General features: G+C 37.3%; 3 protein-coding genes and 1 pseudogene across 19 annotated transcripts; 3 read left to right on the forward strand and 1 right to left on the reverse strand.

Moving 5' to 3' along the window:
- The first annotated feature begins 30476 nt into the window (after positions 1 to 30476).
- FER (FER tyrosine kinase) lies at positions 30477 to 506775 on the forward strand. Of its 15 annotated transcripts, XM_022591568.3 has the most exons (20): positions 31224 to 31613; positions 46706 to 46851; positions 74005 to 74272; positions 109109 to 109282; positions 127727 to 127826; positions 159145 to 159328; positions 161591 to 161728; positions 162342 to 162461; positions 184830 to 184952; positions 196996 to 197185; positions 246384 to 246476; positions 264310 to 264513; positions 273764 to 273886; positions 341870 to 341926; positions 349475 to 349590; positions 352269 to 352363; positions 392948 to 393071; positions 471285 to 471439; positions 493327 to 493449; positions 494633 to 506767. In XM_022591568.3, the coding sequence occupies exons 3-20, from the start codon at positions 74066 to 74068 to the stop codon at positions 494773 to 494775; spliced, it is 2469 nt and encodes an 822-aa protein (XP_022447276.1). In that variant the 5' UTR covers positions 31224 to 31613; positions 46706 to 46851; positions 74005 to 74065; the 3' UTR covers positions 494776 to 506767. The 15 variants fall into 15 exon arrangements, with proteins under 15 accessions (XP_089765290.1, XP_089765285.1, XP_089765286.1 ...); XM_089909159.1 differs by lacking the exons at positions 31224 to 31613; positions 494633 to 506767 and adding an exon at positions 30478 to 30622 and having other exon boundaries at positions 493327 to 494608; XM_089909160.1 differs by lacking the exons at positions 31224 to 31613; positions 494633 to 506767 and adding an exon at positions 30925 to 31191 and having other exon boundaries at positions 493327 to 494608.
- A 116905-nt stretch (positions 506776 to 623680) lies between these two features.
- On the reverse strand, positions 623681 to 700057 carry PJA2 (praja ring finger ubiquitin ligase 2). 2 transcript variants are annotated; one of them, XM_089909171.1, is made up of 11 exons: positions 699932 to 700056; positions 678356 to 678411; positions 673581 to 673698; positions 672057 to 672257; positions 669539 to 670589; positions 657740 to 657925; positions 645843 to 646028; positions 640509 to 640620; positions 629898 to 630012; positions 629403 to 629524; positions 623681 to 626845 (listed from the first exon to the last, which is right to left on the reverse strand). In XM_089909171.1, the coding sequence occupies exons 3-11, from the start codon at positions 673609 to 673611 to the stop codon at positions 626720 to 626722; spliced, it is 2130 nt and encodes a 709-aa protein (XP_089765297.1). In that variant the 5' UTR covers positions 673612 to 673698; positions 678356 to 678411; positions 699932 to 700056; the 3' UTR covers positions 623681 to 626719. The 2 variants fall into 2 exon arrangements, with proteins under 2 accessions (XP_089765297.1, XP_022447243.2); XM_022591535.3 differs by lacking the exon at positions 678356 to 678411 and having other exon boundaries at positions 699932 to 700057.
- LOC149749605 (uncharacterized) lies at positions 699497 to 701464 on the forward strand (annotated as a pseudogene).
- A 281683-nt stretch (positions 701465 to 983147) lies between these two features.
- MAN2A1 (mannosidase alpha class 2A member 1) lies at positions 983148 to 1144609 on the forward strand. 2 transcript variants are annotated; one of them, XM_022591499.3, is made up of 22 exons: positions 983149 to 983826; positions 1012822 to 1013079; positions 1015375 to 1015519; positions 1030828 to 1030999; positions 1046757 to 1046884; positions 1054341 to 1054514; positions 1057231 to 1057417; positions 1061524 to 1061701; positions 1067148 to 1067350; positions 1070152 to 1070334; positions 1074861 to 1074975; positions 1075722 to 1075789; positions 1097558 to 1097723; positions 1099056 to 1099274; positions 1100001 to 1100123; positions 1103037 to 1103151; positions 1117125 to 1117258; positions 1120813 to 1120954; positions 1123353 to 1123486; positions 1130430 to 1130624; positions 1140125 to 1140235; positions 1141851 to 1144609. In XM_022591499.3, exons 1-22 carry the CDS (start codon positions 983692 to 983694, stop codon positions 1142001 to 1142003), a joined length of 3438 nt encoding a protein of 1145 aa, XP_022447207.2. In that variant the 5' UTR covers positions 983149 to 983691; the 3' UTR covers positions 1142004 to 1144609. The 2 variants fall into 2 exon arrangements, with proteins under 2 accessions (XP_089765296.1, XP_022447207.2); XM_089909170.1 differs by lacking the exon at positions 1140125 to 1140235 and having other exon boundaries at positions 983148 to 983826.
- Positions 1144610 to 1153433: the final 8824 nt, after the last annotated feature.

The raw sequence follows: 1153433 nt of genomic DNA on the forward strand, positions 1-1153433 counted from the left end.
GTCATGGGCTTCTCACGGAACTGCTGGGACAGAGCTCCAAATGCAGGAGATCACTACCCCAGAGTTGTGAGTTCTTTGATGGCAGAAACGTTGTCATATATGTTTGTTCCTTATACAACACCGTGTGGCTGGACCAGAGTTCATGCTCAATAAATGTTTGTTGGATCAATAGCTTATCTAGAGAAGCATTGTTTTCCATTGTGGTGCAGCATCATTGTTTAGGAAGTTCTTCACATACAAATCCTACGAAAGTAGTAATCCTAAAGTATTTGCATTTCTGTTCTATTCCCTTCGTGTTCTCCATGTGTGATATTGATTCATTAGATAGAAAAGGGAAGCATGTTAAACTTATAATTAACCTTTTCTCTTGACATGTAATTAGCTAGGATTTATGAGATGCTAAAGATTTCAGTGTCTGAGAAAGGGAGCATAAATAGGGCTAATTTTGTATTACTAAGCTTGGAGTAATACAGTCATTTATTTTCATTGAGACATTATGTATCTGATATATTTTTATTTTAAAGTGGCTAATCTTCTAAAACCTTAGTTATATTATTCTAGTCCAATCCTGGAATAGAGATCTGATTTTAACTTTTTTCCACCACAATTGGGGATCATATCAGTTCAAGTCCACATGAAATTTTACAGAGTGTGAATTCACTTTCATCTTCATTTTGTTAAGATAATTTTATTATTATGCTACTATCATAATTCAAAATTATACTGTCGATAGAGTAACATTTTAGATGAACCAAATGAATCTTATAGGAAAAATATATTAAAATTTATATTAAACTAGAACTTAAAACTCTTTGTACTGTTTTACAATATGTTGCAAGCAAACTTTTATCAAATAATGGTTATTTTACATTAGATGGAATTAATTTTTAAGGTTTCTTCTCCTTTATTTAGGAAGAAATATTTCCCCCCTAAATTTAGTAGGCTACCTTCAAGAGAAAAAAAATGCCTATAGTAAGGAAATAGAATACAAAGTATCTAATTTTTCACTTATTTGGAAAAAAATCTAATTGGCTTGCCCAATGAAATATGAGAGATTTTTAAACTTTGGAGCCTTTCTCCTAAACTTGAAAGTGTCTCACAGTTTCTGTGTTGTCAAGAACATAGACATCCAACCTCACCTGAACTGTCTTTTACCTTACAATTCTTGTGCTTCTAAATCTTGTGAAAACCTCTCTAACATCAGTTAGATCAGACATTTTCTTCAGGTCCTATACTTTATCATGCCAATTGATTAAGGAGGCTAAAATTAGTAGCTGGAACTGTTGTTCAAAGCATCACTTTTCCTCATCCGTACTGTAGTAAAGCACTCTTTTTATACTTTTTAAATTCACTTTCTAAAGTTTAAACCAGAAATAGTAGATATTTGCTCCATACTTAGCAATATTCCTTGGCTTCCTATTTATTTCAATTTTCAAATAGGAGCTCTACCTATAATTAGTATCATTATTAATACTATTGTTAGTCTTTCATAAGTACAACTTATGTTCTGCTGATCCCCTTCCCTTCTTGCTAGTTAGATGTATGTGATTATCACTAATAGGCTTATATTATAGTCTTCACAACCCTTCTTTCCCACATTTACTTTTCCTAATCATTTGAATAGCATTTATTTTGTTCTATGATTTAATAATTGTTATTAAACTTATTGTGACTTTTATGGTAAAGAGTCTTTTAAGAAACACATTTTAATAGCATAAAATATGTGAGTCAAAGGAAGTAAAAATGCAATAAAAACAAGAAAGACATATGAGAAGAAAGAAGCAAAGTTAAGTTAGCTGAACAGTGGTCTTTTGTTTAGGAAGTTCCATACCTTCTTATGAGACCTGCCGTAAATCAAAGATAGGCTGGTCTAGGTTGTTCTTGATTTTTGCTTATGATGGGGAGGAAAAATGGCTTTTAGTTACCTATTCCATTACCTATTCATCAAGAATCTGGGCATTAGTTTTCATTTTATATTTTGACTACTATCCTCAGAGAAATTCTTTGTTTCCGGTGATTGCAGTGATTTCTCTCTTTTGAGAGCTGCTTATCCAAGGTTAAAGTTGACTATTCCCTCAACCTTCTTACAAGTGTTTTATTAAATCGTACTGTCTGTGCTTAAATATTAGATAGCAGAGCTATTAGGAAGGAAAGCCAGGAGGATAGCAGACATAAATATCTTTTTCTATGCTGCTGGGACAAGGCGACCTGGAAGCCAGTTGCTGTGTTACTGTTAATGAGGATAAACAAGCCCTATAGGAAGACTCAGATTGTAGAGGCCAAATCATAATGTTCAGTTCAAAGGGTACCAGGCTCTGTGGTCGGAATGCAGAGATGAATGAGATGCTCTGCCCCATGAAGATTCTTTTTTCCTGTGAGGATAGGAAAGCCCTATAGAATTGAGGCATCACTATTGGAATAACGTAGAGGAACCCCTCAGTGAGCCAGTGAGCATATCTCAGAATGAGAAAAATCAGACTTCGTGTGACACAGAATTTTTAGAAAAAAAATAGGATTTTTAGCAATTAATACTACTCATCTCCAACTTTTTACTACTAGACTTATCAAATAGCTGGTGTGCCACTACCATCTTTATTTCCTTGCCACTTCATTCCTTAACCTCTTGAGATCATCCAGCCTGATCACTCCTCTGAAACTACATTCTGATCACTTAACTGAAACTACATTCTAAAAGGACATAATTTCTTGATTGTTAATTTAATGGTAAAATGTAGATGGAACAGCAAGGTAGTTAGTAGAATGAGCTTTGAAATCAGCAGACTTGGGTTAAGGTTCTGATTCCACCACTTACTAACTAGCTCTGTGACTTTGAGAAAGCATTTTTTAAAGTCTCATCTGAGAAATCAGGATAATAAAATCAATCTAATAAGATTATCATAAGGATTGAGAAAATATATAAAGCACCTATCACAGGCCAAGGCACAGAGTTGATACTCAATACTTTCATGATTATTTTTAAAAGGCTTTTCACAGTCTTTATTTTTCCTGACATTTCTATAACATGTAAAAAACGTCACCATCTCATACTTACTAAAAATGTTTCTTTCTTCTTCTAGGTCACAAACCTTAAACAATCCTTAATGTTCAATCCTTGTACTGCTATTCTTTATTCCATAAGAAGCTGTTATCACATTTTACCTAAAGGCATGAAGGGAGTGACTTAAAAAGGCAGTGCATCACTTTGAAAGAAGAAATAACCCTCAGTGGAGGGACATAGCCAACCCAAGACAACCTTGTTGGAGCTAGAGTAGTCAGTATTACCCTGATCTCACTCTCTTCCTTCTCTCTGATCTGCTGCTGGGGCCCCTTATTGGCTAAGAGAGCCAGAAAGCATAGGAAGCCATGGATGGAGTCTGTAGTCTGTACTTCAACATAGGTTCCACATGAATACTGACAAATTTTCAAATCAGTTTGTGCAAATTAATTATTCTACTGATACTGTCTTTGATATGTTCTATAGGAAATGCAGCTCTGATCTTTGAATGTTCTTGTGTACAGAACAGATGCAATTAGAAAAAAATTACAGCTAGAATGAATGAATGATTCCATCAAAGAATCTGTTATTTTAAAATATTTTACTCTCCTATTTCTCAGGGTTCTATACAAGCAGGCCTGATTTTGCCCCCAAGGGACGTTTGACAGTGTCTGGAGACATCTTTATTTGTCGTACTTGTGGATGAGGGTGGGTGCTACTAGCAATTAGTGGGTTTCATGTGTAGAGAAGCCAGGGATGCTTCTAAACAGCCTATAGTGCACAGGCCAGTCACCCACAATAAAGAATTATCTGGCCCCAAACCAAAATATTAACAGTGCCAGGATTGAGAAACACTCCTCTAGAAGAAACTAAAGATACCAACAATATATTTAAAAAGATAAAATAGATCTTTTTAAAGATATATATTTACATATATTTACACTGAATACACATGTATGACATGTGCTTATAAAGTAATGAGACGGGCTTCCCTGGTGGCGCAGTGGTTAAGAATCCTGCCAATGCAGGGGACACAGGTTTCAGCCCTGGTCCGGGAAGATCCCACATGCCGCGGAGCAACTAAGCCCGTAAGCCTAGAGCCCTTGCTCCACAACAAGAGAAGCCTCCTCAATGAGAAGCCTGCGCACCACAACGAAGAGTAGCCCCGCTCCCCTCAACTAGAGAAAGACTGTGAGCAGCAACAAAGACCCAACGCAGCCAAAAATAATAAATAAATAATTTTAAAAAATAAAATAAATAAATAAAGTAATGAGACCACTTTGATAGCATATGAAATTAATTGTTAACATTTCAGTAATGGTCTACTGTTTATGAAATTCTTTCTAAACACTCTCCCTGGCAATATTATCTATTCCCACAGCCTCAACTTTCATCTCTATAATTATGACTGTCAAATATTTATCTCTAGCCCAGGCTTCAGTATGTTACTACATACTGATTTTCTGTCCTCAGTATTTCCTGTCACTCGCCCTGCCCTCATACCACTGCATTAGTTTGGCCTCATCCTTGTTTGCCTGGATTACTATGTGACCTCATTGTCCAAGATCACACCGTCTTGTGGCTATAAATAAGGACACACCTTTTTCTTAGTGCACAAACTATAATAGTCTCAGTTCTGATTCACTCCCAGAAATCAGCTCTCATCAAATTACCTGCTGGCTGCTTCTGAGAGCTCCCAGGGTTCTGCCGTTTAGTCTTCTGAGCAGGTCCACAGGGATCCCTGCTAAGGTCTGAATGCTGCCATGTCTCCCTGTAAGATCACACTGAGGACTCAGCTGGGCATGGCTTTCTGCAGACTCTTACCAGCACCCCGGTCTCAAGGAGGAGGTATACTGCTCACCCCTTTGCAACTCTTTCTGAAGTACAGGAGGAGCACTTCCTGCATCCCCCACAGTGTAACCGAGTCCAGACTGTAACTTTTGACAAAATTTTACTGCATGTTTAGGAATTTTAAAAAAGGGGTGTAGAATGAGGTAGTTACAAGCTGCCCAGGCCCAGACCCATGCAAAGTTTCCATGCAGGGATCTCATTCCCAGCCAGTCCTCACCTGGTAGGGTACCTTCCACTCTAGAAATGCCCCAGGAATCTTTATGCTTGAAGTCCATTCCAAACTGATTCTGGGACCAGAAACAGGATAGTTTTCCTTCATTCAGTCTGAGATCTAAAGTATGACTGGAAGAAGAATTTAAATTTCTTGTAGATAGAACCTCACTGCACCCCTTACATGGAGGGATATGACCCAGTCCCCCAAAATAATCATATCAGAATACAGTGGCCAATTTCAGTTCATTTACCAGAGGCTGGATAATTCAATCTTAAAATAATCTCTCATGGGCCATCAACAACCTAGTGGAAGCTGGGCTGCACCAACTTTGTGCTAGCTTATTTTCAGTCTCTCCTCATGAAGCCTTTAAAATCTTCATGTCATCTCACAAAGAATCACCTTGTTATGACAGAGATGAGTTTCCAACTAATCTTCTTCCTCCAGTCTGGTCTCATCGAGTTCACTCCTTCCCTGCTGCCTATGTCCCATCAGAAATGCAAATCTGATCACTTCTTTACTTAAGACTGCATAGTGATTCCTCTTGCCTATTTCTCCAACCCTGTCACTTCTCTTTTCCCTACCCACACCCTGTGTTCAAGTCCAGATGCTCAGGTTTCCTACAAATCCCTAACCATGGATTCTCTCTCATGTGTCTGCCTTTGCTGTTGTCTAGGCCAGGAATGCTTTTCACCTAGTCATCAGGGGGCCATATCTTATTCATCTTCCAAGATGCAACTCAGTTGCCACTCTCTAGGAATCCTCTGTTTGCCCCATCCCCAAGCCTGGAGCACATTGTACTTATCTCTGACATACCTCTCATCACACAGTAGTGAGATGGTTTGTGTCTTCTAGAAGACCGTGGGAGCTCCCTAAAGGCAGAGGAAATGGTGTTGCCCTCTGTATTTTCATGCACCTGGCACAAGCATGCAATATAGTAAATCCTCAGTTAAGTTTAGTTGATGTTGACTCAGTATTTTCATTTGATCCTCTTAACAACACTGGGAAGCTAGTATTATTTCCAGCAGTGCTGGTGGAAAGCAGTGAATGCATTTAATTTAAGACTAAGATGAAAACAACCATGAAAATTACGGTTACAGAATAGAATGTAAAGTTTATGAATCATGACAATGTAGAAATAATATAATTAACAAAGAGGAAAGGAGAATGGAGTGAAAAAGTGGGATGTGTGTAAGTTGTTGATTTTCTCTGTTATAGACGAGGTTATAAAGGTAGGTTTTAAAGCTGACAGACCAAGTAATAAATGTACAACCACATTTCGCTATATAAAAGCAAACAGAAAATATAGAAAAATAATGCAGTTAATTAAAATCAGGGTTTAGAGGGTAGGGAGTGGAAAAGGGTGATACTACTCACAGTGGGGATATATAGATTTAGATATATTTTAAAAAGAAATAGAGAATAAAGTATGTTATATAAAGTTATGGTAACTTTTAGCCTAAAAACAACCTAGAGTACAATTTATTTTTTTACATATTCAGGAGAAACACATGTACAAAATATAAAATATAAATATAAGAATATATGGAGCATATATAGTAAAAAATAAAAACTAGAAAACATAAGAAGGGGTATCTATCATACCAGTAAATTTACCTATGAAAACAAAATGGCTCTCAGAAGGATAAGAAAACAAAATCTAATTAAATGCTATACACAAGATATATTCCTAATACAAAATATCGAAAAACGTTGAGTATTAAAAAGTATAGAAGCAAGTCACAGAGTGAAACAAACATAAATAACTAATACTGAGAAAATACTTGCTATAAAATATTAAGGAAAAGACTGAAGGAAAACAATAGAAAAATGGGCAAAAAACTTGAACAGACACTGTCAAAGAGCACATCTTTTCATTAACACATGGAAAGGTGCTCTACCTCATTGTTGATCAGGAAATTAAAGCCTCTACAGGTAGCTGTAAGAGTGGGTTTGCCATTCCCACACGGGTTTCTCTCTTTGTCTCTGCCTCTACAATAGGCAGTGTTTCAGATGGTGGCTTGAGTTCTGGAGTAAGGATGCCACAGAGGAGCATCCCCAGCCCACCACAAGGACATGACGTGTGAGCAAAAACCGTGTGGCTGACAGGATCTTGGTGCTCCAGCCTGGTGTCAGGCCTGAGCCGCTGAGGTGGGAGAGCCGAGTTTAGGCCGTTGGACCACCAGAGACCGCCCAGCCACACGTGATATCAATTTGCGAGAGCTCTCCCAGAGATCCCCGTCTCAATGCTAAGACCCAGCTCCACCCAACGGCCAGCAAGTTCTGGTGCTGGATGTCCCATGCCAAACAACTAGCAAGACAGGAACGCAACCCCACCCAACCTCCACAAATCACATCTTGGGTCACAAAGAAGTAAAACTGTCACTGTTTGCAGATGACATGACACTATACATAGAGAATCCTAAAGATGCTACCAGAAAACTACTAGAACTAATCAATGAATTTGGTAGAGCAGCAGGATACAAAATTAATGCACAGAAATCTCTTGCATTCCTATACACTGATGATGAAAAATCTGAAAGAGAAATTAAGGAAACACTCCCATTTACCATTGCAATAAAAAGAATAAAATACCTAGGAATAAACCTACCTAAGGAGACAAAAGACTTGTATGCAGAAAACTATAAGACACTGATGAAAGAAATTAAAGATGATACAAACAGATGGAGAGATATACCATGCTCTTGGATTGGAAGAATAAACATTTTGAAAATGACTATACTACCCAAAGCAATCTATAGATTCAATTCAATACCTATCACACTACCAATGGCATTTTTCACAGAACTAGAACAAAAATTTTACAATTTGTATGGAAACAGAAAAGACCCTGAAGAGCAAAAGCGATCTTGAGAAAGAAAAATGGAGCTGGAGGAATCAGGCTCCCTGACTTCAGACTATACTACCAAGCTAAAGTAATCAAGACAGTATGGTACTGGCACAAAAAAAGAAATATAGATCAATGGAACAGGATAGAAAGCCCAGAGATAAACCCACGCACATATGGTCACCTTATCTTTGATAAAGGAGGCAAAAATATACAATGGAGAAAAGACAGCCTCTTCAATAAGTGGTGCTGGGAAAAACTGGACAGGTACATGTAAAAATATGAAATTAGAACACTCCCTAACACTATACACAAAAATAAGCTCAAAATGGATTAAAGACCTAAATGTAAGGCCAGACACTATCAAACTCTTAGAGGGAAACATAGGCAGAACACTCTATGCCATAAATCACAGCAAGATCCTTTTTGACCCACCTCCTAGAGAAATGGAAATAAAAACAAAAATAAACAAATGGGACCTAATGAAACTTAAAAGCCTTTGCACAGCGAAGGAAACCGTAATCAAGACAAAAAAACAACCTTCAGAATTGGAGAAAGTATTTGCAAATGAAGCAACAGACAAAGCATTAATCTCTGAAATATACAAGCAGCTTATGCAGCTAAATATCAAATAAACAAACAACCCAATCCAAAAAATGGGCAGAAGACCTAAATAGACATTTCTCCAAAGAAGATATACAGATTGCCAACAAACACATGAAAGGATGCTCAACATCACTAATCATTAGAGAAATGCAAATCAAAACTGCAATGAGGTATCACCTCACACCCGCAGGAATGACCATCATCAAAAAATCTACAAACAATAAATGCTGGAGAGGGTGTGGAGAAAAGGGAACCCTCTTGCACTGTTGGTAGGAATGTAAATTGATACAGCCACCATGGAGAACAGTATGGAGGTTCCTTAAAGAACTAAAAATAGCACTACCATATGACCCAGCAATCCCACTACTGGGCATATACCCTGAGAAAACCATAATTCAAAAAGAGTCATGTACCACAATGTTCGTTGCAGCACTATTTACAATAGCCAGGACATGGAAGCAACCTAAGTGTCCATCAACAGATGAATGGATAAAGAAGATGTGGCACATTTATACAATGGAACATTACTCAGCCATAAAAAGAAAAGAAATTGAGTTATTTGTAGTGAGGTGAATGCACCTAGAGTCTGTCAAGTAAGTCAGAAAAACAAATACCATATGCTAACACATATGTATGGAATCTAAAAAAAAAAACCAAATGGTTCTGACCAGCCTAGGGGCAGGACAGGAATAAAGACGCAGACATAGAGAATGGACTTGAGGACATGGGGAGGGGGAAGGGTAAGCTAGGACGAAGTGAGAGAGTAGCATCGACATATATACACTACCAAATGTAAAATAGATAGCTAGTAGGAAGCAGCTGCATCTCACAGGGAGATCAGCTCGGTGCTTTGTGACCACTTAGAGGGGTGGGATAGGGAAGGTGGGAGGGAGACGCAAGAGGGAGGGGATATAGGGATATATGTATACACATAGCTGGTTCACTTTGTTATACAGCAGAAACTAATACAACATTGTAAAGCAATTTTATTCCAAGAAAGATGTTAAAAAAAAAAAAGAAAGCCTGTACAAACCCACCAGAATGGCTAAATATTAAAAAGACTAAGAAACCAAGTATTTGTGAGGATAGAGAAATGGGAATTCTCATACAGTTCTGGTGGGTGTATAAATTGATGGAACCACTTTGGAAGACAACTTGTTATGCCATTATGTTGAAGAATGTGTTCTCTATGATGCAGCCACTCAATTTCTAGGTATATACCCAACATAAATGTGGGCATACGTGTACCAGCGGACATGTATAAGAATGCTCACCGGCCAAAAACAAGAAACAATTAAATGTCAAGAGTAATGATAAATTCATACAATGTAAAACAACACAACAATGTAAATAAATGGATTATAGTGTAAGCAATGACACAGATGAATCTTACAAACATAATGTTGAGTTCAAGAGAAAAGACTACACACTGTATGATTACTGAATGATTCCATTTATATAAACTTCAAAAACACACAAAACTAAATTCTAATGAAAACAGATGGCACACTTATATAGTAAAAGAATTAAAAGAATAAGGAATAACTACATAATATTGCCATAAGTATCAGGAAAGGACTACATTTAAGGAGAGAGAAAAAGCCGTGGTTGGGAATGGGCATGGAAGTAGGGGTGCTTCTTGAGCTTTACCAGTGAGCTACTTCTTGAACCTGAATTGGTGATTACACGATGTTCTAATTGTAGTAATTCATTAAACTGCATGTTTATGTTTTATGCAATGTTCTATATATGTGTTTCATTTGACAATAAGAAACTTTTTAAAAAGTAAAATATAACAGATTCTAAAAACTTCCCCTGAATTTTTTAAATAGATTTTGAGAGATGTTTATAAATTTCTAGTGTAAGAATGTTTTTCTTTTAAAAAACTTTTGAAAACTAAAAATACGGAAGAGTTTACAATTATTAAAAAAATCTATCAAATACATTATATCTGTGCATGGAAACTTTATCAAGATCACTCATCTAGCAGATTCACTCCTCCCAAAGGCTATATGTTCTAACGCTTTTCTCACGATGCTACTCTATCTTTGCTTTGAGATAACTTGGGCTGTATTCATTCAAAGTCAACTTTTAAATTTTAAATAATAACAAACCCATGAGTCATAAAGAAGGCATATTCTAAGAGGAGAGAAAATTCCTGAATATGGTGGCATTACTTCAGAGCTAATAAAAATTTAAAACATCTAATTTTTAAAAATTTCTAGTATTCATTTGATATTAACTATTCCTAAAATAAAATATGAAAAGCAAAAAGAAAAGCATTTACTATTGATTTGCTAATAGCCATTTGGTAGACAGGTGTCAAGAAAAGAAAAATGCTTAATGTTATATAATTATGTAAATTAATTGATTTTGTCCCCCAAGGGATATTTGGCAATGTCTGGAGACATTTTTGCTTGCTGCAACAAAACGGGAAGTGGTACTAACGGCACCTAGTGGGTAGAGGTGATGCTGTTAAACATCCGACAATGAACAGGAAAGCCCTGCCCCCCTCCCCAACATAGAATTATCTGGCCCCAAGTGTCAATAAATCGAAGGTTGAAAAAAGCCTTGGAATAAGTGAATCAAGACAAAAAAGTTATCACATATTGTTAAGCAAAAAGGAAGATTACAAAAGATTAAAGTTAAGGGGACTTCCCTGGTGGCACAGTGGATAAGGCTCCACACTCCCAATGCAGGGGGCCTGGGTTCGATCCCTGGTCAGAGAACTAGATCCCACATGCACGTCACAACTAAGAGTTTGCATGCTGCAACTAAGGAGCCCGCCTGCCACAACTAAGTCCCTGTGCAACCAAATAAATATTTTAAAAAAAGATTAAAGTGTGATTCCATTTTTGTTGAAAAAAAGTGATTGTCTCTGTGTATGTAATGTATGTGTAGTATATTTACATATAAATGCACAAAAATGTCAACAGGGTTTGGCCCTCAATGATGAAATCATGGATGAATTTTATTTCCTTTTGCTTTGTCTTACTTGGCTTACCTGGAATTTCTAATTTTTTCTATTGATCATTATATTACTTGAACAACAAGAAAAATACGAAGTTTGGTTTCTACCAAAGTAAGAACACGGCTTTGGCATCAGAAAAGAACTGAGTTTGAACACTGGTCATCTTTCACTAAGAGTATGGCCACTTTTATCCTTCTGAGACTGTTTTCTTATTGGGAAAATGAGGAATTAATACCTCACATACTTGCTCCTTTTCTTTTGTTCAGTTTAAATACAACTACACATACTCACACATCCATGCATACTTACCCCAACTCAACAGAAAAATGTTGAGAAAGAATTCATTTTACTTCTATCTTTAATGTTTGAAGGAGAGTATATTTATGTAAAGGGTAAGAAGATAGATGATGTGTGATGATTCTGAAGGGAATTTCTAGGCATTTTCAGACTTTAGAAGTTAACCTCCCATTTATACCTATTTCACTTAAAACTTTAACAATGAATTCCTTTTTTTTTCCATTCAAAATACATTCACTGAGTACCTATAATATACCAGGCATTGTGCTAAGCACAGGGAAAACAAATGGAAAGAAAGAAGGAAAAAAAAGACTCAGTCTCTATCAGTAAATACAGTCATAGACATATTCACTGGATATTATGGAAACAAACAGGAGGAACAGTTAGGTATACTAGCTTATACTAGCTAGTATTACCAGTATCCTATAGTACTATGCTTATGCTACTTATGATTAGATCTCTTTTTTAGTTCATAAATAAAACTGATAATATCCTAATCATAAACAAAAAAGACAAAAAAAGAGAAGGCAATGGATACGAACATATGGAAGGTGCCTAAAGTAGAATTACAGTGCTGTGAGCAGCAATAAGCAAAGGAAATGGAAAAATAAGATATGTACACAATATCCAGTCAGGCAGGAAAGTCGATGGTGGGGTGAGCTAAGTCAGTCTCCATCCAGTTACTATCGGATGGTTCTGAAATGCCTGGCTGGCATCTGGAGTGGAGGGATAGGAGATGAAAGCCTCCTGAGTGGGAAGAAAAGGAATCCATGCATAGTAAACAATTTATATGTTGGATTGGGATAGAATTTTATAAATAAAAAGTATGCCTATATTCAATAACTGCAACTATTTAAAATAATAGTATTAGTCTATTGTGTTAGCAAACAGTGGTTAAAGGATAAACATTTTCTGGAGTTAAGGAAATATTTGGGATATCAAGAATCGGTGCGCTAAATAAGAACACAGCTGCTTCATAATGCGCAATGCTTTGAACAGCTTTTAGATTAGAGAATTGAGATAAAGAATACAGGCTCCAAAAGAAGTCAACATCAACTGAAGAAAACAGTGAAGGGTGCAGCAGAGCAAAAGTTGGAATTGAATATGGTTGGTTTGATAGAAAACTTTGCAAGCAAGTTGTTTAAATTTGATTTCGAAGGCAATGAGAAACCATAGATGATATGATACTGTTTTCTTCAGCTTTTCAAAAATACCTGTTTTGATCAAACAGGACATAGGAAGAAACTGCATGTTGCTTACTATAAGTAAAAAAGATTAGGACCAAAATTAGCTGCCGGCTTCATTGCCTTACTATGGGGAGGGCAGGGACATAAGGAAGGGGAGAAAACATATGAGTAAAGCTCTCTATCGGTGCTTTGCAATACTTCCAGCGCGAGTCCTCACACGTACTCTTCCCTAGGCTTGCAATACTAGTAGAATCTGGTTGATTCCTCCACATCTTTTAGGTCTCTTCCCCATCTCCACCTCCTCCCCATAGGAATCTCCCTGTTATAAATTCTCAAACTTATAATTGTGTTTTTTGGTTAATTATTTAGAGTCTGTCTCCTCTTCCATACTCCAACCAACCTCTCATCTTCAAATACGCTTCAGAAGGGCGCGGACCCTGACAGTTTTCCTCACCAAAGTGTGAGTGTTCTTCTCCAGCGCCTTGCACTATTGATTGATGCATAGCATGCTACAAGCATGTCTTGAATGAATGAGAATGAGCTTCCGTGTTTGGTGGTTAACAATACCAGGCCCACAGGAAGCGCTCAAGAAATAAACAGCACTTACTGGTATCCACATTTATTATCTCATTTATTTCTCACAAAACCCGGTAAGTATCAAACCTGGTACTAGGATCTAGAAAACTAAGGAAAGTTAAACAGCCCGCCCGGCGTCAAGAGACACCAGAATTACAGCGCCGGGCCTGGGACCAGCACCGAGCACCTCCCTGGCCGGGTTCTTCTCGGTTACCCCAAGGGGCGGGCCACAGTCTCGCCCTCCGCGGGTCGGTTTTCAGCCGCCGGCCTACCGCTGACGAAGCTCGTTTCCGTGGTTGGAAGAAGGCTCCGGGCAGGAGGCAGCGCCGAGGGCGGGGCGAAGACGACCTAGGGTCAACACAGGCGGGCGCCGGAACCGCCCGAGCCTGTGGCTGCCCAGCAGGCGGAATCCCGCTCCTTGAAACGAGCCGCTCCCCCTAAGGGTCGCACCCCGGTGTAGGGACTCGGGGTCCTCTCCCCAAAGCACGAGACGGCCCGTCTCTTCGAGGCCTGAAGCTGGCAGTTAAGCCGAAGCAGCGAAACTAATCCGGCGACCCCAGCCGCGCGCCGGCTCTCCGCGGCCGCTTTAGGAAGCCGGAGGAGGGGGCGGGACGGAGTGGGGGCCCTCCTCTCTGTGGTTGGGTCTGGGCCGCCCTCCGCCGGAAGCCGGCTACCTTCGGGCGCGTCCTGGCCTGGGTCTTGGGTGAGGCGTAGGTCCGGCGTTAATCCTGCGAGCGAGCTGGAGTTGGAGCTGGGAGAGGCTTACGCTCTGGCCTGTGTTCCCCTTCCACGCGCAGGCTGTCTCTAGAAAATCTCTGACTTCTAAAAATCTCGGAGAACAACCGTCGTCAATTTTTGCTCGCAATTCCACCTTCCTTTGCTGCGTGGAAAAAAAGGAAAAAAAATGCTAGTATTTCTTAGTCTTTATTATCTTCAAATGATTTCCTGTGTATTTCTTAGTTTTGTTTCTAATTCTTGCTAAAGAAGCTTCACGTGGTGGAAGCACATGAAAGGAGCCTATCACTGTGATTTCCTAAGCATTGGGCAGAGTATGGGATTAGGACGTATTTTTCCCCCCATACAGAGCTAACAGCCTTTTTTTTTTTTCCTTTTTAAGGATCAAACATTTGCTCTACTACACTGTAGCCAACTCAGCTAATTAATTCATAAATTTATAAGTACCAAGGGAGAGGGGAAAAATTATACCATTAGAACCACAAATATGAAAGATGAGAAGTTTATAGAGCCCCAAGTACTGAAAGTGAGTGCTACAGATCCCATTTGAAACTTGAGTAACTGTATGAGATAAATGGAAATAGCAAGGGAAAATGAAGTAATTGGTATATATATTTATAAATGTACAATTATCAACTAAAAAAAACCCCTTTTATGACTAGGTTTATTGAAGTGACATGCACTAATCCTTTTTTAAATTTTTTAAATTTTATTTATTATATTAATTAATTTTTGGCTGTGTTGGGTCTTCGTTGTTGCGCGTGGGCTTTCTCTAGTTGTGGCGAGCAGGGGCTACTCTTCGTTGTGGTGCATGGGCTTCTCATTGCGGTGGCTTCTCTCGTGAAGCACGGGCTCTAGGTGCGCGGGCTTCAGTAGTTGTGACACGCGGACTCAGTAGTTGTGGCTCGTGGGCTCTAGAGCACCAGGCTCAGTAGTTGTGGTGTGTGGGCTTAGTTGCTCTGCAGCATGTGGGATCTTCTAGGACCAGGGATTGAACCCATGTCCCCTGCATTGGCAGATGGATTTTTTTTTTTTTACTTATTTCTGAGACATACATTTTAAAGTAATAACTAGAATTATGACAACATTATAACAGAACATATAAGATTTTTAGAAATTTCATGTAATGGCTGAAATATTTATATTAATATATTTCAATACAAATAACCCAAAGAAAGTTTAGTATTAGTTGTTTTGTTTGTTTGTTTTATACTGCAGGTTCTTATTAGTCATCAATTTTATACACATCAGTGCATACATGTCAATCCCAATTGCCCAGTTCAGCTCACCACCATCCCCACCCCACCGCGGTTTTCGCCCCTTGGTATCCGTAGGTTTGTTCTCTACATCTGTGTCTCAACTTCTGCTGTGCAAACCGGTTCATCTGTACCATTTTTCTAGATTCCACATACATGCGTTAATATACGATATTTGTTTTTCTCTTTCTGACTTACTTCACTCTGTATGACAGTCTCTAGATCCCTCCACATCTAAACACATGACTCAATTTCATTCCTTTTTATGGCTGAGTAATCTTCCATTGTACATATGTACCACATATTCTTTATCCATTCGTCTGTTGATGGGCATTTAGGTTGCTTCCATGACCTGGCTATTGTAAATAGTGCTGCAATGAATATTGGGTGCATGTGTCTTTTTGAATTATGGTTTTCTCTGGATGGCCAGTAGTGGGGTTGCTGGATCATATGGTAATTCTATTTTTAGTTTTTCAAGGAATCTCCATACTGTTCTCCATAGTGGCTGTATCAATTTACATTCCCACCAACAGTGCAAGAGGGTTCCCTTTTCTCCACGCCCTTTCCAGCATTTATTGTTTGTAGATTTTCTGATGATGCCCATTCTAACTGGTGTGAGGTGATACCTCATTGTAGTTTTGCTTTTCATTTCTCTAATAATTAGTGATGTTGAGCAGCTTTTCATGTGCTTCTTGGCCATCTGTATGTCTTCTTTGGAGAAATGTCTGTTTAGGTCTTCTGCCCATTTTTGGATTGGGTTGTTTGTTTTCTTAATATTGAGCTGTAAGAGCTGTTTATATATTTTGGAGATTAATCCTTTGTCCATTGATTCATTTGCAAATATTTTCTCTCATTCTGAGGGTTGTCTTTCTGTCTTGTTTATGGTTTCCTTTGCTGTGTAAAAGCTTTGAAGTTTCATTAGGTCCCATTTGTTTATTTTTGTTTTTATTTCCATTACTCTAGGAGGTGGATCAAAAAAGATCTTGCTGTGATTTATGTCAAAGAGTGTTCTTCCTATGTTTTCCTCTAAGAGTTTTATAGTGTCCAGTCTTACATATAGGTCTCTAATCCATTTTGAGTTTATTTTTGTGTATGGTGTTAGGGAGTGTTCTAATTTCATTCTTTTACATGTAGCTATCCAGTTTTCCCAGCACCACTTATTGAAGAGGCTGTCTTTCTCCATTGTATATCCTTGCCTCCTTTGTCATAGATTGGTTGACCATAGGTGCGTGGGTTTATCGCTGGGCTTTCTATCCTGTTCCACTGATCTGTGTTTCTGTTTTTGTGCCAGTACCATATTGTCTTGATTACTGTAGCTTTGTAGTATAGTCTGAAGTCAGGCAGTCTGATTCCTCCAGCTCTGTTTTTTTCCCTCAAGACTGCTTTGGCTATTTGGGGTCTTTTGTGTCTCCATACAAATTTTAAGATGATTTGTTCTAGTTCTGTAAAAAATGCCATTGGTAATTTGATAGGGATTGCATTGAATCTGTAGATTGCTTTGCGTAGTATAGTCATTTTCACAATATTGATTCTTCCAATCCAAGGACATGGTATATCTTTCCGTCTGTTGGTATCATCTTTAATTTCTTTCATCAGGGTCTTATAGTTTTGTGCATACAGGTCTTTTGTCTCACTAGGTAGGTTTATTCCTATGTATTTTATTCTTTTTGTTGCAGTGGTAAATGGGAGTGTTTCCATAATTTCTCTTTCAGATTTTTCATCACTAGCATATAGGAATGCAAGAGATTTCTGTGCATTAATTTTGTATCCTGCAACTGTACCAAATTCATTGATTAGCTCTAGTAGTTTTCTGGTAGCATCTTTAGGATTCTCTATGTATAGTATCATGTCATCTGCAAACAGTGAGAGTTTTACTTCTTCTTTTCCAAGTTGTATTCCTTTTATTTATTTTTCTTCTCTGATTGCCATGGCTAGGACTTCCAAAACTATGTTGAATAATAGTGGCGAGAGTTGACATCATTGTCTTGTTCCTGATCTTAGAGGAAATGCTTTCAGTTTTTCACCATTGAGAATGATGTTTGCTGTGGGTTTGTCATATATGGCCTTTATTATGTTGAGGTAGGTTCCCTGTATGCCCACTTTCTGGAGAGTTTTTATCATAAATGGGTGTTGAATTTTGTCAAAACCTTTTTCTGCATCTGTTGAGATGATCATATGGTTTTACTTCTTCAGTTTGTTAATATGGTATATTACATTGATTGATTTGTGTATATCAAAGAATTCTTGCATCCCTGTGAAAAATCCCACTTGATCGTGGTGTATGATCCTTTTGATGCGTTGTTGGATTCTGTTTGCTAGTATTTTGTTGAGGATTTTTGCATCTATATTCATCAATGATATTGGTCTGTAATTATCTTTTTTTGTAGTATCTTTGTCTGGTTTTGGTATCAGGGTGATGGTGGCCTCATAGAATGAGTTTGGGAGTGTTCCTTCCTCTGCAGTGTTTTGGAAGAGTTTGAGAAGGATGGGTGTTAGCTCTTCCTTAAATGTTTGATAGAATTCACCTGTGAAGCCATCTGGTCCTGGACTTTTGTTTGTTGGAAGATTTTAAATCACAGTTTCAATTTCATTACTTGTGATTGGTCTGTTCATATTTTCTATTTCTTCCTGGTTCAGTCTTAGAAGGTTATACCTTTCTAAGAATGTGTTCATTTCTTCTGGGTTGTCCATTATATTGGCATAGAGTTGCTTGTAGTAGTCTCTTAGGATGCCTTGTATTTTTGCGGTGTCTGTTGTAACTTCTCCTTTTTCATTTCTAATTTTATTGATTTGAGTCCTCTCCCTCTTTTTCTTGATGAGTCTGGCTAATGGTTTATCAATTTTGTTTATCTTCTCAAAGAACCAGCTTTTAGTTTTATTGATCTTTGCTATTGTTTTCTTTGTTTCTATTTCATTTATTTCTGCTCTGATCTTTATGATTTCTTTCCTTCTGCTAACTTTGGGTTTTGTTTATTATTCTTTCTCTAGTTCCTTTAGGTGTAATGTTAGATTGTTTATTTGAGATTTTTCTTGTTTTTTGAGGTAGGCTTCTATAGCTGTGAACTCCCTCTTAGAACTGCTTTTGCTGCATCCCATAGGTTTTGGATCATCGTGTTTTCCTTGTCATTTGTCTCTAGGTATTTTTTGATTTCCTCTTTGATTTCTTCAGTGATCTCTTGGTTATTTAGTAATGTATTGTTTAGCCTCCATATGTTTGTGTTTTTTACGTTTTTTTCCCTGTAATTCATTTCTAATCTCATAGCATTGTGGTCAGAAAAGATGCTTGAAGTGATTTCAATTTTCTGAGGCTTGATTTGTGACCCAAGATGTGGTCTGTCCTGGAGAATGTTCTGTGCACACTTGAGAAGAAAGTGTAATCTGCTGTTTCTGGATGGAATGTCCTATAAGGATCAATTAAATCTATCTGGTCTATTGTGTCATTTAAAGCTTCTGTTTCCTTATCTATTTTCATTTTGGATGATCTGTCTATTGGTGTAAGTGAGGTGTTAAATTCCCGCACTATTATTGTGTTACTGTCGATTTCCTCTTTTATAGCTGTTAGCAGTTGCCTTATGTATTGAGGTGCTCCTGTGTTGGGTGCATATATATTTATAATTGTTATATCTTCTTCTTGGATTGATCCCTTGATCATTATGTAGTGTCCTTCCTTGTCTCTTGTAACATTCTTTGTTTTAAAGTCTATTTTATCTGATATGAGTATAGCTACTCCAGCTTTCTTTTGATTTCTATTTGCATGGAATATCTTTTTCCATCCCCTCACTGTCAGTGGCAGACAGATTCTTAACCACTGCAGCAGGGAAGTCCGACATGCACTAATTCTTAAATATTCTGCAATTAGAAGAGTTTCTATGTTATGAAGGCAATTTACAAGATTATAGAAAGATTGTGAAGTCTGACTCCTTTTATATGCTTGTTCTTCATTGGAGAGGCTTTTATCAGTAACCCAGATCTTTAAAAAGGAAGCCTAATTCCACTTATTTTCATATGAGTACTCTAATAAATACCAATACCAAAATCAAATGTTTCTTTGTGTTTAGATACAGGTAGAAACATTCTTGCATGGATCAACAAAGAGATATGGATAATTTAAACAGGAGAAAAAATAATAAAGTTGATGCCTTTGACTAGTTAAGAACCCTAAGGAATTCAGTTTCAGTTGGAAAACCTTAGAGCTATTTCAGAATACTTATTAACGAGCTTATTATATTATCCATTTTAAGACTCTGTCTTGGCAATCTTTTATTCATAGTGGCTCCCTCTGACAACTTCCTCGTTTTGTTGCTGTGTGCATAATGATGTTCTTTAGTATATCCAAGAGAGTTTTTGATGTTGGAATATGCAATTACTCAAATTTCACCCTAGCAGCTTGAAAGAGTGATAATGAGGTGCTCTGTTTTTTTACTCTGTTTATATGCCCCTTCCAGGTGTATAATTTCATTTAAAAGTTGATGTTGTTCTTCTAGATTTTCTATTCAATAACGAAATGCAAAGCAGTGCTTATTCCCCTAAGAACAACTTTAAGTTTTCTGAGAACTGTGATAAGGACTTTGCAGCGAGCTCTGAAGGTATCATTTTGGGAATTTAACACAATATGCTTCAAAGCCAAATAAAAAGGAAGGTTCTGAATTAAAAAGTGTGGATGAGAATCTATAATCTGGCACTAAATCAGTTGAGATGTAGTGGCAAAAAAATTGCAAGAAGAAAGTGAAGATTCTGGTTGCTTGTAGCTTTTATGAGTAGAGCTCAACTCCAGCTTAAAATTGTAGGAAGAATTACTTAGACCACAAAGACAGAAGGAAAAATGGTGTTTGAAGATGAGAAGCTCAAGCAAGTAAAATACTAAAAATAATAGTAACAGTAACTAACACTTATAGAGCATGGTGCCAGGCACCATGATAAGCATTTTATGTGCATGGTGCCATTTAATCCTCACAACAACCCTGTGAAGTTGGCACTGTTGTTATCCTCATTTGACAAATGAGAGAATTAAGATTTAGTTAAGGAATTTCCCCAAGGCCACAAGCTGGGAAATTGTGGAGCAGGTTCTCAAACTTAGGTCTGTCATACTTTTAGAGCTATTAAGAGATTTTTATATCAGCTATGCTATTTTTTACTTTGAAAGATCTGATCTCCCCTCCATTTTGTCATTTTGCTTGGATGTTGATCATCTTTCTTTCCTCTCAGAATCACTCCTCTACTTCTGAATCAATGGACTTAATTGGCAAAGCAGCCTAGATAACAGTTAAGCGGCTCTTGCATTAGATCATGTGAATTCAAATCACAATACCTGTACCAACAAGCTGTGAGACTATAAATCATGTATAAGTCATGTATTTAACTTCTCTTTGCTTTTTTTTTTTAACATTTGTAAATTGGGGTAATATTAGTGCCTACCCTACAGGGTTTTTATGACTTAACTGAGACAATATGTGTAAAAGCACTTGGTACATATCTGAGCATATAATAAGTACTTAGTTTATATTATTTTTACTGGGACCCAATAGTGCATATGAAAACATTCTCTAACAAGAGCCTATGAAGAATCATAGGAGAATGAAGTAAAACATTTACTTCCAGGCCCCTTTGGATCTTATGAGCAGTTCACTCAGGGCTGGGGAAGAGGAGATGAAATAAAAAATTATCAGTGACTAAATACAATCTATAACTGCTGTAGAAAAAGCAATTTCTGTGTATTTTATACCATTGGTGATGGACTAAGTACTAAAGGGTTCTTACTAAATTTAGACATTGATTAACATCATTAAATAGGCAGCAAAAGCTCAGGCTCACTCTGCATGGAAAGGATTTATAAAGAGTGTTTTTTTTATATCAATCAAACAGTGCTTATTAAAGCAGGAAAAAAGTGCTGTTAAAGGTGCTAAAATAGAAGGCTTTTTTTCCCTTTCTTCTGCAGCCTCTCTTTCTTTCTCTCTCTCTTGAGGTGTGCTTTTTATTTGCTACTAAATAAAAGAATCTTTAATTTTAAATTATTAGCATGAATTTACTGTTCTTCTTTCTATGGCGTATTAACAATTTTAAACGCGAATATAAGAGCATTTAACTTATATGTAGGATCACCAAAACTCAGAATTCATATTACGTAGTTCATATATGAGTACAGTATATATATCATTCTTACCAGAACAGTGTGAACTACAAAAAACTAAGTTTTTAAAATTTCACTTTTTGATGTGTGCACATCTATCAACCCTCTCTAGCTTTAGCTTGCTAATGAGTAAGAAAGGACAAAAAGGGAAAGTAACTATATGATGCCCTGTGTCCCCCTTTCCTCCTATATCATCATTTTAGTATGAATAGTTGGCTAATACAGGAAGTAACACAAATAAGAAAGAATATGGTAGGATTCCTTGCGTGTTCATATTTCTTAGAATGCCATTGCCTTCTTTCTGCACTTGAAGCAAGTTCTGGTTTGAATGGAAAGCATACCCTCTCAGGCTTGTCAGTGTTCCTTTTAACTCAGTCATAGATGTAACACACTGACCTTGTGCTCACTTTGAACTCTCTGAACTCTCATGCACTGTGGGTCTACCTGAAGGCTGTACTCGTGAGGTATTGGGAATACTACTGAGAACAGAGTGGCAAGGAGCAGTGCAAATGCGTATCTTGCATATCTTCTCTGTTTACATGTATGTTCCATCGTTCCTTCAGACTTCAGTTACAAAACACAACTTCAAAGATAAAATTACTAAGAATTTCAAGATGGCTACAGGAGAGCATTAAGTGAAGGACAAGGCCTTCTGAGTAAGGGGAAATGTTCAATTATATTGTACCTGTGTTCACTTGCTGAGTGGGCCCACCTTTCCTTAATGTGTATGTATTGGGAAGGTCTGTATATAGTAAGTCTATTATCTTAAAATATTTGGAGGAAATATCCATGTTACATATTTTCCTGGACTCTTGGAATACTGCTGCCCAGGATGTTAATTTATTAAGGGCTCCTCATTTGGTCCTTAGCACTAATTCTAGGCCTAGCAAAAGGGGCTGCATTTAAATTTAGCAAATCGTGGCTTTTTGAAAAATGCAGTTGGGCTAAATGGCCTCCAGAATAGACAAAAGCTTCTGATTTTCAGAGAAAATGATAATACAGTAATGTTTGGCAAAAACTGAAACTGAAGAGAATTGCTATTTCAACAAAACCGATAAAATATATAACTTAGAATTTTTGCATTTTTTTAACTTTCTATAACTGTATACTTAGACAAATACATATTCACAGATCCATACAAGACATTATATATAGTTACAAAATATACTTTACCAGACCTGCCCTAGTTAGATATAACCTCCCTAAGGCTAAGATATAATGTAAGCAATTTGGATTCTGTAAGATAATGCCATCCATCCATAGTACTTATTATTTCAGTCAATAAAGTTTCATTTCATTCCATGGGAACATACTGCAATATATCAAGTGTCTGGCAAATACATTCAGGTTTTTCGTTAAAAAGAGGACCAGAATATAAGGGTATCTTTATTAGTGTATACATTGTATTTTACAGGAAAGTAATAATGGCTGAGAAATGTTCATTCATTCATCCACTAATGGTCCAGACATATGGATTCTAGCTCATCTGGTCTTTGAAGTTTTCACAGAGCTGAGATTTGAGTTGAGCCTGAAAGAAGGGAAAGCATTTCTTTAAAATCAGAGAGTTGTATGCAGCATATATGCCCTTCATCAGATGTGTGATTTGAAAATAGTTTCTGTGGCTTGTCTTTTCATTCTCTTGCCCATATCTTTTATAGATCAATTTTCTTTTCTAATTTTAATCAAGCCCAATTTACCAATTTTTTTCTTCCCTATGTAGTGCTTTCAGTGTTGTATCTAAGCACTCTTTCCTTAACTGAAGTTCACAAAGATTTTCTCCTGTTTTTTCTTCTGAAAGGTTTGTTGTTTTATTTTATATTTAGGTCTATGATCCATTTTGTGTTAGTTTTTGTATAAGGTGAGAGATATGGGTAAAAAACAAGCCACCAGAAAACTTTTGCATGTCAATGGCCAATTGTTCCAGCAACTTGTTGAAAAGGCTGTCCTTTTCTCCACTGAATTGTCTTTGCACCTTTGCCAATAATCAACTGATCATGTTTACATGGGTATATTCTGGATTCTTTATCTATTCCATTGATCTGTATATCTATGTTTTCACTGATACCTCACTTTCTTGTTTATAGTAAGTCTTAAAATCAGGATAATAGTCCTTCAACTTTGTTCTTTCTTTCAAAACAACAATCCAATTTTTAAAAAAAATTTATATTTTCTTTCTTTATTTGGTTGCACTGGGTCTTAGTTGTGGCAGGTGGGCTCCTTAGTTCAGCTCACTGGCTCCTTAGTTGTGGCACACGGGCTCCTTAGTTGTGGTATGCGAATTCTCAGTTGTGGCATGCATATGGGATCTAGTTCCCTGACCAGGGATTGAACCCAGGCCCATTGCATTGGGATTGTGGAGTCCTTAACCACTGTGCCACACAGGAAGTCCCAACAACTACTGAAGCCCATGTGCCTAGAGCCCGTGCTCCACAAGAGAAGCCACCACAATGAGAAGCCCGCGCACCACAATGAAGAGTAGCCCCTGCTCGCTGCAACTAGAGAAAGCCTGCGTGCAGCAACAAAGACCCAATGCAGCCCAAAAATAAATAAATTAAATTAAATTAAAATTTTTTTAATTAAAAATAATTAGTGCATGTCACTTCAATAAACCTAGCCATAAAAGGGGTTTTTTTAGTTGATAATTGTACATTTATAAATACATATACCAATTACCTCATTTTCCCTTGCTATTTCCATTTATCTCATACAGAGTTACTCAAGTTTCAAATGGGATCTGTAGCGCTCACTTTCAGTGCTTGGGGCTCTATAAACTTCTCATCTTTAATATTTGTGGTTCTAATGATATAATATTTTCCCTCTCCCTTGGTACTTATAAATTTATGAATTAATTAGCTGAGTTGGCTACAGTGTAGTAGAGCAAATGTTTGATCCTTAAAAAAGGAAAAAAAAAAGGCTGTTAGCTCTGTATGGGAGGAAAAAATATGTCCTAATCCCATACTCTGCCCAATGCTTAGGAAATCACAGTGATAGGCTCCTTTCATGTGCTTCCACCACGTGAGGCTTCTTTAGCAAGAATTAGAAACAAAACTAAGAAATACACAAGAAATCATTTGCAAATAATAAAGACAAACTAAGAAATACTAGGATTTTTTTTTAAATGGGCAAAAGCTTTGAACAGATACTTCACCAAAGAAGATATGTGGATGTCAAATAAGAACATGAAAAGATGCTCAACATTATTAGTCCATAGGGAAAAGTAAATTAAAACCATGATAATATACCACTACACACCTTTCAGAATGAGAAAACAAACAAACCCACCAATCCGCCTCCCCCTCCTCAAAAAAACACTTGACAATACCAAGCTTTGGTGAAAATGAGGAAAAATTGGAACTGTCATGCATTACTGGTGGAAATGTAAGATGGTGCAGCCACTTTGGGAAAAGTTTGACAGTTTCCTACGAATATGTACTTACCACAGGACCTAGCAATCTCACTCTTAGGTATTTGCCCAAGTGAAATAAAAATGATCACACATATATGTGTTAATATATGATATTTGGTTTTCTCTTTCTGACTTAACGTCACTATGTATGACACACTCTAGGTTCATCCATGTCTACAAATGACCCAATTTTGTTCCTTTTTATGGCCAAGTAATATTCCATTGTATATATGTACCACATCTTCTTTATCCATTCATCTGTTGATGGGCATTTAGTTTGCTTCCGTGTCCTGGCTATTGTAAATTGTGCATGGAATCTAGAAAAATGGTACAGATGAACCTATCTGCAGGGTAGAAATAGAGATGCAGACATAGAGAACGAATGTGAGGACATGGGTTGGGGAAGGGGGGTGGGATGAATTGGGAGATTGGGATTGACATATATACACTACTATGTGTAAAACAGGTAGCTGGTGGGAACCTGCTGTATAGCACAGGGAGCTGAGCTCGGTGCTCTGTGATGACCTAGATGGGTGGGATGGGGGGGTGGGGGTGGGAGAGAGGTCCAAAAGGGAGGGGATTATAGGTATACATATAGCTGATTCACTTCGTTGTACAGCAGAGACTAAGACAACATTGTAAAGCAACTCTACCCCAATTAAAAAAAAATGATCACACAGTAAAACCTGTATGTGAATGTTTATAGTAACTTTATTCATAATAGCCCAAAACTGGAAAAAACCCAAATGTCCCTGAACTGAGAAATGGATGAACAATGAAATACTACACTACAATAAAATGAGAGAAACTGCTAAGACATGCTATAACATAGATGAATCTCAAATGCATTATTCTTAGTGAAGAAGTCAGACTCAAAAGGCTATATACACTATGACTGCAATTATATGACATTTTGGAAAAGGCAAAACTATAGAGATGAAGAACAGATCAGGGGTTGTGTGAGGATAGGGTTGACTACAAAGGGGTAACATAAAGAGGCTGTGTTCTGTGTGTGTGTGTGTGTGTGTGTGTGTGTGAGGAGAGGTTTGGAACTGTTCTGCATCTTATATGGGTGGTGGTTTGATGGCTATGAAATTCTCAGAACTCATAGAACTCTACACCAAAAACAGTGAATATTACTGTATATAAATTTAAACTACATGTGGAGGTGTAAAGTATTCTACTGCTGAAGGGAAATGGGGAAAGGTAACAATGAGGTGGGAGGGAGGGCTGGATAGTTAAATTGCTTGTAGATTTGTAAAGGCTGAAGTCAAGGTTAGGAAACTAGATTTACCTCTAAGTTAAAGAATTTGAATGTGGAAACATCAAAATGAAAATGATGGTTAGGTGGCTTAAATCTGTTGACAATGTGTACCATAGAACCTTACGGAAGCAGTCAAGGAAACCAGTTAAGAATTGATAAGGGCTCCCCAAGGGTAAAAAACTTATGTTTGAATAGGAATTTATATATTGAAAATTCATTCGTTTACTCTATCTCAATTTATTGTCATAAGAACCAGTGAAGTTAGAATTATTATTTGCAATTAATATAAAAATGGAGGCTTAGGGCTTCCCTGGTGGCGCAGTGGTTGAGAGTCCGCCTGCTGATGCAGGGGACACGGGTTCGTGCCCCGGTCCGGGAGGATCCCACGTGTGGTGGAGCGGCTGGGCCCGTGAGCCATGGCCGCTGAGCCTGCGCGTCCGGAGCCTGTGCGCCGCAACGGGAGAGGCCGCGGCAGTGAGAGGCCCACGTACCGCAAAAAAAAAAAACAAAACACAAAAAACCACAAAAAAGCCAGCTATTTTACCAGCAAAATAAGTTTATTTGGGAATAGCCGAGAATTTCAATTTGGGACAAGCAAACTGTGGTAAACCATAGGTAAATCTGGAGAACCAAGGAGAGAGACTTGATTTTTTAGAGAAGGGACGAAATTGGGGAGGCTGTGGTTGTTCTTCACAGGCTGCAGGTAGTGGGCAGCTTGTTGTTGGGTCAGAAGGCTACAAACTGTGGTGAGTGATACCTGCGCGAGAGCTCCCCCTTCAGGGCTTCCCAACTCCACTTTAAATGAGGTTTCACACACATGAAAGGGCGCTCAACATCACTGATTATTACAGAAATGCAAATCAAAACTGCAATGAGATATCACCTCACACCTGGCAGAATGGCCATCATCAAAAAATCTACAAACAATAAATGCTGGAGACGGTGTGGAGAAAAGGGAACCCTCTTGCACTCTTGGTGGGAATGTAAATTGATACAGCCACTATGGAGAACAGTATGGAAGTTCCTTAAAAAACTAAAAATAGAACTACCATATGACCCAGCAATCCCATTACTGGGCATATACCCTGAGAAAACCATAATTCAAAAAGAGTCATGTACCACAATGTTCACTGCAGCTCTATTTACAATAGCCAGGACATGGAAGCAACCTAAGTGTCCATCGACAGATGAATGGATAAAGAAGATGTGGCACATATATACAATGGAATATTACTCAGCCATAAAAAGAAATGAAATTGAATTATTTGTAGTGAGGTGGATGGACCTAGGGACTGTCATACAGAGTGAAGTAAGTCAGAAAGAGAAAAACAAATACCGTATGCTAACACATATATATGGAATTTAAAAAAAAAGGTTCTGAAGAACCTAGTGGTAAGACAGGAATAAAAACACAGACGTAGAGAATGGACTTGAAGACACAGGGAGGGGGAAGGGTAAGCTGGGACGAAGTGAGAGAGTGGCATGGACATATATATACACTACCAAATGTAAAATAGATAGCTAGTGGGAAGCAGCCACATAGCACAGGGAGATCAGCTTGGTGCTTTGTGACCACCTAGAGGGGTGGGATAGGGAGGGTGGGAGGGAGATGCAAGAGGGAGGGGATATAGGGATATATGTATGTATAGCTGATTCACTTTGTTATACAGCAGAAACTAACACAACATTGTAAAGCAATTATACTCCAATAAAGATGTTAAAAAAATTGCATTTCTTAGCATGGTGCTTGGCATATGGCAGGCAGTTTTTAAGTTGGGAGTGAATAGGTGAGAACTGAGAATGGTTGAAGAACTAGAAAGATTCTTACTCTTTTCAGAGATCTGAGTTCCTTAAAACTCACACACACACAAACACATACACACACACACACACACAATGTTGTATAGCAAACAATTCTATATTTCAAAACCAGACTTTTATTTAGAGCTACTTTCTGCACATATGTAATAACAAATTCATAAACCACATCTTTCCAGATTTAGATTTTCTTTGTATAAAGATAGAGAAATCCTAAGGTTCTTGGAAAAGATATGCCTTGGTGAAGCAATCCCCAAAGTTGTATTTTGGCTTTGTCTAACCATATAATGCATAAACATTCATCGATTTCTTTCATATTGATTTGACATACCACAGTATTTAATATTTATAGAAAATTAATTTCTTTTATATTTTAAGAGGTTTACTCACATTTGTTTAGTTTGTGCAGTTAACAGTCATTACAAAATACATACCAAACATTAACTTTATTATTTCTGACTCAAAATGTATTTTTAGTTCGGCAACACATTATCATCTAATGTGAGGTCATTTTCGAGAACAAATTAAAAACTAGAAACTAATTACTTTCTTTAACTTCATAGTCTTGATATTTTAGGCATAGGTATTTTTTGTGGAATATAAATAAAAACAAAATGTTCTCCCAACCCAGAAATTCTCTCCACAAACACAGTGGAGAAATAATACTTTTCTTATTGAATAAGCATTACACCAGAATGTGATGCACATTGCAGGCAATCTGCAAAGAGACTGCAAAGACAGAAAGCAATCTCACCCTTTTATACAGCCTAGCAGATACAACCCATTTCGTATGTTTTCAAGATAAACAATAACTAGTCATCAAGTAATAGGCCTTGATAACATTGCACACATAATTCATCTTGACTTTATTTCCTAATTGGGGTGACCATCAGAGTTAGCGAATAAGCATTATCCACAGGAAAAACAAATGTCTCATCTTTATGACAGAAGGTAGTTTTGCAACTTGGAAAAATTTGCCCACAAAGTTAGGTTCTTACTACCCCATAGAAACTGGGAGAGAGGGGTGCTATCTCTCTCTCTCTTATTTGAGGTATAACTGACATATAATATTACAATAGTTTGAGGTATACAACATAATTCCATATTTGTATATATCTCTAACTGATCACCACAGTAATTCTAGTTAACATCCATTACCATATATAGTTACATAATTTTTTTCTTGTGATGAGAACTTTTTAAGATCTACTTTCCTAGCAACTTTCAAATATGCAATACAGTATTATTAACCACAGTCATCATGCTATTACATTCCTATTTTTTATTTTATAACTGGAAGTTTGTATTTCTTGACCATTTTCACACATTTCACCCACCTCCCACCCCCTGCTTCTGGCAACCATCCATTTGTTCTATGTATCTATGAGGGTTTTTTGTTTTGTTTTTTTTAATTCCACATATAAGGGAGATCATATGGCATTTGCATTTCTCTGTGACTTATTTCACTTAGCATAATGCCTTCAAGGTCCATCCATGCTGTTGAAATGGCAAGCTTTCATTCTTTTTTTAAGGCTGAATAATATTCCATGCTGTATATATATGTATACCACAACATCTTTATCCATTCAAGGGCGCTAGCTCTCTTGACATTTGCATTTCAAAGAGATAGTTCCCAGGTCCTTGAGAAACACATTTCTGGGATATAACGCTAACAAAACACAAAATGACAGAGACCTATCCAGTCTTCAAAATAATTTATATACATTTCAAAGAGATGAAAAATTATACAACAATTACCAGTTTTCTAAGGCAAGTGCTCTAAGAAAGGGAAATCCCTTCTTCCATATCCAATAGGGAGAATTAAGCTTTTTTAAAAAAAATTTTTGTCTTCACATTTGTCTAATTGGTTATGTGTAACCTTTGTAATTTTACTTAACCTTTCTCAACAGTAGAATAATTTAAGAATAAAATAAAAGTTCTTTTAGGCTTAAAAAATACAAATAAACAATTAAAACCCCCATAACACAATGGAAAAAAATAAAATTCTTGTCTTTACAGCACGTTTTGGTTTCTTTAAAAGAGTAGACATGAAAAGTCCCGTTTAAAATTTGTCTATGTGTAGGGGCGTTCACTACAGTAAAATAAATTGCTCTGTTTAGAAATTATTAATTATGAACTAATTATTCACTCTTCTTTGGCTCCCATTGTAATACACAAGTTTTGGAGGAGGCGGGTCGAGATAGGGTTGACCTTAGAATTTGCTCCAGGCAAAGAATGTGGTTCAACCAATGCAATGTACGATACAATGCCTTAAAAGAGTCGGCTACAGAAACATACCCTGCAATAGTGACTAATAACACCTATCATACTGTTACAGATCACCTACGTCTCTTTGTTTAGCTCAAATTACTCATTTTCCACTAAATTCTTTTGGTGAAGGGCGCTTCAAAAACAACCGTCACTGGACGAGCAAACCAACTTCGGTTCTTCACGCATGCTAGACTCTGGAAGAGGTAAGAACTTACTACAGGAGACTACTCACAGGACCTGCTGTACACTTTTTAATAGCATCCATCACAATTCCAGCATTGTCTAACCTTTTTTTTAAAGAAGGTCTCAGGCACTGGGAATTACAGGAATGTGAAAGACACTGTTCCCGCCTTTCAGGCACTTCAAGCCGAAAACTAGTTTAAAAGAATCAACGTTACAATAGATGCAAGTAAGATATACAGTAAAAGTGACTGATTCGAAGGGGTGAAGGATGCGTATTTAGGGGTGGAGGGTCCGCGACCCCAAAGCCGCTTCCGTTCCCGGAGATTTCAGCTCCCGGGATCACCCAGCACCCCGCGGGCACAATTAACATTTTAATCACGTCTCCGTCCCCACCCTCCGAATTCCTTTCCGGCTGCCGACCCGCCGGGTAGTCCCTTCCAGGCGGCCCCAGCTTATCACCCCCGGCCCGGCCACTTCCCGGCCGCGGCCAGGCGAGCCTCCCAAAGTTTCCTGTGACGCCGCCGCCCGCCTCCGGCCGCATCCCGCCCACACTCCCACCCCGGCAGCCCTGGACACCGGCTAGAGAGGAGTGAGTTACAGGGACGAGGAGAGCTGAGCCACCAGGAGGGCCGCGCGACCCCACCCAAGCTGGGGAGCGAGCCCGGAGGGCGACTGCCGACGCTCCACGCCTCCCCTCGCCACGCCCGCAGCCCCCGGTCCGCGCGCGCCCACCGGGCCTGGTGCCCGAGTCCCACCCCTCCGGGGTCCAGGCCAATCGGCCGCGCCCCGCCTCCTGGGAGGTGGTGGAAGAGGGGGTTGGGGGTCGGGAGGCAGTGCCCGCCTTCGGCGGATGCCCATTGGCTGAGACCTCGAGGGTGCCCGGAGACCGGAGTGCAGCTGGATTGGCCGCGGAGGCTGGTGACAGCAGCGCTCATTGGTTGTGGCGGGCCCCGTGACGCGGGGTGGCGACTGGCTCCCGTGTCTGAGGGGCTCCTGCTTGTCAGGTTCTAGGTAGGTGAGTTTCGCGCCGCCTGCGGCAGGCGCTGTTACCCGGGGCAACGCCGGGGGAGGGGGAAGAGTTGGGAAGGCCAGCCGAGAACTGGGGCAACACTCCCTGCCCGCAGTGGGGCGCCTGGGGCTCTGCTCTGGCTGCGGCGGCTGCGCCGGCTGCGCCGAGGGCTCTTTCTCCGCCCTCAGCCATCCCCCCCCTCCTGCCCCCGGCTGCGGGGTCTCCCGTCCATCCTGCGCCCGCGGCGGCGCATTCCTGTTTGCGGCTTGGGCCGGGCTGCCCACCCGGCCGGGCGAGGCCCGCCCTTGCCACCCACCCGGGACTGGAGGCTGAGGGGGCGGGTGCCGGCGCGAGAGGGCTGAGGCGGGCGCGACGGCTCCGCCCAGTCGCCGGGTCCGGGGTTTGCGGGGTGTGGGGCGGTGCTGGGAGTACCGTGGGCACCGCCCATCACGCCCGCACCCCCTTTTCTCGGCGCGATCCCCTCGGCGCGGGTCTCGGGCTGGGCGGCCACCCCCAGTCCCTAGGTGTTACCCCCCCAGCCCCTTCCTACCGCTGGGGCCTTGCGGTCTCCATGGACCGGCACAGTCCGCCCCCAGCTCTTCTCTCGTGTCAGCTTCCCCACCGCCTGCTTTTATCCCCCACCTTCCGTCCCTACTCCTGTCTTGGCCAGGAGTGACCCTCAAGAGATAGTGTGAAGCTAGCGCAGGCGGGGCAATTTCTGTTCTGTTCTCTTTGCCATTTACGGTTGAGGAGGTGTTTGGAGTCACCTTCGGGTCAGCTTTCTGGTTAGTCTCCTTTAGGATCAACTTTCTGAAACACGCTAATTGAGTTGGTTTTGGTAGGGTGGTACGTCTTGCACAAATTAACTGTGAAGCTGTCCCGTGTGTGTGTGTGTGTGTGTGTGTACATTTGGGATTTTGATATATAGTGCTGTGCAGTGCAATGTCTAATAATTTATTAAGGCTGGCACTTTCATTTTCGATTGCCTTATGGTTAAAAAACCTTAGTCTTTTTAATTCATAAGAAGCTGCATATATTCGTAGTAGTCTCACTGTAAATTTGACATAAATTACTCTGGGTGTAGTGCCATTTTTTTCTTTCTCCAGATGTTTTAAAATACTAAAAAAATTTCTTAAATGGAATAACAGCGATATAAAAGTGTAACAGAAAAATCAATAAGAATAGACCAAATCTATTTAGTGATTAAAGACTAGAAAGTACTTTTCCACCTATGGAATGGGGACAGGATTTTTAAAAACTATTGCAAAGTATAATTATTTCACTGTGCAGTGTTGTCCTGGTGTATCTACCTATATGGGCTTTAGGAAGACATACTTGTGAAGAGCCACACATTTGTCAGTGAATGCAAAGGAGGGCTCAGTGTATGTTTTGTGATCTGGGGAATCTTTTCTGCTAGTTCTCTTGAGCCAAGTGAACTGTTTTCAAAGGTACTGGAAGTATATTAAGGGAGTACATAGGCATACTTGGAAACCTTTCTCCAGTTTCTTCCATGAAAGACCTTTGGCGAAGATCTGTTTCTCTTCCATACTGATGGTTGGCAGCATTAAATATATACCATGTAAAATTATTTAGGGTCCGGTTAATGCAGCTTCTGCACTATTTCAGAGTTTGATGTCAGTAGTTGAAGGAATAATTCAGGCTTTTGGTAGACCCTTCCTTTTCATTTCATCTTCAACTGTTATGTAGCTATAACTCTGGTCTGTGAACATTTCACATTTGCCTTTTTTTTCCTCCAGTATTTCACTATGAAAAATTTCAAACAATGTAGGCAGGTTAAGTTGTGCTGTAAATACTCACCATCTACACAGAAATAACATTTTCAGGACAGCTGTTACATGGCATATACTAAGGAACAGAGGAACTGAAATTATCAAGTTTGAAAACCAGCATAAATATGTATCAAACCAAAATATTGTAAAGTGCTTATTTCCGTTCGTAGATGGTAATAGTGTTTATAAAAACTGTAGTAATTGAATTCCATGAGACTATTATAAAGCAGTCCTGTGAGTAGGAAGTCATTATCTTTGTAAATCAAGGCTTGGTGAGTTAACTGTGTTTTGGTAATCAGAATAAAAAGAAAATCTAATGAACTTGTTATACAAATAAAAGTCTTGTTTTAAAATTGGACTCTTGTGTTAATAGATTATAGTTTTCTACTTGATTTTTAAATGAGCGTCTTCTTTGGAAGACAGGTTGAAGGGACTATCAATTATGCACTGTTTTGGTAACATACTTAATAAATTGGGTCAATCTTATGTATGTTGTTTTGGAATAAGAATGTGTTTTTGTAATGGAAAAAGAAAGCTTACAAATGTGAACTTCTTTTAGTATAACTTTTCCATGGAAAATGAAGTAATTTAGAGAGATTTAAGTTAATTTTGATAGGACTCAGAACTATCTTGCATGTTGTTTCATGGTGTTGCTAAAGGAGTATTTTAATACAGAACTTCAATTTGTGATAAAAAGAATAAGAAACTGGTATAAATTAATTCACATATGTGTATATTATATTTATAATTTTCCCATACTAAGGAAATTCCTGCACTCTTCTTTAAGTATGTGAATCCTGCTTTTCAGTTTTAGTATGCCCTAAATCTGTTTTTCATACTTTGCTCAGTTAATAACTAATTTCTGAAATAGTGAAATTGAGCTATGTCTCAGAATTTATAGATCTTTTGGATTGCCTCATTATTATTTTTCCATATCTCATTTGATTTTGGCATGCTTATGTGTGGTTTATTTTTCATGCCATGCCATTGAGAGATAGAAGGGAACAAGGAGGTCATAGTTTTGGAAATTTGGAAGGAATAAGATGTTCAGATACTTTTTAATCAAAGCTCCAACTCCCCCCCACCCCCGCCCCGCCTTCCTCCCTTTTTCCTTTTTTCTTGCTCTCCTGTTTTTATTATAAAAGTTAAATGCTTTAAAATCAATTCAGAAAACTATACAGAAAAAAAGTCATCAGTAATTCCACGATAGTTAATGTTTTGAAATAACCGAAACTTTTGTTTCTTCTGTAACACTCTACCAATCATTGCAATTTTATGGTCTTCATTGCAGTGTGTCAGCACTTACATCTAAACTTGGAGGAGTTCCTGAACTTGAGACTCAGTTAGCCTAAATTAGAAGAAGTCTCCAAAATCTGGAGGAAAAATGGAAAATAATCAATAGAGGACAGATTAGAGTCAGAACAAAAGAATCAGACCCAAGCAATTACCCACTTTTTCTTTTTTATTAAGTATAAATATAGCCCTAGTTGACCATATGAAACTGCTGTATGACTGACAAAATATGGAGCCTCTCAGGTTTTTTCTTTGGAATTCAAAGTGTCCAGGTAAGATGTTTACTTAGTGCCTTTCTACAGAAGTTTTCGGATTTTTCTACTTGGGGGCGATATTTCATATTCAGCTTTTAAAAAATTTAATGTCATGCATGATTTGGAATTATTTCCTAAATATTCATTTATACTTATCAAACTATGACTAATTTTTAGCCTATACATTATCACCGTTCACTATAAGCTTAATATTGTCTCCTCCTTTAGAAGGTTTTAATTAGAAGACTGAAAAGTTCAATGTGTGTGTTTCTTGTGAGATAGCAGGGTATAGTGAAAAGAAGAGTCATTTATTTTGGAGCCAGATAGTCTGGGTTTCAGTCAGAAATTAGGATTTTCTTTTGTGGGATCTTGGGCAAGTTTCTTAATCTCTTTAAACCATAGTTTCCTCATCTGTAAAGTGGGGATGATATAATTGCCTCACAAGGTCATTATGAAGAAGAAATGAGACAATTGAGGTAAAATGACTGAATTTAGGGAGTGTTCAGCATTCACATTCAGTTACTTTCATGGTAGTTTTCACTTCATCTCTTCTAGTATTACTGTGTTTATTCTACAATCCTAAAAGTCCCTAAGTTTTAGACTTCGGAAATTAAAATAATGTACATTACGCTTACTTAAACTGAATGATATTTACATTTGTACAAACCAAATAATTAGAAATATCTCAGCTTAGCAGGGTTTTTTTTTTTTTTTAGCTCTTGGGTTACTGTATCTCAGCAATAATCAGAAATTTACCTTAACTGATTTTTACCTCAAAATATGTCCAGTTTGTCTGAATTCCTGAATTATTTTTCTTTCACATTAGATTATCATCTGTTGTTGGATGGTTTCCCTGAATTCTTTTCCTTTGAACCACAAATATTTGCTTAAAAGTGGTACAGAAAAGCTAAATGTTACCTTCTTAAATCTCTAATGCTCCCTGCCGCCTTAAATTACATTTACTTAATCTGTTTAAAAGTTAAACTTTATTTTCAAATGTAATAATACATAAGACTCTTAATTGAAAGTTTTCTGTCTCCTACAGAAATCTCCTATATGATTGTTTTTTAGGGAGCAACATTTTACAGATATCCCTATTTCAAAATGTGTGTTCAGTAAGTATGGGGTTCTGATTCTTAAAGAACACACACTTATAGTTTAAATGCACAGACTAGCCTATAGTTATTGGGTGTTGTGAAGCAAGCACTGAACTGGAAAAAGTTAGGATTGGAACTAAGTACTCCTTATTGTCTCATCCAGCAGTAAAACAAAGATTTTGTGATCTAAGTCAATGATTCTCAATATTTTTTCCACCCAAGTACAAGATATGTACATGTGTGACATATTCTAATATGTAGTTTTCTAGTATGCCCTCTGTAATTCCATCTTACCCTCTCCCACTCTAGGAAGCATATCAGAATGCAAGTGATTGAGAATGACAGTTATAGGGATAAACTTGAATCTACTCTGATTTATTGAGAAAAGTGAGTCATTAAAAAAAAGGTAAATAACTATTATTAGTAACAAATACTTGAGACACACCTTATAGTACTATATAACCCAAGTTATTTCTGCATTTTCCTGAATCAAATGCTTCTTCACATTTTCTTATCAGTGTTGTAATGCTTACGTAAGAAGAGATTACTAATTTTATGTAATTGATAGTGAAGAGCCTTATATTTTAAAGTCAGAGTAAATAAAATAACATTATCATAGAAAAATTGAAATTAGTTTTCCAGTATAAGTTATTTTACTTGCAGAAAATGTATGTCCATAGTGGGACAAATGGTTTTAGGAAAAGGGGAAACTCTAAATAGTAGAATATTTATATTCTAGGTGTTTAGTATATAAAAATGCTCTTTACAGTGGCTCAGTCAGAAAAATTTCTTTAAAATTACATTTCTGTGAATGAAATTGCTCTTGAATAGTTCATCCTACATAGAAGTAGTATGTATAATATACAGTTTGAAGTGAAGACTTAGGAAAACTATGTTCATTAGACCCTTAGCATTAGCAAGTGGTATTTCTTGAAATCTTTGTGGACCTAGGATATAACTACCTTCATAAAATACAGATTTAATTGAAAAATTTAGTTGATCTCTTCAGACCCTTAATGATTCTATAAACAGGACTCTGTCATCAAAGTTGTTAAGCAATTTTTTTGCTTCTAAAATGAAGGCTGGATGATTTTCATTACATCATTAGTATACATGCAGAGTTTCTTATTGTTGGCTTTTTTGCCCTGGGGTTTGTAGAACAAGAGTGTTTTTGGCTTAATCGCAAAGCCTGCTGCACTGTCACAAAGTTGAAAAGTTAGTTGTTGGTCACTGTAATGCTTGCTGCTTGCTGCTGTTTCTTGGTCATGGTTAGACAGGAGTTGGACACTTCAGGAGTTTGTGTCCTTTCTACTCTATGTATGTCTTCAGCTTGGAAAGATTTCCCAAGCTTCTCCTGTCAGTTGTTGGAACTTTTTGTTAATTTCACGTTATACCAAGAATAATGCATTTGACTCTTCTACCAATATTCAGTTTTGGTAGCAAATGGTTCAGTAGCCACCCTAGCAGCCACATGACTTCTTACTTCGTGAGAATGCTTATACAGTGCTCTAACTTTCTCTTGAATTATATTTCCTTCAGAATCACATGCTTTCTATATACATTCATATACAAGTTAGCCATCATTTCAACTTTCAGTAAGGTTTTAAAATTTTGCTTTGGTAGGAGCAAAGGAAACATTTTAAGCATAACCTTTTTGTTTGTTTTAGTATACAGTCTGTGGTGTATGGTGGACTTTCTAATGACACTGATCCAGTCACTGTCACATTTCTTATCCATTCTGAATTTACTGCAAATTTGTATATTTTGGTTAAGTACCATCACTTTGTCAGGCCTTTTTACTTTCTATGTATTAAATAAATTGGCAACAGTAGATTAATTAAAGGGAACTGAACAGTGCAGTTGTATCAGATAAGTTTTAATGACAAATAACTTGATGATCATTATCCTGATTATTTATAAACAATTATGTTGGACAAAGGATAAGAATTTTCATCTAGATTTATATATAATAGAACTTTTTGCAAAGCAGGAGGCTGATCTCTTTCTCTTACCAATAGTTATGTGTGTGTATATATATATTGTATTATGATTATTCATGCATAGCCCTTTTTTATCCCCTCCCTCCTCAACATTTCTAAGGAAGAAACAGTTTCTGTCAGTAAAAGTTTTTGAGTAAATTACATGAATTCAGATATTGTTATGGGGGAGGGGCATTGACATTTCTTTAGTGCCTGCTAAAAATGTTAGGCATTTTTGTACATTTGTTTTTATTTTCATCACAGCCCTATAGATTGGGTAGCTTGTATTTTCTTTTTGTGATCTGGAACCAATCTTAGGTCATATCCAAGGAGATTTAGCTATAAAGTGATACCCAGGATTTAAATTTAGGTCTTTGATATGCTAAATCTCAAATAAATGAAATGATAAAAGTCTAAACATAGTGAACTATTAGCAGTCCTGGACTTAATAGCAGTTTCAATTACTTGGGAGTGACTCTAAAAGTCCATTTTGAAGTATTTGAAGTTTTGCTGAAATAATTTCCTCTTATTGGAAGTGAGACCCTAAGATATGCATGACCTCACCTAACTGCCCAGTGTCTACATCTTACCTTGACTTTGTTCTCAGTGTGAAGTTATCCTGTATAATAACTTTTGTCAAGTGATAAAATGTTGCTTCTTTGTAAAAATTTTCCTGAAAAAGAAAGCCAGCTGCTAGAAGTGAAGAAAAAGTAGAGGCCTAAGAAAGTGGTAGATCTTAGCCAGAAAATAGGCATTTTTCAATATGTTTAAAAATGGAATGTTGAATCCGGTGAGTCTGGATGTGAATCAATCTACCACACCTTCTAGGGAAACAAAACTTGCCTTGTGGAGCATTGTTATTGAATGTTTCAGCTCTGTCAAAAATTCTCATGGTTTTTAAATTTCTTGAAAATGTCAGGGGTCTTATATTCATAAATTCTATCCCATTTCCCTTCTCTCTCACACTCAACAATAATATTGAAAGAGATTTGACTATTTGTAAATAGCTGCTACTTTCTAGAAGTTAATGTCATTCTGACAAATATCCTAAAATACTAAAATAAACAATAGTATTCTCACTTAAAAGATAATATGGGTGTCCTTTTCTGAGTTTCACAATTAATTATAACAATAGTAGCTAGTCAGTGGTGATGGCCTCTTTCTAAGGTTATGATGTTCTATTAATATTTTGAAGCCAATTTACCCCATCACTGAAACTGGCAGTCTAAAATTGAAGTGACTTAGCTTAGAGACACTTGCTATTACATGTCCTTAAGGTAGCTTACATTGTAAAAATAACGCAGAAATGTTCTATGCTATACAAGAGGCAAGTTGTGGCAGGAATGGGACAGAGAGGAAGAAGGTGTGAGATTCTTCTTTTTTTGGTTATTCAACAAATGTTAGTAGAATACTCACTTCATGTAAGGTCTTACTTTATGGCTACAGATAATTTTAAAGCGTAGAGAAGTTTCAGACTGTTTTCTTGAGAGAGAGAGTAGATGTAGTGGGAAGAGCATGACTATTAGAGCTAGACCCATTTAGGGTTGCATCTGTGCTACCTGTAATTAGTTGTATGAATTTAGGCAAATAATTTAATGCTTATATCTTCAGTTTTTTTTTTTTTTTTGGTTTGAAAACTAACCCCAGTTTTGTCTAACTGGTAATGATACTAGATTTTGTAATACCTTTCAGTTGCATGAGACTAAACCCCTACTCACAGTATCTTAGGGCACTGGGACAAACAGGAATGTATTCTCTTTAGGTATGGATGGATTCAAGGGCTCAATGGCCTCAGCAAACTCAGTGGCTTTCTCCTGTGTTAGATATGCTCTCAGGTAGGATTTCTCCATGAGGAGCTCCCTGATGGTTTACATTCTTTCAGTTTAGCAAGCCCAACGTAAAAAACACTTTTCCTACTCATAGTTTTAGCAAAAGCCCTGGGATTACATCTCATTGAATGAGTTAGGTCATGTTTCCATCTTTGATCCTGTGGTCAGGGGAATAGTATATGATGATAGGCCAGGTCTGGATCAGGTGTTAACTATTGGAACTGGGAATAGGAAGTGTGGTCAGCCACGTGGTCTGAACCTTGTGGACTGAGAGTCAGGGTTGGTGGTTCACTGAAAGAAAGAAGGTACTGTTACCATGGGAAGTGGGAGTTGATGCTGGACAAGCATAACCAAAAGACATTCACTGTAATCCTCCTAGTGTGCATCCATGTCCTCCCTCATATATAAACCCTTGAAAAAATGCCCTCATCTAATATAATGCAGTGTTTCACTTAAAACTTCCAGTGCATTTACCACTTGACCCCCAACAGAGGAAGACAACTCAAAGACTTGTTTAATTACTGCATCAAACTTTAAGTCTAGAATCGCTGGGTAATTTCTCTCAGTTCTGTTTGAAAAGACAGTCTCAGGGTTAAGAAACTTATGGTTAAATCATAAATATAACTAATTGTAATAAAGCCAGTATTTGGTGATAGAAGGAAAATAACATAAGGACAATAAAAACTCTTAATTAGAAAAGAAAAAAAGGGGAAGTAACCCACAGAGATTTTCCGATCCATGATCTGTACATATTTCATTGGTCAGAGGTGGCAAGGACTCTGCCTGGGCAGTGGACTAAGATTTTTTTTTCTTTTTTTTTGTTTTGCGGTATGCGGGCCTCTCATTGTTGTGGCCTCTCCTGTTGCGGAACACAGGCTCCGGATGTGCAGGCTCAGCGGCCATGGCTCACGGGCCCAGCCGCTCTGCGGCATGTGGGATCTTCCCAGACCGGGGCACAAACCCGTGTCCCCTGCATCGGCAGGCGGACTCTCAACCACTGCGCCACCAGGGAAGCCCAGTGGAATAAGATTTTTGATTAGCCAACATGGCTGTCTCTTGTTCTACCACCCAGGAAGATCTTTGTTATTTCTCCTCATGGTCACAGCCAACATGGGTATTGAGAAGAATTCCCTTACTGGGGCCTGCACAGTTTTAGCAGCCCTTTTGCTATTGATGAGATCTTGAAGTCCAGGAGAACATCTTGAGGGCTGAGCAGTAACAAATCTTTGTTGGGAGTTTCTTAGTCAATACAACTTTCTTATAAACTTAGTAGGTTTTTGATTTATTTGTATTTGACCAACAGCCTCCCCAGTACCCAAAGCCCAAAGCCTAGTCCTTGAATCAAACTATTGCCCTGGTATATCTCTAAACAACTTTGCCACCCTAACTCAGTGAGTAGTTCTCCAACAGGGGACATTATTTTATTTTATTTTATTTTTACCTCGGGATATTTGGCAATGTGTGGAGACGTTATTATTATCACAATAGGGGGTGGTGGGGTGAGTAGGCAGGTGTCACTGGCATGTAGAGGTAGTGCCCAGGGATACGGTTAAACATCCTGCAATGCACAGGACAGCCTCCCACAACAAAGAATTTTCCAGTTCAATATGTCAATAGTACTGAGGTTTGGAATCAAGCAAATCCTAGGCTTCTCAATCTTCATCTTGGCCTCTGTCTCTAGGCCATTCAGAGCAACTTGTTGAAGTAACGGTGCACAACTGGTTTGTTCCTGCTCCCAGGCTGTAAATATATTTTTGGCTAGGATGGTTGGGGAGGAGCCCAGAGCACCAGGCTTTCCCCACCTTTTATTTTGTGTGGTTAAAGACCCAAATTTTAGTTTAGGGATATTTGATTTTCAACCATGTAAATTGCAAGATAATCAGCCATCTTGAATTTGTAATGAAAGACTGAAAAGATTTTCCTTTTATTAAGACTTCACTCAAAGTTTGCTTTTCTTTTGAGGGGCCTTACTGAAGACTGCTGCATAGTAGGCAATATACCAACATCCTGACATTTTTACTAAGTGCCCTTCAGTTCCATCCTTACTAGGCAAGTAGTCTGATTTTTTTTTTTTGAGGTGGGAATTTACCAGATGTTTTGCTTATTATGGATTGGTCACTTCTCACCCTGTAATACAGGGATACCAGATTCCCTTCATTTTCTTTTATTAACTCAATCAGTTCTACATTTTAGGGCTGTCATTTGTAATTATTGATTTCCAGCATAAATTTTTATATTTGTCAGTCTTCTTTTGTATGCCAGTGATAGAAATTCAGTTAAAAAATCAATCCTTCCCATCTCTGTAAGTGGCAACTCCATTTGTGTTTATGCTGAGACCCCAAACCTCAAAGTTATCCTTGACTCTTTTTCTTTCACCTCCCCAATACAATCTTTCAGTATATTCTGTTGGCTTCAAAATATATCTGACATCTGACCAGTTCTTAGCACCTCTACTTGGGTCACTCTGGTTCAACACCATCTTCTCTCTCCTTCTACATGACTCCTAGCAAGTCTCCCCACTACTACTGGTACTCTCAGAATATTTGCCTCAGAATACTTAATAACATTCTTTTGAAATGTAAGAGATTACATCACTTTTTCTCAGAATCTTTCACCAGCTTCCCATGTAACTCAGAGTACAAGCTCAAGTCCTTAAAATGAGCTAGTTTTGTGGTCCTGCTCTCCCTCCCTCCTGAGGATCTTTCTCTGAACTCAGATTTTACTGTTGTCTCCACCGCTCACCCCATGTTGGCCTCCTTGGTCTTCCTTAAGTAGGTATTTTGACTTACTGTTCTCCCAGCCTGGAATGCTCTTCTCCGGATATCCATATGACTCACTTCCCCATCTGCTCTAGGTCCTTGCTCAAATAGGACTTCCTCTGTAAGTTCTTTGATTACCGAACAGAAATCTGAAATCTCCTACCTCCCCCATACTTGTTACCTTTTCCCACCTTTTCCTTCATTATAGCCCTTATCCTTTTCCTGCTTTTTCTTTCTTTATAGCCCTTATCACCACTTAGCACTTTGTATTTTACTTACTTATTTTGTATTTTTTTCCCCTCTCTCTAGAATATAATCTCCATGAGGGCAGGAATTTTTGTCTGTGGTGTGTGTGTGTGTGTGTGTGTGTGTGTGTGTGTGTAGGAAAATTCATGACACATATTTTAGTAGCCTTCCAGCAAATATTTGTTGAATGAATTAATAAATAAGCCAAAATAGTTTATTGCATCATGTAATTGATAATTCTAAAGCACTGATGAGAACACCCTGCAGGGGGAGAGAGATTACTCATTTAGCAAATCTTCTGTAGGGGAGAGGGGGAAAGTGTCATTAGATTTATTAACCTAGACTGTAAGTCAATATAAGTATAAAAAATATGAAGTAACGGGACCCCTTGCTGGCACAGTGGTTAAGAATCCACCTGCCAATGCAGGGGACAGAGGTTCAAGCCCTGGTCCGGGAAGATCCCACATGCCATGGAGCAACTAAGGCCGTGCGCCACAACTACTGAGCCTGCACTCTAGAGCCTGTGCTCCGCAACAAGAGAAGCCACCACAATGAGAAGCCCATGCACCACAATGAAGAGTAGCCCCTGCTCGCCACAACTAGAGAAAGCCCACGTGCAGCAATGAAGACCCAACGCAGCCAAAAATAAATAAATAAATTTATATATATATCAAAAAAAGGCCAAATCTATTCTAAGATAAATAAGGCTTTAAAAAAATATGAAGTAACGTAAGAAATATAAGTTAAAAAATATAAGTAAATGTCTTACAGGGAAGGGAACCAAAGGGCTTTATTTCTCATTGGAGGTCTCTACCTTTAGGGAGATATTGTTTCTAGTTTCTAAGTTTGTCTGTTATGCAAATACCCTTGTAGTACCTTTTGCTTAGAAGGCTCTGACTGTGCAGGAACTTGAGAAATCCAGAGAGAATTCTTTCCCATTAATAATTCTGCATTCCAGCAGCTACATCTGAACTCACCTGAACTCAGACGTGATTAAATCTAGAGATAAAATGTTTTCAAAATTTTCTTCGTTTCTCTTGTCATCCCTTGGTACTTCTTTGGGTTGGCTCACTGTCAAATAGGTACTTACTGTGTTCTTTCAGTTTAGCAACCTCAGCTGAAAGTTTTCTTTCTGATTAGGTCCTGCAAAATTTTGGGATTGAGTCTTATTGGTCCAATTGGGTCACATGCTCATTCCTGAACCACTGCTTGGGGCAGGGAATATGCTGATTGTCCAGACCTGGGCGCCTATCCCACCTGCACCTATTCCAGGAACTTCCTGTTTATTCCAGTAACTTGAGAGTGGAAAGGATCAGTGCCACGCAAACTACAGTGATTGACAATAGAGAAGGGTGGTTCAACAGAAGAAAATTTAAATGCTGCTACCAAAAGGAAGGGAGTTGAAAACAACACAGGTCCACCACTTACACTCACATGCAACTCACACTCATTTTTTTTTTGAACGCTTAGACTCTTATTGTATGTAGGCATTCCTGCCTGATCTATTTATCACCTAACATCACATCATGAAAAAGAAATTTTCTTTGAAAACATAATTTTAAATGGATATAAAATTAAATTTAAATTCATTGCTTGATTTTAGATATTTGGTTTATCAGAATTAGATTTTGGTTTATCAGAATTGGGATGTTACTTATTGGAGAAGTAGGAGAAGTAGAGATCAGAAGGAGAAGTAGGGTCAGGACTGGGGTGAGGCAAAAGAGATGCCTGGGACACAAAGTGTACATTGATACTCACTTTTAGGGTCATGCAACTGCAGGGTGACACTTGCATGACCCTGAGAGTGAATGTCTCTGTAAATTTTGCACCCTGGGCACCTCTCTTGTCTCACCCTAGTCCTAGTCATAATGAGAAGCACATTCAGGGAATAGGAACTATGTTTGGCTGTGAGTGTGAGTTAGAGATGGTAGCCCGTATAATTGAGCAAGTTGGTGGGAATGATTAAGGTGCACTAGATAGTAGCTACTATACATTTTCACTTGTCTATAGAAACCTTTGCTGAGCTCTGCTAAGGATGATAATACCTTTGAAGTAATACAAGGAATATAAATTTTATTCACGGGTTTATAGTAATTTGAATAAGGAAATGTTCCATTTAGAGATACTACCGAGAAAGCTGTTATTTATTTTTAACTCAAACTATTTCAAGTGGAATATTATTTTTTTCATTGAAAAATAAAAATTGTAGGAAAGACTTGAGTTAGAGAGTGTTACATAAGTAATACCTATGTACTTTGACTAGCTTCCTTAAGCAAGACGTTTGCCACTGCTCAGTGTTGGATATGAAATCCCAGTAGAATAGTTGTCTTTCTTGTTCTTAAGTCTTTGAAAATAACTTTCTGTATCATAGTGAGAGACTAGAATATGGAATTCTAGACATCTCTCAAGTTCCTTTGCTGATAGAGAAGAGAAGCTGAAAAAATTTTAAACAGATTGTCCAGTAATTTTGAGGTCTGTGTTTGAAGTGGAATTAGATAACATATGTAATGTGTGTATACTTAGGTACACATTCACTACATTTTGTTTCTTGGAAATCTGTAGTACTGTTTAATATTGGAGGTTTGATTTAAGATACTCTATTGAAAGCAGTATAGAAGTCATGATTAAAACTTCCATATTTAAATATCATTTTAAGGCTTTGACAACTTTTGTCAAAGCCTTACTTTACACCAAAGTGTACAAATCAGCGAAAGCCATAATTCCCCTTGGAATTTCATCCATTCAGTAGCCACTTGTTTGGTGGCTATAACGTTCAGGTATTGTGTAGGATGCTGGCTATATTAAGATAATAATCCCTGTCCTTAATCACGTCACAGTTTAGTGGAAGAAGAGGAATGTAATAACACTTTCATTGTATGTTGATTAGATTTCCACCCATTCTAGCATTGAGAACCTTGTCAAATCTAGAAGAGTAAAATGCTTGTTAGGGGGCAAAGAAGGAATGCTTTTGGAAATGCGTAAAAAGCTTAGAAGAGTAGGAGACGTGGAAGATATTCCTGATGTACTGTGTTTGGTTAGTTTCCTGACCAGAAAGAAAGGAATAATGTTCTTGGTAACATCTATGAAGTGTCCTCTGATTCATGCGAAAGTCAAGGAAGCAAGGGAAATGACAGGAAACAGAATAGGCAAACAGAAAAGAGGAGCTTGAAAGAAGAGAGTTGATTACAAACCAAGAAGTCAGGGTTAGAAATATAAGGGCATGAGGCAAAAAATGAGAAACTGTGACAGGGCTGTAAACTGCACATTCAACATCAGTGGTAAAGATGAGAGCCAGTGACCAAGGAACATCTTAGAAATTCTCCTAGTTTCAAGGATTGAATGAGAGCAGCCAACATCAGAGCCATGCTTTGGCATACCGAATCATGTTAGACAAAGAAAGTGGGTGTTTGCCAGGAGAATCCTTCCCAAACCTTCCCAGCCTTTGACAAAGTTTTTCTTACATAGTTAATTATTTCTTTAGGCTGTAATATCTTAACATATTATATATAAAATATTTAAAATCTTGCTTCTTCTAATGTGTTTCAAATTTGAAATTAGTTTTATGCTGTGAAAATGGAGAAAAACATGAATTACCTCTTCAAAACTGAGGAAATAGGTTAGGGAGAAGATAAAATGCATTACTTATTGGGAAAGTTGTGGAAAGAAAGGGGAGAGAGTAAGCAGGGGATGGACAAGCTAGGTAAGCATAGCATCCTGATTTTTAATGTCGTGAGCGTAATGAACTGCCAAAGTTGATTTCCAGTAGGAGCCTACCATACTCCATGTGTCCATTTTTACCTTTTTCTCTGTAGTGAACAGTTCTGACTCCTTGAATTTATTCTTGCAGCTCATGTTTTCTGCCTAGACATATGACCATTCCCGTGAGACTTCACTGCACGTTTTCTCAAGTGTCTTCCTCATCCCTTATGTGTAATCCTTCAACATGGACCTGCTACTTTAGCTAAGATATGACCAGCAACGAATAGTAGTAAGGTAGGATTACTTTACTCTTCTTAGTAAATTACTAAATAAATTTATATATATATACACACACACATATATTAATACATATATATATATATATTTTTTTTCCTCTGAAACTGTGAAAACAGTTTTGACTTGTTTTAATTTTATAGTGTTCTTTATGTTATTCTCCTACCTAGGCAGGCTACAATCATTTTATATTTGTGTTATTTATTTTTTTGCTTGGCATTTATCCTACTGTATTCTATTCCATTTGTGATTTAGTTATTATTTTTTTCAACTAACACTTACAGTCAGCAGAAGCCAACTCTGTATCTCTTTCCCGACCTGTGTGCCCACCAGTCCCATATTTTCAACTGCCTTGTACCAAACTCAGTGTATTTTATTTTTCTTCTTAAACACTTACTTCTTCTTCTGGTTTTTGTATTTCCATTAATAGCATTATTAGTCCATTATCTAATATAGTTCTATATTCACTTACTATTTTATTCATTTATTTGATGCACATTAATAGTCTTGTATTAAGGGTCAGAGAATTTCCTGGGGATTCTGGTGATATAATGATGGATAAGTTGGATATCCTATCTTTATAGCTTATATTCCAGAGGATGGGAGAGGTTAAGAACTACACTGACAAAATAATTATGAATTGCAGTAAATTTTTTGAAGGAGAGTAAATGACTTGGAGATAGGTGGCCGGAGCTACTTCAGATAGGGTGGTCACAAAAAACTCCTCTAAGGAGTTGGTATTTAAGGTGAAACCTATATATTAGAAGGAGCTATTTCAAGGAGGGTGTGTGTGTGTGGGGGGGGCATGGTGGTGGTGATATTTTTGGTGGGGAAAGCATTCTCATTTGAAGGAATGGAAGAGTGAAATAAGTCAAACAGAGAAAGGCAAATACTGTGTGTTCTCACTTTTATGTGGAATCTTAAAAAGCCAAACTCATAGAAATAGAGAGTGGAATTGTGGTTGCCAGAGAAATGGGGAGATGCTGGTCAAAGAGTGCAAACTCCTAGCTATAAGATGAATAACTTCTGGGGATCTAATGTAGAACATGGTGAATCTAATTAGAAATCCTGTATTATATACTTGAAAGTTTTTAAGAGAGTAGATCTTAAATGCCAACACCACTCACACACACACACACACACACACACACACAGACTCAGTTGTAATTATGTGAAGGTATGGAGATGTTAACCAACTTTATTGTGATAATCATTTTACAATGTATACGTGCATCTAATTATCACATTGTACACCTTAAACTTACATATCTTATATGTCAATAATATCTCAATAAAGCTGGGTGGAAAACAAGAAAAAAAAGGAATAGTGGGCACAAAGACTTTGGAGGAGGAAAGAGCTTGGTGAATTTGAGGAATTTAAAAAAACGCATTGTGGCTGACGTAGTAGGAGAGACGGAGATGGGTAGGAAGAAGTTATAGAAATATTCAGGGCTTTGAAGGGTTTGGCATGTAGTTTGTTTTGTTCTTAAATGATACCATCGTTTTAGCTACTATGTGAGGAATGGACTAAGTGGGCTGGGACTTAAAGCTGGCAATTTTAGGAGCTAAGGTGAGAGATAGTGGTGCCCTGATTAAGATGCTAGCAACAAGAACGAGATGGATGGATTTGAGATGACTTTCTTTTTTTTTAGTCAAAATCTATGGATATTTTTGGTGTGGAAAGAGTGTTACTCAAGGATGACTCCATGATTTTTGGGTTTTGAGCAACTGGGTGGGTGCTAGCATCAGGTACAGAATCTTTTTAGATAATTATCTTTCCCATTATCTCAAGGATTAGTTGTTTTACCAAAAGGGAAATTAATTATAATGCTACAAATAACATTAGTGCTGGAAATAAAAGCATCTGACAAATTTGTAATATGTACTAGTTAATACATTGTTTTGCTTTACTTTAGGTGCAAACACATAGTTTTTAATTCAATAGAAATTGAATAGATATTAAAGTAGACCTTTGCACTTCTGTGTTACTTATTTTTTCTAAGTTAATTAGTAGTCATATCTTTCTTTTGTATTTTTTTGCTGAAGAATTTTTACAGTGTTTTCAAAAGAGAGGAGTTAATATTTATTGTTTGTGACAAGCATTTGGCTAGCTGTTTTAAATACTTTATTTTTTTTTATAGTCCTGTGAGTTTTCCGTCTTCGCATATGGTTATCTTTTGAGTTTTAGAGCTGAGAAGAAGTAGTTGAATAATGGAGTTTTGCAGCTGGAAGGTTACCTTAGAGATCATTCACTTCCTCTTCTTCTAGCTGAGACCTAGAGAGCTTCCATGACCTGCCCAAGATCACACAGTTGATTTTCAAGTTTGCTGAGGCTAGTGCTGCTTTTACCCCTTATGCTTCTGTCAAGCTGGCATCTTCTCAAGCCATCTTCCCACCCCTTCAATATTTCATTTTGAAAATGTTCAGTGCTACAGAAAAAATGGAAAATGCGGGACAATGAACACCCATATCACCTTTCATCTGTATTCACTCACTGTTAATTTTTGCTACATTTTCTCTCTCTTTATCTATATATATATTTTAAAAACTGATGGAAACTATATTAAAAATATATATTATATTTATATTATACATAAATATAGAATATAAATTTTTAAGCGTGCATTTCCTAAGAATATGGATAATTTTCTGCATGATTATAATATCAATATTTATATAAGAAAATTAACATTAATTTAAGAATATGTTTAATATAATGGTCCATATTCAGATCTCCCCAGTTGTCCCTAAACATTTTTTTTTGAGTTTTTTGGATTTAGGATTCAATCAGGTTTCATGCACTGTATTTGATTCTTATCTCTTTATTCTCTTTTAATCTTGAACAGTCCCCACCTCTTTTTGTTTTTCATTATCTATCTGTATTTTCTCTTAAAATATATAGTTTGTGTATACTTAATGTCTTTCTTGAGAATTGCCTGGTTTCTGAGAACACTATTCATCCAAAACTTATTTGCAGTTTGCTTTTTCCTTCCAATTCTCTGAGGTTGCTGGAGATAAAATTGTTTATTCCAAGCTTTTTTTTGAAAAATATCAATCCAACTTTAAATATACTTTGGCTGAGGTTTCTACATTTGGTTGCATTAAGTTAAAGATAAAAAAAAAACTGGGAAATTTATGTTGTATTCAACCCACTGGCACCAGTTGGCAATTGAAATTCATTTAAAACAACTGAAGTCTGCAGGAGTTATTCCCCCACCTACAGTGGCCCACTCCCACCTCCTCGCCAGTTGATTATACCTAGGAATATATATGTAGTCACTGTGGACGTTACAAAGCTGTAGCAGTCTAAGTCTTCATCTTTGAAAAATGCACAATTTCAAGTGGGAAGTAGATTGAAATGCAAATGATATATAAGTAAGTTAGTAGAGACAATTGGAGCTAGGCACAATAAGAAAAGATCTAAGTACCTGCTCTCTGTGGTACTTGTGTAGGGCTGGCCTTCAGTGAGTGTTTCTTTCTTCCTTTCTTGCTGGCTTTTGAGTTTCACAGATTTGTTTGGTTTTCTTTAAGAATTACATGGCATTTAGGAACAAGTGGAGCTTTGTGGGGAGGAAGTGGGAGGTAAGTTTTAAGCAGTATTTTCCAAGTGGGGAGAGTCATATTTTGGTTGAGAGGAAAGGAAGAAAGTGCCAGTGAGGAAGGAACTACTCTGGATGTTTTAGGGATGTCTATGAAGACTTTTCCTTCAGCCAGGATTAGATTATACTTCTGTTTTTTTACTATACTTGGTACAGGGATTCCTTAGAGCAGTTATTGTTAGGTATTAGAACTCTTCCTTTCCTCTAATAAGCTTCCTGAGGCTGTGACCAGTACTTTTTTATCTCTGTACTCAAGACTTCACTTAGTGTCTGGCGTATTGTAGACATTTTAAAAGTACTTATTGGATGACTAATGAATAAATAAATGAATGGGGCTTCCCTGGTGGCACAGTGGTTGAGAGTCCGCCTGCCGATGCAGGGGACACGGGTTCGTGCCCTGTTCTGGGAAGATCCTACATGCCACGGAGCGGCTGGGCCCGTGAGCCATGGCCGCTGAGCCTGCGCGTCTGGAGCCTGTGCTCCACAACGGGAGAGGCCACAACAGTGAGACGCCCGCGTACCGCAAAAAAAAAAAAAAATAAATAAAAATAAATAAATAAATAAAATAAATAAATGAATGAAAGGCGTTTACTAAGACAGAGCAAAAAGACAAAGATTCCTTTCCTGGGCAACTACAGAAATGGTTCAACCTGTGGTTAGATCAATTTATTGTTGAGGTGCTGAATTAGAGCTAGAATTGGTTCAGGTAAAACCTGAAAAAAATGAGGGAATAGAGAAGGATGAGACTTTTGGTTCAGGAGCCTGGGATATGGGACAGGGATAAAATTGTTCCCTGGAAACCAGAAGCATTCTGTGAGAGGGGTCAAGATTCTGTTACGTGAATACAATTGGGAGATTTTTCTGTCTCGTGATATAAATACCTTTGTCATTTTCTGAATAAAAATAAATTAACTATATTTGAGGGAGGAATAAATTTTTTTTTGGCCACGCTGTGCGGCATGAGAGATCTTAGTTCCCCAACCAGGGATTGAACCTTTGCCCCCTGCATTGCAAGCATGGGGTCTTAACCACTGGACTGCCAGGGTAGTCCCATGAAGGAGAAATAATTTTTAATGTGAAGCATTCATCTCTGAAATTTGATTTTTATCTTCTCAGTCCTCAGTCTTAAAAAAAACTTGTTGGGGAGTCTTTTCTTTAAATTTTGTTAACATCATAAAATGAATATATCCTCTTATAAAAATACAAACTAGAGATACATAAAATAAAAAGTGACATTCTTCCCAGTATTCTAACTCTCATTCTTCAGAGGTAGCTAATGTTAAAGGTTTGATGTGTATCAGTTTGAACTTTTAAAACATATAGTCATCCTTTGGTGTCTGCAAGGGATATCAATGATGCAGGACCCCCTGCTGATACCAGAATCTGAGGATGCTCAAGTCTCTTATATAGATGGCATGGTGTTTGTATGTAGCCTACACACATCCTCCCATGTACAGGCTACCTCAGAGATATTGTGGGTTTGGTTCTAGGCTACTGCAATAAGGCGAATATTGCAGTAAAGCAAGTCACACTGATTTTTTGGTTTCCCATATAAATTTTTGGTTTCCCAGTGCATATAAAAGTTATGTTTAACTGTACTGTGGTTTACTAAGTGTGCAATAAATAGCATTATGTTTTAAAAAACAATGTACATACCTTGATTAAAAAATGCTTTATTGCTGAAAAATGCTAACCATCATCTGAGCTTTCAGTGAATCATAGTAGTAACATCAAAGATCACTGATCACAGATCACCATAACCGATATAATAGTAATGAAAAGTTTGAATTACTGAGAGAATTACCAAAATGTAACACAGAGACATGAAGTGAGCAACTGCTGTTGCAAAAATGGCGCCGATAGACTTGCTCGATGTAGGGTTGTTACAGACCATCAATTTGTAAAAAACACATTATCTGCGAAGTGAAAGAAAGTGGAGTGCAATAAAACGAGGTACGCCTGTACTTTAAATCATCTCTAGATTACTTATAATACCTAAAACAATATAAATATTATAGAAATAGTTGCTGGCATGTGGCAAATTCAAGTGTTGCTTTTTGGAACTTTGAGGAATTTTTTTTTCTTGAATATTTTCATCCATGGTTGATTGAATCCATGGTTGTGGAACCTGTGTATATGAAGGGCCAACTGTATTAAAAATCGTGTGTTTATATTTGTATAATTTAAAAAAGAGGATCATTTGATATACATATTCTGAAATTTGCTTTTCCTACTTGTCCTTTCATTTCTACTTATACTTCATGTACTTCCAAAATTTGTTTGATGTGACTTTATATTTGGAACGTAAGAGGACAGAATCACGAGCAGAGAGTAACAGGCAAAACCCAGAGTTAATCGAATATCTGAGGAAGATAAATTTAAAAAGCTCATGCTAAGGAAAATACCTGCTAGTTTTTATTTGTGTAATTGCTATCTTTGACTTGTTTAATCTCTATGAAATTGTAAAAGTAATCATTTTTCATATGATGCACTTCAGAATAAACACATAAGAGATAATTAGAGTCAAACTTTGAGGCTCATGGAGTACATCTATGGGAATATACGTATATGCCTGACATCGTATGAGAAACATGAGGATGCAGTCATGAATAGGATACTGTCATTCCTGAATGTTATGATAACAAAGGGCAGAGGCAAGAGAAGGCTGCCTAGTGGAGGTGATCTTAGCACAGTCTTGAAATACTAGTAAGAGGTAGTGAAGCTTTAAAAAAAAGTGGCTAGGGGGAAGAAAGAAGGATTGATTAAGAGTTGGAGGTTTTTAGGACAAGTACAATAGAAAGAAAGTTAAGGGAGGTCAGTTGATTCACAGTGTGTAGGGAAAGAAGTAGGAGGGCTCTATGTCCTAGTTTGTCTAGGACAGACCAGGTTTACACCTGTAGTCCTGGCATAATGAAGAATAGCACCTCATTTTACTCTGAAAAGTACCCTAGTTCTGGATGATAAGTGACATCCTTACCCTAGAAGGGAGAGAATATAGGGGGAGCTGATAAATTTTAGAGGAAATAGTGGGTGACTGGAGATCATTTTGAGGTCAAAGAGTAGGTATAGTAGCAGTTTAGACTCCAGAGGGGAGTAGGAAGGTAGTAGGTTATGGTCTAGAACTAGAAGAGTAAAATTTACCATTGCAGAGATGAAACAGTTTTGGATTCAGATTATGGCCAGTAGCAGTGGGTAGTTGAAATGGACTTGATTGAATGGATCTTTGGAGAAGAGAAAGATTACAGAGGTTAAAATCTCCATGGATGAAGGTAAGACTTGGGTTGGAGAATAAGATTGGGAGCAAGTGGAGACTGAGAGGCAGATATGGAAATAATAACAGCAAGGTGGAATAGAATCTGGTAGATCTGAATGGTGTAAATTTCAAAGGAGAAGAGATTTTTGAATAAGATTGGAAGAGCAGTGATTTGGAAATGGCACTAGGGAATCAGGATAATGTTACCCACCCCTCATCCCCCCCTGCTGCCCCCCCCACCCCCCAGCCCCATAGAGGTGGGTGGTGGAATGTAGGGAAGGTGTAGTCTCCACGTAAGAGCCTGTGTTTTGGGGGAACCAGGTTTCTGATGGGAATTAAAGGGTAGAGATTTAGGGAAGTTTATTTACAAACTGAATGGAATTCTAGAAGAACAATTTAGGAAGAAAACAGATTTGTTGGAGCATGACTGTAGAGAAGGATGGGACAGGAGTGGGAGTTAGGCCTTGCCTTTTGGGAAAAGATGGAATTATACAAAAAAGTCAAGAATGAAATTGACTTTCCTCCATGTTTTAAAGAGTGGCACAAAGTTGGCCTGATATGGGCTCTCTGACAGGCTTTCTCACTGCAGAGTAGGGACTGGCTTTGGCCTAGTTCATATAATTTATATCTGATGAAACCTTGTTTGTTGCCATTCTGTTAGTATATGTGTGCCTTTAATGAGCCTATTTGAAAGTACACATGGATTTTGAAATTATTTTTACTTCTCCCTACATTGTTACTCTCCTTGAAGGAAAAAAATTTGGCCTTAATTTGAAAACTGAACTCTTTTATAATAATTGATCATATAGGAAGAGTTAAAAGGCCAAGAGGTGTCCGGATAACAGTTATAGTTTGAGAATTTAGGGCATACAAGTTAGTATGCATTGTGCACTTAATCCTTTTAACTTTGTTCCCCTGTTTTCCTTCAAATTAGCCATGGTTCGCAAACATGTTCCCCATTTTTCCGCCTGTGTATCCTTGCTTATGTTCAAACTTGTATTTAGAAAGGAGCCCTCCTCCATCACTTGCTCTTCTATGTTCTCTCTTGTGTGGGTTCTCTCTCCCTCTCATGCTTTATTAGCAATGACTGCTTTTTAATGTCTCTCCAAAGCCAGACACACTAAATACTTTATCTCATCTAATCTTTACAATAACCCTGCAAACTTGGTATTACTATCCCCATTTTAAAGATAAGAAAACCGATCTTTTAGGAGGTTAATTAAAATGTGCAGTTACACAGTTATGAAATGGTAGAGTTAGGATTTCAACCCAGGACTGTTTCCAAAGCCACCTCTACACACACCTTTGCAGAGAGACATGCATGTACATGAGCTCCTTTCATGACTATCCCTCAAGGCTTGCCAGAGATTTTTTTTTTGATTAAAAATAGTTTTTCTAGCTTTAATGAGATAATTGACATATAACATTGTATAAGTTTAAGGTGTAGAGCATGATACACATATAATTGTGAAATGATCTTCTCTTCTTAATAAAGGTTTTTTTGAGTACTCTGCTCAGCTGTACTCTTTCCTTTCTCTGTGTCTTTATAGCACTTTGTACCTCAGGCTTTTATATTCTGTGAAGGCTTCCCTGATTGTCTCTAGAAATGTGGTACATACTTCCCCTGTATCCCCACTGAGCTCATAACCAATTTGTATTTGTGAACCTGTTTAATTATATAGCATTTGTTTGTTTCCACATTTGTTAACCCTAGTAGGTGGTGAGCTTCTTGAGACTAGGAGCTGTAATTTTATGCATCTTGATATTCCCAGCACTGAGAAATATGCCTGGCAAATAGGTGCTCACTTCTGTCGCTGAATGAATTTTGAATGAATTGTGTCATTGTTACCTGTGAACTTGTCTGTTTATTCTTAATACACAGTAAGTTGTTTGAAGGCAGTAATCCAGGATTTTATTTATATTTGTATCCCTAACAGCATCTCTCCCATGGTTACTGAATAAATACCTGTTGATTTATATAATAGCTTAAAACAAATAAACAAAAATTCTGTTAATAATCCTGCTCTGCCCAAATAATTTTAAATATCAGTTCTTCAAATACATTTTTAAAATTTAAAAAAACCAGTTAATTTAAAAGCAAGCATGTTGTTCATTTGTTTATAACCTCACACAGCTTTTATTCAGTGTTCTCTCTCAATGAAACATCATTATCTATTAATGCTGTTCCCATAGGCTGTCTGGCCAATCTAGTGCTGTTTCAGTTGAATTTAACTTTTATTTTAAATTAAGCTAAAGCAACACTTTGAAATAAGGAAAGTGTTGGAGGAGTTTTAGATACCATATCTGTAAGGTGGTCAAGGTCAGCGTATATTAACTGATAATGAATGATGTTGTCTTTGTGATTAAACTTTGGTGACTGTTCATTCCAGCCTGTTTAACTGCTTCTGAAAAAGCACCTCATTTTGTATTCATGTGAGGTCAATTTTTTGTTTTGTAACTGTGGTTATTACTTGCACACTTGGTGGCTTTTTGTGACTTTGTTTCTGTCTTGCTGCAAGCAGCTTAAGACTTTGTTCACATAGTCACTGTTTCTGACTTCTGTCAGTATTGAAAAATATAAAAGGTAAGAAATACTGTTAAGTAATTAGTTTTGTATTTGGGCAAATGATTTTATAGTCTTTATCAATGAACAAACATATTCTGATAAACTAACTTGAACCATAAACTGATTTGGAGGGGTTTTATTAGTCAAGGAATATAAATTCAAATTCTATAATTAAAAAAATTTTTTTTTAATTTAATTAATTTTTTTATACAGCAGGTTCTTATTAGTCATCAATTTTATACACATCAGTGTATTCATGTCAATCCCAATCTCCCAATTCATCACACCACCATCCCCACCCCCCTGCGGCTTCCCCTACTTGGTGTCCATACGTTTGTTCTCTACATCTGTGTCTCAACTTCTGCCCTGTAAACCACTTCATCTGTACCATTTTTCTAGGTTCCACATACATGCGTTAATATATATTTGTTTTTCTCTTTCTGACTTACTTCACTCTGTATGACAGTCTCAAGATCCCTCCACGTCTCAACAAATGACCCAAAGGGTTTGTTCCTTTTTATGGCTGAGTAATATTCCATTGTATATATGTACCACATCCTCTTTATCCATTCGTCTGTTGATGGGCATTTAGGTTGCTTCCGTGACCTGGCTATTGTAAATAGTGCTGCAATGAACATTGGGGTGCATGTGTCTTTTTGAATTATTGTTTTCTCAGGGTATATGCCCAGTAGTGGGATTGCTGGATCATATGGTAATTCTATTTTTAGTTTTTTAAGGAACCTCCATACTGTTCTCCATAGTGGCTGTATCAATTTACATTCCCACCAGCAGTGCAAGAGGGTTCCCTTTTCTCCACACCCTCTCTAGTATTTGTTGTTTGTAGATTTTCTGATGATGCCCATTCTAACTGGTGTGAGGTGATACCTCATTGTAGTTTTGCTTTTCATTTCTCTAATAATTAGTGATGTTGAGCAGCTTTTCATGTGCTTCTTGGCCATCTGTATGTCTTCTTTGGAGAAATGTCTATTTAGGTCTACTGCCCATTTTTGGATTGGGTTGTTTGTTTTCTTAATATTGAGCTGCAAGAGCTGTTTATATATTTTGGAGATTAATCCTTTGTCCATTGATTCATTTGCAAATATTTTCTCTCATTCTGAGGGTTGTCTTTCTGTCTTGTTTATGGTTTCCTTTGCTGTGCAAAAGCTTTGAAGTTTCATTAGGTCCCATTTGTTTATTTTTGTTTTTATTTCCATTAATCTAAGAGGTTGATCAAAAAAGATCTTGCTGTGATTTATGTCAAAGAGTGTTCTTCTTATGTTTTCCTCTAAGAGTTTTATAGTGTCTGGCCTTACATATAGGTCTCTAATCCATTTTGAGTTTATTTTTGTGTATGGTGTTAGGGAGTGTTGTAACTTCATTCTTTTACATGTAGCTGTCCAGTTTTCCCAGCACCACTTACTGAAGAGACTGTCTTTCTCCATTGTATATCGTTGCCTCCTTTGTCATAGATTAGTTGACCATGGGTGCGTGGGTTTATTGCTGGGCTTTCTATCCTGTTCCACTGATCTGTGTTTCTGTTTTTGTGCCAGTAACATATTGTCTTGATTACTGTAGCTTTGTAGTATAGTCTGAAGACAGGGAGTCTGATTCCTCCAGCTCTGTGTTTTTCCCTCAAGACTGCTTTGGCTATTCGGGGTCTTTTGTGTTTCCATACAAATTTTAAGATTTTTTGTTCTAGTTCCATAAAAAATGCCATCGGTAATTTGATAGGGATTGCATTGAATCTGTAGATTGCTTTGGTTAGTATAGTCATTTTCACAATATTGATTCTTCCAATCCAAGAACATGGTATATTTCTCCGTCTCTTGGTATCATCTTTAATTTCTTTCATCAGTGTCTTATAGTTTTCTGCATACAGGTCTTTTGTCTCCCTAGGTAGGTTTATTCTTTTTGTTGCAGTGGTAAATGGGAGTGTTTCTTAATTTCTCCTTCAGATATCTCCTTCAGATTTTTCATCATTAGTGTATAGGAATGCAATTTCTGTGCATTAATTTTCCATCCTGTACTGAATTCATTGAGTAGCTCTAGTAGTTTTCTGGTGGCATCTTTAGGATTCTCTGTGTATTGCATCACGTCATCTACCAACAGTGACAGTTTTACTTCTTCTTTTCCAAGTTGTATTCCTTTTATTTCTTTTTCTTCTCTGATTGCCGTGGCTAGGACTTCCAAAACTATGTTGAATAATAGTGGTGAGTGTGGACATCCTTGTCTTGTTCCTGATCTTAGAGGAAATGCTTTCAGTTTTTCACCGTTGAGAATGATGTTAGCTGTGGGTTTGTCATATATGGCCTTTATTATGTTGAGGTAGGTTCCCTCTGTGCCCACTTTCTGGAGAGTTTTTATCATAAATGGGTGTTGAATTTTGTCAAAACCTTTTTCTGCATCTATTGAGATGATCATATGGTTTTACTTCTTCAATTTGTTAATATGCTGTATCACATTGATTGATTTGCATGTATTGAAGAATCCTTGCATCCCTGTGATAAATCCCACTTGATCATGGAGTATGATCCTATTAATGTGCTGTTGGATTCTGTTTGCTAGTATTTTGTTGAGGATTTTTGCATCTATATTCATCAGTGATATTGGTCTGTAATTTTCTTTTTTTGTAGTATCTTTGTCTGGTTTTGGTATCAGGGTGATGGTGGCCTCATAGAATGAGTTTGGGAGTGTTCCTTCCTCTGCAATGTTTTGGAAGAGTTTGAGAAGGATGGGTGTTAGCTCTTCTTTAAATGTTTGATAGAATTCACTTGTGAAGCCGTCTGGTCCTGGACTTTTGTTTGTTGGAAGATTTTTAATCACAGTTTCAATTTCATTACTTGTGATTGGTCTGTTCATATTTTCCATTTCTTCCTGGTTCACTCTTGGAAGGTTATACGTTTCTACGAATTTGTCCATTTCTTCCAGGTTGTCCATTTTATTGGCATAGAGTTGCTTGTAGTAGTCTCTTAGGATGCTTTGTATTTCTGCGGTGTCTATTGTAACTTCTTCTTTTTCATTTCTAATTTTTTTGATTTGAGTCCTCTACCTCTTTTTCTTGATGAGTCTGGCTAATGGTTTATCAATTTTGTTTATCTTCTCAAAGAACCAGCTTTTAGTTTTATTGATCTTTGCTATTGTTTTCTTTGTTTCTATTTCATTTATTTCTGCTCTGATCTTTATGATTTCTTTCCTTCTGTTAACTTTGGGTTTTGTTTGTTCTTCTTTCTCTAGTTCCTTTAGGTGTAAGGTTAGATTGATTATTTGAGATTTTTCTTGTTTCTTGAGGTAGGCTTGTATAGCTGTAACCTTCCCTCTTAGAACTGCTTTTGCTGCATCCCATAGGTTTGGGATTGTCGTGTTTTCCTTGTCATTTGTCTCTAGGTAGTTTTTGATTTCCTCTTTGATATCTTCAGTGATCTCTTGGTTATTTAGTAACGTATTGTTTAGCCTCCATGTGTTTGTGTTTTTTATGTTTTTTTCCCTGTAATTCATTTCTAATCTCATAGCGTTGTGGTCAGAAAAGATGCTTGATATAATTTCAGTTTTCTTAAATTTACTGAGGTTCGATTTCTGACTCAACATGTGATCTATCCTGGAGAATGTCCCATGCACACTTGAGAAGAAAGTGTAATCTGCTGTTTTTGGATGGAATGTCCTATAAATATCAGTTAAATCTATCTGGTCTATTGTGTCATTTAAAGCTTCTGTTTCCTTATTTATTTTCATTTTGGATGATCTGTCTATTGGTGTAAGTGAGGTGTTAAAGTCCCCCACTATTATTTTGTTACTGTCGATTTCCTCTTTTATAGCTGTTAGCAATTGCCTTATGTATTGAGGTGCTCCTATGTTGGGTGCATATGTATTTATAATTGTTATATCTTCTTCTTGGATTGATCCCTTGATCATTATGTAGTGTCCTTCCTTGTCTCTTGTAACATTTTTTATTTTAAAGTCTATTTTATCTGATATGAGTATTGCTAGTCCAGCTTTCTTTTGATTTCCATTTGCACAGAAAATCTTTTTCCATCCCCTTACTTTCAGTCTGTATGTGTCTCTAGGTCTTAAGTGGGTCTCCTGTAGACAGCACATATATGAGTCTTGTTTTTGTATCCGTTCAGCAAGCCTGTGTCTTTCTGTTGGCTGGAGCATTTAATCCCTTCACATTTAAGGTAATTATTGATATGTATGTTCCTATGACCATTTTCTTAATTGTTTTGGGTTTGTTTTTGTGGGTTTTCTTCTCTTCTGTTTCCCACTTAGAGAAGTTCCTTTAGCATTTGCTGTAGAGCTGGTTTGGTGCTGCTGAATTCTCTTAGGTTTTGCTTGTCTGTAAAACTTTTGATTTCTCCATCGAATCTGAATGAGATCCTTGCCGGGTAGAGTAATCTTGATTGTAGATTCTTCCCTTTCATCACTTTAAGTATATCATGCCACTCCCTTCTGGCTTGTAGAGTTTCTGCTGAGAAATCAGCTGTTAACCTTATGGGAGTTCCCTTGTATGTTTTTTGTCATTTTTCCTTTGCTGCTTTCAATAATTTTTCTTTGTCTTTAATTTTTGCCAGTTTGATTACTATGTGTTTCGGCGTGTTTCTCCTTGGGTTTATCCTGTATGGGACTCACTGTACTCCCTGCACTTGGGTGGCTATTTCTGTTCCCATGTTAGGGAAGTTTTTGACCATAATCTCTTCAAATATTTTCTATGGTCTTTCCTCTCTCTTTTCTCCTTCTGGGACTCCTATAATGCGAATGTTGTTGCATTTAATGTTGTCCTAGAGGTCTCTTAGGCTGTCTTCATTTCTTTTAATTTTTTTTCTTTATTCTGTTCTGCAGCAGTGAATTCCACCATTCTGTCTTCCAGGTCACTTATCTGTTCTTCTGCCTCAGTTATTCTGCTATTGATTCCTGCTAGTGTAGTTTTCATTTCAGTTATTGTATGGTTCATCTCTGTTTGTTTGTTCTTTAATTCTTCTAGGTCTTTGTTAAACATTTTTTGCGTCTTCTCGAGCTTTGCCTCCATTCTCTTTCCGAGGTCCTGGATCATCTTCACTATTATTATTCTGAATTCTTTTTCTGGAAGGTTGCTTATCTCCACTTCATTTAGTTGTTTTTTTGGGGTTTTATCTTGTTGCTTTATCTGGTACATAGGCTTCTGCCTTTTCATCTTGTCTATCTTTATGTGAATGTGGTTTCTGTTCCACAGGCTGCAGGATTGTAGTTCTTCTTTCTTCTGCTGTCTGCCTTCTGGTGGATGAGGCTATCTAAGAGGTTTGTGCAAGCTTCCTGATGGGAGGGACTTGTGGTGGGTAGAGCTCAGTCTTGCTCTGGTGGGCAGAGCTCAGTAAAACTTTAATCTGCTTGTTTGCTGAGGGAACAGGGTTCCCTCCCTGTTGATTGTTTAGCCTGAGGCAACCCAACACTGGAGCCTGCCTGGTCTCTTTGGTGGGGCTAATGGCAGACTCTGGGAGGGCTCATGCCAAGGAGTACTTCTTATAACCTCTGCTCCCAGTGTCCTTGGCCCCACGGTGAGCCACAGCCACCCCCGCCTCTGCAGGAGACCCTCCAACACTAGCAGGTAGGTCTGGTTCAGTCTCCCCTGGGGTCACTGCTCCTTCCCCTGGGTCCCAATGTGCCACTGCTTTGTGTGTGCTCTCCAAGAGTGGAGTCTCTGTTTCCCCCAGTCCTGTCAAAGTCCTGCAATCAAATCCCACTAGCCTTCAAAGTGTGATTCTCTAGGAATTACTCCTCCTGTTGCCAGACCCCCAGGTTGGGAAGCCTGATGTGGGGCTCAGAACCTTCTGTCCAGTGGGTGAACTTCTGTGGTATAAGGGTTCTCCAGCCTGTGAGTCACCCACCCAGCAGCCCTCCTGCCATCTCAATGTGCCTTCTCTTTTGTCTTTGGATGTGGAGTATCTTTTTTGGTAAGTTCCAGTGTCTTCCTCTCTATGATTGTCCAGCAGCTAGTTGTGATTCCGGTGTTCTCACACAAGGGAGTTAGAGCACGTCCTTCTACTCTGCCATCTTCCTATTAAATTTCTTGTCAGCTTATGAAAATTTGTCTTGGAGGAAGAATGAAAGATTTCCTGTTTCTATGGCACAGCTTTTATTCACTTATTTTTTGATTTTTCTATGTAAGCATACCTTCGTGGTATATTTGAATTTATTTTCAATGTTAAAAAATGAAATGATTAAAGAAATATTTGTGACAACAATATATCATCTGTGTTAACATAAATCTTCCTTACTTGGAAGTATTCAGTACAGATTAAAGTTTCTTTATGCTATATAAAAGCAGTACTTTCTCTGTATATTTGGAGAATGTAAAAAAGTTTCCAGGATGTAAAAAAGTTGTGGAGCCAAAAGTTGAAAAACAAGAGGCATTTTAGAAGAAATACTTGCCTATATCCTTATATTTATAAGAAGTACCATGAGAATTCTATTGTCCTGTCAAGGAAACTAGTTATCTGTTTTATATTTTGCTATTAAATAGTGTCCATTTTTGTTTAAGAAGTATGTATTTATAGATCTATTTTATACAGGATGAAATTCTAATTTTTGAAAATATGGCAGTTTTTAATGGTTCTTTTAAAGTTTTTAATCACTATTTGTGGTGAATTGAAAACTCAACGTAACTCACTTGATCCTAAATACCAAGCTGAATGCCATTAAATAAGAAAGATTTAAATAAATTTAAATAGTCAGTAATTTTTTTAGGACTTTTACTAGTTTTGCCTTTTAAAAAGATGCTATTTATTAGTTTTGCCTTTTAAAAAGATGTGTATTTTAAAAGATGCTATTTTAAAACAGACATCTTTGCTAATGACATGCCTGTAGTTTTGTATAATGCTCTATTTCTGCCTGATTTGTACTCAGTATCCAGTAAATTAATAGAAATTCTTATTTTAAAATCTCATTTACAAATCTTTTAAAAAATGGGTTTGCTCTTGCAATTATTTATAATAAATTGAATACCTACTGTATATGGATAGTAATTTTAGCCCCAGGGTTATAAAAGTGAAAACCCTGTAATATTCTTATTTTCATGTATATCATAGTTTGATGGGAGAAATATACCTGAAAAATAATTAAAATATACTATGAGAAGTGTTATGTTAATCACAGGTACATACATGATCCCTGAGATCTGAGAAAAGGGAACATCTAAGTTGGACTGGGTAATTATGATTGTGGGGATGGTCAGAGAATGTTTCACAGAGAAAACAACTTTGCAGTTTAGTTGTTGAAAATTCTGCAGGCAGGCAAGGGTAAAAACATTTAGACTGGAGGAATAACATCTGCAAAGCTACAGAGGTATGATCATGAGACATTTAAGGGACCATAGGTAGAAAACTGTGGTACTATTGTTTGAGGGTGGAAGGCTGTCTGGGGCCAGCTTGGATTACCAGGCAAAGGAGTTTGAATTTTAACCTATAGGTTAGGGTTGTAAATTTGATACCTCGTGTTACAAGTAATAATAGAATTAATACCTAGAATCACTGAGTATCCTAAAGAATGAAGAGGGCTAAGTAGGGATTGTAGGGCATGAGGGGATGCATGTATAATGCTCTGTAGCCTCAACCAGTTAATTCATTTAACAGATTTTTATTGTCTACTATATATGCAAGGTGCTGTTTTAAGCACTGGAGATGATAGTGGGGGAAGAGATCAGAGTAATTCCTTGCCCAATTGGAACTTATATTACAACTCAGTCTGTATTGTACCCCTGCCTGCTTGCTCTCTCTCTCTCTTTGTAATTTTTGGCTATGATATTTTTGGTATCATTGTATAATTTCCTTGTAATTTTTTTTTTCATCTTCCTTATGGTTGACATAGGCAGCTTTTGCTCTATTACTTGTGGAAGAATGTAGCTAAATTTGTGACACCCTCTCCACGTTATTGTTCTTCCCCCGACCTGTAGTTTGAGGTCTGGGCATTACTCTTTTTTTAAATTGAAATTTCTTTTGCAATAATTGTAGATTAATACGCAATTGTATGAAATAATAATTCCTTGTACATTTGGTCTAGTTTCCCCTCATGGTAACATTTTGCAAAACTATGACAACCAGGATATTAACATTGACATAATCCACTAATCTTATTCATATTTCTCCAGTTTTAATTGTACTCCTTTGTTGTGTGTATGTTAAGTTCTGTAACATTTTATTACTTGTCTAGATTCATGTATCCACCACTACCATCAAGGTACTGAACAGTTCCAACACTACTAGAATCCCTTGTATCCTCCTTCTATAACCATACTTACCTCCCTTTTCCACTCTGCAGGCCCTAAACCCTGGCTACCCCTAATCTGTCCTTTTCCCAAAAATTTTTCACTTCAAGAATGTTATATAAATGGAATCATACAGTATATAACTTTGTGGGGTTGGCTTTTTTCGTTCAGCAGGATTCCTGAAGATTCGTGCAAGTTGTTGTCTATGTCGATAGACTGTTCCTTTTTAATGTGGGTAGTATTCCATGGTATGCATTCACCTATTGAAGGATCCCTGTGCTGATTCCAGCTTTTGGCTATTACAAATAAAGCTGCTATGAACATTTGTGTACAGGTTTTTGTGTGAACATATGTTTTCATTTCTATGGCATAAATGTCCAAGAGTGCAATTGTTGGGTCGTATGGTAGTTGAATGTTTAGTTTTATAAGAAACCAGAGTGGCTGTACCATTTTTTGTCTACTAACCAGCAACAAATGAATGATCCACTTTTTCCATATCCTTACAAGTGTTTGGTCTTGTCATTATATTTTATTTTAGCCATTCTGATAGGTATGTAGTGGTATCTCCATGTGCTTTTAATTGCATTTCCCTGATGGCTAATTTATGTCGAACATCTTTTTGTGTGCTCATTCACCATTTTTATATCCTTTTCTGTGAAATGTCTGTTCATGTCTTCTGCTCATTTTCTAGTTGGATTGTTGTTGTTTTTAAATGTTGAATTTTAAGAGGTCTTATGAATTCTAGGTACTAGTTCTCTGTCAGATATGTGGTTTGCAAATATTTTCTCCCAGTCTATAGCCTGTCTTTTTCTCATCTTCACATGGGCTTTCACAGGGCAACCTTTTTACTTTTGAGGAGCCCAATTTATCAATTTTTCCCTGTATGGATTGTGTTTTTTTTAAAAATTTAATTAATTAATTAATTAATTATTTTTTTTTGCGGTACGCGGGCCTCTCACTGTTGTGGCCTCTCCCTTTGTGGAGCACAGGCTCCGGACGTGCAGGCTCAGCGGCCATGGCTCACGGGCCCAGCTGCTCCGCGGCATGTGGGATCTTCCCGGACCGGGGCACGAACCCGTGTCCCCTGCATCGGCAGGTGGACTCTTAACCACTGTGCCACCAGGGAAGCCCTGGATTGTGTTTTTTTGTTTCAAGTCTAAGGACTTTGCCTAGCTTTAGATCCTGAAGATTTCCTTCTGTTTCTTTTTTCATAGAAGTTTTGCAGTTTTACGTTTATGTTTAAGTTTTTGAATTAATTTTTGTGTAAGGTGTTAGGTCAGAGTTCATTCTTTTTTTTCTTTTTTTGGCCTATAGATATCCAATTGCTCCAGTACCATTTATTGAAAAGGCTAGTTTTCCTTCATTGAATTGCTTCTGGACCTTTGTCAAAAAATAGTTGAGCATATTTATGTGGGTCTATTTCTGGGTTCTTTATTCTGTTCCATTCATCTACTGTCTATCCTCTACTAATACCACACTGTCTTGATTTCTCTTTCACCAAGTTGGACATATTTCTTTGAATACTCTTTCAGCCCTACTTTCTTCTCTCCTTCTGAAACTCAGACGATACAAATGTTGGGTCTTCTGTTATTGTCCTGCAGGTCCCTGAGGCTTTGCTTATTCTTCTTCTTATTTTCTGTATATTTTCTCTCTGTTGTTTGGATTGGTTGAATTCTATTCCTCTTTCTTACATTCACTGATTGTATCCTTTGTTGTCTACTGTTGAGCTCATCTAGTGAGTTTTTTATTCCTGTTACTATTATTTTTTAGTTCTATAATTTCCATGTTTTTTAATAACTTCTATTTTTTGCTTAGATTTTCTAATTTTACAGTTATTTTAAGGGAATTTGTAATTGTTGGTTTACATTTGTTTTAAGAGAATTTGTAATCGATTGTTGAAGCATTTCTATGATGGCTGATTTAAAATCATTTTCTGATAATTCCAACATCTGATTCATCTTGTTGTTGGCATAAGTTGATTGTCTTTTCTTTTTTAACTTGTGATTATTTTTCTTGGTTCTTGATATGACAGGTGATTTTCAATTGAAGCCTAGATATTTTATCTATTATGTTAGGAGACTCTATTTCAATAGCCTATTTCAATCTTTTATTTTTACAGGCAGTCAGTCACTCTGGTTAGATTTAACATGCAGTTCTTGGCCTATTTTTGTGGGCTGTGGTTCCAGTGACAGTTTAATTTTGAGTCTTTGTGCTGTTATTTTGGTTTGCTTTATCTGGTATCACTAGGGCTCCCACTGGTTCTTGATGGTGGTGGTGCTGCTTGAGGGAGTAGAAGACATTTTTCTTAGGCTGAGCAGTACTAGATGTCTATTGGTTAGAGAAGGGGTGAGATAGGATTTCTTTACCGTGCCCCCTAGCTGCCCTACAGTCTCTGGTCAGGAAAGGAGAATCTTCGACTCGCAGAGAACAAGGAGCTTCCTGGACTGAACCACTTGCTAGAGCTGGCTCCCTTTTGCCAGTTCTGTGTACCTGCTCTGGTGTTTCTGGGTGGGAAAGGTGATCCTTGGACCTGTGGGGACACGGAGGCTTTCCGACTGGGCTGCTTGCTATTGCTGGATCTCTCTTGCTGGCTCGTCCTGCCTAGTTCCGTTTCTCTTGGCAGAAAATGGGATTCTCAGGCCTATCAGGGAAGGAGAATGCTTCCCCTGGTTGGTTGTTTTTGGTGAGGCTTATAATCTGTCTCCCTTGCTGGTGGTGTCTGGCTTGCCTGATGTAGTCAGAGGGACGCTTGTCGGATCCTGGGAGGAGTTAGCCTACACGGACTGCCTTTTGTTCCCAGACTGGAAGTTGGGAAAAGTCAGGGATGGATGACCATTTTCTGTTTGGTGAGGGGGGTACAAGACACCCTGCTTCTGTGCTGTTCTTCCAGTCCTAGGGCCAAAGGAGTTTCCCTTTTCTACCTCTCAGAGTTATTCTTTGGTCGTCCCTTTTGCTATTTTCAGTGTTAATAGTTGTGTTTTGTGGGGCTGAGCTGGGAAAAATGGTCTATGCCATCTTGTTTGGATCAGAAGCTAGGTTTTACTTTTTTTTCTTTTTTGCGGTACGCGGGCCTCTCACTGTCGCGACCTCTCCCATTGCGGAGCACAGGCTCCGGACGCGCAGTCTCAGCAGCCATGGCTTACGGGCCCAGCCGCCCCGTGGCATGTGGGATCTTCCCAGACCAGGGCACGAACCCGTGTCCCCTGCATCGGCAGGCGGACTCTCAACCACTGCGCCACCAGGGAAGACCGGTTTTACTTTTTTTAAAAATTTATTTTTAATTTTTGGCTGCATTGGGTCTTCATTGCTGCACACAGGCTTTCTCTGGTTGCATCGAGCGGGGGCTACTCTTCGTTGTGGTGCGCAGGATTCTCATTGCGGTGGCTTCTCTTGTTGCAGAGCACGGGCTCTAGGTGCACGGACTCAGTAGTTGTGGCATGCAGGCTCAATAGTTGTGGTTCGTGGACTCTAAAGCGCAGGCTCAGTAGTTGTGGTGCATGGCCTTAGTTGCTCCACGGCATGTGAGATCTTCCTGGACCAGGGCTCGAACCCCTGTCCCCTGCATTGGCAGGTGGATTCTTAACCACTGCGCCACCAGGGAATTCCTAGGTTTTACTTTTAATTTTGGTTTATTTGTCATATGAGCATGGCGATAGAGGGGTGGGGAGGTATTGGCTGGGACTGAGTTTGGCCTTGTTGGGGGCCCTGAGATTTACTCTCTCTTATGAGATTCCATTAAACATCCTGTACTTCTGGATTTAATTTCATCCACCAGTTCTTCATAGAGCTCTGGAAAACGGCAAGCCAAGGCTGCCCTCCCAGCATTTTTCTGAGGTCCTGTCTTGGTACAGAGAAGCTTCTTTCTTTAGTTCTTTTCTTTTTTTTTTTTTTTTAACATCTTTATTGGAGTATAATTGCTTTACATTGTTGTGTTAGTTTCTGCTGTATAACAAAGTGAATCAGCTATACGAATACATATATCCCCATATCCCCTCCCTGTTGTGTCTCCCTCCCGCCTTCCCTATCCCACACCTCTAGGTGGTCACAAAGCACCGAGCTGATCTCCCTGTGCTCTGTGGCTGCTTCCCACTAGCTATCTGCTTTACATTTGGTAGTGTATATATGTCAATGCCAGTCTCTCACTTCTTCCCAGCTTATCGTTCCCTATGGTTCTTCAGAACCATTTTTTTTTTAGATTCTATATATATATGTTAGCATACGGTATTTGTTTTTCTCTTTCTGACTTACTTCACTCTGTATGACAGACTCTAGGTCCATCCACCTCACTACAAATAACTCAATTTCGTTTCTTTTTATGGCTGAGTAATATTCCTTTAGTTATTTTCTTGATTTTTCCCTAGGTTGGTCTGTTCAGTGTATGCTGCTTCTTTTCATCTTGGAGTATCCAGTGTGAATTCTCACGATTTTGTTAATTTTTCTTCCTCAGGATATCTTCTGAAAGTTGAGGGGTAGTGTTGGGCACATTTCCATGCTGCCTAGAGCACCAGAATTTTCCCTTTTTTTCTTTTGAAACTATGCTGTGAAACTTGTGGCATAAAGTTTTACTCCTTTATTTGCTGATGATATGTTTAAATTTTTGTTTTTTCTTAACAGTTTTTGTTCTTTTTATTAGTTATTGGTGGTAGGAACTTCTGAAGTACTACTTTTACTATACTGGCTTTACCTGAAAATTCCAATAATGACTTTTTGCAGTTTTCACATCTCTCTCTGACATTCGACATTGCTAATAACTTCTTTTATATCCCATCATCTGTAACTCTGTCAAACCTCTTTTTTGCTTACTTAATCTCTACCCTTTGGCTTTTCTTCTTCTAGTTCCTCCATTGATACATTCTCATGGGCTTTGTCCTTGTAATTCTCTGCTTTTCTGTCAACATTCAATCTATTGGTTTTATCACCTTTAAGCAGCTGACTCTCAAATTTGTATCCTTAGCCTTGTATTTTACCTAAGCATTTATTTCCTGCTGAAATGAATGTATTTTCTTTAAAGTAGCTCCGTATTCTCATTCTTCCATTTCTATTGATCTTGTCATCATTTATTATTAAAGCCTTGAAGTTATCATTGTATCATCTGTCTCTCTTTTCTTTAAATCCATTTACCAGGTCAAGCCTCTTTGGTCTTAACTCTCACTGACATTGTCAATTATAGATCCTCATTTCTCAAGCTGTATAGCTGTAGTGACTTATTAATTTGCCTTCTTATGTCTCATTTTATGTTTTTGCTGTCTTCAAGCTATTTTATACCTAGCTTCCAGATTAAACTCTATCTCTGTGTCTCTTTTTAAATTAACTATAACATACATATAGAAAAGTGCACAAATCACAGACGCTCAGCTTTATGAAATTTCACCAACTGAACACACTTGTGTAACTAGCACCAGCAAACTAACCATTTAAAACATCACATTCATGATCTTGTTATTTTGCCTTAAACACCACTTAAGGAGTTTGAGCCTTATTAGTTCCCTTAACGTTAGAATAGCAAGAGGTAAATTGGCATGCCATCTGCCACTGCTTGCCACATATAGCTTGATTTTGGAGACATTTCTTTGTTTACTTCACCCCCTAGTCACTTATATTCCCCATATTGCTTCCTGAAATGCATTTCCTTTTTAACCTTTTTATCTAAATCATGGTTTTTCCAACCTTAACTCATGTCTTGCCATTTCTAGGAAACTTTTCTGGATTACTTCAGGTTTCATTAATTTTTTCTTTTTCTCTTCAAAAATTCTTTAATTAATTTTTGAATAAGTAATAGCAATATGTTCACTTAAAACAAAATTCAAATGTACAAAAGAGTATATAATGAAGAGTCTCCTTCCCATTACTGTGTCCCAGCCACTGTGTGTTCTTCTAGAAATATTTTATGCACTTAACAAGTAAATTTAATTTTTATTATTCTTCCTCCTTTTTACACAATGTAAGCATACCAAGTTCTGTATCTTACTTTTTTCTATTAATAATTGTTAATGATATTTCCCAATCAATACACAAGTTTTCTCATTTTTATATTAGGGCTGAATGATACTCCACTGAATGAATATGCCATGATCACATCTACCACATATGGTTGTGAATGTTGGACACTGAACAGATTCACACAGACTATGATTTGAATGGTACTCCCTAGGATTTCTCAGTTATCAATACAATCAACTGCAGCAGCTTTGATTGTAATTTACCTAGTCAGTTCCTTTTAATTAATATTTCCAGTTTTTAAAAAAATTCCAAACACTACTGAATTGAATAGTCTTATGTATATCATTTGACATCTGTGGAAAAATTATCTGTAGGATACCATTCCCTTTAATTCCTTAAAGTTATTTATAATCTCTACGAATTTAATAATTAGACATAATCAGTTAATTATGGAGCTGTTTTTAAAAATTTTTATTATTTGTGATTCCTCAAGGAGTGGTACCATGTATTAAATTATTTTATATTCACTCTGACCTAGAATACTGGTGTACATAAATAAGCCCTTAGGGTGGGCTGGAGTGTTTCTCAGATAGCTGCCAGATTGTTTCCCTTTTTATTCACCTAAGCTCTTCATAATCCTTTTGAAATTCCTAATAATGAGAGAAAAAAACTATTGTCAAAGCTTTGACCACAGCTAGATGCATTTAGAAGCAGAAGTGATGTTTATTCCAAGCTACAGAATAAAATGAACCACAATCTCAGATATAGTTTAAAAAAAAAAAGCGAAATGTTTCACCTTTCTTTGGAAAAAAATTTCTTATTCTTCCATTGAAAACATGGTATGAGATAGAGTATATCGTCACTGAGACTTAGTTGAGCTATAAGTAAAATAACAGAAAAATGTTCTTTTTTGTGACCCATAAAGATACAGTATATCAAAGTAAATTTTTTAAGGCTACTACCTACAAAGTGAATAAACTGGAATTATCCTACTTGATATTAAAGTGAATAAGTCAATTACTTTTATTGACTTATTTATGTTAAGGTCCATTTAGTGTCCTGCTTGCAACTTTGGAAACCTTGATGGAGTACATTTTTCCACAACCTTTTTTCCGCTCTACTTGTTCGATCATAAAACCAGACAGTTTTCAGTTGGGAAAATATTGGAATTTGTTTTCTATTTGGAAAACCTACACATTTTTACCATCTCTTTAGATGGTATCACTGAGCTTAGAGAGAGAAACCTTTTCTTACTTTTCTGTATAGGTTAGAGGATTTCAGCTGAATTAAATTGACTTCTGATATGATGAGCCAGACTTAAAAATAAAAGATGTGTTTCTTTATTTCTTCTAACTGACCCTAAAAGATTCACTGCTTGAAATCCTAGGAGACTGGAGGGGAAAATAAATTCTATAATAGTTCTTGGGATTTATAGCAAACAAGCAGGAATAACTTTGGGGTGTCTGATAACTGACCTTTAGATGATTGTAAGTTATACTGCAGAGATTTTTTTTTAACAACTTTGAGCTATAACTCACATGCTGAAGAATTCACCCATTTAAACTGTACAACTTAATGGTTTTTATTCTGTTCACAGAGTTGTGCAACCATTACCACAATCAATTTTAGAGCCCTCTACTCACTCCAAAAGGAAATCCAGTACCCGTTAGCAGTCACTCCTCATTTCTTCACAAATTTGCCAGCTCTAGTCAATACTAATTTGATTTATGCCTCTAAAAATAGATTTTGGACATTTCATATAAGAAGACAGCACAGCATGTCAGTCTTTTGTGTTTGGCTTCTTTCACTTAGCATGTTTACAAGGTTTATCCATGCTGTAGCTTGTTTCAACATTTCATTCATTACCGTTGCCAATTTCATTGTGTGGATACATCGTTTTATTTATCCATTCATCAGTTGATGAACATTTGGGTTGTTCCCCTTTGTGACTATTATGAATAATTCTGCTCGAATATTCATGCACAAGTTTTTGTGTGGGCATATGTTTTTATTTCTCTTGGGTACATACCTAAGAGTGGAATTTCTGGGTCATATATAATAACTCTGTGTTTAAGTTTTGAGGAACTATCCATTTTACATTTACACCACCAGTATCTGATGCTTCTAATTTCTTCACAGTCTCCAACACTTGATATTATCTGTCTTTTTGATTATGGACATCTTAGTGGTGTGAAATGGTAGCTCATTGTGGTTTTGATTGATATTTTCCAAATGGCTAATGATATTGAACATCTTTTCATGTGCTTAGTGGACGTCTGTAAATCTTATTTGGAGAAATGTCTACTCAGATCTTTTGCCCATTTTTAATTGGTTTGTCTTGTTATTATTGAGTTGTAAGAATTCTTTATATAATCCAGAGAAAAGTCCCTGATCAGATATATGATTTGTAAATATTTTCCCCATTCTGTGGTCTTATCAGTTACTTGATGGTGGCCTTCAAAGTACAGAAGTTTTTAATTTTGATGAAAACAAATTTACATATTTTTATTTTGTTGCTTGCACTTTTGGTGTCATATTTAGAAACCATTGCCTGGACCAAGGTCATGAAGATTTACTACTATATTTTCTTCTGAGAGTTTTATAGTTTTAGCTCTGATACTTAGATCTGTGATTCCTTTAGATTTAATTTTTTGTGTATGGTCTAAGGAGACATCCTGCTTAACTCTTTTGCATGTGGAATCCAATTCTCCCAGCATCTTTAGTAGAAAAGACTTTTTTTTCCTCCATTGAATAGACTTGGCAGTGAAGTCTGAGTCCTCCAGCTTTGTTCTTTTTCTTCAGGGTGTTTTGGTTTGTTTGTTTATTTATTTGGTTATTCTGGCTTCCTTGCATTTCTTTGTCAGTTTTAAGATTAGCTTGTCAATTTCTGCAAAAAAGAAAGCTAGCTTAGATTTTCATATGGATTGAGTTAAGTTTGTAGAACAAGTTGGGCAGTTGCTTTCTTAATATTAAGTCTTTTGGATCCATTAACATGAGTCTTTCCATTTATTTAGGTCATCTTTAATTTTTTTCAAAAATATTTTATAATTTTAAGAGTAAAGTTCTGTATTTATTTTGTAAAATTTATTCCTAAATATTTTATTCTTTTTGATGCTGTTGTAAATGGAATTGTTTTGGAATTGTTTTTTAATTTTGTTTTCAGATTGATCATTGCTAATATATAGAAATACAGTTGATATTTGTATATTTATCTTGTACCCTGTAATCTTACTGAACTCATTTATTAGTTCTAATACTTTAAAAATTGTATTTCTTAGGATTTTCTATATACGTCATGTCATCTGCAAATAAATATAGTTTTACTTCTTCCATTCCAAATTCATTGGAAATTATTTCACTTATTTCATTGTACTGACTGGAACCTCCATTACAGTGTTGAATAGAAGTGGTGAGATTGGACATTCTCATCTTGTTCCTGATTTTTTGGGGAAAGCATTCAGTTATAGTGATTTTTTTTTTTTTTTACTCTAAAAAGAATGGGCCATAACTTTGCTTTGAAGACTAATTTCCTTTTAAGATTCTTTTCTTCTGTTTACATACACAGATATGTGCTGATTAGACGGCTCAATTGTGCAGCGTGGAGGATAAGACAGTGCCTTACAAAAATGGGGTTTGGGAGTGACCTGAAGAATTCACATGAAGCTGTGTTAAAATTGCAAGACTGGGAATTACGGTTACTGGAAACAGTGAAGAAATTTATGGCCCTGAGAATAAAAAGTGATAAAGAATATGCATCTACTTTACAGAACCTTTGTAATCAAGTTGATAAGGAAAGTACTATCCAAATGAATTATGTCAGCAATGTATCCAAGGTAAGAAGAATGATTTCATCATTTATTGTCTGTAGCATCATAGTTGTCCTTAAGGCAAATAGATCATACTATTGAATAAGCGTACCTAAGTCAGCATTCTAAAATCTTCCAAAATCTTGCTGATTATCAGAATCTCATGGGGAAAGTTTCAAAAATTGTAAAATTTGGGCCCAGCTCCTGATATTCTGAGTCAGTAGGTCTGAAATTTTTGAACTTGGAAATCTTTTTTTCCAATAGATGTCCAGATTATTCTAATGATTAGTTAGGTTTGAGAACCCTTCTTACAAATTTCGTTTTCTTTATTACCCTACCTCCTTGGGTTCCTTGAGCCCTGCTGTTTTCTTCTTTTGACACAAACTTTCATTATAACCCACCTTCCCTGCATTCTTCTGTGAATCATTTGTATAGTGAATCACATGGAGTATTTTAACATGTAGGTGTTCTCTGCTGTCATTTCATTACTAAAATACTAATATATTGATGATTTAATCACGCATAAAAATCCTTTGGATAAACAATATGGTTTTTTAGCTCCAAGATTATAAAGTATAAAATTTAAAAATAAGGACTATAAAAATAAAGGCCAAAATTGCACTGCTAATTGTCCTTTGAAGGCATAAAATATGAAATATTACACACCTTAATAGTTTTGGATTTTCGCTCTGTTTGTTTTCATTGTGTTACTTCACACTTCACTATATTTATTCAAAGTTAAAATTTTTTTTTACCTTACTTGGAAAGTTAAAAAAATTAGTGTGTTTCTTGCACTCATGGGTCTTAGGATTTGAGTAAATTGTAGAAGAAACTCTGTTTCTTATGGGGAATGTGTGTATGTGGTATGTGTGATCAGGTAAAGATCTGTGATGTTGCTGAGAACTCCTAATGTTCATATCTTTAACACCCTTTCCTGGGCCAATGAGATTCCCCAAAGAACCATTCTCTAGTCTCTAGTCTGAAGGTAGGGTTGCCAGATGTAGCAAATTAAAATATAGAACACCAGTTAAATTTGCGTACAATATTTGAGAAATGCATACACTAAAAATTATTTATTTTTTATCTGAAATTCAAATTTAACTGGTGTCCTGTATTTTGTTTGACTACTCTGTTATGTTATAGGAATAGATAGGGAAAGTAGATTGAGTGTTTGAAGAGTCATATTTTAGTTAATCCTCCTGTTTTTGGTAAGCTGCCTGGTGTCTCTGAGTCCAAAAGCTCTCTGGTTAATTTTTTCCTCTTGTTTTCTTCTGCACTGGGGGAAGAATAGTTGCATGTCTGTGGGCTGAGCAATAGGAACTAGAATTCTGGCTATTCCTTATATAGACTGAATCAATCCTTCTGTTTCGGTGCCCTCTCCTTTTTCTTCATTTAGATTTCTCTAGTTCCTGAGCTTTATTGGAGTTATCTGACCCTATAAACTGGTCTTTTCTTCTTTTTCTCCCCCCAGTTTCATTGAGATATAATTGACATACATCACTGTATAGGTTTAAGGTGTATAGCATGATTTTTTTAAAAAAGGGCTTCCTCATTCTTTTATTTTTAATAAATTTATTTATTTATTTATTTCTGGCTGCAGTGGGTCTTCATTGCTGCACGCGGGCTTTCTTTAGTTGTGGCAAGCGGGCGCTACTCTTCATTATGGTGCGTGGGCTTCTCATTGTCGTGGCTTCTCTTGTTGCGGAGCACGGGCTCTAGGTGGGCGGGCTTCAGTAGTTGTGGCACGTGGGTTCAGTAGTTGTGGCACATGGGTTCAGTAGTTGTGGCTCACAGGCTCTAGAGCACAGCCTCAGTAGTTGTGGCACATGGGCTTAGTTGCTTCCCAGCATGTGGGATCTTCCCGGATCAGGGATCGAACCCATATCCCCTGCATTGGCAGGCAGATTCTTAACCGGTGCACCACCAGGGAAGTCCAGCATGATGGCTTGATTTATGTTATGTTGTGAAATGATTACCACAGTAGATTTAGCTGATATCCAAATAATAAAAAGAAAAGAAATAAATTTCTCTTTTTGATAAAAACTCTTAGAAAGCACTCACTTAACAACTCTCTTTATCATACACCATTGTTAACTATAGTCATCATGCTATACATTATATCCCTAGTACTTATTTATCTTATAACTGGAAGTTTGTACCTTTTGATCATTTTCCTCCAATTCCCCCTCCCACCATGTGGCCTTTTCTTCTTGACCTCCCCTCCGTACACTTAAGTTTCAACTTTTCCTGATATGCTAATGAGTTACCACTTAAATTTTCTAACATTTTGTTGGCAAGTCTTATCTGTGATTGTTGCCTTTTCTATCTTCTTTGTTATTGCGAATTTATATTTTAAGTAACTATATTATATTTTGGTAGGGTTTTGGAAAGGAGTGAAAAATAGCCATGTGTTTTATTTACTATGTTTAACTGAAATTATACTGTTTAGAAAAGTATGGGACTTCCCTTGGAGGTCCAGTGGTTAAGACTTCCCTTCCAGTGCATGTGGTGTGGGTTTGGTCCCTCGTTGGGGAGCTAAGATCCCACATGCCTTGCAGCCAAAAAGCCAAAACATAAAACAGAAGCAATATTGTAACAAATTCAATAAAGACTTTAAAAATGCTCCACATTAAAAAAACCTTAAAAAAAAAAGTAAGGTAGTGAAAGGAACAAGAAATAGTATTAACAGGTAAGAAGATTAAGGATTTATGAGGTCAGGACAGAGAAGGAGTCATCAATGTGTATACTGAAGTGTCAGGTATTTTGGTGAAGGATAGATGGAGACAAATGCTAAGATAAAGAGGGCAGGAGAATTTGGGGGGATGGGAAAAGGGGATAGGAAAAGGTGATAGATTGAGAGGAAGTGGTTTAATTGGTAGTATTGCCTTTCAGAGAGGAAGTGTTGAGAGATTAACAGTTGAACAATGGTTGGAAACCCAAAGAAAAACAAGGAGTATGTCAGCTTTTCCTCTTAACTCTGAAAATGCATCACATTATTCTGATTATTGTTGCTTTATAGTAATCTCAAAGTTAGATAGTGTAATTTCTCTTTGTGCTTTTTTTTTCTTTCCAAAATTGTTTTGGCTACTTTAGTTCCTGTGCATTTCCATATCAATTTTAGAATTGGCTCATCAATTTCTATAAAAAAGGCTACTGATTTTTTATTGAAATGCATTGAGTATATAGGTAAATTTGGGGAAAATGTATATCTTAACAGTATTGGAGTTCTAATCCATAAACATGGTGTATATCTTCTTTAATTTTCCTAATTAACCTTGTATCAATAGTTTTAAGTGTATAGGTCTTTTGGGTTTATGTGTATTTCATATTTTTTATGTTCTTATAAATAGTATTTTTCCTAATTTTCAGTTTTCCACTGTTCATTGTTATTATGTATGTTAATCTCATAACCTAAACTTTGCAAAACATACTTATTTGCAGTTGTCTTGTAGAGTCCATTGAATCTTCTACACAGATGATTATATTATCTGCAAACAAAGAGAATTTTAGTTCTTCATTTCCAATTTGGATGTCTTTTGTTTATTTTTGTGGCCTTCTTGCAATAGCTAAAACCTCTGGTGCAGAGTTTAATAGAAGTATTGATAGCAGACATCTATGTCTTGTTCTCGGTCATAGGGGAAAAGCGTTTAGTCTTTCACTATTAAGTATGATGTTAATTTTGAGTTTTTTTAGATATCTTCTATAAGCTTATAGAAATTCCCTTCTGTTCCTGCCTAGCTGAGAGCTTTTTCATTAATTGTTGGATTTTGTCAAGTGGTTTATCTTCTGCTTAGGTGATTGTATTGTTTTTTCTTTTCAGTTTGATAATATGTTGAAATGTATTGATTGATTTTCAGATGTTTCAAACATTTGAAGATTGTTAAAAAAAAAAAAGGGCTTCCCTGGTGGCGCAGTGGTTGAGAGTCCGCCTGCCGATGCAGGGGACACGGGTTCGTGCCCCGGTCCGGGAGGATCCCACATGCCACAGAGCGGCTGGGCCCATGAGCCATGGCCGCTGAGCCTGCGCGTCTGGAGCCTATGCTCCACAACGGGAGAGGCCACAACAGTGAGAGGCCCGCATACCGCAAAAAAACCCCAAAAAACAAAAACAAAAAAAACCCCTTCCCACTTCATCTTTTTGTATTATCCTTGTTTTTATGTCATTGGATTCAATTTGCTAAGAAATTTTTTTGGAGAATTTTTGTATCAGTGTTGCTGAGGGATATAGATCTACAGTTCCTGTTCCTGTAATACTGTCTGGTTTTGGTAGCAGAGTAATAAGGCTGGCTTCACAAGACAAGTGGGAAGTATTTTCTTCAATTTTCTGGAGAAGTTTATGTAGAATTGGTTTTATTTCTTACTTAGGTGTGTGATAGAATTCACTAGTGAAGTCATCTTGGCCTAGAGTTTTCTTTGGGAGAAGGTTTTTGGTTATAAATTTAATTTTTAAAGTAAAGGCCTATTCATATGATCCTTTTCTTCTTCAGTGAACTATAAGGAATTTGTTTATTTTTGCCTAAGTTGTCAATTTTTTTTAGTGTTGTTTATTATTTTGCCTTATTGTCTTTTTAATATTTGGAGAATCTGTAGTAGTCTTATCTCTCTCATTCCTGATATTGATAATTTGTGTCTTCTTTTTTTTTTCTTGATTGGACTGGCTAGAGGTTTCTCAATTTTACTGATGTTATATGAGAACCAACTTTTGATTTCATTCATTTATATTGATATTCTGTTTTCTATTGCATTGATTTCTGCTCTGAAATCTATTAATTTTTTCCCCCATTTAATTTGTGTTTCATTTGCTCTTTTTCTCCCCTGGATTAATAAAGTAGAAGTTGAGATCACTGATTTAAGACTATTTTTCTTCTGTAATACATACATCCTTATAGTGTTCTTAATTTTTTCTGAGTACTGTTTTAGCTGCAACCCAGAAAATTCTCATATGGTTATTTTCATTTTTTTCAGTTCAGAGTACATTTTAATTTCACTTTTGATTCCTTCTTTGACCCATGTATTCTTTCAATGTCTCTTATATAATTTCCAAGTAGTTGGGTTTTTTTCTAGAGATATTTTTGTTACTGATTTCAAATTGAGTTCCATTGTTTTCAAAGACCCTATTTTATATGACTTGAATCCTTTTAAATTTATGGATACTTGTTTCATGGCCCAGAGTATGGTCTGTCTTGGTAACTCTTTCATGTGCACTTTATACTCTGCTGTTGTTGTTTGCAGTGTTCTTATAAATGACAATTAGGTCAAGATGGTTGATAGTAGTGTTCAAGTCTTTTATTTCTTTACTCATTTTTTTTTTATTTTAAAGAATATGGTTACACATTTTAAAAAAAATTATTTGGCTGCGTCGGATCTTAGGTGTGGCACATGGGATCTTTGTTGTGGCACGTGGGGTCTTTCATTGCGGTGTGCAGGCTCTTCATTGCGGTGCGTGGACTTCTCTCTAGTTGTGGTGCATGGGCTCCAGAGTGCATGGGCTCAGTAGTTGTGGTGCGCAGTCTCAGTAGTTGTGGTGTGCAGGCTCTAGAGCATGTGGGCTCAGTAGTTGCAGTACATGGGCTTAGTTGCCCTGCAGCATGTGGGATCTTAGTTCCCCGACCAGGGATCGAACCACGTCACTTGCATTGGAAGGTGGATTCTTAACCTCTGGGCCACCAGGGAAGTCCCTCTTTACTCATTTTTGTCCACCTGTTCTATCTGCTATTGAGAATGGTGTTGAAATCTCTGATTATAATTGTGAATAAGTCTGTTTCTCCCTGCAGTTTGATCAGTTTTTTTTTTCTTTTTTTTTTTGCCGTACATGGGCCTCTCACTGTTGTGGCCTCTCCTGTTGCGGAGCACAGGCTCCGGATGCGCAGGCTCAGCGGCCACGGCTCATGGGCCCAGCCGTTCCGCGGCATGTGGTATCCTCCCGGACTGGGGCACGAACCCGTGTCCCCTGCATTGGCAGGCGTACTCTCAACCACTGCGCCACCAGGGAAGCCCCCATATTGTTTTACATAGTAGCTGCCCTAAATTACATTCTCACCCTCAGTGTGTGAGGGTTCTGTTTTCTCTATAAATTCTCCAATACTTGTTATTTCTTGTCTTTTTGACAATAGCCATTCTGACAGATATGTGGTAATATCTCATTGTGGTTTTGATTTGCATTTCCCTAATAGCTGGTGATCTTGAGCATCTTTTTACCTACCTGCTGGCCACCCATATGTCTTCTTTGGAAAAATGTCTATTCATATCCTCTACCTGTTTTTAAATTGGATTTTGTTGTTGTTGTTTAGCTGTATGAGTTCTTTATGTGTTTTGGATATTAGCCCGTTATTGGATCTATGATTTGCAAATATCTTATCCTATTCTGGAGGTTGACTTTTTGTTTTTTTGATGGTTTCCTTTGCTGTACTGAAGCTTTTTAGTTTGATGTAGTCCCAATTGTTTATTTTTGCTTTTGTTGCCATTGCGTTTGAATCAGATCCAAAAAATATCTCTAAGAGTGATGTCAGGGAGCTTACTGCCTATGTTTTCTTCTAGGAGTTTTATGGTTTCTGATCTTACATTCAAGTCTTTAATCAATTTTGAGTTGATTTTTGTGTGTGGTGTAAGATAGTCATCCAGTTTTATTCTCTTGCATGTGGATGTTGGGTTTTCCCAACACCATTTATTGAAGAGACTGCCTTTTCCCATTGTATATTTTTGCCTCCTTTGTTGTAAATTAATTGACCATATATGTGTGGGTTTCTTTCTGGGCTCTCTATTCTGTTGATCTATGTGTCTTATGCCAATGCCATACTATTTTGATTACAATTGCTTTATAGTATAGTTTGAAATCAGGGAGCATGATACCTACAGCTTTGTTCATTCCTTCCTTCTTTCTGTCCTTCCTTCCCTCCCTTCCTTCCATCCGTCCCTCCCTCCCTCCTTTTCTTGGGGACTTTGGTCCCATACAAATTTTAGAATTATTTATTCTAGGTCTGTGCAGAATGCCATTGGAATTTTGATAGGAATTTCTTGATATTATTTCAGTCTTCTTAAATTTATTGCGACTTGTTTTGTGGTCTAACATGTGGCCTATCCTTGAGAATGCTCCATGTGCCCTTGAGAAGAATGTGTATTCTGCTGCTTTTGGGTGGAATGTTCTATATATTTCTGTTAAGTCCATCAGGTCTGATGTTTCATTTACGGCTGATGTTTCCTTATTGATTTTCTATGTAGATGATCTATCCATTGATGTAAATGTGGTTAAAATCTCCAACAATTATTGTATTGCTGTCAGATTTTCCCTTTAGGTCTGTTAATAGTTGTCTTATATATTTAGATTTTCCTTTGTTAGGTGTGTAAATATTTACAAATGTCATATCCTCTTGTTGAATTGACCACTTTATATTATGTAATGCCTTTCTTTGTCTTTTATTATGTTCTTTGTTTTAAAGTCTGTTTTGTCTAATGTGAGTATAGGTATACCAGCTTTCTTTTCATTTCCATTTGCATGGAATATCTTTTTCCATCCCTTTGCTTTCAGTCTGTGTGTTCTTAAACCCGAAGTAAGTCTCTTCTTGGTAACATATAAATTATTCTTTTATTTTTTTAAATTTATTTTTTTTATCTGTTCACCTACTCTGTGTGTTTTGATTGGATAATTTAGTCCATTTGCATTGAAAGTAAATATTGATAGGTATGTACTTGTTGCCATTTTGTTGATTGTTTTCTGGATGTTTTTGCAGCTTCTCTCTATTCCTTTTTTCATCTCTTGCTTTCTTCCCTTGTGGTTTGATGAATTTCTTTAGTGTTATGTTTAGATTCCATTCTCATTATCTTTTGTGTGTCTGCTGTACATTTTGCTTTGTGGTTACCATGAGGTTCACACATAACGATCTATATATATAGCAGTCTATTTTAAGTTGGTAGCAACTTGCATTTGAACACATTCTAAAAACTTTACATTTTTATTCTGCTCAGTCATGTTTTATGTTTTTGATGTCATATTGTACGTCTTTTTATTTTGTGTATTCTTTAACTAATTATTGTAGTTTCAATTAATTTTACTACTTTATCTTTTAACCTTCTAATTGCTTCCTATGTGATTAACCCACTACCCTTACCATATATTTGCTTTTAGCAGTGAGATTTTTACTCTCATATATTTTTCTGTTGTAAGTTAGCACCCTTTTGTTTCAGCTTAAAGAAGACCCATTTACTTTTCTCATGAAGTTGGTTAAGTGGTGATGAACTCCTTTACCTTTTGCTTATTTAGAAAACACTTTAATCTCTCCTTCAGTTCTGAATAATAGCCTTGTCAGGTAGAGTGTTCTTGGTTGTAGGTTTTTCCCTTTTATCACTTTAAATATCTCCCTTCTGGCTTACAGAGTTTCTGCTGAAAAATCAGCAGATAGTCTTATGGAGATTCCTGTTTATGTGACAAGTTGCTTTTAACATTCTGTCTTTAACTTCTTACGTTTTAATTATAATTTATCTTGCTGTTCATCGTACATGGCATTTTCTGTGCTTCCTGGACCTGAATGTTTCCTTACCCAGGTTAGGGGAATTTATGGCCATTATTTTTTCAAATAAGTTTTCTGCCCCTTTCTCTCTTCTCCTTCTGGGGCCCCCTATAATGTGAATGTTATTCTGCTTGGTGTAGTCTTGTATGTCTTTTAAGTTACCTTTACTTTTTAAAATTCTTGTTTTCTTTTTGTTGATTGTTTGGGTGAGTTCCTCTGCCCTATCTACCAGGTTGCTGTTTAGTTGTTCTACTTTAGCTAGTCAGCTGTTGAACCCCTTTAGTATATTTTTCAGTTCAGTTATTGTGTTCTTCAGTTCTGTGACATCTGTTTAGTTTTTGAAAATATTTTCTGTCTATTTGATATAGTACAGTGAGAGTGTTCATCCATTCTTTTGAGTTCAGTGAGCATCTCTTGTAACTCTATATCAGGTATATTACTTATCTCTGTTTTATTAAGGTCTTTTTCTGAGGTTTCTTCTTATTCTTTTGTTTGGAACATATTCCTCTGTTTTTATCTTTTGCTTGACTCTGTGTAATTGTTTCTGTGTATTAGGCAAAATAGCTACCTCTCCCAGTCTTGAAGAACTAGGCCTTATGTAAGAGATGGCTCTTATTCAACCTTGCTCTAGCTCTTGGTTGTCTCTGGAACCTATGTGATTGTCTAACTAGTCTGATTTATTCTTGATAGGTCTTGCTTATTGAGGGTGTGCCAAGACCTGTCAGTGTTCTAAAGGGAGTGATCCTAGTCAGCCTAGATTCAGGCTGATTAGAAGCCTGTTTCTTAGACAATAGCTTTTGAAGTATGCAGATAGATATATAAAGTCCTATGCGACGACAATTGTATACCCTGCCAACCTCCAAACTGAGGTCCAGATATGTTCCCTAGGCAGCAGTTGGAACAATTGGGGTTTCAGATGAGTGTTTAAGCTTCTTTCTGGGAGGTACCAGCATGCTGTGGTGAGGCCAAGACAGGGTGCACAGGTGGTGTCTCCTTGCCTGCATTCCCAAAGAGCACCTATGTAGCCTTTAGATGTATTGCAAACCTGAAGCCTGCCCCTCAGGTTGAAGCTCCGGGACAATTAAGGGGCCTTTTTCATGTGCGGATCAGGATGTTTCAGTCTGCTGTTTATGTAGTGTCGTGGGTGTGGTATTCTGCCCAGAACTATCTTTCTGATTCTTACGGTCCCATGGGGCCAGGAGCACAAGCCCTTCTGGCCACCAGAGCCTGGCAATCAAGAGGAGTCCCCTGTGTAGACTGTGCTTTAGTGAGGCTGTGCGATTATTGCGGGCAGGGTGTGTGCCCTCAGCTTTAGAAAGGCCAGGAAAGAGTGCTGGGGGAGAGGCACGCCTGCAGTTTTCACAATATTGGAGGAAAGTGTTGGGAATGGGGCATGCCTTCTGCTTTAGGGAGGCCTTGGATGAGCATTTTGGGTGTGATAGACACTTGACTTTAGAGAGGTTGTGTGCCTGCCCACTTGCAATAGCAGGGTGGAGGGAGAGTGCAAAAATGGTACTCTTCAGTGGCACCACCCATGACGAAAATCCCAGTTAATCCCTGTCCCTCCAGCAGATGCTTTAAGGTTAACAACCAAATCTCCTTTATACATAATCCAGTCACTTTTCAAACTTGCCTTTTTGCTTGTTCCTGGAACCAGTGAATCCACACGAGTCCCTCAACAGGAGTATCTAAGATTCGCGCAGCCCCCTGGGCCCCCTGGATGTAAGCCCCATTGGTTTCTAAAGCCAGATGTTTTGGGGCCTTGTCTCTCTGGTGCAGGTCCCAAGGGTTGGGGTGCCCAGTGTGGGGCACAAACCCTTTGATCCTTAAAAAGAGGCTCTGGACTAGTGAGCTGCCTCCCTGCTGTGTGTCACTGCACTGGGGGATAGGGTTTTAGAGTCACTGCATCTCTGCCTCTACTACCCATCTTGCTGTGGTCCCTTTATCCCTTATTGTGGAGGGTGCCGTTCAGCTAGTTTACAGTTCTTTTTACCTGGAATTATTACTTATGTAGTTGTAGATTTGGTGTGTCATGGGAGGAGGTGAGTTCAGGGTCTTCCTATGCTGCTTTGTTGGACCCTGCCCCTCCTTGCTCTTTAATAAGCCTATCAGTGAGTTAACTCTATCCCTGACCTCTCCTATTCCAACAGTATCACTTCCTTCTCCTTTCTTCTTCCTCTGGCAATGTCACTTCCTGTCTCACCAGTATTTCAAGTTAAACATGCCAGTGTATGCCAATCCTTTTATCTTTTCATACCTGCCAAAACTCAGATCTTCCTTTTGCCCCACACCTGTACTTAGGAGGGAGGAATTGGAGAGAAGGAAACAGAAACCAAGTAGCTGAGCCATTTCCATGTTGAAAATGAGCAAGTCATAAGTGAATCATTGTAATAGTTCAATTTGAATCTTTTAAAATATTTTCCATTTCTCTACTTAGTACATTTATTCTTTCTTTTAGTTTCATGAACATATGCAATACTGTCATAGTGACTCTTTTATTCTCCCTGTCTTCTATCCTTGGTGTTACTTCTGGGCCAGCTTTGACTGCCTGAGTTTTCTGCTCATTTTGGGTTGTGTTCTCCTGCAACTGCATGCTCTTGATACCAGGCATTATGAATTTTACATTATTAGGTACTGAATATTTTTACCTTTCTTTAACTATTCTTGAGCTTTGGGATATGATTAAGTTACTTGGACACAGCTTGATCTTTTTGTCTCTTGTTTTATACATTTGTTAGGTGGACCAGCAGTATGTATAGTCTAGGGTAAATTTATCTCCTCTACTGAGACAAGATCATTCTCATTATCCAAAGGATGCTCCCCATATTATGAGGTTTTAAACTCTGGCTGTTGGGACCTGGTACAATTCCGTGATACTATGTGAGTTCTAGACAGTGTTTCCTGTAATCCTTATTGGTGGGTTATTTCCACGGCATAGAGTAGTTTCCTCATGCCCTGAGCTAATCAGTACTTAGCTAAAAAAATCTTAGCTAAGTAAGATTTTGGGTGAGTCTTTGCAGGTCTCTTGAGTTTTCTCTTTGTGCAGCTCTCTCCTCTCTAGTACTCTGTCCTTGTCTCTTCACCAGTACTCTGACTATGTTGGTGTCTGTGTGCTCTGTACAGTCTCTTTAACTTGCAGAGGTGACTGAGTTCTGCTTGGCTCTTCTTCCCTGGACCATATCCTGGACATTTTCTCCATTAAGTAAGCTGGGATAATCTTAGCGTTCAGTTCATTTATTTATAGTCTCAGGGTTCACTGTCCTTCCTTGCCTGATGTCCAGTGGCTTGAATGCTATCTTATATTTTTGTCCAGTTTTTAGTTATTTTATGCAGGAGAATAAATTTATGCCTGTTTCTCTATCTTGATGGAAGCAGAAATCTTGCAACTAGTGATTTTTATGTCTTTACTTAAAAAAAATTAAAACGTGCAGCAGAGTTTCAAGAATAGAACAGAACTCTATGTACTTATTAATTGTTAACATTTTGCCATATTTGCTCTGTGGTTTCCTTTCCCTCTCAATATAATTTGTGTTTTATATATATAATTTTTGGGGAGAATGATTTGTAAGTTAGTTGAAGACATCGTGTCTCTTTATTCTTAAACATTTAAGCATGTATTTTCTAAGAAGATATCCACAATGTAATGATCAAATTTGGGAAATTTACCATTGTTACCATGCTATTATTAAAAATATATTACATATCCAGCTTTTGTCAACTGTTCCAATAATGTCCCTTTTGGAAAAATTTTTTTTTCATCCTCATTCAGGATCTAATAGAGGATCACTTATTTCATTTAGTTGTTAGGTTTCTTCAGTTTCTTTAATCTGGAACATGTATGTGAGAAGTCACACTTTGTGCTTTGGTAGTTTTTCTTTTTTACTTAAAGTTATTTTTGAAGTGTGTACATTCTGCCTTTAATCCTGAGGGCATGATTTAGTGCTTTTTTTTTTTTTTTTTTTTTTTTTTTTTTGCGGTACGCTGGCCTCTCACTGTTGTGGCCTCTCCCGTTGCGGAGCACAGGCTCCGGACGCGCAGGCTCAGCAGCCATGGCTCACGGGCCCAGCTGCTCCGCGGCATGTGGGATCTTCCCAGACCGGGGCACGAACCCGTGTCCCCTGCATCGGCAGGCGGACTCTCAACCACTGGGCCACCAGGGAAGCCCCAGGCTCATCTTTTGAATGTTCCTTTTCCAGTCCTTCAAGAAACCCTTTCCCCGAGGGATCTTGGTTCCTTTTGGTAGTGAGAATATTTAGATATTCAACCAAGTTACTCTGTTGGGATATTATGTCTCACAGTATTTTGCAGTCACAAGTATTGCTGCAGTGAATAACTTTGTTACAGATGTGTTTTTGTATCTTTATGAATATCTTTAAGGTACATTCCTGGAGATGGGGTTTCTAGGTCAAAGTGTAAATGTCTATGTAGTGTTGCTATATATTGTCAATATAAATATAAATTTCCTTTATAGCTTTTGTATCATTTTGTATATCTACTGGGAATATATGAAACTACCAGTTTCTACTTAATCTGGGCAAGAGAGTATGTTGTCAAACTTATGAATTTTTATTAATATGATAGGTAGAAATGATACCTAGTGTAGCTTTAATTTATATTTCTCTAATTGTGAGTGAAATTAAACATCTTTTCATATTTTAACAGCTTTTTTAGTTTGAGGACTTGTTTTATTCTATGCTAAAGGTGAATTTTACTTTGTGTTTCTTTATTCATCTAAAATTACACCTGTCAGAAATAAAAGGCATCCAAATGGGAAAGGAAGAAGTCAAATTGTCTCTCTTTGTGGAGGACATGATATCATACAGTAAGTCCCCTACATACGAACCTTCAAGTTGTGAACTTTTAAAGATGTGAATGTGTGTTCACATGTCCAATCATGTTAAGTTAGTTCACGTGTCTGATGTACATTGTCACATGTGTGCATCTCTGCAAGTGGTTGTGCATTTGTGTACTTTACTGTACAGTACTGAATAGAGTAGTAAAGTAGTACAGTATCTTTATTTCAAGCCCAGGATGTCTGGAAGCCAGCGTAAAAGCAGCAGTGATGTAGCTGGTACTGCTAAGAAGTGCCAAGTGATAACGATGGAAACAAAAGTGGAAATAATTGAGAGAGTGGAGCAACAAGAGGAAGAAGAAGTAACTGAAGAATCGAAGAGATTCACAATGCAGGAAATGGCAAAGGGATTTTCTTTTTTTGAGGAGGCACTGTTTTTGAGGCACAGGACCTGAACATAGAATGGTACACAAAGGTTGCAGTAGTTGTTCAGAATGCAATCCAGGGCTACCGTGTCATCTATGACGAGAAAAAAAGAGCTACTGCCCAGACATCACTGGATCATTTTTTCAAGAGGGTAGATAGAATTGAATCCAGAAAGGAACCAGAACCTGTGCCATTAACGTCAGGCATGAGTGAAGTTGCAGCTTGCCCTCTGTCTCCTATTGCTGACCATCCTTCAGCTCTAGCATCTCCCGCCTCCTCTCCCTCCTCCAGTCAGTAACTCTTCTTACCTGTTCACACGATCCCAGCCCCTGTATGCCAGCTGTTGTACTGTACTACTGTACTTTTCAAAGTACTATACTGTAAGATTAAAAATGTTTTCTTTATTTTGTGTGTTTGTTTGTTTTTTATGTATTATTTGTGTGAAAAGTATTATAAGCCCATTACAGTACAGTACTGTATAGCTGATTTTGTTAGTTGGGTACTTAGCCTTACTTTGTTGGACTTATGAACAAATTGGACTTACAAATGCACTCTTGGAATGGAACTTGTTCATATGTAGGGGACTTACTGTATATAGAAAATAATAAAACTACTACCAAGAAACTAATAGATGAATTTGGTAAAGCTGCAGGATTAAAAAAAATCAATGTACAAAAATCAGTTTTGTTTCTCTACACTAATGAACTATGTGAAAAAGAAAGACAATAATTCCATGTACAATAGCGTAAAAAAATTAAAATCCTTAGGAAAAAATTTAACCAAAAAGGGAAAGACCTGTACACTGAAAATTATAAGAAATTGATGAAAGAAACTGAAGAAGACACAAATAAATGGAAAGACATTCTGTGCTGATGGAATGGAAGAATTAGTATTGCTAACATGTCCATACTACCCAAAGCCATCTATAGATACAGTGCAGTCCCTCTCAAAATTTCAATGGCATTTTTCACAGAAATAGAAAAACAATCCTAAAATTCATATGGAACCACTAAGACCCCAAATAGCCAAAATAATTCTGAGAAGGTAGAACAAAGCTAGATACAATTGCTGATTTAAAACTTTATTATAAAGCTATAGTAATCAAAACAGTATGGTACTAGCATAAAAGCAGACACATGGACCTATGGAACAGAACTGAGATCCCAGATATAAACCCTTGAATATATGGTCACCTAAGATTTAACAAGGGAGCCAAAAATAGTCTTTTTAATAACTGATGTTGGGAAAACTGAATATTTCCATGCAAAAGGATGAAATTGGACCCCTGTCTTACACCACTCTCAAAAATTAACTGGAAATGGATTAAAAACTTAAATGTAAGCCTGAAACTGCAAAGCTACTAGACGAAAACATAGGGAAAAAAACTTCCTTGACATTGTTCTTGGCAACAATTTTTTGGATATGACACCAAAAGCTCAAGCAACAAAAGCAAAAATAAATAAGCAGCAAAAGCATTAATAAAAAGCTTCTGTACAGCAAGAAACTATCAGCACAATGAATAGGCAACCTACAGAATGGGAGAAAATATTTGCAAAAATCTATTTCATAAGGAATTAATATCTAAAATGTAAGGAACTCATTTTACTCAAGAGCAAAAAAACAAGTAATCCAATTAAAAAATTATCATGTCAGCATGAGGTACTTCCTTTGTCTCTCCATTTTAATCTACAACCAGTAAAATCCATAACTCAACAAATGTGCCTCTGTCCAAAACACTAGGATGCTGGAGAATTCCACATATCTGTACATCTAAAGCATGGGTGTCTTAGAACATATAGAGGAGGCATAGAGGGAACACTGAAGGCAGTACTGTAATCTCAGACCCCTGGCGACAGAGTCTGAGCCTGCAGCCCAAGAGAACCTGGTAGCATTAGGGTATGCAGCACACACAACACCAGCTTCCTGGCTGCAGAGGCACAGCTCCTAGGAACTGGACAGCAGTGGCGGTGGAGCCTGCAACCACATCTGTCCAGCTTCAGAAGTGCCCACCACTCCAGTCCCTCCCCCCTTACCCACAATAGCAGAGCCTGTGCACCCTAAAACTCTGGTCACAGGAAAGACAGCTGTAACCATGGCTTCCCTCCAACCCTCCCACCCCCCAAATCCATGGCAGCAGAGCCTGCTACCCAGGAGACTGAACGTAGGAGAGGCACCTGACATCGTGCCCCAGGGGGTGACACTGCTGACATCAGCAGCAGTAAGGCATCAATAACCCCAGAGGCACAAACAGTGACATCTAGGGCACTGGGTGACACCTCTCACCTGGGTGGTGGAAAGTGGAAAGTGCCAACTCTCAAGTATAACTGGAGGCAGCTCAGGTGAGACAAGCCAAAAACTTGTGCTATAGTGCCACCTACTGGAAAACAAAAGGCCTCTAATTACTAACCTGTTGAATCCCTAGAATCAAGGTTTTTTTTTTTTTTTTTTTTTCTATAAAAGCTTTACCTAAAGGAAGAAAGGTATTTGCTGCTTCAGATACGCTGGCAGAGGAACAACTCATCAAGCACTGTGAAGAACCATGGTAACACTGCATCACAAAAAGAAAATGACAATTCTTCAGAAACTGAACTTAGTCATAGAGTATTGCAATGTAACTGATAGAGAATTCAAAATATCTGTCATGAAGAAACTCAGTGAGCTACAAGAAAACTCAGAAAGGCAGTTTTATGAGGGATAAAATTAATGAACAGAAGGAATACTTTACCAGAGAGATTGAAACTCTAAAAAAGAACCAAACAAATTCTGGAGTTAAAGAAGTCAATAAATGAGGTGAAGAATTCACTAGAAAGCATTGGAAGTTGAGCAGACCATATGGAAGAGAATTAGCAAGCTCAAAGATAGAAATCTAGAAATGGTATGGTTAGAAGAGGAGAGAGCATTAAGATATTTAAGAAAAAAGGGGGGGCTGCTTTTGAGGTGCAGTGGTTAAGAATCCACCTGCCAATGCAGGGGACACAGGTTCGAGCCCTGGTCCGGGAAGATCCCACATGCCGTGGAGCAGCTAAGCCCATGCACCACATCTACTGAGCCTGTGCTCTGGAGCCTGCACGCCACAACTACTGAAGCCTGCACACCTAGAGCCCGTACTCCACAACAAGAGAAGCCACCACAATGAGAAGCCTGCACACTGCAACAAAGAGTAGCCCCCGCTCACTGCAGAAAGCCCGCACACAGAGATGAAGACCCAATGCAGTGAAAAATAAATAAATAACTTTATATATTAAAAAATAAAAGAAATTCTATGAGAACTCTTCAACTCTATTAGGAAGGGCAACATTAGAATAGTGGGTATCCCAGAAGGAGAAGAGAGGCAAAAGGGAGCAGAGAGTTTAATTAAAGAAATAATAGCTGAGAACTTCCCAAACCTGGAGAAGGAACTGGTTATCTAGTACGTGAAGCTAAGAGAACTCCTTATAACCTCAATATAAAAAACCTTCTCCAAGACACATTATGTTAAAATTCTCCAAAGTAAATGCAAAAAAAAAAAAAAAATGTTAAAGGCATCCAGGGAAAAATGGATGGTAACCTACAAAAGAGCCCACATTCTGCCATCAGCACATTTCTCAGCAGAAACTCTATGGGCCTGGAGAGAGTGGAATGACATACTCAAAATATTGAAATATAAAAGGTGTCAGCCAAGAATACTCTGTTCAGCAAAGTTATCCTTCAGATATGAAGGAGAAATAAAGGCTTTCCTAGCAGGGAGTTCATCACCACTAGACATGCTTTATAAGAGATGTTGACCTTTCTGCTCTTCTCCTAAAGAAAAAAAAAAAAAAAGCAGAAGTGCACAAAACTATGACTAAGGTAATAAATAGACAGAATCAGGAACAACCCCATATCAGAATAGGTTGTTAAACACTTGATTATTGGATAAAGGTTAGAGGGAAAAAACAGTAAAAAAAAAAAAAATTGGGCTTCCCTGGTGGGGCAGTGGTTGAGAGTCCGCCTGCCGATGCAGGGAACACGGGTTTGTGCCCCAGTCTGGGAGGATCCCACATGCTGCGGAGCGGCTGGGCCTGTGAGCCATGGCCGCTGAGCCTGTGCGTCCAGAGCCTGTGCTCCTCAATGGGAGAGGCCACAACAGTGAGAGGCCCGCATACCGCAAAAAAAAAAAAAAAAAAAATTATGGCTACTTCAGTTTGATAATGAACTCACAACATAAAAGGGATGATTTGAGACAACAAAAATATAAAAGTAGAAGAGGAAAAGGATGGAACCCCTGTAAGCAGATGAAGATAAGATGCTATCCAGCAGAAAAAAGGACAATTTTGTCTATGAGATATTTTATACAAGCCTCATGGTAACCACAAAACAAATTTAGAGCAGAGACATGAAACATTAAAAAAAAGGAAACTGAGAAAAATCTCATGGCAAACCATCAAACTAAAATGGCTGATAGAAACACAAGGAAAAAGAAACAATGGAGATATAGAGCAACCAGAAAACAAAAGATAAAATGGCAGTACTGAGTACTGATTTATTAATAATCACCCTCAATTAAATAGATTGAATAAAAAGTCACATTATGGCTGGTTGGATTACAAAATAACCCAACAATATGGTGCCTCCAGGAGACTCATCTCAACTCTAAAGACAAACATAGGCTCAAAGCGAAGGGATGGAAGAAGCTACTTCAAGCAAATGGCAGCCAAAAGACAGTGAGTGTCACCATACTCATATCAGACAAAATACAGTAACAAGAGACAAAGATGGACATTGTATAATAATAAAGGGGGCAACTCATCAAGAAGACATAACAGTTATTAATATATATGCACCTGACATAGGAGCACCAAAATATATAAAGCAATTATTAACAGACTTAAAGGGAGAAATTGACAGTGATACATGATAGTGGGGGCCTTTAACACCCCAATTACATCAATGAATAGATCATCCAGACAAAAAGTCCACAAGGAAACAGCAGCCTTAAATGAAACTTTAGATCAGATGGAGTTGTTAGATTTATATAAAACATTCCATCCCGAAGCAGCAAAATACATATTCTTCTTGAGTGCACATGGAACACTCTCAAGGATAGACCATATGTTGGGCACAAACAGTCTCGATAAATTTAAGGAGATTGAAATCATATCAAGCATCTTTCTAATAACAGTGGTATGAAAGAAACTAGAGATCAATTACAAGAAGAAAGATGGAAAAATGATAAATATGTGGAGATTAAACAGCGTGTTCCTGAGTAACTATTGGATCAATGAAGAAATCAAAGGAGAAATAAAAAAATACCTGGTGACAAATAAAATTCAAATAAGACATACCAAAAATCTATGGGGTTTGCCAAAAGCAGTACTAAGTGGAAGTTTATAGCAATACAGGCCTGCTTCAAGGAACAAGAAAAATCTCAAACAATCTAACCTTACATGTAAAGGAACTAGAAAAAGAAGAAAAAACACAGTCCAAAGTCAGTAGAAGGAAGGAAATAAAGATCAGAGCAGAAGTAAATGAAGTACAGACTAAAAAGAAAATAGAAAAGATCAATTAAACTAAGATCTTGTTCTTTGAAAAAGTAAACAATATTGACAACCCTTTAGCTAGACTCACTAGGAAAAAAGAGAGAAGGCTCTGGTAAATAAAATCAGAAACGAAAGAGGAGAAATAGCAGTGGATACCATAGAAATACAAAGGATTATGAGAGAATATTATGAACTGCCATACACCAACAAGTTGGACAACCTAGAAGAAATGGATAAAAATTTCAATCATACCATACCATCTTCCAAGACTGAATCACAAAGAAATAGAGAATCTGAATAGACTGATCAATAGGAGATTGAAACAGTAATCAAAAATATCCCCGGCTTCCCTGGTGGCGCAGTGGTTGAGAATCCGCCTGCCAATGCAGGGGACACGGGTTCGTGCCCCGGTCCGCGAAGATCCCACATGCCGCGGAGTGGCTGCGCCCATGAGCCATGACCGCTGAGCCTGCGCGTCCAGAGCCTGTGCTCCGCAACGGGAGGGGCCACAACAGTGAGAGGCCCGCATGCTGCAAAAAAAAAAAAAAAAAATCCCCCCAAACAAAGTCCAGAACCAGACGGCTTCACTGAAGATTCAAAGAAAATTTAATAACTGTCCTTCTCAAATTCTTCTAAAAAATTGAAGAGGAGGGAATGCCTCAACTCATTTTATGAGGCCAACATTACTCAGATACCAAAACCAGACAAGGACAACACAGAAAAAGAAAATTACAGGGCATTATCTCTGATGAACATACTTGCACAATTCCTAAACAAAATATTAGTAAACCAAATAAACAATACAGCTGATCCTTGAACAATGCACGTTTTGAACTTCACAGGTCCACTTATACATGGGTTTTTTTTCTGTAGTAAATACAGCACTATATGGTATGTGTTTGGTTGAATCCACTGGTGTGGAACCATGGATATGGAGGGCCAACTGTGGTACTTGAGTATCAAGCAGGTTTTGGGGTCTGGCAAATCCTGGAACCAATCCCCCTTGGATACTGAGGGACAGATGTACATTAAAAGGATCATACACCATAATCAAGTATGATTTATTCCAGGGATTCAAGTATGATTTATTCCAGGGATGCAAGTATGGTTTGACATCCACAAATCAATCAGTGTGATTCACCACATTAATAAAATGAAGGATAAAAATCATATGATCATCTCAATTGATGCAGAAAAAGCATTTGACAAGACTGAGAACCCATTTATGATAAAAACTCTCAATAAAATGTGTATAGAAGGAACATACCTCAATATAATAAAGGACATATATGACAAATTCACAGCTAACATCATATTCAAAGGTGAAAAATTGAAAGCAGTCCCTCTAAGATCAGAAACAAGATGATGATGCCCACTCTCACACTTTTATTCAACAAAGTATTGGAAGTCCAACCCACAGCAATCAGGCAAGAAAAAGAAATGAAAAGCATCCAGATTGGAAAGGACGAAGTAAATCCATCACTATTTGCAAATTTTGTGATGTTATATATAGAAAACCCTAAAGACTCCATCAAAAAACTATTAGAAATAGTCAACGAGTACAATAAAGTTGCTGGGTACAAAATTAATATAGAACAAAATTCTTTTGTGTTCCTATATACTAAAAACAAACTAGCAGAATGAGAAATTGAGAAAAGAATACCATTTACAAGTGAAACAAAAAGAATAAAATACCGAGGAATAAATTTATCCAACGACGTGAAAGACATGTACACTGAAAATTATAAGACGTTGTTGAAAAAAATTAAAGATGACACAAAGAAATGGCAGGATATTCTATGCTCATGGACTGGAAAAATTAAGATTGTTAAAATGTTCCTATTACATTAAACAATGTGTGGCTTCAATGTAATACCTATCAAATACCCAAGGACATTTTTCACAGAAATAGAACAAAAAAATCCTAAAATTTATATGGAACCAAAAAGACCCTGAATAGCTAAAGCAATCCTGAGAAGAGAGAACAAAACTGGAGGCATCACACTCCCTGACTTCAACTTATATCACAAAGCTATTGTAATTAAAACAGCATTGTATTGGCAGAACATTGGACACATAGATCAGTGGAACAGAATTGTGAGCCCAGAAATAAACCCACATATATATGTATAATTAATTTATGACAAAGGAGCAAAGAACATACAATGGAGAAAGAATAGTCTCCTCAATAAATTGTGTTGGGAAAATGGATAGCCATATACAAAAGAATGAAACTAGACCACTATCCTACACCACATACAAAAATCAACTCCAAATGTATTAAAGACTTGAATATAAGACCTGAAACCATAAAATTCCTAGAAGAAAACATAGTATACTTTTTGACATTGGTCTTAGCAATATCCTTCTGGATGTGTCTCCTCAGGGAAGGGAAATAAAAGCAAAAAAAAATAAAAAAACAAAAAACACAAATGAGACTACACCAAATTAAAAAGCTTCTGCCCTGCAAAGGAAACCATCAACAAAATGAAAAGACAACCTACCAACTGGGAGAAGATATTTGCAAATCATATACCCGTTAAGAGGCTAATATTCAAAATATATAAAGAACTCATACAACTCAACAACAACAAAAAACGACCTAATTAAAAAATGGGCAGAGGATCATAATAGACATTTTTCCAAAGAATACACATAAATGGTCAATGGGTACATGAAAAGATGCTCAATATCACTAATCATCAAGGAAATGCAAATCAAAACCACAATTAGATATCACCTCATGCCTGTTTGAATGGTTATTATCAAAAAAGGCAAGAAACAAGTGTTAGAGAGGATGTGGAGAAGAGGGAATCTTCGTATACTGTTGATGGTAATGTGAATTGGTGCAGCTACTATGGAAAACAGTATGGAGATTCTTCAAAAAAATTAAGAATAGAACTACCATATGACTCAGCTGTTCCACTTCTGGGTATTTATCACAAGAATATGAAAACACTAATTTTAAAAGATATATGCACCCTTCTGTTTATCACAGCATTATTTACAATAGGCAAGATATGGAAACAACCTAAGTGCCCACCAACAGATGAATGGATAAAGAAGATGTGACATATATCTATATCTATATATCTATATATATAAAATCATACTGTAGTGTATACAGAAATAGAAATATAGTACACGTGAAACTTATATAATGTTATAAACCAGCAAAAAAAAAAAAAAAGGAACTTACAACTCAAGAGCAAAAAACCAAACAATCCATTTATAAAATGGGCAGAGGATCTGAATAAACATTTCTCCAAAGAAGACATACAAATGGTCATAACTTGGTACAGTTACTTTGGAAAACAGTGTGGAGGTTCCTCAAAAAATTAAAATAGAATGACCGTATGATCCAGCAATTCCATTTCTGAGTGTGCATCTGAAAGAAATTAAATTATCATCTTGAAGAGATATGTATGCCCCCATGTTCATTGCAGCATTATTTATAATAGCCAAGATATGGAAATAACCTAAGTGTCCATCAATGGATGAATGGGTAAAGAAAATATGGTATATATGTGCAATGAAATATTATTCAGTCATAAAAAAGGAAATCCTGCCTTTTGTGACAACATGGATAGACCTTGAGGTCATTATGCTAAGTGAAATAAATCAGACATAAAATAATCACATTTAGGAATTCAGAAAATCTTTTGAAGTAATGCATTTTATGTAAAAAACAGTATGTTATGATATAATATTAGTGTTATTTACTATAACACTTAACATTCTGAAAAATGTTCTAAAACTTAAAGTCCCAAACCAGTCATTTGTTTTCCTGGAGCATAAAGAAATGTGTACTGTCAGTGTTAAAGTGGTACTATTTCTAATTATCCAGTGTGGTATTGGTTAGGTAAGAAGATGATTTATTTCTTAATTGTTCTGTTTAGGAAGATTTGAAGTGTGGTTCATTATTCTAGTTAGAAACTCAAATACAGTGAGAGGCCTCTTTCTTTTTCATCTTCATTTCTTCTAACAGACTGTGTCATATCAAGAATGACTCATTGGGCTTCCCTGGTGGCGCAGTGGTTGCGAGTCCGCCTGCCGATGCAGGGGACACGGGTTCGTGCCCTGGTCCGGGAAGATCCCACATGCCGCGGAGCGGCTGGGCCCGTGAGTCATGGCCGCTGAGCCTGCGCGTCCGGGCCTGTGCTCCGCGACGGGAGAGGCCACAGCAGTGGGAGGCCCGCGTACCGCATAAAAAAAAAAAAAAAAAAAAAAGAATGACTCATTAATCTTGGCCTAGAAGGATTTCTTCACTTTAGCTGTTTGTTATTCATGCTACAAAGTAGGTGGCCTACGGGGAGTAGATGACTTTTCCCTATGGCTCTTAAGCTTGTAATTTAATGATAAAGTACTAAATACAGATTAATGTAATATGTAACCAGTTTATAAGGTACTCTCGTCAGTTTAGCTTAGATGTTGTTCTCAAAGTAGTCCTTCATTGCAAGGGTCTTTAGGTTCCCATACTTCTGTATCCTCCAGACTTCTTAGGTTGTTTCCAGTCTAGCACAGCAAGAGGTAGATTTGGGTTGAAGCTGAGCTCTTCCATTCGTTAGCTGTATGATCTTCAGATTACTTAATCTCTCCGACACCATTTATAAGATGAAGATATGTGTCTCAGACTGTTGATGTAAGGGGTGAATAAGAAAAAGCCTATGAGTGTATCAGAGGTAGGAGTAAAGGGCTGTCTTGACAAGCAAGGTTAGCTTTAATAGGGGTGGAATTGGGGAGAAGTAATGGAGAACATCAAACTCACCTCTTGGTTCTGTATTACACAGGATATGAGAAAAGAAAACAGCATTTCTTTGGTAGAGCTTCAAAAGGGAGTATCCTAAGTCTACAGTCTGGTTCATACCTTCTGGAAACAAATGCAGAGCTTTAACTTTTTTTTCCCCCCCAGAAGTCTATTTGAGGGGCTTTCAAAAAAGATAAGATTGAGCAGTAGCTGGAAGAACTGGTTGGATTGGGGAAGGGAAAGGCTTTGCTTTTGTAAAAAATGTTGAGTTGAAAGATCCAGTCAAGGAAATTTTGGGGATACAGGAAATAGGGAATAACAGAACCACTTCTCTAGGACATGGATGGGGAATGGGAGTGGGATGCAGCAGGGTGGAGAACAGGAATATTACCCAGAAACTAGAGGGAAGTAGGCAAACATCTCCTTACTGTAATTTATTGTTTTCTTTAAAATTTTCAAATAGGCCATCCCTGTATTAACAAAGATCCACTAGAGCTGGATCAACAAAGCAGTCTTCTGTGGACATGAGCAACAGAGGTCAATGAGTTTATGAGGATGATGAAGGAAGTAGCTAAGTAGAGAACAACCACAGGGTGTTGGAGCTGGAAGAGACTGTGGAGGTCTTTAATTCAACCTGTAACTTTTGGTAGGACAGACTGCTGAGCTTATGTGATTTACTTCTGAAGGACAAAGATGACTCTGGCCGGTTATCTTTGTTCCTCAGAAGAACAAGAAGAGTGGCCTTTAAGTCCAAGAAGAACACAAGCAATTGAGGGGCACTAGTCTAGAAAATTTGAAGAAGAAGTATTAGGAAAGAAAAGGTAATATAGTTTCCTTCATGGTCTGAATCTGTGCTTAGACATTTTTTTTTTAAACATCTTTATTGGAGTATAATTGCTTTACAATGGTGTGTTAGCTTCTGCTTTATACGAAAGTGAATCAGCTGTACATATACATATATCCCTGTATCTCCTCCCTCTTGCATCTCCCTCCCTTTTTTTTTTTTTTTGGCTATGCTGTGTGGCATGCGGGATCTTAGTTCCCCAACCAGGGGTCGAACCTGTGACCCCCGCACTGGGAGTGCAGAGTCTTAACCATTAGACTGTCAGGGAAGCCCCTGTTTAGACATTTAGACTTACACTTTTTTGGTAGCAGTAGCAATATTCTGGTAGTCATAATGGCTTTCTTCTTACTGCTGAGATTGGGCAATGACTGAGATGATGTGGCTCAGCATATTTGGTACCACTCTTTAGAACCCAGATATTGACTTTGATTATGTTGATTATTTTGATTCTATTTTATTTAAAAATATTTAGTAATTTTTTTTTGTCTACATAGTATTTTTATTCAGGATTTGTTTTGATTGTGATGTTAGTGTTTGATAATCTGAGAATTTATAGTACTTGAATAACGGGGTCTAAAAAGTTTCAACCCTTTCTTTCTTTTTTAATAAATTTATTTTTAATTTATTTATTTTTGGCTGCATTGGGTCTTCATTGCTGTGCACAGGCTTTCTCTAGTTGTGGCAAGCAGGGGCTTCTCTTTGTTGCGGTGTGCGGGCTTCTCATTGCGGTGGCTTCTCTTGTTGCAGAGCACGGGTTCTAGGCATGGGGGCTTCAGTAGTTGTGGCACGCAGGCTCAGTTCTAGAGCACAGGCTCAGTAGTTGTGGCACACAGGCTTAGTTGCTCTGCAGCATGTGGGATCTTCCCAGACCATGGATTGAACCCATATCCCCTGCATGGGCAGGCAGATTCTTAACCACTGTGCCACGAGGAAAGTCCCTCAACCGTTTCATTGTTAGAAAGGCTTAATTAGAGAAGCCGAAATCCCCTGAAATTAAAGGACATATTTAACTCAGATGATCCATTTCTTGCTCACTCACTAAGTAAACTCAGTCCTTTGGTTCTTTGCAAATCTCCACCAGATGAGATCATACCTGTAGAGATTTCTGGATACTGGGACATAAACCATGCAGAGGAGACTAGTCAATTCCTGCTATATTTACAGGGGAGGAAATTTTAAATGCTGTAAGAAAAAAATAAGTTATCCAGAAACTCATCAAAATGCGTTATAGAATTGATGGGTTTCATATATGTAATCAGTTTGTGAAAACTATTATATTATCATTATAAAACATTTGAATGTCGCAAGGCTGTTTGACTCAGATACGGTACTGATAGTGTGGGGTTTTTTTTTTGTTTTTTTTGTTTTGTTTTCATGCTTCTTGTGCTGGGATTTATTGAGCTTCTTGAATCTGTGGATTTTTCATTTTCATCAAGTTTTGAATATTTTCAGCCATTATTTCTTCAAATACTTTCCCTATTCCTCTCTGTCTCCTATGATGTTTCTAATTATACACATATTAGATCTCTAAAAGTCCTAAAGTTCAGTGATACTTTGTTTATTAAAAAAAATTTTTTTTTCTCTCTGCTTCATTTTTGATAGTTTGTGTTGCTATGTGTTGTTGAGTTTTGTTTGGGGACACAGTTACGTTACTTGGAAAGAGTTTGATCTTTTGGATTCTGATTTTAAGATTTGTTAGGCAGGACCAGAACAGTGTTAACTCCAGGGCTAATTACTCCCCACTAGGAAGGTAAAACTTTTTTGAGTATTCTACCCCATGCCCCATAAATTTTGAGTTTTTCCATGTGGCTGGTGGGAACGGGCAGTATTCCCAACCATGGGTGAGCACCAGGTCCTGTTCCCTTTAGTCTTTTCAGCCAGTTCTTTGCCCAGCTCCTGTAGTTTTCTCCCGGGCATGCACTGATGAGTGTTGTGCTGAATCCTGGATGGAGCGGGGCTCGCTGCAGATCTCTGGGCTTCTCTCTGTGTACCTCTGTCCTCTCCAGTAGTCTGTCCCATGAACTCTAGTTGCCTTGCTCTTTCCTGACTCTCAGCTTTGTCTCCTCACCCCAGGGATTCTGCTGGTGTCTCCTTCAGTTTCTCCTTCCTGTGCTGCAGTCTCTCAAGTCAGTAAGTCAGGGCAATTGTAGGGCTCACCTTGTTTGTTTCCTTTTCTTGGTGATCACTGTTCTTCTTTAGCTGATAAACAGTGTCTTGAAAACTGTTCCATATCTTTTGTCCATTTTTTGCTTGTTTCAGGTAGAAGGGTAAATTTGGTCCCTGTTACTCCATCTTGGTTGATCTTATTTTTAAAGATTTTCCCAGTAGCATTTTATTTTTCTTCTGGGAAGACGTAATTAGCACTTACGAAATCAGACTACATATTTAGAATTTAAGATAATTCAGATCAGGTGAGGGTTTGCATTATTATTTTAATAAAAAAATGTAAACAAGTATAAGCTATGTAAGGCCCAGAGAGTTTTCTTCTTGACCTTTTAATTTAACCCCTGTAATGGCCAAGTCCCCTGCCTAAAATTTCTGATTGGGCATTGTAATTGGTATATATCAAACTTTTTACTATGACTTCTAAGTCTGTTTATCTCTGATTTTCTCCCAGCACTTCCCTTAAGAAAATAACTCCAGGAAGACAACTGGGGCAGTTTTAGGCCTTTCACTTCTCTTTGGGATTCCAGCCCAGTGCTGCCTGCTGTCCAATATATGAAAAGAGTGTCATACATGATGCCCCATTTTCTAGTTGTTTTCAATGGGAAGATGAGTTTGATTCCAGTTAGTAAAGTATGTCATGGTCAGAAGAGGTCCTTTACTTTGCTGGTTATTTTATCTCCTCTTTCTAACATTGTTCCTGGTACAAAGGAATCAATCAGTCAATCAAGAAAACCAGTGTTTTCTTGTTTCCTTCATCTCATTTCTGAGTACCTGATAATATGCATGATTAATTTGTTAATTACAATTACTAATATATGGAAATATAAGCAGTGTGATAGGATCTTTACATTTCATACCTGTTGCTATTGTATATACCTGAATGGAATAAATTATTTTCTGTGGAAAATTCTAACATTTAATTTTTAAAAATTAATTTAGACTTTATTTCCCCAAAGTAAGTTAAACTAGTGAGTTTTTACCACTTTATGGAGGAGCTGCTAATATTTCCTACTACCTTTGAGTAGATATTGTTTTATATTTTTTCACACTATCATGTAATGATTAAAAAATAGTTCATCTTGTTCTGTATTATTTTATTTTAGATATAGTTTTGGCTTGTAGTGTGATGATTGTTCCCTGTTCCATATGAGAGCTGCAATTTAATTACATGGAAGCATCTGTCCTAAATTTGGAGTGATACAGTAAAGGCTGGTGTTTCGTATTTTAGTAAGCCCTATGTTTGGAAGTGCTATCGTGGTGTTAGGTCACAGTGTGTATGTATTTTGAGCAGCTTGTGGATGGAATTTGAGTTGGTACAGAAATAATTTTATTTTGGATTAGTTCTAATATTTACACTTTTACAAGGCATTTCAAGTTTGAGGAGAAAAAAATAATTTGTTATCTTTTCCACATTTCATGTATAGTCATCCTAATTTTCTTCTCTGTATTTTTTTTTCTGCATATGCCCACACAAGACATTTATTTATCTTATAGAAATAACTTTGTACTCTATAAAGTGTTCTGAAGTTTGGCTTTTTTACTTAGTTATGTATTTTGGGCTTTCTCTGTATCATTTCACTTGCAGTTACTTTACTTTTTTTAATAGCTGCATATCATTTTATAATTCATTTCTTCAGTTTTTTAAATTGAACTCTTTTTGCTCTTAAGATTGTGATAAATATCCTTGTAAATAAAATCTGAATTCTTGTGAAAATATTTTTTGTGAGATAAATTCTAAGAAGTAGAATTTCTGGGTATAAAGTTTGCCCACGTAGAATTTTAGTAGCTATTACCAAATTTGTTTTTCAATAATTTACATTTCCACTAACAGTGCATTAGAGAGCCTGTTCCCATATACACTTACCTACAGTGTGTGGTTGTTTTATTTAATTTTGTCAATCTGATACATGAAAAATAATTTCAAATGGCTTCATTTGTATTTTTTTATTATTAGAAAGGGTAAGACTTTTCCTTTCAAATCATTATCTTCAGAGGCATCTCAGAAATAATGTTAAATAACATTGCTGATATTAAACAGCTTGGTTTGTGTTTGACTTATATGGGAATACTTCTATATTTAACTATTAAATATTCATTTTTGAAATGTTCCCAAACTGATTATGAGATGTTTTTCTTTTAATGGGCAATTTTGCGCAATTAATATTTTACTTAAGACTTTTGCATTGGTATTTATAAATGAATTTAATTTTGTAGTATCTTCATCATTTTTTGTTATCTGTGTTATGGTGATTTTAGGAACTTTGTTTTCAGTCTCCATTCTTAGAAACAATTTAGGTAATACCAAAGGCATCTGATTCATAAGGTTTGAAATTATTCATTAGGAAAAAATGTTTGAGCTTTGTACTTTATTAGAGGTATTTTATTGATAATTGATTTATGATAACCATGTATTCCATGGTTATTCGTCTCTTTGAATTTCCTATCTGTAAAACTTAGGATTCAGTCAGGAAAACAGAACCTACACTAGGTATTTCAATAAATAGGATTTAATTGGGGTAAATGTGTTCAAAAGTTTTAGAAGAGCTGAGAGCAAACAGAGAAAGATAAGGCACCTCAGAGATTAGTAACTATGTGGAGCCTCTACCATCTGGAAGCCACAAAAGGAGGAGGAGGGCTTATTACAAGCAGAGAGACAGAGGAAAGAAAGAATCTGAGAGGTTGAGAGAAATATATCCTGGCTTCTCCCTTCTTCCTGCCCTTCAGCCTTGTGCCAGTACCTCCCATTTCCCAATAAAGCCAAAAGCCAGTTAGCAAGGGAGAGCCTGGGAAATACAGTTTGCAGAGATCAGGTCCCAGCAGGTAAAGGGCTGGGAATGTACCTGTGAGCAAAAAATGGAATGATCTGTATGCAGTCTCTTGGAATGTCAATTTTGCTAATTTGCATTTCTCTTTAAAAGAAAAAAAAAGCTACTTCATTTATTTTCAGATGCTTCTCTCAGTTTTTGCAATTTTGTCTTAACTTATGGTTAGTTCTCACTAAGTGTCAATTTTATATACTTTATTTCCTTCGTTATTGTTAAGCTCTCCTTTTTAATGCTGTCAACATTTTTTCTATTTTTATTTTTGTCTAATTAATAAATATTTTTCATTTTTTCTTTTCAATTCCTTCTTTGTACTTTCCTTAGTTTTATATTGTTCTCCCTTTTCTAACTTCTAAAATTGTATTTTAATAAATTTATTTTAAAATTTTCTTACTTAGAAATAGTGTAAAGTTTGTGAATCTTTGAGCATATTGAACTGTGTATCATGGAGCTTGATGGTCAGTGTTTTATTTACTGTTATTTCTAGGTCTTCTTTTAGTTTAAAAACTTAACCGTTTTGGCCTATGCATTTTTTAGGAATGATTTGATTTTTTTCCTTTAAAAAATTCTGATAAGGATTTTTTCCTTTATTTGAAAGAGGCTAGATAGTGTGGTTAGTATGCACTATTTCTATTTTTGAGGAAATTTATGAAATTTCTTATAGCCCAATATTATCTAATTTTTAAAAATATTCTTTTAAAATAGGTATTTTTAGACCTGTAGTGTATAGAGTTTTATATATGATGATAGTAGGTCAAACATATTCATTATTAAATTACTTATTCAGGTACTCTGTATTACTATTTTTTTTTAGTCTAGTCTCTCACAGGTAGAGATGAGTATATTTAATTCTCCTACTACTTTTGATTTCTCATTGCATTTTCCACCATTTTTGCTTTCTGTTTGGATGTACTGTTTTCTGGAATGAAAAGAATCACAACAGTTATATATTCATTCTGAGTGATATTCTTTGGCAACATACTGTGCCCTTCTTTGTTTTATATTTTGTGTCTAGAATTCAGTTTTATATCATTTGAATATAATGACTACTGGATCTTACTGTTCATATTTTTCTGGGGGAGGGGTTTCCCTATCTTTTCTGTTGTTGTTACATGTTATTTTATTTTACTGATGTTTCTCATTTTGTGTATAGTGAAGTTTTTTCCCTTCTGATTTGATAATGTTTTCCTTTTCATAGATGTTTAACACATAAAGTTTACGTATAATATTTAACAGATGTGTTTAGTATAATTTTTATTTTGCAGCTTATTTTTAATTTTAATCATTTTAAGTTTCTTTTGTTTTCTTTCTTTTTCTAGTGGACAATGTTAACTTTCTTTAAAAATTATTTTTGTAATTCAGAAGGTCTATATAGTCTGCTTTTTTCTAAACATTCACTTGTTTAACTTTTGAAACTTAAAAATTATAAGCTTAAATCTATATCTCTTTATTTACAAATTTTATAACTAAAGCTGTCTATTGACTCTTATGTATGAAAGGTGAGGAAATGAGCATACTTATACTTCTTATCCATCGCTCACTCCTGATTTTGTTAGTATCTTTTGGGATTTTTGTCTAGTTTATTATAGTTAAATTATTCCTACTTTCACATTTTGTAGCTCTTCTCTCAGAAATTAAGATACTTTTTTTCTATTTTGTAAACTTAACCACAATGGTTTTATTTTCAAATTGTATTAATATTCTTTGCCTGTGATTAGATTTTTCTAAAATTAACTTCAGATATTTTCACTTTTTATTATTTCTTAACCTGTCTGTAGCTTTCAGCATCAGTGACTCTGACTACTGGTAAAATTCCATTATGAGGAACATTATTAATCCCTTAAGCAGGATTCTGTGTAATAAAGCAATTTGAATGTCTGCAGATGGTCTGCAGATGAGATGGTCTGCAGATAAGGAATTATCTTCCACAGATTATCCTAATCAACAAATAATTTATCTATGCTTTGGCCACTGCTATGCCTGAACTAAAGAGCCATATCTGCAAAGTGCTATATCAGTTTAATTATAAATGTTGAAATGCATTTTTTCTGTTTGTTTGTTTCTTTATTAAGCATCTGTTAACATTTTACTCATCTCTCTTTTTAAGAAATATTCCAGCCATGCGTCTAATTCGAGTTATACACCACCCAAACATTTTCTTGCACACTCACTCATTCCTTTTAGGCCAGTGCTTCTTATTGCATTGTGTGCTGCTCTAATCCCTCTGTTGTTTTATCAGTTGAAGATAGACTTGTTAATTTTCCTTCCTCATCATAATTGGCATTGTTCTACACTATCTAATTCCAGTTTGAAACAATTAAAAAAATCTTTTAATGGCATATTTTCACTTAATGGTTTTATTCTACATTTGTTCCTCTTTCCCTCCCTCTCTCCCTTCCTTCTTTCAAAGAATATTTAGTAGCTATTATTTTAGGCATCACAGTGAATACCTAAAATAGTGAACACAGAGACACAGTACTACCCTCATGGAGCTTCCATTGTAGTTGGGGAGACATTAAAAAAAATAGTATACATACAAGTAAATAGTTGTTTTAAGTGCTAAGATAAAGAATAGCAAGCATTAGACCTACATGAGATTTAGCTGATTCCTAAAGGAAGAGGTGGATCTTGCTATGTGAAAGAGAGGATGAGCTCCCAGGAAGAGAGAATGTTTAGGAAATTAAAGGAAGACCAGTGCTACTAGAAGTTATTTAGCTGGGTAGATAATGGCAAAACAGAAGTTGAAAGGATAGACAGAGGACACATAATCTGAGACACTATAGGTCTTAGAAGGAAGTTTGGATTTTTCTTTAAATGAAAAGGAAAGCCAGTGTAGGATTTTATGCAGGAGATGACAATTTCTTTTGCTACTTTAAGGAGAATGGTTTGGAAAGGAGCATGAGTAGAAAAGAGGACACCAATTAGGAGGTGCTGCAACAGTCTAAGCCAGAGATAATCATATCTTCCAAAAGGGGTGGCAGTGAATATGAAGAGAAGTGGGTAGATTTGTGGTAGACTTTGGAGGGAGAATCAGAAGGAGTTTCTGATGGATTGTTCATGTGCAAGGGTGATTTGAGCTTCAGAAGAACAGAGACTTCTAGGAAGAGAGGGCATATTTATTAGCAGTATTAGGTTGTTTTTAGTAGGATCAAGCCAGGTTTTTGTTACAGATAGAAGACAAATGGAAAGTTCTGATAAGAAGTATAAGAGTTTTCTAATCATAGAGCAAGAGTTCTTGAGAGTACAGGATTCTATAGATAGTGTCCTGGGTCAGGATAGGAGATGTTGAGGGCAATATGGGGTTGACAGTTGGGGTGATAATATATACCTTGGGAGGTTTTGACTTTGCACAGTGACTGCAGTGAACAGGGCTATTAGACAGGATGAGATGTGCCCTCCTGGGAGGTGAAGGGCAATCTGACCTAGCTGTGTGATCTTTAATGTTAGCTTCTAAGAAGTCTTCTCCCTAGGCTGCAAGGACTCCTACATAGAATCACAAAAATTTATTGCTACAAAGCACTTAGAGAGTGTTTGGTTTTTGAAGATAGAGAATATTTGTTTTTTGAGAAAGAAACAGATTCCTCTCACTTTATTTTTGGTAGCCTTAATATTCTGCACATGCTATAGAGTGTTTTTCTAACATGGTATTTTTTAGAGTGAAAATATCAAATGAAAAAGGCAAAGCTACAAGAATTACTAGGGCAATTTAAATTATGTTTTTAATCCACATTTATATAGTTTTTCTTGTTTTCATCTTTGTTAAATTTAATATTTTAATGGAGGAGATACATTAGTTTTAAATGGCTTTGTGGTATTGAGCATCTTAGTACTGAGGTTTTTGAATTTGAAAGTAAATATGATGAGTTCATAGGCCATCTATCTTATTTAATGTTCATAATAGCATCTCACAACTAAAAATGACCCTTTTCCCTAAAGAAATGTCCTCAAAGATTACTTTTTTTAAAAAACATATTGCAGTGTATCAAAAAGCAAGATTACTAAGTTAGACCCTGGTGAGTTCTGACTGACTAAGAATTTGCTTCCTTTAGGCTATACTTTTGATTTAGATACCAATTAAATTTTGATTTAGGATTATTTTGGACTACTAACAGAAGCATAAATTCTATTCATTCACAGATCAAAGGTAATAGTGTAGAAAATTACTCTTGTGAAATATCTGACACTATGCCTTGTCTATTTTTTGCATCTTTACCATGGATCCTCTCTGACCATGGAAAGTCTCCAACACCTGTTTCTGAATAGAATTTTGAAGACCTGTAGTGAAGAGTATTCCTTTTATTTTTTTTCAGTATTAATAAGGTAGAAAGTCTAAAAACAGATGACTTGTTCTTCCAGCAGTATCCATATGCCCACTTGTCCCAAACCCACCATTATGTGTGTCTGCTATTGAGGCAATGTGTTGGGCTAGAAAAACCTTTGAGAACTAATTGTATTTATTAAGAAAAGAGATAAGATAGAAATGTAGAGAATACAAGTATTTAAGACATAGACAGCAAAAGAAGAGCAGGTATAAAGTTTGAGAAGGAATTTTTAGGAAGGGAGGAAGGCAAGCCAGCATGTTGGAAGATGAGAAGCCATAGAAACCAAAAAAGAGGGTTTCAGGAAGAAGTGAGTCAGTAGGATCAGATGCCTCAGAGAAACAGGTTAAGAATGAAGATGGGTAAATTTCTGTTGCATTTGATCATTAGGAAGTGTTAACCTTACTAAGGCAATAGAATGGTTTGGGCAGAAGCAATATATCAGCGTGTTGAAAAACAAACAAGAAGTGGTAAAATGAAGACTGCAAGTGTGGCTTCTCAGAGTCCCTTAATCCTGTCCTAGAATTCTGCAGTCTCTGATTACTGAATTTTGAAGCATTTGTTCTTGAATTTAAAGATATTAAATATGAACCACTCATATAGCTCCTTGCATAATTTGCCAGAAACCTGCCATTTTTATATTAATGTAATAATTTGTGTAAAACTAAATATTTAAAGTTCCTGAAGACAGCTAAGTGGAAACCTCTAATACAAGTGCTAATTTTATTTCTTATTTTTTAAAAAGTCTTGGCTACTTATGATTCAGCAGACGGAACAACTTAGTAGGATAATGAAGACACATGCAGAGGACCTAAATTCTGGGCCCTTACACAGGCTCACCATGATGATCAAAGACAAGCAGCAGGTGAAGAAGAGTTATATAGGTGTTCATCAGCAGATAGAGGCAGAGATGATCAAGGTTTGTCTTTCCGTTCTGGAATTCTTACTTTAATTTGATTTTTAAATTCACTGAAATACTTTATCTTGTTTGACTTTAAAAATTGTTTAGTCACCATTTCCTGGCAAGAAATAGATTTCAGTGTCTCTAATAAGTGGTATCTTATTTTTACTGAATATATAACATTATTGATTATAAGATATACTGTTACTTTATATACTCTCATGAAAGAAAAAAATGCTGCCAATTAAACGATGACACAATGCTTTCTTATCACTTAGAATTTTTATTTTTTACTCACTGAAATAGCTCTTTTAGGCTTTTAGAAAATTAATTTGCATCGTTTAATTCTATGCATATAATAAAAAATAGGCAAAATAAATTAGTTGGAATATTTCTAAATTTTTTTCACAGAGTCTGTCTCTTCTGGATAACTTTTTACAATGGGTTTTGTTATGAAAATTTGCAAATGTACAGAAGAGACAATAGTTAAATGAACTCCCATTGACCTATCCATCCACATAGTCAATATTTTCTTTCTTTTTTTTTCATCTATACTCTCACCTACTTTTCTTCTACACTGGAAAATTTTAAAGAAAATTCCAGTTATTATTTTATCCATAAATATTTTAGTATATATTGCTAAAATAAGTACTCTTTTTTAAAAAACTATGTTATCATTAACCACCTAAAATAACAATAATTCCTTAATATTATTAATTATCCTGACTATGCTCAAATGATTGTTAAATGTTTTTTTACAGTTGTTTCATTTGAATCATGATCCAAACCTGGCTCATATGTTGCATTTGAATAATCTCTTAATCTCTAGGTTCCCCTCACCACCCCACTTTTAAAATGCCATTTATTTGTGGGAGAAACTGGGTAGTTTATTCTATAGCATTTAATTCCTTCATTTTGGATTTTGCTGTTAGCAGCTTGTGATGCAGTTTCACATATTCCTTCATCCTCCAATTTTCTTGCAAACTGGAAGTTAGATCTAGAGGCTTGATAAGATTTTGGCTGTTTATTTTGGGCAAGAATACATCATAGGTGCTGGTATAGACTTCCTGTTGTTTCATATCAAGAGGTATATAATGTCTGCTTGTTTATCTTCTTCTGATGTTAAACTTGACTAATAGGTTCCAGTGTTGCCAGCCTGCTCAATCTATTAAAAAAGTTTCTTTTCAGCCTTTCAGCTAATAGTTTTAGCAACACTTCATATTCACCGCTTAGATCCATTAGCTCAGTGGAGGTTGTAAAATGGCAATAGTTTACTTCTGTCATTTCTGATGCAATTGTTAGCTGGAGTTTTTCAATAAAAATTTTTCCTGTATCAACTATTTGGTTGCCATGAGGTGTAAGGTAGGATAAATTCTTGCTTTTTGATATTAATTTGCCTGTTTGGGACTTCCCTGGTGGTGCAGTGGTTTAGAAGCTGCCTGCCAATGCAGGGGCACAGGTTCGATCCCTGGTCCGGCAAGATCCCACATGCCACGGAGCAGCTAAGCCCATGTGCCACAACTACTGAGCCTGTGCTCTAGAGCCCGTGAGCCACAACTACCGAGCCTGTGTGCTGCTACTGAAGCCTGCGTGCCTAGAGCCCGTGCTCTGCAACTAGAGAAGCCACCACAGTGGGAAGCCAGTGCACTGCAACAAAGAGTAGTCCCCTCTGGACACAACTAGAGAAAGCCTGCATGCAGCAATGAAGACCCAACATAGCCCTCCCACCCCCTAAAAAATTGCCAGTTTGCTGAATAGTGAATTGGTTGTTTAGCAAGTTCAAAAGTTAAGACTTCTAGTTTCCAGACCAGCATGTAAGAAGTTTGGAAGTTGTCCCTCCATCCTAACAACAAGTAAAAAGCTGAACAAACTGAAAAATCAACAACTCTTCTTAGATCTGTTAGAGAAAGTAGGTCACAGAGCAGATGACTGCCCCCCCACCTCCCCCACCAATTGGAGAGACTGACAGGCAAATACAGAGAATCACAACTTATCAGAACAGCAGCGGTCTTGGGAACCATTGTTGGTTGTAGAAAAACCTGAAATGTAACTGACAAATTCTGGAAGTTCAGTGTGGACATTTCTGAGGGTTACAAACTCCAGGAGGACTCACTCATTGAGGGGCCTTCACACTTGTGAATTTTACCTCCCAAATCCCTATGAGGTTCTCACAGAGAATATAGGAAACAAAAAAAATCTCATGATCCTGGTAGTGGCAGAGGAAAAGGAATAATTTTGACATATGCTAGAGCATTCTGTTTTTAACAAGGTCTGTCGTCAGGACAAACTGTTTAGCCAGAACCTAACTGACCTGGGGGAAGGGAAGTACCCAACTCCAGCTCACTCTAGCCATCCTGTCCCATGTAAGGTGGGGTGGGGACTGAGAAGTACATGTGAAGTTCATGGTCCAGAGGTACAGGCTGAGTGAAAGACCAAGACCTAATCAGAGGGCTATAAAATGCTTCTCCTTCCTTGCCAACTTAGCACCACATTAGTACAGTCCTGTTTACCTCAGTTCCTTTTACCCAGTACATTATACCTGACAATCAAGAAGAAAGAGACAAGGCATACCAAGAGGCAGGAAACACAATTGGAAGAGACAGAGCAAGCATCAGAACCAGACATGGCAGGGATCTTGGAATTATCAGACTGGGAATTTAAAGCAACTATTAATAATGTGCTAAGAGCTCTAATGAGTAAAGTAGACAGCATACAAGAACAGACGGGCAATGTAAGCAGAAAGATAGAAATCCTAAGCAAGGACCAAGAAGAGATTCTAGAGTTCAGTAACATTATGACAGAAATGAAGAATGACTTTGATGGGCTTATTAGGAGACTCAACACAACTGAAGAAAGAATCTCTGAACTTGAGTTTATATCAATAGAAATCTTTAAAAGTGAAAAGCAAAGAGAACAAAGACTGAAAAAAAAAGTAAACAGCATATTCAAGAATTTTGGGACCACTACAAAAGGTGTAACATACATATAATGGGAATACCAGAAGGAGAAGAAAGGGACTGAGGAATAGAAGAAATTTTTGAAACAATAATGACTGAGAATTTCCCGAAATTAATATCAGACACCAAATGACAGATCCAGGAAGCTCAGAGAACACCAAGCAGAATGAATGATGAAAAAACCCCTCATAAACCTAGAATTCTGAACCCTGTGAAAATATCCCTCAAAAGTGAAGGAGAAATAAAGTCTTTGTCAGACAAACAAAAATTGATGGAATTTGTTGCCAATAGACTGAGAAGGAAAGTATGATATAGGTCAGAAACTTGGATCTACATAGATAAAGAGCATTGGGGAAAGAATGAGTGAAGATAAAATGAAAACTTTTATTTTTCTCATTCTTAATTGATTTAATGGATAATGGTTTATTGAAAACGATAATAGCAACAATGTATTTGATTATGTACATTCATGTATATATCCTGTGTGTGTGTACATATTTTTATGTATGCTTATATATAAGTGAAATGAAAGACAGCCATAATACTTGGGATGGGAACGAGGAATTAGGATTATTTTGTTATTGTAAGGTATTTACACTATGCATGAAGTGGTATAGTGTTATTTGAAAGTAGGAGTGGATTAGTTATAAATGTATGTTGCAAACTCTAGGGCAGCCACTAAAAAAAGCAGAAAAAAGTATACGTAGTATGCTAAGAAATGATAGAGAATAGAATCACATAAAGTACTCAGTTAAAACCACAAAGACAGAAAAATAGTGGAAGACAAAAATTGGAACAACTAATAAGGGTAACAAATAGGAAACAGTAACAAATATGGTAGATACTAATCCAAGTATATCAATAATTACTTTGAAGGTCAGTGGTCTTAATGAACCAATTAAAAGACAGATATTGTCAGACTGGATAAAAAAACAAGACACAACTGTATGTTGTCTACAAGAAAACCACTTTATATATAAAGACACATATAGATTAATAGTAAATGGATGGAGAAAGATATACCATACTAACCCTAATCAAAAGAAAGTGGGAGTAGCTATATTAATTGCAGACAGGACAGACTTCAAAGTAAAGAAATTTATCAGGGATAAAGAGGGGAATTACATAATGTTGAAGGGGTCAGTTCTCCAGGAAGACACTGTAATCCTTAACATGTATGTGCCTAACAACATAGCATCAAAATACTGATAGAACTACAAAAAGTGTTAGAATTGTAAGGAGAAATGGATGAACCTCTATTATAGTTGGAGAATTCAGCACCCTCCCCACCCCCCATCAGAAATGGACAGATGCAGCAGGCAGAAAATCAGTAAGAACAGAGTTGAACTTAATAATATCATCAATCAACTAGATATAAGGAACATCTATAGACTACTTCATCCAACAGCAGGAGAATACACATTCTTCTCAAGCTCACATTGGATGATTCAACAAGATAGACCACATTCTAGGTCATAAATCATACCTTAACAAATTTTAAAAAATGGAGTTGATACAGTGTCTTCTCTGAGACCACAGTGGGATTAAACTAGAAATCAGTAACAGAAAGATAGCTGGAAAATCCCCAAATACTTGAAGATTAAACAGCACATTTCTAAATAACATGTGGATCAAGGAAGAAATCTCAAGAAAAATTTAAAGATATTTTGAACGAAACGAACCTGAAAACAAAACTTATCAAAATTTGTGGGATACAACAAAAGCAGTGCTTAGAAGGAAATTTATAGCATTGAATGCATTTGTTGGAAAAGAAGAAAGATCTAAAATCTATCATCTGAGCTTCCACCTTAGGACAGTAGAAAAAGAAGAGCAAATTGAATCCAAAGTACACAGAAGAAAAGAAATAATGAAAATTAGAGCAGAACTCAATGAAAATGAAAACATGAAACTAATAAAGTCAACAAAACCAAAATCTGGTTCTTTGAGAAGAATAAAATCAGTAAGCCTCTAGCCAGGCTAACAAAAACCCAGTGTGGGTACAAATTACTAATATCAGAAGTGAAAGGTACATATCCCATGGATATTAAAAGGATAATGAAGGACTACTTTTTAAAAACTCTATGTCCTAATTCAAAAAGAGTCATTTAGGGCTTCCCTGGTGGCACAGTGGTTGAGAGTCTGCCTGCCGATGCAGGGGACACGGGTTCGTGCCCCGGTCCGGGGGATCCCACATGCCGCGGAGTGGCTGGGCCCAGGAGCCATGGCCGCTGAGCCTGCGCGTCTGGAGCCTGTGCTCTGCAATGGGAGAGGCCACAGCAGTGAGAGGCCCACGTACCGCAAAAAAAAAAAAAAAAAAAAAATCATTTACCACAATGTTCATTGCACCTCTATTTACAATAGCCAGGACATGGAAGCAACCTAAGTGTCCATTGACAGATGAATGGATAAAGAAGATGTGGCACATATATACAATGGAATATTACTCAGCCATAAAAAGGAATGAAATTGAGTTATTTGTAGTGAGGTGGATGGGCCTAGAGTCTGTCATACAGAGTGAAATAAGTCAGAAAGAGAAAAACAAATACCGTATGCTAACACATATATATGGAATCTAAAAAAAAAAAAAAAAAAAAAAGAGGTCATGAAGAACCTAGGGGCAAGATGGGAATAAAGATGCAGACCTACTAGAAAATGGACCTGAGGATATGGGGAGGGGGAAGGGTAAATTGTTACAAAGTGAGAGAGTGGTAGTGTATATATGGATATATATACACTACCAAATGTAAAATAGATAGCTAGTGGGAAGCAGTCACATAGCACAGGGAGATCAGCTCAGTGCTTTGTGACCAGCTAGAAGGGTGGGATAGGGAGGGTGGGAGGGAGGGAGACGCAAGAGGGAAGAGATATGGGGGTATATGTATATGTATAATTGATTCACTTCATTAAAAAGCAGAAACTAACACACCATTGTAAAGCAATTATATTCCAATAAAAACGTTAAAAAACAAAAAACAAAAAAAACCCCTCTATGTCCATAAGTTTGATAACCTGGGAGAAATAGTCCAACGCCTTGAAGGACACAGTCTGCTAAAACTCACATAAGAAGAAATAGACAATCAGTAGGCACATATCTATTAAAGTAATTGAATCAATAATTAATAACCTTCCAAAACAGAAAGCACCAGGCTCAGATGGCTCCAGACTCAGATGGCTTCATTGGTGAATTCTATTAAACATTTAAGGAAGAAGTTATACCAATTCTCTACAAACTATTTCAGAAAAAGAAACAGAGAGGAGCTTCCTCACTCCATTCTATGAGGCCAGCATTACCTAACACCGAAAGCACACAAAGACATTAGAAGAAAAGGAAACAACAGACCAATATCTATCATGAACATAGATGCAAAAATCCTTAATAAACTATGAAGAAATAAAATCCAACAGTGTAGAAAAAGAATTTATACACTTTTACCAAGTGGAATTTTTTTCAGGTGTGAAAGGCTGGTTCGATATTTGAAAATCAAATAATGGAATCCATTATATCAGGAAATTAAAAAAGAAAAATTACATGAGCATATGAATAGATGCAGAAAAAGCATTTGACAAAATCCAACACCAGTTCGGTTGGTTCTCAGTAAAGGAGGAGTAAAGGGGAACTTCCTCAACTTGATGAAAGATATCTACAAAAAACGTATAGCTAACATCATCCTTAGTTGTGAGAAACTCATAACTTTCCCACTAAGATCAGGAGCAAGGCAAGGATGTCTGCCTTTACCAATGCTTATCAACATAATACTGGCAATCTTAGCTAATGAAACAAGGTAAGAAAAAGAAATGAAGTATGTACAGATTGGGAATGAAGAAATGAAGCTGTCTCTGTTTACAGATGACATTGTTGTTGATCCAAGAGAATCAACCAAAAATTCTTGGAACTAATAAACAGTTATAGCAAGTTTGCAGGATACAGTGTTAGCATACAGAAGTCAATCACTTCCCTATATATTAACAAGGAACAGGTGGACTTTGAAATTAAAAACACAATACCATTTACATTAGAACCTGAAAAAATGAAATACTTAGGTTAGCAACTATCAAAATATGTACAAGAGCTATAGGAGGATAATAACAGAACTCTGATGAGAGAAATCAAAGAAGAAATAATTGTAGAGATATCCCATGTTTGTGGATGAGAAACCTCAGTGTTGTCAAGATACAAATTATTCCTAATTTGAACTATAGATTCAACACAGTCCCAATCAAAATCTCAGCAAATGCCAAATTGATTCTAAAATTTATATGGAGAAACAAAAGACCCAGAATAGCCAACAGAATATTGAAGGACAAGAACGACATTGGAGAACTGACCTACCTGACTTCAAGACTTACCATAAAGACACTGTAATTGGGGAGAGCTTCAAGATGGCAGAAGAGTAAGATGTGGAGATCACCTTCCTCCCCACAAGTACATCAGAAATACATCTACATGTGGAAGAACTCATACAGAGCACCTACTGAACGCTGGCAGAAGACCTCAGACCTCCCAAAAGGCAAGAAACTCTCCACGTACCTGGGTAGGGAAAAAAAAAAAAGAAAAAGCAGAGACAAAAGAATAGGGATGGGACCTGCACCAGTGGGAGGGAGCTGTGAAGGAGGAAAGGTTTCCACACACTAGAAAGCCCCTAGTCTCGTGGGCGGAGACTGCGGATGGCAGAGGGGGGAAGCTTCGGAGCCATAGAGGAGAGCGCAGCAACAGGGGTGCAGAGGGCAAAGCGGAGAGATTCCTGCAGAGAGGATCGGTGCCAACCAGCACTCACCAGCCCGAGAGGCTTGTCTGTTCACCAGCTGGGATGGGTGGGGGCGGGGAGCTGAGGCTCTGGCTTCCGAGGTCAGATCCCAGGGAGAGGACTGGGGTAGGCTGTGTGAACACAGCCTGAAGGGGGCTAGTGCACCACAGCTAGCCGGGAGGGAGTCTGGGAAAAAGTCTGGAGCTGCCGAAGAGGCAAGAGACTTTTTGTTGCCTCTTTGTTTCCTGGTGTGCGAGGAGGGGGGATTAAGAGTGTCACTTAAAGGAGCTCCAGAGATGGGCGCGAACTGCGGCTATCAGCGCGGACCACAGAGACAGGCATGAGACGTTAAGGCTGCTGCTGCAGCCACCGAGACACCTATGTGCAAGCACAGGTCACTATCCACACCTCCCCTTCTGGGAGCTTGTGCAGCCTGCCACTGCCAGGGTTCCATGATCCAGGGACAACTTCCCTGGGAGAACACACGGCGCGCCTCAGGCTGGTGCAACTTCACGGTGGCCTCTGCCGCCACAGACTCGCCCTGCATTCCGTACCCCTCCCTCACCCCCGGCCAGAGCCCCTGAGGCAGCTGCTCCTTTAACCCTGTCCTGTCTGAGCGAAGAACAGATGCCCTCAGGCGACCCATGCACAGAGGCGGGGCCAAATCCAAAGCTGAACACCAGGAGCTGTACCAACAAAGAAGAGAAAGGGAAATCTCTTGAGCAGGCTCAGGAGCTTCGGATTAAATCTCCGCAATCAACTTGATGTACCCTGCATCTGTGGAATACCTGAATAGACAACAAATCATCCCAAAATTGAGGAGGTGGACTTTGGGAGCAATGATATATATATATTTTTCCCTTTTTCTTTTTTTGTGAGTGTATATGTGTATAGTTCTCTGTGTGATTTTGTCTGTACAGCTTTGCTTTTACCATTTGACCTAGGGTTCAGTCTGTGCTTTTTTTTTTTAAGTATAGGTTTTAGCGCTTGTTATCATTGGTGGATTTGTTTTTTGGTTTGGTTGCTCTCTTCTTTTTTTTTAATAATTTTTATTTTAATAACTATTTTATTTTATTTTATTTTTTCTTTCTTTTTTTTTCTCCCTTTTATTCTGAGCTGTGTGGATTATGACAGATTCTTGGTGCTCCAGCCAGGCGTCAGGTCTGTGCCTCTGAGGTGGGGGACCAAGTTCATGACGTTGGTCCACAAGAGACCTCCCAGCTCCATGTAATATCAAATGGCAAAAATCTCCCAGAGATCTCCATGTCAACGCCAAGACCCAGCTCCACTCAACGACCAGCAAACTACAGTGCTGGACACCCTATGCCAAACAGCTAGCAAGACAGGAACACAACGCCACCCATTAGCAGAGAGGCTGCCTAAAATCATAATAAGTCCACAGACACCCCAAAACACACCACCAGACATGGACCTGCCCACCAGAAAGACAAGATCCAGCCTCATCCACCAGAACACAGGCACTAGTCCCCTCCACCAAAAAGTGTACACAACCTACGGAACCAACCTTAGCCACTGGGGGCAGACACCAAAAACAACAGGAACTATGAACCTACACCTGTGAAAAGGAGACCCCAAACAGTAAGTTAAGCAAAATGACAAGACAGAGAAACACACAGCAGATAAAGGAGCAAGGTAAAAACCTGCCTATTGAAGAGGAAATAGGCAGTGTACCTGAAAAAGAATTCAGAACAATGATAGTAAGGATGATCCAAAATCTTGGAAATAGAATGGAGAAAATACAAGAAACGTTTAACAAGGACCTAGAAAAACTAAAGAGGAAACAAACAGTGATGAATAACAGAATAAATGAAACAAAAAATTCTCTAGAAGGGATCAATAGCTGAATAACTGAGGCAGAAGAACGGATAAGTGACCTGGAAGATAAAATAGTGGAAATAACTACTGCAGAGCAGAAAAAGAAAAAAGAATGGGAACGGATGGGCCTGTGAGCCATGGCCACTGAGCCTGGGCATCCGGAGCCTGTGCTCCGCAACGGGAGAGGCCACAACAGTGAGAGGCCCGTGTAATGCAAAAAAAAAAAAAGAATGAAAAGAATTGAGGACAGTCTCAGAGACCTCTGGGACAACATTAAACACACCAACATTGGAACTATAGGGGTCCCAGAGGAAGGAGAGAAAAAGAAAGGGACTGAAAAATTATTTGAAGAAATTATAGTTGAAAACTTCCCTAATATGGGAAAGCAAATAGTCAATCAACTCCAGGAAGCACAGAGAGTCCCATACAGGATAAATCCAAGGAGAAACATGACAAGACACATATTAATCAAACTATCAAAAATTAAACACAAAGAAAAAACATTAAAAGCAGCAAGGGAAAAACAACAAACAAGGGAATCCCCATAAGGTTAACAGCTGATCTTTCAGCAGAAACTCCACAAGCCAGAAGGGAGTGGCAGGACATATTTAAAGTGATGAAGGGGAAAAACCTACAACCAAGATTACTCTAGCCAGCAAGGTTCTCATTCAGATTCGATGGAGAAATTAAAACTTCTACAGACAAGCAAAAGCTAAGAGAATTCAGCACCACCAAACCAGCTTTACAACAAATGCTAAAGGAGCTTCTCTAGGCAGGAAACACAAGAGAAGGAAAACTCCTACAATAACAAACCCAAAACAATTAAGAAAATGGTAATAGGAACATACATATTAATAACTACCTTAAATATAAATGGATTAAATGCTCCAAGTAAAAGACATAGACTGGCTGAATGTATATGAAAACAAAACCCGTATATATGCTCTGTACAAGAGTCCCACTTCAGGCCTAGGGACACATACAGACTGCAAGTAAGGGGATGGGAAAATATATTCCATGCAAATGGAAATCAGAAGAAAGCTGGAGTAGCAGTTCTCATATGAGACAAAATAGACTTTAATAAAAAAACTATTACAAGAGACAAAGAATGACACTACATAATGATGAAGGGACCAATCCAAGCAGAAGATATAACAAGTGTAAATATTTATGCACCCAACATAGGAGCACCTCAATACATAAGGCAAATACTAACAGCCATAAAAGGGGAAATTGACAGTAACACAATCATAGTGCGGGATGTTAACACCCCACTTTCACCAATGGACAGATCATCCAAAATGAAAATAAATAAGGAAACACAAGCTAAATGATACGTTAACAAGATAGACTTAATTGATATGTATAGGACTTTCCATCCCAAAACAACAGAATACACATTCTTCACAAGTGCTCATGGAACATTCTCCAGGATAGATCTTATCTTGGGTCACAAATCAAACGTTGGTAAATTTAAGAAAATTTAAATCTTTTCAAGTATCTTTTCTGACCACAACACTATTAGAGTAGATATCAATTACAGGAAAACATCAGTAAAAAATACAAACACAAGGAGGCTAAACAATACACTACTTAATAACCAAGTGATCACCGAAGAAATCAAAGAGAAAATTAAAAAATGCCTAGAAACAAATGACAATGAAAACACGATGACCCAGAACCTATGCGATGCAGCAAAAGCAGTTCTAAGAGCTAAGTTTATAGTAATACAATCCTACCTTAAGAAACAAGAAACATCTCAAATAAACAACCTAACCTTATGCCTAAAGCATTTAGAGAAAAAAGAACAAAAAACCCCCAAAGTTAGCAGAAGGAACAAAACCATAAAGGTCAGATCAGAAAAAAATGAAAAAGAAATGAAGGAAACGATAGCAAAGATCAATAAAAGTAAAAGCTGGTTCTTTGGGAAGATAAACAAAATTGATAAACCGTTAGCCAGACTCATCAGGAAAAAAGGGAGAAGACTCAATTCAATAGAATTAGTAATGAAAAAAGAGAAGTAACAACTGACGCGGCAGAAATAAAAGGATCATGAGAGATTACTACAAGCAACTCTATGCCAATAAAGTGGACAACCTGGAAGAAATGAACAAATTCTTAGAAATGCACAACCTGCCAAGACTGAATCAGGAAGAAATAGAAAATATGAACAGACCAATCACAAGCACTGAAATTGAAACTGTGATTAAAAATCTTCCAACAAAGAAAAGCCCAGGACCAGATGGCTTCACAGGCGAATTCTATCAAACATTTAGAGAAGAGCTAACACCTACCTTTCTCAAACTCTTCCAAAATATAGCAAAGGGAGGAACACTCCAAAGTCATTCTATGAGGGCACCATCACCCTGATACCAAAACCAGACAAAGATGTCACAAAGAAAGAAAACTAGAGGCCAATATCACTGATGAACATAGATGCAAAAATCCTCAACATAATACTAGCAAGCAGAATCCAGCAACACATTAAAAGGGTCATACACCATGATCAAGTCATATTTATCCCAGGACTGCAAGGATTCTTCAATATATGCAAATCAGTCAATGTGATACACCATATTAACAAGTTGAAGGAGTAAAACCGTATGATCATCTCAATAGATGCAGAGAAAGCTTTCGACAAAATTCAACACCCATTTATGATAAAAACCCTGCAGAAAGTAGGCATAGAGGGAACTTTCCTCAACATAATAAAGGCCATATATGACATAGCCACAGCCCACATCGTCCTCAATGTTGAAAATCTGAAATCATTTCCACTAAGATCAGGAATGAGACAGTGGTGCCCACTCCCACCACTATTATTCAACATAGTTTTTGAAGTTTTAGCCACAACAATCAGAGAAGAAAAAGAAATAAAAGGAATCCAAATTGGAAAGGAAGAAGTGAAGCTGTCACTGTTTGCAGATGACGCGATACTATACATAGAGAATCCTAATGATGCTACCAGAAAACTACTAGAGCTAATCAATGAATTTGGTAAAGTATCAGGATACAAAATTAATGCACAGAAATCTCTGGCGTTCCTATACACTAATGATGAAAAATCTGAAAGTAAAATTAAGAAAACACTCCCATTTACCATTGCAACAAAAAAATAGAATATCCAGGAATAAACCTACCTAAGGGGACAAAAGACCTGTATGCAGAAAATTATAAGACACTGATGAAAGGAGTTAAAAGATGATACACATAGATGGAGAGATATACCATGTTCTTGGATTGGAAGAATCAACATTATGAAAATGACTATAGTACCCAAAGCAATCTACAGATTCAATTCAATCCCTATCAAACTACCACTGGCATTTTTCACAGAAGTAGAACAAAAAATTTCACAATTTGTATGGAAACACAAAAGACCCCGTGTAGCCAAAGCAATCTTGAGAAAGAAAAACGGAGCTGGAGGAATCAGGCTCCCTGACTTCAGACTATACTACCAAGCTAAAGTAATCAAGACAGTATGGCACTGGCACAAAAAGAGAAATATAGATCAATGGAACACGATAGAAAGCTCAGAGATAAACCGTCACACATATGGTCACCTTATCTTTGATACAGGAGGTAAGAATATACAGTGGAGAAATGACAGCCTGTTCAATAAGTGGTGCTGGGAAAACTGTACAGCTACTTGTAAAAGAATTATATTAGAGCACTCCCTAACGCCATACACAAAAATAAACTCAAAATGGATTAAAGACGTAAATGTAAGGCCAGACGCTATCAAACTCTTAGAGGAAAACATAGGTAGAATACTCTATGCCATAAATCACAGCAAGATCCTTTTTGACCCACCTCCTAGAGAAATGGAGATAAAAGCATAAATAAACTAATGGGAACCAATGATTCTTAAAACAATGACACTTAAAACACATAAACAAGATGAAAAGACAACCCGCAGAATGGCAGAAAATATTTGCAAATGAAGCAACTGACAAAGCATTAATCTCCAAAATTTACAAGTAGTTCATGCAGCTGAATATCAAAAAAACAAACAACCCAATCCAAAAATGGGCAGAAGACCTAAATAGACATTCTCCAAAGAAGATATGCAGATTGCTAACAAACACATGAAAGAATGCTCAACATCATTAATCATTAGAGAAATGCAAATCAAAAGTACAATGAGATATCATACACTGGTCAGAATGGCCATCATCAAAAAATCTAGAAACAATAAATGCTGGAGAGGTGTGGAGAAATGGAACCCTCTTGCACTGTTGATGGGAATGTAAATTGATACAGCCACTATGGAAAACAGTATGGTGGTTCTTTAAAAAACTGAAAATAGAACTGCACAACCCAGCATTCCCACTACTGGGCATATACCCTGAGAAAACCATAATTCATGGAGTAATGTACCACAATGTTCATTGCAGCTCTACTTACAGTAGCCAGGACATGGAAGCAACCTAAGTGTCCATCAACAGATGAATGGATAAAGAAGATGTGGCACATATAGAATGGAATATTTCTCAGCCATAAAAAGAAAAGAAATTGAGTTATTTGTAGTGAGGTGGATGGACCTAGAGTCTGTCATACAGAGTGGACCTAGAGTCTGTCATACAGAGTGAAGTAAGTCAGAAAGAGAAAAACAAATACCATATGCTAACACATATATATGGAATGTAAAAAAAAAAGATCATGAAGATCCTAGGGACAAGACGGGAATAAAGTCACAGACCTACTAGAGAATGGATTTGAGGTTATGGGGAGGGGGAAGGGTAAGCTGGGACAAAGTTAAAGAGTGGCATGGACATATATACAGTACCAAATGTAAAATAGATAGCTAGTGGGAAGTAGCCGCATAGCACAGGGAGATCAGCTAGGTGCTTTGTGACCACCTAGAGGGGTGGGATAGGGAGGGTGGGAGGGAATGAGTTGTAAGAGGGAAGAGTTATGGGGATATAAGTATATGTATAACTGATTCACTTTGTTGTAAAGCAGAAACTAACACACTCTTGTAAAGCTATTATACTTTAAATAGATGTTAAAAAATTATTCTGATAGTTTTCTCTGGATAATGAGTAATTTGCCTTGTGACTTGGTATATATCTATATAGGTGTGTGTGTGTGTATATATATATATATGTGTGTGTGTGTGTGTGTGTGTAAATATCTTAATATACAAAAGATAAAGGAGTATTTTAAATTAAAAAAATACAGTAATCAAGATAGTTTGGTATTTGTGAAAGACAATAGGAAAACAAATAGATCAGTGGAACAGAATAGAGGGAGAGAGTCAGAAGTAGATCCACATAATTGTAGTTAACTGATCTTTGACAAAGGGGCAAAGTCAATACAGGGGAGAAAAGTTAATATTTTTAACAAATGGTGCTGGAACAAGGGACCGCCGTGTAAAAAAAATGAATCTAGACACATACTTTACACCATTCACACAAATTAACTCAAAATGGATCACAGACCTAAATGTACAATGTAATAGTATAAAACACCTAGAAGATAAATAGGAGAAAACCTAGATGACCTCGGGTATGAAGATGACTTTTTAGATACAACGCCAAAGGCGTGATCCATGAAGAAATAATTGATAAGTTGGAACTCCTCAAAATTTTAAAACTTCTCTGTTTTCCTTTCTTTCTTCCCTCCTCCCTACCTGTACTGCATGGCTTGTGGAATCTTAGTTCCCTGACCAGGGATTGAACTTGGGCCCTTGTCAGTGAGAACTCAGATTTCTAACCACTTGACCGTCAGGGAATTCCCTCCTTTCTTTCTTTTTTAAAACATTATAACTCCACAGAAATGTGTGTGATACGTGTTGCAAATGGCAAAGGAACACATGAGTTTTCATTCAGAGAAATTCTACTTAACACTGGACGTGAGTCATGGTATGAAAGTGTGCCTCCAATCTCAAATAGTATGGCATCTTTAGTACAGAATTTAAGGGAAAGTACGAGCATTGGAAGTGAAACCCAAAAGGGTCTCAGGCACACTCTGGGTGGTCTATAAGCAATTATGGAACTATAATGACTTCATAAGTTTAAAAGATATAATGAACTCAAAGCAGCCTGATAGGCAAGATAAAATGAACCAGATTGGCAAAATTCTCAGAAAGATTTCAACAACAGACATCAATGTGATACAACAGTTGAAAAGTATGCAAAATGGAAAATAGTTCGAGCCCCTGAGACCAGAGCAGTAACTGTGATGGGCAGTCACGTAGATGGAAGTGTCCATATTTCTTGCCTGCTCCAAGCTATATATATATATATTTTATATATATGGTATATATTATATGTATTGTATTCAGGTTCTCCTCAAAAAAATAAAAAATAAAACTTCTGCTCTGCAAATACAGTATCAAAGGAATGAGAAGATAAGCCACAGACTGGAAGAAAACATTTGCAAAGGCACATTTGACAAAAGACTGTTATCTAAAATACACAAAGAACTCTTTCTTGGTGGCATAGTGGTTAAGAATCTGCCTGCCAATGCAGGGGACATGGGTTCGATCCCTGGTCCAGGAAGATCCCACATGCTGTGGAGCAACTAAGCCTGTGAGCCACAACTACTGAGCCTGCGCTCTAGAGCCTGCGAGCCACAACTACTGAGCCCATGTGCTGCAGGTACTGAGCCCATGCGCTGCAACTACTGAAGCCCGTTTGCCGCAGCTGCCTAGCCCATGTGCTGCAACTACTGATGCCTGAATGTCTAGAGCCCATGCTCCAGAACAAGAGAAGCTACCACAATGAGAAGCCCGTGAACTGCAACAAAGAGTAGCCCTGCTCGCTGCAATTAGAGGAAGCCTGCACCCAGCAACAAGGACCCAACACAGCCAAAAATAAATAAAATTAATTAAAAAAAATACACAAAGAACTCTTAAAAGTCTACTAAGAAAACCAGCAACCTGATTAAAAAACAAACACCTCACCAAAGAAGATATACAGATGCCAAATAAGCACATAAAAAGTTGCTCAACATCATATGTCATCAAGGAAGTGCAAATTAAAGGAACAATGACATACCACTACACATCTATTAGAACGCCCCAAATCTAGAACGTTGACAACCACCAAGTACTGGTGAGGTTGTGGAGCAACAGGAACTCTCATTCATTGCTGGTGGGAATGCAAAATAATCCAGCCACTTTGGAAGACAGTTCGGCTGTTTCTTACAAAATTAAAAATACTCTTACCATAGGACCCAGCAATTGAGTTCCTTAGTATTTGTGCAGAGGAGTTGAAAACATATGTCTACACTAAAGCCCACACATAGCTGTTTATAACAGCTTTATTCATAATTGTCAAAACTTGGAAGCAAGCAAGAAGTCCTTTAGTAAGTGAGTGGATAAACTGTAGTGCATCCAGACAATGGAATATTATTCAGAGCTCAAAGAAAATGAGCTACCAAGCCACAGAAAGATATGGAGGAACCTTAAATGCATATTACTAAGTGAAAGAAGCCAATATGAAAAATATGTATGATTCTAACTATATGATATTCTGGAAAAGTCAAAACTATGAAGACAGTAAAAAGATCATTGATTCCCAGGAGTTAGTGAATAGGTGGAGCACAGAGGGTTTTATGACAGTGAAACAACTGTGTGTGGTACTATAATGGTGGATACATGTCATTATATGTTTGTTCAAAACCATAAAATGTACACCAAGAGTGGAACTTAATGTAAACTATGGACTTATGTGATAATGATGTGTCCTTGTAGGTTTATCAATTGTAAAAATTTACAAACCTACTCTAGTGGAGTATGTTGATAATCAGGGAGGCTGTGCATGAATCAGGGTAAAAGACAAGTGGGGAATCTCCATACTTTGTGTTAATTTGGCTGTGATACTAAAAGTGCTCTAAAAGGTAAAGTCCATTAAAAACAAAATGTTAACCAGTGAGGTTCTTTTTAAAAGGGAATGTTTTGAACTCATGTATATCTATATCATAGTTGTAGATATTTTTGTTTATTTACACAGTGCAATCCTCCATGCTGTCAAGAACATTTGTGATGCAGAATTTGTTTAAAGTGGGCTCTGGGATTTTCTTCCAAGTTTCTTATGCCCCTTTAGCAAGTTTCTAATGCTGCTGATTTCATACTCTTCCAGAAGGCTTATTAGAAGTTTTTTAGATACAATCTAAGACTCTCAATTTTTTCTCAAATGCTTGTTATGGTTTTTTGACGACAGAATCAAAGACTTGGATTTGTCTAGCTTTTGGGTAGAAATAATAACGAAGTTCATGTTTGCATGCAGTGACCACTGTCATGATTGCTGCCTGGCCAGCAATGATTGTTAGATGTATCTTTTCAGAGATGTTACAGTGTGAAAAAAAAAAAAATCATGTTAGAACTGGTAAATTATGACAGCTCAGAGTTATTCTGTATAATTAAAATAAGTATTTTAAATTATTTTTTTCATTAGAGAAAATATTTTTGTACACAGCAATTAATTATTGGCCTTTACATTTTATTTATTTATTTATTTATTTTTGCGGTACACGGGCCTCTCACTGTTGTGGCCTCTCCCCCTGTGGAGCACAGGCTCTGGACGTGCAGGCTCAGCGGCCATGGCTCACGGGCCCAGCCACTCCGCGGCATGTGGGATCCTCCTGGACTGGGGCACGAACCTGTGTCCCCTGCATCGGCAGGCAGACTCTCAACCACTGCGCCACCAGGGAAGCCCCTGGCCTTTACATTTTAGATGATGACAGCACTATTTCATGATCTGTTCTTCTTTTTAAGAAATGTTTTTTTTTATATGCTGTTGAATTTATCACCGATTTCTTAGCTAATTTTAGTTTATTGGTTATAATTGTATATTAAAGAGCATCTCTGCCCCATAAGCAGTAAAATATGCATCTGTTAATACTTTGGAATTTAGGTTCTCGACTGAAATAAATTTAAGCATTAAAAATTTTTTTTTCATTTCTTTTTTTGACAGGTCACAAAGACAGAATTAGAGAAATTAAAAACAAGCTATAGACAATTAATAAAAGAAATGAATTCTGCCAAAGAGAAATATAAAGAAGCTGTAGCTAAAGGTATGATGCAATTATGAAAAATGTTTATTTCAGTGATTTTTATTCTTATCATTTGAAAGTTATCTTTATAAGTGGTGGAATGATTACACTTAGACCAATTCACATTTTAAAAATATTAAAGTAAGCCAAAATAGACTAATTACCAAACTGTGTAATAAGTATTTCTTTTGTTTTTTGAAAATAATGGAAACTATTTTTGAGTAGTTAATGCTATTAATAGAATTATGCAGTACTTGTAATAGAATGCAAGGAATGTTTAAATTTTTCTCATAGGCTTCAGATTTACTCATTTAATTACTGAGTGCTAAATAAGAAAAATAAAGTTGTATTTGTTTAGAAGCTTTTATTGATCCTCCTTTTACCTGTATTTAAATGCTATTAAAATCACAGGTCATTTTATAGCTCAGTTTTGCTTTCATAGCTTAATTTTATATCTATGTTGTACTAAAATTTTCATAATAAGCTTTGGAAGTAAATGGAAAGGGAAACATTATGTTTTAATCAAAGATTTGTGGTTATAGTTTTTAAATGTGACTAGTCTTCATATTTATATATTTTTTAATTATAAAATTTTTGTTGTTTTCTGGTTAAATAGAAGCATTATTAGCAACTCTTTTTAAAATATTTTTTTAATTATTACATTTACCTTTCTCATTTATTAATGTATTTTCTCTTTTTCTTTTACTTGTATGTTATTTTGTCATTTGGTTGAGGTAAATGAAGTAAACAGCTCCTATATTTGGATATACCTTACACAATGAAAATACTGTTTTTGTTATTCCCAGTAGACTAGAAGAGAGACTGATTTAGATGCAGTTCCCCCCCCCACTTCTGCCTCCCTTTCCTTCTTCCTCTTGCTCATCCCTACTTCCTTCCTCTCCTTCCTTCTCTGTCCCTCCCCTCCCTTCTCCCAGTATTCCCTTCAGCATTTACTTTGTGTCTCCCTTTTTCCCTGTCTCCATCCCTCCCACATTTATTTCACGTTTCTGCTTCTTGCAGTGTTTCTAGATGAATTAGTATTCACAGTTTACTTATTTTTACTTATTTTTCTTGTACCTCAACCAGCATTTTGAGATTATGATCTCTTTTTAATGCAAACATATCTTTTAAAATGCTTTCGTAATTCAGTTATGTAAGTTATTTAAGTGAAGAAAAGAAAAAATGCAATAGTGGAAAGATGAGTCAGACTTTGGAGTCAGATAGCCTTAGAGGTAAATTGCAATGTTGTATGATTATTTCATAATTTTCAAACTTTGTATACCTAATTATTATTCCGTTTTTATTTTAAAGAGTGTTTTATATAATCAAGAAGTATTTACTGAGCATTTGCTACCCTTAAGTTATTGAGATTCAAACATTCAAGGAGCTTACCCACTTCTAGTTGATATTCTAACTTGGGAACTGCAAGTCTTCACTGTTTTTCAAAATTTAGTCTTTATACAAGGGATCCCCTGCTAAACCATCAAGAGTGATTTAGAAATAGTTTTGTACATTGAGCATTACTACTCAATCTGTCAAAGGGTTAGTTTTATAAAGTTCATTACATAATGCTTGGCTAGCATTCTCAAATTAGTTTCCTGTATTATAAACATCCACATATTAAATTCACCCAGAACAAGTGGTGACTTAATCCAACTATATTGTAATCCATCTATGTGAAGTATTTCACACTAGGTCTATATCTGTTGGAGAATGATTAGTTAGGAAAAGAAGTACATAATTACTCCCAAGTGTTTGATACCTACTTTTAATGACATAGTTTTTGTTTAAAAAATGAAATCTAATTCTGATATCATAATAAAGTTTTAAATAGTTCTTGTACCTAAAGTTTATATTATCAAAGATTATTCACAGGTAATAATTGTTCTTTATTACTTATCTTTATTATTTACTATAGAGATAAAATACCATTCAGTGTTGTATCAGTAGTAAGAAGGCAACTAGAAAATCTGAAGACCGTAGTTTTAATTGATCTTAAGAAATGTATTATTTGACTGAGCCTCCTGAAGTTAAAATATGTGAGCTTATTTACATTTTCTTTCTAAAGGAATTAGTGATGTACTTTTTCATTTTCTGGAATTTGATTACTCCCATTAAATCAATGTAAAATGTATAGAGTATATACTTTTAAAGCAAGTTCTTATATAACTATGTAAATGCATGAGACTTATGTGAATTTCCCTTTTATAATCACAACTATCTTTATACTCATGATTACCTGAAAAAGTATAAAATTATATTTTTGAAAATTTTGTATCTGTTTTCAAACTCCTTCTTCTACCTTTAACATGGAAATAGGTTTTTTTTGTGAAGTTATTTACTATTTATAAGGATGATGTGTTGGCAAATTCTTCCAACATTTACAGGCTTTATGTCAGAACCTTAGTTTATCTGGAGAGGCCACACCAGGCCATTTCTGGAATGGGCTCTAGGAATTGCTGGAGCAGTGATGGTGGATACCCAAGCTGTGGCTCTGGCATTCAGAGTCATTGCTTTAGACATTAGGGGGTCTTTGAAAAGCTATTTAAAAACTCAAACTGATATATAGTGTCCAGCTTGAGAAGACAAGGCTTCGGGGGAGATAGGACCCAGAAATAGCTCCTATAGTAAGTAAGGGTTAAATTCTGGATTTGATCAAGAATTGGTTTGGGAAGGTAGCAGGAATGTGACAGAAGAGTAAGATGCGGAGATCACCTTCCTCCCCACAGATACATCAGAAATACATCTACATATGGTACTGCTCCTATAGAACACCCACTGAATGCTGGCAGAAGACCTCAGACCTCCCAAAAGGCAAGAAACTCCCCACGTACCTGGGTAGGGTAAAAGAGAAAAGAAAAAACAGAGACAAAAGAATAGGGACAGAACCTGCACCAGTGGGAGGGAGCTGTGAAGGAGGAAAGGTTTCCACACACTAGGAAGCCCCTTCACAGGCGGAGACTGTGGGTGGCAGAGAGGGAAAGCTTCGGAGCCACGGAGGAGAGCCCAGCAACAGGGGTGCGGAAGGCAAAGCAGAGAGATTCCCGCACAGAGGATCGGGGCCGACCAGCATTCACCAGCCCGAGAGGCTTGTCTGCTCACCCGCCGGGGCGGGTGGGGGCTGGGAGCTGAGACTCGGGCTTTAGTCAGAGAGCAGGGAGAGGACTGACGGCGTGAACACAACCTGAAGGGATTAGTGCACCACGGCTAGCTGGGAGGGAGTCTGGGAAAAAGTCTGGACCTGCCGAAGAGGAAAGAGACATTTTCTTCCCTCTTTGTTTCCTGGTGAGCAAGGAGAGGGGATTAAGAGCGCTGCTTAAAGGAGCTCCAGAGATGGGCGCGAGCCACGGCTATCAGCGCAGACCCCAGAGATGGGCATGAGATGCTAAGGCTGCTGCTGAAGCCTGTGAGCAAGCACAGTTCACTATCCACAACTCTCCTGGGAGCCTGTGTAGACCGCCACTGCAAGGGTCCCATGATCCAGGGACAACTTCCCTGGGAGAACGCACAGCGCGCCTCAGGCTGGGGCAAAGTCATGCCGGCCACTGCCGCCACAGGCTCGCCCTGTTCCCCTCCCTCCCCCCGGCCAGAGTGAGCCAGAGCCCCCGAATCAGCTGCTCCTTTAACCCCATCCTGCCTGAGCGAAGAACAGAAGCCCTCAGGTGACCTACACGCAGAGGCGGGGCCAAATCCAATGCTGAAATCCGGGAGCTGTGCGTACAAGTAAAGAAAGGGAAATCTCTCTCAGCAGCCTCAGGAGCAGCGGATTAAATCTCCACAATCAACTTGATGTACCCTGCATCTGTGGAAAATATGAATAGACAACTAATCATCCCAAATTGACGAGGTGGTCTTTGAGAACAAGATATATTATTTTTCCCCCTTTTCCTCTTTTTGTGAGTGTGTATGTGTATGCTTCTGTGTGAGATTTTGTCTGTATAGATTTCCTTTCATCATTTGTCCTAGGGTTCTGTCAGTCCGTTTTTTTTTTTACTTAAAAAAATTTTTTTTCTTAATAATTTTTTGTTTTAATAACTTTTTTTAATCTTTATTTTATTTTATCCTCTTTCTTTCCTCCTTTCTTTCTTTCTTTTGTTTTCTTTTCTTCTCTTTCTTCTTTTTCTCCCTTTTATTCTGAGCTGTGTGGCTGAAAGGCTCTTGGTGCTCCAGCCAGGAGTCAGCACTGTGCCTCTGAGCTGGGAGAGCCAACTTCAGGACACTGGTCCACAAGAGACCTCCCAGCTCCATGTAATATCAAATGGCGAAAATCTCCCAGAGATCTCCATCTCAATGCCAAGACCCAGCTTCACTCAACGACCAGCAAGCTACAGTGCTGGACACCCTATGTGAAACAACTAGCAAGACAGGAACATAACCCTATCCATTAGCAGAAAGGCTGCCTAAAATCATAATAAGACTGCAGACACCCCAAAACACACCACCAGACGTGGATCTGCCCACCAGAAAGACAAGACCCAGCCTCATCCACCAGAACACAGGCACTAGTCCCCTCCACCAGGAAGCCTACACAACCCACTGAAACATCGTTAGCCACTAGGGACAGACAACAAAAACAACGGGAACTATGAATCTGCAGCCTGCAAAAAGGAGACCCCAAACACAGTAAGATAAGCAAGATGAGAAGACAGAAAAACACGCAGCAGATGAAAGAGCAAGGTAAAAACCCACCGGACCTAACAAATGAAGAGGAAATAGGCAGTCTACCTGAAAAAGAATTCAGAATAATGATAGTAAAGATGATCCAAAATCTTGGAAATAGAATAGAGAAAATGCAAGAAACATTTAACAAGGACCTAGAAGAACTAAAGAGGAAACAAGCAACGATGAACAACACAATAAATGAATTTAAAAATACTCTAGATGGGATCAATAGCAGAATAACTGAGGCAGAAGAATGGATAAGTGACCTGGAAGATAAAATATTGGAAATAACTACTGCAGAGCAGAATGAAGAAAAAAGAATGAAGAGAACTGAGGACAGTCTCAGAGACCTCTGGGACAACATTAAATGCACCAACATTCGAATTATAGGGGTCCCAGAAGAAGAAGAGAAAAAGAAAGGGACTGAGAAAATATTTGAAGAGGTTATAGTTGAAAGCTTCCATAATATGGGAAAGGAAACAGTTCATCAAGTCCAGAAAGCACAGAGAGTCCCATACAGGATAAATCCAAGGAGAAACATGCCAAGACACATATTAATCAAACTATCAAAAATTAAATACAAAGAAAACATATTAAAAGCAGCAAGGGAAAAACAACAAATAACACATGAGGGAGTACCCATAAGGTTAACAGCGGATCTTTCAGCAGTAACTCTGCAAGCCAGAAGGGAGTGGCAGGACACATTTAAAGAGATGAAGGAGAAAAACCTACAACCAAGATTACTTTACCCAGCAAGGATCTCATTCAGATTTGATGGAGAAATTAAAACCTTTACAGATAAGCAAAAGCTGAGAGAGTTCAGCACCACCAAACCAGCTTTACAGCAAAGGCTGAAGGACCTTCTCTAGGCAAAAACACAAGAGAAGGAAAACAAGCACAAAACAATTAAGAAAATGGGAATAGGAACATACATATAGATAATTTCCTTTTATGTAAATTGATTAAGGGCTCCCACCGAAAGACACAGACTGGCTACAAAAACAAGAATGGATACAGAATGGATACAAAAACAAGACCCATATATATGACATCTACAAGAGACCCACTTCAGACCTAGAGAAACATACAGACTGAAAGTGAGGGGATGGAAAAAGATATTCCATGCAAATGGAAATCAAAAGAAAGCTGGAGTAGCAATTCTCATATCAGATGAAATAGACTTTAAAATAAAGACTATTACAAGAGACAAGGACACTACATAATGATCAAGGGATCGATCAAAGAAAAAGATATGACAATTGTAAATAATTATGCACGCAACATAGGAGCACTTCAATACATAAGGCAAATGCTAACAGCCATAAAAGGGGAAATCGACAGTAACACATTCATAGTAGGGGACTTTAACACCCCACTTTCACCAATGGACAGATCATCCAAAATGAAGATAAATAAGGAAACACAAGCTTTAAACGATACATTAAACAGGATGGACTTAAATGATATTTATAGGACATTCCATCCAAAAACAACAGAATACACACTTTTCTCGAGTGCTCATGGAACATTCTCCAGGATAGATCATCTCTTGCGTCAAAAATCAAGCCTTGGTAAATTTCAGAAAATTGAAATTGTATCAAGTATCTTTTCTGACCACAATGCTGTGAGACTAGATATTAATTACAGGAAATGATCTGTAAAAAATACAAACAAATGGAGGCTAAACAATACACTACTTAATAACCAAGAGATCACTGAAGAAATCAAAGAGGAAATTAAAAAATACCTAGAAAAAACAGACAATGGAGACACGATGATGCAAAACCTATGGGATGCAGCAAAAGCAGTTCTAAGATGGAAGTTTATAGCAATACAGTCCTACCTTAAGAAACAGGAAACATCTCGAATAAACAACCTAACCTTGCACCTAAAGCAGTTAGAGAAAGAAGAACAAAAAACCCCAAAAGTTATCAGAAGGAATGAAATCATAAAGATCAGATGAGAAATAAATGAAAAAGAAATGAAGGAAACAATAGCAAAGATCAATAAAACTAAAAGCTGGTTCTTTGAGAAGATAAACAAAATTGATAAACCATTAGCCAGACTCATCAAGAAAAAAAGGGAGAAGACTCAAATCAATAGAGTTAGAAATGAAAAAGGAGAAGTAACAACTGACACTGCAGAAATACAAAAGATCATGAGAGATTACTACAAGCAGCTCTGTGCCAATAAAGTGGACAACCTGGAAGAAATGGACAAATTCTTAGAAATGCACAACCTGCCAAGACTGAATCAGGGAGAAATAGAAAATATGAACAGACCAATCACAAGCACTGAAATTGAAACTGTGATTAAAAATCTTCCAACAAACAAAAGCCCAGGACCAGATGGCTTCACAGGCGAATTCTATCAAACATTTAGAGAAGAGCTAACACCTATCCTTCTCAAACTCTTCCAAAATATAGCAGAGGGAGGAACACTCCCAAACTCATTCTGCGAGGCCACCTTCACCCTGATACCAAACCCAGACAAAGATGTCACAAAGAAAGAAAACTAGAGGCCAATATCACTGATGAACATAGATGCAAAAATCCTCAGCAAAATACTAGCAAAGAGAATCCAACAGCACATTAAAAGGATCATACACCATCAAGTGGGGTTTATTTCAGTAATGCAAGGATTCTTCAGTATACGCAAATCAATCCACGTGATACACCATGTTGACAAATTGAAGGAGAAAAAACATATGATCATCTCAATAGATGCAGAGAAAGCTTTCGACAAAATTCAACACCCATTTGTGATAAAAAGCCCTGCAGAAAGTAGGCATAGAGGAAACTTTCCTCAACATAATAAAGGCCATTTATGACAAACCCACAGCCTACCTCGTCCTCAATGGTGAAAAACTGAAAGCATTTCCACTAAGATCAGGAACAAGACAAGATTGCCCACTCTGACCACTCTTATTCAACATAGTTTTGGAATTTTAGCCACAGCAATCAGAGAAGAAAAGGAAATAAAAGGAATCTAAATCAGAAAAGAAGAAGTAAAGCTGTCACTGTTTGCAGATGACTTGATACTATACATAGAGAATCCTAACGATGCTACCAGAAAACTACTAGAGCTAATCAATGAATTTGGTAAAGTAACAGGATACAAAATTAATGCACAGAAATCTCTGGCATTCCTATACACTAATGATGAAAAATCTGAAAGTGAAATCAAGAAAACACTCCCATTTACCATTGCAACAAAAAGAATAAAGTATCTAGGAATAAACATACTTAAGGAGACAAAAGACTGGTATGCAGAAAATTATAAGACACTGACGAAAGGAGTTAAAGATGGTACACATAGATGGAGAGATATACCATGTTCTTGGATTGGAAGAATCAACATTGTGAAAATGAATCTACTACCCAAAGCAATCTACAGATTCAATGCAATCCCTATCAAAGTACCACTGGCATTTTTCACAGAACTAGAACAAAAAAATTCACAATTTGTATGGAAACACAAAAGACCCCCGAATAGCCAAAGAAATCTTGAGAACAAAAAATGGAGCTCAAGGAATTAGGCTCCCTGACTTCAGACTATATTGCAAAGGGACAGTAATCAAGACAGTATAGTACTGGCACAGAAACAGAAATATAGATCAATGGAACAGGATAGAAAGACCAGAGATAAACCCATGCACATATCGTCACCTTATCTTTGATAAAGGAGGCAAGAATATACAGTGGAGAAAGGACAGCCTCTTCAATAAGTGGTGCTGGGAAAACTGGACACGTACATATAAAAGTATGAGATTAGAACATTCCCTAACACCATACACAAAAATAATTCCAAAATGGATTAAAGACCTAAATGTAGGGCCAGAAACTATGAAACTCTTAGAGGAAAACATAGGCAAAACACTCTATGCCATAAATCATAGCAAGCTCCTTTTTGACCCACCTCCTAGAGAAATGGAAATAAAAACAAAAATAAACAAATGGGACCTAATGAAACTTAAAAGCTTTTGCACAGCAAAGGAAACCATAAACAAGACCAAAAGACAACCTCCAGAATGGGAGAAAATAGTTGCAAATGAAGCAACTGACAAAGGGTTAATCTCCAAAATTTGCAAGCAGCTCATGCAGCTCAATAACAAAAAAACAAACAACCCAATCCAAAAATGGGCAGAAGACCTAAATAGACATTTCTCCAAAGAAGATACACAGATTGCCAGCAAACACATGAAAGAATGCTCAACATCATTAATCATTAGAGAAATGCAAATGAAAACTACAATGAGATATCATCTCACATGCGTCAGAATGGCCATTATCAAAATATCTTCAAACAATAAATGCTGGAGAGGGTGTGGAGAAAAGGGAACCCTCTTGCACTGTTGGTGGGAATGTAAATTGATACAGCCACTATGTAGAACAGTATGGAGGTTCCTTAAAAAACTAAAAATAGAACTACCATATGACCCAGCAATCCCACTACTGGGCATATAACATGAGAAAACCATAATTCAAAAAAGTCATGTACCAAAATGTTCATTGCATCTCTATTTACAATAGCCAGGACATGGAAGCAACATAAATGTTCATCATTGGATGAATGGATAAAGAAGATGTGGCATGTATATACAATGGAATATTACTCAGCCATGAAGAGAAATGAAATTGAGTTATTTGTAGTGAGTTGCATGGACCTAGAGTCTGTCATACAGAGTGAAGTAAGTCAGAAAGAGAAAAACATATACAGTATGCTAGCACATATATATGGAATCTAAGGAATAAAAAAAAAAAAGGTCATAAAGAACCTAGGGGTAAGATGGGAATGGAGAGGCAGACCTACTAAAGAATGGACTTGAGGATGTGGGGAGGGGGAAGGGTAGGCTCTGACAAAGTGAGAGAGTGGCATGGACATATATACACTACGAAACGTAGAATAGATAGCTAGTGGGAAGCAGCCTCATAGCACAGGGAGATCAGCTCGGTGCTTTGTGACCACCTAGAGGGGTGGGATAGGGAGGTTGGGAGCGAGGGAGACGAAAGAGGGAAGAGATGGGAACATGTGTATATGTATAACTGATTCACTTTGTTATAAAGCAGAAACTAACACACCATTGTAAAGCAATTATACTCCAATAAAGATGTTAAAGAAAAAAAAAGGGTAATAATATATGAAAAAAAAAAAGAATTGGTTTGGCATCAAGGGTTCAGTTACTGCAAATGGAGGTTCAGCAGCAGTAGCAGATCAGCTGGAGGCCTGGGTTAATACTGAAATTCCAAATTCCTGATTCCTGCTGTATGTGTTACACAAAATACATTAAATTTTCAATGTTAGAATTTATATCCAAAGGAACACTGATTTATGTTGTCTAATGTAAAATATAACATTCATTTGTAATATGAATATAGCACCATTTTAGTTAAATTTTTTGGTATTGAATAATATACGCTAAATATCGAAGTCATTTTGCTCTATGCTGTGTCAAGGGAACAAATGTTTGTCTTAAATTGACTTGGACTAATTTGGATATTAGTCTATTGATTATTATTTATAACATGTATGCTGAGAACAACCAAAATAATTTTAGCCTATTTAGCTGAAGTTAATAGAGTGTTTCATTAAAGCATGGAATAATAAGTTCTTGGATGCAAAATACACAGGTTTTACTTTCCTATAGCATATTAAGTTCTGAATACTTTTAGTTGGTTAAGCACATTGTTAAGTTTGCCATAAAACAATTTTGTGAATCCATAAAGCTTGTATCCAAACTAAGGTTCTGACATAATGGCTGTAAATGGAAACATTTGCCATCACCTCATCATCAGAAAGAGTAGATGACTTCTCAAAAGAACTCCTATAAGATCATATTGTCTATGAACAAAGATAGTTTTCCTTTTCCTTTTCAATCTGGATGTCTTTTTTTTTTCCTTTTTCTTGCCTCTTTGCCCTAGCTAGACCCTTCAGTATAGTGTTGAACAGACGTAGAAAGACCAAACATGTTTGCCTTGTCCCTGATCTTAGGGGAAAGACTTTCATCATAAATATGACGTTAACTGTAGTTTTTCAAACGTTTTTCCTTTTATCGGGTTGAAGAAGTTGCTTTTTATTCCTGCTTAAGAATGGATGTTAGATTTTGTCAAATGCTTTTGCCATATCTGTGGAGATGGATATTTTTTTTCTTCTTTTACCTTGATATGGTGAATTATTTTGATGATTTTCACATTTTAAAAATATTATACCATCTTCACATTCCTGGAATAAACTCCTCTTGGTTATGATGTATTATTATTTTTTATGTTGTTTGATATGGTGGGCTAAGTTTTTATGGATTTTCAAATATGTCTGTTTCTTTTAATATCGTTGTCTCATTTTTGTATAAGGATAATACTGTCCTCTCTGATTGCCCCCTCTTAGTAATGTTTGTGTTCAATTTATAATATTTCTTAAATATTGGCAGAATTCACTTGTGAAGCCATCTGCGTCTGCTTGCTTTATTTTTTTCTCTTTCGCTAAGATTTTTAAACTATAAATTCAATTTCTTTAATTGATATAGGCTATTCAGTTTATCTTTTTCTTTGAGTTTTAGTAGGTTGTATCTTTCAAGGAATTGTCCATTTCATTTGTTTAATTTATTGGTACTAAGGTGTTCAGAATACTTCCTTATCCACCTTTTTATATTTGTAGAATCTGTGGTGATATTTTCTTTCTCATTTTTGTTATTGGTACTTTGTGTCTTCTCTTTTATCCCTAATCATTTTGGCTAGAGGTTTATCAATTTTATTAATCTTCTCAAAGATTGGCTTTAGGCTTTATTTTCTTTCTATTTTTCTGCTTTCTATTTAATTGATTTATGCTCTAATCTTTGTTTTTTTGTTTCTTCTGCTTGCTTTAGGCTTAGTTTGCACCAGTTTTTCTATTTTTTCTTTTTTTTAATCTGGAAGCTAACTAAGATCATTGATTTGAGAACTATCTTCTTTTCTTATGTAGGCATTAGTGCTATGAATTTCCCTAAGGACTGTTTTAGCAACATTCCATACATTTGTATGTATTGTGTCTTCATTTTTCTTCAGTTCAAAATACTTAAAGTATTTCCTTTTGGCTTTTTTTTTTTCTTTGATACATAGGTTATTTAGAAATGTATTTGGTTTCCTAAAGATTTGACATTAAAAAAGTCTTTCATTTATAATTTAATTTCATTTAGTCTGAGAATATTATTTTTGTGACTTTATTCCTTTTACATTTATGAATGCATGTTATATGGCCCATAGTATGGTTTACCTTGGTAAATGCTTCATGTGCACTTGATAAGAATATGTATTCTGCTGTTGTTGGTTGTAGTGGTCTATATTGCTATCTTGGGCCCATTGGTTAATAGTGTTATTAAAAGTTTTTAGGTTGTTACTGACTTTCTGTCTACTTGTTCCATCAATTGTTGAGAGGGGGCAATTGAAATCTCCCACTGTAGTTGTAGATTTGTCTATTTCTTCTCATAGTTTTGTCAGTTTTTTGCTTAATGTATTTTGAAACTCTAGTTATTGAGTGTAAAAGTAGTCATGATTGTTGTATCCTCTTGATGCCCTGACCCTTTTGTCGTATGAAATGACCTTTATTATCCCTGGTAGTATTCTTTGCTGTGTTATCTGTTCTATCTGATATTAATATTAGATACTTCGATTAGTGTTTACATGATATATCTTTTTATCATCCTTTTACTTCAACATTTTTTAGTCTTTATGTAGTTGAAGTGCATTTCTTATAAGCAGCATATAATTAGGTCTTGCTTTTTTATCTTGATAATCTTTACATTTTAACTGGGATAGTTAGACTATAATGTGATTGACTTTGACAATGTTAGGTTTAAATCTGTCATCTTGCAGTTTTTTTTTCTCTTTGTTTCATCAGTCCTTTATTCTCCTTTTCCTTTTTTCTGCCTCCTTTTGGAATAATTGAAAAAAATTTATTAAGATTCCCATTTATCCCCTTTATTAGCTGTAACTTTTTCTTTTGTTTATTGTTTCTTCTTTTGTTTATTCTCCTTTATTAGTCTTATTAGCTGTAACTTTTTCTTTTGTTATTTTATCTTTGATTTACCGTAGTATACCTTCAAGTGATGTTATATCACCTTGTGTATAATAAGGAAACCTTACACTGGTATAGTCTTCCTATATTTGTGCTATTGTTGTGATATATTTTACTTTTGCATATGTTTTTAACTTTGTACTATATTGTTAATATTGTTGTTTAGTCAAGTATCTTTAAAATTATAATAAAACATCTTATATGTTTATCCATGTAGTTATCTTTCCTAGCATTCTTTATTCCATCTGGTATCATTTTACTTTTGCCTGAATGACTTACTTTAACATTTCTTGTAATGTAAGTCTACATGTAGTAAGTTCTTTCAGCTTTTGTACATCTGAAAAAGTTTTAATTTCACCTTTGATTTTGAAATATATTTTTGTAGGATGTAGAATTTTCTTTTAGCAGGTATTTTTTTCCCTGTTGGGTCTTTAAAGATGTTGCCCTTTGGCCATGTCAAGGAGAAATCTGTTCTAATACTTTTCTTTGTTGCTCTGCATGTTTTATATCCCTTTGGCAGCTTTTAGGATTTCCTTTTAATTGTTGATTTTGAGCAATTTGATTATGATGTGCGTTCCTGTAAGTTTTTTTTCTCCTTGTGTTTGTGGTTTTTGAGCTTCTTATATCTGAGAGTTTATAATTTTCATCAAATTTGGAAAACTTTCAGCCGTTATTTCTTCATGTATATTTTCTGCCTACGTCTCTCTTTCTGCTGTCCTTTGGAGACTCCAGTTACATGTATATTAGGCTGTTTGTATTTGCCTCACAGCCAGCTGATGGTCTGTTTATTTTTTCCCCTTGTCTTTTTAGCTTTCTGTTTCATTTTGGTTAGTTTCTATGATTGTGTCTACACTTTTACTAATCTTGTTTTCTGCAGTGTCTAATCTGCCTTTAATCTCATGTAGTATATTTTTCATCTTAGACATTATAGATTTTGCCTGGATAATTATGATGTGGGTCTTTTCTTAAATCTTCCATGTGTCTACTTAACACATTAACCTAAGTTTTACAGTCTTAGTGGACTTCATCGTCTTTCTTCATTTGTTCTGAAAGTTGTTATGAGTTTATTCACTCCCAGATTTCTTTTTGGTTCTCTGTAATCTCCACTTTTTTTTTTCCCCCAATTCATTCCCCCCCCCGACATCCCCCCCCTTGGTGTCTCTCTACATCGGTGTCTCTATTTCTACCTTGCAAACCGGTTCACCTGTACGATTTTTCTAGATTCCACATATTTGCATTAATATACGATATTTGTTTTTTTCATTCTGACATACTTCACTCTGTATGACAGTCTCTAGGTCCATCCACGTCTCTACAAATAACGCAATTTTGTTCCTTTTTATGGCTGAGGAATATTCCATTGTATATATGTACCATGTCTTCTTTATCCATTCATCTGTCGATGAACATTTAGGTTGCTTCCGTGACCTGGCTATTGTAGATAGTGCTGCAATGAACATTGAGGTGCATGTGTCTTTTTGAATTATGGTTTTCTCTGGGCATATGCCCACTAGTGGGATTGCTGGCTCATATGATAATTCTATTTTTTGTTTTTAAAGGAACCTCCATACTGTTCTCCATAGTGGCTGTACCAATTTACATTCCCACCAACAGTGCAAGAGGGTTCTCTTTTCTCCACACCCTCTCTAACATTTGTTGTTTGTGGATTTTCTAATGATATGCCCATTCTAACTGGTGTGAGATGATACCTCATTGTAGTTTTGATTTGTATTTCTCTAATAGTGATGTTGAGCAGCTTCTCATGTGCCTCTTGGCTATCTGTATGTCTTCTTTGGAGAAATGTCTGTTTAGGTCTTCTGCTCATTTTTTGATTGGGTTGTTTGTTTTTTTAATATTGAGCTGCATGAGCTGCTTGTATATTTTGGAGATTACTCCTTTGTCCGTTGATTTGTTTGCAAATATTTTCTCCTATTCTGAAGGTTGTCTTTTCGTCTTGTTTATAGTTTGCTCTGCAAAAGCTTTGAAGTTTCATTAGGTTCCTATTTGTTTATTTTTGTTTTTATTTCCATTACTGTAGGAGGTGGATCAAAAAAGATCTTGCTGTGATTTATGTCAAAGAGTGTTCTTCCTATGTTTTCCTCTAAGAGTTTTATAGTGTCCAGTCTTACATTTAGGTCTCGAATCCATTTTGAGTTTATTTTTGTGTATGGTGTTAGTGAGTGTTCTAATTTCATTCTTTTACATGTAGCTGTCCAGTTTTCCCAGCACCACTTATTGAACAGGCTGTCTTTTCTCCATTGTATATCCTTGCCTCCTTTGTCATAAATTAGTGGACCATAGGTGCGTGGGTTTATCTCTGGGCTTTATATCCTGGTCCATTAATCTGTATTTCTGTTTTTGTGCCAGTACCATATTGTCTTGATTACCATAGCTTTGTAGTATAGTCTGAAGTCAGGGAGTCTGATTTCTCCAGCTCCATTTTTTTTCCCTCAAGATTGCTTTGGCTACTCGAGGTCTTTTATGTCTCCATACTGATTTTAAGATTTTTTGTTCTAGTTCTGTAAATTTGCCACTGGTAATTTGATAGGGATTGAATTGAATCTGTAGATTGCTTTGGGAAGTATAGTTATTTTCACAATGTTGATTCTTCCAATCCAAAAACATGGTATATCTCTCCATCTGTTTGTGTCACCTTTGACTTCTTTCATCAGTGTCTTCTAGTTTTGTGACTACAGGTCTTTTACCTCCTTAGGTAGGTTTACTCCTAGGTATTTTATTCTTTTTGTTACAATGGTGAATGGGATTGTTTCCTTAATTTCTCTTTCAGATTTTTCATCAGCAGTGTATAGGAATGCAAGAGATTTCTGTGCATTAATTTGGTATCTGGCTACTTTACCAAATTCATTGATTAGCTCTAGTAGTTTTCTGGTAGCATCGTTAGGATTTTCTATGTATAGCATCATGTCATCTGCAAGCAGTGACAATTTTACTTCTTCTTTTCCAATTTATATTCCTTTTATTTCTTTTTCTACTCTGATTGCTGTGGCTAAAATTTCCAAAACTATGTTGAATAATAGTGGTGAGAGTGGGAAACCTTGTCTTTTTCCTGTCCTTAGTGGAAATGGTTTCAGTTTTTCACCATTGAGAATGATGTTGGCTGTGGGTTTGTCTTATATGGCCTTTATTATGTTGAGGTAGGTTCCCTCTATGCCCACTTTCTGGAAAGTTTTTATCATAAATGGGTGTTGAATTTTGTCAAAAGCTTTTTCTGCATCTATTGAGATGATCATATGCTTTTTTTTCTTCAATTTTTTAATATGGTGTATCACATTGATTGATCTGCGTATACTGAAAATCCTTGCATCCCTGGGATAAATCTCCTTTGATCATGGTGTATGATCCTTTTAATGTGTTGCTGGATTCTGCTTGCTGGCATTTTGTTGAGGATTTTTGCATCTATATTCTTCTGTGCTATTGGTCTGTAATTTTCTTTTTTTGCATATCTTTGTCTGGTTTTGGAATCAGGGTGATGGTGGCCTCATAGAATGAGTTTGGGAGTGTTCCTTCCTCTGCAAAGTTCTGGAAGAATTTGAGAAGAATGGGTGTTAGCTCTTCTTTAAATGTTTGGTAGAATTCACCTCTGAAGCCATCTGGTCTTGGACTTTTGTTTGTTGGAAGATTTTTAATCACAGTTTCAATTTCAGTGCTTGTGATTGGTCTGTTCATATTTTCTATTTCTCCCTGATTCAGTCTTGGCAGGTTGTGCATTTCTAAGAATTTGTCCATTTCTTCCAGGTTGTCCATTTTATTGGCTTAGAGTTGCTGGTAGTAGTCTTTTACGATGCTTTGTATTTCTTCAGTGTCCATTGTAACTTTTCCTTTTTCATTTGTAATTTTATTGATTTGAGTCCTCTCCCTCTTGATGAGTGTGGCTAAAGGTTTATCAACTGTGTTTATCTTCTCAAAGAGCCAGCTTTTAGTATTATTGATCTTTGCTATTGTTTTCTTTGTTTCTATTTCATTTATTTCTGCTCTGATCTTTATGATTTCTTTCCTTCTACAACGTTTGGGTTTTGTTTGTTCTTCTTTCTCTAGTTCCTTTAAGTGTAAGGTTAGATTGTTTATTTAAGATTTTTCTTGTTTCTTGAGGTCGGATTGTATTGCTATGAACTTCCCTCTTAGAACTGCTTTTGCTGCATCCCATAGGTTTTGGATCGTCGTGTTTTCATTGTCATTTGACTCTAGGTATTTTTTGAGTTCCTCTTTGATTTTTCAGTGATCTCTTGCTTATTTAGTATCATATTGTTTAGCCTATATGTGTTTGTGTTTTTTACATTTTTTTCCCTGTAATTGATTTTTAATCTCATAGCATTATGGTCAGAAAAGATGCTTGATATGATTTCATTTTTTTTGAGTTTATCCAGGCTTGATTTGTGACCCAAGGTGTGATTTGTCATTTAGAATGTTCTGTGTGCACTTGAGAAGAAAGTGTAATCTGCAGTTTTCAGATGGAATGTCCTATAAATATCCTATATAAATCTATGTGGTCTATTGCGTCATTTAAATCTTGTGTTTCCTTATTAATTTTCTGTCTGGATGATCTGTCCATTGGTGTAAGTGCAGTGTTTAAGTCCCGTATTATTATTGTGTTACTGTTGATTTCCTCTTTTATAGCTGTTAGCAGTTGCCTTATGTATTGTGGTGCTCCTATGTTAGGTGCATAAATATTTACAATTCTTATATGTTCTTCTTGGATTTATCCCTTGATCATTGTGTAGTGTCCTTCCTTGTCTCTTTTAACATTGTTTATTTTAAAGTCTATTTTATCTAATATATTTATTGCTACTCCAGCTTTCTTTTGATTTCTATTTGCATGGAGTATCTTTTTCCATCCCCTCACTTTCAGTCTATATGTGTCCCGAGGTCTCAAGTGCTGCATTTAATGTTGTCCAACAGGTGTCTTAGGCTGTCTTCATTTCTTTTCATTCTTTTTTCTTTATTCTGTTTGATGGCAGTGATTTCCACCATTTTGTCTTCCACGTCACTTATCCTTTCTTCTGCCTCAGTTTTTCTGCTATTGATTCCTTCTGTGTATTTTTCATTTCAGTTATTGTATTGTTCCTCTATGTTTGTTTATTCTTTAATTCTTCTATGTCTTTATTAAACATTTCTTGCATCATCTCGCTCTTTTCCTCCATTCTTTTTCCGAGATCCTGGATCATTTTCACTATCATTATTCTGAATTATTTTTCTGGAAGGTTGCCTATGTCCATTCATTTAGTTGTTTTTCTGGTGTTTTATCTTGTTCCTTAATCTGGTACATAGTCCTCTGTTTTTTTAGTTTAATCTGTCTTTCTGTGAATGTGGTTTTCATTCCACAGGCTGCAGGATTGTAGTTCTTTTTGCTTCTGCTCTCTGGTCAATCCCCACTTGTTTATGTTGTAGAAAATATACATCAGGTTTACCTATATACTTATATGCACATCCTTCTTCATATTACTGTGTAGTACCTTTTTCTAAAGTTAAAAAGTATTTTTTAAGAGTAAGTGTATCCTAATTTTATAAAAAATAAGGAATAGCATATTGAATCAGGTGGTATTGAATTAAGTGAATTTAAATATGATTTTGGTTTGAAGTTTTTTAGTTTCCTTGAAGATATATTGAAATATTAGAAAAGATGGTCAAAACAATTGCTTCACAGCTATGTATTCTGATGGCTAGAATTACACTATGGTTTTTTTTTTTGTTTGTTTGTTTGTTTGTTTTTTTTGCCGTACGCGGGCCTCTCACTGTTGTGGCCTCTCCCGTTGTGGAGCACAGGCTCCGGACGCATAGGCTCAGTGGCCATGGCTCACGGGCCTAGCCGCTCCGCAGCATGTGGGATCTTCCCAGACTGGGGCACGAACCCGTGTCCCCTGCATCGGCAGGTGGGCTCTCAACCACTGTGCCACCAGGGAACCATAAAACTATGGTTTTACATTTACCAAGCCTCAAAATACCCACAAAGACATTTGTGTGGCTTCTCTTACATGGGTAGAAGTTTGAATGCTTCTGCTTTATTGCACATCATATTCAGGAAAGAAACAAGATAGGATGAGCTCTTCCCCATTGTACATGCCCGTACCAGTCAGGCTAGAGAAGTTTGAAAGGAGCTCTCTTCACCCCTTTTATAACAGGAGCAGGGAAACAAACTCCTTTTCAAATTCTTTTTTCTCTATGAGAAACAAAGAAGAATGCTAAAGGATTGGTAATATCCCTGATTATTTACACGCCCTCACTTCCCCTAAGCAGACATAGTAAGAGGGTACCTACTGCTAGAACTGTGGGGAATTAGTTGGAAGACTCATTCAAAAGTAAATTTTTCTCTAATTGGGAAGTAGATTTTCTTAAATTGCGTCTTCACGTATTATGAATAGTTCTGTGATATTTTATAGCCAATTAAAATTGATTGGATCCATTGAGTTTTCTCTTTAGAGTACTTTAATATGAAAACCAGTTTGAAATGAGTCCAGACTTGAGACAGATGGTTAAATTTATGTTTAAAGAAATCTAAATTTAAAAAATGAATAAAACTTGGAAAAGGCTCTTTTAGTTGATTTCCTTATTTTGAGTCCACTAAGAATGGCAACTGGCTTTCTTATTTGATAATCACCAAATCTTGGAGATTTTAAAAAATCAGAATCATGTATGGATGATGCATGGAGGTCCTCTAGAAAAGTACTCCGAAATTCAAATTCACCTCTCAGTTCAGCATATGAAAGAAATGCATTTTGGATACATGACCTACTAAAGACCAAAGTAGCGTTCAGGCTATGTTTATTGGATATCAGTTTTGTTGAAATGACCTGAAAGTGGGAGGATTTGTCTTTTTTGGACCTACTTATTAATACATGATCTTTCAGCAGCTAATTTATGGCATGAATGCTTTTCACTGCATGGAGCTTAACATGATAGGACCTTTACAAGGTCATAAAGAGTAATGGCGCTCTTAGTTATTAGTCTAATTTACATTGGGTTAAAGCTGCAGAAATTAGAGTGACAGCTGTAATATTTGCATCAGATGCTGAGATGTTATGTGGGATGGAATATGCTACATGATTAATTTATATTCTGCAGATAACGTCCTAAAAATAACATGAAAGTTCAATAATATGGTTTGTCCCTATTTTGCTTAGTTTTATTAAGTAAACAAAGCTAAGTTTCATATACAACGAGATTAAGAGAAGTTATGTCCTTTTGCTGATTTTCCTCTATATTTTATAGGTGAGCTCCTTAACAATATTAGTTTTGGACTTGATTACTAGAAAGATGATATAAACAGATGCAGAAGGTAAAATTGTAATCTTTCTATAACTTCTAATTTTAAAAAAATTATTTAAGTTTAAATTTATTTTTTTAAAGTAAGAACTATATTAATTTGTGCATTTTCTTGTTATGTGCCAGGCACTGTTATTTGCATAACTGATCTTGTAGATAACAGAACACATGGAAATCCCTGCCTCCTTGAGCTTACATTTTAGAGCAGAAGATAGCTAATTAGTAAAATAAATAAATGAAACATATAGTATGTTAGGTGGTAAAAGGTAAAGTGGAGAAAACATGGTAGGTAGATAGGATGTTGAGCGGATGATCAGGTTAGTTGTCATGGAGAAAGACATTTAAATGAAGAGTGAAACAAGTGAGGGAGTGAAGCATGTGAGTACCTGGGGCAAAGAGTACTCCAGGTAGAGGGAAAAGCCAAAGCAAAGTCATTGAGGTGGGATCATGTGTGGCATATTTGAGGAGTGGTATAGACACCTGTGTGGCTGGAACTGAGGGATTGATAAAGGAAAGTTGTGGAGGTATGAGATGAGGTCAGAGAGGAAGAATGATGGTGGGTGGTATGGGAGGCACAGCTTACCCCGGATCTTGCTGGTTCTTTTAAAACCCTTGGACTTTTACTCTGAGTAAGGTGGAAAACCATTGGAGGGTTTGAGCAAAGGAATGACATGAACTTACATTTTAACAGGATAATTCTGGTAGCTTTGTTGAGAATCATATGAGTGGTTGGGGAAGGATGTAAGTAAAATTACTTCTAGGCTATTGGAGTAATACAGGCAAGGATTCATGCTGGCTTGGACCTGAGTGGTAGCAGCAGAGGTGGTGAGAAGCGGGCAAATTCTGGATACATGTACAATTGATTCTTGTTATTTATGGTAGTTATATTCTAAAAAGTCACTGTGAATACTAAATTAGCATTAGCTGATTACTGAATCATTGCCCCTGGTGAGTATAACATAAGGGATTAGATCCCTTTAAGCAGGGTCACAACATTTTCGACAGTTGATCAATACATCAGTTTGTTTTTTGTGTGTTTCTGTTTAAAGACACCTTCTTTAATATATATTGTTGACTCATTAACACTGAACTCACAGCTAGCAGTACTATAACTCACGACTAAACAAAGCTATCTAACACATATTTGCTCTATCAGGGACATCACAGCCTCCTTGAGCATAAGAATACTAGGCAGCACTTCAGCACTCTGCTTGGGGGTCATTTTAAAAGCAAAGTTACCATCGAAAAGCACAAAAATGCAAAAAGTGTGGAACTAAATAGACTACAAAAACGAGTTTACAGTAGAAGAGCTGAAACAAAAAGGCCGAGCATAGCTTTTCAACCTCAGTTGAGAATGTGTGTATCAGGTGACTCCTTTGCTGCTCTGCATGTGTGCATGTCCATGATTGACCTGAAAAGCAATGTGTGTATCAATTTTGGGATTAAAAAGAAATTTTAGGCAGTACGTCTGAATTCATGGAAATATGGAATCCATGGATACTGAGGATTTATTATATACTGAAAGTAGAGCTTAAGGATTTGCTGATGAATTAGATGTAGAGTGTGAGAGAAAGAAGTCAAGAATGATTCCAATATTTTTGGCCTGAGCAATGGGAAGGATGGCATTGTTGTTACTGAGATGGAGAAAAATAGAGGAGGAGCAGATTTGGAGGTGAAGATCAGGCGTTTGGTTTTGAGATTCTTATTAGACATCTAAGTGGAGATGTCAGATTTGCACTTGGATATCTAATTTTGGAGTTCCAGCGAGACTTGTGGGGTTGAACTATCAATCAGATTGTTAGTTGATATTTAAAGCCATGAGATTTGATGATATTACAAAGGGTGTTAATTAAGATAGAAAAGAGTCCTAAGTCTGAGCCTAACATTAAGAAGTCACAGAAATGCGGAGGACATTGTAAAGAAGACTAAGATAAAAGGAAAACCAAAAGAATATTATTATTCTGGAAGCCAGATGGGGTGAAGGGATTTCAAGGAAGAACAAGTGATCACGTGATTTGCAGTTGCATGCTGCTAAGACAAAAGATGAGGACTAAAGTTTGGATTTAGCAAAACGTGCGTTATTGGTGACTTTGACAAGAACAGTTTCAGTGGAACAATAGAAGGAAACACCTAAATGGGATGGGTTTAAGAAAGAATGAGAAGAAAAAAACTGGAGATAACTAGTATACACAAATCTTAGAAATTTTGCAGTAAAGGGAAAGAGAGAGATAGGGAGTTAAGTAAAAGAAATAGAGTCAAGGCGGAATTTTTTTTAAAGATTAGGAGCATTATAGCTTGTTTGCTGACAAAAATGTTCCCATGAAGAAGGAAAAGTTGATGAGGCAGCAGAATGAAGGAAGAATTGCTGGAGCAATGTCCTTGTTGTATAGGACTAGAGAATGGATTTAGTACACAAGGGAATGGATTGGTCTTAGCTAAGAGCAAGGGCAGTTTATTCATTGAAATAGTGCAAGAGAGGCTACAGCCTTATTCAGATAAGAGGTTAGATAGACTGGTGAGAGCTTGTGGAATTTCCCTTGAGATTCCATTTTTCCCCCCTTAGTGGGGTTCATGGGCTCCCTCTTCATACTTATATGGTTCCAAATTCAAAACCACATGGTACATATCAGTAAGTAGACAGTGAAAACTTTTTCTCCCACATATTACCCAGTTTTTTTGTTTTTTCCACAAGGAAACCAATATGAAGTTTCTTCTAGATATATTCTACTCATAACCTGTGGCTTTTAAACCATTTCATTAAGAATATTCATCAACTTATTAGATAACCTTGTATATTATAGCACACTATTAGGAGTTTTAGATCGTGACTAGTTGGTTATCCATACTAAATATATGGTGATCTCTACACTCCCTCTTCTACAATTATATCCTAACATTATGATGCCTGTTTTGTGAACCTCCATCTTAATTTTCTTGTCAAGCATTTTTAAGGAAGAGACTATGAATATGTGTCTCTCACAGAACTTAGGATGTCATGGAATCTGGATAAAGATTTAAAGGATGAATTCCCTTAATTTGCTGTAAATGTTCTCCCACACACTTGACTAGTCTTATAAAGCAGAATGATAGTTTTTTTTTTTTTTTAAATTCTGGCTGTTTTTATCTATTAATATTACCTATAGTGTAAGCATACCTGCTTTGAAACATACATATTAAAACTAAATTTTTTTCTATCACTAAGACTTTTAATCTCTAGGCTAAATAACTGAATTTTTTAATTTAGTGAATATTCAGGTACTTCTGAGCTTTAATCAATTTTTACAGCTTTCCATTTTTAACTTTTTATTTTGACATTATTTCAGACCAACGGAAATTTTGAAAGAATAATGCAAAGAATTCCCATATATATTTCACCCATATTCTCTAAATATTAATATTTTAGCACATTTACTTTATCCTTTTCTTTGCCTGTACATGAGAGAGAAACAAAAACTGGTTCTTCTGTCCTTTTGACATGTTCCTGTTATTTATTGAGCACTTATTTTCTGGCTCATCTTATACTCTTTCTGCTCTAGGTCTTGCTTCATTTCCCTAAGGAGCTATAGTTCCATTTAGTAGAAAATAGTATTTAGAAACCAATATTTGGGCACTGGGTGTGCTCATTGCTACTGGGATGTCTTTGTTTTAGGTCCTTTCAATGGATATAGATAAGAAATAAACAAATGTACACACACACACACACACACACACACACAAATACATCTGTGCCTATTTCTATACCTATTGCTCTATCTATAGTAAAACTGAAGTATTCACATTGATATTTCCAATTCCAGTTGAACACCAAATAGTTCATTCTGTCTTTTCCTATTTATGTATTTGTAATTTCCTTCTCTGACAGTGAGACACCTGGTTACTATTATTCACAATCTACTTACTTGTTCAATCCTAAAATAACAGAAGATAATTTTAGAATTGCTAATTTATGCCTCTGAAAAAAGAAACCTACTGACTACAGTTCAGTATTTGTTTAGACCTCTTTTTGTCTTTAGTCTTCCTCTGTAGTCAAATACTGTTTCCAAAGTTACTTGAATTAATGCTTTCCTTCCCCACTCCTTTCAGTGTGGTTACATTACTCACTGGGAAATACAGTTTGGTTCATTTGTTTCTATTGTGTCCCATTTTAGGTTGTTTTTCTGCTCTTACCCTTGTTGATTTTGTTTATTTATTTTGTTAATGGTTAGACATTAATGGTTTCAAAAGTCAGAACTGTACAAAAGTAGATATTTAGAGAACTATATCTTCTTTAACTATATCTCTTTATTTCTTAACAAAAACTACAATATTATGATATGTTTTTTATTTTGACTTTCTACCTGACATTGTATCCTGAAAGATCTCAGTATTTCAGTTTGTAGATTTCTTTGTTCTTTTTAATTGCTGCATAGCACTTCATTCTAAGTTATTCAAGCACTTTCCTATGTATGGACATATAGTTTATTTGTAGTTTTTTCAGTTATTTACACTACTACCATGAATAAGCTTGTGTGTAAGGTTTTTTTTTTATTGTTGAAAGAATATCTTAAGCATAAATTTCTAGAAGTGTGAATGCAGAGTCAAAATATAAATGTGTGTGTAGTTTTGTTAGATATTGCCAAATTTCCTTCTATAAAAATTATACCAATTTACATTCCCACTAGATATATATGAGTATCAATTTCCCCACATCCTTGCCAAAACAGTGTTTGCCAATTTGGTACATAATTTTGATTTGCATTTCTTTTATTATGAGTGAGGGATTGAGGTTGACCACCTCTTTATATGTTTAAAGGCCATTTTAAAGTATTTATTTTTTAGCGAGTTCTTTTGCCCATTTAAAAAAATTGAAGTTTGGTCTTTTTTTTCCTTAAAATTTTAAGGATTTAAAAGGTATATTACAGTGAATAGCCCTTTATCTGTTATACATGGTACATACATTTTCTGTGAATTTGTTGGTCGTTGTTTGACTTTATGGTCTTTTGTCCACAAATGACGATACTTTAGCTACTCATACTGCTGTGAGAAATAAACGTCCTTTGTCTCTGTCCCAAGAGTCTTGTCTCTTTTGGCCACATCCATGAAATTGAGGCAGCCTAACTTTTTAACTTGCCAAGTAGGGTAGAATCTCATTCTTTTCATGTTCTTGACAAAGATTTGTGTCCTTTTATTTTTCTTTATTTTCTTTTTCTGCAGGATTTTTTCTTTTTCCCTTTACCAAAGTTCCTTCGTTTTAACCATTTCTGCCTGAAGTATTACCTTTCTAAGACTGCCTCCTTTATCTTCCATATGCACTTTTAAGTCCCTTCCTTGTAGTTAGTTCGGTGACCTACCATTACATGTTTTCAATACTTTCACATGTAGGGTGGATCTTCTTATTCTTATGGTGGTTTTAGATGAGTCTTAGGCATACTGCTGTCTCTTCTCTTCTCTCTTTAGTGCATTTTTCTTTTCTTTTTTTTTTCAGAACAGTCTTTGGTGTCCATGAATGCTTGCAGTGGGAGGGTGAGAGATCATTTGCAAAGATTTGATGTTTATTTTTCTCCTCATTGAAAATTTTAAATTTGGACATTCTCTGCCTATTATACTGAGGGTGCAGGTTTTGTTTTTCTTTTTGTTCTTTATTATATTTTTAGGTGATATGTGGGAGATTCAGAATTATGCTGCTGCCCAGCTACTCAGAATCCCCCCATGCACAGCTTTGCAGTTAGAGAATATAGCTTTGGGACTTCCCTGGCGGTCTAGTGGTTAAGACTCCCGGCTTCCACTGCAAGGAGCATGGGTTTGATCCCTGGTCGGGGAGCTAAGATCCCTCAAGCCGTGTGGCCAAATAAATAAATAAATAATTAAGGGAAAAAAGAGAGAGAATATAGCTTTGACCATGGTATATCATTCAATTTATAGGCTATTAAAAAGACTGTGGGTCAACTGAATCTAGCAGTCACTGTATGCAAGGAAATGATATTTCCTTGCCTGTTATTTCCAAACCAGAGAGCTTGCTTTTTAAAGGTATTTTATATTGAATTTTAAAATATCACTGTTTTAGTTCCTTGAACAGTTTAAAATTCATAATGCATTTCAATAAATATTTCTTGATTGATACATCAAATTTTTTTATACTAGGAAATTTATTAAAGCTAGCACACTATGGATGCACATCTTGTATTTTTTTAATGCTTCATAGGAGCGTATAATCAAAAAGGTTTTTTCAGCTCTCCAAATTCTGTGTCTTCTTTAGCCTTTGTTGCTAACTGTGCATTGTGACAATTTTCTGCCATTTGATTTCCATCACAACCCAATGGATGGAGAAGGGCACACGATTTAACTCCCAGGATTAAAAATTAGAAGCTAAAATTTAGATTAAATGATCTGCTTGGGTTGCACAGCTAAACAAAGGAGGAGCTGAGATGAAAATTGACTCAGAACATCACTGAGTAAAATAGGTAGCTCATTCATTGTTCCCACATACCATACTTGAACTTTAGCTTCCAAGTGAAAAAACATATGCGGACATTTAGGCCAAATAACTTGTGAGTTAAGATGAATTCTCATTCATTTTCTTTTTACTCAGAGTAATAAGTAAACGTTATATAGTTGAGGAGGAACGTTTTGAAAGAAAGGAAAAATGTTAAGGTGGGAGAATATTTATCCAAATCAAAGCAGAGACTACTTGCAGTTTACTTTTGGAAAATAATCACTTCTCATTTATTATCCAGAGACTTTTCACCATAATATTTAACAAATGGTAAATGCTTCAGAAGTTTATAATAAAAAATACTTGACTTTCTAGACTAGCTTAATGGCTAGTCTAGCCTGTCTCTTATAAATGTCAAACATACATAATTGAGTTTTGCTGGCTTCATAATATTGTTTGTGGCATGACGCTGTATACACACTCTGTTACTACAAACATTAAACGAGTTTGTCAACAAGTGGTGGAAAAGAATTGTAATTCAGTCTCTTTGTGAATTTCATTATGTGGAGGAGGAAAAATTGAATGTTTTTCTCCCTGTTAATTGACACATAGAATAACTCCATTTCCTGCTTCAGTGCTTCTCATCATTTGGAAAAAAAAAAAAAAAGCATACAGCAACAGAGGTATGATTCTGTGTCTGTCATTAGAATTTATTCACTCTGTGTACTTCACATTAATTTTAAGCTCAAGTGTAGTTATTTAAAAGTTAAGAAAGTATAATATTGATCTGAGATATATTCTGAACCAAAAAGCTGTGTGGCAGGAATGGTGGTGGGTAGTATTTTGCAATATATTCTATGTGGATGGAATTTAAAAAAATTTAGGGCTTTCCTGGTGGCACAGTGGTTGAGAGTCCACCTGCCGATGCAGGGGACGCGGGTTCGTGCCCCGGTCCGGGAGGATCCCACATGCCGCGGAGCGGCTGGGCCCGTGAGCCATGGCCGCTGGGCCTGCGTGTCCGGAGCCTGTGCTCCGCAACGGGAGAGACCACGGCAGTGAGAGGCCCGCGTACCGCAAAAAAAAAAAAGAAAAAAAAAATTTTAGTTGTAACTTTGGTTTTCACACAGTATTACTATTTCTTGAATTTACTTACATAGTCTCTTTGGAACCCTAAATGTTTATTTTAAAACAAATCAAGAAAAAGTACAATAGAATCCCGTTTCAAATCATGGCAAATGAGCATGTTTTTGAAACTTTTTGTTCATGTCTACAAGGGAGGAAGTATGGGGTGCATGCCCAAGTACATCTTACAACCAAGTGCACGAGTGTCTATGAGCGTAGAGGACAACAAACAAACCAACAAAAGAGCCCTACTACGACATACCCCATTTTCAGTTTTAGACCCAAAGCTGTTTTTAAAGAATCTTTTAGCATTATGTATTATTATTTTAATGTAATGGATTCTGCCTCAGATGTTTTCAAAAGCATTTGTTTTCTAAATTTGCTAATGACCACTGGTAAGCTATTGATAATTAGATTTTGGCTATGATAGCCTTCTTCAGATTGTTGGTCATACACTGTATCTGATAAAGAGAAAAATTATTTGGGAAGTTCTTAACTTTTCTAATGTAATTTTGGATTATAAAATCTTAGTGAGCTGAGTGTTGTATATTTCATGCATCATTTCTACACCAGCTAGAAAGACAGATGGGTAGTGTGCAGCTTAAAAATCTGTGCAAATTGGAGGACAGATGGGTGGTTTAAATGGTTTAAATGTCTCCATGAAAATGTTTGTGTGGAGAGCTTGACTCTTGAAGTTACACTAAAAAATCTAAGTAATTAATTGGGAATAATAGAGTTCATATAAAAAGCAATATTTTTAAAGAAGTGACATAAAATATGGACTTCATTGAATTTACTAGTTATAATTTTTTAACTTATAATAAAAATCAACAAATTAGAATACAGTACTCAAATATTGTTGCCTTATTTTCTTATTATGAACACGTGGACCCCAGAAGACTTCTTTATTACTTAGATTTATCTGCATAATTGTACATGAACTTTTGAAATGTCTGTTGTCAGAATTTCTTGAATTCCAAGCAACAGCAACTTAAACTAGTTTAAAAATGATGAATCAAAAACAAAACAAAGCAAAACAAAACCAACTCAAGGAAAAAGGCCTTAGAAAGGGCTGTTCTGGCAACTTCTGCAGCAAATGTTCATGGACTTTCACTCCAGCAGGTGTTCAGGCATTAATGTGACATAGCTCCCAGCCGAAAGATTGGTACCTATTTCGTTGGGAATACAATTTGGATCTTGGGTGGTATCTTCACATGGGAGTCTCCCCCTGACTCATGTGGGTAAGCAGAAAAGGGGGTTGTCATTTTAGAGGAAGGCTGCAGGGCTGGCCGTAGATGTATCAATTGTACTGGCTCTTTTAGAAATGTGTTTCTGCAAGAAGGATGCTTAAGTAGCAATGTTTATGGGTAAATAAATATAGTATTCTATGAAAAAATTATTAAAGTAACTGTGAACATGTAGGCAGATGTGTTCCTGAGAATGTTAAAAAATCATTTGTGATTAGCATTATTGAAGTGGTTTATTAATTCCTAAGTTAATGCCATACAGAGTAAGTTACAACTACCCTAGGGATTTATATTAGATGAGGCAAAAAATTTATTGGTATCTGAATGAGCATTTTTAAAAATTCATAATTCAAATGATATAATTTTTAAAAAATCACAGAGCATCCTTCATAATAAGGGGAAGAATTTTTTAATGAATTTCTTATTTCAGTTATGTATTTAAAAATTTATATGATTATTTACTAGTTCATGGTGTAAAATATATTATCCTGTGGGTTGCAGTCAAAAAGTGAGAAAACCCACTTGTTTGATGGCTAATGTTATCTTTTTCTGACCCCTTCATATCAGAACTGAATTAATATGTTTGCTCCCATCCTCCCACTGTAGTGAATCTCTTTCACTCTGTATTAGAATCTCTTTCCAGTCAGCTGTGAAAGGGTTAGGAAATATACTCTAGTGATTAAGTTATTTTCTCATCAACAGGTTCTTTATATTATAAAGTGAAATAGGTTATCCAGGGCAACATTTTGTGAATAACTTGGACAATTATGAATATCCCTCTGAATAGGAACCAGCTAATGGTCTTTGGCTAGAGAATTATGCTCTGTAAAATATTATATATAGCTCCCCGGAAGAAGTCAGTGGTGGTTCTAGTATCCAGAAACACTAGAATTTGTTAGTAATAGAGACATACCAGTCTGCTGGAAAGTTCTGTTTCCTTTTTCACCAGCTGGATGTAGTTCCTTGCCTCAGAATTAGAGAAGTGATGAGAAAGGCAAGAAAATTGTTCTAATTCTATTGCTATACCTGAGCATGTTCTGAGGTTTCCTTAGTCTGCAAAATCCCTGGCCTTTTCTCTGCTTTTGGCCCTCGGCTGAGGACATTCTCCAATAGGGAGTACTTTTCTGACTCCTGTCTATAGGGAATACCCAGATGGATGCTGAGCCTGAACAGAGTGGAAGCAGAGGAGAGCCTCTGGTATCTAAAATTCTCAACATAAGATCTATTTTGGGGGAAGATTCATTTGGAGGAGTCTCTTTGGATAGAGGGCAAAAATTAATATATACTTTGAAAAGTTTATTCACTAAATCTAAATAATTGACAAGAAATATTTGTTCAGTTTGCATCAAACATTGAAGATCTGCTTAAAAATTTCATTTATTTGTATAGTCATTCATTTATATTGCCAGTCTGTAAATATTTTCTGAATGATTTTAGTAAAGGAACCACAAAAAGTTTTTTTTTAAAATTAATTTATTTTATTTATTTTTGCTGGGTTGGGTCTTCGTTGCTGTGCGTGGGCTTTGTTGCAGCGAGTGGGGGCTACTCTTTGTTGCGGTGCATGGGCTTCTCATTGCGGTGGCTTCTCTGTTGCGGCAAGCGGGGGCTTCAGGAGTTGCTGTGCGCGGGCTTAGTTGCTCTGCGGCATGTGGGATCTTCCAGGACCAGGGCTCGAACCCGTGTCCCCTGCATTGGCAGGCGGATTCTTAACCACTGCACCACCAGGGAAGTCCACAAAAAGTTTTAGTTCATAAAATTATCATCTCCTAGACGACTTCTGTATCAAGTTTAAATTTCTCTGCTTGATTTCTAAGTCATTCACAACCAAAAACTGTCCTACCTGTACAGACATATTTCCTTCATTTCCTCAAAACTTGCTGTCTTTGAGCTTACTGCTTTGCTTGCCTATGGAACATTGCTTATTCTCTTCATGTTTTCACTCAGTATTCCAAATCACTAGACCATGGGTTGTATGTCAAAGACTTTGTTTTGCCAAATACTCAATTCTCAATGTCTAGCACAGTTCCTGGGGGTGAACAGTTAATAATATTTACTGAATGAAAGGAAGGAAGAAATGGAGAAAGAGAGGGTGAGAGGGAAGAACTGTTGTCTATCCTGTCTTTCTTTCCAGACTTGCCTCATCTTTTAAGGTCTGTTTTCTCCACAGTCTCCTCTGACTTCCCTGGTCTTTATTCATATCTCAAACCTAGACCTCAGAATTTAACATTATTTACAAACTTTCTTGTTTTCTTGGTTATACAATTTCATGTGCACTGTTGTTCCAGTTTGGTGTGAGCTCCTTGAAGATGAGAAGGATCATATATCTGTACAGTTTTTCAAAAAACTGTACATTAACCTTTATTCACCAAACATTTACTGCAGTGCATGCTTCCTTCAGAGCATCCTTTGTACAAAGTACTGGCAAATAAACACAGTATGTGTTCAGTAACCTTTTGATTATTCATAAAATATATGAGATAACATGAAATAGTGGTAACTCAGTTTGCACATAGTGAAGATGGAACTTTTAAAGTTATCTCTTTGCTAACTTTATTGGATTTTTTTTCAGGGAAAGAAACTGAAAAGGCTAAGGAACGTTACGACAAAGCCACAATGAAACTTCATATGTTGCATAATCAGTATGTATTGGCATTGAAAGGGGCGCAGCTTCATCAGAATCAGTATTATGACACTACACTTCCTCTGCTTCTGGATTCCTTACAAAAGATGCAAGAAGAAATGATAAAAGCACTGTAAGATACATTTCCTATTTGATATAAAATCCCTTCATAAAATGATTTTAACATTTTTTTTTCTGCTAGTTCACCTTTCATATAAAAATTATCTTTGTTTTGTAAGCTGCATCATTGAACTAGCTCAATGGGTATTTCACACCTCTTCTACCTTGGTTTTCATTTCTGTTATCCTTTCAGTTTACACTCACTCAACTCTGCAACTTTCTAGCTAGCCCCAAGAATGTCTCTTATTTTTGTATGTTTTTGTTTTGCTCCAGTTAGCTAGAAATTTAGCTGAAAAAAAAATCTTTAGTTTGACAAGTGTTAGTTTTTGTTTGTTTGTTTGTTTTTGGCCGTGCCACACAGCTTGTGTGATCTTAGTTACCCAACCAGGGATTGAACCTGGGCCCTCGGCAGTGAAAGCACAGATTCCTAACTACTGGACTGCCAGGGAATTCCCTTGACAAGTGTTAAGAAGCGGATATCTACCTCCAGAGGATTGGGTTTAAATCTTGAGCAACTGATAAGCCCAAAGGAAATAACTTTTTGGTTTATTTGCCAGCTTTTTGTTGTATGAGATTAAAATGAACAAATGTTTATTGAAGTTCTGCTGTATACAAAGCACCCTGGTGCTTGCAGATGTAGAGATGAGTAGGTCACAGTTTTTGCCTTCAAGGAGCAAACAACGTTGGTCAGTAATTCAAATGCATACATGTTTACCATACAGATCAATTCAATATGCCACCCTATGGTAGACTTCATCTCCTTTATATGCTGGTTTACGTGATCCCCCATTTCCCAAAAAAAGATAAAGTGTTTTTAGTCAACTTGAATATGTCAACTTTTAAGGGTATTGATGAAATAGTGAAATATCTACTTAAAATATTTAATTCATAAATTTAGTAATGTCTACTTTAAATTACATATTGTTGATCTATAAACGTTGCCTTTCCTACTTTCATTTTATGAATCAATATTTTCTCAAACTCTCCATATGAATCTTCAATAATAGTGTCTTCATCATCACAAGAACATCCTTTTTTGAGACATATAATAGTTTCACACAGTGTATTATCTTTACTTTGTAATACATTTTTTTAGATCTAGCATTTAAAAAAATACAAGCATGATAATATCACTGAAATTGAATCCTATGTCACAAGTACTCATTCATATAACATTAGGAGACTTCTTCCTTTATTTCCCCATTTGTCTTAAAGATGTGTTAATGATCTCCACATCATAACCACTTAACTGTTTTGCTTTTTAAGAATTATCTAGATAGTCTTATTTATATTAATATCATTCAGTACTTTCAATTGTGAGGTCATAACCCCAGGGATATTTACTAAATCTGTATTAAATTTCTCTGCCTCCCTCTTTTCTTTAAACTGTGTCTATCAGGTCATTTCTGTAATCATTCCAAGCTAGCATTGCCTGAAGCAGTTTGAATTTAATTTTTTTTTAACCCAAACAGTATTTTGCTGTTCAGAATGAAGTAATTGAGAGAATGCTTCATAATAAGAGAAATTTTGTAGGATTACTTTTTATGAGTGATGATTTTGGAAAAGAAAAACAAACAAGGCCTTATATTTATTTGGGTATATGCAGGATAAGCTTGTTTGTCCACACTTTTTAAGGCTACTAATGAGCAATGGTATATTTTTACAGCATAGGATTCTTAAGTTGGAGATTGGGTCTTTGTAACAGAATAGTTTTTCCTTTTGCATTTATTAGATAAGCCTAATAACTTTTATCATTATTTTTGCTACTAGCTGGAGGTCAGGAGAAGATTGAGATGTCATTGAAGGTATAAACCAATTAAACTCTGTAAATATAATATGAAAAAGAGCAGAGGCCCAGGAGCAAGAGAAGAACCAGGAGCTAGGGCATGTGAGGAAGTGGCAGGCACTGAATGAATTAAATAGACAGGAGTTCATCCACAGTTCCATGTTACGGAATCAGCATTTCAGTGGTGATGTTTAGAAACGGAAAGTGGTTGCCACTGGCTTACACTTTGGATATGTTAGATAGATATTGGAAGATGTAATGCCTTACTCTAGATCATTTACAATTATTATATTATATCAAATGTAAGTTGCTAATCTGTACACGTGTATAATCCCTTCACTTCACTATCCAGGTATATGAAATAAGGTGGTGTGTTAAATCACCATCTGTAAAAATTGGCATTATATTTCATATTGTTTTAAATCCTTTTTGGGCCTATGTTTCCCTGATAAAACTTTAAAATGTTGTTAAATTTTCTTTTCTTTTCAGGAAAGGTATATTTGATGAATACAGCCAGATAACCAGTCTTGTTACAGAGGAAATAGTGAATGTCCATAAAGAGATTCAAATGTCAGTTGAACAGATAGACCCTGGCACAGAATACAATAATTTCATAGATGTTCACAGGTATGTATGATATTTTCATTCTTCTTTCAGTATTTATGACAGTATTACTTTTTTTTTTTAACCATATAATATTTAACTGAATTAAAATAAGAAATATTGAAGAGCTTATTAGGAAATAGTCTATTTCATATTAATTTGTTTTTAATTATTTTCAAAATCCTTTCTCGATGATAACTAATTTATATAATGATCTTGAGAAGTTTTTCAGTTGTTACTACATCACTGCTTAAACCCATATTTAATCCATGAAATTGTATTTTCTTTTTAACAATTATATAATAATAATAAACATGGTTTTCTGTTTGTGTTAAACTTTATAGTAATAATACATCAATTATTTTTTCATGCATGCATCATCTTATTTTATACTCATTACCATTGAGGAAGAAATAAAGCAGGTTAATATCTGTATTCTACAAATGAGGAAGCTAAGCTGAAATTACTTGACTAGATCTTTGAGGCCTAAGGTTTAGTTTGATTTATTCTATTTGTTTTTACTCTACTTTGTTAACATAATTTTAAATAAGAACAAATATTCTGCCTTTGTTATGTACTAAGACATATTATGATAGTACATTCATATTGATAAAAATTATTTGGCATACTTTACTAGAACGACGGCTGCTAAGGAGCAAGAAATTGAGTTTGATACTTCCTTACTAGAAGACAATGAAAATCTACAGGCAAATGAGATTATGTGGAATAATTTAACAGCAGAAAGTTTGCAAGTAATGTAAGTATTTAGAAAATCTGAAGCTTAAATATTAGTGTTACTACTTATAGTTAAACTTTATCAGATTTAAAATTCTAATTTTTATTTTCTTGGAAGTAATGAAAAGTAAATTAAACATGAACTGATCTTTGGTCAGAGTGAAATGTTTTGAGAAATATGTTAACTTTACCCATTATCATCATTAATTTCAGTAATTCTGAAAATCAAAATTCTGTGTGATGTTACATTCATTTGCCCAGTTATTGCTGATATCTTATATTGGAATAATACTTTATTGTTTCCAAAATTTATAGAAATTTTTTTTATCCCATTTCATTCTCTAAGTAGCAGAACCATTTTGGAAATGAGGACAATGAGTGTTAGAGATAAGAAGAGACTTACAGATGTCAGAAGCATTTAGTATAAAAATTTGACTTTTGAGTTCTTTTCTCTTTATAAGCAGAAGTATCTTCTGTTATAGGCTATTATATCAATTCCTTTTTCACTTTTTGATATTATTGCATAAAATTTTAAAAGACTTTTAAGAAATCTTAATGTGTTTTTTGTCCTTTTCAAACATTTAAGGCTATTAACAGTACATTTTAAAATTTAGGAAGCATAATTAAGGCATTCTACTTTTAAAGTATATTTAAAGATATTTAACCTCTCTGCTGATTTTGTTCAGGAGCAACACAAAGAAACTTATATTTATTAATAAGTGTTGTATGTACCTATACCTGTGTGAGAACTACAGCCAGAAATGATTACATACTTATTTTCTTTTCAGTATTGGATATGTTATATCATCTGACTTATTGAAATTTTACCTCAAAAGACACAGCCGAAAGTTCCTATCTATGTAATTAAGCAATCTCCCTTCTGTTGTTCAGTGACGTTGCAGTGTTACAGATAATTAAGTGGTAGGATCCTGGGACTAGCTCTTGGTAAGGGGTTTAATGTATTTAAAGTCGGCCAGATGGAATGAAGAAACTAACAAATGCTTGTTGAATTACCTTGTCCAAGATGAAGGCTTAATAGTTACCGGGGAGTGACCCTTGATGAGAGGAATGGAGGCATGGGAGTACCCTGTATTAGAGGGTCTTTTTGAGCAGCCATAATGCGATTCTTGAAGCTATTTCTCAAGTTTTAAGACCCTTCTCAGGAATCTCTCTTTGACTTTAGGTATACTCTTACAATGTCAGCTATCTCTAAACCAGTGGTTCTCACCCTGGGCAATTTTTGTTCCCAGGGAACATTTGACAATGTCTGAGACATTTTTATTTACCAGTTGGGAAGGTAGAGGCCATGGATGCTGCTAAGCAGCCTACAGTTCACAGGACAGCCTCCAACAACAAAGAATTATCTGCCAAAGATGTCAGTAGGGCCAAGGTTGAGAAACTCTGCTCTTAACAATAGTGTTGAATGCATGTCATAAAATAGATGGTAGAGTTTCTCAATTCTTGGGTAGTGACAAATTCCATTCCTTAATTCCTGTGCTGCTTGGTGAAGGAACATGACATAAATTACTCTTGTTTTTTTAAGTCATAATATTGACCCCAAATAATTCATTCATTTATTCATCAAAATATATTTACTGTGTGTTTAAGGTTGTAAAGTTTAATACATTCAAGGAGTTTATGCTACAATTGATCAATTTAATTTAATACACCAAGAAGGAATGAGCATATAGATATTGGAGTGTTATGAGGTAAAATTAAAAATAGCTACCTGTTATAAGCTTATGTAAAATAAGAGATTTTGTGACCAAAGAAGAATTTGTTTTATTGCTTTTTAGGGTATAATTAGAGCAAAACTAATTATACTCATAAATCATTATTTCTTAATTGTGGTGATGAAGCAATGAACAAAAATACAATAAATTAAAGGTAATAAATCTTTGATAATGTGATAGATTTAATTGCTTACCTCTTACTGAGGCAAAACTTTAGCTGTATTTTGTGGAACAGTGTCTAAATTCAGGATATGAGTTTAAGATTAGACTTTCCTCAAGAATTTTATTCCAAGAATGAGTTATTCAGTGTGCCTGTTGGCACTTCTAAAATATTCTAAATTAATTCCATTAAAACATATATGTATGTATATGTGTATATATGTGTGTATATATATATTTTAATGTAAGAGGAAAATCTTTCTTTTTACCATAATGTTAGTGTATTAAATGTAAACTTATATCTTTTCTTTCCTGAGGTATTGATTTGATAATTTTGTTGCTTATGTTGGAATATTCGGTGCAATAGAAATGAATGAAACAAATGAACACATAGTTTCCAGAAAAATAAACACAAATGACCAGTAATCCTGTGACAATGAAAGAAATATACATTTTAAAAAAAAGAAGCTATTTCAACTACCAGCTTGGCAAGGATTACGTAATTTGATAGTACCCAGCGTTGTGTAGGATATGGGAAAATAAGCCTTCTTATAAAGTCTTGGCAGAAATGTAAATTAGTATAACCTTTTGGGAGAATAATTTGGCAATATACATCAAAATTCAACTTGCAAACCTTTTAACTTAGAAATTCCACTCCTAGGACTTTAGCATACAAGTACTCAAAGGTACATGTACAAGCTTAACATATTGAGTTGGTTGGGTCTGAATCCTAACAGTATGGCTTATTACCTTTGTGAAACTGGACAGATTATTTAATCCTTTTATGCCTCATTTTCCTCAAAATGTAAAATGGTAATAATAATGTCACCCAATTCATAGTGTTGTTATGAAGATTACATGTATGAGTAAATGTGGAATACTTAGAAGAGTCCCTGGCACATAGTAAGTTCTGTGTATTAGTTTTTTTTTTTAATGGAAGTATAGTTGATTTACAATATTATATAAGTTACAGGTGTACAATATAGTGATTCACAATTTTTAAAGGTTATACTCCATTTAGTTATTATCAAATATTGGCTATATTTCCTATGTTGTACAATATATTCTTGTAGCTTATTTTATATATAATAGTTTGTATGTTTTAATTCCTTACCCCTATACTGTCCCTCCCTACTTCGGGCTCCCCACTTGTAACCACTAGTTAGTTCTCTATATCTGTAAGTCTATTTCATTTTTTGTTATATTCACTAGTTTGTTATATTTTTGGATTCCGCATATGAGTGATATCATACAGTATTTGTCTTTCTCTGTCTGACTTATTTCACTTAGCAAATACCCTCCAAGTCCATCCATGTTGCTGCAAATGGCAACATTTCATTCTTTTTTATGGCTGAGTAGTATTCCATTGTATATATATATATACACTGCATCTTTTTTTATCTATTCATCTTTGATGGACACTTCAGTTGCTTCCATGTCTTGACAATTGTCAGTAACGTGGCTGTGAACATTGGGGTACATGTATCTTTTCAAATTAGCATTTTCATTTTTCCAGATATATACCCAGGAGTGGAATTGCAGGGTCATATGGTAGCTCTACTGTTAGTTTTTTGAGAAACCTCCATACTGTTTTCCATAGTGGTTGTACCAATTGACATTCCTACGAGCAGTGTACGAGGGTTCCCTTTTTCCACATCCTTGCCAACATTTGTTATTTGTGTTCTTTTTTTGATAGCCATTCTGACAGGTGTGAGGTGGTATCTTATTGTGGTTTTGATTTGCATTTCCCTGATGATTAACTACGTTGAGCATCTTTTCATGTGTCTGTTGGCTATTTGCATGTCATCTTTGGGAAAATGTCTATTCAGGTCTTCTGCCCATATTTTAATCAGGTTGTTTGGTTTTTTTTTTTGATGTTGAGTTGTATGAGCTGTTTATAACTGTTGGATTTTAACCCCTTATTGGTCATATCATTTGCAAATATTTTCTCCCATTCAGTAGGTTGTCTTTTTGTTTTGTCGATGCTTTCCTTTGTGATGCAAAAATCTTTAAGTTTAATTAGGTCCCATTTGTTTATTTTTGCTTTTATTTCCTTTGCCTTAGGAGACAGATCCAAAAAAGAATTTCTGTGATTTATGTGAAAGAGTGTTCTGCCTGTATTTTCCTCTAGGAGTTTTATGGTTTCCTATCTTACATTTAGGTCTTCAATTCATTTTGAGTTTATTTTTGTACATGGTATTAGAGAATGTTCTAATTTCATTCTTTTATATGTAGCTGTTCTGTTTTCCCAGCATCACTTATTGAAGAGACTGTCTTTTCTCCATTGTATATTCTTGCCTCCTTTGTTGTAGGTTAATTAACTGTAAGTATGTGGGTTTTTTTCTGGGCTCTCTATTCTGTTCCATTGATGTATGTGTCTGTTTTTGTGCCAATACCATACTGTTTTGACTACTGTAGCTTTGTAGTATAATCTGAAATCAGGGAGCATGATTCCTCCAGCTCTGTTCTATTTGTTTTGGCTATTTGGGGTCTTCTGTGTTTCTATGTATTGGTTTTTGTTCTTTTTTTGTTTTGTTTTGTTTTTTTGCGGTACGTGGGCCTCTCACTGTTGTGGCCTCTCCCGTTGCGGAGCACAGGCTCCGGACTTGCCGGCTCAGTGGCCGTGGCTCACGGGCCCAGCTGCTCCGTGGCATGTGGGATCTTCCCGGACCGGGGCATGAACCCGTGTCCCCTGCATCGGCAGGCGGACTCTCAACCACTGCGCCACCAGGGAAGCCCTGTTCTTGTTTTTTAAATTACTGCTTGGGGTGGTTTTGTACGTTAAGGACTCTGAGCACAATGCTTAGGTTTTTCAGGGGCCTTTGGCTGTGTTTGAGATCTGAAAGATTTTTGTTAGTTCCAAAATATGAAAAGAAAACTGTTACAAGGTATAATACTATGTCATCTTCATTAATTATTAAATTTGGTATATACAAAAACATTTCAAACAATTTGTAGGTTAAACTTTCTCACTTATTAATATCTGTGTATGTACGCACACACACACACACACACACACACACACGCATATAGTTTGGATAGAGGCCAAGGATTATACAGATCTCAAAACAGTGACAAAACACTGGAAACACAATAAATATTCATCAATAAGGGATTGGTAAATGAATTATGTTAGGTCTGTACTAACCCCACAATTTTCCCATATTATTCAGGTTTTAAATAGAATAAGATAGGTTTTAATATATGCTTGTATGGAAAGATCACCAGAGTATATGATAAGAAGCAAAAACAGGTTATAGAATAACATTTATGGAATGAATCTATTAATAAAAAAGTACATTTATGTTTGTATATACATAGAACATATTTAGGAATGGAGGTGAACTGAAGGGGTATGTAGGGAAGCATGTTGGGGCCAATATTTATAATAATGTTAAATAAATGTGGTTTTATTTCTCATCTGTTTGCAGTTTTATTTGAAAACTTATGTTAGCATGACTCTCTCCAGAATATTAGCTATTTATTTTCCTTCCCATTATGTTAGTTCCTTATCCTTTCACTAAGCATTTTTTCCTTAGTCACATTTCTTTATGTAGTTTTAGAATAGAACTCTCTCAAAGCTCTTTTTGAAAATGTTAATATTTTATGGCCTGTGCTTCCTTTTGTTCTGTATTTTTTCTTAGCCCATCTAAAAGCTCTAATGCATTAATAAAGAATGGTATTAAGGAAAACTTCAGAAACATTTTTCTTTTTGTTTTGCATTCCTTTATGTTTGTTTGAGTGATCAGTGACCCTATCCTTTGTGAAAGGTTACATTTGTTTGGAAATGAGAATCATTAATTTTTGACTTCTGGAGAATTTTTCCATAAATAGAAGTCATGCTGGCAATCTGTCAGACTGCTGATTAGTAGTGACTATGAAACAAAGAAAAAAATTGGATTACATTTCTCTTGGACTCTTCAGAATTCTTGGCTAGATGTCAGATGTTGTGGGTGATTTATTAACATCTTTGTTGAATGAATGAGTGAATGAAGATGGTTTTATGGAGAGATTTCAGGGAGTTTCTGAATAGTGAATCTTGTCTCTGGCTTCATATTAGGATCACTTAGGGAGCTTTAAAAAATGCTGATGCCTGGGACCTGACCCAAACCAATGAAATCAGATTTTCTGAGAGTTAGATCTAGGCACTGGAATTTTTTGTAAACTCTCCAGGTGATTTTAATGTGCAGACAGGATTTAAAAATCTGCTGTATCCTGTTAAAACTTTTTGTAGAAATGTGTGTTTTACTTTCTGGGGGGAGGGTGTGTGCAAATTTTTAGAGGGCTTCTTAACCCAAAATGGCTAAGGACTACTGCTCTAGTTGAATATCTTTCATATTTAAACAATGTCTTTTTTGTTAAACTTTTCTAACTTATATTCCTCAAGTTGTATAGCATTACTGGGGAAAAATTAGCATTTTTACAGTAGTCTAATGAGAATTTCTTTTTAACTCTGTTTTTCTTCTGATCTACCATACTTCTGGACTAGTCTTGACTTGTAAGGTATTTGAAGTTTAAAGAGATGCCTTTTCCCTGAGGTTATCTCTTTCACTTTGCTAGTCATAAAAAGATACCTGTGAATTTTTTCTTTTTTCTTTTTTTTTTAGATTCCTAAATATAGCATAAAAATAGTTTTCATTAGCAAACACTCATAAATTTAATAGTTTATACTCTTGGTTGCTCTTTATTGTATCATGTAGAGCTTTCACAAGTAAATGCATGAGATTCTGAGATTATTACACAATTAGTATTTATATCTAAAACAAGATTATGCAGTGTTGCTGCCTGCCCCCTTTTCAGATTTGATGGAAATCTAATGATATAATAATAAATGACAAAGTTACTGTATTTACCCATCTAAATATGTGCCACAAAGCATTTTTATCATATGCTCATTATTTATCTATCAGCTATAATTATAAAGGTAATACACCCCCCCCCCCCCGCACACACACACATATGGAGAGAGAGAGAGAGGAATTCAACTCAGCTATTTGTAGGTTGTTTGTTTATCTCCTATTTACTGGAAATGTTTTTGCATGGTAGATCACTATGTGGTAGAGGGCTATTTCTCAGCCTCTGATAATTTCTAGCACCTGAGATCATGCATATGCCACGACACATGCGTTCAGGTTGTATTACCTTCAGGCTTGAATCTGAGGTTGCTTCCTTTGTCTCTGTCATCTACGGCCTCTCTCCTTCCCCTCCAGCACCCCTTTGACATCTGCCTCATTTTTGGATCACCCTTCTTTGCCAAAGGCTGGAAGAGGTACTATATTTTATTGACTTTAATCATCCATTTATTAAGATTATATATGCAAATATTTCCTCTCATCTACTCACTACTTAATTGACTAATTGAAGACTCAGTAATTTTAGTTCATCCAAATAACTTGAAAAAAAGTCAGGTCTATAAAATTTGGAACATTAGAAGAATATATTTAAGTGTCTGTTGTGTGGGTTTTGGCATTTTGGATAGACGAGGCATCAATTTGTGATCTATTGCAAACTAAAAGCAGGGTAAATGGAGTTATGAATCCATAGTTTAAGTGAGGCAAATTAAAGGTAGCAAGTTGCTCCAAAATATGAACATTAACATGTCTGCCAAAAGAGGAATTTTGATTAATTTTAGTAAAATGGTAGAGAGTAAAGGTCTTGTTTAGTTCTTTTGTTGACTCAATTTTCTAGTTTCAAATGAGGTCTCTTTATCATAAGTTGTTATTATCTATCAGTAGGAAATATATTTGAATTCTAGAAGACTGTGTTTAGCTCTCTAGCCATATTCTAAAGTAAAGCCCAACCGCAGGCCTCATGTTTCCCAGTACATTTTAAAAAATTTAAAGTCAGAACATGTTTAACTTTTACAGTGGAATATAAATAAGATCTCTTAATTGAAGAATGGTAATTCTCTATGTGAAAAAGTGATTATCTTGGATTTTTTGAGATATGAGTTAGCAAACTATAGCCTGTAGGTCAAATCCAGCTAACCACTTGTTTTGAGCAGTCTATGAGCCAAGACTGCTCATTACACTTTTAAATGGTTAAACAAATCAAAAGAAGAACTATATTTTGTGATATAAAATATAGTGTTTATATGTTTATATGAAATTTAAACATCAGAGTACATAAATAAAGTTATATTGGAACACAGCCATGCTAATTCATTTACCTGTTGCCTATGGGTGCTTTCCTGCTACAGTGGCAGAGTTGTGACCATATATGGCATTCTCATCACTTCACACTGCTGCTTGGCATACTATAAATCACAGTGACATGGTTATAATTCAACAGTGTTTTGAATGCCACACATATCATTGTACTACAGCATTTACTTACTTTTAATTATCAGTGCATGCATGTCATGTCAAAACAAGAAAAGAAGAGAAAATGGATTTTGGATGTCACACTTTAAGACACAGTGGAGTGTGGATTATTTTGTTATTGAATTAGATGGCAAAGCATTGTGTTTATCATGCACTGGCACTATGGCTGTGCTATAATAATAAATGTTGACATTATCAGACTAAACACTCATCTCAATATTACTGACTCACAGGAGAGCACTAGTCAGAAAAATTAAAAAAGTTAAACTGGAATACCTCATCACAGCAGACTTCCTTCAGAAAAATAAAATATGAAAATGTGGATGAAGCCAAAATAAGTTTATGGGTGGCTTATTTGTTTGCCAAGCAAAAAAAGCCATTTATCAGTGGTAAATTAATTAAATAGTGTTTTACTGCAGTAACTGAAGAAATATGTCGAGAGAAAATAAGTTTATGACCATTACTCTTTCAGCAAGAACATTTGCTTGAAGGGTTGAAAACATTGGGGGCTAAATCATTAGTAAATTAAAAAAACACGACAAATGATTTCAACTAAAGAATTACTTTTGATGAATAAATAGCCTGTGTGGATCAACTACAAACAAGAATATTTTCATTGAAGTTGAGAAAACACTAATTCAGTACAAACTGAAGTGGAATCTGTTAAGATGTAATTTTACAACTGATGTTGTTAAAAATATGTGTGTATCAGAAGACGGTTTAGTTGAACAAATTTACAAAGCTTGTGAAAATGTTAGGTGTTTAAATCCTGTGGTTATTCATTGTATTATTCAATAGTAGGCACTTTGTGAAAAATGTTGTAATCTAATCATATGGTTATTGAACCAATAATGTCAACAGTGAACTTCATTTGCTGTCCTGGACTTGACTATCATCAATTTCATGGATTTTTGTCAGAAATTGAAACTGAATATCCTGAATTGCCTTATCATATAGGACTTTGACGATTTAGAACTGGTAAAGTTTTATTGTGATTTTGTTTGAGCTCAGAGTCATGATGAAAATTTTTTTAAAAATCAGAATATCCCTTTCACCAATGGAGAGACTTTCACCAGTGGACAGATCATCCAAAATGAAAATAAATAAGGAAACACAAGCTTTAAATGATACATTAAACAAGATGGACTTAATTGATATTTATAGGACATTCCATCCAAAAACAACAGAATACACATTTTTCTCAAGTGCTCATGGAACATTCTCCAGGGTAGATCATATCTTGGGTCACAAATCAAGCCTTGGTAAATTTAAGAAAATTGAAATTGTATCAAGTATCTTTTCCAACCACAGCGCTATGAGACTAGATATCAATTACAGGAAAAGATCTGTAAAAAATACAAACACGTGGAGGCTAAACAGTACACTACTTAATAACGAAGTGATCATGGAAGAAATCAAAGAGGAAATTAAAAAATACCTAGAAAAAAATGACAATGGAGACACGACGACGCAAAACCTATGGGATGCAGCAAAAGCAGTTCTAAGAGGGAAGTTTATAGCAATACAATCCTACCTTAAGAAACAGGAAACTTCTCGAATAAACAACCTAACCTTGCACCTAAAGCAATTAGAGAAAGAAGAACAAAAAAACCCCAAAGTTAGCAGAAGGAAAGAAATCATAAAGATCAGATCAGAAATAAATGAAAAAGAAATGAAGGAAACAATAGCAAAGATCAATAAAACTAAAAGCTGGTTCTTTGAGAAGATAAACAAAATTGATAAACCATTAGCCAGACTCATCAAGAAAAAAAGACTCAAATCAATAGAGTTAGAAATGAAAAAGGAGAAATAACAACTGACACTGCAGAAATACAAAAGATCATGAGAGATTACTACAAGCAACTCTATGCCAATAAAATGGACAACCTGGAAGAAATGGACAAATTCTTAGAAATGTGCAACCTACCAAGACTGAATCAGGAAGAAATAGAAAATATGAACAGACCAATCACAAGCACTGAAATTGAAACAGTGATTAAAAGTCTTCCAACAAACAAAAGCCCAGGACCAGATGGCTTCACAGGCGAATTCTATCAAACATTTAGAGAACAGCTAACACCTATCCTCAAACTCTTCCAAAATATAGCAGAGGGAGGAATACTCCCAAACTCATTCTACAAGGCCACCATCACCTTGAGACCAAAACCAGACAAGGATGTAACAAAGAAAGAAAACTACGGGCCAATATCACTGATGAACATAGATGCAAAAATCCTCAACAAAATACTAGCAAACAGAATCCAACAGCACATTAAAAGGATCATACACCATGATCAAGTAGGGTTTACTCCAGGAATGTAAGGATTCTTTAATATACACAAATCAATCAACGTGATACACCATATTAACAAACTGAAGGAGAAAAACCATATGATCATCTCAATAGATGCAGAGGAAGCTATCGACAAAATTCAACGCCCATTTATGATAAAAACCCTGCAGAAAGTAGGCATAGAGGGAACTTTCCTTAACATAATAAAGGCCATATATGACAAACCCACAGCCAACATCGTTCTCAATGGTAAAAAACTGAAAGCATTTCCACTAAGATCAGGAACAAGACAAGGTTGCCCACTCTAACCACTCTTATTCAACGTAGTTTTGGAAGTTTTAGCCACAGCAATCAGCGAAGAAAAGGAAATAAAAGGAATCCAATTCGGAAAAGAAGAAGTAAAGCTGTCACTGTTTGCAGATGACATGATACTATACATAGAGTATCCTAAAGATGCTACCAGAAAACTACTAGAGCTAATCAATGAATTTGGTAAAGTATCAGGATACAAAATTAATGCACAGAAATCTCTGGCATTCCTATACACTAATGACGAAAAATCTGAAAGTGAAATCAAGAAAACACTCCCATTTACCATTGCAACAAAAAGAATAAAATATCTAGGAATAAACCTACCTAAGGAGACAAAAGACCTGTATGCAGAAAATTGTAAGACACTGATGAAAGAAATTAAAGATGATACAAACAGGTGGAGAGATATACCATGTTCTTGGATTGAGAGAATCAAAATTGTGAAAATGACTCTACTACTCAAAGCAATCTACAGATTCAATGCAAACCCTATCAAACTACCACTGGTGTTTTTCACAGAACTAGAACAAGAAATTTCACAATTTGTATGGAAACACAAAAGACCCCGAATAGCCAAAGCAATCTTGAGAACGTAAAACGGAGCTGGAGGAATCAGGCTCCCTGACTTCAGACTAAACTACAAAGCTACAGTAATCAAGACAGTATGGTACTGGCACAAAACAGAAATATAGATCAATGGAACAGGATAGAAAGCCCAGAGATAAACCCATGCACATATGGTCACCTTATCTTTGATAAAGGAGGCAGGAATGTACAGTGGAGAAAGGACAGCCTCTTCAATAAGTGATGGTGGGAAACCTGGACAGGTACATGTAAAAGTATGAGATTAGATCACTCCCTAACACCATACACAAAAATAAGCTCAAAATGGATTAAAGACCTAAATGTAATCAAATGTGTCCATTTGACGCTATCAAACTCTTAGAGGAAAACATAGGCAGAACACTCTACGACATAAACCATAGCAAGATCTTTTTTGACCCACTTCCTAGAGAAATGGAAATAAAAACAAAAATAAACAAATGGGACCTAATGAAACTTCAAAGCTTTTGCGCAGCAAAGGAAACCATAAACAAGACCAAAAGACAACCCTCAGTATGGGAGAAAATATTTGCAAATGAAGCAACTGACAAAGGATTAATTTCCAAAATTTACAAGCAGCTCATGCAGCTCAATTACAAAAAAGCAAACAACCCAATCCAAAAATGGGCAGAAGACCTAAATAGACATTTCTCCAAAGAAGATATACAGACTGCCAACAGACACATGAAAGAATGCTCAACATCATTAATCATTAGAGAAATGCAAATCAAAACTACAATGAGATATCATCTCATACCAGTCAGAATGGCCATCATCAAAAAATCTAGAAACCATAAATGCTGGAGAGGGTGTGGAGAAAAGGGAACAGTCTTGCACTGCTGGTGGGAATGTGAATCAGTACAGCCACTATGGAGAACAGTATGGAGGTTCCTTAAAAAACTACAAATAGAACTACCGTATGACCCAGCAATTCCACTACTGGGCATATACCCTGAGAAAAGCATAATTCAAAAAGAGTCATGTACCAAAATGTTCATTGCATCTCTATTTACAGTAGCCCAGAGATGGAAACAACCTATGTGCCCATCATCGGATGAATGGATAAAGAAGATGTGGCACATATGTACAATGGAATATTACTCAGACATAAAAAGAAACGAAATTGAGCTATTTGTAATGAGGTGGATAGACCTAGAGTCTGTCATGCAGAGTGAAGTAAGTCAGAAAGAGAAAGACCAATACCGTATGCTAACACATATATATGGAACTGAAGAAAAAAAAATGTCATGAAGAACCTAGGTGTAGGACAGGAATAAAGACACAGACCTACTAGAGAATGGACTTGAGGATATGGGGAGGGGTAAGGGCAAGCTGTGACAAAGTGAGAGAGTGGCATGGACTTATATACACTACCAAACGTAAAGTAGATAGCTAGTGTGAAGCAGCCGCATAGCACAGGGAGATCAGCTTGGTGCTTTGTGACCGCCTGGAGGGGTGAGATAGGGAGGGTGGGAGGGAGGGAGATGCCAGAGGGAAGAGAAATGGGAACATATGTATATGTATAACTGATTCACTTTGTTATGAAGCAGAAACTAACACATCATTGTAAAGCAATTATACTCCAATAAAGATGTAAAAAAAAAAGAAAAGAATTTCCCTCAACCATTGTTATTGAACACTAAATTCTAAAAGCTTTGGTAATTAGCTATGTAATGAATTAAACCTAAAATTACAATATCATTCTGTGCTTACATATAGAACTAATACTCCAATAATGTCAGGATGACAACTAATGTTGTTTGAATCCCAGGTAATGTCAGGCAGTTTTATATACTTCCTGTAGTGTCAAACATTAAAACATGAAGCCAGATCACCATTCCCACCAAATTTGTAGCTGATGTATTTTTTGAGCTCAAACTACATTTCCAGGAGTGAATTTTGGACTTCGGTACAAATATTTTGACATTTCAAAATCCATTTAACTGTGCAGTTGAGGAATTCCCATATAACTTTCAATTAGAAGTGATGAATCTGGAACGTAATGACATGCTGAAAAGCATGCAATATAATTTTATAAATGCTTGCTAAGCAATAAATATGCTCAATTAAAATATGCTCATGGATTGATACTAGTATTTGGCAGTACCTATCTTTTCAAAGTGAAATACATAAAATCTCATTACATATCTTCATTTACAAGTGAATATTATAGTGGATTTTGTTGATAAGCACTAACTTTGAGTCCCAGTGAAAGGAAGTAATAGCACCCTCGAAAGATTTCTGTCCTTATTAGTAGATTGGTGTTACAATAAATTGTACCCAGTTATTATTATATTTTGAATTTGTCGATAAAATATTTGTGAATATTTTTTTCTCTTTTGCTATATTAATACTTATATAATATCCTTGATTTTGCCTCATGGGGGCAAAGCCTAAAATATTTACTCTCCAGACTTTTATAGAAAATGTTTGCTGACTTTTGTTGTAAGGAATGACACCAATTTAACCCACTGGAATGTCTGAATCAACCTTATCAATTAATGGAATGACAAATAATGCAGTACTCTCACATGTTAAGCAGGACCTCGGTTTTTGTTATGTCTGTTTTTGGCTGTTTTCATTTATAATCTTAACTCGATTTTGGTCTTTGTTTAAACATATACTGCAGTTATATTGGATTGTGTTAGGGGAATACTTTTTGAGTGAGTGAGTTGGGAAGATTTGGAAATATGTAAAATGTTAGAAGGCAGATGATATGTTAGAAGGACAGTTTGGTCTTAACCAAATAAATCATGGAAGGCAGGTGGATTTTTTGTATTGAGGTGGATTAGGTTGTATATTAGGAGAAATTCACAACTTTTGCTTGGTTGGTTAGGAGCCATCCTCTTCGGTTTAATCTGTTTAATCTTGAGAAAAGCTAATAGATTTGTGACATGGGAGAGAAGGTCATCCATAAATTGCTATGCTGCTGCAATTGTATTTTAAGAAAGAGTTTCCAAGAAATGGTTTATTTCTTCAATTTATGTGGCAGTAATAGAGAAGAAGAGTTGTCAGAAAAGTTACTTCAGGCAACTGTAACCCTTATTCCACTTGGGTTTTTATTAACCCAAATGTCACAATTAATGTGACAGTATTAGGAATTTGCAATTTATAATTTTTTAGGAAGTTGGGTCTCTTTAAGAGTGCTGTATGATTTAAATAATAATAGCCAATGGTTTGAAGATATACAAAGTATTGTTATAAGTATTAGAAGCTTGTTATTATCCACAATAATTGCTTTAAGCTTTTGTATCTTTTAAATACAACCAAATCTTTAAAAATTTTCTAACTAATACATGTGGGTGATAAAACTGCAAAATCTTGCAAAAGGGTATAGAGTGAAAATCAAAGTTCTCCCTTTTTTTTTGACCCTATTTCAACCTACTAGTGTGAATTCATGAAAAAAGTTTATGTATCTTTCCAGAATGTATATATAAGCATATGAATGTATATAAATTGTATTCTTAAGTGGAGTCATTCTATACATACTCTTGCATCATCTACTTTTCTTAACATATATGAAATCTTCTTAATAGTGTACAGTGCTTTCCTGCTTTCGTGTATGTAACATAATTCATTTAATTTAGTTATTTATTGGTGGACATTTATGTTATTTCTACTGTAGATTTTTTTATTGCCAGCGGCAGATGCAGGTTCTGTCGAGCCTGAAGCTTACAAAATTTGGAGGGGAGGAACATCTAACAGAAAAACTATACAAATTTGCAAATATAAAATTAAGTATGGGGCCTTGGAATGTATCATGCAGGTGTGGTTTCTGAAGGTTATGTGTCATTAGCATCATAGTAAATTCACCTTTGGTTATTGCGAGTATAAGTTGTGGCACAGTAAACATCCTTGTATTTACAGCTTTGTACACTTGTTGAAGCATATATATTGGATAAATTTTGTGAGGTGGAATTACTAAGATGGAGAATATTAGTTGTTAAGATCATGGACTTAGAGTTTAAGCTGCCTGGGCTCTAGTACCAGGTCTTCCACATACCAGCTCTGTGAACTTGGACAAGATCCTTAATCTCTCTGTACTTCAGTTCCTCATATGATAATGAAAATAATACTAATAGTTTTGTTATAAGACTGATGTGAATTTAAGTGCTATTTCTAAAGTGCTTAAAACTGTGCTTGTCAGTCAGTACATGTTAAGTATTATGTCAGTTTTGTGAGTTTTTTTTAATGAGATAGTGTCATTTTATGACATTTAAATATTTGCGTCATGATTGTTTAAGTATACCATGATATCTAATTTAAAATTTTAAATAAGCCTTTTGAACTGTTACTGTTATATTTGTGTGCAGAACATATACAACAATGACATCGTAGTGAATAGTTCTTTGAAATTTGCAAACTATTTTTATGTTTATTAAGTCATCTATATATAACCTGTATATACTGGAATGTTTTACTCTTAATCCATTCCACTCCAGGTGGAGAAAAGGGACAATATTTTCCCCATATAATTCCATTCTTCTAAATCTTCTTTGTCTTTTGTACTTTGAATTTGCAACCATGGGTCTGTAGAAATTTAGAAATATTAAGAAATTTTGACTTCAAAGGCTTATCTTTGCTCAATTTTTTATTTAAGAAGACTTTGCATAAAGCTCTGCTATGCTTTGTTTGCGCTAAGGCTGTAAAAGATTAAAGCCTGAAGAAGAGGTACTATTTTTTTTGACATGATCAAGAGTGAGATAAAGTAGAGGAAACTAATATTATTATTCCTTTTTCTGTGATCTTCTTCTCCTTCCTTTTTTCTTGTCTTCTTTCTTTCTTCCTCCAGCCTTCATTGCTCAACGTAACAGGTAGTAAATTCTAGCTAACATAACAGACCTGCCAGAGAACAGAAGTATTACTAGCTCTTCTAGGCCTTTGTTTTAACTTCTAGTACCTTTCCAGCTCTTTAGAGAATCTAATAAGCTGGTGGTAGGTTTCTTTCTCTTTCTGGGTTAAAATTGTTTTAGCACAAATCAGAAATTTGAAAAGAAATCAGGAGTACCACCTCATTCTTCTCACAAATGAGCTGACATGTGTACGTCACAAGTTTAGCATAAACAAAACTTCGTATTTAATTCTTCATTGAAAGCTTATATGATATTTTTCAGAAGGCTGAATGATTGCTAAAGGAAGTAGAAAGTATTAGCAGATTTGGATTTTAATATACTTGGCTAGAATTGCCACATGCCAGTGGTCTCTGATAGAGGGAGTTAGGCAGTCTAAGGTGGTTTAAACAATGGATCAGGACTCTGGGCTTTCACCTCATTCCTCCCTTCTTACCCCATTTCAAAGTAAAAAGAGGGCAACACTACAATTAACTAGAGTAACTATGATGCTCACCACAATCAACTGTCTTCCCTTGAATTTTTCCAAGTGATAAATATGAAGAAATCAATAGTAAAACTCCCCATTTTTTGCTTCCTTTTAGATTTGTGGTGATATTATTACTGTCATGTCACATCAAATCAACATGTATGTGTATGTGTGTGTATATGTGTGTGTATAGAGACATACTGTTTTGTTTGCATCAAGAATAACAAAGACATGCAAGCTTATGTTAATTTCTCATGGAACCGAAATTCTTCAGATTTCCAAAAAGTTAGAGTTCTTGGAAATGACACTGTTAAAAGGGAAAAACAACTTTTAATTATGAATGGCTCCTCTACTTTCAATGTAGCATTCTTGCAATTTCTTTACTTTACTTGTCCTTAATTAGGAATAATGTATAAATAATATAACCTGTTCTTGAGTTTTATTTAAAATACACTCAATCCTACCTCTGCCTTGGGAGCAATGTTAACTTTTGCATCCAATGTTAACAAAATATTCTTTAAAAAAATAGAAGACAATTTTTTTTTTCTTTTTTTTTGGCTGTGCCATGTGGCCTGTGGGATTGTAGTTCCCCGACCAGGGATCGAACCTGGGCCCTCTGCAGTGAAAGCACGGGGTCCTAACCACTGGACCGCCAGGGAATTCCCTAGAAGACAATATTTAAAGTTACTTTTCGAAAAATATTTTTTACGAAACTAGTAAAATTGGTTAATAATATACAGTTACATTTATAGGGAATATACTATGCTTCCAAATCCATGTTAGGAACTTTAAAACTATTCATCATAGTTACAGGAACCCTTTAAATTAAGTATTAATTTCTGTTTTATTAGGGAAGAAAATGGAAGTTTAGAAAAGCCAAGTAAATATTGAACATGAAGGTGTCTGCTTCTAGACCTGTTGTCTGTTATACCAGAGTAAGGTGCTTTACAAAATGCAGTAGAGGTGTAGAGTTATAAACACAAATAATTCTCTTAATCTGATGTAGAAAGGTAAAGTGATTAGCTTGATGATAAAATGTTTGCATGAAAGGAGTCAGCCCTGTACTAATGACATCTATATACAGAGAACTAAAGCTTCCCTCACTGCACCACTGCAGTAGGGGTTCATATATCAGTTTAGCCCATATGGTGGGTGAAAATCATAAATTGTGCTGTTCCCACATTGAGGTAGCTCTTTGGTTTCACACTCTAGATAATTGAGAATGATTGGAATCAGGAGAGCCTTGGGAGTTATTAGGGAATTGCAGAGAAAAGCTTAATGTGTGAACTCATGAGAAAAACAAGACATAGAGAACTGAGTTGAGCACATACTTGCAGAGTGTGCAAGACACTGTGCTAAGTGTAAGGGATGTGCTGTGAAGAGTAAGCCATGGTGCCTGCATCTTACAGTTTGGTGGGACTATGTATTTATTTCAGGATGGAGCAGAGAATATGGTACAGTGAGAAGAATTGAGAAGAAACTAGGGAAAGAAACAGTAATAGTCAAAGAGAGGAAAGAAGAAGAAGAGAGGGTTGGAAGAAAAAAGGTCGATGTCTCTTCTACTAGAATGTAAGTTTCCTGAAGCCAAACTTGTTTATTGTTGTATCCCTAGTGTCTAGGAGCATGCCTGACACAAGGTATGCTCTTAGTAAACACCTGTTTAGATGAATGAAGGAAGAATTGAGAAGAGAGGTGAATGGAAAATTGAGCAGGAAGAAAAGAAGAGAATAGAGAAAGGTATAGGAGAGAGAAGTAAAAGAACAGAGGAGAGGAAAGTGATAAAGAGAGGGAAAGAGCTTTCTACCAAATTCAGCTTTGATGCAACATGGCCAAGGCAGTGGTGAGAAGCTTGTCTTTATTACCTCTAGACTGGGGTTGGGACGGGTACAGAGGTAGGGTCCTGTGTTCCAGACTTTCATGCTGATTAAATGAGATTATATATAGGGCAGAGTTTTATAAAGAGCAAAGCATTATGTGCGAGTGTTATTTACTTATGTATTTATAGTTGTTAATAAGTAGCTTGAAGCCAGAAGTTGAAATGTAGGTTTCTTGAGAATGACCTCTAATTTTAATACAGTAATGCTTTCTGTGTCTAGTAGTCAGGATATGAACTATTCTACAAAACTGAATTTTCCTGATAATCAAAGCTTATATTGTCATCAAATTCAACAAAATAATTTTACCAGATTTGATGTATGTCTCTTGTAAATATATATATATTCTTAAAAAAATACCTATCTAATTTAACCTTTCCCTTATGATTCTGGATCATTATTATAAGCATCATTGATTATGTTTTGCTATAATATATTACTGCCCTCAGAAACCTGTTGAGATTTATTATGTTGCTTAACTCTTAACATAGATGAAGTAATCTGGATTACTGTTTTTTGAGTTCTTCTGATTATGTCTCATGGGTTTTCTGTCTCTTCTGTCTCTATTACCTATTATTTAATAGTTTAAAAATCAAATTAATTTTTGTTATAAGAGATTTAACTAATATAGATAAATATAGAGTAAAATACAAGAGGCTTTTTTGTCCTTAAATCACTCTCTATTCCAATCCCAAACCCCTCAGAGTGACGATGAAAGTTTGGTTTGTAGTAACCTGTTTTTTCTCCACACATAAATACATACATAGTGTATTAATCTGCTATGGCTGCCATGATAAAATACCATGAATGGGTGGATTAATCAACAGCATTTACTTCTCATTGTTCTGGATGTTAGAAGTTCCAGATCAAGGTGCTGGCCAGTTTGGCTCCTGGTGAAATTATTTTCCTGGGTGTAGACTGCTGCCTTCTTGTGTACTCACATGACCTATTCTTTGTCTGGGATTGGAGAGAGAGACAGCATGAGCGAACCCTCTGGTGTCTCGTCTAAGGACACTAATCCCATCATGAAGGCTCCACCCTCACAAACTCATCTAACCCTAATTACCTCCCAAAGTCCCTCTCTCCAAATACCATCACTTTGAGGGTTAGGATTTCAACATATGAATTTTGAGGGAATACAATTCAGTCAGTAGCACATATACACATACATTTACTTCAGTATAAATGGAACCATGCTATATGTATTTTTCAGCATCATGCCTTTTAATTTAAGACTTTGCCTTGGAAGAATGTTTTATGTGTGCACCTCATTCTTTTTAGTGACTATATGCTCTGTATCTTAAATGGATTAAAATTTATTCAGCTATTCCCCTGTTGATGAACATTTAAATATTTTTTCGTTTTTTATTTTATAAACAGTGTTATAGCAAACATCTTCATATGGACTGATTGTGTGCACTTTGTATTCTGGTAAGACAGATTTTTAGATGGTCAAAGAATATTCTAATTTGAAGTTTGAGAGACAATTCCAAGTTGACCACTAAAAAATTTGTGCTAGTTTTGTCACATCAATAGGGTATGTGTCTTCCTTCCTTCCTCCCTCCCTCTCTCCCTCCTTCCCTATATTTTGAGTTGTTCTGATTATGTCTCATAGTTTTTCTACCTCTTCTATCTCTATTACATATTATTTAATAGTTTAAAAATCATATTCATTTTTGTTATGAGATTTAAATAATATAGATAAATATAGAGTAAAATATGAGAGGCTTTTTTGTCCTTAAATCACCCCCTATTCCAATCCTATACCCCTTCCATCCTTCCTATATCTTCCTTCCTTCCCTCCTTCCTTCCTTCCTTCCTTCCTTTTTCTTTCTTTCTACAATATTGAATATTATCACTTTTTCATGCTTGTCAATTTTAGTAGGTGAAAAATAACTTACTATTCATTTAATTTGCAGGGTTTTTTTTTTGTGGTTCAGGTTGTAAATATTTCCGTGTGCTTACTGGTCATTTGAATTTTTCTTGATGAACTTCCTGTTGTGTTTTTTGTCCATTTTCATAGTAGGTTGACTTTTTTCTAAGAGTTTTTCTACATGAGCTTTTGCTTGTAATTCCCAATGCAAATATTTCTTCGAAGTTTGACTTTTACTTTTGACTTTATTTATCATCTCTTTAACTTTAAATAAATTCAAATATTCATATACTTGGGTTATTTAATATTTTGTATATTTTGGGTTTCATGTCTTGCTTTAAAAAGCTGAAGATAAAAATTTTAATGTGATATGATAGCTGTGTACATATATTTTATGATTATAGAAATTTTATTTTTCCTTTTTGTAGTTGAACTATAGTTGATTTAAAATACTGTGTTAATTTCAGGTGTTCAGGAAAGTGATTCAGTTATATATATATATATATATATATTCTTTTTCAGATTCTTTTCCATTATAGGTTATTAAAGGATATTGAATATAGTTTCCTGTGCCATACAGTAAATCCTTGTTGCTTATCTATTTTATATATAGTGGTGTATATCTGTTAATCCCATACTTCTAATTTATTCCTTCCCTCCCTTTCACCTTTGATAACCATAAATTTGTTTTCCATGTCTGTGAGTCTGTTTCTGTTTTGTAAATAAGTTAATTTGTATTATTTTCTAGATTCCAGCTGTGTGTGTTTTCGTGGTAGAAATATTTCTATTCAGGACCAAATGCATTTTATGTGACCAAAAATTGTCTGGTCTATGGGTACATATTAATTTTACGTATTTAATTGTACTAAAATCTATATATTAATAAAAAATACCTCTATTGTAATATGTGACAACAGAAATAGTTTATATTAAATTACCATGTGACTGAGCCTTACTTTCTTTTCTTTAAAATAAGGATAACAGTATCTATCTCATACGTTGTTGTGAGAACTAAATGAGATAACATATGCAAATAATACTAGATGTTATTTACTCAGATGCCTCCTAAGTACCATTCATTGTTTATACATTAGTGTATTTCGTCTTCAAAACAATGCTCTGAAGCAGGTATTACAGTACCCAAAATACTAATGAGAAAATAGATCCAATGAGCTTAAGCAAGTTGCCCAGGATCTCAGATAAAAAGTGGCAAAGCCAGATTCTAAATACATGTTATTCTGAAAACAAAAATCGTGTTTTTTTCACTATATACTCTTGCTGGGAGTTGACAGGTATTTTTTACTTTAGTCCTTTTCTCTTTCTCTGTTTTCAGTTTCTCTTTCTCTTTTGCTGTTTGATGAATAAGACTCCCTAAAACAGACTGTCCAAGAGTACTCACTGTGATTATTGAAATGTTCTTTTCTCTGTCCAAAGAGGTAGCCATTAGCCACATGTGTCTGTTGAGTGCTTGAAGTGTGGCTGATGGAACTGAAGAACTGAAATTTTACTCTTAATTAATTAATTAATTAAATTTATATATGCATTAACTTTTTTTAAACATCTTTATTGGAGTATAATTGCTTTACAATGGTGTGTTAGTTTCTGCTGTATAACAAAGTGAGTCACCTATACCTATACATATATCCCCATATCTCCTCCCTCTTGCGTCTCCCTCCCATCCTCCCTATCCCACCCCTCTAGGTGGTCACAAAGCACCGAGCTGATCTCCCTGTGCTATGCGGCTGCTTCCCACTAGCTATTTTACATTTGGTAGTGTAAAATTACATGCGACTACTGTTTTGGACATTGCAACCTTAGATATATGAATCCCTTTTTTTTTGTATGTATAAAGTGAGTGTAATTAATGTATTGATTGATAATGAGGAAACTGTTCATTCTAGGTTGAAAACTTTAGCAGAGGAACTTATACAGACACAGCAGATGCTTTTAAATAAGGAGGAAGCTGTCCTGGAGTTAGAGAAGAGGATTGAGGAATCTTCTAAGACTTATGAAAAGAAGTCTGAGTGAGTAAAACAAAAATAATTTGAAGGAAGAAAGTTTAATTGATGTAATTTTACAGAAGTACTTCAGTTACATGGAATTATGGATGTGTAATTTCTAGAAGCTGAAATTTCATATTAAGTATAAAACTGTGTATGGTTGAATTACTTTCTTGGACTCTAGAAGAGTGATTTTGTGTTTTTATCAATATAGTATATTGATCATATGTCTCAATGTTTTAATGGTTTGACTTATTTTCTGAAAAACCCTGTTAAAACCTGTCTTTACTCCCCCTCATCAAAGTCTACCAGATTCACTGTGACTTCCTTGTTAAGAAAGTGACAGACCAGTATTATCTAGAAACTGGTTTAGATGTTAGAAGGAAGCAAATAAACTTACTAAAAAAGAGCAGTCTGTTTCACCTATAAAAATCCTTCTGATATTTGCTGTGCTGTTTTTGTCTTACTGTTGTTTTTCTTGCTGATTTCTGGGTCTGTAAATATTTTCATGGATCCTCTGACATAACTTGTTTTTCTATACTCTTGTTTTTACTGATTTCAATAATTATGTTTTCTACTGTATTAAGGTTTAAATTTTGATCTAAAATTTAAAATTTCTAATCTGACCTTGGTCATTGTTTGCATCTCTAACAGGGGTTACTGGTATGGTTTCTCTAATCCTAGACTAGAATATATAAATTTCTTGCTATCATACTTTCCCAATTGGTGTGATTTGTCAAGACTTTCAAGGATTGTGATGTGTAGCATTTGTCTGGTCTATACTTGCTCTTACTTTCTACACAACTTTTCAAATATTTTCTACTTCTCTCAAATTTCTGATCCTGTTATATACCCCATCATAGTCAGCAGATGGACCTCTCCTACATTATAGAAAAAATTAGAATCATTAGGTGGCAAGTACCTTATTTTCTAGATATTTTAGATATCGAAATGCACCACGTTTGTACCCATTCTCTTTCCTTACTTCCATAGAGGATCTGTTCCTTTTCCTGTCTATTTCTTGTGCCTATTTTTATATCTCATCATCTCTTACTTTCCCAGAAATTTTACATTGTCTTATATATTATGTTCACCTTTTCTTCTCAACTGTGTCCTGTGCTCACTTTTTAAATATTCTTAGGTTTTGACTCCTGAAAATAATCTCTACCTTTCTTACCACCCTAGATAACCTGTCATTAATCTTCATCTTTTTCCTCAATTACTGTCTTTGCTTTCTGTTTTCTTAGTCAAACTTGTTCTAAGAGTGCTAATGAACACTCATTTCCTCAAGTCTCACTTAGTAATTAACCCACAGATATCTGGCTTCTGCCCTGTCACTGTTGAAATAGGTAGATATCTATAAGATCATCAATGACCTTTATATTGCTAAATTTAGCAATGATCTTACTTGACCTCCTCACAGTATCTTTGTTGACTTCATTTCCCTTGGCCTTTGGGACCAAGGTGACAGATCTTGCTTCTCTCTTTCTGGCCACTCCTTTGTAAATTCATCCTCCCCACTCAGCCAGAATATTTTGGAGTTACCCAAGGCATGGCCCTAGGCTATGTCATTCTCCTCTCTGTACTCTGTCTCTAGGTGATCCCCTGAAGATGACTCATGTATATTACTCTCGCTCAGATTTCCTCTCTGAACTCTATGGCCGTGTAATCAGTTGCCTACTTGACATGCCTCCTTGGATGCCTTAGAAGTACACTAAATCTCTCATATCTAAGGCTGAATTAAAAATCCCCTCAAGGGCTTCCCTGGTGGCCCAGTGGTTGAGAGTCCGCCTGCCGATGCAGGGGACACGGGTTCGTTCCCTGGTCCGGGAAGATCCCACATGCCGCGGAGCGGTTAGGCCCATGAGCCATGGCTGCTGAGCCTGGGCGTCTGGAGCCTGTGCTCCGCAACGGGAGAGGCCACAACAGTGAGAGGCCCGCGTACCGCCAAAAAAAAAAAAAAAAAAAAAAATCCCCTTAATATAACCCAACCCAACGCAACCTAGTTCACTCTTAGTATTTTTTAAAATTTCAGTGAATGGCAACACCATCTATCCTATTTTACAACTCAGGATATTAGGAGCCTACTTCTCCCACTTATACTATGGCTTTTATTACAACTTGGTGTTAAATGTCATATTGAAATTGATGAGCCTTTTAAAGGCGAGAACAGGGAAATTTGAGTTACTCTGCATATTCCTTTAATAAATCTGGAAATTTTCAGTATTGCATCAACAGAAGATTCTACTGGGATTATAAAAATAAAATTTATCAACCATTGCACGTATAAAGTTAAAAAAATTATCTTTTGTTTTTCTCTATTTGCTAGTAAATCTCTTCAGATGACCAAGCAGTTGTACGTTTTACAGTTTTGTACATGTGCGCATTGTAAATGACTCCTGTTTTATAATTTAGCAGATATAAAGAAATACAGTTGGTTAGCTGACCCTCTCACCAGCATGTCTGAGTTGCTGGGGGAGGCAATCTTTAAGTGTTGTCTTATCCTGGAAGTTGTAGATTCTTTGATTTTTTTGGTATGTTCTCTTGACTCACATCTTCGATTCTCTCTTCATCTACATAATCAGTGTGATCCACATTCCCCCACCTACTTGTATTTATCAGAAGATGAGAATGGGCATAGAGGAGAGGAAGCTTAAAGGGTGGTGGACATATGGAAAATAATATCTCTTGAGTTTGTACGCTGTTCCACATACTATGCTAGATGTTTTATATATGTTAATTCACTGAACGTTATCTTCACTATGCTCCCTGTGTAATTACCTGGATTTTACCTTTAAGACTTAGAGAATTTAGATAACTTACTTAGAATCACATACCCAGTAAGTGATAGAAAATGCATGAGTTCCTGACTCCAAGGTTTCTGTCTGTTTGATCACAGTAATTGCTTGATCTTACGATTTTAACAGTGGTCTTAGGAGAATAAATTAGACGGGATAAGTATGTCAAGCAGTTCAGGGAATGAGTCCTGTTTAACCCAAGTTCTGTCACCCCTTTGTTATTAATGTAGTTTTTATTGTTAGCTTCAGGGTATAATCTTGAAAATGTTAAGCATATTTATATAACTAAGTAGTCATTTTGAAATCTCATTAATTTAGACATTGGTGGGGTTGAAGTTTGTCTTTGAATCATATGTTAAAATATTTTGCTAAACAAATAGTCTGAAAGGGATTCTAGGGTAAATGTTTGCATTTCATTTTCTTAATATTTCTTAAACATTTCCATTTTTTGTGTGTATATGTAAATATATATGTCTACATATATTTATTTAAATATATGATTAAAAGCAATTTTTATCTAGTTTCAAAAATAGATTTATTTTTACTCTGCAGACATTTATAGCTTCATATACCGTGTTAGTTAAAAGTAATAAAACAGGGACTTGCCTGGTGGCGCAGTGGTTAAGAATCCCCCTGCCAATGCATGGGACACGGGTTCTATTCCTAGTCTGGGAAGATCCCACATGATGCGGAGCAACTAAACCCATGCACCACAACTACTGAGCCTGTGCTCTAGAGCCCACGAGTCACAACTACTGAGCCCACGTGCCACAACTACTGAAGCCCGCGCACCTAGAGCCCGTGCTCTTCAACAAGAGAAGCCACTGCAATGAGAAGCCTGTGCACTGCAGTGAAGGGTAGCCCCCACTTGCCGCAACTAGAGAAAGTCCGCGTGCAGCAACGAAGACCCAACGCTGCCAAGAATAAATAAATAAATAAAAAATGAAAGTAACAAAACAATAAAACAAAACTACATTTTTTCCAAATACTAAAAATATCCTATATTAGATAATTTACATTCTTAAATTATTTCTAAATTAATGGAATTATGTGAATGTTTACTTAATAGAAATAGCATTTGTGTTCCTATGAAAATATAACATATGAGGGACTAATGTTAAAACCTTTAAATTTGGGTTTAACATAAATTTCTCCAAAACATCTTATAATAACAGTGAAAAAATAAACGATATGAGAAATCATTTGATAGCTTTGAGTCCTATAATTGAATAATATAAAGTGAAAAATGAACTTAAAGAATGGTTTTTATGTGACATTAAATTCACACTAAGAAACACAGAGTTTTAGCTTATATGAATGATGCAGGTCTCAGTTGAAGTACAGCTATTGCAAAATTTTATTTAAAAAATAGGGTGGGGCTTCCCTGGTGGCGCAGTGGTTGAGAGTCCGCCTGCCGATGCAGGGGACGCGGGTTCGTGCCCCGGTCCGGGAAGATCCCACATGCCGCGGAGCGGCTGGGCCCGTGAGCCATGGCCGCTGAGCCTGCGCGTCTGGAGCCTGTGCTCCGCAACGGGAGAGGCCACAGCAGTGAGAGGCCTGCGTACCGCAAAAAAAAAAAGGGTGGGTGAAAGGAATAAAATCAACCATTTGAAATGGTATAATTTTAATAGAACACAAAGCGTCACTCTAGTATACATATCTTTGCTCAGTACTTCCAACACATTTTTATTCAAATTGAAATAATACCCATCTTCTCCTGATCTATGATCCTTGACTACTGTAATAGAAAATAGTTTATGGGAAAATATACCAAGCAAATGTCATTTATGACTCATTGGCATAAAGAGCTGGTAATGTTACTATTGGTTTTAATGCTTAGTTTGATTTACAAAAAGTGAATGATTATTCAGTTTTGTATTATGCTGTACCATTATCACCCAGTACTTAAAAATACTTTGTACATTATAAAATCATAACTCTTAGAGCCATGCAAAATCTTAAGAGATCACTTGATTCAGCCTCCTTGTCTTTCAAATTATGTGACATCTGAGGGCCAGAAATTTTAAGAGACTTGCAAAGATTCACATCTGGCTTGTAGTGAAGGTAATACTTGAACCATCTGGAGTATTGTTCTGGTTTGCAAACTCAGGTACCTTTTATTTTTGTCTCAGAATTTTTAGATTATATCCACTAGGTGCTATGAATACAGTGAAAGGTTAAGACACATATGGTCACATGTCTCATGAAGCTTACACTTTTGTAGAGTAGACCAGTACAAAACAGAACATTAACAATTGTGATAATTGCTGTGAAACAAGGAGTTCAGATAGAAGAATAACAGAGGAGTACCCACTTAAGATAGGTGGTCAGGGGTCTTGTAGGAAATGGCAGTTTTGCTGAGACCTGAAGGACAGAAAGTGCCCTCCAAGTGAAGAATGCATGGAAAGAGTAGTCAGAAATAGGGAGTAAATAGCACCTGCATAAGTCCTGATCCCTTCAATGTTTTAAATTTATTTATAGCTTCTTGTGCATCTTGTATTATACAATCATGCATTTATTATAATTTTCTTCTTCTTGAAATATTTATAGCTTTTTTGCTCAATGGTGTTATAAGCATATAAAATAATTATAGTGTGTTACATAGTGATTATATAACAGTATTGTTTAAAAAGTAATTATTGAACAAAAGCAAGATGTTAATACATTTAGTAGGTCCTTGTTGATTATCTATTTTATATATAGTAGTGTGTATACGTTAATCTCAAACTCCTAATTTATCCCTCCCCCCCACCTTTCTCCTTTGGTAATCATAAGTTTGTTTTCTAAGTCTGTGAGTCTATTTCTGTTTTGTAAATAAGTTCATTTGTATCACTTTTTTAGATTCCAGATATAAGTGATATTATATGATATTTGTCTTTGACTTACTTCACTTAGTATGATAATCTCTAGGTCCATCCAAATTGCTGCAAATGGCATTATTTCATTCTTTTTTATGGCTGAGTGATATTCCCTTTTATGTATTTCCTAATTCTTGGTGTTAGGATAGTGTCTCAGAATGTCTAAGTGATTGCTGATATGACATAATAGATATTTAGAACTCCTGAAGAAGAATTTAAAAAGGCCTATTTCTAAAACAGATTATTTAGAAACCCAAGGTATATGAGATGATAGAAACCTCACGTTACCACAGGAAGCAGCAGTGAAACTTTTTGTTTTGGCCGTGCTGTGTGGCCTGTGGGATCTCAATTCCCTGACCAGTGATTGAACCTGGGCCCCGGCATGGGTGAAAGCACTAAACCCTAACCACTAGACCGCCAGGGAACAACCACTGATACATATTTTTAAATTAAATTTTAATGGAGATAATTACAGATTGGCATGTAGTTGTAAGAATTAATACAGAGAGATCCCATAAACCTTTTCAGTTCCCCTTAATGGTAGCATCTTGCAAAACTATAATATAATATCATAATCCGATATTAACATTGATACAGGCATGGTTTGGAACATTTTCATCACTGCAAGGATCCCCCATTTTGTACTTTTATAGCTACGCTGCCTTCTATCTCCCACCCCCTCCTTAACACCAGTTAAGGGCAACCAGTAATCTATTTTCCATTTCTATAATTTTGTCTTCCCAAGAATGTTATATAAAATGGAATCATAATGTATGTAACCTTTTGAGATTGTCTTTTTACATTTATTATAATTCTATGGAGATTCATCCAGGTACTTTCATTCCTTTTTACTCTTATGTAGTATTCCATAGCATGTGTATTAGTTTCCTAGGACTGCCATTTTGAAGTACCACAAACTGGGCAGCTTAAAAAAAGATATAAATTTATTCTATGACAGTTCTGGAGGCCAAAAGTCTGAAGTAAGGTCTTGGCAGGCTGGTTTCGTCTGGGCTCTAAGGGAGATTCGGTTCCATGCCTTTGTCCTAGCTTCTGCTGATGGCCGGCAGTTCTAGACATTCCTTGGTTTATAGAAGCATCACTCCAATCTCCGCCTCCATCTTCATATAGTGTTCTGCCTGTGTGGTCTCTTTTCTGTATCCAGATTTTCTTCTTCTTACAAGGACATCAGTCATGGATTAAGGGTCCAACCACTCCAGTATGACCTCATCTTAACTAATTTCATCTGCAACAACCCTGTTTCCAAAACGGCCACATTCTGAGGTTCCTGGGGTTAGGATTTGAACATATCTTTTTAGAGGACACAATTCAACTCATGACTGTATAGATATACCATAATTTGATCATTCAGCCTGTGAAGAATATCTGGTTTGTTTCTGTCTCCATATAGCTTTCTTTTTACTGTTTCCATATAGTTTTGCCTTGTACAGAATGTCATATAATTAGAATCATACATTATGTAGCCTTTTCAGATTGGCTTCTATCACTTAGTAATGTACATTTAAGGTTCCTCCATGTCTTTTTGTGGGCTGGTAGCTTGTTTCTTTTGAGCAGTGAAAAGTATTCCATTGTCCAGATATACCACAGTTTATCCATTCATCTGCTGAAGGACGTATTGGTTGCTTCCCAGTTGTGGCAGTTTTGAATAAAGCTGTTGTAAACATTCATGTGTGGGCTTTTATGTGGACATAAGTTTTTGACTCCTTTGGCTAAATACCAAGGAGTATGATTGCTGGATCATATGGTAAGAGTATGTTTAGTTTTGTAATAAACTACCAAACTGTCTTCCAAAGTGACTATACCATTTTGCATTTCCACCAGTAATGAATGAGAGTTCTTGTTGCTTCACATCCTCACCAGCATTTGGTGTTGTCAATGTCCTGGAGTTTGCCCATTCTCATAAATGTATGATGCTATCTCATTGTTCTTTTAATTTGCATTTTTCTGATGGCATATGATGTGGAGCATTTTTTCATATGCTTATTTGCCATCTGTATATCTTCTTCAGTAAGGTATCTGTTAAGGTCTTTGGCCCATTTTTTAATCAGTTTGTTTGTTTTCTTGTTGTTGACATTTAAGAGATCTTTGTATATTTTGGATAACAGTCCTGTATCAGATGTGTCTTTTGTAAATCTTTTCTCCTAGTCTATGGATCTCCTTCTTTTTTTTTTAAAGCAATTTTTAAAAATTGAAGTATAGTTGATTTACAATGTTGTGTTAATTTCTGCTGTACTGCAAAGTGATTCAGTTATACATATATATTCATTCTTTTCAAAAAATATTCTTTTCCATTATGGCTTGTCACAGGGTATTGAATATAGTTCTCTGTGCTATACAGTAGGACCTTGTTGTTTACCCATTCTATATATAAAAGCTTACATCTGCTAACCCCAAACTCCCCCTCCATCCCTCCCCAAAGCCCCTCCCCCTGGACAACCACCAGTCTGTTTTCTATTTCTGTGATTCTGTTTCTGTTTCATAGATAGGTTCATTTGTGTCATATTTTAGATTCCACATATAAGTGATATCATATGGTATTTCTCTTTCTGACTTCACTTAGTATGATAATCTCTAGTTGCATCCATGTTGCTGCAAATGGCATTATTCCATTCTTTTTTTATGGCCGAGTAGTATTCCATTATTTTTATGTACCACTTCTTATTTATCCATTCATCTTTCGATGGACCTTTATGTTGTTTCCATGACTTGGCTATTGTGAACAGTGCTGTTATGAACATAGGGGTGCATGTATCTTTTTGAATTACAGTTTTGTCTGGATATATGCCCAGGAGTGGGATTGCTGGATCATATGGTTTTGAATTTGAATTGGGTTGTTTGTTTTTTTTGTTGTTGAGTTGTATGAGCTGCTTATATATTTTGGAAATTCAGCCCTTGTAGGTTGCATTGTTTGCAAATATTTTCTCCCATTCTGTAGGTTGTCTTTTTGTTTTGTTTATGGTTTCCTTTGCTGTGCAAAAGCTTGTAAGTTTGATTAAGTCTCCTTTGTTTATTTTTGTTTTTATTTCTGTTGCCTTGGGAGACTAACATAAGAAAACATTGGTACGATTTATGTCAGAGAATGTTTTGCCTATGATCTCTTCTAGGTGTTTTATGGTGTCTTGTCTTACATTTAAGTCTTTAAGCCATTTTGAGTCTATTTTTGTGTATGGTGAGAGGGTGTGTTCTAACGTTGATTTACGTGCAGCTGTCCAACTTTCCATGACCGCTTCCTGAAGAGACTGTCTTTCCCAATTGTCTTTTATGTATTAGTAACTTACTTTCAGTAGTGCATGGCACAGTTCATTAAGATATTAATACACTTTATTATGTTGAGGTAAGTTCCCTCTACGCCTACTTTCTGGAGGGTTTTTAACACAGCCAACATCGTTCTCAATGGTGAAAAACTGAAACCATTTCCTCTAAGATCAGGAACAAGACAAGGTTGTCCACTCTCACCACTGTTATTCAACATAGTTTTGGAAGTTTTAGCCACAGCGATCAGAGAAGAAAAATAAATAGCAGGAATACAAATTGGAAAAGAAGAAGTAAAGCTTTCATTGTTTGCAGATGACATGATACTATACATAGAGAATCCTAAAGATGGTACCAGAAAACTACTACAGCTAATAAATTAATTTGGTAATGTAGCAGGATACCAAATTAATGCAAAGAAATCTCTTGCCTTCCTATACACTAATGATGAAAAATCTGAAAGAGAAATTAAGGAAACACTCCCATTTACCATTGCAACAAAAAGAATAAAATACCTAGGAATAAACGTACCTAAGGAGACAAAAGACCTGTATGCAGAAAACTATAAGACACTGATGAAGGAAATTAAAGATGGTACAAACAAATGGAGAGATATACCATGTTCTTGGATGCAAGAATCAATATTGTGAAAATGACTATACTACCCAAAGCAATCTACAGATTCAATTCAATCCCTATCAAAGCACCAATGGCATTTTTCACAGAACTAGAACAAAAAATTGCCCAATTTGTATGGAAACACAAGAGACCCTGAATAGCCAAAGCAATCTTGAGAGAGAAAAATGGAGCTGGAGGAAGCAGGCTCCCTGACTTCAGACTATACTACAAAGCTACAGTAATCAAGACAGTATGGTACTGACACAAAAACAGAAAGATCAATGGAACAGGATAGAAAGCCCAGAGGTAAACCCACGCACATATGGTCACCTTATCTTTGATAAAGGAGGCAAGAATATACAATGGAGAAAAGACAGCCTCTTCAATAAGTTGTGCTACATGTAAAAGAATGAAATTAGAACACTCCCTAACACCATACACAAAAATAAACTCAAAATGGATTAAGCACCTAAACGCAAGGCCAGACATTATCAAACTCTTAGAGGAAAACATAGGCAGAACACTCTATGCCATAAATCACAGCAAGATCCTTTTTGACCCACCTCCTAGAGTAATGGAAATAAAAACAAAAATAAACAAATGGGGCCTAATGAAACTTAAAAACTTTTGCACAGCAAAGAAAACCATAAACAAGACGAAAAGACAACCCTCAGAATGGGAGAAAATATTTGCAAATGAAGCAACTGACAAATGATTCATCTCCAAAATTTACAAGCAGCTCATGCACCTCAATATCAAAAAAGCAAACAACCCAATCCAAATATGGGCAGAAGACCTAAATAGACATTTCTCCAAAGAAGAGATACAGACTGCCAACAACACATGAAAGGATGCTCAACATCACTAATCATCAGAGAAATGCAAATCAAAACTACAATGAGTTATCACCTCACACCAGCCAGAAAGGCCATCATCAAAAAATCTACAAACAATAAGTGCTGGAGAGGGTGTGGAGAAAAGGGAACACTCTTGCACTGTTGGTGGGAATGTAAATTGATACAGCCACTATGGAGAACAGCATGGAGGTTCCTTAAAAAACTAAAAATAGAACTACTATATGACACAGCAATCCACTACTGGGCATATACCCTGAGAAAACCATAATTCAAAAAGAGTCATGTACCACAATATTCATTGCAGGTCTATTTACAGTAGCCAGGACATGGAAGCAACCTAAGTGTCCATCAACAGATGAATGGATAAAGAAGATGTGGCACATATATACAATGTAATACTACTCAGCCATAAAAAGAAAAGAAATTGAGTTATTTGTAGTGAGGTGGATGGACCTAGAGTCTGTCATACAGAGTGAAGTAAGTCAGAAAGAGAAAAACAAATACCATATGCTAACACATATATCTGGAATCTTAAAAAGAAAAAATGGTTCTGAAGAACCTAGGGGAGGACAGGAATAAAGACATAGATGTAGAGAATGGACTTGAGGACACTCGGGGGTGGGGAGTGTAAGCTGGGACGAAGTGAGAGAGTGGCATGGACATATATACACTACCAAATATAAAACAGATAGCTAGTGGGAAGCAGCTGCATAGCACAGGGAGATCAGCTCGGTACTTTGTGAGCACCTAGAGGGAATGGGATAGGGAGGGTGGGAGGGAGACGCAAGAGAGAGGGATATGGGGATATATGTATATGTATAGCTGATTCACTTTGTTATAAAGCAGAAACTAACACACCATTGTAAAGCAATTGTACTGCAATAAAGATGTTAAAAGAAAAAGGTATTAATACACGAAGTATGATAGCATTCCCAGAGATATTCCTCACCGGCACTGCCTGTTTTCTTGTGGCTTTAATATGGGTGAATTAATTTGAAATTCCTATTAAGGACAGCCTCCAAGGGCTAAAAGATCACTATAAGGTAACATGTGGCCTGTGTAGTTCTCTAAAGGAGGAATGGGGAAGTCTACTGTCTTTATAATGATGTTATGGGGAAGATTTGGGGACTTACACTCATTCCCTTTGTCCTTATCAGAACATCTTTCCCCAGCTCTAAAAACACACCCCTCACAATATGCACACAGCTTGGTTCCAGGCTGTCACCTTGAGTTGGTTTATTTTACTCTAGGCACAGATCTGACTTATCTATGTTCCATTTAAGATTTGAAATAAAGTAAGATTCTCCTTCAGTCATATCAGTTCAGTTTAGGCTCTACACTTCTGGACCTAAATGTCTGTACTTTGTGAGGTAGATGGTTTAACTGTAAAATAAAATGAATGCTATATATTGTAATACATTTGAAAGCATCTTGAATTTGGTTTTTGCTTCTAAACATTTCCTTCCATTTTGTTAATGCTAACATTTAATAACTACTGTGATGACTCAAAATCTGTTTAGTTTCATAATTCTTATGATTCTGAATGACTCTTATAAAGAGGAAAATGAAAGAAAATAGGAGCAAAATATACATATATATAGTTTCCTTTAAAGTCTTTATTTCTTTAAGAAGTTGAAATAATTTATATTAATCTGTTCTCTTTTAGTATTGTACTTCTGCTAAGCCAAAAACAGACACTTGAAGAGCTAAAACAGTCAGTCCAGCAGCTGAGATGCACCGAGGCAAAGTTTACAGCACAGAAAGAATTGCTAGAGCAAAAAGTACAAGAAAATGATGGGAAAGAGCCACCTCCAGTAGTAAATTATGAAGAAGATGCGCGATCAGTTACATCTATGGTAAGCCAAAGAGTAATCAAATGAGAAAGTTGAAAGAGTAGTATATAGGTAATAAGTGAATACAAAAAGTAATTCTGGTTGCTATATCAAATTATTACTCTTGTTAATATGCGGGTCCTATTAAACTTGTTTGTAAATGCAAAATAGACTTGTCAGTCACCTCAGGTCACCTGGAGAGCACTTTCAGGAACCACCTGTAGAGTCAAAGGAAAAAGCTCTTCTCTTGCCTTCAAAACTGAAAACAAAGACTGCAGTTGTGTTTATTCCTGGGAGACAGCAGGAAGGTAGGGTGTTATTCTTAAGATAGAAATAAGAAATAAGGAGAAAGATACTTATTAATTTTTTTCTTATGTAAGAACAGTAGAATTTATCTGAGATTGATGATGTGTTTATTGTTTTCACAATACAAAACACTGATTTTTTTTTTTTTTTTTGGTACGCGGGCCTCTCACTGCTGTGGCCTCTCCCGTTGCGGAGCACAGGCTCCGGACGCGCAGGCTCAGCGGCCATGGCTCACGGGCCCAGCCGCTCCGCGGCATGTGGGATCTTCCCAGACCGGGGCACGAACCCGTGTCCCCTGCATCGGCAGGCGGACTCTCAACCACTGCGCCACCAGGGAAGCCCAACACTGATTTTTTTTTAAAGATGATTTTTTTCTTATAAATAGCCTTAAACTACAATAAACACATTTAAATCTAGCAACTAGAAATTCAACTTTATTTTATACAGATTTATTAACTGTTTAAGAATGCCTAGTTTAATTACTTTCTCTCTCTCTTCCCCTTCCTTTCTTCCTTCCTTTATCTTATGTTGGTGGTTTCTATCAGGGGGCAGTTTTGCCCCCCAGGGGTCATTTGGCCATGTCTCCAGACATGTTTGGTTTTCACAGCTGGTGGATGCTATTGCTATCTCGTGGGTAGAGGCCAGTGATGCTACTAAATACCATACAGTGCACGTTACAGCCCATCCCTTCTTACTCACAACAAAAACTTACTCAAACCAAAATATTAATAGTGCCAAGGTTGAAAAAGCCTGAGCTGTATCCTTGGATTTTTCTGTGGGTAACTGTATGCAGTCCGTAAATAGAACTATTATATTATAGTTAATTATGCTATAGGTGATATTTTAGTAATTTTTAGTTTATGTGATTCTAAATAGTACAATTAGATTGTTAAATGGATTCAAATGTCTCCATAGGAAAAAAAGACTGCATTTGAAATGTCCAATTCTAGATAAATCTGGATATGAATAGGAAGTGTTTAAATTATTGTGGTTATTACTATTTTTTATTAATTGAGCCATAGTGATCTATACATTACATTGTGAATTATGGATTATAATTCGTTGCTGTCCTTTACTGTCCTACCAGACAATAAAGATCTTACCATGTAGACCAGGGACCCTACTGGAGTAATTTTCTTGCTTCTTGAGTTTTGATAACTAACATGCATTTTTTTCAGAGGAACTTCTGAAGGTTTATTCTTTTGCTTGGCTTTGAAACCTTAGTTAGTAAATCTTTTGCTCTCTAAGTGTGGTTTATAGTATTTCCTTGTCCCCATGTGGGTGTGGAATTGGTTACTTCATAGCCTTTTTTAGTGGCAGATAGGTTAAAACGGGCTACCTAATTTATTTTAAGTAATTATGTATGCAGATGACTCATGTTGGCATTATTATTATAGAATAAAAGATAGTTTTTCAAGTCACTAAATGATAGCATATCCCCATTTGATAACAGCAGCTAAAAACTAGACTTTGGAATTTAAAATATAACAGTTCATTAATTCTTATTTCATTAAGAACTTGTAATCATTTGGAGTTTTATCTTTCATAATCATTGAAGAAAAACTTTTTCAATAAATGAATAAATAATGTTTTAGAGAGAATGTATAATACAGTTTAAGAGGCTAAACTGCTTTCTGGTACTTTCAAACTTTCTCTTATACCCATTTATTAAATGATAATACCTTATAAATTTTTAGAAAGTGATGTCACATATTGCATTTATCCAGTTTATTTTAAATAGTTGAAATGCTATTTGTTTCTCTACATCTTATCTATTCACTGAAGCAATGACTTTAGTAAGTCTTTAAGGAATTTACAGAGGAATGCTATATGTAGTTTAAAGTAATAAAGTAACATTTTATAAATCAAACAGGACATTCCTCAGATTGATGGCATTTAATGAGTTTTTCAGTATGTTTTATAAAACAAGTAGAAATATTTGCAATTCATAGTTCTTAAAACTAAATAATACTCCCACGTATATCAGTGAAATTTTTGCATAATTCTATCTTTCAGTAATAATTAGAATATAACTTTTCATTTTATTCAAAAACAGTCAAAATATTAAAAGTATAAATGATTTTTTCACCAAATGACTGTTTAAGCATTGTTTTATGAATAACATTACCCAAAAAGCTTGAAATTAATGTAAGCAGTTCCATTGCTTTTTCCTCTTTATAAATTCTATCCTTATAAATGGTGTTTCAACAAGGGAAATTTAGTTGAATATTGGAAGAATTGGAAGAACTAAAAATTAAAGCATAATATCATGGAAAATAGTAAAAACTTGGCCTAAATATTATTTAAGAGTAAGTATTAACTATTTTACATGATCCTAATTAATGGCAGTGTTAACCAAAACTCAGACTCTTTGGTGGTGAATGCTTCTGTGGAAGAGTGCCCTTAAGGAACTGTACTGCTGAGATGGGCCATGGATTGTATGTTCTTATAAAAATTCCAAGGTCATTCAGATGTCAGGGTTAGAATTGTAGTCAGGCTCTTAGATGTACTGATGTTTATTTTGACTTTATAATTCGATGAGAATTAAGGCCCATCTATTAATTTACAGAAATCTAATAATCTGTGGAGACAGGTAATGTAAACATCTTTGTCAGGAAAAGTCATCCTTCTAGTGTTGTCTTTTTTCACCTAAGTCTAATTTTGGCCAAAATACCAAGGATAAAATGATATTGATAAATATTAAGTATTGCACAGTAATTCTCTATTATCTGTGGATAAGTATGTTTCATTTATCCATTCAAGCAATATTTATTGAGCACCTACTATGTGCTGAGGATATTTCTAGATGCTTGTAATATATCAGTGAATAAAACTAATGAAGAATCTCTCTTAGAGTTTACATTCTGTGGTGAATGGCAGTTAATAAATAAGTAAATTATGTATTATATTGGAAGGTGCTATATGTCAAGGCGTAAAAACAAAGCAGGATAGGGGATTGGGGGTCTAGAGGGTCACAGGTTGGGATACAATTTTAAATGCAATAAAGATAAGCATCATCGAGAAAGTGACATTTTTTATATAAATAATGTTCTTTTTAATGAAAAAAATGAAATAATAGGTTAATAGTCATCACAAAATCTCTGCATGGTAGGAGTTTTTTTCTTTATCATTTTTCCTAATTTCCAAGATTTTGAAAAACAGCATATGTGGCTTTAATAACTACAAAATAATAAATGTTATTAAATAAATATAATATATTCCTACTGCATAAAATAAGAATAGTAAATAAAATAAAATATCTCATAGTTCTACTTACCATTCAAAGGCATCCATTGATCAATTTTTACACGAGAAAGTGACGTTTGAACAAAATCTTGAACTGGGGAGCTAGTAAACCACTTAATTTCTGGGGAAAGAGCATTCTAGTCAGAGGGTGTATTTATTGCAAAGACTATAAGGCAGGTGCAGGTCTGGACTGTCTAAGGTACAGTAACGAGCTCTGAGTAGAGGGGAAGGTGAGAGTATAGGGAATGAGATTAGAGAAGTAATGGAGAACAGATCTCAGGACCTGTGGAACATAATTAAGGGTTATGGCTTTTCTCTGAATGAAATGGGGAGCCATTGGGTTGGGAGGTTATACCAGAAGATTGACATGCTCTGACTTTTGAATTAAATGGATCACTGTGTTGATAATATGCTTAAGGTTAATAAGAATGGAAGATTGAGGTTGTTACAATAACCCAGGTGATAGAAGATGACAGTTTGAGCAAGGATGGTATCACAGGAACTAACAGGAAGTGTTTAGCTTATGGATATGTTTTGAAGGTTGAGCCCATGAGATTTCCTGTGGATTAAATGTGGGGTATGAGAGAGAGGAGTCAAGGACAACTTTAAGGTTTTGCGCAGGAGCACTAGAGGAATAGAATTTGTTTCAAGTGCATGGAAAGAGTACACATAGAGCAGCTTTGATGAGGAAGAGCAAGATTTCAGCTTGTTTTTCCAAAAAAGAAAGAAAGAGAGGGAGGGAGGAAAGGAAGGAAGGAAGGAAGGAAGGGAGAAAGGAAAGAAAGGAAGGAATGAAAGAAAGAAAAAGAAAGAAAAGAGAGAAAAAGAAAGAAAGAAAGAGAGAAAAGAAAAGCAAGGAAGGAAGGAAGAAAGAAAGAGAAGGAAGGAAAGAAAGAAAGAAAGAAGGAAAGAAATAAAAGAAAGGAAGAAAGAAAGAGAAGGAAGGAAAGAAAGGAAGGAAGGAAGAAAGAAAGAAGGAAAGAAATAAAAGAAAAGAAAGGAAGGAAGAAAGAAAGAGAAGGAAGGAAAGAAAGGAAGGAAAGAAAGAAAGAAAGAAAGAAAGAAAGAAGGAAAGAAAGAAAGAAAGAAAGAAAGAAAAGGGAAAGAAAGAAAGAAAGAAACCCCATCAGTGTAGAAATTTGGTAGTTCCAGAGGATGATTTGGACTGGAGATATAAATTTGAGAGTTGTAGACATCAAATGGTATTTAAAATTATTTGCCTATAGAATGTCACCAAGTGAGAGAGGATAGAGAAGAACAGAGAAACAAGGACTGAACTCTGGGTCACTGCAAGTTAGGTCTAGACAAGGAGGAATCAGGAAGAGATTAAGAAGGAATGACCAGTGAGGTAGTAGAAAATCAAGAGAATTTGGTGTCCTCGAAAAATGTTCCAAGGAGAAATGAGTTCTAGAATTTCGGACATACCCGGTTAAGGCAAAAGAAACAGTTGTATTGACTGCAGGAATTTTCTAAACTTTTTAATCAAATTCCCAAGAGGAGAACTATAGCACGGAATGCAGCATCTCTGGAAATACTGTTCCAATCCCTTTTCAAAGAGTGTCCTGAAGGGACCATTGCGCAATGGAAACTGTACTTTGGGAAATGATGAATTAGAAGACAGATCCTTTCTTATCCATTTGAGTTATTGGCACTTAAATGTGCTGTTAATGCTGAAGACATTTGAGTTGTTTAAATGGACTATAGACCCAAGGATTATTTTATTTTATTCTTCACTTCTAGCTCTGCAGGCAGAAGAATCTGCCTTCTGGGGCAAATTAGAAGGCTAAACTCTTTGCTGGCTGCCCTATCTGGATAATGATGGAAATACCAAGATTTTCTAGTCCCTGACTAAACATTGTCTGACTTTACTCTCTCTCTCTCTCTCTCTCTCTCTTAATTTATTCAAAAATATCACGTTTGTTTTTAGCTATCCAGTTGTAAGAACATAAGTTTTCAACCAGTGTCTGTTGAATTGAGGAATTGAACTTCCTTTTTACTCCAGAGTAATCTAGTTATTTTCCTTTTAACAGCATGTGCTTTAAGCCAAATATAAGAATTTTTGTTGAAAGAATCTCTGTTATATGTCAAATCTGGCACCATGGAATGAGTTCCTACTTTTTAAATGTTTAGTTATCCTATAAGATAATTGCCTTTACTTTGATGTTTCTGAAATTGCACATTTTTAAGCCCTTTTACTAGACTACTACATAACTTATATTTATCTTCTCTGCATATTTTATTGACTTCAGCTTAATTGAACAGCACTATCAATAAAATCCTGTTTTGTTACATTTCAACCAACAAAATATCTGGTTTGTTGACTAAATATTGTCTGTATTATGATTCAATAGTAATTCATTTTACCATAATGTTCAATATATTTTCAATTTTATAGTTAGTCACTAAATTGGAATGATATCAATTGAGATGTATTGACAGCATCATTGAAGCTTTATCTGTTTTCATCATCAGGTATATTTTCTTTCTTTAAATACATAAGGTAAATGTTAATTCCAAGCCATACTATCAAATACACTGAGAAAAGTACCAGACTAAGAATCAGGAGACCTGAATTGAGCTTTTTCTCTGCTGTATAACTATTGTCAGGTTACTTAACCTTTCTGAGTTTTCTTTTCCATAAAGGGAGGAAATGAATGTATACCCACCTTGCCTGACAGGATTTCTGTGACACTGAAATGAGATTATGTTAAGTATTTTATATATTAAGAAATACTGTTACAAAAAGATTCTATTTTACTTTTTTCTATATATTAAGAAATACTGTTACAAAAAGATTCTATTTTACTTTTTTCTAATAGTGTACCTTAGTTCACATGTAAATTAATTTGTAGATACTTACTGAGTTCTTAAGTATGAATTGTAGATTTTTCTGTAGGATTATCTTTTGTAATATTTCTTATTTATGAAGGCAAAACCTTAATTAATTTCTCTGAATATGTAGTACATATACGTGCACAGGTGTCTAAGTGTCTTCTCCTTAGTCCCTAGTTCCCTACCTCAGAGGTAACCTTCCAGAAGCATTGTATACAAATATAAATATAAATTTATATTATATGCTTCCTGCTCTTTTGACACAAATGGTAAAACATACAATACTGTTCTGTACCTTACTTTTTACTTAATATATTTTAAGTATCACTTTGTAACAGTGAGTATACAGTTACTTCTTTTTTTTTCATTTATTTGTTCAACAAACAAATATTTATTGAATGTCAGGTGTGATTTTAAGTTCCGGGGATACAGTAGTGAACAAAATAAACATTTTTTTTTTGTCCTCATGGACCTTTCACTCTAATTGGAGGAGACAGGCAATAAACAATCATACACACACACACACACACCTGCATACATATATATGTCAGGTGGTGGTAAGTTCTTTGGAGAAAAATAAAACAAGCAGGGAGAAAAAGGGTGCTGGGAGGGGTTTTCATATATATGGTGGTCAAATAAGGCTTACTGATAAAGTGATTTATACAGAGATCTGAAAGAACTAAGGGAGCAAATGATGAGATTGCCTGGGGTGAGAATATTCCAAGCAGTGGGAAAAGCAGTTGAGAGGCACTGATGCAGGAGTCTGGTTCTTGTGTTGGAACAACAAGGAAGCCAGTGTGGCTGGAACAGAGTGAGCCAGAGTAGTAGGAGATGGGGTCAGAGAAGTAGTGGGCATTTAGATCGCATAGTCACACAGACCATTGTAAGGACTTTGATGCTACCTCTTAGAGAAATAAGACTCTGAGCAAAGAAGTGACATATTTACATGGTTTACAATTGTTTGTTATTATAAAGACAGCTGGTGAAATCCTATAATTTTACTATGTGTGTAAATAGAGGTTATATGTAAGATACATTTTGGAAGGTTTTATGCAGTTTATATAGGTTTAGATGTTACTCTCAAAGTAGTTTAAAGGTTTCTTAACCTGAGAACAATGTCAGTTATGGATGTTAATTACTACATTAATATCGACATTAATATTTCAAGTTTTATAGATTAATAAATTCTTGCTTCCAGCTTTCCTGTGGCAAGAATTTTATCATGCTGAACTTTCAGTGGCTTTCTAGACCATTAAATTAATAAATTCTCCTGTAGATGTGATACTTAAAGTGTATTTAGAGGTATATGCTTTATGTTTATTTGATGCATAAATTTCTAATTTATAAAACAAAGTTAGGAGGTGATAATGATTACATTATAAAAAACTTGTTGATTTTTCTAAATAATTCAGGTCAAGATTCCTTAACATTGCTAATCATCAAGGAAATGCCAATCAAAACCACAATGAAATATCACCTTACACTGGTCAGAATGGCCATTATCAAAAAGACAACAAATAACAAGTGTTGGCGAGGATGTGGACAAAAGGGAACCCTCTTGCACTGTTGGTGGGAATGTAAATTGGTGCAGCCACTATGGAGAACAGTATGGAGGTTCCTCAAAGAATTGAAAATAGAACTACCGTACAATCCAGCAATTCCACTTCTGTTTATTTATCCAAAGGAAATGAAAACACTAACTCGAAAAGATATCTGCACCCCCATACTCCTAGCAGCATTATTTACAATAGCCAAGATATGGAAACAATCTAAGTGTCCCTCAATAGATGAATGGATAAAGATGTGAGATATATATATATATATATATATATCTCATATATATGTGTACACACACACACACACACACACACACACACACATGAAATCTTGCCATTTGTGGCAACATGAATGGGCCCTGAGGGCATTTTGCTAAGTGAAATAAGTCAGACAGAGAAAGACAATTCCTGTATGACCTCACTTATATGTAGAATCTTAAACAAAACAAAACAAAAAACAACTCATAGTTACAGAGAACAGACTGTGTTTCATTGCCGGAAGTAGGGATGGGGAGTGGGTGAAGGTGGTCAAAAGGTACAAACTTCCAGTTATAAAATAAAATGAGGGAGATGTAGTATACAGCATGGTGACAATAGTTAATAATACTCTATTATATATTTGAAAGTTGCTAAGAGAGTAGATCTTAAAAGTTCTCATCAGAAGAAAAGAATTTTTATAACTATGTGTGGTGATGAATGTTAACTAGACATGTTGTGGAAATCATTTCTCAGTATATACAAATATCAAATCATGATATTATGCATCTGAAACTAATATAATGTTATATGTCAATTATATTCAGTTAAAAAAGATTCCTTTAAATGTTCATTTTTCTTTGGTTCATACAAATGAAGTCATTTCACATCACAGACTGGTTAATGGATGATGCCAGAGACATTTTTGCATCAGGCCACTGTATCTTAAGTATCAGGGGGAAAGAAAACAAAATTTCAAGCTGTTTTTAACTTCTATTTTAACTATCTCTGTTCATATTTATATGCATATTCAGTGAGTAAATAAGCCAAATCAAGTATATGGTAAATGAAATGTAACTTTTTCATTTTTATACACAAACACACGCACACATATATACATGTAATATACTATAAACCAAATGAAAAAGCTACCTTTCATTTTCATGTATATGTATATATATGTATACATATATATATTCCTAATTTGTCTTTTTAATTATGGATTTCTTAATATCTTAGCACTAATTAACTAGCCAGGGGTTAGCTAGCTCTAAAAGGATATAATAAATGAACAAAGTAAAGTTAGGCAAGAATTAAATATTGCTATGATTAATGCAAATTAAAAGATTAATTAATTATTCAGTCATTTGGGATTAAACAAGTGTTTAATCATTACTTATTACATGAATATTTTGTACCGGGGTTTTGTGGGAAGGGTGGGTCAAAGATAAAATAGATTTAGAACCTACCATAGGTTTGGTGGTGGTAGATGGAGCAAAAGTAATTGATTTAACAATTAATTTGAAACTTGGCTGCATTTTGACTTGTATATATCCATATATTAAAACATTAGAAAAAAATTTAGGTGCCTAGCAGTACGTAGACATACACTCGGCTGATGTTTACAGAGGGACCGAATAGGTACAGAATTTCAAAATATCTATTTATAGGTTATAATTGATGCCATTCAGTTTTTTTTAAAAATGGCTTAAATGTTGATGTTAGCTTCTATCAGATATTTCTCATTTTATAAATAATTGTGGCAGTGGTAGTCTAACAGAGTGACAAAGTCTCCAGTAGTTACAGAGATAATGACTAATGAGTTATTGCAATAGAATTGTCACTCTAGAGAGCTCCAGCTGCAGAGCCAGACTGCTTGGATTTGTATCCATGCTCTACCACTTAGGAGGTGTTAGGCAAGTTTCAGGACTTTTCCTGCCCTCATTTCCCAATGTGTAAATCAGGAATTACAGTTTTACTTACTCTTGGATTTGTTGTAAGGAATAGTTAAGTTTACACATTTAAAGCGCGTAGAACAGTGCCTGCAACTTAGTAAACTACCATTGTCTTTTATGTAGATGATAATTATCACAGAAATGATGATTTAATGTAAATGCTTATTTTCTGCTAGTCTTTATTCCTTAGTCTTGATATTATTTTTCATTAAGCATGAGTATTTTCTTTTAAAAATGTATCCTGTTAATTTTTAGATGATAGATAAGCGTGTTTGGGATCTACTCTGTATTTGAAGTACAGACTTTCTTGGGTATCCAAGGGGGATCGGTTCCAGGAGCCCCTGCAGTAAAATGGTATGGTATTTGCATATTACCTACACACATGATGATACTTTAAATCATCTGTAGATTACTTGTAATACCTAATACAATGTAAATGGTACGTAAAATAGTTGTAAATACAATGTAAATACTATGTAAATAGTTGCCTGCACAGGGCAAATTCAAGTTTTACTTTTTGGAGATTTCTGGAATTTTTTTTTCCAAATATTTCAGATCCATGGTTGGTTGGATCTGTGGATGTAGAACCTGCAGATGTGGAGGGCCTACTGTATTGTGTTCTTTAGCCATAATAGATTAAAAAGTATTTTTTAAACAAAGTATCATGTGGTTAATTTTACTTATATATTGCTGGCATCAATAGGATTGACCAGCTAATTTTTTAAAGAAAATTTTTAGTGTTATTAGTTTACTGTAAGCTCATTTTTTTCTTCTACTGCACTATTAAAGTTTGTGTTTAAAATTTTGCACAAAGCAATTTTTATAAAAATATAACTCATAATCACATTTTTTAATGACAGTTTTCTTTTAGAGTAAAAAAAAAATCCTAAATGGCATTATATTTTATAATTATTCATTACTAAAATAACATTTTTCTTTTAAGTTTGCAATTATGGAAAATTCAATTAACAGCTTTTAATACTTATATTGCCTTTTAAAAATAACTCTCTTTGTTGTCAATTTATGCCATACTATTATTTATTCATTCTGTCAGTTGAAACCAGTTTTTCTTTATACCTCATTGATTTCCATCTCTCAGTATTATTTAAAGGCTCTCTTTTTACCAGCAGGGCAGGGTGGAGAAAATGTGGAAACTTGAGTCAAATTATCATGCGTTTCATTACCTTTAAGTAAATTTTTACCCCCCTAAACCTCAGTTTCTTCATCTGTAAAATGTGTTTAGTAATATGCACCTCAGAGGATTGTTATTAGGACTAAATGAGTGGTGCAAATGCAAAGGCACATTATAGAGCCCAGACATAGGAAGGTGCTTAGTACGCATTTGGTTTTTGTCCCCTTTCTTTTCCCTCTCCTCTGCATTTCTCTTTTTCCTCCTTTCTTCTGTCTCTTGCACCTTTGTCCCCATTTCTCCTCTTCCTTCCTCTGCCTTCTTATTAAACACAATTAACCAACTTCTATGAATATCTGTTGTGTGCCATGGATGGAGACATCCTGGAGTAAAAGAGAGAGTCTCTGTACTCAAAAATCTACATTCAGCAGGCAGAAAGTTGCAATAAATAATTGATTAACAAGAAAACATCAGAGTTAAGTGCTGTGATGAAATTGATCATTAATATTCCTCAGGCTTTAGCCTTCAGCCCTTGGCTTGCAATCCTTTTCTTTTCTTTGTATTCATGTTATCTGTGGGCTTTTTTTCCTTCTGTCATGACTTAAACATCAATTGATGATCCCCAAATCTACATGTCCAAGGAAATTAGGAATACTGGAATACCACTCAAGATAAATACAAAAAATGAGAGCAGAGAAGTTAAGTGACTTATGCAAATTCACACAAAAAACGTTAAATGTAATACAAATTTTAATTTAACAACAATTTCATTATTATTCACACACCAATTAGATTTTCTTTTTGTGGGTTTTTTTTTTTTTTTGGATTAACTGTTAACTGATAGACATAGTATTAACTGACATTCATTCTATGTTAATTCAAAATGTAAAAAATCTTTGGACTTTTTTATTGTAGTTTAGTGCAGATACATTATTTGAAAAGACAGGGGAGAGATCTAATCATCTGAAGAAGAAAAAAAGATTTTTACATACATGTCTAATTTGTCATAATAATTGTGAATAATAAAATTGCTAAAAATTTCTATTGATAATGAATACAGTTCTTCCTTTTCTCCCATAATATAGTTTTGTTTTTGCGTACCCATTAAAAATAAATCAATAAAAAGCAACTACTTGGCATATAAACCATGGCATAAGATGTTCAGGACATTCTTTTAAAAATTTAAAAATTATCTAATTTTCTTCAACCTGAGAAAAGTGTTTCAGCCTCTACAATTTATTTGCTAATTCATCTATTACATTGAATAGTATTTGTCTTAAAATTTATGTGTGAGTATGTTATCTTTTGACTTGAATTGAAAGTAGACAGTTGGCCTTTCATGTAGTGAAGGATTCATATATTTTTATCTCTAAAGTCTTCTGTCATAAATTTTGAAAGTTATTTTTATCACATATCAATTTCTTTAATTTAATTGAAAGGTTTAATAAAGAGAATATGTGAATATTATGATTTATTGCTTCATTTGGTACCTAATGAAAGAATTTTGAATCCTAATAAATTTTCTCTTTTATTATAATGTTCTGAAGAAAATTATTTCTCAGTATTAATATTTAAAAGATTAAGACTCAACTGTTAATTTTTAAAATCATTGGTTTAGTTTGCAAATCCCAGACAAATGATAAGATCTCAGACTAAGGAAAGCTTTTCTCTGTCAGAATGTATCTAGAGATCTTTTAGAGTAGAGGCTAATTCTTCCAGATAAGTTCTCAAAATTGCTTAAAAATCATTTACTCCTTGGAAGGAGAAATAACTCAATCAGAAAGAAATCATTTATACTTCTACTGTATATTTAACTATGTGGTAGATGTTACAAGGGCCTACAAGAGAATATAAACAAACTCAGATCCTTTTATCTGCCTTCATTTTGAAATTTGAATGAATGCTATCATACTGATCATGTTAGAAACATAACATTTGAACAACTAGAAGTTTACATTATTAAAACAGCATAGTTAGGAAGCAAGAATATACAGATAGATTAATAGAATACTCGTCCAAAGAAGCCTATATGTTCTTAATATGAGTATAAGGCTATTTTAAGGAAAACAAAAGATTAAAAGATTATTCAGTTTATATCATTTTAGACCTTAAGCTAATGCCACATAAAAAATAAATTTCAGGTGTATTACTCAAATATAAAAAAATAAAGCCACAAAATGACTAAAGAAAATATAAGTGAACATTTTCCTGTGTCAGAAAACAAAGAATTAAATTGCAGAATAAAAATTGGGAATAATATGTGATGCAAATATGGCAAGGATTAATGTTTTAAAATATGTAAGTAAATCATCCAAATTGGTTTATAAAGAAGGAATGCATCAATTAAAAATGGACAAAGAACATAAGAAATTTATAATAAAGGAAATATAAGCTTTAATAAAGATATGAAAGAATTTTCAACCTCACTAGTAATGAAAATATTCATTAAGAAAAGCAATTAGAAAATGAGATTTTTAACTTGTCTGTTACCATCCACAGTGGCCTCCTTTCCACCTGTTCACTATGCTCCAGCCAGAGTAACCTTTTAAAATTTCAAATCAGGACAAGTCTGGTTATATTGACTCCCACAAGAATGGCTGCTTATAACTTTTAGGCTAAACAGTACTTTTTCTGAATGGCCTGCATAAAAGGCTTTCCTTATATTGTCTGGCCCCTACCCTGGACTCTGACCAATCAGAATGTATGCTTGTCATAACTACCAGGTATGTCCCTATGGAAGAAACAGCAAAAAAAAGAAGTATATAAGGGGTGAAGGACTGGGATAAAAATCTTGGAGTAGTCCAGGGACTGACTATTCATCTAGTTTAAGAACAAGTATAGTTGGAGTAAGGTAGTTAAGAGGCTTATATGAAGCTATTAAGTGTGATCTGAAATTTCACATGTGAAGGAATTTTGACTGGTAGGTTCCAAGTTATGAATAGTAGAATGCAATGCTGAAGTTAAGCATAAATGAGCATTGTTGGAGATGTAGAGATCCAAAGGAACTTTGAGGCCTTGGGTATAAGAGTCATGTACTGGAAAGAAAATAATTATAAGCCACTTGCAAAGATCTCAGTAAATAAAGGAGAGTGTCTGAGAGGCCAGTAGAAGATAGCATTGCGAATGAAAATGCCCTGGCTTCATTTATGCTATTATTATAAGTACCTCATCTCTTATAATTCTATATAAAGCTTCTGGTGCTTAAGACAGTACCTGGCAAAGAGTAGGTGCTCAATAAATTTTTCTTCAACGTGCTTGAAGAGATGAAATCATCAGTGTTTAGATTCTGGTCAAATGTTTGACTCCTTTTCTACATATTCCTTGGCATATAAGCACCAAACAAAACAAAACACCTACTCAGTTAATGCAGAGGGGTAAATTATTCTAGAATATGTTCTAGAAAGTAATAAATTCCTTATAGCACTGATGGAAAGGAAAGGATACAGAGAAATAGCTTTAGCTAGCATATTCATCACTTATAGGTAGGCAAAATCAGAAACTCAGTATGCTGTGTCATTTAAGTGGGGTCAGGATGCACTGTGTTCTCAAAAATATCTTAACCACCACAACCGCTTTAGGAAAATTATTTGGCAATATCTACTAAAGGATATGGGCACACCCTGTGACCCAGAAATGAATACATATGTTCCCCAAAAGACATGTATAAGAATATACACAGGAGCACTATTTATAATAAACTGAAACTGGAAACTGCCAAATGTCAATCAACAACGGAATAGATAAACGGTGGAATATGTACCCAGTGAAATTGTCTGCAGTTATGAGAATGAACAAATTACAGCTATATACAGCAGTATGGGTGAAACTTACAAACATCATGTTGAGTGAAATATACCAGACGTTACATAATCTGATTCCACTTATATAGAGTTCAAAAAGAGGCAAAAGTAATCTATGATATATTGGAAGTTAGGATAGGGGTTCCCCTTGGTGAGATGAGGGAAGGACTGAAAGGGGCACACAGGGGACTTCTGGAGTGCGGAAATGACTTGTATTTTGATCCATCTTCTAGTCACCAGGATCTTTTCAGTCTGAAAATTCATAAACTGTACACTTTTGATTTGTACACTTTGCTGAATATATCTTGTACTTCAATTAAGAATTTCAGAAAAAAAATTTGCTCTAATTAAGCATGGGACCAAAATGAAGGCATGTTCCACTGGTGTTAGTTTGTGTCTGTGTGTTGGGCTGTTCATGGCTGTCCTTTCAGAATTACTTGGGACGAGGAGGGGCTTTTTAAACTACACAGGCCATACTTCTGTCTCTCTGTCAACCCTCTTCCTTCACCTTCTTCCTTCCCATATTATGTTTCCTCCATGGACTACATTTGTCCCTACCTTTCTCTTTTACTAACAAGCCATAGTTAACTATAATGCATGCTGTGAAAGTGTTGCATCCTTCAGGTCTCTTGGGGTTGAAAAAATTTTGAGAACTATTAGGCAAAGGAGTTTGTCTTAAAGAACTCTTTTAAATTCTGAATGCCTCTTGTGAAAGTAGCTTATTAAGCATTGTAAGATAATAATATGTACCTCAAATCAGGAGCTTGGGGAGCTAAAGAGAGTGTCAGTTACCCCAAAACTGGGTAGTGCAAGCATGTTGATTCTGACTTTTCACTGGTTATTTAACTCACCAAGAGAAAGTGTCTTTGTACTTTCTAGCATTTGATGACAGCATACAATTTAGAGGTCTCACTTTAATTTAGTGGTCACTTATTATAATTTGAAAATTGTGCTGGGGAATTAGATCATAATTATTTCTATTTTGAAAGATAGACCATGCTTTTACAATGATGGAATAATTTGTGCAGATACTAAAGATATTTGGTATGTGAGCAGTAAAACAAACATGGACTGGCCATACCATGAAAAAACACTGATCTGTTGTTTTCCATGGGAATTTGAAAGCCTGATTTGATTTTCATCTGCCATTCTTATAGGCTTCTTGGATGATTTTTAGGGATGCTGCCTCTTTCCTGTCTCCCAAAGTCAGAAAGTCAGAGACAACTTGACGTCTTGCTCTGTGGATGTACAATGTGATTTGGGATTAGGATGTTAAAAACCAAAGAACGCAGGAAACCTTCCTGTGTCCTTCTGTTTTTCCATAGAGTTCTTCAGCTGATTGACAGGAAGTGAAAAAGAGCTGATGCTTTAAGCTTCAGCTGTATCACTTCTAAGAAAGGCAGCCTAGTAGAATGACCATGTCTAGGGGTCTGAAGATTGCAGAGAGCATGATGTCACCAATATGAGATAATCAGGTTTGTTTTAAATTGTTCGGCGAAAAGACTGTTAGCTCTGGGAATTTGTAATCTTCACATTGCAAGGCTTTTTGTATAGATTTCCTATTTGCTAGTTTATATACTTGTGTCATTCACTCATCCATTCATTTCCTGCTTCAGTCCTCAGAGTATTTGAGGTAGCTGATGATGACAAAATACAGCAAAATACAAATAAAAAAATAAAATCAGCACCAGGAAAAATGGAGGTTGTAACAGATATCAAGACTGGAGGAAAAGCTATGTAGGTCATAGCTTGGATAGTTACTACAGTAGAGCTATTATTTTGTGTCTAAGCTTCCCGAAGGCCAAAATGAAAGGGACGATAAAGTCATGTATTAGTTACTGTTAAATAAAAGAAGGCATGTCCCATTGCAGGGGAAGCAAAGCTTTTCATTGTATTTAGCTCTAATAGAATTTCTTACTGGAGGCTTTGACATTGACTTTTGCAGTGACAGTGCCCTTGACAACATCACTACAGCTCATGCTGGAAGAAGATTCATAAGGCCATCTCTTTCAGAATCTAGAATCCCTCGGTGGAAGTGGAGGCCATAACACCAAAATCAGTCCATGGAGGTCTAAGAATACAGCTGTATGTAAACGGAGTTCATCCAAGAATATAATCTAGATTTAGAATAATTAATGAACTTGGATGTGATTCTAATGATTCTGTCTTAGTACTATTTTTCTCAGCTGCAGTCAGGTTATACAGTGGGTCATTATTTTCCCTGGGAAAAGTTTTCAACTGCAGGTATTTTATACTTGTTTGCAGGTGGATCTGTAAGATTAGAAGGATTTACTAGTAAATTAGCTGATTTTTAAAAATTGTTGAAGACCTATATTTTAAATTATTGGAAATATTTTATATATGTAAAATAATTTTGTTATGTTGTGAAAACGTAGCTCCCATAACATTATTCAAAGCTTGCCCCTTGTTAGGATTAAAAAACATTATTGATGATTAAAGGGAAATTGTCAGTGTTAAACTTCAACTTTTGCTTGCAATTTTCATGATAAATTGTGATAATTGTGATGTCTCACTATTTTCTAGTTGATTATTCTTAATTTAACTTTGTAGATTTGTTTGTTGGCTTTATGTATAATTACTCTATCGATTTTAAAGATAAGTAGTTAAAGAGTGCTGAAAATCTCACTATTATATGAAATGTTCCATTTTGGAGGATTTTTCTAAACAAACTTTTTAATATCTATTACACTTCAAAATTTAAAATTTCCTAAAGGATTATTCTTTGAGAGACAGTGGATTTGATTCATTAACATCTGGCCATATAAAGCCTCATATGTTAGGTTGCTCCAATATGTCATTTAAGGAAAATTACTAAAAGAAAGGAACTGACTGTATGCTGGACATAAACTATTGTTACTGGCAAACAACCCTGCAAGGAAGGAGTGATTCCTACCTTTCAGATGAGAACCCTGAAACTTGAAGAGAGTAAGGATTTTGATCAGAATAAGAGCGGCAGATTCAAACTCAGAATTTTCTGCCGCAATAGGTTAAATTCTATCCAAGCAGTGTTGCCTGTTTACTAAGCCAACAGACTTATAGTCAGAGAGAACTTAGTTCAGACCCTCTCTGTGTTATTAAAGATATGACTATAGGAAAGGTCAACACAACCTCTCTGAGGTAAATATCCTTATTGGTAAAATGTAGCAAATCATAGAAACCTCATAGAATTGTTTTGAAAATTAATGAGATAATGTTTGTAAAAATGTTTTAGCACAGTGCCTGGCATATAGCTAAACTCAATAAAAGGTAGCTATAAAGAAAGAAAAAGTTACCATGATTTCTCCTAAATGTGATTTTTCAGTGTATTTATGTTGGAGGCTATATTCCACTTAAACATATTTTAATTCTTTTCATAATGTAATACCTAAAGATAACAAATTCCTAAAGATAAGAAACTACCAGCAGGTGGAGCTCAGTGTCAGAGAATCCAAGTTTCTGAAATTGAGCTATTTTTCATCTTATGTTTTAAAAATAAAATTAAATAAATGCATATACAGTTTTGAAATTTATATGTGAAGGCTTTCTATCTTTAACATGCTTACCAAAAGTCATCACTCTGCCACATGGTTCTTGAATATGTAAAAATAATGCTTTGGTTATTCGGATCAACTAAAATTCTTTGTTGTTTCTGGTATTATATATAATGTATTACAGTCATTTGCATGACGAAGACATACTTAAAGTGAACTTCATTTAAAAAGAGTGACTTAGAATTTGATTATTTCATTCAGGAATTGGACTGATGATCTCATATTTAACTTGTCAAAACCCTCAAATCTGCCACTCTCACAGTATTCCACTTCTTAGTAAATTAAAGGTATCACCTTTAATCAGCTGTTAAAGCCAAAAATCGTGGGAATCACCCTTGTGTTCACTCTTTCACAAATCTCACATCCACTCTATCCATAAGTTCTCGTGGTGCTATCTCTAAAATATATCCCAAATCTGACCTCTTGTCAGCATCTTCACTGTGATCATCATAATAAAACAGTAAGTTGTGGCCTGACTGCTTCTTCCAGACTACCTGTCTGCTCCCTTGCCCTTCCTACATTTTATTTTCTACGTAGTAACTGAGTGATCTCAGTGTGATCTTGTGTGATCTCCTGCTTATGACCCTCCAGTGGGATCCTTGTGTAATCAAAATAAAATTTCTTATCAGAGCTTGAACTACATGATCATATCCCTGCCTAGCTCTCCCCCAGCATGGCCTCCCACTCCTTCTCATCCTCCGCACTCTGGCCTTTCTGATCTTACTGTCCTTTGAGCAGGCCAAACTGCTTCTCGTCTCAGGGCCTTTCTGTTTCCTCTCTCTTTAATGCTCTTTTCCCCAGTTTTTCATATGCCTGACTGCCTTCTTTTCATCATTTCAACTCAAATGTCATTCCTTTGAGACATCTCTCTGACTACTCTAGCTGTAATAGGCTCTTTGATTAACCCTCTACTCCCTGCCATCATTATCCTATTGCCCTTTTCCACTTCTTACATAGCCCTTACTTCTAGTTCTTTGCTGCTACTACTGCAATTTTGTTGGCTAACATTTACTATGTGGTAGGTTTCTTTTAAGCGTTTCTATGCATTAAATATTTTAATATGTGTATTTATATGTTATTAACTCATTTAATTATGGCATTTGATTATGTACATATGTATGATTTTAGCATCTATTTTCTTCCCCTATAATCCCTGCTAGCCCCCCAACCTGTAGCTCCACGAAGACAGGGACTTTCATTTTGTTTACTTTGATTTCCTTGGCCTTGAGCAGTACTTGGCAAATAGATGAGGCTTAGTAAGTATTTTCTGAATATTGCACAAGTTCTTAGAATTCATAATAACAAATAGAGTCATCACATATTTAAGTAAAAAAACCTTCTTAGGGGAAAGGGAATATTTTCTAAGGAAAAAAATCATGCCTGATTATTCTTAGAGTTCTTTTATATGAAGGTAGTAGGGTACAGAAAAATCATCTACTTAGGTTTTAGGAAAGACTTGGCAATGTTCTTTACGAAAGATTGCTAAATATAAGTCACCATTGGGTGGGAAGTATACTTTTAGCATGGCCCAAGAAAAGATTTAAAATCAGAAATCAGAGGGTAGGAATAAACAGATATTTATTTAACTGGAAAACTGTAAAGATAAAGATACTTTAGCAATTAATAATCCCATCTGTTATGGGTTGAATTGTTTCCTCAAAAAGATATGTTGAAATCCTAATATCCAGTACCTGTGAGTATGACTTTACTTAATTGGAAATAGGGTCTGTAGATGTGATCAAGTTCAGATGAGGTTATTAGGGCAGGTTCTGATTTAATATGACTGGTGTCCTTATTAGAAGAAAAGATAGACTGACCTGCAGGGAATACAGCCATGTGAAGGCCGAGGCAGAGATTGGAGTTACCAGCTTACCCTTGCAGCTGTAAACAAAGAATTACCTGGGGCTACCAGAAGCCATAAGAGGCAAGGAAGGAAAGTTCCTTAGAGTTTTGGAGGAAGCATGACCCTGTCAAAACCTTGATTTCAGACTTATAGCCTCTAGAACTGTAAGAAAACAGATTTCTTTTCCTTTAAGCCATGCAGTTTGTGGTATTTTTGTTAACAGAAGACCTACACTAATACAACATCCGTTGTACTTATTATCTATATAAGTGACCTGAAAGACTGCCTAGTGAGGTATCTAGATGACATCAAATTTTTCTAGTTGTGAAGAGAAAACCAGTGGGTACAGATGATCACAGGAGAAATACCTGAATTAGCTTTTTTTCTGGGCTGGACCAAGAAGCAAGAAATCTAGCTTCTCTAGATTTTATATTCCTTGACTGTGAACATTAATTTTGATTTATCTCCAAGATTGTTTCAAGATTTAAAGTTTTGTGATTTTATGAGCCTGTGAATTCATATGCCAGGCATCTAGTAAATGCTCAATGAATATTGAAACTATAAATAAATAAAACCACACAGGAAATAAAGAAAGGTAGGAAAATATAAGTAACTCTGTGTAGGTGTAAAACTACAAATTGTATGTTTAAAATGGTTTAGAGAAAAATTGAAACAAAGGAAAGAATATTGAGAATCAAAACTCATTGTTTCTTGAGTGTGTCAACCTATAGCAAAAAGACAAAATTAATAAATTGCTAATGCATCCTTTGAGACTCCATTTTGGCAACAGAATACTTTTGGTGAGATGGAGCAGGGATTTAGCCCAAGAAGCATAATATAGGTTAATTGCATAGATTTTTGGAGCAGAGTTGCTTAGTTTTGAATCCTGGGTTAACCGCTTATTGGCTGTGTGACCCTGGGCAAGTTAGTTAACTTTTCTGTGCCTCAGTTTTCTCTTCTGTAAACTAGGGCTTGTGATAGAACCTTTCTCATAAGGGTTATTGTGAGGGATTAAATGAGATAATCCACCTAAAACGTTTTAAACAATGCCTGGCTTATAAGGAGCTCCCCACCCCATGTTGTCTATTATTATTTATTAGTTGTAACATTTTATTAAATTATTCTCAAAATATAAAATGGGGCTTTTCCCTGATGGACATGATATAAAGATGAATGATTATTATAACAACAAAATCAAAATGTATATATTTAAGCTAGAGAAATAGAGGAAATTATGCAAAGATGTAAGTCTTAATTTTTTTTTTTTTGAAGTGCATGGAATTGGAAAGGCAAGCAAAGGGTTTAAAAGAAGAGATTTTATGTCATAATTGTGACCCAGGAAAGTTTTACTAAGACTTTTGTATAGTATGTCTCTCTTGCTCTTCTTCTATTTTTTCTTATTTGTAAAGTTTCTTGAACTTTGGTCCATTTTAAATAATGTGCTGCACAGTACCTGAATATGATATCTGGCATCTAGTATGGTTGCATAGTACCTTCTTTAAAAAAAAAAATGAATGAATAGAACAAGGATTTATGTAGCAATGAACAAACTATTATAGAACAGATTAACAAGATAGTAGCCCTATTTTCAAATTAAACGTTTATGCTTTGAGTATCCCGAACCCTCTACTGCTTCTCCAGCCCTTTCACCTCATTGCATGTTGTTAAGCTCAACACATTCCTGTCAGGAAATCTTTAATTTTTATTTAGACCTTAAAGATCATTTGTGTGTAATTTAGATTCTTTCTCTGTGAATCAGAAGAACTATAAAGAATTGGAGAACTATACCTCAATAAAATTAATTAAAAAGCACTGGATTAAGAAAGGCTTTTTTAGCAAAGCTTTTTGCAAGATTTTTTTTTAAACATCTTTATTGGAGTATAATTGCTTTACATTGTTGGTGTTAGTTGCTGCTGTATATCAAAGTGAATCAGCTATACGTATACATATATCCTCATATCCCCTTCCTCTTGCGTCTTCCTCCCACCCTCCCTATCCCACCCCTGTAGGTGGACACAAAACACTGAGCTGATCTCCCTGTGCTATGCAGCTGCTTCCCACTAGCTATGTGTTTTACATTTGGTAGTGTGTATATGTCAATGCTATTCTCTCACTTCGTCCCAGCTTACCCTTGCAAGGTTTTGTTTCAAGAAGTGCTTGAAAGTTTGGTCTGTTCTCAGAGATCTCAAGATCCAGTGTTCTGAAGCAGATGACTTCTACAGGTTGAATAGGAAGGTATTTTATTCAAAATATCAGTTACAAAATAGATTTATTTCTTAAGTAATGGATCTTCACTTAATGCATGAAGATTTCCTCTTTATTGCTCAATAAACGAATAACATTTGTTGGATATGTCAATTCCTTTCATCCAGAGTTGACTGGTATACTTCCATGCCAACAGGGGGAGTTAGCGTCAAATAGGAGATCCAGATCTGTGCCTTTTCTATTTTGCTTTTGGCTCAGACAGGAAGGTCTGTGGACAAATTGGCTTCTGTGGGCCCACTATCATCAGCTCTTGGTTGAGATTTGAGATGCAGAAGAAAAATAGATGTTCCCATTGTGAGGGTAGGCCGGATCCTAGTTCTGACTCCCAGTCCTGTAAAACCTGTACTTTAAAGTACAGCTCTGAGGCTTCCTATCCTTCCACATCCGAAGTCAAAAGAGAACAGGTAAGGGGGAAGGCTGTCTCAGGCCTACTTCAGCCAGGGCCCAGAACTGACCTCAGAGTCCAACAGATCATCTGTTTTATACTGCTTCTTTATAAATGGGAAGAATATTTTCTCTTGACTTCTGAATATGATAGTAGACAAAATTCTTTTGAAGGAATTCTGTCACTCAGATGTCAAGCCAAGCCCATTAAAAAATGACAGGGGCTTGTTTTCCATTTTCATTTTATTTTATTTGTTTCCTTTATTCACCTCTCAGATTTGAGAAAAATATGTGCTTTCTACTATTCCAAAACATGGGAAGGGAAAAGAGTGCAGTTTTGTTGGATATCTGAGGAGAATCATTGCTCAATTTAAAATCTGTGATGCTATTAAGATTTCTTTTTTCCTGATTTCAGTTTCTTTCCTGGCTGGTGAGCCCAATTTTACCTTCTTATTTTCAATTTCTGTCAGCAAAGGAAAATAATATTTTTCTTGATTGGTATTAAAAAATTGGTGATAATACCTGATAAAGCTTTTTACAATGATATATAACTGTATAGTTAGTACTAATTTTATAATCAATTCTTACAGTTTAATTTAGAAACCTGGAACACACTAATTTTTGTAGTATTTTAGTGCATAGCATATCATTTCTATAAATAAAAGGAATGGAGTCCTATCTTAAATCTGTTGTTAGTAAAGGATTATGTTTACATGTTATTTTGTAGTTTAAATTTAATTGCCTATATCCAGCAAGTCCCTTAATTAATGACCCTATATTTTAGGCTGTCATTCTTCTAGATTCACTATATTAGGAAAAACAAGTTCTGGCCTTCAAATAAGAATGGTAAATGTCAAAAAAGAACATTTGATGATTATGTAGCCTTATATATTTTTTCTTTTATATTTGAAGAGAGTTTAATAGACATGTAATTCCTGTTTTAATGTTACTAAATTCAATATTTAAGTTATGGTGTTCTAAATATTAGTGTCTTATAGTCATTGGGTAAGCACTATTCATAAGTATAAGAATCATTCCTTATATTTGTACGTTTTGTGTTGTCTTGATTTAAGGAGTCATAAAAATGTTACAGGATGTAGAATCCATTGGTGTCATCTTGTCTAATCTATCATTTTATACATAACAATGTACCTGAAGCCCTAGATAATTAGTGGCTCATGTAGCTAGCTAGTGACTTGTACAACTCTAATTTTCTGTAGCTTTAAAATAAAGTCCTGCTTCCTTTTCACTCTTCATTTCCTGATATATTTTATGATCTTTATTTGACATTTCTCTGTATTTGTATTTTTTGTATATCTCTTGTTGTTTTTGCAAAAGAACTTTATGCTTTTTATTTACTGTTCTTGAAATTGTTTTTAATCCTCTTAATTTTTATCTTTTGTGTCAGCTATGCTGCATGTTTTCAAAATAAACTGGAAAAGGTTAAAATTTTGTTATTTAACTATTATATAAATTTCTACATTGTCATGCATTATTCCTACACTATCCTAAAGTAAACAGAGTAAGAGTTTTTGTGTTGATGGCTATCAGGCACCATCCTCAAGTAGACATTAAGTATAGGTATGCACACTGTCTTCAAGTAGATACTTGTTGAACTCTCATACCTGTGAACTTCCACCCATAACTGTAATAATTTATCTTTGGTTATTAGCTAATGCTGGCCTAAATACAATGAGATCTTTTAGACTTATGATAAATCTATAAATATACTTTTAAGCATTTAAACATTTATCATCAGTCTGCTTAGTCAGATGTTACTATACCCACTCAGACACACACATATTCAGATCCACCTCTACTAGCTTATGTGATGATTCTGTACCTGAATTGATTAAAGGAGGGTCCTGTATTCTTATGGAGTCACTATTTATCCTCCTTTCATAGGGTGTTCTGACTTCTTTGGTTCTTGCTCTCTGATATTATTTTATGATGTTTCCAGTGAATCCTTATCACCGTAAGATACATACTGACTCATAAGTGTTCATTTTAGGCAGGAGCCATCCCCTTTTACCAGAAAGTCAGATTCTGGTAAAAGGTCCAGGCCTAGTTTGTCGTCTTCTGCTAAACTTTTGCCCCCCATGTTGCTGTCGCTAGCCATCTGCTCCCTCTGTCAATTAGTGTCATATTAATTCTGTGTTGTATATGGCAGATTCATTCTTTACTGTAGTTTCACTTCCCTTAAGCATCCTCATGCAACTCTCATCTTTTCAAAAATTTTTTACTGTGCCCCCTGGAATCTTATTCTGGTAAGCAAACTTCCTTTTCAAGAGAGGATTCATCCTCTCATATCCAGTATAACTCAGTGTTGAGAAGTGTTCCTTAATACTGCCTTTTGTATTCCTTCACTTGATGTGAAAGCCTCTGTGTTTTCAAGGCTTGTGGGGTTTGGTTGTACTACATTTACTCCTTCTCACTGGTGAATTCTTTCATGTTTTTGGTCATTCCTCTTCATTTATCAAAGAATATGTTCTCTGGTTCATTGTCTGTTTTTCTACCCATAGGTATTTGGGATGACTTTAGCATTCATGTGGAAGATCCATCCAAAATCTTAGTTTCTATGTTCATCAATCAAAAAATAGTATTGACCGAGGGATGGTAGCTAGTAAGCAAGTTTAGGTTAAGAGAATTTCTCTTAAAGGTGGAAGAGAGCTCCTTGGCCCTTGTTCCTCTTGAGTTTCTGGCATCAGCTCTGGACTGCTTACTTTCCTGTTTTATAAGAAACACAAAACCTTATTTGGTTAGGTTAGTTTTAGACATATTTTTGCCACATATAGTTTAGTGCAATTCTGACTGAAGGAATAAGTAAAATTTTAGTGAAAATAGAAAAATGTGACTTGGAATAGTACTGCTATTTTCACTGTTATTATTTATTTGTTTGTATGTTTTAGAAGGTGCTTGCCTCCACAGGAGCTTGTGTAGCACTAAGATTATTAAGGTAGAATAATTTTAATGCGTCAATAGATGTTATTGATTCTAATATTAACAAATCTGGCTATCACATTTTGCTTTTATAAATATCTATATTTTGAAGGCATGGTATTCTCCCTCCCCCCCAGCTCTCTAGTTTCTGGTTGAATTATTTGGAAGACTTAATTGCCTCTGCAGATTGACAGAGTGTCACAAGATGTTTTAAAGTTATATATGTATTTCAGTGTTTGGTGATATGATAACAGTATTTATGAAAGTAGTTAATTTGGTGAGTTCTTGAGATTTATTGTAGGACAATCTTTTTCATGAGGACAAAAACAAAGATTTCAGGATTTTAAGGGCAAATTTTACATATGTTAAGAGAAAACAAGGTAATTGTACATACTTCAGATTGTCCTTGCTAATTTTATAATTTTAGGTTATTGCTTTATATGCTCAATTTCTAAAAAATGATTTATTCTAGCTATCAATGATGTAATTTTTGTATGGCATCTGCCTTGAAAGTATACATCTATTAAAACTGTTTTTGCTTTTTTCTTAAGAGGATGAGAGAGAGTGGAAGTGGTAGAAAGTATGGTCAAAATTATAAAATAAACCAAAAGGATGAATGATAGGTGAATACTTTAGGCTCTGTATCTAGTCATTTAGCCAAATAATCCCTGGGGTCTTTATAGTTTACTTTTTGTTATGCTTTTCTATGTATTTAAAAAATATTATATAAACTTTATTCTGATTAAGAAACATACTTAGAGACATCTGAAAACATTGGCTATATGTTGAAAATTCATCCCAAAATATAGACTCTAGTAGCCCTGAGGAAACTGGTGAAAGGGGAATGGCATGAAATATTTTTTAGCTTTTTTACTCAATCACAGCAGGTAAAGTATTTCTAAATTTCTAATATTATAGAGGTGTATATCCTGCAATAATCAGTAAAAATTGCTGTTTCTTGTTTTGTTTGGTGGTAGCAAGAAAGCATTGGCCACCTTAAAGCTTCTCTTTGCCCCCTCACAAAATAATCTTGAATTAACAAAACACACAAAAGTAGATTGCAGAATGTATTATTGCTAATTCACTTTAAGTGATTATGGAACCAAGGGCAAATACTTCATTAGATAAAGCTAAATCTTGTAAGTGAATTCCTATCATAACTATATGTTTCCAGGTATAATCGAGACACCATTCGAGTTACTGTTTACTAGAATTCCATAAATCCTCGGTTACATGGTTTAGCTATTGCATTATTTCACCCAGTGAAAGGTTAGCTTTTCCTTTGTGTTTAAGTTAACATGTATTTAAGATACATGAGCATCTTATGGAATTGAGCTTGAGAAATGAAGACTCTTATGGCTTGCTGATGATGGGCTCTCTGTGGATGAAGGGAACAGAGGCATGGACATATATACACTACCAAACGTAAGGTAGATAGCTAGTGGGAAGCAGCCGCATAGCACAGGGAGATCAGCTCGGTGCTTTGTGACCGCCTGGAGGGGTGGGATAGGGAGGGTGGATGGGAACATATGTATATGTATAACTGATTCACTTTGTTATAAAGCAGAAAGTAACACACCATTGTAAAGCAATTATACTCCAATAAAGATGTAAAAAACAAAAAAAAGAAGAAGACCTGTTGATGAAAAAATTGTTCCAGAATATGGCCTTGTTTCAAAGGTTAAGAATACTTTAAGCCCAGTAGTAAACCATGTATTTTTTTTTAAGAATGGTTATAAAAAGTGGTAGGCAAAATACTGCTTATTTTAAAATTATAGTTCTCTACTTAATCACAAATCTATGCCATTATTCATCTTTGCAATAAGCACAGAATACTTATTGCAAACATTAAATTTTTGAACTCCACAGTTAGCTGATAGTTCATGTAAACTTTACCATCTAACTTAGATTTTGGTCAAGTGTTAGTTTATATTTTATAAATTATTAAGGAAAAAAAAAGCAAGTATGATTTGGGGGAGGTGGTGTTAAGTGAGGAGGAACGAGTGACTAACTGGCTCTATGAGCGAGTGAGAGGGAGAGACATAGGTGGAGTGGAGGGTGGCTACCATAGGTGACTGAGGTCATACTGGCTCCGCTCACCAAGTGCCCAGAGCAGTAGGAGCAGGCCGATGGGAGCGAGTGATTTCAGTTTGGGATGTTTAAAATTTGAGGTGTCCTGAACTTTCTTGTAGAGATGATTAGCAGGCAGTTTGGGATGTCCTTCTGAAGCTGGAGATTAAGACTTGGGAGTGTCCAGTGTAATTAAAGAAGGAGTGAGAGAAAAAGAAGAAAGTAGGGTAATTTGAAAGATACAAGAACAAAAGAGTGAACAGTGCAGTGGAGAGATAGATAAGGCTGAAAAGCTTTCTGTGATTTTGGCAACTTAAGAGGTCCTTAGTGAGCTCAAAGAGAATTGTTTCTGTGGACGGGGGAGGAAGGAGGTTAGGTTGCAATAGACCTAGGAGTGAAGGGGGTGAAGAAGTGAGGTTTCAGTTGAGGAAACAGTTTCAGAATATTTAAGAATAAGATGTATTTGAGATTAAGTCCAGAATGAGGGACTTTAGACATGTTACCTCACCTCTCTGAGTCTGAGTTTCCTAAAAAACTGCTGGTGATTTGAGTCTGAAACACAGGAGACGAGGCTCTCTTGGTTATCGTAGAATCAGTGAGCACCCCACAGGAGCAGGAGTTTTTTTCTGTTTGCTTTTTCACTGATAGCTCCCTAGAGCCTGCATTACCGTCTGGAATACTGTAGTTGTTCAACAAACATTTGTTAAAAAATGAGAGTGATCACACAGGAAGATGGTACAGTATGAGGAAAAGGCTAAGACCAGAAGCTTGGGGAACTGGGTGGGTAGAGCAAGTAAGGCTCACAATGGAGACTAAGGAGGGACAAGAGAGAGGAAAGAGGAGAGTCACACAAAGAAGCATTTCAGGAAAGGAGCCATCAGTAAGACACAAATGCTGAGAAAGCTTGGATTAGTTTTCTGTGCTGTGTTACCAATCACCACAAACTTACTGGCTTCAAACAGGACCTGTTTATTAGTTCACAGTTCTGTGGGTCCAGTTCTGTGTTGTCCAGGCCTGGCCCAACTCTTTGCTCAGGGTCTCATGATGTCAAAGTCAGTGTGTTGGCTGGCTGCATTCTCATCTGAAGCATGGGGGTCCTCTTCAAGCCCATGTGGTTGGGGCAAAATTCAGTTCCTTGCATTTGAGGACTGAGGTCCTGGTTTGCTTGCTGGCTGACAACTGGACGCTACTTTTAGCTTGCAGAGGCCACCAGAATACCTTGCCATGTAGTCCCCTCCGGCAATGGAGAATCTTCCTCACACTGAATCTCTCTTAAGCTTTAAGTCTCTGCCTTCAGGAAGAGGCCAGTCTCTTTTAAGGGCTCACCTGATTGGGTCAGGCATACTCAGAATATTCTCCCTTTCTTACAGTCAGCTGTGCCATGTAACATAACCTAATCATGGGCGTGAAATCCACCATATCACTGTCCTAGTGATAATGCAGGATGTGCATGCGAAGGGGTGGGAACTTTAGAGACCATATGAGAAATCTGCCTTCCACAGAGCTCAAGCAAAATGAAAACTGAATAGAGACTAGGAGATTTGGCAATACCTTCTTCCAGGATGGTAGTAAAAACCTGGAAATACTACCCAAATTTAAGGCGTGCAGGTAGAGTTTTACACTTAGAAACAAATAGAAAAACACCCAGTTTCTCCATAGGTCATTCTTTCTGTGACCTCTACTCTGAAACTAGAAGTAGGAGAAAAAATGATCTATTTGGATTTCACAGATGAATGTAACTAAGTTCACATAATAAAGATCAGAAAGAATCTTAGAATTTTCTACTCTTATTTAGAAGCAGTTCTAATGAACTTATTTTCATGATTTCTCAGTGTACTGTAGATTAGAAAGAGCAAATGGTAAATAGCGAGTGCAGGCATGGGGTGGTGGAGGAGAGGGGGAGGAGTGGAATCAAGAATTGTCAGTAGCAGTAAGTGATAACCCTTTTTTTTTTTTTTTTTTTTTTGCGGTACGTGGGCCTCTCACTGTTGTGGCCTCTCCCGTTGCGAGCACAGGCTCCGGACGCGCAGGCTCAGCGGCCATGGCTCACGGGCCCAGCCGCTCTGCTGCATGTGGGATCTTCCCAGACCGGGGCACGAACCCGTGTCCCCTGCATCGGCAGGCGGACTCTCAACCACTGCGCCACCAGGGAAGCCCGATAACCCATATTTTAACACCAAGGGAGGAATCTGGAAAAAAAAAAAAAAGGCACAAAATACAGATAGAAGAAATTCCAAAATGGAGTCTTATAGTTTTGACTCAGCAAGATAAGGCCAGATTATGTTCATTTTGAACTATGTAACAAAACAGAAATACAAATTTGATTTGTGAAGATAATCTTTTTTAAAGATATGGTCAAATAAGGCATCTCATTAGTGCCATTTAGTTTTAAAGGAAGTTATTCTTTTAAAAAGTATTAATTTCTATGCATTAAGATATGATAATTAGCTATTTGATTTTATTTTGTACCTTTAAAGCCTTAAGACAATTTGTTGGTAATTTTTTGAATCTGTATATAATTCTTAGAGGGCTGAAGCTGATTTAAAACAATTCTAGATATTAATCCTTTGGTTCTATAAATTATATTGTTGCCACCCAATCAGTATAGGGAAGAGAACAAATGATGTGATTTAGATTACGTTACAGGTTTGAGTGTAAGAATTAGTATTCTGAGTAAGAACTTCTTATTGTCCTTGCAAAAGTTATTTACCCACTCCAAACTTTGGCTTTCTAATCTATGAAGTGAGGCTAACAGGACCTGCTATATAGTGTTATAGATGATTAAATGTACAGAAGACTTCATGGACAGGGTCCGTGGTGCTTGGCACATAGTTAGTGCTCAATAAATGTTAGCTACCTTCAGTGTTAGGGCCATTTTCTAAGCATGTCAATATTTTTTTCACAGAGACTTCAAGCAGTGTATTATGACTGTCTTCTTTGACATAGCCCCTAAAACTTTAGCAATAGTGATGTTTTATTCATGTATTTGAAAATACTTAAAATCATTTGGGTTCTCACTACTTTGAGATTTAATGAATTTTTAGGCACTGAATGAAGCATTTCTGACATGTGGATCCAAACTTTCCTGTATCTGTATTCAAAGGCCTCTCCCCTATCTTAGTGTTTTATCTTTAGTGAAAAAAAAAAAAAAGATAATTGTATCTGTCTGATACAGATACAATTTCAATCATATCTAACATTTCACCATTTCGGGTCCCAAATGGCGGTGTGTGTGTGTGTATGTGTGTGTGTGCACATGTGTGTGTGTGTGAGAGTATATCTTCATATTAGCAGCATTCCTCAGTCTTATAATTATTTTTGATTAAGATTTACTGGTCTTTTTCTGTTTTTATTACATTCTTTGAGATATGGTATTCAAAATAGTGCATCTTTTTGGGTGTAAATGAACAACAGTTTTATACTAAATGTTATAAATTTGAATGTAGTAATTGTTTCAGTGTAACGTTTCTACTTTAATGTCATTAGAGCCTTTCCTCCCCACCCCACCCTAAATTTTTGAATGAGTGACCAATGCCCAGCATTTGGTTGACTTTGTGGATGTAATCTAGGCCATGTGTTACAGTGGAAAAAGGAGTTAGCTTTGTCATCATATGTGTGTCATGAGTCAAGTCATCTTACCTACTCTGATTTCCATTTTCTCAACTGTTATGAGTGAAAAGGTTGAAGTAGAAAATTCTCTAGCTTGAAAGATTCCTTCTAACGCTGATTCTATATAAAACATGAAAAAAGTGTGATAGAATAAGGACTATGGCCCAGTAATTTTTATACTTGTTTTCAATGTTAATCTTTTTACTACATGTCCTATCTGTGTAAACTTATACTAATCAACTTATTTTTTTTTCTTAGTAGTTGGTTGCCTTTGAAATTCCTTCTTTCTTTGCTGGCACCTTATTATCGGAAACAATATTGGACCCCAAAATGTGAAAACCGCATATGGTAATTAGTATGAAAATAGATGCTAGCAAAGCAAATAAAAAAGTTAGCCACTGTTCCAGCTACTGTACTGTAAATGAATGAAGAGCCAGAGGGAGACAGTCCTGTGACCTTGCTACTGCTGAGCTGTGCATATTGCTGTATAGTTTCTGGAGTTATCAAGGTTCCTTTTGAGAAAAACTGTCTTTGGGACTGCAGCTGTACTTCTGATAGTGGATTTGGGGGCAAGGTGTTGCTGGTCAGCAACCTTGTCTCTGGTCAGAGATTAGGTTCTAAAACCTGGAGTGGGAAATGAACAATAAAAAATGCATATATGCACATTTTAATCTCACTGTATAGAATTTATGAGAATAATGCAATTTTTAACCAGTTTTCCTGATGAATAGAATTCATATAAGGGTGATTTTTTTTTTTTTGATGTTTAGAGTAGCTGATGATCACTTTACAAGGTAAATATTCAGTGATTCTTTGTCAGCTGTATATTAGTTTCCCAGGACTGCTCTCACAAATTACCACAAACTTGCTGGCTTAAAAGCAACATAGATTTATTCTCTCACAGTTCTAGAGGCCAGAAGTTAGAAATCAGGGTGTCTGCAGAGTTGGTTCCTTCTGGAGATTCTGAGAGAGAACAGTTCCATGTCTCCCTCGTAGCTTCTGGTGGTTGGCTACTGGCAAACCCTGGCATTTCTTGACCTGTGGACACATCACACCAATCTCTGTTTCCCTTCTTCACATTGCCTTCTCTTCTGTGTTTTTTCCTCTTCTGTTTAAGTCTTCTTATAAGGAAGCTTGTCTTTGGATTTAGGACCCACCTGGACAATCCAGGAAGATTTCATTTTGAGATCCTTAATTTACTTGTATCTGCAGAAATGCTTTTTCCAAGAAAGGTCACATTTACAGGTGCTGGGTGGACATATCTTTTGGGGGAGGGTGTCACATCCAACCCATTACAGCTGTGTATTATTCTCTTTAATTATCAAGAAAGTTTTCAAAAGTTGAAGCTTTGGTTGTGGGTGAGACCCTTAACTTTGAGAGAAGCCTAGTTCTTTTGGCCTTTCATTCAAATATTTTTTGAGTACCTATTCTGTGACTCCCCAAAATATTACATAAACTAGCCCAAGGTTATGTGGGTCAAGCAGCAAAATTTAAATCCAGCTTTGATACCAAATTTTTGCTTTTAATCACTGTGCTATTTTGTCTGCCTGGAGTAGTTTTTGCCAGCCCCTGACCTCATACTTCCCAAATACTCTTTTCCAAACCCCTCAGAAAGGAATGTTGTTTAAATTTTGGTCAATAAATGTCTACAAAATTGCTACAAAGATACAATAAACACAGGACTTTCTGGTCTCATAATACAGATGGAGACACTTGATTCTAGCCCTGGTTTTGACTTTAACTCAGACTTGAACCAAAAACATCTTTGAACTTCTGGTGAAACAAGATTAGTTTTATGGTATCTCCCAGTTCTGAAATGTTATAACTATAACTATTTTTTAAAAGATTTTTCTCTAATTTTGCCTGTGGACATTTGGAAGTAGAATGCCTTTGCATATTATAATGTGTACTTTTATGAGATAGAACTTTTCCTGTGTTTTGATTATGGCAGCAGCAGCATATTTAGAGAGGGTTAACTAGTTATTGGGTGCTAGGAGCTTTGCTTAGTCCTTTTCATGCCACATTCAATCCTCACAGCAACCCTATTAGGCAGAACTATTATTATTCTGAATAGGCAGTACTATTATTATTCTCAATTTATAGAGAAAGAAATTGATGTACAGACAGTTAGGCAACTTGATATAGATTGCAAGTAGGAGAGCTAGAATTCGAATGCCCCCAGTCTGACTGTAGAATCTGTCCTCTTGACAACTGCTTATATAGCCTTTGTTGTATAGTTTCTGTAATTTAAGTGACATAATAGGGGTTGGAAAATTATGGCCCATGGGCCAAATCTGGCCTGCTGTCTATATTTGGGTGGCTTATGAGCTAAGAATTATTTTTACATTTTTAAATGGTTGAAAAAAATCGAAAGAAGGACTACTTTGTGATATGTAAAATTTATATGAAATTCAGATTTCAGTGTCCATAATAAAGTTTTATTGGAACACAGGCTTCAGCCTAGTTGGGTAGGGGTGACAGACACCATGTGACCCAGGAGCCTAAAATATTTCCTGTCCAGCCCTTTAGAGAAAAAAATGTGCCAGCCAATATAATATTGCTGGTAATTTGTTATTTTAATCTTTTTATTGCTTTTATGGCAAAAACATTAAGCATGTCTTTTTAGGTAATATAGTTTCTTTTTCAAAAAGGCAGATTTTAAATATAGTTTTTAGATTTTTAAAAATTTATTTTTAATATTACATGCCAAAATAAACATTTGTCAGTAGTCAGGGAATGGTAATGAATGTTTAGGAAATTGTATAATTGAGAATTGTATATGAAAATACATTTGTAGGCCTATTAGTAATAGTTTGTAAATTTTCATGGACTATCATAGCAACTTCATAATGCAATGTCTAAAAGTATATTGAATACTTTCTCTATGTTTGAGGTAATTCTATGTAGTAGAATATCCCTTTTTTATCTTGATGACTTGTATTTAATTATTTATATTTGTGAAGATTGACATTCTTCGTTGGTATACTTATTTACCCTTAGTATGAAGAAAGTGATAATATTATTTAAGTCTCAAGTGAAAATGTATTATTATTTGGTAAATGTAATAACTGTACTTGAACAGTCCAGTTAGCTAATCACGAATAGCCATCCCACACAGATTTCTCATTTAAATCTGTACCAAATGTCTTATTTAAGAGAACTACATGTTGCATTTCTGGTGAAATTACATTCTTATATTTATCTGTCAGATGAATTTTAATAAACTGGTACATGCCTACTGAAGGGAGAAGTATGAAATTGTATCAGTAATAGGTCTCATCCAGACTAGTCACATGAGATTTAATCCATGTACTTGTACATTTTTTTCTGTCCTGGTTTATATAAGTATCGTTAATGTAAAAGCAAAACTGGTTAAGAAAACATTGTCTTTATACTCTTATGCATTCTGGTTAGTATTAGGCCAAATGATTAGCGTTGTATCTGTGCAACCTACTTTGTTTCATTTCTTTATCTCTCTTCAACATGCATTTCAAAATAATGAGTTCTTTTTAATTTTTTACACTAATATTATCTAAGTAACGACGCTTTTTGTTAAGGTTATAAGAATTTAAGGATAAACTCTATAACCAAAGTTATTTCTAGCAGATTTGAATCTTTAAAAATACAGTTTTACTTAAACTTAGTTTTTCAAGAATCTTTACCAGTCAGATGATTCAGTGTGCTTGAGTACTTTGCTGGTTGAATTGATTTGCTAAGTATCCATTGGCTGGTGTAGTTTCTGTTATACATTTTACTCGTTCACTCTTGTGTAAAAGCTTTAAAATAATGAGAAGTATGTATAACATGCAAGCCAGTATCTAATTTATGTATCTTGATTTTTCTTTAAAATCTTTTCCAGTATTATGGTATTTTTGTAATTCAAATAAATGGACTTCTGAAGAATAATTTTTACAAGTAAACATGAGTAAATGGTAGAGCAAATATCTATATACATTAAATTGTAGAGACCCAGTTAAAATACCTTGTTCTGATACAGAGATTATTACTTTATGTAGTATCTTTGGAACTTTCTATCTCAGCAGACATTTAGAAAACTTTATTGCAATGAAAGATTTTAGAGCCAATTTCTCATGTTAACCTTTGCAAAATAATAATTATAATTTATCTTTATAATAACATAGTTATTAGCTTATATCAGTGCATTAGGTACTGTAATATAAGTTTAATTGAAGCCCAAGGTGGAATAACTTATTTTAAGCCAGAAAAGTAAATACGAATTTTCTTAAGTCAGAAAAAGAACTTTGGTATACTGAATTTCATATTAGGAATTTGGACAAATTAGGGATAAGAAAAAAACTTAAAACATGTACTTGAATTAAAACTTCCCATCCAAAGAGAGATGGGAAGTTGAAGATGACCAAGGAAAAGAATTTAAAAGAGTTATAGATAAGTAGGGCTAGGTTTAGTGTAGCGTCAGCCCTTGATTATCCACTTTCTAAGTTTTTTATGGAATCATTTCTCTTTGTCACATAGCTAAACATCATGGTGCTAAATGGAGATAACCCTATAAGACTCCATAGAAATACATCAGTGAACTTGAGAATATGTGTATGTTTATTTCTGGACCACCTTTAAATGCTGATAAAGACATTACCCATGCCTCTATCTTGTTTCAGTCATTTACTAACTGTGCTTCAGTGTCCTCATCTTTAAAAAAGAGAAAATAATAGTACTTGTCTGATGAAGTTGTTTGTGAGGATTATGTGAGTTAATATATGTAGGGCCCTTTAAAAAAGTTTGTTATATATTCGCTTTGATTATATTTACCTTAATCACCACCATCATTGTTATTATTCCATTAATGAGTATATTTAAACTTATCTTGATTTGTTTGTAATTCTTGTTTCAAAGACTTTGAATTTAAAAAATATATCCATATAAAACAGTTAAACATTTATCCTGCCTTTCCTATATGAACTGTATTACCAGATAATTGCTGATTAACCAAATAATTGATGAGGGAAAGCATCTTTTTATAGAAATATTCCAACTAATAAATGAGAAACAAATGATAGAATTTGAAAAAATACCACCATTTTACAATACCCCATGATTTAGTGGATGTAGACATTGATCATCAGTAGCAGCTAACATCACAAAAAGAGAGAACCAGACGTTGTCTAGCCTCTGATCCTAGCTGCCAGTTTGTAGAAAAGAGGACAGAGGTCATGTTGGACTGCCCCATGAGTATGAAATCATCAAATTCACGCTGTGGAAAACTCTGAGTCAAATGGCAGGGTCTTTTTTTTTTTTTTTTTTAACGTCTTTATTGGAGTATAATTGCTTTACATTGTTGTGTTAGTTGCTGCTGTATAACAAAGTGAATCATCTATATGTATACACATATCCTCATATCCCCTCCCTCTTGCATCTCTCTCCCACCATCCCTATCCCACCCCTCTAGGTGGTCACAAAGCACTGAGCTGATCTCCCTGTGTTATGTGGCTGCTTCCCATTAGCTATCTATTTGGTAGTGTATATATGTCCATGCCACTATCTCACTTCGTCTCAGCTTACCCTTCCCCCTCCCCGTGTCCTCAAGTCCATTCTCTACGTCTGCATCTTTATTCCTGTCCTGCCCCTAGGTCCTTCAGAACCAATTTTTTTTAGATTCCATATATATATATATATATATATATATATATATATATATATAATGTTAGCATACGATATTTGTTTTTCTCTTTCTGACTTACTTCACTCTGTATGACAGACCCTAGGTCCATCCAAAATGGCTGGGTCTTTAAACAGCTGAATTGTAAGGAAAATATAGGGATGGGGAGAGAACTTATTGATTAAAAGATGCTTAAAGATACATTAAATAAAATTTTAAAAATGTTCAAATCTAAAAGTATAGTGTCTAGGGATGCACACTAAAAACTAAAAATAATCAAGTGAGTGATTTACTGTGGAAGGCAAGATAGTGGTAACCTTGGAGGGAGGGATATAGGTGGTTGTGACTGGGACCTGTCTGTCACCTGGAGGCCTTCTGCAGTATTTGGCAAAGTTCTGTTTCTTGAACTGGGTGGTGATTACGAGGACATTTACCTTGATTTATATATTTCTTGTGTTTGATTTTCTGAATCAGTTTTTGTAATGATAAAAAAGGTAAGATACTTTAACTATTCTAATTAAAATATTTGGCAACAGTCTCTCCTCTGTCCACCAAATCTAACTTATGGAGTAAAATTGATTTCGAAAATGTATTCATTGATTCACCAAACTTTATGTATATGTGTTAGTATGTGTTTTGCATATCTATACTCCACTGTGTGTGTACTTTATGACAGGCATTATTCTGATGATCTATTGCTATGTAACAGATCACTGCAAAACTTAAAGGCTTAAAACAACCAATTATTCATTTGCTCATGAATCTCTGTTTGGGAAGAGTTCGGTGTGGAAGGCTTATCTCTGTTCCACGTATCATAAACTGTAACAGTTGGACTAGAGGCATTAGGATCCACTTCCTAAGTGGTTCACCCACATGACTTGCAGTTTGGGTGCTGCTGGCTGCAAGTTCAACTGAGCTCTTGTTTATCTTCTTGTAGATCTGTCTCTGGGTTGCTTGATGTTTGTTACAGCTTGAGGTGCCTAGGTTCAAGAGTATATGTTCTAAGAAAACCAGAAGGAAGCTGATTGTATGACCTAGCCTCAGAAGTCATGTAGTGTCCCTTTCACCATTGTCACATACTCGCCCAAAATCAAGTGGAGAGAACATATGCCCCACTTCTCAGTGAAAGAAGAGTCAGAGTCTTTATGGTAAGAAGGGCATGTGTGATGGAGATATTGTTGAGGCCATTTTGGACAGTGCGGTATGCCACACGCACTGTCTCAGCTTTGTATACAAAGCTGAATGAGATAAAGTCCTTGTCCGCAAGGAGCTCACAGTTCCTTGAAGTTAACAGATAACAGTGAAGTTAACAGATAATTATAACAAGAATGTGATGAGAGTAAAGCTTGGGTACTGTCAGAGAACATAAAAAGAATACTCTTGATGTAGAGTGCCAGATCTCGGGATAAAAGTCTGCTTTGGGCCTGAAGAAGGAATAAGAGGTGGACAGGGCAAAAAAAAAGAAAAATATTGGAATAGTATTTCAGGAAAAGGAAGAAGTATCATGTATCACTTAAGTAAAAGAAAATATGGTGCATTCTAAATCTTCAGTATTTATATATGACCATATTATAGGTATGAAAAGTTAAGTGGAGAGAGATGGGATTGAATAAGTATGTAGGAGCTATATTATAGAAAAAACTTTTTGTGTGAATTGGGATTTTATTGTGAACTTAGTGGGGGAGCCATTCAAGATAGTAAGCAGCAGAGTGAAATGGTCTGATTTACCTTTTTACAAAGGCCACTCTGGGGGCTTTATAGAGAACAGGAGCAAAGAACAATCGAGGGCAGTAATGCTGGTGCCTGAACTGAAGTCACATCAGGGAGTCCTGAAAGAAAGGGGCTGATTTTAGAGATATTTTACAAACTTTTGAATTTGGTGACTGATTGGATATGGATATGAGGGAGAAGGAATACCAAGATTGACCTCCAGATTTCTGCCTTCAGAATTCTGTAGTTGTTGGCGCTAGCCACGAAAGAAAGGTTCATAGGAATAGAAGCAGATTGAACTGGGGGAAGGATGATGAGTTCTAGTTGGAGGTCTGGCCTAGAGATGTAGCTTTTGGGCATCAGCAGCATGCAGATGATAATTGAAGTGATAGAGATAAATGTGTTTGATTTGGGGGGGGGGCAAGAGAGGAGCGCCAAGGATGGTAATGTTGGGGCAGGCAAAGAAAAAGGATGTTGTAAGGGAGAATGAAGTGGAACAACCAGACAGATAGGAGGAAAACCAAGAGGCAGTGATGTTACTGAAGCCTAGGGAAAAGAGGGGAGTCGTCAACAGGGAAACGTTCTGTGGAAAGTCAAATGAAGTACCCAGTGGGTTTAGCAACATTGAGATCATGTGGGAGAGCAAATTAAAATTTCAGTGACACGAGAAGCAAGTGGATAACAAGGAATAAGCAGAGACGGTTATATAGTTAATTTTTTTTTTTTCTATCAGCACTTTCAGGTGGCTAAGTTTCAGAGGGAAGGAAAAGTTAGGATAGTGATCTGTGGAAAATAAAGTATATTTTAGTTGGACCTCTATCCCAATGTTGAGATTGATCATTGTGGGTGTCAGTGGTCTTTCATCCATTGATAGAGTACTTCCTAATTATCTGCTGTTCTTGTATAATCTTCCTCCATTAACTCATGTGCTTTATTTTATCACATGAAGCAGAAAGAGAGTAGGCTAAGGTACTTATGATAATGCTTTCATATTGTATCTGGTAGTTTTTTTGTTTGTTTGTTTGTTTGTTTTATTTTTTAATGAGAGGAAAATTCCAGACTCCTTTTTAAGATCAAAAAAAAATTTTTTTTTGGTGAGATAATCTTTTTTCTTTATCCTTTGATAAAAAGGATTATTGTTTAATTAAGATTCATCCTTTATTGAATTGCTGTTTCTCCTGGTATTATTTCAAATGAAAATATTATGTATCTGTCAGTCAGTTCCATAGATATTATACTACAATTTGAGTAGTACCGATAAAAGATTAGGTTTTTACTTGGAATAAAGTATAGCTATGCAAAGGTATTCTGAATTAGAAATATTACAGACTAATCGTATAATTTCAGTGACTTCTATGGCCAAGGAAATCATTGATATTTTTGTCTTACTTTTTCTAATTTTCAATATAATGCCTGTCTTCTTTCAGCTTCATATCCATTAGATATAAAGTTCTTTATGCTCTTTGAATTTTAAATGTGAATTGTGAGCTTATCATGACTTAAGCGGGGGTGGGGGTGAAATGCTTTCATTTTTTGTCTTCTGAGAATTTTGTCTTCTGAGAATCTCTGAATATGGCTAAATAGTCTTTTGAGGCTCTGGAAAAATTTTTGCTGTGTCTAAGGCCATGAAAGTATGATTAGAATCAAATGCCCTACACCTATATAGTAGTATTCTAATTCTCTTGGATATGTAAAAACGAAACAAAACAAAATAACTGCTGAGCTTGCTATGTACCTTTGAGCATAGCTATTTGTGTTAAATAGACCTAGATTGGCTATAAACCACTTCCTCTTTTCCTTACCCATCCTGAGAAGTTGTGAATCCATCTGATTGCTACCAGACATTACAAATATTTGTATCAGCTTTCCTTCTCCTTTATAAGAAAATTTTCTTCTGTATAAACTTTTCTGAATCTCAGATAAAACACATTGCAGCCACTTGTAAGGTAGGAAGTTAATGCTTGGCAAGGAGAAAATATTTCCAATGTGTATCTTGAAACAGAAGAGTTAGCTTGCCTAAGGAATGAAGACAGTGAAGAACAATCATGGTGCCTTTAAAAGCTGTGCTTTCAGGGCTTCCCTGGTGGCGCAGTGGTTGAGGGTCCGCCTGCCGATGCAGGGGACACGGGTTCGTGCCCCGGTTCAGGAAGATCCCACATGCCGCGGCACGGCTGGGCCCGTGAGCCATGGCCGCTGAGCCTGCATGTCCAGAGGCTGTGCTCTGCAACGGGAGAGGCCACAGCAATGAGAGGCCCGCATACTACAAAAAAAAAAAAAAAAAAAGCTGTGCTTTCTAAAATGTGTAGGTCAGGCAAACCTAGGGAAGTTTAGTCAAGACATTTGACATTCCCTTTGGCCATTATTTTAATAAAATATAGCCTCTCAATTTTTAGGGCTGCCACTCCAATTGAACAAATCACTTCTTAACTCTAGTTATATATTGAAATAGAAAGTATATAATCAAAGCCAAAAAGAATGTTGTGGGGTAAAAAATTCATCAGGAATAAAAATTTAAACACCATGTATAACCTTTCAGGTACTTTTATTAGAATCTTCATGAAATTTTGCTCTGAGTGAGATAACTACAGGAAACCTTCCTGGAAAGACCTTATTTTGAGGTTCAGTCATCTCTGTACTCAGAGAGCTATACAGAGTTTTTACTTCAAACTGATGGATGAAAATATGATTAGTGTTTCTGGGCTATACTTTCTTTGTTATTATATTTTCTATGTGCATTTACAATAGGTATAAATTAAGGTTTCCTCTGTAAGGACAGAGATAGACAACGCTAGTTATAAAATCTCTGGAGAACTCAGTAGGAACAAGGGGATTTAGGGAATTTTCAAATTCTCATTATCTCTAAACTTTTTCTCCCATGTAATAATTTTGCTTAATAAAAAATACAATTTTAAATATTTAGAATTATTGTACTATTATTGTACCGTTAATAATTTTGTGAAACCATTGATATGGTTACTTGATGAATACCCACTCTAAATTTTCAGCTGCAAAATTGTAGTTTGGATGATGACACCTAATCAGAGTTCTTCCTGATAGTAAGTATGATATTTGGAGTTACATATTGACTGTTCTAGGCCAGTATGCTCTTCATCACTTATTGATTCTGCTCTGCTTATTGCCTAATGATGAAATAGTGAATGAATTTATGAAAATACCAGTATATGCAATGGATGCTTTATTAATTTAAACAGATTAGTGCCTATTGTATAGGAATAGAGACTTGGTCCTGAGATTTCTAGCTTACATAGATAACTCTTCTAGGGATTTTTTTTTTTTTTTTGTAAAGAGCAAGCAGTAGCTGGAGCAGGATGTGTGGAAAAGGGAAAGGTTCATCCTTTCTTCTCTTCATTTCTCTCTCCCACCTCCTTTCTCTTACTTGTTTTCCTATGAGAGCAACTTAAATATAAAAGCTGATGGGACAGTACATCAAAGAGAAATCTATTAGGTTTTTTTTAAGGTGTAAAGTCCTTGGGAGGACAGGAAGGGATGAGGTACAAGTAGAGTGGTCACCCTTGGTGGGAGAGAGACAGCTTCATGTTTCCATAGGAAGAGAAGGAATGGATTTGTAGGTTTGAAAAGGGAAGTTGAAGGAGTTGCTGGCTTGTAGCTTCCTTCTAAAGAAGCTGTAGAGGGTAGAACAAGGTGGTTTTAGACACGAGAAAAGTAAGAAAGGTTTGAAATGGTTGACAACGGCAGTGGGAGAGTTAAGAAGTGAGTTGGCCAGAGAAATTTCATAGTATGTCAGATATTTAGGGCTCTTTTGAAGTAATAATCATGTGATTCTTCCCAGCAGTGGTGAGTTGCTGAATGCAGAAAGTTGATTCGATCCACCATTAGGGTTTGCTGCCTGGGGACAACAAAGAGACAGGAGAGCAAGGGAATTTAGAATATTGGCAAAAGTGTCAGTGAAATGATGTGTCATGGCATCTCAGTTAGAAAAAGAAGAGAAGAAATGAGAAGGTGATTGATTGGGAGAGATTAGGAGACTCAGAGCCTTAGGGTTTCAGTGATGTTGGAAAATGGTTACAGTGGAACTGGTGAAAGCAAACCAATGGGGTAGGTGCTTGTGGCCAGAAAGAGAGGAGCTGGAATTAGTTAATTTGGAGCTGTTACATGTGAAGATAATGTCCAAGAAAAAGCCATGACTGATGTAAAATGGAGGAGAATGTTTTCCCTCCTACTGCCTCATAATGAAAGCCTCATGACAGCATTTCTTGAAGTGAATTTTGGAGAATAATATTTCTTCCAAAAAAAGAGTGCATGTACTAATGCATTATTGAGGCTCTGAGACATGTTGCATTTAAGAAATCTGTTTAAATTTGTTTAACTGAGCAGTTCTAAAATCTGTGGAATTACTGAACCTTTTGTAATATAACATCTATTAATAACCATCTAAACTAGGGTTTTCACCAACATGTTGAGCAGTTATTTTGTGTGTCATGTGCTGAAACTGTTAAATAATGGGAATAAATAAGAGTAATCATCACAACATAGTAAGTGTTTATTTTGCAAATAATTTTTACATTTATGTTAATGTATTTCAATATTAAAATATTTATTCTCCTGTTGAAAGTAAATATGTGTCCAAAACATTAAAAATGTTAGTGCATTATTTTGTTAGTGACAATTGTGATATTTGTAATCGTTTATTAGAAATCTTCAGTTACTCATGGATATTCTAGGAAGGCCTGCTGTATTCATTCTATGTAGCAGTCAAGTAAGGCAGATTAGTTAAAGCAAAAAAGAGAGTTTATCCACTCACATAACTGGATATATCCGGAAATTCAAACCACGTCATCAAGAATTTGTCTGTCTTCATTTCTCACCTTTTATCTACTAACTTCATTCTCAGGCAGGTGGTACCAGCAATCCCATAGTGTGGAAGTTTCTCTTAGAAAGGGGTTGAGGGTGAGACAAATGCTTAGAACCTAACTGACTTCTTTCTAAAACAGGTTTCCCAGTTGGATTTTATTTGCTGATAATGGAAGCATAATATTATAAGCGCCACATTCCTTTCTTTAAAATTTATTCTTTTTTGTTATTTAAGTCATGATTTTCTTTTGGGTCCTGCAGTTGCTGATTCCATTCTAATAAAGTCTTGACTGAGGCCTTGAAACTTGAAATGTTCTCAGTTATTAGTTCCAGTAACAAAAGGAGCTCTGAACAGATAAGAGGATTATTGATACATGTGCAGTATGAAAATATCAAACAGTAAAACCATTCATGAAACTTCTTAGATAAAGTTGGAAACTTAAAATGGTTACAGAAATGAAATATGTACATAGTAGTCTTTATAGTGTCCTTGTGAGGTCCTCTGCGGAAAATATAAAACCAATAAACTTCATCTCCCCTACCCCCCAAGAGCAATCAACAAAAGAAAACAAACAAAAAACCAAAAAACAAGAAAACCAAAACAGAATAACAAGCAAAATTTTTGTGATGTCTGGAGTTTAACCCTTTAAATAATCTTCTGAGGAACATAGTCTTTAAAGGCCTGTTGTGATAATTGACTGCTTTAGAAAATGGTAGTTAAATTCAAGTCTGTAACTTTTGATAAATTAATGGCTTCTTTGTCATACTGAAGACCCTTAAATTGTGTCTTTTTATTTTCTTGGTTTTTGAATAAAGGTAAATAAAATTATGACGGGTAGGTTACTTGTCTTAATAAAATACATATGAATGCTGCATCCTGTTTGAATATAGAAAGTCATAAGAGATGTTCATTCTTACCTCATAACCGAAATAAGGAGGATAAAGTACAAAATAATAGTTAAAAAAATACTCATCAGGGATCTGAGGACAGAAAGAAACCTAAATGAAACAAAGTCCAGAAAGTGGCAAGCCTTTCATAGGAAACAAAAACAAAACCAAAAAACAAACAAACAAAAAACCTGTGACTACTTCCATCCTTGGTGGAACCGTGTGATAAGAGGAAACTTCCATCGAAGGGAATAAGAAGTCAACTCAACAAGCTTTTAACAAGCTTGTAAGAACAGTGTGTAGGCTGGTGTGACATATTAGAATCTGGAGGAGCCCTCCCCACAGAGTGAGGGAGCATCCACTCACCAGCATTTACTCAAGGGTCTTCACCAAGTGGAGCAGAGAATCAGAGAAGGAGACTTGAGAAAGATACTCCAAATGAAGTTCTCCCTGCACCAAAAAGGTGGTACACTGTTGTTGGGGGGTGGGGGGTGTTTGAGGCTTTTGGACAGGAGGACTGAGCACTCTGGATTTTCACCAACAGAAGAAAATACGAAATCCCTCCCAAGTTGATTCTCTTCAGGGAATTCTGGGTCTTCACAGAGTACAGGGCAATGGCTTTCCAAAGGCTAGGAAGGAGGGTAGAAAGTTATCTTAGGGTAGAAAGTTATCTTAGATATATAAAGTAGTGGGTGAGCCTGGAGAGTAAAGAGAACTCCCTAGTGCCCGCCTATCTCACACCCCTCCCAAAAAAGAGGGTGCTGGAATCTTGCCAGGGCTCAGATTCCATTCCTAGCTGAAGAAAAACTCTTGATCTAGCCCAAAATATTTGAAGCTGGTGGTAAACTAATTCAAACCAGAGCAGCAGCAGAGGCAAGGCCCAACTTATTAACTACAGCCCCAATTCTAGCAGCCTGACAGAAAAAAGGAGTATGTGTTCCTCTTTCTTGAGGTAAATATTATTGAATTCAGATTCTACTGTTTTTTTATACAAACCATCTGGCACACAATCAAAGATTATATGGTCCACTAAAAAGTAAGAAATGTGACCCACAGCTAAGAAAATAAGCAGACTCAGAGATGGCCCAGGTATTGGAATTATCAATGTCTTTAATGTAGCTTTTACAAAAATACTAAGGGATCTAATAGAAAAGATAGACAATGTATATGAAAAGATGGAGAAGTTCAGCAGCAATGTGAATGCTATAAAAAATAGAAATTCTAGAATGAAAAATATAGTATCAGTGCTGAGCAATTCATTAGACGGACTTGTCAGTAGACTGGACACAGCGAGGAAAATTATAGTGAGCTTTGAAGACAGGTTGACGAAAATATTCACAAAGAAGCAAAAAGAGAAAAATAGGTAATAGAGTGTTTGAGATCATGAGGTAATATCAAAAGGGCTAACATACATGTAATTAGAATCCAAGGAAGAAAGGAGAGAGGGAGGTGGGAGTAGAAATATATTTGAAGAGACAATGGTTAAGTGTTTTCCAACATTTTCAACCCACAGGTCCAGGAAATTTAACAGATCCCAAGCAGGATAATTAAAAGAAAAATAATTACATGTACTTATTTCCTAGTTGATTATAAAAGCAGTGAGAGAAAAAAGAAACATTATGTATAGGGGAGTAATGACATGAATTCTAGCTGACTTCATACCAGAAGCAATGGAGACCAGAAGACAAAGTGCTGGAAGAAAAAAAAAAGCCATCGACTTTTAATTCTATATCCTGTGAAAATATCCTTAAAAAAATAAAGGCAAGCAGCACTTTACAACCACTGGGATGATGATAATCAGAAAAACAGAAATAATAAGTGTTGGTGAGGATGTGGAGAAGTTAGAAGCCACATCCGTTGCTGGTGGGAACGTAAAGTGGTGCAGCCACTGTGAAAGAAGTTTGGCTGTTCCTCAAAAAGGTAAACGTAGAATTACCATGTGACCCAGCAATTCCACTCCTAAATAAATCCCTGAAAGAGTTGAAAACAGATACTCAAGTACATGTGTACGAATGTTCATAGCAGCACTATTCACAATAGCCAAAAGATGGAAGCAGCCCAAATGTCCTTGTCAATATTAATAAAACCCAAATAATAATAATAGCTAATATTATAAGCATTCACTATGGTAAAGGAGAGAGGGAGGAGAAAAGAAGGGAAAATGGGAGGCAGAGAGGGAAGAGCGAGGAGAGATAAGGAAGCTGCTGTGAGAAAGATATGTTCAGCTTACACAGGTAATGGCAAAGGGATTATTTTGATCTGTTCAAAATAATTTATTAAATAGAATAACGAGCTTGGGAATAATGAATAATAATGATGAATAATGAATAATTTGTTAAATAGAATAATGAGCTTCGTGAGGGTGTGGCTGAAATTGGTAAAGTGCCTTGATTACTAGACATAGGGACCTCTAATGAAATACTTTCATTCTCATCGTAATGTATTCTTTGTTTAATAATTTATTAGTTTAAGCAAAGAAGATAAATGTACTGCCCTATTATTATATCCCTTAATTGTTTTAAAAGCAGAATTTCAGTTAAGATGTCTTGATAATTTAACTCATAGTACTGTAAGTTTTAAAAAACTGAAATGCACAGTTGCTTACTGAGCAAAATCTATTAGTACTTAAATTGTTGAGTCAGTGAGGTGCTCAAAAGGAAACTGTTTGGTGTACATCTTGCACTACTGGATACTTTATTAAAAGAATTATAATACATTTTTGCTCATACATTTGAGAAAATCTCCATGGACCATGAATTATATTTCTATATTGAACAGGGAGGGAGCTGATTATAGCCTGAGGCTTGGGATTTATGTCCCTGGAGAAATCATTTAAGAAGATACAGAGTCAAGAAAGCAGGAAGAATGATAGAAAGCTTTACAACCTAGGTTTCGTTGAACTCCATTCTGTTTTACGATAAATTTCCTTAGCATCATTATTTTAAGACAAAATCTTAATCATTCAAATGTTCCTTTTGCACATTTAGTTTCCAATTTCATTATTTCAAAATATGAAAATGCTTGACTTAGCAAGGGGGCTTTCTTTTAATAAATGTTCTTAATATGCAAGCATCAAAGAAAAAAAGACAGCATGACAAACTAGGTTACTAGACAGTGAATACTTCTAAAATGATTTCTCTTCAGTCAGAACCCAATTGCTAAAATAAATCAATTAGAAACTGTTTTATACTTAAATTGTATACCGTGATGGGATGGGAATAGAAACTGTGTATCCTTCATTCTCTCCAGCAAATCAGTATCTGCAAAAGACTAAGTTATTTGTTTATTTATAAATGCATTTTATGAAGGATATATTGATATTTGAAGTATTTCATTTATATTATAGAGTTATCAACAGTTGAGAATTTTTTTCAGGAGACTTTCTTCTCTAGCATTATAATTTCCCTGTAGTTATTTCTCACAAAAATCCCTCCAAATTTCATGGCTGCTTTGCATAAGTAGTCCCAGAGATATTTGGCCCTCAGCCTGGAGTTTGAGCATGAATGTTATCTTTTTCTTGAATCTTATTGCCTACTGACTTGAATAAGTATCTGACTGTTCCTACAGGGCCAAATAATCACTTTCATTGTTCCTTCTAATAATGTTATTAGATTGGGTTTATTTACGGAAGTCTGTAAGAAATAATATATGGTTATTGCTTCAACAAGCTATTATTAACAAAAAAGTGTTCCATTGTTACCTTTCACTCTCCGTAGTTCATCCTTCCATTGGGGAACAAGTTCTGAGGGTACCCTCAGGCAGGATATAATTAATTGTCCTAAGGGGAGTAACTCTGGTTGCCAGCCTGATGCAGTGGAGCTCTTCTATGAAAGTTTCATCAATAATCAATGCAATGCAAATGATTGGGGAGTTGAACAATGGTCACGAATTTTTTGAGATGAAGATTTTTATCTAGTCCAGTGTCCTCCTGTTTACTGATATGGAAACTTAAGAGCCACAATAGTTAAGTGATTTGCCCAGACTTATACTCTTTTTCCCTTCTGACATCAATAACCTTATTGTTTCTACCTTAGTGCCTCCTTTAAGAGCCTTGCTTTGAGAACTGTTGTGTGCTTTTTGGTTAAAGTTGTTCATTTTTAATTACCGTGGCATCTAAATAGACTGTCATTTGGAAGAGCTGGGGTGTTTGGGATTTTTTTTTAAATCTATTTCTAGTGCTTGAGAAATCTTCTGAAATAAAAACATTTGGGAAGGCGAAAACTGTTAAAAAGGTATAGCCAAGATGTGGAGAATGGAAGAGTGGGGAGTAAGGCATATACAGCAGTTGTTTTGTAATTAAATTTATGAAGAATATGTCACAACTACAGTACTATCTGAAATTTTCTGTTAGACTGGTTCCTTTTAGCTGTGTCTTTTTTTTTCCTCTGAGTGCTAATATTTGGTTTTCTCTGTGTTTCCTTAGCATTTCCTGTTTTCTCTCATCTCATGAATTTCTATTTCTTTATTTTTCCCCAAATCATGACATTTATTGAGGGACCAGGAAAATAAAATGCCATAGAGTTCATATGCGTTCGGTTATTTTTCATTCTTAATGTTAGGAAGCTTACATTTTATTTACTTGGAAGACAGAGTGGATGGACATAAGCTGTGGATAAATACCGAAATACCTAGCATAACTGTGTATATACTAGATAGTTTACTACTGCTGAAGGCTTCTTTCTTAATCTCTCCAGGAAAGGAAGGAGAGGCTATCCAAATTTGAGTCTATTCGTCATTCAATTGCTGGAATCATTAGGTCTCCAAAGTCTGCGCTGGGCTCTTCAACAGTAAGTAGGATGAACTCTCTATGCTACTGAAAATAATCATTGTCTACCTTCTTTCTGATATACCAATGAATATAATATGTAAACTTGTATTTATGAATGGAAAGGTAAGTACACAATTTAACTTTTTGTGGGCATATGAGTCTGTGTATATACGTGTATATTAAAACCCCTAGTAACAGTGATGTAGGCAGGAAAGAAACTTGTATTGTAGATTTTCTGTACTACATATAAGTAGTTACAGGGAGTATTTTATGTACTTTGGGGATTTATTAGAAGAAAAATATAAACAAGTTTCTTTTACAGTGAAACATGTTTTTATAATAGGGATTATTGCATATGTATTTTTAAAATGTATCAGTTTATATGTGTGTTCATATCTTTAAGAACATTTTAATTAGATAATTGAAGTCCGTTTGAAATTTGGGCTAGGCACATCGCAGTAATGCATAGAATATTAATTATCCCTAGTAATAGCAGCTATAGGCAAGCAAGATAAAAAATATTCTTATCTCATTTATATATAAAATTATAAAGTATTTTTCTTACTTCATGACCTATAAAACTAAATTATCAAACTTTTTATTCTAGCCATGCCTCATTCACAGTAGAGCTTTATAATAGTATTTTATTGAATGATGGTTAAAACAATATTCAGTACAAATTAATTACATGCTTTTCCCCCCATCTTGTGAAGTTTCTACAGAATAATATCTTAATATCATTTCTTATTCTTTAAAAGTTCAGCTAAGACAATGTGACCTCCTCTTATTTAGAAAAAACAAGTGTTTCCTAACCTTAGATTAGTTAAATGTCCATTCACATTTTGGATTTATTTGTTCTAATTCCTTTTTAATATAAAACACATGTTACCATATTTATTCCACTCAGGCAACAATCTTTTATGTACAATTGTGGCAAAGCGTCAAGTATTTTAATTAACAAAAAAGCAGGAAATTATATTTTTGTGTAAAAGAGATAGATTTTAACCTTTGATGCTGCCATTGTCACTTCCAATATGCTGAAGTGTTCTATGGGAGTAGAACTAATGTAGACCATCTCATATGGCATTAAATAGCAAGTGAAAATAAAAATAATTATGGGCAAGAGCTACGTGATAGAGTAAGTCTCTTTCAAATCTTATCTCCTACTTTTGTTTTCTTAAATTTACAACTTTACAGATAAATACTAGTTCATAGGACTTGTTTTGTTATGATTTGACAGTCAAAATAAAGTATAGGAGACTTGATTAAGAGTTTATAAGAAGTTTCAGAGACTCTATGAAGAGAGTCTTTTGATAACTTTTATTAGAAGAAAAAAGAAAAACAGGTCTAAAAAAGGAAATATTTAAAAACAGTTTTTTAAAATACAAATGTAGTTCTTGAGAAGAAATGTTCAAATACCTCAGTGAACCGTTTATAAAATTATTTAACATTAAATTGAGTCAGTGAAACACAGGACATAATTAAGTTGTAATTAACTCACCTTTATTTCACTTAGGTCAGAGGTCTTTGTGCCAGCACCTAATAGCTGATTTGTGAAAGGTGTCCCCCACCATTTTTTCTTCCTGTGTGCTGTTAGAGATCAAGCTTGACTTGAGTAAAATGTCTGAAATACTTGAGAGCCAAGGCTCATTATAAACTCAAGGTTTCCTTTAGTTTTATTCTTAGATGGAAATGTAGGAGAGTGGAATTTAGAGCTTAAAAAGTTTAGCTAATGACAGAAAAATAAGAATTCTATGGGAATGGGGTACCATTTCCCATGTTTGTTTTTTTCCCTACATTACTTTGAAGTTCATTGTTATGGAAGTTCAGCTTTTGGCTCTAGACAGAGCCAGTTTTGATAAATCAGGGTTAATCTGAAGACGAGAGAGGTTTTTTCTTTCAAGACACACTAATTTACATCTAAAATAAAAAAAATCCTATTTGTTCATTAAGATGAAGTTGTATAGGGTTAGCACTCCTAAAAGTGTGTCAGGTATAGTATGTACAATCTTCATAATTAATTGGTATAAACCATAACTTTTTGAATATCTGAAAGTATTTGCATATTGTTTTCTCCACTTAAAAGTAAAATTATTATAAGTAATTTTACTTAATAAAATTCTTAAGTAATTTTACTGAAGAATAAAATTACTTTATTCTTCAGTAAAATTACTAAATTGACAGTGATTGATATAGGTTAAAATTTGGTGTTTACAAACTGCTTTTACCTGAAATGAAGTGCCTTTCCCACAAAACATGTGCCTCATTCAGATATACATTTTTAATAAATTTATGAACATCCTTGAAGCTATGAAATGCCCATTTCATTTAAGAATATGTTCCCTCTGTTAATTGAGAATTCTAGGGAACGGTCACTTCTCCCCCAGTTGATCACATTTTTATCTTCATGATTAAGGCAATCATTATCTCCATCAGTTAAGTGCCCTTTGATATTGCCTGATTTATTCAGAAATTTCATGAACTAAAAAGATTGAGATAGTCTGTAGTTTATGATGTGTGGTACACAATGAATAAAGGTACAGAACTATTTCTGTGAGGTGTTAGATATCCTATTTATTTGAAGAAGATTTTCCCCTCGACTACAGAGGTAACTGAGGTTTTAAGTCACTGCGAATGTGAAGGTTTCAGGTATTAAGTATGATAATCTAAGATGGATAAAATTTAGAGGCTCCTTAATTGTAATTTAAAATTTTTTTCTGACATAATTTAGTATTTTTTGGAGTATTCTAGTTTGGTAAAGGTAACATAGAGGAAGGAAAATTTTTAATTGCTACAAATGATTTTTTTCTTCGTAAAAAACATTTTTTGAAAACCCTGCAAAATGGCAGACTTACGCCTATTTAAAGTATTTTATTGTGATATACTTCACGCAACACAAAAATCAGCATTTCAAAGTGTACACACAGTGGTTTTAGTATATTCATTATGTTGTGCAACCATCACCACTATAGAATTCCTGAACCTTTCAATCTCCGCAATAAGCAACTGCATTTCTGTTAGCAATTAGTCTTAATTCCCCCCCTTTTCAATTTTCTGGTAATCACTCATCTATTTTTCATCCCTATGGATTTGCCTGTTCTGGACATTTCACATAAAAAGAGTCACACAATATGTGACCTTTTTTGTCTAGTTTCTTTCAACTTAGTGTAATGTTTTCAAGGTTCATCCATGTTGTAGCATGTATCAATACTTCATTCCTTTTTATGACTGAATAATCCCTTGTATGGATTTATCATATATAGTTTATCCATTCATCAGCTGATGGACATTTGGGTTGTTCCATCTTTGGCTATTATGAATAATGCTGCAATGAACATTCACATGCAAGTTTTTAAGTGAATATATGTTTTCAGTTCTTTCAGTTATATACCGAGGAATTGCTGGGTTGTGTGGTAATTCTATGTTTAGGTTTTTGAGGAACTGCCAAACTGTTTTCCACAGTGGTTGCAACATTTTGCATTCCCACCAGCAGTGTATATAATGCATGAGTTTTCCAATTTCTCTACAGTCTCAACGCTTGTTATTTTTTCATTTTTTAAAAATTATAGGCATCCTAGTAAATATGAAGTGGTATCTCATTGTAGTTTTATTTGCATTTTCCTGATGACTAATGATGTTGAGCATCTTTTAATGTGATTATTGGTCACTTGCATATGTTCTTCAGAGTTATTACTGTTCATATCCTTTGCACACGTTTTAATTGGTGGTATTTTTCATTGTTGAGTTATGAGTTCTTTATATATTCAGGATACAAGCCCCTTTTCAGATATATAATTTGAAAAAAATTTTTCTCATTTTGTGAATTGTCTTTTCACTTTCTTGGTAATGTTCTTTGACACACAAAAGTTTTAAATTTTGCCAAAGTCCAATTTATCTAATTTTCTTTCATTTCACATGCTTTTGGTGTTGTATCTAAAAAACCATTGACTAATGCAAGGTCATGCCAGTTTTCACCTGTGTTTCCTTCTAGAGTTTTATAGTTTTAGCTTTTACATGTAGGTCTTTGATCTATTACAAGTTAATAGCTGTGTATGGTGTGAGGTAGACATCCAAATTCATTTTTTTTCTGTGTGGAAGCATGTTTAATTTAAAATCTTAAAAAAGCAGCAACTATGAAATCACTGTTTACTCAAATAAACATACAAAAATTGGAACTAGAGAGCATAATTTTAGATAAAATAAAACAATTAATTGCATTATACATAGGGAAATGAATTAATCATGATAATATTCCCATTGAACTTATCATAGCTACTTATTTTACCATTTTTTTTACAGTGTGACTAAAATGTAGAGCTATCTGTGAAGACAGTCTAATGGAACACTTTGATCAACAGTGTTGCCAGAAGGAAGAATGTTAGATAATTAGCTTTAGATGAATCTGGCTTTAACTGAATACAGTATCTGATGTCAGCTCCAAGCATGTTTTCTTTTTTTTCCACTGTACTAAAAGAGTTAAATAACCTATCCATAGTACCTCCACATACTGAGGTCTACTCCACAGCCAGCATCTTTCCATGCTTCAGGAGGTTATAAATTTGCATTGAGGACTATTTCTCCTAGACTGCTTCTGAAGTCAAGGACAGAGGTGTTAGACAGGATTCATAGTATAATCTGAAAGCCTACTGGCAATCAAGAGGGTCCATTTCCATTGAAAATCTTTCAAACCACAATATATTTGATGAGATCTGTTCTAGTCATGTCAAGAATACTGCCCTTTCTCCAGAGCCATTGCTTTACTGCAGAATTTTTGTTATAAGTGGCTGAGCAAACAGTTTGTTCCATCTTACAGCCCCTTGTGAGTACTAGTTGTTCACTGATCTGTGGAGTACAGAACACCCTTATAATAGTAGCACTCTTTGAAAAATGTTCTTTAAAACCAGAATAAAGTACATTTTGCTCCAGATAATTGTTCTTTAGATGTCAGAAGAATTATTATTCTTTTGTCTCTTTAAAATTAATATTTTTCTGGATTCTGTTGACATATAGTTTATTTTAATTTTTGAATTACTTTGCATTTGAATTTAGAAAATAAAAATACTGAAAAATAAAGATGTGCATCCATTATATATAATAATATAGTAAATAAGATTTGTTTATTTGCTTCTATTTAGAAAATTAGCAAACTATCATTTAGCTGTGTTTAAGTTGTATATCAGTTATCATGTTGGTATTGTAACACTTGGCTTCCACCATTGGCATAGGGCAATATAGTTATTTTCATTCATAACATAATAAATTGCTTATTTTTTTTTAGTGTTTTCCTTTGTGTCTAGCAGAACAACCTTGTACTTCTTCTGACAAGGCGTGTTGTTAAGTTCAGCTTAAATATTATGTATTTTAAACCTTGGTTGTCTTCCTTTATTCTGAAGGTCTTAGTATTTATTTATTTATTTAGCCCAGACACTCAGATGTAGAAAAATGAGAAACAAGAGAAAATAAAAATTAAGTTTCTTACATCATATCACTGACATAAATACACTGAATTCTCCAATATAGTTAGCCATGTTTAGGAAAACTAAATATTATTCTCAGAGTTGTAAGTTTTGAATCACTAGTATTATCATACATAATTTTTCAAGAAGAGCTTATCAGGATTTATTTTCTTTAATTTCATTATATAGAGAGTAAATCTGTACTTTTATGTGTTTGCTCAAATGCTTAAAACAAATAACCCACATCATGTCAGAATGATGCTATATTCTATATACGCAATCCCAACTTGATGATAAATGTTTAAATTTACTGAGCTATGATTTCATACTGACTCATTAGAATGATCTGGTAATAGTTTTAGTTGAGATGTGTAGTATAACATTGGCACTGAATAGTTAATGGACTAAAATGTTATTGTTGATACTGTGGCACATTTTATATGTAATATTGCATGAAATTAAGGTAAGGATATTTGATACAGGAAAAATAAAGCTGTAGAAAAAATTGCAGTGATATGATGGGATGAGGGAGAATGAATCAAAGTCACAAGCACAATTGGAAAAAGTAAATGGATAAAAAAGATAAAGAAAAAAGAATGATTACTAATAAAGAGAAGATGAGTAAGGGAACTAAAGCAGGGGAAAAAAAGAGCAAAGTGAGGGGAAATCAGAAGGTAGTGGAGGAAGCAGAAGTGTGAGACCAAAAATGAATGACTTTTAAGAAAATATATTTTGCTAGAGATAGTGTCTCTTGTTAGAGATCCGAGATGGTGCGTAAAAAGGCAATCGGGAGTGGGGGGGGAGACCTTCAAGATGGCGAAAGAGTAAGACGCGGAGATCACCTTCCTCCCCACAAATACATCAGAAATACATCTACATGTGGAACAACTCCTACAGAATACCTACTGAATGCTAGCAGAAGACCTCAGACGTCCCAAAAGGGAAGAAAGACCCTAGGTACCTGGGTAGGGCAAAAGAAAAAAGAAGAAACAAAGACAAAAGAATATGGATGGGACCTGCACCAATGGGAGGGAGCTGTGAAGGAGGAAAAGTTTCCACACACTAAAAAGCCCCTTCATTGGCAGAGACTGTGGGGGGTGGAGAGGGGAAGCTTCGGAGCCACGGAGGAGAGCCAGCAACAGGGGTGCGGAGGGCAAAGGGGAGAGATTCCTGCACAGAGGATTGGTGCTGACCAGCACTCACCAGCCCAAGAGGCTTGTCTGCTCACCCGCCGGGGCCGGGGGTTGCTGGGAGCTGAAGCTCGGATCCCAGGGAGAGGACTGGGGTTGGCTGCGTGAACACAGCCTGAAGGGGGCTAGTTCACCACAACTAGCTGGGAGGGAGTCCGGGAAAAAGTCCGGAGCTGCCGAAGAGGCAAAAGACCATTGCTTCTGGGTGCTGCAGGAGAGGGGATTCAGAGCACAGCATAAACGAGCTCCAGAGACTGGCTCGAGCCGTGGCTATCAGTGTGGACCCCAGAGATGGGCATGAAATGCTAAGGCTGCTGCTGCAGCCACCAAGAAGCCTGTGTGCAAGCACAGGTCACTATCCACACCTCCCCTGTTGGGAGGTAGTGCAGCCCGCCACTGCCAGCGTCCCGGGATCCAGGGACAACTTCCCTGGGAGAACGCACGGCGCACCTCAGGCTGGTGCAACGTCACGCTGGCCTCTGCCGCCACAGGCTTGCCCCACACTCCATACCCCTCCCTCCTCCCGGCCTTACTGAGCCAGAGCCCCCGAATCAGCTGCTGCTTTAACCCCGTCCTGTCTGAGCGAAGAACAGATGCCCTTAGGCGACCTACACACAGAGGCGGGGCCAAATCCAAAGCTGAACCCCAGGAGCTGTGCGAACAAAGAAGAGAAAGGGAAATCTCTCCCAGCAGGTTCAGGAGCAGCAGAATAAATCTCCACAATCAACTTGATGAACCCTGCATCTGTGGAATACCTGAATGGACAAGAAATCAGCCCAAAATTGAGGCGGTGGACTTTGGGAGCAACAATATATATATATTTTTTTCCTTTTTCTCTTTTTGTGAGTGTGTATGTGTATGCTTCTGTGTGTGAGGTTTTCTGTATAGCTTTGTTTTTACCATTTGTTGTAGGGTTCTGTCTGTCAGTTTTTTGTTTTTCTTCTTTTTTGAATCACTTTTTAATTTTTTTATTTTTAATATTTGCTATTTTAATAACTATATTTTATTTTATTCTTTCTTCCTTTCTTTTTTTCTCTCTTTTCTTCTGAGCCGTGTGGCTGACAGGATCTTGGTGCTCTGGCCAGGTGTCAGGCCTGTGCCTCTGAGGTGGGAGAGCCAAGTTCAGGACATTGGTCCACCAGAGACCTCCCAGCTCCACGTAATATCAGATGGCAAAAGCTCTCCCAGAGATCTCCATCTCAACGCTAAGACCCAGCTCCATTCAACGACCAACAAGCTACAGTGCTGGACACGCTATGCCAAACAACTAGCAAGACAGGAGCACAACCCCACCCATTAGCAGAGAGGCTGCCTAAAATCATAGTAAGGTCACAGACACCCCAAAAATACACCACTGGATGTGGACCTGCCCACCAGAAAGACAAGATCCAGCCTCATCCACCAGAACACAGGCACTAGTCCCCTCCACCACGAAGCCTACACAACCCACTGAACCAAACTTAGCTGCTGGGGGCCAATAGCAAAAACAACAGGAAGTACGAACCTACAGCCTGCAAAAAGGAGATCCCAAACACAGTAAGTTAAGCAAAATGAGAAGACAGAGAAACACACGACAGATGAAGGAGCAAGGTAAAAACCCACCAGACGAAACAAATGAAGAGGAAATAGGCAGTCTACCTAAAAAGAATCCAGAGTAATGATAGTAAAGATGATCCAAAATCTTGGAAATAGAATGGAGAAAATACAAGAAATGTTCAACAAGGACCTATAAGAACTAAAGAGCAAACAATGATGAACAACACAAGAAATGAAATTAAAAATTCTCTAGAAGGGATCAATCAACGGTTAAGTGACCTGGGAGATAAAATAGTGGAAATAACTACTGCAGAGCAGAATAAAGAAAAAAGAATGAAAAGAATTGAGGACAGTCTCAGAGACCTCTGGGACAACATTAAACCCACCAACATTCGAATTATAGGGGTCCCAGAAAAAGAATAGGAAAAGAAAGGAATTGAGAAAATATTTGAAGAGATTATAGTTGAAAACTTCCCTAATATGGGAAAGGAAATAGTTAATCAAGTCCAGGAAGCACAGAGAGTCCCATACAGGATAAATACAAGGAGAAACACACAAAGACACATATTAATCAAACTTTCAGAAATTAAATACAAAGAAAAAATATTAAAAGCAGCAAGGGAAAAACAACAACAAACAAGGGAATCCCCATAAGGTTAACAGCTGATCTTTCAGCAGAAACTCTGCAAGCCAGAAGGGAGTGGCAGGACATATTTAAAGTGATGAAACGGAAGAACCTACAACCAAGATTGCTCTAGCCAGCAAGGATCTCAATCAGATTTGACGGGGAAATTAAAACCTTTATAGACAAGCAAAAGCTGAGAGAGTTCAGCAACACCAAACCAGCTTTACAACAAATGCTAAAGGAACTTCTCTAGGCAGGAAACACAAGAGAAGGAAAATACCTACAATAACAAACCCCAAACAATTAAGAAAATACTAATAGGAACATACATATCAATAATTACCTAAAATGTAAATGGATTAAGTGCTCCAACCAAAAGGCATAGACTGGCTGAATGGATACAAAAACAAGACCTGTATATATGCTGTCTACAGGAGACCCACTTTAGACCTAGTGACACGTACAGACTGAAAGTGAGGAGCTGGAAGAAGATATTCCATGCAAATGGGAATCAAAAGAAAGCTGGAGTAGTGATTCTCATATCAGACAAAATAGATTTTAAAATAAAGACTATTAGAAGAGACAAAGAAAGACACTACATAATAATCAAGGGATCAGTCCAAGAAGAAGATATAACAATTGTAAGTATTTATGCACCCAACATAGGAGCACCTCAATACATAAGGCAAATGCTAACAGCCATAAAAGGGGAAATCAGCAGTAACACAATCATAGTAGAGCACTTTAACACCCCACTTTCACCAATGGACAGATTATCTAAAATGAAAATGAATAAGGAAACACAAGCTTTAAATGACACATTAGACAAGATGGACTTAATTGACATTTATAGGACATTCCATCCAAAAACAACAGAATACACTTTCTTCTCAAGTGCTCATGGAACTTTCTCCAGGATAGATCATATCTTGGGTCACAAATCAAGCCTTGGTAAATTTGAGAAAATTGTAATCATATGAAGTATCTTTTCCGACCACAACGCTATCAGACTAGATATTGATTACAGGAAAAAAATCTGTAAAAAATACAAACACATGGAGGCTAAACAATATACTACTTAATAAGCAAGAGATCACTGAAGAAACCAAAGAGGAAATAAAAAAATACCTAGAAACAAATGACAGTGAAAACATGACGACCCAAAACCTATGGGATACAGCAAAAGCAGTTCTAAGAGGGAAGTTTATAGCAATACAGCCCTACCTCAAGAAACAAGAAACATCTCCAATAAACAACCTAACCTTACACTTAAAGCAATTAGAGAAAGAAGAACAAAAAAAACCCAAAGTTAGCCGAAGGAAAGAAATCATAAAGATCAGATCAGAAATAAATGAAAAGGAAATGAAGGAAACAATAGCAAAGATCAATAAAACTAAAAGCTGGTCGTTTGAGAAGATGAACAAAATTGATAATCCATTAGCCAGACTCATGAAGAAAAAAAAGGAGAAGACTCAAATCAGTAGAATTAGAAATGAAAAAGGAGAAGTAACAACTGACATTGCAGAAATACAAAGGAGCATGGGAGATTACTACAAGCAACTATGTGCCAATAAAGTGGACAACCTGGAAGAAATGGACACATTATTAGAAGAACACAGCCTTCCAAGACAGAACCAGGAAGAAAAAGAAAATATAAACAGACCAATCACAAGCACTGAAATTGAGACTGTGCTTAAAAATCTTCTAATAAACAAAAGCCCAGAACCAGATGGCTTCACAGGCAAATTCTATCAAACATTTAGAGAAGAGCTAACACCTATCCTTCTCAAACTCTTCCAAAATATAGCAGAGGGAGGAACACTCCCAAACTCATTCTATGAGGTCACCATCACCCTGATACTAAAACCAGACAAAGGTGTCACAAAGAAAGAAAACTACAGGCCAATATCACTGTTGAACATAGATGCAAAAATCCTCAACAAAATACTAGCAAACAGAATCCAACAGCACAGTAAAAGGATCATACACCATGATCAAGTGGGGTTTATCCCAGGAATGCAAGGATTCTTCAATATATGCAAATCAATCAGTGTGATACACCATATTAACAAATTGAAGGAGAAAAAACATATGATCATCTTAATAGATGCAGAGAAAGCCTTCGATAAAATTCAACAGCCATTTATGATAAAAACTCTCCAGAAAGTAGGCATAGAGGGAACTTACTTCAACATAATAAAGGCCATATATGACAAACACACAGCCATCATCATTCTCAATGGTGAAAAAGTTAAACCATTGCCACTAATATCAGGAGCAAGACAAGGTTGCCCACTCTCAGCCCCAGTATTCAACAGACTTTTGGACATTTTAGCAACAGCAATCAGAGAAGAAAGAGAAATAAAAGGTATCCACATCAGAAAAGAAGAAGTAAAGCTATCACTGTTTGCTGATGACATGATACTATACATAGAGAATCCTAAAGATGCAACCAGAAAACTACTAGAGCTAATCAATGAATTTGGTAAAGTTGCAGGATACAAAATTAATGCACAGAAATCTCTTGCATTCCTATACAATAATGATGAAAAATCTGAAAGAGAAATTAAGGAAACACTCCTATTCACCATTGCAACAAAAAGAATAAAAAACCTAGGAATAAACCTACCTAAGGAGACAAAAGACCTGTATGCAGAAAATTATAAGACACTGATGAAAGAAATTAAAGATGATAAAAACAGATGGAGAGATATACCATGCTCTTGGATTGGAAGAATAAACATTGTGAAAATGACTATACTACCCAAAGCAATCTATAGATTCAATGCAATCCATATCAAAGTACCAATGGCATTTTTCACAGAACTAGAACAAAAAATTGCCCAATTTGTATGGAAACACAAAAGACCCTGAATAGCCAAAGCAATCTTGAGAAAGAAAAATGGAGCTGGAGGAATCAGGCTCCCTGACTTCAGACTATATTACAAAGCTGCAGTTATCAAGACAGTATGGTACTGGCACAAAAACAGAAATATAGATCATTGGAATAGGATAGTAAGCCCAGAGATAAACCCATGCACATATGGTCACCTTATCTTTGATAAAGGAGGCAAGAATATACAGTGGAGAAAAGACAGCCTCTTCAATAAGTGGTGCTGGGAAAACTGGACAGCTACATGTAAAAGAATGAAATTAGAACACTCCCTAACACCATACACAAAAATAAACTCAAAATGGATTAAAGACTTAAATGTAAGGCCAGACACTATTAAACTCTTAGAGGAAAACATAGGCAGAACACTCTATGACATAAATCACAGCAAGATCCTTTTTGACCCACCTCCTAGAGAAATGGAAATAAAAACAAAAATAAACAAGTGAGACCTAATGAAACTTAAAAGGTTTTGCACAGCAAAGAAAACCATAAACAAGAGGAAAAAGACAACCCTTAGAATGGCAGAAAATATTTGCAAATGAAGCAACTGACAAAGGATTAATCTCCAAAATTTACAAGCAGCTCATGCAGCTCAATAACAAAAAAACAAACAACCCAATCCAAAAATTGGCAGAAGACCTAAATAGACATTTCTCCAAAGAAAATACACAGATTGCCAACAAACACATGAAAGAATTCTCAATATCTTTAATCCTTAGAGAAATGCAAATCAAAACTACAATGAGATATCACCTCACACCAGTCAGAATGGCCATCATCAAAAAATGTACAAACAATGAATGCTGGAAAGGGTGTGGAGAAAAGGGAACCCTCTTGCACTGTTGGTGGGAATGTAAATTGATACACCCACTATGCAGAACAGTATCGAGGTTCCTTAAAATAGTAAAAATAGAACTACCATCTGACCCAGTAATCCCATTACTGGGCATATACCCTGAGAAAACCATAATTCAAAAAGAGTCATGTACTGCAATGTTCATTGCAGCTCTATTTACAATAGCCAGGACATGGAAGCAACTTAAGTTTCCATCGACAGATGAATGGATAAAGAAGATGTGGCACGTATATACAATGGAATATTACTCAGCTATAAAAAGAAACGAAATTGAGTTATTTGTAGTGAGGTGGATGGACCTAGAGCCTGTCATACAGAGTGAAGTAAGTCAGAAAGAGAAAAACAAATACCGTATGCTAACACATATATATGGAATCTGAAAGAAAAAAATGTTTCTGAAGAACCTAGAGGGAGGAAAGGAATAAAGATGCAGACGTAAAGAATGGCCTTGTGGACTGGGTAGGGGGAACAGTAAGCTGGGACAAAGTGAGCGAGTGTCATGGGCTTATATATACTTTGAAATGTAAAATAGATAGCTAGTGGGAAGCAGCCACATAGTACAGGGAGATCAGCTCGGTGCTTTGTGACCACCTAGAGGGGTGGGAAAGGGAGGGTGGGAGGGAGATGCAAGAGGGAGGAGATATGGGGATATATGTATATGTATAGCTGATTCACTTTGTTATAAAGCAGAAACTAACACACCATTGTAAAGCAATTCTACTCCAATAAAGATGTTATTAAAAAAAAAATAGGCAATCAGGGAAATAGAAAGCAGTGGAAGTAAGGTAATATTCGAGTTTGGCCTAGGTGTTTATCTTTTTAAATAAAGTTTTGGGAAGAATTGTATAAGAATGTGAATTTTTTCAGCTTTTAATTCTACCTAATTATTATGATAGACCATAGTTATATTATTAGCTAAAGACTGAACAAACTCAAATTTTCAAAAAGTACAAAAAATTGTTAATTAAGAAATTTGCACATAAGAATTTTGTTGCTTCATAGTGGAAAGTGAACATTAGGTAAAGTATATTTATAATAAAAATAACTAAGCTATCAGTGTATGAAAACAGTGATCAGTTCTACTTTATTGCTAAAAAAAAAATAGAATTTGTCAATTTACAGATAGGTCTTAGTGCCTGTTAACGATGGAACCACTGTTTTACATCCTGTTTGTCTAGCCTGAAGGCAAACAATCATGAAGATCAAATATCCCACATAGTCTTTGTTTTTCATTATTTTAATAATTAACTCATTCAATGCATTCAAAACATAACTGTTTAGAAATTTGCAAAAAAGTGGCAGGAAGAGTATTATTATTCATGTTTTCATTTTATGTTATGCATTTGTTCAACTATCAAACTCTAATTGCTATAAAATACATTTTTCCTACCTATGGTTACATTGCCCTTTCAGTGAAAGTAGCTTTTAGTACCATCAGGCAGATTCCTTTTCAGTAGGCCGATATTTCTCACCCTTTGCAAGTGTTTGGTGCTTCTCATACTTTTGATTATATGACATTTGATTCTTAATCTCCCCATAAAATTTCCCAGTGATATATAGCTTTAAAATTAAAGGGGTCATTATGGAATTTTTGAGAAATGTTTAAAATCCTGTGAGTTACTTGTAGTCCCCATAGAATATTATTATACTAGATCTGAAATAATTCATTACTTAGATTATTAAACTAATAACTAAATTTATATAAGAATATTAAAGAATTAAATTCACTTTTAAGGTTATTAAAAATTCATAAAAACTTTTATGTTAGTGTTGAAGTTTTATTTTGCTTGTTGAAGCTCATTGAGAGGTTTACTTGTATATTTTCTATGCTGTTATATTTTAGTTTTTTTTTTTTTAATGGTTTCGTATTTGGGTGCTTAATTTGAATAAGATTCAGACTTTGATTTTTGTTTTTAAATACTTTTGTCTTTGCCTCTCAAAAAGGATCTCATCTTGTGCTCAAATGTTTGAGATAAAAGCATACAAATCTTCATTGAATTCTTGGGAATTAGCCTGAACTAGGGTAAGAACAAAAATAGCCTTTTATTCTTAAGTCAAGAAAAAAATATTTTCATTTTCTTGTGCTGACTCCTCACTGCATCTTCATTTAAACCAATGTTTTTATTTCACTAAGCTCAGTATGTTTTTGCTGGAATATTCTTTAAGAATAAGGCCCAGGGAAAATAACTAACTAAACAGTTAGCCTAGTCAATCAGAAAAGCTTGTCTTATTAAGTATAACTTGTTAACTGTATTGGATTACTATACATTTTAAAAAGGAGACTTCCCCTTCCCCATATCTTTGGCAAAAATTTTAGATAACTTAATGACAAGGAAAAATCTTTCCCCACTTAGGCTTAGAAAGCTGTGATATTTGAAGTAAAAAGCTTCATTTCATTTTTGATGTAATTATGAAGGCTTTTGGGATGCTGGGATTTTGTTGCTGGTACATCCAGCATTCTATCACTGTCAAGTTTGCAAAATTGTATTGGAATATAATTGAAATCATAGTAATTAAAACGTTCCTTCCAATGTTTCCAGGGAAGTTCCTGAAAGACCTGATAGAACCAGGCAGGGGATAAGTACAGCCTTTCCCTGTGTATGCCTGTCACACATGTACACACACACACACTCATAGTGAGTTCACCTTACATTTCGTAACAGTATTGTCTAGGAGCCAGGAACAGAAGATCTCTATAAGTTTCCCTTCCTACCCAAAAGAAACTAATAAACCCAGAGGACTGACATGTAATCCCTATGAAATAGCAATGTAAGTTCCTTCCTATTTACTCTTTTTTAAACAAAGAAACAAACATAAATTTTTTTTTCCCCAAAATGTATTCCTCACCTTCAAATCCTTAAATGAATTTCTCAGTGTTAGCTCACCTTTTGTATTTCAAATGCCCTTCTGACTTAATGAATTCTCCAGGCTCTTCATTCTCACAATTCTAAATAAATCAAAATTTGGGAGGATAGGTTGATTAGGACAAGAAATCAAGCATGTGATATCCTTGTTTGTGATGCTTTTCTATTATGTAGACCTTTTTTGAGAGATAATAGTAAAAAAGGTTTTTGCCAAGAGGTGACATTGAATTTCTTATTTTATTGATTTTTTTTTCCTCTGGGAAAAAGCAATAAAACACTTTGCCATTGGTGAGACTTGGAAATATTTGTATAACAGTAAAATTTTTAGTATTTTCTGTATTGAAATGCACTGTGACAAAATTTTCAGGAAATATTTAATCATTTTGACCACCTACTTTAAGAATTATAAACTATTAGTATCAGTATACACAAAAAGTTAATTTTGTATGGATTATGCATTTGTTTTTAAAAATAATACTTTTTTAATCTAATAGTTGTGGCTAGTACTTTATATAATTAATTTTTAATCCCATTTTTGGGAACACAATTTAAAATTTCTTTGAAATATAGTATTTATCATATCTACTACTAAAAGAAAAAGGCTTATTTAGCTTATAAACGATTTCCATGTACAGTCACATCATGTATGCAATTAAATAATGAAAGAATATCATAGTGGTAGAAGTAGAAACCAAACTGTGGACTCTTTGAAAAAGTCTGATTGGGATTTCTCAAGGTTTTTTTTTTTTTTTTTTGTGGTACGTGGGCCTCTCACTGTTGTGGCTTCTCCCATTGCGGAGCACGGGCTCCGGACGTGCAGGCTCAGCGGCCATGGCTCACGGGCCCAGCCGCTCTGCGGCATGTGGGATCTTCCCGGACCGGGGCACGAACCCGTGTCCCCTTCATCGGCAGGCGGACTCTCAACCACTGCGCCACCAAGGAAGCCCAAGTTTCTTTTTTTTGTTTTGTTTTGTTTTGTTTGTTTTGTTTTGTTTTTGTTTCTTGTGGTACGCGGGCCTCTTACTGTGGTGGCCTACTCCCGTTGCGGAGCACAGGCTCCGGATGCGCAGGCTCAGCGGCCATGGCTCACGGGCCCAGCCGCTCCGCGGCATGTGGGATCTTCCCGGACTGGGGCACGAACCCATGTCCCCAGCATCAGCAGGCGGACTCTCAACTGCTGCGCCACCAGGGAAGCCCCCAAGGTTCTTTTTTTAAATCAGTCGGATGGGTTTTGGATAATATAAAATGGAACTTTGACCAGTAAGTTTTAAGCCTCTTCGTGTGGTACAAAACAATGCAGGCTGTCTTTAAAACTAGTTCTCATTTACCAGAAAGGTACCATATTTTGTCCCTATGTAGAGTTCATAATATCAACCTGAAAAACCTGATTGATGTGTGAATATTTGTCTTTCATTTATTGTTAATTCTTATTTTTCCAATTTATGACTTTCTTATGAGGCATAGTGCATATTATGTTTTGAGAACGTTAAGGGTTAGTGCATATTATTATACCTTACCCATAAAGTACTCTTACTGCCTGGGGCAATTTAGTTTCTGTGGGTGATAAATATAAGCAAACAAAAAACTTTTTACTTTTTTGCAATCAGAAAATGTGTGATTTCATCTATTATTAATTAGAAACTTTTCAACGAAATATAACTAGCTCTTAGTTATCTCTATTTGTTATTAGCACTTGGCCTCCTAAAATAACAGATAATTTGCTTTCCTGCTGTGCTCATAACTTATATTCCTCCCTTGTTTTTGCCATATGTTTGTAATTGAACATTGGTGGTTTCAATGAAGCTATTTCACCTAAGGCTTTGTCTGCCATTGCTGTACAGGATCAGGACCAGCCATGTGGCAGAGGTAATGGTTAAGGAAGTCAGGGGAATAAGGATAAGAATGAGAAGGCACAGCAACAGAGCAGCGTCAAATGAAGACTTAGTGCTCCTGGGACCCATGACATGGACAGTCCACAACCCATGTGATTAAGAGTTAATTCCATAAAAAGATATAACTCAACTTTTAAAATGAAGTTATTTTATGATAAATTTCTCTGATCATACTCTCTTTTCATCATAATTCTCTGATTGAAAAATTTTAAATATATGGATTTATTTTATGACATGGTGAATAAGACTATAAGTGCCAACTCTAAATGTTGATGTTTTGTGTACCTATGTATGATAGATAGAAAAAACAAATAACCTTCAAGTATTTAAGGATATGTATTTGTACTAAGCTTCAGCACCAGTGCTCTAGGACATATTTTCTTTAAAAATTATGAAAATTTCAGATTCATCATATAACTTTTAATTGGTTAATTAAAGGGAAGAACATAGGTAAGAAGTATTTATAATTGCTGTTAGCTTTACCAGAAAAAAATTGCTATTTTCTCTAATTTAGTTTTTTTTCAATATTTGCTCAAGTTCTGTGATACGATCCCCATAATTGAGAAGCCTCTGGCAGAACAGGATTGGTACCATGGTGCAATTCCCAGAATAGAAGCGCAAGATCTGTTAAAACAACAAGGAGACTTCTTGGTCCGAGAGAGTCATGGGAAACCTGGTGAATATGTCCTTTCTGTATTTTCTGATGGACAAAGGAGACACTTTATCATACAATTTGTTGATGTACGTTTCCAATTTAGTTTATATGTATATTTTGATATAGTTAATTGAGGTATAATTGTAATAAATGATGAATAATTTGTGATAAATGCCTGTAACACTAACTTTAGCGTTTAATTTTTCTTTTTTCTGAATTCCGTAAGTAGAGTGCTTTAAAATTCACTAAAATTTTAACCTTTTTAAGGAAATACATATTTTAAAATTTAAAGTTAAGAATAGTTGTTACAATTTACATTAAATTTAAATACATAAATATTTAATGTTTTAAGTTAACTTTGAACATTAAAGATCCTTTATATTAAAAATAAAAAGAAATAATGTGATTATCATAATTTTTTTAGAGAAACTTAATTATGAATTTTATGCTCTTGAAACCAGCCCTTGAAATTGCTCAAAAATGTTACCATGAGAGATTTTTAAGAATATTTTATTAAATAGTAATAATGAAATACCTTAATGAATGGGACAGTGATAGTTGAATTGTTTTTATGATTCTTTGAGGATTAAGGGTTTTTTTCCACTTATGTATAAGCTATTATTTGTTGGCATTAATGAACAATAAATAGAAATCGAAGAAAAATTTTTAAAATGATCTGGGCATATTGCTTGTTCTAATACTGATTTATTTATTGAAGTTTAAGTATTGTAAACTTATTTGTTACATTCTTTATTAAGCACTCAACAGATGAAGAGTGATCTCAAAATTTTGTTTAACTTTACCCACTGAGAAATTTTTAATATTTTTGTCATAGGAAGGAATTGATGCCTCTATTTGTCATTTTTTACCCCATCATATCAAATGGCATGCATTTTCAAGCTGGCTGTCTGTAGGATTTCAGTTTATGTTCAGGCACTATAGTGATGCTAAGTACCGTACAAGAAGATTGAACCATTATCATTAGATGAACTTCAGAGGGTTTTAGGAACATATATGTTCAAGTTCATATATAGTTCACATATATATAAGTTCTAGTGATAATATATATTGCATATTATATTATCTATATACTATATAGATATAATTCTGAGGTGAAATTCACATACCATAAAAGTAACCATTTAAAAGTTGCATTTGGTATAGTCACATCTAGGGATTATATTTAAATGAAAATAGATGCTGTTCAAATGGGTTAAAATAAGTATATTAAAGTATATATTATAATTTTCATACTACTTGTTAATTTTGCATAGTATTCAGACTTCAACTTGATAATTATATTTGCCTACTCTTATACATCCAACCTGTTTCTAATAGTATCTCATCCCTTACTTTCTTTAAATTTGTATGTGCCTTTAAATTATGGAGGTAGATAACCTTCCTTATTACAACCAATGACCATGTTGACAATATTTATAAAATGGTATGAGAATTGTAGAAGGAAAGATGGTAGGTAAACTATAAACTACAACTTATATGAATGTTTCCTTCTATTTTCTAAGCTCTAAAGGTTACTCTTTGAAATATGCCGTACATTAAATGAGACTGAAATATTTCCCTTATTACCTCTTGTAGTTTAAAATGTAACTGTAGGAATTTAACTTAGTACTTTTAGAAACAAAATGGAAAGGGTCCACTTGCAAATTATCACTTGTCTTTAATATTGCCATTTTGTTTTAAGTAACTAAAGTGAACAGCATAATATATTCTAAAAATAAGATATTGTTACAAGTTCACATTTAAAGGCTTTATTCGGCTTCCTCTGTCATTGAAATTTTGCAAAGATCTCTTTTAAAGAAGAGAGTACTTGTATTTCTGTAAATGCCTCAGGTTTTCCACTGCCTAATTTTATTTAATTTGCCCTCATTATATAATGTTGAGTTCTTCAATCAGTTGAAAAATAAGAGTTTTAAGGTGAAATCGACTGTTTGGGGAAATTTTAATTCTTTTTCTTCTTGTGGAGGTGAATCTTACTTGGTCTAAAATTATCCCATTTCCTTCCTCATATACCTGTTGTCTGGAAGGGGTTTATAAATGGGGGAAGTCATTACCAGATATTTAATGATTGCCTATTATATTCCAATCAATGAATTTATAATCGATTAGTAGATTATAAAAGCTGTACATAAATGTGGGGTCAGGTGTCCTAAGTGAGGAAGACATAAAGAAATATAGGATTTTGTGGAAAAAAAGTCACATAGTAATCAATGAAAACTTGGGTTTCAGGCCCAGATATGTACTTTACAAGCTCTGGTTTAGGAAGTAATTGGGGGTAATAGCTGATACACTGATGGTGAGAGTCAAACAGTGAATATATTCTTTGTAATGTGTGAAGTGCTATGCAGATCATTAGGCATTTTTACCATTGTTTGAACACTTTATTTGGAAAAACATACAAATGTACTTTGTATGAAATATCAGTGTAATTGGAAAAGTTAACTTAAAAATTTTCTTTTTGGTTCCTATTGAGATTTATTTGTGAAATTTAAATAGTAATGAAAGTATTATTTTAGAATTTATATATTTAAGTTTGAGGTATTCATTGATCACAAATAACGTTATTTTTAGCAACATTATCTCTGTCAACTAGAGTCTAGTTTGGCAGTTGTTTTGAAGCTTTATTTTTGTATGCATATCACAGTTATTTTTTTTAACATGGTGTGAAACTCTGCATGCTGTGAACATTATGACTGATCAAGATGGATGCAGATACTTTAGATTTTTACATTTTTTACTACTCTAGCAGAGAATATCTGGTGTTTTAGCTAGTTCAAGCAAGGAGAACTGTACTTTTTATTGGACACTAATTACATTAATTTCATAAAGCCAGATATATTAAGCATAGCTAAGTATCTGAATCTCAGTGTAATTCTAGTGTTATTTACTGACTTATTCCATAGTTACTAACCTGTTTATGGTGCTTGATGTAAAGCCACAGTTAGAGTTTGTACCTAAAACTGTTTATCTTTTGTCATAAATATTGACAGATTTTCTTAGAGATTCAAATAGCATTGTTTCATTTGATAAGTTAATATATAATCAAATCCTTGCTTTTGTATAAGGTAAACAAAAAGAAGTGATAAAACAAAGTACTTCAGAAAAAAACTTTTTGTGCTATTATTAATAGGAAAATACCAATTCATATTTCTCTAATTTTATTTATCTGACACATATTTGCTAAAAACACATTTTGGCAGAGTATCATGTTATGCAGTGTAGGGAGGTGAAACTGAAAATGTATGGCCTACTGCTCGGTGAGCTTAAGACCTGCTAGGTGAGACATTAGTAGAATTCATGAACAGAGAAACATTAAAGATGCAAATTTAAGGATAATTGAGCCAGACATTTGAATTAACATCTGGTGATGAATTTAAAAATCACAACATAGTAAATATTTTAAAATAAAACCTGGGGGAACATCCTCTAGGTAATGGCATATCATCCTTTTTTATTTCTTCATTCATTTCAATCAAAAAATACTAATTGAGCAAGTATTCTATAGAGTCCAGGGATATGGGCCAATAAAACAAAAATAGCACAGAAGTGGAGGCTGTGAGTAGTTACTATGTGAAATTGGGTAGCTCAGTGTATTGTATCATCAGTTCATTCAACAGATATCTATTGGATGTGTATCATGTGCTGAGTTTCACTTTAAAGTGATGGATGTAGTCTCTGAATGTACCAGACAGGTTTACTTTGTTTTTTTTGCCACAATCTCTAGGCTCTTTGAACTACCTTTTAAATTCATACTGTGGATCTTAAGAAAGACTAAGTGAAAGTATATACAGACCCAAAACTTGTTTGCATGACAATTCCAAGTTTGTGTTCTTATCCTTGTACACTTAAGATTATTTTAACTGTTTTACTCCAGCCATTTAAAGATTCAAGAGAAGGCAATACGTTCCTTGAAGTCAAAATGAAATCAGCATAAGATATCATTTTCTGTGCCCCAGACACACAATTAGGGACCTAGGGGACTTCCTTCTTAACAATAAAGCAAAGCCATTCCAAATCCTTATTAATTAGTTTCCAGGAAATACTAATTGAGTGAGTACTTTTAAGACCCAGAGATATAATGGTGGAGCTTACAGTCTAGTGGGGAGGCTCACGGTCATTCGTAAATCACACGCAATATATGTAATTATAAACTTTATTAAGTGCTGTAAAGATACACAGTGCTATGAACGCTTTTAACTGGAAAACTTAAGGAAGTTACGTTTGAGACAACATCTGAAGAGTGAATGAAAGTTAACTAGGAAAAGCCTTACCAAAATGTTATTAATCTTATTCCTCAGATTCCCCAACAATCCTTCCTGTTTACTGGTTTAACTAGTAATATAACTAGTCAATGTGCTTTTTTTATTTGAGAAAGCTAAAATTTATGTTTTACATTTTTATTGTTGGGTATTACCCAAAAAAGGAGTGTTCTAGCCTTTTGTTTTTATTCAACTTATTCATCTTGGCCTATTTCAGAAATGATTTTCCCTCTTTCCTTTTTATTTTTTTCTTATGCGTGCTTATCCTTGATGGTTTCTCAGGAGATCTACTCAGATCTACTACTACTACTACTCAGATCTACTCAGATCTAATATTTCAAATTACACATTCATTGAATCCCCTTTTCATTTTTGTGTGGTTATTCTGTTCTGTCTGACTTCCTTGCATAATAATAGTCCTCTGCAAATATGTGTAGCAACAAAATCTGATTCTACTTTTTATTGTTTTTCATCTATATGCATGATTGATTCTTAAGTAGCACAGTGATAAATCACGAATGAATTCTAGATATAGTGAATGTTTTAAAAACAAAAATATTGCATACTCTTAGTAAAAATTCAGAAATATGTATCACGGAACATGTGCTTCACAGTTAATACCCCCTTACGGGCTCACTGTGTATTCTTTGAGATCTTAAAAATATATTTTAATTGTGTGCAACTATGTAATTCTTATTTTACAAAGATTGATTCATAACATATTTTTTATTTATATTTTTTAATAATATATTACATGGTTTTTTAAAATGTAATACAAATGACTATTAACAAAATGATCTTCGTAGGAATTTGTAGAAATTTATTTTTTACTACTATTTTTTATTGCTTCTTTTGGAATTCACATAAGAGATCATTAGTAGCTCCAAAGAGAAATCTCTTATTTGAAAGTTAATGTGGATTCTCTCTGTCACATTATTAGTAAAGCCATGTAGAAAAAATTTAAAAAGAATTCTCTGTATGTGAACCCAACCTCAGGTCATCTGAACTATAAGAAATTTACACAGATTTGTACAAAGTCAAATGTAATATTCAGAATTTTGAATGTATCAAGAAACAAGTCCTTAACATTTTTGGTGAATGTATTCTTTTTTTATTTTTAATTGTAGTACAGTTGACTTCTAATATTACCTTTGTTCCAGGTGTACATCATAGTAATTTGATATTTGTGTACACTACAAAATGATCACCATAAGTCATTACCATCTGTCACTATACAAAGTTATTACAATATTATTGACTATATTCCCTATCCTGTACAATACATCCTCATGACTTATTTGTTGTTTAGCTAGAAATATGTACCTCTTAATCTCCCTTACCTATTTCTTTCATCCCTCTACCCTCTTCCCCTCTGGCAACCACCAATTTCTTCCCTGTATCTATGAGTCTGTTTCTATTTTGTTATGCTTGTTTGTTTTGTCTTTTAGATTCCACATATAATATTTATCTTTCTCTGACTTATTTCACTTAGCATGATACCCTCTAAGTCCGTCCATGTTGTCACAAATGGCAAGGTTTCATTCTTTTTTATGGCTGAGTAATATTGCATTGTGTGTGTGTGTATCTTGTTTTTTATGCATTCTTCTTTATCCATTCATCTATTGATGGACACTTAGATCTCTTCCATACCTTGGTTATTGTAAATAATGCTGTAGTAAACGTAGGGGTGCATGTATCTTTTCTAATTACTGTTTTTATTTTCTTCAGAAAAATACCAAGAAGTTGAATTGCTTCATCATATGGTAGTTCTCTTTTTAGTTTTTTGAGGAAACTCCAAACTTTTTTCCATAGTGGCTGCACCAATTTACATTCCCACCAGCAGTGCATGAGGGTTCCGTGAATGTTTTATTCTTGACCTTAGTTGCTTAGGTGGACTTTATAAGCAAACAGCCATAGCATCATTTTTAGATTCATTACATTATCTTCGTCTTTAAGGAAGTGAATTAATTGGTTTTGCACTGTTTTAGGACTCAGAACTTCACTGATGTCAGAGGAATTGTTTTAAACAAATACTTGCTAGGAATCAGTTTCTCATTTTAGCCCATGAAGGAAGTACTGCTGCTTGTATTACTCACTGTATTAGTTCATCATGATTACTGCATCAATGGCAGAAAACTACCTTTAGATTAAAAACTAGATATGTTCTTAAGAAAGGGAAACTGAAAATTCCTATTATTTTATTCTCTATTTCTCTAGTTATAAGAGGTATATTAGAAATTTATATAAGGCTTTATGACATTAGTGGCTGACTTTAAAATTTCATTCTGTGTGAACTTCATCTCATTACTTACTTTTTATTAAACATTCTACAGGGGCATCTTGAGTTTGTGTGAGTGTGTGAACTTTCCAGTATTCACTTCTATGTTAAGTTGTCTTAGTTTAACTTTATAGTCATTTTATATGCATTTCATTTCATTTATTTCACACACTTTTATTTATCCAGGCAATATATGCCAGGCACTGTTCTTGACCAGAGGGATACTCAGATGAACAAAACAAAGATAAAAATTTATCATCTCATGAGCTTATATTCTAGAGGAGGAGATAGGCAATAAACAAGATACATAAGTAAAATATATGTGATGTTAGATAGTGATAAATTCTAAGGAGAAAAATTTAGTAAGGAAAAGGAGGTAAGAAGTTTAGTTGGGGTGAGAAAATGGATATTGGATGGCCTGAGTAGACCTCACTGAAAAGGTGACATTTGATGAAAGACTAGAAGGAAGTAAGGGAGCCATTACCCAAACGGCCATCCAAGGAACTATTTCAAGCAGCAAGTGTAAACTCCCTGAGGAGGGAATGTGTGTAGTGTGTTTATAAAACAAGAAGAAAATGAGTGTGGCTGGAGGGGACTGAGGGGGGATGGGGGATTTGGTAAGAGATGAGGTGACAGAGATGATAGAGGACAGATTAGAGGGCCCTAACGACCATGGTAAAGACTTAGGCTTTTATTCTGAGGGAGGTAAAAATTTTGTGCGAAATAATGGAATGGTCTGTTATAACAGGATTTCCTGGCTCTTTATTAAGAGACTGAAGAAAGACAGAGGGAGAAACTGTGTGTGTGTGTGTGTGTGTGTGTGTATGTGTGTGTGTGTATATATATATACACACACACACATACTTCATTGAGGAATAATAAGCAAATATAATTGTATATATGTAAAGTGTACAACATGATGATTTGGTACACATTGTAGAATGATTGCCAAGATCAAGGTAATTAACACAACCATCATCCCACGTAATTAACTCTTTTTTTGTGTGTGTGTGTGAATGCTTAATATCTACTCTCAGGAAATTTCAAGTATACAAGACCATATATTTGGTTCAGATATTACTGTTATTATTACATGTTACACATCTATAACATTTTACCTTTCTTCATGTCTTATTTTCATATAAGAATGCCTTCTAGGATATTTGGTTATTTACAGATAATCATTATTCCTTGAGAACATGTAATTTACACTTTTAAGTGTCCTTTGAAAATGTTTCTTATCATATATCCAGATTTGGAATTATTTTTGTAATCCAAGGTTTATTATTTGTATGATGACTTAATAATTGAGTGTGTACTGTATACTAAGCAGTGGTTTGCATGTTAATACTTGTTCAGGCCTCACATTCTGTGAGGACGTCCAAATATTATTTCTGTTTTGAAATAAACTGAGACATTGAGAGAAATTGCTCAGTGCATTGCACATCTAGTAATAGACTACTGTCCTTAGTGTGAAATATTCTTAAATATCTTTACTAATATATCATAGCAGGTCTGGCTGTTGTATGCAACAATTCTTTAGTCAGTTTATTAACAACTGCCTTGAATTGACCCTTAACACAAACTGCCTTGAGTTGAACTATATAGTTAAGTGTTAAAATAAGCTAATGCATGTTTGTTCCTCACTTGATGAAACGAAAATATTCATTTAAAAAGCTGTATATAAATTAGATTCTGATAAATTGAATCTAATTTTATATTATGGAAAAGGAACTTTGTATTTTTTTATCCTTTAACTGGGAAAATAATCTTCCAGTAATGTAAATAGTATCCAAATTTAGAGAGTTTTGAAATTTCTTATTTCCTAGCATAGAGTTTTCTTAAAATGGAGCATGTTTGTATCTGTATTTGTACACATCACCCGTATATATACAGGTGAATTCTTTGTGAACAATCAAATGGAAGCCTTTATTACATCACACTGTATTGTAACACTTTTTGCATTGAAAAATAGGCCCAATAAGATATTTTTTCTTTGCTAAACTTATTGCCATCAATTCATCCCTATGATTACTGACCTACATGCCTGTTTGAAATATGAAGACAGAGGAAAGGGGTCTTGACAGAGTTTGGCAAAATGTTACTAACTTGATGTTTTGAAATCAAAAAGTGCTACGATTTGACTATGCTGATATATGCAGTTTTGTGTCTGCTGCATTTTATTTCTTTATCAAATATAAGTGAATGTGAATGACTGTGTGATTTTGGTGAAAGAATAATACATGAATAACCCCAGTGTAGAAAAACCAATCAATACTGTATTGATAAAAGGGAAATAAATGATCATCAGAGGTATTCTTAAAATACTTATTATTATATTGGATATACTTCCTCAGCCTTTTGACATTATTTTTTATCTCGAAAATTTTATCAAATGGAACATATAAGCAAACATATATACACATATTTCTTGTTCCTTAACTTAAATGTATCCCATGCTTTATTTCCTTTGGTTATTATTTTAGCAAAATGCATTCCAGGTCAGTAAGTTTTTCTTTTTCATCTTTTTTAATAATCTGAATTATATTTAGTCATTATGAAAATTAATTTCTTGATGCAAAGGTAAATTTTTTTAGCATGTTGGAATTTTTTTTATTTTTACCATTGTAACCATTTTTAAGTGTATAATAGTTCAGTAGTGTTCAGTATCTTCACATTGTTGTGCAATAATAGTTTTTCTTAAATGGAACTTTATTGATGAATGTAATGTTGCTGAAGCAATGTCTTCATATTTATTCTACTTTATTGTCCTTTCTCCAGAACATGTATCGTTTTGAAGGCACTGGGTTTTCAAATATCCCTCAACTTATAGACCATCACTATACAACAAAACAGGTCATCACTAAGAAATCAGGTGTAGTTTTGCTGAATCCTATTCCTAAGGTAGGTGCATATATTCACCTTTTTTTTTTGAGACTGCTTTGTGAGTTATTCCCCACAATAAATAAAGTTCTTAGATTATTTATAGAAGTTTGGAAACAATTATAGTCAAAACATGGAATTTCCTTGGTTTTATTAAGATGGGAGATGGGTTACCTTTTTATTCAGTGTTTGCAAATGGCCTGTTTTTTTTCTTTTTCCTTCCCAGTTTTTCTTGAAAGACTGAAGGCCTTCCTTCACACTATAAGGTTCAGACTTTAAAGGCTCAGTTTATAAAAGATTCTGAGATGTAGAAGTCAAAGAAAATGTCCAGCAATCAAGAGTAAATTAGAATTTTAATTTTGGGTGTTAAGGTTACAATATATTATAAGACACTGGAATTTTTTAAAACTACACTACTCTTCACAAAGGCAGTAAACCATAACTTCACTATGTACAACCAGGTAGCTGGGCGAGAGATTGTTCTAGGTCATTTTTACCTCTAAGATATATCATAGAACAGATTGCTTTCATGAGCTTTAAGAGATTTGCGAGGTAGGGAATGGGTATGAGGCAGGTTTGTGTTTTTAAGGTAAAACCTGTGGGGCCTGGCCTGGGAGGAACAATGGAGCTGGCTTAACTTCTGAGCACTTTTAATGTTCCAGGAATTGGGTTGGGGTCAACAAAAGTCCCTTTCCTTTGGGGGCCGTCTCATGTGAAGAACAGTGTAGAAATAGGAAAGTCATAAAACCTGGTAGGTTAATATTTGCTGACTTGAGGTTTACATATCTAGGGATGACTTTTAATATGAAGCAAGTGTTATTCCCAAGAATGCTAGTATATAATCCAAATTCACCTAAAATTTAAAAAACTTTTAAAACTTAAAAAACAATTGTTATATTTCCCTTTGTTAGTCTGGAACATAGTGTCTATAGTTGTATTATATTACTCAGTCTTTATTGAGGGGCTGAGTTTTAACATTCTGCTCACAGAAGATTTTAACAGTCAGTTGCTAAATATTAATTCTGTGGCTAAGGAATTGTCCTTCTTGCATAATTTTCTGGAATTATGAGATGGGCTCATTCTTTGTTCATATTTTTCCAGTCACTTTTTTTTACGTTTAATTGCAAAAAAAACCCTATAAAAATTCTCCTTTAGTCTGGAACAGGTTGTCATATTTTAACTCTAGTAAAAAAAAAAAAAAGGTCTATTAATGTTTTCTCTTTCATCAATGAATAACTCCTGTTGTTTTACAGAATTCTAAGAGTTCTTTTTTTTAGTTAAGGTCATCTATTCTCATGGCTTCATTTACTATTAATACATCAGTGACTTGCAAATTTATATTTCCAGCTCAGATATATATCTTTCCCATATCTAAAAATTTTCTACTTTTCACCTAAAACTGAGTTTATCACTTTTAAGTACAAAATTTGTTCTTCCTTTTTAATAAGTGGTACCACCAAATACCTAGCTGCTCAAACCATAAATCTGGGGGTCCTTTGACATCTCTTCACCACTGCCCTTCCTCCAGCACTTTAAGTGACAGGAGTTTTGTATACTTAATTGTACATGTAAAAGTTTGAACTCAATTCCAGTATATCCCAATATGAAGTAAAGTTCACTGCAGTGAAGATACTTTTTACTGCGTTAGGTTAATGAGATACACCTGAGTTTTCAGAGATAGTGACGTCTCATTTCACAAGCCAACCTAATATTTACATTGTCTCCTTGCTTAGCCAGGTCTAAACTGAGAGATCAAAGCCATAAAAGAGGCACATAAAAATGCTCATCTGGGCTTGGGTAGGAGCATATAATTGCAAATAAAGCTATATCCCTCATAATATAAAATTGTCCATGAAATGAGCTTAGATAAATGGAGTAGATTCCCTGGACTGTTACATAGCCAATTATTCTCTTTCTCCCAAACCCCCAGCACTGGCTGTGGAGCTGAATATCCCATCATTTTATAGCACTATCTATGAAAATAACTAAACTGAAAGCTATAGAAGATTAAGGGGCTACATATGATTGTTTTATGAGGTAGAAATTCGAAGTTAATCTAGCTATTAACCTGATCTAAAGTACTGATATTTGAAATATGCAAGTAATTATCTGTGTGTGGTAAATATTGGTATGCATTTGATTTAAAGAATCATATCACTCTTTTAAAAGAAAATCACAAAGCAGAGGTTATGAAAGTAGATAATTTTCAATTATGAGTGGAGAACAAATTGATATGGATTTTTTTATGGTGGTATTATCTGTTATGTATCTTCCTTTGGGAAGTGTTTGTACTCTTATAACTGGAATCTCTTTCTTGATTTAATTTGTGTAAGAAGTTAATGTCTTTGACCATATAATGTGCTGTAAAACATCTAATTTCCATCTTGCCAGACTTCAATTTTAGCCTACATAAAGAATGCTATTTTGGTCTCAATATAATTTCTGTTTATAGTAACTGACTTCTCTCTTTCCATTTATTTCTCTCTTACCCATGAGAATGTATGTATAACATCATATGCCTAACTAGAGGACACAGTGGCCAAGGGAGTCTGTTTCTTATCTCCAGAGGTACAGGAAACTACACAATCTAAATTAGAGAAAGTATTTAACTTTCTCATGATAATAAAGCTAATGAGTGCCCTACCCACTCATGCCCACCCTCCACTGGCTGATTTCTCCTCACTACCTCCCAAAGCCTGTGTAAAGATATGGGAGTGAAGGTCATGTTGTACACGGGTTTTTGATCACTCATAATCATCATCTTTATAATTAGGAAACACTTCGGGATGCACAGGACCTGTTCTTTATTTAGTTTAGTCTCTGTTCAAATGTCATTTCATCAGAGAGGCCTTTTCTGACTACCATGTGTGAAATAACACCTTACCTCCTTATGTTCCCCTCTTCTTAATTTCTCTTTGTTATGGTTATGTTTACCTGACATTATATTGTATGATGTATTTTTAGTTGTCTGTCTCCCCCAAGAGAAATGTAAGTTCCATAACGGCCAGAATTACATTTAATAATCAGTGCAACTATATCTGCAGTACCTAGAACAGTGCTAGCCCCTAGTAGGTGTTCAGTAAATATTTTTTGAAGAATTTAATTTAGTGACCAATTCCTAGAAGCCATGTACTTCCAAGCTTTTTATATGCATTAACTGTATATATTCCTATGAAGTAAGTATTGTTATGAACCCCATTCAATTATAAATCAGGAACTGAAGCTTAAATGGTAAATGACTTGCACAAGATAACACAACTCTTAAGAGGCAGAGCTGGGATTCGAGCCCGTGTTCTTAACCATTATCTGTCTAGATTGTAGAGTCTAGATTTTAGAGACTTTAGAGAAAAAAATGTTTATTTTAAGGAACATGGATGCGGGTTTAAGGGAAATGAAGAGTCTTTGATTCCATAAAATGTCAAATTGAAAAAGTCTTTAACATAGCAAAATATAGGTCTCTGTAAAAGGTAAATTATTAAACAGTAATATCAGGTGACAGAGCTGGGATTTTAGGTAAAATATAGGACTTTGTAAGATACAGGTAAGGAAGACATCTAGTTCAACTTTAACATTTAAATGGTGCCTTGAAAGTTTGTCTTTGTTAAGTTTAACATTTCTTCAGATTTAGCTGTTTAAAACATTTTTTTCTTTCTGAATGGAAGTTAAAGTTCATGATTAAATTCAGGCAAGTTAGGAGTGAGTTGCTAAGTTGAACCTTAGACAAATGACTTGCCTGCCAGCTTAAATCAAGTAATTGTGGCTTTTTGATCAGAATTTGGTATAGCATGCCAGAATATTAGAAACAGATTTTTGCGAGGAGAGTAAATCTTTCTGTGACTGAAACTAACTTGTCATAAGGTTCCTGATAACAGCATTCTTGATCAAACACATGCAAACAAAGAACAGTTTATGAGAGGAGAGCTTGAAGTTTCAGATCACTTAAAGACTATTCATTTTACTTTATACTTGAGTAATACAGTTACTTCTTCCAGTACTTACCAGATGACTGGTTTTTTATAAAAGGATGTAACTCAGGAAAAGTCAAATTTTCTCTGTGGATTTTGGAAACTGTAAAATACCATATACTTTCCTGTTTAAAAACTTTTTTTACAGGACAAATATATCAGAACAGAAGGCAAATTTGGAAGACTTTAAATTGTGAAGGAAGAAAAAAATACATTTATTGAGTATATAGTCTGTTGATAACACTCCACTTCTATTATTATTTTTTTTTGTGGTACGCGGGCCTCTCACTGTTGTGGCCTTTCCCGTTGCAGAGCACAGGCTCCGGACGCTCAGCGGCCATAGCTCACGGGCCCAGCCGCTCCGCGGCATGTGGGATCTTCCCGGACCGGGGCATGAACCCGTGTCGCCTGCATCGGCAGGCAGACTCTTAACCACTGCACCACCAGGGAAGACCCCACTTCTATTATTTTAAAAATATTTTCAACAACTGTGAACTGAGTAGTATTATTATCCCCATTATTAGGTGAGGAAACTCGGAGGTTGTAATGAACCTAAACCACATTTCTCGTAAATTTCAGAGTCGTGACCTGAAAATGATTCTGTTCTGTTCATCATCTTTTTACTACAACCCCAGCTAGCATAAATTTTAATCTATAGTCTTAGTAACGTCAGTAGTTCAAGAACAATTGTTTTCTGTATTTCGGTATTCTAGCAGTATATAACAGTGAACTTGACAGTTATGATCCCATCCCGTATGAAACTTAGTCTAACAAGAACTATAATAGCATGTTGTGCTAAGGGAAATACAGAATATATTTGAATGTTTAGCCTTCATTTAGCATAGTTTGGGAAGTCAAATTAAACTTGGATTTTAGGCTTGTTCCATTTAATAAAATAAAAGAATCTTGTTATAGCACATAAAATATATAGACTGACTTTCAGTTTTTTATCTCAAACTTTACCAGCAGATAATTGTGAGGAGGAGCAATGTTGGTATCAAAAAATTAATGGACCTTGGAGACCACTAATGTTTCTTCTTATGTGATCTCTCAAAGGTATTTCATGCTTAAGTCTTCCTCAGACTTTCTCAAATATCATAATATTTTTAGTCTGAGGAGCCAAGTTTTTTGGGAGATATGAACATTCTTCTTATCCATCCTATAAATAGATGAAGGATGACGGGATTAGGCAGATGGTGCCCAAGTGGTTAAAAGAAAAGTCATTGGACTTTTTTTAATGCAGATTGAAAGATAGGATTTGGTATTTACAGCACAAACATTGCCTGAAGTGTATCATTTCGTCATTTTAAAGTATTTACAAAATCTTCTATATATGTATGGACGCTGGGAAACATAGAAATATACAAGAAAACATATAAGAGGATCTCTGGTATGAACAGGGTTGCATAACTTAACATTATTTCCTTGTTCCCTGTTGGAGACCATAGAACAATAACAAAAGAATAACAACAACAAAATTAAAAATCTATAAACTGCATTTTTCATGAAACTAGGGACTGTATATTATCCACAGACTTAAAAGTACATGTTTAGGTAGCCAAAAGCAACTTAGATTGGGCAGAAGTTGTGTAGCACAAAGTTAAGAAAAGACGTGATCAAAGAACCAAGTTGCTGTAGACCTTACCAAGCTCCAGCAAAAATACCTGTTGAAAGGGAGGAATTTACCCTAGATGTCTATATTCCTTGCTTGCATCAATGAATGCAGGACATGTGTGGGGAAAATAAAGTTTTATATATAGCTTAAGTGATGCGGATGAAACTGCCCTTGGAGGAAAATTCAGAGCCTTAAAAGCTTAACATGGACAAAACAAAAAGAATGAAATAAATGAGTTAAGCATCCAACTCAAAAAATTAGGAGAAAAATCCACAGTTAAATAAAAGGAAAGCAGAAGAAAGAAACTAACAAAGGTAAAAGCATAAAGGAATGAATTAGAAAATGGGAAAACAAAATATATATAATAATTCCTTTTTAAGAGATCAACAGAAAATTAAAATACTTGCTAATCTATTCATGAAAACCCATACCACAAGGGGCACATACCATAATCTCTTTAATATATAAAGAACCTCTAGAAATTAATAAAATAAAGACAATCAAATAGCAAAATTGGCAATGGGCATGAGTGGATAGTTCAAAAAATAAAAATACAAATGGCTTTTAAAATATGACAGATGATTACATTACTTAGTAGAATAAAGGAAAATTAAGACTATAATGAGATAATTTTTTACCTATCAGATTGGCATAAACTCAGTTTAATAATTCACTTTCTTGGCAAAGATGTGCAGATAAAGACCCTTAGATAATTTGGCAATGGGGGTATAAATTAGAAAAACCTCTGTAGAAGGCAATGTGACAGAATCTATAAAAATTATAAAAAGTATATACCTTTGACTTCTACAATAGCAATAACAATAACACTTCTACAATTTATCCTTTAGTTATATTTGTATATATATGAAATGATATCAGTATAAGGTTATTCACTGCAGCATTGTTTGAAATATCAGGAGATTGGAAATAATTAAATGTTCATTAACAGGAGTCTAGTTACATCAATTATGGTACCTCATCCAATGGAATACCATAAATGAGAAAGCATCTATGTACTGGTTGGAGAGAGTTCCAAGATATATTGCTAATAAAAGGAATTAAGCTAAAAAACAGAGTATATATTATGTTATATTTTATATGAGACATATGTGAGTATAAGATTATATGTCTGAATTTGCTTTTATATGATAAAGAAATTTTATATACTCAAACTAATAATGATGTTGATGTATAACAGGGGTTACATGTTTTGGGAGGAGGTTGAAATGGCAATAGAGGTATTAAGGGAAACTTTTTAGAGTCTAAATTTGGTATTTTTCACTTTTAAAAAACACTGTGAGTGTATTACCCCTTCAAAAGTTAAATTTAAAAAAAGTATTTTTTTTTGGCTTAAGTGTAGTTAAAATTTTTTTTCATTGAACGTATTATTTTTGTAATGTTAAAAATTTTCTAAAACCATATATTATGGTAATATTTAATAGAACACTGTAAAGCAGTGTTTCTAAAACTTTTTTTTCCACAGTGCATAGAAAGAAATTGCATTTTATATTGAGACTCAGGACACACAAAATTGGAAACGTCGGTATGTATGTGTGTTTATAACTGAGACAAATTTTACAAAACAACTTTTCATGTTTCTTAATGTGATGCACTCTATTAATAATTTCTTTAAAGTCTACATCCAAAGAGTTGATTTTATGAACCTCAGTTTGAAAAATACTTATATAAAGGATTTTTAAAGTAGTGATAAGTGAATTTAGAAAAGCATATGGCCTAGGAATGATTCATAGAGAAAGATAGACTTGAAGTAGGTCTTGAGAATAGGCAGAAAGACTAGGGAAATTATTTGGGCTTATAGTAAGGAAGTAATCTAAAACTTGGGAAATTCTGAGACTTGTTTTAAGGAAGCCAAGATCAGTTCCCTTGACAGAAGAAGACGATTTAAACGATGAGTAATCTGAAAAGTTTAGTTTAAAGCCGGATTTTTGAGAGCCTTGATTACCACGATTAGGATTTATCTATGGAAAATGCCATTTCATTGAAGGTTTACAAGCAAGGGTTGGATGTGAACTAAGCACATCTAAAGTGTAGTTGGTGATAGCTCATACCTCACTAAATTACTGAAGCCTATCCAGCTTTTTAATTGCTTGTAGAATTTAAGGTATTTATCGGCACATTTAAAAAACAGAAAGAAATCAATTTTGATTTTACTGTGTTTCACAAAGAACTTGTGTAGCCATATCCAAATTATATTTCAGTGAATAATATTAAAATATAAATAGAAACAAATTATCAATACCATGGAAAAATAATTGATAGTGAAAATTTAACAACAGTAAATAAAATACAAAATGCAGTTTCCTAAAGACCTATAATAATTTCCACATTGAGCTTGAAATATAGCTGTAAGCCATTGTAGAAAAAGTGAACTAGTTTCATGATTAGAGAGGAGGAAGGTTATTAATTTGTTTAAAGTGAAGTTTTACTACCAATAACTTCTAAAGGAAATTTCTCTCTTGGGATTTTAGATATAACAGTGTCCTTAACAATATTTCTGCAAAAGTTTAAGGACAGATTTCATAGGTTGTTGCTTTTAGTGTCCTTTAATTATAGCCAAGGGCATAATATTAAGTTGTATTTTATACAACTTAATGAAGAACATTCTGCATTGGAATTTTTTGTCTACTTTCAATTTTTGCTGAACAGAATAGTAAAATTCTAGGATCCAGATTTATGATCAAAATAGTAATAAAATTAGCATTAAATACAGTAAAAAGTTTAAACAGGAGATCAAAAGTTTAACAGAAAGATCACACCTATGACATTTACAAACCTCTCTCTTAATTATATACCTGAACAATTTAATATTTAGCTAAGTTTTTCACACAGAGTGAAAAAACCTTAACATGGAATGAGGTTTTGTTGAAGTGTTGTTTTCATTCATATTGCCCTTATGGGAAAAAAAAAGTCCACAATATGTTGCCAATAATTGAGTTTTTAAATTTTATAAATTACCTTTTCTGGATAATTTAATGGAGGTTTACCATCTCTTTTACTGTCTTACTTTCCAAATCTTGAACTTAGACATTGAGAACATATTTGATGTTCTAAAAACCCCAGAGTACAATGGATTTAAGTTAGTGAGATCTGGAAAACAACATAAGTCTCTACCAACTAAAAGACAAAGGCATTCTAACAGAGTGTTCTTAATGTTGATTCTTCTATAATTCAAGCCAGGAGAGAAGTGGTCAGTAGAATAGGAGGGACACATGAGAGGTGGTAAGGGGTGAGTGAGGTGAATTGATAAGAAGTAGAATATGGCAGAGAGAGAAGAGGGACCTGTTGCTTCCATGCTGGTTTAGTCTCATAAGTCACACAACCTCATATCCTTATTACTACTCTCCTATCTCTGCCTCTACAGCCTGTAGCCCACAAAAACTTCTGAGGTAGAAAACCTCTGATGATGATGTGTAATTTCCATTTTATTATGGTCAACTTTAATATAGATGTTCATGGAGTATTCCATAAAAAACATCCTCTTCCTCTGGGCTCACATCTAACTTTGCAGTAATTAGGGTACTTACTTTATTGTCTGCTGTTATTGTTCATTTTGTAGTTTGACATCCCCATTCGATAAGCCCCTTGAGAGCAAGAAGAATAGTTTTACTCATTCTTTATGTATCTCACAGTGTATAATGCGTAATTCACTAAATATCTGTCATTATTTTTGAGAAAATCTGGATATTTAATAAATGCTTGATATAATATTTGAACAAAATTTATAACATAAAGATCTTAATACTCTGTTTTTAGAATTATATAAAAATGTTAGCTTTTACTGTTTCCAAAGTGGAGCATGGTTTAGATTTATGAATGAGATCTCTTTGGAAATGACACACTCCATTTCAGTTCTTTTAGTATAATAGCTTTTTTCTCATATTTTCATTTCCTTCTTTTATTGATTTATATTAGAAGTTACATTTTCATGTAGTTATGTTGCTCTTGCAAACTTCATAAATACTTTTAAGTACAGATAGGAAATATTTCTGATGCTTTCGTATTCAGTTTATAAGTATTTTATACTACTATGAACTATGATTGGTTCCATAAAATTCATTTGACAACTTGTTGAGATTTCTCTCTGATATTAACTTTTAAATGGTGAAGCAATCTTATGTAATATTTAATAGTTCTTATATGCAAATTATTGTCCTGTTTTAACCCACTTCAAAAGTGAAAATGAAATACAAGAATTGGCAGTGCTTGTTTTCACTTTTTAAAAGAACCATTTATCTTTCTTTACCATATTAACTAAATTAGTGCTCACCTTCTACTATGTTGTCCTTGAGGGGGACAATTTAATTGTGCCACAAAAGATTTGTCCCACATCCTACTTTACAGAGACTAAATATGCATTCTAAGAATTCTAATGACACTGAAATAATAGGATTTAAATTAGAAAGACCAAGGACATTAAAAAGATATCTTCAAGTGATTTTTTAAAATGAAAAGCCTCATTCATATATAAGCCTTAGAGAAAATGAAATTTTAAGGTTTTATTTCTGTTATTTATATAACAACTGGCATGCATTAAAATTATACCAAAAATAAGGTCTAATAACAGAAATACCCATAATAGGAAATTATAATCTCGTGGACATCCTTGGATCTTGATTGATAACTATTTAATGAGAAATAGACTCAAGAGCAACAAAGATCTGTTATAATTTCTTCTGAACATGAAGACATTCATGTTCAAATCATGGCCCATACTGTTTTATGGTTTTATTATTAGAAATATTTTGTAATGGTGAACTCAAGAGGTATGATTTTATTTATACTTTCTAGTAGTGCTATGATCTCTTTTAAATAATAAATCTGTATCTTTTTTTGCCCTTGGAATCCAATCACTTCAGTTGGAGACCATGAGAATCATTTTTTACTGTCCATAACACTGAACGGTGAGAGAGTCAACAGAGTTTTTAAAGTCTTCTCTAGGAATAACTTATAAAACACTCCTTCACTCCTTGCAATCTTGAATGTAGGGTTTCTGGAAGGTCATCAGTGTTCATCTGAAGTAAATAGGTCAGAATTTTCTAGGAATTCACAGGTTTTAAGTGTGCCTCTGTCTCTTTAATTAGCATTCAGTAAATATGTATTGAGTGCCTATTTTATAATAGAAATTATATTAGGTACTGATTGAGGTGATAAATCCTATTCTAGAGGAAATATGGTCTTTTAGAGGACATAAGAAAGGCATCTTACCTTGATGGTTCAAGGAAGGCTTCCAAGAATTGTGAAGGATGACTGAGGGTTTATGGGTAAAGGGTCTGACAGAGCATAGTAGATGGACTTAGAGTCTGTCATACAGAGTGAAGTCAGAAAGAGAAAAACAAATACCGTATGCTGACACATATATATGGAATCTTAAAAAAAAAAGGTTCTGAAGAACCTAGGGGCAGGACAGGAATAAAGATTCAGATGTAGAGAATGGACTTGAGGACACGGGGAGGGGGAAGGGTAAGCTGGGATGAAGTGAGAGAGTGGCATTGACATATATACACTACCTAATGTAAAATAGATAGCTAATGGGAAGCAGCCGCATAGCACAGGAAGATCAGCTCAGTGCTTTGTGACCACCTAGAGGGGTGGGATAGGGAGGGTGGGAGGGAAACGCAAGAGGGAGGGGATATGAGGATATATGTATACATATGCTGATTCACTTTGATATACAGCAGCAGCTAACACAACAATGTAAAGCAATTATACTCCAATAAAGATGTTAAAAAAAAATCTATGATACTTTTTTTGCTTTTGTGAATCAATGCAGGGTTATTAGTCCATTCAGGATTTTCCCTAATTGGATCCTTGTTCATCTGCCCAATTTAGCCCTTCCTTGCCTCTTTTTTTTTCCCTTTCCTTTTTCTGTCCTTTGGAATGCATATATAAGAATATAGAACCTCGAGGACACGAGGGGAAGATGGCAGAAGAGTAAGATGCGGAGATCACCTTCCTCCCCACAGATACACCAGAAATACATCTATGCATGGAACAACTCCTACAGAACACCTACTGAACACTGGCAGAAGACCTCCGACCTCCCAAAAAGCAAGAAAGTCCCCATGTACCTGGGTAGGGCAAAAGAAAAAAGAATAAACAGAGACAAAAGAATAGGGATGGAACCTGCACCGGTGGGAGGGAGCTGTGAAGGAGGAAAGGTTTCCACACACTAGGAAGCCCCTTCGTGGGCAGAGACTGCAGGTGGCGGAGGGGGGAAGCTTCGGAACCGCAGAGGAGAGCACAGCAACAGGGGTGCGGAGGGCAAAGCGGAGAGATTCCTGCACAGAGGATCAGTGCTGACCGGCACTCACCAGCCCGAGAGCCTTGTCTGCTCACCCGCCGGGGAGGGTGGGGCTGGGAGCTGAGGCTCGGGCTTCGGTCGGAGCGCTGGGAGAGCACTGGGGTTGGGGGCGTGAACACAGCCTGCAGGGGGTTAGTGCGCCACGGCTAGCCAGGAGGGAGTCCGGGGAAAAGTCTGGAACTGCTGAAGAGGCAAGAGACTTTTTCTTCCCTCTTTGTTTCCTGGTGCGCGAGGAGAGGGGATTAAGAGCGCTGCTTAAAGGACCTCCAGAGACGGACGTGAGCTGCGGCTAAAAGCATGGACGCCAGAGACAGGCATGAGACGCTAAGGCTGCTGCTGCTGCCATCAAGAAGCCTGTGTTCAAGCACAGGTCACTATCCACACCCCCCTTCCGGGGAGCCTGTGCAGCTCGCCACTGCCAGGGTCCCGGGATCCAGGGACAACTTCCCCAGGAGAATGCATGGTGCGCCTCAGGCTGGTGCAACGTCAGGCTGGCCTCTGCCGCCGCAGGTTCGCCCCGCACTCCGTACCCCTCCCTCCCCCCGGCCTGAGTGAGCCAGGGTCCCCGAAGCAGCTGCTCCTTTAACCCCGTCCTGTCTGAGCGAAGAATAGACGCCCTCTGGCGACCTACATGCAGAGGTGGAGCCAAATCCAAAGCTGATCCCCGGGAGCTGTGCGAACACAAAACAGAAAGGGAAATCTCTCCCAGCAGCCTCAGAAGCATCGGATTAAAGCTCCACAATCAACTTGATGTACCCTGCATCTGTGGAATACATGAATAGACAACAAATCATCCCAAATTGAGGAGGTGGACTTTGAGAGCAAGATTTATTTTTTCCCCTTTTCCTCTTTTTGTGAGTGTGTATGTGTATGCTTCTGTGTGACATTTTGTCTGTATAGCTTTGCTTCCACCATTTGTCCTAGGGTTCTATACGTCCATTTTCTTTTTCTTTAAAAATTTTTTTTTCTTATTATTTTTTATTTTAATAACTTTATTTTATTTTGTCATAATTTATTTTATTTTATCTTCTTTCTTTCTTTCCTTCCTTCCCTCTGTCCTTCCTCCCTCCCTCCATCCCTCTCTCCCTCCTTTCTTTCTTTTCTTTCTTTCTTCCTTCCTTCCTCCCTCCCTCCCTCCCTCTCTCTCTCTCTCTCTTTCTTTCTTTCTTTCTTTCTTTCTACTTTTTCTCCCTTTTATTCTGAGCCATGTGGATGAAAGGCTCTTGGTGCTCCAGCCAGGAGTCAGTGCTGTGCCTCTCAGATAGGAGAGCCAACTTCAGGACACTGGTCCACAAGAGACCTCCCAGCTCCACGTAATATCAAACGGCAAAAATCTCCCAGAAATCTCCATCTCAACACCAGCACCCAGCTTCACTCAACGGCCAGCAAGCTACAGTGCTGGACCCCGTATGTCAAACAACTAGCAAGACAGGAACACAACCCCACCCATTAGCAGAGAGGCTGCCTAAAATCATAATAAGTCCACAGACACCCCAGAACACACCACCAGACGTGAACCTGCCCACCAGAAAGACAAGATCCAGCCTCATCCACCAGAACACAGGCACTAGTCCCCTCCACCAGGAAGCCTGCACAACCCACTGAACCAACTTTAGCCACTGGGGACAGACACCAAAAACAATGGGAACTACGAACCTGCAGCCTGCAAAAAGGAGACCCCAAACACAGTAAGATAAGCAAGATGAGAAGACAGAAAAACACACAGTAGATGAAAGAGCAAGGTAAAAACCCACCACACCTAACAAATGAAGAGGAAATAGGCAGTCTACCTGAAAAAGAATCCAGAATAATGATAGTAAAGATGATCCAAAATCTTGGAAATAGAATAGACAAAATGCAAGAAACATTTAACAAGGACCTAGAAGAACTAAAGATGAAACAAGCAACGATGAACAACACAATAAATGAAATTAAAAATACTCTAGATGGAATCAATAGCAGAATAACTGAGGCAGAAGAATGGATAAGTGACCTGGAAGATAAAATAGTGGAAATAACTACTGCAGAGCAGAATAAATAAAAAAGAATGAAAAGAACCGAGGACACTCTCAGAGACCTCTGGGACAACATTAAACGCACGAACATTCGAATTATAGGGGTTCCAGAAGAAGAAGAGTAAAAGAAAGGGACTGAGAAAATATTTAAAGAGATTATAGTTGAAAACGTCCCTAATATGGGAAAGGAAATAGTTAATCAAGTCCAGGAAGCACAGAGAGCCCCATACAGGATAAATCCAAGGAGAAATATGCCAAGACACATATTAATCAAACTGTCAAAAATTAAATACAAAGAAAACATATTAAAAGCAGCAAGGGAAAAACAACAAATAACACACAAGGGAATCCCCATAAAGTTAACAGCTGATCTTTCAGCAGAAACTCTGCAAGCCAGAAGAGACTGGTTGGACATATTTAAAGTGATGAAGGAGAAAAACCTGCAAACACGATTACTCTACCCAGCAAGGATCTCATTCAGATTTGATGGAGAAATTAAAACCTTTACAGACAAGCAAAACCTGAGAGACTTCAGCACCACCAAACCAGCTTTACAACAAATGCTAAAGGAACTTCTCTAGACAAGAAACACAAGAGAAGGAAAAGACCTACAATAACGAACCCAAACCAATTAAGAAAATGGGAATAGGAACATACATATCGATAATTACCTAAAATGTAAATGGACTAAATGCTCCCACCGAAAGACACAGATTGGCTGAATGGATACAAAAACAAGACCCATATATATGCTGTCTACAAGAGACCCACTTCAGACCTAGAGACACATACAGACTGAAAGTAAGGTGATGGAAAAAGATATTCCATGTAAATGGAAACCAAAAGAAAGCTGGAGTAGCAATTCTCATATCAGACAAAATAGATTTTAAAATAAAGACTATTAGAAGAGACAAAGAAGGACACTACATAATGATCAAGGGATCGATACAAGAAGAAGATATAACAATTGTAAATATTTATGCACGCAGCATAGGAGCACCTCAGTACATAAGGCAAATACTAACAGCCATAAAAGGGGAAATCAACAGTAACACATTCATAGTAGGGGACTTAAAACACCCCACTTTCACCGATGGACAGATCATCCAAAATGAAAAAAAATAAACACAAGCCTTAAATGATACATTAAGCAAGATGGACTTAATTGATATTTATAGGACATTCTATCCAAAAAAAACAGAATACACATTTTTCTCAAAAGCTCATGGAACATTCTCCAGTATAGCTCATATCTTGTGTCACAAATCAAGCCTTGGTAAATTTCAGAAAATTGAAATTGTATCAAGTATCTTTTCCAACCACAATGCTGTCAGACTAGATATCAATTACAGGAAAAGATCTGTAAAAAATACAAACACGTGGAGGTTAAGCAACACACTACTTAATAACGAAGTGATTACTGAGGAAATCAAAGAGGAAATAAAAAAATACCTAGAAACAAATGACAATGGAGACATGACGACCCCAAACCTATGGGATGCAGCAAAAGCAGTTCTAAGAGGGAAGTTTATAGCAATACAATCCTACCTTAAGAAACAGGAAACATCTCGAATAAACAACCTAACCTTGCACCTAAAGCAGTTAGAGAAAGAAGAACAAAAAAACCCCAAAGTTAGCAGAAGGAAAGAAATCATAAAAATCAGTTCAGAAATAAATGAAAAAGAAATGAAGGAAACAATAGCAAAGATCAATAAAACTAAAAGCTGGTTCTTTGAGAAGATAAACAAAATTGATAAACCATTAGCCAGACTCATCAAGAAAAAACGGGAGGAGACTCAAATCATTAGAATTAGAAATGAAAAAGGAGAAGTAACAACTGACACTGCAGAAATACAAAAGATCATGAGAGATTACTACAAGCAACTCTATGCCAATAAAATGGACAACCTGGAAGAAATGGACAAATTCTTAGAAATGCACAACCTGCCAAGACTGAATCAGGAAGAAATAGAAAATATGAACAGACCAATCACAAACACTGAAATTGAAACTGATTAAAAATCTTCCAACAAACAAAAGCCCAGGACCATATGGCTTCACAGGTGAATTCTATCAAACGTTTAGAGAAAAGCTAACACCTATCCTTCTCAAACTCTTCCAAAATTTAGCAGAGGGAGGAACACTCCCAAACTCATTGTATGAGGCCACCATCACCCTGATACCAAAACCAGACAAGGATATCACAAAGAAAGAAAACTACAGGCCAATATCACTGATGAACATAGATGAAAAAATTCTCAGCAAAATACTAGCAAACAGAATCCAACAGCACATTAAAAGGATCATACACCATGATCAAGTGGGGTGTATTCCAGGAATGCAAGGATTCTTCAATATACGGAAATCAATCCACGTGATACACCATCTTAACAAATTCAAGGAGGATAACCATATGATCATATCAATAGATGCAGAGAAAGGTTTCGACAAATTTCATCACCAATTTATGATAAAAACCCTGTAGAAAGTAAGCATAGAGGGAACTTTCCTCAACATAATGAAGTCCATATATGACAAACCCAGAACCAACATTATCCTCAATGGTAAAAAACTGAAAGCATTTCCACTAAGATCTGGAACAAGACAAGGTTGCCCACTCTCACAACTCTTATTCAACTTAGTTTTGGAAGTTTTAGCCACAGCAGTCAGAAAAGAAAAGGAAATAAAAGGAATCCACATCAAAAAAGAAGAAGTAAAGCTATCACTGTTTGCTGATGACATGATACTATACATAGAGAATCCTAAAGATGCTACCAGAAAACTACTACAGCTAATCAATTAATTTGGTAAAGTAGCAGGATACAAAATTAATGCATAGAAATCTCTGGCAATCCTATAGATTAATGATGAAAAATCTGAAAGTGAAATTAAGAAAACACTCCCATTTACCATTGCAACAAAAAGAATAAAATATCTAGGAATAAACCTACCTAAGGAGACAAAAGACCTGTGTGCAGAAAGTTATAAGACACTGATGAAAGAAATTAAAGATGATACAAACAGATGGAGAGATATACCATGTTCTTGGATTGGAAGAATCAACATTGTGAAAATGACCATACTACCCAAAGCAATCTACAGATTCAATGCAATCCATATCAAACTACCACTGGCATTTTTCACAGAAGTAGAACAAAAAAATCTCACAATTTGTATGGAAACACAAAAGACCCCGAATAGCCAAAGCAATCTTGAGAACAAAAACCACAGCTGGAGAAATCAGGCTCCCTGACTTCAGACTATACTACAAACCTACAGTAATCAAGGCAGTATGGTACTGGCACAAAAACAGAAAGATAGATCATTGGAACAGGATAGAAAGCCCAGAGATAAACCCACACACATATGGTCACCTTATCTTTGAAAAAGGAGGCAGGAATGTACAGTGGAGAAAGGACAGCCTCTTCAATAAGTGGTGCTGGGAAAACTGGACAGGTACATGTAAAAGTATGATATTAAATCACTCCCTAACACCATACATAAAAATAAGCTCAAAGTGGATTAAAGACCTAAATAGAAGGCTAGAAACTGTCAAACTCTTAGAGGAAAACATAGGCAGAACACTGTATGACATAAATCACAGCAAGATCCTTTTTGACCAACCTCCTAGAGAAATGGAAATAAAAACAAAAATAAACAAATGGGACCTAATGAAACTTCAAAGCTTTTGCACAGCAAAGGAAACCATAAACAAGACGAAAAGACAGCCCTCAGAATGGGAGAAAATATTTGCAAATGAAGCAACTGACAAAGGATTAATCTCCAAAATTTACAAGCAGCTCATGCAGCTCAATAACAAAAAAACAAACAACCCAATCCAAAAATGGGCAGAAGACATAAATAGACATTTCTCCAAAGAAGATATACAGACTGCCAATAAAAAGATGAAAGGATGCTCAGAATCATTAATCATGAGAGAAATGCAAATCAAAACTACAATGAGATATCATCTCACAGCAGTCAGAATGGCCATCATCAAAAATCCTTAAAACCATAAATGCTGGAGAGGGTGTGGAGAAAAGGGAACCCTCTTGCACTGCTGGTGGGAATGTGAATTGGTTCAGCCACTATGGAGAACAGTATGGAGGTTCCTTAAAAAACTACAAATAGAACTACCATATGACCCAGGAATCCCACTACTGGGCATATACCCTGAGAAAACCATAATTCAAAAAGAGTCATGTACCAAAATGTTCATTGCATCTCTATTTACAATAGCCTGGAGATGGAAACAACCTAAGTGTCCATCATCGGATGAATGGATAAAGGTGATGTGGCACATATATACAATGGAATATTAGCCATAAAAAGAAATGAAATTGGGCTATTTGTAATGACGTGGATGGACCTAGTGTCTGTCATACAGAGTGAAGTAAGTCAGAAAGAGAAAGGCAAATACCGTATGCTAACACATATATATGGAACGTAAGAAAAAAAATTGTCGTGAAGAACCCCGGGGTAAGACAGGAAGAAAGACACAGACCTACTAGAGAATGGACTTGAGGATATGCGGAGGGGGAAGGGTAAACTGTGAAAAAGTGAGAGAGAGGCATGGACATATATACACTACCAGACGTAAAATAAATAGTTAGTGGGAAGCAGCCGCATAGCACAGGGAGATCAGCTCGGTGCTTTGTGACCACCTAGAGGCGTGGGATAGGGAGGGTGGGAGGGAGGGAGAAACAAGAGGGAAGAGATATGGGAACATATGTATATGTATAACGGATTCACTTTGTTATAAAGCAGAAACTAACACACCATTGTAAAGCAATTATACTCCAATAAAGATGTTAAAAAAAAAAAGAATATAGAACCTCAAATTCAACATATACAAACATGAAGTCATGCTAATTCTTTCCTTCATTCCCCCCATGGCCCTGTTTCTCAATCTTGGTTTTGTTAACACCATCCATTTAGGCATGTAAGATATAAAAAAATAGTGGGAATATTCATATAATCCTCAGTCTTCACAGTTAATGAGTCATGAATTCCTGAAACTTTTGCCTCATAAATGGCTTTCCATTCTGTTACCTCTTGTATTGCTCCTTGCTGCTGCTACCTCAGCTGAGGCCAATATCGAAATGGGTCTGAAGACACTTGTAAAGAGTCCCTTGCTTCTCATGCTTGCTAATCATTTGCCCTATTGCCAGGCTTAGATGTCTGGGATGTCTACGTAGTGACTGATCAGGTCTGGGAGATGCTTCAAATACTCTTAAGGAATCTTTGTTTCCTGTTGCTCAGGTTGAAGCATTCTAGCATTCAAGGACTTTTTGCCATTTAGCTCCTTTCAGCCTTTCCAGTTGTTTTTCCCACTAGTCCTTCACGTGTCTGAAGTTGCAGCTTGCCAAAATCCCTTTTACTTCTCAGAATGGGATCTGCTCTTTCACAATTTTCGATCTCTGTAATGATGCTGTCTTTTCCTGGGATGTAATATTTTGTGTGTCATTTCCTGTCTAAAGTCTTTCTTAACCCCACCGGTTCAAATTAGATTCTCCTTTCCCTGTACTTCCATAGAATTCTGCACAAGCCATAATTATATCACTTATTTTGCAGTATTAAAATTATTTTAATTTTTGTTTACTTCAAGTTGTGGATCTGTGAAATCATGGACTGTATTAATTCACTTTTGTCTTCCCTGAGCCTGATTTAATGGTGGCACACAAAAGGTGCTAAATAGATATGAGTTGAAAGAATAATTTAAAAAACATAGGATAACATGAACTCATAGATGCAGTTGTGTACAAGCTGTCCAAATACTTCTGGGCATTAATGGAAATGTTATAATTAATAAAATGGGTGATAGTCTGGTCTTTGTTCAGTGCCTTTGGTAGCACCTAGATGACTTGACTATAATTCTAGTAGCCACCTTCAAGAAAGGAGCAATGAAACTAGAAAAGATCCAGACTGGGAGAATTGTAGGGATTACTAATTTGGAAATGTTATACCACTGCCAATAATTAAGCAAACAGTTATTGTTCAGTGATTCAATGATTTTTTTATGTGTATCATCCTTTCAGGGCATATTCTTAGATAATGGAGTAAATTTCCAAGCTGTTAAGAGTGTGCAAATTATTCCCAGCTACCACAGATCTTGTGAATCAAATTATTTTCTTAGATATTTTGGAGAAGCCCAAGTCACTGATTTGGTTGATGGCAAGTTGTATTCCCTTATTAACCCCTTAAAAATTCTAGTTTGGGGCTTCCCTGGTGACGCAGTGATTGAGAGACCGCCTGCCGATGCAGGGGACACGGGTTCGTGCCCCGGTCCGGGAAGATCCCACGTGCCGCGGAGCGGCTGGGCCCGTGAGCCATGGCCGCTGAGCCTGTGCGTCCGGAGCCTGTGCTCTGCAATGGGAGAGGCCACAACAGTGAGAGGCCCGCGTACCGGGGAAAAAAAATTCTAGTTTGGAGTTAGAGGTTTTCCCTAATTATTTCCTGTAGTTGAGTAGGCAAGAAAGGCTGTTCAAAGGCTGATTCAGGTTGACACCTCCTCCACCAAATGTATCTTCACTGGACTGTCTTTCATATAAGACTTTAGATAATACACATGATCTCTTTGAGACCCAGTTTATTTTTCTGTACCTACTTCACAGTGTTGTTGTAAAGGCACGGTGATGAAAGCACTTTGTTAACTCTCAAGTACTTTAAAAATGTCACATATTATCATATAGTATGCAATGAAATTATGGCTAACTAGGTTGGAAAGTCTAATATCCATAGAATTGGGAAAATGTATTATCCATTAAGCTTTGGAAGCTTTAAAAAAATCAAGATATCTGGGTACTGGTCATCTTTTTCATAATAGTGCGAACTTCCTTAATATCCCTTAGGTTCTTATTACAGAAATATAAGTTTGATCTAGATGTATTAAACAGATATGCTTTAACAATCTGGGACAAAAGGCAGGGGAGACACTATATCATAGTGTGTGTAATAGATTGAAATAATGAGTTATACTGAATTCATTCTGAAAATAGAAAAGAAACTAGGTATATTGTGATGGTGAGTTCTCTCACTTAATAACCTAAGACAATAGTGGAGAAATACCTGGAAGTCAAAGTTATTAAAATGGAAAAATGGAACAATAACTGGAAAATAAAGAATTTAGAAAGTCAGTGTTTGAAGGTTATAGGTTATATATTTCACGTTTATATCTTAAGATGTATTTCACATATATATATTAAGTCACATATTATATATTAAGTCAAATCCAAGAGTTCAATAAATGTTATACAGTATTACTTTGAGTGAAGAGAAAGATATGACTTTAAAAAATTATTTTAAGAAGTAATTCATATTGAAATATCCCTTTCCTATCTAAGTATATCATTAATTGTGGTATAAAGTAATCCCAATTCTGTTAACACTGGATATTACGCAATATTACTTCTCTCCATTACCGGTAAAAAAATAATTCATACTAGAGGCTAATTTTGCTATGTTGACTAAGTGGCCGTGAAAGATAGTATGTCCTGTTTTGATCAATTCTTTAATTGTTCCAATTCCTATGTCTAATAGAAACCATTCAAGACAAAATACCATTTAATACTACTTCTCTAATGCTGTTTCACCTGAAGTATATGAAAGTGTGAAACTTCATCCCAGATCCCCATGTCAAGAACTAATGTATTTGAAATTGGTTGATTATTTAGGCATTTTGGCAAGAACATAGGATATACTTAGAAGTCACAGTGAAAAAATTGTGCTTGAGGGTTTGGACCAATAAGGAAATGTGCATTTCCAAACACCCAAGTTGAACATATTTATTATTGTCACCAGATTCCCATAGTCCTCAAGTGGTCATTGAATATCCCCACTGGGTCGCTTACTGAATGGTACGAAGAAGCAAAAGAAACAAGTGAACGCTGGCCTCACATGTTTAGTTGCACAAACATGCGCCATAATAAAGTCTCTTGCTATTTGTCCAAATTTTAGTGAAAACTGAATGTATGTTTCTTAAAAGGGCAAAATAATGACTTATTGGGTGAGGTTTTTTAGAGAAGGTTTTCTAGAAGGGATTTGGGTCATCATTTGAAGTACATGGATAGTATAGCATATTATACTTCATGATTGTGTCAAAGGCACTAAAGAATAGCTGAAGTCATTTTTTTGTTCATAATTGAAGCTTAGTTTGTTTTAGTTTACTTCCATTGGTTAATAATTTTGGTACACATAAAAAAGTCAGAGCTATAATATTTATTGGCTTATTGATTTATATATATCATACTTCATTCCAGTAAAGGATTTGGAGACTCTTACAAAGATATCTTTAATAAAACAGACTAAAAATGAGGTGATGATGACACTGGAGTGAAGAGAAAACAGTACAATAACATGTTCAATCAGGGAATAATTGTTATATAGAAATGTTTATGAGACATTCTTCCAAGTAGATATAGGCCGGAAATTCAGTTGTGTGTTAATAAACAACAAAAGTAGAAAAAAAGGAAGTTGCTCAGGAGAACAGATATTCATAGTTCTGAAATCTGAGAGAGTCTTTATTGAGGAAACGAGCTTTTACTTAATAAACACTTTTGTATACTCTTAAGTCAGACGTTGGTGTACTTTCCTCATTTAAATATCAGAAAAGCCCTTTGAGGTGGTATTATTTTCCCACTTTTGTAGGTAAGGAAATTGAGGCACATAAGTTAAGTAACTTTCTCAAGAATACTTAGCTATTAAGTAGAAGTATAGCAGACCTTGGATTCCAACCCAAGCAATTTGCCTTCAGAGTATTTGCTCTTAAACACTATGCTATGTTGCCTTTCCAAGTGGTATAGAGAGGACAGTGACTGTAATTCCCTGTTTGTAGTCAGTACGCTGAGTTTTGTGTGATTGTTCTCGTTACAACCATCAATGATGCTAATGAAGGACCAGTGAAATTGAGTTAATTTAGGAAATATCAGTACTTTCCACTTTTAGTTGTAGATCTCCCTAAGTAAGGTTCACCTCCTAGACATTAGGTTTTGAAAGTACATTCCCTGGATCAGTAGCATCAACATTACCTGGGAACTTGTTAGAAATGCAGATTTTCTGGCCTTGCTCCAGACCTACAGAATCAGAAACTCTAGAGTGGGGCCTGGCTCTCTGTTTTAACAAGTCACTTAGGTGATTCTGATGCTCCCTAAAGTTTGAGCACCACTATTAAAGATGGAAAAAAAGAGCTATCTTGAACCTATAAATTCTCTTAATTACCTTATGTTTGTAATTTAGACAGGAAGAATATAGGAGGAATTTGAAATAAAAGTATGTGTATTCTACCTTTGGAAATCAGAGAAGAAATCACATTTATCAGGTAATAGGCTGGTAATTATTTGAGGTGTAAACAATGACCTCTTTAAACTTTAATCATCTTAAAGCATCCTAATGATCAAGAATCAGTGAAGCAGAAATGCCTATTTTATGGCTTCTTGGAGAAGTTGATGTTCCAAAATTGATTTTCACAGTCTAATCAGAATTCAGAAGAAAGATATCTAAAATGATATTCTGCATGAACACTGTATTTTTTTATCTTCTTTTTATAAGCTGTATATTCACTGTAATCATTCTGAAATGATTCTAAGACAGAAAATGATAAAGTTCATCTACTTAATTATAATTTTTAACCCTGTGTTTGGTTAGTCATATTTTAGAGTGGTCAAGAAAGCTAAACTGTAAAAATTGTTTTTTCAAGAAATGTCCTTGACTTGCAAGCAAGATCAGATACCCTACTACACATTTTAAATTTCCTTCTCAACATTTTCCTTTTTTTTTTGTAATTATACATTTACTAGTATGACCCTGTTTAAGCCTCATTTCCTTACCTATAAAATGTTGATAACCTTACCTTATTGGTTCTGTTATCTCAAATGAGATGACACATGCTTGGAAAATTTGTAGGTGTTTTGTAGTCATTTGATACTACTAATACAATAATATCACTACACAGTAAGGCCCGTGAAGGTACGTTGCATTGTATCCCGTAGCACTTACTAAGTAATCAGTATTCAGTGAATGAATTGGTGGATTGAATGATTCTAATCTTGATGAGATGCCATGGCAATGTGGAATTACGTATAGTACCAGTAACAATTCTAGAGATAATTGAGCATCACAGCATTTGTGGTGAAGGAGTCAGTAGCACAAAATTTTAAGACTGATAGCATCTCTGACCAAGATGTATACATAGACGATGACATAACACATTCGCCCCACCTTATCGCTTTTCTGCTTCCTCAAAACCCCTATTCTCTTACTCTACTCTCTGCTTCCTTAAAACATCTTGGTACTATCGGCCTAAACCAAGTTGAAGTCTAATTATGTTTTGAAATTGAGTTGATTTTTGGCAGAAATTTGGACAGCTGATTCATAGTGTTCTTCTAGGTATGAAATATGTGCAAAGTAGCAAATTAACTTTTGTCATCTTATGACAGTGAATTTTTTGACATGACAGTCATTCTTAGCAGTTTCATCAACACATCAAGCAGATGAGTGGTATTTCTAAGCGGTATGGAACTCCTAGGATAGAGCAGAGGGAACAGTAGAGTTACTCAACAGGAGTCTGTCAGTAAAATTTGATTTTAGGCACTTCGGAATTTTAATAGCAACAGCAAGGTCACAGAGGAGCAAGAGAATCAGCAGAATTAAAGGTCACAGAGGAGCAAGAGATAAATGGTGGTTTAAAAAGTTGCAAGTCCTTCTAGGTCAGTTAGACTGTGCTACCCAGCTCCTTCTTCCAAAAAAGGATAGAATTGTGAGACAACTCAAGAACCCTACTCAAGGCATGCTAACCTAGATATACTCACATGTTCTTTTCCCCTTTGCTCTATCACCTTTTTTCTCCCTTTTTCTGCCCCCTTGGTCTCTTTCATGCAATCAGCAAATATTTATTGAGCACCTGCTATGCACCTGGTGCTGGCAATGCAGTAGAAAACAAAAGAGACATAGTGCCTACTCTCTTGAAACACGTACTTGGGAATGTTACACGATCTTCCCACCTAATCCTACTGGTACTTTTCTGTCTTCTTTGCTTGCCCTACATTCTGAGCACTTTTGCGGAAGTGAAAAACTCCTAAAAGACTTCCTAGAGCCCTATATCTTATCTTTCTTAGCTCTTAAACTTCTCTTTGTGGAGAGTTAAAATTAATGAAGGCAAAGATCTGGAGGCATGTGGGAAACGGAATTGGGAATATGCTCACCAGATTTCCAGAAACAACTCAATTAGTCAAGTTAAAAATAACTTAGGAGATAGAAGTATAAAAATTGAATAAAGTGTCCCACCCAAACCAGGTAATTATATGCACAAGTGTAAGTATCTTTAGGGTCTAAAACTGGAAAATATAAAATTAAATGTCCATCAACAGAAGAATGGATAAAGAAGATGTGGTACATATACACAGTGGAATATTCGTCAGAAAAAAGAGTGAAATAATGCCATTTGCAGCAGCACGGATGGACCTAGAGATATCATACTGAGTGAAGTAAGTCAGAAAGAGAAAGACAAATATCATATGATATCACTTATATTGTATGTGTAATCTAAAAAAGAATGGTACAAATGAACTTATTTACAAAACAAAAATAGAGTCACAGATGTAGAAAACAAAATGATGGTTACCAAGGGGGAAGGAGGGTAGGGATAAATTGGGAGATTGGGTTGACATATACACACTACTATATATAAAATAGATAACTAATAAGGACCTATGTATAGCACAGGGAGCTCTACTCAGTACTCTGTGATGGCCTATATGGAAAAAGAATCTAAGAAAGAGTGGATATATGTGTATATATAACTGATTCACTTTGCTGTACACCCAAAACTAATACAACATTGTATGCTATACTCCAATAAAAAATATTAAAAAACTAGACTCCAGGGCTTCCCTGGTGGCGCAGTGGTTGAGAGTCCACCTGCCAATGCAGGGGACACGGGTTCGTGCCCCGGTCCGGGAAGATCCCACATGCCGCGGAGCGGCTGGGCCCGTGAGCTATGGCCGCTGAGCCTGCGCGTCCGGAGCCTGTGCTCTGCAACGGGAGAGACCACAACAGTGAGAGGCCCGCATATCGCAAAACAAAAAACAAAAAAAAAAACTAGACTCCAATAAAATTATTTTAACAATTCAAAAGAAAATATTTATTGAGGTATAGTTGATCTACAATATTATATAAATTACAGGTGTACAATATAGTGATTCACAATTTTTAAAGGTTATGCTCCATTTATAGTTATTATAAAATATTGGCTGTATTCACTGTGTTGTACAATATATCCTTGTAACTTATTTTATACCTAATAGTTTGTACCTCTTAATCCTCTACCTCTATATTGCCCCCCCCGCCCCGCTTGCCTCTCCCCACTGGTAACCATGCGTTTTTTCTCTACATCTGTGTGTTTGTTTCTTTTTTGTTATATTCAGTAGTTTGTTTTATCTTTTAGATTCCACATGTAAGTGATATCATACAGCATTTGTTTTTCTCTGTCTGACTTATTTCACTTAGCATAATACCCTCCAAGTCCATCCATCTTGTTGTAAATGGTGAAATTTCATTCTTTTTTTATGGCTGAGTAGTATTCCATTGTGTAGTATACACATCTTCTTTATCCACTTACCTGTTGATGAACACTTAGGTTGCTTCCGTATCTTGAGAATTGTAAATAATGCTGCTACGAACGTCAGGGTGCGTGTATCTTTTTGAATTACTGTTTTTATTTATTTCATATATATACCCAGGAGTGGAATTGGTGAGTCATATGGTAATTCTGTTATTCTGCTATAAAAATTTCATGTGGAATACACACGGGAATACATAACTATTAGTATGAAGGAGTTTAATATGATATAGGTAGACATTTAATACATTTCTGTTCATTTGAACAAGATCATTTGTACTCTATTCACCAATGTTTGATTTAGTTATTTGCAAATATACTGTCCTTTAATCAGTCTAAGGTTAAGGAGTATATCATAATAATTTTGTATCCCTATAGTGCCTTGTACTTGCTAGGGACTCAATACATGTTTCAAGAATTGATTAGGTGATTTGGGCCATGCCACAGATACAATCCACTTAATTTTTTTTCTATTGGAAACATACAAAATAAGCTGCTTCTTAACATTAACCTATGTCAGTAAAAGCCAAAAAATATTTTTTAAAAAATTAGCTTAGGGATGAAATAAAATATTGATGAATCTGAAACCAAGCTAATACTTTTAAGATTCTTTTAGTGGTCGGTCAACTCAAGCAATATTAGAAGAAAAAAGTATGATTTTGTTAACCTGTTGAAACCTGGTAATTATCATTTATATTCCACTTGTATAGATAAATATTGTAATCAAATTGTAGAAAGTATTGTTGATGAGTAATTTTATAAGATTCAAAGTGCCAGACTTAAATTTTGTAAAAAGTATTGTGAAATGACAACTTGATTTATACATAGCAGTATTTCAGCTTAGAAAATTGTGATGATACTTGCTATAATATTGGGGTATGCATGTGTATATGTATATGTACCTGCATCCTACATGCCCACTTATAATTCAAAGAAACAAACAAAAAGAGAAGGGGATTTGACAAAAAATTGCAGATGAAGAGAGAATGAAAGAAATGGATGAAAGGATAACGGATAGTAAGTTAATACCATAGAGTATTTTCAAAGTGTTAATATTTTTGGTGGTTGAAAGAGGTGAAGTGGATAATAGTGTCAAGAGACCTATGGAAAATACATCTTTATAAGGCTAGAAATAAGGGAGAAAATGATGAGAGTTATTATTCAGTGAAGTAGAGAGTTGAGTCATCTTCCTTAGCATCTGTAAAATAAAACTTAAATAAGGCAATACAGAAACCCTCTACCCAAGTATACTGCAGAGCTGTTCATTTTTAGATGGACATTCATGATTTGTCACACCGATAACTACTAAAATAATCTCAGTACTCTACTCTTAACATTAAAATATGTACATAACTTATGAGGCATGAAATAAGGCTTTTTTGAAAATGTATTCACACATTGTACCTGTGAGCTTGACATAAACATTTCATATTTATACATACATATATATGTGTACACACATGCATATATATATATATATACACACACACACAAAGATATATGTTATACAATGGTACTCTTATTTATAACGAGACAGAAGGAATGTTATTAGCAATACAGTATATTAGAGAAAATGTCAATATTGACACTCAATACTCAGGTTGCCCCATACACATACACATACACACACACACACACACACACACTCACTCACATATGTATGTGTGTGTTTCATGTGGATTCTAGCTTATCACTAAAGAAGTTGATTGGATTATTACATAGTTTAATTCTTTCAGTTATTAGCGAGGCAAATGAAAAAACTATAGGCATATTTTTTAATCATGAGTGATTACAATGAGCTATCATGTTTCCTACAAAAGCAAACTTAAAAAATTCAAATTAATGAAGAATTACTGATTTGGTCACCTATATGTAAGGCTTTAAAATTTAATGAAAAGATACAGATTTAATAGAAATCAAATGCTTTTCAAATAGATGGACCAACTTTGATATATTATTTTTAAGGGTTATATATGATTTTTAGGAGTGCCATTTATACCAAATCTTTACAAAATTTGTAATCTCAAACATGAACATTTTTTTGTACTTCCAGATCTCCTACTTTACTCATTTTTTATTCATTCATTCAATAAGTTTTATTAAGTTCTGATTTTTCTTTTTTTTTAGCACTTGCTATTTTACTGAGGAAAAACTCTCTCTAATCAATTTCAAGCCCTCAAGCTGTAGCTTAGCCACAGAAATATGTTAAATCATCTCAAATTTTTTTCTTCTTTTGGCTCTTCTAGTTCTTTTTTCTCTCCATATATATCTCAAATTCAAGATGAGGATGTTCTGATATATAAATAGTTGAGTGAAATATATTGCCTCCCCCCACTAATTCAGCCTTATCTGTCTTTATATCGAAAGCTTAATGTCCAACTTGAGACAGGTTTTGAAGGTGAATGAAAGGATAGGAACTTTGAGCTTGATATTTGACATTTAAATATCATTCTGTGCCCTGTACATTGTGGGGATGCTTGAAGAATGTTAAGCAATCGTTATAATAAATAAAATGAATAAGATGAATTGAGGTAAAGCTGTAACCAGAATCAATCTTACAGAACTGCACAGATTTTAAGAAGTAAAATCTAGTCTCTGTTAAAATAGAAAGTACCAAAGAGTTAGTGAAAGGTCACCTGGCCATAAAGGCAGGGTTTCTCTCTCAGTTTTTTGGTACCCTTTCCTAACACATTTCTTCTCTGAGTTCCCTTTGGGTCCAAGTCAGGGCCCAGGAGAAAAAAAATTAACCAGGAATCTCATCCTTGCTATGAGTTTTTATAAGTTATGCATCTCCTCCCAATCTGCCTGCCATTGTTAACTTTTTAGTGTCCTCAGATAATTGGTTTTTGTATTTTGTCCAGAGTTTTAGATGTAATCAGTACGAGGGGTAGATGGTAGTGAGACGACTTCATCTTGTTTGTTACTGGAAGTCTCCACTCAAATTGCCTTTTAAGTGATTTATATACATTTTATTTTGAAAAAGATTCTAGAGAATTCTTTGTAGGTTCTCTTTTTTTATTGGTTAGTTTGGTAATATAAATTATTTCAAAGATGAAAAACTACAGAGAATAAAATAGTACGTACCCATATACAAGCTCATTTAAATTTTTTTCTAATTTTTACCACACTTAAGTTTTTTAGAAACAAGAAATTGAAACAATGTGGATAAATGTGAAGCCCTCCTTGATTCTATTCCTTTTTTAGTCACATTGCTACCTACTTATTTGATTTATCTTTTCCTATATTTATATACTATAATTATACTCTGCTATTTGTACTAGCCAAGTACTGTATTTGTATGTTTTGCATTTGTTGCATGTTTTTCAATTTTTATAAAACTTTATCATTCTGCAACTTGCTTTTTGTACTCAACATTTTAAAAAATTATATTTGCCCATATTAGTAGCTAATCATTTAAAAAATTATGGATATAACACAATTCATATATTTTCCTGTTAATAAATATTTTAGTTTTTTAATTTGCCTTTAATTTTCACTAACACAAACAATGCATAAAGAATATCCTTGTGTAGATGTGAGGTATGTGTGTGAGTTTCTCTTATTATTTATACCTAGAAGTGGAGTAGCAAGATGAAAGGGTATGCACATCTTTAATTTTGTTAAATATTGCTGAAGTTGCTTCCCAATGTGTTTGTGCCAATTTATACTCCAATCAATAGGGTAAAAGAGTTTCTGTTTCCTTACATCATTACCGTACTTACTATTTTTGCCATTCTGTTAGATATAGTTTCAATTATATCCCTCTGATTGCTAGAGAGACTGAACGTCTTTTTCTATATATATTGGCTTTTCTGGTTTCCACTTCTGTGCATTGTATGTTTGCTGTTTCAAGCTGAGATCCTGGGTCTATTTTTAGTTCCTTTTACTAAGTAGGAGGAAAGCCCTTTACCATAACTGTCTAATTCCAGACACATAACACACAGAAACACAGCAGATGAAGCATCAAGTCTACTTGCTGCTTTGTATCTCTGTTCTTTGAAAGTATTTTTGTTTCTGAGTCCAGCACAGCCTTTTTGACTATTTTTATATTTTATTTGTCATTTGTATGTGTCTGAGGCAGGGGTGGTGTTTTGAAGTATGAGTTCACTGTTTCATCTTGACCCTTTTTTTTCATAAAGGTGATGAGTAAATTATGTATAAGTTGACATTTTATCTAAATTGGCTTGGGATAAAAACACAAACATAAGACCAATAAATTTAAAATGTAAAACTTCTGTATATCAAAAAGCATCATAACAGAATTAGAAAATTATTTGCAACAGATATGGCAGGAATTTATTTATTTAATGTATAGAGTACATTTATTCTGAGAAAAGCAAATTCACCCTCTAGTAGAAAAATTGGCAAAGAAAAAGAACAGTTAACAAAAGAAAAACAGAAAACATGAAAAACTGTTTAACCTATGCATTTAAAGAAATATAAATTAAGAAGCAATTACCTCTATCTTTGCATATCAAATTGACAAGTAATACATTGTCAGTGAACGAATGGGGAAATGAGCACTTATTCTCTGCTAGTGAAAATGTAAGTTGCGACAACTTTTCTGGATCAGACATTAGGTATCTAACACTGTGCTGTGCAATACTGCACAGCCAATAGCCACATTGGCTATTTAAGTTAAATATTTCTTCAGTCTCACCACATTTCAGGTGCTCAATAGACATACAGCTAATGGCTGCACATTGCACACAGCAGATATAGAACATTTCCATAATCGCAAGATGTTTAATTGGATATCACTCATCAATAGTTTACAAATATTCATATCCTTTCCCCCCAATAGCCTTACTTCTAGGAATGTAGTCTAAAGAATTATTAGACGTTTAGGGATCATCACCAAAGCATTGAAAGCAATAGTAAAATTTTGGAAATAATTTAGGTGTCCACAAAAAAAGAACAGATAAATGATTATAAATTCATATAATAGAATATTATGAAGCCTATTAAAATATGTTTTTGCATTAGTTAATGTCATGGTAATATGCTCATAATATGCTGTTAACTGAACAGACCATAAAATATTATTTATAGCATGATTATAAATTTACTTTAAAATATTTTAAACTTTATATTACAAAGCATGGCAAATTTTTGGTAATATTTTCTATCAGACACACAAACACACTCGTATATTACTTTCATAGTCACAAAAATTAAAAAATCAAAAGTACATTCGTTTGGGAGCTGTCTGGTTTTGAACCTTATGAAGCAGTTAGTAATTGTGGTCGTTTTAGGTGGTCAGTTTCATTTGAAATTTAGTGTTGGTTGGTATATTTATATATGTAAATATCACATTGTGTATGTGCAGGTGATATACTTCTCTGTGTGTATGTATGTGAAGGCCTGGTAGAAAACACAATTCAACCCAGATGGCTTAAATGAACAGATTTTTTAAAATGAAGGAACTACTAACAGAAACGTGGACAGGATTAAGGCAGCAAACTAGGGATGGTTAGTTTCCCAGAAACTGAAGACAGTATGAAGTCATTACTACCCTTAGGAATAAAGAGACAAGAGACAGAAATAGAATTACTAGAGCCAAGTGTGTCCTACAACGTTTCAGATAGGACTTCCCAGTAGAAGCTTTAAACATGAAGAGATGCAGCAACTGCCAAAAACACAGCACCAAGCAAGAGAGTAGTGGAAAGAAACAAGAAACACCCAGACCTCTTTTCTTTCACCCTTGGAATCTAACTGGTAGTTCATCAACTCTTCAGAGAATCTTCAAAGTGAAGTCTGAGGAGGGGTCAGCCTCCGAAGGCACAGAACCCCTATAGGTTGCCCTGTTCTGGTTGGAGTTGGATCAGGAGGCAGGTCGGCAAGTAGACAATAACCAGACACTGCGTGTGCGTGTGCGCATGTATTCATACATACTTGGATAACACTGTGTGTATGGTATGTTAATGGTTGTTATTATTCCATGTAGGGTGATACATATATGTATAAGTCTATATCATCTACGTGTGGGGGGATTCTGGCATTTGTATATACTTACACACACATACAAACATATACACAAGATATTTAAGTTCCAATAAGTATAGAACACTGCCAAACTGGCTGGAAAAGAATTCTGTTCTAGAGAGGAGACTTCCAAAAAATACCTAGAGAACCTTCAGGAAACACTTATTTTAGTTACATGTGCTCTTGCACACAGATGAAAGCTTACCAAACACACAGAGTTTAAATATACCTTCAGTTGAAGTTCCTTAAAAGCAAAGGCTTTGTCTTCTGCCCTTGTACTTTGTAAACTCATATATAGTGCTGCATGTCTAGGGAATGTCAAACATTATAAGAATGAGTGAATCAGTTATCCCATCTTAACTAAATATTGTTTTTGCTCAACCAGAGTTTAACTTAAGACAAATTCATACCTTCATGGAGACCACTTTTAGCACAAGTAACTGAATTGAAAGGCAACTGTATTTTAAATTCTTGTTTTCAACTAGTGTTGCTTAATTCAGATATACTCTAAGATCACCTCCTGGTTTTGTTAACAGTACTTTACAAAGCTACTTATGTGCTCTTCATAAGAACCTCATGAGGCAGACAGCAACAGTATTAATGTAATATCATAAATGATGAATCTTGGATAGGTTAAACAATTTTCCTTTTTTCTTTCTACTCGTCCATAGTGAGATAGTGAAATGAAGAAAGCTATGATGCATTTTCACTGAGTCATAAATAAGATTTTGCTTTTTATATTTACCATGTACCTATGATGAAAAACAGCTCTCTTAGATTTTTTGCTTCTTTGTTTGTTTTGTTGTTTTGTTTTGTTTGTAGAGCGCTAACAGAAATAGGGGTGTGGGGGAAGAGAATTGTTATTTACATATGATTTGTAAAGATGAGTAAAAAATTGTAATCTAAGTTTATTCTTGAGCAAGTCTACTTTTATCTTACTTTATAATACAAACATCTCCTAAAAATAGCCGAAATAAAGTGATTGTGATGCTTATATGGTGGAAAGATCTTATCTACCTCACCTCACTTAATTAAGATTATTAAAGCAATATATTGATTCTAAGAGCAAATTTGTAGAGGAAATGCTTTGATAAAATTTTTTTTTTCAATTCTTTGTTTTAAACGTTTACTTAACTTTGGTACTGAATAAAAGTAAATTACTATGAAACCTATGCTTTGTGTACTCTGATGTGCTAAGCAACTATCTTTATTATTGGAAACGATCTAGTTAATGGCTTTTTATAATAGGTTATTTGGAAAATTGAGAAATAATCTTTAACTTCATTTTATTTAGGATTTAAAAAGTGGTTTTTACTTACATGGTTTATTGATATTTGTTCAATGGAGTTTTGAAGCAATACTTCACATTCTAAAATGCTATTTTTAACATTATATTAGTATAGTAGTCCTGTTGTGTTTTGGTCCAAATTAGTAGAGACAGCAGTCTTTGCAGTGTCATTTCATTTTGAAAGACACTTTACATTGTTTCAGTCATACCTATGGAGGGATACTTTATATAAAGAGAAATGAAAATTAATCCATTTGAGCATATATTCTAATGATTTAGAGAAATGTGTGTATGCATTATATAACTTCCACCACAAACTACAGAACGATTCCAGCACCCTCCAAAATTCTCCTGTGTTCTTTTCTAGTCAACCTAGTCCTTTAAAACTTATCAAGAATGTCACATAAAAGAAATCATGCAGTATGTATCCTTTTGCGTTTGACCTATTTCATTGAGCAAAGTACAAATGAGATTCATCCATATCGTTTTGCACAGATCAGTAATTTTCTTTTGTTGCTCAGTAGCAGTCTGTTGTATGGCCATACCACAGTCTGTTTTTCCATTCTTCAGTTGAAAGGTATTTCCAGTTTTTGACAACTATTAATCTAACTGCTATAAACATTCATATACAGGTTTTTGTGTGAACATAAGTTTTCATTTCTCTTGAGTATATGCCTGTGAATGCTATTGGTGGTTTGTCTGGTAAATGCATGTTTATAAGAAACTGCCAAACTGTTTTCCAAAGTGGCTGTGTCATTTTGCATTCCCACCAATAATACGGGAGAATTTTATTCACTCTACATTCTTGCCGGTGCTTGGTTTTGTCACTTTTAAAAAATAATTAAGGGCTTCCCTGGTGGTGCAGTGGTTGAGAGTCCACCTGCCGATGCAGGGGACACGGGTTCGTGCCCCGGTCCGGGAAGATCCCACATGCCGCAGAGCGGCTGGGCCCGTGAGCCATAGCCGCTGAGCCTGCGCGTCCGGAGCCTGTGCTCCGCAACGGGAGAGGCCACAACAGTGAGAGACCCGCGTAACGCAAATAATAATAATAATAATTAAGTATTAGTTATTACTTTTAGCCAGTCTCATAGTTATGTTGTTATCTCATTGTGTTGTTAATTTGCATTTCCCTAATGATAATGATGTTGAGCATAATTTCAGGTGCTTATTTGTGATCCATATATCTTCTTTGGTGGTTACTTTACTTTTGACAACCACATAATATAGAAACCAGTGTATTAAAATGATAATCCTGTACTCATGGAGGAAATAAAGTGTGCCTCTCTTTAACATTACATTATTGAGTTTATTAATACATGGAATTGAGTAAAAATAGTCTTATTGTCCATTTAAATGACAAAATAGTAATTCTTCTCCCTAACTACAACTGTCATTACAGATGTTTATCACGTTGCTTGACATAATAGTTCTCATGTCTAATTGATTCTGCTCCCCATTTCCCACAGCTATTTCCAAAGTTTACTATTTTTCTCAAGCTCTTAAACTATTTTCTGTTCCTTCAATCTTAGCAAGTGATCTTGCTTTCTTCTTTTTTCTAAGAACCTGGATAAGAAACTCCTGTGCACTCTACCAACAATTATTTTCACCTGTCCTAACCTGTCTCTTGCTTATCCCAGCTCTTATAATTTACCTAACAAGCTTTTTTTTTTTTCATTTTTCTCTGGTTAATTCACTGTTATGGACTGCATGTTTGTGTCTCCCTCCCCCCTGCCCCAATTCATATGTTGAAGCCCTATCACCCAATGGGATGGTTTTAAGAGGTGGGGTCTGTGGGAGGTAATTAGGTTTTGATGAGGTCATGAGGGTGGAGCCTCCACCATGGGATTAGTATCCTTATAAAAGAGAAGGAGCCAGGGGCTCTCTTTCCCTGCCATGTGAGGATACGACAAGAAGGTGTTTGCAAACCAGGAAGAGTGTTCTCACCAGACACCAGACATTGTACCTGCTGGTGCCTCGATCTTCAACTTCTCAGCCTCCAAAACGGTGAGAAATAAATGTTTGTTGTTTAAGCCACCTGGTCTATGGTATATTGTTAGAGCAGCCCGAACTAAGATACTACTCAACCTTGTCCCATCTCTTCTCACCTCCCTTGGGCCTTTGATATATCAGTTTTCTCTATTTAAAAAATATTTTTCTTGTCCTCTTGCAGTCTTTTTCTCAGCCCCTCCATCCTTATCTTAAACAATCATGGCTAAAGCTTTCGTTCAACCAGTCTTCCTCTGCAGTCTTCTAAAGTAGCTCCTCTCTTTCCTTTCTTATAAAGTACCTTGTAAGAGTAATCCATCTTTCTGTGTCAGTTTTTCCTCATTTGAAACCCACCGAAAAAGGCTTCTACCCTGACCACCTTACTGAAATTGAACTCTCAAGTGTCTGAGATGACTTCTCTTTACTAGCTTCAGTGACCTCTTATTAGCCCTCAGCCTTTTTAAAACCTCTCCTACTTCTTGAAAACTCTGACTTTTTTTTTTTTTTTTTTTTTTGCGGTATGCGGGCCTCTCACTGCTGTGGCCTCTCCTGTTTTGGAGTACAGGCTCCGGACGCGCAGGCTCAGCGGCCATGGTTCACGGGCCCAGCTGCTCCGCGGCATGTGGGATCCTCCCAGACCGGGGCACGAATCCATGTGCCCTGCATCAGCAGGCGGACTCTCAACCACTGCGCCACCAGGGAAGCCCTTTTTTTTTGTTTGTTTTTCGGTACGCGGGCCTCTCACTGTTGTGGCCTCTCCCGTTGCGGAGCACAGGCTCCGGATGCGCAGGCTCAGCAGCCATGGCTCACGGGCCCAACGGCTTTGCGTCATGTGGGATCTTCCTAGACCGGGGCACGAACCCGTGTCCCCTGCATCGGCAGGCGGACTCAACCACTGCGCCGCCAGGGAAGCCCCTGACTACATTTTAATAGAACCTGTCTTCCGCCTTTGCATTTTGCTTCTTCCTGGATACAGTCCTCTGTTGGTTCTTGTTTCAGTTGATTATTCCCATATAAAACACCACGCAAAAACTTAGTGTCTTAAGACTATGTTTTATCATTCCTCATGATTCTAGACTGTTCTGCTGATTTAGCCTGGGCTCACTCACATGTTTGCTTTCAGCTGACAAGTTAAGGGGCAGGCTCACCTGACAACTTAAATGGCTGGTCTTTAGTGCCAGTCTTCTTCACATCATCATCATCTCAGCCTAGTGTTCTAAGATCGTAAAGATGAAAACTTCCAGGCTTCTTGAGGTCTAGACTTTGTAACTTGCACAGAACCACTTCTGCCATAGTCTGTTGGTCAAAGTAATTAGCAAGACAGGCCAAGATTCAAGGTGAGGAAGAAACTCTATGTCTGGATGGGAGAAAAAAAAGTCACATTTCAAAATGGCATATATATACTTGGATGTGGATATGAAACAGTCTACTACAATTCTTCACTTTTGAAACTTACTCTGTTTTCTCTTTTGATTCTCTTTTTCTATCCCTCTTGAAATGTTTTGTGCTCCCATTCTCTTACCAGTCTCATGAACTTTTGACCAATAATTATAATTGTCTCCAAGGATTAACACCTGTATTTGGGTGTCTTAAAATAGTACAAAAGGTAATTCATTATCTTCATTCCAGACCCCACACCTTCATGTCTTTTCCTGATTTTATGTCTTTATCCATGAGCAGACTAGGTTTTGGGGCTATCTTCCATTTTCTCCCAAATCTAGTGCTCGTGTAGCTCTGCTGACTATAAATCTTAAACATCTGATCACTCTTATTTTCTACCCCAAACTGTTATGAAGGATCACATTATTCTCTTTACTTGACTATTGTTTTTACCGTTTTTTTTTTTGTTTTGTTTTACCGTTTTTTTTGTTTTTATTGTTTTGGAGTTTTGAACATTTTGTTTTTGGCACAAATAAAATGAATTTATTTTGAAAAAATGAGAGACGGCTATGCAAAAAATACAAAAGAAATTAATTCTTTTTTATGCTCTTGACACTTGGTTCATAACGCTAACATAACACTTTCTCATTGTGAAGATGTCTGTGATGGTGAGCTTCTTGAATGTAGAGATCATATGTTAATATATGCCTGCCATGTTATAAGCTTGCTAAAAATGCTTAGCAAATTGGGTTAGTAAAGATAATGATTACACCAGCGTTAATGTTTGCATACAACAAGACAACTCAGCTGGGTTTGTGTTTAAATGTAGACAGGATGGTTGTGGAGAATAGGGGAATTGCTCATTTAGTTGGCTTTTCATAGCAGGGGTAGCAACATTGCCTTCTGTTAGCTGTCTAGTTAGATATGTGCCGATCAAAATTTTATTTACTTATTTTGTGACTAAATCTGAAACCACACTACCAATTTAGTCCTATTCAGGGGATACTTATAACCCCTCCCCCCTACTTTTTTTATTCATTTTTTTCAAAGTAAGAGCTTTTATTTTTAAAGCAATGACTTTTCTTCATGTGATATGATTTCCAGAAAGTCATCTCAAAGGTTGCCTTCTTTGAGACTTGTGTAGTGTTACTGTAATGGCATTACATCAGCATTGTACATAGAACTTGAAACCGGAGAGGCTTGTTCAAAGAGATACAAATTTTTCTTGATGGGACATTCAATGAACATAGAGCTATGGATGAAAATAAATGCTAACTACAATTTCCTTTAAATTATGAATTACTTATTTTCTTGCTTTTTCTTTTGCCAAAATGGAAAGGGAAAAAATAAAGGTAAATGCTGGAAAAGCCTAGGAGAACATGATGAATAATAAAGAAAAATTAAAACTACCCAAATCTGGTCTGGCAGACGTAAAATGACAAAAGCAAAGGACACTAGAAGTAAACACTATCTTCGCATGCTTAACTCACTGATTTCTTATATTGCTGAACATGGGGAGTGGGATTATCTATTCCCAGAAATCATGAAGTCATAAATGCATTTTCTGACTTTAGTATTATCTTTGTTTTTAAAGTAATCTTTTTAAGTGTTGATTTTTAAAGAACATTTTGTTCTAAATGTCTCTGTAGGTGTTAATGTGAAAGTATGATATTTATGTTTCCAGAAATACTGTCAGACTCAATCTAATTATAAGAAAAAGTTGTTCTTATGTTTGACAGTTATATGGATCATGACTCTTGTGTGTATGTATGATTTCATAAGCTCCTTGGTTCTAACACATAGCAATGCAGCATTTTTATCAAAGCAACATCTGCTAGCCCCTTTGCAGTGATCACAGTGGAATCATCATTTCCATTTATAAGTTTTTGCTATTCAAGCTTTTTAAAACTAGGCTGTATCAGTTTCCTTTGTAGTAAAACTTGAAATACCAGTTCTTGGTATCAAATAACTTTTTCTTTTAAAATTAACTTGTAGATAAATTAAAAGTGGTTTAGAACTTGATGGAGAGTCAAATGCTTGACTTTTTTTTAAAAAAAAACAATAGTTGGAGGGAGCATATAGTCACTCCTTTATTTATGCAACATTAATTGAATGCCCATTATGTGACAGTTTCTTAATAAACTCTGGAACTATAGTGATGACTAAGACATAGTCTCAAGGAGCCCCAGGTCTGCCAGAGGAGCCTGACAAGTAAACAGATAATTATAATACAAGGAGACATAATCTAAGCATGAACAGAGAGCTGTGGGACGCACTAGGGCAGGATCAGCACACCGTGTCTGGGGGAGTCAGGAGATACCATTATAACATGTTTTGTAAGATGAAATGGGATCATGAGCAAAACTATATTTTTAAGCAGAACTGTGGTATTCTTACTGTAAATTAAGCCACTTTTGTGCTGTGTCATGTTACATCTGTGATTTACCTTCAGTGGCTTTGGGTGCCCCTGAATGAAGTATTTGTATTTCCCTCACTCCTTTTGGAGGACTGGGCCACATTCAGCCAAAGGATCACAATAAGTGGACAAAGAGGAGAATAAAAACACCATGAGCTAAGGCAGCACTTTTCTAGGTGACCTTTTTTCCTCTATTCAAAGCCTGAATTGTCCACCTCTTCAACAGCCAGAGACTATAATTACATGTTTCTGTTTTCTCTCTCTGTATCTGCTTCGTGAGATCTTGGTGCACACCAGGTCACCCTATATAGGAGAGTGTACAATATATTGTTAATTTTGGACCAATTTTATCAGTCCATCTCAATCCTGTAGGTTGATACTAAGCTTGAAGATGATAAGGTCAGGTGACAGCCTGCTGGAGGAGCAGACCTTTAGTAGCTCAGGATCGTTTTTCTATAAAAATTCATTTTATATCGGCCAGTCTGATTTGGACTTGTGCTGAGAATGAATAACAGCAAAATGAGCAAGTTCTATACAAGGTGAAGTTGCAAGCAAAGTACAGAGCAAACTATTGTCACTTTAACCGAGGACCACTTTAATTCCTAAATACACCTGTGTACATTTCGGTGTCTCTGAATATATCAAACCAACTTTTGGTTTATTGATAAAAGTGTGATTATGAACATAAATGACAATTTTCGGTCATGTCTTTTAAGATGAAAAGCTATTGCAAAACAATAGCAAAATTTTGAAATGTATGTTAGTGTATTTTGTCAGTGTTTAGAACTTCATTATTTCTTATTTGAGAAATGTATATGTTTTCCTCAAGATTATTCTAGATTTTCCCCATGTGCTATGGACTGAATTGTCTCTTCCCCTTCACCTGCCCTCCCTCCCCCTCCATTTATATGTTGAAATCCTAACCCACAATTAGACTGTATTTGGAGGTAGGGCTTTTAGGAGGTAGTTAAGTTTAAATGAGGTCATATGGGTAGGATCCTAATCCAGTGGGACTGGGCGGTCTCACAAGAGGACAAATAGAGAGAGCTATCTCTCCACATGCATCTAGAAAAGATCATTAGAGGACACAGGGAGAGTTCTCTCCAGGAATAAAATTGGCATGTACCTTGATCTTGGACTTCCCAGCCTCCAGAACTGTGAGAAAATAAATTTCAGTTGTTCAAGTCACTCAGTCTGTGGTATTTTATTATGGCAGCCCGAGCAGACTAATATACCATATTATAAACATGGTATTTTCTCCCTGTATTTCTCAATTCTTTTGTGTAGTTATTTTAAGAATTTTTGTATTGCATGCCTTTTAGTGAAAAGGGGCTAGTTTTTTACGGTGACCTTAAATGTATGAGCTTGAGAAGATAGTAAGGCCTATAGGGGGCATGGAAAGAAAATTTTTCCTAAATTTGTGAATTTTCTAGACTAAACCATCAAATTTGTCAAAAAAGATGTTAGGCATTTTGCAAACCAAAATTGCTAGAGAAGACAAGATAGTTATTACAGAATTGAAGATACCATATTTTTGTGAAATTCTATATACAAAATTTCAAAGCCAATTGATCTTAGAATTGTTTTGGATTGTCTTGTTTTGAAGCAAAATATTGGATATGTCCTCTGTTCATGATTGCCGAGATAATAGACAAAGGACATAGTAAGATTTTCATGCTTTATAAATAAATATTTGTTACTCATTTTTGGATCCTTTGCCTGAAATAATATAATTCACATGAAAAGATAAAACTTATTTCCATATGATATAAATTTTAATTCTTTTGGTCCAAATAAAATTATATTCATTTAGCTTTTATTCTGTTGACTAATTTTGGAGGATATATATTATATTACTGGCCTTAACTTTATTATGGTTATCTTATTATTTTAAGATAAAATATGTCCTTTTTTGCAATAGATAGTTTTTTTAATTGAAATGCAATAGACATATAGCGCTGTAAGTTTAAGGGGTATAGTGTGTTGATTTGATACATTTGTAGATTGCAGTATGATTGCCACTGTAGCATTGGATGCCTATCACATCATATAATTACAACTTCCTTTTTGCCGTGGAAACAATTAAGATCTAGTCTCTTAGCAACTTTGGCATTTATATGATACAGTATTGTTGACTATAATCACTATGCTGTGCATTAGCTCCTGGACTTATTTATCTGCTACTTCCAATTTTGTACCCTTAAACAACATACTCTTTTTTTTTTTTTTTTTTTTCCTGATACGCGGGCCTCTCGCTGTTGCGGCCTCTCCCGTTGCGGAGCACAGGCTCCGGACGCGCAAGCTCAGCAGCCATGGCTCAGAGGCCCAGCCGCTCCGCGGCATGTGGGATCCTCCTGGACCGGGGCACGAACCCGCGTCCCCTACATCGGCAGGCGGACTCTCAACCACTGCGCCACCAGGGAAGCCCTAAACAACATACTCTTAATTCTCCCACCCACCAGCTTCTGGTGACCACCATTCTGCTATCTGTCTTTTTGAGTTTGGCTTTTTTAGATTCCACATATAAATGATAATAAACAGTATTTGTCATTCTCTGACTTGTCTCAGTGTAATGCACTCAGAGTCCATTTATCTTGCTGGCAAATGGGAAGATTGCCTTCTTGTGGCTGAATGAATAATATTCCATTTTATAAATACACACTCCAATTCTTTATCCATTCATCTGTCAATGGACACTTGAGTTGTTTTCATGAGTTGCCTATTGTAAATAATGCTGCTATCAACAAGGGTACATGTATCTTCTCGAGATAGTGATTTTATTTCCTTCAGGTATATATACCCAGAAGTAGGATTGCTGGATCATATGGTATTCTATTTTTAATTTAAGGGACCTACATACTGTTTGCCATAGTGGCTGAATCAATTTACATTTCTACCAACAATATACATGTGTTCCCTTATCTCCACATCCTCACCAACAGTTGTTATCTCTTGTCTTCTTTATGATAGCTATTCTAATGGGTGTGAAGTGATACCTCACTGTGGTTTTGGTTTGCCTTTCCCTGGTGACTAGAGATGTTGAGTACCAGTTTCATGTACCTGTTGGCTGTATGGTTGTCTTCTTTGGGAAAATGTCTACTTAGTTCCTCTGTCCATTTTTAAAAATTGGGATTGTTTGTTTTTTTTGTTATTGAGTTGTAGTAATTCTTTATATGCTTTGGATTTTAAACCCCTTATCTGACATAATGGCCTGCAAATATTTTTTCCCATTCCATAGGTTGCCTTTTATTTTTTATTTCTTTTGCTGTGAAGAAGATTTTCAGTTTGATGTAGTCCCACTTTTTTTTTTTGCTTTTGTTGCCTGTGCTTTTGGAGTCTTATCCAAAAAATCAGATTATCCACAGAAATTACTTGCACTGACTAGAAAGCATTAGTAAGAATCATTAAAGTTAATACTTTTGCTTTATCCTGCCCATTTAAAAACATACTTGTCTTCATATTGAACATATAAAGATTTAAGGTTGATAAACAATCTATTATGATGTTGATGTAGAGTTAAAATAATACCTTATCATTGGGATTATACATATAGAGAACTCTAGGTAACCAAGGTTTTTATACCCCCCTTTTCTCCATTACCTTTTGCCTTTTCACAATTTTCAATGTAGTTTGGCAGTGAAGAATACAGACTTAACTATCAAAACTGAATCCTGACGATGCAGATATGTAGGTTGGGTAAATTTATCAGTCTAAACTTTCATTTCCTCACCTATAAACTGGATTTATGATTGCCTGGTAGGTTTCTACAGATTTAAATGGATTCATACATATATAATCATACACATGTGAACATTATAGTGCCTGGCATAGAGTAATCTTTTAAAATGTCATAGCTATAAGAATTACTTCCCACAGCATGTTAAAGGATTCACTGTGCTCTCTAAGCAAAATATGAACTTTTAGAAGGGCTCAAGTGGTAGAGTTGCATTTCCCCCATGTTGTTTTCTGAGCATCTTTGCCTAGCCCTTGGTTGGATAAATAATAAGGAAAAATGCAAAACAAGAATATGAAAGTTTGATAGCTAGTTGAGTAATAGCACTATCAAACCATGTGACTTTGAGAAGCCACTTGTCTTAACACAAAAGGTTGAAATGTCAAAGCTGATTCAGGCAAATCACAGCTATCATCCAACACCAAAGTATTATAATAATTCAAAAGCAGAAATCAGGCACAAATGTAGTATTTTTTCCCTGAGGGGCTTGTGTCCATGATATAGAGCTTCAGAAAGTGTCCCTTTCTTCACAGGAGGATAAGTTTTGGTTTTGGATTAACAGATAAGTTCCAAACAATGTATGGTTTGGGGACTCTATTCTTTCAGTCCCTTAATTTTACAGAAAAAAAAATTCTTATGTAACTACTTCCTATTCTCTAGCTAGTCATGTCCTCATAAGTCCTAAAATTATAGGTTTATCTACAATAACCAATCTAGAACACCAGTTGTATCTGGCTTAACTTTATAGGTAAGCCCTCCCTGGTAACTTTCTCCTAGGTATATACCAAAATAGTAGTAGTAGTAGTGTCAAAGTATGAGCAGTAGACCAGCAGCATCAACTTCACCTGGGAACTTTGTAGAAATACAGATTCTTGGGTCATCTGCCGGACCTACTGAGAAAGTCTTGGGGTGAGACCTAGCAATCTTGCAAAGTCCTCCAGGTGATTCTGATGCAGACTGAGGTTTGAAAAACAATCTGTTCATAACTTTACAAGGAGGTCTGATGGAGGTGCTTCATTCCTTCTGGCATTCTTCCCTGTAGTGCCAGAGAAGAAGTGAGTCACAAAGCTGCTGATAACTCTTTCCTTCCCAAACTGAACCTTTGGTACATGTAAATCTAGCTACTTCTATAAAGTTCTAAGACTAATGTAAAGAAATCTGATAATGATTTACGCTTATTATCATGAAGATAATCTTGGAGAAGAAAAATTCTAACAATGCTGTGCTTCCCTAAAAATGCTTTAAAATTTATTTCTTTTGCGATTGACTTCAGGGTAACATTTTTTTTAAATAAATTTTATTTATTTGTTTGTTTATTTATTTATGGCTGTGTTGGGTCTTCGTTGCTGCTCATGGGCTGTCTCTAGTTGCGGCAAGCAGGGGCTACTCTTTGTTGCGGTGCGTGGTCTTCTCATTGCGGTGGCTTGTCTTGTTTTGGAGCACGGGCTCTAGGTGTACGGGCTTCAGTAGTTGTGGCATGAGGGCTCAGTAGTTGTGGCTCACGGGTTCTAGAGCGCAGGCTCAGTAGTTGTGGCACACGGGCTTAGTTGCTCTGCAGCATGTGGGATCTTCCCGGACTAGGGCTCAAACCCATGTCCACTGCATTGGCAGGCAGATTCTTAACCACTGCACCACCAGGGAAGCCCCCAGGGTAACTTTTGAACCATACAAAATGGGTCTTACTACTTGGCAGTCAAATTGGTTTTTTTTTAGCAAGTTTGGCCACCTATCACACCCACTAGATTTGACTCTTAATGATTGACCTTACAAAATTCTACTTTCATAGGTTGATCATCTGCTAACATTGGAAATGTTCTTAAGTTCTGAAGGCAGTTTCTAAAATGGATTCCCAAAGGTGTTTTGAGCAAGAGCAGTATTTGTGGAATAAGTTTACTTAGAAATTGTGCTTTAAAAATATTAATTTAAATATTAATATTTAAATATGTAATATTACTTTACAGTCATAAATAATATAGCATAAAAAATAATATAGCATATGTTTGGTCACATCTCTGGTCTCTACCACAATGTAGAAATACTCTGAATCAAATGGCATTTTTATTATCTTCAAAACATAAAGACCATCATGACATTAGTATACCTATAACCAGGATTTAAGGAATCATTCTACCTTTATTCTCCTTGGTTTTTTTCTTTTTTTTCACAAATTTATTCAGTTTATTCAAAGAGGTTTACATAATTCCAACCACATTTCTACCTATTTCATTCACTGTATTTCTTTTATAAGAAAGCATTTGATTTTCTGATTGTTAATATAGGCATTCTATAGTAAAAGTGATAATACAAAGAAGAAAATAATTATTATTCAAATCCTAGAGATAACTTCTATTGATAGTTCAGCTTCTTTCTTTGCAATCTTTTTGTTTTTTTATTCTTTTTAAACTTCAAGTTATTTTCAGTATTTTGCTTCACATATTAAGTAAAATGATTCTAGTGTAGCTACTTTAACACATCTGTTCTCACAAATGCCAAAATATTTCACACCCACCCCATGATTAGATTCAAAGAAACAATGACTTTCTGCTCTACTCAGGGCTATCTTACTACCACTATAATTAACAAGCTTAGATTTTTAGCTGGTATGCAGGAGCATTGTAAAATTTAAATTTTGGCTGACCATCAGCCTTTTTAAGTTTTCCTTGACCTGAATAAGAGTGATATCAGGGGCCATAATATTGGATTCTCTGCTGTGGAATCTTCTTGGATCTTTCTTTTCATCTTGAAATCAAGAAACTTACAGACCAGTAGTTTCTTTGAAGAGATACAATTTGATACAAAATGCATAGTATAGTGGTATGCTTAAATAATCATCAAGTAATTTAATGAAAATTTGACTCACAAACAGAAATTGCTTTTCATTTTTAGTGTTCTAACAATTTGCTAAGTTCTGTAGCTAGAATCATGTTTTGAATATTCTACATATGCTGAATATAAAATACATTAGAATATTTTCTTCTAAAAGTAAGCCTTTTCATTGACCAGTTTCTTCCTACCTTTTAGCCTTCAGTTTATAATGAAAGATTCTTAGTATTTATCTTAATATTCTATAAAATTACTAAGGCTTTAGGATAACATATCTGCCATCTTATAAAGTTGATAACTTTTACTACACTGTAAGTCTTATACAAATAAGATTAGTTGAAATGCAAATGCTTAAGTTTCCTTAGATTTGGTAGGTATTTATTTGCAAAACATGACCTTGTGAAACATTTTTTCTAAAAGTTGTTGTATTTTCATGTTATCACTGTAAGAACTATAATCCAACAAGTGTTTATTAAATACCAGCGATGTATGTGTCAGACATTACAAGACAGACAAAGCTCCTATAAGTATGCAGCTTACCTTTTAGAGGGAGGAGATAGAGAAAAGTAAACAAATAAGTTAAAAGATAATTATAGTTTAATGTTGCTAAAAAGGAAACAAGTGAACTGGTGAGGTCCTTAGACCCAGAAGGAGTTTACGCAGCTCCTGCTGTGGCTCCACTTTGGCACCCCACCAGTTGTACTCTGCCTGCAGTTGAGGAGTTTGTAGCCCCCGGAGTGTGTGCCCACATATGGTTGGTGGATTCCCCTTCAGGGTCTCGAGGATGTCAGATACCCTGCCCCAGCAACCCTGGACCCACCTCCATGGCCTATCCAGGTCCATGCTCTCAAGGGTAGACCATCTGAAGGGTAACCAACAGGTGGCTGTTCATGGCACACACACACGCAGCTTGGATGTGCAGGATGGGGTGTCCACAGGTGTGTATACATGCTAGGCTCCTTGAGGAGTGCGATGGAATCATGAGTGGGAAGAGAAGCAGAAAACTTAGAGAATGAGGCCTGGATCAAACTTATAGCATCAGATTATTTTCTTCTTAAAGTAAGTTTTTTTAATGGCCAGTTTCTTCTCACCATGTTCTAGTGCAGAACTCTTGAGAAGTATTTGACTTTCCAGATATTGGGGGAGGTACATTTGTCAAAGGCATGTCATAGAACATAATTTATGTAACAGTTTAACTGAATATATAACGTCTACATATTTAGATAAGTGATATTGGGCCCCACAAATGTTAATGACATAACACAGAAATATTATACTACCATTTGAAATCCATTTTAGATCAGATGGTCAGATAAAGTTTCTTTGAGGAGATACAATTTGACTGAAAGACCTGGAACATGAAATGGGTTATCTATGGAAGAAATTACAGAGATGAGTAAGTCCTAGGTAGAGTGACTTTGTAGTACACATGTACAGAGTTCAAAATCAACAAAAACCACAGACTTAGTCTATGTAAAGAATGTAAGGAGGTCCTCAAAGGAGGGAGTGGAATAAGGTAAGTGTAGAGAACTGTGGGAACGAGATCATGTCCTAGTATGCTATGGGAGAGAGTTTGCATTTTTTTCTAAGACCAATGGGACACTCTTGGAGTGTTTTAATAAAAGGGATGACAGTTCTTAATTACATTTTTTAAAAGATCATTTACAGCTCTCTCATGCATTTAGAATATTTATGAGGTAAGGATGGAAGCAAGAAATCAGGTTAAAAGACTGTTTCAGTGGTCTAGGGGAGAAATGATATTTACTTGGTCTTAAGTGGTGGGGTTAGAGATAACAGAAAGTAGATGTGTTAAGATCTTTTGGAAGTAGATGCAGCATTTCCTGATGGATTGTCTATGGGAGACGAGGCAGAGAAAAGACTCAAGAATGACCTTATGATTTTTGGTTTGAGAAACTGGATAGATAGTAGTTAACACTGAAATGGGGAACACCGTGAGAACACATTTTTTGGAGATAGGAATAGAGTTCCATTATGAACCTGGTTAGTTTGAGATACTGTTATACATTCTAATAGAGATGTCAAGTATATAATCGTATGTCCAAATCTAGAACTCAGGGGATCAATATGGACTCTGTTTCTTGAACATACCGTGCTCTTCCCATGTCTCAGAGTCTTTGTTCCAACTTTGCTTTCTGTCTGGAATATTGTTTCCTTGTCTCTGCCTGGTTTCAGACTCAGTTTAAATGCCAGTCTGTTTAAATGGCTACCTCCACTTTTATTCTTTACTCAGTATTGTTTGTGTTTTGTACCTTTTTTGTGTGTGTAATTTGCAAACATATTTTCACTTTTTCCTCTCCTCAAGCAGAGGGACTGGCTTCTGTCACCTTCTTTAGCCAGTGCCTAGCACAGTGACTGTCACTTAATAGACATTGAGTAAATCCTTGTTGAAGGAAGGAAGGAAGGTCTGAGCAGGATCATGGTTTGCTTAGAAGGAAAGACAAGGTGCTTGAGGTAGATGAGTGTGAAAGATGATGGACTGCTCTCTTCCCAAAGGTTTGAGGGATCTTGAGTAAGGAGAGTGGTTAGTGTTCAGTAAGCACTTACTGTGTGTGAAGCACTGTGCTGAGCTCTTTATAAAAATCTCTTTCAATGTTTAGAACTACTCGGTACGGTAGCTTCCGTTTTCATCTTCATCTTGAGATAAGGGGACAGAGGCTCAAAGAGGTGAGGTTGATGACATAGTACATAAATTATGGCACAGCCATAATTAAAGCCCAAGCACTTTTGACTCCACAGCCTCCTCTCTCAACCACCACATAGCACAGAGTGCTCATGCTGCAGTGCCATAGATCACTACGTTCCTTTAGCCTTCGGAGCTGTAGAGGAAGGTTCTGATAAATCCCATGGAATTGTCCTCAGTACCACTCAACCACCTTTTGCCAGTGTCTGCTTCCAGAGATAACTCCACTGACCCCCAAAAATGACCCTGCCATGTGTTCCTTGAGGAGAGGACAAGCGGCACTCCTTGCATTTCTCTTGCTCATGAGGCTGCCACCCACTACACAGAGTGGAGAGAAGTCCCCAGGAGCAAGGGTAGATGCTAAGACTAGAAGGAAAAAGCTAGAAATTTCATCTCTTTTGCTCTCTAGGGATAAAGGTACTGTAAGATCTGTTTCTTTCTCCTGTTCTCACTGGATAATAAACTCCTAAAAACAGAATCTATACTTTGCTCTCATTTTAATGAACCCTTGTGCCTTTCACATTGTGTTTGTTAAACTCAATCCCGTAAGCAAAAGGGATAATTATCTATGACATAGTATTAATGGATGAATAATGAGGTATATCTTGTAGGAATTTGATAGACTAAGTTGAACCTGCATATTGTTCTAGCTGGTTATTTTTAGTCATTCAGTTTCCAGAACCTGGAAAGAGTCTGTATCAGCATTTTGTTTTTTGGTTTTTTTACTTATTCCAGCTGCACGTGTCTCCCTTTGGAGGGTGACTTTGGCTCTGAGAGTTTTAGTCAAGAAAAATGAGATATTCTAAAGTTCAGATGAATGCAAGTGAGTTGAAAAATATTAATGTGTACAGAAAGTTATACAGCCTTTTTTCAATTAATAGTATACTAATAGAAACAGAAGTTTATAATGTAAGTAGGGAATTTGAGTAGGCATGAATTAAAAATAAGAATTAAAATTCTCTCTCAAAAGACAAAAGTATACCATACACATACAAAAACTATTTTATATAACTTGCAGATACAGTAATGAAATATTTTCTAAGGTCATAAATGGAAGTCTTTCCCAAATAACCATTTGGGGGCAAAGAACTTTTGAATTATTTAGTATTAATTTATAGAGCATTTAAACAAGTATTCAATTACTAAAAGCTACTCAAGTGGATTCCAGACAGGCAGACTACTTTGCATACTTGTCAATAAGGAGTTTTATTCTAAAGCAGCCCTGATAACTTTAATGACAAAGCTGATCAAATTCTGAATAACCTTTGGACTCTAAAAATAAGCTGTGGCTGAAATTTTGAGTGGAACAAATGTGCTAAGCAGGTAATGAAGCAGACTGACTGAAAACCTGTGTATAAAAGAAGAGATAGCAATCATTTCTCAGTATGAATAGTAGAAAAATTACAGATTCTGACAATCATTTTACGTTCTGTATTGTGACATTTTGTTAATTATTCCTTCTAAGGATTATACACTGGGCTTCTGGCTTCAAAATAAAAGCTCTGAAATGTCATGTTGTCAATATGTTCAGAAATTTATCTGCTTTAGGTGTTAAATTTTTGTAGTGAGATTTTTTTTAAGTCTGTGTTTTTGCCTTTTTAAAAAAATACATTATACTGGAGGATTACTCCCATCCATTTGACCATGGGATGGATAAAGCTTGTATTTTCACTCTTTTTGGTAAGTAAATTCTCAAGTTGAACCTATATTACATTGGCTCTTGCTTGGGAATAGATTGTATTATTGTATTAGTGAGTTGTCCTGTATTTGTTTAAGGCAGAAGTAATTACTAAAAAAATGTAAGGGCGCAGTGGTTGAGAGTCCGCCTGCCGATGCAGGGGACACGGGTTCGTGCCCCGGTCCGGGAAGGTCCCGCATGCCGCGGAGCGGCTGGGCCCGTGAGCCATGGCCGCTGAGCCTGCGCGTCCGGAGCCTGTGCTCCGCAACGGGAGAGGCCACAACAGTGAGAGGCCCGCATACCGCAAAAAAAAAAAAAAAAAAAAAAAGTAAAAGTGAAAATGTTGCATTAAAAGATATCTCTTCTTCACTCTTATGGAAGAACTCCTTTTACTGAATTTTGAATATGGGAAAGATATAGGGATAGATAAGATTGTCCTGTAGTATTGTTGGGAGTATTTTAGGTGGGCTTTTTTCCTGGAGAAGTGACTATTCTCTTAAATCATTCATTTAAATCATACTCCTAATCACTCTGAGTTATCTGCTTAATCTAATTTCAAATATGTCCCTATATCCCTGTAAAGCTCTTTAAAAGGATTACTGTAGGAAGAAATGTACAGCCATCCCAGAGCAATTTGGCAGGGATTAATTGGCATAATAAATAGTGACCATCTGCACCCTGTGGCAGTCCACCAAGAAGCACGATTAGTCCCCTGTAGCCCAGGCAGACTGTGGCTAGTTGTCTTCCATAGAACAAAGGAGAAGCTGCTTATTTGCTACTTTGTTCACTTCATTTAAAATAGCTACTTTCATGAAGCCAAAATTCTAAAATTCAGGTTTTAACATTTTAAAGCTGTCATTAGGTTTTATTTGTAGCTATTTTTATAGCTCATGCCTATTATTATACTTATTCATGTGCAAAAATGAAGGATTACAAAAGCCTAGTGTTTTCATGAAAATGGAAACTATTATTATGACTTAATTTTTTCTTGTTTTTTATGATATCTTTAAATTTTATAGAAAAATTGATAGAGTTACTGTGGGAAAACGGAATATTTGTCATATCTCACCTAGTAGGAATAAGTGGTCTAGAGACTGAAGTTCTTATTTTAGGTTATAGATTATAAAAAAATTTTACAAAATTGATTCATAATTCTGCCAGCTATACGGAGTCATTTTACTTAACTACAACTTTAAAGTTTTATTGTGACTTTATTTTTTGACCCCCAAATTGTGAATGTGCAAAATGTAAGGCTTTAAATTAGATTATAATCTAGTAAATTCAGTTCAGTGAAGAGCAATCAATAATTGAATTACATAGCAATCGTTTGCTGAAAGCGAAGTATATAAAACATAAGTCAGAAATCTTCTTTCAGGACTAGAACTTGAAATAGAATGTATAACCCATTGTGTTTCAGTTAATTGAAACTGATAATTGCATGATAGTTAGTCTCTGGACTTGAACGAGTCATATGCCTTGCTTTAAATATATTACTCTATTTGGGGAGGCAGCGTAAGTTGTTAGAAAGGACATAGCCAGCAAAGTCAGAAAGATGTAGGTTCAAACACTGTTTCTGCCATTTGCTGCCTGAGGAGCCTAATCTCTCAGAACCTGAAAGCCCTGAGTGTCTTGATAGTCCCACCCCACCTACTAGTTCACTCTTTCACTGGAAAGACTCACATAGACTTACTAAAGTTATACTCAAGGCTAAGATTTATTGCAGCAAAGGATACATGTGAGAACAGCAGGAACAGCAAAGGAGAGGTCAAGTACAGGCTTTCTTGCCCTGTTTATGCAGGAATTGCATGGGCATGTCTTTCCACCTACAAACTGCAGAGATATGCTCAGGAAACTCTGAGTCTTGGAGTCCAGAATTCTGAGAGGGAGCTTATCACATACCTGCTACCTGACCAGCCATGGTGAGGACCTCAAAACAGGTACCAGACGCATGACTCTTCAGGTTTATTTTAAACAAGCTAATAACATGTTCATCTTGACCTGCCACTTGAGGCATATGGACTAACATTACTCAGTAACATTTGAACATTCCAGAAGTTCTCAGTTTTGACTAAGGGTATGCTATCAAGGTAAGCAGGAACCAAGTGAAACTGATCTGTTGTGTTAACTCTTTCCTCACACGGAGTTAAATGAAAGTTAAAGGGGAATTGTCCCATGAGTTACTTTTCCTGTGTCTCTTCTATCCTAATTAACGTTCTGTTGGCTTCAGTATCTGCCCCATTGGAGTATCTGGGGTGCAGAAAATGATTCATTGAGGAGTAGAAAGAAAATATTACAACTCTGTTTATTTTTGATCACATCCTTTTAGTTTTCCTTCATCCAAGAATGTCTTTATTTTTCCATTATTCTTAAAAGATAGTCTTGTCACCTGTAGTGGCAATTGACAGTGCTTTTCTTTCAACAATTGAAAAATATTGTGCTACCTCCTTCTGAACCCCATAGTTTCAGAGGAGAAATCTGTCTTTTGAATTGTTTCCCTATAGATAATATGTCATTTCTCTCTGGCTGCTTTCCAGACATTTTCTTTGTCCTTAATTTTGAGAAGTATAATTATGACATGTCTAGTTTAACTGATTTCTTTGGGTTTATCCTATGTAAATTTCTCTCAGCTTCCTGAATTTTTAGGTTTGTGTCTTCCAAATCTGTGAAAAATTTGGAAAAGTTTCAGGCATTGTTTGTTTCAGTAGTCTTTCAGCATCTCCCTCTCCTCTCCCTCTCCTCTCCCTCTCTCCCTCCCTGGGTATAAGATTAAGTGAATACTAAATTGCTTGGTCCTTAAAGCTCTCCATGGTTTGGTCAGAAAGTTTATCTGTGGTTTTTCTACCCAACACTACCCCCTTTAAGAACTTTTTGCTTCTACCATGTTGGTGTATTCACTCTACCTAGAAGATCTGCACTTTTTTTCTATGCATTTGCTGAAGTTATTTTCTCCTTTTAGTATATCAGAATTATAACCATAATCAAGGCTTATGTTAACTGTTACCTCTTTTTTTTTTAACTTTTACCCCTTTATGAAGCTTTTTTTCTGAGTTATCTAATACAATATGGCTTCTTTTCTCTGACTTTTATCATCAGTTATATTAGTCATGTGACACTTTAAATAACATTTTGAATAGAGTATACTTTAAAAGTTTATCTCTAATTGATTCTTTGGAGATGAACTTTCCTAGAGAAGCAATGTTTGCAATGATGTTGGGATTCTTAAATTTGTTGATCATGTATTTAACGTATGGGTCATAACCACCATTTCATAAGGGTCTAATAGAATATACCCTTATGTTTTGAGTCTGTCTTGAAATTCCAGGACTATATATTCTCCCTAGCGTTTCATCTCTTCCCCTCCAGTGTAGTTGTAATATTGAGTTCCATAGGAGTGATGGCTCCTGTGGCCTATGGCAGAGACTGCTGCCTGGTATATGGGGAAAAAGTTTGGTGGGAATGAAATAGAAAAACAAACCCTCTAGTTTGAGGAGAGGCTGGGAAGAAGAAAGTTAGTGTTGGTGAAATGATGACAGTCATCCACCAAAGATAAAACAAACATTGCGATCCCTGACCAACCCCTATCCTTCACTCCTACACTGCAACACATACCTCCTGTGCCTTTTTTTTTTTTTCTCACCCTAAGCAGTTTCTACTTAACCTTTTCCTTTTCCTTTCAAGGACCCTAGGGAATAACATAGCTGTTTTCTTTTCACAAAGACTGTGTATGACTTCTGACCACCTAAAGCAAGAACGTTATAGTTTTCTTAGTTTAGTAACTTGTAGGAAATTAAGGAAAAGTTCCTCTGAGAAATTTGGGAAACCTTTCTACCTCTTCCGTGAAGCCTTTTTTATGCATCTTTATATTGACCACATGCATCTCAGTGTTCCAGCTCTAGACTATTCATACTTCTGACTCTTTACTCTCCATATGCTTATATTAAAGCCCTTGAGAATAGGAACTGTGTTTAACTCATCTTTGAATTCACGTATCTTTGAATTTCTAGCACAATTCAGTGTATACATGGTAGGATGGATTTGGAGCCAGGCTTTGTGCTGTATCTCAGCTTCCATTGTTTCCCCAGCATGCTATTTCACTGTTTTGGCTTTCTTTTAGTAAGTTGCATAGCTTGGTGTATACCAGACTGTTCTGTTATCTTCTTGTGTATTATATTGTGCCGGGCCTCTCACTGTTGTGGCCTCTCCCATTGCAGAGCACAGGCTCCGGACGCACAGGCTCAGCGGCCATGGCCCACGGGCCCAGCCGCTCCGCGGCATGTGGGATCTTCCCGGACCGGGGCACGAACCCGTGTCCCCTGCATTGCAATGCAGGTGGACTCTCAACCACTGCGGCACCAGGGAAGCCCTAAACTAGACCTCTTGACTGCTCTCTTCAGTCCTGCTTTCTTCCAAGAGAGTATAATTACATTTTATTGTTATTGCCTTGGTAGTAGCAGGTGTATTCTAGTTTTCATTCTTCTGTTCCCCATTTCTTATTTGCATCCCTTTCAGAAAAGGAAAGGAAAAAAAAAAAAAGAATCTCAAGTCAGTTAATTTTACTTACAATTCTGGTACTAGAATGGATGAAGTTAAAAGTTATAAGCTATCAAATCTATGGAATAAAGTTTCAAGTTTCTTTTATATCAATTTCTGTGAGTTAAATATGCTTTCTCTGATATTTATTGCGATATGTTTCTTTGTAAGAAGGGCTGACATGTAAAAATTCACTCTAACATAAGGAATTAATTAGGAAATTACCTGATAGCTTAGCTATGAATTTTAACCTTAACTGTTGGAGAAAAAATTTCCCTTTAATTCACTTTGTGGAGCATTTTAATCAATACTGCTTCTTTATGTTTCAGCATCTGCTTCTACTTTTGTCCATATTTACTAGTTTATTTCTGAAAGCCAAAGATTTTCTAAGAAACAAGGTTTGAGTTAGCAAATAGAATTGTCATGGTATTCTGCTTTAGAATATGGTGCTAAAATTGGATTAACTGTTAATGGAACTTCTAATCTCTGTTACTTTATTTAAATTTAATTCTTTTTACTTTGAAATATTTGTGTAAAACATGGACAATAAGCCTGGTTAGTTAAATTCATTTCTTAGAACTGGTTTTGAGTACAAATTATTCATATTTTCTTACAGAATTACCATTTTCCCTAAAAGTGTGTGATTTACAAGGATTGATCACATTCACAGATGAGAAATTTGGCCTCAAGATGTTATAAAATTACATCATTCCTAAGAAAATGGAATTAGAATATTTAATTTTGCAAATTTCAAAAAAATTTCTTTTTAGGGGGTCTTCCCTGGTGGCGCAGTGGTTGAGAGTCCTCCTGCCGATGCAGGGGACAAGTGTTCGTGCCCCGGTCCGGGAAGATCCCACATGCCGCGGAGCGGCTAGGCGCGTGAGCCATGGCCTTTGAGCCTGCGCGTCCGGAGCCTGTGCTCCGCAACAGGAGAGGCCACAACAGTAAGAGGCCCCCATACCGCAAAAAAAAAAAAAATTTCTTTTTAGGTAATTTTTAAGTGTCCTGAGTATTTAAACAATTCAGTGTTTAAAAAAGTATTATCCTTGGGAGAATTTTTTAGATATCAATAGTTTTTTAGCAATATTTGTCATTGTAATTATTATGTCTCTTTGATAAGACTTAAATCATCTATTTAGAAATACAGAGGTATCAGGTGCATTCCAACGGCTTTTGAAAAAACAAAAAAGAAAGTCATTTTATGCTAGTTGTACTGAGCTTAAAGAATATGGAGTCTATGGATATTACTGCCAGAGCCCATTGGAGTATTTGCTTCTTCCAAGTGATGAAGCACCTCCTCTCTTAGTGATGAGGGTGAATTCCAGATGCACATTATGTCATAAATCTCCTAACTAGAGATAGTGGAAGCGTAGGTATATACTCCAAAATATTACATAAAAGTTTCAGGATGATGTCAGTAAAAACAACACTCAAAATAAATATTAAGATAAAACCCCCAAATGTTAATAATCTGTCAACTATATTGAATATTTGTTTAGCTTACCTAAGTCATCTAGTTATTGCTTAGCTTGCCCGTTAACTTAGAATTGCCCATTTCTTTTTGTCTTTGTTAAAGTAGGTATAACTGATATTACGTTTGAAAGTTAAACAAATTTCTTGTTACATTCAGTGAGTAGACTCTGCAAACAAATATATATATGTGGAAGACTTGGAGTAAAGATAGAAAGAGGTCATGTCAGACAGATTTGTACTCTGTTAAAGAGTATTTGGTAAGGACAAGAGGGTCAGGAAGGTCTAGAGGAGAGGCATCCTTTGGGATTCTAAGTATTTGGGAAGATCAGGATACACATACGATGAAGTGTTACAGCAGATGCTGCCAGTGCAGTGCCCATATTGTTTGGACCTTTCACTGCAGGATTTTTTCATTTAGTTGCCTTCTGTCCAAGGGTATGAAAACTGGGGAGTTCATGAAATATTAAAATCCCAACAAGTAGTGCTGGGAAACCTGGACAGTTACATGTAAAACAATGAAATTAGAACATTCCCTCACATCACATACAAAAATAAAGACCTAAATGTAAGACATGACACCATAGAACTCCTAGAAGAGAACATAGGTTGAACAGTCTGACATAAATTGTAGCAATATTTTCTTAGATCGTTCTCTAAAGGCAAAAGAAATTAAAGCAAAACTAAACAAATGGGACCTAATCAAACTGAAAAGCTTTTGCTCAACAAAGGAAACCATCAGCAAATCCAAAAGACAACCCATGGAATGGGAGACAATATTTGAAAATGATGCAACCCACAAAGGATTAATATCCAAAATATACAGACAGCTCATACAACTCAGTATCAAAAAAACAACCCAATCAAAAAATGGGCAGAAAACCTAAACAGACATTTTTACTCCAAAGAAGACATACAGATGGCTGACAGGCACATGAAAAGATGCTCCACTTCTCTAATTATTAGTAAAATGCAAATCAAAACAACAGTGAGGTAGCACCTCACACCAGTCAGAATGGCTATTGTTAAAAAGCCATTTTAATGTTGGCTTTTTTTATGCTAGTTGTACTGAGCTTAAAGAATATGGAGTCTATGGATATTACTGCCATAGATAATAAATAAATGTTGGAGAGGATGTGGAAAAAAGGGAATCTTTGTACATTGTTGGTGCAGCCACTATGGAAAACAGCATGGAGGTTCCTTAAAAGAGCTACCATATGATCCAGCAATTCCACGCCTGGTCGTATATCCTGAAAAAATAATAAGTCTAATTCAAAAAGGTACATGTGCCCCAGTGTTGATAACAGCACTGTTTATAATAGCCAAGACATGGGAACAACCCAAGTGCCCATCAACAGATGACTGGCTTAAGAAGAAGTGGTATATACACAGAATGGAATATTTCTCAGCCATAAAAAGAATGAAATATTGCCATTTGCTACAGTGTTGGTGGTCGTAGAATATTATGCTTAGTGAAACAACTCAGAGAAAGGCATACTATAGATATTACTTATATGTGGAATCTAAAATAATACTCAAATGAATGTATACACAAAACAGAAACTGACTCGCAGACATAGAAAACAGACTCATGGTTACCAAAGGGGAAAGGAAGGGAGCGGGGGAGGGACAAATTAGGAGCACGGGATTAACAGATACAAACTACTATACATAAACTAGATAAGCATCAAGGATTTACTGTATAGCACAGGGAACTATACCCAGTACCTTGTAATAACCTATAAAGCAATATAATCCGCACTGTGCAGTACAGCTGAAACTAACACACTGTGGTCAACTATACTTCAATAAAAAAAAATCCAGTATTAGACTCGTTTACCTGTATAGTTTAGCAAAATGTTTGCCCTCCTGTGTCAGAGAGGAATTTTGATATAAATATTTGATGCTACAAAAATGCAAATAACTCTAATAAAGATAAGTAATCTATAGAAAAAATTACTTCTATACTTTTATTTCTTACATTCTAGTCTCTCATATCTACTTGTAATGCAGTAATTTACTGATTTTTTTAATGTACCACTAAAGCACTGACATATCATTAGAGTAATAATTATGCAGTTCCTGCTTACTATTAGTCTTAAAGCTCTTTATGTTAAACTACATTCAAGAAGATTACCCATGTTTTTTTAATTTTTCATCATTAAGAAGAAATACTTGTAAATTTTGAGAAACTCCTAGTTGTTTATTTACTGGGTTATTATGGTTGTATGGTTATGTGAACTTTATGTTTGACCTGAAATTTTGACAACAGTCTTAATTACTTAAGGTCTGTTATTTAAGTTGTAAAAAAATAAGGATATCAAGTATTAACCTTAGCTCTACAGTACCTGCATCTTCTACTTGTCATATCACTGACAAGATTCATCACAAAGTCATCTTTCAACAAAGTTGCCCATAAAAATACAGAAAACAAACATTTCAATTTTAAAAACCTCCCTTAGAAAACTGGGATGTATTGAAAAGTTCAGTAAAATCTCTTTTAAATCAGTTGGGAATGTTTATGTCCTGCCACATTTTTCTTCTTGAAAATACAGTTTCCCTACTAATAATTTTCAAATGAATTGTTACGTTTTAGAAATAGAAAAAAAAAACTTTTCCCTATATCATACTTGATGATTCAACGAATATACAGTGCTAAGATATTAGTAAAATAATCTTAGTAATGAAGGAAAAGTTTGAAGATTGTAATATTGTTTCCTTTATTTGTGAACATAAAAGCAAAAAGGTAATGTGAGATGTACATACATTTCAGAAAACTAAGTAGATCACAATATTTGTTCATTATAATTTAACTATCATGTGCTCTCAGATATAGTTAATGACCACTACATATATTTCAGAAATGTCTAGAAGTCACTTCACATGAAAAAATGATGGAAGGAAAGCTAGACATTTAACGTCGGAAAACCTTGCCTTCAGGAGGATGTGCTTTTCATCTTCAAACGTATAATTCCCTGTTAGGTAGTAGACAGAGGAGGTGCATCCTTTGTGTTGCTAGTACTAGAACCAACTGATTAAAAGTTAAATATAATAAAATCCTTGTAAGAATTAGAATAATTCAAAATTAAATTGGCTTCGTTAATGAAATAGGGTGTTCTTCATTACTGGGTGTTTTAGTGATTTCTTAATTGCTTAAAGTCATGATTCTCATCTGCTGTGAGTAGCAGTGTTTGATAAAGATTTGTTGAAGGAGTGGATAACTAAACTGATGAATGGATGGATGGCCTATCACTGTTGGGGCAGAAGGTTGGAGTAGATCCCCTCTGAAATCTAGATTGGCATCCTTGCCAATCTGTATTTCTTTGGTGTTTTTATTCCAGTAGAGTTGGAGAAGTATATTCAATAGCAGGAATGGGCTATCCTCAAGAGAGGAGCAGTATTCCTAGCATACTAGACAAGTATTCAAAGACTTAAAGAATATCCAAGATGGTGGTAAGGTTTTATAGGTACTAGTGGTAGAAACACAAGCCTGGGAATCAAGAAACCTTCATTGCTTTAACAAATTAAAACAAAAACTTTTGAATTTTTATTAATACCAGCTAATTAAATATTTCTCATTGTTTAGGTTACTTTACTTTTAGAATTGCTGGTTGTTCCTTGTCTTTATTAAAGTTGGTAAAACTGGCGTTACCTTTGAAGTTTAAACAAATTTCTCCCTATATTCAGTGGGTAGTTTGGACTCGGCAGCATTTGCTAACACAAGTATGGAGGCCAAAGATTTTCAGGAAGAGAATACAAATAAACTTGACACATCCTAAAACCTTGACTAAGAAATGTTGCCATGACAACCATGTTTTAAAATTGTACTTAAAGCTATCCATGGAAATAAATGATGATCTACACTCCCAATATAGGCTTCTAAATTGGGACTTGGATGACAACTTATAATGTAGTTAGAAAATAGGTTGAAGTTCTGGGAGGTGAGCAAACTGGAATCAATGTTATTGCCATAGAGATGGTCGGCAGGAGGTGTGTAACAATTATGCAAGGTGCACTTTAGGCAGAATTCCCATATCTCCTAGCTGAGTTGCCTCAAGCCCATATGTTCTTTGCTCAAGATGATTCAATTCTCAAAGCTGCTTCATTGACCTTCCTGGTCTATAACTCAAATGAAAAACCTTTTTGCAATCGATTATGTTAAATATAACAGTTAAAAGTCTCAATGAGACTTTATATATGTGAAGATTTTTACCTCCAGGGTAGTTCTACAATTTGGCATGAATTGGCTCTCTGGTAACGTAATGCTCATTTATCATATATTGTAGGTAAATATCTAAGATTTTAAATATTAATGGCACTTTTTCAGGTTATAGATAGTATGTTCTATATTTGACCCTTCTTTTTAATTACCTGACATAATATACTTATATGTATTATTTAGGCTCAGAAAATTATTATACTACTGAGTTTCATTTTAAATGTAATATTCTTTACCACACTGAAGAGGCCAGTGAAAGGCAAGGAAGAATGTGTTGGGATAGTGGGCCAAAAGACAAAACATCAAGGTTCTTATCTCAACTCTGCAACTTAATACCTGTGTGATCACAGTCAGGATTTTATCTTCTCAAGGCCTTGGTTTTCAATGTGAAGTGGAGATAATGCATTTCCTGCCAATCTAATGGGGGTTCTTCTGAGATTTAGCAAGCAGGTGTATGTGGGAACATGTTAAAAATGTGTCCCCAGCTTTTCTTTACAAAAGTTTGGATTTCAGACAAGTGATAATACTTACTTTCCTTTGCCTGTACTATGGTGGGCTGACTTTAAATCTGCTCTTAAGCAGTTTTAGAAAATATTCTGATCAGTTGATGAAACCAAGAAATTCCTGTTTTTTTTTGCCGCACTGCTCAGCTTGTGGGATCTTAGTCCATCAAGGGCTTGAACCCGGGCCCTTGGCAGTGAACACGCCAAGTCCTAACTACTGGACCACCAGGGAATTCCCCAGAAATTCATAGTTTTAAAAAATGTATTCAGGTCTTAGAGTTGTCTTCCATTCCTCCCTTTAAAAATGAGTTGTCCAGTTTAGCCCAAATAATTTGATGTTTCAAAATGTTATTTTTTTCATTTTCAGAGATAACTAATAAATGGGGGAAGTATATGTTTCTTTCACCATAGTAATGATGTGTTAATATTCATGAATTAAGGAGTAGAGTCCTAATGTCAAGAACATTTGAAGAGTCTAAATCAAGTTTTTTGTAGCTTCAACATCAGACAAATTTAATCATTAGTTTTGAACATAGGTTTGGGGATATTCCTATATGGTCACAAATCACTAGCAAGCAGATGAAACAGTAAAACTGTCAACTCTATTCATTATGGTTTTAATGCATATTTTTATGTCTGTTTTACTTCTGTTGACTTACACTTTAGTACAACTTTTATTTTCGTTCAGTTAATCTATGAAACCAGGGAAGATGCTACCATTCCTGTTTCTTGGAGGCAGTCTGCCTCGATTCTTTCTGTTCCTTCTCCAGATTCAAGAAGGTTGTACAAATCTCCTTGCTCCTCTATAGAAAAAAGAGTAAAGATAAAGCCAAGATTATGTGGTATAATCTCTGTAGGAGATAGCAGGTCTGGGACAGTTGTTGAGGAGTGAGCTGCAGCTCTTTCTGGCAACCCTTCTGAGTGTGACTTTGCTTTGGAGTAACGGGGAAAAGAAGAGAGGTCAATAAAGATGGTGGGGAAGACAAGGATCCAGGCTCCTTCGGCAACTCTCCATTCTCCAAACTCCATGTTACTTAATGTCCCTATTCCCTAACCTTACCTTTGAATTATCTTCTGATGTAGTCTCTGCTTGTTTGCTTTTTGTTCCCTTGACATAAATTTATGTAAGAGTTGGACCTCCTTTTGTTACCGTATCCATCATTGCCTGAGCCAGAGGCATAGTGTTTGGTGAAGCTTTAGTATCATCATGTAACTAAAGTTGCTTGTCTATCTCAATCACTCAGCAGCCTCAGTAGGAGTAGTTCGTTTATTGTCTAAGGGAGGAGTTGGGTAGTTCCCCTCTTCAGAGCATGTGTTAAGTGCTACTGCCTTTTTCCAATTTGACAGTTTGGAGTTTGCCCCTCTATCCACATTTCTACAAAATTGCAGTTATCAAATTGCCACTGAATCACCTTTGGGTATTTTGTCCCTCCCTCTTACAGGTGGAGTCATAAGTCTAAATTCTGAGGCTGTAGGCTCCTTCTCTGTGATCTCCATTTTAGCTAAAACAGATTAAGAGCCACCTTATTCTTAACTGACTCCTCTTCAATTTTAGGGTTTTTGGTTATGCAGTTAGTCCTCTTCCCAGCCTTGTCTTCTCCCGGACTAATCAGTGGAAAGGTTATTTTTGTGACTTCAAATCAGGAGTGACCCCTAGCCATTCTGGCAGTAGTAAGCATTCCACATCGCTTTTAATACCCCATTTCCCTTACACCTCTACCCTGACAATAGCACCCCTCATCTTTCCCCCAGGTAACACCATAGTCATTATTTAAATTGCAAGAGTTAGGGGTCCTTTCAATATCTCATCCTGTCACCAACTGTAAACAAGCATAAAAGATCTGAGAGACATCCCAGACACAGGCTCTTCAAGGCACTTTTTTTTTTAATTGAAATATAGTTGATTTACAGTGTTAGTTTCTTGTATACAGCAAAGTTATTCAGTATATATATGTGTGTGTGTGTATATATATATAAACTTTTACAGATTCTTGTCCATTATAGTTTGTTTTTTTTTTTTTTTTACAAGATACTGAATATGGTTCCCTCTGCTACACACTAGGAACTTTTTGTTTATTTTATTATTTTATTAATTTATTTATTTTTGGCTGCGTTGGGTCTTTCTTGCTGTGTGCAGGCTTTCTTTAGTTGTGGCTATCGGGGGCTACTATTCCTTGCGGTACACAGGCTTCTCGTTGCAGAGCACAGGCTCTAGGTGCCCGGGCTTCGGGAGTTGTGGCGCATGGGCTCTGGAGCGCAGGCTCAGTGGTTGTGGCACATGGGCTTAGTTGCTCCACAGCATGTGGGATCTTCCCAGAACAGGGCTCGAACCCATGTCCCCTGCATTGGCAAGTGGATTCTTAACCACTGACCCACCAGGGAAGCCTCATCTATTTTATATATAGTAATTTGTGTCTGCTAATTCCAAACTCCTAATTTATCCTTCCTCACCCCCTTTCCCCTTTGGTAACCATTAGTTTGTTCTCTGTCTGTGAGTCTCTTTCTGTTTTTGTAAAGTTCGTTTGTATCGTTTTTTTTAGATTCCATATATAAGTGATATCATATGATATTTGTCTTGCCCTGTCTGACTTACTTAGTATGATAATCTCTAGGTTTATCCATGTTGCTGCAAAAGGCATTATTCATTATTTCATTATTTCCTTTTATGGCTGAGTAATATTCCATCGTATATATATACCACATCTTTATCCATTCATCTGTCCATGGGCATTTAGTTTGGTTCCATGTCTTGGATATTGTAAATAGAAGGCACTTAATTCTTTTTTTTTTTTAACATCTTTATTGGAGTATAATTGCTTTACAATGGTATGTTAGTTTCTGCTTTATAACAAAGTGAATCAGTTATACATATACATATGTTCCCATATCTCTTCCCTCTTGCATCTCCCTCCCTCCCACCCTCCCTATCCCACCCCTCTAGGTGGTCAAAAACCACCTAGCTGATATCCCTGTGCTATGCGGCTACTTCCCACTAGCTATCTATTTTACGTTTGGTAGTGTATATATGTCCATGCCACTCTCTCATTTCATCCCAGCTTACCCTTCCCCCTCCCCATATCCTCAAGTCCATGCTCTAGTAGGCCTGTGTCTTTATTCCCGTCTTGCCCCTAGGTTCTTCATGACCTGTTTTTTCTTTTTTTCGTAGATTCCATATATATGTGTTAGCATACAGTATTTGTTTTTCTCTTTCTGACTTACTTCACTCTGTATGACAGACTCTAGGTCCATCCACCTCACTACAAATAACTCAATTTCGTTTCTTTTTATGGCTGAGTAATATTCCATTGTATACATGTGCCACATCATCTTTATCCATTCATCCGATGATGGACACTTAGGTTGTTTCCATCTCCAGGCTATTGTAAATAGAGCTGCAATGAACATTTTGGTACATGACTCTTTTTGAATTATGGTTTTCTCAGGGTATATGCCCAGTAGTGGGATTGCTGGGTTGTATGGTAGTTCTATTTTTAGTTTTTTAAGGAACCTCCATACTGTTCTCCATAGTGGCTGTATCAATTTACATTCCCACCAACATTGCAAGAGTGTTCCCTTTTCTCCACACCCTCTCCAGCATTTATTGTTTGTAGATTTTTTTGATGATGGCCATTCTGACTGGTTTGAGGTGATAACTCATTGTAGTTTTGATTTGCATTTCTCTAATGATCGATGATGTTGAGCATTCTTTCATGTGTTTGTTGGCAATCTGTATATCTTCTTTGGAGAAATGTCTATTTAGGTCTTCTGCCAATTTTTGGATTAGGTTGTTTGTTTTTTTGTTATTGAGCTGCATGAGCTGCTTGTAAATTTTGGAGATTAATCCTTTGTCAGTTCCTTCATTTGCAAATATTTTCTCCCATTCTGAGGGTTGTCTTTTTGTCTTGTTTATGGTTTCCTTTGCTGTGCAAAAGCTTTGAAGTTTCATTTGGTCCCATTTGTTTATTTTTGTTTTTATTTCCCTTTCTCTAGGAGGTGGGTCAAAAAGGAACTTGCTGTGATTTATGTCATAGAGTGTTCTGCCTATGTTTTCCTCTAAGAGTTTGATAGTGTCTGGCCTTACATTTAGGTCTTTACTCCATTTTGAGTTTATTTTTGTGTATGGTGTTAGGGAGTGTTCTAATTTCATACTTTTACATGTAGCTGTCCAGTTTTCCCAGCACCACTTATTGAAGAGGCTGTCTTTTCTCCACTATATATTCTTGCCTCCTTTATCAAAGATAAGGTGACCATATGTGTGTGGGTTTATCTGTGGTCTTTCTATCCTGTTCCAATGATCTATATTTCTGTTTTTGGCACTTCATTCTAATGGTATGAAGTGGCATCTTATTTTGGTTTGTATTTGTGTGTCACTGACTAGTGATGTTAAACATCTCTTAATGTACTTATTGTCTATTTGTCCATCCTCTTTTGTTAAGTACTCTACCCAATTTCCTAAAATTGGGTTGTTTGTTACCTTGTTTTTGAGGTATGCGTTCTCTATATGTTTTACATACAAATTATTTGTCAAATATACGTATTGCAAAAATGTTCTCCCAGATTGTAGTTGGACTTTCATTTTTTCAAAAGAGCCTTTGGAGGAACAAGTGTTTTTAATTTTGATGAATTCCAGTTGTTTCTTTTATGTGCTTTTTGTGTCCTGTCTAAGAAATCTTTCTTTACATACTTGGTAATGAAGATATTCTGCTAATTTTTTTTTCAGGACCTTTATAGTTCTGGCTTTTTATTTAGGTTGAAAGACTTGTCATGGAGAAAGAAAACTTCCTCTACCCTTCTAGGTTCTTCTGGCTGGTCTAATAATTAAATTGACATGAGACATATTAACAAGAGAACATCGGATCTAATTTTGTACATACAGGGACCCCACACGCATGAGAAGTTGAATTAGAAATGTAAAATGAGGTATATATGCCATCCTGAGCTAAGGGATGGGATGGGGCATGAGACTTCGGAGAGAAGGAGGGTAATTCACAAATAGGAAGAGCAGATGTTTAGTAATTGGATGTTTGCCCTGTCATACAGATAGGTCATAAGAACTTATTTCTGGTAATAGCTCTTATTATGGGTAAGGCCCCCAATTTAAATTCTTTAAGGGAGAAGTAAAGCTTTGCCTTGAGGCCACAGGGTCTTATTTGCCTTTAGCTCAAAATAATCCACATGCTAAAGTAGCACATCTTGGGGAGGCTATTCTGAACCCCTAAAGATTATACATGTAAACTGTTTTTAAAAATCATTGCTCTTCCCCTTGTTGAACAATCAGAGTGTGGTGGTTGAGTGTTTGTCACATGGTGTTTCAGAAGGTAAAGTACTTCAGCTGGCTGTCCAGGACATTTTTAAGCCATAGTTAGGGTGGATTCTTACTTCAAGGTGTTTGATTACTTGTTACAATTCATTCTATAGCTCATAATTATATTTCAGTCTGTGTAATGGGGAAATACTATACTTTAACATTAAATTTTTTAAAAATCAAGAATAAAATATATCATTCCAGGATTTTCTTTTCTTCTTTCTCTCTTTGCTCCATCCCCTAATTTTCCTTCTCTCCTTTCTCCCCCCACCCCACTTCATTCATTTTTCCTTCATTTTTTTTTAAATCTAATATGTCTTTCTAACATTACAGTACTGTGTGCTCTCATAGCTGAGACTTTTTATTTTTTTTTATTTTTTTTGCGGTACACGGGCCTCTCACGGTTGTGGCCTCTCCCGTTGTGGAGCACAGGCTCCAGACGCGCAGGCTCAGCAGCCATGGCTCACGGGCCCAGCCGTTCCGCGGCATGTGGGATCTTCCCGGACCGGGTCACGAACCCGTGTCCCCTGCATTGGCAGGCGGACTCTCAACCACTGTGCCACCAGGGAAACCCTGTGACTTTTTAGATGATAAAATATTTCCTAAGTACTGATTAGCTCTTGAGATCACATAATGGGATGTTCTTTTATAATGCCATGTTTGAATCACTGATCTTGTGTACCTTGTGATACTGTAATTGATGTTTGTTGTTTTATTATACTACAGGAAATTACTTGGGAAAGATGTGGGACTATATGCAGTGTAATAGACAGCTGTAATTCATGACCAGTTGTGGAAAAATTAGCTCTTAGTAATGTAGTTTGGGTATAAAATAATTCTCTATGATCAAGTGAAGATTGGAAATTTTACATTGCAAAATGAGATTCCCTCATGTACTTATGACACAACACTTTTGAAATGACAAATAATAGCATAGCCTAAGCTTTATGGTGGGAGGAGAGTGCATGCTGTGTTCTAGTTACAGGCATACTATCATTTTGAAGGCTGAGAATTCTGATAGAAGTTTGCTATAATGTAGAGCTTAAAGTTCTATTTTGTGGTAACATTTCTTAAATCTGTTTTATAACCTCTTGAGGTTACAACTTCTTAGTGTGCTGATTATTGAATGGTCTGAATGCAATATCTCTTAGGTCTATTTGCCACTGCCTCAAATGCATCTTACAGGAACTACATTCTTTTTTTTCTTTTTTTTTCGGTACGCGGGCCTCTCACTGTTGTGGCCTCTCCCGTTGCGGAGCACAGGCTCCGGACGTGCAGGCTCAGCGGCCATGGCTCACGGGCCTAGCCACTCTGCTGCATGTGGGATCTTCCCAGACCGGGGCACGAACCCGTGTCCCCTGCATCGGCAGGCGGACTCTCAACCGCTGCGCCACCAGGGAAGCCCAGGAACTGCATTCTTGCTTGGGCTAAAAAACTGTTCTTTTTCTTTGCCACAGGATAAGAAATGGGTTCTCAATCATGAAGATGTCACATTGGGAGAATTACTGGGCAAGGTATGTAATCCACTGAGCTGAAAAACCAGATCTTGATAGTGATTGTCAACTCTACAGATTCATTTTCTTCAAAGCCTTTCTTATATTCCAGCACACAGCAAGGCACATTCCCCCATGAACCTAGAAGAACACAGTGCCATATCTGTTACAAATACTGTGATGTTCACTGAAATAGAAGTGTGAAAATCTTTGAAAAGTTTAAGAATTATCTTGACTTTTAAGAATATTATTTTGTATATTTTCCTCTGAAAGAACTAAAAGCCACAAAAATTTTATTACAGTGTAGTAAAGCCAAAACTAGTGAGCTGAGATTTGAAAAGAAACTGTGATGTAATAAAAGTTTAAATACTTAATAGTCTTATTCTGTTTGTTTCTGGTTATACATGATAGTTCAGAGAAAATGCAGTACTGCTCTTTGGGATTTCAGAATTGTATATAGAATCACGGTATGTGACAACACGGGACATGTTATTTCAATCTGAAAATTATATGGACAAGGCACATGTTTCAATATATCCATTTTGTAGCTAGCTCTGTTAGTGGTCAGAGGAGGCAGCTATATATGATGAAAGTCTCTTTCTTCCAACGTGGTTGGGAGTTTCTTCCAACTCATTGGCCTTATGAAAGTATATTATAACTAATAATGATGGCAGACATTTAATAATCAAATGGACTATTTGAAAATTTGTTATTTGTTTATAACTGAGTTCCAATAGATAAATATTAACTTCTTTGTCGATGACTTAATTAGTGATGTTTGAATTGAGTTGAGGTTCATAATGCAATATAAAAAATAGTATAAAATCCAGATAGCTAGGGAAAACTATCACTCATACATTTCTGAGTGATCAGTACTAGAATTTAAGGCTCAGCGTTTCAAGTAAAGAAATAAATGATTATTCATTACTTTTTTGATTTAAATGTAAACTTGATGAATTGACAAATTTCCCCTATGTTTTAGTCCTGATATGTGTTGAGAAAGTAAATCCCTGTTGAAACAATCTACTTTGCAGGATTCTTGTTATTTTAAAATATCTTTTCCAAATAGAAGCATTAAATTGCTATTGGAAAGCAGTTTCTATTGACTGCTAATACTTATTTAGTAAGTAAATTCTAAAGAATTTCAAGCTACAACAGAAGCTGGTGTGTTTATTTCCTCTGTGATATGGCCATAATTCTTAAGGAAATATTTCTTCTTTTTCATTACTTTAGGTAACTCAGTAGCAGTTATTGGGCTAAAAATTATTACAAAGAAAGTAAATTAATTTCCATGAAAATACAATTAAATAATAAGCTATAAATTTATTTATTTATTTTGCGGTACACGGGCCTCTCACTGTCGTGGCCTCTCCCGTTGCGGAGCACAGGCTCCGGAAGCGCAGGCTCAGCGGCCATGGCTCACGGGCCCAGCCGTTCCGCGGCATGTGCGATCTTCCCGGACCAGGGCACGAACCCGTGTCCCCTGCATCGGCAGGTGGACTCTCAACCACTGCGCCATCAGGGAAGCCCTAAAATTAAACCAGTTACTGAAAATAGTGTGTTGAGAAGAGCAGATTTTTCAGTTCTAAGGAAAAAATACTTTCAGTTAAAGAGAAATGTTTCAATTATCTTTGTTTAATATGTGATACATGGTATTTCACATATTAGGAGGAATTTTAGCCGTTGGGTCCTCAGTAAGGTTATTTCAAAGAATAATTGTTTTCAATGACAAGGCAGTAGCATGATATCAGCTTTAATAAATTTTATCATTTTTAATAAAACACTTCAACTTTAGAGACACTATATAGCTTAATTTCAGCAAATATATTTGAGTTGAAAATGTCATTTAATATTTTCATTACCTATTCTGAATATTTATAGTATACTGCATGAAAATGCATGAGAAAAATAATTAGCCATGGTTCTTATACTTATGTACTTTGGAATTTAGTAGTAGTATAAGGTTGAGATGGGAGCTCTTTTTTTGAGCACTGTATTTCTATAGACTGTACTTGATATATAATTGGTATTCAAAAATATTCATTCCTGGGCTTCCCTGGTGGCGCAGTGGTTGAGAGTCCGCCTGCCGATGCAGGGGACACGGGTTCGTGCCCCAGTCCGGGAGGATCCCACATGCCGCGGAGCGGCTAGGCCCGTGAGCCATGGCCGCTGAGCCTGCGCGTCCGGAACCTGTGCTCCGCAACGGGAGAGACCCCAACAGTGAGACGCCCGCGTACCGCAAAAAAAAAAAAAAAAAAAAAAAAGAAAAAGAAAAATATTCATTCCTCAAATATTTACTGAATGCCTTCTCTGTGCCAGGTACTCTTCTAGGTTCCTGGGATACATCCGTGAACCAAGTAGACAAATATCCTTGCCCTTAATGAAGCTCATATTCTATCTAGCAGGGAAAGACAGAAAAACAATAAACTTAATAAATAAGTAAACTTCATAATGTTAAAGGGTGCTAAAATCCTGTGAAAATATAAGGAATTTAGGAGTGCTGTTGATTGGACTTGCAATTTTTAATGGGGGAATCCAGGTAAGCCTTATTAAGATTGTTTCTTTCCAATGAAAACCTGGGGAGGAGCGATTTAGCCATGTGGTTTTAGGCAGAGGGAGTACCAACGCAAATTACATTTGATGAGCAGGAGAGACAGTTTGCCTGTAACCCAGTAAGCAAGGAAGAATAGGATAGGGAAGCAAGTCAGTGAGGTGATGAGAGTATAGATCGTGTAGAGCCATGTAGATCACCGTAATTATCAATACTTTGGCTTTAAATGTGTGTGGAAAGGTAAGCTAGAGGATGATTTTGAGTAGAGGAGTGGCATGATCTTACTTTCTACAGAGTCCACTCTGGCTACTGTGTTGAGAATAGGCTGAGTTGGAAGGTTAGGAAGCTATTGTACTTACCTAACTAAAGTTGATGGTTGCTGGATCAGAGGGGATGGCAGTGGAAGTGGTGAGAAGTGGTGAGTTTGGATTTGTTTTTAAGGTTGAACCACCTAAATATCCTGATGCTGTATGCGGGGCATGGGACAAAGAGGGTAGTTGGCATAGGTGTAGCAGGTTTGGGGGGAACGAGATTAGGAGTTTGGGATGTAAATATTAAGGTTTGTCTCTTAGACTTCTAAGTGGAGATGTTGGGAAAATGGTTGGGTATTAAGTCTGGAGTTTGGAAAAGAGGTGTGGATCAAAAGTACAAATTTGGTAGTTGTCACTTATTTGCTGGTTTATTTAGATGAGTTCAGCAATGGGGTGTGTCTAGATAGAGAAGAGAAGAGAGAGACTGAACCCTGGTCACATCAAAATCAAGAGGCTGGAGAGATGAGAAGCAAGATGATTGAGATTGAGAAAGAGCAATCTCCTGGAAGGCAGGAAACCAGGAGATAGGATGCCTTAGAAGCCAAGAGAAGAAAGTATATGAAGGAGGAGACAGTGATCAGTGGTGGCAAGTGCTGCTGAGAGGTCAAATGAGATGATGACTGAGAACCATTGACTTTAACAGTGAAGAGATCCCTAGTGACTTGGCTGAGCGCTTTCTTTAGAATGCTTTACGTGAAAGCCAAACTGAAATATATTTAAGGGAGAATAGGAGGAGAGGAATTAGAGATAGCAAGGATGTAACTCTTTGTAGTTTTGCTACTTTGTGTAGCAAACTACATGTGATGGCAGTTTCAGAAGAAATGATTTGTGTGCTGGTTAATCTGAGAGAGGCAGCATGCTGGTTTGCAGTTAGCAATATGCAGTGAAAAATTCAAGATTTTGGAAGGAGATGAGAATTCCTGAAATAATATCATCAAGTAGGTAAGAGGGGATGGAATTTAATTTACAATGGAGCATTGACTTTAATAGCAGCACAGTAGTTCATTTTTTATAACAGCAAGGAAGATTGGTAGGAGGGTAAATGTGGGACTGAGAGTCTGGAAGTTCTCTTTATATTGCTTCAATTTTCTCAATAAATTAAGCAAGATTGTTAACTAAGAATGAGGGTGTGGGGAAGGTATGGGAGCTTTAAGAGGAGAGTCAAAGGGGGGGAATAGTTAATTAGAAGAATGAGAGTGTGAATGGTCTAGGGAATTGTAATATAATTATTGAGCAGTATTAAGGCCCTCCTAGAGGTTTGTGTTCATGAATTTAAAGTGAAACTGGTCAACATCATTGTGGATTTTCTCCAGCCACATTTAGCTGCATAGGAACAGAGTAGGCCGTGTTGCATTTAATCTGGGTTGTGGATTTGATAAGGGAGTTCTACAGATGAAAAGGAACAGAGAAGTTGAGAGTATATAGTAAACAGTTGTTATAATTATTGAGCATGGAATTTAAGCTGAATAGGGAAGAAAGCAAGGCTGTTAGGGGGGTATGGACAATAAAAAGTAATAGGGTCTAAAGATTTGGAGGTTCCTATAGGGTCAAAGGATTTTGAGTCCGAATACTAGAGGAAGTAAGCTAGAAAAATAGAAGCCAGCCAGAAGATGGGATGAATGACGTAGGTGTTACAGAGGAGTTGCATTATTGGTGATGGCAAAGTTTAAGGTATGATCATAGAAAATAGGTTGGAACATGGATCATTGGAAGAGAGATGGTCACATAACAGAGTTTTGAAGTGTTGGAAGGATCTTTAAGTGTCTATTGAAATTTCCAAGTTTTAAGACAAGAGTAACACCAGGTACAGTGATCCAGGAGCTCAAATTGTCAACAAATGAGGGAAAATATTTTCAAATGCAATAGCTGCTAGCAACAGTAAGGGGTAGTGGGTATATAATCAAATAACAAAGTTTCAAAGCTAGGGGTTTTTAGGAAAACAGAAGGGAAAGTGTTTTGAAAGCAGTGACAAGGAGCTCGATGAATCCTGTATTCCATCTCTCAGGCGGTGGGAGAAGCATGGTGTGTGTGTTGGGGGTGCGGGTGGGGTCATCACAGTTTTAGAAGGCACAGGAAGCTCACCCACCATTTGTGTGTTCTCAAGTGAGAGCCAGGTTTCTGTTAGAACAAGAAGATGAAGAGAAGGACCAAAGAATAGATCGAGATAAAATTTTGATGATGGACCACAAGTTCCAGAAGGCAACTGGAGGTTGGGGACAGAAGGGAAATAGTTGGAGATAACAGGTTGACGAGGAGTCTGCAGAACCTAATGAGAATTAGAGAGGGGGAAATGAGGACCACCAGGATCTTCTGTGAGGACCAACAGAAACATACACAAGAGTCATAATGAAATTTAGCCTCATGGACTTAAAGCCAGTAGCAGAGATGAAGCCGTGCCTGTTACATGGTAGGGAGCAATTGATGTTGTAGGCTTTTTCCTGACCTCTTTGGATGGAGAAGAGGTGGTCCGTGAAGCAGAGTCGTTTGTGCAGTGTTTGGAGATTCCTCCCTTGACCACTGTTAACAGAATTGAAGTCTTCTGAGTAATGATTGTTAAATGAATGTTTACAATTTTCAAATGCCTTGTATGTGCCAAGAACAGTTACATAGGACAGAAAGCATTAGAAAGGTACAAAGGGGCAATGGGACGATAAGTGTTCAGGAACAAGATGTCTAATTTTTGGAAGATCAAGAAAGTCTTCATGAAGGAGGTGGCATAGAAATGAATTTAAAGATTAGTTAGCATGTTCTCTGATTGGAGGTGAGGGGAAAATGTACAGAAGGCATGGCACACCTTTTGGGATCACTAAGTATTTGAATTTAGGACACATGTAGCACTCAGAGGCTAAGATGGCTAGACAGAGGCTGAGAAAGGAATGGTAATGGAAGGATAGATATTAAATAAGGCAGTGGTATAATCGAAGTTCTGTGTTGGAGAGATTAAGGGGCCGAAGAGGGTGAGGGACTAAGGATGAGATCAGTTCAGGTGAGAAAAATGAGATCTTGAATCAGAGTAGGCTGTCTGAGGTGCTAGGAGGAAGACAAAAGTGTTCCACAGGGAGAATCTGAATGCTTGTAGAGAGTAATGGCCCTAGGAAATGAAAAGGTAATTTAGTCAGGAAATGTCTTCTAGCGAATAAAATGTTAAGTTTCAGACAAGGTAAATTTTAAGTGCTTCAGAATCATTCAGATAAACAGAGGCCCAGCAGTAATTGTGTGTACTAATACCTTCTGTCAGCTCTAAATGATGTGATAATTGTGGGAAGGAAAAAAGCCTTGAATAACAGGAAAGGATATAAAGCTCAAATTGTTCTTTTTCTAGTTTGTGATGAATGTGCATTGTGTTGAAGTTATTGTATGTTTACTTTTCATGTAAAGGTGATCAATCATCATTTTGAATGAATATTTAAGAGTTGAATATTAGATTTAATAATACTATTATTTAAATATTCAAGTATACTTAAAATATTAAGTAAAATAAGTGTTAATTAAATTAAGCAAATAGTAATTCTTTAATAAATAAATTTATTAAAATACCTATTAGTAAATTTAAATGATTAGTAACATGTAAAATTTATACACCTTGGATCATAGGTTAAGAGTTACATTGAACTTAGAACTCAAACTCATTGATTATCAGACCTCTAGTTTAGTTACTTGTTACTCAACAATGACAGCATTAAAGCTAATTATAATACAGTGCTTGCACATTATAATTATAGCTATGTAAAAAATACATATGCATACATAGAAAGACTTGAAGAGAATACTCCAAAATAGCTGTTGTGTTAGCTTTATAGATCTTCTCTGTATTCTTTTGTTTCATAACTATAATAAAAGTGACTTCAAACTGGAAATAAGGCATTTTAAATCAAAATATGTTCTAGCCATAGAGTAAGGTTAGGAGTTCAGACATTTGATAGAAATGAGCAGTAGCAGAGATGGGTGACACTGGCATTTGGGCAAGCACCTCATTTTCCTTGGTATCTTTCAGGGACTGACAGCCTGCAGCAGTGGCTGTTGACAGTCCTTCATCTGCCTTGGTTCTGTTGCCTCTCATCTAGTGTCTTACTCTCTCACACTCTCGTCCAAGTGACATCTGGCTGTGTGGATCAGTACCACCAGTCACCTCACAGAATCTTGGCTTGCTTTATTTGTTTGTTTGTTTATTTGTTTATTTTAACATCTTTATTGGAGTATAATTGCTTTACAATGGTGTGTTAGTTTCTGCTGTATAACAAAGTGAGTCAGCTATACATATACATATATCCCCATATCCCCTCCCTCTTGCGTCTCCCTCCCACCCTCCCTATCCCCCGCCTCTAGGTGGTCACAAACTTGGCTTTATTTTTAAACGCCAGCCTGATAAAACTTAGAGCTAAGGGGGTGAAGGGAACTAGATGGAGTGAAACTTAGGTACTTCTGACAGCATTAGTTTTTCCTTTTATTCTATTTCAGTTTTTTCCCGTTTCCTTTTCAGTTCTCCACAAGCCTCAGTCCCTCAAATGGTTGCTATGTTGGGTAGTGTATTTAAAGTTAATTGGTAAGAGCAACATTCCCAGTCTTTATTTCCACTTAAAACTCTGAATAAAGCTAACAGAGTACTTTGATGAACTCAAAACTCATCATTACATGCTTTCCTTGTATTTTGCAAAGGTTTACGTGGCTGTCTTACACTCTAAACAATAAATATATTTCTATTTTCAGGGAAATTTTGGTGAAGTATTTAAGGGCATATTAAAGGATAAAACTGCTGTTGCTGTTAAAACGTGTAAAGAAGATCTTCCTCAGGAACTGAAAATAAAATTTTTACAAGAAGCCAAGTAAGTTCTCTAAAGTAATGTAAATATGTATTTATAATATAAGTAAGTGATTCATTAAAATGTAAATTTGAAGATATCTTAAATATGATTTGATGAATTAGAAGTAAGCACTTTCAGGGCCCTCAAAAGTAGGCACTTATTATACAATGTGAAAACAAAAAGTTTCTGTGTGTTTGAGTTAGACTGCAGGTCAGTTAGGAAATCAGAGTCAAAAGAACCAGATGCTTTTGAGAACAGTGAGTATTCTTTGAGTCCTTGAAAAATATTGCAGTATTTTTTGCTTTTATCACACGTGCATATACACATATGCATATATGCAGTGTTGTGATTGTCCTTATACTAAGAATATTACTGTATTCTATATATAAAATCCATAATTTAGACATATATTTAGGTATATAATTACATCTTTCCTACCCTCCTTAGATATTATTGCTTGATTCTTTATTCCCAGCTGTTAGCTTTATTTTCTGAGAATCTCAAATTTCTTCTTCAGCTCATTGCATTGTTTCTTTTCTAACTGATCATTTAGGATGATTTTCTTCTCTTTTTTCTGTTTTAGCTAGAATTTAATGTTCCAACCTGCCAGCCCTATGTTGCAAATAGTTTAAACTCTTCTGTTAGTGGTAAAATCTAATATATACAACAAAACACAAAACAAATGGAAAGGAGCTTTGGATAGAGTGAGAATGGACATATGAATGGGAGATGGGTGGATGGATGAGTAGGTGGATAATTGGGAGGGAGAGAAGGAGAAGGAGGATATATAGATCCATAGATTGGTGGTATAAAGGGAAGGAAGGAAAGGTGTGTGTGTGTGTGTGTGTGTGTGTGTGTGTGTTGTCTCCATCACTGCATTGTATATAAAATTGAAGTTTTTGCAAAGTGCCATGGGAGAACAGAGGACATGGCAACGAAAGAACTAAATCCCGTGGCATAGAGCATCTTGATGTCATTTCTCCATCATCTAAAAATGGATATTTATAGCAATGGATTAAACTAGTTGGGTGCATTTATTAAATATTATCTGTGGAATAAAGTTGCAAACCTTTTTCATGTATATTATTAGCAATTCAGAAAAAATATCCTATGATGAATTTAAAGGTGTGCTATCACAATTGAAACTTATAGCCTCATTATTTTAGTTATTCATAGGTATCTTAAGGTATCTTGCTTTCTAATTTGTGAATTTTTTACTGAAAGATAGAGTTTAATTTCTTCTTTTAAAGTGAGACTGAAATTTTATGTTAAAAATGACAATTACGGGGCTTCCCTGGTGGCGCAGTGGTTGAGAGTCCACCTGCCGATGCAGGGGACACGGGTTCGCACCCCGGTCTGGGAAGATCCCACATGCCGCGGAGCGGCTGGGCCCGTAAGCCATGGCCACTGAGCCTGCGCGTCCGGAGCCTGTGCTCCGCAACGGGAGAGGCCACAACAGTGAGAGGCCCACGTACCGCAAAAAAAAAAAAAAAAAAGACAATTACATCCATGCAAACTCCCAAGTATCCTTTAACAGATAATAAAGCTATATATTTAGCTATTTAATGTCATTTGGATTCATCCTGGCTGTTTTGTGGAATTTCTTTATTAAGCAGTTTTCAACCTAAGAAATGACATTTTGGATTACAGTCAATCATTCTAAAACTTCCTTTCTAATTCCTCATAGAAACTGCAAACTCAGTTATTGACAGAACATTTTCTTTATCTCTAGAATTCTTCCCAGTGTACTTTTTCATTTATTAAATTTATATATTTTCAATCGATAACATTTTTCTTAGAGCTATCTCTGCTTTAGTTGTACATGTACAGCACACATATAAACTGTTTTATCTTTCTCCAAATGAAGTTATTTTTTTCATTCTCCTAGAAAGGAAACTGTGTTTTTTCAAATATGAGTGAATTTATAACTATGTCAGTAGGATAACATGGAAGATCATTTGGTAACAGAAATCATCAGGGTAGACAGGCCTCTGAGGGAATCTAATCTATTTTTAACTCATGCTTGGGGTCCTATAGATGAGTCTATGCTTTTACAGCTCTCTGAAATTCTGCCTTTATCCAAACTAAAACTTCTTTGCCTCAGCTTAAGTCTTATATTACTCACTGTTTAACCTTCTGCCAGTTTTCTCAAAACTTTTTGAGTTTTTACTATTTTGAAGTTGATCATGATCATCAGGAGAGTATGTATTGTGAAATCTAAATATGAAGTGATTACTCTATAGCATTTACCAATATGAATCGTTCTATTTTTATTTGTTTTAAATGAAGTATATACATAAAATAAAACAAAACAAAAAGATGCTGCCCTAACAGCTTACAGGTTTTGGTCCACTAATACTTTCCAGCTTTTGTGAGGGTGGCTAAAACCAGATTCTTTGAAGGGAGTTCTGCATATTTTGGACTAAGTAAGTTATTCCTGTTTAGCATGCTTATTACCTATTCAGAGTAGATAATAATTTTTAAATGAATATTTAACTGAATAAAAACTGACTCATTTATATCTATATTTTGCCAAGATTTGTCAAGACATATACATCCCATTTATCATAATTTGGGTTCATACTAAAGTTTTAAAAATTGTGTTGATTAAAGTGCATTCTACTTGTGCACACTACTCATGATCATAAATTAATGCTTACAACTTAAATGGTAACTATTCTTATACTTCTCTTATCCAGAATTCTCAAGCAATATGATCATCCCAATATTGTCAAACTTATAGGAGTCTGCACACAAAGACAGCCTATCTACATAATTATGGAACTGGTTCCAGGTAATATGATTTTAGAGGTTTCCTCAATGACATTTTAATGTCATGTTTTATTGCTTTTATATGTTTAGTCTCCTTGATTTCTCCTTGTTAAGTTTCCAAGGATTTTGTTTAACATTTTCCTGATGATGAAGAGCTTGTACACATACTTGATATTTTTATAGTCTATAATACTTGCCAGTTTCTAGAAAGTGTCAGCCAACCTTTGTAAGAGAAGATATATTATTACATTGCAGTTACACATGGAAATTAGTTATATATAATCTTTCGGTGAGAAAGCCTATTTAGATAAATAGTCTACTTAGGTTTACTTTATAATAATGATAGTACTGTCTTATATTTCGTTCATTGTATATCATTTTACAAGTACATTACCGTACATCCTTTTGTTTAGTTGTATATAATAATATCATAATGTTTTGGGTCACAAACTATGAACTTGTTTGATATGTGGACAAAAAAAAGGTGATCTCTCTAGGAATTTGTCCTTTTATTTCTTTCTGGTGACTTTTAACACCTCCAGGTATTTTGGTTAACTACTTTTGCCAACAAACAAGGATAACATCAAACTGATACCATGTTATCTTTATTTTTATCGTACATCTTTCTGTTGTAGAAAATATAATCAGAGGTAAAATATGACCTTGATAAGATTTATAAATACAATATTTAATAACTGAAAAGGATTTGCTTTGTTACCTTAACTATTCATTTTACAAGAAGAAACTTAAAGGAATATAAAACATTTTTCTAACTTTAATATACATCACATAAACCTGATATTGTAGATTGCCCATTAAAAACTTTTCACATAATTCTTTCATTATTAAAGGATAAATTGGTCCAATTTTACCATGCTGGTTTGATTGTTATTGGAATATTTCTTTATTACCATATAACTGAAGGATTCCTAGATCATAATCATTTTCATCCTCAAATGGCAATATATATTTGCATGGTTTACACTATTTACAATTTATATCTTAAAGTAGCTTTCATACAATTTTCATACAAAATTTTTAAAACAATTGAATAGCCTATAATTTTAATTAAAATGGGATGTTTAAGTATTATAAATACATAAAACATTCACATAATGAATATGATGCCCCCAGTTAATAAGGGATGTCACTGAGAAACTTAGATTTGAGAGGTAGGGCAGACTTGATGAGGAAAAGTCATTTTGGTGTTACTATGACTGATTAAAGGAGCATGGTAACAAAGTCCTGATGGCAGGTCTAAATTGCATAAAGCAAAAGATAGCTTTGGAAGAGAGCCAGGAAGGTGTTTATCTGGACACTAAATAGTAACCTTTATTGATATATTTTTTTAATGATTAAGAATAATAAACTTCATTAGAAAATGTCCTACTCAACAATCTAATCTTACCCCAAAGCTAATTGCTATTTATTTTTTTGTGTTTTTTTCCCCTGACGAAAATATTTACTATAGATACCATGATTTTATGCAAATGTTTTAATTATTCAAAATCTTAACATTGCTGATCTTTTTTTCTATTATTAATATAACATAGTTTCATTGTTTCATATTCATCCATATAGTTCTACCTTTTCTTTATAATGGCTACAGAATATTCCATTATATGGCTTTCTATAATTTAAATCGATCTTCTAATTATGGATACTTTGGTTGTTTCCATTTTTATTATTTGGGTTTTTTTTCTTTTTTAAACAGTGCTTGAGTTGGATCTGAGTTTATGTGCATTTTGATTTATGGTTAATGTATTAGCTTTCTATTGCAGCACAATAAGTGATCATAACATGGCAGCTTTAAACAATATCCATTTATTACCTCACAGTTGTGTAGGTTAGAAGTCCAGGCAGGCTTTACTGGGGTTCTCTGCTTAGGGTCTCATAAAACCAAAAATTCTTGGCTGGAGGCACTGGGGAAGAATCCATTTCCAAACTCCTTCCGGTTCTTACAGTTGAGAAATGGCCTAAGGTTCCCTTTCTTTTCTTGCTGTGAGCCAAGGGCATCTCCCAGCTTCTTAAGGTTTCCTACATTCTTTGATCTTCAGACCCAGTGTGTCACATCTTTCAAGTGCTTTGAATTTCTCTAACTTCTCCTTCTGTTTTTCATTTTGTTCTGTTTTGTTTTTCAAAAAAGCTGGGAGAATACCCTCCACTTTTTTGAAAGGTCTTGTGATTAGATCAGGCTCACCTGGCTAATCTGCCTATTTTTAGGGCTACTGTGCAATATGATAAAACATAATTATGGGATTGATATCTAATCATGTTCACATGCTCCAGGGATTAGGGTGGGACATTACTGGGAGGTCATCTTCAAATTCTGCCTACCATAGTGGACTTTGCTAAATTTTCTTGGAGGTTTTAGTTGCAGTGTCTGATCTGAAACCACATTGAACTTTTCGTACTCTGTTACATTAATTCCATTTGTCAATCTTATAAGATGAATACATGATTTTTGTAGCATCATGCTTTGTCATTTCTCATTTGGAAAATATCAAGTGACCAGGTTATATAGATCTTCCAAACAGTGAAGTAATTCATTATACAGTATCAAAAGACCACATTCATTAATGTCATCACTAATCTCACTGGAAAAGTAATAGGAGGTATCAATTTCTTTATAGCAAATGTGTTTTCCAAAATTTTAACTTTCATTGCAAAGCTTGGATTTTTTTTCCCTGGTAACAAAAACTGTCAGTTTTTTGCCTTGAAGTGTTGGACTTACTTAATTCAATTTTGAGAGAATGTCTGTCAAAAATCTAATATTTAATAATCATAATTTGTCAATCTTTTTGAAAACAGATTTATTGATATGTAATTGACATATACTTTATGTATGTACACTTTATTGTATTGACATATGTATACACTTGTGAAACCATCACCACAATCAAAGTAATGAACACATCTATCACCCCCAGATTTTCCCCATGCCTCTTTGTAGTCCCTTCCTCCTCCCCCTCTCAACCCCTGTCCCAGTCAACCACTGATCTGCTTTCTGTCACTATTTTTAGTTCGTGTTTCTTAGAATTTTATATAAATGGAATCATATAGTCTGTACTACTCTTTTCTTTTTTGGGTCTAGTTTGTGTCATTCAGCATAATTTTGAGATCCATCCATGTTGTAATGTTTATCAGAAGTTCATTCTTTTTTATTGCTGAGTTGAATAGCATCATATGAATATATCACCATTGTTATCAACTGTTGATAGACTTTTGGGTTGTTTCCTATTTGGGGCTACTGCCAAGTAAGCTGTTGTGAACATCCACGTATAAGTCTTCGTATGGGCATGTGCTTTCATTTCTCTAAGGAAAATACCTGGGAGTGGAATAAATGAATTAGATAGAATGTACATGTTTAAATTTTTAAGGAATTGCCAAATAGATTTTAAAGTGATTATACTAGTTGACATTCCCAACTGTAGTTTCTCTACATCTTCATCAACACTTGGTGTGGTCAGTCTTTAGATATTAAAATTTTATGCAGTAGTGTCTTATTGTGGTTTTTGTTGTCTTTCCCAGCTGACTAATGATGTGAGCATCTTGTCATGTGCTGATTTGCCATTCATATATCTTCTTTGACGTGTCTATTTAAATAATGTGCCCAGCTTTTTAATTGGGTTGTTTTCTTGTAATAAAGTCTTGGTTCTTTATATATTCTGGATACAAGTCCTTTATCAGATGTATGATTTTCAAATATTCTCTCTCAGTTGACTTGTCTTTTCATTCTTTTAATAGTGTCTTTTGAAGAGCAGAAGTTTTTAATTTCAAACTTTAAATTATGTTTTTCTTTTATAGATCATGTTTTTCATGGTATAGCTAAGAAATCTTTGTTGAATCCCAGGTCACAAAGGTTTTCTCCTATGTTTACTTCTACAGTTTTTATAGTTTTAGAATTTAGAATTTATAGTTCATTCTATGGTCCATTTCATATGGTTGTGAGGAATGGTTTGAAGTTCATATTTTTGGCTTATAGATATTCAGTTGTTCCAGCACCAATGACTCTCCTTTCTCTCCTGATTTTTTTTACCTTCATTTTTTAAAATATATTTATGTGTAGTTTTATTATTGGAGTCTAATTTCTGTCGATCTTTTTGTTTGTCGTAATGCCAATACTACACTGCCTTGACCACTGAAGTTTTATAGTAAGTCTTGTATCAGATAATGTTAGTTGTCTAACTTTGTTCTTTTTTAGAAATGTTTTGGCTGTTAGAAGTCCTTTGCATTTCTCTAGCAATTTTATTATTAGTTTTTCAGTTTCCATATAAAGGTTTGCTAATATTTAGATTGGGATTACATTGACTCTATAGATCAGTTTGGGGTGAATAGACTTCTTAACAATATTGAGTCTTCTGACCCCTCTACATGACATATCTTTCTAGTAGGATAGGTCTTCTTTAATATCCCTCAGCAAGGTTCTGTAGAGTTTAGTGTACAGGACTTTCCATCTTTTGTCAAACTTATCTCTATTTGATCTTTTGTGATGCTGTTGTAAGTGATTTTTTAAAGAACTATGTTCACTATGGAAGTCACAGAAGATGTGAATAACACTGTCAGTCAACTTGACCTACTGACCTTTATAGGACACTCTACACAACATCACCAGGACATACATTCTTTTCAAGTACACGGAGAATATTTACCAAGATAGATCATATCCTGGGCCATAAAACAAATCTCAATAAATTTATAAGCATTTAAGTTCTATGAACACAACAGAAATAAAATAGAACTCAAGGATAGAACAATATCTGAAAAATCTCTAAATATTTGGAAAGTAAACAATGCATAGCTGAGTAACCAATGGGTCAGAGTGGAACTTAGAAAGTATTTTGAACTAAATGGAAAGAAAAAAAAAACACAACATCTCCGTATTTATATGATGCCTATTAAGCAGTACTTAGGGAAATAAATACAGCACTAAATACCTATATTAGAAAAGATGAAAGGACTCAAAGTTTTGACCTCAATTTCTACCTTAAAAAGAAGTGCAAATTAACCCAAAATATATAGAAGAAAGGAAAAAAAATACAGAAGAAATCAATGGAATCCTTTGAGATTAATAAAATTGATAAAACCTCTACATAGACTCTTCAGAAAAAAGAAGACACAAATTACCAATATCAAGAATGAGAGAGGTGACATCATTATAGAGTCTGCAGATATTAAAAAAGATATTCATAATATTTCCTTAGCTTTATATAAAGAAATTCAACAACTTAGATGAAATGGACAAATTTTCTGAAAGACAAAAACTACCAAAGCTCATTCAGCCTTCATAACCCCATATCTTTTATAGAATTGGTCATTAAGGAACCATCCTTCAAAGAAAACTCTAGACCTGTATGGCTTCACTGGTGAATTATACCAAAGTTTTAAGAAGAAATACACCAACTCTACACAAATTCTTAGAAAATTGTAAAGAAGAGACTACTTCTCAACTCATTGAGATCATCACGACCTGATTCTGAAACTAGACAAAAATATTACAGCAAAAGAAAACTACAGACTATATGTCATTATTACATATGTAAATTCTGAGCACAATTTTAATGAAGCAAATGCAACAGCAGATAAAAATACATCATGATCAAGTGGAATTTATCCTAGGACTACCAGCTGATTTAACTTTCAAATATCAATCAATGTAATTCATATTAATAAAATTTAAAACTACATAATCATTTCAATAAATGAAGAAAAATCATTTGGCAAAATCCAACACTAATTCCTGTTAAGAATTCTCTGAAATTGAGGAATAGAAGAGAATGTTCTCACCATGAGTGGCTCCTAAGAAAGACATGCTCCTAAGATGACATCATATTTAATGGCAAATGACTGAACACTTTGCTCATTTATATCAGAAATAAGACAAATATGCCTACATTTACCACTTAAACACTATACTAGATGTTCTAGCTTCTAGAACAATACAGCAAAAAATAAAGCAAGAAAAAGTAAATAAAAATCACCTTTTAATATGTTTAAGGTATTTTTCACCTTTGCCACAATATTTCTTTGCCAGTGTTTGAAACCAAAATTCTAGCTACTATACTAATATAAAAGACATTATAGCATTCTATGGTAAAACCACTATAGCACTTAAAAATAAATGATTGTTTTTTTGTTTTAAACATTTTTAAAGTAATTTAAGATAACAAATAGTCTTTAGTGATTTTTTCTCTTCAGACACAGCTTCAAAATCTCTAGTATTGAACCAGTTATAATCTAACATTCTAATGTTACGAAACCTGGGCCAAAATAGCAAGTTCAAAAACAATGAGCTCATAATTTTGACATTTTCAAGTTAAGACCTGGTAAGAAACTCTTCCTATTTTCTCAATTTATTGTTGTTTAAGCCTTATGAATCTTTTCCTTTCTCATCAGTGAACACGTTTACATACCAGAATATAAAGATAAATGAGGCAAACACCATAAGGTTCCTTGTAAAAAAAAAAAATATATATATATATATATATATTTCCACTATAAGATGAAAAGCTGATAAATACATGGTTATGAAAAGCATAGGAGAGATTTATCCCAGGTTTGCAAGCCAGTTTCAACATTTGAGAATTTGTTAATGTAATCCATCACATCAATAGGCTAAAAGAAAAATCAGGTGATCATATCAATAGATGCAGACAAAGCATTTAACAAAATCCAACACCCCTTCATGAAAAAAATTTTAAAAACTCAGAAAACTTGAGAAACTTACTCAGTTTGTTTTTTAAAAAATCTACAAAAACCCTACAGCTAACATTATACTTAATGGTGAGAGACTTGAAGCTTTCCCACTAAGATCACAAACCAAGGCACAGATGCCCCTCTGACCATTCCTTTTCAACATCTTACTCAAAGTCCTAGCTAACATAATAAGGCAAAAGGAACAAAAGTTGTACTGATTGGGAAGGAAGAAATAAAACTCTTTGTTTGTAGAAGACAGTTTGGCAGTTTCTTATAAAAGTAAGCATACTTTTACTATGCAATCCAACAATCACATTCTTTAGTATTTACCCAAAGGAGTTCAAAACTTATATCCACACAAAAACCTGCGCAAGGATGTTTATAGTAGCTTCATTCATAATGCCCAAACTTGGAACCAACCAAGATGCTCTGCACTAGGTGAGTGGATAAACAAACTATGGTACCTCCAAACAATGGAATATTATTCAGCACTTGAAAGAAATAAAATACTAAGCCATGAAAATTCATAGAGGGAACTTAAATATATATTGCTAAGTAAAGGAAGCCAATCTGAAAAGGCTATGTACTTTATGATTTCAACTCTGGCATTTTGGAAAAAGGAGAACCATGGAGACAGTTAAAAAAAAAAAATTTCAGTGGCTGCCAAGGGTTATGGAAGAGGGAGGTATGAATAGGTAGAGCACAGAGGATTTTTATAGGATATTTAAGCTACCATGTATGACATAATAGCAGATACATGTCATTTTACATTTTTTCAAACACATAGAACATATAACACCAAGAATGAAACTTGATGTAAACTATGGACTTTGGGTGATAATGATGTGTCAATATAGGTTCATTAGTTGTAATAAATATAACAAATTCTAACAAGGGATTTGATAATACATGAAGCTCTCTAGTAAGGAGCAGGGATTATATGGGAAATCTCTGTATCTTCCTCTCAATTTTTTTTGTGAATTGAAAACTGCTCTCAAAAGTCTTAAATTTTTTTTTTAACATAAATGAAACAGACTTGGTTGTCTTTGAGTAAGTTTAAGCTCTGTCTCCCTCACGCCATTTAGCTCCTCCTTCCCTCCCATTCGTTTATTTATTTATTTACTTGTTTATTTATTTTTGACTGCATTGGGTCTTCGTTGCTGCTCGCAGGCTTTCTCTAGTTGCGGCGAGTGGGGGCTACTCTTCATTGTGGTGCGCGGGCTTCTCATTACGGTGGCTTCTCTTGTTGCGGAGCACGGGCTCTAGGCGCACAGGCTTCAATAGTTGTGGCATGTGGGCTTAGTTGCCCCGCGGCATGTGGGATCTTCCCGGACCAGGACTCGAACCTGTATCCCCTGCATTGGCAGGAGGGTTCTTAAGCACTGCGCCACCAGGGAAGTCCCCTTCCCTCCCATTCTAACATTCAGTGTCATATGTGCACGGTTATTGGAAGCCTACAGAGGGTAGTGGTGAAGATCATGAGCTCTAATAAGTGTTGGTGAGGATGTGGAAAACTGGAACCTTCATACATTGCTCATGGATCGTAAAATGATACAGCCACTTTGGAAAAGTGTCACAGTTTCTCAAAAAGTTATACATAAATTTTCCATATAAAGTAACAGTTCTGATCCTAGGTATCCACCTAAGAAAATTGAAATGTGTGTCCACACAACAACTGCAATTGTTCATAGAAACATTATTTATAATAGCCAAAAAGTAGAAAGAATCCAAATGTCCATCAGCTGCTGAATGAATAAACAATATAGTATATCCATACAAAAGTAATATTACTGTTAAATGATGGAGTCATGAGCTAATAATATATGCTACAGTATAGATGAACCCAAGTCCGATACAAAATGAAATGCCCAGAAAAGGTTTCTGTAGATAAAGAAGGAAGATTCGTGATTTCCTGGGGCTAGGGGTTTAGATGGGGATTGACTCTATACAGGCGAGAGAGATCTTTATGGAGTGATGAAAATGTTCTAAACTGTATTGTGGTGACAGTCGTACATCTCTCTCTGTAGATTTGTCAAAACTCACTGAATTGTACATTAAGATGTACAACTCTTAAAAAAAAAAAAAAGACCAAGAGCCAGGCATTTTGGCCAGAAGCTTGTTAGTTCTATAATCTTGCTCAGTCTACTTAACCCTTCTGTTCCCTCCCTTAGTTTTCTTACCCGTGAAGTAAGAGTAATAGAGTTGCTGTAAGAGCTAACATACTGTGATTTTGTATGTGTATACCAAACACACATAGACACTTTACATGTGTATACGTATATATAATTTATATTTATATATATATTCTTAGAATGTTTAACCATAATGACCACTCTGTGCATTCTCATCGTGTCATAATTTTTATTGTTATTATTTTATAATTGACCAACAGAAGAAAGTGATGATTTAAAATGACTCCTAGGGCCTCCCTGGTGGCGCGGTGGTTGAGAGTCCGCCTGCCGATGCAGGGGACACGGGTTCGTGCCCTGGTCCGGGAAGACCCCACATGCCGCGGAGCGGCTGGGCCCGTGAGCCATGGCCGCTGAGCCTGCGCGTCTGGAGCCTGTGCTCCACAACGGGAGAGGCCACAGCAGTGAGAGGCCCGTGTACCGCCAAAAAAAAAAAAAAAAAATGACTCCTATAATCCAGGCAGAATTTTAACCCAACCTCTGAACTTGCCCCTGCCCCTGACTCTAATCCTAACCCTAGATTTCTTTAGCCAAGTGATGTGACAGCAAATTGGGAAGCATGAAGTTTGGTTTAGCTCTTCCCTTTCCACCACCATTTGTGACTGTTTAGTTTGTATGTTTTAATATTTACCCTTCTTGGGTCTTTCTTTCCTTGTATCTAAAGCTAAAGTGGCTGGATTAAAATGGCTTCTAAATTTTAGCTCTAACGTATAATTTTTTAGTTAGGAAAATTTTTCTTAAATTTGAAACCTCTCATCACAAACTATTAGATTACTTCAAAACAGCATCTTTCCTCATTTTACAAAAGGCATGATGGGGAAATAACCAGCTACTTTTCATTCTTAATAAAGTAGCATAATAATAATATTTTACATTTATATGATATTTTACAGTTCTCAAAGGACTTTAATTAACATTATGTCATTTGCTCTACCAGGTGGTATTGTTATCTCCATTTACAAATAAGCTAAATGAGGTTCAGAGAGCTTAGAGTGGCTTGTCAACATCAGTTAAATACCAAGTGGGAAAACTGTGCTCTTTCTATTTTCTATTATGGCATTCAAGTTATAATTGGGTCAAAATATATAATCCTTTTATGAATTGAAAATATAAATGAAAATTCAAGCAAAATGCCTATGCAAGTACCCTGTGGGCAGATACATGCATCCCCATTCCATAATTTCTCAACCTTGTGCACAGATAAGTAAACAGCTTATTATGGTAAACAGGAAGATTTTTGTTTGAGTTACTTTTTTCTCTACTGGGAATCAAGCTGTGGAGAGAAGATTTAGAGAACTGGTAGATTAAAAGCAAGAGTTAATAACTGCTTGGTGTCTTATATGCAAGCCATTTCAGAAATGTATTATGCAGAGATTTAAAATGCTCCTGTTCTTGTCAGATAACTGAGCCCTTTGGAAACATAAATCTGAAATACATTTTCACTAGAGTAATGTTTGAGGAGATTATAAGCATTTGAGGATTCAAGTTTAGAGTGACTACTCCAAGATGATCCTGTCTTCATTTGAATCATTTCTTGAATTACAAATACTTTATTTATTGCTTGCTTATAGGTTGCTGGATAAACAAAATCAAACAAAAGGCAATTGTAAATGGTGCTAGGAAATACTGAAAACAAAGACAAACTCTAATATGCTAAAAGATGACCCCATTTTATTTTGCAAACAAGTTGTTTTTTACTTAGAGATTGAAATGAAGGAAATGATGAGAGGACTTATTTTTCAAATGACAAGCCATGACTTAAAGGAGTATTTATAGTTCAGGCAGCTGTCATTTATTTTCACATATGTGGTTAAATTAGGGCTGACATAAAATACCCTGATGAATAAGAAACCAAGCACCTTAATCTCCAAGTACAACAATGTGAGGTACAGATCTTGGGTAGAGGTAATTAATTTTAGCAAGACAAACATCAGCCTCTAGTCTTGTACTAGATATTGCTAACTGCCCCTTCTCTTGGATCTGGATGTTATCTTTGAGTTCAGAACTTCTTGGAACTAATTGAATGTTATATTATGTGGTACATTCCTCAGCTCTCACAGGTGCATGCTCTTTGGCAATCCTCAAACTTATCTTAATTTTAAAATGACTTATGGCTTTTGGAGTTTTTAGAATTTTTGCCAGGTTTTAGACAACATCAAAATATCTCTATAACAAGTTTGAAAAAATATTGAGCTCGTGTAGTTTATATTGTCTAGAGATTTTAGCTTAGAAATTTGGACATTATTATTTATATAGTTCTCATAAATGCCTTTCAAAAGAAATCTTTCCATTGTCAGAATTTTTTCTTTTAATTATTCATTTCATTTGTAATTTCTAGGGTATGTTCACTAAGTTTAGCCAGAAGGTTAAATTGTTTTAAAAAATAAATGTTTTTCCTTCCCAATTCATAATGAACTTTTATATTTTTACGTGATTCTAACAGAATCAATTTGTTACATGACATCACAGCTATAGAAGGTTATTATGGAAGTCACTGGAAATGACAGTTTCTGTTCCTTTGATAACAAAGTCCCAGTATTTGGGCTCTGGATCCTTGCCTGGCATTTGTTTCTTTCACTCATTATAAATATAGAAAGGGTAAATTGTGCCAACAAAAGATTAAGGAACATGGCTCCTGGCACACAGTAAAAGGGCCCTTGAAGTCTGAACTGGCACCTGACCTTATACAGATTTAATCCATCTCCCATCATACAATCCATTACCAGATATGTAACAATGTCACGTCACAGCAGTAAATTTTGAGTTCAAGGTAAAGGACAAATCTCAAATTAATATTTTGTGCTAAAGATTATAAGATATGTCAACTCAGTGGCTGAGTTTTTTTATGCTGCTGATAATTACTAAAGAAGAACCTAATTTTATGGGCTTTATTACTTTGTTGTTTGGAGATGTCGATAGAATACTCTTTTTTTTTAAGATCTTTATTGGAGTATAATTGCTTTACAATGGTGTGTTAGGTTCTGCTTTACAACAAAGTGAATCAGTTATACATATACATATGTTCCCATATGTCTTCCCTAAGACAAAGTTTGAATGAGTCTAAATGAGTAATTATAAATTAGTGCATTGTAAATTTCTATTTGGAAGAATGGGTAACTTTTCTATGTTAACTGACATTATAACATCTAAACTTAGATATTGGTCTTTATAATTCAAGCATATTACATTAATGAAAAGCTAAATAAATGTGCTTAGTTGACTTTTTAATACTTGCAAAACAACATTTTAAAAAGATAGCATCTTTAAGTTGATATTTCTTTCTCAACCAAATGATACATTGGGTTACCCTAATGTTTCATTTGCTGCCTAATATCCCAAAGCAATTGCAGATGGGATAGTTTAAACTGGACGTTTCTCCAGACAATAAAAGCACTAATATCTTTTGAAATCAGTTACTTAATTTATGCACGACTTAAATTGATAACCTGGTGGTATTCCACACATGTGGTATTAGCATTTTTCTATTGTTGTTTTGGGTAGACCATACCCTTCCTTCCTAGAGGTTGAGCTAAACACTAAAAACATTAACCCAAAAGAAAACTATGAGAAATGAAATCTAAAATATAACAACTATTACTGTATCCCCTCTTTGACTTGAATGGTTATAAAGAAGTGCTTAGGGATTTGCTTTTCAATCAGTGAGCAAAGGTTGGTGTGTTATAACAGATACTAACTTTTCATGGTACATTTGAGCCATTGGTGCATTGTGTATATCTGAGCAATATTACCCATATGTTTTTCATGTTCTGAGCATCTGATGGCACTTATACCTTAAGTACCTCCTGCAAGGAGGCAGATAGCTTGGTAAGAAGGAGAAAGCATATTCTGAACCATATTTTCGCTCTTAGATCCTGTTTTGAAAATGTCTTTCTGATAATTTAAGTTTCTTAATGAATTAAAGGAAAATGTAAGCGTTATGAACATATATGCATACTTCCTCATGGATAAACTACTGATTAGTTTTACTTTTGCTATTGTTTTTAAGTTTTTGTTACTGTACATGGAAAAGTCTTAAAATTTGCAGAGAAACTTTAAAGTAATATAAATGATAAGAAAATTTGCTTCATTGTTAAAAGCCTACTTATATTTGATGCAAATGTTAGAAGTATGAACAGGGCTAGTAAAACTGTGATGAATTCAGCTGAAATAAAAATTTTTACATATACTGTATTTTTAAATAAATAAATAGGCTTTCCCCAGTAGTATACCCAATGTATATGACTCTGACAGTGCCTATTTAGTATGAGATTTTCATATTATCAGAATTGTAAGGAGAACAGTTATTAAAACAATGGGGAACACAAAATATTTCCAAGATTAAAAGACAACCGAAAATCGGTTGAATCAAAGTTCTTAAACAATGCTTATTTTATTTATGATGAAAGTTGAAAAGTGAATATGTTGGGAGGTTTTTTATTTACATTGCGGTACCATAAATATTCAAACTATTTTACGTAGAAGCCGAACAAACGCCTCTTGTCAGCATTAGCCAAAGATATTGGCTCTCTCTTCTTTTGTTTATCCCCTTCTAGTTTTAAGTTATTTATATCCCTATCTAGTTGTAAGTTACCCTGTCTATTCAGAAATGATAGGCAAACTCTGGACTAAATTTGTGGAAGAAACTAAAACCTTATCCATTAATATTTGAGAAGGTATGTCACTCTACTCAGATACACCAATATTCTTTAAGTAGAATTGTACTTAAAAACTATTTAAGGCTAGATATTCTGTTAGATTATTCAGTCATTTGGTCACCAAACAGTTACTGAATGCCTCCCGTATATGCCACATACTGGGGGATTCAACAGTGAAGAAAACAGACCAAAAGACCCCACAAAAAGCAAAACTTCCTACTCTCGTGAACCCTATGTTCTGGTGGGGAAAGAAATATGTTAAGTAAGTAAAACATATATAGGATGTTGAGTGGTGTGAAAAGATAAAGCATAGAGGGAAGAGGATAGCAACTATTGGTATGGGCAGAGGTTGGAGTCTTAGAGAGAGTGGCCAGGGAAGTCCTCAGTATGGGTAGAACGTTGAGTAAAATGCCCGGTGGAAGTGAGAGAACTCTGTGTAGACACTGGAGGATGGACATTCGAGGCTTCATGAAAGAGTGGTGTGGATGAAGGAAGAGTAAGGGGAGAGTAGTAGGAGATGAGGTTAGCGAGGGGATGGGGTTCAAGCCATGCAAAGCCTCGTAGATCATAGTAATGAGTTATTTCATTTTAAGGAGTCACCCTGCAGTGATTATCTTAAACTGGGCATGCTATGTTCTTGCTGTTCTTACCAGCTTTGAGGGTAACTAATGTAAAGAGAGCTTCATCTTTATGAGCAATTCCTTGGAAAATACTGAATATATTTTAGGCCCTTGAGGCCTAAGAGTCTGTGTTATGTTGTCTCCAATGGACAGGAATGTGTACATTTTTGCCTTTTTTCCCCCCATTTCCTTCATAAATTCGAGTACATTTTTAAGGATGAAATCAGTCTTCTACTTGCTAAATGCTCATTTTATGACCAGCCAGATTACTTACTTATGAAAATCTATTATGCATTTTTTCTTTTCTCATTTCTTCACAAGTCTTCTGGTCATATTTAATATCTCTCTTCTCATTTAGGTACTTCCTTTTTTCTTTTTCTAGATTTTCAGATGCTATATACATTAAACACCTTCACAGATTCATCTTGAGTGATTGCACTTTATGTTACGTGTTGCATACCCTCTTGTCATTGAAAATGTGAAAATAATATTAGAAACTCTCATTATAATAAGGTTTTGTGTATATAGAACTTTCCTGCTCTTCGTTTGCCTCCATCTGTCCTTCTCTGTAAAACTGAAGTCAGTTGTCATTGGTACCTATTTATGGACATGAATTTCAGTTCCAGTAAGAATATTATTCAATACCTGACACAGCTGTGCCTCAGATTGAGAGCTTAATAAATACACATAGAAAATGTAACCTTTGCTAGAAAAGAAAAATTTGCCTAAATTCTTCTGTGTCAAACTTGAGAAAACAATATCACACTTGACAATACCTGGATTCAAAATGAAAGGCTTTATATAACAAACTGCAGCAAATTTAAAAAGTGACTTTATATAGCATCTTTAATAATTTTTTGTATCTTAAAAGATTACATGTATTCCATATTTTCTGTTTTTTTAAGACATTATTTTGTTTTCTTTTGTTTTTTCCTTCTCTTACATGTTAGTCTTTTACCTGTTAGTCTGTGGATTAGTATTGAGAACATTTTTTCAAGATCTTTGATAAGACTTTCAAGTGAATTTATCTTCTAAGATATTATTTGCTACCAGCAAGTGATTGAATTTCTATATTTCCTATCTTGGCTACTAAAATTAAGAAAGAAACCCTTTCTATGTTTAACATCTGTCATTTGTTGAATAGGATAAAAGAATTAGATACCTATCTTTTTGCAGTTTTTTACATCTTTAAAAGTGCTTTTTAAGAATAAAGGATAGGTAATCATATATTAAAAAGTATAAGTATTGTATAATTGTTATTACTTTTAAGAGTCATAGTTACATTCTTCAATTCTCTTTAAAGTGGAATTTCTAAGCTAATGAGGCTGTAATTTGAAGGAGCTTTATTATTCTGTCAAAAATATTCTAAGCCAGTTGATTTTGATAAAAAATAAACACAAAAAATAACTATTTTTTAGACACATATATCACCCTGTGTTTAAGTGATTTTTTTTTTTAACATCTTTATTGGAAAAGTGATTTTGAAACTTAGAAATACACCCCTTTTTCTTTAAGGCTTTCCATTCTTTATAAACCTATTGTTGTGAGATTTGGATTAATTACTTTATTTGATAAATACTTAGCATTAACTGTGTTCCATACACCATATACATTGGTGAAAAATATAACTATGATCTCTTCCCTCATGAAATTCAATGTAGTGGGAGAGACATATATTTAAACAGTAATCGCAAATAAATTTATTATTGCAAATTATGCTATTAAGAGTTTTGCTCAGAGAGATAGTCACAGGTAGCACCTAATTTATTTTAGAGGTCTTAGTAAACATCTCTAGAAGGTGGCATTTGTGTTAAGACCTGAAAGATAAAAATAATCTACCCTTGCTAAGTGTTGGGGGAAGGGTAGGAATGGCCTTTGTGTTTGAGGAACAGGAAGAAGGGTAGAGTGACTGAGGCATGTGCGCCTGGGAGAAACACGTAAGGTTGGAAAGGTAGAAGGGATGGAATGATGAAGGGCCTTACAGTTCAGGGTGACCAATTTGTTATTTCCAATGCAATTTTAGGCAGTGACATTTTTTTAAATTAATTAATTTATTTCTGACTGTGTTGGGTCTTGGTTGCTGCACGTGGGCTTTCTCTAGCTGTGGCAAGTGGGGGCTACTCTTCTTTGCAGTGCACGGGCTTCTCATTGCGGTGGCTTCTCTTGTTGCGGAGCACCGGCTCTAGGCACGCGGGCTTCAGTAGTTGTGGCGCACGGGCTTAGTTGCTCTGCAGCATGTGGGATCTTCCCAGACCACGGATTGAACCTGTGTCCCTTGCATTGGCAGGCGGTTTCTTAACCACTGCCCCACCAGGGAAGCCCAGCAGTGACTTTTTTTTAAGTGTTACTTTCAAAGAGTACAATAGGAAACACAATGAAAAGCCATTTTTCTGTCCCTGACTCCCCATTCCCTTTGGAATTCTTTTTAGAGGCAGCTGCCCTTACTAGTTTTTTTTGAGGAGGGATTTTGTTTTGTTTTCGTGTGTTTAATTTTACTTTTATCCTTCCAGAGTTTTTCTATGCACATGGAAATATATATGCATATACATCTTTTTATTTTTAACACAAACAATAGCTTACCATACATACTGCTCTGATCTTTGTATTCTTTTTACTTGACAAAATATCCTAGTCTTTTTACATCAGTATATATAGATTTATTTTGTCCATAATTGCACGGTATTTGCTTACACAGTGCTTGATAATTGTTTTTCTAGTCATCTGCTACCATAAAGAGCATTTCAGTGGACTTTTTTGTACATCTGTTCTCACATGGAGATACATTTTAGGTTAAATTCTACTGTCATGAATATCTAAATAGATATGTTATAGGAAAGATTCGTAGATATTCTCCAAACTTTAGACCACAGGATCAACAGTTCAGGCAGCATTAAATCTGAGCTCAAGAGATTTCTCTAGAAAATACGTGACTCCCTGTGGAGCCTGTGCTTCCAGAAGCCTTCATAGTATTTTGTGTAAAAGGAGGTACATGTGAGAGATGAGTTAATAGATGGCAAGCAAACCCCATACCCTGGTTACGGCCGTAATAGAGATTTAAGTTTTTATGAATGAGAGTATCAGAAAATATTTTTCTTATCTCTGTATAATGTTCTTTTTGTCCGCATTTATTTCATCTGAGTGTGCTTGATTATGGAGTCAAGATTTCTTTTAAGAAACAGGGAAGTGGGAGGTTGGGGTTAGCAGATGTAGGCTTTTATATATGCAATAGATAAGTGCCTACTGTATGGCACAGAGAACTGTGTTCAGTATCCTGTGATAAACCATAGTGGAAAGAATTTTTTTAAAAAGAATGTATATATATGTATAACTGAATCACTTTGCTGTACAGCAGTAACTAACACAATGTTGTAAATCAACTATACTTCAATTTAAAAAGAAAAAGAAAAGAAACTGGGAAAAATACTCACCTCCAAAGTATTTGAGGATTCTCACTGATCACTTGTGATGTTCTGTCGTTATTCACTTTAACACTTACAATAAAAGAAATGCTCAGTGGGATTCAGAGTTCACAATGGCTCTCATTTGGTAGTTGCTATACTTTAGAGTGACTTGCCTGTGTAAACATGACCGTTTTGGCTTTGGAGCCAAATATGGGTTTAAGTTCCTACTCTACTGCTTCTAGCTGTGTGACTTGGGGCAAGTTACTGAATCTCTCTAAGGCTAACATCTTTCCTTATAAAATGAGGGATGAGAATAATAATGTTCCGAGAGTTAAATGAAGTAATATATATAAAGAATGTGGCACAGTTCTTAACACATTCTGAGTTTTTAATAAATATTAGCTGCTATTAAAGTTATCTGAGCTGAGGAGTATCATTAGTATAGATTGGATTTTCAGTTCAATGAACTATCAGACTCCTATCATGCCCAGATACTTCAGAGTAAACAATATCCAGCCTTTGAAAACTGTCAGTATTTTCAAAGCACAGGTAGTTACCCATTTTGACCTAGATTGTTTAGTCAAAATGTTAATTAAATAATTAAAAATTAATCCAAGGCATTCATTTCTTTCTCTTCCTACTAGAGCATTACCAAATAATTGAATTTTAATTTAGCAGAAAAGAAGGCTATTAATGTACAGGTCAGTAAGTTCTTCTTGATTTTTAAAATACAAAGCCTTTAGATTTTAGGAAAATATACAAAAAGAATTTCAGAAAGCAGCTTGCAGTAGACCAAACATTTTATCTAAAGTCAACCGTAAACAAAGAAGGAACTATGATTCTGAGATAAAATACAAAACATATTTGTAATAGGAAAGAGTTTGAAATGCAGCCCAAGCAAAATCACAGTTCACAGATTCAGAAATTCATAACAAGAGATGGGCAAATCAAGGTTAGAAGACTAGTGGATAGTAAGTGGTTTGGAAGACAAGTAATCTTTGGAGAGCTCAAAACCTGTCCGATGTGGATAGGAATGAACAGAATACCAATTTCTAAAATGTGTTGGATGTATAGAAAACCAGGGTATGTAAGACAAGTTTGGATGATAAAATAATTTGGCTGAACTGTCTTCATCCCCTGAGTGTACTGAAGATAGATTTATGAAGAGTTTAATTTTAATAGTTGAGGTGGGAAATGATTAAGTTATTAAGAGTAGTTTTGAGTCCAAGTTAGTATAGGTTCTGGCAGTATTCCAGGGAGAAATGACAAGGTTTTTGCCAAAAAAGAAAGATGATGTTGATGTCAATGATCTTTCAAAATGTTCTTGTATTTCCAAGGCAGTGTGGAGGTATGCTCAGTATCCATCTCATAAAGATGAGCCGTATGGGTTTTTCTATTTGAAAAATAGCTAAGTTGTTAAGGAAATAAAACATTTTTATTGTGATGAATTAAATATTTGACCTATTTTACTTCATTTTTTTAGGGAGCTAAAATTTTCATTATAGAATGGACATTGAAGTTGTTTTATATAACCCATAGGTGCGTATAAACTTAAACTATTGAATAATTCCTAGAACATGCTTCCAAAACTTTTTACAGTAGTTGATCATAAATAAACCTTGGGGTTTATGTGCTCTCCTGTTGAGTGTAAGTTGGGCTCACTGACAAACTGTTTTTCAGGTGTAGTATGTTACAGATTAAGTGAAGTGAAATGTGCGTAAATCTTAATTTACTGTGCTAAGTATTCCCTAATATTAACATAGAACTTCATTTAAAAAACACGTGATGATTCCCAAAGTATAAGCAAAGACAAAATTAATGAATTGATGACTTGCTCGTAGTATTCTATATGTATAAAATGATATATCTTATATATCAAATTGAATTTTTATCTGAACCAGGTATTGCTAATTTAATGAAAATCAGTTTTTAGGCATCCAAATTCTGCGTATATGATTAGTTTTCTGAAGTTGCCTGTGTCTCCTCTGTACGCTCCCCTTCCTAAATCATTGAGTCTGTCTCTCGGCTCTCATCACTCATCATCTCTCATTTCTCTTTCCTTGGTCTTGCTCCCCCAACCTCCCTTTTTATTGAGAAATAACTGACATACGATTGCTGTGTAAGTTTAAGGCCTACAGCATTATGGTTTGATTTACCTGTATTGTGAAATGATTACCACAATAGGTTCAGCTAACATTCATCCTCTCGTATAGATATAATAAAAAGAAAAGAAAGGAAAATCGTTTTCCTTGTGATGAGAACCTAGGGTTAACTCTCTTAACAACTTTGCTCTATATCATGCAGCAGGGTTAGCTATAGTCATCATGTTGTATGTTAACATCTTTGGTACTAATTTATCTTATAACTTGAAGTTTGTATCTTTTGACCTCCTTCAAATTCCCCTTCTCCATACCTGCCGCCTCTGTTAACCTCAAATCTGATCTCTTTTTCTATGAGCTCTTTGTTTTTTTCAGATTCCACATATAAGTGAGAACATACACTTTTTATCTTGCTTTGTCTGACTTATTTCAGTTAGCATAGTACTTTCACGGTCCATCCATGTCATTAGGTTGTTGCAAATGGTAGGATTTCCTTATTTTTAAATGGCTGAATAATATTCCATTATGTATATACACACACACACACACACACACACACACACACACATACACATACACATATACACCACAACTTTATGCTTTATTCATTCATCTATTCATGGACACTTAAGTTGTTTCCATGTCTTGGCTATTGTAGATAACGCAGCTATGAACATGGAGATGCAGATATCTTTTCAAGTTAGTGCTCTTGTTTCCTTTGTATATATTTTCAGAAGGGGAATTGCTGGATCATCAGGTAGTTCTATTTTTGATTTTTATAGGATTCTCCATGCTGTGTTCCATAGTGGTTATACCAGTTTACAATCCCTCTCACAGTGTATAGGGTTCCCTTCCCTTTTCTCCACATCCATGCCAGCATTTCTTATCTCTTGTCTTTCAGATGATAGCCATTCTAATAGGCATAAGTTAATATCTTATTGTGGTTGTGATTTACATTTCCCTAATGACTTGTGATGTTGAGGTACTCAACATCACATGTGTGTACATGAGGTACTCTTCATGTACCTATTGGCCTTTTGTGTATCCTCTTTGGAGAAATGTCTATTCAGGTGTTTTGAAAATTTCTTAATTGGATTATTTGGTTTTTGCTATTGAGTTGTATGAGTTCTTTTTTTAAAATTTATTTATTTTATTTTTGGCTGTGTTGGGTCTTCATTGCTGCACACAGGCTTTCTCTAGTTTTGGCGAGCGGGGCTACTCTTTGTTGTGGTGCACAGGCTTCTCTTGTTGCAGAGCACAGGCTCTAGGCATGCAGGCTTCAGGAGTTGTGGCACGTGGGCTCCATAGTTGTGGCTTATGGGCTCTAGAGCGCAGGCTCAGTAGTTGTGGTGCATGGGCTTAGTTGCTCTGTGGCACGTGGGATTCTTCCAGACCAGGGCTCGAACCCATGTCCTGCATTGGCAGGCGGATTCTTAACCACTGTGCCACCAGGGAAGCCCCGAGTCGTATGAGTTCTTTGTATCCTTATCAGATACATGGTTTGCGAGTATTTTTTCACATTCTGTAGGGCTTTTTTCTTTTTCACTTCGTTGATGGTTTCTTTTGCTCTGCAGAAGGTTTTTTGTGTAATGTAGTCCCACTTGTTTATTTTTTATCCTGCTCATTGTGCTTTAGGTATCATATCCAAAAAATCATTACCAAGACCCACAACAAGGAGCTTTTATTCCTATGTTTTCACCTGAGGAGTGTCATGTTTAGGTCTTAAATTTAAGTTTTTATCCATTTTGAGTTAATTTTTATGAGTGGTGTAAGATAGGGGTCTGTTTTTATTCTTTTACATGTGAATATACAGTTTCCAGCACAATTTATTGAAGAGACTGTCTTTTCCCCATTAAATATTCTTGGCTCCCTTGTCAAATATTAGTTGACTCTATATGCTTGGGTTAATTTCTGGGCTCTCTCTTCTGTTTCATTGATCTGTTTGTCTGTTTCTATGCCAATACCATGTTGTTCTGATGAGTATAGCTTGAAATCAGTAAGTGTGGTACCTCCTGCTTTGTTCTTCTTTCTCAGGATTGCTTTGGCTATTTGGGGTCTTTTGTTGTTACATATAAATTTTAGGAGTTTTTTTTTTTCCACTTCTATAAAAAATGCCATTGGAATCTTGATAGGCATTGCACTAAATCTACAGATGGCTTTGGGTAGTATGGATATTTGAACACTATTCTTCCAGTCCATGAACACAGGATATTTTTCCATTTATTTGTGTCTTCTTTGATTTCTTTCTTCAGCGTCTTGCAGTTTTCAGTGTAGGGATCTTTTACCTCCTTGGTTAAATTTATTCCTAAGTATTTCATTGTTTTTGATGCTGTGAGATCATTTTATTTGTTTTTCAGATAAGTCATTCATGTATAGAAACACTACTGATTTTTGTATGTTAATTTTGTATACTGCAGCTTTACTGAATTCATTGGTTAGAGCTAACAGTTTTTTGGTTGAGTCTAGGATTTTCTGTACATAAAATCATGTCATCTGGGCTTCCCTGGTGGTGCAGTGGTTAAGAATCCGCCTGCCAATGCAGGGGACACGGGTTCCAGCCCTAGTCCAGGAAGATCCCACATGCCGCAGAGCAACTAAGCCTGTGCACTACAACTACTGAGCCTGCACTCTAGAGTCCACGAGCCACAAATACTGAGCCCACGTGCCGCAACTACTGAGCCCACGTGCCGCAACTACTGAAGCCCACGTGCCTAGAGCCCGTACTCCACAACAAGAGAAGCCACCGCCATGAGAAGCCCATGCACTGCAACAAAGAGTAGCCCCTGCTAGCCACAACTAGAGAAAAGCCCGCATGCAGCAACAAAGACCCAACGCAGCCAAAAATAAAATAAATTTTTTAAAAAATCATGTCATCTGCAAATAAAGACAATTTTGCTTCTTCCTTTCCAATTCTTTTATTTCTTTTCTTTTTCTTGCCTGATTATTCTGGCAAGGACTTCTAGTAGTGTGTTGGATAGGAGTGGTGAGAATGAGTACCCATGTCTTGTTCTTGATCTTAGAGGAAAAGCTTTCAACCTTCCATCATTAAGTATAACATACATACTTATATGTGGGCTTATCATATGTGGCCTTTATTATGTTATGTTCCTTCTACACCTTATTATTAACAGTTTTTATTAAGAATGGATGTTGAATTTTGTCAAATAGCTTTTCTGTGTCTATTGAGATGATTATATGATTTTTTTCTTTCATTCTATTAATGTGATGTAGCACATTGATTTTGCATATGTTGAACCATTCTTTCATCCCAAGTATAAATTCTACTTGATCATAGTTAATGATCCTTCACCTCTCTTAAATGTGTCTGCCTTTTATTCACTGTCCTTAATGTCAGCTACCTTGTCTGACTTTTATACATTGTTTTAATATGAATTTAATACATTATTAAAAGCAAGAATGAAACCACATAGTGCCAGATTTTAACAATAGTTACTAAAGTTAAAAAAGTTGAGACATTTTGGGTCAAAAATGTTTCTGAATCAATCTGTGGTAGAGTCAGGTATCAGAGAGGGTTATTCCAAGAGAAATTGCATTTAAAGCACAGGATCAATTGTAATGAAGTTTGTTTAGGTTTTCACACCATTTTGATTTCCCCTTACTATGTAAATTAACTGCTAAATCCAGTCTAGTGTGGCCATTTAAACGGAAGTCCTTAAAAAAAAATCTTAAGGTAAGGTAAGATAATCTCTTACTGTATCAAGACTTATGGCATTCAGAATAATTTTTAAAAATTATATACATCTCTTATTAATGGAAATTACTTTAAAAAAGCAGGCTGTGGAATTTAATTTTTCAACAATATTCTCCCTATTTACCACTCACATAAAAAGATAATATCAATTTGTTATGGATCATTTACATTGCAAGGCCTTTTGGAAACTCTGTCCTTAAGCCTAATAGAAGCAGACCACTTACTCTGGGCCACCCATCAGGGCAATACTCCTGGTTTCCTGGGCTCATTTTCTGGACAGGTCAAGGGCCCATCTTTCCCCTTCCATCTAGTTTTACTACCTTGTCATTAACTTACTTATTTGACTTTCTTTTGTCCGTGGCCAATAACCAGTCTGCATATCATTTGGCTAACAACAGCCAAACAGAAATAAAGGAATAATGGCAAAAGAATGTATATCATACAACAAATATTATTATTATTATTTTTTTTATTTTTTATTTTTTTGCAGTACACGGGCCTCTCACTGTTGTGGCCTCTCCCGTTGCGGAGTACAGGCTCCAGATGTGCAGGCTCAGCAGCCATGGCTCACAGGCCCAGCCACTCCGCGGCATGTGGGATCTTCCCAGACCGGGTCACAAACCCACGTCCCCTGCCTGCATCGGCAGGCGGACTGTCAACCACTGAGCCACCAGGGAAGCCCCAACAAATATTATTATTGTTTTTCTTTAACTTTTTCAAATTTGATAAGAGGACTTTATTTTATAAAGGACTTTAAACATATTATTGGGTTAGTTTTTCATAATTATAAATAAATCTGATTTGTTTTACCCTATATAGTATTGAAGTATTACTATAGTTTTCATTTTAAAGAAGAGGAAATTGTGACTCATAGATTATTTAGTGTAAGCATGTAAATCAAGAGTTTCTGAAATAAACTAGCAATCATCAGTATTAGCAATCACCAGTATCCCCAGAGGGTTGTAAAAGTTCAAGGCTGGGGCCACGAATTAGCTGGGAGTGGTCCACCAGCTGTGAGAAGAACACCTAGAGTATAAGAATAATAAAGGAACAAAATTGAAGACATATACTACTAGTGACATCCCTCTTTACTTCATATTATACAGCAATTAGGGATTCAAAAATATGTCCATGGAATCTATAACGTGTTGCAGGAGTGGTGATCTTGAAAATAATGCTTATGGAGAAGCTGGTAGTATATTAGTTCATTACTAACCAGAACTTTTTTTCACTCCTTATTGTCAAGAAGGTGATTAAAATCCGTATGACTAACTTAATGGTGCATTATTTATATATAACCGTCTCTGGGTAATTTCTCTACATCTTTCTTAAAATGAGTAGTCACTGTCTGACTTCCAGTTTCTTCTTTTTTCTCAGTCAGCTTGGATAGTTCTGCAGAATCAAGCCAGGTCACACTAATGTCCTTTCCTCTTGGGTTTCCCTCAAGAAAGATGTATGTGTTTACTGACTTCTCTCCTTTCACATCATCCAAGTAATGAGATTAAGAAGGTGATGCACTGCTTTAGAGTAGACAACTGTTGTAAAAACTGGGTATATACTCAGTAAATATTTACTAAATCACTCTTACATGATGAACATAGTTACTAGGAATATAAAATACCATAAGTCTTTGCCCTATAGGAGTTGGTCTGTAGGAGTTTACATCTAGAAAATTTTGCCACCGGCATATTTAAATAGAACGTCCACGTTATGTCTCATATTCGAATACTGTCAAAATTGGTTCCTATGTAACATGAAAGTCCGTGAGAGACGATAACTATAAACCGCATTTTAAAATACAGTTACAAGGTGAATATTTTTGCCATAATTATTACCTGTTCTCTAGGATGAAAGGAAGAGAACAAAGTGAAACTGCATTCATTTTATTTCTTGTTCCCATATATTTACAGACTCTGTGATGTCTTAAATCTTTTCACAACCATACCCACCAAGCTGAATACCAGATTGAGTGAATGATGGGTGGCTTTTAAAGATAAATTTGTACAAAATGTCCTTTTCTGTTTTTTCCAGTAGTAGTGGAAGAAGACTAAATACATTTTGACCAGAATCTGTTTTATCTTACTTGAATAGCATAGACCTATTTAAAATCAATTGAAGAAGATGCTGTGGTTATGGAAGCATCCTAACCACTGCTGCTACACCAGGGGAGAAGGGAAGAGAGAAGAAATAGTCCATAACAGTGAAGGAAAACTTCTCTGGGGGTGATACATATATATAACACTTTCTTCTGTGTAGAAAAGTGGAGAGAGATTGGGAAATTGTTGAAGGCTTTTTTGACTTATGGTGACTCCAGATTAGCGCTCTAAAGTATGGAATGAAAAGTATTCTTTCATCATAAATCTTGAATGTCTTATGGTGTGGTATTACACCATATTTACTGAGTGAATGAATTGAAAAATGCAGTAATAGTAATTTCAGGTTTTTTTCTCATTTTTTCCTAGCATTAATAAGAGATGTCTTCATTTTGTACAGCTGTAAGTCTGTAAGATAAACAGCGTCCTGGTTATAGAAGGAAGACTTATCCATATAGATACTAGAACCCATAGGCAAAATTCTGGCTTGAGTGTACTGTAGCCAGGCAAGAAAACGATACCTGGAAAACGTTATAGCTACCCCAGAGAAATCTATTCAAGGCAGAAGGTGTCCTGTCAGATTAGATCCTGCAGATTTTTAGGGCACCCTTTCCCCTGTGTGCATTGCCCTGTAGTGTGCTGTCAGATACGACAGCTGAGCCACTGGCAACTCTATAGCTCCCTTTGTCCTCCTGACCCCACTGCTGGACTAAATGCTAACATGTGCTCTTGAAGCCCTTTCTGGCAATGTGGGTATTAACTAAAGAAGCTCATTTCCTTCTGTCAATCTATCCACATTGTTTGGATCATGTTCTTACTATGGTCTACATTTATGGTTATGAGTTTGGTAGTTTAATAAAACTGGTGTCTTTTTTGATAAATAACAATTATTTTTTGTTCCCAGGTATAATGATAAAGTATAACCAAAATGAAAAAGAAAATCCCAGTTATACTTGGCATTTTTCTCTCCGCTTGCTCATTGAGCTTGTATTCATGTCATAAAATGAAAATAATATCCAATAAGAAATAACCAACAATAACTTGAAGAGAATGTCCATGTAATCTAATAATCTAAATCTTTTGTTGGTCTCTCTGTGACATTTAACCTATCACTTTAATGAAAATAGTTTTAATTGCCTATTTGAACTTCATGTTGAACGAAGTGACTTACCTACTGGGCTGTGCCTTCTGGAAGTTTATGATAAAATACTTGGAGTACTCCATGTGAGTGGTTTCGAGAAGGTCACATAGATAATAACTTAACAAAAAAATCTATATAAACAGTTAGTGAAATATTTACTGTTTGTAAAAGCGAAGTTTTGGGGTTATGAAGGGATAGAGGCTGCATTACTCATTTCGAATTGGTGATATTGGTAAAAGTCATCTTTTGTTGAATGAGGAAGGAAGATGCTTAAGGATATTACGTCTGAATAATGGGAGTGAATTACCTGGCAAACTGTAAGGCAGGATGATTCCATTTTCTTCCTAGAGTTTGATATCTAAAAACAAAGTTCTCACTAATCCCAAAGTGAACGACTAAGAGTTCAGGTTAAAGCACTAACAGTAAAGGTTAAATGATAGAGGCAAGGAAGAGGATTATAAATTGGATATGCAGAATAAAGTATGTTAATAAAGAAATCATTATTCTCAGATTGCTTGAATGAGATTTCAGAGAAACGATGACCCTGATGATTGGGATGGGGAGAGTCAGGAATGGAGGAGAACGGCTGAGCAGCTCCAGCTTTATCAATAGGTCATACGCACAGATGACAGTGCCAGAGCCCTGGCATAGAGAGAGATGATATTGGGGGTAAGAGTGGAAGGCTTCTATAGTAAATAAAATATGACTGCGTGCACCCTGTCCAAAGTGGAGCATATTAAGACTAGGAACCCAGAGATGGTGACTGAATAATCCTCACTGTCTGTTACACTGAGCTCCTGGCTCTAGATTGGAACTTAGAGGTCAGTCTAGCCCAGTCCCTTTATGTAATGGGTGAAATCCAGAGAAATTGAATGATTTACCTAAATTCCTACAACTAATTACTAACAAAGTTGGAATGAGAAGACAGTCTGCAAGTTTATGTAGTAAAACCCTATTAAAGTTAATCTTAAAGATGTATAGAAACTTTTTTTTCCCTTTAGATAACTAAAATTTTACTGAATGAGTGGTTCTTATCTCTTTCCTGAAAGTACTTATCCTAGGAAAACCATTTACGTCAAATTACTTTAATAAAACTTTTTTTCCCACTTAGATTTGAGAACGTTCAGCGTCATTGGGAACCCATTTCATGATGATCTGAATTAGTAGGAATACCTGTTTATGGCCAGACATTCTTGTGCTTCTAGAGGATCATCATTGTTTCTAGCACAGATTCATATTCTACCAGAAAAACTCCAAAGAAGGCATTAATTTTTATTTTATATCCAAAATCAAGTTTAAAGAAAAAGATATTTTCGATATTAGAGTGAACCCAATTTAGTTTTTCCTCCTAAGCAGTTACCCAGGAGAAAACGTCAGTATTCATCATCAGTAGTGCCAGTTTAGCGCAAAAAATTCAGCAACGTGAAAGTAGAAACAAACACATACAGAAATGTGACTCTTTGTTCTGTGGATGTTCACTTCTCATGAGCTCTTTGTTTTAATTTATATCTTTCACTTTTAAGGTAAATACAGGTACTTCTCCTTTGTTTTCCCCCCCACTGAAATCCTGCTCCATCCTTCACAGCCTTACCTACTTGCTGAATCTTTCTCCAGCTCCATAAGTCAGATTTCACTGTGTGTTTCTGAACTATTACAACATATTACTTGTGTATATATTTAGCTACTATTTCACTGTGTCTTTTAATGTAGTTTATTTCTGAATTTTTTATCTTCCTTATTAGATCGAGAACCACTGGAAGAGAGAGTATCCATTAATCTTTAGTAGACCTTCAGCAATTTACATGGAATCCTATGGAATTGAATTTAGCACTTCCACTTCGGGTCTTAGTTGCAGCACATGGGATCATCCTGTGCAGCACATGGGATCTTCGTTGAGGCGTGCGGGATCTTTCGTTGTGGCACTCAGTCTCTTGCAGTGCTTGGGCTTCTCTCTAGTCGTGGCGTGCGGGCTCCAGAGTGTGTGGGCTCTGTAGTTTGTGGCACGTAGGCTCTCTTGTTGAGGCACGCAAGCTCAGTAGTTGTGGCATGCGGGCTTAGTTGCCCCACGGCATGTGGGATCTTAGTTCCCCGACCAGGGACTGAACCCATGTCCCCTGCATTGGAAAGTGGATTCTTTACCACTGGACCACCAAGGAAGTCCCTGTTCACTTTTTTTTTTTTTTTTCCTGTTCACTTTTCATAATGATGTATGTATGCCTTTCTCTCTCTGTCTCTCTCTTTCTTTCTGTTTATGGTTACTGCTTTCTAAGTTCTAAAAAATCTTCACCTTTACCAAGATCGCAAAGGTATTTCCTATGTTTCCTTCTCAGAGCTTTAAACTTTAGGTCTATAGATCACTTGAAATTAATTTTGTGTAGGTGTGAGGTAGAGATTGGGGTCTGTTTTTCCAAGACAGTTATTGAGTTCTTCCACTACCAGTTCTTTAAAATGGTATTTGAATTCTTTACCAGAATTTCCTTTTCCCATTGAATTGCTTTGGTGTCTTACGTATCAATGAATCAGCCATAAGTAGGTGGGTTTATTTCTCGACTCTGTTCTGTTCTGTTGATCTACTTGATTATCCTGAAGCCAAAACATACTCCCTTGACTGTAACTTTATAGTAATTCTTAAAATTGGGTGGTCTGTCTCTTCCCAATTGGCCCTTGTTTTCATCACTATTCTCTATTCTAGATCTTCTGCATTTCCATGTAAAAATTTATAAGCAGCTTGTGAAATCAAACCAAAAAGCCTGCTTGGAACTTGGTTGGGATTGCACTTGATCAGTTTGGGGAGAATTGACTCTTAACACTCAATATTAATCTTCCAATCCATGGACTGGGTATATTGTTCCATTTAATTTGCACTTCTTTAATTTCCCAACAGTGTTTTGTAGTTGTCAGTGTAAAAGTGTAACACATCCCTGTCTAAAAGTATTTCTACGTATTTTGGGGTTTGATGCTGTTATAAAGGATATTCTGATTTCAGACTGTCCCCTCTTTATTCAGCCAGTGCAGTTGGAGGTGAATTATAGACAGTTAAAATAGCCCCAGGTGGATGAAATGACCAAGAGCTCCTTCAGAAATGAATGATCTCTTACAGAGAGAAGCACTACAGAAAGATACCTGTACTGAGACATCTGGTTCATCTAAAGAACCAAGTGTTATTGACAGTGAGCCAGGAAGTCAGAAGAGTTTCTGCTGAATGCTACCTCAGATTTCTGATGAGCAATTTTAAAATGTGTATATTTTGTTCTCTGATGAGCGAGGATGGCAGTTAGTATTTAACATGAAAGTAGAGACAGAAACAATCAGACTTTGCATAAGTAGCAAACATTGGATGGGGAGGGTAGAAGGAAATTTGTGATCTCAGTGTAAGTGTGTTTTATGTGTAAATATGATACAAGGGTGATTCAACATATGAAAATCCATAAATGTAAGATACCACATTAACAGAATAAACAACAAAAGTCACAGGATCATCTCAACTGATGCAAGAAAAATATTTGACAAAATTCAACACCTTTTCATGATAAAAACACTCAGTAAACTAGGAATAAAAAAATTATTTCAACATGATAAAGATCATATGGAAAAAAGCTCAGGGCTAACATCATACTCTGTGGTGAAAAACTGAAAGCTTGTTCCTCTAAGATCAGGAACAAGTTAAAGGTGCCCACTCTTACCACTTCTATTTAACATAGTACTGGAAATCCTATAACAGCACTCAAAAATCAGTTGTGGGGGGCTTCCCTTGTGGCGCGGTGGTTGGGAGTCCGCCTGCCGATGCAGGGGACATGGGTTCATGCCCCGGTCCGGGAGGATCCCGCATGCCGCGGAGCGGCTGGGCCCGTGGGCCGTGGCCGCTGGGCCTGCGCGTCCGGAGCCTGTGCTCCGCGGTGGGAGAGGCCACAGCGGTGAGAGGCCCGTGTACCGCAAAAAAAAAAAAAAAAAAAAAAAAGTTGTGTTATTATACAATAATAATGAACAATCCTAAAAGGAAATTAAGAAAAAATCCGATTCACAATAGCATCAAAAAGAATAAATTGTGTAGGAATAAACTTAACTGAGGAAGTGAAAGACTTGAAAGACTTGTACACTGAAATGATAAAACAATGCTGAAAGAATTGACACGCAAAAAATGGAAAGACATCCTGTGTTTATGAATTGGAAGACTTAATATTGTTAAAATGTTCATACTACTCAATGCAATCTACAGATATGATGCACTCCCTACAAAGTCCCAATGGCATTTTTTGCAGAAATAGAAAAAAAATTCCTAAACTTCACATGGAACATCAAAGGACCAAGTATAGCCAAACCATACTATTGAGAAAGAAGTAAAAATTTAGAGGCTTCATACTTCATGATTTCAAAACCTATTACAAAGCTACAGTAATCAAAACAATATGATACCAGCACAAAGAAAGACAGATAGACCAGTGGAACCAAATATAGATCCCAGAAGTAAACCCTAACATATATAGTCAAATGATCTTTGACAAGGGTGCCAAGACTACAGAATGGGAAAGGATAGTCTCTTCAATAAACAGTATTAGAAAAACTGTATATCCACTTGTAATTGAGTGAAGATGGATGCTTATCTTACACATGTACAAAAGTTAACTGAAAATGGATTAAAGACCTAAATGTAAGATGTGAAACTATAAAACTCCTAGAAGAATAATAGGGGAAAATGTAATGGCATTGAAATGGGCAATGATTTCTTGGATATGACACCAAAAGCACAGGCAACTAAAGGAAAAATATACACACATAAAATGATACTACATCAAAGTTAAAATCTTCTGCACAGCAAAGGAAGCAGTCAACAGAGTGAAAAAGCAACCTACAGCACAGGGGAGAAAAAATTCGCAAATCATATCAGTTAAGGGGTTAATATCCAGAATATATAAAGAATGCCTGTAACTCAATAACAAAACCCCAAATATCTCAATTAAAAAATGGGCAAAGGACTTAAATATACATTTTTCTAAAGAGATAAACAAATAGCCAACAAGCATATGAAAAAATGCTCAGTATCACTAATCATCAGGAAAATGCAAATCAAAACCACAAAGAGATATTACCACACACCCACTGGGATGATCACTATCAAAAAACAAGACAAACAACCCAGAAAATAATGGGTGTTGGCAAGGATGTGGAGAATTTGAATGCCTTGTGCACTGTTGGTAAATTGGGACAGCCACTAGGGAAAAGAGCATGGAGATTCTTCAAAAAATTAAAAATAGAACTCCAATAATGATCCACCAATTCAACTTCTCTATATATATCCAAAAGAATGGAACAGGATCTTGAAGAGATATTTGCACACCTACATGCATTGCAGCATTATTCACAATAGTTCAGAGGTGGAAACAGCCTACATGTCCATCATTGGGTGACTGGATTAAGAAAATGTGCCATGTACATACAATGGAATATTCTTCAGCCTTAAAGAAAGAAGAAAATCCTGTCAAAATCTGCAGCATGGATGAACCTTGACGACATTATTTTAGGTGAAATAAGCCAATCACAAAAAGTCAAATACTGTATAATTCCACTTTATATGAGGTATCTAAAGTAATCAAACTCATAGAGAGAGAAAATAGGATGGTGGTTGCCACGGGCTGTATGGAGGGGGAAACAGAGTTGGTTATTAGGTATATAGAGTTTCAGTCATGCAAGATGAGAAGGTTCTAGAGCTCTGTTGTACAATATTGTGAATATAGTTAACAGTATTATACTATACGCTTAAAATTATGAGGATAAATTTGAGGTTTTCTTGCCACAACTTTCTAAAAAGTGAAAAAGGAGACTCTGGTTTTTTCTGATTTTTCCTTAATACTGACATTCCAAACTCTTTGCTGCAATGTGTTCTTTAAAAGTATATTTTAAAGTAATAATTTTTATTTTGATAGAAAGTTTCATAACTTGTGAATGTATTTCTGATCAAAACCTTTGCATAAATTCTGACCATATCCAACAAAAATGGGTAAATGTGAAGATATAAATATATGTTTCTAATTATTTTAGATAACAAGATTATGTAATAGGTCTTAATAAAGTAGTCACTGATATCATTGATTTGGGGAATATAATGTCTCTAAAATATCTAGCCTATGATAAATTCAATTTCTAAAAATATTGCTAGCTTTTATAAACATTTTCCCTTATTAAATGTAAACGTACTTTTGGATTTGTCTTTTTATCCCACATCTCTTTAAAAATCTAAGGAAGCTTGAATTGATACCTTTTTCTTTTTCTCTGCATTTTTTCTGTACTAGATAGAGACATCAAAATAAGCATTCCATTGAATTTTTTATTTAGAAAAAATGCCATTGTAGCATCTAAGTATTTAAAGGGTATTCCAGGAGCCAGCATCTTTATACACCTGATCTTCCTGTCCATTCTTTATATTTTATATCAAAGGCAGCTTTGAGGGGCATAAGAAGCCACAAATAGAAAAGTAAGTCGTTTGGCCTGAAAGCAGGGAGAGACGGACTGTGGAATTTCTTTGTCTTGGTGGCAGACAGTGCGTTGTGGCTGGAGAGGACGGCGGGTGATTTGTGATCTCGCTCTATTATGTTTTTGTGTGTAACTATGTGTGTCAGCCTTAGGACATAAAATTAATTGGTGAATCTACCTTTTCAGCTTCCTTTTTTAGCATTAAAAAGTAGCACTATTGAGCCCTCATGCAAAAAACACACAGTGAAAGTAAAATCTTGGTTCAAAGTAGCCAAAGCAATCATAAGAACCTTTGAATGAAAGGGCCTACAGCTATGTGGAATACTGAGTAATATCTTAAACCAAGAGTCAGCAAACTTTTTCTATAAAGGGCCAGATAGTAAAATGTTTAGGCATCAGTTTCTTGTCACAACTCTGGCATCATAGCTTGAAAGCATCTGTAGATAGTATGTAAATGAACAAGTGTGGTGGTTTTCCAATAAAACTTTATTTACAAAAACAGGCAGTGGGCTGACTTTGGCCTCTAGGCCATAGTTTGCAGACACTTGCCTTAGAATTTCAATTATATCACCAAAATCACCACCTTAAGAATAAAAGTCAGGTCGATTCAGTTCCCTCCTCCACAATATGAAAAAGCTGATTATCTCCAAAGTACTTTCTGGAAACTGACATTCTGATGGTTTGTGAAAGTTGACTCTGGCATCTGTCCTGGCAGACCACATGTCTAGTAAGATTATAGCTGGTGCCCCTTGAACTAGCAAGTTCAAAATACTGTGAAATGCACTCTTTTATTTCATAGAACTGTTATCATGACCGTTAGGGAGTTATGTTCTCGGAGATCATCTACAAAGGAGAAATGCAAAAGGTCCCGGTACTCTGCAGTGCTGGCAGAGCATGGCTATTAGGAAACCTCATCTGAAAAGACTAATGTATTAATCTAAACTGGGAAAACCACACACTCAGCTCTGCCTTTGGCCCAGCCGAACTACGTTACTTAGGTAGCAAGCTGTTCATAAGGTATGTCTTTAAAAAGAGCATGATGGTATCAGAAAAGCCAGTATATTCTTGGAGTCACTTTCAGTTTTTCAGTGTTTCATGTTTCTCATCTTTCCCCACAAACTGACCCATGTCTAGCTTTAGTACAGAGTCTTTTCAGATCTAATGCTTTTGTCTTTTTTGGGGGGAGGGGGGAGGTGGATAATTCTTAGTATAAGCCCTCATCACCTCAATTAACAACTCGCATGTTCTCCCGGCTAATCTCTCTTTCTGTGAAATCCATCTCTCCTAAGTATAACCTACATGTACCAGTCAGTATTCTCTGCTTCACTGTTTGATGGATCCTTTCTTCTTCAAGAACTTGTTTTGGCTTACCTCCTATTATATAAAACCTATTCTGTGTCTCATTGGGTAAAAGTTGAATCAGCATTCATTGTTTATGATTATCATATAGATTTTTTCCCCTTATTTTTGATGGGCTGGCTAACAGTCAAAACTCTATTGACTTAAAGTTTATTTCTGTTTTAAATAAGAACTCTGAACAATGACATAAATGGAGCCCTCATAATAGCTCTCTATAATTGTTGCTTTGATTACGATCCTATTAAATGTATAAGTGAATACAACTAAACCAAACTTCTCAGGAATAAATTGATAACCTAAAAAACAAGGGTAATGAATTATACATTTTATATATCACTAGGGACTAGTATCAGTTTAATAACCTTTGAAGTTGTTTGAAGATAAATTAAGATCTCTACATGATTCAATGACAAGAAGTCATTAGTGGTATGGCCCTGATGATCCCTTTTCTCAAATGACAAATTGATAAATTAGTATTCTTGTTTACATAATAATCTCTCCGAGTTTGTTTAATATGATCAGGTCCTCAGAGTTCCATTAATACTGAAAGAACGGGTAGGATCAGATTTTCACAGCACAGAGTAAGAAATCTTTGAGAAAGAGCTGCTGAGAATAAAATGGTCTTTTATCCTCTTACTAAAAGTTGGCTGCAAACAAAATAAAGCACTTCTATTTATTATTTCCTAATTGTTCCAGACATTTATATATATATATATATGTGTGTATATATATATACACATATATATATATAATCTTTTTAATTCTCAAGGTCTTCTAATATAGATACTATTTTATCCATAAGGAATCGTTGAGTGCCAATACGGGATATATATCAAAAAACTTAGAGGTTGTATTCGTTCACTTAATTGGAAAATCTAGAGGGAAATCACTCTTGAGGCAGTATGTGATCCAGTGGATCAAACATGTCACCAAAAAGTATTCTTTTTCCTTTACTCTTTCTGCTTTCCATAGTGATAGCTTCATTCCAAGGCTGCCAGTCTTTGTGGTGCTACATGCTGTCCTGTACACTTCCACTTGCAGAGAATGCTTCTTTCCTGGTACTTCTCTCTCAAAAAAAAAAAGTTTATTTCACGCTTTAAAGTATCTCCTTGTATCTCAGTGGCCTAAATTAAACTATGTGCCTATCCCCGAGTCAGTCACTGGGAAATGGACTCCATTGATTGGGTTAAGCGAATCTAGGATCACCTTTATTGTTGAGGTGAGGTAAATACTTTCTAAAATGGGAGAAGGGCAGTCTCCTAAAGGAAATTGAGGTGAATGAGGGAAAATTGATGTGCGACAAACAACCAGTCCCTGCTACAACTCTTCCTTATTTTATATGCAAAATAACTTCAACAAAAATAATGATAAGTTGTAGTGTTTATTGTGTGTACCATGTGCTAGGCATATGCTTAGTGCTTTAGATACATTTTAGTCTTCAAAACCATCTTGAGAAATAAAAGGAATTAATCCTTACGGGTTTTTTGTTTTGCGATACGCGGGCCTCTCACTGCTGTGGCCTCTCCTGCTGTGGAGCACAGGCTCCGGACGCGCAGGCTCAGCGGCCATGGCCCACGGGCCCGGCCGCCCCGCGGTATGTGGGATCCTCCCGGACCGGGGCACAAACCCACGTCCCCTGCATCGGCAGGCGGACTCCCAACCACTGCACCACCAGGGAAGCCCAATCCTTATGTTTTAAAGAAGTTTAGAGAGATTGAACAACTTACCCCAGGTCACATAGCTAATCATGTACCCGAAAGTGGGGTCCGGCTGCTCACCGCTCAAAAGCCAATAAAGAGGCCAGGTTAGGGGAAAGGAAAGTTTGCTTTATTTTGGATGCTGGCAACCAGGGTGGAGGCGGGGGTGGACACCTGTCCAAAGGCCGACTTCCTCCACCCGCCGCCCCGACAATCAGGGGGCAAGAGCTTTTATAGACAGAGGGAGGGGGCTACATGCAAAAACAATACAGTCAGCTCTGACAGCCATCCTGAAATTGGTCATCGGTAGTCTGACAGTGTCATCTTGATTGTCCTAGGTACAGTTAATCTTCAGTTGCAGGCTCGGTTTGTTTCCATTTCTTTGAGGCCAATTCTCAGAATTGCGGCAGCTTATGTCATGGCCACAGCCTAGCCATCATGTAGTTAACTTCTTCCACCTGGTGGCGGTTTCAGTATCTGTAAGACAGCTCACAGGATAAGGCTCAGAATATTATCTACAGCCCTTAAGGAGGAACTAAAGGTCCTCGACTATGCTTAATGACTAAACTATGATTATTTGGTCTCCTTTGACTGTTTTCCTCTGTTTCTGCATTTTCTCACTTCTCTGATTAAACGTATTCTTTAGCTAAAGTTTTTCCACAGACTAAAGGCAGGCTGAGGACATGGGGCGAGGCAAGGACCGTAGGGCCTGCTCCATTTCAATCAGACCTAGATCAGCACGACTTCAATATCCATGTTCCTTTCACCATGTAATGCTGTCTTGTTAGTAAACTAAAAGTTGGCTATAAAAACATGCTAAGAATTGTCTTAGAAATTCATCACTGGTGAAGAATTCTAGAAAATAATCCATCCTGTCTTGGTTTAATGTGCCATACAGTAATAAGCTTTGGTAAGATGGAGTTACAAAGGGGGAGTTATTGTTTTACCCAGTTATGAACACCACCATCTTATTGCAGTGGTCAGGTTGGGCTACTCCAGCCACACACATACACACATGCATATGCAAACATGTATACACATGTGCTGCACATATGATTATTGTATGTATCACACATTCTAAGAGAGGTTCTTTAAACTGCCACAATGAAAATGACAAAAGAATGAGTTCAAAGAAACAGACACTATCTCCTACAGTAACCTCACAGTGAATACTAAAGATCATATCACCTGATGTCAGTCTCCAGTTCTTCTTCACTAAATGATAATAATCAGGTACAGTCCCCACAGAAATGTTTCTGGCCCAGTCTGAATTATTTTCTTGGTATCCTAGCTTTAGTCTCATAGTCTGTCCTTTGGAGAGTTTAATTTTTGCTTCAGGGTCCTTAATGGCTACACTCACCCAATGCTAATTATTTAATTTTTTTCCTGAAGACCTTGCTTCTCAATAGTGTTCTGCAGGAAGCTGACTAGGGCTGTGGAATGGTGCAGCTCTGCTACTTTACTTAAGATCACTGTGTCTGTGGCATGAATAACTATAAATTGGAAATAAATTTAAAATTTACTTTAATGATTTAGTGATTTTAAGCAAAAAATTTCTCTAAGGTAGAAATAGTCTTGGATTAACTAAGAGACAATCAGATACCCTTTGTCTGTATCTTTGGCTGTGTCACAGTATTCTGATAGCTGTATCTAACTCTACCATCCTAGTACTTTTTTTTTTTTTTTTTTTTTTTTTTTGCGTTACGCAGGCCTCTCACTGTTGTGGCCTCTCCTGTTGTGGAGCACAGGCTCCGGACGCCCAGGCTCAGCGGCCATGGCTCACGGGCCCAGCCGCTCCGCGGCATGTGGGATCTTCCCGGATCGGGGCACGAACCCGCGTCCCCTGCATCAGCAGGCGGACTCTCAACCACTGCGCCACCAGGGAAGCCCTGCCTTCCTAGTACTTTATCTTTATTGACTTGGCATCACTTTTCAGCCAATTTTTAATTCTATTTAAGTGTTGTCTTTTCTTTGTTTATTAATCTAGTGTGCATTTGTTCGTTTACAGTCTTATCTATTAAGGATTGCTTCTTTGCAAATTATTTTTTTAAATGATGCAGTGTGTAAGGCAGTGGTGTTACAGAAGCATCTATCAAGATGGGCTCAGAGTCTTAAATGTACTAAGTTTTATTGTTGGAATCTAAAGAATTTTATGGCAGCTGTCAGGTGCCATTGATAAGCGATGTAATGTCATCCTTTTCGAAACATTATTTTAACATTGAACAAGTACTTGAAAAGCATAGTTCTAACCATTGGAGAGAAGCTAAGGAAGAAATGTTTAAAATTAATAAAAAATTTCATGGGTAGCTTGTCTTCATGCTTATTGAGGTATTATTACATGTTAGACATCCTGTGGTGGGCACTGAAATTAGCATGCTGAACAACAGAAGCGCAGTTGTCTTCACAGGGTTTACAGGCTGGGCCGGGGATCGGGGGTATGAAGAGGATTATGTGAAAGACTAGTTTAAAAAGAGCAGGAGGCAGAAGGAAAAGTGCTGAATGAGAGCTAGTTTTGGAAAGAAATAATATTAGGATTCCGCAGAACACTGGGGTTATGTCATATGATGCTTTAATCAAATTGCAGGAAAGATTTTTTCATTTGAAAGTTATTCTGTAGCTTAGAAAAAATGTTATGTGGTTTCAAGACCAGAAGAGTGCACTTTTTCTAAACTAGGCCAATGTATATCTAACAAAATAACTAATATATGTGAATATTGGTCCAGGAAGTAACTTGAACTAAATATTGATTTCAAGTCCATTTTAATAGATATTTTTTGAACATATTAAAGTTGAGAAATTAGTGGTAATTTTGCTGTTTACTGTTGCATTTAGGTGTTTTTGTTTTTGTTTCAGAAAAGTAAGTCAAGCTTGATAGAAGCTATTTCAGTAATGTTCATAGTAATAAATTTGATATTCTCTTTAAAAGAACAGGAAAAAAAGTAAATTATCTGACACCATTAAGATTATTTTTAAAGCATATAGCTTAGTGATTTTGCAAATAGTCCACCTAAATTTCTGTAATACTGATTTGTGAATAGGAGAAGAGATTAGAAAAAGAACTTTCTAAGGAGAGTTAGGCAGTTTTTTATTTTCTAGGTGTTCTCATTAGAGAAAAAGCCATTAAGTCTTCATCTCTAGAGTTGTTCTATTTAAGGAGGCCTAGATCCCTGGTGAAGAGGATGAAAAACATCAGGAAATGACAATTAAAATGTTAATCCCTCTTGCGAAATTCTGGCTTAATATCGGAGGGCCTAATAGAAAGAGAAAGTAGGGATGACTGTTTTTAGAGAACATTCATTCTAATATACTTTAACTTGGTTTTGTTTTGTTTTGTTTAATAATGCAATACATTACACTATACATTAACAAGGAAATTGTTTAATGCCATGCTGTTAGTGAATGCAGTCTAAGGCTACCCTATTTAACATGGTTGTCACTGGCCATATGTGGCTCCTGAGCTCTTGAATTTTTGAAATGTATCTAGTGCTTCTAAAAAACTGAATTTTGAATTTCATTTAATTTTAATTGATTTAAATTTTAAGATTTAATTTAATTTCCAGTAACATGATTCAATTATTAGAAAAGGTTAAGTATGTTTGGAACAACCTAGGTATGTGAATCTACTTTTTTAACTGTAAATTTGATGAAATCTAAATACAGATCGAATACTTCAGATGGAAATTTGCATCTAAATTGAGATGTCCCATACATGTAAAATACACAACATATTTTAAAGACTTAAGATGATAAAACGTAAAATATGTCCACAATAATTTTGTAATGATGCATGTTGATTTAATAATATTTTATATATATTGGGCTAAAGAAAAAACATACTATTTCATCCACTTTCACCTTTTTATTGTTGTTACTTTTTAAAATGTGGCTACCGGTATACTTAAAATTACTATGTGGCTTGCATTACATTTTTTTTGGACCATGCTGTTTTATGGAGTTTCTCTAAGTCATCACTGGAATTCATTTGATGCGCAAAAATGCAATCTGACTCAGCAACTAAATCGTATCAAAATCATAGTTTTCTTTTTTTTTCCTGTCTGACTCTGCTATTAGTGATGGTGTTGTTAATCATTTACTCTTTTAACTCATAATAATTGTAATCTTTTATTTGGTATTAGGGAAAATAAGATTTCTTAGAAAATTTTATCCAGGCAAATTTGTGAGAAATTGTGACAGAGGAAAGTCTGTCTTTGTATGACTTTGGATATTATTATGTGTTGGGTAATATACAGTGTGAAGCACTTAAAGTACTTAAACTGCATCTAAGAAAGTTCATGGTGTCTGCTTTCTAATAAGATGTGTTCTTTTCATATTTTCTTTTATCCTCACCTTAAATGAAATGGGCAAAAAGTATGGTTAAATGTGTAATGCTTTTTGTTCTGTCAGGTATCTCTAATAGGTGATAAATATGACTTTCATCGTGATCTTGTCTCATTGTTCATCTGTCAATTCTTCTAGGAGGTGATTTCCTCTCCTTTCTGAGAAAGAAGAAGGATGAAATAAAACTCAAACAATTAGTGAAATTTTCATTAGATGCTGCTTCTGGTATGGCCTATCTTGAGAGTAAAAACTGTATACACAGGTAAGGAGAATATTTTTAAAACATTTTCCAGTTTTATTAATAGGGTATTAGAAAACTGATATACTTGCTATCATAAAGCAGTGAATTTCTTTCACAAAACATGTATTTTCTTGTTGGTTTTCATATTTTGTGTGAAAGCATTCTTTGACAGTTGCTTACTTAGTTTACAGAAACACTTGTTTTCTGTCTTCCTGGGGTAAGTATACCTCATTAGACAATGACTTACTAATTAAAATTTGTTTTATTATAATCATGAATAGCATAGTGATAAGATATACCACAAGTTAGTCATATAAGCAGCTACAAACTTATAGCCAAATAAGATTGTTTCATGTGTTACTTATTCTCCTTTTTCAAAGAAATTACTTATAAAGTTACAGAAAATCCTACTAGTAAAACAATTCATGACAGTGAATTTGGCCAAGGGTAAAAGATTTGAGCACACTAGTTATTACAAAGGAGCTTTTAGCAAACTTTCTCTAATTATATCAAGACCATCAACTTGGTTTTAATGCTTTATAGATTGTGGTTTTAGCTGCTTGTAGCTGAAAGTAATCTTTTTTTGCTAAGTGTGAATACAAATTAAGATCTCTTGCAGAATTCATGTCAGATCCTAAATATGGCTAAGTGTATGTAAGCAAAATAAAGTGGGGGATTTGGTGTAGTTTTTATTTGCTTGAAACAGCACATGATACTGTTTAACGTGGGGAGGGTTCATTGTCAGATTGAAGCATTGTGAACTTTAAGCTGGTTGGTTATTGAGGTATATTTTTCTCTCATGTGCTTCATTATGCAGCCTTTGACTTCATATTCTTGTGAGGTTGTACAACATAGAATTGCAGCAGAACAAAGTTATATGCACCTTAAATATGCATTTATTTGATCTCAATGAATATTTTTTACTTAATTCCCCCCAAAAAATTTTGCTTAGTGTTCAGTTTTATTCTGAAACTAAAATTATGGCTTATGTTTCAAATATAGTTCAACAGTCACATGTGTTTTAAAATACATTTCAATAGGGATACTATTTTTCTGGAAATTAAAACAACTAAAACTAAGCTATCATATTCCTGTTTTACTTTCTATGAATATAGACTGTATTTACTTTCAATGATTGTAGATCAAATCACATTGTAATATATATTTGTGAAGACTAAAACAATTGATTTTTGACAAGAATTGCATTATCACTAATTTCATTACTTCATGTTAAAAGTAACAATTAAGGATTTTGCCCTTTATTTAGAGAAAACCTATAATTTTGATTGCTCAGGTGTTAAAGCTACTTTGGGTATCACATTCTCTACTGCAGTTTTTATCGTTTCTCAGATTTTTTTTTTAACTCTTAGACTATTTATAGCTTTAAGTCGAAATAAATACACATTCTTGAAACTGTTTTAATGTCAGTTACCAGTAGCAGTCTTTAATTTCTGGTGTGTTGTAGTTGAGGGAACTGTTGTTTCAATTTCTTGCTGCCTTTAGTGATTGCTTTTCTTGCAAATGGATGATTGTATTTTTTTAAGTGCCTCTATCATGAGAATTGAAACCATTCTAAATTGCCGATGGCAGTTAGCTTTTAAAAATTTATCCCACTTACAGAATCACAACATTATCTGCTGTAATTTTATTTTCCCATTTTGGTTTTTAAGAATTTTCATGCATTTCCAAATTTTTGAAAGTCAACCTGCGCTTGACCACATATCCTAGAAGATTGTACATAGTCCTGTACTATTTGCCTGGGGGTAAGGTTTCTGACTGAACATCTTGAACAATGTTGGTGAGAGCAGGTTTGACAAATAGGTTTCAGTGCCGACTTTCAGTTATGGGTAGTGGCTGTCTGTGTTGTGCATTGAGAAGGATTCCAGGATCAGTGACAAAGAGTCCAGTGATTGATTAGTCACATCTGTCAGGGTGCTGACAGGCATTAACACAAAAACTCCGAATTTGTCATCTGTCACATAGAATATTTTCTTTTTGTCTTTATTTTCATAAATACATTTTTGATACGATTTTCCTTACTAGCTATATTATAACAACAATATAATATTTTTCTATAATCACTTCCACTGATACCTTCTAAACTATTTGCTATTCTTATTTCTCTTGTTAATCATGATTACTGGATGAATTTTATGATACCTCTAGCCAGTGATCTTTTGTTCCTCTTCAAACTTAACATAAATGTTCTTTTGGATGAATTCAATTTTTTTCTCTTCCTTTTTGGTACCTCACCAATACAGGACTCTATTGAGAAAGTAAATCATTCTTTGTGTTGAATTTTTTATGGAAGTGACTTGTGCTACAGAACTGTGTTCCTCTGTGTCATTCTGTGGAACTATTTCTGTGGTAGCAGTAGTAATTGCAGTGGAGTTTTAATTGATTTATATTTAATAGATATACTCAAGACATGTTATATGTTTTTTTCTCCTAAGAAATATCATATATATATTTATGTAGCATAAATATAACATAAATATATAAATACTATATATGTATATAGTATACACTGCAGTGAAAAGTATTTTTTCTCATTGGAAGAATTTCTAGTAAGGTATTTCAAAATTTAATTAAAGTTTCTAAAATGTGATTAAAAGTTCCCTTTCATTTTTCAAGTAATGAAGAAAGGCCCCCAAGCTCCATTCTTGACATCCCAAAATATATGTATGTCTATGAATTCTAGTCTTTGTCCTACAAATCAAAGCAAAAAAATTTAAATATGCTTTAAATTTTATATGAACTTATACATTTTATCCTGTTCACTGATTAGAGGTCACTGGAATTCAGAACTTGAAAATATTTCTAATTGCATATTCCCAGAATATCATCTTAACTTTTGGGGGACGCATTCTCTTTCTTTAGCTTTGTTGTATTGTTTTGATTACTATGAGAAGAGCAGAGCAATGTTTCATTATAGATAAACAAGTATGACAGCTATAAAATGGAAACAAATAATTGCATAAAGAAATGGCATGCTTTTTTGGAAAGCGTTCTTGTTGTAATTTCCATTTCACTTCCAGGAGTGTTCTCTTGATACACTAAGTTTCTAATTGAAACTATTTCTGCTTATAGTTTGAGAGTGTTGGATATTTTGTGTTTCAGTTTAGTTGTAATCAACCCTGTTTTCTTTATAATCTATAAGCCAATGTGAAATTTTCTTTCCTACTTGTACTTACTACAAATATTTGAAGTACACTGATAAACTTTGCAGGGGTGTGTTTACTTACAGTGCCGTGTTATTAGATTGCTAGTTGTCACTCTGGAAAAAATATTAAACCTGATGATTCTTGATGTTAAGTGGATTGAGGTTTGACATTATATTAGATTTAAATGGTAAGGGTGTTTATGGTTTTATTGCTGATGAGTTCTACAAGATTTATTTTTATTTGGGTTTATTTTTAAAAATTGGTTTTGTGCCATGTATTTTATTTGTCCATGGAAAGTAAAGGAAGGATAAACTCTTGATTGCCATGTATTTGAGTTAAAGATCATAATCTATTGGGAGTCTTGGAAGCATTTCTGCGTTTCATGATATTGTATGTCATTGTCAGTGCCAGAAAAGGTATCTAGGGAGAGATACTATAGAATATGATTTCTTTTTCTATTTTAACTCTTGTACTGATTCCTCTTCATTTTTGATTACTCTACCACAGTGATGTTTCTTTGTTATGGAGTAAGATTAATAACTCTACAAATGAAAATATATAAGACTGCAAATATTTTATTGTTTGCTAAATGTTTTGCTTATCCATTGAGAACAATGGTATTGCTGGCACTTCAAAAACATGAACATTAGCTTATTCTGTGCCAGGATGAGAGCAATATGAGAATCATGATCCCTGCCTTCAGATGGATGTAACAGAAAATAATAATAATGCAAAGAGATAATAAGTTTAGTGACAATATATACAAGATACCATGGGAGTAATATCAAGAGGGTCTAATATGACCTGTCAGTCTGGGAGCTATGGTGGGGAGTAATCAGGGAAAGTTTTGCAGATGATACTGTTTGAGTGAGACTTGAGTGTATCATTGAATAGAAGGAGAAAGAATTTTATAGCTGAAGCAAAGTTGAAAGCAAAGTTATATTTTTCATGAGAAAGCATGACAATCATGGAACTACAAAGAGTATAATACTATCAAAATGGGAATACCAAGGAACGTTGGGCTGAGCCAGATAAACAGGGTCTTTCTTTCCAAGGGCTGTGTCTACCCTTTAATTTGGCTAAACTTGGGAATATCTAGCCATACATTCAGATAATTTTAAGACAGTTAAAAGTCTGTGGTTTTTAACTGGAAAAGGAAAGTAATTTGAACAAAATTTACAGAATCTTGAAAAATGTATAATCTTGTGAAAAGGTATAGGTATGGGACCAATTTTATTTTCAAGTTTCATTGGAAAAACAATTTAAGAAAGCTAAGATTGCCCAGAAAGGAACAATATTACATTTCACTTACATATGTTCCAGAAGAAGATTATTTCATCCAGTGATTTCTGATAAGGTTTAAGCATGTGTACTTTTTAAGATAAATGTAAGATGTAACTTCTGTCTTATTTTTGTTGTTTGTGATTTCATATTTCATGAAACTAAAGATTTGGTATGATATTGATCATTTACATTTTTCCCTTGAAAATGGAAACTCTCTTGAGAGTTTATTTTTTAAATGAAACTGACTAGCATCTGAGTTCTTCCTAAACTTTGAATGTAGTGGAAAAGTATTCTTGTGCTTAATGTATCTGCATATTTTCTTCAGTGTTTTTGAACGCTTCATCTTTTCTGTGTCTTATGATCCTCCATATATTTAAAAAAGGGATCTTAAGATCAGTTTGCAGATTAAGTAATCGAGGCCGAGAAAGATTAAACGAAGGTCACCTAGAGAATTAGTGGCAGGGCCACTGTTAGGTCTTAGATGTGCTGACTTCATTATGACACATTCCCATTCCAGTGTTTTGTTCTGTCTCAATCAAGTAAGTATTCATGAGCCTAACAGCTGACATTTATTGATTACTTACTGAGTACCAGGCATTATGCTAATTAAGTGCTTTTGATTCAATATATGAGAACTTAAGCTTCAGGAGGGCAATAATTTTTACCTATATTGTTTACTTTTGGATTCTAAAAGCCTAAAACAGTGCCTGGCACTTAAAGGTGAATGAGTGAATCCTCAAGGCAACAGTGGGTACTATTGTTGGGCCTGTTGTAACGTGAGGAGACTTATGGTTAGGGAGGTTGAGTATCTTGCCCAAGATCATATTAAAGGAAAGTGGCAGATCCGGATGTGGATCCTGGCACTCTGGTTTGAGAGCCCCACTCTGAATCACTACACTGGACTCAGCTGCTTTCCATAAGAAATGCATCTTCTGACCAATTAGAAGATTCAGGTCAGGAGGCCAGCTGGTGTTTGGTGTGATGGCTCAGCTTATAATCAACATCTGGACTCTTTATGGTCATGAGTAAAAACAGAAGAGGATGCTGAAGCCTGTGAAATGTAATTTTAGAAAGACATACCAAGGTGTTTTCTGTTGTTTTTTAATGAACAGTTGCTGAAATGCAGCAGTATTTTGTTATTGCTTCTCCATTTAATTAGAGCTTGAAATTTTTTTTCATTTTTTGTACACTATTGTTTAGATACCCCCTTCTACTTTATCTGTTAATTAAAAACACAGGATTAGCATAGAAATGTGATAATCTCAAGTTAGTTGACTAAGCATTTATGACTGGTTTTCTTGTTCTAACATTTGATTATAATTTTGAATATATTAAGCTCCACTTTTAGCTTCTAAACCAATTTTGCTACAGTACAAAGAGGACTGTAATTTTAAAAGTCTCAAAAATATATGGTCCTCCTCTAGTTTAACCTTTGTTTTTTTCTAGAGCAGTTTGGTATTCACAGGAACACCTTTCTAAAAATTATTTATCCTGCTACGTTATTCAGTGTCAGAATTTCCTATCGCTAGTTTCATTCATTTTAATTAAAGGATTTTTTCCTAAAGTCACATGTATGTTTCCAGGAATGAAAAAGGAAGCCTTCTCTTATACTGGAATCAGTTAACACGTTGGGTTGAGTTAATGTACCAGAGTATCTAACTGCCTTCTTAGAAAACAAAAATGATGGATTTGGGGTAAAGGGCCAGAGGACGGATGAGTTTTGATTTATGGTTACTGGTAGGAAAGATGCAGCATATGTAGGATACTGTTCAGGAATTCAGCTCAGTCCAGTAAATGGAATGAAAGTCCTTGAGGGTGAAAAGAGAGGGGAAGAAGGGAATAGGAGTACATGAGCACTGTTTCATGGCTTAGTGAGGGCTAGCCTTGTCTTATGTTACATAGAAATGATAGAGGAAAATTAGCCTATACCTCATTCTCTATTATTTCTGACTTTTATTCACTTAATTACATTAAGTACATTTCTGGTTCAGAATGTCAAAAGTGATCTTTTACATTAAACAAACACAAATGGTTGGTTTACCATTTTCTCTTAGGGCCTATTTGATTACAAATAACAGAAATTGCTTAAGCTAATTTAAGCAATAGGAAATTTATTAGAAGGAAATAGAGTTATCTCACAGAACTCAAAAGACAGGAAGTTCAGCCAGCTCTGGGAGTCATTATAATTAGGAACCGGGAAGCAGGAACCAAAGCAGCATCTCTTTCTGTTTACCCTCTGTGTTCACTTGGTCTTTCATTATTTCTTCTTGCTATGTTGCTACTTCGTTTCCCTCTTGCTCTGAAGACTACATTCCTCTGCCCCGATGTGCAAAGATCCCTCAAGTGACATTTGAGTCACAACCTTCCAAGCCCCTCATCTGCAGATAATTAATTACTCTTTGAGGTCTCATTTCAAATTCTTGGCAGAAAGAATTGATTGGCCCAGTTTATATTAGGTGTCTACCCCTGTTTTAATCAATAACATGGCTAGACAAGGGAAAAGTAAGCAGGATGACTGTTAATAGATTTACAGGAGCCGGTTACTGTGTGTGAGGGGATAATTCTCAGAGGATGGGACACATACTGAGCAGTCTCCCTAAAAGATGGCTCCCACGCATTCATTGAATGATTCCTATTGGGCAAGCACATTCATTATCTTATTTAGTCTTCATATTTCTTCTTCATATTATCTCTATTTCACACTAGAAAAAAATTGAGCCATCAAAATAAGTAACTTGTCCAATGTCATACAGCTGGTGAATGGATGACCCAAGTCTAGATCAAGTGAATGACAAAGGCTGTGAAACTAAGCAAAACACTTAAACTATGTGTTAGATACACTTTTCAGTTTCTTCCCTTTTGTGACTATAAGCAGCCATGTGGACATCTCTTGTATGAAGCAAATCTTAAAACCATTTAATAAATGCTGATTTAGAGAAAGCCTCGTTGTAGAGATAAGAGAGTGCTTTACAAGTCTTAACTCCATATTTTCCTGGGATGATTCATCCCCACCCAGTTCCTTGGTGAAGGGCTGGTGGGTTTACTCTTTCCTGCAGGTGGTCGTGCAGTCTCCTTGAATCCTAGCTCACACCACATCCATACGACAGACAGGAGATTAAGCCCAGAACCGTGGAGTTGGGTTCATGATTACCCCAGGCATTTGGGTAAACATGGGTTGAATTCAGGTTCTAAAGTAAAACCTAATTTATGCTAGAGTAGCTAGCTTTTCCTAATTAGTCTTGGTCAAATAGAAATTCTGGCTTCTGAGGAATCCATTAGAACACAGATGACATAGAAATAAGCTTAACCTTTTCGCTTGCTTTTTTTGTTTTTTATGTTTGTTTCCTACTCTCTGGCCTCTGAGGCAGGATCAGAGCAATCAACATATGGGACTAGAGAACTCAAGCCTGAGCCATTTACTGGGCATTGACTCACCTCACTAATATTGAGAATTACTGGGGGTTTTGTCCAATTATTATCTTTAAATATGTTTTTTATTTGATGAAATTCAAAAGCACGATGAGAAGGCCTTTTCATTCCCAGGTTTCCCTTTTCAGGTGTCTCTGTGCCAGTCAGACTGTCTGCCTGTGCGCTGCCAGCTCTAACAGCCTGGAAGCCTAGCGTTTGCAGAGCCGTATAACAGCTTCAGCATAGTAGTTAAGCCCACAGATTTGACACTGGAATGCTCTGTGTTTGAATCCTGGCCCTATAGCACATCAGCTGTGTGACTTTGGACCCCTTCCCCGCCCCTACCTCAGCATTCACTGTAACCTTTATCCTGCTTCATTTTTCATCAGTCCTTATCATGACCTGACATTTATTTTATTTATATCTACATATGCAACTATGTGTATATAAATATATGTATAACAGTGGTACATGTAGACATAGAAACCATAAAAAAGTACTGGTTTACTTTTTATTGTCTGCCTCAACTAGAATGTAAGCTCCATGAGGATACTGGCTTGATCTTGTTCATTCCTTGATACAGAGAACAGTTGCCAGTATCTAGTTTGGGTACTCAGTAAAAGTTTGTTGAATGGATGAATGAATGAAGTTACCTACTATACTTTCATCTCTTCCAATATAAATTGAAGATAATAATACTCTTTCTGACACACTGATTTGGGTTAGACACTGCAAGGCTACTTGAATAGGAAAGGGATATCTTCAAGCTCTCCAATAAGAAATATCCCTACAGCATTTCAAGAGGCTCACAATTTAGCAGGAAGAGACGACTCATGTCCATACCACTGTAAGATTAGATTCAGTTGTCTACTTAGCCAAGGATGCAGAAACTTTTCAGAAAAAGATGGCCATGTAAAGCAAAAGCAAATGCAGGATATCTCAGTTCACTTGACCATGGTCCCCAGAGTTTCTAATGATGACACTATCTACATAGGATAGGGCCTTGTTGAATCTGAGACACTCATTTTCTTACTAATGGCTGTAATGTGGAGCTTATGACACTATTCACAGAGTACTTATACATCTGTGTGATTTTGTTTAATGTGATATTTTAAACATTGGGCTCTATTGGTTCTTGTTGCTGCCAACAAGTCCACATCCTCACCCTGAAGAAAAAACAAAATTAAAGCCTAGGAATCTCCAGGTGGTTCATCTCTATCTCCAGCCCATTTCACCACAATTTGCTACGTTACTCTCATTACCCTTTTAGCTATGTGTTTCCAACCCTGAGTATGTTTGGGCCAGACACTCTTCTAGATACTATGACTACAGCAGTATAGGGGAGGATAATAATTTTCCCTCTGCCCTTCTAGGTTCTTGGCTGAGACTCCTGTAATGAAAGACAGATCAACAGGAGAAAAACAGAAGTTTAATAAGAAGTACACCTCCTGTATACATGGGAGATACCCAGGAAAACTGAGTAACTCCCTGAAATGGCCCAAGCCACCACCTTAAATACCACCTCCAGTTAAAGACAAAAGAAAGATGTTGGGGAAGAGGGGAGGCCAGTTATAGGAAGTTACCAGGAAAAGCACAGTAAACAAGGGTAAGGTTGTTATGCAGATTTAAGTTGGTGTTTTCTCCATTGATGAGTTTTTAGAGATTTAGTCATCCCTCTCTTCCTGGTAGAGAGGGAGACACCCTTACAAATGGAAATTTCCCTTAAAAAGGGTAACTACTCAGTTTTCAGAGCTTCTCCTGTGTCTGCTCAAATAATCAGCTCAAAATAATCCTTAAGCCTAAAAGGCGTATTTTGGGGCTGCAAATTCTGCTCCCCCTTCAGTGGGGAATAAACAAAACTCTGCCCTTACGGAGCTTACGAAAGAGAGGGGAAGCAGATAATAAATGCACTTAAAAAAGAATAAGCAAGTAAATATAAAATATTCCACATGGTGAGAAATGTTATAGAGAGTCACAAAATAGGAGTAAAGGGAATGGGAAGGTAGGGGCAGGCACTGTTTTATATAAGGTGTAAGAGAAGACCCAGAAGAGAGAAAGGAGTGAGCCCTGTGAATATCAGTGAGAAAAACTTTAGCAACTTTGTAGCAAGTACAAAAAGCCCTGAGATAGGCACCTGCCAGGTATGTCCAAGAAGCCCAACAAGGGAGACAGAAAATGAGGTTAAACGGTTATGCAGTGGCCAGATCAGGAAGATCTTGTAAGTCATGGAAAGGGCTTTGCTTTTAGTCTTCATGAGATGGGGGCCATTGAGGACTGACTTTATCTGTCCCAGGTTTTTTAAGGATTAGTTGGAATTCTTTTTTAAAAATAGACTCTAAGGGGCAAGTGCAGAAACAAGAAGACCAGTTAGAGAGCTATTGCAGTAATCAAAGTGAGAGACCATGGGAGCTGGACCAGGAGCGTAGTGGTGGAGAGCATGAGAAGTGGTTGGTTCTGGGTGAATGTTGAAGGTAGAGCCATCAGGATTTGCTGCGATATTAGACATATGTAAGTGAAAGAAAGAGTGAAAGATAACTTCATATTTGCACAGATATCAAACAATGATCTTCCAGTATTACTTTCCTCATAAAGTCAGGTGACTGTAAGACACTCTCCAATGTTCTGTTTTCTGTAATTCTAGTAATTCAAACATGACTGCTTCAAACTATAATGAGCCAAATAAAAGCAGAACACGTAGTTTTCTTTTTAATGGGAGCCTACAAAATGCTGAGAACTGTGCTAGTGACAGAGTCAAGAGTAGACAGAGCGCCACTCCTTCTGGCATTCTCACTTTCCCACATTAATCTTACATTTCTTGTAATGGAAGAAAATAAAAGAAAGTAACCTCAAGATCTCATCTGCAATTTTTTGCATTTAATTGGACATATGTTTTCCAAATAAGATACAGATCTTTAAGAATGGTACCTTGCAAATAGTATCCTAGCTCACAGACCCATTGATTTAAAGAAATAAGTAAAATTAAATGTATACATAATTTATAGAGGGTTATATTTTCCCCTGGGTCTCTGGTTTTATGACTTGTGTATGAAAATAATTATTATTTACCTAACCTAATAACTCGGTAATGTTGCTAGTTTATTTAAGTCTGATTAAGTCTGGTTCAAGTCTGATTCTTGGAGGTTTAATATCATCTCTAGAACTAAAGTGACACAAGAGAGAAGATGTCATTCACTTGCTATTTTGTTTACTAAACAAAGGCCATTTCCTTCTAATGTAAGGTTATGTACTGTAAAATTAAATGGCCTCTATTATAATGAATATCAAAGTTTTATAAAATAGCTTAGAGACTTACTGTTTGTGGTCTGGTACACTTATTTATACTTCTTATGAATAGACATTTTTATTATTATAGAAAAGAAACACGTCCCTATTTTGTGTTCTCAAATTGACCTTTTAATACTGAACATTTTTTATTGCACAGTCTGATTTGCTTTTTTGTGGGAAAGGAAATAGTGTAAATTTTCTGTGAACATTTTTCACTGGGTACTTTTCAAAAGGTAGGAGTGTGATAAATATCTGATATATGAATAAGTGGATAAATTAATGAATAAATGAAATAGGTCTTATCTGCTGTCCAAAGTACTAATCGAATGCCATTAGATGACTAAGAACTTTCTGGAAAAATAATCCTAAACTGTTTCACCCCTAAATGTTATTCTTCCATTTTTATTTTTCACTGATTCATTTCTTTATATTGCATAAATGTAGAAGTAATTATGTGTGATGCAAACTAGTATGTGTTACACAAACAGACCAAAATTCTTTTTCTGTTGTGAGTCAGAATGAAGGTTTTAGGATGCTCAGAGTATTTTTTTGATTGTGTGAATGTGATCACCCCAAAGTTTTCGTGAGACAATGTCAGTGCTCTTCTCCAGATATTGTCATCCTCCAAGAGTCACAGAAGGTGAATACTATCCTGTTTCAATCCCTTTTTCATCTAACAGTAGCTATTTTTTATATTGACCCTGTCCTATTGCAGACAATGATCAGGGCTTAAGAAAACAGCAGTAGTTTATAACATGCCAGAAAGTATTAATATTTAACATGTAGTTTGAAATAATTGGGCAGCAAACATCAGATGTATTATTATGTATTAGAGAGCTCAATAGGCACGTATTTCACTTAGCTTCTTTCTCCCTTACGTGCCCTCTGTCCATTCATTGTGTAAGTAATGAGAGAATATGAATGGTATGGCTAGAATAGTGCAGAGGTACTTAGTTCCTTGCCTTTTAAGACAGTATATAATGAGTAACTTTAATTCTCAGTGAATGGTATTTCTCCCTTCACTCTTAAAATTCCCATTATACTTTTTTAAAATTAGGCATCTATTTACTTACATAAATTAACGAAGAAAAAACTTAAAATAATTACGTCTGCTATTTGAGATACTTTAAAACTCAAGGTAGGACATAACCATATGGCATGATATACAAATAATCTATAAACCTCTTTGGAATCAAATGAAAACATAAATGGTGTGTAATTTAAGAATTCACTCTTTTTTATCACATTGTGCCATATAAATATTAAGACTATTTTTTTAAATATATATTAGTAAAGGAAAGAAAATTATAATTTTCATATCAAATTTATAGTTAAATGCATATCCTAGTAGAAACAATTATTGAGATTTCTATATTTTTGCTTTCTGATATCATATAAGCTTGCCTGGTAAAATTCCTCAATTTATTCATAATTTCTAAAGCCTCATAATTTCTAAATCAATGCAAAACCATGTATTGAATGCCTTCTTTGTAAAAGGCCCTGTTTAGTCATGCTCTCTACTCTCAAGGAAAATGAGAGAAGTGAAAGATATTTGATAATTTGTTAAAGAGTACATTGGGGGAAGGGAGTGGACAAGAAACAAGAATAGAATTTCCAAGGGCCTTTTATAGTAGGGATTTAAAAAATAGCATACAGCGGTCTAAATTGCAAGAGCCACCCAACAAATACTGGGGTAATTTATTGAATTTCTTTTACGTGACTGGCTGTATTAAAAATAAGCTTAATCCCCAAGGGATTTGTAAATTGATCTTATAGCATATTTAGCAGAACTTAAACATTTTACTTTTCCCTTCTAATTTTATTAAAGAATACTTTATCCACTTACTTTGTAAGCATCTGGGTATTGAAAAGCAGTCAAAGGGCAAGTGTTCCATAATGTTAGTTCAATTGAAGTCATCACATATTTACTTAAGTACTTTCTATGTGTCAAGCACATGGTTGGTGTTTGGAATAATAAATTGAGCAAATCAGATGGGGTCTCTGTCCTTGAGGAGCTTAAAGTCTAGCGAATGAGCCATACATTAACAGATATTCATACAAAGAATGCATTTTAAAGTGGGATATGGCCCCATCCTGAGGCTGTGGAAGGCATCTCTGAAGAAATGACATTTGAATGGAAAGTTAAGTAACTAAGGGAAGATGGAAGAGGAGAGAGGAAACAATCAACTGGGAGAGAGTGGCTTGGAGGTGGGAAGGAGAGCGGCCTTTCAAGGCAATGAAAGGTAATCAGACTATGACTAGGTTAAATAGCGACTTGAGATGTGACCAGAGAGGTAGCAGGGGCCAGACCCTGTGAGGTGTAGGCCAGGTGCAGGAGGGTGGTCCTGACCCTGAGAGCAATGGACACCATTGTAGGGATTTTGTTAGTTGTTTTTTAAATTTTTATTGGAGTATAGTCGATTTACAATTTTGTGTTAATTTCTGCTGTACAGCAGTGTGAATCAGTTATACATATATCCACTCTTCTTTAGATTCTTTTCCCCTATAGGTCATTACAGAGTATTGAGAAGAGTTCCCTGTGCTATACAGTAGGTCCTTATTAGTTATCTATTTGTAGGAGAGATCACATTCATGTTCCATGCAGATTACTCTGGCTGCAGTGTGGAGACCAGACTAGAGGGAAGAGTGGGTGCAGGGAAGGGAAGCTTTCAAGGAAGTCAGTATCAAGACATCTTCCATGTTTCTGGCATGTGCAGCTGGATGATAGGTCTCTAGACTCAGGAAATACTGGAAGACGAGCACGGTTTTTTGGTTTGTTCGGTTTTGGGGGTTTTCTTGTGGGGGGAGGAGATTGGGGGTGAAATGATGAGTTTATTTTGAGGCATGTTGAATCTGAAGTGCCTGTAAGATATTTGTGAAGACATTGAAAAGGCAGGTGAGTATTTAGAAGTAGAACTGAAGAGAAAGGTCTGACGTGGAGATAAACAATGTGGAAATGATGAAAGCAAAGTGAATGAATAAATGGATGAGTGAATCAGTGAAACTTTGAATTAATCGTGAATCAGTGAAAGAAATATTTGAGGGTAAGAAAAGAACATGGAAAAATATATGTGATTTTTAAAAACCATTCATTCATTCATTTAAAAACTATCAGTTCATTTTGCCCCTAGCTTTTTTAAATGAGGAGGCAATTTCAATATTACTTTTAACTTTTGATGGTAGTACCCAATGTTTGTCATTTCTAGTACTGTTAATCTAGTTTGACAGTAAAATGGCTCTAGAATAACGTTTGTTTATTTAACTTATTTGCTTACTTAAGGATTCACTGATAGCTAAGTGTTTCCTTTAAGATCTTAAATTATTTCATCCTTGATAACTTATAGTGCCACAAATAACAATGACAACTGGAAAATGAAGGAGAAAAATAATTTTCACTCTATTCAGAAATGTCCCTAATTCTGTACAAATAAACTATCAGTCAAATTTATAAAAACACCGTTCATAGAAAGAACGCTGTTTCCTTTGGAAGGTTTTCTTCTCTGGGAAGAAAACCAGGAGAGTAATGGGTTTTGCTTCTGGGGAGCCTTGCTATCTGGCCAATAGAACTCACTGTAACATGTGAAACAATGTAACAATGAAATACGTGGACACAGAGTACAGCTTTGTGTTATTCTCAAATGACTGGGATTTAACAGTGACAGAACCGAAAGTGCCTCTTGTTTTTTTCACATCTCAAGGCATGAATATCGGTTTACCTAAAATAAAGACATTTCCCTAGTTTTTCTATGATTTAAAAAAAAAAATTAAAAGAGAAAATTATCTTGAAAAAAGTGTATTATATCTTGATTTTCTCCCTTCCTCTGTTAAGAGAGTGTTAACAATACCTACTTTACAATCAGTGGCTATAAGGTTAAATTAAAATAAGAGATAAGAAAGCCTTTGAGAAAACTAAATGGCAATTCAAATGATACATAGTGTTAAATGACTGTCTAGTTACAGAGGAAGAGGGTGTTGTTCACCAAGGCATATTAGAACTAGATGAAAGAAAACAAAGATGGATGAAAAAATATATGGGTTAAATTTGTCAGTAAAAAAGGTTTGAATGAGGTAAAAGCAGCTGGCGATCATTCTTCTGTATTTACAGTATGGTCTCTATGTAGCTACAGTAAAGGACGAAGATGTCAACCATGGTGGTCTGAAGTAAAATTTACAATTGGCAGCCAGTGCTAGCCATCTCCGTGGGCCTTCCCTGGGCTACTGCTCCAAACCGGCTACTGAAAGAGGTCACTGCCCAGAGCTATTTGACTGTATATACCTTTTCTCTTATTTTCCTCTTTCCATTTTCAAGGCTTTATTTATTTAGAAGAAAAACACTACAACATTGAAAAAGTTTTACCTGATGTATTTATGTCTGTTCCTTTCTTTATAAAAGACAGGAATTAGCCTTTTCCCCATCATCTTTATTAACGTCCTATTTTTGAGCTGAATTGAAACCATTTTATGAAATATTTTAATATTGCTTAAAAAGGAACATTTAATGCAGAAGGGCCACTGCAGTTTTCAGCAGTGCATGTTCTTCCTATTCATCATGTGGCCGTTTGTCTGTACCCTGTTGGGAAGAGCAGACAGGCAGTTTTCTGATCTGACGTATCAGATATATTGCCTCTCCATAGCATGAAACATTCATATTTTCATAGATATCTGTTGCCATTTGATTCATCTTCCTTTCTTTCCTGAACCATTTGCCTGTCCAGCTGTCTTTCCCAATGCAAGAAAACATGGTCATGGTCTAGAATCCCCTAGGTTTTGAGAAGAGATAAGAATAGATTTCTGTCACTGCTGAATCTAAAACCAGCCTGGTGGCACTGGAATGCAACGCTCATCTTCCACAATCGCTGTTAACAGTTGCAGAGTTAATAATGTGAGGGGGCTTGTTACATCATTGCTGGACTGAAGAGTGGTTTACTCTTGCCTGCCTGAGCTTGATCTGCTCTAGCATCTTCTGCCTGTGCACCTATGACTTGGACATATCAGGAGTCCTCAATTAAACAGGAGGAAAGGATACAAAAAAGGTGTGAATTTTATATATCTTTTTCTCATTTTCTTTAAGAAACAAGGGAAACTGAATATTTCAGGAAGCTTTTTATATTACAGGATGAGAAGGTCAGAGAACCACCACTTTCAAATAGTATCTGTTGAAGGAAATCTCTTTTCACCTATTGGGCATCAGAAATTTACTTAAATTTTTTATTTGAAGCTCTTCTCTTTGAATTACTCAGTTCTTCTGAAGTTGTTTAAATATTGTTGCTTTAAACATACACAGGTGCACAGCAGAAGCTGTGAATCTCTTGAAGGGTGAAACTGTATTTCCTTCATGTTAAGGCCTTATTCCCATAGGTAGCACAGTGCCTGGCACGTAGGACAACTGAGTAATGTGTGTATTAAAGAATCAAATGTAGATTATTAGTTAGGGAATCTTAAAAATTTTGCAGCACAAAATATACCCAGTTTTTAAAAATACTATTTGATAATGGTACTTGGTATAAAAAAGTCAATTCCCCTTATTTTGCTCCAAAGGGCATAATATACTCAAAATGTTATCTAATGCTAAGTTATTTAATATGCAAGAGAAAAGCCATGGGAAATAAATAACAGGTGAAGCAAGACATCAACATAGAAAAATATATAATCAGAGGCATAAGAATGGCATTTCTAAGATAGTATTGCCCTTACACTTTCTCAGTGCATGTGGTAATGATGGTTCCTACTGAAGGAGATTCTTAGACATGGAAGTCTTTGTGCACACAGTCAGCCATTTATAGGCAGTGATGGGTGCTCATTTCCCTGCCCACTGTGTTAATGTTCATCCCTTGGAGGTACAAGGACTTGTCATATGATTGATTCCATAAGCCGTGTCTCTTGTAACTTACCATTAATGCAGATGGTGAGCATGGCACACCCAGGACTAAGTTCAATATCACTAATTTCTTTTAAGGTTCCTAATAGCTCAGTTATTAATTTTTTCCTTTGTCACTTTTGAACTGTACAACACTACATATGTTTGAATAGACAGAAGTAACCTTTATTAAAGTGATATTCTGTGAATGGTACTACCTCCCTCATTTTTCATATGCTAATATCAAGACCTCATTGCATATAAAGATATCTGTAATATTGCGCACAGGACTTTTTTTTTTTAAATCTTTATTGGAGTATAATTGCTTTACAATGGTGTGTTCGTTTCTGCTTTATAACAAAGTGAATCAGTTATACATATACATATGTTCCAATATCTCTTCCCTCTTGCGTCTCCCTCCCTCCCACCCTCCCTATCCCACCCCTCTAGGTGGTCACAAAGCACCGAGCTGATCTCCCTGTGCTGTGCGGCTGCTTCCCACTAGCTATCTACCTTACGTTTGGTAGTGTATATATGTCCATGCCACTCTCTCACTTTGTCCCAGCTTACCCTTCCCCCTCCCCATATCCTCAAATCCATGCTCTAGTAGGTCTGTGTCTTTACTCCCTTCTTGCCCCTAGGTTCTTCATGACCATATTTTAAAATTTTTTTTTAGATTCCATATATATGTGTTAGCATACAGTAATTGTTTTTCTCTTTCTGACTTAACTTCACTTTGTATGACAGTCTCTAGGTCCATCCATATCACTACAAATAACTCAATTTCGTTTCTTTTTATGGCTGAGTAATATTCCATTGTATATATGTGCCACATCTTCTTTATCCATTCATCTGTCAATGGACCCTTAGGTTGCTTCCATGACCTGGCTATTGTAAATAGTGCTGCAATGAACATTGCGGTACATGACTCTTTTTGAATTATGGTTTTCTCAGGGTATATGCCCAATAGTGGGATTGCTGGGTCATATGGTAGTTCTATTTTCAGTTTTTTAAAGAACCTCCATACTGTTATCCATAGTGGCTGTATCAATTTACATTCCCACCAGCAGTACAAGAGGGTTCCCTTTTCTACACACCCTCTCCAGCATTTATTGTTTGTAGATTTTTTGATCATGGCCATTCTGACCGGTGGCACACAGGATTTTAACTTGAAATTTTTGAGAATAATAAAAGGATTAGATGAACATATATGAATCCTTGCTCTAGAAATTTTTCTTTAGGGCCAGATAGTCAATATTTTAGGCTTTCCAGGTCACCTGCATCACAGCTATCACACTCTGCCATTGTAGGACAAAAGCAGCTATAGAAAATATGTAAACTAAATGGCATGACTGTGTTTCAGTAAAGCTTTGACCTGTGGGTCAATCATTTAAAAAGGGTTACATCCCTCTTCTAAGCCTTTCTATCTCTTTTTTCCTTTGAGACCAGGTTCAAATCCTCCTCCCCCCACCAGCTTCTTCACCTCTTCCTCCCTGTTGTCTGATCTGGGTGTTATTACCTTCCAAAATGAATGTCTTGTTTCTCCAACTACATTGTTAGCTATTTGATTGTTTCCTTCCTTCCTTCTTTACTCCTTCCCTCGTTCCTCCTTCTACCTCCTCGGTTCTTAGTAGATGAGCCAATAGATATTTGTTCCTAAAAATGAGTTAACTCTTAACTATCATTATGAAGATATTATGAAGTAATTATTTTATTTTAATGTCTCAGGCCCTAACATAGTAGCCATTCAATGCTTGTTGTTGCTAGAAGATCTTAATTTTTTTCCTAACAGTATTAATAAAACTTTAGAACAGTGGTCCCCAGCCTTTTTGGCACCAGGGACCATTTCGTGGAAGACAGTTTTTCCACGGATGGGGGGATGGTTCAGGCAGTAATGCGAGCGATGGGGAGCGATGGGGAGCGGCAGATGAAGCTTTGCTAGCTAGCCCATCACTCACCTCCAGCTGTGCAGCCCGGTTCCTAGCAGGCCGTGGACCAGAACCGGTCCATGGACCAGGGGTGGGGACCCCTGCTTTAGAACACGTAAGACTAGGAAGACCAATTAGGCAAAAATACGACAAAGGCCTGAACTGTAGTAGACATAGAAAAAAGATGAAAAATTAAAGACAATTTATGCTTATTGATAGGAGTCATTTATCTCAGACCCAAATTAAATACAGATGTTTTCCGAGTAATACTATCATACATATTAACCAGCCTTGGCAGTTGTAAGTGGAAAAAGGCTTACGCAGGCATAGCAAAGTAAGTGGCACGTTAACAAAGTATCTCTACGTCTAGGAGTTTTGTAAGATTCACTTATAATAATGGTTTTCTTATATTCAGGTTATTCACCCTAAGATTATGAAAACACTCCAGGTTATTTTTAGACATCTCTATAAGTACAGCTTATTAGTACTCTACCAGACAGATTTTATAGGAGTTTTTGCCACGAAAGACTCCTCTTCTTTTGGAAGGATTATTATTTTCAGCTCCCACTGACTTTTCATGGTTTGTGGTACTTTTATTCTTACAGTTTGTAGTTAGATGCTTTTTCTTTATAATTCAAAATTGTAAGACTCTACCATACAAAAATATGACTATAAGTTCTTCCCTTTTTTCCTACTCCTCCTCTTTCCTTTCTTAAGCCATGTTGGTTTACTCTGTGCAATTGTTAGTTCTGTTAGGGAATTCTAAAATAAGAAACTCCCTTCCAAGTGTTTTTTTCCCCTTGGAAAAGAACGTATAAGACATACATATGCAACCAGACTGTAACATGGAAAATGATGAGCTGCAAAAGAAGTCAGATAAAGTAGTTTGAATTGAGGAAACATGACTTCCATCAGCTCAGATGAGTGAGCAAGAGAGAATGTGTTAGAACCCTGTGTAAGTTACAGATCTCAGACTAATGGTACTGGTGTCCTGAAGAGGTCACCACACTTCCAAAAATACTTAAACTGCACTAGAGAGATGGAAACCTGTGAAATATGATTTTTACCAGTTTTCTTTGCTGATAGATATTGACAAACAATGTAATACTGCTGACTGTAGATATCAGTTATAATGGAATTATTTTAGCTTTAGCCTTGGTAAAAGCTTTGACTGCTTTGTAGATTTTCTCTTTTCCCTTTGCAAAGAGAATGTCAGATGATCCAAAACAAAATAACAGTGTCAACAAATTGCTTTATTTCTGCTTGCAAGTATAATTTGACAATGTGTTTGTTATGTAAAATGTTAAGAAATTAATCACTCTTCCAGTTTTATAGCATACCCGTTGAATTAAATCAATCTGCACCAAGTTATTTGTTTAAAATGTTGCAGTTTTGCCTTATTCTGAGAAACAAATGGATATTCACATTCTACTTGTGCTGATGTCCTTGATTGTAGGCTGCCACCGTATTTCAAGATAATTATTACTGATGCATCCTGTCTTCATACACATAAAACATTTGCATTGCATTTTGCCTTTGGGATGTCACTCTTTGTAAGTAGACAAACACATAGTTTGAGTGAAGACAAATGGCATTTTAAGCATAATGTTATTTTCCAGTTCTTCTTGTATGAATGAAAATTATTCAGCAGTTCAGAGGAAGGACTTAAGTGAAGTAAATAAAGAAAAAGTATATCCATATGTGATCAGGCTTTTTAAAAATGTCAGAACATAAGATGAATAGAATTTCAAGGTTTATGATAAAAGATTTAGCTACCTTCTGTCAATATACGTCAGAACTCTTGGATGAGAACCTGTTGTGAGACAATTTGTCCAGGCTTTTTGGTTTCCATTTTATCTACCATCTGGGATTTTACTTTTATTTTAAGGGACTTTGTTGACAATACTGATTCTTTCTCAGGTGTAGTATGTTAACTCCATTATGCTCATAATGTTACAAATACAGAAAAGTTTTCTTCCCTCCAGGGTAACATCCTAGAATAGTAAAGGTAATCCATTAAGCATTGAGCTTGTTTTTCTATACATGGATGAGATCACTGTATGAAATGCTATGGGTCAGAAGTATCATTGACTACAACATAATGATTCCCATGTGCTTTTAATGTATACAGTTCTACAAGGTCATGTCAAACAAGGAAATATCAAGCTCTTATAAATCATATGGGCATAGTTATATACTCAGGTAGGGATAAATGTACATTTATCATTTTGTGAATTTAAAATATCAGTGCTGGGAAACCATGTGTAAGATGAGGTCCCTGGGAGTAGGGTTTTCAGATGCCTACATTTTTGTAACAATTAGCTATATATTATACTGATATGCACCCTCAGTAGTGAAAATTGATGGTAGCTCTGCCTCCCAGTCACTTAGCAAAGGGACTTTGCATCAAATTGGAGTCACCAAATGTTTATTGACTAAGTGATAATGTGCTAATGTAAATAAAAGTTATTTATAAATGGTGAACTATACAAATAGGTAACATTATTATTTTTATTGTACAGAATCGGACCTAGAAGCTATTGTGTTGAAATAAAAAGAGAGAAAGTATTACGTACTACTTGTGGAGTATATATTCCCAAGTATACCTGACATAGTTCTTAAACCCATGAAAAACATCTTTCAAATATTTTCTCCTAATTTTCTTCACTTAATAACATTGTATTCACATTTACTTTTTAAATTAAAAGCTGTGTAACCATTTTGTGGTGTATGTAAAGACTGAAGTTTTAATACTTCGATCAATGACTGCTAGGCAAAAGAAGGTTAATTTACATTTTCACCATTGCTTCTTTTAGCTAAAGAACATTTTAATCTTTCAGTCATCTCAGAACATCTCAGTCAGTATCTCTATAAGCCCATAAGTTACTCTTGTGGGCTTATGTTAGCAGTGATATTGGCCAGAAACCTTTCAAAGGAACAGAAAACTAGGTGCTTGGCAGTTTCCTTTATCCTTGTTATAATAACCAACTTGAAAGCTTTGAGAAACAAAATGCAGGGGGAAATTATTAGCAGTATTCTTCCATTCAGTGGCTTGTACAAAAGACCAATAATTCATACGGAGTATGAACACCTTGAGCACTGGTGAAATGGAAGACATTTTTCATTAGATGCCTGTATAAATTCCTAAAAATCACTGTGTGGATTCCCTTCCCTTCCTCTGTGTTCAGAAAGGCATCAGTTTTCCTTAGAAACATAACACCTGTCATCTGTAGGATTTTGCTCTGTCCTTTCTTACAAACGTTTTTGTTGGTGGTTTTCTTTACCACCTTCATTGATGGACAGCAGCCTTCAACTGAGATCTCAAAACTGTGACTGAGCCAATTACTTAACCTCTTGTGGGAGAAAAGCATTTAATAGGGAGAAAATATAAGATTAGAATGTGAGTTGTCCTTTTAAGACAAGTTGACTACTACTCAGTAGGGAAAGTCTTAAATCAAATATTTTTTTTTCTTTCAGTAAACTTTACTGTTCTCAAGATCCTAATACCTCAGGAGATAAATATTTAGAATTATTGCCTGTACTTTCCTCATATATATGTTAGAACCCTCTATACAAAACAGTGGATTCAAATGATTTGTGAACCATTGTTTGGATAAATATATAACCATAAAGTAAGAAGCACTGTGAAAGTAGTGATTTAAACATCTTATAAATGCATACAAAAGATTTTATGTAAATAAGTTTACTAAGTTTTTCTTAGAGGTGAATTATATTCAAAGACTGTAAAAACATCTGCAGTTCAGCTTATTGTCTCCTCCTACTACAGTCAGATTTTTTAAATAACATAACAGCCCCCCCGCAACTCATATAACACAGTCTGTAAAAGTGGGATAATAGCAGTACTTATAGAATTTTGGTGAACTTTGTGTTTAGCACAGTGCGTAGAATATTCTAATCACTCCATCAGTGTGAGTTAGTATTAGTAGTAATAGTATTGTTTTCTAAATGTTAAAGTAGCAGACAGGAACTACTGGATTTTTTTTTTTAATCTCTTGATGTACTTCTTCTAAAATCTGATATTCCCAAGTGTTTTATATTATAAATCATCTCATGGAAGACTTTGTTACTTGAGAGGTAGCAGTTTTAGGGTAACAGCATCCACACATTGTCCTTAATATCCTTGTTCCTAAATTGGAAATTCTTCTTAGGCATCACCTCTAGGACTCCTTGTTCTTCTGACTTGTCAGAAAGGATGAAACAGTGAGGGCTCAGACCGCTACATCCAGGGATGGCTCATTCATTTCTTAGTGCTCAGAACCTCATATCTACAGCTGTTGTTTCTTTCCTGATGCAGCCAGTAATTGACTCAGTTCCAGAAACTATACTTTCAGTCTGAGAGACTACCTGACCTTTATTGAATTCTCTGTGGAAAACTACAGTTATGTGCTTGGAAATAATTGCTGATGTACCTTTAAAACACAGAAAAATACCTCTAAACATCCACCATGTGGTCTAGGATAGTTACTTAAGTCCAAAGGAGACTTCCTCTCCCCCTCCCTTGCACCCAGTTGTCTAGTCATCTGGGCCCCATTATATGTGCATTCTGAGGTAAAGGCCCTGCAGCTTCCCACGCTTGCTAGATCTTAAAGCAGTCCAGCTCTATTCTTCTTGGAAGGGCTAGAGCAATAGGAGCAGTACTCCCTTGTTTTTATCCTCTGTTTACTTATTCACCTTAGCCATTATATATGGAACTACTACACAGAAGGTGCTTGAAGAAAAGAGAGTTTGAGATCTTGGTTTCAGAGCTGTGCCCATCAAAACCCAAGCATAGACAGGAAAATTTTCTAAGTCAAAGTAATCGGATAATTTTCATTTTCAATAAAGGGATTGATTAATGAATCAGAATTCACTGCCTATGCCATTTCTCACAGCTATGAACTTACAGTGAATAAACCAAACCTCCTCCAACCTACTGTCTACTTTCTTTCATCTTGCAGACACTGGAGTCTTTATTTTGTGCAAAGCATTGTATTAGGTACTGGCTGTATCACTCCTTGTAATTATATAGCTTATAATCAGGTACAGAAGGCAGATAAAAAGGTAAACACATAATTAGGTATTCACTAGTTGTGATAAAAGCTGTGATGGAAGCAAACAGGATACAATGATGAGAATAAATTGTATGGAAGTGGGAAGGGAAAATCTGCTTACATGGGGAATCAGGAAAGACTTCTGAGAATTATTCATTTTGGTGAAAACTGAAGGAGTTAGCAATGTGAAGACTGGGGGGAACAGGATCCCAGGCTCTGTTTTGAAAGGTCGCTGTGGGGTCCACCAGCCAACAGAAAAGATTATAATAGACTCTTACCCTTTCACATACTTCCAACACATAGAAACCTATTAATAACCCCTGAATTCTTAACTGGAAAAATTCTGAGATTATTTTTTACAGTGTTTTAAATATTTATTGGCATTTATTATATGTACTTCCATCTAATCATGGTTTATCTTTCAATGTCGTCACTTTGGGGAAACAAGAAGGCTTTGTCACACATCTGTATTGAATGCCAGTACAAAATTCTAAATACAGATCATTTTAAGGTTATCTGCCTTTGGGGATTATCTCTGCTGCTATTTATTACAACACATAATGAAGACTTGTATATATATTGTGTGTTTGTGATACCTAAAATAATAATAAATTATTAATGTTAATCTATACAAAACATACTTCAACTCTTGTTACATTTTCATTTTTACAGATTACTGTTTTAAGAAAGGTATTCCTAATTAACTATATTAAGAATCATAAAAAGTAAAAATATCCTTCTTGTTTTTATGTTCAAACTTAATTTTTACATTTCACTTGGGACCCAGAATCAGCCAGTACTTTCAGAAGTAGGCCCCTGAAATCAATACATATGTTCTCTAAATAACAATTGTTATTTCATAATAGCATGGACCAAAGAACGTATATTTCCTCAGCCTCTCCTTCTCTACCCAATTATTGGTCACACACATCTTTGTCATACCTTTGTGAGATATACAAGTTTTTTTATGAGAGAAATACAGGTAACTATTTCTTAATTATGAAGTAGTATACTTTAAGTTCCTAGATCCTCAAGGTATATTTTTTACATGTAATCATGAACTTTGGCATATTGTGAATACCTGTGACCACTTTCAGTTGTCAGTTTCGTAGGCATAAAATAACAGTCTTCATCTTAATAAGGCATTCACAGTAAACACTTCCAGTATCAGTACGTGATTTTACACTGTTGTCTTTGGCCTCGTTAATAATTTGATGATATTTCTAAATTCATATTTTGGAGTTACTTAATAAAAAGCAGGAAAATTGCAGTTAGGCTAGTTTGTCATCATTTGGGTGTTTGCTGCTTTATGGTATGCACTTCATCATGTGTATAATCTGTAATGCAGCAATGTAGAGTGAGGATTATAAGTACTATGCTGCCCACGCTAACATTCAGCAATACCTATAGGTTAATCAAGCATAAAGTTCTAAAGTATGTGGATGGCAATGTATTAAAATAATGAATTCACATGTTATGCAAATAAAATGGATTGTAATTTTTATTTTAATATCTGGAGCATGCATTTAATATACTTCCTGTTAAAACTGAAATGTAGTTTTTCTTTCATTATAAAATGATTCTAAAGTATATATAGAAAGATAAATATGCCAAAATAATGAAGAAAACATTGTAAAAGCAAAAAGGATGAAGAAGTTTCCCATTTGTGTGTTAAAACACTTTATAAACCTATAGTAATTAAAACAGTAATGTGTGGGCATAAATGTATACAAAAATATTGGGAAAATAGAATATAATGTCAAGAAACAGACTAAAGTATAGATAAAGATTTGGAGTACATTAAAAGTGATATTGTAAGTTAGTAGGAAAACATTTATTTTAATAAATGGTGCTGGAACAATTAGCTAACTATTGGTGCTAGGGCTGGGATGAGGGCAGAGGAATAAACTTAAATACTCACACTTCATTTTATTACAAAATGCACTCCAGATGGAGAACCTTAATAGTCTGTTAAGGTTAAATAATTATTATTGGAAATATGGAAATTTTATAACTTAAAAATTAAATGATATTTAATATGTACCTTAATATTCTCATTAATTCTTCTAAAACCTTGCATATCTATGTATACTAACTTGTTTATTTTTTTCTTGTTCTGTTTAATGCTAAAAGTGATATATTAAAGTTCTCTATTATTTAGTAATTTTTTCAAGACCTCCTTGAATTTCAAGCCTCTTTGCTTTTTATTTATTGCCTGTTGTGTACTTCCACATAGCAATCAACCAACCACTGTTACATGGAAACCTGGAAGAAAAGGTTTGAAATAGGTGTGGTAAACTAAATCTGAATATTCCATAACATATAAAGAGCTCTTAGAAAGCAATAAAAGAGCAAATAGAAAAATGAACAGGCAGTTAATTTAGGACATGAACAGTTTTATTAATTTCTAATAAACATTTGAAAATGAAGAAATGTAAATTTAAAACAATGAAATATTTTCTGCTATCAGATTGGTAAAGATTTTTTAAATCTTTAATTCTTATAATTAATAAGTAACAAAGACACATTCTCATATGCTCTTGGAAGAGGTATATATTGGTACAAGTTTTTTGGATTCAAATTATTAAAATGTACTAAACATCTGTAAGAATGCATACCCTTTGACACAGCAATTCACCTCTTAAGAATTTACCTCAAGGGACTTCCCTAGTGGAGCAGTGGTTAAGAATCCTCCTGCCAATGCAGGGGCACGAGTTCGAGCCCTGGTCCAGGAAGATCCCACATGCCGCAGAGCAGCTAAGCCCTTGCACCACAACTACTGAGCCTGCGCTCTAGAGCCCACGAGCCACAACTACTGAGCCCACGTGCTGCAACTGTTGACGCCCACATGCCTAGAGCCCGTGCTCTTCAATGAGAGAAGCCACCACAATTAGAAGCCCGTGCACCACAATGAAGAGTAGCCCTTGCTCTTCACAACTAGAGAAAGCCCACATGCAGCAACGAAGACCCAATGCAGCCAAAAATAAATACATAAAATAAATAAATTTATTTAAAAAAAAAGAATTTACCTCAAATCAGTAATCAAAGGAGACATAAAAAAATGTTTTGAAAAATATACAGTTTTGGATTGTCTATCATATCATTGTATATAGTAGCAAATTTTGGGAAACATCCTAAATCTCAACATATATGAGATTCTAATTTTACTATTAATAGACGTAATCACAATACTAAATAAAGTATCTAATTTTATAGAAATAAATTTGTATTTCTATATGCATAAAGATTGATACTTTAGGACATATAGCAATGTATTAATAATTGTAGATAGGTTTTCTTTTTATACGTTTATACTTATCTCTGCTTTCAAAATGATTCAGAGTGGACATACTTTACAATTAAAAAAAAAATGAAGCCATCTCCATATTTTAAAAATGATGAAGAAGATGATTAAAGATTTTATACTGTAGTAAATATCACAGTTAAAATATATTTGTTTAATAAGAAATTTGACATTTAATATGAGATTTACATATTTGGTGAACTTTAATTGTTTTTTTTCACATTTTGATGCTTAAGAGAGATCTGTTTTCCCCTGAGGAGGCTTTTTATTTATATTCCTTCCTCTCTTTACTGTACTATCCTAGCACTTATCAAAGATGACAAACTATAGTCCTCTGTTAATTTATCTGTATCTTCTATTAAATATATCCAATGAATATGTAATATGAGCCAATATGCTATTTAAAATATTCTAGTAGCAACATTAAAAATGTAAAAAGAAAAAGGTAAAATTGATTTAATAGTATAGTTTATTAACTCAATATATTAAAATTTTCTTATTTTAACATGTAATTAATATAAAACATTATTGAGGTATTTTACATTCTTTTGTTTGTTTTACAAGTTTTCAAAATCCAGTGGGTATTTTATACTTAAAGCACATTTCCATTTGGATTAAGTGTGTTTCAGATGTCACATGTGGCTAGTGGCTACCATACTGACCACCACAGCATTAGAATGTTAATATCTTTGAGGACCAGGGTATCTCTTTTACTCTTATATCCCCAGTGCTTAATAAGTGTCTGGAACTTAGTAAGCACTTTTAATATTTGTATCTGCTGCAGAATTTTTTCTGCTACTCCTACCTCTGTAGTATCACTTGCTCTGTTGTACTTTTCATTTACATGCCCATATCCCGTAATAACTGTGTGTTCCTTAAAAGAGCAACCATGTTTTATTCAACTTTATATGCCTGACATAGTAGATGTTCCATACATGGTTATTGGAAGGAAGTTGGGGAAGAAGAGAGAATACTCATTTTTTATTACAGAGAACTTTTTTTTCTGGTACTTCAGTCTCTTGAAATATTATATGTTAAATCTCAAAATATCAAACAGAATTATATAGCGTTGAGCAATAGAAACTGAAAAACCTCAACTCTTCATTTACTGGGTCTTTAGATTAAGCCATCCAAAATGGTTGATCACTGATTTTCTTTTTGAAGATCACTGTGGTTTAGAGCTTCAGTAGCCTTACTTAATATAATTCTGTCCCGTGTTGAATAAAGTTTATAACTACAGAGTTCTTCCCTGTCAATCCTAATAATCCCTTGCTGTAACATAAGACTTTTTTCCTGTGATCCTCAGTGGAGGTGGACAACAGTTGGTCAGCATTAATCATAATGTGAGCTTTCACATTAGTAATGTTACTTATTATATTTTCCTTCAACGTTCTTTTTCTAAATTATTGAGCACCAATTTTTAAAAATTTACTTCAGAATTTTAAAAATATATTTTTCTAATAGAAAAGATGAGATCAGTAATGTGTTTATTTATTGGGTTTGTGAGATATCTTTCACCACATAAATGATGTTATAAATACCACTGGTGAGCACTTGTCGACTGTCAGTAATAACTGAACAGCTATCAAATGCCAATATGGTGTTAATTGCTAAGAGCAAGAAATAATCTAATTTTTTTTTCTGATGTGCTCTTCGCTTATAGTTTTATTTTAGGTAGGGGCCTAGGAATCACTGTTGAGCCATGTTATCATCTTGCATACTGCTTATCAGAGTAGCTGGAGTGTAAATTAAAATAGGTTTGCTGTCAGACCCAGTTCAAATCCAGGCTTTGCTACTTGTCTGGCATCTCTAAATCTTACCTGTATGTTATCTATCTCATAAATTAGTTGCAAGGTTTACACGAGAAAAATCTGTCTGAAGTACTTGACTATTTATTGCACATATATGCATTAATATATGATTTTTGTTTTTCTGACTTACTGCACTCTGTATGACAGTCTCTACATCCATCCACGTCTCTACAAATGACCCAATTTCATTCCTTTTTATGGCTGAGTAATATTCTATTGTATATATGTACCATGTCTTCTTTATCCATTCGTCTGCTGATGGCCATTTAGGTTGCTTCCATGACCTGGCTATTGTAAATAGTGCTGCAAGGAACATTGGGGTGCATGTATCTTTTTGAATTCTGGTTTTCTCTGGGTATATGCCCAGTAGTGGGATTGCTGGGTCATATGGTAATTCTATTTTTAGTTTTTTAAGGAATCTCCATACTGTTCTCTATAGCGGCTGTATCAATTTACATTCCCACCAACAGTGCAAGTGGGTTCCCTTTTCTCCACATCCTCTCCAGCATTTGTTGTTTGTAGATTTTCTGATGATGCCCATTCTAACAGGTGTGAGGTACCTCATTGTAGTTTTGATTTGCATTTCTCTAATAATTAATGATGTTGAGCAGCTTTTCATGTGCTTCTTGGCCATCTGTATGTCTTCTTTGGAGAAATGTCTATGTAGGTCTTCTGCCCATTTTTGGATTGGGTTGTTTGCTTTTTTACTATTGAGCTGCATGAGCTGTTTATATATTTTGGAGATTAATCCTTTGTCCGTTGATTTCTTTGCAAATATTTTCACCCATTCTGAGGGTTGTCTTTTTGTCTTGTTTAAGGTTTCCTTTGCAGTGCAAAAGCTTTCAAGTTTAATTAAGTCCCATTTGTTTATTTTTCTTTTTATTTCCATTTCTCTAGGAGGTGGGTCTAAAAAGATCTTGCTGTGATTTATGTCAAAAGAGAGTTCTTCCTAAGTTTTTCTCTAAGAGTTTTATAGTGTCTGGCCTTACATTTAGGTCTTTAATCCATTTTGAGTTTATTTTTGTGTATGGTGTTAGGGACTGTTCTAATTTCATTCTTTTACATGTAGCTGTCCAGTTTTCCCAGCACCACTTATTGAAGAGACTGTCTTTTCTCCATTGTATATCCTTGCCTCCTTTGTCATAGATTAGTTGACCATCAGTGTGTGGACTTATCTCTGGGCTTTCTATCCTGTTTCATTGATCTATATTTCTGTTTTTGTGTCAGTACCATATTGTCTTGATGACTGTAGCTTTGTAGTGTAGTCTGAAGTCAGGGAGTCTGATTCCTCCAGCTCCGTTTTTTTCCCTCAAGACTGCTTTGGCTATTCGGGATCTTTTGTGTCTCCATACAAATTATAAGGTTTTTTGTTCTAGTTCTGTAAAAAATGCCATTGGTAATTTGATAGGGATTGCATTGAATCTGTAGATTGCTTTGGGTAGTAGAGTCATTTTCACAATGTTGATTCTTCCAATCCAAGAACATGGTATATTTCTCCATCTGTTGGTATCATCTTTGATTTCTTTCATCAGTTTCTTATAGTTTTCTGAGTACAGGTCTTCCACCTCCTTAGGTAGGTTTATTCCTAGGTATTTTATTCTTTTTGTTCCAGTGGTGAATGGGAGTGTTTCCTTAATTTCTCTTTCTGATCTTTTGTTGTTAGTGTATAGGAATGCAAGAGATTTCTGTGCATTAATTTTGTATCCTGCAACCTTACCAAATTCATTGATTAGCTCTAGTAGTTTTCTGGTGGCATCTTTAGGATTCTCTATGTATAGTATCATGTCATCTGCAAGCAGTGACAGTTTTACTTCTTTTCCAGTTTGCATTCCTATTATTTCTTTTTCATCTCTGATTGCCATGGCTAGGACTTCCAAAACTATGTTGAATAATTGTGGCGAGAGTTGACATCCTTGTCTTGTTCCTGATCTTAGAGGAAATGCTTTCAGTTTTTCACCGTTGAGAATGATGTTTGCTGTGGGTTTGTTGTATATGGACTTTATTATGTTGAGGTACGTTCCCTCTATGCCTACTTTCTGGAGAGTTTTTGTCATAAATGGGTGTTGAATTTTGTCAGAAGCTTTTTCTGCATGGATTGAGATGATAATATGGATTTTATTCTTTAATTTGTTAATATGGTGTATCACACTGCTTGAATTGTGTATACTGAAGAATCCTTGCATCCTTGGGATAAATCCTACTTGATCATGGTGTATGATCCTTTTAATGTGTTGCTAGATTCTGTTTGCTAGTATTTTCTTTAGGATTTTTGCATCTATATTCATCAGTGATATTGGTCTGTAATTTTCTTTTTTTGTAGTATCTTTGTCTGGTTTTGGTATCAGGGTGATGGTCTCATAGAATGAGTTTGGGAGTGTTCCTTCCTCTGCAATTTTTTGGAAGAGTTTGAGAAGGATGGGTGTTAACTCTTCTCTAAATGTTTGATAGAATTCACCTGTGAAGCCATCTGCTCCTGGACTTTTCTTTGTTGGAAGTTTTTTCATCACAATTTCAATTTCATTACTTGTGGTTGGTCTGTTCATATTTTCCATTTCTTCCTGGTTCAGTCTTGAAAGGTTATACCTTTCTAAGAATTTGTCCATTTCTTCCAGGTTGTCCATTTTATTGGCATATAGTTGCTTGTAGCCGTCTCTTATATTGCTTTGTATTTCTGTGGTGTCTGTTATAACTTCTCCTTTTTCATTATTAATTTTATTGATTTCAGATCTCTACCTCTTTTTCTTGATGAGTGTGGCTAAAGGTTTATCAATTTTGTTTATCTTCTCAAAGAACCAGCTTTTAGTTTTATTGATCTTTGGTATTGTTTTCTTTGTTTCTTTTTTATTTATTTCTGCTCTGATCTTTATGATTTCTTTCCTTCTGCTAACTTTGGGTTTTGTTTGTTCTTCTTTCTCTAGTTCCTTTAGGTGTAAGGTTAGATTGTTTATTTGAGATTTTTCTTGTTTTTTGAGGTAGGCTTGTATAGCTATAAACTTCCCTCTTAGAACTGCTTTTGCTGCATCCCATAGGTTTTGGATCATCGTGTTTTCATTGTAATTTGTCTCTAGGTAGTTTTTGATTTCCTCTTTGATTTCTTCAGTGATCTCTTGGTTATTTGGTAACGTGTTTTTTAGCCTCAATGTTTTTATGTTTTTTTTATGTTTTTTTTCCCTGTAATTGATTTCTAATCTCATAGCATTGTGGTCAGAAAAGATGCTTGATAAGATTTCAGTTTTCCTAAATTTACTGTGGCTAGATTAGTGACCCAAGATGTGATCAATCCTGGAGAATGTTCCATGTGTACTTGAGAAGAAAGTGTAATCTGATGTTTTTGGGTGGAATGTCCTATAAATATCAGCTAACTCTATCTGGTCTATTGTGTCATTTAAAGCTTGTGTTTCCTTATTAATTTTCTGTCTGGATGATCTGTCCATTGGTGTGAGGTGTGAAAGCCCTCCACTATTATTGTGTTACTGTCGATCTCCTCTTTTATAGCTTTAGCGGTTGCCTTATGTATTGAGGTGCTCCTATGTTGGGTGCATATATACTAAAAATTGTTATATCTTCTTCTCAGATTGCTTCCTTGATCATTATGTTGTGTTCTTCCTTGTCTCTTGTAACATTTATTTTAAAGTCTGTTTTATCTGATATGAGTATTGCTACTCTGCCTTTCTTTTGATTTCCATTTGCATGGAGTATCTTTTTCCATCCCCTCACATTCAGTCTGTATGTGTCCCTAGGTCTGAAGTGGGTCTCTTGCAGACAGCATATATATGTGTCTTGTTTTTGTATACACTAAGTGAGCCTGTGTCTTTAGGTTGGAACACTTAATCCTTTCACGTTTAAGGTAATTATCGATATGTATGTTCCTATTACCATTTTCTTAATTGTTAGGAGTTTGTTTTTGTAGGTCCTTTTCTTCTCTTGTTTTTCCCACTTAAGGAAGTTCCTTTAGCATTTGTTGTGGAGCTGGTTTGGTGGTACTGAATTCTCTTAGCTTTTGCTTGTCTGTAAAGCTTTTGATTTCACCATCAAATCTGAATGAGATCCTTGCTGGGTAGAGTAATCTTGGTTGTAGGTTCTTCCCTTTCATCACTTTAAATATACCGTGCCACTCCATCCTGGCTTGTAGAGTTTCTTCTGAGAAATCAGCTGTTAACCTTATGGGAGTTCCCTTGTATGTTATTTGTTGTTTTTCCCTTGTTGCTTTCAATAATTTGTCTTTAATTTTTGTCAATTTGATTACTATGTATCTCGGCATGTTTCTTCTTGGGTTTATCCTTCCTGGGACTCTCTGCTCTTCCTGGACTTGGGTGACTATTTCCTTTCTCATGTTAGGGAAGTTTTCGACTATAATCTCTTCAAATATTTTCTTGGTCCTTTCTCTCTCTCTTCTCCTCTGGGACCCCTATAATGTGAATGTTGGTGCATTTAATGTTGTCGCAGAGGTCTCTTAGGCTGTCTTCATTTCTTTTCATTCTTTTTTCTTTATTCTGTTCCACAGCTGTGAATTCCACTGTTCTGTCTTCCAGGTCACTTATTCGTTCTTCTGCCTCAGTTATTCTGCTATTGATTACTTCTAGTATATTTTTCATTTCAGTTATTGTATTGTTCATCTCTGTTTGTTTGTTCTTTAATTCTTCTAGGTGTTTATTCTTTAATTCTTCTAGGTGTTTGTTAAACATTTCTTGCATCTTCTCGATCTTTGCCTCCATTCTTTTTCCGAGGTCCTGGATCATCTTCACTATCATTATTATGAATTCTTTTTCTGGAAGGTTGCCTATCTCCACTTCATTTAGTTGTTTTTCTGGGGTTTTATGTTGTTCCTTCATCTGGTACAAAGTCCTTTGCCTTTTCATTTTGTCTATCTTTCTGTGAATGTGGTTTTCCTTCCACAGGCTCCAGAATTGTAGTTCTTCTTGCTTCTGAAGTTGTATAGTTTTGCCATGTTTGTTCCTGACCAGCTTTCATGCCAGGCCTCTTTTTCTCTGTTCAAATGTCTCTAGAGCCTCTGCAAAGGCACCAACCTTGGTCTAGCTTTTAGGAATTTGGGAACGTATAAGAGGAGGATAAGGCTAGCTTCCAATTAGAAGGAATAGAGCCATAGGGGAACCCAAGACAGTATCCAAGGTAAAATCCAGCTCATTAATCACAAACTGACCTAACAAGCCTCCCATCTACAGGAGAAATGAAAGAGAATGAACCAGTGTCTGGTGGAAAGTAGCCACAAACAGAGACAGGAAAATCAGTGGTAGGGAGGTGGTAAGAGGCTGAGCTTGGTGAAAGGCCCATAAAAGATAAGTACTCTTCATAGTGCCCTTGTGGCTGCAGCCCTGTGAGGATATAAGCAAGTAAGGACACCAAAACTGGTTTTCAATTCCACTTCAGTCTTTAGGGCTTGAGGTTCCTATCAGGCTTGATTCTACTCTTTTCCTTATGGACTTGGCCCCCACCCAATTAACTTGGGAAGGATGTCCTGTCCTAGTTTCCTCCTGAAGATATAATAGGCCTACCATCTAGCCCTAGCCCCCAACTGATTCACTGATTGGCTCTTCCCAGTTCCCTCCAGTGTAACTCAAGCCTGGAGGATTTCTGTCACATTGGAACTGGAGGGACTTCTGCCTAGGAAGTGTAGGAGAGGATATTACGTGTAGGGCTGGAACAAAGAATATACAGGAAAAGGAGGGTGGGGAAAAGAGGAGGAACAGGTACTTTACCCCTTGGTTTAATAAAAGAGGAAAATACTTTATCTCCTTGAATTGCCCATGGGATACTTGCAGGTCTTCAGGGTGTTTTGTAATTCATATTATTCATTATTAATTATCTTGCATGATTTTTGTACTGGGCATTATCAAAGACAGTAAAAAGATGTTAGAAGAGAGATTCAGTGAGACCATAATGTTAACTAAAAGCCTTACACTTAGCTACTCTCCCCAGAACTTCCATTTTTCTTGTTTGAAGCTGTACTACTGCCTTAAAAATTCTTCATTTCTCCAGTTTCTCCCACTCTTTTAGGATGCAGTCAGCTGTCTGCATCCTAAAAGAGTGAGTTTCCATCTGATGTTTCACAGATTGGAGGCTGTGAAGTCACTTACCCTCTCTGAACAGTTAGACTATTCTAGTTGTCTAAGAAAGCAATGGAGGGCCTGTACTGTGGCACATGCAATGTGAATGACAAGGAAAGGTTAAATTCAAGAGTTTTTTCAGATGTAGAGTAATTATAAATTATTGATGTGATAGAGTGAAGAAAAGGGAAAGGTCAAAGAAGATTTTGAGAGTACATTTCTAATGAGGATAGGGGGCCCATGGCAATCCATGAACTAAGATAGGGAATAAGAGTCAGGAGCAGATTTGTGGGGGAGGAACTATTTGACATTTGTTTTGGACTTGTTAGTTCGAAATAATTGTAGGCCATCTAGGAAGAGGAATCTTTAAAGAGTCCAGCTGAAATAGTGGAGTGGGAGATATAAAACTGGGATCTGTCGATGGCTCTATGTGATCATTAAAGCCATGAGAGAGAACAAGATTGCCTAAGGAGAGAGAAGTGGGCCTGGGCTAGAGCAACATTTAAGGAGTAGGAAAAAGAAGAGCCATTGAAAGACTCAAAAGGAGCACAGAGGGGCTGGATGGGTCAGGGGAGGTATAGATGAGCCTCAGGTCTTTTCTTTATCTATCCAAATCTTCCCCTTGTCTCCCACAGACACCTTCCTGAATCTCTGCCCTGCTGCCAACCCTGCAGAAGATTCCCACTCCCACCCTGTACCCCAAAAGGACAGGGCCCATGTCTTTACTTCTCATTCTTCATAACTTAGGGACCTTAGTAAAGGATAGGAAAATTGTTTCTATTGAACCTTACCAAGGGAGCATTTTTAAGGAAATATAGTTTGACCGTTAACTTCAGATGTCAGAAGTAGTTTTTATTTCATTTTTTCCCCATTAAGTTTTAGAGATTTTCTGGTTAAATCAATATAAAAATTGTAGTAATTATATGCGCTGGTATGAAAGCAACCCCCCCCATTTTCTTCTGGATAGGATGTGTAGATATGGGAACACACATTTTGCTGACATGTTCTGAAGCTTAGTATTTTGATAAATTTACCTGGGAATAAGAATTGATTGAAAACTTCTCAGTTTTACAGTGACTGAGGTTAAGTATCAGTTAGAAAGATGGGCAGCCAATTAGCTGACAGGACCTGCACAGTGCTAGATGGATTGCAATAAGAAAATTGAATCAAAGAGAGAACACTGCTATCAATTACCAACTGACTGGAGAGTATGTTATTGAATCATATCAGAAATAAAGGCCAAAACTTTTTTCTCTGACTTCCTGAAAAAGCTCAAATTGCAAATACCTTTAGTGCCTAGTAAGCAAAACAGTGCTGCCTTATGTAATGTGAAATATTATCGTAGACAATGAAAGTGCTTAGGTTGTTTTTGCTGTTAGCAGATTAGGCCTGGTTTTATTCTGTGAACACAAAATCCATATTCACATTACATAAAAAGGTAATGCAGTATTTTAGTGGCTCTTAATAGTGATTCATATAAAGCCTTAAATAGAAAAAAAAATTGGTTAAAGTAGAAGAGAATTACACCTATAATAAATTAAAATCGCATTTCCCTTTTCATTATATTGGATAATTACACAGACACAAAAGAAGAAATAGTACAAAAGATATCCTTTCTGAAGAAATATTAAAGTCATCTTGAACTGGGCAACTTAACATATATTAATCATAAGGTCAGTTTACTTCATGTGCATATTGGCCAAATTTTTCATATAAATCCCATGGAAAAGAGTTTGGTTGTCATTTGTAAGATATGTATCATCAGTGGTGTTGTTACTAGGGGCACAGAAAAATAGAAAAATAGTGTTATGAAAGACCTAGGCAACTAGAAAATATATCTTTTTAAAATTGTCATCAGAAATCTATTGATCTCCCATCCAAGTACTAACCAGGCCCAACCCTGCTTAGCTTCTGAGATCAGACGAGATCAGGTGCATTCAGGGTGGTATGGCCGTAGACAGAAAGCTATTGATGATTTTTGAGAGAGCAGGGAAAGAAAATTACTAAATTCTAAACCTGTTGAAATGATTTTGGAGTTTGATGCTGCTCCTTATAAAAGTCTTGGACTTCAAATGCTTTTTCCTTTAACACCCCTGTTAGTGATAGAAAAAGATTAAAGCCTTCTAACTTATAACTGGAGACATTAAGAATACACAGAAAGTGCCTTTCATCATCTGAGTCATCTTATAACAGGGTGGAGTGTATTTAAATTGCAGTGAACTAGGGGGAAAGAGATTGTTATGTGATGGAGATAGACATTCTTATCATTTATGTGAGTGGAGAACTTGGAGAGTTGAGCATTCTCCTCATAACTCATTACTTCCCTTCAACTCACAAGCACTGCCAGAATCCACTGGACCCATGCTCTGTGAGAACTCCTCTTCCTCCACATTTCTTGCGTATGTTTAGAGAACTGGAAAAAATTGTAGGAACTAGTAGCTACCTACATGTGTGTCCCTATAAGGGTCTACGTTCAAGTATAAGACTGAATGGAGGCCTAACTAGGTCAGCATCTCCAGAGGGCACAGAGGTGGCCTCTCTTACCTTGTGTACCTAACATGATGAGCTCTACATGGCACTAGAGAGGACCTTTTTCATGAGTAAAAAAAAATTTCATATTTTGAAAATATAAATTAAACTTCCTTTCTCCATTTTCCCACAAGCCATGTTGATATCCTATTTCATCAAAAGTATCTGAAGTATTTATTAGGAATGTGAAAAACTCACAAAAGTTTCAGGTTATGAAATCATTAAAGATAGCAATTTTTTTCCTCTGCAGTGGACTTGATTGAACATTCACTAAACTGAAAAGCCATAAGAGGTACTGCAGATCAACTGTAAATATCACCTATACTCCAGCCATCACTAAGAACAGAAAAGTTTTGCCTTCTGTATCAGTTAGGACAAACTAGATTATGCTGCAGTAACAAACAACATGAGAATCTCAGGAACTTAAAACAGCTAAATGTATTTCTCACTGCAGTCCATCATGGGTCAGAAAAGGAGCTCTGCTCACAGACACAGGAAGAATCTATTGCTTCTACAATCACAGAGGCAGGGAACTTGCCAAGCCATGCACTGGCTCTTAAAGTTGCTTCCTAGGCATAACAATCATCACTTCTCAAAATTTACTGACTAAATCAAGTCACATAGCCATGCTTGGGTTCAGCTTGGTGAGGATGTATATGTTCAGCATGGTGAGGTGTAATCCTCCTACAGGGAGAAACACTATACATTTGTGCACAGTAATAGAGCTACCACAGTGGTAATTCTACCTGCTATGCCAGTGGAGTATAGGTTCTTGAACAGTTTCCTTGGTTTGTTGTGATTTTAAAAGCCACCAGCTTAGAAGTCTAGAGACACATCAGGTGGGAGAGGCCTTAGACTTCATGGCCTACTCTTTCCAGTATGGCTTCCAGAGCATGGATTCCAAGGTTCTTTCTTCCTAATTTGTTAGCACCAGTGAAATTTCCATGAAAATTATTACCTCCACCGTGATTTCACATAGTAGCTTTAGGCTGAGGGGAAAAAAAGCATTAAAAACCATCTCTGTTAGGAGACTGAAGATAGGAGGAGGGTACAAGAGACTGCTATAAAAATCTGTTTACCTTCTGTTATGGACTTAATGGGATTTTTCACTAGGAACTGCTTTTTTTTTTTTTTTAGGAGCTGCTTTTTACATGAGTTTTTGAAAAAATTAAATAAGTTGTCAGTGAACCATACTAAAGCATTTGGAAGCTCAGTTCCATTCTTCATTTGCTTGACTCTAATAATCTGACCCCAACTCCCTTCCCCATTGTTTTTATTATGTAAATTATATGCATGGCAAGCGTGGGTGCATTGTTTGATGGAGAGCCACTGAACAGGTGTGGGAATTAGACAAACAAAGAGGCTTCAGTCTGGGAAGTTTTCATAAAAGAGGTAGAACTTTAGGGACTACAAAATTGTTTGAAACTGTTAAATAACAAGAACTATACTTGAGGGAAATAAGAAGAATGACATGCCTTCATGGAGCATTTATTAAACAACTGCTATAGAACAGACTGTGCAAGATGTCAGGGATCCAAAGAAGAGGAAGAAATGATGTTCCCTTGAAAGACATACAAAAGCATACCTAGTGTACATAATCATTTGGGGGGAACTTTGGAGGGAGATTTATTCAAAGGCCTCAGAAGGCAAATTCAGCTAACAAAAGACATGAAGATGGGGGAATTCCCTGGTGGTCCAGTGGTCAAGACTTGGACTTTCACTGCTGTGGACCCAGGTTCGATCCCTGGTTGGGGAACTAAGATCCCACATGCTGTGCTGCATAGCGCCCCCCCCCCCAAAAAAGAAAGAAAGACATGAAGGTGGACTAGAGAATAGGAAGAAATTAAGCATCAGAACTCTCAGTGACAGTTCAATATATATCTTAGCTCTGAGCTCTTTTTACACTTCATTTCGGCCCTTCTGTGAAATCTACTGCTTTGTATGAAAATGTGAGAAGTGTAGAGTATTAGAATTGTAGATTGTATTCTAGTAGTCAATACTAATCGAGCTTAAAAGTTCTACCTCTTCAATGTTAGGGAGATTGATGGCCAGACAGTGACAAATAGGTCTTTTTTGTTATTGTTCTGTCACTAAAGATGGGATGTGATTACTTGATGACAAAAGCAACAACCTTGCATCACTTCTGGCCACTCTAATTTAGGCAAGAACCCAACTAGGTTGAGTGGTCTGTTCCTGTTTCATTAAGAAAGAGTTCAGGGTCCATGAAAAATGCTAGCAGCTTTGTCATCCCATTAAGTAACTCGGACAGTCCAAGTCAGTATTTGTAGCAATCTTGGATACATCAGGAAGAGTTATATCAGGGAACGAGATACTGTACTGCTCGAGCCAAATTCACTTGCAGAGCACAAAAAGAAGAGCTTGCTCTATGCAATAAACTGCTTGACTATAGACACATAAATTTAGTTGTCTTCTTGCCAACCTAAAAGATAGATTGTCTAATCAGTCTTGTGAGTATTGAGTTAAAGAAAGACCAGCAAAAACATTTGGGGAAAAACTAGGGTCCAGTGTGAATAAATCTTTCTTTAACTTATCTTTCATCTCAGAACTTTCTACCAGCCGAACTGCCACTCACACTTCAAAATTCAAAGGTCTCCTCCTCTTCTCAAATATTACCTCCTCGGAGGCCTTCCTGTCAACCTTGTTAAAATCATCTTCCCCCGCTCCCTTACACTCTGTATTTATACCTGCTCTTTTTTCCCTAATAACAGATAGAACTATCAGCAATTGTATTACTTATTTACTTGTTTATTGTCTGTGTGTCAAACTAATTTGTAAGCTCCATGAGGAAAGGAATTTATCCCATTTACTGTTGTATCTCAGTAAATATTTGTTAAATTAATGGTCAAAGCCATTACTCACCACAAATGCGTGATTTAGGAGAACACATTTTTCCTGGGGAAGGCAATTCATATAGCTGAAAGTAGAGAGCTCTCTAGGCTTCGAATCCCTTCTTCCCTGCTCTTTTTTTTCCCTAATACTTTTCCTTCTACCATTTTTTACTGATAGTTGTTTTTATATAAGTAAATAGTATTAAAACACTGATAATTTTAGAAGTCAAACATCAAAATAGTTCCTTGTGTCTCAGAGGCTGCGTGGGAGTCCTTCATAAAGTGCCTACTGGAAGGAGTAAATGTTCATTGTGGCCCTGATGGGGCCTCTGACCAGCCATGGGGCCCTGGCTTCCTCCGGAGACCCAAGCCTTCCATGGAAAATGAGGAACTTAGAGAGAATCCTTTCAGGGCCTTCTACTCTGTAGCGTGCTAATTGTGATTATCGACATCTAGGTGATCTTTCCTCACCCTCATTTATATCCTGAAAAGTGGGAACGCCTGAGAAAGGGAATTTGTTTGTATGTTTATTTGTCTTAGGGTTTTGTTTAGTTTGGTTTGGCTGAGCTAGCCAGAACCAGAAAGCTTTTCTTTTTTTGGCCGCAGGGCTTATGAGATCTTAATTCCCCAACCAGGGATCAAACCTGGGCCCCAGCGGTGAAAGTGCCAAGTCCTAACCACTGCACCTCCAGGGATTCCCCAGGAAAGCTTTTTAAGGACCTAGTCAATTTCCCTTCATTCCTGGAATCACTACAGGCCCAAGAGCTGCTACCAAATATCGTTTGGACGTCCTAAGGACACAGAGTGTTTCAAGAGCTTACTGCATTCGTAGAGCAAGAAAGGAGTGTAATGAATATGAAAACAAATGTGAATACCTTTTGTATTCATTCTAATTCCACATTAAGAAAATTGGAGAACATGAGAATAAATATGATACTGAATTTGTAACAATTTCTCTTTAATTCTTCCCTCTATGAGTAATCTTCAAGTTGTGAAGAGACAAGTGCTGCTGCTTTTATTCATCAAATCTCCTGTTTCTGTTTTTTTCAGGAAGCTCAAATAATCTGACTAGGATTATTTCCTTTATTTTACTTTCTTCATTGAAAACATAACAAAAATTTTATTGTTATGTTTCTTACAGACAAGAATACACGTTTGTGCTAACAATGTGTGGCAAACTTGGCTATAGAAAGCTTTGCCTAACAAAATTCTATTTTTCCCTTCATTGTAAACTTTCTAACAGCTCCAGTGTTGCACACGCATATAAAGTCACTGACTACCCAATGTGTCCCAAAGAACAAGGTGACCCTCACCAGAGCTTGTACAGCCAAAACAGGAAAGTGACTCTCTCCCTAAAGGAAATGCTCGCTTTGAAATCTACAAGCTAAAAAATAGCAAAAACATTTCCTTGTAGAGCTTTACTACAGCGACATAAAGAAGGAAACAGGATGTTTAAAGAAAATTTTTTCATATGACTTTATGAAGCTAAATCTACCTTCAAATTATGTGCTTTGGTGCTTTAGGTTTGCTTTACAAGTATTTTCTTGCCTGAGCTGTAAAGAATTCTCCCTCTCTCCTCCTTAAATCACTCATCTGTGCTTTGCAGTAGTTGGCATCAACCAGTACTTGTTATCTTTCCAGCAGACTCGGAGGGCATCCTGAGTGCTAGCAGCATCTAACATTCAAAAGCAAAATAATGTTTTTCAGGGGATCTTTATTCAAGTGTGGTTCAATGTTTTCTGAGATTATTCAGAGTTGAGATTTGTGGAAGAGAGAGAGGCTGTATACGTAAAGAATGTTGTTATTGGGACTTTATTATTGTCACTGATATTGCATTTGTCAGGAAATGTATGTTGGTGTGTTTCTGTTTGCTTTTGTTTAAGGCCTTGAGTAAATGGGCTGATACTGAAGCTATTTGGCTACCTACAATATAGACCTTACAGTTTATAAACTGTATATTATTATGTTTAAAAAAATAATAATCTCACAGAACTTTGTATATATAACAGAGAGAGAAACTGAGATGATTTACATCTTGATATTTAATTTTTAAGATATGTACAAATAACATACCAGGCAAGCAGTAAAGAACTATGTGATAGAAAGGTTCCTCTCAATAAAATTAAGAGAATTTTTTCAAATATATTTTTTCATCAAAATTATATGAATATAAACAACAAAAGAGGAAGACTGATAGATATTTGCAGCAAAAACGTCTTTAGTTTGCAGCACTTTTCTAGGGGTTTTAAAATATTTGGGGGCTGCAAAGTAGAGACTTAGGTCCAGCCTCTTCCCATCTCAGAAACAAAAGTAGGAAACTTCTGATCTAATCCAGCTGGCAGTAGAGAGATTAAATACATGTATTCCAAGGCTACTGATGGGAGTAATATTATTGACTACTAATCTTTTCATGCTTATAGCATATCTATTTATGTCTCTTCTTTCATTATCGTAATTGTTTTATCTGGCTTGTTTTTACCTTTCTACATGTAGTAACATTTCCTTATATGTCAGAATTTCTAAATTATAATTTTGTGACATTTATCCATGTATTCAGCATGTATGAAGTACCTATGATTTATGACATTATATACATCATATAATTACATATGCTTCAGAAAAGACACAAAGTCCTTCCTAATCCACATGTCATAGATGAAGTACTGACAGAATGAACTGCAGAGTTTAAAATATTGCTCCATATGGCAAGTACAGCACTGGCACAACTTTACTTACCATGCTGTATGCATCATTATCTTAGAACTGATGGGTTGGGAGGAAGTTCAAAGGAGATTTTATTAAAAAGCAGAATAGAGCCTTAGAAAATCTATCAAACTATTCAGTAATGTGATAACGGAACAATTAAGAAACAATAGATTTTTAATTTAAACACCAAGAATAAAATTGAGACAAAAATGTTGGAAAAATATATAATATATATGACAAATGACACTTTTAACCATAAAGACTCTTTATAAATTAATAAATAAAAAGTAAACAACCAAATGGAAAAATTGGTAAAGGCAATGAAAAGGCAATTGAAAATGGTGAAAAGGCTATTCACAGAAGAATAATGACACAAATGCCCCCCAAAAACATAGGAAAAAATTTTGAATTTAGCATATTTATATATTTAAAAATTTAACATATTTGAAAAAAATGTTAAAATCCCATAGTCATAAAAAATGCAAGTTAAAAATGAGTATCATTTTTCTCTTGAAGATTGGCAAGAATCGAAAAGAATGCTATGATGAATCAGTGTGAATGAGGATATGGGAAAACAGACACGCATATGCCCCTGGTGGGAGTGCAAATTGCACCACCTCTTTGGGTCGTAATTTTAGAATATGTCCCTAAAATTATTCAAGTTTGCGTTAGTTTATCCCAGATATTTCACTTCTAAGAATATATTCTGTGAAACTAACTACAGAGGAGCAAATAGATGTGTGTGACCACGTGTTCATTGCAGTCTTATTCATGATAGCCCAAAAAAGGGGGAATATCTGGAAAAATAATCTAAAATGCCCAACGATCAAGTGTTAGTTATATCAGTTATAATATGCCCATTAATGGAACACAAATGCTGACATTATAAATCCTGTGATGCAGGAATATTTGTTGGCAGGAGAAAACGTTCATACTATATTCCTAGCTAAAAAAAAAAAGGAGGACAAATTTCAGAATCTACATGAGACCACTTTTTTAAACAGTGTATATGCACACAAACATAAATATTCTCTATACAAAGAGAGTATATATGTATATATAAAGAGAGAGAAAGTAACACTGATAAAACACACCAAAATATTAACAGTGATAGCTTTAGTTAGATTTCAAGTAATTTTTTTCTTTTTTCTTCTTCTAATTTTCCATATTTTTTCCACTGAGAATTATTTTTGTAATTAGAAAAAAATTAATTTCTCCATCCATACTCAAATATATTTATTTTGGAATTACATATAATGTCAGTTTTTCTTCTTTAATTATGTATTTCTTTGGTAGATTTTTTTTTTTATGTTGTACATATTTATATGGTTAACTATAGTAGGGACACCTCTTAGCTGGGTGCACTCGGGTGCTGGAATCTATATATGATAGCTCCCTTACCGGGCATGCAATTATTTAGCAACTCCACCTATCCAGAGCACGTTAAGAATGGGAAATAATCCATGAAAGATCTCTAAAGCCTAAATAAATGCCGTAAAATCCCCTGCATTGAAACTCCCACACTTTAGATATGGGAATTTTCCTTTGGAGCGTCTTGATTTTTTTATTCTAAGCATAAGCCTCTTAAGTTTGGTTTTCAAATTCGCACAGATTTGAATCAGCAAATTAGAAAAGGCCATGGGGGGCTTCCCTGGTGGCGTAGTGGTTAAGAATCCGCCTGCCAATGCAGGGGACACGGGTTCAAGCCCTGGTCTGGGAAGATCCCACATGCCGCGGAGCGCCTAAACCCGTGTGCCACAACTACTGAGCCTGCGCTCTAGGGCTCGCGAGCCACAACTACTGAGCCCACATGCCCCAACCTGAAGCCCTCGCGCCTAGAGCCTGTGCTCTGCAACAAGAGAAGCCGCCGCAATGAGAAGCCTGCGCACCGCAACAAAGAGTAGCCCCTGTTCACCGCAACTAGAGAACAGCCCGCATACAGCAGCGAAGACCCAACAGAGCCAAAAATAAAATAAATAAATTTATTTAAAAAAAAGAAAAGAAAAGGCCATGGGAAGGGTGTAGACCAGGGAGAGAAGAAACAGACACTTTGAGAAACAGACAAGACAGTACAAGAATGAGGCAATATTCTTATAGCAGTAGATAGCATGTGAGAAGAAATCTACTTCCTTTTAAAGTCTCACTCAGGCATCACTCTCTTATACTAAAGTTTAGTCATCGTTATTCATAATGATTGCCAGTAAGTCATGGGGGACACAGAGACGTTCTTTTCAGTCTGTGTAGGAATGTAAGAGAGTGTGCTGCATTTTAGGAAATTTTTCATTAAAAATGGTTAAAGCTATTTAAAGGTTTTTCTCAAAGGGTTATTAACCCTTAGTTACTTGGGTATTTTCCTTATGTAAACTACTTATTTCCTTGACCAGGACAGTCAAAATGAGGCTTTGCTGTGTGTATATTATCACAAGGCAAGAGAATCTCCTGCAACATGATTTGATGGTTAGGATCATACATACCAAAGTAGCAGTGAGTGTGCAGGATAGTTGTGAGGATGCTGAGAATTAGAAACAGCATAAAATAAGAATCTTATAGAGACTTGCATTTTAACCTATCAGTAAATTATAATATTATTTAGGAGAGTAAAGTATTGCCAAACTATATCTGCTTTACCCCTTGTGATCAATTGCCACCTAACCAAGTTGGATCAGAATCTTAGTTCAGAATGGTTACTCAGTCACCTTCCTTTTTTCTTTTATATTAAAAAATAAAGAAATGCAAAACTAGGTTATAAAAATAGTGACATCTTTTTACTATCCAGTCTTATCAGACTGTCTCTGTGATCATATGTGCAACCTCATTTAGATAGAGATAATGAGAAAAGTCAAATTTGAGGCCTCCTAAATGTAGACGTTTCACAAGTAGCTCTTCCCCTTCACCACCACCCCAAAGAGCAAACAAGATATGAAGTAGTTCACTTGTAATGGGTATAAGGAGGAAGAAGAGAACGAGAAAATTCTTGGACATGAGACACCTCAAAACCTTTCTGAAGGTCTACAGTCTTATTCCTTAGACTGAGCATCTGAGAACAGAAGGTCCCTCAAGCTGAGGGACCTGATCAGCTGGTACCTCACTTCCTGTTACCAGAGCCTTCCTCTGAACCCCCCTTTCCCAGTACACCTCTCTTGTGCCCCACTGGCTTCAAATATACTTTCACTTCCCCTGGAGCGTTCTACACACATCTCACCTTGTTACTTCTTTCAGATTCCAGTTAGACCTCATTTCACTTAGCAAGCCCTGTTTCTCTACCAAATCTTGGTTACCCACCCTTCTTTTTACCCTATCACAGCACTCGCTACACTATATTATGATTGTTTATTTAGTTGTGATCTTTCTCCCCAGTAGGCTTTATGACAATGCTCTAGAATATAAAGTACTACCTGCAGTTATCTAGGAAGTAGAAAACCAGCAAACAAATTCATAGAATAACATGGAAGTCAGCTAGCTGGTTCTTAAGAGAGGAAATAGAACAGTAAAGTATCCCTTTTCAGGTCCTAGAATACAATATACCTTTGAAGTGATAGTTGGTGTTGTGTTAATCCCTATCATTAGTATTCTCCTGGCATATAAATTTACTGAGAAGCTACTGAAGTTTCATGTGTCTTTGCTCTTTTGTTATTATTAGAACAATCTGTAATGTATTTATGACATTTTAAACATTAGACTTTGAAGTACAGCCCATTGCAAATTTCTCATACTTAACTCTGAGTCATCCTAACAGAATATTATAACTAAAAGATTTTAAGATAATCAAAATGACATTTTATAAAATTGCTATTTGGAAATAAGTGATGGGCTCTATAAAATGAATTATAGACAAGTGTTTGGAAGAACATGTATCTTTGACTGGTTTGTTTTCCCTCTGAAAATGGAAAAATAATCTAAAATGGCCCTGCTGAACAGAAAATTGTTGTAATTCATTGAATGATGCTCTCCTATTGTGCTATACTTTTTTGATGGAGGTTTCAAAAAAAATTTTTTTAACATTTTCTATATTTGTTGTCTCTATTTTTGAGCGTTAGTGGTAATATTTTTTCCACAAACCACTTTGAGACACAAAAACTAGAATCATAAGTTTAAATTCAGTCGAATTGGTGGTAAGACTACTAACTTCAAAATTAAAATTAGGTTTTCTATTTTACATACAATATACTGAATTATCACTTCAAAGACCATAATTGAAAAACTTGCTTAATAAGAGAAAATGCAGATTGGTAAATTTACAAACTGGTACAAAAGCTATAGACACACATGTACCCAGGGTAAAAGATGAAAAAATATGCAAAGTTAGAAAACATGTCCAGGGTGTGTAATTTCCATTTTGCTTTTGCTAGTAGGACCTATTTTCCTTCATTGATATATTAGGGCATTTGCTGTAGCAGAAATTAAGGGAGAACTTGACCCCAGAAGAGATTTCTCCAGCAAAGACACTTTTAGAAATTGGTTGTTGTCATTACTCTGACAACTGTCATCTTCTGGAAGATAAGTTACAATAACTCTGGTCAAAGCATAATCTGACATCAGCTCAAAACATGTTTCATACTTCTGATGTTTTAGAGACAGTCCAATGGACATGTTTACAGCCATTCAAAAAGATTTTCTAAGTCTCATCCCAAATTAACTTATAAAATCAGAAAGCAAATGATCGCTTCATTTTAGCTCCTTAAAAACGTGTCTTCAGAGTTAAGGTCTACTGTGGTGCCTCCTGCTTTTAGGGAGGATCAATACAAAAATTGTCAGTTTATACAGCATTTCTGAAACTTTGGGGCAACCATAGTTGAAGATAGTCAAGATCATTTATTCTAGGAGAGAAACTATTTCTACATGGGTTTAGTTCCACGGAATATTTGCATGTACAGCTGATTTTGTACATCACATGAGGACCAAGGCTATGTAACCCCACATATTTGTCATTCTGCCTTAGCTGCCAAAAATTTAGAACCAGAATAAATGTCTGAATATGATAAATTTGCTGTATCATCAGCTCGTTCTTCCATTTAGATGGTCCCAAAATTTTTTTTAATCCCATATCTGTTGTTTTACCTACCAGAAAAAGTCATCAATATATAGTTTGTGCCCTACACTAGGGAGTGAATGGGAACTAAACGCAGCCTGCAATTCACTTGCCCACCCAGAGAGGGCACCCTTTTTCATTTTTCACAAAAGCATTGTAAGGGTAGTGGTGCTCCCACTACCATAAGCCCTTTAGAGTTAGGCAGGGATAAATCATTAATAAATATAAATATCAGTTTTTAGGACTCATGCAGCCCTCTGGCAAAAGGATTGAATTATGATTGCTGTCAGAAAAAGGTCAACATATGTCTGATTTATGTATATAAAATATATGAAACAAATATAATAATTCAGATACATATTGAATTACAAGTATTTGCAGAATAATTTCTCTGTGAAATTACTTGCATATGTATCACTGTCTTATACCTATGGCTACATTTTCTATTTAATTGTTCAGGAAAACAAAGCCTTTCCAGTAGACTTTTATAACTATGTCAAGGAAGGAAGTATGAAACTTGTAGCTTTATTTACTACCTGCCTTATTATCACCATTTTAATAAAATTTGCATTATAGTTTAAACCATTAAAATGTGCTGTTTTGGAGATTTCGTTTTATAGTATTGAGCTTAAAGATCATTTATGTTGTCTTAAAAAACAGATTAACAATGGATTAACAAAATACAGATTAAAAATATAGAGTAACAAAAATACAGCAAGAAGGTACCATAGTTTTATATGTGTATTTAGCTAAAATCAAGTGATGTAATCTTTGGAATTAGGAATGTTCACTAATTAGCCAGAGAGTCAAAATGAAGTTGAACATAAAGACTTTCTTAGCTCCTAATCAGCATAAAAGTCCATTTTACTCTCTTGGTCCTGTTTTCTAAGTGAACTTCTAACTCAGAATTTTAGGGTAAAACAATTAGTTCACACATTCACTTGAGTTTTTATTAAAAAGCAGCATTATAATACGATCAGTAAAATTACCTATCCATTGATTTAGTTCTGTTTTCTGAGTGTATGTATACATAGGGAGATATTCCAAGTGAAGGGATTTGAGGTGATATTTTTCCTTTGTAGTTTTCTATTATTGCGTGAATTCCTTATCAAAAACATGTATTATTTTATAAAAACAATGAAAAATTCTAAAAATTAAAAAAATTGACTTATGGTTGCATTTTCGGTAATAAAGCATGCTACCAAGTCAAGTATATATCATATCTGACTTTAAGGATCCAGAGTGGGGTAGTGGAAAAAACACTAGATTCACTTGTAATACTAAGTCAATTATTAACTCTCTGCATAACAAAATAGTCTCAAACATTTTTGTATTGCTTGCTTACTATGTGCCAGGACTGGCTTTATTTTTTATTTATTTATTTTTGGCCGTGCCACGCAACATGCGGGATCTTAGTTCCCCGACCGGGGGATCGAACCGGTGCCCCCTGCATTGGGAGGGCGCAGTCTTAATTAACCACCAGGGACCGCCAGGAAAGTCCCTAGGACCGGCTTTAAATTTTACTCACTCAATCCTCACTATGAGGTGGGTAATATTATTTTCCCAATTTCACAGATAAGGAAATGAGGCCCACGGATGTACATGTAAGTGGCAGAGTCTGAATTTGAAGCCAGATTCCAGAGCCCTTATTATTAATCATTAGCAATTATGCTATCTTTCACCTTAGGAAAGTCGCTTCAGTTATCAGAGCCTGTTTCCTCATCTCAAAAATTAAGATATTGGCCCCAAAATGTTATGTACGATTTGACTGAAAGCAGCAGAAAGCATCAAGTAGCAGGGGAACAGTGAATGACCCTGTTCTCAGTGATCTTACTTGCTGACTTCAACAGATGTTTTCTCTAGTCGTCGTCTTATATTTGTTTAAGTATCTCTAGGTTTACAGAAACTAGCAAGGATACTGACAGTTATGTTTGGGGAAAGTGCAAAAATCACATACTGTTGAAAGGTTAGGTAGGCCCAGGCTGCTTAAGAGTTTAGTTCTTAGGAGTCTCCCACTTGGAACCAGAAAACAGGTGTAACATATATTTGGTCATTATACTTCTTCTCAACAGGTGTCAGGGATATCTATAACATTTCTGAACCTTTACCAGAAGTGTGAAAACTGAAGTAACAGGCAAAAAATCTCCAAAGATGGTACCACATTTGTCTTGCTGCTGGAGGGTATCACCAGCCCTGGGAATATTACATGCAAGGTGATCTTTACAGTACATAAGATGAAGGCTTGATGAATCAATTTCTGTGTTCCATATTACTGGGGAAGATAGAATAAATAATTCAAAACTGGAAATAGGAAAGATCTTTTTTATCGCAAGTTAAAAACGAAGCAAAACCTATGCCTGTAAGATGAAAATGGTAAAATAGGTAAGTGTAAGAATATAGGGAGAAGAAACTCTGATCCAGTAGCACCTACTATTGATACTTAGATAAAGAAAGGAAAGAAAAATATAGTTTAAGACATCATTCTTAGATATGTTTACCTCAGACTTGAGAAAGTCGTTTTCACAATTTTTAGAGAAAGAAAAAGTACTATTCAACATCTGTATTACTTTCCTGTTGCTGCTGTAACAAACTACCACAAATTTAGTGGCTTAACGCAACACAAATTTACTTTCTTACAGCTCTGGAGTAAGAAGTCCAAAATGGGCCTCACTGGACTAAAATCAATGTGTTAGCAGGGCTGCATTCCTTCTGGAGTATGCCAGGGGAGAATCTGTTTCCTTGCCTTTGCCAGATTCTAGAGGCCACCTGCATTCCTTACCTCATGGCCCTTCTCTCTATCTTCAGAGTGCATCACTCCAACCTCTGCTTTTACTGTCACATTCCCTTTTTCTGAATGGCCCTACTACCTCCTTTTTATAAGGCTTGTGATTACAGTGGGCCTGTCCAGATAATCTGGAATAATGTCCCCATCTCAAATTTCAAATCCCTTTTGCCATATAAGGTAACATATTCATAGGTTGCAGGGATTAGGACATAGACATTTTCGGGAATGGGAGATGGCTAAATTATTCAACCTATTATAGCATCTTAAAATCCTAAGGGGAAAAAAACTGACTCAATTGGATCAGGAGCCCTTCAAAACTAAAATTTGAAATAATGGTGAAAAATGCTGTATTAGCTAGGAAAGATTAAACTATGCTGCAATAACATAGAAATACTACATCTCAAGGGCTTAATGTATAAAAGAGTATTTCTTGCTAATGGAAAATCTGTTACAAGTTCTGTAACTGTGCAGAACAGCTCCCTTCCAAGCAGTGACTTAGAGATCCAGGGAGGTTTTAGCTTATGCCTCTACCATCTCGGTGTGTGCTCTACTGTCACCATGGCAGGGGGAAAGCCAGATGGTTGTATAGGAGCTTTTCACTCCCTTAGCCCCAAAGTGACACATGTCACCCATTCCCTTGTCATATGGTACATATAACTGTAATGAGGCTAAGAAGGGCAGTCTTCCATGTGTTCAGGAATGAAAGAACCAGATATTGATGTGTCCTAAGTAACTGATACGATACTGCCTAGGACACTTTCTAGTGAGAAACTCTGTAAAAATAGCATCAGCAGGTTAAAAGTTAAAATGAGGTGAAGCTATTGAAAAATATGAAGAGTAGTCAAAATAAAAAACTAGGTGGACATTTTTTGGTGGAGAGTAATGTTCAGCCTAGGAAGAATAGAGCCAGTTCTCGGAAAAGATGTGATCATTGTAGCAAGTGAGGGGCAAGTTAGGAGAGAGCAGTGAAACATTAAACACAACACTCTCTCGAGTATGACTCGAGATTCGAGTGGATGTTGGTACCATTCTTTGTCAGGGGAAGACAGAAAAGACCCACTTGTATCATAATGCATTTTAGGTTTCTGTGGGGTAGTGAAATGGAGACGTAGGGAAGCTCTGGAACAAAGGAGGGATCCAGGGTAGACATAAAGGTTTAGGAGTCATGAGCACATAGATGATCATTAGAGTTAGAGCAGTATGTGAAACCATCCAGAGAGAGCCTCTAGACTGAGAAGAAAAGCACCCAGGACCGAACCTGGGGTAACATTGATGTTGAAGGGTTTCGTGGGCAGAAGAGATCAAGAGGGTATCATTGAAGGTGGCCTGGTGTCTCAGAAGCCAAAGGGAGAGTTTCAAAGAGGCAGTAATGTCAAGTGCGAGGCCAAGAACAGGAAGGCCTTCGAGTGTCCATAGCCAGTAGCCACAAGGAGGCAAGAGCATGGCCAACAAAGTGACAGGAAGTGGGGTGTGGGATGGAGGGCAAGGTTTTTACGTTCAGATGCTAATGAAAAGAATCAGAGAAGAGGAGGCAGAACAGGCTAATAGGAAGTAAACTGTGCTAAACTGCGACCACTTATTTCTCACATATCATTTAACCCAAAATATTGCAGTATTTTTTGAAAACCAGTAAGTTATGTGGAATTCATACTGGTCACATTGTTTGGAAGCTGGGTGTAGCCTCTTCCTGTCTCCACAAGCCAGTCAAGCCTGTGGACTTACTGTTTTTCAGTGAATCGAAATATATACACTATTAGATTGAATCAAGTCTTTATTATCTCCCAAGAGATACTGTTGTGTTTTTAAATCTGCTGGCAGTTCGGTGTTACACAGATTTTCTTTGTGACTATTTCTATGAAAACACTTTAAAATGAAATTTACTGCTGCGATCAGCAACAGGGGAATGCTGTAAACTTTCCACTGTTCTAAATTCTATTCCCCTTGATTTCTCATGCCTGAACTATAACTTTTTTTAACGCATTTATCTTCTTGTTGGACTTTTCTGTGGGCGTATACACTGCTAGTGATTTTATTTGATCACTGGCAACGAGTTCTGGTATTCTTGTTCTGATATTGAGCATTTCAAGCAATCCCTTAATGAGTCGGCCTCTGCACTCCAGTGCTGTTAACTTTGATAGATTTCCTGTTGTGAGAGTAAGCTCCAAAAATAATCGACTTATTTTCCTTAGTGCTTCTCCATTTTTGTGGAATTTCATTATTTCTAAAATTGTAGATTTTAGTGTGCCTACCCAGAACTTCCCTATTTAACTTCCCAATTTAAGTAACATTTGAATATCGGGGACTTGGCAAGTTGGGAATTTTCATGCATTTATTCAGCAAACATGTATCGAGAACTACTATGTGTACCAGGGCGTTGAGATGCCAGGCTCTCATCAGAGGCTCTGCACAGAGCTGACATTTAAGACAGAGTCAGACAAGTAAATCTGTGATTAGCATTCAGTGAGATACACAATGAACTGTGCTATGGTATACAATCAGGAAAGACTTCCCAAAGGTAACGGTGCTTAAGTTAGATTTTGAAGAATGAGTAGGATTTAGCTAGATGAAGAAGGGAGGGAACATCTGAGTTAGAAGAAAAAAATGTTTTTTAAAAAATAGTCTGTATTTTATATAAAGAATCTGGGAGTCTGTGAAATAAATGAATTGGAAAAAAATGATGGCAGGGAGAATGCTTCACTTAAGAATTAATCTCCTCCTAGAATTATGGCCTGTATTCTCTCCCTCAATCCACCATCTACTCTTGCTTCAATATTCTCGTAAAACTCAGCTCTGTCTATGATAATTCTCTTGAGAAATCTTTAGTGGTTCAACATTGCCTTCTGATAACATTCAGAGTCTAAAACCAGTCTTCATGGGCTTCAGGCCTCCTGATCGTCCTCAGAAACCCAAGTACTCACTGTTCCCTCTTTCCCATTTCTAAGTCTTTGTTTAGGTTGTATCTTCTGCTTAGAATAATCTTCCTTTCCTCTGTTTTCCTTCCCTTTCATATCTTACCTGGTTAAAAGCCTTTTCATCCTAAAAAGTTAAAATATCTCAAAACTGATATAGCCATACAATATAAAGTCATTAAAAATAATTTTGTGGGATTAATATTGTGAAAAGGTTATTTAATATATGAATAGGTAAAACAAACATGATATAATACAGTATGTTTAGTTTAATTGCATTTTTAAGAAATGCACATGCAGAACAAAGGACTTTAGGTACATTCAACATGGTATGAACAGTCATTATCTGTGGCTCGTTGGATAATGGCTGCTCTTTTTTCCCCCCTTTTCAGCCCACTGTATTTTCCATTTTTTCCTAACAGTAAACATGTGGTGCTTTTACAGTAGGAAACAAAATGATTGATGATATTTTCAACTTTTTAAATAGTTTTTTTAAACACTACTCTTCCTTCAAGGGGCTCAACTCATTATTTCCATCTTAGATTCTTCTGTCATCTACCAATTAGAAATAATCTTTACCTTCTTTCTACTACCATTTTTGGTCTTCTCATATAATAACATACCATATTTTACCTTATATTTTAATTATTTGCTACAGCTCCCACAGTAACTGGCTGGCAGTATAAACAGAGATCACTACTTGAATGAATGAATGAATGCTTATGGGAATTCAAAGAAGGATAGTTCATTTCTTTTTTTTTAACATCTTTATTGGCGTATAACTGCTTTACAATGGTGTGTTAGTTTCTGCTTTATAACAAAGTGAATCAGCTATACATATACATATATCCCCATATCTCCTCCCTCTTGCGTCTCCCTCCCACCCTTCCTATCCCATGCCTCTAGGTGGACACAAAGCACCGAGCTGATCTCCCTGTGCTATGCGGCTGCTTCCCACTAGCTATCTATTTTACGTTTGGTGGTGTATATATGTCCATGCCACTCTCTCACTATGTCCCAGCTTACCCTTCCCCCTCCCCGTGTCCTCAAGTCCATTCTCTACGTCTGTGTCTTTATTCCTGTCCTGCCCCTAGGTTCTTCAGATCATTTCTTTAAAGAACATAAAATCTTACTAGGGAGACATTACATGTAGTCAAGAAAAATATAAAGTAAAAGCTAAGTTATAAGACACTAGGGCAATAATTGTTAAGAAGCATATAATGTGGAATGTGGTGTATAGTCAGTGGTGGAGGGATTTTTATAAAGTGTCAGAAGAATCCTGTTCGCCAAAATGAGATTCAGGGATTATAGCTGAGATAGACAGGTGCCAAGCACTTTTGTTTGGAAACATACTTCAGTGACATTTGAAGGTCAAATTATGAATGCAGAGTCACGGACTAGAGCCTGTGAATAGTCCCAGCCCACCGTCCCCAAGCCTCTCCTAGTGGCTCTGAACAAAAATAGAATGTGACTGCAATAATCTACAAAGCAGATCATCCATGCTGATAACAGGCCATTAACTAGTTTTAATTTACCTGGCTATTGAAATTCTATTTTCCTAGCGATGGTTATTAAAGTGACAAAGAAAAGGACTGCATCTTTTTTTTTTTTCTTTGGTCCCAACTTGAATCTTGTAAGAGCATCTGCTGAGAGGAAAGAAAATGAACCCAAGACATCTTTCTGTCTCAAATAAATATTTTGTGATAAATTGGAATGCCATTCATGCTTACTATTTTCAGATACAATACTCTAAGAAATAAGGCATCTTATATAGATTTCTCCCTCTAAAATGTAAAGTTAGCCTGTGGAGCTATACAGGTATCTCTTAGGGATTCAGTCATAAACCAGACTCAGTGATACTGATTGTTTTGTCTTCAGACCACATGGGAAGAAACAGTGATGAATCAAATGACAGGGCTGAGAAGAGATTCATGAGGCATCCTGTCCACCAGGTAGCCCTGATGCTTCCTAAATGCAGAAGTGGTTCAGTCAGTTTTCTCCCATCTCCTTTCTTTATTGGTATCCTAATAACTTTTCTTGAAGGACTATTATAGACATAATTGCAAAGATTCTTTATAAATGTTTCATGAGAAGAAAAATCCTATTACGGAAGCTTCCAGTCATAACTTGGTATGCAAAATACTAGCCCATCATATAAAATTTCTTCCTTACTTCAGGTATTCATACCTAGAGCTGTTAAATTTTAGTTCCGTGTACTAAGTAAATTACTACATCAAAATCCTAGTTCCTTCTCTCTGTCTTGATATTTTGTTTTCATTTCTATTGCCTTTAATTTTATTTTGTCTCATTTTAAAATGAAGAGTAGACATAACTTGGCATCCTTGAGCGGCATCACATGTGCGTTTCTGAGTTTCTTTTTGTAAGCAGAATGTCAACTGTCTGGGTCATAGATAAAGGGAGAGAAACCTTTAGGACCAGACCAATTGTGTGACTCGATAAAAACATTCTGAGAATTTTTCTATCTAGATTCTGAATTTAAGCTAAAAATAGACCTCAGTACCTTAACTCTCTCTGATAGGCTGATGGATGCGGCATATGGGAATTTGGGGGAAAACCATACCTTGATGTATTATTTTGTTTTTTCCCCACTCTGAGCATGATTACCTTTTTCAAATTCTGTCTCTTCAGCGTACACTAAAGGCTTTGGGGAAACTGTCATACAGAAACACCAGTGCAGAAGTCATGAGCAAAGTAAATGCAAAAGAATAAAAATAGGACCAATTTCTTCATGTACAGTGTAACATTGATACGGTGAATGTATTCTACTTTCAGCTTCACTGTTTGCAAAATGTCCATTATTTGTTTAATTATCCTTTTCTAATACTTTCTCTAGGATGCTTTATAATTAGTATTTTAAAACTTCTAAATTTTGAGGCCGTAAAAATCTTGAAAGGCTTTATTAAATGTTTTCAGTGGTCTAAAAATAGTATGTACTTTTTCAGGAATGCCTTGCTCTCAAGTCCTTTTTGTACTGTTAGTATCTTTTTAAAAATATGAAATATAAAAAATAGATAAATGATGAGTTATGTAACACTTAATTGTATAACTCAGTCTCTAAGTTATGAGTTGTAGTGTTTAGTTTCTTTGGTAAGAGTTTGGCATTATAAGCCCTTAAAGGAAAATAAAGGGATTTCATTTGGGTATTAATGCAAACAACCCCTTTTTTAATGGGATAATCTCCTTAAAATAAAGTGATACGAAGATAGTTTATTGAATTTTCGTTTGACTATTTTACAAAAAAAGACCACAATAGAAAATATAAGCGCCATAAAGACAATTAGCTGTTCAGCATTAGACAAATACCCCTTCACTAACAAACACTGGTTACAAGGGTACCGTTCCTGTGAAAATGAGTGAACAAAACTCTCGCCAAGATAGTAAAGAAAGCAGAAAATTTATCCTCAGAAGCATCTTCACAGATTAAAGAGAGACAGTATTTTAATAATTTTATTTGCTTGGTTTAACTTAAGAATAAATTATTTGACTATGTGGTCCCTAAATTATTTTGAAGAAATCCCAAAGTGAGGGAGACGCAAGAGGGAGGAGATATGGGAACATATATATATGTATAACTGATTCACTTTCTTATAAAGCAGAAACTAACACACCACTGTAAAGCAATTATACTCCAGTAAAGATGTAAAACAAAAAAGAAATCCCAAAGTAACATGCTATCCCAAGTTCTTTATTAATAATAACACCATTAACTTTATAATGATGAAATATATTTGTAAGAATCTTCAGATGCCCTACATATTTTTAATTATCTTTATTGTGATATAGTTTAAATACAAGAAAATGCATTTATTTTAAGGGTGCAGTTTGATGAGTTTTACCCAATGTGTACGGTCCTTGTAAGCAGCACTGCACTTCCATCACCCCCAAAAGTTCCCTGTACCACTTAGTAGTCAGTCCCCTTCTCCTACCCCTGGCCCTGGGAACCACTAATCTGTTTCTATCCCTATAGTTTATAGTTTATAATTTCCTAAAATTTCAGGTAAGCGGAATTATTTAGCATATACTAGCCTTTTGTTCTAGCTTTTTTCACTAAAAACATAATGCTTTTGAAATCCATCCATGTTGTTGCATATAGTTTTTTCCTTTTAAATTCTGAGCAGGATTCCATTTTATACTACAGTTTGTTTTTCCAGTCACCAGTTTGATGAACATATGGATTATTTCCACTTGGGGCCTATTATAAACAAAGTTGTTGTGAATATTCATATGTGTCTGTGTGTGAATATATGTTTTTGTTTTTCTTGAGTAAATATCTAGAAGCTGAATGGCTGGGTTGCATGGAAAAAAATTATAAGAAACTGCCAAACTGTATTTCAAGTTCTGTTCTGTTTTGCATGCCCACCAACTATGTATGAGTTGCACTTTCTCCCTACAATAAGTAACACTTGTTACTGTTAATCTCTTTTTAGTTTTTCTAGTGGGAATGTAGTGCTATCTCATTATGGGTTTAATTTTTATTTTACTTTCCTAATGACTAATGATACTGAGTTTCTTTTCACGTGCTTCTTTGCCATTCATATGCCTTCTTCTGTGAAGTGTCTGTTCAAATCTCTTGCCCATTTTTGTTAATCAGGTTTTTGTCCTGTTTTTAAGTTGTAAACATTTGTTATATTTTTTGGAAACAGGTCCTTTATCAGACAGAAATTTTATAAATGTTTTCTCTCAAGGTGTGGCTTGTCCTTTCCTTGTTTTTCTTTTCAAGAGAAGTTGCTAATTTTAATGAACGTTAATCCATCACTTTCTCCTTTTATGCATCATGCTTTTGGTAACATATCTAAAAACTCCTTTGTAACCAAGGTGACAAAGATTTTCTCCTATGTTTTTCTTTCTAAAAGTTTTTTTTTAGCGTTTTAAAAAATTTATTTATTTGTTTGGCCACACGGCGCAGCATGTGGGATCTTGGTTCCCAGCCCGGGATTGAACTCACATCCCCTGCATTGGAAGCACAGAGTCTTAACTACTGGACTGCCAGGGAAGTCCCTCTGAAAGTTTTATAGTTTAGTTCTTGCTTTCAGATCTAAGACCTGCACCGTGCCTGCCTCTTGTTTGTGCTGATTTGGGACCATTTCTCACTCTTCCCATTTGGTTCTTTACTTCCTTATCTGCCTGTTTCTGGCTTTGCACACCTTCTGTTCAGAATATATCCTATTGCCTTTTCTAGGGACTCCCAGTTTCATTCCTATCTCATCTCTTCCTGGAGGTCAAAATACATTGGGAGTCCCCTTTTAATTGTCTACCTTTTCCTTTTCCTCTGACTTTTTAGTAACATTTCTAAGAATATTTCCTTAGATGTCCTATACTTACCTCTTTCATGCCGTCCTTTAGAAAAAAATGTCAAAATTTTTTTATTTGTTTGCCTGGTGAAATGTGAAGTTTCAGACATGCGTAGGGCTTGAAATAACTCTTTTAAGGTTTTAGACAACAAATATTTAAATTTGTCTAGAACTTAGTGCAAAGTTCAGAGAATTCCATGACGTTAATTTGATAGCACTGGAAGTTATTTAGTTGATCCTCACTGTAAGGACAAGATTGAGAGATTTTTTTTCCTGGGTTATGTCAAACATAGTTTTCATGTCTGGCTAATTGCCCTAGCAAACATGTAATCATTAGCAAGGCTCTCTTCAAGCCTGAAGCATTTCTGATCATCCTTCTCCTACCTCCTTCCCCTTCTGTGCCCATCATGCCCTCTGTAGACCTCTACTGTCTATCCTACAAGATCGCTTGTTACTACCACTGGATAAACTCCTTAAGGACAGAACCTGTTTTTTTTCCAACACTGCACAGTACTTGCTACATATTTGGTGCCCAGGAAATGTTTGCTGAATCAGTCATCTTACCCTTTCTTAAACATTCCCAGAAAAGAGATCCTGTCATCTCTCTATATGCTAACATCCTAAAAATTCCTCTGGACAGAAATTCTGCTATTTCATCTGCTAAATAATGTGGACCTACCTTCTCCAGTATTTTCTTATTTTTCTTAATTACATTGTCAACTAAAATGTTTATCCACTGACTGTCACTCTTTTGTACACTATTGGCCTTTTATTAAACCCAATAGATGCTTTTGAGTTTTTAGTAAATAATGATACTTTCTTTGAGTGTGGTCTTTATCTTTCTGCCACATATCCTTTGGAACAGGAAGACTTTTCTTTATCATGAGTCATCTTCCTGAACCATTCAGTATGAGTAGAATTCTTTGTTATTATTGTTGGAGAGAACTTTGGTAAGGCAAATTTTAGAGGAAAAAGAGTTTGGATATTGGTATAAAAATAAACATCTGCTCTTCCACTACTATCAGAGAAAAAGAACAAAAGTATTTTTAGTAGATAAAATTCAATTTTAAAGAAAATATTCAACATTCATTTTAAAACATGACTGCCACTTGGTATATTCTTTGATAATCTGACATAGATATAATCCAGAATATGAAAACAAAAAAAACCTTTATAGAATAGTTCGGGTGTCTGGTATGACTTTAGACAATAACTTCATTGTTTAGCACATGGCAATTTGATGAGATTTACATGTCTATTCTCCAGCTAATATAATGGATTATAGAAACATTCAGAAAATAAAATCAATGTCTGCATAATGGTTGTTTTGCCTATTACTGTATTAATAGAATCAGTCACCAAAAGAACTAAACTGCAGAAAATCTAAGCTAGTTATTAGCTTTAAAAATAATAATAATAATTGGTTCTGCGATTATAGCTGTAAAGACCTAGTAGAAGATTTGCCCATTCTTTCTCAAAGACAGATTTGCTCCCAATAAGGTGCTCCCAGAGGCCCCAATCAGCCTTGCTTCAAATAAGCCAAGCGGTGAAACAGGCACAACTTCTCCACAAAATGACATCATTCCTGTTTAATAGTCAGACCGCATACTGGTATAGTGTGGGATTCCATAATTACTCTGATTGTTTCCGCATGGATTGAATTTGAATGCCCTCTCTTCCATTAGTGATAGTATTATTAAAATACTCCAAGGTGGCCTCCATTTTCCTTTACCAGTGTTTAAGTTGCTGTTTGCTTGGAAAGCAGGTCCTCTGGTCCCTGTTTGATAATTGCTTCTGATCCTGTCTCATTCCATCTCTGCTGATACTGCTGACATTTCATCTATTCCATGTTTATACATTGACCCCTTCTAAACCAGTTCTGTGTCTATATTAAATTATGCTGCTTTTGTTTTTGCCCTTAACTCATGATATGTCTAGATTTCCTGTTGTTTTCACTGTTTGCTGCATGCCCCATTTAGTATCATTAACATGTATCATTTTGGTGAATTCTTCTTTAGAAATATAGTTCTTTTTATTCTTATTGATGCTCTTTTTTCCTCCATTCTGCTTTCTGATGGCAGTATTGCCACAACTGCTTTTGTTTGTTAGCATGCGCTTCTTACACCTGATCTTTTTTACATTCTAATCCTCTTCTCTTCTGGTGGGAGCAGGCTGATGCCCTTAGCACAGTTCGTCCCACTCCCTCCCACCTCCTCCCTTCCATTTAGCATGTTGAAGACATATAGGATTTTTTTTAACAGAATGGATCAACAATTATTTAGACATAATAGTGTCACTCATGTCTTTGCTCCTGCTGTTTGTTGCTCACTACTTCTTTCTCTTTTATGGATTCCCTTTTTATATTATATCGAATATGTCTTTGAGTAATTCTTTTAGATGTATCATATTTGTTAATGCATCATTTACCTAGTTTGTATCAAAGGAATGTAAGTTCCATAAAGGACATGAATTTTTGTGTGTCTTGTCACCATTTTGCCTAAAAGAGTGCCTGGCAAATAGTAAGTGCAAAATACATATTTTTGAGGGAATCAAATCAATTTATTTTATCACTTGGCCTTCTCTTTGTCAATTTTAAATCTTTTATGGAAATAATTATAAACTGCCTAACACATTTTCCTACTTTCTGATATCAGGTATTCCCCATAATTGTTCACCTTTATTGATGACTCAGGGGCAACATTATCCATATCATATCACTTACTCTGATTTGTTCTAATCTGATAACAAAATTCCCTCAAAGCATCTCAGAGAAGTTTACCTCTAAATTAACTGGCTTCCATGTGCCAGATAGCGTAAATTTATTTTTCTTCTCATTATATCACGTTAAAAGTGGTTGGTAGTACAGAAGCTTGGGACCAGGTGGAGCCCTCTGGGCACATCATTTTCTGGACACAAAGAAGCAATGTCTAGAAGAGATACTAGTCAAATAGCCTGGCAGTCATTAGTGCAAAAAGCTTGAAAGGGAAAATTCAGCCCATGAAAGCTATGTGGCCCATAAAAACTTAGATGAGAAAACAAGTTCAAAGCTGAGGATCAGAATCCAAGCGAAGAGAAATTATTGCATCAATAAGAAGGTGCCTGCAGCAATTCTCTATTAGGTATGGATAAGAAAGAAGCAGGTAGCAGATTCAGACCTTTCGTGAACAGTGATAATTTTTCTTTGGTCTCTTGCCCCCAACTCCGCCCTACCCATCCTCACTGTTGAACTATCGTTCTCAATGCTGTTGATAAGCTTGCTGTTCCAATTATCTATTGCTACATCAAATACTACCCCCAACATAGTGGCTTAAAACAACAACCATTTCTTATTTATTTTTGTTTCATCAGTTCAGGTCAACAGTTTGGCCTGGGCTCAGCTGAATGGTTTTCTGCTTTTATCCCCGGGGTCACATACATCTAGTAGCTTGACTAGGGCCGGAGGGTTTAATATAGCCTCACTCACATGGCTGGGCCTTCCTGCTTACTGTAGGGTGGTCCTCTATATATATATGGTTTCTCACCCATGCTTTTTTACATGGTGTCAGGACTGTTCCAGGAAGACAAAAGTGGATGCTGCAAGGCCTCCTGAGGTCTACACTCCAGCACTTCATAATATTACTTCTGCCACGTCTGCTCATTGAAGTCACAAGTTAGCCTAGATACAAGGGATGGAGAAGTACAAAATACTGTGGCCATAGTTTTCATACCACATCTGTCTCTGAGAGCCCACTCCTAATTTTCAAACTTGTAATTTCTAATATTGTAATGTATGTACTAGCATAGCTATTTCTTCTTGTAATATTTAATTCCCTGAGAGAAGGAATTAGGTTTATCTTTATCTGCAGCACATAGCAGAGAAGCCAGTACCTATTAAGGCCTTAATAAAGAGAAGTTGAACCAATGGTGGGCTGATTGGTTGAGATGTACATACAATGCATGTATGGATACTCTGTTTTATGTACTTTTTACAGCTAGATTCTAAGATTAATGGAATAGTACTTTTAAAAGTACAAAGTAAATTACAAGTGTGTCTTTTTGATGTAAGGTAGTAAGAGATTTTGCGTGTATCAAACAGTAACTATAGAATGCCGGGTTCTTAGAAACTAGAAACTCATCTGTGTAATAGAGACTTAGTAGTGTTTCCTTAATCAGTTCCTAGGTCAAAAAACCAGAAATGATTTCATCTCTTTTCTCTACCATCATTGTTATTAAAAATGTTGGGCCTCATAGTCTAAGATACATATTTGTCTTGTGGCATGCATTTAATGTCAGATTAATGGCCATTTGTGCCAAAATAACAAGATCTTAGTAAGGAAAGTCTGTTTGCAAATGTAGCCCCTAATTCCTTTGCTTTAAAAATACTTTGAATAATCTAACAGGCTCAACTATTACCTAATGTCAGCTAAGATTCAATTGATGGCACTAAAGGAACAATTCGGTATTTCATGGAATTTAAAAATCCTGTGTCCTAGTTGTTTCCACATAGGTGATTATTTTACATGTAATTTCACCAAGATCCAGGGATAGCCACTTTGATTTGCCCCCATTGCTGTACACTGTCCTGAATGTTGTTAAAGCAACTGTCACATTTTCCTCTGACAGTTTGGAGATGACGGTAATTTGCAAAAATATGTGGAATCCTTTAGGCATGATAGGCTTTACATTTATATAAATTATTATTTTGTCCACTTTGAGTCTTTCAGACACTTTTGTTTTATGTAACTGGCATCTGCAAGTTGGTAAGAGACCAAAAGGACACATGTGTATGCAAAGTTAATATTTGCTCAGACAGGTAATCCTTCATGAAAGCAAAATGCAGATTTTGTGTGGACTACATCAAAGAATCACAGAACGAATAATCATTAATGTCACAGGACATTTGGTGAACATTTTTAAAAACTTTTTTAGAAGTACAAGAGAAAAATAGTTACATATATGAAATCAAGTCTTAATGTAATACCACAAAAACAGTCTTATCAAACATAATATAGAATTAAAAATGAGCAAAGATAAAGCAAGCTCTCCTGACTACGGAAAGAAAATATAGAGAGACAGAAAAGAAATTGAATTTCAAATCTTTGTTTCAAGATAAAAATGAATTATTATAATAGACCTTATTCATAACTTTGGCTTAGACCTTATTCATAACTTTGGCTCTCCTATTTGGATTTCATATGCTGAAAGCAGTCATAGGACTGAAGGGAAATTTATAATAAAGTCACCTGGGATATCACGTCATAAACCTAGAAAACAACATTAGACATTGAAATGGGAATAATGAAAATTTCATTTTAAAAGAATGTATATGGGAGGCAAGGAAAGAACTGTTCAGATACATGGAAGAAAGTCATTACTTCTCTTGAATTCCTATAAACACTGAAAAATGTTTTCCATGAGCAGGATACTGTTGCCACAGTAAATATGATTAGATATTTCCCCTCTGTACATAGGGGCTCAAACTGTTCTAAAGACACTTTTTGTGTTAGCATGCCAGACACGGCCATCTTCCTACTTGGCTAAGAGTATGGCCTAAGAATCTACTAAGCATCACCAGACCAGAGGCAAACGTGCAGCTTGACCAAGTAGCTCTGTCTGGTTGGAAGAATTGAGGGGCAGGGCATTTGGAGGACATAATCCATTATTGACCCTCTCAGCAAAGTGCAAAGTCTGTGGCATCCCTTGCACAGAGATTATTATCCTGCAAAGGGTTAACCATCTGCGGATCATTCAGTATCTAAATCTAGGTGCGTTCCATCGTAATTAGAGTGTGTTTGTTCATTAGTAACTGAACATTTTGCAGACCTTAAAAATTTAAATGATCTTGAAGCTCATTGTGGCACCTTGTGCATCAAAAATTACACAGTTGCTCTCCTCTTTATGTGCCTTTTATGTCCTAATTTAGGCGCCAGTGTATGTGTATCATATAGTGAAAGTATAAACAACAAATGGTTTTGGAGGAATTGTTATGTGCCTTTATACAGAGTAGAAAAATAAAATAGAAAATAGAATAGAAAAAATAATGTTTACTTTAGTCCTCTCAATATAGTGTATATTCTAGAGCCTAAGCACTGATCAGGGGCTCTATTTCATCAAACTTAAATGGAAAAGAAGTCAAGTCTCAGGAACAAAATGGCAGAAATCTATCTACTCGGAGATTGCAGAGTACAGTTAAGTCCCCTACATACGAACAAATTCCGTTCCGAGAGCACATTCATAAGTCCAATTTGTTCTTAAATCCAACAGAGTTAGCCTAGGTACCCAACTAACACAATCGGCTATATAGTACTGTACTTTAATAGGTTTATAATACATTCGCATCTTTGAAAGCGGCGTGAAGGTTCGTATGTAGGGGATTTACTGTATAAGTTTTGTCAAGATAAAAATGAACAGTAGTTCAAAGGAACCAGAATACTCAGCATTGTAGAATACTGAAAGCACACAGGCTTTGGAACAAGACAGATTCCATACTCAGCCACTTATCAGCTATATTTTCTTGAGCAAGTTATTTAATCTCTGAGCCTCAGTTTCTTTGTCGGTATAATAGAGATACTTACACTTAAAATAGGGGTTAGGGATAATAGGTTAAGCTCCTGGTATCGTGCCTGACACATACTAGGTGCTAAATAAATTGTCACTCTTATTCTTACAGGGTTGAGAAATGTATTTCCTTGGTCGTAGCTTGTAACTTATAACTTACCCTCCCAGCTTTACTTCCATTCATCGGCTGTTGGCATTCACTCTTGCAATGGAAAGGTGGAAAACTCTTCACCAGTATCATCTAGCATCACTGTGTGGCTAGATTCATCCAGCCACTTACAGTAAGACAATACCTTTAACCTAGAGCTTACAGAATGTTAGTTGAAAGGACCATGTGCTGGCCACCAAGTGGTGGACCATGGACCACTGGTTCCTCCGACTTATTGCGAGTGTTCCAAGTGTACATCAAGCATTGTTTGAGACAGAATAATATATTTGTATATAACTATATGCAGTACTATTTTACTGTTGCGATTAATACAAATTTGTTTCAAAACATCTTTGAATCCATAGTAGCCTTTCCATTATATTGTATTTTCTCTGTCAGCCATTATAAAACATACACCGCTCACATCAGGGTAGATGTGGTACAAAGGAATCATAAAACTGTTGGATATTATGCGGGAACCCTTATGCTCAAAAAAAGTCAAGAACTGGTGCTCTCATTCCCAAGGTCCAGGAAAATGATGTGTGATGTACTTGTTTACACATCTTGTTAAGGAAAACACTGGTGAGAACTCAAGTCTCCAGCCCCTTGTCCAGAACTCCCAACAGTGGAGATGTTTTCATTATTGCTTTTGGAAAAATCTGAAATGTATCTAATGTTCAGATTAGTATGCATGAAGCTGAGTATTAATCGAAAATCAGTTATTTGAAAAAGGATCTAAAACTGTACCTGACACATATAAAACACTCAACAAATGGTTGCTATTATCTTGATGACGCTTTAGTAAGGAGTGATTTTGTCACTTTTTTCTACCTGTTGCTCAGAGTAACTTACCGCATCCAAGTGTAACATTGTAGGTTGTATCATTAGTCACCCAGGCAAGTGGCTTTTGTTCTCATTTCTCATACTCTCAGAATAGGAGTGGTTGGATTTTTTTTTTTTTTTTTTTTTTTTTTGCGGTACGCGGGCCTCTCACTGCTGTGGCCTCTCCCGTTGCGGAGCACAGGCTCTGGACACACAGGCTCAGCGGCCATGGCTCACAGGCCCAGCCGCTCCGCGGCATGTGGGATACTCCTGGACCGGGGCACCAACCCACGTCCCCTGCATCAGCAGGCGGACTCTCAACCACTGCGCCACCAGGGAAGCCCTAGGAGTGGTTGGATATTTTTTAAATCTCCCTTCCGGAAGTCTTTTAGGAGTAGAGGCTCTTGCCATTAGTACTGAGGCTAACTTTGGAGGCAAGTCCTTGCAACACATTTTATTGCAGCCTCAAGACAGCTGTTGGCCTTTAATGTGCATGTTTAAGACAGCTCTGTTTTGTTGTTGAACTACCCACTGGGATTTGATACATTTCTGTGAACGAAAGAGATTTAAACATTTACTTGCCATCAATGTTTTTTAATTTGTCCTCCTCCCCGCCCACCATGCCCCAGTTCCTGTTGGCCAGACTCTTTTTATTAATAGAATCAACATTAGATCAATATTTATTTAAAAACTGTAGTGGTCTCTAGGTATCTAATTTCACAACGTGGCCTTCAGGTGATAGCAGAAAATGGTAAATGAGAGATATTTATTTCTGACCATACAAATAGAGCTTTATAAAACTATAAACCATCCAGATTAATCACATTAGTTAAATACAAAGAAAGTTCCCCTTGGGTTTTTCAGGTAAATTGAAGACTGAAGCAAGTATTATCACTATGTGTTTGGTTCTGAATTTTTTTTCAATATCCATATTTAGTATGAGTCCCCTTTCTTTACCTAACTATCCAAGAATTGATTTATAAGCTAAATAAAAGAATATGTGGAGTCTGTACTTGTGCATGCCCAACCAGAATTCTCTTGTTGCCCAAGGGAAGGAGATGAAAGAGCCAAAAGAAGTAAGCACTTCTATATGTGCTGAACATGTCCATTGTAAGTAAAGGCACATGACTTCCAGGAGCTTCCATAAGTGGTTCTCATGCAGCCAGCTCTGTCAGGCAAGGACTTAATTGTTTCATGCCCCAGCTCTCAGGCAGCAGCCTCATTAGAGGAGATCACCAAAGGCCTCTGTTTCTCCACAGAATGCAGCCCAGTGGAGCATTACTCCAGTATAAGTAGATTCAGCGGTTGAGGCAGCTAAGCCTCCAGTGGTGATCTTCCTTTGCTGTTGAGAAAGAGAGTCACCTGGTTTAGAATAAATACACTAGAGCTAGCCCTAGACAGCTTTTTTAGAAGTTGTAGCTGCATTTTGCCCACACCCAAAGCCCCATCACACTCATATATTCACCCAGTGCCCGGATTGACTTTCCCCTAAGAGCCCGCTGTACACCCTGCCCAGGCCGGCTCTCCTCAGCCAGTTCTTGTTACTCGATTTTACCTTTTCTCTTGTTTCTTCTCACTGTCAGAACATGCCTGCCCTACCATCCCTAAGATTTTGTATGATGTCTATTCAATTATCTCTTGGAATAATTTATGGTAAAATGTGAGTAAAAGGTAACACATGCCTCCCTCCCCACAGGTAACATATTCGCATTTTTGCAGAGGCTTTAAGTAAATGAAGAGACTCAGATCTTGAGGATTCTAAGTGTCCTGGCAGGCAGCAGGACAGGGATTTCAGGAGTCCATTGGCTCTCACCCTATAAACCCACAGGGCACTGGACCAGCCCTGAGCAAAAAGGCCTAAATTACACTCTGACCTTCCCTGCACACATGGTCTGCTACTGCGTTCACAGAAGCAGCACTTTCCTTCCAACCTCCCAGAAGTCTGTGACACTCAACAGTTTTTCAAAGGAACAGGAAAAGCACAGTTTAATAATGGGGCTGATTTTCACACTGTTGCAGCTGGGGTTCCTTTGCGGCCTGTGCTTTTAGAAATAAGTGCCCCATTAACACTGGGCACAGAGCTCACCAAGCGAGAGGTATGAAGTGTGATGGAGGAAGTTGCGAAGGGAAGAGAGAGAGGTGGTGAGGAACAATGTGACCAGTGGAAAACTGGGAGTGAAGTCACAGGTGCAACTGAAAACAAGAAATGGAGAGAGATTTTCACATTTACATGTACTTTATTCAAAGGAAAGATAAGGTAGATTCTGAAGTGGAAATAAGCAACGTGTGATTGGCAGAAGGATCTGGCTGGTCATCTCTTTTTTGTCTAATCTCTGATCCCATCACTGTCAGCTAAATAGTGGCTTTAGTATCAGGTGGTATAAAACCGTCCCCTAGGTGCCAGCTCTGTTGCCAAAGATACGCCATCTTGCCCCACCTCCATTTGCTGGTGCGCTCTGTCAGACGGTTTATAGTTCTATTTCTGTTATCATGTGCAAAATTTTCCAACAAGAAACAGGCAATCCTGCTCTCTTTCCATCAAAACAATCATGTATATTGTTTTAAAGCAGTTAGTGACTCTTGGCATCTTCAGAAAATGGGTGTTTCATGTGCTTATTATATAGATTTTTTGGTGTTTTTTTTTTTTTCACTTTTGAGAGGGGAGAGAGTTTGAAGTGTCACTTCTTTTCTTAAAGGTAACCAATTTTAACTCTTTTGTTGTTTAAAATTCAGAAATTGTAGCCATTGGCTGTAGATTAAGTGGTATGTAATTGGATTACATTCCGAAAGAGAATTACAAAATGTGTTGAGGCGTGATAACAGGTGGCTAAAATGTCAGACTCTGAGGCTGGGCTGCTGGAGTCCAATTCCTGATTCTCCCCACCTCACCCCCTTGTGGGCTGTGTAACCTTAGGCAGTCACTTCACCCTCTGGGTGTGAGTTTCATCATCTATAAAAATGAAGATCATAAATACAGTTAATTAGAAGAATTAGGTGACGTTTATGAAAGGAGCTTACATGCCTGACAAGTAGTAAATACTATATAAATTGTTGTTAGGAGCACTAAATTGAACGGCTTTTATATTTATATAAATAGAAAAATAGTCAAATATTCCAATTAGAAGCAGGGAAAAGGCAGTGATTCTCCAACACATGGTTTCTGTGGGTAAAATTCAAGTTTTACTGCGGTAAATGTGAAGTTCTATATCTGTGGCTATTTTCCAATTACTGCGCTAAGCAGTTTACGTAATTTTCACAACAATCTTGGGTAGATACCATTATCATTCCTACTTTACAGATGAGAAAACTGAGGCTAAGCCTAAGTAAATTTCTAAAGGTCCAAGAGCTAGTAAATGATGTAATGTTTCAAAATTGCTGCTTTTAACTACTCCTCTAAATGCCCCCAAAATGTGCTTCCACTATCAATCAGTTATAGATGTTGTACAGTAATAAGATATGAGAATTCTGTTCTTTAGCAGAACATAATAAGGCAGATGAAGTCTGCTTCATTTCTCCCCCACCCCTGAGTTGTTGGCTTTATGCCGTGTGTTAGAATGAGGAAATCTCAGGGCCTTAAAGAGGTTTTCTCCTCCTAAGTGCTGATACTTACTTGTGGCTCGGTATTATCCAGACCCAGTGGGAAAAGAAGCAAATATTTCTCTAACTCCTTTCCTATGTGAGGGATAAATCTTGACTTGGGGGAATCTTAGCTGCAAGTAGTAAGTGACGTTTGGGATAAAGCAGCCAGCAAAGGAGAACATTGGCCCAACCTCCTGGTTGTTCCTGGTTTACCATAGTATTTGCCCTGAGAGGCAACATCACCACAGAGCAAGATGTGCACCGTTGTACTTTCCAGAGAACAAAGAAACTGTGCTCATCTCCATTGCCTGCTGGCGTTGGATTTCCTGTAACTGTCCTCTGTTCTCATTTTATCCTTAATTAGCCCGTCACATCTTATGTACAACTTGTAAGACATCCCCGGTATACACTCAGAAGTTGCAGTCTTCAAATAAGATTACTCAGCAGACATAGGTGGAACATTTCCATATCCTTTCGGCTGCCAGCAGCATTCACTGTGATATTCCTCTGCACATGGTGAGATACAGCTCTCTCCGATACCTCCTGTGAATGACCATACCAGCCTGTTACGAGACTTCTCGTCTCTGAATTTCTGTAGGATTTGCAGTTGGTAACACACTGGCTCATACTGACTTGTTCTCTGGCAGTTTCATGTGTGAAGAGGAAGGGGGCACGAGCGGTCTCCTAGAGTGTCTGTCCCGGGGCTGGGCAACCATGAGCTTACTAAAGAAAGGAATGCAGAGGAGAGAAGGGGCAGAGGTGTGTGTCTACCTCATCTCCCAAATTAGATTGTCAGCTTCTCAGCCCAGAGACCATATCTGTCGTTCCTATCTCCTTTAATTCTTTTCAGAATACTAGGCAAACTGTGAGTATGCAGGGCATGCTTACTGCCTGAAGGCCTAAGGTTTTAATTCATAGAGTATGCCCAAAAGATACCATTTCCATGCACTTGAACTTACTGCCACCCAAAGAAAGTAAAGTTTTCTGTAAATGTTACTGAAACGTTATTTACATTGAATTGAAGATACCGCTGCATTAGTTTTAGTTTGGTCCCTCATAAAACTGTTAAGCGTCATTTCAGAGGACAAACACTAAGCTGGCGCTGCAGTAAAGATACTTACAACAACAGAAGTATATGTAGTTGTAAAGCATAGGTGTTATTCTGAGGAAAGTACTAACACTGCAATCCTGCAAATGACTAAAATGCTGCACTGAATGAAAGCTCATTCCGACCAAGAGTAATGGCATTTGGCTCTGAGGAGGTGTCAGCCAGTTCACTGAATAAGACTGAGAGGTGTGCCTTGCAGTGCCGTTGTACTTCTGTCACAATCAGTTGACCATACGTATGTGATCTATTTCTGGACCCTCTATTCTGTTTCACTGATCTATAATATCTTATTTTCCTTTACTTAACTATATTAATAACAATAGCTTTATAGTGAGATTTAGCATCAGGTTAGGTAAGTCATTCAACTTTATACTTCTTTCTTAAAATTACTTTATTCTAGAACCTTTACATGTCCATGTCCAATTTATATTTTTTTTATTTTTATTGCAGCACAGTTGATTTACAATGTTGTATTAGTTTCAGGTGTACAGCAAAGTGAATCAGTTATACACATACATATATCCACACTTTTTTAGATTCTGTTCCCATATAGGTCATTACAAAGTATTGAGGAGGGTTCCCTGTGCTATACAGTAGGTCCTTATTAGTTATCTATTTTATATATAGTAGCGTGTATATTACAGTCCCAATCTCCCAGTCTCTCACAATATCCCTCCCCTGCCCCTTTCTCCCCTGGTAACCGTAAGTTTGTTTTCTACAACTATGACTCTATTTCTGTTTTGTAAATAAGTTCATTTGTACCATTTTTTTTTTTTTTAGATTCCACATGTAAGTGATATCATATGATATTTGTCTTTATCTGACTGACTTCAGTCAGAATGACAATCTCTGGGTCCATCCATGTTGCTGCAAATGGCATTATTTCATTTTTTGTTTATGCCTGAGTACTATTCCATTGTATATATGTACCACATCTTCTTTATCCATTCCTCTGTCAATGGACATTTAGGTTGCTTCCGTGTCTTGGCTATTGTAAATAGTGCTGCTATGAACATAGGGGTGCATGTATCTTTTTAAATTACAGTTTTCTCTGGATATATGCCCAGGAGTGGGATTGCTGGATCATATGGTAGCTCTATTTTTAGTTTTCTGAGGAACCTTCATACTGTTCTCCATAGTGGCTATACCAATTTACATTCCCATTACAGTGTAGGAGGGTTCCCTTTTCTCCACACCCTCTCCAGCATTTATTGCTTGTAGACTTTTTGATGATGGCCATTCTGACTGGTGTGAGGTGCTACCTCATTGTAGTTTTGATTTGCATTTCTCTAATGATTAGTGATGTTGAGCATCTTTCAGTGTGCATCCTGGCCATCTCTATGTCTTCCTTGGAGAAATGCCTATTTAGATCTTGCACCCTTTTTTTTAATTAATTTTTTTTTGGAGTATAGTTGATTTACAATGTTGTTTTAGTTTCTGCTGTATGGCAAAGTGAATCAGTTATACGTATACAAAAGGGAAAAAACCTACAACCAAGAATACTCTCCCCAGCAAGGGTCTCATTCAGATTCAATGGAGAAATCAAAAGCTTTACAGACAAGCAAAAGCTAAGGGAATTCAACACCCCCAAACCAGCTTTCTGCCCATTTTTTGACTGGGTTGTTTGGTTTTTTTTAGGGATCGACGTGCATGAGCTGTTTGTATATTTTGGAGATTAATCCCTTGTTGCTTCGTTTGCAAATATTTTCTCACATTCTGTGGGTTGTCTTTTCATTTTATTGTTTCCTTTGCTGTGCAAAAGCTTTTCAGTTTCATTAGGTCCCATTTGTTTATTTTTGTTTTTATTTTCATTACTTTAGGAGGTGGATCAGAAAAGATATTGCTGTGATTTATGTCAGAGAATGCTCTGCCTATGTTTTCCTCTAAGAGTTTTATAGTATCTGGTCTTATATTTAGGTCCTTAATCCATTTTGAGTTTATTTTTGTGTACGGTGTTAGAGAGTGTTCTAATTTCATTCTTTTACATGTAGCTGTCCAGTTTTCCCAGCACCACTTATTGAAGAGACCGTCTTTTCTCCATTGTATATTCTTGCCTTCTTTGTCATAGATTAGTTGACCATAGGTGCATGAGTTTATTTCTGGGCTTTCTATCCTGTTCCATTGATCTGTATTTCTGTTTTTGTGCTGGTACCAAACTGTAGCTTTGTGGTATAGTCTGAAGTCAGGGAGCCTGATTCCCTCAGCTCCGTTTTTCTTTCTCAGGATTGCTTTGGCTATTCGGGGTCTTTTGTGTTTCCATACGAACTGTAAACTTTTTTGTTCTAGTTCTGTGAAAAATGCCATTGGTAATTTGATAGGTATTGCATTGAATCTGTACATTACCTTGGGTGGTATATTCATTTTAACAATATTGATTCCTCCAATCCGCGAACATGGTATATCTCTCCATCTATTTGTGTCATCTTTGATTTCTTTCATCAGCATCTTATTGTTGTCTGAGTACAGGTGTTTTGCCTCCTTAGGTATGTTTATTGCCAGGTATTTTATTCTTTTTGATGCAACAGTAAATGGGATTGTTTCCTTAGTTTCTCTCTCTGATCTCTCATTGTTTGTTAGTGTATAGGAATGCAAGAGATTTCTGTGTATTAATTTTGTATCTGCAACTTTATCAAACTCATTGAAGAATTCTAGTAGTTTTCTGGTAGTGTCTTTAGGATTTTCTATGTATAGTATCATGTCACCTGCAAATAGTGACAGTTTTACTTCTTCTTTTCTGATTTGGATTCCTTTTATTTCTTTCTCTTCTCTGATTGCTGTGGCTAAAACTTCCAAAACTATGTTGAATAAAGGTGTCAAGAGTGGACATCCTTGTCTTGTTCTGATCTTAGAGGAAATGCTTTCAGTTTTTCACCATTGAGAATGATGTTAGCTCTGGGTTTGTCATATATGGCCTTTAAAATTAGCGTGTCTAATTTTACAAAGATGTCTGCTAGAATGACTGAGAGTGCATTAAATCTATAGATTAATTTGGCCATCTTAGCAATATTGACTTCCACTTCATGAGCATGGACTGTCTTTCCTTTTATTATTATTTTTTTCTCAGTCAGGTTGTATAGTTGTGAGTGTAAAAAACTTGATTGTCTTGTTTTATTGGCATTACTGTAAATGGAATTTATTTTATTTTCCAATTGTTTGCTGCTATCATGCCAGAATATTTTTTAATATTAACCTTTTACCTTGCAACTTTGCTAAATTTGTTTATTAGTTGTTACATAAATTCCTTGAGATTTTCTGTGTAAAAGTAAAAATCATATCATCTGCAAATACTGCAGGTCACAAACTGTATCTCACTGTTCCAGGTCCTCTTGTAGTAGTAGCAGCAGCAGCAGCAGTAATAGCTTGTTTAAGACTTATTTTGAATCATATATTGCATACTAGCACTTTACAACCATTAGCCTCTTTAACCCAGCTAGGTTGTGTTTTTTAGATGCCTAAAACGAAGATTAACCAAGGCCACTCAAATAAGTGGCAAAGCTATTGTTTGTTCTGGCCATCTCTGCCACAGGTAGGACTTGGTGTTCCTGAGCATATATAATATAGTTCCTTCCTACAGATTAAGACGGACCAGCATTTCACTATCAATCACTCACTTTGTCTAGCAACAAACCAGAGTCCCTCACTCTTCCAGTGGGTGGCTGGGGAGCAAGTCAAAGATTTAATTTTAACCTTGGGCTTCTTCTAAGGTTCTCCATTGTGAAACTTGGATCTGATGAATAAAGCCAATCTTAGCAAATTAGTAAGGTAGAAATTGTCACATTCCTTTCTGAATGTGTTTAGGTACTATCACCCAAGGTTCCTACTAAAACATAAAAGGCTAATTTAACTCCCTGAGGAAATATCATCATTACCAGTCAACTACTGATATAAGTCAGTTGCTCAAGGTACTTCCTATGTTACAAGACCAATCCTATAAATTAGACTTTATTTTTTTAGAAGCCTTGAGTCATGTTTGACATATAGGGGTGCATTTCAAAGGTAAATATGTAAAACCATCTCAGCTGAAAGAGAAACAAGTTGTTGACTCTTCCTCAGGGGAAAAGAATTAGAAAAGAAAGCATAGAATAGACGACCTGCCTTTAGCAGGGATCACTGCTAGGATAAGACAATATATATATATTGATTCAACAAACATTTATTGAGCACCTACTATTTGCCAAGTACTATTCTGGACATTGGGGATACAGCTCTAAAGAGCACAGATGGATACCATCACCTCTTTTCAAGGGCTTCACACCTGCCATTGTCCCCTTTCCCTTCCTGCATCAGTTTTACCCTCTATACAGTATTATTCCTGTCTGCGTAAATTCATGTAATAGCCCCCATATTAGGGGAAAAACTCCTTTGACCTGAAACCCCCTCTAGTTGCCTCCCCATTTCTCTGTACCCCTTTATAGAAAATTTACTCAGAAGAGTGTCTAAACTCACTAGCTCCACTTCGTTTTCTCATTCTCTTTGGACACACTCCAGTCATGCTATTGTACCCACCACTCCTCTGAGATTGCTCTTGTCAGTGTCTCATTAAATTCCATGTTTGCAAATATAATGGCCAGTTCATAGTTCTTCTCAGTAGTAGATGACAGTTAACTTCTATTCCCGCTTGAAAAGCTTTCGTCACTTGGCTTCCAGGACACCAGCCCCTCTGTTGGTTTCCCTCCTGCCTCACTTGCTGCTCCTTCTCAGCCTTCTTTCTTCAATCCTCGAAATTATGGAGCACTTTTACTAAAACAGAAGAGGAAATGCACATTAGGGAGCAACTGGCTGTCTCTGCCACACTCTGTGAATCTTGTTCTTCCCCCAGTTCCCCATTTCACTGTCAGCTCCAATCTTCCAGTTGCTTAGGCCAAAATATCTTGGGTCATCCATGACTCTTTTTCTCTCCTACTCCACATCCAGTCTACCAGCAAACCCTGCTGATTATATTGATACTTTCAAAATATATTCTGAATCTGATAGCTTCTGATCACCTCCACCACTTTCATCTTAGTGTAGGCTCTCGTCACCTCTTCTAGACTTCTGAAATAGTCTGCTTACTGGTCTCTCTGGTCTTGCCAGTCCATTCTCCACATAGTAACATATAATCCTTCAAAAGCTAAGTCACATTATGTCACTCCTGTGTGCAGAACTCTCTGGTTACCTCCTAGCTGAATAAAAAGCCAAGGAGCCTACTATTAAAAGGCCATATATTATTTGGTCCTGGCTAACTCTGATTAAATCTGCTATTCTCTCCCTCACTCATTCCCCTCCAGCTCTGCTGGCTTCCTTGATGTTCCTTGAATATACCAAGCATGAACCAATTTTAGGGCCTTTGTATCTACTATTCCTTCTACCTTGAATGCTCTTCACCTAGATATCCCCATGGCTTGTTCCTTAACTCCCTTCAGGTCTTTGATCAACTATCACATTATCAAAGAGACCTTTCCTAACAACCTGTCTAAAATAGGATTCCCGCTTGTAAATCTTTTTCCCTTTATATAACTCTTTTTCTTCTTAACACTCAACATCATTTGACCTATTATCTGATATTCTTTGTGTGTGTGTGCATGCTCATATACTTTATCTATATTTTCTATATATCATCATTTATATGTACATATATGAATTTGATTATTGAATGTCTTCCCTACTAGAATGACAGTACTTGGTCTGTTTTGTTCACTGCTGTCTTTCCTATTAGTTAAGGGTGGTCAAGATAGAGTTCTCTGAGGGGAGAAATGTAATGGTACTTCCCCTTTCTTTTAAAGAAACTTCCTAAAAATTCTAGACAACTCTTCTGCTTATATCTCATTGGCCAGTATTTAGATTATGGCCACAGCTAGCTGCAGGGGAGGTTCGGAAGTATAGCAGTTTGAGCTAAGAATGAATGAAGAGGAGCCAGCTATGCAAAAGCCTAGAAGGAGAGCATTCCAGGCAAAGGGAATAGCTAAGTGCAAAGCCCTACAGTAGAAATAAGCTTGCCATGTTTAGGAGATTTGTCCTATGTTTGGGTACAAAAAGAAGCTGAATATGGCTGGAATATAGCAAATTATGGAGAGACTGGAACGAGACAAGTTGAGAGAGAGAGAGAGGCAGGGCAGATCATCACGTAGGGTTTTGCACATCCCAGATGCAAAAAAAAAAAAAAAAGAGTTGCCAGACTCTCTGGCACCTCAGCCATTCTCCAACATTCTGGAAATTCTAGGGCTACACTGCCAAAGGCTACTTAGCAGCTACAAGCCACATGCAGCTATTTAAATTAAATTAACTAACTGAAAGTAAAGAAAATTTAAAATTTCAGTTTCCCATCACACCAGCCACATTGCACGTGTTCAATAGTCACACGTGGCCAATGGCTACCTACTGGGCAGCACAGGTCATGCCAGACAGCATATGCCATTGCCACAGAAAGTTCTGTTAGTGCTGCTCTAGGAAAGCCAGTCAAAGGAGAAATAATGCCAAGTCTGCTTAGTCTCTTCTCTGTGATTTTTCTCTCTTAACCCTAGAATCAGTGTTTTTCTATTTAAATAGAAATAATATATGTGGTGCCTAGAGATTAGCCTGTGGCCTTTTCCATATGCAAATGTTCTTGCGGATGATTTTTACCTATGACAGAAAAGATGAGAAAGACTGGTAAATTGCAAGCATTCTTAACCTCATTATGAATACATTGCAAATGTAAAATTGCAAAGCATGGAAGTCAGTCATAAGTGTGAAAGCGGCTTTCAATTTGTTTTAATAGGTGTTTTCTATGTCTTATTGTAACCTAGGGATCTTGCTGCAAGAAACTGTCTGGTAGGTGAAAATAATGTTCTGAAAATCAGTGACTTTGGAATGTCTCGTCAAGAGGATGGTGGAGTGTATTCATCTTCTGGCTTAAAGCAGATTCCCATTAAATGGACGGCACCAGAGGCTCTTAATTATGGTAAGAATAGACTTCTTTTCTTTTTGGTGGTAAAAATGGACTCCATTAGCACAAAACATTCGCAAGCAAAGTTACAGGGGTAGAGCAGAGCTCCAGTTAGAATCATCTGAGGAGCAACAAAAAAGGATGTGTAAGTGTGCAGACTTTGCGCCTGAACGTGAGCACAAACTTAATTCATTGATCTTATTAATCAGATTTTTGTATGGAAGATTGCTAGATTTAAAAGATGGATAATACTTACAAGCATTGTTAAGTATGACTGTACCTCTGAAAGTTTTTATTGTTATCCAAAAAAAGATTATTTCTATCTTAATAGTCAAATTATACCCAGAGTAAAAATGTTGCTGTGGCTCTGGACTATTTCTTTTGAATATCTTATAATTGGTCCAATAACCTCATCTAATGTTAGGTTCCTAAATATTAAGTCAGTCAATGCTGTAGTTTCTCACTCTGAAAACTGACATGGTTTCTTAGCATCTCATTCTCTGAAACTTGTATAAATCTTGTGGGAAGAGAGAGATGGGAGTTACATTTTAAAACAGCAGGGATTTTTTTCACTTGAATTTTTATGTATCATTGTGATTGGAAGTAAATACAGCTTGTATTATCTGTGGTTGGGATGAAATGGGCCATAGCAAGATGGGTAAGAGCTCAAGAATTTTTTTTTTTTAAATGTGCTTTTAAGTGAAATTAAAAATTACATTTTCATTAAGGGAAGCAGCATATGAGCCATGAGTTGGTGAATGGGTATAGTATGTTTTGAATAAAAATATCATAAAGTGGAGGGAAGCATCATGCAATGTCCCTGTGTCCTCAGTCCTGCTCCTAGAAGTAGAGATGCACAAGAGGCAGGCAAGGGCACGCAGCTTGTGAGACTCCGTGCCAGCTGGCACCATGCGTGTGTGGCCGCTGCCCCTCATCATGGTCCCTGCCTTGCTGCAGCTCGTAACAAAGCATTCATCAGAAAATATTTAGTAAGTGCCACCTCCACGTGGCCAGGGCACCAAGCCTCGCCTCAGCCTCCTACTTCTGCCTCCTTATGGCTGGACCTAGACCAGATGTGGGAGGGAAGAAGCTGAGGTTTGTGACATGAAAGCATATTAGAGAGATTGAAGACAAGATGGCAGAGTAGAATAGGACTTGAGCTCACCTCCTGTTATGAAAACACCAAAATCACAACTGCTGAACAACCATCAGCAGAAAAAGACTGGAACCTACCAAAAAAGATATTCTACATCCAAAGACAAAGAAGAAGCCACAATGAGACGAGGAACAAGATCCAGCTCCACCCACCAGTGGGAAGGCACCAGGAAGCCTGCACAAGCCCTTGGACCCGTCTCACCCACCAGGGGGTCAGACATCAGAAGCAAGAAGAACTACAATCCTGCAGCCTGCAGAACAGAGCCCACAAACACAGAAAGTTGGAAAAAATGAGAAATATGTTCCAGACGAAGGAACAAGATAAAACCCCAGAAGAACAACTAAGTGAGGAGGAGATAGGCAATCTGCCTGAAAAAGATGATCCAAGATCTCAGAAAAAGAATTGGAGGCACAGACCAAGAAGATACAAACAATGTTTAATGAAGAGCTAGAAGATTTAAAGGACAGAGATGAACAATATAATAACTAACTGAAGTGAACTATATACTAGAAGGAATCAGTAGCAGAATAAATGAGGCAGAAGAACGAATAAGTCAGCTGGAAGACAGATTGGTGGAAATCACTGCCACAAAACAGAATAAAGGAAAAAGAATGAAAAGAGATGAGGACAAACCAAGAGATCTCTAGGACGAGATTAAATGCACCAACATTCACATTATAGGGGTTGCAGAAGGAGAAAAGAGGAAGGGCCTGAGAAAATATTTGAAGAGATAATAGCCAGAGACTTCCCTAATGTGGGAAAGGAAACAATCACTCAAGTCCAGGAAGCACAAAAAATCCCATACAGGGTAAACCTGAGGAGGACCATGCCAAGGCACATATTAATCAAATTAACAAAAATTAAAGACAAAGAGAAAATGTTAACAATTTATTGGCGGGAGACATATTACTATGTCTCTTGTTACCCGAACATTATTGACCAGAGATGTATCAATACGTTTTTAGAGAGTGATACAATTAATATCCACTTGCAAAGTTGTTAGAGCTTAAATTGATCAACAGTTCATTAGACAACTTATGATGTCATTATCATTCACATTTTCCTCTGTTAGGTTTTTGTTCCAACCTTGTGTGTATTATAAACTCAAGTTTATTACCATAAAATTTTCAAAAATGACACATCACTAAATTTTGAGTGAAGAAGAATTTTTCGGTGAATTTTATGCAGATACTTTCTCTGAGCAACATATATACTAGTGTCTCAGAAGATGATAGTTCTTCAGAATATAGTTGTGATTCACACAATGTGAATATTAGACCAAGAAAAAGACAAAAAACCTTAGTGATTGATTCTGATACAGAAAGTGAAAATGAAACTCACAGTGCTGGAGAATGCTCCTTTGCTTCTACAGAAGAGTGGATTGAAGACAACATTTCATGAAAATTAAAAGACTTTACAGGTGTGTCAGGTGTAACTGCTGACTGTAATAACCCACAAAGTGTTAGTGAAATAACAATTAATTTTTGGTAATGACTTTTTCGAGTTGGTCACTTCTCAAACTTGTATCACCAGCAGAATGAAAAATCATATAAAAACTATGATGAGGATTTAAAATGGACTGATGTAACCAGTAGTGACATGAAGAAGTTTCCAGTAGTGACATGAAGAAGTTTCTTGGATTAATAATTTTGATGGGACAAGTAAGAAATTCACAATGGAAAGAATATTGGTCGACTGATCCCTTACTTGAAACACCTGTCTTTCCAAAGATTATGACAAGAAGAAGGTTCAAACAAATAATGATATTTCTTCACTTGAACCATAACTCAGAAACTGTACTTCCTGCAGACAGAACTTCAAAAGCTAAACCTCTTTTGTATTATTTTCTACCAAAATTTCAATTGATCTATATACCCAAACAAGAGCTGTCACTTGAGGAGGCAATGATAGAGTGGAGAGGACGACTCAGATTCAAAACCTGTATTCCCAGAAAACTTACAAAATATGGAATTTTGGTCAGGATGGTTACCGCAAATGAAACGATATATATGCTACCTTGAGATTTACATGGGTGAAGGAAAGAAACTGCAAGAAACAATATTATCGGTCCTACAACCTTACCTTGGTTCATGGCACCATATTTACAAAGACAATTATTACAACAGTGTGTCCACATCTGAAATATTGTTGAAAAATAAAACCAGAGCTTGTGGGACTATAAGAGAGAATCATGGTCTACCAAATCAATTAAAGAAGAAATCTAAAAATCTACAGAGGGGAGAAATGACATTCTTATGGAAGGGAGAAGTGATCTTCTTATATGGAAAGACAAGAGGCTAGTCTGCATGGTGACAACTCTTCATGACGCCTCCATAGCATCTACAGGAAAGGAAGACAGGAAGACTGGCCATCAGATAACTAAACCCACTTGTATATTAGAGTATAATAAATATATGAAAGGAGTTGATCGATCTGATCAATATCTGGCAAACTTCAATATCCTCTGGAAGACTCAAAACTGGTATAAGAAAGTGGGTTTCTATTTGAGTAGTTGTGGTTTATTCAGTGAGTTTAAAATTTATTGTAGCCTTAATGCACAGAATTAAATGACTTAACAAGCAATTTTCATTAGCAGTAGCTAGAGAATGGGTAACTGACAATTCTGGTGAATGCAGTGGTAGTCCTGCACCTGGTCCTTCTTGTGGCATTTCTAAAAGAGCCCCCAACAAAGATCCACCTTGTCAACTATCAGGTAAAATAAAAGAACATATTCTAGAGGAAACAATACCCACAGGACTAAAAGAACAAATGCCACCAGAAAGTGTAGAGTCTGCTCTAACAGGGGAAAGTGCAGTGAAACACAATATATTTGTAATAGATGTTCTGTTCCCCTGCGCAGAGGTACCTGCTATACTGCCTATCACACTCTAACGAACTATTAGAATACTTTAGTAAGACATGTACAAAGTTTCAAATAAATACATTAAGTTCAAAAAAAGTTGTTGATATTTACTCAAACGCGGGTGTTTCAACATTCACTTACATAACAAATCGCCTGGCCATAGACGTTATTTTCTGCAAAAATCCCCCAGTCAATAATGTGTTAAAAGCAATAAGAGAAAAGCAACAAATAACATACAAGGAAATCCCCATAAGGTTATCAGCTGGTTTTTCAGCAGAAACTCTGCAGGCCGGAGGGAGTGGCAGGATATATTTAAAGTGATGAAAGGGAAAAACCTACAACCAAGAATATTCTACCCAGCAAGCCTCTCATTCAGATTTGACAGAGAAATCGAAGCATTACAGACAAGCAAAAGCTAAGAAAATTCAACACCACCAAACCAGCTTTACAACAAATGTTAAAGGAACTTCTCTAGGTGGAAAAGAAAAGGCCACAACTAGAAACAAGAAGATTACAAATGGGAGAACTGACCAGTAAAGGCAAACATGCAGTAAAGGTAGAAAGTCATCCACATGCAAATAAGATATCAAAACCAGCAGTCATGAGAATAGGAGAGTACAAATTCAGGATATTGGAAATGCATTTGAAAATAAGAGACCAGCAACTTAAAACAATCTTGAACATATATAGACTGCTATATCAAAACCTCATGGGAACCACAAACTAAAAGTCTACAATACACACAGAGAAAAGGAAAAGCAATCTAAACACAACACTAAAGATAGTCATCAAATCACAAGAGAACAGAACAAAAGAGGAAGGTAAGAAGAAAAAGACCTAAAAAAACAAATCCCAAACAATTAACAACATGGCAATAAGAACATACATATCAATAATTACCTTAAATGTAAAGGATTAAATGCTTCAACCAAAAGACACAGACTGGTTGAATGGATACAAAACCAAGACCCATCTATATGCTGTCTACAAGAGACCCACTTCAGATCCAGGGACATGTACAGACTGAAAGTGAGGGAATGGAAGATGGTATTCCATGCATATGGAAATCAAAAGAAAGCTGGAATAGCAATACACATATCAGACAAAATAGACTTTAAAATAAAGACTGTTACAAGAGACAAAAAAGAACACTACATAATGATCAAGGGATCAATCCAAGAAGAAGATATAACAATTGTAAATATATATATTTACAATTGTAAATATATATATATTGAGCACCTCAATATATAAGGCAAATGCTAACAGTCATAAAAGAAGTCAACAGTATCACAGTAATAATGGGGGACTTTAACACCCCACTTTCATCAATGGACAAATCATCCAGACAGAAAATCAGTAAAGAAACACAGGCCTTAAATGACCTTAAATGACACATTAGACCAGATGGGCTTAATTGATATTTATAGAGCATTCCATCCAAAAGCAGCAGATTACACTTTCTGGAACATTCTCCACAACAGATCACATCTTGGGTCACAAATCAAGCCTCGGTAAATTTAAGAAAATTGAAATCAAGCATCTTTTCCAAATACAATGCTGTGAGACTAAAAATCAACTACAAGAAAAAAGCTGTAAAAAACACAAACATGTGGAGGCTAAACAATATGTTACTAAATAACCAGTGGATCACTGAAGAAGTCAAAGAGGAAATCAAAAAATACCTAGAGACAAATGGCAATGAAAACACTATGATCCAAAAACCTTTGGGACACAGCAAAAGCAGTTCTAAGAGGGAAGTTTATAGCAATACAATCTTAACACAGGAAACAAGAAAAATCTCAAACAACCTAAACTTACACCTAAAGCAACTAGAGAAAGAACAAATGAAACCCAAAGTTAGTAGAAGGAAAGAAATCATAAAAATCAGCAAAGAAATACATAAAATAGAGACAAAGAAAACAACAGCAAAGATCAATGAAACTAAAAACTGGTTCTTTGAAATGATATACAAAATTGATAAAGCCTTTAGCTAGACTCATCAAGAAAAAAAGGGAGAGAGCTCAAATCAATAAAATTAGAAATGATAAAGGAGAAGTTACAACAGACACCAAAGAAATACAAAGGATCATAAGAGACTACTACAAGCAACTATACACCAATAAAATGGACAACCTAGAAGAAATCGACAAATTCTTAGAAAGGCACAATCTTCCAAGACTGAACCAGGAATAAATAGAAAATATGAACAGACCAATCACAAGTACTGAACTTGAAACTGTGATTTAAAGACTCCCTACAAACAAAAGTCCAAGACCAGATGGCTTCATAGGCGAATTCTATCGAACATTTAGAGAAGAGTTAACACCTATCCTTCTGAAACTATTCCAAAAAAATTGTAGAGGAATGAACACTCCCAAGCTCATTCTATGAGGCCACCATCACCCTGTTACCAAAACCAGACAAAAATATCACAAAGAAAGAAAAGTACAGGCCAATATCACTAATGAACATAGACACAAAAATCCTCAACCAAATACTAGCAGCTACATCTAAAAGAATGAACAGCTACATCTAGAAGAATGACATTAGAACATTCTTTAACACCATACACAAAAATAAACTCAAAATGGATTAAAGACCTAAATGTAAGGCCGGATACTATAAAACTCTTAGAGGAAAACACAGGCAGAACAAACACTCTTTGACATAAATCGCAGAAAGGTCTTTTTGGATCCACTTCCTAGAGTAATGAAAATAAAAACAAAAATAAACAAATTGGACCTAATTAAACTTAAAAGCTTTTGCACAGCAAAGGAAACATAAACAAAATGAAAAGACAACCCACAGAATGGGAGAAAATATTCGTAAATGAAGCAACTGACAAGGAATTAATCTCCAAAATACACAAACAGCTCATGCGGCTTAATATCAAAAAAACAAACAACCCAATGAAAAACTGGGCATAAGAGCTAAATAGACATTTCTCCAAAGAAGACTTACAGATGACCGACAGGCACATGAAAAGATGCTCGACATGGCTAATTATTAGAGAAATGCAAATCAAAACTGCAATGAGGTATCACCTAACATGAGTCAGAATGGCTGTCATCAAAAAGTCTACAAACAATAAATGCTGGAGAGGGTGTGGAGAAAAGGGAACCTTCTTACACTGTTGGTGGGAATGTAAATTGGTACAGCCACTATGGAGAACAATATGTAGGTTCCTTAAAAAGCTAAAAACAACTACCATGTGCTCCAGCAATCCCACTCCTGGGCATATATCTGGAGAAAACCATAATTCCAAAAGATACATGCACCCCAATGTTCATTTCAGCACTATTTACAATAGCCAGGACATGGAAGCAGCCTAAATGTCCATTGACAGAGGAATGGATAAAGAAGACGTGGTGCATATACAATGGAATATTATATATAAATGGAATATTAGCCATAAAAAAGAGTGAAATAATGCCATTTGCAGCAATATGGTTGGACCTAGAGATCGTCATACTAAGTGCAGTAAGTCCAACAGAGTAAGATGAATATCATATGATATTACTTATATGTGGAATCTAAAAAAAATTATACAAATGAACTTATTTACAAAACAGAAACGGACTCACAGACTTTGTAAACAAACTTATGGTTACCAAAGGGGAAAGGTCAGAGGTGGGGGATAAATTAGGCGTTTGGGATTAACATATACACACTACTATCTATAAAACAGATAATCAACAAGGACCTACTGTATAGCTCAGGGAATTCTACTCAATGTTCTGTAATGACCTATATGGGAAAAAAATCTGAAAAGGAATGGATATATGTATGTATATATAACTGAATCACTTTGATGTATACTTGAAACTAACAGAACATTGTAAATCAAGTATACTCCAATATAAAATAAAAATTAAACTGAAAATATCATAAAATGATTCTTCATTGATTTAAAGTGAAAAATTACTTCACCATGAAAAATTAATAAGGTATTTACAAATGTCTTAATGGCTTAATTAAAGACCAGGTAACTTAGAAAGAGCTTGGAGGTGAAACTCATGTAACATAAAATTAGCCATTTTAAAGCAAACAATTCAATGGCATTTAGTACATTCACTGTGGTGTGCAACCACTGCCTCTGTCTAGTTCCAAAACACTGTCATCACTCCAAAATAAAATTTATACCCATATTAAGCAGTTACTCCTCATTCCTTCCTTCCCTCAGCCACTGGCAACCACATATCTGCTTTTTGTTGCTATGTATTTACCTATTCTGCATATTTCATATAAATGGGATCATACAATATGTGACCTTTGGAATGTGACTTCTTTCACTTAGTATAATGTTTTCAAGGTTCATCCATGTTGTAGCATGTGTCATTATTTTACTCCTTTTTATGGCTGAATAATCATTCTGCTGTATATATTTGCCACCATTTATTCATCTGTTCATTCATTGATGTATATTTGAGCAGTGTCTACCTTTTGGCTGGTGTGAATAATTCTGCTATAAACATCTGTATGCCAGGATTTATTTGAGGACCTATTTTCAATTATTCTGAGTACACACTAGGTAATATGGTAATTCTGTGCTTCACTTCTTGGGGAACCACCAAATGTTTTCCAGATAAAGCTTTGGAATGTTATTGTTTTGGAAGTGAATTAGGGTGGATCGAGACACCAGAATCTGCTTTGTATTTTGCATCTCAGCAATGCTATGGCATAGATAAGTGTAGGTAGTTGTCATTGTGAGAAATTGACTAAGCTGTTCTAGTTCCCAACAATGAAATTTTTTAACTTAATACTCCACAGATACTAATCCTCACCCTTAGTGTGTCTTGCCATGTGCTGGCAAGAGAAGCTTTTGGAAGCTTTGCAGATCACAAACTAATTCCACCATTCCTCAAAATCTAGAGAAAATGGCAGCCCTGCTATTTTCCACAGTGATTCTTCTCTGGGGTGGTTATTACTCTAAAGCTATATTCCTAAGGAGAACAATCACAGGGTAAAAGAAAGGACTGTATTCTTTTTATTTACACAGAGGTTTTCTTTAGATGACAAAACATTGTTAAGCACCTTCTTCTTGATTCTTACAGCATCCCTATAAAGGAGCTGGACTTGGGAGCCCTAAAACCTTATCAATAAAATCCAGCTTTCTAGAATGTGTTCTTAACCCTGTTTGCCAGATTCTCTATATTACACTGCCTTTAAAACTCCTCTTACTGCTAAGCAGTTATGCCAAGTAAAATCCTGCCTTTCAATCACAGTGTATTTTAGTTGAATTTCAAGCTGACTAAAGTATTTACAAATCAAAATTCTAATTCCAAATATCTTTAAGAGCCAGACCTAAATTTGGTATGTCATATAATAAAGACAGGCAAGAAGATCTTTGATTGGCAGTGAGGGACCTTTTTTAGCAGTCTTTAATGTTAATTTTATAAAATGCAGAACAACACACCCTCTCACCATACGCAAAAATAAACTCAAAATGGCTTAAAGACTTTAACATAATACATGACACCATAAAACTCCTAGAATAGATCCTAGGCAAAACATTCTCTTACATAAATCATACCAATGTTTTCTTAGGTCAGTCTCCCAAGGCAATAGAAATAAAAACAAAAGTAAACAAATGGGACCTAACCAAACTTATAAGATTTTGCACAGCAAAGGAAACCATAAACAAAATGAAAAGACAACTTACAGAATGGGAGAAAATATTTGCAAGTTACGTGACTAACAAGGGCTTAATTTCCAAAATATATAAATAGTTCATACAACTCAATAACAAAAAAACAAACAACCCAATCAAACAATGGGCAGAAGACCTAAATAGACATTTCTCAAAAGAAGACATACAGATGGTCAACAGGCACATGAAAATATGCTCAACATCGCTAATTATTAGAGAAATGCAAATCAAAACTACAATGAGGTACCACCTCACATTAGTCGGAATGGCCATCATTAAAAATTCTACAAAAAATAAATGCTAGAGAGGGTGTGGAGAAAAGGGACCCCTCCTACACTGTTGGTAGGAATGTAAGTTGGTGCAGCCACTGTGGAAAACAGTTCCTCAGAAAACCAAAAATAGAATTACGATACGATCCAGCAATCTCACTCCTAGGCGTATACCCACACAAAACTGTAATTCAAAAAGATATATGCACCCCTATGTTCACAGCAGCAGCATCTACAATAGCTAAGACATGGAAACAACCTAAATTTCCATCAACAGATGAATGGATAAAGAAGATGTGGAACACATATACAATGGAATAAAAAACAAAATAATGCCACGTTCAGCAACACGGATGCAACTAGAGATTATCATACTAAGTGAAGTCAGAAAGAGAAATACCATATGATATCACTTATATGTGGAATCCAAAATATGACACAAATGAACCTATCTATGAAACAGAATCATGGACACAGAACAGACTGGTGGTTGCCAAGGGGGAGGGGGGTTGGGGAAGGGATGGAATGGGAGGTTGGGATTAGCAGATGTAGCATTATGAATGGATAAATGACAATGGATAAGCACAGAGAACTATATTCAATATTCTATGATAAACCATAATGGAAAATAATATTTAAAAAAAGAATGTATGTGTATGTATAACTGAATCACCTTGCTGTACAGCAGAAATTAAAACAACCTTGTAATCAACTATACTTCAATTTAAAAATTTGATAAAAAATAAAATGCAGAACAATTTAGATGAGGGAAAGATTTTTAACAGGATGAGAAAGAAGTGGGGAGTATTTGTTACCCAATCCAATGAGGGAGTTCCTGAGTGTCTACAAGTGTCATGGCAACCCTGAGAAATTCAGTTCTCATAGACTAAGATTGCTGAAGATTGGCTCTGAATCCTAGCACTTTTTTAACAAGAGAAAATATAAATATTTTATGAAAGTCTTATTTTTTTGTTCCACTTCTTCCATGTTTCTTGCAGATATCAATTTATGATTGGTGGTAAAATTTTGCCTCATTTCCAGGGGTCTTTTTTTCCCCACGGATTCTTTTTTTCACTTTTGCCCTCAGAGTAGATGAAATGCTGCCCAAGTCTCCATGCAGTGTGGGGTTAGGGTAGATGGAAAACCCCTTCAGTCTAAGAAACCTCTCTGAAATTTTAGCTTAGGGACATAAAATTAAAGTTGTTTTCACCATTATTTTGTCATTAGTGTTGTCATTTAATTTTTGAAAAGATGATGCATAAACTTGTTTTCGTTTTGTTTTGTTTTAGTCAAGCAGTATGTAAAGGGCCTACAATGAAATGTAAGCCCCTCTCCCCACCCTTGTCTCTAGCCACATAATTCCCCTTCCTAAAGGCAAATACTCTTATCATATTGTTGTATTCTTCTCAGAGATTTCTCAGCCATCTAACTGTACATATCTCCCCCCCTTTTTAAGCACACAGTGGTAGCGTACTTCATAGCCTCCTCAGCATATACCACCTCTTCAGTACACCTGTTACCAAAGGTACTGTGATTGTAAGGGGCAAATAAGATACTGATTTCCAACTAAGGAATAAAACAATCTGTGTAACAATCATTAAAAGAAATTTTTTCATTTGTCACCTGCGAACTTGGGGCTGATACAACCCATAGAAATTTAATTACTGTGAAGTAACTAAGTACTCTGAAATGCAAGAGAGGTAGGATTTATAATGTAGAGTCCTGGATCAGCCATCAGGACCAGGTTTCCCAACCAGTCATGTCATTAGTTGCATGACCTTAGCAAGCGATCTATTTCTCTACACCTATGTTTTCTAATTTGCAAATGAGAATGATAGTGTCCTTCCCTGCAAAGGGTACTGTGAGCATCAAATTAGACATGGAAAACTAGCAATGTGCTATATGGCCGTAAGTAACTTTCAGCCCATTACAATTATCCAGCAAGGTTTCAGGTCAAGATGACGATATAGGTAGACCCTGAACTCACCTCCTCCCACAGACACATTGAATCTACAGCTACATATGGAACATTTGCCCCTGAAAAAAACCTAAAAACTAGCTGAGCAACTCATACACATTGGGCAAAGGAGGAAAAAAGCCACATGGAAGCAGGTAGGAGCAGCTGACTTAAAATGTTGCCCTAAATCCCACCCCTGGTTCGGTGACCCACAATCAGGAGGGAACTCAAAACCTATAGCTTCTCCCTGAGGAGCGAAGGAAGATCAGGCATCCTATCTTTTCAGACCTGCACCTGAGAGATGAGCCCCCAAAACATCTGGCTTTGAAAATGATCTGGGCTTGCATCCACAAGACCCTCAAGGCTTTAGAAAGCTGAGAACTGCTTCTTAAAGGGCTCACCCACCCCAGGGCCCAGCGCAGAATCAGCTAATGGAGAGACTCCTAGACTTTACATAAAAGAGCTTCACTTGCTAATCTTAATGCATTAGCCTGAGGGGCAGGCATCTAATTTAATGCATCTAGGGCCCTGACAGGGTATTTCTGGCTGGCAGGCACCATCTTCATGCTTTCCCACTGCTATGATCTAGAGTGCCAGTATCTCCCAGAGGGGAGCTTTTACACATGTCTGGTGCCCTGGTTTTTGTAGCTGCCACCCAGAGGACACCCTTTGATCACCAGGCTCTGGAGACCCGGGGTCGTGTATTCCTGGAACCCACAGGACTGTAACAATCTGAGAGTGAGTTTTTGGCAGACTGCCACCTCCCAAGGCACTGCACTGGCAGCAGACTGAAGCACACCCCCAGTCTTTCTGATAAAGACCATTTGCTTATCCAGGAGCTTTGGCCTGAGGGGCAGGCTTCTGGTCTGGCACACTTCTAGGGGCCTATAGAATTGCTCTCAGGGAATGAGGCTGGTGGATGCCGTCTTTGTGCTATCCCTCTGCCTCACTCTAGCTCACTGGTATCTCCAAGAAAGGAGCTTAAACACTTGTCCGGTGCCTCAGTTTTTTCAGCTGCTGCCAGGAGACACCTCTACATTGCCTGGCTCTGGTGACCAGCAGAGCTGACACTCCTGGGTCCCACAGAACTGAGAAAGCGTTCTTAGACAGCTACCACCCTCAGGGCACAGCAAGAGGCAACAGACTCAGGAGCACAGTCTTTCCATGAAAGGCCTATAATCTTGTGCTAGAGCTTCAGCCTGAGGGCAGGCTCCAGGTTTGTCACATGTCTAGAAGCCTATCAAGGTGCTCTCAGGGAATGCAGGCCAGAGAACACGATTTTGTGACTTGCTCTGCCTCGCTACAATTCGTCAGTATCTCCCAGAAAGGAACTTACACACTTGTCTGGAGCCCCTATTTTTGTGACTGTAATCCAGGGACCATTCCAGATCACCTGGCTCTGATGGCCAGCATGGCTTACACTTGCAGTCTGACAGGACTGTATATATTTGCATGCTTTAAAGTTGCTACCTGAGGGTCTGGCTTCCAATCAGCCTGAATTTATGTGCTAGATATTCCTCTTTGGGACACTGACAGGTCTTGGAACACCTTCAACTACTAGGAGCTATTAAAAAATAAAATAGGCTTCTTGGACAATCACAAAGGCTTGAGAGACAACGGAGAGTTAGATCAGAGCTGGACGGTAAGTTTTATCTCCTACAGGAGGCCACTCCTTCAGGACTGGGAGAGGTGGCTGTTTCATCTAATGCATGGAAAGAACACAGGAAATCAAGCAAAATGAGGAATGTGTTCCAAATGAAAGAACAAGATAACACCTCAGAAAAAAACCTTCACTAAACGGACATAGTTTATCCACCTGATAAAACGTTAAAGTTGGTAAAGAATGGATGAACATAGTGAGAATTTCAACAAAGACAGAAAATATAAGAAGGTACCAAAGAAAAGACATAGAATTGAAGAATACAATAACTGAATTGAAAAATATGCTAGAGAGGTTCAACATCATACTACATGAAGCAGAATAAAGGATCAGTGAGCTCAAAGGGCAACGGAACTCATCCAATCACAGCAATAAAAAGAAAAAAGAATGAAAAAAGCCAAGAGAGTTTAAGGGACTTATGAGACAACATCTAGCAGACTAATATTTGCATTATAGGAGTCCCAGATGGAGGAGAGAGAGAGAAAAAGGGGCAGAAAACTTATTTGAAGATATAATGGAGGACTTCCCTGGTGACACCGTGGTTGGGAATCCACCTGCCAATGCAGGGGACATGGGTTCGATCCCTCGTCTGGGAAGATCCCACATGCTGCAGAGCAGCTAAGCCCGTGCGCCACAACTACTGAGCCTGCGCTCTAGATGCTGCGAGCCACAACTACTGAGCCCATGCACCACAACTACTGAAGCCCGCACGCCTAGAGCCCATGCTCCACAACAAGAGAAGCCACCACAATGAGAAAGAAGCCCGTGCAGCGCAACAAAGAGTAGCCCCCACTCACCACAACTAGAGAAAGCCCTCACACAGCAGCAAAGACCCAACACAGCCAAAAATAAGTAAATAAAAAATAAATAAATTTAAAGAAAAAAATAGATATAATGGCTGAAGACTTCCTACGTGGGAAAGGAAAGAGACACCCAGATCAGGAAACCCACAGTGTTCCAAATAAGATGATGAACCCAAAGAGACCCACACCAAACACATTATATTTAAAGTGTCAAAAGTTAAAGAAAAAAATCTTAAAAGCAGCAAGAGAAAAACAACTTGTTATATACAAGTGATTCCCCATAAAACTACCAGAAAATATCTCGACAGAAACTTTGCATGCAAGAAAGGAATGGCATGATATATTCACTGTGCTGAAAGAAAAATACTTCCAACAAAGAATACTCTACTTGGCAAAGTTATCATTCAAATTGAAGGAGAGAGAAAGAGTTTTCCAGATAAGCAAAATCTAAAAGAGTTCATCACCACTAAACTGGCCTTACAAGGAATGGTAAAGGGACTTCTCTAAGCTGAAAAGAAAGCTTGCTAATTAGTAACAAGAAAATATATGAAAGTATATATATCTCACTGGCAAAGGTAAGTATGTAGTAAGGTAGTGGATCAATCACTTATAAAGGTAGTATGAAGGTTAAAGACAAAAAAAAATAAAAACTATAACTACAAAAATTAGTTAAGGGATATACAAGATAAATAGGTGTAAAATCTGACATCAGAAACATAAAACAAGGCAGGGGGGAGTGAAAATGTAGAGCTTTTGAATGTGTTCAATCTTCAGTTTTTTTAATCAACTTAAAAATGTAAGTTGTTATATGTAAGCCTCATGGTTACCACAAAGTCAAAATCTATAGTAGATACAGTAATGATAATGAGAAAAATCTAAGCATACCATTAAAGAAAGTCATCAAACCACAAAGGAAGAGAGCAAGTGAAGAAGTAAGGAACAGAGAGGAACTATAAAACAGCGAGAAAGGAATTAAAATGGCAATAAGTACATACATATCAATAACAACGTTAAATGTAAAGGGACTAAATTTGCCAGTCAAAAGACAGTTGCTGAATGGAATAAAAAATAAGACCCATCTATATGCTGCCTACAAGAGACTCATCGCAGACATAAGGACACACAAAGACTAAAAGTGAAGGGATGGAGAAAGATATTCCGTGCAAATGAAAACCAAAAGGAAGCTGGGGTGGCTATATTTATATCAAACAAAGTAGATTTTAAAACAAAGACTGTAATCAGAGAGAAAGGAGGGCATTACATAATGATAAAGAAGTCAGTCCAACAAGAGGATATAAAATGTGTAAATATTTATGCATCTAACGTAGGAATACTTAAATATATAAAACAAATATTAACAGACCTAAAAGGAGAAATAAACAGCAATACAATAATAGTAGGGGACTTCAATACCCTACTTGAGTCAATGTAAAGATCAGATGGAAAATCAGTAAGGAAATGTCAGCCTTAAATGACACTTTAGACCAGATGAACCTAACAGAGATATATATATATATATATATATATATATATATATATATCTATCTTGGGCTTCCCTGGTGGCGCAGTGGTTGAGAGTCCGCCTGCCGATGCAGGGGACGTGGGTTCGTGCCTCGGTCCGGGAAGATCCCACATGCCATGGAGCAGCTGGGCCTATGAGCTGTGGCCACTGAGCCTGCACGTCCGGAGCCTGTGCTCCGCAACGGGAGAGGCCACAGCAGTGAGAGGCCCGCGTACCACAAAAAAATAGATAGATAGATAGATAGATAGAGATATCTATAGATCAGTATACACATGCCATCCAAAAGAAGCAGAATACATATTCTTTCCTAGTGCACATTGAATATTCCCCAAGACAGATTATATGTTAGGCCACAAAACAAGTTTTAATAAATTTAACAAGACTGAAATCACATCAAGCATCTTTTCTGACCACAATGGTATGGAACTAGAAGTCAATTACAAGAGGAAAGCTAGGAAATTCACAAATATATGGAAATTAAACACGTTACTGAACAACCAATGGGCCACAGAATAAATCAAAAGAAAAATCAAAATTACCTTGAGATAAATTAAAATGGAAATAGAACATACCAAAATTTAGGTGATGCAGTAAAAGCAGTTCCGAGAGGTATGCTCATAGTAATAAATGCCTACCTCAAGAAACAAGAAAGATCTCAAACAACATAACATCACACCTCAAGGAACTAGAAGAAGAACAAATAATACCCAAAGTTATTAGAAGGAAGAAAATGACAAAGATCAGAGCAGAAATAAATGAAATAAAGACTAAAAAGACAATAGAAAAGATCAGTGAAACTAACAGCTATTTCTTTGAAATGAAAGAATTGACAAAACTTTAGCTACACTCAGCAAGAAAAAAAGTGACAGAAACCAAATCAAAACAGTTAAAAATGAAAAATGAGACATTACAACTGATACCACAGATATACAAAGGATGGTAAGAGGCTTCTATGAACAACTATATGCCAACAAACTGGACAACCTAGAAAAAATGAAAGAAATCTCTCAAAAACCTTCTGAAATTGAATCAGTAACAAAAAAAACTCTCAACAAAAAGAAGTCTAGGAATGACTGGCTTCACTGGTGAATTTTACCATACATTCAAAGAAGATTAATACCAGTCATTCTCAAACTCTTCCAAAACAGAAGAAGAGGGAATACTCCGAAACTCATTTTATGAGTCCATCATTACTCTGATATCAAAACCACACAAAGGGCTTCCCTGGTGGTGCAGTGGTTGGGAGTCTGCCTGCCGATGCAGGGGACATGGGTTCATGCCCCGGTCCAGGAGGATCCCACGTGCCACAGAGCGGCTGGGCCAGTGGGCTATGGCTGCTGAGCCTGTGTGTCTGGAGCCTGTGCTCCACAACAGGAGAGGCCACAGCAGTGAGAGGCCCGTGTACTGCAAAAAAAAAAAAAAAAAAAAAAAAAACACACTCACAGAAATCACAAGAAAAGAAAATTACTTGGAGGGGCTGAAGGGTGTAACCACGGCCAGGTCAAGTTCAAGATTTCAGGATGTGGACATGCAGCAGCTGGTGACACAGAACCTGGCTTGAGGTACTGACCAGTATTTCACCCCCAGATGCTTTGGCACCGACATCAATGTCACCTCAAGAAGTTCGGGCACATCAAGTAAACTATGAATCTAACCTTCCTGGGAGAGCCCCTCTGGATCTGCTCCAATCCTGACTGAGGAGTCTCCTCCCCTCTCTTCTGCCATTGTTCCTGATGAACACAGAAGCAAAAATTCTCAACACAGTGTTAGGAAACGGAATTCAGCAATACATAAAATAATAAAAGGATCATACATCATGATCAAGTGGGATTTATTCCAAGGATACAAGGATGGTTTAACATCTGCAAATCAATCAACATGATGCACCACATTAACAAAATAAAGGCTAAAATTCATATCATCATATCATCTCAATAGATACAGAAAAAGCATTGGACAAAACTCAACATCCCATTAAGATAAAAATTCTCAACAAAGTGGGTACAGAGGAAATGTACCTCAACATAATAACGGTCACATATGACAAGCCCACAGCTAACATCACAGTTCACAGTAAAAAGCTGAAAGTTTTTCCTCTAAGAACAGGAACAAGACAAGGATGCCCACTCTCACCACTTTTATTCAACATAGTATTGGAAGTCCTAACCACAGCAATTAGGCAAGAGAAAGAAATGAAAGGAATCCCATTTGGAAAGGAAGAAGTAAAACTGTCCTTATTTGCAGATGAAATGATATTATATAGAAAATCCTAAAGTCTCCACCAAGAAACTGTTAGAACTAATCAATGAATACAGTAAATTGCAGGATACAAAGTCAAAATACAAAAGTCTGTTGTGTTTCTATACACTAATAACAAATTATCAGAAAGAGAAATTAAGGAAACAGTTCCATTTATAATTGCATCAAAAACAATAAAATATCTAGGAATAAATTTCACCAAGGTGAAAAACCTGTACATTGAAAACTATCAGACACAACCAAAGAAACTGAAGAAGACACAAGTAAATGAAAAGATATTTCATGCTCATGGATTGGAAGAATCAATATTAATAAAATGTTCATACTACCCAAAGCAATCTACAGATTCAGTGCAATCCCTATCAAAATTCCAATGGCATTTTTCACATAACTGGATCAAATAATACCAAAATTTGTGTGGAACCACAAAAGACCCTGAACAGTCAAAGCAATCTTGAGGAAGAAGTACAGAGCTAGGGGCATCATGCTCCCTGATTTCAAACTATACTACAAAGCTATGGTATTTAAAGCAGCATGGTATTAGAATTAAACAGACACACAGATCAGTGGAACAGAATAGAAAGCCTAGAAATAATCCCATGCATAAATGGTCAATTAATTTATGACAGAGGATGCAAGAATATACAATGGGGAAAGGACATGCCTTCAATAAATGTTGGGAAAACTGGACAGCCACATGTCAAAGAATGAAACAGACCACTATCTTACACCATATGCAAAAATTAACTCAAAATGGTTGAAGACTTGACTATAAGACCTGAAGTCATAAAACTCCTAGAAGGAAACATAGGCAGTAAGCTCTAGTGCTGGAGATGAGGTTTTGGATTTGACATCAAAGCAAAGGCAACAAAAGCAAAAATAAACCAGTCGGGCTATTTCAAGCTAAAACGCTTCTGCACAGCAAAGGAAACCATTTACAAAATAAAAGGACACCTACCGAATGAGAGAATATATTTGCAAGTCATATATCTGATGGGGGTTAATATTTAAATATATAAAGAACTCATGCAACTCAAGACAAAAAACAATCTGATTAAAAAATGGGCAGAAGTTCAGAATAGACAGTTTTCCAAATAAGGGATATACGTGGCCAACAGTTTCATGAAAAGATACTCAACATCACTAATCATCAGGGAAATGCAAATCAAAACCACAGTGACTTATCACCTCATACCTGTTAGAACGGCTGTTATTAAAACAAGAAATAACAAGTGTTGGCCAGGTTGTGGAGAAAAGGATCCCTCCTCCACTGTCAGGAGGAATGTAAATTGGTGCAACCACTATGGAAAACAGTATGGAGGTTCCTCATAAAACTAAAAATAGAGCTACCATATGATCTAGCAGTTCCACTTCTGGGTATTTATCTGAAGAAAACAAAAATGCTAACTCAAGAAGATATATGCACCCCCGTGTTCATTTGCAGCATTATTTACAATAGCCAAGATATGGAAATAGCCTAAGTGTACATCAATGGACAAATGAATAAAGAAGATATGGTGTGTATATACAATAGAATATTATTCAACCTTAGCAAAGAGTGAAATCATGCCATTTGTGACAACATGGATGGACCTTGTGGGTATCATGCTAAGGGAAATAAGTCAGACAGAGAAAGACGAATACTGTATAATCTCATTTACATGTGAAATCTAAACAACAACAACAAAACCACTCTCATAGATACAGAGAACAGACTGGTGGTTGCCAGAGTCTAGCAGTGGGAGGCAGGGGGAGGGTGAAGGTGGTCAAGAGTACAAAATTCCAGTTATAAGACAAATGAGTCATGGGGGTCTAATGTAAAACATGGTGACTATAATTAATAGTACTATACGGCATATTTTCAAGTTGCTAAGAGAGTAGATCTTGAAGTTATCATCACAAGAAAAAAAAATTTTATGACTATGGATGGTGACTCTGCGTGGTGATGTTGACTAGACTTACCGTGGTGATTATTTTGCAATATATACAAATATTAAATCATGCTGTACACCTGAAACTAATATAATGTTATGTCAATTATATCTCAATAAGACAAATAAAGAATTATTAATTTTTTAAAATTATCCAGTAAAACCAGATTCAAAAGTCAAGGTTACAGGGCTTTCCTGGTTGCGCAGTGGTTAGGAATCCGCCTGCCAACCCAGGGGACACGGGGTCGAGCCCTGGTCTGGGAAGATCCCGCATGCCCCAGAGCAACTAAGCCCGTGAGCCACAACTACTGAGCCTGTGCTCTAGAGCCCGTGAGCCACAACTACTGAGCCCCTGTGCCACAACTACTGAAGCCTGCGCGCCTAGAGCCCGTGCTTGGCAACAAGAAGCCACCGCAATGAGAAGCCCGCGCACCGCGACAAAATGTAGCCCCCATTCGTCGCAACTAGAGAAAGCCTGAACACAGCAATGAAGACCCAACGCAGCCAAAAATAATAAAATAAAAGTCAAGGTTACAGAGTTAGGTTATAAGCTTTCACTTCTAGAGTGTGATCTTAGTTTATAATACAACTGGCCATTATTGATCTCTTCCTAGATACTATCTTACAAAAATAAGGTATTTGGTTCTCTATGCTTTGTACTTCCTTAAAGAGTTAATTAGTCTTAACTTGTAACCATTGAATGATTTTCATAAAAAGTTTTAAATTATTGGATGCCAAACATGAAAAGAGTTGATATGCAGACAGGGAAACTAATCTTCCTACCAACTAGCATAGTGAATGTCCATAATTACCGTCTACTAAGAAGGAAGCTAATTCACACAGCTGGAGGTGATTATCAGCAAGTACACTCCAAACTCTGACATCAGAGCAGTTATAACACAGGCATACTCTCATTCTCATTGTACTGTTTTCAAGAAAGAGAAAAGGCCATCCTACTCAAAGTAACAAGACATTTTGGGAGGATGGGCATTTATACATCCTGGAATGGCAGAAATATGTTGGAAAATCTTGAAAATTCATAGCCTTTTCTGCCTCCCCTCCTTGATTTCACATTCATTCCAGAAGATATTTGGTATTGGCTTTTATCTCTGTGTTTCTCTAGAAGATTACCAAGGGAAAAAAAACTAAACTAAACTAAGAGTTAGCTTATGTAATTCAGTAAAGCAGGTGCACCAAGATATTTTGACAAAACACAGCACCATGTAATTTAAAGAAGTTGTTTTTATCAGCCAGCTATGTTAATTTCTACTCTATTCAAAACACAGAAAAATGTATTTTCCATAAATGAAACTATCAGTGGAGAAAATGAGAACTTTAAGCTTGTAAGAATATCTGTAAACAGTGATGAGTAAAAAATTGAAGTTAAGAAACTTTCCTTATTGCTTTAAGTTTGTTTGTAATTTTAGTAGAAAGAAAATGATGCAGGCAGAAGACAAAATTGCAGAACTCCAACTTATTTAATCTCCTAGGCATCGATGTGTACAAATTTATATCTTTTTTATATAAACCATCTATCTCATTTAGAGGCCACAGAGAAAGTAAGCTTGCATACTGAGTGAATATTTGTTCTTGGTGGGGGAAATGTGATTTGGAAGGTGGCTTAGTTAAAGTAGCAGCCTGAAGACTATTCATTTAATTGGTAATATTACTACTCCTGGAAAGCAAAACTAGTCAAGAAAATAAGATCACTAGTTGTTGAATTCCTGGTAAGTTTAAATATGTTAATATGTGACTGACATAGACATACACAACCAGAAATGGTCACCCGCTTATCCAGTGAGCTGAATGTGGTTTTGTTCGCCCTTCAGGGAGATACAGCTCTGAGAGTGATGTGTGGAGCTTTGGCATCCTCCTCTGGGAGACCTTCAGCTTAGGGGTCTGCCCATACCCTGGAATGACAAATCAACAAGCTCGGGAACAAGTGGAAAGAGGTGAGCCAAAGACACAGGGTAGCAGTGTTCACAGCCAGCCCGGGCAGTGCTGGTGCCGTGTCTGCATTTCCTGGGAGGAGGAAGAGAGTACTCTCGGGCACGCGATAGAAGAGGTGCTGGTTAATCTACTTTTGAACTTTATGGATGGTGTGGCTCTTTACAACCAAACCAACAACAACAACAAAGACTTTAAAAGATAGATCCCAGCTCTTTGAAAATAGAAAGCTCTAGGCTTTTCTTCCACTCCCCCTGCCTGGCATGACACCTGCAAGGCTGTGCCATTCACTCTCTTCCAGGGAAATAGGAGATTGAGGAATACCACCTATTTTTTACTCTATGCCAAATAAACACTGTTAATATTACTGCAAATTGAAATGTAGTTAGACTTCAGGAAGAAGTTGAGAATTTTGGAACAGTTCTGAAGAAGCCCTATGGTGTTCTCAGATCAGGGACAGGAATAAGCAGGTGACGGTGACACCCTCACGTGCACTTGTGTAGTCCCCGGCTTTCAACAACAACAACAAAACACTTGCAACAAAACACCAGCGCCCTAGGGTCAGGCCTGTCAAGGGGGGCATGGTTGTAGAATCGGGTGTAGGAAGGTGACTTCCAGCTTCCTTCCTCCCTTTTCCTACCGCTCCTGAGGCAAATGCACACAGGCACACACACACCACCCAGCACACTGCCAGGACACTGCCAGGTGACTTTGAATTAAAGATAATATTCTTCTCAGACTGTAAAGGAATATGCCTCATATTCATTTTTATTTCACTTTTAAATTAATGTTTATAAATCCTCATCCTTTTCCTCATCTTCAAAACCCTGAGTTGTAGAGATGATTTTTTTAAACTCTGCCTACAGCATCTAAAAGCAAATTCTGAAAGCAAATACTTAGAGCAACTAAAACATGCATTTGTATGTGATGTATCTTACATCAGACTTTGTGACAAATGAACAAACAGAAAATGGGTTCTTTGAACTAGAAGGTAATGATGTTGCTCTATTAATATTAAAGTCTGCATTACTTATAGAGAAAAAATCAGTTTGCCCTGAAATGAATTTTTTGTTTCTATTAACCAACAACATAAGGTACTAAAAATTACAAACTGCATAATGCCCTATGTGAACATTTATATCTTATCCCCATTCTAAATTCTCTGTTCTTCTTCTCTTGGGTCTTCAGGATACCGAATGTCAGCCCCTCAGCATTGTCCAGAGGACATTTTTAAAATTATGATGAAGTGTTGGGATTATAAACCTGAAAACCGGCCCAAGTTCACTGAACTTCAGAAAGAGCTCACTGTCATCAAGAAGAAAATCACATAGTGACAGAATAGTGCAAACTCAGCCTCCAGGACTTGGTCCTCCAGCAGAGTAATATTGTTCTCGTTAACAATGAGTTTATACCACGTTATGTGCAACAGTCTTCTAAGGTTATTTTTTTTAATTAACTGTTTTTTAAATATGTGCCGTTAAAAAATGTCAAAGGCGAATGCATTCAAGAAACAGGCCAGTCCTACCAAGGGCTTTCTCAGCTCACCACAGCAACCCTGCCATTTCAGCCCTTTGTAAATAGAAAAGCACAGGCTCTAAATGTGAGGGGGAACCAGTCCATCTTTTTCACACCAGGACCATCGATGTTTCTCAGAGATTTTTTACTTCAGACCCAATTCACGGCTGCTGTCCCATGCCACAGACCCCACTCGATCGGTGCTATCAGCTGCATTGGTAATGCCATGTCTGCAGGACACACTCCAACCAAAGTCGGCTTTCTGCTCTGCCAAGGCAAGAGTGTATTTGTAAACATCATTTTTATATTGAGCATTATTTAGACCTAGGGGTTTTCTTTCCTTTCTCACCAGAAATAAGCACAGTGTAAGAATCCTCACATTCCTGTCTTATTAGTAAAGCTGTTGTTTCCCTCCCCTTTTGTCCAGGCATCAGAAAATGATGCCTGGAATGTCCTCAAAGAGCTCTTAATTGAGGCCACAGCTTTTAAAGAATGTTTCAGACAGCTGTGACGGCAAGAAGTAAGTTGGAACAGGAGGACGGTCTGGAGAAAGGGGCAGCTAAAGTCATCATCAAAGAGAAGGAAAGGAAAATAGAAAATCTGCCTTCTTACCAGAGTTATGCCTTTACACACACACACACACACACACTTTATTTTATGGTCTTATTCATGAAAAAGGTTCTAAGAAATGTTTTCAGGAGTTCACAGATAGAGCCTTCTTGTCAACAAAAAATTCTTTAGAGAAATTCCAAAGCACGAGGCTACAGAAATAACAGCATAATTTTAAGTACCTTCATTTGAGAGGAGACACCCCAGAATTTAATTCTGTTCATTTATGCCAGTCTCCAGAGCTGTCAGAATTTCATGATTCTAGTTCATAAACACATCCATGTGTGTACACACATGGGCATGCGCCCCCCCCACACAGACACACAGCCACACACACACACATAATACCGAGAAACCTGGCAGGTATGAATGGAGTAAATTGGTTAAGAAGTCAAATGAACATTATTAAGGAAAAAGCTAGAGAGATAGCCCTCCTTTGTCCACCTTCCCCCTTCATTTACTCTTATACTGCTACCTGAAAATTCTTATCATTAGCCGACCCATATATGAGCAGAGTTTGGAGATGCTTCATATGAATAAAATGTAACAGAGTTTAAACTAGGATTGTCTTTAGCTGAATCTTAGCTTCATCCAGGGAACTTACCCCATGGTCTGTATATAGTTGCCTCTCAGGATAAATATGTGTGTAAGAGATGGTCACGCTCAGGGGTAAATGTGGCCTGGGAGCTTTTAATAAGTGCTCAGGCCTGTGTCCAAATAGCACAGTAGTGATTATTTGGTCTACATTCATTGGAAGAGCTTATGGGATAGAAAATTCCTCCTGCCCCCTCCACCTATTTGCTGCCTAGGAATATCACTGCACACAACTCACACCCAGTACTACTTTCAAGAGTAAACAGGATAATACTGAGGAGAAAACTGGCTTGTGTCTACCACTTCAATCTCCTTGAAGTTTCATACACATTTAATGATTACCACATCCAGACGAAAATGAAAGCATAATAAACTTGCCAGCAAAAATATTGCAATATACAAAGTAACTCTTTTTTAATCAGCATTGTTTCCCTTCTGTCAAATATTATGAGTAAAAGGAAACCTTCTTTTGATGGCATATACTGTGGTAAATCAAAGCACAGACTCATGAATTAAGATTAAGAGCTCTGGTCTTCAGGCACTTGCCAGCCTTCAAAAGCAAGAATAAAATGGGGACATTTCCACCCTTTGCCAGTATTTCCAAGTGCATCTCTCTGTAATATTCTTTGTTTAAAGGAAACAGCCTCCCATCACTTAGCAGCCGCACTGCTAAGCTCTCAGCAAAGAGAATGATGGTTTGGGCTTTAATTTTGTGAACAAGACCTGAAGCTTAATCATTGCATTCTGGTGTAAAGAACGAACATGGCATTGATATTTCACTCATCCAGGCTGTTAGAATTTGCAGTTCACATCGTAACTGTGTGCTTAAATTAAAGAAGCTTTTCAAAACATCATGACATCTGCAGCATTTAAATTCTATTTTATTCTTTGTCCCAAAGCAGGCAGTGGTACAGTTCAGGATTAATAACTCATCGGGAGTCTTTCAGGATATCAGTTATATAGAATATTAAATTTAACATAGGCACATGCATTAAGAAAAACTTATGCAGACTATTTTTACTGTTAATTTTGTTGTGCTTGAAGCATAATTTATTCATCCCTTCTGTCACGGATAATTATTGGAATTATGTACTCTAGGAGGCTAATCCATACCCAAAAAGCATACACACAAATTCTCCTCTGGATTTGCAAGTTGATATAGGGAAAGAAGGATTCGGAAACACATAAAATCCTATGACTTGTTTAGTAAGAAAACAGTAACCAAAATTTTAGTAACCAAAATTGCCACTGGTCTGAATGTAATTCAGCCAGGTCACAAATCTTTGTGTTGTTAATAGATGTTTTCACGTGTTGCATCTGTTACTGCTATGTAGTTTCTGTCATAATTCCTTAAATTTATGAATATGGAGTCGGGGGGGGGGGGCGGGTAAGCCCAGGCAGCCTGACTCTCACCTGCATTTTTCTATCTTGAATCACCAAGGAGCCTTTATGAGAAGTATTTAAGTAGCTCATCATTTTTCAAGGAAAGAGATCTTTTATTGTCAAATTAACATTTATTACCGACATGTGAAACCTAAAATTATTTTGCACTCCATATAATGTAAGGTTACTTCCCAAAGCCAACATATTCTTTCTCTTCTAGGAAATAATAATAAAGGATGAATAGGTTTTGTTTAGACTTTCAAAACCAGAGGTTTCATTTTAGTCCATCCTGCCACTAGGTCCCCAGTGAAAGGTCTTATGTAATCATTTCTCTCTTATCTCCCAAATTTAATATAGTCAATAAAATTCTTCGTCCATAATTCACCATTTTATCACAAATACGATATTACTGAAACCTGTTACTAGCACACCAGTGTAGAACATGAGTCTGATTGCTTCAGCCAATTTTCAGCACACATTTCACAACTGTTTTTCATTTGAGGGTTGTTTTAAAAGAAAAGAAAATGTTTAGTCATTGAAATAGTCTTAATTTCCTTTAAACCATGGTATGGTTTTCTTGCCTGTGTTAATACTCATTGTTTCAGTTTTGCCATATAGTTTTATATAAAGTTTGGCTAATACCACTAAAATAACCGTGGCTTCACAATACTGGTATGACTTGTGTCAAGAAGAAAGTGTTTTAATTATAATATATGCCACACACTGAGGATCTTGTAGTGGGATAAACATAAAAATGAGAACGCAAAAATACATGTCTAGGTCGTATGTTACTGTCGTTCGGTTACCTCAGTCACACTACTTTCCAATTCACTCATCAGATGTTCTAAAAATGTACCTGAAAACCTTCCTTAGTATACCCTATGGACACTGTTCTGTGGCTGTGTGTCTTTTGACGTGAGATCAGTTGATAACTTTCTGAAAAGAGGGTTTGTTTGTTTGTTTGCCTCAACCCTCTTTTTACATATACGTACCCCCCCCCCCAGCACACCACTGGTATTTTAGTTGTTTCTTATCAACAGAATTGATTGGCCATAAACACTATTCTGAGTCCTGTAAAGACTGACTTTTGTATTTAGGAGGTCAGAGCCCTCACACAAAACAGAATAATGCAAAATACAAAGAACAAAAAGGGACAGACAATTGAAAAAGACATGGTTTATGTATTAATGTTAATTAAAACAAAGATTTTATATGAAAATGAGTTTATATTACAGTTCCATTACACTATTAAGTTAGCATGAAAGTTTACCATTAAAATAAAGTGTTACCTCTTTTATTACTAACTCTGATTTGCTTATACGTACCAGAAATTTTTTATTAAATATTTTAGTTTTATTTAGTTTCCTCTGTTTTGATCAGTTTCATATCAAGTCTGAATAATATACTATTTGGGAAGATCCAGAACTACATATTAATTTCTGCCAAAGAAAATATTCTAATTAAGTCAATATTTCATGTACCAAGATGACCTACTTGAAGGAGATACTGCTACAGTTGTAGAGTCCCATAAAATTCTCCTTTAAAAAATAATGCTATAATACAGGTGTAAAACTATATATCTTAGTCATAATTCAATTTAAGGAAATATTTGTAACCCCTTGAAGACCATCCTACTGCCTCATACTGATTCAAAGATTAAATTCTGAATTGTTAAGTGTAGACATTAAAGACTGCCTAATAAAGACTGAGATTCTTAGGTGGTAGAAAAATCCTACTGAACTGAATTCCTAGTCACTTTAAACTGGGGAGATATAATGAGCATAGGCTTCAGCACATCTGTTAATAAGGCACTGAGGCAAACGTCTACCAAGGCAAAAGAGGAGAGCACCAGTTATTCTAAGGCAGGATGATGCAGCCCCTGCAGAGAGTGTAGGATAATTAAAGTGGAACGAAGACTTGGACAACGTCACTAGGAGGCCTGAGGAGAACAGCGCCACCAGGCCAGATCCTTTTCTACAGAAAATGTAAAAGGTATTGGAGTCAAAAGAAGCAAAAGAGGTCACCTGCCAGTGTGTGGGCCTTCCTGGGAGCAAACCAAACATCTCTCCCTTGCATGTGTAGCAGTCTCTTATCCCCAGCTCAGAGGCGATGCTGTGCTGGGTGACACATGCTCATCGTCCTCCCAACTAATGGGTTTGGCCATATATGCTTAGACTTTTAACAGAGACTTCTCTAAGTCTCTTTGTATTTGAGTTAGTGATACTATTTCTTAAACTAAATCACTGAATATTCACACCTCATTAGAAATCTGGTTGCAATGGGGCTGGTCTCCTAAGTGAGAGCACGCTGAGATCAGCCATTTCACCTTTTGACTGATGTTGACTAACTGGCTCCTAGAGGTACCCCAGAGGGACCTTCCTCTGATGAGCTCAGCTCTGGGGAAACATGGAATCCAGCAGGGAAGGAGGGGAATACCAATTAAATAGCAATGCTCCTTGTCTTTATACTAATAACGTGTGAGGGAAAGGAAACATAGAAGCATCCTAAAGCCAGTCACAGTGCAGCATGGCTAAGGTCAGACATGGAAGGCAGAGAAAGAGACATCCAAAAAGGAAGACTGAAGGACAGGAAGAGCAAAAACAAAGTACCAATGCAAAGTGACTCAAGGGCTCACCTTCCAACAAATAAATGCGGTATCAATGAGGGAAAGCGAATCCTCAAAAGGGAATTTTGAGGTGCTTCCCGCCGCATGGTATTAAACATTACGTACCTCTCAAGTTTCTACAACACTTCTTAAAGGGCACTGAGTGGGGTATCGATTTTATTTTCTTTATGCTCCCTATAATCTCAAGAGGAAGCCACTGTTGAATGAGAATTACTCTTGCTTGGTTTTTCTCTAAGGCTGCAGGTATGACAGTGGTTCAGCCCACTTCCTAAGCAGTAAGGAACTGAGGGTGGCACACATATGTCTGGGGCAGCCAGCATTGGAGGAAAACTGCTGTGAAATTTCCTTCTTCTTATTTTATGAAAGAAAAGATACCTTGCGGGTGTCTCTGCCTGCAACATAAAGATAGATTGAGCTTCCCTCCTTGCCAGCAAACTTGCGAGGGCTCCCAAAGAAGAATATTTAGAATTCACTCTAAAAAGATTCAAATCTTGAATTTCTAAATTATCTTCCCAAACATTACCACTGAAGTCAGAAGAGGTGAGTGTTCTACAAAGTAATAAAATGTTCTAAGTGATGGTAATGACCCTGGTAGCAGGATCTTGTAATGTTTGCCCTCAGCTTTATTCATTCAGAAGCTTTTTCTCAATGTCTGCCATGTCAGGTTCAGGGAACCCCACTGGGTGCTAGTTTTTCTGGATTTTTTTTTTTTTTTTTCTGGTTGGTATTTCTTTTTCTCATGTTGTTTCTTAATCTTTACCAAAACAGAAAAGCCTTTTCTCATCAGGTTTTATCAGACAGTGTCTTAACTGGCCTAGACCAAACAGTTTCTCCTCACGTGCTCAGGAGGCCCTTGCCTTATAGAGAGCTCCCAGGCATCCATTTACCAGGCCAACTGCATACCCTCTGTGTGAGAGGCCCCATGGCTTAGAACACAAAGAGGCCTCGTTGTAGTCTTTGTGGTGGGGATAAGACGACTAGGTGGCAGATGTGTTTGATGAGTTATACTATCAATAGAGGTTCTTGGGAGATTTTGCCAGGATGGAGAGATCATTGTGAGCAGATGTGTCCAGGGAAGCAGCCTGTTGACTTGGCCGAGTAAGCTCACTAGGTGACCTGCCTCCAAAGAAATGTTAAAACACTAACAATGATTATTTTAAAACCCCGGACATTTTCAATTTTTCCATTCCACTTTTCTCTGCCAGTATTTTTTATTGTTTCCTTCACACTCCTCTTGTCAGTAAATGTCTAAAAGTATTTCAGTTGCACAATGTCAAAGAGTTTTTCCACAGCTTCAGAAAAGAGGGTAGCAAATACAAAGACTCAAGTTTAAAATAAGGCAATCTACCTAGAGACACAGACCCCAAAGCACTACTGTGCTGAAACACACACTCTACAGTTTCCCCCAGAGCGGTACCCTTCCTACAAAGCCAAACATCACTCTTTCTCCTGTCTGTTAAGAACATCTTTAGTATCAGAATAAGCACCTTCTAGATGCTATCCAAAGCAGATTCTAAAATGACATACGAAGAAGCCAGATTTCAACCATTAAAGCAACAACAGAAACACTACTTTCATCCCTTTGTACTCAGTTAAAACATCCATGCAAAAACTATCAATAGGGCTCCCCTGGTGGCGCAGTGGTTGAGAGTCCACCTGCCGATGCAGGGGACAGGGGTTCGTGCCCCGGTCCGGGAAGATCCCACATGCCGCGGAGCGGCTGGGCCCGTGAGCCATGGCCACTGAGCCTGTGCGTCCAGAGCCTGTGCTCCGCAATGGGAGAGACCACAACAGTGAGAGGCCAGCGTACCGCAAAAAAAAAACAAAAAAAAAAACCTATCAATAGAACCATCCAGGCAGTTCATCTAGTGAGGAGCTAGTACCTTATTTTGAAAGCATAGGATGGATGTCAATGGGAAATAGCAATGTTTTGAGCAACACAGGGTAAGTATAAGAAGGCCAATAAAAAAAAATCCCAATTCCCGCATTGAAGCAACAAAAATCTGAGAATGAAAAATGGAGTTGTATATGAGTCCAAACTTAATATTTTCTTCATGTAGCTCTTGTCAAATTGTACAACCTTGGGGGCCCTCTTTTGAGTTGCCTGAAAAATCCTTATGAAGCAAAAAACTAAATCCACCTCCCAACCCCCAATGGGAGCTTGAATTTCTAAGTGCCCTGGATTCAGAAACTTGGTGGCTGAGAGGGAATCTGTAATGTTATTACCAAGATCTCAGGCAAAAGGCCCATCTTGGCAGTCTTTGCAAGCTTGCTAATCCATGCTTTTGTTAATTTTTAAACATGGAAGATGGCAGAGTGGTGGGGGTGAGGAAAACACCCTATTATCTAGAAATTTTTTACAAATAATTTCACTCGGTAGAAATAAACTTGCCTCCTTGCTCTTAAGAAATGCCAGACTGTTGTAAGCAAATGCAGAGGGCATGGTGCCCAGAGCCATGCTTAATATGACCGTGAAGTTTTCTCCTAACCCAAAGCATAACGGTTCTTACATTTAGATGATAGGATGCTAGGGAGGCCCATCCCCTGCCGGTCTAATTGCTTTGCTTCAGCTGCAAGTGGAAGACCAATTCCAACAGAAATGAACTTATTTGCCATAATTCCTCCTCAGATGCTAGGCCTTTCACACTTGGAATGCACGGAAAATATACATGTTTTAATGGAATGCACTATTTTTGGCTTTAGTGTCAAAGAGATTGGTTCCACAAGGTTCACCTGATTCCCCATCACAAGTATATGTTATAATCCTATGATTCTAAATCCAATCGCAGCTATAGGTTCTGAGCATCAAGTCAAAATCAAAGATAAAGGGGAACTGGTAGAGAGGGGTTTTGTTTGTTTCAGACTCATGACCAAAGTGGCCAAAAATGTGAAACTCCCTTTCACTTGACGAACATTTCACCATATGAAATGCTAGTCACCCCACAGCATCCTGTGACATAATCAGACTCTCAACATGGACCAGTGGCCAGGAGCACACTTTTCATGGGCCACTTCTGTTTATCATTTTCCTTCATAACTCATTGAGATTTCTCACTAAGACAGCTTTATTAGACGTGTACAGGTTTTATGTTTAATTTATGTTAAATATATTAAATCACATGGCCTACTTAAGCAACATATGAGTATAGCAGGGGTTGGTGGCAGTATGAGTTCTGCTGACTTTATGTTATGGTTTCTTTGTGTTTCTCTTGGTATGGTCTGGTGAGTGCCCTAAAAGATTAGAACTCTCTGAAGTCGTAGCCATACAACCACATAGGGTTAGGAAAAGCCAGATAAATGCAGGAGAATAAAATCAAGTTGTCAAAGTCCCGGGAACAGCCCTGACTTCTTCAGGAACGCAAGCAAACGGAAAGCAAAGACAAAATGTACAAATGGCGCCCAAGCCATTTGACGGTGGGCAGCCCACTGGCCTAAGGCACTGCATGCTCCTGGCACACACCCACAGTGAGTGGTTGCAGAAATGTGACTTTCTGGGTTGCTTCCACTTCCCTTTGTTAGAAGATGAGTGTGGGATGATGGGGTGGGAATGGGGTGTGCCCTCAGCCCCCCATGGTACAGATGTTCCATCTGCAAGCCTGTTGAGCAAAGCACTCCTGTGGTTTACAGTTTCCTTTTAGTGCCAATATTGTCAGGTTAAAGCACCTTTAATCTTCTTTTGTTGTTATTTTAAAATAATATATTTGTTAAGTGGATTAAAGAAACACTGGAAATAGGGTGCTTCTTATAAAAAGCTAAAGTGTAAAACACAGAAGCAAGTCCTTTGGTGAGTTTATCTGGCTTTGTAAACAAGTCTGAAAATGAATGAGAGAGAAATATCTAAGCAGTTAGTTGTCTGTCTTTTACCATTTTTAACTCGGATCTGTATTTAACACTTATTTATTTGTTAGTTTTACATTCAGAAGAAATACACTTTGAACTTCAGCTAACATTTTAGGATGTTTTTAAATTGTTTTCTACTTTTTTAAAACATGATTTCATCATTTTTGTAAACTTAGATCATTTTTGAATAGCCCTTTTTTCTTTCCCAATAGACCAATTACCATGCATAGGTCTGTGGAACTTTTTTTTAACTGTATTCTTATAATAAATGTAAATATTTGTAGCAAACTGTGTCTTGTCTTGTTTAATCTTTCCATCGTGTTTATATTTCTTTCTTTTCCATATAAATATTCTCTAAGCAGAAGAAAAGGAAGGAGAGATTTCCATGGTAACTGGCCTCCTAGGGATGTAACAGTGTATAAAACATCATTAGCTTTCAGTTTCTCTGTAATTAAGCTTCTGAGTTCTGATGATAATGGGTGTGTGCTGCTTACAGTCCAATCACTGCTTCCTCTGTTTAGAAATCAAAACTGAAATATAGTTCAAAACGGAAATACAGTTCAAGTCCCATTTCTCTGTGCGGACTGGCTGTTTGCCAGGGGTTTTGTTGTTGTTGTTTCATAACAGGATTTGTTTAGACATAACAAAAGGATTTAGGGAAGAAAGGTGGCTGAGAGAGATGTTTAGAAAGAGAAGCTGAAAGCTGCTGGCTGCTGCGTGGCAGTTACAGGCATGCATCCTTGCCTGGCTGGTGTACAGGGCTGAGCTGGTCACAGAGCCAAGATGCTGCTGGACTACTGTTTACCCTTCAGTCAGCAAATCGATAACATTTCTAAAACGGCATGCTGTTATTTACACAGTTTCCCCTGCGTTAAACCAAGCCCTCTCCCCCTCCCCGATCTTGGATTGGAAGAGGTAACCACTCCCCTCTCAAAAACATGTTTCCTGTTTGTGGGGCAGCCGCCAAGCTTCTTAGGACAAGCAAAATGCATCCATACAACTCTTTCCAACCTTCCTACTCCTGCAGCACTCTGGCTGACCAGAGCTGGGTGTTCCTGGCCCTTCGTGAATCCTTTCACCATAACTCTTAATTGTCTGTCTGAGATTCCATCCTCATCTCTGGCAGTTTTGATTTCCGATACAGCATCCCAGACAACCTGTGCTTTTACTGACTTCAATTAATTAGGACCAGGTGCATCCAGCCAACCAAGGAAGGTTGGCTATTGGACTGAAGTTCCAGTCCCCAGGATGGATGAACAGCATCTCTGAAATTCCCTGGAGTTCTCGTGGCATTTAAAGTCCTGGACTTCACTGTACATCCCCCTCTGGCTAGTGATTTCTTTAGGCAGATGGCAGTGATGTTGCTTGCAAAAAACCATGGATGTAAGAACTAGTTTCCATTAATTAAAAGCATCAGTGGTTGTTCCTGCAGGTAAAAACAGTGTAAATGAAGTGTATTTTGAAACTCCCCAAATCTGCTACAATTGGACTGACCCAGCACACTTAGGCCAAACTCGTGACTACAACTGAATCAGGCTGTTGGTGCTACTTCCAAAGGCATCTGATATCGAAACAAGCATCAGACTGGGAGCTAGGAAACCTATCTTCTCATCCCTGGTTGGACTCTCACTAGTTTGTAAACTTGAACAAGCCACATCACTATCTAGGCCACAGTTTCCTCAACTGTAAAACGGGTTGGACTAAATCATTACCTAGTATTAAAACTTTTTTTTTTTAATTTTGCTTCTCTAAAAGCATACTGATTCCTTCTTCAGTATTTAATGTAGTCCAGGTGGTGCCCTCCCACTATGGAAGCCAAAGGACCGATCCGTAATCTTTATTTACCCAATTGGATACTTTCTCCCAAAACTGAGTCTTGAAGGACAGAAGAAAGAGTTGGAAGGCACTGTTCCTAGGAAAATACTGCTGTAAAGTTGCCCTAGTCCTCCAGAGCACCCTTGGTGTCTTCCCATTCCCAAGCCTCATTCTCTAGCCTCCTATTGACCTTGGAGCCTCCAGCTCATTCCCTTTTACTAAGCTATCCATAGAGCGGTTCTGTTGCCTGCAGCCAAGGATCCTGGCTGATACAGTGATCTCTAAGGCGAGGCCCCTTCCAGCCTTGGGATTCTGTGATCTCCCAAGTCTTCTCAGGGTCACTTTAGAATCTCTGAACACCAGCACTGTGCAGGATGGGTTCTGTTCTCTTGCTTTCACAGTGTAGCTGTCAGAATTCCAAAGTGATGAGAAAAAGGAAAATTCCTTAAAGGTTCAGTCATCTAATGTGCTGATTATCTAAACTAAGCCTTTTAAAGTCTCCCCGGCTCAGGACCTAGGTAATTCAAAATTATAAATGTTTCTTTTGCAGCCTCCCTGTGGTGACAGTTGGCACCATAGGATAGTTAAATGATAAGGTCAATGGACTAGAACATTGTGAGAGGCTAATTGATCTATCACAGCAATATAAATGCCAAGAATTAATAGAAAAATAAATGTCATAGGAAGTGGAGATATTGACAACCTTAGAAGCTAGTCTCTCCTGGCCTCTTCCCACCTTTCATTAGGGCTTGGTCTTGTTCCATATTCAGAGGATCTTTCCCTTTCATGCAAACACATCCAGCCCCCAAACGTTTCGTTCTAGCCCTGGGTAAAAGCCAATGAATAATTTAAGCCTGTTGGGTTTTTATCCCAATTTAATTTTCCAAGCAGCCTCTGGAAGCCTTCCCTCTGCCCCCCTGCCAAATGTCAAGGAATGAGTATGACACAGTAATACAGCACAGCAGGACTCGAAGGAACACACTGAGGATGTATGTGCGTTATGAAAGGGAGTGAGTGGGCAAAGTGGGAGGATTTACTCACTGATGTCCCTCACTGAAGGTCCTGTTGCAGCAGCCAAAATCCCAGAAACCAGGCTTTTTCTATTCCAGAACTGTACACTTCATTAGTCTTCCAGGGAATACCAATCAGAGATGGGAACATCTCATCTGCTATGGTTGAACCTTTAATCTCAATCAAATCAGGGGACAGGCAGCCATCTGCCCCAGCCAGTTTCACTCCTGAATTTCTTTTTATATCAAACTAAGTCCAGCCTCTCTTCTACGTCACTCTGATGCATATAGAAAGTTAGAAATGGGAGACCAGCAGATTCACAAGAGCATATCTCCTCTCTTTGCTTCATTGTTCTCTTTCTCAAACCCTTTCTTGTGGCTTGAAATCAGTCCTATATCAGGATACCCTCACAGTTTTTTTACCCCAAAGTAGATGTTCCATAAATAATCATTGGTGTATATTAAAGTATATTCCTCAAGTACAAATTTGGGAAGACCAGAAGTCATCTACAAGGTTAAACATATGGTAAAAGAGGAAAATTATAAATAAAAACAAAGTCCAATTATAAAGAGAAAAGAGAGGAAACCAGATATCTAAAATCTGTTAATTACAACGAGGCAATAAATTTTACTGAATTTCCTGACAACCAAAAAAAGAAAAGGATGAAAATTCATGCACTAAGCATTCAACTTAAAAGATTAGAAATAAAGTGATTCTAGAACTTTGTTTTCTAAGATTAAACGTAAGAGTCATGGCAGTGGTTTTCAACTGGAAGCAATATTGCCCCCCAGGGGATATTTAACAATGTCTGCAGATATTTTTGGTTCGTCACAACTGGTAAGTGCTACTGGCATCCAATAGGTAGAGGCCAGGGTGCTGCTAACCATCCTACAATGCCCAAAACAGACCTTCACACTAAAGAATTCTCTGGCCCCAAATGTTAATAGTGCCATGGGTGAGACACCCTGAGTTATGAGGCTTCTCTGCATTTCCATCCAGTGGAAATGGAAGGCTTTCTTTAACTGGATAAATTTTAAAGGAACAATGAAAGACAAAAATGAAAGCTGCTTTTTAATTTCTTTCCCTACGCTGATATGTTTGAAATACAGCTTACATAGAAAAACAAAGCCAAGACTTTGTTATTCAATGAGATTCACCAAGAAAAAAAGAATAAACTATCTTAGGAATGAAATAGTAGACATAAATAACTACAGAAACAGCAGGGATTGAAAAGATAATAAGTGAATACTGTGAACTCTCTGATAATAAATTTGAAAATAACCTAAATTAAACAAACTTGATGAATTCCTAGAAACAATATAACTTGCCAAAGCTTACTCAAGAAAAAATAGCATTCAAAATAGTTCTGTAACTATTAAAGAGCTGAAATCAGTAATTTAAAATCGTCTTGTAGCATTTAACCCAGATACCTGAAGGTTTATTTCATGCATAAACTTTTACATACATGTTCATAGCAGCTATTTTGGTTTGCTTTTTGGTTTTTTACTATTTTAAATGAAGCTGGAGGAATTTAATAATGATACCCTTTAATATGATTCAGTTCACTGCAGGGCTGTTAGAAAATCAGGGGTGAAGTTCTTAGGCTTAGGAGAGAGATGTTAGAAGTACGTTAGCAAGATATATTATTACATCTTTAAAACCATTTACTTTAAAACTTGTAAGGTCACAGAAGCATTTAAAATAACTTAGACGAGATCATGTGTGTTCAGGGTGGTACAGCTGTAGACTACAGCCAACATCATACTCAATGCTGAAAAGCTGAAAGCATTTCCTCTAAGATCAGGAACAAGACAAGGATGTCCACTCTTACCACTTTTATTCAACACTGTTTAGGAAGTCCTAGCTACAGCAATAAGAGAAGAAAAAAATAAATAAAAGGAATCCAAATTGGAAAAGAAGAAGTAAAACTGTCACTGTTTCCAGATGACACGATACTATACATAGAAAATCCTAAAGATGCTACCAGAAAACTACTAGAGCTCATCAATGAATCTGGTAAAGTTGCAGGACAAAATTAATACACAGAAGTCTGTTGCATTTCTATACACTAACAACAAAAGATCAGAAAGAGAAATTAAAGAAACAATCCCATTTACCGTTGTATCAAAAAGAATAAAATACCTAGGGATAAACCTACCTAAGGAGGCAAAAGACCTGTACTCAGAAAACTATAAGATGCTGATTAAAGAAATCAAAAATGACACAAACAGATGGAAAGACATACCATGTTCTTGAATTGGAAGAATCAACATTGTGCAAATGACTATAGGCAATCTACAGATGCAATGCAAGCCCTATCAAATTACCAATGGCATTTTTCACAGAACTAGACAAAAAATCTTTAAATTTGTATGGAGACACAAAAGACCCCAAATAGCTAAAGCAATCCTGAGAAAGAAAAATGGAGCTGGAGGAATCAGGCTCCCAAACTTCAGACTATACTACAAAGATTCACTTATCAAAACACTATGGTCCTACACAAAAGCAGACATTTAGATCAATGGAACAGGATAGAAAGCCCAGAAACAAACCCCTACACCTATGGTCAATTAATCTACAACAAAGGAGGCCTAGAATACACAATGTATAAAAGACAGTCTCTTCAGTAAGTGGTGCTGGGAAAACTGGACAGCTACATGTAAAAGAATGAAATTAGAACATTCTCTAACACCATACACAAAAATAAACTCAAAATGGATTAAGGACCTAAATGTAAGACCAGGTACTATAAAACTCTTAGGGGAAAACATAGGCAGAACACACTTCGACATAAATTGCAGCAGTATCTTTTGGATCCATCTCCTAGGGTAATGAAAATAAAAACAAAAATAAACAAATGGGACCTAATTAAGCTAAAAAGCTTTTGTACAGCAAAGGAAACTGTAAACAAAATGAAAAGACAACCCACAGTATGGGAAAAAATATTTGCAAATGATGTGACCGACAAGGGATTATTCTCCAAAATTTACAAACAGCTCATGAGGCTCAGTATCAAAAAAACAACCCAATCAAAAAAATAGGCAGAAGACCTAAATAAACATTTCTGCAAAGAAGACATACAGATGGCCAAGCAGTACATAAAAAGATTCTCAACATTGCTAATTATTTATTAGAGGAATGAAAATCATAACTACAGTGAGATATCACCTCACACCAGTCAAAATGGCTATCATCAAAAAATCCATAAACAATAAATGCTGGAGAGGGTGTGGAGAGAAGGGAACCCTCCTACACTGTTGGTGGGAATGTAAGTTGGTGCAGCCACTATGTAGAACAGTATGGAGGTTCCTTAAAAGACTAAAACTAGATGCTACCATATGATCCCACTCCTGGGCATATATCCAGAGAAAACCATAATTTGAAAAGATACATGCACCCCAATGTTCACTGCAACACCGTCTACAACAGCCAGGACATGGAAACAACCTAAATGTCCATTGATAGATGAATGGATAAATAGGATGTGGTACATATCTACAATGGAATATTACTCAGCGATAAAAAAAGAGTGAAATAATGGCATTTGCAGCAACATGGATGGACCTAGAGATTGTCATACTGACTGAAGTCAGTCAGACAAAGACAAACATCATATGATATCACTTATATGTGGAATCTAAAAAAAAAAGGTACAAATAAACTTATTTACAAAACAGAAATAGAGGGCTTCCCTGGTGGCGCAGTGGTTGAGAGTCCGCCTGCCGATGCAGGGGACACCGGTTCCTGCCCCAGTCTGGGAAGATCCCACATGCCGCGGAGCGGCTGGGCCCATGAGCCATGGCCGCTGATCCTGTGTGTCCGGAGCCTGTGCTCCACAACGGGAGAGGCCACAACAGTGAGAGGCCCGTGTACCACAAAAGAAACAAAAAAACAGAAAGAGTCATAGCTGTAGAAAACAAACTTATGGTTACCAGAGGGGAAAGGGGCGGGGGAGGGATATATTGGGAGTTCAGGATTGATATATACACACTACTATATTTAAAACAGATAACCAAAAAGGACCTACTGTATAGCACAGGGAACTCTGCTCAACATTCTGTAATAACCTAAATGGGAAAAGAATTTGAAAACGAATAGATATATGTATAACGGAATCGCTTTGCTGTACACCTGAAACACAATGTTGTAAATCAACTATACTCCAATTAAAAATTTTTAAAAAATAACTTTTAACCATGTGCAGTTAATTTGATAGCAGCTTTTGTCTAACAGCCCAAAACTGGAAAATACCCAAATGTTCTTCAATAGGAAACTGTGGTACACCCATACCATGAAATACTACTCAGCAATAAAAATGAGTGAACTATTTTTTCTTCTTGAAAACGTCTAATTACTTTTTTCTTTTTTTAGCCACGAGCAACAACTAAAACAATAGGCAAAGATTTTCTTTTTTTTTTTAACTTTTTATTTTATATGGCCAATTAACAATGTTGTGATAGTTTCAGGTGCACAGCAAAGGGGCTTAGCCATACATATACATGTATCCATTCTCCCCCAGATTCCCCTCCCATCCAGGCTGCTACATAACACTGATCAGAGTTCCCTGTGCTATACAGTAGGTCCTTGTTGGTTATCCATTTTAAATATGGCAGTGTGTACATGTTGATCCCAAACCCCCTGACTATCCCTTCCCCCCATCCTTCCCCCTGGTAACCATAAGTTCGTTCTCTAAGTCTGTGAGTCTGTTTCTGTTTTGTAAATAAGTTCATTTGTATCATTTCTTTTTAAATTCCACATATAAGGGATATCATACAATATTTCTCTTTCTCTGTCTGACTTACTTCACTCAGTATGACAATCTCTAGGTGTATCCATGTTGCTGCAAATGGCATTATTTCATCCTTTTTAATGGCTGAGTAACATTCCACTGTATATATGTACCACATCTTCTTTACCCATTCCTCTGTCGATGGACGTTTAGGTTGCTTCCGTGTCTTGGTTATTGTAAACAGTGCTACAATGAACATTGGGCTGCATGTATTTTCGGACCATGTTTTTCTCCAGATATATGCCCAGCAGTGGGATTGCAGGGTCATATGGTAACTCTGTTTTTAGTTTTTTAAGGAACTTCCATACTGTTCTCCATAGTGGCTGTAACAGTTTACTTTCCCACTGACACTGGAGGAGGGTTCCCTTCTTCTCCACAACCCTCTCCAGCATTTATTGTTTATGGATTTTTTGATGATAGCCATTTTGACTGGTGTGAGGTGATATCAAAAATGAGTGAACTGGACTTCCCTGGTGGCACAGTGGTTAAGAATCCGCCTGCCCTTCCCTGGTGGCGCAGTGGTTGAGAATCTGCCTGCCAATGCAGGGGACACGGGTTCGAGCCCTGGTCTGGGAAGATCCCACATGCTGCGGAGCAACTAGGCCCGTGAGCCACAATTACTGAGCCTGAGCATCTGGAGCCTGTGCTCTGCAACAAGAGAGGCCGCGACAGTGAGAGGCCCGCGCACCACGATGAAGAGTGGCCCCCACTAGCCACAACTAGAGAAAGCCCTCACACAGAAACGAAGACCCAACACAGCCAAAAATAAATAAATTAAAAAAAAAAATAGAATCCACCTGCCAATGCAGGGGACACAGCTTGGAGCCCTGGTCTGGGAAGATTCCACATGCCATGGAGTAACTAAGCCCATGTGCCACAACTACTGAGCCTGTGCTCTAGAGCCTGTGAGCCACAACTACTGAAACCTGCGTGCCTAGAGCCTGTGCTCCACAACAAAGATAAACCACCACAATGAGAAGCCCATGCACCACAATGAAGAGTAGCCCCTGCTCGCCACAACTAGAGAAAGCCTGTGCGCAGCTACGAAGATCCAACGCAGCCAAAAAATAAAATAAAACAAACAAACAAAAAATGAGTGAACTATTGATTCACACAACTTGAATGAACCTCAAGAAAATTATGCTGAGTGAAAAACTTCAATCTTAAAAGGATACACACTGCATGATTTCATTTGTGTAGCATTCATTAAATAACATCACAGAGAGAAAACAGATCAGTGATTGCCAGGAGCTCGGGATAGAGAAAGGGGATGGATGTGGCTATAAAGGAGAAACATAAGGGAGACTTGTGGTTACACAAGGCTACACACGTGATAAAACTGCATAGAGCTACACACACACAAACATGAACGTGTATATAGATAACTGGTGAAATCTGAGTAAACCCTATGGATTGTACCAATGTCAAAATTGTGGGAAAGGCTGGGGAAACATGCTCAGGATTTCCCTGTACAGTTCCTGGTAAACTCTTCTATATCTATAATTATTCAAAGTTAAAAGTTAAGAAAATAAATATAACAAAATAAAAATCTTTTCACAAAGACAATACCAGGCCTAGAGGTATAGGGTTTAGAGAGGACCCACCAAGCTTTCAAGGAACAGATAATTCCTTCTTACAAACTCCTCCAGAGAGAGGAAAATAAAGAAAGAAGACTCTCCAATACATTTAATGAACTAATATAACTTTGAAAACAAAGAGCAAAAAACTACAAGACAAGAAAATTTCAAGCCAATCTTCATCATGAATATGGACAAACCTCCTCCAAAGTAAAGGCAAACTTAATCCAGCAATGAATAAAATATTTAAAATATCAATTTTGAATTAGATTTATTCTAAGAATGAAATAATGGTTTGATTTTATAAGATTTTTTAATGCAAGTTACCATACAAAAAGAGAAAATAGGAAAATAAGAACACATAAAATTCTATGAGACAGTCAAAAATCCAGTAAACTGGGCTTCCCTGGTGGCACAGTGGTTGAGAGTCCTCCTGCCGATGCAGGGGACACGGGTTCGTGCCCTGGTCCGGGAAGATCCCACATGCCGCGGAGTGGCTGGGCCTGTGAGCCATGGCTGTTGAGCCTGCACGTCCGGATCCTGTACTCCGCAACAGGAGGGGCCACAGCAGTGAAAGGCCCGCGTATTGCAAAAAAAAAACCAATCCAGTAAACTGGGGAGAAAAATATAACTTCTTTAAAATCAGAATGGAATCTTCAAAAAACCCTACAGTAAACATTGGTGAAACATTGCAGCATTCCCTTTAAAAATCAGGAATAAAACAAGAGAACATCTATCACCATTTCTATTCAACCTTGTACTGGATGCCCTAACAGAAAGTTAAGAAAAAGAAATATACAGTCCTATTCATAGATGATATATGATTGTTTACATTCTAAACCCAAACACATTCTTTTAATGAATAAGAGAACTAGCTAAATTTCTATATATAAGATCAACATGAAAAAATATCAACTACATTTCTTCACCAGTCAAAGAATAAGAGTAAGAACAATATTTTTTAAATGCTATTACAACAGCAACAAAAACTATAAAACACCCAGGAGTAAACTAATGAGAGATGTGTAAGCCCTTTATGGAGAGTGTTTTCAAAGCATCCAAGAAGACAACTAAATAAATGGAAAGTTATGTCTTTTAATGGAAAGGGACACTCAGTATTGTAAACATATCAATACTTTCTAAATTATTTACTACAATCAAATCCAATTCTTATTTAATATTCAATAGAAATCCTTATACAAATTAACAAGATGAATCTAAATGTATGTGAAAAAAGGGTCAAGAACAGCAAAGATATTTTTAAAGAAAAATCAAGGATTACAAGGTATAGAGGTTTCTCCTATTATACAAGACTTATCTTAACGTTATAATATGGTGTTAGCACAGAGAAACAAACAGAAAAATAGACCAGAATAATGAGACTGAAAATAAACCCAAATACAAACAACTGATAACATTGCAAAGGTGGTACTGCAGATGAATGGGGGGAAAGATGGACTATTCATTATATGGTACAGGGAGATTAGGTTATACACATGGGGGGAAAATGATAATAAATCCCTACTTCACACTCTATGTACAAAAATTTTTAAAAATTTAAAAACTGACAAGTGGATTAAAAACTTAAATGTAAAAAGCAAAACATTAAAAATTTTAGAAGAAAACATTGGAGATATCTTTACAACTTTGGAGCCCGAAAATGCTCCTTAAACAAGACATAAAAGGAAAAAATTACTAAATGCAATTATATTAAAATTAAACACTTCAATTCAGCAAAGGACATCATAAAAGACAAATTATAAACTGTAAGACAATATTTATAATACATGTAACTTACAAAGAATAATCAACAATACATAAAACACTGCTACTACAGATCAAAAAGAAAGGACAACCCAAAAGAAAAATGGAACCCATTCTACAAAAGAAGAAAGATGAATGACCCATAAACACATGGAAAAAGAAAACCTCATTAGTAATCAGGGAAATGTAGACTGAAACTATGATTACATATAACTTTATACCTACAAGGCTGGTAAAATTTTAAAGGTGGATAATCCCAAGCACAGGTGAAGATGTAAAGAGTAATAGTATCTGTACATGGCATCTTACCCATTAACCTAGCAATTCCTTTCCTAGGTACATGTCTGAGAGAAATACTTGTGCTGGTGTACCAGGAGACAGTTTTTAAAACATAATAGCATCACTTGTAATAGAAAAAAACAAACAAACCCTGAAAAGTTCATCAATAGGAAAGTGGAAAATGAACTGTGCTATGTTCTTACCATGAAATACTATGCAGTAGCCAAAATTAATGAGCTGCGTTCACTAGCATCTACATGAATGAATCTCAAAAATAAAATTCAGGATGCTTCTACTTCTGCTTAGGATGTAGAAAGTCACAGAAAAATGTCACTCCCACCCTAAACAATGAGAAAGAAAACTGGATAATCTACAAAATCATAATTTTTTTTTAACCATCAGAGAGCTGATGTCACAAGATAACCAAGTAAAGTAAACTGCAAAGAGTGACAAGTCCTTTGAGGAGACACGGGGCACACAAATTGTTTCACCATTGACTGAGCACAGGAAAGAGTGACAGCCACCATAAAAGCAGTTAAATAGAAAACTACAGAAAATAACAAATTAAAGCCTAAGTGGGAGAGAGTGTAACAGAGAGACATCGGCACCTACTTGCCATCTCTCTTCCATGGGTATCCACCACATACTCATGAGGGTGGGAAACCTGAAAATGTCCTTCTTGGTGGCTGAGACATGAGGAAACTGCCAAGATTTGAGAGTGCAGCAAGAGTATTATGAGGAGTCCACCTGTAATCTTAGCCCAGCAGAGGTGCAGGGTCACCGTTGGTTGCTGCTAGAGGACAAACAAGAAACCAGCCCGTGCCCTTGATTCAAGCATTTCTGTTCTAAGAAACAAAAACCATTGCCTCTGAGGCAGAAAATCCTCTGAGCCCTAGAACCTACACACTGATTAAGAGGATGTAGAAGTGGTCTGCCATCAGGGTGGGAACAGGTATGCTGAGAAAACCCCGTCTCTAAACTCAAAGAAAAGAGAAAAATAAAATAATAAATTTTCTGGAACGCAGCTAAAGCAATGCTTAGAAGGAAATTTATACCATCCAAAGCTTTTACTAAAAAAGAAGAAAGTTTCAAATTAATGACCAAAAGAAGTTACAAAAAGAAGAGCAAATTAAACCCAAAATAAAAAGATGGAAGGAAATAATAAAAAGCAGAACTCAATGAAATAGATAACAGGAAAACAAAAGAGAAAAATTAGTGAGCGTAAATACTAATTTATTGAAAAAATCAATAAAAACAACAAAGTTCTACCAGGTTGATCAAGGGGAAAAAAAAGAAAGAAGTTACAGATGACTAATATCAAGAATGAAATAGGGTGACAATCCTACTGACTCTGCATACAGTAAAAGGAAAATAAAGAAATATCATTAATAACTTTATGCCAATAAGTTTGCCAACTTACTAAAATCAACAGATTCCTCAAAAGACACAATGTACAAAAACTCAGTCAAGAAGAAATAGATAACCTGAATAGCAAAACTGTTTTTGACCCTTGAACAACATGGAGGTTAGGGATGCTGACCCTCTGTGCAGTCGAAAATTTGCGTATAATGTGTAGTTGGCCCTCTGTATAGGAGGTTCCTCCATATCCGCAGTTCCCCTGTACCCATGGTTCTACATCTGTAGATTCAACCAACCAGGGTAGTACTACTGTATTTACTATTGAAAAAAATCCACCTATAAGTGAACCTGCTTTGTTCAAACCCATGTTGTTCAAGGGTCAATTAAATAAAGTGAATTTGTAGTTAAAAACCCAACCACAAAGAAAACTGCAGGACCATATGGTTCCATTGATGAATTCCACCAGTGATGGTTGAAATAACAATGATATTACACACTTCTAGAATGTAGAAAGGAGGAAATACTTCAAGACATCTTATGAGACCAGCATCACACTAATACCAAAACCACACAAGGACATCTTAAGAAAAGAAAACTCCAGACCAATATTACTCAAGAACATAGATACAAAAATCTGTAACAAAATATTAAGAAATCAAATCCATTAATATGTAAAAAGGAAAATAAAGCATGAACAAATGGGTTTTAATCCAAGACTGTAAGGGTTGGTTCAACAATCAAAATAATAGTAGTAATAACAAACCATGTCAACAGACTAATAAAGAAAATTTATATGATCATCTTATTGGGTGGAGAAGAACATTTGACAAAATTCAATAGCTTCTGATGATTGAAATTCTTAACACAACAGAAATAGAAAGGAATATCCTCAAATGATAAAGGTTATCTATGAAAGACCTATAGCTAGGAGTTTGGAATTAACATATAAGCACTATTATATATAAAATAAAAAAAAAGGACATACGGTATAGCACAGGGAATTATATTCAATATCTTGTAATAAACTATAATGGAAAAGAATCTGAAAAAGAATAGGTATATAGATAGATATGTATGGCTGAATCACAACATTGTAAATTAGCTACACTTCAATAAAAAAAGAAAGATGTATAGTTGTCATATTTAATGATTTTTAAAAGTAATGTTTTTTCCCCTAAAACTGGGAACAAGGCAAGGATATCCACTGTCACCGTGTTTATTCAGCCCTGCCCTGGAGGTTATAGCAAGTATAATATTGTAAGAAAAAGAAAAAAAAGGGAATAAAATCTGAGAAGAACAAAGTAAATTCATCTTTATTTGCAGCAACATGACCCTCCATGTAAAATACCCTAAGGAATTACCAAAAAAGCTGCTAGAACTCAATAAATGAGTTTATTTAGCAAGGTCACAGGATAAAATTGTCAACATACAAAATCAGTCTGATTCTATATACTAGCAACAAACAACTGAAAACTGAAATTCCAAAGAAACATTTACAATAGTATCCAAAAAATGTAATATTTAGGATAAATTTAATAAAAGGTATGTAAAATCTGTACAAGTGATTGCTAACAGAAATTAGTGGAGAGAGATGTCATGGTCACGGATTGAAAAACTCAGTATTAACTTTTCAATTCTCCCCAGATGATGCACAGATTTGACGTAATTCCAATCAAAATTCCAGCAGTCCACTTTTAAATACTGCTGAGTCAATTCTATAATTTATGTGTACAGGCCAAAATTTTTGAAAAAAACAGAGAAAGAAAACACCACCTAATTCGCTATAAAGCTACTGAAATCAAACAGCATAGTATTTGCATAAAAATAGACATAGAGAGCAATGAAACCAAATTGTGATTCCAAAATAGATCCATACATGGTATATAAGATCAATTGATTTTCACCAGAGTGCCAAAATATTAAATATCTCTATGCAAAAAAGAACCTTTGCCATTACCTCTCACCAAATAAAAATTAACTCTAAATGTATCATAAACTAAAACATAAAAAATAAAGCTACAAAATTTCTAAAAGAAAACACAGGAGAAAATCTTTATGACCTTAAGTTAGGCAAAGAATTTTAAAATAGAATACAAAAGGCACAAACCGTAAAAGAAAATGATAATAAATTGGACTTTCTCAAAATTTTTTAAAAATTGCTCTATAAAAGATACTCTTAATAAAATGAAAAGACAAGTGAAACCTAGGTGAAAATAAAATATTTGAACCACCATTTTACCAAAGAAAAATGAAAAATAACCAATAAACCATAAAAAGATGTTTAATGTTGTCATCAAGTAAATAAAAATTAAAACCTATACCACTGCACAGCCAGCAGAATAGCTAAGCCTATAAAGATTGACATTACCACCACTGGCAAGGTTGTTGAACAAGTGAAAAATCTCATATATTACTGGCAGGGATGCAAAATGGCATAGAAAACACTTTGGCCTTTTCTTTCTTTTTTTTCTCTTTTGGCTGTGCAGCTTCCAGGATCTTAGTTCCCTGACCAGGAATCGAACCGGGTCCCCTGCAGTGGAAGCACAGAGTCCTAACCACTGGACCACCTGGGAAGTCCTGGCCTTTTCTTATAAATTTAAACATATGCCTATCATATGACCCAAAAAATCCACTTCTAGGTATTTACCCAAAAGAAATGAAAGCAAAAGACCACACAAAAACCTGTTTTCAAAAGCCTTTATGCTAAGTGAAAAAAAAAAGCCTAATACAAAACACTTTATAGTGAAGGACTGATATCACCAAGATGTTGACAAAGGTTGTTCCTGACTTTTCTCTCCCTCACAAGAACAACTAACAACTGCTCATGGACAAGACACCATTGAGAGAATCCTAGAACACAGGAGTGAGGCTGAAGCACCCTCTGCACGACAGAGGGCAAGACAGACTGCATTTAGAAGAGTGGGGAGAGGCCTGCCTCAGGCCAGTGCAGCACCATGCTGAGAGGCCTCCCCTGAGCCCATGGGTTCCTCCAGGGGGGAAAGAGAGCTTATGGTGGATATCTAACTCCCCCAGCCTTGAGGGTCACTTCTTGGGAGCCCCATTCCCTCCAGTCTTGCCCCATGGGGATTGCAGGGGAAATCTGCAGGGCTTGACCACTAGGAAACTGATTTTGAAGGAGAAGGGGGTAGGGACTTGCAACAACTGGCACTCTGACCTTGGCAGATCAAGTAAGTTCCTACCTGCAGTGTCCAAGTAGTAGTCCCAACCAGCTGCTTTGCTTATCTGCAGAGCCAGGATGGTGGCAGAGTTTGACCAGAGAACTTGGTGAGGTACACATCTGCCTGATTCAGGTCTTCTTCCTGGCCCTGAAGCCTGTTCTTCCCCCACCAAGGCAGGAGGGCTAAGTGATAGCTCCCCGCCGCACCTGGCCAGAAAGCCAGGCTAGAACACCTGGAAGCTGCAGAGCCCGGCAACACTCAGGAACAAAATATGGCAGGTAGAGCTGATCTCCTGCAAAGCAAAACCAGTGGCTCTGTTTGGCCAAGAAACTTGGGGAGTGGGTCAGCTTGAGTTAAAACCACAGAAAGCCTTACTGGACTTACAGAATTCCCTTGCTTCACACTGGCATGTGAGCTAATTCATAGCCTGGCCCACTGTTGAGTGTAGCTTGTGGCCCCTCCTGACCAGAAAGCCTGATTGGGAATACCTGGAAAGCTTCTTGGAGCAGGCCTTCCTGATCTTCCCAAACAAGAGGCCTGATTCAGAGCCTGACCCACTGCTGAGTGTAGCTCCTGGCTCCTCCCAGCCAGAAAGCCTGATTGGGAATACCTGGAAGGCGCACAGCCTAGCAACACTCAAGCAGAGAGTATGGCAGGCAGAGCTGATCATCCACAGAGCAAAACTAGTGGCACTGTTCAGCCAGGGAACTTGGGCATGAGTCAGCTTGAGTCAAGACTACAAACAACCTTGCCAGCCCTGGAGCTGGTTCTCCCACTACACCTTTGCAGGAAAACTAATTCATAGTTCTGCCTATTGCTTCAACCCACTCAACCAGGGAACCTAACCACAGCATGCAGGAAGTTGCATGACCCATCCAACAGCCTGGTTTACAATAGAACTTGAACAAAGAGCATAGCCCGTGACTTTCCACTTCTGCAGAGCAAAACAAGTGGCTCCATCTGGGCAAAGAATTCAGCACACAGTCTTGACTGATTGGGTCCCCAAGCAATGAGCCATGCAAGCCCTGGGTCCTATGCTGCTGTCCTGGAAGGGCAGGGAAGGTTTCATAGCCTCACCTATTGCTCAGTATAGTACCCAGTCCCAGGCATCTGGTAAACTTGACCAGAGAACTTGGGTACTGTGGAGCTCATCCTACAGCCTTACTTGGACAGGGAACCAAGCCAGCAGTCCTATCCAACTGATCTCAGCCAGCAGCACCCCATCCCTACTTGACCTCAGAGCTCAGGCAATGGCTTCTCACAAAAACAGACCCAACCAGCAAGCCCCACTGCCCAAGGACATGACTAGCAGACAGGTCCAGAAACCCAGACTGAGATGACGGGTGAAGAACTATTTCTGCCAGCATGAACCTGTAAAGTCTGGAAGAAGAGACTGCTTACTCAAATGTGCAGATGCCAATATAAGGAATAAAGAATCACACACAAAAAAAGGTATACATGATACCACCAAATGAAACTAATAAAGCTCCAAAGACTGACCCTAAAGAAATGGATATCTCTGAAATGTTAGAAAAAGAATCCAGAATAATCCTCTTAAAGAAGTTTGTTGAACTACAAGAACACACATATAAGCAACTAAACAAAATTGGGAAAATAATAAATTAACAAAACAAGTTCGACAAAAAATATAAAAACCATAAAAAAAAAACACCCAGATGTCCTAGAACTCAAAAATACAATGACAGAACTAAAAAAACCAAGGAAAAAAGTGAGAGAACCCAAATCAACACTATTTTCGATGAAAAAGGAGACATTACAACTAATACCACAGATATATAAAGGATCATAAGATGGTACTATGAACACCTATATACCAAACAAACTGGACAATCTAGAAGAAATGGAAAAATTCTTAGAAACATACAACCTACCAAGATTGAATCAGGAAGAAAGAGAAAATTTGAACAGGCTAATTACTAGTAAGGAGATTGAATCAATAAGAAAAAAAAATTTCTCAATGGAGAAAAGCCTAGGAACAGAGGGCTTCACTGGTGAATTTTACTAAATATTTAAAGAAGAATTAATGCCAATCCTTCCCAAACTCTTCCAAAAAATCAAAGAGGAGGGAATACTCCCAAACTTATAAGGTCAGCATTACCCTGATACCAAAGCCAGAAAAGGACACCACCAGAAGAGAAAAGTACAGACCAATATTCTTGCTGAATAGAGATGCAACAATTTTCAGTAAAGTACTAGCAAAATGAATTCAGCAGCATATTAAAAGGAGAATTAAAAAAAAAAAAAAAAAAAAAAAAAAAAGGAGAATTTATCCCTAAGATGCCAGGATGGTTCAATATACACAAATCAATCAATGTGATACATCACATTGATAGAAAGAAAAAATATATAATCATCTCAATAGATGCTGAAAAAGCATTTGACCAAATTCAACATTTAATTATGATAAAGTCTTAAATTAGGCATAGAAGGAATGTACCTCAACATCATAAAGCCATGTATGACAAGCCCACAGCTAACATCATATTTAATGGTGAAAGGCTGAAAGCTTTTACTCTAAGATCAGGAACAAAACAAGGGTGCCCACTCTCACCAGTGCTATTAAACATAGTACTGGAAGTAACAGCCAGAACAACCAGAAAAGAAAATAAGTAAAAGGTATCAGAACTGGAAAGGAAGAAGCAAAATTGTCTCTATTTGCAGATGACACAATTCTACACGTAGAAAACCCCAAAGACTCCACCAAAAGCTGTTAGATCTAATCAACAAATTCAATAAAGTTGCAGGATACAAAATTCACATACAAAAAATTAGTAGCATTTCCAGAGATTGGTTCAAGATGGCGGAGTAGAAGGATGTGCTCTCACTCCCTCTTGCAAGAACACTAGAATCACAACTAACTGCTGAACAGTCACTGACAGGAAGATGCTGGAACTCACCAAAAAAAATGCCCCACATCCAAAGACAAAGAAGAAGGCACAATGAGGTGGTAGGAGGGGCACAATCACAATAAAATCAAATCCCATAACTGCTGGGTGGGTGACTCACAAACTGGAGAACACTTATACCACAGAAGTCCACCCACTGGAGTGAAGGTTCTGAGCTCCACGTCAGGCTTCCCAACCAGGGGTCTGGCAACGGTAGGAGGAATTCCTAGGGAATCACACTTTGAAGGCTAGCGGGATTTGACTGCAGGACTTCGACAGGACTGGGAGAAACAGAGACTCCACTCTTGGAGGGCACACACAAAGTAGTGTGTGCATCAGGACCCAGGGGAAGGACCAGTGACCCTATAAGAGACTGAACCAGACCCACCTGTTAGTGTTGGAGGGTCTCCTGCAGAGGCAGGGGGTGGCTGTGTCTCATCATGAGGACAAGGACACTGGCAGCAGAAGTCCTGGGAAGTACTCCTTGGCATGAGCCCTCCCAGAGTCTGCCATTAGGCTCACCAAAGAGCCTGGGTAGGCTCCAGTGTTAGATCACCTCAGGCCAAACAACCAACAGGGAGAGAACCCAGCCCCACCCATCAGCAGACAAGCGGATTAAAGTTCTACTGAGCTCTGCCCAACAGAGCAACAGCCAGCTCTACCCATCACCAGTCCCTCCCATCAGGAAACTTGCATAAGCCTCTTAGATAGCCTCATCCACCAGAGGGCAGACAGCAGAAGCAAGAAGAACTACAATCCTGCAGCCTGTGGAAAACAAACTACATTCACAGAAAAACAGACAAGATAAAGAGGCAGAGAGCTATGTATCAGATGAAGGAACAACATAAAACCCCCGAAAAAAAACTAAATGAAGTGGAGGTAGGCAACCTTCCAGAAAAAGAATTCATAATAATGAGAGTGAAGATGATCCAGGACCTCGGATAAAGAATGGAGGCAAAGATCAAGAAGATGTAAGAAATGTTTAACAAAGACCTAGAAGAATTAAAGAACAAACAAACAGAGTTTTACAATAACTGAAATGAAAACTACACTAGAAGGAATCAATAGCAGAATAACTGAGGCAGAAAAATGGATAAATGACCTGGAAGACAGAATGGGGGAATTCTCTGCTGTGGAACAGAATAAAGAAAAAAGAATGAAAAGAAATGAAGACAGCTTAAGAGACCTCTGGGACAACATTAAATGCAACAACATTCGCATTATAGGGGTCCCAGAAGGAGAAGAGAGAAAGGACCAGAGAAAATATTTGAAGAGATTATAGTTGAAAACTTCCCTAACATGGGAAAGGAAATAACCACCCAAGTCCAGGAAGTGCAGTGAGTCCCATACAGGGTAAACCCAAGGAGAAACACACCAACATAGTAATCAAATTGGCAAAAAAATAAAAACAAAGATAAATTATTGAAAGCTGCAAGGGAAAAATGACAAATAACATACAAGAGAACTCCCATAAGGTTAACAGCTGATTTCTCAGCAGAAACTCTACAAGCCAGAAGGGAGTGGCATGATATACTTAAAGAGATGAAAGGGAAGAACATACAACCAAGATTACTCTACCGGGAGAGGATCTCATTCAGATTTGATGGAGAAATCAAAAGCTTTACAGACAAGCAAAAGCTAATAGAATTCAGCACCACCAAACCAGCTCTGCAACAAATGCTAAAGGAACTTCTCTAAGTGGAAACACAAGAGAAGAAAAGGACCTACAAAAACAAACCCAAAACAATTAAGAAAATGGTAATAGGAACATATGTATCGATAATTACCTTAAACGTGAATGGATTAAATGCTCCAACCAAAAGACACAGGCTCGCTGAATGGATAGAAAAACAAGGCCCATATACATGCTGTCTACAAGAGACCCACTTCAGACCTAGGGACACATACAGACTGAAAGTGAGGGGATGGAAAAAGATATTCCATGCAAATGGAAATCAAAAGAAAGCTGGAGTAGCTATACTCATATCAGATAAAATACACTTTAAAATAAAGAATGTTACAAGAGACAAGGAAGGACACTACATAATGATCAAGCGATAAATCCAAGAAGAAGATATAACAATTATAAATACATATGTACTCAATATAGGAGCACCTCCATACATAAGGCAACTGCTAACAGCTATAAAAGAGGAAATCAACAACAGCACAATAATAGTGGGGGATTTCAATACCTCACTTACACCAATGGACAGGTCATCCAGACAGAATATTAACAAGGAAACACAAGCTTTGAATGACACAATAGACCAGACAGATTTAACTGATATTTATAGGACATTCCATCCAAAAATATCATTTTCCACTTTCTTCTCAAATGCACATGGAACATTCTCCAGGATTGATCATATCTTGGGTCACAGATGAAGCCTCAGTAAATTTAAGAAAACTGAAATCATATCCAGCATCTTTTCTGACCACAACGCTATGAGATTAGATACCAATTACAGGGGAATAAAATGTAAAAAACAAAAACACATGGAGGGTAACCAATACATTACTAAATAACCAAGAGGTCACTGAGGAAATCTAAAAATACCTAGAGACAAATGACAATGAAAACACGACAATCCAAAACCTATGGGATGCAGCAAAAGCAGTTCTAAGAGGGAAGTTTATAGCTATACAAGCCTACCTCAAGAAACAAGAAAAACCCCAAATAAACAATCTAGCCTTACACCAAAAGGAACCAGAGAAAGAAGAACAAACAAAACCCAAAGTTAGCAGAAGGAAAGAAATCATAAAGATCAGAGCAGAAATAAATGAAATAGAAACAAAGAAAACAATAGCAAAGATCAATAAAACTAAAAGCTGGTTCTTTGAGAAGATAAACAAAATTGAGAAACCATTAGCCAGACTCATCAAGAAAAACAGGGAGAGGACTCAAATCAATAAAATTAGAAATGAAAAAGGAGAAGTTACAACAGACACCGCAGAAATACAAAGCATCCTAAGAGATTACTACAAGGAACTCTATGCCAATAAAATGGATAACCTGGAAGAAATGGAAAAATTCTTAGAAAGGTATAACTTTCTAAGACTGAACCAGGAAGAAATGGAAAATATGAACAGACAAACCACAAGTAATGAAATTGAAACTGTGATTTAAAATCTTCCAACAAATAAGAGGACCAGATGGCTTCACAAGTGAATTCTATCAAACACTTAAAGAAGAGCTAACACCCATCCGTCTCAAACTCTTCCAAAAAACTGTAGAGGAAGGAAAACTTTCCAACTCATTCTATGAGGCCACCATCACCCTGATACCAAACCCAGAAAAAGACATTACAAAAAAAAAAAAGAAAATTACAGACCAATATCACTGATGAACATAGATGCAAAAATCCTCAACAAAATACTAGCAAACAGAATCCAACAACATATTAAAAGGATCATACACCATGATCCAGTAGGATTTATCCCAGGGATGCAAGGATTCTTCAATATAAGGAGATCAATCAATGGGATACACCATATTAACAAATTGAAGAATAAAAACCATATTATCATCTCAATAGATGTGGAAAAAAACTTTTGGCAACATTCAACACCCGTTTATGATAAAAACTCTCCACAAAGTGGGCATAGAGGGAACCTACCTCAACATACTAAAGGCCATATACGACAAACCAACAGCAAACATCAATCTCAATGGTGAAAAACTGAAAGCATTTCCTCTAAGATCAGGAGCAAGACAAGGATGTCCACTCTCATCTCTGTTAATCAACATAGTTGCTGAACTCCCAGCCACAGCAATCAGAGAAGAGAAAGAAATAAAAGGAATCCAAATTGGAAAAAAAGAAGTAAAACTGTTACTGTTTGCAGATGACATGAGACTATACATAGTAAATCCTAAAGACACCACCAGAATACTAGAGCCAATCAATGAATTTGGTAAAGTTGCAGGATACAAAATTAATGCACAGAAATCTCTTGCATTCCTATATACTAACAATGAAAGAACAGAAAGAGAAATTAAAGAAACAATCCCATGTACCATTGCAACAAAAAGAATAAAATACCTAGGAATAAACCTACCTAAGGAGGTAAAACACCTGTACTCAGAAAACTATAAGACACTGATGAAAGAAATCAGAGATGACACAAACAGATGGAGAGATATACCATGTTCTTGGATTGGAAGAATCAATAATGTGAAAATGAGTATACTACCAAAGCAATCTACAGATTCAATACAATCCCCATCAAGTTACCAATGGCACTTTTTACAGAACTAGAACAAAAAAATCTTAAAATTTGTATGGAGACACAAAAGACTCCGAATAGCCAAAGCAGTCTTGAGGGAAAAAAACGGAGCTGGAGGAATCAGACTCCCTGACTTCAAACTATACTACAAAGCTACAGTCATCAAGACAACATGGTACTGGCACAAAAACAGAAACATAGATCAGTGGAACATGATAGAAAGCCCAGAGATAAACCCACACACCTATGGTCAACTACTCTATGACAAAGGAGGCAAGGATATACAATGGAGAAAGACAGTCTCTTCAATAAGTGGTGCTGGGAAAACTGGACAGCTACATGTAAAAGAATGAAATTAGAACACTCCCTAACACCATACACAAAAATAAAACTCAAAATGGATTAGAGACCTAAATCTAAGACTAGACATTATAAAACCCTTAGAGGAAAACATAGGAAGAACACTCTGACACAAATCACAGCAAGATCTTTTTTGATCTACCTCCTAGAGTAATGGAAATAAAAACAAAGATAAACAATGGCAACCTAATGAAACATAAAAGCTTTTGCAAAGCAAAGGAAACTACAAACAAGACGAAAAGACAACCCTCAGAATGGGAGAAAATATTTGCAACTGAGTCAACGGACAAAGGATTAATCTCCAAAATATATAAACAGCTCATGCAGCTCAATATTAAAAAAACAAACAACCCAATTCAAAAATGTGCTGAAGACCTAAATAGACATTTCTCCTAAGAGGACGTACAGATGGCCAATAAGCACATGAAAAGCTTCTCAACGGAAATGCAAATCAAAACTACAATGAGGTATCACCTCACACCAGTTAGAATAGGCATCATCAGAAATTTTACAAACAACAAATTCTGGAGAGGATGTGGAGAAAATGGAACCCTCTTGCACTGCTGATGGGAATGTAAATTGATGCAGCCACTATGGAGAACAGTATGAAGGTTCCTTAAAAAACTAAAAATAGAATTACCATATGACCCAGCAATCCCACTGCTGGGCATATACCCAGAGAAAACCATAAATTAAAAAGACACACGCACCCCAATGTTCCTTGCAGAACTATTTACAATAGCCAGGTCATGGAGCAACCTAAATGCCCATCAACAGATGAATGGATAAACAAGATGTGGTACATATATACAGTGGAATATTACTCAGCCATAAAAAGGAACGAAATTGTGTCATTTGTAGAGACATGGATGAATCTAGAGACTGTCATACAGAGTGCAGTAAGTCAGAAAAAGAAAAACAAATATCATATATTAGCACATATATGTGGAACCTAGCAAAATGGTACAGATGAACTGGTTTGCAGGGCAGAAATTGAGACACAGATGTAGAGAACAAACGTATGGACGCCAAGGGGGGAAAGTGGCAGTGGGGTGGGGGGGCGATTGACATGTATACACTGACGTGTATAAAATGGATGACTAATAAGAACCTGTTGTATAAAAAATAAATAAAATTCTAAGAAAAATTAGTAGCATTTCTATACACCAACAATAAATTATCTGAAAATGATCCCTTTTACAATTGCATCAAAAACAATAAAATACTTAGGAATCAATTTAGCCAAGGAGGTAAAAGATCTCTACACTGAAAACTACAAGATATTGTAGATATTGATGCACGAAATTGAAGAAGACACAAATAAATGGAAAGTTATCCTACATTCACGTATCAGAAGAATATTATTAAATATTATTAAAATGTCCGTACTACCCAATGCCATTTACAGATTCAACGCGATCCCTATCAAAATTCCAACGGCATTTTTTACAGAAGTAGAAAAATCAATCCTAAAATGTATATGGGAACACAAAAGACCCTGAACAGCCAAAGAAAAACTGAAAAAGAACAACAAATCAGGAGGCATACTGATTCCAGATTTCAAGCTATATTATAAAGCTGTAGTAACCAAAATAGTAAGGTACTGGCATAAAAACACACACACAGACCCACAGAACAGAATTGAGGGCCCAGAAATAAACCAATGCATATATGGTCAACTAATATTTGACAGTGGGGCAAGAATACTCAAATAGAGAAAAGAACATCTCTTCAATAAGTGGTGCTGGGAAATTGAATATGTAAAAGAATGAAACTAGACCCCTATGTTACACCTCACAAAAATTAACTTGAAATGGATTAAAGAGGTAAATGTAAGAATGGAAACCATAAAACTCCTAGAAGGAAACACAGGAAAAAGCTTCTTGACATAGGTCTTGGGAATGATTTCTTGGACATGAGATACAACTCCTAAATCACAAGCAACAAAATAAGAAATGAACAAGTTGACTATGTCAAAGTATTTTAAAATCTTCTGTACAGCAAAAGAAATGATCAATACAATTAAAAGACAACCTACAGAATGCCAAAAAATAGTTGTAAACCATATATCTGATAAGGAGTTAATACCTAAAATATACAAAGAACACATACAACTCAATAGCAAAACCACAACCCAAATAATCCAGTTTCAAAATAGAGAAAGGACCAAACTCATAGAAAAAGATATCAGAATTGCGGTTATTAGAGGTGGGAATTGGGGGGAGGTGATATTAGATGAAGGTGGTCAAAAAGCACAAACTTCCAGTTATAAGATAAATAAGTACTAGGAATGTAATATACAACATCATGACTATAGTTAATACCACTGTACATTATATATGAAAACTGTTAAGTGAATAAATCCTAAGAGTTCTCATCACAAGGAAAAACAGAACAGTTTCTTCATTCTTTTTTGTATGTATGAGATGACGGGTGTTAACTAAACTTATTCACAATAAATGTGAATCAAATTATGCTGTTCACCTTAAACTCATACAGTGCTGTATGTCAATTATATCTCAATAAAACTAGAAAAAAAAGACTTTATATTGTAACATTCCATTTCTTTGATATTCTGGAAAAGGAAAAAAATCATAGTGACAGAAAACAGATCATTGGTTGCCAGAGGGAGGGACTGACTATTAGGGATATGAGGAAACTTTACAATGTGATGGAAATACTATTTATCTTGGTTGTGGGGGGTTATTATGCAGCTGTATACATTTATCAAAACATTTCAACTGTGCTCTTTAAAAGGTGAATTTTATTGTATGTAAATATACCTCAGTAAACCTAACTTAAAAAAATTTGAGTGTGAAAGCAAATCATAGAAGAAACTATATAGTATGAGTCCATTTACATAAAGATCAAAACTTTATATACAATTTATATTGTTTTGAGATAAATAAGTATTCAGTTAACATTATAACATAATAAACACAAAATTCCAAATAGTGCTTTTCTATGGGGGAAGAGAAGAGGTATAGGATCAGGAGAGATAGGTAAGGTCTTCAAAAGTCTTCTTCATCCTCTATGTCTCAGGGTGGATGATCTCTACATTATATCTATATTATTATTCTTTATTTCTTGTATACTATATATATATCTGTATATAACATAATAAAAATTTATTGGTTTAATATTTTTCCTATACAGAAACAATGCTTGTAGTACCTTGTTTCTCTAATAAATGTGTCATATGTGCAGACAGCAGAGTTTTCTGCTGAAATGGGACAGCGGACCCATGGAATCACATGCTCTAGTTCTAAAATGTCTTTCAGGCAATCTTCTCAAGACTTCCATCCATGATAAAGAGGACGATCTCTACCTGGCAGGCCTGGGGGACAGAGAGGACACTTGGAAAGGCTGTCCTCTAATTTGAAAATAATTCCATCTTCTTGTTTTCTCTCAATAATGGCCAGAACTTTGCTTAAACATCTAGGTTCGGGAAAGATGACGGAAGAGTAAGACGGGGAGATCACCTTCCTCCCCACAGATACACCAGAAATACATCTACATGTGGAACAACTCCTACAGAACACCTACTGAACGCTGGCAGAAGACCTCAGACCTCCCAAAAGGCAGGGAAGTCCCCACGTACCTGGGTAGGGAAAAAGAAAAAAGAATAAACAGAGCAAAAGATTAGGGACGGGACCTGCACCTCTGGGAGGGAGCTGTGAAGGAGGAAAGGTTTCCACACACTAGGAAGCCCCTGCACGGGCAGAGACTGCAGGTGGTGGAGGGGGAAGTTTCAGAGCCGCGGAGGAGAGCACAGCAACAGGGGTGCGAAGGGCAAAGCGGTGAGATTCCCGCAGAGGTTAGGTGCCGACCAGCACTCAGCAGCCCGAGAGGCTTTTCTGCTCACCCGCCGGGACGGGCGGGGCTGGGAGCTGAGGCTCGGGCTTCAGTCGGATCCCAGGGAGAGGACTGGGGTTGGTGGCGTGAACACAGCCTGCAGGGAGTTAGTGCGCCACGGCTAGCTGGGAGGGAGTCCAGGGAAAAGTCTGGACCTGCTGAAGAGGCAAGAGACTTTTCTTCCCTCTTTGTTTCCTGGTGCGCGAGGAGAGGGGATTAAGAGTGCTGCTTAAAGGAGCTCCAGAGGTGGGCGCGAGCCGCGGCTAACAGTGCGGACCCCAGAGATGGGCATAAGATGCTAAAGCTCTTGCTGCCGCCACCAAGAAGCCTGTGTGCAAGAACAGGTCACTCTCCACACCTCCCTTCCAGGGAGCCTGTGCAGCCCGCCACTGCCAGGGTCCCAGGATCCAGGGGCAATTTCCCCGGGAGAACGCACGGCGCGCCTCAGGCTGGTGCAACGTCACGCCAGCCTCTGCCGCTGCAGGCTCGTCTCGCACTCCGTACCCCTCCCTCCGCCCGGCCTGAGTGAGCCAGAGCCCCCGAAGCAGCTGCTCCTTTAACCCCGTCCTGTCTGAGCAAAGAACAGACTACCTCCAATGACCTACATGCAGAGGCGGGGCCAAATCCAAAGCTGAGCCCCGGGAGCTGTGAGAACAAAGAAGAGAAAGGGAAATCTCTCCCAGCAGCCTCAGAAGCATCGGATTAAAGCTCCACAATCAACTTGATGTACCCTGCATCTGTGGAATACATGAATAGACAATGATTCATTCCAAATTGAAGAGGTGGACGTTGAGAGCAAGATTTATTATTTTTTCCCCTTTTCCTCTTTTTGTGAGTGTGTATGTGTATGCTTCTGTGTGAGATTTTGTCTGTATAGCTTTGCTTCCACCATTTGTCCTAGGGTTCTATCCGTCTGTTTTTTTTTTCTTAATAATTATTTTTTATTTTAATAACTTTATTATGTTTTATCTTCTTTCTTTATGTCTTTCTTTCTTTCCTTCCCTCCATCCTTCCTTCCATCTTCCCTCCTTTCTTTCTCTCTCTCTTTTTTCTTTCTACTTCAACTAATTCTTTCTTTCTACTTTTTCTCCCTTTTATTCTGAGCCGTGTGGATGAAAGGCTCTTGGTGCTGCAGCCAGGAGTCAGTGCTGTGCCTCTGAGGTGGGAGAGCCAACTTCACGACACTGGTCCACAAGAGACCTCCCAGCTCGACATAATATCAAACAGCGAAAATCTCCCAGTGATCTCCATCTCAACACCAGCACCCAGCTTCACTCAACGACCATCAGGCTACAGTGCTGGACATTCTATGCCAAACAACTAGCAAGACAGGAACACAACCCCACCCATTAGCAGAGAGGCTGCCTAAAATCATAATAAGTCCACAGACACCCCAAAACACACCACCAGAAGTGGACCTGCCCACCAGAAAGACAAGATCCAGCCTCATCCACCAGAACACAGACACTAGTCCCCTCCACCAGGAAGCCTACGCAACCCACTGAACCAACCTTAGCCACTGGGGACAGACACCAAGAACAGCGGGAACTACAAACTTGCAGCCTGCAAAGAGGAGACCCCAAACACAGTAAGATAAGCAAAATGAGAAGACAGAAAAACACACAACAGATGAAGGAGCAAGATAAAAACCCACCAGACCTAACAAATGAGGAGGAAATAGGCAGTCTACCTGAAAAAGAATTCAGAGTAATGATAGTAAAGATGATCCAAAATCTTGGAAATAGAATAGACAAAATGCAAGAAACATTTAACAAGGACCAAGAAGAACTAAAGATGAAACAAACAACGATGAACAACACAATAAATGAAATTAAAAATACTCTAGAAGGGATCAATAATAGAATAACTGAGGCAGAAGAACGGATAAGTGACCTGGAAATAGTGGAAATAAAATAGTGGAAATAACTACTGCAGAGCAGAATAAATAAAAAAGAATGAAAAGAACTGAGGACTCTCTCAGAGAGCTCTGGGACGATATTAAATGCACCAACATTCGAATTATAGGGGTTCCAGAAGAAAAAGAGAAACAGAAACGGACTAAGAAAATATTTGAAGAGATTATAGTTGAAAACGTCCCTAATATGGGAAAGGAAATACTTAATCAAGTCCAGGAAGCACAGAGAGTCCCATACAGGATAAATCCAAGGAGAAATACGCCAAGACACATATTAATCAAACTGTCAAAAATTAAATACAAAGAAAACATATTAAAAGCAACAAGGGAAAAACAACAAATAACACACAAGGGAATCCCCATAAGGTTAACAGCTGATCTTTCAGCAGAAACTCTGCAAGCCAGAAGGGACTGGCAGGACATATTTAAAGTGATGAAGGAGAAAAACCTGCAACCAAGATTACTCTACCCATCAAGGATCTCATTCAGATTCAATGGAGAAATTAAAACCTTTACAGACAAGCAAAAGCTGAGAGAGTTCAGCACCACCAAGCTTTACAACAAATGCTAAAGGAACTTCTCTAGGCAAGAAACACAAGAGAAGGAAAAGACCTACAATAACGAACCCAAACCAATTAAGAAAATGGGAATAGGAACATACATATCGATAATTACCTTAAATGTAAATGGACTAAATGCTCCCACCAAAAGACACAGATTGGCTGAATGGATACAAAAACTAGACCCATATACATGCTGTCTACAAGAGACCCACTTCAGACCTACAGACACATACAGACTGAAAGTAAGGGGATGGAAAAAGATATTCCTTGCAAATGGATATCAAAAGAAAGCTGGAGTAGCAATTCTCATATCAGACAAAATAGGCTTTAAAATAAAGACTATTAGAAGAGACAAAGAAGGACGCTACATAATGATCAAGGGATCGATCCAAGAAGAAGACATAACAATTGTAAATATTTATGCACCCAACATAGGAGCACCTCAGTACATAAGGCAAATACTAACAGCCATAAAAAGGGAAATCAACAGTAACACATTCATAGTAGGGGACTTTAACACCCCACTTTCACCAATGGACAGAACATGCAAAATGAAAATAAATAAGGAAACACAAGCTTTAAATGATACATTAAACAAGATGGACTTAGTTAATATTTATAGGACATTCCATCCAAAAACAAGACAGAATACACATTTTTCTCAAGTGCTTATGGAACATTCTCCAGGATAGATCATACCTTGGGTCACGTAAATTTAAGAAAATTGAAATTGTATCAAGTATATTTTCCGACCACAACACTATGAGACTAGATATCAATTACAGGAAAAGATCTGTAAAAAATACAAACACCTGGAGGCTAAGCAATACACTACTTAATAATGAAGTGATCACTGAAGAAATCAAAGGGGAAATAAAAAAATACCTAGAAACAAATGACAATGGAGACATGACGACCCAAAACCTATGGGATGCAGCAAAAGCAGTTCTAAGAGGGAAGTTTATAGCAATACAATCCTACCTTAAGAAACACGAAACATCTCGAATAAACAACCTAACCTTGCGCCTAAAGCAATTAGAGAAAGAAGAACAACAAAACCCCAAAGTTAGCAGAAGGAAAGAAATCATAAAAATCAAATCAGAAATAAATGAAAAAGAAATGAAGGAAACGATAGCAAAGATCAATCAAACTAAAAGCTGGTTCTTTGAGAAGATAAACAAAAATGATAAACTATTAGCCAGACTCATCAAGAAAAAAAGGGAAAAGAGTCAAATCAATAGAATTAGAAATGAAAAAGGAGAAGTAACAACTGACACTGCAGAAATACAAAAGACCATGAGAGATTAAAACAAGCAACTCTATGCCAATAAAATGGACAACCTGGAAGAAATGGACAAATTCTTAGAAATGCACAACCTGCCAAGACTGAATCAGGAAGAAATAGAAACTATGAACAGACCAATCACAAGCACTGAAATTGAAACTGTGATTAAAAGTCTTCCAACAAACAAAAGCCCAGGACCATATGGCTTCACAGGCGAATTCTATCAAACATTTAGAGAAGAGCTAACACCTATCCTTCTCAAACTCTTCCAAAATATAGCAAAGGGAGGAACACTCCCAAACTCATTCTTTGAGGCCACCATCACCCTGATACCAAAACCAGACAAGGATGTCACAAAGAAAGAAAACTACGGGCCGATATCACTGATGAACATAGGTGCAAAAATCCTCAACAAAATACTAGCAAACAGAATCCAACAGCACATTAAAAGGATCATACACCATGATCAAGTGAGGTTCATTCCAGGAATGCAAGGATTCTTCAATATACGCAAATCAATCCACGTGATACACCATCTTAACAAATCGAAGGAGAAAAACCATATGATCATCTCAATAGATGCAGAGAAAGCTTTCGACAAAATTCATCACCCATTTATGATAAAAACCCTGCAGAAAGTAGGCATAGAGGGAGCTTTCCTCAACATAATAAAGGCCATATATGACAAACCCACAACCAACATCATCCTCTACGGTGAAAAACTGAAAGCATTTCCACTAAGATCAGGAACAAGACAAGATTGCCCACTCTCACAAATCTTATTCAACATAGTTTTGGAAGTTTGAGCCACAGCAATCAGAGAAGAAAAGGAAATAAAAGGAATCCAAATCAGAAAAGAAGTAAAGCTGTCACTGTTTGCAGATGACATGATACTATACATAGAGAAATGCTACCAGAAAACTACTAGAGCTAATCATTAAATTTGGTAAAGTAGCAGGATACAGAATTAGTGCACAGAAATCTCTGGCATTCCTATACACTAATGATGAAAAATATGAAAGTGAAATTAAGAAAACACTCCCATTTACCACTGCAACAAAAAGAATAAAATATCTAGGAATAAACCTACCTAAGGAGACAAAAGACCTGTATGCAGAAAATTATAAGATACTGATGAAAGTAATTAAAGATGATACAAATAGATGGAGAGATATACCATGCTCTTGGATGGGAAGAATCAACATTGTGAAAATGACTCTACTACCCAAAGCAATCTACAGATTCAATGCAATCCCTATCAAACTACCACTGGCATTTTTCACAGGACTAGAACAAAAAATTTCATAATTTGTATGGAAACACAAAAGACCCCGAATAGCCAAAGCAATCTTGAGAACGAAAAATGGAGCTGGAGGAATCAGGCTCCCTGACTTCAGACTATACTACAAAGCTACAGTAATCAAGACAGTATGGCACTGGCACAAAAACAGATATATAGATCAATGGAACAGGATAAAAAGCCCAGAGATAAACCCATGCACATATGGTCACCTTATCTTTGATAAAGGAGGCAGGAATGTACAGTGGAGAAAGGACAGCCTCTTCAATAAGTGGTGCTGGGAAAACTGGACAGGTACATGTAAAAATATGAGATTAGATCACTCCCTACCACCATACACAAAAATAAGCTCAAAATGGATTAAAGACCTAAATGTAAGGCCAGACACTATCAAACTCTTAGAGGAAAATATAGGCAGAACACTCTATGACATAAACCACAGCAAGATCCTTTTTGACCCACCTCCTAGAGAAATGGAAATAAAAACAAAAATAAACAAATGGGACCTAATGAAACTTCAAAGCTTTTGCACAGTGAAGAAAACCATAAACAAGATGAAAAGACAACCCTCAGAATGGGAGAAAATATTTGCAAATGAAGCAACTGACAAAGGATTAATCTCCAAAATTTATAAGCAGCTCTTGCAGCTCAATAACAAAAAAAACAAACAACCCAATGCAAAAATGGGCAGAAGACCTAAATAGACATTTCTCCAAAGAAGGTATACAGATTGCCAACAAACACATGAAAGAATGCTCAACATCATTAATCATTAGAGAAATGCAAATCAAAACTACAATGAGATATCATCTCACACCAGTCAGAATGGCCATCATCAAAAAATCTAGAAAAAATAAATGTTAGAGAGGGTGTGGAGAAAAGGGAATACTCTTGCACTGCTGGTGGGGATGTGAATTGGTTCAGCCACTATGGAGAACAGTATGGAGGTTCCTTAAAAAACTACAAATAGAACTACCATATGACCCAGCAATCCCACTACTGGGCATATACCCTGAGAAAACCATAATTCAAAAAGAGTCATGTACCAAAATGTTCATTGCATCTCTATTTACAGTAGCCCGGAGATGGAAACAACCTAAATGCCCATCATCGGATGAATGGATAAAGAAGATGTGGCACATATATACAATGGAATATTACTCAGCCATAAAAAGAAACGAAATTGAGCTATTTGTAATGAGGTGTATAGACCCAGAGTCTGTCATACAGAGTGAAGTAAGTCAGAAAGAGAAAGACAAATACCGTATGCCAACACATATATATATGGAATTTAAGAAAAAAAAATATCATGACGAACCCAGGGGTAAGACCGGAATAAAGACACAGACCTACTAGAGAACAGACTTGAGGATATGGGGAAGGGGAAGGGTGAGCTGTGACAAAGCGAGAGAGAGGCATGAACATATATATACTACCAAACGTAAGGTAGATAGCTAGTGGGAAGCAGCCACATAGCACAGGGAGATCAGCTCGGTGCTTTGTGACCACCTGGAGGGGTGTGATAGGGAGGGTGGGAGGGAGGGAGACGCAAGAGGGAAGAGATATGGGAACATATGTATATGTATAACTGATTCACTTTGTTATAAAGCAGAAACTAACACACCATTGTAAAGCAATTATACACCAATAAAGATGTTAAAAAAAATAAAAACATTTAGGTTCAAAGCATTGAGCATGATACTTTGTTGACTTTAATTCCAGCACTCAGGCTACAACATGCTTGGCTATCTTGGTGCAGGAAAATCGAGGGACCAAAGGAGCTGGTGAGAGAGTGCACAGAGCACTGGGGAGTACTAAGCAGATGTCCCAGCTTGGACAGCTTGCAGGGAAGTTTTGGCATGGAGCTTTCCTTCCCACTTCCAAATCCCCTGCCTAAAAGTCTGGACTGTGTCACCTGCTCAATCCTCCTGAATTTGTCAATCTTTCTACATTTATTCTTTTTTTTTTTTTGCGGTACGCGGGCCTCTCACTGTTGTGGCCTCTCCTGTTGCGGAGCACAGGCTCCGGACACGCAAACTCAGCGGCCATGGCTCACGGGCCCAGCCGCTCCGTGGCATGTGGGATCTTCCCGGACCGGAACACGAACCCGTGTCCCCTGCATCGGCAGGCGGACTCTCAACCACTGCACCACCAGGGAAGCCCTGCACATTAATTCTTAAACTGCCTGTTGGCTGAGCTGCCATACAGCCTCCTCTGTCCCTTGGAATAGATCAGATGCTTCACAAGTGTGGACTATGACAGCACAAACAGAAATGAAAGTCATGAAAATGGTCCAGTGACCTCAGGGCTGTCCAGGCAACAGAGTGGAAGCTGGGCAGTCACTGGTCCTCTCATAAGTACTTCTGTCATGAGTTTGTCTGACCCAGCTCTCTTCCCTCTATTGAAGCATTAGGCCACTGCTGTTAAAAATGTCTGTGCAGTACTCAAACTCACGCCTAATAAGAGAAATGAAAATGAAGGCTCCATTGAAATACCATTTCTTTCCTTTCAGATCAGCAAAATTCAACACTTCAAAACAATTTAAAAAAGAAACAAGCAGATTCTAAAATATATATGAAAGTTTAAATGGCCTAGAATATCCAAAGCAATCCTATAAAAGAACAAAAGTAGGAGGACTTATACTAAGATGGCTATACTGGCATAAGGACTGACAAAAAGATAAATGGAACATAATGGAACCCAGAAATTGACTTCAAATTATATACTCAATTGTTGACAAAGGCATCAAAGTAATACAACGGGAGAAAGAGAGTGTTCTCAACAAAGAGCCCTGAACTAGCAGGATATGGAAAAACAAAGAACTTCTACCCCTACCTCAAATGATATTCAAAAATTGAGATGATACATAGACCCAAAATAATAGCTAAAGCCATAAAATTTTTAGAGGAAAATATAAGAGTTTGTGACTCAGTGAGGAGGTAGTCAAAAGTTTCTAGGACAGAAAAAGCAAAAACCTTAAAAAATTTTGTTAACTTGACTTCAAAATTAAAAACTTACATTCATCAAAAAGAGATAATGGGGCTTCCCTAGTGGCGCAGTGGTTGACAGTCCGCCTGCCGATGCAGGGGACATGGGTTCATGTCCCGGTCCGGGAAGATCCCACATGCCACGGAGCGGCTGGGCCCGTGAGCCATGGCCGCTGAGTCTGCGTGTCCGGAGCCTGTGCTCCGCAACGGGAGAGGCCACAACAGTGAGAGGCCCGCGTACCGCAAAAAAAAAAAAAAAGAGATAATGAATAGGCAAACCTCAAACCAAGAGAAAATAATCACAAAACACTTATCTAACAGAACTTCTGCAACTCAATAATAAGAGACAACTCAATTTTTTTAATGGATAAAAGATCTTTTTAAAATAAAAATATTTTTTTAAATGGGCAAAAGAAACAGACCATTCACAAAAGCAGATGTGTGAACGGTGAATAGGTACTGAAAAGGCACCCAACATCATTAGTTATCAGGAAAATCAAAGTTAAAGTTGTAATTAAATACCAGAACACATCTACAAGAATGACTAAAATTATAGGCTGACGATACCAACTATTGACAAAGATGTGAAGCAACTGGAATTCTCATACACTGCTGGTAGCATGTAAAATGGTGCAACATACACCTACCCTACAACCTGCCAATTCTACTCCTAAGTATTCACGCAAGAGAAATGAAAACATATGTCATAGGTTAACAAAAAATAGAATATTTATAGAGTGTTAGTAACCAAACACTAGAAAGAGACTAGGTGTCCATCAATAGGAGAATGAATAAACTGTCGTCTTTGGGGTAAGATATCCCAATACAAAGGGATCCTATTCAGCAATAAAAAAGAATGAATTACTTATCAACACAACATGAATGAACCTTAAAACCATTATGCTACATGGAGAAAGCTTTATATAAAGGAGTATATACTATATGATTCCATTTATGTGAAGTTAAGAAAAACTTCTCTATGGTAGAAAAAAAAAATCAGAACAGTGGCTGCCTCTGGGGTGGGAATAGGGATTGACTAAAAGTCATGTAGGAACATGGTTGGGAAATCATAATGTTCTATATCGTGGTAGGGGGCTGGGTTTCACAGGGACATCCATTGCTCACAATCAGTAGGTGTACACTTAAGCTTTGTGCACTTCACTGTTTGTAAATTTTATATCAAAAGAGAAAAGTCAACAAATACTGAACTCTAATAATATTCATGCTGAACTATATAGGAGTGTGATGATGTCTGTGATTTATTTTGAAATACATTTTTTTTAAAGATGAACTGAAGGGTAGAGGAATGAAAAAATGAATAGGTATGTGATAAAACAAGTACAGAAAAGTGTTAATTATAGAATATAAATGATGGGCATATGGTTGATCTTACAACTGTTAAAAATCTTCCAACTTTGCTGTTTGTTTGAAATCTGTCATAATAAATGCTTTCTTAAAAGCAAGATGAAGAACTTTAGATATAGTATGTGGTCTTTTATTTCAGAAATAGGAAGAAATAAGAATACATATAGTCTCTCCTTGCTTATATTTGTCTAGAGTAACACTAGAAAGATAAATGAGGAGGTTGATGAGGGCATGTCAGTGCACACCTTTAATATTATTTCACTCTTTGAAACATGTAAATATATAACCTATTCAAGACAATGAAACTTTTAAAAAGAAGACAGTTTGTCCATAGAAGGAATAAAGGCTTCAGGGATCTAGCTGATAAGCTCCTCATTTCTCCTGCCCTCACATGTTTGAAATCCACTCCTAAGGTCTTTAGGAGAAAAGAAAAAAGGCAGGTGGTTGAATTCTTGGACGTTCACCTTGAAATTTGGAAAGAGTGAGATTTCTGTCTTAGCTACACCTTTATCCTCCCTTCTGCCCCACATATGCACTCACATCCACTCATCCACTCACACATACCCAAACACACACACTCACCCACACTCACTCACTCATCGAGGAGTGTGCATGAATAGTACCAAGGAGCCATCTCCAGTGTCCCTGTGGCCTCCTCCCCCTGACCATCCCCACACACCCCCGTTCCTTTCCCCCCCCTCCCACCCGCCAGCCTCCTCTCCTCGGGGCAAAGTTTTTCAGCCAGGCACACAGGCTGGCGATGGTGGGGAAGAAGGGGTGCTGCTGTGAAATGCTTGGCTCAGAAATGTGACTGAGCTGAAGTGATAACACGACCCTGGGGAAAGGAATCCCCAGCTCCTACCAGAGTTTTCCGAAGGCTCAGTAACCTAAAATTGATACACTGTTCAGTTGAACCCTGCCGCACATTTTCCCTCCCCTTCAAAAGTAAGCGCAGGGGACACGGGTTCGAGCCCTGGTCCGGGAAAATCCCACATGCCGCAGAGCAACTAAGCCCGTGCGCCACAACTATTCGCCTGCGCTCTAGAGCTCGCGAGCCACAACTACTGAAGCCCACACGCCTAGAGCCCGTGCTCCGCAACAAGAGAAGCCACCGCAATGAGAAGCCCGCGCACCACAATGAAGAGTAGACCCCGCTCGCCGCAACTAGAGAAAGGCCGCGTGCAGCAACGAAGATCCAAGGCAGCCAAAAATAAATAAATAAATTTATGAAAAAAAAAAAAAAAAGTAAGCGCCTTGTCCAGTTGGCCCCAAACTGCCAGAGGAAAGAGAACACCCACCAGCAGGACAAGGAACTCGAGGGCAACCACCTCCTGTGCAGGCGGCTCTATACGCAGGGCCCTGGTCTACCAGATGCCAGCAGCAAAGTGAACCAGAGGGGTAAGGAATTTATGAGAGGACAGAATATTTGGAGAGATGAGAGAGAGAAAGCATTTTTCTTAGGTAGGTAGAACGCTTGTTAAGACTGATTATTCTGGGGAAAGGCCAGGGAAGGGCAAATACGTCGACCCCAAAGCTAAAAATTAGGACTATGAACAGCCGCCAAGAAAACCCAGCTGATTACGCTGCCTCTAAAGGAGACACATCAGAGAAGAGATTAAATTCGAGCCGCGAATTTTAAATCGTGGATGGGCTGTCTGTCAGGATTGGCTGACACCGCTAATGAAATCCGAATCTCTGTGGAAAGCCGCGGGGGATAATACAGAAGTAGAAAGAACGTCAAGAGGAGGCTGGCTTGAGAAACGAGTGTCTTGGGAGAAGCGAGATGTTAATTAATCAGCGAGCCTGCGGGAACCACCCGTGATCTTCCGCTTCCCCTTCCTGGAGCTGAGCCCGGCTCTGGGAGAGCCTGAGCCCTGAGGGCTAAATCTGGGGGAAGAGAAATCACTGGAAGGAAAGAAAGGAATTAAAGAACGCAAACAAAAATAAAAGGGGCTGCTCTGGAGATCATTTTGCACACAAGGGGCGTGGCCTCAGACGCTGCGGACAAGCTGCCCAGTGCAGTGCCCAGGCTGCACCTGGGGGCGTGCACGCCCTGCAGGGCCTCCACCTTTGGGTCCTCTCTGGCTTTCAGCCCGGGCTTTGCCTGTTAGGGGGTACACAATCCTACACTAGATGGGGCTGGCAAGATCCTGGCTCTCCGGCACGCACAGCCAAGCCTCAGTGGGATTCCCCTCCCCCTGCATTCGGGAACTAGGAATGATCCCATTTGCTCCAGAACAGGAGACATGTCCATCCTTACTTCTGCCAAGAAGACACTGCTCAGTGGGGCTCAGCAATGTTATAGCCCCAGAGAGTGGTTATTTACCCAGTTCCCCATAGGCTGTCCTTGGAAGTGGCAACAGGGGCCTTCTTGACATAACCAGAACATCATGGAAAGGAACAGAAGAGACCGCAAGAACCCTACCCACTTTGCTCTGGTAAGTCTCCTCTTCCACCTCCCAAGCAGGCCAGCTCTGGGCAAAATTACTATGGGGAAGGGTGGGGCGACAGGGTGATCAGCGTTTCACTCTCCTGAACCCTTCCCCTGAGCTCTAGAAGCCTGGCACTCTGTTTCTTTCTTCATCTTGGCAATGGCTTCTGCTAGGGGAAGTTCTGCTATTAATTATTGTCACCTCAAAGTAAATGAGACAGTGGGGTCTATTAAAAATTACGTGAGCTTTGGCATCAAATGATCTAGGTTCAAATCCCGGTGCCACCACGCACTGTGAAGCACTAAACAGATAACAGTCTCTTTGAACCTTGGGTCCTCCACCTGCAAAATAAAGATAATAATACCCACACCCCGTTGGTGTGCACTTTAATTAAGAGCAGTATGTGTAAAGGGGCCTAAAGTAGCACTTACTACCCAGAAGGGCTCCATAAAGTATTCCCTTTACCTTTCCTCAACTTTCTCCAAAGATCTCCACTTCAAAATGCTTATAGAGATAACAGTAACTTGCAGGTAAAAAAAATCCATTGTATTCCAACTAGATTTAAAAATGTCTTGAGTTAGGATGAGTTTTGGTGGACTCTGTGTTCTCTAAGTATACTAGAGCCCATTTTCTTAAGCATCTCTATCTAACTGCTCTGACCTAACGACACCTCACAAAGGCACCTTAGGACATTCTCTGCCTCTCATTTCTTCATCTTAAATCTGCTCTGTGACCAGTACAGCCCCAGTATCTGTGAGGCCTTGGCCTTTTTGGAAGGCTGAGAATTGCCTTTCCACATATGTTATGGGCTGAATTCTGTCCCACCGAATTCATATGTTAAAGTCCCAACCCCCAGACCCTCCAAATATGACTGTATTTGGAGAAAGTGTCTTTAAAAGGGCAATTAAATTAAAATGAGAGTATTAGGGTGAACCCTACTCCAATAGGACTGATGTCCTTATAGGAAGAGGAAACTTGGACATAGATATGCTTGGAGGAAGAATGCTGTGTGAACATGAAGAGAGCTCAGAAGAAGCCAAGCCTGCCAACACTTTGATTTTGAACTTCTAGCTTCCAGAACTGTGAGAAAATAAATTTCTGTTGTTTAAGCCACTCAGTCCTGTGGAACTTTGTCATGGCAGCCCTAGCAGACTAATACAGTATCTATTCTCCCCTTCTTCATTTTAGAAATAGAGTTTCTCTAGTTTTAGCTAAACGTATGGCTGCCCAGCTAGTGACTACATTTCCCAGCCTTCCTCACAGCAAGGTTGAGCCTTATGATTAAGTCTGAGCCAGTGGGATGTGACTAGAAGTGATGTGGCAACTTCCAGGTCCCAACTTTAAAGGAAAAGCTGCTTGCACTCCACTTCCATTTGTCCACTTCCTGTTGGCAGGGAGATGGCTACAAGAGGAGCAGCTTCCATGGTCAAAGAGATGGAAAGCACAGCTGAGCTCTCCTCCAGTACTAGACCACCCCCGATCTATACCCAGAACTTGATAGAGAAATACATTGCTACCTTATCCAAGCCTCTGTTGGGTACTTTGGGCCTCCTGATCATGGCAGCTTAGCCTGCCTTTGGGCTAATATGGCTGTTCTCCCTCCAACACCCAGATGCTCTAGTTCCCAGGTTCCCTAGAAACACCCGGCTGTAGGAAGAACAGAGACCACTACTGTTGTTCAAAGTAGAGACTCTCAGAAATCAGGTGGATGGAGGCCCAGGATCCCGGGATCTTAGAGGGACCTTGGTAACCCTCTGGCTTCCCTTCCCACCTAAGGCAGGTATAGAAATCTCCTCATCTGTGTGGCCCACAAGTTCTTATCCAGCCTTTGTGGGAATGATTCCCTCGACACAGATCTCACCCCCTAGGAGGCCACCTTTAACACAGGTGTGGTCCAAGTGGGTGTGGGACCACACCTGTAGTCAGACAGTCCATCCTTCTGTGATCTGAAATCAGCCTCCTATAACTTTGCCCTCTGCTTCTAGTCCCAGCCTCTAGGGTGAAATGGAGTTAGCCCTGCAAGCATCTAGAAGACCGGATTGCTGAACAGAGGGCTTCCCAAATGTCTCAATTCTCAGGGTCCTGAGCGTCATAGTTAACTTTATTCACAACATCTAGGCCAAAAGAAATACTACGAAGTTCCATTTAATAAGGAGTTACTCCAAACTAACTTAATAAGTATATCTTAACAACTTAGTAGCTTGAAATAGTACACATAAACTGAAAGAAAAAAAAATTTGATTTTGTTCTTAAATAACCACAATTACTTACTAATGGGACATGTGCCCTATTGGGCACTGCACAGCTTCTCAGACCTTGGAATCAGATTGGACTTAACCACCCCTCATTCTCTGTTCCACACCAATTTTTATTCAGTACTTGCTTTTTCTTGTAGCAACCACTGGAAATCCAGCTTCACAAAGATATGACATCAAATAAACTGTAATATGACCTAAAGTTGAAAATGTAAGGTACATGGAGCTGGTAATTAACATAATAGTCAAAAGATGTTTCCCTCAAATTTTTAAAATATCCTGTGGGGTGCCTGTGAATTTCTATGGTACTTTGGGGTGCCTCAGTGCACAGTTTGGGAACCATGGACCTAGTCATAATTATTTAGTTATTGGAAGTCTACTTGGGTTCAAATCTTGTCAGTTTCCACACCTATAACATTTGTAAAATTATGGTGCCTACTTCATATGGGTCTTGTGAAAATTAAATGTGAGTATACATTTGAAAATGGCTAGCATAGGATCTGACAAAGAGAAGTCCTTTGTATTCAGTTTCTATTGCTACATAACAAATTATCGTAAACTTAGAGGCTTTAAACAATACGTATTTATCGTCTCACGGTTTCCATCAGGAGACATGGCTTAGCTGGGTCCTTTGCACCAGGGCCTTACCAGACTGCAGTCAGGCATTGGCCAGGGCACACTGTCGTTAGAGATTCAAATGAAAAAAGCATCACTTCCAAGCTCCTTCAGGTTGGTGGCAGAATTCATGTCCTCAAAACTGTAGGACTGAGGTCCCCATTTTATTACTGGCTGTTGGCCAGGGGCTGATTTCAGCTTTTTATGGCTATACTCAGTTTCCTGTCATGTGACCCCCTTCACAGGTAGTTTTATATGACAGCAGCTTGCTTCTTCAAGGCCAAAGGAAGAATTTCTCTTTCCAGTCTTCAACGACAAGAGTCTTATATAATGAAACATAATCATGGGAACAGCATTTGCCATGTAAATAATCTCATCAAGAGAGTGACCTGTCATCACTTTTGCGTCACATATTCTGTTCAACAGAAGAAACCCACAGGTTCCGCCCACACTCACGGAAAGTTACTCTAAGAGGGAATGACTCATTGGGGGCCACCTTAGGTTAGGTCTACCGCAGCCTTGAAAATACTGTCATGCCCCCTTCTTTTCTCCAGGCTAAATATGCACAAGTGCATAAATTCTACCCTGCGTGGCTCTACCCCCTGTGCTGACATCAAAAGACTTTTGCCTTGGGAGGAAACTGGCTGGGGGGGGGGGTGGTGTCCAGCACTGCTTTGTTGTGTAGGGGAACTGGGTCCCATGAAGAGTGGTAGATGACACAGTGGAGTCACTTTCCATTTCCATTTAATTTACTCACCCTTCCACTCATTTATTCAACCATTTTTGGGGAACAATTTCTATGATACAGGCCCCGGTCTGGCACTGAAGGCAAACAAGGATAAAGGAAAATCCTCATGGTCCCTGTACACAGGGTCCCATCCCCCCATATTGGACACAGACCCCACCGTTTGAATCCATTCAAATGGTACCTTTAGCACATTTCCTAGCCTTGTGACTCCTTTGAGGTCACGGAATTGATACTCCCTGGGAAGAGCTGTGGCCATTCGTTTAATACAGATGTGGTCAAGAGCCATTGGCCCTGGGGAGAAAGAGAGGGAGGTGGCAGAGGTGGGTGACACAGAGCAAAGAGAATATGACCAGGTCGGGGTACTTGAGTTTCAGGGCCCTCTCGATGTGTGTTCCTGGAGTTCCCCAGAGCTCAGTTTCTTCATCTGAACAGAGTAGGGGTGATCTGAACCAGTGTCTACTGAACGTTCCACCACTAAACACTCATCTTTATTATCCTCCCAACATGCACATTTTGAAAAATTGTGTCTCTCCAGATCAGTTGCACACATTAAAAAGTAGTCAAGAGGTTTTCCCATGAAATCAGCAGTGCTATACCTGAGTTGCTATCATTCCAGTCAAACACTGAGAAGCTAATGCTTTTGGCAGACACAGATAGCCAGGGGGCATGCAACTAAGTGCAAGACGTTAGAAACTGAAAAATGCTCGTGGCACCCAATATTACTGCTGTGGCCCTCTGTGCATACAGGGGCCCAGCCTATCTGATATTTCCTCAAAGTGGTATGTGAGCCACTAGGTAATCCTAGAGATGATTTAGGTGGCATATCATATTTATAGGTACATATTCATTTTAATATGCAATAATAAAAATTATAAGTAGCCCATCAAACCAATGAGATAACATCCATTTTAAATAAACTAAATGAAAAAAAATTATACAGAATAAAATAAGTACCAATCCAGGTGGTACATGACTCAGTAACACCATGTGCAAATGACCGGCACTTGAGAAACTGGCTTTCCTCACTCCCAAGGACCCTCACCCCACGTTGTGTGATGCTGTTTGAGTGCACTTCCTTTCTCAGGGCAGCTCCCACATACCACCCCAACTCCTCTTAGCCTCTACAAGAATGGGGCTCTTAGACACACTAGGAAAATGGTGCTCCAAATAGCCAAACTGGCTAGCCAGCTCTTTGGTTCCTGTGTTTTGAACTGCTGATCGGCTGTTTTACAAGAGCCCTAGCTTTTCCATCCCTATAATTTGCTGTCAAATATCAGACAGCAAAGCAAAACATGACAATGGTCAGGGATGTTTCTGTCTTGAGATTTAAAAGAATAATGGTATCGTTCTCACTAAAGATCAAATGCAAGGCTGTTTCACTCAGAAGCACATCAAGAATTGTGTTGCCTTGATGCTTCCCCTGACCCTCCTCTGTGTGATACATTAGGATGCCTGCTTTAGAAATATTTTTCTTTTTTCTTTTTATTCCCCAGCATTTTTCCTGGCAAGAAGTTGACAGTGAAGAGGTGAAAACTAAACCTAGAGCCTCGACACTGGAGATTACCAGGAGACTAAATGAGAGGTCTGTCTGTCTGTCTCGGGTACATCCACAGGTCCCCACCTCCTCGCCAGCTAAGTACTGTGGACAGAGAGCCATGGCACACTGTCTTGATTTATTTGTGCTTGTTATATTCCTCTGAAACACATCTTTTAAAGGGAGGAAATTGGTATTTTTGTATCTTTTATGGATGGGATACTTTCTCCCTATCTATAATAGTTTGGAAATGCTTTTAAGAAACCCAGATGATGAGGTTAGGAATAAATCTTTCTTCTGGCCTTGGAGTTCCCTGAGAGAGGAAGAATGAACAAGGGCCTCTGCAAGACCAGCAGAGCAACAACACCATCTCATGTGTCTAGAAGAATCATGCTGCTCCACTGTCATACCCACCCCTCCATGAGGCAGGAGTGGGGAAGAGGGGCTTAGCCTCAGTGTAGGGAGTAAGGGCAGGAGGGAGATTTGCCTTGTATTGAATACAAAGGCCAATGCACTGAGAACAGCTTATGGGATGGTTGCAATTGACATCTACCTATTTATTAGAGCAAAATATGCTCCTAGTTTGAGGAAAATAGAATGGGCAGCAGGAAAGCCATCTGGCTTAGTTCTCTGAAAAATTTTAAATGCTTTTGCCTCTTCCAGTGGTATATGTCATGCTGGATACTTCCCCCATCCTCTTCTCCCCTTCCATCTGCCCTTCTAAGATCTGCTGCCCCAATTCTGAGCTCCCTGCAGCAGCCCTGGATTCCATTATCTGTCTGTCTCCTAATGTGACTCAGCCCTTGGGCTCACCACTCTTTGGTCTCGGGGTGCTCAGAAGCCCAGGAAAGTAAGAGAGCATCACAGCTCACAGAGGGAATATTCTACAAGTGCTGGGAGGAGGGAGAAGAGAGGAGGTGGAGGAGAAAGTTGTTGTCACATGTTTTTTCTTGGGATCCTGTTAATTTACATCACTGTTGGAATTGAGGGAACATATTCACCTTATGAACATATTTAAAGCTCTTTTATGCTAGTTATAACAATAACAGCCACTCACATAAGAAAAGCTTGAGTTACGTTTCAAGGACCTATCCTATCTATTGCCTCATTCATCCCCAAAGCAGTGCTAGCTCAGGACACTCTCAAGGACCTGCTATATTTGAACATCTACTAGGAAGGGTGTTGACTGACAGAATTCACAAGAATCACCCAACCTTCTTGCCCACAAAGTGAAGCAATGCCTTCAGATCTCTGGCCTACAGATGCCAAAGGGGGGTTGGAAGGGTCAAAGGTTGGGGGCCATAAAAGTTTGAGATTATCTTGATAGTGAAAGGGGATTCTCTTAATAACTGGGACCACAGGACAATCCTAGGCAAGCTGGAAGGTGCAGTCACCAATTCTAAGGGACCCTGCTGGACACTGCCTCCCTATCTGCCACATAGAGCCCCTCCCCCTCTTGTTTTTTGCAAAATTAACTTCGTAATGTTGAACTCGTAAAAATTGAGATTTATTTAGGATGCATGCAATGCACTGGGGATGAAGAGAGGTAGATTTCCAGAAAATACATCTAAAAGGGAATATAGGGAAAAGAAAAAATTATTCCTCATTGGAATTGAACTATATGGAAAGATACTAGCAATGTAATTCAGAGCCAGAAATGTGACTCTGCTCAAATACAGAGATATTTCACTATAAACTGCTTTCCTTTCATTATCTCATCAGCCCAAGTTCAGCCATCTTGTGCTACTTTGTCCAGTTGATTATAAAGGCAGTGGGGTGCTTACAGGACTCAGTGAAGCTGGCTGCTGGGGATTGGGGGAGAGCAAAGCAGATGAAGAGATTGGCCTGGCACATGAAAAAGCAAGCTTCCCCCAGCTGTGGGGCCATGAGTAAGCGATGACATCCCTCCAAGTTTCAGTTACCTAATCTGTATGTGGCAGGGGCACAGCTCAAGCCTAAAACACATTCCCTGCAGGATTAAGGCATTGGCTCCAGTTGAAATCATGTCCCTGGAGGATTCAGGCCTATCTGGGGATAATTAGAGGACTGGTGGGCAATGCTCTAGGGCCTATGGTTAGATAAATGATTAAGGAGTCATGGTCAGTATGGGAGGATGGACAGATTTCAGGCCCAAAGTCTGTCAGTCATGATTCCCAACTGATATAGCCCATCCAGAGGGGCCAATTTACATGCTTTTGTCTCTTTTTAAGAATACCAACCCCAAGGCCAGCATGACCCTGATACCAAAACCAGACAAGGACACCACAAGAAAAGAAAATTACAGGCCAATATTGCTAATGAACATAGATGCAAAAATCCTCAGTAAAATATTAGCAAACCAAATTCAGCAGGATTGCTGAAAAGGGTACTTTTAAAAGGATTATACATCATGACCAAGTGGGATTTATTCCAGGGATATAAGGATAGTTCAGCATCCACAAATCGATCAATGTGATTCACCATGTTAACAAAATGAAAGATAAAAATCATATGATGATCTTAACAGATGCAGAAAAAGCATCTGACCAAATTCAACATCCATTTATGATGAAAACTCTCAACAAAGTGGGCATAGAGGAAACGTACCTCAACATAATAAAGGCCATATATGACAAACCCACAGCTAAATACACACTCAATGATCAGAAGCTGAGAGCTTTTCCTCTAAGATCAGGAACAAGACAAGGATGCCCACTCTTACCACTTTTATTCAACATAGTATTGGAAGCCCTGGCCAGAGCAATTAGGCAAGAAAAAGAAACAAAAGGCATTGAAATCAGAGAAGAAGTAAAACTGTCAGTACTTGCAGATGACATGACATTTTACATAGAAAACCCTAAAGACTCCACCAAAAAACTGTCAGAACTAATCAAAGAATTCAGGATACAAAATTAATATACAAAAATTGGTTGCATTTCTATACACTAATAACAAGCTATCCAAAAGGGAAGTGAAAAAAACAATCCTATTTACAATTGCATCAAAAAGAATAAAATACCTAGGAATAAATTCAACCAAGGAGATCCAAGACCTGTACACTAAAGACTATAACACATTGATGAAAAAAATTGAAGATGCAAATAAATGGAAAAATAACCACGCTTATGGATTTAAAGAATATTGTTAAAATGTCCATATACCCAAAGAAATCTAGAGATTCAGTGCAATCTTTATCAAAATTCTAATGGCATTTTTCATGGAAACACGACAAACAAGCCTAAAATGTGTATGGAATCACAAAAGATCCCAAGAATCCAAAGCAATCTTGAGAAAGAAGAAGAAAGCTAGAGGCATCATGCTCCCAGATTTCAAACTACACTACAAAGCTATAGTAATCAAAATGGTATGATATTGGCATAAAAACAGACACATAGATCAATGGGACAGAATAGACAGCCCAGAGATAAACCCACACATATATGGCCAATTAATTTATTACAAAGGGGACAAGAATATACAATGAGGAAAGAATAGTCTCTTCAATAAATGTTGTTGGGAAAACTGGACAGCCACATGCAAAAGAATGTAACTGGGCCACTATCTTACACCACACACAAAAATTAACTCAAAATGGATTAATGACTTATATGAAGACCTGATGACAAAAAACTAGAAAAAAACAGTCAGTAAGCACCTTAATATTGGTTATGGTGATGATTTTTTAGATTTGACAACAAAAGCAAAAATAAACAAGTGGGGTTTTATCAAACTAAAAAGCTTCTACAAAGCAAAGGAAACCATCAACAAAATGAAAAGGCAGCCTACTGAATGGGAGAAAATATTTCCAAATCATGTACCTGATAAGGGGTTAATATCCAAAATATATAGAGAACTCATGCAACTCAATAGTGAATAATAATAATTCAGTTAAAAATGGGCAGAAAATCTGAATAGACATTTTTCCAAAGATGACATAGACAGGGCCAATGGGTACATGAAAAGGGGCTCAACATTGCTAATCATCAGGGAAATGCAAATGAAAACCACAGTGAAATATCACCTCACACCTGTCAGAATGGCTACTATCAAAAAGATAAGAAATAATAAATGTTGGCAAGGATGTGGAGAAAAGGAAACTCTTGTTCACTGTTGGTGGGAATGTAAATTGCTGCAGCCACTATGGAAAGAAAGCATGGAGGTTCCTCAAAAAATTAAAAATAGGACTACCAGCAATTCCACTTCTGGGTATTTATCCAAAGAATACAAAAAAACATCAACTCAAAAAGATGTATGCACCCCCATGTTCATTGCAGCATTACTTACAATAGCCAAGACATGGAAGTAACCTGAGTATCCAAACGATAGATGAATGAATAAAGGAAATGTGGTATTTATATACAATGGCATATTAGCCATAAAAATGAAATCGTGTCATTTGTGACAACATGGATAGAACGTGAGGACATTATTCTAAGTGAAATAAGCGAGAGAAAGACAAATACTGTGTGATCTTGCTTATATGTGGGAAGGAAAGAAGGGAGGGAGGGAGGGAAGGAAAGAAGGGAGGAAGGAAGGGAGGACCAAAAAAATGAACTCATAGAAAACAGATTAGTGGTTGCCAAAGGCCGAGTTGGGGGCAGGGGGGGTGTCTTAGAAATAGGTGAATGGGGTCAAAAGGAACAAATTTCCAGTTAAGTCATGGGGATGTAATGTTCAGCAATGGGGACTATAGTTAGTAATACTGTATTGCATATTTGAAAGTTGCTGAGAGCAAATCTTAAAAGTTCTCATCTCAAGAAAAAAATTTCTGTAACTATGTGTGCTGTCAGATGTTAACTAGACTTGTCGTGGTGATCATTCTGAAATACATACAAATACCAAATCATTATGTTGTACACCTGAAACTAATATAATGTTATGTGTTAATTATAGCTCAATTAAAAAACAAAGACGAAAAAACCCTCTTACTCACAGCAATAGTAGTAGGCAGAGTAATATCTTGCACCTGTTCTCCAAACCCCGATTCCCACAGAGCGAAAAGATCAGGCCAAGTGTTGCCTGCACAGGCAGTGGGGTGCATGCAGGCCTGAGATTAGCAAGCCCCAATCTCATATAAGTGTTTCTGGAGAACCTGCCCATCCTCATTTCCAGAGAGAGAGATTACCCTTGAATGCAAACAAATCTGCTCTGAGGAGGGGAGGGGCATGTCTCCATCTTTATTAACCTGTAACGTAACAGACACTGCTATCTTTCCAAGGCTGCTTGTTTAAACAAACATTCTCGAAAACATAGTAACTGGCTCTTACGCCTCATCATCTAGAAACCCGAGAGATTCATGGAGAATCATCTCCCGATTTGTACACCAACACCGTAAACTTTGACTGGCAGAGGAGGTAGCCAAGGAAGTTATTATCTGATGGCCTCAATTTTTCTCTTTTCAGTCGAGTACCAAGTAAGATTATCTGTCAAGAAGAAAGGGTGGTGTGGTGGAGGAGCGGAGTTTTAAAAGGCAACTGAGAATGAAAAAGCACCAGAGCAAAGTGGAGAGATAACTGGCTCAGACCCAGCGAAGGCTTTTCCAACATCAAGAGCCCAGCTAAGGCTGGTGATCATGAATGTGGAGCACAGAGCTGTGCTCAGTGTGGGGCAGGAGCAGAGACCACAGCCTGGAAGATGGATAAAGGGGTGGGAGATGGCAGGGCAAGCACAGTGGAAGCCAAGAGAGTTTGGAGCAAAAGCTAGAGGGATTGAAGTGAAGGACTGTGAGATCTAGGCAGTATTTCCTAACTCTTTGCACCTGGTGGCACATGGGGGTGAATGGAGACTGCCTGCACTTGGACACAACTGAGCAGGGGCTCCAGCCTCAGGAGACCAAGGGGATTGGTATTGCTACATACCTGTTGCTCCAACAGGACACGCTGGAAGGAAGCTCAGAGCTAGAGAAGGAAATAAACTCAGGGGGAGTTACTATACGGGGAAGATATCCAAGGTTAACAGAAGGCTGAAGAGTCTGTATTAGGGGCGAGTGAGGGAGACAGCTGGAAGGACTCAAGGCTATAGTTAGAATCAGTACCTTAATAATATTGAGTCTTCTGGATCACACTTGGAATATTTCTCCATTCACGTAGGATCCACACCTTGATACACCACGAGTTCCTCTCATTCTGTCCGAAAAGGCGCCTGCCGACCCAGTGATGTCCCTCTCAGTCTGCTCTCCTACACACCCTGGCTGGTCCGCTCAGCCACCCAGGGCCACCAATGTTGCTCTGAGGGCAAGGGGCCCTGCGTTCCCAAATGCCTCTCGCTGGTGTGGGCTTCTGCCCTTGTGGGTCTTGGAAGGAGTGGAGACACAGCAGGGCTCGCCTCTGCTCCCACCAGCATCTACCCACTAATCACTCTCCTTTTGGGCTCCCAGTCTCCGCGCAGGCTCAGAGTTGGGAAGCATTGTCCTTGTCTTTCACACATTTAAAAGGTTTCTCGATTACCTGCAGGGCCCAGGTTTTTGAAATGTAGAAGTTTCTTTTCCTTCGTTTCTGCAGTAATTACCCTTCTCTGAGGAAAAGACTCCCAAGTGGTCCAGCTGCTGACTGAATGAGGATAAGGGGCAGGTGTAAAGGAAATACGAGGGCGGAGGGGCCAACGGGGGAGGGCTCCAGCAATATTTTGTCACTTTATCACCCCTACAATATCCAACCCACGTGGCACAATGCCTGGCATCTAGCAGCCATGGTAACTCTAGGGCCCTTCTCCCCAGCCGCCGCCAATATAAATTCCTTTCCAGATCTAACATTATCTGTTTCTCCACAACTGTGTGCCTCCCACCCCAGGTGCCTCTTTTCCTCCTTGCCTTGCCTGGGAGTTCCCTGGGGGCTCTGCACAGGCACTTACAAATACAGAGCAGCTAGAAAATGCTTCTCCCCGTCAGGCCCCAGTGCTGCAGTCAGTGTTTCTGGCTTGACCATCCATCTTGTATAATTACCACTAAATTCTGGGCTCAAGTTCTTATGTGGGTCCCCTAAATAAATCTGAACAAAGCCCCGAGGAAAAATAATGTCCTCAAGATGAATCAAACCTGACTGCTTTTTCTGAGTGTATCAGCTTGTTAATGTCATTTGGCTTCTTTCAAAATAAACGATTCAGTCACAATTCAGTTGGTAGCTGGAGGACAGAAAGCTGCTCAGTCCCTGAGTCTCACCCACAGGGAAGCCAAACGCTGCTCTGTCTAGAGAACCACTTCTCCAAGATGTCATTTGTGAATCCAATATTTCCTCTTTAAAATTCTCCATCAGTTCTGAAATGCTGAGACTTGAGTTTTGTATATAGCACAGGTTTGGAATTTGAGTCTAAATTATTTGAAGATTATTATTCAAGGATTGTTCTATATTCAATAAATTGTCCAACTTGGCCTTTAAGCCTAGAATGACTTCCTAGCTGATGAAATAACCAGGTGCCCAAGAAGCAGCATTTAGCCAAGGAGAAGTGAGAGCCGGCGGGTAGCAGAAGCCTGAACATTTACCTCTGTATAAGAGAGTATATGATGCCACCACGAGACACAGATGTGGTAGGTTAGAAAGAAGAGAGTCTGAGGTTTATAGAGACCTTTACAGTTTATAGGGGGCTTTCCCATATGTCATGGCATTTGTTTTGTGGGTTGACTCTGGCATTAGTTCAGAAGTTTCGGTGTTCTAGAAAGATGCTGAGCTGGGGGCCAGAGCCTGGGTTCTGCTCTTAGCTGTGCCACTGATCAGTTACTAGCAAGAGCAGAGAGCCGGGGTCCTGATCCCAACCCCACCAGTGGTGAGGAACCATCCCCTCCTGCGGGGCTGCAGGAGGGAGGAGTGGGTGGGGGCTGGGTCATGCCCGCCCCCCAGTGGCCTTGGAATCTTTTGAGAAGATGTCTTTCAGGCCCCCTTTATCCTGCAGAGAAAACCAGTCGGCCAACAGGCTGGGCCTTTTCCAAAGCCCAAGAGCGAGGACCACGAGTCTGACCACAGTGAGCTCCCCTACCGCCTGCCCTCGGGAGACCACTGGATGGTGTCCCTTGTCATCCACCACGCTGCTCGCCCTGGCCACACGCTGTGAGTGAGAAGGGGAGGAGAAGAGGAAGGGAGCGGGATTCTTCCCAACAGCCGCAGGAAGACCATCATTGAGTGCGTTCAGATCTGACCCTCATGCTTCGGAAAGCACCCATCCTGTCAGCCAACCGACAGATTCCAGGAGCACAAGAGGGCCTGACATAGATGTGCTCAAATGCTCTGAGGCCGTAGAGAGACAGACACGCGGCCCGTCAGGCTGTGGTGCTCGCATAACAATCCGATCTCGTATGGGGGGGGGCCCCGTGTGCCTGAGCATCCAGCAGCTGCCGCAAGAATCTCTTTGGGGGGCCACCTTCTCCAGGGCAGCTTTCAGGAATGCTGGCTGGAGCCTTGGGCCCCAAAACGAAGGTGTAAATCGATCCTGGGCCTGCTGGGTTTGGGAGGCCGAACCACACTCTGTCACGTCAATCAACAGATGCTGGTTTGGGAAAGACAATTCGGGGATCCCAGCAGCTCAGAGGCACACTTACACACGTGACCAAGTGGCCCCATTCCTTCAGACCTTGCACGGTCCCAGGTATCAGCACTCAGGACTCCCACATGTCAGTACTCTGGAGGCACGCTGGGTCATCCAGTGTCAGCCAGAAACGAAAGAGGAGTCTCTGTTCAACCCGAAGGAAAGAAACAGCTCGGCTCAACCTGGCCTTTTTCTTTATTTTTTAAAACCTTTCGTCTAGGGCTTCCCTGGTAGCGCAGTGGTTGGGAGTCCGCCTGCCGATGCAGGGGACACGGGTTCCAGCCCTGGTCTGGGAGGATCCCACATGCCGCGGAGCAACTAGGCCCGTGAGCCACAACTACTGAGCCTGCGTGTCTGGAGCCTGTGCTCCGCAACAAGAGAGGCCGCGACAGTGAGAGGCCTGTGCGCCGCGATGAAGAGTGGCCCCCGCTCGCCGCAACTAGAGAAAGCCCTCACACAGAAACGAAGACCCAACACAGCCAAAAATAAATAAATTAATTAATTAAAAAAAAAAAAAACCTTTCGTCTACCGCTCAGAAGTCTCCACAGATGCAGAAAATAAGTGCTGACTCCAGCTGTTCTTAATCCCCCTTTTCAGTTTATTGGCTTTGAGTCTGATGCTTCTGCCTCTCTTAGACGCTAACCTTTTTCAGGACTTTTTGGTTTCTCTTGGCTGATTATATTGTTCTAAGGTGCTTTACCTACCTTAGAAGAATGTATTCACATCTAGCTATCTGGATAAGATTTCTCCTCTAACAGCCTGGGGCCAGGATTTGGAGTGTCTCACACTTATTCTTCCTTCAAACGTATTGTTGCCCATACCGAGTGGATCGCTGTTGTTGAGGCCTCTTCTGGAATTGTTGAGCTGCCTTAACCAAGTCTTCTTGCCCACAGTGATCTCGATGACATTCACGGGAGTTTGTCCTCCTCCTGATCCTTTGGGAAATGGTGATAAAATCTCGGCCCAGAAATGCATCAGGAGACTTGTGTGGCTGTGAAATGCCTCCTCTCCCAAGCAACCAGCAATTTGTAGCCTTTTTTATTCCCAAAGTCAGGCTGCTTTGCCAGGAAAGGGAGACTTACTTGCCTCCCTTCGCAGGGGTGTGAAAGTCATGAGAACAGCCAGGGAGGAGAAGGGGCCAGTGGGCAGAGCTGGAAATAAGCCTTAGACTTAAAGGGGAGAAGGAGGGTAAAGCTGCTCTGAGGCCCTAGGAGTCCTCATCTATCACAGAGATGGACTTTGAGGATCTGCTCCCCAGCCCCCAAGGTGCCTGGTCTGAGAGAGGGAACTCACTACCAGCAGGGAAGAAATAAGCAGCAAGTGGGGAGAGGGTTTCAATTCCCAAGAGGCAAACATAGTTCAGGAAATGCACAAATAATCCAAGCCTCTCACCTGAACCAATGATTTCAAGTGCTTCTGCTACCTCGGGTTTAACAAACATTGCACAAGAGGGAAGGACAGAGACCATGAAGCATAAGAGCACTGACCATGCTAGGTCTTAGGTAATTAATTTAGGGGAGACTAGGACTCAGGGAAATGGTTCTCAAAATGCTTGGAAAAGGTTGCAACCGGTTGAGCAATGAGATGGCGTGTGAACCTTCAGAGAGTGAAAGAGAAAAAACTTTGGGCCTGCAGAACAGCCTTCTTTGAACACCTGCCAGCACTGAACCTCAGGAGACTCCACGGATTCAGTTCTGGCCCCAAAGTCTCCTCCGACCGCCGGATCGAAGGAGATTCTCCCCCAGGCATGCTGTGAGGTTTCTGTGAGTAAGCACTCGTTGGAAACCATGGCAACTGGCCAGGCCTCCAGCGTTTTGCTGGGGTTAATATTGGTCCCACTTGCGGTTTAGTTTCCTTTGTGCCTCCTTTTCCTTCCCTGTCCACTTCCCTTTCCCTTGCAGTGTTGGTGTCGATGGGGTAATACTCTGCTGGTAGGGTCGGTTGGCAAACAGCCTTCAGAAGGTTTGTGTTTACACACGGCCTCTGGTCTGTCTCCCCCAGGTGCTGATTCAGTGGCTCTGGGACGTCCTAACAGCCATGAAGCAAGTGTCAGGTAGAGGCAAGGGTATTTTGAGGTAGAATGGTGGTTTTCCCACACTCAAATAAAAATTAAAATGACTAAAATAGCTGAACATAACCTTACTAAGTATTGCTAATCACTTAATAAGTACTGCCATCTCGTCCCAGACTTCCTGGGTTACTTTAACCCTCTAGATTCACCTAGAAGCCTGCAGAAGCATCCAGAACATTCTTTGTGGCCTCTTCCTCTCCAGCAGCCTTTTTCCTTTCATCAGCTTTGAAGATCCAGCCGCCTTAGTCCACGCTGACGTTTCAGGGAAAATAAGGGGCCTCAGGGCATAGTTCGGCTAAATTTTACTCAACTCAACATTCTTAGGTTTCCATAAAGCCTTTGCATTTGTAATAGACTGAATTAGCCTTCTCCAGGCACCACTGGAATTCGTTCTCTTTCAAATGCTTGCCATCCCTTCTTCTAGACTTGGTCAGGCTCTTTGGAGGATTTAAGATATCAAAAAACAAAACAATGTGCAGCTTGTTGCTTTTTATCTGATGACTGGATGTTACAATCATTACTAATTCTTGCACTATTTTTTTCCTTAGTTCTGAACAAGGTCTGATCACCTTGATTTAGGAGGATAATTTAGGGAGCCTTTATAATCAGTAGCATTATTTGTAAAGGTGGCACTTTCTTTTTTTTTAAATTAATTAATTAATTTATTTATTTTTGGCTGCGTTGGGTCTTCGTTGCTGCACGCGGGCTTTCTCTAGTTGTGGCGAGCGGCGGCTACTCTCTGTTGCGGTGCACGGACTTCTCATTGCGGTGGCTTCTCTTGTTGTGGAGCATGGGCTCTAGGTGCGTGGGCTTCAGTAGTTGTGGCACGTGTGCTCAGTAGTTGTGGCTCACGGGCTCTAGAGCGCAGGCTCAGTAGTTGTAGCACACGGGCTTAGCTGCTCCGCGGCATGTGGGATCTTCCCGGACCAGGGATCAAACCTGTGTCCCCTGCATTGGCAGGCAGATTCTTAACCACTGCACCACCAGGGAAGCCCCAAAGGTGGCATTTTCTGAGGAAAGTTGTTTGCATATTTTGACTCACTGAGCCCCTGTAATAGTCTGACAGGGAAACCTGAGACTTCATGGAGAGAGGAAAAGCATAGATGGAGGAGACTGCCTATACCCAGACTTGGCACTAAGAGTTACAGGAATGATGTGATTTTGCATCAGGTCCCCCCAAGTGCAAAATGCACGCTGACTCCAAATGCATTTGAGTCCCTCAAGCGCTAACTTCAAAGGGCTCTGCAACCCCTCCCCCCACCCCCCCACCCCCACCCCCGCCATTCACTCCTCAGAGCCCTACCAGGGACGGAGGCCAGACACCCCAGAGCCACAGTGTTCTTTCTCCTCTCTGTAGTCATGAGAGTCTATGAGACTATTTAGTTTTTGTTTTTGTGGGGCTTTATTTTTGTATTTTTAAGCAACCTCCTGATTGTGATAGGTAAAAGAGGTACCTGATATCGGGCAGATCATGGTCAGCCCAAAGCAGTACTGTTAAACAATCTCATGCCATCTCCCTTGTATGATTAAGATGTGGTTTCAAAAGCCCCAAATGCAGTGGCTTAAACGAGACAGAAGTTCATTTTTCTCCATACGTATGTCCAAAATTAGGGGGACAAGAACATACATGAGGCCTCGGCAGGGGAAGGGGAGGGGAGGGCGGGGCTTCCTCTACCTAGCTGCTCAGCCACGTGGAGCTCCCATTCCCCAGGCCACCTCGTGGCTAAGGTGGCTGTCCCAGCTCCAGCTGTCATGTTCACACTCCAGTCAGAGAGAAGGAAGGAAAGCGTGGACAAGAAAGATGCTTCTCAGAAATGCCAAACACCGTTTCTGCTTCCACCTCATTGACTAGAACTTTCTCACATTTTCATGCCAGCTTCAAGAGGGTAGAAAATATAGTCCTTTTTTTTTTTCCTGGAAACCCTATGCCTAGATACAAAATGGGGCTTTTATTATTACAGAAGAAGGGGGAATGGATACTTCTGAGAACAGCCCACAGGGTCTGCCACACAGCCTCGGTTTCATTCCCCTGAACACACACACGTTAACACACGTTAAATTTAACACACGTTAAATTATCTTTAATCTTATTCTGTGCTCAAATCCACCCCGGACGTTGCCAACAGACTCCAAAACTTCAGACTAATTTGGATCAAAATCTCTTGAAACTTCCCCCAGTAGCTACTTTGCATTTCCTACTGAAAACCCACTGGCCTTTCTTGATCATGCAGTTGTACTAGCATCCTCGTCCTTAACTCCTTGACCCCCATGCAGAAACACACACACAGGATCCCGAACTCTTATTTTTCCATTCATCCAGAAAGAAATTAGAATCACAGATGTTGTCTGTTGATAGAAACCCTATGGCTTTCTTCTGCAGCTAAAAGCTGGTAGTTTTCTAATCTCTTGTTTAAGAAGAGACAGAGGGTCCTCCTCTAAACAGGAGTCACCAGAGCCGTGTGCCTTAACATCTTTGGGCTATCTAAGAACAACACTTTGTACTCTTTTTAAGGGAAACTGTTTTTTAATCATAAAATTAACATTATAGATAGAAAATGGTCAAATGGGTAAAAGAAAAAATATGTATTATGTATCATCTATAACCTCATTACTCTCACACAGGCACTGCTGTCACTGGGGCAATTTCCTTCCAGCCTTTTTTGAAATGGGCATAATTTTATAAAATATACACATACATCTTTATTTGACATTATTTCCTAACATTTTTCATATCTCTACCTTAGTTTTCAATAAGCCCATTATTCTAATAACTGCATAATGGAGTAGATGTATCATAACTTATGTAACCGTTCCCTGTCATGGGCATGCAGCTTGCACGCAACTCTCTTCCTTTCCCTGAAATAATAAACAATAAAAACTCTTATACAGATTCATTTCATATTCAGAGTCACAGGTATTCAGAATTTTACTTTTTAAATGGATATTTTTCAACTATTATGATTTTATTACACAAATAATACATTCACATGTTTTTTTAAAAAGCTAACCAGAGTGGGCAGAGTCAGGATTGCGGACTAGGAGGACACGGAATTCGTGTCTATGCATGACTAGGGCACCTACTAGGCACCAGTGGGGGAACACAGACACCTAAGGGGGTGGAAGGAACCCACAGCGACGACCTTGTGGCATCTTGGTTCCCAGGCTGGAAGTCAGGCCCGAGCTCCTGTGGTGGGACCCCCGAGCTCTCTCAGCTCAGGGGCTGAGAGAAAACACATCTGATAAAGCAGAGAGAAAAGGATCTGAAAAGTGCTGGGGGATTTTTATTCCTTTTCTCACATTCCCTGCTTTTCTAATATAAATGTAAATTTTTTTAGCAAGAAAAAGGGGGGCTCTGACTAATTAAATCAGTGTGTATTAATTATGCATTAGTGAAAAATTCATTGCAGTTCTCACAGTCTTCAAGCAGAAGGTAAGTGTAGAATATAATTTTTCATGATAATAATAAGATCTATTAAAGAAGACAAGTCCTCAGCACCATTCTTGCTAGAAATTGAATCAGGAGTAAAGTACTTGACAAACTGTCTGCCGGGGGTTGACAAACAGGCAGCCTCTGTGGCCAAACAGCATGGCTGTGCAGAGGCTGGGCTAAGGAAAACTGTCTGGGTGTGCTAGAGATGCCATAACAAAATACCACAAACTGGGTGGCTTAAACAACAAAATTTACTTTCTCACTGTTCTGAAGGCTAGACGCCCAAGATCAAGGTTCTGGTCCATTTGGTTTCTGGTGAGAGCTCTCTTCCTGGCTTGCAGTTGGCCATCTTCTCGCTATGTCCCCACATGGCCTTTCAGTGGTGTGTCTGTGGGGAGAGAGAGCTCTGGCGTCTCTTCCTCTTATAAAGACACCAGTTCTATTCGATTAGAGCCCCACCCTTATGACCTCACTTAACCTTTATTGTCTCCTCACAGCCCCATCTCCAAGTATAGTCACATTGGGGTAAGGCTCCAACATGAATTTTGCTGAAGACATGATTCGGCCTCTAACAGGAAGCCTGCCACAATACAAGTAGTTTTCACTGGAGGCTACCTCATTTCTAGAATTTCTGAGATTACCTGAGCTGACATAGAAGGTGATAGCCGAGTGGCTATAACTAATATGATACCCAGGGCTTTTCCATCCTGTTCCAAGGCTCCCTTGCTATTCATCGTCCAGCCTTGGGGACACAGAAAGCAGAGGTGCCAGCATTTTCTCTGAAGCCCCCTGCCACTCCCAACACCCAGTTCCAGAGCCTTGAACATTTATGATATGGGGAAATGGAAATGGGGCCACGGTGGGCCAGACAACAACCTTGGGGTAGCAAAGGCCTGGAATTGAGAAACGGAGGTTTTTCTAGGAACACATTCTTCAATCTTTCTGCAGCTCAGGTTTCTCATATATAAGACGGTGCTAATGATGCCAGTTTCACAGGGTGGTCAGCACATTAGATAAAATGATGCATGTAAATAGCTGGCCTTTGAGAATTCGTGCTTTTGGTTTTCTATTTTGGTATAATGGGAACTATTCCAAGGGTTTTTATTCTCCTTGCCTAAAAAATAAACCTTGCTCCACAGGACAGAGAGCCAATAGAGAGATTCTGCCAGTTGCTAATTTCATCTTTTCTAATTACACCCTCAAGTGCCTGGGAAGTAGAATGGAGCCATCAGACACATTTTGAGGTGGACATGGACCAAAACATGAACTTGTACCAAAACACCATTTCCAGGTTGACCTCACATTCTGTCTAGTAGACCATACTGGCATTTTAAGAGCCAAGACCAATGAGCCCCTGAACGGCTGGGTATTTTCCTCCACCGGTATACAGTTACCCTGGTGAAAGTCTGCAGGTCCCTTAGAGAAGGCTAAAAGGGAGAGTTAGAGGACATTTTGTGACTTTGTCATCAGGTCCTTCCTCAAGGTTATGCCACACCCCTTCACTCAAGGAGCTTCAGATCTGCAAACCATCTCAGGCTTGGGAATTAGGGGAGAGGGCTTGATCCTCTATGATAATTCAAGCTAGCTTTTATTCTGAGGTGCAGACTTTTTTCCACTACACAATTTCAGGAGTGCCTTAGCGGGCCACCCATCCATCCTAGTTCTAGGGACTCTGTGACTAAACAGTCACCGACAAAGGTCCTTGAGGATCAAACCATTCTGATATGCCATCTGGCCATTTGCCCATGACAGAAACCATGCCAACCTTGCCCCGGCAGATAACGGCTGCTCCTTGGCCTCTCCTACCCAGGAATCTAAACATCCGCACGGAAACCAGGGAGGCTATTTCAACGCCAGCGTCTCCACCTTCATCCTGGTCCTCGGACGATAGCCGTCTCTGTACTTTTCAAAGTTGTGAGCTGTCATAGCTCAGATGACTTAGAATCAGAGCCTGGCCAGGGTTTATTTGTGAAAATAATTTATTGGTGAATGGTCTCAGGAGAAGGGAAGTGAGAGAAGCAGGATAGAGCAGGGGAAGAAAACTAAGCAAGGAGGTCTTGGCTGGACACTAGTTTCAGCCTGGTCCCCAGTGCTGAAGCATGGATTGCACCACAGAGCTGGTAGCACCCGGGGGCAAGGGGACCTGCCTTAGATTCTTTGTGTCCGTCACTCTTTGGCCTCTGCCTGCTTAGGAGAGCAACGGGGGTGGGGTAAGCTCTCAGTCGAATGGCTTCTGTTTGGTGGAGGGGAATTCTGTGGAGAAGGCAGTAGCCAGGACTCAGAGCAGCTGATGACAGATGTTCCAGCTTCATGAAGGGGATTTGGCACCAACAGTATCCACCATGCAAACATTCCCTTACCCATGTATCAGTCAACACTGTGGTGAAGGAGGTGTCCTCTGGGTCTTTCAGGGGACATAGGGGCAAGTAAGCCAGTAGCACATGATCAAGTTACTGTAACATTTCTTCCTATATCCCCAAGTCTTTGAAATCCTTCTTCTACACTTCCCCAAGGAAGTTCTGACATCTCACCTTTGCTTACTGTCAACCTAGACCACTACACTAAATGGAAGGAAGGGAGGCAGTGTTCCAAACAGAGGAAACAACGACTGCACATACAAAGACTCAGACCCAGCACAGAGCATGGCAAGTTCAAGGACATGGAAGGAGTTCGGACAACCGGTGTGAAGAGAGTGAGGGAGGAATGACCAAAGACAAGTTAGAGAGGTAAGTGGAGGCCATGTGTTATGGGGGCTGGGGTGTAGTAAAGGAGCTGAACTTTATACAGCAGCAACAAGGGTTCTGACCATGGAAACAGCATGATCACACTTTGTCTTCAGAAAATTTCACTCTGTCTATGCGTCAAGATTGGGAGTGGGTTGAGGGAGAGGAAGAGCGATCAAGGGGCAAACAGTTGGAAGGCTGTTGGGGTCATCCACGCAGCAAATGATGGGACATTGGGCTTAGTGCTACTGGTGGCAGTGGAGAGAGGGGTTAGATCCGAGGGACTGTTAGGACGGCAGTTTTCAAACTATGGGTCTTGACTGATTAGTGGGCATAAATTTAGTCATGACTAGAATTGTTTTAATGAAATAGAACTAAATAAAAACCACCAGAGGGGAGTTTTACCCAGTTTTCCTGGGTAGCTCTCAGGTATACAGGAGGTATAAATGTTAATAAAATTGTTTTTTTCTCAATAGATAAATAATAGATAGATAGATAAATAAATAAAAATAAATGCTACCAGAGGACTTTGCATCTAAGATGGGTAGGTATGGCTTCCTGAAACGGTTGTTTCAGGTATGTGTGTGTGTGTGATTGTGTTGTATGGTATGCCGAGCTGCCACATACAATGCATGCCTTCCTGTGGGCCACAAGAAGCATTTGAAACCACAGATGGAGAAGCAAGACCTACTGAATTTGATGACTGATGAGATGCGTAGACTGACGGAGGGGCAGGAGCTGGGAGTGAGTTCGTTTTCAGGTGCCGCCTCCCCCAACTGGGGGGTAGAAGTCACTGAGGTAGGGATGGACGCTACGGAATGAGGAGATGGGATAAACAATGTTTCTTTATCATTTTAGGTGGACCAAAATAGGTTACAAACCCTGTGGGGATGGAGGGTCCTTGGGATACACAGTGCTCCCAAAAAAGGCCTCTTGGCGGGAGTTAGCTGGCTCCTCTGCAGCACTTCCTGCCCGTCAGAAAAGGTATCAGCAGCTGCTAGGCTGTGGGCAAGGTCTCGGACCTGGGCCTGGACCCTAGTCCCCTCCCAGGGGCATCTCCTGCGCGGGTGCGGAGGGGCCCACACGCCCATCACAGACTCTGCAAGGGAGGCTGTCCGCAGAGTCGGCGCCGGGATTTCGGCCTCGTATAACTCACAGCCTGCTCCTGGGTTGATGGATGGCCTCTGCGTGGCTGGCCATTGATCCGGGTCCTCGAGGAGGAGTAAAACAGCAGTGGCCCAACAGTTACATCGCGCGCTGACACGTGCCTCCCGGGCTGCGCCAAGGCCCACGGGACTGTGCCTGCGACATCGGCGAGGCAGCACACAGCTCAATTGCTCCCTCTCTCGCCCCTTCGTAAATTGCCTTTGTCAGCTTCTCCTAGCGGAAGCTACTCTCTTCATCAATCAGAACCAATGGCCTGCTGGAATGAAAAGTCCCCCTTCCCAGCCGGCTGAAGAAAAGGGTTTCAGGCCTGGGTGCTCCCTCTTGGCTCCCAGGCACCACCAACGCACTACCACACCCATTGCTGGGCTGTCGGGTCCCAGCCCCACCCCGGACACACGCACACACACACACACACACACACGCGCGCACACACACACACGCACACGCGCGCGCACACACACACACACACACACACACACATCCTGCCTGCAGCCCCCCCACGGCCAGGCACTCATCTCCTACCTGATGGTTTTGGTGCCTGAGCCGAATTCAGATTTTGTCCCTTGATTGTAGGGATCAGACCTGCTCATTACAATTCTAAGAAAGCTTCCAGAGAGCTCCCCACTCCCAATATGATTTGAACATCCTTCTCTATGCACCCTCTCCTCCTTGTGGGCAGGATAAAGTAACCCCCCACACCCAAATGATACTCCCGTTGGGGTGTCTCCAACGACATGGCTTCCAAAGGCTGCTGCCATCTGTCACCAGGGGAATGGTGGGGGGCAGACAAAGTGTCACTGTCCTGAGGGCCACCACCACCATCCCTTTATGTCACCTGGGAACAAGTGTGCCCTGGAAAAGGTAGTCATCCGGTAAGCTGCGAATCGTTTCCCAGGTTGCTGGTGATACACAGATCTATGGGTGTTAACATCACTCCTGTCTTCCAGCAGCTGGCTGGCCACCAGCCCTGCAGGGTGCACTGCTCCACAGCCAGGGAGACAAGTGGCTGGGCTTCTGCCTTCTGTTTGGCCGGAGGTGGGAGCACAGTGCGGACCCAAGGGGATCACTTGATGGGGGCAGCTCTTCAACAAGGTCCACACTGACATGGGGCTCCCGGGGCCCCTCCCTCCCAGCTCCTGAATGTCGCCTTGTCTGGACAGACAGCCCAGTCGGCGCTGCAGCACCCTCACCTAGGCCCCTCGTTGCTGCCTCCCTTCCTCTCTGTCCTCTCTCTGACATAGTCCCATGTCTCCAACAGCCAGCCGCAGCTTCCCGAGGGCTCTCTATGGTCAGCACTTTGGGTTCTGGCTCCTGACTTGACGTCAGCCCCTCCTTACCCCAGCCTTGGGCCCAGTGGGCTTCCTCACTCCTCTAGGAAGTAGGAGCCTTTCTTCAAGGGTGCTCCTGCCTAACTGCACTGAACAATGATGGCCCACAGAGCTGGTTTCTGCTTGCGGCTTCCCTCTGCTGCTATTAGCCATCCATTTCCTTTCATGCCTATCTCCTGAGTGACAGAGCTAATCAATCTCCACTAGCCCACCTCGGAGGCATTAATGCAGTTGATTGCCTACTGACAACAGCTGGTGGAAATACATGAGTCTCTTGTTTTGAGGTGGGAGAATGTTTATGTAAACAGAGTAGCCCAAAATTTTAACCTAGCAGAAGAATGGATGCCAGTATTGGAAGTTGGAATGAAAACCCTTATCTGTACTTACAACTTACATCTTCCTGCCTTTTACACAAATTCTTCCTAAGAAATTCTATGTCTCACACTGCTAGAATCCTGAATGTTCCAAAAGCGAAACAGCAGCAACCCAAGCAAGAAAAGGGCATTTGCTGTAATTTACACTCACTGCTGGGACGCTCATTAAATATGCTTGTTGCGTGCTGTGAAGGATAAACCCGTAGAGGGCAGAGGTTCCTTCATGAGACACTAAAAACACTTAGACAAGGCTTAGGAGCTCATTTCCAAGCTCCTCAAGGTTAATGGAGGTGCCCCAAGAGCTTCTGCTTATTGTTGAAGGAGGTTGGAGTGTGTTGGGAAGACAGCGCTGTTCGTGATGTGACGGCTTAGCTCTTCTGCATCTACATTCCTCTCTGCAGTTTCAGAGGTGGATTTGGTGGTGGTCGCAGTGAGCAGAGGCGGGGACATGGCTGCTGTCACCTGTGCACATAGAGAAACGTGTCCACGAGCACAGCTGTGCAACCACACACTCTGGAGAAGCCACAAACATGGCAAATGCCTGAGGATGTCTCCCGGAGCGCAGGCAAAATCACCGTGTGTCTGGGGTCAGTGAAGACTGGACGAACAGTGGTGTGGAGAAGGGGGATGGTAACTGTGGACTCAGTACTCATGAAGACTCAGAACTTTTGGGTCCAGGAATTTTCGAACCTCTCTCCCAGCTGCATTCAAATAAGGAGGTCCTTTGTAAAGCCAAGTGCTATGCTTGCAATACGTTTTGTTCTGGTTGGCATTAAACCCACAAAGAAACAACCTAGTAAAGTCCCCCCCAATTTACCTATTTATTTTTTTGCCATCTCCATCCCAATTCTTCTATTAGAATAAAGTGTTATTGTTTTAGGTTTTATCAACCTTGGAGCTGCCTCTGTTCTCTGGACCAAACCAAGCTGATTCTGGTTTTACTGCCATGAGCTAGAAGTCACAGGACACTGAGAGAGAGATACTGTCAAAGTGCTTTCCACATTCTGCATTCCCTGTCAGATGCCATGTCATGTCCAGATTGAGTATCTGCTCTGTTCCCGGCTTCCTGCCCTCAGTGAGACTCTTCCCCTGTGTAATCAGGGCCCCCAACACCGGTGCTGCTTCTTCAACAGTGGGGGGCGGCTGTGGGAGGGAAAGACCCAGGGGGTTGCCCACATCTTCAGCTGGTTCACTGCAGGTCTGCAGGGGCTCTGTTCTAAGGCGGGAGGCGGAGGGACTCACATTTTCCCGGTGCCCTCAAGTCTAAGCTGTGGACCCACATCCATACGCAGTCTCAGCTCTCCAACCTTCTCTGGGACAACTACGGGCAGGTTTTCCCCTGTTCTTTAATGGGGACATAAAAAGTAAGGGAATTTACAGATGTTACCTCTGTTTACCCATTCTGTGGTGAGGTGCCCTGTCCTCAGGGAAGAGGGAGCACGGGCCTGGGTGTATTTTGCTTCAAGAAGAGGGAGAAAATTCCCAATGTATCAATCCCGTCAGCTTCCCAGAGGACGTCCCTCGGGTGTCAGGTCCCTGTGGAGGAACTGTCCTGAGAGCCCCTGTAGCACGGCAGCTGAGTGACAGGTTTCTTGATATCAGAAAGCTTTCTCTTTCTCAACACATTTGCTCCCAGCAGAAATCACTCCAGAGCAGAACATGGAGCCACAGATCCAACACTGAAGCTTCAGTGTAAAGCTGTGTTGAATTCTACTGTACAGCGTTCAAGGGGTAGAGACACTTTTGCCTGGGACAGAAATCCTGCCACTTTCTCATTACCGGGTTTCCCCAAACAACAGCAAAAGCTCCTGATTTATAAACACTTTCTCTTTCTCCACAGCCCCTCGCTGAGCTATTTTTGGCCACTTGCTGAGGAAGGGAAGCAAAATTACATTAGAACCCACCATTAGTTTACTGATGCTGAGAAGGTTTGTTAATCAATTCAGACTTTTTCCTTTCTTGATCAATACAGATCTGGCTTGTCCTGCGAACAGACAGTTACCCAATTACCCGCCTTCTAATCGGCAGCCTCTACATCCTTTAACAATTCAGCTGGTTCCACCGATCAGGTAACAGCTAAATTGGCACCGGGTCTCTTGCAGAACAGATTTCATCTGGCCTGCATTTGATTAAAACGCCTCACCAAAACCAGTGCCAGATGTGATTTTATCACTTGTTACAGTGCCCTCAGGAGTTTCCACAGCACAACATGTAACAAGGCCTAGCATGGGGAAATTGAAGTTATAAGTCCACTCACCAGTCCTTGGAGGCTCCCAAATATACGACGGGATAAATGTGTCCTAGAAACGCCAAATTCCTTGAGAAAAATTTCTAGAAGTGGAATTCTCAAGTCAAAGGGGCAGTTCCTTACACATCTGATGATCTGCTGACTGCAGAACAAAAAAAAATCAGAATATAAATATCACCAAAATATAACTATGGGAAAATAGTGTTCCCTTTGTAAATTGATTTAATAAAAGATAAATTTTGTGAGAATCACAGTGTGATACACTAATAATTTTATAGAAATCTTTAAAACAATTCCTATGTCCTCAAGCATTTGTGTTGCTAAAATTTACTGAACAAATCTCTCATATTGTGAAAAATTTTTAATTAAAATGCAACTGTAGACTGCAATTCATTCATACAGAGTAATCACTTACCCTGTCCTTGGGGATTAAATAATGAAGCTAAAGGCTTTCTAATTACCAAAGGAAAATAATCTGTTATCTGTGTCACTAGTTTTCACCTCAACCTTGCAAAAGGAGAAGGGGCAATTAATTCATTTGCAATAAGAATCCTAAAATTTTAAGTAGAAAACCAAAATATATCCAGTATTTTATAATATGTGATGTAAATATAAATTATTTATAAATGGATTACATTGTACTTGCAACAGAGGAACAATGAACTCCTTGTCCAGGATGAGGCAAATAAGGAACACGGTGACTCATTGTAAGATGCCTTAGAAGCCATGGGGGAAAGTTAGTGTCAGGGTTCCTGCCTTGACTCCACATAAACGATCCAGGCAGCTGTGCAAAGGGAGCTCAAACCCAAAATATGTGCTCAAAAATGTAGAATTATAAAATATTTAAAAATATTAAAATGTTTTTTAAAATCTGCTTTCTCACCTAAGAGGAGAGAATCAAGTTCGTTGTTATGGAGTAATGCTTTATAGTCTTGTTTAAATAATATTAGAGTTGAATTCAGATGAAATGCCTGCACTTCCTTATCTGAAACCAGAAATAATAACAATAACAATACACCATTAATATTTACAGAATTACAATATTATTTACAAAAAAACCATCAGGTGACAATTTTCTTTCTGTAAGTCAGTGCTATACAATAAAGTGGAGGCAAATATAAGGGCAACAGATTAAAAAGAATACCTACAAAAAACAAATTGTGGGATTTCTAGATTTTACCTTTCTAAATCAGTCATACTGCTCTGAGAAAAACTACCCTGAAACAATGGACACTGGAACCTGGAGCTTCACAGAACAGGAACCAAGATGGGAAATCTTCAGTTTGCTGGTGGCCACACTTCTCTGGCTATTTCCCAAATACCAGAAACCCACCCTGTCTTGTTAGGTTAAGCAAGATTCAGCTTGTCATTTTCTAGGACATCGTGTGAAGTACATTCTTGGATGGAATTGCCATTAATAGAACGTCTCTAGGAGTCCACAAGAGACTCTGCTTTTCCTTCCTTCTCCGGGCCCTTCGCAATTGCCTTAACCCTAGTTCCATCTTTCCTTCTGACAAGGGGATTTGACTGAAGATTATCAATACAGCCAAGCACCTCAGCTATTCTCAGGGGACAAATTGGTAGGTTCTCCCCTGTTTTGACTTGGCTTTAGCTATTGCTTTCTGAGGGAGCAGAATACCTTTATCCTTTCTTCTGAGGAAATGTCTGAAACTGTTTCTGTTGTAAAGTACTAGGTGGTGCTATCTTTCAAGGTTGAGAGCACCTTCAAACTGGGTGGAAGTGGGACCATTGAGTGCTTCCCTAAATTGTCCCCAGGCCTCCAGATTGGCATATAACCTGCGGGCCCTCAAGTGGAAATAACTCTCTTTGTGGAGATGATGCTGAGAAAGAGTAAAGGTGATGATTAAAGTGTTCTGCTAATGAGGAATTGGAGCCAGCTTCCCCTGGGTTTGTCATGTCACGTAGTGGGTGCCTAGTCCTGGCACACAGTAGGTCCTCAAAGAGTGTTGCCTGAATAAGTCTACAGTGCAGAAGAGTTGTTGGCCTTTTACTGCCATTTCTGGTAAGAGTCTCTCGGGGTCAGGCCAGGGCACCTAGGGACCAGGGCTCCAAGGAACCAGGGTGACTATAGACCCAGGCTAGTCTACTCAACGCCGTTTGGAAGAGTCTATTCACTACAAGGTTCCCGTGTCCAGTGGGGCTTAGGAATCTTCTTACTGTTTACATTCTTCCTCCTATGCCACGACCTCTTCCTTTTTCTGTCCCTACTTCATTCACTCCAGTTTGCTTCCCCTCCAGTCTCAGCTTTCTTAGTCTCCTTTCCCTTAATGCAGCCCAAAATCATAGACATTAAGAGACGAAAGAAGCATCTGTGATTTTCTATTCCAGTGCTTTCATTTTACCCATGAAGAAATCAAGGATTGGACAAATTACATGATTTGCTAGTAATAGTTATGATAGTTAACACTTGAGTGTTTACTGTGCACCAGACACTGTTAAGTGATTTACAGCTGTCACTTAAGCTTTACAAATGACCTGTGATGTAGGTACTTGTGGTGGGTCAACTTGACTAGGCTACAGTCAAGCATAATACAATTAAATGCTAATCTACGTGTTGCTATGAAGACATTTGTAGATTTAATTAAAGTCCATAATCAGTTGGGTTTAGTAAAGGAGATTGTCTTGGAAAATCGGGATGGGTTTAAAAGCAGAGGTTTCCATGGCTATGTGTGTGAAGCATTTTGTTGGAGGCTACATTTGAAGGAAACTTCTGAGCCCTAGGTCAGCCCTAGAAGCCAGGGATGGTGGTTCCTTCCTCCTTCCTGTTCAACTGAAAGCAAGGGTGCTGGGCTTTCATCAGAAAGGGTAATACTCTCCCCCTGCAGTTTGGGGGTGGGGGGGTAGTCACAGTGGACTGGCATCTAACTTTGGCTATCACATTTATTTGTCTGCACCGAGTCTTAGTTGTGGCATGCAGGATCTAGTTCCCTGACCAGGGATCGAAACTGGGCCCCCTGGGAGCCCAGAGTCTTAGCCACAGGACCACCAGGGAAGTCCGGCTATCAAATTTAAATGGCAAAATATGACTGCTCTGCTGGTAGAAAGAGGGGTGAGGGGCAGCTACAAAGGAAAGGCCTAATCCTGCAGCACCTACCCACCAGGCTTCCCATGGGCCAGCTGTGAGTCGTGGGCAGAGGCAACTTCAGCCCTGCTCAAGAGGGCCACCTGGAGGGGCAAAATTCCCTCAGGATAACGGAGCTACAGGTGAACCTCCGAAGTTCAAGACACATCATGAGAGTAAATCACCCACATCAAGGGGACTGCAAGGGGCAGTTCCAGGCAAAGGGGTCAGGGAGGAAGGGTCTCTAGCCCCCATGAGAGAGTCAGCAATAATACATACCAGGCTATGTATGAAAGGGTGACACTCATAACAGTGAGTTATGGCCCAAGCTTGGTGTGGGGAGATGCCTCAATTTTCAATCAAGTTCATAGTTCTGATTATTACAGGGACTGGGCTTGTAATTTCTAAATACCGTGCCGAAATTTAGAATACCTTGAGGATTTGTATGACATGAGAGTGACCAGGAAATTCATGTGATACCCAGCTCCAGGGAAGGAATTGGCCCTACCAAATAAATTTAAATGGAAACAGAAAAAAGTTTTTGTTTTTTTAATACAGTGAGACCCCTGTATGAGACAAGTCTGCTCTATGTACCATTTACATGAGTTGAATATTTCCATAAAGTTTGCCACCCTCAATGCCCTAGAACTGGACGCCTTCTTCTCCAGAGAACATAGCACTGTTTTATCTTCTTTGAGGGTTCTTTGCAGTCTTAGGTGCTTGTGCTGCAAACTCAGATATCTGTCTTTCTTTGAAGTTACTCATTATCTTGTGAGTGACTCTGTTGATTGTCATTATGAAAGGAGAAAAATGCAAGCAAACAACTCATTCTTATTTATCCTTCTACTTCTGACAAATCATTAGTCTTTGCAAATTCTTCAGCTGTCATACTTCTCAACTATTGCTACATTTCAAGCCTCCTAATTTCAAATTTTATTTTTAGGCCCCCAATTCTGAAACCAGTACTTCTCTACTCTGCAGGGTCTGGCGCCACAGTGGGTCTTAACATATATTGTTTTTACTCTGTTCCATGAGGAGGTAAGAGAGTGGGAGATTTTTTTTTATTATTAACACACACATTTAAAGGGAGATTTTCATGTATTTGTACTCAAGCATAGAAGATTATGAAGGAAGAATGCTACTCTCCAAAGCTGTAACTCCAAATAGAATTTACTTGTGGTTGTACCTCAGATGTTTGGATCTCATCTCCCTCAAAATTTGTTCTTCCCTTTCCTTCCTTTTCTCTCTCTTCCTTCTTTCTCTCCTTCTAAAGCAAGCCTCTGTCGTAATATGAGAAGTTACATATCTTTTCCTTTCCTCTGTGCAAGAACACTTCTGCCCATCTCCTGTGATGATGCACCTATCCCACAAATAGAAGTTTCACAGGATCACTTGCTGAGAAGGATGGGCTCTCCCCCTCTCTAATCCATAAAGGGAGATTAATTGTCAAATGTGTAAACACAGTGAACCGGGCAGAGCTGCTGCCAGACCAGTGATCTTGGATCTTCAGTGTGCACTGTTTTAAATACCTTGTCTCACTCACCTTCGTGAAAGACTGAAAGAAAGATAAAGCAAGACAAACCCCAAATCCTACAGAAAGCAAAATAGTTTTCTATTAACTTAAGCAGCAAAAGAAAGCAATTTCTATTAACTTAAGCAGCAAAAGTACAGGGTTGTATATTTGGAAAAGCCTCTTTGCATTTCAATATTGTGCTACCTACAAATATAACCAGCAAAGCTGAGTTTAGGTTAAATAGATAAGATGCAACATCTAACTGAAGGGTTACAATGCATGAAAAACACGTATTCATTAGGAGATTACATTTATAATCTCTGCTTGTTATGAGAAGATAACACAAAGGTGCAAATAAGAAATGCGATGCCCAGAGCCATATAGAGGTTTACATGAAATCATCCTTTTGGAATCCCACTTAATTCTCCCAAATTGCCTCCTTTCTAAGAAAATTGTGTTGCTGTTTACAGGAGCTCTTTTCTCCTCTTGACATTTCCCTGTTGGCAATCACTGTCACAGACTATTACGTTTTCCTCCCTCGACTCAAGTCCAGGTCAGAGGCAGGATGGAAATAAGTGACACAGTCATTCAAGACAAAAGTTCCGGCTGAGTTTCCTGGCTCACAGCAACCTAAGAATATCTGTGACCCTAAAAAGTGACGCTCGACTCTTGATCATAGACCCCCATTTCCACTCATTTTGAGTTTTCCCAGGTTTTTCAGTCTAGGACATGAATGACCACGTGAGTAGGTGGAAATCACTACAAAGAACCTGAAACAAGCCGATTTCCATGTTGTCCACAGCCAACCTGGAGTCACCTGAAAGATGCCATCCAGTACAAGAATTGCACGTGTTGCCATGAGGACACAGGCTCCATGGGTAAAGGGACTAAGGGACAGGCAGTTTTCTGGGCGGAGCTGGAGCTGGAACCCCGGTCAGCAGTTCTCCCGGCACCCTCCCTAGACTGGCTCAGTTTGCCCGTCGGAGGTTTTGTGGACACACAGCCCCAGGAATCTCAGGAGCACTTGGAGCGCCCGTCCCATCTCTGTAAGGTGGGCAACTGTCTAGAAAGAGACAGTTGTGAGAGGAGAGCGTCTTTGAGGATCCCAGTCAGTACTCCGTATCCACTCTAGAAAGGGGGTCTCCCCTTTATCTTCTCTCTCTGATTCCCCCGAGGCGGGAATGGATCCAGTAACTCTCCTGCCACCGTCTGGCTATCCACCCCACCCCCAAATCTTCAGTTTTTATTAAGGCAAGTTTACTGAAGTATAATTTGCACACAGTAAAGTTCACTCCACTCCCACTCCCAGCTCCTGGCAAATTCTTATCTGCCTTCTGTTGCTATAATTTTGCCTTTTTCAGAACGTCATTTTGTATCTAACTTCTTTCACTTAACAGAATGCTCGTAAGACTCATCCATGCTGTGGTACTTATCAGTATTTCATTTCTTCTTATGGCTGAGACGTGTTTCATTGGATCGCTGTTCTACAATTTGTTTATTAGTTTACAGTTGATGAACATTTTGGTCCTTTCCAGGGTGGGGAGATTATGACTAAAGCTGCCTTGCAGGTCTTTTTGTGGACGTGTATCATACGGTAAGTGTATGTTAATTTTATAAGAACTTGCTAATTGGCTTCCGAAGTGGCTGTACCATTTTGTATTCCCATCAGTAATGTAAGAGAATCCTGGTTACTTCACATGCTTGCCAGAACATGGTACTGTCCATTTAAAAACGTTTAGACGTGAGTGGATGTACAGTGGGATAGAAGAATAAGAAGAAGGTGGAGGAGGGTGAGAAGGACCGTCTCCTTAGCTTTCCCCAGTTGAGGCAGTTTACTTGGGGTTGGTCTGCTATGGTCTGAATGTTTGTGTCCTCCCACAATTTATATATTGAAATCTCAATGCCCAATCTGATGGTATTAGGAGGTAGTATTGAGGGGTAGAGCCCCCATGAATGGGATTCGTGCTCTTATAAAAGAGACCCCACAGAGCGCCCTAGCCCCTTCTGCCCTGTGAAGACCCGGAGAGAAGTAGCAGTCTGCAGCATGGAAGAGGGCCTTCACCAGAATCCCACTGGGCTGCTGCCGTGACCTTGGACTCCCAACCTCCAGAACTGTCAGAAATCAGTGCTTGTTGCTTATAAGCCACCCAGTTTATGGTACTTTCGTTACCGCCGCCTGAACAGACTAAAACAGGGTCTTTTCTCTCCATACAGGGACCCGGTTCCCGCTCATCTGGTGTCCCAAGATGCAGACACACTCTTTGTCCACACCCCCCAGCACCTCCTCTGCACGCCAAGGCTGCCTGACTGCCGGTACCTGCCACTCTCTGCCTGAGCACTTCCTTTTCCTTGCTGCAGGCACCTGTGCACCAGGAAGCAGCCCTTAGCCAATGAAAGATGGTGAGTTGATGGATCCATATCCCAGCTTCCTCACTGCCCTCCTCCCAAGGTGAAGTGACTGATGTGTGTTCCACACTGTCCCCAAAACCCCAGGCAGGACTGAGCCCTGGTTTCCCCAGTGGCAATAGGCCTGAGGCACACCCTTTATTGGCCTCTTTCTTCTCCCTATCTCACTTCCCCACTTCCTACCTGGGCTCCTAGTGTCAGCCGTCAAATAACCTACTTGCATTTAAATTTGTCTCAGGGTCAGCTTCTGGAAGAGCCCAAATCAAGATAAATTTTTGCATTCTTTTGGACAGCTTTGCCCTCATGTCCTTTTCAGAGAAAGCCCTGGCCCACGCCGGAGGAGCAGAAGGATGGATTCTGGCCGTCTGGTATCAGGGTCTTCTGAGAAGTCCACCTGGAACCCTCTGGGCTGCCTCTTTATCCTCCATGCTTCCAGTAGATTCCAGGTCCAGTTGTTTCTAAAATTCAGAGCTAAATATAGTTGCACTTAAGAGAATCCAGTGGGTCTGGTATGACGTGCTTCACACCAAGTCAGGCAGCTTCTGAGTCTCCAACATGAGTGGCTGTGGACGGACCACATTTAGATCAAACCATCGATGACCTTCACCGAAGTGCAAAGCAAAGCAACGGTTTACATACGAGAGATTCATCCAAGTACTTCCCTAAACCAAATAGCTGGGAGTATTTTATCTAACAGACTGGCAAAATGCTTTCAGAAAATTAGAAAAGCATCTTGCAATAAGAGTTGGTCTAGTCTCAGATCAAGCCTATTCTGAAGTATCCACTTTATGAGCCCAGGCCACTTTTAATACAATGAAACTGCCTTCTTTATTGGCCTATATCATGTTTGAACCCATAAAGCAACATGACCCAGCTTTGACATTATTTGTAGGTATAAAAACATGGTGTTCTGAAAAGAATTATAAATGCTTCACTGAGCTTTAGGAGGAAAGCCTTCCCTTGAAAAATGGAAATCAATATCTAGTGTAACATGTAACACACTTAGAATAAGGCAGATTCTATACAAGCGACAGAAGCTTGCCGGAAACAACAAGCTTGAGTGCACTCAATCCAGCCATTGCTGTTATTCCTCACGGTAGCTGAAGCAGGTTCTTAACAGGAGAGATGGGAATGCTGGATCCGCAGCGCAATGAGAACCACATGTGACACACCGTGGTGTCAGTGTCGACAGCTCTACTCACCATCCAGCGGGGTCTCATGTCACTGTCTAAAGCACTGTCACTAAGGAATGATTGAGAACATCCGGTCCACTGTGACCAGTGGTCTTCTGGTCTGTTCTGGTTGGGTCTGGGAGTCTCTTAAACTTGCCAGGTTCTACGGGTGTTCATCTGTGTGCCATGAATGATTTTATTATCTTCTTTATTGCCAGACTCTTTATTAATTTTCAGAAAATTCTTAGCTCCTGTGTATGCAGTTGTTCAATGCTCACTTTAGTACTGAATCTTTACTTGATTGCTAAGAGGCTTCTACTTTCCATCACTGTGCCCCGCATCGCTGGCTGCTGGTTACTCACAGCCTGGAACGGCATCTCTCCACCGCACTGCAGGGCAGGGCTCTGAGTCCGACTGTCCTCCTGCAGCTGCCCAGGCTGCTGTCGTGCGAGGGTTATTTATTATGCATGCTTACTTTTAGGTGGGAGGTAACGAGCATCCAAAGCTCACAAGATTTAAACAACATATGGGAATATGAATCCCAGGACTAATTAGAGTCCCCATTTGGATGGTTCCAGGAGATTCTTTCCCACCTGCATTTTCTGTGAGATTCTCTTTGAAAATTAAACTGTTAACACTGATATAACTAAACAGCAATGCTGACCAGTATATCTCTTTAGCTCAGGTCTTTGTTGGTCAGAGCTGAGCTCTCTCGAAATCACATAGAGCTCTGGGTTTGAGCCAAACTAATTTATGTCTCTGTAAACGTCTTGCTTGGAGATGACGTTTGTTTTTAAAACAATTAAAGGTAGAGCAGATGCAATAGATCTTTAGAGGAAAAAAAATGTTCCCAAGATAATGAAAATCAATTGGATAATGTTAACGTGGAAATGGCTTTCAGAAATCGTTAGAGTTGTTTATCATAATATTAGTCACAGACCTCCGAGAACATTAAGAAAATGTTACACACATAGTAGAGCACAGGGAGTCTTCACAATCACGTAACTTTAGATGCAGACGACCTGCCATTTCTCTTAGATTTGTTTAATGGCTCCAGTGCTCAAGATCCTACTTAATGATGATGTTTAAGATTCTTGAATGTGAGGGGGCAGCCAGAAACCTTTCCCTGCATGCACGTGTTTGCTGGATCTCAGCAACAGGCCAAACACCAGGGCAGGACCATTAATCATCTTGTATTAAAATCCCAGCCAGGTTCAGGGCCTTGTGCTATTGATTGTTCCCTTCCTCTGCTGTACCATCAACCTGTTCCTCGCAACTAGCTCCTTTCCAGTAACATTTAACACTTAAATATGCTCCATGTGCTCCTGTCTTAAAATTCAAATGCCTCCTCTTATGCCTTTCTTTTCACATTGGATTCCTTACATTTACTGGCTTCAACTCCTTACCTCTCTCATTCATCCCTCAACCCAAACGCAGCCGGACATGAGCTCCGTGAACACTACTCTTGCTCCTTGTCATTGAGTCCAATGGACACCTTTCAACCTACATCTCCCTTGACCTCTTGTCAACTTCTCATGTTGTTGACCTCCTGGGGATTCGGCTGGGACGGGGCAGAGGCTGACAGGCTGAGGAGGCAGCTCCCTGTGATGCTGAGTGAGATCATAAGAGGTGGGAGTGTTAAGGAAGTGGGAACTGGGAGAGTATAAAGTTTCAGGACACACATCACCCCTTCACAGTTCTGCCTACACTGATGCTAGAAATATGACCCAGCACCCTGTGCTATTTGTTGCAGGAAGGAAGAACCAAGACTGGCTTTGCAGCACTTTTTTTTCTCCTCCTTAAAATTCACCCATTCAAGTAAGGATGACAGTTTCCAAGCAACATGCCAGAATAAGGGCATCAGCCTTCTCTCTGGATCTCTGGTTAGTTTACCAAGCATAATATGCTAAATTGTAAGCAAACTTTTTTTTTTTTAACTGATGGAACTGGGCAGGTTAGCTGTCATCTATGTTTTCCCCTTTTACCTTCAGTCACATGTCCTTCCTCCACATCACCTCACTGCCCGCTTCATTAATTTCTATAAGTAGTCATAACTTCTTGATTTATAAACCACACCTTCACGCTTGCCAATATATTTGTCTCCACCATGATTCTGTAGCCATGACTTCTATCCAGGTAGCTTTCTGTAATAACTGGAATGACAGTCATGAATTTGTTTTCTTTACAGTTTGCTTTTTTTATTTCCTAGACAGAGCTCTGGAACATTGACACATGAGGCCATAAATGCTGGTCTTTGCGACCTCCTTCTCATTCCCTCCTCTCCTGCCACCTCCATCAAATCTGCCCTCACTACCTGCACAGTTTGTCGCAGAGTTCTCAAAATCCCGAATTCTTGCTCCATCCTCTGGTCCACGGTAAATGATGTAATTTACTTATTTACTAAGTTCATTGCTTATTGTCTGTCAACCCTAAGCCTCGCCATGAGGGCAGGATGTTTGCCTCTTCGTGTCTCTTCACCGTGTATTCCAACTACTGAGAAAATGCCAGGCACATAGTAGGTGCTCAACTTATTCATTACTGTATGAATAAATTAATGTAAGCAAGGTGGATATAAAAAAGTAAGTGTATTAATTATAAGCAAGCTTCAGCTGGTTGTCTTTTTCCTGATAAAATGTCTATAGCTCTATTTACTATCTTCATGCTTTTTCACAGCTCAGTGGAAAATTAGCCCTTAGAAAAGAGGTTAAAGAGGTTCAGTTGCCAGAAGCCATAATTTTGACAAAGGATCATGTGGTGGGGTGGGTTTGGAGAGGAGTTGGAGGGTCGTTACGTTCAAGAGATGGTGGTGAAGGGGGCAAGCAGAGGCCTCACATCCAGAGCTACTGAACAGCTGCACAACGGGGAGCGACCAGTTCAAATGAACTCATGGTTTCCTGCCAGAAAGGAGCCCCACAGAGACGTTTGCCATTGCTGCTGTATTTCACCTGAGTTGCGGTAGGCTTTAATCATGCTTGCAGAGCCAGAGGAGGAAGGCCAGGAGACCTTGTAAACTGCCTCAGTCCAGGGAACAGCCGGCCTCAGAAAGAAAATCACAGGAACAACTTGTGAGTGTAGCAAGGGTGTGTGGCTGGTGACACCGTGGCGCCCCCTAGAGGTGTGTCTGCATTACAGTATCAACAGGCACTCATCCAAGAGCTGCTCTCACCCCTGAGCACTCTCTACGCTAGAACTCCTCATCTCAACTTCCCCAAACTGGGAACAGGAACTTTACTGGACAGTGGATTGAGCCAACCTTTCCAGAGCAGCTTCCCTGTGCCAGGACTGTGTTGGGTCATGAGAAACATGAGAAGACAATAGATGTAGCAATTGCCCTCAAGATGCTCCTCACTGAGGGAGAAGACAGGTGTGCACACAGATGACCAATACAATGGCCACGACCGACGTTAAAAAGGGGCCTTTAGGGGGCTTCCCTGGTGGCGCAGCGGTTGAGAGTCCGCCTGCCGATGCAGGGGACACGGGTTTGTGTCCCGGTCCGGGAAGATCCCACATGCCGCGGAGCGGCTGGGCCCGTGAGCCATGGCCGCTGAGCCTGCGCGTCCGGAGCCTGTGCTCCACAACGGGAGAGGCCACAACAGTGAGAGGCCCGCGTACCGCAAAAAAAAAAGGGGCCTTTAGTCTGACAGACTGTTTCTGTTTGGAAGAATCAGAGAAGCTTTTATAGAGGAGGTGGAGGCTAAGCTGGAATGCGAGAATAGGTAGGATCTTAGTGGGGTGCAGAGAGCCCCTTCCTGGCAGAGGGGACTGCATAGGAAGAAACATGGGGATGCTGAGAAGGGAAACTGTGGCAGATTTTCCACTCAGCAAAATGCATGGAACCCTTCAGGAGCAGTACAGGGAAATAAGCACAGAGAGGAAAGTCACGTTCAAATGGGGTAGGACCCCATAGTCCGGTCTCAGGGATGAGCTTTACTCTGGCAGTGACAAGTCACTGGATGTTTCTGAGCAGGTATTTAAATGGATCAGAGGCAGTCTTTCCTTAGATGTCGAGAAGTGAAGACTAAAAGGAGCCCATTGAGGGGCTTCCTTGGTGGTGCAGTGGTTAAGAATCCACCTGCCAATGCAGGGGACACGGGTCCTATCCCTGGTTTGGGAAGATCCCACATGCCGCAGAGCAACTAAGCCCGTGCGCCACAACTACTGAGCCTGCAGTCTAGAGCCCGTGCTCCGCAACAAGAGAAGCCACCGCAATGAGAAGCCCGCGCACCGCAACGAAGAGCAGCCCCTGCTCGCCGCGACTGGAGAAAGCCCGAGCGCAGCAATGAAGACCCAACGCAGCCAGAAATAAATAAATAAATAACTTTAAAAATAAATAAATAAAAGTAGCATGACCAATATTCAGCAAATATTTAGAAAAAATAAATAAATAAAAGGAACCTATTGGGAAGGAGGCTGCACACTTCTGGACTATTGTCGGGTCCAGCTACCATGACAGACGTTAGAGATCGGATGGCCAAATGGAATATTACAGAAGCTCAGGGGACTGCTCCTCTGCTCCAGGCTCTGGGTCACGACATCCAGGTCTCTCTCTGGACCTCCTTAAGGCAGGTGGCCCCAGGCCACAGAAATGAAGAAAGTATATCCAGGCCCAGGAGCAATAGCAGTCATGTATCTGAAATCTACGTCCCCTAAATAGATTCTCCACCTCAAATTGTTTCTGCCAGCCTGCCAGTTTCTTTTTCTGGTTTTAAATTAAGTCAAATTTTTTTTTTAAAATACAACCTTTAAAAGGAAACATAATAGACATACCGAGTGAAAAATAAGCAGAAGAGAGCTGTAAATCATATTTCTAAAAGTAGTAAGATGGAATAGTCACATCCATTTCAGAATCTTGGCCACAAAGGCAACATCTAACATCTGATTAGATAGTCCTCTTCAAGAAATAAATATAGATGATGACAATTTTGTTGCTCTTTGTGTATGTCATCATAGGCCTGACTTCTTCAGAGGTTACAGGGCAGGAGTAGAAAAACTGCTTTAAAATAATCCTCTGTCATTTTTTAATTTCCAAATAAAATTGGTTACTTGGCTCAGAAGGTACTGCACAAGAGACAAATCATTTTTAAGAAATATTGAACTCTATTAAATTTTGTTGTTTATGTGGTAGACATTCTCACTTTAAAGATAAATACTTTACAAATTAAAGTATAGCAGGAGCATTTGTTCTACCAAAGTTGACAAGAAAACATGTCGAAAGGAGCATGCCATCTGTCTCCCTGCCTTATGTTGATATGCCCCATTCCTTCGTATGTATCTACACACCTCGATGTACATCACGTACTAATAACAGGCAGTGTGACAGATGCTCCTGTTTCTGCTGCTTTTGGAAAAATTTAACAGATTGTATTTAGCTATTCCGTGATTATACTGTCTCATGTTGAACAACCACCATAGACTTATGCTGTTCTGTAAGTAGCCAAAGCTAAGTACCAGCCATGTCTTTTTACTTTACTCGAGGGCACTGGCTATGGAGCTGTATTTTAAAACCAGGAAGGTTGTCTTAGTTAAGGACTCTATAACAGAATACCACAGACTGGGTGGCTTATAGACAAGAGAAATTTACTTCTCACAGTTCTTGAGGCTGGAAAGTCTAAGATCAGGGCACTGGCAGATTTGGTGTCTGGTGAGAGCCTGTTTCCTGGTTCATAAACAGCCTCTTCTCTCTGTGTCCTCACATGGTGGAAGGCGGAAGAGAGCTCTGTGGGGTCTCTTTTATAAGAGCACTAATCCCACTCATGAGGGTGCCAACCTCATGCATGCAGCACCTCCCAAAGTCCTCATCTCCAAATACCATCACACTGGTGATTAGGTTTCAACATATGAATTTAGGAAAGATACAACCATTCTGTCTATAGCGAAGGTATAACAGCTTTGTCTTCCTTCCTCAACTTCTTTGTTCCCTCTTCTATAACAGGTAATGCCGGCAATAAAAAAAGCATCTTTATTTTTAAAATTTCTATGTATTTTGATTAACTAACGTGTGCAGAAATACTTCATTCTTAATTAAAAATAAAACATTGTGTGCATATGGGCACATGTGCACGCTCATGCACACACACACAGAAACACACACGAGGATGTTGAGATTGCATTTTTCATTAAAGATATTTAGCTAAGGTTCACAGAATCATCCCAGCGCTTGAGGTAAAATCCAGTTTGGGTGTGCCTTCAATCAATCTCCACATTTGTTTCAGTAACTCCATTCCATTCCACTCACACACATCTTTGTCTTTTCACAGTACATCTTTGGAGTATTTTCAATTAGTTGAAAAGCAATGCTAAAAAGCTTTATTGTTGTAATACAATTACCAGGTAAAAGCACAGGATGTGTCTGTTGCTGAAAATTTACAGACTTGGTTTGACAACTCTGTCTCTCCACAATGTGGAGGAGATATTTTATTATGTGTTATTGGATTCAGGCTTATCATGCAGCATTAATGTACTTATTAGCTTACATTGAGGGTTCTCTATTTACATGCAGTCATAGTTTTATTTTCCTTTTAGTATAAACACCTCTGATGAACATAATGTATCCTGCAGTTAAGTGTGACATTTCCCTGCTTCTCTTCCACCTCGTCTGACCTTTTATGCATTCGCTGAATACCTTTCTGCTGTAGGACTTGAACAGCCCTTCCTGTGGCATGATGAATCCAATCAAAAGTGTGCCCTGGAGAAGATGGAAGTACTGACGTTCAAGGAGAGGAGAAGAAGGAATTAAGGAGCACAGGCCATTCTGAGGTGTGGGTGTCACTAGGAATATTACCGAAGAAACTTACAGTTCCAACAAACACGGCATCCAGGGGACCATATTCCAAACACTTTTACCATTCTGAGCACTGTCCCGAAGAGTCCAGAAACTCTTCCATGTAAAGAATAAAGAAGCTGCTGAGGAGCTTTCTCTCCTCCCTCTCTCCAGTCACAATAAGAAATGGCTAAGGGAAAAGGAGGGAGAAAACTGGTACTGTGTTGTTCCTGGGAACAGAGTCAGGGTCACAGTGGGGAAGTCAGAAAGGACTGATTTTAGCATTCCAATATTAAGATGTAATCTGTACCTAGATTTGTCCTCTAGAGGAATGAACAGCCTTATGAACTCCATGGCACTGGAGTTTCCATGGGGAACCACAGATATTCTTCTCTGTTGTAGGGTAAAGTTGGCCCCAATCAGTGGTTCTTGGTGCTGACTGTACCTTAAACTCATTGGAAGAAATTTTTTTAAACTGAAGATTCCTGGACCCTATACTTACTAATCAGAATACTCAAGGGGAGGTCCTAAATATTTGTCTTTTTATAAACTTCCCAGGTGGTTCAGATGTGCAACCAGAACTGGGAGCTACTTGTAACAAATAACTCTTAAGATGTCATTCCAAATCAAACTTCTACTCAAATATCCACAACAATATGATAGCAGTAGCAATACTAACACTTTGGCATCAGATATCTGCTTCTCTTTCCATGCCTAAATTTTGCTTTCCTTGGCCTTGGATCAGCCAGGATCTCTCCAAGTGGTGGTAAACTGACAACTTTCACATACTCCCTTCCAAATAATACTTATTTACCAAAAATATTATATTTCCCCTAATATGAATAGAGGCATGAAATGAAGCAGGAAGGAATTTTTAAGGAATTGTGTGCTGTTAACCTACACTCATATGAAAGCTTCTTTTTCCCCTTTTATTTATTTATTTATTTATTTATTTTTAAACATCTTTACTGGAGTATAATTGCTTTACAATGGTGTGTTAGTTTCTACTTTATAACAAAGTGAATCAGCTATACATATACATATATCCCCATATCTCCTCCCTCTTGTGTCTCCCTCCCACCCTCCCTACCCCACCCCTCTAGGTGGTCACAGAGCACCGAGCTGATCTCCCTGTGCTATGCAGCTGCTTCCCACTAGCTAGCTATTTTATATTTGGTAGTGTGTATATAACCATGCCACTCACTCACTTCGTCCCAGCTTACCCTTACCCTCCATTCTCTACATCTGCATCATTATTCCTGTCCTGCCCCTATGTTCTTCATAACCATTTTTTTCTTTTAGATTCCATATCTATGTGTTAGCACATGGTGTTTTTTCTTTTAGATTCCATATCTATGTAACACATGGTGTTTTTTCTTTTAGATTCCATATCTATGTGTTAGCACATGGTGTTTATTTTTCTCTTCCTGACTTACTTCACTCTGTATGACAGACTCTAGGTCCATCCACCTCACGACAAATAACTCAATTTCATTTCTTTTTATGGCTGAGTAATATTCCATTGTATATATGTGTCACATCTTCTTTACCTATTCATCTGTCGATGGACACTTAGGTTGCTTCCATGTACTGGCTATGGTAAATAGGGCTGCAATGAACATTGTGGTACATGACTCCTTTTGAATTATGGTTTTCTCAGGGTATATGCCCAGTAGTGGGTTTCTGGGTCATTTGGTAGTTCTATTTTTAGTTTTTTAAGTACCCTCCATACTGTTCTCCACAGTGGCTGTATCAATTTACATTCCCACCAACAGTGCAAGAGGGTTTCCTTTTCTCCACACCCTCTCCAGCATTTACTGTTTGTAGATTTTTTGATGATAGCTATTCTGACTGGTGTGAGGTGATACCTCATTGTAGTTTTGATTTGCATTTCTTTAATGATTAGTGATGTGGACCATTCTTTCATGTGTTTGTTGGCAGTCTGTCTTCTTTGGAGAAATGTCTATTTAGGTCTTCTGCCCATTTTTACATTGGGTTGTTTGTTTTTTTGATATTGAGCTGCATGAGATGCTTGTAAATTTTGGAGATTAGTCCTTTGTCACTTGCTTCATTTGCAAATATTTTCTCCCATTCTGAGGGTTGTCTTTTCATCTTGTTTATGGTTTCCTTTGCTGTGCAAAAGCTTTTAAGTTTCATTAGGTCCCATTTGTTTATTTTTGTTTTTAATTTCCATTTCTCTAGGAGGTGGGTCAAAAAGGATCTTGCTGTGATTTATATCATTGAGTGCTCTGTCTATGTTTTCCTCTAAGAGTTTGTTAGTGTCTGGCCTTACATTTAGGTCTTTAATCCATTTTGAGTTTATTTTTGTGTATGGTGTTAGTGAATGTTCTAATTTCATTCTTTTCCATGTAGCTGTCCAGTTTTCCCAGCACCACTTATTGAATAGGCTGTCTTTTCTCCATTGTATATTCTTGCCTCCTTTATCAAAAATAAGATGACCATATGTGCATGGGTTTATATGGGCTTTCTATCCTGTTCCATTGATCTATATTTCTGTTTTTGTGCCAGTACCATACTGTCTTAATGACTGTAGCTTTGTAGTATAGTCTGAAGTCAGGGAGCCTGATTCCTCCAGCTCCATTTTTCTTTCTCAAGAATGCTTTGGCTATTCAGATTATTTTGTGTTTCCATACAAATTGTGAAATTTTTTGCTCTAGTTCTGTGAAAAATGCTAGTGGTAGTTTGATAGGGATTGCACTGAATCTGTAGATTGCTTTGGGTAGTATAGTCATTTCCACAATGTTGATTCTTCCAATCCAAGAACATGGTATATCTCTCCATCTGTTTGTATCATCTTTAATTTCTTTCATCAGTGTCTTATAGTTTTCTGCATACAGGTCTTTTGTCTCCTTAGGTAGGTTTATTCCTAGATATTTTATTATTTTTGTTGCAATGGTAAATGGGAGTGTTTCCTTAATTTCTCTTTCAGATTTTTCATCATTGGTGTATAGGAATGCAAGAGATTTCTGTGCATTAATTTTGTATCCTGCTACTTACCAAATTCATTGATTAGCTGTAGTAGTTTTCTGGTAGCATCTTTAGCATCCTCTATGTATAGTATCATGTCATCTGCAAACAGTGACAGCTTTACTTCTACTTTCCGATTTGAATTCCTTTTATTTCTTTTTCTTCTCTGATTGCTGTGGCTAAAACTTCCAAAACAATGTTGAATAACACTGGTGAGAGTGGGCAACCTTGTCTTGCTCCTGATCATAGTGGAAATGGTTTCAGTTTTTCACCATTAAGAACAATGTTGGCTGTGGGTTTGTCATATATGGCCTTTATTATGTTGAGGTAAGTTCCCTCTATGCTTACTTTCTGGAGGGTTTTTATAATAAATGGGTGTTGAATTTTGTCAAAAGCTTTTTTTGCATCTATTGAGATGATATTTGTTTTGTTTTGTTTTTTTGCGGTACGCAGGCCTCTCACTCTTGTGGTCTCTCCCATTGCGGAGCACAGGTTCCGGACGCGCAGGCTCAGTGGCCAAGGCTCACGGGCCTAGCCACTCCATGGCATGTGGGATCTTCCCAGACTGGGGCATGAACCTGTGTCCCCTGCATCGGCAGGCGGACTCTCAACCACTGCGCCACCAGGGAAGCCCAATCATATGGTTTTTATCCTTCCATTTGTTAATGTGGTGTATCACATTGATTTGCGTATATTGAAGAATCCTTGCATTCCTGGGATAAACCCCACTTGATCATGGTGTATGATCCTTCTAATGTGCTGTTGGATTCTGTTTGCTAGTATTATGTTGAGAATTTTTGCATTGATGTTCATCAGTGATACTGGCTTGTAGTTTTCTTTCTTTGTGACAACTTTGTCTGATTTTGGTATCAGGGTGATGGTGGCCTCGTAGAATGAGTTGGGGAGTGTTCCTCCCTCTGCTATATTTTGGAAGAGATTGAGAAGGAAAGGTGTTAGCTCTTCTCTGAATGTTTGATTGAATTCACCTGTGAAACCATCTGCTCCTGGCCTTTTGTTTGTTGGAAGATTTTTAATCACAGTCTCAATTTCACTGCTTGTGATTGGTCTGTTTATATTTCCTATTTCTTTCTGGTTCAGTGTCGCAAGGTTGTGCTTTCCTAAGAATGTGTCCATTTCTTCCAGGTCGTCCATTTTATTGGCATATAGTTGCTTGTAGTAATCTCTCATGATCCTTTGTATTTCTGCAGTGTCACTTGTTACTTCACCTTTTTCATTTCTAATTATATTGATTTGAGTCTTCTCCCTTTTTTTCTTGATGAGTCTGGCTAATGGTTTATCAATTTTGTTTATCTTCTCAAAGAACCAGCTTTTGGTTTTATTGATCTTTGCTATTGTTTCCTTCATTTCTTTTTTATTTATTTCTGGTCTGATCTTTACGATTTCTTTCCTTCTGCTAACTTTGGGGTTATTTTGTTCTTCTTTCTCTAATTGCTTTAGGTGTAAGGTTAGGTTTTTTATTTGAGATGCTTCTTGTTTCTTGAGGTAGGAGTGTATTGATATAAACTTCCTTCTTAGAACTGCTTTTGCTTCATCCCATAGTTTTTGGGTCATTGTGTTTTCATTGTCATTTGTTTCTAGGTATTTTTTGATTTCCTCTTTGATTTCTTCATTGATCTCTTGGTTATTCAGTAGCATATTGTTTAGCCACCATGTATTTGTATCTTTTACAGATTTTTTCTTGTAATTGATATCTAGTCTCATAGCATTGTGGTTGGAAAAGATATTTGATACAATTTCAATTTTCTTAAATTTACCAAGTCTTGATTTGTGACCCAAGATATGATCTATCCTGGAGAATGTTCCATGAGCACTTGAGAAGAAAGAGTATTCTGTTGTTTTTGGATGGAATGTCCTATAAATATCAATTAAGTCCATCTTGTTAAATGTGTCATTTAAAGCTTGTGTTTCCTTATTTCATTTTAGATGATCTGTCCATTGGTGAAAGTGGGGTGGTAAAGTCCCCTACTATGATTGTGTTACTGTCGATTTCCCCTTTTATGGCTGTTAGCATTTGCCTTATGTAGTGCGGTGCTCCTATGTTGGGTTCATAAATATTAACAATTGTTATATCTTCTTCTTGGATCGATCCCTTGATCATTATGTAGTCTCCTTCTTTGTCTCTTGTAATAGTCTTTATTTTAAAGTCTATTTTGTCTGATATGAGAACTGCTACTCCAGCTTTCTTTTGATTTCCATTTGCATGGAATATCGTTTTCCATCCCCTCACTTTCAGTCTGTATGTGTCCCTATGTGTAAAGTGGGTCTCTTGTAGACAGCATATGTACGGGTCTTGTTTTTATATTCATTTAGCCAGTCTATGTCTTTTGGTTGGAGCATTTAATCCATTTACATTTCAGGTAATTATCGATATGTATGTTCCTATTACCATTTTCTTAATTGTTTTGGGTTTGTTATTGTAGGCCTTTTACTTCTCTTGTGTTTCCTGCCTAGAGAAGTTCCTTTAGCATTTGTTGTAAAGCTGGTTTGGTGGTGCTGAATCCTGTTAGCTTTTGCTTGTCTGTAAAGGTTTTGATTTCTCTGTCAAATCTGAATGAGATCCTTGCTGTGTAGGGTAATCTTGTTTGTAGGTTCTTCCCTTTCATCACTTTAAATATGTCCTGCCACTCCCTCTGGCTTGCAGAGTTTCTGCTGATAGATCAGCTGTTAACCTTACCAGGATTCCCTCGTATGTTATTTGTTGTTTTTCCCTTGCTGTTTTAAACTATTTTCTTTGTATTTAATTTTTGATAGTTTGATTAATATCTTTCTTGGCATGTTTCTCCTTGGATTTATCCTGAATGGGACTCTCTGTGCTTCCTGGACTTGATTAACTATTTCCTCTCCCATATTAGGGAAGTTTTCATCTATAATCTCTTCAAATATTTTCTCAGTCCCTTTCTTTTTCTCTTCCTCTTCTTGGACCCCTATAATTCAAATGCTGGTGTGTTTAATGTTGTTCCAGAGGTCTCTGAGACTGTCCTCAATTCTTCTCATTCTTTTTTCTTTATTCTGCTCTGCAGTATTTATTTCCACTATTTTATCTTCCAGGTCACTTATCCGTTCTTCTGCCTCAGTTATTCTGCTGTTGATTCCTTCTAGAGAATTTTTAATTTCATTTATTGTGTTGTTCATCATTGTTTGTTTGCTCTTTAGTTCTTCTAGGTCCTTGTTAAACGTTTCTTGTATTTTCTCCATTCTCTTTCCAAGATTTTGGATCATCTTTACTATCATTACTCTGAATTCTTTTTCAGGCAGACTGTCTATTCCTTCTTCATATTTTTGGGCTGGTGGGTTTTTACCTTGCTCCTTCATCAGCTGTGTGTTTCTCTGTCTTCTCATTTTGCTTAACTTACTGTGTTTGGGGTCTCCTTTTCACAGGCTGCAGGTTCGTAGATCTCATTGTTTTTGTTATCTGCACCCAGTGGCTAAGGTTGGTTCAGTGGGTTGTGTAGGCTTCTTGGTGGAGGGGACTGGTGCCTGTGTTCTGGAGGATGAGGCTGGATCTTGTCTTCCTGATGGGCAGGACCATGTCTGGTTGTGTGTTTTGGGGTGTCTGTGACCTTATTATGATTTTAGGCAGACTCTCTGCTAATAGGTGGAATTGTGTTCCTGTCTTGCTAGTTGTTTGGCATAGGGTGTCCAGCACTGTAGCTTGCTGGTCATTGAGTGAAGCTGGGTGCTGGTGTTGAGATGGAGATCTCTGGGAGATTTTCGCCGTTTGATATTATGTGGAGCTGGGAGGTCTCTTGTGGACCAGTGTCCTGAAGTTGGCTCTCCCACCTCAGAGCAAAGGCCTGTCACCTGGCTGGAGCACCAAGACCCTGCCAGCCACACAGCTTGCTTCCCCGTCTTGCAATCCTATCTCCATCTCAATTCCTATTCCTGTGGCAGGCACCTGACATTTGAAAGAGCAGAAGGTTTTAAAGTCAGAAGAACTGGATGAAGTGATGCCTCAGTCACTTGCTGTTTGTTGAACCCAGGTACAGCCCAAATGTCCCCGAGCCTGTTTCTCACCAATATTAATGGAAGTTTGGAAGAAGTTAATTCCAATCCTCATGGATGACTTTGAGGGGTTCAAGACTTCAGTGGAGGAAGTACATCCACTCAGCCCCAGGGCTGTTCCAACGTCGTCAGGGCTCCGCCTGTCCCTCGTGGCTGGTGTACCTCCCCAGTGTCTGGTCCTCAGGTGACCTGGAAAGTTTATTTTCTTATAGAAGATGAACCACTGGTCTCTATTCCTCCTGAGAATAGTGTAAGACAAAACGAGTTTGGTTTAGACATTAAGACAAGCACCTTTTCACTGAAGGTCATCACACCTGTAATATGCTACTGATGGTACATGCATTCCTTGTAGGAATCTCTGGAAACTACATGGGCTCCTATGTGCCCAAGAGGACTGAATTCTATCAACAGGTTAGACGCTCTTGCAGCCCTAAATTCTGTATTAACTTTCAGCCCCCAAATGCATCTGCAATTTTGACTGCTTTCTCAGGTGTAGCTTCAGTGTCTCTCAGGGAGAAGGTATGTTTGCATCTGGTGGCAGGGGTTGTAGTAGTGGTGTGGCCCAGGGCCTGGCTTTAATTTTCACAAACTTTATTTTCATTGTTTCTCTTTGAAAGAAGGTGATTGGACTTTTGTAGTTGTTTTGCTTATTCACTTATTATCTAACTCTCCTTTTCATAATGAGAGAATTAAATTTGTTTGATTGGCTCAAGGACATTATCAGCAATGCCTAGAACTTCTATTGAATGAATTAATCAGAAAAATAATTCGTTTGGAAGCTGGGAGATCAGTGGCCAACTTACAGGTGCTTCTTACTTTTTTTTTTTTTTTGCAGTACGCGCCTCTCACTGTTGTGGCCTCTCCCGTTGTGGAGCACAGGCTCCGGACGTGCAGGCTCAGCGGCCATGGCTCACGGGCCTAGCCACTCCGCGGCATGTGGGATCTTCCCAGACCGGGGCACGAACCTGCGTCCCCTGCATCGGCAGACAGATTCTCAACCACTGTGCCACCAGGGAAGCCCTAGGTGCTTCTTACTTTATTTGCAGACTTTGCATGCACTTGGCCCACCTGACCAAACACAATGTCCCCTCCCCTCTGGGGAGTGAAACTCTGGCCAGGGTATTTCCAGAGTGATGAGGGCCAAAGAGAGTTTGTAGTCTATGAGCTGTACTTGCCTTGGAGAGAGGTCACTTGGTGGAGGTCATTAGCTACAGACCACTGAGTACCATCCTACAGGAAGCTGGGAAGGTGGTAGGGAAGCATGGGTGGTGTGCAAAGTGCAGAAGGGCTGTTCACTGTGCAGAATATCTAGGTGCTCCATGGGAGTGTCCAAGAAGCTCCATGTTGTGAAATCAGGGAACTGAGGATAGATGTTTACTGAGCTGGTGTCAATGGAAAGCAATATCTCAGGTCAGCCAATCAGAAATCTTTTCATCTCCTCATTTTGTTTTTTCATTTAACTTTATTGGTAAACATCCTCCTCTTTGGATACGTCAATGTTGCAAATGATAAATATTTTACTACTTTTTTCTTATAGAAATTCCAATTTATTGAGCCTACTTTGGCCACTTCTAAGATTGTATTTGATAGAGAACACCCTGTCTTCATGTGAATTAGTTCAAGAGTGATCAAGGTGGTGGCCTGAAAGCCAGGAGGGGGATGGTTTGGACATGCCATTCCACAGGAAACCTGTCTTCCGTGGGAGCCGCCAACTGGCCTTGACTTTGCCAGCTCATATTATTTTTGGATCCAACATTCTACAATTCACACTTAAACAAGAGATAATGTAGTGAATGTCTTGTATTCTTTTTTAACCTAGAATTTCTTTTGCCACCCACCATCTAAACATGACAGACCAAATCTTCTGAAGAGTTTTCAACACCCACAGCCTGGCAACTCAGAATAGGAAAAAATCATGCACAATATACACTTTAAAAGTATTTTTAGTTTTTTCCATGAAGTGACATTTTATCTTACTCTTCTTAAAAACATTTAACTGTCAGCAATGGCTCATGTCTGCTAAGTTCTGCAATTTCTCTGAACAACTTGCTTAGTTCCTCAAGACAATGGACAGCTTCATCATAACTTGTTTGCCCAAGTTACAGCAGGCTCAGAGCAATTTGGTGTGATTGTGAAACAATAGAAGTTTACTAAGGGAAGTGGTAGGATCTGCTCTCCCAAAACCAAAAATGTCAAAGTTTTAATCTAGAATAGAATACATTTAGATCTACCTGACATGATATATATGAGCTATATCAGTGTCATTGGGGAAAAAATGGCCGATCCAAAGCAGATAATTTGAGGGGTTTTTTTTTGAAATGGACTACTTGCAATGGTGTGGGCAGGGTGATGGGAAGTGGTACAGAAATTTGCAGGACTAGCAACAGCAGGGAGTCACCACCTCTAGGCCTTAGATGGATGGAGCAGTTATAGGACCCCAGAAACAGTAGCTGTACAGAAAGCACTTCCTAGTCCAGACCTCACTCTCTGCCTATCCTCCCATCTCCTGCCAGTGGTTCCCATCAGCTAAACCTGTCGGAAGGCAGATGACAAGGGAGCCTGTTGATTTAGCCTCCTAGGTCACAGGGAGGATGGAGAAAGATGGACAATGGATCCCAGGGCAAGTGGAAGAAACGCAGTAAATGGGGATTTAGAGAAGCAGAGGTGACTAACCAAATGCTCAAATTCAGCTCTTTGTTCATTCATTTACTCACCAAACACGTATTTGTTGAGCACTCTCTATATATTATTAAGCACTTTGTAAAACACTGGTGAAGAATGATCAATAGTTCCTTCTCTCAAGGAGCTCTTAATTGAACAGGGGAAAGAAGGCATCACCACGTGGAATGTCGTAAAACAAAAGCTCAGCTCAAAGTAGTAGCATGGCAGAGAGTCAGAGGAGGGGGTAGTCAGCATGATCCCTGAGGGAAGGGCGTGGGTGGAAGAATAAGAGGATTTTAACAGGATTTATGGAGTGGGGTGGGGGTGGGGAGAGGAGTCCTGAAGGCTTCAGTCCCCACCTCAGCACCTCTGGAGTGACAAGCTAACCTAGTGATTTCTCAATGAATCCTAAGACCATACAAAAACTAAATATATATACTGCTTTTTATTGAGTACTTACAATGTATCAGGCATTTTACACACAATATCTCACTAAAGTCTTATGATGACATTGCTGAGATGGATGTTATTTTCCACATTTTATGGATGAGGATAAATGAAACTCCAAGAGGTAGTGTGTCTTATCTAAGATAACCTATCTAGTGGTAGAAAAGATGTGATTCAAAGCCAAGTGTTTCTGACATCAAATTCTAAGCTATTAACTATAAATAATAATGACAGTAAAGGACTTAGCAATAGTGCCTGACTTGGGTTTAAACATTTCTCTTGATAACACCCCCGTGTGTTCTCAGATGACTAGTAGCTAGAACTAGCTATTCCCCTATTTTAAGAAGCTGCTTGACGTGTAAAATAGGTATTAGCTGCCTGCATTTAGTTGTAGCATTGGCATCTGAGGAAGTCTGAGGTGCTGCTATCTTCGTATCACCCCTATTTAAAGCCCTCTAATGACATTTCATTGTGCTTGGAATTAATTCCATGAGCTGTATGAACAAATGATCTAGCCTCTCCTACCTCTGACTTGTTCTCTTACTAACCGCCATTTTCTCACTCTGCTCTAGCCACACCGGCTTTCTTTCTAGTCTTTGAATAAGTTATGCTCTTCCCACCATGGTTGTTGCTCTACATGTTCCCTCTGTCTAGAATCCTTGCCCGCCAAGTCTTCACAAACAGGCTTCTTTGGTTACTCAGTCTCAACAGAAATGTAAGAGAGTCCTTTCTGCCCATGTCCCATAATGGCGCCCCAATCAATCTCTAAAACATTACCCTTCTCCTAGAGTAATGGAAATAAAAACAAAAAATTAACAAATGGGACCTAATTAAACTCAAAAGCTTTTGCACAGCAAAGGAAACCATAAACAAAATGAAAAGATAGCCCACAGAATGCGAGAAAATATTTGCAAATGACGAGAGTGACAAGGGATTAATCTCCAAAATATACAAACAGCTCATGTGGCTCAATATAAAAAAAAAACTCAATTAAAAAATGGGCAGAAGACCTAAGCAGACATTTCTCCAAAGAAGACATACAGATGGCCAAGAGGCACATGAAATAATTAGCACATGAATAATTAGCTCAACATTGCTAATTATTTAGAGAAATGCAAATCAAAACCACAATGAGATATCACCTCACACCAGTTAGAATGGCCATGATCAAAAAGTCTACAAGCAATAAACCCTGGAGAGCGTGTGGAGAAAAGAAACCCAGGGAACCCTCACATACTGTTTGTAGAAATGTAAACTGGTACAGCCACTATGGAGAACAGTACGGAAGTTCCTTAAAAAACTAAAAATAGAGCTACCATACGATCCAGCAATCCCACTACTGGGCATATATCCAGAGAAAACCATAATTCAAAAAGATACATGCTCCCTAATGCTCATTGCAGCACTATTTACAATAGCCAGGACATGGAAGCAAACTAAATGCCCATCAACAGAGGAATGGATACAGAAGACATGGTCCATATATACAATGAAATGTTAAACAGCCATAAAAAGAATGAAATATTGCCATTTGCAGCAACATGGATGGACATAGAGATTATCATACTAAGTGAAGTATGTCAGACAGAGAAAGACAAATATCATATGATATTGCTTATATGCTGAATCTAAAAAAAATAATACAAATGAACTTATTTACAAAACAGACTCACAGACTTAGAAAACATACATATGGTTACCAAAGGGGAAAGGTGGAGGGGGAGAGATAAATTAGGAGTTTGGGATTAACATATACACACTACTACTTTATTTTATTTTATTTATTTTTTTGCGGTATGCAGGCCTCTCACTGTTGTGGCCTCTCCCGTTGCGGAGCACAGGCCCCGGATGTGCAGGTTCAGCGGCCATGGCTCACGGGCCCAGCCGCTCCGCGGCATGTGGGATCTTCCCGGACCAGGGCACGAACCCGTGTCCCCTGCATCAGCAGGCAGACTCTCAACCACTGCGCCACCAGGGAAGCCTCACACTACTATTTTAAAACAGATAACAATAAGAACCTACTGTATAGCACAGAGAACTCTATTCAATACTCTGTAATAACCTAAATGGGAACAGAATTCAAAAAAGAATAGATATATGTATACGTATAACTGAATCACTTTACTGTTCACCTGAAACTAACACAACATTGTAAGTCAACTATACTCCAATACAAAATAAAAAGTTTTTAAAAAAACAAGAAAAAAATAAACATCTGTAATATTTTTTAAAATTTTTTAAATAAATAAAACATCACCTTGTCTTGCATAACACTCATCACTACCTAATGTTTCCTGTTGGTCTATTTACTCTCCGTCCACAAGAAGACTACAGACTTTCAGCATCTTATGCAATGCTAGATAACCCGTGTCTTGGTTAGTGCTGGACTCCTTAAAAGTTTGCCAAATGAATGAATGAATTCATGGAGATGAACCCTGGTTCAGAAAGAAAAGTAATCAGCATGTTGTGTTTATCTATTATTTAATAGTCACCTACCTTTGTACTATTTCTCCTTATATTTCATGATGAGAAAATTAAAGTTTAGGGATGCTCAAGACATGCAAACAACAGAGCAGGACCACAACACACACCTTCTGACCCCAAGCCTATTGAGCTTTCGAACTCACTACTGCTGCTTAATAAGTGTTGGCTGTGATTATGAGGCCCCCATGTACAGTGGCTTAACTAAGATAAACTGATTTTTCTCCATGTAAGTGTAGAAGTCAGTGTCTCTGCCAGGTGGAAGGTGTAGCTTCCCTCTATGGGTCTAGGCTGGCTGTTCCAGTTGTTGCCATTTCCTAGCCCGTGGAAAGGGGGAAAGAGGGAGGGGAGGGGAGAGGAGGGCCCGCAGTGCCTTGTGAAGACACGACGGGGAAGTTGCACACTTCACCTTCACCAGAGCTGCATGAGAACCTGGTAGATGTAATGGCTGGTTTGGAGAATATGTGTCCAATTAACACTTGGTGAATTCTATTACTAACAGGAAGAAGGGGAAACTAGACGTGGGGACAATAAGCAGACCTTTAGGCCTTATAACAATCACATTAGATAGAGATTAGTATCATTTCCATTTTACATATGGAGAAACTGGGGCTTAAAGAGGTCAGAGATCACACCATTAGTCAGTAAAAAGGCAGGACTCATAACAAGATTACATTTTAGTTCGCTGTTTAACATTTTTGTCTGTCTCTCACACACACACACCACATACACAAATACACACACAGAGCTCCGTGTTCTGTGCTTAGATGGGATTTATCCCATTTTCATGCTTGGAATGTCATTCAGCCTTGACCTCTTAGAAAGAATTCAACCAACGAGGACAAGGAAGGAAGTAGAGGTGAGTGTCCGGAGGGCCAGGACCCTCTCTGACCCTCTGACAGCAAAGCTTGCCTTCTGGGGAAGCTGCCTCTGGGGGCAGCATGCACTGATGAGTCAGGATCTGGGTCTCAGGTGGAGGGGACTGAATGGGAACTGGGAGCTTTGTAAATATTGAAAGGCCGGGGTCCCTGACTCTTTAGCAACAATAGCAAACGGGCCGTCAGTAGGTATGGCGGCCATATGTCCTTGTGAACTGAGATAATCCTTGTGCACAGCTGTTGTCCCAGTGTATTTATTAAAAGTACCCCTCTCAAAAGTGCCCCAGTTTGGATAAATTATATGGTCACCCTACTAACTAGCCCTATGTTACCACTGGTACTCAGCCTTGAAAGTGTCAGGGTAAAAACTAGGGAGACCTTAACAGCTTGGAGAGATGCCTAAATATGAGTCCTAAATTTAATTGCCATTGTTAAGTCCCAATAAGAAATTGATCAGCTGTTCAAATTAACAGTAATTCCGCCCTGCTGGATAAACCCGAACAATCTAATTATAAAGGTTAATTTTATAATTCATACTTAGATTACTGAACAGAGTAAAAATGTCTTGGAGAATGTTTTATGCTGCGGAATCATTAATGATTAAAATGTCTGGGAACAGAAGCATGAATAGTTACAAATTATTCAAACCACACAGGACTTTATAAAATTCTATCTAGGAGAGGCATTCAATAAATAACCCAGAATTCATCTATTTCATGTCCATGCCCTTTGGTTTCAATGACATTCTCATTTTTCAAAACAATATTGAGTTACACTGCACATGGAGTTTCAGAAGAGTTCTTCCCAGTTAATCAAAATTTACTCAATTTGTAGCACAACAATTTTATTCCCCAGAGGTCATCATTGACACTCCATATCTATGAACCTGGCCAAAAAATCCTGGAAGGAGAATTGCAAAATGACAGTCCTCAGGGAACTTTGTCATTTGGAATCAGAAAAATGTAAAGATCAAGGCATAAGAGAAGTTTCTCCTTCTTGAAACATGTCCTTGAAATACAGGACATGTTCATTATCTAAGGATAATGGCTAAGAGAAAGAAAACAGCAATTTAAATTGAACTTACATAAAATAGGGACCAACATTTCACAGTAAATGATGAAAACAAAACAAGTTTCCATAGAAGTCAATGAAATTAAGAACTGTGCAGATTTCGCTGTAACTTTGCAACAAAATTGTACTTCAGCATATGTCATATTTCATTTGATGCTTGATTTTCTCAACATGACCACAAAGAGGATCATTTAACAAAAACGTGTGAGGGCTTCGTTGGTCTCCCCAGGGGATTCCTTCAACCCTTTCATATCCGGATATTTACTTGGGTGCTTAGCTAGTTGGCCTCCTTGTCCTCTTCTCCTCTCAGCTGTCAATTAGTCTGACTCCAACAAGGCTTCATTTATCAAAGTCTTAGCACACGTGGGCTTCCCTGGTGGCGCAGTGGTTGAGAGTCCGCCTGCCAATGCAGGGTACACGGATTCGTGCCCCGGTCCGGGAAGATCCCACATGCCGTGGAGCGGCTAGGCCCGTGAGCCATGGCCGCTGAGCCTGCGCGTCCGGAGCCTGTGCTCCGCAACGGGAGAGGCCACAACAGTGGGAGGCCCGCGTACCGCAAAAAAAAAAAAAAAAAGTCTTAGCACATGTGCCTTTGAGCGGTTTTCACTTCCATCAACCTCAAGAAACCCTGCATCTTTCACAAGATGTGCATTTTCACTTTGCAATCAACATGCATTGTACAATATTAACAATGCATTGTTGGATATTCCAAACAACCAATAATCCTGGAGTCTGAAAAACAAAGGCATTGATGTGATCGGTGGGAATCAACCCTAAATGGAGCAGAATGTTTGAATGGGGAATAACTTTATGACTGTTTGGCCCATTAGACACTATTTTTCTTTTAAGCCCCCCTTGCCAACTGTGTGAACTCTGGGGTAGTCAGGACTCCCTAGTATTTCAGGCTCAAGTCCCAACTCCATCAATTTGTTCTGCGGTCTTGAGCAAGTCACTTTATTTCAATGACAGTCCAAGCCCAAGAAACCCAGATTCATCTTCTGGGATCCAAGGAGTTCTGCATATATGTTTTAATGTGCATGTTCTCAGGGAGTTAGCACATGTGTTTCCTCAAATTCTCAAAAAAAGTTAAACCATCAATCGTGAAGTTTCTCACATGATCTCTAAAGTTGCTTCTGGCATTCACATTCTCTGATTTCTGACTTTCCCTGGGTCAAACTATCTATAGGGAATACAAGTGGAGGATTGGATTAGGCCAGGGGAAAAATATTTGTGAACCTGTAATCAGTGTTGAAACATAGGTAGGTAACCCATCTGTTCTAACCAACAATCTGCTTCCCAGCAACCTCTTGAAACTTGTTTTGAGAAACTAAAGATTTTCAAGTTTGTTGTTTCAGGAGAGGCAGAATGCTATATAGACGATTTAATAATGCTCGCACAAATTGTTAGAGAACTACTGGGCACTCAGCTAAGTCTATTTCTAAGGATCTGAAACATCACTAATAACTACCATCCTGTATTAGTAATTAATTATGACTAAAATCATTGCAAATATCAGAACCAGAAAGATGGAAAATAATACATAATATCTGATGTGGGCAGAGCAAGTAGGTTTTCTGAACTGGACTTTAATACAGTTATTCCAAACCTTGACATCATAGCTATAAGTTTATTAAATACTAAATGCTAAATTTATATTTAAAACTCTAAAGATGATCTCAATATGATATTCTTGTAACAGCAAATACAAGGGGCAAAAAAAGAAACTGCTTTGATGACATCAGTTTCACTTTTTTTTTTTTAATTAAATTTATTTATTTATTTATTTGGCCGTGTTGGGTCTTCGTTTCTGTGCGTGGGCTTTCTCTAGTTGCGGTGAGCGGGGGCCACTCTTCATCACGGTGCTCAGGCCTCTCAATATCACGGCTTCTCTTGTTGCAGAGCACAGGCTCCAGACGTGCAGGCTCAGTAGTTGTGGCGCATGGGCTTAGTTGCTCCGCGGCATGTGGGATCTTCCCAGACCAGGGCTCGAACCCGTGTCCCCTGCATTGGCAGGCGGATTCTCAACCACTGCGCCACCAGGGAAGCCCCAGTTTCACTTTTAAAGTTCTTTAGAATCTCCTTTGTTGGACTCAAAGGATCTGAGTCTCATTTACTTATCTATTCATCAGAAATCGAAGGGACTCAAGATGGGGAAATCTGGTATGACACTATTTCACTATTACACTATAACTCATGAAATCTTAAATGACAATATTCAATAGTGGAAGGGCTAAGGCCCAAGACTTTAGGAAAATAGCCTATATATTTCTATTTAGCATTCATAGGCAAACAGAGCCTATCCCTTTGTAAGTGTGGGGTTGAGAAATTTGTGGAAAAACTTATGGAAAAACTTGAAACAGGTTATAGAGACTGACTTAATTAAAATATAATGAGAAGCTAGGACACAGAAATTGCTACAGCGATTTACCATCTACTTTCTCAACCACAGAAAATTTTTGATTTTTAAAGGGCTCTGAGAGAACAAATATGTTGGACTCCTGATCAGACCATGCTTCCTTACAGATATGGAAAGACATCTGAACAAAATGATTGAAACTGTATGGAGAAACAGAGAGCGTAGCTTACTAATTCAAGTATATGCCAGGATTTATATTGAAATTAGATAGAAGTATTGGGTAACTAACAATAAGAAGGAATTGTTTTCTATTGCCAAACTGCCAAGCGCTTATTTAAATCACAGATTCTCAAACCTTGCACAATGGTGAAAGTCAATTAATAGTTTCAGAAGAGATTTGTAGGTTTTTATGACCACATAGTGGGTGACATTTCGGACATTTGTGGACATTTGCCTTCCCAGCATTCATCACCCCTTCTTTCTTGCGGTTACCCCTGTTTTCCATTGGCATCCACCCCTTCCCCACTATCAGTCTATAGGTCTATGCAACTCCATCCAAGGCTCCAGCGGTGGTCTTTTGCTCAAACACATGACTCAGGCCTGACCAATTACAGCACCACTTCCTTCTGGTCACAGTGGTTTGAAGAGTAACGGGTATGACCAACTTGGCTGCAATCATATTGCACCTCCGGGCTGTTGGGGAGGATACTGAAAAGACCTCTCTTGATTTAGACTCAAACGTAGGAGGATGTGAGGCTGTAGATGCTGTAGTGACTTTGTCAGGCACCACACTGAGGAGCCTGAGGATGACGCACTGCTACCATCTAAGCCCCAGACCTCACTCCGGTTTATGCAAAAAGGTCCAGTTCTGCACCACGCATCGCATTTAATGATCATGTCTCTGAGGTCCTTTTTAGTCTGGAACAGTTTCTCAGCTTTTCTGACTTTCCTGACCTTGAACCTTTTGAAGATGACAGGCCAGTTGACTTTGGAGTTTCTCAACTTGGGTTTTTCTGATGTTCCTTCATAGTTAGACTCTGGTTATGCATCTTTAGCAGGAATATCACAGAACTTCTTCTGAAGGCCACCTATCAGGTGACACAGGATCTCAATTTGTCTCATTACTGATGATGTTTGTTCACTTTGACAACTTGGATAAGGTGGTGTCTGCCAGATGTTTCCACTGCAAAGTTATCTTTTTGCAAAGTGTTTTATGGAAAAGTATTTGAAATTATGTAATTATACTATATTTTAATCAAACTTTCACTTATTTGTTTATTACCTGAACGGATTCATAGTTTCCTATTTTGGTTAATGGGTTATAGTCTTTCATGATCATTATTTAATTCGATGCACAAATTGTCCTCTATTTGGCCAGTGGGAGCTACTTCTAGCACCTTTTGAGACTTTGTGAACTGTCTCCATCGTTCTCTGATCACTTCCTTTTCTGACTCAAGGTGTTTTAGGCTCAAGTTGTACTTCTCCTAGCCCAGCCCTAGAATCAGCCATTTCTCCAATAAGCCCTGGTCCCTTTTAGTGGAAGATGGTTTTTAGAGACCAAGATCTGGGTATTAGGATTATCACTACTCCTGGCATCTCAGTGGACAGAGGTAAGCAATGCACGTTTGTATGCACACACACATACAAGTATTTACATCTGTATCTCTATATCTGTGTATACTGAAAACCATGAATTCACACTGACATATCCAATTCCAATCAATACCAGAGGGTTCATTTTCTCCCTCTCCACATTTGTAACTCCCTTCACTGACAGTAAAAAATCTGGATTCCATATCATTAGTATATTTATTTATTTTATCAGTCTCCCTGGATGTAACCAATCTCCTGTCTCTGCCACCACCATGTACACCCTGCACTCACCTCATGGGCTCTGGCTCTCTACACAGGGCTACCTCTGCATGGATGCCCACCTTACCCAGCTTGGTCTTGACTCTCTCTGGCAGCCACCCCACTACTCCTTGCAATCTGATTACCCTGCTGGGCCCTTCTCTGTGGGGACGCTCTCCACACCTGTTGGGCTCCAGTACCCCACCCTGTGGCACTTGGACACACCATGATGAGCTGCTATGGAGGCATCTCCTCCCCCTTCTCAGACTTGGGCACCCACTCTGTGCCACATGGCTCCCCTCACCCCGGTGCCTATACCTCCCTCACTCTGCTCTACCTAATGGCTTTAGGACTGCAGTTGTTCAGGAAGGAAAGAGGAAGAGGTAAGCTTTAGATTTTTTTAAGTAAATTCTTTGTGCTTTAAGGAATAGCTTTGATACTGAAAAGTGAACCATTCTTTTTGATTGGAAAGAATGAAAGAGAAGGAAGTTTTAAGGGTTTCCAGTGGTAGTCTGGTCCTCACTTAAGCTTTTTGCTGAGAGTAATGGATGAAGGGATTATGAACGTCTTCATAGAAGCAGGTCCCAGCACAGAGAAAGTGCTTTTCCCCTTAATGGCTAAGAGAGACAACAGGCCTAGGGAACCACTACCATTGGCCCAGCCTTGGGGGCACCTCAGCTGGGTTCTTCAACACTAATTCTACCCTATAGAGGATAACTGCATGCATACTTCAGAGGGCCTCCTGGCCCATGGGTCTGGCCTCCTTAGCTGGCCTAGCAACTTGACCCTCAAATATATTTTTCTTTTGCTACAGAAAAGCTCATGTCCTGGGAGGCTTCATAATTTATCTTCAAAGCTTTGAAAATAAATGTGGGCCTTTTCCTCAGCACACTACTTAATGGAACCCGTGCTATTTAGGAGAGTGGGTTATCAGTGGATTTCTCTATTATTCATGAATTCTGTGAAAATCTGGATGATCATTTTATCCTGGATAGAAATTACAAATGATTATAAAGGAAAGCATGAGTTAAATTTTTTTTTTTTTTTTTTTTTCAGTACGCGGGCCTCTCACTGTTGTGGCCTCTCCCGTTGCAGAGCACAGGCTCTGGACGCACAGGCTCAGCGGCCATGGCTCACGCAGCTAGCCGCTCTGCGGCATGTGGGATCTTCCCGGACCGGGGCACGAACCCGTGTCCCCTGCATCGGCAGGAGGACTCTCAACAACTGTGCCACCAGGGAAGCCCAAGCGTGAGTTTTTTAATAACTCAGTAGGCTTATTTACACACACAGGAGGTGAGGGAAGTTTGAATTTTCTTGTTGGGAGCTCTATTTTAGCAGGACTTGGCAAGATGGGCACAGGGACCTCCTGACAATGCCACGTGGCACCAAGTGGCTGGACCCCAGCCTGTGCGTCTGGCCCTTCTCCATGAGCAGAGCCCTCGAGGCCTATGGAGCCCACCCAAGAAATAGCAGTGAGGAAGGAGTTCATGCTAGAGCCATAAATTGCCAGGAAAAAGCCTCATCTGTCTTAGAAAACATGCTTGCTTACTTTTTATGTTTCTGAAAAAGATTAGGGAAATTCTTGCCCCTACAGAAGGTATCTTACCCTTCTTAAAAAGATAAAATACAATTTTGATTGGGTGAAACCTTGGGCTCTCAATTTCTGCCTTGAGTGAAATTCACTGCCTGAGTGAAGTCTCTAAAGTGTGAGAACATGCCCCACTTCAGCAGGGTTTCCTCTCTGTAGTGCAGCGGAGGCTCCGTGGTGACAGGGACAGGCCCGCTCCTCTTGGCACTCACTGGCTGGAGGCCCAGGACTGTTAGGACAGTGGAGGATCCCACCCTTAGTTTGAGGGCTGGAAGCAGTGGGATCATGACTGGCTATTTCATGGCACTATAATAATAGAGAATTAAGGAAAACTGAAACACTTTGGCCAGTCTTAGGACTCCAGAGTCCTATGCTTTCTGTTTTGTTGTGATCAAGACCCAAGTGAAGTGTGTCTTGAATAGTCAATCAGTCCTAACTATGGCAGGCAGGCCTCAAAGTGGAGGGAAAGCAAATGACAATCCTATGACAGGACAGCTTGCTTAAAAGATAATATTCTAAGCAGAAATTATTAGATTATAAATAAAAATTTCTAAAGAAAAGTCCTTGAGGATAAATAACACTCTGTTCACTGAGTTTTTAACTAAACACACACACATAGCATAATTTCACAGGATTCAGTTTGCTTTAAGAAATAATATAGATCACAGAAATCCCTGTGTGCTTTTCCTTGAGGGCTTTTGCCTAAAAAGAAGAAATTTTGCTGTAAACTTTAGTGAGCATGAGGATCACCCAGGAATCTGTTTACAAGGCAGATTCCTAAGCTCCATCCCCAAAGACTTTTAAATGATACAAAGAGCATACTTTGAGAAAGAACAAATTAGAGAGAAAAGAGCAAGTCTTGTCATAGGAGACAAGACTGCTTACTGTGACTCAGGCATAGGGACCCTGGGGCTGCAGATTGCTGGGAGAAAGCCAATGACTGACCCTCCCTTAGAAAGAAGGCATTTATTAAATTATATTAAAGTAATATAACTATATGACATTTTTTAAAGCAGTAAGAAATAGAATCCAATTACTCTAACATATTCTCTATTATCACTTTATTCCCATCCTTTTTTCAGATGTTAAATTTTCCTTAGTTATAATCACAAGATATACGTTTATAAAGTTGCATTGCCTCCTTTCCTCTTTATTTTATTTCACAGAAGGCTTATCCCCTGTCTCTCCCTGGTCTCCCTAACATAATGGCAAAGCACTCCATATTGGTTTATTGATTGGTTTAGCAATGACTTACTTTATCATGTCCTTCCTACATTTAGTGAACATTTAGTTTGCTTCCAAGTTTGCTGTGTTGAATACCTTCATTCCTATAACCCTTGACCTTTTGATTTAAATGCTTAAGGTAGATACACTTCTTTCTGGGCATCTTGTTTTTTAACCCATGAATACACCCCTCTTGTCATCCTTCCCTCAAGTCAGGGCCCAGGTACAGTCTATGGGCCTCAAGAGCACTGCAGTTGAGGGCTAGGAAACAAAGAATTTTCATTCAGTCCAAACTACTGAAGGATATTAAGAAAGAAGGGGATTTCTTTCTGTGCTATTGTCCAGGTCTCCGGAATAATCATAAAAACAAACAACATCAACAAAAAATCCAGGGATCTTGCAGAGCTCAGAGAAGAGTTTATAAGCTTTTGAGAATGGAAGGGAAGGAGAAAAATGAAACATAAAATGCAAACTGAGGAAGTGGTTCAAGACAGCAATGTAGGAAGACCCTGAACTCACCTCATCCCACAGACATACTGTATCTACAGCCGCACATGGAACAATTTCCTCAGAAAAAGGTCTGAAAACTAGCTGAGCAACTCCTACACATGTGGCAAATGAGAAAAAGGCCACATTGAAGTGAGTCAGAGAGGCTGAGACACAATCTCACCATGAACTGCACTCCCAGTGTAGGGACCCACAATCAGGAGGAAACTCACAAACCCTGAGCTTCTCCTTGAGAAGTGAAAGCTTCATACCTCACACCAGACACCTCAGTTTTTAAGACATGCACCCGACCGACAAGCCCCTAAAACAGCTGACCAATGGGGCTCGTTTCCATGAGAACCAAAGGGCTGTAATGAACTGAGAAACACCTCCTAAAGGGCTCATGCATACTGTCACCCACCCCAGGTCCCAGGGCAGAAGCAGCCATTTGAAATGTGCCCGGACTTCATGTGAAAGAGATTCATTTGCTAATCTTAAAGTGTTAGCCAGAGGAGCAGAGGCTTGTTGGGATATTCTCTGGGGATGGAGGAGTTGGCAGGTGCCATTTTTATACTCTCCCTCGGCCTTGCTAAAGCCAGCAGACATTACTATTTTTATTTTACTCTAGATCTTTGTTTTTTTCTCAGCAAGTGCCTTCTTTATCTTCCAACTGACAGACGTCACCTTTGCACTCTCTGTCTGCACCTCCCACAGGGGAGCTTTCACACATGTCTGATGCCCCAGTTCTTACATCTGGTGCCTCAGTTTTTACAGCTGCAGCCCAGGGGATGCCCTTTCATCACCAGGCTCTGGAGGTCAGGGGATCTTGCATTCCTGTGTCCAAGGGGACTGTAACAATCAGAAAGACAGTTCTTGGCAGTCTACCACCTCCAAGGTACTACACAGATAGCTGACTGAAATACACCCCCAGCCTCTCTAGGAAAGAGGCCTATTTGCTTACACTGGAGCGTCAGCCTGAAGGGCAGGCTTCAGGTTTGGCACACATCTAGGGGCCTAGGGAAGTGCTCTCAGGGAACACAGGCCAGAGGACACCATCTTTGTGCTTTCCCTCTGCCTCACTACACCTTGCTGGTACCTCCCAGAAAGGAGCCCATAGATCACATAAAGCCCTGATTTCTGTGATTATCAGACAGGGCACACTCCAGATTGCCTGCTCTGGTGGCTGGCAGGGCTTACAGTTGCAATTACACAGGACTGTATATATTTGTATACTTTAAATTTGCCACCTGAAGCTGTGGCTTCCAATCAGCCTGAATCTAGGTGCTGAAATTCCACCCCTCTGGGACACTGACAGGTCTTGGAACACCCCCAAAAATTGAGAGCTATTAAAAGTAAAACAGACTACTTGGACAACCCCACAAGTTCAAGGGACAACAAAGAGCTAGGACAAGGTTGAACGAGGTTCATCTCCTACATGAGGTTACTCCTTCATGACTGGGAAAGGTGGCTGTTTTATCTACTACATAGAAACAAACACAGAGAGTCAAGCATAATGATAAAACAGAGGAATATGTTCCAATGAAAGAACAAGATAAAACCTCAGAAAAAAACCTTGGTGAAAAGGAGATAAGTAATCTACCTGATAAGGGGTTCTAAATAATGGTCATAAAGTTGTTTCCTGAACTTGAAAGAAGAACGGATGAACACAGTGAGAATTTCAATTAAGAGACAGAAAATATACGGAAGTACTAAATAGAAGTCATAGACCTGAAGAATACAATAACTGAGCTGAAAAACACACTAGAGGGGTTCAGTGGAAGACTAGATAAAGCAGAATAAAGGATCAGTCAGCTTGAAGACAGGGCAATGGAACTCACCCAATCAGAGCAGCAAAACATAAAAAGAATTTTAAAAAGTGAAGATAGCTTAAGGGACTTATGGAACAACATCAGACAGATTAATATCTGCTTTATAGGGCTCCCAGCAGAAGAAAGAAAGGGGCAGAAAACTTATCTGAAAAAACAATGGCTGAAAAATTCCCTAACCTGGGGAAGGAAACATATCCAGATCCAGAAAGCCCACAGAGGTCCAAATAAGGTGAATTCAAAGAGACCCAAGACAAATTATAATTAAAATTTCAAAAGTTAAAGACAAGAAGAGAATCTTAAAAGCTGCAAGAGGAAAGCAACTTGTTATGTGCAAGGGGACCCCCATAAGACTATTAACAGATTTTTCAGCAGAAACTTTGCAGACCAGAAAGCATGATATATTTAAAGTGCTGAAAGAAAAACACTTCCAACCAAGAATACTCTAGCTGGAAAAATTATTATTCAGAATTGAAGGACAGATAAAGAGTTTTCAGACTATCAAAAGCTAAAGGAGTTCATCACCACTAAACCTACCTGAAAAGAAATGTTAAAGTACTTCTCTAAGATGAAAAGAAAGGACACTAATTAATAACAAGAAAACATATGAAAGTATAAATCTGACTGGTTAAAGCAAATATATAGTGAAGGTAGTGGATTAATCACTTATAAAACTAGTATGAAAATTAAAAGACAAAGTAGTAAAAATAACTATAATAATTAAGGGATACATGAGATAAAAAGATGTAAAATCTGACATCTAAAACATCAAATGTGGTAGGGGAGAGAAAAATGTAGAGATTTGGAATGTGTTCAGACTTAAGCTGTTATCAATTTAAATTATACCGTTATAAATATATGTTGTTATAGGTAAGCCTCATGGTAACCACGAAGCAAAAATCTATAGTAGATGCACAAAAGATAATGAGAAAGGAATCTAAGCATACCACTAAAGAAAGTCATCAAACCACAGGGGAAGAGAGCAAGAGAAGAATAAAAAAACAGAAAACAATTTTAAACATGGATAAGTACATATCTATCAATAATTACATTTAAAAATGGATTAAATTCTTCAATCAAAAGACATAGAGTGGCTCAATGGATTAAAAAAATAAGACCCATCCATATGCTGCCTATAACAGTCTTATATCAGATGTAAGGGCACACACAGACTAAAAGTGAAGAGATGGAAAAGGATATTCCAAGAAAATGGAAGCCAAAAGAAAGTTGGGGTGGCTATACTTACATCTCACAAAACAGACTTTAAAACAAAGACTGTAATCACAGACAAAGGAGGGCATTACATATGATAAAGGGGTCAATCCAACAAGAGGATATAACATTTGCAAATATTTATGCACTCAATATATGAGCACTTGAATATATAAAGCAAATATTAATAGACCTAAAGGAAGAAATGGACAGCAATACAATAATAATAAGGGACTTTAATACCCCACTTACATCAATGAATAGATATCAGTCTTAAACGACACATTAAACTTAATAGATACATACAGAACATTTCAACCAAAAGAAGCAGATTTCATATTCTCAATCTAAACATGGAATATTCTCAAGGATAGATCATATGTTTGGCCACAAAACAAGTCTTAACATATTTAAGAAGACTGAAATTACATCAAGCATCTTTTCTGATCACCGTGACATGAAACAAGAAATCAATTACAAGAAAAAACTGGAAATTTCACAAATACGTGGAGATTAAACAACATGCTACTGGGCAACTAATGGGTCAATGAAGAAATAAAAAAATACCTCTAGACAAATGAAAATGGAAATACAACATACCAAAATTTGTGGGATGCAGCAAAAGCAGTTCTAAGAGAGTTCACAGTGGTAAGTATCTACCTTAAGAAATAAAAATAACCTCAAATAAATGAAGTTTACATCTCAGGTAACTAGAAAAAAAAAGAACAAAGACCTAAATTAGTAGAAGGAAGGATATAACAGAGTGAAAATAAATGAAATAGGGACTAAAAAGACAAGAGAAAAGATCAATGAAACTAAGAACTGGTTCTTTTAACGATAAACAAAATTGACAAACCTTTAGCTAGACTCATCAAGAGAAAAACGCAGAGGACTCAAATAAGTAAAAATCACATACAAAACAGGAAATGTTACAACTGATACACAGAAATACAAGGAATCATAAGAGACTTCTATAAATAATTATATGTCAACAAATTGGACAACCTGGAAGAAATGGATAAATTCCTAGAAACATACAACCTTCCAAGACTGAATTATAAGGAAATGGAAAAGCTAAATAGAATGATTACTAGAAAGGAAACTGAATTGATAAACAAAAATCTCTCAACAAACAAAAGTCCAGAACCTGATGGCTTCACTGGGGGATTCCACCAAACATTCAAAGTAGAATTAATACCAAACCTTCTCAAACTCTTCCAAGAAAAAAAAAAAAAGAGAGAGAAAAGAAAACACTTCCAAACTCATTTAATGAAGCCAGCATTATCCTGATACCAAAACCAGAAAAAAAATACAAGACAATTATAGGCCAATATCCCAAATGAATATAGACACCAAAATTCTCAACAAAATATTAGCAAACCAAATTCAACAGTACATTAAAAGAATCATACACCATGATCAAATGAGATTTATTCCAGGGATACAAGGATGGTTCAACATTCATAAATCAATCAACATGACACACCACATTAACAAAATGAAGGCTTAAAACCCATATAATCATCTCAATTGATGAAGAAAAAGCATTTGACAAAATTCAATATTCACTTATGATAAAAGCTCTCAGTAAGGTAGTTATAGAGGGAATGTATCTCAACATAATAAAGGCCATTTTTGACAAGCCCACAGCTAACACCTTACTCAATGGTAAAAAGCTGCAAGCTTTTCTTCTAAAATCAGAAATAAGACAAGGATGCCCACTCTCGCTACTGTTACTCAACATAGTACTGAAAGTCCTAGCCAGAGCAATTAGGCAAGAAAAAGAAATAAAAGGCATCCAAATCAGAAAGGAAGAAGTAAAACTGTCATTATTTACAGATTACATAATAATACATATAGAAAACCTTATAGACTTCACCAAAAACTGTTAGAACTAATCAATGATGAAGTTGCAAGATACAAAATCAATATACAAAAATCTGTTGTGTTTCTATACTCTAATAACAAACTATCAGGAGCAAAAATTAGGAAAATAATCCCATCTAGAATTGCATTGAAAAGAATAAAATAGCTAGGAATAAATTTAACCAAGGAGGTGTACACTAAAAACTATAAACATTGATGAAAAAAGTTGAAGAAGACACAAATAAATGAAAAGACATCCATGATCATGAATTGTAAGAATTAATAGTGTTATATATATGGAATCTAAAAAAAAAAATGGTTCTGAAGAACATAGGGGCAGGAGAGGAAAAAAGATGCAGATGTAGAGAATGGACTTAAGGACACGGGGAGGGAAAGGGTAAACTGGGACGAAGTGAGAGAGTGGCACTGACATATACACACTATCAAATGTAAAACAGATAGCTAGTGGAAAGCAGCCACATAGCACAGGGAGATAAGCTCGGTGCTTTGTGACCACCTAGAGGGGTGGGATAGGGAGGGTGGGAGGGAGACGCAAGAGGGAGGGGATATGGGGATATAAGTATACGTATAGCTGATTTACTTTGTTATACAGCAGAAACTAACACAACGATGTAAAGCAATTATACTCCAATAAAGATGTTAAAAAAAAGAATTAATAGTGTTAAAATGTCCACACTACTCAAAGAAATATATTCAATGCAATCCCTATCAAAATTCCAATGGCATTTTTCATAGAAATAGAACAAACAATCCTAAGATTTTTATGGAACCACAAAAGACCCTGAATAGCTAAAGCAATCTTGAGAAAGAAGAGCAAAGGAGGCAGCATAATGCTCCCTAACTTCAAACTATATTACAAAGCTAAAGTAATCAAAACTGTATTTTATTTGTATAAAAACACATGAATAGATCAATGGAACAGAATAGAGAGCCCAGACCATGCATACATGGTCAATTAATTTATGATAAAAGAGCCAAAAATATACAAATGGAAAGGACAGTCTCTTCAATAAATGGTGTTGGGAACACTGGACAGCCACATGCAAAAGAATGAAACTAGACCATTATCTTACACTGTACACAAAAATTAACTCAAAATGGATTAAAGACTTGAGTGTAAGAACTGGAACCATAAAACTCCTAGAAGAAACATAAGCGGTCAGCTCCTTGACTCAGTTTTAGCAATGATTTTTTTAGATCTGACTCCAAAAGCAAAAGCAACAAAGCAAAAATAAACAAGTGGGTCTACGTCAAATCAAAAAGCCGCTGCAAAAAAAAAAAAAAAAGCCTTTGCATCAACAAAATGAAAAGACAATGTACTGAATGGGAGAAAATATTTGCAAACCTTAAGAGTCCTCATCACAAGGAAAAAAATTTGTAACTGTGTGATGATGGATGTTTAGACTTATTGTGGTGATCATTTTGTAATACATATATACACTGAATCATTATGTTATATACCTGAAACTAATATAATGTTATACGTCAGTTTTACCTCAATATTAAAAAAAAATGTAACCTGCATGCTTAAAAAATGATAATAACTAACTTGGAGTGCTTACTATTGAGGACTTTGAGAGGGCTTGAATAAATAGCACCCCTCTTTCCTGACCAAATTCTAAACAAACTGAGGAATAAGACAAAAGGGTTGCAGTTAGTGGCCAAAGTAGCACCTTTGTTACTTATAAAGGTAAGATGGGGGAATAGTTTTTTTCTATGAGCAAATGCTTTTCTCCAGGACAACCCCTAAGGTGTGCAAGGCTCCAAAAATATTTTTGTTGGGCCCTTGTCTAGATAAATAATTTGATTAAAAATATATTATAAAACTCATGGACCCATGTGAGGTACTGTGATTCATCAATCAAGATTTAGAACCAATAATGAGAAAAGATGTACTTACATATTTGTTTATTATCCATCAGTGCATGTGAATATTTTTCATACTATGCAGGCACGATTTCTTCCCGTCCAGGTTCAGGAGCCATTTATTCATGTTCTTTATTATCATACATATGCAACGTTCCTGGCTAATTTCATATCGCCCATAAGGAGGAAATGATAGCAATAGCATTATTACTCATGAGGCCATGGCTTTCAGAACCTGTTTGTATTGAAACATAGGTCTTCTTGCCTCTACAGGTTCCTCCTTCCATTATTTAATGCTGGTTACATCATTACTCCTGATGCCACTGTATTGCTCAAAGTGTGGCCTGTGGATACCGGCTTCCAAAGACTCCATCAAAGGTTGTTATTGTGCTTCATTGATGATGACCACATATGCAAGTCTTATCCAGAGTAGGCAGGAAAATGGGAACAATAATTCATCTTCTAGATACGTTAAATGTACTGTTCTGAATTTTACGGCATGAACAGAACAGCGTATCTTCCAACTACATCCTCTCTTGAACTGCTTAGGCTGCAATCACTTCATTCCTCGAATGTGATCTCTTTCCATGTAGACCTCTTCCACACCATCAACGGGGAGAAGGGGTGTCAGATGGCGGGAGAGAGCAGTTCCTTCCGCACAAGAAATGCTGATCCCTCCCTCATCCAGCACAGTTTAAGACCAACCTGTGAGAGCACCACGAGGTCACCACGACTGGAGGCAGGAGACACAGGTGGAAAGGGTCCCACTGGTGTGGTGGGGCAATGGTCTCCAGTGTCCTCAGAGGAGATGGCACTGCCACCCCAGAGACGACCTGCTGGGAGTGGGTGACTGCCCTGGGTGCCAGCGGTGGGAGTGGAACAGGATGAAGGACACCTGCTGGCCCCCACCTTAAGTGCCATAGAACCGGCGGCTTCAGTGACACAGGCCCACACATGCAGCTCAAGCCAAGACTGAACTTGCTCCCTTTCTGATGTGAGTGAGAGACTCTGCGGATCAGCATGATTCTGGCGGCCTAATCTTGTCCACTTTTCAAAAGAAATATTGTTAGTCAGCGGGAGAAAGTTGCTGGCCAGCTCATGCTCCTGGGACCAGAGCCGGGCCACGGCTCATTGTGCCCACTTGCATGTAGAGGGTGAGGGAGCAAATGCTGGGTCTGGGGTTCACAGGGATACCTGCCCAGACGTCACGGCCTGTCCAGCCAGACCCAGGCCCTGGAGGGGGACCAGGAACGCCTTGAGGAAGCAACGCCAAGGCGCAGGACCCTCACTTGCGGCAAAGCGCAGCGCTGCGCATCTCACTAGGGAATCTGGGATTAGCCTGATGGCGCCGCCGTTACAGCGCTGGGCCAGAGCCAGTCTCGTACGAGAACTGCCCTCGGAAGGGCAGAGGCGACTACTCACTTCCAAGAGATGAAGAGAAGCTGAGACAAGCACGCCGGTTTACTCGCCCTAATTCTAACCGGATTAAGCCACTGCCCAGCAAATGAGAGCGAGAGAGGTTGGGAGTGTCCCAGCAGCGGAGTTCCCGCCCCATGGAGGGAAACATGGGGAGTGGGGAAAAAGTGTTCCGCCCTAAAAGTTATTAGGCGCCTGACCAGACTCAAGTATCACTGTACTGACTCAATCAACTCTCATGACCACCCTACAAGAGAAATACTATCTATCCCTGATGTATAGATGAGGCAACACACGTGGAGGTCAAGTAAACTGCCCAAGATTTCGCAGCTGGTAAATGGTTGGATTTAGGATTTCAACTGAACCAATCTGGCTGATGAAGGAAAGAAGTAAAAGAAGGAAGGGGAGGAGGGAAGGAGGGAGAGAAAAGAGTAGAAAAGGCTAGTGCCTCTCACCTCTGGAGTAACAAGCAGGATTGAGGTGTTTTTCTCTTCCCTTGTAACTTGGATTATGTAAATATTCCCTCATCTTCCCTCTTCTCAGGGTCAAGAAAGTCTGCACAGAACAACCTGAAATTTGTATTTCCATTTGAAAAGATAAAATATTCTCCTTGGGTGCAATGAAGCTTATCCTCACTTCTGTGTACATCATCTCTTACTTTTAACACCAGAGAATGCTATTACTCAATTTACAAGACAGAGTGTTCCCTTCAATGTGATTTTTTTTTTTTTTTACCCAGCAGGTTTCCTACTTCAGGACCACGAAGCAATCACCAGTTCCTAGGGATGATTAATCAGTGTTATCCTTAAAAAGCTCAAAATTTCACCCTGTACTTTCATTGTATTAAAGGGCTTCCTGCAAAGCAAGCTGTCAGAAACGCAAAGGCAGGCTAGGCTCCAGTCTAGAAGAGATGAAACGCACCTCACCTCCTGCCTGGAGCGGAAGAAACACTGCTTCCCATACATGAGGGCTTCCACAGTCTTTCCAGGGAGGAACTACGGTGGAAAACAGGCCAGAGGTTAGAGGTAGAATTTTCTGCAGAGGCAGTTAACCAGAGAAGGATAAACTAATTCCTTTAAGACACGTCTTCCTGAATGCAGTGCAGTTCAGCTTTTACAGTGTTTTGAGAGCAGAGCATTACAACAGCGCGGTCTCTTAAAGCTCGCAGGGTAGGAAGCTTATCTAGCTGCTGGGCTGAACAGCTGTGGCACATCCCGCAGTGAACAGAGAGGGTTGTGGTGGTGGGGGGGGGGGGGCGCAGGGCGCAGTGAGGTAGAGCTGGGAGCAAGCACGGCTCTCAGCCCCTAAGCCACCCCTCCCATACCGGAGCTGGACATACCTTCCCAGTCGTGGCACTCTCTCTCTCTGACCCTGGATTCAACTGTACTTCCTCCAGCAAACTGATCAGAGTTGACAAGTTAGGCAAAGCCTATTTATGATCCTTGATGGTGGGAGATATATGTGGTTTTAGAAGGGCCTCTGAGAATGAATCAGGTAGTGGAGGTTGAAGTCAAAACAACTTTCCCAGGGACACGGCCCTTTTTTGAAGGAAAGGAACGACTACTATACATAAATATACATATGAGCATTTTTTGTCAATGTGGTAAAATGTTAATAGTTCTTAAGTTGTCAAATCCACTGCAGACAGATAATGGGTATATAGGGATTTGCTATATGTTCTTTTAATTTCTCGGGTATTTTTGCAATGTTATTAAAATTTATTTTTTAAACTCGTGACATTTGTATTTTAAATCCCCTTAGAAGTTTAACGTTTGTGCTCTGTAAGAGCGCGGAACACCTATTGCAAAATTCCCGCAGGTGCTGGAAGCCAGAGAACCACTGACATTGCTTTTATATTTTGTCTCATTCTAGCTCCCCGCTCTGCCACTCTGTTTTCTCTCTCTCTCTCTCTCTCCCCCCCTACCTCCTCACCCCAAGTCTTTCCTAACTTAAAAAGGTCCAAAAATGGAAGAATAAAAAGAGGAATTCACAAGCAAAAGTCTTCATCTGCTTATTTGTCATTATTTTCTCACTTTGTCTGCTGGCAGATGAGGACCTATGCACGGAGCAGGTTTGGAGGTAAATACAACCTATTTCTGATCTAATCTTGCTGCTGCCCTGACTCACCAGAGGATGACACTGGGCCAGAAAGTAAGCGAAGTTTGGGGCATGGTCAGGAGACGTGCCTTCAAGTCCTAGCTCCAGCATTTTCTGGTTGTACGATCATGGGCAAGCTGCTGCTTCCTCCTTAGGCGAGGTAATATGTTGGTGATTTAATTGTTAAGTTTTCATTGATTCTAAGCACAGCAGTCTATGAATAGTAAAGCACCTTCTGCCAAGTTGCTTGGGCAAGGCTCTCCCAGCTTCCCGTGGTATCCGTAACTGGAGATGATGAGGCCATGGGTACTCATTAACCAAAAGGATTAGCTATCTGGGGCAGAGACTAATTAGGACAGAACAAGACCATGTGGAGTAGATTTAGGGTGAAGAATAGTAGGGACTTGACATTTATCCCCATTCAATCACAACCTGCTTTCTACCCAGGGCTTACCAGTGTGAAACATAACAGGCTTCCTTGACCACATTATTGTTCTTACTTAGAGATGTGGGTAATGGTCACTGGTACTGTGGGGACCACAGGGACTGACAAGAGAATGATTGAGGCAGAATTCTCTCTGCAGTGGATTGGAAAGTAACATAAACTTCTGCAGCTGCTGAGATCTTTTGCTTTCTTCAGGTAGGGGACTAAAGCAATTTAATATGTTTAGGCTCCTCTCAGCCTCTTTGGGCTGATTGATAAAGGTAATTACCAACTTCAGAGTAGTTTTTGGTCCAAATGTTAGGTTAGGCTATTGAACTTGCAGGTCAGTCTGTGAGAACTATCAGTGCTGAAGCTGAAATTTACTTCATTTATTCTTACCTTGAGGGTTAACTCACTTGCCTATGCAGGATGCAACAGAACAAAGCAGTGAAGAGCACTGGAGTGGAATCCTGACTCCCCTACTTACTAGCTGTGTGACCGTTGGCAGCTACTTAACCTTTCGATGCCCTTTGGAGATTAGAAGTCTACATCTAAAAATTTTTGTTAGGATTAACTAAGATAATGCATGTAAAACTACCTACAAACGTTCCTGGCATACAGTATGCACTCAATAAACGTTAGCTAATTTACTGTCCTATGACATCTTTCTGCACCTCTTCTGTTCCTTATAACCCGAGTTCTTTTTCAACTAAAGACTCACTCAAATTCTCTGCAGTAATGGCTTGTGTATGTATTACTGTAATGGATGCCCATTTTTTTTTTTTTTTTTTTTTTTGCGGTACGTGGGCCTCTCACTGCTGTGACCTCTCCCCCTGCGGAGCACAGGCTCCGGACGCGCAGGCCCAGCGGCCATGGCTCACGGGCCCAGCCGCTCCGCGGCATGTGGGAACTTCCCGGACCGGGGCACGAACCCGTGTCCCCTGCATCGGCAGGCGGACTCTCAACCACTGCGCCACCAGGGAAGCCCACGGATGCCCATTTTGGTGTGAGGAGCAGATGGGGATGAAAAGTAAGGAGCTATGACTGCTTCTCCGTTCTAGTGTCCACAGTAACGAGGCTCCGCTTCCTGCCCTCCACTGCAGTTGCCTTCCTTCCCAATCCACTCTCGCATATCTTCTCCCACTTGTAGTTTCTAGTTGCTCTTACTTTCTGCTGCCTCATCGCTTCAGCATGATCGTGGCTACTCACAACTTTAATCCCTCCTCGTACAACCCTTTTGCTGAATTCATCTCCCATTTCCTACTGGGAATTGCCTATTTCCCAACCAAAATAGGCAAATTTAGTGAGAGGACCTGCTGGCCTGCGTAACCTTTAGCCCCTGGCCATTGGCCAACCTCTGAATGGATGGGCCTTGAGTCTGATGCCCCCACCAGTCAAATCAGCTGTGGATGGGGTGAGTGGGATTTCTTGACCTGCAGTATCCCATCCCTTTAAGCAGGGTCTACAGGCGTTGGGAGACAATTCATGGGTTTCTTGTGTTTCTCATGTCTTCTGAGCAAGAGGCATTGACAGCTTTGCTCTGTACTGGAGTCTGTATAGAAAAATCCTAGAAAACAGTTATATATTATCCCTCCCTCATCCCCCCAGGTCAGAGGACAGATTTGTTTCCTGACCAAGATAACATATAATGTCTTTCTCCAGGGCAAGGTTAGGCAGGCTTACCAGCAGTCCCTTTATAAGACTAGGGTTTCCTAAGCTCGAGTTTTCTCATCTGTGCTACAGACTCACTGTGTGTCCAGCGTCCACCTGGGCCAAGCTCTGCATTGTCCGTGAGGGACATGGGGGCAACGGGAACTGTTTAGGCGATTATGTAGCTCATGCTGCCCACTGTACCATGAGAAATAAAACCCTTTGTCTCTGATCCAGGGGTCCCATAGATTCAGCTAGAATCTATGAAATGTGTTAGCTTACAAGCAGGGTAAACTCTCAGACCCTCGGCAGCTCTGGACAATGAGAAGGGATGCTTCAAGTAGGGTGGCCATGGCAGGCACCATCTAATGCAGCCTTCTACTCTGCTTCCTATTTATAAAGTGTCACCTACAAAAGGATTAAATAAGCTCTAGGGGCTTCTCCAGGACCTGATTTGGGGGAGAAAAATGCGTTATACAGCAGTGGGGGTGGCGAGGAGACAAGAACCCAAAGGATTGTGCAGCATTTCTGCCCTCCCTGAGTGAGCCTTGGCATGCGTAGGTGTGGCACCTCTGTGTACCATGGTGCTGCTGCTGAGTCAGGCAGGGGCTGTCCTAACACAACTGTGCATCTGCATAGCGTTTAGTGCCCTTGCTGCCCAGTTCATTCGGCTTCTATGGTAATCACAGTGTAGCAAATTTGACAGTGGTGCTTACTCCTTGTCCAGCCCTTAGTAAGACAGTTTTCAGGGTATGTTAGCCCTGGCTCTCCAGCATGGTTACAAAAGCCAGCAGGAAAGCAATGTCTCAGAATTGCCTGCTTTATGTTCCATTTTCTGGGGAAAAACACACTGGATGCTTATGTGTAAATGCCTTAGAGCACAGGGAGTAGGGAGCAAAGGTAATAATACAACACAAATAAGGTGAAACACTGTTAAGTTTTGCTTCTCTCCATTATGGCCAGCCCCATCTCTGGAAAAAAAATATATCTTTCCAAATTCTCTGGTTGTGAGATATCATGACCTGCTGGGGGCCATAGGGCATATAACCTCCTAAGAGATCTTCAACCTATAAATACAGTAACACAGCTATAGATCATTGGGGAATGGGGGTAGCTGCCGGTAGCTAGTCACCTTGGGGGGCTCGGCAAGTGTTCTTCTTTCTCCCTGCTTTGGTTGTTTCTTGTTTGGATAATCACATGCACCCTCCAGGCCAAGAAGAACTCCTTCCCATACAGTGAATCCAGCTGCTTTGGGAAGAAACGTGTAATAGAGTCTCCTCAATATAGGGAACACTCCAGGAGGCCAGGGAGTTTGATGATCTTGTTAACAGTTGTGCTAGATTAGGCACTTGATAAACATTTGTTAAACAGATAGCAGCTCAGCACACGGAGTTAATTTGTTGGCTTTGATGAAAGTGTCGTGTCCACAGATTCAGGGAGGATGCCAGCCTGATATGTTTATTATTTTATAAGACAACTAATTTTTATTAAAAAATTTAAGCATCTTCCTTCAGGGGCTCTTTACTCATTTAGGTTGGGCTATAACCCCGGGTCACTTGCGAGTCATCATCATCCAATCTAGGCTAGAGCTTGCTTTCCAGACAAGGTTGATTTTGTAAAGCTCCCCAACTCCTATCCGCATCTGCCTTAAATGTGAATTTAAACTAAAATAAAAACTCTGACATTCTTTAGTGGCACCAAACCTAGGGTACTGCAATACCAGGGTTGAAGGATCCTTGCTCCAGGTCAGGAGGAGGAATTGTTTGTGGATCACAAAGGCCGATCACAATGGTGGTACATCGTGAAGCCCCTTATAATATGTGCAACACTTGAGGTCTTTTAACAAGAAAATGGAAATAGAATAGACAAGAGAACTAAGGCATAGCTTAAATGCCTGGAAAGAATTTAAAATACCATTTAAGGACTGAAATCAAAAGGAAACCCTGTGTCAAATGTTTGTTTCTAATGATGAAGCAGTCTGGGGGTTAAGTTCTCCACTCTGAGTGATTGCAACTGTGACGGCAAATGTCCATGGCTTCTGAAGGAAGAAATCCAGAGACTTTTGGAAAGGGTAGGGCTAGTTGCTTATAGACAGATATCTGCATTAGTAAGGTCTCACTGGTTGAAGAGACAAGAGGATGCCACACACCTCTCAGGCCAGAGAGAGTTTCCGCAGAATAATTTAAGGATCCCAAATAGTACGGCCAAGGTAGGAAGTTCTCATCAGATCTTAATGGTTAACTAAGAAACTTCACTAAGTAGGACATTATAACTTTGGTCAGCAGTATATTACTTAAGGCAAAAATGTCTCTCTATAACAATTTAGCAAAATAATACAAAAAGGAAAAACTAACAAAATATTTTTCAGAATTTTAAAGACCCCCCACTTTTCCCATTTTTAAAACTCAGACTACATTTCAAACAACTTAGTAAATATTAACGTTGATCATATAGGTTGTTCCTACCCAGGAAGGTGGCATGAACTACACAGAACCCTCAGGCTCTTGTTTAAGAACCAGGACTCAATTTTTTCATTTGTAAAAGTTGGGGCAATATAAACTACGCTGCAGATTCATTATGAAGATTAGCTAAAACAGAAAGCCTAACACAATGTCTAATATTTAGCACTTCATAAATGGGAACTATTCTTATAATGTAAAAATGCATTTTTCTCAGTGAATCTTATTAAGAATTGCTGCTTTATAATCAAAGGAAAAGAAATAATGGTGGCTTGCATAATTTCTCTTACTGACAGTGAATGGCTAAGAGGTATTATCTTTCCAAAAAAAATAAGATAAAGACCTCCCCTCTCTAATATTTACTAAAAACTGCATATTGATTATAAACTAAGAATACAAAATGGAATAAACTGCCACATCCAAGCATGCACCCTTTTAGTAAAACTGACATTAATTACATTTTATTTCTTTTGATTTAATAGTTTCCATGTCAAATCCTTTCCACTCCTGAGAGGTGATTAAGATGCTTTTTTATTCCCCATGACTTTGCACATCAACAAAGAACACTTTTTTCAAACCTTTACCCATGCACAAACAGGAGTACTGAACCTTTAATTTAGTCTTTATAGAGAAAACAGAAGCAGAGTGATTAAGTGACTTGTCAAGGTCATGTTACTTCAAATATCATTAATTTTTGAGAGGAAAAAAAGTAGATTCCAAAAATTAGAAAAATGAGGTTGACATTGATCACTTATCAAATTCTAGAGAAGATGAACAGATGGCATGTGAGCAGTTAGAAAAGGAGGTTGTATGGTTTCACTAAGAGTGAAGCACTTCCAGCTAACTTCATTTGTTTTCTTGATTTAATATACTAGCAGATTAGGCTACTTCCATAGTGCCTGTCGACCAAACAGGACAAAATTTCTTACGGTGTCCTTTTAGGAACCATGAAGAAACAAAAGTACTTAAGTGACTGGTAGTTGCTTCAACAACTGTACCCAGAGTACTGACTGGTGGATCAAAGTCATCTAGAGGGCAGTCTACAGTGGCATTCTGAAGAGGGTCTGTATTTCATCCTGTTCTATTCAGTATTTATCAGTAACTTGGACAAAGCCACTAAACACCAAAGGCATACTTCATCAAAATTGGGACTGATGCAGGATGAGAGAAGAATCAGAATTCATATGGACCTTTACAAGTTAAATTTAGTAAGGATGAATGTAGTCCAATTAGGTTAAGAAGAAATTGTGTAAGTAATTATTAGGAACAGACTTGGCTTACCAGCAATACCTTGAAGTTTAGCAAGAGACAACAATGTGATACGCTTGCCTAATAATGATGGTAATGATAATAATATCAACATATACGAGTCATAACAGTCATATGAGAGTCACTTTGATGTTGGCAATAATGCTTCTGGACCTTGCTCTAGTCAGAGGAACTGTGTTTAGTTCTGAGCAACACATTTTAAGTTAGGGATGGAAATAGCCAATGCCAGGCTGGTCTAGAATAGATATCATGCAAGATCTGAGAAGTGTGAAGCCTGAGGGAAGACAGGAAGAGGTGGTCACACAGAAGAGACAGGACTTTTCTGCCTAGCTTCACATATGTGCTATTTATAGGAACATTTGGGTGATACTTTTCTAATGAAATCCAACCCTTGTAGGGGTGCTGAGTGGCTCCAACTCTGGAAGTCCATCAACCACTTCTGTACAGCTGAGGTCTCTGTTAGGGTTTTCCTTCTTAGATCACAGTTAAAGGAGTATAAAATCACGTGCTCAGGAGCCTATTCCAGACTTCCTTAGTAGCTGTGTACTTTGCTATAAACACTAAATCCTCCAGGGGGTTACATTATAGAAGTGATAAGACTACACAATTAAATATTAGAAATGACCACTGAGTATATCCTGTTTATTGTTTATGATTTACACGAAAAATGATGGATTGGGGTTGTAGAACAATAAACCAATCATTACGTTTAGACCTGGGCTTTTGAAAAACTTGCATTCCATTTTAACAGTTCACATATATTTAACAGTTTATATATAAATGCAGATCACAAATAAGACTTAGTTAGCTTAGAGATAAACAATTAAGAAACACGAAAGAAAACCACATAGATCTACCTTTAAATATCAGCATTCAAATTACAAGAAAGAAGAAGACGTTTAAAAAAATAAAATTATTAGGTCAAGTCACTTAACATATAATAGAGAAATAAGAGAAACAATACTTTTATTAATATTTATATTTCTAATTTACCTTCATATATTCTTTACTTTTTCAAAAGGAGCCAAGACGTGATCAAACAATATTTAGGTGTCCTAACTTGTCATCCTCAGCTTATATCAGCTTGTTACAATGAAAATTCTAAAACCTCAATTTTCTTTTTAAAAGAATTTTTAAGCCAATTCTTATTCAACTTTTCTCCTTCATAGCAGCTGTTTACAGATAGCAGGGAGCCAAGAATGAAGGGCAGAAACAGATGGAAAGCAAAAAGTACAACAGCTATCTTAAGTTCAGCTCTCAACACTGCTGGTTGAATTTGGAACCAAAACCTCTTAACAACTGGCAGATAATAGTTAAATGTTAACAGCCAAAGAAGAAATATTTTCTTTGGGACAGCTGCTATCTAGGAAGAGAAAACCAAGGTCCCTTTACACTGCCTAAATATAATGTGTGTGGCTTATTACAGAGAAATCTGTAACAACGTCAGTTTAACCACTAAGTGTCACAACTGATCATAATTATTTAAAGGAAACAAACAACAACAATAAAAATCACACTAGCCACAAATTTCCACAATATACACATGAGAATTAATTTTAATTTGATTTGACTCCTTGACACTAACTGATCATCAATGAAATACGGTATGGAAAGATCACAGAGTAGAAAACAAGCAAAGATTAGTTTATACAACAGTGACTATATACATCAGAAGAAAAACATGCTACCTAATGCAACATTAAGGCTTGAATGTAAGCATTTCCAAAGTCACAGAAGCCCCAAAGAACCCCTAAATTACAAAGTCACCACATTACATGCATGCAATGTTCAGTTTTGTTTTACCCATAAAAGGATACACAGTATTTTGCTGTAAGGACCAGACACATTTACAATATATGCAAAAATTAGAATGCAAGTGTTATGTTCCTTATATTTAAGCCTCAAATGTGCCAACAGTGAAAATTCATTTATTTTTAAGAATGACGAAAAGAGGTGGAATATAAATATGCAGAGGAATTACACAAATAAAATGTAATTTTGCATTTGGGAAGCCATATAAACATTCTTTTTATGTGTCTAAACTAAATCATCATTGTACTACTTGGATGGAGGTACACTCACTATGTGTTTTACTATTTTACTTGCTCAAATGTGGCATTCTAACACCCATCATTCTCTAGTGTTGATACCTAATCACATCCGTAAATTAAATATTATGTCCATGTTGATACATACTTGCTTACTGGGTGTGATCACCTAAACAGAAAGCTGTGCACTCTTAGTCTGGTTACATGATTACAAAGATGACCCTGTGGGTCAAATTTCCCATTAAAAAAAAAGTAAAGTAAGGAAAGCTGATTTCCTCACTTTTGTAAAAGCTTGTGAACAGATCTCTTTCAGAGGATAAATGTGAGGTCAGCATCTTCTTTTCTCTTTTAGAGAAAGGAAATCAAGAACAGAACCTGTTCAGTTCTGTTCATACAGTCACTAGGCAATCATACAATCTATTCCTTTTTCACCCATGGCTTAATTTGAAACTACTTGTTTTTATTTTAGTTCCAGGTGAATAATTTTCCCAAAATAAATTAGTGTAAAGAAACAAAGGCTGATAATGTAGTATGACTAATCCTTGTTCAACAATATTTTAAAATAAGAAATTATAACATAGTAAGGTTTAGATATGTTGTAAAAAGGTATGGCCAAATCTGTCCTGGACCCCATCAGTTTTATGCTTTATACAAGACAGCACAATTAATCTAGTTTTTTAAGGATTCAGATTTTCCTTCGGGATACAACAGAATGAGTGTTTTAAAACACTTTACGCTTGTTTTCAGACTTTCCAAAATAGTTCAGAGCCAAAATTACCTTTAACTATATCCAGTGTTTATTACACAAATGTGCCATGAGTGTTCTGGACCTTCAAGTATAATTTTAACCAAATAGAAAGGACTTCATAAGGCCATCTAATTCATCTCACTGTACCAAGCACTGAGCACATGAGATTGTTTATATGCTTTACTAACCTTACTTTAAGCACATCCACCATTTCAAATATAATAACTTATTTTACTACCTAACCATTTCAAGGAGATTACATTTAAGGTTTTAAAATTTTGTGATGCTCTAGCCAGAAGTTTTGTTTGGCATTCTAAAAAGTCCTAATTTTAAACGAAGATGAAAGAGTAAGTTATCTTCTTATAAAACCACTCAGTATTATGAACCAAGAGGTTTTGAGGAAGCAAAAGCAAAGGGACCAATGAAAAAGCATGCTTTAGAATTCTTTTTTATTTCCAACGAAACCAAATTTTACTACTGTTGTGATCACAATCTTCACATTTGACGCAAATAGGAAAACTTAATTATAATCACTTAGTGGCAGTACTTCAGACAAAACCAATAATGTGTGCCACACAGATGATTATTTCTTCTGGATAAAGTTAATCAATAAGCTTGATATTACAATTAATAACATATTAAACTAAAGAAAATGAATGCACTACTTCAACATTCAGCTTGAAAATGTTTAGTACTTTCTGCAAACCTAAATTTAGTTTAGAAAGGTTAATATTCTCTTTCTAAACTATGGCATAGACTATATATAGCATTTTAAATATATTTATATATAATTATTTGCACATCATATTTTAGAAGGATCTGCAGATTTACTTTGATAGACCGATCTCATTCAAGTGTTCAGGCTTAGGGGGCTTCTGCAGTACTGTCGTTTGCAGGTGGGGCATCATGATCAGGCTCAGAGGAAGCAGCTGCAGGTGTTTCCATCACAGCAGGTGGGAAATGACGGCGGCACACAGGGCATGTCCCTGACTGGGGGGAGAAAAAAACAAGTTCACAGCCAATGGAAAGATCTTAACTGCTACAAAGTATCAGAGCAGTATCATTATCCTCAAAACAAGTCAAATAACTTAAAAACAAAACCAAATAAACTTCAAATCCACACAGTACAGAGAGGCAAAATTTTGATGCTATTTCCTCTTCATCCCAATCAGACTCAATTTCTCTGAGGGTAAACAGTGTCTCCTAATCATGTTTGCATCTTTTAGGTCACTCATCTTTCATGTAGTGAGTATTAATTATGAGTCTACTACATGCTCCACTTGGCACTGGTGCTACAAGGGTGAGCAAGGAGTCATAGGGCATGTCTTCACCTGAACCGAATGCATATATTAGAGAAACCAGAGACCTAATTAATTCACATATTTATTACACCAAATTATCCCCCTAGGACCTTCCTCATATATACTAAAGCCTTACTTTAGTGTAGCACAGATATGTCAAAGCAGATGGACCGCAGACCTTCGTTATAAGCCATATACTTCCTTTTCAAAAAGATATGGAGAGTTAGGTGCCTTCTAAATGATAAATCAATGAGGGAAAGTGGAACAGGGAAAGCTGTTAGACTGGGAGTACATTATTTTAGGACCAATGGAAGGTTATAGAGATGTGTCATCTGGCGATATGTTATCCCCTCACAAATCTTGTCTTTTTCCCAGAGATGTCCCTGATAGAAAAAAGGTTGAAGAAATCAGGCTATTGAAGGTGACAAAGATTCAGAACCTGGAAACCTTCTCCCTAGAGGAAAGGCTTCACAATAAGCTGCCTCCTGACGGGAGACAGACTAAAGAGATTATTACCTTGGGTTAAAGCAAAATCAATGACAATTCAAGATGTACAACATACATAATATTTACAATTCAAGAATTTAATTCAGCAAACATTTATTGTGCACTTGCCATTCAGGCGGGGCCAAAAGAGCAACATTTTAGAGTCAAGTGTATGAGTACAGTCTCAATCAACCACACACTAGCTGTGTAACCTTGGATGAATAACAATGATTGGAAAATGAGAATAAGGATACCAATATGTCCCAGAGTTACTGTTAGGAGTAAATGGGAAAACACACATCAATCATCCAGCGATACCTGACACAGAGCAGGCACAGACAACACCAGATCCTTCTTAAGGCTCTGATACTATTGTGGGAGTTTAAAAAAGAGGATATTAAGGATAGAAAAGGTCGAATTTAAGCGGACCTACCTAGATCATCTATTCTTACAGTAAGGGGAAGATCACACCAGGCTAAGCAAACATGAGTAAATGTACAGAGGAGTAAATCTGATGAGACAGACTAGATCACAGAAGGCCTGGAAAGCCTAGACAGAAACTTCAGATTTTTTACTTTTTTTTTTTTGCGGTACACGGGCCTCTCACTGTTGTGGCCTCTCCCATTGCGGAGCACAGCCTCCGGACGCGGAGGCTCAGCGGCCATAGCTCACGGGCCCAGCCGCTCCGCGGCATGTGGGATCTTCCCGGACCGGGGCACGAACCCGCGTCCCCTATATTGGCAGGCAGACTCTCAACCACTGCGCCACCAGGGAAGCCCGAAACTTTAGATTTTATAAAGGAATCATGAACATTTCTGCACTGGATTTTAGATATCAACTAGAGTTTTGACAAAGATGAAGTAGCAGTAGAGGGGGAGCAACAGCAAAGAAAGAGAAAGGAAAGAAAAGAAGGGAGAAAGGAGAGGGTAGGAAGTAAGAGAAGAGAGAAGGAAGGGAGTGGTTACAGAGAAGAAAGGGAGCCATATCCGTAAGTAATTAAGCTGGGAATGTGATTTGGGAATTTCTACTGAACTGCATGTAAATATCCTTTATGCAAGAATAGAATTCACTGAGAAGATGTAAGTAAAACTTTTTTTTTACTTAAGTAATTCAAATATACTTAAAAATTATTGGGTAAACATTGAAAAACAGTATATAAAAATTTGAATAGGAGGTACTTGGTAGGTTATTAAATATTTATCATATACATTTTAATTTTTAAAATTATTTTCTTGTAATATAGTTGATTTCCAATGTTGTGTTAATTTTTGCTATATAGCAAAGTGATTCAGTTATATATATTCTTTTTCATATTCTTTGCCATTACAGTTTATCCCAGGATATTAAATATTGTTCCCTGTGCTATATGGTAGGATCTTGTTGCTTTTCCTCATATACATTTTTAAAGATACCATCTCATATTAGCAGAATATCTGTACACTGTTATAGTACTCTGAGTAGTCCTAAAGGCTTCTTTGCTTAAGATATTCTTGAAAACATCAAATTTCAGGGATATAATCAAAGATCTAATTAGCTTTATCCTAAAATCATTTGCCTATATTGTTTTTAGACAATGTTAGTAAGGTAAAATAGTTTGATATATCATTAATCTGTAATCATTAAAAGGTAACCAATTTTAAACACTGAATTAAAAATTACTACGAGTATGTAGCTAAATAAAATAGGCTTAAAAGACACTACTATCATCATTAACTTGTAGGAGAAACTATTAACTTTAAAAAAGTAAATCTGCAACTCACCTTCTGCAACCAAATTGAGACACAAGGTTTGTGAAAGAAATGATGACAGGGTAACTCTGTTGCTATATCATCCTTAATATACTCACTGCAACAGATTGGACAGCATTGCTCCTGACCAATAGCTGAAAACAAATAATTTGATTTATCAATCCCATGAAGTTCAATTTTAATAAAATTGAAAACCAACATATTAACTCATAGACAACACCTATGAAAGGCAAAAGAACCAGACTTTGGTGAATTAATTGGCAAAAGTGTTTTAGCTTAATACATGACAATTTGGAATTTAATAAACATTGCTTTTGTAGAAAAGTTGTCCCAGCCTATCACTTGATAAATTAAAAAATTCCACTAGGTAAAAGTTTGTCTGAATTAGGTTTCATACAAAATCTAATGAAAGTTTCTGACAGTCACTATTTTATCTTCTAGGTGCATTGGTAATATACTTGAATATGCAAAGTATCGTTCAACATTAGAGATCAACTTTGCCCTTACCAGTGTGATCTTCAAGAACAAGGGTCTCTGGAAGACCATCAATGCTCTCCTTACTGGCTGGTGGATTGGCCACCTCAACATCCACTGCAAGAGACTCTAAATGTGCCAGGGCAGTCTGAAAATGAAAAGTAGCATTTCTTTGTTAGGAAACACTTTTTAAAACAGTAATGAAAAACTATTTTTAAAGGTATCTTCCAAAATTATACCCACCATTATCCTCTTCCTACTGGTTTCTTTTGCTTCAGTCCCTGCCCTTTTTGCCTCCTTCCAAAAGGAACTATCACCAAACCAAAAAATCAAAAAACACAGGAAAAAAAAATCCCTACTTTTCACAAGTACAACAAAAATCTATCTTGTCTCAATAACCATTTACTTGTCCATCATACTTATATTTTCAAGAGTGGTTACCTCTTCCAACTTATGAGCTTATATATGAGATCAATAACATGAAAGGAAATAAATACTTTGAACAGGTTCAACTCATGAAATATAAAATGTGGCCAAGGTTACAAGATGTTAAAGGTAGGGAAGCAAATAATGCATTTCTGAACGGCTGTATCTGCTACTGGTATAGAGTCAGCACACCCACATTACTGGTTCACTAGTACTGGCACAACTCATTTTATTGCACTTTGCAGATACTGCATGTTTTTACAAATTGAAGGTTTCTGGCAACCCTGGCTCAAACAAATCTATCAGTCCCACTTTTTCCAACAGTATTTCTCACTTCATGTCTCTGTGTCACATTCTGGTAATTCTCACAATATTTAAAACTTTTTCAATATTATTATAATTGTTATGGTGATCTGTGATCAGTGATCTTTGATGTTACTACTATGACTCACTGAAGGCTAAGATGATGGTTAGCATTTTTTAGCAATAAAGTGTTTTTTAATTCAGGTATGTACATTTTTTTTGGACATACTGCTATTGCACACTTAATTGACTACAGTATAGTGTAAACATAACTTTTATATGCACTGAGAAACCAAAAATTTGTGTGACTCACTTTATTGTAGTGCTCTTGAACTGAACCTGGAATATCTCTGAGGTATGCCTGTATTCCTAGGCTATCTGGGTTGTGAACTTTATTTAGGAGTTCAAATGTCTGGAAAAAGTCATTAGCAGGAATGGAAAGAACAGCAAATCATATGACCATCTAGTATGAGTCACCCTCATCTTTTTGTGGCTTGATTAGCCCTTATGGCTACAATTAGGTTAGAACTGCAGAAAGGACCTATAATCACAGGATCTAAAAGGAAGAAACACACCAAGTATCCACAGATGAATGGATGAACAAAATGTGGTTGGTAAAGATAAATATTCAATATATAGTCAAATTCAGAATATTTTGATATCGTAATATGGTAGTATATTAACCACTTCACTAAGAATAAACGTTAAAGGACAAGAGTATTAAAAATAATTATACTACAATAACTTATTAATGAATACTCAATATAAGAAAAGGTAAACTGTGACATCAAAAACATAAGAGTGGGGAAATAAAAGGGTAGAGTTTTTGTAGGCAATTGAAGTTATCAGCATAAAGTAGGCTGTTAAGATGTTTTATGTAAACCTCATGGTAACCACAAAGCAAAAGTCTACATTAGATTCACAAAAGGTAAAAAAATCACCAAGTCACAAAAGAAGACAATAAGAGAGGGAGAAAGTAACAAGGGAACTACAAAACAGCCAGACAACATAATAAGAAGGCATTAGTAAGCTCTTATCTATCAATAATTACTCTAATATAAATGGACTAAATTCTCCAATCAAAAGGCATACAGTGGTGAATGGAAAAAAAACCAAGACCCAACTACATGCTGCCTGTAAGAGACTCACTTCAGCTTTAAGGAAACACATAGGCTCAAAAGTGAAGGGATGGAAAAAGACACTCCATTCAAGTGGAAACCAAAGAGAGCAGGGGCAGCTATACTTATATCAGACAAAAGAGACTTTGAGCCAAAAATGGTAACAAGAGGCAAAGAAGATTATTATACAATGATACAGAATCAACTCATCAAGAGAATACAACAATCATAAATGAATATGTACCCAAAAAAAGAGCAACTAAATATATTAAGCAAATAAAAACAGATCTGAAGTGAGATTAGACAACAATATGATATTAGGGGAGTTCAATATTTCACTTTCAATAATGGAGATATTATCCGGACAGGAAACAAAAAGGAAATATTGGACTTGAACTATACTTTAGGTAAAATGGACCTAACAGACATGTACAGAACATTCCACAAAACAGCAGCGGAAGACACATTCTTCTTGAATGCACATGAAACATTATCCAGGTTAGATCATATATGTCACAAAACAAGTCTTGGCAAATTTGAGAAAACTGAAATCACACCAATTATCTTTTCTGACCAAAATGGCAAGAAATGAAAATTCAACAATAGGAAGAAAACTGGAAAATTCACAATAATGTGGAAATTAAACAACACACTCCTGAACAACCAATGAGGCAAAGAAGAAATCAGAAGATATCTTGAAACAAACAATAATGGAAACACAATATACCAAAACTTACAGGACAAAACAAAAGCAGTTCTAAGAGGGAAGTTTATAGCAAAAAAATGCCTATATTAAGAAAAAGGAAATATACCAAACAACCTAACTTTACACCTCAAGGAAGTAGAAAATAGTTTGAAATTTTTTTTCAAAATATCTGAAAAAGAAACTAAGCTGAAAGTTATCAGGAGGAAGGAAGTAACAAAGATCAGAGCAGAAAGTGTAGAGACCAGAAAGATAGAAAATACCAACTAACACCTGTTTTTTCTGAAAAAGTAACATTGACAAGCCTTTAGTTAGACTAAGAAAAAAGACAAAAGACCCAAATAAAATAATAAATGAAAGAGGAGACATTACAACTGATAACACGAAATACAAAGTATCAGAGGACACTATCATGAATAACTTGTGCACCAACAAATTGGATATATTAGAAGAGAAACATAAAACCTACGAAGAATGAATCATAAAGAAACAGAAATACTGAACAGACCAATACAAGCAGGGAGAATGAATCAGTAATCAAAAATCTCCCCCAAAAGAAAAGCCCAGGAGCAGATGGTTTCCCTGGGAAATTCTACCAAACATTTAAAGAATTAATGCCAATCCTTCTCAAACTCTTTCAAGAGGAGGAGGGAACACTCCCAAACTCATTTTATGAGTCCAGCATTACTCTGATAGCAAAGCCAGTTCATGACACAAGAGGCATACCTTGCTTCATTGAGTTCTGCCTCATTGCGCTTCACAGATATTGTGTTATTTACAAATTCAAGGTTTGTGGCAACCTTGCATGACAGTTAGCTTTTTTAGCAATGAAGTATTTAAAAATTAAGGTATATACATTGTTTTTCTAGACATAATGCTATTGCCTACTTAATAGAGTAAGTATAGTGTAAACATAACTTTTTATATGCACTGGGAAATGAAAAAATTTGTTGACTTGCTTTATTGTGATATTCACTTTACTGCGGTGGTCTGGAGCCAAACCCGCAATATCTCCGAGGTATGCCTGTACAAGAAAAGAAAGTTACAGCCCAATAATCCTGATGAACATAGATGCAAAAATCCTCAACAAAATAGTAACAGACCATATTCAACAGCACATAAACGGATCACACACCATGATCAAGTGATATTTAGCCCTGGGATGCAAAGATGGATCAACACATATGAATCAATAAATATGATACAGCACATTTATAAAATGAAAAGATAAAATGCATATGATCATCCCAATAGATGCAAAAAAAAAAAGAAAAAGAAAAGGAAAACACTCATTTGACAAAACACAGCATCCTTTCATGATAAAAACTTTTCACAGATGGGTATAGAAGAAACATGCCTCAACATAATAAAGGCACACAAAGCCCACAGCTAACATCATAATCAACAGTGAAAGGTGGAAAGTTTTCCCCCTAAAATCAAGAACAAGACAAGGGTGCCCACTCTCACCACTCCTATTAAACATAGTACAGAAATCCTAGCCAAAGTAATCAGGCAAGAAAAATAAATAAAAGGCATCAAATTGGAAAGGAAGAAGTAAAAGTGTCTTTGTTTGCAGATAAGATCTTATATATATAGAAATTCCTAGACTCCACACACACACACAAAAAGTTAGAACTAATCAACAAATTCAGTAAAGTTGCAGGATACAAAATCAACATATAGGAATCACTTGTGTTTCTATACATTAATAATAAAATATCTGAAAAAGAAATTTTAAAAAATCCCATTCATGACAGCATAAAAAATTTAATAAAATACTTAGGAATAAACTCAAGCAAAGAGGTGAAAGATCTATACACTGAAAACTATACCACTTTGCTGAAAGAAGACATGAATAATGCAAAGACATCCCATGTTCATGGATTGGAAGAATTAAAATATATGTTAAAATGTCCATTCTACCTAAAGCAATATACAGGTTTAATGCAATCCCTATCAAAATTCCAATGGCATTTTTCATGGAAATAGAAAAAAATCTTAAAATCTGTACAGAACCACAAAAGATCCTCATCCTGAATAGCCAAAGCTGAAGCCATCACATTTCCTGATTTCAAACTGTATACAAAACTATAGTAATTAAAACAGTATGGTACTGGCATAAAAACAGACATATAGACCAAATAACAGAATTGAGAGACCAGAAATAAACCCTGGCAAATACGAACAACTGATAAGGGAGCCAGGAATACTCAATGGGGAAAGGATAATCTCTTCAGTAAATGGTACTGGGAAAACTGGATAATCACATGCATAAAGCTGAACCCCTGCCTTACACCACTGACAAAAATTAACTTGAAATGGAATAAAAACTTACACATAAGGCCTGAAACTATAAAACTCCTAGAAGAAAATACTGAGAAAAAGTTCCTTGACATTGGTTTTGGCAATGATTTTCTGGATGTGACAACTAAAGCATAAGCAACAAAAGCAAAAATAAATAAGTGGACTACATTAAACTCAAAAGCTTCTGCATTGGAAAAAACCAATCAGCAAAATGAAAAGCCTAGCTACAAAGTGGGACAAAATATTTACAAATCATGTATCTGATAAGGGATCAATATTCAAAACACGTAAGGAACTTAAGAGCTAAAAAACAAACAATAAAAAAATGAGCAGAGAAACTGAATAGACATTTTTCCAAGGAAGACATACAAAAGGCCAAAAGGTACATTAACAGATGCTCAATATCACTAATCATCAGGGAAATGCAAATCAAAACCACAATGAGATACCACCTCACACCTGTTAGAATGGCTATCATGAAAAAGACAAGAAATCAAAGTGTTGGTAAAGCTGGGGATATAAGGGAACCCTCATGCACTGTTGGTGGGAATGTTAACTGATGCAGCCACTATGGAAAACAGCAGAAAGTTCCTGCCCAAAAATTAAAAATAGAACTACCATATGATCCAACAACCCCACTTCTTGATAGTTATCTAAAGGAAATAAAATCAGGATCTTCACTGTAGTATTATTCACAATAGCTAAGATATAGAAACAACCTAAGCATCCACTTATGAATGAACGGATAAAGAAGGTGTGGTGTGGTGTGTGTGTGTGTGTGTATAGATCTATCTATATATCTATCTATAAAATGGAATATTATTTAGCCACGAGAAAAAAGGAAATCATGCCATTTGTGACAACATGGATGAAACTTGAGGGCATTATGCTAAGTGAAATAAGTCAGAGAGAGAAACACAAATACTGTATAATATCTTATATGTGGAATCTAAAAAACATGAACTCATAGAAACAGAGAGTAGAATGGTGGTTGCCAGAGACTGGGAGTTGGGGGAAATGGGCAGTTACTGGTCAAAGGGTACAAACTTCCAGTTATAAGATGAGTAAGTTCTGGGGATCCAAGGTAGCAAAGTGATTATAGATAACAAATTGTACTATATACTTGAAAGTTGGTAAGAGAGTAAATCTTAAATATCCTGACAAGAAAGAAATGGTAATTATGTGAGGTGATGGAGGTTAACAACCCTACTGTGATAATAATTTCACAATATATGTGTATCATATCAACACACTGTACACCTTAAACTTACACAATGTTACATGTCAAATACATCCCAATAAAGCTGGAAAAATGTGGTATACACATGCAATGGAGTAGAATTCAACCTTGAAAAAGAAGGGAATTCTGACACATGCTAAAACAAGGATGAACACTAAAGGCATTATGCTAAGTGAAATAGGCCAGTTACATTAGGATAAATATTGTATACCTGATATGAGGTACCTAAAGTAGTAAAATTCATAAGGTAAACAGTAGAATGATGATTGCCACAGGATGAGGAAAGGAGGGAATGTGGTTAATTGTTTATGTATAATGCCATTTAACTATACACTTAAAAGTAGTTAGGATAGTAAATTTTACATTATGTGCCTGTTACCACAATAAAAAATAAACAAACTAGGCTTCCTAGGTAGGAATAGGATTCTTTCTGCCTGATGATTAACATTGCGTTCTCTTGGATGGCAAACATAATCTTTTGTGTACTCCTCAAGATCTAGCCAAGATATTTTAGCAACTGTCTTTCCAAAAACGATTTGAGATGACTTACAAAAAAGGATAGGGCCAAGGCCAAAGCAAAGTCAGGACTAAAAAAAGAGTGAGCAAAGAAAATTCACGGTAATAAAAGTTAATAAACATAGTTAATAACATTGAACACCAAATTTGACTCTGGATTTGCAGATAGATATTGCAAAAAGAAAAACTGTGCCAGTAATAGAATTATTGCCTCTGACAAATTCACCTTTCATTTCCGTCCTGTGAAAATAGATCTGGGCCCTTTAAATATTTTTCCTTTGTCAGCTACCATGATCTTAGGCTCTGCAGGAGAGGGTGCTGGAGAGACATCACAGGAGGAATGGGCTGTTTAGTTCTAGTGCGCTTGTTGGGAGCAGTGTGTGAGGCTTCCCTGTTGTGGGCTTCTGGAGCACAGACGGCTTCTGCACCAGGCTCCTCCAGCGTGATGAAAGGTTTCTCCAGCACTTGGATCCGGAAGCACATGCAGTTTCCCCAGTGCCTGACAGCTGCAGTATAAGGTGGCCAGCAGCTTCCCCTGGCACCCATCTTGGGTGGTTTTGTAGCAGGAGCGCTTCCAGTTAGTCTCTTCCCTGTGAATAGTTTCTTTAGCACTCCAAAGGTAGATTTTTGCCAAGATCCCGAGGGCAGATTTCCAGCAAGTTCTGCCAGCATAATAGCATAAACACTTCTCTAAGAGCCATGGTTGTGTCCTCTTCAAGGCAGCCTAGATCTCAGCCCTGGGGGGTGGGGAGGTGGAGTGCTTCATCTCAGCCCTAAGGCTATTCCTTAAATCTACTATTCCTGTATTCTTTAGAATTCACTTTACTTCCTAGTAGCCTAACTATAGTTAGTAATTCTTTATACTAAACTTACCCCATTCAAATTAATTGTTTTCTCCCTGTGACTGAGCTCAGACTGATAAAGAACTGGTATCAGGCATGATTCCATGAAGTAAGAATGGGATTGGTTTGGTTGAGCTTTTGGGCTTGAGCTCACTGCTGGGCTCTTTACCACCTGAAGAGGGATGCTATCAATACATGGTCTTCAGTGGAATCAAAATTAAACTATCACTGTGGTTGAACACAATGAAGTGCCAACTAAAGCACATGTCTTGGGAACCCAGGTGGCTGCTGCACCTGACCTAATGGCAATAATGATAACTATAAAAACTGTGATGTGGGATGGATCCTTCTGAGCGCTCCTGCACGTTTACAAAGAGAAAGTGACAGACTTGGGCCCATTAACTCTCAAAGTGAAGCACGGTATGAGAACCAGAGCATGTCCATGATAGCCCCGAAAAAAATCTCTTACTTTTGAAAATCAAACATACATTTTAAATTAAATTAATTCTCGGTCAAGTTTCTCAAAAATTATATCACTGATTGGTTAAAAAACAGGATTCTGAGACTTAGAATGGGGACATCTGGTTGAACTCAGATAAACTGACTATTTTGAATCCCCATGTCACTCTGAGCCTCCTTGTACCAGTAGGAGTAGCTTACCCTCCACAAACCACCCTTCCTCTACTTGAAAATCCTGTGATAATTTCAAGTATAGAGTATATATCTCTTAGTACTTCTATGCCCAAGAGTGTAACGTTACCAGAAAACTACAGCAGCCAAAAAAGGCAGGATGATTGAGGACACAGACTCTTGAGAAATATAGGTTTGGGTCACACCACCAAGTAAAGAATCCCAACCAGGTGAGATTCTTGCTGATGACAGAGAAAATAAGGAAGAAAGACACTATAGCTATGAATTACAGCCTGTGACCAAATACAGAAACAAGGACTAGTAGCTTTGCATATTTTCTATTTGCTTGTTATATGTATATATTTATGTTCCCTGGACATACTACATTATTTCCTTCCTCTTGTCTTTGTCCACTCTGCTAATGCCTTCACCTAGCACGATCTCTCATGACGTCTCTCTCGCTCTTCTTTCAAGATGCCAATCAAATGTCACAGTTCCCATTAGTAATAAACAATAAAACTTTTAATTTTCAAAACTTCTTTATAAAGACATCTCCATATTGTAGGAATCATAAAGCACTAGCATAATAATGGAAACAAACTATTTAACGACTGTGAAACCAGACTCTAATATTGATGTATATTCCATGTGGTCACTTAAAATGTCTTTAACTCAAGGAAGTTAGTGATCCTTAGTCTTTATATATTCTATTCCTGATGCAGGTTATCATGCTGTGTCACTGTTTCCCATGTGTCAGAATTTGGCAAGGCACGTTATATAATCTGGGAAAAGTCCTAAGTGTATTATCCTGTCTCATGATATTCTGACTTTTCTTCTAGTACATAGTATTTTTCTTTTTCTTCTCCCAGTTTTATTGAGATATAATTGACATACAGCACCATGTAAGTTTAACATATATAGCATAATGATGTGACTTACATACACCATGAAATGATTATCCCAATAAGTTTAGTGAGCACCCATCATCTCAATATAGATGCAAAATTAAAGAAATAGAAAAAAAGTTATTTCCTTGTGATGAGAACTCTTAGGATTTACTCTCTCAACAACTTTCATATATAATATACAGCAGTGTTAATTATATTTATCATGTTGCACATTACATCCCTAGTACTTATTTATCTTATAACTGAAAGTTTATGCCTTTTGACTACCTTCATCCAATTCCCCCTCCCCCCAACCCCCCGCCTCTAGTAACCACAAATCTGATTCTTTTCCTGAGTTTGTTTTTGAAGTATAATTGACCTAGCACACTGTATTAGTTCGTTACACTACATAGTGATTTGATATTTCTATACATTTCAAAATGATCACCATGATACACAGTATTTCTGCTATGGTCACTTTGAGAAAAACATACACTATAATGCATAACTGACAGCAATGATCTCCATGGAAGATTACACACACTTAAAAAAGTGATACCAATGCAGAGCTAACTTGTGTGTGTACCTGTGCATGCATATGTGTGTGTAGATAAATAGGTCTGGATCTCCCTATCTACCTAATACCTAATTTATAAATCTAAACTGGGCTTTCTTTTTTTTTTTTTTTTTTTTTTTTCAGTACGCAGACCTCTCACTGTGTGGCCTCTCCCGTTGCGGAGCACAGGCTCCGGACGCGCAGGCTCAGCAGCCATGGCTCACGGGTCCAGCCGCTCCGCGGCATGTGGGATCTTCCCGGACCGGGGCGTGAACCCATGTTCCCTGCATCGGCAGGTGGACTCTCAACCACTGCGCCACCAGGACTGGGCTTTCTAATCTCATAACATTACAAGATAAAATGGTATTATAGTGTTCCTGAAAGTTCCCTCTTTCATTTTTGTTCTCTCACTTTTGACTCATTCACGTTATTACTGTTCATCTACTTTGGAAATCACTGTGGAAATAGTGATTTAAAGAAAGACTTCTTACAACAAAATCCACTAGTGCAGTGGAAGTTCCCAAACATGAAAATGCTTGGGCTTTTGACCATAGGCAAATACAATTATGAACAAGTTGTTGTGTTTTGGTCAAATAAAGCAAAGAAGGCAAGACAAACAGGCAGCAAATGTGCCACATTTATTAACCTGTGTATGTGTGTGGGGATGAGAGGGAATAACTTTTCTAACTACATTAAGCAGCTAGATAGATTTAGAAGCCTTAAGAACCAAAAAAGGGAAGTGATTTGTAATATATCTTTAGAGATCTTTAATTGCAGTTAACAAATATACCTGTGTGTGTGTGTGTATAAAATATTCAGATTCACAGACCTGTATACAGTAATTCTATAGAGGAAGAACATTTTCTAAATGCAAGCAAAACAAACACTTTACATTCTGTAGTAAAAACTGGAAAATACTGTAATTTTAGGCAAATTGGCAGGATGTCAAGTACAATTTCTATACACATACTGAATCACTATTCAGTAATTGTTATTAAATTGGTAAGAAAATTATTCACCTTTTCTTAAAAGCAGTTAAAGAAACCTTTAATTGTTATCACTTGGCATCCCACCAACCTATATATGGGTACCAGAGCACTAAAATAAGCACTAAAATACCTCCATAGCCTGGGCTAAGCGTTCTTCTAGTGCCATGTAAGTGAGGAACTGAGGGTCCACGTAAGAAATAGCTTCAGCAACTCCTAGTCCATCTGCAAAGCCGTCAAACAGGCTGGAAAAAAAAGTACAACCATGATTTGGGAAACCTTTATAGTGAAGACATAATTATATTAGCATACTGACAAGCCAATAAAGATGCTACAAGCAGAAAACCTTAAAGTATTTTAATATAAATCTCGTGCGGTGAGGGGCAGGAAGAACCCAACAGAAGAGTTAAATGCTAAGCATAAGGAGGTAAGATACCATTCCCAGCCCCAATAGGCTGCCACACTCACTGCACAAAGTTTGTAAGAAAATTCTCTGTTTCTAGTTCTAGCTCTGGGAACTGTTTATGGCTGGGATAAAGGTAGTACTTTTTCCCTCCTAATTCTTTACCATATCTTTCCCCTTTATTTTAGTTTCCAATCTAAATTTAGGTGAGAACATGTTAAGAATACTGCATTTATTTTAATTCTTTCATTGGTCAAAGCCTCTTTTTCTTCTCTTACCTTGTACTGCTTAATTACTTCGGGCTTAAGAAAATTTTATTTTCTCAAGTTTATCTCATTAATCTCTCTTCTATTCTTCTAAAAACTAGGGCTCCTCCCTTATTATTCAGTTTGAAAAAGATTTAGCTCCTAACTGCTCATTTTTATTATTTTTTTTTCTGAAGGGTTGTAAGCCCCTTGAAGAAAAATATTATGTCTTAATCTGGTCCTTATCTGCTTCCTCCATGCCTACATATACATGGATTCCTCCTTTTTCTCTAGTCTTAGAAATACTAAGTATTTCAAGATTCAGAAAACGTTAAGTATATCCTCAGTCCTCTTCTTTCTAAACCTTGTTCCCTCGGCAATTACATTCAAGTCCACCCCCTTCAATTATCCTTTCTACAGATGATCCCTAAACCTCTAATTCCAAAATCCCTCTTGAGTTCTTGACCTACATTTTTAGTTTTCTGTGGGGCACTTTACCTCAATAAACTCCTACCACCTCAAATCCAAGATCTCCAAAACTGAGCTTATTTTGTCTACCTAAAGGAAAACTTCTGTTGACTTCCGCATTTCTATCAGAAACTGAGTATCATAGTCAGAAAAATCCAGTTACACATGCTAGCTCAAAACAGTTATGATGTCAATCTTTCTGCCACCATTAAAATTACAAATCTATTGCCCAGAGATACAGAAGTACTCCTATGAAGAATATATTAAAACTTCGTAGTATCTAGAAATCAGCAGACATCACATGGTACAAAGGAACAGACATTTTCCTACAATCACAGATTTTAGAATTAGAATTAAAACTAAGATTACTGAATAAACCTCCTCTGCAATACTAGAACTCATTCATCTATCAGTGAAATGTAGTGCAAAGAGGAAGAGTCTTGGAGTCAGATAGGAATTTAATGTCACATTTAACTGAGTTATAGTTAAACAGTATGAAAATATTATTTAACTGTTACTGTTTCTTTATCTGTAAAACAAATTAAATGAGTAGATGCACACAGGTGCCTTGCACAGAGATGGCACCAGAGTAGGCATTCAAGAAACAGTAGAACCATTTCCTCCATGCAGAAAACATACCGCTTTCTAAGCAGGTGCATGCAGTATGGGAGAGCCCTAATAGAAGTTTGAAACTTATGTGAAGTAAGTGCTCTAGTTCTGCCTGCTGAAGCAACACAAACTATGCCCACTTTCCCTTCGCAGAAAGCTCCTTCAAATGATTGGAGTCAACTATCCCCCAATAATTCTTTTCTTCTCTAGGCCAAACAAATCTAGACACCCAGAGCATGGTATTTGGTTGTAATTTGGTAACTTAAGAATAATCAGCTAATATTAAAAATTCTAGTATCATTCATTTGATAAACACTATGGTCATAACTGTCTCAGGCAACAATCACCAAGGACACTATAACTAGTAGTTGGAAGCTTGATAGTTTGAAAGGAAACAGGTTATCTTCCCACTAGACGCTTACATAAAGCTAAAAATGGCAACTGTACAGTGATGATATCTGAAAGATAAAACCTTTACCAAGTGATCAGAATTAACATCATCAGTAATGGGACAATTCGACACCATGTGCCTTCTGATATGAACTGAGAAGAACAGAACATTGTTTCTAAGGTATTCCTGCTAAAAATGTGTAACTCGAATCTAATTATGACATTGGACAAAACCAACCTGAGGGACATTCTACAAAATAAATGGCCTGTACTTTTAAAAATGTCAAAGTTATAAAAGACAAAGAAGACTGAGGAAAATTCCAGGTTAAAAGAAACTAAAGAAACATGTTAACTAACATGGTGGTCTTGGATTGGACCAAAAATGGCATTAGTGGGACAATTATAGGGAATCTTAGAGATATATGGGAATTTTCTGTACTACTTTTTCCATTTTTCTGTAAGTCTGAAAAATTTCAAAAGAGTTTAAAAATTCTATTATTAAAGCATGGTAATATCCACAAAGAATTAATTTCTCACAATCTTATTAGGTTAATTATTACAACCCTGATTTCTTATTAGGTTAATAATTATTAAAAAATAATAATTATAACCCCAATTTCTAGCCAAGAGAAAGCTTAAGTTGTTATCAAAGAATAAATAAATGGTACCTTTGGGATATGTCTAAATCCAAAATCTATGTTTTCTCCACATCAACTCCTAGCACACCAATCTATGAAATATTCTCTGGCTATTCTACAATATTTCTGTGACTTAGTCAAAACAAATAAACCAACAAACTTTTGATAGAGGACTTTTTCCATTTTCCTTTAAGCTAAAATAAAAAAACCAAAGGGATTTAATTTTTTTCCTAAGCAGTGGCAAAACTGAAAAGAAAGTGTCTCAAATTTTGGCTTTAGATAAGAATTGCTGCTGTTTGTCATGGCTTTTCCTTTTAGTTGTCAAAATGACATGATATTTTAATATGAAAATCAAACCATATTTTCACCTTATCAACATTTAGCTACTACCATATAAATTGAATAGAGTACCACAAAAGCAAATAAGGAGGTATTGCCATATCTAGACAAAATTCAGAACAGTAACCTTCAAAAATTTTGTCTTAAAATCAATGCTAAATTGTTTTCCATATTAAAAAAAAAAGTACTTTGAAGCTCCCCAAATTTTGGAACAACCAGCAATGTCTCTAAAATCTTAATACAACAGCCATATATAGAAAGATCATCAATGCATTAGAAGTTTTCAAATTTAAGCTAAATTTTGTTCAATAAAGACCTTGATTATACCTTCAAATTTTTATGTGAGGGCTTCCCTGGTGGCACAGTGGTTAAGAATCCGCCTGCCAATGCAGGGGACACGGGTTCGAGCCCTGGTCCGGGAAGATCCCATATGCCGTGGAGCAACTAAGCCCGTGTGCCACAACTACTGAGCCTGCACTCTCTGCGTGCCTAGAGCCCGAGCTCCGCAACTAGAGAAGCCACTGCAATGAGAAGCCTGCGCACCACGACAAAGAGTAGCCCCCACTCACCGCAACTAGAGAAAAGCAAAGCAGCCAAGAATAAATAAAATAAAATAAGTAAATTAAGAAAAAAAAAAAAGCTGGTGGGACCAATGGACTGCAAAAACAAGTGGAGAAAAAAATTTTTTATGTGAAACCTGTTTTGAAAGTTACTTAGAAATACATCCAATACATCGAGATCTTAAAAAATATCACACATCTCAGTAATGTCACCTCTTGTTAATCTGTCCTAAAGAAATAAACTGAAGTACAAATCAAGTTTTATGGGGGGGAAGTTTACTGCACTATTTCAATGGGGAAATAATTAAATTTTAGTGCATCTATAGGATGGAGCACCTATATAATGGAGCTGTAAAAATTATATTCATAAAATTTTAAAAATGTGCAAAAGAACATAATTCCTCATACAAAACCATAACTGCTTCCCAACACACATAGATGACACTAAATAGGCAATTCTGTCACCTGCTGAGCACTGTAATGACTTTGTATAATGTCATCAGAGAAGACATCAGAATTAACAAGGAGTTCAGTAACAGGGGAATGGGCAGACATAAAAGAGGGAAGAGATGAAGGGGGTGTCAAGATCACCAAGACTAGGACTAGATGAAGCCACTGATTTTCCACAATGTTTGGGAAGACAGAAAATAGGTTTTGGAGGAGAATATTTAGGATGGAATTACAAATTGTGTGGCTGTGAGGAAACCCCACTTCTACTTCCACAACATGGTCAATAAGGGTCTGCTCTGAACATATAATTTTTTTCTTCCCCTGGGGAGTGAGAAAAGTAAACAGTAAGGAGGAATTCATAGAGATGTTGAGTTTCATGTCTGGAACAATTTGGAGAAGTACAAAGAAGTAACTAAACACTCAGAAAGAGAAATTGAAGACACAAAGCAGGCCTTAAAAACATAAGTTCTAGAAACCTGCAGGGTTACCAGGGGTATGAATGAGTTTTTCTTACCTTTATTTTTCTAAATTTTCTGTAATGGAATTTTAACTGGAAAAACAAGACAAATTCTTAAAAATATATCTGTGCAGAGATGAAAACGAGGGTAGTACCAAGTCATGATTTTTCCAGAAAAAGTAACAAAAAGGGATTAGTTGGAACATTCCCTCTATATCTCAATAACTAGCTGCTTCCAGAGGGTTACTGCACACTTGAAAAATAAGTCTAAGTTTATAAACCAAAACAGTTAAATTCTGATCATTATATCATGAGCCATAACAATTCTATAATCCATTTAATTTATATGTTACTTTTATTTGAAACTCACTGTTCTTTGTCAGCATAAAGTAAATTTAATACATTCAACATTTCTGAGAAGGTACAATTATATTTTCCATATTTTGCATATGGAGAAGGAAAACTATAGTCTTATGATTCAATCACAGGTTTTGAAATTCTTCAGGTAGTATTCATCATGGACTTTTTATTTTTAAAGGATTATACTAAGTGTTATATTAAGGAGATTGGGATACATGACATGTATTTGTTGTATAAAAAAATTTTTTTTAAAAAGCCAAGTTTAAAAGTCGGAAACCTCAAACCATTAAGTGTATAAATAACTAGGATATAAAGTAAGCTTCCACAGAGCTAACGGTCAAAGAAGGAAGAGGTCATGACTGGAGTAAGAAAGAAGTTCACGTATGAAGTGACACCTGAAATGAGCTTTGAGGAGAGGAAGACTGACAGATGAGAAAATTGAGCTATTTCTTAGCTGATTATCAAAGATTCAGTTTTCATAATTCAGAATCAAAAACAAATTCTACTCAATGATCAATTAAGGATGGTAAACACACTGTGCTACATACCTCCAGTCCACATCCAAGTCTTCACTCACACTGGAGTCATCCTCAAGGTTATTGTTACCATCCAACATGAAAGCTTCTGGCTGTGCAAATTCGTTGGCAGGCTCATTTCCTTCATCACTGCTGCTTTCATTGACTTCATTGTACTGTAACCAAGGAATTTCTCCTTCTTCCAAGGATGTCTGTTCCCTAATACAAACATTTTAATGGAAGAAAAAATATTATTTTTAAAACACATCATAAATTTTTTCTTTAAAGAGTTCTATTTAGTGCAAGTAGATTCTTTATTCTTTGAGTTCTAAATTCTTGGTACTTAGATGATTCTAAAAATCTGTTTTCTTTAAAATGTAAAATTATTTAAAAGGGAAGCAAATTTGTTATAGAGTCATATGTATATAGAAATAGCTCCTAATTACATAATAACCTATTTATTTGATATACATACTATGTTCCTATATTTCCTCTTTTGCAGGAGAAAAATAAGAAAAACTCATCCTAGACAGTCTGAATCTTTAAGCCCTGATCTTGAGTAGTTTCCCTTCACAGTTAAAATAAAACCCAAGTGCTCAGCCCAGCCTACAAATCTCTACGTTATACATGCTTTCCCCTCAGCCCTCTTTTCCAACTCTTCCTATGTTCCTCACCGCTCTTCCCCCATCCCTCATTTACTATACTCCTACTATTCTTTCTTCTCTTGGAGCACATGGAGGTCATTCACCTTGGGGCCATTTCCTCTACCTGAAATGTACTTTCACCAGAGTTTTGCACAGCTTCCTTCCTTGGTTTTCAGAGTAAATGTCACTTCTTTCAGGGAAGCCTGTCTTGACCACTCATTTTAAGTAGATCACCAGTCACTGACTATATGTCATTCTTCTTGTTTTCATTATAGAACTTACTTTTACTTATCATTTTCTTATTTGTTTACTGTTAGTCATTCTCCCACTAGAAAATAAGCTCACAGAAACAGGGACAGAGAAATCAATAAAGAAAATAAGAAAGATGAAAGAAGTATTTCAAAACTATAAGAAAAAGGATCACTCGATAAATGATATTGAGACAACTGGGTATCCACCTGGAGGGAGGGAGTTAAATCTCTATGTCATTATTTAGCCTTAAATAAATTCCATATCTACTTTTAAAAAATCCATGTCCATCCTCAACACCACTAAACAAAAAAAGTACAAGAAGAATCAGGAGAGACAGTTTTACAAAAATCTCAGTGTCATTTTAAACATTATGCAAAACCTTGAAGCCAAAGATAAACAGATTGTTAAATTTCACAACATACACATTAAAGAAAACACTTACAGAAAAGTCAAAACACCAAAAATCTGGACACAAAGACCAAATTGAGAAATATTAATAATTATAATATATAAGAAAAAAAAGGTATTTCAAGGCTGCAACGACCATTTATAAATAAATTATACTGGTAGGATTTTCTTTTTCATTTTATTTAACAAAAAAATACCTTTTACTATAACAAAAGGAGGTTAAATATAGTCTTGGCAAAGTTTAATTTTAGTTTGGGTTTTAAGATGAGAAATAATGTTATACAACAATTTATGTATTTCAACTTGAAGAACAACTCTAATTAGAATTCTATTCATTCTAATGTGCAAATTTAACTTGAGGGATAAAAATATTTATGAAAGAGATGCAGATAATGCCCACATACAAGAATCAACACATTTTAAATACAAAGAAACAGTATCTCTTTGTATAGCTAAACTCATAAATGTTTCTTTAATTTCAGATCCTAAACTACACTTCAGAATAACACATTTATAAGATTTAGTCTCGTAAAATTAGAGAAATTAGCATAACAAAATGTGCTTATTTTGTTAAAATTTTAATGTCTAATACATAAAGATAGTAGATACTTTATTTTCACGCATAATAATTAAGTCCAATGAAAAATTAAGCCTCAAATGGTTTTAAAATACAAAATCAAACTAAAAATTCCTAAGCAGCACATCTCTCTTCACACCTTTATGAGAGTACTTGCCACACTGTACTGTAACTCTTCTGGTGACTCATTTGTCTTCTCCTAGACTGGGAACTTCTCAAGGGCATACAATGTTGTCTCTCATCATTGTAGCCTCACTTCCTGTAACAAGTGCTTGACGCATCATAGGTACTCTCTCTCTCTCTGTGTTGCAAATGTAATAATAAATCCTTGAAAAATAATCTTTTAAAAGTCGAATAATTTAGAGATTAAGCCCAGAATAGTCCTTGGAAATGTCTGTTATTTCTAAATACATTTCTGTTTCCTATTATACAGCCGTCAAAATGACTCTGTGGGCTTCCCTGGTGGCGCAGTGGTTGAGAGTCCGCCTGCCGATGCAGGGGACATGGGTTCGTGCCCCGGTCTGGGAAGATCCCACATGCCGCGGAGCGGCTGGGCCCATGAGCTGGCTGCTGAGCCTGCTCGTCTGGAGCCTGTGCTCCGCAACGGGAGAGGCCACAACAGTGAGAGGCTCGCGTACCGCAAAAAAAAAAAAAAAAAAAAAATGACTGTTACTCTGTACTTCAGATGCATAACATAAAACTCAAATACATTGGTGAAAATGATTCAGTGTAAGAAATAAACATTAATTTATGAGTTTTTTAAATTCAAAGAAGGAAACTAAAATAAGAAATAATTCTGAATCAATAAACAAAAATGTCATTAATACTCTTTTACTATATAAACAATTCTTGGCTACATATTTTGCTTAAACATTTGATTGTCTTTCACGACTCATTATAACACAGTCACAGAAACAGAAAATAAGTGCTGTGTAGTATATGCTTTCAACATGTTACATAAAGTTCATTCACCATTTAACACAAAACTTATCAGGCTAGAAGAGTAGCCATGTGCTGGGCCAGAGTTGGCTTGATACTATAACAAAAGGAATTTTGATCTTAAAAAAAAAAGAGATTCTGAATAATAGGGTCAAAAGTATCTTTCATTTTGTGTAGCTAACAAGAGAAACAAATATCCCCATGGGAATGTAAGTATATAATGTAAGTTTAGATGCTTAAAAAATCTTGAAAACATTTCAGCAATCTCTGTTTTCTTCCTCCCTATATATATACACATATGCCCATACCACACACACACCATAAGTAACACATTCACAAAAATTTAGACCTCCAAGGCCCTTTCTTCATTTTGGTAATTCAAAAATCAACAAAGTGTCATTACAATGTTAACACAGTAATTTATGAGACTTAAAAAGACGTATTATTTAATCATACCTCCAAATGGTCAAGTCTAAAAAAGTAACCCAGTAGATGGAAGATGCAGAAGCCCTACTGCCACTACTACCAACGTCACAAGTATTTCACCTGGGAAGGGAAATTGCCAATCTGTTCTTTCCCTTTGAGCAATTTCAGCACAGTCTGGAGGAAATGAATGCTGCCGCCGTAACAGGAAGCGAAAAATGCCCCATCAGGTATCTGCACAACCTACCTCCAGTGAAAATCCTAGAAGACCACCCACATGATATTCTCTTAATTACAGGCCATACTGTTACTTCAAAGCTTCAGATAAATAGACTGTTGCTCCCTTTATGATTTATGCTTCATGATTAAAGATCTCTATTTTTCAATAACAGAAACTAAATTTAATAACATTACTGGAATAGCAATATTAAAAGTATTAAGATATACCAATAAACTAATACTATTGGGTATCTTAAAGAAATTTTCATTAAAAAGTTTTAAAATATGCTATTATATAATCATGCATCGTAGAATTTCTTGAGAAGTGAAGAAAATGAAAGGCAGACAAATCAAATTAAATCCCTGAAAACACTAACTACTCTGATTTTACAAATCTGAGTGGCTTCCTTTAGCTAATAAAATCAGCAATTTGAGTATCCATTAAAAACAGCACAGAATATTAAATCTTCAGGTTAATACCAACATTTTAAAGTAATATAGCTATATTATAAGAAATTTATTTTATAAAATTCTGAACAGCATAATAAACATTCCTAGTTAAATGGTATTTAACTAACCGGTTTTCATTTTATAACAAGACACACATACATTTAAGTACTTGCTAAGCTTTGGATATAAGCTCATTTTTAATAATACTAATTGTATAGCAAATGTTTAAGATTTCTAATCCCTATCGTGGAGGTAAAGTACAGAAGAACGTAAATGAAATTTGACTTAAGAGTCAAAAAAGCCTAAAGGGAATTACAGCTTACAAAATCAAGGGTACCCTGTTGCAAATCCTTTGCATGGATTCCATGGCATCCAGTTGCAAAGATGGATTCCCAACACTTAATTTGAAGAATTGTTTCTTTAGTCTAATATATTTAGCATTGATTAATAGAAAAATTTTATTATTAAATTTGTACTAAAAAATGTTGAGTATTTACATTAAAAGTTTGTAAAGTCACCAGAACAGCTGGAAAAGCCTAAAGAAAAATACAAAAGTGTGATGTCTCTAATTTAACTTTAAATTCAAAAACATAAATCTCAAATGGACACTTAATACTGTCCAGCAATTACTAAGTGTCTACCTAGTAAGTCTGTTGCCTGGTTCTCTGAAAGCCCATTTCCCACCTTTTTCTTCTTAAATGTCACCTTCCTATCCTCCCCATCTCTCAACATCTAGTAACAATGAGAATACTGAAGTCACTTGAGACTCATCTTTTCTTCCCAGCAGCAAATCTACAGACTCACCTACACTTGTACCTACCTGTTACCTTTCCACTAGTTACAATAGAGGAGTCTCTGCTCCTATAGACCCTCTCCCTGAGCTCTGGATCCCTTTTCATCTTATCTTCTCAAGAACTTCACTTTATCTTTGCTATAATTATCAGTTAATTACTTTCTTCTTGAACATTCTACAAGCAAACAATCATGCTTTTAGGTTTTTAGGGGTGAGAACAACACTTTTCTAGGCCCAAAATCCACCTGTAATCCCTTCCCTTTAGTAAAGAATTGGGTATCTCCACGTTCTCACCTTCAATTCCCTTTATTTTTTAATTTCTTTTTTTTCAAATGCAAAATATATACAATCTATTTTAGTTATAAAGCACATTATACTGAACATTCATAAACCCACCACTTAAGCCAGGAACTAGAATATTACCACTGACTAGCATATACCTTGTTTTCTACACTTTTCCTATCCCCTTGGCCTGACCACAGAGCAAAGTACTATCTTGTTGATGCTGTTGTCATTCCACTGCATTTTTCTTTTTTTTAATATTTATTTATTTATTCTTTTTTTTTTTTGGCTGCGTTGGGTCTTGGTTGCAGCACACCGGATATTTTGTTGTGGCACATGGGCTCTCTAGTTGTGGTGTGCATGCCCCATGACATGCAGGATCCTAGTTCCCCAACCAGGGATTGAACCGGCGTCCCCTGCATTGCAAGGAGGATTCTTAACCACTGGACCACCAGGGAAGTCCCTCTATTGCCTTTTTTTTTTTTAATTTTTAAAAATATTTATTATTATTATTTTTTAAATTTTTGGCTGCGTTGGGTCTTCGTTGCTGTGCACGCAGGCTTTCTCTAGTTGCAGCGAGCAGGGGCCACTCTTCATTGCGGTGCACGGGCTTCTCATTGTGGTGGCTTCTCTTGTTGCGGAGTAGGGGCTTCAGGCGTGCGGGCCTCAACAGTTGTGGCACGCAGGCTCAGTAGTTGTGGCTCGCTGGCTCTAGAGCGCAGGCTCAGCAGTTGCAGCGCATGGGCCCAGCTGCTCCACGGCTCGTGGGATCCTCTTGGACCAGGGATTGAACCCGTGTCCCCTGCATTGGCAGGCGGATTCTTAACCACTGTGCCACCAGGGAAGCCCCACCTCCATTGCTTTTTGAAAGATGTTTTCACTATTTTTGCATACTTAAACAAGATATTTACTACTGCTTGTTTTTAAGCTTTATGAAATAGGTATCATACACATTTTCCCAGGAATAGTTGTTCTCACTCAACATTCTATCTTTAAGGTTCATCCATGTTTTTGCATGTATCTGTGGCTCATTCATTACCATTGCTATGTAATACTCCATGTACGAATATGCCACTAATTTTTCTCTTATTAATTAATACTTGGGTAATATCCACCTCAACCAGCAGTGTGTAAGAACTGATTTATATCCTCCAAAACACCTGACATTGTCATATTTCTTAATATTTGCTAATCCGATGGGTGGGTAAAAGATGATACCTCCTTGTAATCTTAATGTACACTCCCCTGATTACTAATGATCTAAGTAAGCATCTTTTGATATTTTTATTCACCATTAATATTTCTTCTTCATTGAATTACCTGCTCAATGTTTTGGTGATTTTGCAATCAGACTGTTAGTTCTTCTTACTGATGTCTAGGAGTTCTTTTTTTTTTTTTGCGGTACGCGGGCCTCTCACTGTTGTGGAGCACAGGCTCTGGACGCGCAGGCTCAGAGGCCATGGCTCACGGGCCCAGCTGCTCCACGGCATGTGGGATCTTCCCGGACTGGGGCACGAACCCGCATCCCCTGCATCGGCAGGCGGACTCTCAACCACTGCGCCACCAGGGAAGCCCTAGAAGTTCTTTATACATTCTGCACATTAAGACTTTATACTATAAATATATTTTCCTAGTTTGGTTCTTTCCTTTTCGGTGTCTCTTCCTTTACATCTTCTTTTATTTTTCTGCCTTTTATTATTCTCCCATCCTGCCATGCTAATACTTCCCCCCCAATGGCTACAGAAATGGTGCAACTTGTCTTGCTCCTGATCTTAAGGGGGAATTTTTTTTTAATGCTTCCTTATTGAAATGATTTCTATTTTTTTTTAGACAGTTTTTATGAGGGCAAGGAAATTCTGTTCTGATCTTAGTTTCTGAATTTTTATCATAAGGAGGCACTGAACATTACTAAGTGATTTTTTTTCCCTTGCATCTACAGAATTTATCATATGAATTTTCTCCTGTATTTTGCTAACAATTTGGTGATGACATTTACAGGTATTCAATGTGAAACTACTTGTGCATATCTGGAATAAACTCAGATTGGTAACTGAGTTTTATCTGTTAAAGAAATACACTTACAAATTCAGATTTCCAATAATTCTGTTTAAGATTCTGATGTGTATTTTAATGAACGAAATAGGTTTATAATTTCCTTCACAAACTCTTTTGGTATTAGGGTTATATTGGCCTTATTTGAATGACTTGGAGAAATAGTTCTTTTTCCATTCTCTCGAAGGGTAGTGTGATATGATCCTTGAAAGTTTAGTTTAAGAGAATTCAGCTCTAAAATCCCTGGATCAGTTGTTTTCTCCATGGGAAGATTTTAAACCACTGATTATGTATCTGTAATAGTTATCATATTAGTTAGGTTTCCTATTTCTTCTTGAGTGACTTTTGGTGAATTCTATTTTTCTAGGAATTTGTCAACTTCTTCTAAGTTTTCAAATTTACTGGTATAAAGTTCATAGTACTCTTTTTAAAAAGTCTATACAAACTTTATTGTGTTTGCAGCTGTGTCCACTTTTGTATTTCAGTATTATTTATTTGTGTCATCTTTATTTTCCTGTTCACTATCAAGTAGAATGTCTCTTTTTCTTAATCTTTTCAAAGTATCAACTTCTGATTTCTTTGATTCTATCGTAACTGTTTTCTGATTTATTGAATTTTGTTCTTATCTTCCCTAATTCTAATTCTTACCTCCTTAGTTTCTTTGTTGATTCTAATATTCCTTTTCTGTTTTTTAAGTTAAATGCATAGCTACTCCACTTTCAGCTTTTGTTCTTTTCTAACATAAGCATTTATAAAGATAAATTTCCCTTTAAATATCAATTTCATTGCAATTCCACAGATTTTGATTGGTGGTATTTCCATTATCATTGAGTTGGTGAGCATTTTAAACTTCTAGTATGATTTCTTCTTTGTCCTACTGCTTTTTTTTTTTTGTGGTACGCGGGCCTCTCAATGTTGTGGCCTCTCCCGTTGCAGAGCACAGGCTCCGGACGCGCAGGCTCAGTGGCCATGGCTGCTCCGCGGCATGTGGGATCTTCCCGGACCGGGGCACGAACCGTCCGTGTCCCCTGCATCGGCAGGCGGACTCTCAACCACTGTGCCACCAGGGAAGCCCTGTCCTACTGCTTTTTTAAAAGGATGGATAATTTAAAATGCATGGAGGGTTTTATATAAAGTATATTTATATATTAAGAATTTATATTTGTATTATTTATTTCTAAATTAATTGCACTGTGGTCAGAGAAAATGGTCTCTAGGACATTGATTCTTTGAAATGTGTTAACCTGTACTTCGCAGTCTAGTACATGTTCAGTTTTTGTGTGTTTGTGTATTCCACAGCATGCAGTGTTCATTAAAGCAAGCTTAAGTAAGTTGTTCAAATCTGCAATTAATTTTTTATATCCATGAATTATTAATTGAGAAAGGTATTTAAAAATTTTCTAATATGACAGAAAATCTGTCAATATTCTCTAGTTTGGTTAAATTTTGATGTATATATTTTAAGTCTGTGCATTCAAGTTTAAAACTGCTACATTTTACTAGTAAATTGGACTTACTACATAGTGATCTCCACTCTCCCCATTAATGCTTTTTCTGTCTTTAAGTCTAAATTGCTAATGTTAGTATAATTAGTCCATTTTCTTTTAGTTAGTGTTTCCCTGAAATATCATTTTCTGCCCTTTTACTTTCAATCTTTCTGTATATTAATGCTTTAAGTGTGTCTTTTGTAAACAGCATTTAACTTTAAAAAAATCCAACTGATTTGAAGCTTTTCTTTCACAAGCAGAGAGTAAGCAATTTATATTTATTACAGGACTTTTTCTTACATCCTGCTTTTTCATCTCTATTTTTCTTCCCTTTTTTATGCCTTTTTTCTTCCTTTTTTTTTAACTGTTATTTGGATTGACTTTAAATGTTATTTTTCCATGTCTTAAACTCCTTTTTTCCTCTTCTACTGGTTTCCAATACATATACTCTGTATTTATTCTTGTAGTTGTTACCCTTGAAATTTTACCATACAAATTTAACATGTCAACAGTTAACTTTCAGACCTCTCCCAAACTATACACTTCAACTCTGATCTTCCCCCATCAACTGAAATACTACTGCTGTCCGGCATTTTAGTTCTGTCCCCCCTCACCACTTGACTTCTATTTTTTTTTAATCAAACGACCGGTTTTATTATTGTAGGATATCAATGCAAGTAGCTGATGATTTTCAAATGTGTTTCTGTTTATACATATACCTGTACATCTACCTACAATTCAGGATACTTTCCTTAAACTTGTAGGTTAAATATCCAAGTGCCTCCTGCCATCTACAATGCATGTCTCACTGGCACTTAAAATTTCAAAAAGGAGTTCCTACTTCCCAGTCTTCTCCTCAGGCTTCCTCATCTCAGTCAACAACATTAACATCTACCCAATGTTCCAACCAAAAAACCTAGGCATAACTGACTGATTTCTCCCTCATCTCACACCCAATCCTTCCTAATACTTATAACTCAAAAATATTCTGAAACCTCTTCACCTTTTTAAATTCTCACTACCATCCCCTCACAGCCTAATCCACTCTCATCCTCTTTTTTACTTTAGTCCCTTTCCAATTCTATCTCCACAAAGCTGTTAGAGTGATCCTTTAAAAATGTGTGTCAAATCAGTTAATTCCTCACTTAAAATCTCACTGCTCTCTGAATAAATTCCAGATGCTACATGTCCTGCATAGTCTGGTTCCTGCCAACTTCATCTCATATTATTATTCTTTCCACTCATCTGCTTCAGCCCCACTACCGTCTTACATGCCAAGCCCTTTCCTTTTCAGTACCTCTGCTCTCATCTTTCTTTTTGCCTAGAAAGCTCTCCTTCAACTAACTGCTAATTCTCATCTTTTAGAGCTCAGCTCAAAAGTCAATTCCTAAGAGAAGTCCTCCCTGATCACTCTAATTAATGTAAGCCCCTGTCAGTTACTTTATCACATTAGTGTTTTATTCCCTTCACAGTAATTATCAGTTTGTAATTTATCATATTTGTATCTTGTTTATTACCTGCCTCTCCCACCATAATGTAAACTTCATGGGAGAATCTTATTTGTCTTGTTCACTGATATAATCCCAGGATCCAGGACCATGCTTGGCACATACTATATGCTCAATAAATATCTGTTGCATGAATAGTTACTATCACAAATTACATATGAAAAAATTAATAAAACTTAGTAAACTAACTAATAGTGATTAGAGATGATCAAACATAAAGTTAGGAAAAGGAAAAAAATGCCACCTCAACCTACCACTATCAAGACCAATTATGTTCTTACATTTCTTTCTTTACAAATTTTCTAATATGCTTTATTTCCAGAGTTTCTTACAGAAGTAATCTCAAACTGGAAATTTATACTTTTTGAAAAGTAAAAATTGTAATGTCCAAGTTGAAATAGGTTTTTCCTAAGAAAACATATTTACCAAAATAGTTCCCTTGAGAGACTAAATTAGAACCAATTATTATAGAAAAAAAATTTAATTATCAAAGAAACACTCCCTCACAACAAAACACCAAGCCTAGAAGGTTTCACAAGCAAATACTAACAGTCTTTAAAGGAATAAATAGCTATTTAAACACCAAAAGATATACACACACACACACAAATATATATATATTTTTGTGTATATATATGTGTGTGTGTGTGTGTATATATATATATATATATATATACACACACAAATATATAAATAAATAAATAAATATAATTGCTCATGATCATTAGGCCAAAAGTAAAAAATCATTATATCATTTCCATTGGTGCTAACAAGACTTTAATAAAATTCAACGAACATTCTTGCCAGAAACCTATAAAATACAAACAGGGTCAAATTTCCTTCGTGTGATTGGGATTGACATATATACACTAATATGTATAAAACAGATAACTAATGAGAACCTGCTGTATAGCATAGGGAACTCTACTCAATGCTCTGTGGTGACCTAAATGGGAAGAAAATCCAGAAAAAGAGGGGATATATGTGTACATATAGCTGATTCACTTTGCTGTACAGCAGAAACTAACACAACATTGTAAAGCAACGATACCCCAATTTAAAAAAAAATTTTTTTTTAATTTCCTTAGTGTGATTTAAGACAAAAAAATTGTGTATGTGTGTGTGTACATGTATGAAATCAACCTAAAACCCCAAATCATTCTTACTAGGGAAATACTAGTGGAGCAAGGGCTGGTAAACTATGGCCCACAGGTTATTTCCAGCTTGCCAATTTTATAAATACAATTTTGTTGGAAGACAGTTACACCCATTCATTTACATATTGTCTATGGCTACTTTTACCCTATAACAGTAGAACTGAGGAGCTCCAACAGAGACTGACACACAAAGCTGGAAATATTTACTATTTGGCCCTTTGTAATATAAATTTGACAAGCCCTGCACTAGAGCATTCCCATTAAAGTTAGGAAAAGACAAAGATATATATCATCAACCACTAATTTCTGGAGATATCCAATGCAATTAGAGAGAAATATTAAAACTTCAACTTTTCCTACTGCCTGCATTTCCATGAAAAAATCACTGATTTCCCTCTGAGGGCTTCCCTTCTCTCTTGCTATTATCTTCACTGAATAGCAATGGCAGCTCTGATTCACTCATACCTGACTTACCAAAATGATCTTTTAAATGTCCAACGTTTCTTCAATAAAGCAAAATGGAAACACATACTGTATCTAAGACAAGACACTGTAATTACCAGTATTTTCAATTTAATTGTTCTTTGGAAAACACCGAAGGCATAACAAAATTCAGCAGGATCTACTGATCCTACATAGGGCTTGTAAATGCAATTAATAGCATATCCAACATCTGAATGTGATGTATAACACTCTTGTGCAGCATGCATAAAAATAACAAATCTTACTGTTAACATACCCTTCCTGAAGAGACAATTCTTGGTTTTCCTCTTCGGGACCACTGCTATCACTTTGTAGTTCAGGTTCATTCTCATCTTTTCCTGGCAGAGTCTCCCAGCTTTCATCACTTGAGGACTGATCTTTTTCCGTACCAGAAAATCGATGAGGCAAAGAGGCAGACCATTCTCCATCACTGCATTCTGAACTGCAAATTTAGAACAGAAATATACTGTCATTACAAGTGCATTTATCATTTGGAGTGTTAACCAGGCATCATGGTAGAGAGTGGAGTACTGATGCTCTACATGTTTCATCAGGTGCCAATTAAATTTTAACATATTTTAAAAATAAATACAGGGCTTCCCTGGTGGCGCAGTGGTTGAGAGTCCGCCTGCCGATGCAGGGGACACGGGTTCGTGCCCCGGTCCGGGAGGATCCCACATGCTGCAGAGCGGCTGGGCCCATGAGCCATGGCCGCTGAGCCTGCGCGTCCAGAGCCTGTGCTCCGCAACGGGAGAGGCCACAACAGTGAGAGGCCCGCATACCGCAAAAAAAAAAATAAAAAAAAATTAAAAAATAAATAAATACAGAGATAAATATTCACAGAATATAACTTTTTCAAATGAACATAGCATATGGCAAGTTATGAAGTTATCAATTTATTATTTTCTTCATTAAAGTAACTAATTCCATGGTGCTTAGACACAGGTTCTTTATATTTTAGACATACTTCTACACAAAATTTTCAGTAATTTATTTGATAATGCCAGATTAAATGCTATCTGGAATAAATAATAGAGTTATTACTCACCTGACTTAAAACAACTTTCTAATTACATACTGACAACTGATATTACATCCTCTATGAATATATTTTCACTATTACCATGTTTTAAAAGCTTACTTTTTTCTTCGTTTTACAAAAAACTTTACAATGGAGAGAGATTCAATTCATAAAAAGCAGCACTGACAAATCTTTACTGAAGTCCTTTGGTAAGACTGTGAACACAAAATAAATTTCAACTCAAGAGAATATTTCGATAAGGAATGAAAAAGTGTGATAAAAGGTTTAATAAAAAAATCTCCGAAGAATTACTTTTAGATAGTATACGTATTTAACTTTGGTTAATTTGGTTACATTCAACAACTCGCAAAGCATCAGACATCTTATACTACCAGAAGCTAAAATATTACTTAACAGTGTTGAAAATAAATCTTAAATGCTTTTTCTAACCATATCAACCATTCTGGTCAAGAATTCTCTTAAAGATATTACCCTTTGTGCACTGACTTTTAAGAAACCCCAAAATAACAAAATTTAATTTACTTTTTTGAAAGGAAGTGATAATTGGTATTGTCTCCTTCTACAGGCAGATAAACCCAAGATGCAATTAACGAAGAGCAGCATTAATCTGAGCTCTGAGAAGTTAGCAGAAGTAAAAAAAAATAAAATCAACTTCCAATTTTCAGGGCCCAAACATCCTGGAGAAGAGATAGAACAGAGCCCTGGCATAGCAAATAAAAGGTGTTTCTTCACTGGGTATGAGCCAAAACTGCTTATATTCTGTAAAATTTTCTGTGACCCAAAGAATAATCTAAGATCAAGTAAATCATTTCCAGACTTGTATCAGTGTCAAAATCTAACACAGAGAATAGTTTTAAAGGAGCTTACTGAGCTAACTTCCCTTGACTATGAAGCTTCTCAAATTCACAGCTAAATTACCAACTCCAGTTTTGAAATGTTTTTAAGAAGTAGGGTTGGATTTCTAGATTAATTTCTGGCAATTTTTAACATCTACTTAAAAGTGAATTTCATTTTTTAAACATTTCTCTCAGAGATTGATCCTGTCCAGAAAGATAACATATGAAACTTCTGAACTTTTCTGAATTAATGAAATAACTGATGGAATATCTCCAAATTTCAATAGAAAAAGAATGTCTATGATAAACAGTCAACATATTTAAGAAGCTTATGTCAAGGACTGGCAAACTATAGCCTTTTAGCCAAATCTGGCCCTGCTGCCTGTTTTGTTTGTTTGTTTTATGGTATGTGAGCTAAAAATGTTTTTTTTTACCTATTTATATTGGATTTTGCCTCTTAGTTTAAAAAACCTAAAATATTTACTATCTGGCCCCTTAAGAGAGTTTGCAGACCCCTGGCCTACATCATTATTACTCATTACACATAACACTCACCTCAAAGTAGATAACTTTTAAATATATATCCCCAGCCCTGATCACCATACTAAGCTTTTATAACCACTAACTGCCCACCAAACATTTTTAGATTTTCAGCCTCCTTTTAAAAATTATATTTTTATAACAAAATTCATCTGCCGTAAGTCCCTTTCTTGATTTTCTATCTAATGGTATTATCCTGCCCTTAAGCTGGAAACCACATATCTTTGACTCTTCACAAACTCCCCACTTTTAAGTCCTTTTTTACTTTCCATTCTTTCTGTTCAATGGCTCTTATGTCCTAGCTCCTTTTTCTCCATTTCCCCTAACAAACCTTGGTTCAAGTGCTTTTCTCCAAACCTAGATTGAGACAATCAATTGTTAACTGGTGTCCCTAAACTTAATCCCAAATCCCTCAACTCACTTAAAGAACGCATTCTGAATATCCCTATCACTTCCATTTATATCAAACAGTACATTTATAACATTACTCCAAAAATTTTCAACAGTTCCTCTCTACTAAAGCTGCATTTCATAAACTTAAGCCATTTGCCTACAGTCCTCACAATTTTTGCTACAGTTGTACATTAACACTGTGTCTTAAGGTACAGCAGTTGAGAACACAGGTTCTGGAGTCAGCTGGCCTGGATTTGAATGCACCAGTTATTAGCTGTGAAAAAGTTACTTAACCTCTCTGTACCTTTATTGCCTCACCTATCAGGTAAATATAATAGCATCCACTATCTCATTGAGTTCATTTGAGGAATAAATGAGTTAATATATAGGAAACATTCTAACAGTGCTTAGTAAATAATATCATCAGCAACTATTATCAAATCTTTTTTTTAAACAACAGTTTTTTTTCACTCAAATACATTTTAGTCATCTCTTAAGCAATATCCATAAAGTTCCAAATTTGATGTGCTAGCTATATTTTTTTTGATTCACACTAATATAAATACATAATGATAAAAATTAAAAACACTTGTCTGTGTGCCACTTAATATATTTTACCCTCTTTAAAAAATACTGGCCTACAGAAAAAAAGAAGTTTGAACTTCGAATGGCACTTATGATTTACTACACCCGATCCCAGTTATGAGTACATCCTTACATCCAACTCTTTCCTTCCAATATGCTCTATTCCAAGTGCTGTCCCCCAAATACGAATTTTCATCACAACTATTCCTCCCACCACCAAGAATGTCTTCACAATCACTTCACCTTTTTTCCCATTTCAGGACCAGATCACTCTTTCAAGACCTTCCTCTACAACACTGCTTCTTTTGTTTTTCAATTAATTCATCGACTAGCCTTCTTATTCGTTCAGTCTAAACCACTAAAGTGCAGCTGCTTCTTTAACACTGCATTTAAAGGTATTTTTCTAAGTGCAAAAGCACAGTTCCTTTTCCCAGAAAAGCATCTAAGGAGATCTGTCTGAATTGTGAAGCACCTGTAAGCTCTTGGAAGTTAAATAAGACTGTGCTATCAAACGGCTTTACATAGACAACTTTCAGTGATATCAGTTTATTTAAAAAGGGCCAACAATTAATCGTCTTTAAAGTACGTTCCCCAGAAATTAACATACATTTGTGATATAAGTGATAGAAAGTAATATATCAATAATTTCCTATTAATAATTCATTCTGAATGTTATTATCTACGAAAAATTTCAAACTTAATGTCTATTAATAATTTGTAGCTCTAAAAGTCCAAACTGGCTCAGAGGGCTAGTCAGAGGAAACTATGAATCGATGGCTAAGATTTTTTACTATGAAAAACAAAAAACCTACCACAGGCAATTTCTTTACTGAAGAAACAAAATACTACATTTAACATCAGGTGAAAGTTCCATCTACAACATATGATAGCCTTTTTCACCGTGGCAGAGGAACACCACAATGGCAAGAGCAAGCTCTGAAGTCTGATAGAGTTTAGGTTAGGATCTGCTCAGTACTTACTAGTACAAGCCTGGGCAATGAATGAACTTCCCTGAGCTCACTTCTCCTCATCTGTAAAATGAGGATATTAATATTTACTTTTCAGGTCTACAGTGCTGTTTAAATGAATACCACAGATAAAATGTTTTGCACAATTTTTGGAAAATGGTAAACATTTAATAAAGGTAGTTACTTCTTTCATTATATAAGCTGTTTGCTTAGAAATTTCATTTGGATTTCCTACCAGCACACCACCATTTTCCTCTTTTCTCTACCAAAGAAAATCTACTTGACATCCTCTGGTCTTACTGAATAGCAGTATCAGCCTCCTGGTCACCCAACAGCTTTATACCAGAGGTCAGCAAATTATGCCCTGGAGCAGAAGCCAAATCCGGCCACCTGTCTGTTTTTTAGTGGCCCGGACGCTAAGGATGTTTTTTTCATTTTAAAATGGTCATACAAGTATCCACATAATATCCTCAATATTGCCTTTTGGTCCACAAAGCCTAAAATATTTACTATCTGGTCAACCTTTTAAAAAAAGTTTGCAGACCCCAAAGAAGATGCAGCAAAGAAGCATCGAACATAGGTCAATGGAAGAGAAACCATGGAGCAGAAAAGGGTGAGCAAACAGCTCAATGGTAGCACTGAAGTCAAAGAAAATGGGTAGAGAAAAAAATCAATTGGCTATGGAAATTGGGAGGTCACTGTTAACATGGGAGAATATAGAAATAATACAGGGAGTTAGATTTTGAGGCATTTAATAATAGTGGATAGTGAAGGAACAGAAGCAGAGTATGTGGAACATCTATTCTGAAAATTCAGCAGTGGAAGAGAAAATATAAACAGGCAAGTAGTTAAAAGAGGGAGCAAGATCAATGAAGGCTGCCCCCAGGATTTAGAAAAGGAACCCAGGAGTAAAGGTAACAGATATGTAAGGTGTCAGATATGACTGCAGGCACAGAATGAGAAAAGTCAGCTCTCTTCACTGAAGAAGAAATTTAAAATAGGAACCAATACCAACATATTCTAATATGTTAGTATGTTAATATGTATTCTGATGGAGGAGAGGAAAACAAGAAAGTTCACATTTAATTATTTCAGTATCTCCAGGAAAGCAGAGACAAAGTTATCCACTAAGAATGACAGGAGTATAAGGAACTAAAAGCAAAAAGAGAAAAGATTTTAAAATAACTTTTCAAGGAGAACAACCAACAGAACAAACAGGACACAAAATGGTCATGGACTAACGAGGACCCATTTTTTCTTGATTATAAAAGCGTATGAGTTAAACATTAAAAATTTTTCAAAGTAAAAACTAAAATACCACTGTGGTTTTTATATGGTCTTTCATTAGTACTGTCTCCCATTAACATTTAGAGGTATATGCAAGAGCAAAAAACTATAACTTACTCAAGTATTACACTCTTTACAGATTCAATTGTGAATCAAAAAACCTTTTTCACATAAATAAAATTATATGTGGTTTCTAGACAAAACATTTTATGTACAAATCTAGGTATAAATAAGATACAGAAGTAAAACCAGGCAAAAGCAACCTCTTATTCCCTAAGTCCCCCAAGGAATGGTTTGTTTGTCTTCTTTGATATTTATCACATCCACAAAAACTCAACTATATAGGAGCTTAGGCAAGAGTGAAATTTTAGATAATTTTCTTATCTGACCATCTGTGGATCAAAAACACTTTTGAATTTTATTGAAAATACTCTGGAAGGAAATTATATTAAAACATATTATATAATTCTCTGCATTTTCCAAAATAGTATACTAAACATAATCTAAGAGTTTGGGACTTTTTACTAGTACTAACACTGAACTATGTTGTAATAAAGTAATACAAATGGAAGCTGTTCAAATCTATGTCTACTTAATTTAGTAAATAAGGCCCAAATGGTTTGGTTTTTTGGCTGTGCCAGGCAGGTTGTGGGACCTTAGTTCCCTGACCAGGGATCAGACCTGAGCCCTTGGCAGTACCATGGGACCTCCAGGGAAGTCCCTGGTTTTTCTTTTTGAATTCTGCCTGCCTTTTACAACTTTTTGATCTTTTCCCCTAGTACCAAAATATTGTAATCTATGACTCCCTAGCATGCCTGAGGAACGAAGTTATTTATCCCCAATTTACTCCTTTTAAACTTCTATGAACTTTGAAACAAGATATAAAGTTTTCCTAAAATATTAGAGCATGTGCTTAAAGATCTTTGTTTTGGTTGTTCATAGATGTTTTACTTGTTGGGAGATAGCGAGATCAGAGGAGCTTTCTTCATGGCTTTCAGCAAACATACAGGAGAGGAAAGGAGCTTAATTTAGCCTCATGATAATTATCTGTATATTCTGTTTTCCTCATAAGGCTGGTGAACACCAAGGCAACAGGAATCACGATTATTTGTATTTACAGAGTACCTGAAACAAAATGTGACCCCTGGGAGGATTTCAATAAATCCCTTTTAAGTATATCAAATTGTAATCAACTAAATAACCAATATTCCTTTTATTCTCCCAAAGTCATCAACAACAACAAAAAAGTTGTCCTGACATTTTTATCTTTAGTAAGGTTTTTTACCTTTTAAGCAAGGTTAAGGCCTAAGGACAAAAACTGCCAAAAAACCTCAAGTACTATAAGAAGTGGTTAAGAGATAAGAAGTGGTTAACCTCTCTTCAGAGCAATTAGGCCTAAGGTTAAAATGTGCTGGCATGGCTGAAAGGTTCTTTTAAACTCAAGATCTTGTCCTCAAACAGTTATTAAAGTTCTCAGGGTATATTTCAAAAGGGCAGGGTATTAACCTAACTCTCCGGTCTAATTCCAAGTCTGGTAATTATATGCTGCCTGTTAAAATTCCCCTTGCAGTTGTAATTTAATAAGGTGGCGTTCAGTTCTCGTCAAACAGCTCAGAGCAATGCAACCAGCTACAATGCTTATCCCATAAAGTGTAATGTTTCAGATGTGATTAAGTGATCATTTAGAATTTTTCAGGGAATCAGGCCGTACATTCATTAAAGTATTTTTCCAGTTGTAAAGAATAAACTATATACTTTTTAAGGGGCCAAAAATTCCTATACCTTGAAATGTCACAGTAAATTTTAGTTTATGTTCTTTATAAGAGAGTTCTGTAGTTATTATAATACTAACATGACAAGAAAACTCTTCAAGTATATCATCTTCAAGTTTTACAAAGCAGAAAAAATGCAAAAATCCCTCACAGACGCAAAGCAGAAGCTATTTATACTTTCCTTCTCAAGGTACTGGTGAGAGAGTCACTGTGTTTCCCCATTTCTCCAATCTGCAAATACCAGAACTTAGGAGAACTACAGTAAAACATTAGGAAGATGAACAAGTGGCAAAATGAAACTAAACAGGAGTGTACAGCTACGAAATTTCAACATTTATCTGGCGCCATATTAAAAGGCATCCTGGAACTGTGATCTCTTGCAGAGAGTAAGGGCAGAGGAACTGGAACAGTAGCACAGAAATAGAATTACTCCCCAAGATTGTACAGACTATTTAAATGAGGTCCTAAAATATATCTTAAGGCTTACAGATGCATATATAGGTAGAATCCTAGGTAGAATCATTATCCTTGATGAAAGCCTTAAAAAACAAACAAAAAAAAAATATTAAGTGTTTCTGTCATTTCGATGTGTCTTAAAGAATACTCTAAAATTAGTTCCATCATTTAAGTACACCCAACTATAGGTTCTATAAGTCAATATATTACTAAAAAATTTCTATTAACTGTGTTTTTCTCATCTATACTCTGTTTATTAAAAAATCTGTCATTTTTCAGAGTACTGACATTATCACTCATGGAAAAAACTTATAAATAAATATACAAAGACAACACCCTATAACTCTTAAAAGGCCAGAATCATTCTAGGCAAAGAAAACAATGCTACTATTAACAACAACAACAAAAATCAATTTAAAAACCAAGAGCTGAAAACACTACCATTTACCACTGCAACAAAAAGAATAAAATATCTAGGATTAAACCTACCTAAGGAGACAAAAGACCTGTATGCAGAAAATTATAAGACACTGATGAAAGAAATTAAAGATGATACAAAGAGATAGAGAAATATACCATGCTCTTGGATTGGAAGAATCAACATTGTGAAAATGACTCTACTACCCAAAGCAATCTACAGATTCAATGCAAACCCTATCAAACTACCACTGGCATTTTTCACAGAACTAGAACAAAAAATTTCACAAGTTGTATGGAAACACAAAAGATCCTGAAGAGCCAAAGCAATCTTGAGAAAGAAAAACGGAGCTGGACGAATCAGGCTCCCTGACTTCAGACTATACTACAAAGCTACAGTCATCAAGATAGTATGGGACTGGCACAAAAACAGAAATATAGATCAATGGAACAGGATAGAAAGCCCAGAGATAAACCCACGCACATATGGTCACCTTATCTTTGATAAAGGAGGTAAGAATATACAGTGGGGAAAAGACAGCCTCTTCAATAAGTGGTGCTGGGAACACTGGACAGCTACATGGAAAAGAATGAAATTAGAACACTCCCTAACACCATACACAAAAATAAACTCAAAATGGAGTAAGACCTAAATGTAAGGTCAGACCCTATCAAACTCTTAGAGGAAAACATAGGCAGAACACTCTATGACATAAATCACAGCAAGATCCTTTTTGACCCACCTCCTAGAGAAATGGAAATAAAAACAAACATAAACAAATGGGACCTAATGAAACTTAAAAGCTTTTGCACAGTGAAGGAAACCATAAACAAGACAAAAAGACAACCCTCAGAATGGGAGAAAATATTTGCAAATGAAGCAACTGACAAAGGATCAATCTCCAAAATTTACAAGCAGCTCATGCATCTCAATATTAGAAAAACAAACAACCCAATACAAAAATGGGCAGAAGACCTAAACAGAGATTTCTCCAAAGAAGATAGATATACAGATTGCCAACAAACACATGAAAGAACGCTCAACATCATTAATCATTAGAGAAATGCAAATCAAAACTACAATGAGATATCATCTCACACCAGTCAGAATGGCCATCATCAAAAAATCTACAAACAATATATGCTGGAGAGGGTGTGGAGAAAAGGGAACCCTCTTGCACTGTTGGTGGGAATGTAAATTGACACAGCCACTATGGAGAACAGTATGGACGTTCCTTAAAAAACTAAAAATAGAACTACCATATGACCCAGCAATCCCACTTCTGGGCATATACCCTGAGAAAACCATAATTCAAAATGAGTCATGTACCACAATGTTCACTGCAGCTCTATTTACAATAGCCAGGACATGGACGCAACCTAAGTGCCCATCGACAGATGAATGGATAAAGATGTGGCACATATATACAATGGAATATTACTCAGCCATAAAAAGAAACAAAATTGAGTTATTTGTAGTGAGGTGGATGGACCTAGAGTCTGTCATACAGAGTGAAGTCAGAAAGAGAAAACAAATACTGTATGCTAACACATATATATGGAATCTAAAAAACAAATAAAAAATGGTCATGAAGAACCTAGGGGCAAGACGGGAATAAAGACGCAGACCTACTAGAGAATGGACTTGAGGATACTGGGAGGGGGAAGGGTAAACTGGGACGAAGTGAGAGAGTGGCATGGACACATATACACTACCAAATGTAAAATAGATAACTAGTGGGAAGCAGCCGCATAGCACAGGGAGATCAGCTTGGTGCTTTGTGACCACCTAGAGGGGTGGGTTAGGGAGGGTGGGAGGGAGGGAGATGCAAGAAGGAAGAGATATGGGGATACGTATATATGTACAACTGATTCACTTTGTTATAACGCAGAAACTAACACACCATTGTAAAGCAATTATACTCCAATAAAGATGTTAAAAAAATAAATAAATAAAATAATTAAAAAAAAAAAAACCAAGAGCCAAGTAAACTACCCTTTTTCTTGAGGGTGGAAAACAGTGTAAATATTTCATCAACTTCATTAGATGACATCAGGCCTAACTATAAAAAGCAAACAAAAGAAGCTTTTAATTTTGATTAGTGTCTATAATGGAGAAAGCACAGCCAAATTAAATGATTTTCTTCAAAAAAGCAAAATGTAGTAAAAAATGCTTAGAAATACTACTTAACAATTCCCACTGGGGTCTAAGCCAGCACCCAGAAATCAAACACTTTCATATTTCTGTAGCAAAATGTATGAATACTTGAAAATAGTCCTCGTTTTAATTTAGATCTAGATCTGCCATCAAGTAAGTTAATATTAGGTCAGGTTTTGTTGTCAATTTCTGTTTTTAGAACTTTGCGGATTTTGGATAAAAGACTGTGGACCTAAACTGAAAAACAGAAATAAATCAGGCACAAGTTCTTTTTTTTTTTTTTTTTTTTTTAATTGGCCGCACGACACGGCATACAAAATCTTAGTTCCCCAGCCAGGGATAGAACCTGTACCCCCTGCATTGGAAGTGCAGCATCCTAACCACTGCACTGCCAGGGAAGTCTCAGGCACAAGTTCTTAACTAACTTTATTCTTAGCTTAGAAAATAGTAGGTTACATAAATATTGTCTGCTAACCCTTGAAGTTTACAAACTTCAAGATAGCAGTAGAAATATTTTAATTGTTTCTACAAGTTACTTATACTATACTACGGAAGCTTAATTCATACATCCAATGAAAATCAAAAAGATTTTATTAACTTTATGATATGAAATAAAATATATAAAATGCATTCATATTCAAAAGGATAAATTTCTTCCCTTGTAGTACTTTCTAGTTAAAAAAAACTATTTCTTTAAATTAATAAAATCTTGAAATTGCACTGTAATTGAGCATGGCAAGGGTTCCCACTAGCTTAAAAGGATAGGTGAAAGTGACTCTGGGGTAATGAAAAGTCAGCAGTTGGACAAAGAAATTCTCCATTTCTCTCTCCTTTCTGTTGTCCTACAGTTTGGAAAAAAAGGAATCTATGTAAGAGGAAACAGAATGCTTATTATAAGAAAAGTTATATGTTCTCTTGAAAATAGTAAATTATAGTGGTGAAGAACACAGAGCCTGGAGTTAGTCAATAAGTAGATAATCAAATTCCAGCTCCACCTTTTACTAGCTTTGTGACCTTAGGAAGTTAGTAAGTGCTCTTATGCCTCAGTTTCATCTATAAATGCGGAAAATAATAGAATGTACCACATAAAGTTGTTAATGAAAATTAAGTGCTAAACAAAAATAAGTAAAAAATAAACAGTGACAGGAACAGCAACAGGAAGAATAAACAGGTGATATTAGTAAATACTGGCAAAGTTAATGCAATATTACCAATCAAAATTTTCTGTGGTTTTAATCACTTTTTAAACCCAGACTGGCTTAGAAAATTTTTTAAATACAATAAATGTTTACCTTGCATTTTATTAACTGAAATACCATGAACGGAAATAATAAGTAGCTCTATCTTTTTATAATAATGAATAACCATTACCTGAACTTACAATTTCTGTAAACTCCTGAAATCCCTCAAAGAGAGTTTCTGTGAAAAACTAACGAGTAGTTTACATGTATGGTTACCACTCAGTAAATAAGAATATTTGATAAGTCAAAATATCTAACTCACTGACCATGTCAGACAGCCCATCCACCAAATATCATGGTACTAGAAATAAACCACTTTGCTCACTAAACCATCTCACAAAGCACAGCACGAAACCTTACCTATCTTCATCTTTGTCATACAGTTGGTAATAATCTCCACAGCCATTCCAAAACGTGTTATCCACAACTTCTTGCCTTCCTGTGGCTCCATTTTCTGGTGTTATTTGGTTATCTTCTGTTTCTCTCTGTGTAACTCTTGCAAAAGGCAGATCCAAGAACATACAATCATGTTCTCCATCATAGTCATCACATTTTATTAAGAGGTCATCCGAGCCATTTTCCTCAACTTCCAAAGCCTCTCTCCACCTCTGAACACTTCTTTGTTTAGCCTCATGCCTATTAAAACCTGTTTCTTGGTCCACCTGGCTTGAACTTATCAGTTTCCTAACTTTGGGCCTCACTACCTGTTCAGGAGAACTTCCCTGGTTTTTGCCCCTATCACTGGTATTTTGCTCACTGCAAGTATGCCTGGGAGCACAGGCTGAATCTTCAACTGAATTTTCTCTTTGTCTCTCCTGGCTAGTATTATTTTGTTGTTTCTTTCTAACCACTTCATCTTCAGAAGAGGACCTCTGAAATTCCTGATTGTTCTGACTGACAAACTCAGTATCACCAGTTGAACTTTTCACTAAAGGTGCTGAATCTACCTCTTCAAACTCATCTCTTAATTCACAGTTAAAAGAGGGAACTGTCGGTGAAAGACCAGTGTATGCCTCTACCTCTCCATTTTCCAACTCAAACACTGTATTGCCCAATGCTTCCTGATATCTACCACCTTCCACAACATCTGCAGAGAGCTGATGACTGTCATTATCCTCTCCATGTCTGCCATCTGGATCATAAGAGTCAGTATGAACCAATGTAATTCCATTTTGGACACTTGAAGCATTACAAACTCCTGAAGTATATTCTCCCTCAGAATGATTGTGAAGATCCGTACTGCTTCCTAAGGTCTCCCTGCCTTCCTTGCTATGATGTACTGCAGCAAAGGATGCACTGCTCTCAATGGTTTGATTCAATGCTGTATCACAAATGGGAATTTCTGCTTCAGTTTTTTCAAATAAAGGGTCATTGGGTAAAGAAGAATGAACTTGATCCAATGGACTGGAACCTTCATAGGGAACAAAAGAAAACATATTTAGAGGGATTAACTTAGATAATGTTTTATTTAATAATGACTCTTTAACTAGAAATCATACCAATTATTACTTATTTGAGAATATGAGTGAATTTCTCTGACAGGTGCTTATAGGCTCCCTAACTTAACTGGGAGGGCGGACTGGTTACCCTATGAGTTCATTTATGCCACTGTGTAGCCTCTTAATATCCTCTCCCTCAGAAGTCTTCTGTAGGTTTTTCACCTAAATCCTAATACCTAAAACATTCTGTAAAAGACATTTAAAAGAGAGGCTAATGAGAGACTAACAATGAGAGGCATAAGTGAAGTCACAGGGTAACCAATCTGCCCTCCCAGTTGTTGGACTGTGCAATTCAGACTTAAATTACTTTATTACATGCAGATTTTTTTTTTACATGTAGATATTTTAAAAGGTGGTTATAATAGATATAAGAACAGGCTATATACAGACCTAACAGAAATGAGACTCTACTGTGTTTTATGTCAATTCAGAAGATTATATCTCAGTCCCTAGATACATAATATTACATTTCTATCCCCAAAATGAATTGTTAAAATATACCTACAATGAGTTAACTTTAACTATGTTACAGCTATCAGTGAAAAACAACAAAAGAGTCAATATGTTGATTCTCTTTGTCATAGTTTGTCAGAATTCTGAGACAAGAGTAAAATCCTATCTACTCCACAAATTACTTTAAACATGACTATCTTTTACCATCACTAATGTAATAACAAAAAATGAAGATGCTAAGACCTGTTGGAACAAAAATTTATAAATAACTGAAGGGAAGTCTTATCATATCACAAAAAGGCTGCTTTAACAGAAGGACCTTAGGTAATAATTCAGATTCTTGTATATAAATGACAGTTAAAAAAAATAACCTAGAATTATCAAGTTTGCTCAGGACAAGAGGAAGATGACATTCCAGTCCAAAAATGTGTAGTTATAGTACATGGATACCTGCAAAATACTTTTTCAAACTAATGAATAATTAGGAAATTTTAATTAAATAACTATGTATTACTTGACATTTATATTTTATACGATTCTAAAAGAATCAACTTAACCAAGCTAAATTATTGAGATACAAATAAAACGAAAAGCTATTTAAATGTAATATGCAGGGAAAAATATACTCAGTTCACATTAAAAATTTTTTTGGATTAAAAGATGAAGAATTCCTCTGGCTGAAGGATGTGACAACATGTAACCACTGCCATGACAATGTAGTTATTGATTGGCCATATTCTATCTTTTTCTATGTTTAAATGTATACACTATTAAGTTAATAGAAAATTTTGAAATGAATTTCTTGATAGGAAATGTATAGCATTTATAGTCAGAGACACACATAAAACCCACTCACTATTTCAAATATTACAAGATCAATTCTTACATGGTTATTAATAGCTTTTAAATAATCCCATGTTGCATACCTGAGGAATTTTCTTTTGGAACATCATCTAGTTCCAACACTTCATAGTCATCACCAGCCCTACCTAAGCTTCTTTCATGCCTGGTCATACACGGTTTGAAACTGACATATGCATGTCTTCTGCCATATCGCCTGCCTGTGATTGTCTGATATCCTCCTGCTGGTTTGGGCCAGGCCGCCTTGCTGGATTCTTGATCCATTGCTGAAAAACAAAGTTAAAAATAAAAGAGACACAGCAATGACTTATTCTGACATTTGGGGTAATGTTTCAACATATATTGCCAAATCATATGCTACTGAACATTGAATGCCCCTTACCAGTAATATAAAACATACCTGAAAAGAAAACATGAAATACTACATTATGAGAGTTATGTGACCCCCTTATCCCCCAAAATATCTTAAAGTTTGGTTCCTTTAAGGTATTTCAGATTTTTATAACGTTACTTACCCCAATTTTTTTCCACTTGCCAAATTACTATACTGTAAAAGCTCCTTAAGGATTGGAGAATGATTCTCCAAGTTATCAAAGTACCTTATGTATAAGTGCTCAATACATATTTGTTGAGTGAATTATTCACACGTACATGATACAATGGTTTCAATTACATTAAAAGTGAATAAATTCCAGTCAAAGGTAACAAGTAATTTCTTTAAATGGTATCTGTACTATTATAAAGAACTAACGGGACCACAATAAAATATATCCCAAAGATCAGGGTCAGGTAAAACTCTCCAAAAGAAAACAGTGGTGAGCCAAGTCAAACTTTTCAAAACTACCAATGGTATACATATGGTATGTATGAAAAGAAAAAGCCATCAACATTTGAACAACTCGAATACTAAGTTCTGAAGCCTGAGGGATATATAGTAGCAACAGTAGCATCTTTTACTGAGTAGGACATTATCTCATATATACATATAGTAAAAGTTTGCTTAGTCCATTGAGTTTTACATATATTATGCAGGAACTAAGCAAAATATTTTCTCACAGTATACGGAATAGTCAATAAATGAAAAAGTTACACACTTTTGTTTTATTGCATTAGAATAAGAAATATAATTGCTTTTAAGCACAAAAACAAACCTGTATTTATAACATTATAATATATGATACCAAGTGTTACATTGTTACTTCATCCCCCCACAAACCTGTTGAGGTGGATACTGTATTTTATTTTAAAGAATAAAAAACTAGGGTTAAAATGAATTATTTAAGAAACTTGTCCAATAACCCAATATTATGACTCCAGACCAGTACCCTTAACAACACCTCCAAAAGAATAGTCTCCAAAGTGAAAAGCACAATAGATGCCAAGGGGGTATGGAAAGAAAATATGAGTTTCTATTTATACTCATTTTTGTATCAAAAATTAGAAATTAAGCTTTATAAATATTCAATACACGGATTGAAACTAGCCTTAAGTAAGACGATGATCACACATCACGTATGGTACTCAAGGAATCTGGAAGGAAAAATATGAAGTTCTCAATGTAGAGGAACTGACAGAGACACCTTGCTTACCTGCTGGCTCTTTTTCAGTATACTGTGACATATATGGCAGTTTTTGTGTGCCCAGTTCAGTGGAATTATGGATGTGATTTAGTTTTTACTCACACAATGGATAAGCTGCAGGAGATTCCTACAAAGAAACCATGGATTAAACAAAATAGTAATAATACAGCACAAAACAAAAATAGCAAAACGAATACTACTTCTCCTAGTGAAGTTCTTAGCTAGCCCATAATAACAGAGAAAAACACAATTGGATCTGACAAGTCAATCAAAAAACCTCAAAACTATGAAGATGGCTATTTGAAAGAGATTTAGATATCCTCTTGAAAAACCTTGCCTTAAGTATATATCGTCCTTAAGATTGACAATGATAACAACACACAAATAATTTATAAGTAAATAGGCAAATATATTGGGAGAAGTGTCGACTGGGGTATGTGACCAAACTGTTTGGGGGTCTACTACACACTATCTGCTTCTCCATCAAACACTAAGTTCCTTTAGTCCTGGCATTGTTAACAGAAGTTAACCCTGAGAATACAAACCTCATTTTAAAAATGTATAGTGGTACATTTTAAAAATATATAGTGGCGTATGACAAATAATAATTAACGTGTATAAAAATGATACACTTGTTCTTTACAATAATAGTCAATTGATCATTCAGATATTTTAATCCCAAAGAAAAACCCATTCTAAATTAGAAGAACTAAAATTTGCCATGCAAAGTATAAAATGACTTCATCTGTTTTGAAGTTAATCCATTTATTTACTATTTTAAAAGTTGCAACCTGTGCTTTTTTTTAAAGTTTGTCAAGAGCTTAGCTTTTTAATTAAATACTTTAATTACTTAAAAACGAGCTATTGCTAAACTGCCTACCACCAACTTAAAGTTGTTACAAGATGATAGTTCTGAAAATTAGTTTAACTGTATATATCTATCTAGCCATGTATAGCTATAAATTAACATACATAAAAGTACACATATCCTCCCATATAAATTATAAATTCAGCAATAGGTTGTACAGTAATGTTCTAATATAGCTAAATCAAGTCAGATGGTTAACAATAGCTAAAGGGTAAAGGAATATCAAGAAAATAATTCTACCATACTGGCAAAAACACAAGCTCTGATTAATATTGTTTTAATAGTAAGAAAAATAATGTGCAATTAACTTGAATCTTCACAGATTCACAGTATAATAATACATGCAGACTCAAAGGTCGGCCATGGATTTAAGTTCATGAGTATTTTACCCAAAGTCTTTTCTTTGAAATAAGGCAATATTCCAGGCACTATTTTCAGTGCTGAGGATATAACAATGAACAAAATAGACAAATATTCCTGCCCTCCTAAAACTGCAGTATGGGGTATAGACATTAAACAAATAAGTAAAAAATAAAGATATGTTAGACAATAAATACTATGGAGCAAAACAGAGCAGAGAATAAAGAGCTCCTAAGGGGGTGCAGTTTAAAGTAGTGTGGTTAGGGAAGGCCTCACTGAGAAGGGATCATTTGAGCAAACACCTGTGAGGAGGGAGCCACGTGTAAACCTAGGGAAAGAACATTCTCAGCAGAATAAAAAGAAGATCCTGAAGTAAGAATTTCCAGAATTTACCTTAGCAAGAAGTCTGGGATGGAATGAGGATGAGAGAAAGTAACAGATGAAGTCAGAAAGTTAATTAGGGAGAAGGGAGTAAGGTGGAACAAACAACATAGGTCTTTACAGGATAATAGAAGAAATGTAGGTTTTATTCTGAGTGAGAGGGGAAAACCACCGAACAGTTCTGAGAAGAGAACTTCTGTTTTAAAAGGAACACTCTGGCTACTGTGTTTATTTATTTATTTATTTATTTTTTTGGTACGCGGGCCTCCCACTGTTGTGGCCTCTCCCGTTGCGGAGCACAGGCTCCGGACGCGCGGGCTCAGCGGCCATGGCTCACAGGCCCAGCGGCTCCGCGGCATGTGGGATCTTCCCGGACCGGGGCACGAACCCGTGTCCGCTGCATCGGCAGGCGGACTCTCAACTACTGCGCCACCAGGGAAGCCCTGGATACTGTGTTTAGATGAAGGGGAACAAGGTCAAAGGCAGGAAGACTGGCTAGAAAGCTATGGCAATACTGACAAGAGATCACAGTGGTTTGGACCAGAGTAAAAACAGGTGGTGAGAAATGGTCAGGTTCTGTCTATATTGTGAAAGTAGAGCCAACAAAGTTTTCTGATGTAGGTTATGAAAGAAGGTAAGGATTTGAGGCTGACTCTAAGTTTTATAGCCTGGGCAACTAGAAAAACAGAGTTGACATTGACAGGAAAATCTGTGGAAGACGTAGGTTTGGAGAAAGTATCTTGAGTTTAGTTCTGGATGTGTTAAATTTGAGATATCTATTAGATATTCAAGTAGAAATGTTAAATAGGACGCTGGAGTTCACTGGACAATTCTGAACTGCCAGTATAATTTGGGAGTTATCAGGATATGGACAATATTCAAAAGGGCTTGAACTTGGAAGAGATGTCTAAGTAGGCTTGGAGAAGGAAAGAAGCTCATGGGCTGAACCCTGAGATGATCCAAAATTAAGAGGCCAGGGAAAAAGAAGTATCAGGAAAACCGACCAATGAGAGGGGCTTGTGAGAGAAAATAAAAAATCCAGGAGTGTGGATGTCAAATGAAGACAGGGCTGTGCCAATGCTGCTAAAAGGTAAAGTATGACAAGGATCTATAACTGACCACTAGACTTAGCAACATGGAAGATTACTGGAGTTCCTGACACGGGGCACCTTTGGTAGAACAGTGGGTATAAATGCCTGCAGAATGTGCTGTTAAGAGAGAGTGCTGTTAAGAGTACAAAATCATGAAAATCGCTCTGTTTCTTAATCATACTTTTCTTCAACATGAATCCACTTCCTTCTAAAAGATTATTTTTTGAGCCCTCCAACATCCTGATATAAATTTAGTCTACTTGTTTTCAAGATCCAACTACTTCTGTGTTAACTTTTGATGGTACTTCTGAGTTAGGTCCCCTGATTTGAAACCCATGTTTTCCTTTCTTTTGTTTGTTTGTTTTGGGAAGGGGTGTGCATTTGTTTGTTTTGTCTTTACTAGAAGATCTTCAAGTAATTGTTTCAGGAATTTTATTTAAGGAGGTAAACACTGAGTCTTTGCATGTCAAAATATTTTCATCTTTCCCTTACACTTTGGATATAGGTCAAAACAAAATTATTTTTTTACAAACTCTAAAAGGCAATGTTTTCTAAGCATCCCATGTTGCTGTTAAGAAACTGTTCTGCCAGTTTATTTCTCATCCTTTTGTAGGTAAACCAATTTTTCTCTTCGGAATAATTAGGATTTTCTCTTAATAAACAGTATTCTATAATTTTGCAAGGACTTTCTTAGACCATTTAAAAAATTTCTACTCCATAGCCCTAGTAGGGCTGCTTCAATTTAAAGGCTTTCATTAGATTGTCTCAAAGATGTCCTTTTTTCTTTTCCTTCCTATTTTCACTGTATTTGGCCCACACAGTTTAATCCTTTGTCTCTAAACTTTTCTTTCTCATTTTCAATTTACGGAATGGTAGCTTTCATCTGCTTTAAATTCCAGCCTTACAATATTCTCTACAATAATTTTTGAAATTTCTTGCACTTTCTTATTCCCTTCTTCTTCTATCATCATCATCATCATTTTCAATAGTGGCTCTTGTCTTACGAATAAAATGTAGACTAGAATCTCTCTGTAGACACTAATTATCTCTATTTTATCTGAGGCCAGCTATGTAGACAAATGTAACTTGTTCCTATCTCTGAAGTATAAAAGAGGAAACAAAGCAAAACAGGGAGGAGAGGATAAATAATAAAGAATAAAGACCTAGCTGTGTGTCAAGATTAAAATGATTAATTCATCAGTGCCAAATTCGTATCTAAAGTTTATTGGGAACATTTGGTTTCTGAGTCTTCTCTAAAGAAACGTTTCCTTTGCTAGTACTATTCACCTAATAAGTAACATATGATTCCTCTCTACTTGTGACGATTATTCATCTCAAGTGCTGTGGAATCTTCATATACGTCTTCCTAATGGTAAAAACAAAAACAATAACCAAAAAAAAAAACACCCAAAAAAACTCCATAAATATGCTGCTGTCTAAGAATTAAAGGAGTTAATCAGGGAAGTAATAATTCTAGATCTTCCACCTTTTAATTAGATATCATCATTTATAATTTTAACTAGGATAGTACACCAGCAGCTCTAGATAGGCAATGGAAACAACCTTCAAAAGAATACAAGGAAGAGCATGGATATGGGGTGTACACTTCCCACAGCAGAACTGAAAGACTGTGGTGAATTTAAAGATAAAGACCTTGCTTTCAGTGCATTATGTCTATTAAATGCACTGTGTCTTTACATTCTCTAACAAGATACGAATTTAAACAGTTGTGAAAAAAGGGATGAATGAATGAATGAATGGCAATTCTGTGCTCCTTTCTCTGATGGAAATATAATGAAAAGAGACGAAGAGTTGGGAATACTTATATTCTAACTCCAACTCTTATACTTACACACATTAAACGAAAGCTAGTGGTAGTAGAACTAATTCAGAAAACTAAAAATCTAAAATAGTCATAAAAGAGGACCTTCAAGATGGTAGAGGAGTTAAGACGTGGAGATCACCTTCCCCCCCACAAATACATCAAAAATACATCTACATGTGGAACAACTCCTACAGAACACCTACTAAACGCTGGCAGAAGACCTCAGACCTCCCAAAAGGCAAGAAACTCCCCCACGTACCTGGCCATGTGGCTGACAGGGTCTTGGTGTTCCAGCCGGGTGTCAGGCATCAGCCTCTGAGGTGGGAGAGCTGAGTTCAGGACACAGGACCACCAGAAACCTCCGGGCCCCACGTAATATCAATCCGCGAGAGCTCTCCCAGAGATCCCCGTCTCAATGCTAAGACCCAGCTCCACTCAACGACCAGCAAGCTCCAGTGCAAGACATCCCATGCCAAACAACCAGCAAGCCAGACAGGAACACAGCCCCACCCATTAGCAGAGAGGCTGCATAAAATCATAAGTTCACGGATACCCCAAAACACACCACCTGACGCAGTCCTGCCCACCAGAAAGAAAAGATCCAGCCTCATTCAACAGAACACAGGCACCAGTCCCCTCCACTAGGAAGCCTACATAACGCACTGAACCAGCCTTACCCACTGGGGGCAGATACCAAAAACAATGGGAACTATGAACCTGCAGCCTGCAAAAAGGAGACCCCAAACAAAGTAAGGTAAGCAAAAGAAGAAGACAGAGAAATACACAGCAGATGAAGGAGCAAGGTAAAAACCAACCAGACCAAACAAATGAAGAGGAGATAAGCAGTCTACGTGAAAGAGAATTCAGAATAATGATAGTAAAGATGATCCAAAATCTTGGAAATAGAAGAAAATACAAGAACCGTTTAACAAGGACATGGAAGAACTAAAGAGCAAACAAATGATGAACACCACAATAAATGAAATTAAAAATTCTCTAAAAGGAATCAACAGCAGAATAACTGAGGCAGAAAAACGGGTAAGTGACCTGGAAGATAAAATAGTGGACATAACTACTGCAGAGCAGGATAAAGAAAAAAAAATGAAAAAAATTGAGGACAGTCTCAGAGACCTCTGGGACAACATTAAACACATCAACATTCGAATTTTAGGGGTCCCAGAAGAAGAAGAGAAAACGAAAGGGACTGACAAAATATTTGAAGAGATTACAGTTGAAAACTTCCCTAACATGGGAGAGGAAATAGTCAATCAAGTCCAGGAAACACAGAGTCCCATAAAGGATAAATCCAAGAAGAAACACGCCAAGACACATATTAAGTAAACTATAAAAAAATTAATACAAAGAGAAAAAATATTGAAAGCAGCAAGGGGAAGGCAACAAATAACATACAAGAGAATCCCCATAAGGTTAACAGCTGATCTATCAGCAGAAACTCTGCAAGCCAGAAAGGAGTGGCAGGACATATTTAAAGTGATGAAAGGGAAAAACCTACAACAAAGATTACGCTACCCAGCAAAGATCTCATTCAGATTTGATGGAGAAATTACAACCTTTACAGACAAGCAAAAGCTAAGAGAATTCAGCACCAACAAAAAAGCTTTACAGCAAATACTGTAAAGGAACTTCTCAAGGCAGGAAACACAAGAGAAGGAAAAGGTCTACAATAACAAACCCAAAACAATTAAGAAAATGGCAACAGAAACATACATATTGATAATTACCTGAAATGTAAATGGATTAAATGCTCCAGTCAAAAGACAAAGAGGGGCTGAATGGATACAAAAACAAGACCTGTATATATGCTGTCTACAAGAGACCCACTTCAGACCTAGGGACACACACAGACTGAAAGTGAGAGGAAGGAAAAAAATATTCCATGCAAATAGATCAAAAGAAAGCTGGAGTAACAATTCTCATATCAGACAAAATAGACTTTAAAATAAAGACTATTACAAGAGACAAAGAAGGACAGTACATAATGATCAAGGGATAAATCCAAGAAGAAGATATAACAATTTAAATATTTATGCAACCAACACAGGAGCACCTCAATACATAAGACAAATGCTAAAAGCCATAAAAGGGGAAATCAATGGTAACACAATAATAGTAGGGGACTTTACCACCCCACTTCCACCAATGGACAGATCATCCAAAATGAAAAAAAATAAGGAAACACAAGCTTTAAATGACACATTAAACAAGATGGACTTAATTGATATTTATAGGACATTCCACTCAGAAACAACAGAATACACTTTCTCCTCAAGTGTTCATGGAACATTCTCCAGGATAGATTATATCTTCGGTCACAAATCAAGCCTTGGTAAATTTAAGAAAACTGAAATCATATCAAGTATCCTTTCCAACCACAACACTATGAGACTAGATATCAATTACAGGGAAAAAAAACTGTAAAAAATACAAACACATGGAGGCTAAACAATGTTACTAAATAACCAAGAGATCACCAAAGAAATCAGAGAGGAAATCAAACAATACCTAGAAACACGATGACCCAAAACATATGGGATGCAGCAAAAGCAGTTCTAAAAGGGAAGTTTACAGCAATACGATCCTACCTCAAGAAACAAGAAACATCTCAAATAAACAACCTAACCTTACACCTAAAGCAATTAGAGAAAGAAGAAAAAAAAAAACCCAACGTTAGCCGAAGGAAAGAAATCATAAAGATCAGATCAGAAATAAATGAAAAAGAAATGTAGGAAATGATAGCAAAGATCAATAAAACTAAAAGCTGGTTCTTTGAGATGATAAACAAAGTTGATAAACCATCAGCCAGACTCAGGAAGAAAAAAAGGGAGGGCTTCCCTGGTGGCACAGTGGTTGAGGTTCTGCCTGCCAGTGCAGGCAACACAGGTTCGTGCCCCGGTTCGGGATGATCCCACATGCCACGGGGCAGCTGGGCCCGTGAGCCATGGCTGCTGAGCCTGTGCATCCGGAGCCTGTGTTCTGCAACGGGAGAGGCCACAACAGTGAGAGGCCCGCATACAGCAGAAACAAACAAAAAAAAAAAAAAAAGGGAGAAGACTCAAATCAATAGAATTAGAAATGAAAAAGGAGAAGTAACAACTGACACTGCAGAAATACAAAGGATCATGAGAGATTACTACAAGCAACTGTATGTCAATAAGATGGACAACATGGAAGAAATGGACAAATTCTTACAAAAGTACAGCCTTCCAAGACTGAACCAGGAAGAAATAGAAAATATAAACAGACCAATCACAAGCACTGAAATTGAAATGGTGATTAAAAATCTTCAAACAGGGCTTCCCTGGTGGCACAGTGGTTGAGAGTCTGCCTGCCGATGCAGGGGATGCGAGTTCATGCCCTGGTCCAGGAAGATCCCACATGCCGCGGAGCGGCTGGGCTTGTGAGCCGTGGCCGCTGAGCCTGCGCGTCCGGAGCCTGTGCTCCGCAACGGGAGAGGCCACAACAGTAAGAGGCCCGTGTACCACAAAAAAAAAAAAAAAAAATCTTCAAACATACAAAAGCCCAGGACCAGATGGTTTCACAGGCGAATTCTATCAAACATTATAGAAGAGCTAACACCTATCCTTCTCAAACTACAGGACAATATGACTGATGAACACAGATGCAAAAATCCTCAACCAAATACTAGCAAACAGGATCCAACATCACATTAAAAGGAACATACACCATGATCAAGTGGGGCTTATCCCAGGAATGCAAGGATTCTTCAATATTTGCAAATCAATGTGATACACCATATTAACAAATTGAAGGATAAAAACCATACGAAAATCTCAGTAGATGCAGAAAAAGCTTTCAACAAAATTCAACACCCATTTATGATAAAATCTCCAGAAACTGGGCATAGAGGGAATCTAACTCAACATAATAAAGGTCATATTTGACAAACCCACAGACAACATAGTCCTCAATGGTGAAAAACTGAAATGATTTCCTCTAAGATCAGTTACAAGACAAGGATGCCCACTCTCACCACTATTATTCAACATAGTTTTGGAAGTTTCAGCCACAGCAATCAGAGAAGAAAAAGAAATAAAAGGAATCCAAATCAGAAAAGAAGAAGTAAAGCTCTCACTGTTTGCTTATGTCATGATACTATACATAGAGAATCCTAAAGATGCAACCAGAAAACTACTAGAACTAATCAATGAATTTGGTAAAGTAGCAGAATACCAAATTAATGCACAGAAATCTCTTGCATTCCTATATACTAATGATGAAAAATCTGGAAGAGAAATTAAGGAAACACTCCCATTCACCATTGCAACAAAAAGAATAAAATACCTAGGAATAAACCTACCTAAGGAGACAAAAGACCTGTATGCCAAAAACTATAAGACACTGATGAAAGAAATTAAAGATGATACAAACAGATGGAGAGATATACCGTGTTCTTGGATTGAAAGAATCAACATTGTGACAATGACTATATTACCGAAAGCAATCTACAGATTCAATGCAATACCTATCAAAGTACCAATGGCATTTTTCAGAGAACTAGAACAAAAAATTTCACACTTTGTATGGAAACACAAAAGACCCTGAATAGCCAAAGCAATCTTGAGAAAGAAAAACGGAGCTGGAGGAATGTGGCTTCCTGACTTCAAACTATACTACAAAGCTACAGTAATAAATACAGTACGGTACTGGCACAAAAACAGAAATATAGATCAATGGAATAGGATGAAAAGACCAGAGATAAACCCACGCACATATGGTCACCTTATCTTTGATAAAGGAGGCAAGCATATACAATGGAGATAAGACAGCCTCTTCAATGAGTGGTGCTGGGAAAACTGGACAGCTACATGGAAAAGAATGAAATTAGAACACTCCCTAACATCATACACAAACATAAACTCCAAATGGATTAAAGACCAAAATGTAAGACCAGACACTATCAAACTCTTAGAGGAAAACACAGGCACAACACTCTATTACACAAATCACAGCAAGACCCTTTTTGACCCACCTCCTAGAGAAATGGAAATAAAAACAAACATAAACAAATGGGACCTAATGAAACTTCAAAACTTTTACACAGCAAAGGAAACCATAAACAAGATGAAAAGACAACCCTCAGAATGGGAGAAAATATTTGCAAATGAAGCAACTGACAAAGGATCAATCTTCAAAATATACAAGCAGCTCATGCAGCTCAACATCAAAAAAAAAAAAAACCCGATGTAAAAATGGGCAGAAGACCTAAATAGACATTTCTCCTAAGAAGATATACAGATTGCCAACAAACATATGAAAGGATGGTCAACATCACTAATCATTAGAGAAATGCAAATTAAAACTACAATGAGGTATTACCTCACACCAGTCAGAATGGCCATCATTAAAAAATCTACAAACAATAAATGCTGGAGAGGGTGTGGAGAAAAGGGAACCCTCCCACACTTTTGGTGGGAATGTAAATTGATACAGCCACTATGGAGAACAGTATGGAGGTTCCTTAAAATCTAAAAATAGAAAAAACTACCATATGACCCAGTAATCCCACTACTAGGCATATACCCTGAGAAGACCATAATGCAAAAAGAGTCATGTACCACAATGTTCATTACAGCACTATTTACAATAGCCAGGACATGGAAGCAACCTAAGTGTCCATCGACAGATGAATGGATAAAGAAGATGTGGCACATACATACAATGGAATATTACTCAGCCATTAAAAGAAGTGAAATTGAGTTATCTGTAGTGAGGTGGATGGACCTAGAGCCTGTCATACAGAGTGAAGCAAGTTGGAAAAAGAAAAAAAAATACCGTATGCTAACACATGTATATGGAATCTAAAACAAAAGTGGTTCTGAAGTACCTAGGGGCAGGACAGGAATAAAGACGCAGATGTAGAGAATGGACTTAAGGACACAGGGCGGGGAAGGGTAAGCTGGGATGAAGTGAGAGAGTGGCATGGACATACATACACTACCAAATGTAAAACAGATAGCTAGTGGGAAGCAGCCACATAGCACAGGGAGATCAGCTGGGTGCTTTGTGACCACCTAGAGAGGTGGGATAGGGAGGGTGGGAGGGAGACGCAAGAGGGAGGGGATATGGGGATATATGTATACATATAGCTGATTCACTTTGTTGTACAGCAGAAACTAACACACCATTGTAAAGCAACTATACTTTAATAAATGTTAAAAAAATAAACTAAATAAAATAGTAATAAAGCAAAAGACTTAAGCAAACAGAATAATGAATGTTCATATATCTAAATGAACACAGTATACACTGAAGTTGATACATACTAAGCCTACACCTTGAACTGCCTTCAGAATCATAGTTCTCCTACACCACTGAGTAGTCAACTAATAGACCAGCTTGTATAATACTTAAAACTTACACATTTATTATTATTATTTTTGCGATGTAGCCCACTCACTTCAGTAACATCACCATACCTCTGTTAGAATAATGTGCTGGTTTTATAATATGTCCACAAATTCTTTGATACTTCTCCCTTCAAAAAGCAGAGCCTAATTTGTTCCCTTTAAGTGTAGGCTATAATTAGTGACTTTTTTCTAATGAAGATAAAATGATAGAAGTAAGTGTGTGATGTACAAGATTCAGGCACAGAAGACATTGTGGCTTCCTCCTTACTCTCTCTTGGCTCACTCTCTCTGGGAGAAGCCAGGTGCTACACCATAAGATCACTCAAGTAGTCCTATGGAAAGGTCCACATGATGAGGAACTGGCAGTTTCTGCCAAAAGCCAGAAGAAACTGAGGTCTTCTGGCAATAGCCATGTGAATGAACCACCTAGGACGCAGATCCTCCAGCCCCAGTCAAGGCTTCAGATGACTGCAGTCCCAGCCTACATCTTGATTGCAGCCTCATGAGACCTTGATCCAAAACTACCCAACCAGGCTGCTCCTAAATTTCTGACCCATAGAAACTATGAGATAATAAATGTCCTGAGCTGCTAGGTCTATTGCTGCATAACAAATTATCCTGTATTAGATAAATACAAGCAATTTCAATTACGTGTACTTAGATTCTGAATTTTCTTATATTTCCACCTATCACCAGAACGAAGATTTTCTAATACCATCTCATGAAAGTACATTTTCTCCCTTTAAAAGATCTACTTATTCTCAGCTTGGAAAGTGCCATGTTAGGGATAACAGTATCAAAATGAATTATACTGGTCTTTTGCTTGTTGACAGTGTCAGAACTGCTGTTTAGCACTTACACTCCACCTATCACCTAGTAGATACTCATTGAAAAGCTACTGGATCAGGAACACTTACTTTTAGAATTTACATCTAAATAATTTAAATGAAGTTTTAGGCAGAAAGAGAGAGAAATCAGTTGAACTTCCAAAGGAAAAGTTTCAACTGAAAGCCTGTATCTATACCACTGTGATCCATTTGCTGGGAGCCAGAAAAAACTCACTTGGAAAAAAAAAAAAAGGGGGGGGTGTTAATGACATATAACATTGTATTAGGTGTACAACATAATGATTCAATATTTATATACATTGTGAAATAATCACAAGTCTAGTTAATATCTGTCACTATACAGAGTTTTGAAATTTTTTTCTTGTGAAAAGAACTTTTGAAATCTACTCTCTTAGCAACTTACAAATATGCCACATAGTACTATTAACTATTAGTCAACATGCTGTACATTACATGCCCATGACTTACATATTTTATAACTGGAAATTTGCACTTTCTGGCCCCCTTCATCCATTTTGCCTGCTCCTAGCCCCCACCTCTGGCAACTACCAATCTGTTCTCTGTATGTATGAGTTTGGGTTTTTTTGTTTTATAAGATTCCACATGTGAGATCACATGGTATTCGTCTTTCTCTGTTTGATTTCTTAGCAAAATGCCCTCAAGGTCCACCCATATTGTCACAATACCAAGATTTCATTCTTTTTAATGGCTAATATCCCATTATATAATACATACATATATATATATATATATATATATATATATATATATATACACACCACATCTTCTTTATCTATTTATCCACGGGTGGGCACTTAGGCTGTTCCCATATCTTGGCTGTTGTAAATGATGCTTCAGTGAACATGGGGTGCATATATCTTTTCAAGTTAGTGTTTTCATTTTCTTCAAATAAATACCCATAAGTGGAATTTCTGGATCAGATGATAGTTCTATTTTTTAATTTTTTGAGGGACCTCCATATTGTTTTCCATAGTGGCTGTACCAATTTACATTCCCACCAAGAATATATGGTAATGAATGGTAACTAGACTTTTGGTAATGGTCACTTTGTAATGAACACAGATGTTGAATCATAATGTTGGACACCTAAAACTCAGATACTGTTATATAAAAAACAGAACAAAACAAAAAGTTAGTTCAGAAACAAATACAATTTGATCCAACTATTTGAAGAGGGAAGACTTGATTACTCTTCCAAGCCCACTGGAATATTTATTTTATATTCTCCCATATTTAGCTTTACATATATGCTTCCAAAGTGCCCTAGAAATGTTTCTTAAAATTCCTCTTAAAACAAACTTTTATAATTAACTAGCCTGCATTTCCTTTTAGTAAGATAATTCTTTAGTCATACAAAATTTTGTAATTATTACCACACTTGAGCTATATATTCAGAAATCAACACTTCATGACAAAATGAGTTTATGACAAACTCTGACAAATGCCACTAGAAAGCTGTTTCATATATGTTGGAACCAAGTACATTGAAACCTAGCTTCCTAACATTATCTCATCGTTCCACTTTCAGCTGCAAAGGCAAAGTAAATATCCCAAGAGATTAATAAAGTATCCATTTTGAACAATGTAAGCTTGCACTTGATTCTGTTTCACGCTTACATATTATTTTTAATGTATCTCTAGATTTTTCATGTCTTCTATCCACAAGCACAAACAGCTGCTTATACATATATACAACTGCAAAATATTCAGTACATCTAACTAGTAAACAATAAATAAGGACTGAGGTGACATTACTCCCATATATCACTGTAAGCAACTGGACACATTACTAAAACTAACTTCAGTAAATCAAGTAATCTATTATCAACCACAAGACTTGAAAGTTACAAGCTGCTACACAAGCAAACTTCCAGGCTACGACTGGCAAATTCTGCAAGGAACAGCTGTAGAAATGATAATACCTAAATCAGAGAGAAAATTTCAGGTACAGCTGTTAAACTTCTAAGATGAAATGGGTTTGCTATCCCTAGTTACAAGAGGTAACCTGATAAAAGGCTATACTTGATTAACTACTACTCTTCTCTGAAAACTTTTTTGTAAACCACTGTAAAAGAGGAACAGTAAACTCAGCATTGGTACAGTGAAAATTACATTACAGAACATAACTCAAACATAAAATATACATAATCAGAAACAAATAATCCAAAAATGTTATATTTAAGTAGGTAAAAAACTGTATTTTCAAATTCTGTTCTGGTAAACCCTCTATCTCACCAAGTGTTTATAAACTTCTCATTCTGTTAAAAAAAAAAGTGTTAACAAAATACTGTTTTTTTTAAAGACTATCAACAGCAATCCTTGAAGAAAGACTTGAATGAGCATACACCCAACACATTAGAACAATATTTTCTGTGTTTTACTGGAAGCATGATTGGCTAAGGGGGAAAAAGATTAACAAAAGAAAAGTAAGATGAAAAAATATAGTATCAATTCATTAAAAAACAAGATGAAGAACATTCTTCAAATTTACCTCATTTAGATAGGAAGATCTCTGATTCCAATGTGTCACAAATAAGGATGCTGCTCAACCTACCCTCTTTTGAGATGTGCAAGTCAATCAGCTCAGAATAAAAAAGCTGCAGAGAACTAACACAACACTGTAAATCAACTATACTTCAATTAAAAAAAAAAAGCTGCAGAGATTTATTTTCATGTCAGTGAGACAGGAAAAGAAAAAACAAGGGTACAGGAAATAAGGAAAATAAAAAATAAAATGTTATGCATATGAAAAGGTAGCAAATTTCATCTGATGTTAAAAAACACAAAATATGCTCAGAATAAATTAATGTATCTGTGATAGACATTTAGATGTGAGCAGTACCAAAAAAACAACAAAAAAAAGGGAACATATGTGAATGGCGGTTGGGGAGATACAGAAACAAGCATGCAAAATGTTGAAGCAAGATGATATGTACGTGGGGGTTCCTTGTACTCTACTGAAATTTGTTTGGAACTTTTCATGATAAAAACTTAAATTATTTTCCTTTTCTCTGCAATCATTTGTTGAAGAATTGTTTACATATAATAAAGTATAAAACTCAAGTATACATTACAATTCAATGAATTTTTACATAGGTATATATCTGAAAAACTACCACCTACGTCAAGATGTAAATAATATACCATCACTTCAGAGGGTTCTCTCTCTCTCTCCTTCCAATACACTGACTCCTCACGAACCAAAGGCAACCACTCTCCTGACCTCTATTACCTCAGTTTAGTTTTTCCTATTTTAAACTTCATACAAGTGGAATCATACATCATGAACTCTTTTGTGTCTGTCTACTTTTGCTTGACACAATGTTTCTGGGATTCATTCACGTTATGAACATCCTTGTACATGTTTTGTTTTGTTTACCTTTCTTGGGTACATCTGACCTGAAATTACTGGATCACAGTCCACAGCTATGTTTAGCTATAACACATACTGACAGTTTTGTAAAGGGGCTGAAACAACCTGACATTCCCACCAGCAATATATAAGAGTATCAGTTGTGGGCTTCCCTGGTGGCGCAGTGGTTGGGAGTCCGCCTGCCGATGCAGGGGACACGGGTTCGTGCCCCGGTCCGGGAAGATCCCACATGCCGCAGAGCAGCTAGGCCCGTGAGCCACGGCCGCGGAGCTTGTGCTCTGCAATGGGAGAGGCCACAACAGTGAGAGACCCGCGTACCGCAAAAAAAAAAAAAAAAGAGTATCAGTTGTTTCATATCCTTGGCAACGCTTGATATTGTTTCACATCCTTGGCAACACTTGATATTGTCAGTCTCTAATTTCAGCCATTCTGACAGGGGTGTGATGGTGCCTCATTGTGACATTTCCCTGATGAGTAATAATGTAGAGGAAGGATAATCAAACCCCGGGCCGCAGACCACTACCAGTCCGCAGCCTGTTAGGAACCAGGCCGCACAGAAGGAGATGAGCGGCGGGAGAGGGAAGCTTCATCTGCCACTCCCCATCTCTCCCCATTGCTTGCATTACCACCTGAACCATCCCCCCTTGCCAGTCCATGGAAAAACTGTCTTCCACGAAACCAGTCCCTGGTGCCAAAAAGGTTGGGGACCACTGATGTAGAGCACCTTTACCTATGCACATTGGCCTTTTGGATAACTTCTTTTGTGAAGACCTGCCTGCTTTTTTGCGTATTTTTTAATGTGTGTTGTTTGCCTTTTTCTTTTTGATTTTTAAGAGTTACTTATATTTTTCTGGATACAAGTCTTTCACCAGATTTACTTAATGTGAGTATATTCTTGCAGTCTGTGGCTTGCCTCTTTTCTTTAATGATGTCTTCATGAATAGAAATTTGTAACTGATTGTAGTCTAATTTATCAATTTTATGTTCTATTTAAAAAATTTTTGCCTACCCCAAGGTGATGAAGATATACTTCTAGGTTTTCTTCTAGAACCTTGATAATTTTAGCTTTTACATTTAGTTCTATGATCCAACTCAAATGAGCTTTTGAATATAGTATCAAGTAAAAATCAAGGTTCATTTTTTCCCAAATAGCCAATATCCAATTTATCTAACACTATTAAAAGTAAATGTTTTCTTAACTTCAGTGGAGCTTTTGTCATAAACCAAGAAACGACATATGTGAAGGTCTATTTCTAGACACTCATATTCTTCCATTGGTCTTTTTGTCTACCTGGTTCTAATATAACACTGTCTTAATTACTGTAACTTTATAGCAAGTCTTGAGACATTTACATTTTGATATAAATTTTGGAATCCACTTGATTAAAATTTTTAAATTCTGGGATTTTAATTGAAATTTTATTGAACCTATAGCTCAACCTGGGGGAAACTGACATTTTAACAATATTGAGTTCCTACCATATAAAGATGGACTATTTCTCCACTTATTTAAGTATTTTAAAATGTCTCAGCACTGTTTTATATTTTTCAGCGTAGAAGTTTTGCCCAAGTTTTTATTATATTTATCCTTAGGTATCTTACATATTTTGATGCTATTCTAAATGTACTTTTCTAATTTTATTTCATACTTTTTGGTTGCTAACACACAACTTACAATTAATTTTTGCATGTTGTCCTTGTATCCAGTCACCTTGCTAAATTCACTTATTCTAAAACTTTGCTGGTAAACACTTTTAAAATTTTTTTCCAGTTTTTAGGGCTTCCCTGGTGGTGCAGTGGTTGAGAGTCCGCCTGCTGATGCAGGAGACATGGGTTCGTGCCCCAGTCTGGGAAGATCCCACATGCCGCGGAGCGGCTGGGCCCGTGAGCCATGGCCGCTGAGCCTGCGCATCCGGAGCCTGTGCTCTGCAACGGGAGAGGCCACAACAGTGAGAGGCCTGCGTACCGCAAAAAAAAAATTTTTTTTTCCATTTTTTAAAATTAATTTTTTTTGTCCTGAGGGCACTGGTTATAATTCCAGCATAATGTTAAATAGAAAAAAAAAGATATGGGACATGAAACAAGGTTTTTCATTGAGTATGATATTAGCTGTAGGGTTTTTTTTGTTGTTGTTGATACTCCAGAAAATTAACAGTATTTTCTTCTATTCCTAATTTGATGAGGATTTTTTAACACGACAGATGGTGACTTTTGTCAAATGATTTCTCTATCTACAGAGATGATTGTATGAGTCTTCTACACTGTTAAAGAGATGGACTACATTGATTAATTGTAAAACAACAAACCAACCTTGTATTCCTGGAACAAATCTGTGATATCTTTTTTACATATCACTGGATTATCTCTGTATCTATGTTCTTGAGAATTATTGGCCTGTAATTATCTCTTTTTTCTCATGTTCTTGTTAGGTTTTTCCTACCAAGATTATGCAAAAATCATAAAATGTTCAGGGAAATGTTTTCTTTTTCAGTTCTCGAAAAAGTCTGTGTAAAATTACCATTATATCTTACTTAAATGTTTGAGAGGTTTACCAGTGAAGCCATCTGGGCCTGGGGTTTTCTTGATGGAAAAGTTTTTAATAAATTCAATTTGTTTTTCAAAGATTATGACCTTTCATTCAAGTTATCAAATGTACTAATATAAAATTGTTCATAATTTTCCTTAACAATTTAATATCTATACAATTTGTAGTGATGCTTCAGTTTTTCATTCTTAGTATTGGTATTGTCTGTTGTCCCCCAATTTTTTCTTGATCAGTCACTACAGGTTTATTATTTTTTAAAAGTCTTCTCAACAAACTGTAAATTTTTCTGTTTCACTGATTTCTACTTTTATATTTACTACTTCCTTCTTTCTGCTTTCTTTGGGTTTAATTTGTTGCCCCCTTCAGTTGTGAGCTTACACCACTGATTTTGAACTTTTCTTCCTTACTAATATATGCATACAGGCATACCTCAGAGATATTGTGGGTTCAGTTTCAAACCACCAAAATAAAGTGAACAGTGCAACAAAGGAAGTAAATTTTTTTTTGGTTTCACAGTGTGTATAAAAGTTACATTTTTGCTATACTGTAGTCTATTAAGCATGTAATAGCATTGTGGTTAAAAAAAAACCCAATGGACACAACTTAATTAAAAAGTATTTTACTGAGGCTTCCCTGGTGGCGCAGTGGTTGACAGTCCGCCTGCCGATGCAGGGGACACGGGTTCGTGCCCCGGTCTGGGAGGATCCCATATGCCGCAGAGCGGCTGGGCCCGTGAGCCATGGCCGCTGAGCCTGAGCGTCTGGAGCCTCTGCTCCACAACGGGACAGGCCACAACAGTGAGAGGCCTGCATACCGCAAAAAAAAAAAAAAAAAAAAAGCATTTTACTACCAAAAAAGTGCTAACTATCAGTGAGAAAATGCTGTTGGACAAATGGCACCGATAAACTTGCTCATTGCAGGGTTGCCGTAAACCTCAGTTTGTAGAGAAACACAGTATCTGCGAAGTGCAATGAAACAAAGCACAATAAAAACGAAGCGTGCCTGTATAAAGCAATAAAGTCCTCTCAAAGCACTGCTTCAGTTACACTCAACAAGCTCTGATGTAATACTTGTTGCTTTTCAGATCAAAATATTTTCTAATTTCCATCGTGACTTCATTTTGATTCATGGGCTATTTAGAAATGTCTTGATTAATCTTCAAACATTTGGAGCCTTGATAGTTATTTTCTGTTCCTGAGTTGTAATTAATTCCACAGTGATCAGAAAACATGTACTGTATAATTTCAATTCTGTGAAATTTGATCATACTTCAAGGACCAGAATATTTTGGCAAATGTCCCAAGTGCACTTGAAAAAAAAAGTATAGTCTTCAGTCTTTAGATAAAATGTTCTATGAATGTCAATTATATCAAGTTGATTAATCATGTCATTCAAAATTTCTATTCCCATACTGATATTTTTATATAATTGTTCTATCAGTTACATAAAATGTATATGTAAAATCTCCAGCTATGAATGCATACCTATCTTTACTGCTAATTATATTAACTTCTATATTCAGAAGCTATGTTATTAGGTAAACACACACTTAGGATTATTATATCGTCTTGATGAACTGACCTACTTATTATGATACTTTCCTGTTATCTCTTATACTTCTTCCTTTATGTCTATTTTGTACAATATTAATATAGGCACATCAGCCTTCTTTTGGTGAGTGTTTGCAAACAATATCCAATCTTTTTACTTTCATATTATGTGTGCCTTTAAAGTGCTTTTCTTTTTTAAAAATAAATACTTTTAAAGGTTTTTTTTTTTAATCATGCAAACATGAATCAAAAGAAAGTTGGAGTGGCAGTATTAATATCAGATAAAGTAGACTGCAGAAGAAATATTACCAGAGACAAAGAAGGATACTATATAATGACAAAGGGGTCAATTCACCAAGAAGACATACAATCCTAAACATATATGCATCTGACAACAGAGGTTCAAAATTCATGAAGCAAAAATAGTTAGAACAAAGAGGAGAAATAGACAAATCCACAATTATACTTGGAGACTTCAATTCTTCTCAGTGACCAACAAAACAAGTAGACAAAACCTCAGTTAGGAAATAGAAAACCTAACAAGCACCACCAGTCAACTGACAATTACAGAATATTTCATATAAATATATAATTTAGTTTTTAATATGGAATGTAGAATTTATAGAATATTCCACCCCAAAGCAGAATATACATTATTTTGAATTGCACATGGAACATTTACCAAGACTTACCATATTCTGAGTAATAAAACTTCAAAGAATTCAAACAAAATTATACAAAGTATGCTTTCCATCTAAAACAAAATTAAGCATAGAAATCAATTATAGAGCTAGGCAAAATCAATAAATAATTGGAAATTAAACAATATATTTCTAAACAAACCATGGGTCAATGTGAAAGTCACATAAGAACCCAGAAAATATCAACATAAAACTTTGTGGGACCAGGGCTTCCCTGGTGGCACAGTGGTTAAGAATCCTGCCAATGCAGGGGACACGGGTTCGAGCCCTGGTCCCGGAAGATACCACATGCCATGGAGTAACTAAGCCCATGTGCCACAACTACTGAACCTGCACTCTAGAGCCTGCAAGCCACAACTACTGAAGCCCACGCACCTAGAGCCCGTGCTCCACAACAAGAGAAGTCACCGCAATGAGAAGCCTGCACACCACAAAGAAGAGTAGCCCCCGCTCGCCACAACTAGAAAGAGCCCCCGCGCAGCAACAAAGACTCAACACAGCCAAAAATAATAAATAAATAAATAATAATTTTTAAAAAAATTGTGGGACCATCTAATGTGGTGCTTAGAAGGAAAAGAAGAAAGGTCTCAAATCAATAGCCTAAGCTTATACCTTAAAAAATTGTAACAGAGTGGATTTAAATCCAAGGCACATAAGAAGGAATAGTAAACAGCAGAAATCAATGAAATTGAAAACATTTGTTTTTTGAGTAATAAAATAAAAAGCTGGATCTTTGGAAAAATTAACAAAATTGGTAAATGTGGAAACAAACTAATAAAGACAAAAGAGGGGACACATTGCCAATATCAGGAATGAAAGAAAAGACACCACTATAGATGCTATAGACATTAAAAGGACAATAAAGAAACAACTTCATGGCAATTAATAGATGAAAGAGACAAATTCACTGAAAGATACAAACTACTAAAGCTCATATTGTAGGTCACTCACATAGTCAAAGACTGAAAGTTTTTAAGAAAAATTAGATAACCCTAACCATCCTATACCTATTAAAGTAATTAAATTTATCCTTTAAAGCCTTTCAACATATTAAACTAGGCCCAGATGAGTTAGCTTGCAAACTCTGACAAACATTTATGAAATAATACTAATCCTATCCAAGATTTTTCGGGAAATATAAGAGGAATAAACACTTTAAACCTATGAGGCCAGCATTATTCTGATACAAAAATATTATACAAAAAGTTATTCTTCATGTACACAGATACCAAAAAATACTCAACAATTAGCAAATCTAATCCACCAATTTATGAAAATGATAATACATCACAACCAAGTGAAGCATATCTAGAGAATGCAAGGTTGACTCAACATCTGAAAATAAATCAATGTAATCCATCTTATTAACACACCAAAGAAGACAAACCATAAGATCATCTCAATAAGTACAGTTAAAACATTTGAGCACAATGTCCAATCATGATTAAAAAACTCTCAGCAGTCTAGAAACAGAATGTGGACATCATTAACTTGATAAAAGGATTATTATACTTAATATAATAATATGTAGTATATAATAAAACCTGATAAAAGGCCCTTGTATACTTAATAATGAAAGATTGAAAGCTTTTCTCTTAAGATCAGGAACAAAACAAGGATATCTGCTCTCACCACTCCTGTTCAACATCATACTGGAGGGCCTAGCCAGTGCAATAAGGAAAAAAAAAGGGTGGTAGGGGAGGTGGTTACACACAAACTGAAAACAAAAGAAACAAAACTGTTCTATATCCACAAATGATACAACTATCTACACGAGAAAATCCAAAAGAATCTACAAAAAAAAAAATGTTACTAGAATAGGTGAGTTTAACAAGGTTGCCAGGTTCAAAGTCAGTATACAAAACTGTATTTCTAAATACTGTCAGTGAACAACTGGACATGGAAATTTAGGAAAATTATATTTATAATACCATCAGAAGTGATGAAATACTTGGATATAAATCTGACAAAATATGAACAACATCTGTATGTTGAAACTATAAAATGCTAATGACAGAAAATGAAGATCTTTGATTAAAACAAAATAGATGGAGATATCCTGTGTTCATTGATTGAAAGACTCAATATTAAGATGTCAATTCTTCCCAAATGGATCCATGCATTCAATATAATCTAAATTAACATCCCCTCAGTACTCTCTGTAGAAACCAACAAGTCGTTTCTAAAAAATTTATGGAAAAGCAAAAGAACTAGAACAGCCAGAATGATTTTGGAAAAAAATAAAGCTGAAGAACTTACATTACCTGATTTTAAAACTTACTATAAAGCAACAATAATCATGACAATGTGGCATTGGCAAAATGATAGATACAAAGATCAAGGGGACAGTCCAGAAACAGACTCACATACACGGTCAATTGAGTTTTGACTAAGTTAATTCAATGCTGGAAAGGAAAGTGTTCCCCAAAAATGGTGCTAGAATTGGGAAAATAAACTTGACCCTTATCTCACACCATATACAAAAATTAACTCAAAATGGATGATACACCTTGACATAAAAACTATAACATTTGTAGAAGAAAACGTAAGAGGAAATATGTGTAACTTTGCACTGAGCAAACAGAACACAGAAATACAAATCATAAAAGGAAAAACTGACAAAGTGAATTTAGTCAAAATTAAAAGCCCCTCTATTTTAAACAGTTAGGAAAATGAAAAGGTAAGCTTCAGACTGCACTCTCTGTATATGCATCTGTGTGGGTCAAAGGACTTGTACAGAAAAATGTATAAAGAATTCCTCCAACTCAATAAGACAAACAACTCAACGTTTAAAAATGGGCAAAAGATATGAACACGTACTTCACATGAACACATGAACAAATTCTCAATATCATTAATCATCAGATAAATACAAATTTAAAATACAGTGTCATACTTCCACATATCCACTAGAAGGGCTAAAATTAAAAAGACTAAAACGACCAAGTGTTGATGAGAATGTAGATCAACTAGAACTGTAAAATGGGAAACAGTTTGGCAGGTTCTTATAATTAAACATTTGTTTACAATACAACCCAACAAATCCATTTCTAAGTATTTACCCAAGAGAAATGAAAACATATGTTCACACAATAACTCATGAATGAATGTTCATAGCGGCTTTACTAATAACAACCGCAAACTGGAGACAATCCAAATATCCATATATAGGTGAAATGGTCAATAACTGTAGTAAATCAATACCATAAACTACTACTCAGCAATAAAAGTGAACCAGCTAAACATACAAACATATGCATTACCCTCAAAATCATAGTGAAAGAAAAAAACATGGATGCAAAAGAATACATATTACATAATTCTGTTTATATAAAATTCTAGAACAAATGAAACCCATTTATAGTGAGAAAAAGAGGACAAACTGTTTCCTAGAGCTGAGGGTGAAAATGTGACTTACTGCAAAAGGGCAGAAGGGAACTTTTGGGGATGACAGAAATATTCTGTATCTTTATTAGGGTAATGAAAATATTCTACTCTTGATTGTGGTAGTGGAGACATGGGTGTATACATATATCAAAACACACCGAGCTGCGGCTTCCCTGGTGGCGCAGTGGTTGAGAGTCCGCCTGCCGATGCAGGGGACACGGGTTCGTGCCCCGGTCCGGGAAGATCCCACATGCCGCAGAGCGGCTGGGCCCGTGAGCCATGGCCGCTAGGCCTGCGCGTCCGGAGCCTGTGCTCCGCAACGGGAGAGGCCACAACAGTAAAAGGCCCGCGTACCGCAAAAAAAAAAAAAAAAACAACACACCGAGCTGTACATTTTATTGTACGTAAATTATCCTCAATAAAGTTGATTCTTTAAAAAAGAGTTCTCTTGGGAAAATATTAACCAGGGAATACTGGTGATGCCCCTATACGACCACTCAAAAGACATCAAAAACATCAATAAAATTCAATACCCATTTATGGCTTTTTAAAATGTCATCAGAAATGAAAAACAACAATAAAACCATCTTGGAATGCTAAGAATACAAAAACACATTTTAACCTATTATACTCTCCATTTATCAGAAAGCTTCAGCAAACATCATAATTGATTGCTAAAACGTCAGAAACAACACCAAGTTGAACTATCATTGCTATTATTTAACATTATATAAAACATATAATAGCCAAAGCAATGAGGAAAACACACAAATTATAAAATTTAAAAGAAAGCCACAAAACTGTATTTTCAGATAATCAACTCAATAAAGTGATTAGATACATGATAAGCAGAAAAAAATTCAAAAGCTTTCATGTAACTGGAGGGGGAAAAAAAGAGAAAAAATGTTACTAGAAAGTTTCCATCCACCAGAGCTATCAAATCATAAAATAGCTAGGAATACTAAGAAGGAATGTCATACATATGGGAATAAAACTATAAAACTTTCCCTAAGCAAGGTGTGAATAAAATGTAGAGACATACCATACATACACATATTTCTGAGGGGAGAGACCCAGTATCACGAAGGTCAGTTTGCCCCATATTAATCTAAAATTTCAATATAATCTCATTCAAAATACCTGAGGATTTTTAATTTAATTTACAAGTTGAGTCTAAAGTTCATTTAGAGAAGAAATGCATAAGAGTCAAGAATAATTTCAAAATGAGTAATAAGGAGGGAGAAACGGTTATCAAAATTTTAAATATGCATTCTCTTTTTAACCCAGCAATTCCATTTCTAGGAATCCATGCTCCAGAAATAATCACATAAAGAGGAAGTTTCCTGAACAGCTCTTAGAATGAAGGCAGAACTAGAAGGGCAAGTGGGAGGTATACTTTTTCCATTACAGTCTTCCATACTGTCTGAAGTTTTAAAATTTAAGATTTAAAGTTTGTAATTAAAAACAAATAAATGTAAAAGTTGGCTTCAAATAAAGCATTATTTGTGATAGGAAAAAGAAACTAATTAATTCAAATATCTTTCAGTAAGGGAATGGTTAAGTAAATTACAGCCCATTGAAGCTATTGAAATATCATTTAGTTTTTAAAAAGTATCAGGGAGACAAGTAAAGATGGCCAAGATATGTAATTTAGTGAAAAAAGCAAGTGATATACCAATGTGTTTGGTATACCCCACCAAATTCCCCCAACTTTACATGTATGCATATGTGTTTAAAAGTGTACATGAGAAAGAAGTACAATACTGTTAACTCTAGACAGTGGAATGAGACTGGGGGATGAAAGGAAATGTTCACATTTTACTTAATAGTTCATTTTCTGTATTGCTGAATTTTACATCTAGTTCGTATGTCTGTAATTAATTTTTTAATTAAAGTTATTTCATATAAAAATGATAAATTCCAGAGGACATGGGAATAATAGTTTAAACGTTTATAAAAATCTTTAAAACGTTTATCTTCATGTTTATTTACATACTCTGCAAATGATCTATAGTCTTCACCAGAGGTGGCTGCCAATGTAAAGAAATTTAACTTACCAGATATGATAAAAATAACATATTAGGCCTTTAAAAAAATCATAAACTTCCCCGAACCAGTAGGCTCAAAGCAGTGCCTATGCGTATGTTAAAAAAGAAAAAGAAGAAAAAAAAAATGCCTGGAGAGGTTAAGTCTCCTAAATAGATTCTTCCTCTCAGTAAAAAAGACTACCTCCTCCCCTCTTCTTCAACTTGGTCTGAGCGGCTTTAAACTCACCATTTTGAATGTGCGCAAAATGATTAACAAGCAGTAATCTCAGGGAGGCCGAAACTGAAGGTGCATCCGCCAGAGGCGTGCTCTGACCTGACAGCTCTAACTAGGCGAAGCATTGATGGAATGGTGCTAATATCGGGAGATGAACGATTGTTATGGTCTGTACAGGGTGTCTGCGTGACAGAGCCTCGGTGACAATCGGGAAAAATGCAAATACAGTCAGTAGACCGACGGCAACGGAAGGTTTTTCGAGGAAGGGGTGCTGATGCAGGCCTGTGGCGTAAGATGGATCAGCTCTACACAGGGTGACTGGAAATGGGCAGAGAGGGCGGGTGAGAGGTGTTAGTAGGTGACACACTCTTCTAACACAGTCGCGATTGTAGGGATTAAGGCAGCGGGGTCCTTGGCCAAGGCACCAAGGACAGCAGAAGAGGCAGCAAGAAAAAGCGGCCGGTGGAGACCCCAATACCAATCTATGCCATCGCCGGAGGCAGCGGGCGCTGCGGCCGCCAACAAGAGCGTGGCCCCAGGTTCGGGCTGGACAGGACCCAGAAGGAGAAGAAGGCCTCTCCCAGCCATCAACCCCACCCACCATGGCCGGCGCGGCGGGCCAGGGACAGGCCCCACTCCTTCTCGAGGACAGAAATTAAGAAACGGAGGAGGTGAAGGCAGCAATTTCCTCGCCTTGTCCCTCACCTTCCCAACACGAGAACAAGCCAGATTAAAAAAAAAAAAAAAAAAAACCCTCACCGAACTGTGCAGCGGCTCCGGAGCGAGAACAGCGCTCGATCCTCCAACAAACACCACCGCCTTCTTCTCCGCCTCCGACTCCTCCCCCGCCGAACGCGCAGCGGCTGGCGGCGGCGGCGGCGGCGGCGGCGGCTTCGGCGGCAGCGGCGGCGGCGGCGCCGGCGGCGGAAGCAGAAGCGGCCGCGGCGCGTCCCGCCCCTTGCGCCGCGGCAGAGGAGAAGGAGGAGGGAACGCAAGCCCCGCCCCCAAAACAGAGTCGACCAATAGGCTTAAAGGACCTCTGCGGGAAAAATCCACATACCCAATCGGAACCTGAGGAGTGGGCTCACGTCAATGGTTGGGACGTGGCAGAAAAAGGGAAATATACTTGGACTGTCTTTACACCCTGGTCCCGCTTTCTCGCCCAGGGGCAAGTTCACCGATTGGCCGTAGAGCGGAAGGACGAAACCCACCCCTGCCTGGCCCCGCCTCCGTTCCCTGCAGCACTGCGACGTTGGGGGGCAGGGGCGGGGCACCATGCTAGGGCTGGAACAGCAGGCCTTTTGTGGTTTGGGCTGGGAGAAAAGGGCGGGGTCTCAGGGAAAGGGAAGCGGGTGCGGAGAGCTAAAGGAAGAACTGGCGCAGCTAGACTTTCAGAAATGTCAACAGCAGCAACCAAGATGAAGGCGTTAAAATCAATACTAATTTGACTGGAAACCTAACTAACAAGGTTAGGGTCTCCTGGCATAAAGTTCAAACCTTTGCAGTTCAGATATGGGTGGGCCAAGAGAAAATAGCAGACGGAGGAAGGGCAGGTCTTCCTCCCTGCCCACCTTGCCTAAACACTATATAGTGCCTTCTCCCCTCCCACTCCGCAGTCCCCCAGTCAGTCGCCTGCCCCTTCTTTTCTGATTCTTTTGGGGATGGGGGCGGGTTATAGGGGATGCCCGCGTTTCCTCTGTATAGCTATGGCCTGACCAGAGACTTCCAGTTGAACCTTGGGGCTGATGGGTTGTCAAGCCGGGAAGTAACATCACATGCAACCAAAATAAATAACAACAGCTGTAGTCCCTGGACACCTTGCTTAATTTAAACAAGGATAACAGTTTAGGCAGTCATGTCACTGGTGCTAAATTGTTTCTTCATCCTGCATATGTCCTCTTTTTTCATCCTGAACGTGTCCGCTTCTCTGATTACAGTACCACTCTCCTCCCATCTTACCCCCAACTCTCTTCACCTCTTCACCCCCTCCGCACACATGCCCAATGCCCAAGATATATTTATCGCATCCCCTCCGCCAAGAGTTAAGAACCCCATTTCTTGTGCTGTCCCTGGCAACTGCGAAATCTCCTGCCAGTGAACCAAGACTCATTTTTTTGCTTTTGATGAAAACAAATTATCCCAGATTTCCTATAAAACTTGGACTATGAGAATTTGCTTGACATTTTGTGAAGCCAAACTAACTCTCAGCCCACTCCAGTAGTACATTTCTTACCCAGAAACCATTTCCCACTTGATATTTCTCTACTTTACACATGTTGCTCTAGAAGTTGTGGCTTTTTCTCCATACAAGTCTCTCCTTCTTTGAAAGAGAATTGATACTTTAATCACATTTCCTTGATCTCCTTTTAGGTTGTTGCATATTGATTCAATTGGGTACACTAACCAGTTTGTTGGGGCAGGGTTTCCCCAAATTTCAATCTCTTTCATACCATATCTGTGTATACCACTCGCAGTAGTATTTATTATTTTCTTTAAATAAATGTGTCTTTCTTTCAATTTCTTTAAGAGTAAAACCTTTATAAATGACTATTAATGGAAAACTGTGTCACCTCTCCTAAGCTGAAAGTAACTGAAAGAAAAGTGAACATAAAACAATGTTTTTAAATTCTGGGGATAGAGAGTATTTTTTCTACTAAGATCTCTCAGCCTAAAGACTACTCCCTGTAAAAAGGGAGCGTTACTAAGCACTAGAAACATTTAAAAAGCAGGTAGGCAAATGGCATTTTTATCATGATGTAATCAAAGGTTAGAAAAATAGTCATTGTTTTTAATCCTGCATGCATGTCCCAACTAAAGTTATCCAAGGCATCAGAAGTGATCTATGTTACTCTTTGAGAAACACTCTTGTGGAGGCTTATAGCATGTATTCCAGAATCAAAAGACTATACTCTCATCCTAGCTCCCGCATTTATTGCTGAGTGCCTCTGGACTCTTACATCTCTGGTCTCAATTTCCAGTTTAAATATGTGGAAAGTAATAAAGCCTACCCATGACCTGTTGTACTATAGACGAAATAACCTAATAAATGTGAAACATATCATACCTAGCATGTAGTAAGTACTAAATACATATTTATATTGGCTTATGTATTATATTATTACATAATATAGAGATATGTATTAATGACATATGTATTATTATTGATTTCAGAGGTGGGAAACACTCCCTAAGGCAATGAGTTGAATGTACCACAGGATGTAATGCAGTAGTTAGTTCTTAAAGAGTGATCCCCATATCAACAGCATCAGCATTACCTGGGAACTTTTTTAAAATGCAAATTCTCAGGTAGGTCCAACCTCAGACCTGAATTGGAAACTCTAGGTGTGGAGCCAAGCGACCTGTATCTTAGCAAGCCTTTGAGGTGATTCTGATGCACGCAAAGTTGGAGAACCACAGATGTAACAGAAGGAGGATTGGTAAAGGAGTGAGAGGACCTGAATTCAAATTATATCCTTAGAGTGACATCAGCAAAAATGCAGATGTAAGCACCTCTGAAAATTCTTTTCTCCGTAAAAGCAATGAGAAAACTGGCAAAATTGTCAGAGTCAACTTTTTCAGAACTGTGGAAATCAACCAAGGGCTTGCAGCAACCCAGGAAGCATTTATTCAAGAAAACAGCTGAATCTCAGTAAGAAGAGCAAGGTTTGTAATGTTTTGGCTTGTTCTAATCTAATCCCATCATCTCCAACTCCACTATAGCACTGAAAAACAATAGTTGACAATCATGGTGAAAAGAGCAGCCTGGCAGATATCAGACAAGGCAGAATGAGGCTGGAACTCCTCCAAAGCCTAATTCCAAGAGAAGAGTCATCATTTAACCTATCTGGTGGTTCCCCAGAAGATCTCACTTGCAAGCCTATCTTGATTTGATTTGATTCAGAGCCAAACCAGTGGTTTTCTGGGGAAAAGGCTTTTCCCCAGAAGTGTTCGGAAAAAACAAAACAAAACAAAAAAACACAATGAAAGGGAATTGATTAACTTTGCCACACCTTAGGCAGTGGAAACAGGTTGGGGCAGACAATAGGTTAACCAAAAAGCTTAAAAGGAAAAGCTGGAGATTTGTCTGTAGGAACTTTGTAAGCTCCAACATATTCATGAGAATCCAGAAACTCACACACATGCCCAGGGCTGTGCTAAGCAGTGCGTAAGCTCAGGAAAGACCTGAGAAGGCCCTAAACATTCACCTAAGGCTGACCTTGAGGCTTTGCATAAGCAAGAAGTGAAGACTAAGGGAGAACTGTCAACTGCCTGGCTTGGTGTTGAAGCCCTGCCCAAAACACACACACACACACATACCCTCAACAAACCCTGGGAGACATACTGATTCAAGGCATCTAAGGAAATCTCTGTCTAATCATTAGATGAGCGTGAAGCTAACCAAACAGAATCATCAATGGCCACACACCACTGCTGATGAAAACTTAATCAGTCAATATAAGAAAGAAATGGAAAATTTTATTCAAGACAAATTGAGAATTATAACCCAGGGAACAGCAACTCAGAAAGCTCTGAGAATAATCTGCCCATTAGAATTCAAGGCACAGTTATATAAGCTTTTTGAGACAGGGCTGTGCATTAAATGATGTATTATTGAAGGTTTACATAATCCATATCTAAGCATCATCGTGGTCCCTTACAAGATCAAGAAGCAATGTTATCTTTTAAGGAGTTGTCTTGTTGATGCCAGGAAAATGTTGCTCTTTATGGTTGAGCAGATATTTCTGCTGATGGGGGAGGTTTGGTCAATATATAATGCGCAGTAGAGGGGAGAGAGGAAGCCAAAGGGAGAAGAAAAAAAATTTTTTTATGGTTAACTGTTTCTTGTCTTGTCATAAAATATGAATTTTATTTCACAATTTCCCCCTTTTGATCATTAACCTTTTGATAGAAAGCAGTAGGTGAGCAAATATTTTCCAGGGTGTTTGCTTGCCTGCACTGCGTCATCATGTCCCTTGATGCCAAGTCTTTTTTTTTAATATATTTATTTATTAATTTTTGGCTGCATTGGGTCTTCGTGGCTGTGCACGGGCTTTCTCTAGTTGTGGAGAGCAGGGGCTACTCTTGGTTGCAGTGCATGAGCTTCTCATTGCGGTGGCTTCTCTTGCTGTGGAGCATGGGCTCTAGGTGTGCAGGCTTCAGTAGTTGCGGCACACAGGCTCAGTATTGTGGCTTGTGGGCTCTAGAGCGCAGGCTCAGTAGTTGTGGTGCACGGGTTTAGTTGCTCTGCGGCATGTGGGATCTTCCCGGACCAGGGCTTGAACCCATGTCCCCTGCACTGACAGGCGGATTCTTAACTACTGCGCCACCAGGGAAGTCCCAATGCCAAGTCTTAATAGCCTGGTTCTCTGTTTTTTGGGGGATTATAATAGCAGAATGTTTGGCAAGGACTGACAGTCAATTCTAGGTTGTCCAGTAAGACTTAAGCCTATTTTTCTCACATGTGCATTGTATATGTCCATTATTTTATAGAGAACTATTGGTGTAATCTATACTTTCAAGTCATTTAGACATCATTATCTTAGTATGAGCAAGTGACACATAGCATGAAAGGCAAGAAACTCTTACCTTGCAAGTTCCACAAACCGTAACTAAAATTGCCAGTAGGATCAACAACATCATTAGCAAAGATTTAAGCCAAGATCCTCCTGAATCAAACCATTTTCCTAATGTTTCCCCTAAACTGGGAAGAGGATTGTTCAGAGCAGAAATGTGACACTTCATATGGGTCATAAGACTGGTTACATTTGAAGACTCGTCAGGTATAAAGATGCAGTATTCAGTACATATTACAGCACAAGTTCCCCCTTGGGAAGTAGCTAAAATATTGAGGGCTATGCAATTCTGTAAGATTGCTTTTTTCATCATGGAGACTTCCAAATTGAGCACCTAATGGTTTGATTACTATCATTCAAATCTTGCTGAGTGAATTTTGTTAAAGCCTTTATATGAATAATGATATCTTCTATTCCAAGTGAAGGAACAAATAATGAGATCAAATGATCGTACTATTGGAAAACTGATCAAGCCCCATGTGCCTGCATTAAAGGCAGATTGGCAGGGGCTGTTTCACCAATCATATACCTTCCTAAGCAACCTGGGGAGAGCCAAGGTCATAAACTTTTTCCAGAAATCCATTAGGTCCTGTTAGGAGCCACCCAATACTCAATACCTAATGAAAATGAGTATTTATGGCCAAGTTCAGAATAGGCATTATTAATTGGCTGGGTAAGAGGGTCTCAGTGATATTGGTGGTAACATTAGCTTGAGTGGTGCTAGAGTTCTTTGCTTTAAAATAAAAAGTTCTAAGAGCCATCCAGTTAGAGCCCTGGAGAGGAGAAATCCACCAAGGCAAACAGGGAGTAATGGACATAGGTAATTGGCCATAAACTCAGCAATTTGATTAGTTTTTGAAACTTGCATAAGATTGAGCACAAAGAAGAAATACATTTGGTTTATAAGCAAATGCATGAGCAATTGTCAAAGTAATCAGTATACAGGCCTTGTCCGGTGTCCTGGGTTAGCTGTATACTTCAGATGTCATCTTCTTCTCATCCCTGGTAGTGCTGGTCTTAGTTGTAGTCAAGTGTCAAAAACAGGAGTTGCAGTTCATCCAGGAGAGGGCTGAGATGGTTTCTTCCAAGGTGGCTGTAGAGAGTCCTTTATGTGAAATCTCTTCCAGTATGAATAATCTCCTGGTTGCAGGTCATGGTGAATCCGACCTTCAGCCAAAGTTAGATCACCGTGATAAGCTTCAGAAACAAATTTAGAGTGTCCTTTTAATAACTAAACTTTACAAGGAGCTATCTAGAAAGTGAGTCTTAGCCAGTAAATACAGACCTCAATTAACAAAACTAGAATTTAAATTCACTAAAACATAATCTTTTTCTCCCTAAAATTACCCTCATTTCTACCAAATATAGCCAAATTAAAACTAATCTGTTTGTAAAATAAGTCTGGTTAATTGATGACATAGGCTTTTTCAAACTGGCTGTGCTGGAACTTTTCATAAGTAACCTCAGATTGAACTTTAAAAAAACAAAAAACAAAAACTCTCAAGGCCAGGAAAGCCACACCAGGGGTGTGTCATAGATTCCACTTGTGATATCTATAGATTTGGATGATGGATTTGGGTGAATTCTTCTCTTCTGGAGGTTGCCAAATACCTTGAGATTCTGGCACTTTTTAGAAATTGGCCTTCCTTATGCCTGAGAAAGCTTCTGGGAACTTAAGAGTTTCCAAATTCTGGAGGGATCAGGTAGAGAGGAAAGATAAATGTTTCAATTCTACTTATTGAGGTATAACTTAAAGCTTTCCTCACATCTGGAAAACACAGGTTAAACAACAGTGATATTTTAGACAGAAAGAAAAATTATAACCATACTCATAAGTTTGTTCAGTCCTATGTAACTTATCCTTGATCTTAATCTTCTGTTAATAGTTTTTTTGAAGTCATCAGGTTTTCCTAGAATTCTTTAATTCCTTACCCAGTTCAGTGGTATGATCTGAAAGTTATCAGAAACCTGTACTTGTCAAAAAGTCATTTCTATGAATCTTCTTGAAGATAAAGCATTTTTGCAAAAGCATCAGAGTGCAACAATAAATGACAAAAGACTTAAAAAGTCAAGGTTAAAGAACTGATTACAATGCAGTTGAAAAGAAACTTGGCTACTGCTATGACATATAGCAATTTAAGATAATTACTAGAAATATGACTGATAACATTTTACCAGGACATACCAGAATTTTAGGAGTTCCATATAATTTCTAGAATATCTATGTTAATAACATTTACCCACATGATACAACCAAAGAAGTTTTATCACCACTCATTCAATAATGTTTCCCATGTAATTCAACATACCAAATAAGTTTAATTACTTTAATATTTCTCTCTGAGATAGAAAAAAAAATATTTTGAGGTGTTTCAGGGACCCTTTGGAAAACCTCAAAGTTAGCTAGAAGTCAAATGAACTTTATTTAAAATTTGATGTTTGGGAATTTTGTCAAAAATATCAAAAAGTTTTAAAACACCTGGTCAAATAGGATCATAAATCAATGTGAAACAATATCCATTCACTCAACCAAAGTGACAATAAAAGATCTCAAAAGTTGTATTAAATCACTTAAATACAAAGAAACTCACACAACCTATTATCAAAAGCAGTTCAACATTTTAAGAAAACTTTGTCCTCTCAGAGAGAAAACCAAATTCAGGTTTAGTACCACTTTACCTTTAAATCCATTTTCTTAATTAAATTCAATCTTATCTTAGCCAATCCTGACCAAGCACAAAACTCCCTCAGTGCTCCTCTTCCACAAACCTTCCATAACTTTCTGTATCCATATTGATCCGTCCCCTATTTTCTTTTCCATTCAGAAACAACCAGCTCTAGAACAAAACTACCCTTTTTCCCTTTAACAAAATGCATTTTCATTCATCACACCTTTTTTTTTTTTTTACTGAAAACACCCATCTTATTTTCCTGGAATGCTGATTCTGGATTGTGTAAACCATTGGTAATAATATCATTTATGTACAGCCTGGTCTTCTGATTTCTTGTCTCCTTGTGTACTAAGAATGCCACTTTTGGCTTGAACTCTAGTACTTGGCACCACAATATGGTAAACACTCTCAAGGAAAAATCCAGGACGAATGTGAAGCTTCCCATATGTTTCACTTCTCTCAAGAATCATAGGTTCTTAACTCCTACCTGTGCTGGTACCTCTTCAATGCCTTCAAACATTGTTTTATATATTTTCCCCATTTTTATAATTACTTTCAGTGGGAAGGTTAGTCTGATGGATGTTTATCAATTGTGGTTGCAACCAGAAGTACACCAGATGATTGTTTTAAAGTTTGAACAAGGAAACACATTTTTAGTCATGAACCATCATTTAGAATCATGGTTCTTTATCAATAAAACTCATTTCAAACCTTAAACTTTTGACATTTTTTCTTCCATGCAGTCTTAGGTGATATTAGCCATATCAAGACTTCTTTCCCAGATTTTATTCCCAAGTTTTGTTTAATTCTTTGCTTTCTAACCTCCATGCCTCTCTATTTCCATTTAATGGTGATTACCTCGAGGCCATCAGGCTTGGGTGGAAAAGACTAAAGATTAGTCTTCATTGGCCTGTATTGATCAAAACCTTTCTGTCTTTTATCTCACAGCTTAGAGTGGAAGTCCACTTTTCCAGTAATTTGCAGCTCCAAACTTCGGGAATTTCTCTATTTCTATTTGCATACACCATTTCTTGCCTGAGCTCATCTCTTTCATCTTATACATTGATAAACTGTCGGTGGCAACAGCACACACCTCTAACATTCTGTTTTCAAAATTTTGTAGACTCTGCAGGCACCTTATCTTCCTCCCAAATTACCACAGTGACAGCTCTTTTTTAACCAAATGCTTTGAGACTGCATAGCATGGATCTCCATTTTTCTAGCATCTACTATCAGACACTTTACCATCTGCTGACCAACTGCTAGGTCAGTGCCATGTATTTACAATATTTTGTTATAAGAAATCTTGTATTAATTAAGCAAAACTAGATATCGTAACAGATAAACCCTAAAATGTTATGGAGAAACTCAAGAGAAGTCTAGTGGTATTTGCTGTAGACATAAGGACCACCTCCTGGTGGGAGAGAAAGGGAATCGGGGAGAGGTACTTCTTTATACTGTAATTCAATCACCCATCCTGGAAGAGCCTGAGTCATCTACAACCATGTGTTCCAAGTTTGTTTTGAGACTCCCCACCGAATAGCAGAAAAGAACTTTGACCACCCAGAGGGCAAAAGAAAAAAAAATAGGTAGTTGAAAAAGAGGTTACAAATAATATAGCAATTACAGCCTGTGACACAATTTATTCTAAATCATATACCTGGAGAGGTCAGACAGCATAAGCAAGAACAACTACAGTCCTGCAGCCTGTGCAACAAAAACCACATTCACAGAAAGATAGGCAAGATGAAAAGGCAGGGGGCTATGTACCAGATAAAGGAGCAAGACAAAACCCCAGAAAAACAACTAAATGAAGTGGAGATATGCAACCTTCCAAAAAAAGAATTCAGAATAATGATAGTGAAGATGATCCAGGACCTCAGAAAAAGAATGGAGGCAAAGATCGAGACGATGCAAGAAATGTTTAACAAAGACCTAGAAGAATTAAAGAACAAAAAAACAGAGATGAACAATACAATAACTGAAATGAAAACTACACTAGAAGGACTCAATAGCAGAATAACTGAGGCAGAAGAATGGATAAGTGACATGGAAGACAGAACAGTGGAATTCACTGTTGTGGAATAGAATAGAGAAAAAAGAATGAAAAGAAATTAAGACAGCCTAAGAGACCTCTGGGACAACATTAAATGCAAAAACATTCGCATTATAGGAGAAGGAGAAGAGAGAGAGAAAGGACCAGAGAAAATATTTGAAGAGATTATAGTGGAAAACTTCCCAAACATGGGAAAGGAAATAGCCACCCAAGTCCAGGAAGCTCAGAGATTCTCATACAGGATAAACCCAAGGAGAAACACGCCATGACACATAGTAATCAAATTGGCAAAAATTAAAGACAAAGAAAAATTATTGAAAGCAGCAAGGGAAAAATGACAAATAACATACAAGGGAACTCCCATAAGGTTAACAGCTGATTTCTCAGCAGAAACTCTACAAGCCAGAAGGGAGTGGTATGATATACTTAAAGTGATGAAAGGGAAGAACCTACAACCAAGATTACTCTACCCAGTAAGGAACTCATTCAGATTCGATGGAGAAATCAAAAGCTTTACAGACAAGCAAAACCTAAGAGAATTCAGCACCACCAAACCAGCACTACAACAAATGCTAAAGGAACTTCTCTAAGTAGGAAACACAAGAGAAGACAAGGACATACAAAAAACAAACCTAAAACAATTAAGAAAATGGTAATAGTAACATACATAGTGATAATTACCTTAAACGTGAATGGATTAAAAGCTCCAACCAAAAGACACAGGCTTGCTGAATGGATACAAAAAAAAGACCCATATATATGCTGTCTACAAGAGACCCACTTCAAACCTAGGGACACATACAGACTGAAAGTCAGGGGATGGAAAAAGATATTCCATGCAAATGGAAATCAAAAGAAAGCTGGAGTAGCTATACTCATATCAGATAAAATAGACTTTAAAATAAAGAATGTTACAAGAGACAAGGAAGGACACTACATAATGATCAAGGGATTAATCCAAGAAGAAGATATAACAACTGTAAATATATATGCACCCAACATAGGAGCACCTCAATACATAAGGCAACTGCTAACAGCTATAAAAGAGAAAATCGACAGTAACACAATAACTGTGGGGGGCTTTAACACCTCACTTACACCAATGGACAGATCATCCAAAATGAAAAAAAATAAAGAAACAGAAGCTTTAAATGACACAATAGACCAGATAGATTTAATTGATATTTATAGGACATTCCATCCCCAAACTGCAGATTACACTTTCTTCTCAAGTGTGCATGGAACATTCTCCAGGATAGATCACATCTTGGGTCATAAATCAAGCCTCAGTAAATTTAAGAAAATTGAAAACATATCAAGCATCTTTTCTGACCACAACGCTATGAGATTAGAAATGAATTACAGGGAAAAAAACGTGAAAAACACAAACACATGGAGGCTAAACAATACATTACTAAATAACCAAGAGATCACTGAAGAAATCAAAGAGGAGATCAAGAAATACCTGGAGACAAATGACAATGAAAACACGACGATCCAAAACCTATGGGACGCAGCAAAAGCAATTCTAAGAGGGAAGTTTATAGCTATACAAACCCATCTCAAGAATCAAGAAAAATCTCAATTAAACAATTTAAGCTTACACCTAAAGGAAGTAGAGAAAGAAGAACAAACAAAACCCAAAGTTAGCAGAAGGAAAGAAATCATAAAGATCAGAGGAGAAATAAATGAAATAGAAACAAAGAAAACAATAGCAAAGATCAATAAAACTAAAAGCTGGTTCTTTGAGAAGATAAACAAAGTTGATAAACCATTAGCCAGACTCATCAAGAAAAAGAGGGAGAGGACTCAAATCAATAAAATTAGAAATGAAAAAGGAGAAGTTACAACATACACCACAGAAATAGAAAACATCCTAAAAGACTACTACAAGCAACTCTTTGCCAATAAAATGGACAACCTGGAAGAAATGGACAAATTCTTAGACAGGTATGACCTTCCAAGACTGAACCAGGAAGAAACAGAAAATATGAACAGACCAATCACAAGTAATGAAATTGAAACTGTGACTAAAAATCTTCCAACAAACAAAAGCCCAGGACCAGATGGCTTCACAGGTGAATTCTATCAAACATTTAGAGAAAAGCTAATACCCATCCTTCTCAAACTCTTCCAAAAACTTGCAGAGGAAGGAACACTCCCAAATTCATTCTATGAGTCCACCATCACCCTGATACCAAAACCAGACAAAGATACTACAAAAAAGGAAAATTACAGACGAATATCAGTGATGAATATAGTTGCAAAAATCCTCAACCAAATACTAGCAAACAGAATCCAACAACACATTAAAAGGATCATACACCACGATCAAGTGGGATTTATCCCAGGGATGCAAGAATTCTTCACTATATGCAAATCAATCAATGTGATACACCATACTAACAAATTGAAGAATAAAAAGCATATGATCATCTCAATAATGCAGAAAAAGCTTTTGACAAAATTCAACACCGATATATGATAAAAACTCTCCAGAAAATGGGCATAGAGGGAAGCTACCTCAACATAATAAAGGCCATGTAAGACAAACCAGCAGCAAACATCATTCTCAATAGTGAAAAACTGAAAGCATTTCCTGTAAGATCAGGAATGAGACGAGGATGTCCACTCTCACCACAATTATTCAACATAGTTTTGGAAGTCCTAGCCACGGCAATCAGAGAAGAAAAAGAAATAAAAGGAATACAACTTGGAAAAGAAGAAGTAAAACTGTCACTGTTTGCAGATGACATGATACTATACATAGAGAATCCTAAAAATGCCACTAGAAAACTACTAGAGCTAATCAATGAATTTGGTAAAGTTGCAGGATACAAAGTTAATGCACAGAAATCTCTTGCATTCCTAAAAACTATTGATGAAAAATCTGAAAGAAAAATTAAGGAAACACTCCCATTTACCATTGCAACACAAAGAATAAAATACCTAGGAATAAGCCTACCTAGGGAGACAAAAGACCTGTATGCAGAAAACTATAAGACACTGATGAAAGAAATTAAAGATGATACCAACAGATGGAGAGATATACCATGTTCTTGGATTGGAAGAATCAATATTGTGAAAATGACTATAGTACCCAAAGCAATCTACAGATTTAATGCAATCCCTATCAAATTACCAAAGGCATTTTTTATGGAACTACAACAAAATATCTTCAAATTTGTATGGAGACACAAAACACCTCAAATAGCCAAAGCAGTTTTGAGGGAAAAAAACTGAGCTGGAGGAATCAGACACCGTGACTTCAGACTATACTACAAAGCTACAGTAATGAAGACAATATGGTACTGACACAAAAACAGAAATATAGATCAATGGAATAAGACAGAAAGCCCAGAGATAAACCCCTGCACCTATGGTCAACTAATCTATGCCAAAGGAGGCAAGGATATACAATGGAGAAAAGACATTCTCTTCAATAAGTGGTGCTGGGAAAACTGGACAGCTACATGTAAAAGAAGGAAATTAGAACGCTCCCTAACACCAAACACAAAAATAAATTTAAAATGGATTTGAGACCTAAATGTAAGACCGGACACTATAAAACTCTTAGAGGAAAACATAGGAAGAACACTCTTTGACATAAATCACAGCAAGATCTCTTTTGATCCACCTCCTAGAGTAATGGAAATAAAAACAAAAATAAACAAATGGGACCTAATGAAACTTCAAAGCTTTCGCACAGCAAAGGAAACCATAAACAAGACTAAAAGACAACCCTCAGAATGGGAGAAAATATTTGCAAATGAATCATCAGACAAAGGATCAATCCTCAAAATATATAAACAGCTCATGAAGCTCAATATTAAAGAAACAAACAACCCAATCCAAAAATGCACAGAAGACCTACATAGTCATTTCTCCAAAGAAGACATACAGATGGCCAAGAAGCACATGAAAAGCTGCTCAACATCACTAAGTATTAGAGAAATGCAAATCAAAACTACAATGAGGTATCACCTCACGCCAGTTAGAATGGGCATCATCAGAAAATCTACAAACAACCAATGCTGGAGAGGGTGTGGAGAAAAGGGAACCCTCTTGCACTGTTGGTGGGAATGTAAATGGATACAGCCACTATGGAGAACAGTATGGAGGTTCCTTAAAAAACTAAAAATAGAATTACCATATGATCCAGCAATCCCACTACTGGGCATATACCCAGAGAAAACCATAATTCAAAAAGAGTCATGTACCACAATGTTCATTACAGCACTATTTACAATAGCCAGGTCACAGAAGCAACCTAAATGCCCATCGACAGATGAATGGATAAAGAAGTTGTGGTACATACATACAGTGGAATATTACTCAGCCATAAAAAGGAACTAAATTGGGTCATTTGCTGAGACATGCATGCATCTAGAGACGGTCATACAGAGTGAAGTAAGTCAGAAAGAGAAAAACAAATATCATATATTAACGCATATATTTAGAACCTAGAAAAATGGTACAGATGAACTGGTTTGCAGGGCAGACATTGAGACACAGGTGTAGAGAACAAACATATGGACATCAAGGGAGGGAAAGCCGTGGGGGGGTGGGAATGGTGGTGTGATGATTGGCTGATTGGGATTGACCTGTATACACTGATGTGTATAAAATTGATGACTAATAAGAACCTACTGTATAAAAAAGTAAATAAAATAAAATTTAAAAAAAACTGTGGTGAGCAAATATGAATTTTGCTTTAAGACCTAAAAAAAAATCTTACACCTGTGGTTCTCAACCTATTGAACCTGCAGAAGTGCAACAGCATCACCTAGGAACCTGTTGAAAATGCAAAATTTCAAGGTGTATCCCACACTTACTGAATCAGAAACATTGAGGGTGAGGTTCAGCACTGTGTGTTTAATGAGCCCTCCAGGAGAATCAAATGCAGGCTAGGATTTGAGAATCACTGGGTTTCAAAACATCAATATTGGTTTGAGAAGTGGGTGCAGTGACTGATAAGACTTTGGTTCTCTTTCCTAGAAAGACTAAATGCAGTTATATGGTAGCTGTTTTTGTGTGAAAGTTTAAGTATGAAAAGAAGAAAGTGGGGGCTGTAGTATGACAGACAATGATTATTGACCTCTTCAGCTTTCCTTACAACCTTCTGAGATACCTGAAAACTGGAAAGTTAAGAACTCTCCTTCTTAGATTCTATTGCTGCTAAGTTTCCAGGTATGATTTAGGTTCTGCCAATTACATGCACTCATGTGAGATTTGTAAGGTGAAAGTGAATCTCACAAGTCAATGCTACCCTTCTACTGTTCTGTTTATTTCTGCTGTAAGCCCAGGTTGTAAGAATTGGAATTATCTCTAGCAGCTGTGGCCGAGATCCTGGTGTCTGCTCTTAAGTTTTGTGGCAGTCCAGAGTTAGGAGGTGAGATATCCATTATGTTGGTGTCGATTGTTGTGGAGATGATGCAGTTCTGGAGCTGGGAACTAAGGTGATCATTTCTTTGAATTGCCAAACAGCTCCTGATACTCTTTTTTCTGTTCATGGTAAGGGCAGAAGTTCTTTTGGTGGTCCAGCTTTTCAGTGCGACTTTATGGATAGTTCTTGGATGCCCAGATCAGAGCCTATTTCATCAGCCCTTCCTCCCAGCCATTCTTTATCATATAAGAAATTTTACTAGAGTGGATTTCAGTTTTCTGAAACTGTTTTTAAATGATATAGTAGGTGACCTGTAGTTTATCCCCTCTGGAAGCTTTTAGCACATTTTCCTTATCTTTTGTGTTCTAAACTTTTACAACAAGTTGTTCTAAATTGTGGGTCTATTTTGATTCACGTGCTAGGCACTGGGTATGTTTTGGTATGAAGACAAATCTGAGCACAGGGAAATTTTTTTAAATATTATTATAATTGATAATTTCCTTCACTCTCTTTTCTTTGCTCTCTCTCTAGGTATCTTTCAATTCTTTGCTCTCACTCTTTCATCCTCTAAAATTTTCTTCAGCTTTCTAAGAGTTTGTAACTGTTAATTCTTCCTATTGAATTATTTTTTCAGCCATCATATTTTTTATTTCTAAGATTTCTTTCATTTTTATGCCATACTGCTCTTATTTTTTGGATGTAATCTTTTCTTGAATCTTTCCAAAGATTAATTCCACCCCACTCAGCTTTATTGAAGTATGATTGACAAATAAAAATTGTATATATTTAAGGTATACAATCTGATGTCTTGCTATACATATACATTTTGGAGTGATTACCACAATCAAGCTAATTAGCATAGTAATCACATCATACAGTTACTTTATGTGTGTGTGTGTGCGTGTGTGTGTGAACACTTGTAATATACCCTCTTAGCAAATTTCAAGTATACAATACATCATTATTAACTATAGTCACCATATATTATGTTAGGCCTATTTATCAGGCCTCTAGAACTTGTTTATATTATAACTGAAGGTTTGTACCTATGATCAACATCTCCCCTATTCTCTCACCCTGGTAGCCACTATCCTACTTTGTTACTATGAGTTGACTTTTTGAAATTCCACAAGTAAATGAGATCATGCAGTATTTGTCTTTCTGTGTCTAGTTTAGTTCACTGACAATAATGTCCTCCAGGTTCACACATGTATAAATGGCAAGTTTTTAAAAGGCAGAATAGTATTCCATAGATAGATACATCTATCTGTCTCATTTCTGTGGGTTCTCATTCACTATGCTCTCACTTTCCCCTGTAGGAGAAATTGTTGGTTAAAGGGACCTCTCTCAGCACTGAGCTGTGCTGCCTTGGGGAAGGGGTATCATGGGTAAAATGAAACTATTCTTCATACCTTCTTCAATACATCTATTCTTGGACTTTTTTGTTCCAATGGTGTGCTGAAACTTCTCCGCTGGACTCCTGGACTCCCACAAAGATGCTCTTATCCATGGATGGTTGTCAGAATCAATGTTCTGTGGGGGAAATGATGATAGAAAACTCCTATTCTGCCATGTTGCTGACCCCAAAAATTCTAATTACAGGTTTCTTTTATTTTTTTAAAGCTCCCTTCTGTTATGTTTCCTTCAATGTTATTTATAGTATTTTTTAATCTCAATATTCCTCTCCCTTCTATTACAAGCTTTCTTTACATATATGATGACCCTTGATTTGTGTTCTGATTTGAAAATAATAAGTAAATTGTAAGTTCTGTGAATATGAATGGGGCTTGTTGACTGGAAGACAGCCTTTTATTTGTCTTTAAGCGGAGGAAGCTCTTTTTCTGCGAGAATCACAGATATTTAAATGCCAAAATATTGCTCCAGGGCCATTCAGTTTTTTCAGGGGAGTGAAAGCATATTTAACTATTCTGTCTTGGAGATGGACACTTGACTGTTTTACTTTTCCCCATGGAATTTCATATAGAGCTACATTGTGCAATATAGTAGCCATTTAGCTACATGTGGCTACTGAGCACATGAAATGTAGCTAGTCTGAATTAAGATGGCTATAAGTATAAAATACACACCAGATTGTAAAGATTTAGTACAAAAAAGAAAACTCATTAAAATATTGATTACTTATTGAAATATTAGTATTTCAGATATGTGTTGGGTTAATTTAAATATATCAAAATTAACTTCACTGTTTCTTTTTACTTTGGGTACTATAATATTTAAAATTATATATTTGGCTCAAAGTATATTTCTATTGCTTAGCATTTCTTTAGAGCTTTCAATGATCATTTTTCAGTTCCATATCTTACTTATGCTTTTCGTACTTCTAATATCTAGCTTGCTGAATACCAAGTATATCTGAAGCTCTTTTAAGTTTGCTAATTTCCCACATCAGCTATAACTCCTTCTAAGTATCCTTGAGATTTTAGCTTTTTTCTGACTGGTGCCATCAGTTACATTTTCCATTTGATTTCTATTTTCTATAAATTAATTGAAGTCTCTCATGTGCTGATGTCCTTCCTCCTATTACCTTTATAATTTAGGGTTTATACTTATAAATTTTTAAAAATATTATTTTCATGTAGATTCAATAGGAAGAGGAGATAACATGTTGTTTCAAAAATACTCTTTGATCTAATAGATTATTCGAGCTTATAAGTCTTTCTCTGGATCTTATACTCGGATATGTCTTCAGCATTGCCTGGCAAGGAGCACTAAAAACAGTAGGGATTCATTTAATTTCTAATGCATCCATACTTGTAAGAGAAAGAGAGTATATATTTAAACTGAAAGTGATGAATTCTGTTTCCTTATGTTGGGGACTGTATCAGTTAAGGCTGTAATTAACCCAAAGTGGTTAATTACAGAGGTAAGTGAAAGTACTGAAAAAGAAACTGGGGTGGAGATCAAAATAGTGGAGTAGGAGGACATGGTGTCACCTTCCCCCTATGAACACATCAAAAATACATCTATATGTACAGCAATGCTCACTGAAAACAAAGTGGAGACTGGCAGAGAGCTTCTTGCACAATCAAGGCTGTAAGAAAAAATCCACACGTAATAGGTAGAAAGGTCAGGACCTATACACTTAGCAGGGAACACAGAAGAGGGGAATCCTCCCTGGGGAATGAGTGGTTTGAGCCCCATATTGGGCACCACAGCCCTGGGATCCAAACCTGGAAGATGGGTTTGCTTAGCTGGTTTGAAAACCAGTGAGACTAGCAGAAAGGCTGTTAGAAACCTAGACTCTTCTTGTGAAGGGTGAGCCAACACTTGCTTACTCCCAAAACAAGGCAGAGGAAGCAGATGGAAATTGCCCAGGACTTTGGCCATTTTCCTGTGACTGCCACTGTGTGCCCCCCAGTCTGAGCCAAGCTCCTGCTCTGGCTCTGTGGCACAGCTCCACATTAAGGCAAGGGCTGACAGAGCTGATGGTAGTGTGGAATTGTAAGGCACAGTAGAAGCCTGGACCCAGAATGGCATCCGAATGGGGTAAGGTGGCCATTGCTGGTGCCTATAAAGGCAGTAGATTAGGAGCAGTCCAGGACTCTGACACAGTCTGCACTCTGTTCCACAATGAGCACCTGCTCCAGATGCTCTTGCTCCAGGACTGCTCCCCTCCGTGCCAAAAGTGTCAGTGCTGCAATGGGGGAAAGCACACTGTTACAGAGAACAGAGCCAGCTTGGACCCAACCATCAAGACTTCTGCTCCAGCAACTTGGGACCCAGCCCTGCCCCCATAAGGTGATGGGTGGTGTTGGCCACTGGGAAGAGGAGAAGCCCTGGCTCACACCTGCCTCTGGCTTTAGTCCCTCCAGATCCAGCATCACTTTCTACCAAGGTGATAGCCATCAGCACACTCTGGAGGAGGGCATGACTCATGCTCACATCAGATCCAATTCTCCCACCCAAGTCACTGGGTACACAAAGACTGTATAGGGACACTCCCACATAAGAAAACCCCTTTAAGACTGCAATAGGTAACTATTTCACCTAATTTCATAGAGAAAGAGAAACTTCGTCAAAATGAGAGGACAAAGGTATTTATTTCAAATGAAAGAACAACAGGAAAACCCTGAAAAAATAGCTAATGAAACACAAATAATTTTTCAGATAAAGAGTTCAAAGCATTAGTATAAGAATACTAAGTGAATTAGGGAAAAGAATAGGTGAACACAGTGAGAATTTTAGCAAGGGACTAGAAAATATGAAGAAGAAGCAGTCAGAACTAAAGAAAGAAGAACCAGTCAGAACTGAAAAATACAATAACTGAAATAAAAAATACACCAGAAGGAATTAATAGCAGACTGGGTGATATGGGAAAATGCAGAAGTGATCTGGAAGATGCAATGATGGAAATCACACATTCAGAACAGCAAAAGGAACAACAAAAACTTTACAGTTTAAGGGACCTCTAGGACAACATGAAGGGTACAAATATTGGCATTGTAGGGGTCCCCAGGAGAAGAGAGAGAAAAAGTTGTAGGCAGTGGATTTGATTAAATTATCACTGAAAACTTCCTGAACCTGAAAAAAGAAACAGATATCCAGGTACAAGAAGCACAGAGGGTCTCAAAAGAGATGAACCCAAACAAATCCACACCAAGACATATCATAATTAAAAATGGCAAAAGTTAAAGAAAGAAGTCTAAATGCAGCAAAAGAGAAAAAAAAAAGAGTCATATACAAGAGACGTCCCCCCTACCCCGGCAATAAAGCTATCAACTGATTTTTCTGCAGAAACTTTGCAGGCCAGAAGGTAGTGGCATAATATATTCTAAGTGCTACGGGGAAAGACATACAATTCAGGATATTCTACCCAACAAGATTATCATTTAGAATTGAAGAAGAGGTAATGAACTTCTTAGACAATCACAAACTAAAGGAGTTCATCAATACTAAACCTACCCTAAAAGATATAAAGGGTCTTCTCTAAGTAGAAAAAAATGGCTACAACAAGAAGTAAGAATCTATAGGAAAGGAAAAATCCTACTAGTAAAAGCAAATGAATACTGAAGGCTGTGGATGAACCACTTAAATAGTACAAAAATTAAAAGACAAAAAAAGTAAATCAACAATAACTACAATAAACAGTGAAGGGATAAACTTGAAGATGTAGAATATGACATCAAAAACACAAAATGTAGGGGAGGAGAGTAAAAAATGTAGATATTTTAGATGCTTTAGATTCTTTTTGAACCTAAATGACTACCAGTTTAAAACAAGTAAATAATGTTCTAGGTCAACATATATGAACCCCATGATAACCACAAATCAAACACCTACAGTAGATACACAAAAACCATAGAGAAAGGAACAAGCATACCACTAAAGAAAACATCAAACTACAGGCAAGAAAATAAAACAAAAATAAATGAACATAGAACTATAAAAATAATCAGAAAACAAGTTAAAAAATGACATTAAGCACTGTCAATAATCAATTTAAATGTCAATGGACTAAATGCTCCAATCAAAGGACATATGGTTACTGACTGGATTAAAAAAAAAACAGACTCACCTATATGTCGCTTATAAGTGACTCAATTCAGAGCTAAAGACATACAGAGACTAAAAGTGAGGTGATAGAAAAAGATATTTCATGCAAACATGTGACTAGAAAGTGGGTGTAGCAATACTCATATCAGGCAAAATAGGCTTTAAAACAAAATCTATAACAAACGACAAAGAAGCACATTAAATCATGATAAAGTGATCAGTACAAGAAGAGGATTTTATATTTGTTAACATATATGTACCCAATACAGGAGCAACTAAATATATAAAGCAAATATTATTGGTCATAAAGGGAGAAATCACCAATAATATAATAATAGTAGGGGACTTTAACACTCCACTTACACCAATGGACAGATCATCCAGATATAAAATCATTAAGGCAACAGCGGTCTTAATTAATACAATAGATCAGTTGGACTTAACAGATATCTACATGGCATTCCATTCGCAAAAAGTGGAATACACATTGTTTTCAAGAATATAAGAAATGTTCTCCGGGATAGATCACATGCTAGGCCACAAAACAAGTCTCAATGCATTTAAGAGGCTAAAAATTATGTCAAGCATGTTTTCTGACCACAACGTTATGAAGCTAGAATTCAATTACTGAGAGAAAAATGAGAAAAACAGAAACATGTGGAGACTAAACAGCATGCTACTAAAAAACAAATGGGTCAATGAAGAAATCAGAAAATACCTTGAGAAAAATGAAAGTAAAACCACAGCCTTCCAAAATCTAAGGGACACAGCAAAAGCAATTGTAAGAGGGAAGTTTATAGCGATACAGGTATACCTCAAGAAACAAGAAAAGTCTCAAATAAACACCCTAACCTACCATCTTAAAGAATTAGAAAAAGAAGAAAAAACAAAGCTCAAAATCAGCTGTAGGAAGGAAATAATAAAGCTCAGAAAGGAAATAAATAAAATAGAGACCAAAAAAGCAATATAAATACCAATGAAAAAAGAGCTGTTTTTTTTGAAAAGATAAACAAAATGATAAACTTTTAGCCACGCTCACAAACAAAATAAGAAATTGAAGAGGAGAAATAATCAATACCACAGAGATATAAAAAATAATAATAGAATACTATGAACAATTATATGCCAACAAATTGGACAACATAGAAGAAATAGATAAATTTCTAGAAACACACAATCTTCCAAGATTGAATCAGGAAGAAATAGACAATCTGAACAGAACAATCACTAGTAGTAAAATTGAATTTGTAATTTAAAAAACTCCCAGCAAACAAAGGTCCAGGACCAAACAGCTTCACAGAGGAATTTACCAAACATATAAAGAAGATCTAATACTATCCTTCTCAAATGATTCCAAAAAATTGAAGAGGGTGGAACACTCCCAAATTCATCTATGAGGCCACAATTACCTTGATACTATAAACAAAGACATCACATATAAAAAAATTGTAGGCCAATATCTCTATGAATATAGATGCAAAATCCTCAACAAACTATTACTGAACTGAATTCAACAATATATAAAAAGGATCACACATCAAGATCAAGTGGGATTTATTCCAGGGATGCAAGGATGGTTCAATATCTGCAAATCAATCAGTGATTTGATCATCAAGGATGGTTCAATACCTGCAAATCAATCAATACACCACATTAACAAACTGAAGAATAAAAACCATATGATCATCTCAATAGATGAAGAAAAAACTTTTGACAAAATTCAATGTCCATTCATAATAAAACCTCATCAAAGTTGGTATAGAGGGAACATATCTCAACATAATAAAGGTCATATACAAAAAACCCACAGCTAAAATCATAATAGTGAAAACGGAAAGCCTTTTTTTCTAAAATCAGGAACAAGACAAGAATGACCACTCTTGCTACTTCCATTTAACATAGTACTGGAAGTCCTAGCCACAACAATCAGACACGGAAAAGAAATATGAAGCATCCAAATTTGAAACATAGAAATAAAACTGTCACTCTTTGCAGATGACATGATACTATATATGGAAAACCCTAAAGTCTCCACCAGAAGACTATTAGAACTACTAACTGAATTCAGTAAATTTTCAGGATATAAGACTAATATACAGAAATCTGTTGCTTTTCTATGCACTATAATGGACTATCACAAAGAGAATTAAAAAATCAATCCTGTCTACAATTGCCCCCAAAATAATAAAATATGTAGGAATAAATTTAACCATAGAGGTGAAAGACCTATACTCTGTAAACTATAAGACACTGATGAAGGAAATTGAAGAGTATACAAATAAGTGGAAAGATATCCCATGTTCATGGATTGGAAGAATTAATTTTATTAAAAGGTACATACTATTCAAAGCCATCTACAGATTTAATGCAATCCCTATCAGAACACCCATGACATTTTTCACAGAACTAGACCAAATAATCCTAAAATTTATATCGGATCACAGAAGACTCTGAATAGCCAAAGCAATCTTGAGAAAAAAGAACAAAGCTGGAGGTTATCATACTTCCTGACTTCAGACTATACTACAAAGCTACAGAAATCAAAACAGCATGGTACTGGCATAAAACAGATATACAGATCAATGGAATAGAATAGAGAGCTCAGAAATAAGCCCATGCACTTATTCTATTAGTCTATGACAAAGGAGGCAAGAATTACAGTGGAGAAAAGACAGTTTCTTTAATAAGTGGTGCTGGGCAAACTGGACAGCTACATGTAAAAGAATGAGACTACAACATTTTCTCATACCATTTACAAAAATAAACTCAGTATGGATTAAATATATAAATGTAAGACCATAAAACTCCTAGAAGAAAACATAGGCAGAACATTCTTTAACATAAATCATAGCAATATTTTTTTTGGATTGGTCTCCTAAAGCAAAGGAAACAAAGGCAAAAATAAACAAATGGGACCTAATTAAACTTAAGAGATTTTGCACAGGAAAGGAAACCACTGACAAAATGAAAAGCTAACCTACTATAAGGGAGAAAATATTTGCAAATGATATGACCAATAACGGGTTACTATCCAAACATATAAACAGTTCATATAACACAATATCAAAAAAAGCCCCAAGGTAACCCAATTGGAAAACGGGCAGAAGACAAGAATAGACGTTTTTCCAAAGAAGACACACATAGGGCCAACAGGCACATGAAAAGATGCTCAACGTCACTAATCATCTGAGAAATGCAAAGCAAAACCACAATGCGATACTAATTCACACCTGTCAGTATGGCTATCATCAAAAAGACTACAAATAACAAATGTTGGTGAGGATGTGGATTAAAGGTAACCCTAGTATACTCTTGGTGGGAATGTAAATTGGTGCAGTCACTGTGGAAAACAGTACGGAGGTTTGTCAACAAACTAAAAATGGAACTACCATATCATCCAGCAAATCCACTCCTGGGTATATATCCAAAGAAAATGAAAACACGAATTCCCCAAAATACATGCAAACCAATGTTCAGATCTGCATTATTTACAGTAGCCAAGATGTGGAAGCAACCTAAGTGTCCATCAACAGATGAATGGATAAAGAAGATGTGTTTTTAAAATATACACAATAGAATATTACTCAGCCACAAAAAAGAATGAATTTCTGCCATTCCAACAATATGGTTGGACCTAGAGCATAGTATTCTTAGTGAAATAAGTCAGACAGAGAAAAACAAATACTGTATGTTATCACTTATATGTAGAGTCTAAAAAATATAACAAACAAATGAATATCAGAAACAGACTCACAGTTATAGAGGACAAATTAGTGGTTACCAGTGGGGAGTGAGGAGGATTGAGGGGCAAGATCAGGGTAGGGGATTAAGAGGTACATACAAACTACTATGCATAAAATAAATGAGCTACAAGGAAATATTGTACAACACAGGGAACATAGCCAATATTTTATAATAACTTGAAATGCAGTATAATCTTTAAAAATTAGAATCACTAAGTTGTTCACCTGAAACTAATATAATATTATAAATCAACTATACTTCAATTAAAATATATATATTGGGTAGTTCCCAGAAGTGCATAGAAGACAGCAGAAGTAAGCTTGGGAAAATGGCAGGGACAAATAGAGGTTTGGCATGCAGAATCATAGCCTGAGATATGCCACATAACCGTGCTATCAGTACACTGCTGCCACCCCACTGAGCACTGGATGATACAGCCTGCACCAGTGCTGGATTTTACTCTTGGCAACTCCGCCTCTGAAAATTGGTTGCTGTTATTGCCAAAAGAATTCTTCCCTGACTATGCTTCTTTACATCACCAGCTCCTGAGTCAAAGTCACTGGAGGGGACATCTCATTACCAGAACCTAAGTCATGTGCCAGTAGAGAGTAGGAAAGCAGGTATCTGGCATTTTCTACTACTATAATGGGAAGCTCTGCCTCCCCTTAGGATTTGTATAGTAAGAAATTCCTCAAACAGCAAAGAAGTTTGGTTTCCAGGTAACCAAAAGAAGTAATAAATGGCCTCCTCAGAGCACATAGCCGATATTCAGAACCAATATTCGGCATAACTTTTAGAAATGTGAATGCTTAAATATGTTTAGAAAATAGATTCTTCTAATTATAGTAACAGCAAAATGCAGAGATAAATAGGCTGTGAGATCTACAACACTGTATCAAATGATTTCTGAAAGATAAAAAATCTGAAGATTTAAAAGAAAGAGTTGATATCAATGGTTCAGCTTCTTACTCAATGCAGAAATCCTTCCCCAAGATCCATTTGAACCCTTGTAGTATTTAGGGAGCTCATTGAAATGGGGTTTCATTCCAACGGACTTGTTAGTAGTGTGATGTTAGCAATTTCCTCCTCATATAAGATGAACTTTTCTCTCTTATAACATCCACCCATGAGTCCTAGATCTGATGACTCTCGTTATTCAGAATAGAGTGCAATACTTAAAAGTTTTACTTTAACTACTGGAGTCAGACCAATATTTGATTCCTGACTTTGTTTCTTACTAGCTGGGTGACCTCTCTAATTCTTATTTTCTTCATCTGAAAAATAAGGATTATAACAGCACCTACCCTAGAGAGTTATTATGAGGTATAAGGTAGTAATTTAGTGCTTAGATCAGTAACCAACACAGGGTGAGCATTCAACAAATATTAGTGATGATAACGGTTGACTGCCTGAAGATGATGATGATAACAGCATTTCTGAAACTGAAAGTCAGCTGCCATGGAAATGCCGAATGAAACTGAAGAAAGAACACTGAACTGTTGTGAGATTTTGGTTGCAATCCTGATTCTACCACTGACCAATTCCATAGTCTAAAAGAAGTTACCATATCATTCTTTCTGCAAAATGAAACATTTGGATTAAATTATCTTAATAAAGCCCCTTTCATCTCTAAACTTCTGAGATTCTGTATACACATGTCATCTGTTTTTCATCCTGAACATTACCAGTTCCCTCAATTGTACCTTGTATAACTTAACAGACTCTTCACAGCATTTGTCACGTTTCCTCAGCAATGCTTGTCAGTACTCAAGCTATTATTTTATTAGTAGGCTTGTTTCTTCAGATAACTGAAATTCTTAGTCGTATTTTAAAAATTGAAAGTAGAGCATAACATATATATGTATATATATAATACAACAATATAAAGCTATGAACCATATGGCTTGCATTAACTCATGAAAAGAAAGTAATCTTACACAAACAAAATATGATTACCTGTGTTTTAAACACAGGTCTTATATTCCTAGAAATACATATATATCCTGTAGATAGTCTGTATGTTTGATCACACTCCTCTATAAACTCTATGAAGACAAGATATATGTCTTTCCTTTTCTCTGCTCTATCCTGGCATTTAGCAAAGTATACATGAATGTACACACACACACACACACACACACACACACACACACACACGATGAACTGAAAACCTGCAACGTGTGGGCAACCCTAATTCTACCTGCAACGTTTGGGCAACCCTAATTCTACCTCTAAGCAAAAACTGACATTTATCTCTTCAACTTCTGACTTTGCTTTTGAGGAATGTTGTTATGAAGAAATTTGAATGGCACCTCAAAAAATATGGTGTATTTGTTTTGCTAAATTAATTTAATCCAGGCTTTTCAGCCATTACTAAGCCTTTGAAAAGTCAATGCTGCCTGGAGTTTATATTGCCAAAAGTTTGGAAATGTTGACTTAGAGATGGGAAGAAGTAGCCAGAAATTGCTTTTGTAGAATACCCCTTAATTTTGTTTTGAAGAAAGACTAAGTGTAGATGAGGACACTGAGAAAGAGAGATATTTTGGACTGCAGGGCCATCATTATGCAGATAATATTCAGCTTTATTCAGCAATACATCTCCTTTTCCTCTAGCCCAGATGGCGAAATGACTCATCTATTCCACTGGCCAACAAAACAAGAGAGACAGAAGAGGAGCTGTTATAATCCAGATAAAAATGGATGATGTTTCAGAAGCAAGGGGAAAATATTTCTAGTCAATGATGATGGTACATTGATAGTACTTGTTAATACTTTACATTCCTTTTCAGATTCACAGCTTGAGTTTCATATTGCTTCCAGGATTCCTGAGGAGTAGTAGTTCTGGCCAGGAATTCTTTTTATCTTTGTCGTGGATGTAAGTTGCAAATATTTTTGAGCATCAAATTACTTACTTTAGCAATTTTTCTTTGTGAAGCCTAAACATCAACCTTCAAATGTGTGACTTTTAAAATTAGTTTCTTTGAAAATCATCTAACAATTCTGTGTGGAGCATATTCTAGTTAAGGATTTGGCTAGGATGAATGTACAAATTCCTTTACTGAATAACTGGGAAAAAATGGCTACTGGGTAGGAAGAACGATGAGGTAGATAATTAAGGGGCCTGAAAGACAAAAATTAATGGAGTAGGATAAAGAAGTTTTTGTGTATGCTTGCTTCTATGATTGTCATTATGGGAGGTTATGCTGAATCTCTGTGTAGGCCTTTTTAGATACATCTTTACAGAAAATCATGAATCTTGCCTTCTTCCCCAAAGATCTGAAGAAATAATTGATTTCTAGGAAATCATACTTGTCTTTCACTAACTAGAAACTTTGTTTCTAATGCAAGAGAGAATGGAAATAAGTAGGTAAGATTTGTTCTTAGCTATTAGTGGCATAACTGTATTTTGAATCTAACTTGCTATTCCGTTTGTTCCCAAAGCCATTGACCTGAGATTGCTTAACTACAGTGGCTATTAGTATTCCTCAATCCTAAAGCATTTGGTAGCTGTCTATGCCCTGTGACCTTGGGTAAAATCTCTCACCAGCACACTCAGGGACAGTTCTACACAGCTGAGCCTACTTTCCTGTCATCCTGGAAGGGCTATATACATGCTCTATGTTAGCCAAACTAAACTTATTGATAATATATAAAATTTATTGTGATTCCACTACAACTAGCTGACAATGCTATTATTACTCAAGATACCTTTTCCTACTACAGGAGGCATCTTTTATTTTGCCTGCCTAACATACATTTCTTCTTCTTCTGATAATAATATCTAGATTTTCCATTGGGGAAGAACTTCCTCTCATTGTGTACAATTTTTGTGGGTCCATCAATCAAGGTGCTCATCCCAACTCTGGCTAAGGAGTAGATACATTACTTATGGAAAGCCAGTCAGAATCTATCTCTCCCTGGAATTTCAATCTTGAGCAGCATAAAAATAAACATAGTTGGAACTATTCATCAAGATAGTAGTGTCTATTAAAAAGATTGTCAAACATCTCCTACTTTCTAGCTATCCAGAGCTGCTCTGTTTCACATCCATTCCAACACAAAATTATTCAGCTTCTCTGTAATTCTATGAGCTAAACCTTTATCCATCTAATAAATTCCCTATCTGCTTAAGTTAGAGACAATTTCTATTGCTTGTAAACGAAGAATACTGATGGCCTCCGTCATAGACAAAATAATGGCTCCCCAAAGATGTTCACAACCTAATCACCAGAACCTCTGAATATAGTATGCTACATGGCAAGGGGGAATTAGGGTTGCAGATGAAATTAAGATTGCTAATCAGCTGATTTTAAGATGAAGAGATTTCCAGGTGGCCCAATGTAATCACACAATATTAAATGGGGAGGAGGGAAGCATAAGAATCAGAAAGAGAGAGAAATATGTGACCCACAATTGCTGGCTTTAAAGATGGAAAGGAGTCATATGCCAATGAATGTGGGCAGCTTCTAAAAGCTGGAAAAGGTAAGGAAATGGATTCTTCCCTAGAGCCGTCAGAAAAACACAGCCCTGCTGATATCTTCATTTTAGCCCAGTGAGACATATTTCGGATTTCTGACTGTCAAAACTGTAAGACATAAATCTGTGTTGTTTAAGGCCACTAATTTTGTGGCAATTTGTTGCAGCAACAGGAGGAAACTAATACAGACTGATAAAATATGACTGTGTAAATCCCATATATCCTTCAAGGGAAATACCACTTTCTCCATGTAGGCTTTTATTTTTAATTATTTTTTAGTTGTGAAATATTTCAAACATTTATAAAAATCTAGAGAAATTTATCATGAATATACATGTATACCATACAGTTTTGCAATTATATTTATTGATACAATTATTTACGTCAGTATTTTTAAAAATAAATAAAATATAACAAAGTCCCTTTAGTGCAGTATTTTTAATCTCATTTCCCTCCCACCTTCCCTAGATATATCTCCTAACCTGAATGTATCATTCCTGTGCATACATTTTATAATTTTATTTATTTATATATAAACAAGATAGTTTTTTTTTTCATATTTTCACACTTATATAAACCTGTATAAATCATTCAACAACTTCTTTTCACTGAAAATTGTATTTTTGGCTTTTATACATGATGAAATATATAAATGTAATTCATTAAATTTTGGTATCTAGTAGTACATAAGCTAAATAGAAGTAACAAACCCCCTCAAAGCAGAGTTGCTTAAAACTAGATAAAAGCATATTTCTTTCACAGCATAATAGTCCAAAGTTGGGCAGTACAAGGCTATTATGCCATCTTCAACATGTGGTTTCCTTCTGTGGGATGAAGATAGTTATGCTCTAGCTCTTCCCATTTCCCAGACAAATAAAAAGGGAAAGGATAAGAGTCAGGTAGTTGCATTGTTTTGTTTTTTGGTGTAACTAGGAAGTGACATATCACTTCAGCTCACATCCCATTGCCAGAACTAATCACAAGTTCACACTCAGCTGTAAAGTAGCTGGAGAATGCAACCTCTAGCTAGGCAGTGAAATGCCCGGCTATAATTTGGAAGTTCTGTTACTGAAGAAAGGAGAAGAAACTTCAACACTCTCCTATCAGTAAAATAGACCCAGTAGAAAGAAAATCAGCAAGGACAGAGAGAACCTGAATCCTATCGACCAACTGAATCTAGTTAACATTTATAAAGTGTTCCATCCACAACAGCAGAAAACACATTCTTTTGAAGTGCACAAACACTTACCAAGATAGATCATATTTTAGGTCATAAAACAACCTTAACAACTGTAAAAGAATTGAAGTCATGCAAAATGCATTCTGACTATAATGGAATTAAACTAGAAATCAATAAAAGAAAAATGACAGAAAAATCTTTAAACACTTGGAATTTAAAATACAGTCCTAAGTTCACTACTCAAAGGACAATTCTCAAGGGGAATAAAAAATGTTGAACTAAATAAAAATGAAAATACAACTTAGCAAAATCTGTGGGATACTGCTAAAGCAGTGCTTAGAGGTAAATTTATAGTATTAAAATTCTTATACTATAAGAAAAGAAGTTTCAAATAAATAAAGCTTCCACCTCAAGAAACTAGAAAAAGAACAAAATAATCCAATGCAAGCATTAAAAAATAATAAAGACCAGAAATTAATGAGACTTAAAGTATAAAAACAATAGAGAAAAATCAATTAACATCTGTTTCTTTGAAAAGATTAATAAAATTTATAAAACTCTAGCAAGTCTGACAAATGGAACTAGAAGACACCAACTATCAATATGAGGCATTCAAGAGAGGATATTTATAGACTCTTCAGAAATTAAAAGGATAATAAAGGAACACTAAAATAACCCCCTACACACGTAAATTCAATAATTTGATAAAATGGACAAATTCCTTAACACCAAAAGATAAAATATATAACAATTAGTCTTATAATTATCAAAGAAATTGAATTAGTAGTTTAAAACCTTTTAAAAGAGAAATCTCCATACCCATGGTTTTACTAGCCAAAGTGGGAACAATTTGAGCAAGAAAATAAAGTAGTATGGATTACAGCCCAGAGTGGAAACTTAATATCAATGAGTCCATACTGATAGAAACAAACGATTAAATAAAGTAACAAATGGGAGAGAAGAGACAAATCTGTGCAGAAGAATTTCAAATAATTTATGTAGATACTCCAACCTCAAGGAAGGGAAATATAACTCCCCACTCCTTAAGGGCAGTCTGTGCACAGTGACTTCCTTTTGAAGAGGACCGAATGGAAAGTGGGGAAAAAAGAGTAACTTTACAACAGAGGAACGTGACATATACCACCTCAGCCAGGTGATCAAGATCAACATCAATATTCATAAATCATTTGCTGGTAGTACATACTCTTAATGAAATGTGATGAAAACAACACTTGACCTGTGGGGTCTTCCTCCCCCTAACCTATGACTCCACTCTTATCATGAGGAAAATATAAGACAAATGCCAGTAGTGGGACATCATATGGAATATCTAACTAGTACTAAAACTGTTCTAAAACAATGTCTATTTTCAAAATAAGATAAAAAATAGAGGGGGAGAGAATCAAAAATCATTAGAAAAAATGGGGGAAAGAGAGAAACAGGCAATTCACAAAAAAAAAGATATAAAAATTGCTGTTAAATATGTGAAAAGCTGTTTAATTTCACTTATATTAGAGAAATACAAATTAAAACATTTCTAATTTTGTCTTTGCAGAACATGTTTCCTCTTTTGGAGATAGCCTTTAACCTTTTGTTAAAAAGTGTTCTTCCATCCCAGTAGTTCTAGTAAACAGGGTCAGTCATAACCACTTGATACATACCAAGCAGTCCGTTAATGTCAGCTAGTAAATTGTTATTTGACTTGTGGCAAAACCCACATTTGAGAAAATTTCTGTTCATGGACACCTTGAAATTGAAACACAGTCCACTTCTAGGTTTGGGAGTTTGGAAAGAGGGTAATAGTGACCATAGTGGGCGTAATGGAGGCAGTGATGCTGGCCGGGGAATTATACATATATCAGGATCCTCTATTAGGTCAGACCCAGGATATATGATACACAGCTACACAGAAAGGTACTCCAACCCTGCTCCCCCTTTCTTACTTGCATGATCGATACCTATCACAATGGCCACCACAGTGACAATTATGAGCTGGTATTAGTTTGATTTCTAGGTCAGACATCAGGAAAATCTATTTAGATTCTCTCTCTCTCTCTCTCTCTCTCACACACACACACACACACACACACACACTGTTCACCATAAAACTAACAGTTATGCAGAGAGGAACATCTCACTTCAAGGGCTGCTTGAGCCAGGCTCTGAGAATATGCTCATTTGTAGGTTTCAGTTGATTGGGCTGCCTACACAGTGGTGGATGTTGAAATCCACCTTGTGATATCAGACATACCCAATTCTTTTTTTCTTAGCAAACTGTGGTTTACAGACCTTGATTTGGTTTCTAATATTGTAGCCATGGTGGCTTAGTTTAGGATCAAGTATAGAAATTCCCAGGTAGATCAGCATTTGCAAGTGGGCTCAGGGAGAGGCCACTGAATATGGTCAATTTCTAGAAGTCCTGTGACACTGATTTAACATAAGCTGCCCAGGAGATTGCAGGAGATATCAGAATATGAACTTACTAACTAAAAATGAAAAACAACTGTCATGGGAACTGGAAGACCCACAGTCAGAATGAAGAGCTTTTCCCTTTCTATAATCAAGTTTATGTGATTAAAAGGTTATCTGAACATAAAAATTTTAGCAACAGGCAATAGATAAATCAAATGATTGTTACTATCAGGGCTGATGTGTCCAAATCTCCATGGACATAGTCTTGCCCTAGAGACAGTATTCAAAGTATGATGCCTAAGACTCCCTCTCATTAAGAACCCATTGAGATGGACACTGCCAATGTTATCCTTGATAACTCTCCTTTGTGTGTGCAGGGAAGGATCCCAAACTACACTCCATGACTCTCCTTTTCTGGATTTCCTGGGCTGACATGACAGGTACGGATATAAACATCATCCAAACTTTATAGTTCTGAAGGGCTAGAAAGTTATCTCTTTTGCAGGATAATTTGCCCATCAAAGATATGGTAGTTATGCTCATTTTACAGTTTGTCTCATAAACCAATCCATTTCCTTCATTTCTAAGTTCTTGAGGGCCATCTCTATATATAGTTCTCTATACACACCAGATCTAGCTTCTGACAAGCACAGCACTTTCAATTTGTTTCCATATGGAGAAAAGCATGTAAGAAATTTGTTTCCATATGGAGAAAAACATGTAAGAAAAGCATGGATAATAGCCTGAGAAATTTATCTTTATATTATGAAATGCAATAGAGAGGTGCAAAAATGTTGAATTGCCAAGTTAAATTAATTATAAAAGATATATCCATAAAATAATAAAAGCAAACATTTGTTCTTAGTCTAGACGGCATTCAATCCTTTTGGATCATTCATCATGTTTTCTGTAACTTAATTCATTTTTAATATTTGATGCATTTTTATCTTATTAACTGTATAATAGCAATCAGCATCAGATGAGGGTAAATTTGTTTCCAGAATGAGTGATTAATGTCCTAAAACCCTTTTGTGAAGACCATAGCACATATCTGAGTGAGACATCCAAGCATGTTAACAATACCAAAGGAACTACGTTATCAGCTAAAAATTGTTCAGATGCTGGCATCTGCACATTCTTCTTCTTTTCTTAAACTTTTCATGTATGAGATAGTGGTAAATCTCAACTATTTTTCAAATAGGCAAAGTTTAAAATTATGAAATGTCATTAACTCATTTGCAATTTTATGTTTTGATCATTTGCCAGGTTAACTTCCTTTCTCACATGGCACTTATTTTAAAGCTCACGATACGTTAGTTGTATGAAATAGCTTGCCTGCTGGAAGGATTCTGGAAAGAAGACACCGTTCCATCTTGGTTTTGGTTCATACGGGCTAATGTTCTGAATCTGGAGAGGAGACGAGGCTGAAGTCAAACTATGCTCTGGATGTGGATAATAGAGCAATTGGTTCTGTATTTAAGCCAGTAACTCCTGCACAGTCACTCTACCCTGGAGCTGTTCTTCTGGATATTCATCGTGTTTTTGGCCCAGCATTTTTGAACAAATGCCCAAGTTTCACAGAATTTCTACTTTATGAGGTCTGCCTCACCAAGGTAGAACACTGAAAATCCAGTCTCTTTAGTAGTGAGGAAACAGGCATATGACCTATATGCCTCCCTCAATCACTCTGTCATGTGAAATTTTCATTGGGAAGTCAACAACTCAAGGAAGGAAGCTCTGGGGGCCCTATGTGACTGGCGAGGATAACGACTAAGATGTATGGCTTTTGAGGGTGGCAGTGGTTGCACGGTTGAGTTCTGGACTGGCAGTGGCCTTACTACCAACAGCATTTGAGCTTTTGGCACCAGTGTAAACAAAGCACCCAGCCTTGGTGGTGTCAGTGGCAGCATCATGGTAGTTTCTTTAGACCATTCTTGTTGGAAGCTTGGCTGCCGGCATGGTTCTTTCGCCTTTACCATTCTGTAGCCTACAAAGTAGTCATTTAATAAACTCACTTTCTGTTTAATCCTCAGACTCAGAGTCTGTGGTTACAAGTAAGAACTCTGACTATAATGTAAAACTGGTAGATATAAACCTAGAAATTTCAGGGGCCCTGACAAGAAGATAAATTTGAAAATAAAGTTAGCATAAAAGAGAGGATGACTGAATGATCAAGAGTTAGAAACAGACTGAGATTTGATGAGTACCTGGATCCAGCCTTGCCTGAAGCTAATATGAATAGCTATGTAAGCCAATAAATAAATTCTTTTATTTTTCTTTTTGCAGAGATCATTTTGGGTTGGATTATTTGTCATTGAAGTTGAATGTATTCTGATTAATACAGGTTCTTGATTAATATCTATCTATAACTATACTTATGGCAGGAGTGTCGAAGAATTTGTGGGTATTTTAAGACCACTATAGTGACACAGCTGGTCAGTGACAGAGTTGGGATTCAAACCTAGGAAGTGTGACTCTTACCTACTATGTCAAAAGGGGTCTATTAATCAGAATATGATATACATATATATGTATATGCCCAAAATTACAGACATTAAAATTTATATAGAGCAGTGATTTTTAATTTTTCTTTTTAGCAGCAGAGCCCTTTAAAGAGATAAGTTTTTTTTTTTTTAAGTAAAGCATGTTTAAAAACAAATCTCCTATTGATGAATGTTGGATTTGGGATGGGGTGGGGGTGGGGAGGCACCCTGTCTACTCAGCCACAGTCCAAACCCTGAAAACACCTCAGGAATCTCAGAGGAAGCTCTAGGTTTCTTCAAAGTGCCAGTTTGAAACTGTTTATACATGAAAATTCAGGGATTTATGAAGACGTTCAATATGGAGGGTTGGTGAGAAAAGCAAATTAAAAAGCAGTACGTGCACCATGGTCCCATTTTTGTTAAAAAAAAGTGCAACCCCACCTATATATGAAAAAACACAAAGGAAAAAACGATAATATTAATGGACTGGTGGGCTTGCAGGTGATTTTAATTAAAAAATTTTTTTAATCTGAATTTATTAAGATCATCTTTGTATGGAGAAAATCAAGGCTTTTTTGTTAAGTTCAACCTTTCTAAGATGACTTCCCCTATACTTAAACCCTGATGTCACTACTTTAAAATAATATGTTGACAACTTTTGATACTGAATCAAATTAATTTTTCAAAGTTATCAGTAAACTGAGAGACATAGTCAGTGATGTCTGGGAAATTATGCATGTAGCATATATTTAGCAGCATGCTGACACTTAGGAGTATTTCAATCCTGAACTGAACTTAGAATTCTTGGTTCTTCCTTTTTATTCTATTGAATAGAAACCCCAAAATGGCTTCATAGCTTTTGAACTAGCCAAGGAATATTTGTCCCTTTCAAAAACATGGCATTTGAATAGACACTGTGGCTTTTAGATGCAAATAGATAATTTATTTGATACAGAGACCTAATCTCCTCTCACCTCCTCTCTCATCAATGCCCTTTGCAATCTCACTGAGATAGATGTTCAGGCCTAGTCATTGGATCTGTTCTGGTTCAGTGGTGTACAAAATTAGCCTCTATGCAGATAACATCCTTCTACGTTTGCATGAAGAAGAGAAAATCATTATTGGTCCTTCATTATCACCACTAAAGATTTTGCCTTTCTGATTAAAAACTGTAACTTTTTAAGTCATTGAAACAGACAGAGATTCAAACTCTGGTTTTTTTTTTTTTTAGTTTTCCTTTGGAAAAAATTTAATCTTGTTCCATAAAACAGATTCTTTATAACTTACTGCTTTTATGAGACTGTTTATTTACCTTTCTACAATTATGACCATTTAGGTATGCTAAAGTTATAAAGTATGCTTATTCAGACCTTAAGTTTTTAGGTATGGATGACCAAGGGCAATAATTTCAATGTCAAACTCTGTTTTGTTCTCCCCTCCAATGCATGACATCAGCGTTTGTGTATTTAAAGACAGCTCTAATGAGAAAAATCATGGCATGCTGGAGTTGTAAGGGGTCTTGGAGATCATATAGACTTGTTTTGCTGGTAAAGAAACATACACTGCAACAGTTGTGACTTGTCAGAGTTACATAATATAGAGTAGGATGACCAGACTAGAATCCACCTCTACTTACTTTGGGGCAGTTCTTGTGTAACCGTGCTATACTACTTGTTATGAGAGAGCTTCCTAAAAATTCCCAAATGGGCTTGAGACCTCTGGTGTTTCTATGCGATGATTTTTTTTTCTTATGGGAACATGGAATTATTAGCTCATGACCATTGTTTTTCAGCAAAGTATCCCAGGGTAACAGGGCCCTTTCTGAAAAAGAGGCTGTATGTCTGGAGTGTGAGTATGTGGGTAATATCTGTGCAACTCCTGCAATGAATCTATAATTGAATTTCTCATTGAAGTCACAGTTTTACCTTGTGGAAAATAATAAAAAGGGTCAGAATATACCCTTCTTTATGTGGGGAGCACCCTGCCGTGATAGAGACTTGGATTTAGAACTATGAAAAAACATTTTCTGTCATATACTCCCCAGTTGCCACCTAAGAGACCTCAGCTCTGGGGCTCAGGACAGTTCAGACAAGATTCTCACCATTAGACAAAGAACTAGGAGGAACTATTAATTGGGAATTCATAGGGAATGAAGGGAGTATGAAATGCTCTATCTGTTGATATCCTGTTAATTCTTTCTCATTGCAATAAAAAGAAATTTAACCCAAACAGGAGGTAATTCCTGTAAGTTTAGGAGATTTCTACAATAACTCTATGATAGCATTCTACAATGTAAAGAAGCAATTTTATTTTATATGATTCTCTTAACAGTTCTGTGATGTGATATTAGCACAGATGAGAATGATGCGGTCCAGAGAAATGGAACAACAGGACTCGGTTGAAGTTCTGACTCTGCACAGGGAACTGCTCCTCAAGCTCTTAGTCATTGTTGATGCAACTATAGGAATCTTACAGACATGGAAACAATCAGTTCAAAAAACCATAAAGATTAAACAACAGGAAGTATTCTGTTAAAGGCAAAAATCCCATGACCTACATAGTCAAAATACTGTCCTCACAGAGGCAGAGAGGCTGAGAGTGGCTTCTTTTCATTCCGGCTTTTGGATATGAATTTGTAACTTTGAGAGACTATTCTATTCTCTCCGCTGAGAGAATGAGAAGTCTAAGAAAATGAAAATGTTTATTTTAAAAACTGTATCCACAAAGGGGATATACAACACTCAATGTGTCATTGGGCTATTACATTTGAAAGCAACTGGATTTTGACATGCCCTTATGGTTGACAGACTTAAAAAGTGGTACAACTAAAAATGAAGGTCTTCCACCCTGTGGTGAAGTATACTTTAAGGTTTTGCTGCAAAATCTTTTATAGCATCTGGAGAGAGGTTCACAGACTGTCAGTCTGCAAAGCTGTCCAGACGAGCTTCCCATACATCAAGATGACCTAAAGCAGAGTGCTATGTTGACAATTACCAGCAGATTGAGACATTAGTTTACTAGTTAGAGGATTCTATAGTTTCACTTTTATTCATTCAAATTACTCACAGATCAGTTCTTATAGGTTTAGTTTAATTTCATTCAGGTTGTATAATTTGCAGGGCTGATTTAGCAAAATAATTACTTTTTTTCTGGTAAAAAATCCTTTTATAATATTCATTCTTTCATTCAATATTCACAGCAAATATTTATTAAGTTACACTTGCAAATTTTGTCTCTCTTTTATCTATATGTCTTTCTAGATATTTATACTCTTCCCTCCATCTAGAAATATCCTTTTACCCTTTTTCTTTTCTAGCTAACTCCTCCTTATCCTGCAGACTAATCTCTTCTGAAAAGACTTTCTTAGTCCACAAATTACTTTGATGCCAATACCTTTATTTACTCCCTGATGGGAATAGATGATCTTCACTGGGGAAGAACACGTCATGTGAAAAAAGAAGAATCGGTTTGTAAATGGACATACAAAGGAAGCCGTGCCTGCAAGGGAGAAGAAAAAGGAACAGCTAGAGAGATACAAGAAAAACCAGAAGAGAAGCCAAGGAACCACTGTTTCCAGACATAGAGCATAGTGAGCCTTGTTCACTGCTGCAGAGAAAACAAGTAAGCTAAGAAGTGAAAACAATCATTGGTTTATATTTGTATCTCCTTCAATGCACATAGAGTACGCTGGAATGATTCATAAAAATCTAAGAACAGTGGTTACCTACAGAGGAGAGTAGGCTCTGGGCAGATAAGGAATATGGATGGAAGGTTGACTTTTACATTTTGCATACCTTCTAAAGTTATTGAGTTTTGAGTTATGTTAATGTAATACATATTCAGTAAATTAAATCAGAATATGTAATACATATTCAGTAAATTAAATTAGAATTATGTTAATGTAACACATATTCAGTAAATTAACATTAATTAGACTAACTGTAACTCATTAATGTTCATATCAAATTAACAAAATATACAAACTTCTAAAATTTTTATATGAAATTAAAATTGCGTTTAATGGGTCAAATGATCTAATCAACACTTGCATGAAATTTGTACAATAAATTCTTGTGAAAATAATTTTTTCCTTTGTTTATTATACTGAATTGGAAAACAGAGGATGTTTTCCAATTGTATAAGGCATTTTCTTGATTTCACAAAGCTTCTGGAATCCTTTTATTTTAAAGTAAATGAAATGCACCTGAAATACAAGATTTATGTATACCTAATGAGGTATCAAATTTTTTTGTTCATCGTGGAGCTTATACAAGAATGAAGAATGTTAAAAATACAACTTTCCTTTGGGAAAATGAAATAATGAAAATGATAGAATTATTCTATTTTCCAAGGAATACTTGTCAAAGTATTTGTGTCCAAAATATCCCATCAGATAGGCTAAGGATTATTTTTCTTGTTTTATATGTGGTATATTCTAACATTATGGGTTCTTAGTGCTGCCTATATGGACACTTTTTTAACGCACTGGTTACATATTATAATTTCTGTGTATTCAAGCTTTCAAAACGTTTCTATGCCATTTGCTGCAGTCACTTTCTCTTTCTGTATCAAACCCCCTGTGTGGGGTCTTGGGATGACATCTAACCTGTCAGACCCTCCTTTCTGGGCTTATTTGTAGCTAAACAAGAGATTGTTTTTCACTGATTTTAGCTGAGCTGCCCAAAATAAATTCCAATTTATTTTTATTTTTTAATTAAAATCTAGAGTTAGGAAATTCCCTGAAGTTCAGTAAAAATGACAGTATCTATTCTTTTTAAGAAGTATGTAAAATACTTGTTTATAAAACAACTTTTCTAAAACTTCCAAAAGAATTTTCCAAGAAGTTAACAGTTTTTAACTTTTTAAAAATAAGACTTCCTTCCAATGGTTAAATTTCACACTTTTACCTAAGAGAAATCCTTAGGTTATGTATTATATTATATAGTCCCAAAGGGTGATAAAGGGACATAATCCAACCTTAGAGTAGTCTTTTGAAGTCTACTAGGCATATATGAGTCCTTAAGGGGAAAAAATGTCAAAAGCCTAACATTTGATTCATTCTCCATTTTAAGCACAATTATAACATTATAATCTAAATTTTATTAGCCATAAGAGAAAATAAACTGATTTCCATAATTTTTCTTTTTAAGTTAAAGTGCAAATCAAATAATTTTTCTACCATTTATATTGAAAATTTGTTTTTCTGATTAGGACACTTAGGACAGGCTAGGCTATCTTGCAGTAGTAAACGAATCCTGAAATCTCTATGACTCAACACAACAAAGGTTTATTTCCTGTTCATAAAATGCTAATGTAAGAATGATACTGTCCACCATGTAGTGACTCAGGATTCAGGCAGCTCCCATCTTGTGGGTTTGCCATCTCAACAGGTGGCCGTCATTGCTGTGGTAGAGGCACCTTCCACTCCACTTTCAGGCTGGTGGCCAGAATTAGCCACATGGCCACAACCAACCATAAGGAAAGTTGTAACATACTATTTTTCCTTGTGTTCAGGAAGAGAAAATGAAATAGACTAGGTGAACACAAAGCATTGCCTTTGCCACAGTTTTAAGTGTAAACCCTTTGAAAGTACTTTTTCTAGTACCAAATATTCTTGGAAAAGGAGAACCTCTATGACTGAAACCAAATTAGAGCTGTTACTCATCTCTGATGCCTTCTGTTTATGATGGAAATGTTTCAACCAACCATGTACTCAAATACAATTGACCATCCAGTCATGGGATTTGTGAACATCCCTGCTGTGTTATTGATTTCAAGATTTAATGTCATAATTTGTTTTATTTTAATTGGATATTGCAAATAAGGAGGGACTGCAGATGTAAGAATATATCAGTTTTTAGTATTGCCAAGCAGAGAGAGAGTCTCCAGCCGTGACTTTTGTGTAGCTTTTAAAAATATTACCATCAAAAATGGTTTGGGGCTTCCCTGATGGTGCAGTTGAGAGTCCGCCTGCCAATGCAGGGGACACGGGTTCGTGCCCTGGTCCGGGAAGATCCCACATGCCACACAGTGGCTGGGCCCGTGAGCCATGGCCGCTGAGCCTGCGCGTCAGGAGCCTGTGCTCCCCAACGGGAGAGGCCACAACAGTGAGAGGCCCGCGTACCGCGCCCCCCACCCCAAAAAAATGGTTTGCATGCCTCTGATAATAAAACTTAAAAGTTTTACTGCATTAAGCATTTGATGGAGTTGAGAACCTACATTAACAAAAATGAAATTATATCTAATAAAAATACTCTATAAACATCACAGAGATAAATGAGGTATTTTCATAACTTAAAATTCTCTCTCATTTGGGAGCATTTTTAACCTAAAATAAGAACCTAAATTTCCCCAAATTTTATAGTTTCAGGCTATTTTGAATTTCACCAGAATGAATTTTTTAAAACGAAAGTTTCTCTTCCAAACTTTAAAGTGCAGTCAGAGAAGGCTGAGATTTTTGCTGTTGGTTTGCTTTATTAATGTGAAGACATCCTGGGTACAAAAGAGAATCAATGGTCATATATCTAACATACCTGTACTCTTCCTTGCCTCACAGGGCACTTGGAATGGACCATATAGCTGTCATTTGAGGTCTGTGGGTTGACCTACTGGGTACACCATAAGGGTTATATACAGCAGCTGGCCTGGCAGGTCTGGGCATTGGTACAATATTTATGAGTTTCAGTGTGGCTTCTGGACCCTTTATAGTCTCAAATAAGTAACAGGTAAAACCCTGAAAAGTAACTTTACTGTTGGAAGTGAGGCAAACTTACTTTAGCCAAAATAATAAATAAATAAATAAACAGAGAAGCAAGAAAATTAAGCTTTAAAAAATTTCCACAAAAGAGATTTCTTATCTCACATTGCTATTAACAACACTGATGGCAAAATCTAACTTGAGAAACAAGGGGAAAAGCACATTTTGAGTTTTGAGCTCCCACTGACTCAGAAATAGCCAAAAGATAAAGATTTTTTTTGTTAATTCCTGCCAGCAGCCTTAGTTACCAAGTCATAACTGTGGACAGGGGAACTAAAAGCAAATTTTATAGGGAAGAGGAAAAGAACTCTGAGAAAGTAACTTCTTCTGTAAGCTATTCCTCCTAGCCGCAAAACATGGACAGAAGACATATTTTTGCAATGTACTAAAATATAAGCCACAGAAATCATTAAACCCAATGGTCAGAGGAGCCCAGAGAGAGCCAGCCATGGAACACTGTGTGGCAAGTACCATTCAGGGGACCAAATTGGGTTAAGGCTTCCCATGGCCAGCGTAGCCACTGGAATCAAGATGGGCAGCATGATAAGAGAAATTTGGGAGACATCTGGAGGCGTCCTTAAACTTAAGGCTCAAAGAACTAGTCATGGGCCTTCTAGCTAGTGGTCCAAGGTTGTGGTCCCTTTGAAGATCAGGCACCTATAGGAAATGTTCTAGTGGTTTATTTCTTTTAATTTATATATGTATATGTAATTATATGCATGTAACTCCCAGGTAAAATTAGATTACTAGTTAATAAGACTGTACCTATAGTAGACATATTCATTATTTTCATAAACAAATCCTAGGGAACATTTGGGATATATACATAACCATATACCTAAGCTGGCAGTTCAGTAAACATTTTTATTATTTACCTGTCTTTTCCAAAATTATGAATTAAATAACTCTTTGAGATATTATAAAAACTGTAACACCTCCTTGACCCAGATACAGCCATTTGATAATCTAGGGTCCTGATAATATTCCATAATCAGGGGTTGTTCCATAATTGACACCCTTAAAGAGACAGGTCCCTCAGTGGCTTCTGAGCAGGGGTCAGGGCTGGCTTTGACATCTGCAGAGTGTCGCACCTGCAAAGAATGGCTTTGGCTGATCAATAATGTGGTGAGTAGGGTAATTGTCACCAGACAGGGCCTTTTGGAAGGAATGTACTCATCCATTCACCCTTCCTTTCACCCATTCAAGAGTATCTACTGAATGCCTATGTTGCACAGGCTTGGGTATAGGTAAGACCTAATCCTTGCCTTCAGATGGTTACAACTTAGAAGGATGATAAGTGACCAATGTAAAGCAAATGGGACAAGTAATTTGAAGGAATGAACAAAGCTAGCATTCAGTTGTTGAGAAAATCAGATAAGTTATGAGAACTCAAGCAAGCAAGGATGGTGAGGTGGAAAGGGTTTTGTAACCAAGCAGACCTCTCAAGAAAGGGCTCTGAGGGCTTATCTGCAACAACTCCTTCAGTGAACTTTGTCACCCTAGCAGAACTGGCCACTCCCAACTTTATCCTCTTGTACCAGGAACAACTTTCAATACAGATAGCTTTAATTTGGTTGCTATATTTTGTTTATTTTTTCCCCTCTAAACTCTGTCTTATTCATCTTTGAATCACCACCACCTAGTGTAGTATGTTTAGGATTTAGATTGCAGATTATTTCATCTGATCCTGTGGTTGATATTGGACTAGGGGTTGTCTGGCCTTTGAGGGTGTATCAGCTATGAAAGCAGCCGAAATAATTAAGTTGTCTCCACACAGATTAATGATAACTAGGATACATTTTTTTCTACTCCATAGTACTTTGCACAATGCTCTCAAGGATATAGTATTTGCTCAATAAATACACAGTTACTTGCTATTTAGACAAGCTAAGCCAAGTACTAGTGCTTGCTTTACTTGTCAGCTGATGGTTGCTCTTCAAAGTGGATGTAAAGGAAGTGAAAAAAGAGTAATAGGAAACATACCCTTGGCTCTTAAGTACATAGAAAAAATGATCAGTCATTTTCATAATAAAAGAAATGTAAATTAAAACCATATTGAGATATCATTTTTCACCAAATCATTGGCAAACACTCGGAAACTTAAATAACACTATTTTTAAGAACATGCAAGTGTAAAACTAGTACAAACTAGAAAAGTAGTTTCTGGAAGGCAATTTGACAATATCTATCAGAATTACAAATATATATTCCCTTTTACTCAGGAATTCCACTTCTAAGGATGTTGGCATCAATATTCTCATATGGGGAAAATGATGAGCCAGAAAATTATTCAGTACAGTGTCTGCAAGAGCAAAATATTGGAAACAACCTTAACATGTAGTCAGTAGGTGTCTGGTTCAATAAATAATGGCACAAGGTACAGTGAAATACTATGCAGCCATAAACAGAATGGGGATGCCTTCTGTGTTTGTACTGGTGGAATAATCAGTAAGATATGCTAAGGGGGAGATAAGAAAGGTACAGAACAATGTTGTAATTATGCTATTCTTTTTTTTTAAGAGCTATTTTTTAAAATTAATTAATTAATTTTATTTTTGGCTGCATTGGGTCTTCATTGCTGCACATGGGCTTTCTCTAGTTGCAGCAAGCGGGGGCTACTCTTTGTTGTGGTATGCGGACTCCTCATTGCAGTGGCTTCTCTTGCTGGGGAGCATGGGTTCTAGGCATGCAGGCTTCAGTAGTTGTGGCACACTGGCTCAGTAGTTGTGGTTCGTGGGCTCTATAGCGCAGGCTCAGTAGTTGTGGAGCACAGGCTTAGTTGCTCTGCGGCATGTGGAATCTTCCCGGACCAGGGCTGGAACCCGTGTCCCCTGCATTGGCAGGTGGGTTCTTAACCACTGTGCCACCAGGAAAGCCCTGAATTATGCTATTATTCATGTAAAATAAGGGGAAAAAGAATGTATGGTTATGCTTATATATGCAGAAGATATCTTTGGAAGATGACAGAAGAAACTAGTAACATTGATTGCCCTTGAGGAGGGCTGAGAGGCAGGAATGGGAAGGAGAGTTTCCCCTGTGTGTTCTTTTACATTTTTGGAATGTAGAACCTTATTACTACGTGGCCTTTAAAAAAATAAATGACAATAAACACACTAAATTGGATGCTGTTCTGGCAGGGAGCTGCTGTTGCCATGGTCACCTGCTGCAGCTGTTACATTGGTGTGGTCACCTACAGTGACATCTGCTGGTACTTCCCAACAGCTCTTTTAGGTCAGTGTTTTTAAAACTGCTAGTTTGAAAGTGGGCCATGAAATCACTTTAGTGTGTTCAACTAGCATTCAGAAAAAGAAGGAAAGAAATAGAGTGTAGAATGAAATAGAATAGAAAGTTTCAGGGTTCATAACCAGTAGTGAAAGTAAGTCCTATTGTGTAAACTTTTGTTTGGTTTATTTGTATATGTGCTCTGATATAACATATCTTTCTTACTCTGCTCAAAAATGTTATAAAGCCACCATCCTCAGTGGTGACCTTTTTCCAGCCAATCTAGACTTCCACAGTTCTCCCTGAGCAACCAATATATTTATAGGGAAGTCCTGAAGGTCCCATGCTGGTTGGGCCAGGATTTTCAGACCACAGATGTAGGGTTCCCAGCTTCGCAGGCTGGTCCCTCTGCTTATGTCTCCATTACTACTGTACACAGTGTCTGTTCATGCAGGCTCCAGGCAGTGTGTCTCCTCACATGAAAGCACATCCATTCTCTTTAGATGAGTACATCCCACCTCATGGAATACTGTGCTGTCAACAAGGATGTTTGGGGTCTAGATGGGGTAACTGGGACTAAGAGCCAACGTGGAGTCCTTCATGGATCCTGAGATTATAACCCTGTAGCAACTTCCCTTCTCAGATCGACCCCAATGCCTTGGATCATGCAGCTGCACTCAGCAATGCCCTTCTCTCCATCTCTGCTTACTCCAGTCTAGCTTCCTTCAAGATCCTGCCCAGTACTACTTCCTCCATGGAACATCCCTAATTCCCCCAGTCTAAAGTGATTTCTCATGTAGCTTCATGCTCTCTTGATGGCAAATGAAAGAAACTCAGTGCAAACTGGTCTTAAGCAAAGAGGGGGAATTAGCTTAACTAACTGAGAAGTTCAAGAATAGGTTAGATGCACAGGCTAAAAAGGTACCATCAGGACTCAGTCTCTCCCGCTCTCTCTTTCATTCTGTCTTCCTCTTTCTCGCTCTTCCTTTCCCCTGTCTACTCCTCCCCCATCCCCTTGCTTTCCTCTGTGTTGGCTTAATTCTTGAATAGACCCTTATTTCATGGTGGCAAAATGTCTTCTAGGAGCTCAAGGATTATATCCAACAAGCTGAATTCCAATAGGAAGAGAAGTCCATTTTTTCATAACCTTACCTAGAGTTCCATGGATGTGTCTTACTGGCCTAAATTGAGCCATGTGCCAAACACTGAGTCAATCATTGCAGCTATGAGATTAGAATCCACTGATTGGCCAATCTCAGATTACTACTCACCCCTGGAGACCAGCCCGCCCAGGTGTGGAGAACAGCTACATAGAGTGTGGAAAAGGGATGGTTCCTCAAATATATATTAGACTTGCTGTCACCTGAAGGAGAGCAATGACAAAACAGGCAAAACCAATAAATGTCTTTGTCAAATTGTAATCTGTACAGTGAAAATGCCAACAACCTAAGTATGTTTTTCTGTGTTAATACCTTACCTATCTCAGAATGAATCATTTAAGATAAAAATGTCAGGAAAGTGAGATTAACATTTCAATTCTTATTGAATAGAATAAGTTATCTCATTCAATTGTTTTTCATATTTCAGGCTTCTCCATGATGTGTTTTCCCTTAGGATTCTATTTAGATCTCCCACTAACTAATCCTTATGAAGAACTGAATAATTCATCAGTTTATAAAATCTATACCAATTACAAAAATATTGAATTCATTGTTTTTTTGTCCCATTATTTTTGGTCAAATACTTTAATCACAGTAGAAATTTAAATTTATAAAAGAAGACCAAAGCACACTTTGAGGAGCACATATGTCACTTCTGCTTTTGCTCATTCTTTCTCAGCAAAGAGAAAATATTTCTAAAGGGAAACATCTTAACACATCCGGTGTGATTTTCTAGTTATCCAGTTTAAGCCAAAAAGAGGTGGTGTCATCTGTTTTTCTTTTATACGTTTGGAAACATGAGTCTCTGAAAGCTATTTCCTAACATATGTCACTTTAACATCTGCCAGTTCCTAACTGATTGCTAGAAACAGCCGCGCTGGTAGCCCCCTGCAATGGTACCAAGGTATTTCCCATTAGAACTGTTTTCACTTCGGAGTTGTCAGTAATATTTTTACTCTAGGGGTAGCCTATTTCCTTAACTTGAAGGAGACGTGAGTTGGAAGCATAGAGCAGGAGGAATAAATAGGATGATGTATTTACAGTTATACAGGGCTATAGCGGAGAAAGGTTTCAAAAAGAAGTATTAGATAAGAAAGTCCATGTCATAGGTTATGGATTAAACAGCTTCTGGCAAAGCATGCTTCACTATACCACATCTTAATTTCTTCTTGTTATTCAATATAAAGAGTGTTTGCAAGCAGAATTAGGGTGTATTAACAATATCTAAGGGTACCCAACCATGTCCAAAGCTTCTCTTATATTTCTTCTCCTTTTTAATCCTTTGATGGAATTTAAAGTGCATCAGTGAGCTTCCATTTCTGTCTGGGAATTCATAATAGAATGATATTCTGACATTTATTTTGAAAGAGGGAGCCTAAGTGCCAGTCCTGGGACAGATCAATACTTTTACCTGCCCCAAGACAATCTGGTGTTGAATTTAGCAGTTCAACAATTTCCAGACCTAGCAATTCAGGGGCCTCTAAATGATTAGTGTCATTTGTTCTCTTTAATACATTTTCCCCACCCTCATAACATTACTGCAGTTTGTTTCATTGGACTTTAAAGGAAAGGTATCACGGTGGGCTCATCAAGGTCAAGGCTATCTGCACGTCATTACTTCTGTATACTCAGTGTCAAACTCAGTGCTTACACAGTCAGTGTGGAATGAATTAATCAATCCTGTCCTGAAATTCTGAGATCTAACATTTGCTCTTAGAGTCCTAAAATTCAGGCAACTTGAATAGTCTTACATAAATTATAAATCCATGAAACTGACTTTGATAAAGAAAGAAGAAATAAGTTCTAGGGCTTGGACTTCCACAGAAAAACTTTAATGGCAGTTTTCTCTAAATAAATTTGGGAACTCACATGTACTCTACACCAAATACCATTTATGGCAGTGGCCACTCAAAAACGTTTCAATGAATATAGTGGTTTTGAATATGTGTGGGAATTGTGGAATGAGAAGGAGGTTTGGTGACTGATGGAATTGAAATAACTGGATCCACTCCTTACAAAGTTATTTAACCTCTACTTCCCTGTCCTCAAAATAGGCAGAACAACACTACCATGCAGGGTTGTTGTAATTAATTGAGCACAATAATAAAAAAAAAGCTTAGCCAAGTGCCCCGATTTGTGGTCACTCACTAAGTGGTAGTTATTATGATGCTTATTATAACCACTCCTGATAATAGCTGTTCTGATATTATATAGCACAGAATATATATATATATATATATATATATATATATATATATATATATATATGCTATATATAAACCAAACCTGTATAGCTTAGTAAGTTAAAGCCAAACTCTACCCAGTTCTATGTTCGGCACTGTTGCAGAATGGTAAATTATGTTCCTTTTTCTGTCATATCTTCAGCAGTGGGACCTAGCAAGGTCTAGATTTTGGGCATGGCTAATAGGACATGGCCCTAATAAAAGTCATGCCATGAGGTCTCTGTGGTTGACCCAGGTATCATTAATGGTAGTGAGAGAAGAGACATGCTTAGTATTTCAAACAATGTTTCCCCTGTTGGAATGACATCTCCCCAGTCTATGACATATTATCCTACAGATACAAGCGTATATTTGCATTTTGTAAATCACAGTCAAAGACTGAGCAGAACAGTCTCAGGTTAATTCTTAATGTGATGCAAAAGCAGGTTTCCAAGGGAGACCTCCCTGCCTCTCTCCCTTCATTTCTCCTTTCTTTCTTACGATGTGCCAGGCACCGTGCATACAAAGAATATTTACAGTTGATTGCATAGCAGATAAGAGATTCCAATATTTTTTCTATCTTGACCTTTTCAGAAAAAGGTGAAAGTCATTCTATGAAGAGTTAAGTGCTGTAAAAATACACTGACTCTTGATTCACTAAAGAGATGCTATGAGTTATGTCTTCAAAACTTTTTGATGCATGAATAGTTGCCATAATCCTCCTTAACAAAATAGATAGAGTGTAAAAGGAATGAGTCAATAGAAGTTATTTTCCAAAATTATTTAACAGTATGAGCTAAAAGTAAGGGTGAAAGTTGTACTTCTACCCAACCACTAGGCTCATGCTTTTCCAGCAATAGTTCATCTCCAAAGTTATGGATTAAAGTGATAAATTATGTGCTTAGCTGTTGGTGGGAATGTAAATTGATACAGCCACTATGGAGAACAGTATGGAGGTTCCTTAAAAAACTAAAAATAGAACTACCGTACGACCCAGCAATCCCACTACTGGGCATATACCCTGAGAAAACCATAATTCAAAAAGAGTCATGTACCACAATGTTCATTGCAGCTCTATTTACAATAGCCAGGACATGGAAGCAACCTAAGTGTCCATCAACAGATGAATGGATAAAGAAGATGTGGCACATATATACAATGGAATATTACTCAGCCATAAAAAGAAATGAAGTTGAGTTATTTGTAGTGAGGTGGATGGACCTAGAGTCTGTCATACAGAGTGAAGTAAGTCAGAAAGAGAAAACCAAATACTGTGTGCTAACACATATATATGGAATTTGAAAAAAAAATATGGTTATGAAGAACCTAGGGGCAGGACAGGAATAAAGACACAGATGTAGAGAATGGACTTGAGGAAACAGGGAGGGGAAAGGGTAAGCTGGGATGAAGTGAGAGAGTGGCATGGACATATATATGCTATCAAATGTAAGAGATGGCTAGTAGGAAGCAGCCACATAGCACAGGGAGATCAGCTCAGTGCTTTGTGTCCACATAGAGGGATGGGATAGGGAGGGTAGGAGGGAGACACAAGAGGGAGGAGACATGGAGATATAAGTGTATGTATAGCTGATTCACTTTTTTATAAAGCAGAAACTAACACACCATTATAAAGCAATTATACTCCAATAAATATGTTAAAAAAATTATGTGCTTAGGAGTTTACCTACTTTTAGAGAAAAAAGAGGCCTACATATGCTACATTGTATGATCAAATAGAGCATTTAAATGCAATCTACATATAGGCATAATTCTAGCCAACACCTTTTAATAGATAAATAATTCTTTATAGATTGTATATATTGATTTCTCTGAAATATAATAATTCTCTTGAGACTTATTTTTAGAATCACACATTCTCATAAAAATGACCTCTGGGGGACTTCCCTGGTGGTCCTGTGGTTAAGAATATGCCTTCCAATGCAGGGGACATGGGTTCAATCCCTGGTCAGGGAACTAAGATCCCATATGCCGTGGGGCAACTAAGTCCACGTGCCACAACTACTGAGCCCAAGCACCATAACTAGAGCACCCAAGTGCTGCAACTACAGAGCCCACGCACTCTGGAGCCCACACGCCACTATGAGAGAGAAGCCCATGTGCCGCAACGAAGAGCCCATGCACTGCAACGAAAGATCCCGTGTGCTGCAACTAAGACCCAACACAGCCAAAAATAAATAAATAAATATTAAAAAGAAATGACCTCTGCAGTTCACTGATTAGATGTACAAAATCTGGAAGTCCCCTGAAACCTGCCAGACACAGAGAGAAAGTCAAAGTAGTTTTGAATGTCGCTGTTTCATGGATTTTAAGATAATTTCCTTCCTGGGAATAAATGAAGACCAATATTGATCTGATTCACTATTTGCACAATTCATATCCTATTAAAGGTAATTATTATATACTATCCAGTCAAATTACTTAACAATAGTCCATCATTTTTTTTCTTAAAACTTCCACTTCTTGCTCTGTACATTTTTAAATGAAATTGTAGTTCACTCTAGATTTAACTGGATTTTATAGAGGTAGATATGATACCATGGCTAATAAATGTAAACAAGATTAAATTCAAATTATAATTTTTACTGGTCTCTAGCAATACCATTCATACACCCAAGTTTTTCCACACTATTACAATCAAATGTTCTATCTTTACAACTTTCCTTTGCTTTCTCTCCTGGATAATGTATTAACTTCTTGTTTAATCTAGGCCTGAAACATTAAATTTGTTTACCTTTGTTGCCTCTCTTCTCTTTCCAGTTATCTATTTCTGTATAAAAAACTGCCCCAAAACTTGTTAGCTTAAAACAACAACAATCATTGATTCAAAGAGATGGAAAGATGTCCCATTCTCTTGGATTGGAAGAATTAATATTGTTAAAATGGCCATACTACCCAAAGCAATCGACAATTTTATGTGATCCCTATCAAATTACCCATTACATTTTTCATAGAACTAGAACAAATAATCCTCAAATTTATATGGAACCACAAAAGACCCAGAATTGCTAAAGCAATCCAGAGGATAAAGAACAAAGCTGGAGGCATAATCCTCCCAGACTTCAGACAATATGACAAAGGTACAGCAATCAAAACAGCAAGGTACTGACACAAAAACAGACATATAGATAAATGGAACACAATCGAGAGCCCAGAAATAAACCTACACACCTATGCTCAATTAATCTTTGACAAAGTAGACAAGAATATACAATGGAGAAAAGACAAGCTCTTCAGCAAGTGGTGTTGGGAAAGCTGGATGGCCTCATGTAAATTAATGAAGTTAGAACACTGCCTCACACCATATACAAAAATAAACTCAAAGTGGCTTAAGGCTTAAATATAAGACAAAACACCATAAAACTCCTAGAAGAGAACATAGGCAAAATATTCTCTGATATAAATTGTAGCAATATTTTCTCAGATCAGTCTCACAAGGCAAAAGAAATAAAAGCAGAAATGAACAAATGGACCCTAATCTAACTTAAAAGCTTTTTCATAGCAAAGGAAACAATAAACAAAATGAAAAGATAAACTATGGACTGGGAGAAAATATTTGCAAATGATATGACTGACAAGGAGTTAATTTCCAAAATATACAAGCAGAGCACACAACTCAATACTAAAAAACAAAACAACCCACCCAATCAAAAATGGGCAGAAGACCTCAATAGACATATCTCCAAAGAAGATATACAGATGGCCGAGAAGCACAGGTATAGACCCTCTACATTGCTAATTATTAGGGAAATGCAAATCAAAACTACAATGAGATATCATCTCACACCAGTCAGAATGGACATCATCAAAAAGTTTACAAATAATAAATGCTGGAGATGGTGTGGAGAAAAGGGAACCCTGTTGGTGGGAATGTAAATTGGTATAGCCACTATGGAGAACAGTATGGACGTTCCTTAAAAACCTAAAAATAGAGTTACCATATGATCCAGCAATATCATTCCTGGGCATATATCCAGAAAAGATGAAAACTCCAATTCGAAAAAATACATGCACCCAATGTTCATAGCAGCACTCTTTACAATAGCCAAGACATGGAAACAACCTAAGTGTCCATGAACAGATGAGTGGATAAAGAGGATGTGGTATATATATACACAATGGAATATTACTCGGTCAAAAAAAAGAATGAAATATTGCCATTTGCAGCAACATGAATTGACCTAGAGATTATCATACTGAGTGAAGTAAGCCAGACAGAGAAAGACAAATATTATATAATATCACTTATATGTCGAATCTAAAAATTAATACAAATGAACTTATTTACAAAACAGAAACAGACTCACAGACGTGGAAAATAACTTATGGCTACCAAAGGGGAAAGAGTGGGGGAGGGATAAATTAGGAGTATGGGTTTAACAGATACACAACCCTATACATAAAATAGATAAACAACAAGGATTTACTGTATAGCACAGGGAATTATATTCAACTAACCTATAATAGAAAAGAATCGGAAAAAAATATATGTATAACTAAATCACTTTTCTGTACACCTGAAACTAACACAATATTGTAAATCAACTATACTTCAGTAAGAAATTTAATAAAACAACAATAATTTATTATTATTTTATTAATTGCTCCCAAATCTGCAATTTGGGTAAGACCCAGCAGTGTCAGTTTTCCTCTGCTCCACATGATGTCGGCTGGTATAGCTCAAGATGGTTCAATTACATTGAGTGAGATACTGCTGGCTGGCAGCTGGAAGCTTAGCTGGGTTGTTGGTTGGGGGCCTTTGTTCCTCTCCATGTGGATCTCCCTGCAGGGTTTCTTGGGTTTCATCACAGCACAGTCACTGAGTAACAAAGAAGATTTTTCCAAGAGGCCCAGGAAGAAGTTGCAAGATTTTTATGACCTAGCCTCACGAGTCTCAGAATGCCACCTTTGCCACATTGATCAAGCAAGGCACTAAGACTATTGAGATTCAAGGAGAGAAGCAGTCTCTTAATGGAAGGAGTAGTAAAGAGTTTGAAGGCATTTTTACTCTACCATGTCCTGTCTTTATCCAAGTTCTGCTGAATTTACTATCAAGACATCCCTCAAATCCATTCCTCATGCTTTCCTCTACCTAAATATTCTTATGCAGAGCAGAAAGAGAATATCATGTTGGCAGTGCCAACAGATCAGGGAAAGAGATGATGTAAGATCCTTGTAGCAATGTGTTGGTCTGTCTCCAAACAGCCACAAAGGCAGCTTTTAATAAGTTGAGACACTGGGACAGGTTAAAGGGAAAATATGCTTTCAAGGGAGGTCCTCACCATTGTCATTGTCATCTTTTTTCTTATAGTCATCCTTAAAATCATTCACTAAACTCTTCCTTCTACTCTGTGGAGTGATTTTCAATAACTGTATATGGATATTTACAAAGAAAAAAGTAGAGACACATTTGCTGATACCTTGGATTTCTTTTAAAAAAGATCTGGGCCAACAACCACAACTTATCCTACACTTTCTAAAAAGGAACAGAAAATTAATGATGATTCATTTATGATAAATATATTATAGCTGAATTTGATTTTTTTAAAAGTGCTATAGGTACATTTGCCCACTGTGTAATCAATGTAGATGGGAGCCCCATGCCCATTTTATGAGATGTGGAGTATGATTTTTACTGTTTAAATATTATAGATATATCTCATTGTTGAAACTTGATTTTTATGGCAAATTACCTAGAAAGTTTTTGTGTCTCTTATTTAGGACTATGACCCTCAGTTACGATGCTAATCTTATGAGGGAAAGTGATCTGTGTTACCACAGATGTCTATATGGCATGATTTACAGGAAAGCACTGTGGACATGAACAAGGACTGTCTACTGTTCCAGGAAGTGAAAACAATACAATCCAGCATTTGAGGGAACATTGAAATTCACCCTACAACCAACCACTGGATCAGGGTGCAAGACAGGTGAGGATTCTAATGGAACTTGGGGAAGAACACTAAATGGAATTTAATATATTGTTCCCTAACTTATCTTTCTTTATGTCTCTATAGGAGGTTAATGTTTTCCTCAATCCTGTGACAAAAAGAATTGGAGGAGACAGGAAGACGAAGAACAATTTGGCTCTAAGTTAATTTTCAATAAATGAGTAATGAACTTCATCAGGACAAATTTCAGGAGATTGATCAAGATGGAAGAGTAGGAGGACATGGAATTCACCTCAAAAATAGAACAATTCTCACTGAAATCTAACTGGAAACTGGCAGAAAGACTCCTGTACAAACTAGGCTGTAAGAAAGATCCACACGGAATAGGAAGGTAAGAGAAGTGATCAGGTCAGGACCTGTGCCCCTAGGAGGAGACTCAGAAGAAAAGGGAAATTACACAGCAGAAGATCCACCTTGGGGAGTGAATGGTTTGAGCCAAATATCGGGCACCACATTTCTGGGGTCAAACTCAGGGAAGGTGAGCCCCCTCGGTATGTTGGAGGGGTGCTGGGACTAACAGGAGGGCTGTGCGGAGCCTGGACTCTGCACTGGCTTGCCCTCAAGGCAGGGAGGAGAGGGCAGATTGAGGAGTGCTTCAGTGGCTGCAAGGTTTCCTGTGACAGCCCCAGCATGTGCCCCAGCCTGAGCCGAGCAAACGGTCCAGCCCTGCTTACTTCACCTCACAGGTCAACACTGGACTGAGGGCTGCAACAACTGTGGATAGAGCTCAGCCATGGGATGCAGAGGTGACTTGGACCTGGGGAGGTGTCAGAGGAGGGTGGGGACAGCCACTGCTGGTGCTTACACAGGGAGTTCATCAGGGGTAATATTGATCTCTGATAGCACAGTCCCTGTCCCATACACACTGAGAGCCTATGCAGGGCTGCATGTCCCTCAGTGCAGATCCACAATGGGGCAGGGGCAATGAAGCCTTGGGGAAGTGATTAGTTGTGAGGAACAAAGGAGACTCAGGCCTGAGGCTGTGTCTGAGCAGGGTGAGGGCAGCCACTGCTGGCACTTGCACAGGTGGACCATTAGAGACAGCTTGGACCTCTGTCTGCAGCTGCCCATAACAGCCCCCACCTCTTAACCAGCCAAGAGCCTGCATGGACCCCTCTTGCTCCAACAATGCTCCCCTCAGGGGCAAGGGTGCTGCTGCTGGGAGAGGGGAGAACATACACTTAAAAGGAACAGAGCCAGCTCGGACTTGACCCACAGAGCTTCTGCTCCAACAAGTTGGGATCAGACCCCACACCCAACAGGGAAGTTATGGCCACTGAGCAGTGGGGAAACCCTGCTTCACACTTGGCTCTGGCCCTAGCCTATCTCCAGCCCCACCTCCTACCAAACTTATAGATGCCAGCAAACCCTGAAGAAAGATGTGACTTGTTTTCAAGTCAAATCCAGCTCTCCCAGCAAAGGCACTGGAGAACAAGAAGGGTACAAGGATGCTCCCACATAAAGAGATCCCTTCAATACCACAATAGGTAACTGTTTCACTAAATTCATAGAGACAAAGAAAGTTAAGCAAGATGAGACAGAGGGACTGGTCTTAAATGAAAGAGTAAGAGAAAACCCCTGAAAAATAGATAATGAAACAGAAATACACAATTTACCAGTTAAAGAATTCAAAGCATTAGTAATAAGAATGCTAAATAAATTACAGAAAAGATATATATAAAAAAAAAGATAGATGAACATAGCGAGAATTTTAACAAGAAGCTAGAAAATACAAAGAAGAACCAGTCAGAACTAAACAATACAATAACTAAAATAAAAAACACACTAGAAGGTATTAATAGCAGACTAAGTGATACAGAAGAATGCATAAGTGACCTGGAAAAGAGAATAATGAAAACCACCCAATCAGAATAGCAAAAGAAAAACAAATTAAAAAATAAAAACAGTTTAAGCAATCTCTGGGATAATAGTAAACATACCAACATTTGCATTATAGAAGTCCCAGAAGGATAAGAGAAAGAAAAGGTGATCGAACATGTATTTGATGGAATTATGGCTGAAAACTCCCCATATCTGAAGAATGACATATATATATCCAGGTACAGAAAGCACAGAGGTTCCCAAACAAGATGAACACAAACAGACCCACAGCAAGATATGTCACAATTAGAATGGCAAAAGTTAAAGATAAAAAGAGAATTCTAAGGCAGCAAGAGAAAAACAGAGTCATATACAATGGACCCCCATAAGGCTATAAGGACCCCCCATAAAAGCTGATTTTTCTGCAGACACTTTGGAGGACTGAAGGGACTGGCATGATAAATATATTCAAAGTGGGACTTCCCTGGTGGTGCAGTGGTTAAGAATCCACCTGCCAATGCAGGGGACATGGGTTTGAGCCCTGGTCTGGGAAGATCCCACATGCCACAGAGCAACTAAGCCCATGCGCCACAACTTCTGAGGCCATGCGTCACAACTACTGAAGCCCACATGCCTAGAGCCCATGTTCTGCAGCAAGAAGCCATCTCAATGAGAAGCCCACGCACCTCAACAAAGAGTAGCCCCCACTCGCTGCAACTAGAGAAAGCCTGCATGCAGCAACAAAGACCCAATACAGCCCAAGAAATAAATTAAATAAATAAAGGAATGAGCATCTCAAAAAAAAAAAAGAAATCTGCCACCTATAATATTAAAAATATATATGTATATATATATATATATATTCAAAGTGTTAAAGGGAAGAAAATACTATCCAGGATACTCTACCCATCAGGATTATCAGTTAGAACTGAAGGATGATATAAAACTTCTCAGACAAGCAAAAACTAAAAGAGGTCATTAATACTAAACCTACCCTAAAAGAAATGTAAAGGATCTTCTCTAAGTGGAAAAGAAAAGGCTAAAACAAGAAGTGAGAATCTAAAGGAAAGGGAAAATCCAACCAGGAAAAGCAAATAAATAGTAAGGGCTAGGATCAACCACTAAAATAAGCTAGTATGAAAATTAAAAGACAAAAATTGTAAAGGCAACTATAACTACAATAAACAATGAAGGGATAAACATGAAGATGTAAAATATGACAGTAAAAATACAAAACATGGGGGAGGGGAGCAAAAAATGTAGATCTTTTAGAATGTGCTTGAACTTAAAGTCGATATAGTTATAAGTCAATGTATAGGAACCCCATGGTCACCACAAATCAAAAACCTACAATAGATACACAAAACTAGAAAAGAACAAAAGCCTACTACTAATTAAAATCATCAAACCACAGGGGAAGAAACAAAAAGAAAAAGAAATGAAGAGAGAAGGACTACAAAAACAACTTGAAAACAAGTAATAAAATGTCAGTAAGTACATAGCTTTCAATAATCACTTTAAACATCAATGGACTAAATGCTCCAATCAAAAGCCATAAGGTGGCTGACTGGATAAAAAACAAACATATCAGGCCTTCTCTGGTGGTACAGTGGTTAAGAATCCACCTGCCAATGCAGGGGATATGGGTTCGAGCCCTGGTCGGGGAAGATCCCACATACTGCAGGGCAACTAAGCCTGTGCGCCACAACTACTGAGCCTGTGCTCTAGAGCCCGCGAGCCACAAATACTGAGCCTGCATGCCACAGCTACTGAAGTCCATGCACCTAGAGCCTGTGCTCTGCAATAAAGAGAAGCCACCATAATGAGAAGCCCACACACTGCAATGAAGAGTAGCCCCCACTCGCCACAACTAGAGAAAGCCCGCACGCAACAATGAAGACCCAATGCAGACAAAAATAAATAAATTTATTTAAAAAAAAAACCAAAACAAACCTATCTATACGCTGCCTACAAGAGACTCACTTTGGAGCTAAACACACAGACTGAAAGTGAGATGGAAAAAGACAGGCAAACAGAAATGATATGAAAGAGGGGGTAGCAATGCTCATATCAGACAAAATAGACTTTAAAACAACATCTATAACAAAAGACAAAGAAGGGCATTATATAATGATTAAAAGGAGCAGTACAAGAAGACGATTTTATACTTGTTAACATATATGCACCCAATACAGGAGCAACTAAATATATAAAGCAAATATTATTGGACATGAAGGGAGAAATTGCCAAAAATACAATATAGTAGGGGACTTTAATACTCCACTTACATCAACAGACAGATCATCCAGACATAGAATCATTAAGACAATAGTGATCTTAATTAATAAAATAGATCAGTTGGACTTAATAGATATCTACAGGATGTCCCATCCCCAAACAGCAGAATACACATTCTTACCAAGTACACATGTAATGTTCTCCAGGGTAAATAACATGAAAGACTACAAAACAAATCTCCACAAATTTAAGAGGCTAAAAATTATATCAAGCATTTTTCTCACCACAACAGTATGAAATTTGATATTAATTACAGAAAGAGAAATGGTAAAAGCACAAACATATGGAGACTAAAAAGCATGCTACTAAAAAACAAATGGGTCAGTGAATAAATAAAAAAGGAAATCAGAAGACACCTAGACAAATGAAAATAAAACCACAACTTTCCAAAATCTATGGGATGAAGCAAAAGCAGTTCTAAGAGAGAAGTTTATAGAGATACACGTATACCTCAAGAAACAAGAAAACTCTCAAATAAACAACCTAATCTGCCATCTAAAGGAATTAGAAAAATAAGAACAAACAAATCCCAAAGTCGGCAGAAGGAAGGAAATAATAAAGATCAGAGAGAAAATCAATAAAATGGAGACCCACCCCCTCAAAATAGAAAAGATCAATGAAACCAAGAGCAGGTTTTATCTGAAAAGAAAAACAAAATTGATAAGGCTTTAGCCAAGCTCATCAAGATGAAAAGGGAAAGGACCCAAATAAATAGAATAAGAATTGAAAGAGGAGAAATAACAAGTGATATAAATATTAGATAATCATAAGAGAATACTATGAAAAGTTATATGCAAAAAATTGGACAACACAGAAGAAATAAATAAATTTCTAGAAACACACAGTTTTTCAGGACTGAATCAGGAAGAAATAGACAATCTGAAAAGACTGATCACTGGTAGAGAAATGGAATTTTTTAAAAAAGTCCAAGCAAATAAAAGTCCAGAACTAGATGGCTTCACAGGGGAATACTACCAAACATATAAAGAAGAGCTAATACCTATCTTTCTCAAACTATTCAAAAAAACTAAAGACAATGGAACACTCCAAATTCATGCTACAAGTCCACCATTACCCTGATACCAAAACCATACAAAGACACTACAAAAAAAAAAAAAAATTACAGGCCAATATCTTTGACAAAAACAAATGAAAAATCCTCAACAAAATATTAGCAAACTGAGCTCGATAATACATAAAAAGGATCAGATACCATAATCAAGTGGGATTTATTCCAGAGACACAAGAATGGTTCAATATTCTCAAATCAATCAATGTGATACACCACATTAACAAAAGAATGCATAAAAATCACATGATCATCTCAATAGACACAGAAAAAGTATTTGACAAAATTCAACATCCACTCATGATAAAAACTGTCATCAAAGTTGCTATAAAGGGAACATATCTCAACATAACAAAGGCCATTTATAAAAAACCCACAGCTAACATAATACTCAATGGTGAAAAGCTGAAAGCCTTTTCTCTAAAATCAGGAACAAGAAAAGGATACCCACTCTTGCCACTTCTATTTAACATAGTATTGGAAGAATTAGCCACAGCAATCAGACAAGAAAAAGGAATACAGGGCATCCAAATTTGAAAGGAAGTAGTACAACTGTAACTATTCGCAGATGACATGATATTATATATAGGAAATCCTAAAGTCTCCACCCCAAAACTACTAGGACTAATAAATGAATTTAGTGAAGTTACAGGATACAATATAAACATACAGGAATCTGTTGCTTCTCTATACACTAACAATGAATTATCAGAAAGAGAATGCAAGAAAAAAATCACATCAAAAATACTAAAATACCTAGGAATAAACTTAACCAAGGAGGTGAAAAACTTACACTCTGAAAACTATAAAACACTGATGAAGAAAACTGAAGATGATACAAAGAAATGGAAAGATATCCCATGTTCTTGGATTGGAAGAATTAATATTGTTAAAACATACATACTGTCCAAAGCAATGTACAGATTTAATTCAATCCCTATCAAACCGCCCATGACAATTTTTCACAAAACCAGAAGAAATAATCCTAAAATTTGTATGGAACCAAAAAAGACCCAAATTATCAAAGTAATTCTGAGAAAAAAGAACAAAACTGGAGGTATCACACTCCCTGATTTCAGATTATATTACAAAGTTACAGTAATCAAAACAGCTTGGTACTAGCACAAAAACAGATATATAAATCAGTGGAACAGAATAAAAAGCCCAGAAATAAGTCCATGCACCTATGGTCAATAAATCTATGACAAAGGAGGCAAGAATATACAATGGAGAAATGATAGTCCCTTCAATAAGTGGTGCTGGGAAAACCAGACAGCTACATGTAAAAGAATAAAATGTGAACATTTCTTCACACCACATACAAAAATAAACTCAAAATGGATTAACAATCTAAATATAAGACCTAAAACCATAAAACTCTTAGGAGAGAACATAGAGAGAACACTCTTTGACATAAATTTTAGCACTAATTTTTTGGATCTGTCTCCTCAGGCAAAGGAAACAAAAACAAAAATAAACAAATGGGACCTATTAAACTTAAAACTTTTGCACAGCAAAGGAATCCATTAACAAAGCAAAGGACAATCTGCTGAATGGGAGAAAGTATCTGCAAATGATAGGACAAGTAAAGGGTTAATATCCAAAATATATATACAGCTCATACAATTCAATATCAAAAAAACAAAAACAAACAAACAACCTGATTTATAAAATGGGCAGATGACCTCACTAGACATTTTTTCAAAGGATTCAGAAAGATGCTCAACATTGCTAACTACTACAGAAATGAAAATCAAAACCACAGTAAGATGTCACCTCACAACTGTCAGAATGGCTATTATCAAAAAGTGTACAAATAACAAATGTTGGGGAGGATGAAGTGAAAAGGGAACCCTTGTACACTGTTGGTGGAATGTAAATTGGTGCAGCCACTATTGAAAACAAGTATGCAGGTTCCTCAAAAAACTAAAAATAGAACTACGCTATGATCCAGCAATTCCACTCCTGGGTATATATCCAGAAAAAAAAATGAAAACACTAATTTGAAAAGATAGGGCTTCCCTGGTGGTGCAGTGGTTAAGATCCTCCTGCCAATGCAGGGGACAAGGGTTCAAGCCCTGGTCTGGGAAGATCCCACATGCTGCGGAGCAACTAAGTCCGTGCACCACAACTACTGAGCCTGTGCTCTAGAGCCCATGAGCCACAACTACTGAGCCCACATGCCAAAACTACTGAAGCCCACGCACCTAGAGCCCATGGTCTGCAACAAGAGAGGCCATTGCAATAAGAAGCCTGTGCACCGCAACAAAGAGTAGCCCCCGCTCACCACAACTAGAGAAAGCCCATGCACAGCAACAAAGACCCAATGCAGCCAAAAATAAATAAATAAAACAAATAAATTTATATTAGATACATGCACCCCAGTGTTCATATAAGCATTAGTTACAATAGCCAAGATATGGAAGCAACCCAAGTGTCCATCAACATATGAATAGATAAAGAATGCTTGGTGTATATAGACACAATAGAATATTAGCCATAAAAAGAACAAAATTCTTCCATTTGCAATGATGTGTACAGACCTAGAGAGTCTGTCCACATAACTTTAAGTGGAGTATAATCTATAAAAACATTGAATCACTATGTCGTACAAATATAATATTCTAAATCAGCTATACTTCATTTAAAAAAGATAAATAAGTACTAGGGATGTAATGTACAACATGATAAATATAATTAACACTGCTGTAGGTTATATATGAAAGTTTTTAAGAGAGTAAGTCCTAAGATTTAACTTCATAAGGAAAAATATATTTTTCTTTTTCTTTAGTTTTGTATTTATATGAGATAACAGATGTTCACCTAACTTATTGTGATAATCATTTCATGATATATGTAAGTCAAATCATGATATATGTAAGTCAAATCATTATGCTGTACACCTGAAACTTATACAGTGCTGTATGTCAATTACATCTCAGTAAAACTGGAAGAAAAATAGCCCAATTTAATATTTTAAAACAATAAAATTTAGACAAATGATTTTTCACAAGTATTTTCAAGCCTGATTTGTGTAGATAACTTCTTAGACTGATCAACTTATATCCAACTATTCCAGTGAAATATGACTAGAGCATGCTTGTTCATTCTACTGAAAATTTTATTTCTGTTTGGATCCATTTTCAAATCTAAAAGTGTTAAAACTTTTAAACATTTGCATTTATTTAATATGCTGTGTTTACAATGCAATACTAAATGAAAACATAACTAAACTATATTTTCCAAATTTTCTACAATAATCAGAAAAAGATTATAAATAATTAATTCCATGGGAAAATCTTAGAGTATTTCTAACTGGCAAATTTGACCTATAGTTAACCCTAACTTAGCATACCATGTAAACCAGAAGCTGGGAAATGCAGCTCATGTTATTCTAAACCTCAGCCACAGTTGAAAAACTGACATCCATATACCTTTCAAGCAAGTGAATATTCCCTAAAAGCAATTTTTAAAAGGGAAGGAAAATGTTATCTCTTCCTCATAAGCACCGTCTTCTCTATTGGGTCTCTTATTTTCCTCCTTTGCTTGCAAATTTCCAAGGTGGGGAACAAAGTCAGCATTTATACTTTGAAATTTTCCCTGGATCAGATCAAAAGGCATCTGAATTCTATATTTTGAGGAACAAAAGAATACAGAGGATAGTTGATATAGGGCAAAGATATGTAGGAGGGGATCAAAATGTCAGCTTTCTTTCTTATGAAATATAAATGAATCACTAGAACATTCCTCACTTTACTTCAGGTAACTGGGGTATAATTTATGGAAAGCTGAAACAAAATTTATTTAATTTTGTTTAGTGAAGACTGATAACAGTGTGAGAGAAGTAGCTCTTGCCATTTGATCCTAGTTCCTGGAGAGCTATGGTTAAGATTCTTTTTCTACTTACTCAGTCTATAATTTAATATGATTATTTGTAAATGGGGCCCTAAATTTATTACATTAAAATGGCAGGTAGTGGTGTGAAACAGAATGAAGCATGAGATGGAGGAATCTGGCCAGCAGAACTGTATCTTTGTCGCACAAAGGATACAATTATAATTTCTTTTTCTTGGCTTTTTTTGATTGGGCTAGAGTAGCTGTAAGATGAGTGGCTCTGATAACCAAGCAGATAACAGAAAATACACTAGAAAAAAAAACAAAACAACTCCAATGATATTATAGGGCTCTGGAAACATGATTTTAATAGTCTGCATGCCTCTAGAGGTAGGAAGAGATGTTACTGCTTCTCAAAAAGAAAAACCAAAATGAAAATTCTATTTCTTGTGAGAAAGTGTTAGAAGTAATCATTAAAAAAAAAAAGCAAAGAAACAGAACTGACTTTCTATTTTTTATTAATATTGCTCCCTAAATATAAAAATAAGATAGGATTGAAAAACAACTATAACTGTAAGTCTGTTAGGGATAGCTGAACTGACATGTCAGAATGCTTTTCTTATTTCTTTAAAAATAAAACTTGAATGTTGAAGTTAAATGTTTTCTTTAAATTATGACCTATTTTAAATATATAAATAATACCCACATATTTGTTACCCAACTTCATCAAATCTCAACATTTCCCCTATTTGTTTTAGATTTTTTTATAAATGGAAAGAAACAGTTGAAGTTTCCTTTGTCTCCCCTTCCACCCTCCCCAGAAATAACATGATCATGAGCTTGATATTTATTTACCAGAATTTTTTTATGATTTTATAAATAAATAACGATTCATAAACAACTTCTTGTTTGCCATGTTTCTAAACGTTATATAAATTGTTAAATAATGTAACACCATAAAAACCACACTTACTTATCCATTCACCTACCAATAGAACATTTAGGTTGTTTCCAAATTTTTGTTTTTACAAAAGATGGTATTTCTATGATATTTATCTAGAAGTGAAATTGCTGGGTAGTAGAAGGTAAGCATTGTGAAGCTTACTTGATATTGACAAGTTGCCCTAGGGAATAATGACCAATTTACATTCTACCAGGAGTGTATAGGAGTTACAGTTTCTTCACATTATCACAAAACTTAGAGTTAACAGATTTTTAAACTTTCACCACTGGAACAGGTGACTTTCTGTAGTTTTAATTTTCATTCCCCTAATAACAGTGAATTTAAACAGCTTTTCCTATGTTTATTGGCCACTCAGCTTTCCTATACTGTAGATTGACTTTTTTTTTTTTTTTTTTTTTTTTTGTGCTACGCGGGCCTCTCACTGTTGTGGCCTCTCCCGTTGTGGAGCACAGGCTCCAGACGCGCAGGCTCAGCGGCCATGGCTCACGGGCCCAGCCGCTCCGTGGCATGTGGGATCTCCCCGGATCGGGGCACGAACTGGTGTCCCCTGCATCGGCAGGCGGACCCTCAACCACTGCGCCACCAGGGAAGCCCTAGGTTGACATTTTTATATTGGATTATTTATTTTAAAAAATTTATCTGGGATTAGGAACCAAGATGGCAGAGTAGAAGGATGTGCTCTCACTCCCTCTTGTGAGAACACCAGAACCACAGCTAGCTCCTGGAAAATCATTGACAGGAAGTCACTGGAACTCAAAAAAAAGACACCCCACATCCAAAGACAAAGGAGAAGACACAATGAGATGGTAGGAGGGGCGCAATCACAGTGAAATCTAATCCCATAACTGCTGGGTGGGTGACTCACAGACTGGAGAACACTTATACCACAGAAGTCCACCCACTGGGGTGAAAGTTCTGAGCCCCATGTCAGGTTCCCAACCTGGGGGTCTGGCAACAGGAGGAGGAATTCCTAGAAAATCAGACTTTGAAGCCTAGCAGGATTTTATTGCAGGACTTTGACAGGACTGGGGGAAACAGAGACTCCACTCTGTGAGGGCACACACAAAGTAGTGTGCACATCGGGACTAAGGGGAAGGAGCAGTGACCCCAGAAGAGACTGAACCAGACCTACCTGCTAGTGTTGGAGGGTCTCCTGCATAGGCAGGGGGTGGCTGTGGCTCACCGTGGGGACAAGCACACTGGCAGCAGAAGTTCTGGGAAGTAGTCCTTGGCATGAGCCCTGCCAGAGTCCGCCATTATCCCCACCAAAGAGCCTGGGTAGGCTCCAGTGTTGGGTTGCCTCAGGCCAAACAACCAACAGGGAGGGAACCCAGCCCCACCCATCAGCAGACAAGCGGATTAAAGTTTTACTGAGCTCTGCCCACCAGAGCAACAATCAGCTCTACCCACCACCAGTCCCTTCCCTCAGGAAACTTGTACAAGCCTCTTAGATAGCTTCATCCATGAGAGGGCAGACAGCAGAAGCAAGAAGAACTACAATCCTGCAGCGTGCAGGAGAAAAACCACATTCACAGAAAGATAGACAAAATGAAAAGGCAGAGGGCTATGTACCAGATGAAGGAACAAGATAAAACCCCAGAAAAACAACTAAATGAAGTGGAGATAGGCAACCTTCCAGAAAAAGAATTCAGAATAATGACAGTGAAGATGATCCAGGACCTCGTAAAAACAATGGAGGCAAAGATTGAGAAGATGCAAGAAATGTTTCACAATGACCTAGAAGAATTAAAGAACACAGGAACAGAAATGAACAGTACAATAACTAAAATGAAAACTACACTAGAAGGAATCAATAGCAGAATAACTGAGGCAGAAGAATGGAGAAGTGACCTGGAAGACAGAATGGTGGAATTCACAGCTGCTGAACAGAATAAAGAAAAAAGAATGAGAAGAAATGAAGACAGCCTAAGAGACTTCTGGGAGAACATTAAACACAACAACATTCACATTATAGGGGTCCCAGAAGGAGAAGAGAGAGAGCAAGGACAAGAGAAAATATTTGAAGAGATTATAGTTGAAAACTTCCCTAACATGGGAAAGGAAAGAGCCACCCAATTCCAGTAAGCGCAGAGAGTCACATACAGGATAAACCCAAAGAGAAACATGCTGAGAAACATAGTAATCAAATGGGCAAAAAATTAAAGAAAAAGAAAAATTATTGAAAGCAGCAAGGTAAAAATGACAAATAATATACAAGGGAACTCCCATAAAGTTAACAGCTGATTTCTCAGCAGAAACTCTACAAGCCAGAAGAGAGCAGCATGATATACGTAAAGTGATGAAAGGGAAGAACCTACATCCAAGATTACTCTACCCAGCAAGGATCTCATTCAGATTTGATGGAGAAATCAAAAGCTTTACAGACAAGCAAAAGCTAATAGAATTCAGCACCACCAAACCAGCTCTACAACAAATGCTAAAGGAACTTCTCTAAGTGGGAAACACAAGGGAAGAAAAGGACCTACAAAAGAAAACTCAAAACAATTAAGAAAATGGTAATAGGAACATACATATCAATAATTACCTTAAACGTGAATGGATTAAAAGCTCCAACCAAAAGACCAACCAAAAGACACAAGCTTGCTGAATGGATACAAAACAAGACCCACCTATATGCTGTCTACAAGAGACCCACTTCAGACCTAGGAACACATACTGACTGAATGTGAGGGGATGGAAACAGATATTCCATGCAAATTGAAATCAAAAGAAATCTGGAGTAGCAATATTCATATCAGATAAAATAGACTTTAAAATAAAGAATGTTACAAGAGACAAGGAAGGACACTACATAATGATCAAAGGATCAATCCAAGAAAAAGATACAATTGTAAATATATATGCACCCAACATAGGAGCACCTCAATACATAAGCCAACTGCAAACAGCTATAAAAGAGGAAATCAACAGTAACACAATAATAGTGGGGGACGTTAACACCTCATTTACACCAATGGACAGATCATCCAAAATGAAAATAAATAAGGAAACAGAAGATTTAAATGACACAATAGACCAGATAGATTTAACTGATATTTATAGGACATTCCATCCCAAAACAGCAGATTACACTTTCTTCTCAAGTGGGCACAGAACATTCTCCAGTATAGATCACATCTTGTGTCACAAAGAAAGCCACAGTAAATTTAAGAAAATTGAAAACATATCAAGCATCTTTTATGACCACAATGCTATGAGATTAGAAATCAATTACAGGGAAAAAAACGTAAAAAACACAAACACATGGAGGCTAAACAATACGTTACTAAATAACGAAGAGATCACTGAAGAAATCAAGAGGAAATCAAAAAATACCTAGAGATAAATGACCATGAAAACACGACAATTCAAAACCTATGGGATGGCTAGTGGGAAGCAGCCGCATGGCACAGGGATATCCGCTCGGTGCTTTGTGACTGCCTGGAGGGGTGGGATAGGGAGGGTGGGAGGGAGGCAGACGCAAGAGGGAAGAGATATGGGAACATATGTATATGTATAACTGATTCACTTTGTTATAAAGCAGAAACTAACACACAACTGTAAAGGAATTATACCCCAATAAAGATGTTAAAAAAAAAAAACCTATGGGATGCAGGAAAAGCATTTCTAAGAGGGAAGTTTATAGCTATACAAGCCTTCCTCAAGAAACAAGAAAAATTTGAAATAAACAATCTAACCTTATACCTAAAGGAACTACAGAAAGAAAAACAAACAAAACCCAAAGTTAGCAGAAGGAAAGAAATCATAAAGACCACAGCAGAAATAAATGAAATAGGAACAAAGAAAACAATACCATAGATCAATAAAACTAAAAGCAGGTTCTTTGAGAAGATAAACAAAATTGATAAAACTTTAGCCAGACTCATCAAGAAAAAGAGGGAGAGGACTCAAATCAATAAAATTAGAAATGAAAAAGGAAAAGTTATGACGGACACCGCAGAAATACAAAGCATCCTAAGAGACTACTACAAGCAACTCTATGCCAATAAAATGAACAACCTGAAAGAAATGGACAAATTCTTAGAAAGGTATAGCCTTCCAAGAGTGAACTATAACGAAACAGAAAATATGAACAGACCAATCAGAAGTACATGAAATTAAAACTGTGATTAAAAATCTTCCAACAAACAAAAGTCCAGGACCAGATGGCTTCACAGGTGAATTCTATCAAGCATTTAGAGAAGAGTTAACACCCATCCTTCTCAAACTCTTCCAAAAAATTGCAGAGGAAAGAACACTCCCAAACTCATTCTATGAGGCCACCATCACCCTGATACCAACACCAGACAAAGATACTACAAAAAAAAGAAAATTACAGACCAATATCACTGAAGAATATAGATGCAAAAATCCTCAACAAAATACTAGCAAACAGAATCCGACATACATTAAAGGATCATACACCACGATCACGTGGGATTTATCCCAGGGACGCAAGGATTCTTCAATATATGCAAATCAATCAATGTGAAACACCATATTAACAAACTGAAGAATAAAAACCATATGATGATCTCAATAGATGCAGAAAAACTTTGGACAAAATTCAACACCCATTTATGATACAAAATCTCCAGAAAGTGGGCATACAGGGAATCTACCTCAACATAATAAAGGTCATATATGACAAACCCACAGCAAACATCATTCTCAATGGTGAAAAACTGAAAGCATTTCCTCTATGATCAGGAACAAGACAAGGATGTCCACTCTCATCACTGTTGTTCAACACTGTCTTCGAAGTCCTAGCCACAGCAATCAGAGAAGAAAAAGAAATAAAAGGAATATAAATTGGAAAAGAAGAAGTAAAACTGTCACTGTTTGCAGATGACATGATACTATACATAGAGAATCCTAAAGACGCCACCAGAAAACTACTAGAGCTAATCAATGAATTTGGTAAATTTGCAGGATACAAAATTAATGCACAGAAATCTCTTGCATTCCTAAACACTAATGATGAAAAATCTGAAAGAAAAATTAAGAAAACACTCCCATTTACCATTGCAACAAAAAGAATAATATACCTAGGAATAAACCTATCTTGGGAGACAAAAGACCTGTATGCAGAAAACTATAAGACACTGATGAAAGAAATTAAAGATGATACCAACAGATGGAGAGATATACTATGTTCTTGGATTGGAAGAATCAATATTGTGTAAATGACTTTACTACCCAAAGCAATCTACAGATTCAGTGCAATCCCTGTCAAATTACCAATGGCATTTTTTACGGAACTAGAACAAAAAAATTTTTAAATTTGTATGGAGACACAAAAGACCCAGAATAGCCAAAACAGTCTTGAGGGAAAAAATTGGAGCTGTAGGAATCAGACTCCCTGACTTCATACTATACTACAAAGCTACAGTAATCAAGACAATATGGTACTGGCACAAAAACAGAAGCATAGATCAATGGAACAGGATAGAAAGTCCAGAGATAAACCCACGCACCTATGGACAACTAATCTATGACAAAGGAGGCAAGGATATACAATGGAGAAAAGACAGTCTCTTCAATAAGTGGTGCTGGGAAAACTGGACAGCTACATGTAAAAGAAGGAAATTAGAACACTCCCTAACACCAAACACAAAAATAAACTCAAAATGGATTAGAGATCTAAATATAAGACCGGACACTATAAAACTCTTAGAGGAAAACATAGGAAGAACACTCTTGGACATAAACCACAGCAAGATCTTTTTTGATCCATGTCCTAGAGTAATGGCGATAAAAACAAAAATAAACAAGTGGGCCTTAATGAAGCTTCAAAGCTTTTCCACAGCAAAGGAAACCATAAACAGGATGAAAAGACGACCCTCAGAATGGGAGAAAATATTTGCAAATGAATAAATGGACAGAGGATTAATCTCCAAAATATATAAACAGCTCATGCAGCTCAATATTAAAAAAAAAAAAACCCACTCCAAAAATGGGCAGAAGACCTAAATAGACATTTCTCCAAAGAAGACATACAGATGGCCAGGAATCACATGAAAAGGTGCTCAACATCACTAATTATTAGAGAAATGAAAATGAAAACTACAATTAGGTATCACCTCACACCAGTTAGAATGGCCATCATCAGAAAATCTACAAACAACAAATGCTGGAGAGGGTGTGGAGAAAAGGGAACCCTCTTGCACTGTTGGTGGGAATGTAAATTGATACAGCCACTATGGAGAACAGTACAGAGGTTCCTTAAAAAACTAAAAATAGAATTACCGTATGATCCAGCAATTCCACTACTGGGTATATACCCAGAGAAAACCGTAATTCAAAAAGACACATGCATCCCAATGTTCGTTGCAGCACTTTTTACAATAGCCAGGTCATGGAAGCAGCCTAAATGCCCATTTACAGACAAATGGATAAAGAAGTTGTGGCACATATATACAATGGAATATTACTCAGCCATAAAAAGGAACAAAATTGAGTCATTTATTGAGACATGGATGGATCTAGAGACTGTCATACAGAGTGAAGTAAGTCACAAAGAGAAAAACAAATATCGTATATTAACACATATATGTGGAACATAGAAAAATGGTACAGATGAGCCGGTTTGCAGGGCAGAAGTTGAGACACAGATATAGAGAACAAACGTATGGACACCAAGGGGGGAAAGCAGCGGGGGGTGGTGGTGGCAGTGGTGTGATGAACTGGGCTATTGGTATTGATATGTATACACTGATGTGTATAAATTGATGACTAATAAAGACCTGCTGTATAAAAAAATAAATAAAATAGAATTTGAAAAAATTTATTTGTAAGAAGAATGTATGTGTTGCAAATATCTCAGTTCAGGGGTTGTCTTTTCTTCTTTGTGTTATCTTTTTATGCACAGAAATTAATATGGGAAAATTTATCACTTTTCGTTTTGTGCCTTTGATGTTTTATTTAAAAACTTTTTCCCTATCCTGAGATTAAAAAAAAAAATCGTACATTTTCTTCTTACAGTTATAAAGCTACAGTTGAAAATATCTATGTTCTTAGTTGTCCTGGAGTTTATCTCACTCATGTGAGATAAAATTTTAATTTTATTTAGATTTAATGTTTTCCCTTTTGAATTCTCTTTCCTTTGATTTTTGGGATTCCATCATGGATTTTTTTAAACTGGATTTCTATTTTGTTCCATTGGTCAAGTAAGGCAAGTTACTGTCATATGGTTCTTCTTCAGATTGAACAGACTATGTATCAAGTCATGTATTATTATGTATAGATTTAGTATTATCTTGTTAAATTACACAAATAATTGTATTGGTATTTTGATTGTAATTGTATGTAATATGTAGATCAATATGCAGAAAGTGACATCTTTATATTATTTAGTCTTTGTATCCATGAACATTGTATACCACATCATTTTTTTAGGACTTTTTAATGCTGTTTAATAATGCTTGATAATTTTCTGTATAAAGGCTTTGCACATCTGTTGTTAGCATTATTCCTGAGTACTTTATACTTTTTGTACCCATTGTGAATGGGATTATCTCATATAATATGTTTTCTAATTGGTTATTGTGAATACATATGTAATAATGTTATTGGTTTTTGTATGTTCATCTTGAGAAGAAAGCTTTTGAAGCCAACTCATAATATTTACTAGCACAAATTTTTATTAAAGAAATAAATTTGGTATTCATTCTAATTCAGCTAAAATCATGGTTGTCTGGAGATGAGTTAATAATTACCAGCATTGGAGTGTTAAAACACTATAGATCTTTTGCTTTAAGATCATTACATAATATTGGACTCAGTTTGGTGAGACTTAATGACCCCATCTAGTGGCAGTTTGAAGTCGAAGTGAATTGGAAAATACACTTACAGATTTTATTGGATAGCTATTTTTGTTTAAAGAATTATAATAGCAAAAATATCCTTGTTTTAAATGTCAAGAAACAGCAAAGATTAATTTAACATATCAAAATTAATTATGCATAGAGTCTTGTGTTGCTGATTTCAAGATTAGAATGAGGTATGCTTACAGAAAAAATTATGTACAATCTCCCATGCTGGAGCCAAATTGTGTATGTGGAGATTTAATTTTCAGGGCTGTTATTCAGGGACTTAACACAGGTCACGTTCACATAATGTTTTTTTTGTTTTTTGTTTTTTTTTGCAGTACGCGGGCCTCTCACTGTTGTGGCCTCTCCCGTTGCGGAGCACAGGCTCCGGACGCGCAGGCTCAGCGGCTATGGCTCACGGGCCCAGCCGCTCCACGGCATGTGGGATCCTCCTGGACTGGGGTACGAACCCGCGTCCCCTGCATCAGCAGGCGGACCCCCAACCACTGTGCCACCAGGGAAGCCCCACATAATGTTTTAAAAATAACATTACCAACAGCTGGCTGGAGTCAATCCATATGACCTTTATAATAACATGATACTGAGAGTCTAACTCATAAGAGGACTGTTTTATAGTGAAGGACCCTTTAAAATGAGGCCCAGTTTTATATTTCACTAATTAGAATTTTTTCTTTGTGTAGGAAATAACAAAATTTTATGCGTAATTGTACTCAATTTCAGAAAACATTGGGACAACTTGCTAATCACTCAAAAAAGTTTTTTAACTCTAAAAATGAATTCAAGATGTATTTAAAATGTAAATGTACACACTAAAAGATCTTTAAAGTGTAAGATTAAAATACTTGTGAAAGCTAATTTTGAAGTGGGGAAGACCTTTCTAATTATAGACAGAACCTCTAAGAGTAAAGGTTGTGTAAAACCTTTTATTAAAAAATTAAATTAAAACAACACTGTCATATCATTGGTAACATTTTAAAAATGATGACTCCCTGGGTTAATACAGGTGAAAGATGAAGACATCAAGAACAGGCTTTTCTTGGACTGCTAGTGGAGAATATATTTGGAATAAACTTTCTCAAGGGAAATTTGGCAATGCTATCAAAAGCCTTAAAATATGCTAACATTTGCCCCAGAAATTACACTACTCAAAATAATTACAGGCATACAACAGAGAAATGATTATAAGAATATTCTTTACAGCAGTATTTAAAATATTTTAAAATTATAAAAAATAAACCTCCATCAGTAGGTGAGTTGGGAAATTAATTAGAATATATACATACAGTAGAATTTTATGTTACTATTAACCTTAATGTTGCAGAATAATATTTGAAGATATTTAAAATATTTTTACATATTTAATTACATAATTATACAATTAAGTGGGAAGATATTCTCAGAACAGTATTAAATGAAAAGCAGAGACTTACAAATCATTTTCATTTTCTACAAATTTTTTTTTGTTCTTATGCAGAAAAACAGAATTTAAATACTCAACAGGGGTTATATTCTGAATTGTGATGTGTCCCCCACCCCCCAATTTATATGTTGAAACCTTAACCTCCAATGTGATGATATTTGGAGATGAGACCTTTGGGAGGTAATTAAAGTTAGATGAGGTCATAGGGCAGGCCTTCATGATGGGATTAGTGCCTTTATAAGAAGAGTCATCAGAAAGCTTGCTTGTTCTCTCTCTCTATCACCTGAGGACACAGTGAGAAGGCAGCCATCTGCAAGCCAGGAAGAAACGTTTCACCAGGAACTAAATTGGCCAGCACCTTGATCGGGGACTTCTAGCTTCCAGAACTTTGAGAAAACAAATTTCTGTTGTTTAGGCCACCCACTCTTTGCTATTTTGTTATGATAGTCTAAGCAGACTAAATCACAAGGTGAGAAGGTTTCTTTTTTCCCTTTTATTGCTTATCTATATTTCTAAATTTTCTCCAATAAACATACTATGTTTATAATTTTAAAAGATATTATAAAATATATTAAACAGTATTAGAACATTTTCAGTGCATACAGATGAGTTTCAGTGAGAAACTCATCATTAGTAAAATCAGTTATTCAAAGGTTGTTTGTGATTACCTTGACATATCTTCATTAATTCTCTTCATCACTAATTATTTGGCCTACAATTAGACTTAACAAAACAGATTGAATCCTTCTTAGCTATGAATGTCAAAGATTGATAAGGTTTCTAAATGTACCACTGAAGGACAGATTTGTTTTCCTCCCGTATAACTACCCTACAGTTATTATTTGGAAATATTGACTATTTTAATCACTATATTTCCAATTAGAGTGACTAATTAGCATTCTGCCTTAGGATCACATGCCTAATAATGGTGGAATTATACATTTTCTTGCATTACAAGACAATTTTCTAATTATCTTATCCATCCTATTTCCCACTTACGCCACCAAATTTCTAAGAAACAATTTACTCCTTTTTCTTTTGTTACAATTATATCCAACCATAAAGCAGAGGTGAGATCATAAGTTCCTCCATGGCAATATGTTATGTCTGATACATCTACACATACATACACACACACGTACACACATTTTTTATCAGTTTTACCTTCATCACCTCAATATCCCATGTTAACAGTGGGTATTCTGGTGAGGGGAGGAATGGATGAAGCAGGGCACATGTTTCATGAATGGCAACTTTTCTTTGTGGCAGCAAAGGGTCTGAACAATCCTGGGATCTGAGGAATGTGGAGTCCATCTCCAGAGAGCTGAAAAGTACTTGGCAGCAGGAAACTTCTCCTCAGGCACAGTAATCCACAATCAGTGTATATAGAACACTCCAAATGACTAGGCCTGTAATGTACATTCATCACTTGAGCTACCTGCCATGTTTGAGCACTTTCTTTACATTACGATAATTTCCCACATTTTATGTCTCATCTTCCCAAAGAGGAAACCAGAAAACCTGCAATCCCAAACCCCCTGCATTAGGGGGCAGGCATGACCTAGCTTCCTCTAAACAGACTATCCTCCGAAGACAGATCTGGAGGGAGCATGTGAGGAGGCAGGTGCACCTAGGAATATTGGTCTTTTGGCAATCCAGGAGGTGGAAGGATCTAGTTCTTGGGGGCAGGGAGTGGCAGTGCTTTGGGAATCCAGTCCTGAGCATCCTAAGTGCCAACCGCTAGTGTCAGTGGTATTTCTGCTTAGAAAAAGAGTGGTTGGCTACTGCTCATGGAGGTTCAGATTTATTGTTGGACCCTCTGGCCCTACCAGACATTCTGTGAACTGTCTCATATATTCTCATCAATTCCTTTTCTACTCAAATTTGCAAGAGTGGATTCTGTACATTACAGTTAAGCCCTTTGCCCAATATATCATCCCAATCATAACACTCCTTCTCTCCTCAAAGCAAAACAAAACAAAACAGAGCCTAACCCTAGTAAAGTTTCACTGCTCATTGTTTAATTACCACAAAGACCAACCACATTTATAGATAATAATAAGAAAACTTTACATGTAAATCAGTGCTATTTGTTTATTTACAGAGCTTTAGTAATTAAGAAAAGAACTTTCAGGCCAAAGCACCCCTCTCTCTCTGCAGTGCTCAGCAGAATTCATTCTTCCTGTTTCCTTGGTTTCACAGATAATACAAGGATTCCAACAGAACCTGTGAAGTTGACAATTTCCTCATTAATACATGTTCGATCTCTGCAAAGCCTCTCTATTCATTTACTGGGTGCTTAACTGCTTATTTTCCTGTCATGCAAACATCCTGAAATTCTACTTCATATCACATTCAGTGTTGACTATCCCATGAAAAAACCTAGCGATCATCCCGTGAATATTCTCAATGTAAACATAAACGCCAGCAGGTGAATATTTTTGTTAGGAGCAATGTGTATCCAGGATGAAGGAAGGAAAGGACATAGGAATCAACTGAAATACATTCCTACATGAAAGGCCTGCAATTAGAGAGGCCACTGCACTTGGGGACAATAGAAGAACACCAGACTCAAGTGGCTGAAATTGGAATTATTTTTCCAGCTTTATTGAGATATATTTGACATAAAACACTATGCAAGCTTAAGGTGTACAACATGATGATTTGATATATGTTTATGTTGCCAAATGCGAAGTTGGAATTTAAAGAGACTGTGGGTGCACAATAAGCATTTGACCATGTGTTAGAGTGGTTATATCTCAAAAATAACTTCCATTTTCTATTTGATGGGATACTATACCACCTAAACATTTATATTTTGTGAAGGTTATTTTTAGCTAAATTTATTGGACATTTAGTACAGGCCAGCATTAAGATTTTGCGTCCCATAACTCATTTATTTCTCCTGAGAGCACAAGGCACATACTGTTAACTCTATTTAGGGCCAAAGTGATTCGCAGAAGTTATTCACCCAAGATAATCCAATTACTAAATGACAGAGGTAAGATCTGTCCCCAGGTCTGTTAGACACCAAAACTCCCTACCCTGAATTACGAAGGCTATGCAGCAACACTGAAATAGTACTTATGGTTTTACGTTAAATGCCAAAGGAAGAGTAGAAAATTGTACGCACACTATGATGTAACTATGTGAAACTTTATACACACGTGGACAAAGGCTTAGAAGGGAGCACATATCATGTGCTGCTCATTTCTGTGTCCAAGAAACTAAGAGAATGAGGAAACAGAGAGCCCTTAAAAGGGAAAAAAACATTAAGAGTTTGTGTGTGTGTGTGTGTGTGTATGCATTTGTGTACACGTGCTGCACCATGGTTTTAAGAAAAAAAGTGAGGAAAGTTGAACTCCTTTACTAAACATATGGAATACAGAGACTTAGAACTCACGGAGTCTCTTCACTATGCAGTTGGGAACTGGGATTATTGTTTTTCCCAGTCTTTTTTTTTTTTTCCAAATGTTCTTGAAAGCTGCTACATTGTTTTTAAAATAAAAAAAAGAGGTAAGAGTATGCAATACACAGAAGCAGAAAGGTTCAGGATTTCAGTCTCTGAGAAGTGCTGAGCTTGTAAAGGCTGAGGAAACCAAGGTCAGTCCCACCCCATTGCCGCCAGGGCAACTGCTAGGCTCTGCCCAAAGCTGAAACCATGTTTGGATTGAGAGTCTGTAAAGTCACTGAGCAAACAGATTGAAAAGGTCATGCTGTCTCACAGACCATCAGAGACCTGCAGGAAGGTAAATATCCCCTCGTTCCATGAAGAGAAACATGTTATCCTAGGATCCTAGGGAATGAACCCTTCTATGACTGTTGAGAAATTGGTGGCTATTTTTTAAAATCAGTGGTTTGGCAGTCTCTTAATCTGTGGGGTTAGGGTCATCATGCCTCGCCAGCTAACACAGTGGTCCCCAACCTTTTTGGCACCAGTGACCGGTTTCATGGAAGACAATTTTTTCACGGACCAAGAGTGGGTGGGTGGGAAGGGATGGTTTCGGGATGATTCAAGTGCATTACATTTATTGTGCACTTTATTTCTATTATTATAACATTGTATAATGAAATAATTATACAACTCACCATAATACAGAATCAGTGGGAGCCCTGAGCTTGTTTTCACTTGCCACTGATAGGGTTTTGATATGAGTCTGCAAGCAATTGATTTATTATGGTCTCTGTGCAGTCAAACCTCTCTGCTAATGATAATCTGTGTTTGCAGCCGCTCCCCAGCACTTGCATCACTGCCTTAGCTCCACCTCAGATCATCAGGCATTAGATTATCATAAGAAGCGCGCAACCTAGATCCCTTGCACGCGCAGTTCACAGTAGGGTTTGTGCTCCTATGAGAATCTAATGCTGCGGCTGATCTGACAGGAGGTGGAGCTCAGGCAGTAATGTGAGCAATGGGGAGCATCTGTAAATACAGATGAAGCTTCGCTCGTTTGCTCCCCACTCACCTCCTGCTGTGTGGCCTGGTTCCTAACAGGCCACAGACTGGTACTGGTCCATGGCCCAGCGGTTGGGGACCCCTGAGCTAACAGACTCGCTGCTGGTACTACCCCTTTACAAAGTTCTATCATATGAGCTGCAGCTTGTGCCCTCTTACCCACTGATGGGTAAACAACAGAAAGAGAAAAATCAGATAAAATGTAAATGTAGCTCAGAGAAGAGAGGAATGAAAGATCAGAGGAGGCTCCCTGAAGGACCTGTCCCTGAAGTTAGGCCATGAAAAATAATATGAATACTTGGAGAAACGGTAGAAAGCTATTCTAAATGGACAGAAAATGAACAGAGTGCAAAGACCCAGAGAAAGAAAATTCAAGGCTAGCTAGCATTCCTCTGAAGCTTCATCTATTGATGATAACCATAATTATTTTTAATTTCTCAAAAACTAGGATGACATGCTAGATGCTATACAGTCAGTTACAGATATGTGACCTTTGAGTACTGGTAGCTAATGTTTTTCAATAAGCATATCCAGTTTATTTGGAAGAACAGTAAAAACCCTTCAAATACTTCAGTTATATATAATAGGGTAAATATTTTGGTTTGTGCTTTGAGAAAGGAAAACTTCAGTATCACACAGTAGTTTACAGCAGTTTAGCTTGGAAAGAACAGGAAAATAGAGACAAACTGGATTACAGTCATCAGCAGGCTAAGCATGTCCAGGACCAACCAGGGTTGAAGAATAGGTACCCATGAGCGTCTGTGGCAGCCTGCTTCCAAGATAGCCCCAAGGCTCCCTGCCTCTTGGTATTCACACCCTGTGTAGTCCCTTTCCACATTACCCCAGGGTTGGTCTGTGTGACCAATAGAATACAGCAGAAGTAAAGGTATGTCACTTCTGAGATTAGGTTATACAAGACACTGTGGCTTCTGCTTCCATCTCTCTTGCTTTCTTGCATCACTTATTCTGGGGAAAACCAGTTCACATTTCATGAGCAGTTCTATGAAGACACCCACATAGTGAGGAACTGAAATCTCCTGCATGAATAAACTTGGAAACAATCCTGCAGCCTTGGATGGCAGCTTGGCTTTGCAGAGATCTCATGAGAGACCTTGAGCCAGAATCACAAAGCTAAGCTACTTCTGGATTCCTGGACCTCAGCAATCGTGTGATAACAAATGTTTGTGGTTTAAGGTGCCAAGTTCGCGAGTAATTTGTTACATAGCTCTCACTTTGTCCCAGCTTAACCTTCCCCCTCGCCGTATGCTCAAGTCCATTTCCTAGTAGGGCTGCATCTTTATTCCCGTCTTGCCCCTAGGTTCTTCATGACCATTTTTTTTTTTTTTTAGATTCCATATATGTGTTGTCAGTATTTCTTTTTCTCTTTCTCACTTACTTCACTCTATATGACAGTCTCTAGGTCCATCCACCTCATTACAAATAACACAGTTTCTTTCCTTTTTATGGCTGAGTAATATTCCATTGTATATATGTGCCGCATCTTCTTTATCCATTCATCTGTTGATGGACACTTAGGTTGCTTCCATGTCCTGGCTATTGTAAATAGAGCTGCAATGAACATTTTGGTACATGACTCTTTTTGAATTATGGTTTTCTCTGGGTATATGCCTAGTAGTGGGATTGCTGGGTTGTATGGTAGTTCTATTTGTAGTTTTTAAGGAACCTCCATACTGTTCTCCACAGTGGCTGTATCACTTTACATTCCCACCAGCAGTGCAAGAGGGTTCCCTTTTCTCCACACCCTCTCCAGCATTTATTGTTTCTAGATTTTTTTCATGATGGCCATTCTGACTGGTGTGAGATGATATCTCATTGTAGTTTTGATTTGCATTTCTCTAATGATTAATGATGTTGAGCATTCTTTCATGTGTTTGTTGGCAATCTGTATATCTTCTTTGGAGAAATGTCTATTTAGGTCTTCTGCCCATTTTTGGAGTGGGTTGTTTGTTTTTTTATTATTGAGCTGCATGAGCTACTTGTAAATTTTGGAGATTAATCCTTTGTCAGTTGCTTCATTTGCAAATATTTTCTCCCATTCTGAGGGTTGTCTTTTTGTCTTGTTTATGGTTTCCTTTGCTGTGCAAAAGCTTTGAAGTTTCATTTGGTCCCATTTGTTTATTTTTGTTTTTATTTCCATTTCTCTAGGAGGTGGGTCTAAAAGGATCTTGCTGTGATTTATGTCATAGAGTTTTCTGCCTCTGTTTTCCTCTAAGAGTTTGATAGTGTCTGGCCTTACATTTAGGTCTTTAATCCATTTTGAGTTTATTTTTGCATATGGTGTTAGGGAGTGTTCTAATTTCATTCTTTTACATGTAGCTGTCCAGTTTTCCCAGCACCACTTATTGAAGAGGCTGTCTTCACTGTATATCCTTGCCTCCTTTATCAAAGGTAAGGTGACCATATGTGTGTGGGTTTATCTCTCGGCTTTCTATCCTGTTCCATTGATCTATATTTCTGTTTCTGTGCCAGTACCATACTGTCTTGATTACTGTGGCTTTGTAGTATAGCCTGATTCCTCCAGCTCTGTTTTTCTTTCTCAAGGTTGCTTTGGCTATTCAGGGTCTTTTGTGTTTCCATACAAATTGTGAAATTTTTTGCTCTAGTTCTGTGAAAAATGCTAGTGGTAGTCTGATAGGGATTGCATTGAATCTGTAGATTGCTTTGCGTAGTAGAGTCATTTTCACAATGTTGATTCTTCCAGTCCAAGAACATGGTATATCTCTCCATCTATTTGTATCCTCTTTAATTTCTTTCATTGGTGTCTTATAATTTTCTGCATACAGGTCTTTTGTCACCTTAGGTAGGTTTATTCCTAGATATTTTATTCTTTTTGTTGCAATGGTAAATGGGAGTGTTTTCTTAATTTCACTTTCAGACTTTTCATCATTAGTGTATAGGAATGCAAGAGATTTCTGTGCATTAATTTTGTATCCTGCTACTTTGCCAAATTCATTGATTAGATCTAGTAGTTTTCTGGTAGCATCTTTAGGATTCTCTATGTATAGTATCATGTCATCTGCAAACAGTGACAGCTTTACTTCTTTTTTTCCAATGTGGATTCCTTTTATTTCTTTTTCTTCTCTGATTGCTGTGGCTAAGACTTCCAAAACTATGTTGAATAATAGTGGTGAGAGTGGGCAACCTTGTCTTGTTCCTGATCTTAGTGGAAATGGTTTCAGTTTTTCACCATTGAGGACGATGTTGGCTGTGGGCTTGTCATATATGGCCTTTATGGTGAGGAAAATTCCCTCTATGCCTACTTTCTGGAGTGTTTTTATCATAAATCAGTGTTTAATTTTGTCCCAAGCTTTCTCTGCAGCTATTGAGATGATCATATGGTTTTGCTCCTTCAATTTGTTAATATGGTGTATCAAGTTGATTGATTTGCGTATATTGAAGAAGCCTTGCATTCCTGGGATAAACCCCACTTGATCATAGTGTATGATCCTTTTGATGTGATGTTGAATTCTGTTTGCTAGCATTTTGCTGAGGATTTTTGCATCTATGTTCATCAGTGATATTGGCCTGTAGTTTTCTTTCTTTGTGACATCTTTGTCTGGTTTTGGTATCACAGTGATGGTAGCTTCATAGAATGAGTTTGGGAGTGTTCCTTCCTCTACAGTTTTTTGGAAGAGTTTGAGAAGGATGGGTGTTAGCTCTTCTCTAAATGTTTGATAGAATTCGCCTGTGAAGACATCTGGTCCTGGGCTTTTGTTTGTTGGAAGATTTTTAATCGCATTTTCAATTTCAGTGCTTATGATTGGTCTGTTCACATTTTCTATTGCTTCCTGGTTCAGTCTTGAAAGGTAGTACATTTCTAAGAATTTGTCCATTTCTTCCAGGTTGTCCATTTTATTGGCATATAGTTGCTTGTAGTAATCTCTCATGATCCTTGTATTTCTGCAGTGTCAGTTGTTACTTCTCCTTTTTCATTTCTAATTCTATTGTTTTGAGTCTTCTCCCCCTTTTTTTTTTTTGATAAGTCTGGGTAATGGTGTATCAACTTTGTTTATCTTCTCAAAGAACCAGCTTTTAGTTTTATTCATCTTTGCTATTGTTTCCTTCATTTCTTTTTCATTATTTCTTATCTGTTCTTTATGGTTTCTTTCCTTCTGCTAGCTTGGGGTTTTTTTTTTTCTTCTTTCTTTAATTGCTTTAGGTGTAAGGTTAGGTTGTTTATTTGAGATTTTTCTTGTTTCTTAAGGTAGGATTGTATTGCTATAAACTTCCCTCTTAGAACTGCTTTTGCTGCATCCCATAGGTTTTGGGTCACTATGTTTTCATTGTTATTTGTTTCTAGGTATTTTTTGATTTCCTCTTTTATTTCTTCAGGGATCTCTTGGTTATTAAGTAGTGTGTTGTTTAGCCTCCATGTGTTTGTGTTTCTTACAGATCTTTTCCTGTAATTGAGATCTAGTCTCATAGTGTTGTGGTTGTAAAAGATACTTGATATGATTTCAATTTTCTTAAATTTAACAAGGCTTGATTTGTGATCCAAGATATGATCTATCCTGGAGAATGTTCCGTGAGCACTTGAGAAGAAAGTGTAATCTCTTGTTCTTGGATGGAATGTCCTATAAATATCAATTAAGTCCTTCTTGTTTAATGTATCATTTAAACCTTGTGTTTCCTTATTTATTTTCATTTTGGATGATCTGTCCATTGGTGAAAGTGGGGTGTTAAAGTCCCCTACTATGATTGTGTTACTGTCGATTTCCCCTTTTATGGCTGTTAGTATTTGCCTTGTGTATTAAGGTGCTCCTATGTTGGGTGCATAAATATTTACAATTGTTATATCTTCTTCTTGGAATGATCCCTTGATCATTATGTATTGTCCTTCTTTGTCTCTTGTAATAGTCTTTGTTTTAAAGCCTATTTTGTCTGATATGAGAATCGCTACTCCAGCTTTCTTTTGATTTCCATTTGCATGGAATATTTATTCCATCCCCTCACTTTCAGTCTTTGTGTGTCCCTACATGTGAAGTGGGTCTCTTGTAGACAGCATTTATATGGGTCTTGTTTTTGTATCCATTCAGCCAATCTATGTCTTTTGGTTGGAGCATTTAATCCGTTTACATTTAAGGTAATTATTGATATGTATGTTCATATTATCATTTTCTTAATTGTTTTGGGTTTATTATTGTAGGTCTTTTCCTTCTCTTGTGTTTCCTGCCTAGAGAAGTTCCTTTAGCCTTTGTTGTAAAGCTGATTTGGTGGTGCTGCATTCTCTTAGCTTTTGCTTGTCTGTAAAGGTTTTAATTCCTCTGTCAAATCTGAATGAGATCCTTGCTGGGTTGAGTAATCCTGGTTGTAGGTTTTTCTCCTTCATTACTTTAAATATGTCCTGCCACTCCCTTCTGGCTTGCAGAGTTTCTGCTGATAGATCAGCTGTTAACCTTATGGGGATTCCCTTGTGTGTTATTTGTTGTTTTTGCTTGCTGCTTTTAATATTTTTTCTTTGTATTTAAGTTTTAATAGTTTGATTAATATGTGTTTTGGCATGTTCTCCTTGGATTTACCCTGTATGGGACTCTCTGTGCTTCCTGGACTTGATTAACTATTTCCTTTCCCATGTTAGGGAAGTTTTCAACTATAATCTCTTCAAGTATTTTTTCAGTGCCTTTCTTTTTCTCTTCTTCTTCTGGGACCCCTATAATTAGAATGTTGGTTTAATGTTGTCCCAGAGCTCTCTGAGAGAGTCCTCAATGCTTTTCATTCTTTTTTCTTCATTCTGCTCTGCAGTAGTTAATTCCACCATTTTATCTTTCAGGTCACTTATCCGTTCTTCTGCCTCAGTTATTCTGCTATTGATCCCTTCTAGAGAATTTTTAATTTCATTTATTGTGTTGTTCACCACTGTTTGTTTGCTCTTTAGTTCTGGGTCCTTGTTAAACGTTTCTTGTATTTTCTCCATTCTATTTCCAAGATTTTGGATCATCTTTACTATCATTATTCTGAATTCTTTTTCAGGTAGACTGCCTATTTCCTCTTCATTTGTTAGGTCTGCTGGGTTTGTGCCTTGCTCCTTCATCTGCTGTGTGTTTCTCTGTCTTCTCATTTTGCTTAACTTACTGTGTTTGGGGTCTCCTTTTCACAGGGGGCAGGTTCGTAGTTCTCGTTGTTTTTGTTGTCTGTCCCCAGTGGCTGAGGTTGGTTCAGTGGGTTGTGTAGGCTTCCTGGTTCAGGGAGCTAGTGCCTGTGTTCTGGTGGATGAGGCTGAACCTTGTCTTTCTGGTGGGCAGGTCCACGTCTGGTGGTGTGTCTTAGGGTGTCTGTGGCCTTATTATGATTTTGTACAGCCTCTGTGCTAATGGATGGGGTTGCGTTCCTGTCCTGCTAGTTGTTTGGCCTAGGATGTCCAGCACTGTAGCTTGCTCGTCGTTGAGTGGAGCTGGGTCTTGGCATTGAGATGGAGGTCTCTGGGAGATTTTCACCGTTTGATATTACATGGAGCTGGGAGGTGTCTTGTGGACCAGTGTCCTGAACTTGGCTCTCCCACCTCAGAGGCACAGCCCTGACGCCTGGCTGGAGCACCAAGAGCCTGTCCTCTACATGGCCAGGTACGTGGGGAGTTTCTTGCCTTTTGGGAGGTCTGAGGTCTTCTGCCAGAGTTCAGTAGGTGTTCTGTAGTAGTTGTTCCACATGTAGATGTATTTCTGATGTATTTGTGGGGAGGAAGGTGATCTCCACATCTTACTCTTCCGCCATCTTGAAGCTCCTCCTCTACTAGATTTTGAGTGTCACTCACTTTTCTGTTGTTTCAGATTCTTGATTACCAGCCAGAAGTCATGTGACCTCAGTGATTCATACCCTTGAATGCCTGGACTCTGCTGTCGAACCCCTGGGGATGGGTGTGTGAGTGACTCACTTTTGTGGGGAGTTCTCTGAAATGAATCCTGACTATTTTGTCTGAATACCATTGGGCTTTGACAAATCTAGAGGTCCTCACTGGTGGTTCTGGAGTTCCTCTGCATACTCAGATCTCCTCTTCATATTTAATATTTAGAGTAGCTAACATTTTAAATAGCTGTGCCACTGACCATGTGCTAAATATTTCATATGAATTTTCTTATTTCATCTTTATGACAATCTTGTTACATAGTTTTAGAGTAATTCTCATTTTTGAGATAAGGAAACTGAGGCAAAGACAGGTTATATGGTAAGTGTCCAGGTCCGTAATGTTCTTAAGTGACAGAGTTAAGGCATGGATCTGATTGGTCTGATTACAATGCCCATGCTCTAAACTCCCCTGCTATAAATGCCTGGAAGAGAATTTTTGCCACCTGTAGACTTGCCACTTCTGGACAGTCAGCCCATTTGGGGATATTTGATTCTTCACACAGAACCCCTCATTCTTTCTGGTTGATTGCAAAAGTCAAGTTAAACATCCCCAGATTCAGCTGTATCAAATTCACAGCTTAAAGCTTTCCATGAAAAGAGCACTTCATTGTAAAAATGTAAGTGGGGAGAAAACTGGCTTTCTTATCAATGTTCAAGTTTCTTACACCTAATCTAACATTATGCACTTTGTGGTACCTCTTCACACTCTCTCCCACTGCTCTTGGCTTTATGATGGAATAATGCTTTAATTTGCTCCTCATATAATATCCTTGCACCACTGTTTTCTGCAATTTATACCACACGCTGTCCACTTTCTTGTACTATTTTATTCAGTAAAGCACTTTGGATACCAGTTTATATGAAAGATGTTATTTGAAATGAAGTTGTTTGCAAGCTACATTATTATAATTTCATTCTTGCTTTGGTCCTACTTCATCTTACATTGTTGCCTGTTGTTTGATGCAGTGCTGAAATTTAAATGAAGAGAATGTTTGGAATTGATGCACATGCATTACTTATTTAATCTGTGGCCAGAGCAATCCACTACCCAGTTCTCAGTTTTCAATATCTTCCAAGGCCTGCCCTGACATCCATCTTACTTGTTTCATGGAGAAAATATGCACTATGTACTTTGTTACAAATTAAGTATAAATGAGCAAGTTGTTTGTTTTGGTTTTGAGGCAATGTGTCACAAGAGACAACTTAGTAACAACACACAATTATGGGTAGTAGAAAACTTCCTCAGATCTCACTTATTCAGGGACTAATTGTTTCTGTTCCTTTTCCATTCTATTATTTTTCCTTTTATTCATTCCAATGATTTACTTTAGTACTTTTAGAAGTTAAACAAAGAGGAAGAAAAATTTGAATGGGTCACTTGAATGACTTTCTGGCAGATCTTGATAAAGATTCAACAAAACAGAAGAAAAGATTACTTTGAAGACAAAGGTGAAGCTAGTGCCTGAAATCTACATGTTCTCTGTATTTGTGATTCTCTGGATTTGAATATACATCTTCATCATATTTCAGGTATTGAATGAATGTTGCCTAACTTAATTTTGCTAGAAGGAATATATTGATACTGAGTAATAATAAAGATGACAGTAATATTATTGTTATTATCATTTACAAGAAAACATTCTCTTTTTGGTAGAGAAGAAATATGCTAATAATGTAGACAGCACATAAGATAGTTCTGGGTTACTATTCTGTCCCCTTGCTTTAAACTGTGTTTCACTCATCCTGTGGCTTAAGGCTTCTGGTCACCTCCCCACTCTGACTCTCAAAAGCACTTTGTGGTGCCTTTTTGGCAGTGGATATTTATATATTATGCTCCAAACCAGAGCATGCACTTTGAGGGTAGAGAAAGGTTTTTGTTCATCTTTTACTCATCCCACCATGTGTAGAAAGGAGGTGTCAGGAAGTATTTTAATAACTAGATTTTTATTTCTTTTTTATTCTAAATATTATACAATTTACCAGTAAAATACTGTTGATATGTAAATAACAACAGATTCTCCCAGGCAGTCTTTGAAGGGAGGGAAGATAGAACTGGAAGAGATCTTAGAGAGCAACCAACCCAATCCCAGATTTCACAGCTTGGAGATCTTGAGTGGATCTAACATTTATGGTCAGCATGCTCCTGGGTAGACCATTTATCAACTTTGAATTTAAATTTACTCTATTTTGAAAAATGGAAATATTTACTTTACACAGTTACTGTGAACATTAAGTGAGATGATGGAGACAAAAGTGCATTGGAAAATGTTATTCTATCTACATTAGATCAGGAGACAGGTGTTTAGAGAAGTTAAGGGACTACTTCACAGTATTTTTTACAGTTGGTGGCAGAGTCAGGTTTCCTTAGGTGGTGTAGTGTTATTAAGTAAGAACTGAATTTGGAGTCAGAAGGAAGGTACATTTCAAGCAGATCACAGTACTACTTGGAATATACCCGGAATATCCTTGCCACTTTGATTAGTCCTAATTAGAAATATAACAATTAAATTGAGAGTTTTGAAAAAGAAAACTGACTTCAAGATACTGTCACTCCTCAGCTGAGCTTGTTGGTGAAATGTAGAATGGGGATGATAAGAGCAGTTCTACCTACCTTATAAAGAGCTTTGTGTCTATCAAAGGGGATAATGCATGTGAAAGTATTTTGGTAAAGAGTAAGGAGCTATGTAAATGTCATTATTATGGTCTCCTGCTTCCTCCGTGTAACTTTTTATTGTATTTCTCACATCAGGAAGGAGAAAAATAATTCTCATGCAAATGTTAGATTAAGTCAATGGAATAGTTTAGTATAACATTTTTTGGGGAAATAACATTGATTGATTTTTTTCAGCATGATAAGCCCATTAAACCCTCCTTTCATGATACCCATTCCATTTTTCAAAAATTCTCTATCTTATTTTCTTATTTTTCTCCCAAAGACCATTACTGCATATTTGTTATTAGTTTTTGATCCTGCCCTGTATCTCCTACTATTAATCATCTTGCTTCTTTATTTCTTTTCATTAATTTTTTACCATATACCCTTTTTTTTTTCCTACTACCCGAGTAACTCTCTCCCTCCTTCTACACCCACCAAACTTATGGAGTCTTACAAATAAGGGCTCTGAATTAAGGCAATATTCTTTTCAGGAATTCTTCAGTTTCCCTTTTGGGAAATGGTTGAGATTCTGACATTGTGTTTCTCTTTAAGAGAATTACTATAAAAGAAAACCATCCTGAATCATAACTCTTACCACTCCCCAATTTATGGAGCTCTCTCTGCATAAGAAAAGAATCCATACAGAAAGAATAGCAAATAAACACCTAATAAACGAAATTCAGCTCACATTAAAATACTAGAATACCAGATGGTGGAGTTTAAGCATTATTCAACTACTGTTTATCCTACCCAGTGCTCATTTTAAATTCAACATTTCTGAGAATTATTCATGGAGCCACGGTTGCATCTCATGCAGATAACAAGCTTAGTTTGGAGTGAATTACCAGAATGCACCCATAATTTCCATACTTCCTTGGTTATTGTTAATTTGGGTTGCAACTATTAGCTAAAGTTGAGAGGCTTTTGAAAGCAAATTGACATCAAGCTATCATGGACAATAATTTGTTCAGCAATCTGCAGGGAGGGTAAATCATTAAATTTTACAGGGTGGAGGAACTCACCAAAGAATGTGATGTTCCATCTGCCAAAGCTGAAAAACACAACTGTTTGATGAGTGTGTTTTTTCCTCTGTAGCATCCTGCCCACTGAGCAGGCAATTATTCTTGCTTTTATCTAATGGCTGTGGCATAACTTTTAAGTGAATGTAAAATGAAACTTCATCTTCCAACACCTCTCCATGTGAATGGAAAAAAGATCAACCGAGCTGTCTCTGACACAGCACAGTTCCCTATGTAAAGTCACAGGGCCCTTTGAGTTGATCGCTAGGACACACATTATGGAAAATGTAGATTACTGAGCTCCTCCCAACTCCGGTTCCTACCATACATTTGTATTTTATTCACATTGTGTTAGGAAAAATGACAAGCTGTCCTGCACTGAGTCATTAAAAAAATATTAGGAGAACTTTTAAAAGAACAACATCCATTCTAATGCTAAAAGCTAATGCTTTGACATCTTAAAGAGTTTTTACCCGATGTTTGAAATTAATCTTTGAACAAAAAAAGTTAAATTCAATATGATACATCCCCAATGCCTGAAAAAGATTTTACATGGAAAAACAGGCCTTAAAAATCTTCTGATTTTATTGTTGAGTTTTCCAAATTTTGAGATCAACAAAAGCTAAGAAAGAGGACTTTGCTTACAATCATCCTACAAGACATCATTACTGCTCTCTATTGTTGAGCACTCTGTATGTGCTTGAATTCTGTTCTCGGAGCTTCGCATCCATGATTTCATTTAATTCCTACAATGACTCTACAAGGGATTCCCATTTCACAGAGGAGGAAACAGCCTCACAGAGGTTAGTAAGTATTCAGCTAAAATTCCAACTTGACATGGTCTGTCTACAGGGCTCCTGTTTTTTCTATTGTGACATACTTCCTCGAGCAAAGTAGATGTGAAATTATATATGGAAGTTAATATTTACATTTTAAAAGTGACATCACAGAGAGGAAAGTACAATTTATTTTTCAAAACACCTACAGAAAGTTTACCTTGGGTGCTTCTTTACACCCAGCCCCATTCTTTGAATAGCTCCTAAATTCATGCAGTTCTCTCTAAGCTTAAAGTTGTTTATTTGTAAGGGGAATAATGATAGCACCTACATCATGTTGTGAGATAGTTCTCCATGAGTATCCTACATTTCTACATGTCCTGCAAGTACAGGCACAGAATGCCTTTGGTCTGGACTAACTGTTCAAGGATGTCTGTACAGTAAATACCCTTGAAAGACCGTGATAGTGTCTCCCTCTGGAGCAAAAAGTAGCATGCTTAATGCCTATTTTAAAAGATTCAGGTTCCCTAAATTCAGGGCCCCTCTTCCATAATGTAACCCACTTTGTATTCTTCATGTTGTCCTGTAGGAACTGGGGCTTTGATAACTGGCCCAAGAAAATGCTGATACTCTGGTTTTTGTTATTTCTGTGGGTAATAAAGTCCTTTGTCTCTGACCCAAGAGCCTCATGTCTTCTGCCACCATCTAGAAAAGTATGGTAGGCTATTTTGTTAACATCCAAATAGGGTAGAAATCTCAAACCCTTCATAATTTTTGACATCTCATAAAGCTGTGACAATTAAATGAGATAATCCATGTAGCTGGATTAGTGACTGGTGCATAAAAAGTACTAAATATATATTGGCTATTGATTTTATTATTGAATAAGAAAAAATAACACATCATTGTTTCATTAAAAATATAGGTACTTTGGAATTTTACATGAATTAACTTCAAATTGCTTTTTTTTCTTGGTATGATAAACTATATAATAGTAATATTCCTTTGTATATATGCTATAGATAATATAGTTGGGACTTCTGGAGGGTCAAGTCAGTTCTATAAATACAGGATTCATGAGTTTTTTTGTCTCTTATGGCTAGGGAAGTTGGTATAGAAATGATTTGGAAGGCATATTTTATAATGTAACTTGAATATAGATTTTGAAATGTTATAATTGAATGTTGAAGGAAAATTAATAAAACAATCTTACAACAAGTGGCATTCAATAGTCTGCTAAAGTTTAATGACTCAGAAACCCCAAAGCCCATGACTCTTTATGAATTTCATCTAAGGAACACTGGAAGTATGATTTTTATTCCATCTGTGAACCATATAATTTACTGACATGAAAATGAGTTAAGATATACAAATGATAATGCAGCTCTGAAAACTATGGAATCTGTCTGGAATTTCTTCTGTTTCTCTTCACATTTTATCTCTTTATTTTAGCTCTGCCCTTGAATTATTGAAAAGAGAAGGTTTTTTGGTACTAATGGCAAATCATTTGATCCTTTATGCCTTTTTGAGGGTGCTTTTGTTTCATATGCTCTGCCTTTAGCATTTCTAAGATTCTCTAGTTTAGGATAATCGTAACAGCCACCAATGTCTTCTGGCTTTTGGTGTCACTAGTAGAGTTCTCCTATGTATGGATTACATTTGCCTTTCCTTCAAAAGTGAGTTGCTTAGTGGGTGAAATTTAAGGAGAAATAGGACATTTGAATAATTTCAAAGTATCTCTTATTATATGTAAATAAATTCTTATTAATTACAAAGGGAAAAATAGTAGATTTGTGGTGGGGAAATTGGGCAGACACAGCCTTAACCAAGATTAACCTCAGGATTAACCTTAGCCAACCAAGACATATCCACAGGTACCCCCTTATATGGTACAGTGATGATGGGCACTTCTGTGATATTCTTTCTAACAAGGCATAATCTCAGTCTAAGCATGAGAAAATATTAAACAAACCCAGACTGAGGAACAGTCTACAAAGTATCTGACCAGTACTCTTCAAAAGCCTAAAGTTAATGAAAGACAACAAAAGACTAAGGAAGTGTCAAAGATTGGAGCAGACTAAGTATACATGACAAACCAAATACAATCTTGAATTAGACTCTGGGACATAGAAAAAAAGGACATTAGTAGAAAAAACTTGTGTAATCTGAACAGTGTCTCTTGTTTAATAGCATTGTACCGATGGTAATTTCTTAGTTTAGAGATCAATACTCTCTATCTCTTTGGTTAAGTAAGGTTAATGAAAACTGAATGAAGTGGACACGGAACTCTGTACTATTTTCAACTCTTCTCTAAGCCTAAAATTACCTTAAAATAAAAAGATTTTTAAAAAATTATAAAGTGAGTTATTTATTAATCATTGTGATAAACTCTGGTTTTATTTTCCATGCTAGGAAATAAAGTTAAAAGGTGAATGAATACAACAGATTAATCTTCATAATTATGTAACATCATGGAGATGCAGGATAAAGTGAGGTCATTTATGAAAGACATTCATTAAATGGCATCCACTTTGCTTTGATCACTTTTAACGTGTAGGTGGGTTGATAGGCATAGTCTGTCTCCCAAAATAGGTAAGACCTCCTACCTTTTATTTTTCCACTGTCTAGTTCATATTTTTATACATACTAGATGTTCATTGGAGGTTTGTTTTGATTGTTGAGGATGATAACCAAGTGCTCTCTGCTGGCTCAGATCTCAAGTACTCTTTTATCTGGGTGCTGAATATCTGCTCTATAGACTCTCAAGTTGCATATTCAACATAAGTTCTGAGCTACCAATTTTTCTATAAAACTTAGGAAAAAATACTTTTTCCTTTACTTCTAATTCACAATTTCTCTCAGCATTACCAGAACATATACTCAAAGAAGATCGTATAACACGTTTTCTTTAACTAGTGACAAGAAAAATGTTTTATTTCCACTACTCAATTACGTTGAGTGTTCATGTCAATGAATTAAGGGTTGAAAGGGATGGGTGAAGGTTTATGCTTACAGTGATATTTTTGAGAGGCTGAAGAAAGATGCAAATTATACTGATGTTCATACAAAGGAACTCTTATTCTGTCACCATCTCCTCCTTCACGTATATTTTTTCCTTGAAACCCCAACAGATTTTCATCATTCTCATCAGAAGATCATGTTTTGTCCATGTCACTACAACACAGATGGACAAAAACATGTGGTCCCTGACTTCAGGATCTTGTAGAACTGAGACTTTTAGGTGTCGCATTAGAAAATTCAGCCTCTTTTTCTGAGACTATAATCTTAAAATACATCCTTTATCAAACTGTCACTGATCTAAAATGTCACCATCAAAATTTCATCCCATGGTTGCTTCCTATTCAAATGCAACCAAAACTAAAAATTATATTGTTACATATATATTAAAATTATATTATTATATTATTAAATCCCTGCTAACATGATATCTGGTTGAAAGTCAGTTTGAATATGAAGAGCTCAGAAAAGAGGGAACACCAAGAAAGAAATAGGAAATAGGGAGGGTATGTTAAATATGCTTTTAGAATTAATAAGACCCCAGGTTATATTCTGGCTTTTATATTTACTAATTGGTTAACTTTGGATATATTGTTTCCCCTCTTTTAGCTCATTTCCTTCATTTGTTAAAGTGGAAATAGTTAGCTCACCTCCCTGGAAGCTATCAGATTAAAATGAGCTAAGAAATGTGAAAACACCTAGCATGGCACTTGAACAGGAATAGGTACTGAAGAGTCTCCAGTTTGTCTTTTTTTTTTTTTTTTTAACTGAATACAAACTTTGTCCTCTTCACAATTTTGACTGTGAGACCAAATTTAATTCATAGGCCTCAACGCTATCCACAGAGGTTTAAAGACAGTATGGGAGACATCCTTGAAGCCCATCTCTTTGCGTGTTTGCGCCTTGGAGACTGAGCTCTGATGTGCAGCCTGCCATTGCTCTGCCTGTGCAGAAGGCATGAAAACAGCTGCTCTCTCCTTTCCACCAAGGTGTGACCCTGATTTCTTCCAATAGTACCCTAGGCTGGCTTGACCTGGGAGGCAGTCATGTTGGATGAAGGGGAGAAGTTACCAGCGATAGAAGTCGCTGTGCAACCCAACTGTGAGGGAGAGCCCCAGGTGAGTTATTAATGATGCCCTCAATTGGAGAGGCCAGGCAAGGTGAAATTCCAAGGCATTTCAGAGGCTGGACAGATTTATGAGGAGCAGAGCCCTATTTCCATTGAATCTGAGGGAGATAATTGGCCTTTTACATGGACCTGATACAGGTCATCTGTAATAGCTGTGTCCGACTTCTAACCACCTCTCCCCTGGCCTGGAAAGGTGACTGAAGCTTCTGTTTGTCCTGCCTCGGTGCAAACACTGTGAATACCCATCTCTATGTTGAGAACAATCTTTGAATAGCAGCACTTTTAGACAGCAGTTGAAGGAAGCTTTTCTTGGAAGCTGCTTTTAGAATCCAACTGGGCTCTTTTTTAGTAAAGGAGAACTTAAAACAACAACAAAAGTAATGCTTGTTTTTCCCTGAGGGTTTTCATTGAGGTCTACTTTATTCATCTATGTTTATACATTTACTTTAATTTTGTCTCATTAATGTCTAAAACAACACTAACCAGCATGAACTTCTGTCATCATCTGTATGTTCTATTCTTTGGGTATTTCTTTTAATGAGTATCACCTCTGAATAATCTGAAAAAATAACCATCAATTTGAAGAAGCCATCAGAGAAAACAGGTAAACCCCACATATCTGTCATTTGTCTTTTGTGATAGTCATTCTCTATACTCATGAATGAGGATATATCTGTGCTTCAGAGCCTGTTGGCAATATACCCAATCAGTGTTATTACTTCATAGTCATATTATTTTGACTCAAACAGTGTCACACAGTTTGATGACTGACCTTATTTACTGCATACTAATACAAAATTACTTTTTCTTTACGTTTTGGAGAATATAAAAGATGAATTTTTAGGAAGTGGTCTCCAAGCTCAAAGAGTTTATAATCTATGGGTGGACGTATGATACCTAGTGAGGAATTTATTTTCAAAAATCAGGTTTTGTCAATTTTGAGAGTATTCCAAAATATGAAATATGGACTGCTGGTGAAAGTGTCAGTTGGAGAGAAGTTTGGTAGTAATAAGAGTTTTTAAAAATATACATTCTCTTTTATTATGGAAATTCTACCTCTAGAAATTAAGATAACTTCTAGGAATTGAAATTCTACCTCCATTGAAATAAATAAATGTACACAAAAATTCACGTACAAGATTATTCATTACAGTGTTATTTACAAAAACAAACTATAGAAAATATTAGGTAAATCTGGCAATAAATTGCTGTACATCTGTTGAACACTATGAAGCCATTAAAATGATAGTGACAATAATATTTAATGACAAGGGGAAATATTTACAAAATATTAATTGAAAAAAATCAGGTTACAAAACATGCAGAGTATTTCCAAATTTGTAAAACGTATACATGCACATTAGATAGATTAAAAAAAAACCGGAGTATATACCCAAACTTTTATGATTATTTTTAAGTGGTGGGATTAACATTGATCCTGCATGTGTTTCTCTATTTATCAAAGTTTTCAGTAAAAATTCTGTATGTTTGTAGTTCAAAAAATAGTCACAAAAATTTTTAAAGTGTTTTGGCTTTTGAAGGTGATTACAACAGAGAAATTATAAAAGCGTTTTGGCCATGTTTGGGTTATTATGTAAAAAGCTCCATGTGATGATTACTTGGAACTATCTCTATGTCTTATTAGTTTCCAAACAGGTTATTCTACAAAAATGTATTTCACATATTTGTTTAAATATAGGGAACATTTTCCCAAAGAAAACAGCAATCCAAATAATCTGTAAAGAAGCATCTGGGTGCTTACTCTCTAGAAATCTCTCTGCTACAAGCTCTGAAGAGTACAAAATGAATGAGAAATAGCTGGGCTGTCAGGCCTTGCAGAGCTTAGCTGACTTGTCCAAGTTCACCCATCTATGTAGAGGCAGAGTCTAGAATTAACAAATGAGACATGTCTGGAGGCCAAGAATCCTTAAGTCCTATTGATGACTCTTGTTCTGTGTCATGTGCCTCCACTCACCATGTGGTCTTTGACCTTCTCTCTTCCCAGTGTGACCAGTCTGGAGACACATGAAGATGCACTGACCATCACCAGCCCAGATCTCTTTCCCTTGTATGTACTGTTCACTGAGGCCCATCACTGCCTCCACCCTTGCCTTGTCCTCCTTACCTTTTAGTTTTCATTTTTATTAAGGTTAATCATATGCAATATCTAAAGATTCCAATAGTTGACAAGATTTGCTATGAAACACAGCATTGCTCCAATCCTTCTCAACTTTTGCCTTTCCCAGAATTAATCACTTTCATCTCTTTCACCTCATTATGTTGTCATTTAGCTTCATGACTCTAAGTAGCATTCTTGTTACTTCTTGATTTTTCAGTTTCTGGCATTGTTAGTTGACTTCCCATTATAAAGTTGAGACTTGCATCTCTCTTTCCCTCTCTCCCTCCTTCTCTCTCCACATATGCATAGTGTTCTCATTCCCTTTTCTTCTAGTAGATTTATATTGTAATTTTGGTTAAATTAATATTGCATATTAATACATTATCATGATGATGTAAATTCTATTTTTAGCTGAGACATGTAGTAAACTATGAGCACTATTCCTTTCCTGTACAACTTTGTGTTTTCCCTAGAGTTAAAATTGTTTTCATTTGCTTCATTTTTAATCTGTTTAATCACTATTCAACCTCTCACTCTTCAACAATTGTCTAAATTTTCTCTCAAGATTCTTCCTGAAAACACTCCTATTGAGTTTTCATTTTTAGCTATTTTTCATTTGTAAAAGCTCTTCTTTGTAATCTATTTCTTTAGTATCCTGTTCATGTTTTTGGTTGCATGATTTCTCATCTCTCTGTAGATACTAATGCTGTTTTGTATTTATTTTCAGGTTTTCTTATTTTTGCATAGTCTCTGTTGTCTGCAAGTTGCTTTAAATTTATTTGTTTTGGTCTCTTGCATTTCAAATTATATGCTGGCTTCCAATGTCTGATAACCCTTAAGTGTCTTCTCATATTTTATAGTATTGTTGTCTTCTCCTATGTCTTAATATTTTATATATAATTTTATATATATATATATATATATAGAGAGAGAGAGAGAGAGAGAGAGAGAGAGGTTTTTTTTTAACTTTCTTTTTTTGGCTGCACTGCGCAACATGTGGGATCTTAGTTCCCTGACCAGGGATCGAACCTGCACCCCCTGCATTGGAAGCACAGAGTCTTAACCACTGGACCACCAGGGAAGTTCCTATATATGTGTAAATATTATTGTCTTCTCACATTTGACATATATTGTCTTTTCGTATTTTGTAGTATTTTTAATAGCTCACTGGCCCCTTTGAATGCATTAGCAGGCCTTATAGATTGTGAATTTCATTTAGAGTGATGAGGTTGGGCTATTTACTCAGGAAAGTTCAGATGTTGGCATCTTTAGAACTTCCTCTTGAGTTGGTATTATTTTTCAGAGACATTTAATCTCTTCCCTGGATGATGAAGGCCTGGCTACCAGCATATGGAGAGCTGAGTGGGAGAAAATGGCTAATTTACATAATTCTTCAATTTTCAATATAGTACTCATACCTTCAATTTTGTCTTTTTTCTTCCAGATCAGAGACCCTCTGTCTTACACACTTCAGAAAATGAACCTCCAGTCCTCAGTAAATATAACTGAGGTCAATTTAGAAATCTTATAAAAGATCAGAATTTGTCCAACAGGATTTGTCCAAGCATGTCTGTCTATAGACTTGTCACATTTTGGGGAAAAGTGTGGTTTAGAATTCCTAAGACCAAATAATAGTGTAATAAAAATAACATAAAAATATGGAGCATCAAATATACACATCAATTGTAATGGCTTATATTCCAAACATATATGTGTGAGCAGCCAACTTCACATTAGATGGAAATGATGATGGGTATTGAAGCCCTGGCTTTCTCAATTCTTGACCCTGAACATCCCATCGTTTCACGAGAAGGTGGCCCAGTGTGACACGTCACTCAAGAGTAGAACACGTTGATGAAATAATATAAAATTGTCTGCGTGTGCAATGTGCTCCTGCCCATGTCCCTTTAGGTAAATGGGAATACCTTTTCAGACTACATATCTGAGATGAAGGTGAACTTTAAGTGTAAAAGTAAACATTTGTTTTGGACACTAAAATAAAATTTAATCCATGGCATTTTTCTATAGTGGCCAAGTCCCTAAAGCATTCTGTTCAACAGAACCTACCTTTCCTAAGGTCTTATTTGTAAAGACATCAAAGAGTTGAGGAAAAAACATTTCTTTTCAACCAGAGTAATGGGACTTCTTTCCTGTTTTGAAAGATCTTAATTTTCACTGGAATTTGAATATTGTTTCTCTTCTGATGATATCTGACATTCAAACACGTCTTCTTAATAAAATTTAGGCCACCTTCCATTTGACTAATTGGGCATGATTAGCTCCATCAATCAGGCTTTCTAACATTTTTCCCCATAAATTAAGCTTTGGAGCTTTGAAAAATATGAAACAATCAAATTACTGTTCTTTGATAGATACAGTGTGTTATGCTGCAATTTGGTTTATAATGGAAGCTCATTACCATACTCATTACTGTGAATTATGGGAGTTTCCTGGCTGGCCTTCATTTAACCATCTGGCTTTAAACATTGATTTGTGGTTACATATGTTATTTTTAGAAAAGAGCACCTGAACATCTACTGAAAACATTTGTTTCATCTTGTTCTACATACTTTTAAAGGCCATGAGTCTCGCTGTTGCAAAAATCTTGTACATTCTGGTGTGTCTTCATCTTTGACTTATATTCAGGTATTATTTATCCAAAGAACATGCTAGCCATGTCATCAAGTCTTGATCCTATAAGCTGCTTTTACTCAAGAAATTTCCTAGGAAGTGTGATAGGAAAATATAGTAGGTGGAAGACAAATCTAATCCTATAGATTTTCATTCTATTGTAGTGGAAAATTTTATATATTTGAAAGTATATAAGGACTTTGATGTTGGAGTATTTTAAACAAGAGGATACTAAAAACATTCATTCATTAATTTAGTCATCAAATATCTACTAAGCACTTTTTAGGGAATAGAGACTATTCAAGGTGCAGGAGATGCTGGAGATGGAACCGTGAACAGCAAGGCTCCTACCACATACAGTTGGATAACAAACAAAGGAAAGGACCAATAATAAAGATAAGAGTATGAAGGAGATAAATTGGACTTCATAATAGAGAGAAAGTTAGGGAAGAAAGGCTACTTTTGAAAAAGTAGAAAAAGTCTCCCTGAGGATGATATGAGGATTACCATGTGAACAACCAGTAGAAGAAACTTCTTGGCAGAATATGCAGTGAATTCAAAAGACATCAGTCCATAAAGATGTGTCTCATGACACATCTCATGGATGTGTCATGAGACAGAAAAGAGGCCTCTGAGTCTAGAGCACATGTAATGCAAACAGACTGTGATAGGAGATGAGCTTAGAAGTGCTGGCAGGAACCAGATCCTACAGGGTCATGGTGAGGAGTCTGGATTTAATTTTCATTGTGATTTACATTTAAAAAACATTATGGCTATGATGTAGAAAAATGACTCTAGGAAGGCAAGAGTTGAAAGATGGCGACCACTTAGAAGGCAACTGTAATAGCCAAAGTGACAGATAATGATGATCTAGACTAGGGCAATAACAGAGGGATGGAAAGGAATAGAGAGGTGTGTAGTTTTGGAGATGGAACCAACATGACATATTGATGCACTGCATGTGAATAATCAGGAGCAAGGATGACTTCTAGAATTTTGGATTGAACAAATGCATGGATAGAGGAACCATTTACTGAGATAGAGAATTCTGACAGAGGAGCAGAGTGGTGCACCAGGAGTTCATTTGTTGACAAAATAAATTTAAGTTGTCTTTTAGACTTCAAGATGTTAAATAACAAATAGGAAGTTGTGTATGCATCTTGAGGGATATAAATGAGTCAAGATAGACCAAGATCACCCTGGGGAAGAATATAGACCAAGAGAAGAAGGCCCAGGACAAGTACTTCCTTCCAGGAAGGAAAACAGAAACCATAATAGTTAGAATGATAGGCAACTGGTTATACAGAAGTCAGAAGGTTGAAAGAGCAAAAGGAGGATGCTGAGGTGCCCAGAGGTGAATGACAGGAGGAAGGAGCTCCCACTCTCAGGCCTGGAGAACATAGGAAAGAGGCCGTTAACCAAAATCTATGAGCGAGGAGTATGGGACCTACAGAGCTAGTGCTTGGGCCTCCGGGAGGACACTCCATGCAGCTGGTGCTTGAACTTCTGAAGGGGGGCATGGCCAAGTGGATTCTCCCAGGTCTCAGGAGTAGCACAGTTGGTAAGAGATGGCAGTGTGCCTCCTACTAGGGCTGCCAAGGGTCTCAGCTTGGTTACTAGTAGGCAATTTGGTGAGACTGAACTGTGAGTGTTGGAAAAATGTGGAAGTTGCAGCCAACTGTGAGCTATTATTGAAGATTTTTGATGGGGAGTAGAAAAGAGAAAACAAGCTCCTCGACCCCTCCTTACTACATCCAATAATCCTCTGGTGATTCCCATTGGTAGAACCTAATAGAAAGCCAGATGGTAAGGGAGTCTTGGAGATGTAGTTTGATCAATCTAAGTTCACCAGTATAGAAGATGGGCTTGGAGCTGAGAAATGTCTTCTAAATATTCCTTGATTTTCGACGTGAGGTAACAGCTCTGCTTTCATAGCAGGTATGCAATTCTTCATACAAGAAATGAAGGCTATTAAGGAGGCGTTATACTGATGGCCCTACAAGGGTGAAGTAACATCTCCTTGCCTATTGAGTAGACCTAGGTCAGGCATAGTGTCTCATCTAGTTTGTCTCTCACGCTCAAACCAGAACATGAGTTTCCTTCCTGTTCCTTCCTTAGAAAAACCAGCCTAACATTCTCTTGGGTACTTTATAGAAACATTTTTTGCATATATGGGTATTTCCTTTTTTCACTCATTCATTCAACATTGAGCTGTTTTTGGTGCAGCTCTAAGTATTAAAGGCATAGGGATGAATATGACAACATTCCTGTCCTTATGACAGGAATAAATAAATTTTAACAAGTTGTACTGTGTGCAAAAGGGAAGGATTAGTAATTAACATATAACACAATTTTTTAAATGAGATGTTTTCAAGCAGTGCTAAGTCCTATGAAGAATATAAAACATGGTGACTCAATACAAGTGACAGGGTGAGGCACTCTAGCAATTATGGACTCCACTTCACCAGCATATTAGTACTATCACACAGTTTCAATCAAAATAGGCTAATTCTTTCAATAAGATATAGCTACTAGCAGCTAGAAGGTTGGTCTAAGGAGGAGGAATTTGCACTAAGACTTGAAAGATGAGAAGAAAAGACAGTTATGTGAAAACTGGCAAAACATTCCAGACAGAAGGGATAAGCAAGTACAAAGGCCCTAGGCTGAAATGAGCTGGGCAAACCTGGAAGACAGAAAGGCCAGTATGGCTGGAGGACAGTGAATGGGGGAAGGTGGCAAAATATCTGCACTCTTTCGTATCTACTTTATCTCACTTAATAAAAAATCTTGGAAATCAGCCCTTATCAGAACTTCCCTCTTCTTAATGACTGTATGTATTCTATTGTACAGGCATTTAGTGTATTTAAGCATTTTGCTATCATCAGATCTTTAGATTGTCTGCATTCTTCTGTTCTTAAAAACAGTGTTCAGTGCGGTAGCAAATACAGATTTACAATGTTTTACAATTTACAATGTTTCAATTTTACCATGGCACGAAAGCAATATGTATGCATTCAGTAGAAACTGTACTTTGAATTTTGATCTTTTCCTGGGCTGGTGATATGCAGTAGAGTACTCTCTCATGATGCTGGGCAGTGTCATTGAGCCGTGGCTCCCAGTGAGCCACGAGATCGTAAGGGTAAACAACTGATACACTCACAACCATTCTGTAGCCATACAACCATTCTCTTTTTCACTTTCAGTATAGTACTCAATAAACTACATGCGATATTCAGTACTTTATTATAAAATAGGCTTTGTGTTAGATGATTTTTCCCAACTGTAGGCTAATGTAAGTGTTCTGAGCACAGTTAAGGTAGGCTAGGCTAAGCTATGATGTTCAGTAGGTTAAGTGTATTAAATACATTTTCAACCTACAATATTTTCAGTTTATGATAGGTTTATTGGGAGGTAAGCTCCTCATAAGTCAAGGAAGATCTGTATCATTGTACATATGGTTTTGCATGTTAACATGATTATGTCTGTACAAAAAGTCCTAGAGACGTGTGTGCCTTATGAATTTTGCTCTGTTCATTTTAAATTTTGGTAGATATTTCCAAATAGACTTCCAAAGAATTTTAGCAATTTCGATCCCCACCAACAATAGCGCTTTCACCCTCATCCATCCAATGAACCATAAAACATTTGGGTTTTATAGATCTGCCAGATGAAAATGGTATATCATTATAGTTTTGTCTTATATTCTTTATCAGAGAGATCTAGCTCATTTTCATGTGTTTAAAAGCCATTTGCTTTTTGAGTGTACTTGAACTCTCAGCTCATGTTCTTTGCCCACTTACACTGGACTGCTAAGTTGATTTCTGTTATGAGTTCATTACTGGTTCTCCAGCAAACCCACAGGGCGAGTGATTATGCTCACAAATGGGAAGAAGCAACGAAGATCCTCATCCTCCCTCACTGTGCGGTAAGCTATTAGCTTTGCTACCAGTTTAGAAATTGTAGTGGTAATTTTGGTTTCTTCCCTGTACTCTGGGCTGGGAAGCTGAAAACAAAATATTTTTAGTTGGGGGAAACCAAGATTCAGTCTCTCTATTCTCCCCCGGCTGCTTCCAGGTCCTAAATATTCGGCACAGAACTGAGAAACATCTCCCTCTTGCAAGGTATTCAGAGAAAATCCACATGTGATCATTGGAGACTGCTTTCTAGTTCCATGTATTTCTTTTCCCTGACACAAACTGCAGAAGTTCTTGGTGGAAATTTGTTTCACACTTGTACTTGTGGCTGGATGAACATGTGAGAATGCTTCTATAATGCATTGTATGTGGTTATAGCCATGAGTAATAGAACACAGATATGTTTAATCAGGAGAACCAAGAAGAAGAATATAATATATTATAGTACCTGTCTCAAAATCCTCCTGCACTTCTCCCCTCCCCTCGCAATATTTAGTCCCCCATTCAAACACATATACACAATTATATATATATATATTGGAATCTATGTTTGCCAGGATTTTAAAACAGTAATCAGAAAGCATTTTTCTTCACCGCAAATGATTAAACAAAGAAAGATTAAATGAAGATGAAATCAAAACTTCAGAGTGCATAATTCTGGAGACCACGTAATCACACATACGGAATATTTTTCCATAGCGAAGCCCCCTGCAATTGATGTCATTGTAAATAAGCAGAATAGTCTCAGGTTTACCTAAATCCATTCCCATTTTCCTAAACTACAGATCATATATGTCTATCATATAAATTCGTTCAGACTCTGAATGGTGTTGGAAAGAATCTTCATAAAAAGGTTAAAAAGTCATCTCCAGGAATTACAAAGGTTTTCTTGAGAAACGTTTTAAATAATCAAGGGTATCTGCAACAAGGCAGTCATCCCCTAAAAGGCAGAGGGATTACTGAGTGTTAATTATGATACAATTTACTCTTTCAAGTTCTCCATTTTACTTCTTGTCCATGTCTTACTTTTTTTTTTTTTTTGGTGGGCCTCTCACTGTTGCGGCCTCTCCCGTTGCAGAGCACAGGCTCTGGACGCACAGGCTCAGCGGCCATGGCTCACGGGCCCAGTCGCTCCGCGGCATGTGGGATCCTCCCGGACCGGGGCACGAACCCGTGTCCCCTGCATCGGCAGGCGGACTCTCAACCACTGCGCCACCAGGGAAGCCCCATGTCTTACTTTTAATTAATGTCTCTCTTTGAGCTAGGAGAGCAGTAATTTTCTTGGCTGTTTCTTCACTAACAGATTTTCTATTCTTTCCAGCTCTTGATAGGCAGCTTCTTTTTCTACTAAGAGAAGCTGAGAAAAAAAGCATACAGCATCAAATATAGGGATGCTAAGGTCTGAGATATTGTTAAAATATTGTTCAATCACAGAACTTCCCTGAGCCAGTGATGAACAATAGTTTTCTGTTTCTCTCTGTCCCATGGCTATCATTCATTTATCATTCTTTTCATTCATTCCTCTGTTTGATCATTTGTTCATTGATTTATCTGTTCATGCAACATTTGCTGAGTATAATTTGACTTCCATGCACAGGGTTAGGTACAGAGACTCACAAAATTGAACAAGATTCAGCCTGTTAGGCATTTCATTTATAGGCGAGACATGGGGATGAGTAAGTGTAACATAAGTGCTTTATTCCATTTGAACCTCAAACTGGCCATGTAAGTTAGTGCTATTGTCTGAATGTCTGTGTCCCTCCAACACTCAAATATGGAAATTCTAACCACAGAGAAGATGTGATTGGGAAGTTTGGCCTTTGGGAGGTGATTAGGTCATGAGGGTGGAGCCCTCGTAAATGAGATTAGTTATTTTATAAAAGAGGCTCCAGAGAGCTCCTTAGCTCCTTCCTCCATGTGGTATTACAACGAGAAGTCTGAGATTTGGAAGAGGGCCCTCAGCTAATCATGCTGGTATCATGATCTTAGACAGTCAGTCTCCAGAACAGTAAGAAATAAATTTCTATGTTTATAAGCCACCCAGTCCATGGTATTTTCTTGTGACAGCCTTATTGAACTAAGACAGCTAAGTAGGATGTATCTTGATATTTTTCACTTTATAGGTAAAGAAATGGAGACCTCATTACAAGGAAAACATTTTTTTTTTTTTTTTTTTTACTTTAGATGATGGGATGTTCACTAAACTTACTTTGGCCATAATTCCATGATGTATGTAAGTCAAATAATTATGCTGTGTAACTTAAAACTTGTATGTCAATTATATCTCAATAAAACTAGAAGAAAAAAAAAAAGAAATGGAGACTTAAATGATGGTTAAGTAAATTATCCAGTGCCCTACAATTAGTAATTGTAGGACCAAGACACAAATTCAGTTCTATAATTCCAAATCCACGCTCTTCTCATTGCCATGCTACATGGTGCTAATGTCCTTCCTTGAGAAACTCCTGGAGACAGCATTGCTGATGTGACCACCTTACCAACCCTTGCCCATCTGTGCCATGAACCATGAAGTATGTCCACAAGCAGACAAATTCACTAAATAAAATCATGTTTTATTCCTTTTATCTGTTGATAGCAGAAAGACAAGCTTACACTATGCCCCAAACTTTTCCATAGCTGTGCTTTAGCAGGAGCAAACTTTAAAATCCAATTAAGCCCCATGCATGGAGGAATCAGACTCATCCCTCACAGCAAACTAACACACATCTTCCCAATGATGTTATCGACACCACACATTTTCCTTTCCTGCAACAAGTCAAATTATCATGGTGTTCCCTGCAGGGCCAAATTTTAATATATAGCAAGCCGTGTTGTGATAAGCGTAAGAAAGACATAAAGCTAGGTGTGTATCGCTGGCATAATATAAGCTGACTGACTACTTAGAAATAATTTATCCAAGAGCAGAATTTAAACATGAATGATGGAGATGCCAGGTCTGGACTTAGAAGAAACACACCCATAGTTACAGTAATTATAAACAAATAGCATCAGGTTTGAGTAGGGCTTCACCCCCTCTCCTGTATCTTCTGATGTCTCCTGGGGTGATATATGATACAACCAAAAACTCGCCAAAAAGAGGTTTCCACATCCTGGATGTTGTTGGTCACATTACCCTAGCTAGACCAATAAGACTCAATTTGGGGATTTTTGTTGGGACAACAAGGAAAAAGAAACTCTCTTTTCTCCTTCCCTCCCTTCCTTCCTTCTTTCTTTTCTTGCTTGATTGGAAGCTGGGAGGATGTAAGGCTCCACAGAGCTTATAAGGGGCACAAGGCAGAAAGAGCCTGTCTGAGAGTTAAGCCAACACAGAGAAAATTTGATTTAAAAAAATGGAGGAAAACTGAATCTTAATATTATCATCTCAAACCAGGACCCAGCCATGCCTAAAGTGAGAGATACCTATGTACTACTCTGGTAATTAAATCAATAAATTCCTTTTGATTTTCTCTCCCCCTTTCTGTTTCTTGCTCTCACTTTCTTCTTACGCCAGTTTGATGTATATTTCTGTTACTTGTTACTAAGAGTTCTAATTCAGGAAAATAGCAACCAACCTTTCTTCTCAGTGATTCTGTATCTCTTTGTCTGAAAAATTACAGATTATTAGGGACAGTAGCCATTTAGCCCTATAAATCCTTAGCTGTGCTGTCCACAAGATTCAGCCTTGTCTGTTTTCTTGATATTTAATGAGCAATTGAAATAGGTTTTGGAGAAAACATAGCCTAGAATGATTTAAAATTTTATTTCTTTTTTAAATTGAAGTATAGTTGACTTACAATATTGTGTTAGTTTCAGGTGTATAGCATAGTGATTTAGTTTTTTTTTTTCTTTTGCAGATTATATTCCATTATAGGTTGTTACAAGATACTGAATATAATACAGTAAATCCTTATTGCTTATCTGTTTTATATATAGTAGTTCATATCTGTTAATCCCATACTCCTAATTTGTCCCTTCCTCTCTCCCCTTTGGTAACCATGAGTTTGTTTTCTATGTCTGTGAGCCTGTTGTATATAGATTCATTTGTATTATTTTTTAGATTCCACATATAAGTGAAATCATATAATATTTATCTTTCCCTATCTGACATAAAATTTTACTTCTTAATGAAAAGCTAATTCTATTATGAAATCCTGAGACCAAAAACAGTTAAATGCTTGCAAGGTTAATGACATTTTCAGTTGCTATAATAAAATGCAATCTTTTACTTTAAAGATCACAGCCATTTAAAATGATCCAATAAACATGGTACACTGAGTTCATCCTAATGCTCTAGTGTCTTTTTCACAATCTCTTTAATCCTGCCAGTTTCCCCTGAAAAAACACCTCTGGTTTCAGTGAGATTCCATGAGCACATAGTTTTGTACAGTTTCCTTAATATTTAGAACCGAAAAGGGAAGAATGGTTTCTAAAAGTAAAGATCTCTGGAGCCCTACATCTGAAATCCCCAGGGTAGATATCATGTCTCAGTAGGTTTTTCTTTTTTCTTTTATACCTTCATTCAACAACAACCATGACAACAACAGAATTTTTGAGGAACTATAGACTTTGTACACACAGATTAGCAAGACACATTCTCACTGTCTCATGGCAGAGAGGGATAAGAAAGTCAATTAGTAGAGTGCTTTTCGTTTGCTATATTCTAAAAGTCTCCATGCTATTTTAATGCATTTATGTGAAAACTCCTCGGTCCCCAAAATTATAGATTGAATTTTGAGTAAGCAGTTTAAGCTTGAAACTAGTTTATCAGGCAAATATGTTGACTTGTCTGGTTTTGGTACCATATAAACACAAATATGTTGTATGGGCATGAAGCGTGGGCTAAGGTTTAATAAAACATGAAAACAACTTTAATACTTCAAGTGAAAGTCAATGTATAACCCATGGCAAATGCTAAAAGAGGTGGTAGGGAAACCAACACTTGTTATGCAATAATGTGCTAAGTACGTTTATAATAAGTTTTCTCAATTAATTCTCAGAACATCCTATGAGATTGGCACTATTATCCCTGGGGACCCATTCTGCTCTCCCATCCCCAGGCAGGCCCCGTCCTCCAAGGCAGTTGTAAGGGCTGGGAGAGCCCTCTGGGGAGGCCTGGGTATTTCAAACCTCTACAACCAGGTACCAGGAGAGTAGGCACTTGCCATCTCTCAGTCCAGGGCTCCCAATTTTGGGGGTTTCCTTCCAAGCAGCAGTCTGATTAGACTAAGGGGCAAAGTGCAGATGTGCAACTGCCTGATTTATTATTTACCTCTGACTCACCCAAGTCAGCCCCAAGAAGCAGCAGGTCCTCATTACCAGATGCTCTCCCAGTGCTCAGGCACAAGGTAACCCTTTCCTGAACAATCATATTCTCTGTTGTGACATAAATTTTTGTTTGTAATCTAATCCCCTTTCAAACTCCCTCCCAGATAATTCTTAAGGCAACACTCATTCAATTACAAGGAATTGTTTTCTTTGTAATGTTAAAGCAAGTATCCTATTGTTAGGGCAACCTGATGTAGGGCATAATCGTGCAGGTTTGATCAACACCTTTATTCCTACCTGGGCAGAGTCCTACTTTGCTCCTGAGTTTTCCCATTCTGTGGTTAGAAGAATGAAAATCAGGTCATTGTTCTGCCTCTTTCTGGTGGTGTTTTTGTTTTGTCTTTGTCTCTGCCTGTGCCCTGTTGATCTACATAGCTCCTCTCCTTTCTTAGATCAACTCCTGCTCTTTCTACTAGTTAACCCTAGTTAACTTCCTGTACTACAGATGACTCCTCTGAGCTCTCTCAATAACTTCCATTTTCCAAGTGAAGACAATGAGGTTCAGAGAAGTTAGTTATATCACTAGTAATACTAGAGCAAAGATCTGAATTCATAATTTCAAAGCCCATATGCTTTACTCCACATTCTGTGGCTCCTCTCATGATTGCTTCATTTGTGATTGATTTAGAAAATAAAACAGTAACAGAATGGAGTTTTTGGATTATTTAACATGACTCATCCCCTATGGCCAATTATCCTGCTGTTGAACATTTTCAACAACACATAAATAAAATGTATATGTTCACACATTATAATATTTTTCATTATTATTATTTCACCTAAAGACATCTTAAAATTGATTTGTTCTTTCCCTAGATTTTTAGTAAGAATCAATTGCATCATATAGCCTTGCAATTTTTAAGAAAATTATGCTGCTTTGACGTAAAGACCTTGTGAAAGGATACTCTCCAAAGGAGGAAAATGAAGTAATAAATAATATACAAGGTTAACTCTAGTTTCCTCAAAATAACTTCTGCCCTTGGTTGGGTTTGTATAATCTTATTGGCATTGGTGTGTGTAAATATAACTATTGATGATGTTCCTATGCCAGGTTGCAAGTGGCTAATAATTATAGTTAGCACTGGAAGTTGAAAATATTTTCAAGGTTATCTATATTTTGAAGGTTTGCTTGTGGTTCATTTTCTACAAAGTTCTTCTTACTGGATGGACAGGATTTTATTTTATTTGAGGGCTTTTAGGGCAATGTAATCCCATAAATAATTATTATTTTGGACTGTAAAATAGAATATATCCTTGAGATTCTGTTTCTTTTAGATCAAAGTTATTGATTGCTAAATTACTTCTCAGGTTTCTAAAAGCCATATTGTGTATGAATGTTAATTATTGTCAATAACTTCCACCACCTTCTTTTACTTCTATTTTATGCATTTAGCCAGCCTAATCTGCTAACAAGACAGATTGTGAAATGACTTTGTGATAGTCATTCATTTACTCATTCATTTATACAAATGATTTGAGCAGCTATTGTGTGTCGGGCACTGTGTTAGATACTGAGGATGAACTAGCCGGCAAGACAGTCTCTGCCCCCATGGAGTCTAGTTGGGAAGACAGATGGTAAATTAGTAAGTAAATATTTCACCTACTATATGCGATCTTGGGGCTGTATAGGAGAACTTGAAAAGCAAAAACTGGTAAAAATAAAGACTGAGAACAGGAATCTACACTGTCCAGGTTCATCCTTCAAAAACATTCCCTTTGCCACATATTCCTGAATCTTAGCCATTGTACTTTTGCTGTATCACCTGAATAACATTGTCTTCCCCAAGAAAGTGGCAAACTTGGCCCAGTTAAGATCAAGAAGCAGGCAAAATTGGCTCTATTTATTTATTTAGTCACCCATTCCAATAAACATGTATTCACTTTGTTAGATCCTTTTTTAAAAATTAAAGTATAGATGATTTATATATTATATTAGTTTCAGATATATAATACAACAGAGATTAAATATTTTTAAAGATTACACTCCATTTCAAGTTATTATAAAATATTGGCTATACAATATATTCTTGTAGTTTATTTATTTTATACATAGTAGTTTGTACCTCTCAATCCCCTACTCTTATCTGGTCCTTCCCCCCAACCTCTTCCCACTGGTGCCCACTAGTTTGTTCTCCATAACTGTGAGTCGGTTTCTGCTTTGTTATATTTATTCATTTGTTATAATTTTAAGATTTCACAGATAATTGATACCAAACAGTATTTGGCTTTCTCTGTCTGAATTATTTCACTAAGCATAATACCCTCCAGATTCATCCATGTTGCTGCAAGTGGCTAAATGTCATTCTTTTTTATGGCTGAGTAATATTCCATTGTATATATATTTCTTCTTTATACATTCATCTGTTTGATGGACACTTAGGTTGTTTCCATATCTTGGCTATTGTAAGTAATACTGTTATGAACATTGGGGTACAGGTAGCTTTTCAAATTAGTGTTTTCATTTTCACTGGATATATATACCCATGAGTGGAATTGCTGGATCATATGGTAGTTCTATTACTAATTTTTGAGGAACCCACATACTGTTTCCCTTAATGGCTGCATATTAAGTATATCATGCCAGTCCCTTTTGGCCTGCAAAGTTTCTGCAGAAAAATCACCTGATTGCTTTATGAGGGTTCCCTTGTTTGTGACTCTTTGTTTTTCTCTTGCTGCCTTTAAGATTCTCTTTAACTTTTGCCATTTTAATTATGATATGTCTTGGTATGGATCTCTTTGGGTTTATCTTCTTTGGCACTCTCTGTGCTTTCTGTACCTGGAAATCTGTTTCCTTCTTCAGCTTCAGGAAGTTTTCAGCCATAATTTCATCAAATACCCTTTGGCCTCTTTCTCTTTCTCTTTTTCTTCTTCCAGGACCCTTATAATATGAATATTGGTATGCCTGATGCTGTCCTAGAGGTTCCTTAAAATATCCTTATTTTTTAAAATTTGTTTTTCTTTTTCCTGTTCTGATTGGGTGATTCCCATTATTCTATCTTTCAGATCACTTATTCATTCCTCTCTTTCACCTAGTCTACTGTTAATTCCTTCTAAGTGTATTTCTCATTTATTGTATTCTTCAGTTCAGACCATTTCTTTTTTATATTTTCTAGTTCCTTGTTAAAATTCTTATTGTGTTTATCTATTCTTTCCCCAAGTTCAGTTAGCATTTTTGTTAGTAATGTTTTGAACTCTATCTGGTAAATTATTTATCTCTATTTCATTAGGGTATTTTTTTTTCTTGTTCTTTCATTTGAAACAAATTCCTCTGTCTTCTCATTTTGTTTAACTTTCTGTCTCTATGAAATTAGGTGATGCAGTTACCTATCCAGATCTCAAGGGGTGTCCTCGTGTGGGAACGTCCCTATGCCATCTGCATAGAGAGCTGGAGCCAAAGTGAGCATGGGTCACATCCTCCCCCAGGGTGTTCTGGCAGCTATCACCTTGGTGTGAGGTAGGGCTGGAGATGGCAGGGCCAGAGCCAGGCCCTGTGTGAGCTGGGGCTTCTCATGCTCAATGGCCATCACTATCCTATGGGGATAGGCCCAAGGTGCTGGAGCAGAAACCCTGAGGGTCGGGTCTGGGCAGATCCTGTTCTCTCTCAGTGTGTGCTCTCCCCACCAGCAAAGGCACTTCACCCTAGTGGTGAGCAACACCTGAGCAAGAGGGTCTCAAGTGGGTGCCTGGTATGAGCCTGGTTGTGCACTGGGACAGTCCCAGCAAGCCAGTCAGAGCCCCAGGCAGTTTCCAATTCACTGCCTCTGTGCCCTCTCTGGCAATGGCTGCCCTTGCTCCATTCAGAGGCAGGGCCAGATCTGAGTTGACTTTGCTTCCTCCTGGTGCATGCATTCCCACCCCCCCAACAATGGTACCTTCACACTAGTCGAGAGCAGTGCCCGAGCAAGAGGGGTTGCAACAGGTGCCTAGTGAAGGCCAGGGCATTCTCTAGGGTGTTCCCGGCATGCCAGTCAGAGTCTCAGGTGGCTCCCAGTCTGTGGCCTCCTTGTGCACACTGGCAATGGCTGCCCTCCTCTTGTTCAGATGCAGGGCTGCGTCTGAGCTGGCTCTATACCCCAAGTGTGCACTCTCCTTGGCAACAGCAGCCAGCCTCCAGCCTAGTGCAGAGCTGTGACAGAGCAAGAGGACCTGGAGCAGGCACCTGGTTCAGGCTGGGGTACATGCTGGAGTGGTCACAGGAAACCAGCCAGGGCCCCAGGGCATTTTCAATTTGCTTTCTCCACCTTGTTTCAGGAATAATCAAGCATGTGTGCGCTCTCTTCTTGATCTGCACCTTAGTTCCTTATAGCCCTCTGGTAAGCTCCACTGGTTTTCAAACCAGCTAAGGAGATTTGATTTCCTGGTGTTGGACCCCAGGGCTGGGGTGCCTAATATGTGACTTGGACTTCTCACTCTCCAGAGAGGATCACTTAGCCTGTGATATCGCCCTCCTCTTCTGTGTCCCCTGTTAGGGTTGTGGGTCCCAACCTGATTGCGCTCCTCCCTTCCCACCTTACTCTGCGTGGACCTTTCTTTACAGCCGTAAAAGATCTACTATTTACAGATGTATTTCTGATGTGTTCGTGGGGGACGGTGAGCTCAGCATCCTTCTACTCCACCATCTTGATCTCCCTCCACTTCTGTTCGATCCTCTTGGAAGGGCAGAGTTGTAAATATTAGAAATATGTGGAGAAGGACTTCTGCTTCTGAGCAGAATGTGAGAGGTCAATACTCTTACTTGAATAAACAAAATATTACACGAGTCATTTTCAAAACTTTAGAGAGCTGTGAAGGCAATGAAGACTAAATGAATTAAACTTCTAGAGAGAGAGAGAACATTTGAGATGACCTCATGATTGTCAGCTATTTTTCTCTTGGGGCATTTGTCAGTCTTGGAGATGCACTGATGCTTGGGTTTGACCCATGTGGAGGGACTCTGTTGGAAGAGGAGAAATCAGCAAAGCTTTTATAATCTTGGAATATAATCTTGGAGCATTGGAAACTTGAGGAGCCTCAAATGCATGCCTGGGTCTCCCCACTGTATTGAAATCTCCCAGTCTCTTTTGCAATAGCCAAAACATGGAAATAACCTAAATGTCCATTGACAGATGAATGGATAAAGGAGATGTGGTATATTATAATAATATGGAATATTATTCAGCCCTAAAAAAAGAATGAAATAATGCCATTTGCAGCCACATGGATGGACCATGAGATTATCATACTATGTGAGGTAAGTTAGAAAGAGAAAGACAAATACCATATGATATCACTTATATGTGGAATCTAAAATATGATACAAATGAATTTTTTTACAAAACAGAAACAGACTCACAGACATAGAGAACAGACCTGTGGTTGCCAAAAGGGTGAGAGGCATGGGGGAGGGATGGATTAGGAGTTTGGGATTAGCAGATGCAAACTATTATATATATATATATATATATATATATATATATATATATATATATATATATATATATAACTGAATCACTTTGCTGTACAGTAGAAATTAACAGAACATTGTAAATCAACTGTACTTCAATGAAATAAATTTTAAAAACTAAGAATTGTAAAATACTTTCTCAACGTGACCAAATTTATATATATACATGTATATATACTTCATATATATAATGAGCTCTGCTTCACATAAGAAAAAAGGGGATATGAGAAAATATATATGCATCTGTTAATCTGTGCAAAAAAAAAAAAGAGAGTATAATCCTAGCACTAAAGAAACTGTTTATCTATGGGGGACAGTATGGAAAAGGGGTAGAAAGAATGGAGAAATGAAGAAGGAATAGTGAGGAGGAGAAGAAAGTGACACTTCTCTGAGTATCCTTAAGTATTGCTTTCTTTGAGCCCATTGTCTTCCAGTTGGTTTAGCAGAGAGGCCAATGGCCAGGTTTTCTTCAGGATTGTACACAGGAAGCCAGCCGAGCTACAATACTCATTCCTTACTTTTGTGCTTTTTACACTAACTATATTATTTCACTTATAAAACAGCACATAGTTCTTTGTCTAGATTTTTTAACCTTAAAGTAACTAACACCCCATTTAGAGCAATGGTTAAAAGCAAAATCAATTTTAAGCACCAAATAGATCATTTTATTTCTAATTTGTTAATTATGAGTTTACAGTAACCATTCCCTTTTTTTGATAACCACAGGGTACCCTAGGCACTTTTCACTACTCTGGACAATCAAACTAATTCATAACTGGTTGACTTTACACAGGGGTTAATTATCTCCTTAACACATTCCTCTGTCTTTCTCAGCACTAACTGCTCTTAATTGTCTTCAGCTTGTGATGAGATAACGGGAGAAGAAAAAGGGGAAGACTGGGAACTCTGGTACCCTGCCTTTCGTCTTTTGTGTAGGTGAAGCAGTTACTCAAGCAATTACTAAGCCAGTTCAGAAGCCTTCTCTTTTCACCCACCATGGCTTATATCTTGTGATATTTGCTACAAGAACATGTGATCACCATAAACCATGTGTCCTGATCATTTTGGCGTAACTCTATTTAAATTTGTACATTTTAATTCAAGTTGCTAATGTTACTTAGCCTTGTTTCCTTCATATAGGCAAAAGAATTAGAGCTGAATTTGAATTCTGACTACTGCTTACTGACTTCAGGCAAATCTTTCTGAGTACTAGTTTTTCTGTTTGTCAAGCTGTAAAAAGAATAACTATATAATAAAACCTAAGCCACAGTGCCAGTTACTGGTAACATTCAGTTAATCTTAGCTTAATCCATTTAAAAAATTTAATCTTCCTTCTGTAATCAGTAAGAACTCATTTTCTATCGCTATTTTTGAAAATAACGCAGAACAGTGTTTCCTAAGGTCATTTGTTTCATTCAAGGTTTGCAATCGCACACAACAGAAACTAACTCTGGTTGATTCAAGCAGGAAATTATTTAATTAAAGGATATTGGACAGATCACAAAACCTCCAAGAAAGCTTGAGAACCAGGCTTGGAGGCCACATAATCTGGAAAAACGGCTCCACACCAAGACCCAGAACTCTCTAGAACAGCTGCAGTGGGCACAGGCAGCAGATGGTACATCCAGCTCCTCAGATCCTGGAGCCAGGATGATGCCACCAGACCACAGAGCCCGTAGTCTCTGCCTGTGGCCTTGCTAGGACTGAGTCCGTGCAGTCCCTGATTCTATATGTCACCACCTTCTGAATCATGCCTAGGGCAGGCTCATCAGACTGAACAAGCTTATGTCTTGTGTCTGTGCACTGACCATAGGGGCGACTGGAAGAATGTCTTTTAGGTGTTTTCCTCTTCAAGGGGGAGTTGTGTCTGGTTTATACCATGGAGGTCCCCCCAAATAAGAAAGGGGTTCAGGTACTGGTCAGCCAAAAAAAATGACAAATGTGTAGCACAGAATTTGAGGAGATGCAATAAGCATTGCATGAGAAAATGAGGGTGTGGGCTTCCCTGGTGGTGCAGTTGTTGAGAATCTGCCTGCCAGTGCACGGGACATGGGTTCGAGCCCTGGTCTGGGAAGACCCCACATGCCGCGGAGCAACTAGGCCCGTGAGCCACAACTACCGAGCCTGCGCGTCTGGAGCTTGTGCTCCACAACAAGAGAGGTCGGGACAGTGAGAGGCCTGTGCACCGCGATGAAGAGTGGCCCCTGCTCGCTGCAACTAGAGAAAGCCCTCGCACAGAAAAGAAGATCCAACACAGCCAAAAATAAATAAATAAATAAATAAGATTTTTTTAAAAAAGAGGGTATATCCCATGAGCAGATAAACTGGGGAAATGCTCTTTCCCCTTATTTTTTCCCCCCTACCCCACCCTCATTCTCTGTCTTCACCTCACATAAACTGTCTCATTCCTTAGGCAACTTCTGTCTCTCTCACTCAAGAGTGTATATGAAATGTTAGCAAGGGGTAATGGCATTAGGCTACGGATAATCTTGAATCCCCTCTAATTTATTAAGGAGAAAAGGGGAATCAACTGTAAAGTTTGGTATTTATTATTCTTAGCAAATATAGTAGACTATAGATGACTTTGATACGAGTCATAACACCATGACTAAAGCATGCTTTAGGCCAAAGAGTATCAGAAAAACATTCTGCTCAAAAAGTGCAGTTTTGGAGCTTGCTCTGTGAACATCAATACTCAGCCAAGACCCCAGTGGGTTTTGCTGTGTCCTCTTTCCTTTCTATTGAGTACAGCTGGTTGTGCTATTACTAATACTACTTTGTTGTGGTGTCCACTTAAGCTTCCAATATCTTTCCACATAATCTGCAATCAATTCTAAATAATTACAAATTTAAATAAAACTTTGTAACCAGCCAACATTAATTGCTGCTTTCCTCAATTACAAGGCTTCCCAAATAATTAAGTCCATAGGCTAGTTAATGTACAGTGCTTTCAATTCTAGCCGATTATGTCAATTACAAATCATTTTGTGGCATCTGGTAGTGCCGATTTGTGAGTTGTGCTATCACGTTATTGAGCTTTTATCCTGTTAATGACCCTGATGCCACAATCCTCACATCATTCAATATAAATTAGCTGTGGTTCCATGCCTTACCAATGGAGTAGAGTGTGTGTGTGCGTCTGTGTCTGTGTGTTTCTCTTTAAAAAAAAAAAAAAATCTACTCTTTTGTTAATATCCCAAATGTCTCTCATTCAATGATCAAGTCAAGGGTATTGCCAGAGATTGATTCGTGCCTTTAATGCCTTGGGGGGAAATTCCATTGTACTATATTTGCCATTGGCTCTCACCTCTAGAAAGATAAAGACATTTATCTAAATTTAGCATAGAAGTCCCATGAGTGATCCTATCATCTCCATCTGGCCCAGTTTCTTCTGTTTCTGACTTACATCCCCTGATATAGTTTAAATTTCTCCTTCTTGCTATCTCATTCTGAGCCCCTATCCCCAGTCCCCTCCTTCCTCAGGACTTTGCCTTGGTTTTGGATGAAATGGATACCAAGTAGAGCCTCCCCACTTGTATCCTAGGATGTCCCTGGACCTTACCTGTCCCCAGTTTTCGTTACCCCTGGTGGGAGAATACATGTCAAGGCATCTCTCATTCCATTGACAGTGCTGGTCTGGAGAAATTTGAAATGCATCAACACTATCTTTTCTCATTTTCCTTCTGACAGTGTTTCCAAAGTGTAAGAAATGAAAAAAAGGGAATCAACAGGAGACAAGAAAATGGAAGTTGCTTGTATAATCCATAGGCTACATATTTCAAGTTCCAAATAAACAAAGGATGGCCTAGATGCATATTTATAAACCTTAAGTTGTTCCTATTTGCTTTTAAGAACTGTAAAATTTATGGCATTTCAATATGGCAGGCACAGTGCTAGGTTATATTTGAATATACAACATAATACAATATAATGTAATATACTGCCATGTACTATAAATTATATATGATATTATTAATAATGTGTAAACATACACACATAATTTATTTCTTACAACAACCCTATGGTACAAGGATTATGGGAAATAGTAATTATCTGGTTCGAGGCAATCGATTTTCCTGTCTGAAAAATTGGTCCCTAATTTGTATTTGACGTTTGTGTCTGAATTACTCCTATAGGTTTTAATCTTCCTTCGATTTAAAGGAATTAAATAATGTTAGGTGACCTACTAGAACGGCAGTTCTGCTTCTAGTAGCAGAAAATTAGGCTAGAATCCTCCGGAGATTTGCCAGCAAAATTAGCAGCAGAGGGTATAAAAGCAGCAACTAATTCTGCTAGAAAATGAACAGAAGGGAAGGCACTAATCTTATTAGCAGCTATGTCATTAGTCAAAACAGCAAGAACGTAGGAATGAAGTTTTGAAGACTATTTTCTTTTTAAGAGTCCCTGTTTCTCTTCTTATTTCAGACCAATGACAGGATAAAGGATAATGGTAGCCAAAGAAATTTAACAGAGGTGAAAAAGCAGAGTTGTATGATTGTTCTGTTGCATAATTCTGCAAAAACTGGACATGGCTCAAGAGTGACTTCAGGTATGCACGGCATTGATTGCCCAAATGCCACAAGAAGTTGTCACTGTGTTCAAAGTATACTGAAAGCATTGTAAGAGTAGTCCCTCTGCATAGGGTTAGCCTGAGTGGGTAGGCTAATTGGAGTCAAATATGAAGGATGTGCATCAAGCCCAGGTATTCCTCAGAGAAGACAATCTGCCTTGTGCTGGCTCAGCCCACAGTCCAGAGGCCGTGAAGATGGACCACAGACCATAGGGATGTGTTCAGTTCACTGACCTCTAACCACAGAGACTATATTATTGTGTATGTGGCCCAGCAGGTGAGGTGGGGTGGGTACTTTGTTTCTCCTTTTATTCAGTGTAAGGTTAAAAGTCAACAAAAGCCTAGGGTTTGATGAGAAACCTACTTTTCTCAAAGGAAAAGGACTCAAAAACTATGTAAGAAAAATATGATCTCATACTTTACCAGTATGATAGACCTAATCTTAGACTATGGCTAGATGCTCAAACTTGTTGGTTTACATTGAATTATTTCCCCTGATAAGAGTTGACCTGAATTTTATTTCTAGCATTTAGGGTCTCTGGTCTCTCATCTGTAAATTCGCCAAGTCTCCTTCCAACATTAACACTTGAATTTTTTAACTAATCGAGTCAGACTGACAAGAACTGGAACAGCTGAAACATGTAGACACAAGTGTTTATATGAAGTCTTACGAGGACATTAAAAAAATGGTATTTCTGAGTTGCCAAATATCATGGCATTAACTTAATTTCCAACTAGATACAATCTCTGGTGACTTGACACAGGCCCAGTATAAAATTTAAAATATAATTACGTTTCCATTTTCACATTCATTGCTGAATTGATAAAATATTCATTTTTTAAAATGCATATGGTTGTTTATTTTTCCTGAACACAATTAAGGAACTCCGAGTATCAATACAGTAATTCAGCCTGAATGACAATATAGTCTCATGTGATAATTTTCAAAGGAAACTGTGATAAAGCCAGAAGTAGTTCTGGGGAGATGAGCAAACCCATACCTAGCCCTGTCCTTGGCACTAGAGAGCTCAAAAATGTCATTTCTCATCCCTCTTCTGTACTGTCTAGTTTACTCTGAAAAAATCATCCGCTAAATCCAGAATTCTCCATAAAACTTCCCTGCTAGGAAAGTTGACCTGTTTTTCAAGCTGAAGGGTGGAAACTGGGCTCCCATATTGGCCTGCTGTTCGTTTGTATTTGCCCCATCTATACTCTTATTTTTTATTTTTATTTTTTTAAAATTAATTACTTTATTTATTTTTGGCTGTGTTGGGTCTTCGTTTCTGTGCAAGGGCTTTCTCTAGTTGTGGCAAGCGGGGGGCCATTCTTCATCGCGGTGCACAGGCCTCTCACTGTCCCGGCCTCTCTTGTTGTGCAGCACAGGTTCCAGACACGCAGGCTCAGTAGTTGTGGCTCACGGGCCTAGTTGCTCCGCAGCATGTGGGATCTTCCCAGACCAGGGCTCGAACCTGTGTCCCCTGAATTGGCAGGCAGATTCTCAATGACTGCGCCACCAGGGAAGCCCTATTTTTATTTTTTTAATAGTACTTTGGTTTTCCTTTTGGGAGCCATTCTTTCATAACTCTCAGCCTATCAGATTTAGGTGGTTGGTGCCAAGATGGACCCATGCCTGGCTAACCAGCAAATTCATACACAATGATTCTTACCTCAGTTTACTTGAAACTCATCTGCCGCTAGACTTATTGGTGATATTATAAATTTCATTTCTTAAAAGCCAAAAGAATTCTAGCTCTCTTATTTTAGAGCAAAGTCCTTTGCTTTCCACACAGGCAAATTCCATTTTGTGTGGCCACAGTGACACTAGGGTCATAGCATTTTTCATAGACAATGACACTCCCAATACTTGCCCACTGTTTTGATTTTCTGAGCTCTGCTCAGTCTAAGACACTACTGACAATTTTTTTGAATTTTATTTTATTTATTTTTTTCTACAGCAGGTTCTTATTAGTTATCTATTTTATACATATTAGTGTATACATGTCAATCCCAATCTCCCAATTCATCCCACCACCCCCCACCACCACGTTCTCTCCTTGGTGTCCATACATTTGTCCTCTATATCTGCGTCTCTATTTCTGCCCTGCAAACCGGTTCATCTGTACCATTTTTCTAGGTTCCACATATATGCATTAATATACGATATTCATTTTTCTCTTTCTGACTTACTTCACTCTGTATGACAGTCTCTAGATCCATCCATGTCTCTACAAATGACCCAATTCCATTCCTTTTTATGACTGAGTAATATTCCATTGTATATATGTACCACATCTTCTTTATCCATTCAGCTGTCGGTGGGCATTTAGTTTGCTTCCGTGACCTGGCTATTGTAAATAGTGCTGTAATGAACACTGGGGTGCATGTGTCTTTTTGAATTATGGTTTTCTCTGGGTATATGCCCAGAAGTGGGATTGCTGGGTCATATGGTAATTCTATTTTTAGTTTATTAAGGAACCTCCATACTGTTTTCCATAGTGGCTGTAACAATTTACATTCCCACCAACAGTGCAAGAGGGTTCCCTTTTCTCCACACCCTCTCCAGCATTTGTTGTTTGTAGATTTTCTGATGATGCCCATTCTAAACGGTGTGAGGTGATACTTCATCATATTTTTGATTTGCATTTCTCTAATAATTAGTGATGTTGAGCAGCTTTTCATGTGCTTCTTGGCCATCTGTATGTCTTCTTTGGAGAAATGTCTATTTAGGTCTTCTGCCCATTTTTTGATTGGGTTGTTTGTTTTTCTAAAATAGAGCTGCATGAGCTGTTTATGTATTTTGGATATATAAATATCTCCTTTGATTCCTTTGTCCTTTGTCCTTTGATTCATTTGCAAACATTTTCTCCCATTCTGAGGGTTGTCTTTTCATCTTGTTTGTACTTTCTGTTGTTTTGCAAATGCTTTTAAGTTTCATTAGGTCCCATTTGTTTATTTTTGTTTCTATTTCCATTACTCTGGGACATGGATCAAAAAAGATCCTGCTGTGATTTATGTCAAAGAGTTTTCTTCCTATGTTTTCCTCTATGAGTTTTATAGTGTCTGGTCTTACATTTAGGTCTCTAATCCATTTTGAGTTTATTTTTGTGTATGGTGTTAGGGAGTGTTCTAATTTCATTCTTTTACATGTAGCTGTCCAGTTTTCCCAGCACCACTTATTGAAGAGACTGTCTTTTCTCCATTGTATATCCTTGCCTCCTTTGTCATAGACTAGTTGACCATATGTGCGTGGGTTTATCTCTGGGCTTTCTATCCTGTTCCATTGATCTATATTTCTGTTTTTGTGCCAGTACCATATTGTCTTGATTACTGTAGCTTTGTAGTATTGTCTGAAGTCAGGGAGTCTGATTCCTACAGCTCCGTTTTTTTCCCTCAAGACTGCTTTGGCTATTCGGGGGCTTTTGTGTCTCCATACAAATTTTAAGATTTTTTGTTCTACTTCTGTAAAAAATGCCACTGGTAATTCAATAGGGATTACATTGAATCTGTAGATTGCTTTTGGTAGTACAGTCATTTTCACAATACTGATTCTTCCAATCCAAGAACATGGTATATCTCTCCATCTGTTTGTGTCATCTTTGATTTCTTTCATCAGTGTCTTATAGTTTTATGAGTACAGGTCTTTTACCTCCTTAAGTAAGTTTATTCCTAGGTATTTTATTCTTTTTGTTGCAATGGTGAATGGGACTGTTTCCTTAATTTCTTTTTCTGATCTTTCATTTTTAGTGTAGAGGAATGCAAGAGATTTCTGTGCATTAGTTCTGTATCCTGCAACTTCACCAGATTCATTGATTAGCTCTAGTAGTTTTCTGGTGGCATCTTTAGGATTCTCTATGTATAGTATCATGTCATCTGCAAACAGTGACGGTTTTACTTCTTCTTTTCCAATTTGTATTCCTTTTATTTCTTTTTCTTTGATTGCCGTGGCTAGGACTTCCAAAACTATATTGAGTAATAGTGGTGAGAGTGGACATCCTTGTCTTGTTCCTGATCTTAGAGGAAATGCTTTCAGTTTTTCACCATTGAGAATGATGTTTGCTGAGGGTTTGTCATACATGGCCTTATGTTGAGGTAGGTTGCCTCTATGCCCAGTTTCTTGAGAGTGTTTATAATAAATGGGTGTTGAATTTTGTCAAAAGCTTTTTCTGCATCTATTGAGATGATCATATGGTTTTTATTCTTTGATTTGTTAATATGGTGTTTCACATTGATTGATCTTCATATACTGAAGAATCCTTGCATCCCTGGGATAAATCCCACTTGATCATGGTGTATGATCCTTTAAAAGTGTTGTTGGATTCTGTTTGCTAGTATTTTGTTGAGGATTTTTGCATGTATATTCATCAGTGATACTGGTCTGTAATTTTGTCTTTTTGTAATATCGCTGTCTGGTTTTGGTATCAGGGTGATGGTGGCCTCATAGAATGAGTTTGGGAGTGTTCCTTCCTCTGCAATTTTTTGGAAGAGTTTGAGAAGGATGGGTGTTAGCTCTTGTCTAAAGGTTTGATAGAATTCACCTGTGAAGCCATCTGGTCCTGGGCTTTTGTTAGCTGGAAGATTTTTAATCACAGTTTCAATTTCATTACTTGTGATTGGTCTGTTCATAATTTCTATTTCTTCCTGGTTCACTCTTGCAAGGTTATACCTTTCTAAGAATTTGTCCATTTCTTTCAGGTTGTCCATTTTATTGGCAAAGAGTTGCTTGTAGTAGTCTCTGAGGATGCTTTGTATTTCTGTGGTATCTGTCGTAACTTCTCCTTTTTCATTTCTAATTTTATTGATTTGAGCCCTCTCCCTCTTTTTCTTGATGAGTCTGGCTAAAGGTTTATCAATTTTATCTTCTCAAAGAAGCAGCTTTTTGTTTTATTGATCTTTGCTATTGTTTTCTTTGTGTCTATTTATTTCTGCTCTGATCTTTGTGATTTCTTTCCTTCTACTAACTTTGGGTTTTGTTTGTTTTTCTTTCTCTAGCTCCTTTAGGTGTAGGGTTAGACTGTTTATTTGAGATCTTTCTTGTTGCTTGAGGTAGGCTTTTATTGCTATAAACTTCCCTCTTAGAACTGTTTTTACTGCATCCCATAGGTTTTGAATCGTTGTGTTTTCATTGTAATTTGTCTCTAGGTATTTTTTGATTTACTCTTTGATTTCTTTAGTGATTTCTTGGTTATTTAGTAACGTATTATTTAGCATCCATGTGTTTTTGTTTTTTACTTTTTTTTCCCCTGTAATTGATTTCTAATCTCATAGCGTTGTGGTCAGAAAAGATGCTTGATATGATTTCAATTTTCTTAAATTTTCTGAGGCTTGATTTGTGACCCAAGATGTGATCTATCCTGGAGAATGTTCTGTGCACACTTGAGAAGAAAGTGTAATCTGCTGTTTTGGGATGGTATGTCCTATAAATACCAATTAAATCTATCTGGTCTATTGTGTCATTTAAAGCTTGTGTTTCCTTATTAATTTTCTGTTTGGATGATCTGTCCATTGGTGTAAGTAAGGTGTTAAAGTCTCCCACTATTATTCTGTTACTATCAGTTTCCTCTTTTATAGCTGTTAGCAGTTGCCTTATGTATTGAGGTGCTCCTATGTTGGATGCATATGTTTATAATTGTTATATCTTCTCGGAATGATCTCTTGATCATTATGTAGTGTCCTTCCAAGTCTCTTGTAACATTCTTTTAGTCTATTTTATCTGATATGAGTATTGCTACTCCAGCTTTCTTTTGAATTCCATTTGCATGGAATATCTTTTTCCATCCCCTCACTTTCAGTCGTATGTGTACCTAGGTCTGAAGTGGGTCTCTTTTAGGCAACATATATATGGGTCTTGTTTTTGTATCCATTCAGTGAGCCTGTGTCTTTTGGTTGGAGCAGTAAGACACTATTGATTTTGAAGGTCAAAAAGGCTAATTCTTAGAAAAGAATACCAAGAAATATGCAGTTAGGGCAGAGATAATAGTTAGTGAATGGAATGTAGCAACAACCTACAATGAGCTTTTCCTAGGAGAAAGAAGAAAAGAAAGCTTATTCACATATACAAGTCCACAACAGTGCAGTGAAATAGAAATCAGTGGTTGTTGTCATTGTGTACACCATAATCACTGAAGGAGAAAAAGAACACTGAGCGGCAGACAAATCTCTTTCTAGAGCTTTTGACTTTCTTAAGAGAGGTAGTGTAGCATGATGGTTAAGGTCATAGACTTTGGGATCAAATTGCCTGGTTCCAAATCCCACCTTGGTCATTAACTAGTTGTGCCCTCTTGAGAAAGTTAATTAACTCCTCTGTGCCTTACTTTGTTCATCTATAAAGTGGAGATTAAAGCTATCACACAAGTTTTTGCTTTTCTGTTTTTTGTTTTAAGGAATTAGTGTATGCAAAATGCTTACAGCAGTGCCAGGCCTATAGAAAATGTTATTTTTATTCTTGTCAGGTAGCACTGCGTCACCTTGTTATTATTTGCTCTTTATATTCACAAATTTCAGGATCACTCCACAACTCTTAGATCTATATCTCTACCTCACCTAATCTCAGGTCCTTTTCTCATCTACCATATTTCTGACAGTGGTGCCTCTATTCTCAAGTCTAAACCCCGAACTTCCGGATCATCTCAAGCATTCCTCCCCATGTGATGGATCAAAGAGGAGTAACCCTCTCAGATTCTTTCCAAGGCCAAAACAGACACATGTCCCATCCCAACCAGCAGTGTGAGTTTGGGAATATCCCTGTGATTCTCTTGTCTGTAAAATGGGTAAAATTGCTCCTGTTGAGTCTATGCAGGGCTGATGCTGGAGTCCTCTCCAAGCCTTACAGGCAGTCCTCATGTTCTAGGGCCTCAGAAGTCAGTCTGAGTTAGTGGGTCCCTAAACTGTGAGCTCCCTAAGGTGAGTGAGGGCACACCTTCCTGTTCGCTGTATCCCCAAGCCCCACCATGGGGTTGATACTGGAATACATACTTGTTAAGTAAATGAATAAGTGGCTTAGAGATAAGAGCAGCTTCAACTCTAGGGATAACAATTGCCTAATTGCTTCAAGGCTAGTCACTCACAGGGATTACCCCCAATAACCACTTTTTCAGTGGGCAAAAAATTAGGCCACATTGTTTTTTTAATGTAATTTTTATTTTATATTGGAGTATAGTTGATTTACAATGTTGTGTTAGTTTCAGGTGTACAACAAAGTGATTCAGTTATATATATATGTATATCCATTCTTTTTCAGATACTCTTCCCATATAGGTTATTACAGAATATTGAGTAGAGTTCCCTGTGCCATATAGAAGGTCCTTGTTGTTTATCTAATTTATATACAGTAGTGTGTATACGTTAATCCCAAACTCCTAATTTATTATATTGGTTTATGGGTCTCTAAAATTGTTTATCCTAGTTACTAGATTGTCCCAAGTGAAAGCTACATTTTATATGTTTATGATAATGCTTTCTTTTTAGTTTTAGTCTGGCAGGTTTTTTATTTCATGGATTAGTGCTGCACAAAGGCATATGCTTTATTATTTATTTCTTTTCATAGAAGTTCATTTAAAAAAGTTAAAAAATAAAATTGCTTGAACATGGTTCAAGTAATGAAATCTTTTGGGGGCCATCCTATGAGTACTTTTATAATAGCTCTTTTCTTATGCAGTCACATTGAGAAAAACATATTGTCTGTATGTGTCACATTTTCTTTGTTTTTAATTTGTTGGTAAATTTAGAACAGCCTTTGGCAATGCTAGCCATAGGTTATATTTATAAAGCTAGATTGAGGCTTCATTAATCACTGTGTCATGAATTTACATTAGGCTTAGGAAATCTTACAAATATTTATAACATTTAGTTTTTCAATAACTTGCTAGAAGGAAGATCTTGAATAATTTGTTAGTTAAGACATCAGTGAAAACAGATTCAGTTAATTTATTAAGGAAATAGTTGCTACAATCTCTCAGAGGAAAACCTCTTTCCTGTTATATTTATTGAGTTCTATCCCTAGTATGTGAATCTGAGAACTAGGCTACTTAAGACTGGAATTAGAAAAGATTATGGCAACAAACTGAACATTTAGATGGGCATTCATTATTTTTAGCATTAAGTTTTAATGGCAGATATTTGTTAACTGTGCTCAATTTCTTAAAAGTAAATTCAGTTTTATTCAAGGCAGGAGTTGATGCAACTGGAGGGTAGATTTTCTTGGTAAGTCACAGAGGGGCTATAAGAGGTGCTGGAGTGTGCTTGCTATTATGCCCTGAAGAATTTTGTCTTTAAAGGAGATAATAGCACGACAGAAGTCATCTCATATGTAGTACCTTGCCATAAACTAAGTTGGCCTTGGGACAAAAAATTTTTTTGAAGAACTTTTCTTTAAAAAGGCCTCTGGCTTATCAAATAGTTAACAAAAGTAACTCCTTTCATAAGTCTCAGGGCATCTCAAATTCAGTTTGGTTTCATGAAATCCAGAGAAGGGCTCTGTTTACTGTAAATTTTTGCCTAAGCACAATGCCATAAACCGGGCAAGAAACTGCAAAGTGCTCTCATGCGGTTCACTGTGATAGTGAACACCGTAAATACAACTAAGCTGGGTGCTCCATTCATTCACTGAACAAATATTAAATGCAAACTCAGAGTTTCCTGCCTCTGCAAAATATGGACAAAAAGGCAGGAACCAGAATAGCTGATGTTACATAGCCCCAGTTTGATTTGCTACTGGTTGTATAATTAAAGTACAATGCATGCAAAACATAGTAGGATATAAAGCTACAGTAATCAAGAGAGTATGGTACTGGCACAAAAACAGTAATATAGATCAATGGAATAGGATAGAAAGCCCAGAGATAAACCCACGCACATATGGTCAACTAGTCTATGACAAAGGAGGCAAGGATATACAATGGAGAAAAGACAGTCTCTTCAATAAGTGGTGCTGGGAAAACTGGACAGCTACATGTAAAAGAATGAAATTAGAACACTCCCTAACACCATGCACAAACATAAACTCAAAGTGGATTAAAGACCTAAATGTAAGACTGGACACTATAAAACTCTTAGAGGAAAACATAGGAAGAAAACTCTTTGACATAAATCACAGCAAGATCTTTTTTCATCCATGTCCTTGAGTAATGGAAATAAAAACAAAAATAAACAAATGGGACCTAATGAAACTTAAAAGCTTTGCATAGCAAAGGAAACCATAAACAAGACGAAAAGACAGCCCTCAGAATGGGAGAAAATATTCGCAAACGAAGCAATGGACAAGGGATTAATCTCCAAAATATACAAACAGTTCCTGCAGCTCAATATCAAAAAAACAAACAACCCATTCAAAAAATAGGTGGAAGACCTAAACAGACATTTCTCCAAAGAAGACATACAGATGGCCAACAAACACATGAGAAGATGCTCAACATCACTAATTATCAGAGAAATGCAAATCAAAACCACAATGAGGTATCATCTCACACCAGTCAGAATGGGCATCATTACAAAAAATCCAGAAACAATAAATACTGGAGAGGGTGTGGAGAAAAGGGAACCCTCTTGCACTGTAGGTGGGAATGTAAATTGATACAACCACTATGGAGAACAGTATGGAAGTTCCTTAAAAAAACTAAAAACAGAATTACCATATGACCCAGCAATCCCACTACTGGGCACATACCCTGAGAAAACCATAATTCAAAAAGACACATGCACCCCAATGTTCACTGCAACACTATTTACAATAGCCAGGTCATGGAAGCAACCTAAATGTCCATTGACAGATGAATGGATAAAGAAGATGTGGTACATATATACAGCAGAATATTACTCAGCCATAAAAAGGAATGAAATTGGGTTATTTGTAGCGATGTGGATGGATCTAGAGACTGTCATACAGAGTGAAGTAAGTCAGAAAGAGAAAAACAAATATAGTATATTAACGCATGTATGTGGAATCTAGAAAAATGGTAAAGATGAACCTGTTTGCAAGGCAGAAATAGAGACACAGAAGTAGAGAACAAACATATGGACACCAAGGGTGGGGAAGGTGGGGGATGAATTGGGAGATTGGGATTGACATATATACACTAATATGTACAAAATAGATAACTAATAAGAACCTGCTGTAAAGCACAGGGAACTCTACTCAATGCTCTGTGGTGACCTAAATGGGAAGGAAAACCAAGAAAGAGGGGATAGGGCTTCCCTGGTGGTGCAGTGGTTAAGAATCCACCTGCCAATGCAGGGGACATGGGTCCAAGCCCTGGTCTGGGAAGATCCCACATGCCGCGGAGCAACTAAGCCCGTGTGCCACAAACACTGAGCCTGCGCTCTAGAGCCCGCGAGCCACAACTACTGAGCCTGCGAGCCACAACTATTGAGCCTGCACACCACAACTACTGAAGGCCATGTGCCTAGAGCCCGTGCTCTGCAACAAGAGAAGCCACCGCAATGAGAAGCCCGCGCACCACAAGGAAGAGTAGCTCCTACTCACCGCAACTAGAGAAAGCCCGCGCACAGCAATGAAGACCCAAAGCAGCCAAAAATAAATAAATAAATAAATTTATTTTTAAAAAACAAAAAAAAAGCAAAGAGGGGATATATGTATACATATGGCTGAGTCACTTCACTGTACAGCAGAAACTAACACAACATTATAAAGCAGCTATACCCCAATTAAAAAAAAAAAACAGAATAGGAGTGATTCATTCATCTGACACTTATTTTGCTCTTAACCATAAGAAAAAGCATTGAAGTAAGGGCATGAGAGCAAGAATAAGACCCAGTGCCTACCCTCAAGGGTATATAGCAATTTCTTGGTGTAGAGAAATCATGTAAAAATGAACGAACAATGTTAGTCCAAAAACCTGAAACACCAAATCAATACATTCCCACTTCAACCCTTCTGTTACATATGGTCCAAGTGGTAAAAGCTACTGCAGGTGTGGGTAGTGCTTCCAATTACATATTGGGGCCCTTCAAGTTCAGTATAGTTTATCAGGTTTCCCTCCACAGTATGGCTGCCCTGCTGATGTCTACCTGGTCTTCCCAAGAAGAGCTCAACTGCATTTATAAAAAATAGCCTTCTGTCTCCAAGAAGCTGGTTCAGTTGGTCTTTGTGGCAGAAATCCTAGCTGTGGCCTCTCGCTTTGGCCACACTCCTAAACACTGGCTTCTTGACTCCTATGCACTCAGCCACAGCTTATGAGCCATATCACCTTGCTTCTTGCTTTCTTTCTGGTCCTGGCTAACCCTGGCAAAAGGTCAACACTGTGTTCTTTATCATTGTACCAGAGTCCACAGCATGTCTGCCTTTAGCTCAGCTCCCTCAGCTGTCCTGATGCAGTATTTGGTACGGTGGGATAGGAAGGGCTTTGTTTGGGGCTCAGATAAGAGTTCTGACCCACCTTTGCTGTTTACAGAAGCTGTGAGATCTTGGACAAAACAGTTAATCCTCCCAGACTCTAAGACTTCTACTTCAAAGCAGATGGTAGTTTTTAACTTCCTCTGATTGTTACGAGGATTAAATGAGCTAATGTAGGTAAAATGCTCAGCACGTAATTGTGCTAAACACACAAGAGTTAGCATTTTCTTCTGTTTTAGACTCTCACTTTAATTAGCCAATCTCCACACTTGTGCACCTGACAGTTTACCAGTTTAGCTCTTGAATATTCATTTACTACATTTGTCATCCAAGCTTCCCCAGACCCTCCATGGAGAGCCCCAGGTCCCTTTCCCACTGCCTGTCAGGGAAGAGGGCAATTTCCATTACCAATGGACAACGCAGTGCCCGTGAAATCAGTGGTTCCCACAGACAACTCACACATCACTTTTTGGGCACAATTAAGATTGGTTCAAATAAAGGGATGTTGAGTACAGGAATGAAAGGCTTAGCTTAGGCCAAGCCCTGCAATTCCTCAAGAGCCTGCTGGAAAACGTCAAGCAGAGAGAAGAGGTTGGCTTTATTTCCTTTGGGTCCATATCCTATTCCTCACATCCAGAAGCAAGCATGACATTGTGTTTGAAGGCTGCCAGGGATTCTAGGGCCAGACTGCCTGGGTTCAAATCTTGATTCTGCCATTTACCAGCTGATGACCTGGAGTGAGTTATTTAACTTCACGCCTGAGTTTCCTCATCTATAAAGCAAGGATGGTGTCTACCTAATAGGTCTGTTTCATGAGTCACTGAGATCAGTTCTGTGAGCTGCTTAGAACAATGCCTGGGACACAGTAAACACTATGTGTTTTTAAAACAGAACACATTTAAAATGCTAGGTACTGAAACTGTCCTCAAATCTTGAAGAATGCATTCATGCACTAGTTCTTTCCTTTTGCCTCAACTGCACCCAGGAAAGCTCTTCTGATGCCACCCACAAAAATTCTGCAGGTTGCCGCTCTTGCCATGTCTGCTCAAAACTGCACTGATCTAGAAATACAAGCTCAGTATGTGCCTCCCATGTCTCCATCAGTACATGAAGGATATGGGCTTCATGACGTTAGACTGAGTGATCTTCCTCGAATGGATTGCTCAAGACATCTACCTGACTAAAGAAACAGTGCTATAGGTCTTTGTATATATATATAAAAAAAAAATCTTTAAAATTAGAATGCTACTTACGGGCTTCCCTGGTGGCGCAGTGGTTGAGAGTCCACCTGCCGATGCAGGGGACGTGGGTTCGTGCCCTGGTCCGGGAAGATCCCACACGCCACAGAAAGGCTGGGCCTGTGAGCCATGGCCACTGAGCCTGCGTGTCCGGAGCCTGTGGTCCGCAACGGGAGAGGCCACAACAGTGAGAGGCCTGCGTACTACAAAAAAAAAAAAAAAAAAAAAAGAATGCTACTTACCCTTGGGGCAAATTGGATGACTTTTAATGATAAAGTTTATACATGCTTAGACCTGTGATTGTTTTCTCCATCCCCCTCTGAAGAATGTATTCTGTTACACTTGCATCCCTCAAAGCCCTCTGCTCAGATCCCTTCTGCCATGCTGCCTTCCTTGATCTCTGAAACAGGTGAGCCTTCTCCTGTTTAGTTTACCTTCTTTCTTAAGTTCCTTTCACTCAATATACTAATGGAGTGCTCTCCAGGTGCCAGGCACTCAGTCAGGTACTGGGCGACAGCAATAAACAAGACACACAAGGGCTAGCTTGTCCTGGAGCTTTCAATTTTGAGAATAAGAATTGTGTTTTCTTTGTTTTGTAGCTCTGTCTAAACACCTGGTAAAATGGTTTTCACTTAAACGGACATTTGGTAAACTTGTTAGGCTCAAGGAGCAGTTAACACAGAGTCAGAACAGGACGCTGTTAATATATAAAAAGGCTGTGTTTTCTTGGATAAGCGACTTACATGTTTGGAGTTTCTGATTCTTAACTGTGATGTTAGGTTTGGCCTGTGTTGTCTTCAAAGACCCCTGCCTCCTCCAAACGTCCCTAAATTGTGTTTGTGAAATTTTAAGATAATTGCAGGCAGATACATTAATGTTAGCTGCCTTTTAAGTGAGCGGTGGGAATTTAAAAATAAGATAAATTACTAAAACATCTCTGAAAGAAACATGAACGTTTCTAGGATCAGTTTTATAGGTTGCTTTTTAGGTATTATAACTTCAGTATTTAGATTTTTTGTTTCAAACTAGAAATATAATAACAAAAAAAGAGTTAAGGCAACAGCAGGTAAAGGATAGGTTAACATTGTGTCTTTTAAAACTGCTGATAGGAAATTTTAGTTTCAACATAAATATTTGGTGATAAAGTCTCTTTTCTTCTTGAATGAGGTAAATCTATACTCATCCAAAAGCAACTACACAGGGGGTGAAAGTATCCACAAAACTTACCTCAGTATGAGTCTGAAGTAATGACTTCCGTGGCCAATTAGGCTTATGAATCCAGGTTCCCTGAAAATTGTATGTACTTGTATTTACAGTTTGATTTGTATATATTAAATGACTGATGATCAAGAGAAAAGAATATGTTGTACAATCCATATTTCTATGATTTTTAAAAAAGCAGCCTAAATACCACCATAGTAAATTTTATTGAATGCAAAATGTCAAGGAAAATATAAGTCCAATACTTCCTTATATCAAAAATTACAGCTGGGTTATACTCATATAGACCTTTAAGATCCTAAAAGACAATTCATTAAAAATCTGCCATTTTGCAGAAGCCTAGAGAAAATAAGTGACCTTCCCAAGGTCACTCCAGAGCCAGAATTCTAAACTTCTCCTTTGGTCAATTAATCCCAAAGATTTTGTACTCTGTGTGTGGAGCAAATGGGCACAGATCATATCTGTTACCCATCCTTTAAAGATACTCAGTTTAGAAAGCTCAGAATATCCATACTTTAAGAATCTTTGTTTTAGCCATTTATCTTAGTCAAGCTGCTTATTATTAAGTTAAACCTTTCATTTCTTCTTATAACCTAAACATTTCCTTTAATTTTAAGAGTCCCCCCTTTCTCCTTCTTCTTTTTCTATTTCTGTATTTTGTATAAAGCTTACCTTCACTCACTTTTCTCATAATCTCACTAGACTTGGTCCAGCTGTTGGTGCAGCCCTTGACAAGCTCTATAGCATCTCCATTTGGGATTCTTAGAAGGAGTTTACTTTTGATTTTGAAAGCTGGCACATATGCACTTATATCTGGTATTTCTTATTTCACTTACTTTTGAGCTGCTATCAAAGATTTAATGTTGACTGTGTAAACTTTATCTTTCTCATTTGACACTTTGAAGACAAATTCCTTCATCCTGGATCATCCCAGGGAACCACACTATCAAGTCCTGGATGAAATGCTAGATATTACTTGACAGATGTGTTTGCCAGTGGTAACCCTTTCGAGGGCATAAGGTTGTGGGAGAGAAACACATAAAATGACTGCAGGAGAGGGCTTTCCTGGTGGCGTAGTGGTTGAGAGTCTGCCTGCCGATGTAGGGGACACAGGTTCGTGCCCCGGTCTGGGAAGATCCCACATGCCGTGGAGCGGCTAGGCCCGTGAGCCATGGCCGCTGAGCCTGCGTGTTTGGAGCCTGTGCTCTGCAACGGGAGAGGCCACAACAGTGAGAGGCCTGCGTACCACAAAAAAAAAAAAAAAAAAAAAGACTACAGGAGAAAGTAATTAAATTTTTGATGCTACTTAGGCAAAGAAAATTGTTACATTAAGCTTGTGCAGGTGGTTAACTATCAGCTTCTCTCATTCTAAGTTGGTAAAACATTCTCCCAGAAACACTGGAGAATCACTCTTCTTCACCTCCGCTTCCACAGGGAAATGAAGTCATTTCCCACATCCATATGAACCTATATGTTTATAATGTCTTAGCTCCCAAAATACGCTAATTGCTAGAAAGGAAAGTTAACCTCTGAGACTGAGTTAATACTATGCTTCTAGAACAGTCAATGTGAAAAATTGATGGGGAGGAATTCTGCTTTAGACTATGTCAAACTAGCTTATATTAGACCAAACCTCTCACTGACTAAAACTGTGAAAGCTTCATAAAAAAATGCTTGAAGCCATCCAAGAGCTTCCAAGAAGTTTCTCTCTGTGCTTGAGATGCTATAATGCTGAAGAGAAGGGTAGAACAGAGAGAACCTGACATTTGGCTGAACATTTCTCCTGAGCCATTTGCTGATCTGTAAACAATGGATGAAGTGAAGAAAAACTAAGCAGAGTTTTTGGCAGACTCGCAAGGCTGATGAGACAAAAATTTGGGTTTAGGGCCCACCAGAGAGGAGGGCTGATAAAAACTGTACACTTTCAATGAGCTCCCATGAAGCCTTAAACTTCAGGGCAAACAGGGAACATACCTGCCTTCACAAAAACTGAAACCAAGATTTGAGTCATCTCAATCCCCAATTAGATTAAAATGATCTGCCTCTAACCTAATTGTCTAACAGAAGCTAAAGTATGTTCTCTCTAGGAGGAAGATGACATCATTTAGAGCATCAAATTATCTCTACAATCTTTCAGAAACAAGGTCTGGGATTTAATTTTAAAGTTACCAGGAAAAAAATAGAAGACAGTCCTTGTGAGCTTAGGTTAGGCACAAATTTCTTAACTACGATGTCAAAAGCTCAATCCATCAAAGAACAAATTGGTACATTGAACATTCTCAAAATTAAGACCTCCTACTCTTTGAAAGACACTTTCAGGAGAATAAAAAGTGAAGTTATAGAATGAGGGAAAATATTTGTAAATCACATTTCTGATAAAGGACTTGAAACCAGAGTATGTAAAGATGTCTCAAAACTCAATAATAAAAAACCAAATTATTCAATTAAAAAATGGGCAAAAGATTTGAAAGGAGACTTCACCTAAAACAAATACAGATGACAACTGAGCGTATGAAAAATGCTCAACATCCTTAGTCATTAGGGAAATGTAAGTTAAAATCACAATGAGATACTACATGCTCTAATTATAATGGCAAAAAAAAAAAAAAGAGACAAAACCAAATACTTGCAAGGAAGTACTTAAAGCCACTGGTATTCATACATTGTCAGTGGGAATGGAAAATGGTACAGCTAATTGGGGAAATAAAAGGTTTTCTATTTCTTGTAAGATTAATATAAGACCTAGCAATACACTTAATACATTTAATATAAGACCTAGCAATCCTACTCCCATTTATTTTCCCAAGTTAAATAAAAATTTATGTTCACACAAAACCTGTATATGAATGTTTACAGTGGTTTTATTTGTAATCACCCCAAACTAGAAACAATCATAGAGGGAGATTTTAATCACGTCTCTCAGTAATAGATTGAAGAAACATACAAAAGTTAGCTAGAATATAGATAATTTAACAACATGAGTTAAAAAATGGAACTTACTGGTATATCTAGGAAACTCTACTCAAAACTTCAGAATATAAATTATATTCTAGTGCTTTTGAATTATTTACAAACTGAGCTATGCTAGACCATAAAACATGTCTCTACAAATTTCAAAGAACATAATAGTGAGCATATTCTCTGACCACAGTGAAATGAAGGTAAAAATCTATCTAAAAAATAGGAAATCACCAAATGCCCAGAAATTTAAAGTATATTTATATGAAATCCATTTGTTAAAGAGATCACAATAAAAATTAGAAAATATTTTGGAGTGAAGTATATAAAATAGAACATATCAAATCTTGTAGAATGCAGCTAAAACTTATGTTAAAAGGTAAATTTATAGCTTCTAGTGCATGTATTTCAAAGAAGGAAAGGCTGAAAATCAATGATCTAGGTATTTGCCTCAAAAGGTAAAGAAAAAGAAAACACCAGTAGAGCCCCCAAAAGCAGAAGGAAGGAATAATATATAAAAGTGCAAAAAAAAAATGAAATAGCAATAAATCCAATAATAAGAATAAACAAATGTAAAAGTTAGTCCTTTGAAAAGGTTAATAAGAAAGATAAACCCCTGGCAAGAATGATGAGAGAGAGAGAGAGAGAGAGAGAGAGAGAGAGAGAATTCCTAATACCACTTGTAGAAATGGTGACATCACTATAGATTCTTCATTTGTTACAAACACATAGCTGAATAGTATTAACTTTTTGCCAACAAATTGAAAAGTCAAATAAAATGGGCAAGGTGATTGAAAAACACAACTTTTCAAAAAATGATGTAAGAAGGAATAATATATGAATATTCCTATATCTAATTTAAGTAATCAAATTTCTATTTAAAAGCCATCCTACAAAAAAACTCCAGGCCCAGATGGCGCCACTAATGAATTCTTCTAAACATTAAAGGACAAAATAGTATTAATCTTATACAAACACTTCCAGAGAACAGAAAACAACAGTCAGCTTATTTTTTGAGGCCAGCATAATTTTGAGTGCAAAATCCTATAACAATATTACAAAAAAGAAAAATTACAGTCTCTTTCATGAACATAGACGTAAAATAATCCTAAACAAAATGCTAGCAAACCAAATCCAGTGATATACAAAAGGAAACATACAGCATGGCTAACAATGTAAGTTTGGTTTAGTTATACAAGAATCAATCAGCATAATTCACTGCATTAAAAGACCAAAGAGGAAGAATTATATGATATCTCAATAGATGAATTAGAAACATCTGATGAAATTTAATACCCATTCATAATAAAGACTCTTAGCAAAATAGGAATAGAAGGAAACTACCTTAATTTGATAAAGTTTATCTATTAAAAAAGCCTATAGATAGCATCATCCTAAATAGTGAAAGAGAAGAAGCATTCCCCTGAGGTTGGGAATGAGATCAGGATATCTGATAGCTATACTTTTATTCAGCATTGTTTTAGAGGTTCTAGCCTGGGCAACAGGTCAAGAAAAACAAGTAAAAGATGACAGGATTGGAAAAGAAACTGTCATTATTCACAGTCAATATGATTACATTCAATGAAAACCCCAAAGAATTTATAGATACACTATTAGAATTAATAAGTGAATACAGAAGTTTCTTGATACTAGAGCATTATACAAAAAACATTTTTATTTCTATATATAAGCAGCAAGCAATTAGAAAACAAAATTTCAAGAATATTTAAAGTAGCATAAAATTCAAATACCTAAAAATAAACCTAAAGACAGATGTACAAGACTTCTTATACACACTCACACACCCACACATGCACACTATAAAACATTATTTAGAGAAAATAAATATGGTGTAAATAAAAGGGTATATCATATTCAAGCACTGGAAGCTATGATATTATAAAGATGTAATTTATCTTATCTACAGATCAATTGAATCCCAACCAAAATCTATTTTTTTGTGTGTGATTTTTTGAGGGGTGAAAATTGACAAGCATATTATAAAACATAAGTGGAAATATAAAAGACCTAAGATAGCCAAGACAATTTTGAAGGTCAGAACTGGAAGACTTATGTGAGCAAATGACAGAATAGTAATTAGGGCAGGGTGATGTTGGTGCAAGGATAGAAAATAGGTAAATGAAACAAAATACGGTTCAGAACCGACCCCACATATATGGATATCTGATTTATTACAAAGTTGTCAATGCAGAGAAATGGGGGGAAATATTCTTGCCAAAAAATAGTGGTGAGTCAATGGATAACAGTGAAAAAATGAGTCATTACCTCTACTTCACACTTCCAAATAAACTCAAGATGGGTTGTTGGCTTAAATAATAAAGGTAAAATAATAAGGTTTTAGATTGATAATATAGAAAAAATATCTTTATGCCTTTGAGGGATGAAAAAACTTCTAAAAAGTACAGAAAAAAATGCCATCTATAAAACATAAGATTGAGGGCTTCCCTGGTGGCGCAGTGGTTGAGAGTCCGCCTGCCGATGCAGGGGACATGGGTTCGTGCCCCGGTCTGGGAGGATCCCACATGCCGCGGAGCGGCTAGGTCCCTGAGCCATGGCCGCTGAGCCTGTGCGTCCGGAGCCTGTGCTCCGCAACGCGAGAGGCCACAACAGTGAGAGGCCCGCGTACCGAAAAAAAAAAAAAAAAAGATAAGATTGAGAAATTTGACCTCCTCCTTAACATAAAATTCCATTCATCAAAGGAAACAATTAAAAAAGAGAAATGAACTCACAGAGTGGAGAATATATTTTCAGTACATAAAAACAAAGAAAGGTTTGTAAATATATAAAGGAATCCTATATTTCAAAATATAAAGACAGACCAATTTTAAAAAATGGGCAAAATCTGAAATAGGTAATTCACCAAAGAGGATATCTAAATAAACTTATGACAAACGTCATTACCCAACATCATTAATCACTAGGGAAATATTTACAAAATAAAACAACAATGTTATGCCACATATACCCCCCAGGTTGGTTAACTTTTTTTTTTTTTTTTTTTTGCGGTACGCGGGCCTCTCACTGTTGTGGCCTCTCCTGTTGCGGAGCACAGGCTCCAGACGCACAGGCTCAGCGGCCATGGCTCACGGGCCCAGCCGCTCCGCGGCATGTGGGATCCTCCCGGACCGGGGCACGAACCCGTGTCCCCTTCATAGGCAGGCAGACTCTCCGCCACTGCACCACCAGGGAAGCCCCAGATTGGTTAATTTTAAAAAGACTCACAATATGGCAAGTTGGCAAAGATGTAGAACAACTGGAACTTTCATATTCTCCTGGTACAACCACTTTGGAAAACTGGTTTGCAGCATACCCTAAAGCTAAACAGTTGCATATTTTGACTTAGAAATTCAACTCCTACATACATGCCTAACAGAAATACACACATATGCATGCTAAAGACATATACAAAAAGTTACGAGCAGCATCACTCATAATAGTCCAAACCTGGAAATAACTCATAAGTCCATCCACAGTGGAATGGATAACTATATTGCAGTATATTTATATAAAGAAATACTATGCTGCAATAAAAAAGAACAAATCATTGATATGTGTAAAAACATGGATTAATCTCACAAATGTAATGTTGAGGAAAAAAGACACAAAAGAGTAAATAGTATATAATTCCATTCATATAAAATTCAAAACCATTTAAGACTAATCTGTGGTATTAGTGTGAATAGTGGTTACCTTTGGGGTGTGAAAGGGTTGGTGTCTGGTAGGGAGCACAGCGGTTGTTTCTCTTGTGCTGTGAAGACTTTGTTTCTTGATTTTTGTGGTAAATACAAAGGTGTGTTCATATTACAGAAATCAATCAGCTAGAAAAATTATGATTTTTACAATGTTTGTGTATGTGTGTATTACTTCCATAAAATTTTGTTTGAATAAAACTAATGGGGAGGCTTAGATAGGAGCAATTCCCATTAAAGGGATAGCAGAACGGCAAGGTTATTTTCCATTTCCAATTTTTTTAATCCAAAATAATAAATAGCATAATTTAGGCAGAATTAATTAATGGAAACAGATAACCTTATAGAAGTTTTTATTTCTTTCATCAGAAAGGCAGGTTGTAAGCTAGCACATTATAGGAAAATACTTTTTAATATTTTTTTTTTTTTTTGCGGTACGCGGGCCTCTCACTGTTGTGGCCTCTCCCGTTGCGGAGCACAGGCTCCAGACGCACAGGCTCAGCGGCCATGGCTCACGGGCCCAGCCGCTATGTGGCACGTAGGATCCTCCCGGACTGGGGCACGAACCCATGTCCCCTGTATCGGCAGGCGGACTCTCAACCACTGTGCCACCAGGGAAGCCCTACTTTTTAATATTTATAATTATTACATTTCCTTTGTTCTTTATCGCGTCTCTTAAATGTATATTCAAGGAAGTGATGGCTATTTCCTTGGGAACACTATGTTCTTAAAAAAAGCAAGCAAAGCATTTCTTGTTTGATCACATTTGTGATTCTACTGAAGAGTGTCCAGTCGATAAAAATTCAGTTTCCCATGGAGATAAAAGTGTTTGCTTTGTTACAAAACAACCAAATAAAAAATGTATCATTTTAGGATTAGGCTTTAAATGTCCCTGAAACTAGCAGGAGTTTTCTACAACCAGTTAAAAATAGGTAACGAGAATTGAAGGATAGGAATGAGGCTAGTGAAAGATCTTGAGCACGCACAAAAGACAAATTGAACTAAGAAGAGATGCTTTCCTTCTCTAAGAATTAAAAAGAGTACAATTTTGTGACAGAAAATTTAGAAGGTATATGGAGAGATACAAAAGAAAAGAAAAATCATCTATGATCCCACTACCCAGAGGTTAAAACCTACCTATTATTAGAATTTATTTTCTTGGTCTATATTTGAGTAGGATTTACTGTACTATAACTGTATATATACTGTATATATATGTATAACTGTATAATATATACTGTATTATAAATGTCTATAAAATAAGTGTGGATTATCCAAAAAAAATTAAAATCCAAATGCGTATCTGGACCATATCATTGCATCTAACCTCTTATCTAAACATTTGTTGAACATTGTATCACCTGGAGTTCCAACAGGAAACAGTTACACATAGTAGCATAATTTGAGGAAGGTTTATTTACAAAGGACTAGTTAACAAAGATGTGGGCGTGGTAATGGAGAGCAGAGGAACCAGGGCTGGCATGAGCAAGACTGCTCCATCCTCAGTCCTGAAAGAAGACAGAGTTAATTGTATAGGAGACCACCCTGAGAGATCAGTGATCTTTGGTGGAAGAACCCAGTCAGTCTACAGGCATTTCATAAGGAAGATGCTAATGAATAAACTCCCTGACAAAAGGGTCCTGTAGGACATCATCTATACTTTCCAAACTTATCTCCTATCATTTTCTCCCCATGTCTTTGTATGCTGAATTTCTTTACTTCAGTTGGATGTCTACCCAAATGTTACCTCATCAAAGAGGCCTTCCCTGACAAGCAAAGTAGCCAGAAGAGCCCTGTCCTCCTTCCCCCAACTCCTTACCCTGCTTCACCTTACCTTATAAACATTATTGCCACTTGATATGGTACCTTTTTTTTGCTTACTTCACTGATTGCCTCCATTATCAGAAGGCAAGATTTATGAAGACATGGATTTTGTCTGTGCCATGTCATCTGTATCTTCAATGCCTATAATAGTGTCTAGCTCACAGCAGGTGCTCAATAATTTTCATCTTTGAGAAAATACTTAGTAAACTCCCATGTACCATAGAAACATGAAATATCATCATTTAAATTACATATAACACTGTGTAAATACACACTTTTTCGGGGATTATCCCATTTTCACTCATGTGCCTTTATTAGCACAAATAACTCATTTTATATCTAATTATATTTCCTACAGATTCTACTTCCAGTATACATCTCGAACCTGTTCACTTCTCTCCATCTTTACTGACATCATTCAAGACTAAACTATCTCCCACTTGAACAAATACAATAGCCAACTGGTCTCCCTGCTCTATTCTTTCCTCTTTCAATCTTCTGGCACACAGCAGCCAAAGCAGGCTTTAAAAAATGTGGTATCTATTCCCTGCTTAAAAAGCTTCAAAGGCTTCATTTTGCTCTCATGAAAGAATTTAACATCTTTAGCGTAACCTAGAAGGAACTACATAATCTAATTCACCTGCCCCCTCTAATCAATCCCTTTTCTTTCACTTATAATAAGCCAGTGGCCACTCTGGCTTATTCTGTTTCTTGAACACCTGAGGTCTTCCCTGCCTGAGGCTTCTACACATCTCTCCACTGCCTGGAACTCTCATTCCTCATGCCTTTCCTATCTAACTTTTACTCAATCTTCACATCACAGCTTAAAGATAACTTCCTCAGGAAGTGCTATCCTGACTCCCTGATCTTCATGGGGATCCTCTATCTTAAGTGCTTAGAGCACTCCATAATTTCTTTTCCTAAAGTTTTTACAATTGTAGTTATATTTTATTTGTGTGACAATTTGTCTAGTCTGTCTTCCCCACTAGACTATAAGCTCCAAGGAGGTGGAGCTGTGCCAGTTTTGATCCTGCTATCTCCAACAGTTATAACTGGAATGTACTGACTTAATTTTAGTGTTTCACTTTTGAATGAGTAATATAATTTATAAAATTCTCACCTTTAACATTTCAAAATGTATTGTCCTTGTATGAGAAAATGGCATTTAAAACTCAGTTCTGTGTATCAACTGCTTCTATTGCCTAGCAAGGCAATTCTTATTAATAGACCTAGAATAAACACTTCTGAAGAATTCATGAATGTCCCCAAATGAGACTTATTCTTCATGTCTAGTTAGATTCTTAGCTCCTCGGGTTAAGGGGTGATGGCACATGGCCCAGGTCTCCACACAAAATGAAAGTATGCTGGATGGAGAAACATCTCTTTTCTTACGGCATTCTTTTGTCATCCTAATGTTAAATGGTGGTATCACACAGTTTTCCAGGCTGAAATGGGGTTCTGAATTTTACGGGTCGTGAGAAAATGTCCTAGGGTTGCTACTAACTCAGGTAACTCATTGGTGGCTTTGAAAAAGGGCCCCCTTCCTCAGGATATTTTGCTTCCATCTGTTTGCAATTGTTATATTGCTGATTTCATTGGAATTTTATGGCCAAAATTGTTCTAATTATTACACAAATCTGCATCATCCACAATGTGAAGGGTGCCCCCTGGGTGGTGTCATTGTACCTGCCCCAATGTCCATGGTAGTCTTGGGAGGTACAACAGATATGGAACATAATACTGAAAATGTGTTACCCATTGCATACTTGTGCAGTGGTTTTTCTTCACCAGTGATATTAAGTACAGGAAATGTGAAAAATCTTTCTTTGTGCTCATGGGGATTTTTCTGAAGAAATACTGTAACCTCATAGATAGGCCTTAAATATTTGATTTTCCTATTCTCATTTCTTCTTCTTAAACCCTATCAGTTTTGCTTGATTCCATTTTGCCCATGTCACCCTGATGGATCTCTTACTTCACTTTTGGGATAGACCTTTAAATTCACTCTTTCAATTCATCCCAGAGGGCAGCATCTTTCCTGCCTTGAGGAAACAACAACAAACAACTCAGGTAGTCTTCTGGAAAACTTAGAGTAAAATGCAATTAAATTTTAAAGAAGTTGTTTTGTTGGCATGGATTTTCTCATTTGCAATGAATTTTATCCTCTCATCCAGCATTTCCTAAAGTAGTATTCTGTAGGATGCTAAGAAGAGTAGGGTGGAAAAAGTATACTATGCTGTAAAAATTAAGGAACTTTTGGCTTGTCACACTTAATATGCTTTATAAATTCTTCTAATGGTTTGGGTTTTGTTGGTTTTACTTATATCTTTAATTAAGTTAATGTGTATTTGAATTTAAAGTGTTTTGCAATTTAGCCATAAACTTTTTGTAGCACCTGTTAACAAAACCCTGTAAAAGGCTCTGCAGAACACAGGTTTGGGAAATGTTGCTTTATTGATTGGTCCGTTTGTGTGTGCTCTTGGGAAGAAGGCTCCTGAAATGGAAAGGCATTGACTAACAACTAGTAGACCCAGTTTCCAGGCCTTGTTTCTATTAAGCAGTTAAATACCTTGGGCAATGAACTAAATCTTTCTATGTCTAGTTTTCTTCTCATTGAATATTTTTTCAAAAATGTGTCAAGTCGAAGTGTGGCCAAGATGGCTGAGTAGGAAGACCCTGAACCCACCTCCTCCAATGGGCACACCATAATTACAACTATTTAAAACTATTTTCAGAGCAACTATCTATGAAAATGGGCTGAAGACTACCAGAAAGGATTTTCCACAAGTAAAGATATAAAAAAGGAGCCACAATGAGATGGGTAGGAGAGGCAGAGACACAGTATAGTCAAGACCCACACCCCCAAGTAGGTGATCCATAAATGGCAAGATCATCATAATTGCAGACATGCTCCCCAAGGAGCAAGGGGTCCAAGCCCCAACCCAGTCTCCCCAGCCCGGGCTTCCTGCCCAGGATGATGAAAGGAGAAAAACCTACAACCAAGAATACTCTACCTGGCAAGGCTATCCTTCAAATTTGAAGGAAAGATGAAGTTTTACAGACAAGAAAAAGCTAAAAGAGTTCATCACCACTAACCCAGCTTTACAATAAATTTTAAGGGAATTTCTATTAGCGGAAAAGAAAAGACCACAACTAAAAAAGCAAAAATTACAAAAGGAAAATTCTCATTGGTAAAGACAAATATGCAGTAAAGGCGGTAGATCAACCACTTATAAAGCTAGGAAGGTTAAAAGACATAAGTAGTAAAATCATCTATATCTCCAATAAGTAGTTAATGGATACATAAAACAAAAAGGTATAAAATAGGATGTCAATATAGATGGTCAAAAGGCACATGAAAAGATGTTCAACATTGCTAATTATTAGAGAAATACAAATCAAAACTACAATGAGATATCACCTCACACTGGCCATCATCAAAAAGTGTATGAAAATAAACGCTAGAAAAAAAAAAAAAGAAAATAGATGCTAGAGAGGGTGTGGAGAAAAGGGAATCTTCCTTCACTGTTGCTGGGAATGTAAATTGGTGCAGCCACTATGGAAAACAGTATGGAGGTTTCTTAAAAAGCTAAAAATAGAGTTGCTATATGATCTAGCTATCTGACTCCTGGGCGTATATCCATAGAAGACTCTAATTTGAAGAGGTACATGCACCCCAGTGTTCATAGCAGCAACATTTACAATAGCCAAGACATGGAAGCAACCTAAATGTCCATCGACAGATGAATGGATAAAGGAGTTGTGGCTTATATATACAATGGAATACTACTCAGCCATAAAAAGAATGAAATAATGCCATTTGCAGCAACAAGAATGGACCTACAGATTATCATACTAAGTGAAGTAAGTCAGAGAAAGAAAAATACCATATGATATCACTTACATGTGGCATCTAAAATATGATACAAATGAACTTCTTTATAAAACAGAAACAGACTCACAGACATAGGAAACAAACTTATGGTTACCAAAGGGGAAAGGGGGTGGGTGGGGGTCAGATAAATTAGGAGTTTGGGATCAGCAGATACAAACTACTATATATAAAATAGATAAACAACAAGGTCCTACTGTATAGCACAGGGAACTATATTCAATATTCTGTAATAAACCATAATGTAAAATATAATAATATGAAAAAGAATATATATATAAAACAGAATCACTTTGCTGTACACCAGAAACTAACACAACCTTGTAAACCAACTATACTTCAATTTAAAAAAAAAGCAAAAAATGGGGAAAAAAATATGATGTCAAAAACATTAAACTTTGTGAGGGGGAATAAAAATGCAGGATTGTTAGAATGCATTCAAACTTAATAGACCATCAACTTAAAATAATCATAGATATATATTTATATCTAGCCATATATGAACCTCATGGTAACCATAAATGAAAAATCTATAAAAGATACACATACAAAAAAGAAAGGAATTAAAACATAACACTAAAGATAGGCATCAAATCATAAGGAAAAAATCAAAAGAAGAAACAAAAAAGACCTACAAAACAACCCCCAAACAGTTACCAAATGGCAATAAGAACATACCTATCAATAATCACTTTAAGTGTAAATGCTCCAATCAAAAGATATAGAATGGCTGAATGGATACAAAAACAAGACCCATATATATGCTGTGTATAAGAGACATACTTTGGATCTAAAGACACACAGAGACTGAAAGTGAAGGGATGGAGAAAGGTATTCGATGCAAATGGAAACAAAAGGAAAGCTGGAGTAGCAATGCTTATATCAGAAAAAACAGACTTTAAAACAAATAGTGTAACAAGAGTCAAAGAAGGACATTACATAATGATCAAGGGATAAATTCAACAAGAAGAAATAACAATTATAAATATATATGCACCCAATGCATGAGCCCCTAAACACACAAAGCAAATATTAACAGGGGCAAAGGAAGAAATTGACAGTAACACAATAATAGTAGGGAACTTTAACACCCCACTTACATCAATGGATAGATTACCCAGACAGAAAATCAATATGGAAACCCTGGCCTTATATGACACATTAGACCAGATGAATATATATATTTGTGGGTATATATAACACACACACACACATTTATTTATTTGTAAAACATTCCACCTGAAAGCAGCAGAATACACATTCTTTTCAAGTGCATGGAACATTCTCCAGAATAGATCATATACATGCTAGGCCACAAAATAAGTCTCAGTAAATTTAAGAAGATTGAAATTTTATCAAGCATCTTTTTCAACCACAACAGTATTAGACTAGAAATTAACTACAAGAAAAAAAAACTGCAAAAAGCACAAACACATGGAGGCTAAACAATATGCTACTTAATAAACAATAATTCACTGAAGAAGTCAAAGAAGATATTAAAAAAATACCTGGAGACAAATGAAAACAGAAATACAACAATCCAAAATATTTGGGACACAGCAAAAGCGGTTCTAAGAGGGAAGTTTACAGTGATATAAGCCTACCTCAGGAAACAAAATCTCAAATAAACAATCTAAACTTACATCTAAAGGAACTAGAAAAAGAAAACCAAATAACAGCCCGAAGTTAGTAGATAGAAAGAAATAATAAAATCAGAGCAGAAGTAAATGAAATAGAGACTGAAATCTCTACTAAAACCTATTGTAATTTTTATACAACAACAAGAAACTATCAAAAAAAATGAAGAAAACAATCCTATTTACAATTGCATCAAAAAGTATAAAATACCTAGGAATAAATCCAACCGAAGAGGTAAAAGACCTATACTCAGAAAACTATGACATTCTTGAAAGACACTGAAGACAACACAAAGAAATGGAAAGCTATGCCACACTCCTGGATAGGTAGAATTAATGTTGTTAAAAGGACCATACTACTGTAGGCATCTACAGATTCAGTGCAATTCCTATAAAAATATCAATAGCATTTTTCATGGAACTTGAACAAATAATTCTAAAATTTGTATGGAAACACAAAAGACCCCAAATAGCCAAAACAATACTGAGAAAGAAGATTGAAGCTGGAGGTATGCTCCCTGATTTCAAGCTATACTAGAAACCTACAGTCATCAAAACAGTACGGAACTGGCACAAAAACAGACACATAGATCAATGGAAGGTAATAGAGAATGCAGAAATAAACCCATGTTTATATGGTCAATTAATCTACAACAAAGGAGGCAAGAACATAAAATGGGGAAAAACAGCTTCTTCAATAAGTTGGGAAAAATGGACAACTACATCTGAAAGAATCAAACTGGACTACTTTCTCACACCATATACAAAAATAAACCCAAAATGAATTAAAGACTTAAATGTAAGATCTAAAACCATTAAAATCCTAGAAGAACACATATGCAGCTCATTCTTTGACATTGGTTTAGCAATATTTTTTGGATGTCTCCTCAAGGCAAGGGAAACAGAAGCAAAACTAAACAAATGGGACTACAACTAAAAATCTTCACATAGTGAAGAAAATTATCAACAAAATGAAAAGGCAGCCTTCTCCATGGCAGAAGATATTTGCAAATGATATATTTGATAAAGGTTTAATATCCAAAATGTAAAAGGAACTCATACAACTCAACATCCAAAAAACAAACAACCTAATTAAAAAAATGGGCAGAGGACCCGAATAGACATGTTCCTAAAGAAGACATAGAGATGTCCAAAAGACACATGAAAAGATGCTCAACATCACTAATCATTAGGGAAATGCAAATCAAAATCACAAGATACCACTTCACACCTATCAAAATAGCTATTATCAAAAAGACAAGAAATACAAGTGTTGGTGAGGATGTGGAGAAAAGGGAACACTTGTGTACTGTTAGTGAGAATGTAAATTGTTACAGCCACTATGGAGTATGTGGGTTCCTCAAAAAATTGAAAGCATAACTGCCATACAATCCAGTAACTCTTCTTCTGAGTATTTTTCTGGAGAAAATAAAAACATTAATTTGAAAAGATATATTCACTCCCCTATTCATTGCAGCATTATTTACAACAGCCAAGATATGGGAACAGCCTAAGTGCCCATAAATGGATAAGTGGATAAAGAAGAAGTGGTGTATATACACAGTGGAATATTACTCAGCCACAAAAAGAATGAAATCTTGCCATTTGTGAGAACATGGATAGACCTAGAGGGTATTACGCTAAACGAAATAAGTCAGAGTAAAACAAATACTGTATAATTTCACTTATATGTGGAATCTAAAAAACAAAACAAACAAATAAACATAAAACAAAAACAGAGTCATAGATATAAAGAACAAACTGGTGGTTGCCAGTGCAGGGTGGGGGGGGGGTGGGTTGCTGAAGGACATGGGTGATGGAGATTAAGAGGTTATACAACAAATAAGTCATGGGGATGTAATTTACAACATAGGGAATATAGTCAATAATACTGTAATAAATTTATACGGTGACAGATGATAACTAGACTTGTAATGTATAAAGATATTGAATCACTATGCTGTACACTTGAAACTAATATAGTATTGTAAGTCAGTTATACTTCAATTCAAAATAATGTGGCAAGTCAATATTCTTATTATTTAGCCATGTACTGGGCTGCCGTAACAAAATATCAAAAACTGCGTAACTTAAAACAACAGAAATTTACTGTCTCACAGTTCTGGAGGCTAGAAATCTGAAATTAAGGTGTTGGCAGGGCCAGGCTCCATGATAGCTGTAGGGAAGAATCCTGCCTTGCTTTGTCTAGCTTCTGGTGTTTGCTGGCAGTCCTTGGTGTTCATTGGCTTATTGATCCATCACTCCAGTCACATGGCCACCTTCTCCCTGTGTGTCTTCACATCGTGTATGTCTATCTTTGTGTCCAAATTTTCCCTTTTTATAAGGACACCAGTCATATTGGATTAGGTCTCATCCTAATGACCTCATTTGAATTTGATTACCTTTGTAGAGACCCTATTTCCAAATAAGATCACATTCTGAGGTACTGGGGCTTAGGACTTCAACAGTATCTTTTTGGGGGGCAATTCAGCATATAACAAGCAGCCACCAACAAAGCTTGCTTTTTCACCTGAAATACATCAAATTGGCAAATACTGCCTTTGTTAGGAACCACACTTGCTCCCCAACCCCATGCTCCTCACTCTAGCTAGCTTTCCAGTTATCTGCTTTGCTTATCTCCGGGTTAGTCTAAGACTCTGCTGTATAATATATGATCCCTGTACCAGCAGCATCAGTATCATTTAGAAGTTTGCTAGAAATGGAAACCCTAGGCCTTATCTCAGACCTCTTGAATCAGAATCTGCATTTTAAACGATCCCCAGGGGATTCATATGCACTGTATTGAAGAATTAGCTCCCATGAGAACAGTAGATGCCTAAAACTGAAGTAGGAAGTTGCCTCTTCTCTTAAACCTTATTTGACCCTGAGGAAGGCTCTCCAGGTGTTCCCTGTGCTACCTTCCTGCTTTCTTGTCATCTGCTCCCCTGACTGTCCTGACCGTGTGGACCTCTGTTAGCATCATATGGTTTGACTCATATCTTGGTATCTATCTTCCCCATTGGTCCTTCTCCTTTCCTGGATACCCACCTTGTACTTATATTCTGCCACTGCTGCCTAAGCACCAGCATGCTACAAATAATTATAAGTGCCACTGCACCTGAATACAGAGTTATAACAAAGCAAGTCAAAGACTATCAAACAGATGTATTATTGTATCCTCAAATGACTCAGAATGTTGGTTTCATTAGTTTCACAATGTGTATGATAACTCTTTCCCCTGTTACTAATATAATCCACAAAGCTAAAAACAGAAGCTGCCCACCAGCTGGGAAAGTGTGTGATGTAAAGCAAAATCAAAATATTATGATATTGAAGTTATAAAAGTATGTATATAATTATGCTGGCTCTATCTTACATTGGATTCTCTCTGAGGTAGAAAATGAAATCGCCTTCCTTTGATAAAAAAGTAAAATTCCATTTATACCAGATACCATTTTTAATAGAATTTCAGTTAGAGGAAAATAAAAGTGACTGGCAGAAAAGCAATCAATAAGCCATAGGAGACATGACATTTTTATTCTATGTGTAAATTCTAGTTCACTAATAAGAGGAAAAAAAGACATATTAAATTTATTATACTTCATCATTATTTAAGCGTTATTTTTAATAAAATTTTAGGATGAATTCCCAACTTTTCTTTTTTAGAAAATTAATTTGGGTCATCTTGATGCTACTCACTCTATTAAGATAAGATTTTATTACCTGCTTATGAAAAAGATGCATTTTTTCCTATTGTTATTTACATATGAATTTTTATGTCTCATAGAGCTGGAATTTTTTTTACTAGGCATACTTATTCCCCAGTTTTTCATCCTATTTTTTTATACAAAGCCAAATAGTGTCTTACATTTAATGGTATATTGCCACTATCTATATGCAATCACATGAAATTATTTACCTTTACTTTTAAAATCTATATCTGGTTCCTTTTCTTAAGTCAATTTTTTTAAAATGTGAGCAATATTTTAAATGGAGCTGTTTGCCTGAAACTTGATCATTAATAATTCTTGCCAGCCAGTTAGATTGAGATTTTGAGATACAAATGGAAAACAGTCAACAACAAATACTGTCTTTCTTATATAGTATATGTCATGCTCTTCCATTAAATGTGCTTTTGGCTAGGCATCCTAGAAAGCAAACATTTATGACCAGGAAAGTGCATGCACTGAAAAACAGAGCAGGCTAGACAGAGACTGACATTTTACACTGAGAAAGGCAAAGATAGACTCAGACTAGACAGAATTGGAGCTCAGTGTTTCTTGTTCTGTAGTAAATCACTTATATGGCTCTAGGCACTTAATTAACCTCCCTGGACCTCATTTTCTATCTATACAGGTAGGCCTGTACTTATTGAAGAAAGGTGCTTTTGATAGGAAATATGGAAATGAACTAAATAGAAACTTGAGTAAAAATACATTCTTATTCAGTAGTCATTAAACAAACAGTGTGAACACCTATTTCCAGGCAATACTGCTGACTTGAGGAGCTAACTCACAATCCAAGGAATATATCACACACTTGGAACTGAGGGCAGTGTGAGTCAGGAGAAAAATCTTATGATGTACAGTTTGGAAGGACCAGGCTTAACTCTTATTATCTAGGTGAACCTGGGTATATCACTAAACTCTTCCATCTTAGTTTTCTTATCTGAAAAATGAAACAATATTTTTATCTGCCTGGAAAAGAGAACTATAAATTGAAAGTGCTATACAAACATTAGTTATTATTTTTATTAATTTATAGAAACTTAAAATGTGCAAAACTATGTTGCCAACTGTCAACTAAAAGAATGACTGTAGTGCTTTAAACTTTATTATATAGTTAAAAAGGTACAGGATGGAAAGTAGGAATTATTGTAAATATACTGCACATAAAATATGATATGGAAATCCATAACTGTAATTTATTTTCTCAACTCCAACATAGAATTTGCTAAAAATCTGGGCAATCACTCATCTCTTAACTATAAAGCCCTTGCAGATGAAAGGTTCTCTGTGAATTCAAAGTAACATTGTTGACAAGGATTTATCATAATTCTCAATCCACAGACTGGGTGATCGGACCCTGAATAAGATCTGTTCTCTTTGGTAGCTGCAATAATTTTGCATGAGTATTGCTGCAACAGGAGTCAGGATCTATCTGCTTCTTGCACAGGCAGAGATAAGCTCCTATATCCTGAGAGGTCTGCTGTATTTTATAAATGTCCCCTTACTGACTCTGGCTGGACCTGGAAGGGTATCCTTCCAAAGGATGCAGAGTTACAAGTGAGGTGGAAAGAAGGGATGGAGAAGCATTGAAGGGGTGTCCCAAGTGAGAGAGGTTAGAGGAATTACCAAACCACAGGTTATAATCTAATAGAGACTTTGTGCAAATCTCATCACCACTCTGCTCCTTGGTTTTATCCTATAGTAAAACATTAGGAACAATGGTCTCTATGGATCATTCAGAGAAGTATATGAAATGACAGGTAAGCACAGAGATGGTGCCTGTTACATAAGAGGTGCCCTATAAGGTAGCTATTCTTCTTTATCATCATCATCACCATCATTTTATTCTCTCTTCCTTCCTCTAGGATCAGATCCTCTGGGACTAACTCACTCTGGAGTTAAAACTGTGCCTGTAGCCAGTTTTTCTTGCTTCCAGGATGGTGACTTTAATTAATGTTCTAAATCTCTCAAAGATAATCTCATGTTATTTGTTATCTACCGAGTCTCTCAGGTTCTCTCAGCTGTTTCCGCTCTGTCATAGGGGGAAATGTGGCCATTTTTCTCTGTTCCTTCTATTAAGAAATATTTGTAATTTGTAACTCTGCTTCCCCTTTCATGTGTCTGTTGCATGATTTTAAAGTTATTTCACCTTCTCTGTCACTTTACCATGAATAGAATTTCTACCTTTGGCAACCAGTTTGTATCTTCTTAATCCGAGCTTCTTTTGGAATCATTCTTCAATCAGCCCCTGATTTTTCTTCAGGACATTGAAATACAATAGAGTACAGCTTTTGTTTTTTAATCTTAACATTTAGAAAAAGCTATTTCTTGTAAAAGCTAGTGATTTAATAAAACATTTTCATTTTATTTAAGTAGTATTTGTATATGTCATCCTTCTGTACTCTAATAGTTAAGAGGTGATCATGAATATTTTCATTAATATAGAAAATAGCCTATGTTCTCTTCATCTTTGTATCTCTGCTAGAGCAAGCAGCAAATTTTTTTTTTTCGGTACGCGGGCCTCTCACTGTTGTGACCTCTCCCGTTGCGGAGCACAGGCTCCGGACGCGCAGGCTCAGCGGCCATGGCTCACGGGCCTAGCCGCTCCGCAGCACGTGGGATCTTCCCGGACCAGGGCACGAACCCGTGTCCCCTGCATCGGCAGGAGGACTCTCAACCACTGCTCCACCAGGGAAGCCCAGCAGCAAATTTTTGAATGAATAAATAAGTAAAGGATTTTTATGTAGGAAAAGGATCTCCGTAGTTATAAGTTTATTTATGGTAGAGAAATTATGAAAAAAAAATAAAGTGAAGCTATATCAAAGAAAAATCTAATCAAGAAAGTCAGAGATTAATCTTCACATCATAATTATGACTTAAACACCAATACATCCAGTGGCCTTATCTGAAAGCATGAGTACTGCTTTCTGCAGATAAGGTAACAAACAAGAGTATGTATTCTGCTATAGAATTCTGCAGTTCAAATGCTAAAAAAGAAAACCCAGGTACCATAATTTTCCTTCCAGAATCTTTTGCTCACAGGATATTTAGAGATAATTCTCTAAAAAGAGTAAAATTAAATTATATGCAAAGAAGAATAAAATACTAGACTGTTGAGGAAAGACACCCCACTGAGAAAGCATTTGTGAGGGTCTTAGCTGCACTGTGAGGGGAAATTTTAAAATTACAGTGTACAGGTGAATGAGAGCTACCACAAGTATACTGAGTCACTGAGAAATATGAGCTAAAGACAGGGAGATTATTGGAGTTATTTACTGAAATCAGTATCACTTAGCCTTAAAAATTAAGATGATCCAGGATTTGTTTACCAGGTTACAAATCATAAGGATTCTGTGATCAAAAGCATTTTTTGGAGTAGTGATGGTATTAGTAGCAACAATATTAATTATAAAAAATTAGAATATAGCATAATTAGTTTTCAAGACACTATTTTCTCCTATCATTCTGAAAGAATTAGGAAATCATATTAGAGTCAAAATTTTCCAGAAAGAGTCATGGAAAACCCCCCAAATTCAAGCAAAAGGATTACTTATCAACCAAAAAGGGAAGAAAGATAGGATGCTTGCAATTCACTCAGGAAATAATAAAAATAGCTAACAATGGCTTATAGCCTATTATATGATGAAAACTGATAGACCGTCACAAAAATCCCACAAGGTAGGTGCTATTATTATAGCCATTTTACAGATGGGGAAACTAGGGCACAGAGACATAGTGTAACTTGCTCCATGTCACACATCTGATTAATGAGAGATATGGAAGTTGAATTCTGACAGCCTGCGCTCAGAACCCAGACTCTTATATTCTACATAATACTGTTTTCCAGACAGCAAAATCCCAAAGTACTATTCATTCTGAAAAAGATAAATGTTTAGACATTGGTGTACAACATGAAGCATTTTCCAGAACACACTCAATTCAGTTAACAGCATTAACAATTCTACTTTAAGAAAACCCAGTTCACATTAATTAGGTCTGATTTTTCAGTTTGTCTTTGTTGAATGTCCCCAGTCTGGGGTCACACTATTACTACTGTGTACAGCAGTCATGAACGTTCAGACCACCTGGGAGAAACAGGATGCAGAGAAAATTTCAGGCCTTGCCTAGAAGGAGTCGTCCAATGTTGTCTGGGACCCAGTGGCCACAGGTGGCAACTATCCTGCTGTGCTTCCAAATAGGGCCAAATGTCCACTGAGATGAGGAAACTAGGCAGTTACCTACTCCTTCAGCTGACTCAGCTTTGCTTAAATAATTAAAAAAATTTTTTCTGGCACAACAAGAAGCCCAAAGGTAGGGACACTCCAAGGTTAAATTCAGTGGCTACATACTATCATGAAGGATCCAGGTTCTTTCTATTTTGTCACTCTGCTATTCATAGTGAATTGGATTTGTCTTATCATAAGGTAAGAGTTATAGCCAGTCTGGTAATGTCCAGACAAAGTGGAAACCATCTTTTCTAGACCTTTTCTCATGTTTTATTACTAGGTCACATGTCCACCCTAGGCCAACACTGGCAAGGGGAATGGAGCTGCTATGATTGATTGACAGAAGCCTTATAGCTGGGGACAGGATCCCTTTCTTTAGTCATTTGGAAGACAGATAGAAACCCAAACACCTTGCTCTGCCAGCAAGGTAAAGGAGAAAGGATTGGGGATGGGCCACTAACAGTGTGAACTGTAGGAGAATCAACTGCTCATTTTGAGACTGTTCACCTTTAAGTTAAAAAGGAAAAAAAAGCTACCTTCAATTCCAAAAGCTATATTCATAATACCGTCCATCTTTCTGTTTATGAGAAAGGTTCATTGGTGTTTTCTACACTCAGACATTTTTCATATTCCTAGCTCTAATTTAATTTTAACTTTGCAGGAAAAATATTATGCAAATAAGACACTCAAACAGAGGAAGCAAAAGCATGATGCACTGTCTAATACTTTAGCTGTTGAAGAGGGAGAGAAGAACCTGAAGTCGCTTAATAGACAGATCAAATAACTGTTTAATGGATTGTCTTCCTTTCTCATGAAAGTTCAAATTTTTATCACAGTTAGGGATAGAAGAATGGTGGAAAAAGCACAGAGAATTTGGGATTCCCAGTACTTAAGTCCTGGCCTGCCTTTTTCTCGTGTGCTCTTAACTGACACTCCATTAATTTCCCTCTTTCCATTGGTAAAATAAGGATAATGAGAATCTACTACAGATTTATCATGAAGCTCAAATGAGATATTGTCTATAAAAGCATTTCATAAGTCAGAAATATTTTCAGCTACAAGCAACAGAAAATTAAAATTCTAATACTTTTTTTTTTTTTTTTTTTGCAGTACACGGGCCTCTCACTGTTGTGGCCTCTCCCGTTGCGGAGCACAGGCTCAGGATGCGCAGACCCAGCGGCCATGGCCCATGGGCCCAGCCGCTCCGTGGCATGTGGGATCTTCCCATACCAGGGCACGAACCCGCATCCCCTGCATCGGCAGGCAGACTCCCAACCACTGCGCCACCAGGGAAGCCCCAAAATTCTAACACTTTAAACAAAAATTTTTTTTTCTTATAACGAGACATCTGCAGGTAGGTCGGCAGGTATATCAGCTCCATGACATCACCAGTGTCTCAGGATCCTTTTATCTTTCCATTTCTACTTCCTTAGCAAAGTGGGCTAATTGCTTCATGCTCACAGCCTGGCTGCTGGATCTCTAGATATTGCCAAGTTACACGCAGAAATAAAAGGGAGAAGTATCCATGAGCTTTGTCTGTTCCCGTCTTCTCAGAACTCTTGCAGCAGACTTGCACTTATATTGTATAGTCTCCAGAACTAAGTGGCATGGCCACGTCTACACCTGGGAGGCTAAACAAGTATTTGGCTTTTCAGCCTCTATAGCTGCAGAGAGCTGGGAAAAGAAGGTTGGATAAGGTAATCAACGGTGTCTGCCACGTGCATTTTGTAAAGCGCTAACTCTGGGTAAATGTTAATTACTAGTGTTCTAGTTGAAAGTTTCCTGAAAGTAAATCAGTCACTCAATAGATGGTTGATGAAAACTAGTAAATATATGTAAGAAGAAGAGAAAGTTAAAATGCTAGCTTATTTAGAGGGATGCCTAGTTTCTACTTTATCACTGTGGTAAACACCACTAGGTCATACCTGTTACCTTTCTCACAGCAAGGCATGTCCAAAACAGGCCTCCAAGTGAAATGCTACAAAAAACGTGGATTAATTGGGCACCATTTCCTACTCTTATCATTATGTTTTACAAGCAGATGAAATAATTTGTGCCCTTTCCCAGCCCCTTTTTACTATTTGTTAGTAGAATGGAATGTCAAAAAGGACTTACAATGCCTAAAACATTTAGAAATTAAAATAGTATGCAGTAGTACCATGACCTTTTCAATATGCTGGATTTGCAATTGTTCAGACATTCCTCTTGTTCTTTTTCCCTGACTCTTCTTAATGAGAGGAAAAGGTGAATTGGCACCTAAAGTATGGAGTACTCACAGGAACAAAACAGCACATCATTAAAACAATTCAGAGGCAACCCTGCACTGCTTCAGAGTGGCAGGGAAACAAAAGAGGTAACTTTATTCATTGTGACAAGGCTGGGAGAATGGATTTAGAACCCTGCCTTACCAATTTTCCTCTAGTGTGCTCTGCAGGTAACCTGGTCTGCATACAAACATCTATTCATGATCAATATGTGACCCTGCCTATTCCAAAGAATAAAAACTAATAAATCCCCTGATGGTACTGCTATTTGGCTCCTCTGAAGGGAAATAGTTGCTTTCGTGTCATTATGGTTCCATGACGTCTCTTGGAAGAAGTCTTCTGGGGATGCCCAAGCCCCTCCTCTGGGTTTCCCTAGCACTCTGCATGTGTTGCCATGTAGAAATCACCACATGGTTCTGCAAGTTTCTATTCACCCACTTGGTTTCCCAGGTAAGTGTGATTTCCTGAAGGGCACCTAGCACATGCCTGGGACACAGGAAGAATTCACAAAATATTGGCCTAATAAATGCCACCCTGTGCCAAAGAGCAGGATAAGTCTGCAACCAAGAGGCCTTCTCTCCAATAGTCAGAGGGTCTTCATCTCTGAAGAGACTTGAGGAAACACAAGGCATATTGGATGTGTGAAGCCTCTGCTCCGCCATCTCCCAAGTTTTATCCCAAAGCTGATTTTGGTATAGCTCTCCCTATACCATAGAATTAGACTACCTAAGAATTCCACAGATGTAAGCAGCTATAACGCCATTCTGCTACTTTCTTCCAGTGAAAGAGGAGACAGGTATTATTTTTAGATAATAATGGTAATTTCACAAATCAAAATAAAATTTAAAAACCCATTGCCTCACCCTTTTATTTTTATCCTTCTCCTTTCTTGCATCATTCCTCAGAGGTGGGTAGCTTCAGAAACTGATAGCCAAGGATGATTAGGAAGAGTCAGTCTCAAAACAGGTGTTTGCACATACATGCTAAATAGGTGTCTGAGCAGAGCAGGTGCTGGCATATGGGACTATATATAGCAGGGGGAAACTATTTTTCTAATTCTGTTAAAAAGGAGGGGATGGGCAAGCCATAACACATGTAACAGTGAATGATAAAGCATATTATATTGGTTGAGGGAGAGGCCTCTGGAGGGAAGGATGGGAGTTCAAATCCCAGAGCTGCCAATTTGTAGCTATGTGCCTTGGTTACTTAACTTCTTCAGTCCTTGTTTTCCATCTCTGTAGAATGGGGATAATGCTAGTGCCTACATCACATGGAGCTGTCAGGAGAATGAGAAGCCATGTACAGGGCTTGGCTATTGGTGAGCTCTCAGTAAACATTAGCTGTCAATATGAACTATTACTATGTGACAGTGGCCTGACATTTCTCTTCTAGGAGACTGAACGTTTAGAGTAGAGCGAGTGCAAGGGTCAGGAGACCTGTGCTATAGACTCAGTTCTATGAAAAACTACAGACTCAATGCTGGGCAGTTCCTAGGGCCTCAGTTTTCTCATCTAATAAACGAGAAGAGTTTGGATGAATGACTTCCTGGAGTGTTCTGGAGACTCTGGATTCTAGCAACCAGTGCAAAACAATCTCAAGACTTAGTTCTGAGCATTTTCTGTGAGACTGGATATAGCAAAGATTGGTCTCCCGGGAGCATCCCTTGACAGGTACATGCTTTAAGCCTGTATGAGGTCCATGCCCACAAAAAAGGAAAGTGCATTTCTTACTACAAAGCTACTGCCAACCCACAAATGAACACAGACGGTCCTAACTAGCTCTAACCTCTCCACGGCTCTTTTTGGGGTTCCTGGACCCAATTCCTACATGTGTGTTTTGGAGTGGGGGTAGGTGGGGCTCCCACACAACAGCAAGCAATTCTCAGACACCAGCAGGGTATCCGAGAATTCAATTCAATTCTGATGCTATCTACCCAGAGGCAGCATCAGACTCCACAGGTTAAGGGCTCAGTCCTACAAGATGCGACCCACCTCCATCCCCAACTATAGATGCCAACCGCGAGTCCAGGTTGTCATCTGTACTTCTGACCAACTGGCTGTAAATCAGCGGTTCCCTTCACTCCCTTCTCAGGTTTGATAATTTGTTAGGAAGGCTCACAGAACTCAGGGAAAGACACACTTATGTTTATCAGTTTAGTAAGGATATGATAAAGGATACAAATGAATATCCAGATGGAAGAGATGCATAGGGCAACGTATGTTGGGAGGGCTGAGGAGTTTCCACGCCCTCTCTAGGCCCACGTGTTCACCAGCCCGGAAGCTCTCCCAACCCAGTCCTTTTGGGTTTTTATAGAGACTTCATTACATGGGCATGGATGATTAAATTATTGACCATTTGCAACTGATTCAGCCTCCAGCCCCTCTCCCACCTGGGAGGTTAGGGGTGGGACTGAAAGTTCCAACACTCTCATCATATGGTTGTTTTCTGGTACCCCAGCTCTCATTCTTAGGTGCTTCCTGAAACCCACCTCATTAACATAACAAAAGACACCGTTGCTGTTCTCCAGTCTTAGGAAACTCCTTAGAGGCTCTGGGGAAGAAACAGGGAGGAAGACTAAATACCAGGTATATTTCTTATTATAAAGTACAATATCACAGCCACCTAAGTCCTCCCAGCATCCAATGTCTATTTTCCTTGGTTACTGCCCAAGGACACCTTTCTAGTTATGCTTCACCCTCTAACTTTCATTCTAATAATGCTTTGTTGGTTTCCCTGCTCTAATCTCCTGTTCTTCCCCACCAAACTCTCCTTTAACACTTTACAACTCCTTTTCCACGGCCCCAAATCGTAATCAACATCCTCAACTTCTTCAAGCAACCTTCCCTCAATCCTTTCACCTGCACAGACATTTGGCTATCACCCTGTAAAACCACCGGTCCTGCAACCTTTTTGAGTGGAGGCTGTGTCTTCTCTTCCACACACCGTGCGGCTCAGCACTGGAAGCAGAGTGTGCAGCCCATTACTTCTGCCTCTAGTCTCTTATAAATGCAAACTCCTGTCTCTGTGAAGATCATGACAACTGGACTCAATCCCCACCTTTGGCTTCTCCTCACTCATTAAGTGGTGACTTTTGCAACTAGCTCACCGTCTCCCTCTCTCTCCCAATTCCTGCGATTGTGCTACGGAATTCAAAGGTGTATGTGGCTAGCCGTCCCCCGGCACACAGCCTCTCAGGCCCATGACTGCTGTTTGCTCAAACATCTCCTTCTCTCCAGCTGAGCCACTCAGTTCCATTTTCACATCTTGTATCCTGTCATGACCTGAAATTTTGCCACTTCCCAAATCTCTGATTATACCATCCTATGCTTCAATCACAGCTCCTTATTTTTCAAGATTGACTATTCACTTACTTTCTCTATAATTGATCATCCACTTCATCAAAATAGCCAGTCCCTTGACCCATCTACTTTCTTTCTACTCATGGGCCTTCTCCTGCTTGATGTCCTCCTAATCAAGCTTAGATATCATGGTCCATAGTTTTCCAGTCACCTGACAAAATCCCAACCTCGGATGAATTCACTACCTGCTATTTGCACCTATACTTGAGCTGCTGAGATAGCTGTAGAAAAAGAAATTACATAACCAGACAAATTGATATCAGTATAAACCCATGCTTTCTATCCATCAGGATAGACCAGGTTATGTTGTGGTAACAAACAAAATGAAACAAGATGAAGCAAAACAAAACATAAACAACAAATCTCAAATATCAATGGCTTGATACAAGTTTATTTCTTGTCTATGCTACAAGTCCAGAATGGGGTTCTGCTCATCTTAGTCATTCAGAGACTCACGGGGATGGAGGCTACATCTGAGTTTGTGCTTCCTAGGTCATTGCAGCAGAGGAGAAGGAGACATGGTGGCAAATGCACTGGCTTTGAAAGCCTTCTGTTCATCTTATATTGGCCAAAGGAATTCAGGTAGCCATAGCTGAGTTTAAGAAGTTGGAGAAGTGCAATCTTACCGTGTGCCAGGAAAGAGAAGAACCAAATATGAGTATTGATGAATAGTCAGTGGCTGCCACAGTAATCAATTTCAGCTGCTCCTGGCTTCTTAATGTTTTTCCAGTTAGCTTCCTCTCTCCATGGCAATGATTTCAAACTCCTTTACCCTATTCATTCTCTTATTCTGCCTTATTCTCATGCTCCCACAGCTGTGCAGGTTGGAGAGAGATGAGACTAGTCTTAGGACAGTGGCTATGGGAATCTATCATCTACAGTTTCCTCATCTGTAACACTGAGGTAGTAACATCTGTCAACCTTACTTCAAGGCCAAGGAAGTGTAAAAATCAGCTGAGAACATATTTGGAAGTACTTTGAAAAGCCAAACACTATACTTTGTAAATGTAAATTATTATTATCATTATTATTAATTTCAGAATACTTAACATGCAAAAAAATGCAAAACAGGGATATTAGCATTGCATTGGTTTAGAATTTAAGCTCCACATGGCTGACATTTTTTTTATCTGTTCACTGATATATTAATTCCAACACATAATAGGTACTCAGTAAATACTGTTGAATGAATAAGTTTTTATAAAATATGTGGTCTGATTTATATCATAGCATCACTACTGTAAGGTGATAAATACTTTGATCTAAGTTCATATACTAGGAACCATTACCTAGTTTTATATACAATTGAATATTTTCCTGTTTATTCAGTATTAGGACTGTGTGTTGGGAAGTGTAGGGGGCTGGTTATCTCAAAGAAATAAGATTAAAGTCCTATCTAATGGCATTTTGAAAGTAAAGTTTGGCTTGCTAAATTTTCCATATTTTAAATGTTGCTCAAATTCATATGAGTTTTGTATAAGCATAATAAAATAGTATCATTATCATAAATTTAAAATGCATTATTTAACATATGTGGCAAATGTTTGCCAAAAATGTTTTCATTATATGTTAGACAAGGCAAATACATCACTTAAAATATGGCATGATAATTTAACAGGAAATATTCACAGTTGATCTTTTTTTAATAAATTGGATGTAAGTCAATATTTACTCAGCAAATTATCAGTCATTTTTTAAGTTTATATAAAATATTTCTTGTCTTCATTTTTTAAAGTTACATGTAGTATACATGAATAGATAGGCAGTTATTATTTATTTGGTTTCCCTTGTAAATGCACTGCTTGCTAATATTTTCAAAAACAACTATTTCTGAGTTGTTAATCTTTGAAAACATTTATAACTCTGGGCAACTTTTTTCAACTTGCAAAATTCAAAACGCAAGTCTATTTCTTTAGCTTTTTATTCTAAACTTTTTTTTCATATGTTATGGTTCTTTCTCAGAATGGACATTTAAATGATGTTTAAAGTGGCCACCATAAAGGAACAGTCTTCCTGAGAAGTGACATCCAGCAGTGACAGCCCCAGAGCTGCTGGTATTGCTGAAGCAGAGCCTTGTGCCTCACTGTGACCCCCAAGCTACAGATAACAAGTAAGTCAGGTTTACTGTGTTACCAAAGACTCAGGGTTCTCCCACATCCCCATTCTTGCACAGAGATCACTGAGATGCTCCATTACACCTGCTGAGGGCAGCATTGATTATCTCTTTTGACTTAATTCTCCTTATCAAAATCATCCATCTTCTCTACCTTTAAATCTTAGGTGATATCTGGCTACTCATCTAATAAGTGAAACAAACTAAACTGTTAATGAACACTTGATGTGTTTCCCTTCAACAACTTAAAGCATATTTGAGCATCTATTATGTACAAGTGATATGCTAGGCTCTGCTTGTCTATTAAAGGAGCTAGAAAAAGATCTTCTCGAACACAGGCAAAACATCCTCTGACATAAATCATACCAATGTTCTCTTAGCTCAGTCTCCCAAGGCAATAGAAATAAAAACAAACATAAACAAATGGGACCTAATCAAACTTACAAGCTTTTGCACAGCAAAGAAAACCATAAACAAAACGAAAAGACAACCCACAGAATGGGAGAAAATATTTGCAAACAATGAGACCAACAAGGGCTTAATTTCCAAAATATACAAACAGCTCATAAAACTCAACAAAAACAAAAAACAAACAACCCAATCTAAAAATGGGCGAAAGACCTAAATAGACATTTCTCCAAAGAAGACATACAGATGGTCAACAGGCACATGAAAAGCTGTTCACCATCGCTAATTATTAGAGAAATGCAAATCAAAACTACAATGAGGTATCACCTCACACCAGTCAGAATGGCCATCATTAAAACATCTACAAACAATAAATGCTGGAAAGGGTGTGGAGAAAAGGGAAGCCTCTTGCACTGTCGGTGGGAATGTAAATTGATACAGCCACTATGGAGAACAGTAGGGAGGTTCCTTAAAAAACTAAAAATAGAGCTACCATATAACCCAGCAATCCCATTACTGGGCATATATCTGGACAAAACTATAATTCAAAAAGATACATGCACACCTATGTTCACAGCAGCACTATTCACAACAGCCAAGACATGGAAACAACCTAAATGTCCATTGACAGATGAATGGATAAAGAAGATGTGGTAGATGTATACAATGGAATACTACTCAGCCATAAAAAAGAACAAAATAATGCCATTTGCAGCAACATGGATGGACCTAGAGATTGTCATACTGAGTGAAGTAAGTCAGACAGAGAAAGACAAATATCATACGATATCGCTTGTATGTGGAATCTAAAAAAGGGGTACAAATGAACTTATCTGTAAAACAGAAATAGAGTTACAGATGTAGTAAACAAACTTATGGTTACGAGGGGGTAATGGTGGGAGGGATAAATTGGGAGATGGGGATTGACATATACACACTACTGTATATAAAATATCAATGGATAACTAATAACAACTTACTGTATAGCACAGGGAACTCTACTCTGTAATGGTCTATATGCAAAAAGAATCTAAAAAAGAGTGTGTATATGTATATGTAGAACTGATTCACTTTGCTGCACACCTGAAACTAACACAACATTGTAAATCATCTACACTCTAATAAAAATTTTTTAAAAAAAGAAAAAAATCTCTTTAAGGATTTCTACCTGTAGAATTAGATAATATACAATTTTATTAGATTTTTTAAATCTAACTAAAGTTAACCAAAATTTAAGGAGAAGGTATTACGGGCCAGTCCTTGTGCTGGGTTCTGTGTATACACAAGTGAGTAAGATTCCTTCCATGCCCTCAAGGAACTCACAGTACAACAGGGCAGAACTTGCAGATTGGTGCTTGCAGGCCCAGTCTGGCAGACTGCTTTAGCAAATTTGAGACTAACCATGAAATTGTGAGACTTCATATAAAAACCTAACTTTCCAATTGCTACAGAAAATCATAACATCTGGCACTGCTAGTCCCACATTCCTGGCACACCCACCTGGCACTGAGTGGCAGCCTCATTTTGTGGAGTGTGAGTTTTACAGTTTGTCATAGTCTTCACCAGTCCCTCTTTTTTTCCTGACACTAAGGTTGAGTCTTAGTGGCCATTTATCAATGAGTTTGCAAAAATACTAGAGAAAATTTTTTGTACATATGTCTACATCAAAAGTGGGAAATGAAAGTTCCAAAGGACCACATTTTAAGAAAAATGGAGGAGAGCATCCTCTGTTAAAGAAGTGAAAATAACCCAATATGTTAACTGTGCAACTAGTAGGCTTTTATCACTCATTTAAGTTATCTGCTTCTCCTCTTTAAGCATTTGAATGCAGGGTCCCTGTTTTAGGGGATACTGGTATAAACTGTAAGATGGGAGGAAGAGATAGAAGAAATCATATGGGGTAATGGGATACATAAAGAGAGAGTGATAATTAGTAAATCTGAAAGGGCTTCAATCGGATGGTGGCATTGTGGATAGGGTAGGAAAGGTCACTCAGAGACAACTGAACCAAGTCCTGAAGGTGGGAGAGCATTTAGTGAATATTAATGAAATAAGTGGTAGAGTGAGGTGCCATGGAGGGCAGGGGTGAAGGGGTGATTATACTAAAGCTGTAAGCTCTGATGCATAAAATACAATATTTTATATGGGCTTCAGGAAGACTAATATGAATACCTCTATCTCATCCTTTTGGTGGCTCCTTCTTAGAGCCATTATAGACCATTTTCGTTATGCTTTTCAAGGCCGCCCCTGAGTAAGGCTAAAATGTAGTGTCACTCCATTTTTGGATGGTGCCAGTATGCCCTACAGAATCATCTCAAAATCAGGCCCAAGTTGTGTCTTTATCAGCCAGAGGATCATAGGGAATTCCCTCAAGGACTGTAGGTATGGGTCAAGGGAGAGGTGACAAAGCAGCAGGAGTAGGTGCCATGAGAAAAGGAGCTAACTGCTCACGTAGTTTTTCTGCCTTTGAGGCTCGCTTGAGCATGATCTCGCTTATACTACTTCCACTTGATTATGGAGTGACGCTGCCCATGCCCACTGTGGCTCAGTGAATTCAACAACTTCCAGCTCATGATGGGCAGCTCAGGCTGTATGGTTGCTTGATGCTCTGTCATTCAGTCTTTACTTGGATCCAGATTTACTCCAGGAGTTATTTCTCAAAAGAAGAATTATCTGTTGAAGAGAGCATGTTTCGCTCTAAAACCTCAAAGGTTGCACTGTAATTCTCTTACCTGTATTTGTCAGAGGCTTAATACAGCATTTCCCTTTGTAGCAAGTGGCCTTTATGAATTGATATAGAGAAGAAAGCATTTGTCAGATCAATAGTGGCATACTTGATGCCAAAGGATGTGTTAATTTGCTCCAGAAAAAATAGCACATTTGAGGCAGTAGTTGTAATTGATGTCACAATCTGATTAAGTTTATGATAATCTACTGTTTTTCTTCAAAAGCTCCAAAATTTCTCCAAAATTCATCTTTCTTCTGCACAAGACAAATAGGGGAGATTTATTGGAATGTGATAGGAATCACCACCCCTGTATCTTTCAAACCTGGTGATAATATTAATCTCTGAAGTTCCCCCAGGGTTGTAGAACTATTAATAATTTACTACTTTGGTAGAAAAGGACAGTTCCAGGGGCTTCCTCTTGGTTTTTTCTATCATAATAACCCTCACTTGAAGAGTCAGGAAGTGAGAGTTCTACCAGTTGCCAAATATACTTTTAGGAACTGGGGAAATAACCACAAAGCTAGGTTTACAGATCCTCTGGGCCCTCTGAGAGAGGAACGTAAGCCAAAATTCTATGCATTATCTAGCATTCCTAAGTCCCCACACTAACTGGTGGAACCTGAAATTTTGGGGGTCATTTCAGAGCCAGTGTCCAAAATTCTGGAAATATCTGGGTATTTTCCTTTCTCCAGAGTATATAATCACCCTGATAAATGGATGCATTTCCTTTTGGGGAAAGCTAGAAGGAAATTTTATAGTACATTTTTGTTACAGTCTTACTGGGTCCTTCCTCAAAGGTCCCAGCCTCCCCTTCTTTTAAGGGACCCTGTTAACTAGCTTAGATCTGAGGATTGGTGAGTCCATGACTCTCTACTGTGGATATTTTAGTCCGATATCTGTCCACTAGATTTAATTTTTTTGATTTGACAAATGAACTAAGGATTATTAGCCTGACAATCCATTTCAGTCCCAGGGACACTATGATCAAAAGTCACTGCCAAAGATCTCTGTGGATAAGGTCACTCAGATTAGAACTTTGGCCTGTTGTCCAGTACAATAATCTTGACTACCTTGTTTCTCTGGCGGGTAAGTGCTGTCAATTGGCCTCTGCAACTTCCAGTAGCCCTTCTGTTATTATTACACTCTCATGCCTAATCTGAAAAGCAACAGACTCCACTGAGAGTTTCAAGGATGCTGGTGTTTCCCTTACTAATACACTTTTCAATACCTTCCTGATGGGGTTGTTCTCTGGACTCTCCTTGGGGCCGTGGTAAGGGGTGGATGAGCCAGTTATAGATGATTAATCCATGCTAGCAATTTTATCTTCCTAATCCTTTGAATTTCTTCTTCTTATACCAATTTCCTTTAATGAAGACCACTATTGGTCAACCAATCAAGCAAACTCTTTATAGGGCTGTTCCCAGTCACTCAAACTAAACCATGAATCTAGAATATCTATGTTACCGTCAATTTTTGGTAATTGCACACATATCAACATATTTGCCTATACCCAAAATTATGTTGCTTCTTCTCTTGTCTAAAACCATTAGATTCCATTCCCAGTAATGTTTCCCAGGTTTCTGATATCCTCCCAGGATCTGCTGGGCTCTGACTATAGTTATAAGTCTGGGGGCAGTAAGTAGTGGAGGTAGACCATGAAGAGAATCTGGATCCCTGTGAAAGGTAAATTTTCAGGATCTTTAGCCTAGGGAAGGCTACTTTCAAACAGGGCAGAAGGGCAGCTCAGTGGGATTTAGACGCTGGTGACTCTGAGAGTCACTGGGATCCACCTAAATGTCCTCATTCCAACTTTGTTCCTTCTCAATCAATGCCCAAACTTTTATGTAAGAGACCTGGCAAGTCTATGAATTCCATCTGGGTTATAACTGTGCAACCTACAGGATAAAAAGAAAATATACATTAGCCATATGGCTATAAGAGATATTTTTAGGGCAGTCTTAGAAGCTCTCTGGTTCTCTATGCCTTAAGCTGAGAATTTGAAGTCCTAACCTTTTATTTTAGAAGAAACCAGCCCATACCATCATCCTTACAGTCCTTATTCCCTCTAAAATCCTACTGTAACGGTTAATAGTCTCTTGAAGGCTTTTCTGCAATAAATACTTCATTCCGGAAAACTATAGATAATTATTTTGCCACTGCTTTCTATGGACTACTAGTATTCCATTTTTCATTGGCAATGAAGTCTTAACTGCTTTTTAATCTAAGGAGGTCAGATAACTAATCCCAGATTCCTGTCTTTGAGTTTCTGCATCCGGGAACTCAGGAACCAAACACTGTTTTATCAGTCAGGGTTTTGCCAGGAAAGCACTTACCTCTTTAGTTTATAACAGGAAGAGATGGTTAAATACAAAGTGAATTACAAACTTACAAAATTGTTGGGAGAAGTGTGGCAATTAAGGTTCATGGTAACATACTGATGGCTTTGAGGAAATTTGGAAATCCAGGAATGACAGTAAGTAACTAGAGATTACAGTTACTTGAAGTACCAGGGTAGATAATTCACAAAAGCTCACGCAGAAGCATCTGTAAAGTTCATGTCTTACCATCAACTAAGGCATCTACCAGCCACTGCTGGGGAAGAATAATGGCTGTCCTCTCTTCTGCCTTCCAGATTTTGTGGAAGATACCTTTTATTGGCAGAATCTAAAGGAGGCAGCGAGGGAGTTTAAGCATCGTATTTTCCAGAATGCAGACACTATAATACAGGGAAGAGTTTGGATGGATGGAGATCATATTGAGTATAAAATTAATATTTGACACAGTATATAACTATCAGCTTCTCAAAAATATTTTACATGTGGCAACAAAAATTAATATATGAACATTTAACTTTTTCCAACTGCCTTTCCAATAAGTAGAGGATTATAGTTTGCCCATGATCTGTTTCTTCTTTTTCCTCACATTTCTGAACCAGTTATTTTGAGCCTTTAAGATGAGATTAAGTAGGTAAGAGGTAGATAGAGAAGGATTAAAGGATCAGGGGCAGTGACTAGGGAGGGAGATTTTAGGCAGCTTGGAAAGGCTCAAAAGTAGCAGCAATATGAGAGCTTTGGATGGAAGGGGAAAATGACTCTTAGAAGCATTTAGTGAAATATATGTTTATTTCACAGTTCTTAAAAAACACAAATAAAGGATTTTAGTCATTTTGAGATTCCTTTGGCTGCCGCACTTTGTATGTTTGTTTACTGCAGAGATTCTCTAAGTGTCCCCAAGAGCCTTTCAGGGGTTCTGTGAAATCAACGTTATTTTTGTAATACCAAAACATTGTTTGGCTTTTTCACCATGATGAAATTTATACGGATGTGCAAAAGCAATGGTGGGTAACACTGCTGGCAATTTAGCAAGAATCAAAGCAGGTCACCAAGCTGTACTAGTCAGAGTCAGTATGTTCTTCACCACCATGCACCCACATTCTACAAATAAAATTTAAATGCCACTTTCACTTAATAATGTCCTGATGAAGTACTAAAAATTATCATTTTATTAAATGTTAATCCTTGAGTATACCTCATTTTAATATTCTGTGTGACAAAATGGCAAGTACATCTGTAAAGTGCTTCTGCTACATACAGAAGTATGATGCTGTCTCAAGGAAAAGCACTTCTGTCATTGAGTTGTGAGATGAACTAGCCAGTGTTTTACATAGAACACCATTTTTACTTGAAAGAATGACTGACAAACCATCATTGTTCAGACTTGGGCATTTGGCAGACATGATGTTCAAAATGAACAAAATGAGCCTGTCACTTCAAGAAAAATAATTTATACTATATGTTGACAGTGATAAAAATCCAAGCTTTTAAGTAAACATTAACATTTTGAAAAACTTTTATCTAAACTATGAGCTCGACAGTTTCCTAATACGTATGAAAAGACTTTTCTAATGAGATTGGTGGTGCTATTAAGTAATGTGACATTTTGCACTGGATAATGATCTGTGCCAAAGTTTAGAAGATCTGCATAACTCAGTGAACCAATATTTTCCAAAGGACCAGCGTATGACATTACAAAATCATACATGGGTTAAAGATCCTGTCAAAGGACAAGACAGTAGACTTTAATGTTACAGACTACCACTGATATGGTTTCAGATGCCACCTTGCAACTCACCTTTAAGTAGCTACTACTTGTTGAGTTTCGGTGTGTTATCAAAGAAGAATATCCACTATCCATCTCCATCTGAGAGGGCTCTTAAAATACTTCTTTCTTTTCAACTGTGTATCTATGTGAGGCTGGATTTTCTTAGTATACTTTAACCAAAGCAACATATTGCAACAGTGTATGCAGAAGTAGATGTGAAAATCCAGATGTCTTCTGTTGAACAGCATGTTAAAGAGACTTGCAAAATGTCAAACGATGTCCTTACTCTCACTAACTTTAATTTTATTTTGAAAAATACAGATGATTTTAATTAAAATGTTATTTATGGTAACATGCAATGGATTTAATCATTATTAAATAAATTCATCAATAATTATTTTTAAAATGCTTCAGTTTTATTTTCAGATACAATAAATAATGGTAGCTATAACTCACATAAATAAAAGATTCCTGGGGTCCTCAAGATGTTTTTAGTGTAAAGGAGTTCTGAGACTAAAAAGTTTCAGAATTAGTGGTTCACAGCAATACCCCTCTGAGACCAAGTGAAATGGATTATGGAATTAAATATGCTGCATAAAATACTGAGATGCATTTGTGTATAAGTGCTTCCTTTATATTAATATGTGTTGTACACATCTACTGGTATAAAAATCTAGGACACCTTAAAAATTACCATGACTTCTTTTAAGAAAAACACATTGAGTCATGTTACATACACAAATTAATTTAGAAATAGATAAACAATATAGGAGAGTGGGAAAGTACCTGACTTTGGAGCCAAATATAAACTTAAATCCCAGTTCAGCCATTTCTTTACTGTATTATCTTATACTTTTATACTCATACTTTTACTTAACCTCTTAGTTTTACTTTCCTTATTGTAAAATAGAGATAATAATACAGACCTCATGGAAATTATTATGTTAAAGCAGAATTATGTTTAGATATTACCTAGAATATACGCTAAAGTGCTATAAGAGTGAGATAAAAAATTACAGCAGTTCAAACAAGATTACTTTTATCTCTGTTAAAAGTCTAGTTGGTCCAGAATAACTAGGTATTTCTGTTCCACACAGACAGTCAGGCACCCGGGTAACTTTCATTGTGTTGCTTCTGAGTTCCCAGAGTTCTTGTTCTATATGCATGGCCAAGCTAGTTTATGGACACATCTGTATGTCATCCAGTAGAAAAAGGGCAAGAGAGAGACAACACAGGACAAGAAAATTTTATTTAAGTGATGCAGAAATTGCACATTGCATTGCTCACATTCTTATGAAAAAAACTTAGTTATATGGCCACCTACCTGTAAGGTAGGTTGAGAAATTGTCTCAAGGTGGAAAACCATGTGCTTGCCTGAAAATTCATTACTATTGAAGAAGAAAACACACTAGAAGCCAATTATCAGTATACAGAAGCTAATGTGTGTTAAATACCTAGTACAGTATCTGCTAATTCAGAGATGCTCAACAATCGGTGTCTATTTTTATTATAAGAATAATAATATAAACAAGCGGGTGTTTTGTCAAATAAATGGTTTATGAAAAGGTCTCTGAGAGAGCTTTTCAGCAAAGCCATATTTTTAAGCAAAGGCAGAAGTTTGGCACAAATATATATATTTCTTGGCTTAATATGAAGGTTCATAGCCTCAGGGTGCACTTCTTCCACTATGCTGCAATGTTTGAAAATTTTACCATTAGGGTCTAATTTCTTTGAATACCCTGGGAGTGAGTAATCAAATGTTATTATGGGCTATTACCATCTTAGGATAAATTCATTATTATCTCCTGTCTCACTCCTCCCCCTCTTTCCCTGTATTCTTGTAAAAATCCAAAAGAATACATATGGAGAAGCAGGAATTTCCCATTTGAGTAGGGGAAGAGAGGAAACTAAGCAAGGAAGGCCAGGACCCTCTTTATAAGCTCAAGGCAGGTACTTGTCAGAACAAGTGAGGAGCATAATAGGTGAATTTTAGTAGAAAAATGGGGGAGTGTGGGGTTCTGAGTCAGGGCTCAGCCCTGAGAGGGTATGTCTTAGTGAAACTATAAGAGCACTAGGTACAAACAGCCAACTGGCACATGAAAGGATGCTCAGCATCACTAACCATCAGGGAAATGCAAATCAAAACCATAATGAAATATCACCTCACACCTGTCAGAATGGCTATTATCAAAAAGGCAACAAATAACAAGTGGTGTAGAGGATGTGGAGAAAAGGGAACCCTTGTGCATAGTTGATAGGAATGTAAATTGCTGTAGCCACTATGGAAAACAATATGGAGGTTCCTCAAAAAATTAAAAATAAAACTACCATATGATCCAGCATTTCCCATTTCTGGGTATTCATCCAAAAAAATGTAAACACTAATTTAAAAAGATATATGCACCCCAATGTTCATTGTAGCATTATTTACAGAAGTCAAGATACAGAAACAATTTAAGTGTCAACTGATGGATGAATGGACAAAGAAATGGATAAATGGAATATTAGCCACAAAAGAGAATGAAATGTTGTCATTTGCGACAACATGGATGTACCTTGAGGGTATTATGCTAAATGAAATAAGTCAGACAGAGAAAGACAAATACCATATGATCTCATTTATATGTGGGATCTAAAAAACAAAACAAATGAACAAACAAAACAAAACAAAACTCACAGACACAGAAAACAGAATGGTGGTTGTCAGGGGGATGGGGGTGTTGGAGGGTGGGAGAAATAGGGGAAGGAGGTCAAGAGGTACAAACTTACAGTTATAAAATAAATAAATCATGAAGATGTAATATACAGCATGGTGACTATAGTCAATAATACAGTATTGTATATTGCATATTTGAAAATTGATGTCTTAAAAGTTCTCATCACAAGGAAAATATGTTTGTTTGTAACTTTGTATGGTGATGGATGGTAACTAGGCTTACTGTGGTGACCATTTAGCTATATATATATATACACACACATATATATATACAATATATACATACATATATCTTGAATCATTATGTTGTACATGTAAAACTAATATAATGTTATATGTCATTTATACCTTAATAATAATAATAAAAAAGAGTATTAAGTGCTCCTGAGGGGAGAGAAGGCAACAAAAGGGGGCCCCAGAGGTGCTGATATCAAAGTAGCTATTTCACGCTTTTTTCCCAGGGACAGCCATACTTCAGAGGCTTTGCTGCAGCTACATTTAGCTAGAGAAAAATAAGGTATATGAAAGCACCCAGGGCTTCAAGCTCTTAAAAAGCTTGTGTAATTTCTGGGTTTTGCAGTTATTTAATTAAGGCAAACAAGAGGGTTATAAATTCAACAACTTTGTGATTGAGATTAATGTGCTCAGAAGTTAACCCTTACCTTCACAGGAACTGAAAAGTGATCATTAGACATTCAACATTCTCTAAATTAAATCTGCCTGCTTGGTGGCCTAGAACAAAACATGGCTCCTAGAATTTAACCTTTTCAATGGTTGGTGCCAGAGCCAGATTAAGTGGTGGCCAGTTAGGACATTACCAAGAGTTGAAATCTGTAAAGGGTGGTAAAGCATCAGTAATAATGTAACAAAATGGATAAACATGATTTTGTTTTCAAGCAAAATTTCTTTTGGTTATTCTGCTATTAGAAGGAATAATTTGCATATGTTATGTAGGATTGATGTCAAAGCCAAAGAGTTGGCTTAGAATTCTTTCTGTCTTCATTTAAACTGAGAATAAAACAATAGGTTATAGGTGTCAAGCTGTGCTCACAGTCCAAAATAAAGTGCTAAACAGCATACAAAGAAGGTTGACCAATTTTGCAGACTTAGGCAAACATTTGAGGACATAAACAGGTTTGGGTTGAAGATGCTGGGGAGGGGAGTGCTTTGGGGAGAAAGTTGTTGGAGTATTATGGCCCCATCTTCAGTAATGCTGGAGTGGTAGGGTGTCCTACTCCTCTACCTCAGGAAGAAGAATGTCAGGAAAACTACTTAAAAAGTTTGACTTATATCCCTAAAGTTTGCAAGGAACAGAGACTGGAAAAGTATAAAAGTGAGAGACTGTGGCTGGCTTGCTACTGTCAAGCAGTTAAGCAGTCTCTGGGTAGCAGCAGGTGGATAAAAGTCCTAAGGGTCGCTATGGAAACCACTCGGTTGGCTAGCCACACTTCCAGAGATTTGGCTGGTAAAGTGACAGTGAGCCCAAGTGGATTCAGGTAGATTCTTATTATGTAGCAAATTCAAGGTCACCAGGGTGTCAGTTCTCCATGTCTCTCTCCCACAGGACAGGGGTGGAGATGATACCAAATAAGAAGGGTGATGTGGGTAGTGGCCAGTCTGATGTCAAGGAGCCAATCCTGAACTACAGCCAAGCAGTGTTATAGACTCACACAGAAGCCTATATCTGTACCCTAAGGAGGGAGGGGAGAAGTGGGTGGAAAGCCCTGTGCTTGGCTAAAATCAGGGAGATGGATGAGAAATGGTCTCATGGCAGTTTCTCACAAGATAGAAGGCAGATGAGAAACTGCGCTGGACAGCTCTTCACATGGCTGCTTATCTCCCGTTGTTTTGGGAATCACAGGGCATTCAGCCAAGACTTGGATAACACTGTGATCAAGCCTTTCCTATGTGGCCTATGTGGAGAACAAGGCTGTCACGGTGCTGAAGTGAAGCTGACCCAAGTGTGCCTTGGTATGACAGATAAAAGAAGGCTGCTTTGGGAAGTGCTTTGGATTTTGCCTGAAAAGACAGCCTGGAGGATGGATGACATTCCCAACAGTGGAGATCAACTACGTGCAAATGACCAGGAATCATGAGATGCAAGCGGAAAGAGATTGATCTCCAAATTACATGAAATGCAGTTGGATATTTCCAGTTGGTAAATATCCAAAAAAAAAAAAAATTCAGAAGCACCCGATAGGGAAAAAGTCAGCCTTGAACATGCAATAAGCCCAGAGAACACCCAATGCCTTATTACAACAGCACCAAGACAGGCCTGTCCTACTACCTACCGTTTCTGTCTAACCCCACCCCCAGAGAAGAAGTCAGTCAGGCGAATGGAAATGGAGTGCTCTAACAGAAGTACAAGTCAGAGAATAAAGAGGCTGACTGTGCATCCATTTTACCACCATAGGCTTTCAGCTAGAAGTAGCCTAATACAGAGGAAGAGAGAAGATTTCCATTGGATTAAAGTTTGTAGTTTTGACTACCATATTGGAATGAACATTTTAATAACTGATATTGTGCTGTGACTAGAAGTTCCCGGAGGAGTTTTAAAACATTATCTACAAGTGAACATAAAAGCCAGGATTTCATCCACTGACAGGGAAAGAACTAGTGCACAGAGAGGATTTAAGGGAACTTGAGGAAAAAAATAACATTGTTTTCTTTTTGTATCTTATTGGGTTCTGCTTTTTTTTTTAACATCAAGTCTATATCCAAGAGTATGCCTGAATAACAGTAGATGGTGAGCAATTGACTTTAATGCAAAGCAAAATGGGTGTCCTTTGCTGAGTGGGGTATGCAAGTTTGGGCTGGAATTGAATTGCCTAGGGAAACTGAGGGAGGACTGAGCCTGCCCCCAATCCCACCTTCCCCCCCAAAACCTTCAAATAAATATTAAAATAATATTTAAGAAATATAGATTTGAAGGAGTGGCAAATTATTAGTCTGTTAGCTGCAGCACATAAATTGGTACAACCTTGGACCAAGATTTTTCTTCCTAGCTAGACTAAGAATCAAGATGGACGTAACTAAGTGAAATAGATTTGGAATAAGAAGAGGTGGAGCATGTTCTTTTCCAAATCTTGCTGCCTCTATGAACAATTCATTTGGGCTTTCAAAAACTCATCAGAAAATAGTACTGTCTTCCTTGGTTGGTTTATGGTTTATGTTTTATTATTAGGACACATAGTATCCAGCAAGTTTCAGTGTTTTTGAAAATATGAAACAACTTTTATATACAACTGCAGGTTTCATGTAAAGATATGGTTAAATGCCTTAGAAAAATAATTTGTTTAAGCCAAGAGAACAATTTGTTATAATCAGGCACCATTTAATGGTTCTGGAAAAACTTGTGTCTAGGTAAACACTGGTGGATGTTCATGACTGGATGAAAACCTGGGTACCAGGCCACTAAAAATAGTGCTTAAGACTTTCAAATGATCTTGTCATTTTCCTAGTAACCAATCAGGATGTTTTTCTCTTCATCCCATAGATCCAATATAACTATTCAACCTTTGTTTTCTAAATGCCAAGACTCATACACCTCAAATCAACATAGGAGCTTAATATTGACACTGACATTTAATAGAATGATGGAACTAAAAAGAGACTTGAATCATTTGTTTGGTTCATCCAAGTGAATGCCCCAGACCAGTAATTTTCATTTATTTTTGTGACATCTTACATTTAATTGAGGGAATCACAAGGGGACTTTTAAAATACTCCAATTTAAGTTTAAAGCAATATGCCTTAACATGCTCTTAGCAGGATGCTTTGGTATAATAAAATAAAGTAAATAGTGAAGGTATCTACAGTCTAAAAGGTTGGATCTTAGTGTCTGAAACCTGTCAAAATGGAAAGTTGTCTACCTATGGTTTCCAGAAATGGAGAGCCAAGAGGTTCCCTCAGCAACACTTTTCAGTAATTTATTACATGTCTATTAGAAAAGCAGATAATGCCCATGGTAAATACCTCGTCTAGTGTCCCAAGTACTAGCTGAAGGAAAATTCATATACTCCACACAAATATAATGGGGATAAACAGAATTTTGTTTAGGGTATAATAACTCAGGGCTATCACCATATCCTTAAAACTGAGGATGGGGCTTCCGTGGTGGCGCAGTGGTTAAAAGTCCGCCTGCTGATGCAGGGGATATGGGTTCGTGCCCCGGTCCGGGAAGATCCCACATGCCGCGGAGTGGCTGGGCCCGTGAGCCATGGCCGCTGAGCCTGTGCATCCGGAGCCTGTGCTCCACAACGGGAGAGGCCACAACAGTGAGAGGCCTGCGTACCGCAAAAAAAAAAAAAAAAAAAAAAAAAAGATAAAATAAAACTGAGGATGGAGGGGCATGATGGTGATGACTGGACAGACAGCAGGCAGAAGGGTCCCCATTAACTTGTGTTCACAAAGAACAGAGTTTTGAACACGAGACAGGCTAGGACCTGGGATCCTTTACTGGAGCACTTGCACCTAAACAAATGTCTCCCCGAGCAACAGACTACAAAGAAACTATAAGAGACTAAAAGCAACTGCATGCATATGAATAATAAGACACAAAAAGGCCGCAAACCAACTGCCACTTTTGAGGTGCTGGGAGCAGAAGCAGGATACGGTGCATGATCCCTGCACACAGCACCACCAAGGGGGTGGACAGATCACCTAAGCTACCCCTCCAGCCCGACCCACCCATCCTCCCCTACCCCCACCCCATTTAAGGAACCAGCCGTCCTCCTCCGGCAGTGAGCAAGGGAAACTATTTGTTTTTGCTCCCTCATGCTGCAGCATGAGTCCCAATAAAGCTTTGCCTGAATTCCTTATCTGGCCTCTTACCAATTTCTATTGATTAAAGAATCTAAGACCCAAGTCAGTAACAAACACATAACATCTATTCAGACCTTATACACTACTATCAAAGTGAAACTCAAGAGGCTCCCTTCTAATGCCAAATATTGCTCACATTCTTTCAAAGGTGTTCTTGATGTTAATTTAAACATGATTGTTCCTGTGTGAACACTGCTTTCAGGCTGAGTACCTGGACAATTGGTTCTGGATCTGGACTCACTTGGATGGCTCTGGACCTCTTCCTACCTGGAAACAATTATAAAGTTAAGAATGAAGAGTCATCCAAATACAGGCTGTTCCTCCTCGTCACTGGAAGGCATATGTAACTCATTTAATCACTTCTCATCATATTCACAGTCTCTGCACAGTCCCAACTGTATTTCTCTAGGAATCCTTTGAATTTCCCCTCTGAATCATCATTGGATGTTTACACTCTGCACCACACCTTCAGAGAATTGCATCTTTTTGACTTCTGCAAGAAATTCAAACCTAGTAATTATGATGTAATTATAATTATATCATGATTTGAGGAGTGTTCCTGAAGATTCGTGGGATCTGAGGAAAAAAACCACATTGTACGTTTCGGTGCCATCCTACTACTGCCTACACAACCCCTCCCTTGCTCATTTACATTTTCTTTCTCAGATTCTCTTCTAGCTGTCATTTGCTGCCTTCCCAAAGCCTGTATTCCTGCCATGTGACACTCTCCATCCCGTATGGAGCCCAGGATTAGTTGTAGAGTCCTTCATACCTGTTTTGACTTCTTATTCTCCATACCTCTTTCTTTTGTTAATAGTGCCTCTATTTCCCTTCTCACACACATGCCATTTTGGGCAAACTGTCAATCAAGGTGTCCTGGAGTCCCTGGTAGAAAAGCCTCAGGATGTAAGCTGGGCCAATCAGCCATCATCTTCCAGTGTTTGAATAGCTGCACCCTCAAGAAACTGCCTCTTAGGTGCTCTTGTTCCTTTCCTTTCTAAAGCCTTTTCTCTTCAATTCTCTCAGCTACCCCATATATTTCTTTTTTACTTACGTCAGCAGAGCTTCAACCAAAGGACCCTGAGTAATACCAAAATAGTGTCTACTTTCTTGCCTCAACTGTCTGGGAAAAGCACTTTCTCTGGAATTCTGACAAATATTGTTTATTAAATTGAAGTATAGTTAATTTACAGTGTTGTGTTAATTTATGCTGTGCTGCAAATTGATTCAGTTATACATATATACATTATTTTTTAATATTCTTTTCCATTATCGTTTATCACAGGATACTGAATATAGTTCCCTGTGCTATACAGTAGGACCTTGCTGTCTCTCCATTCTATATATAATAGTTTGCATCAGCTAACCCCAAACTCCCAAAGAGTTTTGGGAGTCTGACAAATATGTTTTCATCTTGTTATAAAATATCAGGAAAATTCTCACAGTTCTCAAACTTAGCAGGTTTTTTTTTTTTTCTTTTCTCTTTTTTTTTTTAAGAGGGTTAAGAGAAGTAGAAAAAAATCTCAACTATCATTTATGGGCTGTCCATGGGGAGAGGAGAAGGAGTTAAAGTTGATACACAAACTACAGGCAAATATACTTAAAGCTGCCCACAGAGGCTTTAGTATTTGTCCAACGTGGGCTGAGATATGCAACTGAGATGTGTTCTAAAGGCATAATTCACTGTATGATGGAAAGATTTTCCTAGAAGTTAAATAGTGATTTGAACGTAATTGTTCCTTTTCTCTTTTTTTTGCATTTTTTAACATCTTTATTAGAGTATAATTGCTTTACAATGGTGTGTTAGTTTCTGCTTTATAACAAAGTGAATCAGCTATACATATACATATATCCCCATATCTCTCCCTCTTGCGTTTCCCTCCGTCCCTCCCTATCCCACCCCTCTAGGTGGACACAAAGCACCGAGCTGATCTCCCTGTGCTATGCAACTGCTTCCCATTAGCTATCTATTTTACATTTGGTAGTGTATATATGTCTATGTCACTCTCTCACTTTGTCCCAGTTTACCCTACCCGCTCCCCATGTCCATTCTCTACATCTGTATCTTATTCCTGTCCTGCACTTACATTCTTCAGAACCATTTCTTTTTTTCATTTTTTTTAGATTCCATATATATGTGTTAGCATATGGTATTTTTTTTTCTAACTTACTTCACTCTGTATGACAGTCTCTAGGTCCATCCCCCTCACTACAAATAACTCAATTTCGTTTCTTTTTATGGCTGAGTAATATTCCATTGTATACATGTGCCACATCTTCTTTATCCATTCATCTGTCGATGGACACTTAGGTTGTTTCCATGTCTTGGCTATTGTAAATACTGCTTCAATGAAAATTGTGGTACATGACTCTTTTTGAACTATGGTTTGCTCAGGGTATATGCCCCGTAGTGGGATTGCTGGGTCATATGGTAGTTCTATTTTTAGCTTTTTAAGGAACCTCCATACTGTTCTCCATAGTAGTTGTATCAATTTACATTCCCACCAACAGTGAAAGAGGGTTCCCTTTTCTCTACACCCTCTCCAGATTTTATTGTTTCTAGATTTTTTTCATGATGGCCATTCTGACTGGAGTGAGGTGATACCTCATTGTAGTTTTGATTTGCATTTCTCTAATGATTAGTGATGTTGACCATCCTTTCATGTGTTTGACGACAATCTGTATATCTTCTTTGGAGAAATGTCTATTAAGGTTTTCTGCCCATTTTTGGATTGGTTTGTTTGTTTTCTTGATATTGAGCTGCATGAGCTGTTGTATATTTTGGAGATTAACCCTTTGTCAGTTGCTTTGCTTGCAAATATTTTCTCCCATTCTGAGAGCTGTCTTTTCATCTTGTTTATGGTTTCCTTTGCTGTGCAAAAGCTTTTAAGTTTCATTAGTTCCCATTTGTTTATGTTTGTTTTTATTTCCACTTCTCGAGGAGGTGGGTCAAAAAGGATCTTGCTGTGATTTATGTCATAGAGTTTTCTGCCTCTGTTTTCCTCTAAGAGTTTTATAGTGTCTGGCCTTACATTTAGGCCTTTAATCCATTTTGAGTTTATTTTTGTGTATGGTTTTAGGGAGTGTTCTAATTTCATTCTTTTACATGTAGCTGTCCAGTTTTCCCAGCACCACTTACTGAAGAGGCTGTATTTTCTACATTTTATGTTCTTGCCTCCTTTATCAAAGATAAGGTGACCATATGTGTGTGGTTTTATCTCTGGACTTTCTATCCTGTACCATTGATCTATATTTCTGTTTCTGTGCAGGTACCATACTGTTTTGATTACTGAAGCTTTGTGGTATAGTGTGAAGTCAGGGAGCCTGATTCCTCCAGCTCTGTTTTTCTTTCTCAAAATTGCTTTGGCTATTCGGGGTCTCTTCTGTTTCCATACAAATTGTGAACCTTTTGTTCTAGTTCTGTGAAAAACGCCACTGGTAGTTGATAGGGATTGCACTGAATCTGTAGATTGCTTTGGGTAGTATAGTCATTTTCACAATGTTGACTATTCCAATCCAGGAACATGGTATATCTCTCCATCTGTTTGTATCATCTTTAATTTCTTTCATAAGTTTTTTATAGTTTTCTGCATACAGGTCTCCTTAGTTAGGTTTATTCCTAGGTATTTTATTCCTTTTGTTGCAATGGTAAATGGTAGTGTTTCCTTAATTTCTCTTTCAGATTTTTCATCATTAGTGTATAGGAATGCAAGAGATTTCTGTGCATTAATTTTGTATCCTGCTACTTTACCAAATTCACTGATTAGGTCTAGTAGTTTTCTGGTAGCAACTTTAGGATTCTCTATGTTTAGTATCATGTCATCTGCAAAGAGTGGCAGTTTTACTTCTTTTCCAGTTTGGATTCCTTTTTCTTCTCTGATTGCTCTGGCTAAAACTTCCAAAACTATGTTGAATAATAGCAGAGAGAGTGGGCAACCTTGTCTTGTTCCTGACTGTAGTGGAAATGGTTTCATTATTTCACCACTGAGAATGATGCTGGCTGTGGGTTTGTCATATATGGCCTTTATTATGTTGAGGTAAGTTCCCTCTCTGCCTACTGTCTGGAGGTTTTTTTTTTTATCATAAATCGGTGTTGAATTTTGTCAAAAGCTTTTTCTGCATCTATTGAGATTATCATATGGTTTTTATATTTCAGTTTGTTAATATGGTGTATCACAGATTCATTTGCATATATTGAAGAATCCCTGCATTCCTGGGATAAACCCCACTTGATCATGGTGTATGATCCTTTTAACATGCTGTTGGATTCTGTTTCCTAGTATTTTGTTGAGGATTTTTGCATCTATGTTCATCAGTGATACTGACCTGTAGTTTTCTTTTTTTGTAGTATCTTTGTCTAGTTTCGGTATCGGGGTGATGGTGGCCTTATAGGATGAGTTTAAGAGTGTTCCTCCTGGGCTTCCCTGGTGGCGCAGTGGTTGAGCGTCCACCTGCTGATGCAGGGGACATGGGTTCATGTCCCGGTCTGGGAAGATCCCACATGCCGCGGAGCGGCTGGGCCCGTGAGCCATGGCCGCTGAGCCTGCGTGTCCGGAGCCTGTGCTCCACAGTGGGAGAGGTCACAACAGTGAGAGGCCCGTGTACTGCGAGAAAAAAAAAAAAAAAAAGAAGAGTGTTCCTCCTTCTACTATTTGAGAAGCATAGGTGTTAGCTCTTCTCTAAATGTTTGATAGAATTTGCCTGTGAAGCCATCTGGTCCTGGGCTTTTGTTTGTTGGAAGACTTTTAATCACCGTTTCAATTTCAGTGCTTCTGATTGGTTTGTTTATATTTTCTATTTCTTCCTGGCTCCATCTCAGAAGGCTGTGCTTTTCTAAGAATTTGTCCATTTCTTCCAGGTTGTCCATTTTATGGGCATATAGTTGCTTGTAGTGATATCTCATGATCCTTTGTATTTCTGCAGTGTCAGTTGTTAATTCTCTTTTTTCATTTCTAATTCTGTTGATTTGAGTCTTTTTCTTTTGTTTTCTTGATGAATCTGGCTAATGGTTTATCAATTTTGTTTATCTTCTCAAAGAACCAGGTTTATGTTTTACTGATCTTTGCTATTGTTTTCTTCATTTCTTTTTTATTTCTGATCTGATCTTTATGATTTCTTTCCTTCTGCTAACTTTGGGGTTTTTTTGTTCTTCTTTCTCTAATTGCTTTAGGTGTAAGGTTAGGTTGTTTATTTGAGATGTTTCTTGTTTCTTGGGGTAGGATTGTATTGCTATAAACTTCCCTCTTAGAACTGCTTTTGCTGCATCCCATAGGTTTTGGGTCATCATGTTTTCATTGTCATTCGTTTCTGGGTATTTTTTTATTTTCTCTTTGATTTCTCCAGTGATCTCTTGGTTATCTCGTAGTGCATTGCTTAGCCTCCACGTGTTTATTTTTTAACCGTGTTTTCCCTGTAATTGATATCTAGTCTCATAGTGTTGTGGTTGGAAAAGATACTTGATACGATTTCAATTTTCTTAAATTTAACAAGGCTTGATTTGTGACCCAAGATATGATCTATCCTGGAGAATGTTCCAGGAGCACTTGAGAAGAAAATGTATTCTGTTGTTTTTGGATGGAATGTCGTATAAATATCAATTAAGTCCACCTGGTTTAATGTGTCATTTAAAGCTTGTGTTTCCTTATTTATTTTCATTTTGGACGATCTGTCCATTGGTGAAAGTGGGGTGTTAAAGTCCCCTACTATGACTGTGTTACTGTGAATTTCCCCTTTTATGGCTGTTAGCATTTGCCTTATGTATTGAGGTGCTCCTATGTTGGGTGCATACATATTTACAACTGTTATTTCTTCTTTTTGGATTGATCCCTTGATCATTATGTAGTGTCCTTCCTTGCCTCTTGTAACATTTTTATTTTAAAGTCTATTTTATCTGATCTGAGTATAGCTACTCCAGCTTTCTTTTGATTTCCCTTTGCACGGAATATCTTTATCCATCCCCTCACTTTCAGTCTGTATGTGTCTGTTGGTCTGAAGTGGGTATCTTGTAGACAGCATATATATGGGTTTTGTTTTTGTATCCATTCAGCCAGTCTATGTCTTTTGGTTGGAGCATTTAATCCATTCACATTTAATGAAGTTATCGATATGTATGTTCCTATTACCATTTTCTTAATTGTTGGGGTTTGTTATTGTATGTCTTTTCCTTCTCTTGTGTTTCCTGCCTAGAGAACTTCCTTTAGCATTTGTTTTAAAGCTGGTTTGTAGGTGGTGCTGAATTCTCTTAGCTTTTGCTTCTCTGTAAAGGTTTTAATTTCTCCATCAAATCTGAATGAGATCCTTGCTGGGTAGAGTAATCTTGCTTGTAGGTTTTTCCCTTTTATCACTTTAAATATGTCCTTCCACTCCCTTGTGACTTGCAGAGTTTCTGCTGAATGATCAGCTCTTAACATTATGGGCATCTGTTGCTTTTCCCTTGCTGCTTTTAATATTTTTTTCTTTGTATTTAATTTTTGATAGTTTGATTAATATGTGTCTTGGCATTTTTCTCCTTGGATTTATCCTGTATGGGACTCTCTGAGCTTCCTTGACTTGACTATATCCTTTCCCATATTAGGGAAGTTTTCAACTGTAATCTCTTCAAATATATTCTCAATCCCTTTCTTTTTCTCTTCTTCTTCTGAGACCCCTATAATTCAAATGTTGGTGCATTTAAAGTTATCCCAGAGGTCTCTGAGACTGTCCTCAATTCCTTTCATTCTTTTTTCTGCTCTGTGGTAGTTATTTCCACTATTTTATCTTCCAGTTCACTTATCCTTTCTTCTGCCTCAGTTATTCTGCTATTGATTCCTTCCAGAGAATTGTTAATTTCATGTATTGTGTTGTTCACCATTGTTTGTTTGCTCTTTAGTTCTTCTAGGTCCTTGTTAAACCTTTCTTGTATTTTCTCCATTCTATTTCCAAGATTTTGGTTCATCTTTACTATCAATACTCTGAATTCTTTTTCAGGTAGACTGCCTATTTCCTCTTCATTTCTTTGGTCTGGTGGGTTTTTACCTTGCTCCTTCATCTCCTGCTTATTTCTGTTTCTTATTTTTTTTCCTTACTGTGTTTGCGGTCTCCTTTTCACAGGCTGCAGGTTTGCAGTTCCCATTGTTTTTGGTGTCTGCCCACAGTGGGTAAGGTTGGTTCACTGGGTTGTGTAGGATTCTTGGTGGAGGGGACTGGTGCCTGTGTTCTGGTGGATGAGGCTGGATCTTGTCTTTAGGGTGGGCAGGACCACGTTCAGTGGTGTGTTTTGGGGTTTCTGTGACCTTATTATGATTTTAGGCAGCCTCTCTGATAATGGGTGGGGTTGTGCTCCTGTCTTCCTAGTTGTTTGGCCTAGGGTATACAGCACTGTAGCTTGCTGGTTGTTGAGTGGAACTGGGTCTTCGTATTGAGATGGTGATCTGTGGGAGAGCTTTCGCCATTTGATATTATGTGGGGTCAGGAGGTCCCATGTGGACCAATGTCGCCCTGAACTCGGCTCTGCTCTCCCACCTCAGAGGCTCAGGCCTGACACATGGCCTGAGCAGTAATACACTGTCAGCCACTTGGCTCATATGAAAAGGGAGAAGAAAAAAGAAGGAATAAAATAAAATAAAAAAGTTATTAAAATAAAAAAATTATTAAGAATAAAAAAATTAAAAAGTAATTAGAAAAAAGAAAGAAGAGAGCAACCAAACCAAAAAACAAATCTACCCATGATAACAAGTGCTAAAAACTATACTAAAAGAAAACAAAACAAAAAAATGGATGGACAGAACCCTAAGACAAATGGTGCAAATGGTAAAAGCAAAGCTATATGGACAAAATCACACAAAGAAGCATACACATACACACTCACAAAAAGAGAAAAAGTAAAAAATATATATATATAGAAAAAAGAAAAAACGAAGAGAGCAACCAAATCAATAAACAAATCTACCAATGATAATAAGCTCTAAATATTAAACTAAGATGAACATAAAACCAGAAACAAATTAGATGCAGAAAGCAAACCCCAAGTCTACAGTTGCTCCCAAAGTCCACTGCCTCAATTTTGGGATGTTTCATTGTCTGTTCAGGTATTCCACAGATGCAGCATACATCAAGTTGATCGTGGAGATTTAATCTGCTGCTCCTGAGGCTGTTGAGAGAGATTTCCCTTTCTCTTCTTTGTTCACACAGCTCCTGGGGCTCAGCTTTGGATTTGACCCTGCCTCTGCATGTAGGTCGCCTGAGGGCATCTGTTCCCCGCCCAGGCAGGACAGGGTTAAAGTAGCAGCTGATTAGGGGCTCTGGCTCACTCAGGCCAGGGGAAGGGAGGGGTACAGAATGCGGGGTGAGCCTGCAGTGGCAGAGTCTGGCGTGACGTTGCACCAGCCTGAGGTGCACCGTATGTTCTCCTGGGGAAGTTGTCCCTGGATCATGGGACCCTGGCAGTGGCAGGTTGCACAGGCTCCTGGGAGGGGAGGTGTGGATAGTGACCTGTGCTTGCACACAGGTTTCTTGGTGGCAGCAGCAGCAGCCTTAGCGTCTCATGCTTGTCTCTGGGGTCTGCACTGATAGCTGCGGCTTGCGCCCGTCTCTGGAGCCCGTTTAGGCAGTGCTCTGAATCCCCTCTCCTTGTGCACCCTGAAACCATGGTCTCTCGCCTGTTAGGCAGTTCCAGACTTTTTCCTGGACTCCCTCCTGGCTAGCTGTGGTGCACTATGTCCCTTCAGGATGTGTTCACGAAGCCAACCCCAGTCCTCTCCCTGGGATCTGTCCTCCGAAGCCTGAGCCTCAGCTCCCAGCCCCAACCCGCCCTGGCGGGTGAGCAGACAAGCCTATCAGGCTGGTGAGTGCTGGTCAGCACCAATGCTTTGTGCAGGAATCTCTCCGCTTTGCCCTCTGCACCCGTGTTGCTGGGCTGTCATCTGTGGCTCCGAAGCTTCCCCCCACGCCACCCCCCATCTCCACCGGCAAAGGGCCTTCCTAGTGTGTGGAAACTTTTCTTCCTTCACAGCTCCCTCCCAGAGGTGCAGGTCCCGTCCCTATTCTTTTGTCTCTGTTTTTTCTTTTTTCTTTTGCCCTACCCAGGTACATGGGGAGTTTCTTGCCTTTTGGGAAGTCTGAGGTCTTCCACCAGCATTCAGTAGGTGTTCTGTAGGAGTTATTCCACATGTAGATGTATTTTTGATGTATTTGTAGGGAGAAAGTGATCTCCACGTCTTACTCCTCTGCTGTCTTGAAGGTCCCCTCTGTAATTGTTCCTTTTTATTTGAGGACTCAGACTGTCAGCACTCATTATGCTGTTTAGCCCTCCTTTTTGTCATGTGATTAATCAGAAAAGTTAATTGTACCTTCTTCTCAGCTAGGAAAATGCACTGTTAATATGTTAATGATTTTATTGTCCTGGATTTCTTCTATATAGCTAGATTTCTGAGTAGAAATTATCAGTCAGTTTAACTGAAAATCATGTTCAAAGAAAATATTATGCAACTCTCATCAAATGAGCATCCACTGTTTCTTGCAAAGGTTATGATACTAAAGCTAGGTTTTCATTTGGTCTTGCATATGAAATTCACAGAGAAACTTAACAGTATTCCAAAATTTTGGTCTGGCAAGTATCATCAAGGAAATATTTTCAAGAAATAGAAATGTTTAAGAAATAAATATTTATCTAGGTGATATGGATAGGCATAAATGGTGGGATGGTAGTTACCAGATGGAGCAAGTTATCTGGGTTTTCACATAAGGTGAAAGCATACTATGAAGAAAAATTATTATATAAAGTGTAGTAACTCAATAAAAGTATATAATTCAATAAAAATGGAAATTGGCTTGAATTATACTTCAAGGTGGTCTAATATTGTGATTGATTATCTTGACTGTAACAGAACTGAGTCTTACAGACTTAAGGTATTCTAAAGCAGTCTATATGTTGCCATGGAAACTGCCCCAAATATATTCCTACACTATTTGGGGGCATTTCCATTGTACTGATTGACAAGTGCCTGATAGAGAGACTGTTCAGTCAGTGGCTTACCAGAGTAGTTTTGCACTGGACATCTGAGGAAAAGATATTTGCTAATAAGAATATGTATGATTTCACAAAATTAAATAACAAGGTCAGCCTCAGGGATCAGAACAGGTGGTCAATCCATTCTCCCTAACTCTCACATAGAAGAGTGCTCTCACCTAATCCATTCCTGTCACTTCGAGTAGTAAGCCTACACAAAATGCAAACAAACAGTCATTTATACATTGATTCATTCAACAATGCCTACTGAAGTCTTACTGCTGGACACTGTCCTAGGTGCTGCTGATGTAATAACTCAACAGCACAGACCAAGCTCTAGCTCTTCTAGGACCATTTTCCTAAAGCCCTTCAAGGGCTCCACCTTACTTACAGGATAATACTCACATCCTTTATTAGGAACAACTAGTCATTCTTGACTAGGCCTCTGGAATGGAGAGATTTACAATACAGTTTGGAGAACATGCAGGCAATGGGAGGCCTCGAATGTTGGGAGAAGGTAGGTAGGACATGAGAGAGCCAGAAGGAAGGCAGGAGTCTGAAAGGCTAGGCAGGACCATAGACTGGACTTGAGGAAGTGTGACTTCTGGCTCCAGCTGTGAGCTCTGCATAAGTTCTCCCTTTCTCTGCCCTGGCTCCCCATACCCCTGCAAGCTCCATGAGGATGGACAGAATTATGGTACCCTCATCTTGTACCCCTACTGTGTGACCCAGGCCTACACATAGTAAGAGTTTAATAAATCTTCCAACACAACGGTCCTAAGTATCTGTGGAAATTTAAGTTTCTAATCCAATTCGGGTCAGATTTTTCTCTTCTGAAAATGAGGTCATACAGATTCTTGCAACACAAAATGTGGTCCACAGACATGCAGCATTGGCGACACCTTGTTCAAAATGAAGAATCCCAGGTCTCACCCAAAATAACTGACTCAGATTCTGCATTCAAACAAGATCCCCAGTTGATGTATATGGACATTAATGTCTGAGATGTGCTGGCCCAGATCTTTTTTTTTTTTTTTTTGTGGTACCCAGGCCTCGCACTGTTGTGGCCTCTCCCGTTGTGGAGCACAGGCTCTGGACGCACAGGCTCAGCAGCCATGGCTCACGGGCCCAGCTGCTCCGCGGCATGTGGGATCTTCCCGGACCGGGGCACAAACCCGTGTCCCCGGCATCGGCAGGCGGACTCTCAACCACTGCGCCACCAGGGAAGCCCCCAGATCAGTTTTATAACTGATTATAATTTTAAGACAAAATATAAGCAACTCTATAACATTACACTCCGGTAGTGTCCACTATTTTCATAAATATCAGGGGACAAATACAAGGCCAGGGCCTCCGTAAGCTGCAACAGGATAGACTCTGAAATCCTGTAAATCTCCTCGGAAATACTGGCACCCAGAGGGAAGGACTTTATAGATCCTGAAAGTTAGGAGGCTGTAGACAGAACATATTGCATTTGTCAACCTGGAAACATTAAGGAAAGTTTGTTCTTTTGTGCAATCATTTAGCAATAAGGTAAGGCTTGCCAGCTAGATTTATTGGGATATTGGATTTTATGTTTCTTGTAACGAATAATATTTTTTACATTGTTTATGTCTAAATAAATCTGTCTTCTATTTTACATAGCGCTGTGGTATTGCTGCTTACAGATAAAGGGTTCAGGTAGCATAATTTGCTCTGCCCTTGGGACATGCAGCCATACATTAAAACCCAGTCACATGGTGACTACAGCAGAGAATTTCAATGTGCTCTGAAAAGTTTCACAGAAATAGAGAAGGAATAAAGCTCGATGAGAAGATGTGGTTTCTGATCTGGTCTATCTAGTCTGTGCCTGGCGGACACTGATTAACAGCAGAATTCAAACCCAAAGATGATAATTTCAAAGTAAAATGTAAAAGCCCTAAAAACCCCACTTACGATCCAATTCTTGCAACAGCTGTTTTGTGACACCCATGGCTGTATGACCATCAATACCTCTGTGGTTTTGAGGTTTTTTTGGTATATATACAAGAACTGAACCAATAAGCAATAGTGAACATTAAAAAAACATGATCACATTAGAGATTTAAAATTTTGCAAAGGAAATCATGAGTATTGTGAGGCAAATCAATGTAGACCCTTCTTTGTGCTTATGAAAGAAATAGAAATGTGCTCTCATTTTGAACAGACAGGATAAAATATGTCCATTTGTGTTATAATCTTTATCTGTTAGTCTGCTTTATGATTTGATTTCATGTTTTCATTGTTCCAAAGCAATTTTCCAGATTGAATCTTTTTTTTTTTTTTTTTTTTTGCGGTACGCGGGCCTCTCACTGTTGTGGTCTCTCCCGTTGCGGTCGGAGCACAGGCTCCGGACGCGCAGGCTCAGCGGCCATGGCTCACGGGCCCAGCTGCTCCGCGGCATGTGGGATCTTCCCGGACAGGGGCACGGACCCGTATCCCCTGCATCGGCAGGCAGACTCTCAACCACTGCGTCACCAGGGAAGCCCCAGATTGAATCTTAAAAGGATTATAAACCACAAAAGTCATTTAAAATTCTACATGGAGTTGATACACCTACTGCAATTCTGTGCATTTGTCTTTTAAATTTTATGAAAAAATTTGTTGACACTTTCACTTGTTTCTTACAATCCATTTTGTGTAAAAATTTGTCAAACACTGATGCCTGTCTATTTGATATGTTTTAAAATATGCCAGCTAATCAGCATAATCTCAAATGTCAAAAATGCTAGAGTTTTACATTTTTTTCTGTATTAAAATACTACCCTGAATTGAAATCATTTGGTGATGCAACAGAAATAAATAAAAGCTTAAGTTCAGAAAGCAATCTCTGGAGGTTGTTGGTTTTTTTCTCTCCTAAGTCTCCCTCTGACAAAAGGACGGTTGCGTCTTTCTTTTCCACTCTAGAGTGGGGCCACTGCCGAAAGCACTGGGGAATTTAACGGATCAGTCTTCCTGAGCACCTCTGAAAGACAGTCTGTGTTTGAAATGGAAGGGAAAAAACTGAAGAGTAGTGAATTCTTCCATCTGGAGAAATAAGAACAGGTATGGTAGTTTTTCAGCAGACCCAGAACATTTAAGCAAGTTGGCTAAGAGGGGCATTAACGTTTTAATTAGAATTTAGCCTTTTCAAAATGAAATAAGGAACCAGTATTTCCCTCAATTATTCTCCTTTCCATAATTCAAGCAAAGGAATTCATAACTCAGTTATTCTCCTATTCATAATTCTTACTGTTTGTCTGAGATCCCAGTGTAAGAGTCCAGGCCAGGAACACCTGGGGGATTCAGCAATGTTCAGGAGATGGGTCGGCTTTCCCAAATAAACAGAGGAGACTTATGGGAATAACTTCATTGTGAACTTTCATAGGAAGGACTTCACTCCAAGGAAGTTAGAACTGAGGGAGACACATCACCTCTAAAGACAAATTTTACATGAACTAGCACATGTGCATCATCAAGCTTGTCCTCTTGCCTTTCCAACACCGGCCTCCCCCCTTTCTCTTCTTGGGGTTTACTCCTAAGCTTGAGGAGGAGAAAGCCCCAGAGAGTATGAGGAAGCCCTGCCTCTGGCCCATAGAATGGAGGAGCACATGAATGGGAGCAAGGCATTTGCAATACCAAAGCTGGTATTGGAGGATGGTAAAGTATGAAATAGAGCATTGGCTATGAGTTCAAAGTAGCAGAGGCAGAGGAGGCCCATAGAGCTTCTGTCTCATTTTAGAGCTATATATTTATGTTTCTTACTTGATAGTGAGATTGTTGAACACAAAGATGTAGTAAATTAGCCAAATGTTCAACCTGCACTCTGCAGTTCTCAAAGCCAATATCTTGCATGAGGAATAGGTGGGCTAGTCCACTATAGATTCTGTTATAATCTATTAACCCTTGGAAAAAAATCTTTCAGGAATAATGTTAGTTTATTTGTGATTTTATTGGCCTTTATTCCGCCTTTGGTTCAAAAGACAGCAACCGGCTTTAGGCATAATGTAGAAACCTGATTATTGATATAATATCTGCATATTAGTTCCACTGTGAGAGTCCGGGTTGATAATAATCTGCATATAAAACAAAGATTTCCAGTAGAGTATAATACACTCGTGTTCTGTTCTCCTGCCTTCCCTTCCTTTTAATTTTTAAACACCATGTTTGGATAGATTGTTGCAGCCCATGTAAGAGGGTGCACTTCTCTGATCTTGGGAGCAGGTAGTCACTAATTTCCAAATTGATAACTCCAGGTGCCTGACACATGCCAGAAGTGGGCTTTCATCCTTTCTTGGAATAGATGATTCCAATTTTTCCGGCTTCTCTGATGGCCATTTTTCACACCAGTGCTACTAATGGTATCCAAACAAGTCCCAGCATATCATATAACTGGAGTGGCAGTGCTCAGGATATGATTACTCAAAAGTGTTTTTATTTGATAAAGAGTTTCTATCAAATAGGCAAAAATCAGAGCTTATTTTGTACTTTGAATTTGTACCTACTAATAAACACATTGCTTTGGTCATATAATAATCCAGAACATACTTCTGCCTTAAAAAAAAAAAAAGTTAAAGTCACAGCAGTTGTAAGAGTAACCTTTTTGCTAAGTTTTCACAAAAGATAAGATTCTTCTAAAAATATGAGCATGTAGTCAAAATCTTGAATTCACTACTCACTTTCTTATACTCCCACACTATTCCACACATGTTCACAACTTAAATTTGCCCTTTCTCCACAGTTCAGAACTATGGGCACTCCTTTGTACATCCCTGGTATGGACGGTGAGTAGACCAAAAGTGAGAGTCTGCTAGGGGCATGCGATTGCCTCACAGTTGGTTATGTCTCACTCTGTCACTCTCCACTGCCCAGCTGCCAGTGTGAAAGCTGGCACTTGCCAACATCACAGTCCCAGAACGACTGGGAGGCAAGCCTCTGTGCAAGTGGGGAGACGATGAAAAAAGTTGTTCATCTACAATTAGAAACTCAGAAGAGCATGTGGTTGGTATCTCTTGCATAGTTAGGAGACCTGAGCTCACTCTGCTTTATAGTCAGACTTCAAGAGGAAGCCAGTTCACTTAATGTAAGAAAGTCATTCTTCACCAATTAGCAATGGTCTCATTTTGTTTAACATTTGAGAAAAAGATTGTGAATATTTTTCAGGAAGCACAATCATGTACTACTGAGTTTCCACATGAAGAGACATCGATTTGTACAACTTCCAGAGGTACCATCATGCTCAACCTTTTCCAATGCTAGATGGCTCTCAAAAAAGTGTCTTAGTATAGGTAGCATTTTAGAGCTAGGATGAGAAGGATCTTAGATTTTGTCTGGTCTTATTACTTATTTTACATCTGAAGAAACTGAAGTCCATAGAGGTTTATATATATACTGATGATCAAATAGATAATTCATGTAGATTGTCTGCCACGCTGTCTAACGTGTTCAACAAATATTAGTTATTACTATATTGGTCTACAGTTTGCTCTCTCTTTAAATATATATATATATAAGAATACATATCATGAGACATAAACCCCACGCACATATGGTCAACTTATCATTGGTAAAGGAGGCATGAATATACAATGGAGAAAAGACAGCCTCTTCAATAACTGGTGCTGGAAAAACTGGACAGCTGCATGGAAAAGAATGAAATTAGAACACTCCCTAACATCATACACAAACATAAACTCAAAATGGATTAAAGACCTAAATGTAAGGCCAGACACTATAAAACTCTTAGAGGAAAACAGAGGCAGAAAACTCTATGACATAAATCACAGCAAGATCCTTTTTGACCCATCTCCTAGAGAAATGGAAATAAAAACAAAAATAAACAAACGGGAACTAATGAAACTTAAAAGCTTTTGCACAGCAAAGGAAACCATAAACAAGATGAAAAGACAACTCTCAAAATGGGAGAAAATATTTGCAAACAAAGCAACTGACAAAGGATTAATCTCCAAAATTTACAAGCAGCTCATGCAACTCAATATCAAAAAAACAAACAACCCAACCCAAAAATGGGCAGAAGACCTAAATAGACATTTCTCCAAAGAAGATATACAGATTGCCAACAAACACATGAAAGGATGCTCAGCATCACTAATCATTAGAGAAATGCAAATCAAAACTACAATGAGGTATCACCTCAAACCGGTCAGAATGGCCATCATCAAAAAATCTACAAACAGTGAATGCTGGAGAGGGTGTGGAGAAAAGGGAACCCTCTTGGACGGTTGGTGGGAATGTAAATTGATACAGCCACTACGGAAAACAGTATGGAGGTTCTTTTAAAAACTAAAAATAGAACTACCATATGACCCAGCAATCCCACTACTGGGCATATACCCTGAGAAAACTATAATTCAAAAAGAGTCATGTACCAAAATGTTCATTGCAGCTGTATTTACAATAGCCAGGACATGGAAACAACCTAAGTGTCCATCGACAGATGAATGGATAAAGAAGATGTGGCACATACATACAATGGAATATTACTCAGCCATACAAAGAAACAAAAATGAGTTATTTGTAGTGAGGTGAATGGACCTAGAGTCTGTCATACAGAGTGAAGTAAGTCAGAAAGAGAAAGACAAATACCGTATGCTAACATATATATATGGAATCTTAAAAAAAATATGGTTCTGAAAAAACCTAGGGGCAGGACAGGAATAAAGATGCAGACGTAGAGAATGGACTTGAGGACATGGGGAGGGAGAAGGGTAAGCTGAGACGAAGTGAGAGAGTGGCATTGACATATATACACTACCAAATGTAAAATAGATAGTTAGTGGGAAGCAAACACATAGCACAGGGAGATCAGCTCGGTGCACTGTGACCACCTAGAGGGGTGGGATAAGGAGGGTGGGAGGGAGATGAAAGAGGGAGGGGATATGGGGATATATGTATTTGTATAGCTGATTTACTTTCTTATACAGCAGCAACCACAACAATGTAAAGCAATTATACTCCAATAAAGATGTTAAAAATATATATATATATCATGGAACTTTTTTGGATCTATTTCATTTATTTATATGAATGTATCACCATGTCTTAAGTAGTTCTTAACTGATGAGCATTTAGGTTATTTCTGATGTTTTAAATTTCAAACAATGCCTAATGAACATCCTTAAAGAAGTATCTTTCCATATCCATGTATTATTTCTGTAGGCTAGATACTTAGAAGTGGCATTGCTGAATGTGTGTATTTAAAGTTTAAAAATTATTGCCAAATATTTTTCTAGGGCTGCTCTACTAATTTCTACTCTATCAATCATGTATAGGAAGATTTCCCCACAACCTTGCTTGCACTGGATACAATCAGTCATTTAAGCATTTTTTTGTAATCCAGAAGGTTAAAAAAAGATAATTTGGTTTTGTTTTAATTTGTATTTCTATCATTATTACTGAGATTGAGCTCTTTCCATGTATTTGCAGACACTGCATTTTTCTGTGTATTTCCTACCATATCTTTGCTTATTTTTCTATGGTGTGTCCTCTTCTTATTAGTTTGTAGAAGTTATTTATTTATTCAACAAACACTTATTGAGTGTCTTTATGTGCCAGATGTCCTTGCACTGAGGATGTAACAGGGAGCAATCGCTACCATTTACTGAACATCTACTGTATACCAAAGACAATGCCCAGTGATTCTCACAAAAATGCTATGAAGTCAGTACTCTTGCTATCCTCACTGAGCTGTTACACTGAGAGGTGGAGAGGCTACATGACTTGTCCAATGTCATGTGGCTTGTAAAAGGCAAAGCCAGAGTTTCAACCCAGACTTGGTTAACTCTCTTCAACATCCCAGGAATTCTGGATGAGGATAAACCCAAGAACTTAACCAGAGGGATGGTGGTCTGAGAGAAAAGCTTCCCAGCAGTAAGGGCCTCAGTTTGAAATTTCTGCTGAGAGCCATTAGGGAGTAATGCTGAGGAGAGTCCAAGTAAGAACATTAACTCTTTGTCAACAAGTGTCACAAATATTTCCTCCCAGTTCTGCTGCTTGAGGGGTTTTGCGGTAATTTTTGGAATATTTTTGGTACAGATGTAAATTTAAAAATTACATTATCATATCTGTCAGATATTTGCCTTTTTAGTCTCTGGATTTTGTTTCTTAGAAGAGCACCTCCCAAATTCAGATTTAAAAATTTATCTAATTTCATTTTGATACTTTATTACTTCTTTTAATGCTTAGATATTTAATTCATATGGCACTTATTTGGGGGCTGACTCTAACTTTATAGATAATGTATATAAACCTTTTTCTAAGTAGAAATAAGTTGCATCTCATTCACTGCCTTTATTACTTGTAGTCACTAAATTATTTGCTGCTAAAGGATTTCAGGTTGAGAGAAAGGCATTGATAAAAAGTGTCTACCTCAAAGGATTTTGATATTGCAGTTCCTTTGAGAGGATTTTAATGTGTCTTTCTGCAGTTGGCACACTACTGAGTACATGTAGAAAAGTCTAGTGATCAGCACCGGGTTGATTTCTTCTTGGGCCAGTATGTTGGAAGAGAAAGAATTTGGACTTTGGAATCAGACAAGTTGAGTTTAAATACTGGCTATATTACTTATTGGCCAAATGACTTTTAGCAATTATTTAGCCTTTATGAAACTCAGTTTCCTTGCCTGCAAAAATGAGGTGGGGAATATCTACCTTATGAGGTAAAGGTAATTAAGATAATGTGGGGGAGGGCTTCCCTGGTGGCACAGTGGTTGAGAGTCCGCCTGCCGATGCAGGGGACGTGGGTTCGTGCTCCGGTCCGGGAGGATCCCACATGCCGCGGAGCGGCTGGGCCCGTGAGCCATGGCCGCTGAGCCTGCGTGTCCGGAGCCTGTGCTCTGCAACAGGAGAGGCCACAACAGTGAGAGGCCCGCGTACCGCAAAAAAAAAAAAAAAACGTTTCTCTCCACTAGGCAAGGGCATCAGCCATTACACACTTAATCAAATAAATGGTTTCATACACATATTTCTTATTTAACTGATAAAAAAATCAATAACAACTTAAAAGCTCTGGTGCTATAAACAATTAGCCTGGTTGACACATATGTAACAAATGTAAGGGAAGAACCCATTAGAAGAGAGGCATCAGCTAAGTGGTGAAGGAAGGAAACAAAGACCTTAGGGAAATAAAACACATTCCAAATCATATTGTTAATTTCTAACGTAACTCCCAGAGATTCATACAAAAGCTAGATGCAAATGACCATATCCCAGGAATTCAGTAGACTGTACTTAATGCCAAGAGGCTGGATAACCTGTGAACTAAATGGAAATAATCAGAGTAGATTTGAAAAGAAATGGTAGCGGCTTCCTCTTTCACCCAACATAGAGTAACAGGGACCAGACTTACCCTCCCATATTAAACAACCAGAAAAGGGACAAAATATATGAAAGAATGATTTGCAAAACACTGGATGGAAGGCAACAAAGGACAGTAATCCTTGAGAGATGGGAAGCAAATAGCTAAGCCCTACAATTGCCCCAGCTTACTGCCGAGAAGGTGCTTCCAGGCTGTGGAGCACTGAGAGGAAACCCAGTTAGATTCCAGCGGCTTCCTAGCGTTGAAGAGATGGAGCTGGGTGTCTAGAGTCATCAAGGTGATCAGTGGTCATACTGTACAAGAGAGAGGAGTGCTGCACAGCATGGAAATTCCAAAGATCTGGAGACGGTCTGCCTCAGTTGAGGTTTGAGCAGGGCATGCCTGTGCACAACTATTTGAGTTAAGAGAAAGAAACATTCAAAAAGATTAGAGGTAACAGCATCTGGCACTCACACAGGGCTGGGAATAGTGTCTGTTCTTACCAGCCAGGTCGGAAAACCTCAGAATTCATGGAGAACTAAAAACAATACACAGAAAAGTCTTGCCTCAGTAGTGGGAATAAATAGCCCTAAACTGGACTTACTCCAGTTCTGTCTAACAAATCTTAAGAGCAAGATCAGAAAGGATCGAACAATTGCTAAATAACTACATTCCAGAGTAAAGCTCAAGTGTTCTTGTAGGCATACAAAAATATCTAGCACCCAAAAAGATAAAATTCATGAGATCTGGCATATATAAAAAATTACCAGGCATGGGGGAAAAAAAAAAAACTAGAAAAATAATATCCATAATAAGGAGAAAAATCAATCCACCTAAACTGACACAGATATTAGAATTAGCAGATAAGGACATTAAAACAGGTATAACTCTATTCCATAAGTTCAAAAAGTTAAGATATAACAAAGACCCAAATCAAATTTCTAGAGATTATAACTACAATGTATAAGATGGAAAATATACTGGATGGGGTTATTGGCAGGTTAGACATTGAAGAAGAAAGATCAGTGAACTTAAAGACATAGCAATAGAAACTATCCAAAATGAAAACCAGAGAAAAGATAATTTTTTTAAAAAATGAGCAGAGCATCATTGATCTATGGAACAACTTCAAGCAGACTGTTATTTGTTTAACTGGAGTCTTGAAGGTGAAGGTAGGAGGACAAAAATATTTGAGGAAATAAGGGTTGGAAATTTTCTAAATTTAATGAAAACTATAAATCCATAGATCCAAGAAGTTCAATGGACCTAAGATACAAGAAACATGAAGAAAATGACAACAAGTTACATCATAACTGCCTGCTCAAAACCAGTGATAAAGAGAAAATATTAAAAGCGGCCAGAGGAAGAAGTTACATTATGTAAAGTGGAACAAAGATGAAGATGATAGAGTCCTCATTGGAAACAATGCAAGTGAGAAAAGAGTGGAGCAACATATGCAAAGTACTGAAAGAAAAAAAACTATCAACCTAGAATTCTATACTCAGTGAAAATATCTTTAAAAAACAAAGGCAAAATATCATGATTTTCATACAAAAAAAAAAAAAAGCTAAAAGTATTCACCAGCAGACATACCCTATAAGAAAATCTAAAGATAAAGTTCAGGCAGAAAGAAAATGATAACAGATGGAAATATAGATGTACAGAAAAGAAGGAAGAACATCAGAAACGGTAATTACATGGGTAAATATATATAATTTATTTCCTTATTATTTAAATGTCTTTAAAAAATAAGTGAGTGTTTAAAGAAAAATAATTTTAATATAATGTGTAGCTTATATAAGAAGTAAAGTATGTGACAACCACAGCACAGAGACCAGAAAGGAAGAAATGGAAATGTGCTGCTTAAAGGTTCTTATACCATATTAAAGTTGTATAATGTCAAATGACAGCAGACTGTGACAAGTTAAAGATGTGTACTATAAACCCTAAAGCAACCACTAAAATAATAAAACAGAGTTATAGCTAATAATTTAACTAAGGAGATAAATTGAAATCATAAAACAACTTAAATAATCTACCATAAGGCAGAAAAGAAGGAAAAAGAGAACAAAGAAGAGATGGGAAAAATAGAAAACAAATTACAAGATGATGTATGTAAATCTAATCATATCAATAATCACATTAAGTGCAAATGGCCTAAACACCCCGATTAAAAGGCAAAGATTGTTGGACCTAAATAAATGCTGTCTTACCGGAAACTTACCTTAAATATAAAGATACACATGAGTTAAACTTAAAAGGATGGAAAAAGATATACCAAGATTAAAGCTATATAAAGGAAAGTTGGAATAACTACTATCTACTATACTACTACTATTTTACCATCAAGTGAGGTAGATTTCAGAGCAGCAAAATACTACTTGGAATAAGATCATTTTATAATTATAAAAGAGATGAATTTATTGAGATGACATAACAATCCTAAACATTAATGAACCTAATAACAGAGCATCAAAATACGTGAAGCAAAAACTGATAGAACTTCAAGGCAAAATAGAAAAATCCACAGTTATAGTGGACATTTCAATACCCCTCTCCCAGTAACTGATGGAACAAGATGACAAAGTTTAGCAAGTATTCAAAATATCTGAAAACAGTATTAACCAACTTGACCTGATTGACATCTGTAGAACAGCAGAAAACATATTCAAATGCACACAGGACATGCAGACCATATTCTGGGTCATAACGTAAGTCTCAATACAGTTAAAAATGATCCAAGTTGTACAAAGTATGACAGAGTATTTCTGGAAACTCCCCCCTCCCAATTTGGCTATTAAATAAAACAGTTCTAAATAACTTATGGGCCAAAGAAGAAATCAAAAGGGAAATTAGGAAGCATTTTGAACTGCATAAAATATATATATATATATTTTTTAATCTATGTAATTCCACTTACGGGGAAAGTTATGGCACTAATCATCTATATTATAAAAGAGGAAGTGTAAGGTGATGAATATTAAGTAGACTTGTGATCATTTTGCCATGTATACAAATATCAAATCATTATGCTGTAGACCTTAAACTAATACAATGTTATATATCAATTATATGTAAATTAAGCTGTTAAAAATAAATAAAGGGGTCAACAAAGAGGGGGAAAAAGAGAAAGGGTTATAAATTCAAGGATCAGTGTATGGGGTAAGCTATTTATAGTCTGGATTAGGAAACACAGAAATGAATTTATTTATTAATGAGCAGATTATCTCCAGCATCTAAGTAATTCTCTAATAGGAACTTAGGTGTATAGGGTTGAATATTATCTTTTCCTAATCATCAGGGTGCCATTTAGTGACTCTCTAGAAAACCAGCCACAATTGCAGCAATGCACTAATTGCCCAGAGAGGAGCCAGTGACTCCCTGGGGATTCAGCACGGCTCTCAAGATTCAGAGCATCTGATGTTTGGCCAGAAGTTTCAGCAGCACGCAGAGGGAGTGACATGGAATCCTCAATGTCCTGTCCTAGGGAGAACCTGTCCTAACTAAAAAATATTACCATTTTCCCAGGTTTCCTACCTGTATCCTGGGCCATCTCTAAGCCTGTCCCCTAGGCAGAACTAGCAATAGTGAGGGAAGTGGTGACAGTGGTCATCACTGCTCAACTTTTACTGAGCACCTGTTCTGTCCCAGTTGCTGTGCACAAAAGCTCAGAGTGCAGCCCCTTCTGAGTAGGTGCAGGACCATGGGTGGTAGCCTCTGCTGTGGCTTCCAAGGCAGAACATACTCCTTATCACAGTTGGCTCTGGGCATTTTGTGAGCCTTTTCTTAGCCAGGTCTTTCTCAAGGTTAAAATATGGAAATAAGTACTAAGCTTACCTCCTTATCTGAATATATCTTACCCATTTAACTTGACTTTGTGGCTGTTCGTGTGTGTGCATTTTAGATATCATCTACTGAGTTCTTTCATGAGTCAGAACTGTTTTAAAAGCCTAATGTGGATTAACACATTTAATCCACATAAGAACTCTGTGGGATAGTAGTAGTATTATTCTCACTTAAAGATGAGGAAACTAAGGTATAGAGGGGCTAAGTAACTTGTCCAGCTTTTCAGAGTTAGTAAGAAATGATGGAGATAGGATTTGCATCCATAAGCCCACACCCAGCTGATCATAACACTAATGAAACTGAATGAGGGGGAGGACATAATTGGCTGGGAGCCAACTGACTTTGCCAAGTGAAAAACACTCTGTTTTGTGGTCACAGAGTCCTTAAAATGTTTGCTTCTTGGTGACAAGTCGTATCAAGTGAAAGAAATAGAATGGCTCATTGTAAAGCCATTCTGATGACTTGAAAAATAGCCCTGAGCTCAGTGAGTACCAGCAATGCCAGCTTCCCCAGAGGGCTGGAGTAGACTTCCTTCTCATCTCTGCCAAACTTCGCTGCTGGGAGGAGTGGGGGCTGCAGTCAGCAGGAAAAGCAGGCACTGGAGCCCTGGCCAGAGGAGGATTGCCGCCCATTGCCCAAAGCTGTCAGAGAGAAGAGGAACAGGCCTGAGCCTTGTTCTCTGAGACTCTAAGGGAGAAAAACAGAGGAATCCTATTTCCAAGTAAAATAAGAACTAGAAGGAAACACCCCAACATTTCAATAGCGGGTACCTCTAGTTGGTGGTGGTAGCGTTATTATGAATTTTTCTCTTTATTGTTCTTTATTTTCCATATTTTCTACCAAAAATCTACAGCCAATGTTATAACCTTTAAAACAATAAATGGTAGAAAAACATAAGTAAGGATTTTCTGGCAGAGTTGCCAAAGGATAAAATAGCCTAGAAATATCAATAGCAGGACTTAGGAAACACATATACACACAAGCTGTTAACCAGGAAGGATAAAGTTTGAATGGGCCTCATCAGAGGTAGAGAGATTCCTTTCACAGGAGATAATCAAGGATAGGTCAAAGGACCTTTTGATAGAATACAGGAGAGAAGATTCAAGCATCTGCGGGGAAGTCAGTCTAGGACCCTGCTACTCAAAACATGGTCCGTGAACCGGCAGCACAGGCAGGTAGACATGTAGAACCTCTGGTCTCCACCCCAAGACACAAGAATCACCTGAGAAGTATTTAAATGGCTCAAACATGGGCACTTGCTCTTCAGTAGTGCTAGATCAGGGGCTATGTTTGGGACCTCTGGGCTGAATGACATTTCAGAGCCCTTGCAAGTTAGGGAGTCTGAGCATGTCAGCTTTCCAGCCCCTGGTGGGCATACCCTAAGAGCCAGGTGCTTACTCCTATCACAGATGTCAGAATTCTGCCAGCCCAGCCACCTTGGGCATCCTCTGCTCTTGGGTGTATTTCATGGCTTTGATCCTTACCAGATGGGACTTCCAGTCTCCACCCTCCTCATGGTGTTGAGTGGCTTTTCAGCTTGCTCTGCCTCTGTCTTTGCCAGACCCCCACCCATGGGCCTGCTGATGACTTCCCCTATGCTTCAGTTCCACCGTAAGCCAATCTTGTTGGAGCAGGAGAGAGAGCTATCACCTCAGTCCCAAGGTCTGCAGGAAGGAGGTGTTTAGTTAAGTGTCCCACCTAATTCATGACACTGGAGAGGGTCAGGCTACTGTTCATCAGAGGGTTCTAGGGGTGACCTATGAATGTCTGTGTTGCCCCCCTTAAAGTGCAGTAAGCGCTAACCTTCCTTCTTTCATATTGTCCTGTATGACTGTTCTTGTGTCTGGTCCCGAGGTCTGACTGATTCCTCTTCCTTATATACCTCAGAATCTCTCTAGAACCCAAAGGAAATGAACCAGTCATATGTGAGCACCTATACTGTGCTGGAAACTTTATCATACTTAATCTTACCCTCATATTAAGAAGATGTTACTAATTGCTCTATTTTTCAGATGAGAAAAATGAAGGACTAGAAAGATTAAGGAACATATTCAATACTACACAACAAGTAAGAGGCAGAGATTTGATCCCAGAACTGGCTGATCTCAAATTTCTATGTTCATCGCATTGTCCCATCCACCATCCTAAATTCCCAGCTGGCAGCTGGGTGGCCAGAGGACCTGCCAAGTTCTAGCTCCACTGAACTAAAGAATCCTGTGTAACAAGACGGAGACATTTTTGTCTGCCAAAATTCCAAGGCTAGGGGACCGTGAAAGACAAAGCAACCTGGTGAGGTCATGGGGTCACACATCAGTGCACTGGCTTCAGAGAGCTGCAGAGCATGACAGACTGGCTCTAGTGGAAGGGGAGGGTGGAATGGCTAGGGAACGGGAAGCTGGCAGGTGGTCACACCCTCCACGGAATTTATCATCTATCTCTCCAATTGGACTGGAAACTCTAGGAAGACAGAAATTTTGTCTGTCTTGTTCACTGCTGTATACATAGCACTTAGAACAATAACTAAAACATAGTAGGTGCTCAATAAATGAATAGATATGATTGCCCCCTGCCCCTTGTCCCAACAAATATTCAATAAAGCTACAAAAGTTATGATATACTTTGTGTGATTGGATTTCTTATGAAAATTGGTGAGGGACTGGGGTATTGCACCTTTGGTTTGGTGAGGACCTAAGTTGCATAATGTATGCAGGAGTAGAGATAAGAGAATAGAAACAAGCCTGGAAATGAACAGCAGTTGTGGTGAGTCCTCACTCATCTCCAATTGTGAGCACGGAGATTTGAGGAAAGTTCACCTAAACCTCAGAGTAGAAAAACCCCCAAGTGACTCATGGAAGACCTCGAATAGACAAATGTTCTAGATGACAACTATGTCCTTCCTAATTTTTAAATACCAAAAAACGTCCTTGCCCTGCATGCTTATTGGACCAATACCGAGAGTTTCCAATATGGGGACTAAGAACTGTTTTTTCTTGGGCACTAGGTCTCATTTTCCCTGTTGTCCCCTCTGGTGTTCATTCTCCAGAAGAGCTAATTTAATCCAGTTGCTGCCTAACTCTGGTCTATAGCGTTTTGTATTCAAATCCATGTTGTTCCCTAGTGACCCACACGTCTTGAGCTCAAAATCCAGGACCATGACATGAACCCTCATTTTTCTCTGGCTTTTGTCTTGGCTCTAGTGGCCCTGATTGATGGTCTATTTGCCTCACCTTTTGCTGCCCACAGCCTGATTGCAAAACACTCCTAGGGCTCAGGGGCACAGGCTGCAGACCGCTGCTCAGTTGTCTTCATCTCACGTAATAATCATCACTGCATCAGGCATGCTCTTCCCCAGGCCTATGAGTAGCCCAAGATTGGTGCTTTCTTTTCATATTCTTCACGCTTTCTGTGCATACACATAGCATGTGCTCAACAAACATGGCTGACCAAGAATATGTTTGATCACTCTCATTTTTAAAGTCCTGTAGGGCAGCAGTGGTTTTCACATAACTTGACTCTAGGTAGAGGGATCCCAAAGGTAGGGTGAAAGCTCTAATTTCCTTAGTTATGCCTCTGCATAATTTTTGTGCTATCAAGTTTTCTTCTGCACCAAAGATTCCACTTCCACTTAAATTCAGCAAGGCCTTAGTAAAAAAACAAGGCATATATATAGACACACATTCCACAGAAGCCTAGAAACACAGTCCATGACTTTGAAAAAAGAAAGAAATCATTATCTTTTTTTTTCTTCTTATATCCTATATATTAGGTACACAGTGATGATGAGCAATAGCAGTGTTAATGAGAGTAGATGCAAATGATGAACTATTATGGACCATTATTACGTTATTGTGATTTGCATGATTCTACTGTTGATGTCTAGTAATTAAGAGACTCAAACTCAACTATAAAGTACTGGATATTAAGGGGAAAAAATCACATAGAGGAAAGAGCAACTCAGTTTTAAAATTTTGGCAGGTCTTTGAACAGGTGTGCTTGCTGAGGAGCTATGCAGAACTTACATGTGGGTAGCTGTGGGATTCTAGGAACAGTGGCAAAGTGATAGAGGGTTTTGGTGATGATAAACTGTAGACTGCATTGAACACTACTCTTCCCATTGCAGGGACAGAGTGGGAGGTTCCTATGTTCAATGTGCATGTCCTCATCCTTTGTCTTTTGGCATCCTGTGACCACTCTGAAATGATCTCATTCCAATTTGCTTTTTCCTTCTAGAATTCCTCCCCTCCCCCACCCCCTTTCCTGCTGTCTCCTTTCCTTTCCTTCATCCTTGAAATGCAACTGCTCTCCATGCTGCTATTCTCAGCCCTCTGCTCTTTTCTTTCTATACCTTCACTCAGAGACCTTATTCACTAACAAGGGGTCAAATACTACTTCTAAGTTGTTAACTCCCAAATCTTTATTTCCTCTCCTAGCTCCTCTTCCCAGGCAAGGGCACATATTGTCTACCTGATTTCATACTTCATTTCCAAATGCTGTGTTACTTAAAGCTCAGGATGCTTCAGATTGAACCCTGCCCAAATCAGCTCCTTTCCCCAAAGTCTCTCTTTCTAAGTAAGGCATCACTATTCCCTTAATTCCCAGCTGTCCCTCACCCTCCATATCTACTCAGTCCTCGAGTAACATGCCGTTGGTCTTCGCAATTCTCTCATCTATCCCGCATATCCATGCTCATTTGCCACTGCCAGAGTTCAGGATCTTATCCTTATTTGGACTATTCAAATAGTCTCCTATCTAACCTCCCTGCCCTTAATCTCACACTGCCTCATTCCATCCTAAAATTTGCTGTCAAAGTAACTTTTTTCAAATACCACTGGGATTCATCTCCTTACTCAAAAATCTTATGGCTCCTCATTATCCATTGACTAAAGAACAACTCATACAATCCTTCACTAAACAAATATTTATTGAGTACCTACTACATGCCAAGCACTTGCACAGTGCTGAGGATTCAGCAGTGAGCAAGATAGAAAAGATTCCTGTTTTCAAGGCTTTGCCTTCTAGTAAGAAGATAGGCAGTAAACAAGTAAGCAAATGAACAAGATAATTTAGTGCTGTGAAAGAAATGAAATGCAGTAATAGGTAGAATGAGTTGCTGGGTAGAGAGGGAATTGCTTTAACAAGTTGGTCAAGGTGAACCTTTTGGAAGAAATGACTTTGTTTGCAGACCTGAATAATGAGCAGGACCTGATCATCTGGAGATCTAGGAAGAACATTCTAAGTAGAGAGAACACTAAGTGCAAAGGTCCTGAGGAGGGAAGGGAATTATTTGTCATTCTTGGCCCTCTACCATGTTGACCCAAGTTAGCTTTTCAGTGTAATCTCATGTAACTTGTCCACACAATACTCAGGTTCCAGCAATATTATTTAACTTACTTTTCTCCAAACATAACTTTGCATTCCTACCTCATGTTTTTCTCCATTTTTCCCATTTCATATGGAAAGCCCTCCTCTTTCCTATCTATGACTGCTTAAATCCAGCAAATCCTGGTTCAGAGGTCACCCCTTCTGCAAAAGCATCACAGATCACTCACAGCAGAAGTCTACATTTTTTCCTCATTGAAATCTGATTGCATATGTTGGGACCTCTCATGTCTTACTTGCTATATCCAGATAGTTCTATAGGGGGCTGCCTTCCCAGAAAAGGTATTATAATTTGAAATATGTAAGTCAAATCAGAACTTCCTCATGGAGATTGTATCATGATGATGGTTATACTCCCATTTAAGGACCTGATCGCTGGTATACAAGGAAATGTTCCAAAACAATAAATATAAGGAACTCTAATAAATCCATATTCTATCTCAGAGCTATCCAAACCTTATTTTTAAGCTCCCCAATTATATATACCTGAGTTTTCCACTATATAAAGCATAAAGGCAGAGCTGGTCGGGTCGAATCAGGGAAAGGAGATCCTGGAGTCTCCCTGCTCAGCTTCTTTGCCTCTGAAAGGAACAGTTCCTCCATCTCCACCCCTCACCCCTATCCAGTGAGCCCCTGAGACCTCTGTGGAACCCTAGGGCTTCCAGAACATGATTCAATAATGCACAGTCTTACCCAACATAAAGCATATGTAAATCAATTCAATTAATCTCATATTTTAAATTTCTTTAGAACTCTAATGGCGGCTTTGAGGAAGCCCATTGCTATAGGCTTACAGAAAAGAGCTAGCTAGAGTATTTATACGACAGAGTTTCTGAGGTCCGATCTGCATTCACCATTGTTTAGCCAATTCCTCTTTTTCCTTTGAGTCTCAAATTCAGTGCCATTTATTCCTGAAAACTTCCCCTGATGCCAAGCCTGGGTTAGATTCCTCTGATATGGGTTTGTACATCACCCTGCGCTTTCCTAACTGCAGTTCCCTATTGTGACTGCTTGTTACACTGTAACTGTAGCAGTAGCCAATCCACTGGTTTTTTTTTTTTCTTTTTTTGTGCTTTATGAACATAATTTTTTATTTGCTATGTGGAATAAAGATTAGGGAAGGGAGACACAAAAGTTAGAGACACCAGTTAAGAAGGTACTGTATTACAAGGGTACAAAATAATAGGAAAGGGCAATTACAGAGGTAGTTAGAAGAGAAAGCCAATTCAGGAAATTGTGTTTCTTTCTAACTGATAAGACTTCCAAGAATTTTATTTTTTTTAACATCTGTATTGGAGTATAATTGCTTTATAATGGTGTGTTCATTGCTGCTGTATAATAAAGTGAATCAGCTATACATACACATATATCGCCATGTCCCCTCCCTCTTGCGTCTCCCTCCCACCCTCCCTATCCCACCTCTCTAGGTGGTCACAAAGCACCGAGTTGATCTCCCTGTGCTATGCAGCTGCTTCCCACTAGCTATCTATTTTACATTTGGTAGTGTATATATGTCCATGCCACTACCTCACTTTGTCCCAGCTTACACGTCCCGCTCCCCATGTCCTCAAGTCCATTCTTTACGTCTGCGTCTTTATTCCTGTCCTGCCCCTAGGGTCACCAGAACCTTTTTTTTTTTTTTTTAGATTCCATATATATGTGTTGGCATATGGTATTTGTTTTTCTCTTTCTGACTTACTTCACTCTGTATGACAGACTCTAGGTCCAACCAACTCACTACAAATAGTTCAATTTCATTTCTTCTTGGCTGAGTAATATTCCATTGTATATATGTGCCACATCTTCTTTATCCATTCATCTGTTGATGGACACTTAGGTTGCTTCCATGTCATGGCTATTGTAAATAGTGCTGCAATGAACATTGTGGTACATGACTCTTTTTGAATTATGGTTTTTTCAGGGTATATGCCCAGTAGTGGGATTGCTGGGTCATATGGTAGTTCTATTTTTAGTTTTTAAAAGAACCTCCATATTGTTCTCTGTAGTGGCTGTATCAATTTACATTCCCACCAATAGTCCAAGAGGGTTCCATTTTCTCCACACCCTCTCCAGCATTTATTGTTTCTAGATTTTTTCATGATGGCCATTCTGACCAGTGTGAGGTGATACCTCACTGTAGTTTTGATTTGCATTTCTCTAATGATTAGTGATGTTGAACATCCTTTCATGTGTTTGTTGGCAATCTGTATGTATTCTTTGGAGAAATGTCTATTTAGGTCTTCTGCCCATTTTTGGATTGGGTTGTTTGTTTTTTTGATATTGAGCTGCATAAGCTGCTGGTGAATATTGGAGATTAATCCTTTGTCAGTTGCTTTGTTTGCAAATATTTTCTCCCATTCTGAGAGCTGTCTTTTCATCTTGTTTATGGTTTCCTTTGCTGTGCAAAAGCTTTTAAGTTTCATTAGTTCCCATTTGTTTATTTTTGTTTTTATTTCCATTTCTCTAGGAGATGGGTCAAAAAGGATCTTGCTGTGATTTATGTCATAGAGTGTTCTGCCTCTGTTTTCCTCTAAGAGTTTTATAGTGTCTGGTCTTACATTTAAGTCTTTAATCCATTTGGAGTTTATGTTTGTGTATGATGTTAGGGAGTGTTCTAATTTCATTCTTTTATGTGTACGTGTCCATTTTTCCCAGCACTGCTTATTGAAGAGGCTGTCTTTTCTCCACTGTATGTTCTTGCCTCCTAAGTTAGGTGACCATATGTGCGTGGGTTTATCTCTGGGTATTCTACGCTGTACCATTGATCTATATTTCTCTTTTTGTGCCAGTACCATACTGTCTTGATTACTGGAGCTTTGTGGTATAGTTTGAAGTCAGGGGCCTGATTCCTCCAACTCGGTTTTTCTTTCTCCAGATTGCTTTGGCTATTCGGGGTCTTTTGTGTTTCCATACAAATTGTGAAATTTTTCCTTTAGTTCTGTGAAAAATGCCATTGGTAGTTTCATAGGGATTGCATTCAATCTGTAGATTGCTTTGGGTAGTATAGTCATTTTCACAATGGTGATTCTTCCAATCCAAGAACATGGTATATCTTTCCATCTGTTTGTATCATCTTTAATTTCTTACATCAGTGTCTTATAGTTTTCTGCATACAGGTCTTTTGTCTCCTTAGTTAGGTTTATTCCTAGGTATTTTATTCCTTTTGTTGCAATGGTAAATGGGACTGTTTCCTTAATTTCTCTTTCAGATTTTTCATCATTAGTGTATAGGAATGCAAGAGATTTCTGTGCATTAATTTTGTATCCTGCTACTTTACCAAATTCATTGATTAGATCTGGTAGTTTTCTGGTAGCATCTTTAGGATTCTCTATGTACAGTATCATGTCATTTGCAAACAGTGACAGTTTTACTTCTTCTTTTCTGATTTGGATTCCTTTAATTCTTTTTCTTCTCTGATTCCTGTGGCTAAAACGTCCATAACTATGTTGAATAATAGTGGTGAGAGTGGGCAACCTTGTCTTGTTCCTGACTGTAGTGGAAATGGTTTCAGTTTTTCACCACTGAGAATGATGCTGGCTGTGGGTTTGTCATATATGGCCTTTACTATGTTGAGGTGGGTTCCCTCTATGCCTACTTTCTGGAGGGTTTTTATCATATATGGGTGTTGCATTTTGTCAAAAGCTTTTTCTGCACCTATTGAGATTATCATACGGATTTTATCCTTCAATTTGTTAATATGGTGTATCACATTGATTCATTTGCATATATTGATGAATCCTTGCATTCCTGGGATAAACCCCACTTGATCATGGTGTATGATCTTTTTAATATGCTGTTGGAGTCTGTTTCTTAGTATTTTGTTGAGGATTTTTGCATCTATGTTCATCAGTGATATTGGCCTGTAGTTTTCTTTTTTTGTAGTATCTTTGTCTAGTTTCAGTATCAGGGTGATGGTGGCCTTATAGGATGAGTTTAAGAGTGTTCCTCCCTCTACTATTTGAGAAGCATAGGTGTTAGCTCTTCTCTAAATGATTGATAGAATTCGCCTGTGAAGCCATCTGGTCCTGGGCTTTTGTTTGTTGGAAGACTTTTAATCACCATTTTAATTTCAGTGCTTGTGATTTGTCTGTTTAAATTTTCTGTATCTTCCTGGCTCTGTCTTGGAAGGTTGTACTTTTCTAAGAATTTGTCTATTTCTTCCAGGTTGTCCATCTTATTGGCATGTAGTTGCTTCTAGTAATCTCTCATGACCCTTTGTATTTCTGCAGTGTCAGTTGTTAATTCTCCTTTTTCATTTCTAATTCTGTTGATTTGAATCTTTTTCCTTTTTCTTCTTGATGAGTCTGGCTAATGGGTTATCAATTTTGTTTATCTTCTCAAAGAACCAGCTTTTAGTTTTACTGATCTTTGCTATTGTTTCCTTCATTTCTTTTTCATTTATATCTGATCTGATCTTTATGATTTCTTTCCTTCTGCTAACTTTGGGTTTTTTTTTTTTTCTTCTTTCTCTAATTGCTTTAGGTGTAAGGTTAGGTTGTTTATTTGAGATGTTTCTTGTTTCTTGAGGTAGGATTGTATTGCTATAAACTTCCCTCTTAGAACTGCCTTTGCTGCATCCCATAGGTTTTGGGTCATCATGTTTTCATTGTCATTCGTTTCTGGGTATTTTTTGATTTCCTCTTTGATTTCTTCAGTGATCTCTTGGTTATTTAGTAGCGCATTGTTTAGCCTCCACGTGTTTGTATTTTTTACAGTGTTTTTCCTGTAATTGATATCTAGTCTCATAGTGTTGTGGTTGGAAAAGATACTTGACACGATTTCAATATTCTTACATTTACCAAGGCTTGATTTGTGACCCAAGATATGATCTATCCTGGAGAATGTTCCATGAGCACTTGAGAAGAAAGTGTATTCTGTTGTTTTTGGATGGAATGTCCTATAAATATCAATTAAGTCCATCTTGTTTAATGTGTCATTTAAAGCTTGTGTTTCCTTATTTATTTTCATTTTGGATGATCTGTCCATTGGTGAAAGTGGGGTGCTAAAGTCCCCTACTATTATTGTGTTATTGTCAAAATCTACTGTCAATTTCCCCTTATATGGCTGTTAGCATTTGCCTTATGTACTGAGGTGCTCCTATGTTGGGTGCATAAATATTTACAATTGTTATATCTTCTTCTTGGATTGATCCCTTGATCATTATGTAGTGTCCTTCTTTGTCTCTTGTAATAGTCTTTATTTTAAAGTCTATTTTGTCTGATATGAGAATTGTTACTCCAGCTTTCTTTTGATCTATTTGCATGGAATATCTTTTTCCATCCCCTCACTTTCAGTCTGTATGTGTCCCTAGGTCTGAAGTGGGTCTCTTGTAGACAGCATATGTATGGGTCTTGTTTTTGTATCCGTTCAGCCAGTCTATGTCTTTTGATTGGAGGATTTAATCCATTTACATTTAAGGTAATTATTGATATGTATATTCCTATTACCAATTTCTTAATTGTTTTGAGTTTGTTTTTGGAGGTCTTTTCCTTCTCTTGTGTTTCCTGCCTAGAGAACTTCCTTTTGCATTTGTTGTAAAGCTGATTCGGTAGTACTGAAATCTCTTAACTTTTGCTGTTTGTAAAGTTTTAATTTCTCCGTCCAATCTGAATGAGATCCTTGCTGGGTAGAGTAATCTTGGTTGTCGGTTTTTCCCTTTCATCACTTTAAATATGTCCTGCCAGTCCCTTCTGGCTTGCAGAGTTTCTGTTGAAAGATTGGCTCTTAACCTTATGGGGATTCCCTTGTACGTTATTTGTTGCTTTTCCATTGCTGCTTTTAATATATTTTTCTGTATTTAATTTTTGACAGTTTGATTAATATGTGTCTTGGCATGTTTCTCCTTGGATTTATCCTGTATGGGACTCTCTGAGCTTCCTGGACTTGATTGACTACTTCCTCTCCCATATTAGGGAAGTTTTCAACAATAATCTCTTCAAGTATTTTCTCAGACCCTTTCTTTTTCTTTTCTTCTTCTGGGACCCTATAATGCGAATGTTGGTGTGTTTAATGTCCCAGAGGTCTCTGAGACTGTCCTCAATTCTTTTCATTCTTTTTTCTGCTGTGTGGTAGTTATTTCCACTATTTTATCTTCCAGGTCACTTATCCATTCTTCTTCCTCCGTTATTCTGCTATTGATTCCTCTAGATAATTTTTAATTTTATTTATTATATTGTTCATCATTGTTTGTTTGCTCTTTAGTTTTTCTAGGTCCTTGTTAAATGTTTCTTGTATTTCCTCCATTCTATTTCCAAGATTTTGGACCATCTTTACTATCATTACTCTGAATTCTTTTTCAGGTAGACTGCCTATTTCCTCTTCATTTGTTTGGTCTGGTGGGTTTTTACCTTGCTCCTTCATCTGCTGCATATTTCTTTGTCTTCTCATTTTGTTTACCTTACTGTGTTTGTGGTCTCCTTTTTGCAGGCTGCAGGTTTGTAGCTCCTGTTGTTTTTTGTGCCTGCCCCCAGTAGGTGAGGTTGGTTCAGTGGCTTGTGTGGGCCCCCCGGTGGAGGGGACTGGTTCCTGTGTTCTGGTGGGTGGGGCTGTATCTTGTCTTTCAGGTGGGCAGGGCCACATCCAGTGGTGTGTTTTGAGTTGTCTGTGAACTTAATATGATTGTAGGCAGCCTCTCTGCTAATGGGTGGGGTTGTGTTCCTGTATTGCTCGTTGATTGGCATGGGGCATCCAGCACTGGAGCTTGCTGGCTGTTTGGTGGAGCTGGGTCTGAGCGTTTAGACGGAGATCTCTGGGAGAGCTCTCGCTGATTGATATTGCATGGGGCTGGGAGGTCTCTGGTGGTCCAATGTCCTGAACTCGGCTCTCCCCTCTCAGAGGCTCAGGTCCGACACCAGGCCTGAGCACCAAGACCCTGTCAGCCACATGGCAGGTAGGAGATAGGTAAATATGCAAGTATCTCAATGACTTCTTACGTGATGGGGAAGATGTGATCCATGAAGGACACCAACTCAAGTCTCACAGCTTCTTTTTAGCCAAAATTAGTCTTCCAGTTTCTTCCTTTTACAGTTAATTGAAATTCTTTGCAGTGGGGTAGGCAAAATTTGTTTAAGTCTCTCTTGACTCTTCCTATCTCTCACACTTAGTTCTGGGATATTGAATCAGGCAGTGAACTTCTCTGTGCCTCAGACTTCCTTTCGTGCAGCACCTCCTTGCCTCAGAGGTCCAGTCAGGTGTGAGGGAAGGGCTGTTGCTCACAGGCTGTGCCCCTCCAGTGTTTTGTGAGCTCCATGTGAGCAGCGACTATACCCATCTGTTCACCCCATTAGTCCCAGTGCCACCAATGCATGGCACAAGTTCAATGCTCTGGTATCTGTTGGATGGATGAACATAGGCAAGGAGCAATACAGGACAGGAGAAGACAAGGAATAGGGCCTTACCAGCCAGTGCCCACCTGCAGGCACCCTGATGCCATGTAGACAGTGAGCACCCTGCTGTATTAAGGAGTGTTGTTGAGTGCCCTTCATACCTGTTTTTCTTCCCTTCTAAATCATAAGCTTATTGGGAGGCTCCAACCACAGTTTATATCCAAACCCCTTTAGAGAACATTTAATGTTTGCTGCCTAGTATTCATCTCCTTTTAACAGTTCCTTTTGGCAAGTACTCCTAGCACTTCATCCAGCTGCTGTCAATGCACTGACCACACTGCCAGCTCCAGGGTGGGTCCTAATTGCTTTAAGCCAATCAGCATATTCTGTTCCCAGCAGCCCACAGTGATTGGCTCGAGAAGAGGCACATAATCCAATTAGAGTCAATGAGCTGTCAGCAGCTTTTAGCCGGGGATTCTGGGAAGAAAGAGCTCAGCAGAGAAGTTATAAGTACAAAACTTAGCTCCAGACTGGGTCGGAGTCCTGCTCACATGGCTGTGTAGCTGAAAAACCTTAAAAGTTAATAGTACTTAATCTCTTTGTGTCTCAATTTCTTCATGTGTAAAATACATATAATGAGATTTTATATAGTATATACTCTTCCCGCTATATCAATCTCTATCCCTATTGCTTAGAAAGGCACCTGAGATGAATATTAATTATCTTGTTTGTAGTGAATATTTTACAATGTATACATAGGTCAAATCATCATATTGTACACCTTAAATATATACAAAGAGGAAAAAAGAAAAGAAACGCACCTAACACACAGATCAATGGATAGTAGATGTCATTGTTTCCACTGTTGTCATTTTTGATATTACTCCACAGGTTATGGCACTGTGTAGATGTGAGGCTTTGGGCTGCAGCCATCAAACCAAGTGGTCTACTACCCTCTGTTAGTCAGTTTTGCTTGTGCCATATCATTTAACCTTCATTATGACCTCTAAGATAGGCATCTATGATAGGTTTATCCCCTTTGTAAGGATGTGGAAACTGATGCTTAGAGGGATTAAGTGATTTGCCCAAGGCCTAGAGCTAGTTAGGGGTGGATTTGAATCCTCCACCTTCTGACACAAAGACCTGTGTTCTTTCTACCACATCCTTTACTTCTCTCCAAGGGAGGAAGAATAGATTGAGCTTCAAAGGATTAGTGCTCCATATTTGGGTACTTGAAAAAAACATGGAGTGAAATTCAGCCCTTCCTGATTTTCATATCTCCTCAGTACCATGTAGTAAGACTCTATCCCAGGGGCAAGTGCTAGTTAGCAACCAAATGTTTAGAGAATCAATAATCTAATTTTTAAAAAGGGAACCAATTCTATACTTACATTTTAGGCTGTAGATCTCAATTTTTTAGAGCTACTTTAACCTGGCTGAACATTAAAAATAGAAAAGATCATGAAATTGGTGTGCAGAGGTTTTTTCCCTTTCTTTTTCCCTTTCCTACTTTTTAACCTCAGGCTCTAGATGGGTGGCAATCCTAATTAGAAATGATTTCCTTTCAATTAATTGTAGATGGTCACATTCATACTACAGCTATAATCCACAGCTTAATATATGTACCTTGGTGAATCGTGATTGTCCTATTTTTAATAGTTATTTCCCTCCTGCTCTCTGTAGAATTAACCTTTTGTGAATCCACTTATAAATTGTTAGCAAGAAATTTTAATTGTGAAGAAAATTATATGGATTCTGGTCTAATTCCTGACACCCACTCTGCACATACAGTTCTCTACATGGTGATGTAGGGCCCTAACTTGAGCTGAAAGCTCTCACCCACACAGTGGGTTGAAGGCTGCTAGTGATAAGAAGGGAAGTTTGTGGTAATTCTAACCCTCCTGTGAAAGATCTCCAGGATTTCTGCCACTACACTTTTGCAATTCATTATTCCTGATGTCACTGTAATGTTTCATTTTTGCAAAAGCAGAAGTTGCGAAACATTCATTCATTGCTAGTATAAATTATTTACCCCATGATATCCCTAGTAAAGATTAAAGTTGCTTTCTGAAATGCAAATATCATAAAAGAAAACATAAAGATAATTTTTACAGTAATAACTTATAAAATGGAGTATTGGGACTTCCCTGGTGGTGCAGTGGTTAAGAATCCGCCTGCCAATGCAGGGCACACAGGTTCGAGCCCTGGTCTGGGAAGATCCCACATGCCGCAGAGCAACTAAGCCCGTGCACCGTAACTACTGAGCCTGGGCTCTAGAGCCCGCGAGCTACAACTACTGAAGCCCATGTGCGTAGAGTCCATGCTCTGCAACAAGAGAAGCCACTGCAATAAGAAGCCCACACACTACAACGAAGAGTAGCCCCCGCCTGCCACAACTAGAGAAAGTCTGCGCACAGCAACGAAGACCCAACGCAGCCCAAAAATAAATAAATAAATTTATTTTAAAAAAATGGAGTACTGATAGGTGCAATTTTTCAAGAATGTCTATATAATTCTCTCAGTACACCTTTTCTAATTACATTTGATCTATGTAATAGATAATTAATTTTATCTATGCTTGCAGTTTGAAAGAATTAATTTTGTATAAAAAGACAACAGGAAAGGAAGAACCCTGTCACTGAAGTCACTTTGGTACATTTCTTTGGAGATAAATCGGATAACACTTTTAGCAACTAGTTAACATATACTTTTTTGCCATAATGAGAATTCTTAATTATTCTGGTGCAAGCCAGTGAAGGTTTACCAGGCAGGGTTTGTGGAAATAGAAGCTTCCTAGAGAGGGTTCATGGGACACTTTATACCATTTCCTCACAGAGTTTAGGACAAAGAATGTCACTTCACAGTGAAGTCTGGTGAAGAGGGAGACCTGAGGAATTGTAGGCCTTCTCCCTTCTCTGAGGCTTATGCTTGGGGGGTTGCACACTGGATGAACCATCATGTTTAGTATGAAATTCCAACACAAATAAAAAGTGGTATGGTTTTGGCATAATCTGCTATGTTTGTTCACTGAAAGCCAGCTTGTTGTGCAACCTGTACAGAAAGGTTTGGGGCCACACATCAGAAAAGGCAACCAAAGGTCAACTTGTTAAGTCATGTTCCCTGTGCTCCATGAGCATCCCTGATCAGGCCAACTTCTCTCTCTGTCACACACCTTATACTTAACGTATGTCCACATCTCTGTAACCTGGGCCTTCTACCTCGTCCAAGGAAGGGAGCAGGTAGAAGAGTCAGGTGGCCTTCTTTACTGGCCAGGGCAAGCCAGTGATCCTTCATGGCTTGCCCTGACTTTCTCCATCTCCCACTCTGGAAGAACTGAGTGTGTCTACAGACCAGGGGTGGGGCGTGGGAAGATAATAGAGTGGCATATCCCTAGGCAAATGTTACCAAGAATCCTTAAATTCAAGTAATATAGTCTTTACCTTAAATTCAAGTAATATAATCTACTGGACAGAATCCAAAGTGTGGTGAGTGTCTCTAGTCTGGCCAGCTTGTTCCCATGCCTCTTCTATAGGCATGGGGACACATTTCTAACCTTTTGGGGAGCTGCACTTGTCTACCCAATCAATAGTTGGCAGATTCTCCTTGTAGTCCCTCCTCTACATTCTTTTAACCCCTTCTCCACCCCATCCCAAGCATCTGACTCCTCTCTTATTTCATTTTTTGGCATAGGGTCTAGTCAGTCTCAACACCAGATAGAGTGGAGGGAGATGCATAGGATCCGATGCCTGGAGAGAGTGTGGGTCATCAAGTGGTCTGACCCAAGGCTGAAATATCTTTCTAAAACTCTTACTTTTCACACCGTGAAGGTTATAAAGACTTTTTTTTCATCCACTCCCAGGCTGTTTTAGCCCAAATGTATATATCTCTGTACGTGTCCAATTAACAGTGACCATTCTTTGCATGTTTCCGCTGCTACCTGTAAGTGTTCCTAACTATTTTCATTTGTAACTGTCTCATTTTCTTGCCTATGTATTTTATTCCTTCCATTAAATTTCACACTCCTAAAAGGAAGGGGGCCATGCCTTCTATTTCATTTTAATTCCCTAAAGTCTCTACAAACAGAGCTTAATGGATGCTCTTGGCTGCCTGATACGTCTTAACAAATAGCTTTGATTCTGCTGGTGCCCTGGGCTTTTCACAGGAAGCTTGTCACATGAAGGTGCCCCTTCTGACCTTGAGCAAAGCTCTAAATCCTTGGCAGCTGCGTGTTTTCCTTTCATCATAATATTGCTGCCGAGGAGTTGTGGCCCAACACGGACTTGGGAATCAGACCTCAAGTTTGACCCCACTGTCGATACTGAGGACAAGGGTGAGTGCAAGTCACACACTGGACACTGGTTTTCTAGCTCTAGGGAAATCGTGTGGAATGAATAGTTCTGCTGACATAGATTCAACCACTCTCTTCCTCTGAAAAGAGAACAGTTTGCCTGACAGGCTCGTATTGAAATTCTTTTTGTCCCTTTCTTGTATTCTAAAAAATAAAAACAAGGCCATCCACAGAATAATGATATCAAAATAATACTAGGCTTGTGAATGAGCATAATGAATGCAGAGAAAATTACAGGCAATTAAGGCTGAAACATTGTCCCTGTCTTTCTAGGCACAGCAACGCCTTTTCCAAACTGTTTTCTTCCTCTTCCATCCTGCCCAGGTTTTTTGAGGACATTTAGACATTCGGTCATTTTAGCCTTTGTTATGATTTTTCCTTGTTGCTTGTTGAGGAATTTGTTGTTTGCTCTTTTGGTGTTAAGACTTCTTGCAGGTACTGGGATTTTCAAGGAGGATGTGAATGATCCCATGGAGGACAACGTTTCAAAAGCTCCTAAACTGACAGATAATGATGACTTTGGGTGAGCCAGTAAACAAAGAGAACAAAAATTAAGCCCAGGATCTGAGGAAGATTGGCATTTAAAGCTCAGTACAGAAACCTGAGGTCATTCATTCAGGCACTCAGAAACCCAGCATGGGTTATGACCAGTGCCAAATGATGAGGACCTCAGGTCAAGATACAAATGGCATCATGTTTGATGATGGGGATGTTGGATAGGATGCTTTTATTTTGACTGATTATACTTTGATACCAAAATGGTAAATGATGGACTTTATTGGTTATCACATAAGTGCAGTCTAAGAAAGCTGGAGATAGTGTTCCTGTAACTCTGACTTTGTCTTCAGATTAGTCTCTTGAGCTTTATTAGCTGTTAATCTAGTGAAAAGTAATGGATACCCAAAGTTTTAATTTTCTTATTTGTTTAGAAGAGCACTGCTTTCTCTCTACACCTCACTTCCAAATTCTCCTTTTCATTTCATTGTAATTAACTCTCCCTTGCTTATGTACGATCTTAAAAGGAAATTCCACATATATTTATGAGAATCAGTTCTCCCAGTAAGGAGGAAATTCAGTCTTACTCTATGTTATTCCAGGCCAGAGAGAAGGATTCGCTTTAAACACTAACTTTGAATCTACTTTAAACCTCATTGCTCTTTTTTTCAATGTATGCTGATACTCCTCAACCTATCTTGAATTATCTTTTTGTTTCCATGCCTTTACCTGCTTTGACAATGAAGACCCATGCTTCTGATTTCTTTTGATGCCCCTAATGTTTGAAATCATGCTGAGAATCTTTACAGTTTAATAAACAGTACGATGTATTTACCTTGTACCTGTAGCTACTCAGGTCTGTCTCACAAAGAAAATTAATTCATCTCTAAAGTTCAGGGCTTCCCAACTGCTTCAAAGTCATGCACTCATATGCACTGATGTGAATATATATGTATACATACAGGGCTTAAGAAATGGAGTCCCCTCTGTGCTGCTGCAGCTGGGATCTGGGACTAGTGAAAAAGCAGCTGGGAATTCTTTTCAACTCATAATGGGCTCTACTCCAAGTTTCAACCATCACACTGCTTGTTTTAAAACACTTATTCAACTTCCAGGGAACATACAAATTCCTGTAGGGGGTAGTGGGGAAAGAAGAAGGCACAATCCTGCCAAGGCCTAGAGGGCATGAGCCACCTTCTCCTGACGGATGAGTAAAAGCAGAGGAAAGGGTCAGGCACTTTCTTCATTTGTCCTGCAATTACCCTCTGGTAGTGGCTGAATTCAGTACCAAAATTTGATTGAAAGTAAAGCAGGGGAAAAAGTACAGTGGCCCTCCATATCTTAAGGCTCCATATCTTTGGGGTCAACCAACTGAGGACTGAAAATACTAAAAAAAAAAAAGTTCCAGAAAGTTCCAAAAAGCAAAACTTGAATTTGCCGTATGCCAGCAACTATTTACATAGCAGTTACATTGCATTTACAACTATTTACATAGCATTTACATTTTTTTAGGTATTATAAATAATCTAAAGATGATTTAAAGTATACAGGAGGATGTGCATAGGTTATAAGTAAATATTATGTCATTTTATACAAGGGATATCAAAACCCTCAGATTTATGTATCTAAGGGGGTCCTGGAACCAATCCCCTATGGATACTGAGGAACCACTGTAAAGATGGTTGAAAGAAAGTTAGTTTTGATTATTTGATATTAATAAAGACATCCCTTATCTTTTTTTTTTTTTTTTTTTTTTTTTTTTTTGCGGTACGCAGGCCTCTCACTGTTGTGGCCTCTCCCATTGCGGAGCACAGGCTCTGGACGCGCAGGCTCAGCGGCCATGGATCACAGGCCCAGCCGCTCCGCGGCATGTGGGATCCTCCCGGACCAGGGCACAAACCCACGTCCCCTGCATCGGCAGGTGGACTCTCAACCACTGCACCACCAGGGAAGCCCGACATCCCTTATCTTTTCCACTGCATTCCCATTGCAGAGATGAGTCATCCAAGAAAGGACAATTAAGTTAGTTTGAAAAGTTCCCTTATAAGGAAACAGAAATTTCAAAGACATGAGAGTAAGCAAATCCCATGTTTAAACTGAAGGACCAAATGTAAGGCTTTTGAACTAACTCCTATTCTTAGGAATGCAAGATATTTTCAGTATAGCAAAGAACTCATCCACAAAATATTCTTCCCCTCCCTAATATAGTTGGTTTAATTTTAAAGGTAGATGTCAGGAAGGGTTTATGAATGTTAATTTTTGCTCTGGGTACTACAGCTTTTACCTGCCGAGGTTTCTCTTCTTTTCTGGCCATGCCTAGAGTCACTGGTCAGGCACACACTCACCAGCTTTTTAAGGAAAAGCAGCCAAATTGGGCAGGGTGCATGTGTATATACACATAAAATTCAAGTATTATTGTCAGCACTAAAGTTTGAAAGCATGAGAAACTGGTTCTATGCCCTGTCATGACTTGCATTTGGTCTGCTGATGCATAGGCTTTGGTTGGAGGAAAATAGGTCCTCTGACAATAATTCTAAACATTAATTTTAAGTGTTCTCCCATAGATTTATTTAACTTCCAAAAATACCATGCTTCAAATTAATGGTGCATTTGTTTGAAAAGAATGGATGCAAAAATGGTGAGAATGATATTCAAACTATCAGCTCAGAGAGACACGGCTCCTGGTTACCTGCCTAGGTTATCCTGGGAAGGGGAGAAAAGTGTACACCAAAGTCACTGTCAACATTCTTCCCACAGAAACAGAGAAATGCAAGTGCCTGAATCAAGAAACATGATGAGATTTTTTAAAACATAAAAGAAAGATATGTTTAAAGTTACTTTTTTATAAACTTACATTGTAATGGCTTTGCAGGGTTTATATTATTTTTTGAGAAATTCACTGTCTTCCCACCTATTCTCTCTGCTCTCCAAAAATGAATGAGAGCTGAGAGAATGGTTTTCTTATCCTGATTTAGGAGTGAATGTCCCTCATTCTTTCATTGAATAAATATTTATTGAATGCAAATCATTGGGCAAGTTCTATCACAGATGTTAAGGATACAGCAGTGGGCGAGCAAGATCCAGTCCTTGCCCATTAAGGAATTTAGAGTCTTGGGGGAAAAGACAAGTTAACAGATTACTGTCATCCAGAAGGATACAGGTCACTATTATAGTTAATAAGGGGTACTGGGGAGCAAACAGGAAGGAAACCCAACCCAGTATGTTTGGGGAAGAGGTCAGGGAATACTCTCTGGAAGAAGAGATGTGTAGGTTAAGACCAGAAGAATCAGGAGTTAGGGGAAAAGAGTGGTAAGTTGGGGTATGTGGGAGAGCTTTTCAGGAAAGCAATATGTTCAACCCTGCTGGCAGTGATGGAGGGGTGAGTTTCCCATTAACCAGACCAGCCAAACTCCAATCGTTGTCTTTACTCGCATTCTCCAATGTAGGAGTGGTCAATAATGAATATTTCTATAGAGTTGGTAAATATGCAAAACAACCTGGTACTGCACTTGTACTCATGGAGGCAGCAGGCACACCAGTGGGCCATTTTGCCTTAGGATGGGATTTCATGCAGGAATACTACTGCCTATTCCTGTGATTGTTTTTGAAAGTGGAAACCATAGCCTTTTCACTTATTTTTGAATGTTATATACATTTGCATGGTTGAAAATTCAAAAAGAACCGAAGGGCATATGTCTTGCTTTTTTTCCTTAACAATGTATTTTGAAGACTATCTTTAATCAGTAGGTTAAACAGCCCCCCATGCTTTTTAATGGCTTCATAGTGTTCTGTTTCATGGATGTACCATATAATGGTACTATTATATAGACATATATATTGATCCAAATTTTGATATTACAGATACTTCTGCAGTAGTGACATTGTACATTCCTGCAGGTTAAATTTCTAGAAGGCACACTGCTGGATTGAATGATATGTGGATTGTAATTTTGTTAGGTACTGACAAATTGTCTTCCAGGGGTATGTCAATTTGCAGTCCCATTGGTAACGTATAAGAGTACCTGTTTCCCCCAAGTCTGTATAATTTTTGGATCTTTACCAATCTGAGAGATTTCTTTTAAAGATATATCAGAATAATTTTAATTTGCATTCTTCTTATAAGTGAAGTTGATCATTTTCCATCTTTTCTAAAGAGCCATTTGTCTATCTTTTGTGAACTGTCTGTGCCTAGCCTTTGACCCCATTTCTAACACGTTTTGAATTTCTTTTATTGGTTTGAAGAAGCTCTTTATATAGACAGATAGTATATGTATGACAAATAGTTTTTTAATATTTTGCTTAGTGTGGACCTAAATACTTTTGGGGTCCAAACTTATTTTAGCTTACTCTCCAGGGTGGAAAATGGGGTCTCAAGCATTGTTTCAAGTGATATAGGGAATTCAGACCACCTTCCTAAGAAACATCTTGATTTGGATTTCAAATACCCCTGACCTGTCACATAGAGGAAATTTTGTTTTAATTTCATCATAAAATATCCTTATCCCCTACTCATCTGCATGGTTTCCAAAGCCAGTGACTTAGTAGTGAAATCCTTTATTTCAGGCCCTCTTTAGGGAGTAGAGTCTTGATGTGCCTAATACCGGCTGCTATGAAGAGCTGTTTGAAGGTAATGTCCTCAAGGTATGCAGTATGATGAGGTATAGGGATAATGTTACCCGTTTACTCCTCAGGTATCATAGTCTAAGCTCTGTCTATGCATCATTAGAAGACCTCAGGGCAACACATTAAAACCATAGTCCTATGATCTCTTAAACAACTGCCTTCATTGTGGTGATGGTTTTATGGGTGTAAACTCAGCTCTAAACCCATCAAGTTGTATATATAAATATATCTCAATAAAGCCTCAACAAAATGGTTTTTTTTAAAAAAAGACCTTCCTTCACTTTGTCGTCAAGCATGAGAATTTCTCTCAAAATTCGTGCCAGGAAAAACTGTTTCCTAAAGCACTAGTTTGTTTCCTCCCTTTATGGAATAAAAGTTTGAATTCTACCAACCCAAACCCTTCTATTTAAATTCCTTTAATTGTTGTTACTGCTATTTTTGAGGAACTTACTTTTATGAGGGGAAAGGGTGATCCAGCTAATTAATAACCAACCAATTCAATCAGCATTTCTCAACCCAATCTGCACATTAAAATCACCTGGAGTGGTTGAAAACCTCCCTATGTCCCGGATGATTCAGTCAGAATCTCGGGGGTGGGTCTATTTAGAAGCTGCCCAGGTGATTCTGATGCTCTGTGAGGCCTAAGGACCAGTGAGCTAACTAATAAACAGGTTAAATTGTAGCAGCAGGTAGAAACGGCCCAATGACATCATCATGTCCATTCTCTGTGTGATTAGTAAAAATAATAATAGCAAATAGTTATTGTATTAACAGTCATAAGTTTGAAATGACATTGGGGGTGAAGAGCTTGCCCCTCACGCTCTCTCTCTCTCTCTCTCTCTCTCTCTCTCAGTGCTGGAAAAGAAGATTCATGCAGTTCTTTTCTACAAAACAAGAAAATTTCCTAGAAAATTTGACCAAAGAGCTAATATTATCCTGGGCTTTTCTGAGGTGAAATTTTGTCATTTCCTCACCTTTCCACTCAGTAGAGTTCAGGATCATATCTTAGCAGCTTTATATGCTTAGTGTCCTCCATGTTGCCAGGAATGTAGTTGGTACTTAATAAATGTTTGTGAAAGGAAATAAGGATTAAGTTTGTTTCAGTTACCCAGGGATATATTGAACATTCCATTCCAACAGTTATTCCATAACTGTTTTGTCATTTTGCACTGCATTTAATCACCCACCTGGAAAGCCTCTTATGAAAATAAATTACTCTTTAAAAAAAATCACCTAAATAAATGTCCTATGAAATAGGCATTAAAGTTTACACAGAGCAAAGACAGGACCAGTAACTGTGTTGCATATTCCATCCTGCCCGATACATATTTATCTATTTTATTTCTTTCTCATCTCATTGATGTTCATCTCTGTAGACAGAAAGTGAATCAGTGTGGAGGAAGGGTTTCAGAAAGAGAAAGAGATGGGGGGTGGAAAGAGAGATGGGAAAAGAAGGAACAAAAGGAGAGGGATAAAGAGAAAGGAACAAAAGTACGAAGAAAGGATTAGTTCTACACCATACGCATTTATAGTTTAAAAGTTGAAAATAACATTCATGAAATTTTTCTATAGGAATTGATCCTTCAGATAAGGATGAGGGAAGGGTGAAGGGGGCAAGAGGGTGTAGTAAGGGGTCTTGACCTGTAGAACGTGTGTCCAAACCCGCTATACAGATGGTATATCACATAAAGCAAGCACCCCTTCCATGAGAGCTCCACAGCTCACCCCATTTCCATTAATTCAAGAGAAGTTCACTGAGTACTTAACATTTGCAAGACATGGTGCCTATGAGAATATGAGGAACATATCAAGATGCTTTCAATAGGAATCCTGCCCTCAGGAATTCTTGTGTCTGTACCTTCAACTATAATTTTAAATAGAAAGTAATATTTGGCATAAAAGGTACAGATATCATGGAACTTTATAAAAGGGATATATCTCACACTGATTCTCATTAGCAGCCCTTTTGATGTTTCCTTTTCAAAATGGTATTGTATTATCTCTAAATGTCAACTTCCTAGAGTCAATCTATTGTGCCTAAAAAGAGATATTCATTATTCTGAAGTACTGACTCCGAGTTATGACCAAGGTACCTCCTAATTCTTGAATTCCACATCCTTATCAGTAAATAGTAAAGTTCCCAGATACATATGTCATAGCTCTAGACTTTTAAATACACATACATAGCCCTTGTCTTTAAGGAGTGGAAAACCTCAGCAGGACATCAAATATACGAACACAAATATGCATTGTAAGATGGACACCCTCCCCCGATTATTTATAGGAATGAAGTAAGAACTGACACAGACATCTTCAGAGGTTCTTCCATTATTGGGACCAATCAATTGGAGTACAATAAGGAGGAGTTAGAGCCAGGCTTGACACCAAAGAAAATCTTCTGAAAGAGTCGGGGTCTCAGTCAACTCAAAGGGTAGAAGAAAGATAACTTTAAAGTGCCAGAGTACCCCTGCTAAATGAAACAAGATGTGAAGGCTCATGTTTGGAGGGGATAGAGAGAAGTACCACTTTTTAAATACCTAGATTCAAATAACATCTGATATATTTGTAGAATGTATAATTTTGCTGTCTTATGGTTAATGATGACTTTGGAAAGGGCTTCTCCTGGACACATCTTAGAACTGCACTAAGAGAAACTTGGGAGACAAGTGGAATTGATTGCTACTTTGATGTGTGGTAATCGTCTTCTCTCCTAATCTGAGGAAACAGACCTCTGAGGCAAGTCCAATAGGAAATATGGATTCTGAAGTGCAAAAGGCCAGGAAAAAGGTCTTAAACTTACCAGGTTCTGTGCATTGGTACTTGTTTGCGCTTCGCTTTGTTTTCAAGTGAAAAATTCTTTTTGGAAAAGAAAAGAGGTAATTTGGTTCCAGTGACCCAGTGGCCTAGGGGTTGACTGCTCTCATTTCAGTGCATCAGGGAGCAAGATGGTGCTTGAGGTACACGCAGTGGTGGCGGCAGCAGCTGCCTCAGCTCAGCCCCTCTCCGAGAGCCTGTGGGGCTCCGGTAGAACTACAGGCAAACATGCTGGATGAATGGGAGAGGAGGCTAGGACACTGCCTTCACTTCCCCTGGGTCTAGCCTTTGCCAGGTGGCCAACACTGTGCTGACCTGGGCTGAGAGAGTGGGGAAAGGCTTAAGAGATGTAAATAGAGGTGGTTAGATAATCAGAGCACCACGTCCAGGACTTAAAACTGACATGATCAGTGGGGGAAGGGGTCCCCGAGGAGCTGTTGTTAAGGAGAAAAGCAACATGGTCAAGGAGGGGAGAGAAATCCTCTTGGTAGCAGCATGCACCTTTATGAAGTAGACTTCTAAGACAGAGTGTGCAAATCCTATCAACTGCTGCTGTGAATCTGGCTGAGCTGGCTCCCAGCACTTCATATTGTCCATGTCGTTGTCAATTTGGTGAACCAGGCAGCGACTGGAGCCACCATTTCAGGAGCCTCATAAAGGGAAACTGCATTATAATTTCAGGAGTGTTAAGAGAAACTGAAGGTTTCAACAAAATGAAACCCTGTAACTATAGATATGAAGCTCTGTCTTCCCTGAAAGTGGCTTTATAGCATATAAAACCAACCTTCCTTTCTGCAATTAAATCAGAACAAGATCAATGTGTCTCCTTCCTTGACGTAATGGCCTTGAAGCATCGTAATGGAAACACCCTAATAAAAGTTTATCTCAAATACTGACCAAACTTTAGCACTGGCTGCAGTGAGGATGGTGAGCAACAGCCCCAAGCATTTAGCCTGATGGAAAAAGAAACTTCTATGTCAAACCTTGGTGATGAAGAGATCAGGATGAATTGTGAGAACCGGGAGGTTGAGAAAAACACAATACATCTGAACCGAGCCTCTCACCTCACAATCTCGGAGAAATAATTTCTGATCTCTCTGTCAAAAGGTCTTCTGAAGACCTCCTATACCTCCATCAACCCATCTACAATGGCTGGAAGATGAAAAGAATGTTCTCCAGTCTCTCTTTCCTATGAGAGCTGTGTGAAGGAACAGGGCATCACTGTACTTCTCACTCTGGAACTGAGCTCCTTAAAAATAAAATCCCTTTTTAATCTCTAGAAGAAAGGAAATAAACGTCTTTGAGCAGCCATAAAGAAAATCCTAAGAAGTGTTCAGAGGGAAAAGCACTCCTAAGAAATGCACCGCTCAGCACTAATACACCACCTTCAACATGGATGGAAACGTGAACGGCATTCCCTCACATCGTTTTCCATTTCCACTGGAATCATGACATTTCCAAGATTTGCCTCCCATAACCACTGTATTCCACAAACTTCAGGCCCAATTCACACATATATTCCACTTCCCAACCCTGTCCCCTCCATGGGGCACTAGGGATTGATTGATCCTCATTTCAGTCGGTGCAGTCAGGGGACAAGATGGTGCTTGAGATAAAGAAACAATAATCAAGCCACCTTAATCTTAAAGGAAGATTTAAGGTTTAAGATTTTACAAAATTGAGATATACTGGGTAGTCATTTTCATGTCCACAAAGATTACTCAATCTCTTCAGCTTTATTTACAAAGGGGCAGAGTTTACACTGAATTTTAGCAGCCAAAAATGGAATTTGATCACTCAATTTGTTTCCTGTTGTTCACCTTGCTTGGACCTACCACCTTGTACTAGTGCTATGATCTGATCAGAGTGCTGGGAAAAGCCATGTCTATTTATTTAAACGATAGCTGTTTAAACAATATCGTTGTGAAGTCCCAGAATGACAGTCTAGTAAGTCCCTGTTTGAATTGGTATCAGTTTGAGTCTATCTCACAGGCTGCTGGCTATGTGACACCTCTCAACAACTAAGTTGTTTCATCTGTAAAAAGGTAGCTACTTCATAAGTGTGTTGGGAGGAGAAATGCAGATAAGGGTTATAGGTGGTGGTGTCTGGCACCTGGTAAGTACTCCATAAGTGGTAGGTGTTAGTAGTAGTGGTAGTATTGTTATTCAGTTCCTCTGGCTGAGAATATATAAACCAGGCAGAATAAGCCAGAGCTGAAATAGTCAATGTGTCTCCAGTTTTGTTTTGCTTGTTCCACTTTCTGGCAATGGAAGGGCATCAGTGAGGCTTTGGAGGAAGTGGATCCAATTTTTTTTTTTTCTGTATTCAACTGGTGCCCTCTTTGTTTGGCCATGAACACACTGCCACAATGAATAATGAAAATTCTATAATGTTTCCACTCGACTTCTGCCTCTTGGCAGCCATTACCAAAATCACCCTGCAGCTGTCATTTACAACAGGCCTCCCCAGCCAGTCACTTGCAGCCACCCTGCTGTGAGGGGCAGCTGCTCAAGAGTATTTCAAGCGGGAAAAGTGACAGAGCCAGATGCTATCACGAATCCCTCCATGAGGTCAGGGCATTAGAAAACAGGAAGCCCTGTCCCCCCCACCCCAAAAAAAAAGGATGGGGACTCCTGCTTCCAACCCATGCCAGGCAACTAAACATATGATCTTCCTGAGATCTTATTAATTACACCAAAGGCCCAGATAATTTACAGCGCTTGGAGACCTACATACTTAGGAGGAAACCAGTGAACCACCATGATAAAGTTTCAGGGAAAGGTGATCTGTTAGGACAATCCTTTAAACCTTTCTTGCAGGAGTTCAGTGTTTTTTAATGCAATTATATGGGATAATAATGCATAGTTGGAACTTACATACAACTCTTTCAAATATATAATATACATTATCTCCTTAAAAATTCTGAATTCAGTAATGTATCTGGGAAATCTGAGAATTCTTCCTCCACCAGAATGGGAAAGATGTTCAGAAAAGCATCTCCCACTGGTTGTTTGAGAAATGCTAGTTTCTTGGACTGTCAATAGGTATAACACAAAAGGTATATCTAAATTTATCTGAATGAAATAAAATTAAATAGGATTCTTTATCACCAAACACCCAGAACTTTTAATATGTTGATGCACCCTGTGTATGGCATTTCCCAAATGTGTTTGATCAGAGAGAGAGACCGGGGGTGGGGGGGGTGGGGGCGGTGGGGGGAAGGAGACTTAGAGAGAAAGGGAAGTGAAGCAATTGCAGGAATGTTTTCTCTGCAACACACTTTGGGAAAAGCACTCTAGATCATAAGCATCTTGAGAACAGGGACATTTTAGTTTTCTTTATTACTCCTAGACCTCTAGCATAATGACTGGAATGGAATAAGTATTCAATAAATCATTCACGGAATGAATTAATGAATGCTAAACCAATTCTTCAAATGTATTGATAAATTCTTATACAGCATGGAGGAGAAAACAATTTTTGGTCACACCAAAAGAATGGTTGCTAAGATGTGTCACTTGATGAAGGGCACAATCCGTTTTATAGTAAAATTTAGAATAATTCAGAAAATAAAACAGAAATTGATATGTCAGGGAACAAAAACGTATTGGGTCACATATCTAGTAAAACAGAAATTATTTTAATACAGGAAATTCAATAAATGATGCTTTTGCAAATAAGTTCTGCAGGATAGTGTCTCCTACCTGCTTATGTGCTGGTGATGGGAAAAAGTGACCTAAAGGCCCACCTCGCCCCAAGGCAGGGCATCTCCTTGTTTGCCTTCTCTTATTTTACCTGCAGCATGCAAAAAAGCTGAAGCGGTTCTGCATGTGTGATTGCCCTACAATCCCTAGTGAATACATGCTGGCGGAAGCAGAGAAAACTGTAGGAGGGAGGAATATTTCTCCATCTGAACCTCCTTTCTCCAGCCCCAACACACAACAGATCCCGCACCACACACAGGGCCACTGCTGCCCTGTCTCTAGCCCTTCCCTGATCCATACAGCACTGTGAAGACCACCTGGGCCACTGCCTGAAGGCAGTGCGGATAACAAGTGCCCCATCGAGTAGCTGCAGACATATAAGGAACCCCACATCAGCTGCCAGGATGCCAGCTGCCAAGCCTAGCACCTGTCTCCTGTGGAGACTTACAGAGATGCCAGAGAGGAAAGCTGAGGACCTGCCCACACCTGGCAGGGTAGTTGATACAAGGAGATACAATATTTCACCTATCAGATAGGAAAAGATCAAACAGTTTGATAGCCACCTACGCTTACTCATTTTCTTAAAACCTTATATTATTTTTTCTGAGAAGACTAGGCTGGTCAAGAATTTTTGGTAGATTGGTAAATTATCAGCATTTTCTATTGAAGGCAAAGAAGGTGCTACTGTCTAAAGTAAGATAATTAAGTTGCAATTCTTCAGTGCACAAAAATACTGTTAAATCTCTAGCAGAATATCTACAATCAAGCATAGTCTCCTCTTCCTATGCCAGCAGCTGCTACATTTCAAGTGCTTTCCTAGGAATTCTATGTTGCCAAAAAATACAATTATTGTACTTCTCAGTTACTTCAGAAAACTTTTAAACAAACTGTTGCAAAATGTCAGAATCTGAAATAAGAATCTGCAAAGAAGCTTGTTTCAATCACATTCATTTTGGCTGTGAGGTGCAGGCTTGGTTATTCCATCTTGATAGATTGTGTTTCATTTGCCTTGTAAGCACCGTGTATTTTATGTCCACGGTTGAATTCTATCAGTGGAAATCTGAGCTCTGCGGGATTTGCTGTCGGGTTGCTTTCTGTGTGTAAGTAAGGCCTAGGATGTGCCTTCTGGTTGAACCTAGTGTTCTGTTAGATCAACTACACACAGGGCAGTGAGGACAGTCAAGTTTCCAAATTGATCTCATATAATTACAAAGTTACAGTTGGCACTGGGGACGTCTAGAAAACCTTTACCACTTCTGAAATGGCTTTAGGCTTCTATTTTCTACGACTATCTTAAAACTAGAAGACCACTGCTCCTAATGAGACAGAGGGCTGTGCTTAAATAACCAGACTCCACCAGGGCCTTAGCTGATGGCTGGAAAGGAGAGAAAAACTCTAATTGACTGCCTACCATATGCTATTAACACTACGCTTCAAATGATAATATCTGTGATCTTATTTAATACTCACAAAGCCCTGCTATGTTGGAATTATTCTCCCCATTTTCCAAGACAGGACACTTGGAAATTCATTCATGTGACTTAAGTCCTATAACCCTCGTATTATGTGGCAGAGTCAGAATTTGAACACTGATCTGTTTAAATCCAAAGTCCAGGCTCTTTCCACTAAATAACCAAGAAAGATTACATTAATTTGGTCAGTCCATTAAGACAGTATCTGAGATGATCTTGAGCTATTCTGTCCAAAAGAAAGTTATCAGAACAGTTTAGCGACTTTCTTATTATGCACACCTCTAATTGCGAACCAGGCAAGGGGAGAAAGTGTGCAGGACTGTTCTTGTGCCCATGACTCTAGTACACTCAGGCACCTTGTAATACAGTGGGCTGGAATTTAGGCAGCCTCCACAGGAGACCACCTTGAAGAAGAGAGTTTCATTGGCATTGGGAAAATGTGGCCCATTCGGGTGAAGGCCACCTTCATCTCCCATGCTATGGCACACTAAAACGGGATGGATTCCAGCCCTGCCGGTCCTCACCATGACCTGCCTCTCCTTTCAACTGTCCTGTTTAGCTACCAAGAGGGTGGACTGCTTAATCTCACTATCAGAGAAAGAAAGAAAACACGAGTTGCAAAGGAAGAAGGTGTCCTTCTTGTCCCTTTCGAGCCGTGAAGGTAATGGCATGCACAGTCTTCAAAAACAAGTCCAAGGCCACACTGGCAGAACCCAAAGCTCATGTCAGGCCTGAGGCTGGCGCATCCTGCCTAAGGAGAGACTTGAAACATGTGAAAAGGATAGAGTGATTCATCAACTCACACTTTGTCTCACAAGTAACAGCTGCTACTCTGTTCCATCTGGAACCTAAGGGGATCCAGTTTAGTATAAAGCATCACATATTCTCCTTTTCGAGAGCATCCAGGCACTTTGACATTTCTGCCATCCTTTATGAAAGTATTTATTTATGACACCTACTATATGCCAGGCACTGTTTTAGGTACTTATTGGATATTCAGTAATGAAAAAAACCCAGCAAATGACCATTAAAAGACTTCAATGAATATAATCAAAGTAATAAAAATTTGAGTATATGCCTTAATGACACCTGTGTAAAATGCATATACCTTGGGCTGAAGAATGCAATAGCAAATGTACAACTGAAAGTAATTTTGTTGGCATCCAGGATAACAGCTGAGTTTTAATGTTTTCAAAATTTTCTTTAATATTGGTTTTATATTGATTTTATAATTTAAAGGAAGCAAAAAATAGGAAAATATTTGTTAGGCACTAGAGTTAACTTGTTTGAGCTGTATTTTTTTGTGGGTCTCTGATTCTTCAGGGTAGTTTTTTTATCCTAATTTTAATTAGGAGCTTAGATTCCTTGAGCATTGAAACTCAATGTCATTTGGGATAAGAGTTGGGAATGGTATGGTAATAAATCTATGAAGAAGAGAAAAATCTAGCTTCTAAAAGAAGCACCTACTAAATCTTGAGGTACATTTGTTATATTGTCAAACTGTAATTCCCAGTGATAGGAAGGGGAAAAAGGAAAGAAAGTATGTCCTGTAATCAAGAATTAGAAAACAGACAGGGTTATGCATTGAAGTATGTTCACATATACTTTAATCCAAGTGAATTTATTATTTGAGACATGATTTTAGAAGCCATCACAGTTTGCCCAAAATTTCCTACAATGTATTGTTTCAGCACTGTCTGTGTATGTTAGTTGTACTATTTACCAGTTGAACATTATGTGGAGGCTATGCGCAAATAGATGTTGATAAACTATTATATGGAAATACTGAAACCATTAATGTCACAGTGAAACTGCACTTTCCTTTCTTTACCACCATCTTTTCAGCATCTGTTATACACATGGGATCATCCTCGAGGAGACCAGGCTGAAATCCAATCACACCCAGGTTGTTGGGGGTTTTTTTGGTTGTTATCTGTCAAGTAAAAATCTTAAAGTACTGAGTCTTGTTTACAGTCTGCATTAAAAAAGAATTAAAGGGCTTCCCTGGTGGCGCAGTGGTTGAGAGTCCGCCTGCTGATGCAGGGGACACGGGTTCGGGCCCCGGTCCGGGAAGATCCCACATGCCGTGGAGCGGCTAGGCCCGTGAGCCATGGCCGCTGAGCCTGCACATCCAGGGCCTGTGCTCCGCAACGGGAGAGGCCACAACAGTGAGAGGCCCGCATACCGCAAAAAAAAAAAAAAAAAAAGAATTAAATATATTGTCACCACCAACTCATTTGACCAATTTCTCATTACAAATTTGCAACATTTTCCGATTACCAAACACCTTCAAGCATTACATAAATAATTTCCAACTGAGCAGAACTTCAGGTATTTTGATGTAGTACCAAATGTCACTTGTAATGTTTTTTCTTCCTTAGGTGGGCAGAAAGTTTTGTACTGTCACTGAAAAGCAATCTGGAGGCTCACTTTACTGTCATCTAGAAAGCATTCAGTTTCATACCATGGTTAAAAATATAATAAATAAATAAAATGCACAAAATGAGAAGCATTTCCATGAGTAATTTCACACATGCTGCTAAGTACTGCAGAGTATTGCCAAGACTAACCTGTAGTCTCTATGGGAGCCATAACAGCTGTAAACTCTTATTTGCTGTCAAATGTCTTTTGCAGGGTTATTAGAAAAGATAGGAGGTAAAAAATCCTTCCAAAATACCTTACTTTATTTTTTGACCTGATTTTATCATCATGGCCACTTTATATCTGCTGATAGCTCAAAATGTGCATATTTCACCAGCCCCACGAAAAATTATGAAGCAGGATTCAAGAGGCATTGGTGTTTTCCCCACTCTGCTTTCTGGGTTCTCACCTAAATACATTCTCTCCAGCAAGTTTCTCACCCCTTGAACCTAGCTCCCTCCAAAACACTTTTTAAGAATTTTGAGGATATATCCTCAGCAAAAGGCAGACAAGTGTGATCTACTGACCCACCTTCATGGATACATCTCTCAGGTAAAGATCTTATATGAGAAAATGGGCCTGAAAGAGTAAAGCTAAGCTGTGGAGAAATCAGACTTGCTGAAGTGGTCCCTCTCTTGCAGTGGGGGTACACTTCTAGATCTTTAGCAGGTTCTGAATGTGCTCCAGCTTTTCTTTCTATAGAGTTCCATAGACATGCTTTGGCAGATTACTTGATTCCCCTGTCCACACTTCTGTCACTCTGGGCAAAGACCCAAACTACCCAATAGTTTCCCAACTTTGATGCTACCCTCCTAGTGCTGTGAACACGCTCCTAGCTTTAAAACCCTTTAGAATTTGTAAGGAATAATAATTCCTGCTGTTAATTATGTAAGGGTAAGGTGGGTAAGATGGGAGGTAGTTTTAGTGCCGTGCCAAGCCTGGAGAACTGAACAAATTTTCTGAACAAATTTTCAGGAATTTTGTGAATTAACTGACATCACCTTGGCAACTTACTATCAGCCACAGGTGGGACTACTTACACCATGAATCGGACAAACTTACACCACGTAGTTGTTCCACTCACCACCAGCTGCTATGGGGAGAGCTAGGACTGGCATGTGGTTGTATTTCCCCCCCACACCTGTGTGTCCAGCTCTCCTGTATCTATATTGTTCACTCTTGTATCCCCCTCCTTAAGTACTCACTAAGGGACTCACTAAATGTGTGTTGAATGAATGAATGAGTTGGAGACAGAAGAGATTTTTTTATACAGTATGTAAAATTTGTTCTGGTCTTTACTGAAATGTCAAAAAAGTGTAGACCTATTTCCTCCTGGCCCCTCTTTGCCTGCCTATTTAGAAATTCCAATAGTATTTGCATCCTAGCCTACTGTGACTTTAATTCCTGGGACTGGTGTTCACCATCTGCTCTACCTCCTTCCTTACACCCATAACCTTACCCATTTATTTCTGTCACATAGGTTCATGACTATCCTACAGAATATATTCTTAAAAAGTTAGGAAGAAACAATGAAAGAACATTAAGTGTTTTAGTCTATTTGGGCTGCTATTACAAATTACCATAAACTGAGTGCTTACAAACAACAGAAATAGATGTCTCATAGTTCTGGAGACTAAGAAGTACACAATCAAGGCACTAGCAGATACAGTGTCTTAGGAGAGTCCACTTCCTCTTTCATAACCCCATCTTCTCTCTGTGTCCTCACATGCTCACATGGCAAAAGAGGCAAGAGAACTCTCTGTGGTCTCTCTTATAAGGGCACTAATTCCATTCATAAGGGTCCCACCATCATGACATCAGCACCTCCCAAAGACTCCATCTTCTAAAACCATTACACTGGGGATTAGGTTTCAACATATGAATTTGGACCAAACCAAACATTCACTCCATAACATTAACTTTTCAGAAAACTCAGCTTCCAGGTCATTTCAGCCACATTATACCTGTGTCACCTCAGGAGAACATGTAACCTTTAGGTTATTTGGTGTCTTCATATATAAGTGAAAATGTTATTAGTGCTATGCCTACCTCAGTGAGTTCATGAGGATCAAAGAAGGTGATACAAGCATTTTTTCCCAACCACAACAGTATGAAACTAGAAACCAATAATGGGAAGAAAAAAATGGGAAAAACACAAACACGTGGAAACTAAACAACATTTCACTAAAAAAACAAAGGGTCAGTGAAGAAATCAAAGAGGAAATCAGAAAATACCTTGAGACAAATGAAAATAAAAACAAAACTTTCCAAAATCTTTGAGACATAACAAAAGCAGTTCTAAGAGGGAAGTTTATAGTGATACAGGCCTTCAAGAAACAAGAAAAATCTCAAATAAACACCTAAACTACCACCTAAAGGAACTAGAAAAAGAAGAATAAACAAAGCCCAAAGTCAGCATCAGGAAGGAAATAATAAAGATCAGAGAGGAAATAAATAAAATAGAGACCAAAAAAATAATAGAAAAGATCAATGAAACCAAGAGCTGGCATTTTAAAAAGATAAACAAAATTGATAAGCCTTTAGCCAGGCTCATCAAAAAAAAAGAGAAAGAGGACCCAAATAAACAAAATAAGAAACAAAAGAGGAGAAGTAACAACTGATATCACAGAGATACAAAATCTATTGTAAGAGGATACTATGAACAGTTATATGCAAACAAACTGGACAACCTAGAAGAAACAGATAAATTTCTAGAAACACACAATCTTCCAAGACTGAATCAGGAGGAAATAGACAATCTGAATAAACTAATCACTAGTAGTGAAAATGAATCTGTAATAATAATAAAAAAACCCCTCCCAGCTAATAAGAGTCCAGGACCAGGTGTCTTCACAGAGGAATTCTCCCAAACATATAAAGAAGAGCCAATACCTATCCTTCTCAAATTATTCCAAAATACTGCTGAAGAGTAGGGAACACTTCCAAATTCATTCTATAAGGCAAATATTACCCTGATACCAAAACCAAAGACACAACAAAGAAAGAAAATCCAGGCCGATATCTCTGATGAATATAGAAGTGAAAATTCTCAACAAAATATTAGCAAACTGAATTCAACAATGTATAAAAAGGATCATACACCATGATCAGGTGGGATTTATTTTAGGGATGCTAGGATGGTTCAATATTCACAAATCAAACAATGTGATACACCACATTAACAAAAGGAAGGGTACAAATCACATGATCATCTCAATAGATGCAGAAAAAGCATTAGACAAAATTCAACATGCATTCATGATAAAAACTCTCATTAAAGTGGGTATAGTGGAAACATATCTCAACATAATAAAGGCTGTTTAAGACAAACCCACAGCTAACATCATACTCCATGGTGAAAGCTTTTCCTCCAAAATCAGAAGAAAGACAAGGATGTCCACTCTTACCACTTCTACTTAACATACTATTGGGAATCCTATACACAGCAATCAGACAAGAAAAAGAAATAAAAGGCATTCAATTGGAAGGGAAGAAGTAAAACTGTCACCATTTGCAGATGACATGAACTATATATAGAAACCCCTCACATCTCTGCCAAAAAAACCCACAAAAAACTATTAGAATAAATGATTTCAGCAAGATTGCAGAATACAACATTATTATACAGAAATCCATTGTGTTTCTATACACAAATAATGAACTATCAGAAAGAGAAAGCAAGAAAACAATACCCTTTAAAATTGCATCAAAAAGAATAAAATACCTAGGAATAAACTTAACCAAGAAGATGAAAAACCCATACTCTGAACACTATAAAACACTGATGAAGGAAAGTGAAGATGATATAAAGAAATGGAAAGATATGCCACGTTCATGGATTGGAAGAATTAATATTGTTTAAATGGCCATATACACAAAGCAATCTACAAATTTAATCCAATCCCTATCAAAACAACCATGACAGATTTCAAAGAGCTAGAACAAATAATCCTAAAATTTATACAGAACCACAAAAGACCCTGAATAGCCAAAGCAATCTTGAGACAAAAGAACAAAGCTGGAGGTATCATAGTCCTTGGCTTCAGACTACACTACAAAGCTACAGTAACTAAAACAACATGGTGCTGGCACAAAAACACACACAGATCAATGGAAAAGAATATAGAGCCTAGAAATAACCCCACACACTTACGGTCAATTACTCTACAAATAAGGAGGCAAGAATATATAATGGAGAAAAGACAGTCTCTTCAAAACATGGTGCTAGGGCTTCCCTGGTGACACAGTGGTTGAGAGTCTGCCTGCCGATGCAGGGGACATGGGTTTGTGCCCCGGTCTGGGAAGATCCCACATGCCGCGGAGCGGCTGAGCCCGTGAGCCATGGCCACTGAGCCCGTGCGTCCAGAGCCTGAGCATCTGGAGCCTGTGCTCTGCAACGGGAGAGACCATGACAGTAAGAGGCCCGTGTATCGCCAAAAGAAAAAACAAAAAAAACCCATGGTGCTAGAATTAAAAAGGTGATACACATGACAAAGCTTTACAACAGCTACATGTAAAAGAATGAAATTAGAACATTTTCTCACGTCATATACAAAAATAAATTCAAAATGGATTAATGACATAAATGTAAGACTGGGAACCATTAAACTCCTAGAAGAAAACATAGGCAGAACACTCTTTGACATAAATCATAGCAATATTCTTTTGATCTGTCTCCTAAGGCAAAGGAAACAAAAGCAAAAATAAACCAATGGAACCTAATTAAACCTAAAAGCTTTTGCACAGCAAAGAAAACCATTGACAAAATGAAAAGACAACCTACTGAATGGGAGAACATATTTACAAATGATAGACTGATAGGGGATTAATATCCAAATATATAAATAGCTCATACAACCCCAAATCCGAAAAACCCAAAAAACCTGATGAAAAAATGACAGAAGACCTGAATAGACATTTTTCCAAAGAAGATATACAGATGGCCAACAGATACATGAAAAGATGCTCAACATCACTAATCATCAGAGAAATGCAAATTAAAACCACAATGAGATATCACCTCACACCTGTTAGAATGTCTATCATTAAAGAGTCTACAAATAACAAATGATGGGGAGGATGTGGAGAAAAGGGAACCTTAGTACACTGTTGGTGGGAAGGTAAATTGGTGCAACCATTATGGAAGACAGTATGGAGGTTCCTCAAAATATCAGAAATAGAACTGTCACATGATCCAGCAATTTCACTCCTGGTTATACATCCAAAGAAAATGAAAACACAAATTCGAAAAGGTACATGCACCCCAATGTTCACAGCAGCGTTATTTACAATAGCCAAGATATGGAAGCAGCTAAGTGCCCATCAACAGATGAATGGTTAAAGAAGATGTAGTATATATGTAAGAATATTGTTCAATAGAAGTGGCTAGAGTGGGCATCCTTGTCTTGTTCCTGATTTTATAAGATGTGGTATTTATATATATATATCAATATGATATACATAATATATAGTATGATATATATTATATATATATAATGAAGTGCTACTCAGCCATAGAAAAATGCAATTTTTTCATTTGCAAAAATGTGGGTGGACCTGGACCTGGAAGGTATTATGTTAGTGAAATAAGTGAGACAGAGAAAGACAAATACTGTATGTTGTCACTTATACGATACATAACAATCACATCATTCAACTTTGTAAATTCTGACATGAAATCTAAAAAATAAAACAAACATATTAATATAATAAGACAGATTCGTAGATTCACAGATATAGAGAATAAACTAGTGGTTACCAGTGGGGAGATGGAATAGGGGAGAGGCAAGACAGAATTAGGGCATTAAGAGGTACAGACTACTATGTATAAAATAAATAAGCTGCAAGGATATATTATACAGCACTGGGAATATAGCTAATATTTTATATTAACTTTAAATGGAGTATAATCTATAAAAATATTGAATCGTTATGTTGTACATCTGAAAATAATATAATATTGTAAATCAACTATACTTCGATAAAAAATTTAAAAGGTGATACCCGTAACGAAGCTTTGTAAACTGTAAAGTGCACATTTGTGTTAGAGCCAGTCAGATGTTATGAAGTAATCATTGACTTCAGAGACAGCAAGAATTAGATTTGAAATCCATTGCTGTGCTTCCTAGCCCTGTAGACTTAAGCAAAGCTTTTAAGTTTCCTGAGCCTGCGTTTCTTCATTCCTAAAATGGGAATAATGATACCTAACTAGGTTGTTGTGAGGGTTAAATGAAATCATTTAACTGAAGGGCCTGACTAGCACAGTGTCCCAATAATGTTTCTTCCCTTTTCCAATTTCCCAGCTCAAATATCTTTGGGATGATATTATTATCATTGTTATTTGTCCATCACTAAGGTTCCCCTGTTCTCAAGAGAGAGCAATTTATATCATTTTTTTTTTTGGTGAAATGTTTGTTACAAATTCTTTTAAAGTATAATTGACTTACAATATTATATTAGTTTCATGTGTACAATATAGGGATTTGATATTTTTATACACTACAAAATAATCACCACTATAAGTCTGATTTATCATCTGTCACCCTACAAAGTTATTACAATACTATTGATTATAGAGAGACCATTTATATCTTAGAAGTTAAGAGTGAGGGCTCTGGAGCCAGACCTCCTGGCTTCAAGTGCTGCCTCTGCCACTTGCTACGTCTTTGATCTTGAGGAAGTCCCTTAACCTCCCTGTGCCTCCCATTGTTTTTTATTTGTAGGACTACCTGCTTGGGTGACCAACCATCCCAGCTTGCCAGGGACTAAGGAGGTTCCTGGGATACAGGTCTTTCACTGCTCAAACTGAGGAACTTCCAAGTAAACGGGAATAAGCTGGTCACCTTGGGATCCACCTCACAGGATTGGAACAAGGATTAAGGGAGCTGTGTACATAAGGTACTTGGACACAGTGGCATGCAGTTAGTAAGAATTATGTACGACTTACTTATCACTATTATTTCTCTGGATACATTCTTTTGGTTCAAAGGTTGAATAGTAGAGTTAAAGGCACAGTGACAAAGATGCTCACGGATAGAGGGGGCTCCTCAGAACCACTTATCTAAGCTCGGACACAGCCGTCTACCTGGGGCCTGGTGCTGACAATGTTCTGAAATGTCCTCCACTTCATGCGGTGACCGGCAGAGGAGACCCCCTGTCTACTGTCCCTGTCTGCTACTGTGACTGTTGTTCTTATCACTTTGAATCGGCTGCTTGAAGGGAGGAGAGAGGTCAGAGAAGAAAACTACCTGATTGTCTGATGCTTCTTGTGAGGACTCAGCAAAGGGGTGAGGGTAGGTGAAGCAGGAATGGATTTCAGTTCCCCATCTTTCCTATCCTGCCTCTGAACAGGTTCCACTGGGGTCCCTGGACTATATTTTTGATGCTGTGCACTGAACATAGGCACTTGACTATTAATACTGTGCATATCCCTGAGTCTGAAACAGCCTGCCTGGGTTCTAGTCCTGCCTCTGCCCCTGAGAGGTGGATAAGTTATTTAACTTCTTAATTCCTTCATCTGTGAAATGGGAATAATAATAACAGGACCCACACCATGAAAGTGTTGTGAGAATTAAATGAGATAAACCACATAATGAACTTTTCCCAGAGCCTGGCCTGGCATGTGGGAAACTCTTAAAAGTTATTCCCTTCAGTGCCCATTTATATATGGGGCACTGAGGGGAAATGATGACTCAATGATGTTTCATTGCTATGCTTACATTTCGAAATACTAAAATCTTTTTAGCTAACTAAACTTATACATGATTTTTATTCACCCATTTTAAACACATCTCTGAAATGAGAATGTTCAAATTTACTACTAAATATTTTCCTAGGCCTAATGCTAGTTGAAATGGAGATCATGTGTAGTTTCTCTGCCTTCTTAAGAATTAGTTTGCGAAAAGATAAAATTGACAAAATTTTAGCTGGACTAACCAAGACAAAAAGATCTAGGACTCAAATAAATAAAGTTATAAATGAAAGCAAAGACTACAGAAATCCAGAGACTATATAAGTAATTATCTGCTAACAAATTGGATGACCCAAAAGAAATGGATAAATTCCTAGAAACGTATAATCTACGAAGACTGAGTCTGGAAGAAATAGAAAATCTGAACAAATCAATAATGGGTAAAGATTTTGAATCAGTAATCAAAACCTCCTAACAAAGAAAAGCCCAGGATCAGATGGTTTCACCGGTGAATTCTACCAAACACTTAAAGAATTAATGCCAATCTTTCTCAAACGCTTCCAAAAAATTGAAGAGTAGGGAACATTCCCAAACTCATCTTATGAGGTGAGCATTATCCTGATACCAAAGCCAGATAAGGATACAACAAGAAAAGAAAACTACAGGCCAATATCCCTGATGAATATAGATGCAAAAATTCTCAACAAGATACTAGCAAACCAAATTCAACAGCACATTAAAAGACTCATACACCATGATCAAGTGGGATTTAGCCCTGGGGTGAAAGACGGTTCAACACACACAAATCAATAAATGTAATACACTACATTAACAGAATGAAAGGTTAAAACTATGGTATTTTCAGCTCTATCTTGGGAGAACTCTATATCTTAAATATAATTGGGGATGTTGTCCACTCTATATATGCATATCAATTTCAAAATGCTAGTTTTTGTCAGGAGGTGTATCTGGCCAAATGCTTCAAATCTTGTATGACAGTTATAGAAAGCTTAATAAAGAACCAAAGGGAATTACAAAAAAAAGAGTTAGTTTGCTTATTTTCAATAACCAATAAGAATTTAAAATCTGAGCTGCCAAAAACTGGTTCCAGAAATTAGGTTTTAGTGTGTCGTTCTCCCAGAAAGAATGCCAGAAATGAACATCGAACAATAAAGTTACATCTTGCATGTTTAAGTGCTTACATGTTTACCAAATCACTATTTTTCATACTGATAAAATTCCCGATCCTCCCTCTTATCAATGTTTCAAAAGCAGTTTTAATCGTGATAAGGAAAATTGAACAATGCCTTAAATTTCTGGTTCTATTTGTCCTTCCTTCATGCTCCTCTGCATTTGACTTTTTGGTATTCTCTAGTATTTTTCCATGCAGAGGATGTTTCTCTTGGAAGCATGACACCAGACAAGTCTTTTTCCTTTAGACAGGCTGGTGCTGGTAGAATTACCTGTGCTATTCCCTCTCCCACCTTCTCTCTATATAATAACAGGACCAAGTAAGTGTCTCTATTAAAGCTTTGGTGACAAGATCATACCACCAAGAGCAGCCCCCTGCACTCATTCTTCTCATACAATCCTATTTCTCCATAACAGGACTTAAGGTCATATCAGTGGGGTGAATCACAAGGGAAAAATAACTTCTGGCTTCATGGTCTTCCCAGAATTCATTGATGTGCATCATTAATTTGGTGTTCTAGCGTATATACTCAAAAAAGAAAATTAAAAAAAATTATATATTGTGACTCTGGTCAAACTGTACCTTCTGAGTTAATTTAGCCCAAAATATATTTTAAAGCTAATTTTAATAATCATCTCCATTTCTTCTAAGTCTCTGAATTTCTTCTAGCCTTATAGGTATTCAATGTGCTGCTTGAAGGTCAAAGACTGTGCATCTCTGAATTTTATGGCATCTCAATTTCAAAAACTGGATCCCTCATCAATGGTAGACCAAAAGTCTGCATGTGTTATTCTCTGTAAATTAAACTCAATTTTTTTAAAAAAGGAAAAAAATCTCAGCACGTAATTCAGGACCTCTTGGCAGTAGGGCCTGGATATGAGTATTTTTGTTTCAAAACTCTTGAGGTGATTCTAATGTGCAACCAGGGAGGATAAACATTACTCTCTAATATAGGACAGTCAAGGTAGTTTAGATGTAAGGTTTGGGCCCTCCTACAACATCTGGGCATATCTGTGTCTCCTAGTAGTGAACTCCTACCCTCAACCTCTAACCATATGCTACAGAAGCGTCGATAATGCCATTCCCTTTTAAGCCCTCCACTCCTCTCCACCTAGACCTTTTAGAACTTTTATTAAGTATGCATTTTTGAAGGGTATTTATGAAGTTGCCATGACCTCAGAATCACTTCTTTCACTCTTCGTTCCTGCCAGAACGAACATTTGCCTTATTGTGAGATAAAAAAATGCACAAAATAGTTGAGCTTAGGGACTTCCCTGGTGGTAAGACTCTGTGCTCCCAATGCAGGGAGCCCAGCTTCAACCCCTGGTTGGGGAACTAGATCCCACATGCGTGCCGCAACTAAGAAGCCTGCATGCTGCAGCTAAAGATCCCGCATGCCACAACTAAGCATGCTGCAGTGAAGATCCCATGTGCGGCAACCAAGACTCGGCGCAGCCAAAATAAATAAATAAATGTTAAAAAAAAAAAAAAAAGTTGAGCTTACTCTTGTCCTTTAATCGGAGAGTACAATCATTATTTTCACTGCAGTGAGTAATAATAATGAGTTTAAATAATGAGTTTAAAAAAAAATTTAAAAAAATGAGTTTAAATCTCCCCTTTTTCTTGCCTTGCTCCTCTATTTTTTGTCAGCCACAGAAACACTTCTCCATGACACACTTAGAACTAAGAAGGAACTGTGCATCTCACACAGGAAGAAGTGAACATGTTCACCACAGACCACAAAAAGCATAACTGGCAGCTTCCTCGGCCAACCCAGAAACCAGAAGTGTGGCTTGCAGTGGGAATGACAGAATAGCTTGCATCTATTCCCTCTGAACACTGCTGGCAGATGTCCTTAATCAGAATTTTCCAGTGGTCTTTTGATTGCAGGAGAAAGTGCAGCCTCCACAGTCCACCACTAAATAGCCTTACTCCTCAGACCCACAGCGGCTACTTCTAGCCTCCTATTCCAGCACTACTTACCGGCACTACTACTTGCAGTTCCCCAAGTGAATCCTTCCTTTTACCCCCTACTCCCTTCCCTGTGCTTTATTCCTGGAACATCCTCTTTCCCATTCAACCAAATTTTGAAGTGACCTTTTCCTTTCCTGAAAGTGTAAGATTGTGCTCCTACTAGAATAAATGTGGGCTTTGGACTCAGACAGATCCACTTTAAAATTCCATGACTTTCAGCAATTTCTTCATTTTTTTAGCAAAAAAAAGCAATGATAATAATACTCCCGGGGGAGGATGGCTGTAAGAATTATATGAGATCATATGTGAGTGCATTTAGATGATCAATACATATTTCCCTTCCTTTACCACTCAAATAGCATTGCTCTGTATTGTGGGTTTTTGAAAGCAGGTCTTACTGCCTCTGTAAGAGCATAGGGTCTTTGAAAGCAAGGGCCTTTTCTTAAACTCATTTGAATATTCTCTAACACTAAGAAGAGTGCCTTGCATGTAGAAAGTCCTCCATAAATATATCTGATGGCTGAATAAATAAACAAATGAATTTTCTGACCCTCTGTTGGATAAAAGATAATGGCATAAAGGGAAATGTGAAGCACAGTGCAAACCTACTTAAAACAGAGTGCCCTCACAAAATGTTATAATGATTAGCATTAATGATAATTATGGAAAATGAATTAAATAACTTGTCCAGTCATATCCTAGCCTATCTAGGCTTCCTGGGCATGGACATGAGGATTTAAACTTCACAAAGAATTGTTGAGCTTATGTTCCGCAAAAAGGGACCCAGAATCACACAAAAATAAATTCACTGACATTTGATGTCCTTACACTTGCAATGTAAAGAATAAAATAGGCTCTTACAGTTTCCTATTTAAAACTTCTCTTTAATAAACTGCCCACTACTGTGTAGTCCAGATGGCTGTTTGGTATATCAATGTAAAAGAATGCCAAAAATTCCATGAAAATAGGGAGGATGCACACAAAAGGGATGTTTTATGGACAGTCCAGGCAGGAACAGTGTCTCTTTCACAATAGGGACAAAAAACCCCATATTTTTTAAAGATTCTGTATATAGAAAGATTATTGCTTCATTAGGAGGAGAGCTGTTTGATAAAGAGGTGATGCCAGAAAGTTTCTATTCCTTAGGAGGAGACATCTCCGTCCTCTCTCAAGAGAGAAAGAAAAGAGAACTAGATGTGATGCTTTTGAGTGTTTACTGCTAACACTGCTAAAAAAGCACTCATAGTCTTATTAGACGACGAAAGAACAGACTCAGTTTTATATTGCAAGGTAGGAATGAGCCACTTGTTGATGTTTAAGATCCATCAAGACTTGCAGGTAAATTGAGACTCTTGACAGACGACCTTGAAACAAAGCAGGGCAACGTGATTATTTCTCTACCACCAGAAAGAAAAGACTTTTTTTTTTTGCCGTACGCGGGCCTCTCACTGTTGTGGCCTCTCCCGCTGCGGAGCACAGGCTCTGGACGCGCAGGCTCAGCGGCCATGGCTCACGTGCCTAGCCGCTCCGCGGCATGTGGGATCTTCCCAGACCGGGGCACGAACTCGTGTCCCCTGCATCGGCAGGCAGACTCCCAACCACTGCGCCACCAGGGAAGCCCAGAAAAGACATTTTTGACAGCTGAGAAATGGTGACCAAATCTTGAGGTCATTGTTTTTCCTCTTAAAGGAATTTGAAATATAAAACTTAGGACAGAGGTCACATCTTTGCTAGGCTCCTCAAGAGCTTAAGGTAATATCAAGATCGCACAGATAAACAATGACTTCTAATCGTTACGTTTTTAAGGAAAAATAAGTGATATGATTCAGTGAGAATTAAATTTAGAGCACAGTTTAACAGATGACTCACAATTTCACAAGGAGAGATATTTATTCAGTTGGACCTTCATTGCCATATGTAATATTGATGGAAAAAATATAGGTTAACATGAAAACTCACTGATGTAAATGCATGGTAATAGTAGCACGGTTATTTCTCCAGCTAATTCTCTTTCGGGTAATAAATATGACCAAAATTAAACAATGGTGCATTTTATTAGCACCTTCAAGACTTATTATTCTTTCAGGTCTTATAAAACCAATCACTTTTTATATTAAAGATTATATTATAGCTAGTGGATAATCAATGACACATGATTATTTTTCTAAAAGCCTAGATATAAAGAAGGAAGGAAAACTGAAGGGAAACGCATGAAATTCTAGGATCTATCACTCTCACCAAGATACAAAACATTTAACAACAATCAAGTTACAAACAGTAATGTTACTGTTATTCTCATTTGCCAAATATGACTGTTAATGCTAGAGACTTTTTTCAGTTTCTTTCTAACCTAAATCTGACTACGAAATGTAAGTGAAGAAAAATATCTTACAATTATTTACTGCCTTATTGGAGGAAAGCTTTTGCTGACACCATTTCTAAAATGGATACCCTTTTTGCAGCATAAGCTACGTTTCTAAATTTTACCTTATGATGTGTAAGCATAACAGACAGTGATAAGACAGAATACAAAATGGGAATTCATATTTTAATATATGCCCTTTTTTATAATTTTCTTCAATCACAGAGCTGCCCTAATCAATAAAAGTAGAGGTGGGGAGGGGGAAGGGTAAGCTGGGATGAAGTGAGAGAGAGAGTGGCATGGACATATATACACTACCAAATGTAAAATAGAGAGCTAGTGGGAAGCAGCCACATAGCACAGGGGATCAGCTGGGTGCTTTGTGTCCACCTAGAGGGGTGGGATAGGGAGGGTGGGAGGGAGACGCAAGAGGGAGAAGATATGGGGATATATGTATATGTATAGCTGATTCACTTTGTTATAGAGCAGAAACTGACGCACCATTGTAAAGCAATTATACTCCAATAAAGCTGGTAAAAAAAAAAAAAATAGAGGTGGAAGGATTTTCAGAAAAATGTTCTCCCCAGAAGTGATCAAAATGTATTAGTCTTTTTTTAACATCTTTATTAGAGTATAATTGCTTTACAATGGTGTGTCAGTTTCTGCTCTATAACAAAGTGAATCATTTATACATATACATATGTCCCCATATCTCTTCCCTCTTGCATCTCCCTCCCACACTCCCTATCCCACCCCTCTAGGTGGTCACAAAGCACTGAGCTGATCTCCCTGTGCTATGTGGCTATCCATTTTACGTTTGGTAGTGCATATATGTCCATGCCACTCTCTCACTTTGTCCCAGCTTACCCTTCCCCCTCCCCGTATCCTCAAGTCCATTTTCTAGTAGGTCTGCATCTTTATTCCCGTCTTGCCCCTAGGTTCTTCTGACCATTTTCTTTTTTTAGATTCCATATATATATGTTAGCATACGGTATTTGTTTTTCTCTTTCTGACTGACTTCACTCTGTATGACAGTCTCTAGGTCCATCCACCTCACTACAAATAACTCAGTTTCGTTCCTTTTTATGGCTGAGTAATATTCCATTGTATATATGTGCCTCGTCTTCTTTATCCACTCATCTGTTGATGGACACTTAGGTTGCTTCCATATCCTGGCTATTGTAAATAGAGCTGCAATGAACATTTTGGTACATGACTCTTTTTGAATTATGGTTTTCTCAGGGTATATGCCCAGTAGTGGGATTGCGGGGTCGTATGGTAGTTCTATTTTTAGTTTTTTAAGAAACCTCCATACTGTTCTCCATAGTGGCTGTATCAATTTACACTCCCACCAACAGTGCAAGAGGGTTTCCTTTTCTCCACAACCTCTCCAGCACAAAATGTATTAGTCCTTTATTTCACCCTGATTATCCGAAATAAACACCTTTGTCTAGAAGTTTCTTTTTTTTTTCCTTCTAATCTCCCAGGTACTCTCTAATTGCTTCCACATTGTAAAGAATGTGAATATTGTCATGACAACTAAGAGGAAACTATGCCACCAGAAGTTATTCAAAATACAATGAAACACTGTTGGCCTTTCTAGTGTTGGCTGAAATTATAAGAATGTGCTTCGTACCTCCCACCTCAATCTACATCAAAGTATTTTGGACTAATTTGTCTGCTTACATCAGGAAAAAAGTGTTTGCTTTTAATTTTTGTGTGGGTTTAGTTGAATATATTTTGGTTATAGTAATGGTACATTGAAGGAAAGAATGTTTAAAACCTAATTACTTTTCATGGATGGGGAAGGTACAGAAAATTCAATGGGAAAAGCATGTAGCCTGTCTTAAAGGACATGTAGCTTCGAAAGGGTATACCAAATTAAACAAAAATGGGCAAGGTTAAAACTATAGGGTCCAGGTTTGTACTCTTGGGTGACAGAACTATAAAGCAAAGCATGCAGGGGATAATTATAAAGGTAGTGGTTGCTTTTGAGGGACAGACAGCTGATGTTGAGACAATTCATGTGGAGAGGCTTTTGAGGTAACCTTGTAATAATTCATTAAGCTGTACATTTATATAGCTTTCTGTATCTGTGTTTCATTTTACAATAAAGAGTTAAAAAAATTTTAAGACTATGTAGCTTTAGATTATGAGCATAACTCTGTAAACTATTTATAAGCTGGGGGTAGTTTCTTGTACTTTAAGCAATGCCTTTGCCTTTTTATGTCTCAATATTGTACAGAAAGGGTTAGAGGTCAAAGAGGCAGATCAAGAAGAAATGACAAAAAAAGAAGGAAAAACCCAAATACTTGAAAATAAAGTTTTAATTTAAAATTGCCTTTAAATAATTATTATTCAGGGTAATAATGATAGTTTTTCCAAAGAGCTACATGCTGAAGTATTTATAAATGAAATAATATCTGAGAGTTGCCCCCAAAATAATCCAGTGGGGAATGAGATATGAAAAAAGCGGGGTAATAGGTGAAACCAGAGTGTGCATATGTTGATGACTGTTGAAGCTATGGGATTGGTGTATGGGAGATCATTATATAATGCTCTCTACTTTTGTGTATGTTTGAACATTTCCATAACAAAAAAGTTTTAAAGGTAAAATAAATTCTAAAGTATAGAATGAGAGTATACATATTTTATAAAATGTCTTTCGGACACTGTAGTCTTTATGAGGTTTGTAGCATTACAATCAGTTTTATGTACCTGAATATGACTATTTGTAAAAATTCTAACAGAACTACCTTAGAGATTAGCCCTTCATTTGGGACTAGTTCAATTACAAATTACTGGCTTAAAATAATTACAATCACATGGTCCTGAAACTGAAATAAGACAAATCTAGGTATACAAGCAGGTGGGGAGGTTTGCTGTTCCTGGCATTCAGAGAATCTCTACATTATCTCTAACTCACAGTGAGGAGAGGAAGGTAGACATGAGCAAAGTAGACTGTGAACAGTCAAAATGAAGCAGAGAACTGAATTTATTCCTTACACAACTTAAAGGAGAAAGTACTAGAGGACAACGATGGTTTCTAAAGAAGCACTGTAAGTGTTCCTTTTGTTTTTTCTCAAAGATATCATACCTATTCTCTGGAAAGTAGTTTGTTTTCTCACACATATTGTCATTTATTTAAAGTAAAATGTTAAAGCTATAAGTAAATTTGCTATACTTGCAATTTTATATTCTTCCCATTAGAATTTTATTCATTCTTGAGCTAACAACTTCTCAGTATAAGAAAAAATATCTTTTCTTGGAGCAAAATAGTACTCATAACCAGCTTCTTTAGCTGCATTCCTAATTACTGCCATCTTCTCTACAGGTCAGTGGTCCTCTAAAAGACGGAAAAACAGTTCACTATGAGAAGACGGATTCTTAAACAGGAAACTCTTCAGATGAAAATGCCCTTTTCTTAAAAGTGTCTTTCCCAAACATACAAGAAACATAAACAAGTCCCAGCAAACAAACAAAAAAACCCCACCCTTTTAATTTGGAAATAATTTCAAACTTATACAAAGATATAAGAATATTACAGAAAATACCAATATTCACTTTATCCAGATTCACCTACTGTTAATATTCTACTCCACTGCTTTGTTTTTGCTTGCTTGCTTTCTATTTATCTACCCATCCATTGTGTGTGTATATACATATATATGTATATTTACATATAAAATATTTTCCTGTCAACAATTTGACAGTAAAATGTATATATCACGTTCTTTATCCCTAAATATGTCAGTGTATATTTCATATTAGGGATATTCTTTTACATAAGTAACCACAATAAAGTCTTCAACTTCAGTAAATATACAATGAAACAACACTTAGACCTAGTCCACTATCCACATGTCAATTTTACGTATTAACAAAATAACATCTTTATAGCATTTTTTCCCTCCAATATGGGATCCAGCCTAGAATCAGATATTGCATTTACTTATCAGCCTTTCATTGGAATATTTCCACAGGCTTCCACAGTGTTTCATGTTATTGAGTTTTTTGGAAGTAAATAAAAATATACAATAATATCTCTCATTTAGGGTTGTCTGATATTTCCTCTGATTTGATTCAGCTTATACAATACTGGCCAGAATATCACAAAAGCAATGTTGTATCCTTTTCAATGTATCATATCTAGAAGTGAATGATGTATATTTGCCCTTCACTGGTGATGTTAATTTTGATTACATGGCAAAGGTGCTGTACTATTTGTTTACTACATAGTTATTATTTTTTCCCTCGTAACTAATAAGCAACCTATGGGGATTTCTTGAAGACCATGCAAATATCCTGCTCCCCATAAAAATTACCCCTATATTCAGCATCTATTGGTGATTCTAACCTGGGCCAATCTTTGTGAATTAATATTTATCCAACTTCAGCTCTCCCTCCACATTTGCCACTCTACACTCGGTACTCTACTGTAAGCAAGAGCCCTCCTTATCCTCTATCGATTTATCTACCTATTATCAGTATGAACACATGGATTCCTATCTTATAATTGGTTTATAATTCATTACTGTATTCAGTTATTTTGGCACTAAAATTGTCCCAGATTTGGCAGGTGTCATCTCCTTCAAACTGGCCTCTATTATTTTTTTTAATCACTTCCTTTATTTCTGGCACGACAAAATATTATAAGTTCATCTTGTACCTATTCTGCTCCAGTCTTGTAAACAGCCCTTTCTCTGAGAAGCCCTGGATCCTTTACATAAAGGAATGTTAGACACCAAAATAAGCATGCTAAGTATGCTCATTTTGACTGTGGTCTCTTTATTCCTATGTGGCCAGGGCTAGGAAATATATGCATATATGTAGATCTAATCATATATACATATGTATACATATATGCATATACACATGCACTTAGATATGCCTGTGCACATACATATACATATTTTAGAAATCATGAATTCATATTCATTTCTTCAAGTCTAATTCATCACCGTGGAAATATTTCCTGTCTTTCTCAGCTCTATATATGTGGGTCTCTTCTTTCATAGTGAGAACACCGGCTCTTAACATCATCAGTATATTTATTATCTTGCTTAACTCTGCAATGCATCTAAAATGGCTCCAAAATTGTTTTTTCCATAACATTACAAAACAAATAAATAAACCTACTAAGAAGACCTCAGAATTTACTTAAATTCTCACCCCATCCCATCCCCCAACCAAGACTGAGAGTATATAGTCAAATACTGTGTTTATAAATAACTTTGACTAGAACTTTTCACCCCCACCCCGTTCAGTGTAGTTATGACATGCATTTGAAATACAATTGTGTTTGTTTATTTCAGGTGGTTTTCCATTGTAGTTTTTTCCCCTTTTCATCTTGGCGAATTAATTTTATTTTCAACTTGTAGAACACTAACATGCTTCCAAAAGTCAAAACTATGCAAAAAGGTATAATGAAAGAAGTGGAACTCCTTCTTGTATCCCTTTCACCCTATTTACTGTCCCCATTGTAAGTAACCAAGTTCATTGTTCTCTGGTTTATCCTTCTGTTTTAGTTTGGCAGAGTTGCCGTTAACAAAATACCACAGGCTGGTTGGCTTAAATAACGGAAATTTGTTTTCTCACAGTTTTGGAGGCTGGATGCCCAAGATCAAGGTGCCAGCAGTGTTGTTTTCCTTTGAGGCCTCTCTGCTTGGCTGCCCTTTTGCTGCCTCTTCACACGGCCAACCCTCTGTGCATGAAGGCTCCAGGTGTCTCTCTGTGTATCCTAATATCTTCCTCTTAAAGACACCAGTCAGATTGGGTTAGGGCCCACCCTAATGGTCTCATTTTAATTTAATTACCTCCTTAAAGGTCCTATCTCTAAATACAGTCACATTCTTAGATACTGGGGGTTAGGACTTCAGCATATGAATTTTAAGGGGACACAATTCAGTCTACAATACCTTCCTATGTTTATTTTTGTAAAGATAAGTAGATAGGTAAATGTTTTCTTATTTCCCTTCTTACACAAGTAGTAGCATAGTATTTATATTCCTTTGCACTTTTCTGGCTCACTTTTTTCAGAGGCATTTTGTTAAACATGGCTTTGAATTTTAGTATCCATTATGTAACATCTGTTGCATATATTCAATAGATTTCCAAGATTTAAGAATTTTTATGCATTTGTAACGACTATGGGTCTTAGCCTTATAGAAATTATGTTTGAATTAGACAGTAAGGAGTCATTTTGGATTTCTGGCCTACCAAGGGGTCCTGAAAAATAATAATTTCTAGGCACAGTGGCTTAATCCATTAAGGTGGATATGAAATAATTAAATAGCAAAATTTCACATGACTGTAGCCAGGAGGCATTTGATGTGTGAGATAAGAAAAATAACTCTTGCTCAGAAGAAGAGTTTTTTTCAAGTATGAATTAATATTTTCTCTCCAAAAGGCAGGGTGGTCTGAATAATCCTTCTCATTATCACAACAAGCAAAAAGAGAAAGCATAGACATATAAAAGGTATCTCTCAAATGCCTCTCTCCCAACCCCAATACCTAAAACCAATTACACTGCAGATTAAGTTTGGATCCGTACAATAGCAAATTAGGAACTTTGGTGGCTAATGCAATAGACATACAGTTGCTCAGGACGCTATACCTAAAGCCTGAACATACATCATTGAAACAGAGGCTGAATTTCTTTGCAGGGAAAGCAACCTGTAATTGTGAAAAGTGCACACAGCTTTTGGAGTCAGATATCTGCATGTTTGTCATGTGTCTTTTGCTACTCTGCCAAACCACTTTTGCGTGTTTGGAGAATCTGTCACTGCATGTGTAAGTCTAGTGGAAGTCAGGACCTAGACTCCCATGATGGAAGAAAAATAAAGAAGCTGGTTCACTGTTATTGACTGAATTGTGTGCCCACAAAATTCATGTGTTGATGTCCTAGCCCCAATGTAACTGTATTTGGAGATAGGGTCTTTAGGAGGTAATTAAGGTTAAATGAAGTCATGGGGTAGGACTCTAATCTAATAAGACTAGTGGCCTTATAAGAAGAGGAAGAGAGGAAGAAAGAGAGTGGGAGGGAGAAAGAGAAAAAGAGAAATCTCTGCTGGCACACAAAGAAGAGGTCATGTGAGGATGCTTTGAGATAGAGGCCATCTGTAAGCCAGGAAGAGAGGTTTCACAGACCTGGACTTGGTCAAACCTTGATCTTGGACGTATAGCCTCCAGAACTATGAGAAGAAAATTTCTGTTTAAGCCACCCAGCCTGTGGTAGTTTGTTATGCACCTGAGCTGACTAATACACTTGCCCAGGCCAAGGCAGATGCTCTCCATCCTTAGATGCTCTCCTTCTGGAGCAAAGAATGCAGAGAAGGTACAGATGCAGAGAGCTCATATTGATGGTGGCAGCAGCAGTTACAGAATCCTAACCAGACCCTCCTCTAGCGTTTAAAAAATTATTTATTACATGTATTACATAAACACAACTTTACATAAATGTAGAAATATAATCATACACATATGGTGTATTTTCTTAGATTTTTTTCCTTGCCTTTTTTTGCTTGCTTCCATCAACCCTCATCCTGCAACCCCTCCTTCCCATTCCCACCTCAGCCAATCACTTCTGGTATAAGTACTTTTCTTAATCAGCAATTCCTTATGAAAATTTATCCAAGGTACCAGGGAGAGTGTTATTCATCTTAATTAGTGGCTGCATTACATTCAATTAATTCCATCATAATTTATTCAGCCATTCTCCTTCATGGCCATTCACTGTCTACATTTCTTTTTCTATTATGAACAAGTGGCATAATTTGGGCAGAGCTTCTGACTACCTAGGCTCTCCTTTGACCCTCTGCTTAGTTCTAAGCCTATTTCTCCAGTGTAATAGTATACTTTTTTTTTAAAGGGGAAAAACACATGTATATATAATTTCTGGAAGGATACACATAGATGTTGTGATGTTTCTGATATCCTTTCAATGAATTACTCTTCTGCTTTATGTTAACCAGAATGAGAGCTACTGTTTGCAATCCAGAACCCTAAGTGGTACACTAGGGTTCCCATCTTAGCTTTCACAATTATTACCTGTGTGTCCTCTCTGAGCCCTTACTTCCTTATGGAGTTATAAGAAATTGGAAAATACATGCAATGTGGTTGGCACAGTGCTTGACATATGCTAGGTTCACAGTATATGGTAACAAGAATCATCATTAATAATAGTAGTTACTGATAACAGTAAAAGGACTTGGATGAGGATCAGTGGAAGACATGGAAGAAGGTGAGAATCCAAATGGGACCAGGCTCAAGACTTCACCAATCCTTTAATGAGCATAATCTGGGATTACTGACAGACCATATAGTATTTGTGTGCCTAATTACCTATTTATGATCCCATATATTCATTTCCCAGTGTGGATTCAGGCATTCTTATTTTGCCCCTTCCACTGTCATCATAAAGTTCGGCATTACAAGAATCCCTTGTGATATTAACATGAATCCTGAAAGGAGTGAAGCAGTAGACACATCTGACAACAGGTATGATTTGGCCCAAAATGGGTAAAGCAAGGAGATACCTCCTACTACCCCAAAGCCTATCCTTTCCAAACGCCACATGTTAAGTCACCATTTGACACACTCCAAAATGTATATATTCCTTTGAATTTGTCTTTTCCATGTAAGGGTATGGTCACAGCAGTTATTCCAATGAAAGGAATGTCTACATTTAGATGTCAATATTTTAAGTGGGTCATGAAATTAAATTTCCCTTCAGTAGTGAGCATCTGCTGACAGTGATGGCAGAGCTGTGAGTAAGTGTAGTTAGGAAGAAGGGAAGAAGCCTTCTGTCTTTTAGATGCATATTCATGGGGAGGCTCAAGTTTCATTTATATATTTGATTCTTGATAATTAAAGCAACTGACTGAAAGGGAACCATTAGCTTCACAGTTTTGTTGGTAATTTAGTGCTGTTAACACATGGCAACTAATGTGTTTACTGTATTGTTCAGCATTTATTTTCTGGTTGTTTTATTTTAGAACCAAGAGATAAATTTATTTCCACTGAAAATTATTTATCTCACTTTTTGACCAAATAATGATTTCCCTTTGTTAAACTTACAGTTTTTTTCTTTGATATATTTGATATTTGCCATTAACTGTCCTTACAGTTTTTTATTAATTTTTTCTCAGCTTTAAACTAGTTTACTATTATGGTAATTCATGCTCATGTCTAAAAATTTAAAGAATATGAATATATACACACTGAAAAGTATAAATACACCTCTCACCACAGTTTCACTCCTAGAGGTAGTCACTGTTCACAATCTCTTGTGTATCCTTCCAGAAATAATTATATTTATATAGGTATTTTCCCTTTAAAAAGGTATATATATGATACCATTATATAACTAGAATTATTTTTTCACTTAATAGCTACCTTGAATATCTTTCTACATCTTGAGTATCTACATCTTATCTATCCATCCCAATTATGTGATTTCTGTAAAATATTTAAATACATTTGGGTGTACATGTTATTTTAATAGCTGATTAGTACTGCATTGCACTGGATGTATTATAATTTTTAGTCTTCAATTTATTAACATTCAAGATATTTTGAGGGTTTTTTTGGTAGATTACTTTTTTATTGAAGTATAATTGACTTAAAATGTTGTGTTAGTTTCTGGTGTACCAAAAAGTGATTCAGTTTTATATATATATATGTATATATATATATATATATATATATATATATATATATATACACACATACACACACATATACATATATATGATCTTTTTCAGATTCTTTTCCATTATAGTTTATTACAAGATATTGAATATAGTTCCCTGTGCTATACAGTAGGATTTTGTTGCTTATTTATTTTATATACAGTAGTTTGTAACTGCTAATCCCAAACGCCTAATTTATCCCTCCCCAAACTTTCCCCTTTGGTAACAGTAAGTTCGTTTTCTATGTCTGTGAGTCTATTTTTGTTTTGTAAATAAGCTAATTTGTATCATTTTTTAGATTCCACAAATAAGTGATATCATATGATATTTGTTTTCCTCTGTCTGACTTACTTCACTTAGTAATAATCTCCAGGTCTATCCATGTTGCTGTAAATGGCATTATTTCATTCTCTTTTATTTCTGAGTAATAGTCCATTGTGTGTGTATGTGTGTGTATATATATATATATATATATCATATCTTCTTTACCCATTCATTTGTTGATGGACATTTAGGTTGCTTCTATATCTTGGCTATTGTCAATAGTGCTGCTATGAAAAATGGGGTGCATGTATCTTTTAGAATTAGAGTTTTATGTAGATATATGCCCAGGAGTGGGATTGCTAGATCATATGGTATCTCTTTAGTTTTTTAAGGAACCTCCATACTACTTTCCATAGTGGCTACACCAATTTACATTCCCATCAACCGTGTAGGAGGGTTCCCTTTTCTCCACACCCTCTCCAGCATTTATTTATTTTTATTTTTTTCCACCATTTATTATTTGACTTTTTGATGATGGCCATTTTGACCAGTGTGAGGTGGTACCTCATTACAGTTTTGATTTGCATTTCTCTAATAATTAGAGATGTTGAGTAGCTTTTCATGTGCCTATTGGCCATCTGGATATCTTCTCTGGAGGAATGTCTCTTTAGGTCTTTTGCCAATTTTTTTGATTGGGTTGTTTGTTTTTTTGTTATTGAGTTGTATGAGCTGTTTGTATATTTTGGAAGTTAAGCCCTTGTTGGTTGCATCATTTGCAAATATTTTCTCCTAGTCTGTAGATTTCCTTTTCATTTTGTTTATGGTTTCCTTTGCTGTGCAAAAGTTTATAAGTTTGATTAGATTCTATCTGCTTTCTTTTTTCTATTGCCTTGGGAAATTAAGAAAATATTGCTATGATGTATGTCAGAGAATGTTTTGCCTATGTTCTTTTCTGGGAGTTTTATGGTATCACATCTTATAGTTAAGTCTTTAAGCCATTTGAGTTTATTTTTGTGTATGATATGACAGAGTGTTCTAACTTCATTGATTTATATGTGGCTGTCCAGCTTTCCAACACCACATGCTGAAGAGATTGTCTTTTCTCCATTGTATATTCTTGCCTCCTTTGTCAAAGATTAATTGACTGTAGCTATGTGGGTTTATTTCTGGGCTCTCCATTCTGTTCCATTGATCCATATGTCTGTTTTTGTTGCCAATACCATGCTGTTTTGATTGCTGTACCTTTGTAGTATTGTCTGAAGTCTGGGAGGATTATGCCTCCAGCTTTGTTCTTTATCCTCAGGATTGGTTCCATATAAATTTGAGGATTATGTGTTCTAGTTCTGTGAAAAATGTAATGGGTAGTTTGATAGGGATCACATAAAATAGTTGATTGCTTTGGGTAGTATGTCCATTTTAACAATATTAATTCTTCCAATCCAAGAGCATGGGATATGCTAGATTACTTTTAATAAAATCACGGATTGTCCATCCTATTATTGAGTAATGGATATCAACTGACTCGAGGAAAGACTTGAAATTCACCAATATCCAACCCATGCCAGCCTCTGTCCCATTAATGATTCATACTCTACTTCTCTAGCAGTGTTCCGTAAACCAGTTAACTAAAGCAATAAGCTTCCTAGCATCAGGACTTTTGTCAGTAAAATACACTTATGCTTTCATTTCTGGGTGAGAATTTACTACAATTTAGGAAAATTTATTATTTTGATGGCCAATTATATAATTTTCCTTTTGATGACAAAGAATGCTTACCAAAAAGGCCATGGATCAGTAAGATCTCAACTTACCCTGTGTACATTGCATAATTGTCTGTGTGATTCCCATAAGAAACGGAATAATAGCAGCAAGATAATTCAAAGTGCAAAGGAGGATTCAAAAAATCTCCCATAAAATGTGCCAAATGCCTCCCACTTATTTATTTTTGTAGAGATTTTTGTTGTTGTTGCTTTTGAGTGTTATACAATTTTTTAAGTGGAAATTGACTTCTTACCTTTCTATTAATGGACAGGGTTCTCTTTTTTGGTTGACATCCCCCCATTTTGTGGTACCTACCAACATAAAGCTAATAGTGAATACGAACAAGTTTATCTTTAAGTATGAGTTGAGTTTTCATCTCTTTCATTTCCTTAATGGCCTCAATTTCACAAATAGTCCCTTTTCATACTTTTAATTACTCTTTACTTATTTTTATTTATTTCTTAAGTCATCACTATTGCACCTATCCCACGATGCATGTGTCACATGAACTCCTTTCTTTTTTTTTGTATCACTCCTATTTTTACCTTTTCTGTAACATAAATGATTCCTAATGCAGGATATTCCTATGCCTCTTAGAATGGGCTCAGCTATTATGCATGGATTGGTCAGGCATTCTCCAGTCACTTCTCTATTTTACTACCAGCTCTGAAATATGCATTATCTTCTGTTTCTTAACTCTTCCTCTATTCCTCTCTAGCAACATGTGAAAACCCTTATGCTGTGGAAAAAAAATACACTACCAAAACAAAAACCAATATTTTATTTAGATTGACTATCAGTTTTCAAGGTGTTTTCTTCTTTGTGTTCTCAGCACCTTAGAATAGTGCCTGGTACTTAGTAGGCAGTCAATAATTGCTCATTAGGGGATTTATTTGCTTTTTTGAATGAATCCAAACTGCTACACATGCAACGGCAAAATTATGTTTGACGATGGACAAACTTGAAAAATAACATAAAAAAATAATAATTGATTTGTTAGGGTGAGGAGTAGTAGTAGGTACTTTGCTGCTCTTTTTATCATATGGTATAATTTGACTGCTGACTGAACAGTAAAAGTTCTGCTAGAGTTCAACTGTTATGGGTCTGTGGCTAAATTCAGCATTCCCTCTTCTTTGACTAATGGCAGAGCACATTGGGGCCTTCCTCTGACTCACCCCCAGCATTTTTTGATACAGTAAATTGAACTGAAAGGACATTAAGATCAGTGTTAAGGATAATGATCAAAATAAAAGCCCAAATTGCTTATTCACAGTATTTAGCACCTTGTGTGTAGTACCACATTTAATCCTCCTGACATCATTAGGAGGTAGGATTATTATTGTTTCTGTTTTAGACATAAGGAAGCAAAGACTGTGAGAAGTTAAATAACTTATTTGGGAACCCCCACTAGCTTGCGTGTGTCTCCCAAGTCCTTGCTAGTAACTGTAATGGGATAAGCAGTTCAGAACCAACAGCTAGCAGGTACATCTACTTTGTTCCAACAGAATTAATGGGTTGATTGACTATTATTCTTTGTTCTAGGGTTGTGACTGCTGCCTCAGCTTTGTTTACCCAAGACTCAGATAAATCAGAATATAACTGAAGAACAAATAGAGTGGATCCATCAAGGGAGTTATTTGCATAAAAGATAAAGATGTAGGCTGTGGAAGTAAAAATATAAGGAAAACAACAGCAACCAAAACCACATCTCATTCTTCATAATAAGACAGTCGAGACTGCAGGTTTGATCTAAGGCTAATCACTTAGGATCAGAGGGAAGCATCTGTTCAGATCCATAACAGTCCCTGGGTCTGAGGCCAAAGGTATTTCAAGCAAGATTACCAAGGGGCTGTTTCATACCATTTCTCTGAGGCTTTGAGACCACCACTTTCTAAGCCACATAACAGACCACATACAGTACAAGGGGTAGAGTGTGGGGTGAGGGACCCTTTACATTGCAGCCTCAGAGTCCTTGCTGCAGGAGCCAAAGCAAACAAGAAAAAAAAAAAAAAAGAAGAGATGACTCCAGTCATGAGGTCATGTGAAACAGCCTTCATGTTCATCCTGGGTTCATCAGAACCTTCTTATCCTCCCTGGCCTTCTGACCGCTTCCACAAGTCATGCCCCACTGGATAAGGGTAATCTGTACCAGAATTCACTATACCCAAGGGAGAACAACATTTTATTGTTTTTTTTATTAAATATTGTTGCTCTAAGAAGATGGTGAACTCTTCAAGGGCAAAGACAATATTATTTTTTGCCTCACAGGTAGGGCTTAGGACAATGTTGGGCACAGTGCAGTTGATAATTCCTCACTAACCTGACATGACATTATTTGACAAGTTTGCTTCTTACTGTTAGTAACTCAAAACTGTACAAGATTGCTAAAAAGGTATAAATGAAAAGAAAAAAATCCCTCCTTCCTGGCTATCACCAAGGACAACATTGCTTGGAAAGGATTAAAACATTTTCTGTCTCTACCTACCATTTCCCTGGGAAGCAAAGCCAAGCCTGTAATGCTGATTAACAATGTTAATGTTCTTCTGTAGGCGGACAGGCAACTCAGAGGCTTGCTTCTCTCCTTCCCCCTCTTCCTTAGAGAATGACTTAACTCTTCGAATTTTCAGAGAGAGAGAGAGAGAGTCGGGGGTGGCGGATGGGGGAGAGAGACTTATCAACAGTTTTGCAGACTCCACCTGGTATACGCACATCCTACAGGAAGTTAGAAAGCAGTGAACTTCAAATTATGACAACACAAATACTCTTCGCTTAACCCCGTCTACCGTATCAGAATAAATTAGGAACCAGGAACAGAGAAAAGACTTGACGCTGTAGGCCATTTAAAGGCCTTCTTAGTGAAGCCAGCAAGGTTTCATTATCAGAAATAGCAGCAGCCTTCAGATCTCAGTGACTATGGGAAAAATGAAACACCACAACACACCTGGCAGATTATAGTCTTTCAGCTCAGTTGTTTATTTATACTTCACCACACACTTACTTGACTAAGAGACCCTGTTTCTCTAAAAAATTTTATTGCCAGACTTTAACCCCTGCCAGATTTTTCTGGTGATTACTGGGTGTTTGTTAATTTGTTTGCCCTCTGACAGAAATTAAATAGGGGATAACTTGTCAAACTCACCAAACTAAGTTTCATAAAGAATACTTACCCAGGAGTCAATAAATCTTAGCCTAATTCCTTACTGAACTTCAGAGAGAACCTCATCTCTTTGGTCCCCATTTTCTCACTTGTAAATGAGCAGGTTGGATTAGATGATGTAAAGGATCCTTCCCAACTCTCACGTTCTGTGCTATCATCTATGAGAGAATGCCATATGACAGAGATGTCCAACTAAAAACCAGAAGACAGGGCTTAAGGTCCCCACCTTGCCATTTAACAACTCATTAAACCTTTCTGAGCCTTAACTTCTTTCATCTATAAGATCCATTCCAGTTCTAAATTCTACGATTTTTTATGACATTGCTTATTGAGTCTGAAAATATCACAAACATAAGGTCTCAGACATTACTTTTAAGACTTTCGTACTACAGGGATTGTATCACATAAATAACTCAATTTGATAATCAACCAACCACCAGCATTTATTGTGCAAGCAAACAGTTTTTCTGCAAAACTGTGCAGGGGTGAGAGGATGCATGTTTTGCAAACATCACTCAGTAGTGATGGCTTTATTTGCCCTATTTTAACTGAATTTTAGATCACTTAATATTTAGCACTAATAACCACCATGATGTCTGGTTTTCATGAGATTAAACACTGTGTCAGGTTGCTAAGTTCTATATTTTTAACAGTCTGGGTTGCCTGCTTTCTACAGAATGGTACCACTGGCAAATAGCCAAACAAGCACAGATTGGTACCTTCATCCAATTGGCCATTGGAAAACTGCATTCTAAGGTGCTTACGTAGCAAGCCTGCTTCCTGTAGTAGCTCCCACTTTATGGTTTGACCAAGTCATCTCCTTCCTTCCCTAGGTAATAGAGTGCCATTTTTGTACCAGCTTTAGTATGGCTGGGCTGTTGTCTAAGCTATGAGAGTGCACTGAGCAAAGAATGGCTGTTTCCAAAGAGACATCTGTCAGATGCAGAGGGAGGTTGCATTGCTCTAGGGTGCTGACTTTGTGCTCATCATTTTCCAGCCTGTCTGACTGGCTTTCCTCTAAAAGCAAGAAACAGAAGTGCTGGCTGCCAAAGATGGTTTGAATCCTTGTCTGGCAGCTGCCAAAGTCAAAGAGGGAGGAAAAGAGATGGCAAATAACATTTATTGAGCACCTCCTGTGTTACCAGACACTGCTTAACTCATTCAATACTCATGAAGTGACATCAAACATGAAGGAATCCAGGGGCCCAAACAATGTGGTCAGGACTCTGTCTCCATCTCCCAGTTCTGCTTTACCCTGCCTGACTGTTCTCACATAGGTTCTTCTCATTCGGTAGCAAGATGACACCAGCGGCTCCATTCTCACATCCTCCTGTCTTAGCAAGCCCATGGATGGAAGACTTCTCCTTCCCATGTGTGCACAACAAGCCCAAGGAAGATTCAGGGTGGGGCATGCTCCATATGTCACATGTTCATGACTGAATCAATTTCCCACCCCCCTACCCAAGCATTGTGAGCATGTGCAGGAGTCAGGGTGGCACAGTGGTGGATAGTCCCAGTGTGAAGTGGGGGGAAATTTCCTTAAAAAGCCAAAAGAAGAGGGTGGCAACCCTTGCTAGAGAGAGGAAAACTCTGTCCAAACGGCTACCCTAGTCCAATGCAATGAGCTACTGAAGAATACTGTTGGTTTGAGTTGTCAATTTGAATGTTTTCTCTAGAAGAATGGAATCAAGAGCGCAATAGGGAAAGTTAAGGACAGTTTATCAAACCTCAATGGACATATATATTAACATACATTTATCAGACAAGCTACATAAATCTGTCTTTTTTCATCTTTTGATGACTCTCATGCAGAAATGGCAATTAGCTTTCTCTTGGATACGTATACAGTCATCTAGATTTAAAGGCATATGGTCTATCTTGGATCGTTTACAGATTGCAAGATGGCTCTGAAGCCAAACTTGCTGCTTATTTCATGCCCTGCACATTTAATTACTGCTTGATGTGAATGAAGCGTTTTACCCGAAGATATGCGCTGCTGGAATTTTAGCTGGGTTGAGTCATAAAACAGTTTTCAACAGATTGAGGCAATCTTAGAGTGAAGTTTGTGAAGAAAGTTGGCTTGAACTATCTGACTGTAAGTCATAAATGTTTTGAGTCAGTCTGAATATTGCTGGATAAGATGACAAATACAAGTGTTTCTAGTTTAGTGCTTTTCTGGAAAATTCTAAAAAACAAAATTCTTCTATTGGGCTTAATCACTAGTGGTAAACGGTTAATCATTATAGGAATTAGTTCTGAAAGAGAGATAGGGCATTTTCCCTAGTCATTTGTTTCTTTTTTGGAAATTAATTCTCTGCAGCACAGGTTTTCTTAGTTCCACTCTCTGACTTAGCTTCCATGTCTTCATGTCAGTTAAACCATTCCTCTACCTGGTCATCTCAGGTGGTACTAGCCTGGGACAGGGAAGAAGCAATAACTGGGAAGCCTATACAGCTTGGTATTCAAGCAAATAAATAAAGAGTTTGTGAGTTTGGGTTGTTCTATCTCATGGCTTGCTCTACCAATTTCTAATTATGTAAATGTAGGAAAATAGCTATGCTTATGATGAGGACTGAGTAAAATAATGCTATTGAACTGCCCAGAAGGGTATCTGGTACATGCCCTTCATCTAAAATGGCTGCCATGTTGCTGTTATCATGCCAAGGCTGCTCTCCAAGCACATTCTTCATATTGGAGCACTTGGTGGGGGGCATAGCTACTAGCCACTTCTGGCTCCTACATACCTGCTCTGAACTACCCTCTGCTTTTTCTTTCTCTACGGCCCTCCCTCTGTGCCAAGTAATTCGGACAATGCAAAAAAAAGTTTTCTTTCTTTTTAATTCAAGCTCTGATCCTAAGAAACAGGATAGAGAAAATAATTTTATTGACTTCTTTAAACTTCTCCAAAACATGGCATGCTCTCTTTCCCTTATGAGTCTTCACACAGGCTGTTCCTTCGATCAGAACACTTTTCCTCTTGTATTTGTTTCTTAAGCTTTCTCAAAGTCAAGGCCTTAGTTTAGACTCCTCTATCCTCCAGAAAGTCTTAACTGAGCCCTAACCCCACATATTCTTGGTTTTCTATGTCTCCTAGCATGTTAGACCTTCCCTATCACTGCAGTGCTCATTCTGGTGACTGGCTCAGACAGAGACTGTGAGTTCCAGGAAGGGCAGAGATCATGTCTGCCTCATCAATCGGTAGGGATCATTGTACCCTTGGCACCTAGCACAGTGCCTGGCCAAGAGCAGGCACTCAATAAATGTTCTTCCTTGGAAACACACGTCAGTGCCTTTTCTAGAAGGGACTCAAGGATCATTTACTCTTTTGTGTCTCCTCAGTTATGTGTCTCCTGGAGCACTGCTGCTATCATGGTGGAAATGTCCCATAGCTGTGCTGACTAGCAGAGTGGACACTAGCTACATGCCGCTATTGAGCATTTGAAATGTGGCTAGTGCAACTGGGGGCCTTACATTAATTTATTTTGAATTTAATTTTAATAGCCAATGTGCTATCATATCAGCCAGCACAGTCCAAGAGCCTGAGGTTTAAAAGTTTGTTTCCAGGAGCTATAACTCTAAGAACTGTCACTTTTTGAGGTGATAAAATTGTCATAAAACTCAGAAGTTTGGCAGTAACACTCAAGTTTAGTTAATGTTTGGAACCAATTTCCCAAAGAAAACACACATTGTGTCACTTTTTGGGCTATGCGGAGCATCTCAATTTTAGGCAAAGGAGTGTAGTGCTTGGGTTAGCAGTCCTGCTCTGATACCCTCTGCTGTGTTACCCTGAGCAAGTCACTTAACATCTCTGTGTCTCAGTTTCCTTACCTAGAAAATGGAGCTAACAGTTTCTACCTCAAATTGTGTTAAATGAGAATGAGTGTGTGTGTGTGTGTGTGTGTGTGTGAGAGAGAGAGTGAGAGAGAGAGAGAGAGAGAGAGAGCAAGCAAGCAAGAGAGAGAGAACAGTCCCTGGCACATTGTATGTTCTCAAAAATGCTAATTACCATGGTTAATTATTCCATTCTTCTATGTTTCTAAATCAACATGGCATTTGGATATATATGTGTGCATATATACACACACACCCCGCCAACAGATCCACTAAACCTGCTTCATAAGTTTTGATCAGGCAGAACAAGAATGTGAGTGTAAAGTACTATGAGAAAGTTAGAGGATAGGTATAATAGAATGTTATATGGGATCATTATTAGGGAAGATAACTCATTTTAGAAAGGTAAAGTACCTTGAAATGTCATTTTAAAAGAGCAACAGTATTTGAAGTAGGGATTAGAATTTCTGCTTGCAGGAAGGCTTTCAGCAAACATTTCTGTTTTCCTTCTCCATTTTTGTCACCTGTCCAGGTTGCCCTTTTGCCATCCTCTCAATAGGCAAAATGTTCAGGGGATGGCTGCCTTGTGCCATGCACCAAGGGGACTGAAATGAGCTGATGCAATGAGTCTAACATCCACCCTTTGAGTCTTACTATTCAAATTAACATGCTACAAAATGTTTGTGTATCCTCTGTGGCCCCTTAGCTCCATTAGAAAACTGTGTGAGCAAGGACAGGAGACAGGGAGATGCTTCCTGGAATCAGTAGCTGATTTGCAAGCCTGAGGAGTTTGCATGAAAGGCAGCAGTAAAAGTCAGTCATCAGCCCTGATATTTATAGTGAGAGGGGGAAAGAAAGGAGAGAAAACCATGAAATGTTATTAGGAAGTCAGGGAAATAGAGAGAGCTACTCAGTATAACTCATACCTTACTACCTGTTCTTCATTTAAAAAAAATTTTTTTTTAATGTGCGATATATATGTGGAGTCTTTTCTAAGAAACAGAAAGAGGAAATCTCCTCCCTCTGATCAATGGTATATGATAAGTTACTATAGTATTTTGATACAAAAACTTGAAATGAACTAACCACAAATGCAGGAAGATGAGGTCTAAAAAGCAATACAAAGTTTCCTTTATTTCCCTTGCTTTTTTATGTTAGAAACTGGGGAATCATGCTGAATTTCAAATAATTTGCCTGGTCCCAATACCAAACCATTGCATGCTTTGCAAATTGAGATGCATTTAAAAAAAATTTATAAAATACATGTCAAATAGTGAGAAAATAGATGAAAAAGTAATTTTCACATTATATTAGAAGACTATCTAGTGGCTTGCAAATAAGGAAGCATTCATTTTATTGTCAATACAAATAAATACATAACAATAATAGTCTCAGATGCTTTGAAAACAGTTGGAACTACTGAAATGGCACAGAACTAGAGAGTTTTAACATGCCCTGATGAACTGTCACTATTTTAAGTGCAGAATTACCTGGACTCATCGCTTGTTTTTATATCTTTGATTTATTATTATCCTGGAGAGATTAGACCATGGTGTTTGGAATTCTAAATGAACCTCCACACTTGGAAATTATTCCCTTATACTACCTAGCAAATAGAAAGTGGCTAAGCATTTTTGGGGAAAGTATGCTCAAATATACAGTAAAGTGAAAAACATATAGGTACCCTGTCTTTAAATGTCTTCTTGGGTCTTTGAAAAGCATTCAGTTTAGCACAAAACTGCTCTTTGGATTAGAATTAGGACCCTTTGGGAAGGCTTATAAAAGCATTCACCTTTGGGAAGCTACTGGGTTTCCAGAGCGATGAGTAAACCAAACCAGAAGTAATCACAGAATGTTAGGGTCTGAAGTTAGAGAAGCTCTGTCCACCCCCTATTTTGCATGTGAGAAAACTGGAATCCCAGAGGTTGACGGCCTTGCCCAGGACACACATGTCAGGGGTAAGGCTGTTTCTATTAGAATGGCACCTCCTGACCTCATCTAGTTGCTCCTTTGACCATAGCATGCTCCCTGGAATTCTACAGTACCCAACACCTCCTCCAATGCCTGGCACGTAGTAGACTCACAATAAATGTGTATTGGCTAACTGAATGGCCTGAGAACCTTAATAATTAAAAACATCATTTTAACTTACTTAAAAACACTGAACAAATGTGCTTCTCAGAGAGGCTAGCCAATTGCAACAAGACCATTATGAACAAGAAGGGGGCTGCTGAATAATATAAACAGGAGGAAAGAATTCAACTATAGCCTGTAGTAACAAGGTGAAACACCCCATGATGACGAGGGGCTAGAAAAGCTGGTGACCTGTGACTATATCAGAAGCACTAAAGCATCCTTGGCTATGATGGAGAAAAACATAGTATGAGATTCCTTTGCTTTCTGCTGCTATTCAAACAGCAGGCGTATGTTCAGAATGGTTCTTTTAGAGAAAACAGGGTGAAATTTTGACATCAAAAGGTCTTGAGATAACCATAGTAATGAGAATGACCGCTGGAGGAAGAGCATCCCTCTTTTATACTGAGTTAGAATATAGCTATTTTGAGCATTTTTATTCAAAAAAATGGAAATTTTGCTTAATTTCCATTTATCCTGTTCTAAGTCTACCAACCCTGAAAAGCAGAGGCATGAATGATCTTAAAATGTCAATCTCTTACCTAAAGAGAGGAAGAAAAGATTTATTTAAAGAATAAAATGTCACAGGGATTCTTAGGAGAAAAGCTCCTGGGTTTGGATTTTCTTTGACAGCCAGGATTCCAAATGAGTAATTTTCCCCCTCCATACATTTTGTAGTAGCCCCCCAGATAGCTATCAGTGCAGATGTCCAGATTGGCAAATGCTTCCATGTTTTAGGGTCCTTTTTGTCAGTTAATCTACCTGGATGCTGACTTTCAGGAAAGACTTGGTACTGAAAGAAAAACTCCTCAGGCCCTTGGGGGGCCCGATAAAATTCTACTCCTGGATACACCCATCCCATTGAAAATGCATACACTAGGCTGGGGTTGGGGATGAAGGAGCTGGGATTTAATACCTTTGGTTTAGTCCTAGGGGATCAGGGAGGCAAGTGAAACCCAGTTTAGAGAGCTCACCTGACTACAGTTTAAAGTATGAACGGGTACAGAAAATGTGAATGGATTCATCAGAGAGCCTGAAGAATTCTCAGCGTCTGTATGCAGTCTTCACATTGGAGATTTAATGTACACATTATGCTATATTTCCAGCATCTACAACAGTGCCTGCCTGGCACATAATAGGCATTTGATGATTATTTGTTAAAACATTTCAGTGTTAAAATTAGAGGAAATCTCCCACTAGATGCAGACAGAAATTTATATTATTTATGAAAATTTATCCATTTTTTATGACCTTTTCAGGTAAAAAACAAAACAAACAAAAAATGAGTTTAAAGACACCTTGGGTTTTATCTAAATTGGCCTCTTGTTTCAGAAAGAATCTTCCTCAAATCACCCTAGATTAATGAATTCTACTTCTAAAGACATTTAGATGGAGAATGGCTATATATAAAGTCCAGTGACTGGCACCTTGGTTTTCTTTGTGTGAGGATAAATAATTCCTGCTCTTCAGGTATTCTGTATTTTCCAGATGGTGGGCAAGATTAATGGTGCCTGTTGCCATTGCTCTGAACTAGCTGGAAAGACCTCTAGTCATCCTGACAACCTGGAAAACTAGGTCTCTCTTCTTATCCTTGCAGTCACTACAGAGGATCAAAAGGCAGAGAGGAGAACCACTGTCATTGCAGAAAACCAGACTAAGGACAAGTCAATCTAAAGATAGGAATGTATGGTCTGCTCTCACTCTTAGGGAGTCTGAGGAATGAGTCAGTCTCCAGGCTGCCAGAACCAAAAAACTTTCATTTGTCCTCTTAAGGATAGGGAGGGACAGAGGGCATAGGTGAGAACACAGCTGCAGGTGGCTATACTGAAACCTTTGGGAGAGCATGGCCCCAAGAAAGAGAAAAAAGGAAAGGGGGCCTGCAATGGCCTGACTATTTCATTTTCAACAAAATTTATATTTTGAAATCCTAACCCCCCAAAGTTGATGGTATAGGAGGTAGGGCCTTTGGGAGGTGCTTGGGTCATGAGGGTAGAGCCCTCATGCATGGGATTAGTGCTCTTATGAAGAAAGAGAGTCCACAGAGCTCCCTAGCCCCTTCGGCCACTTAGAGACTCAATAGAAGCCTGCGTCCTGGAAAAGAGCCCTCGCCCGACCGTGCTGGCACCCTGATCTCAGATTTCCAAACTCCAAATTTGTGAGCAATAGATTTCTGCTGTTTGTAAGCTGCCTAGTCTATATTTTTACAGAAGCCTGAAATGACTAGGACAGGGACAAACTAACAATGTTCCTAGTTAATTCTCTAAAAAATAAATCTACCAGGAAACCACCTATTCCTGGTTTCCAGATAATGCAAAGTTCATTTATGTATTTACTCATTCAATAAATAGAGCAGCTCAGACCAATGCTATGGATTGGCTTGGTAAATATGTCTGCTTCTTGACAGAGAATCAAGCAAGAAACTTACATATGATTTTGGACTATTCTAATAATTTCTGTAGGTTACATAGTTACATGTGTATGGTCAAATATACCAAGGATAAAGGGAATATTCTCAAAATAAAATCACCCTTCAAAAGTTATTTAAAAGGTCTGGAAGATCATAAATTGAAGAGATGGCTTGGCATGAAGTCAGGGTCCGAATGTACCAGAACTGCTATATCTTAGCAGATTTACTCCCTCAGGGGCAACATAATCTATATTAAACTTAAAATGCACAGGCCTTTGGCTCCCCAGTGGCTGTATGGTAGTACTCTAATTTATTTGGAATCTGCCAAGGAAACAGTTTACCCTTTCATTTATGTCTCATTTTATGTTTTTGAATTTTTAGTAAGTCATTGATTTTTGTTGACCATTTTTCTATGGCACATGGAGAAAAGTAAATTGAGTGTTTGAGAATTTTCTCTCTAAACGCCTTCCATAAAATGTAATGATAGTGCTTTTCCTTTGTATAGTTTTTGGATGCTACTTTACCCTTTGTGTCAATGACTCATCACAGGAACAGAAAAGTTCCCACCAGTTCCTTACTTGGTATCTATATGGCTCTAAGTGAAGACATGGGCTTTATCCACAAACTGCTATAGTCAGATTGTTGCCGAAATATGAATTAATTACTGCAGGACCCAATGTACTGCTGTCACCAGGAACCAGAGAGTTAAATCCAGGACCCAAGGCGATACCTACAAGCAAAAGTGGTGGGGACTCGTATCTGAATCATGGTGGGGTGCTAAGGTTTAAGAGGGAAGGTGAGATGGAGAGACACAGAAAACCTCACCACAGCACGTGGTTGTTTCTCCTTAGGAGAGCCTGTGGCTTGTTGTGCCTGTCAAGTAGGCTAATGTGCCCGTAAATTTCCTCTGACAGAAAACACATCACAGCAGCAGCAGCACCCGAAAACGATACAACCAAACTGTGGAAGACCTAAAGCCCAGCGCTTTCAAGGGTGATCAGAATGCAACAGAGTAAAAAAAAATACAAGGCATTGAAAATAAACAAAGGCTAGGAAGAAATGAGATCACTTTCTAAGAAAAAAGCATTTATCATTTATAGGCCAAAAGAAATGCTTCTCCCACAGCCATTTTTTATATATTATTTGGCAGTCTCAGTTCAAGGTCAAAAATATTAGAGGGCAAAAGGAATATGACTCAATATTTAAGATTTTTCATGACTGGCTTTGTAACTGCATAAATATTAAATATGTAGAAATAATTGTAAGCACATTATCTCCACATCTCCACACGTTGCTTTAATTTTTAATGTAATCTTTTTCCTGAGCTGGCTGTGGGTCTGTGATTTGCATAGCTAGAATGATCCGGTGCCATCAATTTAGTAATGAAGTTACTCATTGAACAGAAGAGGCTTCTAAAAGATTATACAAAGCTGCAGGAAAGGAGAGTGTAGAAATGAAAGTTTATGTTTCAGGTAAATGGGAAGTTTATTTTAGAGCACATTTTCCCATTATAAATTTAATATGGCTACTTTACAATAAATTTGGAAAACAAAAAAGAGGGGGAAAAAGCACCTATATTTTCATCATCCTAACTTAGTGTTTTATATTCTGGTCTTTTTATACTTATGCATATATATATTTAACATAGATGTAATCATAGTTCTATGTGTGTATATGTGTATAGTTTTGCAACCATATTTTTTATCTTATTAATATGGTTTTCATAACTATAACTTTTATGACTATGAAATAATGATAATAAAGGGGTCTATAATTAGACTCACCCACAAAATTTCTGTTGGCTAGCATTAGCAGAGTACTTAAGCACCTGACACTGGGGCCTGATGAATCAAATACCAGCTCTGCTATGTAACTGTGTGGATTTGGACAGATTAGTAAAGGCTATGCCTCAGTTTCCTCATCTATAAAATGGGCATACTAATAGTGCCTCTATTAGCATGTTCTAGTGAGAGTTAAATGAAATAATCCATGGAAAGCACATAGCCTGGCTCTTTCATACAGTGAGTACTAAGACTAAGTGTTATTAAAGACAAAAAAGTCAAATACATTACACTGGGTTAAAAAAATAAGCTTTGAGTTTTACAAAACTGAGTTTCCTGAGACATTGCCATCATCCCCAAAATCCCCATGTGCATTTTTCCAGTAACAACTCCCCACCTCCACCACTAATCAGACTTCGATGGTTAACACTTCCTTGCTCTGCTTCATACTTTAACATCTGAGTATGCTTCCCTAAAAGTATAGCTTCATTTTGCCTGTTATTGAACTTGATATAAATGGAATCTCTCTCTCTCTCTCTCTCTCTCTCTCTCTCTCTCTCACACACACACACACACACACACACACACACACACAATATCACTGTATTTAGGAAGCATACAATCCAAGGCTTGGTTATGTTGTGATGAAAAAAAGCTTTGGACAGGGAGCCAGAGAACTTGGCTTCTAGTCTAGTCTCCGCAAGATCTTGGGCAAATCTTTTTACTTCTCTGGGGCCTCCATGTAAGATGTTTGGATGTGCTGTGTCTTTGAAGCTTTAGAGTACTAAATTGTTAAGCCCTTCCCTATGTGAGTATTGTGTTGGCATATGAGAAATCAGAGTAAAAGAGAATCCAGAGAAAGGCCTGGGGCCTGCTGGAAATAAGCCTCCTCTTCTGAAAATTCATGCCAATAATAGTGTCAGCAAACAAAAGGCTATGGAAAAATGAAAGTAATGATCCCACATCACAAATAATTTTCTCATCTCTGATATGTGTACATTTAGATATATTATTGGCCTTAATATGCATAGGGAACATTTTTCCCAGGATAAATCATAGCCATTAAGAGTTGCATGTTAGGAGTTTGGAGTTCAAATAAATAATCATATCATATAGGTTTTCCTGGACAGAGTCAGTTTTGAACATTTTAACCCATTCTCTCTGTAGAAGTATTTGTATTTCTCCAAATACTGCCTGGGCTAAGTACTGCAGGTTGGCTCACCCAATGTCCATTCTACCGTCCTCTTATGGCGGCGTTCATAATACAGAGACTGGAAGCTTAAAAAATGCCCTAGACTTCTTTGCACCTAGAGCTATGGATATGAATTTGGTCTGCCAGTTAGGTATACTTGTGCAAGATTTAGAAAACATAAGAGAAGTTGAGGCAACCTTCTGACCACTTCTGACTGTACTTCTCTTATAATTAAGGTCATGGAAATATTTTTCTAGAGCAATGTTCCATAGTTTATTACTCAGCCTCCTGGAAGACAATCAGCAGTTGTGGCAGCTATGAAAGTAGTAGCTTTTTGACTCCACCTTCTATCACAGGGTTATGTTTCTGAACCCAGTGTTCCAGTCATCCTCAGCAATAATAGCTCCACTGATAGGTCAACTCTGTATTATGCTGGAATCATTCATCCTTACAGGCCTAGTCTGTTAATGCACTTCTCCAATCCTGACATGGAGTTTTGAAAGTACCCTGTATTAAATACCTTCCTGCTTAAAATACTTAGAATTGTTTCTATTTTTTTTGCACTGAATCCTACTGATACACATCCTAGATATTATTTTGGAAAATCTATTCACCATAACACAAGATGCAAAGTATTATAACTCTATAGAATGCTATAGCAAATAGACGAGGGGTTTTGAAACTAGAAAAAACAAGCTAGTTTAGTAGTTATGTATCCTTAAGCAAGTTATTTAACCTCTTTGTATCTAAGTTCATATACACACACACACACACATGAAATAGATATCAGTATACTAATCTTGTAGAGTTGTGAGAATTAAATGAGGCAACACAAGCAAAGTATCTATGTACTTAGTATCTAGCATTGAATGGTCACTCACTAAATAGAGTTCATTTCTTTCTGTCCCCATATGGGATGTCCTTTGGTGACTGAGGTGATTAGCAAAATAATTTTGGGGGAAATTCTCTTTAAAGGACTTTAAAAAGACCTTGTAGGAACACAAAGACTTGGCGCTGATTCACAAAGACAAGAGGAATATCTTTAAACTCAGCTCAAGAGCAAACAGACTTCTATTATGAGTACTACCAATTCATCCCAACTGGTGGCTCAGGGCCCAGATAATTTGTTAATTATCTCAACAAATATTTATTAAGCCTCAACATTTCTAGACACTACTTTACTCATTAAGATACAGTGGTAAATAAAAAGGTCCCTGACTTCCAGGAGCGTGCATTCTACTGGGAGAGACAGACATAAAATAAGTCAGTATATAATTTCAAATAATGAGAAGGATTATGAAAAAAGGCATTCTTCCTTTAGCTCTCTTTCCCTTACCTTTTCAGAAGTTTATTATGTTACTTGACTCATCCCGTCTCTCAGCTTCCTTTCATGGGAGGAAGGCCATAGGTTGGTGGAGATTATGCCAATAATGTCAAGATTCTCTTAGGTAGGCGAGTAGTTTCAGGATATGTGAAGAGTCTGGGGCCTGTTACTGTTTCATGGATGCCAGCAGAAAATAGATGATGCCTGGATTAGAGACAAAGGAGCATGTCAAAGCAGCATTAGCATGATGTTGGCACTTGTTTCTTATGCCCCCAAAATCCCATGGGGTCTAAGGGGAGGGGTCCAGGTGGCTGCCACATACTCAGTGGTTTTCTGTCACAGCCAAGGAATATTGAACTCGGGGAATTTACTGCTTTTATAGTGTTTGGTAAGCAATCCTACTCTTTGGGAGGAAGCTATTACTTGGTTGCTCAAGGTTGCTTGCTGCAAATCCAACCCTGAGAAATGACCCAAGTAAAGAGTAGTCTGGGCTCTGCATCCTTGGCATACCCAGAAATAATGTACAGAGATGCTCAGGACCCTTGGCAGATTGCTTTTCCCAACAGGTAGAGGGGAGAAAATAATTGAACCCTCCATCCTTTACAGTTCTGTGCAATCATAACTACAAAATTTTCTAAGGTCTTAGAAGTTAGAACTTTGTTTCTACTCCCTTCGAAACTTTCACCGTAGATGTGATATATTTAGGCAATTGAAGACCTCAGACAGATTACAGAAGAAGTTGACAGGGGATGAGATAGATTTTCCAGTTATTACCAAATATAACCTGAGGCTTCTGTATGGAAATACAGCCTCTCATCTCCAGAAGCATGGTGCTAGACCTCACACCTAGAAACCTCACCCCAGGCTCTTTTCCTATTCAAGCTATCATTGAGTGCCCATTTTAACAAACCTCCACTGCAAACATATATTTATGTGGGAGGGAAAAGGGCAGAATATGATATGTTCTCAGCCCTGAGCTCTCCTTGTATGGCCACTGCTCTTGAATCATGGTAGAAAGCGCCATTCATGGGTCATCCTCAGAGTCCACTTTCCTTGCGCTTTCAAGCCAGGGAGAGAAAATTGTAGACTTGCTCCATAATAAATCAATGTTGTCCAATTTATCTATGTGGACTCCACTCTCCACTTCCAATGGTGGTAATTTCAAATGTTCTCTACCCTATTCACCCCTTCATGGAACCCATTTTTCCATTTCCCAGAGAAAATGGAAGGCAACTGGGGAATGCTCTCCCAACATGTCATTTGTTACCTCTTGATTCCTACAGCAAATGCTGAAAAATAGCTATTATTATCTCAATGGGATACATTAGAAAATAGAGTTTTGGAGATTTTATGTAACTCTCCCAAAATGACAAAGGCTGTGTGTCCTGGAGAAGGAATCAGAAGAAATCTTTATGACATGGGACCTTACTCATGTAGGCTTTAGAAATGGGAAAATAAAACTTCCCTGGTTTTTTTTTTTGCTTTTTAGTGTTCCTGTAAGAGGCTCTAGCCTCCTGAGCCACAGAAATGTATGCACTACAGAGAATGTTTTCTTTCACTTTTCCTAGATACATTTCTCATACTATAAATATTATATCTGTAGCTGCTTGTTTTCCTAATGACAGAGCTAACTGCTCTGATCCAAAGGGTTAATAAAACCTCTCTTATCTTCCCCAAAGCAAAAAATTATATCCTGGGAAAGGCACCTAGGTTAGTTCTGAAGGTGCTGGGGAGACTGGAGTGTTATCTTTCTAGTTATTTAAATTTCAACTAGGAATGAAGACATTCCTAGGCCCTGGAGTTTGAAGGCATCTGGAGTAAGGAGGAGACCCTTCCAGGAGAGGAGGGGCACAGCTGCCTCCTTTACCTTTATAAGCAGAGAAAAATCATTTTCCCTTGTCCTTTGTCCACAGAGTATCTGGCCACTCATATAAGGAAATTTCCATTCTTTTTCATCACTTTGTTGTCCCAGGGGTAAGGCCTGGGGCAAACTGGGAGAGGGGAGCATGCAGTTCTTACTTACTGTGGGATAATAAGAAATTTGCCTCTGATCCAGAACACCTCATGTGCTCATTCAGGATAAAATGAATAAAGATGGATATTAAAAACCCACTACTAGACAATTCAGAGGAGGGATAAGAACCACAAATATTTCTAGACCATGAGATAAGTAGCTATAAAAAATACCTGACAATATTTGAAGAGATAGAGAGATAGTGTTTGAGTTTCCTTATGTGGAATGAGTAGGAGTTTGCTGGTGGACAAGGCAGCTGAAGGACATTCTAAACATAAAAACTTATACCAAGGATTTGAGGTACATATTTGTTCAAGTTTTTATAAAACTGACACTTTCTTCAAGGTAGTACTCTATTTGTTTGTCACAAATCTGTCATATTAATTTTATTAGAATAGGACAGTCTACTGCCATCTTCCAGAAAATAGTTCTAATAACTATACAAACTGACAATACCAGCAATATGTGTGGCACTTCTTGGAGATGTTCCATGTGCAGTCTGTACAACCATACACAGCAGCCCTGTCTGCCTAGCCCATTAGAGAGAGGTAAGTTGTTCAACATAACTGGAGTGAAGATTGTGTGTGAAAGTGCGATAGGAGATAAGCCTGGATAGAAAGGCAGAGGTCAGACTCCCAGGTATATAACCAAAAAAACCCCAAAACACTAATTTGAAAAGATACATGCACCCCAATATTCATAGCAGCATTATTTACAACAGTCAAGGTATGGAAGCAACCTAAGTGGTCATCAACAGATGAATGGATAAAGAAGATGTGGTATACATATACAATGGAAAACTATGCAACCATGAAAAAGAACGAAATTTTGTCATTTGCAGAAACATGGATGGACTTGGAGGGCATTATGCTAAGTGAAGTAAGTCAGACAGAGAAATTACTGTATGATATCATTCATATGTGTAATCTAAAGAATACAACATACTAGTGAATAAAACATAAAAGAAGCAGACACAGATATAGAGAGCAAACTAATGGTTATCAGGGGGAGGGGCAACATAGGGGTGGGAAAGTGGGAGGTACAAACTATTGGGTGTAAGACAGGCTCAAGGATGTATTGTACAACACAACAAATATAGCCAATATTTTGTAATAATTATAAATGTAAAGTAACCTTTAAAAATCATATATTTTTTTAAATTAAAGATAAAATTGCAGAGGTCAGAACTTGAAGGAACTTAGGGTACATACTAATGTGATTAGTATCAAATGTGAAGGTGCTGGGGAACTACTGAAGGATTTTTAGGCAATTGGGAAAGTTGTGACAGTAGGACAAGATAGTCAGGAGACCTGGTAAGAGATAGACCAGAAGAGAATGGGAGCGCCATGATAGAAAAGGATAGGAAAGAGGCTTCTTTGGTCTCAGGGAAGGGAGTGTCTTCCTTTCCAGAGTGGTTATCTCTACCAAGCTATTGGTCCCCATCACTGTATCTTCTTCTCTACTACCTTGATATATTACTGAACTCTTCTTTTTCCTGTGTCTTCAATCTCTCTCCACTTACTTCATCCCTACAGCCTTTAGCTGCCCCAATATATCAAATATTTGCTTCTGCTCACTCCTACTTTTTCACATGAGTATTTTCCCCTGAATTATACTGGCTTAATTCACTCTTCAGATTGGGAAAATCCTACCCTTCTAAGTAACAAGTGGCTGAGCAGCCCCTAAGCAACAGTGCAGTGGCTAACAGAGCCACAAGGATCACAACAAAAGCTTCTAGGTTGGTTTGCCACACTTAATGGCTGTGGCATCAGCCATTAAGGTGACCACAGGCTCAACTGGATTTAGACAATTTATTACTTGCACAGCAAAAACAATACCAGGATGGTGTCACCTCCCCACATCTCTAGTCCCACTGAAGGACACTGAACTGGAGGGACCCAGTGACAGAGACAGGAGTGATGGTTGATCTACTACTGAGAAGCCATCTCAACTATAGCCAGGCAGTTTCTAGACTTACACAGAAGCTTGCAGCTGTATTTGAAGGAAGATGGAGTTAGATGCAAAGTCCTAGGCTCAGCTGAAATGAGAGAGATGGATGAGAAATGGTTTTATGGCAGCTCCGCACAAGAAGTTTATCTCCCGCTGGTCAAAAAGGAATTGCAGGGCATTCCAGGAGGACTCTGGTCAGACTTGCCTGACTGGCCTACATAAAGCCATGTAAAGCCATGTGGTAGCAGAGCTGTCTCTCAGTAACTCCATCCCTGACCCTTCATGTATCCAAGAAAGAATTATTTTCAGGAGTTCAGGCCACCCATTAGATTACCTAATTAATTCTACTGATTAACTGCAGGGGCTTGAACCAAATAGTTTCTATGCTTCTTAGGCTACCTCAGATGAGAGTGACCATGACTCTGACTCCTAGCAGGATGATCAGACCCATTTGAAGGCTAAATTGCAAACAAGCTCCCAACCAGAGCCAAGCCAGCTAAGTACATCTCAGGTACCACCGATACAGACCTTAGAGAGCCACACAGCTTTCTCTCTAAGGTAGGAGATATATCACTCCACCTGCCGATTTATTAATATCAGTGCAGCAACAGGTGCTGGCATTTGAATATATTTTACCTTCATTGGCCAGCAGGAGGTCCAGAGAAATGTGATTGTCTATAACCACTTACATTAGAGAGTTCAGACTGGTTTTGTTAGGCAAGTATAGGCCTGATGTCCACATTAGAGGTAGTACCCTATTGGGGGCATAAACTGTATTAGGAGTGTTTAGTATCATTTATTGCAGCGAGTCAATTTTGTGTCCCTTGTGATGGACAAACCCCGTGGTTAAACCTAAATTATTCCTGCAAAGCAGCCTGCAGTGCTTTTGAGGAGAACAATCTGGCTATCACAGCCAATCAGCCTAGCCTTTACAGCAAGAACTGCTCCAGGTAAACTAGATTCTGCTAATAGGTTTATAGTGACTTCAGCAACAGCATTTTGCTGACATGGGGGTCAGGGTTTGACTTTTCAGTGTCCAAAGGAACATCTGTTAAGTGTTTGGCAGTAGGGTCAGGAGGGAGTGATAGATACAGCAATCAGTCAAATTCAGAGCATGAGCAATGGTCTGGGGAAAGCATAGAAGAGAATTTCTTTTTTTAAGCTGGTAAATAGAGAACACATGGGAATGAATAATCTCAGGCTAGGTGGAGCCATATTAACATCCAGAAAATTAATCTTGTTCTGTCATCGTGGGTGGAAGTCATCCATCTGAAAGGTCAACAGTCCTGAGTTTAAGATCTAAGGACTAAGGATCTATGTCCTAAGATCAAAGATCTAGGATCTAAGTTAAGAATCGGTATTCAGATACCAAAGCATCCTGAGATACCAGGCCAGGTGTCCTACAGGTAAGAGCCAAGAGAGGTTAATGAGTCTTCCCCCGACTCTTAACTTCCTGGGGTTTAGGGTGTCCCTTTTCCACCAGTTGTACTGTTGATTTCCTTCCAAAGCCACATGATTGGTATGACTGGTGTCTGCAGCACTCACTTCACTATTTTTCCAATCCTATAATTTCTAACCAGCGCCATTTGCTTGGATTTCTCCCTTAGTGGCTTTTTCCTTGTATAGCTTGTACCATCCTAGAACTTATCCCACCCCTGAGGTGTCGGCCTTGCCAGGACCACTTCAGAGTTGTCATCTCACACTCCTGATTACTATCTGATGCCCTCTAGTTCAAACAAATCTTATTAAGGTGTATAAAATACTTGCTGCTTCCTGCTTATCATATTCAATCGGCATACTGTTGTCATTATAAACAACCAAGACGAACCTGTGTGGTGTTTTGTGGAATGTCAAGATGATCAATATTTCTGTAGGCTATATTGAGGAGAACTGATGTGTCCCTGAGGCAATACTGTGGAGGTATACTTGTAATAGGGAAGAACAAATATGACTCCACATTTAATCTGTTTCTTTTACTTTAACCCTTGTATTCTGTTGCTTTTGCTACAAGTTAAGAATGTTGCCTATAGCCTGAAATATACAGGATAGCCCATTCTCAAGGCTCTGATCTTTAAGGGTATAACACTTTTCCATTCACATAGAGATAAAAAGTTGCAGAACAGAGAATAACATTTCTTGTTGGGGGTTTACAGGAACATTGCGACCTGACCTACCTGGACAGTTGTAAGAACAAAGGATTCTGACACCAAGAAGTTTGCAACAACTAACCACACCCCCTCCCCTTTTGGTATAAAAGAAGCCTGAATTCTAACGAGAAAGATGGTTCTTTGGGACACTAGTCCACCATCTTCTCAGTCTGCTGGCTTTCCAAATAAAGTTGCTATTCCTTGCTCCAATAACTTGTCTCTTGATTTATTGGCCTGTTGAGCGGTAAGCAGTTAGAGCCAGGATGCAGTAACATACTGTTGGCCCTGTTAGGTAAAAGCCAGCTGCTTCTGGTGGTTTTTATGAGTAAGTATAGAGAAGATAGCATTATCCATGTCAGTAGCTTTATACCAAGTGCCAGGTGCTGTGTTGATTTGTTTCAGTAAAAACACTGCACCTGGGGACAGTGGCCACAATTAGAATTACTGCCTGGTTAAGTTTATAATAGTCCACAGTCATTTGTCAAGATCCACTTTTGCACTGGCCAAACTGGTGAGTTAAATGAGAATGTGATAGGTATCAGCACCCCTGCTTTTTTTCAAGTCTTTTATGATGACATTGTAACAGGGAAGAACAAATGTGACTCCACATTTGATCTGTTTCTTTTACTTTAACATTTGTATTCTACTGCTTTTGCTACAAGTTAATCACTTAAGAGATTTTGCCTATAGCTTAAAGTATGCATAAGGGCCCATCTCTGGGAACCCAGCCTCCCATGCCAGAACTTAAGCTTAAATACTTTCGTTTAGCTCACAGGAAACATCCTGACCAGGCCCACCTGTAAATGGCTGCAGGAAAGAAGAAATTAACACATCCCCTCCAGAGTCTGCTGAAACCCAGAAATATTTGCAAAAACTTATCAGCTTTTTTTACTTTACCTCCTCACCTCTTCCTCTTTGCTCTATGAAAGAAACTAGCATCCAAACCCAGGCAAGATAGTTCACTGGGACACCAGTCCACCATCTTCTTGGTCTGCTGGCTTTCTGAGTAAAGTCACTATTCCTTGTCCCAACATACCGTCTCTTGATTCACTGTCCTGTCATGCGGCGAGCAGCATGAGCTTGTACCCAGTAACAACATTAATTGCTTTACTATCTTGGAAGAGAGTGAGATTTCTAGGCACATCCACTTAGCTCTTCCTATTATAATGGACTTCATCCTATGGATAAGAAAGCCAAAATGGGGATATGCTCAGTTCTAGAACTGAGAAAATAATCACACAGTTGGTGTGTGGATCAAGTGACCTACCAACCAACTGTGAGCTGGATATGAGCTAAGACTTCATCTATCTACTGACCAAGATAAACTCCAGCTTTGGTTGAAGCGTCACAGTGGTGTTTTGAGTCCCTAGGAATTAGCATCAGTTCAGATCTGATGTCTAGAAAACCTCAAAAGATCTCCATATATCCTTTTCTCCAATGTACTGCCACTCTAGTATATAGCCACACATTTTGGGGGGACAAGGTTGAGGGAACATTTACAACGTGTACTGTGGCAGTGGTGCAAGGTAATTCCTAAAGAGTACACAGACTCTCCTTCAATCAAGGGGTTCTGGGTCTGTGAATTGATATACGTCTAAAAACTGAGTGAGAGTCCACTGTGGTGACTCAGGTCAGATACTGGCTACCTGATTTAGAGCTTCTCTTGTTAATAAATATCAAGTAGTACTCTATTAGGTTGCCTATCTATTTTTTTCCTAGGGCATCTCTGTGGGCCAAGGCACTCTGATTGCCTGTACACACCTGTTGCCCTTTCATAAGGCAGATGTACCCACATTACCTTTGGTGGTCTGTGCTATTTTGGGATCCTGTCATCCCCATTGTTATCAGTGAGTGCACCTCAATAGTGGCAACTTCTATAGTCATACATGGCCTACAGAGGGAAACATTCACAGAGATTTTCAAAGACGCATGTCTTCCCCTCACTAATGTATTTCTCAATTCTTCATTGAAGGAGCATCTTCTGGGCCTTTGCATGGAACACAGCTGGGGGATGTGCATGCAGGTTACATATGATAAGTCCAGTGTAACGTTTCTGTAAACTTTTGGATTCCCTGTTCCACATCATGTCAGGGAAGCTCTGGCATTTCAACCTCACAAACTCTAGGCAGCTGAGGAGTCCAAGTTTCCATCAGCCAACGAAGTAAGCTCTAGCTGCATGAGCTAACACATATAATAAACACCATAACAATAAATTTGGCTCAGTATAGTATTACATTCCATCCTCCATGGTCTAACGCCCTCAGAATCCACTCCCACACGTTCTCCAGGTTTCTGCCTATATATTATCAAAGTCTTGTAGTTACTTTGGTGTGTAAGTTACTACTTCCTCCATCAGAGTATGCATCTATACCCCAGGAGCAGGCTGAAATTTGATCCTAGTTGTGAGTACACTGTAGGAGAGGGTGATTACTGTGGGTTTTGAGGAGAATGTGAATTTCCTCTCAAGGCATCTGCCCCAGGTGAGTTTTCAAGCAGAGGAAGCCTACCTCTTCAGAAACTGGAGGGCAACCTACTTCCACTAGTAAGAGAGGCTCAGAGTGACTTGGGGGTTCAAGACTGTCAGTTTCATCTGGGTCTAACCCACTCCAAGTTTTGGGATCCTATTATTTTACAGCACCCTAACTTTTACATGAGAAACTTGCACATCCATGAATTCAACAGAAGTTGTAATTCAGTAACGTGAAAATTAAAATTTTGTGTTTTGATTTTCAGTAGTATCATTTTGTTGCTACAATCAATAAGAGCTTCCTTTAGAATTGTATGGAGTCTGTCTCTCTGGTTCTCATACCATAACTTGGAACTGTGCTTGTCATTTCTCTTTTTAAGCAATCAAGGTGTGGGTGGTGGTGGTGGGATGAATTGGGAGATTGGGATTGACATATATACACTAATACGTATAAAATAGATAACTAATAAGAACCTGCTGTATAAAAAAATAAACTACAATTAAAAAAAATACTAGGGATGTGATGTACAACATGATGATGATAGTTTATATTGCTGTATAATATATAGGAAAATTGTTAAGAGAGCAGGTCCTAAAAGTGCTCATTGTAAGAAAAAACTTTTTTTCTTTTTATTGTATCTATATGAGATGATGGATGAGAACTAAACTTATTGTGGTAATCATTTTATAATATATGCAAAGCAAACCATCATGCTGTATACCTTAAACTTATTCAGTGGTGTATGTCAATTATTTCTCAATAAAACTGTAAAAACTTTTAAAAAAAAAAGCATTCAAAGGAACTCAAAAGAATACATCTCACACCATAGTCCTTATAGTTACCTTACAGCCGTAACTGTACAGTGTAGCTGCCACTTGGGGCTCCAAGGAACTTGGTAGTTTACCACAATCAGCCACAGATGACTGGTTAATTGGGATGCCCCATGTACTATGAATTATTAGCATCTTAACTCACTTTGGCAAGGAACTCAGCACTGAGCTCAAGCCCAAAGGCCCAATCAAACCAAACTCCTAATCCTATCTTTGCAGGTCTATCTCTTGGGACTACAAATAAAGTTTAATAAAAAGAATTATTAACTATAACAAGGTTTTGGAATAATGAGAGATTCACTAGTAAGAGAACCCTAGAGAATATAGAAAGAGCAGCTTTAAGGAGCTAACCTTATAACTAACCCTTGGACTAGGAGATAGAGGTCGCAAAGAAGAGCTCCCCCAGCCCTTCCCAGGGCTAAGATCCAAAAATTACTGGAGAGGGCACAGCCTGGCTCACTGAATGGCAGAGAAATCACTGTGGTGCCACGCCTTGTGAAAAATCGGCCCTCTGGAACTGGCTGCAGATCTTGCCTCCAGGGTGCCCAGAAAGCTATACACGAGGTAGTGTCTATGTTTAGCCTCCCTACTACAAAATCACTAGACTTGGGGACGTGGGAAGAAACCGCTGGCCCCTGAGCAGCATAGGAGCTCGGCCCTGGAGCAAGCCAGGTATGCTGCAAGAGCCTGCCTACCAAGGCACCAAAACCAGGTAGCAAAATACTTTTCTTCCTGTAATGTCTCTTCAACATCCTCTACGGACAAAGCTTCAGCCCCTGCTGGCAAAGGAAAACTTACTTTAAAAGGCCCAGATCCATTTTCACAGTGCAGTCAAAAAGGGTGAATCTGGAGTTGAGAGGCAATAAATCAATAACCGGCACAAGCAGGCTCCCCTCACAGACTTTTGTAGCCAGACGTCTACACCTGTCTGGAGGGTCCTTCGGCAGGCTCCTTTCCCTCAGGTTTCCCCAGACGTCACCAAAAGCCGCGGAGGAAAAGATGAGTCTGAACAGAATTCGCAGCCCCCTTCTCCTCACCGAGTTTCCATCCAAGGCACCCCAGGCCTGGGACCTCAAGGACAGGAAACCTGGGCAGTGAAAAGGAAGTGGGGAGAAAGCGCAGCAGAACTGGACTGCTGGCGCCCCAGGGTCTCTCAGGGCCTCAACTTGATCAATACCGCCTCCCAGGTCACAAAAGCAGTCTGAGGTCTTCCCATCGCTGGGGGCTCCGGCAGGCCGACGCGGGGCGGGCCCTGCGAGTGGTGCGTTGTGATTGGGCGCCGGGGAGCCCGCCCCCTCATCCCGGAGCGTCGGGAGGAGGCGGGGCCCGCCGCCTGCTCAGCTCCGTGGCTGCCGGCGCCTATTGACCCAACGGCCACTGCACCGCTGCTGTCTCCTCCTGCTCGTGGCGGGCGGTGCAGGAGCGCCGAGTGGCGCTGGAGAACCGGCGTTTCTCCGCCGCTGCCGCCGCCATCTCCGCATTTGCGGGGCGGGAGGGAGGGAGGGGACTCGCGGCTGCAGCTGGAGCGGGCTTCTCTCCGGGGAAGGTCCTCTCCTTGCTCTCCTTTTCCTCCTCCGCGCGCCGCCGCCGCCCGCCCCCTGCGCCCTCCGAGCGCAGCCCGGGTCCGAGAGCTGAGCGAAAAGGGCGGTGGGGGGCGGGAGGCGCCGGCGGGCGGACGCGCGCTCGGAGGAAACTCCTGCCGAACCCGTGCGTCCCCGCGCCCAGGGTGCACCCCGGCCCGGCCTCAGCGGCGGCGGCGGCAGCAGGAAGGGGTTCAGTCGGGGGAGGCGGGGGCGGTGCCACGGGGGCGGGCCCGGCTGTCCCGGCGCTAAGTTGTGGGGCCCGGCTCCTCCCAATCTGATTTCTTTCCCCACGGCTCCTCGGACCCAGTTCCGCGCCGCCGACCCTAGAGCCGCCGAGCCCGCACCTCCTGGGTGAAGAGGACACGCCTGCCCTGGTCGAGAAAACTTTTCCTGCCGACTTGGTCGGGCGACGGTGGCAGGAAGTCCAGACAGCGACCTTTCCTCCGCCTGCTCCGCGCGCCCTGCCGGGTGCCGGCGCTGAACTCGAGATCTAGTTTGAGCGGGCCCCTTCCGGGCTGCAGGCGAATCCCGCCTCAGGAGGGACGCCCGGCCCCAGGGAGGGCGGTGGGCCGGGGCGAAGGCCAAGGGCGCGTGGTGGCGCCGGAGATAAGGTGCGGAGCGCCGCCCGGACCCGCATCCGCAGCGGAGAGCGCGGAGAGCACAAGCCCAGGAGCAGGGAGCCTCCGGCGGCCGCTTCCAGGAGTCCACAGTCCGCCTCTTCCTCCGGGTGAGGACAGTGCCCTGGCCCCGAGTCTATCGAGGAAAAATGAAGTTAAGCCGCCAGTTCACCGTGTTTGGCAGCGCTATCTTTTGTGTGGTGATCTTTTCGCTCTACCTGATGCTGGACCGGGGTCACTTAGACTACCCCAAGAGCCCGCGCCGCGAGGGCTCCTTTCCCCAGGTAAGGAACGAGGAAGTGGGGACACGGGGCTCCGAGAGGGTAGGGGTGGGGGCCCGTAGTTACCCGCTGCTCCGCGACCTCTCCCTCCCGCCGAGGCTCCGCGCTCCGGCAGGGCGAGGCCAAACTGGAGGAGGCTTGGATCCTCCTCCAGCCTGGTCTCCGCAGCCACCTCATCCCGGGCGCGCGGAGTTAACAAAGTACCAGGCGGCGTGCGGTGGCCGGATCGCGCTCAGGGGAGGTGGCCGTGTTTCCGCACTTCGCACCCGGGCTTGTTGGGGTGGTCACCTGCTGGCCAGTGAACCGGCGCGGCGTGAGGCGCTCCCTCGCCGGCGCAGCGCCCACTGACAGCTGTTGGTGAGCCCCTAGGCCCACACAGGGTTAAGTTGCACTTACCCCCTGCGCGCACCCAGTCGCGGGAATGGATCAAACAAACCCCATCTGGGTGTTACATTTATTTATTTATTTAAACTGCACTGTTGATTGAGGAAAAAAAGTTTATTCCGTGTTGCAGACCTCTAAGGTATGAATCTGTGGGGTTGATTTTAGTGTCGTCATTCTTCAGCTATTACATGGGGTTTGTTTGGAGCGGATGAGGGAGCCTAGTGGGGAAGCGCTTGTTATACTCCAGCCTGTAGCTATGGGGCGCTCAGTCCCGAGGCAGCGGTCAAATTGTCAAACGAGTTGGGAAAACGACCTGTCTTAAGTCTTTTATCTCAAGTTACTAAAAATAAGCAAACGGAGACAATCGGTTCTGTTTGGGAGGATATACCGCGTGTGCGATTTGTTTCAAGTTATTTGCCAATGACCTGTACGATCCAGAAATTTTAGTAAAACTGGGTATTGGGTAGTATCCCCTGTAATGAATGAACCGAAGAACTCAAAACCCTGACAAGCTGATTTATCAACTACTTCATTCAAGGGTAGAGAAACGTAGGACGTGAACAAGTTGGTGTTTTTTTGTTTGTTTGTTTTCCTTTTGTGTGACAGTGTAAATGACCAAAGAATATTCTTGCCTTTTGTTCTTGTGAAACGCTAGGACAAAAGGCTTGAGTTTAATGAAATTAGACTACTAATTTTACCTGAATTATTATGAAAGTGAAAAAAAGACCCCTTTGTGGATGGTGTCATCAACACAGAGCATTCAAAATGCTTTCCAGACGAGAGATATTAAAAATCTGGTTGTAAACAGATGTATCAAAAAATTTAAAAGCTTCTGCTTTTAGGTAGTATTATAGAGAAAATAGTTTAGAGTTTGTCCAGTGCTTGTTGATGAGATTGGATAAAACAGTTAAAAAAAAGGCACGGGAGGGAGGAAGGGTAAACTCTCTGAAGCCAGAGCAAAAGGAGGAATTCTAAGCCTTTTTAAAATATGTTGTACAATTTTGGGGCTTAACTTACCGTGATTTTCCCCCCAGTAATCCTATTTTTTCGAATTTTCTCCATTACAGGAAAAACCATAAAAACTGATAGATTTTACTTAAAGTGTTATCTTGAGTAATGTCCTTTGGCTTTGGCTTAATGAACACTTCTCAATGATTTATGCACACATCTGGGGCTGGGGTTCTCTGGCAACCTTGACATTTTACTGTTTCTAAAGAAGTGAGTGAGTCATTTGGTTACTGGGACGTCTTAGGCGAAGTTAATTCCAATATTTTAATATCCAGCCCTAGTCCTTGTCAAGGGGCTGAAGTTCTGCTTACAACATAAAGCATTTAATGGAAAGTGACAGTGGTTGCTGGAAGAGAAGGCCCTGCGTATATTCTGTTTTGTGTGCAAGGGGAGAGGGTTGGGAAGGTGGAACGTTTTATACTTAAGTTTGCCTTTCTCAGATTTTCAGTACTGGCTTTTCGGTGCAAAAGGCACCTTTGCTGATTTAGTTTTGGAGAGCCACTGAATCCCCACGCAGGTGGACTGGATAAATGCTGTATAAGCCTAACTCTTGTATGTCTGATATCAGCCTGTGTGTCTTAGTCTTACATGGTAAACTGCATTCACACAATCACCACCCAGTAGGTGAGGAAACTTAGGCACAGAGAGAGTAACTTGTCCAGAGTCACACAGCTAAGAGCTGAGATTTCAACAGGCAGCCTTTGGAGTCTGAGCTCTCAGCCATTATGCTGTACTGCCCCCTTTAGTAATCCTTTGCCTACTGTTTAGTCCCCCAACTTGCTTGTGGAAAATAGAGCATAATGCTCTGCAGCTCCTTAGCTTATGACTTTTTTTTTTTAAAAGAAGTTTTTATTATGAAGCCCTAATGAATGTGCTGCTTTTTTTTTAAGCCTTTTTTAAAAAAATTAAGTGTTTGATTTTGAGATAATTGCAGATTCACATGCACGTATAAGTAATAATACAGAGATCACATGTATCCTTTACCAGTTTCCCCCAGTGGTACCATCTTGCAAAACTATAATATAGTATCACACCTTGGATATTTATATATTGATACAGTCAATATACAGAATATTTCCATCACCACAAGTACCCCTTACATTGCCCTTTTATAGCCACAACCATTTTCCTCCTGTCCCTGTTCCCTTCTAGCCCCTGGCAATTACTCACCTGTTCTCAATTTCTGTAATTTTGTCATTTCAAGAATGACAAGTGAAATCATGTAGTGTGCAACCTTTGGGGATTGGCTTTTTTCACTCAGTCTAAATCTCTGCAGAGGCATCCAGGTTGTTACATGTTTGTTCCTTATTATTTTTTGCTGATGTTATTATCTTTTCATTTTTCTTTTGTTCCTTATTATTGCTGAGTAGTATTCCATAGATAGAGCACAGTTTGTTTAACCATTCACCCATTGAAGGACATCTGGGTAGTTTCCAACTTGGGGCAGTTTATTTCAAATAAAACTGCTATGAACGTTATAAACATTCACATAAGCCCTCATTTCTCTGAAAAATGCCCAGGAGTACAATTGCTCGGTCATAGGGTACAGGCATACCTCAGAGATATTGCAGGTTCAGTTCCAGACCACCGAATGTGCTCCTTTTTATGAAACGTTTAACGGTTGAGATTTATATCTCTCCCAGAATGTCTTCTAGCTCACTTGAGAGCTAAACATTATAATGCAAACCATTATGCAGCATAGCATCCTAGCATTTGAGTTGATTTTTATTTTTTCACTCCTAACTCCTATGTAAATCTTAATCTGATGAGAACACCAAGCATAGCAAAGCTAGGTTGCACTAAATTATATTTCTTTGATGAGTTTGGGTATTGAATTCCTTAGTTTTAATAGAGCCAAGCTAGTCAGTCACTATAAATCATTTTGGGTGTCTAGTAGAATGATTTCTCTAGAAAGGGATTGATTTCCTCCGAATTGTCCATTTTAGTTCCTTCCAGTTAACATGGAACCTTACATGGTCCATCATGTAAACAAGATATGTTTTAAAACCGTCTTCAGTTGAGAGCAGTCTATTTGCTGTTATTCTGGCTTTCTTTCTTTTTGCCTCCTCCCCAAGTGTGTTTTCCACCACTTGGCCAGACTCTGGGGTGGAAGTGGGCCCAACTCTGGGTGCTCTAGGTTCTCCCACCCTGGAGCAGCTGCCTGCCTCTGAGATAATCCTTGGAAGGCTTTCCCCTGTGCTTCTGGGAGGAATTCCTTTGAGGCCTTGAGGCAACAGGTGGCTTTGTCTGTTTTAGCTTGTGTGTATTTTAGGGTTAATAAATCTCAGCTAGAAAAATTAATAAAAATTCCACTGTGAATGAGAGGCTGGCCAGGGCCTAATGCCCTGAAGGTGCTTTGAGCTAATGTAAGAATTCGAGCAGATGGAAAGGAGAAACATTGTTAAGGTCTTCCTGAAATTCTTCATCACTTCCTACAAGCGATTTCACAAGTTGCTTACTATCCACTTTGTGTATAAGAGGATGGCTTGTTAATGTCTTATGTTTGAATCTGCAGAATTAATGACTCAGGTTTTGTATAACAAATGATCGATCTTTAAATAACTAGTATAGCATATGGTCATAGAGATTCATATTAACCCTTGAAAGTTCAGAGATCGGGACTGATGGAGAATGTGAAAGTGAAGTTCAGATTTTATCTTGGTGCCCAGAAAACATTTATCAAGTGAGAAAGTGTGAATGTCTTTAAGTATTTGATTGAAAGACGTTGGTAGGTGGGGACTTTTATGTCTTTTTTTTTTGACTTTTACTGTGAAAATATAATACACATATAAAAACATGCTTAAACACTTTACATCTCTAGTACTTTCTTAAGTGTTCAACACAGTATATGTTTAATTAAAGTTGACCTCAGTCCCCCAGTTGTTTTTTCTTGCTTTTAAAAATCTGTAAATCTTAAGAATAATAAATAGAAAAATACGATTTTTCCTGCTTCTCCACACTCCAGTGCACTCTGTTTATAAACAATAGCTCTTGTTGGGGTTTGTGCAGGTGTGTAGAAGGAAGTTTGTTTCATTCCTTGGGGTACACTGTTTGAGAGCTGTGACTTTTGGGAAGTGATGGAACTTTGACCTTGACCGTGGTGACAACCAGGGATTTAGGAGAAATGAGTGCAAGAACATGAAAGCCCCTGAAAAGGGCTGTTTTCCTCCACCCCCTCCGGAGTGGAGTCCAGCAGTCCTTCAGAACTCCTCCTGCCAGCATGTTTCACTAAGACTCAAGAGTCTTCCTATACACGAACTAGGACAGACAGTCATGACTGCATCTGGTCTGAAGGCTTAAGTTTATTATTTTTTAAATTGAATTGAATGTGTTATTCCCAGACCAGCACTGCTGTCAGGACCTAAACAAATACTTTTGCTTGGGAGATGTTGCAATCCTGTTTATCTGAAGGGGATTTTCTCTGTGACTCATTAATTAGCATTAAAGGATATCTGGGCTGTGGGCAAAACATTGACTAAAATTACCACTTTTATTTGTTGTTTTTTATTTTGAGTCAGCTATTGCTTTTGGTGATAGCTGTTTAAACTTTGGCCTTTTTTGACAGACTGGACTAAGTGTTGAGATTGTCCTAGAAAGAGTAGTTCAGTAGCTGCTTCTGATTCCCTGTTTTTACTCTTAGTTTTTTGAGTCCAGCAGTCTTAGTTTTCCCTTGTTGTTCCCTCACTTCCATGGAGATCTGTAAGAAAATGGGAGGATATTCAACAGCTGGGATATAATCTCTGGTTGCTGGATTATAAAGGCCTCATTGCGTTTTTGGCCCCTTCCGTCCTGGTGGTCATATTCCTGGTAGATCAGCTTTTATAGTATATGTGGAAGAGAGGAGGAGGAACTCTGAAGAGCAAATTTTGCTTCTTTTCACAGTTGTGATTAGTAAGTTGATCAGGAGAGGAAGTGTAGACCATTTTAGCTAAAAGGGGTTTCTGTTTCAGTTATAGGTGTTACACCAAAGCTGCTAATTTTAAGGTTGAAACTGTGTTTAGGTTCAAACAAGTTTGAGGGACGATTGTTCTGAAATGGAGTTGAGACCTAGTGCTTGAGTATTGCTGAATTTGCCTTGTGATAGGGAGGAAGTAAATGATTTGATTTGAGTACACTCAGTCTCTTGAGGTTACAATGTAGCTTTTCTGTGAGACAGTGTATTTAAGGTAATGCTATTTGTATTGCAATACTTCTGTGCAGACCAGTGCATAGTAGGTATCTAGTAAATATTTCATGTTAAATTTGTAAATTTAACACGTTATATCTAAAGAAAAGATCAACCTTGAAGAAAGCTAGTTTAAACGTGTACATCTCTACCTTTGGCTGCCTCACAAACTCTTTGCTACTGACATTTGGGGCTGGATTCTTTGATGTGGGGGGCTGTCCTGTGCATCACAGGATGTTTAGCAGCATCCCCGGTCTCTACCCAGTATATGCCAGAAACACCTTTCCCCAACTTGTAGCAACCAAAAGTGTCTCCGCACATTGCTGTATGTCCCCCGGGGGAAAAAAAAATCAACCCTGTTGAAAACCACTTTGGCTGCAGTCTAGCCAAAGGCCTATTCTTTATACCCATAAGCACTTTGTTAGCACTTTGCATTTTAGGAAGGAGTGATCAAAAGGCTTAATTCTTTTTTTTTTTTTAATTGAAGTATAGTAGAGTTACAGTGTTGTGTTAGTTTCTGGTGTACAGCAGAGTGATTCATTTATATATGTGTATGTGTGTGTGTGTGTGTGTGTGTATATATGTCTTCTTTTACATATGCTTTTCCATTATGGCTTATTATGGGATATTGAATATACTTCCCTGTGCTATCTAATAGGACCATGTTGTTTATCCATTCTATATATAATAGTTTGCATCTGCTAGTCCCAAACTCCCAGTCCAACCCTTCCCCCCTCCCCCTTGGCAACCACAAGTCTGTTCTCTATGTTTGTAAGTCTGTTTCTGTTTTGTAGATAAGTTCATTTGTGTCATATTTTAGATTCCACATATATCGTATGGTATTTGTTTTTCTCTTTGTGACTCACCTTATTTAGTAGGATAATCTCTAGGTCTATCCATGTAGCTGCAAATGGCATTATTTCATTCTTTTTTTATTTCTGGGTAATAGTCGTGTGTGTGTGTGTGTGTGTGTGTGTGTGTGTGTGTGTGTGTATGCCATATCCTCTTTGTCCATTCATCTTTAGATGGACATTTAGTTTGTTTCCCTGTCTTGGCTATTGTAAATAGTGCTGCTGTGAGCATAGGGGTGCATGTATCTTTTTGAATTATATTATAGTTTTGTCTGGATAAATGCCCAGGAGTGGGATTGCAGGATCATATGGCAACTCTATTTTTAGTTTTTTGAGGAACGTCCATACTGTTCTCCATAGTGGCTGCACCAATTTGCATTCTCACTAACAGCGTAGGAGGAGGGTTCCCTTTTCTCCACACCCTCTCCAGCATTTGTTATTTGTAGACTTTTTAATGATGGCCATTTTGACTGGTGTGAGGTGGTATCTCACTGTAGTTTTGATTTGCATTTCTCTAAGAATTAGAGATGTCGAGCATCTTTTCATGTGCCTATTGACCATCTGTATGTCTTCTTTGGAGAAATGTCTGTTTATGTCTTCTGCCCATTTTTTGACTGGGTTGTTTGTTTTTTGAGTTGTTTGAGCTGTTTTTATATTTTGGAAGTTAAGCCCTTGTCAGTCACATTGTTTGCAAATAATTTCTCTCAGTTCATAGGTTGTCTTTTTGTTTTGTTTATGGTTTCCTTTGCTGTGCAAAAATTTATAAATTTCATTAGGTCCCATTTGTTTATTTTTGCTTTTATTTCTATTGCTTTGGGAGACTGACCTAAGAAAACACTGGTACGATTTATGTCAGAGACTGTTTTGCCTATGTTCTCTTTGAGGAGTTTTATGGTGTCATGTCTTGCATTTAAGTCAAAAGGCTTAATGCTAATACTCAAGGATAACTAGCATTTTTTTGATGACTGAAATGTATCCTTTCACTAGATGCCCCAAATTCACTTATATTTTTAGGATTCTACATTGTAGTATGTTATAGAAAATACAGGGGTGGATTATGTTCATATGGAAGTTAAAAATGGAAGATTATTGTAATGAAACTTAATTTAAAAAAAATTGGACCATGCTTATTATTCTGAGAAAAGCATTTGGTCAAGTGATAGTAAATAGACCACGTTTTACTTTCCGCAAGCTTAGAGTTTAGCAGTAGTCTAGATTTATTCCCCTTGCCTTTTAGCACAGGAAAATAAGATATATTGATTAGTAATAAGGTAGTATGGAAGGCATACGCAAAAATAATTTGAGTTGTCTAAAGCTTTCTCAGGCAAGATATTTACTTTCTTCAGTGTATTACTTATTTTATTTCTGCTAATTCTGATGATTCTGGTTACTGCATTTTGTATTCCTTTTTGAGATTAGAAAAAGCAGGGAAAGAAACTGGAAAATAAAGTGGATGGAGACTTCCTTCCTGTTCATTTCATTTGGCTCTAAACAGCCTTTTTAGAGAAAGGGGGTGGAGGTAGGGGTAGGAAAAGAATGAAATTCTGGGCAAATATTCTCCTTCCTTCCCTTTTGTCCGAAGGCCTGTGGTCTTGAACTTTGCTGAAGTCAGCTAACTGTGGGCCCAGCCTGGCCTGACACCTGTTTATGTAGGGCCACAAGCTAAGAATGATTCTTACATTTTAAAATGGTTAAATATGTCATGACATGGTTACACTCATTCCTCTGTGAATCGAATCATCTCTGGCTGCTTTTGTGTTACAAGGGCAGAGTTGAGAGGTTGCGACAGAAAGCGTAGCCCACAAAGCCTAAAATATTTACTGTTTGACCCTTTGCAGAAAAAGTTTGCCAACCCTTGGTTTAAACCGTATTTATCTGTTATTAACATTGGAGGCAAATAGTGTGGTTAGATCTGTTGAAGCAGAGGTGGGTTAATTAAAAACAAAGTTCTCGTAAACTGGTTATTAGGTAAGCATTACTCAAACTTAGTTTGTGTTTTGAGAGTGTGGTTTAAAACTTGTGTTGTCTTTGTGTTTCATAGATTTCCAACGGTCCTTGGGGAACTTCTGTGCTAGAGCACGGGCATGCTTGACATGTTTAATTTGTTTCCCTTCTATCACCTGAAGATTTCTCACTCTGGGACCGATCTGGGACAGAGGGTTCTAGGGCATGAGCTAAGCAAAATTGATCCATAGTCTTGAGATTGCAAACCATGACTTTATTGTGTCTTGGATTTGCTGTAATTCACAGATGGGCTGAATTCAGAGCCTAATCTGACTGCTTGGGTTGGTTAGTACCGTGGAAGGAGAGCCCAGGTCCTTCTGCAAAAGGTATCTTCTGCAAAAACCATAGATCTAGGCCGGAACTTGGCAGTCGTCTCTGGGACCCCGATGACTGCTCAGCTTGAAGGCAAAGAACTGACTACCAGGGTGTCTGCAGGGGCACTGTGCTACTCTGGTTATCCAAGAGTAATTAATTCCTGCTAATTTTGATCCTTCTTCATGCTTCTTAATGATTATGTGTGACTTTCATCATTCCTGTGGCACAGGCCACCATCCCGTTTGTGTCCTCAAAGACTTTACTGTCACCATTAAAATGTAGTGCACTTCCTCTGAACAAAATGAGTGTAATGCGTCTCATTGACTGCAACTTTTAAGTGGTTTTTTTTCATTTTCAAATATATGCATGTGTGCATTTTTCACATGTAAGTGGATTTCTGCACTGCCTTCCTTTGCAGGTAGTTGCCTTCAGAAGTCCAGCAAAATCATATGCTTTTTGCAAAGGCAGAGCAGGTCCCGAATGAGACGTGATCCTACCAGTGAACATTATTGTCCTGAATCAGGAGTCTGGAGAGCCGGGAAACTTGCCAATTTTTTTTTTTTTTCTCCTAAGTACATGTTTCTTCCAGGTCTGATGGTGTTTAGTTTTGTAATGGGAAGCTCTTCCTCTTCAGGATGAAGCTGTACATTGGGCCTGAAGGTGTACTTTGCAGCTTTACCCTCTTTTCCCTCCTGCAGGTGTGGAGGAATCTGGAATTTATTGGTCTTGGCCTTTGTGGCAACATTTTTACCTGTGGAGCATTAGAGGATGGAAGCCTGACAGTCTGAATCATTCTCAGAATTATTTTCTACATAAAAGAAGTCCTGAATTTCTGTTTTTAGAATCAGTGAGGTAGTCATTCTCTTAGCAGTCATCAGTTCCCCAGAAAAGTCATAATAGGAAAGAGTCATAGAATTTTTGGAGGGCCCTTCCAAGGTTAGGTAATTTAGTCTTTGATTTTTCAGATAAGGACACAGACGTGTAAACTGGACCTCAGCAGTTTTGTTTTGGTTTTTTGGCTTAGGTCCCATAACTAGCCATAGCATACCTGGGACATGCTTGCTGTCCTGTAATTCAATGATCTTTCGTTGTACTACAGCCAGCATATATTTGATGACTCACTATGCGTTAGGTACTATGGAAATTGTGATAGACATTCCAGATATATTATTTGCTTTTTGATAGAGCTTCTTAGTTATTTGAGGAGACACAACTGCCATTTCTGAAACAATTAGAGACAGTTGAGTGTTATTTAGTTATTCTTCAGAAGAGTTAATTTTAAAAAGTTAGAACAGTGCCTGGCATGTAGCAAATGCTCAATAAATGCTAACTATTACCAATGAACAGAGGTTTATATAGTATCTATTATGTATAAGGCATTGTTGTAGGTTCTGGGTATAAAGGAACTAAGAATAAAACAAGAGTCCATGATCTTAATTTATATTCTTAATATAAGGGCAAAGGCCTTAAAGAGAATTCAGAACTAAGTTCGTGTAATGGCCTAGCTCCAACTGACCAAAGGACATGGGACAGAAGCTAGGCTTTTCTGATTGGGTAGGACTTTGAAAGGAGAAAAGACATTCCTAGTGTGAAGTACAATGCTTCCGCAGGCTCGGAGCCTGGCACAATGAGAAGAGGTAAGGAGGTTGGTTTGATTTATAATATTTGGAGCTTATAAAGAGTAATTGGGAAAACTCAGCAGGTAGTTTGGGATCAGATTGTGAATTTTCCTGAGAGCCAGTGGGAGGAGTTATGAGTTGGATGGTGGTGAACCATTCGAAGTTATTGGGTATGTCAGGAAGCTGCTTGAGAAAACCAATGTTGGAGAATTAATTTCATAGAAAATTTTAGACCTGGAAGGGAGCTAAGAGAATATTAAATCTAAATTATTCCGGTAGCAGGTGTGTAGGAAGACTCAGAAGCAGGAAGGCAGCTGAGAATCTGTTTGAGGTAATACAGACATAAGGCAGTAAATCCCTGTACCAGTATTGAATTGGCTGGAATCAAGAGGAAGAGGGAAAATGTGGAGACATTTTGTAAGAAGAAGTATCGGGCTTTCTAACAGATTTGATAAAGGGTAATGATGGGTGGCTTGAGTAAAAAAGGTTCTCCCACCTTTTTCCTTTGGGGCATTTGGAGACTGCTTGTACTGCTTGCAGAAGGGGCTAGTTGGAAGGACAAGCTAGTTTGGGAAGCCAAGTTCAGTTTCGTTTATGATGAGGTGGATGTGAGTGGAAATAGCCAAGTGGGCTGGAGTGCCAGAGTGAGAGATCGGGGAAGGGAGATGCTGATCTGGTATCATCAGCACAGTCGAGAATGAATGAGCTCACATGGGGCCTTGTGAGAAGACAGCAGAGAGCCAAGTAACATTTCTTATAGCCAAAAGCTATGCGTCTTAGATTAAGATTACTGTGTAGCAGATGTTAATAAAATGCAGCAGCTTGTATTCAGATTGTCAGAGACCAGTTCATTGGTCAGCATACCTCAGAAAAGGTAAGGCTATCATAAGGAAGGATCACAAAGAAGGATTTCAGTAGGAAATGAAAAAAGGCCCATTTCACCTTTGGCCCAAATTATGGGACTAAATTATTTTTTCTAGGTTATAAGAACAAAAAATAGATTACTCTATGTGTGTGTGCATGTGGGGGGGGGTGTGTGCACGCGCGTGCGTGCGTGTGTGTATGTTGGGGGTGGGGGAGGGAGAGGGAGGAAGAGAGAGATTTATTAAAGACCAAAAGGCAGCACTCTAAGCAGGGGCCTCATAGCTCAAGGTTGTTCTGAAGATCAAAGAGATTTCTGAGGATACCCCCAGACTGCCTGTTGTTTATAGCAAAGAGTAGCCTGTCCCATTTGAACGGTGGCTAGCCTCATGTCCCTCACCCCAGAACTGAAGAAGAACTCTTTGTCCCCAGACCAATTAGTGAAAATTTGTAGGGCCAAATGACAACACTCAAGATGCAAGATATTGGGCTGGCCAAAAATTTCGTTTGGGTTTTTCCATAAGATGTTACGGAAAAACTCGGACGGACTTTTTGGCCAACCCTGATACTTCTTGTGACTTTCAGGGGAGATCTAACCAATAACTGTTTAAAAGAAAAAAAATTTGAAGAACCCAAGAAATTAATATCTTTAACTCATCTCTGATAGCTGATAGTATGATATTTAGAAGTTTGCTATTTTACATTATTTTATGTTGCATTGTGCCTTACTATTGCTTTTGTTGCGTCTGTGGTATTTATCATGCTCCTCCTTGCCCTTGTAGATCAATTGGTTCAGACCGATTTTTTTAAAAATTTATTTTATTGAAGTATAGTTGATTTACAGTGTTGTGTTAATTTCTGCTGTACAGCAAAGTGATTCAGTTATACATATATATACACATTCTTTTTCATATTCTTTTCCATTTTGGCTTATCACAGGACGTTGAATATAGTTCCCTGTGCTATACAGTAGGACCTTGTTGTTTATCCATTCTGTATATAATAGTTTGCATCTGCTAATCCCAAACGCCCAACCCATTCCCTCCTCCTCCCCTTCGGCAACCACAAGCCTGTTCTCCATCAGACTGATTTTTACAAAGTCACTAGGAAAGGATTTGTAAAACTTTAGAATATTTGATGCTTGGAAAGAAAAGTAAGGAAATTCAGAATTTATAATAATTCAGGTGGGACTTGCCTAAACACCTGTCTCTTGTCTGTAAGGAATAGAGGGGCTTATTCAGGAAATGAATAGTATAAACAAGACTGAAGGTAGGCTGATTATCTACTTAATACAATCCTGCCTTCAGAGATTCCCCAGAACTATTTCTGTATGAAAAACCGTCTTAGACATGCCAATTGCATTTATTTTAATAGGCTAACACTGTTCAGGTTGATTTGTTTTTTCCATTTTTGACAGTTACTTTCTTTTCACATTAAAATTGTGTTCCTCAAAATTACTGTGTAAAATTATAATATGTCGATAGAACTTTTATTAGCAGATCCTAAAATATAATATATGTCATTCCTTCATGGAGAATGAGTTAGGTAGTATAAATGGATTGTGCATAATAACCCTTGTGTACAAAGACAGGCATATGTCAAAAAATATAAGATAGATTAACAACATAGACCAGAAGTCTCTGATCAGATGAATGCATGACAGTATGATCCTGGTTCCTTGGGAATTGTTGCAGTCTGAAAGTGTATCCCATGAACTTTTATGCATGTTCTTGGGTGGGATACATTGTTGACATATTATCTCAGAGTACTATGTGTAAGGATAGAAATTCCATTAAAATATAAAATATGTTTTAGAAGAAAAATTAGTATGATTTTTTAAAAAGTTACAAAACTATAAAGAAAAGTAATGTCCCATGGAAGAGTTTGCAAAGTGCTGAATTAAAGAATTCTATTAGTCAACACCTAATTTGCTTAGTGCCACTTAATTGCAGTTATTAACTATATTTGAAAGTAATAAAACTGTACTGTATGAAAATATTTTATAACGTAAACATTTTGTGCTGCCTGCAAGGCCTTGTTCTCATAATCATTTTTAAAAAGATAACCTGTTTTGCAGAATTTCACTTTATACAGTGGCTCGGTGCCTAAAATGTGGCCTCAACAGGAGGTGGTTCCTGTGCAGCTGCACTGGGCTGCTGTGGATGGGGATGATAGGGTTCCAATTCCCGTAAACATCTGGAAACCCATAGGGTGGAAGGAGAGCTGTGTCCTGGAGCCCACAGAAAGCTGCCAGCAATTGGAATCCTGACCGTACTTTGGAGGTGGTGAGAGAATGGGATTACAAAGATGGGGAGAACCACTGTGGTCTGTTGTTTTTCTGGGTCAGGGCTGGGATCCTCTGTAGTGATTCCAGCAGCTACAGAGTGGTTACCCACATGCAGCCAGGAGGAGTCTTTTGGGTTCCCTGAAGGAAGCAAGGGATGGTGAACTTGGAGTCCCAGCTCTTCCCTTCACAGTCACTTGGCACTCTATTCATATACCTACATCCAAGTAGCCTTTGTTACTGTCACACCTAGGCAGGTGTGAGATTTATGAATGATGATTTCCAGGGCAAAGAGTGCCTTGGCTCTTGTGTTTTGGCAGGGTATTATGTAATTAAGTATTCTTTGTGCTCCCACGGTGAGGGCATTTATTTCTTTGAATGCACAAGTAGAAGCACAAAGACAATACCTTGGAAGAGATTCAGGCATGATCAGCTCCAGGTCTGGGTAAATCACTGAAAGGTGATTTGTAATTGTGGTTTGTGGCTTGTTGATAGAGTAGTAGAGTTACATACATAACTGTGGCCACAGCCTTATTTCACACTCTTTCTGGCCTCAGCACTGCACATCTTAAGGGGTGGAGTGGTCACTTGGGTGACTTGTCATTTTATCAAACCAAAATGCTTTCCTGTCACGTGCCTGAGATCTGACTAAATAGCAGGATTTTTCTGTATAGTTGCATAGCAGCTCACTGACGTGGAACTAAGGCAATAACGGTGACACCCCTGCTGGAAATACAGACTCTCTTTTACCAAATCACTGTTCCTATATTTAGCTTTAATGCAGTGGTTCTTAACTGGATATGTGTGAGAATTGCCTGGTGAGCCTTTTACAATGATAAAAGGGAGATCTGTGCACTCTCTCTCTGGGTAATCCCATTCATTCCCACAGCCTTAAATTCATATTTATACTGACCACTCAAGTTTATATATTCTCCTGACTTTCAGACTTGCATGTCAGTGTGACACCACTGTTGAGCTATCTAATAGTTCCAGAATGGAACCTTTGCCCCTCACTCTGTACCTTCCCCAACATTCCTTGTTTTCTTAAAATGCCACCCACTATCCTCCCAGTTCCCCAGCAAAAACCACCATGCTCCCAGTTGTCTCAGCAAAAATAAGGGGCCATTTTTTTTGCTTTCCTGCCCCCCAGACCCCACCCGCACCCCGCCCAGTTCATCTGTCCTGTCAAATCCTTTCACATTCCTCCACCTCTGCTGCCTTGGCTCGGCCCTGGCTACCTCGATGTTTACCTGGCAAACTGCAGTAACCTCTTCCTCCACTGCTTCACTACAGCACCAGGATAGCTTTAAAACACTTTTTGTTCATTGATCCCAAAACTGTCCAGGATGAAGATACGGATGTTTCTTTCCCTGAAAAATATTTTTAACCATAACGTCTTTTTCTGCCTCCTTTATTCAAAGATAGTATACAGTCTTGTTAGATCAAAATATGCCCCTGGGAAACAGCTTATAAAGTCACATGGTCTCACCTTCCTTGCTCCATTGTATGGGCTCTCAGCTCCTTAGACTCCCAGCTGTCCGCCTCTTCTGATGGGCATTTGGGCAGACTTCCACTCACAGGGACTTCAAGTGTAAGGATACTTGCTGAGCTTTATATAGGACAGCTCTCTGCCAGGTGTATTACTTTCCTAATAAATCACAACAAACTTAGTGGCTTAAAACAAGAAAAATGTATTATCTTACAGTTCTGCAGGTCAGAAGTTTGGAAAGGGTCTTATTTGACTAAAATCAAGATGTTGGCAGGGCTGATTTCCTCATGGAGACTTTAAGGGAGAATCCATTTCCTCACCTTTTCTAGCCTCTAGAGGCTGCCTGCATTTGCTGCTCAAAGGTCCCCTTCTAGCCTGGCATCACTTTCACCTGCTCTTCTGTCTTCATATCTCCTCTGACTGTGACTCTTCCATCACCTTGTTTTCCATTATAAGGCCCCATGTGATTATGTTGGGACTACCTGAATATTCTAGGACAGTCTCCCCATCTCAAAAATCTTAAGTTAATCACACCAGCAAAGTTCCTTTTGCCATGTAAAGTAACAGATTCACAGTTTTCAGGGATTAGGACATGGACATCATTGGGAGGCCATTATTCTGCCTGCCACACCAGGCACTATTTAAACTGATTTGTGTATGCAAACTAATTTAACACTCATAACCATCCTATGAGTTAGGTATTATTAGTGATCCCCATTTTACAGATGAGGAAACTGAGGCACAGAGAAATTATGTAACTTGCCCAAGGTTATACAGCCATTAATAGTGGAACCATAATTCAAATTTGGCTAGGCTTTATTTTTTATCTTATTTTCCAGCTTTATTGAGAAATAATTGACGTATAACATTATATAAGTTTAAGGTGTACAAATGATGCTTTGATACATGTATATGTTATGAAATGATTACTCTAATAATATTAGTTGACAAATCCATCACCTCACATAATTACCATTTCTTTTTTGTGGTGGGAACACATATTTATATACAGTATCGTTAACTGTAATCATTGTGCTATACATTAGATCCCCAGAATTTATTCATCTTATAACTGGTAGTTTGTACCCTTTGATTAACATCTCCCCGTTTTCCCCTCCTCCAGCCCTGAGTAACTATTAATACCATTCTAGTCTGTGTTTCTATGATTTTTTAGATTCCACATGTAAATGATACCATATAGTATATGTATTTTTTTTTGACTTATTTCACTTAGCATAATGTCCTCAAGGCCCATCTGAATTATCACAAATAGAGGATTTCCTTCTTTTTTTATGGCTAAGGTGTGTGTGTGTGTGTGTACACATGTACCACATTTTCTTTATTCATCTGTTGATGGACACTTAGATTGTTTTGGTATCTTGGCTGTTGTGAGTAATGCTGCAGTGAACATTTCTTTGAGATCCTGTTTTCATTTCCTTTTGATACATACCCAGAAGTGGCATTGCTGGATCATATAGTAGTTCTATTTTTATTTGTTGAGGAACCTCCATACTGTTTTCCATAATGGCTGCACCAGTTTACATTCCCACTGACAGTGCGCAAGAGTTCTATTTTCTCTATACCCTCACCAACACTTGTTACCTCTTGTCTTTTTGATGACAGCCATTTTATCCATTATGAGGTGATAGGTGATATCTCATTGTGGTTTTGATTTGCATTTCCCTGATGATTAGTGCTGTCGAGCACCTTTTCATGTACCTGTTGGCCATCTGTATATCAGCTTTGGAAAAATATCTATCCCTCTGCTCAATTTTTAATCAGTTGTTTTTTAAACTACTGAGTTGTATGCATTCTTTATATATTGGGTATTAACCCCTTATTAGATACATGTTTGCAAATATTTTCTCTTATTCCATAGGTTCCCTTTTTTTGTTGTTGATTATTTCTTTTGCTGTGCAGAGCTTTTTAGTTTGATGTAGTCCCACGTACTAATTTTTGCTTTTGTTGCTTGTGCTTTTGGGGTCACATCCAAAAAATTGTTGCCCAGACCAATGTCAAACATTTTCCTTATGTTTTTTTCTAGGGGTTTTACAGTTTCAGTTCTTATGTTTAAGTGTTGAATCCATTTCAGTGGTATAAGATTGGGGTCTAATTCCATTCTTCTGCTTGTGGTTTTCCAGTATTCCCAACATTGTTTATGGAATAGAATGTCCATTCCTCATTGAGTATTTTTGGCTCCCTTGTCAAATATTAGTTGACCATATATGTGAGGATTTATTTCTGAGCTTCTGATTCTGTTTCATTGGCCTATGTGTCAGTTTTTAATGCCAGTACCATACTGTTTTGATTACTATAGCTTTGTAGTACAGTTTAAAATCAGGAAGTGTGATGCCTCCAGCTTTACTCTTCTTTCTCAGTATTGCTTTGGCTTTTTGAGGTCTTTCATCATTTTATACAAATTACACGATTTTTTTTCCATTTCTGAAAAAATGCCATTGGAATTTTGATAGGGATTGCATTGAATTTTGATAGGGACGGCGTTGGGTAATATGAACATTTTAACAATATTTGTTCTTTTGACTCATGAACAAGGGATATCTTTCCATTTGTTTCTGCTCTAATATTTGTTAATTCCTTCCTCTGCTAACTTTGGGCTTAGTTCGTTCTTCTTCCTCTAGTTCCTTGAGTTGTAAAGTTATGTTGTTTATTTGAGATCTTTCTTTTTTCTTAATGTAGGCATTTATCACTATAAACTTCCCTTTTAGAACTGCTTTTGCAGCATTTGCTGGGTTTTGGTATGCTGTGTTTCCCTTTTCATTTGTGTAAAGGTATTTTTTGATTTCCCTTTTGGTTTCTTCTTTGACCCATTAGTTATTCAGGAGTGTGTTATGTAATTTCCACATATTCGTGAATTTTCCAGCATTCCTTCTGTTAGTTCATTCCTAGTTAGATCCCATTCTGGTGGGAAAAGATGTTTGATGTGCTTTCAGTCTTCTTAAATTTGCTAAACTTGCTTTGTGATCTATCGTATCATCTGTTCTGGAGAATGTTCCATGTGTGCTTGAAAAGAATATGTATTCTGCTATTGTTGGTTGAAATGTTCTATATATGTCCATTAGGTTCATTCGTTCCAAAGTGTGGCTCAAGTCCAATGTTTCCTTGTTGATTTTCTGTCTGGATGATCTGTCTATTGTCGAATGTGGGGTACTGAAGTCCCCTACTATTATTATATTGCCTATTTTTCCTTCAGGTCTGTTAATAATTGCTTAATATATTTAGGTACTCCAATGTTGGGCACATATACATTTAGGAGTGTTATGCCTTGTTGACTAATTGATTGCTTTATCAATATATAATGACCTTTTTTTTCTTTTTACCATTTTTGTCTTAAAGTCTATTTTGTCTGATAAAATTATATTTACTTCTGTTCAGTTTTGGTTTCCATTTGTAGAGAATATCTTTTTTTTTTTTTTAATTGCTAGTTTATTTATTTGTTTTTTTGGCCAGGTCACACGGCTTGAGGGATCTTAGTTCCCCAACCAGGGATCAGACCTGGGCCCCGGCAGTGAAAGCACTACGTCCTAACCACTAGACCAGGGAACCAGGGAATTCCCCAGAATATCTTTTTCCACCCCTTCACTTTGAATCTGTGTGTGTCCTTAAAGCTGAAGTGAGTGTTGTGTAGCCAGTATATAGTTAGGTCTTGCTTTTTGTCCATCCAGCCACTCTGTCTTTTTTTTGTTTGTTTGTTTGTTTGTGTTTCGTGGTACGCGGGACTCTCACTGTTGTGGCCTCTCCCGTTGCGGAGCGCAGGCTCCAGACGCGCAGGCTCAGCGGCCATGGCTCATGGGACTAGCCACTCCGCGGCATGTGGGATCTTCCCGGACCGGGGAACGAACCCATGTCCCCTGCATCGGCAGGTGGACTCTCAACCACTGCACCACCAGGGAAGCCCCCACTCTGTCTTTTGATTGCAGAATTAAATGCATTTACATTTAGAGTAATTACTGATTGGTAAGAACTTACTAATATCATCTTGTTGTCTGGCTGTTTTGTAGTTCCCTTGTTCTTTATTCCTGTCTTGCTGCCTTCCTTTGTGACTTGATTTTCTGTAGCAGTATGCTTTGATTCTCTTCCCTCTGTCTTTTGTGAATCTGCTGTAGCATTTTGCTTTGTGGTTACCATGAGGCTTACATAAACCATTTCATAGTTTTAACAATGTATTTTACGATGATAACTTAACTTAGATGACACACAAAAACTTTACCCTTTTACGCTCCCCTTTGAAGTCACAATTTACCTCTTTTTATATTGTGTATCCATTAACAAATTACTGTAGCTAGTTATTTTAATGCTTTTTCCTTAACTTTTTTTTTGAATTTTTGAATTTTATTTAATTTATTTTTTTATACAGCAGGTTCTTATTAGTCATCAATTTTATACACATCAGTGTATATATGTCAATCCCAATCTCCCAGTTCATCACACCACCACCCCCACCCGCCACTGCTTTCCCCCCTTGGTGTCCATACGTTTGTTCTCTACATCTGTGTCTCAGTTTCTGCCCTGCAAACCGGTTCATCTATACCATTTTTCTAGGTTCCACATATATGCGTTAATATGCGATATGTGTTTTTCTCTGACTTACTTCACTCTGAATGACAGTCTCTAGATTCATCCACGTCTCTACAGATGAACCAATTTCATTCCTTTTTATGGCTGAGTAATATTCCATTGTATATATGTATATATATGTATAACTTTATTTTATTAGAGTTAAATGGTTAGCACTCCACTGTACTATATTACAGTATTAGAGTATTCTGAATTTGACTATATACTTATCTTTACCAGTGTGTTTTGTATTTTCTGTGTTTTCATGTTACTAATTAGTGTGTTTTCATTTCAGCTGGAAGACTTTTTTCAGCATTTCTTGTAAGGCAGGTGTTGTGATGAGTTCCCTTAGCTTTTGTCTGGGAAAATCTTTATCCCTTCTTCATTTCTGAATGACAGCTTTGCCAGGTAAAGAAAGTATCCTTGGTTGGCAGTTTTCTTCTTTCAGCCCTTTGAATATATCATCCTGCTCTCTCCTGCCCCGTAAGATTTCTGCTTAGAAATCCACCAATAGCCTATTGGGGGTTCCCTTGAGCGTTACAAGCTTTTTTTCTCTTCCAGCTTTTAAGATTTTTCTTTGTCTTTGATTTCTGTCAATTTTGTTAAACTGTGTCTTGGAGAGGATCACTTTAAATTGATTCGGTTTGGTGACCTATTAGCTTCATGAACCTGATATCCAAATCTCTCCTCAGTTTGGGAACGTTCTCAGCCATTATTTCATTAAATAAGCTTTCTGCACTCTTCTCCTTCCCAAACTCCAATAATTTGCAAACCGGTTCTTTTGTTGGTATCCCGGAGAACATGTAGGCTTTTAAAATTCTTTTTCATTCCTTTTTCTTTTTTCTCTTGATTGAATGACTTCAATTGATCTATCTTTGAGCTCACTTGCTTGGTCAAGTCTGATGTTAGAGCTCTCTACTGATCATTGTATTCTTCAGCTTGAAAATTTCTTGTTTGGTTCTTATATATGTTTTCCATCTCTTCATTGAACTTCTAATTTTGTTCTTAATATTTTTTTATGACATTGTTATGTTGCTTATCTGTTTTCTCTTGTAACTCTGAGCATCTTTTGAACAATTGTGAATTATTTGTTGGGCAGTTCCAGCAAATGTATCTTCATTTGTTTGAGACCAATTACTAGAGGTTTACTGTATTCCTTTGGTGGAGCCATGCTTCCCTGATTCTTTGTGATCCCTGTAGCCTAGTAAAGGTGTCTGCATTTGAAGAAGCAGTGACCTTCTCCAAACTATGGACTGACTGGTAAGAGAAGCCTTTCACCTGTGGGTGGGGGCCTGCTGGAGCATGTTGTGACCCCAGGTCTAGTGGTGCAGAGCTTCAAGTGCAGGGGTGTGTGGCTGCATCAGTTTTGGGGGTCAGTGTGATGTCTCTTTGGCTCAGGCCACTGGATTTCACGACATTGATATGTGTGGTCTCTGGTGAGTGATGCAGGGTGTTTTCAGTGGCTACAAGGGCTGTCTGAGTCCTCAGTGGCATCACTAGGTTCAATGGCTAGGTATCAGAGCAGACAGCAGTGATGGCCAGAGCTGGTGGTGTGCACACATTTGCCCATGGGAGCCAGCTACAGGGGCCAGTGTAGTGGCAGGGCCGGTTGCAGACGTACGTGTATTTGTGGCACTACAAGTCAGGCAGCAAAGCTGGAGCCAACTATGGGTACACTGGTAGTTGCAGGGCCCCTGGGGGTTGATGTGTACTACTGTGACTGCTCCGTCTCACCATGAGCACGCCGCAGTGGAGGCTGGTGACAGGAGCAGTCTGGGGGTGTGCAGGTGCACAGCTGGCAGATCTAGCTGCTGGTGGGCACAGTGTTGCCTGCCGGTGACAGAAGACAGGACCACATCCTGACGCATAAGGACCTGTGGGGGCCCTTGCGGCAGGCATGCTTTCCCATGGCTGCACAGTCTCTTCCTGGGTGTGTGCAGGTGATGGAGGCTGGTGATAGGCATCAGGTTGGCAGCAGCTTGCAAGTGCACAGCTGGAGGGGCTCCCATGGTAGTGGGGGATCTAGGCTGGAATCTTGCACTTGAGCAGCCACAGAGGCCTGGTTTGGCTGCTGATGTGGTTCCTGGGCTCCAGAGGGGATGGGTGTGGAGGAAGCAGGAAGGGACACAGGGGGCTGGAGTCAATGAATGTGAACACATGTGGTGTGAAAAGTGGTGAAATCTTCAGGGGTTCTGTGACTACTGTGCTGGCTATTGGTTCCTTCTTCAGTGATGGAAGCTGCTGGGTTTCTCTGCAGAGCTGGTCACTGTGACCTCCTGCTGTGTGACTGCTATTGGTAGCCCCTGCTTTTCTTCCTTGTTCCTAGGTGTCTCTATGTGTCTCTTTGTACAGTGCTCCAAAGGGCTGAGGAGGTTGATCACTTACCCACTTTTCTTTCCCAGCAAGGGGAACTCTTTCTAGCTGTGGAGTTCGCTCTTGGCAGTGAACAATGTTGGCTTGGGGGATGGCATGATGCAGGCAAAATGAAGCTGCTTTCCTTCTTTTTTTGTGTGGTATTCTCAGTTTGTTGTTCCACTGTGTTGCTGAAATTCTGTAAGTAGACTCCAGAGCTCTCCCAGAACTATTTTGTTTGTGGATAGCTGATAGCTATCTAATTGTTGATCTTTGTGGGAAGATGGAGGCTGGGGTCTCCTATGCTGCTGTTTTGGTTATGCTACTCTCTTGACTTGGCTTTAGAGTCTGTTCTTAATCACAGTTGTTGTTCCCCTTCAAAGTAATTTTAGAAAGCCAAACTTTTATTATAGCAGTAGCAGCAGTAATATCTTCTGCTTGTGCTTACTTGGTGGCAGGTTCTGTGCTAAGTTCATTTACAGCCATTCCAAGCAATGGGTATTAGCACTGCATTTAGCCATAATGAAACTGAGGCTCCCCAAAGTTAAGCTGTTGTACTTCCTCAAGGTCACAGTGCTTGTAAGTGCCACATCTAGGATTGGAACCCAAACAGTCTGACCCAGAGCCCGTGTGCTTAACTATTTAGCTAAACTGCCTTTACATTTATCTGGTAAAAGGAGTCATTAAAAGTAATCATTATTTGCTGTTATTTAAAAATAAAAATGTGGTAAGGTATAATATCCTAGAGCATGAGATGGAGGAGAGTTAATATCTATTTAAACAGATTATCAAAGGGTGCAGGTCTGTGAATTCATGTCACCCTGTGGGGAGTTGAGGGATGACTTGCCAAATGGTTTATTGTCTGCTGCATTCTCTTAGGTATTTCACTAAAATGCATGATGTCAGAGCCATAGGTCCCAAACTTGGCTAATCACCAGAGTCACCTGTGGAACATTAACATTGCAGTTTCTGGGGCCCTACCTGAGATTCCAGGATGAATCCCAGGGATCTGTAATTTTGAGCAACCTTTCCAATGAGTCTAATGGTCACTGTTAGAGCCTTGTTCACCCAACCACATTCACTTCATGAAGGACACTTCAGTGACAGAATCCAAGTGCAGAAAAATCTTGATGTGATGGAGTGACATGCTGAATCTAACAAAATTAAATTTAAAGGGGGGAAAAAGCATAAATGAAAGGGGGTATAGATCTAGAGTTGCAGGTATATACACACACACATATTGGGGTGAGGTTTTGTTTCTTTGGGTGAAGTTTCTTTTGCATTTTGCCATTGGTGGTTATATAATATACATGTAATAATATTTCCTCTAGAGTTCTCTCAATTATAAATTTGATTTGGTCGAATGAAGATTTCATATCACTACCATGGTAAGAAGGATTCTAGAATCATCTCAGCGTTCTTTATCCAAACTCCCTCCACCCTGCCCCCCACACGTCAGTTGAAAATCATAGCCCATTGAGCCATGGTTACTGAAGGTTGTGAAATCTGAAAACATTTGATTGGACTGTATAGAATCCATAATCTTTGCCCTAGAAAAGGAGCCATGTATTTTACTCTACTCACGAGGTCGTGATTGTCACTATGTGACCGAATATGGGTCATTTTTTATTTCATTTCCCAAACAGTCCATGAAGATCACCCTATTATTTAGGACTCCTGATTCTTTTCTTACCTACTTTTTGGGTTACAGTGAAGAGTTTTTCTGGATTTTCTTTCTTTAAAAATTATTAGTTTCATTTTTATTTGTATTATTTTTGGTGTAGGTATATGTGCCAAAAAATGACATTTACTACTTCCTTGTCTTAGGAAAAATGTTATACACTGTTTTTCTGTCTTTTTTTTTTTTTTAAGTAAATATTTGCATTTCTATTGTGTGCCAGGTGTTGTGCTAGGGATCAGGGTACAATGATGAGTAAAACAACTGTGGTGCTTGTTCTGAATATAGTGATTCATTTAGTGATGAAGATGGGGAAATAGTACATGAATAAAATTGGTAAAAATGCTGTGGAAGAAACAAAAAATAAGCTGACATAGAGTATAACATGAGGAGGCCTGTTTTCGAGAGGATGGCTAGAGAAGACTATGCAGAGGGGACATTTGGAGCAGAAGGGAGCTGGAGCATTCTGTAAAGAAAACATGAACCAAGGTCTTGATGGGATGGAGAGGAGCAGGTTTAGAACTGAGATAAGATCAGGGTGAAGCTAAGTTGGAGGAGAGAGAGAAAGAGAGCAGCATGGGGAGATGGATATGCAGGTCCTTATTGAGTCTAGTGTGAGGTGTTTTAATTTTTTTTTTTAAGTGTGATAAGAAACTAGCACTGGATTGTAATAAAGGTATCACAGCTGAGTAGGGCATGGTTGAAGGATGTGGATATAGGAAATCAGTTAAGAGGCTGCTAAACTAGGCTAGGAGAGATTGTTGGTGGCTTGGACCAGTGTGGTAGCAGTTGAGAGGGAGAGAGGTAGATGGATTCAGTAAATATTTTGGAGATAGGATGAATGAACTTGCAGGTGGGTTGGATGTGTGAACAGGGTGAGGAGGATTTCAGGAGTGGCCAACGAGGTAGACATTGCAGCTACTTAGTAAAGACTGGAGGCCTATAAGATGGCTTTTTGGGGAAAGTAATCTTTCAGACTTAAGTTTGAAACCGAAGTGGAGAAGTCAGGTAATCATTTGGATATATGGGTCTGTTTTTCAGAGAAGAGGTTTCATTTGGAGACATAAATATTGGAGACATCAGTACAGAAAATGGAATTTAAACCAAGAAGTGGATGAGATCATTTAAGACAGTATAGAGAAGGCAGATTTCTCAGGAGCTAACCTTGAGGGCCTCCATTGTTTAGATACTGGGGAGAGAAAGAGACTGATAAACAGTTGGCAGAAGGAAAACCAAGAGCATGCGGTGCTGCGAGCAAGTGAAGAAAATATTTCAGGGAGGAGGGAGTGGTCCACTGGGCCAAATCCTCCTCGAGATGATGAGTAAGGGAATGGTGGGGCTAAGGGAAGCACCAGAGTTTATTTTATTAGATAGGATATAGGATTAAGTTGAACCATAAGAAATTGGTGACATTGGACTATTTTTGGCTTATGAGAATGGCAACTTCATATAATTTGACCTAATATAATATGTTATACTATTGCGGATGAGTTGCTTTTAGAAGGCGAGTTTGATGAAGCAGTGTTGAGGGAGTTTAACCAAAAGAATACAGCCTTTGAGCAATTGGGAGAGATGGGTTTGGAGCTCACCAGTGGAGTGTTGGTCTTTGAAGCGGGGCAGGGAGGCACATATTTTTTCAGTTGTAACAGGAAGGAAGAATGATATGCACATTCAGCCATGCTTGAGTGATTACAGTGATGCCAATCCCAGCAGCTAGTGTCTTATATGGGACAAATAATTATATAAGTTTTTGGATTTAGCAGTTAGGTGTATATAGATTGATTTTGTTCATAGGGCGGTGTGGGTACTGATCTTGGTTTGCTTGTAGTAGGCTCTAAATTTTCTCTCAAAAGTCTTTGCTATCAGTGATTTATTTATTTTTTCTCAGTTTTTCTTTTTCACCAGAAGCAGAGTAAATCAAATATCATGACCTCCTTCGCCACTCCTTGGCAGTGCAACACTGTGGCCTCCCTGTAGAACTGATTAGCAAATCAAAAAATAAAGTGGTTTTCTCACAAGTGATTTTCTTGCCCTACAGAAAATTGTCTTTTTCAATATTACCATCAGCATTCTTTGACTTGTCAGCATAACTGAAACATTATCTATGATTTCTGTTACTTTAATGCAGACTACAAGTGTATCTTTTTAAGGTCATATCGTGCTTCTCTGTTGTGTGTACAGAATTTGCTTATGGAAGTATGTATATTTCAAGAATTTTAGCTGTTTGTAGCGAGACTTTATTCCACTGCATAATATAGTTTAAAAAATGATTTTCATTAGACCATTATGCTAACATATCTCTAGGCCACAATTTTCTCCATGGACTTATTAATTCAGTACAGAATTCCAGGTACTGATCATTAATTGTATCTTTAAAGCTACAATGAGATTGAAAGTCATCTTTAATGCCTGCAGGATCTTTTTTCATGGAACATCCATCGCCTGTAATGTTTATTTTATATAATACTCTCGTCCATGGGTTTTGGGACTGTGGCCATAGTGAGAATATTCGCAAAAGGAGGCTCTTTTTCTCAGTGTGTTCTTTTAAGCTATAGGTGGCTTTGCTATGTGCATGCCTCCAAAATTATCTTTTCCCGAAAGTACAGAAAGATCTGGAGAAACATGGGCACCAATGAATTAATTTATACATTATAAGTGTCTGATAAAACACTTAGCATCTTTAAAAGCTCTGCGATGGTGGTATTTTAGACTAAGCTAAGGTTTTATTTTATGGAGGTGTGTAGCTTTACCGCAGGCAAGACAAGGCAACATGTTCTAATTCTGCTTGGATTCAGGGGAACTTGATTTACTGTTGTTACCTGCTGCGGTAGAAATTGCAAGCATCACATGAAGTAGGCTTTTATCTTCAGTATTGGAAATATTCAACGAAACTCGTCAGTGGTGATTTCAAAAAGCCTCAGTCCGGGGTGTTGTGATAATGAGTGAAGAAAAGTTTTTCCCTTATTTCAGACAGCCTTTGATAGCATGTCTGTTTAAGAAATTAAATACAGATTAGTCAACTGTGTACCTAACTCTCAAATATTTTTAGCTTCTTTGGGTGAACTTTGGGTTAGGCCAAGGGGCCCCCTTTGGTCTTTCCACGAGAGCCAATCGACCAATATGGATGTGTGCCTATAGAGAAAGATTTGTAGTGTAATATTGCTCAATTGCTGACCAGCAACCTCCATCGTTCAACTAGCTTCTTTGGACCCTGAACTAGTGTGTCAGTGATCCATCAGGTTTCATTTGTTTTGCCATTTCTAGTCAAGGACTGATCCATATTCTCTCTCTTGCTTTTCACGGGGGGAAGTGAGGCTTGTCTTGCAGGATGAGTTCTTTGCTAAGACCTTGCACTTTCTGCTTCTCTATACATTGATGAACAGGCTTGAGTTCTCCCTTGTAGGACATGGCACCCCACCCTAGAGGTGACAGTTGCCTTAAAGGACTACAGTTCTGACCTGTAGGGGGCTCTTTCTATCATATGTGTCTAAGTAGAGAGGCCTGTGAGAGCATCTTTCAGGTCTGAGGAGGTCCATGGCCATCTTGTGCTCTTTGTTTCTTCAACGTCTAGGCTTTGGGTATTCATCTCCAGTGTTGTCTCTCCCGCTCACCCTCAAGGTACCTTCCTGCTGGTTTGCTTCTCATCTTGGCTATAGTAAGTCCCCTACATACGAACCTTCAAGCTGTGAACTTTCAAAGATGCGAATGTATTATAAACTTACTACAGTACAGTGCTATCAATATATAGCCGATTGTGTTAGCTGGGTACCTAGGCTAACTTTGTTGGACTTACAAACAAATTGGACTTACAGACGCGCTCTTGGAATGGAACTCATTTGTATGTAGGGGACTTACTGTACTTTTTTTCTTATTCCAAAGTATCTCCCTTAGTCCCTTCAGACTTCTGTCACCTCTCTCACAGTTTGCTAAAGTGGTCTTCTCTTGGTAGATAGCACTCTTTTGATTTCTCCCCACCCCTTGCTGAACTGGCCAATACTTGGAACTTGAATCTTTCTTATTCTTGGCCTCCCCATTACAAAATCCACAACCACTCATAATGGACTAAAGAAGAGTATAAATACCCTTAACCAGTTTTTTCCATCTTGATTATGGCCTTCCTTATGTATTTTTTTTATCAAAAGAGGATCATTCATGTCATACATGCTACGTTTTTCATACATACTATTTTAAAACTGGGTTTTCTTCACTGTATCTCCTGAAAGTAACTTCCCAATATTTCTTTGTTTAAAAAAATTTGTATTTCTAACTTTTTAGCGACTGAAAACTGTTTCATGATATTAGATGTATCACTTGACCAGTCCTTCACTTTGGGACATGTAGGTGTTTTTTCTTCTTCTTTTCCTTCCCCCTTTCTGTCTTCCTGTTATTTACTGGTGAGAGAATTTTTGTTTCTGGGTGTACGGATTTGTTTATTTTCTATGCATATATTTTATTAAACCTTAATGTGGACATTTTTGGGGTCATAGCGCAGGCTATTGCTATTGCTGTGGCACAAATGCAATGTCACCTTGTGTATTCAGACAGGGACCCATATCTAATGCACATCTGTTTTTCCAGCATGTAGCCTTATGCCTGTACAGTGGGTGTTCACTAAAGAATTATTGTTGAGTTGAAGAAATGTGAGGGCCATGTGATAAACATATAAGTACTATGTATTTGGGACCCAAGATATAGGAGTGAACAAGACAAAGATTGTCATTGCTCTCATAAGTTGAAGGTTTATTCTATATAGCATGGTTTATGTTTAGAGGTGGCAAGCCTCTACATGTGAGGATCAATTAAAAAAACTGAAAGATACACAGTATAGTAGAAGCAATCTAAATGACTTACAGTACAGTTGCTTGGGGAAGGTTCGTGCCAATCTTTTTCATAATATAGCTAATTAAGAATTGACTAGTTGATTTTTCTATTGATGATAGTTCTTCTTTAGGATTGTTCACTAGTGTTACTGATTGAAATGGAATGATCTTTTTTAGGTTCATACATTTTTGCTCTTATCAGTAACTGGAATCAATTATAGTTAAATTTAAAATTTCATAGCTGAGTATAATATGGTGTTATACTTAGTGATTTTAGAGACCTGAAGATCTTTTAGGGCTGGGTTTGGGGTAATAGAAAATATAGCCCCCAATATTTTTGGTCTTTCTGTTGCACATTTTAAAATATGACTAAACAAAGATTGCAGCCATGGAGAAGATTTTCTGCTGTAAATTGGTGTTTTAACAGCCAGCTGTTATGCGTTCATGCATTATGTGATCCAACTTATAAAAGTGGATAGTGAAGGGAGAGTAGCTGCCCTCTTGGTCAGGCACATAGTTTAAAAAAAATGTTGTGTGTCTCTGCAGAGCTATATTAGAGTTTCATATAGCTGCCTTTTTCTTTTTTATTGTAGGGCCAGCTCTCAATGTTGCAAGAAAAAATAGACCATTTGGAACGTTTGCTAGCTGAGAATAATGAGATCATCTCAAATATTAGAGACTCGGTCATCAATTTGAGTGAGTCTGTGGAAGATGGTTCGAAAAGCTCAAAAGGCAATTTCAGCCAAGGTGCCGGCTCACCTCTTCTGCCATCGAAACAGTTGTCTCTCACAGTTGACCCTGGAGACTGCCTGTTTGCTTCACAAAGTGGAAGTCAGAGTTCAGATGTGCAGGTAATGTGTGCATTCGTTAATAATCACTGGGCTTTTATTTGTTTTTGTTTTTTTAGATTTGATCTGGTATCTGTTCTTAGTTGCTGAATTCTCTGGATTATCATTTCTATTTTTGTAAAATCATTTGATTAGTCAAATGATCATTAATGTTCTTTTTAGTGATAAATTTCTGTAATTCTGTGTTTCTCCTAATTTTTCTTATTTTATACTTCCTGACTATGGCCTTTTCTGCATGCTTCTTAGGTCTTATTTTCTGTAATAGTTGAAGACCTTCAGAGGTTTAAATCTGGCCAAAGAGATTTTTTTTACCTTCCTTTGGAGAGTACCAGAAAAGCCCTACTCTTAGTATATATCTGTTCTACATTATAGGTTTCACACAGTGTAAGGTTAGATTCTTTTTACTGAATATGCCTTTGTGAGAGGGAAGGGAAATGTTCTAAAGCTGTGCTGTCCAGGATGGAGGCTGCTGTCCACCTGCAGTTAATGAGCACTTCAAGTGTGGCTAATTTGAATTAAGATGTGCACTAGTATCCACACAAAGTGTTGAAGAGTTAATGTGAAAAAAGAATGTAAAATATCTTGCTCATTCATTACATGTTACGATGGTAAAATTTCAAATATATCAGGTTAAAAAATATATCATCAAAATTAATTTTACCTATTTCATTTTACTAGAAAATTTTAAATTATGTATTTGGCTTGCATAATATTTCCCTTGGGTAGCACTGTTCTAGAGGGTAGGGGAGTTGAAAACTAAGGTAAGAAAGGACTTCTGCCTTTCTTAAACTTTCGGTGTGTCACTCATGTTTGCTCTGTTCTACAGATTGGCAAAGAGCTATTTTACCGTTGTACCTTAGACTGGAAACTGGAACTTGGTGACAGGACCCTGGGGTGTGAATATTTTAAAGTTGGACAAAAGAAGTTGGCTCTGGCCTTGCTTCAGAGTAGAAGTTTTCATTAACTCTTGGGGACAGAGAACATGATATGATCTCGAAGCCATGGCTCACAGGCCACGCAGGAAGCTGGGGACAGTGGAGCTGCCCGGGCTGCGTGCCTACAGCCTCATCAGCCTAGTGTGTGGCCAGGTTCAGATAGGATCACGATCCTGTGCTTTGAAGGGGTATCTATTTCTGTGAGGCTTGGCTTTGTTTCGGTTTTAATTAAGTACCTTTTAAAGGGAAATGATAAAATCTTTTTTGGGGGGGAGGGGAAGGGTCTAAATCTGAGCTGGACAGAAAGGAGCTGCAGAGCAGCCATGGAAATGAGGCAGAGCAAGGCAGCAGGGTACTGGGAAAGCTGCAGGGCCCCAGAAAGACCTGGAAGGAATAGCAGAGAGTGCTCTCACATCCTCTTATCCAGCTGGTTACCAAAGATTTGTTTCATCCTTGGGAGTATTTTATTTTAGTTACAAACTTCCAAGTGAAAGATATATTATTGTCTTAAAATACTTTGTATTCACTTTTATATGACTTGCTTATCTTAAAAAAATTTTTAACCCATTTATGTATTTATTAGGATGTAATTTTTTAGTTTGAATTTTACCAAAGGAGGTTTGTGTTCCTTGTTATACTTACTATTTTAAAGAGTATGAAAAATAAGTTTTTAGGTTTGTTTGGCTTTGTTTTTTGGTAATATTTTTTTCCTTTTTGTCTAAAAACATTATTATCTAGAAGGAACACTACATTGGAAACTTAGAAAATATTTGAACACTAAAAGCTAAATCTCAATGTAAAAAATGCTTCCATTTTTAAACCTAGTTGACCCTGTTATAGTTTTATTTTTAGAATAAAAAAGGTAAACATACATAGGCAAAATTAAAGAATAGCTACAGATCCATTTCCATTCAGATTCAGATACATAGGAGATTGATTATAATATAAAGACGAAGTATAAAATAATTTTCAGTACCGTGTTTGAAAATGCTAAAATACTTGATCATGATGAAATTTTTTTTTGTTTGCTCTTCAGTTCCCATCATTTTCTATTAAATTGTATTGGAAGTAAAGCAAGGGAAGAATTGAATGAAGATATTTTGTATTAGAAGCAGAAGAGGAAGGGGATTATTTATCAGGTTAATTATATAATACAAAAAGCATTTTAACCCTTTGAATGGTGATGAAATATTTTCTGTCTTAAACTCTTTAGATAATGTCTACAGAAATAGTTTTATCTTTTAAAATATATATACAGTATAGCAAGGAGTAGTTTTGAGCAAATATTTCCAACATTAAGTTTAAATTAATAATGGTTATACATGATTAAATTTAACTTTTTTTCTTTGTCTCATATTTTTAGATGTTAGATGTTTACAGTCTAATTCCTTTTGACAATCCGGATGGTGGAGTTTGGAAGCAAGGATTTGACATTACCTATAAAGCTGATGAATGGGATACTAAGCCCCTTCAAGTCTTTGTGGTGCCTCATTCCCATAATGACCCAGGTAAAATTAGTACTTCAAAAACCTAGAGGTTAATAAGCCCTTGTAGGCCCAGAGTATTTTAATGAGAATCTGGTATAACCCACTTCTCATATATTTGAGACGTTATTCTCTGACTTTTAACAAAAACATATTTATTTTATATGTAGTTGTGTTCTCATTTTATCAGTTTATGAGCCATTCAAGGATAATACTTGTATAGTATGAAATAGAAATAAACACAAGAAGGTCTTAGCTGGCTTCCCTGGTGGCGCAGTGGTTGAGAGTCCGCCTGCTGATGCAGGGGACACGGGTTCGTGCCCCGGTCCGGGAAGATCCCACATGCCACGGAGTGGCTGGGCCCGTGAGCCATGGCCGCTGGGCCTGCGCGTCCGGAGCCCGTGCTCCGCAATGGGAGAGGCCACAACAGTGAGAGGCCCGCGTACCGCAAAAAAAAAAAAAAAAAAAAGGCCTTAGCTTTGGGAGATGAAAAGTTACATGTATTTAAGGCACTGATAGTTCATTTTAGTTACTTCTTACGTATTGTGTGGGAGAATTATTTCATGTCCATAAACTCCATGTTAGAAAATGCAGAGTGCTCATGGGAAAGTTTGTATCTTTAAAATGTAGAAAAAGTATAAAGTGGTTAAGAGCCTTGATGTTAAGCAGACATGAGAGTGAGTCCCAATCCCAACAGTGTTAAACAACTTTAGGCCAGCTTCTTAACATGAGAGTAAGTTTTTTCCTAGGTGGAATCAGGCTAAAGTACTTACTTCATAGGGTAAAATGTTAAAGGTATGTTACACAGCCCTAGAGTAACTGCTATCATTATCATTAATGTTATTATTCTTTCATATAACAACTTTTGTTATTTACTGGGGCCAGAGATTTTCCCCCCAAGGTAAAGGGAAGTTGCTAAAATGATGATGGGAAATATGATTCGATGTTTATCTCTGTTAGTGTGAGGAACAGGCACTGAGTAAATGCCCAGTGAATTAAGTTGCAGGATTTTTTTTTGGAATATACTTCCAAAGACCTCTTTTGAATGACTTACTTTTGCTTCTATTTGTTATTTTTCTCAATTTCATTATTACTATCAGAGGCACCATATTCATTTACTACTTGAAGGTTTTTTTCTTTTTTCCCAGTTTTCAATTTTGTCATACTTATATTCTTTTCAACAAGTTTATTGTTATGTATTTATTTCTGTTTCTAAGACAATAGAACTTGTTACTTTATGTCCAAATGATTTGGTGAAGCTTTGTGTGTGTGTGTGTGTGTGTGTGTGTGTGTGTGTACGCATGCACCCTGCTTTTGGGTGTGAGAGATAGTCTGGGAGATAGAGCTTGGATGCTGAAATGTTTGAATTTCCAGTATACTTCAATATTTAGTATGCACAGAGGTATAATATATGTGAAGTCAATATTGTTCTGGAAATTTGTGATGAGCAGTTACTACACATCAGCTTCTGACTTGGTTTCCTTGTCTTTGGTCTTAATGTCTTTATCTTTTCCTAAAAATCCCTATTAGTCTTATTAACTTTTTCTCTTACATGTTTTATATCATCTTCCTCCTTAGTCTTAGCCTTTCCCTTCAAATCAAAACTCAGGGTTGCCTGGGCACTGAATAAAGGCTACAGAGATTTGGAGCCAGGCAGAATGAAGCAGACCTTCTGGTGTCCTTGGGCTTATTTATCTATAAAATGTAGAAAATTGTGTATCTATAAAATGGAGGTCGTATAGTGGACAAGAATTAGTTATAAAGTAAGTACAAAAGGTGATGAAAATCACACCTAATAAAAATTCCTTTTGCTATTTATCCACTTGAGCACCAGATTAAATAGTACATTTGCATTTAGGGGACACATATGAAAAAACACAGTCTTTGTTTATATCTGGACTCACTCAGTGAGGTGAGGTGCTCACACTTTACATGTGGGATCTGAGACTTGCCTGTAGGACTGCAGATTTTTTTTCTGTAAATCTCATTTACTCTGAAATAGTCCCTCATTGAGTGAGATAGTGGCAGAGCCACTTTTATTATTTAAATTGTTCTCTCCTCCTCTTTTCTCTGCCAATCATGTATCATTTAATTCTTGTCACTTAATTGGGTATGTGATATGATTCCATTGTATACTATTCCTTGGAGGCTTATAAATACACTTAGCGGTGTGTTTTACAAAGCGCTTCTAATGCAAACCGAACTCTCCTCCCTTTTTGATTTTTTACAGACCTTTATTATCCTTTCCTCTTTTCTGCCATCCTCAATTTCCATCAATCTCATTTCTTGTTATTCTATAATGTGGGCTCTTAACTGAAATAATAAAATTTGTAGTTTACCAGGCAATGTGCCAAACGTTTTATAAACATCTAATGTTCACAATAGCTTTTGAAGGTTAATGCTACTATTCATGATGAAGGTGTTACCAACTTGCCAAGGTTACGCAGGCAGTAAGTGGCACCAGAATACTTCCCTGTTAGTTTACCTGGATCTCCCACCCAGATAAACTTGAGTGTCAGAAAACATGTGTCTCTTGTTACACTCTGTCCTCATTGCCTAGCCTAGCACTTGGCATGTAGTAATCGCTAAATATATGTAAGGCCTTCACTGACCTGCCTCCGTGCCCTTTTCACACAGTGTGTATACACACGCATTCATGCTTGTGTATACACACACACACACACACACACACACACACGCATTCATGCTTGCCTATAGGCACAAGTATTAACTTCTCCTTGGTCTCCTTCCTGGAGTGTAAGCTCAATGAGGGCTCGAACTTTGTCTTATTAACCACTGGGGTTAATGCCTAGAACAGTAATCAGCACATAGTACAGAGTCATTCAGTTAAATAAGTTAGTGAACAAAGGAATGTGACTGCAGACTCAGATGAAACAGTTGACTTATTCTTTGGCCTATGCATTTAACTTCCCTCCTTCACTTCTTCCTGCTGTCTACTTATTTCCATTCCTTTAAAAAATAGCTTATTTAAAATGTACTTTTAAGTACCAGTAACAGACAATATTAAGCTCTTAAAGGGCAGGGACTGCCTCTGCCCTTTAGACTTTGTTTGCATTAAGCTTCCTTCTTGTTGCAGTTAGTATGTTGTTTTGTGAGAAGACATTATGAATAACTGTTCCTGACTGTAATAAGTGAATCTGTCTGTTGGTATCCTAGCAACCACAGTTGAATCTTTTTGTCTTAGTGAAAGATGTTAATGACCCTTACCCTCAGGCCCTTCTCCACTTGAGACAAAAATAATGGTCAGAAACAGACCTTTTAAAACTAAAGTAATTTTTGCTATCAAGCAAAATGCTAGAGAAGAACCTGACTTTCCTTAATAATTTTCACTGCTCCTTAACAAGAATAGAATTCAGATAAACTAAATTATTCTGTGAAAAACTGAATCACTCAGATCATGAAAAACCACTCTTTCAGTAGAGAAGAGATAAGTATGTACACATACATTCCAAGTCAAAGTGTGACTCTGATGGGAAATCTTTGTATAATACTCCGAAATGAATGTGCAATTTAAGGCAGTTTACTTTCTAAATGAAATTTATAGAGATTTGTTTCCATTTTCTGCCGCAACAATTTAAAACAAACTTTAGCTCAGTAGTTTATCAGTGAAGTGTTGTCTGTTGGGGATAGAGTTTAGAAGATTCCTATATTTAGTCACCGTACTTAAAAAATTATGTTGCTGTATTTTTATATGTGGAGATATTTTTCTTTTGGGATCAAATTGGAAAGATAAATTTCAAATTATATTTGTATATTAATAAAATTCCTAATTATGTCTTCTTCCAGTCCATAAGGACATGTAACAATTATCATATAATATTTTACATGGTTTATATGAGATAAAACAAAGTTGGAAAGGAATTGTTAAGTAAATACTGATAATTTTGTACCTTTATGCTTTTGAAAAGTTTTGAATCATAGACCATGAAATTAAATGTTAGTTGATCGATACATGTTCATGTTGTATTTAATAAGCTGATTAAAACACAGTTACAGCACCTTTGTATCTACAATCTCCATTCTTTGCTTCCCACTAGTTAAACTGCTGAAATATTTAATTTTCCTTCAAAGAAATCACAGTGTGTAGAGAGAAGATAAGGTATACTAAATGAAAAATTGGACAGCATATTGTTAGTTAAGCAATTTGTAAAATGAGTGTTAGAAAATAATCCCCCGTGTGGTATGACTCCAAAACAGAAGGAAGACCTAGGCAAGAGTCACAATGGAAAATAATTTTCTTTCATGCATTTGCAGTTCTTCTGCAGAATTTTTATTGACTCGATTGAGTGATTAGGATTTTCAGCCTTTTTTTTTTGAAAATTAAGAGCAGATTTTTGCATTTAGTATTATATGATAATTTGAAATGAATTTGTTTATGTGTCCTTATTCTTAAAAAGTTTGTGAAAAAGAACAAAAACATGTGAGGACATCACAGTGTAATGTTATTTCACAGCTTTTCTGTTCAAATACTGTTAAGCACAGTCAGAAGAAACCAGTTCTGGCCAGCCATGGTTGAGTGCTGCGCATGTAGGTGAAAGGCAGTGGGGACAGAACTCAGGCTGCCAAAGGAACCTGCCTAGTGGAATGAGATGGTCAGGAGGAGGAGAGCATTGTACGCGGGCACAGTTTGGGGAGTATATTTTTCTGTTTAGTTATTGTGGGATAAAGCGAGTTCTTTGGTTTGGGCTACTGTGATGGGAAATTTGCGTTTCTGGAGCTAAGATACTACGACATTCATTGCCTGTCCTGCCTCAGGGTGTGTTTGGTGTGTGTTACTTCATGGAATCTGTCCTGCAACCCTGAGAAGTGGTAAATTTAAATCCCATTTACCAGGTGAGGACAGTAAGGTTAGAGAAAGTGTAGTTATTTGTTCCAGGTCAGTCAGTCATAAATAAATGGGCAGAGGAGTGAACTGGATCTCAGATTTACCTGATTCTAAGATCCACGTTCTTTCCATTTTCTATACTGCCACTTAAGAGACTTTATTTAGTTCAGATGATGCTAGTATTTATTTTCTTCTTGCTTTATGGGCATTAGCTAATTTATTAGCACATTTATCTGAACTTTGGGTTGTTAATAGAGTTGCCAGATTTAGCTGGGGAAAAAAAGAAAAACAGGCTGCTCAGTTAAATTTAAATTTCCTATAAACAATGAATAATTTTTTTACATGTGTTGCAAATATTGTATGGGACACACTTATACTAAACATTTATTATTTATCTGAAGTTCACATTTAACCTGGCATCCTGTATTTTATTGGGCAATCTTAATTGTTAGTGGCACTTAATCTTAGTGGCATTTAAAAGTTAAATATTTACATGGCTCTTTAGGGTTGTCTTTTTAAGAGATCTCTAGAATTGGTGTATTGAGGCTCCTTTTTAGAGGGAAAAAGTCTGATTGTTTGGGCTCTGACTGGACTGTATTCCTTAGGAGCACAAATGTCAGGTAGCGCCTAAGAGATGTAGGTGACCATATAAACATCTCCCGATTCCCCTATTTTGATTACTTTTGTCTGTCATCAATCCTGGGTGCATCAGAGCTCACCAGTATGCTGGTTACACAAATAATTGCTGGCACTATGGGAATTTACTATGTTCCAGGCGCTGTTCTAGGTATTTTACATGTGTTGAATCCATCACTCCTCTCAGCAACTTTATGACAAAAAATCCTGTTTTTACCCTCATTTTGCAGATAAGAAAACTGAAGCAGAAGAGAGGATAAGTAATGTGTCAGTGGCAGGGCTGGGTTTGAACCCAAGCCATCTGGTTCTGGAATCAGAACTTGTAACCATTAAATATTGCCTCTTGCAGGTAATACTTCTGAACCCATAGGAGAGCTTTTAGGAAGAAAGTCTTTTAAGTTTTTCCAAGCCAAATGCTATCTACTTTAGTATTATTAATCACGTAAAACATTTTAGTAACTCTCTTGCAAAAGTAGATTCCTCATTGCACTGTTTCCTATCCTTTTTTTCTTCTCTTCTATCCTTATTGAAACAGACGTCTTTGTCCTTAAATACTAAATTAGTACATGAAATGGTGAGTGGTTTTCCTCATTGCTACATATTTTACAATTAGAAAGTGATTGAGAAGCCATATTTTCCAGCTTTTAAATGGTTTCTTCTAGAAGCTTTGATTATTTGCCCAGTATTGGGTTACTCATAAGGCTAAGTACATAGACTCCTCACATATCCTAAGAGTAATGCCACAAAGGAATATACATGTCTCTCATAGACAACCAAACTCTATTTGGAGAGGACTTATTAGGCCTGAAGTGTCCTCATTTGGTGTGAGTAGATACTCATGGATGAAATTCTTAACAAGAGAGGGAGGTAACTTTAGCACGACTTAGAAAATATTTTAGAGGTTGATCTCACAATTGCAGGTGTCAGGTATCAAGGTATGCAGGTCTTTTAAAGGGCATTTAGAAAAGCAGCACAGTAAGAGGTCACATTTGGCCATTATACATATACAGCTGGGGTGAACAAAACCCCAGCTGTCCTAATAGTAATGCAAATATGTTCTTGTGGTGTGGGATAGAATTTCCAGTGACAGCATCTTACATGGGTTCAAAAAAAATGCTGTATCTCAAACAAGTTAATGGAAGTGAAGCTGATATGCTTTAAAAACTATTAGATGACACTGAATCACCTGGCAAAAAGGTTGGGTTATTTCGAAAATCTGAGTTTAAAAGCATTTAGAGGAATCAGCAGGTTTGCAGGTTCCCAAAGACTCAGCTTCATCTTTGACTTTCCCTCTACTCTCTTCTGGAAACTTAAGTCAATTAGTAAAGGCGCTTCATTTTGCCTCCTTGGCCTCTTATTTCCCTCTGTTTGTTTCCACTGCGATCCATTACCATATTTTAGCAGAATTATTGCAGTGACCTCATTTCCTGTTTTTCTTCTACTGTACCTTGTTAGTCTATCCTTTATACTCACAGTCCAGTTATTTTTGAAAACACAGCTCAGAATACCTTAACTTCCTCTCTCCTAAGTTCTTGGTGAGAAACAAGGATCGTTTAGAAGGTTTCTGTGATCTGACCCCCTACTTCTATTTATCTCACCATGCTCCCACCATGTAAGCTGCAGTGCAGCCATACCCAACTGCCTTCTGCTACCTGAAACTGACACACAATTTCATGGCTTAGTGTCTTTTCCATATCCTCTTCCGTATTTGGAACTTCCACCTTTTCTGTCTAACCAGATGACATCTAATTTAAGAATCTCTCTTCTTTCCTTCTGGTAGGAATTTACCATTTCTTTATTCCCACGGCATTTGGTTCATACGTTCACTGTAGAATCTGTTTTCATTTAGCTTAGCTTTATCGTTTTGCCCTTATTAGATGCTTGGTTTGTGTTTGAACGAATAAACCAGAACAGAACGTTAATTAGAACTCTTCCACAGTTTATCGGGGGGGGGGAAATAAGCTTATTTTATAATAGAGATGTTGGAATTAAAATTAATCAGCATGTGAGTTATGGTAATACCAATTAAAGTTGTATGTGACCCCTTAAGTGTAAGATTGGATGTTGCAGTCGAATATGGAAGGGTTTGACAAGTGATGGAAGAAACCGTTGTCCATGTTGAACATGTAGAATAACTTAATTACTAAAATAAAGGAGATTTTTTAGTGCACTCTACTTGTATTTTTAAATTTGAGAATATTATGTTAAAATGGAAATAAATTGAAGCATGTTGTAGTTTTTCAATGTTTATTATCTGGATATAATTATTTTTGACTCAGAATCTTTTTATGTTTTCTTAACAGTTGGTACCTATTTAACTTTTGAGTGGAATTAATGTACTCATTAAAAAATCATTATTGTAGCAGTTAAAACCTTAACAGTGTAACAATGATTTGAGGGGCATGCCTTCTTCCGGATGTGTGTTTTTAAATCATCTTAGGGCTGACAGAGCCTTTTTAAATATAAAATAGGAACTTAGAGATATTGTTCAAAGATTATTAGGTTAGTATCAGAACAGAGAGTGAACATAGCAGAGCTAATAGTATGTGGTATCTTTGACCTTTGGTATTTCTAGTTGAAGTAGTAAGTTTGCATTTATACTCCACTTGCATTTTTTTCCAGTCCTTTTGGCACCACACTTCATTCATCTATCAAGCACTTACTGAACTCTTGCTGTTGTAGACTGTACCAGGTGCTAGATTCATGAGAACTGACTCGTTTGAAGTTCAGGTTGTAGCATGTGTCTAGGCTTGCTTCTAAAATTTGCAGGACCTGGGGCAAAAGTACATGGAGGCTGTCAGACACTCTGTCTAAACATTTAAAAGTTATAAATCAAACTAATACATTGCTAAATAAAATAGGTCTCTTCCTACTCCCTTGAGAAATAGCTCAGAGATCTGGAAGTCCAGGTGTGGGTTTAGATTGCTTGGGCTCCACTTCCCCACTGGAATGTGCTGGTGTTGTGGGGAGAGCCAGCCTCCAGGTGGCCCAGCCCCCTCTCCTCCCAGACCTGGCCTTGTCCTAACGCAGGAGGGGCTCTTCTTGCAGACACCCCAGCACTCTTCCCACGCCCCTGCAAACTGCAGCCCCTTGGCTACTGCCCAGGCTAGTTCGACTGTTCGACCTGCAAGTTCGACTGTCCTGGCAGGTAAAGGCATTATAGAAGGCCCCGGGAGGCTCAGAAAGCTGGCTTGGGGATGTTTGGACACAGATTCCTGGGTCTCGGGGACTCAGAAGGGCAGGGCTGGGTAGGACAGACTGGGCGGGAAAGTTCTTTGCGCTGTGGATTTATCATGTGGAAAGGGATGTGGTCAGAGGAAGAATAGGGAGAGCCCTGTCGAGTCCAGTGCTCAGGGTGGGGCAGTCTTTGCCCAGGTCCTAAGGGTGGTACTGTATATGCCCTTGAATCAAATAAAACGAAGTGTTCCTTAAGAGGATCAGGTCTCCACGAAGTCTGTAGACTTCAAAGCTAGATTGGGTCCAAAATTTAAAAAATAAATTGTATTTTGTTAGTGAACAATTACTAGGTGTGTATTTGTTTATGCACATTAAAAATAAGCAGTAGAGTTTTCAACTTTATTAGTTTTCTGTTTTAGAACTTAAAAACATTTTATGATAAAATAGTGATAGTGAATTTGGAATTATGCTGGCTGTATAGAACTTCTAGTTGTGTACTCTTTGTTTTTAATATTTCCCCACTTATTTAAAATAGTGATTAGGTGTTTTATGGGTGATAGTGTTGTTAGAATGAGAAAGAATAAATTGAAAAGTATTAATGCTGTTCTAGCCCTGGTTCAATTTCCAAGTGTATTCAAGGGAAAGAAAAAGGCTGTGAATTGACCACTTAAGTAAATCAGTTTGCAACCGAATGTCCGAAGATTACTCAATCTAGAGGTAGGAATATAATTTTATGTCACAAAAATTCATCCCATACAACTTTTTGTAAAATACTATCTTTGTGATTGGTCTCATGTTGATATACAATTGGAGTTTTACAGTAATTTAGAAAAAGAAAGAGCCAATTCAATGTAAAAAGGAATACTTGATTATGCTATTGTATAAGAGCAGTAAAAGCTAATTTACTGTTATATTACTCGATATTGAAAACTGCAAGAGGCTATCTTTCAGTTCATTCTTAATTAATTGTGCTGTATTATAGTGATAGTAGTATCTATTATAGATGAGTTTTATGCAAGGCTTTTAAGTTGACATCTCTGAGCTTGTATTTTGGCTCACGTAAATATCTTTGACATATTTTCTGCATGATTGTTGAAGGCAGAATGGAGTAATCAGTCACTGTGATTCCTCTATGAAAACTCCCGTGATAAACTATTCTTTGAAATGGCCTGAGTTCATAACAACGTATAACTGATGAAAATAAGTAATTGTATTTAAGAAAATAACCCTTTTACTTATTAATCTTCATAAAGACTATTTTTTCTAAATTTGCCTCTTCTGCTAGGTTTCTAGTGTTTTATTATTGAATTAATTTTGGAGGCATCCCTCTGTTCATAGTTCCTTTCTTTAATTGAGTTATCAGTTAAATAATTAGGGATTAATTTTGACCTTTGTTAAAATTTAGGTAGTAGATGTGATGTCTTAGGGACCATAATTCTAGTAGAGCCATTTAGTAATTTAGATGGTCCTTATTGAGTACATATAATAACATGGTACACAAATTGATGTTACTTACATTTGATTTCAGCTCAGTCTTGCAATACAGAGGTAGATGTATAGTAAGTATTATGATGGTATTTGGTAAAGTAGATTCTCTCTGGATTTTTTGAATAGTAATAACACTTATGTTTTCTAGTGTGATATTGGTTCGCCAGGGCTGCCCTAAAAAAGTACCACAGATCAGGTGGCTTAAACAACAGAAAATTATTTCCTCACAGTTCTGGAGGCTAAAAGCCCAAAATCAAGGTGTCTGCAGGGTTTGTTTCTTCTATGGGTCTCTTGTCCTGGCTTGTAGATGATCATTCTTCTCCCTTTGTCTTTACATGGGCTTCCCTCTGTGTGTGTCTATGCCCTAAATGCCTCTTCTTAGAAGGACATGCATGGTACCTTGCAGGTATTGCAGGTTTGGTTCGAGACCACTGCAATAAAGTGAGTCACACGAATTTTTTCCCAGTGCATATAAAAGTTTTGTTTATACTGTATTCAAAGTGCAATAACATTGTCTAAAAAAACACAACATACAGACCTTAATTAATAGATACTTTATTGCTTAAAAGTGCTAGGCATCATCGGAGTCTTCAGCCGGTAGAGGGTCTTGCCTCGATGTTGCGGGCTGCTGACCGATCAGGGTGGTGGCGGCTGAAGCCTGGGGTGACTGTGGCAGTTTCCTTAAAATAAGACGACAGTAAAGTTTGCTGCGTCGACTCCTTCTTTCATGAATGATATCTCTGTAGCATGCAATGTTGCTTGATAGCGTTTTGCCTACAAGTAAGACTTCTTTAAAAATTGGAGTCAGTCCTTTCAAACCTTTCCGCTGCTGCTTTATCAACTACAGTTATATAATATTCTAAATCCTTAGTTGTTATTTCAACAGTCTTCACAGCATCTTCATCAGGAGTAGATTCCATCTTAAGAAACCACTTCTTTGCTCATCTATAAGGAGCAACTCCTCATCCCTTAAAGTTTTATCAGGAAATTGCAGCAATTCAGTCATTTTCAGCCTCCACATTTAATTCTGGTTCTCATGTTTTTTCCACCAGTGACTTCCTCTGCTGAAGCCTTGAATCCCTCAAAGTTATCCCTGAGAGTTGGAATCAACGTATTCCAAAATCCTGTTAATGTTGATATTTTGACCTCTTCCCATGAATCGCAGAGGTCCTTAATGGTATCTAGAATGGCAAATCCTTTCCAGAAGATTTCAGTTGACTTTGCCTAGACCCAGCAGAGGAATCACCGTCTATGGCAGCTATATAGTCTTTTTTTTTTTTTTTTTAGCTATAGTCTTATGAAAGGTATTTCTTAAAGAATAAGACTTGAAAGTCAAAATTACTACTTGATCCATGAGCTGCAGAGTGGATGTTGTGTGAGCAGGCATGAAACCAATGTGAATCTCGTTGTACATCTCCATCAGAGCTCTTGGGTGACCAGGTGACGATTGCTAATGAGCAGCACTATTTTGAAAGGAATCTTTTTTTCTGAGTACACGGTTTCAGTAATGGGCTTAAAGTATTGAGTAAACCGTATTGTAAACAGATGTGCTGTTATCCAGGCTTTGCTCTTCCATTTATAGAGCACAGGTGGAGTAGATTTAGCATAATTCTTAAGGGCCCTAGAATTTTCAGAATGGTGAGTGAGCATTGGCTTTAACTTCACTAGTCACCAGCTGCATTAGCCCATAACAAGACAGTCAACCTGTCCTTTGAGGCTTTGAAGCCAGGCATTGACTTCTCCTCTCTAGCTAAGAAAGTCCGAGATGGCATCTTCTTCCAATAGAAGGCTGTTTCATCTACATTGAAAATCTCTTGTTTAGTGTAGCCACCTTCGTTCATTATCTGAGCCAGATTTTTCTGGATATCTTGCTTCAGCACTTGCTGCTTCACCTTGCACTTTTATGTTAGGAAGTTGGCTTATTTCTTTCAACCTCATGAACCAGCCTCTGCTAGCTTCAAACTTTTCTTCTTTATCTTCCTCAACTCTCTCAGCCTTCATAGAATTGAAGAGAGTTAGGGCCTTGCTCTGGATTATTAGGCTTTGACTTAAGGGAAGGTCGTGATTGGTTTGATCTTCTATCCAGACCACAAAAACTTTCTCTATATCAGCAATAAGGTTGTTTAGCATTCTTATCATTCATGTGTTGATTGGGTAGCAGTTTTCATTTCCTTCAAGAACTTTTCCTTTGCATTCATAACTTGGCTAACTGTTTGGTGCAGGAGGTCTAGCTTTTAGTCTCTCTCAGCTTTCGACACGCCTTCCTCACTAAGCTTAATCATTTCTAGCTTTTGATTAAAGGTGAGAGACATGTGATTCTTCCTTTCACTGAACACTTGGAGGTCATTGCAGGGTTATTCATTGGCCTAATTTCAATGTTGTTTTGTATCAGGGAATAGGCAGGCTGGAGGGGAGGGAGAGAGATGGGGAATGGCCTGTAGAGCAGTCAGAACATTGTTTAAGTTCACTGTCTTATGTGGGTGTGGTTCGTGGCACCCCCAAAACAACTGCAGCAGCAACATCAAAGATCACTGCTTACAGTTCATGGTAACAAATATAATAATAATTAAAATTTTTGAAATATTATGAGAATTACCAAAATGTGACAGAGACACAAAGTGGGCAAATGCTGTTGGAAAAATGGCACTGATCGATTTGTTTGACAGATGGTTGCCACAAACCTTCAATTTGTAAAACATGCAACACCTGTGAAGCAAAATAAAGCAAAGTGCAATAAAACGAGTTATGCCTGTATTAGATTAAGGCCCATTCTCATGACTTCATTTTACCTTCATTATCTCTTTAAAGACCTTTTGTCCAAATACAGTCACATTCTGAAGTGGGTGTTACTGGGTGTTAGGACTTCAACATATGAGTTTCAAGGGGACACAATTCAGCCTATAATGGGGGCATAAAATGAATTCTATGCAAATTGAAGTGTTGGGTAACCAATATGTTTAAGATGTGGAGCAATTTATTTAATGTTTTAAATAAATTGTATACTCTTTCAAAATTAGATGTTAGGAGTATCTTTTCTTTCCCCTTTGACCCAGTTTGATTGTAGAGATGTGGAAGGGGCAATTAAAGACTGATGATGGTTACGATAATAATAATAGTAGCAGCAGCTATTATTGTTATTATTAACTGCTATATTATATACTGGGCTCAGGTCTGAGCACTTGATATTTTTTGTCTCTCAGGGATGCTGCATGGTCAGCAGGGAGTTAGGGCATCTCCATTTAAGGATAAGGTTGAATTTTCTTTGGGAATCCAGATGTGGATCCTGGCCTCAGTGCTCTGGGACAGGGTCTAGGTTGTACCTTTGTGAAGCAAGATGGGATTCTTTGTAAACCACTATTTTATGAGACATCTTTGCGTTTTCTGTAGGTACAGCCTTTTTATTTAAACATGAAAAAGTTGAATTATTCAGGTAGTATTCGTTGGTGACAAACCAGCTTAAAAGTGCTCCAGATCAAGAAAGTCCTATAAAGAATATTTTACACTATATTCCTATTTGGCTCATAGCTTCATACCCATCACTTTGTAGGTGCTCAGTAAATAACCGTAGAATGAATAGAGTTCACTTAAAGCAAAAGGGAGAAATATAGTCACACTGGCAGTGCCCTTTAGAGGCTCATATTTGCATTGTCAGAATAGTATATTGCCGGCTCAGCCCTCATAGGTTTTTGTTATTTTCTGCCAGCAAATACAGTATGCATTGAATATTCACTTAATTGTAGACAGACAAAAGAAATAGCCAGTTGTATCCCTTGTATCTTAGACCTCCCACATGCTTGAGGCTTGGTAACAATAGCACAGTAGTTAAGCCTATCTCTATAGAAAGTCCCCTTCCTTTTAGATTTCATAGGTAAGAGGTTATGCTCAGCAGGGTATATTTTGTGTCCCACCAGTACGTGGAATTGGTGGCTGTGTATGTTTTGCTTCAGCCACTCATCACGTTGCTTTATTACTCTGCTGGATGGGGCTGTATTTGGAGCTATAGGTCTTGTTAAAAATATTTCTTTATAGTTGAATTGCAAATGTCTTTATTATTATTATTTTTTTTTTTTTTGCAAATGTCTTTAGATAAAGTTTCCAGGATCTTTGAGATGCAGTAGGAAAAGTCAAAGAACTAAGTTGTCAACATCAATTCTTTTTTGAAAACAACTTTACATAGATGTGTACATATTTGTTGTTTGATTATTGCTCTGCTGCTGGCTTTTCAGTAGAGTTTGTACTTGTGATTTTCTTTTTCTTAGTTTAGGTTACTTAATGGATAGGAAATTTTAGATGTGGTATGAGAGAGGATAAAATTTTGATTCCATATTATGAGAATATTACTGTCAACTTGTCAACACTTCAGATTTTTTTAATTTAAAAAATTCCTTAAATTGGGCTTCCCTGGTGGCGCAGTGGTTGAGAGTCCGCCTGCCGATGCAAGGCACGAGGGTTTGTGCCCCGGTCCGGGAAGATCCCACATGCCGCGGAGCGGCTGGGCCCCTGAGCCATGGCCGCTGAGCCTGCGCGTCCGGAGCCTGTGCTCCGCAACGGGAGAGGCCGCAACAGTGAGAGGCCCACGTACGGCAAAAAATATATATATATATATATATATGTATATATATATATAATATATATATAAAATTCCATAAATTAGAGATAAATTATAAATAGTTGAATTAGATATTATAATTACATATGAAATGCTTTTTGGCTTTTTCATTTTTCTCATTGATATCTGAATTTGTACAGTTTTCAGAGTATTTTTATCATTTCAATATTAGTGGCTTTTTTTTTTTTTTTTTTTGCGGTACGCGGGCCTCTCACTGTTGTGGCCTCTCCCATTGCGGAGCACAGGCACCGGACGCACAGGCTCAGCGGCCATGGCTCACGGGCCCAGCCGCTCCGTGGCATGTGGGATCTTCCCGGACCGGGGCACGCATCCGTGTCCCCTGCATAAGCAGGCGGACTCTCAACCACTGCGCCACCAGGGAAGCCCTATTAGTGGCTTTTTGGGTCTCACGTCCATTTAAGTGGAATTTCATTAACTGAAAACGTTTGCTAAATTTTTAAATATGTCTTTATATGAATGAAACGTGAGGTTATGCAAGGGTAATGCAATGGAATGTGACAGTTTAAATCAGACATATGAATCAGACCTTTGTGGTATATTTGTGTCTTAATTTAGGTTGGTTGAAGACTTTTGATGACTACTTTCGAGAGAAGACTCAGTATATTTTTAATAACATGGTCATCAAGTTGAAAGAAGACCCACGGAGGAAATTTATGTGGTCTGAGATCTCTTACCTTTCAAAGTGGTGGGAAACTATAGATATTCAGAAGAAGGATGCTGTTAAAAGGTTTGTTTTTTAAAACTGTTTTTTTTTTAAATTTGATAATATTAAACATTAATTATACAGTGAAACAGGTGTTGAATTTTTAGAACGTGAAAATTCTTAGCTTTATATCTGAAAGTTAAAATATTTCTTCGCATTCTGTTTTTCCTTGATTCTGGTTCATCTCTGAAAAAGTGACTTGAAACTTTTCCATTGAAATCCTTATGTTCCATCTTTGTCCTAGAAATGGAATTACTAGGTCAAAGGGGCTTAATATTTTAAAGATTTTTTGAAGCATATAATCAAAGTGACCCCTAGAAGGGTGGGTTTCAGTGTATTCTTCAGTCTTCCATATAGAAAGGTACAAATTTCTCTGCATATTAGGCAACAATATAATTTTTTCTAAAAGTTTGACCAATTTAAGTGGTGAAAAATGTGAATTTTTGATTAGTGATAGTGTTCCATGCTTTCTCATATATACAGGCAGAGCTTTTTTTGAATTGTTTGATCATGTACTTTTTCTTACTGATTTGTAAGAATATTTATTATGTACATACCAACCTTTATTTTTCCTGAAGCTTTATATTTCTTCTTAATTCTTAGTGTTTGATATAAAGACTTTTAAAATATTTATGTAGTCAAATGTATTAATCTGTTTTCTTGATTGACTTTGCTGTCATATTTAATATGCTGTCATATTTAAAAAGTCTTCCCCAATCCAAGAGATGAGATAGTCTTTTTTTCCCCGATTTAGTTTTTTATTGTTCACTTTTATAAATCCTCCAGTTTATTTTTTTAATGTGGTGTGATGGGAGGTTTTGCTCCCCATGTCTCCCTCCTCCCTGCTCCCAGGACTTTAAGGATTGTCTTAGCATCAATTGCTTTCTTTTACTTATTTAACATCCCATATACAGTGCTTACTGTATTACTTCCTATTTTAAGTACCTTGCAAATGATAACTGATAATCCTCGCAACAATCCTGTGAAGTAGATATAATGACTATCTTGATTTTACAGATAAGGACACTTGTCATCCAGGGTCACCCAGCTGCACATGCTGCACTAGTTACCATCCAGTCCAGCCTGTCCAGCCCCACAGGCTGTTTGTTCCCTTGCACGTTGTGCTGTGCTGCTTCCCTAAGACTTACATAGTCCATTCTTTTCTACTGACTTGAAGTGCCATCTTTATTGTATATCAGTATGCATTGATTTCTGGGCTTTCTGACCTCTTTCATGGACTTTTCTGTTTAACTGTAATTGTTGCGGCCTTATGTGTTTCAATAACAGACAGTTTAAATCTCCTCTAGTTTCTCTTTATTGAAAAGGTCTTTTAATGAGTGACCACTTAATTTTCCCAGAGAGCTTTAGAATTAACTTGCTAAATTCTTTCTACCCTATCAAAAAAAAAAAGGCGGGGGGGGGATTTTGATAGATATTGACATAAACGTTTAAAGGTAATTTAGAGAGAATTGGTGTTCCATTATTATATATCAGACATCCCCCCGCCCCCCGCCACCGAGAGCATGCTTAAAATGCTTATAAGAGTGGCCAGGAAGGTGCCATAACTGAAGGCTGTAGAATCTGAGGATCCTGAATGTACCAGGAGTAACTGCCACACCCAAAGGGACTACCCCTTCTTCCACTCCTGCCATGTGTGGCCACAGGAACCAGAGTTGTCAGGATATTCTTCCAGTTATTCTTGACAAGCTGGAATTCCAAAATGTTACATAAAATGTCTTGACTTTTTAAGTTGAAATGTTAGCAGCTAATTTAGGTTAACATACACACACAAATCCTTCGTTTAAATCGAGTTACCTACTGGTTTGCAGTGTTTCAAAAATTAAGAACTGCCCTGTGAAACCCTGCGGAATTGGTGTTTGTCTATACATATTTTTTCTTTTACTAAGTTTAGAGATTAAAACATTTTTTTTGTCTGTCTAGGTCTTATATTGCTCCTTGAGTACAAATAATACTTCATAGTTTCTTATAATTTTATAGTGTTTTACTCAGATTGTTCAGATTTTAAGATTTTATTGCATCTATAGTTATTTTGTTTGCTTGTTTTTGTTTGTTTTCTTATTATTTGGGGGAATCTGATTTTTTGCTTCATCTTAATTAGATCGGCTAAAGCTTTTACTATTTCTGTTGGTTTTTGTACCCCCCAAAAAACTATTATATTTATATTTTACTGGTATTTACTCTTGACTTTTCTGCTTTTATTTAATTCCTTCTACCTGTTTTTTACTAATGCTAAATGGGCCAGTTGATTTATTTTAACAAGGAGCATTTCTCCCTCTGTTTGCCTTTTTACTGCTCTTATTAGCTTTCACATTTTTATGTTATTTTTTTCCTAAATATTCTGTATGTATTGTTTTCTCTTTGACTTGAGTATGTTAGGAAAATTTTCAAATTCCTGTTTTTTTCTCAGTTATACTTTAGGTGTTAAAAGGTGGTTTTAATGTCTTGTGGTCAGAGAATATGGACTGCACAATTTTTATTCTTTAGATTTTTGAGAAACAGTGCTATTGATCCCTAAAATTCCAAACTTTTGCCATATATCTGGGTATGTATAACTTATTAAATTTTCCATCTATCAATTCAGAATATTTTTCAGCTTATGTTTTTTTGCTCTTACTAATTAATTACTGGTTTTATTTCATTTGTTTTAGAATTCAGTTATCTAATTGTTAAGTCTCTGGTCTCTCTTTGGCATATGCATTTTAATTTTTTGGTTATATTTACTGCATTATGTGAGGTTTTTCTCAAGGTTTTTTGTTTTCTTTCCCACCTCACATTGTTCTCGATGGTGTGGAGCCTGTTCTTTTCTGGCTTCAAATGCTTGGTTTTAACTATGCTTTTTAATTACCCTTTAGTTCTGGGTTCTTTATATTGTTGTCTGTAAGTCCAAGCATTTTCCTTTTTTTTAATTCATCCATAAGCAATAACATGTATCCACACCTGGAATTTGTTTCAAAACAGAGAGTGTAACTCGACTCAAAGCCCTTCCTTTTCTAACCAAACACTTTGTTTCCCATCCATTTCACCTGATTTCCTTTTAGGAAATGGTCTCCAAACACGGAAGTCAGATCCTTCATTGTCCTGCCTCAGGTCAGATAGGTCAGTGATGATGAACTCAGCTAATCAATATATTATTTCCCCGGGTTTTGAACCTTTAGAGTGAAGCGAGGGTAAAGAGATGGAAAGAAGAGAAGCAGAATGGAGGGAAGGTTGCAGGTCAGCCCTCACAGAACTGGTGCATCCGCAAGATTCTTCCTGTCCTGTGTCACGGACCCTGTCATGCCTGTAGCATGGCCTCTCATTTTTTTCCAGTCCTTTGTTAAACCTGGACTTTTAGCCTGTTCTCAGTTCTGTGTACCCAGGACTGTCCCCCAATACATTTCCTGTTCAGTCAGTCAGTGTTGCTTGCGACCAAGAAAGCTAGCTGATATATTTCTCCTCAAATCCTTTGTTGGAGAGCTGGGTTCCAGAAAAAACAAAACAAACAAACAGAAAAACTTAATAGATACATAGGTTTGCTCCCATTATTTAAAATTCTGAGCTTGTACTAAGTGGCATTAATGATAGAATTTTTTTGACTACTACTGTAATGCTTATGCAATGGCTTGTTTTTCTCTTTTTGAAGATGAGTCTGTGGATTAAATATCTGTACCTAAATTTGCAAGCTACCTGTTGAAGAGAAGAACCTGTTAATTCTAGCAGAGTTCTGTGTAAGCTTTTATTGTCCCTGAAGAATATCAGTTGATTGTGGGAACTTAACAGAAACATAACTCAAGTGATCCTCATAATCTATGCTAGCAATGACTTCTTTGATTCTTCCCCCCTGTGGCAGCAATATTCAGCTCTATCAACTTTCAAAAATGAAAATCTGGTTAACTAAAGGGAGATCCATGCAAACAACATCTAGCTTTTTTATTTTGTGTGACTCAGAGTAATTTAATCAAGTATAGTCATGGTTCCTACTTGTAACACATATCCAGTGGATTTAAAAGAAACTACCTTGTTATAATCAGCACATTTTCCATCTACGCTTGTTTTATTTTGAAAATGACTGGTATGCTAACATTCTTTTTACTTTTTAGGCTTTCTATTTGAATACTTTTTGGCTAAATGCAGTTAAGTACTGCATGACGTTTATAATACATCAAAATGTGAACCCTATTCAGAGTCAAACAGCTGAAACATTAGCCTTAGCGTTTCCTTTGACTACCACCCAGCATATTACATATTCATTTTTCCTCTCTGGGCTCTGAGACATTGAAAGAGTTTTTACAGTGCATCTGCTTCTGCTGTTGAGACCAGTGTTCAATTGAGAAGCGCACTGGGCTGTTGGAACCTAGAACGGTTTCTGTGTTTGCCAGAATCTTGACCAGCTTCTCTGTGTGGACCTTTTGGTATAATATAAGGCTCCAAATGTGTGAATGGGGAAGGGTGCCATTAGATATCGTGTCTTCACTGCATTGCTGGATTTCATTGCTTTGCTGAGACCGCAAAGTCTTTATCTAATCTACCATTCTCTTCTTTTTTCCTAGGTTTATAGTTCAGTGAACCTTCTACCCTGTCCTTATAACTATCTCTGCTTATTGAAATCAGAGAAAAGTTTGAGATTACTTTCTTAAGTAATACAAATAATACAAATCCAAACTTACATTTTGCAAACTTACATGCATTCTGCATTATGAGTTCACTAGAAAAAAAAATACCTTTAAAGTTCTTATACTAGCTAATTTATTATACATTTTATACAGGTCAGATTTTGTGCTATTTAACCAAAGCCTGCTGTAAAATTTGCAGAGCAGTGAGAAGTTACAGTGTGTCTTGTGATGTTCAGAGTAAATTGCAGATTTGGATTTAGTTTAGAGCCTAAAGATACATAGCATTTCATCAAAGGAATCAAAGCAGTCTCTCAAAGGAATCAAACCAGTGTCTAAAATAACTTTGATTCTACTAGTTGAAGCAGTGGTGTACATTTATTTTAGAAAGTATGTATCCCATCCCCATTCATCTGGATTGAGGTGTCTTTGCTTTGCTTTCACCTCTCATTTACATCAGCTATAGGCAAAAGCCATGAGGACTTCTCAGCCACTCTGTCTGTTGGATACTTCTTCAGTCCTCTGGGAGGATTTCTTTGCAGCATTGACACTGACCACTCACTCCATTCTCCTTAAAATTCTTTCCTTTTTTTTTTTTTTTTTTTTGTCTTCTGTGAGCCAGAGCTCTTTCTCCTGGTTCTAGTCCTGCATTGCTGAACATCCCTTTGTCATCATCCCTCTGACTCCCTCCTCTGCTCTTTCCTAAATATCCCAGTTCTCTTCTGTGGGGTAGCACCGTTTTGGTTCTCCTCATTTTGCATGCCCTGCCACACTGTTGTTTTAATTTCCAGGTGTGTGGGCTGCTTCCAGATCTAAAGCTCCAACCTCGATTTCGTTCTTCTTCCCTAGTTAAGGGTAACAGTAACAGCTAACACTATTGAATGCTTACTCTGTACTCAACGTAGGAGGCTTGTTCTAAACACTTAGATGTATTCATTCAGCCCATCCTGTAACATCCCTATGTGTTAAGATCCTTCATTATTCTCATTCTACTGCTGAGGAAACCAATGCAGAGGTGGTAAGGAATGCACCTAAGGTCCCCCAGCAATTAAGTGTGGACTGAGGACCAGAACCAGGAAGGCTCACCCCAGAACCAGTGCTCCTGCCCACTGTGTGCTCTGCCTTTCGGTCTGCTGTTCATGTCGTCCAGTCAGTCCCCACAAGCCTGTCAGCTGTGCCTTTTTAGTATCTCTGCACAGTCACCCCCCCCCGCCCCCGCTCTGTCCCCCTTACTCTTGTTTCCTGCTTTAATGAAAACCTCCAACTGGTCTTCCTGTTTCCAGCTTTGCCACTTCCAGGTGTCCTCCATTTCACCCACAGAATTAGGTTTCTAATATATGAGTCTGCCCATGTCTGTTCTTGGCTTTCAGATGCTTCAGTGACAATTCATTGTCAAAAGGTACAGCCCAACCTCCTTTGCCTGGCACATCCTTGCTTTTGTCCTCTGATTCCTCCCTGCTTGTCCACCCTTACCTCAGATCACTTCCTGCCTCACACCCCCCTCTTAGCCATGCTAAGCCACGTGGGTGTCCTCAGTCACAGGTTATTTCCTGCTTCTTAGGAACTTGCCCATGAGTTTAGCTGAGAATATATTTTTCCTTTTGTACATTGGATAATCTCAATCCTATTTATTCTTCAATACTCAGCTGAAATATTACCTCATCTCCAAAGCCTTCCTGTATTTTCTCCGTCATCTATTCAACAAATATTGACTGTGCTAGACTCCAGGGATACAGGAAGTGAGTGAGACTTACCTGATCCCCACTCCCAGGGCAGAGCAAGGAAGACAATATAATTAACACAGTATCAGAATAAAGCATTTTCTTCTATGGAAGCAAGAAGTGGGTCTTGGAAAGCTTCCTGAAGCAGGTGGTATTCAAGCTGAAATTTGAAAGGCTGTTAGAATTAGCCAGGTATAAAGAGGGTGGCAGAGGGTGAGGAAGGAATTCCAGGTTATGAGTGGAGAATTGTGATTATGGGCCAGGGATTAGCAAGAACATGGCATGTTCAAACACCTGAAAGAAGTTTATTAGGCTGCAACAGTGCAGGGGAGGGTGTGCATGCAGGGGCTGAGTAATATGTGGTCGTCAGGGAGATGCAGATTAAAACTACTACAAGATACTATCACAAGATACTATCCCAAACACCTTAGAATGGCTAAAATCAAAAAGACTGACAACACCAAGGCTTGAAAAGAATATGCCGCAACTGGAATTCTCTCGAAAGTTAAATATACATCACGTGACCTGGGAGCTCCTTCCTAGGAATTTATCCAAGAAAAGTAAAAACATGTTCACCAATGTTTTGGTGAACAGGAAACAGTTCAAATGTCCATCAGTAAGATATTGGATTAAAATTTTGTGCCATATTTAAACAATGGAGTACCACTCAGCAATGAAAAATAATGAGTTACTGAAATACACAGAAGTATGAATGAATCTAACAAACACATTAGCAAAAGAATCCTGACACCAAAGAGTATTGTATGACTCCATTTTATGAAGTCTGAGAGTAAGTAAACTAATCTATTGTGATATAAATCACTAAGTAAGAATGTCTTTTTTGTGGCGGGGGGGAGTACGGTAGGAATTGATTGGAAAGGGGCAGAAGGGAACTCTCTGAGTTGATGGGAATAGCCTATGTCTTGAGTATACAAATATCAATTGTTTTGGGTAGTAACGGGTATAAACAGTTGTCAAAATACATCAAACTGAACACATGTATATTATGTGTTGTTATATCTCAATTATAAATACTTTAGAAAATACAGTACATCCATAAACTTAATGATATATGTCTGTTTATTAAGATGGAAAGATGTTCATGGTATATAGTACTAAGTGAAATAAATTGATTAAAAACTATGCCTACCATAACGCTTTATGCATTTATAGCAAGATATTGAGTGGATTTTTAAATTTTATTTTTCAACCTCATATATTTTCTGGTTTATTTGAATGAACAGTTTATTTTGTTTTAGAAAAGTGAGAAAATGAAGTAATATTTACTATACAGTGAAATATTTAAAGTATATCTGATTATTAAAACTTAACAGAAACTATTAATTCAATCGTCTAATATAAGAAATATTCTTAAATAAAATCTCGTGACTATTTTATGCTATAGTTTTGTTTGTTTTTAGTGCTTAGGAGAAATCAGGGTAGTATAACATTTATAGTTTAGAAAAAAATTTTATTTAATTCATATTTTAATATAAGCCTGAATATATAAAGGGTATACAATGAAAGGTAAGGTGTGACTACTCCTGTCTTCTTGGCATCTAACTCTTCTCACAGGAGGCAGCTACTTTGACCAGATGCTTATCTAATTTGTAGATACACAGGAAAAATATGTGCATGTACATATGTGCAAAGACACATTCATATTATACAAATGATAGCATGCCATGCACATTGTGCTTTTTTTTTTGAGTGCATCTTTTTTTTTTATTGTGGTAAAATGTACATAACTTAAAATTTACCATTTTAATGATTTTATGTGTGACATTCAGTGGCATTACATATATTCACATTGTCTTGCAACCATAACCATCTCCAGAAGTTTTTCATCATCCCAAACTGAAATGCTATACCTATTAATAATTCCCCTTCACCTCTGCCCTGGCAACTACCATTCCGCCTTCTCTCTCTATAAATTTGACTATGCTAGGTACCCCACATAAGTAGAATCATACACTATTTGTCTTTTTGTGTGTCTGGCTTATTTCACCTACCATAATGTCTTCAAGGTTCATCCATGTGGAAGCATGTGTCAATTTCCTTCCTTTCTAGGACTGAATAATATTCCATTGCATGAATATACCATGTTTTGTTTTTTCATTCATTCATCAATGGACGTTTGGATTGTTTTTACCTTTTGGCTATTGTAAAAATGCTGCTATGAATATGAGTGTACAAATATCAGTTTGAGTCCTTGCTTTCAGTTCTCTTGTGTATATACCCAGAAGTGGAATTGTTGGATCATATAGCAGTTCTATGTTTAATATTTCACAGAAGTCCCATACTGTTTTCCACAACAGCTGCACCATTTCACATTGCCACCAGTAGTACCTGAGCTTTCCAGTTTCTCCACATTCCTTATCAACACCGGTTTCCTGTTTTTCTTTTCTTTTCTTACTTTTTTTTTTTTTTTTTTTGGATAATAGCCCCTAATGGGTTTTGTACCATGGTTTTTAAACTTAATATATCTTGGAGAACCTTTCAGGAACCTTTCTTTTTAAAAACTATATAAAAGTGTTTGTTATGAGTGGGCCTTAATTTTTTTTTTAACATCTTTATTGAGGTATAATTGCTTTACAATGGTGTGTTAGTTTCTGCTTTATAACAAAGTGAATCAGTTATACATATACATATGTTCCCATATCTCTTCCCTCTTGCAAGTGGGCCTTAGTTTATGTAACTTCTCCTGATTAATGACCCTGTAGTTTTGTTTCTGGTCTTTTGTGAATGCATAGAGTGTATCTTTATCTTTAGTGTATATAGTCATCCGTTGATAATCCTCAGGGGGTTGCTTGCAGAACCTGCCCCAAATACCCAAATCCTTATATAAAATTGAGTAGTATTCGCATTTAACCTACGCACATTCTCCTGTGTACTTGAAATCATCTTGAGATTACTTATAATATTTAATACAATGTAAATGTTATGCAGCTAGTTGTAAATACAATGTCAATGCTATGTACATAGTTGCTAGTGTGTGGTAAATTCAAGTTTTGCTTTTTGAAACTTTCTGGAAATATTTTTCTTTTTAAAATTTTCCTTCAGAAGTTGATTGAATTTGTGGATGCAGAACCTGTGGATATGTAGGGCTGACTGTACAGTGCTTTTATTTATTTTTATGTATTTTCTGACTTCATTTTAATGAGCATAGATAAAAGTATATATGCATTTTAAAATTTGATAGTTATTGCCAGCCTTAAGTAACAATACCTATTTGTAAATATCCTTGACATCACATGTTACACAACTTTTTGATCTCACTGAAGTTTTAATTTGCATTTCCTCATGAGTGATATTAAACTTCTTTTCATTTTCAGGAGCTAGTTATTTCTGAAATATCTGCTTCATATCTTTTGTTTACTTTTCTTTTGGGTTGTTGGTACCCTTTTCTAGTAGGAACGCCCAGATTTAAATGGCGAGCAAAACAGATATGATTCCTGCCTTCATGAGCTTACAGTCTATTGAGGGACAAAGACAGTAAACATGCAGATGTGTTATTAAATTTTGTGATAAATGCTATGAAAGAAAAGTTTTGGATTTTATGAAAGATAACAACTTAGGTGGGGTTTGGGTGGAGTGTGGTGGCCAGAGAAGGCTCCTGATAGATCCGCTATGAGCCAGTGAGGTAAATACTGGGAGGAAAAACATTCCAGACAGAGAGCATGGACTGCAAACTCAAAGAAAGGGTATGGCTGGAATGAAGTGAGGAAGAAATGAGGAGATGACTCATTGGTCATCTGTCCCTCGTATACTCTCTAAAGATGGGTGTCTATAATACTCAGAGGTATATGATCAGTTTCCCCAATTATTATGTGAGTGGTTTTTAAAACATCTTATTTTTACTCTCTTATTAGATATTCCCCACGAAAGGCATACGAGTCAGATAATCTGATGAGCAAATGCTTTTAGCCTATTAATTGATTCATTGAGAGCCTCCATCTTTTTAAATTTTCCATTTAACTAATTTTTTATTTAAGAATGAATCACCATACATCATCTTGTATTATTTCATATTTCCCCATACAAATTCAACTCGTTTTCTCATGTGAAATTAATTTGTGATTCTTTGAAGCTTGCTAAATAATGCATTGTTTGCTACTAAGTTATCTGTAACAATTTTCCCATTAGGGAAAAAAGCTCTTTGAGACTGTCCTTCTGTGTGTGACTAAATTTCAAATGTGTGATGTGTCTACATAGGGGAAAAAGTGACACTCAGAGAAAATGATTCGCAACTTCTTGTGCTTGGCAAGTAAATTCATAAATGTAAATTCTGGATCTTGGGCAAAGTGAGCTGTGACAGATATGCTCAGCTTAATTTTGATCAGTATTTTCTTAAGTTTTTTATATCAGATTCTCAAGCAGAGAAATTGTAGAAACAGAGAAGTACATAATGGCTTACAAATCAACCAATTAAAAAAGTAAAATAAGGGTGTTGTGAATTGTGAAAGTTAGTGCCTGTTTTCCTGTTTTATGGATTTGCTGCACGTATATACTTCTTTCTCTCCCTCTCTTTCCCAGTCTTTTCATTTGTTTCTGGATCTCTTGTTTATTAGAAAATATTAGGAAGAGCATTCATGCAAAAAATTTGCCAGAAACCAGAGCGTCTCTTGGTAGAAATTAAGCAATAGACCCTATGAGGTGGGCACATCTTCTTTGATTTTGTACTTCCCTTTTTTTTTTTTTTTCAGAGTTAGAACAGTGGTTGTTATTGGGGAATTAGATCTGGGTAACTTTTATTTACAATTTTCTGCATCCTTTCACTTTTATCATTAAAACAATAGGCATTGCTCTCCTAAAAGTAGTATAAGTAGTATGTCCATTTTCTTTTTTTCCCGAACAACCTTCTATTGAAGTATAGTTGATTTACAATGTTGTGTTAGTTCCAGGTATACACAGCAAAGTGATTCAGTTATGCATATATATGTGTGTGTGTGTGTGTGTGTGTGTGTATGTGTATATATATATATATATATATTTATATATATACTCTTTCTCAGATTCTTTTCCATTATAGGTTATTAAAAGATATTGACTATAGTTCCCTGTGCCATACAGTAGGTCCTTGTTGTACTCCCCTGACAATTGCAGAGAACTAGCTCAATTCATGCTTGTTGAGCACTAAGTGAGTGGAAATACTTGGAAGCACCTGTACTTATTCTAAGTAACTTTTTCTATAGGTGTTTCCCATTACCTGATTTTTAAAAAATTACGAAGGTGTGGAATATACAGCTTGCAGTCTGTCTTAATTTTATTTTGTATTGCTAACAATGATGATTTTAAATATGGTACCTTTTGTAAGCTAACATAGCTTTTCTGCTATTGCTTATAAATATTTTTCTCAGTATTTCCTGGAGTGTTGTTTCTGTAAGACTGTCAGGCCTACTTTTTGTACCTATCACTACCTGATGATGATGGTGGCTGTGCTTTTCAGTCATTAGGTCAGTGTTTTCCTCATGTATATTTGGACCATTTTGTTTTCCTGTCATTCTTCAGGTGCTTCTTAAGTGCTTATCACATATGTTCTAGAAATCAGGGGTAAACGTGGCAAATGTGTGCACTTCTGCAGTTTTTATGTGTGCATGGGTATTTTTTGTTTGTTTGTTTAACTGGTCAAGTGCCATGTGTTTTTGCCTAACACAGTGAATATTTTATATCAAGCCTGACCTTCCTGCCTGTAAGAATGTCTGGTTTATAATCTGGTTTTCACCATTCATATGTAGAGACTAGGGAGAACAGGCAGTTGAGTGAAATAGGAGAACTCACTAACCTGATTATTTGGCCAGGTGTCCACTCACTGTCACATTGCTTCATATCTTAAATCATGTTGTCTATTTTCTTCCCTTTTGTTCTACCTGATTAGAGAAACTTTCTTAAGAAAAACTAAAACCTAAGTTCTTTCTGGCCTGCTATTATGACATTACTTATGCCTCTTGTGACCTCCTCATGTAGTTTTCATTAAAAACCTCTGTGAGCCATTTCAAATATCAGTCCTTTGGCTTCCACGACATAATATTTTGGCTTTCTTATGAGTTTGTTTTAAATCACTCTGACTGAAGATTAAAAAAGTAAACAAACCGCAATCCATTCTTCCCCACTAATTTAATGGCTATTTTAATAATATAAAATTTTTTAATTTATTTCTCAACTTTATATTCTGACCCACTGATGTGTCCATTTCTGAGTAAGTCACAGTTATATGGTAGCTTTTTAAACTATAAAAATGCCTTTTACCAAGAAGTGCAGGTTGTGCCTCATTACTCTTTTCTAGAATGTCTCAGGTCATAGTCACAGATTTGACCTTTTTATCTTTAACATTTCTTTTCACCTCAATTTCCTCTTATATTGTCCTTCTGCTTGTTCCTTAACTCTCCTTTTGACTGTTTTCTCCAGACTTCCCATCCTTCTCTATTTCATTCCTCCAAAACTTAATTTTACATTGGGCTTTTCCCCTAAACTTAGTTTTCTTTTTCAGTTAGGTCCTTTTGGCTGCCTCACTGTCACATCAAATAGCCTTATCCAAGTTTACATTTATTACTGCAAAATGATTCCCTTCTCAACTGAACTGCACTGTCTATGTGTATTACCACCACCCCATTAGACCCCTGGAATCAAAACCCTAAGTCATTCGTACTTTAATCCTTTCTTCTATGTCAAGATATTTCTCGATTCCCACTGATGCTTCATGAAGCATCTCCTCTCTCTCCCTCCCCGTTCATTTCTCCCACATGAATCATATTCCAGGTCATGTCACTTTATACCTATATTATTCACACTCCTTTTTAACTGACCCTTCCCTGTTCAACTTATTTTGCATATGTCTGTGAACTTCATCTAATAACAAACTTTATGTTACTACTCATTTTAAACTGAGAATCTCATTCACTCATTCCCTCTTCATCTAACAACAGAGAGTACCCATTAAATGCCAAGTAAGCTTCTCAGTGCTGGGCCTGGAAAAGTGAACAAAACATGTCCTGGTCCTTGCTCTCTTGGAGATTATGTTATAATGGTGGGTGGGGTGAGGAGGGAGAGGAAGCAGTAAATGAACAAGGCCATTCTGGTTTGTGAAAAATACTATTGTGTGATAGAGTGTGGAGGTACAGTGGGAGTGTTGATTTAGGCTCTGTGGCCCAGAGACTTTGTGGGTGTCCCAGAGACTTTTATTTGAGCTGAGAAATGAGGGCAGCTGGGATCAGCCAGGTTGGGAAAGATAGGAGAGAATAGATAAGAAAATCCTGAAAAACATTTTAATGAGTGAGAGGCTTTCATGTCTCCCCCATAGTAATAGATAGGATAGTCTTTAAAGTAATCATTGTGTACAGATAAGAACTCTGTACACGATCACAGTAGCATCTCAGGCATCATGCAGAGGGGGAAGGGATAAATTATTCACAGATAGAGCTGAGGAAATATAATATGTGTCATTCTTTGCTTGGTTGGCTGTTTCTTGGAGGCCATTTATGCCTATGGAACAGGGAATATGTAGCAAAATAAAACTTGATATAGGTGAGAAATTCCATCATTGGAGTGATTTTTTTCCATTTAATATTCAGATTACTTAATTTATAGTTTCTATTCTCTATTCAAGAGCAGCAAAGAATTTGTTTTGACCAACTTATTTCTGATATTTTCCAGAAGATCTGTTTATTGGAATACTGAGATAAGGAGGTCAAGTTTCTATATTTGATGACTAGAGATTAAGTCCCAAATCTGTCCTGACATCTCAGGCTTCGAAATACTGCTCATAGGCATAAGGGGTGGGACTGGTCCATGGCTTCCAGGGTGTGGCTAAATCAGGCAATCACCAGAAAGACAAGAAGAACTAACTGTAAGCAAAGTCCCATAGGCAGTAAGAGTGGGACAAAATAGCCTTGGATTTAGTTGTGTTCTTAAAGAAATACAATTTTCAGAAATTTCCAGCTTCTTTCTTAAAAGTTCTTGATGTGGGCCTGTGAGAATCTGAGGTTTGACTGGAACATTGGAGTTTCTTTAGACACTATATAATGAGCCATCATATTCTCCATATGAAATTGTATTATTTGGTGATCCCCATGGTAATACAGATGTAGTTAATCTCTTTTTATTTTGTACAAGGAAATCATTCATGTATTCATTCATTTTTAGAAATTGTGTCCATTATCCACTCTGTCATTGGTTCTATGATCATGCATATGTTTGAAAAAATTGGATGTTCTGTTAATGCTGTGGCTTTGTTACATGCCTTGTAGGAAAATGTTTATTCTTTATGCCTCTGGTCTGTTTCAACTAAATTTGGCTTGGTGCTTGGCTGTTAGCTACAGGCATTCAGTGATGTTTATCCTTATTAAAACTGCTTTTGCTTCTGAAATTTTACATTGTTTTCAAAACCACCTTGTCGCAAACTCAGAAGTCTGTGGCACTTAAAAGACTTGCTTAAGTTCTTGACATTTACACTTCCTCAGGTAGTTCTTCAAATTTTTAATAGTTGGTGGTTTTTTTGGGTTTTTTTTGGCGGTACGCGGGCCTCTCACTGCTGTGGCCTCTCCCGTTGCGGAGCACAGGCTCCAGACGCGCAGGTTCAGCGGCCATGGCTCATGGGCCCAGCCGCTCCACGGCATGTGGGATCTTCCCAGACCGGGGCACGAACCCGTGTCCCCTGCATCGGCAGGCGGACTGTCAACCACTGCGCCACCAGGGAAGCCCAATAGTTGATGATTTTTTTCTGTCTCTGAGGAAGGTATCTTCTTGTAACAATTTAGTTCTCCAGGGCTGTGGTCTAGTTACTTTGTGTAGTATTATGGTAAAGAGCACTCAATGAACAGATAATGATAATGTTAGAACTTTTGGCTCAGTAATGAAAGATAAACTATATAGCCTACATTATAATTGACTGGAGCAGGGTGCTTTATAATGTTTTCTGTATTCCCAGAAGCATGTGATATTTACTAGCTTTACTTTTATTTTTATTACTTTTGTAGTTTGCATGATTAACTTATCAGTGTCAGAAGTACTAAAATAAGTCCTGATTTTTCAGCATAGGTGTAATGAAACAAATATTGTGCTTAAAATGACAATCCTCCAATTAACATTCATCAAGCATATACTCAGGTATTTGCTAGGTGCTCGGCCAGATCCAGAAGTAAATCAGACGAGGCTGCTGACATCAGGAATCTTTGAAGTTGTGTGGGAGATTATACCCTTATGAAATAGAACTTGCAGAGTGACCTGCATGGCTTTGCCTAGGGCAGGAGGAGCAGATACTTTACTAAAGACACCTTATCACCAGGGTCCCAAAGTTGAAATTCATCCACTGGTTAAAAAAAAAAAAATTAACAACTAGTGTGAATACTGGTTACATTTAAAGGCTGTCTCTAATGTTTATGATGTCTTACATTTTTATTTGAACTTTTCTTATATATGTTAATGTAAACTCTTATGTTATTTTCTCCCTAGTTTACTAGAAAACGGTCAGTTTGAAATTGTGACAGGTGGCTGGGTTATGCCTGATGAAGCTGCTCCACATTATTTTGCCTTAATTGACCAACTAATTGAAGGACATCAGTGGCTGGAAAAAAATCTAGGTATGTATTCGTATCTTTCTCTTTCATTTGGACTGCTTCAGAAAATTAATTTTGGGGAATGTGAGATGGGGCTTTTTTTTTTTTAATAACTAATTTTTCTAGCACTGATTATTACTGAATAATTTATTTTTTTATTGATTTATGATGTTTCTTGGATCGTAAACTCAGTTACATAGATATAATATGGTCACTCTTAGGGTCATCTACCCTGTTTCACCTATTTATCAATTTTACCTATTTATTAATTTTAGTATTTTTTTCTAAAACTATCCCCCTGGGATTTTAATTATATATTAGTTAAGACACTTGATCATAAAAGGCAAAAACCTAGTTTACTAGCTTAAGCAAAGAAAGAAAAAAGGAAAGAAAAACGTTAGTTTTGTCATTGAGAATTCCAGAGATAGGGTAGCTTCAGGTAAGGTTGGATCCAGAGGACTTAGATTATGTCGTCGGGATACTGTCCCTTGACTCTGCCGTAGACAACCAGGACTCTGATCTTCTTGGTCTAACAATTAGGAGGAGTTTTCCTTAATACCTTACCTAATTGACCCACTTTGGGTTAGGCGCTTATCTTTGAGCCAGTTTACTGAGGCCAGAGTTAAAGGAGCTGAAATCACTGAGACCTGGTTAATTTGATGGAAATGATCATGTGGGGAAAGTGGTTTGGGGCAGGGTCAGCCTTGCCTGAACCATGTGAATGGGTCCTCCATGGGGAAGAAGTATCCTGTTACAACAAGAAGTGGGGAAGGGTATTCTGAACTGATAAAATCAGATGTTCATACAACTCATAAGAACATAGGACTACTCGAAATCTTTGTGGTATCGAATATTTGCATTCTGCAACATGGTATGTAATTGTTTTCAAATATTTCATATCTCTCAGTACAATTTTGTAGTTTATGGTAAATATACATGTTTTTATTGAAGTTATTTCTAAATATTTTATTATTTTAAAGTATTCTTCTGTTAGGGATAAAATCCCCCCACCCCCATTAATATTTTTTTCACTTTTTATTTTGGAATAATTTCAAACTTAAAAGTTGTAGGAATACTACAAAGAACTCCCATAAGGCCCCCAACCAGATTCACCAGTCATTATTTTGACACATTTGCCTTATTTTTTCCTCTTTCCATATTGTTATTGTTGCGATTGTTATAGAGTAAGTTGCAAATATCATACCTGTGCTGAAAAGAGTTAACATAGCAGATCTGAAACTGCTATCCTTAGAAAGATCTTGCTTGCAAAGTTGGCTGTTGGCTGGTGTCTGAGGACTTGGATTTCTTAAATGATGAGTGACTCACTGTGTTTAAACTATACAAACAGGCAGTGTATGCTAAACATTTGTTTCCCTTCTGGGAGTCTAGAATCATATTATGTACTAGACAGAGGGTGCCTGCATGACCAGACCCCAGTAAAAACCTTGGACACTGAGTCTCTAGTGAGCTTTCTGGGTTGACAGCATTTCAGGTATTGTCACCATTCACTGGTGGAGTAATTAACTCATCCTGGGTGATCCACAGGGAGAGAACTCTTAGAAGCTTGTGCCTGGTTTCCTGTGGACTCTGCCCTGTGTGCCTTTTCTCTTTGCTGATTTTTCTTTGTATCTTTTCACTATAATAAATCAAAGCTGTGAGTATGACTATATGTCTAGTGCTGTAAGTTTTCTTAAGTCGTGAAATCTGGGAGTGGACTTGGGGACCCCCTACTCAGTGCCACTTTTCTTAAATAATTATATTCTAAGCCAAAATATTCACTTTATAAACCTCAGTTTTTGTGGATTTTTTTTTATGTTTAGCTTTTATGGATGTGTAATTTACATGCAGTGCAACACATAAATCTTAACTGTAGAGTTTGAGTTTTGACAAATGTAACTCTGCACCTTGTAAATTAGAGTAGTGTTCTCAGTTTTGTTTAAACAGTTTAGAGCAACATGTTGTTTTGGACACTGTTTTTACATTTGGTTTGGTATACTTTTAAAATTGTTTAGTCTTTGGTGGTTAATTTCTGCTTTTACTAACTTTATTATATAAATTTGACCATTAGAAACTAAGTTTGAGTTTTTAAGGTTATCTTTTGCCTAAAATATCCATTTTGTAACTGTTCTCTGACTCCTCTTAAGCTTTAATATTAGATATATTTGGAATAATCCAGTTTTATTAATTATATTATTCATGTTGCTCATGTTCTAATTTTTAAGTCTATTAGATTTGCCAAAAACTGAATGATGTATTTTACTCTTTTTAATGATTGTTTCCTGTAATTTTTCTTGTTTTTACTTTTTTATATTTTGACAGTCTTGTTCTTACATGAAAACACAAAATCTTTCCTGGTTTTATTGGCATACGTACCCTCTTTATAAAATTTTGGATTTTTCATATACTGCATTTCCCCCCTAAGTTTGTCACTTGCCCCCTTTAAAAAAAAAGATTCGCTTATACCAAGGAAAATCCTAGAAGGATACTGGGATCCTCTCTAGGTCTCTCCCTAGCTTCTACCTCATTTCGTATCAGTTTTTAAAAATGTAGTTTATGTTCTTTCTCTTCTACATCATTACTTCTCAGGGATTCTTTAATCTGTTGCAGCTAGCTTGCTATTCCTGTGTATCAGGTGATTTTGATACGGAAAAGATCATCAGTGATGATGAAGTCTCAGGCATCACTAACTTTTCATGTTGATTTTTATTCTTGTTTGTAAGCTTATTCTGTCCTAGTTATTTGGGACAACACATACTCCTTTTTTTTAATTTTATAGCTTAATTTCATTTCATTTCAAATTTATAGAGTCGCATGATAGTATTTGAGAGGGGCTCCTATATATCCTGTAGGGTTGGCCCTCTGTATTCACCAGTTCCATATCTGATGATTCAACCAACAGTGGACAGAAAATAATTGAAAAAAAAATCTGGAAAGTTTCAAATAGCAAAACTTGAATTTGCCATGCCTGGCAGCTACTTACATAGTATTTACATTGTATTTATCACTATTTACATAGCATTTACATTGTGTATTATAAGTAATCTGGAGGTGATTTAAATTATAGGCATACCTCATTTTACTGTGTTTCACAGATACTACGTTTTTTACAGATTGAAAATTTGTCACAGCCCTGTGTTGAGCAAGTTTGTTGGTGTCATTTTTCCAACAGCATTTGTTCACTTTGTGTCTCTGTGTCACATTTTGGTAATTCTAGCAATATTTCAGACTTTTTCATTGTTAATGTATTTGTTATGGTGATCTGAGATCAGTGATCTTTGTTTCTATTGCAAAAGGATTATGACTTGCTGAAGGCTAGCGATGCTTAGCTGATTTTTAGCAACAAAGTTTTATTTTGTTTTGGTTTTCTTCCAGTTTTATTGAGATATAATTGATATACAGCACTGTGTAGCTTTAAGATATACAGCATAGTGATTTGACTTACATACATCGTGAAAAGATTATCTCAGCAAGTTTAGTGAACATCTGTCACCTCATATAAATACAAAATTAAAGAAACAGAAAAAACAATTTTCTCTTGTCTGAGAACTCTTAGGATTTGACTCTCTTAACAGCTTTCATATATAACATACAGCAGTGTTAATTATATTTATCGTGTTGTACATTACATTCCTAGTACTTATTTATCTTTATAACTGGAAGTTTACCTTTTGCCTGTCTTCATTCAATTCCTTCTCCCACCCTCACCTCTGAAGTAACCATTGATCTGATCTCTTTTTTCTATAAGTTTGTTTGTTTTTGAAGTATATTTGACCTACAGCATTATGTTAGTTCCTGTTATACAGCATAGTGATTCGATATTTCTATGCATTTCAAATTGATCATCACGATAAGTCTAGATATGGCACCATGCAAAGATATTACATAGTTATTGACTATATTCCCCACACTGTACATTTCATACCCATGACTCATTTATTTTGCAACTGGAAGTTTGTACCTCTTAATTTCCCTCACCTATTTCTTTCCTCCTCCCAGCCCCCTCCCTTCTGGCAACCACCTGTTTGTTCTCTGTATCTATGACTCTGTTTATGTTTTATTATGTTTATTCGTTTTGTTTTTTAGCTTCCACATATAAGTGAAATCATTACAGTATTTGTCTTTTTCTGTCTGGCTTATTTCATCAGAAATATGTCCTCAAGTTCCATCAGTGTTTTCACAAATGACAAGATTTCATTCTTTCATATGCCTGAATAGGATTCCATTATATATATATATGTGCGTGTATATATATATATATATATATACACGCACATATATATACACACACACACACCACCATTATTTTTATTCATTGATCCATCTGTGGATACTTAGGTTGCTTCCATATCTTGGCTATTGTAAATAATGCTGCAGTGAACATGGGGGTACATGTATCTTTTCAAATTCGTGGTTTTGTTTTCTTCAGATCAATACCCAGGAGTGGAATTGCTGGGTCATATGGTAGTTCTCTTTTTAAATTTTTGAGACTTCTCCATACTGTTTTCCATAGTGGCTGTACCAATTTACATTCCCACCAACAGTGTACAAGGGTTCTTTTTTCTCCACATATAAAGTATTTTTTAACTAAGGTGTGTACATTTTTTTAGACATAATGCTATTGTACAGTTAATAGACTACCGTAAACATAACTTTTATATGTACAGGGAAACCAAAATATTGTGATATTCGCTTTATTGCAGTGGTCTGGAACCAAACCCACAGTATCTTGGAGGTATGCCTGTATACAAGAGGATGTGTGTAGGTTATATGCAACTACTACACCATTTTATATGACTTGACATCCAAAGATTCTGGTATCTTCAGGGGTCCTGAAACCAATCTTCCCTGGATACCAAGGGACTCTAGTTAGATTCCCATATGTGTTTTTCTGAACCATTTGAGAGTAAGCTGGAGGCATCTTGTCTCTTCGTCTCTCAGTACTTCATTATGTTATTTCCTAAGAAATAAGGATGTTTTCTTAGATAAGCAGAAGATAGTTATCAAATCAGGAGCGTTAGCAATACTACAATCTAGTTCACAGGTTATATTCAAATTTTGTCAATTGTCTCAATAATGTTTTTTAATAAAGACTGCTTTTTCCCCTCCCAATCCAGAATCCAACCTAGGATCACGTATTGCTTGTAGTTGTCATGTCCTTTTAGTCTCCTTAACCTGAAACAGACCTCAGCCTTTCTCTGGATTTATTGACGTTGATATTTTTGAGGAGTGCAGACCTCTGTTGTAGAAAGTCTCTCAATTTTATTTTCTCTGTTTCCTTATGATTAGTTTTAGGTTATTTATCTATCTGATCTATCTATGTAATCTAACCTAATTTATTTTGCAAGAATATCACTGTAGTTATTTTCTGTTTTCCTCAATGCATCCTGTCAGAAGGCACTTGTCATCTCTTTGTCCCCATATTGGTGATGCTATTCTTGATCACTTGTTTAAGTTGTGTCTTTTAATTTTCTTTACTGTACTGTTACATTTTCTGCCTTTCAAATTAGTAACTAATTTGTAGGACATACATTGAGAATAGGTAAATATCCTGTTCCTCATCAAACTTTAATGTTTTAGTTTTAGGATCCATTGGTGATTTTCTAATTCCATCATTGCTTCTATAATTATCAGTTAGTATTCTATTAATACTAAAAGGAAGAGCTTTCCTTTTTATTTTCAATTTATTTGTGAGCTCATGGGTTCTTATTTTATTCAATGGGCTATAGTCCAGTACTATTAGTATTTATTTTGATTCCCCAGTTGTCCTGCATTTGGCCAGTGGAAGCCCCTTCAGCTATCTCCTGATTTATTTTTATATGTTCCCATGACCCTTTGACCATTTCTTTAATTTATGCCCCAAGAATATGTTCCAGGGTTATCTTGTACTTTCCTAGCCTCAGCCCTGGAATAAGTAATTTCTTTAAGGTTATTTTTAATAGACCATGGCATTTAGAGGTCAAAGTCTGGGATTGAAGATAATGTTGTTTGGTACTGAGGTGTTATGGCACTGAGCTAAGAAATGTGTGTGTGTGTGTGTGTGTGTGTGTGTGTGTGCATGTGTGTGTGCATGTGTGTGTATATGTATATATAGAGAGAGTTTGTTTAAATATATATTTGTGTGTATATATGTATATTTATTCATGTTAGTACTACTATCTCCTATTTCAACTCAGTATCATAGGGTTCTGCTCTTTCATATTTACATACTCTATAGTTCCTTTTCTTAACGGTGTAAAACCTGGCTCCTTTATTCTAATTTACTCAGTCTTGAAATACATGAAAGTTTCAGAATTGCTAAACCTATACTACCACAAAAACCCAAAATTACTAGAGTTCAAGATTTCTTTATAATTTTTTGGAGGTAAATTACATATGTGAAATGGACAAATTATATGGTCACTTTGAGTTTTGACACATACTCTTGGTCCTCTGACAGTTCTGACTTTTCCTTCTCAGTCTCCTTGGTGGCTTCTCACCTCGGTGTTAATCTTCAATATTGTTCTACAGAGTTCTCTCTGTTCTCTTTTCTGTTATCCTGTGTTACACCTATTTGCATCATAATCTCTGCAACTAGAATCAGGATCAAGACTGACTCATTTTTGTAATCCTAGGGCCTCTTTTAGTCTTCGGCATATGAAAGGTGCTAAACAGGTGTTTGAGTGAAAAAAATGTGCACAATTCTATACTTGTGTCGATTTATAGGTTGTTTGTAGAAGCCTTCTTTGAGAATCCTGAATAAATAAAAGATCAGATTTGTATAATGCCCAATGAATAATCTTATTTCATTAATTCTAATCTGTGCATTTATTATGTTTTTTATATTTTATCCTCTGTGAAATTGAGATGTATCTTTAGGGCTTCACTCTTAGAATTGGTGTGAGTCAGGTGTGAAAAATTCTATTGACCCATTCTTGGTAGAAAGCACCAGCATCAAAATGTCTTAAGATTTAATGAAATATGGTACAGTTACTTTGGCCATTTCTGCTACTGTATATGATGATGATTTGGGACTATTGTAAGCTATACAAGATAGTTTAAAATCCCTTAATGTTGGGGTTGGGGAGTGCAAGTTGAAATGACTTAGGTTACTTTTCTGTATTATGTAACAGGGAGTTGCTGGGTTATGCGTCTCCACAGAAGACAGGACTGTTAGATCCTAGAGGACAGTGACTTGGTCCTGATTCTTTCTCTGCCTCCACTGAGTGCAGTAGCTTTCTAATATCTATCAGGTGGCAGAGTGCTTATTTCACCTCCAACTGATTAACTTCCAGTGTTATTCACCCTGCCCGGGAGAACACAGCAGTGGCAGTATCCTCCTCTCAGGGAGTCCTGCTGGGAATGCTCACTAAGGGTAATGCTGGGCAGCCCCTTTATTTTAGAATCCAGTAGACCAAAAGAACTCTGATGGGTCTAAATGTGTTGTGACTTCTTCTGTTTCATTTATCAATTTAAAACAATAACACATTTTCTTTATCAACAGGGGTGAAACCTCGGTCTGGCTGGTCTATCGATCCTTTTGGACATTCACCAACAATGGCTTATCTTCTAAAACGTGCTGGATTTTCTCACATGCTTATCCAGAGAGTTCATTATGCAGTTAAAAAACATTTTGCATTTCATAAAACGCTGGAGTTTTTTTGGAGACAGAATTGGGGTACGTAGGGTTTGATGAAAGTTGAAGATCTCACTTGACCTAGATGTTATTTCACAGGGGTTATGAACTCATGCTGTTATGGGTTTTATTCAGAGTGTCAGTCTTGAAAATATGGTTGCCTAAAGATACACATAATTGTTTTTTCAATGTATTTGTGTCAGGAGTCTTTTAAGCATTGGTGAAGATATTTATCTATAGAACATTGTAGATTTTTAAGCCTAATGGAAGTAAATAAATACAAGTAATTAGTCTCTTGCAAGTAATGCTTTCACTTGCTTCTCTTTTAAAAAGTACCTGTTTTATCACAAAGTTGTATGTGCATTAGAACTAATGTCCAGTCATATATCTCTCATTCAGCCAGTGTTTCTTCCTTCTGTCTCTCCTGTCTCTGCATCTAGTAAGAGTTGCCTTTTAAAACCTTAATCCTGTCCTACTAGAACAGCTCTCCTATTACCTGTGTCGCTTGTTTTCACACTGTTCTGTGGGCACGCAGGTGTTCTAAAGATGTACTTCTCCAGCTCTTTGCTGGGGCAGAGGTGACAAGATTTAGGCCTCCTGAGAGGCCTTTGCCTTTCCCAACCCCCATGTAATTCAGAACACCTTATTTTCTTACTTAATTTTATTTATTGAGTCCTTATTATTGGCCATGCACGGTGTTAGATGCTTTATATTCACTCTTTCATTGAATCTTTATAATTCTTTAAATTAGTTCCTATAATTATCCCTTTTAAATGGTGAAGAAACGGAGGCTTAGATATGTGAAGCCATTTGCCAAAAGTCATACAGGTAGTGGGTACAGAGCTGAGATTTGAATACAGTTCTGTGCTGTTCCAAAGCCCAGGTCCCTAACCCCTAGTATATACCACCATCAGTATTAAGTTCTTGGTAAAATCTCATCCAAAAAAAGGATTTCATTGCTAAGACAATGTTCAGAAATCACTACATGACATCATACTTGCTTCTCTGTGTAATCTAAGACCCTCCTGAAGTGTTTCGGAAAAGTCATTTGTAAATTTAGATGGTATCTTTATGTGTACTGTTGTTTTTTTCAGTAAGGAAACATATTAGCTATATAATTTTTTATCCTGGAAAATTAAACCTAATCTGTAGGGAAAACAAGAGCTTGTAGGGGATTGCATCCTGTATACTTTGATCAAATGCAAAGGAGCATACTAATTGTTTTATAAAAAGGATTATTAATTTGAGGAAGCCCTACTTAAAATATTGCTTACATTCAAATTGCCCGTAAATATCTATCACCAGGAAATTACTGAGTACTTTTATGTACTTAATACCATGTTAAGAAGAAATCTTGCTTATAAGAAAATTATAGTCTAATTTGATAAAAGACAAACACCACCAAATACAGCAGATAAACTGAAATGTGTAAATGAGCTGCTAAATAGTATGACATGAAGAGAGGTAGTAGGATGTGGAGTATGTCCTTGATTCATAGCAGAAAGGAAAGGAAGTTGCCATAAGTCCTGGGACTATGACAGCCTCTGTGCAGATAGCAAGCATTAGCGACCAGCATCCATGATGTGACAATCATGAATGTGATTCAGTGAAACAACTTACAGCACACAAATGTACAGATTATAATAGCTTTAAAGTTTGGAAAAGACCTGGTAATTATTTTAACTAAATGGAGTGTGAGAGAAAACTGGAATATTTTAAGACTTACCTGATAGATTTGGACATGTTGCTTTAAAATGATGTTTTGGAATCAAGTAGAGCTTCTTTGTGTGTTCTGGTTCTTAATGAAGCAGTTGTTTTCAGTTTTTTTAAATGTACATGTTGCTTGTTTGTTTTTTCTTGCTGTCTGTCTTTCTTATAAAAGCAATGCATTGCTGAGAATTGGAGATCCATACATAAAGGGGAAGAGGTATTTGCAGGTCAGAATCATAAAAAGATACCACTTTTAACTCTTATTGAAGTCCTTCAGCCTTACTTGGTGGGAGGCTTTTGACCTCTGGAAAGCAGTGATATCAACATATACTGGCATTGAGGTTTCAATTAAAAACAATTCTGTGTCAGGAACCAGTGCTCGTTTTCTGTATCTTTTTTGTTTGCTTTGTTTTGATTCTTCTTTTTGCTTTTGAAAATTACTTTTACTTTTCCTCTGCCTCCATGGAGAAAAGCATCATTGGCTCTTTATTGGTGAACATCAGGGTGACTCCACAAAACTCTCCTGAGTACACTTCTTTCTCATCACTACAAAACCAGTATTTCCCCAGTATCTTCACAACCCCCTCCTTCTTCTTCCCTTATTCTTCCAGATCCCCTTTTTACTCCCTTCCTCTCTTCTCACCTAGTCTCTGCCGCTAATGGTCTCTCTCAGAGTGTCCTGTTACCTGAGGTGGGAGCAGTTGTGGCCGGAGCTGGCAGCCAGGGATAGACACGGCCATAATTTTGGATGAGCTGGTTATAACTTTTGCTTCTGCTCAGTTTATATCCTTCCAGGTCAGCAGATGCTGCTTTATGGTGGGGCTTTTCTCTCTCAGCTAAGTTTAGATAGAAGAGGTAGATAGACAGATGTGAGTATCCTCCTTCTGGCTGGTGGTCATTAAACGCTGCTTGGGTGTGTGTTCTAGTAGTTGAAGGGGTTGTTGATTTAGGGTGGAGCTTGCATTATGTATATATAAAGTACTGGAAATTTGAACAGTTTGGGGAAAACAAAATTTATAAATGCAGGTCTGTTGGCTCTTTATTTTAGATCTGGGATCTGTCACAGATATTTTTTGCCACATGATGCCCTTCTACAGCTATGACATCCCTCACACTTGCGGACCTGATCCTAAAATATGCTGCCAGTTTGATTTTAAACGACTTCCTGGAGGCAGATATGGTTGTCCCTGGGGAGTCCCCCCAGAAACAATATATCTTGGAAATCTCCAGAACAGGTACGAAAATATGCATTTTGTAAGACAATATCTTGAACAAGCAAGCATCAGTGGCTTGTTGCTGAAGGATTGAATAAATGGTTTTTAGTAGCCAGCTTATCCTTGTTCAAGGTATTCATTCAAACTAGATCTAAAGCAACTTAAAAATACCAGAGCCTTGACTATTTGTCTTGTATGTTATAACTTAATGGAAAGTGAACAATAGTAGATTAATATACAATGGATAACCTATAATACACTGTTATTACTGTCTCCTTTGCCCTCATTATAAAAGCCTTCTACTGTGTTTGATTGATTTCATATACTTTTGTTGATAATAAAACTTACGGTCTCTATGGTATAAATTGGTAAGAAAAGCAGCCCAACTGCAAAGACACATTTATTGAAATGGAACACATAAAGAGTGTAATTATCTGTTCCCTTAACAACAATTTCAGTAATAGTGAATGCTGCCCAGCTCTGATGAATACACATCTGCATCTTTCTGATGTTTTTGACTTATAGAAAACTTTAATTAGGAATATTTATACTTAAAGATTTTTAAATAAAAATCAAAGGAATGAATTTTTTTTTTTTCTTAGAAGAAAACTGTCCTAATGATGGAAGCATCTCATTAAACCAAGCTACCTATACTTCTAATTCTGGTGCTTTTAAAGTTTAATTTCTTCACTTTAAAATTAGTGGCATGTAATGCATTAAAATAAAACATTGTGTTGTAATATAAACCACTCAGCTCTGCTAGAAAAATAATATAGCCTTGTAAGATCGTTGCTCTGGGCTCAAATCTCTTTATTTTTGAGCATATATATATGTATAACTGATTCACTTTGTTATAAAGCAGAAACTAACACACCATTGTAAAGCAATTATACTCCAATAAAGATGTTAAAAAAAAAAAAAGAATTAACTACTAAAAAAAAAAAAAAGGCTTTTAAAAAAGTGTGTGTGAGGATGAAGGTGGGATTGGGTCTCTTTGCATTGAGTGTCCTTGTGGCCATAAAGAAAACATTCCAGTGTGAGCCGCTCACTGGCAGACAAAAAAGTATTTTAGCATGGCAGCCTTCTTGAAGCCATGGATCCTTTGTATCAAAATCTGGCTTTCATAGTTGTTTTGAAAAACTGTCCAAGGTTTGGGATCAACCTGGTTTCATTTTCTTGATTCCTAGAGAAGTGAGGGTCAATGGGAGACCCTGAACAGCCTGCTTTCTAGGGTCAGGCTACTTAGGCTAAGAGAGTAATCCAGTATATTATGTAGCAAAAGGAGCAGTGGAAAGGAAGTGGTGGTGGATTGGGGCAGTGTGTGTGTGTGTGTGTGTGCATGTTTGGGGGGGGGGATTCTTGCCTGTCTACTTGGGAAAACAGCTGTAACTGAATGGTATTTACACTCCTTTCAGCTCCAGTGGTCAGGGATAGGAGACTTTTTGAAGGGTAACCGGAATCCCAGTGCACTCATAGATATTTTGAGGCCCGTTTTTTTCTTTTTTGGGTGCTCCTTAGAGTACCTGAGAACCATTTTGTGTAATCCCGTCGCTGTATCATAGAACCCTTCAAAGATTACCCCTCCATCCCCCCAAGAACACATCTTGTGGTCAGTCAGTTCCAGTGATTCTGAAAGTGGTTTCCAGGCACCTGGGGCATACGGATGAAAGAATCTATGTAATACCTACATAGTTTTTTTTTTAAACTTCTTACAAGTCTTGAAGTCTTAGCTCTGCTGGTTATTCCTGTGCAGATATCACCTTCCTTTTGAAGTTGTGATGAACAAAGATCAAACATGGGCATTCCAGCTTAATGGCATTTGATTTTTTAATTCCCTAAAGAAAATGAAATTTAACTATAAGGTACAGGTGATACATTTAATAAGTTCAGTTTATCAGGTTCCTCTACTTTGCAGATAAAGAAATACCATTCTTCAACAAGTTCAGTTTTTGTTCTAGTACCATATATTTTACATATGATTGATGATTCACATGTCAGGTGATTTGATGTTTCAGGGAATTCTTTTTTTCTTTGTTCTAGTTAAGTTGCTCTTTCTTACGTGGTAGAATAAATGAAGAGAATTGCAGCTGTGCATCTTTAAATGTGATGTTGGTCAGTACATTTGTCATAAGTTTACTGTGCATTAGTGAGTACCCACTACCTGCCAGGTGGGTTAGGTTGGTCCCTTGGCTTTCCCAGCATTGACACTTTGTGAGCAGGAGCTTGGGAGTTAGTTAGGATAGATGCTGAATAGAAAAGGCACTTCATTAGTGTCTGTGATTTCTTTCCTCTTATGTGTTTTACACATATACATGCAAAATATGGTATATCTTACAGTAGTAAACCTTGGGATGCATTTAAATGATCACATACCCTTTTTTATGCTGGTTGCCTGGGGGATCTAGTTGGATGCTCACTCATACTATATCTTGTATCGGTGATTTATGTGTATATTTTTTCCTCGTATTTCTTTGGTCTTATATATCTTTCTATGTGATTAATTTCATTGTATGTGTGTTTTTTAATTGTAAGTAATAATCTAAAATTGTTTTTGGAAAATGTGTAATATTAGTAAATTACTAGTAAAAATTAAGTACCATATTGAATGCTAATCTCAGAAAACTAAGTATTATATGTTATATAATTGGGTCATTTGTAGAGATGTGGATGGATCTAGAGACTGTCATACAGAGTGAAGTAAGTCAGAAAGAGAAAAACAAATATCGTATATTAACGCATATATGTGGAACCTAGAAAAATGGTACAGATGAACCGGTTTGCAGGGCAGAAATTGAGACACAGATGTAGAGAACAAACGTATGGACACCACGGGGGGAAAGCGGCAGGGGGTGGTGGTGGTAGTGGGATGAATTGGGAGATTGGGATTGACATATATACACGAATATGTATAAAATAGGTAACTAATAAGAACTGCTGTATAAAAAAATAAATAAAATTAAATTAAAAAAAGAGAATATTACGGTTACATTTTACCCAAGTTATTAAATTTTTGCTAATTTAATATTTGCAAAATATTAAATTTTTTAATATAAATATAAATAGAGACTATCAATATAAAAAGACTATCAATATAAAAAGATCATATGAGATTCTAAATTTAGTTAAATTTTTTTCATAATTTCTACAAAATGCCTCTTTCCATCATTGATATTCTTTGAGATTTCTTCATAAATTTTAATATTGTGAATTAGAATCTAATTCTGGATAATCCTTGAAATGAAAATTGGAATAGTGTGTAAAAAAGTGTATTTGTCATTTATCACTGTTTTTTTAAGCTTTGGCATTAGAAATATGGAGAACTACTCTGGGTTCATCTGCTTGTTTAATTTCACTTTCAGAAGCGCTTCCTCTTAGTTTGTGTTCCCAGACTTCCTCAAATGGTTCTCCAATTCAGCATCTCCCAAAGGGTTTTTTACAGAATACGAGAATATGAAATATATGAAGCACAGCAGCACGTTGTGTTTAGCTGACCTTTTGAGTCATGGGTTAGTGCCCAGAGAGATAGAAACCAAAATAGCTCATTCAACTCCTAAGCTTTATCTGTTGATCAGTATTAAGAAGGACACCGTGACGAATACTCAGATTATTGACGGAAGGTGTTAAGTGAGTTGATTTTCTTCCTTTAGAAAAGGAAATATGGTTCTATAATTGGCTTCATTCTAAATACCTTTTTATGTTTAATTAGGCAATTTTAGATTAAATTAGAGAAAGGGAATTAAGTCAAAGCAAACTTCAAAGTTTATATAGATGAGAAATCCTGTCTTCTTGGACTAAATTGTTTTACGACAGGCTATCTGGGAGCCAATCTCTGTGGCTGACCTTTAGGAGGGCATTGATGCCCCCAGTAATTATATGCCAAAGTTGGTATGTGACTTTATTTCTCTAAGGATATTCCATTGGAAAACTATGGGTTTTTCCCTCTGATAAGAATTTATGAATATTTTAAATGGATAAAGAAAATCACTATGGTCGTTTAAAAAGCCTGCCTCATAAATTATGCCAAGATAGAATATAGGTAAAATACACAATATTTTAATATAATACACTTTTTAATGAGTTACCCCCTTGTTCTTTTCTTAGTAGTATTTTCCTTTTTTCTTTTGTAGGGCTGAGATGCTTCTAGATCAGTACCGAAAGAAGTCAAAGCTTTTCCGTACCACAGTTGTCCTGGCCCCCCTAGGAGATGATTTCCGCTACTGTGAACGCACGGAATGGGATCATCAGTTCAAGAATTACCAACTGCTTTTTGATTATATGAATTCTCATTCTCAATATAATGTTAAGGTAATGAGAAAATATTTTATTATGAGACTGTATTTGAAATTGACCCTTCATTATTAAAAGAGGCTAAAACACAATAGCCTTAGTTTCTTTGTCCCACATCCCAGTATTTCGTAGAATATGTAATTCTTCTATAAAAGTATAATTCATGAAGAGGAAAATTATCTTATATTACAGTTCCATTTCTAAAGTTGTCCCTTTCTTACCACTCATTGAGGATTAAAGAGGCATTACTTTATGTAGTTGAAAACATGCACCTACTAAGTTGTGATGTTCATTTTCCAGTGATGCCCTGTTTTCCTTTCCTGCTGAAAGTGTGTTGTTTCTTACAGTTGCATCCTGTGATTTAGTAGTGTGACTGGCAGATGCACATGTCAAGAGTTTTGCAAACAAACGTCTTGTATCCAGAGACTACAGTAGCGTTTTTCTTAGATGAGAAGGCTTCTAAAATTAATCATTTGTCTGTCGTTCTTGCTCTTTCTTCCCCCCTGTGGAAAATCTATTATGTACCCTGAAGTTGTGAGAATAGTGTAAATTCCTTCCTCCACCCCACTCCTGCTTCCCATATCCATGACTCAGCTACAACATTCATCAACTCAAGGTCACTCTTGTTTCAGCTGTGCCCCACTGTCATCTCACTCCTCTCTCTAGAATTATTTTGGAGCAAATCTCAGCGGTCATGTATTTTTGTCTATAACGATTTCAGTATGTATCTCTAAATGAAAAGGACTCGGTGTAAAAAGTATGATCGTAATACCATTATCACATCTAAAAAATTAAAAGTAACTTAATATCATATATCCAGATAGATTCAAATTTTCCTGATCTCACAAAAGCATTTTGTTTTCTTTTTAACAGATGCGTTGTGTAAGTTAGAATTCAAACGAGTCATATGTTGGACCCTATATGAGAAAATGAATTATCCAACAGTTTATTATATTCACATATGAACCTTGAAGACAATAAAAGATATGTGAAAATACCATAGAGAGGAAGTGATATACCTGGTAGGAAATTAGAAAGGTGATGATATATCACCTTTTATGTAGTGAGAATTCAAATTTATTAAGTAAACTTAAATAATATTAAATAAATAAATATACTTACATAAAATATTGAGGTTATTCAAGATACTTAAAACTGAATTTCTACCATGTTATAAACTCTGAGCATCGGGCCTATATTTAAATCATCCCTGTAATCTCAAAGATAAAGTGCATACATGGACGTTTGATTAGAAGAGTCCGTATGTATGTGGGGATCTTATCTCATTATCTTCTTGGGGAATGGTTTTGAGGTCTGCAAAAGGATCCACTGCATGATTCTGAAGAATTTAATCCTGCTTTTAGTATTTTACCTATTTCCTCCTTTGTTTGCCCACTAGAACAATTTTAAAGTAATTTAAAAAGTTGATGTATCATATACATAGAAGTGTGCAAACCACTAACTATACAAAGAATATTTTCAAGTTTTAAAACCCCCATGTAATATTAAAAAAAAGGATGTCTATATGTGTATAACTGAGTCACTTTGCTGTACGGCAGAGATTGGCACAGCATTGTAAATCAACTATACTTCAATAAAAAAAAATAATAATAATTAACCCCCCCATGTAACCACCATCCAGATCAAGATGTAGAACATTTATAGCCCCTGGAAGGGTCCCACAGATGTCCTCTAAGTCATTACCAATTCCTTCAAAAGTAACCACTATTTTCATTTCTATCACTGCGATTAGTGTTGCCTGTTTTTGAATTTTATGAGAAGGGAATCTTAAATATGTGTTATTTTGTGTCTAGCTTTTTTTGCTCCACATTATGTTTTTGAAATTCATCCACCCACCGTTACGTGTTGCTGTAACAGTAGTTCATTAACTTTTTATGCTGTATAGTATTTCTTTTTTCCTTTTTAAGAAATATTTATTTATTTATTTGGCTGCATCAGGCCTTAGTTGCGGCATGCGGGATCTTCGTTTGCCAAATGCGGGATCTTTGTTGTGGCATGCGGGATCTTTAGTTGCAGCATGCGAACTCTTGGTTGCAGCATGTGGGATCTAGTTCCCTGACCAGGGATCGAACCCAGACCCCCTGCATTGGGAGTGTGGAGTCTTAGCCACTGGACCACCAGGGAAGTCCCAATGCCGTATAGTATTTCTAGTATCCATTTGATATATATATACCACCATTTATCCATTCTATTGTTGATGAACATTTGGGTTGTTTCCAGTTTTTGCCTATTACAAATAATGCTGCTTTGAACATTTTGTGCATGTTTTGGTATACATGTGTATGGCATGTTTTGGTATACATGTGTATGAGTTTATGTGGGTATAAAATGGGATGGAGTTCTGGGGTTATTGGGAATTTACATGTTCAACATCACTAGATATTGCCAAACAAGATTCCAAAACAGAAGCACTGGATATTGCATTGTATGACGGTTTCAGTTGCTCCACTTCCTTTCTCAGACTTTGTATTGTCAGGATTTTTTTTTAATCCTTTATGATAGATGTGATGGTTTTATTTTGTATTTCTGGTAGTTAATGAGGTTGAGTCTCTTTTCGTAAGTTTATTGCCATTTGGATATCCTCTTTTGTGAAGTGCCTATATAAGTCTTTTGATGATTTTTTTTATTAAATTGGGTCATCTGTCTTTTTCCTAACCATTTATAGTTCTCTTATGTATTTTGGATTGAGTCTTTTTTTCAGATAAAAGTTATACACATGTTGTCTCCCACTGTATAGCTTGTGTTTTCTCTCTCTTAATGCTGTCTTTTGATGAACAGAAACTCTTAATTTTAATTGAATGTAATACAGCAGTATTTTCCTTTATGGTTAGTGCATGTTATGTTTCGCTTAAGAAAATTTTGTTTACCCCTATAGTCATGAAAATATATTTCTTCTGAAGCTATCCTCTAGAAGTTTTATTGTTTTACCTTCAACATTTAGGTCTGTAGTATGTTTGGAATAGATTGTTGTGTATTGTGTGAAGGGAGGGATCGAGATACTTTTTGCCCATGTGAATATCCAGCACCATTTATTGAAGACCACAGTTTGCCCACTGTACTGCAGTGTCATCTTTATCATTAATCATGAGTGAGATGAATGTATGTGTGGGTCTGTGTCTAGACTTTCTATTCATTTTTGTCTATCTGACTGATCTCATACTGTCTTAATTACTACAGCTTTATAATAGATCTTACTGTCTGATAGTATAATTCTTCTAGTTTTGTTCTCCTCAGTATTGCATTGGTTATTGAGCTCATCTGAACCTATTGGGTCTGAAGTTAATGCTGTATTTCCTTGTATTTGTGACCCTCATTTCTTGCATGTTCACACACACATATTCTGCTTCCTAGTAATTACATTCTGCTTCCTGGTAATGAGATTAGGGAGTAATACGTAATATTAACTAAAATGTATTGAGAGATTATGATTTGGTAATTAAGTTTTTTAAGTGCTTTACTTTATTTAAAAATTTTTTTCTAGTTTTACTGAGATATAATTTGACGTATATCACTGTTTATGTTTAAGGTGTACAGCATAATGATTTGACCTACATATATTGTGGAATGATTACCTCAATAAGTTTAATTAGCATCCATCATCTCATATAGGTATAATAAAAAAAAGAAAAAGAAAAAATATTTTCCTTGTGATGAGAGCTCTTAGGATTTACTCTCTTCACAATTTTCATACATATACAGCAGTGTTAACTGTAGTCATCATATTGTATATTACAGTCCTAGTACTTATTTCTCTTATAACTGGAAGTTTATACCTTTGGACTACCTTTCTCCAACTCCTCCTCCCTACCCACCACCTCTGATAACCACACATCTGCTCTCTTTTCCTGAGTTGTTTATTATTATTATTACATTTCACATCTAAGTGAGATCCACAGTATTTATCTTTCTCTTTATCTACTTAGCATAATGCCCTCAAGTAAAGTGCTTTACTTTAACAATTATTGAATTCTCTGAACATTTTCTGGTAGGTACTATAATTACTGATGAGGAAACTGAGGCACAAATAGATTAACTTGCCCAAGAAACACTATATTTGCTGAAGCCAAGATAAGAGTAGATAATATAGTTGAAAATTGATTTTCTTTAATGTTAAGCGTAAGGATTTGGAGATAGACATCCACTTTGCTGTTACAAAATTTATTATACCACAATTATATTAGATTATAATGACTTATATTATCTTATAAGTCATTATAATGACTTATATTTATATATAATGACATATTTATCTTACTAATATCATTGTTATGTTTCTGGTTAATATTTTGCCTTTGCAATGGAAGAATAATAGCTAAAACTTATACCGTTATTTGCCAGTCATGTTTCTAAGCATTTTACTTAGAACCCTATTAGCTGTAACACAGAGAGACCCAGAGACATTATATACTATGCTCAAAATCACATGTTTCATAAGTGGTAGAGATGGAATTCAAAGCCACATCATCAGGATCCAGCTTCTGTGCTGTTCTTAATAACTGTTGGAGTGCCACTAACTCTTTTTGACTACTTTTAATTATTTTTCTGCCACACTGAATCAAAATGGCTCTCAATATCTGTGTGTGTGTATGTATGTATGCATAAGGTCAGAAACAGCAAAATTAGCATCTTATTAAAAAGAACACATTCCCTACTTAATTGTCTAATTGTTTACTTCTAGCAACGCTGCCTTTTAATATCTGTTTATGAGGTCTGGTGTAATGTTTCTTTTTTCCTTTGATTTATAGAATCGTTTGGGCTCATAAAAATGGATTTATGTACTAGTAATTTGAGTCACTAGTCAGAAAAACCTTTTCATTTGAGCAGTCAGCCTTGCATTTCTTTTCCCTCTTTGTGTTTTACCTATATTCATTGTTACCTGCTGGTAGAGAAAGTCTGTTTTTTTAATGACCTGCTGTTCTCAAAAGTCTCTCTTCTCTGCATTATAAAGAACACAAACTGGGGAGAAGGGGAGGCCAGGGGAGGGTATGTGCATATGATATATGAAAATACTTAATAGCTAACAAAACTGTTTTTCCAGACTTCTGGAACATTTTACTCAAAATACGTGTCCTTTATTTTTGCTGCTTCCCCCACTTTCCATTCATCTCTGGATTATTCCATATCCTGATCCTTGCACACTTGGAGATTCTAGGGATATGTAAGGAGTTTTCAGATCCACAAATTGGTAGCTCTAAATAACTCTTCTTACTGCATAGGTGTACAAGTTTTCTCTTAGTTTAATTTGGGACTTGATGCAAGTAAACGAAAGTCACTGAGTGCTTCCCCCCCTGCGTTTGAGTAAGTCTGAGCTATATATTTGTCTTAACTTGGAAGCATGTCTTAAATATTTATTAGTAACTTTTCCTTAAAGTGCTAGAAGCAATTTTAAGGTAGAGATGAATGTGTGAATAAGTGAAATGTACCTTTTTTTTTTTTTTTCTAGATACAGTTTGGGACTTTATCAGATTATTTTGATGCACTGGATAAAGAAGATGCAGCCAATAGAAAGAATAGCCAATCAATGTTCCCGGTTCTAAGTGGAGATTTTTTCACTTATGCTGACAGAGATGATCATTACTGGAGTGGCTACTTTACATCCAGACCCTTTTACAAACGAATGGATAGGATATTGGAATCCCATTTAAGGTACAGTTACCTTTAGATAGCTACATTTATTTTTTCGCTTCTTTTATGTTATCATAACCTATCTGTAGAGTTTTGCATAATATACAGCATTTATGCAGTGTTAGGATGCATTTAATGTAATTGTGAAATTTTAATGCAATCAGAGATGTGTCTCCAAACCATAATCAGATTATTACAGAGGCTTTTATTCTGGAAGGAAAAGCAGTTTATGTAATTAGATTTTCTGGGAGTTGTATTCAATGTTTTATATTTTTCTAATTAAACTACTTATATTATTTGCACACCATGGTAGTATTCAGTGACATCATCGTGTGTCTGCATGTCAGTAACCTGGCAAGCTGAATTGTTGGAAACAGGGGCAAGGGTCAAAAGGAGCAAATAGGGTCTCTCAGTAGCCAAAATGTAGGCCTCAAAGTACATGCTCTAAAACCAATGTACTTTATATGTGGGAGAACTTTAGAGACTCCATCTCGGTTCTTATTTATTTATTTGAAACACATTTCTATAGGTATGATTTTCTGCTTAGAAGAAGAAAATTTGAAAGAGATGAGAACAGATGGAGGCAGAGTGATTGGTTGGAAAAGTAAACAGATATGGAGACGACAGGAAAGTCATTAGAAAAACATAAAAACACTCTAACCCTGCATTATCCAGTTCTTTTCAGTCACTATCCAATAGAACTTTCTGCAGTGATAGAAATACTCTATTTCTGCACTGTTTATGAAGTATGGTAGCCACTAGCCACATGTAACTATAGAGCACTTGAAATTTGACCAATGGGACTGAGAAACTGAACTCTTAATTTTATTTAATTTTAATGAATTTTAATATACATAGCCACATGTGGCTAGTGGCTGTCATAGTGGAGAGTACAATTCTATGTAACTGAGTCTCATTGTTTTTTGATAAAGAGAAACCACCCCAAGGGAATCCTGAGGCTTTTTCTATGTGTGTAGCTCAGGAGAGTAATTTATTTTCATGACAAATTCATTGTCAATTAAGTTCAAAATATGAATTCATGATGATTGATTTTCATGATGAATCTCGGTATTAAAAATAAAAATTTATATCAAACCTACCCTCTTCTATGTACTAATGAATATTGAATATATTTTGGACAGACTTTTTATAAAAATCAATAATTTCTTTAAGAATTGTACTTTTTTATAGTAGTGTGTGTTTTTATTATTTTTACTGTTGTTGTGCTACTGTTCCCACAAACTAACAGTAACTGTTATTTAAAAAGCCTAACCTTTGACTATTTGGGGAGATATTCACAAACGTGCCAGATGAATATACATTATTTGTAACAAAATAGATTTATATATTACAGAGATTTCTGCATTCTTACCCAACAGAATCTTAGTTATCTTTATGTTAGTTATCTTTACAGTTAGTTATCTTTATGTTATTCATAATTTTTGGGTCAAGTATTTTTTAGTGGCAAAGAGTTATGAATATTGGTTCAATCTTAATTTATTGAACTTGTTTAAGGTGTTACTTAAATATATTACTACTGGTAATATATTTTGATAATTCTGCTGCTTTAAACTAAAACAATAAACCTATAGTAAGTTGAATTTCAAAATGTAATTAATTTATTTGAAAATAAGTTAATTGTGTGAAAATGATATTTCATCCTCAGCTCATTTGTAAAAAATGTGTATAAAATAGAAATGTACAAAGAAGAAAATATTCTTGAAATCCACTTTTTTACATTTTGGAGTATTTATATGTATATATATTCTTTCCATAACCAGGAATACTTGCTCTGGATATATATGCATACATATACATATAATTTCCTTAATTCCTATATAGTGATTCTCATGCCATGAATTTCAGAAGGCTTATAATTTTGTAAAGTGGAGAATATTTAGTTTCTTTAAATTATTTCAACAATTCAAGCAAATTCTTTTTTTTTTTAAGCAGTTTGAATCTCTCCTTGTTTTTTGATACCTTGATACATTTTCATGCTTCCTTGATTTTCCTCTCCATCACCTTAACATGTTTGTGGTAAAGAATCTTCTTATATTTTTCGCTCCATCAAGGCATGTCTCTTTTTAAAGAACTTTTAAGAAACCCATCTTGAACCATGTCCTCAGATGAAAAACATTAAAGATGAAAATTATGAACCCCCATATTATTGCTCAAAACTGTCCTTAAGCTAAAGTATTTTTATTCTTTACTTTAAAATACTAAGAAAAGATGGCATAAGATTTATCATCTTTCAGTTTCTAATGCTAAATTCTCTATAGTTGTTGTATGTTATCATTCAGCACTTGGACTAACTCTTGTCTCTGAGCTGTCTGGCCATCATTTTCTTCTTCTCCTTTACTGTTAGTCTAACACTCATGTGGCCATGCATTTCCCCACCACCTCTCCTCTTAATGTACCTATGTGAGAGTAAATGGCTTTCTGGTGATGAAGTTCATGGTATATGTCTAAGCTGCTAAGAAGAAAGGACGGAAACATTTATCCAGTTCTTACTGCTTTGAGATATTTTTTCCCTATGTTATATGTAAATTGACATATCTTTCTGTCAACAGGTACTGGCTTCTCTTCCTTATATCACTGAGACATGGTGTTCTTTGATGATTGAGAATTTAGATGTATTAGGTGGATACCTTTGTGGTTTTATAGAAATGTTTATTATCAATATCTGTCTTATAAACTGATTGCACTGAAATCATGGATTTAAAAAAAAACACATTTGAAAATGTATCAGTGCCACCTATTTTAGGTAGTAAACTAAAATGTTTGTTTTGAAATAAAAATTAATGACTGTTTTATGCAATTAGGGCTGCTGAAATTCTTTACTATTTCGCCCTGAAACAAGCTCAGCAATACAAGATAAGTAAATTTCTTTCATCATCCCATTATATGATGCTGACAGAAGCAAGAAGGAATTTGGGACTATTTCAACATCATGATGCTATCACAGGAACTGCAAAAGATTGGGTGGTTGTGGATTATGGTACCAGGTAAATATATTGAAAAGTGGACTTAAAACAAAATCTTTTAAAATTTCAGGTCATAAGCTTTTATTTTTGATGAAGTGTCTTTTTTAATTGTAATACTGAATTTTTATTGAAGTAAAAGCACACTAAATCAAACCAATTTCAAAGATACATGTGTCACACCAAGAAAACATTTTCAGTTATGCTGACAGCCCAAAATGCTTATGTTTTGATGAAGTTTTTGATAATTATATCCCTTATAAGGTTTGCTGTAGAAAACCCACCAGTTTTCAGAGTCACCAATTTTTCAAGAAATCTGTTGACAAAGTCCTGGCTGTCTCAACTTTTTATTGTAGTGCATTTCTGTAAATGGAGTAGTAAAACATTATTATAAAACTGATCCCACTTTTCCCCAAGTACAGTGTGGTAATTGAGGTTACTTCTTGACCAAGGATTTGGTATCAAGTAAATCATAGTTATAATCCAGGGAGATAAAGAGCTCCACTTCATTATATAGCCATTTAATTTCATCCTATTTCATATCCATTTGTTCTTGGATACCTCATTTTTTGATAGGGGCATTGACAAAAAAGTTTAAGCCTAGAAGAACAGCCAGGTAGTAGAAGAGCCTAGAAACCTTGTCATATATGGCCGATAAAAGGAATTGGGATGAAAAGCGATGGCCTGAGTATTGATATCAAAGCCATCTTTAGCTCTTGGATGGTCTGTCAAATGAATGACGGAGTAGAACTCAGTTATTTTCGTATTGCAGATCAGAAACAATGAGTACAGCCTTTGGCTCAGAATAGCAGAGGGCTTTGTAAACAGTGCTTCCCAATAAGCTTACCTTTTGTGATAGTAAGATTTCCATCATCATACCAGAATTGAGGCTGCCATTCGTTAGGATCAGTGCAGAGGAGATTCCCACACTGGGGGAGGAGTTTTGCCTATTGTTTCACTGTAGCTTAGGTTAGTATTTCTTCCAGATTATGCTTTGATATTATTTTTAAATCATTAAAAATATGCTCTGATTATAGATTTAAAAAGTGAATCTTTTATAGGTATTCTCATATGTGGAAAGTGTACATAGCACATAAAGTCATTATTAAAAAATTGATCCACAACTGATACTACTAATTGTAATGAGGGTTAATTAAATTTTTAGTTACAGTATTTCAACTGCCTTTCACTAAACTTGGGAAGAAAGTATTCTTGAGATTTCATTAGTTGACTTGAGTCTTTAAAAAATATATTCAAGGTAGTACCTTGAATATCTTCTCAGTTTTCTTATGGCAGAGGTATTTGGGATCCGTCTGTTGAGATTGAGCTGGGCTTAAAGTAGGAAAAACTCATTGTATGATAATGATGTTATTTCTTCCACAGAAAGCATTTTTGAAAGTAAGGTCAGATACTCCATTTTTCTTTTTCACCTGTTCCTGTCTTCTTGGTTTATTGAGAGTTTAAAAGTGAGGCTGCTGGGAATCAGACCAGAGCAGAGCTGCTAAGAGGAAATAGAGAAGTCATCCTCCTCCACTGCCTACTTGCTATCTCTCTGGCTGTGATATTGAAAGAGATTTGGGCACAGGTCATTGGATTTTTGCTACAGAACATTTTCTGTCTCATAACCTCTCCAGAGACCTGTCATTAGTTCCTCCATATGTTTGGTGTTGCTTTTAGCTTATAAAAGCATCCCCATACAAAATTGCATCTCAGAGAAAAAAGACACAATAATTCTCAAGTTGTACTTGACATTTGTAAATTTGCTTTGTGAGTACTTCACACTTCATTGAAAAGTCATAAACAATTATCAAGTCATTAGCACAGACATCTTAAGTAGGAAATTTCAAAACACAAGTTAGAGAATTATAAATAAAGAGGCAGCTAGTATTGGGTGGTCTCTTGTCCTTGGATTGTTGACTACTTTTTATTCAGATGTTGGCAGAAATGTCCCAGTGAACAAGTGTATGAGTTAGGGACTGCTTTTGGCTGCTAGTAATAGCATCTCGAAACAGAATTAATCCTATCCTGCTTATTTTTAGGCCATGTGAAAGAAGTCTGCAGGTCACTGGTTCAGGTGTGACAGCTCCACAATGCCATCAGGGCTCAAGGCCCTTTTAGCTCTCTCTTCTGCCGTTTAAGGGTGACTCTTAGTGTCATGCTGTCAACAGTAGATTGAATCTTTATGTAATTATAAACTGGAGAGCAAGCATACATCATGGCATATTTGGATGTTAATTCTAATCATGGCATAATAAATGAATTAGACTGGGCAGTGTCTATGTGGATGTTCAGCTTAAAAGTGGTTAATGGGGCTGTGTGAAGAAGGGATGGTAATGAGGCCAGTTACAGAAAGATTAAGAATTCTGTCAATTGCTAAGTTGTAATAAAGATAGGTAGGAGAAGAAAATGAACAGAGGGTAAGAACGAGACTCCTAACATGTAGATCAAACTGTTGAATAACAGACATGATAACATCTCCTTTAGACTGTAGGAATGGTAGCAAACTAGAAAACTGTGATTCCAAAGTGATGTTTCCTGAACTGTTTCATAATAGGATAAGGGTGGGTTAGGAAATTAGAGGCTCTGAGAAATACCACGTTGATTAAATGTTGAAACATGTAAAATTTTGTTCTACCTAGTTTTCCCCAGACTTATTTACTGTGTTTAGCTTTGTTTTGTTTTCAATAAAATAGCTTTATACGTACCGAGAAAGTGTTTGGGAAATGCGCCTGTCCTTAGCGGTCATCTCATAAGAAGACTGCGTGTGTGCCTTTAGGACACGAAAATTGATTCGTGACATTCACTCAGTTTAATTAGGACTACTTTAATACACTGTAACACATATAAAGTTTTAGCTGATGGAGAACATGACTTATTCTTCATGTTCAGACGACCTCATAAAGATAGCCATGTAGATAATAAAAATAAACTTAGATTGAAGGAGTTGTTTTTCTAACTGAATTGTATTCATTCATGTATATGGTCTTTTAGTCTGGTGAGAACACTTACTACTATGTAGTAAAACATTTGAATAGACTGAGAAATTTAGGTGGATGATGGTCTGAACTTAAATCCATAAGATTTTAATACTATGGTTACAGATTTACTATGTAAATGCATTTAATTCATAACTTATTGATCATGATCGCTTACATCTTTGAAGTTAATCTTAATGCTCTGGAAAAAAGTTATTTCTATCTAATTCTTTTACAATTTTTTTGTTGTTGCATGCCAACAAAAATGTTTTTAACACATAGATCCAAAATTGCTTCCTGTGTTGGGGAAAATAATATAATCACTCTATAAGCATAATAGATTTATTCTAATAGTTGATTGAAAACATGATTAGCAAATTTTCTCTACAGATTTCTCCAATATGAGTTTACTTAGAGCTACCTGCTCGCTAAAGCTTTAAAAAAGTAAGATTAAACTTGGAAAACAGGCAAGTTTTTTCCCCTATGTGTAGGGCTTCACCAATAGCTGGTACTGAGATTCTATTCCAGAACTGATCTTGAAACAGTTGATTCATAAGCATCCCTTTGGCTCCTCAGACATAATTATACAATTTGAATACAGTTAAGAATTTCAATGACAAAGAAATATAATAAGGACAAAGATAATTTCATTATCTGGATCTGTGAAATACTTTTTTTCTCTAGTTCTTTTGAACAAGAACATGAAACTAAATTCACAAAATATATATTTGAATTCTTCAGGAATTTAAATTCTTTGAAATGTGTATACTGATTGAATTTTTTTGTGAGTGAGAGTTAATCTCATGTCTTCTTTTGTCATTATTTCAATGCTTGTTAAAGATTTTTCTAAAGTAAAGTATCAAATCATTGCTTTTTGGTAGAACGCCTTAGAGCTATTGGGGTGATCATGTTGGCTATTGTTATTATTTGGTATGATATTCATGTAGAATATAAGTAGTTTGAATAAGTTTATGTGTTTCGGGTGTGTCTAGAAAGTTTTCTTATTTTAAATGAATCCTTATCAGTGATACCTTCTGATTCACTTTTTTTTTATCCCTAAGTACTTCATTCAGGGTAAAAAAAAAAAAGAGCCAATTCATCATAGGTTTATTATAGATTTCACTTTGAATACAGGATGAAGGTGATAGTGGTTTGGCCATAATTAAAGAAACTGAAAATATTATATACAGATTTTTAAAAATGTTTTTATTAAAGTATAGTTGACGTACAATGTTGTGTTAATTTCTGCTGTACAGCAGTGATTCAGTTATACACATATATATTTTCATATTCTTTTCCATTATGGTTTAATCACAGGATATTGTATATAGATCCATGCGCTATACAGTAGGACTTTGTTGTTTACCCATTCTATGTATAATAGTTTGCACCTGACTAATCCCAAACTCCCAATCCAACCCTCCCCCACCCCCTTCCCCCTTGGCAACCACAAGTCTGTTCTCTAGGAAAATATTGTATAGAGATTTTTGGGGGGGAATTTTATTTTATTTATTTTTTATACAGCATAGAGATTTTTAAATTACTTCTCAGACTAGTAAAATTTTTGGTTCACAGACTCTTTCATTCATTGATGAATTTAAAGAAGATAATTGGACATTCTGCACTGCTGCTTATTTTGAAGGACAAACGCTCGTATGACTCTTACTCTTTTGATACCTTCCTAGAAATGGTTAGTTGATATCTTCTATTTTCATAATAAAAATGTGTGATTCTTTTGTTCTTGGGTTGGAAAAGGGAGTGAGAAGCTTAATAAAAAGAGACATTGAAATACAATTATTTCTTTTTACATTATTTGAAAGAATTTTTATCACTTTATATAAATTACCTGTGTGTTCTTTCCCATAAGTGTGACTCTATTTGATTTATGGTGTGTATTTTATTCTCACTAAATCTAAGCATGAAAAATAAAATAATGAGCTTATTTCAAGGTATGTAAAGCATACAGGCTTTTAGAACACTTAAGTGATATTGTAAGGTAACTGGACATTATAATTGTTATTTTCCTTAGCTTTAATTAGAAGCTCCTTGATCATATGTTTTCATATTAAAGTAAAAATGCAATAAACAGACTTACATTTTTTAAAGATATGAAACATATGACACAAAAGTAACATAGTAAAATTTTTTGCAGAATTGTCTCTAGAATTCTGATTTATTTGATTCATAGTTAGAACTGCTCATTATGGACTCTAGTCCCCGTAACATATGCTGTACTTGAAATCTAAATACACAATACATGATGCGCACAGACACAAGATTTATTTGTTTTGAACTATGATGGACTTCATGTAGCTGGAAAGAGGTTGTTTTTTTTTTCCTACTGTGCCCTTTTCATGTTTTTTTAAGGTACTATTACATAGCTAACTTTGAAAGAAGTTTTAAAAGTAAAATAAAAATTTCTGTTCATTTTTATAGGATTTGAAACAAAGAACACAAAGTTCTCTGCCACAAAAAAATGTAATAAGTCTGAGTGCGGAGCCAAGGTAAATAGCATAATTTCTCATAAACTTTGACCACTTCTATGACTTAACTTTTTGGGGTTTTCATGATTTTGTTCTGGACCCAGCATATATCATAAGGCAGTATTTCATTTAATCAGCTTACAAATTTAAAACAATTATTTTGAAGAAATGGATTTTCTCCCATGACTGTGTTGTAGTCAATGCTAATAGCTAACACGGCGTTTAGTACCTTGATAGCTGAATAAACTATTATAACAATATTTCTTACAGAATACTTGATGTTGGATGGTAAATATGTAGCTTTATTCTAAAAATTACCTTATATTTACAATATTGATTATTTTTAGAGTGTGTTCTTTCTTGATTACCTTTTTATTTACTTACCTTGTTTTCATTAATCTCTGATCCTGTATTTTTAAATGAAAGAAGAGACGTAATTACTATTAGAAGATAAGGGTTCCTACTGTAAATTATTTACTAGATAACTGTCATTGTGCTTGTAAAACTGCCTCATTTTCACATTGTTGATTTATGTTTAAGTAAATGGGAAAGGTGTTCAGTCAACCTAAAAATGGGGCATTTAATTGATGGCTGCCTCTGATTTACAAAGAAACCTTTTATGTTTTTATTGACAATTATTTAACCAAGTTATCCATTTTTAATGAGCAGATATCAATCAGTCAGTACCCAGTGTATGCAGATACACAGTGTAGTTTTGTAATATAACTTTTTGCTACCTAAATTGAGAAATTGAGTATCACCTGTTATAAATTGTAGAATAAAAGAGTAATTGTAAAGTGTAATTCATGATTTTACACTTTATTAAAATTATTTTAAAATAAATGGAATCAAAGTTATTACAGAAATTTTATAATTGTTAATAAAGTTGAGATTTCAGTTAAACATAGACTAGAGCCTTAGCTGACTAAACTTCTTCAGTAAATAGAAACTTAAAGCATATATAGGTCAACCTTAGAACATGAAGGTAAGTATATTTTAGCAATACTAAAGTATCACTAAAGTAATACTAAAGAGACCCTACATCTCATTTGGCTGGAAAAAAGAAGGGATTAATTTGAAAAGAAAGTTTAAGTCTTAAGTTTAGTCTTGCTGAAGCCTTAAAGCTTTCATAATGCCAGGCCATAGTTAGGATGAAAGGATAATGATATTGAAAGAAAAATCAGTTGTAAAATTACAAAACATTTTCTTTGTCTTAAAATAAGTAATGTTTTGATGAATTTTGGGTTGTATGGGCATTCTTTATATATCGTGTCCCTAATAAACTGTGGTGTCAGTAAATCTATTTGGCTTTTGGCATAATCCTCTTATCTATTACCTTTTTTATCTTTTTCTATTTTGGTGGGGGAAGATCTTCTTTTTTGCTGACTCTAAGAATAACTTATGCTTGCTATAAGTAATTCATGCTCCATCCCCAGCCCATTAGTCTTCCTGTGGGTACATGTTAAGGTGGGTGGGATGCAGTGGGGATGGGGCCATAATGAGTCAGAAGACTCATGCTCTGTGCTCTGTCCTTGCCTTAGCCAGACGTAAGTGATAATTCAGCCTTACTTATGCCAGAGGAAGAAAGTTAGGAGATAGAGGTCTATTACTTAAGGACAGAAAGTTAGGAGATAGAGGTCTATTAATTAATATATTTTTGAGCTTTTAATATTGAAGAGTTTTAATTAAAGATAAACATAAGTAGGCTTTTTGAATCTATTAGGAAAACAGTCACTTTTTGATATTTCCATTTAAACAGTTTGTATTTAAATAGTGTTCTTCATTTTAATATTATATCTTCAGAGTTCTTTTCTACCAAATGTCAATGCTCCTGTTTCCGTAGTTAGGTGAATTGGGAATACTTAGGATTGTCTGATTCCTATTTTTATCTTTATTGTCCTTTTTGAACTTTAGAACCTCATGAATAAAACCACTTATATTTTTGGTTTTAAAATCTATTATTTACTTGTTAGCCACAAATTTTCTGAGTTATTGATCTTTCAGTAAAATCAGTGAAGAATGGAGGACTGACGATGGCCTTTAAAATGGAAGCCTTTGGTAGTTTTATTTTGCGGGTACCGAAAGTTAAATAATTGTCTGTACTTCTCAGTCTTTAAATTGACAGTTTCAAAAGAGTGGCCATGGGCTTCCCTGTTGGCGCAGTGGTTGAGAGTCCGCCTGCCGATGCAGGGGACACGGGTTTGTGCCCCGGTCTGGGAGGATCCCACATGCCATGGAGCGGCTGGGCCCGTGAGCCATGGCTGCTGAGCCTGCGCGTCCGGAGCCTCTGCTCCGCAACGGGAGAGGCTACAGCAGTGAGAGGCCCGTGTACCATAAAACAACAAAAGAACAAAAAAAAAAAAGAGTGGCCATAACTCAGTCTTCTATTCTTCGTGAGTCTTCTGTGATGCTCTAAGGCTTAGCTTTATTTTGCTTATAAGAATAATACTTATTTGAACAACATATTATTAATCTAAATAAAACATGCATTCTCAATAGGGAGATGTCTTCCCTAGGAGGCTAAGAATTGGTTCTTGGTGGGGGGGGCGGGCGGTGAAAAAAAACGTATTTTTTTTAATATGCAAAGCACAGATACAGATAATAGTACGTAACAGATAAACATTTTATGTGTAGTATTAAAATTGTGTAGAGGGATGATTAGGAAAAAATGTCTAAAAAGAATCTTTAAGGAGGTTGTAATAAAAAGTTGAGAAACACTGGTCTAAATCCATACAGTTTAAATAATACATGTAAATGAATTTGATCATGCTGTTGGCAACATTACAGTTATAACCTAACATGATTTAGTTTGTGAGTATTTAAAAAGTAGTCCATGATCTGCTGAAAGTGACATAGTACATGTCAGTGTGCCTAATTTAGTTCACAAGGTTATGTGAGCTGTATAGTGAATACATTCTTAGCCTTTGTATAGAAAGCAGATGTGATTAAAAGTTAAAAGTTAGGGCACCCTGGACAAGTCATAAATTGTCTAGCCTTAAATAATCCTTAAATGTACAAAGATGTTTCTGTTTCTCTACATTCACAATTGCCTAAGGAAAGCAACTGTAAGGACACTTAATACAAAGACTTACAGGATTAGGAACTTGGAGAACACTGAGGATGCAAGGTAAAATCTGAGACAGGCAAAGAGATTTCAGTCTTCTTTCAGTATTCCATCTGTTCAGGCAGGACAGGATTAAATGTTGCCACAGCACAGGTCTGTAAGTCACATGGTTTGACAAGGTATAAAGGAACTTTTTTTTAATGGTAGATAATTTGAAATGCCACCAAGTATGTAATCAAAGTTACATCGAGATTGCGTCTGTAAATTTGAAAGTTTAACTTTTCAAGTAATAGATATGTTTTTAGTTTGAGAGTAATTTATTCAAACCACTATTACAAATTTACCTTTAAATGCTTTTAATTTTTAGCAAGGTATTTATTGGTAAGGAATCGTACATCTGTTTCTTTTGGCTAGAAAAAGAAGGGATTAATTTGAAAAAAAAAACATTAACCATGTGGAGACACAAATGAAGTCAATGTTTTCTAGGCTTAGCCAGATTTAAAAAGGACAGAACTCCAAAAAGGCACTCGTTAACCCATTCACTTGGGGTATTGCCATTCGTTTGTTGGATGACCTCCCTGCCCCTCTAATTTAATTTCCTCTGTTTTTCTCCATATATGCTTTTCTTTTGGATTCTAATCTTGATTGAGAACATCATTTTCTTTTTAGCTGTCTAGGTTCTGTAACCCCAGAAAACACTTTGACTTCTGTCTTTTCTCATTCCTTAAGTATCATCAATTGTAGAGTCTTTTGGATTTTAGCTTTACTCATCGCTGACATCCATCCTCTCCTCTCTTTCTGTTACTTGGTTTTAAGCCATCCTTTATGTTTTGCTTGAAGTACTGCAGTGGCTTCTTGCCCCAAGGCCTTTCTCTGTGCCTAAATTATTAACTATAATTTATGTAGTTATCTGAGGAATCTACCCAAAGCAGAACTCTGAAAAAGTTACCTGGCTAGAAACAGCAAGGCTTCTTAGGACCTAGACTCGAAAGCCCTAGAAGGTCACTTTCACTACATTCTACTAGTCAAGCAAGTCACTAAGGCCATCCAGGATATAAGAGAGGGGAATTATTCTCCATTACTTGATGTGAGGAGCATGTGCAGGAAGCAAAGGGAATGATGGCGGTCATCTCTGGGAACTATCTACCACAGTTCGCCACTGACCACCACAATTCACATACCTCCCATGTGCAAAATAAAATAAACTCACCCTCCTCCCAAGTTGCCCAAGATCTCATCCCATTATGATAGTGGCCCCAATTTTTCATCTAAATCAGGTCCAACACGGCTCAGCCATATGGCAGGGAATTGTGATTGGCTTATTTCTGCCAGTATAATTATTTGAAGTTAATCCCACTAGACTGTAAACTCCTTGAGGGTACGAATTATTTCTGTCATTTATGTCCACCACTATGCCTATGGTATGATATTGAACATAGTAAGAATTTAATAAAGATTTGTTGTAATATATTTTATTATTGCTTGAAGAGGATATTAAACTTCAGACACCAGATATGCATAGAATATGGTTCACATTCTATGTGAACCATATTCTATGTGAAAATGTAGTATCCTGGTGTATATTCTCCCCAATTGATTCTTTCATCTAATATTTGTAGGTTGAGTGGCAGAAGACTTCCAATCCACTAAATGCTAATACAAGTAAAAATCAGCAGTAATTCAATATAGCTTTGAATTTGATCAGCATTTAGACAACTGCTCATTTGAGATTTCAGAGTTTCATACTATGAGACTTGAAAAATTTAGGGTTGCATCTCAGCATCATTGCATTCTTGTAGAATGAACTTTGTTGGGGTTGCATTCTTGGGGGCTCTTCAGAATGAGTGGATTCAAAAGATACTCCCAAATACCTGAATGAGTTGCCTTATCAGATCATAAGACTTTTTTTATTGTTGTTGACATAAGAGTATTTGCCTGATTCTACGTTTTGTATTTTTAATATTGTTCCCAGAAACAGTTCTTCTGGTAGTAATTATGTACTGGTGTGATGGGATTCAAGGCTTTAGAGCATTTTCTGATTGGTCACTATGTCATCAACCTATTTTTATACCAAGTCAGAATGTAAGTAAGAAAGTATCTAACATCTCTACCAGTTATTTAAACATAAGTTTTAAGTGAAGAAACCAAGTTCACAACCTTATTTTTATTGTTTGGAATATTCACTGTTTTTCTTTGGGGGAGATGGAAAAGCATTAGCAGTGATAATTAGTGTAAGGACTGTGCTTGTTTTTCATGGATTGTAATGTTCAAGCTCAAGTCTTATCATGTACTAGAAAGCTAGTATAGAAGTGTCTTCACATTAGTTAGCAGAAAGATAAATGGATACAATCAAGAAGATTGAGCTTTTTTTTTTTTTTCTTGAAAATGGTGGGTTGCATTTTAAAATTATACCAAGGGAATTCAAGGTGATAATAGAATACATGATTTGACTAGGATTTGACACTGTACTCTCCAGAGGTTCTGTTATTCTGAGAGCAGCCCAAATGTCCTTTCCTGAGAAAACTAGTTTAGAACTTCTCTTTTAATGGGGGAATTATTAACTGACAGTACCGGAGACTCAAAAAAGCTGAGCTATTCTAGTCTAGGTCTATCTGGGTATTAACTGCATAGTCCATTTATGAGTTGAGTCATTACTGGACTTGAAGGATGAGTTCCTAAACTCTTCTCTGAGATACTTTTCTGTTTAAATCTTAATTGCTTGTGAAGGATATTTGTGTATTTTCATCTACATTCCACCTGAGTTGTGTTTTGTTAATTATGACTGTTTTTAAGATGTATATTGACCAGTTCTCTGATTATCCAGAAGCACGTTTCAGCCTGTTTGTAATCTGGAATATTTTTAGAGGGCATGTTTTACCCAGAAGACTGAGTGGAATATAGTATATTATTTAAACAACCAGAAGTTTCTTAGGGAACTGGAGATACCTTCCCCATGGTACATTAGTTAATTTTATGTTAAAACTTCTTTGCCCAGTGGTTGGAACTAGTTTTGGAACGAACAGTCATGTCTGGCAAGGAAAATAAATAACCTTGCCTGGAGTTTGCCATTTTAAGTCAGTCATTCACTGGTTTGCTTTCTCCCTGATTTTTCAGGGAAATAGATCTTTGGGGAGCGAGTAGGAGGAAAGACTCCACCTTTCCCACACTATTCTCCCCACCCTTATTATGTCTATTTATTTTATTATATCAGGAATGATGAGTATTAATTCCTGAAATACTCTTTCAACCTCACATTGACTTAGATGAAATAACACCTATTACATGTTTCTTTTTTTAAAATGTTGACACTTCCATTTTATATGATGGCTGACTAGGAACCCTGAGACTGACTCTCTCAATTTTTTATTAAAACTCATGAAAACATGAAGATGACAGTCAGGGGAGCACCAAAACCTTGGTTTGACAGTCACCCTATTGCCACAATCTAAGATAACCTCAAACTGCAACGCTGATCGAACTGGACTGAGAAATGCAGTTAGTCACTGACCAATGATAAACAGTTAGAAATAAAGACACCATGCAGGTTTCTAAAAGCAGGTGTGGAGATTGATTCCTTTGCCTTTCCATAATGTCTGCCCCCAAGGCTTTGAAATTCTGGTACTTTACCAACAAGAAAAATGGACAAATGTTTTTCTACAAGGAAGGTGCTACTTTTTATAGCTAGATAGGTAGCTGTTCTTTACTTTTCATCCTCTTTGCCTAAGATCTCTATTAAAAAACCTCTACTTAATTGACCAGCTGGATCAACTGATACTCTACATTTCTTTTCTGTGCCCATGGCACCCTGACCTTGTTGCTAATAGACTACTAGCTAGCAGGCTGGCACACTTCTTTCTCTCCAGTATTTCAGTTGAGTTGTGTGATTACCACCAATCAATTACTTATTCCCAAATCAGTTTTTCTTGTTATTTTTCTCTGATAATTTGATTTTTATTAAACTGATGAATTAAGCAAAAAGATTTTGTTTTAATATAAAGTTGAGTGCTTTGAGTCACTGATAAATACTGACGAGATGACTACAAAAGATTTGGGAAGAAATTGTAAAGATGTAGAAGCAATCTGCACTCAGATTGCTTTATACTTTTAAGTGTTTAAGTTCTTGTTCTACTTTAGAAAAACTAAGCTAGAAACCACAGATAATTTATCATATGTATGGTTATGCAGAAAATATGACAGAGAATGCCAATTAGTGGTCCCATAATCAAAGCAGAAGCTTTGCTCTTACATCAGTAGACTGGGACAAAATACACATTTGTATGTTTTATGGTAAAGTATATATATATATATATACACACACACACACACATACATACATGCATCTTAAAGATGTCCTACTTTAATTTTTACTTTCAAGTCAGCTTTAACTCTTTCAGTTAATGGATCTATTGCCAACCTTAATCACATTGATGGCTTTCACTGTGTCTCTATTTTACAACCAATTTGGAGACTGAATCTGCCAGAAATAAAATAGGCAGGAGCAAATGGGGAACTGATGACAGAGCATTGATCTAGGGTAGTATCCACTCAAGGAAATCGCTGTTGGTGGTGGCATGGGCCAGAAGAGTACCTGATATTGTTTGTTGAAGAAAGAAGCCCTCCATTTGTTCAGAACAGCAGAGCTGGTGTAGAAGACCGAATGCTACAGACGATAGCCCCCTTGGATAGTAGCCTTTTGGGAACTTGCAGTCAGGCTGCATCTATGCATGTGAACCTATTTTTCACTCATTCTTTTCTCCATTACTCCATCTTCTTTACATCCTTCAGACATTATTAACAAACTGATTATTTCCTTTATTTCTGGTTGTGCATCTCCCTTGCTAAAGTATTAGCTCTTGTTCTTTTAAATCCTGTGGCAAATACCTGGTACATTGTAGGTGCTCAACAAATATTTGTCAAATAACTAATTCTAAATAAGAGATGAACTTCAAGCAATACCACAATAAAGACCAAGAGGTACCTTTCTCATACACAGGGGCTGGATGGATGTCTATTTCTTTTTTTTTTTTTTTAACATCTTTATTGGAGTATAATTGCTTTACAATGGTGTGTTAGTTTCTGCTTTATAACAAAGTGAATCAGCTATACATATACATATATCCCCATATCTCCTCCCTCTTGTGTTGGATATCTATTTCTGTGAGGATAAGTAAATGGAAAGTTATCATAGGAAACACGTGAAAAAGCTCTGCAAAATGATGAAAATTAGGGTAACATGAAGACTGAGAAGAACAACTTATCTCTTAATTTATTACAGAGACCAGAAAATATATTTTTTTAAAAACTCTTTTGAATTCTCAAAAAGTTAAAGAGTCACAATGTGGAATTTGTCTCCATAGTGTTTTCAGGGTATGGTATCTTAAACCATTCTTTTCATCAATTTTACATAAACTTGAAAAGTGCAACTTCTTCCCAGGCCCTTATAATTAGTCTGCTGTGATTTTTGTTCCTAGGTACAAAATTATTTTAGATTTATTGGATTTAGATTTCATTTGTAGAAGTGGTTGAACAGACTGCATTTTTTTTTTTTTTCGGTACGTGGACCTCTCACTGTTGTGGCCTCTCCCGTTGCGGAGCACAGGCTCCAGACGCACAGGCTCAGCAGCCATGGTTCACGGGCCCAGCCGCTCCGCGGCATGTGGGATCCTCCCGGACCGGGGCATGAACCCACATCCCCTGCATCGGCAGGAGGACTCTCAACCACTGCACCACCAGGGAAGCCCCAGACTGCATTTTAAATGATTGTTTTAATGTTTATTTGTTTAAAAACAATGGCAAAGTAGTTACATGTTCAGTGAGCACCTGCTAAATTTCCTGGTTAGTCTATGTTTTAATTGCCTTTTTATTGTTTATACTTTAAATCAAACTTTCTTAACTAGCTGTGTGGTTCTAATTTATTGTTGTCAGATTATTATACAGTGAATTAAGTTTACACAGGGTGTTTAAGTTGTGTGGTTTGTCTAATGAAATTAAAGTGACTTTTGCACATTGCTTACAACATCTTACAATTACTCCATCAAGGACCACAATCAAGAAAGTGCAGAAGATGGGGAACAGTAATATGTGCCTCTATATGTAGGATTATGATGTTATTTTGATACCTTACAATATGAAGGCAGAGTTAGCATGGGGACTACCACCTACGATCTAGGAAGGACTATAATAATTTCCAATTGAGGCATTTGGAAATAAGTAACTTTGTAGAATCTAAGGAAAGTGCAAAGTTTGAGTGATTCTGTTCTGTGTTATTGCTTGTAGCACCCAAGTTTTTTCCCCCATTAGTTGGAGTTATGTCATGCACTGTGAAAGTGTTAAAGTAAATTAAATATCTGGCGTATGAATGATTTCTTGAGTGATTTGTATTGGGTTGGGGAGAATTGACGAGTATGTGAGAGCGATTCCTTATTTTTTCTAGTTTTGTGCACACTTAGTTCTCTGTCCTCTCTCTTCTCTTCCTCCCAGTGTCCATCATGTCTTCTGAAATTGCTAACACAAAACTCATTAACTCAGAGCAGTTCAGAGCACAGACTGAAGTGATGCGGCATATTTCAAAGTCTTCTATTCTTCTGAACCAGATTTTTTTTCCTTCTGAATGCAGATTAATAAACCGTGCACTACAAGAGGAACAAGGAAAAGGATTTTAGTGAAGGTATCCTGATCCTGAAAAAGTCAGGGAGGGCTTCAAGCCCATCTTGGACTTCAGAACACTTCACAACTTTGTGGTAAAATAAACATTTTAAATAGAGCCTTTGGACTTATTTATTTCATCCTTATTTGGAGAGTAGCTTTATTTTTTTTAGGCAAGAAAGTTAACTGTGAAATTGGGGTACTTTTCAAACTAAAACATACTTGGGTTTTAGATTTTGATATTTTGTAGGTACTTAATGTATACTCAAAGTACTATAGGTGTTTGGATGGCTTGTGTGTTTTTCTTCGAAACGTGTTCTTTATCTCTTGTGACATGGTGTTTGCCTTCACTGTGAGTGATGTTTTTTCTAGTGTTTTGTATCTTCTTCAGTCGGTTCACTGGATTGTAGGGTATCTTTCCCAGAACTGATATTGTGTAAAAGTGTTTTGAAAAGAGAGAGTGGTTTGTGTTTTTGTTGTTTTCATATTTTTACCTCTTACATGATGGCTCACTAGCATGAAGAGATGTTGCACCAGTAAAAAGTTGTTTTCTCTTCACCTGAAAGCCTCACACAAGATAGATTTTCACTTGTCAAAGTGAATACAAACGTATTTGCCATTTTTGTCTTTCACAACAAAGTAACCTTATTTTACTGTATTAACTTTTAAGATCTTTTTATGTGTAAAAATCAGCCTGTTTATGTACTATGTATTCCTCCAAAGTTATGGCGTTACAGTCATTGGAGAAATGAAATTTTCTTCTAGTAGATGAAAATTACATTTTGATTGAACATCATTCCTTATGCAGTCACCCATAAATATAATGTCTTTTGCTGTCTTTTCAGAAAATGGTTACAGATGTGATTTCTGAATTGACAAGAAAATAGAACATCGTAATGTTTTAGGTAAAACAGATGGTGTTTTTGTTTTAGGCAAAACTCTCTCAGAGTGAAAGCATCTTAATTGGTGACAAGACTCTTGGGGTCAGCCAAATTATGTACAGTTTTTGTGTCTGTTTCTTTTTATTGCTTTAGTATCAAAAATTTTAGAATAGTTGGAAAAGAATATTCATCCTTTTCATTGACTTGCTATTTTCTCTTATGCACTGGGAATAATTGCAAGATTTTTCAACCTTATTTTGTTTAAAAAAGTTATAAAATTACATGTTAATTCTAATTTGATTGTGGTTTTATTTATGCTTTTAGAAATGCTTTTCTCAATGTAGGAAAGCCTGAAATATAGTTCTACTTTTGAGGGTTAAGATTTTAATTTATAGTATTGAGTTGCATTTGCAGCTATAAATTCGAACATTTATGATACTCTTTTGCTTCTATACCATTGAGCTTTGGGCAGATCTTACTGTCAGATACCTGGAAAGAGCACAGTGTTGTGAAGGGAGCCTTGGACTGAGAGTCAGAGGGCTCATTCTGGTCCCACCTCTGTCACTAACCAGCCTTCTTTTTTTGAAACGTTAGTTGCATTTGCAATATGTCTTGGGAGAGAGGGGCTAAAGTGGATAATCCCCAGGGTTACATCCAACTGACATTTAGTTTTTTTGTCTGTTACAACACAAATCATTTATAAAGCATTCGTTTGGATGAACACTGGGAAAGGAAGTTTGGGGGTAGAAAACTCAACTCTGGAAAATAACCAAGTTTGTTCAGTAACTGGGACATAGGATAAGGAAACTATTTTCCAAAATATCACCAGTATTGCAAAATGAAGACCTGTAATTTAACAATTCCTCTCCCACTGCCTCTTACATAAATTAAGAACTACTGAATGAACAGCTTGTGTTGTTATTAGAGCAGCTTTGATAAGTAGCTCAGTTTCATCACCTCAGAGAAAACCCCTTACCCCAGTCCTGCCATTACAGCTGGTTGGGGGCTCTCAGAGTGAGGGCTCTTTGCTAGGGTGGAGGTGGAGCCCTCTGATGAAGCAGAGTTCAGAGAGACTTGGGGAAATGGAACTCTGGTGGGACTCTGTGCTTCTAGCATATACACCCCGAGTCCCTTACCCACTGGAGAAGAGCAGGGCCACCTACCCCATCTCCAAGATGCCTTAAAGCCTGACTGCTTGAATTTGAATCCTGGCTCTACCATTTAAATGGCTGTGAACCATGAGCTGGATACCAAGCCAGTCTACACATCTATAAAATGGGCATGATTTTAGAACTTGATAAGTTGTTTGTGAAGCCGAAAGGAATTAATTCAAGTACAGCACATGCTGTATGCTAGGCACTGTTCTAAAGACTCATTAGTGCTAGCTGTTTGGTATTACTGTTATTGTTGTTGTTACTATTAACATCTGGAAAACTCTCTGCCACTTACCAAGTCAAATTTACTTTGAGTTAAAAGTAGCAAAAAATATCCCTTTAATAATATAAAATTTTATTTTTGATTTACTGCTTTGCCTATTAGTATTATAAACATAATTCTCTACACAAAGTAATGTCTTCTAACATAGAGCTTTCTAGAATATTTTCTTAATAATTGCATACTTTTCATCTAAACTAAGAACTCTTCTCAGTAATATTTAATGGAGTTCTTGGATTTTGTAAGGTATTTTCAGAAATCAAAACCTTAGTTGACAACAGCAGTTTTAGGTACTACTATCATCTTACTGTTTCATAAAGGGCATCTTCACACTAGATTCGATCATCCTGCAGTACACTTGTTTACTTTCCTTTTGAATCTTGCCCTTGGGTGAATGACTTTCATGGGATGATAGATTTATAATAGTTTTGTCCATGAATTTTAATTTATTTCTCCTAAATGTAGGAAAAAATGTTGAAATAAACTTTCATGTGTTAGGAAATTCAGATAACATTTATGTACTACTATATTCAAGTGCAATCCTAATTTTGATTGCTGAAATGAAATTGTGTTCTGTTCTTCAGTGTTGAATTTTTCTTCTTCTTAAATGAGGCCAAATAATATGTGTTACAAAATCAATTAGAAGCTTCCATAAAATGTCATGTTTTATTTTTCCTCTTGCAAATATAAAGTCCCGTATCTGGTCATGGAAGATAAGTGAGATTGTTATTGTATAGTTTCTAGAGAGGTTTTTATGGGAAAACAGCTAAATGTTTGCCTATTTAAGAAGGCCTGTTTTATAGGAATAGAAACGTTTTTAAACTGGGAGGCCTTGGAACTTACATGAAAAATCTTGTGCGTATGTGCATTTCTTCAGTGAATGGTGTCTGTATAAGGCATTCAAAGATTAGAAGATAAGTAGAATTTTAAAAGGTTAAAAATAACCACCTTGGTCAGTGTAAGGGACTGTCAATCATTTGCTTTTTATGAAGTGCAGGTCTGGGGGTTTTCTCCTCTGCTTTTTCCTTATTGTTATCTGTGGGCACTTGCACAGGGACAATGTGAATTTGGGCACGTCAGACCTTGTAGCCAGCGGATGAGAAAGTATGAGGAAGTCCTCCATGAGAGAGCAGGTCAGAGGGCTAGACACACTTACTTCAGTCTTTGCTTGGGCCCATTTCCAAGGACCCCAAGCTCTTCTCATTGCCCTTCGCCCACCCCCACCCCTGCCCCCTTTTCCAGCATTCAAGAGTTTCTTTTCTGTGTATGGTGGTCTTTGTGATGTGAAACCGGAAGTTGGCCCTCATTTTCAAGAGGAATAGTATAACCTGATGTATCAGTTTCCTAGTGCTGCTGTACCAAATAACCACAAACTTAGTCTTTCAAAAAAACCACAAATTTATTATCTACAGTTTTGGAGGTCAGAAGTCCAAAATCAGTTTCACTGGGCTAACAAAGTATTGGCAGGGCTTGTTCCTCCTGGAGGCTCTGAGGGAAAAATCTGATCCTTTGCCTGTTTCATCGTCTAATGGTCACCTGCATTGCTTGGCCTGTGGCCCCTTCCACACACATTCCAGCCTCTTGCTTCTGTTGTCACGTGGCCACCTTCTCTGTTAGACTTCTCAGTCTCTCTCTTATAAGGACCTTGTGATTATATTGGGCCAACTTGGATAATCCAGGAAATCTCCCTATCCCAAGACCCTTAATTTAATCACATCTGCAAAGTCTCTTTTGCTATGTAAGGTAACATATTCATAGGTTCTGGGGATTAGGATGTGGACATCCTGGAGTGGGGAGGGGGGCGGAATTATTCTGCCTACCATACCTGGAAAGCAGTGTATTTCCAGTGGATAAGTGGGATAATTAATTTAAGAACATCAGGATAAATCTATGTAGATATCCCTCAGGTACCTCAAGTTCGAGAGTTCTGATACTGGATTTATCACCTTTATCTTGATATGTCTTCCACCCATCCTTATGGGTTCAATCTTGGTTAGTGGCGCTACCATATCTATGCCACCCTAACTGCAAAACAGGAATTACAGACTTTTCCTTGTGGCTTATGCATCCTTCTCCAAGGAATCCAAAAATTCCTATTAATAAGAATTCCTACCTGTTTCTCAGACTTGTTCCTCTTTTTGCATTTCTACCCGCTCCTGTAACTTAGGTTTTCACCTTTTCTACCTTGGCTGTTGTAGCCATTTACTTGGTCTTCCTCCTTTGAGTCTTGACTCCTTAAATCCTTCCTCTACCTGGCAACTAGAAGTACGTATTAAAAATGAATCTGACCACGTCAAACCTTCAAGTCACTCCCCATACCCCATATAATAAGGTTTTTAGCAATTTGTGATGACTTAAAGACACCTCACTCCTCACTGTGATTTGAGATTTATCTCTCTTTCTAGCTCCATATATTGGCATTTTAGACATGCGCTTTACTATGTAGATTCTAGTGATATTGAATGACCTGTATGTCCTGAAAATAATGTCCTTTTTTTCTTTATATATCTGTGCCTTTATTCTTATGGTCACTCTACCTAGAGTGTATTTCCCTACTTTTACTTGGCTATCTCTCCCTGACCTTTTAAAAAGTTACATGTTTTTGTAGTTGTATTTTTCTGATTATTTAAAAAATACGTACTTTTTGTAGAATAGTGTTTTATATCTAGATGTCTAAAAAGTAGCTGCAGGATGTTCGCTAAAAATCCCAGAATCTAGAGGAAGTATCTCTGTTAACAGTTTAACTTCTCTTCTGCTTAATCTACTCTGTTGTTAAACATATCTGCTGAGTCCTTAATTTCAAATATTTATCCTTCTAGAATTTCATTCAGTTAATTTTTAACGTATTCAGTTTCTGTGGTGGAATTCTTTATCTTTTCATCTACTGTATTCATGTTTTCCTCTTTCCTTGGACATAGTAATTATCATTTTAAAGGCTTATCAGTTAACGCCAATATCCAGATGTGTGGTTCTAATTCTTCTGTCTTTTTGTTGTTTAATCACGTGGCTCTGTCTTTGCAGATGTCTCAGCTTTTTATATTAAGTGCTAGAGATTGTGTAGAAAAATTTTATAGGCTCTAGAAACTATCTTCTAGAGAGTGTTCACTCTTACTCCAATCAAGGGCTGTGCTAAATTGAGGCTAATTCTCTCAATGTCTTCTTCATCTAGCTCATTAAGTTTTCAACTAATAGCCTGGTATATTCTGTAGGCCCTATTCCCTGGTGGGTTCTAAAACCTCATGATATGTCTCTGCTCTACTTTTTAGAAGCTTTCTGTTTAGATTTTAAGCCTCCTTTTCTGTGCAGCTCCCAGTGTTTGGCACATGAACTGATGAGAAAGCCAACTGTGCACTTGAAGCTTTCTACATCCTCACCAAGTGTCTTTTAGCCTCTTTGCCAATCACAGTGAAACTTCTCTAGGCTCTGTTCTGGGTTTTGCAGGGAACTCAGCCTTTCCCGCGCTGAGAATTGGCACAGCCCAGGGTGAAAACGGCTAGAGAAGGCGGCTCTCTTCTCTGCAGTTTTTTCTCCTCAGCAGTTCTCTGTTGCCTTCCAGCAGATGATTACTGTACTTCATCTGGTCTTTCTAGTTGGCCCATAGAAGCGAGAGCTCTCGTCGACTACGTCATCTCTCCTGGAAGTGGAAGCATCGTTTATTTTTCAACTTCAGTTCGGTGAAAGAAAAGTGGTCATTTTTTCCGCTTGAGTGTTTATATTTCTATTGATTTGTAGGAGCACTTTACAAATATCCCAAATTTGGTCTCCTTTTATTTTTTTATTCTTTAATCTTATTTTTTCATATAGAAAATGTTCTAAGCTTTTTGTTATCAAATCTGCCAGCCTTTTGCTTTGCTGTATTTTTCTGTTATGGTTAAAAAGAGAATTTGTACCACAAATTTTATATTTATTTTTCTTACTGATTTTGTATCATTTTTCCTGTTTTTAAATTTTTTAATTCATCTACAGTCAGTGTTGGCATATTGTTTTAATGCATTTGTTTAACCATTTATCTTGCCCATCTATTACTGTAGATGTATCATAGGATTGTTTTGCTCCCTTTCTCCCAATAAAAGGATTTCAGTGGGATTTTGGTTGGCAGTGCGTAAGATTCATGAATTAATTTTAGGAGAGTTGTATATTTTGCAGTATTTTAGTTTTCTCACCTAGAAAAGTATGTCTCTTCATTCATTCACTTTTATGTCCCTCAGTAAAGTTCTGTCAACTTCTGTATATACATTTTGCTCATTTTGTATTAATTAATTTTCTGTTTTGAATGCTCTCCTGATTAATTCTTAATCATCCTGACTGCCATCTTTTTGTGTGTATCACAAGACACACTGTACATAGTTTTGTATTATTACCTACCCTCTTATATTGAACTCAACAATTTCTCTTTCTCCCCTTCTAGACTATAGATATTCAGAACAGGGACTATGTAGTCACATTCATAAGGTTATAACTACACATACCATGAGGAGTCCTTCTCTCTGTCCTTTTTTTTTTTTTTCTTGCCTTTTAATTTAGCCACATGCCATATGGTTACTTTGTACGTGTGTAGATTCTGTGCATCTCTTTATTTATCTCCACCCCCCGCCATATTATCTGAACTCTTGTTTTAAGGTATCTATGTTATAACATGTGTGGTTTTGTTAATTTCTTTCCTTTAGATTTATATATGCCTTACATAAGAAAGCATATAAGGCAGCTCAGTGACCTGAGTTAATTAAAACATTCATTCCGCCATTCGTGTGATTCATGTAACAGGGTATCTGGTCAGGACACCAAGAGGGTCTTATAAGGGAAAGGAGAGATTTAATTGCTGTTGAGATTCTACCTTGTGCCAGGTCTGAGCTCTGAGCTCTGTGATTTTCCAAACATTTTATCATTTAACCCTAATTGCAATCTTGTCTCCTGATTTTGTAAATAAAGATATTAAGACTTGAAGAAATGAAATCACGTGTCCAAAGCCTCTCAAATTCTAAGTGCTGTAGTGGGTTTTTGAACTTGAATGTATCTGACTCCAGAGCTAAGGACTCACAGAACTAATCATGATTTTTGAAGATCTAATGTATCTCAGAAAGGCTCCCTTTGTTTTTATAGCTTAATTTTTTTTTCCTGATGGCTAATATGGTAAGCATTATGTTTTAAACCTAGAAAACTAGGTAGACTATATGAAAAGTTCATATCTAGAAAGTGCAATTTTTGTAAACATATAAAACTATATATTTTCGTACTCAGAATACTGTACAAAGGTTACTACTCTTCTTTAGATGATGCTCCACTAATGAGGCTACTTAGAGAAGATGAATATATTGTTTGAATTTTTTAATATGCTGTCATTGATTAAGAATTGGACAGAGTGAGCTCTACTCTTTGCTTCGTTCTTAACTTTCTCTGTGATCTTGGATCTGTCACTTCCCCCATCTTTGCAAAGGGGTTAATTGCATAGCTTGTCGATGCTATTTTTTAAGGAATTAAAATAATCAAAATGAAAATGATAAAGCTTCACACTAGTAGGTATTATTCACAGATGATAAATTCTCCTACTGGGATTTTTGTGTGTTACTCATTCATCAACTATTTATTGAATGTTATTCCATGCCAGGTACTACACTAGGCACATGAAGTTACAATTACTTTTCATATAACCTGGTGTTCGCTTAATTGGTTTTAAACTGCACTTACAGGGGACTTGCAAATACTTTTCATTTCTGTCTTCTTTGCACAGCCATAAATGTATGTAGTATTTTTTTAATGGTTTTTTGAATAATGTTTTTGCTTTCCTCATGCAGTGAGGTCGTAAGATAAACTCTTTAGTATAGGTTACAAGATATTTTCTATGCCAGCGTTCCAGTTTATAAATTTTCTTTCACAGATAAAATGTACTGAAATGTAAATAGCTCTTTGTTCATCCTGAGCTTCCTGAAGATAGAAGGTCTGTGGGGATCTTTGGCATCAGTGAAGACAAAGTTCTTCTCAAGTGAATTAGGAACTAAGGGAATCTCCACAGGAAACCGCAGTTGTCAAAATGGTTGTTATAAGCTTGGCCTGTGAATAAAGTGGTTAGGATGGTTAAGAAGATGGTAATAGGGGTAGGACTGAGTTCTAAGTCTGTTGTGGCACTTGTAGCTGCTTGCGCCTCTGCAACATACCTAACCTCCCTGAACCTCAGCTCTCCTATCTGTCCAGTGAAGGACGAAAGGCTGTGCCTCATAGATTATAGGCCTGAGGACTGAACCCCGGCATACAGGAAGCACTCTGTAAGTGGTTAACTCCAGCTTCACTCTCACCAAGAGGCATCTTTCTTTCTGCCCTATGTCCAGTCCAAGAAGGAAGTCCACGTGGTCCTAGTCTTTTGTTCATAGTAGGCACTGATTAGATTTGCCTCAGAGAGAGGACCTGGAATGCCACAGTTGTCTTTCTTAACATGACATAAATCATTTCTACAAAAGGAGTGAGGAAATTCTAAATATACTCCTCCTCATTAGAATCTTCAAGGACAGAACCTCGTTTACAGTGGAATTATAGTTCTTCCTAAAATGACTCCCAGTTTGACATGAGCGTACAGATGTCTTTTCATTTCTCTCCATTCCTTTTTCCCTCAGCCACAGTAGATCATAGTTTGCCCTCTTATTTGATTGGCAGGTATCTTCATGAGGTGAAGGTTGTTCATTGTATATAGAAAATTGAGATAATTGCCTGTAGGCAAGTTGCAGGGGCTTAATGTCATAATGCGAGCTAGGAGGCTGGATGTGACTTGGTGACAGATGATAGATAAGAAGCTAATGCAAATATAGGGGAAATCGGGAAAAAATATTTCTGAGCTTCCTATATAGTTACTTCCAAGATAAAATAGAAATTAACTAGCCCCGTTTTTCAGCGATATTTTACTCTTTTCATCTGTTAGTGTGGATGAAATAATATTAATTTTTAATAAATGAGTATGATATTATGATATGAAACCTGGTTCCGTTCACAATTGATTGACTTAAAAGGATTCATGTTTGGAGATATTGGCAGTGTAACAAATGTTTGACTACTAAACATGATAATGACAGTGAAAATTTAGTTAATTTGTGATGCTGTACTTATTTCCCAAGGAAATATAATTCATGTATGATAATGCTTTCAATGTACTCTACTTGAAATGTACGTAGAGGTTTGTGTATCAGATAAATGTGTGCTGTGATGCACTTGAACATGCTGTGAATCTCTAATTATGTTAAAAAATTATTTTCTTAGTGCAGCTTTATACTCATTATATACTCTACACATTTAGTTTTTGAATAGATTCCTGGCATGATAATTACATAATCATTCAGTACAGTAGAAACATCATTATGGTCAAATACTAATTAGCTATGAAAATGAAACAAAACAGAACCTAGTTCACAGCTTATTATAAAAAGCTATTTAATATTGTACAAAACGAAATGTATGGTTGAAATTATTATTTGCTTTAAATTTGAGTCATTTTCTTCCTCGCTGGGAAGAATCAGTGTTTTGGATGCTTGCTACCTAATTTATTGCTTGGACACATTATATTTTATTATCAGAGCCTTTATAGCCAGCTCTGGGTAGTAGAGCATCAGAGAACTTGAAGTGGGAATTCTGGGTTCTGTACCTAGGTCTGCCTCATGACTTCTGCAGAATTAAGGGACTGGCCTAAGTCTTCAGACTACATGTTCTAGAGTTCTTCACATACTGGCTCTAAGCCTCTGGGCACATGGGGTTCAGTAGTAAGTCACTCATTTCTGGGATGCTGGTTTGAACATCTTTGGTGCTGGACATGAGTGATCCTCAACTGCTTTTCTTCTCCAGTGTACCTGAGGAATATAATATAATGTAGTTGATAACAATGAACCCTGACATTTGTGATTCTCCAGGTGTGTTTGTGATAGGAGAACAATCAGGCAAAACGTGAGCTCTGGTGGAGGGCAGTGGGAGGGTGCAAATAGGTTGATTCCTTCAGGTAAGTCTGTTAAGCACACCTCTCAAGGGGGCAGTATTCTCACTCTCCTTGAGAATTGCTTCTGTGGATGAAAATGGGGTTTTGCCTAGCACTTTGAGGCTTCAGTGCCCTTTGTAGATATGTTTTTGCCTGCATGCTTCAGCTGCTCTTTTCTCGTATACGTGTGGAATCTCAATGAACGTAAATGGTGTAAGTTAGATCTTGTGATCCTGATGTATATACTACAAGCCTAATAGGAGCCAGAGACGTTCTTATTGTCATATATTGTTACCTTTGGTATCTCACAGTACTGTCTCAATCAAAAGTGCTTCAGCTGATAAACAACTTATAAGTCAAACATTTTATAGGTTTTACGCTACATCCTCTTTCTTTTCCTTCGTGCTTTTCTGTTATCCTTCACTTTAGTTTTGGCCACTGTATTAATTTTATTTCCTGACAAACCATTTGCAATGCAGTTGAAATATACAGGACACATATAGGATAAAAGAGTGCTGCTAGGCTTTCTGATGCACTAAATAAACAATGCTAGCTTGTTTGGACCAAGTCTGGTATCACTATGGGTAAGAGGGAGAAGTGGTTGACTGACTATTCATTTCTGTGTTCCTGAAGTTACAAAATTATGTAGGAAAGCAAAATATTTCAGATCATGAAAATATTCACTATTGAATCAGTTATATTATTAGTCAGATATCCTCTTTGATACTGCTTATTTTATTTGAAGATAATATGATGCAAATTGTTTATAAAGTAAAATCATAAATGTTACAAAGAGTGCATAATTCATGAAGTCTGTGATATGATGATCTAGAACGTTTTTACTCACAGGCAAAGCCATGAAGCAGTGAGGATCCAGCAGAGTTATGCTACTGAGAAAACCAAGGATGTTAGGGGATTCAACTGACAATTATTTAAATACCAAAGAATTGAGAGAGAACTTTTAGAAAAATGATTAAGTCCTTGAATATTTTTTATAAATATAGTTATGTTTAAAACCATCCTGTAAAAATGAAATGTTATGTGAAGGATGTCATAATGTACTAATATAAAATATTGTTGGAAAAATTTTGCCAAAAACCCTACTTCATTCTAAGAATTATACTTAGTTGCAAATATTGCCTAAACTTATTTTAATAGTCGTTATTTCCCTTTTCTAGCCAAGTTCCAATCAATTATTTTACCACTATTTATTATAAAATTTCATCCTCTATTTTAAGTGGATTCACTTCAAATGACCTTTCCTCTAGAACCAACTCTCTTGGATAATAAGGGCCCCTGTGTATAAAATATATATGTGAATTATGTGATTCTGCATGTATAGCCGTACATTTCACTGTGTTTTAGTGATCTAAAATGAATGAACTAAATGAATTTTAATTGAAATTAGTTGTGACTAAAATGCATACAGACAATTTATGTATTTTCTTGTTCAGTGAGTTAGGCAGGGATCAGGATATTAGTGGTATAGGGCTGGTTATTTTAGAAAGACCAATAAAACCATATGTATATAAGTCATTTTCTGGGACATAGAAATAACTTAATTATAGTTGTATTAATGTCTTTCATTTGTATAACATTTATTCTTAGAAAGTCTGAGTCATTATTTCATTACTCTTTGTACTGTGTGGTATTTGTTGTGATGAAGTTGCCTGTTCTCCAAAAGTTTTACCAGACTCTTTCTTATAATTCTTCTCCTTGTGTTGGCTTTATGACTGTCTGTGACCTGAAATCTCACAAATAATGTGGAAAAGTTCAAATACCTTGAGACCCCAATAGTAAAGCGACTGTTTTTGCAGGTATCTTGTGGTCTACAATCCTTCAGAACAAGACCGAAACTCAGTAGTCTCAGTCTGTGTGAGCTCCCCGACAGCGCAAGTATCCTCTCCTTCAGGAAAGCCCGTGGAAATTCAAATGAGTGCAGTGTGGGATACAGCAAGTACTGTTTCACAGACAGCCTATGAGGTATGTGCTCTCTATAGAACTTAGAGAGGCAACATGAAAAAAGCATAGCCAGTATATAGTTTATATGTGTATTAATATATATCCCTGAGAGCTGTCAAGTTGGTGTATGTAAAGTGGTTAAAGTTGTAAATGCCAGAGGATTTAACTGGTGAGTTAAATGACACTAAAGGAAAATAGATCCTGTGTTTTCCAAAATATTAATATCTTTGTTAGTATGTGTGTTGTATGTTATTTTTAGAATGTTATTAGTATGTATATTGTATATCTTTGTATATCTATTGTAACTTGTTCCTGAAGTCATGAAGTAATCATTTCTCATAAAAGTTTGAATTTTTTGTCTAACTTAATTTAATGACAGTTATAAGTATTGAAATGGAGATAAATACCATGCTTCTAAATAACTTGGGATACTTTCAACTTTTCACTGCAAAGGTGACATTAATATACCGTGAAAGAAAGACTTCCTAAAATAAGTAAGATGCTTCTTTTCTGAGATAATTATGGAAAAAATCTGGATTGAAATAATAGACATTTTGGGGGGAAAATGTCTTAAAATAAGCAATATTAAACTGAACCCCCATATCACTGGAAAGATCTAAATTTTATAGTTTGGAGTACAATTTAAATTGTACTCCAAACCCTAAAGACACAGACATAAGCTAGGAACTCTAAAAGAAAATTAAAAGCCATTGCTGGCTGCTCTTATAAATTCATAATCCTTTAGATAGAAAGGAAAGTATAACACCGATTTTGGTCAGATTTTACAGGAAACACCCCATTTAGAGAATGGAACAGTAGCTCCTGGAAGGCAGGAGTCATGTCTCATGGTGGGTGCATCCTCCATGCCTTGTTCAGTGTCTGCTGGACCCCAGGCATTTGATGGCTGGTGTTGACTGAACTAATGTGCTTATATTTATATTGTTACACTTACCATTTTTATTTTTAATGTACTGAAATATTATAGTATTATTAAAATATTCCTAATAATTAGGAAAAATCATTGTTCACAATAAACCCTTACCTTCATGGAGAATTTCCCTGTCTGAGCATCCATTATGAGCACCGTAGGACAATTGAGGATGGTCACATAATTTCATATATTGGATGAAAGCAGTAATGTCTTTGATAGTCTTACCCACTTGAAGTTATTAGTTTCCCTGGATAAACAGAGATGTGGATACTCTACCCATAAGTTATCAAAATATATTCATGGAATATTACTATATTCTCTTTTTTAAATATGGTAGTTTCTCCTTTTTACTAGAAGTATATATGGTTTCCTTTCAGTAGATACATTTCTCTCTAATAAATTCTCTCCTTTATCTTGTAAAGATCTCTTTTCTAGCACAGATGCCACCATTGGGACTGAAAGTATATAAGATTTTGGAAACAGCAAGTTCAAATCCACATTTAGCTGAATATGCCCTATATAATGGTCATATAGCAAATAAAGGAATTTTCAACATGAATAATATAGAAAGTGCTCAAGAAGATATAACTCTAGAGAACTCCTTTATTAAGCTGCGGTTTGGTCACTCTGGGCTTATGGAGGTATGTTCTGAATAGTTCTGAAATTTATAGAAGTCTTGTCACTTTTATTATAATATATGCAGATTAATCCTGCAAAGTGGGAAAAGTGGACACTGATTCTCTGGGAGAAAGGATAGATGAGCTATATGTACCTTCTCCTTGTGGTCCACAGTGACCACTTGCTCCTTATAAGTGTGGTCTGTGGGGGGTGCTGCTCAGTGAACTGTTTGTTATTTGTCCACAAGATAAGTATGGAAGCTGTGGCTGTTTAGAAATGTTTATGGAAACTTTAAAGTAATTTGGCTGAATAAAATTATGCCTATTGAATCTAATAATAAAAAATTTGAGTGTATATTTGGCATATCACTTTAATTTTTCTAGTAATTCGCTTTCATTGTACTTTACAAAAATATTGTTCCATGCATATTGGAAATAAAAATAAATCCACTCCTTTACTACAGAAAGTTTGAGAAGCACTGGTCTAATCTCTTAATTTGTGTATCTCTTTCTTCCTTGGTGAAATGTGTTCTTTTTGTTCCTATGGCAAAGATTTTAAATCCTAAGGTTAAGTATAAAATTTTGAGTGTTTATCTAACAATTGTGAATATTAGAGGATGAATGTTATCATTTTTGAATCTATTGCCAGGTAATTTTTTTTTTTGAAATTGATATATACGTGTAACTAGATACAACTTGTTAATGTCTTAATTGTGAGTTACCTTAATTTTTTTTTTTTTTTATCCTTAGGAAATGATAAATAAAGGAGATGGTAAAAGTCATGAAGTAAAAGTGCAGTTTTCATGGTATGGAACCACGAGTAAAAAGGACAAAAGTGGTGCCTACCTCTTCTTACCAGAGGGGGAAGCCAAGGTAAGTGCTGGTGAGCTGAGCAGTGAATAAGCACTTATTGAAAGAATAATGAGGAGCAAAATAAATGCATCTCAATATTTTGTTATCTATTAGGAATAAATGAGTTGGCTCCATTATATATATCATTATTGACACTTAGCAGTTTCTAGTTGAATGTTAGATAAACAAATAATTTCTCAGAGTTGAAATTCAGTTAGGATGCTACAGTGGACAAATGCTTTCTATGGAAAGAAGCTAGATTTGATTTAAGATTAGGGTGCTGCTGTGTTGTTGTGTACATATGTGGCATGACATATATATAGACACAAAATTCCTAGCCATATGAGAAAAATAGATTGACCACTGAGCCATTTTTCTCCTTAAATTTTAGCACTTTAAAAAACAAACAAAAAAGTGTTTTCCTACCCTTGACTGTAAAGGCAGTATATGCAAATCTTAGCACATTTAATGCAGAAAACTAAGAAAACAATAAAATCTGCCAACTATTCTACAAGACCATGAAAACCCCTGGCAACATTTTGATATATTTTTACTGTCTTTTATTCCCTGCATATCTTTTTTACCCCATTTTTAACTTTTTGTCTTCCTACGTGAACATATTTTATTTTTCATTGTGACAATGCTCACAATCTTATATGTTCTTTGAAAACACAGTTTTAATATACACTTTTGTGTTTTAAAACTTTTAGCTATAAGATGAATCAGGTCTGAGGGTCTGATGTATAATATGGTAACTAGTTGATAGCACTGTATTATATAATTGAAATTTGCTAAGAGGGTAGAACTTAAGTGTTCTCACACACAAAAAGTGTGTGTGTGTGTATATATGTGGGAAAAAAAAGAATTTCCTATTGTTGCATATGTACATTTTCTCCCAATACTTTACTACTGTAACATTGTGATAAGCTTTCTCTGTAGCATTCTTTTTGTACAGTGCTAATTATTTCCTGAGAATAACTTTCCAGAAGAGTCATTTTGTGTCAGTGGATGAAGCCTTTTAAGGCTTTTGACATATACGTACTACTTATCTTCCCTCTAGAAAGATGGCATACATATTCACTCCCACCAGTGTTTTTTTGAGAGTCGCTCTCTAGTATGCTATTCTAAACTCTGATAATTAGCCATATTAAATGCTTTACCTATAATAATGAGTGAAAAATATTTTACTGTTAAGATTTTTCTGATTATTAGTGAGGCTGAACTTTTTTATGTCTTTATCTTTCATATTTCTTTTATGAGTTTCCCATTTAAGTTCTTTGACCATTTTTCTTTCGATATGACTTGTGGATCTGTAAGTATTCTTTATATATGGTAAAATTAATCCTTTTTCCTATTTATTGCAATCCTATATCCTATTTATGCTCTCAATGTGTCATTTAGTTTGTCAATTCTTTTATTTTTCTGTTATGTAGTAGTTTTTAATTTTTGTGTCGTCAATTTTGTATTTTTTTCTTTAGAGTTTCTTCCTTTGCTTTTACACTTACACAGGCTTTCTCCACTTTAAGATAAATTAAATATTCTCCGTATTTTGTTGCCTAGGGTCCTGTCTCCTGAAAAAGTTACTTTTGTTCTAGAAAAGCTTGCTAACCAAAATCAAATATAGATTTTAAGAGACTGTGTAGGCCACACTTAGGATTCTAGTTATTTGTCATTGTTTCTGTTTTTTTAAATCATTGAGGAATTAAAGGTAAGCTACAGCTCATAGTAGGCATTTCAGGATAGGCAGTGTATCCTAAGTATAAGCTACATCAGTGTTTTCTCACTTAACAGCTTTTGTCATTAGACAGGCATTTTGTTTTGACTGACATTTTCTTTTAAAAAAAAAAGTAGCTATGCTATAGAATATTATACATGGACAATTATAATTACTAATTTATTTTAAATGATTTTATCTTTAAATAGCTCTAATATTAGATAGAAGGATAAAGAGAATCATCATATGTTTACAAAGAAGAAATAAAAGAACATCAGGGAAAGAGACAGCTGAGTTTATCAGAAAAAGGCCCGGACATCACCGTCCTAGGTTTCATTCTCCTCCATTACTTTCTAGCTATATGGTAATTAGGTACAAGAACTTTGTTAACTATAAAGCATTATATTAATTTCAGAATATTTTTCTCTAGCCAAAGAGGTAAATTTGGAAGAAAATTACACAGTTCTGAAAATCTTGTGCTACATTGCAAGCCTAGCTTTTTATGCTATTGTTGAGGTTTCTAAGGTGTGTAATACTTAAGAAAATAAAATTCTTCATAAATCCTTTAAATTTTGTTTCTGTGTCATATAAGCTATGTGTTTTATTCCCATAGTGTCTTTAATCTAGATTCTAAATAATGAAAACTAAACCAGTGGTTGCCATAGTTTTTCCGAGTTTGGAAGTTGGCTTTATATTCAGCTAGTTCTTGTGAGTAAAAGGGCAGTGTTAGAGTAGTAAACCTGACTGTGATTAAACTATGTTTCTGATTCCTGCTTTCTGTTTGCTTAAGATGACTCCCTGTGGTCATCCTAGCCACCTTCCCAACCCCTGAACATTAGGGAGCCATGGTTATAATAAATGTTTGCCTGAGAAAATGTCACTGCTATAGAACGATTGCTCATTCTAATAAATAACATATGGACAATATAGAAAGATTTTAATTAGAAATTTTTATATCTGGGAGAAATGTTTGTAGATCATCTAGGCCAATCAGGTTGTAAAATTTTTATTTTCTATTTTCAGCAGTTTTTGTCTAATGCAAAACCTTATATTCAATTTTTGTAGCACGCACATATTCTGATACCTCGTAAGGTTTGTTTTTCACTTAAAATTACAAATATCAGGTGATATACATTTGCCAGTTTGGAAACTATAATAAACATTCCTTGGAAAAACTAAAAGCCAAAATACTTTTCTTAAAAATGTGATTTCCTCCTCAGCCTTACGTTTACACAACACCACCCTTTGTCATAGTGCAACATGGAAGGTTTTTTTCGGACGTGACTTGCTTTTTTGAACATGTTACCCACAGAGTTCGACTGTACAACATACATGGTAAGAAAACAGAAACGCAGATGTGAAACAAATGTATACTGATTCTTGAATTCTTGCTTTTCTTTTGTTGGCTTTAATAAATTAGCAGTTTCGGAGATGACAATCATCTGTCTAACCTTGACATCAGACTTATCATATGATTTAAAATGTAGTATTTACCCTTTGATAATTAAAAATGGTAAAACATTTAACGCCTTACATATACTTGTTCTTTTCTTCTGTATATCTTCTCTTTCCTATTGCAGTATTTGTCTTAAGTCATGTGCTCATTTCTCCGATCTAAAAACAGTATAGTGGTTTTATTTTATAAAATGGAAATTATATTAAATGTGGCTTTCAATTAATGGATCACTGACTACCTCTGTCACACACACACACACACACACACACACACACACGGCCTGCCTTAAATATAGAATGTATTGTCATAGTGTACTACTAGAATTTAACTTTAAAAGAAAAATGTTCTCTGCTTGTTCTGCTTGTTTATGACTCTTTAGCTTGTAGAGCATAAAATCAGGCAGTTTTTATTGCTTTTAGGACAGTATTGAAGCAGCTTCTTTGTTAATCAAGTGATAAGATATAGGCCTTTGATCTCATTAGAAACTGAACTGTGGACTGTGGCACTGGTCCTTCCATAGGATTTGGGTGGAGCTGTGGCTCCCAAACAATCTCAGAATTGTACAGTTTTGTTGGTTGATTTTGAACTCGCTGTTTTTAGAATGGAGTACTCTTCCAACCACAAGTTTAATCCTGATAACCAGGCCATTTACCATTATATCAACTCTCTTAGAAAAGACCTCATAAAAATGCCACTTTAAATGTTTTGTTGCTGTTAGCTAAGATGAAAAATTAGAAAAGGATATTCTTTTATATCCTAATATTTATAAATATTAAAAATATTCTTTTAATTTTTAAAAAATATTTAATATTTTTTTAAAATATTCTTTCCCAGAATCTTTAGGCAGGTAGACAGTAAAGCATTTCAAAACCAGTGATAAAATGAATGGGCAGGCACTGTTTACTTTTTAGGTATTGTGGGGAAGCAAAGGCTGCTATGTTCAGGGAATTTCTTGGACAACTAAGTTCAGTTTTCAAGTTTCAGTGTCTAAATTTGATTTTGTTTTTAGTTAACTTTCTTAAACTTCAAATCTCAACGATGTTTGCCTTTTGGTAGAATTTCAGGTGTGGACAAACTTTCTCATGTGACTTCTTAGGTGGTAATGTGATATGTTTTCAGGATTACCCGTGATTTGTATGTTGAATTAAGAAGTAAAAGGTCTTCTAGAAGATGGTAAAGTCATATTAGACACTATGTGTCTTTTGCAATTATCTGAAATCACTTTGCTACCTACAAGAAAGTTTGTAGTTTTGAAATAATCTTTTATTTAGTTTCCCAAAACCTTTTAAGTCAGAAACACTATTTTTGGCTATCTCTTTGTACTCTTGCATAAGCCATTGTTTACTGTTTCTGAGAGCCCTAAAACTCCATCTTCACCTATGTTTCACCAAAGGTTTCATTTTATGGGTAGAAAATAGCACGATCACACAGGAGATGTGCTTATCTACTTTTTAAGTTTGCTAAAACTGTTGTGTTTTAATGGAGAAGTTCTTCCTTGAATATAACATGGCACCGTTTGGCACAGATCTCCATCATCAGGCTTGGTTTACTATTGCTTTTCATCAGTGATATTTAGGGATAGGCTGTGTCTCAGAGTTGCTGAAGCAACTCATCAGAAAAATTCCAGCTTCTCAACAGGTGTATTTGCTTAATTGCTTTTGCTTCTGTTTAATTGCATCCGTCCATCAATGCAACTTCTGAGTTTTCTTCTGTTGGCCATGGGATCTGGGTTTCATATCAAAGGGTGGTTTCAGTAAATTAGAGGGCCCTCTTCTGCTTCTGTGGCTGTAGCCTAGCTTGCCGTCATGCTTCAATGGCCAATTTGGAAATTAATAGGCTCTGATTTGGCCCGTTTACTTATTCCAATAAACACACACTCATCAGAACTAAATGCTTGTCTTTTCTCCTCTTCCCCTCCCCTCCTGTCCCCTACTACTGAGCAGTCAGAAATGCCCAGTGGCTGACGAACAGCGCTTTAGCAGGAGCAGGGGCCATGGAGAATTCACCAAGCCCCAGCTCTCCAAGGTGGCAGTGCTGGCTCTGATTAGTCAGTTAAGGAATAGAGGTTGTTTTGAACGGAGTACTTAGAGTATTAGCATAACAAAAATACTAATAAAAAATAAATATGCAGACCTCAGATTGCCTCTGGATGTCTCAGTGAGTGGAATAAACTTGAGCTCAAGCCTTTTTTGCTGATGGTAGATTTTTGCAGCTTGGAAGCAGAAAGCTTCAGAAGTTTGTGGGAAATGACAGATAAATAAGTTGGATATAATGTGAAGTTAACTTAAAGTGCTGTTGAGATGAGTTTTACTGTACTTGCTTGGACTGAACCTGAAACCAGCATATGTAACTATTCAAAGTGGCAGATCCATCTTTCTTTTTGCTGTCTCAAGCCCAGAGCATTTTTTTTCCCCAACAAGACTACAGTTTGTGAAAAATGGAGATATTAGATCACCTGAAAGACTTTCTTCCAAACTATATAGCCTCCCATGTTTGTATCTGAGCTCCTGGGGAAAAAAAGAAAAAAAGCCCAGTTATGGAGATAGAGCCTTTTCTTGGTAGCCTCTGTGACCCATTTCCATCTATCCTTTTCTTTCATACACTATTGCGTGAGGGCGCAGGTTTTCTGGATCCCGTCTTAGTGGGTTTTAATTAAATCACTAACCCAGGCCTGTGACAGAGATGTGAAATCTTCAGGGTGTTTGACTCTCTAGGTGTTCATAGTACCTGAAAAGGATTTGGTTATGCAGCGCTAAAGCGTCTGTACTAAGAAATACTTGACAGCTCTTTTGAACTTTGGCCTCTTGTAAACTAGGCTTCTGAGTGATTGATCAAAATGCATAGACAAACTGACTTTTGATCTTAGGTGCTACGAATACTTCAGCCAACTTCCAAGCTTTTATAGATTGGCTTTGGTTTTAAATTTCTTAAGATAACAAAAATATCTATTCTTGAACTTAACTTATTAAACTATTTTCAGGCATAGACTAATTTTGCCCCCTTTAAACTGAGTGGATATGGTTATTTGGATGAGTATTAATGACTAGAGCCTGTTGTTAGTACCAAATTCATGATCAATGGGGGTTGGGGGGAGGGAGATTATTAATATTTTAAGATTACATACTGAAATTTTATGTTTACTAAACCAGTTAATCACACAAAAGATTTTATTATCTCTGAGCAAGAAGGGTGAAGAAACAGAAAATGAGTTTTATTATAGATTGTCTTTACTGAGTATCCGTTCATATTAAACCTTTCAAATTCCATTTACTTGAAACATTCTTTTAAAATCTAAGGTAATGCAAACCTGACAAAATATATTTAAATTTCTCAATCTCCTTTTTTAGTTACTCTTTGATTCTTCTCTCCATAAAGTAACTTTTGCCCAATTTAATCTTCAGCAGAAAACAAAGTCAAGGACAAAAATCAACCAACACTTCCCAAATTACATAAACTGTGTGATCATTGTTGATTTTGAAACAAACTGAGTTGGGAGGCCCAGGTGCAGCCTGACTTCTGGTTTTGTTCTTGGTTTGGTATTTAACTTTAGTTTCTCTATTTGTGGTCTCTCCAGATTCTGAAAATAATAAGCAGTACAGTTTAAAATCTCTCTCTTAACATCATTTAAGCTATTAAAAACGCTGTGTTTTTATTTTCATTATTGTTCGGACATTACATTCAAAAGGTTTCTAGAAATATTAAATTAGAGGAAATTTTGTGCTCACAAGCTTTAAAAGCTTCAAAAGATCAGAGATTTCTAATGAAACATCATGCTTTGCCTTATATCAAGTTAAATAAATCCTTTTTATGGTGACCATAACTTAATGAAATGCCCTTTTAGGACTATTTTATGATTTCTAAAAGATTATTTCATTTGTAGAAAGTAACACTTTTCTGGAGGAAAAGGTGGGAGAGATGGGGATTAATTTTTCTTGTAGTGTAATCATCTTTCATTAAATTGAAGCTGTAAATGTTACCAGATATGCTGCTTTAGCTTTTATCATTAACCTTGGATTAGAAGATGGAATATAATACAAGCAGAAACCCCTGTACCACCTTGTGTTATAGTAATTTGTTATTTTACCATCACAAAAAATACGTATCTTGCTGTGATGTTATGATCAGTAAGTGACATTCACGAGCCGTAGTTTCATTTGTCTTCAGAGTTGTAATTATTAGACTGGTGCTATTTTCTGACATAAACTGCTACTTTGAAGAATTAGGTTGCTATGGGTTACCAATGTATCATGTTCATTTGCACTGACACAAGGTTCAGGTTCCAGCTCTGTTAATATATACCTTCAAGGTATTTTTTCCCCCTCAGGACTATGTTCTCCTAGGCAGGTGTTTGTGAGTGAGTGAGTGAGTGAATGTGTCTGTGTAAACCATGTTTCAACCCTTAGGAGAAATACCTTAAACGCAGTAAATACTTTTGCCTGTTTTCCACCAACATATTATGAAAGTACTGCATGTAGTGGATCTTGCCAAAAGAAAGTACACAGTAGGCTGGGGGTAAAATGTAATGAACTGCCATCAAGAAGTATGGAAGAAAAGACTTTCCTTTGGCTGAAATGACTGATAATTTCCTTCCAAAGGCATATTTAGCAATCAAAGAGAAGTTGCTTTGTTTTTCTTCTGTTTTGAATATATAATCTAAATGGATTCATAACATGACCCTTGACTTTTAGAGAGTCAAAATGAATTGTATCCAGTTAAACATATAAGAGAATCACTTTGGGAATGAGAGATCTGAATCCTTAGTTTCACCTCTAAGCAAACTAGAGTGACCTTGAGTTTGTTCTTTAACTTCTTAGGAGAGAAAGACCAGATGGTCAATTAGGTATCACCATCAAAGAGTCTCAACAACACTTGTTTTCACATCAAGTTTCTTTGGTGCTCGACTCCTTGCTCCTAAATTCATCTTCTAAGGATGCTTGAATCTGGGGCCCTCATCCCTGGAGTCCTTCCACTTATAAACAAGGTCTCGCAGCTTCGCTGAAGTTGTTTTTATTTCCATAAAAAGATTCATGAGGATATTAAAATGGTTTATAATCAATCTCTCATTTTTCCCAGGACTACGTTCCATATTTAGTTTGATTTAAGAGTAAAAAGCATTAAGTAAGTTATGGCTAGGCAGACTTAGGTAATTAAAACATTTTTGGAATATCGTAATATGCAATTGACTGCTAAGAATTTTTTTCCTGTTAATTGGAACTTTTAAAAAATGAAATAAGTAGCTATGTATCAAATCTGATTCTTCCCTATAGGCATGAAAAGGAAGGTTATTTTAAGGGACTATAAGTACATTCTGGTCACACAAATTCAGAACTCAGAGGTTATCTTGGGGGCTGTTTGACAGCAGCTGCTGCATTGAAGGCATAGCTTCTTAGTGGGAAATAGCATCATCTCCCACAAATATGTGTTGTGCTAAACTCAGATGAAGGGAATAGGGATGGGAAACACAGGGAAGTGTGACGGTTAAGAGCTCCGACTCCAGAGTCAGCCCATGTACATTTCATTCCCAGCTTCCAAACCCGCTCTGCCGCTTACCAGGTGTTTGACCTTGTGCAGGTTATTACATACATGGTCTTGGCTTCATCATCCTAAAAATGATGACAATAATAGAGTCTTCCTCATAGGAGTGTTGGAGGATTAACTGAGTTAATGTACATAAAACCTGACACACACTAAGTGTTGTATCTCCTTAAGAAGGATGTGCAGGCCTGAGAGAGTGGTCATTGGAGGGTTGAGGCATTTGGAGAAGATTTGATAAAGGAAGTGAGTTTCTGAGATGCTAGGTCTTAGAGAAATGTCACTTGAATGGGCAGAAAAGAGGAAAAGAATAGCACAAAGTGTGAAGTGGTGTGGGTGAGATCAAATTCCCTTGTTCCTATAAGAATTTGAAGAATCTGTGTCCGTTACATATTTGTAATTTGACATCTAGTTTTCCTTTATACATTTAAATATTTGCAAAGGGTTTTATTTTTGGTATACTGTAAATATTGACATTTTAAGATAAGCATATCCAATGGGTAGCAATTTGATACTAAATCATGCATTTTTTTTTTAAGAGCTCCTGACTTATTTATTTATTTATTTATTTAAAACTTTTTTGGCTGTGTTGGGTCTTCGTTTCTATGCGAGAGCTTTCTCTAGTTGCGGCAGGCGGGGTCCACTCTTCATCACGGTGCGCGGGCCTTTCACTGTCGCGGCCTCTCTTGTTGCGGGGCACAGGCTCCAGACGTGCAGGCTCAGGAGTTGTGGCTCACGGGCCTAGTTGCTCCGCGGCATGTGGGATCTTCCCAGACCAGGGCTCGAACCCATGTCCCCTGCGCTGGCAGGCAGATTCTCAACCACTGCGCCACCAGGGAAGCCCAAATCATGCATTTTTTAAAAGCCTCAACAAACTCTTTTATTTTTTTTTTTTCTTCGATACGCGGGCCTCTCACTGCTGTGGCCTCTCCCGTTGTGGAGCACAGGCTCCGGACGCGCAGGTTCAGCGGCCATGGCTCACGGGCCCAGCCGCTCCACGGCATGTGGGATCTTCCTGGACCGGGGCACGAACCCGTGTCCCCTGCATCGGCAGGCGGACTCTCAACCATTTCGCCACCAGGGAAGCCCCTCAACAAACTCTTCTTAAACAGTCAAATTTCATATCATTATTTTCTCCTTGAACTCATATTTCCATTCTACTTCCTCCACCAAATTTTATCTTAATATAATACTTTATGCTTGAGAGTCTTATTATTGGTCAACTTTTCATTCTTCTTCTGAAAGAAATATATATATGTGTTTTAAATATATATATATATATATATATATAATGTTTTAAAATTCTGTCATCCTAAAGCTCGAAGTATTAAATTTCTTCTGGATTGAGTTATAAAAAATGTTATAGTATATGATTGATCAAAATATATAATTGATTTATATATATTACCACTTTGATCATTTATAAACTTTAATAGAAACATTTTTCTTAATGGCATGAATTGTACCGTTTGTATCCTAAATGTTTATGCATTCATTGGTAAATGTTACTTATTGCTAGAAGAGATAGGTTTCAGCATTGATTTTATTCTTATTGTTCTTATAAATGAAAGGCAAAGGAATGTTGCTAACATAAATAAGTAGGTGGAAATTGAAGGAGTTTAGTTATGAGAATGCCATTTAATTCCTTGAACTCCTTCTGAGTTATATTCCATAAATCACAGTGATCTATTGCCAAACATTAATCAATTATTTTTAATGATCTACTGTCTGACAACTTTACTAGGTAACCTTCAATTTTGTTGAAAGCCAACAATTGGAAAACCATGTGTTTTGCAAAAATATTTGTTCCCTGGTTGTTGAAGTTCAATCAGACACCAATACTTCAAATTGTTTTTGTTCAGCCCCACTTGGGTTAGGGTGGGTGAGAGGCATGCTGCTGCCTTTTTTTTCTTTCTTTTTTTTTTTTTTTGGTTAAGCTGGGAGAAGGAATAGTGAAAGTGTAGTTTAAAAAAAAGAAAAGGAAGAACCACATGCTTCCATGGCAGGTCTGTTTCAGTGGAATCTGAGCTTCCTATCTAAAAGCACCTTGGAAAAGAGTATGTTTGCAAGAACAGGAAGTAGGCAACTCCAAAGTGACTGTCAGTGTGGAGGCAGGCAGACCACTGAGATTACTCCAGCATCCTTCCTTCTCTGTGCTAGACCAGCCCAAGTCTGGACTGTGGGTCATGAGCTGTTTATTCGCCTCCCAGGTTAGTTAGACCACGTCTGTTTTGGATTTAAAAGAATGTTACTGATGTAGGTGTTATGTTCCTCCAAAACAGGGCTTCTAAAAAACCTGTTGTTTTTTAAAATCAGTGTTTATTAGAAAAAAAATGACAGATTCCCAGTTTTGTTGTGTATGTTTCAGTTATTAGGCCTTTTTCACATATATCATACTTAATTGGTAGAATCTTTAACCAGAATTTGTAATCTGTGTGATCGAAATGCTATACCTTTCTTATTATGCATTTACTTTTGTGTCATTGTGAGAATTATTGAAATGAAGAGCATAAAGTACGTAGACTAGTGCCCAGCTCATACGTTGATCAGTAAGCAGTGGTAGTTATTTATCTAGTGCTTTATAAATGAAACACAGTGATGCATCATTATTTTCTTAAATTTGAATCTTGGAATGAAATTTACTAAACTGTGTATTCCTGAAAGCAGATGTTAAAATTTTCACTTGTGGAGAAATAATCAACGTGAACATTTACAGGCCTGGAAATCAGCAGGTACCTCAGAGAATAAATTAGATCTTGTAATGGATGATAAGTTGAGTCAGTCAACATGGATAAAAAGGTCATCCGGTTGTGGGAATTACTACCATTTCTATTCTTGGTACTTTCAGATGGGAGTACAGTTTGTTTTTTTTTTAAATATAGTCATGATAATATTTGCTCTTTAGAAACATTATCTACATGTTGACCTACTAAATTTATCATTGTTGTGTATTGTCATTTAAGTGTATGTGTCAAACTAAGCAGTGTGTGTTAATTAATAATCATGTGTCAACTCCCAGTTAAGTTGGATAAGTTTACAAAAACAATGTCACAAAGTAAATACACACTAGGAGAGTTACTCTTATATTTTTGATCATTTAAATACAAAACAAAATACTCCCAAAATTGAAGGGGAGATATTCAAAATTAGGAGCCCTGGTTTTTCATGACAGTTCTTATTGCCTTACTTCTGCTATGACATGAGGGCTCAGTCCCTCTCTCCGTTCAGACACAGATTTGAGGAAAAGGGATGAGGACAGCAGGTTGATAGCAAGGTTCCATTTTTGCCCCAAAGTACACATTTTAAGGACAGTCACTGAAAGACCTTGCTTTAAATCCTGGGTGGGTTTTTTGAGGATTTATTTTATATTTGATTTCCTATCTATGTCACATTTCAGTTAGACTTTTGTTTGAAGGCTTAAACACCTCTCTTAGGGCTGTCACCTTCACTTTTCATTTTCCCAGGTGGGTGTGGGCCAGTTGCTGTTTTTCCATCTTGATCTGATAACTTGTCCTAAGCACACATTGAGTGCCACTAATAAGATATTGGATTCTTGCTGGAGTGAGAGAGGGGCTCTCCTGCTCTTTTCCCCAAGCTGCTGCCTCTTATTCCTATAACTACTTCAGTGTCGTGAGAGAGGCGTCCGATTTATATTCCTTGGAAAAGTATGCCTTGCATTTCAGAATTGTTAGAATAAGGTGGTCTAGGCAGGTGGAGAGGGCTGAATTAGGCTGGTCCAGATAGATTTTAGAATGATCTGGCATGAAGAGAGTAGATTGTGCAGAGGAGATACACCTAGGATTCTCCAGAGGCCCTCAGTTGCTGCTCAGAGCCATGACCCCAGCCTTTCCATCTGCATGACTTAGTCATTAGACCATCCTGGATATTTGCGCCATCTCTTCTTTCAGGCACAGGGCATGTGTTCGAGGCGCCCTCCAGTTTTTCTCTCCATACTCAAAGGAGTATGTTTCTTGGTTTCCTTAAGACCAGTGCTGAGCAACAGAGTCAAGAGGGTCTTGCCTTCCGACCCTGATCCCTTGCCTCCTTAGTTTCATTTTTCCCTGCCATCTTAGAAAATATTCTTTTTAAAAAATGCTTAAAATTATTTTTATGTATAAAATGCAAATTATATACATGTATGTGTGTGTGTCTATTTACACACATACTCTTTTGACAAAAATTTCACACATTATGGATATAACATAAAGTCTCTCTGGAATCTGTGTCTGGCCCCTATCCACTGCTCAAGAGAGGTAATACAGATATTTGCACGCTCTCTTTCTCTCTCTCTCTCTCTCTCTCACACACACACACACACACACACACACCTACAGAAATGTGTAGTATTATGTTTGTGTCTGTTTCAGCATAACGTTTATTGTACTGTGCAAACGCTCTGTTTGCTTTTCCCATCAGATCTTTCTCTGCCAGGACAGAGAGTTGCCTCCTTCTTTTCATTTGCTACACAGCATTCCATAGCATGGGTGTACCTGATTTTATTATTTATTTGCCTGTTGATGGACATCTAGCATGTTTCCCCATTTTTTTTACTCTTGGCACCAGTGCGCTCGCTGTAAACATGCTTGTGCTCGTGATTAGTGTTCATTTTAGGTAGATAAGAGAGGTAATTAGGGTATGTGTCTTTAATATTTAATATATATTACTTTATTGGCTTCTAAAGTGACTGTGACATTTTAAAAGAGATTTTTGGATTGTTTTAAAGAAGTTTTGGGTTCTGGCAAGCCTTGTCCCTTAATTTTATTTCACTCAATTCAGTAACTCTTGCAGCTTATCAGATCCCAGATCAGTGCCCTCTCTCCTTGTTTGAAAATAGTCTGGAGCTCTCCTCTCTACTTAACCATTCCTACAAAGCTTTTCCCAATCCTTGGTCCCAAAGTAATTTCAACATTTTCCAGTAGTTGGTCTGCTATTGAGACATGATGGTTGAGAGGTTTAGTCCTGGTTCTGCCAGGCCTTGTGATCTGGGGCAGATAATTTCCTCCTAGGCTTAGGGTCAGGAATGATTATATGTAAAGCCTATAGTGTATGGTACCTAGTAAGCACTTGGTACTTGTTGGCTGTTGTCATTCCCCCATGCAGCTGAACCCTTCACTCACTTCTTGTGTACCTATTATGTGCTGGGAGCATAAGATAAATAAGACATGGTCCCTATACCTGAGGAGCTGACCTTCTAACATGCATGTGTTTGCCCAAAATGAAAGTACTTACTCATCTTTTATCTATTTGAACCTTATCTATAGCCCATCTGCTTTCTCCCAACCAGTTAACTTCTGCATCATGAGGGACAGCCTCTCACATCTTTACTCATTCTGTTTAACAGTGATTCAGCACTGACCACGTGCCCAAAACATTGTTAAAAACTGAAATATGAGATAGTGTATAAGACAGTCTGTGTTTGTGAGCAGCTCATAGGCTCTAGGGAGGAAAAATTGAAGAGCTCCAGGGTTCTGAAACACTCGTTTGGCTTCTCTGTTACAACTTTTCACCTGTGAACTGGCTAAATTTTACTTTGCATTGCCTGTGTGTTAGTAAGGATAAACAATCTCCATCTTCTCTTCTCCAAGGGCACAGAGTGTGAGGTGCTAGCAAAAGGGCACTTAGTTCTCTGTTGAAACCTGGGAATGGCCTCACACCTGCTCCCCCTCCCCCATGGACTACTCTTGTTAAGTAGGAGCTATTTTCTTTCCCAGGATTGAAGAAAAACTAGAAGAACTTAGAAAGCCCTGGCCATCTATACTCAGGTAGAACCATTTTAGTAAAAGTATCTTTTGCTGCCACATCCTGCAAAGATCCAGCATATCACTGGGACCACTGGGTTTGTACCCCTGCTTCCTGGGGAGTTCTGCCCTCAGTCCCATGAGCTTCTTTGGGACTGACACATCTTAGGAATTCTTGACACAGAATAGGAAAAGTCAGCAGTCTTCTTTCTCCCTCACACATGTTCTTCTTTTAAAAATAATTAATTTTCTTTGAGAACTCAGGGATACCTCCTTGCTTTTTTTTACCATTACAGGTTTCATTTGGTTTGTTCACAATAAGTATATTAAGTCTGAACTTATTTTAAGTCTGCCCTGGCACAGAATTTAAATCAATGTCTTGCTGAATTGTGAATGGACGTGAAGGCTCCTTTTAAAGGAGCTTTAAGCGTTTGTTGCCCCAACAGGATCTGAGCATAATACTGAGCTTGAGAAAGATGATTTTCTCAATAGAAATAATTTATCATTGCTAGAGATAATGTGAAATTACTAATTTTTTCTCGAAGCATGTTTTTTGTAAATGTTTTCCAGAGATACATACCTTGAAATTAATGATGGTCTCCTTTGTGAAGACTTTATTTCATTTCATGTATTTTGTTGACCCCTGAGATAATAGTCCATCTAGAGAGGAGAAAACATAAAGCAGTACTAAAAACACTATGAATGCTTTCAGTAAAGTAGAGTCACTTGCCATCTGCTGTTTTCCCTAATGCTGCATTAATACTAGCATCTCTAGTGCTACATGTTGGGTTTTGGGCATCTTTGGTTCATTTGTGAATGCTTGTCTTTTAAAATTTTATATACAATTCATTTGGTTTTAGAAAAATATTCTGGATAATGTAAGTATACTGGAAGGAAAGTTTGCATTTAAAGTAATGCATTTCCCAGTTCAAAGAACACACTATTGTTCTATCACCAGCATATGCGCTTGCTTTTTTCTTTTCCCCCCCAAACTTCCCAATAGTGGTGAAGAAGTTTGGATCAGCTATGTTGGCAGGTTCTTGTAATTCTCAGAAGGAAATGTATGTATGCATTTAATTAGCAGAGGTTATGGTTCAGACTGTGGCTATAAAGCAGGAAAAAAAATGGTACTTCCTTCCCCCACCCATGGAGATCATGCTCATCATAGTAAGAAACTGAAGTTGGCTCTGGTTGAGGTTGTTGAGTTGGAAAGACAACATCTACCAGAAGAGAATTTCTGTGAGCATTCTGAAAATTATATTGATGGAAACTGCAGCCCATTTAGTATTGTTACCATATTATTATTTATGGTGTACAATTTCCAGTTGTACTTTTCACATAAACCTATAATGCCTGGGCCAGCTGCATTTACATTTTTTCCACAAATCCCACAGATCCAAACTTCCTTTCTATTTGCTGTCTAAACTCTGGGGATTCTTCTTGGCTCCTGGAAAAAGTCTTCCTCACTCTCTTTCTCCCCTCCCTGCTTTTCTGTACACAGCCCTCTTTCTCTAAAGAGTACGCTGGTTATCAGCAGAGTGACAGATTGTGTGTGAGAAGGGGGAGAGGTGGGTCATGAATAACAATGGTGGTTAAGTGTCCAGGGTTCTTGGAACTTCAAAAAACTTCAGCTGTATGAAATAGGATATGGCCAGTCTTTCTTCTTTGACCACTTTCGTAATCATTCTCTTTCTTAGAAGATCCTACAGTATCTTTTATATCCACTCAATCTGTATTAAGAGTGTTGGGTTTCTTCATAACTCCTCTCTCCAGCTCTGAAATAGACCCAAGGGTTCGCTGAGGACCTGAAGATATAGTTAGGGTAGCATGACAGATAGATATTAGTAAATACTTTAGGCTTATCCAAAAAAACAAAAATGTTCGATACATCTGGGACTTTTTCAGGCTCTCCTCTGCTTTATATAGCAAAGGGCAAAATGAATCACTCCATAACAGGGGATCCTAAGAGACACCAAACTCAATTTAAATTGATTTAAGTTCTGGGGAGCTCTCCAGATTATACTTCACAAATACTAATATGGTAATACCAGTTTTAGCCATAACTCATTGCATTAGACCTCTTGTCTCTTTTCCTGGCTATAGATCCTGGGTAGTAATACACTGTCTCTTGAACCACCAGGGTGTAAATTTCACTGCTCATAATTTCCAGTGTGTGAGGAGAGCCTGGTGAAGAAGTAGGCTTGAATGGCTCTGTTGGGGAGTGGCAGTGCACATGAGTGGTGGATTGGCCTGTAGTGTGGCTGACCTTTTCTCATTTAATGTCCTCTTTCCCCTCTGGAACTCATTGCAGAATCATTTGCATGTTATATTTCACCTACATTTATCTCATTCTAGCCTTTTCATCCTTCTGTTGAGTTATATATGCCCCTGAATAAATGTTTTCTATTGTCTGATTTTAAAAAAAGGTGAATTGTGACACCATTTGGCATATGAGAGATAGTAAAGATAGGAAGTAGGAAACAGGAAAATACCTGTAACGTTAGAAAGAGTTCTGTATAGTATATTTAAGAAAAGCGGGTAGCAATTATTTTTTATTAATATATATATTCTTTTAACTTTAGGAATAGAAGGACAGTCTGTGGAAATTTCCAATATTGTGGACATCCGAAAAGAACATAACCGTGAGATTGCAATGAGAATTTCTTCTAGCATCAACAACCAAAATAGATTTTATACTGACCTAAATGGATACCAGGTAATTTCCCTTTAAAATGTTTAAGTAATGGTTATAATATGTAACTTTTATATGTGATGATGGGCCAGTTAATTTTGGAATCTTTGAAAAAATATGCTTAAGGTTGCAAATTATTTCTAAAATAAAACTGAATTTTAACAGACACTTTTAGGTTCTGTATTCAACCATATTTTCAAGGTTAGAACAAATATATTTGCAAGACTGCTTTGTGAAATGTCTATTTGTAAGGATTTATTTTTTCAAAGGAAGATTTAGTGACCATTACGCATGTTAAATACCTTGATGCTAAAATGTATATGAATTTATATAATAGAAAGGAAATATTAATTAGGGACTGATGGAGTATATCTTTTTTTTTCCTCATAAGGAATTGGTCTATGTATATTTAGTTTATTCCACATATGTTTTTAAATGTATGATTTAATACTGGGCTCTTTTAAATTTCAGGAAAACTCTTCTCTCTACTGATGTATATGTGTGTGTACATATATACACACACATATATGTGTACATAGACATAGATATACAAATAAAAACATCAGTTTAGAAATGTGAGTAGGTGTGTATTTAGTCAAAATTTTCATGAAATAGTTTGAAATAGTAATGGGAAAATTGATTCATAAAAATTTTTAAGATTGTCATTTCTCTAATTTACTAGAGCTCTTTTGACTGTTACCTAAATCTCTGTATTCAGAGTGTATGTGTGTAACAACATATCTTTGAAATAATACTATTAGAAACATGAGCATGTTTGTTTTTGTTTGTTTGTTTGTTTGTTTGTTTTGCGGTACGCGGGCCTCTCACTGCTGTGGCCTCTCCCGTTGTGGAGCACAGGCTCCAGACACGCAGACTCAGCGGCCATGGCTCATGGGCCCAGCCGCTCCATGGCATGTGGGATCTTCCCAGACCGGGGCACGAACCCGTGTCCCCTGCATTGGCAGGCGGACTCTCAACCACTGCGCCACCAGGGAAGCCCCATGAGCATGTGTTTGAGGCATTAGCATTTTAGAAATTTCTGGCTACGAATAGAAATAATTTCACAAATGCTGTTACTTTGATTTTCAACTGGGATGAGTGGAAGGGATTGTGATAATTTTCTCTTCTACAATTTCCTGCAAAAGTTAAATTTAAACCTTTTCAGAGCATAAAAATTGCAGCATACATTTTGAATTAACATGTTAATTCTTCTACAGCTGTTTGATTTTCAAATGAAGCCCTGGCTTTATGGTGATTCATTTTCCTTGTGTACAAAAGAAAGGCTTTTCTTAAAGTCTTACAGAAGCAGTAATATGTATGTGTGGGTGTATACATGAATGAAAAAACTTAGTAAAAATGAATAAAAATGTGAATTTTCTTTACAAGTTTCGACCATTTTAATAAATAGGAAAATATTATTTTTAAGTCTATAGCCTAAGTGTTTCCTCTTTTTTAGAATAGGCCATTTCTTAAGCTTTGAAAAGAGTAGTTACTTGGGCCAAACTAGAAGTCTAGACCCACAGGTGGGGAATGAGGGTAACAGCTACACAATTGTGACAGTTTTAAATGTCTTTTTTTAAAGTATACAACTAAATGGAGTAGGAAGATCAGGATTGGAGATTTCTTTCTAATTAGCTTCCCTTCCTTCCTTCCTTTTTTTTTTAACATTTTACAGTTGTTTTTTCCACCAGTTTGTTAATGTCCTAGGGCTGTGATATAAACTGCCACAAACTGGGTGGCTTAAAACAACAAAAATTTATTCTCTCACAGTTTTGGGCATTAGGAGTCCAGAATCAAGATGTAGGCAGGGCCCCACTCCCTCCATCGGCTCTAGGGAAGTGTAACCTTGCATTTTCTAGCTTCTGGTGGTTGCAAGACAATCGTTGGTACACCTTGCCTTGTAGACATATCACTCCAATCTCTGCCTGTGCTGTCACATGGTCTCTTTGTGCCTCTGAATGTCTCTCTCTGTGTCCAAGTTCCCCATTTCTTGTACGGACACCATTCTTTTTTTTTTTTTAATCTTATTTTTTAATTTATTTTTGGCTGTGTTGGGTCTTCATTGCTGTGCACGGGCTTTATCTAGTTGCGTTGAGCAGGGGCTACTCTTCGTTGCAGCGTGCGGGCTTCTCATTGCGGTGGCTTCTCTTGTTGCGGAGCACAGGCTCTGGGCGTGCGGGCGCACGGGCTTCAGTAGTTATGGCGCACGGGCTTAGTTGCTCTGTGGCATGTGGGATCTTCCCGGACCAGGGACTGAACCCGTGTCTCCTGCATTGGCAGGCTGATTCTTAACCAGTGCGCCACCAGGGAAGTCCCAAACATCTAGTTTGTTTTTTGTTTTTTTTTTTTACATCTTTATTGGAGTATAATTGCTTTACAATGGTGTGTTAGTTTCTGCTTTATAACAAAGTGAATCAGTTATACATATACATATGTTCCTATATCTCTTCCCTCTTGCGTCTCCCTCCCTCCCACCCTCCCTATCCCACCCCTCCAGGCGGTCACAAAGCACCGACACCATTCTTTAGATTATCGCTCACGCTAATCCATTATAACTTGATTTTATCTGCAGAGACCATATTTCAAAGTAAAATCACATTCACAGGTTCTGGGCGAACATGAATTTGGGGGGACACTATTCAGAACCAGTAAGTTGAATGACCTACTGCAGGGTTGTTGTGAAGATTAAAGATCTTATCTGTGAAATTCTCAATACTGTGCCTGGCATTAATGGTTACTCAGTACATGTTAACTATTATGTTTATGTTGAACTTCTCCTTTTCTGAGTTTCATGTCGAACTTTCATGAGTTTAAAAGAAGAGATGGCATTTTTATGTGGTATAAGATTTCTGATAACAAAGTCTCTGTTTGATGTCTCCTCCTGAGGTTTGAGTGAGTCTCCTTGACCCAGATCAGCTTAGTGCATTGTCAGTCTCTCAAAATATAAAATTAGAGTTGTATTTCATGCATTCAGATACTAGACCAAGAAAAATTGGAATTTGGAACTATCTACATTGAAACTAAACAAGAAGAGTAAGCCTTGAATAGTTTTTAAATATAAATATGCATTTGATTATTATAACATAGTATGTTAGAGGATTTGGTGAGGAGATGTGTGGTATTTATTAAAACTGATTCAAGAATCATAAGAGATATTTATTGAAAGGGGATAGAGAGCTATTATGCTTAGCCTTCATTATAAAAGCAGTATGTTAGATGTAAATGAGAAGTGAATCCTTAATACCTTTATAATTTGTTTTATGCAAATATTGGAGAGCTAGAAAACTTGTTAAGGATTTTTATTCTGAATTTAAATAGTAATGCCTATTTTAAAAATCTGGACAAGTTCTACCTTTCTCACTTAAAAATTGTTTTCTAAGATGCTCATGATTTTTCTTCATATTGTTTTGAAGAATGTTTTCATTTCTAAGTTAGCTGTTCTATTGGACAAGAAAGGTGCTGTACCTTTTTCTGTTTGGAAGGAAAACCATCTGTAGTGGATAGTAATTTTTTTAAGTACATGTGTAAATATCACTTGATTTTTTTTTTTCCTTAACGAGAACTGTTTGGTCTTACAGATTCAACCTAGAATGACACTGAGCAAATTGCCTCTCCAGGCGAACGTTTATCCGATGACTACAATGGCATATGTCCAGGATGCTGAGTATCGCTTGACCCTACTCTCTGCTCAATCTTTAGGTGTTTCGAGTTTGAAAAGTGGTGTGTTGTTTAGATTCTTTTTTGCTCTTATAAGTTTCACTCCCCAGTGTATAATCTTTCTGCTGGTAATATGTATTAATTATCATCCCCAGTCACAGGCTTTCCTCTTTTGAGAACCAGACTGTTAATTTTGAGCTTTGTGAGACCAATGTAAAATAATAAATTTCCTTCATCTTCAGATGAAAAAAGAGGGACCTAAAAGTCCATGAAACTGATTATTTTTAAAGATAATTTACTTCTCCTGATGGCTCATTGTTTGCAGAAGTCTGTCATTATTGTGACTGATTGGGAATGGAAATTCAGACTCAAATTAAACTAAGTTTAGATAGAGTTCAGATAACTTAACCAGGTTTGCAAAGGTGGAAAGTTACAGTTCAAACTTAGGTCCTTCTCTGAATCCCATCCTTCTAGGACACTACCAGCTGAAAAGAGGAAAGGGAGTAGAGATGATACAGATATGGGGATAAAGAGGTGACAGACATGACTTTACAGATTCCAAAAGAGAGAATGAAATGGAGTGAAAGAGAAAATAGATAGTAGACGCTGATTGATTTTTTTTAGAACTTTCTATTGGGAGACTTTCTCCCTCATAATACATATTTTTAATTATCATATACGTGTCAATTGCTCTTCTTTCCTTACATACTAAGAGGTGCTAAGACAAGCATGTTATGGAGCCAGGCAGATAATAAATGTGTACAGATGCCTGGCATATTCATTTTATATTGGGCATATGCATACAAACCCATTATTTGTATTATGTATATACATGCATTCTGTACTTCCACACACAGAAAACCTTACTACTTATCATTTTTCTTTGTGGCCTTCATTAAACAAAATCATGAGATCATGTCATGAAGACATGAATACAGTTATAAAAATAATAATGGCATCATGTTGGGGCTCCAGTGGGGAGTGCTGGGATTTGAGTGAATTGCGGAGCACATCCCCCCTGTACACTGGGGTGACCACTGCTTTGTGTCAGCTACTTGTCACCATGGAGAAAGGGGCCCAGTGTTGCCAAATTTTTCAGTTTTTGAAGAAAAGCCCAGAAGTTTGGAATTTTATAAGAAGTTGCCCATTCTGTAACTTGTGACATAATTTTTTAAAAATCAGAACATAAAGCCTCATTTTTAAACTCTGCCTTAAATTCTCAAAACTGGGCTCTACTTAAATAGGGGACTAGACCTTAGGATTCAAGTGGTCATGAACCAAACAGTATTATCTCACTTCCCTGATCAAGAGAGCTATGGACATAAAAACAATTTGAGTACAGGCCAGGAAGTTACTCAGTGTCACATAGTATATGGGCTAACATTTGGAGGCAGAGAGAAGAGTTAGAACTGACAAAGAGATTGATATACTAATTTGAGTGTGAAGAGATCAAATTCTACATAGGCATGGGGACAGTTAGCCCCAGTGCCTGAAGAGCATGTTCTGGACAATTGTCTTATGAAATATGGAGAAAACAACAATGAAAATTCTAACCAGCACTGTTAATTTTATGTACTGGATACCTAAACTGAGAAGATAGAAACTAAACAGAGTTGGTTTGACTATGTAAGCATAATAGTTATTAAAATCCTTTACGTAGTTCCCTTTTATGCCAAATGATTGCTCAATACAGTAGCAAATATGAATGAATGGATGGATGAATATATATGTTTAAACACATATAACTTTAGTGGGTTTTGGGGGAGTATAATCTCAAGCATATAAATATGTCTCTGGGTGATTTCTTTTCAGTTTTTTTTTTAGTTTGTAATTTTATAACCTAACGATTAGCTTACAATTTAAACTAAAGGAGTTGTAGAATTATTGCATAGCAAATAAAGGAACCAAATATGACAACTTTTGGGGCCATAGGAGAAAAGACAAACTAACACAGTATCAGAGAGGGAAGGGGGTACGTGGTGGGTGTCTCCAAATTCTAGGGCTTCAGAGAATCACAGCATATCAAGTAACCTAAAATTTTACTTCAAATCCTTTTTAGATTCTGTCCTTCTGTGTTTGTCTTATTACTCCATGCGTGATGTACATTTTTTAATGAACCTCATAAACATTTTTAAATTCCAAATGAAGCCACTAAATTTTTGGAGGATTTAATTTACTGGTTCTATTCATTTTTTGTAAGTTTCACTTTAATTTTGATCTCTTCTGTCCCATTTTTAAATTTCTTATTAGATTTTACTAGAAGCTGATAAAGAAAAGGAGAAATACAATCTTGCTTTATGAGTTTATACTAGCTGCTTTGAGTTATTATCGAGAGGAAGCCCATGGTACTGTGGGTTGTATAGGTCTGTCTCCCTGACTGGAGGAAAAACTTCAATCGAGACCCTGCCTTGTATTATGAGGTTCTCAATGAATAACCCTGGCCTGTTTGTTTGTTTGGTAGGTCAGATTGAAGTCATCATGGATCGAAGACTCATGCAAGATGATAATCGTGGCCTTGAGCAAGGTGTCCATGATAACAAGATTACAGCTAATTTATTTCGAATACTACTAGAAAAAAGAAGTGTCATGAATATGGTAGGAAAAAAGCTCTCATGTTCGGATGTTGTTTGTTCTTTGCCATCCAAAATTATGACTTATACTTTTTTATTTTTTGCATTTTCCAATATTGAGATATTTTTGTAATAGACTTAGCCTGTATTCACAAAAAAGAGAACTTCATTTATATATATTGTGTAAGATTTACATTCAGGCCATTTTATTTTTTAGTTTTGCTTATTGTGTAGGTATAAAATAATGTTAAGGAATCAGCTTGGGTGAAATTTCCTGAAATTACTTTGAAAGAAATAAGCGTTGAGTTTAAAGGATAGAGCTTAGTCATGTACTTAGGAGATTAAGTTTGATTAATAAAATTTATTTGAAACCTTAGTATACTCATTCTAGTCTTAGACTCACCTGTTGAAAGTAGATTTACTTGTCTGCTTTCTTGTTCAGTTTTCATTACTCAAAGCAAAAATCCAGCATTCCATGTAAAAGAGTCTGGCAAAAGCTTGATCGGACATGAACCAACCTGACAGTATACTCCTTCAGGTGGCAGAAAAGTTACCTCAGAGCCCCCCATAGACTGCTGACTACCCACCTCAGATGGCCCTGGACATGGCCTGTTTTCACTTACTCTGCTTTTCATCTTTCCACACTGACCATTTCAGATCTTTTCTACTCTTTTCAGCCAGTGGCCTCACCATCCACTGTGTAGAGAGAACAGCCATTCATAGGGCTCTCTGTTCTAGATACCAAGCATCTACTTCCACCTTGTCCTTCTTCCCTTGTGTTACCTTCCTTTCCTTGTAGCCCAGTCCCTCCAGTTTCCTTGGAACTGACCCCAGTCTCCCTCCTGAGGATCCTTTTGTTAATCATCCTCCCTCCTTCCCTGTCCCTGCTCCTCATAGCCTTTCAGTTGGCTTTTAAATGCTCTTCGTTTTCTTTCATGAAAAACAAAAACAAAAAACAGCCCTCACTCAGACTCTCATTTCTGTTTCCCCTACACTATCTCCTCTACCCCACTGAGCCAGAGCTGATGAGGTGAGTTTGTGTCCTCACCTCCCTCTCACACTCAGTTCATTTCAGTCTGGTTTGAGCCGCCATCATATGCTCTTGCCAGTGTCACTAGATCCAGTGGATGTTTTCGGTTATCATCTTACTTCACCTTTCAACAGCATGTGACACTGACCATTGTCATATCCTAAAACACTGCCTAGCGAGGGCTTCCATGGTGCCCTACTTACTTGGTTTTCCTCCTGCCTCTGGGGTAGTTCTTTCTCTGTCTCTCTCATAGCTCTTTATTCAGCCATTAAATATTAGAGCCCTCAAGGCTCGACCCCAGGCCTTTTCCTTTTCTCATTTTGTATGGCCTTCCTCTGTGTCAATTGGAACCCACAAATACAAGCCCCCAGCTTCGGTTTCACCTCTCACCTCCAGACCCATCTATCTGGTTGCTTCCTGGCATTTCTTTCTACATTTTTAAGGGCATCTCAAGCTCGACATATCCAATATCATTCTTGTGATCTCCCCCCCCCACACCTGGCCCTTTTCCAGTGTTCCCTCTCTTGATAACTAGCACCACCTTCCATCCAGTCCAGCCGCCTAGGAGTCATCTCTGACAGACACTTCTCCTTTGCTTGCTCTCTTCTCACAGCAGAGTCATCACCAGTGCTTGGCTATCTCATTGCCTAAATATTTCAAATCTATGAACTTGATTACTTCAGCAACTCTAATCTAAACTAGCATCATGTGTTTCCTGGAGGTAGCCTATACACATCCACTCTTGTCTCTTCTTGCTGCTATATCTGTTTTTAACCCAGTAAGCAGTGTTTTTTGTTTTTTTCAAAACCAAATCTGTCCTCCCTGTGCCCTGCTTAACCCCACTATGTCTTCTCATTGCTCTCAATATAAAAGCCAAATCCTTACCATAGCCCACAGATCTCCTGGTGGTATGGGCCCTGCCTGTCCCATCCTCATCTACATGGCTTTCCCTGTTTCTGCTCTGGGCCAGCTGGTTTTACTTTCAGTCATAAGTACTTCCCATGCACCCAGCCCTCAAAGCACCTTTGCACACGCCTTTCAATCTCTCTGCCCAGCAACTCTTAGTAATAGTTCAGATCAGAGCCTACTTCATCAACTGCTTCGGCTTGACCAGGTCAAATCCCCTTCTGCGCTCCCTCAGAACCATGGATCTCTCCTTTGTGTTTGTGTGATTACGTGATCATTGTTTTTCTCCTCTTTGGGACCGTAAACTCACTGGGAGTAGGGCTTATGTCTCTATCTGCTTCTAGGATTATTCCTAGCAGAGCAAGCACCCAGTGTATGTTCTGTGAATGAATACACAAATGCACAAATGAACTGTGATAGCACATTGCACCACTGTATTTATCGCAATTACTGCTTACTGCCTTGTCACCGTATGCATGTTCTGTTCCCCCTACTAGATTCTAGGGATTTGTCTACTTCATTTGCATGTGCCCCACAGGGCCTCCTTGCCTGTGGTAGGCGTTCTATAAATAAAATACTAGTTGATTGAATGAAATGGCAACAGCTAATTGTGGCAAAGAATTCTCCCAGTATTTAGAATCTTTTAGGAAAAGATTTTAATATCCATTTTAGATGTCAAGATTTATACCAGTTCTTGAGACTCGTGGTTTAAATCAATTACTGATAAGAGCTTAGTTTTAGGATTAAAACTTTATATAAAAATCATTGTCTGAGTGCTGGCAGCTACTATCTTTTGCTTCTCCTGAAATGTTTCTGGCTTTGACGATTTTTCTCTCTATAGACACTAATTTACAAAACTTCTGTTAACTATGGCAATAAAAATGTTCATGTCAGAGCTATAAAGCTTTCACATAGAAGTTAAATAATTTGTTTACTGTCATTCAGAACTCTTTGGGTAGTAATTGATTTAAATTTGATTCAAAGATTTTATAATCCTGTGTTGGTTAAATTTTTCTTTTGCTAATCTATAAATTCTTGGGCTTAAATCAATAGTTTCTTTTAAATAAGAAATGAACTAGAGAAGAGAAAATACATTTTAATTTCTAGCGAAATTGATTAAAAAGACATTTGATTAAGAAATGTTAATATGTCATCATGTAACTTAAATTTTCGAGAAAGTGTCTTTATTTTCAACTCAGACTTATGACTAAAATATCAGTGGTAGAAACTGAGGTGGGGAGACACTCCCTGGAAGGGAATGCATTTTAGTGGGAAGCTTTGAGCCTCATGGGAATAATCCTGGATGACTAAATGAAAGCGTCCTGTTCTTGAGCGTTCTGCAGAGAGGCAGTGAGAACAAGACTGGAATGATAAATAACTGCTGGGAGAGGTATAAATGCCCAGTGAAGCACTGTGGCTGTGTGAGGTTGACTTTTATCCATGGGAATAATGCTCAAGGCTCAGCAGAAGTGGAAAATAGGAACTATCTTATCAGCATTACTCTTCAGGGTTTGTTTCTTTGACCCTTACTTCCTACCCCCTTTCTTCTGGCGATTAGTATAATAGTAGAGGGGGCGTTGAACTAGGAAGTTTTCGTGTGTTACAACTGGGTCGTTTTACCTCTGGATACCAGTTCTTTACATATAAGGAGAGGAAGTTGGAGAGATCAGGTAAAAACTCAAATGCTGACAGGGCTCAGGGAAGTGATGGCATGAGGGAGGTTTTTCAGGTTTGAGGGCAAATGCTTACGTGAGGTGACCAGAGGGTCTGTGGTGAACATGAGGATGGACACATCCCACTTAGGAGCTCAGCCCTAGATGATGTTTCCACATGAGAATGTGGGGACCCAGTGTGACTTCATTTTCCAGTGTTTGGGGTAAAAAAACAGTTATCTGTTAAGGGGAGTTTTTGTTATTGTTGTGTTGATGATTTTAATGTGAAATCTCTTGGATTTTTTTCTTTTTTTGAGAGGTGGCTGAAAAACAAATAAGTTTTTAATACCATACAGAGCTACCAAAACATATCTAATAGGCCAGTTTGGCCCATATACTACTAGGCTTCAGCTCTGTGCTAAATGATATTTATCTCTAAATCTTACAGGTCTACATATTTTCATTCATTCTCTCTCCTCCCTCTTTGTCTTTTTACCCCATCCTTCCCCCTACAGTAATTTTCTCTCTTTCATTTATATTGCATTGCTTGTTAATGTAGTAATTAATAAATTAATTAATCATCATTTATCAAGTTCTTACCGTGTGTCAGGTCATTCTGAATAAACAAAGGTGACTAAAAAAACGATCGTTTTCTTAATAATTTAGCAGGTTTTGATGTAGACAAAATGGAAACCTGTGATGTTTAGGAATCAGAGGACTCATCTGGGCTTAATGAAGGGCACGAAGGAGCCTGGCAAGAAGTTCTGACTTATGAAATAAGGGCTGAAACCCAATATAGAAGATCGCAACTTGATGTGGTTTGGATCAGAATGTGCTAGAAACTCTTTTTAATGTTGAACAGGATGCAGGGAGAAAACCAGACCTGTACAGTCTGAAACCTTCCAACCTACAAGAAACCAAATAATGTTTAGAGTAGTATATTAGTTACTATAAGGCTGGGAAATTCATTTATAGCTTAAACGAACATGTAAAATTTCCTATAGTAAATATATTTTATAAGCTTTGGGTTTATCATCAGGGTTATGGTTAAAAGATTGGTGATAGCTCCACAGTTAAATATCTTACTAGCCCCTTACTGCTATAAATATGTTCAGAAAGTGTGTGAATGATGGCGCTGTCCCTGAGACTTTGCCACACCCGACTTGGTCAGCGTCCAGCAGTGTTACTTGTTCAAGGAGCTCTTCTGACACCAAACCACAACTCTTATATAAACTTCTCTTCTTTATCTTGCTTAGGAGACAATAAATAGCACAGTTCTTGAATGCTAAAAGTGCTTACATTCATGGCATTGTATCATTTGACAAGACTTTTCATTAACATGTTTTCGAGTCTGCATATTGGTTTTTTTAATCCCAAACAAGTTAAAGGATGAGGCTTATACTTTTGATTCCAAAGGGAGCTTTGTTTCTTCTAAAAGGTTGGGAGGATGTCTGGGGTGGCAGTTCCTAGCACAGGTCAGCAGAGCGGTGTGGGACTGACTATGTGACAGTCATCTGGGGGGCTTTTAACTTTACCTTCCGAGAGTCCCACCCCAGGAGATTCTGATTCAGTAGATTTGGGTTCAGGTCCAGGGACCTATGTTTTCTAAAAGTTCCCCAAGCGATTCTGATGTATGGTCAATGTGGGGGAAGCACTGAAGGTCAGAACTGATTTGGGTTTGGAGGAATAGTAAATATGCACATCACTGCTACTAAGGTATAGATAATCTATCAAGAAGTACCCTTCGTACTCACTGAAGCGTCCAAGGATTCCTCCAAGAGCATAAGACAAAGCCAGAAAGCTTTTTCTGAATGTTTCTTGACCTAGAATGGACTTAATGCCTCTGGAATCTGATAAGGCAGGTGTTTTCCTGCCTTAAAAAGCTTTTATCTTTTATTACTCAAAAGTGATTTTGTCAGCAACCCTGACCTAGATTGTGAAGTCCTTTGATATTTGAGTACATTTAAAGCTTCTTGTTGAAACTGTTCCCTCTCTCTTCATGTTATTCTACAAGCTGCATTAAATTTCAATATTGCTGAAGAATATTATTTTATATGCTTTATTTAATCTTTCCTTAAAAAAAGGAATGTGGAATGGATAAAAATTTTTAACAACTCTTTTTACACCTAATATTTTTTGTCAGTATCTTAATATTGTAGTGTCCCTCTGTTGCCTTGAAAAAAATTTCTTTTCTCTCTTCATAGTCTGAATTGTAATGGTATCTACAGTTTGCTGCTGGCAAGATGCTCCTCACTCTTTGCTACCACCCTCTGTTCAATGCTAATCTGACATTCTGAATTTTAAGCTCTGTATCTTCTGTAAATCTTATCTTTTCACACAGATAAGTAGCCAAACCTTTTATTTGAGCCCTCTATTAAAAATATGCAAAATCAGAAGATATCAGTGAAGTAGTCATTTCGAAAAATAAGATATAAAATTAAATTTTCTATAAATGTTGCTGGTGATCAAAAGACCTTTCTACATAAATTATGTTTTCTTCTTAGTGCTTTTCTGTGTCTGCTTTTACACCTTAGGCATTATTGGTTAAGGTTCTACTTAGTCATTGATTTAATTAATTGTGTGTGTCATCTACCGTATGTATATCCCTAGTTCTGGTAGATTTACTTAATGTTTGAACATGCTGAAATACTTGGCTCTAAGCATACACCATAGCAAAGACTAAAGTATTTAAAAATTATACTGAATAAATTGTGTACCATGTAAATGTGTGATAACTATTCTATAACACATATAGTAGTTCCTATTTTTGGAATAAAGTGAAGCAACTGACAATGATTTTACCAAATTTAAAAAAGACAGATGATCTAGTTATGCTACCTGTGTTATTTTAAATATTTATTTCTGAGTTTTTAAAAAAAATCCTATCATTGGGTAACATTTATAAAACATAACTTTGGATCAATACATAACTTTACAGTCTAGTTAAGTGTATAAATGAAACCATAAGAATATGATGGGTAAAACCTGAGGGAGAAGAGATAGCATTTGACGATGTATAAGATATATGAACATCCCAACCCATCTACTTTAAGAGTTTTGTGGTAGGTTGAGAAAGAATTTTCATAAAAAGTTATACCTTGTCCTAGAATGTTTGTTGAGAATGTTGTCAGGATTTTTAGTTTTAAAGCAATGGAAAAGAGATATTTCTCAACATGGGAGTTAGGTGGACACTGTTTTCTTAGAACTGAACTTGGTAATCTGCTGTGCATTGTCTAAGACTTATTTATAAAATATAATGAAATCAAAGTATTAATATATTTGTATATTTTTTTCCTGTTTAAGCCCTGTCTGATAATTCAATTAATACTGTAAGAACTGCAAATATATAACTCTTAAGCATTTTTGTTTTTTCTTGATAGGAAGAAGAAAAGAAGTCGGTCAGTTATCCTTCCCTCCTTAGCCACATAACTTCTTCTTTCCTGAATCATCCTATCTTTCCAATGACAGAAAAGGTCCCTGTGCCCACCCTTCAGCTGCTCGGTGAATTCTCTCCATTAATGTCATCTTTCCCTTGTGACATTCATCTGGTTAATCTGAGGACGATACAATCAAAGGTATATCCCAAAACATATCTATAAAAAATTACTTTTTGTAGTATACTTGGTGTAAGGGGGTGGAAGGAATAAAACTGTAGATTTTACTCTGCTTCAAAGAATGATTAAGAGGACTTCACCTTTAGGCAACATCATTGTACCTTTCATTTGACTGTTGCTCTGTAGTTTAGAGTGTTTCCTTAGACTGATTTATTTTATTCTCAGAAAAGTTCTGTGTGGTGAGCAGGTCAGGGAATATCAGCTTCTTTTTACAGATAAGGAAGCTGAGACTGGCCTGAGGTCACATAATTAGTAGGTGGGAGAACCAGGCCTTAAGATCAGCCCTACTGGCATTTTCCATTTGTTTCTCCTTATTAGTCAGTGTTTCTCAGGAGTTAGAGAAACAGAAGGTATAGTGTGTAATTATTTCTGTACCAGAGACTTTGTACATTCATATCTTTTCTCCTAAAAATGCAAAAAAAATCCTAAAAAAACCCAAATCTTTGCATTGAGAATCCAACTATGTAGGTGAGATATAAAAACACATCAGAGGAAGAAACAAGGGAAGATTTTATTAGGGATGGAATTTTAACACAGCTTGATTGCTTGAGTTTACCTATATGCCTACTTTTAAAGTCAGAGACTGCATTTGAAAAGAAGAAAAGATGAGAGGTTTGACATCATTTTTATGTTTTGTAAAGCTGTTTCATCTTGTGGATTGACATCCACTTAGCCGGAAATAGTGAGTGATTATGGATTCTGTAGGAAATGTCTTATAATAAATGGCCTGAGTGTGAAAAGAAGAGTGTTCATGTTGGAAGAGAGTGTAAGAGGAAAAAAATGTTTAGCTCGAGAACAAAGAACTGAAGAGAACCAAACAAAGGAAGGATCAATGCCTACAAATTTGGACATTTAGGGCTTTAAAACTATATGTCCAAGATAGGGAACTTACGCCTGACTATGTAGGAAAATACATGTGTCTAATAATAATGAATGCAAGTGAACGTTAGAGGCCTATGTGTGTATCTCTGTGTCAAAAGGGCTTGTTTGATCACGTGAGTGAACTTCAGGATTTATTTCATGCCTGCTACATGCCAGTTATTGCTAAAGGCACTGGGGTATAGTCATGGACTAAACAGACAAGAGCCCTTGCCTTTCTGAAGCTGATTCTAGTGAGAGGAGAAAAATAATTAAAGATGAAAAAATAAGAGAAATATATGTTAGATGATGATAAGTGTTATAATGAAGGGGAAGAAGGAAGGAAGGGCAGTTTTAGAAGGTGATTTGAATAGCGTGGTTGGAGAAGGCCTTGCAGAAAAGGTGATAATGGAGTAAAAATCCAAAGGAGGTCAGGGAATAAGAAACTCACGCAGATTTCTGAGGGTAGAGCGGTCGGGAAGAGTTAGGAGCAAGTGGAAGGCCTGAAGGCAGGAGATGCTGGTCAGAATGGAAGAGCCATGAAACCTGGGCTGTTCTTTGATTCCTTGCTGTATCCCCCTGCCGAGAACAGAGCCTGCACCTAGTAGGGGCTCGGTAACAATTTGTTGGACAAGTGGATCTCTCTAGGATTCTACTATGGTCTTTTGTGGGTCTACTTTTTGACTCAGGGAAAGAATGCACTAGAGATGGGCAGCCTCCCTGAGGTAACCTGTCATTTATTCATGGGCTAAAGAGAATGAAAGGATAGGGTGGAGACACCAGACTCTGAGCCTCAGGCTGCTACCTCGGGGCATGGATGGTAGAGGACATTAGCGAGCTGAGGGATCCAGGGGCTTCTGGGGTCCATGGCGGCCATGGAGAAGTTTTTGCCTCACTTTTAGATGACTCTTTCCCATGATTATTTTCTGGAAGCAGCACCAGCTGACTCCAGAATCGGTGAGTGTAGGGTTTTACCCTCCAAGGTTTTCGCTTGTTTTCCAGATCACCTCTTTTTTATGATTACCTGTTCCTTTCATTCTTCCTGCTGTTGGCTAGCTTCCTGTAATACAAATCTAATCACTTTCGGGATTAAAAATCCCATTGCCTACAAAGTTGATTTAGACCCTTGGGCATTCAGTCCCTCTGCAGCCTGGCCTCGCTGGCTGTAGCCACCTGGCTTCCCATTGCCCTTCTCACCTTTGGAAGGTGAACCACCTTCACTCCCTGCTGGCTGCGTGACTGCTGACTCAGCTACCAGTTATAAAATGGGCCTGATATCAGATATGCCTGTTTCAGGTCTAGTATGAAAAACAAATGAAATAGTGCTGTGAGAGCCCTTTGAAACAGAAGTGCTTTGTAGACAAACATTGTTATCCTGATGATGCTTACAGTACATGCCAACGCAGGTGCAAACTGGAGGTTTAGCAGAGGGAATAAAAGCAATTTAACAATTTGACCAGGAAGAATAAAGACTGAAATGCCTAACCACAGGCATAGGTTAATGCCTAACACGTGATCAGAACTAAATATTTGGGGCTTTTTTGCATTATCATATAAATTGGTGCCAGTTCTATGTTAGTCTTTGACTCTTAGCACGTATTTCTAACAGTTGTTCTAAAACTTACCAGTACAATTATACTCCAGTAAAGATGTAAAAAATAAATAAATAATAAAATTGCAGGGGGAAAAGAAAAAACTTACCAGTAATCCGAAGGGATACTTTAAAGAATTGCTCTCTGTCCCCTAACCTCTGATAATAGGAAAGTAATCATTGAAGGAAGCTAATGTAGGTATTCATTCAAAGAAAGCTCGATACTTAAAAGGTGTCAAGTGTAATTTCATGATTATACTAAAAGAAAGACAAAAATAACTCAATCCAGAAGCCAGAGCTAATCATTTTGGATTGTGCTCTTGTTTTTTTTGTGTGCTGGCAGCTTCCAGCATACAATAATGAGTTGTTCAGAGACTGCAGTGCATTTTTCCCATTGAAATTATGTAAACAGAGGTGTTGGCTGCTTCCAAGCAAGACTAGAGGTCTCCATTGGCCTATATCTAAGTAAGCATTTTCCTAACCATCACCTCACAGTATTTCCATGAGAAAAGTGTCTGAGGACCCCCTTGACATGATAAGGGCACATCTGTCTTCCCTTCTGACCTCCCCCATCAGCTGTGTAACAGAGGACACGTCCTCTGCTTGCCCATGCCCAGGCTGCTGTCTGAAGGTTGCTCGGTTCTAAGCCTCAGTCTCCCTCACTCCTTGAGGAGAAAGGAGTTATGGGCTCAAGCAATAGTGAGAGAAGGAAGGTGGGGGCTGGAGGTTTGCTAACCACTGAGCTGGTTCAGCATTTCGAGCTATCATTCTCCGAGTCACTGTGTCCAGATCACTCTGAGGAGATTTTTACAAGAAGAGACTTTTACAAATTCCCCCATCTCTGAGATTCTGATTCTGTAGGTCTGGTGTGAGAGCTTAGGAATCAGTAATTTTTAATAACTCTCCTCATGATGCTAGAAATTGCTGAGTTATCACCATTGGCTAAATTAGGAAAGTAAGGGTTAGAGAAATTAAATGATTAAAATTAAACTACCCAGCGGTAAATGGCAGAATCAGGAGCCACATCCAGGTCTTCTGAACCTGGGTGCTGAACATAGCCTCAGAGGGTGGTATTTGACCTTTTAAGACTTACTAAATCTGTTCTCAAAGTCCAGTTTCTCAAGAAAAAAAAGTCCAGTTTTTCAGAAATTGTTCTATATTGGTAGATGAGTTTATTTTTACATAGGCATCTCTTGCTTTTCTAGTTTATAATTTTTTTTGGAAAAAACTTAATTATATGTCATGTATTTGTAGTCAGATGAAGAGGGAAACAAACATCTCTTAAAACCCTGCCTCATAGCTGTATGGCCCAGCATGCTCCAGCCCCTGTCTAGGAATTTAAATGTTAGCCTTCTCATCCTATATGCCTGGCCTCCAACTCTCTTCTCTTTATCACCCTCTTTTCTTACACTATCAACAGTTTGAGATACAAAAAGAAGCTTCTATAAAGATTTGAAAACTGGGGAATAAGAGTACCACTCAAGTGCACTAAACGGGAAAACCATGTCATTGGGAAAGGGTAATGATTTAGGGAGAAGAGAGGCTTGGTAGAGAGGATGCTGGGAGAATCTCATGGGAGGACGGATCATGGGTCAGGCTACAGTGAAAGGTTCAGCCTGGAATGCTGACATTCCAGAGATGAGGAGGAACTTGCTTAAGCTGTTCAGCTAGGCTTCATAGAGCCATTCTGCCTTGATGTTTTGAACAGTGATAATCTGTTTCAACTTTTTTTGCAGTTTCCACTGCTTTTATGTTTAGACATATTTTTATTTTATTTAATTTTAGATATATATCTTTATATCTATACTCTCTATCTATAGCTATGTATTACATTTAACTCTTCACTCTGTATGGAATTTATTTTGATTTGTGCTTAACTGTTTCTTACAAATAGTTAACCAGTCATTTCAACATCAGCACCACTTACTGAATAAGATTTTCTCTCTCAACTTGTTTATACCACCCCCTCCTTTTCTTGTAAGAGGCATTTTAAGGTTTTACTTTATTTTGCCCTTCTTATAAGAATTGATTGGTGCTTTATTGATCTCCCTAGCTGCTCGAAAGGTGAAAATTGTGGGAAAAAATGTCCTTTTTTGTACATATCTGAGAACAGCTATTCACCTTCCCCTTTCTTTCTGTCATGCTATCTTGTTGATTAAAACAGGATAACTGTTATTGACATTTTAACGAGTGCCCTGGAAAATGAATTTCTACTGGTTATTTCCTGTCTCAGGACTTATAACACAGTGTGAGATTTTCTAACCTTCCCAGCTGCCAGAATGCACTGAAATATGAGTGTTGTTTGGCATTTTCAAAGAATCTGGGCGAGTTGGAGAAATTTTCCCACCAGGTGTTTAGCTATGCCTTTATCCGTGTACAACTTACACATCCTCTGAGAAGGGTGGGGTCACATTCTTCTTGGAGAATCTGGTCAAAGTTACAACCCCTCTCTTCCTCAGAAACAACGTGTGTACGTATGCTGTTTACCACAGCTTCCAGGCGTTACAGATTTGTGACCCTCACTTTTGTAAGGAGCAAATCCAGCTTCTTTTGGTGTGAGATGCGAGTAGCTCAGCTCTCACGTTTTGCAGAGTTCTCATCCACCTCAGGAGAGGAACATTTGGCTCTTCCTTTTCTTAGAAGAGACTGTCAGATGTGTGTGTAATTTTCAGAGTGACTTTAAATCCTGTTTCAAAATGGGATGAGTGGATAGGTGGGAGGGTTGTAGATGGATAGAAATGATAGTTTCTAAACGTTTCTTTCTGAATATGTTTTGGTAAATCATGGTTTTAGCTCTATTGGAACCATTAATGAATACTCCCTTTTTCCAGCCTCGGATCAGAGGGGGGGATCTCCTTTAGTTGATAGCCTTTCATTATATTAAGTCAAAAGCAATCCTCCTCTTTGCCCTCCAAGCTAAGTATCTCTGAGCACGGATCCACAGAGCAAAGGCAGGAGAATGTAGTTGTGAAAGTACAGACTTGGGAGTCAGACCACCTAGGTTTGAGTGCATTCCCCGTACTTGCTGGCTGGGTGTCTTAGAGCAAATCTCTTAATTCTCTGAGCCCCAGTTTCCTTATGAGTAACAAGGCAATGGTAATAATACCCACCTTAGAGATGTTCTGAGAGGATTAAATGAGTTGATGTTTGTAAAGCATTTAGAGCAGCAGCTGGCATGTAGTAAGCACTAAGTGCTTGACAAATAAAGGTTCTCAACTGTGATCATTCAGTCATAAGCAGTTGTGATTGTTACTAATAATGAAGTGAAAATCTTGGCACTGTTTTTTTTATAAATTGGGGAAGGTTGAAGTGTATTGCCAAAGTAAATCTTGATGTCACTGTGATGTGTATTCCTTATATAGTTTATTACTGATTCCTCAGATTTTCCAAAACAATGTACCTAGAAGTGTCTCCATGCCAGGTATTACCCTGAGTGCTTTACGTGAGCCTTATTTAGCTCTCACGACAACACTGTGGAAGTAGGCACTATTTGGGCCCCATCGTGTGGAAGAGAAAACTGACTGACCTAGGGCTGGGGTAACTTTCCAGGTCACACAGCCAGTAAGCGGCGGTGCTGGGAGCCACACCGCAGCGAGCCTGACTCCAGATCTCCCTACTCAGAACCTTATACTGCCTGGGAAGACGAGGGGAGCACTAGTGCTAAAAATGTTAGGGAACACACTGCCTGTTTTCTTCTTGTCTACTCAGTAATGATGGGACACCGTAGAAGTATTCACCAGCCATTGATGGGGAATGGTCATGAAGGGCCGTTGTAGAGTCATTAGTGATAATTGCACTTTGAGTATGAGAGGGAATGTTTTGTGATAGGGGTGTTTCTTTACCTTTAAAGAGAGCAATACACCTTGTATATCACCTCAGCTACTTCAAAGGTTGTTGCAAGATGAAATGAGTTAATCCATGAAAAGCATTCTGTACATGACTGGCACACAGCAGGTGCTCAATAAGTGTTAGCTGCAGTTACTGTTGTTGTCCTCCCTGTGGTGGATCCTCAAAGGGGTTCGTCACGAGTCTAACCTAGTTCCCTGAATTTTCAGAGGATAGACTCAGTCACTTAACTGATTCGTGGTGGAACCAAACCTTGCCTCCAGTCTAGCTTTCTCTGAGCCTGATGGCTTCATTTGGTAAGCCAGATCACCTTCCCCCCTAGTTCCCCCAGTTGCTGGAGACATTTCATAGGCCCCCCCCTTAGGCTGGGAGCTAGATGTTGGTTTATCCCCTGAAATAAGTTCTGCAGTGGATTTTCCTGGTGCAACTTGGGAACATCCAAGCAGGGGTTCAGTCTCAATGGTGATCTGAACTGTTTTACGAAGACACTTCATTTGAAGCTCACCTAACACAGTGCTTGGTGCAATTTCAAAATTTGTAAGTTTTCTTCCCCACACCCTCCCCTTCTTTTCTGAGGTCTGGATGCTACTAATGTGTTAATGAATATAAAAACAGGTCTTTCAAAATTTGTTTACTCTCCTAGAGTATATAGTGTGACTACTTGAAGGTATCTGTTTTCCTGTACACATATTCAAGTTAAATTCACAGTTTCCCTACTTTGAAAAACAGTTTTCTTGGAAATAAAATGTCTAGACAGACTTTGAAACTGAAAAACTGCTGCTTTGCCTCAGGTATTTTTGCTTGAAAACTGATACTTTCATGAATACTTGATTTTTAAAACTTACACAAGATGAATGCCATTTCATTTGGTGTTTTAGTCCTTATGAATAGTGATACAGTTTTGGTTTTCAGAGAAAGTAAAACTTTTTCCCATTGGTGAAAATTAATTTTTATGACTTTAATCTCTACTTTTGTATTGTATGTTTAAATCTCTTATTGAATTCAGTGGCAGAATTCCAAAAGTGTTTCCCTTCCCAATTTTTTGTCACCTTCAGTCTGCTAAAGGCCTTACATATTCATTATTCAAGAACAAATGTGTTGCAGGAATTTTAGCAATGCCTGCTTATCAGTGTTTCTTTAAGGATGGTCTAGTGAGTTAAGATGGCCAGATGCTTTAGGTTAATAGTGATAAGTGCTTTTGGAGTCTAATTAAGAGGGCATCTGATTTGTGAATTTGAATCAGGGTTCTGTTATGATTTTGATGTATAATTGTGGACATATAATTTGGAGCTTCCCTGATTCCTTAGCTACAAAGTTATGATGTCAATAAAAGAAATTTGTGAATGAGAAGTTAGATAAGAATATTGTTTAATTTGTAACTACTATGAAAATAATCACTGTTTATTTGATGGATGATGTTGATAGAAGCAATAACAATATACTGAGGGCTTCCTCTGCTCCAAACCCTAGGCTAAGTCCTTGTTACGCTATTTCATTTCATTTCATCTCTCTCTCTCTCTTTTTTTTTTTTATGGTAAAGGAAAAACTGTTTTGCTGAAATCAGCAGCTAGTAAATTGCAGAACTAAGATACAGATCTTAGGCTGTCTGACTCCCAGCTCAGATTCTGAACCATTCATTTCTACAGCTTCTTAACTAGCACATTCTGTCCTATAAGCTGGGCTACCTTACATAGTATTTTCAATGAGTTAACCCGCACCATGACTCCATGAAGGAGGTAGACATGCATTAGCTCCATTTTACAGACAAGGAAACTGACAATTAGGAAGAATAAAGGACTATTCCAAGGTTTCACAATTGGCACAACTATTATCCTTCTGTATATAATAAATAAAGGGTTTTCTTATGTGCTCTTTTAGTGCCATTTTGGGACTGTGAAATTGTTTGAAATTTCATTAGAAATCTCTGTCATGTGATTTCAACCTACTGTGTGTATCATGTGGTCCTGTGATGACTCACAGAATCCCTTAAATGACTTTTTTCTCTCCCTTCAAACAAAATTTCAGCAGTACCACTGCAAAATACCAGTGTAAAATGTCATAAAACAGGTTATTCCAGCCAAGAATGTGAGGTGAGGACAGCTTTAAGTTGTTCAGTCACATTAAAATCAAATCAGTGATGGGAATGCTGGCAGCAGTTCAGAAAAGATGTCTCTGTAGCACATTAAAAATTTTATGCCCTAGTAAGGATGATCAAGAACATGGGCATATTTCATATCTGTGGCCACAAAAAAGAAAAAGGGACCAATTTCGTCACAGTGTCAGTGCCAAGCAGCACATGACTCTCCTTGGAATAAACATGCACTTCTTAACTTTTCCAAGGATTTTTAATTCAGTTTATTTATCATAAACATTTTCCCAGTTTAGAAACATAAAATTTATTAAATAGTTGTAACTTTAAATATTCAAGGACTTGAAGCATTTGTGACATTGCTACTTAAATGGGTACAAGAAACTTCATTGCAAGAAACTGTATACTGATCCCTGTAGCTGACTTGTCATGTTTAGTATTTTCCTTTTTGCCTGCACAAGAAGAATAGCTTCTGTAATGTGAAGTTAAATGATATATCAATCTAATAAATGTGGTTGGCTTAGCAAGTGATAAGCATAACTAATTCAATTTAAATGCCTCTTATATAAAAATAATGAACCAGTACATTAAAGATTAAAAATGTTAATGCAATTAGCAAAAATTAGTATTCAATGAAGAAGCATGTTTCAGTTTTAAGATGGATAATATATCATTCAATGACAAGATAAGGACTAAATTCAGGTATACTTTATTCAGTTGATGGATTTATTAAAAATAAAATAAAATGCTTTATTTGAAGAAACTTTGATAAAACGATATATAATATGTGGATGAAAGATAACCCACGTCCTCAGGAACTATGGAGGAAACCAAGGCTTGAGTGACTTAACAGGGATTCTTAGAACATAATATCACCTGACTCCTTGTGGGAGGGAGTGTAGCAGGGGGTGGGTGGGCACAGTGAGCATGGAACCTGAATGGAAATGGATTTGCCTGGATTCACTTTTCAATAAAATGAGCATTTGTGGTTTGGGGACACTGACGTCAAGGGTATGCAATAGTGTCAGTATTTGCCTTCATGTCACCGTGGCGTGTTGGCGCTCTGCTCATTTGCAGGTGGATGGCAAGCATTCCAATGAGGCAGCCTTGATCCTCCACAGGAAGGGGTTTGATTGCTGCTTCTCTAGCAGAGACACGGGGCTGCTTTGTTCCACTACCCAGGGAAAGGTGAGCTGAAAGCTTATTTTTGCTTGTTGAGTTAGTGTGCTTTGAAATCCTTACTTTCTGCAGATAATCTTGACAATGAGATGTTTCATTGCCTCTTCGCTGACTCATTCCCCTCAACTTCAAATTAGTTCAAGTTTCCCCATCTTAAGAAAGCCCTTTCTTAACGTTCAGTCTCTTCTTGTCACCATTAAAATGCATAGGCAAACATGTACACGTTTGAAGGCAGTGTCCTCATCGATTCTTAGGTCTTCCATTTCCAACCTGCATAGCACCTTCTTCCTGCCCACCCCCTCATTTCCACCTCTCTCGGACATGCTCATGTACGATCCAGTTCAGGGGTGGCAAACCCAAGTCCTACAGGGGCCAAGACAACTTTTACAGTAACTAAAGTGGGGTGCTGGCTTGCAGTATGGGAAGAGAGGGAGCAATGAGACTGTGGCCAGTGGGATAACTCAACCGAAGACCCCAGGGCAGCTGTACTTAGCTCCAGTCAGTTTCCCCAGGGGAAAGATGCAGGGCTAGATCTGATTAAGCAAGATTTGCATATGAGTCCACACTCTGCAGACCAAACAGATCCTCAGGCTGACCACTGCTTGGTGGCTGCGCATTTCTGACTTCAAGTCGGTCTTGCTGACAGTTCTCATCAGAGAACTTTCCTTGGAAGCAAATGAACCTCCAATCTTATGCCTGTGGCTCTGAGCTAGCTGTAACTACAAGAAGATGCTTGGGCTGATTCTAGCACACTGGTGGGTCTCCTCCACCAAGTCAGCTCAGGGGACCCAGCTCTTCTCCAAAACCTAATAGACATAGTGTAGACCAGACTCAAGTGATTCAGTTCCAGCCCTACAAAATTAGTATGTGCATAGGACCCAAAAAGAAAAAAAAAATATAGTAGGGGGGCCTAAATCTGCTTAGATAGATAAGCTTCTGCATTTCTGTTGCCTCACCCTGTATGTGTTTGGTGCTAAGAAAGCACTGATATCTTTGTTTCATTACATTTGCACTCTCCTTATTAGTGATGATCTGAGAATACTTGTGAACATTTGTACTCAAACATTAAGGCATTGAGTCTTTAGGGGGTTATACGATCCGGAGAGACATATTAGAATAACCTGCTAGAAGTGAGGACAGTATTTTCTAAACAACCTCCCCACCCTATAAATGGGACTCACTGACATGATGGGCCTTCCTTGTGGCAACCTGTGTCCTATCTCCTGGCTCTTTGGGCACAGGGAATATGGTAGATGAGCACCACTGTTAGGGGTAAGTATTGACTGAAAGAGGATATAGATGTGTTTAAAGCTTCTTGGCCTATAGATGTCCTTTCTTTTATTGAAAAAATGGCCCCTGCACCTGATGTGTTCTCAAGCAACAGAAAAGGAATCCGGAGCCCATCATCCTCCCGTTACAGTTTCCTGTGTCTCCCTCCAGGGTTAGTCTCCACGTTCAAGTATGTAGAGGTGGATTTAATCTCCCTCCCCTTCCCCTTATTTTTCATTAAAAGGGAACTTCAAACATACTTTTCACTTTTTCTCCCACTGAATATATAGATGCGCTACTAATCTTTCTTCAAAGTTGTTCTAAACGTGCAATTTTTTTATCATTTACTTTTTAGATATTGGTACAGAAACTTTTTAACAAGTTTACTGTTGTAAGTCTCATACCTTCGTCATTATCCTTGATGCATTCACCTCCAGACGCCCGAAATATAAGTGAGATCAACTTGAGTCCCATGGAAATCAGCACATTCCGAATCCAGTTGAGGTGAACCTGGCTTTCAGATTTGGATTGGGAAGCATTGGCTTTTATACACTTCTTGGTTTGACGTGCAATAAAGAAGCACATTATTTTAGCTTCTGGCTACTGTGAGGACATGAAATCTGTGATTTTTTTTTTTTTTTAAACCAGTACAGTAAGAGAGGGAAAAAAAAAAAAGCCATGCTATAAACTTTTTTTTTTTTTAAGTTCCTTCCATGAACTACCATCATCAGTATGAATTGATGCAACAAACAAAGAAATGTCTAAAGACAACCTCTCAACAGATTGTATCTCAGGTTAAATGTTAACTAATTATATCTGTGTTGGGGGTTGTGAAGAGATTGTTGTAAGTATTCATGTTGCTGACCCTTTGTTAGTCTTACAAAAATACCCATTTTTACCAAAATGGAATAAAAAGCTGGTGGGTAATAGCTAATGGCCAAAATGGTTGCAATCATTCATACATGTTAGAAAAATTTTATGTGTTGAAATATGTGGAAAAGTGCAATCCGTCAACCCTTATACATAGTTGACTATGTGTTTTTCTACCACTTGTACCACTTGACCCCTCCCCTCCTACCCTTTGTAAGTATTTCCAGAAATATCAGATTTTGAATCATTCAGTAGTAGACAAAGAGGCATATTTTCATTACTTGACAGTGTGGGATAGGTGCAATTTATTTCATTGTCACTAAAATAGAAGAAGCAATTCCATAGGTACCATGACCTGTTTTAGGTACCACAAGGTGTCTTTTTACGCAGCTCATTTGAATACAGATGTTCTGAGAAGGGGTTTTCTATTTTAAAATTATCGTATCAGAATAAATGTGCCTTATTTTTTTATAAGTCTTGTTAAATCTTTTGGTGTCCATATTATGGTTGGGGGAAGGGAAGAGGCTGGGGGGAGGTGGAGGGGTGGGTACTTTCTATGACACATAAATTGTATAATTTTTGCCTGACAATGCTGGCCACGTTCTGATCTGTTTCATTAAATTTGTGGTGATGTTACTTTAAACATTTTGACTATTTGAATGTACTGAGATGTCAGAAAACAAAAGAAGGAAGAAAAATATTGTTAAGTAAAATATGCTGCTGCCAAGGAGACTGCAACGTGAAGCAAGGATTTTGTAACATGCAGAATCCACATGCTGTTTCCATTTCACAGGAGTTCACCATTTTGAAGAGAGAATGCTTTAAAATAGACCCTGTTTTAAACCCACTTACATGTAGCTCATCATAATTTATCTTATTAAAGAGTATGTTTGTTCAGTGAATTCCAGACTTTTGTACGTGCTAACCTCAAAGTGAAGCTCTAAACCTATGTGCCATTACAGTACTCTTGTTAAAATTTATTTGGGATCATCGTGAACTTGACATTAAATTAAAAGCAACATTAGCAACATTTAGAAATTCAGTTTTAGCATAGAAAGGATTCTTGACTATATGCACTTCTGAAAATTCTCTTTGTGTTAACTAATAGATTTAGTATTATCTGACTTTAAACTTCCATTACACCTCCTGCCATTCCAACATCTTCATACAGAAATAAAACACAATTTCTATGTTATCATGTAGTCTGATTATCATCTGGATTTTCAGTCAGGATGCAGCTCCTAAGATTATTGTTATGTTAAATTCATAAACTTCTTTCTGCTTTAATTATTAAGGAAACAATACTAGTGTTGATCGAGATACTACAAGGGAGTAATTTCATGCAATAAACATGTACTGTAAGTTTCCTTCCTCATTTTGGGGGGATAAACAACTTAAAAAAAAAAAAGCTTCCTTTTTGTGGACATCTACAGATGTTAGGATTACCAGAAGCAAATCCCAGGAATGAGATCAGTATTTTTGTTGCGTCTTAAATGTAGAAACTTCCTATAGGAGTTCACTGTGTTCTGTGGTTTAAGTGGGTGTGCTTAATTGTTCTGGAATTTCTGATCAATTGAAATAAAAAAATCTTGATGCAATAATAGTGGTTTTGCCACTCCCGGTTGTTTGAGATGGATCTGTCCCGTGTTTGGTTGGGGTCTTATTCAGTGTGTGTTGCCACCAGCTGCTCACAGATAAAGCAGAAATTCTCTTTTACCAGCAAGTTTCTGCTTTTTATTTTTAGAATAAATCATCAGGGAAATGAAGAGAGGATGCTTTTGCTTTGGGTTGTGGTCAAGAACTGATTAAATAGTTTAGTGACCCCGGCACACGATAAAAATCATACACTTCAGTTGTGATCTCAGTGGCATATTTGTTTGCTTATGTTTTATTACATTTATTATTGCAGATGTTCAGTAGTTCATTACTTTCTCTTATTTTTTTCTGAAAATTTAATTTGTGCTTATAACTACAGTGTTTGAGAACTCAGCATCCTTGTTTTCTACAAATACTGATTAAAACAAAATGCTGTAAAATGTAAAACATTGTAATTACCTTCCCATGTCTTTGTTGTATTTGTGCTGAAATGTTTTCACATTCCTTTTTCTGGAAGAAATTCTTTGCTTTCATTTTGATTATGTTGCTTACCTTGAAATCAATAGGTTTTGATATTTTCTCTTGGAAGATTTTATATCTTTTTGGGAATATATAATATATCTAATAAAAGATAAATATTATCATGTACATGGTCCTCTAGAGTAGTTCTTAAGTCCTATTTTGTAAACAAGATATATTAAAACATTTTGAGGGGTAGGGTGGAGGTGTGAGGGCTTGTTCTTTCTTCCATTATGAATGAATCGCTCCTTCTTCAGTCCATTCTAGTTAGAAAAGATAGTTTTAGCAAGCAAGTAGCAGGCGGGGGTGATAGTGAGTTTCACGTCTGGGTTTGGGGTCAGCTTCGAGGTTGGAGTCCAGGAACCTTCCCAGGAACGCCGTGCCTGTGGGACCTTCTGAACCAATGAGCAGGGCGAGATTGTGGTCACATTCCATTGTATTCCAGGATAAGATGAGAGTAAGCCAAGATGTGAAATGAAGTAGGTCCATGTGAGCTGATCCGGAAGGTAAGGTGCGTTGGAAGAGTGGAATCTGGAGACACTCTGCCAGCCTGCTGGCCCAGAACAGCACACAACTTAGTGGTTTGGGGGGAATTCCTTCAAAGCCAGGAGGTGGGGGAGGGGGAGGGATAAATATCCCTGAGGTACATATGGGTTACCCAGGCAAACGATACATGCTGGCTAGGAAGTTTGGACTTGTTTTGAATGACTTAAAAAGTAAAGAGATTAATCAATTTGTAATATGTATATACTGAGCTATAAAACCCTAGAGAAATATTAATAAAAATACTAATTTCATCATCAGATAGTGAAAATTATTTTTGGCTGCATATTTGATTGTCAGCATGTCAAAATCATTTGAATGTTAAAACTGGTAAAGAAAAATTTTGTTCAGGTGGGCATATGTTCACATTCCTCCTACAAAGGTGCGATGTGAAGCCAACTAAGGGTGATTGTGGCTGTGAATGGTTGAAGTAGTGGCCCAAAGGGGAGTGGGAGGAGGACCCTATGACATATGCTGCCGTATAGCCTATATAGAGAATGCCTGAAGAGAGGTAATGGACGAGCCTCCTTCAATGTACACTGGCTTAAGCAAAAACAGGTGATTTATTGTCCCCAGTACCTAAGGTTCAAGGGTAGACAGCACTCCAAATACAACTGTAGCGAACTATAAGGTGATGTCATCCAGGATATGTTTTTTTTCTCATGTTTTGCTTTCCTCTGAGTTATTCTTCTCAGGCAAGGACTGCACATTTGATGGCAAGATGGCTACCAGCAGACTCAGACTTGGCATCCCAGCCGGCTTAGTGACCCCATTGGTAAGAGCACCTTCATCCACATTTTCAGCAAATGTCCTGGGATTGACAGTACTGGCCGTCATCTTGCTCATACCCTAATGATGGTGGCTAAGGGTAGAGTTAGGTTCAACTGAACCCCATGGGCAAAAAGCATGAGAAATAATCCTCTCATCACCCCCCGTCTCATAGAAAATGGGATTCTACAACCAGAGGAAAGGGAGTTGGATACTGGGATACTATGGATTCTAGGCAGGCAAAATACAGTATGAAATATTGCTGAGAAAAAACAAATGTGCAAATTTAAAGGAAGTAGAAAGCACACTTAGCTTCCATTTCAGGAAAGGTTTCGTAGAAGAGGTAGGCTTGAAATATCAATAGTTCCTAAAAGATGCATTTGACTTTAGGAGGTAGAACAACATGCGTGTACTCTGTAAAAGACCAGAATGAGGAAGGACATGGTAACAGCAAGCCTGAAGAACTAGAAACAGTTCCTTCTGTCTGGAGCAGCACCGTCCAAAAAAACTTTTCTGTGGTAATGGCGAGGTTCTTTCTACATGTGCTGTCCAGTATGGTAGCCACTAGCCACATGTGGCTCTTGAACATTTGAAATGTGGAGAGTGCAACTAAGGAACTGAATAGCTTATTCTAGTTGAATAGCAACATGTGTCTACAGTATTAACACTGGTCTGGTGCACATGGTAGCTATAAGATACTAGTAGGAAATACAACTTAAAATGCAAGTTAAGGACACATTCTGCTACAATCCTGCTACTCAGTGTGGTCCTCAGACCAGAAGCATTGGCATTACCTGGAAACTTGTTAGTTCCCCACCCCCAGACCTGCTGAATCATAATCTACATTTTAGCAAGGACCCCAGAGGATTAATGTGCATACTAAAGCCCCAGCCTAGAACATTTTTCAAGAAACAAAGTCTCTCACGCCTGTTAGAATGGCTGTTATCAAAAAGTCAATTATCAAAAAGGGAAGAAATAAGAAGCGTTGGCAAGCATGTGGAGAAAAGGGAACATTCATACACTGTTATGATTACTTTTCTTTAGGGCTTTGCACTTGTTCCCTCTGCTTCAGTGATTCTACTTTCATACCTTCCTGGGGCAGGCTCCTTGTTATTCTGCTTTGGTTCATTGTCACCTTCTCAAGAATCTCCCTGGACCAGCCAATTTATACAAGCCCTACCTCCACTTCTTCACTAAGTATTTTATTACCCTGCTTCTTTTCTTCCTAACAGAGCCAAGTGTGAAATCATGTCAGTTTGCCTTCCTCACTGATATAAGTGCTACTGAAGGCAGGAACCCCAGCTGTTTGTTCAGCCTTGTTATCCCCACACTTGCAACAGCAGACATTCAGAAAATAGGTGTTCAATAAATTGATGAAAATGTTTATCACCATTAAGTGTTGAGAAACAAAAATCGCAATTTTCAGAATAGAAGGCTGTGAAGTCCCTTACATCTTAATTGTATTTGTTCATGTTATTTTCCTGCTGAAAAGTCCCATTACCAGAAATTAAAGTATAAACGTTTCAAGCTGCATTCCTAATTTGCCTAAAGGATGTGACCTCTTTATGGAAGATATTGTTGCTTAACAACCAGCTACTGGCCCTCTGGCTTCTTTGCTAATAAAATCCTGATTTGATTCACATATCAGACAGTCATAAGCCTCAGGAGGTGAATTGTGATTGGTCTAAATTAGTCACGATGATTTCCTTCTCTAGGCTTGATGGCTGATTTAGGAATTGACTTGTGACACAATTTTGGCCAATGAACTATGATGGGAAGTCTGTTGAGGGCTTCTGGGAGAGGACTCCTCCCTCCTCAAAAGGGGAGAGCATCTTATCCTCATGCAACAATGTTCAAAGGCAGTTTTGTGTAAGTGTTGATGCTGGAGCTGCTGCAGCCATTTTGCAACCCTGCAGAGACAAGCCTGCAAAAGTCAACTGGATGTGACCAAATAACAAATGAGTAGAGCTGATGATGCTGAGCTGCTGAATGAACCAACCCCCACCTTCTTGTTATATGAAGTAATGTCACTTTAGTATTTAAGACGATTCGAGTTTAGTGTTATGTTACAAAGAGCTGAAAACATTTAAACTGATGCCCCTCACTGCTTCCTCAGCACCATGCTCTCTTGTTTTGAATGGGTACATGTGTACTTGCCTGACTAAAGCTTAGTTGTAAAGTCAGTTTCTCAGAACACAGCCTCTTACTTTGTCCCTATTGCTCCCACCACCTTGCACATTTGCTCAAAATATTAAATAAAACTGTTCTTAATGATATTGTGTAGACATTTTTTCAAATATGAGAAGCAGGATTTTAAAAAATGCAAAATGAATCCAAGATGTGTGTACTAGCAAAATGCCTGAAGACTGCAGAGCTCCTTTGGCATATGCCCTCAGAGAGTGTCAACTCAAATGTGGAACTGGGGCTGGCTCCTCTAGTATGGTGAACCTTATGTTAACCAAATGTTAAGCAAAATCTGGAGGCAGAGGGGAAGAGAACCAAGGGGCCGGGGTGGGAGCAATGAGTCGGTGGAGGCTAGCCTCCTTGAAGTATGTCAGCTAATTCTTTAACTATTTTAAGATTTTTCCAAATAGATTTAAATCTTTGAAGGACTGTAAGTGAATTTCTGAGTCTCCAAACCAGGCAAAGGAAGGAAATTGTAACAGTGCTATTTTAAAGGGCATATTTTAAGGGCCTTACATGGAACCCAGTGTTCTTGGCTCCCATGCTCTATGTAGCTTCCCAATTTTTTATTCATAAGCTTAGCCTTGGGGCTCATTTTCTGGTCCCAAATCTAAGTGGCAATGTTAGCACGCAAGATGTGTCTCTAGGGTCTGGATGTGTGAAAACTCTTTCACTAAACCAAATGGAGCCCTCATTGGTTGACTTTCAGAGCATGATCTGAAGTTGTGAGGAGGCCTTTGTTTTGATCCAAAACTCCCCCCCAACTGGAGCAGATCAGAGCACTCACCTTTCTTGGGATGGATGTCCTTGTCACATGCAGGATTGAAATCATTTTGGGCTGGCTCTATGGAAGTGAGTTTTCGAAAAAAGTGATTTGACTCATTTGTTTATCTTCCTAGATGGATTTTTAAAGTGCAGTTAATAAGATTACTTTGAAGTTTAAATCTATTTTCTTAAGAAAAATCTACAGATTCATCTTCATTGAATGTGTGGGCTCCCATTAATAGAGTCTGAAGGCAGTTGGTTTTAGATTTTGCGTTGAGCTTTCAATAAACATTCATGGGAGTTGTCATTTGCTCAGGGTACCTGTGCTGGGCTCTGGGGGAGTGGGATTTTAATAATCTTGCCCTCCTGTCTAGTAAGGGAGAGAAATCCTGCATGGAGTTAAGGTACTAGAAGACCAGAGGGCAAGAGGGCCATGTTAGCGCTGGCGGCACAAATGATAAGGTACTTAAAGCACATAGGAAGGAGACTTTGCTTCCATATGGAGTGATGAGGGGAGAAGAGGAGGTGGGAGGATTTGAGCTGAGCCTGGAAGGATATAAGTATATCACCAACTAGATGTGGGAGAGGAGGGTGGCATGGCACCAACAGCATGAAAACAAGAAATCTCATGTCTGGTGGAAATTTTGTGAAGGGAAATCATTGGAAGTTATACTAGAAATGTTTTTGTATAATTTAAAGGCCCCCCATAATCTGTATCTAGACTTTGGACTCTACAGAAGAAAATGGAGATGTGGTAGTATGCACATAGATATTGATTGATCAACACATTTAAGAAGGTGAAAGGAAAGAAGCATGTGTGTAGTTTTCAGGAACCCTTAATAATTGCCAGTAATTGTGAAGAAAGGGAAACATATGTCTGAATTGATTTTTTTCATTGTAGCCACATGATGCCTGATTAAGGCAATTATGAAATGTAAGTTTCTTGTGTATGAGACTGTTGACTTCAGAACTCTATAGTGATTTTATTAGTGAAATAGTAGCATCTAATCTAAGCTTGGACGGAACCATTTTACAGGGTATCGAAGTAACTAGCTCCTTTCATTAGTCCATAGTCTATCTACTTCAGAACTGTCTCTACAATTTAATTTGTCAGCTATAAACTCTAGAGTATTTGTCACCCAGATAAGAGGTCAAAGAATTAATGAGGCACATTATTAAAATACTTTTAAAAGGGTCTAATATTTTAAAGTTTAGTAAAACTTTGTCATATGCAGTCTCTTGGGCCTGTGTCATTGAAACGTAATGATGAGGTTTTGTAAGTCAGTAAAAACTACATAAGGTGAAAGACTAGCCCACCTGATCCTGAATCCCACCCTGTTTGCATGATGAGAGTTGATTGAGATTTCAACAAAGTTGTAGCACCAGTTCTTACAGCTTTAACAGGTATGGGAGACATGGAGCCCTTTGAAGGACAACACTTCAAATTAGAAGGGAACGCAAGCGGCAAGATGGCACCAGCAAAAATGACTGGTTTTTGAAAATATGCACCTGGCTTCATTAAAATCTCTAGAAATAAACAATGAAAATGAAAGCTTTTCAACATTTAAAAAGAAAGCTACCTACTTGAGCACCTGGTATCATGGAGCCAGGAGGCTGTAGGAGTTCCAAACTTGCCAGGGTTCCCAATAGAAGGCAAACTGTCTGTCTCGGGGCTGTAGGGTCTGGTGTTGCCATCTGTGTGGTTATGACAATCAGCTACCTGATAACGTTTGTAGAGCAACGGGGGCTCGTGAGAGCGGGCAAATATTGTCAGAGGACAAGGGAAAAGAAAGGATCACTAAATGCTGATCCCTTTTCTGTTCCTTTTTCAGAAGGCATGGCCGGAAGTAAAATATGATCATCATAATCATTGCCAACACTTACTGAGTGTTATGTACCAGGCACTGTAAATACATGGCATACTTAGGTATGCCTTACAGCCACCCTATAAAGGCTGTACTATTATACCCATTTTACAGAAAAGGAAAGTGAAGGCTAAAGAAATACAACTCCAGTCTTGGTCTACTGGGGGTCTGAGAACTACGGTCCACAGGTCAAAGTTAGCCTACTGCCTGTTTGTGTAAATAACATCTTATTGGAACACAGTGATACCATTTGTTACATACTTTTTATGGGTACTGTATGGCTACAAAGGCAGAATTGAGTAGTTGTGACAGAGACCATATGGCCCACAAAGCTGAAAATATTTGCTGATGGTCCTTTAGAGAAAAAAGTAGACCTTTTATCTGACTATAGAGTCCACTTGATGTGGAATCCCCAGAGTTGTCACTTCAGTGAATATTGAGAACATTTTAACTATAAAAGAATGGAAAATGTGGCAGCAGTAGTGGAAAGAGCACTAGACTGGGAGCCTGACAATCTAGATTCTTGTCTCAATTCTGCAAAAAGTAGCTGGGACCTTGGAAAAGTCACTCCACCTCCTAAGAAATCTTTCTTCCTGATCTGCTCATTAAAGCCACACTGCCAAGCTTCCAAATTAAAAGGTTTCCTAAACAGTTTTTCTGGTTTGCAAAAAGCTATTTTAACTGATCAAATAAAATGCATTTTTACCAGTTCTCCATGGCAACGCTCACAGCTCTTGCCAGATAACCTTTTGAAGTCCTATTTCTGCATGTTTGGGGTATGGCACCTTTGGGTAGAAAGATGTTTCAGAATGGGAATATTCTGTTTAATGCAAAAACATTTTTGTTTTGTTTTGTTTTTGTGAATGCCAGGGTTTCCTTCCACTGAAACCACCTAAGCCTGAAGCTTTTTCTAGGGAGATTGAAGGCTGAATGTGAAGAGTAATATAAAAAAATCCCAAAAGGATTATGTAAAAGCCATTGAGTTTCAAGCTGTGAGTCAGCACCAACAGCACCTACATGTTGTGGGCTTCAGATCAGTGCAGGGACCTGTGGAACAGGAGATTCTTCCATTGAAGGACTAAGTTAAGAAATCACTTTAAATCTCAAGGAATCTTAGTCTTTTGCCATCTGTGGTGAAAAATCAGTCCTGGTGTAGCTTTACCCTGAAAGATTAAGGGAAAGGACTGCTTAGGGGAAAAATACAAGCTGCCTTGTGATAAGTGCCTGAGCTACTGCCTGATGAGAAGGCTGGTGATGGGACCTGTATCTTGTTCCAATATTGTGTCGTGTTTGTTTGAAGCAAGAAATGTGTTAGTTTGGTGATCCTGTCTTGACTCTTTTCTTTTTAAAGCATAAAGATTTGGAGTGGGAGCAGGAAGGAAATAATTAGATGTATATCTTTGAATTCAACTTGAGTCAAGTTTGAGTGTGAGAGAAGCTATAAGTATATTTTAGAAAGAGAAAGACGTCAGAACTTCATGTCCACCATTTAGGAATGAACTTCCATTTGGCAAATGTCAGTTGTGTCCTGTCGGGTCTCAAGTTGGTAAAGCACTGCACATCCTGAGCCTGATCTCTTATGACATAGGCATTTGTCGTGGGTTGAAGCGGGGGATGGGGAGGGGTCCCAAGAGATTTGTCCATATCCTAATCCCTGGAACCTGCTATGTTACCTTATGTGGTACAAGGGTCTTTGCATATGTGATTGAATTAAAGACCTGGAGATGAGATGGATTATCTGGGTGGGCCCTAAATCTAATGCAAATATCCTTATAAGAGACAGCATGGAAAACACAGCAAGGAGGAAGCAATGTGACCACAGAGGCAGAGACTAGAGAGATGCGACCCCAAGTCAAGGAACGCTGACAGCTACCGAAGGCTGGAAGAGTCACGGGAGGATTCTCTCCTAGATCCTCCCGAGGGGGTGTGACCCTGCCGACACGTTGATTTCAGACTTCTGGCCTCCAGAACTGTGAGAGGATAAATTTCTGTTGTTTTAAGCCACCCAGTTGAAGTAATTTGTTACAGAAGCCTCAGGAAACTAATATAGTACTCAGAATACATCTAACTATCCCACTGCCTGTCTGGAGAAGCACACGGGGCTTTCCCCAGTCTCCTCTGGGATCCTGTCAGAGAATGAAAGGCTGCAGGATTATGTTGATTTGTGGCAGACACAGCACTTTGCCAAAAACAGAGAAGCACAGAACTGGACAGGAACCCCTTTGGTGTTTGATTCATTTTGTGGGATTACTTATCCGCTGGCAGTTTAGAGTACGACTTGCAATAAAAACAGGAAAATGTTTTTAGTGATTTGCCACCACTTACCACAGAAAGTTATTCATCTAGTTCCAATAAATTTGAGTAAAGTCTTCTCAAGATGAAATGGTTGGATACTTGTCAATAATGGAGAATATGAATAATTTTCACTTCTTAGGAACTTCTAATTTTTAGAGCACTATTAATATGAAGATTAATTTGCACTCTTTTCTCTCATAATAACTCTGTGAAGCAGGCCAGATAGGTATGATTATGGATCTTTCAGAGCTGTGCGACTTAAAACTGGAAAACTAATGAAGGCAGCCTGATTGACAGATAATTTTTCCTGATCCAATGCCCTGCTCATTGGCTTACCTTTTAGGGATTGACTTGACTCAACAGAGACTTGATAAATTGACAACATAGTTATCTGGCTGTGTCCTTGAAGGAGACTAGGAAAGAAAGTTTTAAAGAAGAAAAATAGAGATTTGCCTTATCACATAACAAAACATACAGGTATAACATCTTGTAAAGAATATAAGGATTGCAATTCACATTGGTGGTAAAGAGGC

Source organism: Delphinapterus leucas, chromosome 3 (genome assembly GCF_059928025.1).
Source record: "Delphinapterus leucas isolate spDelLeu-1000000601 "Yukka" chromosome 3, BTC_Dleu_Yukka2, whole genome shotgun sequence".
Taxonomy (NCBI): domain Eukaryota; kingdom Metazoa; phylum Chordata; class Mammalia; order Artiodactyla; family Monodontidae; genus Delphinapterus; species Delphinapterus leucas.

Coding starts and splice junctions, on each gene's coding strand:
- FER (XM_089909164.1), top strand. CDS start 74,066: ATGGGGTTTGGGAGTGACCTGAAGAATTCACATGAAGCTGTGTTAAAA. Junction 341,927..349,474: donor TGGGAGAATTACTGGGCAAG/GTATGTAATCCA, acceptor TTCTATTTTCAG/GGAAATTTTGGTGAAGTATT. Junction 349,591..352,268: donor AAATTTTTACAAGAAGCCAA/GTAAGTTCTCTA, acceptor TCTCTTATCCAG/AATTCTCAAGCAATATGATC.
- PJA2 (XM_022591535.3), bottom strand. CDS start 673,611: ATGTCACAGTATACTGAAAAAGAGCCAGCAG. Junction 670,590..672,056: donor TCCAAAAGAAAATTCCTCAG/GTATGCAACATG, acceptor TTCCCTATGAAG/GTTCCAGTCCATTGGATCAA. Junction 646,029..657,739: donor GAATTGTCTCTTCAGGAAGG/GTATGTTAACAG, acceptor TGTTTGTATTAG/GGAACAGACATCCTTGGAAG.
- MAN2A1 (XM_022591499.3), top strand. CDS start 983,692: ATGAAGTTAAGCCGCCAGTTCACCGTGTTTGGCAGCGCTATCTTTTGT. Junction 1,031,000..1,046,756: donor AAGAAGGATGCTGTTAAAAG/GTTTGTTTTTTA, acceptor TTTTCTCCCTAG/TTTACTAGAAAACGGTCAGT. Junction 1,100,124..1,103,036: donor TACCAGAGGGGGAAGCCAAG/GTAAGTGCTGGT, acceptor TTTCCTCCTCAG/CCTTACGTTTACACAACACC.